This window comes from Odocoileus virginianus, chromosome 3, assembly GCF_023699985.2.
Source record: "Odocoileus virginianus isolate 20LAN1187 ecotype Illinois chromosome 3, Ovbor_1.2, whole genome shotgun sequence".
Lineage (NCBI taxonomy): Eukaryota > Metazoa > Chordata > Mammalia > Artiodactyla > Cervidae > Odocoileus > Odocoileus virginianus.
In genome coordinates, this window is record NC_069676.1 from 95858767 (window position 1) to 97012199 (window position 1153433).

A 1153433-nucleotide genomic window follows, 5' to 3' on the forward strand; every position below is an offset into this window, starting at 1 on the left:
AGGAAACTGTATGTTTGTAGATACCAGTGAAAATTTTTCTGTAAGTCAGAAATGACTATAAACAGAAGCATGAAGATCTACAGAAAACAATATGAATCTGTCGCATAAGAGAAAAATGTGATCTTACCTTATGTCTCTATTCTAAAGACATCCTTTCACTGTAAGATGAGCATTATTACATTGTTATTTAAACAATGGCTTCAACAAGGTAAGGTTAGGTGCCCCTTGCATAGACTTCCGTAGTACCTGCTACTTCCTTATTGAAGGAGACCCTCACCCCCAATATTGTTCTTGGAGAAGTTGAATATGACAAAGACGCAGATAATGAAGGCTCTGATAGAGAGAAAAGACTTCTAAGCTCCTGCTAACTTTTAAGCTTCCACAAGGTTGGTTTACTTTTTGTTTCCTGCCCTTATCTTCTGAGATATGTGTCCATAAAATGTTCCCACCCTTAGCTATTTTGATGGGCCTCTGTTTTTTTGCAACTAAGCTTTTTGCTTTCAGTAATTGTAGCTCTGAGTCACTATCCTGTATTAGGTACTGTATATAGGTTATATGAATACTCAAAGCAATCTAGAAAAAATGGATATTATTATGCTTGTTTTCTAGCTGAGGGAACAAATACAGGTTAAATAATTTTAACAAGGTCACATGACTAGAAATCCTGGACTATATGATTTCAAACTCCAGGCTATCTTGATTTTATCACATTTCTTGTAAAGTAATTTGTTGACAAGGTAGAATGTCAATTGACCCATAAATGTAAAAATAGTCCACAGCTCTTGTAACAAATAGGAAAAAAGATTTTTCCATAAACTCTTTTTATTCTGGAAAAGATTGCATATACAAAAGTGAATCTTTATAATTAAAAAAGAAGGATTTTGGCTATTTGGGAATAATGAGAAATTGCAGTAATATACTAGGCTTTTTTTTTACCTTTTTATTTTGCATTGGGATATAACCAGTTTACAATGTTGTAATAGTTCCAGGTGAACAGTGAAGGGACTTAGTCATACATACACATATATCCATTCTCCCCTAAATCCCCCTCCCATCCAGGCTACCACGTAACACTGATCAGAGTTCCATGTGTTATATAGTAGGTCCTTGAATACTATAGTAGGTTAATGATTAGAAAGGTTAAAAAAAAAAAAGCCCCTTTATGTAATTTCTGAATAGAAAGTAACAGTGTAATGTCTGTTAACAATTCAAAAGCATCAAGTTTTGACCGAGGAATTTAAAACTGATCTAAACTTTTATTTTTTGACTAGGCATTTATTTTGCATGGTTCAAAATTCAAAATATACAAAATATATATATAGTAAAAAGCTGATTTCCTACCTCTGTTCCCCAGCCATCAGGTTTTCCTTCCTAAGGGCAACTAATGTTTTTCACTTCCTGGCTATGCTTCTAGAGGTATGTTCTAAATATGCAGATGTGTTGCTTTTAAACTCCTTTAGGTTTTAAAAACATATTCTTTTGAGATGATTATGTGTTCACATGCAGTTATAGGAGAGGATACAGAGAGATCCATATGCCCCTTACCCAGTTTTCCCCATTGGTAATTTACACTAGAGTACTATATAGTACTATACCATAGCTCAACAGCACAACCAGGATATAGAACATTTACTGTCCCCCAGGGTGGCCTCTGGGCTCCAGAAACCCTGCCTTCTCCCTTTGTTTCTCCAGTTAAGCTGTAGTTGCTAATTTCTGGACTACCTCATTAACCACCTTTAGTGTCTTGAGTTCTTGCATCAATGGTCTTTGTTTGTAAAAATCTGAAGTAGTCTCTATTTTCCAGGCTAGCCTCTGCCTGAAACAAGGTGGTGATGTGGCATTTCTTGCACACCTGGCTTTGTAGTTTCTGCTTTACATTCACTGTGCTGTTATCAAATAGATCACGTAGTTCTCCTGATCTCTCAAACTGACTGCTAGGCAATGCTATTTATACCAATGTATACTCCTTCCCAGATAACCATCATTTTTTTTTCCGGTCTCACCCTGCACCTTGTAGAATCTAAGTTCCTGGACCAGGGATCGAACCCCGGGAGTCCTAACCACTGGACGAGCCAGGGAATTCCTGACAACCATCATTTTAAAGTAATTTTTGGGGAAGGAGCATTGAGGCAAAGATACAACTTACAAAAGGGGCATTCGAGATGGAGTATCTGACCCTGCAGGTTCAGAAGGCCTTTCAGAACACAAGGTTAATCTTCATTTGCACCCAATTTTTTTTTATTAGCATCTCATTTTTCATTATAGATTGAACAGATCATCGCAGAACATAGGAAACCTCAGTTTTGAGCCTTACCCCCCACCCAAGATACCCCCTTGTCACAGCCCTCACAAGCCACGATTGATCTGAATTAGGACAGTACCCAATCCCAGGCTTAGGTGCCATAGACACATCAGCGAGTGCATGCGTGTGTGTTCAGTTCTATCTGACTCTGCGACCCTATGGACTGTAGCCCGCCAGACTCCTTTGTCCGTGGAATTTTCCAGGGAATACTGGAGAGGATCTTCCCAACTCAGGGATCCTGTGTCTCCTGCATTGGCAGGCGGATTCTTTACCACTGCGCCACCTGGGACACCCACATCAACAAGGACCCACACATAAAGCTATGATCAGCCTTTAACTGCCTGGTGAATTGGTTTACTGGGTGTGGGACACTCAAGAGCCCACTGAAGTTTCGACTGAGTGGAGTCAGGGCTAGGGTGGGGGAATGGAGTGCCGCCAGGGAGGGAGGCAATTTGGACACAACGCCCTCTCAAGCCGGCTAGCCTTGAGCCTAATAAAATTAAGGGCAAATCAAAACTTTACCGCTCCGGCCAAAGAACATTGCCAACCTTCCAGAGCAAAGGGCAAGAACAAGGCATTCTTCTGAAAAGGTTACACGATTTCAGACAGAACAAAATGAAAGTAAGTTTCTGAATATAAAATATACTATGTCTTGTAGGTGATTTTATGAGAATGATCATGGGAACAATACACTACTGTGTCAAATATTATCATCTGAAATAGTGTTTGGTGTCCTCCTACAGTACTGATGAAAGAAATGTCCGTAATTTATTTGTTTATTCAATGCACGTTATGTCATGCCAGGTTCTGTATTTGAGAAATTATACATAATTTGTGTCAGAAAGAAAATAATTTATATTTTCCTAAAATTGTTCTATGATCTTCCCATAGGTATTTTAGGGCACATAAACTAGTAAGAGGGCTTCCCAGGTGGCGCTAGTGGTTAGGACCCCACCTCCCAAAGCAGGAAATGAAAGAGGTCAGGGTTCGGTCCCTGGGTTGGGAAGATCCCCTGGAGGAGAGAATGGCAACCCTTCCAGTATTCTTGCCTGGAGAATCTCATGGACAGAGGAGCCTGGCAACTTACAGTCCATAGGGTTGCACAGTCGGACCCAACTGAAGTGACTTAGTATCAGCACAGGCAAGGTAGTATAAAACGTCTTCTAGCTGAGGAGCCAGCTAGAGCCCGCCGGCTCTAGCTGCAGACATCACTGTTGAAATAAGGGTTTTCAGATTTGTCTTATCATTCCAGGGGCACATATAGATTTTGGAACAAGTTTGAATCAACATTTGTTTAAATTTGTATTAATTTACACCAAGATTATGCTTTTTATGTGCAGATAAGACATTTTGTTAAAAAAAAAAAAAGGAAGAAAACAAAAAAACGACAACAAGAAGCTCTCTTGGATTGAGACAGAAACGCAAATTAGCAACACTTACAAACAATTCTGGGTTTCCACGGCTTGGGTTCAAACCCGGCTCTGCAACGAGCTCTTGTGTGTGTGACCTTGAGAAAATTACTCACATTTTCTGCATCTTTAAAATGCAGTTCATAATTAATCGGTCACTTCTCTTACACAATTGTTGTGGACTCTCAGTCAGAAAATGCATGCAAAAAGGCCTGGCACGTAGTGAGAGCGAAATGAATGTCAGCAACTCCTCTTATCTCTGAGTCTATTAACTAGTTTGATAGAGGAGATGCACAAGCCTTGGGAATAGGGAAGAAGATCACAGGAGAGCATTTATTACAAGCATGGAGCACATCAAGTCTGAAGAGGCGAAGAGCGGCTCATCCAATGAGAATCTGAATTTGCCCCTCGTCCCCACATTCACCAGATAGTCAGCAGTTTCCCCAGGTTGACCCTACAGTCTGTCGTTCCACGGGTTTCTCCTAGTTCTTCTCTAGTTCTGCTCAGCGCCGCGTCCTCAAAGCGGAGACTCAGGACGAACACCGCCTAAAGTGGGGCGACTTGCGCCTCGCCAGGCCTGCGAGGGGGGAGCGCTTGCATCCTCGTGCCGGGTCTGGACCGGGCAGGGGGGTGTGGGGACGCCCCCTCCCCCTCAGCCCCCCAGGCCACCCCCCCGCCACCCTGAGCCCCCCTCCCCCTCTCAGCCTCCCCTCAGCCCCCTCCCCCTCTCAGCCCCCCTCGGCCGCCCCAGCCCGCCCCTCCCCCTCTTAGCCCCCCTCAACCGCCCCCCTGAGCCCCCCGCCACGCTAAGCCCCCCTCCCCCTCTCAGACCCCGTCAGCCGCCCCCCTCCCCCTGAGCCGCCCCCTCAACCCCGCCTCAGGCCCCGCAGCCCTCCCCCCTCTCAGCGCCCCCCGCCCCTCTTAGCCCCCCTCAGCCGCCCCCATTCAGCTCCCCGCATCCCTCGGCCGCCCCCCCTACGAGCGCCTGAGCGCCTTTCCCGCCCGGGTCCGCCCTTCCTCAGGGCGTGTGAGCCGGGCGCGGGAGGCGGGCTCGGCGCTGACGGGGCTGCGCCTCTGCGGCCTGAGGGAGGAGGGCGGGAAGGCGGCGGCGGCGGCGGGGAGGAGGCGGGGACTGCGCCGGGCGGCAGCTGGCGCCGAGCGCGCCGGGAGCGCGGAGAGGCACCGGCAGGCTCGAACCGGCCGCCTCAGCGCCGCAGCCTCGCGCCTCTGCCGCCCGCCTCGCGGTCTCCGCGGCCCCGGGCACGACGGAGACGGCGAAGCTGGGGCCGCTGGTAGGTTGCGCGGGGCCGGCGCCTCCTGCAGCCTTTTGTGCTGCGGCAAAGGGAGCCGTGGAGACGGGCGGGTGGCGGGGCGGGGGACGGCGGGGGAGGCTGCCTCAGCCCTGGCTGCTCAGCGCCCAGCGGCGGCGCCGCCCCCTTCCTTCCGCCTCGTGCCCGGGGCCGGGCGCTGAGGAGCGCGGGGCCGGGCGGCCTCCGCGGTGGGCGCCGCCCTGGCCTCGGCGGTCGGGCCCCCGCTCCGCTCCCCGGCGCCCGAGCAGGGGGCTGGGGGCTGCTGTGCGGGGCGCGGGGCCCCGGCGGGGTGCCGGGAGCCCGCCGTTCCTGGGCCCCGGGGTGGGGTCGGCGACGCGGCGAGGGGCCGCGCTTGTGAGGAGGGCGCGGCGGCGGCGGCGGCGTGCGCCCGGGTGCGCGCGGCGTGCGCCCGGCGGGGAGGTGCGGGGCGCCAGTGGGCGCCGCCGCCGTGCGGGCCCCGGGGGTCGGCGGGCCCCGGGACCCCGGGGAGAAGCAGCACCCTTCCCGGGCCTGCCGCGCCTCTGGCCGCTCGCCCGGGCCGCGCGCCGGGTGCGACTGCCCGGGCCAGATAGCGCCTCGGGGCGAGCCCGGGGGCCTTATCTCGCCTGCCCGCCTCGCCCGCTCGCCCGCTCTGCGGCCTGAGGGGGGTTCGGGGGTGGCGAGGCCGCCCGGGAGCCGGGGCGGCGCGGGGCTCGCGTGGGGACCGGGAGCGCACGCGGCAGACGGCGCTGGGCATCGCTGCCCTCGCCCCACCTGTCGCCTTTGGGCCCGGCGGGAGGCGGAGGGAAGGGTTTCCAGGGCGGGCGGCGGTCAGACCTTGAGGTGGCGGGCCCCATTGTGAAGCTGCCAAACTCTCTAGTGGTGGAATCTGCGCATCTCTGCCGGGGAGGAGATGGGGAGCGCGGCAGGGACGAGGGCCGCGGCGCCGGCCCCTTGCAGGTGTTCGCATCCTCAGGGGCTGGGTGCTGCTCCAGCCGGGCCGGTTGGCACCCGGGTAGGTTACCGATTGTTTTCTGTCGAGCCGAGATGCTCGAGTTGTGTCTGTGGTCCGACTGGGGCGCTCAGGTAGAACTGGGGCTGGGAACTTTCTCATCATTCGAGGAAAGAGAAAGAATGCAGGCATTTTATCGTGTGCTTGCTACTCCTAGCCGAAAGAGCAGTGTCTTGCCCAACGATTCTGACGCTTCTAGACTCTTCATTTTGCATTGTTTTTCTCAGAGAAGCCACACTGCAGTTGAGAGTTGTAAGTTGCCTAATTATTATTATTATTATTAAAAACCCTGTGGAGCAGATTAGACGCTAGGGAGATAGAAATGACCTCTTCCCCAAGTTTATTTTCGCAGTCGTTTCAAAATACAGTGTTGGTTATTATGGTGAAGCTTTTTGGTACTTTCTTAATTCAAGATCGTGATTTATGCTTACGCAATTACACTTCATGAATATTTGACAGATTTCTCAGTGTTTTCATTATGTAACTGTACATGCATTATAGACTTAATAAAATGACCAGGGTGAAATACAAGGATTAACAAGCCCAAAAGACCTCTTTATTTGATGAGAACTGTTTAGAATATGCTTCTGCTTGCGTTATTTAAGTGTAAATGAGATTGTTTAGTAGTAACTCTTCCAGGATGTAAGATAGAAGGTGTTTATTGACCTTATATAATGGTCAGTGATTTTGTTTACTTTCTGTGTATCATTTTGTATACTTTGGAGTGCTAGTGGGCACATTAACCCTTAAAAGTATTTAGTGTTGTGGGAGTAACACAACGTTACATACGGGATTTTTTTTTTTTTTTTTCTGATTTATATTCTCTGGGGGGAAATCAGTTTTTCCTCCAGAGAGAGCTCTGATTTCGTCACATTCCTATCAAGATACGTTCTTGGTTTTAAGCTTTCATTTGGAATGTTAGGCAATTCCATAGTGTACACCTGTCCCAATTCAGTTATGTTTCCTGAAGGGGAAATTTCTTGTAAAGACTGCATGTAGACCTATAGTTTGGTTACTGTCAGTCATATGTGTAGTGAAACTGAATTCTAAAAGTAGAAGGATGATTTCACATAATGATAACACACTGGTAATCTAGCTTTGATTTCTACTAGTAGAAATAAAATGAAAATGAATGCTGCCTTTTAAGGAATTTGCTATTAAAAGAACTGATATTAGAAAGAGAAACACATATTTTTCTTTCTGAACCAATTATGGGTTGTCTGTCTAGTTTGGTGTGGTTAATGATTTGTTTGTAAGGTCAAGGATGGTTTCAGAAAAGTCACACCTTACTTTAACAACTCTTAAAAATTATTGATGATTTAGTTTTTATAAGTTGCAAAGAGAAAAGTAAGATTATTTTAAAGTAAGCTTTAAGATGAACATAGCTAACCGTTTTATTTTCATTGTATTGTGCTTAGGCAGTTAAGCCATTTTATTTCTGCAGTGTTTTGTTACTTTTAAAGTTGCTTTATTTTTTTTGCCAAGTCCTGTTCATTATTGATCTCTCCTCAAATAGACACTCTGAGGGAACTGCCTGCTTCCATTTTTTTTCCCTTCCTGTTTTGGGAGCCAGAATTAGAACCAATGACTTCTTCTCTACCAGTTTTCTTTGCCTTAAATTTATCTTGCTTTCATAGTGTAATCTTTAATGATTTGTGAGATTTATTTACCAAAATTCATGAAGGCTATATGCTGGCCTTGATATTTACAACCTTATGATGTTTAGAAGTTATATTCTGTTAAATTTTTTCATATTGCTATTTTGTTTATAGATCTATGGTGAAGTCCGAGATTTGTGGCTTTTCTGTGTGTAGGAATTTTGTGTGGCCTTGAAAATTTCCATTTGAAATTTCCTTTTATATTTTTGGGAAAATCACTCCCTTCTTTAGGTTCACAATGCCGTTCAAGTTTGTTGTTACGTGTATTAGATTTATATATTTCCATGTTTGTCTGTCCTCCCCTCTTGTTTCAGGTTTCACTTTTTATTCTTGCACCAGCACCTGTACAATGCTGGCACACAGTAAGACCCGAGAAATATTGTTGAGTGAGTAAATGAGTAGTTGAATGGCTGAGTGGATGCAACCAAAGAAATATTCTTTGAAACTGTAAGGAAAGCCACTGTGTGAGCAGAAGGGTCTTTCTTTTGTAATTCATTGCCATTCCATTGTTATATATTACTTTTGAGTAGGATAACAGTATAGTTACCAAACTGGGACACGGTTGAGAGATAAAGGCGGGGGGCTGTGAATAGTTTTGCCAGGGTACCGGCTCTGAACTGAGACATATGGTCAACCCTACTTTTGAAGAACTTGCTTCTTTTTTTCCTGTGATGGTATCTGTCACCTGCCTGAGAAAATTTGACACACTTGCTAGTTTATATTTGCAAACTTTTCTGTTTGTAGAAGCTTCAATCTGCAGTCATATGATGGGTGTCTTTTGCTTAGTCACCCTTGACCTAGAGGCCTATGGGTAGCTCTTGGCCAGGCTTGCTTTTTCCTAATTTCATTGCTTACAGGATAACGTCACAGGACTTTCTGTTTGTAGCAACTGCTTATAGCTTGAAGGTTTATATACTCTAACCTTTGCTCTGTTTACTTCCGTTCATTTTTTTATGCAGTGTTGATTCCATCTTGTAAGAATTTCCCATGAGTTCATTTCCCTCTGTCTGTTTTTGAGAGGGGATCCATTAATAACCTTGCCAAAGCTTCATGTTCAAACCATTGGCCGAAATCAATTGCAGGTGTTGAGATTTATAGATTTTAAGGTATTCTGAAGTGTTATTTTGGAGAACTGTGTTTTGGGGACTTTTGGATTATAGTTTTTTAGTTGTTTCTAATGGGAGATGATAGTAAAATCCTTATTAAATTTTTATTAGGTTCCTTTATAAGTAATCTCTTCTAATTAAAAAAAATTGATTGGAGTGTAGTTGCTTATAGGCAATCTCTTAAAGAAGCTATCTTCTTATACTAGTTTCTGACCTTGTTCTATGTTAGATTCTTTCCCTCTTTTTCATCGTCTTCATCATTCTCTTAGCACCTGTGCGTAGATAGCATGCAGTTACACACCAAACAGTAAGCAGAGTCTGAAATGAGTGAAAAATGGAACAGAGTTCCTGCACCTTGATTTTGCACTGTGTTGCTCCCTTGGACTCTGTTTGGATTCTATTTTTAGCTTGGCACTGGCTTAATAGAGATAATCAGTTACTACACTTTGTTTACTATGAAATTACCAACCATTTCCTAGACTTCCGCATCAGCTCTAGTGCAAGAGTTGGATAATTACTTTAAAGCTCCTCTGCTTTCAAATCCAGAATTAAGTTTTAGGTTGGTTTTCCTTTTGGTCTTGAAAAAATATTGGAAAATATATTTTCCCAAAGCATTTGAAAGCTTGAAAAGAAGAACCTGTCACCAGAAATATGGTGCACATTATATGAAAGTTTGAGATTTTAGACTGTTTTCTAAAACTACTTTTACTTGAAATTTGAGCAGTTTTTGATTTTTCTAATGTACCTATTTCTGGGCTTTCAGTGAAGATTTCTAGAAGTCTAACTGAAATCTGTCTTGTTTTGTGATAGACGTAATCCTGAAAAATTAAGTGGAGATGTCTTTCTGTATGTGGCATCCAGCCACATAACCAGCAAATATTGACTGATACATTTTTTCCTGCCTTGGAATTTTTGACTTAAAAAAAATCTTATAAGCTCTAAGGAGGAAGGGTTCACGATTTAGAATGGTTTTGTATAAGACTCTCATCTATATGCTGTAGAATTCTAACACTTTTCATGTTGAAAATAACCCTAGAGTTAGTAATTAAAGTCACCTCCCTCTAACCCTGTCACAAATGTGGCAATACAGGTTTTAAATAAAATAACCCTCCACATATTTAAAATAGAATTCCACTTAAATTAATGTACATTTTTCAGGAACACGAGTATTGTGTAAAAAGCTACATACCTGGCCTTATCGCTAAACAGAGCCATTATGTATGTAAAGCGATGTCAGTGGGCTTTGGAGCCAGACAAATTGGGGTTTGAATTTTTGCTCTGACTCCTAAATAGTATTACTTGATTAAATATTTTAAAAACAGGGGTAATATTTTCCTGATGGTAGTATATAGTTGTTAGAGTGATATAAATGGCATATGGTTTTGACTTGTAGAAAGTGCTAAATTTTTTTTTTTTTAAAGTTTTAAGAATTTCTCTTTGTTTTTAAAAATCCATTTACTTAAAATAAGAAATCAATTTGAACTTTGTAACATTCGGATTGGGGAGATTCTTTAGGGTAATTGTATTAAAAAATTATTGCTAGATAACAATTTTTGTTACATTGTAATTCATTTTATGTTAAAACTAGAGGCTTCATTTGTGAAGCAGACTTAATTATCTAGGTTTCTTGGTTACCCAGTTTGAAAATAGTTTATGGCAAAAAATAAATGAAAGAGAAAGTGTCTGAAAATTAAAGAAGTTCCAAAGATTGGTAACCATGTTGTTTTCTGGGAATGATAGTTCTGGTAAATACTTTTATTAATTCAGTAATAATCCATTTCCTTTGGGTCAAACTCTTCCCTGCTGATAAGGAAGATAATAAAGGAGCAAATGTTTTGGGGAACAAGTTGCACTGTTGCCACTTCTTCAGGCTTTGTGCACCTAAGTAGGTAAAATGAATCTCCAGCTGATTTGAGCCACCAGGCTCTTAACAAGTTAAATACCACAAAAAACCCAACACCCAAAGAAAGTTTTACAGGTGGAAGAAAGTTTTGAGTTTTCTTTATCTCAAGAAATTAACCCAGTTAACTGGGGAGGGAGGAGATAAAGATAGATTTTCTTACACATTTCCTCCCCAGATAAGAGGTGAAAGGCACAGAAACCATGTTAGAAACTTGTCAGCACAGCAGTAACTCTCCACAAGTATTTTTCAGGTTGCTCTCTTTTAAAAAAGTGTTTTCCATGAGTCTTCCAATCATGTTCCTCCGAGCAGTCTTAGGGAGGATTGTTGCTGTTTTATGGCTAAAAGGAGTAGACACCAAAAATTAATTGCATAATAATATCACACATTCCTAAGGGCTCTACTGCATGCAAAACACGTTCATCCACCTCTCATTTCATCCACATGACAACTTTATTTATTTATTTTTTTCGCATGACAACTTTATGAGGGAGGAAGGATGGGCTTGTCCTCATTTTAAAAATTGCTACTTATGCAAAGTCAAGGGGCAGAGTTCGTAGTAAGGCAAGGCCTTGGAGCTTTTCTTTTGACCCGGTCTCAGCATTATTTTTTTCCATGGTATGATACTGTGCATCTGTTGAACACATGCATAGGATTTGGAACTGACTTTTAAACCCCTAATTTTTCTTGGCCCTTTATTTAACCTACCTAACAACTATTAGTCTCCAGGTAGAATTTAAGCAACAGATCACAGGGGAACAAGCATGATACAGTGTTTGAGGTTTAGCTGAACAAACTTGAAATTAATTAATATTGTATTCTATGTAACTTGCACCTGGTATTGGTACCTTCTGCTAGTTTCGTCCTGTTTTGCAATTAGAATTGTTATAATTGCTTTATAAGTTGTGTTACTTGTTAAATTAAAGGTTTATTTTTATATTTCATGTTTAGTATCTGGAGTAGAGCAGAAAAATTATTATGCCTGTGTTCCCTTGGGACTCACTGGAAATTGTACAGTGACATCTTCTGGGATTTAGGCTGGTGAGTTATATTTTGCTTTTTCTGTTAACCAGTTGTATGAACATAATATTATACTGTGTTTTAAGGACTATATAAACCAGATGAATATGAAATGTCAGTATATTGTAAATGTATATACTATAGGTATGAAATTTTTAATGGTGAGAACTGAAATTATTATTACAAAATGCTAATGTTATTATATTTGAAATGTCTGATATTTTGATCAAATAGATTTTCCTTTTTTTTATTCTTATAAGATAAAGGAGGTTTCATAGAATAATATTTTGAAATATAGTAGTTAAGAGGTAGTTGCTCTGATTTCAGGAAAGCTTTAAAAAAAATGTTCGTCTCCAAAGACTGGTGAAACAGCTTGCAGAAAGTTTGGTTGTGTATCATCATGTAAAGAATGGCAAACCGGTGACTGAAGGGAGTGTCATTTTCAGGTAGTTGTTTCCAAGTTCACTGCGAGTGTGACGTTGGTTTTATCACACCGTGGATGTGAACTGTTAAAGACAGGCAGTGCTGTTGTTGTCTTTTACCAGCGTGTCTGTGTATCTGGACTGACATTGTTGTCCTTGTGGCTCCAAGTCCTTGAAGGGGAAAAATTTTAATAATTTTAGCATTTAAAAAATTATATTAGTGTGACTTCATGCTTTGGTGTGTTATTCTGCTTGGTCAGGATCTTTGTAGGTCTTTGCTTTGAATCACATAGAGTGTTTATAAGCTTTTGAAAAAGCAGTTTCATAATAAGTGATTTCCAGATTAGCAGTTAGTAGCAGAATGATTCAAAAGAATGATAGGGAAAAACAAACACCCTGTTTCATTTAATAGATACAACCTGTCAAATTTATGAAATGTATTTTAAGACATTGAAAAATGGAAGTATAACTAAAATTTTCAGGAGATTTTGAGGGAAAGAGAAAAATTTTGAGGCAAAGAGCAAGAGGTTTAACTATAAGTAGAAAGTACTTTTAGAGATGATTGAGTAAGAAACGATGTGACTGGATCATTAACGTCTCCCCCTGAAGTAAAGCACAAAAAGGAGCAGTGAGTAGAAGTACAGAAATGTGTGTCTGTGTTATCTCCGCCTCTCTCCATACGGTGTACATATATGTGGGCATATGTATGTGTGCATAGTTATAGATGAACTTATGTAGATAAACGGGGCTTCCCTGGTGGCTCAGATGGTAAAGAATTTGCCTGCAATGTGGGAAATCCAAGTTCAGTTCCTGGGTTGGAAAGCTCCCCTGGAGAAGGAACTGACAGCCCACTCCAGTATGCTTGCCTGGAGAACCCCATGGACAGAGGAGCCTGGTGGGCTCCAGTCCATGGGGTCACAGAGAGTTGCACGTGACTGAGCCCCGCCCCCTCCACATAGATATAAATAAAAAGACATACTAACAGAGCTGCCAGAGGGGAAATGAACCAACCAGGGAGACAGTGAGTTACCTGTCATTGAAGATGTTCAAACATGGATTGAACAACTGAGTGCAGCAGACCCGGGTTCGATCCCTGGGTCGGGAAGAGCCCCTGGAGAAGGCAGTGGCAACCCACTCCAGTATCCTTGCCTGGAGAATCCCGTGGACAGGGGCGCCTGGTGGGCTGCAGTTCATGGGGTCATGAAGAGTCAGGCACGACTGAGCAACTAACATTTCACTTCTCTTCACTCAAAAAGATTCCTTCAGATTCTGGGATTACATGGTATCAGAAAGAATTTTTTTTTTTGGCTCTGCTGTACAGCTTGTGGGATTATAGTTCCCCAACCAGAGATTAAACCCTGACCCTTTGCATTGGAAGCAAGAAGTCTTAACCACTGGACTTCCAGAATGATTTTAAAGAATTTTAAAATTTGGAGGGCCATCAGAACCTTGGTGGTGGCGGTGGAGTTCAGTCACTCAGTCATGTCTAACTTTTTGAGACCCCATGAACTGCAGCACACCAAGCTTCCCGGTCCTTCACCATCTCCTAGAGCTTGTTCAGACTCATGTCCATCGAGTTGGTGATGCCATCCAACCATCTCATCCTCTGTCGATCCCTTCTCCTCCCGCCTTCAGTCTTTCCCAGCATCAGGGTCTTGTCCAGTGAGTTGGCTCTTTGCATCAGGTGGCCAGAGTATTGGAGTTTCAGCTTCGGCATCAGTCCTTCCAATGACTATTCAAGGTTGATTTCCTTTAGGATTGACTGTTTGTATTTCTTTGCAGTCCAAGAGACTCTTGAGAGTGTTCTCCAACACCACAGTTCAAAAGCATCAATTCTTTGGTGCTCAGCCTTCTTTATGGTCTAACTCTCACATCCATACATGACTACTGGAAAAACCACAGCCTTGACTGTAGGGACCTTTGCCGGCAAAGTAATGTCTCTGCTGTGGTTTAACAGGCGTTTTTAAAGCTCAGGTTTATTGAAGTCTGATGTTTGTACTCACCCGTTAAGGGGTGCAGTTTGGTGATGTTGACAAGTGTATCCATTGTGCAGTGTCCGTGCGTATGATGCTTTCGTCCCCCCGGATTCCCCTGTGCTCCTCTGCAGTCCTCCCTCTCCTCCCAGCCCCAGCTCTTGGCAGCCATCGATTGATTTCTGTCCCAGTAGTTTCACCTTTTCCAGGATCTCATATAAATGGAATCACGCACTGTATAAGGTTCTCTGTTTCTTTCACGTAGTGTAATCCTGGTTTGCTCCTTCTCATTGCTGAGTGATATTCCATTTTATGCCTGGGCCACAGTCTCTTAATCCATTGCCCTGTTGATGGATGTTGGGGTTGCTTCCAGTTTTGTGTGTGTGTGTGTGTGTGTGTGTGTGTGTGTGTGTGCGCGGGCTCATGAATGAAACTTATAAACATTCATGTTCAGGTCTTTGTGTGAACATATATTTTCATTTTTCTTAGGTAAATACCTACAAGTTAAGGCGGGTGGGTTGTTTTGTACGCATTTATTTAACTTTATAGGAAATTGTCAAGCTATGTTCTAAAGTGGCTGTACCTGACATAGGCGTCTAAGAGTCTAAAATAACTACAGCAAAGTATGTGCAGATGAAGAAACCCAGTTCCCATTCAGTGCAGATTTATTTATATGTTATATCCAGTTTTAACAAGTTTGGTTAGCAGATGTTTTTTTAGCACGCATTGGATTAGAAACAGTAAATTAGAAGGCCTTAGGGATAGGTTGTTAGCAGTTGGAAGCAGCCAAAAATGATATTCACTAATGTGACTATAATTACTGATGAGGAAAAAGAAAGCGGGAACTTACAGGAGAGAAATTCTTCTATCTGATAAGTTCTATCTGACAAGTTCCCAAACATGTCTGCATATCAGAATCACTTGAGGGATCTTTAAAAAATTTTGGAGCCCTGGCTATATCGCAGATGCTTTACATCACAGATCTGAGGTGGAGCACAGTCAGTGTTTATTGGTGCCCTTTGGCTGTGTTGGTGTGTAGACACATTTGAGAACCATGTGCTAGAGGCACAGTGTGATAATACTGAAGGAGCTGGGGGCTTGGAGCTGGGACACCTGGGCCTGCCCTCCTGGCTCTGGGCAGGTCCCTGCCTAACAGCTTATGTGTCCTCTTCGCTGTAATCAGAGGTTCCACGTAGGTGAACTCCTAGATGATTCTGGCACTAAAACTAGATGGCTCTAGATACCACTGGACTGATGCTAGTCATGCTTAAGAAGGACTCTTATTTCCCAAGGAATGACTCTATTCTGAGTGGTTCATTTCAAGTACCTCTTGAAAAGGATTTTCAGTTCAGTCCAGTCACTCAGTCGTGTCCGACTCTCTGCGACCCTATGGACTGCAGCACGCAAGGCCTCCCTGTCCATCACCAATTCCTGGAGTTTACTCAAACTCATGTTGGTGATGCCATCCAACCATCTCATCCTCTGTCATCCCCTTCTCCTCCTGCCTTTAATCATTCCCACCATCAGGGTCTTTTCCAATGACTCAGTTCTTTGCATCAGGCGGCCAAAGGATTGGAGCTTCAGCTTCAGCATCAGTTCCTCCGATGAATATTCAGGACTGATATCCTTTATTCACATGGTATTTTTGTTCTGTATATTTAAACAGTTATGTTACATCTGTTTTGTCTTAAATAGTGTTGCTAAAAAACAGTTCAAGCATATTGGAGCAGTTTCTTGATTATTGAGGATGACTTTTTTTTGATAAGCCTGATTTTATAACACTCCTAGAATGCAGTACTTCTCAAAAAAGAATTCTTCTTCATATAGTAATTGTGAAACTTACCAGCTCTTTGGAGAGCGAGTCTAAGGAGCTGAGGCATCTCAGTTATATTTTCAAAATGTTGTTCCTGGTGCCAGATGTATAGGAAGCTCGGTGTCTTGGAGGGTGTTCAGAACTGAGTAGTTGCCATTCTGTCCCAGGCTTTGAATGGGCTGCCTTTGCTGCACCAGGTTTTCCTATGTGTGTGTCGTGCTCTGGACCTTTGTTTTAGTTTCAGCTGTATTTCACAAATGCATGCTGTACCCAGTGTTTTCAAAATGTACAGAATGTGCACTGTGTACATTTTCCTAGTAAATAAAGTGTTTCCTTGTCTGACTGACTGACTAACTGAAAGTCACTCAGTCGTGTCTGACTCTTAGTGACGCCATGGACAGCCCATGGAATTTTTGAGGCCAGAATACTGGAGTGGGTAGCCTTTCCTTTCTCCAAGGGATCTCCCCAACCCAGGGATCGAGCCCAGGTCTCCTGCTTTGCAGGCGGATTCTTCACCAGCTGAGCCACTAGAGAAGCCCAAGAATACTGGAGTGGGTGGCCCATGCCTTCTCCAGGGGATCTGCGCGAGCCAGGAATTGAGCCGGAGTGTCCTGCGCTGCAGGCAGATTCCTTAGCAACTGAGCCATCAGGGAAACCCTGCTTCCTTGTCTAGCATTGTCTAGTTTTGAATCTCATATATTTCATTTTTTTAAATTTATATTTTTATTGAAGGATAATTGCTTTACAGAATTTTGTTATTTTCTGTCAAACCTCAACGTGAATCAGCCATATTTCAAAGGAGCAGAGTGGGGCCTGTGCACATTGCCAGGTCTTCTGTATGCTGTATAAATATACTTCAGTGCCTCTGTTACTGATTGGATTGTGAGGGAATTTGCTATTGAAGACCTTAGGTGTCATTTAAAAAATTTGTTGTTGTTCCTAGTACTTGTCTATGAAACTCAGTTTTAAAAGTATTGTTCAACTACATGTTGGCTTTTTTATGCTTGTTGCATTTTCTGTTCGACTCTGTTCCACAGAATATTGCTGCTTCTGGTACCGTAACAGTACTTCCTGTTTTCTGTTTGCAGGTTTTATTTCTGGTTAAACTACGTATGAAAGGCATTAACGGGAGCTGTTAAAGGCCTCTGTTGTTGGTCTCTGATTTGTAGTGCTCCGCAGTGCCAAAGTGAGCCTTGGGTCTGGTTTCTGGGTTCACGTGTATTCTTACTGGTGCAGTGGGCGTGGTGCCTGGGCCACACCCCTGCGGTATTTACAGACAGTGCTTTGTGATTGTTTATCTTGGCAGTATGTTTTTTGGATACAAGGTTTATCTTAGAATATAAAACAGAATGCTTTGTCATGAATATTGTTAACAACAAACCTGGAAGCAGAGCTTTCATTGCAGTTTATGAAGAATGTCCTGCTAATACAGGTTATGTCCGATGTAGTCAGGGTAGTTGAATTTCCTGATAACTGCCTTTTAAGAAGAAATTTTGCAGTGAAAATTATTGAACATTCCTATATGCTGACTTGGAGACCTTTCAGTCTTCACTGTCCTTCACGTCATCCCTGTTTCTATTTTTTTAAGAGTTGGGGGGGTACTTCTTCCTCTTCAGATGGGATAGTACCTGCACCACTTCTGCCCATTGAAAAGATAACTAACCATTGACTGTGTAACTGCTCTCAGAATCTTGCTCCAATATTTAAATCTCTTCTGGAAATTCTTGGGCAGCTTAATAACATAAAAAGTTTTCTTTCTGGTCACATTGGAGGATGAAAGGTTATGCTTCTACCCAGCCAAATATGAAATGTTCAATTGCCAATTGACTAGCCTGTATGTCACTTTCTTAGTGCCACACAGTAGATGATCTTTAGAAGGGCAATATGTGAGTAAAAAGGATCTTTTTTTTTTTTTTTAATCTAAGCAATTTGCAGGGTTCTGATTGTACCATTCATGCTCCTACATGAATGTCGAAGTTTGAAAATGTTCTTGTATATAAGACAGTATGCTGCAGAGACCATGAAACCACCTCAAAGAGCTGTTAGTTTTGAGAATACTCAGTTGTTTGGAGTAGAAGTATTGATTTACAACTAAAAAGTTCAGTTTTCCAGCTCTTAGAATTGTCATCAGAGGTTCAGCAGGTAGCAGCTATTATGCATGTAATCTTTAAAACGAGCACTCTCATGTTTCAGTACAGCAACACTCTGATTCGGAAGTTTTACAGAGTATTGATCCTTGTTGTTGTTCAGTCATGTCCGACTCTTTGCAACCCCATGGACTTCAGCATGCCAGGCTTCCCTGTCCATCACCAACTCCCGGAGCTTACTCAGACTCATCTCCATTGAGTGAGTGATGCCATCCAACCATCTCATCCTCTGTTGTCCCCTTCTCCTTCTGCCTTCAGTCTTTCCCAGTGAGTCAGCTGTTTGCATCAGGTGGCCAAAGTATTGGAGTGTCAGCTTCAGCATCAGTCCTTCCAATGAATATTCAGGACTGATTTCCTTTAGGATGGACTGGTTGGATCTCCTTGAAGTCCAAGGGACTCTCAAGAGTCTTCTCCAACACCACAGTTCAAAAGCATCAATTCTTCACTCAGCTTTCTTTATAGTCCAACTCTCACATCCATACATGACTACTGGAAAAATCATAGTTTTGGCTAAATGGACCTTTGTTGGCAAAGTAATGTCTCTGCTTTTTAATATGCTGTCTAGGTTGGTCATAGCTTTTCTTCCAAGGAGCAAGCGTCTTTTAATTTCATGGCTGCAGTCACCATCTGCAGTGATTTTGAAGTCCCCAAAATGAAATTGGTCACTGTTTCCACTGTTTGCCTATCTATTTGCCAGAAAGTGATGGGACCAGATGCCATGATCTTATAAATGTTGAGTTTTAAGCCAGCTTTTTCACTCTCCTCTTTCACCTTCATCAAGAGGCTCTTTAGTTCCTCTTTGCTTTCTGTCATGAGGGTGGTGTCATCTGCATATTTGATTCTTAGTTACTAGGTTAAATATTTTTCTAAAAGGATGTTGTTGTGGTTTAGTCGCCAAGTCACGTCCAACTCCTTTGTGACCCCATGAACTATAGCCTGCCAGGCTTCTTTGTCCATGGCATTTCCCAGGCAAGAATACTGGAGTGGGTTGTCATTCCCTTTTCCAGGGGATCTTACCAATCCAGGGATCAAACCCAGATAGCCTGCACTGGAAGGTGTATTCTTTACCACTGGGCTGCCAGGGAAGCCCAAGAGGATATTGGAAATGCATTTTAAAAAACTTTTTATCTCATGCACCCAACCTGGGCTGGTGATCTGTTTCACCCTAGATAATATACATGTTTCGATACTGTTCTCTTGAAACACCAGCCCAGGTTGGGTGCATGAGACAAGTGCTCTGGCCTGGTGCACTGGGAAGACCCAGAGGGATCGGGTGGAGAGGGAGGTGGGAGGGGGGACTGGGATGGGAAATACATGTAAATCCATGGCTAATTCATTTCAATGTATGACAAAAACCACTGCAATGATGTAAAGTAATTAGCCTCCAACTAATAAAAATAAATGAAAAAAAAAAAAAGAAAAATAGAAAAAAAAAACTTTTTAGTTAAGCAGTGTTTTCTACAGAGGGTGTGTTGTTTAAAAAGTCTAGTAGGTTTTCTTACATAATGTAGGTTTTCTTAAAGTATAGTAGGCTGCTTGGTTGAAATTTCCAGAGTTCTTAAACCACAGCTTCTATTTGACAATCTAGGTTAAATCATTATCTTATCAGGTTAGATATCTGAAGATCCTGTTGGATAGTTTTGCCCAAGCCAAGTGATATTTTATATGGTGTTTTGGCCAATGGGAACTTAACCAGTCATAGTTACTCATCTAAAAGTAGTGTATATTTTTTGTCACATCAAATTTTGACCTTTATAGTTAGCCTCACTCACTCTCTTCACTTTTCTGATTTCCTTGGTATTGATTTTCAAGCTCATGTATACTTTCTGACTTTTTCTCTCAAACCTTTGTATCTTGCCATTCATTATCCTCACCCTCTAGAGATTCAAAGAGATCCCTCTTGTTCTTCCTTGATGCAGCTACTGCTGCTGCTGCTGAGTCGCTCAGTCGTGTCCGACTCTGTGCGACCCCATAGACGGCGGCCCACCAGGCTCCCCCCTCCCTGGGATTCTCCAGGCAAGAACACTGGAGTGGGTTGCCAGTTCCTTCTCCAGTGCATGAAAGTGAGAAGTGAAAGTGAAGTCGTCAGTGGTGTCCGACTCTTAGCGACCCCATGGACTGCAGCCCACCAGGCTCCTCCGTCCATGGGATTTTCCAGGCAAGAGTCCTGGAGTGGGGTGCCATTGCCTTCTCCACCTTGATGCAGCAGGATTGACCTAATGAGGGAGCAAACTTGTGATATGTGCATTGCTGAGAGAAAGCTGCACTCACTCTTCTTGACTGTGACTTTGTACATTGTCAGCTTGCTTAGCAGTTTGTACACTAAGGGGCTAATAAGATGACTTCCAGCTTCTTAGTCTCTTTTTGAATTGTTCTCCAGTTCAGAATGGGTGGGGTGTGAAATCATGGATTTTAGGGAGTTTATAACGTACCAGATGGGAACGTGGTAGGGTGGCTGGTGGGAATGCGTGGGCTGTTGAGGACTGCCAGGTCCAGAAGGAACCTGGAGCAGTGCGTCACTCAGTGTGGACTGACGGCTTGAGCGTCCCCCCTGGGGGCCTCTCCTCGGGCGGGGTGCCTGGCCTCCATCTCCCCCACAGCCCTGATTATTTAAGTCTCACTGAACCCTCCTCTCCTCTTTCAGAATGACATATCAGACAAGCACTTCTTGCCTGTAGCTGCTGCTCAGGTTAGGGATGTTGGAGGCTTTGCATCTGTCTTCTTGTGCTCTTTCTGGAATCAAAATTAGTGAGAAAGGAAGGATTAATTTGTCATTTGGCTTAGAATAAACATTTGTTTGTTCAGCATACTATCTGATGAGGCTTTATATGGTTTTCTAAAGTTTATTAGATGAGAAATCTTTAGGCTCTGGCATACATATCAAAGCAGGTGGTAGTCACCTCCTATTTCCATTCTCTCAATAGAGAAATGATTCGATTAAATATAAATTTATTTTTACATCAGTAAAACAGAATAAAGCCAATTACTTTAAATCTAGAAGTGTTAAGAGGGACTAAGATAATTTGGTTAAATTAAAATTGGAAATAGTCTAAGATTTAGAGTAAAAACTAAGTAAGCAAAACTATATGGATCTGCTTTGGTGTTTGCTTTATCCCAGGAATCATTCTTGATATTATTTTTCAGTTGTCCTAGAAATGTGTGGACCATAATGAGACTAGGATGTCATCTGGCAATTCTTCATAACCTTGGTTTATTTATTTTCTAATGAAGGAAAAAGGAAACATAGCATGTAAATGAAGAGATAAAGTTGGGTTTTTTTTTTTTAAACTTTCTAATTGCTTGTATTTTAAACCAAATTTTAGAAATGATTCAATTAGGAAAAGGTTATTTGTTTTACAACGGGATTTGTGAGAATTACTTAATATAATAGCTTTTTTCAGTAAATATTTAATCTTAAAATCTCATTATTTTTTGACATTATTAGTTGATATCAATTTAAAGAGTGATCTGAGACTTAAAACTTCTATCTACTTCAGATTGAAGATCAAGAAGAAATAAAGTTTATCAGAAGTGACATTGTCAGTTTCCTTTTGTATTTTATTTTTCAAAATTTGATTTAATTATGAGTTTCTAGGAAGCTGGTCATTGTTTGTGATACTTTTTGTTGCTGAGACTTTCCAAATTATGTAATATGATCATTGTAATGAATAATATTAATATTTATTGTGAATTGTTCTGCCATTTACTAAACTGTTCCAAAGTTCAGTGTCTTAGGTGTTACGGAATAAAATAGCTGTCAAATCTATGGTATATTTTATGATTAAATAGGCAAATAACATCTGATTTTTATATATGTTTAATATTAAAAATGGCCTGATTTATTGGATTTAGGATTAACTTTTAAACTACAAAATAATTTTCTCTAAATAATTGGAGATATGGAAGAAGGAACATTGATAAGGTTTGTGGGACCCTTCCCCTTAAGACTCCACCATACCTTGAAAAACTTTCTTAGGTCTAAGTTGGATTCTTTGGAGAAATTGATCAACTTTTATCTTTTACTGTATGCCCCTTAAACACAGTTGAAAAATTAAAAGATAACTTTCATGTCGGAAATATTTTGTGGATTCTTGTGAAATTGTGCATGATTATTTTTATTTGCTTCATTTGGGATCTGTATTTAATTTGCTGAATAATCACATCAAGGAATAAACTTTGTGTGATTGAATGGAGTGCTGTATTTAGAGAAGTATTGTTGCTTTCTCTTTGCCTCTCCATGAGATGATGTTAATCTGCCTTTGAATTCTTGAAGGCAAAGAAGAAGTAATTTCATGCCAGCTGTGGAATGTTTAATAAACATACATAAAAATCTGCCCGTTGTACATTGGCTGTTTTTCAGGCCCATGTGATTTCAAGCACCCGGAGCCTTCTAAAACGATCCGGCTTGGCCCGAGGTTCTGGGCGTTATACCCTTCTAATCTGAGTCTGTCTGCTTTCAGGAGTGTGCAGACGTGTGCCTAAAATGGAAGTCGATGTTAATGGCGAGTCCAGAAGTGCCCTGGCCACCCTGCCCTTGCCTGTGGCCGAGGCCAGCTCCCCGGGGAAGGCGGAGGCGGAGAAGCCCCGCTGCTCCAGCACGCCGTGCTCGCCCATGCGCCGGACTGTGTCAGGCTACCAGATCCTGCACATGGACTCGAACTATTTGGTCGGCTTCACGACCGGTGAGGAGCTCCTGAAGTTAGCCCAGAAGCGCACAGGGGCTGAGGAGAGCAAGGGAGAAGCCGTGCCTTCCCTGCGCTCCAAACAGCTGGATGTGGGACTTGCTCGTTCCTCTCGCTTGTACAAAACCAGAAGTAGGTACTACCAGCCCTACGAGATTCCGGCTGTCAACGGCAGGAGGCGGAGGCGGATGCCCAGCTCAGGAGACAAGTGCACTAAATCTTTACCGTACGAACCTTATAAAGCCCTCCACGGGCCTCTGCCTCTTTGTCTTCTTAAAGGTAAGAGGGCTCACTCCAAATCTCTGGACTACCTCAATCTAGATAAAATGAACATCAAGGAGCCAGCTGACACGGAAGTGCTCCAGTACCAGCTTCAACACCTAACCCTCAGAGGGGACCGTGTGTTTGCTAGGAATAATACATGAGGGGCTCGCAAGAGAGTGTAAACCAGTTTAGGTCAGCCTACACTTGGCTAGAAAATTCCACTGTTGGACCCTGTACAGGACTCTCTACATTATAGATGGTTAAATCAGCTAAGTGTTCCTGGAGCATACAAATTGTCTGGATCAAAATTTGAATACAGGAATGGAATCACAGGTACTTGAGGGGAGATCATTCTAGAGCACGCAACTGCAAGGAAAAGAGAAGGGTGACCATTAGTTTGTATAGCTTTTTAGCTAGGGGGAAAAAAAAAAGGCTTTGGTACGGTAATATCATCTTTAAAATTCTGATACTCAAATTGGAAATGTTATCTGCTTGGTTGTTGCTGACTTGGTATGATTCATTAGAAATTTATATCTTAAGTACTCAAGTACTTCTTTAATCTCTGTATTTTACTATAAAATATATGTAATGATTTGTTTTATGAAATTTAGAACTTGAACATTGCTAAATTGGACCACTTTTTATTTTTAAATATTGAGTTTAAATATTTTATAACTGGTTTTGCACTGAAAAAATTAACATTTCAGATTGACAAGAGAATAATCTTTCTTCACTTGCCTCAGTAATATTATTGAGCAATGAATTTTTTATTTCCGCATGGAAAGTTATTGATCTCTATGGCTGTAAAATATTTCTTTATAGCGTTATTAAAGTGTGTCTTAATAAAATTAAATTTGGGATACAAAGTATTTATTTTACAACGTGTGGGGGGAAGCTTTACCGGAAAGTTTCCAATATGAAGTTTTCATAAGTTGAAAAAGTTTCTTTAGTGCTTATTTTCTAATTTAAAATTCATCTGGAACTTTAAAATGGAAAGGATTCTTTAAATTGTGGCTTATAGGCAAATACTGTTTGCATCTGAATGTTCTGTAAATGAATGGAACTCTAATAAGAGAAACTCATGATTTCTACTATCGAATGCTTAAACTAAGTATGAAGTGATACCATTCAGCATGGCATCGGATCATTCCAGTTTTAGTTCTGTGCAGCACAGGCACTCATTGAAATTCTAGTTTCTAGGATTAGTGCAGGAGCCTAAAGTGCTTCTACAGTTTTAATGGGTTAATCCTGGATTACTTAACAATTTATGTCAATTGCACTGGTTTAATTTGTTGCTAAAGAAATAATGCCCTGGCTTTAGTAACAAATACAGCTCAACTATTCTTGAATATATTTTGAAAAAAAATGTATGTAACCTACCTTTTGTAAAAGTTTCTATTGATATTTCTTTTTTTCTTTTTTGACTTTTGAAGGTGCAATTTATTACTGAATTGGCATTTCTGGCAGCATAGACCTGCTTATTTTAAATTTTATTTTTGGGGCTGTTAGTTTCTAAGGTGTTAGCAATCTTGCTTATAAAATAAGAACACCTTTTAATTAAATGAGTGGGTCATTCCTGGTGCATTTGTGACTTTCTTTAACCAGAATGAATGATACACTCTAGGGCAGAATAAGTATTAGAAAACCCTAGGAACTCTTAATCAACATTTATTAAACTTCCACTGAGGCAGATCATGTGAAAGAACCTTGGGGTAGTTGGCCCATATCTTACAGAGTTGTTCAGATTTCTTGGTGGAAATTTTCAGCTGTTGTACATTTTAAAGTAAATTGCACCTTTGTAACATATTGTATCGATGGATGATCACTAAGATTAACTATATCTATACAGTCATTAGTTTGACAAGAAATAGAATCCTGTCAGATGCCAAAGAGTTGGGATTTTTACGTTTAATGATTAAACTCCATTATTTATTGATGATTTACCCTGTGGACTGTATTATTTCTAACTATGAAATAAAAGGGTGATGTAAACACACATTGTGGTGTTGTGCTTTAACGAGGTCCACTTGGATCAACAGGCCAGTTTTCTTTTCAAGGATTCTCTGAAGCACTTATTTTTAGATTCCATTTTTGTTAAAATAATAATTTTGCCTTTGGTGCTCATTCACATTTCAAGGTAAAGGATGTATTCATGGCAATGATGTATGTTTGGTCACACAGCTGTGTGACTGAGGTCTGTCTCTGTCCATGCACCTACATAATTTCTTAAGCTAAATAAAAATATATAGCCGTTTGTTTTGTTTTGTTTCTACTTAAAGACAGGTGTGAAACTCTGCAACAAACATGAGAGGGGTTAAAAGTTTGAGGTGTGATATATTTACTATTATCCGATTAGTAAATGTATGTAATTTAAAGTTTGGTGTCCTGGAAAGAGTTTCAAAACTTAGGGCCAGTGGTTTTCAAATTGTGTTTGCAGAGCGCTCTTACTTTCCCTGTACTTTAGTGCTTGTGATCCTGTAGTAGGTAGTGCTATCCCATCAAGAAAAAAGGTTTGGCTAGATCTTTTTAAGCTGGGGGTGGTGGGGAGGGGGGGAATCCCATTTTCCTTAGCCATTTAATATGATTTCTGTTTTTTAAGTTGTGCTTTCCCTCCATTTTCATTCAGTTTGCTGTTCTGTGCTAAACAGAGCATACTTTTGGCCATCATATACCTGCTGATATTATCTTAAAATGCACTGCAGTGTCACGTAAGTTTTTTTTAATAATTTTTTTTTTTAGCAAAAATCCCATTCTTAGAGGCTCAGCTGGCTCGCGAGCAAGCTTCAGCCTTGCCTCAGTGCCAGCTGAGCCCCTGTGGGTCCTTGACCTCCGTCTGGCCGCACGGGCACCTCCGGTCCCTGGGCTTCCGGAGTCAGCAGTCGAGGAAGAGAAGACCATGGGGATGGACTGAGACGTGAGCCCGCTCAGAGCCCACGTCTTCCTGACTCGGGCTCAGCCAGGCTACGGCTGAGCCCCACCGAGTCCTGCCCGCTCCCCCTTAGGCCCTTCGGCGCCCACACGTGGCTCACCGTCTTCTCCCTCCCTGAGATGCCTATTTTAAATGATTTCAGTGTTGGGGGTGTTGGGAACTTTTAGAAGATTCTAAGTTAACTTTAACAGGCAAGTCGACCTTTCACTAAAGAAAGAGTATTACTTGAGATCTTGAGAAAAGCAACCTAGTTTTACTTATTTTCTCATTCTAACAGACTTCTGTCTTGGGAAGTCTTTTATTCCATTATAAGCATGAAGTTTTTTTAAGGGAACTTTGAAATGACTCTGGCCTAAGTGGTTTGTTCTCAGTTACAGAAAGGAGGTGAGCCTGTCAGCATGAATGTACTAGAAGAGCTGGGGCAGAGAGACAGCCAAGGCATATGCTACTGTAATGGAGAGAGGGCAGCTAGCGTTAAGTGAATTTGCCTTTTTAAACAATGTGATTTGATTAGGGGAGTGGACATTGATGAGGAAGATTGCCTTGGAAATATAATAAATATGATTATAAAGCTAGAAGTGGAGGTTGTCAGCCATTAAGGACACACCTTCTGTTTTGTAGTGTGCTTTTACAATTATGAAATGGATCTCCTGATACCTTAGAAAAACATTCAGGAATTTTCTAGCTGAGGAAGAGCACCCCTAGAAACAAACCAAAAGAAGAAGGGGTTTGGTTTCTTATTTTGAGTTTGCTGGACCCCCTCAGTCGCTGCTTTACTCTAGTCGAGGAGTGGGGCTGGATGTCGAATTTGTATTCTCGCCATCGTGAAAGGACTTCGTGCCAGGTTTTGTTAAATGGTTTCAGAGGAAAAGTCTGAAACCAAGTCTGCCAAATGCTGTCACCCCGATTTGGGGTTGTCTGGGATGTTACAGATTTATGGGCGAGCACAGGATGAGAAAAGGGAACTCTTTAAACAGAAGATCGCAGCGTCTACTGGGAGAAAAGAGTTGCTGCACAGACAGTGGCATCTTTAAGTGGCTGGGTCACTTCTGGAACAAAGTGCTTTGATGCTTTTGCTTTTTGGGAAAAGTTTAAAAGTTGCCACAAATACTCTTGCGAAAGGGTTCTTACTGTGTGCTAGTTCAAAGAGGAGGAGAACACGGTCTGTGATTGACCTTAAGTCTAATTCACTCGGAAGGATATTCTTCACCAAACTTTTACATAAAAGGATTATACATGGAAATGTATATTTAGAAGAACCTCGAATTATCTGTCCCTGGTCCAATGCTTCAGTTAGGGAAAGGAACTTAGGCAGTAAGAAATACTTGAACTTAGTGGAATTCAGACCTTGGCTCAGGATTTAGAGTTGAGATGGCAAACACCGAGCATGCGTACCACCATGCTTCTCATCTGTTCACGCGGTAGACGTCACTAACCATTGAGTTTCAGTATACATTCTCTTTCTCAGTCCAGATGTGGCCTCTGTATTTTTCTTAGCACTTTAGGCAGCTGCTAGTGAATTTCAACATTATTGTGGAGATGAAACCTGTTTGCACACCACACCCTCTGTGATGGGTTATAGTGTGAATTTAAAAATAATCTGAATGTTTCTGAGGAGACCATTTGGAACCCAGTCTTCTAATAAGAGCAGAATTCACCCACAAGGTCCCTACTGAGAAGATGCAGGCATTCTGGGGACAAAAGGGATTCAAGTGGATTTTTTCCCTCTAAGGACATATGCCTGTTACTGGGAGAGGAAGAGCAAGGTAGCATAAGATGCATGCCAAGTGAGTGTTTTGTAGAATAAATATTACTTTAAGAGAAGAGCCTAAATCCTGCCAGACTGAAATCTGAGAACTGTCTTGTTCATTTTTCTGTTAGTAACGGCCTATATACCGAATGTGCTCATTTAACATTGCTCATTTGTGTAGAAAGTGGAAAAAAAGTTCCTTTATGGGGAAGTGTGGGGAGATGAAAAATAAGGGGAAAAAGGCACAATCTTAAGAGCACTGGAATCTGAGAATGATCAGGGCATGCCAATAATGTTCAGTTTTCACCTGCACCTTCCTTGTTGGTGGCCTGCTAAGATGGGCTGGCCCACTTTCGGGAAGAAAGCGTTAACGTGGAGGGGTAGTGAAACAACTGAAATATTGGGAGTTGGGGGCAGGGAAGGTGAGAGCTATGAGGAAATATGAGGATATTTTAGTGATTGGCATTCTCTTGCATTGCCCTTTATCCTGGGGTGGGGTGGAGTGGGGCTGACTGAGAGGTTTGCTTTATTTAGGGTCTGAAGTATATTTTAAATGTGTATTCTTGACATAGTTTAAGAAATGAAACTAGTGTATGGTGTTCCGCTCAAGAAGTTTCCTAACACAGATTGTCTTTTGAAATGACCACCAACAAACATGAGTTTGTTGGTAGATATCTGTGTTTTATTCTAGCATTTGTAAAGTTTGAGTTTTGTTATTATGTATCCCATGTATTTTTAGTGACATGCTCATCTAATGAGAAATTAATGCAGTTGTAGGAGAAAATGTTTAAGGGATTGGGTATTTATAGGAGTAAATACTGTTTTCTGGTAGGCCACATAATGTAATCTTGCTAAATGTGACAGATAATAACTTTTTTTTTTAAGGGGAAAAGGGCACATTACCTTTGGTGTAACATTGCCTAACTACTTTTTTTCTCCCCCCACCAGAAATTCATTTCTTAAAATGCTTGCTGGATCAAGCCCTCAAAGTAAATAGGTGGAGATTATGTTTTTGTCTTTCAGATTTTCTTTAAACTTTTCTTTTCTTTTTTGAGGAACCTTTTGACTAGAATGGACATACCAGAGAACAGGCAATCGAAAACATGACTTTCCCCACTGGCTCCCAGGTTACTCTGTTTAGAAATTATAGAAAATGCTGCAAATGATAATAATTCCTAATTATTGAATAGAAAAATTGTAAGAGCTATCTCATTTGTGTTAGGCTACACCTGTGATGTGATTAGTAACAAGAGAAGCTTCCTTTGTATATTGACAGTCAGATATAGTCACAAGGCTACAACCTGAATGTTCAAAGAATTATGATGGATTTTATACAAGGAATATAGAGGCAAACAAATTGAGAACCATTGAAACCAATCTATTATATCTGTGGGAATTAATGCTCCTTCAGATTCTCGATTCAACCTTCATTTATCTACCAAATATATCGCGATATGTGCCTAGCACAGCACAGGAATAAGTTGTGGGAATACAAGGCGAGTAAATACAGAAGCCATAGTCAAAAACAAATAGTTGTAGTTGAAACTAAATGTTTCTAATTAAATACAGATTTAAGGTTTTTTTTTTGAGCATGTAGATGAGAATGGTCCTAATTCTACCTTATATATGGGGAAGGCTTCACTAGGGAAGTCATGCTTGGGTGTGGAGGGTGAAAAGGAGTTTGCCAGGTGAGTAGGAGAGGTGTGGCCTTCCCAGGCAGACGAGAATGCCTGTATGGACAAAAGTTATAGATCTTTGAAAAAAATCTCAAGTGAAGGAAATGATGCTGAATCACTACTGTAAGTTTAACCCATGTTTTCTGGTGAAGAATTTAGCAGTGGAGTTTCAAATTGTGGTATTTAAACTGGCAAACAAAATTTTACAAGTAGCACTTCTCCTAATTTGAAAAACTTTATTGTAAAGTAGCTTCCCCAGCCTAGTGGAGCCTGTCATCTTTTGTGAGACCTTGTTGGTCCAGAGGCTTCAGAGCTAGCTACATATGGGTCTGGTCAAGGCATAAGCATTGTGGCACCAAGTAGCTGGTTTCAGGCCCTGTTTGGGAACGTAGCTGGAAACTTGAGTGGCGGTCCAAGACTGACCTGTGCGCGGTCAGCCTGCTGACTGAGAAAGCCTCGCTTTCTCTGTCCTGCTGAGGACAGAGTGAACGCCTTGCTCTGCAAGCTCCAAAACTTACCCTTAATACATTCTCTTAAGGGAATGCCTGTAGTCCAGTGTTCAGGACTCCATGCAGGGTTCAACCCCTGGTTGGGGAGCTAAGTTCTCACAAGTGGTGTGGCCATAAATAAAAACACATTTTTTAAAAGTTCTCTTTTGAGATTAAAGTATATTGTTTTGGGAAACAATAGCTGAAGCTCTGAGGTTTTGGGCAACTCCATCAGAGGAAACTTACCCACTGTAACCACTCCCGGAATTCTCTTCTGCAGGCCTCTTCCTAGGACTTAAAAGTGCTGTTTGCTGGACGAGAAGCAGGTGGAAATGTCTGGGAGCTGTTGTTATTGTTTTATGCTAAAGAATTTTTAATAGTTAACAGTTTATTTCTCAGTTCCCTTCTCTTTGCTTTAAGGAGTCAGCTGTAAACAAGATACTGAAACAGGTAAAATTTTTGGCCCTTCACATCAGGTCCTATAACTGTGATCATCTTGATTCTGTGGTTTTAAAGATCCTACCCTGGTTCTACCACTTATTTGCAGGATTTGGTTGATCATGAACCTTAATTTCATTTTTTAGATAAAATGGGAAAAATAATTTCTTTATAGTTCTTGTAAGGATTAGATATATGTAATATAAAATACTTGTGACATAATTGTTGCTGAATAAAGTGCAGCCACTGGCAGGAATAAAACAGTCTTCGAAACCCTGATTTGCTTTATCTTTATTCACCTCACAATTGCTTTAGAAAGCAGTATGTTATACTAATATTAAAGCACTACATTTAAAATTTAAGTATTTTGGATAAACTAGTACAAAATCTCCAATGTGTATGTGAATGTAAGTTATGAAAATATGTTGCCCCTCACATCCAATTAACTGGTGAATTCTGAACTAATAACATCCCAAGTGGTGCAAACATGGTCCACTTGATTGAGGGAAGAAAATATTAGACTAGACCTGCTTTTAAAATAGTTTAAAGTTTTATCCCCAAAACCTTATTTGTTGTATACATCATGTATATAGTTTGCCAATATAATAGTAAATGCATGAAACGTGAATGAGTATACATTATACTGGAGATAATTGTTTTTTTTTTTAAACTTTAAACTCATGACCATGAGTTTGAAAAGCACTGAACTAAACAGCCACATCCATTATATCCTGGAAATTCTTGTTGAGGCCAAAACATTTTCTTAGCATTTTATCTATAATGCTTGAACACAGGCTTGAGATTTAGCAAGGTTGAAAGTAAGGGTCACTTAGAAATAATTGTGGACAGTGTTATTTTGATTCTTTTTTTTTTTTTTTTTTGCTAGTAATTTTCTGTCCAATGCAGTAAGTTCCTCAGTTTCTTCCATTTGCTGTCTACTTTCTAATTTGAGGTCTTGATACAGTTTGGGGAAGAAAAAGATAGTAGAAGAGAACCCACCTGCCTAGATAGGTTTCTGATGTTTTTACCTGTGAACCTTTCCTCGTGCATACAAGATGTTTTGGTTAGGGACTTCTGAACCATGTGGTGAAATATTTGCTGAGTATCCCATTTGCAGAATCCATCATTTGTGCCTCGAATGAGGTTGTGTTCTTGGTAATGGTCGTTAGTCGTGTCTTTTAAGAAGATGGTAACTGCTCGACCCTGCAGAGCTTCTCCTTTGCTTCCCCCAGTTCCTTCAGGCAGCTGTCTGATAATTTGAAGATCTTTTTTTAGAGAAGACTGGCAGAATTCCTAATCTCATTGGTGTGTGACACCCTTACAGAGTATGTCTCCCCAGTGGTCACCTCTCTAGCAGTGACAGCTAAAGTATTCATGTGATTACGGTCCTATCCTGAGATGAAGAGAGAGCAAAACTGGAGTCTGTTCTGATACACTTTGTTTTCAGGAATTTCGGCAACAAAGCCCTAAATAGCAGTGACAGCCGGTGTCTAGAAGGTGGCTGCTTCCTCCATCCTTCTTGCTCTCCAGCTCCTTGCCCTCTCCTCCCTGACGCTGCTGCAACTTCTGAGAGCCGGAGCTGACGCTCACCCTCTCTAGGCTCAGCTGCCGCAGCTCAGGGCAGAGTTACGTGTGGTACCAGGTGTTCTCTTTCTAGGTTATCCAACACTGTCCCGTCCATCTTTACTCCCATCTTGCTCTCCCCACACTCTAAAGTGTAATGTACCCCGGAAATACCTACAGCCCTTCCTCGCTCATCCACGGTTTTGCTTTCCGCAGCTTCACTGCGAGGTCACCTGAGGTACGAAACTACTAAGCGACAAATTCCGGAAATAGTTCATGCGTTTAAAGTGGCACCCTGAGAGGTCACCTGAGGTACGAAAATATTAAACGGACAGTTCCGGAAGTAGTTCCTGCGTTTAAAGGGGCACAGCTGTCCTGAGTAGCGTGATGAACTCTCGTGTGGTCTCGCCAGTGTCCCGTGGGTTAGTCACACAGCCGCCATCTTGGCTACCCGCGCGAAAGGGCGGGAGGCGTTTCTGTCCTTCAGTTCAGTCGCTCAGTCGTGTCTGACTCTTTGCGACGCCATGAACCACAGCACGCCAGGCCTCCCTGTCCATCACTAACTCCCAGAGTCCACCCAAACCCATGTCCACTGAGTCCGTGATGCCGTCCAACCATCTCATCCTCTGTCGTCCCCTTCTTGCTGTCCTTATGTTCACGTAATTTGTTGTACTTCGTAATGGCCCCAGCATACAAGAGTAGTGATGCTGGCGATTCAGTCATGCCAAAGAGAAGCTGTAAAGTGCTGCCTTCCAAGTGAAAAGGTTAAAGTTCTTGACTTAAAAGAAAATCATACACTGAGGTGAATTAAGATGTACAGATCTACAGGAAGAGCAGATTGTCTCCCGGTGAAATTATAAGGAAAAAGAAACTTTTTGCCTTTGCTGTCACACTGCAAACTGCAAAAGTTATGGTCGCGATTGCGTGGTAAGTGCTTAGTTAAAATGGAAAGGCACTGAATTTGCACAGTAAGCTATTTTGAGAGAGACTTCATTCACATAACTTTTGTTAGGGTGTGTTGTTATAATTGTTTTTTTTTTTTTATTAGTAGTAGTAGTTATTATTGTTCATCTCTTTCTGTGTCTAATCTGTAAAGTAAACTTTCTCGTAGGTAATCATGTATAGGAAAAAACAGAGTACATATAGGGTCTAGTACTATCCAAGGTTTCACCCATTCACAGGGGGGCCTTGAGTTATATTCTTGGATAAGTGGGACTTCTATAATTGCTGCAGTTAACTTTGCTGCAGTTAGCTCCAGACAGCCCAATTAACCTCCTGTAAGGCATACATGTTACTTTTACCTAATAAGAAAGGAGATCCATTTTCATTGTTTCTTTACTCTCCTTAGGAGGAAGCAAATATTTGCATGTACCATACCTGCATGTTTATATCTCTTCATTAGACTTTTTGGCTGTCATTTCAATGCCCATTCCTGTTTCTAGTGTGTATTTCTCTTCTTTAGGGTTTTTGCTTTGCCTATGACAGGCTGAGAACCTAGAGGGGAAATTTTCAAATATTTCTGCTGCAGTTTGCCTGAGTTGCAAACAACGCCCTTATTTGTCATCTAGCCTCTGTGCAAACTGACAAGGACTATTGAGAATTAAGCTTATCTTCATTTTTCCTATAGAAATATATTAGCCATCTTTTGATATTTTGTGCAAAAATCTATTATGACTGGTGCAGCTTACTTTTTCATACTTCGTGAAGTAAAAGCAAATTTGTCTTTTTTTATGCACAGCTGTAGAATTCTTCATTCTGTGACGAAGCTTCAAAATGATATTGTTGTGCTCAGTCGTGTCTGACTCTTTGCTACTCCATGGACTGTAGCCCGCCGGGCTCCTCTGTCCATGGAATTTTCCAGGCAAGGATGCTGGAGCGGGTTGCCATTTCCTTCTCCAGTGGATCTTCCTGACCCAGGGATCAAGCCTGCATCATCTGTGACTCTAGCAGGTGGATTCTTTACCACTGCACCACCTGGGAAGCCCCCAAAATGATACTAATTCTTACCTTTGAGGCTTTGTGATACATTTGAAAAATGGGCAAACTGGCAAAAAAATTTAACAATCAAATTTTACTTGGTTGCAAATGGAAAAGGCAAAATAGCCTGTTTAGCTTAAGTCTGCATTCACTATTCCTCTGTAGCTGCTAGTTTTAATAAAAACAGCTGAGGCAATGGAAAATTGGCTGTGGAAGAGGGCTCTGCTGAGTGTGTGATTGGACCTTTTAGAATTACAGAAATTCTCAAAACATTTTGTACCTAAAGGCTTTTCAAAGCAGTATTCCATTCATGCAAATTTAGATACACAATCAGAGTTTATAAAGACCTTCTGTGCAGTTGATTGCTCAACAAAAATTTGTACTAAAAGCCTCTTTATGTGGGCTGGTTAATGAATAACTCCCCATTCACAGTCTGCATTTAGTGTACCTGGGAAATTTTGTTGCCCTTTCTCAGTGTCTGCCTCATACTTGCCCTGCTTCATACTCATTCTATCAGTGTTTTGTTTTGAAATCAGTTACTGTTATTGGGTTAGTACATTTATTTACTCTGGCCATCTCCTAGATTAGGTTTATGCAAGTTATGTACTGAGAATCTCCTGTGTACAGTGTTGTGACTCTGAACCAAATCAGGTACTAGGTAGCTCTTAAGGATAACAGTTCATGTTCTGAATTTGAGTTTTCTTTTAGTTAAATAGTTCATTCTTTGTTTTGTGTACATATAACCAAAGGTATCACAGACTTGATACCTTTGTATTGTCATTGTAGTTTTATCATTGGTACAACAACTTGATAATAGTTAAATGCTGTTATTGATGTGCTATTTTTGTGCTGTTCTTGAATAGCACTATTCAAGAATCTTTGAAATTATTTTTCTGAAAAGAGAAAATCTTTGCAAGTAAATAATTTCTCTTAACGTTTGAGGAAATAATGTGAATAAAGGGCCTCAGAATGTTCAAGTGAGCCTGTGTGAGGGTTTCTGAATAATTCCTCTAGATTTGCTCAAACCCGTATGACACTGATAGTGTCAGAAAGGAAAGGAGCAAGGCAAACAATATGGAAACAGAAAAAAAATCTAAGTTGCTTCAGTTACACTTACCCCCTCCACCCTTTTAAAAAAATTATTGCCTGGTTTAGATGTAAAAATAACTTTCCAATTGCAGAGTTCCAAGTTTATTCCAATGTCCTCAGTGCTGTGGGCTATATGTGGATGCACAGTGTGTGTTAACAGTACTTTTGTAACCATCTTGGGATAGTCAGTCACACACACACACACACACACACACACACAAAAGCGACTGCTGAAATATGCAAGAATTAGAGCAAGGTGATAGAATCTAGAACGCCTTATAAAAGCCTGACCTTACTGCTGTAATTTATTTAACTCCCACACAAGCTTTTCTTCTCAAAAGTTTGATTGAGCTGTAGTTGGTTTTTGTTGATTAGGATAATTATGCTAAAATGACTTTAAAATCTCTTTGCATGCACTGTTTAGCTTGGCACTCCTTGTAATCACTTAGAGAGGGACCAGAGTGTCCTACCCAGAATTCCATGGTAGGGCACTGGGAGGAAACCTCCAGGGAAAGAGCAAGGTGAACTAAGGGAAGCAGTTATCTGGTTCTGCGTGCAGTTTAGCTGTACAGTGCTGCCAAGGGCCATCATGGCATTGAAAGCTGCCTGACTGTAAGAAGCCAGGTCAGTCTGAAACCAAACAGCAGATATGCAATGGAAAGAACATGGGGGTTGAAATAAGATAAAACTTGGATTTGAATTCTGAGCTGAACCCTGGTTCTGACACTTGCATCTGTATGACCTTGAGGTACTGTCTTCAAGACTCAGTTTTTAAAAATTTATTATGGAGGATATGAACCAGGTTAACATGTAATTGCTTAGCATAGTGTATGGTGCAATAGACTCTTCTTTTCTCTAGCTTACTTATGATAAACAGAGAGACATCTTTGGAATGTAATTAAGGATGTTTGCGTCATTTATTTTTATTGTCTTTTATTAATTTTCTTGTATTTATTTTTTATAATTAAAAAAATGCCATGACGTGTCACAGACCATGAAAACTAGGTTTAAAAGCAGTTTGGGGCATTTTCTTCTGTTATGAAGCAAAAATTATTCTCTCAAGATATCTTTCATATATGTTATTGTACAAGAGAAGTGATATGGCTGATGTCCAATCTGAATCAGTTTCCTAGGAAGTGTATCAAGAAGTTGTGCGTTTGATCCTAGCTGATTGCTGAAATGACTTTCTAGTTTATGCACTTTATTTTAATAGTGAAGTCAGTTTTTAAAAACAATACATGATCAAATCTTTTTATTAAGATGAAACAGTTTCTAGCTCACTGATTTAAATTTCTTTAAGAAAAAACAGAAAACCGCTGCCCTTCCATGACTAAACCACAAAGCATCTTTTATTAAAATTACAAAATTAATGGAATTACATAATTTTTAGATAAACTTTAAAAAGACATATCTAAATTGCTACCTATAGTATAGACCTGTAGGTTAGTTATAATGGGTTAGACTTCTTAAGTATATTCTTAATGTTTCCTGATATGTAGTGATAATTAAATGCATGTCCTCTTGGAATCAGTTACTGTAGTGTAGATAAACAGATTTAAGTTGAGAATTTATTTAGAGGCTCAGTTTGAGGTAGAAATAAATGTAAGCTATCTTGGTTTCAAACAACATTTTAAATAAGGTATAATAAAGCTTTGGTCCTTGGTCTTTTTTTGGTTATTAAATCTGCTTCATTTTTAGTATAATTCTAGGGTAAAACTTTTTAACCTTTTCTCTGTTAGTCCTAAATCATTAATTAGTGTTTTATAGGATCCGAAGAGATTGCAGTGTTTCATAATTATATGGCTATGAATTCACTTTTGGAAATATGAAAGCTGTTGCAAATTTAAAACTGGAGATCATGGTAACTAGCTTTCCTAAGTTACTTTCTATTGACCCTTTTGGGATCAAGGATTTGTTTTCTGTGTGATTTCCTGAACTACTTAATTAATAATTTGATGTCATGGCAGTTTTATGAGTTGGACCCTAAAGTTGCTTATACTGAGAGGAGCAGGTTTCTCTAGGGGATATTTACTTAATATTTTTTCTTTTTCCCTGATGGTACAAGGCAGGAACTTTCTAGACCAAAACAGAATCCTTCTAATAAATATAACTTCATTTACACACTCTAAAAAAATGTTTTGTTAGGTTTAGTTTATCACAAGGGAAAAAAATTTTCCTTTAACAGACAAATAGGAGAGCCAAGTTAAATATAGCAGATAATCTTAATGCAGTGAATATGCTGAAGGCCCATAAGTATGATCATTTTCCAATTTGAGTTCCGTAAATGGGGGCAGTAAGTGTAGAAGCCTGTGGTCAGCTGAAGTGAATGAGAAATAACAGCAGTGACCTTTGCATCCGGGAAAGACATCATTCTGCTTCTGGCTTTTCACAGCTTATGTGTTTGTGTTTTTAATGTATGACTGAACCTGAAAGTTCATCCCTAATCTTAATCCCCAGGGAAATGGCAGAAATCCTAGCCAGCCAAATGATACAAATTTAAATTTCCTGTGAAGGAAAGGTCAGTAGCATTCTGTTCGGCTGGGGACGATCTCAGCACAGCAATCTTTCTGATTAAAATTCCCGTTGAGAGCTAGTGATTTGTCTGATTGAAAAACTAAATAGGTCCTTAATCACCTAGATGAGATGACATCACAAACTGTTCAGCAGATGAAGAATAACCCCTCTCAAACATCAACTTCATTTTGAAATTGAAAAACAAAAACATTGAGGCTGCATTTAACAGCAACTATTTATAGTTCTGTGATGTAAGGCCTCCAGTTTCCTCTAATCCCATTGTTCTCTAAAAATAAAGACCCATTTAACCCAGGAGGACTGACAAGTGGTCTTGTGATGGATTTGGGTTATTGTTCAATGTCTAAGACTAGGCGGAGCACCCCAGCAGCGCTGCTGGAAACCTCGGGCCCGTGGTGGCTGCTGACTGGCCCACCGTAGATGCCTGTTTGCACACTGGTACTGTCGGGAAAATGACTCTCTCGGGGTTAGTCTCTGCTTTTCCTGTGGAAAATACAGCCCTTTTTAAAAGATCAGCGCACACCTGTGTATCTCGTTGGTAACAAGTGACCGACCTAATAAATTAGGTCAGCACAGAGAAGATTCAGCTCCCCCTATCCTTAGAGTTTCTGTTTTTTAAATGTAGGAGTTTTGTATCTGCACCACCTACCTCTAAGTAGCATGTCTTGAGGTAGCCATTACCCTGAATTTAAAATAACCTGAGATGCACCATTTTACCTAGAGGTCAACAAAAGATGTTGCATCCTTCTTAATGTCTCCACTGTAGATTTTCTTGACAGTCCCTACTTGTAGTTTGCTTCTTTCTTTTCTTTTCCATCCTTTTTAAATTTTTTTTTTGAAGTAGACTTGATTTATAATATTGTGTTAGTTTCAGATATGTAACAGAGTTATTTATTTTTTTGGCAGAATGTATTCCATGATAGGTATTGGGTATAATTCCCTGTGCTATACAGTAAATCCTTGTTGCTTATCTGTTTTATGTATCAATATAAAAACCAGAAACAATCTGGCAGACCCAGAAAACAAACTTACGGTTACCAGAGGGGTCAGGGAGCGGGGGAGGGACAGGTCAGAAATATGGAAGTAGTGGGCACTCACTACTTTATTTCTTTAAGTAAAGAATTTTTAAATTTCTATGTGCATTGTGGTGTCTGTTGTCTTCCTTTCTTGCAAAACAGAAGAAAGTAATAAAAAATAAGAAAAGACATACAGGCAGACTAGATGCATTTCCAGGCTCACTCTGAAATCACATAAGGCAGTTCACGTGTTCCTTAGCTCTGAGGTAGGCACTCTGGAGGAGAGCCAGGGACTGTGTCTCCTTTCAGAAAAACCCTGGGAGTCCTCGTTTGAGGCTTCTCATTCTGTCAGGGCTGAAGGGCTGAAGGAGAATTCATGCACTTTTCACAATTGGAATGCTCTGACATTTCATCTTTAATCTCTTTTTCAACGTGCAGTCTGTCAGATGCTCTGAGAAGGTACCCAATTACAGTCTGAATTGCTATCCAGTCTCTTAAAAGTGCTCAAGAAAAGGGCTGTCTTTTCAGGAACAAGATAGCATATGTGTGTCCAGAGCTTTTAGCTTTTCATATAAAATTATAATAAATTGTGCATGAAGGTGAGACACAGAGGATGATGTAGCCTTATTAAATTGAATTTAGTGGATGGTTAATTCTGATGACTCTGAAGTATTGCTCATCCTAAAGTAGGCACACTGGTGCCAGCAAAGTCCTTGATGTGGTTTGGCATGGAACTGTGACATTTAGCTATTAGAAACTAGAGTGAAGTATCTTGAGTAGAGCGGAAGTGATGAGGGCAAGTCATTGCTAATGAATTTGGGTAGTTCTCCATGTGCCTAATTATGAATTATTATAAAAATATAAATTTAGAATTTATAAAATTATAAATTAGGAACTTAGATGTCCTAAGTGGTAAGTATGCATATTCAAATAGATTTAGAAGACTTATAGGTCTGATTATTAGGTTTAGGATATATCTTTAAATATCCAAGTTGCACATTTCCATTATTAGAGCACAACCATATATTGTGTGTGCAAGTGAGTTTAAAATCAGAGAGATAACAGAAATGTGTGACAAAGGGAGAAACTGTTAACTAATACTTGCATGCAGGTGTGCAAGCTCAGTCGTGTTTGACTCTAGCAACCCTGTGTGCTGTATGTAGCCCGCCAGGCTCCTCTGCCCATAGGATTTCCCAGGCAAGAATACTGGAGCAGGTTGCCATTTCCTTCTCCAGGGGCTCTTCCTGTCCCAGGGATCAAACCCACATCTCTTGTGTCTCCTTTGTTGGCAGGCAGATTCTTTATCACTTCACCACCTGGTTTAAAAAACAAAATAATTTCAAATACTTATTTTTGAAGTAGACACATATTGTAAGAAGCAATGAACAAATGACAAATTCATAGACTGAAAGCTTGATAAAAATTTCTCTGTGGACAAATAAAATGATAATAAAAATGGAAAAAAATAAAGCCTTTTAAGTCTGTTTACTAAGCCCAATGGGAAATTTCACAGTACTAAGTACTGATAAGGCTGGTGAACCCTGAGAAGGTACATAAGGCTTTTTCTCACCATTCATATAGAATTAGCTGCAGATAGTTGTATCTTGAATGATAATCACAGCCCCACTTATAACCCAAGTTCCGTAATATCCATTTTCAAGGCCTTGATATTGTGAAATTATTTTGATTTAGTGCTAGTTTTTTTTTTATTAGTGAGTCTTCATATTAGTGAGTCTCTCATATAGAGAGAGAGATGAAAACATCGAAAGTGCGTATTCTTCTTGGTGGTCATGAGTGCTTTGCACCATGACTTGCTTTGCTGACACTGGGGAGGGCTGTGTGTGGGTGACAGACGATGTTCCAGAGTCTGCCTCAAACGCTACTCAGACTCCACAGGGGTCACACAAGGACAGCAAGAATCTGCAAGGGCGGACTATTTTCAAGGAGGCTCCAGATGGCGCTTTACTTATTTATTTAGAGTTGATTTAGAGATACATCCAGTTTTGATGCATCAGACATAGATATAAATAAGCAAAACATAATGAGGAGGACCTGTCTTTAGTGGTTTGTAAGTTATCTATCCTATGTTCTATCATGCTTTATAATTTTCCACAATTTATTCTGGAAGAACCTAGAAAAATCACATCTCTCATAAATAACATAAAAAATAACCAGCATTATTAATCTAATATATGGTTAGCCTTAGTTTATCACGCATATAGGGGAACTAAGTATTTAAATGTTTAATAGTGAGTTAAAAATACTTACCAAGGTCAATATTTTAAAAGCACTGACTCTTAGCCTCCCAAGACAATAGAAATAAAAGTGAAAATAAACAAATCCTAATCAAACTTAAAAGCTTTTGCACAGCAAAGGAAACCGTAAGTAAAACAAAAAGACAACCTACAGACTGGGAGAAAACATTTACAAATGATATGACAAACAAAGGATTACTTTCCAAAAACTAAAGTGCATATAACTCAATAACAACACCACCACCACCAACAAAAAACCCAATTAAAAAATGAGCAGAAGAGCTGAATAGACATTTCTCCAATGATGACATATGGATGGCCAATAGACACATGAAAAGATGCTCATCATCACTAATTATTAGAGAAATGCAAATCAAAACTACAGTGACATATCACCTCACACCAGTCAGTGGCCATCATTAAAAAGTCTACAACTAACACGCTGGAGAGGATGTGAAGACAAAGTAACCCTCCTACACCATTGGTAGGAATGTAAATTGGTGTAGCCACTATGGAAAATAGCATGTACATTTCTTAGAAAACTAAAAACAGTTGCTATATGATCCAACAACCCTACTTCTGGGCATATATCTGGAGAAAACTCTAATTCAAAAACATACACATACCCTGATTGTCATAGCAACATTACTTACAATAGCCATGATACGGAAGATACCTAAGTGTCCATCACCAGATGAATGGGTCTAGAAGATGTGGTATATGTATGGAATACTACTCAGCCTTAAAAAAGAATGAATTAACGCCATTTGCAGTAACACGGGTGGACCTAGAGATTTCCATACCCAGTGAAGTAAGTCAGAAAAAAGTACCATATGATAATGCTTTATATGGAATCTAAAGGTATGAGACAGATGAACTTGTTTACAAAACAGAAACAGACTCACAGGCGTAGAAAACGGATTTATGGCTACCAAAGGGGGTAGGGGAGGGATAAACGAAGAGTTCGGGATTCGCAGATACAAACTACTGTATATAAAAGCAGCAGAGTCCTACTATATAGCACAGGGAACTATATTCAGTGTCCTGTATTAAGCCATAATGGAAAAGAATATGAAAAGCTATCAATTAAAGAAAGTGTTAGTCGTTCAGTCGTGTCCAACTCTGTGACCCCATGGACTGTAGCCCACCAGGCTCCTCTGTCCATGGGATTTTCCAGGCAAGAATGTGGAGTGGGTTACCATTTCCTTCTTCAGGGAATCTTCCTGACCAGGGACTGAACCTGGGTCTCCTGCATTGCAGGCGGATTCTTTACCATCTGAGCCACGGGGGAAGCTCATGACAGGCTGTATGTATATGTGTATGTATATCTATATATATATCTGAATCACTTGGCTATAAACCAGAAGCTGATACAATGTGGTAAATCAACTATATTTCAATTAAAAATTTAAAAAAGCACTCATTCTTTATATCAGGGATGCCTTCCCTTGCAAACCTACATAAAACTGCAAAACTACTTTCAACTGTCCCAGTACGCTTTCTTTGCTTTGTGTTTTTTCTCTCAGTTTTTTTTTTTTTTATATTTAACATATTAAATATTTAACATGTTTATTTTCTGTTTCTATCAGAATGTAAACTCCATGAGGGTAAGTATTCGTCTGCTTTGCTTGGTGCTGTATCTCCATTGCCTACAACAGTGCCTGGAACACCACATAAATATTTGTTGAATGAATAAATTAATTAATTTTAAAAGATGCAATATTCATTCCTTCATTCATCAGACATTAATTAAGACACTGTGTGATTCTGCCTCATATAAATGCCTGTCTTGGTTTGTTAGTATATCCATTTAGTTAACAGTTTATTAAATGTGCAGTTCTAAGCACCCTCTTGTGATTTCCAGTATCTTTGTTCATTAGGTCCCCACCAATATATGAGAATTAACATAGTAAAAAGATCTCTATAGGTACTGTTTAAGTACTAAGAATATCTGTTTGAATCACTCTAGGTGAATTATATGCTTTAGGATAATGGGACAGGACCAAAGGAAAGGAAGAATCTTCAAATTCTACGAATCATGATATACCTAGTGAAATGAGACCTTGCTTTCTGTCACTTGACAATTTTGAGAGGCTGTTAAAGAGTTGGGAGCACAGACCTGAGCTTAAAAGCAGGATCCATCACTTAACTGACTGCGCCACTTGGAGCAGGCTCTTTAGCCTTTCATAGTGTGCATCTGAACAGTTGGGCCATGGTGAGGGTGAAATGAGATAATACAAGTACAGTGCTTAGAACAATGTCTGGCACATAGTACGTGCTCACTGCTGGCGCTGGTGTGCGATCTACCTAGCTCGAAGCAGATTTCTATACTTAGCTTACTTTTGCATCTTGTTTGTACTTGGAAATAATGTCTTAATATTTTTCTCATGCTGGAAGCACGTGGCAAACAGTAGAAAAATATACTTAATGCACTAGCACTCTTTTTTGGATGCTTGACATTTGTTTGGTTTTTAAGTGCTGCGTCATCCACACCCTCCAATATTTTTGCCTCATTTGGGGAAGGAAAAACGTGGGTTATTAAGTGTTCTGTGTCTTAGCCCAGTGTTGCTTTTACTCTCAGGGGGAGCCAGGGACTGTGTATGCCGTGTTCTAGAAATGAAAACTCAAGGATAGAAGTTTGTGAATCCAAGAAAAATTCAGGAGGACAGTTGTCAAGGGCTTCGTCCTCTGGGGATGGTGCTACCGGGGGAGAGAAAGTAGGACAAGCAGCCAGAGGCCCCGAGGGCTCCAAGCTGTGATGGAATCTCCATTCTACTGTTGCTTTCTGGTAGTGCGGTCTTGAATCAGTTTTCCCTAACATTTTTGAGAAGCAGAACACTGTGATGAGTGGGTGCTGTGTCGACAGAGACCGCAGTTGGAATCCCACTGCTGAGTAATTACCTGAGGATTTGGAACCGCATTGCTGGGTCCCTCTCGTCTTTTCTCATCTATAGATTGGCCATAAGAGAATCTCACAGTGCTGGGAAGATAGGATGTAATTTAAATCCCTTTGTACTGTGCTTGGCACATGAAAAACAGGACACAGTCAATTGTCGCTATAAGCCCAACACACACTGGGTACATGAAAAACGCACAGTGAGTTAATGCCACTCTCAAGATGGGTGATAGCAGCCTCTGCCCTCACAGATGTAGGCACTAAATGAGACAGAGAAAGCACCTGTCATGTGGTATATGTCTTTAAAATGTTCTTACCTGCTTCCTTCTAGGCTTTCCTGGAAACGGGTGTCAGTCTCCCCTCCCCTGGAGAGGAATCCCACCTCCTGCTCCCTTTTCTCCTCTCCAGCAGCTCCTCTCACTCCATCTCCGTGAGTGATGCTGGCACAGCGCGTCTGCCCACGTGTCTTTGCTTCGTGTTCACAAAACGCGAAACTCTGAGGAGGCTGACACAGCGGGCCACTCAGCGTATGCTGATCTTCTTGAGCCTTTCCACTGGAAACATACCTACCTACACCCCTCTCTTCTCCCCAAAGGTGATCACATCTCCTCAAGTGCTTAAGAGAACCCTGATGCTGGACAGAGTTTAGTCCAGAGGCCAACAAGGAGGGCCCGAGAGCCAGTGTCGCCTAGAGGTATTTTGCTTCATTGTTCAGGGTTAGCTTCTGTGGTAGTTTTAGAATTTTGAATCAGTCCATCGTATTTTTGAAAGTCAGACATTTCAAATTAAAGCGTGCACACATTTCTGGCTGCGCTGGCAAAGTGGGGACAACGTGGCAACCCCAAGTGCAGGTCCTCCTGGAGGCGGCGGTCTAGGATAGACCAGCCGCTGCCCTTTTCCTTATGCTTGGACCAGTCCCCCATCACGCGGTCTTGCTTCATCTCTGTACCTGCGAGGCTGCTGCTCCCACAGGAGTCCTGCTGTCTCCATGTACAGACAAGGGACCTGAAGCCAGGCAAGGCTTACGCACTGAAGAAGGAGTTAGTAACCGAGTGAATAGGAGAACTCTACTTTTTGGATTCTTGGACCCCTGTTCTTTTTAACCATCTTAGTTAAAATTCAAGGAAAATCATTGTTCAGCCGAAGACAGGTTTTTCCTTTTTTTTTTTTTTAAAACTAATTTCCAAATGCCTTGACCCATTGTCTGCCTTGGTTAGAAAGTGACCAGGTCCTGATGAATTCACAGGTTCTGTCTGGCTCTTCAGACCCATTTCCTCCCTTGTGTCTTGCAGCTCCCAGCCATTCCCCCTGCACTTGTTCCCCAAGTTTTAAGGCACAGGTCTTGCTTGTAGGCACAGTTCAGTTAACATTAGGTGACTTGACTTGATACCGCTCACCCGGAGATGGCAGAGTCAGAAGCTCCTTCAGGGAGCTCCTTCAGAAGCTCCCAGGCTGTGTGTGACCAGCTGGGGTGACCTGGAGACAGTCAGCCCTGAAGAAAGCTCAGCCAGTCCTGGCTGTCAGTTGCTGGGAGGGAATCCTGATGCTGCTGTATCTCTTTGATGCTTTTATTTTTAAGGAGAAACCCCAGATCTTTACTTGAAATCTTCTGGCTTTAAAATAGGCCGTTCATTCACACTTCTAAATAAAACTGTTTTTTTTCTCCCCCTGAGGAAAAGAAAGCCTCAACACTCTGTGACCCTTACTGAAAAGTAAGGGTCTCAGCAAGGGAGAAAAGGAACTGCTGACTAACGGCACCTCCTGCTTCCGGAGGGGCGAATAGCAACACCCAGAAAGGCACCGGCTGTGGATTTAGACAGACTTAGGTTTGGGTCTCAGTTCTTCTGTTCATCCTATGTGGTATCACCCAAATCACTTCATCTCCGGGTTTCAAAACCTTGCATCTGAAAACATGACTTTCATCATACCTTAGGGTGCCTATGTGAGGACCAACGTGAGACCGTGGGTCAGAACAACACACATACATCAGAACCATCCAGAAATGTTGGCAAATTCAGATGTCCCACTTTATTTTTAGACATATTTCAATACTCATGGCAAAAGACTTACAGTTGGTTTTTTTTTTTTTCCTTCCTGATTGGATCTTTATGAACTGTAACAGAATCCTAAATGCCTCTTTGAATAATGAGAGCTTTTAGATGGAGGAAAGACAACAGATATGCCCACCTCTGCTGATATCACTGCTGTCAGCTGTGTGTGAGGCTGGGGCAGGAGTGTAATGAACTAATTATAAGCAGAGTTATGGGATTAAAGCCTCTACCTGTTGACTCTGTTATCATCCAGTTAGAAACTCTTTGATTGTTAACAGTTCCTTGGCCAATGAAGGAAATCAGCATAGCTATGGAGAAAAGAATGGAGTCAGAGGTCACCAGACCAACTTACTCCACACTGAGACAGCTGTGGAGCTTATCCCCATCCATTTCCCTGTTTTTACTTCTCCCTGCCTCTCTCTCTCTCCTGATGATGTAGAAGGGCTTTTCTTCTCTTTGCCCTTAGATTTACCCTTCCCCAAGGAGGGTTGATGCTATATACATCTTTTTTCTTAAATTAGTGCAAAGAAAGTTTTTAAATTCACTAGGTATTTCTAAATTTAGGGGAAGTGTTCCCATGGCAAAGATAAAATATATTTGATAAAAAATCTTTTTATATATTTTCCTATAATTTCTCTCATGGCTTAGAAGTGGTCTCAGAGTTTCATGATGTACCCGTTGCTAGGGAAACTTGCTTTTTAGTGAGCAGCGATTTTCCAAAGCAGATGCATTTCCTCTCTTACTAATGAGTGTGTAAATGGTACCTCTATTGCTTTTCGCCTCCATATTTTGAAAACAACTTGCACTATTTGCTTAGGACAGCAGACATCTGCTTTATAAAATTGAAGCAGATAGGCTCCTAGAATGTCTTATTTATATGCAGCTTGTGCTGCATATTTCAAAAGCACATTTGCTGTTTTGCACTTTCTTATTAGAAGACATTTTACACCTGTTAATACCAGAAATAATTACGTAGATGAAAAAAATGCCCTTTCTGAAAGGTTTTACTATGTTTAGTCACATTGTGCGTTTCATTCCCACCAATCTAACGGTAGAGAGGGGGAACTTCTGATCTGAGCTGGGAAGTGGGCTGGAGGTTGTGCTGCATAATAGCAAACCGAATATTGTTATGCAAAGTTGAGTGGGAGCAAGGCTATTTCAGAGGCAATAACGTTTCCTTCCAGTTCACTGATCCACTAATTTCTATTCACTTTAAACTGCTCTTGTATTTTTCAGAGGAAAAAAAGCTATTTTCTGCCATTTGCTCAGTTCTCATCTTTGGCTTTGAGCGGAATCTGCCTGGATGACAAGGAGGAACGGTCACTCTGCTGTGCTTATGGGCAGCCGTAATGGCGCAAGCACATGCAACTGGGAGCACAGATATTTCCATAAAAGCTGGGGCCACATGCCCTCTAGTTTGCTCTCTGATTTGAGATGGAGGAGACAGATAGATTTAAGGAATTAGAAAGGGAAAAAGGCCAGAAAAGGAGGGCAGCAGCTTGGATGACGTCAAGGGTTATCCGAGCAAAAGACAATGTGCTTGCATTTTGTTTTTTAGCAGCTCCCTCCCTGAAAGAGTCCTTGAAAAGTTTCTAAATTTGGTGGTTTTTTCTTGTACCACTGAAATGAAAGAATATTATTCTGCTTATTAGTTTAAATTCATAAGAATTGCTCTTCTGGTATGCTTGTACAAGATTATATATGACTTTTTGTTAAATCATTAACTCGTTTTTTTCTTAGAAGTTTTGTACCTCTTGACAAGCTTCCTTAAAGGGATTAAAACTGTATTAGCATTGGGCGTATTATGTAAATAGCTTCAGATTTCCATTAATTCAACTTGAAGTTTTTTTGTAAGTAAATAATCATATTCTCTTCATATGGTTTATAACCGAACTGGCTTTCTGGTTGTGGCATGTGTAAGGGAGAATTGAAAGGAATTTATTTTTCTAATATATCTTTACAGGAATCATCAAGAGGATTCTAATGTGCACAGAATGAGAACCAAATTTTCTACGTTACTTTTTTTTAGTTCCTTTTTAATGAAAATGCAAAACCCCAAGGATGCCTTATTTAGAGACCATCTGAAATGTGCCCTCCAAAATGTGATTTGAATTCACTTCAGAGAAAGCTCTTTGCAGGCCAGCTTTTGACGGCTACTGCCTTCTCTGAGCCGCTGTGTGGCAGTTACGGAAGCAGAGCATTTCCACGCCAGGATGCTGGGTTGTCCTTCGGGTCAGTGCCCCATGGTACCCAGAGCGCCGGCTCAGGGACCAGAGGATCGCTGTGCCAACCATAGCTGCGTGACCTCAGGCAGAGCACTTCGCCCAAGAGAGGGGCTGTTTCCTCCTCGGTCAGATGGAGATAGCAATGCTTTTCTTACCCATCTCAAGGAATTACAAAAGGGCTCTAATAAGATAACAAAATTAGTAGAATCCTTATCTTTCCTGTTTAGAATTACTTACTAGAATATCATGTGTTTAGCCTACTTATATATTTATCTTCCCCACTACAACACTGTACATTCTTCTAATGCCATTTTCCTTTGTATCCTAATTATTGTAGGATCACATATTAATGGAGTGAACTATTGGCTTTAAAATTAAAGCACCGCATACATAAAAGTTTCTGGGTGTGATTTTGCATTCATATTGACAACAGGAGTCAGTTTAAAGATGAAAATCCCCCTGTGAGGTAGTCATTTAACTCCAAAGGGCAATGTGTCCTGAATGGATGGAATCAGCCTTTTTCTCTGAGTTCAGTGTTATGACCAAAAGCATCATCTACTAAGCCTGGCCTTCTCATGAACAAATTCTGTGAAACAACTGGTCTTTTTAGTTTCTGTTTTCCATTTCACATTGAATGAAATGCATTCCATGGTGGAATTATGTGTTAGAAGGAATGCAGATAATCCAAATAAAAAATTATTATTAAGCTGTAGACCTTATAAATAAGGTTCCCAAATACATCCATAAAATCACTGCATTTAAAGGACACTTTGCACAAAGATGGACTCCAACAAGTTGCTTTGAATTAAAATAGTCATAGAGACTTCCTTTGTGGATTTGATGACGTTATTGCCGCATTTGCCATTCCTGTATTGAGAATGTGAATTACCTGCTTCTAGGGAGTGAGAATATTTCCCCCCTGAGTTAGATATCAGAATATAGTTTCTATTCTTGACAGTCTTTTCTTATTTTTTTTCCTTTAAAACCAAACTCTAGACTTTATATGGATTTACTAATTTTTCCATTGATGTCATCTTTCTGTTCCAGGATACAATACAGATAACCACATTGTATTTCATAATCCTCCCCCTAGTCTCTCCTGGTCTTGGACTGTTTCTCAGTCTTTACATTTTTCCCCTCAAGACCTTGACAGTCTTGAGTAATACCGGACAGATAGCCTATAGACTATCTCAAGTCTGGATTTATCTGGTTTTCTCTTTTTCATGTTATACAATGGTTATGGATTTCTGGAAAGAATGTCTTAGAGGCAAAGTACCCTTTGTGTCACATCACATCGGGGGAACATGATATTCACATACCACTGCTGGTGGTGGTAAACTTCAGCACGTGGTCAAGGTGATGTCTGCCACACTCATCCACTGTAAAGAAAGGAGTCTTGAAGTCCAGCCAACACTCAAGGGGGCAAGGTGGGAATTAAATGTCACTTCTTGAAGGGGGTGTGTATCTGCATATACTCCTTGGAATTTTGTAAGGAAGGTTTGTCTCTTCTATCTATTATAATTTATATCAGAATGAATTCATGTATATTTTTGTATACAATGGGTTAAATTCAAAACTGCTTTATATTATTGCTTAAAGCATTCTAACTTTGGCTACTGGAAACTTTCAGGTGGCTTTTTGTGTGCTTTTGACATAACCTCAACCTTTTGTTGTTGTGTGTGTTTTTTTGTTTGTTTGCTTTTTTTTTTTAAAGCACCATTCTAATAGGTATGTGGTGAGATGTTGTTTTAATTTGCATTTCTTTGATGACATATAATATGGACCATCTTTTCATAGGCTGATTTCTTTGATGAGGTATCTGTTTAGGTCTTTGGCCCAGTTTTTAATTGAATTGTTTCTTACTGTTGAGTTTTAGGAGCTCTTATCTATTTTGGATAACAATCCTTTGTCAGGTGTGTGCTTGGCAAATATTTCCTCCCAGTCTGTGGCTTGACTTCTCATTCTCTTGACATTGTCTTTTGCAGAGCGTAAGTTTTTAATTTTAATAAAGCCCATCATATCAATTACTTCTTTAAAGAATTGTACCTTTGGTATTATATTTAAAAATTTATTGCTATACCCAAGGTCATCTAGGCTTTCTCTTATGTTGTTTTCTAGGAATTTTATAGTTTTGAATTTTGCAGAATGTCTGTGATAAGTTTTGAGTTAATTTTTGTGAAGGATAGCCACTGTTAAGAAAGCTGTATTTTCACTTATGTTAAAAAGTCTGTTGTAACCAGTATGAACATGTAATATCATAAAATGACATTCTTCAATATCATGGACCATAGCAATCATAGCCTCATTTTATTATTTTTTAGCTCATTATTTTTTTAATTGGGATAGGTATCTAATGATATTATGAGCTGAATTGGTCTTCCTCCAAGTTCATATGTTGAAATCCTAACCCCTAGTACCTAGAATGTGACTGTGATAGCACCTTTAAAGAAGTAGTTAAGGTTAGGTGACAGCATTAGAGTGGTCTTTGGCTGCTATAATGAAATACCATGAACTGGCAGTCTTAAACAATTGACATTTATTTCTCTTATTTCTGGGAAGTCCAAAATCAAGATACCAGTAGGTACTGCAGAATAAATCACCCCAAAATTCAGAGCCATAAAATGGAAATAATCTTCTATTATTAGATCAAGGATTCACAAGTGGCTAGGCAAGGTCTTTTCTGAGGTTGCAGTCAGATGTTGTTAGCTGGGCTGCAGTCATCTAAAAGCTTGACCAAAGATGGAGTATCTCATGCACACAGCTGGTAAATTGGTGCTGGTTGTGGGTGGGAAGGCTTTGTTCTGCTCTATGAGCCTCTCCTCAGGGCTGCGGAGTGTCCTCATATGTGGCAGCTGACTTCCACAAAACAGAACATTCCAGAAAGCAAGAGAGAAGTTGCAGTGCCTTTCATGACCTCATAGAGGGAATAACAGACTGTTTAGTTCTGCCATTTTATGTTGGTCACTGTGGTAAGCAGAAAAATGACCCCTCAGAGTTGTCCTAAAACAATAGAACCTGCGAATATGTTATCCTTTAATACCAAGAGGAATTTGCAACTATTTTTAAATTAGGTAGATTATCTTGGGTTATCCAGGTGGGTCCAGTGTAATTGCAAGGGTCCTTGTAAGTAAAACAAGTGAAAATGAAAAGTGTTAGTTGCTCAGTTGTGTCTGACTCTTTGCGACCCAAAGGACTGTAGCCCGCCAGGCTCCTCTGTCCATGGAACTCTCCAGGCAAGAACACTGGAATGGGTAGCCATTTCCTTCTCCAAGGGATCTTCCCATCCCAGGGATCGAACCCAGGTCTCCTGCATTGCAGGCATATTCTTCACTGTTTTAGCCACCGGGGAAGTAAAACAAGAGGTCAGAATTATAGTCAGAGAAGATGTGACTGCAGAAGCAGATATTGGAGTGATGTGATTGCTATCTGGAAAGAAGTCACAAGCCAAGACATGCAGGCTGCCTCTAGATAGTGAAAAGGGCAAGGAAATGGATTTTTCCTTCAAGTCTCAAAGAAATGCACCCCTGTCAACACCATGATATTAGCCCACTGGGACCCATTTTGACCTTCTGGCCCCCAGAACTCTAAGATAATAACTTTGTATTGTTTTCAACTTCTCATAATTTATCACAGCAGTCATAGGATGCTAATGCAGGCTCATACCCACACTTCCTGGTGGCAGGGAACTACACAAAGTGTTGGATACAGGCAGCACAGACTGCTGGAGCCATTTTAGATGCTGCAAAGGGTATACCTACTTTTAAGGCTTTGATGTCTGTATTGTCAAACTGCCCCCTAGAACGACTGTATGGGTATTTACATTTAAAAATTTGAATAAATACAGTGAAATCAAGGGAGGTGTCTTTCCAGTGTCGTCTTGGGGAGGAGAATATAAGGGGGAAGTGGGTTCTCTCATTGTCTAGGCATCCTTCCTTCTGAAACAGTGGGAATCAGGTAGCCCAGGGGAGGCCTCTAGCCAAGGACCTGTCTCTGTGCTTCTTAAGGGCGTTTTTTCCTACCACACGTTATTCTGACCCTCTTTAAGAAAGCAAATTCCTGGATGCAATTCTACACATGTATTTTCACCTAAAAGAATTTCAGAGCCATGTCAGACTTTAAAGCCAAGAGAATCCTAAATATAGCTGAATGTTTTATTTCCTTTAAGCATTCTGAGATTTGTCTCTCAACCAGGTGAACATTTTCATACTAGTCCAAAAAGAGGCGCTTGAAATAAAGACATATTTAAGAAGAAACAAGTGATTTCCATGGCAGCTAAGGTGAGCTTATTCTCTGCAGAAGGCAGAGTCTCTCAGGGGAAAATTTTCAAATGCATGTCTCTGGCTCCCTTCATCAGATCTAATATCTGAATGTGCTTTCATGATGCTGATCATACAGTCTTGGGCCATAGTGAGTGGGAAAATATTTATTTTTTCCTACAAAGTATGTACTGCCTCACAAGGAAATGCTGAGTAGGAGTCTTTCTCATTTTGGAAGTTTTGTTTTCTTTTCCCCTAGAAGATACAGAATGCTTTAAAAATTAATTAAAGCAAAGCAATGATATGCCAGTAAGCAGATGCTCTTTCCAGCAGGGAAGTCCACATCCCTTATATACTTTCCCAGGCTTTCCCCACTGAACTCACAGAATTTTTCAAAGGGGATTTAGAGACCACTTAGTTCCCTTTTTCTTATAAATGAGGGATCTTTCTCTTTCTTATAAATGAGAGATTTTCTTATAAATGAGCCCTAGAGGTTTGATTTGCCATGAGGATTCAGGATATACGTACTAGAGGCAGCACTGGACTGAAAAAGAATATACTTTATCACTCAAGTGAGTTTCTCTTTGCTTTTTATCTTTTCCCTCTTCCATTGTCATCAGGCAAAAACTTTCAGTTGAGTTACAGAAAAAATGTAGCTGAACCTTATTTAAGCCCACAGGGTGTTTATTGAGTAAAAAAAACTTAAAAATTCACAAGTAGGTTCAACTCCCATGAGGTTTGTCTCAGGTACTCAAGTGCTTTCTCCAAGACCTGATTTTTGCCTCCATCTCTTTGTCTGTTTCCTCTGTGAAAGACCTGTTTTCAAATACATTCTGTCCTTGCAGTGACATGAGCCTCTCATTCTCCAGGTTCAGGTCCAGCTGGAGAAAGTACTTCCTCTCCTGGCTTCCCAGCAAGTTCCCATCATTGCTTTGTTTTTGATTGGGACCTGTGCTCATCACTGAACCAATTTTGTTGGCCAGGAGGTTGCATTGTTCTCCTTCATCAGATCCAAGCCATGGGCCATACCCCTGGAGCTGGGGATGTAGCCAATACTTTTTGAGTCATAGGAACTGAGAGTTGAGGCAAACTTTGAGTATTATTACTAATAGAAGGAGAATATATGCTGACTGGCCCCCTAGTTACAAATGGTTTTCTGTATTCTCTTTTAAAATCTCTTCCTTTACATTTCATTATCAAGCACCTACCAAGTATCAGGTTTATATGTGTGCTCAGTTGTTCAATTGTGTTTCACTCTTTGCAACCCCATGGACCTTAGTCCGCCAGGTTCCTCTGTCCATGGGATTCTCCAGGCAAGAATACTGGAGTGATTGCCATTTCCCCTTCTAGGAGATCGCCCAACCCAGGGATCAAACCCATGTCTGTAGCATTGGCAGGTGGATTCTTTACCACTGCGCTACATGGGTTTACAGTTGGGATAAAACAGACAATATATCTGACATTTTTAATCCTAGGGAGGAATTGTGTGTAGAAACAGTCATCAAAATAAATGATTCCAGAAATAGGTTAAGTAAGGAAAACTAACAGAGATTAGTGTTTATCTCTTAGAAGTATATGCTAGAATATTTACAGATAAAATGATGTGATGTCTGGTATAATTTCTTCAAAGTTGTCTGGGTTTTTAGGGGAGGATGGGGGTGTAGATGAAATTTAGTAGACAACTGATGAAGCTGGTTGATGGTTGTGTGGGGATCTCTACTTCTGTGTATGCTTGAAATGTTCTGTAATAAAATGTTTAAGAAAGTCCTACAGACAAATATGCTATTAAATAAGTTCCATGACAGAAATATATATATAACACAAGAGGACCCAACCAAGTTTCAGAGGTCAAGAAAGAGTTTCCAAGAAAGTGAAATATAATCTGAAGTAGGACTTGTGAGTATGAAGATATTAGGTAGACAGTACATCACACCCACTCCTGCTTGAGTTTGGAAACAGTTGAGAGAAAGACAAAGGACTCAGGCAGATGGAAATCAAAATGTCAGCTTATTACCTACACAGTTTAGGATATGGTTTACATATGTAATCAGGTAAGCCCACTAATACACCTCTGAGTTGAACTGATGCTCGAAGATTGCAGACCAGAATACAACCTCGTGAAAGCTGAAACAAGGGATGAGACAAGGGCAGAACTGGGTGTACTTATTCCCCTTTCACAAACCCTGCACGTGGCACTCCTCGTCTTCGGGTGGAGGAGCGAGTCAGAGCGGGACCAAAGGCCACGCTTGTCCCTGCGGGAGCTCCTCACAGATGGGTCATTGCGGAGCGGGGTGATGAATGGCTCCCTCTTCAGAAGTAGTCAGAAGCTCGGTTCAAGGATGGCTGGGCGGGTCAAGAGCAGGGCAATGTCTTCTGGGCGGGTGGGGCCGCCCGTGAGAGGGCCTACATAGGCCTGGAAGTATGCGTGCCTAGTGCTGGGCGTGTATAGGAATGAACGAGGCTTGGTCCCGCCCTCAAGTCATCTGTGGTTTATGTGGGAGATCTACATGCAAAGACCCCACCACGGTGAACAAGACGTACTTAAATACTGCTAACGAGAAGTGCAATACGAGTTGGTATTACTGAGGAAGTCAAGCTGAATTCTCAGCATGTCCCAGTGGAGGAGGGGGAGAAGGAGGGAAAAGAAAGAAGAGGAAGATTAGGAAGGCCTTCCTGGAGGGGCAGTTATTTATCCAGTCCTTAAAAAGAAATTGCTCAAAAAAAAAAAAAAGTCGCTCAGTGCCCGACTCTTTGTGACCCCAAGCACTGTAGCACCCAGGCCCCTCTGTCCATGGGATTCTCCAGGCGAGAATTCCGGAGTGGGTCACCATGCCCTCCTCCAGGGGATCTTCCCAACCCAGAGATTGAACCCGGGTCTCCTGCATTGCAGGGGGATTCTTTACCGTCCCAGCTGCCACTGGAAGCCCACCTGGTCCTTCAGGCGAGGTAGAAGTCCCATGAGGACAGGCTGAGGAGCGGGCTCTCTAGGGAACAGAAACTGTGTGGTGCCTCCAGTGTTCCCACCTGAGCCGTTGTCTCCACACCTTCCAGCCTTTGAGGGAGGGGAGACTTCGGGGTGTTTTTCTTGCCCTCAGATAATTTGTATATAGGGAAAGCACAGGTGAAGTCTTGCCACACTGAATATTTGGAACCTTGTAGCATTTATAGCCCCAGTTCACAAGCAGGTAGTTTATTTCTAATTTATTATTATTTTTTGGGGGGGATAATTGCTGTCTTCTGTCAACCTCAACATGACTCAGCCATAGGGATGCATACAGGGCCTCCCTTTAGAGCCTCCCTCCCAGCTGCCTCCCCACCCCAGCCCTCTAGGCTGACGCAGAGCCCGTTTGAGGTTCCCGAGCCAGACAGCACGTTCCCGTTGGCCATCTATTTTACACATAGGAGACCTAGGAAGTCGTTCCAGATTGTCTCCTGTGGTCAACAGCAGCCTGTTGATAAACCGTCTGGCATTCTGATAAAAGTTTGCCTCTTTTTTCCCATAGTAGATATGGAACCAGAGGGTTTATTGACAGGCTGTTGTTGACCATAGGAGACAATCTGGAACGACTTCCCAGTCTCCTGTTATAACCCTTCGGGTTTTAGCTCCTGAGCGGATTGGAAAAGGCACCCTTCCCACAGCCAACACGGTAGGGCTTGGCAGGCGGAGCGCCTGCTGAGCTTCGGTGCCCGCCGTGTCGCTCCTCCGGGGCTTTCCTGCCGTGACTCAGCCGCAGACTGGTGGCTGTGATCAGCAACAGACGGACGGGCGACTAGCCACTCTGGTTTGGGTTGCTGGATTTCCTATTTTTGCTGAAATGACGTCTTTTTAGACTCGAGGGTTATGATGGTTAATTTTATTTGTTAACTTGCCTGGATCACAGGGTGCCCAGATATTTGGCCGAATGTTATTTTTAGATATGTCTGTGATTGTGTGTCTCGATGAAATGAGCGTTTAAATCAGTAGACGGAATAAAGCAGATTTTCCTCCCCAGTGCAGGTGGACATCATCCAGTGAGGGCCTGATCAGAACAAGAAGATGGAGGAGGGGAGAATTCTCTCAGTCTCAATTTCTCTCTCTTTCCCCCTCCCTCCCCCTCACCTTCTCTCCCTAACCACTTGAGCTGGGACATTGACCTTCTCCTGCCCTCGGACGGGACTCACAGCACTAAGGCGCCTGGTTCTCAGGCCTTCAGACTTGGACTGAAGCTACCGCACGGGCTCTCCCGTGACCCTGGCTTGCAGGTGGCATTGTGAGACTTCTCAGCCTCCACAAACATGTCAGTCAATTCCTTATTTTACACACACACACACACACACACACACACACACACACACTTATTCTATTTCTCTGGAGAACCCTAGTACAAGAGTCAATAATGAATAAAATTTTTTGATTTCTCACAAATACGTTAAGAAGTTTTCTTGACCAAAAGATGTTTATTCTCAGCAGAATCGCTTTTTTAAATCTGACTTTCCACATCACTTCCCTCTCTTTACACCACATTGTTGTAATCTTCCCGTCCCTTTTGGTTCAGGCTGCATTTCTGCAGTGCGCCTCAGTGCTCTTAAGGCTCTTCTGGAAATTCCAGTTTATTCATACCCAGCCTCAAAGGGACGTTCTCTAGAGAAGGGTCAAGGAATAGAAAGTTTGACTTAGTCACTTTAAAAATGGGTTGCATGTCTGAAACTGTTAAGAGTTCCTGCACATTTTATTTTATTTTTTTAAATTAATTAATCTATTTCTTTTTCTTTTTTTTTATTGTAGTGGTTTTTGCCATACATTGACATGGATTAGCCGTGGATTTACATGTGTTCCCCATCCCGATCCCCCTTCCCACCTCCCTCCCCATCCCATCCCTCTGGGTCTTCCCAGTGCACATTTTAAATTAAGAGATTTTGAGATGATTAAAGACCGGATATAGATTCCATATAAACATTATATATTTGATTTATTCATCCATTAGTTCAGTGTCAGATCCTAGCTAGGTGCTTTGGAGAAAACAGAGAAGATTAAATGGTTACATGTGTAATCCAAGTTCTTGCAGTTTAATGACACAGACAAATATAAGCATTATGATATATGATATTGTTGTTCAGTTACTGTTGGCCCGATTCTTTGCAACCTCATGGGTTGTAGCCAGGCTCTTGTCCTCAACTATCTTCCAGAGTTTGCTCAGATTCATGACACAAGATACAGTGGGTCTAATAAGCAAGTTATAAAGGAGAGCTGTTTTCTGGTTAGTGGGATTTGGGAAAGCTTAATGGAAGTGACTTTTGAACAAAGGTGGGATTAAGAATCGGATGACAGGGAAGAATTACAGGCCAATGCTGTGGCAAAGCACAGCTGGTAGGGTAGGGGGCTTGGTATGTGGTCTGAGTTAACTAAAGCATAGGGTATTGTGAGAATTTATTGACAGAGTGCCTACTATGTGCATGTATTGCTTCTAATGTGCAAACACTATAAGACAGGCATCGCTATTCCCTTAGCAGATGAAAAGATCGTCATCTCAGAGAAGTTAAGTAACTGTCCATAGTTATGTAGCTGTAAGCAGTGATGTTGGGAGTCAAATGCAGATCTAGATGACTCAAAAGCCTGTGTACTTTCTGCTCTACTACTAATGTCCTTAACTTGTGTGTGTAGGGGAGAAAATGCAGAATTGTACTTCATTCATGAGGTAATAGAAGGGAGGCATAGGCAAGGAAAAGAAAACGCTCTGACTGAAGAGGCCTTGTTGATAGCATATTTTTTCTGGTAAGGCATGCTCATTTATAGATGGCATTATAAAAATGATGGTGATGACAGCATGTAGGTGTCATTTGCTGAATGCCAAAAATAGGTAAAAAATTATATCATCAGTGCTGCTCACAACTGTAGGTATCACGGTCGTGCGATTTGTTACCTGATGTAGTGGAAAGAGCAGAGGTACAAAGCCCAAAAGAACTTAGTTCCAATTCTGCTTTTCTAGTTATTGAACTCTAGGTAGTTTATTTATTATTTATGAACTCTGATATCCTCATCTGTAAAATAGATATACATACATATGTCATGGAGTTGTGAATGCTAGAAAAAGGTTTTTTAAATCTTAGTGCATTTTATAACAAAAGCAGAAGAGTTAGATCATAAAAGTAAAAATTCTGCTGTAGAAGCAAGAGTGTCTCTGAGTATGTCTAAATGAAAAACATAATAGTATGACAAAAACATGAATAGTCATAGTACCAAAATTTAATCTACCTTAATAAAGGCCGCTCTTTTATTTACAAAAAGAATTATTTACTAGAGTAGGCAGCTGAGGATATGACTATGAATTTAAGTATATTCTGAGAATGGAGAGGATTTAAATTCATGTATATAAAGCAAAATACACCTAAACATTATTGTTGTAGAACCTCATAAAAGATACAGCTCATTCTTACTATCCATGAAAAAGCATATGAAGTATGCTTTTACATCCATTGTATTAATGCTTCTCTGTCTAGATTTTTTAATGACAGTTTTTAATTATTTTTGAGAAGAAATTCAGTACATCAAAAATAGGTCATGCTGTGCATGGATTTCTTTTCCTAGCTTGATGTGTGCTTACATAGTAGATTGAGAATTGAATCTTCTCAGAATGAAAAATGGATACTTCTGACATTCATATAAAGCATCAGAAAATTGTAAATATATTTATTGAAAGTATTGCTGCAATTGTTTTGAATGTAATAGTCTTGCAAAGAATGCCTGTCTAGAAGGCTTTGTTTTTGTTAATAAAATAGACTCTTCTAATTGAGACTCTTGTGTGGAAACCTCCCAAAAGGAAATCCTATAATTGGAGAAAGCAGGGAGGAAGTATACAGCATTCCAGATAATTTCACCTTCTTGAAGCCTTAGCGGTTGGTGTTTTAATTGATTTCTTGCCCCATGTCAGGACACTGGACCTCAATTAATGTATCTAAAGAAATATTTTGAACAACTTTTAAACATATATAATTAGTAGAGTCTTTAGGATGTATTTATGTTCTTTTTGTAAAGTGTAACTGTTACTGGGAAATACTGTGAAGGACCCCATTGAACTATCAATAGTCTTACTAGATTTGTAAGCAGAAAAAATAATCCCCAAACTGGGAAAGTATTTTCTCCAGAGGGTTCTTTTCAGGACACTAGGGCAGAGTGCTGAGAAATAGGTCCGTCCTGCAAAATATTTTGTCAGTCTTTCCCTAGAGTAAGCTGTGTACAAGGTATAGTTTTAAAAGTTGAGTAAATGCTTGCAATGAACTGATTAGTCTATCCCTGCCTTGCAATCTAAATCTGAGTAATTTATTTCAACATAGAAATATGTAAGTACTATGATACCATTCATTTCTCTTATATTCTTAATATCCAGGTATTCCCAAGTCTTAACAAAATTTATGCATCGTAACTTTAGAATTTACCTTATTTTAGGGATGTGTCCTGTGTAAGTGGCCATAAGTTTAGATGCATAAAATGTACAAAAATGGCTGCTATAACATTATTTATAAGAATAATGCTATCATGAAATCCTAATAATAGCAGAGTACTCAAAAGTGTTAGGCTAGATTCAGAAGTTGGAATAACATGCAGCCATTAAAAATGAAGTTTTTGAAGACTAGTTAAAGATACTAGAAAATTCTTGGAATTTGATGTAAGAATTATAATTACAATTATGTATATAATATCTATCCAGATATAAAAATATCAACATATCAAGCATTAAAATTATTAGAAGGAAATACTTCAAATATAACTGATTATTTGGGGGCACTGGGATTTTGAGGGATTTGTTTTCTTCCTTGTTAATTAATTGATTAATGTCACAGAATTAATTGATTAATGTCACAGGCCTTTATTAAAACCTAATGTGTGGTAGGCACTATACTAGAGAGCTATTCATTCAATAGTGAGCAAAAATAAAATAGCCTCTGTCATCACTATGCTTCTAATACAGTGGAGAAGACATATTAATTTTTAAAAAACATGAATAAGAATAAAACTACACCTGGGATAAGTGCTAAGAAGGAAGGAGACTGTGAGCACCTATGACAGGGAGCCTAGCATAATTTGGGGTTTAATTCACTGCAGAATTGACAAGTGCATGAAAGCCTGATGTGTGGGCAGGAGATTTTAGCAGGTGCTTGCAGGAGGAGGACTGGGAGCACTCCTTCACACAGCAGAAGCCCTGTGGTAGGATGGAGCAGCTGAAGATGGGGGCTGAGTGTGGTGTTACGGGAAGAGGGGTTAGGGAACATAATATAGTATTTGTGTTTTAAAATTTTCATTCTCTTCTGCAGTGCAGAAGAGAGATTCGAAGGAGGAGAAGCACAGTCAGGGAACCTGGCCAGGGGATTATGGCAGCGGTATAGGTCAGTGGTGATAGTACTTTGGATTAAGGAGGTGAAGGTGGAGACATACGTCAAAGGGATGGAATCAAAACACATTTAGGGGTAACCATGCAATGGACTTGATGATGGATTATGCATGGAGATGAAGGAGCAGGGAAGACTGAAGAGGACTCCTAGGTTTTTAGTCTGAGCAACTATTTGGAAGGTGGTGCCAAGTCATCTCAGCGAGTGATCCCGAGGTCCTGAGGAATTCTGTAGGTTATCAGGTAGAGGGTGGTTGGGTAGAGCTCATTTCAAGTTGCCGCTATGAATCCGTGGTGACGTTCGTCGGCCCTGACGGTGGACTTTCTCCAAAAGCCGGGCTCGGTCACTCAGGGAAGGAAGGTGGGACTCACCTCCAGAGGTGGGATTTGGCTCCACCAGTGAGGAGCAAGTGAGTTTAGCACATGGGCGGGAATTTTTCAGTGATGATGGAGCGAGAAACCGATGCTGAATGCGCATGTTTTTTTAAAAAAAAATAAAATGAGAAGGCTCGGGGAGCCTTGCGCGTGGCGAATTGGGGGTGATGGCGGGGTACCTTCACCGCGGGTGTGATCGACGGTGGTTTTCCCAGCCACTAAGGGCTTCCGCAGCGCCCCTGTGGGAATTGGGCACTGATGGAGAGGCCTTGTCACCGCTGTAAGCATCGCAGCCCTTCGGATTGCAGGGGGAGCTGATTTCCACCTTCGCCTGCGGCCTGCTGTGGCTGCGGGCCAAGGAAGATTCTGGGGCTCTGTCACCAGTGGAGCGCTGACCCGGGCGGTGCTGGCGCCCCGCAGTGGCCCCTTGGACATGGTGGGCTCGGCGATGGTGGGGGGCGTCTTTCTGACCCTCATCCTTCTCACGCGCCACCCCACCCAGCGGTTCTGCAATGCACCCCCATTCCTGGAGGACCCCAGCCAGCTGCCCGCTAAGGAGGGTGCCCCGGCCCTAGGCTACCCTGGTTACCGGCAGTACCTCTGAGGACGTGACCCCGTATCACCGCCACCGCGGGCGCTCCTCCTTCGTCCCCTCCCCGGTGATCTGCCTCGAAGGGAGGGCTGGCTCCCAGATGGCGCATGGAGCCTCCAGAGGGGAATTCTATTTGCTGCCTAATCCCAGGGCACCCCAGCTGCCCTGATGGGTGAGTCCTTTTTCTCTCAGGGCACCCCAACCCCCACTCATAGATGTAACAGGCTCTCATCCCAGCCCCTTTGCACGGCGCTCTGATGAGCATTTAAAGTCAGCTTTGAAATGCCCCCCACCCAAAAAAGAGAGAGAGAACGCTCCTAATGTGCTCCTGATGTATTGACACTAAACAGAGGGTTCAGTGACTTATGTTTCCAAAATGTTGAAGATTGACCATAATTTGGAATAATTGAATAAGCAAGCTCTAAATGTGGAAGTTTTGTCAAAAGATGGAGTTCTTGAATAAGTACCTTTAGATAAGAATTAGTTATAGGTGACTAAAAGATCTTTTCTACACTTTGTAATATTTTTGATGTCTCTTTAATATGTACATCTTGCTATTGTAATCATAAAATAGGTATAAAACAAAAGACATCCTCATTTTGCTTTCAGTTGAGGTCAATATTTTGAAACTGCCAAATGAATGAAGGGAAGTCTAGAGAGAGAGTAAATAGTGAATAAAAAATCTTGGGTTTATGTGGGATTAAACCAACAGTAAACATTTTCTTAGTTCCTGAAATCCATTTGAGATTTTATATCCCATTCACTAGGACAACTGTCTTTAAGAACCTAACTGCAACCTGAGTGTTCTGTTAGCTTAGGAACTAACCTAACTGTTTTCCCAACCTGGCTCACAGTGGCTACTTCTGAAAAAATGGACATGATCTGTTCTTGTTGGCATATTTAGGGGGAAAAAGTAGGTATATTATTGTTTTCAAGATATTTTTGAGGGTAATATTCAAATGGAGGAAATTTCTTAGCGTCAAATGGTACCATATTTGTGATATATTGATACTAGAGTCAGAGACTCCTCTTAGTCTCTTTGAGTTTAGGAACTTAAAGATCATCTAGTCCTGCAGATTTATTTTCACATGAAGAATCTGAGATTTAAAGAATGACTGATATAGTCTAGTTTCTTTCCTCTGCCTTATCCTGATGAGGCTGTGCAGCTTTTTAAACAGAGAATCTAAACATTTCCTAATAAACTGTCAAATCTTAGTCCCCACATTCAAAGCAAAATTAAATGCCTTCTCTACTCTTGTGTTTCTAGTCTGGTGGAATCCTTAGTGGCATAATCTTATAGCAGCATTTCCCGAAATGTGTTCCAAGAAAAATTAATAGATGCTCTATTAATGTTACATGATGTATTCTCCCTTGGACATGTACACCTCACATTAACATATAAAAACCTATCATAAGTCCTGAATTATATTTTAAAACTTTACTTAGTCTAGTCAAATTTACTGCATGTTTTTAAGGATTAGATCTTTTACAGTCTTTCAGTCTTTCCTTTTTAACTGGAAGATAATTACTTTACATTATTATAGTGGTTTCTGCCATACATCATCATGAATCAGCCATAGGTATACATATGTCTCCTTCCTCTTAAACCTCCCTCCCCATCCCACCCCTCTAGGTTGTCGCAGAGCACCAGCTTTGGGTTCCCTGTGTTATACAGCAAATTCTCACTGGCTCTCTGCTTTACGTACGGTAATGTATATATTTCAGTGCTGCTCTCTCAAATCATGCCACCTTCCCTCTCCCTCACTGTGGCCGAAAGTCTGTTTGCTATGTCTGCCTCTCCGTTGCTGCTCTATATAAAGTCTCATCAGTATCATCTTTCTAGATTCCATGTACGTGCATTAACATATGATATTTGTCTTTCTGACTTACTTCACTTTGTATAGTAGGCTCTAGGTTCATCCACCTCATTAGAAATAGGTCAAATGCATTCTTTTTTATAGAGGAGTAATAGTCCATTCTTTGACATTGCCTTTCTTTGGGAATTGGAATGAAAACTGACCTTTTCCAGTCCTGTGGCCACTGCTGAGTTTTCCAAATTTGCTGGCATATTGAGTGCAGCACTTTAACAACATCATATTTTAGGCTGAAATAGCTCAACTGGAATTCCATCATCTCCACTAGCTTTGTTCATCGTGATGCTTCCTAAGGCCCACTTGACTTCGCATTCCAGGACGTCTGGCTCTAGGTGAGTGATCACGCCAAGTGGTTATCTGGGTCACGAAGATCATTTTTGTATAGCTCTTCTGTATATTCTTGCCACCTCTTCTTAACATGTTCAGCTTCTGTTAGGTTCATACCATTTCTGTCCTTTATTGTGCCTATCTTTGTGTCAAATGTTCCCTTGGTATCTCTGATTTTCTTGAAGAGATCTGTAGTCTTTCCCATTCTGTTGTTTTCCTCTATTTCTTTGCATTGATCACTGAGGAAGGCTTTCTTATCTCTCCTTACTATTCTTAGGAACTCTGCATTCAGATGGGTTTATCTCTTTTCTCCTTTGCCTTTAATTTGTCTTCTTTTCTCAGCTATTTGTAAGGCCTCCTTGGACAACCATTTTGCCTTTTTGCATTCATTTTTCTTGAGGATGATCTTGATCACTACCTCCTGGAAAATATCACAAACCTCCATCCATAGTTCTTCAGGCACTCGGTCTATTCTGTCTAATCCCTTGAATTTATTTGTCACTTCCACTGTATAATCATAAGGGATTTGATTTAGGTCATACCTGAATGATCTAGTGGTTTTCCCTAGTTTCTTCAATTTACGTCTGAATTTGGTAATAAGAGTTCATGATCTGAGCCACAGTCAGCTCCTGGTCTTGTTTTTGCTGGCTGTATAGAGTTTCTCCATTTTTGGCTGCAAAGAATATAATCAATCTTATTTTGGTATTGACCATCTGGTGATGTCCATGTGTAGAGTCTTCTCTTGTGTTGTTGGAAGAGGGTATTTGTTATGACCAGTGTGTTCTCTTGGCAAAACTCTGTTAGCCTTTGCCCTGCTTCATTCTATACAATGACACAAAGGCAATGCCAAAGAATATTCAAACTACCGCACAGTTGCACTCACCTCACATTCTAGCAGTCATGCTCAAAATTCTCGAAGCCAGGCTCCAATAGTACATGAACTGAGAACTTCTAGATGTTCAAGCTGGATTTAGAAAAGGCAAATTGCCTTTGCAATTTGTAATTGCAAATTGCCAATATCCATTGGATCATAGAAAAAGCAAGAGAGTTCCAGAAAAACATCTGCTTCTGCTTTATTGATTATACCAAAGCCTTTGTGTGGATCATAACAAACTGGAAAATTCTGAAAGAGATGGGAATACCAGACCATCTTATCTGCCTCCTGAGAAATCTGTATGCAGGTTAAGAAGCAACAGTTAGAACCAGACATGGGAAAATGGACTGGTTCCAAATTGGGAAAGGAGTACATCAAGGCTGTATATTGTAACCCTGTTTATTTAACATATATGCAGAGTACATCTTGCAAAATGCTAGTATGGATGAAGAACAGGCTGGAATCGAGATTGCTGGGAGAAATATCAGTAACTTCAGATATGCAGTTGATGCCACCCTTATGGCAGAAAGCAAAGAGGAACTAAAGAGCCTCTTTTTGAAAGTGAAAACGGAGAGTGAAAAAGCTGGCTTAAAACTCAACATTCAAAAAACTAAGATCATGGCATCCAGTCCCATCAATTCATGGCAAATAGATGGAGAAACAATGGAAACAGTGACAGACCTTATTTTGGGGGCTCCAAAAATCACTGCAGATGGTGACTGCAGCCTTGAAATTAAAAGATACTTTTTCCTTGGAAGAAAAGCTATGACCATTGTAGACAGCATATTAAAAAGCAGAGCCATTACTTTGCCAACAAAGGTCTGTCTAGTCAAGGCTATGGTTTTTCCAGTGGTCATGTGTGGATATGAGAGTTGGACTATAAAGAAAACTGAGCACCAAAGAATTGATGCTTTTGAACTGTGGTGTTGGAGAAGGCTCTTGAGAGTCCCTTGGACTGCAAGGAGATCCAACCAGTCCATCCTAAAGGAAATCAGTCCTAAACATTTATTGGAAGCACTGGTGCTGAAGCTGAAACTCCAATACTTTGGCTACCTGATGCGAAGAACTGACTGATTAGAAAAGACCCTGATGCTGGGAAAGATTGAAAACAGGAGGAGACAGGGACGACAAGGGAGGATGAGATGGTTGGATGGCATCACCGACTTGATGAACATGAGTCTGAGCAAGCTCTGAGAGTTGGTGATGGACAGAGAGGCCTGGCGTGCTGCAGTCCATGGGGTTGCAAAGAGTCGGACAAGACTGAGTGACTGAACTGAACTGATTATACCACTGTGTATATGTAGTACAACTTAGATTGTTTTGATAATAGAGCAGGAACAAACTTTTTGGATTTATTAATGGTAATAGGCATAGAAACAGGCATGCGGTTGTACAGGGAAATCATCAAAAATGCTTATTGAACTTGCCTCCCCTCTGTCTCAAGACTCTATCAAGTCCTTGGAACACAGCAGTTGGCCTTGGAGAAATGTGGAAAGGATGGTAAGGCAACATTAAAGCACCCACAGTCACAGCAAGCAGCAGAGTCACAGTTAAAATGGCCGCCTATGACGATGACCTAAGGCTTCACCTAATGAGTACCGTCTCCTAAACTGACTAAAAATCTAGTCATTAGATTTTTATGGATCGCCAAAGCGTTGATTCTAAAATGTCTCTTAAAGATGTAGTTATTTAAAATGAAAGAACACTATATTAGAAGGGCAGGTTGATGTGTAAATATGCAAAATGATATTGCAAAATTTCATTATTTCTTTGGCAATCATTTAATGTTTTAGTGACAAATAGGCCTGGTGGCTCAGACGGTAAAGCGTCTGCCTACAATGTGGGAGACCTGGGTTCAATCCCTGGGTTGGGAAGATCCCCTGGAGAAGGAAATGGCAACCCACTCCAGTATTCTTGCCTGGAAAATCCCATGGACAGAGGAGCCTGGTAGGCTACAGTCCATGGGGTCGCAAAAAGTCAGACATGACTGAGCGACTTCACTTCACTTCAGGCCAAAATCCACACAAAGTGGGTATTTACCTTATTTAAGTTAGATGGAGAGTATTATAAAGCCTATAGATAACTATAAAACACTGATGAAAGAAATCAAAGAAGACACAAGCAGATGGAGAAATATACCATGTTCATGGATTGGAAGAATCAATATTGTCAAAATGGCTATACTACCCAAAGTAATCTATAGATTCAATGCAATCCCTATCAAACTACCAACAGTATTTTTCACAGAACTAGAACAAATAATTTCACAATTTGTATGGAAATACAAAAAACCTCGAATAGCCAAAGTAATCCTGAGAAAGAAGAATGGAACTGGAGGAATCAATCTGCCTGACTTCAGACTCTACTACAAAGCCACAGTCATCAAGACAGTATGGTACTGGCACAAAGACAGAAATATAGATCAATGGAACAGAATAGAAAGCCCAGAGATAAGTCCACGAACCTATGGTCACCTTATCTTCGACAAAGGAGGCAAGGATATACAATGGAAAAAAGATAACCTCTTTAACAAGTGGTGCTGGGAAAACTGGTCAACCACCTGTAAAAGAATGAAACTAGAACACTTTCTAACACCATACACAAAAATAAACTCAAAATGGATTAAAGATCTAAATGTAAGACCAGAAACTATAAAACTCCTAGAGGAGAACATAGGCAAAACACTCTCCGACATAAATCACAGCAGGATCCTCTATGACCCACATCCCAGAATTTCAGAAATAAAAGCAAAAATAAACAAATGGGACCTAATGAAACTTAAAAGCTTTTGCACAACAAAGGAAACTATAAGCAAGGTGAAAAGACAGCCCTCAGATTGGGAGAAAATAATAGCAAATGAAGCAACAGACAAAGGATTAATCTCAAAAATATACAAGCGACTCCTCCAGCTCAACTCCAGAAAAATAAATGACCCAATCAAAAAATGGGCCAAAGAACTCAACAGACATTTCTCCAAGGAAGACATACAGATGGCTAACAAACACATGAAAAGATGCTCAACATCACTCATTATCAGAGAAATGCAAATCAAAACCACAATGAGGTACCACTACACGCCAGTCAGGATGGCTGCTATCCAAAAATAAATTTTATAATTGGTTTTGAAAAAATCTTACATGCCATAAAATGCGTACCTCTAAAGTGTATGGTTCAGTGGGTTTTAATGTATTAACATAGTTATATAACCATAGCTAAAATCTGATTCCAGACATTTTCATCACTCCCAAAAGAAACTCTATGTCCATTTGCAGTCACTTTCAATTTCCTCTGCTCCCTGGCCCTGGAAACCATTAGTCTTTTTGTTTCTATGAATTTGCCTATTCTGGACATTTCATAGAAATGGAATCATACAATACATGCTCTTACGTGTCTGGCTTCTTTCACTTAGCATAATGTTTTCAAGACCCATCCATGTTATAGCATGTATTTATAATCCATTCCTTTTTATGAGTAAATAATATTACATTGTATGGATACTCCACATTTTCTCTATCCTTCATCAGTGATGGGCATTGGGTCATTTACATTTTTGACAGTTATAAATAATGCTGCTGTAGGCACTCCTATATATGTTTCTGTGTAGTCATATGCTTCTGTTTTCTTAGATACACACCTAGGAATGGAACTGCTGGATCAAATGGCAACTCTATGTTTAACTTTTTGACAAACCTCCAAACTGCTTTCCAAAGTGGTTCTACCATTTTGTATTCCCACTAGCAGTGTAAGAGAGTCCCAATTTTTCCATATCATTACAAACATTTATTTTTGTCTATCTTTCTCATTCAAGCTATCCTCACAGTTAGGAAATGGCATCTTATTGTGGTTTAGATTTGCATTTCCCTAATGGCTAAATTTGGAAAACTCAGCAGTGGCCACAGGACTGGAAAAGGTCAGTTTTCATTCCAGTCCCAAAGAAAGGCAATCCCAAAGAATGCTCAAACTACTGCACAATTGCACTCATCTCACACACTACTAAAGTAATGCTCAAAATTCTCCAAGCCAGGCTTCAGCAATACATGAACCGTGAACTTCCCGATGTTCAAGTTGGTTTTAGAAAAGGCAGAGGAACCAGAGATCAAATTGCTGACATCCGCTGGATCATTGAAAAAGCAAGAGAGTTCCAGAAAAACATCTATATCTGCTTTATTGACTATGCCAAAGCCTTTGACTGTGTGGATCACAATAAACTGTGGAAAATTCTGAAAGAGATGGGAATACCAGACCACCTGACCCACCTCTTGAGAAACCTATATGAAAATCAGGAAGCAACAGTTAGAACTGGGCATGGAACAACAGACTGGTTCCAAATAGGAAAAGGAGTACGTCAAGGTTGTATATTGTCAGCTGCTTATTTAACTTATATGCAGAGTACATCATGAGAAATGCTGGGCTGGAAGAAGCACAGGCTGGAAGAAGTATCAATAACCTCAGATATGCAGATGACACCACCCTTATGGCAGAGAGTGAAGAAGAACTAAAGAGCCTCTTGATGAAAGTGAGAGAGGAGAGTGAAAAAGTTGGCTTAAAGCTCAACATTCAGAAAACTAAGATCATGGCATCCAGTCCCATTACTTCATGGCAAATAGATGGGGAGACAGTGGAAACAGTGTCAGACTTTATTTTTTTGGGCTCCAAAATCACTGCAGATGGTGACTGCAGCCATGAAATTAAAAGATGCTTACTCCTTGGAAGGAAAGTTATGACCAACCTAGATAGCATATTAAAAAGCAGAGACATTACTTTGCCAACAAAGTCTAGTCAAGGCTATGGTTTTTCCAGTGGTCATGTATGGATGTGAGAGTTGGGCCATAAAGAAAGCTGAGTGCCAAAGAATTGATGCTTTTGAACTGTGGTGTTAGAGAAGACTGTTGAGAGTCCCTTGGACTGCAAGGAGATCCAACCAGTCCATCCTGAAGGAGATAAGTCCTGGGTGTTCATTGGAAGGACTGATGCTGAAGCTGAAACTCCAGTACTTTGGGCACCTCATGCAAAGAGTTGACTCATTGGAAAAGACCCTGATGCTAGGAGGGATTGGGGGTAGGAGGAGAAGGGGACGACAGAGGATGAGATGGCTGGATGGCATCACCGACTCGATGGGCATGAGTTTGGGTAAACTCCAGGAGTTAGTGATGGACAGGGAGGCCTGGCGTGCTGTGATTCATGGGGTCGCAGAGTCAGACATGACTGAGTGACTGAACTGAACTGAATGGCTTAATGATATTGAGCATTTTTACCTGTGCTTATGTCTATATGTTTTTTTTGTTTATTTTGTTTTGTTTTGTTTTCTTATGGCTGTATGTTTATCTTCTTTGGAGAAATGTCTCTTTAGGATCTTTGCCCATTTTGAATTTGGATTATATGTCTTTTTATTAAGTTGTATGAGTTCTTTATGTATTCTGTATGAAGAATACATCTTCATATATCTTCATATTTGTGAAGATATATATCTGTATTCCCTTATCAGATATGATTTCTGAATATCATCTCCCATTCTGTGGATTGTGTTTCCGCTTTCTTGATAGTGTCTTTTGAATAGTAAATGCATTTATTAATACATTTCTTTCTTATGATTTTTTAAATGGAAATATAGTTGCTGTATAGTATTATATGTTGTAGGTATACAATGCAGTGATTCACAATTTTATTCTCCATTTATAGTTATTATACTGGAGGCTTTCTTTGTTGCTCAGATGGTAGAGTCCTCCTGCAATGCAGGAGAGCTGGGTTTGACCCCTGGGTTGGAAAGTTTCCCTGAAGGAGGGCCTGGCAGTCCACTCCAGTATTCTTGCCTGGAGAATCCCATGAACAGAGAAGCCTGGTGGATTACAGCCCATGGAGCTGCATAGAGTTGGAACACAACTGAGCAGTTAACACACACACAGTTATTATAAAACATTGACTATTTTCTCTTTGTTGTAGAATTATCCTTATAGTTTATACCTTAAGGTTTGTACCTCTTCCTCTCCTCCCTCCTCTGTCTTGCCCCTGCCTCATTCCCTCTCCTCACTGGTAACCACTACCTTGTTCTCCATATTTGTGAATCAAATGCGTTTCCCTTTATATCAGCTATCTTAGAATCGAAAACTTGGAGGCAATGGCTAACAGTGAATGAAAATTTAACAGATACAAAGTAAATGTCCAAGAACATATTTTATGGGACTTTTTCACTTCGTTAAATTTAGCTGCCTGGAGTTATTTGCTAAATATTTTCCCATTCAGATTTTTGGCATGAAGGATTTGTCTCTTAAAGAAAAATTTTCATTTCACTGTAAAGAAGATGCTGTCCTTGCCTTCATGCTTTCTCACAAAATGTCTCTTTATCGTGTCCTTTGCTTAATAAATAGGAAGAGACATTAGAGCAAGTTTATTTCATGGTAAGGCGCGAAGATACAATAGATGAGCGACTGTGGTTCACATACTCTGTTTCCCAAACATTGCAGGTGGAAACTTTTTTAAGTGTTTTTCCCGATTCGTCTTTCTCAGCTCTGTCTCAATGAGAATCAAGAGGAGGGCGAACAAAATCTTAAGGCAACAACAGTAGTGTTCCCAAAGCAGTGTCAGGGAAGCACTTTCAGTTTGGAGAGTACTGTTTCTCCTGGTTACTGGTGGGATATTTTTGTAATAATTATAATGATAGTAGCAAAATACTTGGTATTTTTTTATGGAATGTGTCAGATACATGCATTCATTTATTTAACCCTGTGAAGTAGATATTTTAATATGTTCTCAAATGAGGAAACTGATTTTAAAGAGGTTAAATAAATTGCCTTAGATTGCACAGCTAATGGTCAAATTCCTTTCAAAGAAGTGTTTGAAAGGGAGAGCGTTGGTTCTATACTGAAAAGGCCAAAGGCAGTCAACTTCTACTAAGGCCTCGGCTGATTGTTTAATTTCCAAGGCACCTTCTTACCCTAAAAGTCTGTACATCTGTGACTCTGTTACCATTGTCCATTCAGGGTTGGGTGATGATGAGGATAATAACAGCAATAACAGTAATAATAATAGCTTCTTTAACCATCTCCACAGGCCAAGTACATTCCCTTTGTCATCATCAATTTCTGCAATAGTTCGCTAAGGTAAGGCGTTTATATCCAGTTTACAAAGAAGAACTGAAGTGTATCGAGAAGAAACGGAAGTGTGCAATGAGCTGTGACTCCTTTGGGGTTATGCAGTGGCAGAACTGAGAATGAAACTGGTTTTATTTGACTTTGAAATACTGGCTGTCATTCCATGAAGATTGGGGACCCTATATGATGAATCTGCCACCAACTCTTCGTTATCAGGGTTTCCTTAGATGGGCATCACGCCAGATTTACATTGTATATGCAAACATAGAAACAACAATATAAATTTAGCTGAATATAATTAATTTTACAGTCAAAGTAAGCCAAGAGGAAGATAAATTCCAGTAGTTAGCCACTGGTTGCCTGCCAGCTTCTTCCCTTTGCACCAACTAATAGCCCTGATCACCATAACGGAGCAATGTGGATGTAGGGAGTGACGCAGAGCTGGGGGTATAAACCATGTTTGATTTAATCCAATTAGGAAGCTGTTTTTCACAGATTCAGTAACTGATTCACAGGTGCCATGACCCTGTCCAATCAGAATGAATTTAGAACTTTTCCTGGGAATGCTGGGAAAGGATGCTTCTGTCTAGTATGTAGGGGAACAGCTTCCAACGACCAGAGCCGTTTTTGTTAACACGAGGAAGTCGTCCAGGAGGCTGGTAGGTAGAACTGGGGAGCGAGGAGCATCAATGGGAATTGCAGCGAGTCTCAATACCATCACCAACCATCACACTTAAACGCTGGCCAGGGTCTGGGCCTCTGAGGCCTGTGAATCAATAAGTTCCCTTTATTTCTTCCTCCATTTTGAGATGATTTCCTAATACTCACAACCTGTCTGTATTGATGCCATCTTCTGATCCCGCTTGCTGGCTCTAGGGTTCACATTGTCCTTTGTTCATATGGCATCTTATCTTGTCAGTATTTCATGTATCATTGGGTTTTATTGATTTTTTTAACCTATAAGACTATAAGCTTCTTATTGCCTGGCCAAACACTGAAAGACTATTTGTTGCATTAAAAGGAAACATGCCACTTGCCAAATTATATTTCATACAAAAGATACATGCTGCCTATTTAAGACTTTTAAAGGGTAGGGCAAATAAAATCAATTTTCGAGCCAGAGGTGCTTGATGTCTACATAATTTTTCTTATTAAATATAATAGACTATCTAAATAGCAAAGAAATTCAATACCTGTCAATGGTATTTTTATCTGTGTTATTATTAAAACTGTCATATTACTGTTCAATTAGGTACTCTGCAAAGCAGACCATTATCATTGAGAAAAGAGCTGCCTAGTGTGAAGGGAAGGTGCATGTGAATGGGTGTTGTTCCTTCACATTCACAAACAAAACCAATGCTGTGATACAGTTAACCCATTTCCAACAAATACAAAAAGTGTATTTTGAAATACTCAACAAATTTAACTCATCAGTCAGCATGCCTCTTAAAGGTGTTAAACATTTTTTTGTGAACAACTCTTTATACTGACAGAAATTTGAAGCCCCCCCCCACTCTAATAATAATATGGTTTTGTAGCTATTACTCAAGAAGGTAATTTTGAATGATATTGGACTAGATGCAAATCCAATAGGAAAGTTAGATAATTTATCACAACCATAATTTTGAAGATATACGACATTTAAAGACTGTCATCTATAGGTGGATACAAGTTGGTTAGAAGTTAGCAAAAGTAGCTGTTGAACTCCAACGTCCGGGGTGAAGAATAGCCGAGCTGTAGCTTTTCAGTGATCAATTTTGAAAGGATTTATGGGAGAAATGACACTTTAAGAGATTTTAAATTAACGGCCAAGAGTGGCTTAGTATTTTTGAAGGAGAAGTTTGTTATAGGTCCTTGGTATTTCATTGAAGAAAGGTTCAGCAGTGCAGTTGAATGATGAATAGTCTGGGATGTGTACAGATATGTCTAAGATTGAGGTGACATGAATCATCAGAGGGGACAAACACAAGACTATAAACTCCTTGACTGCGTTTTCCTTTTCATTTCCTTGGCCAAGGCAGAATTTCTTAACTTCACTTCTCAAGTTGATTTGGCTTCTATGAGGTGATTCTTTTGCATCATGATTCTATGTACTCTCATATATGCTATTGTTCTCCAATTAATGTTGGTTAATTTAAAAAAATTTCTAATTGTGAGAAGACAGGAAATTCAGAAGATGACTGCATATCACCTGTGCTTTTTGGATATTTAAGGGTGGGAGGGAAATAAAACTGTTTAATGGCATAAGAATTTGTTCTTTCGGAGCTAATCCAAAATAGTTTCAGTAGCAGTGTGATTTACAATTCAGTTTAGAGGCTATAAAACCTAGGTTAACGTAGGCTATCTGAACTAAGTACATTTCAGTTTAGAGCCAGTCTCTGCCCTTAAAAAAACAGTGTCACCTTGAACTTGCTACTCAAATTTTTTATGTCTCAATTTTGCAACATGGAGCTTTTTGAGGATTCAGTGAGATAATTCATATAAAGCACTTGGAATAATGTCTTGGACTTGAAAAGTTTTAACTTTTTTTAAAAAAAATTTCTCATTAATGAGATATTACCAGTGTTATTCTACGTGGCAAGATATAAATGTCAGCTTCTGTATTTGCATAAAACTGCCCAGGAGTTGGTGATGGACAAGGAGGCCTGGCGTGCTGTGGTTCACGGGGTCACAAAGAGTCGGACACGACTGAGCAACTGAACTGAACTGAATTGTTCACTGGTTCATTAGCATTAATTCTCAATAAGTCTAACCATTGGCTGTTAATACATGTTAAATCATAGTGAGTGGATAAAGATCTGACTTCAGACATTGACCTAGTGCATGAAGTAAATCTATTCATTTAAAGCCGTCAAACTTTCTTGACCCAATTTTTAGCTAGAATCATCAGAATTGGAACATATTCTTAGAAAAAGCACAGAATAGCAAGCTGCCTTCCACATATCTCCTTCCACACACCTCTAAATCCTGAACTCACAGCCATTATGCATTTTGACTCTGAGATCTCTGATGACAGAAAAAAAATTTAGCTGTTTTTTCCATGCTGTTTAGAATGAAGTCATTATACCACAAACAACAACTATTACTCACAAATGAGTAGCAGTATAGTGGGCTTACAAAATTAAGGAAATGATAAGTTGTTTTTATTTAAACTGTGGATGAAATAGGATCAATAATCTTGGTCAAGCTTAAGATAATTTTCAAAGTGTTACAATATAGAGAAGGCAGATATTGACAGAAACATGGAACATAGCCTCAGAAAATTCTTCAGTGATTAATCTAAAAGTTTTATATTTGAACAGTGGAATAAGTATCATTGAAGTTGATTGGCAGTCAATACATTCTATGAAGTATAACCCAATTGATTATTCACCTAACAATGAAATGTCTTAATTGCATAAATGCACAGTATCCTTGATTAACATTAATACCCTTTCAACCTATCTATTTGTACTATATACAATGTGTAATATTGTATTAATCAATGTATTAATATTGTATATATTAAAGAGTCAGCCATGTCGGACTCTTTGCAACCCCATGGACTGCAGCATGCCAGGCCCCCTATCCCTCACCATCTCCAGGAGGTAGTCCAAATTCATGGCCTTTGCATCAGTGATGCCATCCAACCATCTCATCCTCTGTCACTCTCTTCTCCTCCTATCTTTAGTCTTTCTAACCATCAGGGTCTTTTCCAATGAGTTGGCTCTTCGCCTCAGGTGGCCAAAAGATTGGAACTTCAGTTTTAGCATCAGTCCTTCCAATGAGTATTCAGGGTGGATTTCCTTTAAGATTGACTGGTTTGATCTCCTTGCTGTCCAAGGGACTCTTATGAGTCTTCTCCAACACCACAGTTCGAAGAAGTCAATTCTTTGGTGCTTTGCCTTCTTTACAATAGTAAAGACTCTCTCACAATGGTATGTGACTACTGGAAAAACAATAGCTTTGACTAGACACACTCTTGTTGGAAAAGTGATGTTTTTGCTTTTCAACACACTGTCTAGGTTTGTCATGCTTTCCTGCCAAGAAGCAATCGTCTTCTAATTTCATGGCTGCAGTCACCAACTGCAGTGATTTTAGAGCCCAGAAAGGAAATCTATTATTGCTTCTACATTTTACCCTTCTCTTCACCATGAAGTAGTGGGGCCAGATGCCGTGATCTTAGTTTTTTTAATATTTAGCTTTAAGCTGGCCTTTTCACTTTGCTTCTTCAGCCTCATCAAGAGGCTCTTTAGATCCTCTTCACTTTCTGCCATAAGGGTGGTATCATCTGCATATCTGAAGTTGCTGATGTTTCTCCCACCAACCTTGATTCCATTAATCACTGTCAAAAATAGAGTTTTTAAATTCTTCTTGGACTATTTGAGAAAGCCGTACGTTCACCTCACAGTCATGTCTCTATGAAGTTGAACAGTGAATCTATTGCAGATGCTTCTACTGAAGTTCATAAAATTTAGGTGACTTTCTTTAAAGTTGAATAGAGTTGATCAGTGGCCAGAGATGACAACAGTTTCTGTGCAGTTATGGCATCACAGAACCATACATCCAATTCAAATTCAGTTCTCTGTTATGTCAAATCTTCTCAGAGATACTGAGTTTTGAGAACTTTGGTGTGGATGACCTACAACTTGGCAGGAGAATATATACAGCTCATGTTTGGATTAGCAAGTCTTTTGTAGTAGCTCTTGTCAATCATTTCATTTGCCAAGTTACCTGTTGGAGGATTTCGTGCACTGACCCCAAAATGGAGAAATAAACACATATTTATCTCATTGAAAGGTTTATATAACCAACTCTAACAATTAGAAGTTGGTGGGTGGGGGGGTGGCAAAGAGCACAGAGATAATTAAAATTCTCAGGTGATCCTTAGGTCTCATATATGTTTTGGCTTATTTCTTTTCCAAATTTTTGCCAAGTTACAAAGGTAAAGCAAAAAGAATTGAATGAGTATCACTATGACATTTCTCTCTACACGTTGATAGGGAAGATAGTGAGCAGTGAAACCGAGTAGTCAGCAGCAGGGAAACAAGGGCTCAAGGTCACCTGCTTGTACATTAGGTTTAGTATAATCATGAGTTTACTGCTTTTGGGTAATCTCTTTCCAAATTAGATGAAGGCAATGGGTCCAATTTTTATTTCTGAAAAAGCTGAACACCCCTCTCACTCCCCATAACGTGCATAATACATGCTCTTCCAAAACGGCTTGATTACCTAACGCCGAATTGTTCCATTAGCACAGAGGCTTTCATTGCTTGGGCGTGAAGGCAGACACGATGGGAGCATGTGGGCTGGTGCTTAGTTATCAAGTGCAGCTGTGCCTTGAGTTACACGCTGAGCAAAGAAGATCGCAGCAGACCGTCTGCCCTACACTGACTTCAGCTGAGGAGACACCAGGCCAAACAAAGGGGGAAAAGATAGCAGAAATGGTTGCTAGCAAATGTACTAGCCATTTGTGCACAAAAATCAGTATCCGAATCTGGGCTAGGGAAAATCAGAGGTGAGGGTTCTGAGAGAACAGAGGGAATAACAGGGAATAGAGGTGACTTTGTTGATTTTTTTGGTTGTTCACAGTTCTTTCGGCTTGTTTGTAAGGGCTGGATTTTTGTAATGGCTTTTTGTAATACGGCTGTTGTGACGCTGTGTGTGTGTGTGTGTGGGGGGCTCTGGCTGGTGATGTGTGCGTGTGTGGTACCTGACAGTGCGTGTGCTTGTTGTGACCTCTGTGTGGTCCAGCCTCCCTAGGGCGAGTCTTGGTTTTTTCCCTATGGGGATTCTCCTTGACCATGGGAGTAGTCTGGCTTCCAGGACTTGACAGAACATCTCTAGAAGCACCCCTTGGATTATTTCAACTTCCACAAATTAGTCTCGGACTGACTAATGTGGTGCTGGGTGGCATCAAAAACTAGCAAAGAACAACCTTTTAATGAACCTTATTTGGGCCAAAGTTAATCTTTTTAACCATCGACTAAGAAGCCCTGCAACAACTCAAACCCCTGATTCATACTAAAGCACAATATCCCCCTTTGGACACATAAAAATATTCCTTCCTTAGATTGTACTTTTATACAGGTAAGTGCAAAGGGGAGGATAACCCCACATTTTATCTGGTATGTATGCAAGGTGACTCTGCTTCAGTAATCACAATAGCCAGAGAAGAATTATTGCTTCTTTGATTCTGTAGTTGTGTCTTTGTCCTCTGGAAGTGTATCCCCAAAAAATCAATGTCAACTGGCTTTAGAGGAAATGTTTTTAATGGACCTGCTGCTGCCAAGTCTCCCCGGGATGCTTAATCACTGTCTCTGCACCAGGGATAGAAGCACCGTGACTCCAGGAGTCTGGGTCTGGGCAGACCATCTCAGGGGCTCCGATGCTTACAGAGGTCAGACAGCTATTATAAACGGGTGTAGCATCAGGTATGCAGCACCAGGGAGTATGAGGGACTGTGTGAACCTGGGGAGCCTATCTCAGAGACGGCAGACAGTCACTACCTGTTCCATCCACTTGTCACCCTGAGGGATATGGGCCCCCCTGTGTCGAGGGAACGTCTCTCGCAGTTTCTCTCTATATCTGAAAGAGACTAAATTGGGGTCACACACAGTTAGACCTGTGAACGCGTCACCCTGAGGAAAAGGATTAGAGAATCCTCTGATATTAAAACCTCTCAAGGAGGACCAAATTAGTTTCCTAAGCTACCATAACAAACACCACAAATTGGGTGGCTTAACCAGCAGAAGTTAATTTTTTTTTGCAGTCCTGTGGACTGGAAGTTCAAGATCAAGGGGTTTATGATTTGGTTGCTTTTGAGGCCTCTTTGCTTAAGTTGCACATGGCTGCCACGTCTCATGGTATCCTGACATTATCTTTTTCTCTGTGCTGAAACATTCCTGGAGTTCAAACTTCCATCTGCGTGTCCCCAGATTTCCTCTTCTTGTAAGGACGCCAGTCAGGTTGGATTAGGACCCATCCATCCTAGTGATTAATCTTTTAACTTGATTAGCTTTTTAAAGGCCCTGCCTTCAAACACCATCAGCCTCGATGGTGCAGGGGTTAGGACTTCAGTATAGAAATGTGGAGGTGACACAGTTTGCCCACAACAGAGCAGCACCCAGCAGTCTGGGTTCTGCAGAGGCAGGCAGCTTGGGCATCTGCATCCCATTTTCCACGTTCAGACCAGCAGACAAGTACGTATTATAAACAAGGAGCGAACAACGATAGCATCATATGCAGTGACTTAATTAATGGTTTAAGCTTATCCCTAGACAAGAATTCCCAAAGAAACTTGTGATTAGTACAGATTATAAAGGCTTGCTAGAGAGAGCGTGGATCTACTCGACTCCTCACAGCAGAATCAACTTTTTCTTGATTGTGAGCTTTATTCCATTCTGGAGAGGGCATTGTCCTTAAATAGTGAGTAATTGGTACTTTAGTGTGCCTTCCGGCATTTGTTAGCATGAGCAGCTCCAATTCTCTAAAACAAAGCATCTGGGGTAAGAAGTGGTGGTTTATGCTGTCTGCGTGTTGCCATAGTCTTAGCAGTCAATAAATGCTGAGCCTTCCAGATAAAGACTCCCACACTGATGATGAGAACAGTTGCACAGACTGATTTTTTCCAGTAAGTAAAGATGAGTTTACCTCTTGTGGAAAAAAAAAAAAAAAGAGTACAAACTGAATATCCTAAAAATGTGCCTGAAACTCTTCACTTAAAAAAGAAGTGCATGTGTTTCTTGTTGGATGGGATGAAAAGCAACAATATTGGTTTGGTAATTTAAGAATTTGGAACTGAGTATTCTCACATCATATTTCTATAAATTCACTTGGCTACTAGATGAATCAAAATGCTATGTAGGTACTGAAGCATTTTTGCAGTCGTATGCATTTGTTTTGCGTGCATGATCAGTCGTGTCTGACTCTTTGTGATCCCATGGACTATACTTGCCAGGCTCCTCTGTCCATGGAACTTTCCAGGCAAGAATACTGGAGCAGGTTGCCATTTCCCTCTCCAGGGGATCTTCCTGACTCAGGGATCGAACTCACATCTTTTACACCTCCTACCTTGGCAGGTGAATTCTTTACCACTGTGTGACCTGGTAGAACATCAAAATACAGTATCGTATCTGGGAGTCCTAGAAGTTAGTCTTTTGGAAAAGTCAAAGGTAACAGACGTCTGGGACACTTGACCTAAGCTGTCATTAGTTTTTCCACTTAAAAATTTGAAATTGGGTCTCAGAGGCTTTAGTTCATCCTTATTGGATGTGAGGGGATAGAAAAATAGGGTTTTCAGGTGTGACATATTTGGGTCATGTGCATTCCAAGGCAGAGAAAGCCTGCCTGCAAAGAAACAGACAAACCAAGGGATGGGAACATCTCACCTTTCAGGGCAATGGTGAATGTAACTGCAGCTCCTAACCCCCTAATTTTCGTTTCTTTCCTCAGTGTGGATCAGGGAGTATTTTCTGCCTGACCAGGTAGTATTTTCTGGAGTCCCAGATAAAGAAAAACAGTAATTAATTGTGGAAATCAGCATCTAATTCTGAACAACCATCCCTAATCTTTTCGTTTCTTTCTATGACTTTGCCTGTGTAGTCAATTGTAGTTTTTTCCTGTCAGTTTATACTCTTTCCAAGTTTTGAAGAGGTAAATATAATCATTTTACCTCCTGGTTTCCATTACTTATAGTCAGATTTTTTTTTATAGTTTGAAAGTTTTATTTCTGAAATATGTGAGTCAGTATGCTAATTTTAATGCTGTAGTATAAATATTTGGGCTTTCCTGATAGCTCAGTTGGTAAAGAATCCGATTGCAATGCAGGAGAGCCCGGTTTGACTCCTGGGTCGGGAAGATTCACTGGAGAAGGGATAGGCTACCCACTCCAGTATTCTGGCCTGGAGAATTCATGGACAGTCCATGGGGTCGCGAAGAGTCAGACATGACTGAGTGACTTTCAGTTTCTTTTCAGTAATACTTAACAAACTGATGGCTCGTATTAGAGTCTGAATAAATAGCCGTGGACTGATTCATTTTGGCTTCCTTTCTAAGTCCTTCATGTGGTGCACAGCCTCTTGGTGGGTACTGACGTGCTCTGGATATGACTGTGTTGGAATTGGTGCAGCAAACCTATCATCTGCCTGAATGCAGATACTGTCAATGTATCAAATATTTCAAGCTTCTTAACTTCTTTCTTATCTGCTGTGGAGGACTGCCAAGTAATCCAGTCCATAGAAATTTATAACTAGATGAGGATTCATTTTCTTGGATAAGATGTGAGATGGTGTGCTGTTTAATTAATGGTATAATTTGGATCTTTTGTGTTTCTCTAAAATTACCAGATATATAATAAGTTGGATAATCAGGACCAAGCCTAAAGTATACTGGGTATTGCTGTCAAGTGTAAAGCCCATGGGATTCTTTTAACACCAGAAAGGAAGTCTGATGCACTTATTCTTTAGAAGAAAACATCATCTGATTGCTGTGATTTGATAGTTTTGCCTTCAGCTCTAGAGGGCTTTCCTGGTAGTTCAGGTGGTAAAGAATCCACCTGTAATGCAGGAGACCCAGGTTCGATCCCTGGGTTGGGAAGATCCTCTGGAGGAGGGCATGGCAATCCACTCCAGTGTTCTTGCTTAGAGAATTCAGGGGGCAGAGGAGCCTGGTGGGCCACAGATCACGGGGTCACACGCACAGAGCTGGCCAAGGCTGAGTGACTCACACTTTCACTTTCAGCTCTAGAAGCTGCTGCCAGATCATTAGTGGTGCATCCTTCAAGCCGCCCCTGCGTGTACTGAGTCATCTTAGTCACTCTTTGTGACCCCATGGGCTGTAGCCCGCCAGGCTTCTCTGTCCATGGGATTTTCCAGGCAAGAATACTGCAGTGGGTTGCCATTTCCTCCTCCAGGGGATCTTCCCGACCCAGGGATCAAACTGGCGTCTCTTATGTCTCCTGCATTGGCAGGCAGGTTCTTTACCACCAGTGCCCCTGGGAAACCCTAATAGCTAAGTCCCTGCATAGCTGCTCCTTATACTTTAGTCAAGAATCTAGCCTCCTTAATTCATAGCTTCCTTAATGCCTTTGTTTTTCCTTTTTACCAAAGGAAATACAACCTTGTTATTTATATGATTAAAAGTGTGCATACACTAACGTGAATATAATTAACTTTCATACTGCCAAAGCATGAAAGTGAAAGTGTTAGTCGCTCTAATTCTTTGTGACTCTATGGACTGTAGCCCACCAGGCTCCTCTGTCCCTGAAAATCTCCAGGCAAGAATACTGGAGTGGGTTGCCATTCCTTTCTCCAGGGGATCTTCCCAACACAGGGATTGAACCTGCATCTCCTGCATTACAGGCAGATTCTTTACTGTCTAAGCCACCAGGGAAGCCCCTAACACTACCAAACTGTACAGTTAAAAATGGATAAGATGGTAAATTTTATGCTATATGTACCACAATTAAAAATAAAAAAATCAAAAAGTGGTGTGTGATCTTATTTATGGTTTTCCTGAGGCCACAGGCAAGCGCCTGTGTAGACTAAAATGGCCCCTTTGGTTTTAATTTTATAGTAAATGTTGTCCTGAATTAATGCTATCCAGCCATTTACCTTGAATGTTACACATTCTCAGGCATCTCTTAATACCCCTGCCTTCCTTGTTGGCTTTCCTTCCAGAAACATTTACTGAACATTTATGTATCTGGGATCAAAGAGCTGAGAAGCAGGGTTTGTTCTCTGCCCCCAAGAAGCTGCAGACTGGTTGGGATGACTGACAAACAAAGGCAAAAATTCCAAGACAAATACGTGTACGTGGTGTTTAGGAATCCGAGGAGGGGCATCCACTTATGTCTGCAGTGCGGTAGAGGGTGGACATGCAAGACCTACAGAGGAGGCAGTATCTGAACCGAGTAAGGAAGAGTGAGTAGAGAGTGGCTAGGTGAAATGAAATGGAGAGCAGGGCATTGCAGACAGAGGAACAGCATCTAAGAAGGCGAGGAGCACGCAGGCCCATGAAGTGTTACAAAGAACCTCAGATCGTTGGTGACCCGTGCTTATGTGAGAAGGGGTTGAGAAGAAATCAGAGAAGCAGGACAGTGGCAGGAAATGAGGCTGGAGAAATAGCGTCAGATCCTTCTGTACCATGCCCAAGAAATTACACTTTCCTTAAATGTTTGGGGTAAAACTAGAGAAGGAATTTAAATGGGAAATGACATCAGATATGTGGTTTAAAAAAAAAATCACTTTGACAGAGTTGTCGGAAGATTAAAATGGAAGAAACTGGATGATTTTCCAGTAATTTAGATGAGAAATAACAGAAGTGTGAACCAAAGCTGTGGGGCTGGAAGAGAGGGAAGGGAGTTAAGCAATAAAGAAGGTGATTGAACACGAGAGGAGTGGGAGGAAGAAGAAGCCAAGAATGAGTTGCTCTTTGAATGATACACTGAAGATCTGTACCTTTCAGGAGATGAAATTCCTCTTAATAATAGTCATGGTCCAGTGTTTAGAGGTGAAGTATCTGATGTCTGTAAGCTACTGTGAAATACGATGGATTGATGGATTGATCGAAGTCTAGATGGTTTAATGTGTGATAAAGCATATATAGCCCAGATAGAGTAGGATCTGGTTTTATAAATATATGCTTTTTAAAAGAAGACACAGTTATCAGAATAAAATATAGGGAGAAGATGTTGCTTCTAAGTTACTTCATTCAGTGTAGAGAAATTATAATATACTTTATTAGGTAAAAATAATGCAGTATAATTCAAGTTATCAAGACCACACCCAATAACCCAAAGCCCCATCCCATACACTACTTCTATAATATCAATAGGCAACATTTCTACACTGTGATCGTATTAATAAGTTAATGGATATGTTCCTTCAGTCTGTTTTAGTTGGTGTATGTGCAAGCCATATATATCTCCCCACCCCATGCCAATAGCTAGTACAGTGACAGGCAAATAACCAGAAAAATAATACATTGCTCTAGACAGCAAGAAATAACATTGTAAAATATTGCTTACCCCAGGATATGTTATTCCTCTTAGAAACCAGTGTAATTGACTTTGGGTACTGTGTGAAATGAGAATAAAGTGCTTTTGAAAAACAAACACAAAAGAACTTCTGATTCATTGTGTGACAAGGGCAAAGACGCTCCCAGAAGCAAGGCTGAAACTCCGGGGAGGAGAGCAGACTTTGAGTCAGGGGACACAGGCAGAGAGGGTTATTCTAGGGTTAGCAACACTGAGTCTGCGGTGTCACTGACAGCTGGACAGGGTGGTTTTGGAACTCAGAGGAAGGTTCTGCGCTGGAAGGGCAGGGTTTCTGGAATAGGGCCAGAGGCCGCATAGATGAGGTTGTGGGTAGAGTGTAAGAAAAGACGACCAAGACTAGAATTCTGAGGCACATTTGAAGGGACAGAGAAGCTGACTATTCCTAGGAGACTTGGAAAGCATATACAGGTAGGAAGGAGGAAAACGCAGGAGAAAAAGGGCTTGTGGGAAGGGAGAAGGGAGAAGAGATGGAAGAGGGGAGAAGGGGTCGCTTGGGGAGGAGAGAGGGAGAGAGAGCGCGCTAATACAGAGGTCTTAGAGGAAAGAGTGAATCAGAAGGGAGCAAAGCACCACGCCAAGTGCTTCTGCGAGGTCAAGGCTGAGGAGGAAACTCTTAACAGTAGGTATGGTGATTCTGAGGGCTTCCCGGTGGCTCAGCGGTGAAGAGCCCGCCTCCCAGTGCAGGACATGCAAGAGACGCAGCTTCAGTCCCTGGGTCGGGAAGATTCCCCTGGAGGAGGACATGGCAACCCACTGCAGTATTCTTGCCTGGAGAATTCCGTGGACAGAGGAGCCTGTTGGGCTATAGTCCATACAGTCGTACAGAGTTGTACACAACTGAAGCAACTCAGCATACATGCACACGTGGTGATCCTAAGTGATTAGAAACCATGGTGAGAGCAGTTCCAATGAAGATTCAGAGGCTGGATTATAATACAAGAAGGAGTGAAGGAGCGAATAGGAGGCTAGCATTTGGATGGAGCCAGTGAAGGTTGTTCTTTAAATAAATCTGACTAGGAAACACAGAGGTAATTTACAAAGAGATAACACCAAAACTCATTATATTTAAGGTGGGGGGAGAATCCTTGGAAATTGATTAAACACGCAGAAGAGGAACTGGTAATAATTGAGGCCAGTTGCTTGAATGGCTGGGAGGGGAAGGAACCCTGAGGCCAGATGGACAGAATAGACCGGTATATGGGTAGGGGGACCTCCCTGTCCTTCCACCGAGATGAAGGAAAGAAGTGATGGTGAGTGTGGATAAGCTCCTTTTCTGGGTGGGGGATGAGGGCAAGCAGGAAAGTGAAGAAGCTCTTGTTACTGGTATCTTATTTTCTCTGTGAAGTATATGAGGTCACCAGGTAAAAGTGATAGGGAGAGAAGTGGGTCAGTGTCTACTAAGATGGTTGGAATAATTTTACAGAATTGTGAGCAGGAGCAGAATGGAGACAGGGAAAGGGGTGTCTGGCCACCAGAAGGCGAGGGTGGCAACTTTTCTCCAGGGGCTGTTAGCTTCTTAGATGTAAAGGACATATCACTAGCTATTTCTATTTTCTGAACTATTCATCAGCCCCCAGCTGTCTTCTGCTCTCGATTTAAGCATCATCACAGACTGTATCTGAAGATGGTACTGTTTCTTTTCTAAAGGGCTAAACAAATTCTACCTGTACAACTTACAATTAACAAAAAATGAGATTAAGTGTGTTTTCTCCCCAAACCTAATGTAAAATATAGTTCTTTTAAATAAAGTTGGTAAATAGATGAGGAAACAGTGGAAACAGTGCCTGACTTTATTTTTCTGGGCTCCAAAACCACTGCAGATGGTGATTGCAGTAATGAAATTAAAAGACGCTTACTCCTTGGAAGGAATGTTATGACCAACCTAGGCAGCATATTAAAAAGCAGAGACATTACTTTTTCCACAAAGGTCCGTCTAGTGAAGGCTATGGTTTTTCCAGTAGTCATGTATGGATGTGAGAGTTGGACTATAAAGAAGGCTGAGCGCTAAAGAGTTGATGCTTTTGAACTGTGGTGTTGGAGAAGACTCTTGAGAGTCCCTTGGACTGCAAGGAAATCCAACCAGTCCATCCTAAAGGAGATGAGTCCGGGGTGTTCATTGGAAAGGCTGATGCTGAAACTGAAACTCCAATACTTTGGCCATCTGATGTGAAGAGCTGATTCTTTGGAAAAGACCCTGATGCTGGGAAAGATTGAAGGTGGGAGGAGAAGGGGACGACAGAGGATGAGATGGCTGGATGGCATTACTGATTCTGTGGACATGGGTTTGGGTGGACTCTGGGAGTTGGTGATGGACAGGGAGGCCTGGCGTGCTGCAGCCCATGGGGTTGCAAAGAGTCAGACATGACTGAGTGGCTGAACTGAACTGAACTGAATAAAGTTGGTATCATAATGATATCGACCTACACATGAACCTGACCATGAAACCTGGACATGGCCTAGTATTAGATTGTTCAGCTTGCCTCCTTGGGAAGGCAGCATATTCTGCTTCTGCAAGCCTGAGTGTTCTTTTATGGCAAGACAGAAGATGCCAAGTCTTATCACTATTCCCTGGATTCTACCTTTTCAGGTGGTAGGCAAGACTTCATAGCTTTAAATCAAGGTCTAACTATTCACATTTTCATTTGCCAAGGACCAACCAGCCTCCCAGTTTTCTTTCTGGAAAAATCACCGCCAGCCCTTATCTCTGCTTTCTCAAACAGGATTGCAGGGTGGGAATAGGCTCAGCGTTGGGGTCATCCTCTGGCATGTGGCTTCCTGTGTGAGTCCTAGAGGCTTCATTGTGAAACCTTGCTTCTCATGTGGTTTTCATCTCAACCTCAGTTTCAGCTGCAAATCCCTCCTAGGAAGTGAGGAACTTGCTAAGCATGTTTGGTGGCCATCTCCCTGACTGCTTCTGGTGGCATTCTTAAGTATCGCTGCCGTGTCTCTCCTGAGTCACCGCTCTCCAGGGACCAAGCTCCTTGGAGCCTCCATTAAGTCTGGTTTCCCATGGAGTATGATCAGTCAAGGTTTCAGAAATGGTTTGTGAAATATTGAATCAATCCTGTATTAGAACTCAAAATAATTCCGTACTCATTTCACCTTGAAGCTTTAATGCCACTTAGATCTGCTTGTGGTTAGTCATTTGACTAGTTCAGGTTCCCTGCCTTCTGCTTACTCAGAGGTGCTCCCCAGGGTCCCAGTCAACGTGTATTTATTGAGAACCTACTTGAGCTTATCATTGGTGATAAAGAGGTGGGTAAATCATAGTGCCTGTCATCAGAGGCACCCAAAGTTTAGAGACAAGCTAATAGATCAGTCCTGGGTGTTCATTGGAAGGACTGATGCTGAAGCTGAAACTCCAATACTTTGGCCACCTGATGCGAAGAGTTGACTCATTGGAAAAGACCCTGATGCTGGGAGGGATTGGGAGCAGGAGGAGAAGGGGATGACAGAGGATAAGATGGTTGGATGGCATCACCAACTTGATGGGCATGAGTTTGAGTAAACTCTGGGAGTTGGTGATGGACAGGGAGGCCTGGCACGCTGCAATTCATGGGGTCGCAAAGAGTTGGACATGACTGAGTGACTGAACTGAACTGAATAGTTAATATATAGCAGCAATTTTTTGAATGTAGTATACAGAGTAGTCAGTTGAAAACCTAGAAAAAAAATGCAGATTCCTAAGCCCATCCTCAGGGAGATATTTTCTATAGAAGTGCCAACGAATCTACATTTTTAATAAGCATGTTGGTGTGAGAGGTCTGGGGAATGCTGGAGGTGAGTCTAATGCAGAGAGTGTGAGACTCACATTTGGAAAAATTGCTGCAAGATGACAGTACAAGACTTAGAATAAAGGTGTTTATTCTGGATACTGTGGGAGCTGAGGAGGAGCTCACTGACCCTGCCAAGGGAAGTTGAGGGTAGAGAGGCTGAGAAAAGGAGGTGTTTTTGGGTCACTACCCTCTCTCCTCTCAGAGGAAATGTGAGATCTGTGAATCAGATCAATCTCCTTGTCCTAGGTCCTTTATCGCTAAAGCTTCTACTAAAGGATTTTCTACTTGATTTATAGTGTGTACTCTTGTCTCTTACATATTTTTTTATGTTTCCTTTAAGCTAAATAAGTTGCACTCTCTGCAACTTCATGGGTTTCGTGTGTCTCTTCCCATTTCTAGACATATTGTAATTTAAGTACAGTTCAGTTCAGTTCAGTCGCTCAGTTGTGTCCAACTATTTGTGACCCCATGGACCGCAGCACGCCAGGCCTCCCTGTCCATCACCAACTCCTGGAGTTTACCCAAACTCATGTCCATTGAGTCGGTGATACCATCTAACCATTTCATCCTCTGTCGTCCTCTTCTCCTTCTGCTTTCAATCTTTCTTAACATCAGGGTCTTTCCCAACAAGTCAGTTCTTCGCATCAGGAGGCCAAAAAGTATTGGAATTTCAACTTCAGCCTTAAACCTTCCAATAAACACCCAGGACTGATCTCCTTTAGGATGGACTGGTTGAATCTCCTTGCTGTCCAAGGGACTCTCAAGAGTCTTCTCCAACACCACAGTTCAAAAGCATCAGTTCTTCAGCGCTCAGCTTTCTTTATAGTCCCAGTTTCCTCTAAAAGTGAGTTTCCCATTCTCAGCTCCTTATTTCTGAATTTCACTGACTGCATATGCATCTTTGCCTTTAGCAAACAAGCTCTTTTCCTAAACACCAAGTTGAAAGTATCAGCCTTACCTCACTTAGAGATTGAATGTATTGTTTTATTTTGTCATTTTAAAAGGAAGGTGTGGGCTATTGTTTTGTGAAAATTATCACAGAATAGCTTAGCATCATTATGTTTGTGTTGATGGATTTGCACTTTAATGTGGAAAAAGTGAGAAATGTGTCACATGCAAATCTTTATGCAGTTGGTCTTAAAACAAGTCATCATTGAGAAATGGGAAACAATGTAATGCTGTAGTATATTTTCCTTTTTTTATATCCCGATATTATTTCCCTCATATGGAAGCGTTGAAATATAGAAACAAGAGTTGTGTTTTGTTGGCAGGGAGAAGGGTTGTGGAAAAGTTGTGCCATCCATGTTTTGAAAGACATTCCTATGGACTGAACTGTGTTTCCCCAGATTCATATGTTGAAGCTCTAACCCCCCCATGTGACTGACTCCATTTGGAGAAAGGGCTTTTAGGAAGTGATTAAGGTTAAATGCGTCACAGGATGAGGGGGAGAGTCCTAATATGCTAAAATTGGTGGCTTTATAAGAGGAGGAAAGGAAAAAGAGTCTCTCTATGCGTATGCCTGCGGATGGCCCTGTGAGCACACAGTGAGAAGGCTGCCATCTACAAGCCAAGGAAAAACCTCTCACTAGAACCCAACATGGCTGACACCCTGGTTTCAAATTTCCAGCTTCCAGAACCACGAGAAATAAGCTTCCATTGTCTGAGCCACCCAGTCTTTGGTATTTTGTTACGGCTGCCCGAGTTGCCCAATACACACTTGGCAGCATGAAAGCTTGTGGTTCTGGTTCCTAGTTCTGAATCTGTTACCCTTAGTTCTCGTGGCTCTGGAAGTTTCATAAGACCTCACCTACCTATTTGCAAAATAAGGAGTAAAACTGTCTCTCAAGATAAGCTTCAGTTTTGAAATCTTTGAGTCTGATGATATGAAATGAACTGCTTTGTTGAAGAGTGTGTGACATTGAGTCTGAAGCAACTTGCAGGCCTTTTTGCCCCAGTCTCCTTTGGTGGAAAAGGAGACTCAGGCCCCAGTGGATTAAGGGACATGTCTTTCTCAGTGTCCCTGTGACACCCCTGGCAGTGCCTGGAAATGTTGTCTCTTTTTTGTTCCTCTCCCCTTTACCCTCCTGAATGAGTCTTCATGTATTAAATTGAAATATAGGGTTTTCTTTCCTGGACCTGTTTCACTGGGAAAATGTTAATAAGCTGGAAAACACTAAGCTTTTCAGAAAAAAGTTTTCTTAAATTATTTTATGGTTATTTATGATGAAAATACTCTGTGTTTTCTTTTAAAGTTATCTGTTATTGCATTTAAGTATTTCTCTCTAAATGTTTATTAAGTAATGCCGATATGCATATGTAGTGATAATTTATTTAAAATTTGTTTTTTCAAAGTAACACATGATATGTGTAAAATTATACAGGTGCATTTATGATGAAAAGTAACACTTTCTCAACCAAAATTCTCTATTTCCAACTATTCTCTGCAAAGGCAAACTCATGCTGTTAACTTTTTAGATTTCTAGATTTCTCTTGAAGACTAGCTTGACAATGTTAGAAAGGGTGTTTATTCCTGTACTCTTCCATAAATCAATAAACCACTTTCATAGACTTCCTTTCATACTGTTCATACTGTTCATGGGGAAGCTGAAACTCCAATACTTTGGCCACCTGATGTAAAGAACTGACTCACTTGAAAAGACCCTGTTGCTGGGAAAGATTGAAGGCGGGAGGAGAAGGGGACGACAGAGGATGAGATGGTTGGATGGCATCACTGACTCGATGGATATGAGTTTGAGCAAGCTCCTGCAGTTGGTGATGGACAGGGAGGCCTGGCGTCCTGCGGTTCATTGGGTCACAGAGTCGGACACGACTGAGCGATTGTACTGAACTGAACTGAACTGATAGACTTCCTATTAAGAAACTTGAGGTAATAGCTCACTCACATTCCTCTCCCATGTCCATCTCCCTTGTTAAAATTTGATATTAATACTATTTTTAGTTTTTGTAAACCTTTGTAATTTTTAAATAATATCGTAGAACATTGGCAGGATATTTTGATTTCTTGCTTTGTAACACGAGCAGATCTAAGTAGCTGGACCCCTACTTTTTTTTCACTTTTCCTTTCCTGTTTCTGCATCCTCATATCAGTTACACTTTGGCTTTTACATGGTCAAGGTTAACATTTGCATTCTATACTGCAGCCACAAATATGTCATCTTTGCTTATCCAGACCTTGAGTCTACTGTTGAAAACCAATAAAACAATATTTTGAAGAATGTTTTGGGACCCTCGATATTCTGTACAAATGGATTTTCTGCAAAAGTGAAAATTGGAAATTGGCTTCCTAGGCAATTTTGGACTAGAAATTACATTTATTTGAATTATGATGAGAGATACATATTCCATTATACTCTACTATGCTTTTAAAATTACTTAGCATAAATAGAATGTCAGAAAGGATGTCATGAGTATCACTTAAATAAGTTTTCAAACTGTGTTAGTTTTTATAAAATTTGAATTTCTGCTTGGGTTCAAAAGGTCTGATCAGACTCTACATTAAACTGTACTCCTTTAGAAGTCTTGATAGTGACTCTTTGATAACAGGTTTCCTCAGTAAAGTCAGTAAAATTCTATCTTTAATGTGTTTCTATCATGTGATGCTTAAAATTATTCTGTGTAACTAAGTCAGAACCTCACTGTGAATCATCCTTAGAGTCACACCAAGAAGATTTCATTATTGTTAAAAGTGAAATTATGGTAGTTGGTTTGAGATGACAGGAATGTCTTAACCTTATTAATCTCCTGTGTACTGATTTCTGCTGTGTCCAGTGAAGCTTGTAGGAAGTTTTGATGGGCTTTGGGTTATCTATGTCTATATTTTAAAAGATATTAACAACTGTAATATGTTGCCTCTATTTTGTGGTCCTGTTTCCAGAATGGTTGCTAGAGAGTTATTTGAACAGCAGGGATTACAAGTCTCTATGCTTTTTTGAAGAAAGCATGTTCTCAAGCTTCCTTGCCTATTTAGCATTTTGTATCCTGCAGACATAAATCCCAGAGCTAAGCCTAGCTTGAAGAGCTCTGTATATTTTCATTTCCCCAAGGGTAGTTATGTCATTTCTGAGGTAAGAGGATCAATATGGAATAGAGTTCTCTAAGTAAGGGCTAAACCAGTACCAAATATAGCACTGATGGAGCATTTCGTGGCTTCCTGTTTGGGAAGTTCATCAAAGTTATAAAGCTGACTAATACCAGGATGTGAGTTCTACAGAAGGCTAGATGGTCACCAAATATACACAACAGTCTTTGTACTTGTAGATGTGCCTGAAGATTTCTTTTCTTTTCTTTTTTTCTTTTTTTTAACAATAGATCATGCTGGAATGCCCTTTCATGACCTTTAACTTCTGATTAAATTGTGTATCTTATTATGACAAAATTTATTATGAACTAATATCAATATATTTCTTTACTTTAACTAATACTAATATATTTCCATACTTTCTACTAGACTATGAACTAATAGGAAGTATTCATTATTCTTTATCTTCTTTGTATCTTCCAGAGTGTACTAGAGGGCGCTTCTCATACATAAGACAGTTGGCAAGAGCTAGTTTTCTGCCTGGCACTGTGCTAATCAATTTATATGCATTTTCCCCCTTTAATTTAAATAGCAAGACCATGAGGGAGGGACTTTTCAGTTCTGTTTCATGGATGATAACTTAAGGGAAAAAGAAATTGTCACTTGACTAGAGGTGAACAGCTAGTTAAATATTAGAGACAAAATTAGTCTATGTGACTGAACTCTTCCAAAATGTCTGTTTTTTTCTCTCCTATAATATCTTTTTCTGGTTTTGGTATTAGAGTAATGCTGGCTGTATAGAATGAGTTAGAAATTATTACCTCTTCTTCTATCTTCTGGAAGAGATTATGGAGAACTATCATAATTTCTTCCTTAAAGGAACCACCACAGTTTACCTCTAGTCAAGTGACTTAATTTCTCTTTCCCTTAAGTTACTTGACTGCAGCCATGAAAATAAAGGACATTTACTCCTTGGGAGAAAAGTTATGACAAATCTAGACAGAATATTAAAAAGCAGAAACATTACTTTGCCAACAAAGGTCTGTATAGTCAAAGCTATGGTTTTTCCAGTAGTCATATATGGATGTGAGAGTTGGACTGTAAAGAAAGCTGAGTACCAAAGAATTGATGCTTTTGAACTGTGGTGTTGGAGAAGACTCTTGAGAGTCCCTTGGACTGCAAGGAAATCCAACCAGTCCATCCTAAAGGAGATGAGTCCTGGGTGTTCATTGGAAGGACTGATGCTGAAGCTGAAACTCCAATACTTTGGCCACCTGTTATGAAGAGCTGACTCATTGGAAAAGACCCTGATTCTGGGAAAGATTGAGGGCAGGAGGAGAAGGGGATGACAGAGGATGAGATGGTTGGATGGCATCACTAACTCAATAGACATGAATTTTAGCAAACTCCAGGATTTGGTGATCAACAGGGAGGCCTGGTGTGCTGCAGTCCATGGGGTTGCAAAGAGTTGGTCATGGCTAAGCTGCTGAACTGAACGGTAGAATCATCTGGGCCTGTGCTTTCTGTTTTGAAAGGTTTTTAATTTTTTATTTCTTTAATAGACATAGGCCTCTTCAAGTTCTCTATCTCGAGTTTTGACAAGTTGTATCTTTTAAGAAATTTGTTTCATCTTTCAAGAAATTCATTTGTTATCAAATTTGTGGTTATAGAGTTATTAATACTATTCCTTTATTATCCTTCTAATGTATACAGAATAGTAATGTTCCCTATTTAGTTTCTGATATTGGGAGTTTGTGTTTTCTCTTTGTTTTTAAAAGTTAACCTGTCCACGTACCTATGGACACCTTATCTTCAACAAAGGAAGCAAGAATATACAATGGAAAAAAGACAACCTGTTTAACAAATGGTGCTGGGAAAACTGGTCAACCACTTGTAAAAGAATGAAACTAGAACACTTTCTAACACCATACACTAAAATAAACTCAAAATGGATTAAAGATCTAAATGTAAGACCAGAAACTATAAAACTCCTAGAGGAGAACATGGGAAAACACTCTCCGACATAAATCACAGCAAGATCCTCTATAACCCACCTCCAAGAATATTGAAATAAAAGCAAAAATAAACAAATGGGACCTAATTAAACTTAAAAGCTTTTGCACAACAAAGGAAACTATAAGCAAGGTGAAAAGACAGCCTTAAGAATGGGAGGAAATAATAGCAAACGAAGCAACAAAGGATTAATCTCAAAAATATACAAGCAGCTCCTGCAGCTCAATTCCAGAAAAATAAATGACCCAATCAAAAAATGGGCCAAAGAACTAAACAGACATTTCTCCAAAGAAGACATACAGATGGCTAACAAACACATGAAAAGATGCTCAACATCACTCATTATCAGAGAAATGCAAATCAAAACCACGATGAGGTACCATTACACGCCAGTCAGGATGGCTGCTATCCAAAAGTCTACAAGCAATAAATGCTGGAGAGGGTGTGGAGAAAAGGGAACCCTCTTACACTGTTGGTGGGAATGCAAATTAGTACAGCCACTATGGAAAACAGTGTGGAGATTTCTTAAAAAGCTGGAAATAGAACTGCCATATGACCCAGCAATCCCACTTCTGGGCATACACACCGAGGAAACCAGATCTGAAAGAGACATGTGCACCCCAATGTTCATAGCAGCACTGTTTATAATAGCCAGGACATGGAAGCAACCTAGATGCCCATCAGCAGACGAATGGATGAGGAAGCTGTGGTACATATACACCATGGAATATTACTCAGGCATTAAAAAGAATTCATTTGAATCAGTTCTAATGAGATGGATGAAACTGGAGCCCATTATACAGAGCGAAGTAAGCCAGAAAGATAAAGACCATTACAGTATACTAACACATATATATGGAATTTAGAAAGATGGTAACGATAACCCTATATGCAAAACAGAAAAAGAGACTCAGATGTATAGAATAGACTTGTGGACTCTGGGAGAAGGCGAGGGTGGGATGTTTCAAGAGAACAGCATCGAAACATATATTATCTAGGGTGAAACAGATCACCAGCCCAGGTTGGGTGCATGAGACAAGTGCTCGGGCCTGGTGCACTGATGACCCAGAAGGATAGGATGGGGAGGGAGGTGGGAGGGGGGTTCAGGATGGGGAACACATGTAAATCCATGGCTGATTCCTGTCAATGTATGGCAAAAACCACTCCAATATTGTAAAGTAATTAACCTCCAACTAATAAAAATAAATGAAAAAAAAAAAAAATAAAAGTTAACCTGGCCAGAAGCTTATGAAAGGACCAACTTTGGGTTTTGTTGATTGTCTCTATTAATTTCTGTTCTCTAAATATATACCTTCAATTCTATGAACTTCTATTTAAGAACTGCTTTCACTGCATCCCATAAAATTATATTTTCATTTTCATTCAGTTTAAAATATTTTGGAATTCCTCTGAAGATTTCTTCTTTTATCCATATGTTATTTAGAATCTCAACCTCTCTCTATTTATTAAATTGGGGGTTTCCAATTATCTCCCTTTTACTGATTTCCTGTTTAATTCCATTTTGATCTGAAAGTATGCATCATATGATGCATTCTGTTCTTTTATATTTTAAGGTGTGTTTTATGATCGAGTGTGGTCTATCATGGGAAATCTTGAGAAAAATGTGGATTCTGCTATTGTTGGATGAAATAGTTTGTAGACGTCAAGATAACCAGTTGATTCATAGTGTGGTTGAGTTCAACCTTGTTATGACTGATTTTTGGCTGCTAGATTCTTCCATTTCTGATAGAGGGGCATTGTTACAATTATAATAACGGAATTCATCTGTTTCTCCTTGAAGATCTACCAGTTTTCCTATCATGAATTTTGATGCTCTATTGTTAGACACATACACGTTATTAAAGATTGTTTTGTATTCTAAGAGTATTAACTCCTTGTCATTTCATATTGCTTCTCTTTATTCATGACAAATTTCCTGTTTTGAAGTATTCTAGTCTGAAATTATTATTGTTACTCCTGTTCTATTCTGATTTGTGTTCAGTTCAATTCAGTTCAGTCACTCAGTCATGTCCGACTATTTGTGACCCGTGGTCTGCAGCATCTGGGCTTCCCTGTCCATCACCAACTCCCAGAGCTTGCTCAAACTCATGTCCATTGAGTCGTGATGCCATCCAAACATCTCATTGTCTGTCGTCCCCTTCTCCTCCTGCCTTCAGTCTTTCCCAGCATCAGAGTTTTCTGCAGTGAGACAGTTCTTCATATCAGGTGGCCAAAGTATTGGAGTTTCAGCTTCAGCATCAGTCCTTCCAACAAATATTCAAGACTGATTTCCTTTAGGATGGACTGGTTGGATCTCCTTGCAGTTCAAGGGACTCTCAAGAGTCTTCTCCAACACCACAGTTCAAATGCATCAATTCTTCGGTGCTCAGCTTTCTTTATAGTCCAACTCTCACATCCATACACGACTAGTGGAAAAACCATAGCTTTGACTAGGCAGACTTTGTCGGCATAGTAATGTCTTTGCTTTTTAATATGCTATCTAAGTTTGTTGTAGCTTTTCTTCCAAGGAGCAACTGTCTTTTAATTTCATGGCTGCAGCCACCATCTGCAGTGATTTTGGAGCCCAAGAAAATAGTCTCTCACTGTTTCCATTGTTTCCCCATATATTTGCCATGGAGTGATGGGACTGGATGACATGATCTTAGTTTTTTGAATGTTCAGTTTTACTCAGTTTTACTGAGTAAATTTTTTCACTCTCCTCTTTCACTTTCACCAAGAGGCTCTTTAATTCCTCTTAGCTTTCTGTCATGAAGGTGGTGTCATCTGCATATCTGAAGTTATTGATATTTCTCCCTGCAGTTTTTGATTCCAGCTTGTGTTTCATCCAGCCCAGCGTTTCTCATGATGTACTCTGCATATAAGTTAAATAAGGCTGTGACAATATACAGCCTTGATGTACTCTTTCCCAATTTGGAACCAGTCTGTTGTTCCATGTCTGGTTCTAACTGTTGCTTCTTGACCTGCATACAGATTTCTCAGGAGGCAGGTCAGGTGGTCTGGTATTCCCATCTCTTGAAGAATTTTCCACAGTTTGTTGTGACCGACACAGTCAAAGGCTTTGGCCTAGGCAATGAGGCAGAAATAGATGTTTTTCTGCAACTCTCTTGCTTTTGCTTTAGTTTTAATCTGTATGTGTGTTTGTATTTAAACTGGGTGTGTTTGGGAAAGCATATAGTTGTGTCTTAGTTTGTGATTCATTCTGACAATCTCTGTCTTTTAAGTGACATGTTTAGACCATTGGTATTTAAAGTAATTGTTCATATGGTTGGATTAATATTTACCATATTTCTTACTGTGTTCCATCTGTGGCTTTTGTTCTTCACTGCTGTTTTTTTCTTCCATGCTTTTTCTGCCTTTTGTTGCTTTCATTGAACATGGTATACAATTCCATCTTCTTACCTTTCTTACTACACTTTTTCTTTGTCAGAGTTGCCCTAGAGTTTCAATATGCATGTGTAACTGATTCAAGTCCACTGTCAAATAACATTTCACAGGTAGTGTGAGTACCATATAATACCAAAACATTCCTAATCCCTAATTCCTTGTATCACTACTGTCCTTCATTTCACTTATACATAAACACTCATAAACATATGCATGCATATGCATATATATGTATACATTAGCATATGTAATAGAATACCTTGCTGCTATCATTTGGAACAAACTGTCTTCTGTTAGAACAATTAGGAACAAGAAAAATAAAAGCTTTTATTTTACTTCCACTTATTCCTTCTTCAATATGCTCTTCTACTTTATGTAGATTCAAGTTTCTGACCTATCTTAGTTTTCTTCTCTCTAAAAAACTCTTTTAATAGGTTACTGGCAACAGATTTTTTTCAGTTCTTGTTAGTCTGAAACATTTTTTATTTCTCCTTCATTTTTGAAGAATAGTTTCACAGGAAACAGAATTCTATTCTGTTGGTAGGCTTTTTCTCTAAACACTTTAAATATTTCACTTCACTCTTCTTTCTTCGAGGAGAAGTCAGATTAATTCTTATTTTTAATCCTCTGTGAGTAAGGTGTTTTTTCCCTTCTACTTCTTTCAAGGTTTTCTCTTTATCTTGGATGCTTTAATGTGATATGCCTAGATGTAGTTTTTTGGCATTTGTCTTGCTTGATGTTCTGTAAGCTTCCTGCATCTGTGGGTTGGTGTCTAACATTAATCTGGGGAAATTCTCAGTCATTATTGCCTCAAGCATTTCTTCTCTTCCTTTCTCTTTCTTCTCCTTCTGGTATTTCCGTTACAACATACAGTACAACTTTTGTAGTTGTCCTACAGTTCTTAGATATTCTATTCTGTGTTGGTTTTGTTTCCTGTCGGTTTTCTCTTCGTCATTCAGTTTTGGAAGTTCTGTTGTCACATCCTCAAGCTCAGTGATTCTTTCCTCAGCTGAGCCCAGCCTACTAAGGAGCCCATCACAGCTCAGTCGCTCAGTCGTGTCCGACTCTCTACGACCCCGTGGACCACAGCACGCCACGCCTCCCTGTCCATCACCAACTCCCGGAGCTTGCTCAAACCCATGTCCATTGAGTTGGTGATGCCATCCAACCATCTCATCCTCTGTCATCTCCTTCTCCTCCTGCCTTCAATCCCTCCCAGCATCAAGGTCTTTTCCAATGAGTCAACTCTTCACATCAGGTGGCCAAAGTATTGGAATTTCAGCTTCAGCATCAGTCCTTCCAATGAATATTCAGGACTGATCTCCCTTAGGATGGACTGGTTGGATCTCCTTGCAGTCCAAGGGACTCTCAAGAGTCTTCTCCAACACCACAGTTCAAAAGCATCAATTCTTCAGTGCTCAGCTTTCTTTATAGTCCAACTCTCACAACCATACATGACTACTGGAAACACCATCACAGAATTCTTTATTTCTTTTGCAGTGTTTTTGACGATGTCTAGCATTTCTTTCTGATTTTTCTTAGAATTTCCATCTGTTCATTTACATTATCCTCTGTTCTGGCATGTGCCCACTTTTCCCATTAAAACCTTTAGCATACTAGTCATAGACTTTAGAATCCCTGGTCTGGTAATTCCAACATTTTTGCCATATCTGACTCTAATTCTGATGTTTGTTTCATTTCTTTAAATTGTATTTTTTACCTTTTAGTATGTCTTGTAATTTTTTGTTAAAGGGTGAATATGGTCTGGTGGGTAAAAGGGACTTTAGTAATGCATTGGTAAGGTGAGGGGGGAAATGAAACATGCTGCAGCCCTATGATTAGGGCTCAGTCTTTTGGTGATTCTGTTCTCCTGCGCTGTGAACTTCATCAGTTCATCTCAATCCCTCCCCAGCGCCCCTGCCTTCTGCTGGCCTTGACTCCAGCTGGATGGCTAAGAGGGGGTTGGAGTTGAGTGTTTCTCTTCCTCCAGGTAGGACAGGTTCTGATGAAACCCCGTCAGATTAAGCGGTGATAAAATAGTTTCTCCTGAGGGCAAGCCTTGTAGTAAGAACAGTATGCTCTGATGTATTTCAAGATGGTTCCTTCTCCCCCCCATCTCCTGGAATTCACTGATATTCTCTGATTTTCCCTGTGATGACCTGGTAGAGTTCTTGGAAGTAAAACTCACAGAAGTGTGGGTACCCTGCTATCACTGGGTCCCCATGGAGTTTTTTTTTTTTTTTAACTATTGGAGTTGTCCACACCGAACCTCCAGCAATTTGTCAATTGAAGTTCAAGTCTTCCTAACCCAGCATTTGGTTCTTTCTGAGGTTTTGCTCTAGTAAGTTGTAATTCTCTGATTTTACTTATCTATCGCTCTAACTTAGGGGGCAGCAGTTTGTCCTGTGACCTCATATCTCTGAGGGATCTAAGAAAATTTGTTGATTTTTCAGTTTGTTTAGCTTTTTACTCAGTAGGATGGGCTTGTGACTTCTAAGCTTCTTACATGCTGGACCAGAAACTAGAAGTCTGCCTGAACTCTTAATAGCCACCAGGCCCATGTTTTCTCACTATTAGTTGAGTTGAATTCTCTGTGTGTAATATCTTAGTTTGGGCTATATGGGAAGCAACGTCTGTGTTAAAGGCTAATGTGCTATTATTTTAATAAGGATTTCAGTCACAGGGAACAGGAGGAAGGGGAAGAGGGAATGAGATAAAGAAGGAGAACCAATATGAAGATATGTTATCAAACTGGCCACTGCCTGGTTTTGAGCCTAATTGTTCAGTTTCAAGGGGCTCTCGAAGAGGCCATTTAAAGAATTACTTTTCAGAAGCATCTGTAGGGTAGAGGTGGCAGCAGGTATTCCTCTGCTGACTGATTCTCTTTCATCACAGTTTTCCTCCATGGTATGACTCATTTCTTCCACACTTTTGGGTTGTACATGTGTTGGCAATTTAATAAAAAAAGGAATCCCATGGTATCTTAGCTTGTGTTCCTCTGAAAGCAAAGCCTGAATGAGGGCTTAGGGTTTATGTAACTTATTTGGACAGTGATCCCAAGAAGCAGGAGTGAGGAAGTTGGGAGCAAGAGGGAAGGATAAAAAGACAATACAGGAGTACATCATTGCCGTCCTCGTGGTGAGCAATAGGAGCTCCGTTCTACCAGAAATTCTGAGAAACGTATAGACTGTGTCTCTGTCCATAAGATGGGAAGCTGGAGCATTTATTCACTGTCTTTTAACCTCCATTAATTGAAAGTTGCCCTTCTGTTTCTGAGCAGTGCTTACATGTGAACTGAGAGCGCGTCTGGGACTTTGGAAAAGTCTCCTGCCTTAAAAGGCGGTGATTCACTAAGTCAGTGTGAGTTTGGTCTTGAGAATAACTCCCCATCACAAAGTTGTGCCAAAGAGATGCTCCATGGATTCTTAACTGCCTCAGGGAACAGAGAGACATATCAGAAGAGTACTTCTTTTGTAGGATAGTGTGAGACTGGGCTTCCAGAACGGTGCTGCCGTGCTCATTTTGACTGGCTGTCACTGTTTACACAGTCGGGTGGTGGTGGTTGGTGGTTTAGTGGCTAAGTCATGTCCAACTCTTGCGATCTCATGGACTGTAGCCCGCCAGCCTTCTCGGTCCATGGAATTCTCCAGGCAAGAATACTGGAGTGGGCTGCCATTTCTTTCTCCAGGGGATCTTCCCGACCCAGGGATCGAACCCAGGTCTCCTACATTGCAGGCAGGTTCTTTACCAACTGAGCTATGAGGCAAGCCCTATATAGTCGGGGACTCTGCTAAAAACATTTGCCCAAGGCTGCCCCCCTAGGGGGAGTCCAGCCTTTGTGAAGCAAGTTGGAGTCTTGCAAGCTGGTGGCAGTAACTGCAGCTCAAACAGAAGTAAAAGTGAGAGGACTTAACTGTTGTCACTTAGGAGGTAACCGACATCTTTGGTTTGGTGCTTATTCAGAAGAGGTGTTTTTTTTTTTTTTTTTTTTTTTTACAGAGGATTTTTAGAATCTGTGTCCTTCTATTACATATCAAATAACTTTGTAACATTTTTATGAGTGAGTCAACATGTGGGGTGGATTGCGAAATGGTTTCAAATGATTGCAAATTCTTTTCACCCTGGTATATATATTCCTCCCATTCAAAGTTAGAGTTTGTTTCTCTGCTGATTTGAATCTGGACAAACAGGTAACTTTTTTCTTTTAGTTTATAAAGTCTCTTGATCAAGAGGAACTATACCACTAGAGGTGGTCTTGTGACTCACTTTGGTGAATAAAATGAAGTGGATGTGATACTTTGAAAACTCTGGTCTTGAAGCATCTGCTTTTATCCTCTCTATTGAGAGCGGCATGAAAGGAGTCTAGCCAGTCTTGCCTACTGGAGCAGGAGAGGTCATTTTGGGGAGGATCAAGACCCCCTTGATGGTCAGCAACCACTCCCAGACATGCAAGGCCATGTGGATCCTCTAGCCTTTAGGGTGTGACAAACTCACGTGAGTGAGGCCAGGCAAACCGGACCAGGACCGCTCAGCCAACCAGAGGATCATGGGGAAATACTAAATTATTGTTGTTTTACGATATTAAGCTTTGGGTAGTTTGTTATATGGCAACAGACACCTAACATAATGTGGCCAAAATACCAAAAGCCTTTGGAAGCATTTTGTGCTTCAACAAAACATATGACTAAATTAAATGATGTGTGAATAAAGTTTGCAAATCCTAATGAGGGTTTCATGGTGAGTTTTGGAGAGTTCCCCTTCTGTATTTAACCAGTGAAGAAAACACAAATGAGGAGGCCCCATTCCATGCTAGAAAGTAAGCTTATGAAAATTACAGCTCAGTGAAATAAAAGGGCAAATAGTACCTTGAATGGTCTGTGTGACTACAAAGAACAATTTGTATGTATATGAACTCTGGGCCAAGACTGGTTTGGTGACTGTCAAGATGTGCTTGGAAAGATGATGCAATTTTGTACTCTGGTCTGATTTGAAATGATTCTGTGGGCCATAGCAGCTGTTAACGTTTACTGAAAGGGCTTGATGGGACGGAGCTCTGTTGGCTGAGTAGGGGCTGTGTTGTGCTTGTGCTCCACAAGGTTTGAAAAGCGGCAATGGTTGGAAAGGGGAGGAGAAGCCCATGAAAACAGATTCCCTGTATTTATGGCTTTGCTTGAATATATCATGTCCAAAGAGCTAGGGATACCTTCCTTCAACAATAGAGAGGCACTCTCACATCCTGCATTTATCATTTTTAGCATCAGAAATTTTGAGTTTTGTTACAAAATGGAAAAAAAAAAGAGCTTATGGATTTTCACAAATCACTGATTATTTGCAGAAATCTTTTCTGCAATGTGTCAGTTCAGTTCAGCTCAGTCACTCAGTTGTGTCTGACTCTTTGCAACCCCACAGATTGCAGCACACTAGGTCTCCCTGTCCATCACCAACTCCTGGAGCTTACTCAAACTCATGTCCATTGAGTCAGTGATGCCATCCAACCAGCTCATTCTCTGTCGTTCCCTTCTCTTCCTGCCTTCAGTCTTTCCCAGCATCAAGGTCTTTTCCAAGGAGTCAGTTCTTCATATCAGGTGGCCAAAGTATTGGAATTTCAGTTTCAGCATTAGCCCTTCCAATGAATATTCAGGATTGATTTCCTTTAGCATGGACTGGTTGGATCTCTTTGCAGTCCAAGAGACTCTCAAGAGCCTTCCCCAATACCACAGTTCAAAAGCATCAATTCTTTGGTGCTCAGCTTTCTTTATAGTGCAACTCTCACATCCATACATGACTACTGGAAAAACCATAGCTTTTGACCTGACAGGCCTTTGTTGGCAAAGTAATATCTCTGCTTTTTATTATGCTGTCTATGTTTGTCATAGCTTTTCTTCCAAGGAGCAAGCGTCTTTTAATTTTATGGCTGCAGTCACCATCTGCAGTGATTTTGGATCCAGGGTTCAGTAGCACTGGTTCTTTATCCAAATGACATATCTAGATTATGCAAATTATAGCTCGTGGATCAGGTCTATCTACCCTTGGGTGTTTTTTGTTTAACCTGTGTGTGTGTAAATATAGTGTGTTTTAACAGTTGAGGTGCCTTTTAAAAATCTAAGAGCTTTCACACAAAAATTCATACTTTCAGCATCTCTTGAAAACTGGATGATCTAACCACAGGTCTAAAGTGAGGGATAGCCCTCACTTCAGATCCCATATTCTCCTGCCAGCAGGCTACACAGATTATTTTTCTGGTGTGGTTGCTGTAGGCATGTGCCAGCCTTGATAGACTCATTTCAAAGGGATGAGCATCGTGGTCATCTGGATTTAATTGACTATTTAAACAATAAGTGGTTTGATTTCCCACAAGTGGAAAATGATAGTAAAAAGTCATCTCACACGTGAAATGTCCATTGTAAGTCATTTCCACTACTAAAAATGCCTCAGTTCAGAGCTCACAGGTTTAGACAAAATACTTTTAGGGAATGCTTCACAGCTGATAAAGACGTGCTTCCAGTCTGCTGAGAGGAAGAGAGGAATGTCCAAGAGAGGAATGGGATTGAAAGAGGACTTTTAGTTTTACTTTTGGTATCCCCTGTGAAGAAAAGCTTCTTGTTGAGTCTGGGCAGAGAGAACCATAGACAGCTCCCCCTCTGAAGCACCAAAGACCCACAGACCAAGAGGGGACTGTTCCAGTGATATCAGATACCTCACAGGCAACCAGTGTGAATGGAGATTAAGGACAGGATACACTACTGTCCACATTTTCCCAATGTTCTTGGCTTTGCAGAAGATCCTACAACTTTGGCAGAACACTATGAAAAGGATCAGGAAACTCCCAAAGAGCTAATAGTAAGTTTCCCACCACCTCAGGGAAATGGCGCTTTGAGTCAGAAATTATTATAGAAAATAAAGGGTTCATTTATTTATTGGAAGTATAGTTGATTTTCAATGTTGCATCAATTTCTGTCATACAGCAAAGTGATTCAGTTTTGCATATACATGTATTCTTTCTCCTATTCTTTTCCATTATGGCTTATTATAGGCTATTGAGTATAGTTTCCTGTTCTATACAATAGGACCTCGTTGTTTATCCATCCTATAGATAATACTTTGCATTTTTCAGTCCCAGACTCCCAATGCAACCTCCCCCCACCCCAACCCCCCCTTGGCAATGTCAAGTCTGTCCTCTAGGTTTGTGCGTCTCTTTCTGTTTCATTGATAAGTTCATTTGTGTCATATTTTAGGAAGTGATATGATATGCTTGTCTTTGTCTTGCTTTGCTTAGTATTATAACCTCCAGGTCCGTCCATGTAACTGCAAGTGTGATTGTTTCATTCTTAATTTTACATCTGAGTAGTAGTCCGTATATATACACACACACACGTACATATCTTTGTCTTATTCATCTGTCAGTTGACATTCAGGTTGTTCCCATGTCATGGCTATTGTAAATAGTGCTGCTGTCAACACGGGTGCATGTGTCTTTTAGAATTATAGTTTTGTTTGGATATATGCCCAGGAGTGGGATTGCTGGATCATATGGCAACTCTATTTTTAGTTTTCTGAGGAACCTCCATACTGTTCTCCGTAATGGTTGCACCAATTTATATTCCCACCAACAGTGTAAGAGCGTTCCTTTTTCTCCACACTAGAGGCTTTTTTTTTTTCTTAAAATACACCTAGAATTGTGGACTGAGATCCATGCCCATTATGTTGTCAAAGAATATACTCATTTTAGGAAGGAAAAAATACATTCCATTAAGTACACTTTGTGTTTTCAAGGTGTTGTTTTGTTTTGTCCCTTAATATTAAATTTGCAAAATACATCCTGTGGTTCTGCACTCTTTATTACACTGAAGATTAGAATCGTGACCTCCAGATCATAATTGCCTTCACATGTGTTTGGTTCTTTGCTGCTAGCTCTCAGCATCTTTGTTTTAAGAGCATCCTCATGTTTCTCTTTCGGACTAGCCAGAAATATTTTCAGTGCTGTGCACAGCTAATGGCTCTTTAAGTTACCATCATCCCAGCATTTTCCAGACAGTTTTCTTCAAGAGTCAGCAAGTGAGCAGCACTTTGAAGGACTGTTCTCCTGATGAGAGGCTCTTCTGCTTTACATGGGACAGAGTCCCCACTGGGGAGCACTTCCTGTGGTTCCAGCTTTTTATTTCAGAGCGCCGAGACCCATTGCTCTTCATTGTTACACCTTGGTTGAGAGTTCCAGTGGAAGTTTTATCAATATGATACTCATTTATTTAGAAAATATATGTTGAATAGCAACTATCCTATGGGCTCAGGATACCAAGTAAAATTCAATAGCTGCTCTTTAGGAGCTAACAACCTCCTGGATGAGAGAGGAGTATATGCATGATTATAAAAGGCCATGAAAATGCTACGGTGAAAGTAAGCCTAAGGCAACAAAAGACGAAAATTGGGAGTGGGTGGGAAGCTGGCTTTAAAGTAAGGAGTTGAATTAGTTAAGCAAACAAACAGGAACCAAAACCTTGAATGCCATAGTAGGAAACTGGGACTTTACCCAGAGCCAAATGTGGTTCCATGTTGCACCATTACAGAATTCTAACCAAGAGAGGGCTTGCTCTGATTTCCTTTTAGAATGAGCACTTTGGTGTCAGTGTGGAGGATGAATTAGGAGCTTGGTAAAGCCAGAAGGAAAGGACATGTTTTAGGGGGCAGTAAAAATGACTTAGATAATAAATTATGAGAACCAGTACCCAGGAACTAGAAGTAAGAATATGTGTGTGTGTGTGTGTTAGAATAGACTCAACAAACATTAAGAAGGAAGAGGACTTGTGCCCTGAGGACTAATTGGGGTGAAAAAAGGGAAAGAATCAAAGATGATTTCAAATTTTCTGCTTGAGAAATTTGTGGTATAATTGATCATTCACAATACTAATGAACAAGATAGCAGTAGAATGCTCACATAGAAATTCCAGTTAGAGTTTGGATATATGGGTCTGGAGAACATGGAAAACCTGGGCTGAAAATAAAATATTTTGGGTCTTTGGCACATAGAAGACAGGTAAAATCTTGAGGAGAATGAGGTCATCCAGGGAGTGTGTGTAAAAGGAAAAAGGAAGAGCACCAGTTGTGGATTCGTGGGGCACACTGACTGGTGAAGGATGGTCATTCAAAGAGGAGTGTGTAAAGCACTTTTTTGAAAATTAGTAACTAGGAGAGCAAGAAGAAAACTAAGAGAGGGTAGAATTTGGGAGCAAATTAGAATAATGAGAGAGAAAAAAATTTCAGCTAAAACTAAGATTTTAAGTGCTGCTGACTTATTTAGATTTTTATTATTCCAATCCAGTTAAAATAGACGAAAAGTCCATTATGACTAGAGTGAACTTAAACTTGCTGGGAGTGAGGGTTGGGGGGAGGGGATAGGCAGGGAGTTTGGGATGAAGACGTAAACACTGGTGTATTTAAAATGGATAACCAACAAGGACCCAGGGTACAGTGCACGGAACTCTGCTCTGTTATGTGGCAGCCTGGATGCGAGGGGAGTTTGGGGGAGAATTGAACACATGTATGTTTTTGTTTAGTCACTAAGTCGTGTCCGACGCTTGCGACTGCATGGATTGTAGTCCGCCAGGCTCCTCTGTCTATTTCTCCATTTTCTGGAAAATCTGTCCCAGATTTTCCCATTTCTCCCCAGACAAGAATACTGGAGTGGATTACCATTTCCTTCTCCAGTATAAATGTATATGTGTGGCTAAATCCCTTCACTGTTTGCCTGAAACTATCACAACATTGTTTGCTAATTGGCTGTATCCCTATATAAGATAAAAAGGTTTTTTTTTTAAAAGAAGCATAACAAATGCCAAGGAAATTCAAAGGTGACCTATCAAAATAATTAGCAAAACAATTAGCTTTATTTAATAATTAAAAAGTGAAGTAGACAAGTAAACCATCTGCAAATTTGTTCAGATAATGTTTTTGTAAATATTAGGTTATGAGTTCAAGTGTTTCTGAAGTAAATTTCTTATTAATATTGTTTTTGACAATTTCTGTTGTTGCATCTGAAATTAAAATTAATGGAAAACTACTTAAAGTTTCCTATGGGGGCAAGAAATTTTAGTGTTAGCTCTATTCAGCATATCTGCTTCAGTAGCTAAAAAAGAAAAGAGCAATTGTGAAATTTAGCAACGTATTTACTAAAGCCCAAACATCATTGTATTAGTTTGTTACGGCTGCCATAACAAAATGTTACAGACTGGGTGGCTTAAATAATATAAATGTATTTTCTCACAACTTTGGAGGCTAGACGTCCAAGGTCCATATCTGCAGAGGTGGTTCCTTCTGAGCCTCTTTCCTTGACTTGTAGATTGGCATTTTCTCCATATGCTTCACATGGTCTTACCTCTGAACTTGTGTGTGTCGTAATCTCCACTTTATAAGTATACCAGTCATATTTAGGGCATTTCCCAGGAGGCACAGTGCTAGGAACCTGCCTGCCAATGCAGGACACACAGGAGACTCAGGTTCAAGCTCTAGGCTGGGAAGCAAATGGCAACCCACTCCAGTATTCTTGTCTGGAAAATCCCACGGGAGCCTGGCAGGCTGCAGTCCATGGGGTCACAAAGAGTTGGACTTGACTTAGTGACTGAACATGCACACAGACATATTGGATTGGGGCCAACATTAATGACCTCACCTTAACTTAGTTAGCTTTTGAAAGACCCTGTCTCCAAATACATTCACATTCTGAGGGACTGAGAGTTAGGACTTCCAACATATGAATTTTGGGAGGGCAGAATTAGCGATCACAAAAACCAATGTACTTAACCATTTTAATTTCTGTTTATTGACAGAAAAAATGACTTTTCTTTATATCATGTTTTGTCTTTAATTTTAAGTTTTAAAATTGTGTATATTTTCTCACAGCATATTTTTGATTATTAATAAAGAATAAAATCATATATGGTAAAAGAACATTTCACTGGCTCACTAGTGGATGCTGTATAGCTGTTTTTAAAACTGTGGCTTGATTGTATTCGAGATTAAGGAAAGTCACAAGTTCTTTGACACTTTTTCCATTGAGAGGTGGGGATCTCAGGTCAGAGTCTCTTTCCTTTGAACTTGGGAGGACTCTCTGTCTGCTTTGACCAATATAAAATGACAGAAGGGATGCTATCTGGTGCTTCAACCTTAAGATACTGGCAGCTTCTACTCATGTCTGTTGGAATTCTTCCTCTGGGAGCCCCAGGCTATCATGTCAGAAGTCCGCTACCCCGAGACTGCCACTCTGGAGAGGCCATATAAAGGGGATGTGGTCAATAGTTTGTTTTTCAGGCATCCTTGTCAAGGCGTAGATATGTGAATGAGCCCATTTGAGATTTTCCATTGGCCTGCTGAGTGCTACTAAGTGACTTCATGTGGAAGGTGATGCTTATGGAAATATTTTCTGAATTTGGTCTCTTGCAAATGAAAGCTAGCAGATAGAGTAGTGTACTTGTAACTTCAATATGTAGAACTGTCTAGGAAGATCATGCTCATCCTGCTCTGTCACTCAGTCAAGTCTGACTCTTTGTGACCCCGTGGACTATAGCCCACCAGGCTCCTCTGTCCTTGGGATTTTCCAGGCAAGGATACTGGAGTGGGTTGCCATTTCTTACTCAAGGGGATCTCCCTGACCCAGGGATCAAACCTGCATCTCTTGTGTCTCCTGCATTGGCAGGCGCACCACCTGGGAAGCCCCATCTGGGAATATATCTACACTCATATATGAAAATGCTGTGTGCAGAACTATAAACTAGATCTCACTTTGGTTGTCATAGTTGTTATGGAATAATCTTGTGTCTGCATCCAAGGCCAAAGATTCTCTTTTATAGTTTCTGTCATTCTATCAGAAAAGAAGAAAGTGAGCCCTTGGCATCCACTGACGCAGAAGAGCCACCGAATGTCTTAAGTTGGGACCAATATGTTGAGAGAGCCTCACATTTAACAGCCAATAATAACTGGTAACCAGTTGTTGCAATTTGACTCCTATGATTAGAGCTTGTACCTCTCCTGGTGCCACACGCGTGTTGGTGTTGATGATTCATATGGACAGCAGGAGAATGCCACTGGCAAAGGTCACATGCTTTGCTTCCTTTGACAAGGTGGTGAGAAGCAAATTGGCGGGACGGATGTTTTGCCCTGAATTTTGTGGATGGAAAAGAGAAGCAGAAATAGAAATGCATGAAAAATGTGTGGAGGAGACAATAAATAAGGAGCAAACTCAAGTTTAAAAGTGGGGATTTCAGTTTTTATCTGGTAAATTTTTTTCTGTTTCATTACTTTTTCAAGGATTTTTCTCCTGCTTTTTCAACTGAGAGTTGTTCCTCTGCCTTGTCATTTTGCTTAACTTTCTCTCCTTTTCTGAATTTAGATGGAATAGTTATCTATTACAGTCAGAAGGGATGTTCTCACGTGGGAGCATCCTTATACAGACAGTGTGTGCCAAGGCCGTTGCCGAGAGAGCTGAATTTGATGTGGACATAAGTCATGTCTTTCTTTAGGGTATGCTGGCAGCTACCACTTTGGTAATGGAGAGGGCAGAGTGGGCTGGAGATGGAGGAGCTGGAACTGGGGCCAGAGGGGAGGTGGGATTTCCCTTTGGCTCCATGACTGTCACTGCCCTCCCGGGGCGGGGTCTGATCCCTAGCTGCTGGAGCAGAAGCCTTGAGGGTTTGGGCCCAGGCTGACTCGTCCCCTTGAAGCATGTGTTTTTCCCTCTCCTTGCAACAGAGGGGAGCGTGCTAAAGCAAGGGGCCCGCGCACAGCAGACCAAGTGATCCAGAAGAATCTGTAAGTGCGCTGGAAGATGGAATGATGGAAATGACCCCAGTAGAAGAGCAAAAAGAAAAACACATTGAAAAATTGAGAGCAGTTTACCAGGTCTCGAGGCTAACCTTGAGCATTCCAACATTTGCATTACAGGGGTCTCAGAAGAAGAAGGAAGAAAGAAAAGGGAAGAAGAAAATGTACTTGCGGGGGCTTCCCTGGCGGCCCTGTGGTAAAGAATCAGCCTGCCAGTGCAGGAGACATGCGTTTGATCTCTGATCAGAGAAGACGCCACAGGCAGCTAAGTCCACGTGCCACAACTGTTGAGTCTGTGCTCTAGGGCCTGGGAACCACGGCTGCTGAGTCCGTGGGCCTGTGCTGTTGAAGTCTGCATGCTCTAGTGCCCATGGCGTGCAACAGGAGAAGCCTCTGCAGTGAGAAGCCTGCACACCACAGCTAGGGAGAAAGACACGCTCACCGCACCTGGAACAGAGCCCGGGCAGCAGTGAAGACCCAGGAGGGCCACGAATCAATGACTAAATAAAGTTAAATAAAAAAAAATTAAATGCATTTGAGGGAATCATGGCTAAAAACTTCCAGACCTGAAGAAGGAAACAGATATCCAGGTACAGGCAGCACACAGGTTCCCAAACAAGATGAACTCAGACCCATACCAAGACATACAATTAAAAAGGAAACATTAGAGAATTCTAAAGGCAGCGAGGATAAAGCAGCCTTGTACAAGGGAATCCCCATAAGGCGATCAGCTCATTTCTCTGCACAGACTTTGCAGTCAGAAAGTAGAGGCATGGTACTTTAAAAGTTCTGAAAGGGAAAACCCTGAAATACTCTCCCCATCAAGATGTCATTTAGAATAGCAGGAGGGATAGAGAACTTCCCAGACAAGCAAAAACTGAAAGAGTTAATCAGTACTAAAACTACACTGAAAGAAATGTGAAGGGTTTTCTCTGAGTGGAAAAGAGGAATCTACAAGAAAGAGAAAATCCCACTAGGAAATGCAAATACATAGCAGGGATTGAGGATCAATCACTTAAACAAGCCAGTATGAAGATTATAAGACAAAAAAATTACAAAAGCAACAATAACTACAATAAACAGTTAAGGGATTAACATGAAGATGTAAAATACAACATCAAAAACACAAAATGTGGGGTAGGGGAGTCAAAATATGTAGATTTTTGAGAGTGTGTTTTAACTTAGATGACCACCCATTTAAAACAAGTAGATATAGTTACAGGTCAACATATACTAACCCTACGATAACCCAAATCAAACATTTACAATAGGCACACACAAAATAAAAAGGGACACAAGCATGCAACTAAAGAGAGGTATCAAAGCACAAGGGAAGAAATGAAGAGGGAATAACTGCAAAGTCAACGGAAAAACGAGTAACAGAATGGCTATAAGTACTACTCATTAATCATTACTTTAAATGTCAGTGGCCTAAATGCTCCAATCAAAAGACGCAGGGAGCTGATGGGATAAAAAAATGGCAACACATCACCACCAAAACTCAAGACTCTTCTACGTGCTGCCTACAATAGACTCACAGACTGAAAGTGAGGGAGTAGGAAAAGAGATTTAATGGAAATGGAAGCAAGAAAGAAGGGCAACAGTACTCATATCAGAAGAAGTAGACGTTCAAGCAAAAACTGTAACAAAAGGCAAAGAAGGGCATTATATAATGATAAAGGCACCAGTACAAGAAGATAATACACTCAGTAACATATGTGCACCCAATACAGGAACAGCTAAATAGATAAAGCAAATACTAAGCAGATAATAAAAGGAGAATTTGATAATAATATAATAATAGTAGTGGGCTTTAACACCCCACTTGCATCAGTGGACAGATCATTCAGACAGAAAATCAGTAAGGCAACAGTGATCTTAAGTGATAAAATAGACCAGTTGGACTTAATATCTAAAGGACCTTACATCCCCAAATAACATAAATTCTTTTCAAGTGCACATGGAATATTCTCTTAGGCCATAAAACAAGCCTCAAGAAAATTAAGAAGATAGAAATTATAGCAAGCATTTTTTCCAACCACAACATAATGAAACTGGAAATCAAATTACAGAAAGAAAAATGAAAAAGAACAAACATATGGAGACTGAATAACATGCTACTAAAAAAACCAATGGGTCAATGAAGAAATCAAAGAGGAAATTAGAAAATATGCCAGACAAGTGAAAATGGAAACACAACACTCTAAGATGGATGGGATGCAGTTTATAGTGATACAGGCCTTTCTCCAGGAACAAGAAAAATCTCAAATAAATAGCCAAATCTACCACCTAAACTAAGCCTAAAGCCAATAGAAGGAAGGAAATAATGAAGCTCAGAGAGAAAATAAATAAAATAGAGATTAAGAACAGAAGAGATTATTGAAACCAAGGGATGGTTTTCTGAAAAGATAAATGAAATTGATAAACCTTTAGCCAGGCTCCCCAAAAAGAAAAGAGGGAGAACCCAAGTAAACAAAATAACAAGAAATGAAAGGAGAAATAGCAGCCCAAACCAGGAGGGTCCAGGCCGGCCCTCGGAGGATATTCACTTGTATTGATAAGAACTGGAGCTCTGTGATTTCTACTGACACTTCCCGAGTAAAATGGCAATTTCTCCCTTTCCTAAACACATGCCTTGGGCTACTAATTTACCAATCCTTGATAGATTAATGGCTGAACTGCATGGCGATATTAGTAGTAACACATTCCAGAAGTAACACAATTCCACTGTTTGTGGACTCACTTTCACTATCATTTGTATAAAATAATGAATTCCCGAAAAGATCAAATCAAGATAATGTGACATTTATTTTAAATAAATAAAAAACAACAGTTAATATTAACAGTTCAGTTCAGTCACTCAGTCGTGTCCGACTCTTTTCGACCCCATGGACTGCAGCATGCCAGGCCACCCTGTCCATCACCAACTCCATGAACAAGCATTTACTAAATGTTTAGTGCTGGCGTAAACACTCTATGTATTAGTTAATTTAATTTTTATGGTAGTTACCAAAATGTGTGTTAACAGTACGTTCGTAATAGAGATTAAACCAGTTAGACCCAGAGAAGAAAATACTTTGCTTCTTGTCTCACAGCTCGGAAGCGGAGGAGATGGGGTAAAAACCCCACAATCAGACTACTTTCCATCACACGGCTGACTTTATAGAATAGCCTTTTATGTGTTCAAGACTTTGATGGGATAGCATCAATTGAGAAATTTTTTGTATATAATGGAAATTTTTGAGGGTGGTACTCTACTTTTTTTAGGACCAAAAAGAATCTTCAAATTGCCCTTGAGGATTCAAAAGAAAATAAGGATGTAGTTTTTTACAGAAAAACAACACTGAGGAAAATGAGTTATATGCAAGCAATACTCTGTGTAAACAACTAATAAATCAGAAAAAAAAAGAGAAAGAAAAATGTTAACAGTAATTTAGCAGCAAATGGGGCATTTGATCTGCAGCTCCCAGATGAATTCCCAAACGACATGAATAATTTATTTTAGGCAGATGAAATGATATGGGTTATGTAATGCTTGATGAGAAATTGCAGTTGTAATCGGGGAAATTGCTTCTACTTAGCAGGGTCACCGGCAAGGAAGGAGCAGTCCCAGGATTTCATTTTCCACCTTGAGAATCTTGGCCGAAGTAGTGCCCGAGTGCTTTCTGCCCAGCTGTGATCCAACTCATGGAGCTGAATTTAGTTTCCTCTCCAGAGGCCTCAGAAGACTTTGGAATATTCTAGCACCCAAATGGCTTCTGTGCTATTTTGTGAGAGGTTGAGCCCCAGTCGGGTTCCTAGGTGGCACAGCAGTAAAGAATCCGCCTGCCGATGCAGGAGACGCAGCAGGGATGTGTTCGATCCCTGGGTGGAGAAGATCCCCTAGAGTAGGAAGTGGCAACCCACTCCAGTATTCTCACCTGGAAAATTCCACGGACAGGCGATCCATGGGGTGGCAAAGAGTCCTGACAGAGCTCAGAGGCACATACGTGCCCCAATCGCAGCTCCTTAAATAAAAAAAAGCTGCAGTCACTGGACTTGCACAGATGCAAGGCTCTCCCAGGACTAGGATAGGCTGTCAAGCTGTGAGGCAGCTCAGTTGCTGCTTGCAATTTATGCCCTACAGGACCATAGAGCATTTTGAAAGCCACAGTTTAGTATTGGCAGCTGAATTTTGACATTTCAGGCTATTATCAAGTCTCTTTCAAACAGATGAAACTGTAGGTATCTGACAGTTAAGCTTTCTGTGAGGCATGTTCATCTGGCAGGAAGGGTGCTATCACCTGCTTTATTATTCTGCTATATGGTGCTTTTCAGTTGCTGTTTGTTAATCACCTAAAACTCCTGCATTGTTAAAGATATCTCCAATGACAAGGCAGATAAAGAGCCAGGGTTCATATTTTAGCCTCAAGGCTGTGCAGAATTTAAAGATATGAAAAAGTTTACCACTGAGTTTCTGAGAAATGTGAAAAGCAGTATAAGAAGCCACGTATTTACTTGTTTCTGTAAAAGCTCACACTCAGTCCTTCTCCTATAGACTTAGAAAGGGAATGAAAAAACCATATTTCTTCCCAAGCTGGAGCTCACCCAGTTGGATATGTTGGTGTTTGAGAGCATATTTTATCAAAATAAGGAGACAAAAAGTGATTTTAATTTTATACAATGTGAGCCACTTAATTTTCATTCCATTAAATGCTGAAAAAAATTAATGTCTGATAGATGAAAAAGGGAGGAGTTAGAAGAGCTATTTGGAAAAGAATAAGTACAGGTATGTTCTGAAAAGAAGAATTGGATTTTTTTTTAAATTTAGCATAAGGAAGAGTAATAATCCTATAGCTATGTATACTTCCTATTTTTTTGTCAATATATATTTTTGTTGGTGAAGACAAAACTATATATTTTTGTTAGTGAAGACAAAAATGAAATTGCATTACTCATGGTGAAAGAATATGGCTCTTTAGCTTTTAGAAAGATTGGTTGAAAACATAATCTCTTTATCTCCTTTGGAAAACCACACTTCACTCTCCCATGCTAACAATCAACTTAATTCAGAGACTTAAGGAAATTAGTTCCAGCCCTCAAAACAACCCTCCTCAAAGAATGCAGAAAAGAATGCTACCTTCTGCTTAAGTACTGCATAAGCACCCACTGAAATGTCATTAAAGTAATTAGCTCAACCAAATCCCTCTGGTTGCCACAAACTGACTGTGAAATTGTAGAAATCTTTGATGTCCTCTGACTCATGGCAGAGTAGTGAATTTGATAAAACAGCTTCGAGATGAGCCATGGTCACATTCTCCCTGCATGTACACAGCACCAGTCAGTCAGTCCATTCAGTAAATTTAACTTCCTCAAAACAGTGCTCAGTGAAAAACAAAGTGTGTGTGTGTGTGTATATATATATATATATATATATATATATATTTATTTAGCTGGAGTTTTCTCATGAGTTAGCGTTTACAGAGACACAGATTCTAAATTAATCAGTGCCCCAGTCTGATCTGTAGGCTAAGTTGTATGGTAGTTTTGTAATGATGATAATAATAAATAACATACAATAAATAATAAATAACAACAATAGCATTTGACCCCTAAAGAATGCGTATGATGTACTAGTTACGACTTTAAGCCATACACACACATGTGTACATGCACACACGTATGTATCCCTCCCGTATACATATGTATATTCTGTTGTTTAGCCATTGTGTCCAGCTCTTTAGAGACCCCATTGGCTGTAGTCCGCCATGCTGCTCTGTCTATGGGATTTCCCAGTCAAGAATTCTACAGGGGGTTGCCATTTCCTTCTCCAGGGTTTCTTCCTGACCCAGGGATAGAACCCACATCTGTTGCATTGGCAAGCAGATTTTTTACCACTGAACCACCAGGGAAAGCCACATACATATATATGTGTATACTATTTAATCCTCAAGACATCCTTGATATCGGTTCAGTTCAGTTCAGTCATTCAGTCGTGTCCGACTCTTTGCGACCCCATGAACCGCAGCACGCCAGGCCTCCCTGTCCATCACCAACTCTCGGAGTTTTCCCAAACTCACGTCCATTGAGTCGGTGATGCCATCCAACCATCTCATCCTCTGTTGTCCCCTTCTTCTCCCACCTCCGATCTTTCCCATCATCAGGGTCTTTTCAAATGAGTCAGCTCTTCGCATCAGGTGGCCAAAATGTTGGAGTTTCAGCTTCAGTATCAGTCCTTCCAATGAATATTCAGGGCTGGTTGGATCTCCTTGCGTCCAAGAGACTCTCAAGAGTCTTTTCCAACATCACTGTTCCAAAGCATCAATTCTTTGGCACTAAACTTTCTTTACAGTCCAACTCTCACATCTATACATGACTACTTGATATTGATAGATGCTATTATTATCCCATTTTGCAAAGAAGAAAATAGAGGCTCAAAGAGCTTAAAAAATTCATCCAGCATCACATGGTGAGGGTGGTATTGAAATCTGGACCATCTGACTGTAAAGCCTGTGCTGCTTATTTATCACTACATAGAGAGCCCTTTGTTTGAGTCGCCAGAACATTTGCTTCTTGAGATATATTCATTTGAAGTTTACCTGCAATACAAGCATTTCAAGATTCTATATGATCTCCTTCAAAAATGTGGTTGATAGAGTGAAGAGGAATAACCACAACAGAAGTGATATTTTCAAGGCTTCCATATAAAAGTGTGTGGAGGCAGAGCTGGTAATGGAAAATTATTGATTGTGAGTTTAAAGGGTGAGGAACTTCAGTACTGAGAACAGACAAATTTATATTCCTAAAGTTTTCCCTCCTTATTTGCAAATTCTCCTTTCTACATTTGAAAAGCTGGTTTTTAGAAGTGATGACAAAAGTATTAAAGAGTCAGCCTTAATAACAGCTGTTAGCTCAGATTAGCACAAGAAAAATTTTCCTTCAATTCCTGCTGCACATCCGTTACAGTTTTGTGTGTGTGTATGTGAATAGTGAGTTATAGGATGGTGCATGGGATTTTTTTTCCCCATATTTAAAATGTTTTTCTGCATTTTTTATTACTTTGCCTCATTTCCTAAAAGTTCCTCGGTTAATGTATTATAGCCACTTAACTTCAAGCAGACACCTAGGAGTAAATAAAAATAGGAATACTTCTTCCCTCTATTAAAGATTTATTTGGAATTTAAATTATATTGGCACTACTATTTTCCTATATGAAAACACTTTTTTCCTATATGATCATGTACTTCTGAATTTTACAGTGCTTAATTATAGCTATTAATCACAATATTAAGATAAACTAGGTTTGAGAGGTAAGTTCTCTCTTTTTATTAAGGCTTCTGTGTACTTTGGTCAGTAAATTGTGTGATACTTTCTCATCTGTTTTATTGATAGCTTAAAAACAAAACAAAGAACACCTGGGTGGCAAAAGTGTAAGTCCTTTAGATAGCTTAATTTTGTCTTTGCCGATGGGCTTTCAGTAAATACATGTATATATTCATATATATTCAGCTCCTTATTTACATTTCTCATTATAAGGTAGAATGGAATTTCCACAGGACTTCAAGAATTATCACCATCAGTCTTCTCTGAATCTCTTAACAAGGCAACTCTCTTAGGGACAGCCCCAGCCTTCATTCCACCTCCCACAAAGTTGCCTTGGGTCACGTGGTCAATTTGGAGGAGAGAAATAACTACAATAGAGGTAATATTTTCTATGTTTCAAATACAATACAAAAAATGTCTGGAGGCAGAACCGGTAATGGAAAAATATTGATTTGTGAATTGAAGTTCGTCAGGACTGATAATAGCTGCCTTTACACCTCAAGAGCAGCTGCAGAATCTGGCTTCTGGCCAATTCTGGCTCCATCTAGGAGGCAGCCGTGAGAAATGGCAAGGCCGTGGGTTTATACTCAGGCTCCAAAAGTTCTCAAATTCCATTCCAGACAGCACAATGGATTTGAAATTTGTTTCTACAACACCTAAGCCTCAGTTTCCTTATCATTAAATTGGGAGTAAATGCATATTTTTCATTTTTTTTCCCAAGGACTAAAATGAAATGAAAAGACTAAAATGAGATTAAATTTTCTGGGTATCTCAGTAAATGTTTCTGAGTTTCTCAGTAAATACATGTTTCCAGTTTACTAAGTCTGACAACAGCTTCTGTTTTTGGAATAATAACAAAACTATGAAAGATATTGCTGAAGATATATTTTTATTGAGTCAAGTAATAGTTACACTGGATTCTTCTACAGAAGGACTCTTCCTTCTGGAATTTATGATACTTTTGTTGTTGTTTAGTCGCTAAGTCGTGGTCTGACTGTTGGGACCCCATGGGCTGTAGCCCACCAAGCTCCTCTGTCCACGGGATTTCGCAGGCAAGAATTCTGGAGTGGGATGCCATTTCCTCCTCAGGGGCATCTTCCTGACCCAGGGATCGAACCCATATCTCCTGCATTGGCAGGCAGATTCTTTACCACCGAGCCACCAGGGAAGCCCCTATGATACTTTGCATCAGTGTTTCTCTAAGTGTGGTCCATGGACTACCTACATCAGAATCACATGGAATGCTTAGCAAAAAGTCAATTTCCTGTCTCTAGGTTGGACTTACTGAATTAAAGTTCTTGGGGAAGGTGCTTAGATGAATATGTATTTAACAGCATCCTCAGAGGACATTTTTCCCTACACTGAAGTTTCAGAAGCATTACCTATGTGTGTATCTTTATATTTTATAAATGATAACTCATAACACTTATGATGTTATTTGACTCAACCTTGAACAAATAACATCTCCTTTGTATTTATGGGGAAACTGAGATCTAGAGAAGTTAAGTTTCTCACCCAAGATTCCAAAGATGTAGGAGGCAGAATTAGATCTATATTCAGGGTTTCTAGTCCAGTTCTATTTAGACTATATTTCTCCCATTCTCCTACATGAGAGGCTACTAGGTGCAGAGAGTTTTGGGTTGCAGGAAAGTCTTGCTTCTCTACAATATTTTATTCTATATGCAATCAATGGAGATATATTAAGGATTTTTAAGTAGAATAATTTTAATCAGATCCCTGTTCTAAGAGTCAAACGAGACAATTTGGAGAGAGGGGAAACTGAATCCAGAACGTACACTGGGATATTGATGCTGGCATCTCAAAGAGTTGGACATGACTGAGCAACTGAACTGACTGACTGATATAGGCTAGGTTATTTGTGCCAAAATGCTCAAGTTGCATTCCAGAAGGCACTGAAAATGAAATATTTTTGGAACAAGGTATGTTTGTGAAGCCCAGAACATGGTTCTGTATGTCGTCACTAATCACATTAGTATGGCCTCTACATTGTGAGTTCTGTGAAAATAGAGCCACGTTTCATTCATCTTTGTGTGCTCAGAATCTAGTTTAGCGTTGGCTGTATGGTTTCATTAAATATCTTTGTAGTTTGGTAAACTTGAGTGAATGATAGTAAAAGCTTTATGTTGACAAATTCAAATTATTCTTCACATACATAACCCATTTTGTGTATATATATATATATATATATATATATATATACACACACACACTATATATATATATATACCAATATACAGATTTAGTTACATTACTCATTTGATCATCACCACGGTCCTATTTTGCACATGAGAAGCTCAGAGTGGTTGAGGAACGCACCCAAGGTCAGCCACGTGCCTAAGCTCTAATGCTGGTAGAGCTGGTATTTGAGTTGACAGCAGGGTCCAGTGCCTTGTTGTGGTGCATTATGTATATGAATTTATCATTGTTTCAGTTGCTTATTGTTTCTGACATTATTTTGTATTGGTGTAAACCGGAATTTCATAGGTGTACCATAGGCTATATGTATAACAAACATGTAAAATATTAGTAGCTTAACACAAAGCAAGTTTATTTCACACTCACTCAAAGTCTGATGTGGCTTCGCTGACATTCCTGTGCGGCTCTCACCCAGCGGCGTGGACGGACTTCATCCTGTGACCATGCCAGCTGGGCCGGAGTTGAGCAGGCAGCGGAAGAGAGGAGGAGACGCATCAGCTTTTGGTTGTGTTGGACTGCAAGGTCACACGTCATGCCCACGCATATTCCACTGGGTAGCACTATTCACACAGCCCAAGTTAACTGAAAGAAAGGCTGGAAAGCACAAAGGAGCATATGAATTTTGGTGAACACTAATGATTTCTGCCGCAATAAAAAATAGAATAGCAGTTATACATAAAAATCAAATTTAGGAGCTTCTGTGTCTTGGGGTGTGGTCGTGTGTCACACTCCTTGGCATGTGGGTATGCTCACCAACCCAGGAACTCTAAATCCCATTTTTAAGAGGTTTTTAGTGGCTTCATTCTGTAGTCATTATTGATTAAATTACTGGCCATTGGTGATCAAATCAATCTTTAGCCTTTTCCCTCATCCAGAGTTTGGCAGGTGGGGCTGAAAGTTCCAATCCTCCAATCATGCCTTGGTTTTTCTAGTGTTCAACCTGAAGCTCCCTGGGGACCCCAGCTCCCAGTTACCTCATTAGCATACAAAAGGACACTCTGGTCACTCCAGGGCCTCCACCAATCTTAATAAAAGTTCTGTGCCTGGAGCTGGGGTGACAGAAAAATGCAAAATAAAGGATGCTTCTATTACCCCTATCATTCAGGAAATTACAAAAGTTTTAGAAACCCTGTGCTAGGAAGTTGGCATAGAGACTGAATTCACATTTCTTATTATGTCATATGAAGTGACTTAATATCCTTGGTTTAATATAGGTCAGGGAAGAAGGTGGGCAGTAGTGTGCTGGAAATTTTTAACAACCAGCTTGCTGAAAAAAAGTATGCCAGTTTGTACATCCATTAGCGTATTATCCACTTTTCTGATATAAGGATGGGCAGCACACTATTTACAAGTAATAAAACACACAACCCTCTTCATTATGCAGATGCTTTTATTGGTTTTTGTGAAACATTTGAGTCCCTAATCAGCTATGACTGCAGTTGATGAGCAGGTACAGTTATGACATGCATGTCATATTATGACACAAATACAGTGAAAAAACAAAGATGTGTTTTGAAACTGCATTTCTCAATGATGTAAGTTACATTTTGCTGACTCAGGTAACAGTTTTCAAATACTAGAACATTTTGAGTTTTCACAATGTGACAGCTATGAACATGACACGCTTTCAATTCTAATCCACATTACTAACAGTTCCTCCACGACTTTAAGTCTTGACAGTCATCATAACAATAAATTAAGCCCTGGCTTGTAGCAGTTTGCCAATTTCCATGGTGTAAATACTTTCACCATGACAGATTCCAGGCCTCCAATATAGTATCGTGGAATGTGGAGTTGGGGAGAGGTACTCAGTAGCTTGCCATTATATAGTGTTACTGTGATGATAATAATAGATGTAAAAACCCTGAGAGCATGAAGTAATAATAAGGTGTAATAAAATCCCAGAAAGGCATGACTACTTATTTTTACTACTTTCGTTTTTAGTTTATTTAAGTGCAGCTTAAGTAATTTAATTTTAAATAGTGGTTGTGTTTAACAACTGTCCTTAAAAAAATTCTGAAAAATCAATTGGCTTTCATGAGCCGCTTAAGCCAGCTCTAGCCTACCACTGAGAGGGGTGGATAAGACTTCTTACTCCCAGATATACACCTCACCACTTCTGATGTGACAATAATTGCAGTTGTTTGAGTTTTGAAGACTGTTAGATCTCCACTAGTCCTTTTTGGACATTGTAAATGAGATCACAGCTTCATCAGGAATCCTCTCCACTATTCTAATATCTGTAGCTCTAGCAGCTACTCGCCTAATGCTATAGTTAATGCACATCCTAGGCACTAAGGAAATCCTTACTGAACACAGAAAAATTGTGCAGACATCTAAAATAAATTTTACCTTCAATCCATCAGTGAAAACCCTTTATTATTTTAGCAGGGGTTCAGTGGTAGTCAAAGGTTAGTCACGGAACTGGTAGGAGGAAGTGGAGCCTGGCTCCCTGAGGGAGGCCAGCTTCCACTTCAGTCTCATTAAGTGGTAACCATAATCGAGACCCTCACACAGACTTAGGATTCAGTGCCCCAATTATGGCTGCCAAATCTTGGTTCCTTCCACCCCGCTTCTCTTACTGCCTTCCTTCCACAGCATTTTGTTGAGCACATACTGTGATCTCGACTGTTCTAGGTATCAGGGACATAGCAGCAAAAAACACAAGCCTGCGTCCTCACACTCCTTACTTTCTATTAAGGAAAGTCAATTAACAAATGAACAGTACACATGTAGTGCGTCAGATAGTATTAGGCGCTATGGAGAAAGGGAAAGCAGGAAAGGAGCTTAGAATGAATCAGGTTGGTGGTGGAGTTTTGCCATTTCGGATAGACTGATCCAGAAAGACCTGTCTAATATGCTGACGTCTGAGCAGAGGCCTGCAGGAAAGGAAGCAACAGACATGCAGATATCTGGGGAAAGAGCCTCCCGGGAACGCGAAACAAGGGTAGGGGTCCCCAGGGGAGCGCGTGTTTGACGCACTTGGAGGACCCATGAGGTGGCCACTACGGCTGGAATGGAGTCGGCAAGGAGAGAATGGTAGGACCAGCAATCAGAGGGTTAACGAAGGGGGAAGGCAGAGGGCAGGCGTGTTCGCTGGTCTGTGAGTCACCTTGGTGTCAGTCAGGTCCGAGCCCGAGGACCTCCTCGGCTGTCCTTGGGGCACCTTGTGGGTTCCGAGTCCCTGCCCTCTTATTTGCCTCCTATGCTCCTCTGAACATCAGGTTTGGCAGGATCTTCATACCTGTTTTTCTATCCGAGTACTCATGTGGCCACACTAAGTCCTGACAATCTTGGTCTACTACCTTTTAGAAGTCTGCCCTGTTACATGTAGATACCTCTCGTCACAACTCTCCACAGAAACACTTATTATCTCCCACACTATGCCATATAGCTTGTTCTGCATTGTCTATTCACTTGGCTGCTAAATTGTCATGATATCTCCCTCCGTTTTTAAAATTGCAAATAATGAAGCCCAAAGGAAATAGGGATTTCATTGGTTCACAGGGCAATACAAGTTTCAGGTGTGTTTGATCCAGGGCTGAAAGGACCGCCCTGATATCTGGTCTCCAGCTCTTGCCTCACCTCAAAACTGACTTCATTTTTCAGCTCTGTATGGTGGTATAGTGGCCACTCCAGACCTAAGCTTTTCCAGGTCCAAATTTAACAGAAAAAGAGCACCCCTTCCCCCACTCCTGTTTCTCTTCTCAAGTGTCTCAGAAAAAGATCTCCTTAAATCTTAATAAATGATTGCACATCCCTGAAGTAATCACAGTTAGTTCAGTCAGTTCAGTCGCTCAGTCGTGTCTGCCTCTGCAGTCCCATGGACTGCAGCATGCCAGGCCTCCCTGTCCATCACCAACTCCAGAGTCTACCCAAACCCATGTCCACTGAGTCAGTGATGCCATCCAACCATCTCATCCTCTGCCATCCCCTTCTCCTCCTGCCCTCAATCTTTCCCAGCATCAGGGTCTTTTCCAATGAGTCAACTCTGCATCAGGTGGCCAAAGTATTGAAGTTTCAGATTCAACATCAGTCCTTCCAAAGAATACTCAGGATTGATTTCCTTTAGGATGGACTGGTTGGATGTCCTTGCAGTCCAAGGGACTCTCAAGAGTCTTCTCCAACACCACAGTTCAAAAGTGTCAATTCTTCTGCACTCAGCTTTCTTTATAGTCCAACTCTCACATTCATACATGACTACTAGAAAAACCATAGCCTTGACTAGATGGATCTTTGTTGGCAAAGTTATGTGTTTGCTTTTTAATATTCTGTCCAGGTTGGTCATAACTTTTCTTCCAAGGAGCAAGCGTCTTTTAATTTCATGGCTGCACTCACCATCTGCAGTGATTTTGGAGCCCCCCAAAATAGTCTGTCACTGTTTCCACTGTTTCCCCATCTATTTGCCATGAAGTGATGGGACTGGATGCCATGATTTTAGTTTTCTGAATGTTGAGCTTTAAGCCAGCTTTTTCAGCCTACTCTTTCATTTTCATCAAGAGGCTCTTTAGTTCCTCCTCACTTTCTGCCATAACAGTGGTGTCATCTGCATATCTGAGGTTATTGATATTTCTCCCGGCAATCTTGATTCCAGCTTGTGCTTCATCCAGCCCAGCATTTCTCATGATGTACTCTGCATATAAGTTAAATAAGCAGGGTGACAACATATAGCCTTGACGTACTCCTTTCCTATTTGGAACCAGTCTGTTGTTCCATGTCTAGTTCTAACTATTGCTTCCTGACCTGCATACAGATTTCTCAAGAGACAGGTAAGGTGGTCTGGTATTCCCATCTCTTTAGGAGTTTTCCACAGTTTATTGTGATCCACAAAATAAAAGGATTTGGCATAGTCAATAAAGCAGAAGTGTATTTCCTTCCCACAGTAATAGGTCTCTTATGTTGCTCCCCAGGAAGGTGCAGCTTTGGGTATTCCCCAGTCACCCTGGGATGACAGTGGTATTGGTAGGGGCATCTAGAAAGAGACCTACACTCACCCAGCTGTTTAACTCCACTAATTGCCTGCTGATTTCTTTTCAAAAATAATGTGGGGGGGGGGGGGGCGGTCTAGATTGTTCTACAAATGAGTCCAATCAAATTGTGGCTCCTTTGATGGAATGGTTTCTGAGGTACATATTCTGACCCACTGTGGTCTTATTCCCTGGTTCTTGCCAAAAAACTAGTTGGCCTCAATCTAGAATATATCTTCATTAAATCCACAGATCTCTTCTCAATTGCCTTTCACCAAAACCTCCACTATCCTTGAGAGAGCCCTCAGAGTTGAATTTCTCCATGCTCCATTGCAAAGGAAGCTAGTTGCTCTGGGAGAGATGAGGAGCTTCCTGTTTTATAGTCTGCTTCTTCTTCCAGTTAGAAAGTCTCTGAACTTCGGCTCTAGAGATGGGAGTTGGGGTAATGGCAAGCTTCTGCCCATATAACCCTCTGTTTTAGGAGTTCAGTGCTCAGTGAAGGTAGAGGCCGCAGTCCAAGGTCTTCCCGGCTTGCCTTTTCCGGCGTGGGACCACTGGCTCTTGAGTCAAAGCAGCAGTGACCAAGCCTCCGTTTGTCTTGGGCTGCAGCACCCAAAGTGCATCTGCTCCACGAGCAGGGGCGGATGGAAGAAGGGGGTCTCCACCGCTCCATGCCTGATGGAAGAAGGGTCTCCACCGCTCCACGCCTGATGGAAGGAGGGGGTCTCCACCGCTCCACGCCTGATGGAAGAAGGGGGTCTCCACCGCTCCACGCCTGATGGAAGAACGGGTCTCCACCGCTCCACGCCTGATGGAAGAACGGGTCTCCACCGCTCCACGCCTGATGGAAGAAGGGGTCTCCACCGCTCCATGCCTGATGGAAGAAGGGGGTCTCCACCGCTCCACGCCTGATGGAAGGAGGGGGTCTCCACCGCTCCACGCCCCTCACCTGGGACGCAGCCTCAGGGACAGGTGGCTGGAGCAGGAGGAGAAACACTGCAGTCCTCCTCCTCCAGGGGAGAAAGCCCTGCGACTGGGAGCTGGGGAAGGGGAGCGCTGTCTGGGGTGGAGTTTCCACCTTACTGAGCTGTTAGGAGGGAGGGAGAGGGCTTGGTTCGGAATCCACAGACTCTCATCTTTCTTACCAAGTCTTCACAGATATCTTCCTAAATAGATGCTCCATTTGCTCTTTGCTTCTAGGACCGTTCCCAGAGACTCTAAAGTGTTCATTAAAGGCAATTTCGTTTATTTATTGTCACTTCCGGCCGTGCTGCGTCTTCGTGCGTGCTCAGGCTCCCGCGCCGGGCCTGGGCTTTCCCTGGCTGTGGCGCGCGCGGGCTGCGCCTGCTGCCGGGCGCCGGCTCTGGAGCGCGGGGACTCAGCAGCTGTGGCACACGCGCTTAGCTGCTCTACGGCACGTAGAATCTGGTTTCCCGACCAGGGATTGAACCTGTGTCCTCTGCGTTGGCAGGTGAATTCCCAACCACGAGACCACAAGCAAAGTCCCTAAATTGTTTTTTTCTCATTTTTATCAGTTTCACCGGAAGTGGGTCATCAGCGCCCCTCACTCTGCCATACCAGAAGTTAGCCTCTTGCACACTAGATTTTAGCTGATACTAATTGTTGTTTAAATCCTGCTTAAAGTTAATGATGCTCCCAAATCCCTGCCGATGGCGGCTGCAGCCATGAAGTTAAAAGACACTTGCTCCTTGGAATAAAAGTTATGACCAACCTAGACAGCATATTAAAAAGCAGAGACATTACTTTGCCAACAAAGGTCTATCTAGTCAAGACTATGGTTTTTCCAGTAGTCATGTATGGATGTGAGAGTTGGACTATAAACAAAGCTGAGCGCCAAAGAATTGACGCTTTTGAACTGTGGTGTTGGAGAAGACTCTTGAGAGTCCCTTGGACTGCAAGGAGATCCAGCCAGTCCATCCTCAAGGAGATCAATCCTGGGTGTTCATTGGAAGGACTGATGCTGAAGCCAAAACACCAATACTTTGGCCACCTGGTGCGAAGAGCTGACTCATTGGAAAAGACCCTGATGCTGGGAGGGATTGGGGGCAGGAGGAGAAGGGGACGACAGAGGATGAGATGGCTGGATGGCATCACCGACTTGATGGACATGAGTTTGAGTAAACTCCGGGAGTTGGTGATGGACAGGGAGGCCTGGCGTGCCGCAGCCCAAGGGGTTGCAAAGAGCTGGACACGACTGAGCGACTGAACTGACTGACTGACATCGGGGTCTATCTGGGAGAGTCCCCGTAGCTCTAGGTCCAGATGCTGAGCCTCATTTCCGGCCTGACATGACGTGACAGTTGATTTTGCCACAAGTTCCATACAGCTGTGAGTGTTTTCCAGTGTCATGGGCTCCATGGCAGCAACTGTGGTGGGAAAGGACCCCAACAGGAAGGAGAGAGGACATCAGACAGGCTGCCATTTACGACCTTGTCCAGCATCAGCCCTCGGCATGTCACCTGAAGTCACCACGGACGCCGCCTCTCCAGTGTGTGCACTGACTCCTTATTCATGGTGCGTGTTTCCTAGTGCTCACTCCTGAGTAGCTGTGCAGAATTTTCTCTTCTTTTGACTAGTTTTTAAACACCTGCTATTCAAGAACACCTGCTTAGGGCCATGACTGTCTTGGATGGAAAAAAAATATTGACCTCAAAATCATGCAAAGAACAGCCTGTAGGAAGGGAATGTCCCAGAGGTGTGACCCTCAGAATACCTTGGGGTGTGTTGTAGGCCCAACTGAATGGTCATTTGCTTGTGCGAGTGGAGGTGGGCCCTGTGCATTTATTTGGTCAACATAAATTGCACAACCATGGAACCCCAGACACTGCTAGGTTGGAGGGCAATGAGGAAACAGTCACAGGTTCTTCAAGGAGTGTATAGTCTTGGGGAAGAGAAAAAAAGAAAGCTGCAGTTATAATGTCATATGACACTGTGACCAGGGGAAAGCACAGGTTACCTGTTCCAGCCTCTACTCCGTTAAGCTTGCTTCCAAAAAGTAATGCTGAGGCTCCCTAGTGGGGAGTAGGAAGGAGGCGAGTGATAGATCCTTGTTTTCTTGGCCTTTTTTTTAGAGTTGAGAAGGGAGAAGAGAACCAAAAGTGTACAAGAACGTGCCAGGCATGCTTTCTTTCTCTTTACTTTTTCAATGAAAGCAGAAAAGGAGAAGCAAAGTTTTCATCACCACCAGGGGCTGGAGTGGGCTGGGAGCAGGACAGGAACTGGCACTTAGCGAGGGAGAGTCTGCAGCCCAGGAAGACCTCTGCTCAGCCAGTCTAGGCGAGAAGCCGAGAGCCTCAACACGGGCTCTGCCCCCGGGGATGACGGAAGGCTGAGGAGCGCGGGTTGTCCGACAAGTTTGAATGACAGCACCCCTTAAGGTGTGAAGAGAGAAAGATTTCTTACCTCGGACGCCCTAAAAAGGAGACAGGACTGGCTGTTCAGTGAGTAAGATTGAAAGACAGTCTCCCCATGAGACTGCAATGCCTGCTGTTATCTTACCAGGAGGAAGGAAACCGGACACATCCCTCTGTAACACACTGGGATTTACTCTTCACCCTCATCAAGCGTTATATCACATGGAATTTGAACAACCACAGAGCTGAGCTGTCAAGGAGGGGCCAACTCTGTAGGTCGATTGATGAGGGGGCAGACATGATAATGACCATAAAACAGATGAGAAGCAAGTCCTTAGATGTTGGTGGAGGCATGGAAAATGAGCAGTGGTCATGGATGTGGCCACTACATCCACGAGGATATTCTCAGCTACATCCTGAGAACCAAGCCAGGTACCGTCAGGCAGGGGTTGGTCTGGGCCCTCATGGAATGGGGTCAGAAGCAGGCCTGGGCAGCTGGGGAAGTGAATCGAATTTCTCAACCTTTTCTGTCCTTACTTCCATCTGCTTTAGGAAGAATTCCACCTTTGGGTACACGTCACACAGTAGATTTTTTGTGGTGGGTTCTAGGTTGGTTGTACACTGTGTATATATGGGGGTGCCTGGGGTTTCCAGACCTGGTGGTCTGCTGTGGGAGTCAAGACCTCACCACTGTTTATCCCGACTTCTGAAATAAGTTCCTTACTGTCCTCCTCTTCTTCATTCTTGTCCCCTGAGCGCTCTCCTCTGCGCTGCTGCCAGAGTGATGTTTCAGGAGTGCATATTGACCATGTTCCTCCCTGCTCAAAGCCTTCAGTGACTTGGCTTCTCCGTTCCTGTGGAATGAATTTCCTTCCATGGGACACTAACATTTCCTTAACCTGACCTCTACCCGGGTTCCTAACTCCTGACCAGAGTTAGGTCAGGAGTTAGGACACTTCATCCCTGTAGTGCACACGCATGACATATTCTGGCAGCAGCCAGCTGCAGGCACTTTGCTTGTATTTGGTTTTGCTTGCAACACACACCCTTTCATCCCCCTCCGCTCCTTTCCTGGGCATACTTTCCTAAGAAAGCCTTCTCATCCGTTTCAGAGCGGGGTGGACGCTGATTTCCGGAGGTGCCTGCACTACCTCTGACTTGCGCTCACTGCATTTCATTGCACGTGTGCGCCTCTCTTACCCGCCTGCCAACTCCTCCTGTGTCTTATCTATATTTGTATCAGCCAGGGCTGAGCATATGTCTCGGACATAGTTGGTGCTCTGAAATATTTTGCTGCATAAATGACTCAAATGATCCTTAACTGTCTCCTGAGTAACTCATTTGAGATATCTGTTGGCTGCTGACTGGAGTCTGGAAGCAATCGGACCCTTCATTTATTCAGCCCTGACTTGGAAACGCAGCAAGCCGCAGCCTGCCAGGCCGAGTGCACCTGAAAGCCTCAGGAAATCTTGTCGCTGTGCATTTTGTTGTGTGACTACAACTGGAGATGAATAGAGAGAAGCCATGGCCAGCAAGAGCATCGTGCCGGGAATAGAACAGCGGGTCACTGCAGTCGGCGAAGCGGAGGTTACCGTGGTGTCGCCGAAGTGGCTGAACTGTAGCTGAACCTTATGCCTCTTGGCCCCCTGCCCGCTGCTGCGTGCCGCCGAGTGGAGGGGCTGCGGGCTCTCTGTGTCCGCAGAGGAGAGCTGCGTGGCCCTTATCTCCTAAGCCGGTCCCGGCGGAAGCTGCCAAGCCTTGAGTGACGGTGTCCGGCAGGACCCAGAACATGGTCTCAGCCCCTCCTGGGTGCCCAGTCAATGTCATCTGATCTGGAGTGCCCCAGCCAGTGATCCAAGGAGAACCGAAGGAACCTCAGGTGGTCTTTACCATCACACTCATTAGGCGCAGAAAAGCCTCCTTGTCCCGCTGGCAGCATCTCTAGGTTCTGCTTCCTCCTTCCTCTAAACTGAGGCTGACCCTACTCAGTGATCGGTCAAAGGCATCAACCAGATAATAAACCGTGTGCCTGTTTAGGCTGTGATGTTAGATTCGCCGCTTGAGGGGAGGGTGAAGGTCAACTACGATGACCATGGAGGTGGGAGAACGCAGCGTGCCACCCATATCTGACCGCCTCTCCTGCTATCTCCTTTCCTGCTCAGTGTGAGACATTTTGTTTTTTTACCTTCGTACAAATGAGAATTTGTGTGGAATTTCCAAATCCTGCAAAAATGAAACGCTTGTTTGGAATGTAAACCTATGGGAATGAAGATGATCTCACAATCTGCAATAAAAAGGTCATCTCTTGATCTTGGATGTTTCCCAGCTCAGCACATTGAGGATGGCAGTGGAAAACCCAGAGTGCCAGCAGCCTCCACACTGTGATTTAGGGAGGAGAGTGACTGAGAGTATTTTTGTCAGAGGCACTGGTTCTCTGCTTAGCCTCAATATTTCATAAAAAGCTCATTGCAGCAAATTTTTTATTTGGCAGCATCTGCTGTGCTATCATCTTGATATCTTCACTTTAAGTAACACTGGCATGAGGTCAAACAAAAGTCAAGTTGTCATGATGACTATTCAATTATCAACTTCTATTAGTGCTGCACATGATAGATATATGTGTATATATATACACACACATATAAATATAGTCAGCAATGTTTGTGGGAAAAGGAAGTTAGCGATCTTGGAATCAGCGCAAATGAAAAGCACAGATTTTAAGATAAGCATCAGATGGCAGGAAATGAATCATTAGAATGAAATTGTACTTGATTCTGACACTGTTTGCTCTTTGACAAGTCATTTAGTCTGTAGGTCTCGGTTTCTCCACCTTTCAGGAGAATAAACTACAGAGCTATCATAGTCTATACTGCTATTCATATTTTAAGTGATGGGTTTTCTGGGTATCATTAGGAAGAACTTCCCAAATGTTGCAAAGTATTGAAACTTACTAGGGGAAAAGGATGCAAGGTTTTTGTTTGCTTGTTTGATTTCTGAGCACTTAAATAATAGAATAGGAGGCAGTTTCTTAAGTGAATGGATTTAATGGAATGGAAATCACAATGAGATTTATAAGGCTGGGAAAGGAGTCTGCAGTGTACAGGACTAGACTAAAAGAAGCTTGGTCTGTTTGCATCTCCAGTGGCAAACATCAGACACTATGGCAACAAAGGGCCTTTACTGGAAACGTTTTAGAGGTTATGAGATTACCTGCAGCCTATGTAACATAGCGGACAGAGAGTAGGATGTCAAATACACTGCCCCTTTTATCAGTGGCTAAGCTGGAAATGCCTGAGAGACATCTACTTCTGTGCAGTCTTGAAAAGTTAGGTATTCTATTTGAGGATAATGTAGGCATTTGTTTCTGGAATTCTGCCCAGTAACCCAGAACACACCAAAATGTCTTCAGGTAATTCGATCAGTGTTCTTGTAAAAGAACCCCAAAGCCACAGATTCTGTTACTGGCAAGACTGAAAGTGCATTACAAGGAAAGACTACGTGTTTCATGGGATGGTGGCTTGGCTGGGAGAGGACTCAGGAGAGTTAACTGACAGCAATTAGGAGCGATGATTAATGCTAACCCGAGCTTCTGGGAACCTTGCAGAAATGTGCTCTTCAGGGTGTGTTGGTGTTTACAGCCTTACTTTTTGTTTTGCCTCCGTTGCTGATGCAGTTTTGGTCAAGGTCCTTGTTAGTCCCCACTGACCCTATCTTTGAGCATTGAGATAAAAGGACATCCTTAGAATGCTTTTTCCCCAACTTGGTCATCTCACACAGTATTCACAGTACTACTTTCAGAGGTATATTCAGCTTCCTGGCATTGCTCTTGTGGGATAGTCACAGAAAATGCGACCATAATCCTTCTTCCGTAAACTGGTCTGTTATTTAGCTTCTTGGATGTGATGTTGGTACCCACTGTGGAAAAGATGGGCAATGCCTATGTGTCCATGGGTCTTACCCTCTTTGACCTGGGGATGGGGTGAGCATAAGGACTGAGGGATAATAAAAGCAGATTCTATACAACCTTCTGTGAGCTCCTTTTGCCTACACTGGTCATATTGGGGCACATTGGGGAAGTGTCGCTGGAGATGTGGTGAGCAGTTTTCTGCTTGGCCGATTCCAATCGAGTAGACAGGGTCACTCTTAGTTCTAACTTCTCATGTTGAACAGAATTAAGTAGACTTGGGCAGTGAGGGCTTTGGGGAGGGAACAGGAGACACCTATTGGATATCCAAAGTCAGGGTGACATTCTGTAGTTCAGGAACTGGCAGACGATGAATCATGAACCAAGTGTGTCCTGCTGCCTGTTTTTATAAATAAAGTTGACTGGAACACAGTCATGGTCATTTATTTACATTTGGCCTGTGGGTGTTTTTGCACAAAAATGGCAGAGTTGAATAGTTGCAATAAAGACTGTGAAACATGTAAAGCCTAAAATACTTGCTATCTGGTTCAATTCAGAAAAAATACTTGCTCAAGTCCGCTATAGTTCTTTGTAGGTTATCTGCTCTTTGGTGTTCTATAATTGCTAAAATGAGTTTAGGTGTGAGGGTTTTTTTTTGTGTGTGTACTTTGGGTTTGCTCTACTTTAAGCAATTCTTAGCCATAAACTTTTTGGAAATTGTCTCTCCCCATCTCTGCTCTCGAAAATCTAATTAGATTTATGTTAGGATCTCTCATTATTTTTTTCATTTATCTTTTTCATATTTTCCATCTCTTAGTGTCTTCATGATGTATTCTGGATAATTCTCCATATCTCTGATTCACTAACTCCTCAGTTGTGTCTAATCAGCTCTTAAACCCATCATTGGATTTTTAATTTCATTATTACATTTTTTTTTTAAGATTTAGAAATCCTGTTTGCTTCTTTTTCAAAGATGCCTGGACATCTTATCCATATTTTATATCTCCTTTTTTACGTCTTTAAACATATCAAGCATACTTAGTTTAAATTCTCTGCTGCTAATTCAAGTGTATGAAGATGCTATAGGTCTGATTCTGCTGCTCTCTCATTGGCCTATCAGGTACTTGTCTATTGTGAGTTTTGTGATTGCTTCTAATGTTGAGCTCAGGTATCTTGGATCTTTTCTGTGGAAATTCTTCAAGCATTTTTATTTGTTGTTCAGAGTATAAAGCATGCCATACTGCCAGAGAGTTTTCCTAAGCCATGGAATCCATTCCAGATATACTAGAGATTTCCAAATGCTGCAGGCTGTGAAGCACTTGCCTGGACCATCAGTAAAACTAATTCTTTGGATGCTAAGCTGTCTACCATTTCCTGGCCTCTCTTCTTGCTTGATTTGATCCCCGAAGAGAGGAAAGGGAATCTTCATTACTCGCTGGAATTCACAGTGAAATGATAAAAGTTAAGAAGCATTTCACATCTTGAAGTCCCATTTGGTTGTTTTCCAGATCTGCCTTGTCATAATTTTCCTTCTGTGAAAATTACCCTGCTCTGCCAAGCAAGTGGCACGTGGTACACTGCCTTCAGGTTCCCCTTGTCTATCGCATCTACAACTCACCAAGCGGTTCCTGACATATCAGTTCTTTGACCTCAATGAGATGTCTACTCTCAGCCTACTTTCAAATATTTCCTATTTTTCTCATCCAGATCATATTTTATAATTTAAGACTTCAAACATTAATTCCCTAAGCTGACTTGCCACATCCTCTTTCTAATCTTATTTGGCAAAATCCCACTCCCGAATGAAATAAAATGCCCATTTTCCCTGTGTCTGTACTTGAACTGATGAGTATTCTTGAAGAAATATCATGATTTTCACTTTGGTAATGATTGACTAGATTATCTGGACTATTTTCTCCTGCTGAAAATATTTTAAAATGTGGTATAATATTTAAAGTACCTCACTTAAAACATTGAAGAATTTTTAAAATATTAAGGAATTACCAGGCTGAAATTTAGGAACAACTGGAAACTCAAAGAAGTAGCTTGAATACTGAAGCCACTTGACCCAGAAGTGGTTTCTAACATTGGAAAAGTTGCACTTGTTTTTGGCAGCTTCATAGGGTAAGGGATCATGATTTCAGACCCAGGGCCAATGTAAGTGGGGGATCTTATAACAGATACTCCTCCCATTAAGCCATAATTACAAAAGGCTAGACTCTCAGGGTAAATCAGAAAGAAACTGCTGGAAAAGTTGTTTTGGAACTATGCATAGAAGAGGAAAAAAGGAAAAAAAGGAAGCAGAAAAAGGAAAAGAGGAGAAAAGTTGTGGCCACAGGCCAAACTGTATGTAGATTTCCAGGCTAAGTTTGTATATCCTGAAGGGGGTCTAGGGAAACCTCAAGTTAAAAATGTGATTTAAGGTGGTTCTAGACTGTAACGCCCTTGGTTTCCAGGCAGAAGTAAATTCAGATCTCTTTGGAGGTAGGTAACTTGATGCTAAGCTTCAAGGAATCCCCACAAATATTTTTTTTTCAGGAAAAATTAAAAGTATATAGTAAAAAATAAAATCAGTCACATTAAGCAACATCATTGGAGAAGGAAATGGCAAGAAATAGTATTCTTGCCTGGAGAATTCCATGGACTGAGGAGCCTGGTAGGCTACAGTCCATGGGGTCAGAAAGAATTGGACACAACTGAGCGACTTAACAAAAGCAACAGAATATCATGAAGAGGGAAAATTAGGAATAGCATCTTGAAGAAATAGGTCTACAAATACTTCATAGTTTGGATTCGTTGGACACAAATCATAAACACTTTTGTGTATTCTGTAAAATAAGTGGCAAACACAGAAATTCTAAAATTTAACCTAACAGATGAGGAAGAGCCAAGTAAAACTTCTGGAAATGAAAACCAAAATGTAACCCCAATTAAACTCAGTGTGTGGATTTAACAGTAAGTTATCTGCAGAATTAATCAGAAGGTGAATGGAAATACAGATGAGAAAAAATATGCAGAATAAATGATAAAGAGACAAGAGTATAAAAGTAAGGTTAAAAGTCATAGTGGGAAGTATATCATTGAATTGAGGAGAGAGGATAGAGGCAGAGGCAATACTTGAAAAACTGATGACTGAGAATTTTGCAAAACTGATGTTTACCAATCCAAAGATCCAAAAAAAGCTAATAAAAATCTTAAGCAGAGTAAATATGACTTCATACCTAGACATTTTACAATAAAACTGCCTAGCATCAAAAAAGGAAATATTCAAAGCAGCCAGAAAGAACTGTCAGAATACTTTAAAAGGAGCAACAGTTGACTGTTGACTTCTCAATCCTAGCAATGAAAGCCAGAAGTCAGTGGAATGATGTCTTCAAAGTGATGAAAGAAAATACATGTTAAATTAGAGTTCTATACCCTGAGAAAATCTTTAAAAAAATAGAAGTTAAATAAGATTATTTAAAGGCAAATAAAAGTAAGGAGTGTTTGTGCCAGTGTACTGTCACTAAAGGAAATTCTAACGGAAGGTAAGCCCAAAATGAAAGGCCTAAAATGAAAGAAGGAATGGAGAGGAAAGAAAATGATAAATACATAGGTAAATATCAATCAACAGTTACTGTACAAAATGATAATAATGTATTATAGAGGAAAATACAGTGTTAAAATACATGATAATAATGACGTAATAGTGGGGGAGTAAACTCAGTGAAAGCCTTTCTATCTGGTAGGGTAAAGGTATTGATTAACTTTAGAAATGTTTGTGTAGTTTAAAAGTGTATTTAATGCACTTTTCTGTATGTATGTTATATTTCACAGCAAAGTAAAACAAAATTAATCTGCTGATTTGGTCCACTATAAGCTGATGGTCTTTAACTTCAGCCAGCAATATGCCAATGCCTCCTGGTCCGTCCTACACGGCTTCCAGCCGTGTCCGTCACATCCTCCGTGGGAATGCTCTGACATTCTCCAGTCTCTCCCGTCTCCTGCTCTTCCCTGGCTCCCAACCTGTCTCCTCTTCAGCACAAAACCACGCCTCCTAATTCACAGATTATGTAGCAACCATAAGATGAGAGTGCCTTCCACTTTCTGCTACCAACACTGGTTTCTTCAGCATCAGAATCAATCCTTCACTAATGTTCTCCTGTTAAAAGGAGAAATTTCACAAATTTTCCAACCTAATTCTTTATTTCTTCTCAGGGATTGTGTTCTCTTTACCCCATCTCCCATTTATATACAGCGTCTCTCTCTTTAATGGACCCTTACTGTTCATCTTTAAACATGCTCAAATTTAAATACTATCTATTTTAAAACACACACACACACACCCAACAACCTTTGATTCCAAAGTTCTCTTCTAAATAATCCTATTTTTTTCCCTCATAGCCAGAGTTCCTGAAAGCATTGCTTCTACTCTCTGCCCCTATTTCCTCACTTTCTACTCAATCTGATTAGAATAGCAACTTCCAAACATTTTGATCTCAGGATGTTTTTAGACTCTTGAAAATCATTGAATTATTGAGAATAGTGCAAACAGCTCTTGTTTAGGTAGTTAGCAACAAGGTATTGCCTATTTTTAGACCCTTAACTTTTCTCTGTAGATGGGCAAATACTCTGTCCTGTTTATTTTTGCCCAAATATCACCAGAGCAGAATGTATGTCCTGCTAATCTTGGAATCTGTTAACTGACTCAGGACTTGGTACTCTTTTTGGTTATTATTAAGTCTGTCTGGTTATGTTCCTGATTTCTCTAATTCTTTGTTGGTGAATGTGAAAGAGTTAGTATTTCAGCTGCATTTCAAGTTTTTTTTTTTTTTTTTTAGGTGCTTTGCATAGATTTTAAACAAACTGAAAAAAAAAACAACCCAACAGTTTATGAAACATGAGTGTTAAACCAATTCACCCCACTCCTTGGAATACATGAGAAAGACCAAAAACAAAAAAAGATGCAATTTCACACTCCAGCTGAAGTCTGTCCTATATCTGAGAAAATTGCCCCAGGTGTCCACAATGGAACTTATGTTTGAGATTCTATAATGCTAAAGATGACTTCTCAGGAGATGATATTTCTCTGAAAAGTGACTGAGAAAAAGCTTTGTCAACAGCAGATTAAAATAAAGCTGAGATAAAATATTATTTTTCCAGTTAAATGTAGTGGTTCTATTCCATCTTCAGGAAAAGAAAGAGGTATATATAAGGATGCCCAGAAATTAAGTAGAGTTGATTAGGTAACCACACTAACTAAAAGCTAAACATGGTGTGCTTTAAGATAATTTACCACCCCCCCCCCTTGCCTCTACTGAAGGGAGGGCTTTCTTTCTTTTTTTTTTTTTTTGTAACTGTAATATCTCAGAGCCCTTAAAAGGATGTATAAGACAAAAATGACTTTCAGTAAATTCCATTACATGTGTGGATAGTGCTTTAGCCAGATTCTTGCATCATTTCACACATTATATTTGGGCTATAGCTGGGTAAGCTGCTACCAGCCCTGGGACATGTGTGGTGTGTGTCTGTGTGTGGTCTTTTACAGGGCAGGGTGAAAGGCAGTTTGGGTTGGGGAGCAGGTAGGAACAGAGCTGGGAAGAAGTATATCTGAATGGTCCTTGCACATTAAGTGTCCAGGACATCCTGGGGGACAATGAAGCCACACTGAATTTAGATGCTATAAATGGGATGGTATAAAATGGGATGGAATGTAGATAGTGTTAGTTGTTTTGATAAATGAAATTTGGTGCTTAATAGCAGCCAAGAACTTGCCTGCTTTGAAAAAATAAATTAAAAAGATGATTTCATTCTTCATGAGTGTTCCTAGTGCACAAAACCCCCCCAAAATAGAACTTGTTTCCTGTCTGAAATCCAGCGTTAAGTCTGAAATATGGTCTGAGGCAAAGAGAGCCAGTCTCCCTGCAAAGCCTTAAGCAAGCCCCTTTGTGCTCGCCAGCTCTCACTGAGCACCCGGGTTGCCCTAGTGATGAATGCCCTGCTTTGTGTGGGCTCAGCACTTTCTTCTGGAGAGGCTGCTTTAATGAGAAGGTGAATGGAGGGGCTTCTTTTGAAAGCAGGATGAGAGGAGGGCCACTTCTGAAACTGCAGGCACAATGGTGCCATTCCTTATCGCAGATCTGACCGTCCCCGGAGCCTGCCCGCCCTCCTCTCACTCACTTGTTCCCTGCTCCTGGCTGACTTCTGTTTCGGGTTGGCCTCTGGCCTCCTGGAATCTTCTTTTGGAAGTCAAGGGCAACCGACCAACCAGATCACATGGTGTCGTCACTCTGGCCTCATCTTATTTTCCTCCAAAAAAGGGACTGTTCTTGGTGTTTCGGGGAGGGACACGGCCAAGCTCCTTTCTCCCACCTATTTTAAAACCCTGTGCTTTTTTCCAGGCTTACCCACGCATTCAGAATGATGCTCCAGCCTGTTTGAACACCCCTTCCCCCCAGCATCCATTCTGCAGGCCAGGAGTGGGAGGAAACCATGTAATCGTGGTATTTCAGGACCTGCTTGGGGCTAGCTGGAGCTGAACATGCACAGTGGACCCTTCATTATTCTTGCTAATAGAGGGCATGCTAACTCAGACCATACGCATTGTTTCTGGACTTTGAAATGGGTTATGTGATTTCTTTTTCTTCTTTTTCCTTTTTGAATGCGGTAGCAGGTGGTTTATTTAGAATGATAGTGAAGTTAGTTTCGTATCGCCTGTGTTTGGGGTAGGCAAAACTGTGAGAGGTTACCATTCCCTTCTTTCCTCCTCTGCCCCCAGCCTCACCAGGCACAGACTTCTCCTGACTTCATATCATACGTTCCTTTTCACTTCCCCCTTCTCTTATCAGAATGAACTCTCTGGCAGCTGTGGAAGAGGTAAGGCTCACTGGACACAGAATTAATTGAAGGAGTGTACTGTTAGGTACTTGCCCTGAAATAGGAGTCAGCCTCAAAGCTAAGGAGATAAAAGTGATGAATATTTGTATGATCAGTATTGACACCAGGAGAGTAAGTTCCGGGATGCTAGGTGTTTACTATGATGATTGCTTTGGTGGTATGTCTTTTTATTTGTTTTGTTTACTGCTTGCTGAATCCCCAGGATTTAGAACAGTGCTGAGTATATTTCTTCAGTTCAGTTGCTCAGTCTTGTCTGACTCTTTGTGACCCCATGGACTGCAGCATGCCAGGCCTCCCTGTCCATCACCAACTCGCGGAGTTTACTCAAACTCATGTCCATTGAGTCAGTGATGCCATCCAACCATCTCATATTTAATAATATGCTCTTAATAAATTTTGTGCACCAGATGAATGAAAAACCATACATTTCCACATGCTTTCTTTTTATATTCTTACTACTTTCCTACAATATACATAGCATAGTCATTATTATTATTAAAATAGCTAATTCTTGGTTTCTTAGCCCTTTTATTTTTATGTAGTCGACTGCCTAATTCCTTGTAAATTCTCAATAGAATATAGAGTGATGGGAGGATGTTTTTCATGGATAGTCTTGTTGAACTTGAGCTATTTTTTACTCTGTTGATTTTTCAGACCAAGTTTTTAATCAACCTTACAGAGACAGCTTTTCTTTGGTGATAGTGGCAAAGCAGTAGGCTGCCCAAGGGCCGTTTCTATCACCGGACCTCATCTGTCACGGTGTGTTTGTGTGATAAACCGTTCCCTGCACAGAGCAATAGGAATCTCACCCCAGCTACGCCCACTCCGGCCTATTTCCTTCATAAACAAAAGTTAGCCAAAGAGCTTCCAGCCTTGTGCCATTTTAGCTGAGAAGACACCAGAAAGAGAAGGTCAGGATGGAATGGAACTCCCTTTCCTTTGTGACCTCCTCAAAGGAAGATGAGAGAGCAGTGTGTGATTTCTGATTCCACCTGAAGAGGTGCGACTCGGCTTAGACTTAAAACTCCCCAAATGCCTATGATGTGCTAGGGAAGTGAGTTAAATGTTTGGCCTGGGAGCCGATCCCGGGTTGAGTACCAGTTCCCCTGCTGACCAGCTTTACCAGTGGAGCAGTTTATTCTTAGGTCCTCTAGACTGTGGTTTCTTCCTGTTTAAGATGGTGATAATGACAGCATCTGTTTCATTGGGAGAATTGCATTTTTAAAAGCCTGCAAAGGGCTTACCTTCATGTCTGGAGCAGGCACAATTATTGACTCTAACAAACGTTCTTGGAGCACCTACTATGTGCCAAGAACCATGCCAGAGAACTATGGCATGCTCTGTAATTTAATCCCTATGTCAACCCGTTCTTCCCAATGAGAAAACTGAGGCTCATAGAAGTTAAAGAGCATGCTTCAAGTTGCACAGTCATCGGAGTGCTGGGAATTTGGACCCATCTCTCTCTCTCTGTATATCATGTGGCCTTCTCAAAGCTTCAGCGCCCAAATAGCTGAATCTGTTACACAGCCATGTCCCCAGCAGTAAACCCTCCCCCCCGGGTTATTGGGGGGATAAAATGCAGGTGCAGTTATCAAAGCAGAGATGTGTTTAACCCTCTGGACACCTCGCCTCCTCCATGTTCTTTGGAGGACGTGCTCGGGCCTCCACCCCGGGGCTTGGCAGGGCTCAGGGATGCGATACCTCCTGAGAGATGCCTCCCCTGACCACACTTCTGAGCTTGTTATTCAACCACTCCACAGCCGCCCCCAAGGCAGTATCAGAATCAGAAAACCATAGGTGTATTTGTTTGAGTCCTTGCCGGCCACTCCCACGGCTGGAGAGGAGTCCGTGGCAGAGACTTTGGCTCTGTTCAAGCTGTGTCTGCAGCATGTGGCCTAGCACTCAGACGTGGCAGGGTCACGGTAGATTCACGACCCCTTTGCAAATGAAGACCCCTGACTCTTGTGAAAAGCCTGCAGTCCTGTCGGGCCAGCGTTGTGTTGGGGGAACCACACAGCCAGGCTTCCAGTAATAGGGAAAGGGAGTGTGTGAGGAGTGAGTGTTGCCTGGATTCTCTGCCTGCACGTCCCCTTCATGCCCTTTTGATGTCAGGAGGGAGGTGTCCTCATTCTTTTGCAGAGAGGCAGGCCTCGGGGTGCAGCCCACGGCTAAATATGTCCTAGCTCAGCTTCCGCTCCATCCTCATTAACTGCACTTCGTAGCTGGCCATGGGGCAAGATTCATTTGGTGACCGAGCTTAATAAATAGATGCTTCTGGGCTTATATTTCAGGCATCACTCTCAGAGGCTAAGAGCTCATTGAAGTGCTCCTTTCAAGATGTCAAGGACAAGCAGCTGGGCTTGGGGGAAGTGCAGAGAGAATTCTGCTGAGCCTTTGTTTCCCAGCCCGTCTGGCAGTCACCAGCACTGCGGCAGTGACAGGAAAAGCCTTCAACGCCCACTTCCCTTGCCACACAAGAGCCGCATTTCTGAACTGGATTAGCCGGCTGAGGTGTGGCCACCTGTGTGAACCTCCAGGCATGTGAAGCCACTCTTGCCAGAGACGTCTGGTTGCAAAATTTTGGTTTTGTGGCTGTGTACACGTTCTGTCATTGCGTGGCCTGTGATGCAGAGAGCTTATCTCTTCCCTCTGAAAAGCCTTGGCAGAGAGCTTTCATTTTGGAGGAAGCTTATTTCCGGGCAACCATCTCCAGGGACAAATGTGAGTGTGAGGCAGTAGGCAGTAAACGACATCGTATCCCATAGGGACGGAGGTGACCCCAATGAGTTCCGGAGCGAGTCTGTGAGAGCGGCATAATCATTACAGTGTGTGTGCGTGCCCAAGTCTATGTGTGATTGTAATGTATAATTAATACAGGGCTAAAATTAAACTCCTGGGTGAAAGAGACAGGCAGGCTGAGAAGGCTGAGGAATATCAACCTCTAAGATGCAGCTTGTTTACGACAAATGTAGCGCTGGATTGCTCTTCATTTCCGTGGGCGGGTGCCTGTGTTTTGGGTTGCTTTTTGTTAGTATTTCAGCCTTGAGGAATAAGGATTCCACAGTTATCCTCTTCCCGTTCCTCCCATCCCCAGGAAGAAACTCTGTTTCATTTAACCTTGTCCTCAGGCCACTGAAGTACTTTGGTTTTTCCAGATAATTTTTCTCAAGTGATGAGACTCACAAAGCAAACATAAACAGGACACACTCTCCCTTTTCTGGTGCCATTCCTCGGCGCTGTCTTGACCCTGACTTTGCCATGGGTCTCTGAAGCTGTGTCACCTCAGAAGGCTTCCAGCTCTCGCTCGTGAGTACAACTCATGGCGCCCTTCGCCATTCTTCGGACCTTGAAGAGAGGTGACCACCGGTTGCAGTTGTTGCCCTTGATGGTTAATGAAAGTTTGATTCTGGGAGCAGCTGTTTTTTGAAGCAACTCTCAAGGTAGCTAAGCTTATTTCTACTTTTCAAATCCAGACTTCACGTTAGCCTCTGCATTAGATTTGTGCTAAATGTGCATTATTGAAGAATTGAGAGAGAGATGGTTTTCACTTCCCTTCTTTCCTAACTGATTGTTTGAAACTCACTGACAGGCTTGAGATGAACCATCATCTGGTTCTGAGCTCCCATTTCAGTGTTGTCCACATGCAGACGCTCTGTTCCTGCTGAAAGCATTTTAGCCAAAGGTTAAAACCATTTCTGCCAAAGGTTATAGTGATACAAATTCTGCATGCCTGTTTTTCCTCCTAGACCTTGTTATCCCTTTTTTGGGCAAAATTTAATAATTTCTCACTCCTGGTTTCAAAGAAGTTTTCTATTGAAACCCCAGAGCATTTTTTAACATGATATAGTACATACTAGACAGTGTTGTAGCATCTTATTCCTAAAATTCCAATGAGATGAGAAAGAGAGACAGAGATGGGGATATACCGTTATTTGATCCAAAGTAACTGTCTTCTGTAACATCAGCAGCAAGCATTAGCCAGTGATTTTCAGCCTCTCTTGTCTGTGTTCTGCCTTTGTCACTGTGATACTGAGCAAGATATTAAACAACTCTGACCCTAAGCCTCCTGATTTGTAAATAGAATGACAGAAGAGAAGTTTAGTCCTCACTGGGTATTGCGTTAGCACAGAACCCAACACAGATGAAAATCTTCAATTTACTTTGTCATTTATTCTCTTCATTGAGTAGGAAAACCAACACTGAACATGTGAAAAAAAAAACATCCTGGAATTGGTCAGAGCGTGTATTTAACTCGCTGGAAAATCCATTTGACAAAATTGCTTTGAATCTCTCATCAAATTTGATGGTGTCAAATGATTAATTTTTACAATAGAATTCTTCCTGTATTTTAATTAAAACAAATGTTCTAGAAAGGGTCAAAGAGCTTTTTGGAGACATTCACATAATGATAATAAAAAACAAAGTACCAAGAATAGTATCACCAAACCTATCACTGGCTAAGCATTGTTATTGTACTTCTCAGCTTACTTATTAAATTTAGAAAATTAAGTGATAAATCATGGGCCCAGAGTATCTATATAAGTAGGCTTAGGACAACAATCAGATTGGAAGGAAAAACTAGAGTTCCTTTTGATGTTGTGTTTGCATAGCATACCCGCTGATTTTATCTAGATTGCATACTTATTGGAGATAACTTTGAATCTCATGAAGATTTAGGGCACTCTTGAAGCTGCAAACTCAATTTTACTGCTTAACCAGTGTGTTTATTGGGATAAACAGTTTGAGTGTATTGGTAGAGACAGAGGTGGGACTGCAATTCATTTTAGCCACCACTTAGATAAATTCTGTCCATGATATATTTAGGGTTTCTGTTTTAAGTTGAATTTGTTTAAAATATAGTGTGAAGATTAGACATGTGAAGAATTCAAATGTTGCCAACTTCACTCGCCACTAATTCCTAGACTTGGAATGATTTTTCTCTTTGCAGAAACAAGGTGCTTGAAAAAGTGGTTGAGAATTGCAAATGTGAGATCAGAGTTATGCACGTGCTGTGATTTCTTTCCTAAGATACAGTGTGTTTGCAGGAACTGTGATGTTGCTCACTTTAAGTTTGGATGCTTGAGTAATCCAAGGGTGGTAAAGAGACAGGAATACTACAGTCTCTTTTTTATGAAATGTACTTTTGGCATTTCAAAGGGTCAGAGAATAAGGTTAGATCTTCATTTAGGTGGGATGCTAGTAAAATTTGTCTTAAGGTCACTTTGTCTCCCAAACTTCTTCGTCCGGTTATCCTCAGTGACTGAAACTCTAAGATACCTCACATCTTTGGGTAAAAATCACTAAAATGAAAATGTGAACTGGGAGAAGTTGTGATGTCTACAGTAATTTTGCAAATCCAGATTTATGCTACCTGTCTATATGTGACCCTCCTAGGAGCTACACCCATGTTTAATTTTATGGAATAAGCAATGAAGCTTTGTATAGGCAAGGATGACTAAATGCAGAGGTTCTACTCCAGCACTTGTAATATTGTTATTGATTTTGCTCATTTAGTCAACTGATAGTATTAATTAATCAATTAATGCTTTCCATAAAAGTAGAAGATCTAAATACCAACACTAGAGTATTATTTGTACTTATTACACTAAACATCAACTTTTATAACTTTTATTGGTCAATACTTCTTTTTGATTTATAAGCTAAGATGGTTATTCACCATTAGCCTTAGATTTTAGAATAAGAAGCCTCCTGAGACATTTATACAGAAAGGTGTCACAATTTAGAATTCACCAAAATCTATTAGCAGATCTCAAAAGCAACTTAGTAATTTGTTGGTCCTTTTTAGCTGTAGGAGCTGTAATGCTTCTAAGAATGCACTATATCAAGACTTATGAGTTCTTATACCTATTTTTCCTTGTGGTAAGCAAAGAACAGAGGAAGAAATGAAATATTATGACCATAACATGCTAACAGTCACAAAACAAGTATATTAACTTACAGTTGGAGATTATCCTCCATGTGTAATCATCAGATCCCTAACCACTGAATTTAGGGTCAGTATGTGAACATATTAAGTATACTTTTCAGCCCATCACTATTAATTTCTGAAGTTTTCCACTCATTCCCAAAACCCTTTTAGATGTTAGCTTTCTGTTTGGGTTTGATGAGGCCTAGTAAACAGTGCTGCTCCTTACCATCTAAGTCAGAGCCAAAAGAGAGACAGATAGAGACAGAGAGACAGAAATCAGACAGATAGAGAGACAGAGAAATGAAAATCAAAGAATCAGGTTTGTTTGCAGATGCCGGGAAGACAGCAGCCACACGTGCTTGCTGATACTGAGTTAGAGAGATTATGAAACAGTCAGTGGTGGAGTGGGGCAAATCCAGTTCTCCTTTAAATAGGATTTTCTGTAGGTTGTCTGGCTGATGGAAAGAGGCACAAAGAAGGTCTGAACTGGGCATGCATATTTCCTTCTTAAAGAGTCACCAGTCAGGTGAGTTATTCTAGGAGGATGGTCTAGCAGGAGGTTGCAGCTTTAGGGAAACCCCGGCACTTCTGTTGGAGTGAGGACATGATTTACAGTAATAAAATTTTATCATTTAGCAGTTTTTATTTGTAAGAAAATGAAAACTGACTCGGTAGCTTAAGCCAACAAAAGAGAGAAATTGAAGAGGTGAGTTCTGGATAGAGGACCCGTGTTACTAAGAGGACGAACACTCAGGCGCCGAGACGTGCAGGAACCTGGGCAGCTCAGAGAGTGTCGGCAGGAGGACACGGGTAGCCTCTTTAACTCCAGCAGGGCCGTCAGAATGGTTCGGCTAGGACTCGCTTTACATCTGCGCATTTCTGTTCAGAATTCAAATTCCTGAGAGTTTTCGAGCCGCCGTGGCTTTGTTGTTGTTGTTTAGTCTCTAAGTTGTGTCTATCTCCTTTGTTACCCCATGGACTGTAGCCTGCCAGGCTCTTCTGTCCATGGGATTTCCCAGGCAAGAAGCCTGGACTGGGTTGCCATTTGCTTCTGCAGGGGATCTTTCCGGCCCAGGGGTTGGCTCTGCATCTTCTGCATTGGCACTTGATTCTTTACCATCAAATCACCAGGAAAGCCCATTTCAGTGGCTTAGTTCAGTTCAGTTCAGTCGCTCAGTCGTGTCTGACTCTTTGCGACCCCATGAATCGCAGCACGCCAGGCCTCCCAGTGCATCACCAACTCCCGGAGTTTACCCAAACCCACGTCCATCGAGTCAGTGATACCATCCAGCCATCTCATCCTCTGTCGTCCCCTTCTCCTCCTGCCCCCAATCCCTCCCAGCATCAGGGTCTTTTCCAATGAGTCAACTCTTCGCATGAGGTGGCCAAAGTATTGGAGTTTCAGCTTCAACATCAGTCCTTCCAATAAACACCCAGGACTGATTTCCTTTAGGATGGACTGGTTGGATCTCCTTGCAGTCCAAGGGACTCTCTAGAGTCTTCTCCAACACCACAGTTCAATTCTTCGGTGCTCAGCTTTCTTTACAGTCCAACTCTCACATCCATACATGACTACTGGAAAAACCATAGCCTTGACTAGACAGACCTTTGTTGGCAAAGTAATGTCTCTGCTTTTTAATATGCTGTCTAGGTTGGTCATAACTTTCCTTCCAAGGAGTAAGCATCTTTTAATTTCATGGCTGCAATCACCATCTGCAGTGATTTGGGAGCCCAGAAAAATAAAGTCAGCCACTGTTTCTGCATCTATTTCCCATGAAGTGATGGGACCAGATACCATGATCTTAGTTTTCTGAATGTTGAGCTTTAAGCCAACTTTTTCACTCTCCTCTTTCACTTTCATCCAGAGGCTTTTTAGTTCCTCTTCACTTTCTGCCATAAGGGTGGTGTCATCTGCATATCTGAGGTTATTTATATTTCTCCCAGCAATCTTGATTCCAACTTGTGCTTCTTCCAGCCCAAATTTGGCCTTGGAGTATGAAATGAAGCAGGGCAAAGGCTAATAGAGTTTTGCCAAGAGAATGCACTGGTCATAGCAAACACCCTCTTCCAACAACACGAGAGAAGACTCTGCACATAGACATCACCAGATGGTCAACACTGAAATCATATTGATTATATTCTTTGCAGCCAAAGGTGGAGAAGCTATATACAGTCAGCAAAAGTAAGACTGGGAACTGACTGTGGCTCAGATCATGAACTCCTTATTGCCAAATTCAGACTTAAATTGAAGAAAGTAGGGAAAACCACTAGACCATTCAGGTACGACCTAAATCAAATCCCTTATGATTATACAGTGAAAGTGAGAAATAGTTTTAAGGGACTAGATCTGAGAGACAGAGTGCCTGATGAACTACGGACAGAGGTTCCTGACATTGTACAGGAGACAGGCATCAAGACCATCCCCATGGAAAAGAAATGCAAAAAAGCAAAATGGCTGTCTGAGGAGGCCTTACAAATAGCTGTGAAAAGAAGAGAAGTGAAAGGCAAAGGAGAAAAGGAAAGATATTCCCATTTGAATGCAGAGTTCCAAAGAATAGCGAGGCAAGATAAGAAAGCCTTCCTCGGTGATCAATGCAAAGAAAAAGAGGAAAACAACAGAATGGGAAAGACTAGAGATCTCTTCAAGAAAATTAGAGATATCAAGGGAACATTTCAGGCAAAGATGGGTTCGATAAAGGACAGAAATGGTATGGACCTAACAGAAGCAGAAGATATTAAGAAGAGGTGGCAAGAATACACAGAAGAACTTACAAAAAGATCTTACAAAAAAGATCTTCATGACCCAGAAAATCACGATGGTGTGATCACTCACCTAGAGCCAGATATCCTGGAATGTGAAGTCAAGTGGGCCTTAGAAAGCATCACTACGAACAAAGCTAGTGGATGTGATGGAATTCCAGTTGAGCTATTTCAAATCCTGAAAGATGACGCTGTGAAAGTGCTGCACTCAGTATGCCAGCAAATTTGGAAAACTCAGCAGTGGCCACAGGACTGGAACAGGTCCGTTTTCATTCCAATCCCAAAGACGGGCAATGCCAAAGAATGGCTTAGTTAGGTTCATTATATTGTCTGTGAAGATGGTTTCATCTAGCCATTTTATATCAACCCTCTCAAGGCTTAAAGCTTGGGGTTTAATTATTACTCCACAGAGACACTCTGAAGTGAAGCTGCTAATAATTTACAGAAACATTCTGTTGTTTTTTGGTGGCAATAGGTATAATCCCATTTAGGTTTATTAGTAACAGGAAGCTGAAGAGGGAGACAGAAAGCCAGAGACACACAGAGCCTCCTGTCTGACAGGTGGTGATGGGAGCACCTTCGAGGCTGACGTCTGTGCTTGGGTTCCGAGAGCCTGCAGAAGAAGCAGTGCACAGAGGTGTGGAAGCAGCCAGGAAAGAGGAAGGAGCGACTGACACGCATCTGCTGTTGTTAGGGACCGTGTTCGTTGCTTCGTCTTTCATTACTTTGTTACTGGTGGGCCATATGTGATATATTGTCTCACGCATGTTTTCTGAGGCCGTCCCGTCTTGGATCACTTAGGTCCTTGGACGTTTTTCCTAGGTTGAGCATCTCACATTAGATTCATTATGACACAGATTCTTTGGGTTTCCATGAAAGTAAAGCCTGAGACAGAGATTTGGGTGAAGACATCTTATTTGGGAGGTGATCCTAGGAAGCAGATGTGAAGGATTGAGCAGAGAGAAAGCCAGCATAAAGATGTAGTATTCAGGATACTGCTGTAGGCAGCAGAGGCTTGATTCTGCTGGGACTTGATGAGACCTGTGCAGAATGTCTCTGAGGCTGGTCTGCCTGAAGGGTTGGAGGCTGGGACATCCATCCACTGACTCTTGCACCTCACTGGTGAGGATTTCCCTAAGAATGTTCATTCCACTGTCCTTGTGGACCAGACTGCCTGTGTGTGGGCTGAACAGGAAGGTCCATGCAGTGTTAGACCCTGGGCAGAGCAGAAAGATGTGCAGATTGAAGTGAAATGAAGTGAGATGGTTTAGTCTGAGCTTTCACATATTGTCCACGGCAGCTGTCCTAGAGTCAGAGGGGACTGTGTACTTATTTAACTTATATGCAGAGTACATCATGAGAAATGCTGGGCTGGACGAAGCACAAGCTGGGATCAAGATTTGCCGGGAGAGATATCAATAACCTCAGATATGCAGATGACACCACCCTTATGGCAGAAAGTGAAGACGAACTAAAAAGCCTCTTGATGAAAGTAAAGGGGAGAGTGAAAAAGTTGGCTTAAAGCTCACCATTCAGAAAACTAAGATCATGGCATCCAGTCCCATCACTTCATGGCAGATAGATGGGGAAACAGTGGAAAGAGTGTCAGACTTTATTTTTCTGGGCTTCAAAATCACTGCAGATGGCGATTGCAGCCATGAAATCAAAAGACACTTAATCTTTGGAAGGAAAGTTATGACCAACCTAGACAGCATATTGAAAAGCAGAGACATTACTTTGTCAACAAAGGTCTGTCTAGTCAAGGCTATGGTTTTTCCAGTAGTCATGTATGGATGTGAGAGTTGGACCATAAAGAAAGCTGAGCACCAAAGAATTGATGCTTTTGAACTGTGGTGTTGGAGAAGACTCTAGAGAGTCCCTTGGACTGCAAGGAGATCCAACCAGTCCATCCTAAAGGAGACCAGTCCTGGGTGTTCATTGGAGGGACTGATGCTGAAGCTGAAACTCCAATACTTTGGCCATCTGATGCGAAGAGCTGACTCGTTGGCAAGGACCCTGATGCTGGGAAAGATTGAAGGCGGGAGGAGAAGGGGACGACAGAGGATGAGATGGTTGGATGGCATCACCAACTCAATGGACATGGGTTTGGGTGGAGTCCGGGAGTTGGTGATGGACAGGGAGGCCTGGCGTGCTGCAGTTCATGGGGTCGCAAAGAGTTGGACACGACTGAGCGACTGAACTGACTGACTGACTGTGATACAAGGTACTTAAAAAGTCTTCTAGAATGCACATTCTGGTTCCCTCATCAGTCCATTTGTCCATTCATGTATTCATCCACCTATTCAACCAAATGCACTTAATTGACACCTGTCTATCCCAGGTCATGTGCTAAACCCTAAAGACACAATGGGAAAGCAAGGCGTGATCCTCATCTTTAAAGAGCTTACATTTTATTGAAGAAACAAGAGTTCATAAAAATTAGCAGGGGTCAATAAAAGATTCCATAACAAACAGCATTGACACATAATCCTGAAAGAATCCAAGAAGATTCTTTTTCATGGAAGAAGCAAAATTTAAGGTGGTTTGGAAAGCCCGGGGTGTAGCCAGTTAGATCTTACTAGGATTGGTGTTATGGTACTCAATAAAAAGTAGCTGAAATGGTTGCCATTCTGACAGTTTTATCTGTTAAAATTTAGTTTTTAGCAATTTCTGTCAAATTTACTTATTAACTGTTAGAATTGGTTCTCTGCCATGGTGTGAATATTTGGCAGGGAAATTGTTGGTTTACTAATATGACATTTCCATTCTACGGCCATTTTTTCCGCAGCTGACATTTTATTTTTTGGCTCTACACATAGCTTTGCCAAAAAAAGAAAAAAAAGTGACTATGACCTGAGTGTTCCCAACTGTTAAACTTTTAGACAACTTTGAAGCAAGCAAATGCCAAAGAGAAAAACTTTCCAGGAGGCAAGGATTAATTATGGACCCCAAACTCTTCACGATTAACAAGGTTCAATAGGTGCTTGTGGTGCGAGTGGATTTCCTAGGTCTGCCTGGGTTGCGGTTTAAACAAGATGCAGTTTTGGCTGCTGTTCTCATGTTCCAGAATGCCAAGGTGTGCTCTCCCACAGGGCAGCCTCAAATGGAGCCTGTTTAGCATCACTTGCTGCTGAGAGGCATTTAAGTTTGCAACTGTGGTGTCATTTTCTGCCTACTGTGGGAAATTCTTCCCAAATGGTCCTTGGCTGGCATCTTGCCCCAGCTAAAATCAATGTAGTACAATCCTTTGAATCTGGGAGTGGGGCCAGCATAGCAGGAGCATAATTCTCACACAGCAGAGAGAGATGGACTTGAGGGGGCTGGACAACGTTATCTCTGGAGTTGCTTACAAACTCTGAAATGACAGCATCATGCTAAAAGAATGGATGTTGGTGCTAATGTTCCTCCCTCTTGCCTTTATTCGGAGAGAAGAGTCCCTGGATATATATGGAAAAATTCACTCATTACTTGATTCATCTTTTAAAGCATTTATTAAGTTCCCACAATGTGCTAGGTCCTGTTGGCAACTAGTACGTGGTAGTGAATAAGATGAAGATTCTTGTTTCATGCAGAGGACATTCTGACAGTGGTGGTGGTGGTGATGGTGGGGAGATGTGAAAGAAGCAATCAAATAAAGAAACAAGGAAACGATCAGGTGCTAAGTACTTGGCTTCCCTCATGGCTTAATTGCGGGCATAAGCCATCTGCCTGCAACGCAGGAGACCCAGGCTTGATCCCTGGGTCAGGAAGATCCCCTGGAGAAAGAAATGGCAACCCATTCCAGTACTCTTACCTGGAAAATCCCATGGACAGTGAAGCCGGGTAGACTACAGTCCATGGGGTCGCAAAGAGTTGGACATGACTGAGCGACTTCACTTTCACTTTCAAGTGCTCTCTAAAGGAGTAGAGTGATTGGACAGGGAGTTCCTTGATGGCTTTTCAGAAGCCTGGTGGGTATGGAGAGTTGGATCCAACCATTGGAGTTACAGAATAGTGGGAAGTGAGAGAGTCTCATGATGGATAACCCTCACTGGTGGCAGTGATGTGACTGTGATGAGGGAGTCTTCTGCTGTGCGAACATCAGCAATCACCTGAATCTGGATGAGGTGATCGGCAGAGTACGAAGGGAAATGAGGATAAGTAAAAGGAACTTTCAGATGGGGACCACACGCCTCCAGTGGCTTTGCTGAGCCGTAGTGTTACAAGTAGTCTCAACTGCTGGTAGGACGCCAGGGTACAGGGGGTGCAGTGTTGTGTGGCTGGGCGGCAAGGTGAAAATGCTGGCTTCCACGGGGGCAACTGGATGACAAAACTGGGAGACCATCCAATTTTCAGGAGTATAAATTTCCTTCATATATTCTGTCATCATCCTCTCCCCGAGGATCCACCTCAAAGCACTGGCTGCATCTATTGCTTTATCCCTGAGGGACGATTTGTGAGCCAAGAGACGCATGATTTTTTCCACTCTATATATACACCTGCTACAAACTGCAGATTGGGAAGCCAATTTTCTGTCTTTATTCATGGCAGAAGAGAAAGCAAAATGTGCATATTGTTATTTTCAAAAAGTACGTTATTGATATTTTAAATCTTCACTTTGCATATTTCTGTTCAAATTCCTCTCTTTAGAGAGACCAATTCTTCCCATCTTGTATATAATAAATACCTCCTCCCCTTGTCCTCATTTATCATGTTTTCTCAATTATTTACTTTTGGTTTATTCAGGATTACTTTTTATATTTTACACTGACATTTTAAGTTGCATGCTTATCTGATTGTTTTAACTCATCAATTTAAGGTGGGTTATGTTGATTACTCTCAAGTATGATAGCAGCTATATACCACTAAGTTCTGATATATGGTTTTTACCTTTTTTGAATTGCTGCTCAATTCTAATTTTTTTTTTCAAATTTTCATGATGATTTAATTTTTGGACTACAAATTATTTAGCATGTTTTAAAAATTCTTTTCCATTATAGTTGATTACAAGATATTGAATATAGTTCCCTATGCTATAGAGTAGGAACTTGTTTATTTATACAAGTAGCTTATATCTGCTCATCTCAAACTCCAAATTTATCACTTCTATCCCCTTTTCCATTTGGTAAGCATACGTTTGTTTTCTATGTCTGTGAGTCTCTGTTTTGTAAATAAATTAGTTTGTATTATACTTTAGATTCCACGTATAAGCCATATCATACACTTGTCTTTCTGTGACTCACTTCACCTAGTATGATAACTTCTAGGCCCATCCATGTTCCTGCAGATGACATTGTTTCTTTTTCATGGCTGAGTCACATTCCCTTGTGGGCTTTCCGGGTGGCTCAGTGAGAAAGAATCTGCCTGTCAATGCAGGAGATATGGGTTCAATTCTTGGGCTGGGAAGATCCCCTGGAGTAGGAAATGGCAACCCCTCCAGTATTCTTGCCTGGAAAGGTCCATGGACAGAGGAACCTGGTGGACTATGTCCATGGGGTCTCAAAGAGTCAGACATGACTAAGCGACTGAGCACAAGAGTCTATTATATATATGGACCACATCTTATTTATCCATTCATCTGTTAATGAACATTTGGGTTGCTTCCAAGACTTGGCTATTGTGAATAGTGCTGCTATGATCACTGGGGTATATGTATCTTTTCAAATTAGAGGTTTCTCCAGATATATGCCCAGAAGTGGGATTGCTGGATCATGTGGTAGCTCTATATTTAGTTATTTAAGGAACCTCTTTACTGTTCTCCATCGTGGCTGCACCAATTTACATTCCTGCCAACAGAGTAGAAGAGTTCTCTTTTCTCCATACTTTTGCCATCATTTATAATTTGTAGACTTTTTGATGATGGCCATTCTGATCAGTGTGAGGTGATACCTCATTATAGTTTTAACTTGCATTTCTCGAATAATAACTAGCAATGTTGAGAATCCTTTTTCATGCCTGTTGGCCATCTGGATGTCTTTGAGGAAATGCCTATTTAGGTCTTCTGCCCATTTTTAAAAATGGGGTTGTATGTTTTATTTTCATTATTGAGTCTTATGAGCTATTTGTGTATTTTGGAAATTAAGCCATTTTTGGTCACATTGTTTGCATAACAGGTTTTAAAAGGATTTTCAAATGTATGGAATTTGGGATTTATTTTGTTGCTGATTTCTAGTTTTATTGCATTATTATACAATTAAAAAGAATGGACTGGAGCACACCAGACTTCCCTGTCCTTCATCATCTCCTGGAGTTTGCTCAAACTCATGTCCATTGAGTCGGTGATGCCATCCAACCATCTCATCCTCTGTAATCTTTCCCAGCATCAGGATCTTTTCCAATGAGTTGGCTCTTTGCATCAGGTAGCCAAAGTATTGGAGTTTCAGCATCAGTCCTTCTAATGAATATTCAGGGTTGATAAAGGTTAGGATGGACTGGTTGGATCTCCTTGCAGTCCAAGGGACTCTCAAGAGTCTTCTCCAACACCACAGTTCAAAAGCATCAATTCTTCGGTGCTCAGCTTTCTTTATAGTCCAACTCTCACATCTATACGTGACTACTGGACAAATCATAGCTTTGACTAGACAGATCTTTGTTGGCAATGTAATGTCTCTGCTTTTTAATACACTGTCTAGATTGGTCATAGCTTTTCTTCCAAGGAGCAAGCATCTTTTAATTTCATGGCTGCCATCACCATCTAGAGTGATTTTGGAGCCCCCCAAAATAAAGTCTGTCACTGTTTCCATTATTTCTCCATCTATTTTCCATGAAGTAATGGACCAGATGCCATGATCTTTGCTTCTTAAATGTTGAGTTTTAAGCCGGTTTTTTCACTCTCCTCTTTCACTTTCATCAAGAGGCTCTTTATCCTCATCTCTTTCTGCCATAAGCATGGTGTCATCTGCATATTTGAGGTTATTGTTATTTCTCCTGACAGTCTTGATTCCAGCTTGTGCTACATGCAGCCCAGCATTTCTCATGATGTACTCTGTATCTAAGTTAAGTAAGCAGGGTAACAATATACAGCCTTGACGTACTCCTTTCCCAATTTGGAACCAGTCTGTTCCATGTCCAGTTCTAACTGTTGCTTCCTGACCTGCATACAGATTTCTCAGGAGGCAGGACAGGTGGTTTGGTATTTCCATCTTTAAGAATTTTCCACAGTTTGTTGTAATCCACACAGTCAAAGACTTTGGCATAGTCAATAAAGCAGAAGTAGATGTTTTTTCGGGCACTCTCTTGCTTTTTCGATGATCCAGAGGATGTTGGCAATTTGATCTTTGGTTCCTCTGCCTTTTCTAAATTCAGCTTGAACATCTGGAAGTTCATGTTTCACATACCATTGAAACCTGCCTTGGAGAATTTTGAGCATTTAGTGTGTGATATGAATGCAGTTGTGCAGTAATTGTACCTTTTAGTTATCTTACTTTTTTCTTGCTTTGATGTTTCTTCTTTTATACTTCTATCAGATTGATAAAGTTTTCTTAACTCATCTGTATTTGCAACAATGCACTCTATTTGCAGTCCTTAAAGTTTGAGTGGGATGAGGGGAGGGAGGCTCAAGAGGGATGATCATGTGTATAATTATGGCTGATTTGCATTGCTGTAAGGCACAAACCAACACAACATTGTAAAGCAATTTTCCTCCAATAAAAAAAAAGAAAAAAAAGTTTGTCTTCACATTTTAAACATTTATTCTCAAAACATACAAATCTTATCAAACACTTTGGCAAACTCTTTGCCCTCATACAATAAAAAGACCGTTTAATGTCCTAATGTTGATTATGTCCTCCTATATTCAGTGCTAATGTTGCTTGTTCTTTTTTTATGTCAGTTTGGATTCTCTAAGAAAGGGAAGCCAAGACAGGAATATACATGCAAGAGATTTTTTTGAAAGTCATTAAAGATAGAGAAGGAGCAGGAATTGACAAGGAGAGTCTGCAGACTGTGTTGCATGGCTGACAGTTTTGAAAAGAGAGAAAGGAGGATTTAGTAGGTAGAACTTTAGACTGGAGTGTAGTTCTAGAGAGGTTTAGGTCAAGATGATGGGAAGTTTCTGCAAAAAAAAAAAAAAAAGATACCCACTTCATCTTGAGTAGGAAGGCTTGGCTCTAGGACCCCTGAGACTAGATCTCATAGTGAACAAAGTGGAGAATCCAAAGGTTTTAGTAGGCTATTGGTCAACTATGCTCTCTTCAACAGAATATCTTAGAGGGGAGTCTACATGGCACACCTCCATGGTCTCTGCAGCCTTGGACAAATGTTCCCAGATCCACTTTCCACTTTGCTAATTCTCTCTTCAGTTCTTTTTGATCTTCTGTTTAATCTAATCATTGAATTTTTACTTTCAACTCATAAAACTTTTCACTATTAGGAGTTCTATTTTTTTTTCTCAATTTATTGAGTTTTCCTTTTTTATTTTTAGTGTCTCACTCTTTTCCTGTTGTTTCTATACCTTTTTATCCCTTGCATTATTTTGTTTATACTTATAATCTCTTCTGTCTGCCTCTCACCCACACAGGGGGATATTTCTTTTTCCTACTCATGGCAGAGCGAATTTTCATTGGCAGATAGGTTGAGGCTTTTCAGTCTTTCTTCTACGGAGGGTGCAGCTCTTTCAGTGTCCTATGGTTATGCAGAGTCTCCGCTCCAATTTCTGTTTCACATGGACCTGAACTCTGCTTTCCTCCCACTGTGTGAACTGCAACAAAAGCTTCTGTTGAGAGGTTTATATCTGTTAATCACATACTCCTAATTTGTCCCCCCCACCCCCACTTTCCTTTGGTAACCATAATCTTGTTTTCTAGGAATGTATGTCTGCTCCTGTTTTGTACATAGATTCATCTGCATTATTTTTTTTTAATATCCTATGGATTTACTGTATAGTACTGGGAATTATACCCGATATCTTGTAATAACCTATAATGGAATATACTTGAGAAAAAAAAAGACTATTCAGTACAGCTGAAGCTAAGACAATATTACAAATCAGCTATGTGTATATTAAAAAAATCATCTAGCCATCAAGTCCTATTTCCAGGTACAATTATTTCCCATATCCCATTCCATGTCAGCTTACACTTTTATTATTCTGATTTTCAGTTTAGTTTTTGTTTCTTGCAATCTGGGGTATCTCTTACTTTCACATAAGCTTAGGCATAATTTTTAAAAGCTTTTTTTTTTTGGTATCACTTTTCTGAGTCTTTGTAGCATGATTTTTTTATGCTACCTTATTCCTCTGGGTTGTTATCCCAGACACTGTCTTTTTAACTTGCCTTATTTTCTTATTCATACTCATCATTCTGTCACAGAAGAAGATGCTGAGATGGAGTGTGGGGTTTGAATTGTTTATTAGGAATGAATCTGTGAAGAAAGTGGGGAGCAGGTTTGGGCACAGGAAAAAGTCAAACTACTATGTGGGCCGGAAAGCCTCAGCCAGGCTCATGAAGAACATCTTAGAGTGGCCCCTGTTGAGCCCAAGTACCTGAGCCTCTCCATTCCCAGGCTCCCCTGGTGGTTCAGCTGGTAAAGAATCCGCCTGTAATGTGGGAGACCTGGGTTCGATCCCTGGGTTGGGAAGATCCCCTGGAGAAGGGAAAGTCTACCCACTCCAGTGAATTCCATGGACTGTATAGTCCATCATGTCGCAAAGAGTCGGACACGACTGAGCGACTTTCACTCTCCTCTATCCCTACTTCTCCACTTAGTCACAGATACAGACTTCCTTGGGAAGAGTGTGGCCTTGAAGCAGATGGCTGCCTGCAGCTCAAGTGAACCCTCAGAGAAGTGGTGGCTGGGGCTGCTGCTGACCGTACGCTGCAACCGGACAGAAAGTCCTCCCTTGAGGGAGGCCGCGACAGCGCAGTTCTGCATCTACAAGGCACTCTCTGAATTCATACTATTCAGGTATTTCTCTACTCCAAAAAGTAAAAGCTCTGTGTGCAAAGCTTAACCTGATCTGGGGGAAATCAAAACAAGTGTTTGTGAACAGAAGGCAATCAGTTGGGCTTAGTCAAGGAGGCCTAGACTTTGATGGCTCTTGGAGTAGAAGACTTTGGATTGATTATCTGGTAATATTTTTCTCTTGCTGTCAAAATGAATGATCCTATACTGAGTGGCCTTAAACAGTACACATGTTCTATGTCATGGTTCTGTGGGTCAGAAATTTGGTTCCTCTGCTCTGGATCTCCCAGAGCTGAAGTCAAAGTGTTGGATGTGCTGGGCTGTTAGTCAGACACCTTGGGGGAGAATCTGTTCCCCAGCAATTCAGATTGTTGGCAGAATTCAGTTTCTCGTGGTCATGGTGCTGAGTGGGCATCCTTGCTGGCTGTTAGCTGGACTCCTCTCTTATCTCCTTCAGGCCACTTACAGTCCTTGTTATCTTTCCTTTCAGCTTTGAACCAGCAATGATGAGTTGAGTCTTCATGTTTTGAATCTCTCTGACTTTCCCTTCTGTTGCATTTCTTCAGCTTCCAGCCTAAGAATGTTCTGTTTTCAAGAGCTCACATGATTAGATCGGGCCTACCATGGTTGACTCCTTATTTTTAAGACTAGTAGACTTAATTACCTGTGCAGAGTATCTTTTGTCATATCACATGACATGTCAGGGACATCTGACATGCAACAGCCTTGGGAGACATTGTATTGCCTACACTTCTGAGGAGCAGAGGTTTCAGGAATGGGTCCTGGCATGATAAAAGGGGCATTTTAGGAAGATCTTTCAGTCAGATGGTAAAGAATCTGCCTGCCAAGGCAGGAGACACACGACATGTGAGTTTGATTCCTGAGTTGAGAAGATCCCTGGAGGAGGAAATGGCAACCCACTCCAGTATTCTTGCCTGATAAACCCCATGGGTAGAGGAGCCTGGAGGACTGTAGTTCATGGGGTCGCAAAGAATTGGACACAACTGAGCAACTTTCGCTTTCTTTCTCAGCATTCAGGTAGAGCGTGGATAGGGCCAGGGAGACAGTGAAGGAAGATTCTAATCTAACAGAAAATAAAATCATAGTGATGGAGATGAGGGCAATGATAATAAGAACAAGAAAGATGGGGACTTCAGTTAAAGAGTTAAGGAATATCTGATCAGATTTGATGGCAGATTTATGGGACATAGGACAGGGTAGTGGGTTGCATGAGATATTGTGTTTGAAAGGTGATGAGCAGATTGGGTTCAGTGTTCTCACCCTAGTGTGAAGCTGCATAATTGGGACCAGCGGAGACTTACCACAACTTACTCTCTGACACAGAGGCAGGATTACATGGGGCAGGACTCTGCAACGTACATCTGTTTACATTTTTGATCCTAAAAACACTTATTCTAGAAACTCTCTGTGACAAGCAATAAAATAGGGCTATTACGTACCCAGATAGGATGGGACGATAAGCGCAAATCATCCAAAGTAAATTTTTAAGTTCTAAGTTACATACCTTTGATGAAAGAACACATTTAGAATTCTAGGTTCTTCTACAGTGTGTTTTACTTAGGCTGATATCAAAATAGGTTCTCTCAGTATGAGTCAGTTGGTGACTGGGGTATTTCCTTCAGAAGCATGTTGCAGGGAAATCAGATTCAATACGAATTTTACAGAAGAATAGCAAAAGAAAGTGAAAGTGAAGTCACTCAGTTGTGTCTGACTCTTTGTGACCCCAGGGACTGTAGCTCCTCTGTCCATGGAATTTTCCAGACGAGAGTACTGGAGTGGGCTGCCATTTCCTTCTCCAGGGGATCTTTCCGACCTAGCGATTGAACCCGGGTCTCCCGCATTGCGGGCAGACACTTTACGGTCTGCGCCACCAGAGAAGCCCGAAGAATAACACAAGGAGATAACTAGGCAGCCACTGTTTTTGTATTCCTCTCGTACGCATGGTAGAAACGAAGATGAGTCACCGATGGGCTTAAGGTGTATCTGTTTGGGTGTTACCTCAGTTGTCTCCAGCTTTCACAATGAATTCCTGGCAAAACTGGAAAAGATACACAGAAGAAGTGATGTCCCAGAGCCAAGAGCGCATGTTTCTTTGTTTTCAGTATTGAATTCTCCAGAGTATCTGGAGTGAGCTGAGTTTTGGCAGCTTACATGACCAGCAATTCCTCTTTGAACACCTCTAAACCTTAACCTTTAGGTCATTCAAGTTCATATTATGGAAGGAATGGAAAAAATATTTTGGAGTAGAGAGTGAATATAGCAGAAGGGCAGAAAACATGTGGGGTGCAGTGGGTCAGCCAATGTCTGACTGCATAGAGATGGTGCGCTTTTCCACAGTTGGTGCACTCTGTTTTCATTCACTGTGCTGGTTCCTCATCAACAAATGCCACTTTTTATCCTACTGATGGCTAAAGGCAGCATTAATTTCCATTCGGGCACACAGGAGAGGTTTGATGGTTTCTAAAATGATACCTTCAAGCAATCTTGTGTGCATTTATGAGCAGAAATGGTTTTTCTGTGATTGAGAACACAAGAGCTTGGGGAAGTAGGAGTTAAGAGAGAAGAGGCAGTGTTACCTGTGCCAGGTAAGAGGTCTCAGACACAGCAGCAGATACGCAAGGGTTGACTGGCAAAGACTGGGGTCTAGGTGGGTATCTAAAGAGCCCCCATCCTTCTGATACATGTGTGCACAATGTTGGAGTCGCTGTGCATATGTGTGCCTTTCTTGGGCACTTTTATCAAAATTCTAAAGGATAAGGACCAGTGGGGTCTAGAAAGAGAATTTGAAGAAGCGAAATAAATGAAAAAACCAGGTATATACTATCTGAGAACAGTTCCTAAAGCAGTCACTAGTAGGACAAGACCAACGAATGAAAAGGAAGAACTTCTCAAAAGCATCTTCTCTTCTCTGAGAGCATCAAAATAAAGAGACAGTTAAGCCTTCAGGGTGGTGAAGCGAAGGAATGTTACATATTGAACATCAGTGGAGCAAAAGACTTTAGAAGAATTTGCATATTTTCTGGAAATGTGTCAAGAAGAGCGAGTGCATCTCTATATGCAAAACTTCAACCAAAATAGATCATCTGAGTAAAGGAAATATTATTAAGGTAGCTGGCTTGCCTTTTGACATTTATTTAATTCTTTTAGAGGAAAGTATACATTGGCAAGAGCTTTAAGGGGGAAAAAAAATGTATCTGATTTCCAGCCATAAGAAAAGGCAATAGATTCAAAGCCAAGGAATATTCTTGGTTTGAACTTTAGTAGTGCCTTAATTTAGCCAGCTGGAGAAATGCTTTTTTTTTTTTTTTTTTTTGAGTATAAAATTATTTAAACTTTCCAGCAGAAAGTTTTCATTTTGGTTTTAAATCTGGACTTTACTGTAAATTTGTCTTTCTATGAATTTGCCAAAGTAGCTTCCACTTTTCAGTGATGGTGAATATTCTTATGAGAGGGCTTGATGTGGGCAGAGACTGAGTATATCCCTATATACTTAGCAAATGACACTACTTCCTTAGCAAGTAGTGAGGGGACTTTTGACAAAGCTATAAATGACAGTGCCCTAGATCTATATAAATCATCAGGGATGGAGCTCAAAAACTTAATGCTGAGTGAAAAAGCAAGTGACAGAAGATATGCATAGTGTGTTATTTCTGGATACATATATAAGCATGAAAAAAATTTAAATTATGTATGTGGTGCTACTGGTTGCCTGGTGTGGGCGAGCTCCCTGTGGGGCAGAGAATAAGGAGGAGCAATGAGAAAGGAGTTTGCTGGTTGTCAAAGAGCACTTTAGTTCCTCCTTCCCCTCCCAGCTTCCCTTTACCCCTTCCTTCCCTAGAGAAAGCAAGCATAAATTGCTTGTGCAGCTTTATTTTAAATTATCCACACAGAAGCCATATTAGAGCAATTAATTCAGTATTAAAAGTTAATAATTTTGGAAATGGATAGTAGGAATACATGTGTTAATTTTTGTATGTTTTAGGGAAAAAAAGCATTTACTGAAGGTCACCATATCACGTTCAGTGTATTAAAATGTCCGTATTAACACCAGTCTTCTGTTTTCCTACCACATACTTCTTACAGCAACCAGGAGAAGAAAAGAGTGAGAGAAAGAATTCCTATTTCATATACCATCATCAGGACAAGCCTGGCAGGCCACAGTCCAGGGGGTCACAAAGATTCGGACACAACTCAGCGACTAAACACAGCAGCAGCAGCAGCAGCAATCAGAACAAGAAGAAGAAGATGGGAACACTCCAGGCAGAGATCGAAGGTGAGTGGAGACACACAAGGGGCAAATGGTGGATGAGAAGATGAAGCGGACAAGAAAATAAACAAAGAGTATTGTGGCACAGTCCTATATATATATATCACACATATATTATATTACATATATATTATATTACACACACAGATATATATTTATATTACATAGCAAATCAATTACTTTATAGAGTCAATCATGCCAGTTGGTCAATATCTTGTGAAACAAATATTGTGAAACTTGTGACGTTCAAATTTTTATTTTGAACTGTGTCCTAAAGATCCACGAGGCTAAAGTGTGGAGAAAATGAGTCTGTGGCATTGGGAGGGCCTGAAGCATTTATGGCAAATGTGATGAAAATGATTCTTTTGTGGGTCTGTGTTCTCTGTTAAAAGAGGGGCCCGAGAAGACGCTTGTCCTAAGAGAGTGTGGGAACCCGACCCACCCGCAGAGGCTTTGATCTGTGAACACAGAAGTCAGCATTTCAGGGACAGCTACTCTCTCCTAGTTAAAAGGCAGCTTTTTGTCTGCAAAGTTGCCCTCTAGCAGTACACAGACCAAAGGGAAAATACTAATAAGACGGCATAGGCATGGGGATGAGGCCTCTGTCTCATTGATCTATAGTCTCACACCATCCTAGGTCTTATAAGTGAAGACGTGTAAGGGAAGTCGTATAAGGTAACAGGGTGGCAGGGAATGCATAAATGTTGTGTCACATTTTATTCTTTGGCTTTGCATTTCCACTCCCTTCCTCTCTGCCAGAATTGTTCCCATCTGATCTCAATGCTTCAGATGAAATAGATAGGTTCGCATTTGTAAATTATCCTGGAGGCCTCTTCTTACCTATTTTCCTCTTTCCTTAACTGGCTATTTACCATCAGTAATTTATGTTGGATATAGAAATGGGGGAGTTAGAGATAAATAAAAACATACTCCAAAGCAATGGGGAGGACTAACAGGTTCTAGTGAGAAACTCTCTTCGGCGCTTCAGTCCTTCTTGCTGAGTACGTCAGCCTCAGGTGGGTTTTGCTCTGGTGACCTTGAGTCGCTCCTTTGATGTAAGAGCTGAACAGATATTCTGCTGAATAGAGCAGAAATAAAGATCCTCATGGCGAGCAGTAAACCAGGCTGAATAAATCATGCCTTCAGAACCTGACCTATTTTTTTTTTTCCAGTAGAATTTAGTGATCCCCTAATGGAAAGGTTTTATAAGATAAAGGTATATATGATTTCCCAAAAACAGTTAGAGGCTCTATAATACAGGCACCTCTAATAAAAACTATGAATTCTTTGGCAAAAATAAATATGAGGTTTTATTGATAAGCTGATGGTTGCACAGAAACACCAGGCTGTATTGACTTTAATAAAACATTAAGTGGTTTAATTAAATCATTAATTCTACCCTCAGTTTCATTTTTCAAGACAGTCAATGTAAAAATAAAATGGTTTCTTTTTTTAGCTGCTTCTCTTTCCTCTATAATTCATTAAGATGAGTATAGATTGACTTATTGCTACTCTGCCATAAAGCACTTGCTGTCATTTCAAGAATATAGCACTTTAAGCAGGATACAAGAAAGTATTGATCTTAAGGTGACATCTTCCTTCATTTTTCATAGAAGGGTTTATTTTTTTTTTAGAAAAATCTATAATATGTGTATGACTACAAAGATTTAAGTTACAACATTATTATACTACTAAAATAATTGTTAGCTTGTTTCTTTGGTCTATGGGGAAAACTTACAAAAGCAATATAAACTTTTGCAAGCAATTTTAAATGCATGTGACAGTAATCATCACACATTTTCTTCCTAAATTAGTTTTTATTTATAAAAGTAATATATGGAGATAGCTTTTAAAGTCAGTAATATCAGACAATATATAAAATAAATTAATAATCTTTTCATTCTTACTATACTGTAATCATATAATCATATTCCCCAGCAACAGTACACATCTCTATATTTAAAAATAATAAGCTGTCTTGGCCTAGATTCTCTAAAAACAGAATAAAACTCAGGGATTAATGTTTTGATACTTTATTCAGATGGTATAAGCCCAAGCAGATGAAGGTAGGAAAAGAGGGAGGTGAGGCAAGGAAAGCTACAAAGCAGTGGCACCTAATGCATTACGTGATGGATATTTAGCAAGCATGTCAACGCGGCATGTGGTTTTGTCCCCATGGAATGTGATAAGTGGCCCCGCCTGCAAATGCTTCTTGGACAGAAGTTCCTCTGCTTGGCTTGCTCGGATCTACCCTTTCTCTTTAGTCAGAGCTCACCCTGTGGGGAGCTAACTCTTCCATAGTTCAGAGTCATGCCATTCGGGGGTGGCCTCCTAGAAGCTTATCCCACTCCCTGTGGGGAGCTAACTCTTCCGTGGTTCAGAGTCATGCCATCCGGGGGTGGCCTCCTAGAAGCTTATCCCACTCCCTGTGGGGAGCTAACCCTTCCGTGGTTCAGAGTCATGCCATCCGGGGGTGGCCTCCTAGAAGCTCATCCCACTCCCTGTGGGGAGCTAACCCTTCCGTGGTTCAGAGTCATGCCATCCGGGGGTGGCCTCCTAGAAGCTTATCCCACTCCCTGTGGGGAGCTAACCCTTCCGTGGTTCAGAATCATGGCATCCGGGGGTGGCCTCCTGGAAGCTTATCCCACTCCCTGTGGTGGTGCATTGCATCGCATGGACAGGCTCAGTATGGGGAGAGGGCTCATGTGAGCCGTCCAAGTTCTAGACTTCACCTTCACTCGGGCCAGCTGGGGAGCTTGGCAAAGTGATGGAGGTGGGGTGGTGGATCAGCCCAGGGTATAGACAGCACTTTCAGAAAGGAGACAGTGGGGGCAATGTGCGTGGTTGTATAATACATATGCTGTGTTTAGTCCTTGGTATGCCAACTTTGGACATTAAGTATTGACTTCTTGATTCAGGCTGATGAGCATTTAATTATCTCTTACACCCTCTTTCTTTTCATTGTCACTCCAATATAGTTATGTAATAATTTTTGTTTCATTAACACATATATATGGAATTTAGAGAGACAGTAATGACCATCTTATATGCAAGGCAGCAAAAGAGACACATGTAAAGAACAGACTTTTGGACTCTGTGGGAGAAGGTGAGGATGGGATGATTTGAGAGATGGACTCTGTGGGAGAAGGTGAGGATGGGATGATTTGAGAGACTAGCATTGAGACATGTATATTACCAGGCTCCTGCATAGCTCAGTCAATAAATCATCTGCCTGCAATGCAGAAGACCCAGGTTTGATTCCTGAGTCAGGAAGATCCCCTGGAGAAGGCAATAGCAACCCACTCCAGTGTTCTTGCCTGGAGAAGCCCAGGGACGGGGGAGCCCGGTGGGCTGCCGTCTGTGGGGTCGCACAGAGTCGGACACGACTGAGCAACTAAAGCACCACCACCATGTATACTGCTGCTGCTGCTGCGTCGCTTCATCGTGTCCGACTCTGTGCGACCCCGCAGACGGCAGCCCACCAGGCTCCCTCGTCCCTGGGCTTCTCCAGGCAAGAACGCTGGAGTGGGTTGCCATTGCCTTCTCCGACCATATATGCTACCATGTGTGAGATAGAAGACCAGCGCAAGTTCTACGCATGAAGCAGAGCGCCCAAGGCTCTGGGACAACCCAGAGGGATGGGGTGGGGAGGGGGCGGGAGGGGGGTCAGGATGGGGGACACTTGTGCACTGTGACTGATTCCTGCCGATTTATGGCAGAAACCACCACAACGTTGTAATTAGCCTCCAATTAAAATAACTAACTAATAATAATAATTGTTTCAAAGTAATGTTTGCATTATTTTGTTAAGTTATGTTATTACTAAGCCAAGTAGTGAATATAATTACATTTTATTTCTTATATAATTTCAATTTTCCCTAATTAACTCATGTTTTTATTTCCATTGTTTTCTAAGAACTTTTCTAATATACTCTATTATAGATGACTATGATCATTTTTTATAAATCCTCACACATGCAAGATAGTCCATCAATTCCATTTTTTTCCCCTCTTTTTATGACCTCTTTCCCAGAGTCCTGAAGTCTCCTGCTTTAATTTGGACTGATTGCTTTCCAGACCTAATGATGTGTAATCCTTATTTTCTGGATCTCATATTTTTCCTTTTCTTGGATAATTCCTTGCTTGGGCTGAGCACATTCAACACTGGCTCTTAAAAAAAATTAGACACTTATAGTACTTCTCTAAGGAGAGAGAGCCACTTCACTGTCTCCTTACATTATGTAAGTCATTATCTAGTTCTGGCCAGTGGTCTGTGAGTGGAAGTGACACACACCAGTTCAGGCAAAAGCATACTCTTTACCCATGAAAGAAGATGCCGGGCTTTGAACAGAGGTGGTCATAAGACCAAGGCTAAGCCTGGATTGCCAAGTTGCCGAGTAGGATGCTTGACCTGGAGAGTCCTCTGTGTATGTGCGCATGCTCAGTTGCTTCAGTCACGTCTGACTCTTGGCAAGCCTATGGAGCCCTCCAGGCCCTCTGTCCACGGGGGTCTCCAGGCAAGAATACTGGAGTGGGTTCCCACGCCCTCCTCCAGGGGATCTTCCCCACCCAGAGGTGGAAACCATCTTTCTTATGTCTCCTGCATTGGCAGGTGGGTTTTTCACCCCTAGCGCCACCTGGGAATCCCAGATAATCTCCTGTACTCACATAAATTCCAAGTACACAAGAAACCTTTGCTATATTAAGATTCAGATTTTAATATTGCTTGTAACCTGCCTCACCTGATTCAAAAGTTTTCATAGGAAATAGATTTTTGAGCCATTCTGATCTGAAAACATTGTTATACCACCCTCTCATTTTGACTAACAGAGTAATTGAATATAGAATTCTAGATGATAGAGAAATTTGATTATATTCTAATCCAATCCCTTTGTTGGAGTAGTAAATGGCAACCCATTCCAATATTCTTGCCTGGAAAATTCCATGGACAAAAGAAGCCTGGTGGGCTACAGTCCATGGAGTGGCAAACAGTCAGACATAACTGCACATGCATGCATGCATGCCCCTTTGTATGTAACCTAGATTTTTCTGGAAGCTTTTAGGGTCTTCTACTTACCCTGGTGCTTAGAAATTGCACTATGATGAGTCTTGATGTGACCATTTTTTGCTTTTATATATTGAGGTTTATGCCATTGTTGAGATTTATGCCATTCATCTCTGATGAATTTTGTATTAGACCTTTGATAATTTTCCATATTTTTCTTTCTATAATTCCTATTAGTTGGATGTTATATAGGCTAGAATTATATTCTTTTTCCTCATTTTTTTCTAAGTTTTTATTTCCTTTATCTTTTTGTTCTATTTTGTGAAGAAAAACCCTCAATTTTAACTTTCAACCCTTCTACTGAATTTATTTAAAATGTTTTCTCCAGCATTTACTGAGGCATAATTGACAAAATTATATATATTTAAAGTGCACAACATGTTGATTTGGTATATGCATACTTTAAGAAATAATTACCACAATCAGTTTAATTAACTCACCTGTAATTTTTCATAGTTACCATTTTTCCTGAGTTTAAAAACTGAGTCAATTTTATTTTAATTTCTAAGAGTTCTTTCTTGTTGTCTGTTTGTCTTTTATGTAATTCTATTTTTCCTTTTATCCTTCTGAGAATACATTTTAAATTTTGTTTTGCTATTTCCTGCACTGTTTTTTTTTTCTTCTGAGTTCTTTTGTCATCTTGATTTTTTAAAAGAACTTTCATTTTGGATTTTCCTGAATAATCTGATGATATTTTGCTGTCCAAAAAATCAAGTGTTGTATATGAAGACCCTTATCAGAACCTGTTTGCCTGAGTGGAACTTGTCAACTTATAAACAGTGGAATAGTCTGTTTGTTGGGAGAGTCCCTTCAAATACACGTATCTGTAGGTCTCCTCTTTGAGGCTATTCACTTTCTCCTGGGTGCTCAGCTGCTAAAGAATCTGCCTGCAATGCAGGAGTCAGTTCAGTCAGTTCAGTTGCTCAGTTGTGTCTGACTTTTTGCAAACCCATGAATCACAGCACTCCAGGCCTCCCTGTCCATCACCAACTCCCGGAGTTTACCCAAACCCACGTCCATCGAGTCGGTGATGCCATCCAACCATCTCATCCTCTGTCATCCCCTGCTCTTCCTGCCCCCAATCCCTTCCAGCATCAGGGTCTTTTCCAATGAGTCAACTCTTTGCATGAGGTGGCCAAAGTATTGGAGTTTCAGCTTCAGCATTAGTCCTTCCAATGAACACCCAGGACTTATCTCTAGGATGGACTGCTTGGATCTCCTTGCAGTCCAAGGGACTCTCAAGAGTCTTCTCCAACACCACAGTTCAAAAGCATCAATTTTTTGGCGCTCAGCCTTCTTCACAGTCCAACTCTCACATCCATACATGACCACTGGAAAAACCATAGCCTTGTCTAGACAGACCTTTGTTGGCAAAGTAATGTCTCTGCTTTTTAATATGCTATCTAGGTTGGTCATAACTTTCCTTCCAAAGATTAAGTGTCTTTTAATTTCATGGCTGCAATCACCATCTGCAGTGATTTTGGAGGCCCCCAAAATAGTCTGACACTGTTCCCACTGTTTCCCCATCTATTTCCCATGAAGTGATGGGACCAGATGCCATGATCTTAGTTTTCTGAATGTTGAGAGACTCAGGTTCAATTCCTGGGTCAGGAAGATTGGCTGGAGAAGGGATAGGCTACCCAATCCAATATTCTTGGGCTTCTCTTGGGGCTCAGCTGGTAAATAATCCACCTGTAATGTGGGAGACCTGGGTTCGATCCCTGTGTTGGGAAGATCCCCTGGAGAAGGGAAAGGCTACCCACTCCAGTATTCTGGCCTGGAGAATTCCATGGACTGTATAGTCCGTGGGGTCGCAAAGAGTCGGACACGACTGAGCGACTTTCACTTTCACTTTCTCCAGAGACGATTCCCTTAATCTCTGCCCTGGTTGAGTGTAATTTCTCTTGACAGGCTTTTTGGAGAAAGGCCGAAGAGATTCTGTTAATCCCCCAGAGGCCTGGTATTCTCCAATCTGGAGATGCTCTGGTTTAATTTCTCAGAGAGCAGAAGTCTGAACTCCTATGATGGAAGGAGAGAAGACGGTTACTTCATTGCCAACAGTGGGAAAAAGATATACCCATGGAGGGACAGATTGAAGTGCTTATAGGGGCGCAAGACAGGGAGGAGGGCAGAAGCCCAGGAAGGCAGCATGGGGCAGGGTCTGCAGGCGTGGGAACCTCGGTGAGACGCAGAGTGTTTGCACAGAGCACGGCCCAGCGTGGCTGAGGTCCCCGCGTCTGAGCAGGGTGAGACGGTCACTCTCCCGGGAGGCTCTGTGCCACAGCATGAAGGGCAGAGTGAGGAGGAGGATGGTGGCCTGAGCTGGTGAGGAAGGCTGCCATGTTGTGATGGATTTGGGGTTAATCTTCTATGACTACTATTGAAAAATCACCAAAAACTTGGTGGCTTAAAACACCAGAAATTAATTTTCTCACAGTTCCAGAGGCCAGAAATCAAACATCAGTTTTACTGGGTTGAAATCACCATTTTGGCAGAGTTAACATTCCTCCTGGAGACTATAGGGGAGAAGTCATTTTCTTGCTTTTTCTAGATTCTACAAGCTGCCAGCATTCCTTGCCTGGTGGCCCTATATCACACTGGCCTTTGCTTCCATCATTGTATCTCCTTGTCTGATTCTGATGCTCATACCTGTCTCTTAGAAGAATCTATATGGTTACATTGAGCCCAGTTACCCAGGAAAACTTACTCATCTCAAGGTTTTTAATTTAATTCTATCTACAAAGGCTGTACTTTGGCCACCTCATGCAAAGAGTTGACTCATTGGAAAAGACCCTGATCCTGGGAGGGATTAGGGGCAGGAGGAGACAGGGACGACAGAGGATGAGATGGCTGGATGGCATCACCAACTCGATGGGCACGAGTTTGAGTAAACTCTGGGAGTTGGTGACAGACAGGGAGGCTTGGTGTGCTGTGATTCATGGGGTTGCAAAGAGTCAGACATGACTGAGCAACTGAACTGAACTGAACAAAGGCTTTAGATTTAGAAAAGGCACAGGAACCAGAGATCAAATTGCCAATATCTGCTGGATCATAGAAAAAGCTAGAGAATTCCAGAAAAAAATCTACTCCTGCTTCATTGACTACACTAAAGTCTTTGTGTAGATCATGACAAATTGTGAAAAATTCTTAAAGAGATGGGAATACCAGACCACTTTACCTGGTTCCTGAGAAATCTGTATGAAGGTCAAGAAGCAACAGTTAGAACCAGACATGAAACAGTGGACTGGTTCCAAGTTGGGAAAGGAGTATGCCAAGGTTGTATATTGTCACCCTGCTTATTTAACTTATATGCAGAGTGCATCATGAGAAACGCTGGGCTGGAGGAAGCACAAGCTGGAATCAAGATTGCTGGGAGAAATATCAATAACCTCAGATATGCAGATGACACTACCCTTGTGACAGAAAGTGAAGAGGAATTAAAGAGCCTCTTGATGAAAGTGAAAGAGAAGAATGAAAAAGCTGGCTTAAAACTCAACATTCAAAAAATCACAAAGATCATGGCATTTGGTTCCATCACTTCATGCAAATAGATGGGGAAACAGTGACAGACTTTAATTTCTTGGGCTCCAAAATCCCTATGGACGATGAATGCAGCCATGAAGTTAAAAGACATTTGCTTCTTGGAAGAAAAGCTTTGACAAAACTAGACAGCACATTGAAAAGCAGAGACATTACTTTTCCTACAAAGGTCCATATAGTCAAAGCCATAGTTTTTCCAGTAGTCATGTACAGATGTGAGTTGGACAATAAAAAAGGCTGAGCATTGAAGAATTGATGCCTTCAAACTGTGGTGTTAGAGAAGACTCTTGAGAGTCCTTGGACTGCAAGGAGATCAAACCAGTCCATCCTGAAGGAAATCAACCCTGAATATTCATTGGAAGGACTGACGCTGAAGTGATTCTCCAGTACTTTGGCCACCTGATGAGAAGAGCTGACTCATTGGGAAAGATCCTGATGCTGGGAAAGGTTGAAGGCAGGAGGAGAAGGGGATGGCAGAGGATGAGATGGTTGGATGGCATCACTGACTTGATGGACATGAGTTTGAGCAAGCTCGGGGAGTTGGTGAAGGACAGGGAGGCCTGGAGTGCTGCAGTCCATGGGGTGGCAAAGAGTCAGACGTGACCGTGTGACTGAACAACGAAGTCTCTCCTTCTTCTTTTATTGCCCCCTTGCAACTGTATGAGGTAGCACTCACAGCTTGCAGAATTAGGGTGTGAATACCTTTTGTGGTGTCGTTTTTAAGCCTATTGCAGATAGTTACTCTTGTAAATGTGTTCATGTTCACAGCCACACAAAATACCTCTGCCCACTTGAGAGGGCCCAGGGAAGGCAGCATCTCAGTGTCAGCGAAGACAGATAGTGACTAGATCTGGGTTGCAGGTGCAGGTTGGGTTTTCCAGACTTTCATTCCCGCCGGGCCTGGCTGCCCGGATAGAGTGTGACCTTGGGATAGAGTGCGACCTTGGGCAAGGTGGCTTTCTGGAACCAAGGCACTCCCTAAAGTGGCTGCCTGCTGACATTACTCCTACTTTCAACCAAGAGGAATCAGGGCTTTCTGGAGAAATGGTTCATTCCAGGCTGGGGCAGGGAAAGTCCCATATGTATCTGGAGCATCTTTTTGTGTTAGAGAGTACGAAAGTGATTTAAGGACGATGTGGACACTATCAACCTGACCCAGAGGCAGACTGCTGGAACTCACACTGACTGGATCTGAGGCCATCTGAACATCAAAGTCAGTAATGCGAATAATGGATTATAGCCTATTGCATAAAATCAGAAACCATGAATCTATACTGATATAAAGCGATAAGTGAATAAATTAGAATTTTGGTAAGAGAAGGAATATTTACATAGTTCAAAATGCTTTTCCACTACTTCCTATGCGCATGCTCAGTTGCGCAGTCGTCTCCAACTCTTTGTGACCCTGGGGACTCTAGCCTGCCAGGCTCCTCTGTCCGTGGGATTTTCCAGCCAAGAATACTGCAGTGGGTCACCATTTCCTTCTGCAGAGGATCTTCTTGACCCTGGGATCGAACCTATGTCTCTTGCATCTCTTGCATTGGCAGGTGGGTTCTTTACCACTGAGCCGTGGAAAATGGCTTATTAAGTTCGTGGGAAACACTTTTCAAGTACGGAGCATTAAAGAACAAGGTTTCAGTAGGGAGACCTGGCAGATACCACCTCAGCCATATGATCAAAGCGAAATTAGTAGCAATGATGAGAATAGATTGTTTGCCACTTGATAGGATGAAATGAGGCGCATACAGCTTCTTTTCTGTGTTGTTTTAATCTGATTGTGAAAAAAATGTCAGAGTAACCAAAACTGAAGATAATGCCACAAAATAAATGACCCATAAACCTCAAAAATGCCTCTTTCATGAAAGTCAAGGAACTATTCCAAATGGGAGGAGGATAAAGAAAACCAGTGAAAAACCAGTGACAAGTAGATGCAGTGCATGATTCTAAAGTGGATCCTATACAGGACATTATTGAAACAATTAGTGAGTCTTCGGTAAGGCCTGAGGATTAGCTGGTGGTAACATGTTAGTGTTAACTTTTATCATGATTGTGTTGTGGCTGTATAGCAGAGTGTCTTTGTTACTAGGAAATGAGCATCAGCTTCGTGAGTGTGATGGCACATCATATCAGTAACTTATTCTCCGATTATCTGAGATACAACCGAACTCACATCTAGAAGCTAAGCTGTTAGAGAGTCTAGGAAGGTTCTCTGCTTTCTGTCTCTCTGTTATAGGAAGGAATACCAAAAGGGCATAAGCATAGATGTAGGACAAGCTAATCCTCAGTGTCTCACAGCAAAATTCTCACTGTTGGGAGTGGTTTATGTGGGAGCATGCTTACAACAAGATTACCTATGCGTTCTGGAGTGTGTCTCACTTTGGTTTCTATATCTGAATTCACAGTTTTCACACTGATTATCTTTAGTACATCTGTGTGAGTGATGTGTATGCCCACGACTCTTTGAGCCCTTTTTCTTTTGTTCTTTTAAAAGCCCTTACAGTTTCCAACATGAATAGTTTATTCCATAGCTCTGCAGTTGAATTTTTGCAGACTCACAGACTTCCTAGTTTCTTAGTCACCTTGGAAACGTACAGCTTTCCTGATCAGCTTCTTAGTGACACAAAGACTATGCGCTAGGGCTCAGTTTCCAGCCAAGACTTCCTGGAAGAGGAAACTCCTGTCTCCATGGCTGTTTCATCTTTTTCAATCAGGACCATATTGGCAGCTGTTACTCAGTGCTATCTAATAGAAAAATATTGTGAGACACATACATAATTTAAAATTTTCTAGTAACATTAAACATAAAAAAGAAGTAAAATCATTTTAATAATGTCTTTTATTTAACCCAGTATCTCTAATAGATTATAATTTTGACATGTAGTAAATGTAAAGGTTATTAATGAATTATTGTACATTTTTGGGTACTAGGTCTTCTAAATCTAGTTAGTATTTTGTACTAAAAACACATTACCAGCCACAGTATTCGATAGCCACATGTAGCTAGAGACTACCTACTGGAAAATGCTATTATTACTAGAGACAAAACTGCTTTCTTTGGTTCAGAATGTGATGGTCTTATTTCTTTTGGTACCCATTGCTTTGCATCACTGTAACTCAGGGACACTGTAAAGGGAATTAATACCATTCACATCACTTCTTTCAGCAGGAAGCTGGTAACACCATCATGCCATCTGTTCTGACCTAGGTATCTTCAGCCTCTTTAACCGTGTATGGCTGAAAAGTTCTAGTTAAAGATAACTTTGTGACTGGTGGAGTTTAGTCTAGACTTCTCAGAGAAGGCGATGGCATCCCACTCCAGTACTCTTGCCTGGAAAATCCCATGGACGGAGGAGCTTGGTAGGCTGCAGTCCATGGGGTCGCTAAGAGTCAGACACGACTGAGCGATTTCACTTTCACTTTTCACTTTCAAGCATTGGAGAAGGAAATGGCAACCCACTCCAGTGTTCTTGCCTGGAGAATCCCAGGGATGGGGGAGCCTGGTGGGCTGCCGTCTGTGGGGTCACACAGAGTCAGACACGACTGAAGCGACTTAGCCGCAGCAGCAGCAGTCTGGACTTCTTAGTACACACCGCCCTGGGGACCTTATTTCTTTCAAGGACATTCTTAGTTGGACTGGAGTTTGACATGAAAAGTGTAACATGGAAAATACTTATTTTCTATTACTCTTGTAACGAAATGGTGAGACTTTTAGATCCTTGATGCAGTGGGCCTGGATTTGTACTTTCTTCCCAACCAAAAAATTGATTGACAATCTTTTGCTATCCCTTCGTGGACCAGAAAGTCACTGTTCTCTAGAACTACACATTTACTACTTATTATACTTTGTACCTCTGTAGCCCGAGCTTCTAATACTTCCTGTCAATCATGTCCTATGGAAGCAAAACAAGCTTGTCATTTGGGGCAAGGGGAGTGTATTCTGCTCCAAATTCAGAGTGTTTCGGTATGATTATGGAAAGTTTCCAAAATTCATTGGCCTTTGGGTTTTGAGGGAACCATTTGGATACCTTGTCATATGCAATAATACGGCCATTGCTTCTGGTGACCAAGTCACAATGCCCTTGGGGTTATACCCTCTTTAGACACATGAAGAACTCACTATGTTATGACTGTGCTCTCAGAATAAAAGGTAACCTAATGTATTTCTCTAGAGATCACCCTTTTAAAAAAGCTTTTCTACAGTTTACCGGAGTTCCTTGCTCTGTTACTGGGTTCTCTAAGTAAATCTCTGCCTCTCAGACGACTACTTCTATGTTTATAGGAGCTCATGTCTTTAATTCTATTATTCTTAGGTAACCTCCAGACACCTAGATTTTCCAGCTTCTAACAGACTTTTGTTTCTTTGTCTTGACAGTAAAGATTAAAAAACTCATTCTTTTCACTCTTATTTTTTAAGGAAGATGGAAACTTCAAATGAATTGATTAACGTGATCCTTTCTCCTCCTGCTCTCCCACATTTGCCTGTAAGTGGCCAGGCAGTTCTTTCTGGGTCATGTTAGTGATTGTATATATGAGAGGGCTACTTTTAACATAATTGAAGCCTCATTATTCTCTACTGTCAAGGCTGGGTGTTCATTTCTCTTTTTCATCATCGTTGTTCTTTATGATTTCAGCAGTTCACATACACTTTTTATGTCTATGTTTTAGTATGATACAAAAATTTTACCACATGACAAAAGAATGTGCTAAACATCTTTTGAGTATGATACATTTGACCTGTGATTTTAGGCATTGTGCTTTGAGTTATTTTGTAATGGCAGATAATTTAACAATAACAACAGGCATGATCTTTTGTGAAACTGGCTGTTTTAGGAATATCACTTGAGGACTTGGAAGAGGGCAAATCTAACTCAGTTACTAACCATCAGCACTGGCAATAATCAACTGAGCCAACTTTGTGATAACCAGCTTTGCGTAAAGAAAAAGTGGTTTAGCGCACAATGCTTTGTTATCCTAAAACCATCGTTTGATGGTGTGTTTATCAGTGGGAAAAGGTCCAGGAGTGGTTGTCACCGTTCAGTCACTGAGTCATGTCTGCCTCTTTGCAACCCTGCGGACTGTAGCCCCCCCAGGCTTCCCTCCCATGGGGATTCTCCAGACAAGAATACGGGAGTGAGTTGCCATTTCCTTCTCCAGGGAACCTTCCCAGCCCAGGGAACAAACCCATGTCCCCTGCATTGGCATGTGGATTCTTTACCACTGAGCCACCAGGGAAGCCTCCAGGAGTGCTAGGGAGTCAGAATAGATTAGTTCCCAGTTCTACTCTTACTGAATGTTCAGCCCGACGAGAGGTAATAGGTAATGTCAAAAAAAGTCATGCAAATTTATCATGTTTTATTTTTAAATTGTTATAATTAGTTGAAAATAATGATGAAAAAATTTTGTCATTGCATATTTAAGCAGTGGTGCTTTAACTAGTCAGTTGGCTTAGGATGCCATTTTTTCTTGTTGTTGTTCAGTCACTCAGTCGTGTCTGACTCTGCGACTCCATGGACTGCAGCACCCCAGGCCTCCCTGTCCATCGCCAACTCCTAGAGACTACTCAAACTCATGTCCATTGAGTCATGATGCTTTCCAACCATCTTATCCTCTGTCGTCCCCTTCTCCTCCTGCCTTCAATCTTTCCCAGCATCAGGGTCTTTTCTAATGAGTCGGATCTTTGCATCAGGTGGCCAAAGTATTGGAGCTTAAGCTTCAGCATCAGTCCTTCCAATGAATATTCAGAATTGCCTTTAGGATTGACTGGTTTGATTTCCCTGCAGTTCAAGGGACTCTCAAGAGTCTTCTCCAACACCACAGTTCAAAAGCATCAATTCTTCGGTGCTCAGCTTTCTTTATGGTCCAACTCTCACATCCATTCATGAGTATTGGAAAAACCATAGCTTGGGCTAAATGGACCTTTGTTGGCAAAGTAATGTCTCTGCTTTTAAATATGCTGCCTAGGTTGGTCATAGCTTTCCTCCCAAGGAGCAAGCATCTTTTAATTTCATGGCTGCAGGCACCATCTGCAGTGATTTTGAAGCCCAGGTAAATAAAGTCTGTTACAGTTTCCACTGTTTCTCCATCTATTTGCCTTGAAGTGATGGACTGGAAGCCATGATCTTTGTTTTTTAAATGTCGAGTTTTAAGCCAGTTTTTTCACTCTTCTCTTTCACTTTCATCAAGAGGCTGTTTAGTTCTTCTTTACTTTCTGCCATGGTGGTGACATCTGATATCTGAGGTTATTTTGATATGTCTTCTGGCAATCTTGATTCCAGCTTGTGCTTCATCCAGTCCAGCATTTTTCATGATGTACTCTGCATATATGTTAAATAAGCAAGGTAACAGCCTTGACGTACTCCTTTCCCAATTTGGAACCAGTCCCTTGTTCCATATCTGATTCTAGCTGTTGCTTCTTGACCTTCAAGGAGGCAGGTAATGTGGTCTGGTATTCCCATCTCTTTAAGAATTTTCCACAGTTTGTTGTGATCCACACAGTCAAAGGCTTTAGCATAGTCAATGAAGCAGAAGTAGATAGCTTTTGGAAATTCTCTAGCTTTTTCTGTGACCCAGTGGATGTTGACAACTTAATCTCTGGTTCCTCTGCCTTTTCTAAATCCAGCTTGAACATCTGCAAGTTCCTGGTACTGTTGAAGCTTAGATTGGAGAATTCTGAGCATTACTTTGCTAGTGTGTGAGATGAGCACAATTGTGCAATAGTTTGAACATTCTTTGGCATTGCCTTTCTTTGGGATTGGAGTGTAAACTGATCTTCTCCAGTCCTATGGCTACTGCTGAGTTTTCCAAATTTGCTGGCATATTGAGTGTAGCACTTTCACAGCATCATCTTTTAGGATTTGAAATAGCTCAACTGGAATTCCATCACCTCCACTAGCTTTGTTCGTAGTGATGCTTCCTAAGGCCCACCTGACTTCACATTCCAGGATGTCTGTCTCTAGGTGAGTGATCACACCATCGTGGTTATCTGAGTCATTAAGATCTTTTTTTGTACAGTTCTTCTGTGCATTCTTGCCACCTCTTTGATGGTAGGATGCCATACCACTAAACAAAATATTTGAGACTGCAGTGCTGGAACAACGCTTACTTTTAATTAAGAATATATTGCAGTTAATTACGCCTGTCTTCCCAGTTCATTTCCATGGTGATATGAAGCCCGAGCCCCCCAGGCCACACTGTTACCTCGTCTCTGTTCCGAACTCTGTGTACTTTGGCCAGTCTAACTCACTCTCCCTTGACCACCACTTGTGTCCTAGAGCTCCTACTCCATGATCAGCAAACTGTTTTAATCAACAGTCCATTTTCTGATCGTTCACTTGTTTTCCTTGCTCCAACAGAAGTACAAGACCTGCAACTATTTCCAAAGAGGCTTTTCTCATCTTCCGGGTCTCAGTGTGTGTGCCGCCAAAGCAAGCACTGAGTCTTAGTTTCACAGAAAGACCTTTCATGTCTAGCATCACCATTTTTATTCTCTCTCAGAATAAGCTGGTCATTTTTTCCCTTGTATTCATCACCTTTTATACTTATTTAATTCACTGATTTATTTTATTGCTAGCTTACTGCTAGGCTGCTACACCAGAAGATCAGCTCTTCAATGTGGCCAGAGACTTTGTATACCAGGTAAATGTTCCCCAGGGTCTAACACATGTTGTGAATGAATGAATGAATGAATATTATCATTCTGTCAGGATAAATGAATCATCACAGAGGCTAAAAATTTGCAGACACTTAAAAACGAATTCTATCTTTTGAGTAAATATGTTGATGCTGTGGTCACAACTTTTTTTACCTCGTAAATTGAATATTTATATAGTGGATCATGACATTGCTTCTTTTACAAATGTGCATGAGCAAATAAACAGATTCCATACAGGTTTGTTAGGTGGCCATATTTAATTTACTTGGTTTTTAAGCATTTAGACTTTGTAGCAGGATATGATAGAACAATGATTTGACATGGCATGTTTATTCATTCTTAGTAAAATTTTGGAAATTTTACCTTGCTGGTAATGCATGTGTGAACACCTAAAATTTCTATAGCTGAAACTGACGTCCATACAACTTTAAGCTACTACTGCATTTGGAACCAGGTGTAAGCTGTTCCTGATTTAAAAACATCACTGTGATGAACAGAAAAATGGGCATCATAGAAGAAAGAAAAACATCCAGTTTTTCATACTTCACTTTTCATGACTATAGTGGAAAGAGAACCTCCTTTTTTACTACTGCATTTTAAGGGACATTTTGTTCAATTGAAACTCTGTCACAAAATTTAATGTCTGTGTCACCTCATGTCTTAGAAATTACTAAGAAAAAAATTTTTAAAAAAGATGATAAACACACACATGCACACACAGACACACACAAATTCCTTTCAAAAGGTCAGGAATATGTTCTGATGAGAATAAGGAGGGGGAAACATGGAAAACAACATCATTAGTATATTTTTGTGGAAATCTATAGTTAAATAATTCACAGTAAATATCATAATTCTGAAATAAGTACAGCTGTATGTAACTATTGATCCAATTAGTATCAGATTTCACATGTAATTAGCACTCCAGAGGACAGTGAGAGAAGACAGAGTGAAAAGTCTGTTTGAAAGTGGAGCAAAACTGTTACCTTATGCTGCTACAAAGAATAGAGTGAAATTCCCCAAAACAAAATTTTAATTTATTATACAGCATAAAAAATGCCACATGGATCATTTAAAAATAAAGTCATAATTACAGTGACTACAATTGAACAGATTCACTGAGCAAAACATTTTATTTTTATCTACAAGTTGAGAAACTGATGAAGCATAAAGGACAAATACGTATAATCAGTTGGAAAGTCTGAAGGGGGATTTTAGCAAAAGAAAGGATTTGGTGTGGTTCAAAGGCATTCACCCAGGAGAGTTCCTGTTGCAGACTCACATTCACAACATAACACTTCATTGCTTTCTTGCTAAATCAAAACAGTAGTAGAGCTCTATAAGTGGGTCAAGTTTGATTCCAGCATTATATGATTTCAGTTCAGTTCAGTTGCTCAGTTGTATCTGACTCTTTGCGACCCCATGGACTACAGCACACCAGGCTTCCCTGTCCATCACCAACTCCCAGAGTTTACTCAAACATGTCCACGGAGTCAGTGATGCCATCCAACCATCTTTTCCCCTATTGTCCCCTTCTCTTCCCATCTTCAGTCTTTCCCAGCATCAGGGTCTTTTCCAATGAGTCAGCTCTTCGCATCAGGTGGCCAAAGTATTGGAGTTTCAGCTTCAGCATCAGTCCTTCCAATGAATATTCAGGACTGATCTCCTTTAGGATGGACTGGTTGGATCTCCTTGCAGTCCAAGGGACTCTCAAGAGTCTTCTCCAACACCACAGTTCAAAAGCATCAATTCTTTGGTGCTCAGCTTTCTTTATAGTCCAACTCTCACATCCATACATGACTATTGGAAAAACCATAGCTTTGACTAGATGGCCCTTTGTCAGCAAAGTAATATCTCTGCTTTTTAACATGCTGTCTAGGTTGGTAATAGCGTTTCTTCCAAGGAGCAAGTGTCTTATAATTTCATAGCTGCAGTCGCTGTCTGCAGTGATTTTGGAGCCCTCAAAAATAAAGTCTGTCCCTGTTTCTATTGTTTTCTCATCTATTTCCCATGAAGTGATGGGACCAGATGCCATGATCTTGGTTTTCTGAATGTTGAGTTTTAAGCCAACTTTTTCACTCTCCTCTTTCACTTTCATCAATAGGCTCTTTAGTTCCTTTTCTCTTTCTGCCATAAGGGTGGTGTCATCTGCATAGCTGAGGTTGTTGATATTTCTCCCGGCAGTCTTGATTCCAGCTTGTGCTTCATCCAGCCCAGCATTTCGCGTGATGTACTCTGCATAGACGTTAAATAGGCAGGGTGACAATATACAGCCTTGACGTACTCCTTTCCCAGTTTGGCACCAGTCCGTTGTTTATGTCCTGTTTTAACTGTAGCTTCCCGACCTGCATGCAGGTTTCTCAGGAGGCAGGTCAGGTGGTCTCTTTCAGAATTTTCCAGTTGTGATCCACACAGTCAAAGACTTTTGTGTAGTCAATAAAGCAGATAATTTTCTGGAGCTCCTTTGCTTGTTCAATGATCCAGTGGATGTTGGCAATTTGATCTCTGATTCCTCTGCCTTTTCTAAATCCAGCTTGAACATCTGGAAGTCACGATTCATGTACTGTTGAAATCTGGCTTGGAGAATTTTGCACATTAGTTTGCTAGTGTGTAAGATGAGTGCAATTGTGCAGTAGTTTGAACTTTCTTTGGCATTGCTTTTCTTTGGGATTGGAATGAAAACTGATCTCTAGTCCTGCGGCCAGTGCTGAGTTTTCCAAATTTGCTGGCATATTGAGTGCAGCACTTTCACAGCATCATCCTTTAAGATTTGAAATAATTCAATTGGAATTCCATCATCTTTACTAACTTTGTTCATAGTGATGCTTCCTGAGGCCTACTTGACTTCATATTCCAGGATGTCTGGCTCTAGATGAGTGATCACAACACCATCGTGGTTATCTGGGTCATCAAGATCTTTTCTGTATAGTTCTGTTTATTCTTGCCATCTCTTCTTAATATCTGCTGCTTCTGTTAGGTCCATACCATTTCTGTCCTTTATTGAGCCCATCTTTGCATGAAATGTTCCCTTGGTATCTTCAATTTTCTTGAAGAGATTTCTAGTCTTTCCCATTCTATTGTTTTCCTCAATTTCTTTGCATTGATCACTGAGGAAGGCTTTCTTATCTCTCCTTGTATTCTTGGGAACTCTGCATTCAAATGGGTATATCTTTCTTTTTCTTCTTTGCTTTTCACTTCTCTTCTTTTCTCAGCTACTTGTAAGGCTTCCTCACACAACCACTTTGTCTTTTTGCATTTCTTTTTCTTGGGGATGGTCTTGATCACTGCCTCCTATACAATGTCACCAAACTCCATCCATAGTTCATCAGGCACTCTGTCTATCAGATCTAACCCCTTGAATCTATTTTTCACTTCCACTGTATAATCGTATGGGATTTGATTTAGGTCACACCTGAATGGTCTAGTGGTTTTCCCTACTTTCTTCAATTTAAGTCTGAATTTGGCAATAAGGAGTTCATGATCTGAGCCCCAGTCAACTCCCAGTCTTGTTTCTGTTGACTGTATAGAGCTTCTCCATCTTTGGCTGCAAAGAATATAATCAGTCTGATTTGGGTATTGACCATCTGGTGACGTCCATGTGTAGAGTCTTCTCTTGTGCTGTTGGAAGACGGTGTTTGCTATGACCAGTGCATTCTCTTGGCAGAACTCTGTTAGCCTTTCCCTGCTTCATTCTGTACTCCAAGGCCAAACTTGCCTTTTACTCCAGGTGTTTCTTTTTATTTTTTTCCATTTATTTTTATTAGTTGGAGGCTAATTACACTCCAGGTGTTTCTTGACTACCTACTGTTGCATTCCAGTCCCCTATAATGAAAAAGACATCTATTTTGGGTATTAGTTCTAGAAGGTCTTATGGGTTTTCATAGAACCATTCAACTTCAGCTTCTTCAGCATTCCTGGTTCAGGCACAGACTTGGATTACCGTGATATTGAATGGTTTTGCCTTGGAAACAAACAGAGATCACTCTGTCGTTTTTGAGATTGCACCCAAGTACTGCACTTTGGAGTCTTTTGTTGACTACAAGGGCTACTCCATTTCTTCTAAGGGATTCTTGCCCACAGTAGTAGATATAAATAGTGTCCACCAAAAGGAGGCTTTCCAGGTGACTTAGTGGTAAAGAATCCCCCTACAAATGCAAGGAGACATAGGAGACACGAGTTTGATCCCTGGGTTGGGAAGATCCCCTGGAGGAGGAAAGAAAATGGTAACCCACTTCGGTATTTTTATTGAGAGAATCCCATGGAGAGAGGAAACTGGCTGGTTACAGTCCATAGTGTTACAAAGTCAGACATTACTGAGCGACTGAGCACGTCCACCATCAAAAGGAGTCTCTGGCTTTCTATTTATAATTTTAGTTACAGATAACTACCATCCTTGGGCTTCCCTTGTGATTCAGATGGTAAAGGATTCTCCTGCAATGCAGGAGACCCATGTTTGATGCCTGGGTTAGGAAGATGCCCAAGACAAGGGAATGGCTACCCACTCTAGTGATCTTGCCTGGAGAAATCCATGGACAGAGGAGCCTGATAGGCTATAGTCCATGGCATCACAAAGAGTTGGACATGCCTGAGCAGCTAACACTTTCAATTTTCATTACATCCTCAAAATCTCAAACTATATAGTGATTTGCTGTATAACATAGTAACCTTTTAAAAGTATAGAATAATTGATTCCACTATTTCTTATAAGCTCAGGAAAAACAGTAATTTCTCAACTGCTGCCTAAGTCAACTAGTTTAAAACCCATTTTAGGCTTCACATAGCACAAAAATAAAAATGAGGAGACTAAATTTCTGAAAAACCAAATGACTTACTGCAGGCAGTATGGCCAGTTGGTGATGCTGGGACCAGTGCAACAGGCTCCAGCCTAATTGTGGTGGGCGATGGCTGCTTTTGCTGTGAGTAGTAAAGTCCTTTGTCTCTGACAGAAGAATCGCATGTCCTTTGTAAGCATCCATGGCACTACAGCGGGTGAACTCATTGTATAGTCATTTTGATGGGGATATTTTTTCATTTCTAGGACTCATATATCATTAAACTTTAAAAGTAGGATAAAATCCCAACATTTGCCTTTCTGAAGTCTCCATTTTCCTGGAAATACAATGCTTCCTCCTCCTACTCCATCCCAAACAGAAACAGGGTTAGGATTGCAGAGTTACCAGTAGATAAGAAATTACTTTCCTATCATGTGACCCCACCTTCTTGGTCATGAGTAATCGGTCTCTTTCAATTTGTTGGAATCGGTATTGAAAAATAGAAATTATTCTCTCACAGGGAGAACATACAAACTTGAATACAAACTTTGAATCTGTCAGCTAAAATCACATTTCTCTATGTGGGTGAGGAAGTGGAGAATACCAGTTTGTACATTATTCATAAGGTGACATATGTCTCACTTTGCCTGAGACATTTCCTGCTTACATCCACTGTCTCAGCATAATTATCAATAGTATCTCCTCTCAAAATGTCCTGATTTGGAAGTTAAATTCTGTGGTCACCCTAATCACTCAAGGTTCTGATAGACATTCAACTTGAATAGCAAATACCTAGACATCAATCCTGGTCCCATCATTCAAGGTAAGAAACACAACTTTGCCCATCAGGCTCCTCTGTCCATGGAATTCTCCAGGCAAGAATACTAGAGTGGGTAGTCACTTCCTTCTCCCGGAGATCTTCTCAGCCCAGGGATCGAACTCAGATCTCCCACATTGCAGTCAGATTCTTTACTTTGTGCCACCAGGGAAGCCCCCAGATATCACTTCTGGGTCCCGTTATTCAAGGTGAGGAATACGACTTTAAAGCATCTGAGAGTGAAGTCACAGCATTTACTTCTGTGTGGTAGCAAGTGCCTTTAAACTAGGATGGCTCCTTCCTGTATCTCATCTTGGATGAGAGGGAAGGTCCCCTTTTTAGTTTTTCTCTTCTGCAGGTGCTGCTGTGTAAGCCCTTACTGTTAACCAGCAACATGTAGGAACCTCACTCTAACGTCGGAGAAGGCAGTGGCGCCCACTCCAGGACTCCTGCCTGGAAAATCCCGTGGACGGAGGAGCCTGGTGGGCTGCAGTCCATGGGGTCGCTAAGAGTCAGACACGACTGAGCGACTTCACTTTCACTTTTCACTCTCATGCACTGGAGAAGGAAATGGCAGCCCACTCCAGTGTTCTTGCCTGGAGAATCCCAGGGATGGGGGAGCCTGTTGGGCTGCTGTCTATGGGGTCGCACAGAGTCGGACACGGCTGAAGCGACTTAGCAGCAGCAGCGGCAGCACCCTTACATGCTCGTGCTAGCTATGATTGCTATAAAGCCTTTTCTACCCCATCCTCTAGCCACAGACTTTATGAATATGAAGGTTAGGCAATTTCCATGTGTGCATCTTGTCAAAAGGCTATGATTCTCCTTTGGATTTCGACTTAAAATTCACGTATTCATTCTCTGTATCAATCAAAGTCAAGCTTCAGAGAGAAGTAAGAATGAAGTGACGCAGTAGGCAGTAGAGCAGAGCAAGAAGATGGCTTGCGTTTCTTCTTATGATTCAGTTCCCACTGAAACTGCCTCTCAGGCGCACTCTCGTCTTCTGGTTCTGTAATATGTCACAGTTTCTCCATAACTACAATAGTTAGGGCTTGCCAGGTGGCTCAGATGTCAAAGAACCCGCATGCAATGCGGGAGACCCGGGTTCGATCCCTGGGTTGGGAAGACTCCCTGGAGGAGGACATGGCAACCCACTCCAGTGTTCTGGCCTGGAGAATGTCTATGGACAGAGGAGCCTGGTGGGCTACAGTCCACGGGGTCGGGAAGAGTCGGACACGACTGAGTGACTAAAGAGCACACATAGTACCTTAATCTTAATATAATACATTAATATCTTTCCATAAAGTCCTAATGCAACTCAGAATTAAATTAGCAGATTTAATTTTCATCTGTAACTAGACTAATAATGGGGATTCATTTGTTTATGCTTTTACTGTTTGAATATTGAATGGTTAAGGTATGCTGGACACTTTGCTAGCTTCAGGAAAGACAGTAAGTAAAAGAGATGTATTTCTACCTCCCTGAATCATTATATGAATAATTGCAGATGTGAGACCCTTCCCATTCTGCTTCAAATGATTGATCAAATAATCTAGTAGTATATTCAGAACCTTGTTGACATATTCAGCAAAGTATTCATAGCATGTCAAGAGTCACTGAATGAAAATTCTCTGGGCAGGAGTGGGTTCCATTCTAAAAAGACAGATTTGGAAACAATGTGAAGGGATATTTTTTAACCAACGAAATACATATATAATTTAGGGCCAAGTACTTCATGGAGAAGTCCTTGGGCTGATTTGACTTCTACTCTCACTCAGTAGATGGACTCCTCACGTCATTTTGAGGTCCCTGATACAATGAAAAAAGTAGCAGTTAGCTGGGGAGATGGGCTGTGGCGGTTTAGTCCCTAAATTGTGTCTGACTCTGCCACCCCATGGACAGTAGCCCACCAGGCTCCTCTGTTTTCGGTATTTCCCAGGCAAGAATACTGGAATGGGTTGCCATTTCCTTCTCCAGGGGATCTTCCTGACCCAGGGATCAAATCCATGTCTCCTGCATTGCAGGCAAATTCTTTACCACTGAGCCACCAGAGAAGTTCCTGGTGTGTGGATCACAACAAACTGTGGAAAATTAAAGAGATGGAAATACCAGACCACCTTACCTGCCTCCTGAGAAACCTGTATGTAGGTCAAGAAGCAACAGTTAGAACTGAACATGGAACAACTGACTGGTTTAGAATTGGCAAAGGAGTATGACAAGGCTGTATGTTATATTTAAAGTCATGCAGAATGCCAGGCTGGATGATTTACAAGCTGGAATGAAGATTGCGGGGAGAAATGTCAACAACATCTCAGATTTTCAGGTGATACCACCCTAATGGCAGAAAGCGAAGAGCAACTAAAGAGCCTCTTGATGAGGGTGAAAGAGGAGAATGAAAAAAACTGGCCTAAAGCTCAACATTAAAAAAACTAAGATCATAGCATCCAGTCCCATCACTTCTTGGCAAACAGAAGGGGAAAAGTGGAAACAGTGATGAATTTTATTTTCTTGGGTTCCAAAATCACTGCAGATTGTGACTGCAATCATGAAATTAAAAGACGCTTGCTCCTTGGAAGGAAAGCCATGACAAACCTAGATGGTGTGTTAAAAAGCAGAGACATCACTGTCTACAAAGGTCTGTCCAGTCAAAGCTGTGACTTTTCCAGTAGTCCTGTACGGATGTGAGAGTTGGACCATAAAGAATGCTGAGCACCAAAGAACTGATGCTTTCGCATTGTGGTGCTGATGAAGATTCCTGAGAGTCCCTTGGACTTCAAGGAGATCCACCCAGTCCATCCTAAAGGAGATCGACCCTGAATATTCATAGGAGGAACTGATGCTGAAGTGAAACTCCAATATTTTGGCCACCTGCTGTGATGAGCTGACTCATTGGAAAAGACCCTGATGCCGGGAAAGATAGAAGGCAGAAGGAGAAGAGGGCAGCAGAGATTGAGATGGTTAGATAGTGTCACCAGCTTAAAGGACATGAATTTGAGCAAACTCCAGGAGACACTGAAGAGAGCATGGCAAGAATCTTTTATTAATTTATCTTTACCAAATGTAACTCCTAAGTACAGAACAGCCCAGGGGTTTTCCTTATAGTATGCATATTGTCAACAGATGAGGTGGAATAAGAATTGGAGTTAGATCAGCCCAACTTAGGCCCTCAGGGATCTTCTGAGAATAACTTGGGCCTAATTTAGGCCTTCTGGATTGCTGATAGGAAACCTTTCAAGTTTACTAAGGAGTTGGGCTAGCAGAGTTTTGACAACTGCAGGCCAATCCTAGAGATTCTACATAGGCAATATTATGCTGCTCTGAAAGTCTGAACCTATATTTGGCCATCTCCATTAAAGCCGTATAAGAAGGAGACATTATAGATCAACTATACACCAATAAAAATTATTTTAAAAAAAGAAGATGGAACTCACCACCGTTCTCTCCACCTTCAGGTAATGAAGTGAAAGAGATACCATGTGTTTTTTTCTGAAGGTGTCGACAGAGACGGGAGATCTGTATGTAACTAGCTGACAATCTCCTGCTAACAATATTGATCATCGTATTGAGGATTCCCTGGGGCTGCTCACTATTACAGTGCTTTTCATACATTGTTCACTTAATTCTCATAAGCACGTGTGACAGACACTGTGTCTCCATTCATTGATAAGGAAACTCAAACGGGGAGAGTTAAAGTAATCTGCCCAAGGTCGTAGGCAGGACGTGGCCGAGTAAAAGCTGAACTCAGGCCCTCTGGCTGCAGAGTGCATGCTTTGAACAGTTTGTTCTGCCTCTCCTGAATAGTACCACGCTGGTGGCAGCTGACACTTCACCCATAGTAGGTGCTCAATGAACCTTTATTGACTAACTGACCCTTGGGCCAATGGGGAACTCTCCTTGATTTGCTAAAAGGTGGACTGACCCTAAAATGTGCAATCAGATAGTGCTTATGTAGACGGCTGATCTGTGCTTTTCCTATCGGGGATGGAAATCTTGTGGATCTTGGGAAATGTTCTTAATCTTAGAACTAAAAAGTCCTTTGGGGGGTCACATATCCCTTAATAACCACATAAAATCCTCTCCACATGAAAATGCTCACAGAAAACTTTTTACTTAATATGTCTTGGATTGTTTAGATCTCTAGAACCTTCCAGGAATAACTGCAGTAGTTTTTGAAGAATACCTCTGAATTTTGAATGTTGCTATACCTTTCACTTTCAAGTGATTTACGCGATTGCTTAATTCTGAGAAAACGGTATTCGCTGTTTACTGAGGTCGTTGCTTTTATGTTGCTCCTCCAGGGGAAAGCTTCATGACAGTGTTACAGTTGGCTGTGGCCACTAGCTGGATGCCTGGTAACGACACAGTTTGTGCATTCCTTGGCGGGGCTCCAGAAAGGCGGAGGGCTCCGCTGGGGAGAGGATGTGTGAGCTCCAGGTTTCGGACAGGAACATTACTGATGACGCCCCTGCTGAAAGTCCCCATTATTATCATGACAAATGCTGGAGAACAAAGGGACCACTGTCAGAACAGAGGGCTATCTGTTATTGCTAATTGAATATTTCGGATTATGGTATTAAGTTGGTCAGAGTACTACAGCATGCCTGTTGGGGCATGAGTTCATTCAGGCGACTTCTCCTAGGATGGGAACCATGTTGGACATGTTCACACACTCATAAGCCTCCTTTATCTGAGTTATTTTGAACGACGGCTGCAAACTGTGGCCATTGATTTGAAGAGTTTGGTCTTCTGGGTGGAGGGATAGAGGTGAAGCGTGTAGGAAAAATGGCATGAATTTTAAATCTTTTTTACATTTAAGATTCTCTGAAGGAGGATGTAATTTGAGTTAACGTGAAGGCCTTCCATGAGACTAGAAGCATAAACATGATTTGTTGTTGGAATCAGTGCTTTTCAGACTAGACATATTCCACAAGGTTGAGGAATGAGTAGTTGCATCCTTTCCGTGAAACCCCGCCAATTTTTGCGCACAAAGAGGGGCTGTAGGATGAGTGGAGACAAGGCTGGATGGAGGGGTTAAGACCTGGTCTCAGGTCCAGGGCTGAGCACCCATTGTGCCGCCATTGATGAGCCTCGGCCCCAAGGAAGGAAGGTTGAGCTGTTGGGTCCTTGTCAGTTCCAAAATGCAATTATTTTATGAAGAGGCAAGTTTCCAAGTTTTTGTTATGGTCGTGAGGCATCTGGTCTCATCACTTCATGGCAAATAGATGGGGAAACACTGGAAAGAGTGTCAGACTTTATTTTTCTGGGCTTCAAAATCACTGCAGATGGTGATTGCAGCCATGAAATTAAAAGACACTTACTCCTTGGAAGGAAAGTTATGACCAACCTAGACAGCATATTGAAAAGCAGAGACATTACTTTGTCAACAAAGGTCTGTCTAGTCAAGGCTATGGTTTTTCCAGTGGTCATGTATGGATGTGAGAGTTGGACCATAAAGAAAGCTGAGCACCAAAGAATTGATGCTTTTGAACTGTGGTGTTGGAGAAGACTCTTGAGAGTCCCTTGGACTGCAAGGAGATCCAACCAGTCCATCCTAAAGGAGATAAGTCCTGGGTGTTCATTGGAAGGACTGATGTTGAAGCTGAAATTCCAATACTTTGGCCACCTGATGAGAAGAGCTGACTCATTTGAAAAGACTCTGATACAGGGAAAGATTGAGGGAAGGAGGAGAAGGGGACAACAGAGGATGAGATGGCTGGATGGCATCACCGATTCAATGGACATGGGTTTGGGTGGACTCCGGGAGTTGGTGATGGACAGGGAGGCCTGGCGTGCTGCGATTCATGGGGTCACAAAGAGTCGGACACGACTGAGCGACTGAACTGAACTGAACTGAGTTGCTCCAGAGAGCTTGACTCTGACAGGTGGACTCCCTGAAAGCTGTGTTCCGTGCTGCATTAGTGAGGGTGTAGGGCTTCTGAGTGAACCACAGTATCTGGGACGCACACTGGGATTATTCCACCAAGAAATGAACTCAGTGCTTGGAATTCACTCTTGAGTTTCTCTGAATTTCACATTCAGGAGCAAGAATACAACATTCTTGATTTATTTTGTGCTTTCCCTTTGCTGTGTGATAGATATTCAGATGATAATTCAGGTAATATGACCCATGCCTCTGAGTTTTCTCCCCAAAAGTCAGTCTTAATTATTTCCTTGTTTTATTTTTATAACAATAATTATTTTCTTTTATACAGGAAATTTTGAGAGGCATTTGGGTCAATTGATTTTAAGATAACCTAACAGAAAGGTCCTTGTTTAGCTGAAATATTTGCTTATTTAAGCCACTTCATTTTCATGAGCCTAAATGTCCCAAATATCAACTTCCTGCATCATGACTTGCAGACATTCTAGGAAGCCTAAAGCCAAAGCACAGGGCGGAATATTTAGCAAAGAATAGAGAAGAAAAAGTAAAATAAATCAGCTTTTATTGTACTTATGCTTTCAAAAAGCCAGAGATATGCAGCATACTATATTCTGATGCTAACATGTGCTGCTTTGAGGGGGAAAACATGAAATTATTAATGATGTTAATACAAGTTATCTGAATATCATATTATATTTTGGTGTTTTGGTTCAAAATCAAAATTATAGCCATCGCAAAATTTGAATATATCAGAGGAACTTTCATTTGCAAAGCTACATAATGATAAATGTTTTTATTTCTTTTCGTAACTGGCTAGTGGTGATTTTGTGGATCCTTTCTCTTAAGATTAGGATTTTGATCACATTCTGGTCTCCTCTAGAGGTTGGTTCATGAAGTCTTGAATAGCCTGGTGCAAAGGAAGCCATTTTTGGATGGACATTCTCAGAGCTGTAATCCAGCTGTGGAGGTAATAGTTCAGGACAGGTCATTAAAAAAATGTTCTCTAGGGAGATGAAATGTTATAAAGTCTTTTGATTTATTTTACAGCTGTTTCTTTGGGATATTTACTTTGAAATTCATATAGTAAACCATGATCCTCACGTTTTGGATTGAACAAAAAGATAAAACACCAGAAGAGAAATATGTAAAGTTAATATAAATAATAGGACCAGAAGACAGTATAACAAAACTACAGGACTTTAAAAATTATTACTAGTATTTTACTGTTTCTCTCTAAAGTTTAGTTGATCAAAGGTACAGTAATCAAACATTGCTGTTAGGGCCAAATATTCCTTTGTCACATTGTGGAAGCCAATGCAAACTCTCTAGTTAAATCTTCCCTCTCGTCTTCTCCATTCCTTTCATTTTCTTGGATAATGTATTATAAAATTTGCCTATACAATGTTGATTCTAAGAGTGCTTAATAGGCATTGTTTTTGTAAAATGGTTTGAGTCAGATAGCTTGCACAGTGGGAGTTAGGGGGAGTCAGCCAGGACACCTTCCAGCAGTGTGTCTCAGAAACATGAATTAATATACTTTGTGATTCTCTGACAGGAGAATATGATTTCTATCATTTCTTAGATTTATTTTACTACTTTTTGCGAGGGGGCTATATTTTGGAACCAGAGTCCCAAAAACCACACTTTGAAACTCTTGCCCTTCTACTTTGAAATATCTCTTTAATGACTTAATATTGCTTCCTCTTAAGAGATAATATACACTCATGGATTTGGCGGTGAGATCTAACTATTTAACTTTCTATCTTCGAGAAGCCATAAATTTTATCAGCTAGGAGTTAACTCTGTTTCACTGGCCCTTTTTCTAATATGCCTGCTGGAGCTCGCCTTCAAAGGACGATCTTAATCTGCTACCGGATTATACAGCACAAGTCTGGGGAAGATCTTGGGAAATATCTAGCAATTCTCTAGTCATTGTTCTCCTATCTAGCCCTTGCTTAGGGGTTAGTGGGACAGGAAGGTTACATAATGGGGGAAGGCCTAGGGAGATCCTTTTTCCCTTTTCCAAATGGTCACTTGCTAGAGATTCCTAAAACTCTACTTTGGGAGTTTTATCTCTTTGGGTTGAATCTCGTTCTTACAAATAGCCCTGAAAGTTTTCCCCTTTCCTTTTTTTTTAATAAGTCACTGTAAACTTCTTGATTAGATCCCTTTTATGCAGACAGCTGGAAGAAAGTGTCTGGATGGTCACCAGCAGTTGAGGGTAGGCATGGGAGATGGTGAACACTGAGTGTCTTGGGGACTGCAGTTAGGTCAGGGAGACTTGGGTGACGAAGGAAGATCCTCTAAGTACCTCCTCTGCTTCTTGGTTTTGTCTCCATTAGCTTTCCTGCTGGTTTTTTTCAGAATCATTATGAAACAAGTGCCTATTTGTGCATACCAAGTTGGACACTGAACATATCAGTTTAGATGGATAAGTCCTATGCCCTTCAACGGCTTATTACAAAACCAAGCATCTGACCAGATGGATATATCAGTAAGAGTTAAGCAAAATGTGGTAAAACAGCCAAACTGTGAATAAATTAATATTTAATAATAAATTAATATTTACAGGTTATAGTGTTAGTGAATATTTTATATTGAAACCTGAGTTAGCTACTGCCTTGGGGAGAACTGTGGACTCCTTTTTCATTTAAAAAAAAAGAAAAACAACTTCTAGAAGAATCATTTTCTGTGTATTGAAAGAAAAAAATCCTAAGGGATATTAACCACAGGGACTATGCAAAGAAAGGGGAATATTTAGTGGAAGATGTAGAGCCGAGGTTGGAAAATGAATATAAGGGTTTGCTTATGAAGCTATTGTCAGGACCGACAAAGAAGAAATACATAGACCTTGACTTACCGTTGATTTTCTGTCTCATTTTCTGCACAGAAATAGAAAGTCTTAAATTCTTCAGATGGAGGCTTGAGTTCAATTACTGATTGCTTGACACTAAGGGTCTGCTCATTCACCCTGTATCCTTGTAGATAAAGGCCACCTACAGAGGGTGAAAGGGCAAAGCTTATTCCTTATTCCTTATTGAAAGAGTAAGGTGGAGAAAAAGGCTGACAAGGTGTCAAGAAAATTTTGTCTCCAAATGAACCTCTAGTCCAGGTGTCTCATTTAATAGATGAAGAAATGAGACTCCAAAAAATATATAATATAATATATAATTTAAGGTTATCCACTAATTATTAATGGCAAGACGGGAACAAAGTTTGGATTTCCTGTTCTTTTCATTTTTACAGTCTTTTCATTACATGTTCAATATTTAGCTTTGTGTTACTGTGGGCCTAAAGCAGCTTTTTTTTTTTTTTTTTTTTTAGTGTGTTCCTGGAGGACACATTTTGAAATACATGTCTTGGTATCAAAGATTGATTGACAGCTACAAAATTACATTAGAGGAAAAATTAAATAGTATCTGCTTAGACAGAACCATTAAGACATCCTGAGGAGTAACAAAGATTGCCAGAGGTTTCTACGATCAACATAGATTCTCACGTTTGTGCAAATGCAAAGCACTTTTAAAATATGAACCCACAGGGTGATATGAGGGAGCCGACTTGAATTAAAATGAAAATAAATGACCAGTTTTTCAAGATAATTTCTTTCCCATGGTCTTTTGACGCTATCTTATAGTTATATATTGCTTGACCAGAATTTTGTTTACATTATTCAGGAGTTGGGGTTGGAGGGGGAAGACATCAGTGTAGGAGAAGGTGCTGAAAAGTCAAAACACTTGTGCATTGTTTATGGTGTCTTGATGTTCTGAGGTAACCTGATGCAGATAGTCTAGGTCATATCATTAATAGTGATGATTAGATTTTAATTCTCTTTCTCGTAATTGCTAACTCTTGTTCTCCCCAAACCCACTGCCCTAGAAGCCACTTTAGTGAGCTATGCTCTGTGCTTGCTCAGTTGTGTCCGATTCTTTGCAACGTCATGGGCTGTAGCCCACCCGGCTCCTCTCTTGCCCATGTAATTTACCAGGTGAGAATACCGGAGTGGGTTGTCCTTTCCTTCTGCAAAGGATCTTTCTGACCCAGGGATCCAGCCAGTGTCTCCTGCATTGGCAGGCAGATCTTTACCACTGAGCCACGTGAGAAGCCTGCTTCGTGTACCATACTAACAAAGAAAATGCCAAAATGCAGCTTGGACTTTTGCTACACTTCGGGATGAGCGTTCCACGCTGGTATGATAATGAGGACTGTGAAAGGAGAATCTGGCTCATTTTTGTTTTCTTTTGGCTGCACGTGATACCAACATACATGGTCAGAAAGTCACAAGTTTTTCTTTTTTAAGCAGAATGAGTGGCTTTTGGACTTTGAAATTGTTTACTTTATAGAGGGGGTTTAGATGTAATAGTAAAGTCTTTTAAAATTTTTATTTAAAGAGTCCATTTTAGAACTAATCTCTAGGAAAGCATTCATTTTAGAAATGGCTAGAGGTTTTTCTTTTAGTAGGACCCAGTCTATTGGCGTTTACCAAACTCAGAGAATGCCTTCTATCTTTGATAGACATAAAACAACTTTACTGACATATTATTTACACACCACAATATTTGTCTATTTACAGTATACAATCACTGACTTTTAGTGTGTTTATGAAGTTGTGCAAGCATCACCATAACCTAATCTTGGAACATTGAGTTACTGCCCCAAAAAGAAACTCCACACCCATACTCACTCCCCATCTGTTTCTAACCCTAGGCAATCCTAACTGACCTTCTGTCTCTATAGATTTCTTTTTCCTGAGATACTTAATATGAATGGAGTTATACAGCATGTGATCTTTTGTGACTGGCTTATTTCACTTGGCCAGTTTTCAAGGCTCACTCATGTTGTATCATGTATTGTATTTCATTTCTTTTTGTTGCTAAATGATATTTCATTGTGTGGATGAACAGCATTTTATTTATCGATTTGTTAGTTTGGGCATTTGAGTTTTCCTCCATTTTTTTGGCTATTATGAATAACATTGTTATGAATATTCATGTGCACATTTTTCCATAGATGTATGTTTTGGGGATATATACTGGATGTAGAATAAGCAATCTGCTAGATATTTCAGGACTATAGGATACCTAAGGAGATATCTGAGGGTATTTTGCTGTTTTAATTCCCTGCTCCAAACAGTAGCACATGGCATTTTTATTATGTACTGGTTTTTACCTTCTTCCTGCTTATATTTCCTTTTCTCATATGTCTGGGCAGATAAGAATACCTTCCTCCATCCCTACCCATTCTGAGAATAGACAGACAGCCATGTCCAAAGCTGTCTACAACACACAGGAAAGTTTCTGACCCCTTTGCTAACCAGTTATAGGGTAGGAATGATCAGCATAAAAGCCATCCAGTTATAACCCCATTACCCCATTTCAAGTGACCTCATTGGGCTGGTCGCTATCTTTCATTCGGTGGCAGCAATAAATAATAAGTAACACAATGTTTGCACGTAGATTTCTCATAAGAACTATATATTTGTTGCAATAATGTAAAATATATCTGAGAAGTGCATACAGACCTTGATGTGATTTATTTAACAATAATGGGATGGGGAGGGAGGATCAGGATGGGGAACACATACACCCATGGCTGATTCATGTGGATGTATGGCCAAAACCACCACAATATTGTAAAGTAATTAGCCTCCAATTAAATAAAAAAAAATAATAGTTAACAGTCACAATTTGTTCCAGCTCTTGCTAGAGAGAGGTAAAAAGAAAAAAAAATCAAGTGTACAGTGAATGACAAGGGGCTTCAGGTCTAGGAAGAGGCATTTGACTGAAAGGCTTCTGGAATTATCACAGTGGTTTTTCAACATTAGCAGGCATAGGCCAGCCAGTTGTACATATTGTTAAAGTACTAGCAGTTTCCTGAAGGGTGAGAAAAGACCTCAAGGATCTAACTGATGGGGGCTATTTTTCTAACTCCCAAGGTATACATTTGAGACATATTCAGCTGAAAGTAAAATGTGGGACTAGGGCATCCCAGGTGGGCTCAGTAATAAAGAATCCACATGCCAATTCAGGAAACATGAGTTCGATCCCTGGGTCAGGAAGCTCCCCTGGAGCAGGAAATGGCAACCCACTCCAGTATTCTTACCTGGGAGATAAAAGGACAGAGGAGCCCGGCGGGTAACAGCCCATGGGGTCGCAAAAGAGTTGGGCACGACTTAGCGACTAAACAACCAAAAATGTGGGACGAGCATCTAACAGGGTTTCTACAGGAAACCCTCGCAGGCTAGCATGGCCTCAAGGCTTCTCTTTCCCCTCGCTTCGCTCTCACCTCCTCCCTGTCTCCTCTTTTTTGTCCTCTGTATTCTCTCAGCATCTCAAGTGGCTGTCAGAAGGACTGAGCCAAGCCCCCAGGACTCCTTGCGTGCATGTTGTCACTTCATCATGTCTGACTCTGAGACCCCGTGGACTGTAGCCCGCCAGTCTCCTCTGTCCATGGGAGTCTCCAGGCAAGAATTCTGGAGTGGATTGCCATGCCCTCCTGCAGGGGATCTTCCCGACCCAGGGATCAAACTCACATCTCCTGCATTGGAGGTGGATTCTTTACCACCAAGTCACCAGGGAAGCCCCCCAGCCCCAACACTATGGATACCTTCAGAAAGAAGAAATATCATATGAAGTCTCCCAGATTAGCTAATGAAGAACATAAATCAATGGGATAAAGTAAACAATAAAATAAGTGAAATAAGACAGTAAAGCAACTGAGATGCTCCAGCCAGGGGAGAATGCTAGAGCCAGGGGACAATGTTATTAAGATTTAGCCTTCTTACAAAGAAGACATGTTGCAAAGATGATAGAAAGTAAAGAACCTTCCTTAAATACTCTGTTTCTAAGATTCTGAACACAGAAGTCAACCATTTAAACAAGCATGTATGCAGAGAGTTTCTGTACATTAGTATTTTTCCACCTTTTTGGGCTGTGATCTAAAGATGTAATAAACATAGACCTCTACATGTTTTAAAGCAATTAAACAAAAGTTTGTGAAACACTGAGATGTACCATGATATTTTCTACTATATTAAATTCTAGTGTTTTTTAGAATTTTGGGGGGCTTCCCTGGTGACTCAGACAGAAAAGAGTCTGCCTGCAATGCAGGAGACCCAGGTTTGATCCCTGGGTTGGGAAGATCCCCTGGAGAAGGGAATGGCAACCCACTCCAGGATTCTTGCCTGGGGAATTCCGTGGACAGAGGAGCCTGGTGGGCTACAGTCCATGGAGTTGCACAGAGTCTGACACGACTGAGCGACTGTCACTTTCACTTTCATTGTGTTTTAAATACTGGTCCACAGCTTGCTACATCGATTGCGTGACTCAGTAATCACGTATGCAGGATCAAAGCCTGCATTTTGATAAATACTGCTATAAATGGTAATCAAGGCCTACTTCAAGGTTATGACCTTCAGAGGGCCGGAGAACTAGGAACCAAACCAGGGTAGGATGTGCAAGAAGAGCCAGGCAGAACTTGAAAAATATAAGTAAAGAAGGCATCATCAATCAGACCAGCACAAAGGTCGTTTCTTTAGTGTCATCTAGAGGAGAACGAGCTTTAGAACTCTGTGCAATCTTTATCAATATAATAATAATCTGTACTCCATGCTTATAAAATGGTCAAGCCAAACCAGCCATTTTAGTGCATGTGGCGTTCCCTTACAATACGGTTTCAGTCATTCTCAATGAATTCCTTTGCTGTCCTCAGGGCTCCGCTGGCTATTGTGCTAAACAGTCGGGCGGGGTGGACCTTGTCTATCATGTCAGGGTGCTGGCGCTCAGAGTGCAGTATTATCCTGATCCTGATCGAGTGCGAGCACCACTTTCAGGCTAGCTTCCACCAGGGAGTGCTGCCCAGAACGTTCAGGCACAGGAGTCAGATAGCATCTGTTCGCAGTTTGTCTCTGTCACTCAGTAGCTGGCTGACCAAAGGCATGCTAACTTCTCTCAGCTCTCGTTGCTCACTTGTGATGGGACAGCAGCAGTAGATGTCTTGCAAATATTCGTTTTAGATAATAGACATAGAGTGCTTATCCAAGTTCCGGACACATAGGAAACATTCAAAAATAAAATACACTTGAGCAGTATGATCCAGTCCTCTGGAAAAAAAAAAAGTAAAAATGTGGCTTGCCAGGGCAGTGACATTTTGTGGACAGTGGAGAAGGGCATATTTATTTTGGGAATCTCCCACTGGAAATTTGGATTCACCTGAATCCTATTTCGAGTTTCACTGGGTGGAACCACTGGCTGTGAGCCTCAGGTCATGATCGGAGTCAGGATGTTCAGGAAGATGGAAAAGGACTCTTACAAACAGGATATAAACTTCAATTTAAAATTCAAGTCTGAAAGTGAAAATGAAGTCTCTCAGTCGTGTCTGACTCTTTGCGACCCCATGGACTGCAGCCTACCAGGCTCCTCCATCCATGGGATTTCCCAGGCAAGAGTACTGGAGTGGGGTGCCATTGCCTTCTCCAGGGGATCTTCCCAACCAAGAGATCAAACCCTGGGTCTCCCGCATTGCAGGCAGACACTTTACCATCTGGGCTACCAGGGAAACTCAAGTCTAGGGAAAATTCAGGTTTAGGGAAGGGTAAACAACTTCAGAAAAACAAGGGTAAGCAGCGGCTTAGCCTTGGGAGAGCTTCCAGCTGGACCCAGCAGCTGTCGGAGTGGGAGTGGAGGGGTGGGGGAGTTGGTGGCCATAAAGTGCTCCTCCTGGAACGAGGTGCATGCTCAGGCATTGTTTATTCCAGGAAGAATAGAGTGATTAAAGACCCGAAATCACAGGCCTCTGTTTTATAACCTGGCTGAGATATAAAATTTCTGTTGGAATTTCTGTAAGCAGGTTCTTTTAATTCATATGTGAAATAATTTTTGCTAGAAATTAAGGACCTGTGAAGATGGGATATTCTAGAAGTAAGGCTTGGAAAGAATGAATGGCTTTGGATTAAATATTTTTATTAGCCACACATGAAATATTTTCCAGAGAAAAAATTAAAAATAGGTAGAAGCTGGTCGTTTCCTTCCAGCTGAAAAGAGTATGATATGGCCCAAAGCCCAGGCATCTGATGGCCTGAGTTCCGGTTTTTGCCTTTGAATCGTCTTTACAATCTTCTCGTCTGTCCTGCTATTAACTGAGGGGTGATTCTTCATGGGAATAATGGCCAGCTGAGTCCCTTTGTTGGTTTATGCGCTTATTCACTGAGCACATGTAAAATAGAGTCATCTCTGAGCGCATGATCCCGTAGAAGAGATAAAACGGCCAATTAGAGGAGTGACAAGTGTCACAAGACAGATGCGCACGGAAGCCCCGGAAGCAGAGATGCCTTGTTTACTGAGAACCAGCTGGGGTGGTTGTCCAGCAGAGATGGCCAGCGTTTGAATACACGTTCGGAAGACAGGTAGTGTCTGGATGATGTATGTTGGGCAATCAGTAGGTAGAGAATGTTTCAGGGGAGGGAACTAACACAAGCGAAGACATGGGGTCAGAAAAATGTCCAAGAGGTGGGGTATGCTCAGCGGGTAGAAGGTGACTGTGTCTGGGGAGAATGCAGGGCGTTTTAACACAGGAGTGGACGAGAAAGCCAGAAAGAAGGGGTTGGGGACATAGAGGGCTCTGGCTGCAACAGAGGACCCTGGAAAGATGTGGGAACCAAGAGCTAAGTATGAAGAAACTTTTCACATTTCACTCTCTGTTTTCCTTTCGTTGCTGTAACTTAGGCTCCCTGTGCTCACGCTTAGTCGTGGCTGACTTTTGTGACCCCACGGCCTTAACCCACCAGGCTCCTCCGTCCATGGGGTTTTCCAGGCAAGAGTACTGGAGTGGGGTGCCATTTCCTTCTCCAGGGGGTCTTCCCCACCCAGGGATCGAACCCACGTCTCTTGTGCTTCTCCTGCATTGGCAGGCAGATTCTTTACCACTGCCCTTCCTGGGAAGCCTGTAACTTAGGCTACCTGGGTTCAAATTCTGTTTTCAGCATTTACTAGCTGAGGGAACATGGGCAAATGATTAAACCTTGCTAAGTATCAGTTTCCAAACTTGTAGATGGGATAATAACTTATTTACAGGATTGTCATAGAAATTAAATGAAATAATAATTAAAAACAGAGTGATGAGTACAAAACCTGTACTCACTTTTACTGTTATTATTTTTAGGCCATTTATTAGTAGCTGTTTTCCAGCTGTCCAACTAGGTTTCTTCTGAATAGGGCCTCCTTTGACCTTTCAGAATAAGGGCTGTCATTCCCACTTCAAACTCTTGGAATCAGTAACAATCTCTGGACCCCAGGGGTTTGGAAGTCCTTGGTTAATATGGAGTAATATGAGCAATCAAACCTAAACATTCACTTTGTATCTATGGAAACGTTCTCTTGAAAGTGAACTTCATTGATTTGCTAATTAAAATAGTTCAGACTTTTGCAGTGATATTTTATAATGAAAGCTCCAGTCGATGACTACTTTAGAGGTTTGTTTTGTTTACCTTCATTCTCATCCTGGTACTGGGCTTTAAAGCTGTGAATTTGGGTCACATAGGAACAGTCTGTCTTGTAAATGCTTAGGCATGCCAACTACTTCCTAATAGTTGGTTAATATTCTGGGTCATGTTTTAATACTGTCAAAGTGAAAGAGTATGTTAGTAAAGGAGATTTATTGTTCATCCTGAGTGATGAGAAAAGGACCTCAGAGTGATGTCAGCTTGCAAGTCTTTTGTACCCTTCCGAGAAGGGGAAACCATCACCCACTTGGCATGACTTTCTAGCTTAATTAAACAAAGGCATTTATGCTAAAAATGGGGATGGGGGGAAGGAAATTAAATAACTAAGATTCTGGATCTTCACTACTCATCATTATTTAGGGCTTATTCATTTGGGAGAAAAGTCCAACTGCAAATAAAACACCAAAAATCTTTATTTGTCAAAAGTTTTAAGAAGATAATCTTTCTTATCATGAATAATTATTTTACTGCTAAATTGTATTGTTTACATACTCATTTTGTATATATGACTTGTAATATATTAAAAGTGAAAGTGAAAGTTGCTCAGTCATGTCCAACTCTTTGTGACCCCGTGGACTGCAGTCCATGGGATTCTCCAGGCCAGAATACTGGAGTGGGTAGCCTCCCAGGGGATCTTCCCAACCAGGGATCGAACCCAGGTCTCCTGCATTGCAGGTGGATTCTTTACCAGCAGAGTCACAAAGGAAGCCCTGTATATTAAAATGCATATTAATATGTATATAATTTAATAAATAGGTATGCATTTTATATAGAAAGAGCTTTTTGAACAATGTACTTTATACACAGAGCGTAAGTAACTCCAATGGAATTACTTCATTTAACCTTCACGACGTGTGCTGTGCACTGTGCTAAGTTGCTTCAGCCGTGTCTGACTCTGTGTGACCCCATGGGCTGAAGCCCGCCAGGCTCCTCCGTCCACGGGATTCTCCAGGCAAGAATACTGGAGTAGGTTGCCATTTCCTTCTCCAGGGGATCTTCCTGACCCAGGGATTGAACTCCTCTCTTGAGTCTCCTGCATTGGCACATGGGTTCTTTACCTCTAGCGCCATCTGGCAAGCTCAGTCGTCACAACAGTCCCGTGAAATAGATTGCTGTTTCCATTTTATAAATGAGGAAACTAAGTTTTAGGAACTTGAGTAACTTGTCGAGGGAAAATTGACAATCAATGCTCTTTTCATTACTCACTTGTCTGAGATTAGGGATACTTTCAGAAAAGGGTAGAGTCACTACCCAAGAAAACTACTGGCATTGATTCTGGATGTCATCAAAAAATGAAGGGGCTTATTTTTCACTTTTCCAGGCAGTAAAAGCCCTGGTGTTAGGGGCTCAGGGGGCTTCCCTGGTAGCTCAGCTGGTAAAGAATCCGCCAGCACTGCAGAAGAACCTGGTTTGACTCCTGGGTCGGGAAGATCCCTGGAGAAGGGGTAGGCTGCCCACTGCAGTATTCTTGGGCTTCCCTGGTAGCTCAGCTGGTAAAGAATCCGCCTGCAATGCAGGAGACCCTGGTTTGATTCCTGGGTCGGGAAGATCCCTGGAGAAGGGGTAGGCTGCCCACTGCAGTATTCTTGGGCTTCCCTGGTAGCTCAGCTGGTAAAGAATCCGCCTGCAATGCAGGAGACCCTGGTTTGATTCCTGGGTTGGGAAGGTCCCTGGAGAAGGGGTAGGCTGCCCACTCCAGTATTCTTGGGCTTCCCTGGGAGCTCAGCTGGTAAAGAATCCGCATGCAATGCAGGAAACCCTGGTTTGATTCCTGGGTTGGGAAGGTCCCTGGAGAAGGGGTAGGCTGCCCACTCCAGTGTTCCTGGGCTTCCCCGGTGGCTCAGCTGGTAAAGAATCTGCCTGTAATGTGGGAGACCTGGGTTTAATCCTTGGGTTGGAAAAATGCCCTGGAGGAGGGCATGGCAGCCCACTCCAGTGTTCTTGCCCGGAGACTCTCCGTGGATACAGGAGCCTGGCGGGCTACAGTCCGTGGGGCCACAAAGAGTCAGACACGACTGAGTGACTAAGCCCCGCACAGTACAGAGGTTCCGGCTCTGGACTTACACTGCCTGTGTGCAGAGCTCAGCTTTATTGCTCACTACATGTGATCTTGTCGAGTTACGGAGACTTTCCAGCCAGTTTTTCTATCTGTAAAATGAGAATAATAATAGTACCCCTTCTCCAGAAGAGAAACGTGAACTAATGTACACAGCATAGAGTTTGGTAAAAGCTCTGTGAAGCTAAGGAGGCTTTACTGTTTGGCTGGAAAGCTGACTCCGTACCTGAGGCCTGGGTGGAGCGAATGCTGGCATAGAAGTACAAGCAGCCGTCCTTCAGGATGCAGTAGTGCTGGGTCCACACGTCCGTGCTTCCGTCCAGCTGGTGCAGAAGGCCCAGGCACTCCGGCTTCTTGATAGCCAGGGGCGGGAGGCTGCTGTTGTGCAGGGTAACGTCTTCCCAGACATGGTTCTGCAGGGGTGGCACCGAAGAATCACCTGAGAGGCCGTCCTGCACCAGTGATCACTGCCCCCCGGAGCCAGTGACATCAGCAGTAGGACTGACTTCAGAGAAGCCCCTGTCCTGAGTGATCTGATTGCTAAGGCAATCTGCACATTTGAGAAATAAGCCAGACAATCTGAACCTATCCAGTGGCCACAGAGAACTTTCCCTTCTCATGTCCGCAGGTATCCCTTCTCTTCGGCTTCTATTCTTTTGTGAGGAGATCAAAAGAATATCAGTGAGGTATGGAAAGAAAAATGGGAATCTCAGCAAAGACTATTGTTTGAAGGTCTAAGTGCTGGCCCCAACGAGCTATTTTACTTACCACTGGGATTGTCCTAGCCCTGTTCCTGGTATGTCCACCGTGACTAATTCCAGGCCCTGGTTCATGATTTACTTTACCTGGCACTCCTATTTGTGCCAAGGAACAAGGGAAATGCCCCAGGCCAGATCAGACCTGAGGCTCACATGGTCAATGGTGTGGAAGGCCCACGATAAATCAAGATCCTCTACCTTGGAGAGGCAGAGGTCCACAGTCCTCGGTCCACAGTCCTGACCGAGTGGCAGGCTCTTCCTGGGAACTTGACCTGAGGCAAGGGGTGTGATGCTTCATCCCTTTATCAGAACACCTTGCTGGGTGCTAGCCGGTTTCTTTCATTTGGTTTCATTTTTTTGTTCTTTAGTTTTAACCAGGCAGTGCAAAAGATTTCAGAATGCAGGGCTGGCAGAATTGTTTGCTGTGAATTGGGAGCCTGCTGGGAGTTCGGGTGTTTCTTTTTCACTTTGCTGCAGACACTCTGAGTGCATTAGCAGAATAGATCCCTCTTAAAAGTGTCGAGACTCATTACAGTGATGCATCGGAGAGATGGGTGAGTGTATTGAGTGTTGTGTTTCAGGTAAAATGAAACACAAGCCCTGCTGTTTGTCATATGATGATAATGCTGGTAATTATTTTGAAAGGACAGATACAGGGCACAGGGTAGTACATTTAAGCTCAAACAACCCAAATTTTCTGGAATGTACAAAAGCCAAAATATGTAGAGAAGATAATTGATAGTAAATACCTTTTCCTTATGTTTCCTTTTGTGAGGAAATGAGCATATTTAAATGAAATGTGTGAGCTTATTAGAAATTGTATCTATAGCATTAAAATGAAACAATTGAATATTGAAGCAATTTCTCTGCTCTTGACGAGGACTTAGCTCAGAAAGAAGAGTATCAAATGCCTCAGGGGCTGCAGTGATGACTCACGCTGGTGTTACCAAGTTATATCAGTTTGTGTGTCAAGCCCAAATTTAAAATTCTATTACTTCAAGGCTAGGAATCATGAATAGGCAGGAACAGTGAAAGCTGACCTAATACATCTTCAGAACAAGGATATGGACATAAAGCACTACATTTCTGAACGTACGACCATTTCCCAGTAAGCGGCTCAGCCACGAGCACCGTGCCAAGTTATGCCTGAGCCCTTGTGTCAGGGACTGAGAAGGAAACAGCTCGAGCGGTTCAGCCTCACGGGAATCCACGCAACTAACTGCTTGGTGTCCAGCAGAAATTCCACCCTGGCTGGGTCTACCCACCGAGCTCACCGAGAGGAATCGCATCCAAACCCCCGAGGACGCGAGGAACAAGCACCTCCACAAAGTCTGAGCGGGAAATCCTATTGACTGGACATCCCCTTTCCCAGCGTGCAGGGCAGGATCTGAGAAGTCCCAGGGTGGACTGCGTGATGTCCAGCTGGGTCCTCTCCCCCTCAGAGAAGAGGGGCGTGAAGGCACAGATGAATAGCAAGGACGCCTTACCTGGTGGGCAGGGTGGGCTGCTCTGTCCATTGCTTCCAGCCACCTGAAAGAGAGGTGAGAGCTGCTGTTCTTGGGGAACGCGCCAAGTGTCCTCCAGAGGGCCTCGTTTTTCTCCCTGGCCTCCGTCATTCACGCAGAAGAGTCCCGAGACTCGGATATGTTTCGTGGCTCAAAATTCATGGTTGAAGAGCAGCATATTCTTACAAAACTGGGGTTACTAGGTGCCCAAATCCCACACCTACCGGGCGTATTTAAGATAAATTATTCTCATCCTTCTCCTTTACTATAATTAGTGCTTAAGGGAAAATGTATTCACTATTTTACTACGGTACCTGAACTTCACACCAGCAGGCCTGATAACAGCTGTAAAGCCCTGACTATTAGTCAATGGTAAGACTGGTAAATAGCCACTGCCTCACCCACCTGCCAAGTGATCTGTAGACCGAGTGACCACTTTAGTGCACTGTGTCTCTACTTGAGGACTGAACTTTCTTCATCTTGTCTCCTTAGCCAGGTATCAGCCTATTTATCCCACCCTATCTTGCCAGTCTTCTTCAAGCTTCTTTTAAACCCCGTAACTTCCAGTCACACCGTACTGCAAGCTTGATATAACCCCTCTGCCCGTCTCTGTTCCATTTCCTCTTGTGTGTATCTGATGCTGTACCATACCATGCATAAACTCCTTGCTCATCCCCACGTCCAGAGATTTTCCTTTCCCATCCTAGATTCCTGTGCCACTTTGTCTTCCCCCATCTCACTACTCAAGTTCTATTTTGCATTAAAAATACTAGAATAAATGTCTTCTCTTCTTGGTTCAGAGCTTTTTTGAAGGCAGAAATTGATGCTTCATCATACTAACAGTTCTTAGAGATTTTAAAACAGTATCTTGGACATATTTGCTATCCAATAAATATTTTCCCCATGAATTGAAATACAATTACGTTGCTGTCATCATGTTTCCCTGTTTGTCCTTTAAAGAATATCATGCATTTCAGCACACAGTGTTCCACAAACAGAGACAGTATCTTCTTTGCCTAAAAGGTTTCAGACCTAAGGCTGTCTTTACAAATGGCGTTTAAATTCTCTTAAAGAGATATGACATCCTTCTAAACACTGCTGACCCATTTTGGGGCCACTGTCTCCCTCACCGCATTCCATCCCACCCCTCACCATAAAGCAGCAGGGCGTACACAGCAGTTCTGAGCTGACTCGCTGGATTGGCCCATGATCTCCACTTCCATAGGAACACACTGAATAATGATCGTAAGTTGTTAAATGCTTAGAGTTCGTGGGCCACCCTCGTAGAAGGACTTCATGCTTCGACCCTCAGCCTGGGTGATATGCTTACAAATCGTCAACTGTGTTAATTCCCCCAGGAACCTATATCATGATGACGATGATAATGAATTTTGCTCATTTCACTGTTAAATTGTAACCCTACTTTTAATACATTATTTTTATTCCTCCTACTATCCATCCAAATAGCTTAAATATATGAATCTTGCAACTTCTGGGGAAGCCGGAAGTGACCTGTGGCAGTAGTGAGCTCTTTTAGAAAACTTAGAGAACTAAAGTAATTAAGTTAGATGACATATCTATATTTTTGGAGATTCTGTTAGGAAAAAAACTGGCAGAAATATGAAAAACTCAACTTGTCATACATAAGAGAAAGATAGTTTATTGATTTGTGCTGTGAGTTTGCTGTCCCCTTTCCTATTTCCAACCCCAAAACTCTGTTAGGTTGCTGTTGAAGATGCATTCCCCCACTCCGAGTGAAACTAGTAAGATAAAAGAATAATCAATTACCTTTTGAATTCTTGGTTTGAAGTTGCGCAGAGGCAAAAAGTTCTATTTCCAGACTGAGGCACACAGTTAAACACAAATGGTTTCCCCAAGCTGCTATCAATGCCAACTTCTGCACCTTCTAATTTTATTACCTCTAGAGGCGAACATTTTCCTTCATCCTGTAATTGATAAGGAAGAGGTTCAGCATGGGCACTGCAGCTAAGCAGATAAGGGAGAAATGAGCGAGGAAAGGAGGACTAAAGTTATTTTTCTGAATTGATTGTTCTGAAATGAAAATAAAACCAAAATGAGCTTTTGTAGATTATGCTGTCGGTGATATATTACATCAAACTCCAAATTTCCCACATCCCTTTTGAATCGCCTCTATTAATATGCATTTTATTTATGCCAACTTGGGAGAGTATCATTAATCATTCATATCTATCTTTTCCCATCAGAAAAAAGAATATCAAAAGAAATTGATATTATAAAATATATGTGTTTGGTAGTATCTAGCTAGTGTCTATACTTAACCTATATTCCATGCTTATTTTGTTTTATGCCCTCTTCTAATTTCTTTATGCTTATTAATTGATTTATTGTCACAAATGCTCATCAGGTAGTTACTTTTATTATCTTTTTTTAGCAAGTCAGGAAACTTTGCAAAGTTTAGAGAGAACTTGCAGCACAGAGTGAATAAAGAATACTTTTCTTAAAATGACAGTAGTTTGAAACTTGTATGCAAAACTAAAATCAGTTTATAGGTAAATATTTTGCTATTTGTATTTATTTTACATTATATGTCAAATTATTGTCTGTGTCAAATTTCCTTTGAGTCTGTTTGCAATCGTCACCCTTACCCCTCCAATTACAGGCATTCACAGATCTGTTTTCTGTCTGTCCAAACTTGCCATTTCTAGACATTTTATACAAGTAGAATTACATCCTATATGGTTTTCTTTCTCTTAGTGTGATGTCCTCAAGTTTCATCCAGGTTGTAGTTCTCATTAGCATGTCATTCCTTTCTATTGCTGAGCTATATTCTACTTTATGGATATGCCTCATTTAGTTTACCCATTCACGAGGTGATGGGGAGTTTTCTTTCCAGTTTTGGGCTAATTCAAATAATGCTGCTATGAACATTTGTGTACAGGTCTTTGTGTGGGCATATGTTTTCACTCTTTTTGGTAGATTACTAAGAGTGACATTGCTGAGCCATATGGTAATTTTATCTTTAACTTTGTAAAAAACTGCCAAAGAGTTTCCCAAAGTGGCTGTACCATTTTATACTTCTACCAGCAGTGTATGAATGTTCCAGATTTTCCATACCCTCACCAATACTCTGCATTGCTTGTCTTTTTGATAACAGCCATCCTACTGAGTGTATAGTGGTATGTCCTAGTGGTTTTAACTCACATATTACTAATGACTGTTGATGCAGAACACCGACTAACCCAAAGGTTCTTAACCAATTTTAGGTGACGACTTCCTTTTGAGATGCTGATGAAAACTCGACACCTCCCCACACACCAAAATAACATAAATGTGTAGATGTGAATTTATACACACATGCAAAAAATTTCTTGTGACTCACAGTGGGGTAGATGGAAAGATATTCTTCAACTAAAAGTAGTATCTCTTATATGTATGGCACTTTAGTTTATAAAACATTTTCATTTAGCCTGTCTTTTTTACTCTTCACAACTACTCTGTAAAGCAGGGAGCTAATGTTATCCCCATTTTCTAGAAGAAGAAATGGAGTTTCAATGAGACGTCCCAAGGTTATATAGAAACAGAATTTAAGCACTGGTTTTCTGGCTATGTCTTCCACACTGTATCTCTCACACATTTGGCTTCTTGGGCCATGGCTCTTAGAGTCAGCAGTTGAAAGCGGCAATATTTATGTTTTAGGAGACAGAATATTTCCTGAAGCCATGAGCTTTCCTGGAATATACACAGGGATCTAAAATTTTGCTCTGTTTTAGTAAACAGAAAGAAAGTAACACCTCTTATAACAATGGTATATGGCCAATAATATGACATCAGAAACCAGGAGAATATATTTTCATTTGCTTTAATCAGGGTAAAGAATTTGCATGCCTATAAAGAGCAGCCAATTATTTATATTATTTTCCCAGGAGCATCTTAAACTACAAAAAGAAATGGGGAAACATAAATAAAGCCTGGGGACTTTATTCTGTTCGTAAGTGACAGATGTGCTCGTGTGCTGAGAGCAAACACTCAGTGCGGCTGCTTCCCTTTGGACCCATTAGGCAGATAAGGTGATATAACATGTTTGGCTCTTGGTCTCAGCACTCTTGGTTAACTCTGAAACTACCAGCGTTCTCCCCCATGCTTTGCTGTGGGGGCGAAGGAATACACCCCTGGGGCATAGGACACCCAACCAAGAATAGACCTGAAGTCACTCTGCCTCTGCTCAGGTCGCATCTGTGTCAGGAGAATGAAGTAGAGTAGATAGATAGTAAGAGATGGCCGCCCTCATTTAAAACGATTTTTAAAAAACATTTTTAACTGGAGGATAATTGCTGTATAATGTTGAGTTGCTTTCTGCTGTACAACAACGCAAATCAGCCACAACCATACATATACATGAATGGAGTAGATTTAAGATAAGGGCTAGTCTCTTGCACTGATGGTGGGAACATAAATTGACACAGCCACTATGGAGAACAATGTGAAAATTCTTTTAAAAAAAGTAGGAGTAAAACTACCATATGACCCAGCAATTCCACTACTGGGGATATATATACCCTGAGAAAACCACAACTGAAAAAGGCACATGTACCGCAATGTTAATTTCAGAACTATTTATAAAGCAACCTAGATGTCCACCGACAGATGAATGGATAAAGAAATTGTGGTACATATACACAGTGGAGTATTACTCAGCCATGAAAAGGAACGCCTTCGAGTCAATGCTAATGAGGTAGATGAACCTACAGCCTGTATACAGAGTGAAGTAATTCAGAAGAACAAAGATTGCCCATTAGCACGTATATATGGAATCTAGAAAAAATGGCACTGCTCCATGCGCAGGGCAGGAACAGAGACACAGACGTGGCGAATGGACGGGGACACAACAGGGGAGGGAGAGGGTGGGGGGAACTGAGAGAGTAGCATTTAGACGTTTGCGTTGCCACACGTGGGGTTTGCTGGAGGCACACTCACAGCTGAGCAAGTGAGTGCACACACACGGGGAGGGGGGAGGCTCAAAGGGGAGGGGATGTATGCATGCTTGTGGGCGACTCGTGTTCTTGCATGGCAGAAAGCAACACAACATTGTATAGCAATTATCCTCCAATTAGAAATTTTCTTTTTAAATGAGGGCTACTGTCTGTTACTACCCATCACGGCCCAGATCCCATTTTCACTAGTCAAAGCTGCCCCCTCGCTGCCCGTGAGAGTGAGCCTGCTGCTGCCCCGGGAGCAGCTGCAGGGGAACCGTGGCGTGGAGCCGGGAGAGCAGGCGTGGGCGCCCTTGCAGCTGTGCATATGCATCTTACTCTTCCCTCTCGACTTCCCCAGACCAGCACCTTTTAGTTCCACTCCCACGGAGGTCCAAGGCTTGGCAAGGATTCTTCATTCAGTCTAATCCTAACTCTGCTTAGACTGTGGTTCCCCAGTCCAATGTTTTCTAGAGATAAAGAACAGCTGAAATCTCTTCTCTGTCTTACTGCCATGCCCTGGGGTTTTTAACTCCTCCCTTAAGCAAAACTCAATCCTTCAGTTTGGCAATAATTCTTAAATAGGTCCAGTCTGATTCCTTCCTTCTGGCTCTGCCAACAGTTTCCCTTAAGCTGGGACTAGAAACAATGAAGATTTCTTAAAGACTTTGGCTTTCCCGCAACTTTATATTCTCCCTCCCAAGACACGGAAAGGTTCTAGCTCCGTTTTTCTATTCCTGAGCCAAAGCATGAAGCAGAGATCCAGCTACTTCCTGTGTGCAGGATTGATTAAAATAGCAGGGACGCTAAAGGGATTTTCCAAGGAATTGTTTAGCGAGGTCCAGAAGCTATGACTGAGAAGAAGAGAACTGGACTGTTTATGCCATATGGCCTTAGATAAGGCTGACATTATCTATCTTGGAAATAAGATTTCTACAGCAATAATCCCAAAGGTCAGACTGCTCAGAGAAGGGAAATAGTAAAAAATAATAATGACAAAAACCCAACCCAGAATGAATCCTCTTCTAAATTCAGTTATTTCTATAAAGAAAAATACAGACAAGGACATTTGTGTCTGTCTGCAACTTGGGCTCTCTGGTAAAATTGCCTGCAGATGTTTTGGGTTATTTGTGTTCCTCAGAATTTTGGTTTGAACACGTTAGAAACTTTTTATTCTTGTTGCTAGGCCTCTTTATCTTAGAGGAGAGAAAAGGCTGGGACGTTATACCAACGTGGCTCGTTTTATTTGAAGGCACAGCCATGAAAATCCACAAACTAAGGAGGAGGAAAAAGGCATCTTTAACATGAAAAAGAGTTGATCCTCAGTGGGTAAAACAGACCCAAGATGAATTTAGAGGGAAAGAAAGCATGTCCTAAAGCAACGTACCACATGAAAGGGTGCATGAAATACACACTTCAAGTACTGTATTTAAAGCTAGCAAATTGAAGCAAAATTGAACAAGGAGTGTCTGTCCTTATTAATGATTCTGAGAGCACTTTATCTCTAGGCAGCAGTTTGGAGGCAACCCTGCCCACTGGTGACTGAAAACCATCACTCTGTGATAGCTATATGATGATCTCTGTTCATATACTACCTAATCGGATGAGGAGAGCAGCAAAGGCTGCCAAGGCAAGAAGGAAAGATCCGAGTGCTTTCGCTTTAGTGATCTGTGCTGTCTTTGTCCTGTGATTAAGTAGAGGTCTTCACTCTATTTAATCTAAGGACTCAAGCCCCTCACCACACAACTCAAGACTGTTATATACATGAAAGTGTTAGTTGCTCAGTCATGTCTGACTCTTTGTGACCCCATACACTGTATGGGGCTTCTCTGTCCATGGAGTTCTCCAGGCAAGAATACTGGAGGGGGTTTCCGTTTCCTCCTTCAGGGGATCTTCCTCAACACATTTCCTGCATTGCAGGCAGATTCTCTACCACTGAGCCACAGGGGAAGCCTACTATATAGATACATGTATGCATGTATTGTTGTTGTTGATGTGTCGCTAAGTCATGTCTGACTCTTTGTGACCCCATGGACTGACTGCAGCATGCCAGGCCTCCCTGTCCATCACCAGCTCCCAGAGTTTGCTCAAACTCATGTCCATTGAGTTGATGATGCCATCCAACCATCTCATCCTCTGTTGCCCCCTTCTCCTTCTGCCCTCAATCTTTCCCAGAATCAGGGTCTTTTCCAGAGAGTTGGCTCCTCACATCAGGTGGCCAAAGCATTGGAGTTTCAGCTTCAGCATCAGTTCTTCCAATGAATATTCAAGGTTGACTTCCTATAGGATTGGGTGGTTTGATCTCCTAGCTGTCCAAAGGACTCTCAAAAGTACTGTCTCGCATCACAATTCAAAAGCATCAGTTCTTTGGTGCCCAGCCTTTTTTATGATCCAACTCACATCTGCACATGGCTACTGGAAAAACCATAGGTTCGACTATATGGACCTTTGTCCCCAAAGTCTCTGATTTTTAATACACTATCTAGGTTTGTCGTAGCTTTTCTTCCAAGTAGTAAGCCTGTTTTAATGTCATGGCTGCAGTCACCACCTGCAGTGATTTTGAAGATGGAGAAAATAAAATCTGTCACGGTTTCCACTTTTGTCTCCATCTCTTTGCCATGAAGTGATGTGATTGGATGCCATAATCTTAGTTTTTTGAATGTTGAGCTTTAAGCCAGCATTTTCATTGTCCTCTTTCACCCTCATCAAGAGGCTTTTTAGTTCCTCTTCAATTTCTGCCATTAGAGTGGTATCATCTGCATGTCTGAGGTTATTGATATTTCTCCCAGAAATCTGGGTTCCAGCTTGTGATTCATCCAGCCTGGCATTTCATATGATGTACTCTGCATAGAAATGAAATAAGCAAGGTGACAATATACAGCCTTGTCATATTCCTTTCCCATCTTTGAACCAGTCCATTTTTCCATGTCCGGTTCTAACTGTTGCTTCCTGACCTGCATACAGGTTTCTGAGGAGACAGGTAAGGTGGTCTGGTATTCCCATCTCTTGAAGAATTTTACACAGTTTGTTGTGATCCACACAGTCAAAGGCTTTAGTAGTCAGTGAAGCAGAAGTTGATGTTTTTCTGGAATTCTCTTGCTTTTTCTATGATCCAGTGGATGTTGGCAATTTGATCTTTGGTTCCTCTGCCTTTTCTAAAACCAGCTTGAACATCTGGAAGTTCTCAGTTCACATACTGCTGAAACCTAGCTTGAAGGATTTTGAGCATTACCTTGCTAGCTTGTGAAATGACAGCAACTGTATGGTAGTTTGAACATTCTTTAGCACTGCCTTTCCTTGGGATTGGAATGAAAACTGACCTTTTCCAGTCCTGTGGCCACTGCTGAATTTTCCTACTTTGCTGACATATTGAATGCAGCACTTTAACAGCATCATCTTTCAGGATTTTAAATAGCTCAGCTGAAATTCCATCACCTCCATTAGCTTTGTTCATAGTAATGCCTCCTAGTAATGCTTCCTATGGCCTTCTTGACTTCATATTCCAGGATATCTGGCTCTAGGTGACTGATCACACCACCATTGTGATTATCTGGGTCATGAAGATCTTTTTTGCATAGTTCTTCTGTGTATTCTTGCCACTTCTTCTTGGTCTCTTCTGCTCTGTTAGGTCCTTGCCATTTGGTCCTTTATTTTGCCCATCCTTGCATCAACTGTTCCTTTGGTATTTCTAATTCTCTCGAAGAGAGAGATCTCGTGTTTTTTCATTCTATTGTTTTCCTCTATTTCTTTGCATTGTTCACTTCAGAAGGCTTTCTTATCTCTCCTTCTTATTCTCTGGAACTCAGCATTCAGTTGGGTATAACTTTCCCTTTCTCCTTTGCCTTTCACTTCTCTTTTTCTCTCAACAAGTCCTCCTCAGTCAACCCATTTGCCTTCTTGCATTTCTTTCTTTTTTGGTATAGTTTTGGTCACTGCCTCCTGTACAATGTCACAAATCTCTGCACATAGTTCTTCAGGCTCTCTATCTATTAAATCTCATCCCTTGAATCTATTTGTCACTTCCACTGTATAATTATAAGGGATTTGATTTAGGTCATACCTGAATGGTCTGGTGGTTTCCCCTACTTTCTTCAATGTAAGCCTGAATGTTGCAATAATGAGCTCATAATCGGAGTCATAGTCAGCTCCAGGTCTCGTTTTTGCTGACTGTATAGAGCTTCTCCATCTTTGGCTGCAAAGTATGTAATCAATCTGATTTCATTGTTGACCATCTGGTGATGTCCATGTGTAGAGTCTTCTCTTGTGTTGTTGGAAGATGGTGTTTGTTATGACCAATATCGTCTCTTGGCAAAAGTCTATTAGCCTTTGCCCTACTTCATTTTGTACTCCAAGACCAATGTTGTCTGTTATTCCAGCAATCTCATGACTTCCTACTTTGCATTCCAGTCCCCTATGATTAAAAGGATATCTTTTTCAGCTGTTAGTTCTAGAAGGTCTTTTAGGTCTTCATAGAACCATTCAGCTTTGGGCTTGGATTACTGTGATGTTGAATGGTTTTCTTGGAAATGACTTGAGATCATTCTGTAATTTTTGAGATTGCACCCAAGTATTGCATTTTAGACTCTTCTTGACTGTGAAGGCCACTCCATTTCTTCTAAGGGTTTCTTGCCTACAGTAGTAGATATAATGGTCATCTGAATTAAATTCACCAATTCCTGTTCATTTTAGCTCCGTGATTCCTGAACTGTCACTGTTCACTCTTCCCGTCTCCTGCTTGACCACGTTCAATTTACCTTGATTCATGAACCTAATATTCCAGGTTCCTATGCAATATTGTTCTTTACAGCAGTGGACTTTACTTTCACCCCCAGACACACCCACAGCTGGGTGGTGTTTCTGATTTGTCTCAGCCTCTTCATTCTTTCTGGGGCTATTTCTCTGCTCTTCCCTAGTAGCAAATTGGACACCTACCAACCTGGAGGACTCACCTTTCTGTGTCATCTTTTTTTTTTGCCTTTCATGGGGTTCTTGAGGCAAGAAACTGGAGTGGGTTGCCATTCCCTTCTCCAGCAGATTATGTTTTGTCAGATGCATGTATGTGTTTGTTTATTTATTTGTTTTCCTCTTTCTTTCTGGGCAGCCAAGGAGGGATGGATGAAGGATAGAGCAGAAAGTTAAGCAAGCATGTAGGTCAGGCCCTTGTTTTTAAGAGGTACTGGGAGCCTTGTCAAAGCTTTGTGAATCTGCTATTTCTCCTTTTGATTTTATCAAGACATCGAGATGATAACAGTGCCCCCCACATGGCAGAAGCTCTGCAGTCAGGTAAATGCATGGTAACTGTTCTCTCTCTGCTTCTATAATGCAGTCTAGCTTATTTGAGACATCAGCAGAGGTAACTGGCTGCAAACTCAGAATTTTGTGCTTTTCTTTTCAGTTTGCCTGGAAGGATGAACCATTTTCTCGGAGTGATAAATACATGCTGGCAACACCACACTGTTTCCTGGCAGCAGGGAGACCCTGGGCTCCAGGGAACATGGGCAGCGCTGGGGGCTGAGGGAGTTCATCACCACCAACACATTACACTGCACTCAGACAGACAGGCTTCCTGCTGGAAGACCAGCCAAACGGAGGATGCTAATGATGCTGGGGTCCTGGCTGCCTGGGCTCGACAGATTTGAATACACTGCTGGCCTCAGTCACGTCTCATTTGTCAGCATTTTCCTTGGCTCCTGAACGATCCCTTAGAATATGACAACTACCGTGCAATAGTTTCGTTACAACAGAAAAACTGTGAAGCCGTGAATCTGAGTCATAGTCATGACCCTGTTCAAAATTGTCCAGGAGTCCCCAGGCTAACTGTAAAATCAAGACATTCTACGCCTTAAAGTCTACAGTGGCATGCTTGTCCTACAAGTTTTCTCTCTGAACTTGGCGTGTTGCTAGTTTGTAGATGGATCCTACAGCCAGACCAGCTGGATTTGAATCCTCACTGCACCACTTATTAGGTCACTTATATGACCTTGGGCAAGTTACGTCACCTCTCTGTGCCTCAGTTTCCTTCTGTATAAAACAGGTTGCTCTAAAGATTGTGATAATATCTGTGTAGTGTTAGGAACACTGCTAGGCACTTTACAAGTGACCTGTACCTGTTAACTTTCATTATTCTGTAGAATTTGATGAAAGTGAAGAGTAACAAACTACAGCAAGAATCAAGAGGCTTTAATTTTATATGGGTGACAGGATAATGTTATTTAAAGTAAGTTCCTATACATGTCTTTTTTTTTTCTCCTCCAAGACTTAATCTCTCAGAACCTGGGTCCTCATTTGTAAAATGGAGGTAACAGCACCTTTCTCTGTGAGGTGGATAACTGTTGTTCAAGAAGTTTCTCTCTCACAGCAGGGGTCAACTTGCAGTTTAAGCGTGAATGAACCACCCCTGCTACATCTCCAGGACCCAGGGAGGCCATGCAAGTGAAGCCCCTGCTCCGGAAGCGCTGGGGGCGTATTACTGGAGAGCCAGGCTGGGCGGGGTGGGGTTGGGGTGGAGGGGGCAGGCCACAATGCAGAGAGCCTGGGCACCTTCACTGTCGTGTCTTGGAAGGGAGGTGTGATGATCTCAGGGCAGGCTCCTGTGCCTGGATTCTGGTCACTTGGGTGGCAAAGCTCGTTACAGGCTCTCTGCCCCTTTACTCAGGGATTTGGAGGATTTAGTCCTTGCCTTTGGTCACACTTGGACTGGGACTCAGGACTACTCTTCTACTAATCCTGTAAAGGATTTCTCTCTTTACCACCCACCCACCTTCCCTCCCTTCCACTAATGCTTACTGAAGTGTGTCCGTACCTACTGCCAGTCGTGCTAGGCACTAAGGACCTACAAAGGCTCCAACCTTAGGTGGATTTCCTAGTCTTCAGCCTCTCAGAGCGAGTTCTCAACAGCTCCTTAGCCCCCGTTCTGGACAGGTGCTGAGACTCTGGAATTTTCCCAAGTCAGCACATTCGTTATTCCTCATGATCCTGTTCCCTTGAACTGTCTTACCCGACCTCTCTATTTCATCCCAACTGGCATCCCTTTGATCCGAGGCCTTGGCCTGTCATGACTGTGTCGCTGTAGCAGCCTCCTGGCTGAGCTCTGACGCCAGTACAATCTTGACGAGGTAATCCACATCTCCTGATACTGCGATGGAAGGTCTGCTCATGGGGACGGTTGCCAACTTATTGCCTCTTAGTTCCTAACTTACCCTTCATTCCCTGACTCCTGAAAATGGAGCTTGAACCTTCAAATATTTTGCCTTTGCCAGATGGCTTGATATAGTTCAGCTGTGCCAGGACAGAGCACTGGAGAGAGATCACATGAAGGGTTCTTCTTCCTGGATGCTGTGGATAGTTCCAGAGGAACCAGAGAGTGCTTTATTTTCCTCCACTCCTCAGCCCCGGAGGTTTCTGCCCGTGCTAAGAGCTTGCAGGATGCAGCTTCCCCAGGGCACTTCAGCTCTCAGTTTGGACTGCAGTGAAACCTGTGCTTTAGTCAAAGTTCCTGCCTGCACACCTTCTCCTTGGTCCTTGAGAGTGGACTTCTAGGGAACTCCGGACCACTTGGCTGATACACACGAAAGCCCATTAGGTTCCTACAGAGGGGGGGGCCTCTTCAGGACTCTTCAGCAGCATACGTGGTGGTACCCAGCACCCTCTATGTGCACAGCCCCCTCCGTGTGCCCAGGCATCAGCCTCAGCTCCCCAGCACTATGGACATTTGTTTCTGTGGATGCTGCAATGCAGACACCGGGAAGTAGTGACTTTACTGTGTGACTTGTCTCCTGAATGGATCCAGACTGCTAAGACTCATGGAAACATCAAAATATGCAAACAAGGTTCTCCTGCTGATTGTCAATCCCCTCTACAAACTGGCCTCATCGTTTCTGTTAGATTCTACCACTAGTCTTCAAGGTCCCGGGAACATACCGCTCATTCCTTCTCTGTGTGCGCTCAGGTTTGCCTCACCATTCATGCCCTCCTGTCTCCAGTCCCCTAAATCATATTCTAGCCATCCTTTGAGGTCTAGCTCAAATTCTTCTTCATTTATGAAGTAGTTTTTGCTTTTTAGGGCTTTCCTCGTGGCTTAGCTGGTAAAGAATCCATCTGCAATGCAGGAGACCTGGGTTCAACCCCTGGGTTGGGAAGATTCCCTGGAGAAGGGAAAGGCTACCCACTCCAGTATTCTGGCCTGGAGAATTCCATGGACTGTATAGTCCATGGGGTCACAAAGGGTTAGACACAACTGAGCGACTTTCACACATACACTTTTACTTTCTATAGCCATAACCATTCTTCCTCTTCTTGCAAAGCATGCCTGTGCTGTATAATTGAGTGTGGAATTATATAGTGCCCCTTGTGGTTCTTTTCTTTTCTTTTTGGCTAATAATTTATTGAGATTGAGTTCTTATCACACACAAGGCTGTGTGCTGTGCACTTTCAGTCTTTTGATGTCTCATCTTGGAGATTCTCCATCAGATAACTCTGTGTATGGGTCTATGTGCTCTCCTAACAGTTACAATATAATTAAATTTTTTTCTTCTTTCTCTGGGGAACCAAATCAGGGCTATGCTCCATTGTTGTTTCAAATTTTTTGGTGCATAGTATGTGGGACTTTAGTTCCCTGACCAGGGATTGAACCCGTACCCCCTGCATTGGAAGGTAGAGTGTTAACCACAGGAGAAGATCACCATAAGCAAGTTTATAAACAGGGAGAGAGAACATGTAACATATGCCAAATTCCTGTGAGAATTTTCTCTGTGCATTTGGAATTATGGTGGCCTGCTGGTTTAATATATTTAGTAAATAATGGCAGCCTTCTCACTGAACCTGCTTCTATCACCCATTCACTGTGAAACCCCAGGGAGGTGGTAAAAAGAGTCAGAATTCCACCTGCTCTTTGCAGTAGTTGCTTTGTTATGTCCATAGCCTTGACTGGCAGTTTATAGCCAACCCCTTTCTGTTCCACCTCAGGAAATCTTCTGAATGGCTTAGACTTTTGAGAAAGGGAAAAGAAATTTCGAGCATACTGCTAAAACTAGTGTGCATGATTTCTTAATGCCATTTGGCCTTGTCTTGAGTGAAAACTGTGAAAGTGAAAGTGTTAGTTGCTCTGTTGTGTCCGATGGTGTAGCCCTGGACTGCAGCCCACCAGGCTCCTCTATCCTTTGGATTCACCAGGAAAGAATACTGGAGTGGGTTGCCATTCCCTTCTCCAGGGGATCTTCCTGACCCAGGAATCAAACCCAGGTTTCCTGCATTGTAAGCAGATTCTTCACCATCTGAGCTAGCAGGGAGTGAAAACTGAATGGTGAAAAACTGATCCTGATTCTTTGCATTCAGAAAGACCGGTCTTAATTTGTTGAGTTGAGTGAGGTTGGAAAATCACCTCACTATGACAGTTATCTGTATTCTACAAACAAAGAAATGGGAGCAAGTGAGGTTAAGTAATTTGACTAAGGAAATGTAGCTACTATGTGGTAAAGCCAGGGTGTGAACCATGGCTTACCTAACCACAGCATGAAATTGTCTCCATGAAATGAAATTTATTTCATAGAGGCAAGATTTCCTACCTGCAAGGCTCAGATTCACCTTAGGAAGTCAGAGATATTATTATCCCCCTCTTGCAGTTCAGGAGGAAGGCTTGGAGAAGCTCACTGAGTTGCCCAATTCTGCTCAGGCAGGAAGTTAGCAATACTGAGGCCTGGATCCAAAGCTGGTCCTCCTCATCTGTCATTAGATGAACTGTTTCATGTGGGTGTTATGGACCAAGGTAGATACCAGCTCCATTTGAGCATAGAGTCTGTGTTTTTTCACAGATAGTAGGTAACATGGTGCTTACCTACTTCCGGTAAACTTGCGGTGCTTACTGGAAGGATCCAGAGGAAGTAAATGACTAAAACACCAAACGATCCAGCTGGCCAGATGCTGAGGAGCTTGTGGACCTGGTATCTAGCATGACAGTTTCTTCTGGAACAAGTTTCTGGTGCTCTGTTATGTTTCTTCATAGCTATAACATAAACTCTCTAGGGGTAAGCCTCCCTAGTTCTCTCTCTCTCTGGAATAGTGTGCACTTATATGGCAGCTTTAGCCTTCTTTGAACCCTTGAGGCCCCAGCACAGTATAAGAGTGGCTTTGGAGGACATGCTGCTCGGGACAGATGATGATGGTGACAACGGTCAGACCCAAGGGCAGGCCTGTCTTTAGACCACGCGACGATGGTGCTGGGCGCTCTGAATGCTGGTGCCCTGGCCTTGTGCTGTTGCTCAAACGTCCTTCAAGTGTGAGCTGTTCCCCAGGAGTCGAACAGCATGAGGGGCCACTTCTGTCCATTCAGGGAAGGACCGTGCAGAGTGCCTCTACACTGTTCGCTTTTAATTCAGGGATCTCACTGATTACTAGTCCTTCTCCCATGATATGAGCAAAGAAAAAAAACATAATGGAAGAGAGATTCTAATCACTGGCCAGAACAAAGCTTTGGGAGGACGTGTAGGTTTGTTATTCTGTTCCACATTTGCACAGAAGCAGAAGAATTGACTGGGCATTAATTTTTCTTTCACTGGAAAAATACTTAAAACTTCAGTGCTTAATGGTATTTTCTTGTAAAATGTTTTAACTCTGTGAGCTCTATTTGATTCTGTTCACGCAGATTATTATTATTTTTTAAATGGAACTCTTGCAAGGAGAGTCAGACATGACTTAGCAACTAAACAACCCATCTTTATAGTTTAAAGATACTATCCTTTGGATTGGAAAAAATGTGATTTTATTGGAAGTATTATTGAATATAATAACACTACCTTATTGCTAAAGGTAGCAATAAGAATGGCTATCTTTAATTTCCTGCCTGTTTTGTTTCAAGGATTATGCTAGATGCTTTATATATGTTTATTTAATTCCAACACCATCCCTCTAACATCTGTGTAGATTCTTTTATGCCAATTCAAACTGTGCAAATTTGGAATAGTATTATGTAAACACAAGGCATGAAGTCAGAAATAAGGTGAATATTGTTAAACTAAATAAGAAATTGGGAATTTCGATACACATGGGCCAAGCCAACTGTGTTCACACCATTGCTATGAAGTAGTACTGCTTTTAGCTGGCAACTCGAAGTTTTTTGTCTTCAATACCATCAATTCTGGGAATGCATTCCTGACATAAAATGCACTTGTATTGTAATCCCAGACAGCATACGACAGTAGAGTGTCTTTGTATATAGTGAATGATCAGAAAATGATCATTTAATGGATCTGAACAGGCTAAAAGAGAGTATGGTCAGAAATAAGCTGATCAATCCCTCACCTGTGGAATGTGAGCCTGATCACTCTCCTTCTGCATTTCTAGCTGGGGTTGCAACTTAACTTGTGATGTCCAGCTGAATGCCACTAAGTATTTTAATTCCATTTAACTTCATCCTCCCAATCTCGCTCTTGGCTTCCTTTCCACTGCCCACCCCTCCCTGTTTTCAGAAAAATAGCATATGTGTGAGGGCTTTTGGTATATAATTTTTGACTTGATGGGCTTGAGTTTGAGTGAACTCTGGGAGACAGTGAAGGACAGGGAAGCCTGTTGTGCTGCAGTGCATGGGCTGGCCGAGTCGGACACGACTGAGCGACTGAACAGCAACAACATTTTCAAATAACTTTAGATTCACAGGAAGTTGAAAAATAATAAAGACAGGTCCTATGTGCCCTGCCCTCAGTTCCCCCCATGGTAACATCTTATAAGACAGTAGCAGCACACGCGGTTTTGAAGGGCAGTAGCTCACCAAGTTTGAGTTCTGGGGAAAAGCTCTCCATGGAAGCCCTCTTCTCACACCCCAACCAGAGCAGCTTCAGGGGCATTCCACCTGTGCCTTTGTATCAAGCCCCATAGCAGAAGGGTGCAATCAGCATCTTGAGATTCATCAATGATTTTATCTTTAAATTTTCATTTTGTAAGTGAAGTTGAAGAAACAGTGGAGCATGCCCCAGGGGCTTGGGGCCTTGGCTCATGGTGGTTCCACCTCCTTGACTCTGAGGGATGGGGTGTTGACCTCTCTGTCTTCTGCTTCTGCCCCGCGACCACTGCTGCCTTCCCTGCTGAGCGATCCTGGGAGTGGGTGCCTGAGTGTTGGGTCAGTGGGGAAGGCATCTGCGAGCTATGAGGGTCTGCACATGTCTGGCAAGTATCCTTATGCTTGAGGAGTTAGTTATTTTGTACTAAAGAGCAAATACAAACCACCACGACAAGTCAAGACAGAGACAGCTGAAGGAAGGAAGATGCTTTTACTCTGCATTTTGAACAAACGGCCTGGCATTTCCATTTTGCACTGGGCCCCACAAATCACATTGCTAGTCCTTCTGAAAACTGTTTTATAGCCCAGCCTCTTACAAAAAATCCTAGGCATGAAGATGAATATTTATCAGGAAGTAGGAAGCTTTGACTAAAGCACAGAGGCGTATTTGTGTGCCGAAGGTAAAAATGGTTCCCACTAATGCAAGAGAAATCTTCCTAGTCTTGACATTCTTATCAAGTCAGAGACTGCGCTAAACCCCACGGGGTTTCCTGTTCACAGGCCAGAATCCACAGCTATAGCCCGGTCCTGGGTTCTCCATAAATAACCTACCTCATTTTAACTTCTGAATTTCAGGTTTCACTAGACTTTGATTCAAATTCATGCTTGCTTCCAACTCAGTGCAGTTCATGCTTGTGCCATTTGGTCTTTCAGAAATGCCATTTTACTCAGTCTCTGAAGCTCAACTATCACTTCTCTCCTAAAGCTCCCAGCCTGTGCCCACCTCACAGCCTTTGCACTTGTTTTCTCTGCCCCTATTGTTCTTTCTTTAGGCCTTGACAGTTATAGAGCCATTTCGCTGTTCAGAGAGGGCACCTGTTTGGAGGGGTCTACCTGAATGCCTGCTCCAAGCTGCTAATCTTCACCCCATCCCATCCCACTTAATTGCATTGACCACTTTTAAAATTAACTTTGTACATTTAATACTTTACTAGTGTAATGATAATCTCTCCCCATGAAAGTGGATACCTTTGCCTTTTTCACTCTGTATCTTCAGGCCTCAAACTCTGCCCAGCAGATAACTGGTAGTTCACATGTGGCGCTAGTGGTAAAGAACCAGTCTGCCAATGTAGGAAACATAAAAGACACGCATTTGATCCCTGGGTTGGGAAGATCACCTGGATTAGGGCAGGGCAACCCACTTCAGTATTCTTGCCTGGAGAGTCCCATGGACAGAGGAGCCTGGTGAGTTACAGTCATAGCGATGCATAAAGTCGGACACGACTGAAGCGCTGAATAACAGAACGTTCTTCTCCTTCTTCCAAACACCGGAGCACATTGTACATTGTATTTTGCTCACATGCTTTACCTCTCTATGCTATTTCCTTCTTGGAGCCGGTGGGGGGAACGATTCGTTCTTATCACTCAGGATGCCTAGCAGAGACCTAGGCTTCAGCAAGTCTTCACTGAACGCAGACATAAAAAACAAATGGTGCAGAGGCAGAGCGTTTCTTTCTCTCTCAGAACAATCGGACACAGCATTAAAGCAGAGAGATCAAAACTAATTGCTGGAACGAGAAGTAGGTGCCATTTAGCATTCACGGCATCTGTACCAAGGGCGGCCTTGGTAAAGTGTGTAATCAGCTCATAACACACGGTATCCAGAGTGACCTCTGTGCTCATCACAGCGCCATTCTCTTCAGCCCGTTGGTTGCCTCTGTGGCCTGTGGGATGGAAAGCTTCCCAAAATAGAGAGCAGGGATGAGGTCGAACTCCGACGGGAGGGAATCAGAGCTAGAGGGCACCTTGTCGCCCCGCATCAGGCTGTTCTTTCAGCAAAGCACTTTGTTTCCCATCGTCGATAAAAGTGGAGGTACTCACCCAGAGCTGAGGCGAGGCCTCTGGAGAGCGTGAGAGAGGTGAGATGCGGCATTCACCTCCAGAGTGGCAGGTTTGGGGCGGAAATGGGACCATGAAACAAAATGGCGTTCATAGAAAAGCCGCAGTGTGATCAGTGCCGGGTGTTCCGGGCCAGGAGGACGTGAGGTTCTGCCCAGCTCAGCTAGGAGAAGGCTGCTTAAGCTCAGCGAGAAAAATCTGGAGCCACAAGTGACCCGCGGGCAGTGGGGAACAGAGCGAACAGTGAGCGAGGCCAAAGGGTTCGGAGGTCCGGCAGGAAGGGAGGAGGCACGCCATGTTTGGAAACTCATGCGGATGACTTCCTCTTCCGGTCCCATTTTGGAGAGCTCCTTGCGGAAGCCTCAGCGCCCCCCGTGGACACTCCCGCGGCTCGTGGGGAAGATGACAAGGACTCCCGCTCTCCCTCCTGTGTGCAGCACCCCTGACAGGAGCCCCTCTGCTGAGAGGACGGAGCTCGGCCCCCCGGTGCTGACGGAGGGAGGTGTAGCCGCGCGGGGAGGTGGAGCTGGGGTTGGTGAGGTCCTTGCGAGGAAGTCCTGCAGGCCAGCTCCGGGGGGGGCTGACGGCTGATTATTTCAGTCTTCTCTCTGGGAAGCAAAGGCCTCTTGTGTGACAGGGCAGCCCTGTTGGGCTTTTCCCCCTTCCCTGGGTCCTCAGTTCCCAAGCTGGCGTTTCAGACAGCTCTGCAGTGAGAGGGCTGTGGGCAGAGGCCACAACCTGAAATCTGGCATATAGGCCTCACGCTCTCACTGCAAACAGCCACGGGGGGGCCTGGCCTGTAGGAGAAGAGTACTCAGAGGGGTTTGGCAAACAGTGCTGGGGGTGCAAAAACTGTCACGTTCCTCCTCTTTTCCACTCTGGAGAAAATCCTTCTTCTTCATTCTTGGAAGGAGGAAGTTCCGTGGAGCCTCAAATTAGACCACAAGTGCACATTTATCCTCTCAAAGGCATCCGCTCCAGTGCCCACTTCTATCTTTGACCTTGGTTTTTCCATTCTTTATGACAGTACAGAACCAAAGAGTGTGCCTTTAGACTTATTCAGTCTGGGCTCTGAGCTGTTTTTCCCACTGGCTAGATGTTCTGATTCGTAAGTAAACTTTGTGTGTGTCAAATCAGTACCTAGCAGGGCAGTACTTGATTTCTAAGGCCGATGACTCTACTGTGCCAATGGTATACCAGGGGTTCCAGTGCCTGCCAAAACAAAGGATGCTTTAGGAGCAGAGTCTGGCAAGTCTTACCATCCCTGGCTTCAAAATTTATCTCCAGGACGCCTCCTTATCTCAGGTCTGCACGGCTTTCCTGATTTTTGTACAGATCTTCCTGTCTGGATCCTGGTAACAGTGTCTCAGCCGGCCTCCAGTCTTACCCTTCATCCCCTCCACGCCATTCTCCACTCAGAAGCTGTGTAGGGATTGCATTCGTTTCCTATTGCTGCTGTAGCAAATCGCCACAAACGTAGTGGCTTAACACGATATGCATTGATTCTCTTTTAGCTCTGCAAGTCAGAAGTCAGAGATCACATTCCTGGGCCAAAATCGGGGTGTCGGTAGGGCTGCCTCCCTTATAGATTCTCTGGGGAGAGTCTGTTTCTTTGCCTTTTCCAGCTCGCGTTCCTAGGCTCATGGCCCGAAAACACTTCAACCTTTGCTTCTTTTGTCATGTGTCCTTTTCTGAGTCTGACTCTGCTGCCTCCCTCTTACAGGGCCTTGTGATAACAATGGATAATCCAGGACACACTCCCCACCTCCGTACCTTTAATTACCCTCCCACCTCCTTATCTTCGATTACCCTCCCACCTCCATGTCTTTAATTACCCTCCCACCTCCATATCTATTGCCATGTAAGGTAATAAATTCACAGGTTCTGGGAATTCAGATGTGGAGGGCAGCATTATTCTACCCCGTGCACCATGCCTCTCAGCTGGCTGGGATCCATCCATGGCTTCCTGTGACAAGTACAACCCACATTCCAGTACAAGCCTTGCAAGGCTCTGCCCGCTTCTCCAATCATTTCTCCATCCAGCCTTTTCCTGGCCCTCTGCTCCTGTCACCCTGGCCTGTGCCTGCTCCTCTTAAAACCTTGGGCCATTTTGTTTTGAGGGTCTTGGTGGTGGTGGTTCTCTCTGGTTCAGTTTCAGTTCAGTCACTCGATCGTGTCCGATTCTCTGCAACCCCATGGACTACAGCTTGCCAGGCCTCCTTGTCCATCACCAATTCCTGGAGCTTATTCAAACACATGTCCATCAAGTCGGTGATGCCATCCAACCATCTCATCCTCTGTTGTTCTCTTCTCCTCCTGCCTTCAATCTTTCCCAGCATCAAGGTATTTTCCAATGAGTCAGCGCTTCTAGATTGTTCTTGTTTCAGATTCTCACAAAACTGTATGTTCTTTTATTCTGGATCTCATCCTCTGGGAGACCACTCCTGGGAAATCTTTTTGAAAGGAGCCTTCACCCTGGTCACTAATACCCCAGAACTTAATTTTACGTATCACACTCGGTAGTAAGACCATTTATGTATTTGTCATCTCTCTCGCCACAGTGTAAGCTCAATGGGAGCAGGCACCATTCTGTTTTGTTTATCAACAGGATCACCAGTGTCTACCATGACGCCTGACAAACAGCTGTTGTTCAACGACTCTCTTTTTACTGAAACAGAAGCATGACAATCCTAGGGGCAAGATCAGCGTGAAGCATCTCTCTCCCCTTTGTGTATGCTGTTGCCTTTTCCATTTGTATGTGATTTACAAACATCATAATTGTCTAATATTTTCAGGAGACCTGGGTTCGATCCCTGGGTTGGGAAGATCCTCTGGAGAAGGGAACAGCTACCCACTCCAGTATTCTGGCCTGGAGAATTCCATGGACTGTAGAGTCCATGGGGTTGTAAAGAGTTGGACACAACTCTTTGTGTGAATGACTTTCACTTTCACTTTACAGGTATATAGCAGGAGAGTTTCCAGTTATGGAATCTACTTTTTATTTTAAGGAAGAAATCTAACATTAATTATGCAGCTGTTGGTATTTGAGCTAAGACCTTTTGTTACTTAATACTCAAATATGCTCTGAGTGTCAAGCATTGTGGGTCCCACTTAACAGAAGAAGAAACTGGAGCTCATGTTAAATAACTTGTCTAGATTTACAAGGCTCGTAAGTAGTGGAGTGGAACCTGAATGCAGCTTGTCTGACACCATCACCAAACTCAGTTCCGTTGCTGCTGTACACGCCCACATGTTACAAATAGTGTAGCTTATACAAAAGACCTTTGCCTGGGGGCCTACACTTACATTCTGATGGTGGTAGTGGTTTAGTCACTAAGTTGTGTCCGACTCTTGGGACCCCATGGACTGTAGCCTGCCAGACTCCTCTGTCCATGGGATTTCCCAGGCAAGAATACTGGAGTGGGTTTCCATTTCCTTCTCCAGGGGATCTTCCTGACCCAGGGATCGAACCCAGGTCTCTGCACTGCAGGCAGACTCTGCACTGACTGAGCTGCAAGTTCAGTTCAGTCGCTCAGTCGTGTCTGACTCTTTGCAGCCCCAGGGAAGATTACAGTCTGATGCCACTTAGTAATTGTGTATGTAACCTTGAGTAAGTGCCTTAGTCTTGGTGAAATTTAACTTCCATATCTCATATCATTGTTATAAGAGTAAATGGCATCAGATGTGCCAGGTATCTAATACAGTGCCTGGAAGTAAAGTAGATGTTGACCACATGGGAGATCTAAAGTAGTATTAGTAGAAACCTTCTACTCTAACTTCTTCTTCGAGGAGTTTTTGCTTCCTTGTTTCCCTCTAATTTAAGAGAAACTTGAGAAAGAAGCTTGAAAGAAATGCCCCTGGTCAATAGGGGCATTGGGTCATTAGGGTCAATAGGGCCCCTGGCCTATATTTTCATCATCATTTCTTCCTGTCACAAATGTTCTCAAGCTCAGCTTCACTGAAACAGGTTTTTTTCCCCATCAATATTGAATATTTTGTAACTCAGAGTTTTCAGCGGAGAGTAAACACTTGTCAGTGGTGAGATGCAGTTCTCGGGGGCAGCATCTCATCTAGGATGCTGAATGCTGAAGAACGAAATGGTCTTCCAAGTGGATTAGAGAAAGTGCCCCAAGACCCGGCAGTGTGCCTCTTCATAAACTGCCCCCCTAGTTTTGGAAAGCTATGCTTTTCCTATCCACCAGGAAGGTTAATGAAGTTTAATAACTTAAGCTCTCCTGCTAACAATTTCTTTTCCAGATACTGCTCATGTTGCCATATTTAAAAGGCAAGTCTGTTAAAAAATGTTAATATGAATATGTCATACCCTTGCTTAAAGTCTCCAGTGAGTCCTTTCAGAAAGAAGCCCAAACACCTTTCATTGTTCAATAAATCTACCATTTCATCCCAACCTACCTGCAGAGCTCCATTTCTTGATACTATTTCCCATTCCTTTAACTGCTGCCTCAGTACACCCTCCATTCATCCTTCATTCTCAGACTGGGAGGTAAGCATGAGGACATGGGCATGTTTTTGTTCACAAGAGCACTGTGAGTGACATCCGCATACTTTACGGATCAGAAGGTATTTCCTAATGTGATTTAAATCTCACCAGTCCAAGGTTTGGATTGACCAAACCCATGGGAAGTAAAATATCTTTATAGGCAACTAGGGTGGTTGAGAGTCCCTTGGACAGCAAGGAGATCCAACCAGTCCATCGTAAAGGAAATCAGTCCTGAATATTCACTGGAAGGACTGATGCTGAAGCTGAAACTCCAATACTTTGGCCACCTGATGCGAAGAACTGACTCATCGGAAAAGACCCTGATGCTGGGAAAGATTGAGGGCAGGAGGAGAAGGAGACGACAGAGGATGAGACGGTTGGATGCCTTCACTGACTAATGGGCATGAGTTTGAGTAAGCTCTGGGAGTTTACTCAATGGACAGGGGGGCCTGGTGTGCTGCAGTCCATGGGGGCGCAGAATCGGACACGACTGAGCGACTGAACTGAACTGAACTGGCAACCCTGCAGTGAGCAGATCTGTCGGCAGCGTTTTCCAGCAGCGTTTGCTCACTTTCTGTCTCTGTGTCACATTTTGGTAATTCTCAAAATATTTTCAACTTTTTCATTATTACTATATTTGTTGTGGTGATCTATGATCAGATATCCTTGATGTTACTATTGTAAATTTTTAGGACTCCATGAACTCTGCTGATACAAGATGGCAGACTTAATGGAGAAATATTGTGTGTGCTGTGACTGCTCCACCAACAGCTGTTTTCCTCATTCCCCCTTCTCTCTCCCTCTCTTTGGTCCTCCCTATTTCTTGAGACACAACAATTTTGAAATTAGGCCAATTAACAATCCGACAATGGCTTCTAAGGGTTCAAGAATAAGGAGGATCACACATCTCTCACTTTAAGTCCAAAGCTAGAAATGATTAAGTTAATGAGGAAGGCATGTTGAAAGACAAGACAGGCCAAAAGCTAGGCTTCTTGTGCCAGTTAGCCAAGGTGTGGGTAAAAAGGAAAAGTTCTTAAAGGAAATAAAAAATGCTACTGCAGTGAATACATAAATGATAAGAAAGCAAAATAAGCATATGCCAATAGAGAGAACGTTTTAGTGGTCTGAATAGAAGTTCAAACAAGACACAAGATTTCCTTAAGCCAAAGACTAGTCTAGAGCAAGGCCCTACCTCTTTAATTCTCTGAAGGCTGGGAGAGGTAAGGAAGCTGCTGAAGAAAAGTCTGGAGCTAGGAGAGGTCAGTGCACTGGGTTGGGTTCAGGAGGTTGAAGGAAAGAAGCCATCTCCAAAACATAAAAGTGTAAGGTGAAGTAATAAGAGGTGATGTAGAAGTTGCGGCAAGTCATCTGGAATATCTACCTAAGATCAATCAAGTGGGGCTTCCCAGGTGGCTCAATGGGCGAAGAAGCCCCCTGCAATGCAGGAGATGCAGGAGACCCAGGTTCAGTCCTGGGTTGGGAAGATCCCCTGGGGGAGGGCATGGCAACCACTCCAGTCTTCTTGCTGGAGAATCCCATGGACAGAGGAGCCTGGAGGGCTACAGTCCATGGGGTTGCAAAGAGTCAGACACAACTAAAACAACTGAGCATGAATATTCATTCAGGCACACTAAAAAACAGATTTTCAATGTAGATGAAACAGCCATCTATTGGAGGAAGATGTATCTAGGACTTTCATAGCTAGAGAGGAGAAGTCAATATCTGGCTCCAAGTTCAGAAAACAAACTGACTCTCTTGCTAGGGGCTAGTGAAGCTGGTGACTTGAAGCCAGTTCTCATTGACCGTTCTGAAACTCTTACAGCCCTTAAGAATTTTGCTGTCTACTCAGCCTATGTGCTATAAGTGGACTAACAAAGCCGGAATGACAGCATAGCTATTTACAACACAGTTTATTTAATATATTAAACCCACTGTTGAGACCTCTTACTCAGAAAGAAAGATTCCTTTCAGAATATTTATTGCTTGTTGACAATGCACCTGGTTACCCAAGAGTGCTGATGGAGATGTATGATGAGATTCATGTTGCTTTTATGCCTGCTAACACAACATCCATTCTTCAGCCCATGAATCAAAGAATAATCTAGATGTTCAAATCTTATTATTTAAGAAATGCACTTCATAAGTCTCTACCTGGCAAAGATAATATCTCTGCTGGATCTGGGTAAAGTCAATTGAAAGTCTTCTAGAAAGGACTCACTGTTCCAAATCCTATTTAAGACACTTGTGATTCATGGGAAGAGTTCAAAATATCATTAGCAGAAGCTTAGAAAAAGTTGATTCCAACCCTCATAGATGACTTTGAGGGGGTCAAAACTCCAGTAGAGGAAGTAACTGCAGAGGTGGTGGAAATAACAGCAACAAAAACAATAGAATTAGAAGTGGAGCTTGAAGATGTGACTGAATTGCTGCAATCTCATGAGAAAACTTTCACTGATGTGGAGTTGCTTCTTATGAATGGGCTAAGAAAATGGTTTCTTGAGATGGAATCTACTCCTGGTCAAGACTGTTGAAAAAGCAAAGGATTTAGAATATTACATAAACTTAGTTGGTAAAGTAGTGGCAGAGTTTGAGATGATTGACTTCAATTATGAAGGGAGTTTAACTGGGTAAAATGATGTTAAACAGCATTGCATGCTACAGAGAAATCATTCATGAAAGAAACAGTCAGTTGATATGGCAAACTTCATTGTTGTCTTATTTTAAGAAATTGCCAGAGCCACTCCAACCTTCAGGAATCACCACCCCCATCAATCAGCAGCCATCAACATACAGGCAGAACCCTTCACCAGTGAAAAGATTATGACTCACTAAAGGTTTAGATGATGTTTAGCAGGTTTTAGCAACAAAGTAATCTAACTGAGGTATGCACTTATTTTAGACATGATGCTATTGGACACTTAATAGACTACACGAAAGTGTAAATATAACTTTTATATGCTCTGAAATACCAAAAAATTCTTGTGACTCACTTTATTGGGATGCTCACTTTATTGAAGTAGTCGGCAAACAAATCTATAATATCTCTGAGGCATGCCCGTGTCTGTATTGGTTAAGTTTCTTTCAAGCATAAGCTATAGGGCTGTAGGCTGTGAATTCAATATTTAATGAACCAACAACATGTATTAAATAAGAATATTTAAACAGAAACCCACATAAAACAAGGTTATGTATTTTTTAAATTTTTTTTTAAGGTTATGTATTGAATGATTGATGAAAACATGACCAGAGGCCTTGCGGAACCTAGCCGTGTGATTTCCCTGTAGTATTCACTAATTCAGTGCTTGCAGTGACTTCACAGAACATAAGTACTGAGACTAATAAGAATGGACTGTATTGTTTACATTTGACCATTTAACAATGAATATATTACATGTATGTTAGTTGTTTAATCAACACAAACTATTAGAATAGGTATCTTTGCAAACATATAAACATTAAAAAAAAATTCTGGCAACTTGTTATTTCCTGGTAATTTTATACGGCCCAATTGTGGTAATTTCATTTGCTTTTGCTTTTATAGCTCTTTATTTTGGTCTCCTAATTTTATACATCAATTTTGTGAAAAACAACTAAAAAACAAATTGTCAAAAACAAGGGTTTTCAGTATTTTTTTCCTTGGGTACTTGTGTCAGACTATTTATAAGTCTCAGGAATCTTCAATTACATTTTTGTTTGTATTTAACTTCAGCTGGTTGAGCTTTTTGAGTAATGATCAAAAGATAACATGATTGTTGTGGTATTGATAGAAATCAAATACATCTTTTAATTGTAGGGAGAATGACATTCCTAGTGAACCAGAAAAGGCTGTGCCTACGTGCCTCTTGTGAAAACTCAGACATAAGAGCCCAAGGGCTGTGTGTTCATGGACCAGCAGGAAAGCCTGGCTCCAACTCCATGCTGTAATATAGAGTTCCTTACATCTCGGGCAGTTTAATATTTTAGAAAAGATCTGTAGAGAAAAGTTATTTTTCTTCAGAATTTATTTTTAATGATATTCCTTAAAATAAATTCTTTGTTTTAATTTATCCTTAGTTACTTTCTAGGCTTTATGTCTTTTTTTACTTTTAATTTGTTCTTGGAAAATTTCAAGAATTTGTGGACACCACCCTGTGTATAGGGTCGCAAAGAGTCGAACACCACTGACGTGACTTTGCACACACGCATGTACAGTGTATAATAGCCCACTATGTTCAGAAAGACAACTGAAATGTTAAGTAATAAATTTTGCCATTTAAACTATTGGCCTTTCACAGTCAATTAGAAAACTAGAGAAACACATTATCCAAGTCGATTAAGACCTTGGTCTCTATGGTATGTACAGCTCAGAGATTGAGATGCAAGAAGGATATAATAGAACTTCTGTTTTCAGACCTTTAGCTAAACATAAAATAAACTAGGGTTCATGAATATTGAATACATAGCTGGTCGCTGGCATCATCATGTAGCCTGTATTTCAGGTGCTTACAGGTGAGGAACCTCCACCCAGGCTTCACTTCCCCAGGGGAAACTGTGAGTTCCACGCTCATGCACTCTCAGCACACTGCAGTGTAAAGATTCAGAAATTGTATCACCTTCTATTGGAAAAACTCCTACAATATTTCCTAATGCTGTGGGCCAGTGATCTTAAAAATCTTCTGTGCAACACAGAGGTTTGTTGGTTGTGTTACAGAAAGGTAACATGTCAAATTTAAGATTAATTGTACATTGTCTTCTTTCTTAAAATAAAAACCCTAGACCCCCTCACTTGCCAGATTTGCTGACCTTTCTTGTGATGACAAGGAGCTACCAGTAGTGTGTTATCTAGCAGATATTTGAAATAATAAGCAAACTTAGCTTGCCCCTTCAAGGTAAAGGTCACTTTTTAATAATGGATGAGAAAGGAAATGCTTTTGAAAGACACTCATGCTATGAAAAAAGCATTTTAGGAATGTTTCTCTCATTAATGATTTAGTTGCCATAAACAGTGGGTTTCACTGTAAAAACTCATATCTCCATATTTAAGGAAGTTGGAATTTTAAAATCTTCCAAATAAGATGTTGTGAATTCATTTATTAAAATTAGTAAAAAGCAATACTGCCCAGTTAGTTTGCATGGATGAGTGACTGACACCATGGAAGATGGAAATTTACTAGCCAAATTTAAAGGAGAACTTTTTGCATAATTGGTGGATGGGGTTGAAAAATGAGCTCCATGATTTAGGAAGTACAGACAATAAGGCACTTCTTCCATTTGAATCTCTTCTATCTTTGTAAAGTGTACATAAAAGTTATGACAGTGACTAAAATTATGAATGAAAATAAACAGAATTCTGAGCTAGGCCTTCAGATTCCTGTCTCACCAAATGTTAAACCAAGACTTAAAAATAATAAGGTATATTAAATAAGGTGGCCTCAATATTTTAAGATGAGAGAAACATAATGGGTCTTTTGAACCTTTAACAAGTAAAATAAATTTTACTGTTTATTTTTCATATTTTAAATTTATATTTTTGTGTAAGTTTAATAATATGAATATATTATCAGAGCAGCATATGAATGTGGCTTATAAAAAAGATCCCATACACTGAGGATGTGTGTTAAAATTTTTCTGAAAGGTTTATGTAATAAACAAGTTCATGGATCACTAATCTGAACTAACTATTCAGAGTAGAAAATTAAAATAAATTAGGGAGATTGGATAGACTTTTCACTTCTTTTAAAACAAAATTTCCCAAAGAGGAGTGTTTAGGAAAAATCTTCCATTTATTATTTGTATTTTAAAAAGTGAAAGGCAATTTAATACTAGAAAATCAGAAGGGATGTAATTGCAGAAGAAAGGATAAAGCATCAAATTATAAAATAACTTCCTTATGAACAACTTAATACATTGTCCGTTAAGGGGGTTCCCTGATGGCCTGGTGGTTAGGATTCTGGGCCTTTGCTGCCGTGGCCGGGTCTGAGAGTCCGCAAACCGTGGGCTCTGAATCCACCTTGGAGCAGTACTGGTCTGCATACCCTAATGCTCACCGTCTTCTTTTTTCCACATGTAACATGTCAGGTCCTTTGTACTTTTTTAAAATTCTTTTTAAAAAATGCTATATGCATGTTGACCTTTCCTGTGATAGTTCTCTTCTTTATTCACGTCTTCCTGGGCATAGGACTCAGGTAAGGTAACCCTGGTCCTATCCTCACTAAAACAAAGACTTCACAGTGGCCAGGAAGTGAGCGCTTTTGCCTTTTCCATTTTAGTTTTACTTTCTGAATACGTAAGGCCCACTCTAACCCCCTGACATTTGTAGTTTCACACAAACATACCTTGGTTCCTCTTCTCTTAGTACATACTAGTTCCTACCCACCAACTACTTCTTCACATTATAAAAGTTATTTTAATTCTATACCTACATTTGGGACATCTTTGCATGTGTAGGTCCAATCTTATTGGTCAAACTTCCTGTTCCTAGTTTTCTTGATTTTTATTCAGTTTCCAAACAACCACTGAAATCTCAGTATTTACTTGCAATACTGGGAAAGAGTATGATGAAAATTCTGTGTATAATTTTCACCGAATTGTTTTCCTTAGTCATTTGGTGTGTATATCAAAGGAGAAAAAGACCCAGGCAAAGAAAACCATACTAAAGAACCCACAGAATTCTCTAGAACGTGTGGCATTTTCCATCACCAGAGCCGTCTCTCAGTCGCAGGAAATGAGGTAAATTGAAACTTTTTATGAAAACTAAATCTGTTGAAGTTATTCTAGTTTAATCACAATGTCAACAAAGAAAGTATTTATTGTGGTCTCATTTCTGTTGTGTGCCTAAGCCTGTGCCCTTGAGAAGTTACACAGCAGAGGTTATCAATTTATGCACACGTACCAAGACTCCCAACACACAAGATCATTCAGTGGGAGCAGTCAGGCTCAACCCCAGACAAAAGGCACATTTGATGCACTCCCTGTCCCCTAAAAATACACCCTCTCCATTTCTTTGTTAGTCGCCAGTTTCTTTCCTGCCCTCCCCACATCACTGTATGGTCCCCAGGCTTGCTGAGGGGCCTCACACAGCGTTTATTTCCCAGCAGGAAATTCCTCTCTCACCTCCTGCTCTCTCTTCTTAAGAAGTGAATCAATGGAAGCTTGGCATTCACTCTGAAAAGCTGTTGGCTTCTGGGATGCAGCAACAGTGAACTGACTAGATCCAGCAGAGTGCAGCATGTTATTTAGTGTAGAAAGAATTTTCCAGGGGACAAATAGGGCAAAAGGGAGACAGATTATGCTTGGTTACGAAAGCACTGGCATTCTGAAGGCATATAAAAGAAGGTTCATAGCATAGAAGAAAAACTGAAAATAGAATGGTGGTGGGGGGCAAGAACTGAAACCAGCAATGAGGGGGCAGGTAAGGGGACATCTTTGCTTCCCTTGTCTGCAGGTGCTGAACAAAGGCACAGCTACGTTTAGAAGGAGTGAGAGATGGAATGTTTCCTCTCAAGGGTACAGAGCAAGACCTCGAAGATGGTCAGGAAATTGTGTCAGGCCAGGACCTCAAATGATGACCTAGATCTCTGCAAAGCTTTTTATATTTGGCAGTCTGGATAAGCTTGTGTATTTTTTTTTTTTTAGAATAGCATTTTTATGTGCATAATCAAAACACTTAGGATTACAAAGAAAACTAATTACACTGAAATACCATTATAAAAATATTAAAGAAAAATATGATAGCATCTGCTTTTTTAATAACATGTTAAACAATAGGATCTGGTAATTGGACTAATTGCTACTGAATTTTGAAATAGTGATGAATATAAGTTATATATTAGTATATGAACTGTAACTATGACACAAAATATCTGTAATTTCTGTCATTAAAATGTTGACAGGACAAACAGTTGACAGAATAGCTAATTTTATGGTGGCTTGTTCCCTATTTTATAATTGAGGAAAGAAACATTTAAGTTTCAGTTGGAGAAAAAAACAGTGAAATAATTAGTGAACATGAAGATGTAACATTTTTTCCATCCAAGTTCAAGGACCTTTTAGTGTTATTATTCTTGGGAGCCCTTGAACTCCAGGTTAAGAACTCCCATAGCTAAGGGCTGGAGAGGTTGGTCAAGGAACTGTCAAGGCGGGTGTCCTTGCTGGGCCAGAGGATGTGACACTGGTGAAAACAGTCTAGGGTAACAGTTTGGAACAGCAGTTGGGTATCTAAAATACTTCTGAAATCCATTTTCTTTCTCTGATTCCCAGTGCCATCAGCCAAATGCAGCCTCCTATCTCTTGCCTTTGTCTGCGCAAAGCTTCCTAGCTCACCCTTCAACCCAGTCTCCCGGCACCTCTCCACAGTCCCGAGGAATAGCTTCATTTATCTTTCAGTTATGCTTCTGGGGGTCAAAGCCACTCTGTGGTTCTTCATTGCCACCCACATGGGGTATGTAGCTCTTTATTGTGAATTTAAAGTTTCTTAGCATCAGCTTTGGTCTGTCTTTACAGTCTAAGTCTCCGTTAGTCTTCTCCGTATATCCCACGATGCAAAGTCAAAGTGAAGCTGCTCAGTCGTGTCCGACTCTTGGAGACCCCATGGACTGTAGCCCACCAGGGTCCTCCATCCATGGAGTTTTCTAGGCAAGAGTACTGGAGTGGGTTGCCATTCTGCAGGCAAACCCCACTATGGTTCCTTGGTTGGATCTCAGTGTATCCCTGTATAGCCTTTTCTCAGGCGGTTGCTTCCATCTCAGAGTTTCTTTCCCACATTATATGGGCAGAAATCTTAGTCATGCTAAAAGCTTAAGTTCAATCACCTCCCATTATGAGATTAGGAACTTAGTCTTACTCAGCTTGGTTTCTAGATGAATGATTATCTATAGCCTTTGCACACAAAAAGATGATTAATAAGATCATTTGAAATTAAAGAACAAGACTAAACATGTGTTATTGGGGAAGTCCAAGATCATAGATTTTAAAATTTATGATGAGATTCAAGGTAGAGCGATTCAGCAGCAGTTCTAAAGGAGTGAGAGAAAGAATTCTAATATCTCAGTGTAAGAAATAGGGAATTGATCAGTTATCAACAGTACATGAACCGTGATGTTCAAGCTGGGTTCAGAAAAGGCAGAGGAATCACAGATCAAATTGCCAACATCTGTTGGATCATTGAAAAAGAAAGAATTCCAGAAAAACATCTGTTTCTGCTTTATTGACGATGCCAAAGCCTTTGACTGTGTGGATCACAATAAACTGGAAAATTCTGAAAGAGATGGGACTACCAGACCACCTGACCTGCCTCCTGAGAAACCTGTATGCAGGTCAGGAAACAACAGTTAGAACTGGACATGGAACAACAGACTGGTTCCAAATTGTGAAAGGAGTACTTCAAGACTGTATATTGTCACCCTGCTTATTTAACTTACATGCAGATTACATCATGCAAAATGCTGGGCTGGATGAAGCACAAGCTGGAATCAAGACTGCCGGGAGAAATATTGATAACCTCAGATATGCAGATGACACCACCCTTATGGCAGAAAGTGAAGAGGAACTAAAGAGCCTCTTGATGAAAGTGAAAAAGGAGAGTGAAAAGTTGGCTTAAAGCTCAACATTCAGAAAACTAAGATCATGGCATCTGGTCCCATCACTTCATGGCAGATAGATGGGGAAACAGTGGAAACAGTGGCTGACTTTATTTTTCTGGACTCCAAAATCACTGCAGATGGTGATTGCAGTCATGAAATTAAAAGACGCTTACTCCTTGGAAGGAAAGTTATGACCAATCTAGACAGCATATTAAAAAGCAGAGACATTACTTTGCCAACAAAGGTCAATCTAGTCAAAGCTATGGTTTTTCCAGTAGTCATGTATGGATGTGAGACTTGGACTATAAGGAAAGCTGAGCACAAAAGAATTGATGCTTTTGAACTGTGGTGTTGGAGAAGACTCTTGAGAGTTCCTTGGACTGCAAGGAGATCCAACCAGTCCATCCTAAGGGAAATCAGTCTTGAATATTCATTGGAAGGACTGATGTTGAAGCTGAAACTCCAATACTTTGGCCATCTGATACAAAGAACTAACTCATTGGAAAAGATAGAAGGGAAAGATTGTTGGGAAAGATTGAAGTCGGGAGGAGAAGGGGACAACAGAGGGTGAGATGGTTGGATGGCATTACCGACTCGATGGACATGAGTTTGAGTAAACTCTGGGAGTTGGTGATGGACAGGGAGGCCTGGTGGCCACAGAGCTGGACATGACTGAGCGACTGAACTGACTGAACTGAACAGTTATCAACTGAAGGTCTTATCTCATTTTATTTGGAGAAATCTGTTTTCATTTTATTTGGCTTTACTACTTGATCTTGCTCCTGTTATCATGTCTGCACCAGTGAAAAAGAGGAGAGGATGGTGATAGGAGATGAGGTTTTGCTTATTGACTGTCAACTATGGTGGAATCAATATCAGCATTGGGTCAGGGTGGGGGGTGTCTAGAGAGTATCATTCACAGTAAGACTATTTTTTTCAAAGGTTCCTTTTACATGGTTTTGACTCCAGCTTTCCATGTCTTAAATGTTGCTTGCCTTTAACCTGTATGAGGTTCCACATAGGAATTCTCATGCTAACCAACTGCAGCTTTACAGCTCCCATCACACCCATTATAGAATAAGGCAATCTCATGGCTGCTGATATCAGACCTGATGAATTCTCTGTTCCCTATAAATTATTCAAAAGCAATTTCGACTTACCAGAAACAAATTTCCCTTTCTATGAAAAAGGCAAGCTTTGGTCAGTTTCACTTTACAATAACCTAATGATACTCAAAACTCAATAGATGCATACAGAATATTTCTCAAGAAATTTGTCCTTTGAAGGCTAAACTGACCTAAATTCATATCTCTTTACCAGATTCAAATGCAACTTGATATCTCTTAGATGAAAGAGCTGGGAGAGAATTAATATTAAACTGACCTTGAGTTCTCTCAATTTCTGATGAAAAGTTTCAAGTTGCAAATGTTCCTTCCGTGCTTTTGGAACACATTTTTCATAGCTAGAGCAGGCTCTCCATTTGCAAGCTCTTTATCTTAGAATTTCTTGGGTAGAATTTTGTGCAACTCATCCACCATGGTAATTCCTTGCAATATAACAAACACATCTGACCACCACACACAATGGCCGTGAGTGCAAAGAGACTTGGGCACTGCCGCCTACTCTGCTTTGTCATCCTGCCTGGCCCAAGGAAACAGGAGATGGCAGACCTGTGTGACTATGCAATATTTAGAACAAAGATGACTCAGTTTAAAAGGAAACACTATCTTAGCTCTGAGGTGACAGGACAGGCCTGCAAACAAATACCCTCCATGGAAATGGTGATGAAAAGTATATCCCCAAAGGAAAGATGCACGTGGCATGTGGACCTCATGAATAATTTGCCTTAATTGCCCATTCTTAAACTTGTGCTTGCAATGCAGGAGACCAGGGTTCGATCCCTGGGTTGGGAAGGGCCCCTGGAGAAGAGAAGGGCAACCCACTCTGGTATTCTTGCCTGGAGAATTCCATGGACAGAGGAGCCTGGTGGGCTACAGTCTCTGAGGTCGTAAAGAGTCAGACATGACTGAGCGACTAACACACATATGTCCTTCCTGAATAATTTGTCTTAACTGTCCATTCTGAAACTTGTGCCCCAAGAATTCCCATGAAGATCAAATACACATACTTTGGCTGATTCTCCTTTTGTGATTTTAGCAGGCATTTTACTGAAATGAGGAGATAAGTGTAAGCCAAGGAAATACAGTGCATCCTGATGAAGCCTCTGACATTTTGGTTGAAACAGGTGAAGAGTGTCTAAATGCCTTTCAGCAAGGGTTGCCTGGCTTCTCAACCATCTTCTCAAAGGCTGCGGTACGTCCTGCAGCTGCTGCTGCTGTTGGCATTACAGCCTGCTAGAAAAATCTGTGGGAGACAGAACTCATGTGTTTTCGCTTTACGTTGTTTGATGATTAAAACTAAGAAAGAAACCAAGCATTAAGCGTATTGGTCTACATCGGGCAACCACACAATCCTACTCTCTCTGCTTGTTTATTTTCACCGGGGTTTGCTTGTCCGTGGAGGGACGAGTTAAAAAACGAAGCAAACTCAGTCTCTAATGGTAGATGGGGAGAGGTGGGTATGAAGTCCGAAGTTAGCCTTGCCCTTTTGGCCATGGTATTCCGAATCAAATGCAAAGACACCAGCGGATGCGAGGCACACGCCCGCTCTCTTCACCACCCCACGTGCGTTCTCGGGGCCCTCACTGCTGTGCTACAGGATCTGAAGTCGCGTCCCCCGAGCCCACATCTCACGAAGGCAACTTCCCACTGTGTCCCTGAGAACAGGATGAGGTGAGAACTCAATGCTCTTGAGGTGTAGAAAGTGAAAGTGAAGTCGCTCAGTCGTGTCCAACTCCTTGCAGTCCCATGGACTGTAGCCCACCAGGCTCCTCCATCCGTGGGATTTTCCAGGCAAGAGTACTGGAGTAGGTTGCCATTTCCTTCTCCAGGGGATCTTCCCTGCCCAGGGATCGAACCCGGGTCTCCTGCATTGCAGGCAGACGCTTTACCCTCTGAGCCACCAGCGAAGCCCATGAGAGCCTGTGAGATGTAGACAGAGCTCACTGTTGCCTTACACCATCCACAGGAAAGCTAATACTACAGCTGTGAAGAAAGCCTAGCGGCCTTTGTTTATTCAAACCAGAGAGAAAAGTGCTCCTTCATATATTATAATTTTTTTAAAAAATCACAAATTATCAAAGACTATTAAAGATCTCTTTAACCCCCCCTAATGTCTCACAGGGTTTTGGCCATGCATTAGTCTTCCCTTTTTCTCTCAGAGGCATTGTAACCTCTTCCTGCTTTAAAGAAAGGACGGAGCCTGTGCTAGGAAAAAGTTGAAGGCCATACTGTTTGAAGAGCTGAAACACTGGGAAAATGCAAATTCTACAGAGCATCAGTTCTCAGTGTTAGCGAGGACAGCATTCACTGTGTGTGTGTGTACACTTAGTATAATCCATATTCCTGAGCCCCAGTCCCTACAGTCAGATTTGGAAGACCCGATCTGATGTCCAGGGGTATCTGACAAGTGCCGAGGTGATTCTAATTTGTGGTTTTCAGACCACATTTTGAGAAACAATGAGATGGAGATCAGCAGGCTCTTTTATAAAAGCTCTTTTAAGTATGTGCAGCTTGTATTTGGTGATTTAGTGAATCTTTTCTGCTCCTGGTGATCCCTGCCTCCCCACAGAGCAGGGCCCGCCTGCAGGACTCAAGCATCCTTACAACGTCCACGTGAGGGAAAAGAGACACACCCATCATGTTCCAGCAGGACGCCTCTTCTTTCCCTTGTTTCAACTTCAGTGCCTTCCGGATGTTTCTTTATACCAGCTAGCAAGTGCTTAAGAACCAACAAGACGAACTGCCTGATGCTTAGATTATAATGACTGAAAATAGCTTACGGTGCCCTCCTCAGGTCCTTTGTACTAACGGTTCCTCTACTGCAATCGTTCCTCCAGATCTTTATTTCATCTGAAATACCATTTTCTCAGACAAGTTTCCTTGACTAGTCCTTGAAACTAGGCTCCTAACCCCACCACTCCTCTCAGTTCAGTTCAGTCGCTCAGTCGTCTGACTCTCTGCAACCCCATGGACCGCAGCATGCCAGGCCTCCCTGTCCATCACCAAACTCCCGGAGTCTATCCAAACTCATGTCCACTGAGTTGGTGATGCCATCCAACCATCTCATCCTCTGTCGTCCCCTTCTCCTCCTGCCCCCAATGCCTCCCAGCATCAGGGTCTTTTCCAACGAGTCAGCTCTTCGCATCAGGTGGCCAAAGTATTGGAGTTTCAGCTTCAACATCAGTCCTTCCAATGAACATCCAGGACTGATTTCCTTTAGGATGGATTGGTTGGATCTCCTTCAGTCCAAGGGATTCTCAAGAGTCTTCTCCAACACTGCAGTTCTAAAGCATCAATTCTTTGGTATTTGGCCTTCATTCTCATATCCGTACATGACTACTAGAAAAACCATAGCTTTGACTAGATGGACCTTTGTTGGCAAAGTAATGTCAGCCACTCTTAAACTCAGATACTTATCAGTGTCGGAAATTATCCACTTTACTTCCTATCTCTTCCCACAGGAAAGCAAAACTATGAGAGCTATTGGGCTTCTATTGTTTTTATGGCTTGTCTCTGACACATAGTAAGATTTCAATAACTATTTTGCCAATAACAGGATGGTCATGAATTTCTCCCAAGAATATGTTTTACAAGTGGACATGGCATGATGGCCTTGCCTTGGCCCTTGGGAATTTCCATACTGGGGCAGGCAGGAAAGGAAGCTGCCTTGGGGGGCTGGCTCCCTTCTAGTTCAGTCTGAAAGTCTCCCTATCAAGGGGGACTCTGCCACAGGAGAAGAAGCACACGGTGGTGGGAGGAAGTCAGGGAGGAGAAAGTGATTTGGATTTCTTCCCATTTTAAGTGTACTTCCCCTCCCCCCATTTATTTTTATTAGTTGGAGGCTATAAATGTCCTTTTTTTAAACTGAGACTTCTTAATACTGGATAAATAGCCTCAACGGAATATCATCTTAAGAAAATGGTCATTTCATGGCAGACAACTCTCCCTATGTATCTGACACTTTCCTAACCCAGAGCTAACTGCTTTATCTTTGCATGGCCTTCTCAGCGGATACTACCCAAAGTTTGAGGCTGGTAGCCTGTATAAAGAGGTGGATTCCAGGTGACTATCAACAACTTGGTTTAAATGCTGGGCCTTCTCTAATAAATTATGTAATCTTTAATCCTCGTTTTCATATTTGGGAAAAGGAGGAAGTTGGTCTAAATTAGGTCAGTCTCTTCCTGCATTCACAAGAATTTTATGTCAATTTACAGTCCCAGGTGGGCGGGCGCTGGGAAACCATTTGTGAGTAAGATGCGCCACCTACTGGTCAATCTCTTAAATTACAAAGTAAGGTTCTAAGGAGGTGCAGTATTGAAACGTCGAGCTGAACTTAGTCCAGATTTTATTGGAAACTTGGAAATCCTCTATTATATCGATTGCACATATTGACTCATTCCCTGCCTTCTGAATGCCATGAGGATTTTTCTATTGATGAGGTATTCATTTTTTCCATTCCTGTGAAATCAGCAAATGACACAAATCTTACTTAATATTTCTTATGTTCACCTCTCTCTTCCAGGCAGTTTGCGAGCTGTGGAAAGACAGAAATATCCTTTTTGGCCAAGAAGACATGAGTTTGAATCTATACTCACTTATCAGCTACATGACCACAGGCAACTTACTCAGGTGAAGGTAACATGGGTCAGGTGAGGGGGGGGGGGTGCGGAATCTAGTGGTTGACACTCTGCACCGGACCCTGTAATTGTTGGTCTATATACTTAATTTAATCCACAAAAGAGTCTTAACAGGTAGACATTATCATGTCCCATTAAATGTTGGTAGCCCACTGCTTTTCTCATCCTGTTCTCTTCTCGTGGATTACCTTGGCATGATCATAATTTCAGTATGTGCACGTATGGCAGAGACAGACCCCTGATTGCAGTGGGTCAGGAAAATGAATGAAGGAGTGTGTTGCTAGACAGCTCTTCCCGAGAATCTGCCTTAGGAAAGGAGATGAGAGCTAGAAAGTCTGTCATAAGAAATGCACGTTCAGGAGAGCCTTCTCTGCCTCCCTCGGGATGTTATAGACAAGCGTGCCTTTAGACTGGGAAAAGCGAGTTTAAAGAGAGCAGCAAGGCCAGACCTAGCAAGGGAGGCCCAGCCTTCCTCTGAGAGGCCTGTGTCTAGCAGGCGATTACTTCACGGCAGTGTCAGCTCCGGAGACTGCTCCCAGCGTCTTGAAACACGCTTCTGTCTGGGCTCTGCAAGCACAAAACTCCATTTGGTTTCCTTTTGGTCCTGTCGGCTGTTTGCGTTCGGCCTCTGAGGCCAGACCCGCCTCCCTGTGCCAGCCTTCTGACTGGCTCTGCCCTTGTTCCCACGGCTTTGGCCACAGCTCTCTCCTCTTGGAATTTACAGTCTTCCTAGGTGACCTCAACAAACAGTGCCAACTCCACATGCAAATGGTTTCATATAGAACACAGCGGAATCTCTTGGTCTGACCTCTGCTCAGAGCTCCAGGGTTCCAGCCCCCCCACAGGATCACCTGGATAGCTACGTGCACAGAACCATTATGCTAACAAGCGAGAGCATAAAATACCATCAGAAGCCAACTGCATTGTTTACTCCTGCGGTCCGTTCAGGCCCATTCCGTGGGGCTGGCTTTCCCCTGCATCTTGAGACAGTTCAGTTCAGTTCAGTCGCTTAGTCGTGTCCGACTCTTTGTGACCCCATGAAACGCAGCATGCCAGGCCTCCCTGTCCGTCACCAACTCCCGGAGTTTACTCAAACCCCTGCCCCTTGAGTCAGTGATGCCATCCAACCATCTCATCCTCTGTCGTCCCCTTCTCCTCCTGCCCCCAATGCCTCCTAGCATCAGGGACTTTTCCAATGAGTCAATTCTTTGCATCAGATGGCCAAAGTATTGGAGTTTCAGCTTCAATGTCAGTCCTTCCAATGAACACCCAGGACTGATCTCCTTTAGGATGGACTGGTTGGATCTCCTTGCGGTCCAAGGGACTTGGACTTGTCTTGAGACAATTCTACGGCAATTCTTTTATTTTTTCTGATGACCATTAGTATGCTTTAGCATACGTGAAAGTCACAGGATACAGTTACTCTAACACGGAGCGCTGAAGAGCCGACTGCCCTTCGAAGCCTGGGCTCCAGTCTGCCTCACCTTGCCTGCACTTAGGGTTAGAGCGTGACAGCCTTTGACAGGGCACTGTGACCATCACGGCAACCGTGGAAGGGAGTCTCATCTGCCTTCTTTTCATAGAAGGACATCAAGGATCAGCAGGTCACGTCTACAATAGAGCTCAAGACACATGGCTAAAATAATTGATGTTATTTCATGCACCAAGGTTTACACTTTGTTCAAAATGGAGTCTCTCACGCTTTGTGCCTCTCAGTCCCCTGGCGTCTTCCTCCAACACAGTGAAGTAAATATGCCGCGACAATCAGAATTCCTGAGTAGAGGCAAGTATTTAAAGCACAGCCCCTTTCTTCTTTGAGATCTGTGAGGCCCAGTGTGTCCACTGTCTCCCAGCCCCCCTCCCCACACACACCCACATGTGGATTCTTGTGGACGTGGATTCACAGAACAGAACAAAAACTGGCTTGTTCTGCTCCAGTGGGCAGAGAATGTTTCCATTCTCTTAAGAACCTAGTCAAGCATTCTGTCTTATCCTTCATAAGTTCATTTTCTCTGCTGGTACCAATGAGCTATATCTACCCAACTTTTAGGATAGATGGCATATAAGGTAAAAGGGTCCACCAGTTACTCCTCTTTCTGTATCTCCAGCCTTTTTCTACTTGCGTGACTCCACTTTCAGAATCATTCACACTTAAACTGGTACCTTACTTAGGCCTTAAGAAGAATAACAAAACAATTCTCCCCTCGTGTCTCCTTTGTGTTGAGCTGTCACTGGAATTTTCCTTTCTTTAATGTCAGACTGGTTCATTAGGACCAACTAAGAAACTTAGAAAAGCTGGAGTGTACATAAACGCCTCTTTGCAAACATCAGAGAGCCTATAAGATAGTGAAGAATAATGGGGCTGGGTTTTAGCCCAGCAGGAGATGGGCCCAACATTGGGGTCATGTCTGTCTGAAGGGGCGAAGATGTTGAGCAGAGATTTCAACACACTCATGGAGTTCAGACCCATCAAGGAGGAGATCTTGATAAATCAGGTTCTGGGTTAGAATCGTGAAGACCAATCTCGGGAATCAGAATGAATGACAGAAAGACCACCCTTCACAATGTCTGAAGGTTGCTTAAAATTCTGAGACAGAATTGCAAAAATGGCAGATGATAGAAACAAGGCATCTATAGGGGATCCTGACAAAGGATGGACTTCAGCATGACTATGATTAATATGTCAAAACATGAAACACAGGTGTAAGCATTTCAGCATGAACAGGAAACTATAAACAAATAATTAAATGGGCACTAGAACTGGAAAAATAATCGTGGAAAGTAAGACCTTTTGGAGATCATTTGCTATTAAACTAGACAGAAGAATTTCAGGAGAATGTATGCAGAATAAAGCACAAAGAAACAGCTTACACCGAGAAGTGGAATATTGATTGTATGACATCATATTAGTAACATCTCAGAGGATTTACAATCTGTACAGAATTTAAGCATATGACAACACAAACATATTACTTAAGACATGGTTAAATCAGATTCTGTGATGTCCATAAAATAGTTTACATACTAATCTGTATTTGACTCTAGAAAGTCTCAATGCATGGTGTAATATTTTTGGTAATCACTAAAAGAACAGTAAAGACTTAGTAACTTCCAAGTTAAGTGGGATCCTGTGTGTGTGTGTGTGTGCTGTCACTTCAGCCGACTCTTTGCAACCCCATGGACTATAACCTGTCAGGCTCCTCTGTCCATGGGATTCTCCAGGCAAGAATACCGGAGGAGGTTGCCATTCCCTTTTCCAGGGGATCTTCCTGACCCAGAAATTGAACCTGTGTCTCCTGCATCGCAGGCAGATTCTTTACCACTGAGCCACCGGGCAAGCCCAAGTGGGCTATTTTTTTAAAATTAATTTTTTTTATTGAAGGATAATTGCTTTACAGAATTTTGCTGTTTTCTGTCAAACCTCAACATGACTCAGCCATAGGGATACATATATCCCCTCCCTTTTGAGCCTCCCTCCCCCTCCCTCCCCACCCCACCCCTCTAGGCTGATACAGAGCCCCTGTGCGAGTTTCCTGAGCCAGAGAGCAAATTCCCGCTGCTGTCTATTTTACATATGGCGTTGTAAGTTTCCATGTCTCTCTCTCCATATGTCTCACCCTCCCCTCCCCTCTCCCCATGTCCATAAGTCTATTCTCTATGTCTGTCTCTCCATTGCTGCCCTGTAAATAAATTCTTCAGTACCATTTTTCTAGATTCCGTATATATGCGTTAGAATATGATATTTATCTTTCTCTTTCTGACTTACTTCACTCTGTATAATAGGTTCTAGGTTCCAAGTGGGCTATTTTGAGAGGAGGCAAGAAAGGTGAGGAATATAAGCAGAATAGAGAGACAGACTGGAAGCAAAACTAACAATACTACAGGTAAACCCAATTATACCAGTGATTAACTGTAAATGGACTGAACACTCTTCACTTATCACCCTATTTCTCTAGTGTCTTTCATAGGCCAGATTTTCAAAAGATGGGTCTGCAGATGCTGTTTACACTTATCCAACTCGCATAATGAATTGTTTCTTTCTTAACTCACTCTGTATACCCGACTTCTCTTGACCAAGTTTCCAAGGATATGCACAAGGCCAGACTCAGCGGAGGCTTCCTAATGGTCATCACGGTATGGCCTTGCAGCAATACCAGGAAACACTATTACCCTCCCTCTTGAAACCATTTTTTTTTTGGCTCCATGATACCGTATTTCCTGGGTTTCATTCTCTCTGTTTGGCCACCCCTCTCAGCCACTCTCCCTGTTTCTCCCTGCCCTGTCTACTCCCTGGGTTTGAGCATTCTCTCTGTATCTCACTTTATATTCTCTCCCTTAACAGTCTCGTCGATTTCCATGGCTTTAAATACTATACGTATGTATATTTGCTAGACTCTAAGTATAAAGTATGTACAATACTCTAACTGTAGTCCAAAATGAACTTCTCATCTACCTTGCTCTACACCCTGGTAACCTGCTCCTTTTTCAGTAAATGATGCCTTTCTGAACAGTTACCAAACAGTTACTTTGGTCATCCTTGATTGTCCATTTTCCCCATTTCCCTACCGCATTCAGTCCATCATCAAATCCTTCTGATTTCAGCTTTTAAATAGCTCTCGAGATCTGTCCACTTAGCTTCCTTATTCCCACCCTGGTCAAGACTACTTAACCTACGGCCTACCGTTGCCTAGACTATGGCACGAGTGTTCTAACCGGTGCTTCCCTTCCACTCTAGTCTCCAAATTTATTCTCCATGCAGCAGTCAGAATGACCTTTTGAAACTGCCTTGCCCACCAGAATGTTGCTGGCTTTCTCCTGTAGCTAGGAGGACACCCAGGAAGCCCTGTCACCGACTCGGGCCCTGCGTTGGCGGCCTCGGGCCCACCTCTTCAGGTGACCGCCCGCCTTCCCTGAGCTCCTGCTCGTGGTGCAGCTGCCCTGGGCTTTCTCAGGCTCCATCAAACCCACCAAGCTTTCATCCAGTCAAGGACTTCATCCTTGTTGTTTCTCCTGCCTGGAGAACCCGCATCCCAGTGCTTTCTCCTGCTAACATCATTTCAGCCCCTGGTGGTGGTTGGTGGTTTAGTCGCCCAGTCGTGTCCGACTCTCGTGATCCCATGGACTGCAGCCCGCCAGGCTCCTCTGTCCCTGGGATTCTCCAGGCGAGAATACTGGAGTGGGTTGCCATTCCCTTCTCCAGAGGATCTTCCCCACCCAGGAATCGAATCCAGGTCTCCTGCATTGCCGGCAGGTTCTTTACCGACTGAGCTAGGAGAGAAGCCCCTCATTCAGCCCTTAGGCCTAAGGTAAATGTTACATCCTCAAGCAGGAATTCATTATATGTTCCTGTGTCTTCTAATCTATACTAAGCCCTCCGTTTTAATCTTGTGTCAGTTCTGAACGTGTGGCTTTCAGCTCCAAATTCACCCCTGAGTACATGCTGGGCAATAATGGATGCACTTCCTCCCCCAGGTTGGCGTTCTTGTTTTTTAAACAATAAGCGCATTGTTTTCTCAGTAGAGGGCGACAGAGGAACATTGCAAGGGGAAGGGGGTCTCCTGCTTTTCGCAGCTGCTGAGGGTGGGTCTGCAGTTTGCGTGCGTGGACCTCCGGGGATGCTCCGTCTGAGCTCGTCACCCAGGACACGCTGTCCCCGGGAACCCTGCAGCCCCGGTGTGACGTGATGCAGACCTTCCTGTGACCCTGCCCATGGGGACCCCTCCTGCCCACCCGGGGGCCCTGACGCCCTCTGCTCGCTCACTTCCCCTGCTCCCGGGGTCCTCCCCACAGGGATCTCTTGTGCTCCGGGCTCCCTGCTTCAGAGGCATCCCCAGCTCCTGTGACTCACCCAGGTACTAGCCGCCAGCTTCAGTTTGCCCGCCCCGGTCTTGGGCTCCACAGGGTTACTTCCTGTTTGCCCTCTGACTGCAGACTAACTACCTCTGTCTCCACAAACTGGCGAGCTGCTCTTATAGCCAGGGGCTTCAGCTACATTTCCCCCGGAGAGCCTTGGAGAGGGCTGCCCTTTCTAGGTCTGCCTTTCCGTGGGTACTCTCCCTTGGTGACACAGCGTTTTCTTAGAGCCTGTGTGTGCATGTGGGCTAGTCGCTCAGTCGTGTCCAACTCTTTGCGACCCCATGGACTGGAGCCCATCAGGCTCCTCCGTCCATGGAATTCTCCAGGCCAGAATACTGGAGTGGGTTGCCATTCCCTTCTTCAGGGGATCTTCCCGACCCAAAGATCGAACCTGAGTCTTCTGCGTTGCAGATGGATTCTCTACTGTCTGAGACATCATGGAAGCCATATTTATATGAAACTTCGCTTTTTAAATCTCTGTATGATTGAACCTCTTGTTTGGATTCAGACTGCTACAATTCTCTTCTCCCACCCCATAATTTTTCTTATTGCACCAATCACAACTGCATCTTTATTTGTGGGTCTATTTCTTCATGTCTGTCTCTTCCACTGATATAAGCAGAAACAGAGCTATAACAGGAACTGTAAGTATAAACAGAGCAGGTACCATGTCTTTTTTTTTTTTTTTTAAATTCCTAGGGCTTAGCATAATGCCTGGCTCTTAAAAAGCACTCAGTAAATACTTGTTGCATGAATGAGTACTGTATAGCTGAGTTGATTTTCTGCTCATTTAATCTGCTGTGTTCTTATGATGCCCCCTTAACTCTTCTCAGTCACTGCAATCTATGCTAAAGATTATGCATGATGTATTCTGGAATTTGTCGCATTACAAGGGATCTGATTTTGGCCCTTTGTAAACAAAATAAAGCCATATTTTTATATTCTACCATTTCCGTGGTAAACCTGTTGTGGTGGTGATGCTTCCAACTGCAGTTACTCAAGATGCTCCTTTTCTTAGCTGTGTCCAAATTCACTATAAGATGCACATTTCTTTTCCAAAGAAGACTAGAAGTGGTTTGTTTTTTTTTTTAATCTATTTTAACTCTAACCACTCTACCACCACCCTTTTAATTTTTCACATAAATTCTACCCCAAGACTCACACACGCACATCCCTACAGGGCCTAGTGAGTAATTTAAATGACTGGGCTCAGCGTGAGGAAATGAGCAGGAGTAGGGATTATGGCAGATTGGAGAGCACATGCTTCACCTGAATGCATTTCATTAAAAAATTTATGAAAACATTGTGCAAGCCAAATACAACATCTGCAGGCACCACTAGCTCTGTGATTGCCCCCTGGCAAGCTCAGACACCGCGGCAGGAACCATTCTAAATCTCAAGAACTAGGAATCTTAAAAGTGTGAGAAGCTTGACATAGGGTTGCTTTACGCATTTGCTTTGCTGAGGAAGGCCATTAAAGAAAAGCTGGCATCTATTAATGTTACTGTCACTATTCACAAAAGGAAACAAAAATTATCATCACTGGGAGGTGGGAAGCACACACTATCAGGATAACAAGCCATCTACTCCAGGAAAGAACCACTGGCAGGCTTGCATCCGTGCTTCTATTTGGGCTTCTGACTATAGATGGGAATGAACTGTGCCCCTCCAGAGTGGCCTTGACTGATTGCGCACTGACATACTGTTTCCAGGGCCCGCTCAGGAGGTAAGAGGGCGGGAGACAGTTTGCATGTGTACTTTGGCAAACTCGTCAGGGGCTTCTGAAGCATACCCAAGCTGGAGCTTCTGGTCTGTTCCCCTTTCATACTCAGAATACAGAAAGCAAGGCTTCTCACCCTGATTACAGAGAATCTTATTTTCCTGCACTGGAGGGAGACAGGGTTTTTGCAAAGCAGCTGATTGGGCTCACATGGCCATGAAAGGCAGACACCTCCTGGTCTGTGTCACAAATAAGTGATCCATAGTCTAGAAATAAGACGTATTCACAATGATTCAACATGCAAAGTCACTCCTCATTTAAAAAAATGTACTGATTTATTTATATACATATAGATAGATATACTGGAGAAGGAAATGGCAAAGTACTCCAGTATTCTTGCCTGGGAAGATCCCATGGACAGAGGAGCCTGGTGGGCTACCGTCTGTGGGGTTGCAAAGAGTCAGACACAACTGAGTGACTAAGCACACAGATAGATATATAGATATTCCTTGTTACGGAGAGGAATTAATGTCTTTGTTAAAATATATAAAATACCCCCCAAACCCTTAAACTTAAGAAACTAGGGCAATGTAATTTTTGGAGCGAAGCCAGCAGGGCAGAGGGCTCGGGAGGAGCGGGCCCTCTCTTGGACGGGGCAGCTGTCTGCCTCCCCACTACTCAGCTGGAGACTTTTTCAAGAGAAATTGGACATCGGGATTTCTGTGCAAAATCTCTGAAATGTATGATGCTTGCATGTGATTAAAAAAAAATTAAACATTGCATTACATGTTGCTGCTGTTTAGTCGCTAAGTCGTGTCCAACTCTTGTGATCCCGTGGATGGTAGCCCACTAGGCTCCTCAAGTCTGTGGGATTTCCCAGGCAACAATACTGGAGTGGGTTGCCATTTTCTTCTCTAGGGGATCTTCCCAGCCCAGGGATCCAACCATCATTTTCCACGTCTCCTGCACTGGCACGTGAATTTTTTTACCTCTGAGCCACCAGGGAATCCCGTCCTGTTGCATGGCGGTGGTGGTCTAGTTGCTAAGTCATGTCCGACTCTTTGTGACCCGGTGGACTGTAGCCCACCAGGCTCCTCTGTCCATGGGATTCTCCAGGCAAGAGTACTGCAGTGGGCTGCTATGCCCTTCTCCAGGGGATCTCCCCAGCCCAGGGATCGAACCTGGTTTTCCTGCACCGCAGGCAGATTCTCTACCGACTGAGCTCCCAGCGAAGCCCTGGTGTTGTATTACATAGGGCAGAGAAAACCCTTTAGCCTGCAGGACACAGCCTGGTGGTTGGTTGGTTGCACTCTGGGCTAAAATCACCCCAAGTCCCTTCCCCAGACCCGCAGGCCCAGGCCTCACTTCAGACTTGGCTGAAACACGGGGAGAAACACTGGAGAAGGACTGGAGCTCATATTCTGAGGACATCCCCCAGAAGCTTTCAGCCTTCACCTTAGAAGTCGCTGCTCTAAGGGGCCCTGGGCGAGGAGATGAAGTATATTCTCAGGTGCTCCGCTTCAGAAGCCTCGCTGCCACCAGCCCCGGTAACCTAGGAAACAGTGCCCGGCACAGCGGGCTGGCGAGGCGTTAGCTGCGCTTTGCCTTAGTCCGCCTTGATTTCTCTAGGGCACTAGGTATATGGTTTGGCTCTTATTTTCTTGACTTTGATAAGAGAGTTTTCACAGAGCGTCTGAAAATAGGAATAAATGAGATAGAAACTCATGCCAGCCTTGATTTATGCAGCCGCAGAGAAAACAAATTACACTCTGAACCTCTGAAGAAGGAAAAGGTCTTTAGAGTCACAGGAGAGAGCTGTTTCTAGAATCCTGCACCACGCGCAGGCCCTAACGAGACAATCCTTGGCTGATGGGCTCACCGCACACCCCAGCGCTGCGCATTCTTAGGTGCTCCAACCCTCTGCCTTCCCCTTAGCTTACCTTCTTGTGTCTGTAATACTGGAGGCAGCCGTCATTCTTCAGCACAAACCACCGCTTCCTCCAGCCCTTCATGAATCCCGAGTGCGTCCTCTTATGCAGGTAGCCGCGGCAGGCGGGCCGGGGGGTGTTGGGACAGCGGCTGATGTCGGATCCCACCACCAGGGTCAAGAGGTCTGGACCTGGAGGGGTGAGTGTGAGACAGGTGAGTGATAGACAGATGACTCTGCTGCAAATCTTAAACCAACGGCAAGGACTCTTGCTTTCCAGAAGGAATGGATGGAACAGAGATTGTAGTTTCCATAAATGGAATCAATGAAATAAGAGTTCTACCACTGGAATGGCTCGAGAGTTCTCCAGTAATGAAACTCTCAGGTCAAATAGGAAAATGAAAACTGGGGAAGTACAGTGACTTCTCTGAGGACCTAGAGTCCATAAGTTCAGTTTAGTTCAGTTGCTCAGGCGTGTCCGACTCTTTGCGACCCCATGGACCGCAGCAACATGGACAGGCCTCCCTGTCCATCACCAACTCCCAGAGTTCACCCAAACCCATGTCCATTGAGTCGGTGATGCCATCCCACCATCTCATCCTCTGTTGTCCCCTTCTCCTCCTGCTTTCAATCTTTCCCAACATCAGGGTCTTTTCCAATGAGTCAACTCTTCGCATGAGGTGGCCAAAGTATTGGAGTTTCAGCTTCAGCATCAGTCCTTCCAATGAACACCCAGGGCCTATTTCCTTTAAGAGTTGAATCAAATGTGAGATCCAGGTATCCTGGTTCTAAGACAGAATTCTTTCTCTTCAACCACATGGCCTAGTTAGGTCTCATCATGGATGACTGGGGTCTGCTCATTCTGTCTGTAACAACAGCAAGCTAAGTATTGAACATATTTTGATTTACATCCAAAGAAGGATGATGGGTGATGTTTGGCTTTTCCATCTCACTTTTATTCAGGATAATTAGCTTCTTTGATCTGTGTTAGCTAAAGGGAGGGTCTGAACCACTGCCATTGTATGTTGCCAATGTCGTCTCTGATCAAAATCCATTAGTCACCTTTGAACTTGACCAAAAGTCTAGGAGGCTTGAAGCATACATGTCTTTTACCCTATTTTCTTGCCAACCCAAATTAGTACCGAGGATTGCACCCAGAGCTTTCAGTGCCTGACTTTCTTAGAGTGTCCTTCTTAGACTGTCTTTCTTACTCCTTCCTTCTTAGTGTGCCTGGACTTCAAGTCCCCTTTTCTATAGAACTGGTTTGGTGAAGAGCTTGAGAAAAATTGTCCCTGTCCCTGATAACACGAGGTCACTGTCTACCAACTGTGCTTTGATGCTGCCAGCATGAACACAGACTTTCATCATACGCCTACCTCTTGATGCCTCAAGAAAATTCTCTGAATGTCACTCAGACAGACAGCAACCCTGACATGCTTTGAAGACTGCAAATGGGGTATGACTTCATTTACAATTCCTCCGAGATGGAGGCCACCTCCCTGAAGGGGGACATTTGGCCTTGGCAGCGCTGACTTCATCATGATGTCTGACATTGAGATTACTGATCTGTTTAGAGCTGTCTATGGAAATGGGGGTCAGTGAGGAGACTCCTCTTATATAAATGACAAGCTCCAACCCAGGGGATCATTCCTGGCTGAGCCACATGGCCCTGAAAATAAAGATTTGTCCCAGAAAGGCTGACACAGTCTTAACTTTAGCAGCACGCAAAGCACCTTGGTAATTAAATAACTCTGCGTGTCAAGAAAATTCTTCATTGCCATGTAAATACATTTTAATTTATTGAACTGCCCTTAAGCTCCTGTCAAAAACACATCCAGAAAAATTAGAAGGAATGCTCCAGATTGACCAGCAACCCACAAATGTCTTTGTCTTTGGACTCCAGTCCCCAAAGAACTGTACTCCTGGACTAATATGCATAGCTGATACATCTGCCAACTTATTTATGTGCTGTCGCAGCGGGCTGCCCCTCGAGGTCATTTTCCTCTTGCTTACAAAGACTGCATATGGGTTTCTCTGATACTGATCAAGCTAAACTTGAGTTTCAGCTGGCCAAAAACATAACTTGGTGCACTAGAAAATTCTCTCCGGGGCAGGGATACAGATGGTCCTGCTGCACCATGGTGTCATTATATTAGAAGGAAAGTATTTCACGTTCAGAGTTAGGACATGAGTCTGATGTTTGGGGAGTTACTGAGTTCCAAACAGCTGTTAGGTGGTGGTGATGTTATACTCTTTGCAGGACCATGCTGGGCCAGGAGGACCTGGACCTGACATTTACAGAGACTTTGGACTTTTGATATTATCTTCACATTTGATTATTTATACACAGTCATTTTAATGTGTGTGTTAAAATAATTAAATATTAGATTTGTTGTTCAGTCGCTAAGTTGTGTCCAATGCTTTGTGACTCCATGGGCTACAGTGCACCAGGCCTCCCTGTCCATCACCATCTCCTGGAGCTTACTCAAACTCATGTCCATTGAGTTCTGATGCCATCCAACCATCTCATCCTCTGTCGTCTCCTTCTCCTCCCACCTTCAATCCTTCCCAGCATCAGGGTCTTTTCAAATGAGTCAGTTCTTCGCATCAGGTAGCCAGAGTATTGGAGTTTCAGCTTCAGCATTAGTCCTTCCAAAGAATATTCAGGACTGATTTCCTTTAGGATGGACTGGTTGGATCTCCTTGAAGGGCATTTCTGGAGGAGGGAATGGCAACCCATTCCAGTATTCTTGCCTGGAGAATCCCACGAACAGTACGTAAAAGCCAAAAAATGTTCAGTACGAGCAATTAAACACTTCTGGTTCTGCTGTTATTTCTTTATTAATTTACTGGGTGCCTGAAACATGACAGTGTCCTAGTTCAGAGCTTCTGAAGCTAAGTGTAGATACAAATCACCCAGTGGGTTTGTTTAAGTGCACATCCTCATTCGGTAGGACTGGGACGAGGCTTGGGATTCCGTATTTGTAAAGAGCCCTCAGGTAAAGCTGGACCACAGTTGAAGTGGCAAGTCCTGAGAAAGTCTCAGCTGCTGAGAGGCTCTGTTCACGAACACAGTCTTTGTCAGCAACCAGCAGGCTTCTGCCTTTCCTTGACTCTGATTTCATTTCCCCTGGATGTGTCCATTTTCACCCCCAATATTTTGCAACAACAGAATCATGAGTTCCACACACCTACTTAGCCCCGCCACTACTGCTTGAGAGCTTGTTTGGAGATTCTAGCAGGGGCCACGCTGGAGAAGGACATGGCAACCACTCCAGTATTCTTGGGCTTCCCTGCTGGCTCAGATGGTAAAGAATCCATCTGGGTTCAATCCCTGGATTGGGAAGATCCCTCAAGAGTCAGGCACGACTGAGCGACTTCACTTTCACTTTTCACTTTCATGCATTGGAGAAGGAAATGGCAACCCACTCCAGTGTTCTTGCCTGGAGAATCCCAGGGACTGGGGAGCCTGGTGGGCTGCCGTCTATGGGGTCGCACAGAGTCGGACACGACTGAAGCGACTTAGCAGCAGCAGCAGGGGCGCGCAGCCACTCATACACCCTTGATGCTGAGACCAGTTCTCCCCTATTGGGGACAGTCCTCTTCGACAAGCACGTGGCTCCAGGAGGGACACACATGTGAGAAGGGGAGGGGACACCTGCCTGGCAAGCCCGATCAGCCCCTGAGATCAGCCCTGGTGATCAATGCAGGAATGCAGGGACAGATGCCACAATCAACCCCCACCGTTACTTCTTTCCCTAGGTCCCTCCCCACCCTGGTGAGAGGAGACACTTCGCCTTCCTCCACTGCACACCCCAGAAATCTTTCCCACTGTTTGGGTGTGAGTGGGAGGAAGAATGTAGGGAGGGAGGTCAAAGAGTGAAGAGAACTCTTTGTTTCCTGAGATGAGAGAGTCTGAAAATCCACGCCTTTCGCACATTCAGCTCTTTGATGATGGCGTCATGACAAAGAAAGAGCTCTCCAGAAAACTCTCCTTCCCTAGCACTTTGGCTTAGAGGGTTTTGGAAGTAAGGAGTCCTGGGTGAGGTTATTTGCAGCTACAGGAGAGAAAAAAAGGGCTTCTTTTTCTAATTCACACTTCCTCCTTGGACCACTGTCTTCTCCTTATGCCGCCAATCTGAGATGGTGTCAGAGTCACACCTCTGCTGCGTGGCGCAGCGACGTGCGAGACAAGGAGTGTCCCCCAGGGCGGGAGCAGGGGGCTGGCACTGCCTTCAACCCCCAGGTCCCAGCTCCAGGCTCTTCCGTGCCCGCTTTGAGTCCAGCCTGCTGTCAGGAGTCAGGACACAAAGGCGCCCTCATGCATCCAAAGGACTTCCAGGTTGACTAAGTGTCGGTGTTTTTCCCTTCCTCTCTTTCTTTTCGGCACTTTTCACTTTTCAATTTGATGATTAAACTCTCTATTTAACTAAGGAAGCAAGCCCTATAAAAGCCCAAACCAGAAAGTGAGAGGGACCTAATGTGAGAAAAATGCATATGGAGCATTTTTGTCATTCCCAGTGTGATACTGAATGCTTTCTTCAATCTCCTGCTTTGGGATGCCCCTCGATCAAACTGCGGTAATTTTTCTAGGTGTGTGTGATTAGTATTTCTGAATAGAATTGCTATTTGATTACTTTTATCAGTCCCTATTCTATAATATAAAACATATACTAACATGTTAGTCTATTCTTACTGAATGGAATTATTATTTCAATAGAACTATTGAAAACTTGACCTTGTAACATACAGTGGATCCTCTTTCTAATGCTGGTCTAGGAAGATATGATAACACCTGCGCCAGAAGCTAACACAACAGGTATTTAATCTTATGTCTGTAAGATTTTGGCCATGCTTCCAAGATGCTGGGGTATGTACTGATGCTGGACTGGCTGTGAAAGAAACGCCAGGGAGACCTGATTAAAATTACAAACACGTAGGCCACCACCATGAATTCTGCATTTAAGAGTCTCAGGTGAGTCTGACATACAGTTAGATTTAAGATTTAAGGTTCTGAGAAAAGTTACTTGATGTTTCTCTATCTAAATCAGCAATGTAGCAATCAGTAATATGATAGGATTTTACCAAAGTTTCACATACTTGGGAGTGAAACTGTGCAGAGATATATGGCAATCAAAAAGATATCAGATAGACTTTTAAGAAGCTTATACAGACAGACACAAGAGTCAAGTGTAAACATTTAGGTTTTTAAACACGCTCTTAATAGGCAGCTGGTAAATATATATTTCAAGACCTCTATGTTTCATATGAACGTAACAAGAAGCTCAATCACTTGTTTCATGATTCTTACTTTCTTTAGACAAGTTGGTGACTTCCTCTCCCAAAGAGAACCTCCAAAAGCTTGTTTCAGATTCTATATACTCCAAGAATACCTTGACCAATTTATAGGCTTGCTAAGAAAATTGAACTTATAAAGCACTCTGTAAAAGTTAAATTATTCCTGTTATTTCTTCCCCGTTGTCTTGTTCTTTTTTTAGTTTCATGGTCATGTGCATCCTTCTCATAGACCCACTGCCTCTCAGTAATGCTGTTTTTCCCCTTCCTTTACCATTACTACCTGGAGTATTCTTGCCTGGAGAATTCCATGGCTGGAGGAGCATGGCAAGCTATAGTTCATGGGATTGCAAAGAGTCAGACAGGATTGAGTGACTAAGACACATACATATATTTTATGTATGCATATATATGCATATATATATAACTTGATGCATGATTTTTTCTTCTTTATATAGTTACACAGTTTTTTCTTTAATTCATTGATGTGATGAATTGTGTTAAAATATTTTCTTATAAACCATCTTTACTTAGGAACAAACCCTAGTTGATTATGATGTATTATGTATAATTTTAAGAAACAGTTTGATTCAGGTATTTACTATTTTTTTCCCTTAGGATTTGTGTATCTATACACTCATAAATAAAATTAACATATGATTTTGTTTTTCATACTATACTATTCTGGTTCTGGAATCAAAGTTGTAGTAGATTCATAAAATGAGCTGACATGCATTCACTCTTACTTATTTTCTGGAAAAAACTCTAGAATAGGGATTATTTGTTCTTTGAAAGTTGGATAGTTATAAAAGTGGTACCCTGGACTTCTAAGTGGGGAATGGAGTGGGGATGGCAATGGGGGGAAAGAGAGGTGGTCTCTTATCTTATTCTATAAATATTTTATTATAGTCTACACAGATTTTCTGTCTATTCTTGCTCTGATGTTGGCTCTTTAAATGCTTTTGAGCAATGTTGTTTATCTAGTTTTCAAATTGATTATTATTCAGTGTTCAAAGTAGTCTTTTATTATTTTTAAAGCTTTGTTTTTCCTTTTTTTCCTCTATCTTATTTGCCTCTTTTTAATTTTTATATTTCTCCATTAAACCCTGGTAGCCTTAGAGATGTGCAGAAGATTACGCCTGAGGACGGAATGATCAGCTTCCTAATCAAGCTAGGCCTCAAGGGCTGCTCTGATGTTCCACACTGCCTGTCCACACGGGTGCTCCATCCACCAGGCTGTCAGTGGAGCGGGGTGGGGAAGTGGCCCCAGGGGGCCTTCGTGGGGAGAAAACACTATGAGGCGGTCTCTCAGTCATTCCCTATGTGTCTTCAGGCCTCTTTTGCTATTGGCTATGATTCCTACCCCTCCACACACACACAGGTCCCAAACGGCCCGCTTTCCCTAAAGGTCTCTTACTATTCTCCCTTTAGCATCTCAGAGCTGGAATTCACCTCTCTGTTTCTGAGGCATCTCCACTGTCGGATCTGAGAAGGACTGGCAAAGACACATGGAGGTCCCCTAGGGTCAGGGTCTTAGGATAGAAGTCCATGCTGGCAAGCAAGGAGTGGTGGAACTCAGATCATAAGAGCGGGTAAAGCTATCCTACCGCTAACTGCCAAGGACAGCGCAATGCTCTTTCCCCTGTATCTGTGTTAGTTCACCATCTTTTCAGTTCAGTTCAGTCGCTCAGGCGTGTCCAACTCTTTGCGACCCCATGAACCGCAGCACGCCAGGCCTCCCTGTCCATCACCAACTCCCGGAGTCCACCCAAACCCATGTCCATTGAGTCGGTGATGCCATCCAGCCATCTCATCCTCTGTCGTCCCCTTCTCCTCCTGCCCCCAATCCCTCCCAGCATCAGGGTCTTTTCTGATGAGTCAGCTCTTCGCATCAGGTGGCCAAAGTACTGGAGTTTCAGCTTCAACATCAGTCCTTCCAATGAACACCCAGGACTGATTTCCTTTAGGATGGACTGGTTGGATGTCCTTGCAGTCCTAGGTCTCTCAAGATTCTTCTCCAACACCACAGTTCAAAAGCATCAATTTTTCGGTGCTCAGCTTTCTTTACAGTCTAACTCACATCCATACATGACCACTGGAAAAACCGTAGCTTTGACTAGACAGACCTTTGTTGGCAAAGTAATGCCTCTGCTTTTTAATATGCTGTTTAATTTAGTCATAACTTTCCTTCCAAGGAGTAAGCATCTTTTAATTTCATGGCTGCAGTCAAAATCTGCAGTGATCTTGGAGCCCAAGAAAATAAAGTCAGCCATCATCTTTTAGAAAGCCCCCCAAACCCCATTCAAATTTTAGAGATGTTTTCTGTCTTCCATTAACTGAGGCTGACGGCTTCAGAGGTATAAAGAACATCAAGCTTCTTGGGGGAAAATAGAAGAAGTATCAAGAGTGGAAATATTACTAAAATTCAGTTTTATTCAACTCAAAAGCTGGAACATTAATTTGTGAGAAAGAGCTGTGGGAACAACTAAATCCAGCTGCTAGGGTTAGTACCCCTCCATCACTAAGTGAGATCCCATTGATTCATGGGTATACTCACTGCCATATCGGCTCAGGTTCCACGTGTACTCTGCAGGGATAGAGATTTGCGTAGGACTTGTAAGGAGCTGCGGCACACGTTGACAGTGTCCTTGGATTCCTGGTGCAGCAAGTCCTCGACAGACAGCCAAACACTAAGCTAAATTCTACCCCAAAAGCTTCGGCGTGCTTCTCAGGACACGGCATTTGTTAGCGATTTTCTGGTGCTGGGCTGCACTAGTGAAGTCTCTTGCTGTTGCTTACCCCCAAGCGTGATGGCATCATGAGAGATGCCAAGAGACAGTTATTGCTCAGCAATAAGTTATACTTCTAGCACATGTGTCCTGCTCCACATGCGCACGTTTTAATGCCTCATGGCCTGATAATATACTTCGGGGCCACAGAGGGACACATGCCGCCTTTGGGAAGCTGGGAATAGGAAACCTCATCAAATAATCCCATGACGGAACACAGCAGTTTTCGGCTGTATATTTTTAGGTCTCTGGGGAGACAAGGGTTTGTAAAATGGTGCTAAAGAAAGTAACTTGTTTTGCAGAGACAAACATGGTATTAACCTTTCCCAAAAGTTTAACGTGAGTGGATACAGGGGTAAGGGGTATGTGTCACTATTTCTTTCTTGGTGGGTCCATCTGTGTCAGATTGCCTTAAAGGCAGGCCTCAAGTAGAACCTGTAGAAGCTTTAGGTTTGTAATTTCTTTATTTCCTTCTCTTTTATAACATGATAACCCCGAGGCTTTTAATTCTGAAAACTGATGGAATTAAAGAAAAGAAGGAAAGAAAGAAAAAAAAAGGAAAGAAGGAAGAAGAAAGGAAGGGGAGAAGGAAAAAAGAGACCCAGTAAATGAACTATTGTCATGGTATTTTTCGTGGCAAGGAGTTTGAGGAGATGTATCGGTGATAAACAGAGCACATTTTTCTCACTCCTGTTTGCTGATTTCACTTTTGTGGCTGGCCATCCATAGGGAAGGAACATGGGACAGATACGTGATTCAGTTTCTATGAGAGATCACGTTGCTGACAAGGCAGTAATGGTAGTCTCAGGCGAGAAGTGATGTTGCACCCATTCTGCGGGTTTCTACCTCCTCATGTTTGTATTCCCTGCTGTATTTCAGACCTCTGCTTCGTCAGAGTCATGCTGGACTCTGCAGACCACCTACCTCTCCTTGCAAGGTGCACGGCTTCTGCGTGCTCCACGCCGGTGACCTCCGTCCCGTTGACGGCCAGCACCACGTCCCCGACCTGGAGCCCGGCTTCTTCGGCGGCACTGTCTGCAAGTAAGACAAGGAGGGTCTCGTTGAGGAGGGTCCCGAGCTGAGTGCCCCGCGTCCTGTCCTCCTTTGAAAGGCTCTTTCTCTAACGGGCCTTTCTTTCCAACTTTAGACAATTGCCGATGTCATTAATAAGGAGGAAAAAGCTCTCCTCGCAGCCTCCTTTCATTTCTAGTGCGTGGTGTCTTTACACGTCCACCCAGGCGTCTGCGTGGCCTCTTTGCAATATAATAGCCAGGCTGCTCAGAAACTCAATCTATTCATCCACCGGCAGGTTGAACCGCTACTTCCCATCCCTCCATTGCTGCTAGGTCTCTTTGTAACCCTGAGAAAATCACTTAACCTCAATATCTTCATCTGTAAAAGCGGGGATGGGGGCAGAGCTTCTCTGCAGGATTGTTGAGGGAACAAGTAATTGAAATACTTGTGAAGTGGTGGCGAAAACAGATCTTGAAGTAGTCAGAGAAAAAAGAAATAAAGAGCTGCTTTTCCTTTTCATGGTGTAGGCTCCTTTCCGAGCCATCTCAGAAAGGAAGCCAAAAATAGCCTCAAACATTAAGATTTAAGTTTTGGAAGGTGGGGAGGATCTCTCCAGAGGCTATTTATTTTACCCCTTGGTTTTTAGGTATCCACATTTACTGTAACATACCTAATATTCTCTAGAGTCAAAAAGGATGTAATAACTCATTTCAGAGTTAATTCATTTTAAAAAAGATCTCCCATGTATTTGAAAAAGATTCTTTCTGCAGCAGTTTAAATCTGTTTTTTCTTTTTCATTTCAGTTTAAACCCATTTTCTCTTCCTTAGATCCCAGTGCTGGGTGCATGTTTATGGACTTGCAGAATAATTATACAGCAATATTAGGCTGTTATATATATACATATATATATGTATATATATGATATATAGGATGTCATAAACCTCCTCAAATACTTTTAATCTTAAAGCATGACTCAGTTAGTGAGCTTACATGACTTTGGATATTTTTAATAATGACTGTAGTTTGTCTAAGTCTATTTATTATAGTAGGGAAGATCTTTTCTGCATGAACAGACAATGGTCAATCAATGTAGGAAGGTTAAGTGAAGAGTAATATTTCATATATCTATTTATTTACATAATATCATCCTTGTGATGAATTGACATCTCATGGTATGGTTGATCATTTGAAAAGATTTCTTCCACTGTCTTAAAGGACTTGATTAAGGCAATGCCTTCTGAATAAAATTCCAGAATGATGATATAGATCCAGAAACAATTTATCAATTTTTGTACTTCATATGCTACTAAATATGTCTTTATACAGTACTTATCCAATAAATACCCATTGAATGAATGAAAAACCTAAACATTATACCTTCAAGGAGCTTAGAATTCTATTGGAGAAGAAAAGACATGCGTAATCAGAAAGAAATACTATAATATTTGAATGGCAAGTATAAAAAACATGAAGATAATAGGCATTGTAAAACTTCAGAAAAGAGAATTCTCCCTCCCATTTGGAGTGGTTAAGAAATGCTTTTCAGAGAGGTGGAATTTGGTCTGACCTTGATAATAGATTCTCCATAGTGGGGAGTAATGGGGAAGGCAGGGTGACAAAGACTGCTTGGTGTTCACAGACCCAATTCCTTTTCCATCTAGGCTCATATATGGAAAGTTTTTCTCTGACTGTTTTGCAGTTTGGGAGGCAATATAATTGAGTTTCAGACATTGGAGTTGGATAGAAGTAATGTGTACGACTTTTAGGTGTGACTCATAAAAACATCCCCAGGACCACGCTCCACATTCTTTACCCATTTTCCTGACTTCAAGGTCCTATGGCATGAGACACCAAAGAAAAAATAAACCTGGATCTCAAAACATTATGTGGGACAGAAGCCATCTTCCAACCAGGGACATCCACATGAGACTATCAGCCTGAGTGACTAATGGTCTTCTATTGTCTTAAACCATTAATGCATATTCTGTTACCAAAGCTAGCATAATCTCAATCAGCAAGCCAGCCAAGAAAGAAAATCTTCTGAGCAAAGGTACACAAGCAGAATGTCTTAAAGATGTGCCAAAAGGTGGTGATTCAGATCCACTGGAGCAGATGTTGTGGGTGGATACAGTGAGCCTGGAAGATAAGGATGAAAAGACAGCCAGTATATAAAGGGTCTTGAATGTGAAGATGATGAATTTGTGCACGGTCCTTAAACAAGAGAGCCATTAGAAGTTTGTGAGCAGAAAAATAGATACACGATGGTTTTCAGAAGATTAATTTAGAACAGGGAGGGATTAATTTAAGCTTTTCAGCAAAGATATTACTATAAGAATCAATACAGAATCTAGAAACAGGAACTAGAAATGAAGGTATAAAATGCTGCCACAGGACCTAAAATACCTCAAGGCACTCATTTACATGAGTAGGGCCAGATGCCTTTCTACCCCTCTTAGACAATAAGCATCTCATGAGCAAGTAAAATTTCTTATTTATTGATTTAGGCATTTCCCATGGCTAGTATAATCTCTTGCACATGGTTGGGGCATTAAAAACATTGACTAAATATACTGAGATAAGCAAGGAAGAGAAAACATTGAAAATGTTCACTGGGCCAGGTATAAAAATGTCTCTGAAATCTAGGATAGGAAGTTGGCCTGAGAAGTGGATTCAGAACTTAGAATGAAAGGGACAAATGTAAGGAGAGAAGTACAGAGCACTAAGAATAAGATCTTGAAAAATAATCATAATTCCCTGTAAGGAGAGAGAGGAAATGGGCAGCTAAAGAGGAACATAAAGAAAGGGCAGAGAGGTCCTAGCGAGTGGAGGCAAGAGTATAAGATCAGGGAAGGTGCAGAGGACAAGCATATGGATACCACCGGGGGATTGGGAGGGGGATGAATTGGGAAATTGGGATTGGCATGTACACACGCTTGTACTGAGTATAAAGGAGGGGACTAATGGGGACCTACAGAACAGCACAGGGAACTCTACTCAGCACCTGGTGGAGACCGCCAGGGGAAGGAAATGAAAAAAAGGGGGGATGAATGTACACGTACCGCTGGTTCCCTCTGCTGTACATCAGGGACTGACACAATCTTGCAAAGCAACTATACTCCAACAAAAATCTGTTAGAAAAGATCAGCGAAGGCAAAGGAAAAATTCCAAGGTGGAGAAAATGGTCAACAGTGCCCTAGTGACACCACACAAGTAACCACAATAACAGTATGGTTTTAAATCCTTGTCTATTCACAAGGTCAAGACAACAAGGATGGAAGAAATGTGACTAAAGCTGGATTAGTGAAGTCACAAGTGTTAGTCGCTCAGTCGTGCCAGACTCTTTGCGACTCCATGGACTGCAGCCCACCAGGCTCCTCTGCCCATGGGATTCTTCAGGCAAGAATACTGCAGTCGGTTGCCATTTCCTTCTCCAGGGGATCTTCCCAAACCAGGGATCGAACCCCGGTCTCCTGCACTGCAGGCAGACTGGATTAGGAAAAGCAAATTATAGCTAAAGAATTTTAAAGAGTGTGATAGACGTGAAAGACAAATGTTTGAGCTATTTGTGCTGAATCATATGCTAAATGATTGATTAGATGAAGTGATAAACTACCATATAATCAAAAGTATGAGTGTTTGGTAACAGTTCTTCTCTTCCAAGTAAACTTAGCTTTAAAAACAATATCGGACCTAAAGAATCCACCAATATACAAATAACTTTTTTTAAACACCTTGATTGAATCAAAATTCACATACTATATCATTTTACCCATTTAAAGTGTAGAATTAAATGCTTTTTAGTATATTCACAGAGTTGTGAAACTATCATCACAATATAATTTTAGAATATTTTTGTTGCCCCAGAAAAAAAACAAGTAACCAAGAGCAGTCACTCTCCATCCCCACTAGCAGCTCAGCTCTAGGCAATGACTAATCTGTTTTCTGTCTCTGTGGACTTGCCTGTTGTGAACGTTTTGTATAAATGAAATAATATAATATGTGGTCTTTTGTGTTTGGTGTCATTCACCCAAAAAGCTATCTTCCAGACCCATCCACGTGGTAGCATTCACTACGTTCTTTTCAATTACTGAATAAGTATTTTGTTGTAAGGATATAGCACATTTTGTTTATCCATTCATCAATGGATGATAATCTGCATTGTTTTCCATTTTTATGATGAATAATACTGCTATGAAAATTTGAGTACAAACCTTTTTTGTGAACATGTGTTTTCATCACCTTAGGTATACACCTAGGAGTGAAATTCCTGGGTGAAGTAGTAACTCTATGTTTATTTAACGTAGGAGGAATGATCAGACAGTTTTTCAAAGTGGCTATACCATTTGACGCTCTTATCACCATTGTATAAGTGTTCTCAGTTTCTCTTCTGGCCAATACTTGCTATTTTTTATGTACAGCCACCCCAGTGGGTATGGGATGGTATTTTGTTGTGGTTTTCGTTTGTTTTCCTTGGTGACTACTGATGTGGAGTGTGTTTTTATGTGCTTATTTGGCTATTTGTTTATCTTCTTTGGAGAAAGATCTACTCAAATCCTTTGCTCATTTAAAAACTGTGTTATTTATCTTTGCATTATGAGTGAAAATTATTCTTGTTTGTAGAGGAATTACTTCTGTAGTGTTACTCTTCCCGATGGTTTATGTGATAGCTTTTAGCTTTAATTGTAGAGGGTATTGACTGTGTTCCTCTAATTTGAATGCAATTTACAAATTTTCCCTTTATCTACTAATTATGGTGACAGTTTGAGGCATGATGATCTCTCGGAGGAGGGAGATGTTTCAAGGTGACTCTAATATACCACACAGACAGTTGCCCTATGAGGCTGCTCTTGGGAGCAGAATGGGAGTATACATCCTACGTTGGACAGGAAGGATCAAAGTGGTAAGAAAATAGGCCCACGCTTTTCTAAGTTGACTTCCCCAATAGGATACTTGATGACATAGTTCTGTATTTATTATAAAGAGTTAAATGCTGAGCTACTTCATCCTTTTATGCATACTTACATATAATGTAGAATCTGAAAGCTTATAATTAAAAAGGGGGCTTGTCCTTTTCATTTAAAAAATTTTTCCTATAACGGTAGCATTTTAAATTCTAGAGCTTCCAGAAGGACGGGCCTGTCCATAATTTTGTCTGTGGCCTGTCCATTCCTAAATGTGTCATTTCCTTTTCAAGTTTGCTTGGTATCAGAGTTGGAACATCTGTTTCTTTTGTTTATGCCAACAGATCTCACAAGCATTTGGGCCTTTATAGAAAATGTTCATGCAAGTGCCAGCTGGGTGTGGGCAATTTGTTATGTAAGCTCAAGCAAGCTCCCTTTCTGTGTACTTATGGATAATCATTTCTATCCCACCTACAGGTCTTCATGCTGTATCTTTTTTATCGTCACTGTGTAATTAAGTCTCTCTATTGCATGCAGAACAATGTTTTGTGGTGTGAATGAGATTCTCTGAAATGCTGGAAATATGTGTAATTTTAAAGTCCCTCAACCCTTCATTTAGTAGATTTGACTAGACAATGGATTTCAGAGGTTGCTATTCAGCACCGAGTAATACATTTAAAAAAAGAGAGAAATAGACTTAGCATACATGAATCCCTGCCAGGGCAGCACTTTCTGATGTTGAATAAAATCCTAGATTAACTGTGTATTATTGGAGCATTTTTGCTACAGTAGAGATGCTTCAGTTTTCCTCTTTCAAAAGCTCAGGTACTCCTGAATATCACATCACTTACAGAGCAAATATTTTGGTATGTTTCACCTCTGAATGGATTGGATATGGTTAACTGTCTCAGCTGGACAGTTATAAAAGTATCAGACATTAGAGAAATCATAACCTTTTATTAAACAGCATTTACTTATTTTATCTAGAAAGGCAGGCATGAAAAGTGTGTCGAAGTTTTTGATAGTTTGCAAAAATTTGCTAAACTTATAAAGTCAGACCTATTTGAGTTTTAAAGGGAAGTCATTTTAATCTTCCTTATGAATTATTTCTTTGTTTAAGGCTATTCTTGCAAGGTCAGAGCTAGAAAGAGGCGAGAAGGGAGAAGGGAAAGAGAACAGAAGAGAAAGGAAGCAGGGCGGGGAAGAAGCGGGAAGGAAATAAGTGAAGCGGGAAGGGACCAACACTGTTAATACCTTCCCCGTGAACGATCATGTATTTTCTTAAAGCTAGATGTCCATTAAAAATATCGAAGCCCCTTGATGATAAAAAGTGAACTGTCGTTGTCTATACAGAGACAATTAAAGCCACGACTGTTTCTCGTTCTTGCGAATTTGAAGAGCACTAAGAGGCAGAGTAAGGGTGTCCCTAGACAAAGTTTGCAGTGTTTATGTTTATGTCATCTGAGTTCTGTCATCACAGCCATATTCCCCTTCTACTGTCTCCTCACTTGTCTGGGGTCCAACTGTACACCCCCAACTCCCACCAACATCTGGGCAAACTCCCTGCCTTATCTAATCATTCTGAGAATGATCTGCATGATAGTAACCCATAGTTGATTAGCTGATTAAACTTTAATTGAAATTTCATCACATCAAAGTTAATAACCTGGCCTTTTGCTTTTCTATAAATATTTTAGGACCTAATTGAAACGTCTTTATGAAGAAAAACAAAAGCAAAAACAAAGAGAGCTACTCTTCTAGAATTTTAATTGGGATCACATCTCTGGATGAATTTAAGGAAGAACTGACATCTTTAAAATTTACAAACTGCTCACATTTTTCCTGCTGTTAATTTAGGTGTTCTTTAATTTCTTTTTGTATTTTGTTATTTTCAAAGTGATATTCAGCACACCTCTATGAGAATTATGTCATTCAATTTGCCTTGTTTTTCCTTCCTGAAAGCTTTATATTTCATACTCTGCATAGAGGTCTTAGATCCACACTACCTAGACACAGCTTCAAGAGAAACTGCTGTGAGGATTGTGACTGAGTGAAAGCCGGGGCTCCCCATGTGGCGCTGGTGGTGAAGAACCCGCCTGCCGATGCAGGAGACATAAGAGACACAGGTTCCCTCCCTGGGTGGGAGAGATCCCCTGGAGGAGCGCTTGGCACCCCACTCGGGTGTCTTGCCTGGAGAATCCCCATGGACGGAGGAGCCTGGCGGGCCACAGTCCATAACGTGGCAAAGAGTCGGACACAGCTGAAGCAACTTAGTGGGCAGGCACGGCAGGCTTCAACTGCCACAATTTCTGGGCATCCTGCCTTCTACTAAGGCTACATTCTCCCCAGAAAGTCATTACCTCCGGCCTGTGACTGAATCTGGAGCGGGTACTGGAGTCAGCCTGTTTCTGGCGAAAAAGAGACGGATGTAGTGGATGGTTTTCCTGGGCCATCTCAGAATTTCTCAGAGCTGCAGTGCAGTTTGACTTCTTCCTACACAATTCTGCTTCCTTCTCCCTGTCCCTTTGTAGGTGCCAGACCTGCATCGTGGTCTAAAGACCCTACTTATTTGTCTGTCTCAGAGCTTTCCTCCAACCTTCTGCACATCTACTTCTGCATTGGTGTCTATCTCTCAGACTACAGGCACTGAGAAAAAGGAATTTCCCTTATTACCTTAAAGAGTTCTATGTCTGTTCCTATACTTACAGTACTTTTGTAAGTCACGAGAAGGTAAAAGGATTACCTTTTTAGAGAAGGAGGAAAGGAGGAAAAGGTAAAAATTCAAGTGCATTTGAACCAGGTATGGAGGTGGGATTTTAATGGTATCAGAGATGGGATTGGGGTGCAGGGCAGAGCAGGAAGGCCACAGTCCTCGAGGCCGCTATGCGTCCCTCCCTGACCATCCACCCCACCCCGGCAGGCACACACCTAGGGAGCTAGTGCGCCCTCCACAGGCACTTTGGGAGCATCCGCTCTGTTCCCTTTGGGACACTGCACCAAGTATTGTGGATTAAAATAATGGATATGATACAGTTTCTGATCTTGGAAAACTCCCTGTCCAGATGAGGACTATAATGTAATTCAGAAAACCCTAGTAGCCCTGGGCCCCCTTCTGTGATAATTTCATTAGGTCTCCCTTAATGCAGCACTTTGCCGACAAGGTCTAGCCAGTCAAGGCTACGGTTTTTCCAGTGGTCAAGTATGGATGTGAGAGCTGGATCATAAAGAAGGCTGAGCACCGAAGAATTGACGCTTTTGAACTGTGGTGTTGGTGAAGACTCTTGAGAGTCCCTTGGATGGCAAGGAGATCCAACCAGTCCATCCTAAAGGAAATCAGTCCTGAATATTCATTGGAAGGACTGATGCTGAAGCTGAAACTCCAATACTTTGGCCAACTGATGCAAAGAACTGACTTATTAGAAAAGACCCTGATGCTGGGAAAGATTGAAGATGGGAGGAGAAGGGGACGACAGAGGATGAGATGGTTGGATGGCATCACTGACTCAATGGATGTAAGTTTGAGCAAACTCCGGGAGTTGGTAATGGGCAGGGAGGCCTGGTGTGCTGCGGTCCACGGGGTCGCAAAGAGTCGGACACGACTGAGCAGCTGAGTAACAGCAACCAGCAGCATGCTGGGCATGGGTTTATTTATCTTATCTTTATATCTTAAATTATTCTCATGTTTTAGATCAGGGAGAAAAAGATCTCTCATTAGGTATCTACTCATTCCTAATTTGTTTGTTAGGAAATAAATCTGAGAAGCCATGAAGGAAATAATCTATGGGGAATGGAAATCCTCGTAGAAACTGTCAAACAGTGATAAACTGGCAGCTGCCTACTCAAGACCCTTTCTATCTGCAGAGCTCGAGCCCACTTTCTGTAGGTACAGACAGGGCTCTTTGATGGGGAGGCCCTACATTTACCAGAGGTGTCCATTCCAGCAGGGAAGCATGGCATTTTAAAAAAACAATTGATCATGATGTCAGCACTTGCCAATCCTTATGAGTTTTTGATAGACTTGAGATTTAGAAATTACTTCTGTTGTATACATGTGTTTTAGAAGACTTCAATGTTGGAGGCTATTAGTACATTGCATGAGGCTGAGATAGTTGTCCTGGTCTGAATTACAACTGCTGTAGTGAAACAACTTACTAGCATCCACTTCGGTTACCACAATCGGTTTGGAGTACTGAATACGGAATCCCCAGGGGTAATCGCCGGTCCCTTTGATGAGCTTCACGGTGCGCTCACGGACTAAAGAGGAAGCGAGAAGGACATTGAGTTAATCTTTAGATACTACAAATGCAATGAAAATATAGCTGGTATTCATTGCTTGTTAAGTATGAAGAAGTGAAGTGAAGTCGCTCAGTCATGTCCAACTCTTTGCGACCCCATGGACTGTAGCCTACCAGGTTCCTCTGTCCATGGGATTTTCCAGGCAAGAATACTGGAGTGGATTGCCATTTCCTTCTCCAGGAGATCTTTCTGACCCAGGGACTGAAACTGGGTTTCCTGCATTATAGGCAGACACTTAACCGTCTGAGCCAAGTATATACCGGGCTTAATAAAAGTCAAAGTACTTTGCAACTAGTATCTAATTTAATCTTCACATTGACCTAAGATTAATGTTTTTTGGAGAGGAGAAAACTGAGGCACAAAGATGCTAAACAAGTCAGCTGAATCTCGTGGTGAGGAAGGGGCAGGGTTTAGTGCCTCAGCAGCTGACCCCTGCAGGTTTCAGGCACGCAGACCTGTGAACGATGGGACAGTTATGACAAGGTTTTAATACACATGGAAATGAGGAAACCAAATCTTCATCCATAATAGTTAGGTCTTACAGGACCCCAGGAAAGCCTGAAGAACTGAGCTGCTCAGAAACAAGGAAAGCAGCTGGGCCCTGCAGAAAAGGGAAGGTTATGCTGCATTGAAAGTGGAGAGTTCCAGAAGCTTGACAGTAAAAATTCAAAAAGATTTTACATTAGTCTAATCATCTTAAATTAATGTGGTCCAGCTGTTTACCAGTCTGCTTTTCGGTGAGTCTGCTCCTGTTTCCTCCTGCTGTCTTTATACCGTCTTTTCTGTAGGTGTAAATATAGGGGGGTGGGTGGGTGTGGGTGTTTCTTCCTCAAGACTTCTGCTTGTTGATAAGTTCATAACCATAACTCACTTATGGACCCTCTTGAACTTCCTCTACCTCAAGACATTTTAAATTTCTACCTCAAGTCTATCCAAGGGCATTTTCCCAGGCTGAATTCCTAAAAGATAAAATCCACCAGGTAAGAACTCTTTGGGCTATTACTCTTCAGAGACAAGGGAAGAGCAGGATTCCAAGGCAGAAAGCATGTCTCAGGAAGACTTCCTTTTGAGGAAGGGCAATGGGGTCGCAAAGAGTCGGACACGACTGAGCTAACTGAACTGAATTTCCATAAAGGAGATGTGGCCGTGGTAGGTGTGTTGTCTTTATAATATATTTACACCTTGCTTTTTATTTAGAAAAAAATACATGCCTGAATCATGCTAGAGTACAGAACTGAAATAAAAAATCTGAAGGGCTTATGCGATCTCAGAAGAATCCCTTTTTAAATGCTGACAAAGTTATCCAAGGAAGAATCACAGTGAAAGACTTCAAAACATTATTTGGTTGTATTTGAGACCAACTTCATCGGAGAGAAGTATTAATGCAATACTGGGAGAATTACTCTTTTCCCAACAATTAGATTGAAATACTTTATTAGTTGAGCTTTTTTTTTCTGTATGTTAATGAATATCTTAAAATGGTAAAGACTAAATCATAATAAAATACAATGATAAACTTCCTGAGTTCCAGAAGTGAATTAATAGTAATATGCCTCTGGAAAAAAAAGGTGTTATTAGGTCTCTAGGAAAAATGCAATTAATTATAAAATAAGAATGCTCATCTATTAATAAAGGCAGGGTAAATTCACACCTTAAGATATAATTTAATAGAATTTCTTTCAATTAAAAATAGGAATACATTAAAAATTTATGGGTAATATATTTTGTAGCTTCTTTTCAGCCATTCTTTTGTATTTTTCTGTATCATTTTTCATTCCTCAGAAATATTTACATCTTCCTCCATATTGGAGATCAGGGACATTTCTTCTATGAAGAGTTGCATCGTCTAGGTTCATATAAAAGGTTCATGCTAAGAAAAAGTGTCTGCTGTAGCCAACATATGGATAAAGTTAGAAGCAATCAAGCATTCAAAGGAATTCTTAACAATTGTATTTTGAGTGGCTGAGGACCTTTGTTCAGTTTCCCCTTTGATGAGACATCTCTTTCTTTGCCATTGCTGACAGGTGTCTGGGTGGGTGATTCCCTAATCTTTGGAGAGATACTGTCATTGTAAATTTACCTTATATTCTGCAGAGCTTGTAAACAGATTTGCCATTGTTTTATTCCATTTCCTCCCAGGTATCACTGAGGTAAATCTTTTTAAAAATTAAGTTTCTTATAAAAAGATGACAAAGATAGTAAAGGATTAGGCAGTTTTTCCAAATGTTCTTAGCTGACCATCTCCATGGTCAGCTAGGGAATGAAAATATCTAATAAAAACAAGGAAATAAGCATCTTTGTCTTTAATAATCCACTGTAGCCTAATATCAGAGGTAATTCATTTATAAACATTTACTAAGTATTTACTATGTGCCTTATTGTTTTCTTATGTATCCTACTATATGCCTTATTGTTTTCTTATGTATCAATACGAAGACTGCAGTGTTAAGGACAGAGAAGAGACTTTTTCTCATGAAGTTTATATCCTAGACGTTGGCTACCCAAATTGGCAAACATGCAAAGATAGAATAGTCTCTTCATATGGAGTGCTGAAGGAATGCTTGTTATCCCAATATGTCTGAACAAAATACACTGTTTCTCTATTGGTTAAAACAGTATCTGGAAAAGCATACCAAAGGTGCTGTGCAAGTATTGAGTGTATTCCAGCCCTAAAATTCTGTGCTCTGCTCTATTCTGTGCTCCTGGGAAGACTTCTTACCATTTGTTTATACGATTCCCTTTTGGCAGTTATTTTACATGACTATTTGGATTGCCACTTACTGGATCTCAGCATAATTTAAGGGACAGAACTGGGACATTCAAGGACCCCAAAATGACTATTTTAGCAGTCTGCAGCAAGCTGGGAGCTAATCAGGGCAAAAAAGAAAATCAGAAATCCTACTTCTGACCTCGGTAGAAATCATTTCTAACAATCCTACTTGTCAAAACTTCTTGCTCCCTATAGGTTACCCTCTTGATACTAGCTTCTGCTTTTGACAAATTGCTTATCCAATTGATGTTTGCTTAATGGAGTATTTTTACTGTGTTGATTCAAATCAAATCATGTTTGCTTTTTGTCTTACATGAGATGATAAGATAGCTATTGCTTTCAAGGCTGTAGCAGTGGTGTTTTTTTTTTTTCAATCAGGTAAATCGAATGTCAACAATGTATGAAAGTATAAACTCAATAAAATCTTTAAATGGTAAACTCAACTATAGTGTGCTCCTGTGGGAGAAGATACACTCAAAATGTTTTGCAACATGTTCCCCTCCCATTCTGAAGACAGTTTTCTCACATTTTGAGATTTATAGTCCTGGAGCCCCTTGCTGCTGTCTGGAGGATAATCCGTGAGTGCCACACAGCTGCTGAAAAGCCATGAATAAGTGTCATTGTCTTTTCAGAGACTGTGTGGTCACATCGTCAAGAAATTTATCCCCCCAAATAGCATTTCCTTGGAATCATCTTGTTAGATGTAAAAGTTCAAATGAAGGGTACATAGTTCCATAAATACAACACCACTTATATATTGAAAATACCCTAAAATTTTCTTGTAGCTCCAGCTATATACTTCTCTAGTGATGCAAAACTTTAAAAAATCTTTTTCTCCAAATAATAGAAGGGCATTTTCTAGAGTATTAAAGACTGAATTTCGTAAGTTTAAAATTTACTCTCACAATCCATATTGGTAGATATAAATTAGCACTGCAATATCTTCAAAATGTCATTAGGCTAATAAAGACATCTTTCAGTTTTAAAATTACTCTTTTGCCTCCAACTCATGTTTCCTCCCAATCTCCAGCCTCTTCTATTGATGTCTCAAAATCACATCATTAAAAACATGTATCTGGTATGTGAAATACTTCAAGCATTAATAACAGGAAGCAAGAACAATTAGCACATTCTTGGACTGAGGTTCAGTGAAATAAATATTAATAGTTAAAACTCACTTACTACATTTAAACATAATTTGTTTAGTTGTGTGGATGTGTGTGGGCACATATGTGCATGAATTTTTTGGCAAAATTAAACAAATTTTTTTTTAACTAAAGAAAATAATGGTGAATCAACTAAATGCTTGTTCTTTGATGACCATACACAGTTGTAGAAGTGGTGATAGTTGTACTTTATTACATCAGGTGTTAGCCAAGATATTGTGAGGGAAGAATGAATTCTATCCAATGTATCTTTTCACCTGCCTGCCACAAACAGTCAATACATATTGGTCAATTCAGTTAGTATAATATGAAACAGCAGTTGTTTGCAATTTATATAATATACATATAAATATTAACAGATATGTGTGAATATGTATTTAATAATATTTAGTTAAAATTCTCATAAAATTAATAAAAATAAGGATAGGAGATAGAAATAGTCAAGACAGATAAAAATAGCCCAGTATAATTTTCACATGTATTGTGTCATTTCACATTTTATAACACTGTAAGATAGGCAGAGAGATAATAACAGGAAATAAGTGAATTTTCTAAGGTCACATAGCTAGTAAATTACTTTTTTATACATTCATGCAACAAATATATATTGGCTTTCTATAATGAAATAGGCACTGTCCTAGGTGTGGAGAATACATCAAGGAACAAATAGAGAGCCTAACCCTGAAAATCCTATTTTCAGCCTAGTGTATTTTTTCCTGTGCCATTCTATTACTCAAATAAAAGTTAACTATAGAAGATTTTGTTTCTTTTTTAAAAAGTTCATTCCTCAATTCTCAGCATCTTTTTTTAATAGTAGATTTACAAAGCTGTGTGAGTTTCTGGCATACAGCAAAGTGATTCAGTTACATATATATATGCACACACATACATATATATATGCATATTCTTTTTAAGATTCTTTTCCATGACAGTTCATTACAGCATGTTGAATATATCAGAGTTCCCTGTGCTATACAGAAGGATCTTGTTGTTTATCTGTTTTATAGACAGTAGTTTGTGTCCGCTACTCCCAAACACCCACTTTATCTCCCCTCTTTTCTCCTTTGTTAACCGAAAGTTTGTTTCCTATGTCTGTGAGTCAGTTTCTGTTTTGTAAATACGTTCATTTGTATCATTCTTTTAGATGCCACATATAAGCAGTATCGGATATTTCTCTGTCTCTGACTCACTGCACTTAGTAGGACAATCTCCATCCATGTCGCTGCAAATGGCATTATTTCATTTTCTTTTTGTGACTGAGTAATATCTCACTCTGTGTGTGTGTATCACATCTCCTCATGCATTCATCTATTGAGGGACTAGGTTGCTTTCTTGTCCTGTAAACAGTGCTGCAATGAACATTGGGGAGCATATATTTTTTCAGATTAGAATTTTCTCTAGATATATGCCAAAGAGTGGGATTCTTGAATCGTATGGTAGCTCTATGTTTAGTTTTTTAAGGAAACTCCATAATGTTCTCCACAGTAGGTATATCATTCTACATTCCCACCAATAGTGTGGGAAGGTTCCCTTTTCTCCACATACCCTCCAGCATTTATTGTTTGCAGTCTTTTTGATGATGGCTATTATGACTGGTGTGATATAATACCTCACTGTAGTTTTGATTTGCATATCTCTTATGATTAGTGATGCTGAGCATTTTTTCATCTGTCTGTTGGCCATCTTCATGTCTTCTTTGGAGGAATGTCTGTTTAGGTCTTCTGCTCATTTTCCGATTGGGTTATTTGGTTTTGGTTATTGAGCTGAATGAGCTGATTTTGTATATTTTGAAAATTAATTCCTTGACAGTTGCATTGTTCACAAATATTTTCTTCCCATCTATAAGTTGTCTTCTTGTTTTATTTATGGTGTCCTTCCCTGTGCAAAAGTTTATAAGTTTGACTAGGTCCTATTTATTTGTTTTTGCTTTTATTTCCTTGGTCTTTGGAGACTAACTGACCTAAGAAGACATTGCTACAATTTATGTCAGAGAATGTTTTGCCTATCTTCTCTTCTAGGAGTTTGATGGTGTCGTGTCTTCTAGTCAAGTCTTTAAGCCGTTCTGGGTTTACTTTTGTGTGTGGTAATAGGAAGTATTTTAATTTCATTGACTTACAAGCAGCTCCTCAGCATCCATTTTAATTTTCAAAAATTCCACTCTAAATTCCTTAAGTTTTAGAATCAAAGTTTCATACTGCTTACTTATCAATGAATGGTTAATCTCAATTAATTCATATTATGAGATGAGTATAAATAAGTATTCTTAATGTGTGATGTACAAACCTTGCATTGTCTTACACATGTGCACAGGAATTCACTTAGAGTTACAACTTCTCATTAAAATTCTTCAACGCTGACTTTCATATTTATAAGAAAAAATTAAGAAAGGCTCTATTTTACTCTACAGATAAAACAAATGATGATCGTACAGGTAACAACAATTACTCATGTCTCCATAAATGGGATTAGATGAAACTAACCACATTTTGATGCCTGTACTGAAAATTTAAGTACCTCTTTATAGAACTCTATCATACTCACTCCTGTTACTTCTGTGTATCTTTAGTAGCTTCCCCCAGTGCTTGGACCATAGTAGGAATGGTGTTTGTTGGATGCATGATTGTAAAATTAATTTAAAACATTATTTTTAATCTGAATCTTTGCTTGCTTGAGTTACATTGTTTGCTATTCATCAAAGTAATTTATTTATACCAATAAAACAGAAGTTTATAAAAGCTCTATAGCTTAAATTTTACAGCAAAGATTAGATTGAAATAGTAATTTCCCATGCTTAAATTTGTTATTCAGGTATAGTTTTTTTAAAAAAAATCACTGTGCTGTTATTCCATCAAGGAAATACAGTTTTAGCAAACTGAATTTTAATCTCTTAAAAAACATCATGAAACTATTGAATATTAATGACATTTCAAAAGCACATGAAAATATTTATTTTGTGAAATGAAAGTATAATTATTAAATAATTATATTATTAAATATGTCAGGCTATAGAATTTAATAATTGTAGAGTCCTTATCAGCTACTGATTGGGGATTTTTCTTTTATATCAAACTGTATACATGAAAATATGAGATGCATATTTTGTGTGCATTTGAAAACAGGACTAGACCTATGTATATTAAAAAGATAAGGCAGAAACAATGAAGTGGTCATGGTCCAGTGTTGGAGCAATAAATGATTTGTTGCTTGTTTGTATTGTCCAGCACATTTTTTTTTTCATTTATTTTTATTAGTTGGAGGCTAATTACTTCACAACATTTCAGTGGGTTTTGTCATACATTGACATGAATGAGCCATCCAGCACATTTTTTAAAACAGTATTTTTCACTCTTAGAATGAAAAGGACTCTTGACTCTTCCTACATTCATCTTTATTCCAATTTTGTAATTATAAGTCTATTTTGGAATGAGTTCCTAAGATGATTATTATTTTAATAGCTTCAGATTCTTTCACAATATTAAGAAGTTTCTCTATGTACACAACACACACATATGTACACACACGTACACACACCCACACACTTCTTTCCAAATGCTCCACCCAGTGTGCAAGTTTGCCGACATTAGGGATTCGCCTGGTCACAGGTTCTCTGAAACATGCCTTTTAACGTAGTTGTAAGGTCCTTACCAGCCACTGGTCGGGGTTTTTTGCTAAGACATCTGGGGCTGTCCTCAGGATTCCCATCATCCCCTCGGAAAACCCATGCAGCTGAATGGAAGTTCTCTGTGTAGAATCCTTTTTCTTCAATACTGACTCGAAAGCCAAGGTCCGCAGAGCAGCCGTCTTCTGAGGTGACTGAGGAGCAGAGAAGGTGGTGACATGAATTAGGATTTGGGAAGAAAGCCGTGGGCGTGCTGATGGCCAGGGTGAGAAAGCCCTGAATATATGTGCAGGGGAACAGTCTGTACTAAAGCAGTGTGGTCCCTGAAAACAAGTGGCTAAGTTTGTTATTTCTCTCGGGAAGAACTTGTATGATCCTAAAATATCGTGAATAAAACAGGCGTTGCTTGAGGGTCTCTGTGGTGGGAGTCAGTATACTAATCCTTTCGTGGAGAAGTATGTTTTTGAGACTTACATATTAGTATTCAGGTATCAAGAGGAAGCCACATAAGACTGAGAATTAGATTTAGAATCCCTTTCAAAATACTGAGCACGGGGGAAAAAAATCCCTATTTTCTCTCGGTGCTTCAAAGAAGGTGCTGCAAAAACATACATTCCGAGAAAACTCTATGCTCTTACATGTAGAATGAAGCATGTAGGGAGGCAAGTAAAGTTTCCTCTGACAGTTTCATTCATAGCAGTTGACCGTTTTCTGTGTATTTGGGAGTTTATTGAATTCTCTGGGAGGCTGTGCCAGTTAAGGGAAGAAGAGTGCATTTCTATTTTAGTTTCTAAGTGTTTCTTTGTGGTCCTGTTTGGGTAATTAAAACCTTAATAAAGTCATGCCCCATGTCTTTCTGTCTTTCAAGGATACAAAATTGAGAAGCACTATTTTGTAACTAAACCTACGTTCAAGAAAAGCATAGATCGTTTACTTACATTTCTTCATTATCATGAAGAGAGTGGGGCTTGAAGATCCCAGAATGATTCCTCAACAATAACAACAACAAAGTCCTCTTTTTATCTCTTCTCACATACTCTATTTGCTCCCGTATGTTTATCTTAAACATCATAGGTGAAGACTTTCCCTTCCCCCCTCACTGTGTCCACCCGCCATCAGCACCGTGCTTCTGCGGAAGGTCAGTTATGTGAAGCCACTAGGAAGAAAGGTTCTTTCGTACTCACCTGATTTTCTCTGGACACTCACTCCTAATGGTTCTTGCCACTCACCTTACATTTCTACTTCTGCTGTCCTAATACCAGACTGAAGGGTGCAAGTGGTAGCTGTCCTGATACATAGATCTGAGCAACAGTGAGTTTCTAGTTCAAGTGTTTGTTTAACTTGGGTAGAAACGGTCGGGGGTGGCATACTGACAAAGCATGAAATAGCATACAGGCTCTCACAGACAGTCAAGAACAAATCTCCAATATCTTTAATGCTTGTTCTTACTTACAGTTTTTATTTTATATACCAAACAATATTATATCAGTCACTTTATATCAATCCACGATGGTTTAAGTGGTTTTAGATGCATTTGAATTACTTAATTAATTAAATTAATAAATTACTTGCATTAATTAAATGAAATTAAATTACATTTAAATTACAATTTATCGAGTTGAAGTAATTTAAAATAATTATTCCTTTGTCATGAGCAAGGTACAATTTTAGGCATAATGGGGATAGAAAGATGAGTCAGATATGGTACTTAGGATGAGATAAGAGGGTTCAGAGGAAGGAGAGTGGTCATGACCGAAGGGAAAAGCAGAAGGAAGGGTATCATTAGACTGGACCTTGAGGACTGGGTGAGCTCCCCAGGTGGCTCAGTGGTAAAGAACCCACCTGTCAATGCAGGAGACACAGGAGACGCGGGTTTGATCCCTGGGTTGGGAAGACCCCCTGGAGGAGGAAACGGCACCCCACTCCAGCATTCTTGCCTTGAGAAGCCCATGGACACAGGAGCCTGGAAGGCTGTAGTCCATGGGGTCACGAAGGTTGGACATGACTGAGCATACACATGTGAGGAGTGGGCAAAATTTCTACAAGATGTTGGGGTTATGGGTTGGTAGATAAACATGTGGACAAGTAGGGAAGAAGGTACTGGAAAGATAGACCATGTTGATTGAATAAATCCAGTTTTGGTGGGTGAAGATCAAGGGGATGATGTATGGTAATATAATGTAATGATAAAGTTAAAATGTAAATGATATTAGAATGTTATGGGAGATCTTGTCTGTTGAAATAAAAATGATGAAAGCTTTAGAATAGAATACTTCAACTCTGGATATAGAATATCGTCTTCTACATATCATATTCCAACATCCCTCAAGTATGTTTGCACTCATTTTTTAATAAACCTGAGGGTAACATTGTAACATTTGACATTAAATGGTAGGAAAAGTAAATTAAAAAATTATAATAATTCATTGACCTATCTGAACTTTAAGCCTAAATCAAAACTGCTTCTTATATACTTGCTAAAGTTACAGAAGCCCTAACGTGTCTTCCATGATTTGATTTGTCTATATCCTTAGCCTTAAATATTCAGTTATATTTTAATATTTATGAATATAACATATGTAGATTCCTGGGTAAGGATTTATCTTCATTATTTTTCTGAATAGGAGCTGTCCATGTTGGATAGGTAATCATCCCCCTATCATTTAACAGTCTGAGGGTGGGCCTTTAAATTATAGATGTCTTTGTTTTTGTCAGCCTGCATGAGACTGTTAAAATAGCTCACTTATTTATAAACAGATTTGATTATGTGGATGAGCAGTTCTCTGTTCATTCAGTTACCGAGACAGAGCTGATCAACATATTCTTACGTAAACTGAGACATAAAATTTGTGTTAAAATCCAGTGAAGCAGCATGTCACACACCTGCTGCAGCTTTGAGCTGCTGGATTTCCCAACAACTGCCCTTTTGGAACTTTGAGCCAAAAAGAAAACAAACCAAATGTTTCTGTAACCAAAATTTGGTCATATAAATTTGGCTGGTAAGATGAATCTTTTAATAAATGAAACTTTAAAACAGAATGAGCTCTTTGTTGAAAAATTGAAATTCTTTACAGTAGTTCTTGTTGTTATCTATTTTATACATAGCAGTTTGTACATAACATGTACACAGAATGAGCTCTTAAATATTCTCAGTATGTCAGAAATTGCATGTTCACTTCTTTGCTCTTGAAAAATTTAAATACTTCATTTTTTTGGACTAAAGAATCAAAAAGAAAAAAAAAAACAACTCAGGTGTTTTTAGACATTCTCATATCTCTCTCATTCTGTATTATTTTTTATTCTGTATTTTTTGAATTATTCTGTATTATTTGAAGGTAACAAAAAAGTGGTATCTTTTTTGTCTTATGAAGTCTTATGAAGAGTCTTATGAAGTAAGACTCTGTTTGGACATTTCCAGTGAAAGACCATGTCAGATACAAATGGTCCAGTCAGTTTTGCCACTAATTATAGCTATGTGACATTGGCTGTTCTCTCCATGATTTATTCTCTTATTCTCTCCATGACTCAGATTCCTTATTGGGTAAAGTCAGGAAGAAAATATCATGCTTAACTCATTTATATCATAAAGCCTGGCATAGGAAGCACAATGTAATTATTAGCTCTTACTATTGGAAATTGAAATTCCTTTATCATGTAAATACAGTTCTTTAATAATTTTTATTGCGGAATGAAATAAGGGAAATGCTATCAAGAGTCCTCACACAATTAGACCTAAATTCTTGCCACATATGTTTGTACTACAGGAGCCAATCGAGATTATGAAAATCAGAACTCCATGCTGCAGACCCTTCTGACTTCAGTATACAGCCTTCAAGTTATTTACCTGGTGTGCCTTAGTCAGCATCCCCCACAGCCTAGATAGATTGATCAACTGTGTCCACAGACATAAATATGCCATTCCTAATGTGTTTTCCAGTTATTGTGTAGGAAGTCAGAGCTGAGTGAGATTAACAGACTGAAAAACACCAGCTCTAATGATGCTCGATAAAGCTGTCAGATTTTAAGTCATGGATTAGGAGCATATCCTGACTCTGTAAATGAGATAAAATTTAAAGCACACATTAAGCAATGCTGGCTCCAGCAGCTCTTAGTGAATTGCAGCCTCTACTGAAAAGTTTCTGAGGAAACACAACATGCCTACTGACTGTCTGTGCCTTGGATAAACTGAAGAATAAAATGGCGGTTCAATTCCCTCATGTCTAATCTGAAACAAATTGTTAGTATACATTTCCATTCAAAACAGAATTCATCCCAAAGGAAACAATAATTGCTTTAATTAAAATGATTGTGGTATTTTGGCTTGAATTTGAATTGAAGTCATACAACTGATTCCTGTGTTGTTTCTAGTGGATGCCGGTAAATGTTTAACAAGTGATTGTCCAAAAGAAAAAAAAAAAAGCCCTGATTTGTAGTGTTTGCTTTTCCATTGAATAAATACTCCATGGCTGGTTTCGTGCTACCAACCTGATGTTAATGAATTACAGTGTTGGGGGGATAAAAGTGCTTTACCCTCTGAGCCATCAGGGACGCCGATAAAAGTGAACAATTGGTTAAAATAAACCACTGTGAGCTGATTCCACCTATTATTTGGTTACTTGGTGTGTGCTCAGGTGTGTCCAACTCTTTGCAACCCCATGGACTGTAGCCTGTTAGGCTCCTCTATCCATGGAATTTTCCAGGCAAGAATAATGTAGTGAGGTGCACTTCCTCTTCTGGGGGCTCTTCCTGACACAGGGGTCCACGCAGGGATGGAACCTGCATCTCTGGCATCTCCTGCATTGGCAGGGGGGTTCTTTACCACTAGTGCCACCTGGATGAGCTGATTCCAACACAGCTCTAGTTGTTCCTTTTTCTGCAGGGCAGACATGATTGTGAAAGAGACTAGTAGTAGCAGATTTGTCCATAAAACTAAGGATTTCAGGTTGCTGGCTGTGGAGTATGTCAGAGAAGCCCTTTTATCTTAGGGGCTTGAGCATCCAGGGATTTGGTGACCATGGAGGTGAGTCCTGCAAACAATCACTTGTGGATCCAGAGTACCAACTTTATTGCTTTTGTGTGAGATATTCTTTGGGGGACCAGGAAGAATAGGGCCAACAGCAATTGTATCTAATTTACGTGAATAAAACAAGATTTATTTTCTTCAGTCCAGTTCAGTTCCTCAGTCATGTCCTACTCTTTGTGACCCCATGAATTACAGCATACCATGCTTTCCTGTCCTTCACTATCTCCCGGAGCTTGCTCAAACTCGTGTCCATTGGGTCGGTGATGCCATCCAACCATCTCATCCTCTGTTGTCCCCTTCTCCTCCCTCCTTCAATCTTTCCCAGCATCAGGGTCTTTTCCAATGAGTCAGCTCTTCGCATCAGGTGGCCAAAGTACTGGAATTTCAGCTTCAGCATCAGGCCTTCCAGTGAATATTCAGGACTGATTTCCTTTAGGATGGACTGGTTGGATCTCCTTGCAGTCCAAGGGACTCTCGAGAGTCTTCTCCAACACCACAGTTCAAAAGCATCAATTCTTCGGTGCTCAGCTTCCTTTATAGTCCAACTCTCACATCCACACATGACTACTGGAAAAACCATAGCTTTGATTAGATGGACCTTTGTTGGTAAAGTAAAGTCTCTGCTTTTTAATATGCTGTCTAGGTTGGTCATAGCTTTCCTTCCAAGCAGCAAGCGAATTCTAATTTCATGGCTGCAGTCACCATCTGCAGTGATTTTGGAGCCCAAGAAAATAAAGTCTCTCACTTTTTGCCATGAAGCAATGGGACCAGATGCCATGATCTTAGTTTTCTGAATGTTGAGCTTTAAGTCAACTTTTTCACTCTCTGCTTTCACTTTCATCAAGAGGCGATTTAGTTCTTCACTTTCTGCCATCAGGGTAGTGTCATCTGCGTTTCTGTGGGTATTGATATTTTTCCTGGCAGTCTTGATTTCAGCTTGCCCTTCATCCAGCCTGGCATTTCGCATGATGTACTCTGCATATAAGTTAAATAAGCAGGGTGACAATATACAGCCTTGATGTACTCCTTTTCCAAATTGGAACCAGTCTGTTGTTCCATGTCCGGTTTTAACTGTTGCTTCTTGACCTGCATACAGATTTTATCAGGAGGCAAGTGAGGTATTCTGGTATTCCCATCTCTTTAAGTTTGTTGTGATCCACAAAGGCTTTGGCATAGTCAATAAAGCAGAAATAGATGTTTTTCTGGAACTCTCTTGCTTTTTCTATGATCCAACAGATGTTGGCAATTTGATCTCTGGTTCCTCTGCCTTTTCTAAATACAGCTTGAACATCTGGAAGTTCACGGTACACATACTGTTGAAGCCTGCCTTGGAGAATTTTGAGCACTACTTTGCTAGCGTGTGAGATGAGTGCAATTGTATGGTAGTTTGAACATTTTTTTCCATTGCCTTTCTTTGAGACTGGAATGAAAACTGACTTTTTCCAGTCCTGTGGCCATTGCTGTTTTCCAAATTTGCTGGCATATTGAGTGCAGCACTTTCACAGCATCATCTTTTAGGATTTGAAATAGCTCAACTGGAATTCCATCACCTCCACTAGCTTTGTTCATAGTGATGCTTCCTAAGGCTCACTTGACTTTGCATTCCAGGATGCCTGGTTCTAAGTGAGTGATCACACCATTGTGGTTATCTGGGTCATTAAGATCTTTTTCTTGTATAGTTTTTCTGTGTATTTTTGCCACCTCTTCTTAATATCTTCTGCTTCTGTTAGGGCCATACAATTTTTGTCCTTTATTGTGCCCATCTTTGCGTGCAATTTTTCCTTGGTATCACTGATTTTCCTGAAGAGATCTCTAGTCTTTCCCATTCAGTTGTTTTCCTCTATTTCTTTGCATTGATCACTGAGGAAGGCGTTCTTATCTTTCCTTGCTATTCTTTAGAACTCTGCATTCTGAAGGGTAGCTCCTGGTCTTATTTTTGCTGAGTGTATAGAGCTTCTCCATCTTTGGCTGCAAAGAATATAACCAGTCTGATTTTGGTATTGACCATCTGGAGATGTCCATGTGTAGAGTCTTCTCTTGTGTTGTTGGAGGAGGGTGTTTGCCATGACCAGTGCGTTTCTTGGCAAAACTCTATTAGCCTTTACCCTGCTTCGTTCTGTACTCCGAGGCCAAATATGTCTGTTACTCCAGGTGTCTCTTGACTTCCTACTTTTGCATTCCAGTCCCCTCTGATGAAAAGGACATCTTTTTGGGGTGTTAGTTCTAGAAGGTCTTGTATCTCTTCACAGAACCATTCAACTTGAGCTTTTCCACCAGTAGTGGTTGGCGCATAGACTTGCATTACTGTGATATTGAATGGTTTGCCTTGGAAACAAGTTTTCTCAGGTAGAAAGAAAGAAAATTTTCAACAACTGCAAGTTAATCAAATAAAAGGCCAAGAAAAAACATGAATCGCAGTTCAAGAATAATGCTCTCTAGGAAATCCACTTTGGAGTAATTCATCTTAGTGAAATTTTGTCTATTTACTTACCCTAAGACTAGGGAAGATCTGAGTATATTGAGAATAAAATGTCCACCCTCTTTTACAGCTTGGAAACTGAAAACCAAAACCACTTACTTCCACGCATCTTATTGTCTAAATTACCTTGTTTCACATTATCAACACATTTTATAGCCTAGAAGGCCCTTGACTGGGCAAATACCTTTATTGTTAGTTACAGGTACTTCTTTCCCCACCATCAACTCTTCAACAAAATGCATCAACAGCTCATTTCCTCAGTCTCTTTGAAATTCTCAAAATCCCCACCTTGCCATTTCCTTAAGTCCTGATCTTTTAAATCATGATCCTTATTAAGTTTTAATCAAGCTCTCACACTGAAACATCTACCTTAAATCAAGTTTCTAATTGTCAAAAAAATAAGACTTTGCCTTTCCCCACTCTGAAGCACTAGCAAACCTCTGTTGAGGGGTATCCTTTCTTATTTCTGTAAGCAATGGGAAGCTGTGTCTTATCAGTTTGTAATGTAGGTGATATTTGATCCTTGCTATAACATGAGGATTCAGTTCAGTTCAGTTCAGTTACTCAGTCATGTCTGACTCTTTGCAACCCCACGGACTGCAGCATGCCAGGCTTCCCTGTCTATCACCAACTCCCGGAGTTTACCCAAACTCATGTCCATTGAGTTGGTGATGCCATCCAATCATTTCATCCTCTGTCGTCCCATTCTCCTCCTGCCTTCAATCTTTCCCAGCATCAGGGTCTTTTCCAGTGAGTCACTTCTTCATATCAGGTGGCCAGAGTATCGGAGTTTCAGCTCATATTATCCTCACAATATGAGGATAGAGCATTGGCAGGTCTTAAGGTTGGGGACACACTCAGTGAGTAATCTGAAGAGAATTACCAGACCCCAGAGTCATGGAAGGCAGTGTGGACAGGACCACTTTACAGGAGTGTGACTTTAGGGACACAAGCAGCCTTTGGTACACTACAGGCAGAGATCAGAGGCAATAACACCAGAATCTCAGTCTCCTTACTACCTCCTCAACCTTTCCCAGCATCGGGGTCTTTTCCAGTGAGTCAGCTCTTTGCATCAGGTGGCCAAAGTATTGGAGCTTCAGCCTCAGCACTGAAGGCAGGAGGAGAAAAGGGGCAAGAGGGGAATGAGATGGATGGATGGCATCATCAACACAACGGACATGCTCCTGAGCAAACTCCAGGAGCTGGTGAAGGACAGGGAAGCCTGACGTGTTGCAGTCCCTGGGGTCTCAGAGTTAGACACAACTTAGCAGCTGAACAATGAACAACACTCCCTCCAGGTGTCTGTGGATCTTCCTTAGTGGCCAAACCCATAGGAAGCCAGCGGGTGAGACTCCGGGGGCAGACAGTGAGGTGGAGAAGGGCTGAAAAAGAAGCTGGAGGAACAGATGGAAGCTGTCTGCAGACGTGGATTCTAGGCAGTGGAGGGAGCATAGGCCCAGTGTCCCATTTTAATAGGAATGCGAGAAAACCTGTTTTTGGATGGGTTCTAATTCCTACAAGGTCTTTTACCTTATGAACACCGTGGTAAGTTCACTTATACACACGTACAAGTGGGGATTGCAGCTAAATTTTTCTGTGTAGTAAAGGACAGAGGTATTTCCAAGTCCAGAAGAAAAACAGGAAGGAAATAGAGAACGTGTGTGTGTGTGTTGTTTAGCCGCTGAGTGTGTCCGACTCTGTGTGACCCCATGGACTGCAGCCCACGCCAGTCTTCCCTGTCCATGGGGATTCTCCAGGCAGGAATACTGGAGTGGGTCTCCATGCCCTCCTCCTGGGGATCTTCCCAACCCAGGGATCGAACCCAAGTCTCCCTCATTGCAGGTGGATTCTTTGCCATCTGAGATACCAGGGAGGCCCCCAAATACTGGAGTGGGTAGCCTATCCCTTCTCTAGGAGGTCTTCCCAACCCAGGAATCAACCAGAGTCTCCTGCTTTGCAGTCTGATTCTTTACCACCTGAGCTACCAGCAAAGCCCATCTGACATATAACACAGTAAATTTCAGGGGTGCACATGTTCATTTGATGCATTCACACATTATAATACGATTGCCACTGTAGTGACACTTAGCACCTCTATCATAGTAACATAGTTATTCTTTCTTTTTAGTGGTGGGAATAATTGAGTTTTAGTCTTCTAGTAAGTCTGATGAGTGTACGACAATATTATTGGCTACGTTCACTGTACTTATACTTAGAGGTGCAATTTACCTCTAAGATTTATTTAGTACCCTTTGCATGTTGTATCCCTAACAACATCTATCCTATCATCCCATGTAATCACCATTTTACTGGTTTTACGAGTATGGCTTTTTTAGATTCCACATATAAATCATATCATACAGTACTTGTCTTTCTCTGACTTGTCTGTGAGGAAGTTTTGATGCAGAATGGTGGAAGCGTGACCAAGAGTGAAGATAGAGAGGCCCCAGGTACAGTCAGCAGGGCGATGAACTGGAGCACCGTGACAGAAACAGCCCGTAGCTTGATGTCTGCACATCCCTCACATGGAGACTCCATGAGTCAAGTAGCAGCAATGATTGTACCTGCCTTTAGCCGAGAAAAAAAAATGAGTGCTTAAAAAGTTGAAGATTGAGCACAGAGGACCCCTGGATGGCATATAAAATGTTCTTCGTAGGGTTATGTCTTTATTGTAACTTGCAGCTTTCTTGCAGAGAGTATAGCAAAAACCATACTGGAGCCTTTGCTACCTGCCCAGGGGCTTAGTTAGAGGTGTTGTGAGTAGGAAGTTTGAACCAAAAAATAAGCACCCGATCAAAAATCACAAAGCATTTGGGAAAAGCCAACACTATGAAATATAGATAGCAAACTTGGCAAATATTAAATAAGTACTGAGAAAACGGTTGATAGAGCAACTAGATTAAAACTTTATACAATACATTTAATGTTCTCAGAGGTAAAAGTAAAAAAAAAAATAGATCAACAAAAAAGAACCACCTAAATATCCTTTGAACTTAAGAAATAAAAACCATTTTTAAATGTTGAATGTTGCTGAAGTAAAAATGTTGCTGAAATAAAAATCATTAAAAACAAAAAAGGCTAAAGAGAAAGAATGATCTGGATGCAGGGTGACTTGTTAAGCTGAAAGATAGGGTTAAGGAATTCTCTCAGAATGTAGTGGAAATTAATGAAGAGATGCGAAGTATGAAAGGTCGGTTAAGACATCTGGAGGATGGATCTAAAAGTTTAAATGACTCTCTAAAAGGGGTCACAGCAGGAGAAAATAAAGAGGGGAGAACTCATATCTGGGAATTTATGAGACTTGAAGGAAGGCCTGAGTCATCAGCATGTGATAACTTATGGGATACCAAACATGGAAATATATGCCATACTGACATACATACTAGAACATTTTAGAATACCAAGGATGAAGAGAAAACCCTAAGAGGTAAAATAGACAAATTTTGGACTAATGACCTAAGTTGTGAGAATAAGATTGCAGACTGTTCATCAACACCACTGGTTACTGAAGCTGGTGAGCCAGTTTCTAAAACAATCTGAATCTAGAATTGTCTACCAAACTATGTTAAACTGTCATTCAGAATTAAGAAGGAAGTGAATACATTTTCAGATTTATAAGGACTCAGTTTACCTCCCAAAGAAACTCTCCTAAAAAACTATTAGAGAATAACTATAGTAAGAAGAAAAAGAAAACAAATCCTGTTGGAAGTCATTGGTGTAAAAAGCAGTGATAAACATAAATGAACTCTAGTAAGTGCTGATTATGAAAAGAATTGATTTTTAAAAATCTAAATCAAATTCTAGAATATATCAGTCCAGAAATTGACAAGGGGAAGTAGGTGTGGAATAAAATGAACATTATTCAGCAGAAATATTTTATTGGAAATCCAATAAAAGAAAAGTATTCCCCAGGGAGGTATTTCAAGAGTCCATGAACAGTAGAGCGATGATAAAACAACCCTATACAGTAGTTTACATGCAAATAAAAATTTAAGAAATAAGTCATGTGGAATAAGAAGTATAAAGCTTTAGTTATAAGTAAGTTGGAGGGATGTAATATACGGTATAGGGAATATGGTCATAATACTGCAATGACTTTATATGGGGACAAATGGTTACTTGACTTATGGTGATCCTTTCATAATGTTGGTGAATATCAAATAATTATTTAGTACACCTGAAACCAACACAATATAGCACATCAACGACATTTCAATAAAAAGCAAAGAAATGCCATTGGGGGAAACTGGGCTCTCTCTATTCTTTCTCTCTATTTCTTTTTTTCTTATAAGTGCCTGTGAATCTAGAATTACGACAGTAAAATTTCAAGTAAAAAAAATATTCCAGCTCTTGAGTCCTTATTGCCACCCGGGAAGAAGCAACTGAAGGGATTAGACATGATCAAGACACAAGAACAAAAACTCTCAGGACAAAACAGAACATTTACATTGTGCTCCTCACTGTTCCCATGAATGTTAAGGGTGCTGTGGCAGGATAACACAGTATTGTGTTTAATTTAAATAAATTACTTAAAAGGTTGCCCCACATTTATAGCTACATTCAATCTCTAACCTGTGCCAGCTCTCTAAGTCACTCTGGATAAGGTACACCATTGTCTTTCTGAACTGTACTCGAGTCATTCCACCAGCTTGTCCATAGGACATAACCCAGGACGTTCACACAGTCTCTACTGTCTCTCTAGTAGGGACAACATTCTCTGGATCACAACTCTTTTGGGCTCCTGGGCTTAATATCACAACTCTTTTGTGTGTGTTGGGAAGCAGTTCTTCAGAAACCGCATGTGTGTATACTATAGTTCAACTTGATTTTGACACTACCTACTGGGTACAGAATTTAAGGGTTCAATCTTACAAGAGGGCCTCCCCCAGCCCCACCCCCACTTTAGCTGCCAGTCACAGGTCCAGGTCAGCTGTACTTCTGACCCACCGACTAGATTCCAAAACCTCACGTGAATTAATTTTTTAGAGCAGCTCACATAACTCAGAGAAGCATTTTGCTTACTAGATCACTAGCTTATTATTAAAAGAATCAACTTGGGAAGAGCCAGATGGGAGAGATGCATAGGGCAAGGTGTGGGGAATGATACAGAGCTTTTCCACCTCCCCTCCAGCTGCGTTGTTCAGTTGCTCAGTTATGTCTAACTCTTTATTACCCCATGAACTGCAGCACGCCAGGCCTCCCTGACCATCACCAGCTCCTGAAGCTTGCTTAAACTCATGTACATTGAGTCAGCGATGCCATCCAACTATCTCATCCTCTGTCATCCCCTTCTCCTCCCGCCTTCAATCTTTCCCAGCATCAGGGTCCTTTCCAATGAGTCAGCTCTTCCCATCGGGTGGCCAAAGTATTAGAGTTTCACCTTCAACATCAGTCCTTCCAATGAATATTCATGACTGGTTTCCTTTAGGATGGACTGGTTGGATCTCCTTGCAGTCCCAGGGACTCTCAAGAGTCTTCTCCAACACCACAGTTCAGAAGCATCAATTCTTTGGTGTTTAGCCTTCTTTATGGTCCAACCCTCACATCCATACATGACCACTGGAAAAACCATAGCCTTGACTAGACAGACCTTCATTGGCAAAGTAATGTCTCTGCCTTTTAATATGCTATCTAGGTTGGTCATAGCTTTCCTTCTAAGGAGAAAGCATCTTTTCATTTTATGGCTGCAATCACCATCCACAGTGATTTTGGAACCCAAGAAAATAAAGTCTGTCTGTTACTGTTTCTATTCTTTCCCCATCTATTTGCCATGAAGTGATGGGACCAAATGCCATGGTCTTAGTTTTTTGAATGTTGAGTTTTAAGCCAACTTTTTCACTGTCTACTCTCACCTTCATCAAAAGGCTCTTTAGTTCCTCTTCACTTTCTGCCATAAGGGTGCTGTCATCTGCATATCTGAGGTTATCAATATTTCCCCTGGCAATCTTGATTCCAGCTTGTGCTTCATCCAGCCTGGCATTTAGCATGAGGTACTCTGCATATAAGTTAAACAAGCAGGGTGACAATACACAGCCTTGACGTACTCCTTTCCCTATTTGGAACCAGTCCATTGTTCCATGTCCAGTTCTAACTGTTGCTTCTTGACCTGCAAAGAGGTTTCTCAGGAGGCAGGTAAGGTGGTCTGGTATTCCCATCTCTTTAGTCTTCTGGGCTACAGTCCTCAGTAAATCTCCCAAATAACACTGAAACTCACAGCCGTGACTTTGTGCACTTTAGAAATTGCAGTTGACGTACTAATTGTGGTGGATATTAATACCCCCTTCCTTTTTAATCCTATTTCCCTGAAGGGGAGTTAGATTTCCTCACCGATGACTTACTTTCCATCCTCAGTTTGCCGTAGGTTGTGGGACCGAGATACAGGGATTCAGAAGAGTCCTCCCCAAGATGTGCACTTTGGCATGCTGATTTCTTTCAGCTGACGGCAGGGGAACTCTCTGAGCTGAAGAGAATACTGCTCCTCCCATAACTGCCTATAAAAACTTAAACTGGGGATTTTTCCCAGAGAAAGAGTTATTGCCAGAGATAACTCTTATCTAAGTGGCCCCTTTTTTATGGCAGTGCAAACCTCCATTCTTATCATCCCATGAATGACCCTCCGTCTTTGAAATCACCAAAAACCTATTCCATTTTTTATCTTAAGATGGCATATATACCTCATTTTACATTTCTGGCTTTTTAAAGTATTTAATTGGAGGATAATTACTTTACAATATTGTGAAGGCCTGTGCCGTACATCAGCGTAAGTTGGCCATAGGCATACATGTGTCCCCAGCCTCCTGGACCCCCCTCCCCCCTCCCTTCCCACCCCATCCTTCCAGGTTGTCACAGAGCACCAGTTTCGGGTTCCCTGTGTTATACACCTAGAGCCTATCATACAGAGTGAAGCAAGTCAGAAAGAGGAAGACAAATACCATATGTTAACACATGTATATGGAATCTAGAAAGATAGAACCGACGATTCTGTGTGCAGGGCAGCAAAGGAGACACAGACTTAAAGAGACTTCGGACACAATGGGGGAAAGAGAGGGTAGGATGTTGGAGAGAACAGCATTAAAACCAATATATTACTATACGTAACACAGAGAGCCAGTGGGAGTCTGATGCATTTCTCTCTTTGAATCTTTCACGTATATGTAGTCTCTGACCCTCTCATGGGTGTGGGGTTCCTGCTCGTATGAAATTAAGTTCTATTCTCTCTTGTTAATTTGTCTCATGTCAGTTTAATTCTTAAGCCAGCCAAAAGAACACAGACAGGTTGAGGAAGGTCTTCTTCTTGACAGAAGTATGATACTGATTTAACAGCATCTTTTCAATAGCAAGAGAAACAGCACTCTCTCACTAAAGTACACATCTACTTCCTCACTTCAGAAATGTTAAAACAAGAAAGTGGTTCCTTATAATAAAACAGATTACTCTTACCTTTTTGCACTATAGGTATTTTTGTAAGCCAACTCAGATTCTTGGAAATACAATCCATTGCAAAACTATAGAACCCTATAGTGAGTTATTTCAGTTTCTGAAGAGAACAGTTGTCTTAGTAGGCAGTTTGGTCTTCAAGGAGGTAATTTACCAAGTTGGGATTCCTTAGTGGATCTAAAGAGCTGATTATTCTAACAATACCTTTTCTATAAAAGCATATAGTGACCACACTGCCATGGTCAAACAACAGGGCTTATATTCTGAAAATAAGAAGGTGAGGACAGGGCTCAGCTTCAGCAAGCTGTGGCCTTTGCTCTGGTTCTGGAGGAGGCACCGGTCTACTCACCGGATCCCTCGGTGATGTTACTGGCAAACGAGCTTCCTCCCGCAGAGCTGGACCTTTTGCCGTCTCGGAACTGCTGCCTTCTCCTGGCCCACTGCTCCACTCCTTCCTCCTGGGAGCCATCGCTGCCCCTTTTACCTTTTGGAGCCAGTTCCTGGGATAACTTTCGAAGGCTGCTGATTTCCAAATTCCCATCTAGATTAAACCACATGAAGTTTGAAAGTGAGACAGCAATTCAAAATAGAATTTCAAATGTTCCAGTCTTTGAAACAGAGCCCCTGAAGCCTGGAACTAGAATGGTTTCATTCAGTTCCTTCCTGATTCACTTTCTTAACTTGCATTGCTAAAAAAGAGGGAGGAAGAGGAGGAGGAAGAAATAGACTAAGGAGATAAAAGAGCTGTGTAGACGGAAGAGAGAATTATGTTGGAAACGGGGGAATCACCATGCATTTCCTCAGTAGGATTCAATTCAATAGATATTCCTTGGGCACCAGCAGTATGCCTGATACATTGTATTAGTTTGTATTAGTTTACTAGCTGCTTCGGAGGAGCACAATGCAAGTCAATTGTTAATTATGTCTACTGAAATTACTATACAAGATATTATTATTATCTGAATTAGTTCAGGTACAGTCTTTGAAAACAAGTGTACTATTGAACTCAGTTCAGAAGGATACAGATTTCATACTTTTCTTGCTGTACATGTCGGTTCAAAATGAGAAGAAGGATAAGAGCCAAATTACATGAAGGCTTTGATATTTTTATATTTTATATTTATATTTGAATAAATAACAATTTGAAATAGTTTATTTACTTCCAAACTGCTGCTTTCTGTCAGCACAAGCTATGAGACTATATGTTAATTAGAAGTAAGAAAGTCACAGTTAAACTAATTGCAATACAAGCAAACTTTAAGAAAATAATTGTCAAAGTGGAAAACAAAACTCATATAGCAGAGTACATAATACATCGCCAAGTGATTTGAAAGGCTAGAATTGGTTAGGATTTTTCTTTCACTTTTTGATGCTATGCAAAAAGAAACCAAATTTTAAACTTTATTCCCAGCAGTAAATGAGTTTTTAGAATTTAATCTTTTTTAATTTAAAATCTAATTTATCAGCACCAAAGTTTGTTCTCAGAACTATTTAAATAATAAAGGTGGTATATCCATGAATACATTATCTTCTTTATGTTTATGTATAGTTACTACTCATTCATTTACGTAACAATTTTCACTTCACTTGGCAGGGGGAGAGAAGAGTCACTATTCAATTCCTCTTATTTTCCATAATTTTCCTGTTGAGTCCTACCTCTTCCCTAGGGCTTAAGAAGTTGACCAAAAAATGGCATTCACTTTCTAATATCTACTGTTCCTTTCTAAAGTAATTTCTACCATGCTAGTTACTAGGACTACAGCTATGAACAAGATGACTCTTTTGCCCTCTGGAGTTTTACAGAGTGGTGAAACTTAAAAATGCTACCGAGCTGGCCTCGCACCCTTTCCTTCAACACTCACTCCACTTCCACAGTTTGTTGAGACTGGGAGGCCAGGCTGACTCTGAAGGCATCCATGAAAAGGAGACTTTTCTCATGTCAGACGTTGTACATTTAAAGCAATTCTTTCCTGAAATTGCTGGGGGTTAGGGGGAGGAAGTCCTATGAATCTAGGAAAGTATGTGTAAGGGGAATATGACTGTGACATGGAGAGATAAGTTTTCCTCTAGAATCTTAAACATTCAAACGAGGACACATCCGTGACCTCCAGTGTGTTCTGAAGTGTGAGTTGAGAGCCACCCGGATGCTTGCTGAGAGTAAAGCGTCTCCCATTGTTACTGCTTGGTGTTTGTGGAACCTCAGGTTTGCAAACACATAGAAGGTAATTTTGTCCAGCCACCCACTCTATGCTTAAAACAATTCTGCAAGATGTCTACCAAGAAATCATTCGGTCTGAGCTGGAACACTTCTCCATCTCAAATTTACGACCTGCTTACTACCTGAATCAGCATAATGCTTGAATACTTTAAACTGATAGAGGTTTTCACCTGGTGAATTTAACCTCTGTCTCAGTAACCTCTGCTCACATACAAGCCTCTCCCTTATTCCACGACTACCTGAGAGACGGTTTATTGAGCCCTTCTGGGGAACAGATGGGGATGAGGACCCTGGAGGACCTTGAAGGTCTCAAAACACACACTGTCCCTTTGTTAGGACAATGTGTTAGTCCACCAACAAGCGCGCTGGTGTTTTATGACACGTGAGTGTGAAAGTAGAGAGCTAGCACCGTGAAAGCCAGAGGGGGCCTGGGAAGTGAGTGCAGGCCAAGGAGAGGGAAATGCAGCTCTGGGTGGAGCCCTGTTGGGAGAAATGCCCAGCTGGGCATTGCAGCTGGCCCCTGGCCCCTGGCCCTGCTCACACACTGGGAGACACCGAAGTGGCTATGAGTGTGGACATTCCCCAATGTCGTCAGAAGTCAGCTTCTTGGAAAGTAGCCCAAGAGCTACAATTCTGTTACCAGGAAAGGAATGGCTGTTTTGTGCATCTTTGGATCCCTAGTACTTGGTGTAGATCTTAGGACCACAGACTTTGTCCTGGCCACGACCCTCGGCTCGGTTTGCCTGGGTGCAAGCTTTCAGAATCACTCCTTCCTTAGGGACATGGGGAAATAAACTGTCTCATGTGTTACCTGTAAGTTTTGTATCATATTACATAGAAAGGACTGTTTAATTACAAATATTTCTACGCCAGGCAAAATATCATTTAATCCTTCTCATTACCTGTCCTTCTCTCAGAGTTGCCTAGATTTGGTCCTCTCATTAAAATGTTTTACGATACAGCATTCCCGGTTCTTTGGCAGAGGTCTTAAAGATACATGTCAGGCAATTTGTAGCTGAAGAAAGGAGGCCCTGAGAAACCACTTTACCTAAGAATGTGCAGACCAGAACCCAGAATTTTAGTCTTAAGAGGTTCAGACTGGTATGCTTTCCCTTATAGCACTGGCTCTGTAATTCTTGTTATGTGCCCATCCCTACTACCCTGGGTTAATCTAGTTCAGAGGTGGTAGATTGCTCAGCCTCTACTGTGTCATAAATGTCATAGAATCTAGAGATTCATAGAGATCAAAAATCCCAGATCTCCAGCTCTCTTGAAAAACGAGAAGGCCTGGCCACTCGGGGCCTGAATTCTCATAGCCTCAGGACAGCACTCCCTCTGGTTCACCAGCACTCCATTATTTCTGATGTGCGGCCTGCGTTACTCATTTACACTACCTGCCTGGCCCCACTCGGCTGTGACCTCTAATCTAGTTAATTCTGAAGCAAGCACATGGTGGAAGGAACTCCATAAATACAGTCAGCACCCATGTCGGGGATTCTTGACCTGAGGTATGTGGATAGATGTTGAGAAGCTGGAGGACCCCTCTGCAAATAAAAGCATATATTTGTGTCTATATTAAAAGTCAAACTTTCTGGAGAAATAGTACAAAGATGTCTGCACTCTTCAAGGCCATCTATACTCTGAAAAAAATGACAAAATCCTGGCCTAAAGTAGCAATAGTATAATAACAGTGGTATTGCATCAAGTATAAAAAACTCATAGCTCTAGAAGAGTGAAATCCATCTAAAGACTTATAGATTCAAACAGCTAATATAAACATTTTCACTTCTGAACTGTTTTCCTGTTTGTTTGTTTGTTTTTGTATGTGAACAGAGTTTTCCACAAAGAATAACTTTCCTGAATTCATCCTTTCATTCAACAAACATTCACTGAATACCTACTCTTCCGGCAGGCACTGTTCAGGTGCTCTAGATACAACAAAGATCAAAACAGAAAAAAAAAAAAAAACAGTCCAAGCCCTCATGATTGCATTCTAGTGAGAGAAATCAGAAGAAATAAAGTAATTAAATGCACAACACATAGGGGAAGCTGCTGTGTGTGAAAGGAAGACACGGAAAAGGAATGCAGTACTCCCAGGTTGGAATGGACAGGGCTCAGCTTGCAGTCTTGAGTTGAGTGGCCTGAGGGGGCCTCGGAGAGTAGGTACTAGGTGAGCAAAGATTTGAAGAATGAGTGTGAACCGTGTGCACAATTGGAGGAAGGGGAGTCCAGGTAGTGGGGGTTGGACTGAGGAGGAACTGATGGGGGCTGGAGCCTGCCCAAGCGAAGGATTGACGTGGGCTCTTTCCTGGCAGATTCCAGCAGCTCAAGAAAGGCAGTGTGGCTGGAACAGAGTGATCTGTGGGAAGAGAAGTAAAGAGAGGAAGGAGAGAGTTGTAGGAACAGCTTTTTAACGAAGCAAGCGATACCAGGAACCAGTAGCTGGAACTGTGCACCAAATGGGATGATTTCAAAGTCTACAGAAGCACAGGATCAGCCCTGGGAGGATTCTGACTTGAATTATTGATTTTCTTAAGGAAACAGGCTGTTCTGGGAAAGGCAGTTCAGGGAGGAGCGTGTCCATGGAGGAGGAATCAGCCTGGGAGGAATATTCATCCAGGTGGCACACACGTGCTCTGGGAGACACCAGTGCTATTATTGCAGACTGGCTTCCTGCAGACTGAAATAATTATGGGCTGAAACAAATGTAAGGGTTAATGCCATTGATTCTGGTGTCTAGGGATGGGCTGGCAACTGGGCAGCCATCGCCGTGACTGATGGATCTTTTTACCTTAGTGGGTTCATATTCAGCAGATGACTCTATGTGTTGTTTTAGGGCATTTAATTCTCTGCGAAGTAAATTTCACATTTCATGCCCACACTTCTGTGCCTCTGTGTTTTATTTCTACTTCTAAATTTTATTTTATTAAAAACTTAGGTCTAGGATAGCAATGCGGAAAAGGCAGCTTCTTGACTAAGTTTTGTCCTTCCAAATATCATATGTGGCCGCGTTAAGAATGTTACTGGCAGTTTTGAAGGAGGTTTTTACTTTTTCGTGGTCTTCCCGTGTGGCCCAGCTGGTAAAGAATCCTCCTGCAATGCGGGAAACCTGGGTTCGATCCTTACTTTTTCAAGATGCGTTTAATAACAGTGTAGAATAAATGCTAACATTAAGTATAAAATATTTGGGCTTATTGAAGAAAAACAAGAAATGCTCCAGTGATACGATGAGGATACAAGGTTAGAAGCAGACAGGCAATATTATGTACTTAGGAATGAGCTTCAATCTTAGCCCTCTCCATGAGAGCTTCTGGGTTCTATCAGTGGTTTGAAAATGGCCAACCAGTCCACAAGGGCGGTCAGAGGTCTGCTTGGGGTCAGAAGTCCCTAGGATGGCTCAGTGAGGATTAGCCATGACTGTTTCTGTTTTCTGTCCTTTGTTTTAATTACTATTCCACATGGCCTCCTGAAACATGTATGCCGTGCTTCTGCAATGACACGGCAAGGTTTAAAAACACATTTTATCACAAACATTTTCTTCCAATTCTACTGAACATGCTTAGCTTGCAAGAAGCAAGAAATGGCAGATTATTTAAGAGTGGCAAAAGGCTAACGTTTCCCACAAAATTGATTTGGCAATACATCAACCTTTAAAAGAGAAATCGATTTTTTAAACTTTATATTAAACTGCAGTCTTGGTAATTTTGCTATGCACTATTTATGGGTGGGGTAGGCAATAATGGAAAAAAGCAGGCTGATATATGCTTGCCCATATTCATCTAACTCTAAAATACTCAATATATCTTCAGCCATAAAGAAAAAATCCCAAGCAATAAAAAAAGACTTCCCAAAGGTCAAACAAGTAAAAACAATGAAAGTTAAAGATTCTGTATAGCCCACTGTACCTTTCAGAGCTTTCTGCTTCTGAGGGGAGAACAGGATGTCTATCTGGTGATCGTGAGTTTCTTTTGGGTCATTTTTATTTTCTTCAGGGCTTGGCTTTGTTGAGGCAGTCCTTTGGCACCCTGCTGGCTCCTGTTTAAAAGTGGTGAGTCCAAAGCTCTCTTCATCTTGGTGACCATATTGGTCTGCATCATTGGTCAGGGTCTTCTCAATAAGGAACAGGTTATCTGTGGCACACTTTGCACAGCTGAACTCAGCACTGTCTGGAAAATTCGTCTGAAAACAGACTTTATCATGATTGTCATTTGCTAGGTCTTCAAAATCTCTGTAGCATGCGTTCTTTACTGCAGGCATAATTATGTGGCATTTGTCTTTTTCAACGTTTCCCAGAGAGCCGGGAGGCTCTTTAGGATTTTTCATTCCCATGGAATAATTAGAGTAAACAGTGTCTTCTTCATCACCTTGAATAATTAACCTTTGGTCTAACTCATCAGCTATCACTGTCATCACTGGGGCTTTTGTTTTGCTGGGGACTGCTGTGTCTGGATGGCTTGGGCGAGACCCTATGTGACCCCACTCTGCGGTGATGCAGCTACTACTGCTGAGTGGCTGGCCAGCAGAGAGGCTGCCCGAGGACGCGAGGCTGAGAGGTGGATGCGGTGTCCCCTTCACTTCCAGTAGTGGCTGTGCTTTTGTATGAGAGTCACTATGTAAAGTGGTGTTTTCAAAGTCTCTCTCAGCCACATCAATAAGCCCTTCCCCATAGTCTTTCAAAACTTCAGCACAGTGATTAAAGGGAAAGGGGTCCCCAGGGGTTTCTTTAGGTTCTGAGTGTCTGGCGGCCCAGGGTGATGGGCTGAAAGAAGTGGAAGACTTCAGAACATTTTGAATAGAAGGGAAAGCTAAAGAATCTGAGTTCTCATAGCAATCTGCAGGTGGAATTTTGCTGCCTTTGCAGTAAATGTTGGATGCCTTTTCTCCCACAAACTGCACGCTCAGAGAAGACGAACAAAAGTCAGAGCCTTTGCCATCTTGAACTGGAAAGATGTCAGTAATGGTACTTGGCAAGTAATTTATTCCTTCTGGGTTGGGCTGTGTGTCTGAGTCCAATGTGATATTTTCTGGTTTATCTGAGATGATTTTTCTGTCTCTGTTCACATCTGTAGGGTCCTCAAAAGGCATTTTACTTAAGTCAATATCCCTCAAGCTCATGGTCTTTGAGGTATCACGTGAAGTAGGAAGAATGTTGTTGAGAAGAGTCTCAGCCTCAGAGACACGTTTCTTTCGGAGGGTATTCTTACTAACTACACAGTTCTTTTGCTGAAAGATGGCAGATTCTACCGCACAGTCATCTGAGGCTGAGGATACTGTGTCAGGCTTATTCTTCTCGCTGTCAGGGCTTGAGCACAGGAAAACCACCACTGAATCGGAATTCTCCTCCTTCTGGAGAGCAAACCCAGGGGGAGGAGAGGCGTGCAAACAGCCTGAACTGTGATGCTGGTTTTCCAGCTGCCACTTCTCAGGGCACCCGGTATCGGACTGTGCAGAAGACTCGGGCCCTTCTTTAGCTGCGTGACTGGAGGCAACGTTTCTGGTTTTCACTGGTTTCCTACTTTTTGGCGGACAAGTTATATTTATTAATACATTCTCTTTCTTACTCACGTATTTGACTTTAATTCCTTTTCCTACGATACTAACTTTCAGTGCGGGGCTCTCAGTTCTGGCAATTTTCCCTTCAGATTTAGATGACGCCTCGGGTTGTTGCCCTTCAACCGAGAGATTCTTGCACTCGGAAGAGCAGCTTCTAGAAGTGTAGCATCTCTGGAGGTGTCTGACAGAGTAACGCGGGCGCCATCTTGAACACGTCTTTTTCGTTGGGAGCCATATTCCTCTTTGACAGAAACAGCTGTTCTCGATTGCTACTCGGACGTGGACAGCCCCACACGTCACGTCTGTCATAGTTTTGCCTTTTGATGGTTGAAGGGCCTCTGATGTGTTTGGGAAATCCCGCAGTGCAATTTTTTCTGATAATGGTTCTTCGCAGTCATTGAACGTGACCGCTGGTAAGACTTTGTCTGATCGATCAGAAAGGGAGGAAGGAGGCTCATCCTTTTCCTTAATTATTTTGCTTTCAGATGGGGTTTGTTTCTTATCTGCAGGGAGAAAAGGAGACTTCTGCTTTCTACTCGTAGAAGCAGATGTATGCTCATCTCCACTTTCCTGAGAGTTTCCTAATGCCCCAGTCTGATGAAGTAAAGCTCCTGAGGTGTCTCTTTTGACTTCCTTTTCAAGGTCTTTTATGTTTTTTTGGCATGCTTGTGTAGCAGCCTGAGGGTCACCTGAAGAAAAAGCAAAAAAAAAAAAAAAAAAAAGGTTTCTGTGTCCATTTAGAAAGCAGCTGTTCCAAATTCTAGGATGAAATTCAATGCATATCTTTTGTAAGTATTTAGAGTAGCATTTTCCATTCATTCCTAGTATGTAAAAGTATTTTCCACAAACATTCATTTCTAATAAATATCTCATTTTAAATCAATTATCTTAGAATGCAGAATATCACTTGGTAGTTTCAGGAAGTAGGGCGCTAAGTTAAGTTTTACTCTGAAGCAGAGACTTTCAAGATGGGTGAAATAAAAATTTCTGAGCAGATTTATGCAAATGAATTTGAGAGACTTTTTGATAAAGAGCCAGTTGCCATGGTCAGGTATTTGGCCCCAGAACTGACACCTTGTAACCTTTACTCCTCTGCTTTATAATATTAGAATATTTTGCTTGACAAATTTGCAAACATGAGCATGAAGTATTGGATCTTGTGTAACAAACAGCAGACAAAATACAAAGATTTCAACTTATGTTTTGAATGTCTGAAAGAGAGTATTTCAAAGGGAAAAGAAAAGAATGAGCAACAGATTAAATAATGATGTCATGGAAATCTATGAACCAGGTGTCCACAAGGATATCTTTATTAAATTAAGATAAAAATGGGAAAAGTAGTATTTATAATGATTTTAAATAGTATTTTATATATACTTATATATTTTAATAAGATTACATAAATACTTATATATAAAGAATAAATAAATTCTCTTCAATCAGATAAAGGAAAATATCCTACCAAAATTTTGCTAGAGGTGGCATAGAAGTTTGGGATGCAGAAAAATAATTGCTGTTTCATAATCAAATAAAGAGTCATATATTTAGGAATTATTACTTTCCAATTTCAGGAGAGGTATACAGACTTCTGATTTGACATATAGGTTCTTGAGCATACTGAAGGTCCTTGGAGAGCAAAACCATTCCCATTTGTCTACTTGTCTCTCTTCTAGTCTGAGAGAATGACTTTTCTTATAGCAAATACTCAGAGTTTCCAGTGGGCCTGATTATAGTCTGGGAGCTGTCACGTGGAGGTTGTGTGAGAAAAGACATGGAGACACAGCTCTCTGATGCCCATTTACAGCGGTTTATAGGCTGGTAGCCTGCCTTCCAGAAATGTAGATGACAACTGAATCTCAAAATAACACCCTTCATGCTAAGAACAGTATATAGCCATTTTCAGTTTGATAATTTTACAGCTTATGGCTGCTTCCAATGGCCTATACTTTGATTTCTGCAAGTAGAAGATAGATTTGAGACAGTTACATACGAATGCATTGATAATGGAGTCTAAGAATAGGGGCTTTAATAACTTTTGTTTGAATATGTAAATATTTTTATCTGAATTGTTATCACTTGTAATTCATATAATCGATAATGCAGAAATGTATATATAGTAACAGTCGACCAAATTTCTAAATCATTTTATAATATATATGTGCATTTATCTTCCTATTTTTATTGATATTCCTGTGATAAAGATCAAAATACATAAACCAGGTAGTTCACTTTTTATGTACTTATAAAACCAATAAATTGGACTTACATACTGTGGGATTCAAGAGTTTCCATTTTTTATAGGCTTTTCTTCTTTTCCTCCTCATTATGGGGAGCTGAGGGCCTTCAGCTTTCACTGGCCTTTGAAAGTATCAAATTTGAAATTATTTTCCACTCAGAATTTAGGTCTTAGTAAAAATACCAACTAACTCAATTCATTTGCAAACTTGATAGCATAATGTCACTTTCTGGCATTTTACAGTGTTTTTCTTTGAATTATTTTGTTTTCATAATTAAATTCTCCTTTCCTGTTTATTTCCACCCCAACTATTTACTGCATTATTATATACTATGTGAACATTTAAACATAAATTCTTTTCATATGTGTAGACATTTAGGATGCAAGTTATAAAGTCATATTCTGTTTAATTTGATCATTTTTATATTCCAGCTATTTTGCCAACAAAGCTCCATCTAGTCAATACTGTGGTTTTTCCAGTGGTCATGTATGGATGTGAGAGTTGGACTATAAAGAAAGCTGAGGGCCAAAGAATTGATACTTTTGAACTGTGGTGTTGGAGAAGACTCTTGAGAGTCCCTTGGACTGCAAGGAGATCCAACCAGTCCATCCGAAAGGAGATCAGTCCTGGGTGTTCATTGGAAGGACTGATGCTGAAGCTCAAGCTCAAGCTCTAATACTTTGGCTACCTGATGCGAAGAACTGACTCACTGGAAAAGACCCTGATGCTGGGAAAGATTGAAGGAGGGAGGAGAAGGGGACGACAGAGGATGAGATGGTTGGATGGCATCATCGACTCAATGGACATGGGTTTGAGTGGACTCCAGGAGTTGGTGATGGACAGGGAGGCCTGACGTGTTGCAGTCTATGGGGTCATAGAGTTGGACACAACTGAGTGACTGAACTGAACTGATATTCCATTTTTTCCCTAGCCTAATAAAAATACCTAATCCTTTTGGCCTAATTCAATATCAGCAAATTTCTAACTCTGGTAGATTAAATGGGGTAGAGTAGAGAGGTGCTTTGCCTTCATTACATTGTCATATATACTACATATAAAATTTTGTTTTAGTATAGAGCATGTATTCTCTATAGAAGAGTCTACTCTTTGTGAAAGATCAAATTAATTCTTTGCCTTTATTATGAAATAAAGGATTATTTTCCCTGCTGATGTCTTAACTAATAGAAACTATTGGGGAGATATCCAGGGAGAAGGCAGCCTACTAACTAACCAGGGAAAAACCTGCCTGTGCTTAGAACTAAACCCAATTCAATTGCTTCACTTTCAGAGGATTTAACTGTCTGCACAGATACAAAGAAAAATAGCTTCCCATGAAGCAGTTTGTTTTGAGTGTATTTGGGCAGACTGTGCCTTTGGACATCTCCGCAGAGAAGCTCATCTTTTATCTGTTTTGCTAAATAAAATATGGCTGCTTTGCGGCCAGTTTTGGCAAAAACTTATTTAAATTCTTCTTAACCCATTTCTCTCCTGAAAATCCCGTCATAGTAATGTGTTGATTTCAAATCCCTTTTCTTCCATAAATTCTCAGTCTCATAACTTTATGAAAATTCCTTTTCCTTAGGCTATCTTTCTTATATAGAACAATTGACACTCATTTGGTGTCTTCTAATTATCCTTTATATTCTCTCCCCAGTAGACACAATTAAGTTTCTATGGCTGAGTAAGCAAGTAATAATCCTTTCTTCTTAGAAGGCCAATATGGGGTAGGGTTGGGGAGAGGATTACAAACACATAATTAAAATCTCTTTTTTTTTTAAACCCCTGTCTGACACATATTGGATTTTCTAATTAAAAAAAAATGCTTCAAAAGCACTTGACTAGGTTATTGATTACTCTTCTATGATCCCATCTAGTTTGAACAGCGAAATGTAGTCTGCTGCACTTTGTTCAGTGGGAGATCTGGGGTGTGTCCTGCTTCTGTTGTTTACTTGGCAGGCCACTAATCTGTGAGGCTGGGCTCCAAAGGAGAAAATGACAACACGTGTCACCTTGCAGAGTTACCGTGGAGAAACACAACTGAAGGTATGTTATGAATGTTTCCAGTAGATGGCATTTATTACCCTAACCTTGTGTTAAGAGTATACACACAGGACTATTAGAATGCACACACCATTAAAGTTGAGCAGTGCCTGATGCTGGGCTTTCCTGGTGGCTCAGACGGTAAAGAATCCGCCTGCAATGCAGGAGACCTGGGTTCAATCCCTGGGTCGGGAAGGTCCTCTGGAGTAGGAAATGGCAACCCACTCTGGTATTCTTGCCTGGGAAATCCCAAGGACAGAGGAGCCTGATGGGCTACAGTCCAGGGATTCACAGCTAAGCACACACACACACAATGTTGGACATTGGAGATAGTCCATTGGATCAGAGCTGCAAGTGAGTGCTTAGACAAAGCTGATCAAACCATAAACTCTCTTAGAGGTAGAAATATTTAGAAGTTTTCAATATTATCTTATTAAGTTCTAATTTTACAGGAGAAAGACACACCCAGAGAGTCCTTGCTTTCCGCATCACTCAGGACTAGAACCCAGGCTCTTAGGAATTTGGCAACTCTTTGAGCAACACATGGGATAGATGCCATGGAATTTCTGAGCATATAGAGCAGATTTTATAATCAGTTTGCACTTTAGCTCTGAAATAGCACAACTTTATTTCAGAGAATTGAAAAAACTGTTGAGTATGTCAGCCTAGCATAGTGCCTGACACATAGTGAGTACCTAATAAATGTTCAAGAAGAAATGAACTAGATGGACAGTTTCTAATTAGTCCCTGTATATAGTTATGCTTTTAATAACATGCCCTCTTGGACTTCTCTGGTGTTCCAGTGGCCAAGACATCAGTGCTCCCAGTGCAGGGGGCCTGGGTTCAATCCCGGGTCAGCGAACTAGATCCCACACGCCAAGACTAAGACCCGGCACAGCCAAATAAATCAATATTAAAAAAAAAAAGTCCCCTCTTGTTTTTCCAACTGTATTCTTTCCTTTTACTCTGCATTAATTTGTTGATAGTTAATAAAGTTATTAATTATTTATATTAATCATATACATGTGTATGTATATAAATATATTTAAGACTTAAATATATGTTGTTAATATACATAAAAATATATATTTTAAAATCTGGACAATTGCAATGGTTTTCTAATTGATTTTCTTACTTCTATATTTATGTTCTTTGAATTTACATAGCAGCCAGATTTTTAAAATATACAAATTAAATCATGTCATTCTCCCTGTTTAATACACTCTAATAGTCTCTCATTCCACTTTGAAAAAATTCTAAGCACTTTCCTGGTTTTTTTTTATACAAATGCATAAGCTGTAATTTTATTCACAAGTAAAATATATCACCAGTAGACCTTCAGATTTACATTATAGTATCCATTCCACTGCAGATTTCCTGGACTTATATTTTTCATAAATGTTTATTTGTTTTATGTAGAATTGGCAATAAAGCTCAGGAAAATTACCATGATTGCTATTATATATCAGTCAAAACCTATCATATTTTAGACCTTTACATTGGATTTTATAGATCTTTTTTTTTTAAACTGGGCTTTGACTCATTATAATTCACAGAAGAATGAGGAAAAATGTAAACAGGAAATATGAACAATATCTTTCTACTGTAGAATTACAAAGCGACCCCATTATTTTCAGAATATTGTTAGATGGAAAAGATTTTTTAAAAGGTATTGTTAGAAAATTTTACTGGTATCGCTGTTTTGAAAAATTACTTAAAAATTCTCTACTGTATTGTTGAAGCTGAAGTGTTTTCCTTGTATCATTCACAGGGTATGTTCTGCTGGCAATAAGAAGAGAAAGATTATTAAAAGGTACATAATGATAACTATTAAAATTCTATGAAATAAACTCAGAAGGTTAAATGCTTAACTTCCAGTGTAGCATGCTATCAAGTACTTTTTAAAATAACCATTGGCTCCAGTTTCTTGTAGAATTTGCAAGAAATCTTAATGCATTTCTTATAACTTCATTTTCTTGGTTTTCACACATGGACTATGTTCTCTATACTAAACGTTTAAAGGAAACTTATATATGTAAACCAAATTATGAAAAATTCAAGTTAAAAATAAAGAAAATTCTAAAATTTCCATTTACTTTTGAAAGTGCATCTAAAGTATGCAATGTTATCTTCCACTCTCATTCCTGGTTTTTGAATAGCCTAGAATTTAAACTGTATTCTTTTGTCCTTAAATTTCTAAAAATTTTGTATGAGCATAAGAAGAGTTATACTGGAAAACAGCTGTTTCAGCCCATGTATCTTGCCCTCACTTCTATGGGTCTGCAAGAATGAAATTTTACTGACTTGGTTGCTGGGCAGTAATTCTTAATCACTACTGTAAGTTTCCTACTATCATGAAACTAAACAGCTTTGTTGTTGTTCAGTCAGTCGTGTCTGACTCTGAGACCCATGGACTGTAACCTGCCTGGTTCCTCTGTCCATGGGATTCTCCAGGCAAGAATACTGGAGTGGGTTGCCATGCCTTCCTCCAGGGGATCTTCCCAACCCAGGGATCAAACCCGCGTCTCTTATGTCTCCTGCATTGCAGACAGATTCTTTAACACTGAGCCGCCTGGGAAGTTCCTATTTATACCTATATTTACATACATTTATATGGATAAAATATTAGAATCTATTAGATTAATGGTTTTAAATAGAAATTCAAATCTCACATCCAATGAAACGAACTTTTCCTTGCCCTAAGTACCATATTATGAGTAGTCTGTTAAAGTTTATAGGGAGTATGATGACTATCTATAAAACAGACTCTTGGTGATCACTGGAGCATAAATCTGTTAAGGTCTTCAGCTCAGAAGAATAGATACAATTTCAATACTAAAATAATTATCTTTAAAAATAAGCTGTGTTGACATGTTATCACCCAGCTTGACCCATAGTCGCTCAAACGTAACTTTAGTGGATGAGGGTAACCCTTGGAGGGCAGGAAGCTCGCTCTTTGCAGAATCTCTGCAGAAATGAAATGCAGATAGAAAAGAGCATTGTCGAGTGTGGAACTTATTGTTATTATTATTATTAATGTTTTAAAAATTGGGTAAAGAAAAATTTGTATTAGTAAACCAAAGGAAAATTGAGCTCAGTGTTTAATAAGGTTTGTTACATTAAGTAATACCAGTACGGGAAGCGAAGAATGAACTAAAAATGAAAATCCCTTACATTTTCCAAAGTGTCTAGCCTTTGAGGACAGATCGGTGTGAAATCATCTACTCAGCGTCCTCATTTTTCATCAGAGGAAGCAGAGAGGCGCAACAGATTGCCAGGAAAGTGTTGAGATGCTGTTTCTCTTCTTTTTCACCATGGCAATACTCTGAAAAGTGAAGAATTGTTTTTTTTTTTTACCTTAAGATTTTTGAAAGATTTTTATTGTTCTACTGTATTAAATGTGGAGGCGCCTCCTGACATGGTTGAGGAACTCTCTCTTTCCTCTCTCACTTCCTTATAGAATGATTCTGGTAAAAGGAGATGGATCATAATTGGGAAAAGCCAGTATGCTTCCCACAGAGGCAGACTGAAGACTCCCTTTGTGCTGTGGGCTCACAAAGGCTAGCCCTTCGTGAGTGGGCCTTAATATGAAAATGTAAACATATTCTAAACTTCAAGGAATTTGTGGTTTAACACAAGAATTCTCAAACGTAAGAGGGTTTAAGAATCACGGAGTAACTTGCTAAAAATGTCAATTTTGGCGCCTCTTAAGAGATTTGGATTCTGAGGTGGGGCCTAGAAATACACATTTTTGATGAGCACTTATCCACCCTCTCACCCCTCACAAACACACCAAGGGATTCGGATTCAGAAACCCCACTGAATCCAATGCAATCAGATGGAATGGAGTCTCATTCAGAAAATCTTTTAACACCCCTGAGATTTTAGACTAGGACTGTCCTGAAGAAACTTGCAATGAACGGAATTTCATTTCATCCCACCTCATTTCCCTCCTTTCCTAAGCAGCACACACTAAGGCTTAATTTTGAATGCTTTAAATTTTGGTTTAAGCACAGATGCTTTTTCTTTCTTTCTATATCTGCAAGCTTCTAGGAAGAGATCACTTTTTAGTTTTTCTCAGCCCAGCATAAAGAGGCTCTACCCTACACTGCATCCTAGGTCTATCCTAGGTGTTGGGCCACAAGATCTGTCTTTCATCCGGTGCTAAACATACCTTGGGATAAAAATCTAGCAAGTCAGTTTAGCAGCCCAGGGCTACCAGAGGAAGACGTCAAGCTGTGCTTTTAACTGCTTGTCTCCCCAGTGTCCACACGCGGTTTTTTCGGAGTCGAAGGTTTCTGTCCTTCGGGTTTGACTCTGCCTGTAAGAGCTGACGTGATGGGCGAGGACGGGGGGATTATGGTGAGGTGGAAGTCTTCACAGGGAGGGCAGCTGGCAGGGCGACAAGGCGCCAAGGCCTTGACCTTCCTGTTTGCACCGGAAGCTCATCCTCCTCAGAGGCTCAGGACTGCGGGGGAGCGTTTCTTCCTGAAGCGCCACTAGGAAGACTGTCTCCATGGGCTTCAGTCAGGCCCCAGGCCGCGCCGTAGCTAACCTGACTGGGGCCAACAGAGCTTCAGAGGAAATTTACTTTGGGATCCAACGAAGGTCAATAAAACACCCCAGTGTAGACAGCCTTAGATTACCCCAGTCTCCCGAGGTTCCACTTAGAGAAATGAGACAGGATGTCGGAGCCACAAGAGCAGTGAATCTTTTCTTCCTTAATGTGTTTCTATTCCACACGTGTGAGGGGAAAAAAAAAATCATAGTTAATCAGTCACATTGGCTGCAGGAATGAGCACCACTTGCTTCCCTGTTTCCAGCCGGTGAGTTGTGTACCGCCTTTGGGAGTTTTACTGCTGCTGTGAATATCCGTGCTGTTTATTTGCTTAGTAATTTTTGATTCCCCAAATTTTGAACTTTAGCTTCATCTTAGATAACAAGATGTGTGGCATTCTGGGTTGTAGCTAATACATATTACAACAGAACAGATAACTAATGAAAATATTTTCATCTTGCATCCCCGGAAGCCATTTTGCGTATCAACAATGGTCTGTGTCTCTTACTTTAGAAGGTGTGGTCATACTCTGTGTGCGCTTATCATGACAACGCTAGAGTAGACATCCTTGGAAGTGTATTTTTCTCTGCCTCAGATCTTCTTTGGCTTTGGAATGACTGTAAGAGTATGTTTACCTAATTCCACATGCAGAATGATGCATGGATTAAATACAACTGCACGAGGAGGCGGAGAAGGCAATGGCACCCCACTCCAGTCCTCTTGCCTGGAAAACCCCATGGACGGAGGAGCCTGGTGGGCTGCAGTCCATGGGGTCACTAAGAGTCAGACACGACTGAGCGACTTCACTTTCACTTTTCACTTTCATGCATTGGAGAAGGAACTGGCAAACCTCTCCAGTGTTCTTGCCTGGAGAATCCCAGGGACGGGGGAGCCTGGTGGGCTGCCATCTGTGGGGTCACACAGAGTCGGACACGACTGAAGTGACTTAGCAGCAGCAGCACAGGGAGGAATCACCCTATTCAGCTACAATGACCTTGGCCAGCATAAACTCTATCTTAAGGGACCCATTTCATGTACTCAGTCCTATGTGACACTTCATAATATTTCTCTTTGGCTGATTATACTGTCTGCAAACTAGAGAAGAGAGGACAGTTTCAACACGTACGTATTTCAAATAATAAAAAGTTTACTTAATAGGTGTGTTTCCATTAAGAGGAAGAAAAAGGAAAAATAAAGCACATATGTTACTTAAATATGTCACTAGATACTTTGTAAAAGTCAGCAAAAGAACAGGCACCTAATACAAACTGAATAAATCTCAGGGACTACTTTTTTTCTGTGGACGACTTTCCCTTACCTATTAATTAAATGAAGAACGCTTTTGAGTTTTCTAAAGAGTAACGCTGTCTCCTTTTTCACTGACTGAAGTAGAGCCACACTACTTCAATAGCTATGTTCCGGAAGAGCTATGCTTTTCTGAAGGCTTAATAATTGCTGAATTACCAACTCTTGATGGGTTGAAGTGACACCCTCTTGATTTTGAAGCATTCAGGCTCACACCTCTGTTTGAAGTAGTGTTTGAGTACACTGTGTCTTGATCTCCATACAGAAAGTTCAGTGTGTGTTCCCCCCAAACGTGAAATCCCTATGATTCACTGAGGTCGTGTCTTACTCCTCGGGGACAAATCTCATCTAGTCTATGATACTGAAGAGTTTTTGATTGCTCAAAGTAGAAAATGTGTAATATCATTCCTTTCCAGCCTCGAATCAAGGAAAACACATATATAATCATACTGTTAAATTCTGAAGAGTAATAGTAATGTCAAATAAACATTTAAGTTAAGAATGGCTGCAGGTTAACTATACTTCTTCAAGTCACTCAGAAGACGTTAATGAGCAATGTTCTTTCAAATGTTTCATTGGAAATGTTATCATCATCAGCTACTTATTAATAGCCAACTTTTTATTTTAATAATATCTAGGGCACTTTGGGCAATGTTAAACCTCATTGCTAGTTTAGGATTTATAATTCAGGATAACCTGAATTACCTTGAAATTACTTGCATTACTCTGAAAAATAATTTGATAAGTATATTACTTTACAAGATATAAGGACTCCATAGAAGCTTTATTCAAAATGTTTAGAGGATATGCTTTCTCCAGTAATTTTGGAATCAACATTTTGAAACATTTTCTATGATCACTTTATTTATTCACTAAACACTTTTCTGTAGCTTAATCCAAACTAATGCATGTTTTTGAAAGCAGTAAAATGGCATTTATTTTAAAATGTCTATGCTTGATATTTCTGCTTTCATTCCTTTTACAGAGTTTGATCTACTGTCTAAGCTGTAGTTTGCCACTGTTATTAGAAAGTGTATAAATTTCAGTCTGGCCAATGATGAAGGAATGAGAAATTATGTTTAGAATTAGTCTGCCAAGTTAATTTGATCACTTTATGATTGAGTTCATATTGGGCAGATAATCAGTGCTAACATTCTATCCCAAATCTAAAATTCACTGAGGTCTCAAGATAAGGGTAACATATCAGTGCATTTTCTGTACTGAGTTTTTATCTTCACAATTCAGATAACATTTGGAATTTTTATTCTGCTTTTTGCAAAAACAATCAGGAACAGTCTATGAAAGAGGCATTATAGGTGATGAGACAGTTGAGAATTTGATTCATCACAGTTAAAATTCCTGGTGTGTCATTTCAGAGACTTATTTGAAAACTTGGTCATTGGATGGTTTTCCCCTGAACAGAAGATGCTGAGATTATTTTATGAACATCCTATAATTTTATCACATGGTTACTACAGATTTCTTTGAAAAGTTAAATGACTTCACATAAAATTTAAGAAAAAAATGAATCGCTAGCAACTGAGGGAATAGAATATCTTTATAAAAAAGTAGACAGTAGAGATTTATTTTTCTGTTTACTTTCCAAATAAATAATTTTAGGATACTTAGTCAACATTATGGTAATCTGACACTAGAATAAAAGAACTAATGTTAAAATTCTGGGAGAAGAGAAGGAGATGAAAGACTATCTAATACTTAAAAGTCTGAGTGAAAGTAAGTAAGGACTGGCTGAATCCTTGATCCAGAGAGGAATTTTCTGATTGTAAATATACATTGCCATAAAAATCTTGGGACATACTATTTAATGAACAACTGAAAGTGAGGTTGCAAAAACATTATTTTGCCAAGTTTGATTTGGGATTATTTACATGAAAGGTATCAGTCAGAATATTTTGCCTATGAAATTGGTCTAAATCTCAGAGTAGATGCAATTACTATTATAGAAAAAATGTTTTAATTCTTAATGTCTTCTTTCTAGAGATCAGGTTACAGTGTTTTGGATAATTAACATTTTTCAAAACAATTGCATGTAAACATTTGCACAATAGAAAAAGTTGAGTATACAATTAATTAGGAAAAATTCTTATAACCAAACTGGATGAGAAAATCAAGTTTGGTGATTAGTAAACTTAATGCTGCAAATGAAACAAAGCAGAATATAGGAATTCAAAACAAGAACTGCTGCTTTGAAATTAAACTGACCCTCACTGAATTCAGAAAGAATTTCAACTATGTTGAGCAGCCTAGCTTCTCAATTACATTTTCCTTGCTTTCCAAATGTACAATTTATTTCAAATAACCAAATTAGGATATAGATGGTGGCTATTCAGATGTACATGTGATATCTTTCTTTGCATAAATACAAGAAGCCTAAACAAATTGACTATTAAGAATTTTTTTGGGTGGGGCGGGGCGGGGGGGGGGGGGCAGTGGCGGGCTGGGATATATCCATCCTATTTGGTAACAAAGCAGGTTAAGAACAGCTGTTGGATTTTTTGTGACTGGCAAGAAATACATTGTTAAATTATCTTCATATATAACACTCAGTTTTCCTTTTGCTTTAACCTTTTGCTAAATAACTAATTTAGGACAGCAAGAATTAAAATAGGGTATCGTTCATTCAAAATGGCATAAAAAATAAAAAGAAAAAGTAAAGGAACATATAATCAGCTCACCTGGGTAAAGCCTTCATAAGTTCCTCAGCTTTAAAGGAGGCATGGATAAATGCAAATGTGTGTTTTCAAAGGCAAGAAAATGAAGCAAAGATTTGAGTACCTTGTCTTGTTCTACTTGGGATTTATCTGGGTTGTCTAAATCCAAAATCTGATTAGCATCTTAATCTTATGCAGTGTCAGGAATGATCTACCATCCTTTAATCATTCTATTATTATCTGTCTTAACCATTCCTAACAGTCTGTTTATTTTCAGATATGCTTTTAGTAAACAATGTTGCACTGCATGCCTTTGTGGCTCAGGAACTTGGATGGGGCATGTATGAAACATGCTGTGATGTTAATGTGGTGCAGATGAAGTGGAAGAAACCCAAACAAAAAAGAAAATTTAAATGCTCTAGTTGGGCTCTTGGATGGTGATTTATTTATCTTCATGTGGTAGATGCAGAAGCAGAAGCAGTATGGTGTATGGTATGGTGGAGGTTGTGGACTTTGATTGATAATATTTAAATTTTGAGTCCCATTTTCATAACCTGTGTTGATCTCGGGTAGGTATCTGACTTCTCCTGGACTCACTGCACTCATCTGTAAAACTAGGATAAATAATAAATAGACCCTGATTTAGAATTTCTGAAATCTTGTATCAATGAAAACAGTTTAAAATCTTTAAATAAATGAAATATATCTATTTAAGCTAGTGTTGTATGATATTGATCATAATTATTCAGGTGATCCTTAATGAATGTTGTTAATGCCTAATAAAAATTTAGAAGATGTGTCTTGTGGCTTTCGTAGGAACATGCATTATGGTATATGAGGGGTTGAAGAAAGGGACGTGATCAAAGTTTAAGCTGCAAAGATTAATTGTTATGCTAAGAAAATAGGACTTTATTCTTTGTCCAAAGGGAAATCGTTTCAAGAACTTTAAGTAAGGGAAAGACTAGAAAAGACAGCCCGTTATCAATACCTCCTTTGACTGTCATGTGAAGACTGGATTGGGAATAAAACCTGAAGTAGTGGGAGAAGTAAAAGGGATAGAGTTTGGCGACTGTTTGCTGTAGGAAAGGGCAGGGCGAGGGATAAAGTAGGCAAATGAAGGATAACAGTACCCCAAGTTCCATGTGGAGTCACTGCAAGACTATTAAAATAGGGCTATAGAAGCAGGGACATACTTGAGAGCAAAGATGATTTTAAAACATGTAATATTCAGGAGGCTCTGAGATATCCAAGTAGGTATGTCCGACAGACAGCTGGAGACAGAAATCTGGATGACGAGAGGCGAAGATCTTGCAGAAATATGCAGAGTAACAAGGGTAGAAGGCCCAACCTGAAAAATAACTGAACTTTAAAGGACTGAAAAAGGAAATCAAGACTGGATGTACTTTTGTGAAGGCAGCATTATTAAGAAAATTTTTAAAGATAGCTCTGGTAAGTGGAAAAATTTTGTAAGATAGCTCTGGTAGAGTGGAATACTTGGATTCAAATGTGGGCTCTCCTATTTATTAACAGTGTGAATAAGAAATTTAATGCCTGTAAGCCAAATGTAAAATAGGGATAATGATATTAATATTCATTTGATAGGGTTAAGGATAAAATGAAATAATTGTTACTATTCTCTATGTAAAGCCTAGGTAAACATTATTAGTATTAGGAGAAGAAGCTAATTAGAGTTGTTTTCTTAGAAGCTTTTTTAAAAAAAGGGATCCATAGTAATTCTTAGAAATATACTAGAACAGGAAAAAATAACCTTTACAAAGTCCAGAAAACTAGATTTAAATTGAACTTATAATTTATTAATATTGATGTCAGATATACTGAACAAAGAGACTTATGTGCCCTTTTAATGATATTAAGTGAAGTGAAAGTCACTCAGTCATGTCCAACAATCCATGGAATTCTCTAGGCCAGAATACTGGAGTGGGTAGCCTTTCCCTTCTGCAGGGTATCTTCCTAACCCAGGGATCGAACCCAGGTCTCCCGCCTTGCAGGTGGATTCTTTACCAGCTGAGCCACGAGGGAAGCCCAAAAAGAAAATAAAGCATTTATGTGATGAATACGTCATCCTAACAGAATGACAAATATGCGTATTACTCATAAGGAAGTATAAAATGGCTGGGAAAATAAAAAGGTCAGGATGGCAAGTCTGGTAATTTGTATAAGAGTATTTTTCAAAAGCAATAATAATTAGATACCTCTACACAGGTCTGTGTTTTCCCTTGTTACCCCAGAACACACACTGTTCCGACTGGCTTCCCCCTCCTGGCGAGATGCCCACTGAAGCCCTCACTATGACAATGCAGAGCAGATGATGGTCTGGACCAGCACGGCTCCTGAGATTTGAATTTGCATGTTGTTGGGGCATCTTTTCTTTGGAGGTCCAAGTCCTCCAAACTATTTGGCACTGGAGTATTTAAGCTTGTTTTATAAACACAAGTAAACCAAGCAAAAAAGCAAAGTAACTCTTAGCAGCAAAGCTGTTGGATAAATGGCATTTTAAATCGTTTTTACCCCATTGATGGAGATGACTTCAGCTCACTGCTATCTGCAAGCAGTAATAAATATTTATAAGGTACTCTACTGAGGTGTTCAAAACATCACACTGCTCTAAATAGAGTGTAATTTCAGGCTAGAGTAAAATGGGCAGGATAAAAAGTAAACAAAAATAAGCTTCAGACTGGATCACTTGTCTACTTCTCTGTTCTAAAATAGATACGAGTACTATTTTCCATTTCTCCTGCTGGGTCTAATTTCCACATGACTAAAAATGAAACTACTTCCCCAATTAAGTGGTTAGGAGAATGTTCTTAATCCAGCAGGGTTAAGACAAGGAGTTCCCATGAGCCCAGGAGTGCGAGTCAGGACACTCTTCATTCTTTCTGTGGTAGTTTCTCTCTCATCAGACTTCCTTAGAAAAGTGTATCCACTAGCAGAAACTTAAGGTTTGTTTTAAAAGCATCATTATAATGGAAATCATGAAAAGCAGAAATGTCTGTTGTCCAATGTATGATGTTATCCGTTTAGCAGTAAGAGACATGCACTCTTGAAGGAATAAAGAGTTACAACTGCTACTTCCACCAGTGAGTGCAATTATATTAACATGTGGGTATCTTTCAGTGAACACAGTATTTGCCTGGTACGCCAATCAACATTACCAAGATTTTTACTTTATAGTTGAAAACGCTTTTCCCATATAAAACAATTCAGGCTGCTGTTGACCCGTTTTTCTCATGCCATCTCATTACTCACAACTTTCCTTGCGACCATTTCTACGTTGGGCAAATAAATGGAATTACTTGGAAACTCTGTTGGATATAATGTAAATTGCACACCGCCTTTCAGAAGCTGTTTCGAATTCTACCCAAGTGTCCGGGGAAGAGAAAGGACAACGTGTAGTGTAGGGAAAAAACAATCCTTTTCAGTACCGTTTATTTTCACAAGTAACTCCTTCACAGTTCTCTCCTGACTGAAGAGGTTCTCCTTAAAGATGCAGGCTCTTAGCAACGTTATTATTCCGGCCTCCTCAAAGCACACGGTGGCTCTGGGCCTCTCTCCGCCCTGGGGTGTCAACGCTCCCAAGCGCTTGGGCCCCTCTTACTGAGCGGCCCTCCCGCTGCACTAACGTCGGACGCTTCCGCCCTCCCTTTTCAACTGCTTTGCGAGGACTTCTGTTTTGCCTCAAGACTCAGATCTTTCACATCTGAAGACAGAAGCTCCTAATTTTGCCCTTTGGATTACTTTGTCCTAGATACTTTTTCTGCTAAGAGAAAACTGGCTGTTTTAAGCCCAGCACATAAATTTTACTCATCACCTCCAGCTTGCGAGCATCAGTTCAGTTCAGTTCAGTTGCTCAGTTGTGTCTCGACTCTTTGCGACCCCATGGACTGCAGCACGCCAGGCCTCCCTGTCCATCACCAGCTCCCGGAGTTTACTAAAACTCATGTCCATGGAGTCGGTGATGCCATCCAACTATCTCATCCTCTTGAGAGCGTGAGCCTGCACAAATACACTGACACGCGTACACACGTACACATTCAGAACCTAGTAACTGGTTCTCATCCCTAATTAAATTTGCATTGTGGGGATTTTATTGTAAATAATTAATAGATTTGTTTTATAGTGCAGTCTCACCTAGTATTTTGCTATTACGCATTAGCAACACAGTTCTAGGACTGTCTACTGTTGTTTATAAGATTTTAATTGAATTTATTTTTCTTATTAAAACTTATACTTTCTCCTTCCATCTCATGGTCTCACCCTCTGTTGCTTCATTCTTTTCTATCTTAATCCATGTCCCTAACCTTATTTTTGAAAAAGTTACTTACTCATTTTTCCAACCAAATGAAAAATTAAAAATGCAAAGACTGGTAATGTTAGACAAGTAATATAAATAGACAGACTAGATATGTAACTTTAAATCTGAAGATAAAATTTACTGGATGTGTACATGTGTATATGTTAAGTTTCTGTGTGTGTGTGTGTATATATATATTATATATATATATATATATATATATATAAAATGTATTATATATGTATACAAATATATGTGACCCCAAGTTGTAAGATTAAAAAGATTAAATACATTTAAATTATAAAAAATTAAGCCTTCCAAATATGGCAACTTTGTAAAAGGCTTTTGTACTTTTTGTTTACACGCTACTAATTCTAAACAGAGGAAGGTGACTAAAATTTGGCTTTCTCCATTTTTCAAAAAACACTTATCAAAACATATTTTAAAAAACCACACATGACACACAAAACAGAAAATAAACAAATATTTTAATGTATTGTTACCTTACTTTTCATTATGACACAATCACAGTACTTGAGTCTCTAGAGTATTTCTTTGCTAGTCCTTCTATTTATGTGTAACTATCCACCTCTCAAGGTTAGCAATTTAAGAATAATTATTAAAACAATAATCTACTTAGATATTGATTCTCCCTGAGTATAGGATTAAATATAAAAAACTAAACTTATATTTTATTGATACTTTATATTTTACTTGGCTATCCTAACATTATGAAAATCTAGAATTTTATGATGTAATCTTAGAATCTATAAGTATTAAAAGTACATTTGGGATAAAACAGAACTTGGAGTCATTATATTTCATAATAATCAAGGCACATCATTTTCTATATACTTATGTAGTTCAAATCTTATTATGTATCTAAATGTCTTATATAAGTTTGAATTTTGTCTCAAGTCCTAATATCAATATCTTCATCAATTACTAAGAAAATCATTGTTCATTAGTAAAATGAAGTTTTGTTTAGAAAAGTTAACTTATTTAAATGAACTTTAGTGCCTAAAATTTTAATTAACAGTATTTGGTAAATTAAATTTAGTCTTATCATCCTCTATTTTATTACATATTTACTTTCAGTAATAGTTTTTGCTTCCTATTAGAGTGAGAATCCTGCATTGTGCAGTACAGACTGTTGTATCAATAATTAAGTTACTTAATTGTGATTATAATTAATTGTACTAACAATTATAACTAGTAATTGTGTAACTGTCAATTAATTAATCAATTCACCTTTAATGGACAAATTAATTAAGTTCACTTTTCAAGATTTCCTTATCAATAAAAAAAGGGCAGCGAACTACATATATTGTTCTCTTTCAGTTCTACCATAGAATAGTAAAGAGTCAAATTATATAAATTTATACATTTATAAAATACCTTTTAAAACAATTTCAAAATAGCCTTGTGAAATATAACAGTTCTATGTTACAAAACTGTGAACTACTACAATTTACTTTCTTTAAAATCTTACTGATTCAGTTCTAAAATATAGTTACTGTATAAATGCTTCTTAGAATGTTGAAATAAGGCTAAAATCAAGATGCTGTATTTGAGTTTAATAAACATTATTAGTAATTATTATATAATTTTCTCCTAGTGAAGATACATTCCCTTATCACAAAAGGACATAAGCCATTTTATTTAATATATAAATCTACCTGGGATATTATTTTGGAATGAATTTGGAAAGAATTCCTTTCAAATACGTTTAATTTTAGGGAGAAAAAAAGAGACTCCTAATTTGTCTTAAAAAACAACTTTGAGTATAGTTAACAAATAGATATGTTAATTAATTTTATGTTTAAGAAGGGGATCCCAGATACAATGATATTCTCTTACTTAAATTCTCCTTCCCTGAAGGTGTGGTATACTGATCACTAATAGAGTTGTTAAAATAGGAAATTCTTAACACTGATCAAAACAGACCAGTAGCAACACTGTAACAGTGTCACTGACAGAACAATAGAACCAGGAGAAAAAAGTAGATCACAATGGTAAAGTGAGCAAAAATGAGCCAATGGCAACCAAAAGGACCTTCATAATAATGAAAACATTAAAAATTAACCTTAAAATTCATTAAAAATATTTTGCCTCATTTTTCATAAAAGAACTTTAGTGAATAGTTAATGCTTATAAGAGGCAATGAAATTTAGGTTTATTTACATTTTAGAATCTACTTCTTTACAACATGATTTCTCTTATTAGAGATACAGTTTTGTGAGATAAAAACTGTTGAGCACAACCCCCTCAAAAAAGTTCAGAGAATGCTGACTCAGATTTAACAAAATCTGACATTCTAAAGAGCATTAAACATTTCTAATTTCACTTGAGGAATAAGTAGGATTAGAAATCAATTAGACATAGTCAAAGTTTAGTTGTTTGATTTAGAGATTGGGGTTCATTTTGATCCAGTGTTTGATTAACTGATGTGCAATAGCTCGGCTCGGTGGGACGAAGAATGCCTGCTGCTTGCCTTTGGTCAGAACATCCACAACCTAAAATACACCACAATAACATTTATTAGGATTTCAAAACTATCACACTTAAATACTATTTCTATGCTTAAACAATTCAGCTGAAATGTAATGACTTTCACAGTGAATAACAAAAGGAGAAAGTAATAACATCCATATTCAACATGCAAAATTCAGTACAGTATTTTTAGTTGCTTCATTGAGTTAGTGATTGAATTTTAAAAATATTTCAGAAAGGCATTTTTCCTGATGAAAATAAGGTCACGAAAGAAGAAAGTATATGCTACACACGTATTTTCAAAGTGAAAATGACCTTTTAGAAAAAAATTCCCTTTTATCAAATTCTGAAAAAAGTCTAATTTCTACTTTTTGAGGTTGAGCATAAAATAAAATTAATTTTGTGAAGGTAAAAGTGACAAAGGATTTCAGGTTATCACCACTGTAGTGTACCCCTCTGTCTTCTATACAAAGACACTGAGTTATACAAGACACAGACAAGTAATTGATCTTTCATTGTATCACTTAAGGACAAGTTTTAAGAAGTCCTGAGTGTATCTTTGTTAAACAGTTGTGTCAGTCTTGTCAAGTACATTTAAAAGGGTCAAGAAGTCTTCAAAACTTTTATGCAGTTTTACTGATATTTTTTGAGTTACTTGTTTCAACACTATAAACTATGTCTAATAATAATATTCCTGCTTCTCATCTGAAATAATGAGCACTCATTTTAAGGCCACTGAAAGGATCATTAATCTCAGGGAACAGCATCTGAAATAAGAAACTGGCAGAGACTCATCATTACTAGGAGTGTCTCACAGCAGGAGTAACATAGGACACATCAATTACGGCATAATCCATGAATGATGAGGGGGCCATAGCCATTCATTCAACTTGTTGAAAACATGTATCCTTGCTACATGCCGAAACCAATACAGTCAGAGAACAATCAATAGGAGAAGGAAATTAACTTGAACTTTACCTGTTCTCTAGTGAACCAGCGGGCATCCTCTATTTCATTCTTGTCCACTTTGATTTCTGTAGACACTGCCGCAGCTAGGCAGCCTACCATTAAGGAGGAGGGCATTGGCCACGGCTGACAGGAGACGTACTGAACATGGCCCACCTTGACTCCGCTTTCCTCTTCTACTTCTCTCCGGACAGCGTCTTCTATTGTCTCCCCTAATCAAATGGGGCAAAAGAACAAGCAGCTGATGAACATGCGCTGGGCATTTTGTGCTCCAAATGGTTCAAACCTTGGAAAATCACTTTGGACAGAAACCCAATTCATAGAATCAGAAAGCAGAAGTCTAAAAGTAGATTGGAATTTAAGAAACATTACTTTTTAAATACATGACTACATATAGAATCAAAATGCCAGGAAACTTTTCATTTCTTAAAGGTTACATTTAAAAATTTGTAACATCTACAAATATCTAGTACCTACTTACTATTGGCTAAACACTAAGCAAACATTTTATGTATTATCTGGTGTATGTGGCTAACATTTTCCTCACTAAAATCTTGAAACAGTTTTCTTATGTTGTCAAACAACTATTACAGATAACACTTTTCCAAAGAGTTAAAAACCAAATAACACTAAAAGTTTAAAAACAGCATAAAATGAAACTCATTTTCTCTTTACAAATAATTATTCTCTAGATAATTACTGACCCAGCTATGATAAAATAAAGTGATGCCTATAAATGAACTTATATTTCTGATTTATTGAAATTGAGAATTAGAATAAATGGAGTAATTTGGAAGTTTATCTGAGAGTTTAGAAATATTATGTTATTTAAATATAGCTTTCTATTTCAAACAGATTGGTAAATTTCCTATATAAAAATTAATTTATGTTTATAAAAAATAGTGAAAAGATAACTCATAGACTAGCAATCTACTAGATCAAACCTAAATAAATTTTAGCATACAGTGCATATTAAAAAACCCCTAAAATCAATAAGAAAAAAAGATTAAACAACCAAAACAAAAACAAAGACTATAAAATATAAAATTCAGGGGAAAATAAAATGCATGCCTAATATACATCTGAAAAAGATGCTTCATCAGCAGGGAAATAAAAGTTAAAACTACAATGACATACCACTTCATACCCATCAGAATAGCAAATAAAAATCCTGATATTTCTAACTCTGTAAAGATGAGGAATAACAGACATTTCATGTACTTACAGAGGCAGTGTAAACTGGCAGGAATGTTTCAGAAAACAACTTGGCAATATGTGGGAAAGATTAAGATGCTCATAGTCTATGAGCTAGCAGCCCTACTCTTGGATATACAACCTATGGAGGCCAAATATACACAAGGAATAGTTCAAGAATATTTACTGCAGTGTTGCTGGTAACAGTAAAAGCTTATAGCAGAATGGATAAATGAGTTGTGGAATATTCATAAATGGGAGGCTACACAGCAGTTAAAAAATGACCTAGAGCTTCTAGAGGCAGCAGAGTAATTAGGAGCATGGACCTAGAGCCAAACTGCCCAGGTTTGAATGCCTGTCCTATCACCTACTAGCTGCTTGTTCCTGGGCAAGTTATTCAGCCCCTATGCTGAAACAGTATCTACTATGTAAAGTTGTATGAGGATGATATGATTTAATATACAAATATGATTTAATATAGAAAGCCTTTGCAAAAGTTCATATGTTTAGTACTTTAAGTGTAGATTGATACTGGAAATTGAGATTAAACATGTGCTAATTAGATATACTCATTTCTTTCATGAATATTTATTGAATATTTATTGAATTTCTACAACATATGAGGCATATGCTCTAAGGGTTTCGGATAGAGCAATAAATAAAACAAAGTCCTTGCCTTTATGGAACTTACTTTCTGGCACTAGCAAATAATAAATAAATAGAAAGAAAGGTAGATAGGTAAATACATACTTACATATATACCCTGTTAGGTGCTGATGAGTGCTCTAGGGAAAAGCCAGACTGGATAACAGGGACTGTGAGTGTAGGATATGGGCTTAACTAATTTATACTTGGTGCCATCTGGGAAAGTCTCTCTGAAAAGGTGACAACTGAGTCTAGTACAAAAGGAAGTGATGCCTTGGGTAAGAGCAATATATGAAAAAGCAAAGAATTTTTTAAAACAGATGAAACTATTCCACTAGTAACAACAAAAATTATATTATTTAAAACACAGAAAATACTTTAAAATACTCCAGTTTTATAACATGATAGTTTGTCAGAGATTACTTTTCAAATGCTGTCCAAAGTTTTTATTTAGAAATCATAAGTTAAACGGAAATAACTATAAAAATTATACAGAAAAGGCGCACCAGGTTCAATAAATCCAGCGAGGCAAGTAAACATGCCTGGAGGAAATCTCTTCTGCCTGCCTAAAAGACATTTGGTCCCATCGGGATGAATAACTTGCATGATTACCACTGGATCTGTTTAAAAAAATCAGATGTATGAATGACAGGAAAAAACAATTTTGACCCATTGTGTAAAGTCACTGTCTAATAGAATAATACAAATGTATATACCTCCTATAAGAGCAAGACTTTTGCCTAGTTACAAGAGGTTGTTTCTATCTGCCTAAAGACAGTATTTCAGGGAAATTGCATAGAATACTGTCAGAAAGCTAAAGAAAGGCCATTTTTGTCTTCTTTCTCATCTTAATAGCAACACTTATTGTATATTTACAGTATGCTAGGCTTATTTTTTTAATTAGAAAGAAGTTCAAATAACTAATACATAGCATGGAGAAAATTCATATTTTACCATAGTAAATCTCTCCTTCCATTCCAATCCTTGTTGTTGTTTGTTGTTCAGTCACTAAGTCATGTCTGACTCTTTGTGACCCCATGGACTGAAGCATGCCAGGCTTTCCTGTCCTTCACTGTCTCTCAGAGTTTGCTCAAACTCATGTCCACTGAATTGGTGATGCTACCCAACCATCTCATTCTGTCACCCCCTTCTCATCCTTAACAAAGCGTTTTTAAAAGCTAATATGGCTTGATGGTTAAGTTTAAGCCATTAAAAAATTAACTTATTTAAATAATATTCACTGCATTAGTGACTTCTGGAATGATTTGAGAAGTCACTAATTCAGTGAGTTCGCCTCACTAGATTATGACGGAGGATCAGTAATCAAATGTGAAATGCTCTGAGCAGCAAACGCCTGTCACTAGGCCATGCGCTTTACTCCCAGGAGACCTCCTGGTGTGGCTGGATCTGTCCCTTTTTGCACAGTTTTAAAGGGCTGGGTTATCACATTTCCAATTCCACAGCCAACTCAAAGCAGCGATTGGGAGAGAGAAGGCAGCGGCAGACACCAGCAGGAAGGAGAAGCTAGCTCCAGGCTGTTTTGGTGATGCCACAAGCAGGTACTGGACTGTTAGGGTGTTTTTTTTTTTTTTTTTTCTCTGTTCACTAAATGGACCCAGATGGTGGACTTTTGAAATCCTGTACCTCAACACATCAAATTCATGCTGATTAACCCAAGGTTAAGAAATGGCCAGTTATGTACAATGTCCTTTACTTAAAAGTCACCAAATTAGGTAATACTTTAATACTTATAGTCTTAATGGTTAAATTAAACATGCTTTTAATAAAAAGGTAAAGCCCCTTGGCAACTCAAAATCTTATCTTTCCAGAATGTCTCATTCCCTAAGGTTTCCACATGGCTGAGATTTCACTGTAAAAGAAAAGGCTTACCAACTCGTGGGTATGATGTATTGTGCACGCCATGGAGACTAGGACAGTCTTCTTTTAAGCATACTCTTTTATAGCCACCTTCTTCAATTTTAGTTGCATTTCCACAGGTTGGGCAGAACTTATACCGGCTGTGCCAGGCGAGAACAGATCTTGCTTGAGCTACAACTCCTATGACAGGAGCAAAAGCAGCTTTAATTCTATGACAAATGGTAAACACATTAATACATAAGGAAAGAACATTCTTAAGTCATAATAAAGACATGTATTGTATTGTAGGTGTGTGATCAAAGGTTTTAGTTTTCCTATTTTTTTAATCTGTATATGTCTTTTAAATTAAAAGATTTAATTCTACAGATGAGAAATGAAAATTAGATTTACCTTTCATTTGGACTAATGAAATAAAACTCTCATATAAGATGGATGTACTAACATCCATATACACTGTATAAGTTTAGGCTTTTATCTAAATTTTGGATATACACGACTCTAGTGTATACTGACTACAGTAGTGAAGTCTCTCAGTTGTGTCCAACTCTGTGACCCCATGGACTGTAGCCCACCAGACTCCTCTGTCCGTGGGATTTTCCAGGCAAGAACACTGGAGTGGGTTGCCATTTCCTTTTCCAGGAGATCTTCCTGACCCAGGGACTGAACCCGGGTCTCCCACATTGTAGGCAGACGCTTTACCGTCTGAGCCACCAGGCAAGTCCAGGGAAGACTTTACATTAGTGACTTTCATAAAAATACACTACAAAGACAGTCCCTAAGTTAGATTTGGACCACAAATGAAAGATTACTAGGAAACTGTAGGAATCTATCTCTACTTTCCTTGGTGCCTAAGACAGTACTGGTGTGTGTCATTGTGGAACATATTCTATTTATAACTGGGAAGTACATAGAATATTTTTAAAATATTGTGTTTACAACTCTTGTGATTAACTTTGTTTATGACAAAAATGCCTAACAGAATAAATCTTAAGACTATGTACACCCTGTCTACAACCTTTACCTTGATACTTCAAAAAATAATATGGCCTGACCAAAAATAACAGAACTGGGGCAATAAGAGTAGAAAAGCTACATTTCAAATGCCTGACAAAACTTCTCTCCCCTAAAATAGAGTATTTGGTCTAAGGATTTTGAAATAAAATAACCATAAATAGCAGTAATGTTTTAAAATGGGAAAAATGAATAAGCCATAAATTAAAACAAACGTAACAGTGACATTCAACGAACCTAAATATCTGCCTGCTCTGTTACTCTGTAACATGTAACTTACCTCAAAGTACCTCCATCATTTCACTCTCTTTACAGTAAGAGAAGCTAACATTTATTGAGTACTTACTATGTGTCAAGCACTCAGCAAAGATCTTAACATACATCATTTATTTTATGTTTGGAGCAACACTATAATGTAGGTGGAGGAAGCACAAAACTGGAATCAAGATTGCCGAGAGAAATATCAGTAATCTCAGATATGCAGATGACACCACCCTTATGGCAGAAAGTGAAGAAGAACTAAAGAGCCTCTTGATGAAAGTGAAAGAGGAGAGTGAAAAAGTTGGCTTAAAGCTCAATATTCAGAAAACTAAGATCATGGCATCCGGTCCCATCACTTCATGGCTAATAGATGGGGAAATAGTGGAAACTGTGGCTGACTACTTTTTTGGGCTCCAAAATCACTGCAGATGGTGACTGCAGCCATGAAATTAAAAGACACTCCTTGGAAGGAAAGTTATGACCAACCTAAATAGCATATTAAAAAGCAGAGACATTACTTTGCCAACAAAGGTCCATCTAGTCAAGGCTATGGTTTTTCCAGTGGTCTTGTATGGATGTGAGGGTTGGACTGTGAAGAAAGCTGAGTGCCGAAGAATTGATGCTTTTGAACCATGGTGTTGGAGAAGACTCTTGAGAGTCCCTTGGACTGCAAGATCCAACCAGTCCATCCTAAAGGAGATCAGTCCTGGGTGTTCATTGGAAGGACTGATGTTGAAGCTGAAACTCTAATACTTTGGCCACCTGATGCAAAGAGCTGACTCATTTGAAAAGACCCTAATGCTGGGAAGGATTGGGGGCAGGAGGAAAAGGGGATGACAAAGGATGAGATGGTTGGATGGCATCACCGACTCAATGGACATGGGTTTGGGTGGGCTCCGGGAGTTGGTGATGGACAGGGAGACCTGGTGTGCTGCGGTTCATGGGGTCGCAAAGAGTCAGACATGACTGAGCGACTGAATTGAATAATGTAGGTACCATTATTGTCCTCATTTTTGGGAGTAGGAAACTGAGGCACACAGAGGATCTATATAAGGTTATACAGCAGCTGAGTAAAAGAGCCTCAGTTTCCTTACTATTTTTTTTTTAAGAACTTGTAATTACATATACAGCTTCAAAGAGAAGAAATTTTAAACTCATAAGTGTTTTTCCCACAGACCTACAGGATAAAACATAACACTCCAGATTTTGAGACGAGTGTCTAAGAGGTCTCTGGAAGAGCCTGCCAGGTTGCCTAAGGCAAAGTGGACACTGACAGGTGGCCCCTTTCTCACCTCCCATTAACTCTTCAGTCTACCGTAGTATAACTTCCACTCCTTCTATTTCACTGACGCTCCTCTCATCAAATTACCAACAGCTTCATGCTATCAAAGTGAAGGCTCTTACAAAATTCTTTATCTTCATCTTACTCACTCTCCGTGGCATTCAATATATTTGACTAGTAACTCCAAGACACACTTTGCTCTCTTGTGTGCTATGAGCATATTATTCTGTTACTTCTTACTTGTGGCCATACTATCAACATCATCTTCAGAGGCTCCTCTCCTATCTGACCTCTGAAACTCAGGGGGATTCAGGTAATTCTCAGGTTCTCCTTCTTGCTTGCTCTCAACTTTTTATGTAACATGAAAGTTTCCTGGGATTTAAACACCACCATTGTGTTGATGACTTTCATACAGGTATATTCTAGTTCTTTCCTCTTTGTTCCAGATTCTGTTTCCCTTCAGTAAAACTTAACATGCTCAAAGACAAAATCTTCATTTATTTACTTCAAGTTTGTCCTGCTTCCCTTGCTATACCCACGACTCTGTATTATTTTATCAATAAAGCTTATTAGTATCTACCAAATGACTAAAGTTTCAAACTTAGCAGTCCTTCTCCCTCTCTCACTTCATTATTATATATAACACACCCACTCCATTCACAAGTACTGCTGATTTTCTCTTCAAAATATACCTTGACTGTATCACTTTTCCTCCATCTCCCCTACTATCATCCTAACAACTCAGGCTGTAGTCTATGTTACTATTATCTCTCTTTCTCTCTCTCACTTATAAGTCTTAACCTACTGTTCAAACCTTATCAGTTCTACCTCTGTAATATTTCAAAACTCTCCTTTCTCTCTACTCCACTCTACTCCAAGTCACTGCATTCTCTTACCTGGGCTACTGTAATCTTCAACCTCCTAACAGGATTCTGGACTTCCGCACTTAACTATCTACAGTTCATGAGCTACAAAGCAGCTAGAGTGATTTTTTTTTTAACACAGGCCAAATTATAACATTTAAATGGAATTTAGGATAAAATCCCTCATTTCTTAGCATGATATATAAAAGACCCCATGTGAACTGGTATAAAAAGCAACGAAATACAAAGCAAAATAGTCAAGGTCTTTGTCAGCATGTTTCAGGCACTCAATAATCATTCACTGAACAATGAAATGAAACCAGTATGCATTAGGGTTAATTCTGGGGAAACTAATCTTGGCTGATTAAAACTGCTGTTACCACCCAGAAGAGTAGTCCTCTAGGGTAAGAACTTCAGGAAGTTTCTACTGAAGACAGCCTAAGTTCATTGCTTCCTGGAAAAAGTGTGCTTCCTAGAAATTGCAGATACATGCAATTCCAATCCAGTACCCAAAACCAGATTATTACCAATACAAGTAAACAAGTGTTTACTTCTTACCAGCTTCTTTTTCTTTCAATTGCAGAAGAGCTGGCATTGGTGGATGAAGAAAATAACAATTTTCATGCCTTTGTTTAAATTCTTCAGCAGCAACAGTATCTATACCTAAAGCAAACCAGGCAACCAACCCATCTTCTTCTTCTTTTGAGAATTCCCCAGCATAATTAAAAAACTCTTTTTTCATTTCAAGTTCTACTCCAAGGAAAATCAAGGTGATCTTCTCAGGGTGAGCCAAATAATCCTTTATATCTGTGTAGTTCAGCTGACAAAGCCTGACTTCTGGCTGTTGAAAACTTTCTTTATTGCCACCTAGAGTAACCAAGGGATTTAGATCTGAGAAAAGGATATAAACTGTGGCTGGATGGCTTTCCTTTGCTAACAGCCAGTCAGAATTATTTCTTTTTTCACTTTTCCGGTCCAGTAGTGTCTTGCTAAAATAATTTTCACATTCTTCCACCTCATTGGTTAGGAACCAAGGCTTCTTCCCACCTTTAGCATTAGCTAATAAGTTAGCTATATGCTTATAACCCCAAAATTTAGCTATATCCAGTGCAGTCTGCCTTGATTTGTTGACAATGGATCTGTCGCACCTATGGATAGAAGCAAAAAATAAAATAGCAAACATTTTCTTCAGTATTTATTATGATAAAATTTTCTAGATGTACACAATAGTCCCTCTATTTAATAATTACATAATTTATTTTTGTTTTAGAACATAATATATTAATGGAAAGGTTAAAAATCAATCATAAATGATTAAAAGTTAGAGACAGTGGATGTTTAAAATTTCTGGAAGATTATTTATAAAATAAAAAGCATAGATTTTATGTGCTGTAAGGAGATATTAAATTTTTACAAGAAGTTTTCAGTAGTCATAGTGGGCAGATTTACATTTTTTACTTTGGAAAAAAATTAGATTAACTCATTAACTGCTTGGCTATTACATATGAAAAGTTAATTCCCCAATTAGAAAAGTTAAGTTTTAAATTAGAAATTATGCTATTATATAACAAGACTGTTCACTGAGTTATTTACAGGCCCAATGTTATAAATATAGCTACATGAAAATTTAAAAGAAAATACATAATCCAGAAATTAAACCAGACACTCTTCAGGTGGCACAGCCTAAAATGTTTACCCTTTCTCAAGTAGAAATTGGACAACATCTGGGTGCCCATTCCTTGCAGCATACATTAAAGCAGTCCAGCCATTTTCAGAAGTTTCATTGAGAAGAGATGGAGAATGACTGAGTATTGCTGTTAACTTGGCAATATCTCCTTCTGCAGCTGAATAGTGAAACTGGGATATTATTTCTTGATTCAGACTTCTTTTTACAGAAGACATCTCTTCCTTAAAAGAGGAAAATAGGAAAAAACTCATTTACAATTGCTTTCTTGTATCAGTGATTGAACATTATCAGAGTGCTGATATAATTAGAACATTAGTTATGGTTTCTAAAACAATTTACTCTTAAAAAGGTAACTGTCAAGTGTCATCACAGGATACACTTAAAAACTGTTATCAGTTGAGAATGTTAAATGTAATTCAATATGAGCGATGTATAAAATAATGTATAAAGAACTTTGGTGGAAAACAGTTGAAGGGAGTGTAATCAGTGGGAGGGGGGATAAGGTAAAAGATATGACAAACAGGAAAGTGTATTGGAGGCAAACCAGAGGGACTTCAATACAGATCAGGGCATGAAAGGAGTTACAGTAGATAGAAATAAGACAGGTGTTTTTAGCAGATGACAAGCAGTATTCTCTTAAATGATACTAGAAACAGATCTGTCCTCTCATGGAAATAATGATCCTACTGAAAGAACTAGGTTTATGTGAAAAAAACTTATTGCTTTACCTCTCACAGGGATTGATTAATCCATCAGGGATTGATTTTTGCCCATAGTGTGAGGTAGGGGTCACGATACATTTTTATCCCAATAGATAAAATCCATTTGAGTCAGGGTCATTCTCAAATTTATTGTCTTTGTCCCATTATATTGCAGTATTATACTTGTCATAAATGAGATGACCATATATTTTGGATCTATTATTAGACACTGCTCTATTGGTCACTTTGTCTATCCTTGAATCACAGAAGCTTTTAAAATCATTAACTTTGTCTGCTTTGTCACCCTGTTACTTCAGTAAGAAAGAATTGTTCTATGTGCGTGTGCATGCCAAGTTGCTTGAGTCATGTGTGACTCTGTTGGACCCCATGGACTGCCGCCCACCAGGCTCCTCTGTCTACGGGATTCTCCAGGCAAGAATAATGGTGGGGGTTGCCATGCCCTTCTCCAAGGGATCTTCCTGACCCAGAGATCGAAACTAATTGTTCCATATCCTCTAATAAATGCTTCCTAATTGTGGGCTGAATGTGGTAGGGCAAAACTACCACTGAATTGTGGTAGGGCATAATTTTGAAGGGAAATGGATCATATTTCAGTTGTCTATGAACTCCTCAAAGTACTTTTTTTTTAAGGTATGATTTTTTTTTTTTCTGTGAAATTCTATTAAGAAAAGATTTGGGATTCTAACTAGGTTTCTACCTTCTGAGAATAATCTACTGACTCTATGAAGAAAGAAATGTTACATAATCCATAATTTTTGACAGCAGTTGTCTTTAAGGTTCTGACTGCAATTTTGTTTATCAACTGTCTAGCAGTAACAGCATGACAATATTTAAAGGAAAAAATTGGCTGGAGATTAACTTTCTTATTTGTGTCTGTTCACTTTACCTGTTTACTATCTTTCTGCTACCTACAAATAGGCTAAAACTACTCACAGGAATAGAAACAAAATACTGAAATGCTCTATACAACTTAAATTAGGAGGGGTGACTTCTGGATTAGAAAACAATTCATTTCTTTTGATTTACCCTAGAATTTACTTCACCATTCTCTTCATATTAAGATTTCTAAATGCATTAAAAATATTATGAATAACAGAAGCTACTTTTCAGGATTTTATTTTGTACTGCTGTATACTGACTCATGTATGGTTTTCCCTTTGAAATTGCTTTTTCCTTAAAATCGTATCATCCAGGGTCTTCAGTATGGCTTCAGTTCAGTTCAGTCGCTCAGTCGTGTCCGACTCTTCGCGACCCCATGAATCGCAGCACGCCAGGCCTCCCTGTCCATCACCAACTCCCGGAGTTTACTCAAACAGTATGGTTTATTATATGCAATATTTAAGTCATGGTCACTTTCTCCACAGTCCACTCACTCCCGGTTGACTGCAAAATTGGCCTCCAAAAATACAGTACCATTTATTACCCACAGTGCAATGCTTATGCATACAGTATTTTCAGGAGAAAAGAGTAGAAAATATATACTTTCCCCTCTTACGCTTTCTCGCAAGAAAAGCCATCTAGAAACAGAACCATTACTCGTTCCAGAAGAGCACACAGAAGTCTAAAGTCCAGCTCTACTGTTCGATTTACTTTTTCATTTCTCCTCAGGTTCTTATGAAGACAGGGTGTTTGAAGGCAGGATGAGGTGATTCACTTAGCTAAATGCTGCCCTTGCTTTGCAAGAATATGGACGATCCTCAGAGACGGTTTTATAGAATCTTGACTTTAAAGGATCTCGCACTTTGAGTAAAACCATCACCCAGTTTTATGGATGTGTGGACTAGGGCCCCTGACTGGTCCAAGGCCACATGGCTCAAGAGACAGGGCAGACCGCACAAACAACTTTGTCACTGCGGTCACTGACCCGAATTTCTGGGGCATTCCTGAGGCTCATCTACCAAACGCCCCCCTCCCCGCCCCATGCACGGTCTCTCCAGCGTCTCTAAGTTCCTTGAACGTCTGTTTCCGTGCCAGGACTGTGAGAGTTCTTTAAAGATACTGAAGTGAACCCACAGCGAATCCCCACCTCAGAGACTGTGCAGGGTCGACTGCGCGCCCAGCCCCCTCCCGGAAGCCCAGGCTCTTAAGTCCACACCTGCGTCCGCGCCCTAGCGCGAGGCTGCGACACACCACCCAGCAGCGCAGGGCCCGTCAGCGCGGAGACGGAAAGAGCACAGAGAACTGGTTACCAGCTCCAGAAGGCGCCCGGGCCCACCAACTCGCCGCTGCTGCTACTAACCCACAGGTGACCAGGATAACAGACACCGGGGTTTGCAGTCCAACAGCCGGGAAACCCCACACTCCCTCTTCCCGACGCCGGATGGAGCCTCGCGGACTTCCGGTGAAGGGCAGGTGTCTGCGCACGGCTTTATGGGAGATGTAGTTCGAAGGTCACACACCGAAGATGCGAGAAGGCTGGGGGCTGGCGGGTGGAGGTGTTGGGAAGCCAGGGCTTGAAGTCCACCTGTGAGCACAGGCTTCTTAGCGGTGAGTGAAGGGCTGTTTTGTTTTGTTTTGTTTTCCCCGGTGGGACCGAGGTGTGTAAAGCGACGAAAACCTGTAGGTCTGTGGGAACGGTTTTGAGTTCTCTAGAATTTCACACTCAGCTTCCACAAACTTCTTTCATGTATAGTTCAGTGCTTTGGAGTGTTCAAAGCATTCTTTCAAACGTGGAATATTGGCTGGACCAAGTCGTTCCAGTGTAGAGCCTTAAACGAGTCGTTGGCCTCCGACCCTCAGTCTCCTCTTTTGAGAAATGGTCCCATGAATTGATGCCTACCTCATGCAGTACGCCTCTAAACAGTTAACGTCAGTCGCCCACACCACCACCTTGGGTTGCTGTGAAGTTTAAGGATAAAGTATGCAAACACCTTAAGACGAGTGTGAGCTCTACAGCTAGTACATGCAATGCAGTTATTATTGTTGCTGTTATTATTTAATTTGCTGTGTTGTCATCCTCCAGAACCTACGCAGGTTAAGTGATTTGTGATTTACAAAGCTCGGCATTGTTAGCCTTCTAATTCCCAGATTAGGTGTTTTTTTTCCCTTTACTAACTTGCACCCTTGGCATTCGGTAACAGATAAGGAGTCTCGAGGTAGACCATTGCTTTCCACCCCGATTGTAGACATTGGGAGTTACTTCTTTTTTCAGTAAAGTTTTTGCATGCCCACTCACATTATACTTTCATAACTGCTTTTTTTCCCCCTCTAACTTTGTTCTATGTTTCTTTCTCTGAGTAGTTGTTTTCAGTCTTTAATGATTTTAACGATGAGGCAGGATATCAGAAATACTAAATTTAATCAACTCACTTGGAATACCCAATCTCTCTATTCATACATATCTTAAGTAAGTTAACAAACACATCTGTATTAATCAACTAGTGTAAATAAGGGCTTCCCTGGTGCCTTAGACGGTGAATAACCTGTCCGCCTTGCGGGAGACGCCGGTTTGGTCCCTGGGTCGGAAAGATCCCATGGAGAAGGGAATACCTACCCACAACAGTATTCTTGGGGCTTCCCTGGTGGTTCAGACCTTAAAGACTGCCTGCAGTGCCAAGAGACCAGGTTTCGATGTTTGGGTAAGGAAGATCCCCTGGTGATTAATACATAGTCTTCCTTCCAGTCCTTTGGATTCTTTTAAAGTGAATTCCAGACATCATATTATTTTATTGATAAGTATTTAAGGTTAAGCTTTCTGGAATTATGAATATATCTAAGTTATAAAAGGGCTTTTAAAAAGAACATTATTGCAATATGATTAGTACTAAAATGTTAACAGTATTGTAATATCATAAAGGAGACACTCAATGTCAAATTTAATTGTCTTAAATTTTATTCTATATTTTTACAATTGATTTGCTGAAATCAAGACCTAAACAAAGTATCCACATTACATTTAGTGTTTTTCAATCTGTAGATTCCCCTTTAATTTTGTCATCACAGTCTATTTGTTAAAAAATAATGATTCTGTAGAATTTCACACATTCTGAATTTTGCAAATTGTATGGATACACATGATGTCTTTTCTCTCTTTCTCTCTCTCTCTTTTTTTGTAAACTGATAGTTAAATCTACAGGATTATTAAGTTTGCAGGATTTTTGTTTCTTCCCTGGAGAAGACTTCGTAGGTGTTATTGTTTACTTCCCATTGCATAGCTTTAAGAAGCATTCACTGTCTGGTTATCTTTCTGTCATGTTATGATTTGGTTATTGGGTTGAGATGTTGTCCACCTGATAAAGTTTATGATAAACAACATAAATTTTCTTGTCACCTCTTCAGCTATTAGTTTTGGCAGCCATTGATGTTTGCTGTCTATGTCCGTTATTTCATTGCTGCTGTTGTTCAGTCGCTAAGTTGTGTTCAACTTTTTGCGACCCCATGAACTGCAGCACACCAGGCTTCCCTGTCCTTCACCATCTCCTAGAACTTGTTCAAACTCATGTTCATTGAGTTGGTGATATCATCCAACCATCTCATCCTCTGTCACTCCTTCTTCTCTTGCCCTCAATCTTTTCCAGCATCAGGGTCTTTACTAATGAGTTGGCTCTTTGCAGCAGGTGGCCAAAATATTGGAGCTTCAGCATCAGTCCTTCCAATGAAAATATTCAGGGTTGATTTCCTTTAGGATTGATTAGGTTTGATCTCCTTGCTGTCCAAGGACTCTCAAGAGTCTTTTCCAGCATCACAGTCCAAAAGCATCAGTTCATTTCATTAAGAGTTACAAAATGGTAATCTTGTTTGATCATTAATTCTTCATTTACTAACAAATTCTTTTATAATAATGAACTTTACATCATTAAATATTTGTACAGTTTTTATAGGAAGAGTAAGGTAAATGGTGATTTTCTCCTGTATTTCCTACTTTTCATAATGTGTTAATTCTCTTGTCACCTTCTAGTTTTTAAGTATCTTAAAAACTATCTTCCTTCTCCAAGAAGGAAGAAGGAAACGGCAGCCCAACACAGTGTTCTTTCTTGGAGAATCCCAGGGACAGAGGAGCCTGGTGTGCAACAGTTTATAGGATCGCAAGAGTCGGACATGACTTAGCGGCTAAACCACCACCATATGAACTCATGGATGTTAAAATTTTTAATATATTTCTAAAATGTTTATTATTTTTATGCTCAAATTCTTTCTTATTTTGACAGTGGGAACTGAGTGGGCTTCTGAGTTCTTTTGACCAGGCAACTATCGTGCTTGATAGTTTACTTTCTTTCTGGTATAACAAAATGTTTTAGACTCTTCTTGTAGATACTCTGCACAGACCTGGAATCAGCCCTTTCTGCTAGGTACATTGGTTCCTTTTAGTAAAAAATGGTATTTAGATACCACAGCCTTTGTACTTGAGGTGCTCGTTGCTAATGGGGTACACTCTCTGCATGTAATGCTTTTTTAGGGAAGTTTACTGATCCTATCCTGTAGACATTTATATTCCAGGGGCAATAATGGTACCAGCACAGATTTTAATGCCATAATGTTTTCATTTGATTACTTTCCCATTTAGAAACTTAAAGGTTCCTCGAGACCTCAGATAAAAAGTTGAAATTCTTTAACCTAACATCAGAATACCTTCCTTAATATGGACCCAATGTGTATATTTAGCTATATTTTCCTGAGAATATCCTGTATAAACTGTCTCTGATCCTGCTAAACTGACTTATAACTGACCTTGATACCTCTTACTCTTTCTTACCTCAGTATTTTTGTTCATGTCACTTTTCCTAGTTTAAATGTTTTCCCTTAACTAAATCCAACCCATTTCTCAAAGTCTGGCTTAAGTCCCTCTTCTCTTGGTTTTTCTAGATCATTATTGACCATATTTTTATCAGTTCACCATTAACATTCCCTTCTCCTTGCCACTTCAACATTTGCTAGCCCTTCTTCTAGTTGCCAGCAACTGTATTTTTTTTTTGTTTGTTTGTTTTTTGCCTGAGGTCTTTTTTCTTGTCACCACTTTGTCTTCCTACTCAGTAGATCATCAGTGCCAGTTAATTAATATTGCCTGGGAGCAGCCTTAGCTAATTACTGACATGAGTGAGTGTATAAATTTCTCAGCCTTTCTTACTCTTTCACTACCCTGGTTACACTGTTCTACACTTGCTACCACATTCCTCCAGTAGGATTTAGTTCAGTTCAGTTCAGTCATTCAGTTGTGTCCTACTCTTTGTGACCCTATGAATCACAGCACGCCAGGCCTCCCTGTCCATTACCAGCTCCCGGAGTCTACCCAAAGCTATGTCCATTGAGTCGGTGATGCCATCCAACCATCTCATCCTCTTTTGTCCTCTTCTCCTCCTGCCCCCAATCCCTCCCAGCATTAGAGTCTTTTCCAACGAGTCAACTCTTCACATGAGGTGGCCAAAGCATTGGCGTTTCAGCTTCAACATCAGTCCTTCCAATGAACACTCAGGACTGATCTCCTTTAGGATGGACTGGTTGGATCTCCTTGCAGTCCAAGGGACTCTCAAGAGTCTTTTCCAATACCACAGTTCAAAAGCATCAATTCTTCGGCACTCAGCTTTCTTCATCGTCCAACTCTCACATTCATACACGACTACTGGAAAAACCATAGCCTTGACTAGACAGACCTTTGTTGGCAAAGTAATGTCTCTGCTTTTTAATATGCTGTCTAGATTGGTCATAACTTTTCTTCCAGGGAGCAAGCATCTTTTAATTTCATGGCTGCAACCACCATCTGCAGTGATTTTGGAGCCCAAGAAAATAAGTCTGACAGTGTTTCCCCAACTATTTCCCATGAATTGATGGGACCAGATACCATGATCTTAGTTTTCTGAATGTTGAGAAATAAAGTCTGACAGTGTTTCCACTGTTTCCCCAACTATTTCCCATGAATTGATGGGACCAGATACCATGATCTTAGTTTTCTGAATGTTGAGCTTTAAGCCAGCTTTTTCACTCTCCTCCTTCACTTTCATCAAGAGGCTTTTTAGTTCCTCTTCACTTTCTGCCATCTATAGTGGACACTTGCTTAATAACCAGTTCTTTATTGCCCTGCTTTCCTTTCCCTGTCTCACTTTCTCCCTCTCTTACAGTTGTTTCCACCTATATAACCAGTTTCATGAATTGGTGAATCTTTGTCTCAGAATTTACTTCTGGGAAAAACTAAACTAAGACAGGGATTTTTCCTTTTTTGAATTCTTAACCTCTATCATATAGTGGTTAGCTTTCTTTGTATAATTTGAGAGGATCATAAACCATCATTAAATAAATAAATCACTATTACCATTCATTCTGGATCACATTATTTTTTGTTATATATATTATAGTCAATGTTATTGCATATCCATGCATGAAATTTGGATTGATTGCCTTTGAGTCACATAATTTAGTGTTCAAATTTAAAATTACTGTTTTCTCTCTGTTCATCCATTGTATTACTTTCCAAAATTGTTTATCCCTCACTATTACCAGACCTCCAAGACCTCATGGACACTTTGTTGCACTTTTAGCTGCAACAACCAGTTTTAGCTGTCTGGAAAATTACTCTCTACCTTTTTTTTTGGTACCCGGCAAGTGAATGTTGTATGTCATATATAGACCATTTCTTAAGACAGAAATACATCATCTGGTTCCTGCAAATTTAGTGAAAATCTGTCTAATTTTCTTTCATCTAGATAGAAACTTATGAACAACATATAAATAGATGTTTATGTACATAATCTTACTTGGTGATTAATCTTATATTGCCTGGAGATATGTCTCATTCTTGCTACACATTGCTTTTAAAATTTTATATTAATACTTCATTATATTTGCCTTTTTCTGTAATAGGCTGTAATTTTTTAAGTGAAATCTGATTTTTTAAAAAATTTCTACAGTGAGAGCCACTTTTCTTTCACATGTAAGGGCACTTAATAAAAGTTGGTGGTTGATAGTGATGAGATATTCTGGGAACTGTGCTTTAAATCTACACAATTTAGAGGTGAATTCAGTAAAAGTGAAGGTATCCTGAACTCTTCATAAGGTCTTTGATATAAAATAATGTCATATCTAATTACAGATAGGGATTGATCATACGTCATATACATATTCCACATTCTTGAATACAGCAAGTTCACTCTGGACTTTGGGCTAGCTGTTCCCTCTTTTAAAATTACTCCTGTCATAGATTTTCTAATTGTAGCCTCCTCTTGCTATTCATGGATTGTTCAAAGGTCACCTTTGTAGAGGACTTCCCTGATGACCTAGTTTATAGTAGCTCTTCTAATGATAAAATATTTTCTTGTTTCTGACATTCTTGTTTTTGATATTTCTTGTTTCTATTTTTATTTATTGTATATCCTTATTAGAATGTAAGCTATTACATGAGAAGATCCTCATTTATGTCATTTATTTCCCTTTTTGCAGGACCTGAAGTTTCAGTTGGCGTGTAGAAGACATTCAGTTAATATTTTTTGATGTTAAATAAATGGTTGCTTTCATATTAAGTCAATGTGTTTTTGATGTTGCTACCATACCTTGGAAATTCAGTTCAGTTCACTTCAGTCACTAGGTTGTGTCTGACTCTTTGCGACCCCCTGGACAGCAGCACTCTAGGCCTCCCTGTCCATCACCAACTCCTGGAGCTTACTCAAACTCATGTCCATTGAGTCGGCGATGCCATCCAACCATCTCATCCTCTGTCGTCCCCTTCTCCTCCCTCCTTAAATCTTTCTCAGCATCAGGGTCTGTCTTTTCCAATGAGTCAGTTCTTTCCATCAGTTGGCCGAATATTGGAGTTTCTGCTTCAGCATCAGTCCTTCCAGTTGTTGGGGGAGAGTGTAATTTCCTTGGTTCTGTTTTGTCACAACAAAAATTTGAAGTGACAGACCAGCGTTACAGCCCTCAGAAGACCATGTCACAGCTCTCGTACAGATCAGTGTTATAGCTTCGTGTTACAGCTCTGTTTTATTTAGAAAATAAAGGAAAATACATCCTCGAGGTGTGAGGGCATGCTGACCCAAAAGACATGAAGAGAAGAGAGGGAGCTGGAGAGACCTCTGGCCCTTTGGCTCCTCTTTTTATGTTTTTTCTCCTCCTTCTGTGCCTGCCCTGTGTACATTGGGCTAGCCAGGCGTGCTGTTTGTTCCAGCTGAAGTCCTCACTCTGGTCCTCAGGCCTTCCTCTGTTCTATTTTTGGGGTCTTTTCCCTTGTCTTTTAGCCACCGCCATTCTGGACCCCTATTTCCTATTCTAACTACCTAACACAATGAATATTCAGGACTGATTTCCTTTAGGATTGACTGGTTGGATCTCCTTGCAGTCCAAGGGACTCAAGAGTCTTCTCCAAATTAGCACTTCTCAACTAACTTCTCAAATGGCATGTACTTGACTTTCTGTGGTTGTGTTTGTGTGTTTATGGAACTTACCAGGAAGATAGTATATGGTTGTTCCCTTCATGGAGTTCATTGCCTGGTGAAGTAAAGCAGATGATAAACCTATTACATTTTCCATTATATGACAAAGTGAAGACAAAATAGAGAGCCTGTTGGGTACCCAGTCTACACATACAGTGGGTGGTTAGAAGGGGTACAGTGGACACCCAAAGTTCTTACCTGTGTCTCATTGTTCTTCCAGATCTGGGAAGAGGATATGGCCCATTTTCCTTAAAGCTCGGCAAGACCTCTGGTTAGTTATGGACAATGCATTTTGGACAGGACTGGTACTCTCCTGGGACAGAGTAGTTATGAGACATACATTGTCTTCCAGATCTTTTTTACCCTACTCTGGTAATCTGGGTGTGGCATGTTAAGGAGATAGGACTGGCCTTTAGCCTAGGGAGGGCCCTGCTTTGGAGAGCTACCAGACTTGCAGTAGACTTTGCGTACATAAATAAAAGGTGTGAACCCCTGCAACTTCAGCGTTAAGTCGCTACCTTGCCATAACAAGTCTGTTCTGAGTAATACAGAAAACAGTGAGGAGGTGACCTCTGAACTCAGTTTTGAAGGGCCAGGAAAAATGAAAGTACAAAGTGGAGTCTTCCTTTTCTCTTTGCCTGGATAGAAGCTGGAACCTTAAAAAAGAGCGGGAGCAAAATTAATAGATATGAGTAGGTTAGTAGTCCAGATTTTAAGGAGTTACTAGAGTCAGCTAAGAGTCAGATATATCAGAAAAACACCCCGTAAAATCCTGATATTCAAGGGCCCTGCAGGCAGAGTGTGGACAGCGCTCTGTCTGCAGTCCCCAGCTCATCTGATTTAAGGCCTGTTGCACTCACTCGGCTTCTGCAAATGTGTTTCCTCTTACTGAGAGTGACAGCATGTAATAGCAGTTGGCAGAGATGACCAAAATGAAGCACTTTACCCTTTTTCGATGTGTACATCCAGAAATGCCTTTAATCTTTAAATGTGCTCATTTATGATTTTTATGGGTACCAAGTGACTCTTGTTGAGTTTAATGGTAATTTCATCTGTCTTATGATTTCAAAAACAATTTTCAGAGTTTTTCACCGTTAAAAGTTTATGGAAATGACTATTTTTTTTTTTTTTTAGAAGTGTATGGAAATGACTTCTTTTTTTTTTACACAAACATCAATTTATGTATTTTATAGAGAATTCACAAGGAGCAGTTTGTTCTTATTTACAAATTGTCTCTGCCTTTTTGCTGTGTACATTGAGTTTTATGAAGCGACAAGCATGACATGAGGAGGAGTCTTGTCTGATCAGAGGAGAATTAACATTGCTTGAAAGAGCAGCCTTCTATCTGTGTACCCAAGTTAATTGATGCAGTAATTTAATCATTGAGCTGCTGCTCACATTTCATGTTTAAGTCTCTTACACTTGATTTTATTTTACTTTTTTGGAATGTCTAGTCTGATGAGGATTTAAATGGGTGTGTAGCATTTAAAAATGTCCTCGAAACTGATTGCAGCATGACATTCGTCAGATTCTGTATTCAGTTTTAGTTATTTTGAAGCTGTCAGATAAAAAAAAAATCTAAACTTAATATTCTGCAGCAGATTTTTTTTTCCATCATCATATTAAAGCTCAGAGGAGCACAATATATTTTGTCGGTTTTAGTCTTCTATTTTTCCTTAGGATATTTTTGACCCCAGATACTTTTTCCTTTAAATTTGACTGAGCTGTGATCATGGCTCTGACCTCTAGCCTTGAAAGAAGAGGAGTTATGTCTCTCAGGAGCGATGCCTCAGGCAGTTTGCAAATCGGCTGGCAGGGATTATTTCCCAGGCTGTGCAGAGATGACCTTCTGAGGAGAGTGAGTGTCTGCAGTGCACGTAAATTCCTTCAGCCATGATTGAGAGCCTTAGGTCTGTTACCTGCTCTATGAATCAGAGTCCATTCTGTCTCTATGGAAGATGGGTAATATAGTGCTATATTTAAAGCCACATGTTATGTGCTCACATGTCAGTTAATTTATTGCTGGAGGTGAATATTTTCTGTTTTCTTGAGCCCTGTGCAGGGTTAGTTCAGAAGTAAATCTGGAATTTTGGCATGAGAAACGGGGATGACTTTACTATGATTGGAGGGCACCTATCCTGTTATTTCTAAACAAAGTACCCCTGCTGGGCCCTGTCAGCGGTCTCCAGCTTGTCTGATTTCAGTCTCCCCAAGAGGATTTCTGTCGCCTCCTGAGCTACCATTACAACAATAATATAATGCTGATTGCTTCAATATTCTCAGAATACATTAAAAAGAGGAATGAACTTTAAACTGATTAATAAATACTTTTTGAATCTGTGGGATGGCATTTTGTTTTTATTCTCTGATCTGAACTGTCGGTCTCAATCCAGTAAATTTCCAGAGTTTTTAATTCCAAAAAGTACTTACATATTTTTAGGATGGAAAACCTTTCAGTATTAATTAGTGGCTTTGACATTAATGCTTCACACATTAATATTAAAAACTGTTTCTAATATTTGAGTTCTTGTGAAAAATCCTTGCAAATTCATCTATTGCCATTATACTGTCTAGTCTGTTCTGAAATAAATATGACCAATAGAATTGTGGGGAAACTATAGAGTACTTTGAGGAGCTATGCCACTGAAGGCCATGTGAAATGCAGGATAAGAAATTATAAAATGTAACTAGGGATCGCTCTTATAATATCCCGTATTGTCCTAGTTAAAAAGTTACATGCTGTGAGTGAAAACATCTTCAGTTTATCACAGGGAACTTTACTGGCAACTGGATCATCAGCACGATATATTTTAGGTAAGACCAGGCACTTTGATCTGCAATAAAATGTAAACATTCATTCATTCATCCAAAAAATAAGGAGTTCTTAGAATGTTGATGGAGTAAGTAATATTATACTTAAGTTATGCAAAATGAGGTACTTTTAAAAAATCGAACTTTAGACCCCAATGGATAAAACTTAAACCAAGTCATGGGGTTCCCTGGTGGCTTAGCAGTAAACCATCTACCTGCTAAGCAGGAGACGTGGGTTTGATCCCTGGGTCAGGAAGATGCTCTGGAGGAGGAAATGGCAACCCACTCCAGTATTCTTGCCTGGGAAATCCTGTGGACAGAGGTGGGTTACAGTCTGTGGGGTCACAGAGAGTCAGACACGACTTAGTGAGTGAACAACAATGACTGCCTAAGTTATAGGTCATCATTCATCCTCTTTTGTATTGTTTCTGTTTTACTCAGCTAACAAAGTCTGTGATACATTTGGAGGCAGATTCATTGAAAAGTCCCTGGCCTATGGAACCTGGTAAAGCAGAAAGAGAAAAACAGAAACACAATACTATCTTTGTTCCATCACTGATGGGAGGCCAGGGCATGATCGGATACTGGTCTTAGCATCTTACTTTAATATCAGCCAATATATTTCATCCTTACCTGTGCCAACCCCCTCCTTCCTTCTTTTTCTCCCATATTCAGTGATCAAGATTTTAATTTATCGTATATGAGAGAAACTGGAGTGAAATAGCTAGAACGGTGATCATATTGCTTTTCAAGTCCTAGACCTGAAACCAGAATATAGTTTCATCTTTGAGTTTTAATGACTGCAAATAGAGTAATAGTAACTTATAACTTGATTTGTGAGCCTGCTTTTGGAAGAATGTATAAATTGTCTTTATGGAATTGTGTCGCACCAAAATCTCATGAATGACGTAAATCAGTCTGATTTATACTTGATAATCTTTTTTCCTTATAAGCAGTTCTGCCGCCTCTTTGACTTTCCCACTGTGACACCATCATTGTTTAAGACCTTGCTGGGATTACTGCAGAGGCTTCCCTGCTACTTTTCTCGTCTCAGATCTCTTCTTCTAATTTATCTCCTAGGTTACAGCTAAAGAGTGATCTTTTAAAATCCAGTTGTTCATTTGCTTTAAGTACTTTATAACTATGCATCACTTTCAAGACTATGTAGAATATGAGTTCTTTCTTTTTACTTAATCGCAATACCATCAATTAACATTTTGAAGGACATATATCTAGAATATATTTATTTATTTATAAATTATATACATGTACAATGTTTAGCATTCTAAAATATTGTATACAGTATATAGTATGTACAAAAAGATAATTTTAGGAAAAGAAGGTGGTAAGAATAATTGTGAGAAAAGTTCTAGTGTTTTCTTCCTGTACTCTTGTATTATGTACCCAACTTTGGGGAGCTCCACTACTCTCATTTTCTACGTGTGTGTGTGTGTGTGTGTTAAGTTGCTTCAATCATGTGCCCTCCTCCAGGGGATCTTCCTGACCCAGGGATCAAACCTGTGGCTCTTGTCTCCTGCATTGGCAGGCGGGTTCTTTACCACGAGTGCCACCAGTTATTACAGACACTGTGGCATGTCAGCTGCTTCTGTTTCTTCTCTCAGAAGCACCTTCCTCACTTGACCTCCTCACTCGTACAACCTGTTCTTGAGTAATTCCTACTTGATTTTCAGAACTAAGTTCATGTGTCACCATCCCATGGCACTCAAATTATATTCGCTTGGCTGGTTCTAAAGCACTCTGAATAAATCTTTTTCATAATAATTTGTAGTATAGGTATTTCTCTTTTTCTGACACTCAAAAGATTAGGAGCTCCTTTGGGGAACAACTCTCCTGTCTATCTTTTCATCCTTTTCATTCATAATGCCTGGCATGTGTTACACTCTTGTGAGTGAAGTCGCTCAGTCGTGTCCAACTCTGCGACGCCATGGACACCAGGCTCCTCAGTCCATGGGATTTTCTAGGCAAGAGTACTGGAGTGGGTTGCCATTTCCTTCTCCAGGGAATCTTCCCGATCAAGGATGAAACCCAGATCTCCTGCACTGTAGAGAGACACGTTACCATCTCTCTACAGTAGAAGCCACCAGTAGAAGTTAAATAAATTCAGGAAAGCCCCAAGAAGGAAGAAAAGAAAGGAAGGACTCTTAGTAGAAGTGAAATATATTCATGAATGACCCAAGAAGGGAGAAAAGAAAGGAAGGAAGAGAGGGGGAGGGCAGGAGGGAGGGAAGGTGTGTTCAAGATAAAGCAATCTGTTACTGGTAAAAGAATTTTAACCTATTCTTTCATGGTTTCCTGGTGGTTAGTTGGTAAATATTCAAGTAATTTTCTATTATTTAAGTGAGAAATTCTTATTTATTATATGTTTTCAAATGTAAATATTGCTATATAAATGTTCTCATTTTTCTCCAGGTCCACAATAGTCACCTGGTAACTTTTTTCTATAGCAGCAAGCTTCATTTTTATCCTTTAGGGGGAAAAAAAAGTCCTGTTTTATATAATGCCATAGGACTAGCGCAGGTATGTAAAATATTGAAGCGCTTAAAGTTACTTTTGAAATGAGTGTGGAGATAGAGTGAATCGTAGGAAGCAGGTTATGGATAAGGATAATGTATTTTGATGATATTCAAATTCATTCAGCAAAGCCCAAATTAGTCAGAGCAGATTTGCTGGTTCATCAGTTGTGCTGCTTCTTCATCCTTATTAGTAAACGGTAACACATTTTACAAAGACCCATCATTTCCCACAGGGCGCAGCTCTCGGTTAAGCCTAAAAAGCAACGTTCATTACGGATAGTTCATTGAAGGCAGAGTGAAGCAATTACGGTATCTCTTTGAAGAGGTGTACTGGCCAAAGACTGTTTTGGATAGTGCATTATCCTGGAATAGTTCCTTAATACTTTGACTAGTATTGAAACTTGGAAATGTGTATGGATACCCTCTTGGGCTTATTGCTATTATTAGAACAGCAAGAGATATATTCTGGAAAAAGAAAGTATGTGATCCTGATCAGCCTTCGTGAAAGCTAAGATGTAGTGATATCTCAGTTGCTGTTTGTTTTATGTAGTTTACAGTACCAAGGAAAGTTGTTTTGAGAAATCATTTTCCTGTGATATATTGATAAAAACAAATTTCTGTTGACAATTTGAACAAATTTAGATGTAAAAATGTAGAGGTTCTTTTATATTTAATCTGTGTGAATTTTCTCATTTGAAAAATTGGACAAAATGCATAAGATCTTTTTCATAATGGACCAGTTATAAAAACCCTGGCTCAATTCTGGGAAATTAGTTCTTCTAAAGAGTCAAATAGTCTCCTTGGAAATGGTTGACTCTTTTCTCCTGAAAGTAATGGAGTTTTGTCACCTTTCTATGATATTGGGGACAGGGTTTTTTTTTTTTCTTCTTCTTTTGTGTGTGTTTCTTTAAATTTAAAAGTTCTGAGTTATTTGAATATATCAAATGTAAGTTATTTAATTTAAACTGAATCTTGTGATTTTTTTCCTTGAAGGTTTTGCATATAATTTAAATTTGGAAAATGTATTTTTTTTTGCAGCTAGTGAATGATTTCTCAAATCACAAGTTCAAATTTCTCTGTTTCAATGGGATAGCTTCTTGTATAAAGTAATAGCTGGCAAGAAATTGTCATTAGCATTCAAATCTCAATCTAAGGTGTGTTTCTTTCACTGGTATTTGCAGAGTTGTCATACATTTACATAGATCATTCCATGGGACTTTTTCTTTTTTAAATTTATTTATTTTTAATTGAAGAATAGTTGCTTTACAGTATTATATTGGTTTTCGCCATCACATCAGCATGGATCAGACATAGGTATACATATGTCCTCCCCCTCTTGAACCTCCCTCCTACCTCCCACACCAAACCATCCCTCGAAGTTGTCACAGAGCCCCAGTTTGAGTTCCCTGAGTCATGCATCAAATTCCCACTGGCTGTCTGTTTTATATGTGTTTCCATGTTATCTCTCCATTTGTCCCACCCTCTCCTTTCCACATCCCCGCCATGTCCACAAGTCTATTCTCTATGTATCTCCATTGCTGCCTGTGAATAGGGTCATGAGTACCATCTCTCTAGGTTCCATGTATATGCATTAAAATATAATATGTATTTTTTCTCTTTCTGAATTACTTCTTTCGGTATAATAGACTCTAGGTTCATCCGCCTCATTAGCACTGACTGAAATGCATTCCTTTTCATGGCTGAATAATACTCCGTTATGGATTCCACAGCTCCTTGATCCATTCATCTTTCAGTGGACATCTAGGTTGCTTCCACAACAGAGCCGTTGTAAATAGTGCTGCAGTGAACACTGGGGTACAGGTGTCTTTTTCAGTTATGGTTTTCTCAGGGTATATGCCCAGTAGTGGGGTTGTTGCATCATGTGGTAGCGTTATCCCTAGTTTTTTAGGGAATCTCCCTGCTGTTCTCCAAGGTGGCTCTATCACTTTACATTTCCAGCAACAGTGCAAGAGGGTTCCCTTTTCTCCACACCCTCTCCAGCATTTACTGTTTGTAGATTTTTTGATGATGGTCATTCTCACTGGTGTGAGGTGATATCTCATTGTAGTTTTGATTTGATTTGTCATTTCTCTAATAATGAGTGATGTTTTCATGTGCTTGTTAGCCATCTGTATGTCTTTGGAGAAATGTCTCTTTAGGTCTTTTGCCCACCTTTTTTGTTGGGTTGTTTGTTTTTCTGACATTGAGTTGCATGAGCTGCTTGTATATCTTGAAAGTTAACCCTTTGTCAGTTGTTTCATTTCCTAATATTTTTTACCATTCTGTATGTTGTTTTTTCACCTTGATTTTAGTTTTCTTTGCTGCACATAACCTTTTAAGTTTAATTAGGTCCCACTTGTTTATTTTTGCTTTTATTTCCAGTACTCTAGGAGGTGAGTCATGGATGATCTTGCTGTGATTTATGTTATAAAGAGTTCTTCCTGTGTTTTCCTCAAAGAGTTTTACAGTTTCTGGTCTTATATTTAAGTCTTTCATCCATTTTGAGCTTATCTTTGTGTATGGTGTCAGGAAGTGTTCTAATTTCATTCTTTTATACATAGCTGTCTAGTGTTCCCAGCACCACTTATTGAAGAGACTGTCTTTTCCCCATTGTATATTCTTGCCTTGTTTGTCAAAGATTAGTTGCCCATAAGTGTGTGGGTTTATCTCTGGGCTTTTTACCTTGTTCCATTGATCTGTATTCCTGTTTTTGTGCCAGTACCATATGATCTTCATGGCTAGCTTTGTAGTATAGTTTGAGTCAGGAAGGTGGACTCCTCCAGCTCCATTCTTCTTTCTCAGGATTGCTTTGACTGTTTGGGATCTTTCGTGTTTCCATACGAGTTGTGAAGTTTTTTGTTCTAGTTCTGTGAAAAATGCCATTGGTTATTTGATAGGGATTGCATTGAATCTGTAGATTGCATTTGGTAGTATAGCATTTTCACAGCATTGATACTTCTGGGGCTTTTTGTTTGCATTGTCATTTTTACAGATTGGTTCTCAAAAGGATACAATAGATGTTTACTATATATACAATTTGGGGTATCTTCTTGCAGACTACTGTGTGGTATCACAGGTCTGTTCTAGGTGCAATAGCTGTTATTTTTAGTGTTACAATGACCATATGTTTTATTTGTTCTTGATCTTAACTTTTCCAACTTAACCTTTTTGTTATCGAGGACACAGTGTAGTTCACAGGTTAAAATTTCTCAGCCCCAGTAAAGAAACAAAATGGATTTTTCCAAAGTGATTCATCAGTAGTGATGAAAGAAATAAATTGTAGCAATGGAAGTTATGCATTTAGGTGAATAACATTTGTATTATTTTATGAATCACATGTTTCTACCAATACGGAATTTCAATAATTCAAGTGAATGGCATTAATCAAAAGACATTCTTAATCTGAACTGATGAAATAATAGCTTATTGTTTTTTTTTGGCACTACTACATTTCATTTATTTCCCAAATTCTTTTTACTTCACTTATAGAAGTATGTAATATCTGGTTGAAGTGGAGGTTAATCTAATACTGCCTGCCTCGGTTCAAAACCTGACTCTTGTTACTCTGAGCTGTGAGTTTAAGCCAGTAATTTAATCTGTGCCTCAGTTATTTTATCTGGATAATGGATTGATTAATAGTATCTTTCTCATAAACTTCTTGTACGGATTAGATGGGTAAATGAGAAAAAGTTAAAGAAATACTGGCATATGTAACTTAAAACACTTTGGGGCTATTCCTCAATGTCGTTTTCTTTAAGACATTATTTGGTACTTGAAATGGAGAGTGTTTATCAAATTATCACCTAGAATAAAGAAGTAAATTGTACGAGAAATTTCTCTCATTAATCCAGTTAGTTTATTGTGGTTAAATGGTGGGGTTAGTGGAGAAATAGAAGGATGTCCCACACTAGTTGATTCTTCAACAATTTATTCTTCATACTAAGGTTTGTGAAAAGTATATGTAACTATTCTGCTTCTTTTGTTGTGACCATGCAGCCTTTCTTTTAGGTTGAGCAAGGATTTATAGCATCATTTGATTCATACTCTGTGCAGTTGGCAGAGATCATTCTCCTAGTTTTTCTAAGGCTTTCTGCTGGCTTGTATGCTTAGTTGCTTAGTCAGGTCCGACTAGAGAAGTCGAATGACTTCCCTAAGGCCACAGAACTAGTCTTAGTGGCAACATGTATAGAATTAGCTTCATATTTAATTTTATAATTATTTGATAACATTTTCCATCAAAGTATTAAATAAGGCATATTTTTTCAGAAAAAGATACTTAAAGCAGAATTAATGTCTGGATCATGTAAGACTTCAGGTATTATAAAATGACCAATAAAATAAGAGTCGTGTTAACAGTTGCTTTTGGTTTATACTATTTGGGAGAAATCCTTGGAATCAGATATTAATAATTATAAAAGGAGAAAATAAAATTTTGTTAAAACATTTTCTCAACTGACACATTGTTTTAAAATGTCAAAATATTCAGTATTTAGCATACATGTTAAAATTAGAATATCTCTGAAATATATATTAAGAAAAAATATATCTTATTGATAAATCTGTTGGCAATTTTTAGAAACATGGATAATGTAATAAATCTATTCTTTGGTAAGTATTCTGTATATGTGTGTGTGCAGTTATTTCCAACTCTTTGTGACCTCATGGACTGTAGCCCGCTAGGCTCCCTGGGCTTTCCCAGGCAAGAATACTGGAGCAGGTTGCCATTTCCTACTCCAGGGGATCTTCCTGATCCAGGGATTGAACCTGCATCTCTTGGGTCCCCTGCTGCATGGGCAGGTAGATTCCTTACCACTGTGCCACCTGGGAAGCCCCAAATATTCTATACAAAGAGCCTTAAAATCATTCAGCACTGCGATAGCTTGAAAACTGAAAAGACATTTCAGATGTGACCTTTTAGCAATATTTAAATGAACTTCAGAATTAAATATTTGCTTTCTTAGCCATTGGCTTTATTTATAATGGGAATCTGTTTGAGACCTGCACTGGCAGCTTTGCCCAGGTTATATTGCGGTACCAGTCAACTCCTGAATTTCTGTGACTTACAACAGTGTGGGTGTATTTCTTGTTCATGTTCCGTGTCTATTGCAGGTTGACGTGTAACGCATCCTCACATTATTGTAATACAACCTCACGTTGTTGGTGTTTCCGGTCTGGTCAGAGAGAAAGGAAAGCTCGGTGAAACCACACCACGCCATTCAGGTTTCTGCTTGACAATGGCACAAGTTCCTTGGGCTTCCTTTGGATCGGCCAAAGCAAGTTCCATGGTCAAGCCTGAGACTGTGGTGGCAGGAATTATACTTCTTACATACGCAGAGTCATTACGGAGGGGACTTATAAGGAGGAGTGAATGTTTTGAATAAATAATACCATCTACCACAGAAACCACTGAATTTCTGATGTGTGGACCCTCCTCTAGGTCAATACTACAGTTTTTTTAATGGATAGTACTTGTCTCTAAAATTGTATTTCACGGACAACATCCATCCACATCTTTCAGTTTTTCAGTGTTCAAATTTTTCTCCTGTGTCAAAAATTTCCAAGAATTTTCTTTGGACTTGTTGGAGTCAAGGCTTTTGGCTTCAAGAAACAGAATCACATAGCAAAGTAGTCAAAGGTCCCTTTGTGAAGGGGGTTGTATGGATATGGGAGAGGTCGTGGAAGGAAGTACTGCTGGGCTCATGGACTAGAAGGCTGCCAGGCATCACTCCCTGTCTCTCCTTCTGTGTTTGCTTCTTTTTTTTTTTTTGGAAAAAAAATTGTACTTGCCTTTTCTTATTTTCTCTTTCCAAGTGGGCATTTCTTTCTGATTTTCAATACATTTTGTTCCCAATGGCACCCCATAACCATTAAATATATGTTGCCACTTTACAAAAATATCAGATACTGAACCATCCTTTCTTAATTTCAAGAAGAGAGAAGCACTGTCCTATAGACTATGACCTTCTGGGATCAAGGATTTTAAAATTCTATGGATGAGGGAGGGCTTCCCAGGTGGCACAGTGTTGAAGAATCTACCTGCCACTGCAGGAAATGCAAGAGTTGCAGGTTCGATCCCTGGGTTGGGAAGATCCCTTGGAGGAGAAAACGACAACCCACTCCAGTATTCTTGCCTGGAAAATTCCATGGATAAAGGAGCCTGGCGGGTTACAGTCCATGGGGTTGCAAAGAGTTGGACATGACTGAACATATACACACATACACACACACATACGGATAAGGAAAGTGAGTGGGGAAATCCATAAAGAGTTCAGCAGACAATCCGAAGCTGTTTATTATGCAAATGTTAGATTTCTTGGTAAAATATAAGCAGCTTTAAAATGAGTTTTCTGTAGTTTTAATAATAAAATTCTCATGCATATATTTTGAAAAAAGTCTTGGTTCTGTTTTTTTAATATTTGATAGACACAGAAAATGGAAGGACACTGATAAAGCTTTAAAGTAACAGTGTTAAAGCTGTTAAATTTTGAAAGGAAAAAGTATTGAGCACACACATGTTCTTTTATGCACTTTGCTCCTGTTTCACCCAAGAGGGAGTATTAGGTCACTGCTCCAACTGTACAACTGGCCAACTCCCATAAGACCAAGGTTGCTGTAAATCATGTTTCTCTAGAATGAGGAAAAACGAAAGCCTCAGTATTATTTCAGCCTTTCTCAGACTTTAAAATACATATTAAATTTGTCAAGTAGAAGCTCAGTGTTCTCTTAAATTCCTTGAAATTTAGCTGCACTGGTAAAACAGATCAAAAGTATCAATGCATTATATTTTTTCCCCAACTTTTTATTTAGAAACTTTATAAACATCAGAAAGAAAGGATAGAAAAATGATATTCTGTATATCCTTCAACTAGATTCACTGATTTTTGTGTATACCTTGTACATATATGCTTATTTCTCATTTTTTAGACTTGTTTGCTCAATGAAAAGAAAATCACTTAATTCTTTCTGAAAAAGCCTTAATACTTTCAGTTTTTTGGTACTGAATTCCCTCTTTTTTTGTCACATAATTAATGCTCTTGTGAAAAATATACTTCAGTCTGGCAAATGATTACTAGACTTATGGTGATTAGTTTGTGGTGTATATACATGTCAAATCACTGTGTTGTAAACCTGAAACCGATATGATATTGTATGACAACTATACTTCAATAAAAAATTTAAAAGCAAATATACCTCAATCAAATGCGACCAATGGAAAAGCTTCAGGGATCTTTTCAGCCATGTGCTGCTCTTTCATAGTAAGAGGCTTATTACAATGTAGATATAACTTTGTTAGAAAAACTTGATCAGTGCCTTGCACACAAATTGTACTTAAAATCCTTCCATGTTTGCTTTCCAGACCGAGTTGTCCATGCTATTCCTGTTTATTTTTATTTCAATTTGTATTTGCTGGAAAATGATTTAGAATCAACAGCAGGTGGCAGTACTAGCAAAGGTTGTGACTTTTCATGTACGATCAGCTTGAACTGGAATGTATGTACCTTTCAAATCTACATGAATAATACAATTAGTAAGGAATCTTTATGCAGAGACTTAAATTTATTGCCAATTTTTATTTCAAGTATTATTTTAAGCATCAGTTGAAAATTGTAAGATGAGTATGTTTAAAAATACTCATTTAGAGACTAAATTTTGTTTTAATTGTGGAACCAAATAAGTCCAAAAAATGAGCTTATTTTTTACTTGATTTTTTGCTTATAGAACCAAGAGAAGAAAAAAAACCAGAATACTTACAATAGAAAGATTAGGTTGTTTGAATACTGTAAAGTTTTCAGGACAAATGTCACAGCAACATCATTTATTTCCACTGAAGAAAAAGTAGTTATTTTGAAATTTTGTGGCAAACTTCAAGAAAGCTTTTATAAAGCTAAAGTACTCTGGTTCAACAGGGTAACACATTTTAGAAAGCTCAAATTGCTTTGGGCATTTGTGGAAATAATTTAAAATATCCTCTTTAGTTACAGTTTGTTTCTTAGACCATGATTTTGTTGCATTTCTTTTCTTTCATTTTAAAGAAAAGGAAGCTGGAATAGAAAATAATTTTTGTTTTCATTGAGTTATTGTTTGGTTTTTCTCAGTTTTTGTGTCGTATTACTGGAAACAACAAAGACTTTTAAGGGTGACATATCAAAAACTGTTTATTCTTTCTTAGATTTTAAAAGATTGTTAACATGTGTTTGAGTAACTTACATATTGCTTATTTAAACATTCATATCTTTGCATGTCTGTATGTCATCTAGACATTAACAGCAGTTTAGATAATTTCTATTGTTAATCTAATTTAATTTAGAACACTCAAAATTAGAATAGAATTGAGAAATCATACAGTTGAATGGGGTTATTGCTCAGATGAGGAAACTGATGCCCCAGAGGGATTTCGCTGGAGGAGACTTAATGGTATGCAAAGAGCTGTTACAGTTTTTCTTGCTTCTTAGGAAGATCCAGAAATGACTCAGTTCAAATTATTAGGCTGGTTCTGCTTTTTCTGCAAACTGGCTGTAATAGTGCTTAGCTGTCTTTAACTTCATTTGAAACAGTTTTGTTAGATTATAGTATGACAGCTGTCATATCAGTGTGCATTAAAAAATTGTATCAAAACTGATGAATTTTTCTGTAGCCATTTTTAATATTGAAGATGGAGGGAAAAAAGCAACATTTTTGGCATATTATGCTTTCTTGTTTCAAGAAAGGTAAAAACGCAACTGAAACAAAAAAAGGATTAGTACAGTGTGTGGAGGTGTGCTGTGACTGATTGAAATTGTCAAAAATGGTTTTTGAAATTTTGTTCTAAAGATTTCTCTCTGGATGATGGTCCATGGTCGGGTAGACCTGTTGAAGTTGATAGAAATCATGTTGAGACTTTGACAAGAATCAGTGCTAATACCACATGAGAGAGAGTCAACACACATGAAATACCCACATCGAACATTGAAAATTATCTGCACCAGCTTGGTTATGGTCATCACTCGATGTTTGGGTTCCATATAAGTTAAGTTTTTGGAAAAACCTTCTTGACTATTTCTTCCTGTGGTTCTCTACTTAAGCATAACAAAAACATTCCGTTTTTAGCTGATCAATGATTATTTTTTGAATTGATTTCTTAGCTTCTGGCTGCGCTGGTCCCCCTTCTGTGTGCGGGCTCTCTCTAGTTGCCCCGAGTGGGCCCCCCCTTCCTGCGGAGCTCGGGCTTCTCTCTGAGGCGGCTTCTCCGCATGCAGAGCACGGGCCCGAGGGGTCAGCCTTCAGAAGCTGCAGCTCCTTGGCAGCTGAGGCTCGCAGGCTCAGCGGCTGTGGGGCAGGGCTTAGCTGCTCCACGGCATGTAGGATCTTCCCGATCCAGGGATGGAATCCATGTCCCCTGCATGGGCAGGTGGATTCTTATCCATTGTATCACCAGGGAGGTTCAAAAACGTCCCGTTTTAAAACAAAGTGAGATGGGAAATGAAAAGCGGATCCTGTACAATAGTGCGCAACAGAAGAGACCACGGAACCAGGGAAATGACCGCCACCAGCCACACCGAAGGCCAGCCTGTGGTGGGATTGGAAGGGAGTTCTCTATTATGAGATCCTTCTGAAAAACTGAATGGTTAATTCCAACAAGTACTGCTCCCAGTTAGACCAACTGAAGGCATTACTCAAAAAAGACACCTGGAAGTAGCCAGCAGAAAACACGTCATCTTCCGTAAGGATAGCGCAGGACCATGTTTCCTTTGGTGACCAGGCGAAAACTCTTGCAACTTGACTGGGAAGTTCTGATTTATGTGCCATATTCAGCAGACATTGCACCTTTAGATTTCCATTTGTTTCAGTCTTTATAAAATTCTCTTAATGAAAGAAAAACATTTCAATTCCTTGGAAGACTGTAAAAGGTACCTGGAACAGTTCTCAAGATAAAAAAGTTTGGGGCAGATGGAATTAACAGGTTGCCTGAAAAATGGCAGAAGGTAGTGGAACAAAATGTGAATACTTCAATAAAATCCTTGGTGAAAGTGAAAAGTTGATCTTTTATTTGTACTTAAAAACCAAAGGAACTTTTTGGTCAACCCAGTATTATTTTGATCACTTATGTTCTCCAGATTCCTGTGTATCTCTTTTTTTGGAGGGTCGTGTGTGTGTGTGTGTGTGTGTGTGTGTGTATGTGTGTGTGTGTGTGTGTGTGTATGTGTGTGTGGGTGTGTGTGTGTATGAGAGAGAAAGAGAGAGAGAGATTGATTCTCTAGGTTTATATTTTATTGTGATTCACTAGGTCTGTGTTGTTGTTGTTGTTTTTAGTTCTACCAGTTTACTGCTACCAGCCCATCTCCCTCCACCTTCATGCACGTGTGCTTAGTCATGTAACCCAGGGACTTCAGCCCACCAGGCTCCTCTGTCCATGGAATTTTCCAGGCAAGAATACTGGAGTGGGTTGCCATTTCCTTCTCCATTTTATCGTGATTTTAACAGATACCCTATCCCCTCCAGGAAGCACTTATTTTAGCCACTTAATTAACTGAATAGTTGACTTCATGCCCCCATTTGCTTGATGTGTAATTAAAATTAGATGAGTCTTTCTGAACTTTAGTTTTGGTGCTTTTTGAGCTATGCCCTGTGTGGTGACAGCTATTATTACATTTTAAGAAAGATAAGGAGAAAAAAATAGCAAAATACTTAATTTGCATTAAGATAAAGAGTAAGTCTTCAGGAGATTTGAGTAGACAAATCTACAAAAAGACTCAGGCATAATCACTTGTTTCTCAAGGATCAGCTTTTTTTTCATGAAAAGAAAATAGAAACAAACTTAAAAATTTTCTTTTACCATTATATTAGAATTATGAAATGAGGTGGAAACATTCTAGACATTAAATGTGGGATAATTCATTTTGAAATGGAAACACATTGCCTGTTCTCAATAAAGTATCAGTGATTTATTGAAGTTATTAATTCAAATATATAATTTTTTGTACTCTTGAAATTTCTTTCTGATTATGTTCTTAAGCATTATTCCTTTAAAAGCTAGTGTTTACATACAATAGCTTTTTTTTTTTTTTTTTTTTTTAAGATTAGGCAGATAGTTGTTTCTTGAAACTTCTTAGGTCAAGGGAAAGTGCCCTAAAAATGAAAGTTTATCAAGTTTGGCCTGTGGTAACTTATGTTTTAAATTACAGCACAGTTCATTCCAAATCAGTTTAATGAATTGATTTGTAAATGTTTCAGGCAGGTCTGCTTTCTTTGGATTTTTGTCCAATGAATGTGCACTGCAGTTAAAGCATCTTTTTTTATGCATAATTAGTCTGTGTTCTAGGCGTTTCATTGAGTTTAAACTGAGCTTAAAAGGCAGAAATGTATGTTAAGGGAAAATTATGCACATCCATTATTCTTAGTCTTATAAATATTGAAGCTCTTTCCCCCTGCCCTTTTGGTGGGAGGGAGCAGAGACAATAAAGCTGAATGCCTGGTACTTTAGTCCTCATTTCTTAGGATATTTTATTTCTGGATAAGACTTGAACTTAGTGCCCTCAGATGCCTGTTTGTCTGAGTACACTGTAAAATCCTTTATTTTTATAGCTACAGTTTTATTTTAATTCTAGTATATAAAAAGAGTGCTAAGGAACACGGTGGTGGTTTAAATTTTGAGAAGTCTGGACATGTTTTGAACAAGTGGACAAGTGGAAAGAGCTGTACGGAAAGATCAGTTCAACTAACATTTGATGAGTACGTATTATAGCCTTCTATGTGCCAAGCACTGGGTTAGTCACTTTATAGGTATTCTTTTCAGTTTCCCAACAATCCTGCCAGGTGTTTTAGTCCTTATTTACATATAAGGAAACTGCAAAATTAGCTGATTGAGCCTAGGATTAAAACATGGTTCTCCATAATTATGTTTTAGACTCTAAAGCATCATGTTGCTTTAGCACCTCCTAGTTTTTGGGGACTGAGGATGTAAAAATGAGTCAAGAGAATTTTCTGGTGGTCCAGTGCTTGGGACTCTGTGGTTTTCACTGCTGAGGGCCTGAGTTCAGTCCCTGCTCAGGGAACTAGGATCCCACAAGCCACAGCCAAAAAAAAAGAGAAAAAAGTGAATGAAGTCAGTTCCTGTCTTCAAGGAATTCAAATGGTGGTCAGTTGGGAGAGAGAGTCAAATATTTTATATTGCTGCTGCTACTGCTAATCACTTCAGTCATGTCCGACTCTGTGCGACCCCATAGACGGCAGCCCACCAGGCTCCGCCGTCCCTGGGATTCTCCAGGCAAGAACACTGGGGTGGGTTGCCATTTCCTTCTCCAATGCATGAAAGTGAAAAATGAAAGTGAAGTCGCTCAGTCGTGTCCGACTCTTAGCGACCCCATGGACTGCAGCCTACCAGGCTCCGCCATCCCTGGGATTCTCTAGGCAAGAACACTGGAGTGGGTTGCCATTTCCTTCTCCAATGCATGAAAGTGGAAAATGAAAGTGAAGTCACTCAGTTGTGTCCGACTCTTAGTGACCCCATGGACTGCAGCCTACCAGGCTCCTCCGTCCAAGGGATTTTCCAGGCAAGAGTACTGGAGTGGGGTGCCGCTGCTTTCTCCAATATTTTATATTATCATACGATAAATCCTGGTATATAATGATGTTCCACAATAAGAGTGAATTATTTCTTTTTTTTTATTGAAGTATTCTTGACTTACTATGTTATTAGTTTCTGTTGTACAGCAAAGCGATTCACTTCCTCATATAGAGTTTCTTTTGTATTTTTCCATTATAGGTTATAATGAACAGGAAACCCATGTGCTATACAATAGGACCTTATTATTTATTTTGTATATAGTAGTTTTTTTAATGTATATTGGAAAATACTTATTTTTAGTTGAACAACACTGACCACATTTTCTTTCCCTGAGTATCACTTTGTCCACTAATGTTGAGTGCTTCCACACAAAAGTTTAAGTTCAGCATGAACTTCTCCCTTGGTTTTTTTTTTTTTTTTTTTGGTTTGTTTAGATACTCTTATTATTTTTAAAATTAATTTATTTTAATTGGAGGCTAATTAGTATATAGTAGTTTTTAATCTGTGAATTCCAAACTCCCAATTTATCCCTCCTCTCCTTTTCCCCTTTGGTAATCATGTTTGTTTTTTTATGTCTGTGGGTCTGTTTCTCTAATTGTCTGTTTCTCTAATTGTAAACAATTAGTTTATTTTAGATTCTATATATGAGTGATATTTGTCATCCTCTCTCTGTCTGACTTCATCTGGTGTGGTGATCTCTAGGTCCACCCATGTAGCTGTAAATGATGTTTTATTCTTTTTTGTGGCCGAGTAATATTCCGTTGTGTATGTGTATCACATCTTCTTTATCCATTCATCAGATGCACATTTAGGTTGCTTTCCTGTCTTGGTTATTGTAAATAGTGCTGGTATGAACATTGAGGTGTAGGTATCTTTTTGAATTAGAGCTTTAAGAAAGGAAATTATTTCCAATAAAGGGAGCTAAGTGTGTAATCATGACATGTGAAAAGATTTAATGCTGAAGAACTGAAGAGTAGTATCCTGTGGCTGATATTAAAGGGCCTGGAATTTTATGTTAAGTAGTTTAGGACCTCTGGGTTACTCTACTTTCAAACAACCCTCATTATTGGTTTCCTGGGTGGTTGTTGATGCTAGTGGATTTAACTGTTTTGTATATTTGAATAGACAATTAAATTATCAGACTTTTGTCGGACACAAGTGCAATGCCCACTAATAAAGCATGTGCAGTTTTAAAAAGATAGACAGGCTTGTAAAGTAGATTCCAGTTGTCTGTGATTGTTGCTGTGAAAGAGTGCGTACAAGAGGAGGTATTAGTGGTATTCACTTGGCAATTTCATATTGTGTTTTCCAACGTTTATGAAATATGAGCAGTGTATTTCAGACTATATACGTGATTGCATTATATAAGAGTGATGACATGGGTTTTTATATTCTTTGAAACTATATTTGTAAATAAGAAGTATTTTTACAACTGGTAATAAACTTAATGTTCTGAAGTATGTGTTTGCTGTCAGCACACCTGATATGGTGAATTACACCTAGGAAACCTACAGATTAATATCTTGCAGGCATTGGTAATCTTTGTAAATGCTGTTACCTACTGTGAGCGATAATTATATTTTTTGGATAGACCACCCAAAATTTTTTTTAAACTTCATTTGCAGTTTGGGAATTGATAGAAGCTTTACATATTTGGAGCATCAGCCTGTGTGACATCTGACTTTAGCATGGTGAAATTGTGTTTTCTGCCTTCTTAACTGTTACTCAGTTACAGGATTTCTTGCCCTTTGGGTTAGTACTCTTTTGTGTCTTTTAATAACAGTAGTTGTAGTTTGAAACCCAAGATATTGATTTATAAATATATGTATAGGTTCTGATGTACTTTTCTGATAAAAATGTGAATGTAATATGTTTGGAATTTAAAACCCAGAGTTACTCAAGTTATTCTTCTCTTCAAATTGAAAACATCTTAACATGTGTAGCTGTTACCCTGGAATGAAAAAGGAGCTTGGCAGTGCAACAGTTCTTCTTAGAAACACTTCACAAAGACTGGTTCCTCTGCCGTATGTACAGTTTGAGCAGTTGTTTCTTTTTACCACAAAGCAGCTATCCATATCACTGGCAGCAGCATGAATTCAGAAATAAAATTGCCATTAAAGGTTTACACATTTTCCCTAAATGTTTTCTAAACAAGAAACTGTAACTAGTAGAAAGAGGAGATTTTAAGTTAGGAAAGGATCAATCAGTCTTTGTTTTTATTATGGTTATCAAATTAAATATAATAGAAAGGTAACAACTGATCCTTAGGGTTTTTTTTTTAATGAACTCTAAATTAGAGAAATTAAATGTTTCCAAGGTGACATGAGCCAATTGAGTTATAAACTGTGTGTGTGTATGCTTAATTTTGCTACTGCAACTTCTTAATGAAGGATAGTCACATGTATAATTTTTTTTAGGGTATTGTACTAAGTTAGAAACCATATCCATGCTTTATATAAACAGGACCCAAACAGATTGTAAGTTGATTTCATCATGCCAGTATCAGAAAATAAAGACTGTGATATCTAATGATGGCATTAGTATTCAATTACTTTGTGCTAGGAGGTAGAATCTTAAGTTCTTATTGGCTTGTTAATATGTCAGACATACTTGGAAAATATGGCATATTTCCTAATTATTATCCTAGTAACCTCACTCCATATACTTCTGTTTTCTCAACAGTTTCAAGAAGTGTGAGCTTCAATTAATAGCTGGGATTATGAAATTACAGATTTAAAGATGGAAATTATGTAAATGTCATTATTCTAATAAAAATTCAAATTTGCAAGATGAAGAAACCATTGAATCACCTTGAATAAATTGCTCCCAACAAAGCAGATCCTGAAGTGACCCTCAGAGGGTGCAGAGGCATCACAGGATGAACAGACCCAGGGTCCAGAGCGAGGAGCCGCTGACCCTCAGAGGGCGCAGAGGCATCACAGGATGAGCAGACCCAGGGTCCAGAACGAGGAGCCGCTGACCCTCAGAGGGCACAGAGGCGTCACAGGATGAGCAGACCCAGGGTCCAGAGTGAGGAGTCACTGACCCTCAGAGGGCACAGAGGCGTCACAGGATGAGCAGACCCAGGGTCCAGAGTGAGGAGCCGCTGACCTTCAGAGAGTACAGAGGCGTCACAGGATGAGCAGACCCAGGGTCCAGAGCGAGGAGCCGCTGACCCTCAGAGAGTACAGAGGTGTCACAGGATGAACAGACCCAGGGTCCAGAGTGAGGAGTCGCTGACCCTCAGAGGGCACAGAGGCGTCACAGGATGAGCAGACCCAGGGTCCAGAGTGAGGAGTCACTGACCCTCAGAGGGCACAAAGGCATCACAGGATGAGCAGACCCAGGGTCCAGAGCGAGGAGCCGCTGACCTTCAGAGAGTACAGAGGCGTCACAGGATGAGCAGACCCAGGGTCCAGAGCGAGGAGCCGCTGACCCTCAGAGGGCACAGAGGCGTCACAGGATGAACAGACCCAGGGTCCAGAGCGAGGAGCCACTGACCTTCAGAGAGTACAGAGGCGTCACAGGATGAGCAGACCCAGGGTCCAGAGCGAGGAGCCGCTGACCCTCAGAGGGTGCAAAGCCGTCACAGAATGAGCAGACCCAGGGTCCAGAGTGAGGAGCCGCTGACCCTCAGAGGGCACAGAGGCGTCACAGGATGAACAGACCCAGGTCCAGAGTGAGGAGCCGCTGACCTCAGCTCACAGAGTGAACAGGTACCTAGTGGTTTCCAAAAGCGATAGGCTATCAGAGAGTGCAAGAGGTGTATTACAGGATCGAAATGAATCCAGGGTTTGTCAATGACTATTAGACAAATTAAACCTAGATATATTGTAAGAGGACATTTGACAGGAATGAAAGACCCGGGATTGAGAAGAAAGAAAGCCAACGGTTGCCCCAACTTTTCGGCTCACAGGATGATCAAGACAGTTTCCAAACGTGGGAGGTTTGACCCTCAGAGGGCACATGAGGCACTATTTCTATGAAGCATCAGCCCAGCTCAGATCATGAGGCGTTGATCCCTCAGAGGTTTGAGGACCTCACAGATGTAACAGAAACCAGGTTCACAGATTGGAGTCCGATTATTCATTTAGAGTGATGCAGAAGCGTCAAGGATGAGCAAGACCCAGTGTCCATGACAAGGGAGCCTCTGACCTTCAGAGAGTACAGAGGCGTCACAGGATGAGCAGACCCAGGGTCCAGAGCGAGGAGCCGCTGACCTTCAGAGAGTACAGAGGCATCACAGGATGAACAGACCCAGGGTCCAGAGCAAGGAGCCGCTGACCCTCAGAGAGTACAGAGGCATCACAGGATGAGCAGACCCAGGGTCCAGAGCGAGGAGCCGCTAACCCTCAGAGGGTGCAGAGGCGTCACAGGATGAGCAGACCCAGGGTCCAGAGTGAGGAGCCGCTGACCTTCAGAGAGTACAGAGGCGTCACAGGATGAACAGACCCAGGGTCCAGAGCGAGGAGCCGCTGACCTTCAGAGAGTACAGAGGCGTCACAGGATGAGCAGACCCAGGGTCCAGAGCGAGGAGCCGCTGACCCTCAGAGAGTACAGAGGCATCACAGGATGAGCAGACCCAGGGTCCAGAGCGAGGAGCCGCTGACCTTCAGAGAGTACAGAGGCGTCACAGGATGAACAGACCCAGGGTCCAGAGCGAGGAGCCGCTGACCTTCAGAGAGCACAGAGGCATCACAGGATGAGCAGACCCAGGGTCCAGAGTGAGGAGCCGCTGACCCTCAGAGGGCACAGAGGCGTCACAGGATGAACAGACCCAGGTCCAGAGTGAGGAGCCGCTGACCCTCAGAGGGTGCAAAGCCGTCACAGGATGAGCAGACCCAGGGTCCAGAGTGAGGAGCTGCTTGAGAGACAGGTATCTCTGTGCCCACAAAATAGTTAACATTTCAGAAACCATACAAGGCTTTGAGAGCATTTTGACATGAATTTATGTTCATTCGGGTATGATCTTACTTTACTGATTTTTTTTTGAATGAACAAGTTGTTACTATGTTGGTTCTTAAAAAGCTTGAATAGGATCATATCAGTAAAGCAGTGCTAAAAGCAGGATGTAATTACAGTTGCTGCTGTTTAAATTGAATCTAGGGTTTTTAAGTCATAAATTACTATTTTAGACAAATATAAATCCTAGGTTTTATATTTTATTTGTAAGGGTGGACTTTTGATTGGTGAGAGGAAATTGTTAGAATAAGAAGCTTTGGAAAAATTTGAGAAAGAAAGACAAAAAATGCCATAAAACGGTTGTCCCCAACCTTTTCGGCATCAAGGACTGATCTTGTGGAAGACAGTTTTTCCACAAACCAGGGTTGGGGATGGTTTTGGGACGATTCAGAAGCATTACATTTATTGTGCACTTTATTTCTATTATTATTGCATCAGCTCCACCTCAGATCATGAGGGGTTAGATCCCAGAGGTTTGGGACCCCTGCCCTAAGATGTCTTCTAAACAGAAAACATGGTTTCTATCTATTTGTTATTTTGGGTCTTTGAATTATTTTCTATTTTAATGATGTAATTTCATGAAACATATTTGTAGGCAGATTCTAATGAATTATTTGATCCTTTGCACATTTTAAGAAACAAACTCAACTAAACAAACAAGCAAGCAAAAAAACTTACCTAAAAGTAACTTTAAAGTATTAATAGTTGACAGAAGCTACAAGTAAGCTGTCAGTTACAGAGTGGTTGTTTCCATAAAGTTTCATTTCCTGTTGTTAGTTGGACATTTAGATGAGGTAAAAATATTTTCAAAATAATATCTTTGGTTTATTTCATGACAATCTTAGAAGAAAGTGAGAACTGTATTCTCTATTAGTTGTAAGTGAGAGGAAATAAAAATTAATGACTTGTTGGGTATTTAGTTTTAAGGCTATATCTGAAAGAACTGCTGTAGAAGTAATGGTCTTTGGTGATTTTATGTTAGCTTTTCAAAATAAAATCAGCTTTTAAAATGAAATCTCACAAGAGATGTTGAGTTATTGGAAATATTTTTTTTGTTGTGGGCTGTCATTTACTAATAGACGCCCCAAATTTCACAGCATTCCTCATTTTTTCACCATCGGAATCTTAGAGACACAGGAAGTCCCTAAAATTTGCCCATCTTTTCAGTGACCATCTTCCTCAATAACTGAAGTAAGGGAATATCTAGTAATACTAATCTTTACACTGCTCTGTATGTAGGAATCAGGCTCTTCGAACTTGCTTAAGAGGTAGATATTGAGATTATATCCCTACATATCTAATAGCAGGAATATCTCTGTTTATACTTTTTATTACATGCGGAGTGTTACAAGAATTCTTGGAGTGATAAAGTACCATTCATTGAATAGACTTATGTATGAAAACTTAGAAATTGTTATTGAGGTTCTGGGGCATTGAATAGACTTATATATGAATGTTTAGAAATTGTCACTGAGGTTCTGGGGCCAATCCAGCTTGTTCTGCAGCCTTGTAGTTTCTTGTTGAGATGGGGAAGATGGTAATCTAAGAGAAGAAAATTAATGCTCTTGCTGAACTCTAAAAACTGCATTTCAACAGTGATTGGGACGGTCTATTAACATTTATACCAATCTCATGAATTAGCAAAAGATAAATAAACTTCAGATGTATAAATTAAGCCAATAGGATGATAGACATAGGTAATTATACTTTGAATAAAAAAAGAAAACAAAGATATATTAAATCACATTTCATACCTGAAGGAGAGAGGGGTCGTCATTTCAAAAAGACTGAAAATACAGAAGAAACAAGGTTTTATCCTTAGTGCATTTATTCAACGTTCTCTTACTATGTACCAGACATTGGTCATGTTGTTGCTATTTTAAGACCAATCAATTCTTAGTACTTGGAATTCTAAAGAGAGCATATCTTTCCCTTAGATCCTTTCTAACTCAGAATATATCAGATATCCTAGTACTTTTAATAAACATTCTATTTACCCTGAATTAATTTCTGGACCCTACAAGCTTGGATATAACTCAGTTATGAAAGGCAGCTATGTCTTCTAATTTATTGTTGATGTGAGTCTTTTATGGTTCATTATGCTAAATTGATATTGTTCATATTACTCAATTAATTTTGTAGCCCAACTGGAGAGAATTGGGGCTATGTCGACTTTTAATGTCAGGGTGACAGAGGGTTATATTTCAAGAAGAGAAATGACTGCATTGGAAATAAAGAGTTAGTGTTTAAAAGGAATTGTTTTATATTGTTAGTATTGCTACTCTTTTTGGGTCTTTATTCCTCACGCATAAGGCACTAGGGACAGCGAAGGTTTTTTAACTCATTCCTCAAGGTGTGGTCAGGACTTCATGCCATCCTTCAGAGACAGTTTGATGTTTATCTTCTGTAAAGGGCTCTAGGGAAGGGAAATTTATATGCCGCCTCAGTAACTCATCCTAGTGTGTAGAAGCCTCTGTACATTTGTACAGGAACGAATGGAGAAAATTCCAGTTTGACGTAAAAGTCTTCATTTCCAGTGGGTTACCTGACAAGGAGGGGAGGCGCATCTCTTTTCTTGTGGAGATGAGAGACCTCTCACGGCTTTAACTTTGACCCTGTATTCTGAAATCATCTTGATCCTGCGAATGTTGAAAGAATGGAGTTCGGGAACAGTTGTCAGGCAGTGTGTGCAATTTTGGGAAAAGCAGAGGTTGAAGGGAACTCCTGAATATCCTCTTCTTCTTAAAAAAAAAAAAAAAAAATATATATATATATGTATATATATATATATATATATATGTATATATATATATATATGTAGTTTTCTTTTTTACTTTGCTCTGGTTACATCTATTTCTCCCAGCTCATGTTCTCACAAGCTCCTGTCAGTGAACACAAGCTTAGGCCATGACAAATCATGACATTCAGGTGCCAAACTCTCTGAGACTGTGACAGAAAGAGAAGATAAAAAAAAAAGCAGACTTACAGTGAATGAAGCGGGTAGGCCTAACATGTGAAATGTTTATGTCCACCCTAACTGGGAAGCTGATGCCCTGGTGTTAGGGTGGACCAGGGAGTGGGCGAAGAGTTTCTGTTTTGGAGAGTGTAGAAAATACACTCCTGGCCCTGTGTGTAACGTTAAGGGCCAGGGCTGTTCTATATCAGGAATAATCTGTATTCCCCTGGCCATTCGACATAGTTTGGAACTTGAAAGAAAACAAGAAAAAGCAACCAAAGCAGAAGTTATATTTTAATAAGATGATAATTTTGGACTGTTCTCCCCAGAGATGGTCTGTTCAAAAGTTTTGTGGATATGATGCTATTTTAATGAAAGCAACATGAGAAATGCAGCATATTACTCCATAATCAAGCTGTGATAATATTTCCATTGGATATTGCATCAGTGTTCTGTAATCTGGTCTGGTTCCAGACGAAATTTAAGGTGTTGACTATAGACTATAAAGTCCAAAATTATCTGGATCTTGGTTACTTTATTCTCCCCTAATGTGATACAGTAAAAATTTAGACTTCTGCATATTCTTGCTGAAAGTTTTCAGACTACACTGATGAGAATTGGAGAATAAAATGTGTTTTGGATGCATGACTCCTTGCTCAGGAGCTTACCTTTTTTGGTGGAGGAAGGGACAGGGTGAACTTACAAATATTGGAAACATCTGTTGACATTGACATTCCTTTGACAAAGGAAGTTTTGTTTCAAAGTCTTGAATATTTAAATTATCTAAAATAACTAATTGCTTTTAAATCCCAAATATTGTTTTCCATGTATATTCTTACAAATATACAAGTATTACATGCACATGTAAGTTGTACAGAGTTAAATTTGTGTTATAAAATAATGCAGTTCTGGCTTAGGGCTAGAGGTATGTTATAGACTAAATGTTTATCTCCCTTCAGAATTCATGTGTTGATGCCTTAGCCCTTAATGTGATTGTATTTGGAGGTGGGGCCTTTGGCAAGTAATTATATTTAGATGAGGTCATGAGGGTGTGATCCTCACAATGGCATTAATGTCCTGAAGAGACGGAACTCTTTCCCCTCTTTGCCGAGTGAGAACTAAGTGAAAAAGCAACTTTCTACAAGCCAGAGAGTTCTCACCACGAATCAAATTTGTCAGCAACTTGATTTTTGATTTCTCAGCCTCCAAAACTTTAAGAAATAAATGTCTATTATTTAAGCTGCCCAGTTTATGGTGTTTTGTTAGAGCAACCTGAGTTGACTAAGACAGGACGGAAATATCAAATGGTTGTAAGATATAAAATATTACTCTATTGCTTTATTTATGCAGTGGATTGTTGAACCATCTATGTTATCTTTAATAAATCTCTTCCTGCCATGGACCCATCCTGTTGACTTCGAAAAGTATCTGTTCCTCAAAATCTGTACTTTGGAATTTTACCTGTTTTCTATTAGCCCAAAATTTATAGGTTGCTTATTTGTATATCCCTTCCCTCTTTACATATATCCAAATCATCACCAATTCTCATATCACTCTTTAAATATATATTGATTCTGGCCTTTTAATTCATATCCACCCTAGTCCAATCTGCCATCATTTCCTGACTTGATGATTGCAGAATTCTCTTAACTGGATTCCTACTTATAGTCTAGGTCTACACCAATTCATTTTATTCACAGTGGTCAGCATAATCTTTTTTTTTTTAAATTAATGGTTTATTTTTATGCAGTTTTAGGTTTATAAAAAAGATTGAGTAGAAAGTACAGAGAGTTTCCATACACGTCACCGGCCCAAACAGTTTCCCCTGTTATCGACATCTTGCTTTTTTGTGCTATACTTGTTATAATTGATGAGCCATAGTTGATACATTATTGCTAATGGAAATCTATAGTTCAACACCTGTGAGAAATTCTTAAAGAGCTGGAAGTACCAGGCCACCTTACTCTCCTCCTAAGGAACCTGTGAGCAGGTCAAAAAGCAACAGTTAGAACTGGACATGGAACAACAGACTGGTTTCAAATAGGAAAAGTAGTACGTCAAGGCTGTATATTGTCACCTTGTTTATTTAACTTATATGCAGAGTACATCATGGGAAATGCCAGGCTGGATGAAGCACAAGCTGGAATCAAGATTGCTGGGAGAAATATCAACAGTCTCCAGTATGCAGATGACACCACACTTATGGCAGAAAGCAAAGAGGAACTAAATACTCTTGATGAAACTAAAATAGAGAGTGAAAAAGTTGGCTTAAAACTCAACATTCAGGAAACTAAGATCATGGTATCTGGTTCCATCACTTCATGGCAAATAGATGGGGAAACAATGGAAACAGTGACAACTTTATTTTCTTGGGCTCCAAAATCACTGAAGATGGTGACTGCAGCCATGAAATTAAAAGACACTTGCTCCTTGGAAGGAAAGTTATGACCAACCTAGACAGCATATTAAAAAGCATAGGCATTACTTTGCCAGTAAAGTTCTGTCTAGTCAAAGCAATGGTTTTTCCAGTGGTCATATACAGATATGAGAGACCATAAAGAAGGTTGAGCACCGAAGAATTGATACTTTCGAACTGTGGTGCTGAAGAACACTCCTGAGAGTCCCTTGGACTGCAAGGAGATCCAACCAGTCCATCCTAAAGGAAATCAACCTTGAATATTCATTGAACAGACTGATGCTGAAGCTGAAGCTCCAATACTTTGGCCACTTGATGTGAAGAGCTGACTCACTGGAAAAGACTGATGCTGGGAAAGATTGAAGGCGGAAGGAGAAGGGGACGACAGGATGAGATGGTTGAATGGTATCACTGACTCAATGGACATGATTTGAGCAAAATCCAGGGGACAGTGAAGGACAGGGAAGCCTGACGTGCTGCAGTCTTTGGGGTCACAAAGAGTCCAGCATGACTTAGCAACTGAACAAAAACAACAATAGTTCATATTAGCATTCACTGCTTCATACTCCATTGGTTTTTACTAATGTACAGAGACATGTATCCACAATTCAAGTATCATACAGAATAGTTTTATTGTCCTAAAATTTTTGTCTACTGTACTGATGCATTCCTCACTCCCCTTACCATCTAGCAACCACTGATTTCACATCCCTTTCTACACGCTAATTGGAAAATGAAAGTCTAATGTTTTAGCATACTGTTTTATAATTTATATTATCGATATCAGAATTAATTTGTTTTTATAATAAGTTCCTAGAGATGTGCTGTTTTTCTTCTTTTTTAAAAGATGAAACCATTTTGACGATTGAAGGAAACTAAGGACCCTCGCCTTATATTTACTGACATCCACCCTATTACATAAATAAAACTTCATTGGTTTTAGGGCACTCTGAAGCCATGCAAAGCACTGTTATCCTAAAGAGAGATTTCTGTGTAGATTTCTTCTACAATTTCTGTGTAGTTGTTTCTATCACATAGAAAAAAGTACTAACTATATTTCTTCAATATTAACTAAAATTAATGTGTAAATATGAAAAATTTACACCAGCTTCCTGTCTGGGGAAAATAGGTGCAAAGAAACAGAATTCACTTTTAGAACAATTTGATGAATATAGTTTTTCTGCAATATGTTGGGATTTTTCTACTAGAGGTTGGAGATTTTAAGATTGCCCAAACACTCATACATTGTAGAAAAACTGGTTCTCATTCTGTGTTTGTGAAAGACATTTCAATCTGTGCCGTTTCTCATTCACAATGTGCTTTGTCTTTTTCAGTCTCACCGATCTAATTCTGTTCAGCTTTTCTTATACATTATTTTCCTCCAAGTATGAGATTATGTTTCTAAAAAGAGTAATATTTGTCACTAAGATACCTGAATTCATGGAAATAATAGGATTGTAGACCAAGGAAAACCCTTCTGAGATAATGCTAATTTTTCCCCTTGGTTGCCCTTCTCTTCACCATAGCTCCACAGCAGATTGGAGAGAGGTCTGCTGCCCCTCCCATAGCCTTGGTGAAGTTTCTGGAACTTGCCAAGGAGGCTTGAGGGCTCTCCATGGACTTAAATGATTTTAGCAAAGCCTTCTCGTTCTTTGCGTTGCTGAGTCAAACCTCCCTGCAACCTGCCCGCCCCCCCCAAATAGGCTTATGAGGAATCCTGACGAGCTCACGTTCCTTGTTGGTAAGACAGTTAGTCTTGGATTCACCTCATCACTTCAAACACCTAAGACAATAATCTCCCCCAGATGCTGTGTTTTGAACTGCTTACCCTTCTAAGAAAAGCATCAGGACAAATTACATCATGCCTTACACTTCTGTTTATCAAAGTCACCTTCAGAAGCCTGAAATCTTAGTTCATAGGTTATTACTGGATTCATGCCCCATAAACCAAAAAAGTCCTCTTAATTCGACCAGATAATTTGCTTCCATCCTGTATTTTACACTTTTTCACTGTGCCCTTACAGTTTGTCATCAAAATCTAAAATCCTTGGTATTTTCATCTCTCTCCTCATCATTACCTTCACTTCAGTTTTTTTCTTTAACTGCATCCTGGTCATCTTTGAGGATATTGATTCTCTTCTATCGATAGTTCTCTTTACTGGTGACTATTTTTATATCTCGTATTTCACATGTAATGGAGCTTGGGGAGAGATAGTTGTCCTTATTCTGTTCCATTGTCCCTTCTAGACCCTCCATCTCCTTCCTCCCTCTAAAAGACAAGACCCTCTGAAGTACATTTCTTTTTGCTGATGTGCACACCTCCCGGCTCCTTGGTTGCAGATAACTTTCTTCATTCTTGTTGACTTCAGCATTGATGTGGGTGCTCACACTCACCACATCTGAGCTCCTTGACCTCATTTTCATGGACACACTATAGTCCATGTCCTATCCTAGTTTGTGTCATTACCAACGACTTCTTGTCTTCCACTCTTTGAACAACTGTATCAGTTTTAAATTGCTGCCATAAGGATCTGAGTAGTTTAAACAAGACATTTGTTTTATACTGTAGTTCTAGAGGTGAGAGGTCTAAAGTGCATCTTTAGGGGAGAATACATTTTCTCAGCTCTTTCCACTTCTAGAGGCTATTGGCTTCCCTACCTTCCTCTTCAGAGTCAGAAGCATAGCATCTTCAAACCTCTTTCTGACCTTGACCCTCTGTTTCTATCATCACATTTCTTTTCTCTGTCTCAAATTCTTGTCTTCCCCATAAAAGGGCCCTTGTGGTCCCCACTTTAAGATCTTTAACTTAATCACACCCACAAAGTCCCTTTTGCCTTAAGAGATAACATATTCAGAGGTTCAGGGGATTAGTGTGTGGACATCTTTACTGGGCCATTGCTCCCTACTAAATCCACCATTTATGTTTCTAAGTCACTTACTGATTCCCTGCCTCAAACATTGTTTGATTGCATTTGTATCTAATCCATTTACTGTACTACTTATTCATTGTCTGCTCCTGTCTTAATGGGTTCACTTTTCTCCTTATCCAATTTATATTCTGTGATCTTTTTCTACAATTAGTCCCTTCCAGACACTCTCAGTGATCCTCCTCCCATCCTCCTCCCCACCCCTGCTTTCTGTAAACATCAGGATGTGTTTCCAGTTAAACCAAACCAAGTCTCTTCCCACCTAGCACCTGCACCTAAGCAGCAGGATGTGGTTAGAGAAAAATGTGTGTTCAGGAAGATCTTTCTTGTTCTTACCATTCTGTTTCCCTCCACGTGTAGTATGGGGCTTCAGTAGCATGCCTGTCCTGTCTCTACCCTCTCGTTCACTCTGCCCTGAAGGAGGTGATTGAAAAGGACATTTAGGAGCATTTGCCTCGTCCTCCTTGGGATCTGGCTGCCTGCAGGAAGTATGAGTTCCCTCTGCTCTCCGCTGTGCTGCTGGGAGACGGGTCTGATCCTGAGGGGGTCTTGCAGTTTCTTAACACTGACTATAACTGGGTTGGCGGGTCTGTGAAACTGTAGGTTTTAATATTATGTAGTCCTGTTTCCCACAGATATCAGACGTGTTTTCCAAATTCAAAAAACTGTTAACAAATTCATCTATCAACAAAAACAGATGACATTTGGTTTCTTATTTGCCTCTTCCTTATTTTTTTTTTCTCGAGTGGAATAGAGCTGAGTGTGTTATTTACTGAGTGTCCGCACTCTGATCACTCTACCCAGAGCAGCCCCGTGCACTCTGTTTCTTTGCCCGGCGTTGGTTTCTTCCTGATAGTCACCAATACCTGATGGAATCTACTTATTTTATTTGCTTTCCGTTTCCTCTTTTAAATGAGGGTAAGCCGTTTCAGCCGTGTTCTCAGTGCTGGGAACAGTGCATGGCTCACAGTGTATGTTTACTGAATGATTATTGAAGGAAAGCATATAAGAAAATTTTCAGTATCACATGAAGATTCAGTTTGGAAAAAAGAAAGTGTGAGTCGCTCAGCCATGTCCGACTCTTTGCCTCCCCATGGGCTGTAGCCCACCAGGTTCCTCTGTCTGTGGGATTCTCCAGGCAAGAATACTGGAGCGAACTGCCATTTCCTTCTCCAGGGGAATCTTCCTGACCCAGGGATTAAACCTGGGTCTCCTGCATTGCAGGCAGATTCTTGGCCATTTGAGCTACCAGGAAGATTTAGTTTAGACACTTGTATTGATACTTTGATTTTGCTTTATTACACAAATGCCAGCTCTCAGTCATCCAGGGTGGAGCTAATTGATTTAGAGATTAAACATGATAGAAAGTAATAATAGTTCAAATTTAAAAAATTAATATAATTAAAAATTCTGGTATATAGCAAAAAACTTCTGTATATCAGAAAGACTATTTTCAGTGAAATTAAGTAATAACTAATATCTATCATATATCAAAACATGCATCAAATTATATCTACTTGAACGTGGAAACATTCTTCCTTATCATTAGAAGTGTAGTAATAATAGTAGTTTGAAAGCTGGAATCCAAGCAAAACAGCAGAGTGGTTAAAGAAATCATATAACATTTCTTCTTTACAGCTTGTTATTGGGGAACAAACACATTTTTGTTTTTGAAGAAAAAATTTTCATTTGCTTTCTGAGTTCAAGTGGGTTGAACAAGTGAAAGCATGATAAGATATCCTCTTTCGAAAGCCATGGTTAAACTTGGCTCCATTAGCAATGGTTTGAGAAAAGCTGCTAAACGAGAGAAAGTTTATTTGAAGTCTCATAATGAAATATGCAACAAGTGTCTCTATCCCTTTTACCCAATAATAGCTTCTAGTTTTCCTTTTGAGAGTTTCCTCTCCAACTTGCAGTACACGTGATTCAGATCAGCCTGACTATTGTTCTAGCTCAGAGGGTGTCACAAGTATCAAGCTTGAGTGATTGCTGTGTTCCATACCCCTGGCCGTGGTCGCTGGTACCGGGATGAGCTCGTGACTCAAACTGTCTTGGCCAATATTAATGCTAGGACTTCAGTTGGAAGTCTTGGAACAAAGTGGACATTTTACCTGGCATTGGCCAGTGGCTTTCTTGCTAGAGGCAATGAAAATCAATTCTACAAAAACTAATTTTCTAAAATTAAATTTCCCAAATGAAACTTCACTGTATCCTGCATCTACCAATTTATCAAAATCTTATGTCTTTTAACTACTTACAAAGATTACCACAATTTGCACTTGGGGATGCTTTTCAAAGCTCTTGGAGATTCTTGGTTTTTACTTTTCTTTATATAGACACTTTAAATAAGTTATAGTTGGTGAATTCTGAGGCTTATAGGGTGATTTATTTTTGCAATACTTATATTTCATGTTTGGAAAGCAATATTTTATCATCAAAAACCAATACCATTTTGTGTGAGCTTTTCAATTTCTGTTTACTTCACGTATTTTCTTAATGTTAGTTTTTGTATCAGCAACATTTAGCACTAAGATTTTTCTGCCAGTTTTCCATGTGGTATTTTAACTGTAGATTATTTCTTAAAAATGGTGGTAAAATTTAATATTTGGTGTGATTTTCCTCTTGCTTTCTAGTTAATTTTATGTTTTAATTGTATCATTTTTTTGATTTTTAGCCAATTTCTATTTTAAAAGTTTTTAAATTGAAATATAGTTAATTTTACAGTGTGTTGGTTTCAGCTATATATCAAAGTGATTCAGTTACACATATACTGTATATATAGAAATATACACATATGCATATTTTTTATATTCTCTTCCTTTACAGGTTATTGCAAGATACTGAGTATAGTTTCCTGTACTATACAGTAGGTGATTGTTGGTTATCTCTTATCTATATACTTTACTAATGTGTATATTTTATTCTCTAACTTCTAGTTTATTTCTCCTCTTCTCCTTCCCCTTTGGGAACCATAAGTTTGTTTTCTATGCCTATGAATCTATTTCTGTTTTGTAAATGATTCATTAGTATCTTTTTTTTTTTTTTTTAGATTCCATGTGTATAAGCAATGTCATATAATGTTCGTCTCTGTCTGGCTTACTTTATTTAATATGGTAATCTCTAGGTTTATCCATGTTGCTGCAAATAACATTATCTCCTTCTTTTCTGTGGCTGATTAATATTCCATTCTGTATATACACCACATCTTCTTTACCCATTCATCTGGACATTTAAGTTGCTTCCATTTCTTGGCTGTTGTAAGTTGTGCTGTTATGAAGATTGAGGTGCGTGTATATTTTAAGATTATGGTTTTCTTCAGGTATATGCCAAGGAGTGGGATTGCTGGATCAGATAGTACCTTTATGTTTAGTTTTTTAAGGAACCTCCAAACTGTTCTCCATAGTGGTCGTACCAGTTTATATACCCACTAAAAGTGTAGGAGAGTTCCTTTTTCCCCACACCTTCTCCAGTGTTTATTGTTTGTAGACTTTTTGATGGTGGTCATTCTGACCAGTTTGAGGTAATCCCTCACTGTGGTTTTGATTTGCATTTCTCTAATAACTGGTAATGTTGAGCATCCTTTCATGTGCCTTTTGGCCATCTGTATGTCCTCTCTGGAGAAATGTCTATTTAGACTTTCTGCCCATTTTTAAAATTGGGTTATTTGCTTTTTTGATATCCAATTTCTGTGTTAACCCTTCAAATTTTTCTACTTTTGTCTCATTTTCAATAAATGACATAATAATCATTTAGTGTATTATAGTAATAATATGAATTGCTTATAGTCATCCTAATTTTGCTGACATTGCTTTGAATAATTTTATTGTTCTAAGTCAAATCTCTTAGCATCTTATTTCTAGGTTCATATATCTAATAGTTTACTGTGAGAAACAAAAATAACTTTTCATTTATTTTGGGTGATTTTTTTTCCATTTATTTTTATTAGTTGGAGGCTAATTACTTTACAGCATTGCAGTGGTTTTTGTCATACATTGAAATGAATTAGCCATGGATTTACATGTATTCCCCATCCTGGTCCCCCCTCCCACCTCCCTCTCCACCTGATCCCTCTGGGTCTTCCCAGGGCACCAGGCCCGAGCACTTGTCTCATGCATCCAACCTGGGCTGGTGATCTGTTTCACCCTAGATAATATACATGTTTCGATGCTGTTCTCTTGAAACATCCCACCCTTGCCTTCTCCCACAGAGTCCACAAGTCTGTTCTATACATCTGAGTCTCTTTTTCTGTATTGCATATAGGGTTATTGTTACCATCTTTCTAAATTCCACATATATGTGTTAGTATACTGTAATGGTCTTTATCTTTCTGGCTTACTTCACTCTGTATAATGGGCTCCAGTTTCATCCATCTCATTAGAACTGATTCAAATGAATTCTTTTTAATGGCTGAGTAATATTCCATGGTGTATATGTACCACAGCTTCCTCATCCATTCGTCTGCTGAGATCTTTTTTTTTTTTTTATGTCGCATTCTCTCTGGGTCTTCCCTGGTGGCTCAGATGGTAAAGAATCTGACATTCTCTCTAATTTTAGGAATTTTCAGCTTTCTTGTACCAGTTCCTTGGATGACAAATCACTTACTTTGCTTCTTGCGGTTGTTTATACAATTTTCATTAGATACATTTATTGTTACAGAACTGATTTTGGAAAAGAATAACTTTGGTGATGTGACATTAAAATCTCTTTCTATCACAGAGGAGCAGTTTGTTAAAAATGAATTTGATGCAGATCTGAGAGAGAGATTGCTGACAACATCAGTTGTGAAAACACCTGGTTTCTACCATGCTTAAAGACAGAGATGGGAGGCTGGGTTTTCAGGGGTGTTGAACTGTGAGCTAGAGATTAGGCTATAAGAATTAAAGTGTATTTGGATCAACACCTGGGGAAAAGCAGTGAAGGACGCTGACTGGACACGGGGAGAAGCTAGACTGTAATTCAGTTTCACCAAGGACTTCCGACAATCCCACCCTTCCTGGTGACTAGATTGCTTGTTCTGGCTCAGCTATTTTTCTACACCAGGAAAACTGTATTGTACTTAGAAGGTTGTGTGGGGAATATGGAATGAAAACAAGGGGGAGGGGGAGACTTTATTCAGCCTGTGAGAAAGCCATAGGAATATCTTGTACAGGGGAGGACATCCCTCTGGTTACTGTCCGTGTCTCTTAAGTGTAGTTCTCTTTCCTATGGAATATGCTGGATACTTCATAGAGCCAGTTTTAGCTCTGAAACTTCCACATTTCCAGTTCTATTATTTATCATAATTTTTTCACATGTAGCTCTTACTGCCTTTGACTGTTACATGTAAACTGATACTACCTCATAAAGACAGAGGAGTATATAGATGCCTTCATTGCCCAGGAAGTAACTATTTGGGGGCAGTATGTCTTCACATAGGCTTATACTTGTATCCCACATAAAGTGAGGCTTATTTTCACTTGTCTTGAAGCCCAAGTCTGCATGTTATTATATATCAAGACAATTCTATTTGCCTCTTAAAACTTTGAAGAATATAGCTTTTTATAATAGATTTCTGAAAGAGATCTTCCAGATGTTCAAGCTGGATTTAGAAAAGGCAGAGGAATCAAGTTGTCAACATCTGTTGGATCATAGACAAAGCAAGAGAATTCCAGAAAAACATCTACTTCTGCTTCATTGACTGTACTAAAGTCTTTGACATGTAGATCACAACAAACTGTGGAAAATTCTTAGAGAGATAGGAATACCAGACTATCTTACCTGCCTCCTGAGAAACCTGTATGTAGGTCAAGAAGCAACAGTTAGAACTAGACATGGAACAATGGACTGCTTCAAAATTGGGAAAGGAGTACATCAAGGCTGTATATTGACACCCTGTTTATTTAACTTACATGTAGGGTACATCATGCGAAATGCTGGGCTGGATGAAGCACAAGCTGGAATCAAGATTGCAGGGAGAAATATCAATAACTTCAGATATGCAGATGACACTATCCTTATCCTAGAAAGTGAAGAAGAACTAAAGAGCCTCTTGATGAAAGTGAAAGAAGAGAGTGAAAATGCTGACTTAAAACTCAGCTTTCAAAAAACGAAAATCATGGCATCTGATCCTATTTCTTCATGGCAAATCGATGGGGAAACAATGGAGACAGTGACAGACTTTATTTTTGGGGGCTCCAAAATCACTGCAGATGGTGACTGCAGCCATGAAATTGAAAGATGATTGTTCCTTGAAAGAAAAGTGACAAACCTAGACAGAGTATTCAAAAGCAGAGACATTACTTTGCCAGCAAAGGTCCATCTAGTCAAAGCTATGGTTTTTCCAGTAGTCATGTATGGATGTGAGAATTGGACCATAAAGAAGGCTGAGCACTGAAAAAGTGATGCTTTTGAACTGTGGTGTTGGAGAAGACTCTTGATGATCAAAGGAGATCCAACCATTCCATCCTAAAGGAGATCAGTCCTGGGTGTTCTTTGGAAGGACTGATGCTGAAGCTGAAGCTCCAATACTTTGGCCACCTGATGCGAAGAGCTGACTCACTGGAAAAGACCCTGATGCTGGGATAGATTGAAGGCAGGAGGAGAAGGGGACGACAGAGGATGAGATGGTTGGATGGCATCACCGACTCGATGGACATGAGTCTGAGCAAGCTCTGGGAGATAGCAAAGGACAGGGAAGCCTGCAGTCCATGGGGCTGCAAAGAGTCAGATACGACAGCGACTGAGCAACAACAACTCTTCCTTTGCTTCCTCTGTGTCTGCCCCCGGCATGTTTAGTAATGGGACCCTCTTCCAGGTGCTTTTTTGGCAGAGACACTCTCTAGAAAGAAAAATCCATCTTTTTCTCTGATTGTCTTGATTATGAGACACAACGTCTATTAGAATTTTGATAAGGATCATTTACGTTTCCATTTTGGAAGAAATGTTATACTTACCTGCCTTTCTTTTTGCTGTTACCCCTTCTTATAGACTGAATGCGTGCTGCCTGTGCGCTAAGTCACTTCAGTCGTGTCCAACTCTTTGCTATCCTATGGACTGTTCTCCACTTGGCCCCTCTGTCCATGGGATTCTCCAGGCAAGAATACTGGAGCAGGTTGCCACGACCTCGTCCAGGGGGTATCTTCCTGACCCAGGGGTCGAACTCGCGTCTCATACGTCTCCTGCGTTGGCGGGTGGGTTGTGTGCAGCACATAGACTGAATATTGAACATGTCCACCCAAACTTTGTATGTGGAGTCCTAACTACCATTGTGATGGTATTAAAAAAATTGTTTTGTTTTTTATTGGCTGTGCTTGGTCTTCCTTGCTGAGAGCAGGCTTTTTCTAGTTGTGGCCAGCGGGGTCTCCTCTCTAGTGGTGGCTCCTGGGATTCTCATTACTGTGACTCCTCTTGTTGCAGAGCCCAAGCTCTCAGGCATGTCCCACCTTCACACTCCACAGCATGTGGGATCTTCCCAGGCCAGGGATCAAACCCACGTCTCCTGCATTGGAAGGCGGATTCTCAACTGCTGGACCACCAGGAAAGTCCCTGGAGATCGTATTTGGAGATGAGACCTTTGAGAAGTGGTTAAGTTATGAAAGCTGCACCTTCACGCATGGGATTGCGCTGTGATAAGTCCCTTCAGTCATGTCGGACTCTTTGCCACCCCATGAACGTGGCCCACCAGGCTCCTCTCTCCACGGGATTCTCCAGGCAAGAACACTGGAGGGGGTTGCCATGTCCAGATACTGCTTTTAGTTATTCCACCTGTCTTTCTGGCCTCCCCCAACCCTCTGCAAACTCTAGAATGACAGTTTCACCCTTCAAATACTAACTCCTCTCTCACTTTCCCCACTGAAAATAATGGAATTAATCACTCCGTGCTTCTATTTCTTTTTGTACCTATCTCTAATATTTTATTAGAGCACTTTCCACATTATGTTTTCATTGTTTCAAATTTTGTCTTTCCTGATAGAATGTGAGCTCTTCAAAGGCAAGAAAAGTATCTTTTTTTCATCCTTGTATTCCTAGCACAGAACCTGGCACATTATAGGTTCTAATTAAATGTTTGATCAAGTGAAAGCACTGAATTACTTCTTGTTCTGTTTCAATTAATTTTACTTGTAACCACTTACTGAAACAGTAAAAAATAATATTGAGTAGTACTTCACCACTTTTTCTTACTAGAACAGTCATTCTACGTGTTTAATGTTTATTTAAAGAGATATTTAAAAATTTGCATTCTATACTTCTGGTCTCTAAATATTTTTGCTCAATTATATCTAAAAGATGACTCAGAAAGTTAAGCTTTGCCACTGTGGGGAAAATGGGTGACTATTGATAGACTTCTAGTCTTTTTTCGAACTCCTACTAATATCAGTTCTTAAATGCTTCAGCCATATGCTGTTGAATGGAAACTTATCAATGGTAGAGTTGCCACATGAACGTTCCTTAGGGGTGGAAGACTGTGGAATAGCCAGACTTTTATGAGGAGCATCTTGCTCCTAAAAAAGCAGTGGTCCCCTGTTGCCTTAAGTCTGCAGGTAGAGACACGGGTGGTGAGAGTGATATCTTATTTGAAGGGGGATCTGAGATTATAGATTTAGACTCATCTCCTATACATATACATTGTGCATATTTCTTCTGATTTTGGAGGATACATCTTTTCTTGCTTCTAAGTAAAAGAACTGGAGGAGAGAAACAATTTGATGTTTCAGATTAAAGAGAAAAACACTAGTGTGTGTCATATTTTGGCAGGAAAGGAAAGATGGATAAGTACACACCATCTACAATTTTCCCAACGTGGTAGTTATGCTAACTTTAAGTTGAATTGTGAGATGGCGTTAGTTGATAGAATATGTTTAAAAAGTACTAAATTGTTAGTGGAGCCAAATAATCATATTTCTATGTTAATCATAGAAACAAAACCAAAATAATTATGTTTTTGAACAAATTAGAACTGAAAACTGTGACACTATCAGTAGCACCTAAAGATGTGGACATTAGAGTATGTCTGCGATTATATTTAAATTTCAAGCATCTTACCACTGATACGTATTGGAAACAACATGGTATTCGCTCATTTTACAATAGAAAGAAGTCTCTTAAACAGAATTCGTCTCCAACCTGTTTTCTTTGTTTCTCTTTGTGGAAAAAGTCCTTAAAAGAGTTACTCGCACCTCCAGTCCCTGAGTCCTCTCTTCGTTTCTCTCTTAGGCTTACTTTTCTCAGGCTTTTGACACACTACGTCCCACTAAAATTGCTCTCACCAAGGTCAGTAAAGACTCTCAGGTTGCTAAATGTAGTTCTCAGTTCTCATCTAACTTGACCTATTAGCTGCATTTACACAGTTGATAATTTCTTTTTTCTTGAAATCTCTTTCTTCACTTAGCTCCCAGGATACCACACTCCTGGATTACTTTCCACAGTTCTACTATGCCTTTTCTAGCTCCTTTTTGCTGTGTCTTATTTATCTTGACCTTTTAGATGTGGCTTTGGCTCAGGGCTCAGACCTTACACCTCTTCTCTTTTTCTCCTTGTTAAGTTGGTGATCTCATCTGCTTCATGGCTTAAATCTCATCCATGAGTTGACAGTTGCCAAATTTATATCTTTGGCCCAGACTGCTCCCCGATTCCAGAATCGTATATCGAGAGGACTACTTGACAGCTCCATTTAGATGTTGAATAGCTGTTTCAAAATTAGCATGCCCAAAAAAGGATTCTTACTTTTGTCCTCCTCCACATTTGCTTCATTCACTGTCTCCCCCATATCAGTCATTGACAACTCCCACTTTCTGATTGCTCAGCCCCCAAAACTTTCAATCATCTTTGCCTCTTTTATGCATTCATAAAATATAGCCCATCTGTCAGGGCATGTATTGACTCTACCTGTAATCCAGAATATTGCTACTGCTCACAGTCTTCTTTGCTACTAACTGGGTCCAACCTACCAGCTTCCCTCATTGGAACTGTTATATGTGATAGTTTCCTCACTGGTCTCCACTATCCTATATCTGCCCCACTTCAGTGTGTGTTCTCAAATAAGATTCCAAATGGTCTTGTTAAAATGTAACTCAGATCCTATCATCCTTCAACTCAAAAATCTACCAAGGGGGCCTTTCGTTCTTTTGAGTAAAGCAAAAAGGCTTACAATGTAATGTGTATTCGTTTGGCTCAGTTCAGTTCAGTTGCTCAGTAGTGTCTGACTTTTTGTGACCCCATGGACTGCAGCACACCAGGCTTCCTTGTCCATCACCACCTCCTGGAGCTTGCTCAAACTCATGTCCATTGAGTCAGTGATGCCATCCAACCATCTCATCCTCCATCGTCCCCTTCTCCTCCTGCCCTCAACCTTTCCCAGCATCAGGGTCTTTTCCAAGGAGTCAGTTCTTCACATCAGGTGGCCCAAGTACTGGAGTTTCAGCTTCAGCATCAGTCCTTCCAATGAACACCCAGGACTGATCTCCTTCAGGATGGACTGGTTGGATCTCCTTGCAGTCCAAGGGACTCTCAAGAGTCTTCTCCAACACCACAGTTCAAAAGCATCAATTCTTCAGCACTCAGCTTTCTTTCTTTGGCTACTATAACAAAATACCATAGGCTGAGCAGATTAAACAACAGACGTTTATTTATCACAGTTCTGCAAGCTGAGAAGTCTCAGACTGAGGTGCTGGCAGATTCAATCACTGATGAAGGCCGCCTTCCCAGCTCACAGACGGCCAGCTTCCTGCTGTAGCTTCTTGCGACAGAGGCAAGCAGCTGTGCTCATCAGGGCACTGGGCTTCCCAGGCAGTGCTCGTGGTAATGAACCCACCTGCCAATGCAGGAGACGTAAGAGATGTGAGTTCGACCCCTGGGTCGGGAAGATCCCCTGCAGGAGGGCATGGCAACCCACTCCAGTACTCTTGCCTGGAGAATCCCGTGGACAGAGAGGCCTGGGGGGCTGCAGTCCTTGGGGTCACAGAGTCAGACACGACTGAGCTGACTTAGCACACGAAACTTCTGTTATGGGTGATATACCCTCATGACTTCATCTGAGGCTGATTACCTCTCAGAGGCCCCAGCTCCAAATATCATCTGATTGGAGATAGCTTCAATGTATGAATTTTGAAGGAACACAAATATTGAGTCTAGAATAGCTTGTAAAAACTACTGGCTCCTTTTAGTTCTCAGGTCTCTCCTTCTGTACTCTGCTGAAACCGTGATAACCTTCTTACTTTTCTTGAGCCTTCCAGGCACCATCCTACATCATGCCCTTTGAACAGACTGTTCACTCTTACTGAAATGCTCTTCTCTCAAATATATATTTTTATTTATACAGGTACATACACACACACACACACACACACATATACACACATATATGGATCTACTCATATTCCTGCCTGAGAATCCCCACGGACAGAGGAGCCTTGCGGGCTCCAGTCCATGGAGTTCCAAAGAGTCGGATACATCTGAGTGACTTTCACACACACACACACACACACACACACACACACACCCACACTTCTTCTCAAGCCTTTGCTCTGTTGTTATCTATTCAGTGATGCCTTCTCTGGATTTAAGCTGTTTAAATTGGCGACCTATCTCCCAGCACTCCAAACAACCATGCTTTTTTTCTTTTATCTTCTAGTATATTTTATATATGAGGAGATAGTGTTTGTACTGACTGAATATATTCCTAGGCTATACTGCTTAGGCTTCTCAGGTTTTGGTAGGATAAATAACTTATTCTTGCTATTGAAATGTGTGTGTGGAGGTAATGGGTATCCCTTCCAGGGCAAGGTGGTTAAGAGCAGGCATTGCTTTCTTGTCTCCTAGATGCTCACAGGCGATTAAGACGAGGCACTGAAAGGAAAGAGCTTCCCGAATCACAGTGTAGAAGGATGTCCATAGAACACTAGGATTTTGGGTGAGACGGAAGGCAATTTCTGTTGTATCTCTAAGTTATGTACAGCCTCTGTTCTAATTTCTTAGTGCATGTGTTGTTTTAAAACATTTTGAATCATTGTAGGAACTTAAATGGATCAGATGAACTTAAAGAGATCAGCATATCACTTGAAACTAAGTGGGATAAGTGATGACTATTAATGGAAAGAAATGTTAACAAATAAATACTATGGATTCTATAGGTGTCAGCAGCAGTTTTGGCAGTTTCCTTAGATGAATTAAATAAAGATCATATGCATTCAAGATCATTAAGAATTGACTATAATTTGGGCTGGTCTATGTGACAGTTTATATATTAACTTGAATATTTGAGAAAATTAGAAGACATTTTTATTCTTTCAATATTATGGATGTTTATAAGCAAGAATTTTACTTCAACATTTATTCCTGACAAATGTAAGTATAAGCAGACCCCTAATTAATACAAGCCTTGTTTTCCTGGCAATGGAAATATGCATAGCGTGACTTATGCTAACATCTGACCTGTATCTTGCAGCTTGATAGAAATGATGCTTAGAGGGGAACAGAATTTGTCAAATATAGGAAATTCCTCTTCCAATAACCCAAGAGATGACTCTACACATAGACACCAGCAGATGGTCAATACCAAAATTAGACTGATTATGTTCTTTGTAGACAAAGATGGAGAAACTCTATATAGTCAGAAAAGACAAGACCTGGATCTGACTGTGGCTCAGATCATGAGCTTGTTATTGCAAAGGAAAGGCTTAAGTTGAAGAAAGTAGGGAAAAAACCACTAGGCCATTCAGGTCTGACCTAAATCAAACCCTTTGTGATTATACAGTAGAGGTGATACATAGATTCACGGGATTAAATCTGGTGGACAGAGAGCCTGAATAACTATGGATGGAGGTTCAAAAGATTGTGAGGAGGCGGAGATCCAAACCGTCACCAACAAAGGAATGCAAGAAGCTGTAGTGTTTGCCTGATGAGGCTTTACAGGTAGCCGAGGAAAGGCGAGAAGCAAAAGATAAGGGAGAAAGGAAAAGATATACCTGGCTGAATGCAGAGTTCCAGAGAATAGCAAGGAGAGATAAGAACATTCATTCTTAAATGAACAGTGCAAAGAAATAGGGGAAAACAATAGAATGGGAAAGACTAGAGCTCTCTTCAAGAAAATTGGAGATATCAAGGGAATATTCCACGTAAGGATGGACATGATAAAGGACAGAAATGGTAAGAACCTAACAGCAGCAGAAGAGATTAAGTAGAGATGACAAGAATACACAGAAGAAAAGGTCTACAAAAAAGGTCTTCATGACCTGGATAACCACAATGGTGTGATCACTCAGCTAGAGCCAGACATCCTGGAGTGTGAAGTCAAATGGGCCTTAGGAAGCATCACTATGAACAAAGCTAGTGGAGGTGATGGAATTCCAGCTGAGCTGTTTCACATCCTAAAAGATGATGCGGTGAAAGTGCTGCACTTAATATGCCAGCAAATTTGGAAAACTCAACAGTTGCCATAGAACTAGAAAAGGTCATTTTTCATTCCAATATCAAAAAAGGGCAATGTGAAAAAATATTCAAACTATTGTACAATTACACTCATTTCACACGCTAGCAAGGTAGTACTCAGAATCCTTCAATCTAGAATTCAACAGTATGTGAACCAAAAACTTCCAGATGTGGTAGTTGGATTTCCAAGAGGCAGAGGAAGCAGAGATCAAATGCCAACATTTGTTGGATCATGAAAAAGCAAAGAAGTTCAAGAAAAATATCTAATTCTGCCTCATTGACTACACTAAAGCCTTTGACTGTGTGGATCATAACAAACTATGGAAAATTCTTAAAGAAATGGGAATACCAGACCACCTTATGTGCCTCCTGAGAAACCTGTGTGTAGGTTAAGAAGCAGCAGTTAGAATTGGGCATGGAACAACTGAATGGTTCAAAATTGGGAAAGGAGAATGTGAAGGCTGTATATTGTCACCCTGCTTATTTAACTTCTGTGCAGAGAGCATCATGAGAAATGCCAGGCTGGATGAATCACAAGCTGGAATCAAGATTGCTGGGAGAAATATCAATAGCCTCTTATATGCAGGCTTGAAATTCAACATTCAAGAAACAAAAATCGTGGCATCTAGTTCTATTACTTCATGGCAAATAGGGGAAAAATTGGAAACAGTGACAGATTTTAATTTGGGGGGCTTCAAAATCACTGCTGATGGTCATAGCAGGCATGAAATTCAAAGCTCCTTAGAAGGAAAGCTATGACAAACTTAGTGTATTAAAAAGCAGAGACATCACTTAGCTGACAAAGGTCCATCTAGTCAAAGCTATTGTTTTTCCAGTAAAAATGTATGGATGTGAGAATTGGACCATATAGAAAACTGAGTTCCAGAGAGTTGATGCTATGTAATTGTGGTACTGGAGAAGATTCTTGAGAGTACCTTGGACAGCAAGGAGATTAAACCAATCAATCCTAAAGGAAGTCAGCCTTGAATATTCATTGGAAGGACTGATGCTGAAGTTCCAATACTTGGGCCACCTGATGTGAAGAGCAGATTCATTGGAAAAGAACCTGATGCTGGGAAAGATTGAAGGCAAGAGGAGAAGGGGGTGACAGAGGGTGAGATGGTTAGATAGCATCACCGACTCAGTGGACATGAATTTAAGCAACCTCCGAGAGGTAGTGGAGGACCACGTGACAGGAGAGAAGGGTTCCCGGGAGAGACCGAAGACCTTTTAGGTATCTGAGCCACAGGTAAACAACCAGCTATTATATTTGGGACTCAATGAACTGATTACTGTAGATATTCAGATAAAAGAAGAGAAGAGTCTCGGTGCTACTCTGTACAACCACCTCTAGGCTGACTTGATGATAAACTTAGGGTCTGTGAGTTTATGGTACAAAATTTGTTCATGTGTATGATGCAAGACAGCTTACAGTTGAAAATTTAATACTCCAAATACTGAAAAATTAGCAATGCTGGTAAGGGAGAGAATAGATACTTTCACCATTGTTACCCAGTAAGTGTCCTCAAAATGTTTTTTTAATAAAGGAATGAATAGGTAGAAAGTTTTAATTTGGGTATTTAAAAGATGATTAAAACAATCTTGTGTTATTTAGGGTATATATGTATAATACATATTTGGTTATATCTTGGTAATAAGCTGATCATGAATTTTATTTTCATAGTTTCTACTTGCTCTTAAGTTTTATGTAGGCCAGTTTTTGAATATGAATTGTACACCTAAAAACATCTTGGGGTACAAAGTAAGTGTTTTATTGTATGTTAGTTGTAATTCAAAGCATGTACTTAATAGTAACTTTAATTTTAAAAAATAAGAAAGTGAAAGTGAAAGTCGCTCAGTTGTGTCCGACTCTTTGTGACCCCATGGACTATAGAGTCCGGCTCTAAGTGAGTGATCACACCATCATGATTATCTGGGTTATGAAGATCTTTTTTGTACAGTTCTTCTGTGTATTCCTGCCACCTCTTCTTAATATCTTCTGCTTCTATTAGGTCCATACCATTTCTGTCCTTATTGAGCCCATCTTTGCATGAAATGTTCCCTTGGTATCTCTAATTTTCTTGAAGAGATCTCTAGTCTTTCCCATTCTGTTTTTTTTCCTCTATTTCTTTGCATTGATCGTTGAGGAAGGCTTTTTAATCTCTCCTTGCTATTCTTTGGAACTCTGCATTCAGATGGGAATATCTTTCCTTTCCTTCTTTGCTTTTCACTTCTCTTCTTTTCACAGTTATTTGTAAGGCCTCCTCAGATAGCCATTTTGCTTTTTTGCATTTCTTTTCCATCGGGATGGTGTTTATTCCTATCTCCTGTACAATGTCACAAACCTCTGTCCATAGCTCATCAGGCACTCTATCAGATCTAGTTCTTTAAATCTGTTTTCACTTCCACTGTATAGTCATAAGGGATTTGATTTAGGTCATACCTGAATGGTCTAGTGGTTTTCCCTACTTTCTTCAATTTAAGTCTGAATTTGGCAATAAGGAGTTCATGATCTGAGCCACAGTCAGCTCCTGGTTTTGATTTTGCCGACTGTATAGAGCTTCCAGTTTTCTTTTTTTTTTCTTTCCCTAGTGAAGAAATCTCAACTTTGCTAAAACCTAGATTTACTATCTGGCATTGTTCTTTAGGCTTTCACTTTATGAGGCTTCATGTGTTTTCGATCCTAACAGGAACCTGTTTTTGTTGTTATCTTTCTGGATAAGTGATTCCTTTTCCTCAGTTATGCCCTGAGGTAGATTAGGCCAAAGATAGTTCCACATTGGACTTGTGTATTTAGGGGCAAGTACAGTTTGTGAAGAAGGTGGAATTACGCCTTGATAAAGAATGTCTAGGTAGGCAAATTATTTTAGAAAATGCTTATCTTTCCTACTGTATGTAATAGACACCAGGACTCATCCCTTCAGTTTATAATTAGTGAGTGTTTGTTATAGGCCAAGTCGTAGTTTCGAAGTTAACTGTGTGGCGGTAAAGAAGCTTCCCAGCCAAGCTAAATGTTTATTAAACGAGTGAGTCAGTCCATAAATAAGATAACTGCAAAAAGAAAACAAGACTAGTGACGGCATAATAAGTGATGTGGTTGGTCAGAGTCGGGTGGAGACTTCGGTGGATTGGTCAGGTAAGGGCTCTCTGAGGAGGGGACACGTAAAAACGGAATGACAAGGAGAGCGGCCCGCGAAGATCCGGTGGGGATCCGAATGTTGCAGGCGCGGGGAGCCAGCGCAGGGAACCGGCGGCTGGGCAGCGGAACAAGGCTCCGCGCGGGGAGAAACCTGCTGGCCGTCCCCCGAGCGACTGCAGGAAGTCCGTGCAAGCCGTCTTCAGCAAAGATCCGCGAGCCATTAACCACGTCTCCTTGCTTGACAGTCCGACGGCTGTTTTTCTAAAATTTGACCTTTAGTTCTGAAAACCGAGACAATTCCTCAACTGTAAAAAGACAAATGATTCATATTGTTCTTACATTTATGCCCTTTTTATTTGCTAGAAGAAAAAAATTCAGTGTCAAGCAAGGACACTGTTTAGAAAATCTTCTAAAGCTCTAGTCTGCATAATAACCCAAGGAAGTGATATAAGACCACTGCTCTCGTCTACATAATAACCCAAGGAAGTGATTGCTAATTTGCTCCTTTCTGCTAGTCAGATTTGGCAGTTACGGGAGGAGCAGAAATATCTTATCCCACGCAGATTCTGAACATATCCTTTTAGGTACAGAAGACCAGATCTAGGTATTGTGGTCTATATCAATGAATTAAAGCATGAGTGTGGACCAGGAATTAAAGTGGAATATAGAAATATTTATTAATTAAGTCTTCATTAATCACAAACTCTTAATTTAAAAATTAAGGCAATTATCTGTAAAACAGCTTGTGAGATTTACGTATTTAAAAAAAAATTAAATATATGTAATTACACACACATAGACACACAGGTAAGATTTTTATTTAGTTCTTTTCACTTGGCAAAGCAGTATCACTCCAGTTTGACAGATGAGAAAACTGAAGTTCAAACCTCTTTAGTGACTTAAACATGTTTATAATGTAAAAACATGTAAAACTAGGACTTAAGCACAGCTATTTCTAATTCCGAAGTCCATCCTTTTTTGCCAGGACATACTGAGTTTTCAAATTTTGGTAAAACTGAAGACTTTCATTTATTTGTTTTGTTTGTGGTTCTGCTAACTAAATGAAAAGTATAAATAAGTTACCAGAGGGAAAATTTTACTTAGCCTTCTTAAACCATAAGCAGTTTTCTAGACCTCTGGAAGTGTTTAGTCACATAGAACTGATACCCCCAAAGCAAAACAACTTTGTGTTAACGTAAAATTATGTTTTATGTTATTGAGGCAGAATTGCCAAATAGTTACTGGGAATATTTTGTTATTCTAGTATGATTACTCTGGGGTGTAAAGTTAATGTTTATGAGCACCCACAATGTTTCAGAACTCAGTGGGCAGAGTTCTTTGTAACAGTGGTCTCCTTTAACCTGTCCCAGTTTATAGCCAAGGAACCTGAAGTACCGTGAATGTAAGTAACTGATGTACATGAGAGAGCTGGTTGCATGCTTCCAGAGTGCCAACCTGTCATGTTGCTATCATCTCTACAGCCTTTGCAGTTTGAAGTATTAACCTTTCTTTATAGATGGACAGAATAATTATGATCTTTCAGTCTTTCAGATGGCACTTCTTTTTACCTGGCTTTAAAGTGAAATTTATCCTGTTTATAATAAAATCTAGATTCTTCTTTTACATATGTAAACTTTATATATCCTTTTTACTCTTTTTCCCAGGAAACTTTGGCAGATTTCAGGCCATTAGTGTCATTTATAGTTAACTGAAGTTTATTAGGTGGAAGCCTTAAAGATTAAATATCTCTCTTATTATTTATCATCAAACCTACTATTGTAGTGGAGCAAGGTATTAGCACCTGGGGAAAATAGACCCACTGGTTGTTTGACAGAGATAAATTCCTATAAAGGCCTTGAAGTTCAGTATGAACTTCATCCCTAGTACTGCTTTTGATTGATTTATAAGTGGATCGGGCTTCCCATTCATAATGCAACAGAGTAAATCCTCTGGTGGGTATATTGGTAGCCACAGTTTTGAAAGTTTGTGCTAATTCATCACGATGATTTAAACTTTTAAAATTATTCATTTCCGTTTCTACTACTGGAAATGTTTTACTTTAATTAAAAACTTTTCAGTCCCCAGCAGGCGTCATATGCATGGCATTGCTAATCTATATTTTCAGTTCATGGCTTTAAACTGTGTCCACAATTGCAACTTGCATTCTCAGCAACTGTGGTTGCTGATCTGTGGTTACGCAGAAAGCTAGCCACTAAACGTGACTGCTTTGATAGGACTCAAACAGCCTGCTGTAACAATGGGAGGTCAGCATATCCCTTTCAGATACAGGTAGCATGTTCAAAAAAAATTTCCCTATCAAGTCCTATGAACTAAGAAATCAATGTTTTTTTATGAGGAAAGATTTGGAAAAAGAAACGAAGCCACTGAGATCAATCCTAGTTTTATTTAAGTAAAATGAATGCCCCTATATAGAAGGAATATTTTCAATCTTGTTGAAGAGGTAAATAAGAAACAGTGTTTCACTGTCAAGATGCATCTTGCACATGTGATGGAAAATTACTGAAGAGAAGCAGTCACATTTCAGAGTCTCAAACCTGTTAGAAAGTGAGAGCAGTTTCTCTCCATGGAATTGTTACTGTGAAAAAACAGGCTTGCTTGTAACACTGGGGTGCTTGATTTCAAGTCCAAGTTTATATTGGGCCTTCAACAAGGTGTGGAACTGTAATAGGATGTGGTGGTTTGATATAAGGTAGTTTATAAGTCTAACCTTTAAAAGCCCATAGCATTCTCCTGAGAATTCTCCTTTCTGATTTTTCTCTGGCAAGAAACATGTGGGGGTCATTGTTAGATATTCTGAGTTGTTAAATAAATATGCAACAATTACTATTGTATGAGGACATTTCCTTAGCATCTGTACTGTGGTATATCTTTGGCATGGTTAAATTGTTGGCCAAAAAAAACCCCAAAACAAACATATCATAGACACCTTGATATTCCCGATAACTTTGGAACAGTGTGAACTGCATTTAATTATCTTAGAATATAGCTGTTCACCTCATACTGTTTTCAGAAATGAGATAAGAATAAGACCAATTATAATAAGAAGACCCAAGCCTCCTGGGATTTGGTCTTCACTGGGTAAGATTTTAGGGAAATCCCTATTAATCTGATTTAATGTCTGTGAGAAAGTAATTTCTAGACAATTCTAATACAGGTTTTTCATTGCTTTATGAAATTCTCAGTGTTTCATTCTGTAATTACTGCCTTGCTGACATGTGAATGAAGATCTACCGTGATCACAGTATGTCCCAGGCATGCTTACTTTGGTAGACCCCACTCCTTATTATATCAAATTCTAGTCCTAATGCACTTACTAGAATGTATCTCATTGAATTGATTTTAATATAAAATTTCAATATAATTTTATTTTAGAAGGATAAATTAATTTTTGTGGACACTCTTTGAATATATATATATATATTTAAAATTTTTGAAAACGGTGGTATATAATTTGGTGGGGAGGCTTGGAAAGCTAACAGATCTTAGGTTTTGTGTTTGCAATGGCTAATGCAAAAAATGTCCCTGATTATGAAAAGCTGGTCTAAACTATTGCAGTTCTATATGGAGGTCTAAGATAGGCATTGCAAAGCTAGTTTCATGGTTCTTATGGAAATGTTGATAAGTGTTTGCTCCCACTTTTGTAAGAAGTAATGTTGAAATGCTTGGGCTTCTTGAGACAAAATGCTGTTACCTTGAGGATAGTGTAACTGATAGAATCAGTGTTGTAAATCCCAGGTGAAACTGGTACTTGATATGGATCAAGTATTACTCAGAGGCTAGTTTTTCAGCATAACAAATAAAATGATCATTGGTTAATCTCACAGGTGCACACACATGTATGTATGTATGTATGTATGTATGTATGTATAACCTTTTTAACATGACCGTATTATATATTCTTTATCGAAAGCAGATGGAAGCCCTCCCACCCCCCACCTACACTGAAGATTTTTTTTTAAAGAAAAGGTTGAACCTTGTGGATCAAAGATGAGGCAGGAGATATAAGATGGATTAAAGTTAAAATGAAGATAAATTCATGAAGGCAAACAAAGGCATGAGAAAATGCAGAGAGCTTTCAAGGTTAAATAGAGTGATAATCTCAAAAGCCAAATGAATTTAGAGTTCTATTCCACTTTATCACAACCTTTCACAAATAAGACCCTAAAGAGATACCTGGGTAAACATGATGAGCTGCTGCAGTAGCTTACCACAGAAATACTGTATCTATCATCTAATTGCCTCTTTCTTACAATTTTTCTCTTATGTTAAAAAAAAGACTCATTTTGAGGTTATTTTAATGAATTATTGATAGTTGGATCATCCCAATACAATGCGTATATTATTTTTCAGCTCACTTTGTTGGCTCTTAATTGTAGGTGCCATTTCTTAATTAGAGAAAGAATGTTTAAGTTGTCTGAAAGTGGTTAATGCCCTGATATAGAGTTCTGTGCCAAAGTAGCTGGATTTTGTGTTTAAAATCTCCATGGAACAGCTAGTTTTACTGTGGTGTTAGCTGAAGATTTTCCTCCTCTTTCATTAATCTTTCCCTGTATACTTGCTGAATGCCTTTAGATCACTCATGACCTGGTCACTGAGGAACTTGCCGGCTAACGGTTGACCAGTATGTGTCCTTTGTTTTGTATTCTGGATGATCTGATGGGTCATCAGGTCAATGCCCAACTGTATTAGAAATAATAGCTGTAAGTGAAATCATGGTGAGCCCTTAAAAGCCCATAAAATGGGTGAAAAGCCATTTGATCAGGAAATACCCTAGGAGAAGTTTGGTTGTGTGAAACATAACAAGCGCATATACTTTAACTCATCCTGGCCACTGACTTATATTTTATATCAATGCTGAGTGTTCAGCATTGTTGAATTTGATTTTTAAAGCTAGAATAATTGGGAAGAAGATTCTTACAGTAAAGACAGTGTACAACATCTTCATTTGACTGCTAATATTTATCAGGTCGCCACAGCTCTACCTGTAGTTTCAAAAAGAAAGTATGTATTGTGTTGGCATTATTTGATTATCTTCTAGTAGAAAATACATCATGTGGGAAATTTATATTTTAAGAATGTTGTGGGTAAGAAAAATCTCGTGTCCAAATTTAGAATTTGTAAAAATTAGAATGAGTAAGACAGTTTATTCCAGAACTGAGAATATGAACTTTGTTTCCGAGTGGAGCATATAGTTGACAAGGAGAATAAAAGAAAACGCTTTGTGTTAAGGAAGACAGACTTTTAAGGCATCTCATTATTTATGACAAATGTCTAAACCTTTGAAAGTACAGCATTGGCCTGAAAAAGTAAATCTAGAGACAGTATGAACAGATAGATATGGGACCCACCTTTATTTTTTTGAAACTGGAACTGAGCTAGCAGCTTGCTAGGTCATCGTGCCTGCTTGCTGGCGGCGGGAATCGTCCACAACCGGACTGATCCTGCTCTGAGAACAGCACAGTTGAGCCTGAGAGGGCGGGGAGAGGGAAAGGAGAGCCCAGATAAGCCTGTAGAAGACAACCGTGCTACTGAATTAGGAACCAGTTAGAAGTGGCAGGGTTTGGGCTTAACGAAATTCTGCATCATTGACAGCAGTGTTCTGAGAGCGCCACTGGGCTGCTTGGAGGAACTTGGGATGATTTTAGAAGGTACATGGGCACAACATTTAAAAACACCAAGCCACATTTTAGAAAGAGAAGCACCTTAAAACAACAACAACAATATTCTCCTAATGAGAATAGGTAGCGAGGCAAAAACAAAACCCAACCTCGGTGTGGTGTTAATGTGTCCTAACCAGTCCCTGGCACTTACTGTCTCCCTGTTGAATAATCTGGAGGCTGACCTGGGCAAACAGCTGCATTAGCGAGATGTTTATGGCCATTTTCAATGGCACATGGTATTGGCTTTTCACTTAAAATAAAGGTAGAAAGTTTTTTAAAGTGAATTTATTTAAGTAAAAATAATATTTAAAATACCAAGTAGATGAGACTAGGTGTTATAGAGATAAGATACAAGTCAAGACAGCAGAATGTAAAAGAGGGTAGTTTAGCCAGCACTGGTGTAGAGAGGTGCTTCAAGCCCTCTCGTATTTATGAGAGATTTTGGAGATGTCTGGCCAAACAGCACATGCTAAAGCTTTCCTTTGTAATTCCACCTTCTAAGGGTCAGAACTCTGTACCCTGGGAGGGAGGCAGAACTCTGCTTGTTCAACACTAGGGGAAACAAATAGTTGAAATGGAAGCTTGGATAGACCATTCTTGAAGTAAAAAGGAAATGTAATACTGTTTTCACCTCCATACATTCACACTTGGTATGAATTAGCTTGCAACAGTCATGTTTATAGTCAGAAAATGGAAAAAAAAAACAATGGCTTTTCTGTTGACCTTTCTTGAACATATGAAGTTTATTTAATGCATTGGTATTTAAAAATAAAACATATTTGGTAACTGTTGAAGAAAACATAGCTAAAATTTAGCTATATTTTAAAAGAAAAATTATAAGTATATTCTCTAATCTTTAATATATCATAATATAAGCATTTGTCAAAAAATTCCATTGAGGTCACAGTGATTTTTGAGTGGTCTGGGTTCATATCTAAGAGTCCAGAAATAGGATGCATTCGTTTCTTTACTCTGACTCCTGCTTGCACTTTTCTTACAGGGCCAGGGTCATCTAAGAAATTAACACTCAGCAAGTTATATGATATTTCAGCAAGTAGCTAACTCATAAATTCAGAGATTGCCACTTAAGTGGACAGTGAATGTAAATGGATTATTTTATGGAGACTTTGAGGCCTCTAATAACTTTCTGTAAAGATTGCTTGATATATGAAGGGAGCTTTTGCACAGCTGGTTTATTTGCTGTATGCCTTTTACCCTTAGCGCATGGGCATTAAAATAAATGCCTTGAGTGCTAACTAAATCTAGAAGTGGTTGTGTTAAGTATGGTTTGGAAAAAAAGTTGAATTAGATGACAAGCTTATTAAAATATTAAAAGGAAATATTTTTATATCCATTGGGCTCTACTGGGAGCAGATTGGCTCAAAGTAGATCTCAACAGTTTATATTTTCGTGTTCAACCCCCATCCTGAAATTGCTGTCTCTTGTATGAAAGCTGAGTGCTGAGGAATTGATGCTTTTGAACTGTGGTGTTGGAGAAGACTCTTGAGAGTCCCTTGGACTGCAAGGAGATCCAGCCAGTCCATCCTAAAGGAGATAAGTCCTGGGTGTTCATTGGAAGGACTGATGCTGAAGCTGAAACTCCAATACTTTGGCCACCTCATGCGAAGAACTGACTCATTGGAAAAGACCCTGATGCTGGGAAAGACTGAAGGCAGGAGGAGAAGGGGACGACAGAGGATGAGATGGTTGGACTCAATGGACTTGAGTTTGAGTAAACTCCGGGAGTTGGTGATGGACAGGGAGGCCTGGCGTGCTGCAGTCCATGGGGTCGCAAAGAGTCGGACATGACTGAGAAACTGAATTGAACTGAACTATGCACTTTGCTTTTTTATTTTTTGTTTCCTCCCTAAATACCCTTTGGCTTCCCACGTCGCACAGTGGTAAAGAATCCTCCGCCTGCCCATGTAGGAGGTACAAGAGATGAGGGTTTGATCCTTGGGTTGGGAAGACCCCTTGGAGTATGAAATGGCAACCCACTCTGATATTCTTGCCTGGGGAATTCCATGGACAAAGGAGCCTGGAAAGCTGCAGTTCATGAGGTCACAAAGAGCCAGACATAACTGAGCACACCCACAAATACCCTTTACCTATTTTACTATGTATTACAGTTACTGGTGTATGCATTGGTTTTTAAGCTCTGTATCTTACATATCTTATTCAGCTCCCAAGATAGTGTCTTACTGGTAGCAGCCTTTCAATTAATGCTTTCTAAATTATTATAAGTTTTGAAAGCTGCTTAGCCTGAATCCTTTTTACCACTTGCTATCGGAGTGGCTTTGGAAAAGTTGCTCAGTGTCTTTAACGCTTAATTTCTCCACCTGTAAATTGGGGTAATGATAGTACCTGTCTCTTAGAGTTGCTATGAACAACCCCTACAGCCAAATATAGGAAGGGAGTCAAAATATTTTAGATTTTTAATTTTGGTGATGATATCCCAGTTCTTGTTTCAGAGATGACTTAAAGGAATTACAGATTGTAGTAGTGGGAAGAAAACTGGACTGAAATCCAGGAATCTATATTTTCATCTTGTTTCTATTAGTATTTATATAACCTGAGCCTTAGGAAGAATATTTCCTAAGTTTGTTTCCTCATTTATAAATGTGAAGGCGTTTGGATATGTTGTCTCTACAACTCTTTCTATTTAAAAAATGTTATGACTATTATTCTGTTTGTTCTTAGTGGAAGAACATTGTAAAACTACAAGTTGTATATGAACATTTAGAGGGTATTACATAATCTATCTATGATAGATTGTACTTGATTAAAATTTGAGTAATATTAAGGTCTTATTGAGACTGCTGTAATTAAATAATCATTTAATCTGTCAGTCTCATTTACATAAGTGAAAGTAAGATGCATAATTATTTTGTGGAACTTAACATTTTTATCTGCTTACCAGAAGCCAAAGCTGAACAGATGGTTTTTCAGGTGAAATTACTAAACCAGGTATTAGTACAACTGAATAAAAGGTCATACAAAGTTAATGGGTGTATCATTTTCCCAAAAGACAGTTAAGGTAACTCTTTGGTGACTTCTTTGGATGCATTATGCTTCTGTTTGGTAATTGCTGGAGTTGAGTTGTTCTTCTGAATTTCTCTCTTTGACTTAGGTTTCAAGGAAAACTGACATTTAAATCTTTATGACTGGAAAGAGGAAATGACCCATTTTACTGGGTTGTCTTTGAAGCCTTAGTTTAAAAGAGATACCCTGGATTTTTTCTGGTTCTAAATCATATCCCATGACTGATTACATCTTTTACTCCAAATATCCAACCCTCTTCTCTGCTCTCTGCTGAGTTTCAAAATGGTAACATTTGTGCTATTTCTCATTCCTTGGGCCCTAGTCATCCTCCAACCCATTGAAATCTGATTTCTTCCTTGCCACTCCAGTGAAATTTCTTTGGCAAAGAATAACAACTTCAAAATCATTAAGTCCAACAGAAATTTTTATCCTTTTTTCTTCTGCTGTTTTAGGAAATATTGTTATATTCTTCCTCTCTAAACTGTCTTTAAGCAAGTATACTTCCTTTGCTCTGTGCCATGATTCTTTTCTATTCATCCTTTATAAAGTTTTACTTTAATTAACAGATGCAACAGAGAAGAAAAAGAAAGTGATGTGAATGGGAACATTCCACAGGCTTAGAAAATCTTCCAGCTTTACTAGAATTAGCTTTGATATATAAGGATACTGGTTGTATGTATTTACTTCTGCATCTTTCCTAGGCCTTATAGTCTTTTTCTTTAGTAGAAGATCTTCCTACCACCTAAGTCTGAGAGAAAAATGTCTGCAATCATGTACTAATGTCTGTTTTGCCCTGTGTTGTTTGGGGATGGTACTGTTTAACTACTTCATGTGGTGCAGAGAGTCAGTTTGATTCCTGAATGCAAGCTTCTTCCTTCATTCTTTCCTTATATTTCTGTTCCTTCCTTGGTTTTAAACTTCACTAGGTACTTACTATATATTTTTCTCACTGACTAATCCCTATATTCTATAGGGTTTTCCCCTCAACTGTTTAGTATTCACATTGTTCTGCATATATGTTTACAAATATATGCATGCTTGAAAATGTAAAGAACATTGTAAAGAGACCTGCAGTTGGATAGTTTGACCTTGGACATCTTTGAATTCACTCATTGTATGACCCTCAGTTTTATAATTATTAAAATTCAACTTGAACAGGTCACTTGATTAATATGAAGTGGCTATACAGTGGAATATTTTATGTGAAAATGTTTGAAAAATTTAAAGTACTAGAAAAATGGGAAATATTAAATTACTTTATTCACTAGTTTCTCAATAGCAAGGATTAGATCCAGTATCACTATAATCTTTCCTCTTAGGACTGCTGTATAATCATTCTTACCCAGTTTTCCTCTGTCACTGACTGGTCTTTCTTATTTGAGACTTTGCATTATGTTTTGCCTTAATTTTATCCTTTCTCACATATTCAAACTCAGAAGATCCTGGGAACTCTATTTTCAAAAGCTACCCAGAATCCTACAATTTCCTACTACGATTCTAAACTACTGTCATTCTTCCATGAATTAATGGTACAGCCTCCTAAAAAAAAAACAGAGGAAACCACAACCTCTACTTTTGCCCCTTGCCCCATAGTAGATTCCACAGACAATAGCCAGAGTAAGTTTGTTAAAATAGCGATCATCTTACTTTTCTAGTCTAAACTGCTGGCTATGAATAGTATTCAGAGTAAAATTCCATACAACGAAGTCTGTGTAATGGCCATTAAGCTTCTTTTTGATCTGACGCCTTGTTCTTCAGATAATCCAAAGTGAAAGCGTTAGTCACTCAGTTGTGTCCAATTCTTTGTGACCCCATGGACTGTAGCCCACTGGGCTCCTCTGTCCAGGCACACTCTTTTGCTTTTCCAAGCATACTCTTGACTCTTGGCCTTTGCAGTTTCTTTTTCTTTATCATGGAAAGGGCTTCTCTGGTGGCTCAGTGGTTAAGAACCCAGCTGCCAATGCAGGAGACCCAGGTTTGATCCCTGGGTCAGAAAGATCCCCTGGAGAAGGACGTGGCCACCCACTCCAGTATTCTTGCCTGGGAAACCCCATGGACAGAGGAGCCTGCTGGGCTACAGACCACGGGGATGCAAAAGAGTTGGGCATGACTTAGCGACTAAATGACAACAAAAACAATAATCGTGGAAAGCTCTATCCTGAGATGTTCATATAACTCACCTTCTCACTTTAGATCTCTGCTCAAAAATCATGTGAAATAGAAGCACTTCCTGACCATGCTGCAGAAGATAGCAGTGCTCTCTCTCCTCCGTTCCTTGTTTGATTTTTCTTCATTGTGCTTATTTTCATCTTGATATACTATTGGTAGCCAAATACTTAGTCTTGACTTTTCTACTAAACTTTCCAAGAAACATTTCTATTTAATCATCCCACAGGCACCTTGAATGCACATGTCCAAAGTCAAGCACGTTTTATGTTCCAGAAATACTCAACTGCTTGTAACCTGAACAAAACCTTTGGGCATCTTGCTTCTGTGAAATTGCTCATGTTATTTTCATACCTGTAATACTCTACTTCAGCTGTTAATTCTGACTTGTGCTGCAAGAGCAGATTTCATTTCTCCTGTAGCCTTTTTTTATGGGATTCCTACTCTTAGAGTGGTTAATTATTTTTCTTCTCTGTTTCTGTAAAACCTTGAGCTTATCTTTAACCACTGTACATATTGAATTATAGCAATGAAAGTGAAAGTGAAAGTCACTCAGTCGTCTCTGCCTCTGAGACCCCATTGACTATACAGTCCATGGAAATCTCCAGACCAGAATACTGGAGTGGGTAGCCTTTTCCTTCTCCAGGGGATCTTCCCAACCCAGGGATCAAACTCAGGTCTCCCACATTGCAGGCGAATTCTTTACCAGCTGAGCCCCAAGGGAAGCCCAAGAATACTGGAGTGGGTAGCTTCACTTCTCCAGCAGATGTTCCCGATCCAGGAATCGAACTGGGGTCTCCTGCATTGCAGGCAGATTCTTTACCAACTGAACTATCAGGAAATAATAGAATGTTAAAGAACCTACTAACCAAAAAGTGCAGGAGAGGAAAAATAGAGACGAGCATTTGGGACCTCGTTGGTCCTTTACCAAGGTTGATTTTTATACAACTGCAAAGAATTGAAGGCTTCGGCACTGAAAGTAGGGCATATGGGTGGAATAAGATGGACTTGAAATTTCTGTCATTAGCCACATGCACTTAAAAGGAGGGAACGTAGGAGAACAACGGAGTCGAACTTTCCTAGCAGTTTCAGAGTACAGAGCCAGGTGACTGGCCCAGCTTCAGCAGTCCGGGTGGGTGGCGACAGAGGGATAAATTATACAACAGTGAATTCTTAGAGTCTTCTTGCTAACAGAAGGAAAATAGAGGACAATGTCATGTCCCAGAGAAACCCCCATGAATCAACAATATAAATAACAAACCTGAGTATATTTTCAATATATAGATAATTGGATAATATATTTTTTTGGTGCATGGCTGTTTCCTTATCCTTTTCTGCATAATAACAAATAAAAAGATGTTGAATTAAGACTTAGAGTAGGTGATTCATTGGTTGATGTTTCCACAGATAGTAATTACAGAGTCAGAGTAGAAATCTGATTCTGAATATTTGTTTTTCATTTAATTTCTTGTTTCTTCAGAAGAAAAAAAATGAGTCCAAAAACTAGTCACCTAATTTTTCTAGGATTTTGCTTCCTGATCCTTGAAATGAGTATAATATTTATTCTAATTAACTCTTAAGGTTGTAATGAGGCTCCAGTGAAAACTACCAAGTGCTACAAGGAGGTACTGCTTTTAAGACTGCCATAAAAATAGGAGACTATCTTGTTAGTATTTATTAATTCAAGTTCATTTAAAATTGTATAGTTTAGTGTATTAAAAAGATAATCAATATTTAATTTTCCAAGTTAATGTTATTTTGTTGTTTTTCTTCCAGAACAACTAATATGATTGATAATTTGATTATGACTAAGTTGGAGCCTTCCTCTAAGACAGTGTCCTCACGGTCCGCACTCCAAAGCCAGTTACAGATGAGCACATATTTTCTTGTTTCCACTGGTCTTACACTTCCTGAACAGAGTTCAAGAGGGAATCTTGTTGCATTGCTTTCCTGTTTGTAGCAGGCTTGACTGTGTATATGATTGTAGGAATTAATAATATCTTTGTGCTGTCTTCTGCTCAATCATATTTGACTCTGAGATCCCATGGACTGCAGTCCACCAGGCTCCTCTGTCCATGGAATTTTCCAGGAAAGAATACTGCAGTGGGTTGCCATTTCCTCCTCCAGATCTTATGACCCAGGGATCAAACCGGAGTTTTCCGTGTCTCCTGCATTGGAAGGCGGATACTTTACCAATGAGACACTTTTAGTTGTTTCTCAGTTGCTCAGTCATGTCAGACTCTTTGTGACCCCATGAACTGCAGCACTCCAGGCTTCCCTGTCTTTCACCATCTCCTAGAGCTTGCTCAAACTCATGTCTATTGAGTCGATGATGCCACCTAACCACCTCATCCTCTGTGGTCCCCTTCTCCTCCTGCTTTCAATCTTTCCCAGCATTAGGGTCTTTTCCAGTGAGTTGGCTCTTTGAATCAGGTGGCCAAAGTGTTGGAGCTTCAGCCTCAACATCAGGGTCTTTTCCAATGAATTGGCTCTTTGCATCGGGTGGCCAAAATATTGGAGCTTCAGCCTCAGCATCAGTCCCTTCAATGAATATTCAGGATTGATTTCCTTTAGGATTGACTGGTTGGATCTCCTTGCAGTCCAAGAGACTCTCAAGAGTCTTCTCCAGCACCACAGTTCTCCAACACCATCAATTCTTTGGTGCTCAGCCTTCTTTATGGTCCGACTCTCACATCCATACATGACCACTGGAAAAACCATAGCTTTGACTATAGAGACCTTTGTCAGCAAAGTAATGTCTCTGCTTTTTAATATGCTGTCTAGGTTGGTCATAACTTTTCTTTCAAGGAGCAAGCGTCTTTTAATTTCATGGCTGCAGTCACCATCTGCAGTGATTTTGAAGCCCAAGAAAATAAATTCTGTTTCCATTGTTTCCCCATCTATTTGCCATGAAGTTATGGGACTGGATACCATGATCTTAGTTTTCTGAATGTTGAGCTTTAAGCCAACTTTTCCACTCTCCTCTTTCACTTTTATCAGGAGGCCCTTTAGTTCTTCTTCACTTTCTCCTATAAGGGTGGTGTCATCTGCATATCTGAGGGTATTGATATTTTTCCTGGCAATCTTGATTCCAGCTTGTGCTTTGTCTAGCTCAGCATTTCTCATGATGTATTCTGCATATAAGTTAAATAAGCAGGTGACAATATTCAGCTTTGATGTACTCCTTTCCCAATTTTGAACCAGTCTGTTTTTCCATGTCCCTTTTTAACTGTTGCTTTTGGACCTGAATACAGGTTTCACAGACACTTCTGAGACACTTGGGAGCCCAGTAATATTTGTTAGAGGGAGCATAGAGCGTATATATTTTTACAATGAGTACTTTGCAAAATGTTTTTTGAGGAAAATATTTTAAAGTTCTAACTAGTATATTCAATGAGTATGTCATACAGTCATTCATTCATTTCACAATTATAATCTGAGTGCCTGTTAAACACCAATATCTAGGTACTAGGAAATATCAGTGAACAAAATAGAGGTTCCAGTTCCTGTTTATCATAGGAAGATGGATATTAAATAGTAAAAAATAATAAATGAGTATTTTACATAGCAAGTTATGAGGTGAAAATTGCTTTGAGGAAACAATTGGAGCATAACAGGGATCCAGAGGCTGAACATATTCATTCACCTAATTAATGAATATCTTTTAAGTGCAATAACAAAGAAGATAATATTTAATTTATACTGTACCAGCAGTACTTAAAGAAATCCAAAATCTCACTTGAAGAAGTCAGCAAATGTGGTGGTCGTATGGGGAAATAAGTCTAGCTAACTGATTTTTAGTAGGCATATGATTTATTCCAACTTGCAAGTAACATAATCTGACTTTGTCTGTTAAATTCCAAATGCAAATATTTCACCCACTACTATGAGTCCATCCTTCAAAAGGGAAAGTATCAGAATATAGCAATGTTTGAGGGTGTTTATTTTGTCACTGTTGGTTCTTGCAAAAGAAGAGAAGGAAAGGAGGTGATTGGACAGGAGAAGCCTCACACTGCAGCATAGCTGGAGCAGAAGATGAACAACCAGCTGAGTATCGCCAAATGTCTACGGATAACCAAATCCATGAGTTTCCATGAATAGTACTAGAAAAAACAGAATTAAAGAACAAGTAGGACTTTAAGGAAGTATACTATCCTTAAAGAAATAAAATGAGTTAATGTAACCATGAAGCAGTCACAGGCTGTTAGAGGGGGAAAGTTAATCATTTAGAGATCATCCAAATAAAAAGAAGCTCAATAAATGGGCCGAATAGTAGGGTAAACATAGATGAAGTTTAATTAGCTCTTAAGAAGACTGAACGAAAGATTTCATCTAGCATTCAGCACAAAGACAAAAAGATGAAAAGCACAAAATAAATGATTCTTGTGGGTTTAAAAATTGCCATATCCATTTGAAAGTTTTCTAAGAGAAAAATTTCTGTGACAGTGCCCGTATACCTAAATACTCTCAAAGATGGATTATTACTTTTAGATTTATTTATTTGTTCTCTGTTTCTCTTCCTTTGACTGTAACTCGTCTTCTTTTATAGCTACATGGTTGGCAAAGGCCCAGTAAATTTAGTTGGAAAGGATTCAAGGTTGCTTATCATGTGCTTTTTTTAAAATTTGCTTTTAATTGGAGGATAATTACTTTGCAGTGTTATTTCTGCCATACAACAATGTGAATCAGCCATAATTATATACACACATATATATATATATATATCCCCTCTCTCTTCAGCTTCCCTCTCACGCCCCTCATCTCACCCCTCTAAGGGTCACAGAGCACTGAATGGAGCTCCCTGTGATACCCAGCTCCTCCCCCCAGCTATCTGTTTTACAATGGAGAGGGAGGGGACAAATTGACAAAGTTATTATTGATTAATTTTTCTTGCAAATCCAATAACTTAAAAGTTGTGAATGGTATTGAAGTTGCATTTATATGACTAGTGAGGTTGAATGTTTCCTATATAAGATAGACGCATACACATATATATATATTATTTTCCTATTACCTATTTGTGACCTTTGGCTTTCTTCTATTAAATGATTATTTCCTATATAAGATAGACGCATACACATATATATATATTATTTTCCTATTACCTATTTGTGACCTTTGGCTTTCTTCTATTAAATGATTGCTTTGTTGTTGATATATAAACATTCTTTATATGCAAGGGCTAATGATACTTTGCCAGTCATTTAAGCTGTAAATACATTATCTTGATCTGTTATTAAAAATTAGTTATATTTTGTCCTTAAGATAAATTTTTTCCCATTTATTCAGAAGGTCAATTTTTTTTTTTCTTTTTGTTTTCTAGATCTTATGACTATCTTAAGAAGAATATTTTTTTGGCTAATCCCTCAACCTAAGGGATTAGCCTTAGGTTGATAGTTCTATATATCCTATATAGCCTTAGTTCTATATAACTCTTTTATTGTTTTCTTTTTAAGTTCTAGATCTTACATCAATTTGAAATTTGTTTAGTTACCATATAATCATATGCATTAGATGACCAGTTCTTTTCTCGTGTGTCTAATATGAATGTAAAAGTGTGAACTTTCTTTTTGGTTCCTTTGATGTCTTTATTTCTCTCCTAATACCAGACTACTTTAAACTACCAAACATTTATATTTATAATTGGTAGAAAGTAATCTTGTATTATTCTTTTGTCCCAAACTTATCTCTGCTATTCTTCTATATTTACTCTCTCTAAAAAAAGCTTTTGAATCTATTTTTCAGCCTTCTATATGAATTGTGCTTTTTTGTTTTAAAATAAAACACCTAGATATAAAACCACAAGAAAATCACATATGTGCCTTTGTGAATTAATATAATGTGAATACTTTTCTAGCTACTAGCTGAGTTAGGAAACAGAATTTTGCCTACCATCCTAGAATTCATCCATTTGCCTTATTCTAATCCTAATCACCTCACTGAGCCTAGTCATTCATCTAATTAATGAGAATTTATTAAGTACAACTATAAACAGAGTAATATCTAATTCATACTGTACCAGCAGTGTGTAAAGAGATCCAAAATATAACTTGGAAAATTTAGTAAAGATAAGTTTGGAAAAGAAGAGTAATATAGGGTCACTTTTACTCCCTTGATTTTGTATTAATCACTCCCTTGAGCGTCTTTACCAATTTATCACCCAAGTGTGCATCCTATAGTCTAACACCTTGTTTACATGTTTGCTGTGCCTTTTACATCTTTTGTTGTTGTTTAGCTCCTACGTTGTATCTGGCACTTTTGTGACCCCATGGACTGTAGTCACCAGGCTCTCTGTCTATGGGATTTTCTAGGCAAGAATACTGGAGTGGGTTACAGTTCCTTCTCCAGGAGATCTTCCCAAGCCAGTAACTGAACCCGTGTCTCCTGCATTGGCAGGCCAATGCTTTACCACTGAGCCACCAAGGAAGCCCTTTATAACTTTCAGCATATAGTTTCTCTCTATATCTGTTTCTTCTTTGGAATTCATTTGTTGAAGAACTTAGTTCGTTTCACCTTCAGGATTTTCCACTCTGGATTGGTAATTTCATACTTAGTGTTGCGCTATTCCTCACATTTCTCTGCCCTCTGACTTCTTCATATTGGCAGCTGGTTCCAAAGACTTGATGGGTTAGATCCCTTGGCAGACCTGTTAGTTGTCTTGGTTTTTCATTAAGGATACACATACTGTCTGGTTTTATCTCAGTCCCTCCATCCCGGCCAGAATTTCTCCCTCTCTGTGACTCTTTTATTATAATGTTAGCAACCATTCATGATAATTGGGAAAGGGTGATATTTGTAAGTTTAGCATTTTGTTTTCATTTATCAGGTGGATTAATTTTATGAAATGTTGCTGTTCCCCGTCTTTTATGGTATTTACCCAGTGATAGAATTCATATAAGGAAGGCAGCATAGATGCTTAATTAGTTTTCTTAATTTACCAGTTTCCAGGAGAGTGAATTGATTTCCAGTCATCTTCTAGAGACCCACTGGTTTTTTCCCTCTGTCTATATAAAGGACTCATGGTTTTAAATATATTTTGATATGTTTCAATCTATTGGCATTATTGTCTTACTGAATATCAGTTGTCTCATTTTTGGCCAACGGAAGCCTCTTCCATTTGACTTTTGAGTGTTTTGGCAGGACCCTACTAGTTCTTGATTGCTTACTTTGTATTTACTATCTAATTTGACAAGATTTTTTTGCATTTATCTTATATATTTCCTGTCTCAGTCCTAGAATCACACTTTTTCTAAGAAATCAGGCTGGATTGTTTAGTGGAAAATTGAATTTCAGGGTTAAAGTCTGGATGTTAGGATTGTTTATTTATCTTGGAGTGGTCATTGTTCCTAGGCATTTTAATAAAATTAATTATGTTGGCAGAGATGAAACATACAGAAACATATACATTTAAATGTATACATATCCAAAGATAATTATCTTGGGGATTTATACTGATATTTTCAAATCAATTTAAGTATGACAGGGTTTTACTTAACCTTTCCTCACAAACATAGGGGATTGCAGAATTAGAATTATGCTATAATTTCTTATTTTCTTTATTAAGAAATTATACATATAGCAGTCTTAGAGTAACAGTCCTAGTATAATGACTACCAATATGCTTATGGGTCACATTTATGTGTGATTTTTGCACATGCCATCCTCATTCCTTGCTCATTTTCTCATAGTTGAACTACCAGGTCTGAGTATATAACAATTACATACTATATTTTCCTTTTAACTTAGTAACTCATTTACTTTTGGTTCTAAATGTAATTATAAACTTAATGCTCACTGTCAGTGCTTATGCGCTATTTTTCATTTTGGTTGTCAGTTTTCTTTGCCTGGTAAATTCTTAAGGAAGTGCTCATGAGAACATTCCTGAATTCTTTAATGTTGATAATAGTTTGTCTTACACTGTTTATGTTTGAAAGTCAGTTTTGCTGGATATGAAATCCTTGATTCACATATTCTGTCACTAAGATTCTCAAATATATTATTACATTTTATGCTGGCATAAAGTATTGCCATCAATGTCTGATGATAATCTAATTTTATTTTTCTTATAAAATGAATGCTTTCCTTTTTTAAAAAAAATGCATAAAGATTTTTTTTTCCTTTAAAGTTTGGTAATTTTACTAGAGTGTACTTTAGATAGTAGTTCTTAGTTTAAATTTTCAAGTATGTGTGTGCTCTTTTAAATGCAGTTTCAAATCTGTAATTCAAGAAAGTTTTCTTGAATATTAGTTTTTAGATTTGTTCCATTCTCTTGGTTTGGTTTTTTATTTTAGGGACTCGTATGATCTGTATCTTGGATTGGCTTTTTAGGACAACATTGTCAGTATTTTATTTATTCAATATTTTTATCTTTCATTTTTTCTGAGCCATCTTTATATTTTATTTTTCAAAAATTTCTTAGATATAATTTACATAGAAAAAATTTACCCATTTTAGGGTAAAGTCCTTTGAATTTTAAGAAATGCATAAATCTTGTAAATGTCACCACAGTCAAGGTATGGAAATAGTTCTAGCACTCTCATCCCTTAAATTCCTCTGTCTCCTTTGTAATTGAAAATTTACCCCAACCCAGTCCCTGGCAACCACTGATTTATTTTCTGTCTCTGTAATTTTGTATTTACAAAAATACCATATAAAAGGACTTGTATAGTATATCTTTTGTTTCTGAGTTCTTTCATAAATGAAATACATTTAAGATGCATACGTGTTGTTGCATTTATCATAGTTTATTCCTTAATTCCCAATTACTGAGTAATGTTCCAGCATGTGGATGTGCCAGTAGCATGGTCTGCATCCTCATTCTTCAGTTGAAGACATTGTGTTGTCTCTGATTTTTAGTAATTGTGTATAAACCTGCTGTAATATTTTGTGGGTGAGGTTTTTGTGTGATCTAAGTCTTTATGTCACTTGAGTAAACATGCAGAAGTGGAATTTCTAGTTGCTATGGTAGTGTATGTTGAGAAAGGTATGCGTGACCAGAAAGAATGAAACTAGTGTGAGGAGAGAGGAAGTACTGACTAATGAAACGGTGTTAAGTTCTTGATCTCAGTTCCCCGCCCAGATCCAGATGCGTGCTTGTTTTTCCCATAACTTGGTTGTCCAGTTATTCTTTGGATTTCATGAAACAAACTAATGTCCTTTGGGAAATCTATCTTTTGTCCCTTTAGGCTGTTCTAAGTGGATTTCTGACATGTGCAACCAAAGTAAGATTTGAATTAGGGCAATATTTTTCTGAGCCCTTAGAGGGAGCTAGCTACTGTGCTAAACTCTTAACATGCGTTTTATAATTAATTCACTGGGGTTATCCAGCCTTGCACATTGGCTGCAATGAAAATTTAACTCATTGTTTTGAAAAAGAGAGAGCAAATGAAAATAAATAACCTTACGTGGAACTAATGTGTTTACTAAAGTGTTATAAACATTCTGTCAAGCATTGCCAATACATTTTTGCTTTTGGAGAACTACACTTTTCATTACAAATGACTTTATTGTTTAGTACGGGCATTTTAATGTTGACAAGTAAAGTATAAGTCTACTTTGCACAAAAGAACAAGCCACATTGTTATGAATTCACACATGCATATGCAGATTACTTCTTTGGTGTATATATTAATAAATAAAATATTCATGAACTGAAGCCTTAAAATGAGGGATTTGAAACCATGATGGCTAAAGCACTTTGTTATTTCCATTAGTTCTAACAATATTCAGCTTTCTGGTTTCCTTTGGAAGAGGTTTTTAAAATACAAATGACATAAAAGACCTCTAACTATGGGCCATGACCTTTACAGAATAAGATAGTTCGGTATCCTTCTACTTGGAGATTAATGCTCTTCTTTTCCTGAGTCATTTTTGTAAGGATACGTATAGGTTCTATTAGTGATTCAGATAGTTGCTGAGCTGGAGGATCAGGGAGGGCTTTGTGGAGAAGATGGTACTGGGCTGGGGCCTTGTAAGTTATTTAAGTTATTTTTGTCCAGAGACCATTGACACTAACAGGAATACCTTTATTAAATTAATATGCTTGTAAGGTACTAAACTTAAGACTCAGGTAAAAAATTCCCCTTCAGAAAAGTAATTAAATTTCTTTTTCACAGTGTTTTGAACATCCATAGTTAAAACCAATAAATCCATATGGCTGGATTCTTGACCAAGTATTACAGGAAAATCACACCCTCTTTGATACTATCTCCTGCCATTGCACATGGAAAAAGCAACATCTAAAAGAAAATTATTCTATTATCTAAATCATTATGGAATATTGTTATTATGTGTAGCCAAAAATTCTATGTTGTATGTTTATTTGTAGTTGATTGACCTGATTTCCAGCAAGAGAATTATTTTAAAATTTTCATTATCTCCTAGAGAAATACTAGATTGTTAAAAATGAACATTATTTATTCAGTAGAGATCAAAAGCATCAATGTGGATACTCAGTAAAATATACTTTTAGATTTAAGAATAACTCTTATGGCTTTTTAGAATTATAAAAGCACACTTTGAAACAGGGAAAATCATGGCATTTAGAAGCAATAGAAGCAATAATACATAGCCTCTTTGTAATTGATTACAACAGGACATTTCTGTTTGCCTGTTCAGGGGCTTGTTCATGGAGCTATTGCTAAGCAGGGAAGTATTGCTGGTTATTTATGAAACAGGCAAGAAATAATGGTTCATAGTTGGTGTAAATCCTGAATTAATCTCTTGAGTACTTGCCCACTATACAGCATCATCACCCTGATGTGCTGATACACAAAGATCATGATAGACGCTTGTGAGCAGAAGCTTTCCAGATGTTTACAAGATGTTGAAAGATTCGATTGCACAGACATTTACTAACAGTGTTTGTGTGTAAATATTGTTATCACTTTAGTAAATGTGGTATTTATATATATTTATGGTACCATGTTAAATATCACACAGGCGCATTTAATCCACTATGCAAATTGTATTTAGCAATGCAATAGACCACATGCTTTGACATGACTGTCCGTGCACTCATTGATTGAGTCCCTCAGCCTTCAGATACATCAGGGGGGCATGTGGTGACTCCAGACTTTTTTGGGCAGGTCAGCCTCTTCCACTTTACTGAGAACGCAATGTAAATCTGTTGTTAAGTCACCAAGTTGTGTCCAATTCTTTTGTGACTCCATGGACGGTAGCCCATCAGGCTCCTCTGTCCAGGTTTCCCAGGCAAGAATACTGGAGTGGGTTGCCATTTCCTTCTCCAGGGGATCTTCCTGACCCAGGGATGGACCTACATCTCTTGCTTGGCAGGTGGATTCTTTACATTGAGGCCACCAGGGAAGCCCAACACAATATACGTATCAATTGTGATACATGCTATGCCAATAAAATGGCTCGGAAACCCCGAAAGCAGCATTTTTGAGCAGAAGTTATGTGAAAGTTACTGGCCTAACCACTAAAAGTGTTAGCTGTTTAGGCATGTCCAACTCTTTGCGACCCCATGGACTTCATCCTGCCAGTCTCCTCTGCCCGTGGAATTCTCCAGACAAGAATGAAAGCACTGAACAGCAATTCTGTGGAAGATATTGGCCTAAGAAATAAAAGTTACTTAAAAACAAAGAACAAGATATTTTATGCTTTTAGGTGCTCAGTCGCTCCGTCGTGTCTGACTCTTTTGCAAGCCCGTGGACTGTAGCCCACCAGGCTCCTTTGGTCATGGATTTTTCCAGGCAAGAATACTGGAGTGGGATTCCATTTCCTACTCCAGGGGATCTTCCCGACCCAGGGAAAGAACCTGCGTCTCCTGCATTGGCAGGTAGATTCTTTACCACTGGCACCTCCTGGGAAGCCCTTTTATGGTTTAAAAAATATTTAAGATCTAACATAAGAGGGATATGCAATGAATCAAGTGTTACAAACTCAGATTTGTTATTTCTGTTTAAATGAACTTAACATGCATTCCAAGCCCTCATTTCCATCATAATGGAAAACATTCTTGCCAAATCAAGACAGTGTCCAGTTTAAATCATGTCTTCTGAACCAATTCTGACAACTTCAAGGCTTCATTCCTACTCCCCTTTCTAGGATGATCTAGGTTCTTGAGTGCTTCCATATCTTCCTGACCCTGGGGGAAGAGAATATGGTTTGAGGTGCCTAACTTTTGTGTTCACTGCTGTTTAATAACTTTTCCACTGTTCTTTCAGTGTCAGCAAATTGCAGTAATTATTCTGAAAAGCTTACTCTGTACTCTAAGTCTCCCCCACCACCCCCAAACATTCCTTATCATCTTAACCTTCAGGGCTGCCATATCTCAATTTTTACCTTATCTCTGTGCTGTACTTGGGCAAGAGATTGTTCTTAGATTCTCTTTGTATTCCAAAGAATTCAGGAAAGGGTGATGGAATGGACATGAATTTCAACGTATTTCTATGTCTAGACATGCCCTGTTGTCCAAAGCAGCAGCTCCCTGTTAAGCACCACACTACTAGGCTTCCTCTCTCCGACATCCTGCTGAGAGGTGGAGCTTTTTCTGCCACATATTCTCCTGGAAGTTTGATGGCCTCCGAAGTCTCCGTTTACCTGGGTTTCAAGCCTTCAGTGAGAAAAGGAGGCACCAGGGGCAACAGTTTAACAGTTTGCACGTTGCTGCCATCCCCCAAGCTTCTCTAAGCTCTCTTTCCCATGCCACAGTTGTTGCTTTTGTTGTTCAGCTGCCGAGTCATGTCCAGCTCTTTGCAACCCCATGGACTATAGCACGCCAGGCCTCCCTGTCCCTCCACTCTCTCCCAGAGTTTGCCCAAGTTCATGTCCATTGCATCGGTGATGCCATTCAACCATCTCATCCTCTGTTGCCCACCTCTTCTCTGCCCTCGATCTTTCCCGACATCAGGATCTTTTCCAATAGGCACATACAAAGTTTCCGCCCAATACATAAGCATGTTGCTCTTCCCACTCCAATGTAGTTTGTAATTTAGAGAATACATGTAAATCCATGGCTGATTCATGTCAGTGTATGACAAAACCCACTACAATATTGTAAAGTAATTAGCCTCCAACTAATAAAAATAAATGAAAAAAATGATATTTTTTGAAAGTTTTTGATAGAATCTCTTTGTGAGTAACACATTTCCTTATCAATACCAGATACCACATGTTTACCTTACTCTTACGAATTGCAGAGTGTTAAATTCCATTTCATTAGGGGGAAAAAACAAAATCAAAAACTCAGTGCTGTGTACACTCAGGAGAATGATTTCATGACCTTCTTGTGCCTTGACCAGCAGTTTGAAAAGCAGTGCTCTAAAACTTTGTTCTGAGTCATTCTTTGTTCCTTTTAAGCAAAGCCCCTCCAGATTTTTAAATTCTAGTAGACTTCATCCCTTTTCAAGTGGTTGGGTCTTGCAGATGGAAAGAGCTTTGACCTTCAGACCAATATCTATGCAATGTGCTTAGAAAATTCATTTGAATTATTTGTTTTGGCCTGTATCCCATTCTCCACCTTTGGCCATGAATACCTCTGAGTATATGGGCCGAAAATAGTAAGAAAACCGAGAGCAAAAAATCTACAGATTTTATCCTGATATGTATAAATCAGAACAGAGAACCACAGAATTTAAAAACACCACAGAAAGGCAGAGACATTAATCTTCCCAGCCAAGCGGTTCAATGAGACATAATCATCTGGCTTGTCCAAGGCCACAGAACTCGTTAGAGCCAAAACGCAAACTCCTGGCTCTCGACTGTCATGTCACCAGTTTTTCTACTTAACACTATTCAGTCTCTTCTTAAGGTTAGAGTATTGGTCAGATGAGAGCACCTGTGAAGCACTAGCATGGAATGGAAACTCATTCTCACCACGTACTTAATGGTCGTTAGCTCTTTTTTTTTTCTCTTCATGAATCTGAGGTTGAAATATTCTTTGTGTCTGATGGTGGTTTCTGGTTTTCTGCATTCTCTCTTTTCTTTCTTTTCTTTCATACTTGGGAGAAGAGCAGAGAATACTGCCTATACTTTTGTGGGGTCACTATTAAACTGTGGTATTAGGGAGCCGAAAACTCATGTGCTGTAAGACATAAATTTGGAGGGAGTTAACTGATAGTCACTGTGCTCTTTGGCTTTAGTCAGTAACATATCAGTAGAACCATCCTCCATTTCAACTTATCTTAGGGAAAACATATTTCATATGCTGACCTAAAGATATCTGGACAGTTCTAATGATGTACATCAGGGATCTGCAAAAAGTGGTATTTAAAAAGATGTATCTAAAATATGTAGGCTACAATCCATGGGGTCGCAAGGAGTCTGACATGATTGAGCATCTAACACACACACGTTCATGGGAAGGTCTGATGCTGAGGCTGAAGCTCAGCATCTGATGCTGAAGGTCTGATGCTGAAGACTTTGGCCGCCTGGTGGGAAGAGCTGAATCATTGGGAAAGATCCTGTTGCTGGAAAGATTGAAGGCAAAAAGAGAAGTTTACAAAAGAGGATGAGATGTTTTGATAGCGTCACTGACTCAGTGGACCTGAATTCGAGCAAACTCCGGGAGTTGTGGAGGGCTGAGGAGCCTGGTGTGCTGCAGTCCATGGAGTCTAAAGAGTCAGACACGACTTAGCAACTGAACAACAATTGTCAATAGATGATTAAGTAAATTATAATAAATCCATTTTAAAATAAAAGTTATTATGCAAAATGTTGTGGAAAATAAATTGTTCTCCAGTCCTGGAATATGATATTGATGATGTGTCCATGATTATGAGGAAAGTTTGTGTTTTGAAAGATTGTATAAAAAGATTTAAGAGTGTATCCTCAATATGAGACTAACAAAAATTGTATAGAAAAAGATTAGAAGGAAATAAATCAAAATATAATAATGATTGTCTCTGGGAGATGGTTTCCACTGATCCATTTTTCTTTTTCCCTTCTGAGTCTTAATTTTTTCTTCAATTACTATGTATTGTACATCAGGAAAAATTTAAAAAATTAGAAATCAAGTGTTTTACAAATATGTAATATTTTTAAAAAACACTGGAAGCAGGAAAAATCTCAGGTTTTAAGCTTTTAAGGTTTTTAGTTTGTATTTGGTTACAGTTTTTAAAGGAAACTTCATGAGTTGGGATGTTAACACAGTTTTCTGGATGGCATATCCTAAGGTGTAACATCAGTGACTTACAGCCACTGTCAGTAATGTGCAATATGAAAAAATAAGGTGTTAAATGGAAAGGGCGTTGACCTTTAGGCAGTAGGTGGGGTTATTATTTAGCATTGTGAGTGGGCCAGGGTGCTTGTTTATCTCCAGCTGCTGTTTATAACCTAGGACTGTTATTAGATCCAGAATAGAGGAGTAAGTTGAAAAAAAAAACCAAGAAATGAATAGCTCCTCCAGCACCTCTTTGAGGAAGTTACCTGCAATCAGTCTTGCTAGAGTGAGCAGCAGATACAAATGGGTCTGCTTTCTTGAATTCACTGCCTGTACCAATAGTCCGTGCTGCAGTAGTTGAAGCAATCGTCCTTTCGAGATATTGATTTCCTATGGAATTGTCATTTGAAATGATGGATTTACAGTTGGGTTGGGACCTGGAGGGGAGATGGTTGTGTTTGCGTTGCAGACATGAATCTTGACAGGCTTTGTCCTCTACACAAAGGACAAAAGGAAAGGAAAGAAATTATTAGAGATGGGGAAAAGATTAAAGAAAACACTCGAATCATCTTCCAGTTTCACAGGCCAACTTCTAATACTTATGCAAGGTTATTTATTTATGAGTCCATCATTTCACAGTAGTTGAATTTCTTTATTGTTCCTAAAGCCAAAGTAGTAACACTTACGGTTATGTACTTTGCAACAGAAATGCAATTTTTTTTTTTTTTTTTTTTTGCCAGCGTATCCATTGGTAGTTATTTTCTTTTTCTCAGAGGAGATCTGAAGGCTGACCTTTAGGTTACCATGATCACAGTCTTTTTTTCTATAGCTCAGATTTCCTGGCTCTATTTAAGAAGGGCATGATTCTGGATTATTTTCTTCTGTCCTAAGATACTGGATCTTCCTCCTTTCTTCCTATTCTTCCTTCTGTTATCCTCTTTTATGTAATATGAATTTCATGTAATGTGGATCTTCTTTGTCTGAATGCAGTATGTTATTACTCTTTTTTTGGCCACACTTGGAGGTAAATTATTCTACTCTTTTTTCCTTTTTTTTTTTGTTTTTCCCTTATGCTCTTATTTTTTATTTCAGAAACAATGCAACTTCATTGGTTTGGGGCTCATTAATCAGACTGATTGTTTGCTTGACATGAATTAATTTCTTATTTTTCTAGATAGGTTCAAAGGTATTAGTGTATCCTTTTGTTTCCTCAGTTTTCACAGCATAGTCGATGATGCAAAGTAGGTACATGTGGCCGTATATGCTTGTGTAATGAAGTATGCAATATTAAAAACATTCAGTTGATGTAGCAATTAATGAATACTTATCACCAATGAAGATAATATTCTTCATAAACAAATTTTATAACAACAAAAATTTGGTTTTATTGTCAGAATATATTTTTAAAGCCATTTTCTACATAAAATTTTCACTAGAAATCCCTGACTTATCTACTTACAGCAAGTATAATGAACCAAATTAAATCACTTGTAGGTGATGAAACATCACCCATATATACTATATAATAGGTACTGTTACTAGTTTGGGGGCCGCTGAGTCATTATCTCCTCTAATTGAATGATCACTGAGATTCTTTGTTGTTTCACTATATATACATATATATACATATATATATAGTGATTTTTTTTATATCCTATTATATATATATATTTGTCTTTAATCAGCTGACTTTTCTGTGTCTTACACACGTTTTTCCTCTTCTCTAATTTTCTGCTTTTAATCTATTGTGAACTAGAGAAATGGAATCTATCCTTAACAGAATTCTACCTGAAGCTGGAAGAAGTAGTCACTGAATGGTATTTAAAAATACAGAGTTTGTACACAGCTTTTGACCTCTAGTTTTGCTTCCTTGAGCTCTTTAATAAAATACTTTATTTCCTGATTCTTAATAGGATTACAGAGATTTAATGTTGTTGGCCAAGTGTGATGTTGAAATATTTGACTATTTCTATGCAATGCTTGTGTGAATAGGAAGTCAAATATCAGTATATTGTGAGGATTGAATGTATCCTATATTCAAGCATTTGATACATGATAGTCACATTGTGTGTGCATGAGAGAGAGAGGGAGAGAGAAAGAGAGAAAGAGAGAAACTCTCTTCCTAGGAAAGAAGTGGCCAAAACAGGTAGCTTAAATCTTGTTTGGTACCCATTTCTAGCACATTTCACTAATCTGAATCACAATTTTCAGCACTACTGTCAGCCAAACAGCAATCTCACCTTCATCTTTGTTTTGTTTAGGACACATTCCCTACCTGTCTTTTATTTAGAGAATATATTTAGTTTGGAAGAGGCACTAGGGTGTGTGTATGTGGATGAATGTAAAGTGAGATAAACCATAAAAACATCCATTTGGAGCTATGACTCTTCTGATTCTAGTATTCAGTTAAATTTCTAGAACACCGAAAAAATTATTTTTCAGATACTTGCTGATGATAACCTGTTATCATAGCAATATCTTATTATTGAATGATTAAAACCACACTTTCAAACTAGAGTAACCCTTCCAATTGGGGCGTAAATGCATACTATGATTCAAGTGCCCACTTTAGACCTCAGTCAGTAAAACCTTAGTTAATTAGAAATCAATACATTAGGGACATAAATCAGATAGATTTCAACAGTACAATAATTTTTACTCTATAGTAATAAAATAACCTAATGTTTTAAAAAATATTGTTCAGTAATAAGTCAATATTTAAAACGTGGCTTTCTAGGAAACTCTCAGATAGCCAGGATTTATCATTCAATTTCTGATACAGTATTGTTAGTTGAATTCTTATCATAACAGTAATTTTAAGGTAAAAAATCTTTCCCCTTTCAGGACAGTAGGCGATTGTGTATTCTTTAAGTTCTTAAAAATCAGAGTCTGATTAGATACTTACAAAAATGTGTTTGATATGCATTTTTATAAAAATGGAAAGATTTTTATATCAGTCTTTTTCATGAACGTGCATTATTAATGGGAAATCAGTATCATTTGAAAAATCACTTTGCATTGATTGTCACATTTATTTTAACAAAGTAAGTAGATTCTGTTTGATGTTCAGTGAAACAGGCTGTTTTGTTGCTGGATATTTATGATAAATACATGCCATTTCACACTCATCTTTGTTTAGACAAACATGCATTTCTGACATTTATCTGTTTTATTTACCTGTCACTGCTATTTATATTGGTAGGCAATGCAGTTTCCTGTTTAGCTTTGGTATGAATACTATGCAAGTATAATTTTGAGCTCAACCACCTGTTTACATATTTTGTCTTGCGTCCAACAAAATCTCTTCTAGAATAAATATTTCAAGGAAGTGATACCTTTGGCTCTCTGAACTCTAAAGCAGACTTAAATTTGATTTTTAAAAACCGTTAGCCTGCATAAATTCTTAAGGACACCTCTTGGTATCAGTATAATTGAGATGCTTGGGAGTATGAAGGGAGTAGCTGGACCTTTATTGACAACACAAGCCCTTAGCTTATGAATATTGAAAATGTGTTAACCTGTATTTATGTTTGGTTATGAACTCAGAGACAGTGAAATACATAAAGGCACTGAATACATAATATGTGAAGGAGCCACAGCTCTAATGTTATACTGATGATGTACTTTCATATAGATTTATTTTTACGTGAGCAGTATTCTTTCTAGTCAAATTTTGGAAAGGAACTGTGAAATCTTCCAGTGCACAGCTTTGTCAAACTTCAAGTTTACTGAAAAATCTTACTGCATGCTTCTGAGGGCGGGTGGTGCACTCGGGTTTCTAGAGATCAAAGTTTAGTCCTATTACCTCTGTTGTTTGCCAGCTTAACACTAGGAATTCATTTTGGACATTGATTTTTTTTTTTTTCAGTGAACTATTAGATGAATGTCATTTCAATGCATGATCTAAAACTGGATGAAGTATGCCCCCGCCTCAAATGCTATGTCTTGTATACAGCAGTAAAAGATGTATGAAAAGAATAATTTACTTTGAGAAGTGGAAATCTTTGAAGTGGTAGGCTTTGATATAAAATAAGGAGTTATCTTTCTTTGAATTAGGGGTAATATGAAAGTCATAAAGGAAGTGAAATTCTAGTGAGCAAATATGATTAAGAATATATATTTGCCAATGAAAAACTTACATTTATTTCTGATGCCATTTTTTCTGTTGTTGGCCGAGGGAAAAACTATTAGATCAAGCTTTTGATGATGGAATAAAGAGTTTTGACTAAGGTTCTGTCTTCCTGTCATGGAAAAGAGTTCTCTGAGTATGAGTTTCTAACAATATGAGCAATCAGAAATTTGGAAAAGAAAAGAAAAAACTAGTCTTGCAGGATGTCAGGAAAGGGCATGAGCAAGCATTAAACAAAAAGAATACACACAGAAAAGACCCCTAATGGGATGAATACCCAGCTTGTCACAAAAATGCTTAATGATGGAGTGAAGATAAATTTGTCAGTTTCTCATATGTTGAATATTCATCATATAGTCTATGCAGCTGTATCTTAGAATGCCATTTTTCTTTTTTTTTTTTTTTTAAGTATAGAACAGATTTTATTCTACTAGTTTATTCTTAGGAACTGCATTGTGCACCTTACATGCTTAAGTGAACTATTGTAAGACAGTACTTTAAATGCTATTTTGTTATTCTTAGTCCTTATTTTCTTACTGTGTGATCACATTTATGGTACATATGTAATTTTTTTTGAAAAAGGGAAAAGGTTCTTTGCAAATGGGCATTTCCTTGTTTTGTACACAGGCATTCTGATTGATGTTTCAGTTCAGTTCAGTCGCTCAGTTGTGTCTGACTCTTTGCAACCCCATGAATCGCAGCACGCCAGGCCTCCCTGTCCATCACCAACTCCCAGCATTTTCCCATGCCCATCGAGTCAGTGATGCCATCCAGCCATCTCATCCTCTGTGATCCCCTTCTCCTCCTGCCCCCAATCTCTCCCAGCATCAGGGTCTTTTCCAATGAGTCAACTCTTCGCATGAGGTAGCCAAAGTATTGGAGTTTCAGCTTCAGCATGAGCCCTTCCAATGAACACCCAGGACTTGTCTCCTTTAGGATGGACTGGTTGGATCTCCTTGCTGTCCAAGGGACTCTCAAGAATCTTCTCCAACACCACAGTTCAAAAGCATCAATTCTTTGGTGCTCAGCTTTTTTCACTGTCCAACTCTCACATCCATACATGACCACTGGAAAAACCATAGCCTTGACCAGACAGACCTTTGTTGGCCAAGTAATGTCTCTGTTTTTTAATATGCTATCTAGGTTGGTCATAACTTTCCTTCCAAAGAGTAAAGCGTCTTTTAATTTCATGGCTGATTGATGTTTATTTGGTGTTAAATAAAACTAGTGCTGTATTTAAAGCATATATGCACATTCCTATATGTTGTGGTATAAACTTTGCCCTTGGTTATTTATTAGTAAGAGAAGTGATCCTAATTATTTCTGTAGTAGATTTCACTGACTAATGCCAAATCTAATCATATCTTCTTGGACTGAATGCATGTGATTCAAATTTTACAAAGCCCTAACTTGGAAATAATATTTATCATGTCTTATTTGTAATCCTATATCGCAAACTAATTTAAGCAACCATTTAAACTTTTAAAGTAATTCTTAAAATATATGTAGTACTTGATTTAAAAAGTGAATTAAAAATGAAACCCACAAAGCTTAAGTTTCAGGGCCCTCACTTGCATAGATTCCTTTCAGTCTCAGCATCTACTTTAGGGATGTGGAGAGGAAGCTCAGATCATGCTGTAGGTGGTGGTCCTGGGCCTGTGGCCAGTGGTTCTGGCTCATCATCATCTCCATGTCTACCCACTTCCCTGATGAAAACCTGACTTTGGTAGATATCATTGTTCATCTGGATCCTGTTTTTGATTTCCAAGGAGAAAATCTGAACAAATGCTGTTCCCTCTCTCAGAGAGAATTAACACCAAAATATAGGGAAAAGGTATATAGAAGAGGTAATTAATAATGCAAAAAGTGCTATGTTGTTTTCTGGATTTTATTATGTTCTTGGTATTTTTCAGCTTTTAAAAACTTTGTAATTTGATATAAACCCTTTCCTTATTCTAAATATGTACTTATTTTCACTTCTACTTTTGTATTCATAATTTTATATTATTAAAAAATAGATCCTCTGACTATAGAAAACCCGGATTCGCCCTTTATCTGGTACATAGTAGCTCTTTAGTACATGTTTATTTTATTCTCCTCTAGACTCATCAAATTTCCATTGATTATATAAGTAACAATGACTTTAATAATGTTTGTCACACGCAAATCCATCATTTCTATCAATTATTTTCACTTCCTTATTCTGACATTGGTAGTGGATTGAATGATGACCTCTGAAAAGGCAAGTCCACACATCCTGAAATTGTTGTAGTTTCTAAATCTTATGTGGAAAATGAGTTTTGATGACTATAAATAAATTGGGGATCTTGAGGTAAGGAGATCATCCTCGGTTTTCCAGGTAGGCCCTAAATCCAATGACACCAGGAAGACAGGCAGAAGAAAGAAGCCCTGCGACACCGGAGGTGGCCTGTGGGGGGGCAGGTGACGGAGGAGGGGTGATGGATACTCACGTCAAGGAGTTCCCGGAGCCCCCCAGAGCTGGAAGAGACAAAGCGTGCGGTCCGTCCTGGGGCCTGGAGGAGGAGGGTGGTCATGCGGGCGCTTTTGATTCTGCGCTTCTCCTACTCAGAACTGTCAGAGAACAGATTTCTGGTATTTTCAAATCATCCAGTTTGTGGTCATTTGTCATGGCAGCCAACAGAAAACGAACACACTCTCATTTTGTCACCACCATTTTCTAACTTTTCAGCAACGCACATTCTATTGTAGCAAAGACAAATGACCAGAAATTGGGTGAAAGCGGTGGAAACAGGCAGGGATTGAGAGGGAGAAACTGAAGAAAAAATGTAAAGACAGGGCAAAATAAAAAATTCATGAAGCTGTCTCTCAGCATTCAAGAATGGTTCTGCAACCTCTGGGTTACTAAAGTCTGCAGATACTCAAGTTCCTCATATAAAATAGTGACACTTTTTAGCTTAAGTTATCTAGAGATGATTTGAATTATCTCTGGACAACTTAATATAATGCAAATACTATGTAAATAAACTGTTTCTTATGAATAAACAGTTGTGGGGAATGTGGCAAATTCATCTTGCTGTTTGGAACTTTCTGAATTTTTTTGTGTAGTATTTTTGATCTGCAGTTGGTTGAATCTGCAGGTGGTTGAATCCAAGGATGTGGAATCCAAGGATTTGGAGGGTGGACTGTATGAATGAAATAGACAATTCAGGCACATGTTTTCTTCCTCTTCCTGTAACATTCTTTCTGATAAAGCCATTTTTTTCTCTATCTGTTTGGGGGGATGATTAAAGGATAGAGTTTATTAACCCTTTGGTTGTAGAATAGAAAACAGGCAAGGATCACAATTCAGTTCCAGGACCACAGTCACCTGAGAAGTTAGGAAGAGGTAGTTACAAACCTTTTGAAACTTTTCAGCTCCACAAGTAGGTAAGCTTATGTTTTTGCCTTATGAATAATTATCTCAAAGTCATAGTTTTCCTACATACAGGCTCAGAAGTATATCTTTATAACAAGAGATTGTGAATTTTCTTTTTTATCCTGTGTGCAATCTATTGCACTGCACCTGAGTAAATGAAGATCTCTTTTATTCCTTAACAATGTATATTTTAAAAATATTCACTTAAACCAAGTAGAATATGTTTTCACTTCTTTAGTTGTCCAAATGTTTAAATACATATAAGATGAATGAGTTTTTTCATTAAATAGGGACAGTGATCTACACTTAAGAATTAAAGTGAAAAAAAAAAAGAATTAAAGTGATGTGACTGTTGGAAAAAAGGTATCAGTTATATAAATGAATCTTAGAAAATACCCTGAACTAACATATATAGAAAGACTATTTCAGTTTCATCCCAGAAAGAATTCATCCATTTACATTTAACAACAGCTTCCTATTTTGATGTTTTTGTATATTGAATTCTCATATATCATTTTTAGAAGGTATAGTCATTTTTCTTACAAATTGATGAGAAAGTCATGAATTGCATCCATTGAAAATCAAACTCATTGTTCTTTGCCAGAATAGAGATTATGTTCAATGTTATGTTTTAAAAATCAGATTAAGTGAAAAGGATGACTTTCTCTATCTTGTTTTGTGTTAGAGGACATTTTCTCTAAAAGGAATTTAATGTGTTTTGTCAATATTAGCCTAGATTCTGTTGATAGTCTCTGTCCTTTAGAAAGACAGGTGAGAGATAAGGGATTCTCTGCTTTTTGATTCATCTGCCTTTATTCTCATCCCAGTCTATCCTCTGAATTAATCTATTTACAAATAATACAAATGGCTTCCTATTTATATTATTTATAAATAATAAATAACTGTGTTGTAGAACTCATAAACAAGTCTTTTTTAAAATGACTTTATCTCTTTCCTCTTCCTGTCTTCTCTATCCTCTCTCATGTTATATTCAAATTACATTGAACTACTAAGCCATACTATTCTACATCAGTGTACATTTTTACAAGTATGGAGGGGTTCTAGGTAAAATGCAAATGTAATTGGTCCGGAAAACTATTAGGATGGGCATTTTTTCTGTGCATGAGAACAGTTTTAGAAGAAGTTGTTCTGATGGGAAAATAAGGATGAATCTGTTGTAAAAAGTGAACCTTGGCTACAGAGGAATCAAGCCAGCCTCAAGTTCAACATGTTGTCCGTCACTCGTTCAGTTTTCCCGTTGCACACGTGTCTAAATCCCATGGAGGCTGAGCAGGAGAGGGATGAAAAAAGAAGCCATCATAAAGCACAGTTTCCCTAAAATCCGTGTGAAGCATTAGGACTCCAGCATCATTGCTTTGTGAGTCTTTTCCTTGAATGGGACAAGACAGAACTCCTGCTGCGCTTTGCCATAGAATTCTCCAGAGCTTCGATTATGTGCAGGTCCAGTGGCAGTCCCCAGGGAAGTGTGGGTCCCTGTTGTTTGATACTCCCTGCATTGGTTGATGCCAAAGAGGTGTCACTGGGAGTATTCTTTTTGGTGAGTCTGTATAAGACACTTTGTGGATCTCAGAAATATCTAGCTGTGGTGGTGTTAGTGTTGGACATTGTAGGAATTGGACATTCCGAATTAATAGGTGGAGAAAAGCTACTAGGAAATTGGGACTATTGACTATTAAGTGTGACCTTGTATCAGTTGGTCCAGTCAGAAGACAAAATCTACAGTAATATTTTGAGCAGGGAAAATATAATCATTATTAATTTGATAAAAAAGGTAAAGAAAATTTGAAGGAATAACAGAGCAATTGCAGAAGCTAGCTACCATCTCTGTGGTTGTAGAGTTAGTGAATCAGGAAGGAATTTAGGGGGAGATCCCCATACGGCTGAGATGGTGACCTCAGATGGGAGAGCATGATTGCCCACAATACACTGTGTTCTACTGGGGTCTCCTCACAGAAGCCCGAGGCTGGCCTGGGGGTGGGCAGTGCTTCAGAGAACGCTGTGGGGGGCGCTGTGCGTCCACATTATCTTGGTCTTCTCTCTGCCACATGGAAACAGAGAACAAATGTGCAGTGAATGTCAACTACTGCTTCTTATCCCAGGGTTGCAGGTCTCTCAGCGCCCCGTTTTGACCAGCTGGAAAAAGCGAACCATCGTAAGCTGTGGATTCAACCCCTTAAAGAGGAAGACTTGGTTTCTAGCCGAGAGGCGACAGGTTAACAATTGGCACACACCCATTTGTCCACCCCACACATTCAACTCGAGTCAATCCCAAATTGTGCAGTTTTATAGGTTCACCTTCCTTTTAATAGCTGAACCCATTCACCTCCCAGTTTCCTCCCCAGGTACTTCAATTTTTTTTGAAGAGTTTACTATTGATATTTTCCATGTTTTCTTTGTTGAACTGTTGCTTTGGTTATTGGCAGGTCCCTAGGTGATCCTGTATCTTTTGTCTGTGCTTCTGTACCTTTCTCTCGACCACTTATCCTCCAAAACAGAGACATTTCCTTCCTAAAGTTTCTTTTTGAGAGAGGCCTGGCATTTAAGGGCTAGGAGATCCATGTGCAAAATAAACTAATCATTTCAAATCATATCACTAGCCAAATAATTCTATAATAAATAGTAAAAAAGCACTTGTGCCTAAATTCAGGCTACTATATTATTAAAATGTTGCTTTTATCTTATTTATAAATTAGGGTCCACAGTCATCATCTGACTTAGAGGGAAGTGTCTTGAAAAATGAAAAAGAGGTAAACGTTTGGAGATTTTGGAGTCAGAAGTACCTTTTTTTAGGGAACACTACCAAATACTCTAAGGAAGAACTTACTTCATTATCATACTATTATATATGTCTTCATCCTTATTAAGTTGGACATTACATAATATAGTTTTGCTCAACTTTATACAACTGAAAGCCTGTAAAACTGAAGAATGTTATCCTCAAAGATAACATTAGGATACTGGTAACTTTGGAATCATAAAACTTCATTGGATTTTGTTTTCACTTACTTTCTTTTCCTTTTAGAGCCCTCAGAGATCTCATATTCTCTCAAGATTCTAGTGTTTTTCTTGTCCACACACCATCACTCTCATCGCTATAGATGGTAGGCTTCTGCAAGACACATGTGTGGAGGTCAGTGGAAGATCATTTCCAATCCAGTCTTCATTGAGAGACAATTCTGGAGGGTTCTTATATGTGGGTGTGGTTTTGTGTTATTTCTAGTTATTTCGATAGATGTCACTTCTTTCAAAAAGACTTTCCCTGCCATCTCACCCAAGCTTGTATAGCTTTAGCCATTATGTCCTCTGGATATTTTTCATGTGCTTCTGTTCCTGCAGTTGTAGGCTGCCTCCCTATTAAGAGATTCTTGTGAATGCTGATATTCTAAGTACCTAGAACAGTGCCTGGAGCATGTTAGTACTTAATAAATTGTTGAATGAATGAATGCATTGAACGTTGCTTCAAGGCCAAGGCTGTTTCTTCAAACATTACCAAAATTAGGAAGTAGACATTTCCCCTTATCAGTGCTCATTACCTGCATTAACTCTTATCATTTTTCAGGTATTCCTACCTTGATTTTGTCTTTGGAATAGGCAACTCTATCCTGGAGCTATTTTCCCTCCTTCTTTCCGTCTCCCTATCATTCTAAATTGTATTATTTGGTGCCCTAATCAATAGAATCTTGCTAAAGGAATGACTCATTTGATATACTCATTTCTATTATTATATGAATGACTGGAAACGACTAAAATATGTTCCACTACTATTTAAATGTTATCAGACTTTGAAATTTCACTATAAATTAAGTTCTTAAACTCAAAGATCTGACCCTATGGTGAGATTTTAGTCCCTGTGGCAGGCTTGAAGATCAGATTTTTGATGAGGGGATATTATTCAGATGTTCCCCATGTCACGTCCCCTAATTCCTATAGTTTCATTCCTTCCAGAATTGCCTCCAAATAAGTAACTTTCTTTGGACTCTAAGGGCACTCCAACATCGCTGATGGTTCTCTGAGGAGAGGGCCAGATGGTCCATTTTTGTCTCCTAACTCACATCGTTACCCCCATCTATACATGAGAATCCTCACATTTATCATGGAATATCACTGAACAGGAAAAGATACGTGTTAGTAGTTGCTGGGAAAACTAGTCCAAAGCAATCATCAAGAAAAAATCTGTTCTTTATGTTCCTTTCTGTTTTGCATGATAATAACCCATCAAAAAAAAAAAAAAAACCTAGCTGAAATGAGGAAAGAATCTTGGCATAATAATATTATAAGCTAAGATCATGCAAATGCGGTTTCATGCAGAATTCAGCTTTGTGCACTGAAGGAAGCAGTAATCTGTCCAGCAGAACTCTTGGGGCCTGAGGCAGTAACTGCTGCCCGTTGACCAATAGTACCGTGAACTACCTTATTATTAGTGTGTGTGTGTGTGTGTGTGTTTCGAGAGTCCAAATTTTTATCTATTAAACCTTGATTAGAATGAACAAATCAGACATTCTTTTAACACTAGACCTGAGTGGATGAATGAGAACTTAGGCGGTATCAGACAAATCGGGGATGGGATTGACCTAGGGGTGTAAGTATCCCTGTGTGCAGACCTCATCACTGGATCTCCCGTCGCTCACTGCACTGCTCTGCTGAGGACCGAAGTGAGCTTCCACCTCCTGTTCTGTTGGAGGGCCTACTGCTCAGACCTCTTCCTCCTCGGTATGTTGTTTCATCCTCAGTTTCCTTGGTTTTAATCCAGATGCCAACAACCAGTTTCTTGACAAGTTTTTGCGTAGTTGACTGTATTCTTTCTGTTTTAATGTCATGTAAATGTTTCCCTTTGAGAAATTGCCTGAGCCAGTCTTATCATTCTATGACACGTGAGACAGTTGGAGAAGTTCAGTGACTCTGTTTACATAGTTTGCTAAGACGAGAAAGACAAGGCAGGCCTTTTTGCTGCCTCCTGGCTATTCATCCCTCCTCTACATCATGCATTTTCTGACTAAAACCTGGAGTAAGTGTCTCCCTTGGTATCTGAGAATGCAAAAATCGCTGAAGTGCCCTTGAAAGTCCTTTGAGCTTATTTCCTGGCAAAGAAAAATGAAGCTAAGTCTGACTGCTTATTTTTAAGTATTTACTAAAAGGATTCTTGGTTGTTGGCGTTGAAAAATATAAAACCATAATGGAGAATATACCACACAACATGGCATATTATATATTTATTTGAAAAAGCAAACAATGAAGTTATTTACAAAGCACATAATAACTGTATTTGCTTAGAGGCAATTTGGAAGTGATGTTAAAATTTGAGAGCATTTACAATTTTTCAGCAAATATTAAACAGGAACCTACAGAGTATCAGACACATGTTAAGTGCTTAGGATGCAGTGATAATAGTATGCACACAACTCCTGCTTTCCTTGAGCTTTCTGTCTAGTTGGGGATACAGATAAATAAGGGGGTAAGATATAGTGTGAAGGTGCACATCTGAGGTGAAGTACAGGGCATGTGAGTACTTAGCAAGGGGGGTTCATCTTCACATGGGCTGTCTGAGAAGTTTTGCCAGTAGAAATGACATCTCAACTGAGAAGTCAAGAATGAAGAGAAGTTAACCCAGTAAGAATAGGAGTTGGTTGAGGGTGGACAAATATTGCAGGTAAAGGGAGCGGCAAGTGGAAAAGTTCCAAATTAAAAAGGGTAAATAATTTTTCAGGGACTGAGAGCAGTTCTGAATTATTGAAATATGCCTCCTACAAACTTTTCTATGACTTTTTAGTGATAAACATACACGGTGGTCTTTTCTCAAGTATGTACTTTCTCTGGACTTGAACATTTATGAAACAGTGTTTGTTTCTTTTAATTTTTGGAAGAAGGGGCAGGACTCTAATCTCCATACATACTGGTTGTTTATTATCTCCACCCCACGTGTGTTAATGTATGTGGGAGTAGTGTCCCTAGGAGGAGATACCGTGTTTTCACATAAATCTATAAATCATGAAAAGTGTATGCCATATTTTGCCTGCATTATGACTATTGTCACTTATAACTTAGAATGTAGGCATTATGCTCAAAAGACTTGTGTGACTTGTCATATATAATTGTTAATGTGTTTCCAACTTCTAACTAACTCAAACTTAATTTTATATATCTTATACCTTTATTTTATATACTTACACCTTTATTTACCTATTTTAGATATCTTCTTATACCTTTGTGGTAGAGCACCTCGGAATCCTACTTAGAGCTTGGAAGTTTCTGAGAATTCTGCCACACTGGATGATTTAATTGACATCTGAGAGAGAAAACAAAGACTCTTAGGAAATGATTGTAACTAACTCATGCCTATTCAAAGCAACCCAGTGGTGAGAAATTGTCCTGTTTCCATTTCCCTGCACGGAAACCTCTTGCTCCCTTCCAGAACTGCTCACGCTTATATGCTAGGTCATTCAGTATTAAAGTGGTTATGAAGATTCCTAATGTACAGATACGTTCTAATAATGCATCATAAATGTTAGCCATTATAGTGACCATTGGGGCGTCCCTGGTGGCTCAGTGGTAAAGAATCCGCCTGCAATGCTGGAGACGTGAGGTCAAACCCTGGGTTGGGAGGACATCCTGGAGGAGAGAATGCAGCCCATTCCAGTATTCGTGCCTGAAAAACCCCATGGGCAGAGGAGCCTGCAGGACTCTAGTCGATAGGGTCGCAAAGTGTAGGACAGGCCAGAGCAGCTGAGCAGCGGCACGTGGTAATCATCACTAACAGTGCTGATTACTAGCATTTATGTCATGGTAATGTATATCAGATACAGTGCTGTGCGTTTTGTCTTCACGATATCATTTAACCTGCATTTGTTATGCAGCAGGCCTTGACCTTTTTCATCTTACAGTTAAAGAAATTGAGGCATGGAGAGGCTATGTACTTTGCCCAAAGTCACAGAAGAAATATGTGGGGAGAAGGGCTTTGAATCTAGGCTGTCTTACTTCAAAGCTCACTTGTGTACTAGATAGACTCTATTGCTGAAGATAGTGGCATCAAAAAACAGCAAAAAGGGTCAACTAGCGGCCTGCCCAAGAAACCGGTAGAGTATGACATTAAAAGAGACTTTTTTTTTTCACATGATGAGCTATTTTCTTATGGATATTTTCAGGATATTTATTAGGTTCAAATTACTTGCAGTTCTTGTGGATGCTAATAAGCCACCCTATTTACCTTTATGCTGAACTTTACAAGTGATATTTGTACCTTTATAACCTTGACATTTATTAGGGTTTGAAAAGTGCTGTTTACTCCTTGAGAAAAGAGAGTACATCTACTCCTGGTTTGTTGAAAAAAAAAATCAGCGTTACATGTACAGTTGTTTTAGTGGTTCTTTATCATAGACCAAGCTCTTTTGCATTGTTTTATTCTTAAAGTTTTTCTAGAGACAGAGGCTGAATATCACTGCCTCCATTGCATGGCTAAGGAAACCGATTCTCAGTGAATGATGGTTGAACCAGAATTAGAACATGGAACTCTATATGCTTCCCTATATGCTGCTTCCCTACATATAATTTAGAAGAATAAGTTGAAGAAATTTCACAAGGAATGATAATATAAGGATATAAAAGCAGCTCCCTATAGGGAAGCTAGAATGTGACACTGTCTCCTGATTGCTTAACATTACCAAACATGACTTGGTTGATAACTGCACTGCGGACAATGAAATTCCTGATTATTGCAACTCATGAGTATAGTGCATGGCGCTTTTGCTGGCCCCTACTTGTGTGTCTGTGTGTGTGAGAAGGCAGCTTCTTGGACTTCAGGCCTCCCCTTAGTCTATACTGATGGCAATGCGGGTGGGAGGGCAGGTGTTAGTAGAGAGGGACTTTATAAACTCTCAGGAAAACCGGAGAAACAACTCCATTTTTCAATAGATGAAGCCCATTGACTGTCTCAGCAAGGATTTAAAAGAATTTGTCCCTTTAGCAAATAGAGCTAAAGTAATTTTAAAAATCCATTGTAGTTAGGAGAAAAATCCATTCCGTCAGCTTGTCAGCATACTCAAATTCTTGCTACAGTTTGTATTCAAATAATCTGTTGTCTTAGAAAATTTAGCTCTTAGCCAAGATTTTCCATATTTAATTAAAGAAAGAAGTGACAAGATGAGTTGGAAAGTGTAGATTTTTATAAATAATGGGCAAAAACCAGAATCAAAAACGTGTTGAAAGAGATCTTGGCAATAGCTCCAAGTCACCAAAATCGTTAGCCAAAGACAAATATCGGAAGTGGAAAGTATGCATACAGATATGAGGGCAGGTAGGATCAAATTAAAAAGGCAAAAATATTAGCCAATCAGATATCAAATTGATGGTATTTTTTTTATTAAAATAATCTTTAACAGTAATCAGATATCAACTTGATAGTATTTTTTTTATTAAAATAGTCTTTAACAGTAATTTTAACAGTGATCACACACTAAGGGAACTTTGTGATCTTCAAATATTGTGATAAAAAAGTTTCCTTCAGTTGAAGAATTACTTTGTTGTCAGGCAAATCCTTGTAGTCACACTCCTGGGGAGCAAAATTGTCTGTTGTCTTCGCCAAAACATCTAGCCTGATGCAGACGAGAAAGGCACTGCAGCCCTAACAACCTGAAGAAAGTAAAATGACAGAGGCTGATGGGCTGATTTAAGGTTCTTTATAGAGACTGAGGTCCGCCCAGGGCAAAGATTTCATGACTCTGCTGAGGAGGTCCAGTTCCTGTGTCGTGCAGATGTGGGCCTTCATCAACTCTGTTATAACTGGGTTCAGTTCAACGCTGGTTTATGTAGTTACCTTTAGAGATGTCTATCATGGGTCTGCCACAGACCTGGGCTAGTACTTAACCTCAGGGGGTCTTTTTCTGTACAGCACAATCAATACACTCTGGTTCGTTTCCAGTCCTCACAGGGACGCCTGTGAATAGGAACATAGTAAATGTGAGGTTGTTTAGAGTTTCTCAGAGCAAAGACACATTGTGTACTGTGAATTATTGCTATTATTTATGTAATTATTGTCAGTAGTACGTTAGAGTAAACAGTGCTGTCAGTCAAGATTTGAGGATTTTTTAGCTAAAAATCAACAAAGTTCAGCTTAAATAATTTGAGTTCTACTGGAATGGATAACAAGGTTCAGGTATAATAATTTCTTTTCTTGGAAGGGCACTGAACAATATATTTATTTAGGCTCCACAGAAACATTTTCTTTGTGTTTGTTGTTGTTGAAGTTGGAAGGTGTCCTAGTACCAGATAGAATCAGTTCTGTTAGATGAAATTTCCTCAGCTGAGCGACGGCTGACCGGCATCAGTGTTTTATTCTGTTCCCTTCACATACCCTCTCTCCTAGGCACCTTCACATATGACAGCCAAATAATTATAAAAGCCAGACCTTGAATACTCTCAAGTCAGAAACATACAAATAGATAGTATTCAGTTTTTTCCCCTAATATCTTGCTAACATTATTTTCTGTTCCACCACCCACGGGTAAGGCTGAGGAATGAAGCTTGATCTTTACAGTAAAAATATCTCAGTTTGTGCAGAGAGTTTTTTTCAGGACACATTCAGTATTTATTATGATCAGTGTCTTTCAGTGGAGGGGTAGTGTTCTGCACCCGCGCTCACCTGTGTTCGCTGAAGCCTGGGGTTTAGGTGAGGGCCTACTGCTCACGTGAAGGACAGGGTGCTCCTTGTGAGGATTCGGGGCACCTCTGTGACTGGCCATAGCCTCCTGTCCGTCTAACAAGGACGCCTGCTGACATTTGGTGCCGTGGGTCTCTGATGCTGGCTCCCTGGTGTAACACTTGAGATGGGCTTTGGTTCCTAGGGCACATTCTCTGTGCAGCCCCCTAACTTCAGAGATTTCTGTGGAAAACAGTGGCACCTCTTTTTCCTCAAAACCCCTAATGGATGTCCCTGGGTGGGTCGCCTCAGGGACCCCTTCGCCTTGCCTGAGATGATTTCTGCAGGCTCCTCTAAGCCCTTACAAAGCCTCAGAGGCCCTGCCAAGGAGCCTTCGCTCAGGGGGAAACTGAAAAGGGCGGTCTTTGCCTTGTTCCCAAATGTTTGCAGGTCCTGGTGATCAGCAAACACAGTCGGCTGAATAAAGAGCTGCTTTGCGATGTCTGCTTACTCACACAGAGAGAAGGGAGAGGAGAAAGTGCCAGCACTGCAAGGCCTCCCCTTCTGCTTTCTTCAGGAATGTTCTTTTCTTCCCCTTCTAGGCTTTTTGTTCCTTTGTTTTTTTTTGGGCAAGATTTTGGTTTCATTGAAAACTCATAATGCCGAGTAATCAGCATAGAGACCCCTCTACTTCACATCTTCACACAGTTCTTGAATGTATCTGAATCCTTTAGGAATGAATATTACATGTTTTTTGTTCATTCTCTTTAGGCCAAATAATATGTAAATATTTCATGGTAAATGAAATGTCTCTCCTATTTTAAAAGATACCAAGAAAGAAAAAGCCCTGGCAAAGCAAGATTGTTGGGAGAAATACCAACAACCTCAGATACACATATGATGTCATCCTAATGGCAGAAAGTGAAGAGGAACTCAAGAGCCTCTTGATTAAGGTGAAAGAGGATGGTGAAAAAGCTGGCTTTATTTTCCTAGGCTCCAAAATCACTGCAGATGGTGACTGCAGCCATGAAATTAAAAGACGGCTTGCTCCTTGGAAGAAAAGCTATGACCAATCTAGACAGTGTATTAAAAAGCAGAGGCATCACTGCTGACAGAGGTCCATCTAGTCACAGCTATGGTTTTTCCAGTAGTCTTGTATGGATGTGCGAGTTGGACTATAAAGAAGGCTGAGCACTGAAGAATTGACGCTTTTGAACTGTGGTGTTGGAGAAGACTCTTGAGAGTCCCTTGGACTGCAAGGAGATCCAACCAGTCCATCCTAAAGCAAATCAACCCTAAATATTCATTGGAAAGACTGATGCTGAAGTTGAAACTCCAAGACTTTGGCCACCTGATGTGAAGAGCTGACTCATTAGAAACAACCCTGATGCTGGGAAAGATTGAGGGCGGGAGGAGAAGGGGACGACAGAGGATGAGATGGTTGGATGGCATCACCGACTCAATGGACATGAGTTTGAGTAAACTCCGGGAGTTGGTGAAGGACAGGGAGGCCTGGCGTGCTGCAGTCCATGGGGTCGCAAAGAGTCGGACACGACTGAGTGACTGAACAACAATCCTTTCCAAAGTGTGTATGTGTGTGTGTATGTGTTTTCCTTCCCACAAATAAGAAATGTAGGCAGTGTTTTCCTGAGGAGGTAATGAGTCTCAGAGAAGTTGTCACATACCTAATAAAAGGCAGAGGATTATTCAAGTTTGGCTAACATCGAACCTTTGCTCTTTCTGCTACAGAAAAGTACCTTCTAGCTTCCTGTTCCTCTTGGTTGGCCAGCGTTTGAACCGTATTCCCAAATATGGGAGTTGCCTTTTCATTATGAGCCTCTGCAGGGGCATAACCTCCTCCCATTATAGGCAGTGACGATATTACTTCCCTAGCCCATCCCCTCTTACCGCCAGGGCAAGGATATGTGATCTAGGTGCCATGAAGTGAGATGTGCCCAGCCCTGAATAGTGGGCACTTTGGGGAGTTATCTCTCGTTGGCAGTGGAAGTCACAATGCTGGGTTGAACCTAACTGGTCAGAACAGTGCTTTCAGGGCCTGAGTCTGGTGTTCCAGACCAGCAATACCGACAGAGCGAGCTGCAGAGTCCAGCGCCGTGAGATGGCAGCCGTGGTGTTCCAGTTCCTCAAGTCATTAGGCTAATTTTAGGGATTATTCTTGGCTGTGTATCCACACCTCTGCTTCCCCGACTTTTCCCCTGAGTCTGATATCAATTTAATATCCTTTCAATAAATCTCTTTCAATTTAAATCATCTAGGGTTAGTTTCTTTTCTTGTAGGTTCCAGTCTACAGCCTTTTGAATCATTTTAGGCCAATTTTCTTCTGTGTTTGACTTCTGTTTTCTGTGTTTGGGGTCTATAGAGTTTATCAGAGAGTTGGATAGTATGACTCGGGGATATATTTTTCATAGTACTGTCTGCCGTTTCCTTACAAACTAAGAGTGACTTTTTAGGACATTTAGGATGTGGTTGCTGTCAAGTACCTGGCAGTATGCAAGACCGTAAGTGAGTTGTTTTCCCATAAATTAACAGGCATGGGCTCTGGAACTTATGAAAAGAAGCAAAATAAGCATTTCAAGAGGTTAATTTTGCGAAGTGATACCCTTCAGTTACCGTCTGTCTATGAACGCCTGGTCAGTTAGAGCTAAGTTAAGTCACATAAAGCCTTTCTGCTCTCTGTTTTTCTGTTTCCTAACTGACCGATGTCTCCTTTGACTTTACCTATACATTCTTCTTTCTCGCCCTTTCTTCATCCCTCTCTTCTTCTCTGCCTCCCTCCCACCCTGCCTCTATTTTGGGGTAAGCTTTCTCCCAACACACAGGTACAAACATTGGAATCAGTGGCTCTTCAAGGGCTGATACTGCGTCTCATTTGCATTGTTGTCTCGAAAATCAAGTCCAATGACTGGAACAGACTAAACAGTCAGTGAATATTTATTTGAAAAAACTGTTCAGTACTGCAAATTCTGATATGGTTAATTTCCTTCAGATTTCACCTTTGTTTAAGCCAAATTTTCAAGAGATGTTTATCTACATAGTTTATGTAATTCTTCATTAAGCTTTCATGATTCATTTGGCTTCTTCCAAAACCTTATCTTTTCCACATTCTCTCTCTCTACCCTCCCCTTCCACATAAACCCACATGGAGACTTTGAGCTCTTATGCAGCAAGGTGGCCCAAGGCTGATGACTGTTGTTTTAACAATAAAAGTTTCCTCTGAAAAACCTTAGTATTAATATCAGTATATTTTAAGCCCTCTCACATTTTCACTTTCTCTGGCCCCATTCCATTGTATTACTTTCAACCCACTAAGTCTTAGGAGAAGGTTTTTGATTGCTTAGTGACACATGATTTGTGATGGTTGTATTCACCATTTTAAAATATCATTTGGGGAGGAGAGAAGTTTAGATTGGACCAGGACATGCCCTTTATGTGTTAGCGCCTGTCTCCCAAAGTTCTGAGGTTCAGTCATTATCGTAGTCTGTCGTGTAAAGCTCTATTTGTGTTACTGGTCTCAGAATTCTGAATCTCATGCTGCGAAATATGGGGGTTCCGTTTTGTAACACTCCCTTTCTAGAACCTACTCTTTATTTTCAAAGGGAACAAGGATTATCGTGGAAGAAAAGAATGAGGATAATAATGGCTCCATTTTTACAAGCCCCCTGTCAGGTTTTTGTGATGTAACCTCTGCCAATTTAAGTAAAGGCAGGTGAGAAAGACCCAGGGGCTCCATCACACACGTCTGCCCTGCGTGTACCTACTGCTCTATCTAACCCTAACTCTCTCCCAGTCTTTTCAAAAGGAGAAAAGAAAAGGACATGAAATAGTGCCTGTCTGTCATACTGCAGACTGGATAGAATATATCAAAGAGGAAATTATATGTCTGCGACTTGGAAAACATTCATTATAACTGATCATAGAACAAATTGACATGGACTCATGCAATGTGCTGGCCTCACAGTAGATTTAAATACATAGAACAAAGGCAAGGACAGGAAGTATCATGACCTTATTTCCAGTCAGTCTCTTAAAATGTCTTTTTAAGATTTCTGCTACATTTGGGGCTTGAAGAATACTAAGGTCCTTCTAGAAAAAGAAGGTATGTTAAGTGTCACATTGTATAAAATGATACTTTCAAGACATTTACAGTCTAGTGAGGGAGAAGTTATCAAAGAAATACCATAAGTTATAATTCAATATGAAATTTAATAACAGCCATCTTATAGTGAATAATCACCCTGTGATTTAAGCTATTCTAATTTCTGAACATCCTGTCTCCCCCTTCTCCTCCTGCCCTGAATCTTTCCCAGCATCAGGGTCTTTTCCAAAGAGTTGGCTCTTCACACCAGGTGGCCAAAGTATTAGAGCTTCAGCTTCATCATCAGTCCTTCCAATGAATATACAGGGTTGATTTCCTTTAGGATTGATTGGATTCATCTCCCTGCTGTCTGTTATAGCATTGTTTGAATTTTAAACCACAAAGCAGTAATTGATCTTTAGTTTCAAAAGCAGGCAGTCTTAAGCAACATGACACATAATGGAATCTGAAATATTTTAAATTTGTATATAAGGCACTGCAGTTTTGCTTTTGTTTATGAAAATCAGTAGTCCATGGTGTTGCAAAGAGTCGTTCACGACTGAGCGACTGAACTGAACTCAATTTCTGTACTAATGGGGCTTCATTTAGTCTTTATAAAAATCCTGTTTTTATCTGCATTTTACAAAGGAGGAAACTGAGGCACAGAGAGGTTAGGTCATTTGACCAAATTATCCCGCAAGTTAATGGAGGAACAGAATTTAAACCCAGACAGCTAGGCACTGGAATGTATATGCTACACAGTCCTAACTGTTTTAGATAGTAATAGGAGATGCCCTAAAGCTATATGTATTATGAATGTCTGTTTCAGAGGTGGCAAATGATGACTTGGGCTAAACTTGGCCCTTAGATGTTTGGACCATACTCTTTTGCCTGCATGTTGTTTCGAAAAGTTTTTGTGTATTTACAAGAATTTTTAATTAATTGCCAGTATTTAAAGACAGATATTTTACATAAATATTCAGAGTTTCTCTTCTCTTGATAATTCGGAAGAGTTGTATATCCTCAACCTATGATCTTATGAGGGGGCAGTGTCTGCAGCTGAGTAGCTTCTGTTTACTTTGGAAGTGGCATCATTCTTCAATTTGCCATAGTCCCCTCCACTCCCATTTATCGCCCACATGAATCTTGTGTGCCAGTATATCCTTCTGCTTCTAGAGGTTTTTTTCCCTTTTGGTAGAGTTAGGAGGAAGATTATTTCTCATATTCATGACTGTATTAGGTGTGAGGAAAACAAGAAACAAACACAGATACCACGTATTTACATTTATTCACTCACATTGCCGGCCAAGTCTTATACTTGAGATTATAGATTATGTAGACTATAACACAGGGCTCACTTGAGTAGGAAAACTCTGATAAAAATAAAAAAAGGATTTTACCTGGGTCTTAGTATTTAGGGTTGTTATAGTAGATCAAAGTATGTTAGGAAAGTAGGGAGGTTAAGTGGATAAAAATTAAACTAATTTTATAAAAATAGATTTAGTAGCCAGACAAGCTACTGAATTTTTGACCCGAGTAATTAGTGGTGGGTTTGGTGGTTGCTGAGGTTGAAATGAATGAGTTGCATAAACAAATATAAGAATGTTTTAATGGAAATACTAGTCAAGTCTTCTTTTCCTCTTTTCCTCTTGTCTCTAAGACACACAGTCATGTCATATACTCAGATATATATACACATATATATACTCAGATATACCCACACACATGCAAATATGCATACATACATACATACACATGTATATATACTATTTTTCCCTTCAAATTGTTCAATGGCTTTAAATGATGGGACCAGACATAATATTGATAAAACTGCCAAAATAAATCAATTAGTAGGCCATAATTATATCAAAAGATTCAGGTAACAGAAAAGGAGAGATACTTTCCTTCAAGCAGGCACTTCTGGAATCCACAGGGTCACAGAATCAGTAGGGATTCTGCCATGAACTGTGAGTACCTCACAGATGGACCTGAGAGATGACTGTGCCCGTGTGATTGCCACCTAGCCAAGGTCTGGTTTTCCAAATCACCTGGGAAGGTCTTCTGTTATCTCCTCTAGCTGTGCTGCCTCCTTCAACCCTTGTTGCTGATGGAAAAAATAAAGAATAAAAGATATGGTTTTTAATAGGTTATCAGCCAGCTTCTTTTAAAATAATGAAGAACCATTCTAAAACTCTGCCTGAGTGCATCTGACTGAAACATCTTCCTATACAATGAGCCTCACAGAACATCACTTTGTTAGGGCAAGCACACTGACTGAAACCGCCCTCCCTGGCCAGGCACCACAGTAACCATTTGCATGAGTTGTTTTACACAGGATGTCCTGGTAAGGAACACGGAACCAATAAGCCACCACCCACCGGAAGCGTTTGGGAAAGGTCAAAAGGAGACACCACGTGTCCGACCACCTCCCAGAATCCTCCTCTCTGGCGTCCATCTTGGCTGAATGAGGCGGGCACCACCAGGAAGGACCCTGAGTCAGAATGATTGGCCAAAGACAACCTGGAAACTAATCCCTTCACCGTAAAACTGGATACTGCGAGCCACGTGGCAGAGCTGTTCTCATGGGTTCCCTCACCCTCCTGCTCTCCACCAGGGTGCCCTTTCCCAATAAAATCTCTTGCTTTCTCAGCACATGTGTCTCCTCAGAAAACTCATTTCCGAGTGTTAGACAAGAGCCCAGTTTGGGGCCCTGGAAGGGGTTCCCCTTCCTGCAACAACTTTGCTGTACTTCACTGTACTAGCGATAGTTCTCACTGCAGTGGTTCATTCCCATTCATCTTATGCCAAGAAAGCGAGTATTTCCTAAATTCCAGAGGTACAATTTCCTGTCTCATATTTTCTGTTATGAAAGAAAATGTCATTTCTAAACAAAAAGAAAATCTTTAAAAATCCCCCCCTCATACCTTCTCACCTCTGTTTATTTGCAGCCTCATTTTTGGCGGTGCTGGGACTTCTCTGCTGCACACAGGCCTTCTCTGGCTGTGGTGGGTGGGGCTCCTCTTCATTGCTGTGTGTGGGCTGCTCACTGTGGTGGCCTTTCTTGTTCTGGAACGTGGGCTCTGGGGTGTGCACGCTTCGGTGGTTGTGACTCCTGGGCTCTTGAGCACAGGCTCAACAGTTGTGGCCGCTGAGCTTAGTAGCTCTGTGGGCATGTGGGATCTTTCCGGATCAGGGATCGAACCCATGACTCCTGCATTGGCAGGCTGATTCTTTACCCCCCAGACACCAGGAAAGCCCCTTATTTTAAAAAGATTAGATATCAGAGTAGAATGATCTGTGGTAGCTGTGCAAATTCTTAAGGTGTAGCCCGGCTAACTGACTTCTTTTCAAAACATAAAATATTTCTTAATAAACTGCTAGAAGCAAAGTAGGAATTTCACAGGTGTTAGTTTACTTTTCTCTCTTTAAATGTAACTACTGGTTTTAGACATGTCGATTTGGGCCCCATGAATGATGAAATTACTGTCCTCCCCGCGCTGAATGGTAAATAAACATAAAAGGTTGAAAGTTTTTGCAAGGCACATGCGAACCAAATGCCTTCCAGGTTTTGGAACTGAAATGTGTCACAGCATTCGCTGCAGTGAAAAAGGCCTAGGCCTTCTGAATTTGGGTCTTGTGGACACGAATTTCCATCTGTAAGAAACCTCTTCTTTTTATCCTCCTCCCTGTTTCCTTTCTTACTTCATCTACCCCTTCTTTCTTTCTAACTTAGAACACTTACGTAGAACACTTACTTAGAACTTACTTAGAACACTAACTTAGAATACTTACTCTGCTAGCTGCTGCGCCAGTTGCTGGCACACAGCTCCCTGTGTTAGCCTGCTAGGGCTGTCATAACAGAATACCACAGATTGGGTTGTTTACAGGCAAAAATTTATTTTCTCATAGCTCTAGGGTTCAAGGTGTTGGCTGGTTTGGTTTCTACTGAGGTCTTTCTCCCTGGTTGTCTTTTTACTGTGTCCTCACTTGGTCTCCCTCCGTGCACGTTCATCCTGGGGTCTTCCTCTTCCTACAGGGATATCATTCATAATTAACTAGGTTCCCAAACCTACCACTTCATTTAATCTTTTTTTCTGAGCTAAATTTAAAAAAAAGTCTTTTCTATTGATGCAGAGTTGATTAACAATGTTCCTGACAGAACTCCCCAAACATGTACCACCCCTTCTATAAAGTAACTTGTCCCCATACACCACAACATCCAATGCATACCAAGGAAATCCATGTTCCATATCTAGTGCCATGTGTAAGGCTTGCTTTCATCCATTGTGATTCGTCTTTCTGAAAATGAATTTCCCTTTTTCATTTTACCTTTTATCCAGTGTGAAGTAATTTAAAAATCCATTAACACATATTGCCATGTTAATTAGATGATATTCTTCAAGGTCAAGAAACTATCAATAGATATTGAATAGTGACTATAAATAAACTCATCACAGTAATTAGATTTGTCAATTAAAATTGGGAACTGCAACTCTTTATGGCTGGATTAAAGGTGGATCACTCTGGGAAAATAATTTTGCTCAACATAATAGAGGAAGATTGGATGATGATCTCATATGCAAGTTTGACCCCATGAGTGAAGTAAGTTTCTGATATTTTTTCTATCAACAGGTTCAGAAACTCCTAGAAGTATGGATGCTGCTGAATCTTCTCTAAAAATATTAAAAAAATTAAAATGTGAAATATCTATCATAATGTTTGTCAAGAAGGCACTCTAATAATAAGATCTAACATTTATTGAGAATTTATCTATCTTTTGCCAGCCTGTGTACTAAAACTTTAATGCATTATCTCTTTTATTCCTCATAAAAACCTCATGAGGTATATAATTATCTTCTTTTTGCAGGCAAAACTTTTCCACAGTCATTCATACTATTAATAAATGCCAGAGCTGGATTAAAATTTCAGTTCAGTTCAGTCACTCTGTCATGTCCAACTCTTTGTGACCCATGGACTGCAGCACGCCAGGCCTCCCTGTCCATCACCAGCTCCAGGAGTCCACTCAAACCCATGTTCATTGAGAGGGTGATGCCTTCCAACCATCTTATCCACTGTCATCCCCTTCTCCTCCTGCCTTCAATCTTTCCCAGCATCAGGGTCTTTTTCAAATGAGTCAGTTCGTCACATCAGGTGGTCAAAGTATTGGAGTTTCAGCCTCAGCATCGGTCCTTCCAATGAATATTCAGGACTGATTTTCTTTAGGATGGACTGGTTGTATCTCCTTGAAGTCCAAGGGACTCTCAAGAGTATTCTCCAATACCACAGTTCAAAAGCATCAATTCTTCGGCACTCAGCTTTCTTTATAGTCCAACTCTCACATCCATACATGACTACTGGAAAAACTAGGACTTTGGCTAGATGGACCTTTGTCAGCAAAGTAGCATCTCTGCTTTTTAATATGCTGTCTAGATTGTCTAGGATTAAAATTAAGGTCCATCTGACTCCAAGCCCAACACTCTTGTCATCTCTCTGCATATTCATTACTAGATAAATAGTTTAATTAGTTTCACTTTGTTTTTCTCTCCAACTGAGAAGGTTTCTGGTAAAAAAAAAAAAAAAGTAATCTCTTTTGTTTTTGGATTTAGTAAATTTGGAATGGTTATTCTGAAAACCAGATCACATAATTTGCTGCATATTTCTTCATTTTTTTAATCAGGGAGTTATACGGTGTATAGAAGTTTGTGGTTAGTGTTTGCATTCTATTTTGTTGGTGACACAGAGCTATATTTTTTCACATGTTCTCTCTTCATAAGGAGTCTGAATTGCATAGCAACTTCAGCATCACTGGTTTGGGGATGTCAAATGCTCTGTGCCCAGTTTTTGATGCTGCTAATCTTACTATTCACTCAGCCAGTAATCTTTAAGTGCCAGTCATATGCCACAGTCTAGCCTAGGTCCTGACAATAGAGCAGTGAATTAGAAGACCAAAATTGCTGAAGTCGAAGAATTTATATTCTGAGAGGAGAAGGTAGAACCAGTAGGTGATCTCAGATTTGTCTGACCCAAAAGTGCACACTTTGTAAGTAGGCTATTACATCTTTTATCTGTTGAGTCACATTTTTTTTTTAACATAAAGCCAATATATTTGGTGTTTATGTGTGTGTGTGTGTGTGTGTGTGTGTGTGTATGTGTGTAGTGGCGTTGGTGAGGTGAAGGTTTGGGAGTGTGCAGAATATGTGAATATTGACCAGGAAGTAACATACCAAGCTGTGTTCATCTTAGTTGTAAACTGTCATGCCAACTGCTGACATCTGAGCATGTGATGCCCCATAGGGCATGGTTTATACTTTCTGTTTGTTGCAGAAAATTGTCTGGAGTTTGTGGTATGCCAGATCCCCAAGGAGAGTGACCTCCAGAAACTTCCGTGATGAATAAGGGATCATTATACAGAGTAACCATCAAGGCTGAACATCAGCTTGATGCCAACTTTTTATTATTTTATTAAATATTGAGTATCATTGGGTCTTAGGTTCTAGATAATGGAGATAAGTAGAAATTTGGGGGAGTGAGACAGTGGTAAATAGCAAATATTTGATATGGATAGACTACTACCTGTAACTGTATCTGAAAATAAAGCTGAAGAGAGTTGAATGTGTGCTTTGCCAAATGGCTTTTGATCTCATGGCAAAGAATGGGAACTTCTTTCCATGGTCTTCAAAATTGAGAACAGGTATCTTGGAATATGTGGTTGTTGCCAAGTGGTACAGAGGCCAATATATAAGTCTGTCCTCTCTGTAATATCAACTTTTTCTGACTAGCCAGAAGAAAGTGAAAGTGTTAGTCATTCACTCATGTCCAACTCTTTCCGGCCCCTTGGACTGTAGCCCACCAGGCTCCTCTGTCCATGGAATTCTTCAGGCAAGAATACTGGAGTGGGTTGCCATTCCCTTCTCCAGGGATCTTTCTCACCCAGGGATTCAGCCCAAGTCTCCTGCATTGCAGGAAGATTTTATTTTACCATTTGAGCCACCAGAGAAGGTCACCCAGAAGAAAAAAACCCTAAATTTAAAAATAATAGACGTAGATAAATTACAAAGAAGCATGAAAAGTGTATTTTTTCATTTTTAAAATTTGGTAATTATTTATTGAAATATACATAGAAAAAAGTGAACACAATTATGGAGATGATAAATTTTCACTGATAACTAATAGCATACCAAGAAATAGAGCATTAGCCCTCAAACCGCAGTTACACATTGCCACGTCTACCTCCTTCCACCAAGAGTAAGCCCTCCTGACTTCTAACAGCACAGATTAGTTTCACCTGTTTCTGAACTTTATCACCATGGAACCATAGGTTAGCACAAAAGTCTTGCTTTTTTCACTCAACATTGAGTTTGGAAGAGTCAACAGTATTCTCTGTGAGTAGTTGCAGACTGTTCATTCTTTTTGTATTGTGTTCATTATGTGAATATGCTACATTTTGTTTATACTTTCTCCTCTTTATGGGCATTTGGGCAATTTACAGATTTTGACTATTACAAAGAGCTTCAATATAAAACTTTTTTCATGAACATATGTATGCATTACTAAGAGCCAGGTTGCAGGGTCATAGTTTTATATATGTTTTGCTTTAAAAGATATAATTTTCCAAAGTGGTGCTGCAAATTATACTCACACTAGCAGTATATTAGAGTTTTAGTTACTTCAGGTTCTTGACATAATTTTTCCATCTTTTTAATTTTAGTCATCCTAATGAGTATGCAGTGATATTTGATTATAATTTTAATTATATCTCTTAAATATGATATTTTCATAATTTTAAATATTTTCTTTTTAATTTAGATACTCTCTTTGGTTAAATGTTCATTTTTTGTACACCTTTTTACTGAGTTTTCTGTTTTTGTGTTTTTATTATTGATTTGTAGAAGTTCATTGTATAGTCTGGGTACTGGCCAAGTATCTATATTGCAGATATCTTCTCTTATACCTTGTGTTGAATACACATTTTCAGCTAATGCATAAGCTTAAGACTTGGTTGCAGTTTGGCTTGCAAGAGGTCACTTTGGGTTATGCCCCAAAGGATGAAAGTTTACTTATGTATTTGCTCCACTATTCCTAAAGGTTGTAGGTACCATATTCCTCAGCCCTGTCCTGGCCTCAAGCGCCCTATCCTTGAAGTGAAAGCCAGGAGGATTCAAGAAACAATGAACAAGTCAAGGTCCTTGAAGTCTGCTAATGCACTTCATAGTCTCAGGAATATTATAGAATTTAGGATAAAAAGTTACATTTAAGAGATATCAAAAAATTAATTAGTGTTTGAAGAGATGAGTGGCATGTGAAATTGAATTAAATGCCATACTTTAAGAGACAAGTAGTTCTCAATCCAAGGAAGAAGAGGTTTTAGAAAACTCTCCCGTGTTTGGTTGTAGGTACATGGCATGTTTGTAATCCTGGAATGACAACATCAGTATTGTTATTCTGATCCTAGCCATGAAGATCACGTGATACCCTCGCCCATGCCTTCTGTTTGTAACCAGCATAAGCACTTTTCTCTTTTTGTTATTCTCTTTCCCTCTCTATTTAAATATATGTATCATTAGGGATGTGTTCTGCTGTGGATAGCAGTTGAAACTCATGAGTCTTGCCAGTTTTATGAAATGAGAAATGGATGAGTGAGGAGTCTAGAGCTGTCACAGAAGCTCAGGGAGGCGGGCTCCCCTTCTTCCCGCTCTGTTCTCTTTGGTGTCCAGGCCTCTGTCCCCACGCGCCTTGATTCAGGGTCTCGAGATGCCTACTGAAGAACATGTGTCTTCCGGGTGGGAAGAAGCGAGAGAGCAAAAGAGCTAGCAGGCTAGTTCCTGATAGGTTTGATTCACGCGCACATTCTCTAGGGACTTCATCCTCTTTGTTATAGCCTGAACCTGATATTTGTCCACACCTGGCTCCAGAGAAAGCTGGAAAATAGGACTTTGTTTGTTTGTTTGTTTTCTAGCTGTGACTGCAGGGAAGGCCAGAACAAGGAGGCCTGTGAAAGAGACATGGTCCATGAAAGCCACAGAACCTTCATCTCCCTCCTCTTTCTCTTACGCATTTTCTTTATTGTCATGATGAAAGTATGAGACTTGTTAAAGAGAGCAAAGAACAAGAGCAAAGAACGAAGACGTGTCCGTCATTTTAACATCCCTAACAGTCACTGCAGATGTTTTCGGTTCAGTTTGCATCTTTTAGTCGCTTCAGAAAACAAGACGGGCTGCCCAGTGTCCTGCACTTACGGGCTGTTGGTGGTGGTATTGCCCTCAGGCATTCTCAGCAGACAGAGCGGTGAATAATCCACACCCACAGTTACACCTACATTTATTTCTCCAAGCATCTGTGTATTATGAAATCAGTAAGCTCACACTGAGGTGTTTAATTCCAGCGCCATGGCGCGTTTCATTCCACTCGTGCTTTGTCCTTCGTCCGGTAGCGCTTTCTGCAGACTGACAAGCCTGGGTCCTTTTATCCTCCTCGCATTGACTTACTTGATCCATCTCTCCATAGCTTGGACTTCCCTGGTGCTCAGACGGTAAAGCGTCGGCCTACAATGCAGGAGACCTGGGTTCAATCCCTGGGTCGGGAAGATCCCCTGGAGAAGGAAATGGCAACCCCCTCCAGTCCTCTTGCCTGGAAAATCCCATGGATGGAGGAGCCTGCTAGGCTACAGTCCGTGGGGTCGCAAAGAGTTGGACATGACTGAGCGACTTTCTTTCTTTCTCTATAACTTACCTCCCATCTTACCTCCCTCCCTTCCCACTCCTCTGGACGGCTTCCTAATCCTCCTTCGCTTCTGCACCACCTTCAGCTGCTCCCCGACTCAGACGCGGCCTCTTCCCTCTGAGCGTAGATGGGTTTGCTGGGCCCTCCATCAGCCTGGGTTCCCTCCCCGCTTCCTAGAGCAAGCCCTTCTCCCCGCAGGTGCTCCGGCCCCTCACGGGCTCAGCAGCGCTCCTGCACCGGATTCTGACACTCCGTTGCTTGGCCCTCTCCGTCAGCTTGAGACAGAATTTTGTGGGAAAGGAAGGGAGGAGGAGAAGGATGTAGGGAAAAAAATTGTCTTTTTAGTTTATGGTGTGTCCTCATGTTACAAATTTTAGATTTTCTTTTGGTCCATCTTTTGGAGTGATTCCTTATCCTTTTACATTTAAAATGTGATGCCCCATTGAGATATTTAAAAAATATATTATTTTTTTCTAAGCTTTTTGACATTTAATTATTGCATCAGTTAGACATTTTACCGTTTAATGTGAGGGCAAGAGATCTAAGCTTTTTATTTTTTTCCTGTTATTTAAATTCCACTTTCCTTTTCCCCCTTTTCTCATCTTCTCTTCTTGCAGCTTCCCTTTTCTCTCTGTTTCCTTCTGCTAGTTTTTGACTTGTTCAGTCTGAGTCTCTGTATTTCCCTCACATTCTGCCACCAGACGTCACAAGGCCTCCAACTCTGCCCTGCGGCGTCCTTTGCTTTCCACCCTGCCATCCTCTGAATGTTCTCTTCCACCCTTTGCATAATCGTCAGTTAGATTTTAGGAAATCAGGTTGAGTCATTCACAGTAATGAATGCCAAATAAATCAGAGGTATTTTAGGCTCTTCCTAAGAAAGGCTAGGGGAAGAGAACCCTCTGATTGTCTTAAGATCTTCCAGCTCTAGCTGTCAGTGTACAGATGAAGTCAGCAGAATTGTTTTTATATTCTTCCCTGTAAGGGGACTGTCCTGCCCTAAACAAACTGTGGCTTGCTACTACCACAGATTTCTGCCCCAGGGATACACTGGTCAGAATACTTAGGCCATATATTTTGCGTGTTGGAGGAGGTGAGTCTAAAGATTCCAGAAGCATCCCCAGAGAGGTCTCTCAATCCTGCTAGCTCTCTCTCACTCCTCTTCCCCAGATAAACAATGCTTAGTTTGTGTGTTACAAAAAAAAAAAAAAAAATCACAGGTGTGAATTGTTTTATATTTATGTCTCAAGATGATACTTAACTCTTTTCAGTATAGCAGATTTTATGTTATGGTATAATTTACATTTTCTGAGGTATTTCCAGTCTTTAAAGTTCTGTGGCATAGTTATCAGACTGCAACTTAAAATAAGTAAGGATTAAGGGACTAAAGAGATAAAGATGAGGTTTAAAGAAAATTGGCTGGAAGGACTAAAGGACAGTGAGTAATTTTCCACTCTTTTGATTCCCCAGTGAATGCATTTGTGAAGATCTTTGTTTTAGAAAGCTGCTTATATCCTGAGTGAAGTCAGAGAAAACACTAAAATGATGAGATTATGATTAGGAAATGGTTGGGGATGGGCGGAGAGCCTATATAACAAATTTGTGAGCTAAGTGACTTTTGAAAACTGTCTTCAAGGTGAAAGTAATAAGCCAACCATTTGCCAGTGTCTCTGGAACATACTGTCAACTTTTGATTATGTAAGGGGGCAGTGGTGTGGATAATTAGCAAAGAGTCAATAGTTCCCCATACTTTTCTATTAACGTGGGCAGGGGAGTGGTTGGTTCAGATTGTTCAGCAGATAGAGGAGAAAGGAAGTCTTTCTCCTCAAACCTTTAACACTTCTTTCTTCTCATTTTAAGCAATAACTTTTTTTCTTATCTCACAGCAGAAAAGTATTATTTCACAGAAGTAATCTGGAGAGAATTTCTCTATCTTCCTCTCTTCATATTCTTCAACCCTTCTGTCTGTCTATACACACAAATCCTCCATTTCGTCTTTCACTGCGGATGCAGTGTGTTTCTCTCTATGGTAACTGTCTCTTTCTCCTCCCCTACCACACTCCTGCGTTTGCTCTCAAGGCCCTGTCCTCTGGTCTAATCAAGGACATTGCTCTAGCAAATCTTTTCTCTCTTCCTTTATGATTTGTTGTTGTTGCTTTTTATCAAATAATTCCAATGAGCAACACATAAGTTATTTTTTTACTTTCTTAGAAACAGATAACTACAATAATAAAACTCCAAAAAATCCCTTCCCTCCATTTTTTGCTCTTCTTTAGAGCAAAGACCCTAGAAAGAGCTGTTTTATACACTCTGTGTATCCTTTGTTCCCATTTGTCTTTGAGCTCACTTGATGACCTTGAAACGGCTCTCATGAAGGCTATCTGACTTGTATGTGGCTAAATGGGTTTTCCATAAAGTCTTCCCCGACCAGCCTGTATAGAGGAGCCTCCTCCATCACTCTGGATACCCCTGGGCTCCCTTTATTTTATTTTATTTTTCCTCAGCCCCTCATCAGCGCCTGACATGCTGTATATTCACTGAGCCAGGATTTTTACTTTGTTGACTGCTGAGTCCTAGTACCTAGAACAGCATCTATCTTGTAATAGGTACTGAGTAAATATTTACTGAATGGGTAGATAGCTGGATGGTAAGGGAGGTGAGCGTTTCTTATTTGTTTTTAAAGTTCTAAGGACTGAGTTTGGGTTCTGTTTGGATGGCATCATGGGGAGGGAGAAAAGGATGTATGTGTGGAAGGAGAATGGGGTCAGAGCCTAGGTGTTGCCCATTTGGCACCAAATCACAATCCTTGGAAGGGGATTCTCCCTGTTTGAGTGAGGATGGAGTGGTGCATGTGGCGTAAAGATGGATGATGAGCTTTGTTAGGCCTCAGAGGAGCCAGGTAAGATATCCTCATGTGAAGCTGGACAACCCCAGAATTTCTTGCCCAGTCATAAAGCAAATGTGAGATACGCTAGGTAGGAGGAACTGTTCCCAGCACTGACTGGTCTCATGAATTCTTGAAGAAAATCTGTCACAAACTGTAACTTCAGTTGTTTTTTTTTTTTCTTTTTTAAGATAGAGACTAATAGCCTTTTCTTAAGAAGTGCTTTTGGCTTACAAAGAGAGACAGCATAAAAAATAACACGTTATGTATATGAAAATCAGCAGCTGCAGTGCCGTGAAAATAAGCCAATGAGATTTTTAAATTAAAAATATTCTACTTTCAAACCTCCTGTCTCTTACTATTAAAAAGTTCTCCAAGGCAACGAGCTAGCACTATAAAAGCTTGAAATCTGTTTTAATCTTAGATCTGTTGCAGAACTAATGGAACAGCAAAATGGGGGTTTCTTCAGTTTCCTTTCTGTATGTTGAGGATTCTGGACTGGAGTTGAGTTAGCAAACACAGTTCATCTTCTGTGCCAGCTGTGATCGATTGGTAAGGGCAGCCTAGAGTGCTGTGTGGATAAGCATTGGTGACCACACCTAGGTGCAGCAAAGATGAAACCTGAGATTGATTGGTGCTGTCTGCCTTGGGTTTAGGAAAGATGAATGGCAGCTTGCGTGTGTTGTGTCTTTGCTGTCTTGGACTTTATAGCCTCTAAGATATTTTTTAGTTCTAAAATTCTATGATTGGGAATGCCTAGTATATTATATAGTGACTTTGCAGTAAAGACAATGATAAGATTTTATATGTAAGGTTGAAAAATATGTTTTAGTGAATGCTTTTAGAAAACCTGATTATCTTTCATAATAATTTCTTCTAAAGGTTCTGGGATTTATATATTACTCAAAATATTTTTACATTGTATGCTATGTGCAACATGATAAGTGTGTACAGCAGCATGTGAAAGTACTAGTTAAATTTTGCCATAGAAAACTCAAGTTAGCATCAGTTAATATAATTCATCTATATCAGGTTTTAGTTTAATTTAAAATCATCTTGCAGTTTTACCCACTGGTGTTGTTTCTTGATAAACCCATAGGAGGTACTATTTTAGTGTCCAGTAAACAAAGCATTTCAACTGCAACCTTTTAAAATTACTACAGAAACTTCTAGAATTCAGTTATGCAGTCTTAGTTAAGATAAATATAAGGGTGAGATGAAAGGGGACATATCTAGAGATATTTAGAGTTAGTTCAGCTTTAAACATGGAGCTGTAATTATAATACAAACTAATCTGCTTCAATTTATATTTCTTAGAGCAGTTCTTACTTGCCCCACCACCTGCAACATGCCATATAAAATAAGATGGAAACGTTCGAGGATCTAATTTCATCTGTTTCTTAGGAAAAGTATCAAAATATGATACAATTATGTAACTGGATGAAAAGCACCATTATGTTTGGAATATTTTTAGTACAAAAACCCAAGTGATCACAAGAAAGAAATGTCAATTTATGGAAGTAAGCATGTGTTCGTCATGTAACTGTTAAATGTGTCTTACTCATCTTCCAACTTGGCACTGAATTTGGCACTTAAGTTCTTAGAATTTTTGAATAGAAATAATTAAAATAGAACTTTGGAGAAATGTACTTTGAAATACATTATTTCATATCTATATATAATCCTGGAGTTATTTGTGATATTTGAATCGTCTGAACCAACTTTTTCTAATTTCTGATATTTGAAATAATCAAAGGGATTTTTTTTAAGAACTGGAAAAGACATTTAGATATTTAACTCGGCTCTCTCACTTTCCTTTCCTCTCTTTGCTTTATATTTTATGTGATTTCTGGGTTCATTCTGGTCATTTGGTTTTATTTTTGTGTGCTCGTTTGTTTGGCCTTGGTCATGTTATTTTAGAAGAAATGAAGTGAAATAAGTCCGATCCCACTTCTAGATGAATCTTAGTGTCAGTCAGACACCTGGTTCAGTGACATGTATGTTAAACTAGGCAAACAGCGGTTTGCTTTCACCCCCTGACCATGCTGTCTGAGTTTCGTCTGGACTGGGTTGGTGGTTTTGTACTCACACTATCTGATTTTGCCCTTTTGGTAAGCTGATTTCCTTAACTGAGTCTATTCTGCCTCCTTCACTGTACCGTCTAACTAGTTGCCTCAGGGCGTCTGTGTTGAGCAAGCAATTCAAGGACTGGAGGTTGTGTGTGGTTTTTTTTTTTGCTGTTTTTACAAAGTAGTCATCTCCCGCTGGCAGGGTCCACATTGTGTTTGTTTTTCTTTGAGCAGTTGGATGGTGCTTTCTGCCCAGTAGACTCTCAATATTTGTTTTTTAAATCTCTATGTATTCTTTTATTTAAGATATAGGTTAAGAGGTTATACCATGAATTAGGACCTCACCTATGTGGTTCTCATATTAATTCCTCTGGAATCTTAGTTTAGTAACTTTGGATGTTCTCAGCTCTTTCGAAGTCTCCCCAAACCATTTTTGAAGACCTCGTTACGAGATCTCCTTCTGGGATCTGAGATATTTTTGGCAATTTCAGATATCCTATTCCTTTTCTTTCCATTTTTCTAGATATATTGAAACTCCAAAGTTATTTTTTCATTGAATACCACTCATAAGCTTTTAGATGAAAATTTCTGAATAAAGGGTACAAAGGGAGATGTAGGTAGTTAAATTTCTTCTTGTCATTTTGATGAACCACGAAAGAGGAAAGAAGAGAATTCCAATAGTTAAGAACATTGAAGGAAATGTAGGAGTGAGAATCTTGTAACACCGTAGTGATTCAAAACTGGGTGTAGACGTGTCTCTTCATATTACATATGAGGAAATGAAATTAAAGAAAGACTGAGTTGTCCAAGAAGCACGCCTGTTAGTAACTGACGGGTCCTCAGACACCTCCTCCAGTGCTCTTTCAACTTAACTGTCCTGGGAGGTAAATCATAAATTGCTCGGATGTCCACACCCCTCCATCTCGGTCCCTGCTTTCTTTGGTCTAGAGTAAATCAAAAGTGACCAGGTACCTCTAAACCTTTTTCTGAAATTGTGAAAAGAGAACCAGTGAAAGAGGTGCAGAGCTAGGGTTGAGAGACTGGGTAAGGGTGAGTGGTGAGTGATTAAACATGGAAGATTTCATGCATCATGCCTATCTATTATTTGCAGAGTTTTTTTTTTTTTTTTAAACTTCACCAAATTGCATGGGCTTTTACAGCAAAGACTAACCATCTCATGACCATCAACACTCCTTCGAAATTGTTTTCTTCCTTTTTCTGTTATATACGATTGCATTCCAATTTAGGGTACTTTAACTGTCAGAAATATCAGAAAGAGCTTTTGCACTTTATGCAATCTTCCCCAACCCCTCTCCTGTAGACACAGTGTAAGAGCAATTTTGAAGCAATCCTTGGTATGCCTTCCCATTGCCCTTTCACCCCGGAGGAGGCTTTCAGCTAATTAGCTCTTCCTGACACCTCAGTGAGAGTTTTACTCTGCTCTACCTAGTAAGGTGGATTGGGGGAGGTCACACAACTCTAGCCTTGCTGGGATTTATTTGTAAAAACCATATTTTGTTTAGCTGCTTGACACCTAACATTTCGGTGGCCCGAGTGCTCACAATTTCAAGGATCCAATGAACTGAAACCATTTTAACTTCAGGTCAGCTCCTTTACCCTGTTTCTGCCTCTTTTCTTTAGATATTACAAGTCCCAGGTCATAGTGAAGTCATTTTTATTTTGCTTTTTAAAAAATGTGAAGAAATACTGAATGTCAGGATAGGATCACTGGGTTAATTTCTATAGGTGCATTGCTTAAAGATTAAAAGGTAATGGAAGAACAGGAAACTCTTAATATTTTTAGCATACAGTGTGCTTTGGAAAGGCTGCAAATCAGAGGGTCGTCCATGCTGTGGTAGACCTTCACAGAGGCATGAAGCCAGTTAATGTACAATTACCGGCATCGGTGCTTTATCTGAGGGGTCTTTTACAATGAAACTTTTAAATAGGATAATTGTAGACATCTGCTTCACGTTACCTTAGCAGCGACATAGCCATTATTTGCTGAGATCTCCTTAGCTTTTACAGCTTCACACAAAAGGACATATTGGCAATTCCGTTTTCTATATAATAGGAATACTATGCAAAATACTGAGCTAGAATTCCGCATTGTGGTAGAAATGCTCAATGTCACCAGAGCGATTGACTTGTTCCACCTGGCTTTCAGACATTTGGAGAAGCAAAACATATGTACCTTAATTGCAAAATGTGGGCTTAATGAACATGCAGCCGTTATGTTATACCAAATGCAACAATCCACATGATGGCAAGCTACTTAAGAACATGTCACAATGTTTGGGTTTTAGGAGGTTTGCCTTTGGCAGTGTTTCAGAGAAGAATGTGTTTCTTACATTTGCAGTCCTGTGAGCCAATAATAAAGTGTTCAGCATATGAAGCTGGTATTTATTTTAAATTGCTATGTCAATATTTTTGTTTGAAAGCAGGTTTGATTCCCTGTGTGGACTTTGTTGAAGCCTTCTATCACTGCTTTTTATTTGAGTTTGATTTAGCTTCCTTTCCCCCTGATTTTGTGTTTTGCAGAATGGCTTGCATGAAAGCCTTCTGATTGGGCTGGGGGGAGAAAGTTGCTGTGTGAATTTCAAAGCCCAGACAATGTAAAAAGGAAGCAAACACTTGCTGAAGGCATCAGAGAAGTGACTGCAATCAAGCAGTGTTGGTTTTGTGACCTTGAAGCTTCCCAGAATAGCTCCCACATTGGGAATAATGGAAGCCCTGGATTCAGATGCCTCAGGATGACCTCATCACCGACAGTCCCCTTCCTCCTACTGACATGTCTCCAGGCTCCATGCCAATGTTTAGACGTTAGCAGGAATCCAGAAAATCAGGCTTTTGTTTTCGAAAATACAAAATAAAGGCAGCCATTATGGAATATTGCATAACTGATTTAATCCTAATGTGATGTCAAAACAAATTTCCCCAGTAGTTGAGAGAATGCTTTATCTACCACAGATACAATTGCTTTGTTGATGCCGGGTGCTCTTTCAATAAATGGTTGGGCACTTCTCTTCATGAATTCTCACAATTCTCCATCCCGGGCACATTTCTGTGGGTAATTAAAACGGTCTTTTTATAACGGCAGTATGAAACAGTATGCATCATCTAAACACGCTGAGCTGAAAAAATATTGTATTCATAAATTAAATTGGACATTTTGAAAGGTTAACGCAAAAAGCTACTTTGCTTTCGGTGATCAATAAGGAAAAAAGGATTTCAGGTAATTAAAATCTGTGAAGTGAACATTTCTCATTTGGAACCTATTAAAAAGAATATAAGCAGACAGAGGCGAGAGATAAATATGGAAAACAAGGGCTTCAAAATTTTTGTTATATGGTGGCAAGGGGAATGTAACAACATATATTCTGAGGTCTGAAATAATATAACACGTTATTATAGATATTATAACAAATTATACAGCCTATAAATTATGTATGTATATTACTTAATTTAAGCATTAAGTCACAATTTAAAAATATGCCTACACTGTATTTTGGACTCTGATTTAGTTATTGTTTAGGTTTTTCTTACTCAAGAGTTTGAACTTGATACTGGTGTATGGCATGGGTAGAATTTCAGGTCCATTCCTGATTTACAGAATCACAATCTGCAATTTAAAGCATTCCCTATTTGTGATTTATTTTATATCAAAGCTTGAGAACAGGGCTTTCGGTGGTTGTCCCACTAAGGTGTGCTGTCCTTTAAAAATTCATGCTCATTTTCTTAGGCCCAAATTAATAGTGTTACCTGGGCTAAATATGAGGATAGTGGTAAACTCTGCATGGGTTGTCTTAGAGCACGTGACAGCTGACACTGTGGCAGCTAAGGGAACTGAATACTAGAGCAGCCAGACTCCAGACATCCCTTCTGGGCACGTGTGCGGGTGTGTTTCTGGAAGAGACACATTGGAATCAGAGCACTGACTAAAGCAGATGGCCCTCCCCAAGGTGGGCGGGCATCGTCTAATCTCCCGAGGGCCCCACGAGAACAGAAAAGCAGAGAAGGGTGAGTTCGCTTCCTGTCTTTCAGCTGAGACATCCATCCTCTCCTGCTCTTGGACCTGAGAACTCAGGTCCTGGTTCCTGGCCTTTTGGATTCAGTTTGGGTTTTATACTCTCAGAACTGCCCGCCTCCCTCCCACCTCAGGTGGGTCAGCTCTTTGATTGCCTGCCTAAACTTTTGCCAGATATAGGATGCTAGACTATAAAATTATAGTCTTTCTCTTCAGTTTTCATATAGCTTTGATAACACTGAAGTAGCACATGTTCATTTTAGATTAAAAAAATTTTTTTTCCCATTTATTTTTATTTGTTGAATGCTAATTACTTTACAATATTGTAGTGGTTTTTTGCCATACATTGACATGAATCACCCATGGATTTACATGTGTTCCTCATCCCGATCCCCCCTCCCGCCTCCCTCCCCATCCCATCCCTCTGGGTCTTCCCAGTGCACCAGCCCCGAGCACTTGTCTCATGCAACCAACCTGGACTGGCGATCTGTTTCACACTTGGTAGTATACTTGTTTCAATGCTATTCTCTCAGAACATCCCACCCTCGCCTTCTCCCACAGAGTCCAAAAGTCTGTTCTGTACATCTGTGTCTCTTTTTCTGTTTTGCATATAGGGTTATCGCTACCATCTATTTAAATTCCATATATATGTGTTAGTATACTGTGTCGGTCTTTATCTTTCTGGCTTATTTCACTCTGTATAATGGGCTCCAGTTTCATCCATCTCATTAGAACTGATTCAAATTAATTCTTTTTAATGGCTGAGTAATATTCCATAGTGTATATGTACCACAGCTTCCTTATCCATTCGTCTGCTGATGGGCATCTAGGTTGCTTCCATGTCCTGGCTATTATAAACAGTGCTGAGATGAACACTGGGGTACATGTGTCTCTTTCAGATCTGGTTTCCTTGGTGTGTATGCCCAGGAGTGGGATTGCTGGGTCATATGTGGAGGTTCCTTAAAAATCTGGATATAGAACTGCCACATGTTCATTTTAGTTTTGACGTAGAATTGCAAAGATGTATTGTTTGTATGGGCTTCCCTGATAGCTCAGCTGGTAAAGAATCAGCCTGCAATGCAGGAGACCCTGGTTTGATTCCTGGGTTGGGAAGATCTGCTGGAGAAGGGTTAGTCTACTCACTCCAGTATTGCTGGGCTTCCCTTGTGGCTTAGCTGGTAAACAATCTGCTGCAATGTGGGAGACCCAGGTTCTATTCCTGGGTGGGGAAGACCCCCTGGAGAAGGGAAAGGCTACCCACTCTAGTATCCTGGCCTGGAGAATTCCATGGACTGTATAGTCCACGGGGTTGCAAAGAGTCAGACATGACTGAGTGACTTTCACTTTCATTGTTTGTATGCTAAAAGAGACTATTTTGTACAGAGGATTAAAATATATGGCTATCACTTTTGGATAACAAATATTTTGTGTGTATATATATGTGTAATTTTTTTTCCCAGTGACGAGGAAGGAAGGACCTGCACTGTGTGCTATGCGTATAAGGATGAACTATAAAATACATGGTTTAGAGCGCCTAATGCACATACTGTAATTCAGGTAGGCCAGTGTAGAAGTGCTACAGAAGTAGAAGTGACAAGAAGGGCATTAGTTGCTCAGAGGTGAGAGAAGTCACATCTGGCTGAATAGTCAGGAAAAGGCTCAGAGAAGAGGTAGTATCTGAACAGGACCTAAATGGGATAGGGAAATGATATTCCCAGCCCAGAACACAGCAAGGGCACAGATGCTAAAACAGATTTATTTATGACGTACCCAGAATTATAATGGACATTCAGGTGAAGCTGAATATATGTGAAGGCAAATGGTGGGAGACAGAGGAATCTGATCACAGTGTGCAAAGCATGTGAACTGGATTTCTGGAAGGAGCGTAATCATTAGTGACAAAAATGGGAGAAAAGGACTGCTGTAAGGAGAAGTGCAATAGGAAGAAAGGCAACTCTGTGCCTGAATGCCTGACCACTGAAGGCTGGCCACGAACAGGTCACACTTAGCAATGAAGAAATGCACGTAAAGTCATTCTTTGTCAGTCTGAGCAAGGTTTCTCATCCCGAGGGAAACAGGATATATGTATCAGAAATTGGAGGCCCCATCAAGTGATCGGCGGCCACATAGCTCATAGTCTAAAGAATATATTGGTCATTTGTTTGGCCAAATGGATCTAATAAACTGAGAATCCAGAAAACCCATAATTGGGGGTTTTGATCAGTCAAGCTATGATTGATCACACTTTTCAGTTCAGGACAGATGAAACAAGTAAAGTGATTGGTTCTCATGAACTAGGAGAGGGCAGGTGAGGTAGGGGAAAGTGGAGACTGGTCTTGTGTAGGGAGCACCGACTCAGGACTTCAGACAGGGACAGCTATTCAGGTTCGGTCCTAATTCACTGGGTGACTCTCAGCATCTCTGCAACTGCATGGGCTTCAGCATCCTCAGCTGTAAAATGAGGACAGTCTCTATTCCTGGCCGACGTGGATACACTCACCAAGCTTTATAGGTCTTTGAAGATCACAGTGAACAAACAAATTTCAGTTGGGGAGACAATGCCAACCAATATGATGAGGTGGGAAGTTTACATTGCTTTCTGAATATCAGGACAGTAAATTTTGTTGACTCGACAGTCCACAAGTTGATGCAAATGGAACCATTGCTGGACGCTCAAGCAGCCGTGATAGAGTCGCAGAGTTCACTGCCTTTTTGACCAGTGGACTGCTGGAGGGGTCAGAGAAGGCTGGGAGTTAGAAGCTGTGACTGGGCACGTCCAAAGGTGACTTTGCAGAACAGGGCATGATGTTGGTCCTTCAACAGAGATGTTCTGCCGCTTGTGCCCATGTCTGTGAGTCTCCGATGCTTAAACTTCAAGTGTATCTTTTTGGTATTCATCACTGTGAATGCTGTTTAAGACTTTGGCTTCCAAGTGTCACATAGTTTATGCACTACAGGGAATGTCTGCCAATCAAGTAGTATATCTCAGTGGGATGTATTTTTAAATTCTTGTGACCGTAATCACCTCTCATTACAATTTTCTGCAACGTCTACTCTGGAAAGAATGCTACAAAAATAGAAAAAAAAGGTTGTATTTTCAGAAAATTATTTGCAATAATGCCAAATGAGTAAAATTCCTAAGTGTTTAAATGTCAAATAAAAGACAATGCTAACCTGACCTTCTTCAATTTTCATATGGAGCCTTATGAAGTTTGAGTAGGAAAAGAGAAAGGTACCTTTTATTCCCAAAGGTTTTTAAAACCTGCCTTTAGTAGGCACTCTGTGTCTTCTCTTTGTAATCTCAGGTTTTATAGTCTCCTTTATCAATTGTGAGAGGTGTGGAATGCTAGTTTATGTCTTTCAGAAGGGACACCTGGGTCAACAGGTTGAAAGAACTTTGAGAGTTATTTGTATCTTTGCCAGTCACTGCATTGTGTGAGAATCGTTGTAGCTAGTGTGTAAACTACCTTTGAATAAGAGGCAGAAAATGGAATTTATCAGGGGACAATGCCCTTTGTTTAGAAGGAGCAACAAAAGATGAATAAAAGGACACAGCCAGGCTTCTGCGCTTAGTGTCCCATTTTTCCAGATAAAAAAGGGGATAATATTCAATCTTGCTTGTGTGCCGAGGCCTTTGGTACTTTAAGGAGATGGAGGAAGAAGGGAAATGAAAAAGAATAAAGCAACCAATATGTTCTTGAACTGTGACTTCTAGCAGCTGCATGTAAAAAAACAACCATTATGTTTTTTTTTGAGTGTACTGTGAGGCTTATCCATTATGTGTGCAAACACAATCTGATTAGTATTTGTTATAAGCTCGTCTTGTCTGCTTTTATTATAGACATCACCTTCAGATGTGGGGCCACTGCAGCTATTAAATCAGGAATATTTAGCTATTATTTGTAATAAATGTCAGCAGGGCTGAACTGAAGCCAGCAGGAAACGTTCAGGGCAGAAAACGCACTGACATTCATTCATGCAAATTTGCACCAGTGGTAGAATTAATCATAAAGAGGGAGGGGAGAGCATACAATGCATTTATATGACTGGTTTGGCCAGTTCTCCTCCTTCCTGAATATGAGAGTTATAATGAACAGAAAGCAATCTGCTGACAAATAGTCCCCTGTGAAGTACAGGCAGCAAGATTAACTTTCCAAAGCGGGCATGTCTGTGTTTATAGCGAACCACCTTTCCTTCCCTCCACTCTGCCCCAGCCATCTGAGGCAGCTTTGTGGTGTCTCCTTTCCTCTTTAACAGACGTGGCGATGTACCATGCACATAGCTCTTACCTCTTAAAGTCACAGGGGCACGCCGCAGAACACTCCGCGAACTTTGCTGAGTGCTGGACCAGACTTAGCCTGCTGTAACCTGGGATGCTTACTGCACACTGGGAAGGTCTGGAGATGGGAACTTGGCTCTGATGACTAAGCAAGTGTGTTTTACCAAAAAAGAGAGCATTCAAATCCTTTGTAATCTGCCTCTGTGTAAAGTGAGGTGAAACGGCTCCTACAACCGAATCATCTCCTCAGAGAAGATGGTAATCACCATTATTAAACATAGCTATTGCTTGAACCAGAGAAGGCAATGGCACCCCACTCCAGTGCTCTTGCCTGGAAAATCCCATGGATGGAGGAGCCTGGTGGGCTGCAATCCATGGGGTCGCGAAGAGTCGGACACGACTGAGCGACTTCACTTTCACTTTTCACTTTCACGCATTGGAGAAGGACATGGAAACCCACTCCAGGGTTCTTGCCTGGAGAATCCCAGGGACGGCGGAGCCTGGTGGGCCGCCGTCTCTGGGGTCGCACAGAGTCGGACACGACTGAAGCGACTCAGCATCAGCAGCATTGTTTGAACCAAGCATCAAGAAATATCATTTAATTCTCTGAGTGAGTGAAGTTATAAACTTCTGGTTATAAACCAGAAAAGCATTAGAGCACTTATTTTTGTAGAAAGGTGAGAAAAATACAAGATGAAAACATACTTAAAAATTTTTCTCATTTGCTCATATGTGTGACATATTATTCATCAGGAAACAAAAATCGCTAAAAGGAGCTGACAGAAAATGTAGGTGACTTCAAAGATATTAATTCTTCTTATGGTGTTTTAGCCCTATCATTCAAATAAAAAATATGAAGAACATGAGATAAAAATATGCTTGATAAAGTTAACACAGAATGCTCTTACAAGTTGAATACTAGTATTAATCAAATTTAAGGTAAAGTCTTCTAAAATAGTTCATTCATGGAACTCAAAGTAATGCTTCTCTAAAACAGTGTCCGTCTACCCCCATCCCCTCTGTGATCATTTGCACACATGTTTATAGAATGTGTATCATAAACTGAAACACTCTCTTACTAATTCTAATCCTCGATGTGATTATGTTTCTTGCATTACTTTTCTTTGTGTAGGTTTTTAGGAGAGAGCTTACAGAAGTCAAATGGAAAAGGACATTTCTGTTAATTAAGTGACTGTTGTACTAAATATAGCAACTGAATAGACCGACTTATGCTATAATTAGGGAAATCAGTGGTGGCGTCAACGGAGGTGCTGAACATGGTTTCTCCTGTGGGATGATTGCAGTAACAATGGAGAAAGCTAGAGAAGCTGATGCAACATTGTGACTTCCAACTTTCCAAAGCTGAGCTACTCTCTTTAACGATGTCCTTAAGGTATAATTATTGATTCTGTGTCTCATTCTACAGAGGATTTGCTGCAGTTATCAGAACATATTAAAAAAAATAAGGGGGTGAAATATAAATTAACACTTCAACAACAGTAACAGTAAAGATTTCTTTACAGGGAAGTTCAGTATTAGGCGGGTAGATAATTACACTGCAGATACATACTGTTTGGCCTTACAAAGATACTAAAACTGAGTGAAAATTTTGGCTGTGGGTCTCCTAGTGGCCAAAAGGAAAGAGCAATATGATTCTTATGTGATTAGAATTGTTGGAAAGAAGAAAGCGTATTAGTAGTTTGAGGCAGACAGATTCTATGGTGGCCCACGTGATTCCTGCCTCCTGGTATTCCTGTCCAAGCTCAGACCTTCCCCCTTGAGTGTGATCAGGATCTGTGACTTCTGACTGGGAAGAGTCTGGCAAAGGTGACAGGCCATGCATGATTATGAGTTAGTGATTACCTTAGAGGAAGTTATACCGTCCACCTTGCTAGGACTCTCAGATTCTGTCCTTTGCTGGCTTTGAAGAAGCAGCATGCCATATTGGAGCTGCGATGAAGAGAACGCCATTGGAGGAGGAGAGGAGCTCCCGGCAAACGGCCTGCAGGAAACTAAGCCCCCAAATCTAGCCTCGCAAGGAACTGAATGCTGCCAACAAGGGCAGGAGTGGTTGTTTTCCGTTTGCACCTCAGGTGAGACCTTCAGCCATGGCCGAAGCCGTATTGAAGCGCTCTGGGCCCTGAGACAGAATACTTGCCCAACTTGTTCCTGGACTTCTGACCCACGGAAATTGTGAGGTAATAAATATGCCTTGTTAACAGCCCTGCATTCATAGTAGTATTGTTTTGCAGCAGTAGATAACCAATGGGTATAAAAAGAAGAAATCTTCTCTAGTTTCTCTGCTCTTTGGATCCTGAAACTTTTCTTTATTTTTCATTTATTTTTGGAACCCCCGATTTTTTTTCTCCCAAATCAAATTGCCTCTGCCCTTGCAAACATGCTTCCTTTGGTCTAAAAGGCAGTTATTTCATATCCCTATGTCCTTTTCCTTTTCCCTCTTAAAATGGTTCTATTCTCTACACCCAGGAAAAGTGAGCACTTAATCTCTGGAGAGACTACATATTGTTTTTCTCTTTCTAGAAGATTTTGATGCTTCTTTAAAAAATAAACATAGCACAATTCACAAAGTATAAGTATTACAAAAATTTTTATATGGGAGCTAAAATAAAAAACTCAGACTACATTCATGTGTCAGGTTCTGTTCAAGTGCTTGCATGTTAAGTTTTTACATTAGTATAAACTTTTTCATGAAAAAATGGAAACAGGTTAAATAACTTTCTCAAAGTCACACATTTAAGTGCAAACTGGAATCTAATTCCAAGTATTCTGGTTTCAGAATCTATACTTCTAACTACTATGCTTTCCTGCCTCTTAAATGCTATTAGTAGGAGAAGACAGCTATTAGAGTGGATGAAATTGTATATAAAGTATTCCCTGGTGGTACTTGCAGAGGATGAAACATGCTACTTATTTAATCTTAATTGTGTTAAGAATACATTTATGAAGTGGCTGTGTATCAGCCTCCACATAGTAAAAAGAGATTCACAGAATTGTTTTTGAAGCCATTTTCAAAACAGCCGGGCAAGTAGCTCGTATCACGTCCTCATCAGAAGGTACATTTTAGCTCCGGTTTTTATTAATCTGAATTTTATTTAAAGGGTAGCATTCACATTTTTTCCCAGTTTGATTATTCTCTTTGAAACCTCTAATTTAAGCAATGCAACCAACTGGTATACCTGTTTTTCAGGATGACTTCCTGTAGCTTCCTGTAGCCGTTCCTCCATCTATGCATCCCCTTTTTGTTTGTTGAAGTTTTGTATAGTGTGATGCTTAATTTTTTGTGTCATCTTGGCTAGGCTGTGGTGCCCAGATATGTTATCAAAATTATTCTGGATATTTCTGTAACAGTTTTTTTTAACATGAGATTAACATTGTTCCTGAAAAGAATAAAAAAGAAAATATTTTCCTCACTCCATCAGAATTCTGCCCGCTGACTGCCTTTGACTTGAACGTTAGCATTGGCTCTTCCTGGATCTCTGGATTGCCATCCTACTCTGCAGATTTTGGAATTGCCAGCCTCCATAATCATGTGATCCAATTCCTTAAAATAAATCTCTGTTTTAATGGTACTGTTTCTCTGGAGAACCCAAGTGCTTCAGGAGAGGTCAGTCTTCCTTTTAGTCAAGAGATGAAAATGAGAGGTCAGAGGCATCCTACTGAGAACATTTTGAGAAATATTTCCTCAATGGTAAAGGGAGATAGAAGAGAGGTGGCTCGTTTTTTTTTCACCCTGGACTTCACCGGCCAGTGTGACACCAGAATCAGTGCTGGTGAGCTTGGAAGGAGAGAAGAAGGGCCACAGAAACCAAGGCTGTGTACTCGGGACTGCGGAGCAGGAAGCGGAGACATTCCAGCTGAGATCCTGCGGAGGTGCCGAACTAGCCACTGTAAGAACACTCAGTTTAAAACTTCTTTACATCCAAGATGCTATTAATAAATGTCTATAATGCTTAGTCCTCATTGGGTATTAATTTTTCTTGCTGCTGAAAATATGCTAATGGATGTTGTTAACCACAGCATACATTTCTAGGGATTTGGACAAAGTGACCTGACGTGTAATTATTAGATATTGATTGAAAATCAGGTTACAACCTCTTAAGAATACAAGGGCCACACAGTTAATATGTTGGAATGAAGAATAAGGAGTAATAGGGCCTCTAGGGTACCTGAAGAGGGTAGAATCTGCTTTATGGGGCGGCTACTCAGCTCCTATAAATTGTTACCATTTGAAAATGCAACCCAAGTATGGTCAGTTTTTTTGATTTTGAAAAATCTGTATTTTTCTTTGAAATCTCCCATTTTTTAAATGTTTGTAATTAATTCAGTTAATAAGAAAGAAAACATGAGTGTGTCAGAAAAATCAAGGTTGAAAGTCTGAGAGTCCACTTGTGAGGCTGTGGTTTGTAATTTCGGACATGAAACATGGTGAATTTATGCCAGATATAATTTCTTGTTTCATTTTATGTTATTTTAAGTATTGATTACCTCTTTTCCCTTGTACTACATAGGTAGCAAGACTAATGATCTCTTAAGTCTGTTTCTGGACAGTGGTAATAATACCACATTACTCGAGTACAGAATGCTTATCTTCCCATTTGCTTTAAAGCATTATGAGACAGTTATGGCATAAAGTTTATAAGACAGAGGAGTGTAGAACTTGCTTTTTTTTTCCCACCATCACTTAAAATGATATCTACTCATCAAGATACCATTTCCTCTATCTAAATTTTCTAGGATTTCTTATTTTCATTTTGTTTTGAAACATGCTTACTGAATTAGCAACACAGTCCCTCTAGATTTTAAATTCTAATCAGAGAGTTACTCACGAATTTCTAGGCAGACTCTACCACCATTTATCAGACACTGAGAAGATTATTTAAGCTTTTAAAAGCTATTTGTTCCCAGTCAGTGAAATATGAGAATTAAGAATGAAAATCAGTAACATTCTTCTCATGATATAATGATTCTTGGTTTACAGCAATAGCACACAAACTATATTTTGGGAAGAGCTGATGATACTGTACTGTCTTTATATTATTCTCTAACTCAAGAATATTATCTTTTAAATAGCTTGTAATGGGGTCAATCTGTGTGAATCCACCTAAACTCAGACTTTTTCAGAGTTCCAATTTGAATAATATTTTGAGGATAATGAGTTCCATGTGTTATATAATCAACAAGTAATGAAGTACTTCTTTTATTTTTTTGCCAATATGGATTTTTAAAAGGAACCACAAACATAAAAATATTTACATAACTTATCCTCATGGGTGAGACTATGACATTCATTCATAATTTCTTTGCATAATTAAAAAACCTCATTATAGCTGTAAAGGTATAATGAAATGGAGGTAGCGATATTGCTGTTATACACTGAAGTGATGGAAAAAATAACAGTAACAACATCGCATCAGCATGATGGTATTTATCAAAAGATGACTTATGCTTTCTCACGGTAATAGGTTCCCCAAGCACACTCCAGACACATTCTGATTTTTCTTTTTGATTTACTTGTTTCTCTTTTCAGCCTCTTAGCTAATTATGCCAAAAGTTCTATACCAATCTTCTATGTGAACAGAACAAATATATGTTAAACAGAAGTTTCTTATTGAATGTACAAAATTCAATGACTGACAAATATGGGCTAACTTTTTAGGAAAGGAGAATGAAATGGAAATGCTTCCAACACAGAGTCTCAGTGTTCATAATGAATTGAAATATAATCTGGTTTTAATCAGACATAGAATTCTCACCTGCTTGAGAAGGTTTTTTGTTATCTGGAAACTTTGATGTCCTCCACTGTACATTCTACATGTTTAATGACCGTGCTTGTAAAGTAGAATTTTTATAGAAACCCTGCCCAAATTGGTTTATTGTGAGATTGAAATATTTAAGAAACATTTATCAAATCAAATCAAATAAAAAACATTTATCCTTTTCTGGAGTTACTTTTTCTATATAAAGGATTAGGAGATTTTTAGAGTTCCTAGGAGCAGTGGGGAAGGAAGTTTTGTGTTTATTAAATCTAAGTTTGAAACTCCCACACTTGATTCCTCAGCTGGCATTTCTAAACTAGAGCATTTATGTTTGTTAAAAATTGATTTTTACCATGGCCAAAATGTTGATTTATTTTTGTTTGTATTCAGCCATTCTTATGAAAAGAAATGAATTTGAAGTGTTTTTGAGAAATTCATATCGTACATTCACTTTATTTTTTTGGCAGCTGTGATTTCTCTGGTTATTTGAATATGACTTAGTGATCCCACGTGACTGTGATCTGAAAAGGTCCTTAAATCTTCTTAAGTTGAGGTAGGAAATACATCAGGCCTTATTAAGCAGTCACCTGTATGCTATATTGATTTATATAAATTGCTTCTCAAATAATGGGCAGCATAATACACACAAATGTCACTGAGATCAGATTATATTTGGATGAAATTAATGCATTTTGCTAGTAGTTATTGTCACAGCTATTTTCTTATACTGTGCCACAAGTAACTGTCCTTTGGTAGATTATTGAAAATGCAAACTTTGGTCTTCATGCTTATTGAAGGTATATGTTGAGTGAATTGTGCTTATTGTCACATTACAGATGTCTGTCTTTGGTGTGTAACAAACTAGGAGTCTCTCCTGGGTCAGTCTTCCTGTCCACAGCCATTGCCAGAGAATATGACTTGTGCAGGTAATGGATTCCTGCCCTCTTGATTTGGATGACTGGGATAGAGGAATAATTAATGATTAATAAAGGGAGCAAAAATTGAAAGACATCATGGGATGAGTGATGATCACAAGCCAGAGGTCTGAGGAGGCAGAATTATGAGCAAACAGAAGTTACGAAGAAGAGAAAGATTGGTCTCTAGTTGTATGAATGGAGATAGGTAGCCTAGCTGAGCTAAAGCCAGGGCACTGGTGTAAAGACTCTACCACATTACAGGGTTTTTATCCTCTGGGCTCCAGACTGTCCCGGGTTTCTGTAGCCATGGTCACGTATCCTCACAGCACACTTCCTGCTATAAAGTTTATCTCTATTTCTTTTGTTTTAATAATTAAATTTATTTATTTTTAATTGAAGAATAATTGCTTTACAATATTGTGTTGGTTTCTACCAAAGTCAACATGAATCAGCCACAGGTATACTGTTTCCCTGTTACTTTCTCCATACATCCCACCCTCTCCTTGACATACAATGATAACTATTTTTTTTTCTAACAGCAGGACCAATTTCTTAAGTGAGCTAGTTTTTAGCTCCCTAGTTATTTTCAAGCAAGCAAAATCCTGTACACTTGGGGCAATGGTAGGTGGGTAAAGTGTCTGTTACTCTTCCCTTTCTTCTCCCAACTCCCCATTGTCCCCAGCTGAGACAGTTCTTTAGAATCTAGTTTCCTCTTCCTGTAGTTTAAGTTTTCCTTATCCGAAATAAAGATATAGGTGAACGCATAAACAAGTGGTGAAAGGAACAGGGGGACCTAGACACACAGAAGCATTTATTTCTCTTGAATTTGAATCATTAATTCATTATGATTTGTATCATGATTATTTGACCATGAGACTTCTTCTTGAGACCTCTTCTCAAAGTACTTTCATTCTTCCCATGATCTCATAACATCTGTATTTAACTATAAACTTGACATATCCAGCCCAAACCACTTCCTTGAACCCTGTACTCCTCCGGCCAGTTGTCTTCTGATCACACCCTCTGTGTGGCTAGTAGGCATCTCAGAAAGTAGTGGGAAAATGAAATCACTGCACAAATCAGTTGTGTAGTTATCCTGAATGCAAGAGGAACTAAGTCTGGCCGCCAGTAATGTTGGATCTTGTAATTTGACTAAAGCATAGCATTATCAGACATACATTAAGTCAATATTGAGTTTAATTTTTTGCTTTTATAGCTTTGATCATACTTGATTCATGTGTTTTTAATTTTACCTGATGTGAAAAGCTGACTCATTTGAAAAGACCCTGATGCTGGAAATGATTGAGGGCAGGCGGAGAAGGGGACAACAGAGGATGAGATGGTGGGATGCCATTACTGACTCAAAGGACATGGGTTTGGGTGGTCTCTGGGAGTTGGTGATGGACAGGGAGGCCTGGCGTGCTGCGGTTCATGGGGTCGAAAAGAGTTGGACACGACTGAGTGACTGAACTGAACTGAAGGAGTTTATATTTGGATTTATGTTTTAAATATTTAAATTACCAAAAACATAATTGAAATTATTACTGGTGATTTATGATGGTTTCTGTTCCTCTAAAATAAAAAGTTTGTCCACGAGAACCACTAACGGACAGCATTATTACATGTTGTTAACCCTGTTTTATGTGAGCCAGTAGGTGGCTCAGATGGTAAAGCATCTGCCTGCAATTCAGGAGATCAGGGTTCGATCCCTGGGTTGGGGCAATCCCCTGGAGAGGAAATGGCAGCCCACTCCAGTATTCTTGCCTGGAGAATCCCACGGACAGAGGAACCTGGTGGGTTAGACTCCATGGTGTTGTAAAGAGTCAGACATGACTGAGCGGCTAACACCTTAACTTCACTTTCAACTCTGTTTATGTTGTTCAGAGTGGTCTTTTATTTGTTAGCATCCTAGTAGCAAAACTTTCTTTTTTTAATCAGACACTTTTAGAAGGGGAGCTGTATGTTTTTGCTAAATAAAGCAGGATAAATTAATGAGGCTTTTTTGATGTGTAAAAGAAAAGTGCTATTTAAAACTGAATACAAATATATTTCTTACATTCATTTTATTTTTTACTGTCACCATGTTTTAGAAGATAATGGTTATGATGGTAGTGTTTGTTGGATGTCATTTAGTACTATAATTAGAAAGTTAAAAGGTTAATTTTTGAGATGTCATTAAATGCCACAGCTTCAAAATATACTGATTTGCTGAAAGTATTTGGTTTAACTTATAGCTGGATATTCTTTTAGGAGTGCATGCTTTTGTTGATACCAAAAGAGACATTAGTTTACCTTTCTTTCCACCTCTCCCTCATTAATAATTGTGTTATGGCAAAAGGATTGAGATTATGTATAATTGGGAGAAGCTAAAATTGAAGTAGAGAGGAACCAAGGAAAGTATAACATAAAGCAGAATTTCACTGGTAGTGGTAATAAAAAATGAAACTTCCTCTTCCCACTAGTATTGCCTTTATCACTAGTGATATTAGTAAAATAATCTCCAGAATTAAACTTAGAAATGATTCAGCTGTTGTATTTTATGTAACTGTGGAGAGGTTGTTTATGGACAAATATTTCTGAAGCAGCAACTGTGTTTAAGAGACTGTGAATAGCGCTTTATACGTAAATTTTACCCTCACAAAAGCCTTCAAGGTCTGTGTTCTCACCTTTGTTGTGTATACTATGAAACAGAAGCCAAGTGGTTAGGTAATGTAGCCTGCGCCAGACAAGGTGCAGTGAGCTTAGGTATTTTGAAAGCCAGATTTGTCTGCCTTCCAAATTCATACTGTTGCTGTTACATCTCTTTAACAAAAATGAGACACATGACCATGGAATCCCAGTAAAATACAAGACCTGTGTTCTTGTAAAATAGTTGTAAAGGTAATTCCCATTAACACTCTATTAATATTTGGAGCCCTGTCCACACTATTGAACCGGGTAAAATAATTAAAGAGAACAGCAGCCTTTATGTGTTTGTGACTTCTAGGGCATCAAAAATGATACAAATAGCTATTTTTTGGTTGTGCTCCTCAGTGTATATACTCTAAGAAAACTTATGGCAACTGAAGCATCTGCCTGTCATCTTGAGGTGGTTGTCTTTCAGAATCCTTAATTGTGTATTTAATGTTCTTAAAATATGTAGACCAATGCACTAGGTACTTGTTATTTCTAACATTACTGATATTATTGTTTCTACTCGTTTCTAAGATTAGAGACTTTTTGGACCAGTAAATAGGACTATTGGACTCCTTACTTCATTTCTTGAATGCTAAAGCATTTGATCCTGTTAAGTCATGATTATGAACGTCAAACAATTCTGATATTCAGTGTAACTGTGCAGCTATCAAGAAAAAGATGATGGTGTGTGTCTCATAAATGATTAAGTAAGAATTAGAAAACACAATAGTTCCCCCTGATGGTCCTTTATCACTGGCTTTCTAGAAATCAAGGGTAAATTTAGTACACATTTCTAAAAACTAATCCATATTCTTGGGGGGGGGGTTGCTTTTATATCTTAAGTTTTGAAAAAATTTCTTTCCGAAATTTTTATTGTTTGGTACTCACCTATACATTTTTTGGTAAGCTTGTTATTTAAACTCTCTCCAGTTCTCTTTAAAAAGCATATATATTCTCCTTCCACTGAATAATATTGAACTATCTTGCATTAAATAAAAATAAAGGATAATTTAGTTGTTGAATCTATGAGGCCAAAGAAAATTATAATTGGAGAAAATAATTGTTGAGTGTATTGGTGAGATTTATCATTGTCTAACCATGTAGAAATACTACCTTTCAAAGAGTTACCTAAAAGGAATTGTCTTGGTAAATTTTCCTCAGAATGTTACTTGCTAAATGCTTAAAAACTGAGAAAAGGAAAATCACCAAATGTGCATGTGTTTATAAGTTGATCTTTACAACTAAGAGGAAATAGTGGCTTTTGACTTAGTTATTCATTCCACACAGCAGTGGGTGGGTTGTTATTGTACAACACCAAACAGTCTGGGGTGAGATTTGCTGTAATAACATAAACCAACAGGTTTAAATCTCAGAAATGACCTTTTAAAGGGCAGACATTCAATTTTGACACAAGTGATCAGCAGCAGGCTTGAGGGTAAAATATAAAAATTTAAAATCCTACAATTAGGCAGCTTATTTAAAAACACAGGGTGAGAGACACAGATGGTTCATATTAACAAAAGCAAATAAACAAAAGACTAAAAACAGGACTATAAAATCAGCAATGGTAAAATTTTAACAAATTGGCTCTGAAAAATGTATCTCTTTATCAATCAGCATTTATTGGGAATTGGAGGTAAAATCCTAAGGGAAATCAGTCATTGAGTATTCATTGGAAGGACTGATGCTAAAGCTGAAGCTCCAATCCTTTGGCCACTTGATGCAAAGAGCTGACTCATCGGAAAAGACCCTGATGCTGGGAAAGATAGAGGGCAGGAGGAGAAGGGGATGACAGAGGATGAGATGGTTGGATGGCATCACTGACTCAATGGACATGAGTTTGAGTAAACTCCTGGAGTTGGTGATGAACAGGGAGGTCTGGCGTGCTGCGGTCCATGGGGTTGCAAAGAGCCGGACACGACTGAGTGACTGAACTGATAGTGAAGTGAAGTCGCTTAGTCGTGTCAGGCTCTTTGCAATCCAATGGACTGTAGCCTACCAGGCTCCTCTGTCCATGGAATTCTCCAGGCAAGAATACTGGAGTGGGTTGCCATTTCCTTCTCCGGGGGATCTTCCTGACCCAGGGATCAAACCCAGGTCTCCTGCATTGCAGGCAGATGCTTTACTGCCTGAGCTATAGTAGTTTGAGGTAATAGATATTACTGGGGGTGAGGGAAAGAAATGACAGTGAATATTTGTGTTCCATAAACTATTTATTCTTCATTCATTTTTCTACCGTTTCTTCTTGTGTTTGTTTCTCCTTTCTTTTAAAATCTTCTTCTTTTCTTTTTAATATTTCCCAGATGTTTACACACTGAGCCCCAAGTGGTTTGAGTGGAGGAAGTATATGGTTGAATTGCTTATGGGGCAGTATTTTAGTGTTTCTTTTCCACTGGTCTCAATGCTTCATCATGGTGTATCCATCCACCTTTGTGCATGTGTATGGAAAGGAGAATTTGATGCTTTTGCTAATTGAAGGGTTTAGAACCCTTGATTTTTTCTCATTTGAGGGCTTGAGCAAGGGAAAAGAAGCAGCCTCCTCAAATTCCAACTAATTGTAAATTTTGGTTTTATGAATGCCCTCGGCATTTGACTGTTGTTCTTCATGGATATTTTCTGTGATAGCATGCAAGGCTGTCAATAGGAAGCTAATCTATTTGATCTCTTAAATAAAGTGAATGGTTTCAAGGACACCTGCTTATATGGAACACTATTCTATATCAAATTGCTTTTATTAGCTTATTTTATAGATTGAAAAACTGACTAGCATGGAAGGTTTAGTGACTATCCAGCCCAGCCCAGCAAGTCACTATCAAGATAATGCGGACTTCTGTAGCTGAATGTAAAGCCTCACAATCAGGCAATTGTGTATGTGCATTTTTTTTTTTTGCCGAGGCCTCTTATGGGCTCCATTTTATTTTCTGTGGTTGCTTGTTTCTTTCAGCTGGGCTTACTTCAAAAGCACCAGCTCTCAGAAGCAGCAAGCCACTAGTGGCACTGTTGGCAGCATCTGGCTCATCATTGACTTGGCGACCCCAGCTCTAGATAGCAGCCCATCCGCACAGACATGCCTGCGATTGACCCACAAAATGCACTCATTCTGCGAGGGGCAGTTTTTACCCAATTGAATGCCTTGAGTGGGCCAGGGGTAACTAATGTGTACACACAAATCTATGCCCTCTTTTTCTTTTTGGAAACTGTGAACTCCACTAGTCAGGATAAAGAATATATATATATATATATATATATATATATATATATTTTTTTTTTTTTTTTCATTTACAAGCCTTCTCTCCCTGTCTCTGATGTCTCCACGTTTCCTCTCTGCTCCATTAGCCCTGAATGAACCGTAAATGGGATGATGTAGACCTTGGGAAGGGCAGGACATTCAAGAGGGACCCGGCAGGCAGAGGAGGGCTGTCCTTTTCCCCGCTGATCGTCTAATAGTTTGTTCAGTCTGCCAGACTGCTAGTGCGGTGATCAGTTCTAGCACTTGAGACAGTCCCAGTCCAGCTGCCAGTACCTCTGTCATACCTACAGTTGCTTTCAGTACCAGTTGGACAGGGCACTGTTGGCAGAAATTTTCTAACCTTGGGTACAAAGGCAAAGCAAAACAGTTTGTGATAAATGGATCGGAACCATTTCCTGTCTCCCTTTGGAAAGAATATTTTTTTTTCCCCTCTTTTTCTCAGACAAATGAGGGTGAAATAATGCAGGTTTGTTGTGGGGAAGGAGTTGAATCAAAGAATTTCCTTCTGTTTCAATCAATCCTAAGTGCTCTGACATCTGTTTTCCACTGGGAGGGCGGGACTGGGGTTGTCATAGAATAATTAGAGCCTGGTGCCCTGAGCGTTCTGTACACTGTTCAACCAGATACCACAGGTAGTTAAGCCTGTTTTTGTGTCTCTGGGGCAGGGATCCCCCTTCCTGGCGGTCATGGAGATGTGTCTACAGATGTTTTCTGCAGATGTCTCCCAGCAGGAACTCCTTTCACTGACTGCTTGCTCTGATCGCTTGCTTCCTTTCTTCTTTCTGTGTCTGTCAGTTTCCTTCCAGTGAACTTTTTGCTGCTTTTCTCTTTTTCTCTCACATCTGCCTCCTGGTTCCCTTGACTCTAACTTAACTTTGTCCGTCCTTCCTTGCACCTGCAATCTGGCAAGAAGGCCACCTGTTCTCTTCCAAATCTCTTGTCAAAACTCAACTTTTGGGAAATGTTTTCAGTATATTACCATAATAGGCACATTTCAGAAAGGTTAACAGCTGAACATCAAAAGAAGAAAAAAATGCACAAGTAATAAAAATAGTACCTTATCTCTAATTTGTCATCCATTAAATGAGAACTATAGGATACATTTAAAGCATTCATTTATTTCGTAGATTTTTAGTGACTAAAATGGCCCAGAAATCTAGATTTAGGAATAAATTCTTCTGACCTGAAATGAAGCCGTATATGAAAAAGTAAATAAATAACTTTACTAAAAATAAAAAGTTAGCCCATCACTATTGAAGCTGTATTTTGTCCTACTAATATGATTACCATGAGGCACTATTATTATGCTAGGGAGAATAAGAAAATCTAATAAAAACTATTGGACCTAAGAAGGTATCTTGTCAACAGTTAGTTGTTTTTTTAAAGTTAAAAAAGATAATATATACAATATGTGCAAAGATAATATATACAATATTTTAAATCTGTTTAAATTCCCTGGAAAATTATTTTTCCTTTGCTTTATGTACTTCTACTATTTCCCTGGTGGCTCAGATAGTAAAGCGTCTGTCTACAATGTGGGAGACCTGGGTTCAATCCCTGGGTCGGGAAGATTTCCTGGAGAAGTAAATGGCAACCCACTCCAGGACTCTTGCCTGGAAAATCCCCTGGACGGAAGACATGGTAGGCTACAGTCCATGGTGTCGCAAAGAGTCGGACACGACTGAGCGACTTCATTTTCACTTTCCCTATTTATCCTTTAGATTTTTCTACAAAAATTCTTGATTTGCTGTTCATTATTCTCATCCTATAGCTAGATTCCATTCCTTGTACTACTGTATCCTCAAATTATACTAGCATGGAGTTTGAAACAAATGTTTTTAAAATTGTAATTTATGTTAGGTTTTATAGTCAAAGATAATCTGCATAAACAGCAAAGATTTAGTATATATTGCTTTTAATTCTTTTAGCAGATGACATCAAGTTAAGATAAAGAATGCTTGGAATGTATTTACCTTTAATTGTTTGCAAATCCTATCTTTCCATCTCTCTAACTGGTGTCAGAACCTAAAAACTTAGGGAAAATACACACCTTGCTAAAGACAGACACACACTGTGCTGGAACACAAAAGTTTTGCACAGATGTGGAGAAAGTGTTCCAGCTAACTCAGTCTCATAATTGAGAACCAGATCTTTAAAAACAGCAACAAAAAAAGATGATCCAAAAGTGTGTCCTCAGCTTCTTAGAGGTAATTTAAAGTAGAAGCACAGAGAGATAAATGGGGCAAATACAGAGAGGCATTAAATTTTTCTTTGAGTTAATTCTTATTTTTGTGAGGAGATGCCTTTGTAATAGCAACAATTTGATTGATCCCCATTGCTTTAATTTCTGTCCTGGATGAAATTCATGACCATGAGTGAAAATCAGAATTGTTTAGAAAACATTCCATGTGTGGAAGAGTTCTTTTGGTACTTGTATTTTTGTGTTGGAATATGTTTGGAGAGTGCTTGGATTTGCAAACTCTGTGAATATCTAACCATTTCCTGTGCCATAGTTATCTGACAATATGTCGCAGACAACGTCTGTGAATTAGTGACTATTCCCCCGTTTGCGGTTTTGATGCTTGAGGATAGAAGAAAAGCTAAAATGATTTATAATAATTTTATGTACCTATGATTTTTTTTGGGTGGAGGGCAAATGCTTAACTACATAATTGGGTGACTTCATTAGGGAAGAGAAATTTGCACACTTCATAAAAGAAAAGACTATTTCACGGGCAAGCAAACCTTTAATGAAAATTCATTGAAACTTTTTAGAAAGTACTTTAAAAGGTATTTTTTTAAAAAGGTACTTTAGAAGCCCTTGGGTGGAACTGTGCTCATTTTCAGACATAGGCTCCTCTCTGGCGTTATTATATGAACACTAAAGGACCATCAGAGCCACTTCAAGGGGATCAGACTTGAGCTGAATAAAGTGAGCAAGTATCTCTACTCTAGGGAAAATTTTGTTTAAAATCAGATGTTTTTATCCTTTACTGGCATAAAACAAAATTCCAAAGTTTGTGTCTCCCATGAGTTTCTTTACATGGCTTCCCCCCACACTGCACTTTGATTTTTTTCACTGTAAGTAGTAACTGTATATTTTCATAAATTAGTACTTGTCTGCATTCATTCTGCAAACCCAGATTTAGATATGACACAGTAAAGGCATGAATATTGATTAATATACATTAGCTGCTCAGATGGAGAATCATCGTGTGTGTGTGTGTGTGTGTGTGTGTGCACGTGCTCATGACCACTGTATTTTCCTAAACGTATTTACAGAGAAAACAATCCCAAATGTGTGTAATAATTTGCATAAAGGAAAGGAGAGAAGGACTCCAGGTATGAAGAAGTGTTCATTTGCAGTAAATAGTCAGGGACTCTCGTCACAGATTACTTTATGATGGCAGTAAGTTTGAACACTAATTCAATATCGATTCAGTAATGATTGAACAAGATAGTACAAAATGGAAGAATTAAAACAAGTGGGCTGCAACCCATTTCTCTTCTGATAAATAACTACCAGAGTACCAGACCGGTTGATTCTCTCGCAGTGAGAGGAAGCAGGGGGCCAACTCCAGTATTATCATAGACGTGCCAAGAACCCTCCAGCCGACATTCCTAGCAGGAGAGTCCTTATCTTTGGAATGCTAGGAAGCTTGATGTCCTTGTTTTAGGATTGCTTCAGGTACACAGGTGCAGAGTCTGTGGATTTACGGGGCATCCTCTCTGGGTTCTCAACTTACCGCGAGCCAGAAAGTTCCTGGGATTTAGAAAGAAAGGGCTTGTAGAGTTGCCTGGGGTATCCCACAGATCTCCCTGTTTCGCCTTTGCCTCTTGAGTCCGGGTGAGATCTCTAATTCGTTCAAGGCTGATTTGACAATCTAGACTTTTGTGTCAGTTCAAAAATAGTTCTCGTTTGTTAAATAGCTAAACTGGACAGCACGTGGTAGTTTTATATACATACATTATCTCCTGGGACTATCACAAGGGTCGGTTCATTGCCCTCATTTTACAGAGGAAGTAACTGAAGCTCAGAGCGGTTACTAATTTGTCTTAAATTACACGGTTAGTGAATGGTAGAGAGCTGGCACCATGCTAGGTCCCTTGAGGGTAAATGAAAATATAAAACCCAGGCTCTGTTTTCTGCAGGAATCCCCTACGCTCCCTATAGTTGGTGTTCCTGGTCCCTGCCGATGACACATCAGACTTTTCATGAAAAAGAAACATGAGTATAACGTGACAGCAGTGGTAGCAAAAAAACTATTTAAATCCGTATATTAGAAAAGTCTTGTTGAGAAGAAGGTTTAAGTGGAGAGGAGACTGAGAATACTGTGTAATTTCAGGGAAATTGAGAAAATCTGAACTTTGAGTAGTTAGGTTAAAGACTAAAGAGTGGCCAACCTCACTTATATTCTGAGATGTGTGAGAGGATAGAAGTGTTTCAATGAAGGTTTGAAATCATTTTATGCCATCTACTTGGCAGAGATGTAAATCTCAGTTTACAAAATCAGGTGTGCTGGAAATGTAACTGCATCTTATTGCTTTTTTTAACCTACTCCAAGCATCCCTTTTTTACTGGATAATAGAAAATCTAAGTCAGTGCAGTTTTCATCTCTCCCTAGCGTAAGTCTGAGAGCTAGGGGGTTTTGAAGAGTCCAGGCAATGTGTTAAGATTGGAGCCTTTTGGTGCTTGATACCTGCTGATCTGTGCCTCACCTCATTGGGTCCTTGATCTTTGCATTTTCCCCCCAGATCATTGCTCTGCCTGTGCCACGTCTTGCTTTTGGCTAAGAGGTCTCTTCGAGTTAGCCGAGTCCCCATCTGAGTCTCCATTTTTTTCCCTTCCTGAATCATTCTGGTGGACAGCAGAAACTACAAGAGGATCTGAAGTCGAAGCTGGTGGGTTCAGGCAGCCTCTGCTCTTGTGCCGTGCCTCGTAAGCAGGGAAATTCTGAGGTCTTTCCACCTCCCTGGGGTCTCCTGGGAAGTGAGATAGCTCTCTGTAATCTGTACTTCCTCGCAGTTCTTTGGAATTGTTTTTTCCCCTTCTGTCTATCTGACCCAAATTAAAGGGCATAGTTAGTGTTCCAGTAACTAATTTAGGGACACATCAATCTCTCAGCTATCTTTGCTTCTCTTTCTCATGGAGATAGAAAGCTTTACTTTTATCTTCTATATTCTTTATATCCTTGAAGCCGCCTGCACCTTAGATTTTTGACACTTCAAAACTTATTCTATGTTCTTCTGCTCTCCCAAACTTTGCATGTTTGCCAAGTATTTAGCTGCCCAAATGGGAAAAGTTTTAAGAAGTAACATGAAGTAGAAAAAATATCACAATTAGTATTATTTTACCACCTCTCATGTAAGATGAGAAATGAGAGCTGTGGGATGAAAGAAGGGAGTGAAGTCAAGAAGCAGAGCCAAGGCTAGTAGGTGGAGAGTTCAACTTTCCTTTCTTCCATGGTGACATTGCCCCATTCAGACTCCGAGGACAAGACAGAAATGTTTTATCAACAGTAGTAATAATGGCCAAGTTTTATTTAAGGCTTCCTCGGTTGGGAACTCCTCTAACAAGTATTTGTGAACTGTCCACTGAATACTCACAACAACTCTAGGAGGTATGTGTATATTCTTCATTTTATAGATAAGGGAACTTATCTATAAATGAGGCACAATGAGGAATACTGAGGTACCCAAAAAGGGACAGCAACCTCCTCCTGTGATACGATACTAAGCTGATTGTGGAGACAATATTATTGTCCTGGTTATGTGTTATTTCAAAACAAGCTTAGCAGCTAAAATCAGGAAAACATCCTACAGAGTTTCTATTGGTCAGAGATTTGGGAGCATCTTAGCTAGGGATTCTGGCTAAAGGTTTTTCAGTGAATTGCAGTTATGGAGTAGGCTTGGTCTTCAATCACCTGGAGGCTCGACTGGGACTGGAGAATTTGCGTCCAGGGTAGGTTACTCACGCGGCTGGCCGGGCTGTCCAGGCTCCTGGCAGGAGACCTCAGTCTTTTGCCTTCTGGACCTTTCCCCAGAGCTGCCTGAATTGTTTCCTCCTTGCGTGGTGGTTGGCTTCCAGAGAGAATGATTGGAAAGGGAGAGGGAGCAGGAGAAAGAGAGAGAGACCTTCTATGCCCTAGGCTTGAAAGTCATACGCTGCTACTTCTGCCATGTTTATTTGTTAGTTTCAATGTTAGTTTCATTTCTCTTGTTAGAAGGCAGTCACTAAGTCCAACTCATATTCTAGAGCAAAACAATTAGTCTCTACCGATTCTTTTTTTTTTTTTTTTAAACTGAAGTATGATTGATTTATAATATTGTGTCAGTTGCAGATGCCCAGCAAAGTGATTTGGAGATATATATTTTCAGATTATTTTCTATTATAGGTTATTATGAAATACTGAATACAAATCTTCACCTTTTAAAAGGAGGCATGTTGATATGGAGGCATGTTTCAAAATCACCACAAGGGTATTCCACACTCATGAATGTTATAATTTAGTCCAGTTTGACTTTTAACTTGCTCTTTACACTTATGTGTGATAAAATAGTCTCCTCATTAACAAACACATCCAAGGCAGAATTGAATCTGCCTACACCTTGTGCCAGAATTATGCATGAAAAACAATCGTAGATTTGATGTTCACCTCATTGTACTTGGGAAGATAATTTTTAATTTATAAAAATGACACATTTTTATAAATTGTGCTTTTGTTTGTGTCTCTTTGTGAAATGTTTCAAATTCTCCCTCATTTTATTGAAGTCAGTCTCAGTGACACATTCCCTGGACTCAAATCCAGCCTCGCCAGTTATTAGTTTTGTGATCTTGGACACATTTGATAGTCTTAAGTCTCAATTTCCTCCTCTGTATAATGGAGCTAATACTAGGTAGAGCACAGGTAATATGGTTGTGATGATTATGTGATATAATTTCATGTAAATTATTTATCACAGTGCTTATAAAGAAAGCTGAGCACCAAAGAATTGATGCTTTTGAACCATGGTGTTGGAGGAGACTTTTGAGAGTCCCTTGGACTGCAAGGAGATTCAACCAGTCCATCCTGAAGGAGATTAGTCCTGGGTGTTCATTGGAAGGACTGATGCGGAAGCTGAAACTCCAATACTTTGGCCATCTGATGCGAAGAGCTGACTCATTGGAAAAGACCCTCATGCTGGGAGGGATTGGGGGCAGGAGGAGAAGGGGATAACAGAGGATGAGATGGCTGGATAGCATCACCGACTCGATGGACATGAGTTTGGGTAAACTCCAGGAGTTGGTGATGGACAGGGAGGCCTGGCGTGCTGTGGTTCACGGGGCTGTAAAAAGTCGGACACGACTGAGCGACTGAACTGAACTGAACTTGATATATAATTGATCAATGTGGTTTATTGTATTTTTTAGTTGAAGCATAGTTCATTTACAGTATTGTGTTAGTTTCAGGTATACAGCAGAGAGTGATTCAGTTATACATGTGAGTGTGTATTGTTTTTGAGATTCTTTTACATTATTGGTTATTATATGATATTGAATATGGTTTCCTGTGCAGTACAGTAGGTCCTTGTTGTTTTGATTTATTTTACATATAGTAGTACATATCTGTGGATCCAAAACTCTTAATTTATCCTCTCCCCACCCCACTGTTGTTTTCCTAATTGTCTCACAACACAACTGGCATAATGTCTGCCAACAGATACACTCACTGATCCTGCCTTTAAAAAAATATTTAACTGATGTATAATATGATAGCGCCAACCTTTTTATTATGGGTGTTACAATAATTTAAAAGTGCCCCCTTTTTATGAATGAAGCTTTAGATCAATCAGTTATCAGACACCTGACGTTCAAGCACCTGATTTTCAGATAATTTATCCGTATTCTCATAGAGTCAGACCAAATGATTTAATTGACTTCACTATGCCCCTTTAAGGTCGGTTGGTTAATGACAATAAAACACTGCCAATTGTGGTAGAGTCACAGGCCAGACTTCCCAGATCACTCCAGCGTTATTGAGAGTTTGCCTTTTGTTCTCTCTTCTCAGCCTTGTTCTCCATTAAGTGGGTCTCAGGTGACTGTGTTACCAATCACTGGCTGCAATTGTTTTCTGTGCCCAATAATATGCTCAGAAAACCATGTATTTTCCTTCATGATGCCGTTCTGTAGCTGTTTTCATTGTACATGATAAGCAGAGCAATATGCAAGTTTTTATGCTTAGATGTGGAATGTACCAAGGCATGGAACTGAGTCTCTTTTATAAATTCAGGAATTTTTCAAAGTGGTTAGTTCTCGGACTTTTTAAGATGATGATTCTTGAATTGATTCTCAGGAGAAGTAAATAATTTAATTATCTGAATTCACATGTGTGGGCTAGTCTTTCTTATTACAAACATCACTATCTGATGATAGCATTGGAATATTCTGTTGTATGGGATGTAATCAATCATCCAGTTGTCTTTGGAGGCAGGGTATGATAGATGTCACAGTCTACAGAAGATTCTGTCAGGTAATTTGGCTTCAGTTTACCTCTTCCAGCCTAGTTCAGTGCATAAAACTCTGTACCTCTTTAGTATATAAGTGGGTATTACTGTCCAGGATGGGCTGTACTGCTTTTTCCATACCAGCTGTTTTTCCAGGGAAAGGAGTGGGAGGGAAGAAGACTTTTGAAAACTTTTTCCCTTGGCTGTTGTATAGAGATTCTTAATTCCGGATGTGCGTCAGAATCACCTACTGGGCTTCAAAAGATCCAGACTAGACTTAGTAAGTTATTGATAGAAAACCTAGAGGTAGGGGACAGAGATATATAAATTTAGAAATCTCCATGATTCATTTTTATGTACTTTTAAATTTAACAGTAATCACATATGCTGAAGTTTTATTGGGAGAAAAATACCAGCAGTCACTTTGCAGTTTTCTTTTAGCGAAAGCGAAGAAAGACTAGGAATTAATGTAATATCCAGTAAATAGCAACAAACTCTGACATGGGTGGGAACTTTGCAGAGATTCAAAGCCAAGTTGAGGGAAATAAGGAACCTCTCTATTCCCATAGCTTGGGTTAGAGTAATTCCTTGGAGAAGCCCAGCTTTTACAGGAAATCTAGTAAATCAATTCTGAACTGCATTTCACTTTTAATTTTGACAAACAGATTAACATTCCAATGGTTTTGTCCTCATGTTTGATTTCATAGACTTTGTGATTCAAAATAAGGTTGTAAATGACTGCATTTTTGTGACAATTTAAACATTTTGTTTAGAATCTGTTGGATTTTATAATCTTGCATGGGTTATTTGGTAATCTCAAGATTTAAAGTCTCAGAATGAATTCTCTGTTACAGTAGTCTTACTTTCAATTGTAATCCTTGAGGATAGTTACCATGTTTTGCTCATAACTCTGAATCTAGTAACGTTTATTTAGCTCACTATTTTGTGTCTACCTCCCGTGTCTTAGCACAGTGTCTGGCACATGTTTGGATGTTAATGTCTATCGAATGATTAAATCTTCCAAATTACTCAGTTTTTACTGTTACTCTACTTCTTCTTTGTTGCTGTTTAGTCACGAAGTCGTGTCTGACTTTGCGACCCCATGGGCTGCAGCACAGTAGGCTTCCCTTTTCTTCACTGTCTACCAGTGTTTGTTCAAACTCATGCTTATTGATTTGGTGATGATGCTGTCCAACGATCTCATCCTCTGTTGTCCCCTTCTCCTCCCACCTTCAGTCTTTCCCAGCAGCAGAGTCTTTTCCAGTGAGTTGGCTCTTTGCAACAGGTGGCCAAAGTATTGGAGCTTCAGCTTCAGCATCAGTCCTTCCAGTGAATATTCAGGGTTGATTTCCTGAATATTCTGATTGACTGATTTGATCTCCTTGCAGTCCAAGAATCTCTCAAGAGTCTTCTCCAACATCACAGTTTGAAAGCATCTGTTCTTCGGCGCTCAGCTTTCTTTATGGTCCAACTCTCACATCTATACATGACTACTGGAAAAGCCATAGCTTTGACTAGACAGACCTTTGTCAGCCAAGTGATGTCTTTTTAATAACCTGTCTAGGTTTGTAATAGTATTCCTTCCAGTTAGCAAGCATCTTTTAATTTCATGGCTGCAGTCCCCATCTGCAGTGATTTTGGAGCCCAAGAAAATAAAGTCTGTCACTGTTTCCACATTTTCCTCATCTATCTGCCATGAAGTGATGGGACTGGATGCCATGCTCTTCGTATATTGAATGTTGAGTTTTAAGCCAGCTTTTTCACTCTCCTCTTTCACCTTCATTAAGAGGCTGTTTAGTTCCTAGTTCTTCTGGCCTGATAGAAATGCATGGCATGCTTTATTATAGCAGGTATTTTTTTTTTCCTTTTCATACCTGCTGTGACTATCTAGTACAGTTGGGAGCATGAAGAAACATACCCACTGAGAACTGAGTCCCTCACTCTGTTCCCTCTGCTGTTTCACATGACAACACCTCTCAGAGATGTAGTTTTAAGCATTGAACTTGATATGTTAATTGGTGTATATTTATGAACTGCACAAATTCCTTAAAATCATCACCATCCTGCTCCATAAAATACAATGAGTCATTTTGCCCTTAACTTTTCTGGTGCCAGAATGCATTTATGTTACTCTGGAAAAACATTTTGCCTTTTGTGAAAGATGGTTTGGGAGAATTAAATGTGTGCAAGGTGAAGGAAAGTGACAATAAAAATTATTTTTGGAATGCTTGCCTTTAAAAACTAGTTTTTCAACAGAAAATGAGACATTTTATATTACTTAATGGTAGAATATGTGTATTTTTTAAATAATTTTAAAATGATTTTTCATATATTGTCATGTTTAATATGGTTAGTATCATTTAATCTTAAAATAACCAGGGATAAACTTAAAACCTTACATTCAAAAGATGAACCAATGGAGAAAGCATTGTGACTTCATTACAGCAGTTCATAGTTTTAATAATATCTGTTATTTAATAAAAATTATAGTGCATCAGGAGCTCTGCTGATTGCTTCATATATTTTCTCATTGACTTTCACAAACCCACAAAAGTAGGTGTTATGAATGGGGAAAGTGAGGCTTAGAGCAGTTACCTTAGTAACTGATTGAAAACCATATCGCTCAGTTGTGTCCAATTCTTTGTTATCCCATGGACAGTGGCCCACTAGGCTCCTCTGTCCATGGGATTCTCCAGGTAAGAATACTAGACTGGGTTGCCATTCCCTGCTCCAGGGGATCTTCCTAACCCAAGGATTGAACCCAAGTCTCCTGCACTGCAGGCAGATTCTTTACCAACTGATCCACCAGGGGAGCCCAAATGGCACAGTAAGTGTGTGAAATTAGCCTCAAATCCATTGGAGCTGAAAGTTCTTGTTCTTAACCGCACTACCATGCTTTGAAGCTTGAATGAAACTTTCCTAGTAATGAATTAATTTCCTCCATTATATTTAATATCATACTTTCCTTTTATCACAGCTACTATAGATCCCAAATCAATGAAGACAATGTAGATGTACCGATCACATTTATAAACTGCAGATTTGTTTTAAACTAAATAAAGCAGTTTAAAATTTATACAATTGTGTATAATGAATTTTATTAGTGATACTAAAATAATTATTATTTGATTCAATTTTACAGTTTTACTGCTTTCTAGTTTGCAAAAACAGTAGTTTGACTGTTATTTACAGTGAGATTTATTGTTTTATAAACTACAATACTCAGAGAACAAATATTCAAGCATCCCATGCATACTGTTATTCACAGATGTACTCTAAAGAAACCCTTTCGGATTATGGTGATTTAAGTAGTGCATTAGAAAATTCACAGAAAAGCGTAGCCATGGAAAGGCCAAATAGGCTGGCTTTGAGAAAAATCCATCTTTTTTTTTGTTGAAACAGATCCTCGCAGTCACCCCTTACCCATTGCATGGCTGAATTTTCAGTGCTTCTGTAAATGTGCTGTTTCTCTTTGTCCAATTTACTGGCCAGATGACTGTGTCATAAAACCAACATCACCACCTCCACTCCTGGTACTAATTAGCACCCTGTTTGTCAGCTTCAGTCCAGCGGTGAGGACTTGAGTGGCTATAAATACTGTAATACTTGTTCACCTGTGAAAGTAGCTCTTCCAAAGACAAAGAAGAAAGCACGGCAGGTGAGAAGCCTACATTATTGCCACCTGAGCTGTTCCTTTCTCTGGACAATTTCAAGCTTTAACATCTGTTCTAAATGCTGCATTTATTAAACTAAATAACAAAATACATTCATCTGTATATAATAGTCCTCCCAAGGGAAAAAGATGGGATTTCCCTCTTTTTTTTAATCTTTAAAAAGTGAAACAGTTGAGAGAGTCTCATGTCTGTTTAACATCAAGAAAAGCAGCCTGGGGAATAGGAAAGGAATGTATTAGGAAAGATTTTTCCCCTCTTTGACCATGGTCAGAGGATATGCTGAGGATATGCTTATGTGTATTCTCCTACAATTTTTAATTACTGGGTTTAATTGTTGGCAGGTGGATAGGAGTTCTGTTACATGTTATGTTTAATTGTTTATCCTTTGCTCTTTGTTAGAAATTGAATGCATTAGTTTGAAAATGATACTCAAGAGGTCTGTTGTGGTAATGTGTTCTTTTTCCTGCTAGAGGACAAAATAAATTCAGGTTATAAAGTTCTAATTCTTGCAAGGTCAAAACTTTCCTCACAAATAGAAATCACACGGCTACCAAGGCATATGTAGGCCCCACACTTAACATTCTTAATGAATGTAAAAAATGGGAGGAAAATATAGCCATTTTTAGATGGATAGAAAAGTCTTTTTTCTGAAACCAATATATAGAGAGCATCAGTAAATATTCCAGCTTTTCTCTCTATTATCTTAGCTACAACTTAGACCTTCTTTCTTTTACCTTCCCCTCTTCCCCCCAGCCTCTTAAAGACTTCATCTAGATTAAAGTCTATTAATTAACACTTTCTTGTCCTAAAGCCTCAATTATCTGTAGACTATAACCTCTAGGAGGCTGTGGAGCTCAAAGCAGGTACTTGACTTTTAGAAAAGGGACTGAAAAAGTGAAAAAGGCTAAAGGGTTTCCGAGAAGTAAAAACAGGCTGGTTATAGATGTATCAAGGAAGTCTCATGCAAGATGTGATTCTAGATTATGAATGATCATGAAGTGTTGGAGGTAGTGGAAGGTAATATTAAATAGGATCAGAAGGCTAGGGGGTAAGAGTGGGGAATAGGACTTATGGAAGATGAGAAGTAATTTGGTGAACGCTGGAAGAAAATATGCTCTGAGGAGGTCAGTGAAGCATTCAAAAAATGAAGGGAAGAGTGTTCAGTCAGTACTTACTGGCCTTGTATCGACTTGAATGCCCAGGGTGAATATCACATGATCCATAGCTACTTTATTTTTCATATGACTCATATGATTATATGTTTATGATCCATTCATGACTACTGGCTCACCTGTCCAGTATCTGTCTAAGTGATAAATGAGAGCTTAACCCTTTGTGAAATTGCACCTGTGGTGTGAAATGCAACAAAACTACTGAGTGGTTTGAATTACTGCTTTGACAAAAAATGCCTTTTATATAGCTGAGCTAAGCAAGAAGTGCTGTTATTTCACTTGCAAAGAACTTCTAACTCTGGGTTTTATGAACCCAACGGAAACGTTTAGTTTGCCTGCAAAACACTTATTTGTGTTAGTGATTTGGATTGCTAACCTATTGTAAAGCATCTTCTCTTTGATTTTTATAAGAAAAAAACTTAGATCATTTAACTAGATTTTTCTCTGTCCAGCCAACACTGATCATTAATTCACATTCTCACATATTTCATCTTATTCAGTTTGAAATGACTCAAACTGATTCCTTTGGTGTCTGCCTCCATTATCTTTAAAGAACGTCTGTATATTGTGCTTCATTTTAAGACATTGTTTATTGACTTTTCATGATTAAAGGTAAAGATTTAGTTTATTTTATCTATCACACATGCTTGTCATCATTCCTCCATGTCCCCCAAATATTATAGTATAAATTTAGGTATTTTCTCTCATTTTTTCCTTTTTTCAATTTATTATTCCTAGAATAACAATATAAACATTGTCGCACTGAACAATAAGGGAAAAAAAAGTCTCAGAACATTTACAAATGCAGCTGCCCCTCTATATAACTCTGGTTTTTAATATTCACCTAACCTTAAATTTTTACCCTGGATATATATATTTTACATGTTTTGATCTACTCTGTTTTTGGAGTAGCATTAAAACGGTGAATTGGTTTCAAGGTAGCTCAGACAAAGCTAAGGAATCTAGTACAATTCTTCTAGCGTAAAGAAACAAGTTGCGGAAATGATAATTGCCAACAACTCAAGAGGAAAAAAATAGTTTAGATCTTAAACATAGCACCCGTGGTATGCAGAAATCAGTAATATTATTTTTGAAATGAGATTTTACTTAGTGGATATCAACAAGAATTTAATCCCTATATTTCACTGAAAATTTTTTCATCCATTTGAATACATAAGTATGTTTTTTTTTTTCTTAATTTGTGGCTTTAAAAATATTTTGCAGGCATTAGAACAGCCACCAGTGTTTTAAATTATGATGTACACTAAGTAGAATTGCAGTGAGTATTTAAAAGGAAAAGAAAGAGAAGTATACATACACCTTTAAAGTATTAAACTGTTCAGAAAAAAGCATTCTTCTTATCTCCAAATACATGTAAAATTTCATAAATGCTGCCTAAAGTTATTGTTAATTTGGTTTCCTTGGAGGGAAGCTTGAGAGTAGTTAAAACAAGGCATTTTCTGTCTTATTTGCAAGATGCTTCTCTGTCATGCCTGCTTTTATTAAATAGCTAGTTTTTGTATGTGATGTGTATGTGAATTAGTGATACTTGAAAGATTACAGCTTGTGCAAAGACATAAAAGGAAAAAACTTTCAGGAACTGATGTTGAAATAGCCTGAAAACTCCTGATACTTATGTTTTCCAAGAATTTCTTTCATCATTTTAAAATTCTGAGCCAGTATATCTACACAGAAAAGCAGTCACTCTCTACATTTGGTCCATGGCTTTATCCTCTATCTCCTTGGTTCTGCTGCTGCTAAGTCGCTTTGTCGTGTCCGACTCTGTGCGACCCCATAGATGGCAGCCCACCAAGCTCCTCTGTTCACAGGATTCTCCAGGCAAGAATACTGGAGTGGGTTGCCATTTCCTTCTCCATCTCCTTGGTTCAAGGGAACAAAATACTTCTTTGTCGATGCAAATGGATTATTATGAATTAACTAGAGCAACTGTTCTGCTTAAGACAATCCTGATATGGAAAGAGCTAGATTTCACTTTTTAAAGAAGTTTTTCTATTTAGTAATGCCGTTTTGTGCATGGGTGTAATTCATTTACAAATGTTTACTCCATTTTATAAATGATGTAACAGAGGCACAGAGAAGTTAAGCCATTTGCATGAGGTCACACAGGTAAATGAGGCAGAGGTAGAATACACACTCCTACAGCTGGTAAAGAGTTCACCGGCGATGTGGGAGACCTGGGTTCAATCCCCGGTTGGGAAGATCCCCTGGAGAAGGGAAAGGCACCCACTACAGTATTCTGACCTGGAGAATCCCATGGACGGTATAGTCCATGGGGTCACAAAGAGTAGGACACGACTGAGTGACTTTCACTTTCTTTCACAGATCTGTTATGCTCTACTGAATTGCTTTCATTTGACGACTGGGTCACCAAGAAAATGTTAAATTGTATTCAGCATTTTTGTTTAAGATAGAAAATCCTGTAGCTTGATTAGAGGTGTAAGTGTCAGTGGTAAAGAACCTGCCTGCCAATGCAGGAGATGTGAGTTCAATTGGGAAGATTCCCTGGAGAAGAAAATGGCAGCTCCACTCCAGTGTTCTCACCTGGGAAATCCCATGGATGGAGGAGCCTGGTGGGCTATGTCCATGGGCTTGCAAAAGAGTTGGGCACGACTTAGCAACTAAACAACAAAGTGTATGTGAGAGATGACTAAATAAGGCTCGGCAACAAAATTCTAGAGGACAGGGAAGGATTGGTGATGTGCACCCATTACGGGGTTCAGTCGTAGCAGAGGGGTCTGACGCAGGACATTTGGGAAGCCTGAGACAGGGTAGACATGACTGCAAACGCATTAGGGTTTGCTAGTGAAGATTTATTTGAGGATGTGCTGTGCTGTGCTAAGGTGCTTCAGTCTGACTCTTTGCAGCCCCATAGACTGTAGCCCTAGAGAAACCTTTCAGAATCGCCCAAGGGAAAGTTTGGTTGTAAAAGGAAAAACAATCTTGTAAACATACATGAGTTAGAGTAAAACTGAAATGTAGGAAAAGTACTTGAACGTTTAAAGTTATTCCTACCACTGGGTACAGACAATGGCACCATTTTTTCCTCCTGTGAGTGCGTACTGTCTTGGATAATTAAAGAAGAAACATAGTCAATGTACCCTATCACGTGTCAGTCTTATAGTGTGGTGGGTCTGCTTAGGACGAGAAAAAACACATGAACAGGTTGTGCTATCTCAACCTCAAAAGTAGGGCCAATTTTCTTTGACATAATTGACTTTTATCAGTTAAAAAACACTCAGTAACTTACTAGATGATATTTGGTGCATGTGAATCAAAATGTACATGATAAGTAGGATGGCAGATGTGTTAAATTGAACAGATCATAAAAAATGAGGAAGATGGCCAACAAAACTAAAATTAAGTCAACAGGAAGTGGCTACTTGAAAATATATTAATAACCAAAGTTTAACAATATGGGTATGATTAGAAAAAACCTGGCTTGAAAGAAATGTGGCTGACAGAGGACTGTAAAGTGAAATAAGGATCCCAAAACTAAACCTTAAACATGTACATGGATTTATAATGTTCAAGCTTATTAAAAATTAACTTAGTTCTATTTCTGATAGTTTCTTTGGTTAAATTCATCCAGAAGTGAAAAAAGTCCCAGTCAAATGTTCAAATAGACGTCAAAATAGTAGCTGAATTAGAACACAAAAGAATAATGTTAAAATTCCCAAGTAGTCACACTTTCTCAAACATTTTTTAGAAATTTTTTACTATGCATTTTTTCATGACCATAATTTAAACCATGATTTTAAAAAATGACCTAGTGTTCCTGAATGGAACATGGAAAACTTAAAGTCAGCTCTTTGAGGTAATTACATGTTCAATCCATATTATGGATGAATTTATACAACATTTCTTTCATATTTTATACCTTTCCCTCTTTTTCACTTTATATGCAATGTTGTGATAGACACTATATTTTTTAATGTTCTCAAGTTGAATTGTAGTGATTTATCTTCATAAATAGGCCAAAGTCACAAAGGCAGGATTTAATACATTTTCTAAATAACATAGGACATTATATATTATATAATATATATTATACATATTATATATCTTAAGTAAGTTAATGCATAAATAATGTGATTATTATGTGTTATTATCTTTTATGTAAAACAATGCAATAAAGACTTATTAAAATCTATATAGTTTAGTTTGGTTCCAAATGTCTTAAGTCCCAAATTTATTTTATGGTAAATATACTTGAGATATTACTTTTGAAAGAAATTTAAGCATACTTAATGATACTCCAAATAGCATCCAGAGCTGGAAAACAGGTATATGAAGTTTGGGGATTGTTGAAGTCTTGAAACAAGACTTAACACACAGTTGGGTACACAAATCCCACTGTCTCATGCTCCTTATTTCATGACAGATGATTTATTTGTACTGGGGATGTTTATCGTATGCAGTTCTAATAAAAGTTAGACAGTATAGGGAATAATTAGAGGGAATACTTTTCTCGTGGAAAGGAATTTTTTTTTGGGGGGGGAGTATGTTGATAGTATATCAAAAGGTTTCTATTATTTTTGGTGAAGTTAGATGTGAAAATAATATATATATCTTGGATTTAGAGCATACCTTGCATGTTTGGATTTACAAATAAAATAGATTACATCCTCATCATATGTTTAGAGTTGTGGTCCTCAGTTTCATTCAACCCATGCTTCGCCTTATTGTCTGTATCCCCTGTTTATGATCACATAATTCTGATCCACCAGATCCTGCTGCACCCGTCCAACCTATCTTGTGAAATACTAATTTAGAATGTGACTCTGAAAACAGTGACTCAGTTTTTTTCTTGGGAACCACCTTCCGTGTTTTTACTTTATGCGGTTTAGCTGATTTGAATCTAACCTAGCGAGTTAGGAGTGGCTCATGTGGGTTTTTTTTTTCCTCACTGCAGTTCAGAGATTGGTACGTGAAGAAGGTGGATGCACTCAATTCAGTTCCAGGAACTCTGCCATGAACTAGAATGAAGAAGCTGTTTTATTTGTTTATTTGTTTTTGTGGGATTGCTTTTCACAGGGATAATGCAAGACTAGAAGTGTCAGTACTCAGACAATATAGAGAGGTCATGCTTAAATTACAGCCGCCTCAGAGCAAAACCGAGCCGAGAGAGGGAAATGATGAACTGCTGATCATATCGTTTGAGCCTCTGGGTCCAACCATGCCTGCAGCTAACATCTACTCTGAAATTTTCAGTCACAGAAAATTGCAAATTAGTGCCTCCTCCATTTTTTCCCTAGGTTTCATGAACTGAGTTGACTTTCTTTCCATGGCAAGCAAAAACATCCTAACACAGAAGTGACTTGTGGGAATATGCACATTCTACTAATTAATTATTTACTTATCATGTGGGTATAAAATGCAATATAATTTTCCTCCAGCTCGTTACCTCTCTTATCCACAAACTCCCTAGCACCATGAATACTGATTACATATTCAGTAACCGTAATATAAATTATACTTGGGGTACAAACAATCCCTTTCTTCAGGTTGAATGCTAACAGTCACGAACTCTTCAACCAGTGTAGTTAGCTTATTACCCTGTTCACTGCAGCCTCTTTATCATTGAAGCTGGCACTGTTTTTTGTGCTCACTTTGTTTCTCCTTTTAATTACTAGTGTAACTGTGGCTTGACTATTTTATCCCTTATTCTTTCTCTCTCTTTTTACAACTGGGTTTCTGGTTTTGATGTGGGGGGTTTTTTTTTGGCTTAAAGCTCCCTTTCTTACATCCGCTGTATCCCTCACTGAACAAAGTAGAGGAAAATGTCACAGCTGCACTTTGCTCTTCTCCTTCCTCCTTTTTCTTTTCTTTTTCCCTCAACTGGTCTTGAAGCATCTATAAGGAGATGCATGTATAGAAGGAGTTTTGTGCATTAGGCATGTTTGAATTTCCTAGTATGGTCAGTACACAGTAGACATGCAATGAATGTTATTGAATTGATATAAACTTGCCTTATTAAAATCACATTGTAGAGTTCTACGACAGTTGAGACTGTGTCACAGCTGATTCATGCCCAGAGGCAGATTAGACAAGAAGAGAATTGAGTTAATAATCTTACCTTCGGTGTATTGTGAGTTTTGATGCCTGTTAATTACTCACTACTGTTTGGAAGGTAGCAGACATGTCTCTTTTTTAGTGAGGTTAGATCTCCTAACAAATGTTCCATGAGCTAAACAGTGAGACTCCAAATGGTGGTAAGCAGTTGTTTATCTTTCAGTACAAGTTCCAGTATTATTTCATTCGTTTTTTAGAGTTTACATGACTCTGGGGAGATTATTAAGAAGAAAAGGCAGCCAGCCCTTTGGATCGTAAGATGGCTGCGCTCCCTGTTTCAGATCCTCTCCCACACTCGTTGACCGGGTTCTATCCTATAGACACCTCTGATGGCCCAGATTCTCATTCCCCTTGCTCATGTTTCATTCTGCCTGCATTTCAGTCCTGGCTCAGGTGAGAATTTTCATCAGTCACCTTTATACAGTCCTAACACCCTAGCTTACATTGTACGTTAAAACTTATAGCCAGATCTGCTGTGTCTGGATCAACCCCCTGGCCGATCTATTGTGTTTTATGCTCCCAGGCTAGCAAATAGCTGTGTTGATTTGACTTGCTGCGACCTCTTATTTACCTTTAAACTCACGGTGCATACCAAGACTTTTTATTCAGTTATCCCTTTCCTAACCAGAGTTTTCAGCAGTTTCTGTTGCTTCAGTCCTTGAATCTCATTTCGCCAGACCCAATCCTGGCAGATAATCTTACCCGCAAGTTTCACAAGAAGGATAGAGGTCACCACTTTAGTTATGACTTTGCCCGTCTACCCTCCTTCCTACTCATCTTTCTTCCTTGCATCCTTCCTTGTCTGTTTGAGGAAGATGTGCCCTATCTTCCTTTTTTAGCGCTAGTGGCAATCCATTTGCTCCACAAAGACCCTGATGACTCCTGATCTATAGCAGCAGTCCCCAACCTTTTTGACACCCAGGACCAATTTTGTGGAAGACAGCTTTTCCACAGACTGGGGGCTGGGGGAGTGGTTTAGACATGATTCAAGTACGGTACATTTAATGTGTACTTTATTTCTAATCTGCTGCCGCTGACCCGACAGGAGGTACCTAGCAGTCTGTGGTCTGGAGGTTGGAGACACCTAACCTATAGCATCTTCAGTCTTTCTACCTCCGAACTTTTCTTCCCTATAGCCACAAATGTACAAAGGCCTCGCCTCCCTTTCACCATTGCCAAAATTTGGGATTCAGAATTAACAACCATTGTCTCTTTATACTTATACTTCATACTCCAAGCCCCTGTTTGTTTAGCTTCACTGTATGGGCCTACTGAAACCCTTTCCTTAATTCACTGAGGAAATCCTGTGCTCCTTCAACTAGTTTGCTCACTTTGCTAAGATAGTTCCCATGGTTAGTATTCCTTTTCATCACCTACAGTTTCTGTGACTGGCTAAAGATACCTGAAAGCTTCTGCTAAAATTTCCAAGCATCTGTGAGGAACAGAAATACCTACTCACTCCTGTTTGCTTTGAAAGATTTCCTGCCTTTGAAGGGGTAAAGGTGATATTCGTTAACTTCTAGATGAGATATAACCAATATCTTGGTCTGTGCTATTGAATATCTAAAGTGTATCAGAACTGAGCTAGGCTGAGGCATTGCCTTAATGAAAAGACTGTCTGTTCAGAAGGGTTTACAACTAGCTGTGCATTAGGGCATTAAACTGAGCTTCAGCTCATATCTGAAAACCTTAGTTTGAATTTGGTTACCTTTTAAAAAAAATTAAAATACTCCTACTCATGAAAGTTAAGTAGTTGTTTTATTAGTATTTTAGTAGTTTTAAAATCATGGCAAGCTTTTTTTTTTTTTTACCCAAATCACTGACTTGTGACTCAGCATGTGAAATTTAATTATTTCCTAAGATGTGTTGTTCCTTGTCCTATTCTGGAATATGGAACAATTCACGTTAGTGAGTTTATAATTACTGTATGACTTACTAACACACTCAATCAGAATTATATGCATTCCTATTTGAAGGTTTTCAGTAAAAGAATCATGTATGTGGTAAGGAAAATATGTTATATATTTATTTACCCCATTGCCTGATGAAAGTACAAGCAAATGTTGGATCCTTCAACTGAAGTGTGTTTATCCAAATGTACAGTTATCCTGTTTCTGTATCTTTAATAGGTTTTGTTGGTTACAGGGATTATAGTTGGTTAAATATGTAATAATATCATATTCAGGGCATCATATTCATGGAAAAACAGGAACACTAACTGTGCGTGCACCAGACGCTGGACCTTTGTTATAAATGCCATGTCTTGTATATAAGTTTAAAATATGTATGTACTGTCATTTATGAGTTCTCCATACTCTGTAGTTTGCAACCAGCACTAAAGTAAATACAGTGAATAGAGAGACAAATTTAATTCTTCCCCTTGTAATTCAGCTACACTTAACTTTGTGAAGAATTACTGGTAATTTATCTGATGACTTCAGTTGATTTAAAAGGTTGTTTTTGATATAATCATATTTTATACACAACAAACTAGCTGTCCTAAATTTTCCTGCATTCAAGCAGGGATATGAAAATACTGTTTTTATATATTATATATTTAAATATATATGTCTATATAATTTGCTTTCTCTTATATTACCTCTTTAAAGTTATGACCAATCTTGACAGCATATTAAAAAGCAGACACATTACTTTGCCAACAAAGGTCTGTCTAGTCAAGACTATCGTTTTTCCAGTGGTCATGTATGGATGTGAGAGTTGGACTGTGAAGAAAGCTGAGCACCGAAGAATTGACGCTTTTGAACTGTGGTGTTAGAGAAGACTCCTGAGAGTCTCTTGGACTGCAAGGAGATCCAACCAGCCCATTCTGAAGGAGATCAGTCCTGCATGTTCACTGGAAGGACTGATGCTGAAGCTGAAACTCCAATACTTTGGCCACCTGATGTGAAGAGCTGACTCATTGGAAAAGACCCTGATGCTGGGAGGGGTTGGGGGCAGGAGGAGAAGGGGACGACAGAGGATGAGATGGCTGGATGGCATCACCGACTCGATGGACATGGGTTTGGGTGGACTCCAGGAGTTGGTGATGGACAGGGAGGCCTGGCGTGCTGCAGTCCATGAGGTTGCAAAGAGTTGGATATGACTGAGTGACTGAACTGAACTGAAAAATTGTCAGTTAGTTTTAATTTTTTAAAGTGTTCATATATTTATTAGCTGTGTTGGTCTTAGTTGCGAGGCCTGTGGCTCACGTGGGCTTCTCTCTGGTTGTGGCTCTCGAGATCTGTGGTTGAGGCACACAGGCTTAGTTGTCCTGCGACGTGTGGGATCCTAGTTCACTGACCAGGGATGGAAGCTGTGGTTCCCTGTATTGGGAGGAGGATTCTTAACCCCTGGAACACCAGGGAAGTCCCTCCAGGTTAGTTTTAAATGAACTATGTCCTCCCATAGGAGCGTTTAAGAATATTAGTCTGCTTTATAACTCAACTGAAACACTTTCCTTAATAACTCAAAAAAGAACAAAACTTGAAGAGTTACAATATTATGGATTCTCAAGAATCTGAAATACGGGTTCTTCTTATTTCATGCTCTTAACATACAAGTCACAAAGCTTCTCCATGGTTAGGATTCTTTACTCCCACCTCATGAGAATGTTTGTGGGGATAATGAAGTCATATCTTCCACAAAAATCTTCCGCTGGTGTTCATTTTAAGATTGTGAGGCGTTGTTGTTGTGGTTGGGTTTGGACTTGGAACACATGTGAACTTGGTGGCCTTTATCAAGTCTAAGGTTTCAGCACTTAAGCCTTCTTTATCAGTCTGCGGTCCTCTGGGGTATAAACCTGACTCCAAAGACAGTTTGGCACAGGAGTGAGGCAAAGTCTTCATGTGCTGAAACTGTGACCCTTGCCTAGAAGTCTCTGCCTCACTAGAGAAATCTGATTACCTGCCTTGAATACTGCAGAAATGCTTTTTAACCATGTTTAACTGAGTCGCATTCCCTTGAACTCCTTTGGACAGCAAGTCCTCTGAACTAAACCCTAATGTCATGTTTTGTATGTTTAGGGGTCTAATGAGGCATTTCCAGGATGTCTGAAAAATCCCTAACACATAGCATCTTTGAAATTAAAGTTTCTCCTAATGTGAATATACAATTGAAAAGACTGGTCCAGTCTTTGAGATATCTAAATGTACATCGAGGGTTGGTAAGAAAATGGTTTTCAAGGCAAATTCTGTATTCTTCGTTGTGCGCTTAACCAATTCACAAGGATAACAGGCACTCACCATTCTGTTCGCAACCTGCCACCCTCTGCCCAGGGCCCGCAGAACGCGGAGGGCTAACAGTCTGCTGACCAGCTCGGCTTGTCTGGTGTGTGAGCTGTTCCTGTATCAGTTGGTTATATGCTTACCACAGTGTATTCCCAAACCAGTTGTGTCAGTGATTATTATAATTACATAATTTGCTTGATAATCCGTGAATTAATGTAGTCTGGGTGTGAAAAGAGGTGTTTCCGTGATAACTAATTAGAATGCTCCGGGAAAGGCTTGATAGAGGTAAATTGCTAAAAATACTGTGTCTGCTGTCAAATTAGGTGTGAACAAACCAAATATAAACAATTGGAGTAAAGTTATTAAAATGTGGACTTTTCTGATGGCATTTAAAAATTCTTGTTTGAGAGACACTAAGGAATCACATATTATGGTTTACATGCATGAGTAGTGAAAGAAGGAAGATGGGGGATTAGAATCAGACCCGTACTTTATTAAGAAAAGACCTTGTCCTATATCAAAAGTAGTAGATAATGATTGCGTCTTATGTGACATAAAGTGAAATATTTAAGGTATTACATGAGTTTTCCTTGATTTCCTACTTTTTCAGTTATCTGACTGATCACTGTTGTAGATAACTAACGTTAAGACCCTGTCTCCTGTAACTGCTTTGGTCTGAACACCTGTTTTTTGCTGTTTACTTAACCTTGGAATCCCCAAATCCCCACAGTAGGAAGTAGATTTTTTGCTCAGTCAAGTTGAATTTCCTTAGTGTACTAAACCCTTCCAAGTGGAGCTTCTACTATCTTCGCAGCATCCGTCTTTTCTCCATACATCTGAAGCTGCAGCCACATCTGACAGTTTGCTAATCATGTCATGGACTTTTTGTCTCTGAACACACTGTTTGGGATTCCATCAGGCTCTTCACTCACCTCATTCGTCTGCTTTGTCCACTAGCAAAGTCCTTCTCAAATATTCCAGCTCCTATAATCACATCTGTATAATCATCCCCACAGAGACCTCCCTGAATTCTCCTCCTCTAAGAGTGAGTACTTCGCTTTAGCACTTACCGCTCCCATTGCAAGATGATTTTTTATGCAGCATGTGTCTCAGCCAGAGTCTAAGCTCCTTAAAGGGGAAAAGAAACCATGTATTGATTGCTTCTGCATCCCCAAATCCTAGCAAATACTAGGTATTTGGTAATGTGTGTAGAATGAAGTAACAAAGAGATCGAATTTGTATCAAATTGAACTAACACCTAGAAGCTTCTGAGAATAAGGCCTCCCTCAGAAACTAGTCAACTCCTTGGTCTTTCTACCTTAAATTATCTTTTCTTTTCTTTTTTTCTCCTTTTACCATAGAATTTATTGTCTCAACTTCTATACCTCTCATTAATCTTAAAACTGCTGTATTTCAATTTCAGTCCCTACAAATTTATGGGCAATTTTTAGGAAAATAGTAAACAACTACTGACAGGGAATTCCAGAAGGAATTAAACTATCAGATGGTGAGCTTGACCAAATTAAATTTAAGTTTCTCTCTTGCCCTGATATTCTGTGAGTTATCTTTCAGCAGGTATTCGTTCCCTCACAAATAACAGTGCCCTTCACATTCCACCATATGGGCTGTCGTCTCTTCTGCTCGGTAACCAGGAGCCTCTTTTGGAGCCTCTCTTTCATCATCTCATTAGTGATAAACAAGGGCAAATGGGTGAAGTGTCCACTTACCATACTACCTAGCTCTTAAATCCGCAGCCATTGGGACTGGCTCTGCGGCATTGAAAGTTGACTGAGCTGAGGGCTGGGCTTGCATATATATTTGCACGTAGTGCTCTGGTTGTCTGAGATTATCAGAATGATAAAAGTGTGTGTTTGTGTGTGTGCATGCGCGTGTGCATTTCCTCCTCACATCCATATATAGATATATGTGTACATATATGTGTATATATATATATAATATATATATACGCTTCTCTATGTATAAAGGAAATAGCAGGAAGGAAGATTCTAGAGACAGATTCAAATACTAGGTCACGTCGTACTGTCAAATGTATTCAGATGGACTGGGCTGAAGATGGTCCAATGCATCAATCCCAGTTATTCCTGAGCACAAAAATTGGCCGCACAGGTCTGATAGGGTGAGCCGTTCTCTGGGCTTCCCAGGTGACGCAGTGGTAAAGAATCCCCCTGCCATCGCAGGAAATGCAGGTTTGATCCCTGGGTTGGGAAGATCCCCTGGAGAAGGAAATGACTGCCCACTCCAGGACTCTTGCTTGGAAAATTGCATGGACAGAGGCGCCTGGTGGGCTACAGTCCATGGGGTAGCAAATAGTCTGACATGACTAAGCATACGCGTGCACCCACATGAGCAGTTCTCTTGGACTAGGTAGGAATGGGAACTGTAGAATATTAAGAACTAGAAAAATTTTAAGTTAGTCGCTCATTGCTGACCCACTCTGCAACCCCATGGACTGTAGCCCACCAAACTCCTTTGCCCATGGATTTCTCCAGGCAAGAATACTGGATTGGGTAGCCATTCCCTTCTCCAGAGGATCTTCCTGACCCAGGGTTCCAACACGGGTCTCCCGCATTGCTGGCAGATTCTTTATCATCTGGGCCACCAGGGAAGCCCTAAGAACTCAAGGAGAATGTCAATTTCTGTCACAAGTACTGTCACGAACTCAGAGATTTCCTTATTAGCAAGGAGTAGCAACTTTTTTCGAGGGGTGGGTGGTGATTTAATAGGACTAGTGAAATCATAGAAATTACCTATGTCCCAGTATTTTTAACAACAGTACTCAGTGTCATGATGCCCCACAGAGAATTCTGCTAGTTTTGGTCAGTGGGTGATCATTTTGTTTCTTTGTCGATTATTTCCTGAGGACACACCATATGATAATATCGTACCACAAATGGTTAAAAACTCTGAGTTCTTATTTTTGTGTGTGTGATTATACGTAGCTGACAAGTTTATTTCTCTAAAGTTATTTCAATTAAATGGGAGTGATTTGGTTTAAGATTCTAGGGCAAAAGTGGGAATTTAGCCATATGACTTTCTATTTTATTTTCAAAAATAAAATTACTAAATCAGTTTATGCCGGGCTCTGAAATTTTACTCTTAGTGGGACTGTTGCCCAAATTTTGGCTCCCTGATTCTTTTAGACCCATTTATGTTTCTTCTCTCGCCTGTTCACTGCTCTCTTTACTTTCTTTGTTCATAGTAGAGGAAAAACCCAATTTCAATTTTTGCTGCAATAGGGCTAGAAAATAAACATGTTGAAGTAGTTTTCTGGAAATCTGTTTAATGCTATCATCACAAATTGTGTGTGTGTATGTGTGTGTGTGTGTGTGTGTGTGTGTGTGTGTGTGTGAAGGGGGGAGATATAAAAAGAAACAAAATGTAGTAGATGAACCATCTGCAAAGTGAAACAGGAGCACTTTCAAAACTTAATAAAAGACCCAATTGAGGGTATGTGGGCTAGAGGCACAGTTACATCTTTTAACCCTGTGAAATTGCATTTCATTTCAAGTTCTTGTCTAACAAGGCTACATATCTCAGACACTTGAAACGAAAAATGACGCTAGCAGCGGCTGTTGGGTGAAGGTATGGAACCATCCTTCTTGTTAAGTTTAGCTGTTAGCGATGTCTGTAACCTGCAGTTAACTGTGAGTGATTCAGTGTCCTTGAGTTAAGAGAATGAAATACTCTGGTAGATAAAATTATTTGATTAAATTTAGGTACATGATTTAATGCACCAAAAAATAAGTCACATGGAAGATAGAAATTAATGTACATTTATAATGAAATTACCCCTTGGCTCATTGACGGCAGGGAGCAAAATAATTCTGGGATCAAGGGGAATTCAGGTTAGAGCTGAGGGAATTTGCCAGCTACACAATTACCTTGTGGCCTCGAGGGGCCCATGTCTTGCCCTAGGCAATACTATCACTCTCAAGTATTCCAAGGCTCTAAACACTTCACTCAGTTCTCTTCCGAAATTGTATGCATGGATGATAATCCAGGGGAACTGGAGATCTCCAGATGCCCTGTGATTAATTTCTGGCATGCAATATTTCATTCATAAAGTAATGACTTGGGTTCCTTTGACCCTCAGCAAGAAACTAAAACAAATGTGACTACACTTTATAATAAGTGACAAATGTCTCTGTGTTCCGTTTTGGTATTCACTGTGATATCATTAATCAGTGCTGAACGCCTGATAATAAATCTTGATGTTCCAAGAATGCAAAAGTGCATTATACCTCTGTTGTCCAGTATTCTATGTTAAAATCAACTAGCAGGTTCTAGGAAAAACATTTAGTAAAACCTCAGCTATCCAACTATTTCACTTTTGACACCATCATGATTACCTCGGGATCTCAGTAAGAACTATTAAGAACTGTTTATCCCTGGAAGGAAAATAAAATTCTTTCTTTTAGATTTTGAATCTGTAGTCTAGGAATTTTTACTTTTTCAACCTATGTGTTATGCATATACATATTTGCCCATTCTAGTATCTATTGCAGATAATGGACATAAAAAGGGAGAAAAAATTATGTCCATTTGATCCACTTCCTAATGGAAACATTATCCATCTGTTCTTAATAAACTGTAATCAGCTCTGCTTATTTTTGATTTTTTTCCTAAAGGAAAATGACAAAGACGAAATAAAAGATACATTTAGGATTTGAGAAAAATAGCTTCCTCATTATGAATCTCTACTAGATCAAATTTGTACCATGTCACAGATCGCATCATGAAAGCAGTATCAACAGATTAAAATAATACTTGCACAATCTGCAATCAAAGCAGGAACACTTGGCATTTAATGTCCAACACTCATATTTTCCAAGTGTATTTTTAAATCTAAATAATAGTAACATCTACTTGCTAAAAAAGTTAAACGGTTTATAAAATACAGCTTAGAATGAGCTGTCTCCTGTACCACGCCCCAGATCTTGTTTTAAGAGAAACTACATCCAGTTCTTCCAGCTGGTTTTATTCTTAAGAGTCACCCCATATTACTTAATTAAATGGATGTATACACATATATTCTTTTTCTTTTAATATTGTCCCAACAAAACTATGCATGATATTTGATGTAACTAATAGTCAGTCTTCACACTAATGATGACATAAATACTGTTAACTGACGTGCCAAGTAACACAGTCTACTTTACACTGTTGTTCAGTTGCCCTGTTGTCTGACTCTTTGTGACCCCATGGACTGCAGCATGTCAGGCCCGCCTGTCCTTCACTATCTCCTGGAGTTTACCCAAACCCACGTCCATTGAGTCAGTGATGCCATCCAACCATCTCATCCTCTGTTGTCCCCTTCTCCTCCTGCCCCCAACCCCTCCCAGCATCAGGGTCTTTTCCAACGAGTCAGTTCTTCGCATCAGGTGGCCAAAGTATTGGAGTTTCAACTTCACCACCAGTCCTTCCAGTGAACACCCAGGACTGATCTCCTTTAGGATGGACTGGTTGGATCTCCTTGCAGTCCAAGGGACTCTCGAGAGTCTTCTCCAACACCACAGTTCAAAAGCATCAATTCTTTGGCGCTCAGTCTTCTTTATAGTCCAAGTCTCACATCCATACATGACTACTGGAAAAGCCATAGCTTTGACTATATGGACCTTTGTCAGCAAAATAATGTCTTTGCTTTTTAATATGTTGTCTAGGTTTATCATAGTTATTCTTCCAAGGAGCAAGTGTCTTTTAATTGTACGTGCTGCTCACCTTTCCAGTAACACAGATATTCTTGGTTTTCCTAGAGTTGAAAATTGCCTCACTTTGAAAGTTTTCTTTCTAATGATCACTAATTCCTTACAGACTCTTTCATGGAACTGTGAAACACCATTGGGTCCTTTTTTCTTTATGGTAAAACATATCATAATTTTATCAGTTTCTTTCTTTTTTCTTTCGAACAGGAGGCATCTTATTTAGAGCCCCTCCAAGCTTACTGATGCACAAGGTGACTTGTATTGCATACCTCCAGGTTTGCATTTATACCGACTATGTTGTAAATGGTATCCCTTGCCCCCACTCCAACCAAAGTGGATAGTGCAGTAGCTCTCAGTTCTCTCGTATATTTTATTATTGTTCCAAATTGCAATAGTTGTTCTTTAGGCCTGGCCTTCTCTTTGTCTTTATGGTGAATATTCCCTGTATCTCTCAGTAGGTGTCCTGTTTCCTGCATTTTAGGCTTTCCTCATTCTTGATTATCTGCCTCATTTTAGTGGACATTTTAGGAATCATACAGAGACTGTAAAGCTTGCATGTTTAACAATACTTTCATTCTACTCCCAGACTTGCTTTATCGTGTGGTTGGTTATGTAATTATAATTTGCATTGTTTTCTTCAGAATTTGATGGCATTTCTCTCTATTGTTTCTGAGAATTGCTATGTCATATTGTACATTGTGTCATCCTCTGGGTATATTCCTTTGATTTTTTCTATAGAAGCCTATTATACCCAATATTTTAGAACTTTATGATAATGTAACTTAGTTGGGCCCTTTTTCAATTCATTGCACTTGGTATTCACTGGTCCCTTAACCTCCAGTTGTTGGAAGTATTATTTCTTCTTGTTATTTTTAACTTAGAACATTGATTAGATAAGTATTTCACTTCCTGCTCTGATCTTCTAATTTTCTTATCCTTTCTTCCTATTTTCCCGCTCTCTTTTCTTCATTTTTTTTTTTTTTATTATCTTCCTACAAGGTAGACCGGGCTTCCCTGGTGGCTCAGGTAGTAAAGAATCTGCCTGCATTGCGGGAGACCTGAGTTCAGTCCCTGGTTAGGGAAGATCTCCTGGAGAAGGAAACAGCAAACCACTCCAGTATTCTTGCCTGGAGAATCCCATGGTCAGAGGTGTGTGGAGGGCTATAGTCTATGGGGTTGCAAAGGGTCGGACACGACTGAGTGATTAACTTTTATTTCTTTCACAGGGTAGACTGTTAAGACTTACATCTCAGTTATTCTAACATTCCCCTGTTCTCTTCCTGTTCTGTATACCCCATTAAAAAAGAAAAAGGAAAGGGTACCTTGTTTTTTTGTTTTGAGGATAAAATAACTTCTTTTATATCTCAGAAAATATTTTTTCTCTATTTTGTGAACTTTCTTTAATCCGTCTCTTTTGCATGCTGAAGGCCTTTTTTTAAAAAAAAAAATCTCTTTTGGTTCTTGGCAACCACTCAAGTTTAGAAGTGAGGACAAAAGACTGATGGGGAAGTTTATGGCGTGTGTGTGGAGTAGGTTTTATTTCTACAAAGTGAGTCTCACAGGCATTCAGAAGATTCATTCTGAGACCCCTGAATGTCTTGTTGGCTTTTTCTCTGATCTTTTCTCCAGAGATTAATTTACTCTATTGTTAGAATATGTGACTTTTAGCATAATGAGAATTTAGGTGGGAGAGAAGGCTGGAAACTCTTTCTTCAATACGTAGAATTTAACTTTATTATCCTCCACACTGCCTCCCCGTGTTTTTATCCTTCTAGTTAATTTCTTTAAAGGCTAAAGCTCTCCGTCTCTTTCCAAAGGGAGTTGTTCCTTGTTTGTTTGTAGTAGGGGTCTGGGCCTGAGGAGGTTTGTCTGAGGGAGGTTTGTTCTGATGGACACTTCCGCTTCTAGCCTACCATGCACCAGGTTCTCCTCTTGCAGAGGTGTTTGTGAGGCTATCCTGCCTTCACCTCGCGGTGTGCCCCACTGCACATGCTGACAGTTTAGTTTTCTCCACACATTTAAGGGTGTTAAACTTATCCACTTCCTTTCCATATCCTGACATTTGTTGGCATAGATTGCCCACTTTTGTTTCCTCATTTTCCTTGTGGTTTAAAACCCTATTATCTTGTTATCATTTTTATAAGGAGGTAAAACATAAATACATATATATGGAAAATGTGTCATTTTGAACGGAAGATTCTCTAATAGAATGCAACGTATCAAAGACATTGCCCTATTGAAAGTATCTATTGTTTATGAAACTGCAGAAGTGTTAGTTGCTCAGTCGTGTCCGACTCCTTGTGACCCCATGGACTGCAGCCTGTCAGGCTTCTTCGTCTGTGGGATTCTCCAGGCAAGAATACTGGAATGGGTAGCTGTTGGGGTCCTTTAATGGACCGGAACCTGGTGGTACGGAGTCGACGATAAGAAAGTAAAAGAGAAAAAGAGAGAGAGACAAAAAAAGACCCGGGGACCTAAGGTCTAATGGAACAAAGGTGCTTTAATGATTTTTCTATGAGTATATACCGGCTGCAGTACGAGAAACTTCTTTCGGGAATGACAGAATTCAGCAAACCAAACATACTGCAACGGTTCCCAAGGGAACAAGGAGCAATGTTAGTCACAAGGTCAGGAGACAATCCATATCTCAAGAAAGGGGAACGAGACTAAGCAGTTTTGTCCTAAAGAGAATGTTTACTAAAGGAGACCCAAGCCTGCCTCACACAGTGACCTCAGTCCCTGGGAGCAGCGTGCTCTTCCGCTTGAAGAAGGACAGAGGACTCATGGGAGAGAGCACGTAGGCATCCTCCCGTCAAACATCCCCTGACAGGTAGCCTTTTCCTTCTCCAGGGGATCTTCCCAACCCAAGGATCGAACCCGGGTCTCCTGCATTGCAGGCAGATTCTTTACCATCTGAGCCACTAGGGAAGTCCATCTGTTTATATACAGAGTACTTTTATTGCCCTAAAAATCCTCTGTGCTCCATCTATTCATCCCTCCCCATCCAAACTCCTGGAAACCATTGATCTTTTTACTGTCTCCTTTTCTGTGTCATAGGACCCAGTATTGCAAAAGGAAAGCAGTTTTGATGAAGAGTGGCCCAGAACGGGGTGATTAGAGCATACTTAGTTCTTTCTAAATGTATCAGGTTGATAAAGTAGTGACAATTAGTCGCATAGTGTTGTAAACTTAACGTCTATGGAAATATGAGGCGTGAGAGATAGTTATCCCTTAGTAGTTTTTATTGAAGCAGGAATAAGACAGTTATTCCCACTTTACACTCACTATTCAATACTGTATTGGAGAACCTGTGCAATGCACTGTCATAAAAAATAGATGAGGTTTAGTTTAAAGAATTGAAAACAGAAGTGACAAAGAACTTTTCTCATTTTCAGATAATAAAATTATCTAAATGAAAAATCAAGAAAAGTGTGTAAGGTGTCAGAAGTTTTAAGAGAACTTCACAAAGTTGCTGGATATAATACTGACAGTTGAAAAAAATGGAAGAAATTTATAAAAAGGCATGAAAGAAAACTTGAAAAATAGAGAAATAGATTATGTTTATTAATGAGATTGTGAATTTTCCAGGATGGGTGTGTTTTCTGGGTTAATGAAAAATATTAATAGTATACTGGCTTGAAGTGAATTCTAGGAATTGTCATTTTGTAGTTTAAAGAATACTTACAAAGATAGATGTTGTGGTAAGCAGAATAATGGCTTCCTGATGATGCAAATGTCCTATTACAGGGAATCTATGCATATATACTATGTTACATGGCAAATGGAGATTAAGGATACAGATGGAATGACAGTTGCTCATCAGTTAAAGAGATTTGGATTATCCTATCCAGTGGGCTCACGGTAATCCCAGGAGTCCTGAAAACTTCCGGAGGGAAGCAGAAGGGGAGTCTGAGTCAGACAGAGATCTGAAGATGCTGCGCTGCTGGTCTTAAAGATGGAGGCGGGCTGCAGTCAGGGGTTGACGGCAGCCTGTCAAAGCTAGAAAAGGAGAAGAAACGGTTCTCCCCTGGAGCCGCCCGAAGGAATGCGGCTCTGTCAGGATCCCGAGTTTAGCCCCGGGAGACCCTTTTCAGACTTCTCACCTTCAGAACTTAAAGATAATAAATTTGTACAGTCTTAAACCTTTGCTTTTCTGGTAAGTTTCTATAGCAATAATAGGAAACCAATGCAGACATATAATTCATGTAACACAAAAGATTTTTAATTCTTAGGCTAAAGTTTCTCTCTTCTGATAGAGTGTATTGGCTTGGTAGTTTACCTTTGAGCCATTTTGCTGGGGTTTATTATATGTGAGTACTTTGTTAGTAAGTGCTTTACATATTTCAGTCTTATTTCTTCCCCAACCAACTAGGTCAGTTATTATTATACTTCTTCACGTAAAAGAGACTGTACATCAGAGAAATGAGTCCATTAGCCCATTTTTGAAAAGCAAAATAGATCTATCTGAATTGAAATGTTCTTAAGTATCATATTATACTTTATTTGCATTAATGCAAATAGCTGATGTGTGAAATATGCACATAGTTAAAACAAGTAAGTATGTATTTAGTGAGGAGGAATAAATGGTTCTTAAGGTTCGTCAGGTTAAAGAAACTAAAGGGAGAACCCTGGGTTAAGAAAAGTTTGCTTGTATCATTTATAATATTAAAGCCTGGGTAGACGTTTTTAAAGAAGTATTTTACATATTTTCTGATAGGTTAGTGCTAAAAGAGAGATATTTTACACGGACTCAAAGTTGTGACTTTTCCTGCTTCATGCTAATGTTGGCATTTTGTTACACACTTAAAATTGTTTTTTGATATTAATTCAAGTTGTGACCTTAACTTATGTTGGTTGTACTTTGGGGCCTGATAAAAGTGTGAATCATGAACATGACTCTAGATGTAATATTGTTAGAAGAGAAATTGATGTGCTCTAAGCAGATCATAGAAATAGCCATCATATTGTCCCAAATGAAGTAAAAGTTACATTTGGCCAACCTTAAATGTATTATCAGGGCTTGCTAATGGAACAAAAAAAAATGTGGTAGAATCTGCTTTACTAGTTAATTCTAAAAGTCTCTGATAGAATATTTTTACTTTGTGTTATTCCATTCAAGTTTGTTTTGAAACAATCAGGAACCACAAATAGGATGTCTTCTGTGTTATTTTTTGCCTTATCTCCTATTTGAGGATAATCCCTTTGAGTACTGGGAATATGTCCCATCAGCTCTGTCAGGAAAGAAGACAAGCCTTTCTCCTTCCTGTTAGACTCTGCTCTTGTTGCGGGGCATGAGAACTCTCTCCTTTGGTCTCCTGACTCCCTTGAGCTAAGGTTTATATATTTGTGTGTGTGTGTGTGTATGCATTATGTCAATGATCATGTAAGGACATCATATCACAGGAAGCAGGGATAGATACTTGGCTACAAAGCCAACAAATAATAACAGATCTTACTTTTCTCAACCATGCTTTACAACCTAAATGTCTAAGTGAGAAAAAACAGTCATACATCATTATTTTGACACCTGGCACTGTACACTCTCTTTGTATGGTTAAAGTAAGTTGAGTTTAGTGTTTCCTTTGAGGATTATCCAAGTGGCTTGACCTTCCCAAGAATAAAAGTAACACTACTGACATTAGCTCAAATGAAACTAGTTCTCTATGATTAAGTGCAAAGTTGCTGAACAGTGTCCATTCCAAAAGCAGATTGTATTGAAAGATGACATGCAGAAGAATTAAAGTAGCTGTTAATTTTAGATTCTAGTTTTAGTTACAAGAAAGAACTTAACTAACTTCAGTTTAGGTAGATAGCAGAAGAGAACGTCTGCTTTCTTCACCTACAGGGAGTTAAAAATCAAAGTTTTGAGCTGTTAAAATAGAAGGGCTGGGAATCCTGACTGAACTTTATAGCAGAGGAACAAATGTAAGAGTATTACCTTTCCAGAGCTACTGAGGTGACTAGCTTGAGTTTTTTGGACTGCCTCAATGGCAGAGTGGGTTGGTTATTAACCGAGTAAAACCCTAAACATGTTCAGCTTTATGTACAAGTGCCGTGTCATTTAAAATTATGAGTGACCGTCTTGGAAAAAGATGTGAGGGAATCAAGTTTAGTCACTTAGGTGACCAAGTTTATTTACTCACTAAAGTAAACTTTTAATCAATTTTTTTTTAATGACAATGACACTGGAATCCAAGGAAATGAATCTCACCTACCACTCATCCTACTAATTGAATGAGTATGCTTTTGGTGCTCTGGTGTGCATAGCTCTCTGGTCTGATTTCTAATCCAGAGAACTCATTGATGTGGCAACTCAATGTGCTGAGAGTTCTGCAAGCTAAGAGAAAAATGATACACAATGTATAAGACACTCCTCTGAAATCCAGTTCAATGAAAAATAGCATCTGAGCCTGCCTGAATGAATTACAGTGGGGAAGATACTGCTATAAAAGCAGCAAAACCATTAGCATAGACAGTAGAGATGCTAGGTTGGAATGCTTTTGTATGCCAATTTAATGTTTGTGATTATGCTACAGAGATTCAGTCCTTCATAAACCCATTTCTATGGCAACAGGGAAATGTTGAAAGCCCATAGCGTATAACTAAGACTTTTGAAAATTCTGACTAGTCTAAAGAATACATTATCTTCTTTTAATGCACAAATTTTGAGAAATTGAAAATTACTGAATAACACATGAAGCAGAAGATCTGACATCTTATAGTTAAGCCTGCTGAAAGCCTTATTTGATAGCTTATTAAATGCAGCTGGTATATTTAAAAGTATGACTAGAGGGAGGAAAAAAGAGATGAGTCTGTAAAATGCTTTAGTCCAAATAGGCCTTCAACACTTTGGTGATAGTAAAGAAATGCAACCAATCTTTCTGCTGGAATTTACTTTCAGGATTCCCTTACTGGTTTTGAATGGAATATTGTGAGATGTAACACAGAGATTTCAATAGCAAATAGAAGATAACCCATGGAAACTTTTAATAATGTGATAGCCTTGTAAATGCTTTCTTCAGAAATTAACTTTGGGGACTTTGACATTTATTTTCTTATAACAAGGGTGAATCGATTATTGAATGGTTGAAAGCACACAATGCATATTGATTTGTTCACGCGTAGCCGCTCTCTCCCAGCAGGCACCTTGCTGCCTGAAACATATTTTTAAAGAGGATTGCTGCTCATTAAATTACAATGACCTGAAGCAATGGTCAACAGAATGAGATTGCCTCGGTTCATCATGGTTTGGAGCATTACCATGGACTCTCTGTGGCTTGCTTTTCCTCATAGAACTTGACCTGAAGAATGTACATGGATCACTGCTTCCATGTCTAGAATTTAGTGGCTCGAAACCCCAAATATGTGCCAATGACTGCAACTTAAGTATGGCCAAAGCTTTATATCATTATGATAAGTGGTTTTATGGAATCTTTATTAAACATGATACGTTAATCAAATTGCTGATGTTTTGTATAGCAATCTATGGGATACTGATGCAAGAGATGGGAGTTTAATTTAAGGAAAACTTCTCCCTTTTGTTCTTTGCTTCTTTGAAATGGTGGTGGTTGTTCATTCAGTTGCCAAGTCGTGTCTGATTCTTTGTGACCCCATGGACTATAGCACACCAAGCCTCAGTGTTCCGCCATTAAAATGTTCCTGCCAAAATGGCAAAGTGTAATATATTATCACTTTAAAAGGATGTTAATGGAAGTGTCCAGATTAGATGATCATAGGAGGATGGGAAGAGATATGATGTGAACTATAAACATTTTCCCAAAGTTGAGTATTATAAGTCACTCTTGATCATTAGAAAGAAAGATAAGTGCCTCATTATTCTCTTCCTGTCTGTATATTATCATTCCCTGCTTAACCTATATTTATACTTTATAATCTAGCTCATAATTTCTACCTTCTCAATTCATTTTCTGATACATAGGCACTTGGTATATGTATCAAATCTTTCTTAGGGCCCAGGAGATGACAAAAAGTTTGGGGAGTCGAGTCAAAGGCTTGCTTTCAACTATCTTGTAACTCCATATCTACCAGGTCGCCCCATTATATACATTTAGGCATTGAGGGTTTGCTGTTGGTAGAAAAATCATGTAATCTCTTCCTTTTCTCTGAGAAACTGGGGCCAATTCACCAAAGCTCCTACAGTAAGGTGTCAGGACCTTAAGGTCAATCAGAAGCACTGAATTTGCTTTCCTCATAGGCAACATGTGTATAACTGCTGTTTACACTTCCACATTTAGTTGTAGGTCTTCTGTCTCTCTTAAGTTCCATTTCTTGCCAAATGTCTTTATTCTGGCCTGGCTCTGACTGTTTTAGATCTTCTTCAACCATGGTGACCCTGGAAACTCAGCAATGTCTTCACAATTTAGCTAATCCCTTGGGGCCCTAGGCTTGGATGGTTAGAAGCTTAGAGTTCCTTGATGCCACACTAGTGACCTTACTTTCCAGGCGTGGTCTTAGCGTTTGCATCTTGTCTCTGATTCCAAACTATTGCTTTATACTCACTTCCTCTGGGGTTCCGGACTACTACCCCAAGGATCATCCTGTGTAGACTGGCCACTTCTCACTCCACTGCCTCAGGCATCCCCTACTGTGTTACAGCGCTTTGATTTCCTCCACAGCACTTCTCACCTGACACTGTGCATCTGATTGTGTGTATCCAATGTGTATTTGTCTGTGTTGGTTTCCTTCCACTTGAGATCCTGTAGAGCAGAGATTCTGTCTTCTGCAGCTTCTTCTGTGTCTAGTACACCATTCGATTATGAGTGCTAAGTACATGCTGGTTGAGTGACTGACTAAATGTCTAAAGGGCAGAGCTTTGAGGGTTAAGAGCCTCATCACAGCCTTATCTTAGGAATACTCATTGACAGTTAATTCACCTTCAACTGTGATTCATGGATCTTTGAGGCAGATGAAAATGGGAGGTCACACTGCATTCTTGAGATTTATAAAAACTTATCTTATAATTATTTCCTCTCTCTCCTCTTCTCTTTAGTCGCTAAGTCGTGTCTGACTCTTCGACCCCATGGACTGTAGCCCGCCAGGCTCTTCTTCCATGGGATTCTCTAGGCAAGAATACTGGAGTGGGTTGCCATTTCCTTCTCCAGGGGATCTTCCTGACCCAGGAATCAAACCTGGGTCTCCTGCATCGCAGGCAGATTCTTTACCGACGAGGCTATAGTTATTTTAGCTGAACAGTTTCACATTTGTACCAATTCTCCTGTTCTGAAAATTTAGCTCTGCATAAACAGATAATGTCTTCCTTCCAAAGAAACAGGAATAAGTGGAAGATGAAAACTTGTTTCTAAAGAGAAAGATGTCCTTTTGGAGAGTTGTGTTAGGTAACACAAGTGAGTAGGAATAATAGCTTTGCTTTATTCCTGATGCTGAATTTGTGTCTCTTCTCCAACGGTGTAAGTATTGTTTAGGTACAAAATATCAAGACCTTGATAATGCAATATTTTAGAAAACCTAGCGGTTTTTTTTTTTTTTTTTTTAACCATAAATCCCAGGAGGAACTAACTCCTGGGTAGGTCCCATAATCACTTATCAGAAAGAACTGTCACCACCAAAGGGAGATCATTGCTCAGTCAGGGTGAATTTAAGGACTGGAATTTAAAATGCAACAAATAACGTCAGCTGTTTAGAAATAATTGGTCAAATGGAACATTCAGTCTCACAGGAACGATTTTAGATTATGAGACACGATTTTATCTCAAAAGTTAAATATTGCAAATCTCTGTGAATTTTAAAGTCTAGTAAATAAACCTAAAAAAAAAAAGGAAAACTAAGCTGGTTAGAGTATAAAAAGATGTAAAAAATGAAAGTTCACTTAAGGATATGAGCAGATGTAATATTCCAGAAAATATCTGGACTTGATTTTTCATTCCTCTATGCTGCTCATCATTTCCTTCTAGGAATTGTGTTGTTCTTCTGCTTGGAATTTGTCCCTCCCAGATTTTCTTATTCAAATCATACCCATACTGAGGGTCTTGTCTAGGACACCTTCTGTGTCAGAATTTATATTGAGAAATCTCTTCTATAAAATCTGGGAGACTTATTTACGTATCAGACCTCTAAGACTGTAGTTATTTCATTCCTCAATAAGTTTTTAAAGTAACTTGGGGTTGCCTTTTCTTTCTCCTTCCTTGTTTTTTCTTCCTCCTCCTCTATGTTATTATTTTTATTGAAATACACTTGATTTATGCTTCCTTCGCCTCTTTTACTTTTGTTTTCTTCTTCTTTTATTTCGTGTAACCGTTGACCCAGATAGAGCTCAATATGTTTTCTATTTTAAGGTGCTTAATACAGTTTGGGAAACATGGTATGTCAAAAGGTTTGACGTCAGACAGACTTGGCTCTTAATTTTCTGCCATCTACTAGTTTCTTGACCTTTGGCTAGTTTCTTCTCTTTGTTTTTCAGTGACCTCTTTAAAACTATATACCTTTTAGTGCCATTGTGAAAATTAAACTTGATAATATATGCAAACTGTCTGTCATATAGAATGTGCTCAACCACATACTATCTCTTCTTCTCCTCGTTAACTTTACTCATTTGACCTTGAAATGACCCTAATTATTTGTTTGGGTCATGTAAACGTCTATGGAGATTCTAAATGAGAATTTTCTGTCTGATCAGTGTGGTGCTTTCTAAAGGTGTTTGGGGAAGTGGAAGATTAAAAAAAATGTCATCAAATAAATGGTTATCTGGAGGATATGAAATGTTTTTATTTCTTTCTAGTTTCTTTTTTTCACCTTCCTTCTTTATTTTTTTCCTTCTTTCCTCATTTTTTCTTGCCTTCCTTTCAAAAGTATAACATTTATAATTCAGGGTTAAAAAGCATGTAAAGTCTTTAATATAGTAGTTTGTAAAGGTGATATAATTATACAAATGTAATATAATTTTATGATGTCTCATCCCAATAAAGTGATGCTATTTCACCACTTCAATCCTTTCCTTTAGTGTGGCAAAGAGTAGTCGGTATACACATAATAAATTACTTTGACTGAAAAAGTATATTTCCTAGAAACTCAGGTTTGTGAATTTGAAACTGTACTTGGTTCTTATTATGTGTATCTTGCTATCATCTCAAATTTTTATCTAGTTCTAGTGCTTCAACTTGACATTTATTTCTTATATTTCCTGCTGATTGTTTATATTTCTGATAAAGTACAATATTAAATTTCATTTTTCTGGACTGAATATAATTTTATTTCTTGCCCATATTTTTTTTCACTTAGGTCCATTTGTCTAGTTTCTCTCTCCTTACTAAATTTTGCGACACCATCAAATTTATCATGAACTGAAAGTTTAATAATCTTTCTTCCAAATGATTATTGATAGTGTTAAATGAGACAGATTAATTTTCAGTCTTTTAATTGCTTCCTCAGTAGGCTCTGTATAGAACTTCTCCATCTTTGGCTGCAAAGAATATAATCAAACTGATTTCAGTACTGACTATCTGGTGATGTCCTTGTGTAGAGGTGTCTCTTGTGTTGTTGGAAGATGATGTTTGCTATGACCAGTGCATTCTCTTAGGAAAACTCTGTTAGCAAATGCCCTGGTTTATTTTGTACTCCAAGGCCAAACTTGCCTGTTACTTCAGGTATCTCTTGACTTACTACTCTTGCATTCCAGTTTCCCTTGATAAAAAGGACATCTTTTTTTGGTGTTAGTTCTAGGAGGTCTTATAGGTCATCATAGAACCATTCAACATGAGCTTCTTCAGCATTACTGGTTGGGGCATAGACTTGGATTACTGTGATGTTGAATGGTTTGCCTTGAAAACAAACCGAAATCATTCTGTCATTTTTGAGATTGCAACCAAGTACTCATTTCAGACTCTTTTGTTGATTATGATGGCTACTGCATTCCTTCTAGGAGATTCTTGCCCATAGTAGTAGATATAATGATCATCTGAATTAAATTCACTCATTCCAGTCCACTTTAGTTCACTGATGCCTAAAATGTCAATGTTCACTCTTGCCATCTCCTGTTTGAACACTTGCAATTTACCTTGATTCATGGACCTAACATTCCAGGTTCTTATGCAACATTGCTCTTTACAGCATCGGACCTTGCTTCCATCACCAGACACGTCCACAACCGGGCGTTGTTTCCACTTTGGCTCTGTCACTTCATTCTTTCTGTAGCTATCTCTCGGATCTACTCCAGTAGAATATTGGGTTCCTACCGACCTCGGGAGTTCACCTTTCACTGTCATATCTTTCTGCCTTCTCATACAGTTGATGAGATTCTCAAGGCAAGACTACTGAAGCTGTTTTGCCATTCCCTTGTCCAGTTGACCGTGTTTTGTCAGGTCCTAACTAGCAGGGACATGCCCTTCAGCCACTCAGCATAGTTGGATGACACGCCTGCTGCCCTGGCTGTCCCACTGCTGGTCCTCGTTAAGCATTTAAACTTTCACTGGCCGTCAGGTGTCGTCAACCTGTGTCCAGGGGTCGAGGCAAAGACCCTGCTGGGATGGCTGGGAAGGGGATCTCGGGAAGGCTGGGACTGATGTGGATGATGCCCAGGAGCAGAGGGCACTGCAGTCTCTTATTTTTATTATTTCTTTTTTTAGTAGTCCTCAAAATGTATTTTATTATATATTATAACTCTTTTTGGAGGCCAATTTAATTTTTTATTAAATTTCATGATACACAAATAAAATGTTACCAGAATTGGAATGTGCTATGATATTTCCCTTAATCTTTTTTTAAAACAAAATTAAAATATGAAGAAATTGCAGATTTCTTTTATAATGGATCAATGTTGCTTTCTCTTTTTATAAAAATAATTAATATTTTTCATTTTTCCTTCTGCTTTTCATTTGATCACTCCAGAAATGAAATGTTTTGTATACCAGAAAGTATGGATAGGATTAACCTAGCTTTATTTCAGTCTTCAACAACATGTTTAAAACTATGTTTCTTGAGAAAAATTTAGTTGGTTGACTTTAATAATAACTACTTAGGTATAAGAGAGAAAGCCCTGTACTTCTGGGACCCTAAAATAACCTTGGATAATTTAGAAACAGTGTTTCTAATTACTGAACTTTTGTAACTTTGACCATAATTCTTATATTTCTAAACTTTTTCCATCTTCATATGAACAGATTTGTGTATATTATTGATCCCATGACCTAATTTTTCTCTCTGGGCTGTTTTTTTTTTTTTTTTTTCATTAGAAAGAAGATACATTTTCAAAATACCTAATGACCGGATTAAATTAAAAAAATATTTCCAGCATTAGAATTTTAGTTGCAGCTGCAGTCACCTTTTTTGGGGGCAAATGTTTGGAATAATTTTTCCTAAAGCAAGCTCTTTTTTATTGCTTTCTTACTCGGTACTTAAAAAAATATTGCCATCTTAAACTGGCATCTTTCCTTCAGACTTAATGTATCTGCTTAAGAGTAACTGTAAAATCTCAGTTTAAAGTAATTGGGGATCTGCTTCCTATACCAACAAGCTCTAATGGAAATGAAAACATTTGAAGGGGGGCATATCCAATAATGATTTAAATATAAAGATTTATAGTTTATATGAAATACTCTGTATCATTTTAATTGCTATATGGTAGATTTCAGTTACTCTTCGCCAATATTGATTATTTTTTCATTTGGCTTCTTTTGGTACCAATTTAAGGAATGTTTTCTAAGAAGTAAATCATTTTTAGGATATTGTGATTTTTAATGCTAGGGACAACAAGTATTCAATCAGAGACTTATAGTCAGAGATTACTTTTAATTTTTTTAGTGCCTTGCTGTAAATGGGTACTTGCTTTTATTTAATAAAGCTTCTATTTCCATTGCTGAGAGCTAGTCTTTTCAGAATTTAAAATTAAACCATTTTCTTTAAGATGTCTATCCTCTATTTAAATCATTCCTTTTGGATATTTAACAACATAGTAACCAGCTACTAGGAGTATTCATTTCTTTTATTCAGTAAATCTGGGAAAGATTCTAGATTGTTTCAAAATTTTCCTTTGTGTTATCTTCCTTTGGTTACCTGAACTCCAGCTATAATAGGTTGTGTTAAATTATGTGACCTGATTTATGCTAATGTGTTAGCTAGCCAATATATTGTAAATTTCTAAAGAGTTCTTCCTGAGTCTTACCAATAGGGAGAATTTCAGCAAATGTGATTTAATGGTAAAAGTGGTAGATTTGGCCATATTTATATATATCACATCTCCCACATCATAACATCTTTATCTGCCATTTTTCCCACAAGTAAAACCAGTTTTATTGAGTAGATTTCTGTGTTAGGGGCTCATCTGGGTTAACTCAACCTGATCATGTTTATCTCATGAGATTTTAATTGGTTTTATGTAAGTATGATGCATTATGCATTCAGTCCAAAGTTAGTGATAATCTGTCTATGGAGTACAGTATAGTTATTGATTGACTTTATCATGTTTTATATCAGAAACTCAATAACTATTTCAAAAATTTTAAAATTTAAAATTTAATATGGTTTGAATAGGGAGTCATTTACATGGCTCAGACATTCAAAAACTATAAAATAAAAGCAGTGAAAGTTGTCTTTAAACCAGTGTTTCTTAGCCATCTGATTTTTCTCCATACAGGCAACTGGAGTTATCGCTTTATTCATATCTATACAGAAATATTATATGCATGTATAGACAAGTATTTAAATACACACACTTCCTTGTTTATCTTTTTAAAACAAAGGGCAGTAAGAGAATAATAGAGTCATTTGTATCAGAGATAGTTATTTCATATTAGTATGAAAAGATCTTGGTTATCTTTCTACTATGGATGCAATGTTTAAATGTACCACAGTTTATTTAATTAGTCCCCTATTAATGAATATTTAAGATTTTTTTTTCTAAACATGCTAATACAAATAATCCTTTGTTGGATAACCCTGTATGTAAGTTATTTTTACCCATCTGAGTTAAAATAAGAGGCTGTTGAATGAATGGTATTCTGTTTGATGTCTTGCCTTATTTAGTTTAGATAAGTTGTTTCCTCTTTACTGAGTCAGATTTTTAAGTATTTCCAGTTAAAACAACTTTTTGTCACAAAAAACAATGGGAAGTTATACTTTTTATGAACTGCCTTTTAGAGAATGAAGTGTTAAGTGATTGATTTAGTTAAATTGAAGGATAAGGAAAACTCATTTGATGTTGATTTTACCAATTAAACAAGTGTAGCATGAAAAAATTAAAACACAAGAGATTTCCAGGGCAGTTTTCTGTAGTAAACCAGAGAATCAATGAACGGGGAATAAAAACTTCACTTCTTCGTTCTGAATCCAATTATAGTAGTTGTGAATCTGAATATGGTGAAGTTTCTGGTTTTCTTGCTTCCCAGACTTGGTGTGTATCGTAAGGAATAGGAGGAGCCCATTTGGGGTTGATCACTTCATGGATGTAGGGGCAGAATCACAGCGTTTCTCTTCCTGTGATCACATTTTCACCTCCTCATGCAGTGCACACCTGTGCCTTGCTGGCAATTGTACTCAATGGGATGTCACACATCACCTACTTTCAGTAAGGGAGGAAATTAGTTTTTTGCAATATGTGTCCTTTCAGATGACACTGGGTGTTTCTTACTGAAGATTTGCAAAGTAAATAAAAAAAAAGTCAGAAGAGAGGCTTTGAACCAATTTCAGTGCAAAGAGTGTCTGGCATGATGGGTACAGATTTGCATGCTGTGGGTGATGGAGTCATAATGACTTTAGTAAATACTCATGTCTCAGTTTATTTAAAATTTAATAGCAGTTCAAGGAAGAAAGCATTAGAATAAAATTATGTGTACTCACTCTGCACTTTACACGAATTTTTGAGGCTGGCTCAGCTGAACAATAGGCTGTGGCCGTGCATTCATTTGCCACATGAGTTCAACATTGCCTTCCCCCACCCCACCCCCTGCCCAGCCTGCTGTGAAAATGTTTTGCAGCTGTGTGACTTTTCCATTGTTGGACTCTGTCTGAATTCCTCCTCTGCTGGTTTTATCTTGGATTCTTGAAACTCTTCCCTGACATATTTCAGCTTCCCTGGTATTTTGTATTTTTTTTTCACTTTGTCTTAACAATTATTATTAGCTATATTCCATATCGTGGAATACCACTGAGCAATAAAAAGGAGCAAATGTGATTCATGCAAAATTTGGATGAATTTCTAGAAAATTAGGCTGAGTAAAAAGAGCTAATGCCAAAAGTCATATGATTCCATTTGTATAACATTTTTGAAAGGGTAAAATAATAGAAATGGAAAATAAATTAGTGGTTGCTTTGAGTTGAGAATGGGAGTATATGTGAAAAGTGAGTGTGGCTGTAAAAGGACAGGAGGAGGGGTCTTTGCAGTGACAGAAATGCTTGGCATCTTGACTGTGTTAATATCAATATCCTGGATGTTGTATTATCCTGGAGTTTCATAACATGTAACTATTAGGGAAATAGGGCAAAGGGTATATGGGACCTCTTAATTACTTACAGCTTCAGTAAATCTACAGTTATCTCAAAACTAAAAAAATAATATAGGAAATTAATTTCTGTGTCCATAAATAATGGATAGTACCTTGTTTAGGATTTGTTTTTTCTTCCAAGAAATACTTATTAAACGACTGTTATGCCAGGCCCTAGAAATTCAGGATCAACAAGGTGGACAATTTTAATACTCTTATTACTCAAATTCTAGGGGAAGAAATAGTCAACACACAAAGCAAACAAATAAACAAGATAATTTCAAATAATAAAAATTGCTGTGAAGAAAACAAAAACCTGTGAGAAGTGAGGGAGGGATAGTATCGGGGGCTGGACTCAGACTAGTCAGACAGATGTTCTGTCTGTGGAGGGGCTGCTTCACTGACCCGCCTACGGGAGGGCAGGAGAAGATCCTGGGGAAATGCATTTCAAGCCTTTTTCCTAGCAGCTACTGAAGGCCCGAGTTGCACTTTGCTTATAAAGTTGAGTTGATTGAACCCAGGAACGTGGCCGGTGTGCCTGGTGTATGAGATGAGATGAAAGAGGTTGTCGAGGCTAGGTCAGATGGGGCCTCGTGGGCCCTGATGAAGTTGAGTTTAGATTTCACCATAAATGCAGATAAACCACTGGAAGGCTTTAAGCAGAGGAACAGCATGAACGCATTGACGGTTTTAAAAGATCATGTAGACTGCTTTATGGAGAAATGGAAAATTTAAAGCCAAGAAATTAGCAAAGTCACTCTTGTGATAATTTGAGCAAGAGATGGTGATGTCTACCCATACCTCTTCAAACTGAATTAATTAAAAGTGCATGTTAAGTGAATAAAGGGAAGGATAAAATATTGAAAGTAAGTGTTGGAAGTGGTGGCTTATTTCAGAAATTCTCCGTGGAAATTGGAACTTAAGTCACGGAATCTTAGCTCTCAGTCGTTTCATATGTTGAGGTCTTGAGTATCCTGGGAAATCAAAAGGAGAGAAAGGTTCACGCTAGCATCAAATATCAAGGTTTGCTTCCAGAGTAGTGTGGTGTGTAGGGTGTAGTATACTTACAGTCAGGGTTCTCTAGAGAAACAGAGTCAATAGGATGTATATTCATATTCATATTTATATTCATAGTCATCTTCATACCTAGAGAGATATGGAGGGAGAGAGATTGATTTATTTTAAGAAATTGGTTTACAGAATTGTGGAGGCTGGCAGGTTCAACTCTGCAGGGTAAGCGGGCTTCAGGCGGTAAACTCAGGAAAGGGTTGTTGCTGTAGCTGAAGTGTAAAGGTAAATGGCAAGCCGCCTTCCTTCTTACTCAGGAAAGAAAGGCCAGTCTTTGTTTTATGGCCTTCAGCTGATTGGATGAAGCCCACCCCTATTATAATGCTGATTTTAAATGCTTATCTCATTTAGAAAAATACCTTCACAGAAACATCCAGATGTATTTGACCAAATATCTGTGTTCTCTGGCCTAGTCAAGTTGACACATAAAAGTAAGCATCATACTTAGACAAGTTGGATTCTGCATAACACAGCCTTGAAAAGAACATGTATGCCATAAGAACCTCAGCAGTAATCAGTTCAGTTCAGTTGCTCAGTCATGTCCAACTCTTTGTGACCCCATGGACTGCAGTACACCAGGCCTCCCGGTCCCTCACCAACTCCCAGAGCCTACTCAAACTCATGTCCACTGAGTCAGTGATGCCGTCCACCATCTCGTCCTCTGTCGTCCCCTTCTCCTCCTGCCTTCAGTCTTTCCCAGCATCAGAATCTTCTCTAATGAGTCAGCTCTTCGCAGCACGTGACCAAAGTATTGGAGGTTCAGCTTCAGCATCAGTCCTTGCAATGAATATTTAGGACTGATTTCCTTTAGGATGGACTGGTTGGATCTCCTTGCTGTTCAGGGGACTCTCGAGCGTCTCCTCCAACACCACAGGGATGGAACCCAGGTCTCCCGCACTGCACGTGATTCTTTCCCAGCTGAGCCACAAGGGGAGCCCTCAGCAGCAATAGGCGGAGACAAATAAACATGATCAGAGTAACTCAGCTTGTCTCTGGGGCTCTACAAGTCTTGTCACAACCCTTCTTCAGGTTATGGATGGAGCCTTGGAAATAACTAAGATTGGATTTATCAACTGCCTTATAAGATGAAGGCTTATAATTGGCTTTAAGTTGATTCACAGCAAATAAGGAAATGTGATTCATTTTCCATATACAACTTTGTGGACTAAGTTTTAAACATTATTCACAATGCCAAAGAGGGTAAGACTAGTTCACAAGTTAGGTTTTAATTTTATGAGAAAATGCCCATTTACAAGGCATAAGTGATACCTCTATTACTTGTCCTGACAGAACTAGGGTGTGTGCAGGCCTCTTGCTACTAATTCTAGTTAACTTGGTTCCCATCTCTCCTCTGAGACTTAGGGCCCTGGAGAATCAGAAAATAAAGAAAATGATTCTGAGAGTTTTTTATGATTGTCAGAGTTCTCACTGAAACAAGTATGCATTGATCTTTACCTATTCATAAAACACTGGGCTAAGAAAGTGCTCAGGGCAACACAGAGAGATAATTTCTGCTCTGAAGGAATTAACACTGTAGGTGGGAGGTGAAAAAGCAGTCAGTGTACCTCTTCACCACTTTGACTTTTAGGTCAGACCAATAGGGGTTACAATTCCCCTCTTTAGCTAATTGCTAGCTATATGTCCTTGGGCAGATAATGTATTCTCTTTGAGACCATTTTCTGACCTGTAAAATGGTAATAATACAGTGGATCCACATGTTACACTGAATTACTTTCTAAAGTAAAAGGTAGGATGATAACCCCATATATAATCAACATTATGCTTGAAAATATCTTATTGCTTATGAAATACTACACTCACAATTTTAATTGTATATATACATATATATTATATGGCTGTACAGTACCTCTTATACACTAAAATTTGACAGTTATTAAACTGGAGTAAATGAAGAATTAAAAGAAGGTCTGTAAGCAAATGCTTGGGCATTCAATCATTTTTTTTTTTTTTAAATGACTATCAATTCAGTTCAGTTCAGTTGCTCAGTTGTGTCTGACTCTTTGTGACCCCATGAACTGCAGCATGCCAGGCCCCCCTGTCCATCACCAACTCCTGGAGTCCACCCAAACCCATGTCCGTCGAGTCGGTGATGCCATCCAACCATCTCATCCTCTGTCATCCCCTTCTCCTCCTGCCTTCAATCTTTCCCAGCATCAGGATCTTTTCCAATGAGTCAGCTCTTTGCATTGGGTGGCCAAAGTATTGGAGTTTCAGCTTCAGCATCAGTCCTTCCAATGAACACTCAGGACTGATGTCCTTTAGAATGGACTGGTTGGATCTCCTTGAAGTCCCAGGGACTCTCAAGAGTCTTCTCCAACACCACAGTTCAAAAACATCAATTCTTTGGCGCTCAGCTTTCTTCACAGTCCAACTCTCACATCCATGACCACTGGAAAAACCATAGCCTTGACTAGATGGACCTTTGTTGACAAAGTAACATCTCTGCTTTTTAATATGCTGTCTAGGTTGGTCATAGCTTTCCTTGCAAGGAGTAAGCGTCTTTTAATTTCATGGCTGCAATCACCATCTGCAGTGATTTTGGAGCCCAGAAAAGTAAAGTCAGCCACTATTTCTACTGTTTCCCGTCTATTTGCCATGAGGTGATGGGACCAGATGCCATGATCTTAGTTTTCTGAATGTTGAGCTTTAAGCCAACTTTTTCACTCTCCTCTTTCACTTTCATCAAGAGGCTCTTTAGTTCTTCTTCACTTTCTGCCATAAGGGTGGTGTCATCTGCATATCTGAGATTATTGATATTTCTCCCGGCAATCTTGATTCCAGCTTGTGCTTTATCCAGCCCAGCATTTCTTATGATGTACTCTGCATATAAGTTAAATAAGCAGGGTGACAATATCCAACCTTTCCCTATTTGGAACCAGACTGTTATTCCATGTCCCGTTTTAACTGTTGCTTCCTGACCTGCATACAGGTTTCTCAAGAGGCAGGTCAAATGGTCTGGTATTATCATCTCTTTAAGAATTTTCCACAGTTTATTGTGATCTGCACAGTCAAAGGCTTTGGCATAGTAAATAAAGCAGATGTTTTTCTGGAACTCTCTTGCTTTTCAATGATCCAGTGGATGTTGGCAATTTGATCTCTAGTTCCTCTGCCTTTTCTAAAACCAGCTTGAACATCTAGAAATTCACAGTTCATGTATTGCTGAAGCCTGGCTTGCAGAATTTTGAGTATTACTTTACTAGCATGTGAGATGAGTGCAATTGTGTGGTGGTTTGAGCATTCTTTGGCATTGCCTTTCTTTGGGATTGGAATGAAAAATGACCTTTTCGAGTCCTGTGGCCACTGCTGTTTTCCAAATTTGCTGGTATATTGAGTGCAGCACTTTCACAGTGTCATCTTTCAGGATTTGAAATAGCTCAACTGGAATTTCATCATCTCCACTAGCTTTGTTCGTAGTGATGCTTCCTAAGGCCCACTTGACTTCACATTCCAGGATGTCTGGCTCTAGTTGAGTTATCATACCATCATGATTATCTGGGTCATGAAGGTCTTTTTTGTACAGTTCTTCTGTGTATTCTTGCCACCTCTTCTTAATATCTTCTGCTTCTGTTAGGTCCCTACCATTTCTGTCCTTTATTGAGCCCATCTTTGCATGAAATGTTCCCTTGGTATCTCTACTTTTCTTGAAGAGATCTCTAGTCTTTCCCATTCTATTGTTTTCCTCTATTTCTTTGCATTGACTGCTGAGGAAGGCTTTCTCATCTCCTCTTGCTATTCTTTGGAGCTCTGCATTCAAATGGATATATCTTTCCTTTTCTTCTTTTCTTTTTGCTTCTCTTCTTTTCACAGTTATTTGTAAGGCCTCCTCAGCCAGCCATTTTGCTTTTTTGCATTTCTTCTTCTTGGGGATGATCTTGATCCCTGTCTCCTGCACAAGTCATGAACCTCCATCCATAGTTCATCAGCCACTCTGTCTATCAGATCTAGTCCGTTAAATCTATATCTCACTTCCACTGTGTGATCGTAAGGGATTTGATTTAGGATGACTATCAATCCCCATTAAAAAAGGGAAAGTTAGAGAATTATTAACGTTGCTGCTTGATTCAACTATTTCCTCCATATTAAGTCTTTTTACTTATATATTTGTACTTATAGATTTGTTTTTATTGTGAGAATTAAATGAATAGTAGGATAGCTACATTTATTAAGGGAGGTTTGTGAGGAATATGTCCCGAATCAAGGTAAATTACATTGTCAGTATTGTCTGACTGCTATACAGAGTAAATAAAATACTTAGATTAATCACCTATTACCACATCTGACACAGGATGAACACTGAGATGGTAACTTTTTTATTATTTTAATTAATATTTTGTTGTAGAAGTAATTTGATCATCCAAAGGCTAGTTTTTTGTCAGTTTCTACAGTTTTATAGAGTATTCTGAAAAAGGAAAAAATAATTTCTGGTTTCGAAGTCAGGAAAGACCTCATGGAAGAGGGAGTGTTTGACACAGACCCTTGAAGAGCTAGTGATTTTCTGACAGACACAGAGAATGATTTTGGGAGCCAGCTTATGTGGTACAGTTCCTCCTCTCCTCAATCTAGCACTTCCCCACTTCTGTGAGTCAGAAGCAGAAACCTGACTCCCAGATCAGGAGCCCACTTCCCCAGCTTTCCTTGCAGCTCGGCGTAGACGTGTGACGCTGTCCTGGCCAGTGAATGGCTGCGTGGTTTCTAGGAGTGCTTTCCTTCCAGATTATAAGAGAGGAAGAGGGAGAGGGAGAGGGGGAGGAGAGAGAAAGGAAGAAACTAGCTTTCCCCATAAGCACGAAAATTATAGAAAGTATTTATGTAATGCTATTTGCTAGGTCCTAGTTTAAGATTTTTGCAATTCTTCATATTAAAATAGTAAATCTTCATTTTGTATATATTAAGTCATTAAATCCTATATACTATTTTTACCTACATGTTATAGATGAAAAAACTAAAGCTCAGAGAAATTATGTACATTCTGAGGGTTGTAAAACAAGTAGATTTTGGAATCAGTCTAATCACAGTAGCTGTGTTCTTGACTATTACTCTATGTAATGAACCCCATTGGTGATGATGTAACTGAAAGAAGTAAAACTCTAGCTCATTGAAAATTTTTGTGTCAGAAAATTAACCAAAATGTGAAGCTGAGTTCCTCTGCATTTATAGAATTTTGGAGTGTTTATGGTCTTTATTGTTTAGCTCACTGTTAGGTGGATTTTCTATTAAGTGCAAGTGATGGAAGATTACTTAAGGACTGAGAAAGGGGTATGTCAGGGCTGTCTGCTGTCACCCTGTGTGCTTAGCACATCATGAGAAATGCTGGGTTAGATGAGCTAGAAGCTAGAATCAAGACAGCAGGGGAAACATCAACAACCTCAGATATGCAAATGACACCACTCTAATTACAGAAAGTGAAGAGGAACTAAAGAGCCTCTTTTTTTGTTGTTTGTTTATCTAGTTATGTTTATTTATTTATTTTTTACTGAAGGATAATTACTTTAGAATTTTGTTGTTTTCTGTCAAAACTCAACTTGAATCAGCCATCGGTATACATATATTCCCTCCCTTTTGAACCCCCCTCCCCATCCCACCCCTCTAGGTTGCTAAGAGCCTCTTGATGAGGGTGAAGGAGGAGGGTGAAAAAGCCAGCTTAAAACTAAATATTAAAAAATCTAAGCTCATGGCATCTAGGCCTACTTTTCATGGCAAATAGAGGAAAGGTGAAAGTAGTGACACATTTCCTCTTAATGGGCTCTCAAACCACTGCAGATGGTGACTGCAATCATGAAATCAGAAGATGTTTGCTCCTTGGCAGGAAAGCTACGACAAACCTAGATAGTGTTCTGAAAAGCAGAAACGTTACTCTGCTGACAAATATCTGTATAGTCAAGGCTGTGGTCTTCCCAGTGGTCACGTACAGTTGTGGACTGTAAAGAAGGCAGAACGCCAAGGAATTGACGCCTTTGAACTGTGGTGCTGGAGAAGACTCCTGAGAGTCACTTGGACTGCAAGGAGATGCAACCAGTCAATGTTAAGGGAAATCAATCCTGACTACTCATTGGAAAGATTGATGCTGAAGTTGAAATTCCAGTATTTTGGTCTTCTGATGCAAATAGCTGATTCATTGGAAAAGTCCCTGATGCTGGGAAAGATTGAGGGCAGAAGAAGAGCGTATCAGAGGGTGAGATGGCTGGACAGCATCACCGATGCAATGACATGAACTTGGGCAAACATTGGGAGATGGTGAGGGATGGGGAGGCCTGGTGTGCTATAGTCCATGGAGTCACAGAACTGGACATGGCTGGGTGATTGAACAACAACAGCAATAGATTATAATCTTGGGATTCCTTAACCACTTTTGGTGGTTTTGGAGTTAGAAATGAACATTTCAGTCAGGGAGAACAGCGTGAACAGATTCAAGGATGGGTTGTGTTTAGAGGATAGCTATTAACCTCTTTGCTGGACCAGCATCCATGTGATAGAGTTGTAGGCTTTGAGTCCTGAAATACAGAAAGAGCCCCAAGGGAACAACCTCTCATCCCAGTTTTCACTAATTTTAGGCAGAATTTCTCTTTACGATCATTGATTTTGAGAAAAATAAACTTAGAACATTGCTTTAAGAAAAGCAACCAGTTAATACAGAAGGTACATCCTCCTAGGGGTATGGACAGTGTGAAAATTACGTTTTTATAAATGTGGCCAGAAAGAAATTTGTATGACATCTGTAACTGAAGAATTATCTCTGGCCTTGATTTCTAGTTATAGCTTTGCAAATCTCTAAGAAAAAAAAGTATATTAGGAATATGTGGTATCCATTATGTTTACACGGAGATGTTTTATTTCTCACTATTATCTCTTTAATCTATTGCAAAATATTTTACAGCAAAATTGCTTCTGTTATCAAGTTCTCAAACCCTTTTTTCTGAGAAACCATGTAAAGTACTGCTTCATAGGCCCCCTGTCTAACGAAATATGACAGCAAAGACTAAATAGAACCTGCTCTTTACTTCAGTCCTCCTTTTTAGGGAGAACTAAAGACAGAGCACATGTATCATCAAAAGTGGCTGCTTTCTCGCTCTCTTTTTTTATATATGTAAAGCATTCCATTTATTGATAGCCTTTTCTTTTTTTTCCATTTATTTTTATTAGTTGGAGGTTAATTACTTCACAACATTGCAGTGGGTTTTGTCATACATTGAAATGAATCAGCCATGGATTTACATGTATTCCCCACCCCGATCCCCGCTCCCACCTCCCTCTCCACCCGCTCCCTCTGGGTCTTCCCAGTGCACCAGGCCCGAGCACTTGTCTCATGCATCCAGCCTGGGCTGGTGATCTGTTTCACCCTAGATAATATACATGTTTCCATGCTGTTCTCTTGAAACATCCCACCCTCGCCTTCTCCCACAGAGTCCAAAAGTCTGTTCTGTACATCTGTGTCTCTTTTTCTGTTTTGCATATAGGGTTATCATTACCATCTTTCTAAATTCCATATATATGTGTTAGTATGCTGTAATGTTCTTTATCTTTCTGGCTTACTTCACTCTGTATAATGGGCTCCAGTTTCATCCATCTCATTAGAACTGATTCAAATGAATTCTTTTTAATGGCTGAGTAATATTCCATGGTGTATATGTACCACAGCTTCCTTATCCATTCGTCATAATTTCCTCCTAAATAGATGTTGATATAATTTGACATTGGGTGTCTAAAATTGGTTTCACCATGTGTCATTCACTACTGAGCTCAATACCAAAATCAGATTGATTATATTCATTGCAGTCAAAGATGGAGAAGCTCTATACAGTCAGCAAAAACAAGACCAGGAGATGACTGTGGCTCAGATCAGGAGCTCCTTATTGCAAAATTCAGACTTAAATTGAAGAAAGTAGAGAAAACCTCTAAGACATTCAGATATGACCTATATCAAATTCCTTATGATTATACAGCGGAAGGGACACATAGATAGATTCAAGGGATTAGATCTGATAGAGTGACTGAAGAACTGTGGATAGAGGTTTTAATATTCTACAGGAGGTGGTGACCAAAAGGTTCTGAAAGAAAAAGAAATGCAATAAAGCACAGTGGTTATCTGAGGACACGTTACTAAGAGAAAAAGAAGCAAGAGCCAAAGGAGAGAGGGAAAGATCTACCCAGGTGAGTGCAGAGTTCCGGAGAATAGCAAGGAGACATAAGAAAGCATTTTTAAGTGAACAGTGCAGAGAAAGAGAGGATAACAATAGAATGGGAAAGAAGAGAAGTCTCTTCAAGAAAATTAGAGATACCAAGGGAGCATTTCATGAAAAGATGGGCACAATAAAGGAAAGAAATGGCAAGCACCTAACAGAAGCAGAAGGTAGTAAGAAGAGGTGGCAGGAATACACAGAAGAACTGTATGAAAAAGCTCTTAATGACCCAGATAACCACGATGGTGTGGTCATTCACCTCAGAGCCAACATCCTGGAATATGAAGTCAAGTGGGCCTTAGGAAGCATTACCATGAATAAAGCTAGTGGAGGTGATGAAATTCCTTCTGAGGCATTTCAAATCCTGAAAGACGATGCTTTAAAGTGCTGCACCTCATGTGCCAGCAAATTTGGAAAACTCAGCAGTGGCCACATAACTGGAAAAAGGTCAGTTTTCATTTCAGTCCTAAAGAAGGGCAATGCCAAAGAATTTTCAAACTACTGCACGATTGTACTCATTTCACATGCAAGTAAAGTAACGCTCAAATTCTCCATGCTAGGCTTCAACAGAACCAAGAACTTCCATATGTACAAGCTGGATTTAGAAAAGGCAGAGGAACCAGAGATCAAATTGCCAACATCTGTTGGATCATCAAAAAAGCAAGAGAGTTCCAGAAAAACATCTACTTCTGCCTTATTGACTATGCCAAAGCCTTTGACTGTGTGGATCAAAACAAACTGTGGTATATCTCTTAAAAAAATAGGAATACCAGACCACCTGACCTGCCTCCTGAGAAATCTGTATGCAGGTCAAGAAGCAACAGTTAGAACTGGACATGGAACAACAGACTGGTTCCAAATAGGGAAAGGAGTATGACAAGCCTATATATTGTCACCAGTTTATTTAAGTTATATGCGGGGTACATCATGCGAAATGCTGGGCTGTATGAATCACGAGCTGGTTCATGATTGCCAGGAGAAATATCAACAATCTCAGATACGCAGATATGTGCTTAGTCACTCAGTTGTGTCCGACTCTTTGTGACCCCATGGACTGCAGCCTGCCAAGTTCCTCTGACCATGGGTGTTCTCCAGGCAAGAATACTGGAGTGGGTTGCCATTTCCTCTTCCAGGGGATCTTCCCAACCCAGGGACTGAACCCAGGTCTCCCACATTTTTGGGATTTTTTTGCTGATTGAGCTACCAGGGAAGGCCCAGATATGCAGATGCTACCAGTCTAATGGCAGAAAGTGAAGAGGAAATAAAGGACCTCATGACGAATCTCTGGGATAAAGCCCCACTTGATCACGGTGTATGATTCTTTTAATGCCTTGTTGCATTTGGTACTAGTGTTTTCCTGAAGTCTTTTGCTTGTGTTCATCAGTGATATTGGCATATAATTCTCTTCTTTTGTGCTGTCTTTGCCTAATTTTGGTATCAGGATTATGGTGGTCATATAGAATGAGTTTGTAAGTATTCCTTCCTTTGCAGTTTTTTGGAGTATTTTTGGAAAGATAGACATTAACCTTTCTTTAAGTGTTCTGTAAAATTCATCTGTGAAGCCATCTTGTCCTGGACTTTTGTTTGTTGGGATTTTTTAAATTACTGTTTCAATGACATTACTTGTGATTGTTCTGTTCATATTTTCTGTTTCTTTCTGGTTCAGTCTTGGGAGAGTGTACCTTTCTAAAAATTTGTCTATTTATTCTAGGTTGTCAATTTTTTTGCTGTACAGTTGCTTGCAGTAGGCTCTTATGATCTATTTCTCTGTGTGTTGGTTGTACCTTCTCCTTAATTTCTGATTTTATTCATTTGAGCCCTCTTCTTTTTTCTCGATGAGTCTGTTTAAAGGTTTATTAATTTTGCTTATCTTTTCAAATGACCAACTTTTACTTCCATTGATCTTCTCTATTGTTTTTATTCATTTCTATTTCATTTTATTTTGGCTTCAATCTTCATGATTCCTTTTATTTTACCAACTTTGGGTTTTCTTTGTTCTTTTTTTTCTAATTGCTTTAGGTATCAGGTTAGGTTGTTTGAGATTTTTCTTGTTTCCTGAGGTAAGTTTGTATTGCTATAAACTTCCCTCTTATAACTACTTTAGCTGCATCCCATAGGTTTGGGATTGTCATGTTTTCATTTTCATTTTTCTCAAGGTTTTTTTAAAATTTCCTCTTTGGTGAAAAGCATTTTAGATTAAGCAAATAACAGAGTTTGAAAGGGATTGACTTACCCTACTCATTTCACAGAAGCAGAGACTGAGTTCGCAACAATACCAAGTGTTATCAAGGTGGTCCAAATTAGATGAGCAATCACTGTCATCAAATTAGTTACATATGAACATCGGTTACAGGGAGAAACTTGATGATTATGCTTTTTCAAATAGTTAACACAGAAAAGACAAGAAATAAGAATGTAAAGAGAGAAGGATGGTTGGCAAATAAGCATATGAAATGATGCCACACATCATATATCATCAGAAAATGTGAAATAACATAAAACAGCAGTGAGATACCACCACACACCTACTAGAAGGCCCACAGTTCAGACCACTGATGACACCAAACGCTGGAGAGGATACGGGGCAACAGGACTGTCATCTATTGCTGATGAGAATACACAATGGCACAACCATTCTGAAGACAGGTTGGCAGCTTAGAAAACTAATCATATACTTACTGCGTGATTCGGCAGTTGCACACTTTGGCATTTCCCCCAAAGAGCTGAAAACTTACATTTCCACTAGAACGTGCACACAGATATTTTTTAGCAGTTTTATCCATAATTGCCAAAACATGCAAGCACCATGAGCCTTTCAGTAGGTGAATGGATTAACAAACTAGGATCCATTCAGACAATGGAAAATTATTCAGTGCTAAAAAGGGGTGAGCTATCAGACTGTGAAAAGACATGGAAAAATCTTAAATGAATATTACGAAGTGAAAGAAGCCAATCTGAAAAGCCTCCATGCTATATAATTCCCATTATATGACATTCCAGAAAAGGCAAATCTATGGAGAGAGTAAAACCCAGATTGCCAGAGGTCTGTGGGTGGGGTGGCGTGGAGGATGGGAGGGTGACTAGGCTGAGCACAGAGAACTTTAAGGCGCTGATAGTGCTGTGTATGTATGATACCGTAATAACGGGTATATGTCATTATGCATTTCTCCAAACTCATAAAATGTACAATACCAAGAGTAAACCCCAAAGTAAACTATGGACTTTGGGTTATTACGTGTCAGTGTAAGTTCATCAATTGTTAACAAATATACCTCTATGCTGGGGGATGTTACCATGGGAGGCTATACGGGTGTAAGGGCAGGAAGTAAATGGAAAAACAGAAAATTGCCTTTCATTTCCATTCTTCTTGTGGACCTAAGCATGCTCTAGGGCTTCCCTGATAGCTCAGCTGGTAAAGAATCCACCTGCAATACAGGAGACCTGTTCAATTCCTGAGTCAAGAAGATCCTCTGGGGAAGGGCTAGGCTACCCACTCCAGTATTCTTAGACTTCCTTTGGGGCTCAGCTGGTAAAGAATCTGCCCACAATGCAGGAGACCTGGGCTCTATCCCTGGGTTGGGAAGATCCCCTGGAGAAGGGAAGGGCTACCCACTCCAGTATTCTAGCCTGGAGAATTCCATGGACTGTATAGTCCATGGGGTCACAAAGAGTCAGACAAAACTGAGTGACTTGCACTTCACTTAAGCCTTCTCTAAAATATAGACTTCCCTGGTGGCTGAGATGATAAAGCGTCTGTCTACAATGCAGAAGACCTGGGTTTGATCTAGTTTGGAAAGATCCCCTGGAGAAGGAAATGGCACCCCACTCCAGTACTCTTGCCTGGAAAATCCCATGGATGGAGGAGCCTGGTAGGCTACAACCCATGGGGTCACAAAGAGTGTAAAATATAATCTCAAAAAAAAAAAAAAAAAAGGCTAGAAAAGCATGAGAGAGGTTGTCGGGTATTGTTAATCTGATCCAGATTGTCTTGGTGGAGTTCAGTGTGCTCAGCTCAATTCAAAGGGTATCTTCACTCCTATAATTTGTTGAAGAGAAATTTCACTGGAACAGGTAAACCGGCACAGGAGATTTTATTCAAGGCTCTTGTGATTGTGCTTATTGCAGTAGGGGAGAAAGTGAATTCAATTCTGCTAAAACAAAAGGTGGAAAAGCTTTTAAGGATTGGGGTGAATTAATAGAAAAGCCCTGGAGGACATTGGTGAATGTGACAAGACCATCCGTGCTAATTATTGCTTCTCAGAGTTCAGCTTCTGCCTTCTCACCGAGACTTGGAGATGGGGCACCGTCTTTCTTGATGATCACATCTTGGAAGGATGTGTCCCAGGGCCTAGAGGAAGACTCCTGGGTTTCAGCACAGAGAGGATTTAGTTTCCAAACGGGTGGAGAAAAAGTTTACTACTGAAACTTTTCTAAAGTAAACACTAAAAAAAGGGAAATCGGGCATATAGTCAAGAAGACCCCTGACTGCTCAGGCTGAGGAGAAAGTTAAGGCTGTCTTGGCCTGTTTCTGTGACTTTGGAGCTAACATTTTATCTGTATTCACACATAAGTTTTACAGTTGTTTAGATGAGTTATGTGATCCTTACAAGGGCTTCCTTGATAGCTCAGTTGGTAAAGAATCTGCCTGCAATGCAGATGACCCTGGTTCGATTCCTGGGTCAGGAAGATGGAGAAGGGATAGGCTTGTCACCATCATTTTGCTGTGGAGAATGGGATACTCAGGGAAGTAAGTGTTCACCCAGAGTTCTAAAATAGGGACTTGAAGGGAGTTATGTTTAAGTTTTTGGCTCTTAGACAACTAGACTCATTCTCCCATTTAGTTATTTCTTTTAAATAACAACTAATATTTGGGTAATATTTACAGTTTCTATATCACTTTCATGTAGATTATGCAGTTTGCATTTCACACCATGGAAGAAGTAGAAAGACTATTTTCAGTTTTAAATGAGGTAATTGAAACTCTGAGAAATTAAGTGACTTTCCAAATAATGAGATTGGATCTCAAATCTCATTTCAAATAATAAGATTCAATCTCCTGGTCACAATAACTAATTAATTAAACACATCTTTAGACAAATACACAATATATGCTAAGATTCTATGTCAAGAGCTTAGGGATTCAAAAGGAAGCAAGGTCTCTGCCCTCATGGAGCTTGCAGCCTAATGACAAAAAGAATGAAAAGAGAGAAACATAAGAATGAGATAACATGGGAGCAGTGATGACACTGAGAAATTGCAGCCTGTCCGAGTGGGTGGTTGTTGCTTTGGATGAGGTATTTGGGAAAGGCTGCTCTTAGCAGTAGACATTTGAGCTCAGTACTGGCAGAATATGGCTTCTCAAGTGGTGCTAGTGGTAAAGCACCTGCCCGCCAGTGCAGGAGATGTAAGAGATGTGGATTCTATCGCTGGGTTGGAAAGATCCCCTGGAGAAGGGAAAGGCTAGCCACTCTAGTGTTCTGGCCTGGAGAATTCCATGGACTGTATAGAGTCTGACACGATTGAGCAACTTTCACTTTCATATGCATATATATATGCATATATATATATGCATATATATATATATATATGGTTCATTAGTTTTTACCATTTCAGGTATCCACTGGGGATCTCAGAGTATACCGTCTATGGATAAGGGGGGACTTCTCTACAGATGTTGAAGAGGGTCTTGGAGTCAGACCCCTCAAGGTTTCTGAGCCATTAGAGGGAGCTGAGATTTTACCCTACAATCTTTGAGAATTCACTATAGTATTTTCAGCTGGAAGCCATAATATATGACTTACCTACACCTTCTGGCCTTTTCCCTCCTAATGTTTGATATTCATAATTAGGAATTGCTTCTGCAACCTGCTACCGTCAACCTTCTACCTATGAAAATAGGTGAAGGGAGAGAGGAGATGGGCATGGTTAGGAAATCTGAGACTGAGTCTATCCCACTCATTGTTATGTGGAAACACTCTTTCAGAATGCTGGGGGATGTATTACAGCATCAGTATTGACAGATGTCCGTGTCCTGCCAACAGGGGAGAAATGCATGGGATATAAACACTACTGGTATCTTGTTATTCAAAGTTGTTGGCATGTTGCCCTGCAAATTTATTTCTTTTTGAAGAGATCATGTTTGTTATTAATGTGTCAAGGTAGTATATCAAGACCAAATTACAAGTGAAAACAGCTAACATCCTGCACAGGAGATTCAGGAGGAAAGTGGCAATTCTTTCTTGAGTCTGAGCACATGGAGCCTCAGATTTAAATTTAATATGCACTTGGGGAAAAATGTGATGAATATATTGAAAGTTAATGGGAATAAAAAAATAAAAGGTGTATGACCCACAGTATTAAAAATGGATTTTTAAGACATTTTTTCAGCAATTTGTATCATAGATTTTATAATCCCTTTAGCATATTGAAAATAGAACTTTCACAGAGAATGAGTGACTTTCAAGTCAAGCAAATTAGTTGATGAAAGGCGATCACACAAGAATATTTTTCCTGATGCGAAAGGCTGAGATGAATAAAGACCCTTAAGATCAAAACGCTAACAAGATTAAGCCAATTGAGTTGCAATCAGCATACTTTTCTGTAGACAGAGAGTATTTTCAGCAGTGTTAAATGAGATTAAAAAAAAATGCTATCTGAATGATGAAGTGACTATGCAACTATTACAATGTGGGAAGGAAAGCTGATGGCACTTCTGTCCCTCGTGATTTGCAGCACTTCCTCCTGTACAGTTGGTGGTCTTGTTACAGGCAGAAGGGCCCACTCAGCATCTCCAGTGTTAGACACTTCCTACTTACAAAGTAACATCTGGGCAAGATCGGCAATGAATGCATTGAGAGCTCCGAGTGTCACAGGGTGAGGCTCACGTGAGTACAAGCGAGAACACGTTTTTTTTTTTTTTTTTCCTGGGAGTAAACAGTCTTTTCCCTTTCTCCCTAGACTTTGGTAGAGTATATTCTCACGAACATCTAGATGAGTTCTGTCCTTGCTTCACAAACCCTGCTTCCAGGTTGTCTGTTTGGTAGATACTTGCAGAGGCTTCATCCTGCCAGACACATGCAGCTGATTTTGTTTGATTGTCAACTGTAAAATGCACCTCCTGACCCTTGCCTGTGAGGGTAGCTTTGGCAGAATTTTTAAGAAGGAGAGAACGTGATTCTGTGATGTAGCCATATTTTAATTGATACAGTTCATTTCCTGCTCATGTAGGTCTTGAAGCTTTGCCAGTGAGTCTTCCCTGTGGAAGTCTTGGGTATTTATTCTCTAGAAGTTCTTGGTGATCTGGTATATTCATTTGATGCTGTTTCTCTTTGGTGTGATTTTATGTTTATAAATTACCAGTTTTTTTCCTTTTGTAATGAGGCACAGGACCAGTTACTAGGGAAGAAAGGAGAATAATTTGTGGGGAAAGAGAAATACGACCAAACTTTCTTGTTTCCTTGAAGCACTGGGATCCACTGCCATGATGTGGAAGCATTTTGTGAATTTGCAAAGATCTTCAAGACTAACTGTAGTTTACCATGTTTATTTCTTAATGATTTTCAGCAATTTCAAATGCTTGAGGCATAGCTTAGCATGCACTTCTAGATTTTTAAAATTAGGTCTGTATATATCAGTCTAATGGATTGATGGAACTTTTATGACTTGTTTTAAGATTTAGGAGAAGGAAAATACTTCATCCTTTTATTTGGTAGTCATTTTCTTGATGGAGACTGAGGTGGATACAGGGAAATGTTTACTGCTAGGATATTTTGAATATTTTTGAACTTCTTTGTAATACTGGGCTTTGAAGAGTTAGATCCCACTGTAAGAGTTAGATCTTGACATATTTGTTATCCAGTGTAAAAATAAACTTCATGAAATAAGGAAAAGTTAAGATTTTATGTTGTTCTAGAGGGAATGTATGCATTTTTCACTTAATTTTATCTGCTGGTAACTTGGTTACTAAGAGGTCCATAAATTCTCCTTTTATAAACTGGAAAATTATATTGCTGGTGAGTCTTCTCTGTGGAAGTCTTGGGCATTTCTTCTCTAAAGGTTCTTGGTGATCTGGTATATTCATTTGAATGTATGAATATATATGAAATATATGAAAATCATAGGATGGTTTACTGAAGGCAATGCGTGTGGAACAACGTCCAAAGGTTTCATAATCTCTACTTCTTCAGGGAGAAATATGGTTTAACATCCCCCACCTGGATAATTTTGTTTCCTGTATCAGTCAGACGTGTCTCATCTTGTTTCCACTCTCATTGTTTTCCTCTGGGATTCATTTAGAGCCTCCCTGACTTGTCTCTTCATCTCTGTTCTCAAATACCACCACCCGGCTCACTGTGCATTTCAGGAGAAAGCCTGCTGCACTTTGGTAAAGACTTGACTCTGAGTCTGGTTTTTGCAAATAAACATTGTGATTATGGTGAATTACTTTGCTAATAATCTTTCCTCTACATGTCTCGGAGAGTTTTGTGATGGGGACAGGAAATAAAATACCCTGAGGTGCTTTTAAGGATAAAGTACCATGTAAAAGCAAAAGCATCATTATTTCTGAAGGACAGAATGTATTATGTCATCCCCCTCCCTTTTTTTTTTTTGGCTGTGCCACAAGGCACGTGGGATTTTAGTTCCCCAACCAGGGATCGAACGTGTGACCCCTGCAATGGAGGCACAGAGTCTTAACCACCGGACCACCAGGGAAGCCCCATGTCATTCCTTTACTAAAAAAAAAATTCATTCATTCCTTATTACTTAAATGATCAATTTAAAGTTTCCTGTAATTCAAGGACTCCAGTCTCCCACCAAATATTGTCCTCACTTACCTTTCTGATCCTGTTTCCCCCTCTCTCTTTCTCATGCTCTCTTGATTCTAGTGATGTTTTCCAGATTCTAAGGTTTATGCGTGTCCCTCCCCAGATATTCAAATGAACTGTTTCATTTATGAAGTCTTTCATGGCACCATTCTTCTACATATGAAAGCAATCTTTCCTATTTTTGAAAAACAATATCCGTTTTTCTTTATTTCTTCCCTTTCTACCTTGTTTATAGACGGGCCTTATCTCCTGTACTATACATTCCTGAGGAGAAGGCAGTGGCACCCACTCCAGTACCCTTGCCTGGAAAATCCCATGGACGGGGGAGCCTGGTGGGCTGCGGTCCATGGGGTCGCTAAGAGTCGGACACGACTGAGCGACTTCCCTTCCACTTTTCACTTTCATGCATTGCAGAAGGAAATGGCAGCCCACTCCAGCGTTCTTGCCTGGAGACTCCCAGGGCCGGGGGAGCCTGGTGGGCCGCCGTCTGTGGGGTCGCACAGAGTCGGACACGACTGAAGAGACTCAGCAGCAGCAGCAGACATTCCTGAATGGGTTCCACTTATCCCCAAATGCCTAGAACTTCCCACTGAACATTCTAGCTGCTCTATAAATACTGGAATAACTATAAAAATATTGTTTTTCATTAAAAAAAGACGTTTTCTAACTTCACTGAGGTATAACTGACAAAATTTTAAGATACCTAATATTGACAGTGGCTTCCCAGGTGGCGCGGTGGTAGAGAATCTGCCTGCCAGGGCAGGAGACAGAGGGGATGTGAGTTTGATCCCCGGGTCAGGGAGAGCCCCTGGATCAGGAAATGGCAACCCACTCCAGTATTCTTGCCTAGAAAAGGCCATGGACGGAGGAGCCTAGTGGGCTACAGTCCATAGCTTTGGGGTCAGTCATGACCGAGCGACTGAGCAGGCAGCACGATTTGATGGACTTACCCTCTTTGTGAAGATTCCTACTGTTGAATTATATTAACATATTTTCCACCTGACACACCTTTTGTGTGTATGTGTGAGAAATCTTAAGTTCTGTTATGAAATTTCAGATACGTATTACAGTACTGTCAACTATAGTCACCATGCTATACATTAGATCCTTGGATCTTTTGTTACAATTGAAAGTTTGTACCTTTCTAGCAACATCCCCCTGTTTCCCCATCCTCAACCCCTGACCCTGTCATCTTTTAACTGAAGGTTGGTTCCCCTGTAGCAGCACCCTTCTAGAAATCTTCTCCCATTGCTCCCCTTCCCCAGCCCCTCACAATTACTTTTTACTCTCTTTCTAGGAGTTTGACTGTTGTTTTTTAAGATTCTACATACAAGTGATATCATGCAGTAGTTGTCTTGGTCTGGCGTATTTCACCTAGCATATTGCCCTCCATTTTTATCTATAATGTCATAAATGGTAGGATTTCCTTTTTTTAAAGGTTGGATAATATTCTTGTGTGTGTGTGTGTGTGTGTGTGTGTGTGCGCGCGCGCGTGTGTGTTTGTGTTTAAAAACATTTTCTTGATCCATTCATCTGTTGACAAAATCTTAGTCGGTGTCCACACCTTGACTATTTGAGTAAGACTGCAGTGAGCATGAAAATACAGATATCTCTGCAAGATAATTTTTTCATTTCCTTTCAGTATATACCCAGAAGTGGTATTGCTGGATCTTGTCGTAGTTCTATCTTAAACTTTTTGAGGAAGCTTCTTACTATTTTCCAGAGTGATTGTACTAATAGTTTGCATTCCTATTGGCCATGTACCAGAGTTCCCTTTTCTCCATATGCTTGCCAGCATTATCTCTCATCTTTTTTTATCTTAGCTATCCCAACAGGTATCAGGTTATATCTCATTGTGGTTTTAACTTCTGTTTCTGGGATGATAACTGATGTTGAGTACCCTTTCATGTACCTATTGTCATTTGTATGTCTTCTTTGGAAAAATGTTTATTCAGTTTCTTTATCCACTTATTGTTAATAATTTGGTTATTTGCTTCTTTTGCTGTTGGGTTGAGTGAATTACTTCTGTGCTTTGTGTATTTGTATTAACCTCTTACCGGATACATGGTTTGCAAGTAATTCTACCGTTTCATAGGTTGCCTTTTCATTTTGTTAATGCCTTCCTTTGCCAAGCAGAGCTTTTTAGTTGGATTGAGTCCAGCTTTTTTATTTTTGCTTTTGTTTCCTTTGTTTTTAGTGTCAAAAGAAAAAAAAAAATCTTGCCAAGACCAGTGTCCAAGGAGCTAACCATATGTTTTGTTTTAGGAGTTTCATGGTTTCATGTCTTACATTCAGATCTTTAATCTACTTGGAGTTGATTTTTGTGTGTGGTGTAAAGATAGGGGTTCAGTTTCATTCTTTTGTACGTGGCAACCCAGTTTCCCCATCATCATGTATTTCAGAGACTATCTTCTTCCCACTGTATATTTTGGGCTTTGTCATAAATTAATTGACCATAAATGTGTGGGTTTGTCTCTGGGCTCTGTATTGTGTTTCTTTGATTTACATGTCTGTTTTTATGCCAGTGCCATAGTTTTGATTATAATAGTTTTGTAATATAGTTTGAAGTCAAGCAGCGTGATGTCTCCAATTTTTTTTTTTCTGTCTCAAGATTGCTTTGACTCATAGGGTCCTTTTGATTTCTTACAGATTTTAGGATTGTTTTGTCTCTTTCTGTGAAAAATGTCATTATAATTTTGATAGGGCTTTCTTTGAATATGTGGGACACTTTGGATAATATAGGCATTTTAACAATATTGATTCTTTTAATCAATGAGCGTGGGATGTCTTTCCATTTATTTGTATTTCTTCAATTTGTTTCATCAGTGTCTTTCACTTTTCAGTGTATAAATCTTTTCACTTTCCTAGTTAAATTTATTCCTACATATTTTACTCTTTTTGATGCTATAGTAAACTGGATTGTTTTCTTAATTTCTCTTTGTGAAAGAGAAATTTATTTTCTCATCCCCTGAGTTCTTTTTAAGAGGTTTTTGTGCTTTATAGGTCCTAAAAAATATCTTTGTTTCTATGATAACAGTGGCAAGTGTGTACAGATAGCAAAAATATGCACATTTAATTAGATGTCAACCTTCTTTTTTTTAATTGAAAGTTAAGTACTGAGCAAATCCTTCATTTAAAACTATTCTTTCTTTCTGTGAGGAGATTTTCCAGTGAAGGTTATCAATTTCCTCTGACAATCCCCTCAAGTTAGTAATTTGTCTTGCTTGGATTTTGTCAGGGACAAGGTGCTGGAATGTTGGAGATGAGAGGTGAAGAATAAGAGAGGCGTATCTTGCTTGTTATTTGTTTTATCTCTTGGCCATATTAGAAATAATGTGTGTGTGTTTGTAGGGGTGGAGATGAAACTGTCACAGGAAAAGTGGGCAAAGGACAGATCTTTAGAACTTAATTGGGAAAAATTTGCACTTCATTTGATCTTTCTGACAGTTCAGAGTATTTAATAGCCATCATATGGTTTGTATTTTTGTGGGACATGATATTCTCTTATTTCATTAAAAGAGTCTAATCATATACAGAAGTGTTCCACCATTCCTATAAGATGATAAAGATGGAGGGAAGCGTCTGATTCATTAAATGGAACATTTTCTACAAGTTCAGTCTGTATTTCTTGTATGTGGGTGTTTCAGTTCCCATAGTTGTGTAATAAAACATCCTGAAACTTACTAGCGCAAAACATCATTTATTACATTCACAGTTTTCTGGGCTTGTCTCTGCTCCAGTGTCCATGGCCTCCGCTAGAAAGTTGGAAGGCTGGGGCTGGAGTATTTGAAGGGTTCTTTGGGCACCTCTCGCTGCCTCTGTGGTCTCTCTGTGTGAACTTGCCAAATCTGGGGCAAGACCCCAGGGTAAGTGGTGTCTTATTAATCGGCAGGGTGCCGCTCCCAAGGCTCACGCCCAGAAACAGAGGGAAAGCCAGTGAAAGCCAAGTTGCCTGTTCTGACTAGTCTTAGAAGTCACACAGCATCTCTTCTTGTGTAGTTCGTCAAGGGGGTCACAGGGTCCTAGTCAGTTTCAGTAGGAGGGAAAATAGACCACACCTTTTGGTGGGAGAGAGGCAAGGATCTGGGAGGCTAAGTGGGACCAGAAATTGTATCATGACCATTTTTGGAAAATCCTGCCAGTGCCTGTCCTAAAATTTCAACTTAAACTCTGGCTTAGGAATAAAATTTAACATAAATTACAGTGCTAAGTCATGGGTTGAGAATCTAAGTCTATTTCAGATACTACTATTCTAGCTTTATTGTCACTTTTTGAAGAAACTGGAATTAAATTTTTTTTTTTTCTTGGTGAGTTGCCCCAGGATTGCTCATATGCCTGAGAGCAAAAAACAAAATTAAATGGACATACTTAAACAAGTATATGCTCCTGGGATAATTTCCCCAGAAGTAATGACCATTTTGAAATAATTAGAATTTCAAATTGTGTTAAAATGGATTTCATTTTGCTGACCTGCTTCAGCAGATGCTAACCAAGCTTAGGAGAACTATTCTAATTTCAGCATATGATATCCAGAAATGTGAGCATGGAAGACATCATGACCTTGAGGGGTAGAATCATGCCCTTTCTAGCAGAGCCTTTTATTTCTAAAATGTGTTCTACTTCCAGCAGACCTGACTCATTACTGCCTGTCTCGTTTCCATGTTGTTCTGGACGGCCAAAGCATCATTACTGAGAACCTCTCCTCTGTGCAGGGCACACTTTCCCCCTAATTGCTTTGCATAGAAATGAGTGCTTTTTTAAGGTTGAAGGCTTTGGATCAGATAAAGACTGCTATTGAGCTAATCAGAGCATGTGTGGGAGGGTAAAGGGGTCAATGTTTGTCTCAGAACAGAACCTTTTCTCTTTACCTTTTTCTCTTTTCAAATACAGATCTCTTCTACAAGCTGAACGTTTGCTTATTGTTATCTTGTTTTATTCCCTTCTGCATATTTACCTCCTCTTTCACATGAATACCTCTTACACACACAATGTCTGCTCACTCTTACACATTAATTTTAAGAAATAATAAATCAGTATCTTTATGATGTGTGCTCTCTTTTAGAAAATGATTTACTTTGCATTGTTATAAATACTGTAATCATTTGGTATATTTCTGTTAACCCACTCTGAATTTATACTTTACAGAGCTGAAAGAAGAGAACACATACTTGGTCGTGCACCTTTATGTTTCTGGAATAGTCATGCTTCTAAAGTATATCAAAATTTATTTAAGCATAATGATAGGCCCCCTTTTTAATAGACTTTACTGATAGGTTGATAGCTTAAGCTTATACTTTAAGTGCCATTTTATTATCCACTACAGTTGTTTTTGTGATTTTGATTTAATCTATTATATTTTTGCCCTGAGATAGTTCATGCAAAAAATGCCATTCAGGAAAGCAGACTACAAACCTGTATGATTCTTTATGTGCTTCTTTTTATATAGATGAAGAGAACTAAAGTGCAAATGAGTCAATACTATAAATTTAATTTTTTTTGCAATCTTCTCTTTCTCTTAATGTTTATTTCCTTTCAGAATCTAAGGCTCTGAAGACATAGGCATATTTTCTCTGAGTGTTTTGAATTTTCTTCTGAAGTCTAGGCTATATCAAACATCTAGTTGTTTGCTATGAAATTTAGGTGACTTAATAATTTTTTATATTCAACAGTAATATCAACAAAATGTTAACTATCTACTCTGAACCTAAAATGCTACCATATATGTGAAAAATAGGTAATTTCTACTTTACTATGTATATAGTAAAACTTTGCTTCAAAAAATAATTTTTAACTGACAGACTCCAAACCACATCTTCTTCATTAAAAGTCTGTTTTTTTTTTTTCATACTGTCCTGTCAGTTCTGTTGGTCAGAATTAAGTTATAACATTTAGAATAATATTTTTATTGTGACTTCTGCTTAGTTCAGTTCAGTTCAGTCACTCAGTCATGTCTGACTCTTTGAGACCCCATGGACTAGAGCACGCTAGGCCTCCCTCTCCATCACCAACTTTTGGAGTTCACTCAAACTCATGTCCATAAAGTCATGAGGCCATCCAACCATCTCATCCTCTGTTATCCCCTTCTCCTCCCACCTTCAATCTTTCCCAGCATCTGGGTCTTTTCAAATGAGTCAGCTCTTTGCATCAGGTGGCCAAAGTATTGGAGTTTCAGCTTTAGCATTTAGTCCTTTTAATGAACACCCAGGACTGATCTCCTTTAAGATGGACTGGTTGGATCTCCTTGCAGTCCAAGGGACTCTCAAGAGTCTTCTCCAACTCCACAGCTCAAAAGCATTAATTATTCAGTGCTTGGCTTTCTTTATAGTGAAACTCTCACATCCATACATGACTACTGGAAAAATCATAGCCTTGACTAGACAGACCTTTGTTGGCAAAGTAATGTCTCTGCTTTTTAATATGCTGTCTAGATTGGTCATAGCTTTTCTTCCAAGGAACAAGCGTTTTCTAATTTCATGGCTGCAGTCACCACCTGCAGTGATTTTTGGAGTCCCCCAAAATAAAGTCTGTGATTGTTATCATTGTTTCCCCATCTATTTGCCATGAAGTGATGGGACCAGATGCCATGATCTTAGTTTTCTGAATGTTGAGTTTTAAGCCAACCTTTTCACTCTTCTCTTTCACTTTCATCAAGAGACTTTTTAGTTCTTCGCTTCCTGCCATAAAGGTAGTGTTGCTTTCTGCGATAAGGGTGGTGTCAAGACTTCTGCTTAACAAGAGATAATACTATATGTAAGTCTGGACAAATTTTAAGAAGACATGCCCTTGTAAGTTGAAAAAGGCTTGAGCTTGTGTTCAGATGGTTGTTCAGTGTTTTTATGGTTTTCATTTGGTTCAGTTTTGTCATCTCTGTTAGAAACTAGCATCTACATCCTTTGCCTCACTGATCATGCTGCAGTGAAAATGGCCTTTGAAAAGAGTAAATTACAGATCAGAAGTTTATGACATAAGCAGAATCAAGGAGGAATTTAATGGTTGCTTTCACATTGATAGAAAACAGGTTGTAACCCATGTGTTTCTTGCTTCTTCCATCCTTTCCCTTAGTAATCTGTTTGCATTTCCCACTTTCACTGCTCAGTTGTCAAAATCCCACTCAAAGCTGAAGACCCAATTCAAATGCAGCTTTGTTTCCAAAGTTCTCCCTAATACCTCTCCTGCTTCTCCAAATGAAGCAACAATCTTCTATTTTCTGTTTCCCTGTAACACTTTGCTTGACTCTTATAGCACAATTGTAAGTTATAGTTGATTACTTGTTTGTTACTTACAAAGAGTCTTATCTGTCTTTTAAGAATAACCCTAGTATCCTCCATGGTGACTGCAGACATGAAATCAAAAGACACTTACTCCTTGGAAATAAAGTTATGACCAACCTAGACAGCATATTAAAAAGCAGAGATGTTACTTTGCCAATGAAGGTCCATCTAGTCAAGGCTATGGTTTTTCCAGCGGTCATGTGTGGATGTGAGAGTTGGACTGTGAAGAAAGCTGAGCGCCGAAAAATTGATGCTTTTGAACTGTGGTGTTGGAGAAGACTCTTGAGAGTCCCTTGGACTGCAAGGAGATCCAACCAGTGCATCCTAAAGGAGATAAGTCCTGGGTGTTCACTGGAAGGACTGATGCTGAAGCTGAAACTCCAATACTTTGGCCACCTGATGCGAAGAGCTGACTCATTTGAAGAGACCCGGATGCTGGGAAAGATTGAAGGCGGGAGGAGAAGGGGATGACAGAGGATGAGATGGTTGGATGGCATCACCGACTCAATGGACATGAGTCTGAGTAAACTCTGGGAGTTGGTGATGGACAGGGAGGCCTGGTGTGCGGCAGTCCATGCGGTCACAAAGAGTTGGACACGACTGAGCAACTGAACTGAACTGAAGTATCCTCCCTAGGTGGGGCAGGGAGGAGAGGACTTGCTTTCTGCTTGATCCTTACCAGCATTTCAAAAAGAAAAAATACTGGAGAACCTAAATAAACATTGCCAGTTCTATGTGACTTCCTTCTCATCCTCACGTATTCATTTAATTATGTTTTATTGGTGTGGAAATAGCAAATAGCTGATTGGCATTTTTAGCATGTGCTCTGTACATCAGCAGAAGAATATTTTAGAGCAAAGTTATTGATGGAAAGTTTGAAAAATAGTACAAGTAGTCATTATGGGAAAAAATTCCATCTCTAGAATAATTCTTCATATCAAATTGATAGTTATTTGTGAATAGCATATATATGAGAGTGAGGGTGAGAGTGAGGATTGGGAATGAGACCTTTTATGTTTCTGAAAATACTAACTCCTCCCTGATTTCCGTTCACTGATCCACAGACATCCATTTAGTTTATCTCACAGTCAGACCACTCACTTGCTCTCCTGTTAGATTTTCAGTGTGGGTTTCCTCCCTCTGCACCATGAACAAAATAAATGACTTTATTCAGTGAGTCCTCGTCCTGTGATGTGGTATTTATTTCCATTTGTTAATGTTTACAGCTGGCTTTGTCCAATGCCAGGATGCAGGGCAGTTAGATGTGGTTTGGTTCTCTAGCATAGAACTGAAGTGGCCCGCTGGCCGAGGCAGACATGTGGAATGAGCTGGTACACAGCTCGTGGGTGTTCTTGCAGGGAGGTGGCCCCTTCAGGGGTGTACCATCTTCTCTCTAGTATAGGCACTGGTCTTGCCATTTGAATCTTGCTGCACAGCAGTTATTCTTTCAAAAGTGTTGATATTTACTATAACTCTTGTATTTCTGAGAAAGACTGACAAATATTTCTGTCTGCTATAATATTAGTTCTATGTTATCTTCTATATAATATTCTAAATAATATTATCTTCTATAATATTAGTCCAATTGCAATTTTAATAAGGAAATACCTTAAATAATTTAATTTTGGATACACAAAAAGGAAATGAGTAAGAGCAGAGTTTGAAAGGAAAGTGGAGAGCTGCTATATTGGGTCTTTATTCTTTAGGAAGTTGACTGTTAACGTGTGTGAGAGAGAAAATGTGTTAGGATCCCCTGGTGCCTATTAAGGGTTTCTAAGTAACAACCTGACCTCATTGGTCACTGAGTGCTTAGAGTGGATAGATGGCTAAAGCTCAGATTCAAATGCTACTCCTGCCTGAAGGCCCTGGTGTTTTGAAATACTGAGATAGCTTGTAAATTCACTGAATGCAAGGGGGTAGAAAGTGACTGCTATTCACCAATTAAATCCTTTCCTCCCAGTGCAGAAATCAATCCTGTACTTTAGTCAGTGGGGGCAATCAAACTCTAGGACAGCAACCAGCTCTGGTGGCCAAAGGAAAGGCAACGAGAGTTTAGAGGCAGGGGCCACGCTTGGCTAAAACAGGGGAGGAAAATTGGCTCAAATTGGCATTGGGTGTTTGCACAAGGCCGTGTATACTCCATCCTTGGCATAAACTGATGGAATCGAGATAGACGACATGGTGCAAGGAGCTGACTTGAGAAATCAGTTCAGACAGACGGGTTGTCTCCTAGAGATGTGAAGGAGCATTCCGTGGTCACATCCCAAGAGCGGCCAGAATGCAAGCCAGTCCCGATGTTGCTGGCAGTGACTGATAAAGAAAAGTCTAGCAGATGACTGTTGGAGTAATGAAACCGGCATATTATGGGTGAGTGGTGGCCAGAGGGCTGTGAGCATTGTGAACTGAATGCAAAGTGCAACAGAATGAATAACCAAGGCAGTGATGATAGCTGAGTGAGATGAAATTGGAGAGTTTTCAGGGACAGTGACTAAGGCATCCCATAGCACACGTGTAAATTCATTGAGCAAATGTAGGCTAGAACATCTTTGATCAGAACTTCTATATTTCAGAAATGGTCTTTATGGACAATTCCATCTTTTATGGGTACTTATCCATCATTGGTGGTAGAAAGAATTCTTTCCCTGTTCATTAGTGGAAAAAAGAGCAACCCAGGAGTATTGCAATAGTGGATTGAGTCTGGAATTTTCCCCATGCCCAGTTCTCCTTTTCTGCTGGAACTCTGCCTTGGGGAAATAGGAGCTGTGATTTATCCCTGCTGTGGAGCATGGTGGCTCTGGGTCCCCCACGGGAACTGAGCGATCTCTGATGGTCTTGTCAGAGTCTCAGTCTGCTTGCCCATGGATTGATAGGTCTTTCTGGGTCAGCAGTAGGAAAAAAGCAATCCCAGAAATTCCTCCCTTTAAAACAGTATTCTTAGGAAAATCCAATGTTTTCAGTATTTTACATCAAAGGCCAGTGCAAGAATAGCTCACAGGATTGCAGCCTTGAAGAAGCATGGGGCTGAAGCTTCAGAGGCCCTGGGCTTACTTTGAGTTCTTTTTTGTAAGGCTCTGAATAAGCCATACACAGGGAACATCACAGTGGTAACTGTGGCTTGGTGATCACAATTTCCTACTTTGTATTTTTGAAAAGTTTTACTTCTCAAAGGACCTAGATCAGTAAGGCCTTTAGATCAGACTTGAGCAGAGTTTTTGAAACTTCATTTAACCACAGAAATTTAAAGTTGTCAATGACAGTGGTATATGCATTACCTCAAAGTGAATGATTTCACCTGTTGCACATTGGAGGGGAAAAATAATTTTCTCTATACCCATTTAGGTTCTTGAGTGAGACACACCCTCCCTATGTAAGACAGAATAAAAGAAATGCTTTAGGAGGCTAAAGATTAGTGATCACCAGTTGCTTTTCCCTCAGGTATATGGAACAGAAGTGAATTTCTGCCCTTCCCTGGATCTGAGTGCTGGAAATTTATCAGGCCAAGGACACATTCCAGGAATCCTGGACAGAGGGTAAAGCTTTAGGTTAATGGAGCGAGATGTTTACTGAAAACAAGACCGAAGTCTCAGGGTCCTACACTGACTGTCTAGCGATTTCTACCTCAATGCCTTAGACTGTAGCCCACCAGGCTCCTATGTCCATGGGATTTCCCAGGCAAGAATACTGGAGTGGGTAGCCATTTCTTTCTCTAGGAGGTCTTCCAGACCCAGGGATTGAACCTGTTTCTCCTGCATTGCAGGCAGATTCTTTACCACTGAGCTACTGGGAAAGCCAGTACTTGATACATATTTATTTAAAAAAAAATCCATGTGTAAATAGACTCACACAGATCATCCACATCATTTATCTTTAATTACTAAAGGGGAGCAGAATTTGCCTTCCCATAATAGGTCTGTTTGGAATAAGAATTATCTTGAGCTCATTATTTTTAGGAAACTGCAGACCCAGGGGAATTCTGGAAGCTGAGGGGAAGTTACCTTTTTGTAAGAGAAATTCACCTTTATAAGGAATCTCTATTTGTCAGGGTGTTTCCCTTGCAGTCCCAGGGAGAGGCAGATAGGCAAACCTCTAGAAACTCTTTATCATTGGAGCAGGCAACTGGCTTAAATCCGTGTAACAACCACACCCTTGTTTGCTGTGCTTTCCTTCATAGCCTCCTGTAACGGGCTCCCCGCCTCACGATGTCTCTTTTGTCTTTAACTGGAGATGCTATGTACGGTGGTGGCTTGGGCCTTTTGGAAGAGTTACTCACTTTTCCTGGGTATCTCCCATGTACATCGGAGATATGCATGCTATTAAGCGTCTGTTAGTTTTTTTCCTGTTATTTCAAGGGGTTTCTCAACCGAGAATCTCGAAGGGTAGAGGAAAAATTATTTTTCCTTTTCCTGCATATAATCTTTCATTCATTCCATTCAAAATTCAAAGTCCAGCTCTCCTTCCCATCTTCCTTCCTTCCCTCTCTCTTCCCCGTCCTTCCTTCCTTTCTTTTATCACCCCCATTGCCTTGCTTTCCTTACTTAGGTTGAAAATAGAATAATAACGAAAATAACCTTATCAATAAAAATAATCCCCCCCCATTTTTTTTACTGCCCTTCATTTTCCTTTTTTCTTCTTTAAGTAAACCTCTGCAAACAGGCCTGTGCTCAGGAGGCGTGTAACTATGAAACTGGTTGCATCCGGAGTCACATGGTTGACTATGATCATCTCTTTCTTCTTACTTATTTCTTAGGCTTCTAAGCATCGTGGTCTTACCCGAAAACTGGGTTTGCCTCTTCATGGGTGTGGAGCCAAAAGATACAGTCAAGTTAAAGAGCAAGAGAAGGAACGATTTATTCCTTGCAGCAAGTGAGGTGAACACTATGGATAGATCTTTCCTAAAGCAATGTCTCCCCAAACAGCAAAACTGCTAAGTTTTAAGCTAAGGGTACATGCATATTCATTAAGTGGCTTAAGCAGAGGAGAATTCAGCAGTAGAACTGGGGCAGACTTGACAGAGTTCAGACTCTAGTTAAAGTCATAAGGATTAGGAAAGGTCGACAGTAAACAGTCTACAGTCTTAGGTTCCAGTTCATCTGGTGGTTGAGTATTCCAAGAGTCTGAATTCTGTGAAATAACTCAAGAATGTCCTTCAGGCTGATCTTTACTATAGAAACAGAACTGGGAGTCTTTATAACTAATTTATTATCTTTGTTATTATTAAGTTCTCTCCTTAGCCTGATAATAACTGTTTTTACCTACCTTTGTTTCCTTCGGATCATAAACCACGGGGACCTACTCTTCCGCAAGGGCAAGCGTTGTGGCCAGCTTTAATTATCTCTTTACTTTCTGGCCGTGCTGTGCGGCATGTGAGCCCTTAGTTCCCTGACCGGGGATCAAACCTGTGCCCCTTGCAGTGGAAGCTCAGAGTCCTGATCTCTGGGCTGCCAGAGAATTACTCGTGGCCGGATTTAGATCACAGAATGGCTTAGACCTAAAACGGCTCCTTTTATGCTAAAAAAGTTATGCCTGGTCCTCTTTTTTTGGGGACTCCTTACCTTATCTGCTTGTGATGGCAAAAAAACAACAACCAAAAACTGACATGTAATTTTATTCCTTTCCTTGGACATAAAGACCCTATTGCAGTATCACAGATTTGATTGTCTCTATATCATTCAAGATTACTAAATGTGAAAATTTTTTTCCAAATTTTATTTTGCTTTTTAATTTCCTTTTATTTTTTGACATGCATGCTGTTAAAAATTTTTGTACAACTGCACAAATACATACACATAAATGTTTATTTTCCTTTCTTACTTACTTAAATTCTTGCCCTTTCTGAAGTCAATTATGTAAGTCCTTATTTTTCTGATTGTGCTTTTTATTCCCTTCAACTCAGATTCATCTGAGATTTGTGTTGCAGTATGCTATATAGTGGGGCTTCCCCGGTGGCTCAGGGGTAAAAAATGCATCTGCAATGCAGAAGACACAGGAGACGCGGATTCCATCTCTGGGTTGGGAAGATCCCCTGGAGGAGGCCATGGAAACCCACTCCAGTGTTCTTGCCTGGAGAATCCCATGGACAGAGGAGCCTAGCGGGCTACAGTCCGTAGAGTTGCAAAGAGTCGGATACAACTGAAGTGACTTAGCACGCACACACGCATGCTATATAGTGAGGCTTACCAGGGGCCACAGTGGTAAGCAAAGAATCCACTTATCAGTGCAGGAGATGCTAGACATGGATTCCATCCCTGAGTTGGGGAGATCCCCTGGAGTAGGAAATGGCAACCCATTCCAGTATTCTTGCCTGGGAAACCCCATGGACTGTGGAGCTTCATGGGCCATGGGGTTGCTGAGTCAGATACCACTGAGTACACACACAGACTGCAGATGCTATATTCTGTAAACAAGATTTTTTTTATATATATAATTAAATTTTCCCACCTTATCTTGAATAATTTTAACTTTATTATTGGTCTCCATGGTCCTTTGTATCACATATTAAATTCTTTTTCATACAAAGGTCTGTTTCAGAAATATCTTTTTCTTATGTATGTAAATTTTCCTGCCAATGTAACATTTTCTTATAATTGTAGATTTGTAATTGTAAGGGAGGATAATTTATACCCTTAAAATGCGTCTCTGGCATATTAATTGTTTTAAGCTGGTTATTTTTCTAGGAAATAGCAGGCAGGGGGAAACTCTGAAAACCAAGTCGGGAAGTTACCCTTTTTTAAGAGACGTTTATCTTAATGAGGGAAATTTCCATTTGTTAAGGTGTCAGCTTCCGTGGTGGCTCAGACTAAAGAATCTGCCTACAGTGCATGAGTCCTGGGTCCCCTGGAGAAGAATAGTTACCCACTCCAGCATTCTTGCCTAGAGAATTTCATGGACAGAGGAGTCTGGCTACAGTCCAGGGGATTGCAAAGAATCTGACACGACTGAGCAGCTAACGCAGACTTTTATGAATAGAAGAAGATGACCAAATCTCTAGAAACTCTTAACAATGGAGAAGACAATGGCTTAATTATGCATAACAATCTTATCCTTGTTCACTGTGCTTTTCCTGGTAACCTCGCATTACTGACTTTTCTTTTTAGCTGTGGATGACATTAGAAGTGAGGGCTTCTGTCATTTGAGTGAGTCACTTGGTTTTCCTGGTTCTTTCCCGTGTATGCGTATTGTCAGACTTTTGTTTGATTTTCTTGTTAGTTTTTCTCAAATCAGTTTAATCCTTAGACTAACCAGATGAACTTAGAAGGGTAGAGGACCTTTTCTTCTTGCCTGACATAATATATGTCATGGTATTTAACACAACACATTTTTCTCTATTATTTTTCTTTATCAAAAATATCTGTTAGATATGTTAACTCTTGAAAACTTGAGAGTCATCTGCTAACTTCAGAAATTATCCATCTGACTTTTGTTGGCAGTGGCATTAAATCTAGATATTAGTTGGGAAAAGTCTACACTTTTATAGAAATCATCTTTACGATTTATAAAAATGGAATGACTCATGATTTACTCAAATCTTAATATTTTATATGTTTTTCATAAATATATGAAATTCTTAAATTGTGCTTCCTATATAATTGCATTTTTCAAGTTATAGTTTATAGTTTAGTGGAGCAGAATTTGCCACCCTGCAATATGTCACTTTGGCATATTTGTTTTTTTTTAATCAAATTTATTTATTTTTAATTGAAGTATAATTGCTTTACAGGATTTGACATATTATTTTAAGCTGCTATTGTGAAATAGCAGATGTGGAAGGGCTCTAAAACCATATAGGAGTTGCCCTTTTGTAAGAGACATTTGTAAGGGGAATCTCCATTTGTAAGGTGTTTCCTTCTCTATACGTGGAAGTGGAGGATGGCCAAAACTCTAGAAACATCCATGGAGAAGGTAGTGACTTAAACCTGCGTGCCTCATGCTCACCTTGTTTTGCTCTTCCCGGCATCCTCCCATAACCGACGCTCTCCACTCTCAACGTCTTCTTCTGTCTCTAGCTGAGTGTGGTATCTAAGATGAGGCCCTTTTGATGAGTTCCTTAGTTTTCTTGTGTCTCTCCTGGGTGTTTACGCAAGTTCGTGTGCCTGACACACAGTGAGGCCCAACAAATGAAACGGAGTTTGGAGCAGAGAAAGGTTTATTGCAAGGCCATGCAAGGAGATGAGGTGACACATTGGCCTCAAAAGCTCGCGCTCCCACAAAGGGTTACAGCAAAGCATTTTAAAAAGCCAGATGGAGGGGGCCCACAGAGTATGTGACCAGACCCTGTTCTGATCTGATGTGCACAGTTCTCTGATTGGCTGATGATGAAGGAAGAGGATGGTGTCACAAGGGATAACTACATCGGTCCTTAGACTCCAGGAGGCCTGGGGCTATGTTCTCATGGTCATCAAGTAGGTAACTTCTTCTATTTGGTGGAGGGGAGGTTTATATTTGCAAAACAACTCAGGAAATTTGTATCAAATACTGTTACCTAGGGGCTTCCCAGGTGGTGCTAGTGATTAAAAAAAACCCGCCTACCAATGCAGAAAGCCTGAGGGACGTGGGTTTGATCCCTGGGCTGGGAAGGTCCTCTGGAGGAGGGCATGGCAACCCACTTCAGTATTCTTGCCTGGGGAACCTCATGGACAGAGGAGCCTGGCGGGCTACCATCCAGATGGGGGCAAAGAGTTGGACAAGACTGAAGTGACTTAGCCCCCACACACTGTTATCAAGGTACTTTAGAAAGAAGGTAAAGCCGAGGATATGTGGGGACCCGTCCAAGGAAGGCCCCGTAGGTCCTGCTGGGTTACACGTGTATGCTTCTTATTCAGTTTTTATTTGATTTTCTTCTGCTAATTTGCCTTACATCAGTTTAATTCTTAGACCAACCAGGAAAACCTAGACAGGAAGAGGAATATTGTTTTCCTCCGACAGTGATAACTAATTATAATCATTTGCTTTTACTACTTTTCTTATAAGGCTACCCTGCTTAACTTAATTATTGATTATAGTTAATTTAGGCTTTCCTGGTGGCTCAGCAGTAAAGAATCACCTGCAGAAAACGTGAGTTTGATCCTTGGGTTGGGAAGATCCCCTGCAGGAGGACATGGCAACCTACTCCAACATTCTTGCCTGGAGAATCCCTTGGACAGAGGAGCCTGGTCACAAAAAGTTGGACACAGATGAAGTGATTTAACATGCACACATAATTAATTTTCTGCTACATTTTAAGGATGTTACCAATAAAGAATGATGCCAATGAGAATATTTGTTTCCTCCTTTCTACTTGCTATATTTTTCTTCCTCTGTCACAGATTTATGTATAACATTCAGAAAAATGTTAAATAGTATTGGGAAAGCAGTATTCTAGTCCCCTTAATAAAACCTTTAGAACTTAATTGCCAAAAATACTGTTTTTTGATACACAATGGTGAATTGCTTATTTCTTAAACTATGTATAAGAAATAAGTATTGATTATCACATGTGCTTTTGAAGTGTATCAAGATTGTCAAAAGCGTCCTCTTATTTGAACACATATCTTTTAAAAGAGATTTCCTATGATTATAAAATCTTTGTATTCCTAAATTAAAACCAACCTGATCATGATAGATGCATTGTTGAGTTTAATTTGCTTCTGTCTTATTTACAAATATTCGTGTCTCCATTCATAAGTGGATTTCCTCTAAGCCTATTTTTATGTGTCAATATGTAATATTAATCAAACTGAGGGTAAATTTAAAACTGAGTCATAAGTGAGTATAGAACAGTGGAACATTTCAAACTTCTCCTTGTGCCTTTCTGTGCTAGGCATCTGGCCATGCTTTTCTCAAGGCAGAACAGTCACACATTTGCATAATATCTTTCCTGTTGTTCCTTTGTTCTTTGAGTTGTACCAAACTAATTGCCTTACAAGGTTTTTTCCCCCAGTTCCTCCCACTGGTAACATTAAGGTAAATCAGGCTTTTCAGAGTTAGAATCAGGGACTTAATAGTACTGGTATATATCCTGGAACATCAAAGAGCAAGGCCAAACACTGCTACGAAACACACCACCAAAAACTTTCCCTCCTACCACCCCTTTGGTTAATGTCTGTTCTGATGAGAAAGGAATTGAGAGGGATGATGGAATTTTGATGTCTGTATCCTGGTGCTGAATTGGATCTCAGAGACAGAATTTTGGGTGAAAGGAACAACTTTATTGCTTTGCCAGGCAAAGGGGGACACGGTGGGCTTGTGCCCTCAAAAACTCTGTGTCCCGACCCACGGATTTCGTGAGGAGTTCTGTAACAGTGGTTCAAGGGCAGGGATGCTGATAAGTAAGGGTCCGGACGTGTGCAGGGCCTTCCCTGCTTTCATCTGTGGTCTCTAGGTGAGCTCCTCTGGTCCTCAAGATTATCAGATTGTGACCCTCTCTGAAACAAAGAATGCTTCATCAAGTAGTGAACGTCCTCCATCTGTGGGGGGTTTAGTACCGTAGAAGAGCTCAAAGATGTTGCTCTCTATATCCCTTGAGGGGCAGCCAGGACCTTGCCCCAAGGCTGCACTGTTATTTTTTGACTGCTCCATCCTTTTCCCTATATTACCTCTTTTCCCCAGTCAACAACTATTTGAACTTGCCCTTTGGAACCTAGAAAAGGTCTTGAAAGCTGAAGCCTATTTGCTAAAAACTAGAAACAGGGGACAGAGAAAAGCTTCTGTGCTCAAGAGCCCCACAAGGTCCTACTTGGTTTCAGGAGGGAACCAGGAAAAAGGCAATATTGCTGCTAACAAAGTGTTCCTTCGCGAATGGGTTTGGATGAGGACACTAACTTTTATAAGGAAGTGACATCAGACCATCAACAAACTCTCTTAAGATTCTTCCACCCAAAGTGGCTCTTTTCTGTTTTCTTTAATGTGTTTATACCAGTTATCTATTCCTTGAGAATGTGGAAGAAGTTTCTGATAAAATTTTCTTTTCACACTGATGGAGAGTTCAGGGCAAGCTGCTCTGAGATGTGCCCCTCTGGCATGTGGATTATTTAGAGCTGAAAAGAAGTAGGACCTCAAAGACTCAGGAAGAAACTTTGAACTTCACCCTAACTGCCTAAAAATAAATTATCGTAGAAAACCTACTCCAGGAAGGAGTTATCACCATGGATAAACATATTAGAGTACTGAACTAAGTGTGTTAAACAGGGAAGGACCTAGCAACGCCCATTCGATCAAAGTCCTCTCTGTGTTCTAGTCTCCAGGTGGCCCAGCAAACATCTGTTTACAAAGCATTAGTTATTTTCATCTTCCTGTGGATTACGTATTTCCCTTTGAGGTCCCAGGCCCCTACCTTCTTCTTCTTAGTTCAAAATAGTGTATATAACCTCATCTTGTCTTACTATCTTTGAGATTCTTCATGCTTATGTAGATTCCCCAAATGTACAAAATAAATTTATTTTTCTCTTGCTAATCCACTTTGTATCATTTTAATTGCCAGCCAAAAGCTAAAAGGGAAGAGGGGGAAATTGCCCCTACCCTACTAGACATTTGTGATTTTTTTCCACAATTCTTTTTTTTTTTTCCCATAACTTTTGGTTTCTTCAGGTTTTCTCCTTTTCTTTGAACTAGACATAACTGTTCCCTCTTTTTTTTTTTTTTTTCTGTCATAACATTGGTGTCATCTGCATATCTGAGGTTATTGATGTTTCTCCCGGCAATCTTGATTCCAGCTTGGGCTTCATCCAGCCTGGCATTTTGCATGATGTATTCAGCATATAAATTAAATAAGCAGGGTGACAATATACAGCTTTGATGTACTCCTTTCCCTATTTGGAACCAGTCTGTTCTTCTGTGTCCAGTTCTAACTGTTGCTTCTTGACCTGCATACAGGTTTCTCAGGAGGCAGGTAAGGTGGTCTGGTATTCCCATCTCTTGAAGAGTTTTCCAGTTTGTTGTGATCCACACAGTCAAAGGCTTTGGAGTAGTTAATAAAGTAGAAGTAGATGGTTTTCTGGAACTCTCTTGCATTTCTATGATCCAAAAATAGAGCCTCTTGATGAAAGTGAGAGGAGAGTGAAAAAATTGTCTTAAAACTCAACATTCAGAAAACTAAGATCATGGCATCCGGTCCTACCACTTCATGGCAAATAGATGGGGAAACAATGGAAACAGTGAGACACTTTATTTTCTTGGGCTCCAAAGTCACTGCAGATGGTGACTACAGCCATGAAATTAAAAGATGTGTGGTCCTTGGAAGAAAAGATATGACCAACCTAGACAGCATATTAAAAGGCAGAGACATACTTTGTCAGCAAAGGTCCGTCTAATCACAGCTATGGGTTTTCCAGTAGTCATGTATGGATGTGAGAGTCGGACTATAAAGAAAGCTGAGTGCAGAAGAATTGATGCTTTTGAACTGTGGTGTTGGAGAAGACTCTTGAGAGTCCCCTGGACAGCAAGGTGATCAAGCCAGTCAATCCTAAAGGAAATCATTTGAATATTCATTGGAAGGTTTGATGCTGAAGCTGAAACTCCAATATTTTGGCCACCTAATGTGAAGAACTGACTCATTGGAAAAGACCCTGATGCTGGGAAAGATTGAAGGCAGGAGGAGAAGGGGACGACAGAGGATGAGATGCTTGGTTGGCACCACTGACTCTATGGACCTGAGTTTGAGCAATCTCCAGCAGTTGGTGATGGACAGGGAAGCCTGGCCTGCTGCAGTCCATGGGGTAGCAAAGAGTCAGATACAACTGAGAAACCACATTGAACTGAACTAAACTATTTCCCCAGAAAGGAGTGCATCTCATTGATGCTTTCACATTTATCATCGTAGAATTGTTCATACATAATTAAAAAATCTTCTCTGTTTTTGCTTGCACGGGTCCTTTGACAATTAATCATTAATTTGGTAAATCATTTCAGGTGGCTCCCTTTGGGCTATTTTTCTACTCTGAAGGTTTTGTTGAGATTTTTCCCATTAATTTCTAATTACAACATTGAAATTAAGTTCTTTTTATTATTTTCTTGTGCTATATATGGCAGTTATAACTTGATACCCTTTTTATCTCTCTTGGATTTCTGTGTCTGGCTGCTGTGTGGGAACATAGCTTTTCTTCATTCTGAGTTCTAAATTTGCCCTTGGCAGTGAGCTGTCTCTGTTTTATGACATGCTGATCTATGAGCTATGTCTCTCCTTTGTCTGTTGTTATAAACAAACCTGAGCTGACTAGGAGTATTTCTCTAGTGAATCGGTAGTCTGCTTAACATTCTGCAGTTTCCAGCATGACAGAATAAGAGACTCATAAATACCCTGGTTGTCTCGCCTCATCCCTGACTTTCAGAAAATCATATTTAATTTCATATCTTTACTTGGGAATGAAACTTTGGAGGTCTTCTGAGAAGGCTGAAAACAATTTCACTGAAAAATGGTGAAATTCTGTGTATTAGCTAGTAATGGAAGTGAAACATGTCTGTTTTCTACTTTTTGATTTTCTTAATGTGTACCTTTATTGGATATGAGATTTAATTCCCTCTGTCTCCCTGTTGCAAACAGTAAATGATTAAGAATCAGTGATTTCCATGAATTTTGGAAAATAAGAGGACAAACATACCATTTGGAAATGAGAACTATTTTTTCTTTAAGGTAATGATTGTCTTAAGCTGCCTTTTCCCCTTATTATCAAAGGCATGGATTCACCAAGAGGCTCATATCTCTCTTCCCAAAGAGGTTTTTCCCTCCCAACTGATGATTAAAACCTGATTGATTGCTTCCTGTTGAATGGCTCTTTAGTATACATGCATAGTCATTTCATCTCCCAGTTTAATCTATTTAAGATAACCCTACTCATTGTTAAGCTTTTATTATTTTGATATCTTTCTTCAGTGACTGGAATAATATTTATTCATATTTAAATTTATGAATTCTACCAAGATATAAGCTATGTGACACCAGGGACTTGTTTATCTTTGTTGATGTTCAATTGCTAAGTCAGTTTTGTCTGATTCTTTGCAACCCCATGAACTGCAGCACACCAGGCTTCCCTGTCCTTCACTCTCTCCTTGAGTTTGCTCAAACTGATGTCCATTGAATCAGTGATGCCATCCAGTCATCTCATCCTCTGTTGCCTCCTTCTCCTCTTGCTCTCAATCTTTCTCAGCATCGGGGTCTTTTCCAATGAGTCAGCTCTTCACATCAGGTGGCCGATGTATTAGAGCTTCAGCTTCAGCACCAGTCCTTCCAATCAAACCCTTCAGGGTTGATTTCCTTTAGGACTGACTGGTTTGATCTCCTTGCAGTCCAAGGGACTCTCAAGAGTCTTCTCCAACACTACAGTTCAAAGGCATCAGTTTTTTGGTGCTCAGCCTTCTTTTTGGTCCAGCTCTCACATCAATACATGACTACTGGAAAAACCATAGCTTTGACTACACAGACTTTTGTCAGCAAAGTGATGTCTCTGTTTTTTAATATGCTATTTAAGTTTGTTATAGCTATTCTTCCAAGGAGTAGGCGTCATCTAATTTTGTGGCTGCAGTCACCATCTGCATTGATTTTGGAGGCCAAGAAAATGAAATCTGTCACTGTTTCCATTATTTCCCCATGTATTTGACATGAAGTGATGGGACTGGATGCCATGATCTTTGTCTTTTGAGTGTTGAGTTTTAAGTCAGCTTTTTCACTCTCCTCTTTCACCTTCATCTAGAGGCTCTTTAGTTCCCCTTAGCATTCTGCCATTAAAGTGGTATCATCTGCATATCTGAGGCTGTGGACCTGATCCAACACCCAGAAGTCACTGTCTGCCCTGGGGCCTGTCCACTGCCATCTCCATACTGGGAACTGGGGACTCTGGGAAGTACCCTGCTCCACCTGTGTCTACGGGGAGATCCTTGCAAAGCTGCTTCCCAGGCCACCAATGCCTCTTCAGGCTGCCATGGCACAGTATTGTTTATCTTACTTTTTACCGTATTTCTGTTGCCTGGACGTGCCCAGCAATCAGGAGTAAATCTTTCCAAATTTTCTGATGTACTTGCCCTTCTTTTTATTGGCATGTATTACTATTTATATTTTAAATTGAACAGTCACTCTTATATGTATGTGAAGTTATAAGCTACCTTAAATGTTTTAAAAAACATAGCAGAGTACCAATAAATAATAAATAAAAAGCCAACCAACATAATGTACTTGCAGATAAGGTTTGAATTTTCTTTCCCTAAATTGTTGTTACTTTAAATAATGTCAAGAGAGAGGGGAGATAGAAACTCACATGAGCATGTGAATTGGTGTAATTTTTTAAAGGGAGATTTGACAGTATATATAGCACAGTGTATCGAACTTCCCTGGTAGCTCAGCTGATAAAGAATCTGCCTGCAATGCAGGAGACCCTGCAAAATTTTGCAGGAGACCCTGCAAAAATTGTTCAATTTTTGGGTCAGGAAGATCCCCTGGAGAAGGGATAGGCTACCCACTCCAGTATTCATGGACTTCCTGGTGGCTCAGCTGGTAAAGAATTTGCCTTCCCATCTCTGGGTTCGGAAGATGCCCAGGAGGAGGGCATGGCAACCCACTCCAGTATTCTTGCCTAGCGAAGCCCCATGGACAGGGGAGTCTGGCTGGTTACAGTCCGTGGGGTCGCTAAGAGTCGGACGTGACTGAGCAACAAGGCACAGCACAGTATGCAGCAGTGACATCAATGTCATCCATTGTACATTCCAGCGTACAAAGCCATTCCAGTGTAAAAGATTTTTATAAATGAATATTATTTCATTTGATTTTAGTAACAAACAAATTAAAGCAAAACAACCCCCCTCAACCCCATGGACTATACAGTCCGTGGAATTCTCCAGGCCAGCATACTTGAGTGGGTAGCCGTTCCCTTTTCCGGCAGATCTTCCCGACCCAGGAATCAAACTGGGGTCTCCTGCATTGCAGGCATTCTTTACCAGCTGAGCTACCAGGGAAGCCCTTAGTAACAAACAAAATAAAGCAAAACAGTCCCCCTCCCAAAAGTCTGGAGAAAAAATCTGATGATTAAGATCCAGTCAAAATGATTGTGGGATATCATATGATATAATGCTATACACTTGTATAAAAGGTTTTTGTTTTCATATGTATGTGAGAATAGTTTACTAATAGCAGTACCAAAATAGCTACATTCTGTATTTTAAAATGATTAAGAATCAGTTTGTCAGAACATAAGCCCATTAAAAATACATGAACAGTGTGATGACTTAACTCTGGATGAGTGTTATCACAGAATTGTGGATGATCTGCAGGTAAGGATCTCAGAAATCGTCCAGTGTGGTGGGGGGAGCTTGACTCAGGGACTGTAGACAGGGTTGACAGGGTGGATGTTTAGCTCTGACCTTTGCTCGCTATTGACTTAGGGTTGTCACTCACGTTCTTTGAGCCCCACTTTTCCCACCTATAAATTAAATCTAACAAGAATAGTTCATGTGCATTAGGTATTTACTGTGTGATTGGATACCTTTTCTAATTTAAACCCCACACCGCTAAGCCCATAAGGAAAGTAATATTAATTCTGTCTTACAGGTGAAGAAACCAAAGACACTGACAAATTAACTTGCTCAAATGATATGATTAAGGAAGTACTAGCCTTGACGTTCCAAACCCAGCAGACTGACTCTGCATCCTAACCACTAAATCAACACTCCACACTGCTCCTTGCCCGTGTTAATAGCTTGGTTTTCCAGAAAAATGAATAGTGTACATGACTATCATAGCAGAAAACCTGACATGTGCTAACTGTTAGTCACCCAGTCATGTCTGACTCTTTGTGACCCCATGGACTGTAGCCCACCAGGCTCCTCTGTCCATGGAATTCTCCAGGCAAGAATACTGGAGTGGGTAGCATTTCTTCTCCAAGGGATCTTCCTGACCCAGGGATCAAATCCTGGTCTCCCACATTGCAGGCAGATTCTTTACCATCCAAGCCACCAGGGAAGGCCAGTAGGTCTCATTAAATGTAGTTATTATTTTCTTATCCCAGCAATTATCATACTATATTTCATTGCCAGAGAGCAGTCAACAGCCAGGCTTTTGTTTAAAATATTGGACCTGGCCTTGGATTCCTTTAAATGTATGGTTGAAAATAAAATTGTACAAAACAGGTTGTGAAAGTAAAATTGTTCAAAACAAGGATTTACATGTTATGACTGAAGAAAAAATTTGACACCCAGGCAGGTAAGCTTTCTCCTATAATCAACCAGGTAAAGGTAGAACTCTTCCTTCCTTCCTTCCTACACTCCTTCCTTCCTTCTTACGCTCCTTCCTTCCTTCTTTCTTTCTTTCCCTCTCTCTCCCCTTCCCTCCTTCCTTCCTTTCCTTTTTTCTTTCCTCCTTATCCTTTTCCCTTCCCTCTTTCTTTCTTTCAGCATATGGGGATGTTAGGATGCTATATACCCGCAACAAGGGTATATGCTACCTTTAACATTAAACTTAAAACACCTAAGTTTATGAACTGTTATGGAAGCTGCTGCAAGTTTGGTGAACCAGTAAAAATAACAACATGATTTTGATTTTGAGCTTGGTCATAGATAGCTGGAGGGGTTTCCTGGTGACTCAGATGATAAAGAATCTGCCTCCAAAGCAGGAGACCTGGGTTCGATCCCCAGGTCAGGAAGATTTCCTGGAGAAGTCAATGGCAACCCACTCCAGTATTCTTGCCTGGAGAGTTCCATGGACAGAGGAGCCTGGAGGGCTACAGTCCTTGGGGTCACAAAGAGTCAGACATGACTGGGACTAACACTTACAGACAGCTGGGGGTGAAGATCTGAGTGCAGAGAAACGTCACTATATGGCTGCCAACTAGATAACTGCACATCTGCGATGAAGATGAGTGCCCAGTAAGCTAAGATGGAATCCTGGTAGTCAGGGGTGGGAGACAGAACAAATCCCAAACTAGAAATGCAGAGTTTAGAGACGGTTACATACTAATGGTAAACTTAAAGTTGATGGTGGCATGTGAGACGGCAGGGTGGCATGGTTATGTACCTTGTGTCTGAGGGAGGTTAGCAGAGCTGTGTTGCACTTGAAGGATGGAACATCGTAACTACTGGGATATAGTTTAACAGTCCTATGCTAACAAAAGCTATTATGTAACAAAGCAACTCTGGGCACCGATGCTCATTCTTAAACTTTGCCCAGAGGCAGAGGTGGATGGCTTCCTGGAGTGCTTCAAGAATGCCTTAAGAATGCTCCAGCGTGCGGGAGAGTGGTCAGACCAGAACGTGGGGTAGTTAACGTGGGGACTCTCACTGGTCAGTGCTGGACCGGAGGAATCAGACTTTATATCCTGATTCTTATGAACCACATGGATGATTGTGCACAGCGTTCGTGTGATGGTGCAGTAAGCCTAAATGATATTTTATTTCAATTTGGTCCTCTCAGTCTTCAAAACCTTGACATAGAATTATTCCTTTGCTACTGTTTTCCATTATTTTACTTTTTTGTAATTAATACTAGTTATGCTTAGAAGTGTATTTTCAGGAAAATTGTTAACTGTAAATTATATATTTTCCTTTGAATCTTTGCAGGATACATTTCGAGTTTTTAAGGTATATTTTGGTTGTCATTAAATCATTGTCAAAAGCATTACCAAACTGTCAAACCAGTTTGTAGTTAAGAAATCCCAACAAAAAATAAAAAACACAGAAAAACCAAAGTAGTAACAGTTCAGTTTTTAGTAGAAAAGTTTAAAAATACCTGATTTGTAATTGAATATTTTCATACAGTTTAGAACACTAATTAGCTTAGTCTGTGGGCTGTTGCTCAGGTATTGAGGGTAAATGTTTCCAAACACCAGGATAAAATAAAATGTTGCATATTTGCATTAGAATTCCTTCTATTATAAGCTTAATTTCTGTGCATTCTTTTAATTCAGAAAGGCATAATAATTTGCTTAGCTGATGCTGTAAGGTTTGCTGTGCTTATTTTCCTTATGTGACTTAATTTTTGAGTTGTGTAAGAATACAGTAAAGCTTTAATATATCTATTTCAGTTTTTTAAAATTGAAATAACATAGTTCCCTAAATGTTACAGGATTCAATCTCTTCCAACCACAGGTGGGTTATCAGAATTTTACAGTAGATTCTTTTGTTGCTGAGGGTTTCTAATGAAGACTGTGACAAAGTCTCCTTTACCCAGGTGAGACTGATTTATTTCTAAAGAAAACATCTGCCTTCTAGTGCCTAAGGGTCCAAAGGTCTAAAGGTGTTGTTTTAACTGATGAAAAGTATAAAAGAAAGCTAAAAGCTATGCAATTGCAGCAGGATGCCTTTTGTTTAAAATAAAACTAATATACTAAACAATTAGCAAACATGAATAGAATCCTCTCCCAAATTAAATGTTTACCTAAATGTTAGTATCAACCATGTTGACATCATGAAGAGCTGTCAAGAGAGCTGACATTCTTAGAAGACAGAACTTCACCTGTAACCTTTAAAGAAAGCGGCTTTGTGAAAGCCCTAAAGGCAAAGTGGTCAGACTGGCATTTGTACTGTGTGGTGGGAGATGTTAAAATAGCGATGCACAGAACCCTTTCAAGCAATTTTTATGTCAGAGAGAGACTTTTGGAAAGAAATCTATAACTAGCGATTTGTCACCGCGTATGTAAAGTGGCATAATTTCAGACACTTTTTTTTTTTCCCCCAGATCAGAAAGTGTTATACCCAAAGTGAATAATAAATCAAATTGAATCTTTTCGTCTTGATATATACATCTCTGAGGATATTATTTTTAGAGCTAACATTTATTTCTTCATTCTCTGTAGAACTGAAGTCCAATTTTATAACTTTGCAAATTTTTTTCAATCACTTTCTTTGGTGTAACAATTACAAGTGCAACATATTTGTAATAAAACTGTCAACCGTGGTTCAATTCAAAATGTATCGTGGGGAAGTCAGACTTCTGAAGGGGAGAATGTGTCTGGTACTTTTCTTTGAGAAACAGTGAAGGTGGACTCTCAGGATACTTAAGAATCAAATAGCAATTTCCCCCACATCAAGGAAGTTTGGAATCCAACTTTTTATAATTCTAAAACAAAATCTGAGCGTACTTCTAAACTGTTGTTTCCCCCTTTTACAGCCAATTTTAGTGGGCAACTTCTTTTCCTCAACTATTGTCTACCCTGAAAAAAAAAGTTAGTTACATGTTGGAGAAAGCAGTATTTAACCCTAAACCACTTGTGGTTTTCTCATCAGTGGGCCTCTTGAGATCATTGTGATTCTTATGGTTATTTTAAAATGGGTGTTTGTCAGATCACCAGCCCAGGTTGGGTGCATGAGACAAGTGCTCGGGCCTGGTGCACTGGGAAGACCCAGAGGGATCGGGTGGAGAGGGAGGTGGGAGGGGGGACTGGGATGGGGAATACATGTAAATCCATGGCTAATTCATTTCAATGTATGACAAAAACTACTGTAATGATGTAAAGTAATTAGCCTCCAACTAATAAAAATAAATGGGAAAAAAAATAAATAAATAAAATGTGTGTTTGTGAAATCTAAAAATGAGCCTATCTATCTCCCCACCATCCAAAATATGTAAGTCCTCTATTCTTTATACACTTAATAATTCTGAATATACACTATAATTACTTAATGAAACTGCCCTCTTGAGTTTATACATCAGAGATTTAACCTTCTTGGGGTCATGGATAGGCCAACCCAAAGTATTTCTTGATGGCATGTTGATTATTGCAAATTAAAATTACTTAAGAAACAGTGGGTCAAGAGGAACACTTCTGATTCTTCTCTATGTCTTCCTGAAAGCAGCAAATAAATCGCTCATATTAAAAGTTTTCTCCCGCATGAGGTGCAAGGGTGCCATTATGGCCAGAGAGTGGGAATTCGGGCTGAGAAATCTGTACACTCAAAGTAGCCTTGTTACTTCCGTAATTTACTGCCCAAAGTCCAAGCTCTGTTTCGCTTCTTCAGTAATTATTAATTAATTAATTATTTTCACTTGAAGCCCAAGTTCTTTTGTCCTGGTAATTGTTCACAGATTTATTCTTTGTCCAGAAGTGTAAATGCTGCCTGCTCCAGCCGTGTCTTCTGTTCTATTTCTATGGGATCTTTGTGTACATGCATTAAACTTTGTTTCTTTATCTCCTATTAATCTTTCCTGTGTCAGTTTTATTATTATTCCAGCCACAAGAGCTCTGGGTAGGTAGAGGGAAATTTTCCCCGCCCTGACAATCTCATTGCCCAAGTTTTCGATTTTGTTTACAGGAGCCAAGGTTTCTGTTATTCAGAAGTAAATGTTTGATGATCTGTAGTGTTCATCTCGTTCAATGATTTCATCGCAGCAACACTTTATAATGTAATTTGAGGAGATATTGTCTCTGAGGTTTCCGTTTTCTAAGAGTCAACATTTTATAAGAGGAAAGCAGTCTGAAATTACTGATGATCCTTTTCTACGTAAGCCAGCAAAATATTGTACTTGAATACCCTTAAGGTTAAACAAATCATGAAGAATTTTGAATACAGTAGTTCAATAATACATTTTTGGCTAGGGTTGCAACCATTGTTTACTTAATATATGGATAAAGGTTTACTGTTTGAATGCTGTCTCTTAAAACAAGCTTATGTTTATAATTTTCACATTTAATTACATTTTAATTCCTAGAAGGATAGAGGTCTTATTTTCTGCATGCTCTTAAAACAGGTTTGTTTTTTTTTTTTTTATGTAGTAGGCATTCAATTGCCAAAGTAAAGCTCCACTTTTCTAGTGATTCTGGGTGTATTTGGGATTCCAGAGTTTAAATGTCAGGATATTATGAGATTAATTGTAATGTCCTCATGCCTTCTGAAGCAGCCAGGTGGTGGTGACCCTATATAGAGATTTCCCTAGGTGAAAACTCTGTCTGTGGAGTAGAAGTTTAATTAGTGATTCTTCTTTGCCACTTTGATCAGTCTAAACCTCTGAATTATATGTAATTTATTACGAAGATATATTACCTAGGAAGTTTCACAGATTCATCTTTAAAGAACTGAACTTCTCAATATGTGATTCTGTCCATTATCTCCTTAATGTTGGAAATCAGCAGTATATTCGTGCTAAAAAATAGCATGAAAATTCTTTCATATTGAAATCCTTTAAGAATCATACTGTAATTTCTTTTAAGTGAAAGGTATGAAAAAGACTGTGTTTTCTATTTCTGACTGATGTTTTAGTAAAGGAAATTTATTTATTGCTCTTAAGTCTTTAGTTCTGATAAGGGATTCTCTTTACTAATAGGAACATAATGTTTTGAAACATACATTAAATCAGCTTATGTATTTCCACAAGTAGCTTGTTCAACATCAAAAATAAATCATTACATATTAGGAAATTCTTTATCCTCCGAGGTTGGAATAATGGAGAATGTCATCTCATTCTGAGATAATGGTGACACAAATCTGATCCTTTTAGCTTTCTTGGCAGAAGAAAAAAATTATTCTGGAGTTTACATGTTAGTGAAGTTACTTTTCTGAGATATGATTATGTAACAAAGAACAGGCTTTATTTGAGATATTTTAGACAATACCTTCTTCTTACAAGTAAGAAATAGACACGTGCGTGTATGTGTGCATGGGCATTGCTGTAGAAAGTATGTATGGAAACTGTGGCAAACTTTTAATTCACTGGGTTACTTGATTTGTGAAGTTCATTATGACTATTCTGTGTAAGAGAGAGTGATAGTTCATAACTGACTTTGAGATGGCCATATCCTTTTTGGGGGCATGGGAATAAAATATAAAACTTAGTGAGAACCAACTGTTCTGATATGCTTTCGTGTTTTCTATTCTAGATCTCAGTCTTTCAAACCATAAACCTTTGATCTGATCACTATTTCTGGTATATCTGGACATACTTCAGGCATCTAGTTGCATTTCAATAATTCTAATTATTACAAACAGTGCTGTTTTCCTCCAAAAGAGGGGTACTTAGCCAAGAGCAATTTGTTTGGTCAACATAATGCTTTGTTAGAAAATAAATATTCCTAGTTCCAGGGTTTTTTCAAACTTAAAAAAAAATTTTTTTTTGTATTTCATAATCTTCCTTTAATCAGTCACTTTTACCTTGTGCTCTTTTTAATACTGAAATGTTGTGGTTCTGAAATATATCATACAAGTGGACTAATTGGAAAAATTTATTGGAAAAACAGTAGATGCAAATATTTCATGTTAAGAAAAATATCCTGAAGAATGTGACTTGTGTGTCTGTATGTGCATAGAAGGTGGAAACAAAAATTGCCTCTGGATAAGTTAGAGGAGTTATGGTTATTAGTTGTAGATTTTCATATTTCCTTGCACAAGGGCCATGCTAATTTTCTCTGTATCATCCCAATTTTAGCATAGGTGCTGCTGAAGTGAGTGTTACTTATCTGTAATTCTTGATTTCTCTTGAAGGAGCCTATCTTGTTTTTGTAAAGTGAACTCTGCTTCCATTTCTTATGTCTCAAGAAAAAGAAGGTCTAGTTCTAAGCTTTGTAAGATACATAAAGTGAGAGTTGAAAGACAAAACTGGGCCTAAGAAGGAGACTGAAAAACACTATAGGAAAAATGCCAGTGGGCAGGTTACACAGATGTGAGCACGTGTATGTATATGTCCATGTACACACACATACACACAGAGATTTCTTTTCTCAGTTACTATTCTGATCACATATTAAACAAAAGAGTGCTTTGAGAAAAAGACTTGACTAATAATACTCACATGCCCTATAAATATTCACAATGGGCTGCAAGCTGGAAGCTGGTCCATTCTGCTTAGTATTTTATTCCCCCGTGACTCCTTTCAGTGCAAGGAAAAAGATACTTGACGGAACAGACAGGATCAGCATGATACAGCTTCTGGTAAGAGATGCATAAAAGAGTTGCCTTGAGAACAAAGTCATACCTCATTGCAATTTCAAAATATTTTTAAACATTTTGTAATTTTGGTCAGTGTGTGGTCTCATATTTGCAGTTATAAAGCATTATATTTATGCATAATTTGCAGACTCAACACTTGGTGAGATTGTGGCTTCTCTTAAGACATCGACAGCATTTTAGAAAGCTTATGTGTGTGAAAGCTTATGTGTGTGTATGGAGCAATCACATTTAAGGGATGGGTTTCTGAAGACCTAGTATAGTTTAAAATTATCATAATTCAAGAGAATTTCTTAGAAGAATAAATATAAGCAGTGGATACCTCCTTCAAATGCACAAATATTCACGTTTTTAGCATATTTTAAAAATCATTTTTTATTTTCTCAGAATTTTCTCTAAGTTATTTGCTGTGATCTAATACTATTAATATTATGGACAAACAATGGTTCTGTCATAGTTTGTATCAGTTAGAGTCCATTTGGAAGTCAGAATCCACTGAGTGATTTGAACAAGGAAATTTATACTAAAGAATTATTAGCCACCACAAGGGACTATAGTTACTAAGAGTTGGCTAATAATAGAAAATTCTAAAGAATATAGGATCAGATGATGCAAAGAGGAACCCCTATCCCTAGGGGTGAGATAAAGCACCCAAGGAGGAACTGCCTCTTCAAAGCTGAGATGCAGATCTTAAAAGTCATGGCCCAGCTGTGGCTTGCTGAATGACAGATAAATCATTGTGTTGAGGCTCCGGAGGAATCTGCTGGAACTCTGACCCTTGGAACTTGTCAGGAATCTCCCTCTAGGGTGCTGGGGAGCGCTCTCGCCATGATGTCTTCAGTTACAGGCTGCCTCAGGCAGATGACCGCGGAAGCTTCTGGACGCTGGGTGCAGCCCCTACGACACATGCATGTGATGGAGCCCGGTGCCCTGGAAGCTTCTGTGCTGCCAGCGCAAGTTCGTGCCCCGGGAGAAGCTGCCTGTGCTGCAGGAGCCAGCCTGGGAGCACCCCAGAACCGAGAAGGAAAGGCTTTTTCCCATGCTGAGTCCTTCCTGTAGTCTCTCGACGAATGTTCTCGTCATGCCAGCTCGCCAAGGAAGGAGTACTTAATGTGTCCTTCTGTTTTTCACGGAGCAGGTGACGCAGGATGCATTTGAATCCAGCAGACAATAAAGTTGGTAACAGGCACAGCCTTTGTCTCAGTATTTTATTGCCTTAAAATCTTACAACCAAATTATTGATTCCAGGATTTTTTTTTTTTAAACCCCTGGTACTAAGCACCATTATGGCCACTTAATCATTTGAAAAATAAAGACTATAAAAAGATTTTGAATCATGCTGATGGTAAACACGGAAATGATGACATAACATGCACCCTGAATTGTATACAAAGCATAAACATGTGTTTCTCACATGGTAAGTGTATTTACTGATTCAGGGAGGTGGGAGGGAGGTTCGAAAGGGAGGGGGCATAGGCATACCCATGACCGATTCATGTCGACGTATGGAAGAGACCAGAACAATATTGTGAAGCAATTGCCCTTCAATTAGAAATAAATTTAAAAAAGGAGTAGTGAATGATTCAAATGAATTTAAAATTCAGCCAGCTCATCGTCCTCTTAGAAACTAAGCAATTTGTGAGCTGTTTAATTTTTTATATTCATATTATTTTCTACTTTGTATAAAATGAGTTATAAATATATTTTTAATCACATTATTTCAAATTTTCTAAGTCAAGTTCATGTAAACTGTGCTTGGTTAAACCATTATCTTAATTTTTGCTGTAAGGAGAACAGACAGTGTAGAATGATCACTCTAAAGCTGTCACCAGTATAAGGGAAAAAATTTGCTCATTCTTCCAGTGATTATTCAGTCATTTTCCAACATCCTAAAATTGTTCATTCAACCTATGCTTGACTCATTCTCAATGCATAGTTAAAATTATATTTTGGGGGGAATTTCCTCAACATCTTAGCTATTTCACTGTTCAGAGTTTCACATTATTTTTAGAGCATAGTAATTTGGTGTTCTGGTCCCAGAGCCCAGCATCTATATCCAAACCTCTAATTTGAATTAGTCACTCTGTAAAATTCTGCATGTCATTTAAGTCTTCTCTTTATCATCTCAACCTCTGAATATGAGGCACCATTTTCACTGATTATGCAGAAACCAATATCCCTATTTTTTAAAAACGTCTTCACAGCTAGGAAAAATAGGCTTAAGTTGTATTTTACGAGCATTTCTCTACAAGTTGAGTTTTCCTTCCGTAAAACCAGTGCTAATCCTACAAGGAGAAAAGCATTTTCCACGATGGGTACTCAGTCGACATTCCTGGCTTGCGAAAGACAATGATTTCATGTAAGAAGCTGCCAGGTATGCCACGGGGCTTTATATTAATTTGTGAAACATTCCTTTCATTATGTTTCCCGTTCAAAAATTATACACACTTGAATCAAAGCCCAATGACAGTGTCTAGTAACTGGAAAATATTTATTTCTCCTTGGAAATCTTACCTGCTTAATTACCCAATCTTTTGGGAACACAGCCAAGGCCTGGAGTGAGTCTTTTGTTGTAGGAAGAAAAGAGAAAAATAATTCGTGCTGAGGGGAAGCAGGTCCCTTACAGCTCTCGTGGGCTGTCTTGTCATCTTTGGTATCACCTTGCAAGGCTGCCGTTGGTCATGTGGTTTTGTGTCGTTGGAGTTCACATCATAGGATAACCCCAAGATAAAGAACTGTGTTCCTGCCCTTCCCTACTTTTTTCTTCTGCTCTCCGATATTCATGTCCAACTTGTTCTGACTTGTTCATATTCTGGGAGTAATGGGGTGAAGTTAATATAAGACAGTTAACTCTCAATTACTCAGAGGCTAATTATCCAGGCTATTGATTGCACAGTCCGGCCTCTGCTTTTCCTGCCTTTTAAAGGGTGGTTGACTGCCCCTTAGCACTTAAACCAGACAAGAGTAGGGGGTGGAGAGGTAAAGTCATAAAATTCAGATCTATCTATTTTGCAGCTTATTAGCACTAGCTAAGAGCTTAGGTGACTGCAAAAGTGTGGTTTGGGGACACCTGTATATTTAATTTAGCCGTACTATTCCTTGTCATCTCTTACCGTGGATAATTGAGTTGGCTGCATTACCTTATGTTCATATGGTTAATTCTCAGAAGTTGGGTTTTTATTGCTTTGGAGCAGTGACTTAATTGGTACTTAAGGCATTTGAAGAAGGTAGGGTAAGCTATACAAATTTCATTTTTTTTTTTTTTAAATAAAGAGTCTGAGACTAAGTATTCAAACTGAAAAATGGCACTTGGTGGGACTGTGGGCTGGAGTGTTTTTTCACTCTTTGGTCTGAGTTCACGGATACACAGATATGGAAGAATGACCTCATGATAATTCTTACCCCGTGGCCCCCAGCGCTGGTTTGTGGGTCTCACTAGCCATGCTGCGGCTGCTGCTGCTGCTAAGTCGCTTCAGTCGTGGAGTTATGGTTTCAGAGTTGGCTTGGGATGTCTCTCAGTTGTGCCACTTATGGCTGGTAGAGCTTGATATGTATGTCACTTAGCCAAATGTATGGAATATAGTAAATGTTCAATAAAGAGCCTTGGACTCCAAAGAACGCTGAGTACTGAATAACTGATGCTTTAAAACTTTGGCGCTGGAAAAGACTCTTGAGAGTCCCTTGGACAGCAAAGAGATCACACCAGTTAATCCTAAAGGCAATCAGTCCTGAATGTTCTTTGGAAGGACAGATATCCAACGTTCATTGGTTACTGAAGCTCCAGTACTTTGGCCACCTGATGAAAAGAGCCAACTCATTGGAAAAGACTCTGATGCTGGGAAAGACTGAAGGCAAAAGGGGAAGGAGGCACCAGAGGATGAGATGGTTGGATGGCATCACCGATTCAATGGACATGAGTTCGAGCAAACTCCGGAAGATAGTGAAGGACAGGGAAGCCTGGCATTTTGTAGTCCATGGGGTTGCAAGGGGTTGGACACAATTTAGCAACTGAACAACAACAATATAGATTATCTGTCTGTTCGTGCTGCTCAACAACAATAAAAAGCCATTTTAATTCAATTTGTAGTAAATATAGTTTTAGTGGGAGGAGTACAAATAATAAAGTCTCTGAGTTATTTTTAATATTCAAGAATAAGTGAAACCATACATTTACCGTTGGCAAGACCATGAGGTTATTAATTAATGCAGGCTTATGTAGTAATTTAATCACAAATTATGGATTATGAGGTTGTCCATAGTACAGTTTCCTTACTTTATAACTGCAAAAACATAGGCTCAAAAAGCACAACTGTTTTTTTGAGTTTACCCAACAGTTAAGGGAAGAGATGCCAGTGGGATAAAGACGTAGGACCAGTAGCTCCCAGCGCAACCCTTTCCCCAGAATTGCACTGATTTTAGAGCATCGACGACTTGGTTCCTGGATCAGGAAGTGACCTCCACTTACCTTTCCCTCACTGTCCTGCTCAGTCCTCGGTGCCTGTGTTCTTAATTTCTGAGTAGGAAATGGGACAAAAGAGTAACTTTTGGGAACTTTATGAACTAAGAGAGTTGGGAGAAAAAGTGATAGCAGCAAGTCCTTAGGTGGTAGTCAAACAAAATGCAGGGGAATGGAGTGGAAATAATGTAAGGCAAGCCTTTTAAAAATAGATAGACCCTTTCCATATTCTTTTTCTACTGGCTGGGTGCAGAGAATCACAAAGCCCTGCGGGGTACAAGACCTACAAAGTAGGTGGATCCTGAATCCCTGAATCACTGCGTGGAAGAAAGCAGCTCTCTGCACAGGATTATCAGCATTGAATTGCAAAGTAAATGAGAACCTTCTGTCATCATAAGCTAATGGCATTTGGGAGTATACTAGTATGACTCCAAATAATATTTGCACTATTTTTTTACAATAAATGTAATAAACTGTCAATCTCTGAACCATAATAAATATGTACATAGGTATTTTATTTTCTTACAGAAAAGAAAACTCAGCTTGGCATAAATATTTATTTTGAAGAGGCTTCTTATAGTTGTTTGATAAACAATTCACATTAATACTATCAGTAGTATTGAAATATACATTTTCATTCGTCCAGAGGGATGGGATGGGGAGGGAGGCGGGAGGGGGTATCGGGATGGGGAACACATGTAAATCCATGGCTGATTCATGTCAATGTATGGCAAAAGCCAGTACAATATTGTAATTAGCCTCCAACTAATAAAAATAAATGAAAGAGAATAATATCTTGTAACGGCAAACAAAACAAATTATATTTCAATTATTTGGGCTAAAAACAATAGTGAGCAGAGCATGCCGAAATGCTCATACTAATGCAAGAATGCATAAAGTCAAACAAGGCAGCAGTAATCTAGTATACTTTTAATACTTATAATAGCTTTTATTCAACACAGCAAAAGGCCATCAGTGCTATGAAATTTATGTGGATTTCTGTAACTAATATTTCTTTTTCATAGTGAAATCAAATTTGTGATTTCCTCTTTTGTCTATCACTTGATCAGTGTTTTAAAACTGTGTTAATGTTTGCAGTCCCTCCTATTACCAGTCACGATCTAATCACCATGTATTCACACTCGGGGATGTGAATATGCTTTAAAAGAAAAAGTTCTTCCTTTGACCGTCCGCATACTCCGGATCGCCACTCATTTGTCTTCAGTGCTTTAGCTGAAACCTAACGCCAGCGCTTTATGACGTTCTCTTCCTGCCATCTTAGTTATTTCCTGCCATGCTGCTTTTCATTTCAGAGATTCTTTCCGATCATCGCCAACCAGGGGCTCCTTTCCCAGAAGTCCCAGTCTTAAGGGACTGAGGCGTAGAGCTGACTTAAGCTAAGAGTCTCTGTGTCAAGAGCTGATGGGTGCTCCTGTTAGATCCTTCTGCCAGATTGAGACTGACTAACCGATTCTTGGCAGGGCGGCTTTCGGATCCCTTGGCCGTAAGTGAACAGTTGTGTCTGTCACTCTGCCCAGTGATGTTGCATGCAGCATAGCCTGAGACGGAATTCCGCTTTCACTCAGAGTCAGTGGCAGCTGACCTCGCGTAGTGGGCAGGAATCCGCCTGCACACCCGGAGGGAACAATTGAATTTAGTGTTGAATTTAGTGAATTGACATCAATGAACAAAATTCTTGATGGTAGCTTTTATGTGATTTTCAGCGTATACGCCGACTTGAGAGCCTAAATTCTGAGTAAGATATGGGCGTTAAAGCCCACTAGGATGGGAATAAACAGGTGGTGTCTGCACGTGCTTTCTTAGGTCCATAGCCCCTTGTGCGGGATACTTTTTCTTTCCCTCCTGCCTTCCCTCTTTCTCTCCATTCCTCCCTTCCTTTCCTTTTTAAATGGGAGCAGCTGAATAAGGCTTGTGGAATTGTGAGAATACGTGGGTGGACTTTCCTCATGTTGATTCTTTCTGTACACAGTTTCCTTCCATTTCTCTGACACAACAGAACATGCTCGCCTTCAAAACCGTTTCTGAGAGGTGGCCAGTACAATTTTTTTGGAGAAATAAAAGTTCCCACTTGAGCTTCTTCCCAAATGTATCTTGTTCGCCCTCTGTTTTATCTTTTGTCGTTGAACACTATCTTTTACCTCCTCCCCTTCTCTAACTGGAGATGGTTTTTTAGATTTCACAAACAGAAGTTTAGATTAAAATGCAAATGTCTCAGGGAGAGTCATCTCAACTTAGAATCATTTGTGTTGGGAATCAGAATTTGCTTCAGGTCAGCCTTTGACCTGAAGCAAAGAGCAAGGTGAGTTTGAGGTATGTGCATATGTTTTTATGTGTGTGGCGGTTGGGTGGGGTAGTGGAGTCTGGGGTAATTCATAAGTTAGGAGGATTAGACACCACAGAAAGAAGCTGGGCTTAGATTTCCAGCTTCATCTTTTTGCCCAAGGTCAGCTCTGTTCCTCAACTATGTGGATGCAAATAAAAAAGAGAGGCATTGAAAAGAAGCTATTGGTGCAATTTACTTTTCCATATGCCTGTGTAATGTGGTTCTCTATCAAGTTACAGGTCTAATGAGAAATTGCCTCTGCAACTATGGAGCGTGTACCAGTGTTTTGGAATAATCCTGCCGAGAATGCAGGAAAAATACAAGGGATGGATGGAGTGTTGCAAATCAACTCATCTGAGGTTTTTGTTGTGGGTGGGGGGAGGCAATCCTACTCCATTCCTGCTGACAGGACTCTGGCTCAGAAATAATTATTGACAACATCCCTTTTGTATCAAATACAATGAATAATTTTTTTTCAGTATAAATGCCATAATAAACTTGCTCTGTGAAGAAAGAACAGAGATGAATAAAGCTTGGCGTTCCCTGGTTTATACTCAGAGATCAGCTATTCACTGTGTTTTCATTCTCTTGCTGCAAAGTAAAATATGCAAGTTTATCTTTTAAAATTACTCAGGAAGTGGCAGTGAATTGCAAAAGATAGCACAAAGACATGGAGGGGAGAACACAGAGGAAATACTATTTTCTACGAATCAACCGAAATGTCTTCTTCCCCCCTTAGGAAACAAACTAAAAGATATAAAATTTTTCCTTGACATAAACCTTTATTAATGATCAATAATTTGATGTCTTCTCTGTTTGTGTTTTTAATACTCAATTCAATTTCTGGTAGTTTTGCCATCCTAAGTCCGAGCCTGTTGTCGTTCAACTAAGGTGGTGGAAAACAGAGTTTTGCTTTGCCCACGAGTCTAACAAACCTTCCTTCCCTAGTTTTCTATCAAAAGACTAAAGACAATCAGTGACTTTTTGTTTGTTATTGAGAAAAATTTGTAATGGAAAAAGTGACAATTCTGGAAAGAACAATTAATATATTTACTACTTCATTCAATTAGACCTACTGTTTCCTGATGGGCACCCATGGTGTATATTAACACTCTTCAATTAACATCAAAGACACACAAGACCCCCAAGAAATAGTTTCTGCAACAACAAAAGCAAGAAAAAAATGAGCAAAGAAGCAAAATGTGACCTGGGGAGACCCCTCAGTTTGAGACTAGTATGTTAGGAGTATGAAAGTGAAAGTGAAGTCGCTCAGTCGTGTCCGACTCTTTGCGACCCGGTGGACTGTAGCCCGCCAGGCTCCTCCAACCATGGGATTCTCTAGGCAAGAATACTGGAGTGGGTTGCCATTTCCTTCTCGAGGGGATCTTCCCAACCCAGGGATCGAACCCAGGTCTCCCGCATTGGAGGCAGACGCTTTAACCTCTGAGCCACCAGAAGCCCTATGTTAGAAGTACGACCAGTTTCAAATCATACCAGGTAGGATATGTACAGAATTCCCCTGGTGGATCGTCATCCAAACGGAACGTTAGCACTCTGCTTGTTCATTTTCTCTGAAATGCAGTACGAATGGACTCATCTTTGTTATAGTCTTGAAATAATTATTAGGCTTAATTGCCACAGTTCATAGAAATTTCAAAATTAGCAAGTGGCGCTTATCTCTCTGCTGGGCTCAGTGTTAATAAAACATGCTGCTCCATAAACACATTTCACATCATATTTGTCCATGATTATTTCATTGTTTTTCCAAGTACAGATGCCAAGAGACAAAGTGTTGCCGAATTCCTGTAATTACCAGCATTTCCCTCCATTTGGGGCCTCGAAGTATGTAGTCAATCTCTATTGTCTTCTGCCTTCGTTTTGAATCTGTCCCCAGTGCAGGAATGTCAAAAACACCATTTAGCTACACAGCCTGCTCAATTTAAAAAAGGGAAAATCACATTCAAGCTACTAATTAAGAAAAGAAGAGAAGTGAGCTATGAATAAAAAGAACTGCCTTCTAAAAAGGCTTTAAAAGGGAACTTGCAACTATGCTGCATTCAGAAAAGGAATAGTTCTTAGTTATCAAAGCTAAATTCTAATATAGCAGTTAGAGGCACGATTTTACTAACCCCTTAATATTTTAAAAGCATCCAAGTGAATGAGAATTCAGGTAATGTTCATTCCTTTTCTACCTTTAAAGGGGAGCTTAATTTTTTTTTTTTTTCAATTATCAGACACTTCTTTTCTAGAAGCTGCTTCTAGCCCTTTAAGATCATTTTGACAATTTTAAAAAATGTGCATTCTTTTGAAAAAAATATACCAGTGTCCTTTTCTGCACAGCTGTTTGGCAATATTGTTAATAGAATTGTCTCTGTGATATAATAATTCTTCCAAATGATTTAATAGAGCGGCTGCTTAGAACTATTTAGAATAGACTGTGGTTGAGTACCATAGACGGAGGGTGGTTGGATAAGTGGCAGGCAGTGAAGAAGCCTCCCTTCATTTAATGTTATTCTACAGAACTGTTCCTACAAGCAGGTGATTAAAAAAAAGCAGGTGTAAACATGGAAATAGAGTCTAAGCAGGCTCAGTAACTGCATCTACCTCGAGAGCCGAAAATGCGTCATATGTTATTCTCTCACAATGCTTCATTACTCTAATACTCTATATATTGATTGATCAAGAGTATGAAAAGGTCACTATGTTCAGCCATACTACTGATTTTTTTCTGACTGTGCAGGAAGAAATGCAATTCTACTAAACTCTTTGGCCATCTTATGCCTCTGTGTTCCCACGGTGCTTTGAACGTGGTAGCCTAGACAGCTGCCCTCTTTCCTCTCTTACTCTCCCTGAAATAAGACAGCCATTCAAGTCCATCAGTGGTTCACCCTGTTCATTCAGGATCTCACTTTCTCTGCCTCAGGACCTAGGTCTGGGGGCACTTACATAGATAGACCACTAGATGCTGCTAGTATTCTTTTTACTGTTCAGTATTCTGCAAGGAAGTCTTCCCCTTCCCCGGTGAGTCATCAGACATTGAAGTCTGTCTTCTCAAATTGGAGCCATTTGGCTTCCAGCCTGAGGAGGAGCTTCAGACTATTTCTTATCTTGGGTGGAGAAATTTGGGAAGGTTCAGCTTTTGAGAGCATCGAATGATCTTGTAGGGTATTATCCCAAGACTTCGTCCTTACCCTATTCTGTGTTTCCCTCGTGCCTGCATTTCTGCCTTGGGCCTAATGAAGCAGCGTCCCTGAAGAACTGGATTCTAGGCACTTTTCACTCTCCCTTCTTCCTTTGCCCCTGAAAGGCAGGAGTTTTACTTCTCAGCTTCATTTTGACCACTGGGTCCCTGCCGCCTTTTGAGAAATTGCTCTGCCTTCCAATTGCTGATAAGTATTTGGATTTCCTGGTGGTTAAATTACATGTTCTATGCACACATTCAAAGTTAGTTCAGATGGAAAGGCTTTATGGCTTCTTTTTGGTGTCCAAAGCAATACATGAGTTTCAAGTGTTAATCTGGCTACCTGGGAGAGTGTCCTTTTCTTTCCTGTAACCACAGCTTACCCTGTTCCCTCTACCAACCTATTTAATAGAAAAAATAGAATGAGACAATGTTCTTAGATATAGGAGATTGTTCTTTGCTCAAGGTTATATGAGAAGTATCCCCCTTTCTTATAAAAAAATTAAAACTTTTATTTCGGGTCTTACTTGAGTGAGTCATGTTTCCTAAAAATTAAAACTTTAATGTGTTTCTTATAATGGGATATTATCTTCTAAAATAGTGACATTTTCCACCTGGCAAGAAAATGTTCATAAATAAATGATGTCTTTTTATTTCCAGGAGAAAAAAAGTAACAATTTGAGGTTATTTTAGTTAATGTATTTTTGTTTTTGAAACTTCAAAAAGAAATTGAAGTAAAGATGACTTCAAAACTTCAAGTATCTATGTTATTGCTTGACACTTTTATTTTGAAAATATCTAGACCTTATAATTATGTACCTGTACTGTACTAAACCATTTATAAGCAGTATCTCTTTTAAACTGCATAACCTTATTAGGTAGGAACAATGATTTACTTCACCTTCCAGTTGAGAAAATATAGTGGAGAGAGGCTGCCTATCTTGCCCAGTGTCTTGCAGTTGTTGAGTAGTGGGTCATGAATTCAAATACAGGTTTGGTATTGGAGTTCAGTCTGTTAATGTGATATATATATATACCCCTTATTCTACTTTATTGATCAAATTTGTTTGGAAGAATTAGAATAGGTAATAACCCTTTATTTAAGTATATTTCTGTGAAAAATTATGAAAAATGAGCTTTGTTGAATTATATTCTTTAAACATAAGCTTATTCTTTCTATGTGGGGTCAGGTCATTACACAGTCTCCTCTCATACATTTTTCATTGGAACTACTTGCTATGAAATGTCTGTGAAGTTCCTAAAGCAAAAATCCATCTTTAAAGAAATGTTAGTATTGTGTTGGCAAAGTTGTTTTTTCACATTGGATTTCTGACTTCCTCAGGGATCTGAATTTTGTTTATACATGAGTGGTGGAGCTTCCGTCAGGCAGATTGATCACCTTTCACGTGTGATGCTTGCTGTCTGTCATTTGGGGGAAATACACAGATCCATTTTGTTCAACGTGGTCTCCAAAGGACAAGTTCGATATGGAAAACATTGAAAAATAATTGGGTGTAGTAATATTTATGGATTTTAAAAACATATTCTCTGTAATAGTTGGGTTTGATCTATAGAGTACATAGAGAGGGTTTTCCCCCTGATTCTGATGATAATGATTATTTTTATAATTGTTTAGTTAAGAGGAAAGATAAATCAAGTTCTTATAGCTCAAAAAAATAATGATAACTTTGAAACATATTTTGTATCTGTGCAACAGCTCCATGGGCTGTGAAGAAGATAGGAACACATCCTCCTGCAGCAAATGCTGAGCTTTATTGGGTGAAAAGGAATTGCCTTATAGCACTGGCTGGGGAAAGATGACTCAGATGTGGAGGCTACTCTTAAGAAATTTTTTTTTCATTTTTGAGTAAAAGAGGCAAGCCATACATAGAATTTGAGACAGAAAAATGCTAGATTCCATGATACTTTACATACTATGGTGTCAGAACAAAAGGACACATTTCCTACCTGAGATGATTTTGCAAAATGTACCTGTGTTTGTTGACAAGGCTTTAATAAATATGTAAAATGCATGCATCCTTGTTGCAAATAACATAGAGCAAAAAATATTGTACATAGCATGCACTATTGTGATAGATTTTAAAGACCGATGATGTATTTCAGTATTTTTGTCTTATTTGGTGAAATCTGACCCTGATTTCTTAAATTTGTTTTGGGGCTTCCCTGGTGGCTCAGAGGGTAAAGCGTCTACCCGCAATGCAGGAGGCCCAGGTTCGATCCCTGGGTCAGGAAGATCCCTGGAGAAGGAAATGGCAACCCACTCTGGTACTCTTGCCTGGAAAATCCCATGCATGGAGAAGCCTGTAAGCTACAGTCTATGGTAGGTTACAGCCTATGGGGTCTCAAAGAGATGGACATGACTGAGCAACTTCACTTTCACTTTCTTCCTTAGACTCAGGGCAGGACATGCTCCTGCCATCTGTACATGGCAGATGGTAGTCCCCATTCTCACGAAGTCACAAGAGGGAGGGGCAAATGGGATCATGTATGGGGAGACAATATTTGAAAGTTTAAGAAAAATTTGTATTAATCAATGTAACTTGGATGTCCACAGTAGATATCAAGAACCGGGCTCTGTGTTTAGACTTAGCATTAACGTATTATAATGTTGTTAATGATCTTTGTGTCTTAGTTATTTTATTTCTAGATGTGGGATACAGTTATTCCTCAATATTTCAGAGAGAAAATTGTGACACTTTCTTGGCAAAAGCTAAGATGAGTTGTTCGCATGGGGAGAAAGTCTACCAGGGGAGATTGTTTAGGAAGTGGGTGGAAGGGCAATAAGAGAAGGAAGGTGATTAAAATAAGTGGTTGGAATAGACAGAGAAAGAGGGCAGAATAAAAGTTGTTCCCAGAAGAATTAAAGAGGAAAGGGAAAAGTTAGAGTTTCTTAGGGGTGGAGGACAGATCCCATCTTTCAAAGGACAATCAGTTAGGATATGACCAATAAAATATCTGCAGTTCCTACTTGAGTATCATGTTTTAGAGTCCTTGATTATGAAGTCAAGAGGATGACCCTGGAGTTTTCAGTGATTCAAATACCAAATGTAAAAACCATAACTTTAGTCAAAATGATATGAATTATTATTTTCAAATTGATGCCTGGAAAAAGAATTAAAGCACCATTTATTTAAGGGACTGCTTTTAAGCAGACAAAGAAAGAAATAAAAAAATACATATGTTTATAAATTATATCATTTCTAGACATCTTTTAATTGTTATAAAGGTAGTAAATATTTTAAAGTTTTCTAAATTTAAAAGTGGTTGATTTCAAATGTGCAAGACCTAGCTACCACATAAATAGTGAGGCTCTTCCATTTATAAAGAAAGAGACAAAGAAGATAGTCAGTTTACATATTGAGATAAAGCATTTGAAAAATAAGTAATACATACTTTAGAAAGAAGCTGGTCACAGTATAACAAAAGGATTGTCAGAGAATACTTATGATAGGTCAAATCCATTTCATAAGAAGCAAATAAGAAACTTTCCTGACACTGACAAAAGCCTGGTAAGAAGAAAGAATCCTTGGTTTCTAACTGTGGCCACCTAGCTGAATCAAGACAAGCATTCTCTTCATCCCTCTGCATCATCTCTAAGGGGGAAGGGCAAGAGGACATTAACCTCAAATCTTTGGTTAGAAAGCTTCCACCTCAAAGATGTCCTCTAAATGAAAGGAAGGCAGTCTGTAGATATAGCAGCAATACTGGTGAAATTTGCCATTACTTTTCAAAAACATCTTTGTTAAAATATAATTCATATATCATACAGTTGACCAACTTATACATTGTTTTTAGTGTAGTTACAGACTTAGGCAACCATCTCCATCATCACTTTTAGAACACTCCCAATTTTCCAGCCACCCTTTCCTTCAATGCCGTACCTGGGCGGCTGCTATTATCTTTCTATTGTTTTGCTTATTTTGAACATTCTATATAAATGGAATCCTGAAAAATTTGGTCTTCTGTGACTGGCTTCTTTAACTTAGCAAAATGTTTTCAGTGTTCGTCTCTGTTGTAGCATGTAACAGTAGGTTTTCCTTTATGTACAGATAGGCCACGTTTTGTTCCTTCATCCGTTGATGGCTATTCAATTAGTTTCTAGTTCTTGGCTATTATGAATAATGCTTCTGTGAACATTCCTGTCCAAATTTGTTGCATGTAAATATGCTTTTATTTTCATAATTACTTTTTATATTAGAATTTTTAAAGTTATCTGGCTAGCTTAAGTTAGACAGACAGATTAAAAAGTAGGACAAAGAAAGGTGATAAACAGTATATATTTACATTTAAGAGTTATCTGTTTCCTACATTGTCCTTAAGAAAAATAGTTTCTCCAGAATAAAATTTACAAAGACATGAAATAGTTTTAAATGTAGGCATTTTTTTGAACTACTTAAAAGCTAGGTATTACTCTCAGATTTTGGTATTTGTTATTGTGACTCTGGACTGGAAAATGATATTGAGGTTGAATTCTATCATGGAGGGGACAGGTGGTGTAATTAAAAAGTGTTTTGCCAGTAAAGTAAAACTTCTATGATTTGAGAGCATTTGAATTTGTTACACTTGATAGTTTATGTTGTAGAGATCTTGTAGAGATCATCTGGCATTATGTCTTTTAGGGAAATTTAGTCTCCCTAACACCAGGTGAATTTTCAACATATGGTACCTCCCTTTGGAGCAAATTAACTGGGAGTAGAAAGTTGTGGGTATGTATTTTCTTACTACTGAGTGATTAGTGAACATATACATGGTAGTGATTACTATAAATAACAATAATCAATAAAAATAAATATCTATATTATGTTTAGATGTGAAAGACATATTCAGAAAAAGGTTAAAAAGATGATTTATATGACTAAGGATATACTTAATAAATGGGTTACTAAATTTATGACTTTTAAAGTCAAGGAAACAACTGAATGTTCTAATTTCAACATGATTCCAGTTTGAATTTAAAGCTAAGTGCTGTGATGTTTGGAAAATCTCAGAAATTTGTTGGTTTTTTTAACCCTCATTTAGGAAAAAAATATTGGTCTTACCTTTTCATGCTTCTTGCAGATCTAGGCTTTGTTTCCAAATAATTATAATCACACAAAATTCACAAGCATGCTGAGAAGAACTTCCTGGAGAAGTCCTAAAAAACCAATAAGCACATTAGAATGCAAAGCAAAACTATGAAAGGCAACTGAAGTCAAATTTGGAAGATCTAAATATGCTTTTTATGGAACTGGGTTTAAAGTAGGTTAATTTACTGTAACTTTTGTAATTCTAAGCATGAGGTAATTTAATTGTCTTTGGTCTTCATTTGTCAACTGTTCTCAGACATAGAAACTATTTAGATAATAAGGATTGTTTCTTAGCAATTCATTTTTACTTAATTTTTTTTTTTGGGGGGGAAGTATGGAGCTGTTTGCAGTAAATCAATAAGGAATGCATGGAATGACACAATTTGTTGTATTTTAGAGCTTTGATAGAATATGTAATATACATCTAATAAAAATAATAAACAGTAGTTTGCATACTGGTTTCTTTTACCAAGTAAGTTCAGTTCATTTCAGTCACTCAGTTGTGTCCGACTCTTTGAGACCCCATGAATTGCAGTACACCAGGCTTCCCTGTCCATCACCAACTCCCGGAGCTTGCTCAAGCCCATATCCATCCAGTCAGTGATGCCATCCAGCCATCTCATCCTCTGTTGTCCCCTTCTCCTCTTGCCTTTAATCTTTCCCACCATCAGGGTCTTTTCAAATGAGTCAGTTCCTCGCATCAAATGGCAAAAGTATTGGAGTTTCAGCTTTAGCATCAGTCCTTCCAATGACTATTCAGCACTGATTACCTTTAGGATGGACTGGTTGGATCTCTTTGCAGTCCAAGGGACTCTCAAGAGTGTTCTCCAACACCACAGTTCAAAAGCATCAATTCTTTGGCACTCAGACTTCTTTATGGTCCAATTCTCACATCCATACATGACTACTGGAAAAACCATAGCTTTGACTAGATGGACCTTTGTTGGCAAAGTAATGTCTCTGCTTTTTCATATGATGTCTAGAATGGTCATAGCTTTTCTTCCAAGGAGCAGGCGTCTTTTAATTTCATGGCTGCCATCACCATCTGCAGTGATTTGGGAGCCCCCAAAAATAAAGTCTTCACTATTTCCATTGTTTACCCATTTATTTGCCCTGTAGTGATGGGACCTGATGCCATGATGTTAGTTTTTTGAATGTTGAGTTTTAAGCCAACTTTTTCACTCTCCTCTTTCACTTTCCTCAAACGGCTCTTTAGTTCCTCTTCATATTCTGCCGTAAGGGTGGTGTCATCTGCATATGAGCATAAAATAAGCATAAAATCTTATTTTTTCACTTTTTAAATTTTCACTTTTTATTTTGATTGCCTGATTTTATGGATTTATATTCTAGTGATATATCTAACTTGTTCCATATGCATTAGTATAATGATAATCATAGCGGGAATTTCTACCTTGTGTTTACTACAAGGTTGGCACTAAGTACTTTCAAATATTTTATAACAATGCTTATCATCAAAACAAGCTAGAAGGGAGATCAGTTTTACTCATATAAGGAACTGAAGGCAGAGAAAAGTTAATCATCATAGAATATTGTCAGAATATTGAACTCAGGTAGTGTGAGTTCAGAGTTAATATGTTAAAAATTTGTATATGCATCTGGTTTTGTGTATGTTAATATAATAAGCAGTCTCGATTTTTTTGTGGATGAAGGTGGTGATATAAAAATTAACCTTAAATATAGATTCACTTATTTGCCACATTTGCATGTTTGTGTATGTAATGCACCCTTTCCTTAAAATTATTTTCCCATTTGAAAACTAACAAGCATTAAGGTCACCTGTAACGCACATGGTTATTCTGATTTTACCTGAGACGGAGGAAACCACTAAAGGAAGATGTAGTATTCCATATCGGCCTTGCCAGCACCGAAGTTGGATCTGGGAGTGAATTTAATACTCCCAGTCCTGTTCAAAACATGGCACTTCCTTCTAGGAATTAAATACAGCATGCTTTAAATTTGTCAAATCTATAGTTATGTTGTCCATATCTTCTAGGAAAATAATAACCTTCATGGGGCAGAGAAAACAAAGATGTGTCATTTAAAAGAATAGGTATTGTAGTATTTTAAATACAACATAAATATCATGTCAACACTTTTGAAGGAATAAGGAAAAAATAAGTTGAGTTAATTAGCTAAATTCTCCATAGTGCTTCAGCATCAATGTCCTTTAAATACATTTTTTATTAAAAGCTCTTCTGAAGAAAATGTCTTTCATCACTTGAGTGTGTAGCTTAAAATTAAACATTATCCCTCCTAATATGAATTTGCTTTTAAAATAATATCAGGAATTCAGATTTCATTTTGTTTTCTTTTATTCCATGTCAGGATGTAGTGCCTTTAGCAGTGACAGGAAGAACATGGCAAGAGGCTAATTATATTGTCTGCTACTGTCTTTGCTGGTCTGATCACACAGGGTAAGCAGGCCCCTTTAGGTAACCAAGACTTCTAAAATAAGGTTTGGTGATTATATGAACTCAGCAGAATCAGTGTCAAGTCATAGTTATAATACGGTGCTATTTTTAAGTCTTCAAGGCATTTTCCTCCCTATTCTAGGAAAAAAAAGTGACTGATATGTTGTGATAGACTACTGGGTATTGATTCAGTCTTAAAAGAAACAAGCCTACTTTAACGTAGAAAGATACCCAGCTGTAACAAAGGAACAATGAAGAGAAAATGAGAAAGCAGGTTAATTTGGTCACTCGTCTCTATCTACTTAGGAGCATGTCAAGATGACTTTTTAAAATTCAGTAATTAGGAATAAATCCTCTATCTATATAAAATATCCAATGAGTAAATATTTACACTTAGAGCAGTGAATGGAGTACGCCCAGAAATCTGAGAATAGTTTTCTCAGTTGTGATTTGGGATTTAGCGATGATGCTGTAGGAAATATTTTTTTGTGGGACTGAGTGTACCAGTGTGGGGTTTCTCAAGGAATCTTGGTCAAGGAGTTTAATTATGCCATCTGAGACTTCACCCATGTGTTGAGAATATGTAGCCATCTTGCTGTACATTGAAATGTTGCTATTAAGGTGGATGATCATGGTTCTTAGCATAGCCATACCATGGAACCAGTATGTGTTTTACCAAAAAATAATAATAATAAAAGTAGAAAATTAAAAACATGGTATTTTTATTAAAAACAACTGGAATATAAGGTCTCAAGAGGAAAGGGATTATGACTTGAAATGGTGTTTTGTATAGTTTTGCAAAAAAATGTAACTACTCAAATGCAAATATGTGATTGATGTGGTAATTCTTTTATCTGTATTTATTCTCTCTCTCTCTCATAGTGCTTTTAATATTCTGCTCTTTGACGCAGCAGGCAGCTGAATTGTAAGAACTTTGTCAAAAGCACTTTGAATATGATTCTGACAAATTTGGTGGCCAGATTTTTTTTTTTTTTTTGACGTTTTAAGGAGACAGGTAAATAACCTAGACAGTTAAGGGGGAAAGAAACCCTTTTAGCGACAGAAGCTACAAGTTGCCAGTCACAAATACCACAATACATATGGTAGTTACCATATGTAACTAAGAAAGTTACCAAGAGTGACTAAGAAAGGAAGAAAGAGAGAAAGAGAGAAAGGGAGAGAAAATATTTGAATTTGATTCTAATCTCCTACAAACCAGATGACATGCTTTTTACGGACGGTGAGATCCACAGCTTTGCAGTTCATCTGAATAACAAATACCAATTAGGAGTACTTCATGAATAATACATTTGCGTATTTAAGGTATACAGTGTTAGGAAGCAAGATGTTTGTAGAGGTAGCTGGTATGTGTTTCTGGTATGTGTGAAGTTACATAAAATTGGGCTGTTGAAAAACATTATTCTTTTGTAACTATTGATACATCTTTATTAGGAATTCAGAAAGTACTTACAATGTTGTCTGAACAACTTCCCAACGTGTAAGTTATGTGGCAAAGCTTAGATGTGATAAAAGATATGATGGATTTGAAAGAGACTATATCTTTAAAAGAGAAAGCTGTTCAATTGTATTGTCAAAGGAGCTATACTTATTTGAATTAACGGCTGCTGACTTTTGCCTGGGGTTTTTTCCCAGATGCCAACTGAAAGGATAAACATAATCCTCAATTATTCTCCTTGCATCTGCCAAGCACCCAGGCCAAGTCAGGTGAATAGCACAACAGGCTGAGGGGAAAGGAATCCTGCAGTCCCTTCACCATTCCTGGAAGCACAACTGGAGTGAAGGGCCTCAGCCGTGTCTCACTCTTTGCAGCCCCGTGAACTGTAGTCTGCCTGGCTCCTCTGTCCATGGGATTTCCCAGGCAAGAGTACTGGAATGGGTTGCCATTTCCTTCTCCAGGAAAGCACAGTTCGTGTCACGCTGATTGAAATGGTTTCATTTTGTTGAGTTTTTCTTGAAAATTCTGGCACTAGGAAATATCTATTGTTATGCTTTAGTTGAAAATGGATTTTAAAAGTATTTTAAATAGTATCGTATTGATCTTTTAAAAATTACAGCTGAGTACACGGCCCTAAATAACAAACGTAGCAAAACTCCGTTTTTTATCCATTGAAATTTTAGAACCCGGTGGGGATGAAGCATCAGGATTCTTTGGTCACTCTTTTGAGAGTGCACTGGGGGAGCCAACGTCAGGAGGAAGAGTAATATCTTTCTAACAGTGTGGTACCTGATACTAGTGTTATAGTGGGATAACACTAGCCCAGCATCGGGCTTTCACTGGTGTCAGTGTCCGTTTGTGATGCAGAGAGGTGTTAAGGTCCTTCCAGGTCCTTTCTGGCAGGTATCTTCACCCCCTGAGAGGGCCACATCTCTGCAGGTTCAATCCTGCTCTAAATCTGGTGATATTTGTGGATTTTGCAAGAAAATGGTTAGATAAACTCCCTTCCCAAGTGAAAGAAGAAACTCTTCGGGTTCATTTTTCCTTTTTACTGCTCTTACTGAAGTGTGTTCTCCTTTCCCCTCCCTCCCTGTCTTCATCCTTCCAGGTCCTTCCCTAATCTCTTCCTTTCGTTTCTCTCTGCTCCCTCATTCCCTGGCTTCCTTTCACCTTTATTTCTCTCTTTGGTCTCAGATGCTTATTAAAATCAATAAAAGCTACCAACACATCTGTTTGAGTTAAGATGTTTATTGGTTTACTTAAAAGTTCAGGTGTATTCTGGGTTCAGCTGATAGTTGATCAAAGAACCCTGAGTAGCTAGCTTCTTTCCAGTTCTCTACTTTACCTTCTGCGAGGTCATTTCTGAATCCAGACCTGTCTTTAAAGATTATCTTTTTGAGAGCTTTCATGAGAAATTAGGAAAAGCTTCTGCTCCAGAATTCACCTTTTTTCAAAGCCAGAACGGAACCTGACACAAATCTGAAATCATTGTTATCCAAGGAAATGGAATTTCTGACTCGTTTAAGCCAAGGAATTTCAGTTTGGGCTCAGTACCAACCCCATTTTAGGCATGGCCTAAAATGAGGGAGATGTGATTCACTAGAACAAATATGCCTGCTAAATTTATTCTCCAGCGAATTTCACTTAGTCCTGAGACTTTAAATTTAATAAAACACTAGTGACTATATTTTATATTACGTAATATATAATAACGAGTAAATGATATATGTGTGTATCTCCTGTTGTGTGTATGCATATGTGTATGCATAATATGCATGTATGCATGTGTATGTATATATGTGTGTGTATGCATGTATGTTTGTATATGTGTGTGTATATATGTATAGGCAGGCATGTATGTGTGTATGTATGTATGTGTGTATATATATGTGTCTGTGTGTATGTATGTGTATATATGTGTGTGTATGTATGTATGTGTGTGTGTATGTATGTGTGTGTGTGTATATATATATAATGTGGGTAGGTATGTAAGTGTCTGTATATGTATGTATGTGTGTATATATATATGTGTGTCTGTGTGTATGTATGTGTGTATATATACATGTGTATGTATGTGCATATATATGTGTGTATGTATGTATGTTTGTGTATATATATATATATATATGGTTAGGCATGCATGTGTATGTATATGTATGTGTGTGTGTATATATATGTGTCTGTGTGTATATATGTGTGTGTGTCTCCTGTTGTGCATATGCTTATGTGTATGCATATATGTGTGTATGTATGCATGCATATGTATATATATATGTATGTATGCATGTTTGTATATATATGTGTGTGTGTGTATGTATATATATATATGGGTAGGTATGCATGTGTGTATATATGTATGTATGTGTGTATATGTGTGTATGTTTGTATGTTTGTGTGTGTATATATATGTGTAGGTTATGTGTGTATGTATGTATGTGTATGAGTGTATGTACATTTGCATATGTGTGTATGTATATGTATATATGGGTATGTATGTATATGCCTGCATATGTATTTATGCGTGTATATATATGTGTCTGTGTGTATGTCTGTGCATGTATAAGTGTGTGTTTCTCCTGTTGTGTGTATGCATATGTGTATGCATATATATGTGTGTATGCATGCATATGTATATATGTATGCATGCATGCATGTATGTATGTATACATATATGTATGTTTATATGGGTAGGTGTGTGTGTGTGTGTGTGTGTGTGTGGTAGGTAGGTAGGTTATGTGTGTGTGTGTGTGTGTGTATGTGTATATATATGTGTATGTATGTATGTATGTTTATGTATATATATATGGGTAGGTGTGTATGTGTATGTTTATGTATGTGTGTATATATATATATTTATTCCCAGTGTGGGACGCTCCTCTTCCTTTTTTGTGTGTGTGCATCCAGTTTCCTATTCAGCACTTCTACTTTGATGTCTAATTGTTGTCCTTGTTCAGTCACTAAGCTGTGTCCAGCTCTTTGTGACCTCATGGACTCCAGCACACCAAGCTCCTCTTCCTCCACTGTCTCCTGGAGTTTGCTCAAGTTCACGTCCATTGGGTTGGTGATGCCATCCAACCATCTCATCCTCTGCTGCCCTCTTATCCTTTTGTCTTCAATCTTCCTTAGCATCAAAGACTTTTCCAGTGAGTCAGCTCTTTGCATCAGGTGGCCAAAGTACTGGAGCTTCAACTTCAGCATCAGTCCTTCTAGTGACTATTCAGGGTTGATCTCCTTCAGGATGGACTGGTTGGATCTCCTTGCAGTCCAAGGGACTCGCAAGTCTTCTCTGGCACCACAGTTTAAAAGCATCAGTGCTTTGGTGCTCAACCTTCTTTATGGCCCAACTCTCATCCATATGTGAAAACCATACAGCTTTGATCGTACGGACCTTTGACATCTAACAGAGCCTTACAGTTTAGCATGTGTCAAACCAAACTCCTGAGTTCCATCCCCTGCTCACAACTGTCCCTCTATTCTTTCCCATCTGTAAGGTCTTGCCCGGTGGCTCAGTGCCAGCAGCGTGGGCTCGTTTCCTTTTCCTCTGCCTCGGGTCTCTGGCTCCACACTCACTGTGTGCCCTGACTTCCCCCCTGCTGCTCTCGGGAAGCTGTCATCATTTATTTCTGTAACGACCTGGCGATTCTTCTTGGAGCTTCAGCTCTCACCCCCTCACTCTATGCTATTCTATCTATAAACAGTGATGTTTTAAAAGCACTGGTCAGATTTTCTGAGACTCCCTACTGACATCCTATCACACTGAGAATAATTTCCAAATTTCTCAGTAGGACATAAGAAGTCCTTCATAATCTGACCCTTGGATAGCTCACTACCTTCATGGTTTTCCCACTGATAACCTGCTCCAGACACATGCCTTCCTGGCAGCTCCTCACGTGCATTAAGCACTTTTACTGTTCTGAGCTTCTTCACTTGCTCTGCCTGAAATGCTCTTCCCTAAAGTTGTGTCATAATTCAGCCTAATTCCTCATTTCTTTTTCTTGGTTTGCAACTCAGTTTTTACTGTTGGAAAGAAAACTTTTCTGACACTCCCCCTGCCGCCTAAAATTGCATATGCTCTCAGTATCTTTAAGTATCCCCTTCCCCTGCTTTTCTTTATAAAAATAATTTTTCCAATTTTTTTTCCAAATTCTACCTAGTATTATGCATATGTATATATATCTTATATCCTGTCCCACCCCATCTTACCCTATTGTATCATCATTTAACACACTTGCATGTCGCCTCCATGAATGCAGAAACTTCATTTTGGTCACTTCTGTCTCCACAGTACATGGAACCCTGGTTGGAGCCTAATGCTCGGTAAACATATAATGAATAAAAGTCTGTAATGTCAGTTTTCAAACAGAGTTCTCATTTGAACTGCAGTTTGAAAGATCAGTGCCTGAAAATTATTTTCTAACATTATTTTTGCCCTGGTATAATAGCTAAAATGCTTGTTACCCATTCTGGGCACTGCAATTCATTCTTTTTTTTCTCTTCTTTCCTTTGAGTGTGTGTGTTGTGTGTGTGTGTGTGTGTATTTGTGTAAGTGTGTATGTTTGTGTGTGTGTGTATGTTTATGGGTGTGTGTGTGTATGTTTGTGTGTGTGTGTATGTGTGTATTTGTGTGAGTGTGTATGTTTGTGTGCATGTGTGTGTATGTTTGTGTGCATGTATGTGTGTATGTTTGTGTATGTGTGTGTATGTCTCTCTGTGTGTGTATGTGTGCATATTTGTGTCTGTGTGTCTATGTGTGTGTATGTGTGTGTGTATGTATGTGTGTGTGTATACATGTTTGTGTTTGTGTATGTGTGTATGTCTCTCTCTGTGTGTATGTGTGCATATTTGTGTCTGTGTGTCTATGTGTGTGTCTGTGTGTGTGTGTATGTGTGTGTATGTGTGTATGTGTGTGAGTGTGTATGTTTGTGTGCATGTATGTGTGTATGTGTGTGTATGTCTCTCTGTGTGTGTATGTGTGCATATTTGTGTCTGTGTGTCTATGTGTGTGTATGTGTGTGTGTATGTATGTGTGTGTGTATAGATGTTTGTGTTTGTGTATGTGTGTGTATGTCTCTCTGTGTGTGTATGTGTGCATATTTGTGTCTGTGTGTCTATGTGTGTGTGTGTGTGTGTGTATGTTTGTGTGTGTTTGTGTGTGTATGTGTGTGTTTATGTGTGTGTATGTATGTGTGTCTGGATGTGTGTGTGTGTGTTTGTATGTGTGTGTGTGTATAGATGTTTGTGTTTGTGTGTGTGTGTGTGGGTGTATTGCTTGGCTTTAACTCTTTAGTGAGTGCACAAGCAAAACAATGATTAGAAGAAAATAAGAAATTATGTATTAGGGAGACTATTTGTAATGATTAAGCATCCATTTTTCTGTTAAAGATAAATTCTTTTTCTTCTTTGGGTGAAATAATATTTTCTGAACAGAAATAAGAGTCTGCCTAAGTTGTAGGTGTTCACATTCATGTTAATACATTGTTTTTGCTGGATACCTGTGTTTTATGTAAGAAATAGTGGGCTAATACATTTTATACTTCAGCTATTGCACCATTTCTAGCTGCTATGTTGAACATGTTCAATCCCGGTGTTGGGAAGATCCCCTGGAGAAGGGAACAGCAACCCATCCCAGTATTCTCGCCTGGAGAATTCCGTGAAGAGAGGAGCCTGGTGGGCTACAGTCCATGGGGTCACAAAGAGTTAAACATGGCTGAGCAACATAACACTTTCACCGTCACTAAACATGTCCCAGTCTGTGGGACTTTGTCATTTGCCTTTGAAACAGAAGTGCATCTTTGCGAAAGTGCTTTTAAAAGGCCTCATTATACATCATTTATTTCTTGTGTTTTACCAGCACTTTTTTTGGGCCTCATCTGTTGATAAAGGATAAATAGCTATAGGCAAAGTCCAGATTTGGCGATACTTTCATCTACCTTTAGAATAAGAACTTGCATGCATGCCATTAATTATATAGATTCCAAAGCATAGGTAAAATATGACATTATCTCTTTTAAACCTGGTGCTATGAAAAAGGAATACATGGCTTAGGGAAAGTTTTACATTACATTTTTCTTTCTTTTTATTTTGGGTACACAATCTTTTAGAATGATTACAAATTTATTAAAAGAAACACGCTAATGCTGTCTGTTGGATTAAGTTTTAGTATTTTTTCCCACTTTTAAGAGGTTAGAGTAGTTGGATTTGGTTGAAAAAAATGAAAGTAAGTTTTTCTGGAATTCCTCCAAATCCTTCAAATTAAAGTATGCAGACTTATTTAAATTGCCTTTTGCATGTCTGTCCTGCATGTAGCACAGAGGGACCCCCATGTGAGGACACAGTGGAAAGATGGCCCTGCAAGCCGAGGAGAGAGTCTACAGGAATAAACAGACCTGCCTTGAGCGTCTAGCTTCCAAAAATGTGAGAAAGTAAATTTCCATTATTTAATTGACTAAGTCTGTGATATTTGGCAAACTAAATATTTTTTACCCTGTGTATCTTTCTTAAAAATTAGTATCTCTTCACATGACTAATTGCCTTGGTGAAAGGTGATCCAAATTACCGTTCAGCATTTTAGTTCAGTCCACTCTTAAGGGGAAGGGAACGGGGCTTTACCTTTTGAAGGTAGGGTTATCAAAGAATTCACAGTCATATTTTTCAACTGTAATATTTTTGGAGAGAAGGGAGGAGGCAGTTACTGAGAAGGAACATGGAGTGAGGCACTTGTGGGATACTCTATGATCTGTTTCTTGATTGAGTATTGCTTCTATGGGTATATTTCTTTTGTGATAATTCCCTGTGCTCAATCTACACTTTTGTGAATTTTTCTGTGTGTGTTGTCTTACCATAAAAGAGTTAAAATGCTTAATGCTAATTTTGATCATCTTTCACTAAGACATTTAGCCATTTGAAGAGATACTTTTAAAGAAGATACGCAGGATCCAAATGTTGTTAAGTGTAAACAGGCTAATTAATCATGTAGATATGCTGTTTCTCTGTTGTAGCAAATGATGTACAATAAGTTGATATTTTCTACATCTACCAGAACACCAAATATCCTAGCATAAACTATCATAATATATGATGGCTCAGGGTACCTCTAGTACTTAGAATTCATGAAGGCAGTCAACTGTTTTTCTGTACTCAATTCCGATTAGTTATAAGATTAAATATTTTTTGTTAAAATGATGGTTATGTGGCTTCGTGATATATCTGTTTGCCCCAGAAGCCTCAGGACAGAGGCAGATCCGGCAGAGAAGGTGAGTTCTGTTAACTATTTGTACTGAAAGGTTGTGGCGTTGTCACAAATATTGGAGATGCAGGTGCCGCTTGGATTTTCTAAAGGATCACACTCTCCATTGCATCTGAGTCTGTTAAATGCTGCTGTGAAAAAGGAACACAGAAGTAAGAGATTCTCTTGGGTGTATGGGAAGGGGCATCTCAATCAATTCATTGATCATTGTTAAAGTCAAACCCTTCAATCCTGCTGAAACAAGGCTAACACACACGTTTTAAAGACGTAAAGATAAATCCTGTGTCTTTAAGGCTCATTCACTGCTTTTTTAAGCCTCTGAAATGACTTCCATGATGATGAATTCTGCTTCTACTGGTAGGTGACATTAGAAAGGTTAGAGGGGACACTTGAGAATGACGGCAGAGTGTGCTTTGGAGAGGTCCCATTTTCTATATGTAAAAGCCACCAGCTTCTCTCTTTATAGAATTCTGAGCTGAAATGAAAATTAATATATGGTAATCAGAGTTCACCTCTTGAGAATACTTACCTTGAGAATACCACTTTTATCTAAGTGTTCATTAGCAAAGGTAATAAATCTAATATTCTCTCCCAAATAATCATGCATTAAAAAGCTATTTCCCAGAACCAGGGTATAAATGTGCACCATCTGAATTAACAAAGAACACTTTTAAAGAAACTTAAAGATGAGTTTGAAGCAGGTGCTGGGATTTTATTAACTATTTTTTGCGTGCCACGAAAGAGAGCCATCTCTCTTTGTCAATCAAGGCTCATAGGCTTCATTTAGAATTTTTGACATTTGTAGATATAAATAGAGCATCTGAATAAGAGCAGGATATTTAGGCGACTCTTTTAGCAGAGTTCTGAAGGATGGGGTTATACACACTAATAATATGATTATCAAAATTGTTTTTGATGATGTACAATATTGAAAAGTGGGTCTGATGATTTCTTAGTCTGCACTCTACCTAAGGGAAAAGGAAATAGATGAAAAGATGTACAGCAGTTAAAAAGATCAGAATACTGAAAGAGCAGTTATCATTATTACAGTAAATTTGGTCTGGAACATTTGAAGATGAGCCTGAGCCCTTGGCTGATAACCATTGCCCTGAAGAAACCTACAAATGATTTCCCCTGGAAGTAGGCTAAGGAGGATAATTCCAAAAGGACCTTCTTGATTACAGTTAATATGCTTTCAGCCTGTAATGATGTCCATGCACGTAGAATGAACAAAATTTCTGAAGTGGGCTTCTGAATACAACGGATCTTCAGGATTTTGCTTAGAAAAGAGTAGTCCTTTGTTTGTGCGTTTTAACAGTGGAGGTCTCTATGTATAGGTTCATTTGTACGTGGAAATTGGAATTCACGCGGATGGTCTATCTAGAGAATACGCATTCTCACTTTCATGAACATTCAGTTCTTTGCAGCATGGCTGTCTGGGAGGTTGGATATTATCCAGTGGGAGTGGCATAGTAATTCTCATTTCATTTACATTGAATAGTTTTCTAGCGGTGTGTGTCACTTCATGTGTAGTATTTACAACTCAAAACAACTCCATTTTAAACCTGCAGTTGTGAGTATATATGTGTTTGTAGGTTTCTACTTTAAGAATATAATGGTGATGCTCTTCACCTGAACGGTATTTTCCAAATGGGGTATTGTGTGGGGCAGTGTAGGTCAGAGAAGAATGTTTGGTGACTGCCATGGTAACGAAAGAGGAGAGGAGGGCTTCAGAGCAAGACAGCTGGACTCTGAATCCTGCTCAGAGTACTTTCGTCCCTAGTTTCTGTATCTGTAAAATGTGAATAATGGTAATAATGCCCTACCTCGTAAGATATTTTAAAATTAAATGAGCTAAAGCATGAAAAGTGCCTGTATGTCATTTGAAATACACCGGACCGTGAGTAGCCAGCAGACATTATCGCATTTCTTTCTAGATCAGTGAACTTCATGAAAGGGGTGGTGATGGTGGTGGAACTGCCTTCTGTTGTTTCCAGCACAACCAGCTGCCTCGCCATTATGTGCCGTGGGCCACAAGAGCAGAGGGACTACAGATGGCCTGGAACAAGCCATTCCCTCTGCCTGAGACATAATTCAGAGTGGATTCTGAGGCTCGGTCTTCACAATTCATCAATAGTCTATCATTTAATAGACAGAATTAGAAAGCCAAAAGGGAGAACAGCACATTTTAAGGCTTCAAAATTTGGTATTCCAGGGCAGTTTGGAGGAATTTATTCAAGATAGACGTATGTGCCAGGATTCAAGAGTGAAAATGAAGGCAGAGTTATTTAGAGTACATTCACCATTCCAAAAGGTAATCTGGGTAATTTATAGCAAATAATGGCAGCTTTATAAGACATCATCATCAATAAACATTTAAAAGCATCCACCAAGGCCAAGACCATACCTGGCACTAGAAATTACTGAATGATTGCTAAACTCCAAGTCTCATTTTGGTTCTGGAGACATGGTCATGCATTGGTGCATAAGGGAGTGCTCATGATGGTGAGTGATCACAGTGAGATTTTATCATGACTACTGAAAAGCATGCCACATATGATGCCAATTTTTGATGGAGCAACAAAAATATGGTATGTTCAAATATGTCATATTATGAAGACTTTACTGTATAAGTTGTTCCAATGAAAATTTTAAAAGCCTTGTAAACAATATTTTCTTTGATGCTTTTTCTTTTATCACTTTATACTAGCCAATTTTGTGATGGTTTTACAACCATTGGCACACACTCACAGACACAGTGAAACTATGCACAAAGGGAATTCTCTCAGAAAAAAATGTTTAAAGATTGGAATTTTATTTCCGGCCACAGCAGAATGCTTTAGAACAGATAGAGATCTAATGAGTTATCCATTTGCACCAATACTCTAAGCTCTGTCTTACAAATGGACTTGATATAATTTGTGTTAGCCTGGCAGGAACAAATTAACAATGGAAAGTGTGGGCTCCTTCATGTATTGTGCTGGTTTATTGACATTAGCGTACCTTGTTAGAAAAATCTACACATTTTCATCATCGGAGGCTAAACAAATGACATTAAAACTATCTTTGAATTTCAGAAAGAAGTCCTTAATTACTACATAGTTACATCAGTCTTTAATAAAATGTCCCCCCCTCCTTTTTTTCTTTTGTAGAAGAGAAACTAAGAGAGAAATATCCTAGACCAGAGGGCTCCTCAGATTCTGTTAGACACATCACAGAGATTCGTTCTCTTAAAATGTGGATTCTGATTCATTAGGTTTGGGAGGGATCTGAAAAATTTGCATTTCTAACAACTCCCAGCTGATACTTTTGCATGTAGTTCATGCACCACATTTTCAGTAGCAAAACCTGAGCTAACTCATTGGCATGACTTCATTTTAAAAGGAAATAGCTGAACTCTAGAGGAAAATGTGCTTTGGTTATTACTGGAATTTGGTTGCTTTGAGTTCCAACCACATTGAGGAACGACATTCTAATCATTATCTATGAACCTGTGACAGCAAATCTTATATTCCAAGATACTCCTTGTTTTATGCAAGAGTTCTTTCAGATTTTCTAGACTGTGCCAATAGTGAAGCCGCATTTTTGTTTCTGTTGTAAATTTATGAGGATAGCACATCAGGAAACCTTCATTCTGTAAACAAAGTCTGAAATGTTTTATTTCTATTCCTTTGCAAATTAACATAGAAGACTGTTTTCAATCTTGGATGTTACAACCTATCATCTTGTTTTAGTGTCTCATTTATTATGTATTGGCTTAAAATTTTTAAAGAGTATCAGATATAGTTTACCTTTTCTTTATTTTTTACATTCTGGAGCGTTTCTCCCAATAAAGCTAATTTGAGAAAGTGAGGAATATTACCCATTGAAAGAAATGCCGAAGTAATCTTAAGGGAATGAACAAATTCTTGGGTTTGTGAGTTCCCAGGTAGACTTTTAAAATATCTACTGCAAAGTCAATAGTCTGAAAGTCAAAGCTCTTTTGAGTTGGAATGGGTAGAATTTATTCAGAGAGAATAGTTTCATTTCGTTTGAATTCCAAAAGATGGATTGACTATCAAGGGCAAAACCTGGAGGTCTCAGGGCGCAGGGTTTACGCGGTGAGCCTCAGAATGGGGAAGAGTATATGAATGACATGAAAGTATTGTGCCCACTCAGATGGAGCTGGCTTTGTTTTCATTGGTGATTAGAAGAGGATCGAGGATTGTAGTCTCAGAGGCTGCCTGGAATCATGGTCTGGGTAAAGGGGAAGGTAGTGGGGCTGGAGAGTATGTATCAAACACAGATCTGTTTAGGGCACTGTGGGAGCAGAAAGAGAAACACGCTCTGCCTCGCAGAGTACAGTTGATGAGACTAGAATCCTCTGTGGAACACTTGTGTCTAGTGGGTTTTAGAGGGATAGGGCAGCAAAGACTGAGAGGAATACCTCTGACACTTGACCTTGGTGGATTCTCTCAAAGTCCTGTCCTCCTAAGTGGGGAAGGAGACTTTCAGCCTGGATCAGAGTGAGGAGTAGATACATGCTTGGACTGGGTATGACGGAGGCCTTCAGGAGGAAACAGCACTATCTGATGAAGGAGACTAGATGCGATGAGTTACATACAACCTGGAGACTTCAGAGTCCTGGGCAAGATGTCCAACAATACAAATAACCCTTTGCTGCTAAGTCGCTTCAGTCGTGTCCGACTCTGTGCGACCCCATAGACGGCAGCCCACCAGGCTCCCCCATCCCTGGGATTCTACAGGCAAGAACACTGGAGTAGGTTGCCATTTCCTTCCCTAGGGCATGAAAGTGAAAAGTGAAAGTGAAGTCGCTCAGTCAAGTCCGACTCTTAGCGACCCCATAGACGGCAGCCCACCAGGCTCCTCTGTCCATGGGATTTTCCAGGTAAGAGCACTGGAGTGGGGTGCCATTGCCTTCTCTGAAACAACCCTTCAGAATGTAGATAACCTCCAGTAAGAGAGGAAAGGGAAGTCAGGTGGGGATGGGAGTGCTGGAAGAATCCTAAGGAGTGAATGCAGTTGTACTAAAGAGAGACCAGTTTAAAGAAGTAACTCTGGTTAACTTGAATTGAAAAGTCTAAGTTATCCTTTCATTGTTGAAGCTCATGAGGTAAATTAAATTTAACAGTCGAAAATGGAAGAAAAAAGCACAACCTGAAACTTGAAACTTATGGTTTATTCAGCGGGTAAAAATGAGGAATTAAGCCCAGGACACAGCATCTCAGATAATTCTGAGAGACTTCTACAAAGAGCAAGAGGGGGTATATAGGAGTTTCCCTAACAAAACCAGGTCGTTGGAACATCCAAAGAGTGCTGTTCCTAAAAGAAGACCGGATATCTCAAGTTAAGGCATTGAGCGCCTTTCTGGGTATGAGAAGGTGCAGGAGTCGGAGCTCAGAGATGGTTTCCTTTCCCAGGCGCCTGAGCTCTCTGGGGCCAGCCTTCTGCTTTCTCCTCCCGCATCTTTTCAGGGTGCAGCGGAGGGTACAACAGTTGACTGCAAGGCGGTGGCACGGCCTGTTTCCACCCTGAGTTCTCCGGGCTCGCTGTCGGGGCAGCTGTAATGCGATGGCTTGAGGCGCCAACGCCCTCTGTTTACTGATGTGACAGGCAGTGTTTTAGTTCTGAAGTGGTAATACAGTTTATCCATCTGAGCTCTGTGCCTGTGCCAGCTCATCACCTCTGTAGTAAGGCGATGATCGTAATAATGCCAGCCCTGCTTACTTGAGTTTTAAATAATAGGAAAAGCAGAATTCCTCTGGAATTTTTAGAGCACCAACCTCAGGGTTAATTGAATCACGTCATCGCCCTTCTTACATTCTTTGAACTCATCTCCTCGTTCTCAGAACAAAGCCCTGCACCCTCCCCTGGCCTGCGAGACCCACCGTGGCGGCTTGTTCTGTCGCCGCCTAACTATGCTCGTTTGTGGCAGCCTCACGTTCCTACGGTTCCTTAAACTTGACCTACACTTTCCCACCTCAAGGTATTTTCAGATGTTATCCTGTCTCCTTGGAAGACCCTCCCATCCCCAGGTCAAATTTCCTTGCCAAATACTTTGTATCACATACTGCTTCTTTACAGTCTTGGTCACAGTTGAAACAGATTTTTGTTGCTGCTGTGGATAAGGTCAGTCTTCCCTCACAGGTCTAAGCTTCAGCAGTCCAGAGACCGTGTCTATTTGCTGATGCAGCTTCTGTGTATAGGATAGCCCAACATGTTATACTCTTTCATAGTTGGGTGAACACTCAAAGCGAATGAGTAAATGGTATGATCTGATATTCTCATTCTACCTAAAATGTAGCATCTGATGAAAGTGAATTTTCTCATTGCTTAACTATAATCAAAGTTGTTTTTATTATAGCTTGGGGAGACTATGGGAAAAAAATTCAGAGATACTAAAAATACATTCAAGAATATTGTCTTATTTAAGAAATCAATAATTATCCCATCCCCCAGTGTTCCAGTCTTTTTAATATATATTATGTTTATTTATGAAACCTTCTCTTAAAAGAATGGTTGGTTGTACTTCTACTGTATTTCAGATAGGAGGTCATGGTTAGAACATCACACTGTTTTATTTATTAAAAGAAAACTGGTCTCTTTGCCTAGCTTATTAAGTTCTGTGGTGTTTTTTGTTTTAAATGAGTAACCATGGTTGGCCCCTGTAGATATTTTTTCCCTATGTTAACTGGAAAGCCATATGATATTTTGAAAAGATGTTTGCTATATCTGCAGGAGTGAAATAGTAAGGACCAGTGAGATAGCCAAGACAGTCAAAAATGTCACCAGATAAATGAATCCCAGCTTGTATTCTTTTATACAAGACTACACAATTTTAAATTGCACTAAAATGGTACTAATTTGGCAATCTTGTCTTTGATATGCTTTGAGTCTTAAAATTCTACGAACTGTGGAATTGAGGGGCAGTCACACCAGGTTTGAATGAAATGTATTTACAGCACAGTGGGAGAAAAGTTTTATTTTATTCCTGGTTTTCTCTATGTTTCTTAGTGTGGAAACAGTGGAGCCAACAAAACCATATCAATATTTAGCATCTCTTCTTTAAAAATGACAAGCTTTAGAAAAATAATTCAATATCAAGGTTAATAACCATAGCTCTGACTGCCCAGGTATATTTTAAACACTATTTGAGGAAAGAGAATATTTCTCCTAAGAAAACCATATGAATGTCAGACAACTATATTTTCCGTAAGACCTTATAAATAATAACTAATATTGTACTAGGACAATAGAGGATTTTCTCAATATCCTCTGGGTGCCAGGTAGAATACTGGCTGTTAGCTCGCATTTATGACAAAGTATTATTTTTCTGCTAAAACAGATGGATTTTGAATTGACATTTTGACATCACAAGAAAATGCATACTGTCCTTTCAAACACCCCTCTCGGATACATCAGGAAAGCAACTATTAAGTGAAATGTATGACAGCAGGACTTCATTCTACTTTTCTTATTCGAGTGTTTATTTGTTTGAATTGGCCATAGATAGGTTCCTAAGGATTTGAACTGTGTCAGAAATGATTTGATTTAAGTCAAACAACAAGCAGAGTTACACCTTATCACCACTTCCCAAATGACTTTTTTGTGGGAGGGGCCACCTTCATGGACAAAATGTAGCAAGTTCAGAAAAGCTTTTCTGGGCATTGTTTATTTGCAAGATATAGTTAAAACTGGAAAATGACAGGAATATTTACCAAATACAGATACTAACAAAATAATTTCCACTCCCATGAGTGTGGAAGTATTTAGCGTTCAGTCCTATGTGACAACTTGAAAATAACATATACATATTATTGAATAGAGATATTTCCAGAATAGTTCTGCATCTGTGTATCTGTAAAGGTAGACTAAGAGATGTGTTAAAGTTGTGATTACAGAAATGTTTGCTCAGGGAAATTATCACAGAGAGGATATTATTGTAATTTTATGTTTGAGATTGTGCATGCCTGCTGCGTGCTCAGTCATGTCCCACTCTTTGTGACCCCACGGACTGTAGCCCACCAGACTCCTCTGTCCCTGGGTCTCTCCAAGAAAGAATACTGGAGTGGGTTGTCATTTCCTACTCAGGGGATTTTCCCAACCCATCTTCCCAGCCAGTCTTTTGCCAAAGATTGAACCAGCATCTCTAGCATTGGCAGGCGGATTCTTTACCACTGAGTCACCTGGGAAGCCAGGATGTGCGATCAGGTCAATAAAGTAAGACTTACTGATTATCGCATTTCTTTGTTGTTATTGCTGTTTAGTTGCTAAGTCGTGCCCAACTCTTTTGTGACCCCATGGACTTTACCTCGTCATGCTCTTCTGTCCACAGGATTTCCCAGTCAAGGTTATTGAAATGGGTTGCCATTTCCCTCTCCAGAGTATCTTTCTGACCCAGGGATTGAACCCATATCTCTTGCATTGCAGATGGATTCTTTATCACTGCATCACAGTCAGAGGTGGATTTTATTAGGTAAAATTAGTTATGTGCAGCAGAATATTCAAATATATTTTATTTTTATGTGAGAATTTTCTTTTATCCTTCAACTTCTCTAAGTGTTCACACATTTGATAGGTAAGATTTGTTTTTTGAGCCACTTAATTGCTTCCCATTCACATACAAGACTGTTTCCAATATAAAGCCATACCAGGAGCGTTTTGACAACTCAGCTGAAGACTCTCCTGCAGCCGTGCTGATCTTGTACACATTTCCCCCTGCTCACGTGAACCGTTTTAGAAAGCTACCCACAGTTGTGCCTTTACTTCACTTCCTCTAACATAATCTTCAGTCATGTTGATGAAAGCTGTCAGTGCATTCCTTATACATTTCTATCTTTCAAAAAGACTCGGAAGGCACTGCTTTGTCATTTGCATGTCCAGCCGTTCCTTTCAGTTCTAAATTATTCTTAGCAGTACATTTGCTTCTCCAACATGAACTTAAGACTGTAAAACAATACTGTTTTGTTAAGACTATCAGTAAATATCTTTATATGCAAAATGTTATTAATATTCCAGACATTTAGTTGTGACTTTTTTTAATTAACAACTTAATTTGTAAAGCTGTTTAAAAATTATGTTTAGTTTATACTAGCCTTATCCTTTAAAAATCATGTTTCTAAAGCTTGTGGTGAATACATTAGTAAAAGAATGTTTTGAGTTACCTTTTCTTTTATATGAAACCAGTTCAATCAGCAGAGTGAAAGACCATTGACTTCTTCTTAGATTTCTCATTATCTCAGTGATCTAGCTTTTGCTGCAGTGATCACAGTGAATCACTTGAAAATGAATATACCAAGGTAAGTATATGTTCTAGAAAGTTTGGGTATGTTTAAATTGTCTATTCATATAATTCAGACCTCAAATTCATATAAACCTTATAATTTAATCAAAAGGATGATGTTGTCAAGCAATTATTTTGAATTCCTAAATTATCCCAGATACAAGCAGTGTGTCATTTCAATCGTACGGATGGGGAGGACTCCACACACATGAGGACACTGATGCTCAGCAAGGCTGAATAACTTGCCTAGTGTTCAGTTTAGTTCAGTCGATCAGTTGTGTCTGAATCTTTGTGACCCCATGGACTGCAGCACGCCAGGCCTCCCTATCCATCACCAGCTCCCGGAGTTTACTCAAACTCATGTCCATCGCATCAGTGATGCCATCCAACCATCTCATCCTCTGTCGTCTCCTTCTCCTCCCACCTCCAATCTTTCCCAGCATCAGGGTCTTTCCCAGTGAGTCAGTTCTTCGCATGAGGTGGCCAGAGTATTGGAGTTTCAGCTTCAGCATGAGTCCTTCCAGTGAATATTCAGGACTGGTTTCCTTTAGGATGGACTGGGTGCACCAGTCAACTGACTGGATTACCTGGTGTTACACCTCTGAAAATGGCAGAGTGAGAGTCAGATTGAGTCCTTCTGATTCCAAAGATGGCCATCACTTAATGACTGAATTAGGGTCTTTTCGTGTTGGCTTCTCTTACCTACAATGCTAAAGATATTCCTTCAGACTCTTGGATAGTGAATCTATCTTGGATAGGGTTTTCTTTTCTTTTTCAGCTGAATTTTAAAATGATTTAATGAGAGAAACAGCTTTGTTGAAACTGAAAATTTAAGATGAAACTCAACATTTCTGAGTTTCAAAATTCACACCTTGCCCCCATCACAAGAAACTATCTCTTTTGTAAGTTTACTTTTTATTGATGTTTAGTTGATTTACAGTGTTGTGTTAACTTCTGTTGTACAGCAAAGTGCCTCAGTTATACACATATATGCCTTCCTTTTAAAAAGATTCCTTTCCATCATGGTTTATTGCAGGATATTAACTATAGCTCCTTGTGCTAGATACAGTAGGACTTGATTGCTTATCCATGAAAATATCACTTAATAGGGCATGGTGTTTGAAGATAGCAATCAGAGAACCTCAGTTTCTCAAGTTGCAGACATATTTTATGTGATTACTAATTCTTTAAATAGTTTACTACCAATTTAAGTGTTTGGTTTCCTCCCACTTGTAAGGAGTAACTGTAAATAGCCATCTTGTGGGATGTCCTGGATACTTTGCTCTTTTTCTCAGGGAGCAATTTTATGATACCGGCTAGAGTTTGTTCTGAATTTCAGATGATGATTAACAATGAGATAATAATAATTAATAGTTGTAGAATATCCATAAGGTATGTGGGCAAGATGGTGAAAAAGGAACACATGTCAAGATATTTGCTAATTTACAGACGGCCTGTTCAGACCCCGGCTTGTGAGTGCTAGAGGTCAGTGAGTGTGAAGAGTATCTATCCTTCTCTTGGTGGAGGAGAGTGAACGCTAAAGGAATGATTCATTGACTCTAGAGTCGGGAAAAAGCCTGTCTCTTCAGGGTCCGCCAGGGAGCGGGTCGTGATCTGCGCTCAGGCTGTCCGATGCTGTGTCCCGTCCTGTCGCAGCCCAGCGGCTCTGGCCGTCTCTCCGGGAGGCCGCAGAATCAGCGGCCTGGATCACACGGGTCCTTCGCGAGGTCGTCGGGTCTCTCGGGCAGGGGCTGGGGAAGAGTCGGCCCCCGGGGTGAGCTCGCGTGGTGTCCGGCGCCGTCGTCGTCGAGTGAGCCGCCTCGACACACACAGCCCCTCCGCCGGCACCGGCCGGGGCTCTGGGCCCCTTCTGCAGAATCACTGGCTGGGACCGCCAGCCCAGGACCACCCAGCCCAGGACCACCCAGCCTGCTTGCGGAAGCTCTGTGCAGACAAGCGCGAGTTTCTCCTCTTGGCAGTCCCTTTCTTTCCCAGCGGCCGCAAGGTCCCTGCAAGGTCCATGCCATGCCCGGGCAGGCATCAGGCTCCGAGTGCTTCCTCCTTTTCTGCAGCCTCACACAAGGCAGAGATTGTGAGACTCCCGGGAAATATTTGATGAGGACAGAGAAGGGAAGGGGCTTGCTTGCTTTCATATTGTTACTGTTTTAGAGAGGCCGTGAGTTCCATTGATAAAGGGATTTAAACCGAAGGGCTATCCACAAAGCAGGGTCAGAGATTAAACCCCATAGGTAGAAAGAAAGAAAGTGTGTTAAGGATAAGGTCCCCGAGACTGAGATTTAGGGGCCTGACAGATAGAGAGTGGATGTAAGGTGATGTGAAATCAAATGTGCCTATTCAGCTGCTGATCAGAAAATGACAGATGGATTCACTCAGCAAGTTGAAGAGGCACGCACCCCAGAAGAAAACAATACTATTATTTCAGATAATGGGGACATTCTTCACGGATTGTTTCTGGAAAAACCAGCAGGCGAGTTTATCCCCTGATTGAGGCACTGCCTACTTCTCAATCAAAGCACAGTGAGTTGAGTGTACAAAACTTTTCAGAGCAGAAGTAAAGAAAAACAGGAGACATTATAAGCAGTGAGCATTTTACCTGTGTGCAGTTGGCTGTGCCTTTGAGCAACCACATTTGCCATCTCAAAGCAGTGCTTCTCCAAGCGTCCTTCCAGGGGTTCGGTGAGGTCAGACTTTTTTTGGAATAAGGCAAAGATGTTATTTGCCTTTACTGCTAAAGGCATGGGTACACGATAAAGCATTTCTAGAGGCTACATAACATGTGATATCATAACAAATCGAATGCAGAAGCAGATACGTGAAAGTAAGTAGCTGTCTTCTGTTTAATAAAGATTTCCAAAAATAATGAAAAAATACCACTTCTCAAAGATTTTTTTGTTTCATTTGGAAATATATTTTTCACTAAAAATTATGTTAAAATATGATGGATATATTACTTTTCTCTTAAAATGAATTACTATATTTAAAAATTCTCGGCTTTAATTTCAAATGTTAATAGACAAAACCAACATCTAAAATAGGTTATAGGGGGGAAAATAGCTCTGAAGGCCCTCTATTAGGTTTCCCAGGTGACTTAGAGGTAAAGAATCTACCTGCCAATGCAGGAGATGCAAGAGATGCGGGTTTGATCCCTGGGTCGGGCAGATCCCCTGGAGCGTGGCACACACTGTATTCTGGTATTCTTGCCTGAAAAATCCCCTGGGCAGAGGAGCCTGGCAGGCTTAGTCCAGGGGGACACAAAGAGTCAGACAGGAATGAGCCCAGGACACACACGTACACACACTCACACTCACAGCCCTCTAATTTATAGGAGTGTATAGAGATCCTGAAAGTAACAAGTTCAGAACCTTTGTCTTTAGGGATATGAGAATGTTTCTTCTAAAAAGGGCCTGAGTATGACACTGTAAAGGATCATCATACCTTTTCTTCCTTTGGAAGACTGGGAGGCGCACATCTCCTGTCGCCCTGCGATAGAGCAAGCCTGTGTGTCTCGTTCTGGCAGGGTGTTACGTGTGTCACTGTCCGTCCCAACCTTTGGTATCTGATGAGAGATTCTTAAGAACTCTGCTCTCCTGCTGTTGTGACTGCGGAAGCATGTGTTGACGTGAAGGTACCAGAGATTATAGCAGCCTGGAGTACTAAGCCACGTCTGCGAGGAAAGCCACTCTGGAGAATGCCCTGGATTGGCAGTGGACCTAGCAAGAGCTCGAGAAAGATGTTGTTAGTGATAAACCTCTGGGACTTGAAGGCTGTAGACCACTCGTGCGTAAACCAGCCTCTCCTGACTTGTACCTGACTTTTCATGGGAAAGCCAGCATGGGCAGACCGTCTTCGGGGTTATACACTGAGAGCTAAGGGAAAGTGCTCATGCTATTAGAATAAAAGGTGACTCTGAATAGTTTTTTAAAAGGTCATTTGGTACTTTTTAAGAGGTAATTATCTTAAAAATGACATCAGGCTCTGTGTACTTAATATGCTGATTATGGATAATACGTATGTCCTTACTCTTGAGGAAAAAGTGACCTAAATAGTCTTCTGTTATATTGTTACCTCTTATATTTACAGAGAGCAGTGTTCCCCCATGTATTTATTAACTCTTTGAATAATAGTTATTAAATGACAACTATGCTGTGTGTTGTTTGTTGGGAATGGTGCAGTGACAAAGACAGTCTTCAGTGTCACCACTTAATTTAGAGGCAAGAAATTGAGGGAAGGCAAAGGGCAAAGTCTGCAAGCCCGCTGGGTTGGCACATTTCAAGAACTTTCCAGGAAGTCCCTCCAAAGACTTAGGCTTACATCTTGTTGAGCTCTTGGAGTGTGAGGAAAGCTGGAAATCATAGTTTTTTTTTTCTCTTTGGGCACATGGACAGCCTGAAGAAAATTGGTTCCTGTTAATAGGGTGGAAGAGTCGATAGATATTGAGGAGACAGCCAGACACGTCTTCCACACTGGCCCTTGGTCCTTTTGAGAATCTTTCCACCTTGGTCACACCATGACCATCTGGACTCAGGTGCATTGTCATGGCATGAAGTCCTGAGTCCTCAGTGCTCCGGAATATCTGAGTCACCTGCCAACCTGCCCCAGTGGGGATTTCAGGTCCCGCAGCATTCTGCCTCTCATGTTACTTTCGGGGTAAGGCTGTCTGAAAACTGAAGCCCTGTACCACACAGTTATCCTTCCTCCTGGACTCTGCTCTGGGAGCCGACCCCGGGTCCTCTCTGCTCTGTTCTCTGACCCCTCCGTGCCCCCGTGACAGAGCGTTCTGTTAGCAGGGAAATCTGTTTTCCTTCATGATACAAACCTAGTTATTTTGCCTCCACCTAGAAATCCTCTCCATCCTTTGGAAGTCAGAAGATTCATGGGCTGTTTCTCCTGTCTACTCTGATGCAAATGGCAACCCACTCCAGTTCTCTTCCCTGGAGAGTCCCATGGACAGAGGAGCCTCGTGAGCTGCAGTCCATGGGGTTGCAAAGAGTTGGACACGACTGAGTGACTTGACACACACACACACTCTGATGCATCTCTCCCTGAAGCACCGTTTACATCACCAACTGCCTATTTGAAGTAAAGAGAGGGAGAAGAAAATTCAAGTTAATGTCATAAAGTATCATTCTGTCATCTAAGTGGTTGTGTTTTCAATATAATGTAAGACTTATCACATGCATATGCACAGTATGTGCTGGGGAAGCCCTAGGAGCCAGTTCCAGGGAGTCTCAGGCATCCCTGCAAAAGGTGGTGTCTAAATTGAAAAGTTAGTAGAATTTACCTAGTTGAAAATAAAGAGGGGGGGGGGAGAAGCGGAAGGAAGCGGGAAAATGAGCAGTACTTCAGAAAAAGGAAGTGGTACATGTAGAAGCAATAAAAAGAATGGCGGAGTCGGGGGCTTGTCAGTAGCTCAGTGTATGGCTTCAGAGCACAGTGTGAAGTAGAGAGAGCTGCAACGGGGAAGGGAGAGAGGGGAAAACAGCTTATTTGGACTGTATGGAGACAGACCTGAGCGTCCTAACAGGTGCGCGTTAGCAAGCTCTCTCTTGCTACAATACGAAAAGTGGATTCAAGCTGTGCAAGACTGGGGCTAGGGAGACCTTTTAGAGGTTTGTTGTAATTATTCTGGCAAAAGATAATGTCAGGTTGACCTGACATCATAGCAGTGGGAAGGAAACAATTGAATGAACTGGAGAGTTATTATGGGTGTAGAATAATTGCACCATTGAACAGCATCCTTTGTCTTTGGATTGACAGTTGAGTGTGTTGGTGACATTCTGGGACCACAAACACAGAAAGAGAATCAATTCTTCAAGACGACCCCACTGTCTAAAACTCCTCCCCATTTCCTGCTCTGAGTTTTTTTAGAATTTATCATTATCAGGTATATTTCATTTTCTCCCTCTTTGTACATATCTAGTAGAATATAAACTTGTGTAAGACATTTGTGAAATTTTATTTTCTCTGTCATATTGCCAACTTCTAGAACAATGCCAAGCACATAGTAGGCACTGAGTAAATATTAGGTAAATAATTGACTGTCTAAATGAATAAGAATGGGCCAGTAATAAATTAAATGAGGTCTTTTTTTGGACCTGCTGAGTGTGTGTTGTCTTTGGGATGTGCAGTAGTCTTTACAGATATAGATATGAAGTTCAATGAAGTCTGGTTCAGAAATAAACTTTGGGAGGTCTACCTTATAAGATTTGGTGATTGATAATCAAGTAGTTCCCAGAGGCAATTCTTTGTCTTCCATTCTTTGCAATCTTATGAAAATTCTCTTGAAAAAAGTTATACTCACCTAAGTTCTTAACACTTCCCATTTTCTTTCTTTCTAATTATTCCTCTTTATGTTACTTTGGCCACTTGATGCGAAGAACTGACTCATAGAAAAGAGCCTGATGTTGGGAAAGATTAAAGGCAAGAGGAGAAGGGGATGACAGAGGATGAGATGGTTGGATGGCATCACCGACTCGATGGACATGAGTCTGAGCAAGCTCCGGGAAATGGTGATGGACAGGGAGGCCTGGCATGCTGCCGTCCATGGGGTTGCAAAGAGTCGGACACGACTGAGCGACTGAACTGAACTGAACATTCTTTAAATGACCTATACCTAAATGATTTTTCTCAGGAGGACAAATTTATGAGAGCAGACTATTTTTTTCCTCTATTTTTCTGTGAGCATGCATATAAGTTGCTCCAGTCCTGTGCAACTCTTTGTGACCCTATGAACTATAGTCCGCCAGACTCCTCTGCCCATGGTATTTTTCAGGCAAGAATACTGGATTGGCTTGCCATTTCCTACTCCAAGAGATCTTTCCAACCCAGGGATCAAACCCGGGTCTCCGGCATTGCAGTCGGCTTCTTTACCGTCTGAGCCACTTTTTCTGTGTAGCTGGCCTCTAGTTTGCCATCATTTGTAATAATAAGGAATTCAAACATCTGCCCACTAGTCAGAGACAGAGCCAGATTTTGCGAATGAGTCTTGTAAGGTAGAGTTTAGTGGCAGTTCTCTGTAGTGGTTGTCTTGGGAATGGCTTAAAATTTGTTTTTTCTTCTTTAGTGTAAATATGAGAGGAGTTCTGAGATACGGGAGAAGTGCTGATGCTCATAAAAGCAGGGCGTGTGGCTGAGGACTGGTGGGGGGCAGGAATCGCTAGTGTATTGTAATATTTTTGTTGCAGGCAGCAAGGTGCACCACAGGGGTGTTAGGAGGCTCAGGCTCAGGGGGATCACGGGGGAGTGGGGTACCAAATTGATGATTTTGGTACCAGAAGACGTATTTCCAGGCTTCATGCAACAGAGTATATGCTTTCTTATAACTTGGAGTTAGTTGAAACCTATTTCTCTGTGAGCTCTTAAAAGAGCTTAAGGGTGAGGAACGTGAAAAGGCAACTATTTGCCTAGTACTGTCTTTCTCAAGAAACTAGGTCAGGTTAGGCTGAGCTTCCTTACAAGTCACCGGCCTCTTGTTTCTGCCCGCCCAGTGTGAGGGAGGACTCCGAGGCTGTTAGAAAACGGTTCGTGGTCCATCTGTGAATGACTCTGGAAACGTGAGTGAAGCCACTGAAAACTTGGCTTTGGCTTTACCGTATGTATTGTGACAAGATCCCCTGGAGAAGGGGAAGGCTACCCACTCCAGTATTCTGGCCTGGAGAATCCCATGGACTGCATAGTCCAGGGGGTCGCAAAGAGTCGGACCCGACTGCACAACTTTCACTTTCACTTTTCTGTACATTGTGGCGTTTGTGAAGTCAGGGACTATGCATTCTTAAGAAGAAATACTACTCATTGTGTATCATAGTGCCCTGTATACATAAACAATTTATGTTGATCATTCATTTAGTAATTATACAAGCAATTTAAAATTGTGCTTTAATATATGATTTTTTGGTAGAAACTCAGCATTTACTATATGCCAGGTATTCATATTTAGTGCTTAATTACTAACTCAAACATCTTATAAGTAAAAAAAATTGAGGTACAGTGTACATCACCCAGAAAATTATCAGTTGAATTTTAAATAAAACCAAGGATATTATACTCTCTGTCTTTGCAGAGAATAGAAATGATTCTTAAAATGTGTTCTCCTTGTGATTAGAATAATCTTGTGTTTACAGAATCAATCATTCTGCAACTGTAAAATGAATGGTTTTCTCCTCTTCTCTTAAAAGCTCTTAGAGATAGGCAGGTATTCATTAAGAGCAAGTTCTGGGGATGGCACATGGATCCACCCATTTCTAATTCAGTTCCTAATAGTTGCTTGAATCTCTGTACTCCACATCTTACCTTCCTTATCATAAGAAATTCTGACATAGTTATAAAAAGCTTTTAAATAAACAATTTGATCTTCTCATACCTTTGGGAATAGGTAATGATGAAGTAATTATTGTGCGTAGAAACAATCCCAGCTTTTCATTGAAAATCCAGTGACAAATTGCAAAGGGAGCCTAATAAACATCATTTATTACCTTCCAGTTTAAAAGTCCCGTAAGTTCCAAAGGCAGATTGTTCTTTAATCCCTATTTGTAAAAGATTTTTTTTTTTTTTTAAATCCCTAGCACCAGTCCCTACTTTGGTGAATAACATGATTTTAGATTCAAACCCATTTCCTACCTCGGGCTTAACATTGAAAGTCACAATTTTAATAGAAATAATTCATTTCAGAGAGGTAGGCAGCCAAGCAATCATGTTAGCTACTGCTATTTATTAATAACAAATGTAAAATGCTAAGAGAAAATATACGTTCTTAAGTTAATCAGACAATGTGGCTTTAGGAATTACAATGCAAAATCTTTCAACTGTTTCTTGAAAACATTGGAGCATCAAGTTCAATATTGATTGAAAAAAATCTGTAAGCACAGGCGTGGAATACACAATGGCTTCTCTTTGTAGGGTCTACACAGTGAATGCATTTTATGTCAGTGTATGTGTACGTATGGCACAGGGAATCTGTGTCTAGGAAAGTGGGACTTGTGCTTAAGGACTTGCTCGAGTAAGCTAAATTACTTTCAAGTGCCTGGCTCTCAGTAAGGCCATATGATTTAACGTCGCTCCTCCTGATCCACTCACTTCTATGTGACAGCAACTTCTAAGGAAGGTCAGTGTTCTATCGAAGAGATTATGACAGCTGAGTTATGGTTTCAAACAGGTTTGGCTTTTACACTACCTTAGAAAATGAAATAGCTTTTGATTTATAGTCATTTTACATTAATATGCATTTCTCTCCTGTATTTCATTTGAAATTGGGCAGGCCAGGTTTATACATTCCTCATTACTTCTTGAGGTGCCTACTGAATTACCTGTTTTAAACAAATCATTCTGACTGAGTTGACATCAGGGGCAAACAGTGAGAGAATAAGTAAGAGGTTCTGAATTCCCTGGCTATTAATAGCAATGTTAACAGCATGGAGATCTCTGCACAACATGCTAGTCCAGGTGTATTTCTTTGTTAATAATCTTGCATCCAACAAAGTTTTAAAAAGTGTACCAGATTAGAGAGTCTATGATATCAGACATGTGATTTTTTCCCTAAACTATGATTAAATTGGGAGATAAAATTTTCAAGTTTCTGGGTCTTTGGTGGTAGGAAGCCAAATCCCCCATTTTATAAACATATCAGTTGTAGAAAAAGAATGCATTTTCTTCTACCTACTAAAATGTACTATTTCCATTTTGGGTGGTCTTGTGATTTTCCTTATTTTAAAAACTATGCATGGTATACTGGATAGAAACTTCACATCCCTCTGCACCCTCTTATACTCTGGAATATTTTCAAGGGCACTATAGCTCAGGATTTAGAGGGATAGGAAGAATGTCAACTGATAGTCTTGGCACTGTGGTTGACTGCAACTTTTGAGCTGATAGAGTATTCTACTCTGGATTATCTGAAGTCTAGGTTTTTGAGTAAAAAAACAATGTGTTTTATAACAGGAAGACTAATGTACATTGACTTTTATTGGTGTTTAGTCCCTCAGTCATGTCCGACTTTTTACAACCCCATGGAATGCATATGCCAGGCTTCCCTATCCTTCACCATCTCCTGGAGCTTGTTCAAACTCCTGTTCATTGAATCAGTGATGCCATCCAACCATCTTGTCCTCTGTCGTCCCCTTCTCCTCCTGTCTTCTATCTTTCCCAGCATCAGGGTCTTTCCCAATGAGTCATTTCTTTCCATCAGATGGTCAAACTATTGGAGTTTCAGCTTCAGAATCTGTCCTTCCAATGAATAGTCAGGATTGATCTCCTTGCAGTCCAAGGGAGTCTCGAGAGTCTTCTGCAACACCACAGTACCAAAGCATCTATTGATCGACACTCAACCTTTTTTATGGTCCAGCTCTCACATCCACACATAACTACTGCAAAAACCATAGGTTTGACTAGACAGGCCTTTGTTGGCAAAGTAATGTCTCTGCTTTTTAATATGCTATCTAGGTTGGTCATAACTTTCTTCTAAGGAGCAAGCGTCTTTTAATTTCATGGCTGCAGTCACCATCTGCAGTGATTTTGGAGCCCAGAAACATAAAGTCTGTTACTGTTTCCATTAGTTTCCCCCTCTATTGCCATGAAGTGATGGGACTAGATGCATGATCTTTGTTTTTTGAATGTTGAGCTTTAAGCCAAGTTTTTCACTCTTCTCTTTCACTTTCATCAAGAGGCTCTTAATTCCTCTTCACTTCCTGCCATAAGGGTGGTATCATCTGAATATCTGAGGTTATTCATATTTCTCCTGACAATCTTGATTCCCACCTATGCTTCATCCAGCCCAGCGTTTCGCATGATGTACTCTGCATATAAGTTAGATAAGCAGGGTGACAATATACAGCCTTGATTTACTCCTTTCCCAATTTGGAACCAGTCCTTTGTTCCATGGCTGGTTCTAACTGTTGCTTCTTGACCTGCATACAGATTTCTCAGGAGGCAGGTCAGGTGGTCTGGTATTCCCATCTCTTGAAGAATTTTCCACAGTTTGCTGTGATCTATGCAGTCAAAGGCTTTAGCATAGTCAGTGAAGCAGAAGTAGGTGTTTTTCTGGAATTCTCTTGTTTTTTTCTGTGATCCAGCAGATGTTGACAATTTGATCTCTTGTTCCTCTGCCTTTTCTAAATCCAACTTGAACATCTGGAAATTCTCAGTACACATACTGTTGAAGCCTGGCTTGGAGAATTTTGAGCATTGCTTTGCTTTGCCTCACTTTATTTATTCTAAAGAAGAGTAGGTTTAATATGATTAATTCACTGGTTTGTTTAACAAATATTTGTCACGTGACTGTTTTTCTAGACCAGACTTGTTCCAGAAGTTGGGGATACACAGATGATTACAACAATGTCCGTAACTTTATAATGCTAAACTTTTGCTACCTATTTAATATGTTATTAGTATTATATATTGAATTCGACTCCAAAATTTGAGTTTCTGTTAACAGGTGAAATCCTCCAATTTCTTATTCATATAGGAAAGGAACGTTAGGCAAGAAGCAGTAGTTTTATGTGTGAATAACGGTGGATGAAAGGAAGGGAGAATGTCCTCAGGAAGCACTTGTTCAAGCTTCATTCATCATGAATGGGCTCTCCTTGATGCAGGGACATTTTTCCTTAAATTTTAGTTCAGAGAGTGAGTCATTGCTCACTAAACCTCATGCCTGATATAATTATCTAAATTATGTGGAGCCAACCATTTTTTTAATAGTATTCAAATGCTTAGGTTAAAGGAACTATTTTAAAGGACACAGAAAAATTATATGGTTTTACAGAGGAAAGAGATATTAGACTCTAACAATGATAAAATGACCTGTAATAAAGTTAGTTCAATTTTTAAAATTTCATGAAAATATCCTCCCAATCACCTGCAAAATATTTAAATGCAACTGAGTTCTTTTCTAATAGAAAGTTTATAGTCACATTGGTGTATTAGAAACTTTTGCTTTTAGAGGAATGACAACCAGAAGCTTGTGATCCCCTCTGCAGGAAGTGTTTCCTCTTCTTTAATACAGATGTATGCCTGAATACAGGAACCAGTTTGTTCTGCTTGAATGGATGATCCTCTCATCATTCTTGTCTCTTCAGCCAAGGCTTCCTTAAAGATCAGGGATATACAGGCCTCCATGGGTTGTTGACTAAATCCTGACTGATCTCCCAGCTCAACCTGTACTTCTCCATATATTTCCTTTTTTGTTTTTTAATTGGAGGCTAAATGCTTTACAATATTGTGATGGTTTTTGCCATACATCCTATCTTCATCATTGATATTTAGGACTACATTATATGCTTCCCTAAACATTGCTCTGTGTCTGCCATGTGTTTGAATCAGCAAGTTGTAGGCAAATAAGCAAGAAAAGCTCTTTGGTATTGAGGCCTTTACAGTTTAGTGCAGTTAGTCCTAGCTGTTGATGAGCCCTTTACTTGATGACTTTAAAAAATATATATAGACTCTTATTCCTCCCTAAGACTGGATGGGTAGTGATATCAGTAACTGACAAATTTTCTCTGTGTGATTTTAATGCATATTTGCAGTTGACATCCTTGAAAGTGGAAAGTTTGGTCTTGACAACCAGTAATCATAGAAGAATACAAAAAATATCATTGTCCAGGTACCATAAGCAGTGAAATTACAGACGAGAGAGTGCCTAGTTTTGTGTGGACAGGTCACCTCACTGAGGAAGTGATGTTTGAGCTTAAAGATGATTAGAATTATTGAATGGAGCACATGTAGAAGTTCAATATATGCAAAATGCATAGAGGCATAAAGTAACTCATACTATAAGTATTTTAACATATAGAAAAATTCCAGGAGTAGGATAATGAGTACATATATTACCTCCACCTGTATTCAAAAATTGTTGGCATTCTAAAATAGCTTTTTGAAAAAACAAACCAAATCAGCACCAAAACCAAACCAAACCGAACAACAACAAGCCTTTAATTTCCTTATAATGCACATATCTGGAAAATAAGGCAGTTGATGTCTCAGTCATGATTTTTTGATTCATAAATAATAGGCTCATTAAAAATTAATATTCCCCTACCTAAAATAATCTGGTTGTCTTTAGGAAGAAACAGTCTAGTTTATCTGCTCACTTTCTTCTAGTCCTGAAGTTTGATTCTGTGTGTGTATGAGGGGGGATATGTTTTGCCAACAAAATACAATAAACATATGGTTTGCTCTACGTGAGTGAGTGAGTGAAAGTCACTCAGTCGTGTCCAATTCTTGAGACCCCATGGACTGTAGTCCATGGGATGCTCCAGGCCAGAATACTGGAATGAGTAGCCTTTCCCTTTTCTAGGGAATCTTTCCAACCCAGGGACTGGTCCCAGGTCTCCCTCATTGCCGGCGGATTCTTTACCAGCTGAACCACAAGCGAAGGCCAAGAACACTGGAGTGGGTGGCCTATCCCTTCTCCAGGGGATCTTCCTGACCCAGGAATTGAACCAGGGTCTCCTGCATTACACGCGGATTGTTTACCAACTGAGCTATCAGGGAAGCTTTTGCACTACATAAATACATCTATTTTAAGATAATATTTTATGCAAACCCCTCATACTCACAGCAGTCCCAGATTGTGACAATATGTTGCCATATTTCTTTGGAAAACCGTTTGATATATTCTAGTACTGAGCTGCTTACTTGTGCTCCATGAAGACCTATGGTGATACTGAGGATGGAAAAAGAGGATTATCAGTGAGGTATTTGAGATGCAAATATACAGCAGTACATTTTCCATTAGAAGTTTGGAAATTAGAGACAATTGAAAAAAAAGACCCAGAGTTAAAGTTCAAGGTGACAGTTTTCTTTATGGCCCCCCCAAAATGAAATGTCAAAAGTAGACAGTGTATTAGCTTTCATAACCTTTTTTCTAGCTATATATTTCTGATATTCAGGAGCCTGCTGACTATTGTCCAGACCCAATCTTGTTTTCTGTGTTGACTTGTGTGAACTATGTAATATACATGATTAGAGTATTGAGAATCAAATGAAATAAAGTTTGGACAAAAATGTTTCTCAGTTACCTTCTAAGAAATATGTATGTAACATGCTTTGGAAATTGTATCAAAGTATCATCTTGGTTCATAAATAAAGTGATTTAAAGTTTTGGGGAATTATTTAAACTTGTTCACTGATTTTTCACTATATAAGAATTATTTATTAAATAACACACAATATACATTAAAGATAATGCTCATGTCATAAAGATTTATTTGCACTTAGGTAATTATTAATTTGGAAAATATATAAGTTGTTGGAACCACTGATATGGAATTTAGAGTTTCACTTGGTGTTAAGCATTATTAGTCATCACATTAAATTGGAGCTATTTGATTCTTTTTTTTGGTGGTTTAGTTTTGCTCAGAACAGATAGTGATTCATGAACGTAGGTATGTGAAACTTCTGCAACATTAACTGTTACCAGGGTTTAATGTTTATGACTGTCAGTCAAAACTATCTGATGCAAATTTCTCTCAGGTGTTCATGCAGTCAGAACTTATTTTCAGGATTTTCATGCTAGTCTGAAGCATGAATGAAATAATAGGTGATCCCTCTTCTCTTCCTTGGGCCAGAACATAGTGACTATCTCCACATTATATTATGGTGACTCACCAGATGTATAAATATAGTTTGATTTGTGACTCTAGAAAAAAACAAATAGATTGTTGGTCCCAGAGGCACTCAGACTGCTGGTGGTAAACGCAGATATTCATAAACAGTATCACTTGAGGGGGTGCTTGTCCCAGATTTTCAGCGTATCCTTTGCTGTCTAGGTGTGAAACTTTAATAATGTCTATATTTTCTTGCATGTAAGAAAGGCATATGTGCGAAGTGTAGCACTCAGAATAATAGGGAAAGTTTGAGGGCAAGAGGGAAAGGAGTGACAGAGGATGAGACGGTTGGATGACATCACTGACTCAGTGGACGTGAGTTTGAGCAAACTCCGGGAGATAAAGAAGGGCAGGGAAGCCTGGTGTGCTGCAGTTTGTGGAGTCATGCTTTAGCAACTGAGCAAACAGTAGTAGTAATAAAATACATTTTTTTTTCCTTTCAAAATCAACACTAAGAAGTTTTACTAGAGGTGGATAGATTTTATGTTCTCACTGCCCAGAATCAGTTTCCATTTCTTGTCAATACCTTCCTTTTTTTTTTTTTTTTAAGGTGATCTCTCTGCTATTGTATGTAGTCTGGAAGGTGGAATCAATTAGTTTTTGTTTTTTTTTTTTTACTTACTGAAGCTGAAGGGGTTTCCACATCTGAATACATAGTTACAGTCAAGGGGTATGTGTGAAACCTAAGTTTATCCAGAAAGATCCTCTCGTCTAGAATTTTAAATCTCCAATGGGATGAAACAGGATGGAATAAATAACTGCAATTCCATTATTTCAGCGCTTTTTTCAGTTTTTCAGAAAAGCTGTTCCAATGGGATCTTGCTTTGATTCTAATCCTGGTTTTTCCAGGATTGGAACGCATCCATTTAGTAACACTCTGATAGCCTTCTAATAAATTTCTTTTTATTAAGTGGTCTAGAATAGGTTTCTGTGGTTTGCAAACAGATAACTCTAATGTAGGATACACTAAAGTTAAGTTGCATTGGTAACTGACATGAGCAACTTTGGCAAGGAAATAATATGCCTTTTAAGCTGCTAGTCCAGACTTTTTTATTGGTGTCTGGAGACTATCAATTAGCTGCCACCTTTTTTGAATCTTTTTTAAACTTTGAAAAGTCCTTTTGCTCTTGACCTTCAGAAATGAACAATTCTAATAAAATATTAAAAGATATGGACCTGATTTATTTTAACAGAAGGAAAATGAAAGGAGAGAGTTTTTTTTTTTAGCTTGACAATATCGATGTCTACTTGCCTCAGATTTTAATGCAGAAGCTGTCAGTGTACATTAGAGACAACTCAGTAAATCTTTACAGAGAAGAGACATTGAAAAATATTCTCCTGATTATCCATCTCCCTCTTCAGACCACAGCTACACTGCACATGATATACAGTATGTCTGAGCCAAAATGGAAAATAAAGCTAATTACCATTCGAGTCAAAGGGATTTTGGGGGAAAAAAAAAAGGTGAATATGGCCTATTTCTAATTATCCAGAGCAAGAAACTTGCATTTGTGAGTGATGCATTTTCATATAGCTTCTTCTTATCTCTGCCACTCTTCTCTGCTTTTGTCCTCCTGTCATTTGTATCTCTGTGTGTGCATGTTACACGCACACATGTTTGTGTGTGTGTGTGAGTGTTAGGACATATTTAAACTTTTCTGTTGCTCTTATGCCACACAAAAAGAATGAATGAGAAGGATTTGCAGCCCACAGTACTATTGTAAAGGGTAGGTGGAAAGAAATCCCTTTAGTTGAAATCATGGCTATTTTACTAATTTCCCTGATACACATACAGAAATAAGCTAGGGAGAGTCTCTATCATTCCACTGGTTTTTCACTGTCATGGAAGAGTTTGATCCTGGCAAGCATTGCAGCTGCTTACTCTCCACATGATGTTGAAAACACATAACCTGAAGAGGTGTTTTTCAGGACTTGCTTTTTATGCTATTTGATGAAATGCTTGGCTTAAGTGATATCTAAGGACTTTTTCCCTCTAAAATGAGAATAGTAGATATTCTTGCAGGTAATTGTCAATATAGGCATCCCTAGGAACAATTTCTTCAGCAGAATGAAGTAAAATTCCAGTAACTAGTTTACTTTTCCGTGGGAAAAGCCAACAATAAAGATTGTGTATAATTTGTTGTATTTCCCCTGTGTTTGTTTTAGGCTCTGATAGTCTCTTCACCATGCAATGCAGTCCTTACTTAAAATATCCCATGAACAGGATGACTCATATAGATTTAGAATTAGATCTCACTGGCCAAAACATAGAGGGCTTCCCTGATAGCTCAGTTGGTTAAGAATCTTCCTGAAATGTAGGAGACCCCAGTTCGATTCCTGGGTCGGGAAGATCCCCTGGAGAAGGGATAGGCTACCCACTCCAGTATTCATGGGCTTCCCCTCTGGCTCAGATGGTAAAGAATCTGCCTGCAGTGAGGGAGACCTGGGTTCAGTCCATGGGTTGGGGCCAAAACATGGTATTTGAATCACATCTTCTGAGTTTTAACTTGAAATTGAAGGCTTATAAGTTTGCTGTTGCTTTTGAATAGTTTATGAACTTGGATATGGGACATTCATATTCTGTCTCTATACAGAAAGCACTTTGCAACATAGACACTGTATGGTTTATCTCTCAATTAAAAAAAATTCTATTTGTCTCAGAATGAGTTTAATTTGACAAACATTTACTGAGTGACAGGCATGGTGAAAGATAATGAAGGTACAAAACAAAATTATTGCTATCTTATACCATAGTAAGTTACGAGTCTACTTACTGAATATATCCATGCATTAAATTTACAATAACTCTTAGTTCCTTAATTCTCTAATTTTCTGTTTCTCCGTCCTGAGTGCATTCTCCTCTGCATTTAATCTTGAAACCATGAAACCTTCCCTTAATCTTTTTCCTTCATGTCTTTCTGTATAGCTGCGCTTAGAGGTCCCATCGTCAACTTGGATTATCGTTTACTATGACCAGGCAACCGAGCACCGCAAAAGGAAACCGCGTTCCTATGGGAGTGTTGGAGAGTGCTGCCTAACTCAGGGACTGAACCCGGGTCTCCTGCATTGCAGGCAGATTCTTTACCGTCTGAGCCACCGGGGAAGCCCATTGGAGAGAGCAGATTTACAGCTTCTAGCTTCGATTGGGTGCTTAAGTCTTCCTGGAAATCTTAGAAGCTTTTCATCAGTCACCCATGCACTATTATTCTAAACTCCCACAGCTCTTCTCAGATTCCCTAAGCTACTCATATTCTTTGACTCCCAGAAGTAGACTGTGCCTTGGAATTAATAAGAGAAAACAGACTAGATTAGACCAGGAAGAGTCTTCTAGTTTCTCAGCGTTTCACCTGCAAGATATCTGCATACACTCGAGTAGCCTTTTATCCTCTCTTCTCTTAAGAAGCTGTCATTTTTTTTTTTTCCTGAAAAAATGCACTCCTACTTTGCCATGAATCCCACATCATCCCCATTTCCTCAGGTACTCCAGTTCATCAAGTATCGTGGCTGAATCTCCTAACTTGAATGTTTCTTTCTATACTGACTCCTTTATACAAATTTCTACCTCTCCAACCTAACACAATTAAATTAACACAATTAAATCCAGAACTCAATCTTGTGTATTGTTGCAGGCATTACAGCATATCATTCTGTCCATTAAAAAACAAAAAGTAGGAAAAGAATATCCTTGGTTCTTATTCTTGCCTCTTATACATAGCTTATTGTAATTAGAATTCCACTCCTGGAAATCAATGAAAAGATTTTTGCCAAAGTTTTGCAAAACTTCTAACTGTAAAATTGAGTTGTTTATGGTTCTTGTATGATTAACTTCTGAGTAGTATTTGATAGTAGACTTGACTCTTTCATTTTTCTCCTCATTGAGATGCTCTCCTCTCTTGCCCTCATCATTTTCCTTGTTTTCTGAGCTGTTTTTCTTAGCCTTCTCTTTGGACCTGTATTCTCCACCATCCTCCATGTTTCTGTCTTTTCCATGGTTCCATCCAAAGCCCTACTGTCTCCTAAAAAATATATTGGGTGACAAATATGTGAATTCTATCACCTCAATATTGCCATTAGATGCCTCTGTGATCTCCCCTGCCTCAGAAAGTAGAAACTGGAAACTGTGTTTCTGAGGAGACCCATGTCTATAACAGAGGCATAGTTTAATGATTCCACAATCCTGATTTGAAGCACAGTTTCCTCCCAGGCATCATGGCCCATCTCTGACTCCAAGAGCGCTCCTTTTGGCTGCCCGGTGGCACCTCAGTTTGAGGTTGTGTTAAGACTGACCTCTTAATCTCTGTGCCCTAAATCGGGCATTTCATTTTATCTCTTTAGCAAATGGTACTTCAGTTTGACTTGGTTTCATAAGCTGAACCTTGGGAGTCATTCTGTATTGTTCCAGCCCGGCTCTTTCCTACTGTCCACGAACCCTGTCTATTTCTAAATGTCTCTAGTGAATTCTGTCCTCTTTGTATTCACAAACTGTTTCTTAGCTTGTCTTAGCTCTGTCCATTATGATTCTCAACTGTTATTATGTTAATAGTCTTACAGCTAATGTTTCTGCCTCTCATTTAGCTTCTTTCAGTTCTTAGATATCTGTTTGTTCAGATTCTTATGTGATATCTTCAAACTGCTTTTTCATTACCTTCACGAAAGAACTTAAACTATCTTGGGTGTAAAAGAAAAGGCCATCTTTTTGGCCTATTTTCCTCTTGTCCTGTTTTCCCCAAGTCATTCTCTACAAGGGGCCCCTGTTTGGACCATACCTTAATGATATTCTTTGAGTTTTTGCACTGTGACTTTGCACTACGATGACTTAACTCTCTTCTTTGCTTCAAGAATTACCATAAATATAATCTTTCAAATGCATTTTGATGGCCCTCAGCAATTCATTCTCAGCCGCAGTTGTTAAGATCTTTTGTGCCTGCCTTCCTCACACCTTGTTCTTACCTTCCAACATATCACTAATTATGCAGTGTTGTAAATACATTTTAATAGCTGTGGAACTTTTACCCAGTTTATGAGAATGCGCGATTTTTAAGGACAATGATTATATCTTTTTCTGAGTGTCTGGCACCTTGTATACTACTTACCGAATATAGTGAAAACAGAATAAAAGACTCATCAATGAATGTGGCTTTCAAAATCCAGTGAGAGTACGGGTCTATAAAAGTACTTTATACATTTATACATTAAAGTGGGATTTTAAAGGTGAGTTGGTCAGTCATGGACATGGAGTCCTTATTTTTAACTTCTCTTTACCATAAGCTCATAAGTGACACAGACCTTCTCTAATCTCATTGGTGAATATTTACCCATATCAGAATAATGTGAACAAGGTCGGTGATTAATGATTTCAATGGAAAATACATAACTTTCACTGTTAGGATAGTATAATTTCATTGTCTGGACAGGTAATCAGGTTTCACATGCAAGGAGCTAGGAAGCTAGTTTTTCAATTTGGAATGGCTTATTCAATTATCTCCTGAATCCACTTTCTGCTAATGATCACAAGTCATAAAAACTATTCCACAAAACTCCTCCAGTCTGCAATCGTGACTTTCCTGTCCCTTAACTTTATTCTATCTCTTGATTGATCTCATTTGCCCTTTGGAGTCAGTACAGCTTTCTTGCTACCAGCTTGGACAATAAATATTGTGGTTCTAATTCCGAGTTACATGGCCTAAGGCTTCCTTTTGAAGAGTAACCCTTCCTTGGTTCAGCCAGGCTAGTGTTTCCCACTATAGCTGTATACCGTATAAATATCTGTAGAGCTTAAAAACCACAGATTAGCAGTTTCGAACCAGGCCAATTAGAGCAATCCCTGAGTGTAAGGTTCAAGCACGAACATTTAAAAGCCAGACGTGAGTGTTATTGACAGAGACCCAGTGGCCTTCCACAGAGACATTTATGTGTTCTTGAAGCAGAATAAAGCCACCATCCTCTTTCTTTGGAATAGGGAGTTGAGAGAGCCTATAACTCAGTGTAGAGGTATAAGTTTTGATTGAGGCAATGTTCTCAAGGAATTCACAGATAAGGTAGGGGAAAATAGGTTTTAGAATGGTACAATAAACAATTCACAAAAATTACATGGTTACTGATTCAATTTAACTGTGTTCTGAGACACACCAGATGCCCAAAATTTTGCCTAAAATTTTTGTTTTGGAAATGAAGCTTTCTAGTATTACATAAATTTTTTTATTCTTCTGATTACATTGAGTAGTAGATACAAGACTTTTAGTTTTCAGAGATTCAATTAAATTTTTTCAATGCAAATTTTATGTTTGATCTGATTAAATTTCACTTTATTTTTATTATCACTACCATTATCATCATTATTTTGGTACCAAACTATTAAAAGCTATTAAGGACACATACTCAATAGTTTCCAATAATGGCATCAGTGCTGTAAAAATTTGTTTCCAACATTTTTGTTTCTGGGAAGCTCTGAAATCTGAAAAGCTAAATCTCTGAATACATTGTTTTTATTTGCAGGACAAAAGTGAAATTGGTTTACTTTGAAATTAGAAATTGCTAATCCTATTTCCCAGAGTTGTTAACAGTGAGTCACTGTTTACAATTGGATTATCCAGTGAACCAAAGGCTGTGTACCATGTGCGAGGGAAATTGAAAACGCCTGTATGACTAGCTGTCGTTGATTTTATGTTACTGAACAATAGGAAATGTGCCATCTCTTTAGCACCACACTCTATAGCAATTTTAAGGGCATTCTCACGATTAGAAGCACATGAAAATAAATCACTTGGCGAGGAGAAAATTAAAAATACAATTATTAATGGAACTCACTTAACTTTTTGGTACCTCAATAATAATATCATTTTTTTTCAGGTAAGCATTTTATAAAAAAAAATGCACAGATATTATCAAAGGCACCATGTTGTGCTGACGGATAACGTTTTTTTTTTTAGTTTAATTTCCATCACTGGATAACATACGAAGCATGAACTGATATCTTGGTACTCACGTTATGATGGAGATGTTGTCTTCAGTCCTCTTACATGTGTTTTAGTTGGAGCACTGCAGAGAAACAGAATGTGTGTGTGTGTGTATAATGGCACAATGCAGTAAACATTTGTTTCTAACATTTTTGTATATCTATCTATATATATATTTTTAAGGAGACAAAATTGAACCTGTAATTCCAAGCAGAGTGCCCCCTCCCCATCATTATCATATGCATCATGCCCAGGCTTTGGACAGTAAAATACAGACTCAGAGATCTCTATTTTTATCTCTATCTATAGATCCGTATTGACATATAATTATATACAAATACATATTCATAAAGAGGAAAAGCTGGGAGTGTGATTAAGGTAGGGCAGAGATCTCTCTAGGTTCTGTATCTAGGTGAGATTCAGTGCGAGGGGGTAGAGTCCCAATAAATGATATGCTTTAGGTCTGAGTATGAGTAGGACCTGGAGCCGGGACACTCAGAAATGCTCCTGTCGCCAGGCCTCTCGATGCCATCCACAGGGGTCTGAAGGCTTGGGTTCTGCCCATGATTTGGGCTGGAACTGGAAGGTAGGATTCTAGCTGACATCTCCTGGAGACTAATAGTGAGCAAGGGCTTTGTTTAGGTGACACCTCCACTCTAAGCCAAGGTGTTAGGGGAAGACATAAGTTGGGAGAAAGAGTCTCTGAAGCTTGGGAGGTGCAAGTAGTTCAGTTCAGTCACTCAGTTGTGTCCGATTATCTGTGACCCCATGCACTGCAGCACACCCAGGCTCCCTGTCCATTGCCAAATCCCAGATTATCACTCAGACTCATGTCCATCAAGTTGGTGATGCCATCCAGCCATCTCATCCTCTGTTGTCCCCTTCTCCTCCTGCCCTCAATGTTTCCCAGCATCAGGGTCTTTTCAAATGAGTTAGTTCTTCGCATCAGGTGGCTGAAGTATTGGAGTTTCAACTTCGGCATCAGTCCTTCCAGTGAATATTCAGGACCGATTTCCTTTAGGATGGACAGGTTGGATCTCCTTGCAGTCCAAGGGACTCTCAAGAGTCTTCTCCAACACCACAGTTCAAAAGCATCAATTCTTTGGCACTCAGCTTTCTTTATGGTCCAGCTCTCACATTGCAAGTAGAGAACAAGGCAAACTAGATAGATAGGCAGAGCAGCCTCCCTTTTCGAGGTCTCCTTGAACTGGAGTTTTTTCTTGCTATAGAGTCTGAGAAGCTAGAGGTCCAGGTGATGGGGGAGCTGTCAAAGGTGAGATGAGGAGGGGTGCTTGGGGCACACAAGGTTCTGGAACTTTCTTTGCCTACCTGGTTGCTTCTCATTATCACCCTACTCCTAACAGGGCTAAAGGTTCTAGGCATCCATTGGTCAAGAGAGCCAATAGATCTGACCTCAAAGTGCCATATTTATTTATCCTTAATTTCTTCTGGGTACCTTCACTTGGGGGTGGAGACAGGGAGAGGTCACAAACATAAACTCTGTGTGTTCTTGAGCCCAGATTGGGTTTTCCCTGTGCAGTGAGTGCCAGGGATGAGAGGAGGAGGACTTCTCCCTCATTATGGGGAAGAAAGCCCATGTCCCACAACCCCAGGGCTGCAGAAGGCATGGAAGACAGCCTTGAGAAGTCCTCTGCTGACCAGCTCCTGTCAAACCTGGAGGCAGCTTGGTTTGCCCTTAACTGGTCACCAGCAGTATTTCATAGGGATAGACCTGGAGGTCTAGACTTCCATTCTCATGCCTTATAAGCTAAAGTCTGAGAATTGTCAGCTCAAAGTGGTCCTGCCATAAGCAGAGAGAACAGTTAGACCTTCCATGGTACAAGGATGTATTGAAAGGGTGTCTGGTCCAGTATGGACTGGTACCCTCTGGGAAGGCAGTGATTTCTCCATCTCTTCTTTTTTAAGACTGTCTTTCCCAAGTTGGGCATCACCTTACTGAGTTTCTCTCTCTGACGCTTCTTTGAGAGCCTTCATTTCTTCTCTAGAGTCACCTTCTTGTTCTTCCTTCTCTTCTTCTGCCTCCCTGTGAGATGTTGTCTGCTTTCTCCATTCTGTCGCCACAATGAAGAGTCATGGGGGGCAGACCGGAAGGCAGTTTCGATCTTGGCCATCTGATTGGAGTCCAGGGCCTGAGATGCAGGGAACTTGGATGACTTGGTGATAAATTCCTCAATGAAAGACTTGCTCTGAGGGCTGCCTCCCATGAACTCTCTCTTTGTGTAGATGTGTGACTTCTTGTAAATGTTGGAATCTGGGTACATGGTCTTGGGATGATGGAAATGGTACAAGCTGGTCCTTGGAGCTAAAATATGAAAGATGGTTCTGGGGTTCAGCTCTTCGCCCACACCTCCAGGATGATGGAGACAGTGGGGGCTGTAGGTTTGAGTAACAGTGAGCTCTTGGCTCACTTGAGCTTTCTTGGCTTCTGGGTTCCATAAAGGAAAGAAAGTGGGGCTTATAGCTTATGAGGTCAGGCTGCCCTGTGTCCAAGGTGGCCTCATCCTTGGGGATGGCAGCATGTGATTTTCCATTGAGTTTGTGTGCTAGCTCTGTTTTTCCAGCTGCCATTAAGATAAATGCATACATTTAAAAAATGCATTAAAACATTTTTTATATCTGTACCTTATAAAATAAGCCAGGTTATCATCTGCAGTTTGGGAGGGATTAAAGTTTCTTGTGATTATTTTCAAAGAATATGGTACCATCCATTATTAGAAAAGTTTAAAGTGGCTATTTTTAATTTTTTAAATGCTTATGAAATAGGCTAACTGTGGGGGTTTTGTAAACTAGATGCTGCATAGTAAGAAAAATCAGTGGTAAATTTGGTTACATAACATTAAAGTATTATATAGGATATCTAGTCCCAAATATATGAATGCTTATGAATTTATAAATGAATTTAACATAATACATGACATTAATATAATTTTGTGAGTTGGAAAGCATACATTAAAATGAAAATTTTAAAGTATGGTTATATAAACATGGATAGAAATAGATGTATGAACAGTTTCCCCCACTATTCATCTCATAGTCTTGTGTAGTCCTTACGCTCCATTGGTTCAGACCTGGGACTCAGCATCAGAATTTGACTGATCAATATTATATTATTAAAAGACTCCATCTTGTGCCTCGATCTCTGAGATTATGTTGTATTACCCCCTCTCCACAGTATCCAATTACTTGGATATTTTTATTTTAGCTGCGTCTTAGTGGTAGCAAAGCAAAACAGCAAGTCATGAAATCAAGAGAACAGCTGAAAGAGCAATACAAGAACACTTAGGTGAAATTAGTGATATTCAAGAAAGCTAAACATAGATGTGTTTTCTAGGAAACCTTTAGCTAAAGCCAAAAGCAAAGAACGGATAGATGAGTTGGCAAAGAGATACTTTGCAGACTGCCGACCCAGTATTGTATCACTTCCCAGTTGTCTTTAGGGACAAACAGGGCTCCTTCAGGTTTTGCTTATGAAGACAAAGGGGAAATCATCTGTTTTAAGTAGCATGTGGCTTATAGAAGCATCTTATTAAAATGACATTCTCCCTGTGGGAATGTGTATTAAGAAACAGTTCACCCAGTCTAAAATCAATTACTTCTGCCTGTGGCAAAGAAAGTCTGAGTTAAACATAATTCTCAGAGGTAGTTAGCATTCCATCGAAGGTTACCGCTTCCATCCAAGAGAGGAGTTACCCAATTTAATCAATTCTCTGAATGTGAAATCTCAGATAGTAAACAACTTAGATTACAGAGAGTGCAATTATTAAGTATAACAGTTAAGGCACTGTGTTTTAACTTGGTAATTCAGAGTAATCAGTGGTTAGCTAGAGAGTTCTGGTTGTTTAATACTTACTTGAACTTTTATTCAGAAGTAAACACAGAACAAGTTTGAATATTAACTTATTTCCATGATTCTAGACCCTCCCCCTCTCATATGTTCTGCATATTGCAGTCAGTTTTCTTTCTCAAGGAAAAACTTAGGTCTCTGTCCTGCTTCAGTATTCATCTGTTCATCTGTGTTCTCTTGGTAGAATTCAAACAACCTTACACGGCTAATGGGCCCTTGATCTGGCCCTTCCTTAATTCTCTAGTCTCATCTTTTATCTCTATACCTCTCAATCTCCTTTCCCTTTCTTCCACTTTATTTCTATATTGTGGTCATTCTGGATTTCTTTAGTTCCAGAAATATAGTGTAATTTCACTGCATTCATGATCAGTCGCTAAGTCTTGTCTGACTCTTTGCGACCCCATGGACTTTCCTTCTGAGGAGTAAGCGTCTTTTAATTTCATGGCTGCTGTCACCACCTGCAGTGATTTTGGAGCCCCAAAAATAAAGTCTCTCACTGTTTCCACTGTTTCCCCATCTATTTACCATGAAGTGATGGGACCAGATGCCATGATGGTAGTTTTCTGAATGTTGAGCTTTAAGTCAACTTTTTCACTCTCCTGTTTCATTTTCATCAAGAGGCTCTTAGTTCTCCTTCACTTTCTGCCATAAGGGTGGTGTCATCTGCGTATCTGAGGTTATTGATATTTCTCCCAGCAATCTTGATTCCAGCTTGTGCTTCATCCAGTCCAGCATTTCTCCTGATAAAATAAACAAGGTGACAATATACAGCCTTGACGAACTCCTTTCCCAATTTGGAACCAGTCTGTTGTTCCCTGTCCAGTTCTAACTGTTGCTTCTTGACCTGCATACAGATTTCTCAGGAGGCAGGTCAGGTGGTCTGGTATTCCCATCTCTTGAATAATTTTCCACAGCTTGTTGTGATCCACACAGTCAAAGGCTCTGGCGTAGTCAATGGGTATATGCAGGTATTTATTAGGTCCCAGTGTTTACCCAGATAGCATGAATTTTAAACTATAGGTATAGCTATGGTCCAATAAAAGGTTTAGCCAATGTATTAAAAAAAATAAAAAATTAAAAAATTAAAAATAAGTTATGGATACTAATAAGATGTTTAGAAAGTTTTTTTAAAAAGTGATTTTTGAAATTATCAGTTTTTAGGGATAAAATGGGAGAGGGCCTCAGGTTTCTCTTAATTTAGTCTTAATCCTTGACATGATTGCCTGTATTATTCAGGGAAGCATATGAGGAAAATGCTTTTTTTTTGCATTGATAATTTGAATCCTTAAACTCAATATTAAAAAAACGAATATGATGGCATCTGGTCCCATTACTTCATGGCAAACAGAAGCGGAAACAATGGAAACAGTGACAGATTTCTTCTTCTTGGGCTCTGAAGTCACAGTGGATGGTGATTGCAGCCATGGAATTAGAAGACAGTTGCTTCTTGGCAGGAAAGTTACAACACACCTTGACAATGTGTTAAAAAGCAAAGACATGACTTTGCTGATAAAGGTTCGTATAGTCAAGGCTATGATCTTTCCAGTAGTCATGTATGGAGGTGAGAGCTGGACAGTAAAGAGGGCAGAGCACCAAAGAATTGATGCTTTTGAACTGTGGTGTTGGAGAAGACTCTTGAGAGTCCCTTGGACTGCAAGGAGATCCAACCAGTGACTCTTAAAGGAGATCAGTCCTGAATGCTCTTTGGAAGGACTGATGGTGAAGCTGAAACTCCAATACTTTGGCCACCTGATACGAAGAACTGACTCATTTGAAAAGCCCCTGATGCTGGGAAAGATTGAAGGTAGGCAGAGAAGGGGACAGCAGATGATGAGATGGTTGGATGGTAAAGAGTCATACACAACTTGGCGACTGAATAACAACAAATTTGTTTTTTCACTTATTTACAATGTCGTGGTAATTTCTTCTGTACAGCAAAGTGACTCAGATCTATATGTGTGTGTGTGTGTATTTTTTTCTTTTTTATTATTTTCCATTATGGTTTATCCTAGGACATTGAATGTAGTTCCCTGTGCTATACAGTAGGACTTGTTGTCCATGCATTCTATATGTAATAGTTTGTATCTACTAACCCCAAATGCCCACTCCAACCCTTCCCCACCACCTCTTCCCCTTGGAAACTTCAAGTCTGTTTTCAATATCTGTGAGTCTTTTTCTGCTTCATGGATAGGTTCATTTGTGTCATATTTTAGATTCTACATATAAGTGATATAATATGGTATTTATTTCTCTTTATGATTTACTGTGCTTAGTATGATAATCTCTAGTTCCATCTATTTTGCAAGTGATGTTATTTTGGTCTTTTTTATGGTTGAGTAGTATTCCACTCTGTATATGTACTGCATCATCTTTATTCATTCATTTGTCAATAAACATTTAGGTTGTTTCTATGTCTTGGCTATTGTGAATAGTACTGTTATGAGCATAGGGGTGCATGTATTTTTTTGAACTACAGTTTTGTCCAGATATATGTTCAGGAGTGGGATTCCTGGATAATACAGTAATTCTGTTTTTAGTTTTCTGAGGAATCTCCATACTGTTTTCCGTAGGGGCTATTCCAACTTACATTCCCACCAACAGTATAAGAGAGTTCCTTTTCTCCACACTCTCTCCAGCATTTGTTACTTGTAGACTTTTATATTCTGGCCATTCTGACTGGTGTAAAGTGGTACCTCACTATAGTTTTGATTTGCACTTCTCTAATAATTAGTGATATTGAGCATCCTTTTATGTGCCTATTGGCCTTGTGCATATTTGGCGAAGACATTTATTTAGATCTTCTGCCCAGATTTTGATTGGGTTCTCTTTCTGTTGTTGAGTTGTGTGAGCTGTTTATACATTTTGAAAATTAAGCCCTTGTTGGTCACAGCGTTTGCAAATGTTTTCTCTCATCTTGTAGGTTTTCCTTTCATTTTGTTTGGAATTTCCTTTGCTATACAAAAGCTTATAATCTTGATTAGATCTCATTTTATGATTTCTGTTTTTGTTTCTATTACCTTGGAAGACTGACCTAAGAAACCATTGGTATGATTTATGTCAGAGAATGTTTTGACCATGTTCTCTTCTAGGAGTTTTATGGTGTCTTATCTTTAATTCTTTAAGCAATTTTGAGTTTATTTTATTTTAATTTTTTTTATTTTTTTTGAGTTTATTTTAATGCATATTCTAACTTTATTGATTTACTCGCAGTTGTCCAACTTTCCCAGCATTATTTGTTGAAAAGATAGTCTTTTTCCCATTTTACATTCTTGCCTCCTTTGCCAAAGATTAATTGAGCATAGGTGTATTGGAGAAGGAAATGGCAACCCATTCTAGTATTCTTGCTTGGAGAATCCCATGGACAGAGGGTCCTGGCAAGTTACAGTCCATAGGGTCACAAACAGTTGGACGTGACTGAAGCGACTTAGCACATACTAGTTTATGGGGCTTCCCTGTAGACTCAGCAGTGAGGAATCCACCTGCAGTGAGGAGCCGCAGAGGTGCTGATTCCATTCCTGGAACCCATCCCATAACCTGGGTCAGGAAGATCCCCTGGAGGAGGAGACAGAAACCCACTCCAGTATTCTTGCCTGGAGAGTCCCAGGGACTGAGGGGCCTGGTGGGCTACAGTCCTTGGGGTTGTAGAGAGTTGGATGTGATGGAGGCAACTTAGCAGGCAGGCAGGCAGGTACTGGTTTATTTCTGGGCTCTCCCTTCTGTTCCACTGATCCATATGGCTGTTTTTGTGCCAGTACCACACTGCTCTGATTAATTTTGTAGGATTGTCTGAAGTCTGGAAGGATTACATGTCCTGCTTGGTTCTTTTTCCTCAGAATTGCTTTGGCAGTTGAGTCTTTTATGATTCCATATAGATTTTAGTATTATTTGTTCTATGGAAAATGTCATGGGTAATTTGATAGGAATCACATTAAATCTGTAAATTGCTTTGGGTACTATGGCCATATTAGCAATATTAATTCTTCTAATCAAAGACTATGGGTTACCTTTCCATTTCCTTAAATTATCTTTAATTTCCTTTATTAATGTATTATAGTTCTCAGCATATTTCACCTCCTTTGTCAGATTTATTACTAAGCATTTTGTTTATTTGTTGTAATTTTAAGTTACTACATTTTACTTTCCTTTTCTGGTATTTCATTATTAGTGAAAGACATTAATACACCAATTTCTGTGTATTAATCTTGTATACTGCTACCTTGCTAAATTTATTTATTACTTCTACTAGCTTTTGTGTGGAGTCTTTAGAATTTTCTGTACATAGTATCATGTCATGTGCATATTGGGGCAATTTTACCGCTTCCCTTCCTATTTGGATACACTTTATTTCTTTTTCTTATCTGGTTGCTGTGGCTAGGGCTTAAAATTCTGTGTTGAAGAGAAGTGGTGAGAGTTGGCATCCTTGTTTTGTTCCAAATTTCAGTGGGAAGGCTTTCAGTTTTTCATTAATGCAATTATATTGGTTGTGTTTGGGTCATAAATAGCTGTTATTATGTTGATATATATTCCCTCTATATCCACATTGGTTAAGAGCTTTTTGTCATGAATGGATGTTGAATTTTTTCAGGTGGTTATTCTGCATCTGTTGAGGATGATCATATGGTTTTGTCTTTTCCTTTGTTGTGATATACCACAGTGATTGATTTGTGTACATTGAACCATCCTTGTGAACTTGGGATGAATCTTTCATGGTGTATGATCCTTTTAGTGTGTGGTAAGATGCAGTTTGCCAATATTTTGTTGAGAATTTTTGCATCTATATTCATCAAAGATATTGGCCTGTAGTTTTCTTTTTTGATGGTGTCTTTGTCTGATTTTGATATCAGGGTGATGGTGGCTTTATAGAATGTCTTTAAGAGTGTTCCATCCTCTTCAGTCTTTTGGAAGAATTTGAGAAGAATAAGTAAAAATTTTCCTTTGTTTGGTAGAATTTTTCTGTGAAGCCATCTGCTCCTGGACTTCTGTTTGTATGGAGTTTTTTTTTTTTTTCTCCAAATTATATGTTCTATTTAGCTTCTAGTGATCAGTCTATTCACATTGCTGACTTCTTTTTGATTCAGTTTTTTGATGGGCCGGGAATCCTATGGACAGAGAAGCCTGGTGGACAACAGTCCATGGTGTCGCAAAAGAGTTGGACACAATTTAGTGACTAAACAACAAAGGTTTCTGGAAAGTTGTCCATTTCTCTAGATTGTCTAATTTGCTGGCATATAATTGTTCATGGTATTCTCTTGTGGTTTTCTGTATATCTGTGGTAAGAGTTGACATTTCTCCTTTTCATTTTTTATTTCATTTGGGTAATCTTTCTTTCTTTATTGGTGAGCCTAGCCAGAGGTCTGTCAATTTTGTTTACCATTTCAAAGAAGTATTTCTTGAAATACCAAGTATTCATTGGTTTCATAGATTTTTTTTCTATTGTTGTTGAATCTCTATTACCTCTCTGATCTTTATTATTTCCCTCCTTCTGCTAACTTTAACTTTTGTTTGTTCTTCTATTTCTAATTCTTTTAGGTGACCTGTATCACTATGAACTTCCCTGTAATAAGTTCTTTTGTTGCATCCCACAGATATTATATGGTTGTGGGAAAATGTTTTAATGAATTATTCTAAAAATTCTTCCAACATCTATCTTAGAGAGAGAATGCCTTTGTTTTCTATGTTTGTGAGTCTAAAGTGTAATTAACATTACACTATTACATTAGCTTCAAGTGTAGAGCTTAAAATTCAGCATTTGTATACAAATTATCACAATTAAAAATCTAGTTACCATCTGTCACCATAAAAAATTACAAATTTCTTTCTTTTGTGATAACTTTTAAGATTTACTTTCTTAGTAACCTTCATATTTGCAATACAGTGTTATTGACAGTAGTTGCCATACTGGGCATTGCATCCGCATAACTTATTTGCTTTATAACTAGAAGTTTGTACCTCTAGATCACTTTTACCCATTTCACCCACTCCTCAATCCTTCTCCCTCTGGCAATTACCATTCTATTCTTTGTATCTATGCATTTTGTTTTATTTGTTCACTTTTCTCTTTCTCTCTCTCTCTTTCTTTTAGATTCCACATATAAATGAAATCAAAGGAATGGTATTTCTTTTTTTTTCTGACTGGCACTTTTTACTTAGCATAATACCCTCAATATCTATCCATGTTGTCATGTATGCTGAGCTTTCATCCATTTTCATGGCTGACTAGTATTCCACTGTGTGTGTATGTACACCTTAATTATCCATTCATCCATGAATGAGCACTTGTTTCCATATATTGGCTATTGTAGATAATATTACAATAAACATAGAGATACATATATCTTTTTGGCAGTATTTATTTTGTTTCCAACATTTATTTGGATATAACTGACAAATAAAATTGTATATATTTAATGTGTGCATCTTGATGGTTTCATATACATATATGTCCTAGAATGACTAGATTGCATTAAAAAAGTGCTTGATGTCATTATATTCCCATGTCTCCCAAAAGCACATATACTAAAAATGGGGAAAATGAGCTTAAAAATATACTTGATTTTAATGCAAATTCAAGAATATAATTTCAAATTTCATTGTAAACAGTCAACCATTTCTTTTATTCCTTTCATTTCCCATGAGATTTATTGTTTTATTTCTGATTTTACAAGGAATACATGTTCATTGTAATCACCCAGAAATGCATAAAAGCCTCAGTTAAGTTCACTTCAGTCACACAGGTATGTCTGACTCTTTGAGATCCCATGGAGTGCAGCACACCAGCTTCCCTGTTCTTGACCAACTCCCAGAACTTGCTCAAACTCATGTCCATCAAGTCAGTGATGCCGTCCAACCACTTCATCTTCTGTCATCCCCTCTCCTGCCTTCAATCTCTCCCAGCATCAGGTGTTTTCTAAGGAGTCAGTTCTTCCCATCAGGTGGCCAAAATATTGGAGTTTCAGCTTCAACATCAGTCCTTCCAATGAATACTCAGGACTGATTTCCTTAGGATGGACTGGTTGGATCTCCCTGCAGTCCAAGGGACTCTCAAGAGTCTTCTCCAACACCACAGTTCAAAAGCATCAATTCTTCAGTGCTCAGCTTTCTTTATAGTCCAACTCTCACATCCATACATGACCACTGGAAAAACCACAGCCTTGACTAGACGGACCATTGTTGGCAAGGTAATGTCTCTGCTTTTTAATATGTTGTGTAGGTTGGTCATAACTTTCCTTTCAAGGAGCAAGCATCTTTTAATTTCATGGCTGCAGTCACCATCTGCAGTGATTTGGGGTCACTGGCAGTGATTTGGATCACCAGCATTCCTCATGATGTACTCTGCATATAGGTTAAATAAGCAGGGTGACAATATACAGCCTTGGAGATGTGTAGGTCAAGGTTGTATATTGTTACCCTGCTTATTTAACTTATATGCAGAGTACATCATTCGGAATTCTGGGCTGGTTGAAACACAAGCTGGAATCAAGTTCACCGGGAGAAATATCAATAACATATAACCATAGAATCACCCTTAATCCCCACCCCCAGAGATAAAGATCATTAGCATTTTGATAAAATTTTTTACTTCCTATATATTTCAAGTAATATACATATCTATTTATATGTGTATTTTAATTAAAGTATAATTGATGTCCAACACTCTGTTAGTTCCAAGTGTAAATATAGTCTACGGCCATACCACCTTGAATGCATCCGATCTCTTCCAAGTGTAAATATAGTGTCAATATTTCAATATATTACAAAATGATGATTGTGAATGTATGTTTTATCCTTGTGACTTGCTTATTTTGTAATTGGAAATCTGTACCTCTTAATCTCCACCTATTTCACTCACCCCCTCCACCCTCTCTTTTCTGGTAGCAACCTGTTTGCCTGTCTATTCTCAGTGTCTTTTAGTCTATTTCTGTTTGGTTATGTTTGTTCATTTATTTTGGATTTTAGATTCTGAATATAAATTAAATCATATGGTATTTTTTTTCTCTGCCTGACTTGTTTCACTTATTTCACTTAGCGTAATACATTCTATGTCAATCCATGTTACTGAAGATGTTGTATATGTATAAAACAGATCATCTTTATCCATTCATCTACTTATCAATGGACACAAGAACACTTAGGTTGCTCTTGTATCGTGGCAGTTATAAATAACAGTGTCTTTTAAAATTATTATTATTATTTTTTTTTTTCAGTAACTACCCAGGAGAGGATTTGCTAAATCATATTATAGTCACTTTTACTTTTTTGAGGAACCTCCAAATTCCTCATATTTTGAGGAGCTTCCATACTAGCTGAAACAGTTTACATTACCACCAGTAATGCATGTGGTTTCCCTTTACTCTGTATCCCCAGCGACACATATTAATTCCTGTTCTCTTGATAATAGCCATCTGAACTATTTTAAGTGTGAGGTCATATTGCATTGTGGTTTTGATTTACATTTTCCTGATGATGAGTGATATTGAGCATCTTTTGAATGTGCCTGTTAGCCATCTGTGTTGAAGCTGTCTACTAAGATCCTTTGTCCATTTTTAAAATTTAGTTGTTTGCTTTTTTTGATTATTGAGTTAAGTTCTTTATGTATATTAAATATTAATATGTTAATAGATACATGGTTTATAAATATCTTTTCCCATTTAATAGGTTGCCTTTTAATTTTTTTCATGATTTCCTTTACTGTGCAGAGATATTTTAGTTTGATATAGTCTCATTTGTTTATTTTTGCATTGGTTGGATTGACTTTAGAGTCAGATCTAAAAATATCTTGCCAGGAGAGATGTCAAGGAGCTTACCTTGTTGCTGTCTTCACGTCCTTTGCATTTTAATGAGCTACATTCTCTTTAAGTACCCTTTATTTCATACAATATGAGCCCCTAACCTCTCTCTGATGGTTATTTTATTATATCTATTTTCATATTACTTAAAATATTCTCTTTTCCCCAAAAGTCTTTGTCTTTTGTATTTGTGGAAATTCCTCCATTGTTCTGAGTGTGTCACAATTTTACTTTCAGTTTTTGAAAGCATAATTTTTAATTAAAAATTTTTATCACTCCAATTATTTTATACACCTTATGGCAATTAACTATATATTTGTGTTTTTCTAAAGATGTAATTTCATTCATAGAATAAGTTTTTTTATAATATGGACTAATGTCTTATTTGCCAGTTTACACTGTATAATGAATAGCAAGACATCTTGAATAGAACTGAAATGGGGTTTGCTAAAACTACTGTTTTATTCATTCTAAGCCACTGTTTGGTTTCAGTAATTAATATATGTCAATAATCTTATCAGATCACACATGCAGGTGTCATATTAAATGTAATTTTGAAGCTAGCCCGAGTAAGATATTTGAAACTGATGCCCAAAGAATTTTTTGTGATTTTGTCTATCTTACAAATATCTGAAATCTTTTCAGCGGATCCATTTGAGAATATAAGACCAGAAAGTTTAGATAAGCATCTTAGGAATTATGGCTGTGTTTTCTCAAATGTGGCAGGTGTGTAGCACTTTATTTTGGCTTTCATACCGAATCTTAATCCATGCAGGAAGTATGCCACTTTATCTGTCTCAGTCATTAGTTCTACTGACACCGCTAAGTTGTGAGATCCAAATGCAATCACGGATAGCAGACATCTGTTTAAAACTTAACAGCTCTTGTCATGGCGGTCATTTAAAAACAGGGTGGTTCTAACTGCATCCTTATTCCCTGGGCAAGACGTTGTCAGGCTGGCAGATTTCCCCACCGAGACACTTGTCCAACTTGGCTTCTGTGTCCATCACATCCTTTCATCCCTCTATTCAGAAGCAGTTATTCAGATGGGCGTTCTCTGTTGCCTCCGCTGGACCCTGAAGGCTCTGAACTTAACAGTACTCAGACACTCCAGGACTGGCTCTTTTGATTTCTTTTTTTTCCAAGAATGGCCAAGTAAATGTGTGTTAGACTTGGGCTTACGAGAGAGTCAAAACAAAACAACTTGCTCCGCAGCTAAAAACAGAGAAATCTCACAATGAGTTGTCCCAACTCTCTGAGCTGGGGTTTAAACAGGACTGATTTATTTTAAAAGCTTCTTTTTGCTCAGATTTCATTACAGAGCTTAAGAGGCTGCCCCAATGTCCTCAGGTTGAATAGGAGAGTAAGTACAGCCCAGGGAAAGCATTGGGCACAGCCGTCCTGAAGAGATCAGGCCTTTTTATTATATACGGCAGCAACAATAACAGCAACCACCACCCCAGAAAGACAAAGTATTGTCTGTTTTTTACTCACGCCCACAATGCCTGCCTCATCAGGTCATACATTAGCCTAGAGAATACCACTGAAATCCTTTCAGACCAAATTTTGATGTTATTCTTGTCATTATGCTGTAATGTCAGGGATGAGATCTTGGATATTTTGAATATGTAGTTGTAATTTGCTCTTTTTTTCTTTGTTTTCAAAGGTCAAACATTTTAGCAGTTTAAGAAAATGTTTCAGGGTTTCATTTTTTTCTTTAAGGTGAAGACAATGTGTGCCTGCAGCATTCATCATTTAAGAAAATGGTGTTTTTCTCTTTCAGACCCCAATTTCCACTCATTATCAGAGAGCTGAATTCTAAATCAACGATTGTGGAGAAGAGATGTGCAAGTTGAATAAAACATTTCCAGAAGAGCCTGAATAATGGTCCTGAATAAAGGGAACTGAAATGTTCTTGAATTGTAATTGGAAAAAAATCAAGTGTGTGTACTCCGGAGCACATCTACTAAGAAGAGGTTAGTTATTATGATTCTTAGTGCTATTTAACGTTTATGGGTCTCAATGGTATTTTTAGTTCTGAATTGAATACGAGTGGTCTGATAAGTGATCGCCCATCCAAATTATCCATGTGGAGATTCACCTGTAATCATCCTCTGTGCAGAGAGAGATGACGCTGATAAACAACCCCAGAACAGGGGGACTGTTAATGCAGCAGTATAATCTAACTCAGAGCAAAAGAAAGGGACTAGTTCAGACAAACATGGCATTTGAAAGTATCACTTAATACTTTCTTCTCTTACCTGGTTTCTCCATGGCTGGACATTCAGAACTTAGTAAACACATTTGTTGGACTCATGCAAAGTTGCTGAGACACTGAAGGAGGCCGTAAGGGCAGTTTGAGGAGGACTGAAGATTAGGGTCAATGTCTGATCACAAGGATTTTATGCTCTGCAGATAAGTAATGGAATGTCTTTTCTCCTTTGTCTCATACTGATCATATAGAAAAACAGTGATGCTCTTTTTGAGAAACTATATCTGATACTTGATTCTGAAAAACTATAATAGACACATTTCTGAAATAATGACTATTATCGTCCAGAGGAAATGAAAAATAAGAGAGCGTATTCCTATAATTAAATGTTAGATGGAATTGAGAAAGGTAGATAAATGAGTCATGATGAAATGTGTAAGAATGAATACATGCTTCTATGTGTAAATTTCTGTGCCAGTTACTTACTATGTATAAAGGAAAAACAGATTCTAGTACCTAAGATGAAGCTAATATCCAACAATTATTATAATAGAGGAGACAGTTTGAATTTTAAGTTAAGAAGTATAGACTTTAAGCATTGATGAGCTGCTGAAAATTCTTGAGTAGGTGAGTGACATGCCCAGAATTGCGTTTTATGAAGATTAACCTGATGGCATTTTCAGGATTGATTAGCGTGAAGTCTGTATTGTGACAGAACAGATTGTGATAATGCAAGTCTGAAATATGGCGCTGGCAAAGAGAATAGAAAGGAATAAATTGATTTAAAAGATCCATGACAGTGGAACTTTAGGACTTGATTATTAAATATGGGACCTGAAGTAGGGAGCTATCAGAGATGACTCCAGACACTTTGAGCCTGAGATGAGAAATCAAGAGTGTCTTGACTGTCGATGGTTTATTATTATATCCTGGATGCTGTGAATCATGTAATCGATTGCATTTTAAGAATCCTGGGTCCAAATCTGTTCCGCATCTACTCAGTGGCCTGCGTCATCTTGGCATCTGTTTTCTGCACAGTGATCCATGGCCAACCACAGGTTTTACATTACTGAAAATCAGAGCATGTGGGAAAACTAAAGTTGACTGGACCAAGAAATTCAGAAAAAAAAAATTGCATTTAACATATTTTAAAAATTAAAGCTCAGTAAATAAAAATTATAGTAAAAATGCAATTTCTAGATCAGTCTGAGTTAGAAATTTATATGAATTTATTCATCCCACTGAAACCAAGGCACCAGTTAAACACGCACACACACACACAGGCACACACACGAGAATGAGGGCAAGCTTTTCTCTGGCTTCACTTTTAGTTGTTCAGAAAATACTGCTGAAGTAGTGTAATCTGCTGAGGCAGATTTCCCAGAAGTTTTATATTATGCAAAGTGATTTCTTTTTAAAGTTTTCAAACCAACCCTTACCGACTTGAGATTTAATATATCTTATACTTAAATTCTCTTTTGCATTTTTAGTAAGTCTCAGGCAAATGCTTGCAATAACTGCTTGGCATGTTCACAAATTATGAAGATCCTGAAGGACATGTATTTATACTTTCTTATCTGCGTATTGAGAACATGAAGTTTAAATAGATGCCTTATACCTGCAGTATGCCCTAGACTCATTTAAGTGGTCCAGAAAAGTGGGGAAGTAATCATTCCAGTAGACTATTTTGCTTACAGAGATTCTAACTCTTCCAGGTAGAAATATATGCATGCAGTTTGAAAACTTTATGCAGATATATATAACCATCCTATAGAGAAATAAAAACATGATTGCCAGAGCCACAAATAAGACATTATTGTCCTATCTTCATTTATTCATGATTTCAAATGTTTTCTACCTTTATTTTCTTGTTTTGAATTTCTCATCTTTATTGAAAACTTTATTTTCTTTTATAGTATGTGGTTTTGTAATTCTTATATATCATTTAGCGGACATTCTCAAACTATAGAGGTGTCACAGAGGAACATAAAGCCAGAGGATAAATGTCAGCATCTTCATGGAAAGTGTGAAACTGTTTTTTTTCTTTTTTTTTTTTTTGAGGAGTTTTCAAAGCTTTAGCATTAAAATAAACATTTACTTCTGTTGTTGTTTTTACAATTCATAGAAATTTAAGTGATAAAGCCAAAATTTTGTCAGGTTAAATTCATACAGCTTTGCACTCTCCATGATTCACGGAGAACTTGCTCACAAAGTGATGTGCAGCTTTGGTGTCAAGACAGACTGGTCTAGTTTAAGTTCTGAATCCATTATTAACTAGCTGGAACACTTTGGTAGTTTACTTAATTTTTCTAAACCTTAGCTTCACTGTAAAAATGGAGAGAATCATGGTACTAATTTCATAGGGTTGCTAGAAAGGTGAAATATTGTGGATAAAATACTAAGGACCTGTCACAGGGCTAGTGGTTCATATGTGGTCGCCTGTATTAATTCATGGCTGCTATTAGCATTATATGATAGTCTTAAGAGGAGATACCTGCATCAGGCTGTGCATTTTAAAACACCTTCCTAGGATATCTCATAGTTGGACAGTTGTTTTTCTCTTAACGGCTGTATCAACCTTGTGCCCTTTCCTTCATTACCACATACAGTTCCATATTATTTTGATTTAATAGTATTTTTTGCCTTTGTGACTCCAAAGAAACCATGGACTTCCTGAATACTTGTTCTGGGATTGTATATAGATCTTGAAGTAATACAGTAAGTGGGGATGTTTACATATAATCATATATGCATTATTCAGCTATATAAATGTTTTTATGTATATTCTTTTTAAGATTCTTTTCCATTATAATTTATTACAAAATATTGAATTTATGTACAAAACAGAAATAGATTCACAGATATATACATACTACTATAAAAAATAGATAACCAACAAGTACCTACTGTATAGTATGTATATGTTAATTCCAAGATCTGAATTTATCCCTCCTTGCCCCATCTTTTGGTATCCATTAGTTTCTGTCCTATGTCTGTGAATCTATTTCTGTTTTGTACATAAACAGTTGTACATAATTTTCTTTTAGATTTCACATGTAAACAATATGTAATATTTGCCTTTGTCTAACTTACTTCACTTACCATGATAATTTCTAGGTTCATTCATGTTGATGCAAATGGCAATATTTTCTTTTTTATGACTAATATTCCACTGTATGCATATGGATGTGAAAATATATATATACTATTTTTGTTGTAGTTCAGTTGCGCAGTTGTGTCCAACTCTCTGCGACGTCATGAACTATAGCACACCAGGCCTCCCTGTCCCTCACTGTCTCCTGGAGTTTGCCCAGGTTCATATCCATTGAATTGGTGATGCCATCCAACCATCTCATCCCTTGCCACCCTCTTCTCCTTTTGCCTTCAATCTTTCCCAGCATCAAGATCTTTTCCAATGAGTCGGCACTTCCCATCAGGCGGCCAAAGTACTGGGGCTTCAGCTTCAGCATCTGTCCTTCCAATGAGTATTCAGGGTTGGTTTTCTTTAGCATTGACTGGTTTGATCTTCTTGCTGTCCAAGGACCCTCAAGACTATTCTCCAGCACCACAACTCAAAAGCGTCAGTTCTTCGGTGCTCAGCCTTCTTTATCACGGTCCAGCTTTCACACCCGTACATGACTACTGGAAGGACCATAGCTTTGACTACATGGGCCTTTGTCAGCAAAGTGATGTCTTTGCTTTTTAATACTCGGTGTAGGTTTGTCACAGCTTTCCTTTCAAGAAACATGCGTCTTCCAAGTTTGTGGCTGCAGTCACCATCCGCAGTGATTTTGGAGCTCAAGAAGAGAAAATCTGTCACTGTTCCCACTTTTTCCCTTTCTTTTTGCCGTGAAGTGATGGGACTGGATGACATGACCTTAGTTTCCTTAATGTTGAATTTTAAGTCAGCTTTTTCACTCTCTTCTTTTACCCTCATCATGTGGCTCTTTAATTCCTCTTCACTTTCTGCCATTAAAGCGGTATCTGCAAATCTGAGGTTGTTGATGTTTCTTCCAGCAATAGATAGATAGATAGATAGACAGATAGATAGATAGATAGAGTTTCATCTGTCCACGGACATTTGGGTTGCTTCCATGTCCTGGCTATTATGAGTAGTGCTGCTATGAACATTGGGATGCATGTATTTTTTTCAAATTATAGTTTTTTCCAGATACTATTATCCAAGAGTGGGATTGTGGAATTATATGGTAATTTAATTTTTATTTTTTTAAGGAACTTTTATACTGTTTTCTATGGTGGCTGTATCAGTTTACATTCCCACCAATAGTGTAGCAGAATTCCTTTTTAAGTACACCCTCTCCAGCATTTATTATTTGTATACTTTTTGATGCTGGCTATTCTGATTGATGTAGATGATAACTAATTATAGTTTGGATTTGTGTTTCTCTAATAATTAGCAATATTGAATAAAATATTGTGAATCACCAACTTAATTTGTATATTTCCATAATGGTAGAAAAGAGAAATGCTTTATTAACTTGATAAAGTTCTTTATATTGAACTAAATTGAACTAAAATCACATGAAATTATTAAGTTCTAGTGAGAATGTAAAGCTAGATTATGGAAATATCTCTATTTCATGGTAAACTGTGGACAGAGCAAAACAGTTGGTAATTCTGAAAAGATTAGGGCTTTATCACCTATAGAAGGGTTTTTATCACTTATAAGTTTAAAACTTTGAATTTTAAGTGAATAAAAAAATGCAGACATTTCAAATCAATCATGGCCCAATTTGCTATATTAGTTCATTGGCAAAGGTTGATAATTGAAATAATATTCAGTTTCTGCAATGGATTTAATTTATTATTTTGAGTTTAAATACAAATTATTTTGAAATAAGAATGCTCCCCTATTAAATTTTGCTCCTCTAATGCCTACAGATGCAGGCATTATTTTCAGTGGAAAGCTAAATTTCAGAAGCATTCTGAAGGTTATGGGTAATTCTTTTCTCCTTACTCCTGAGTTTCTTTGTGTTATAAAATAGAAACATACATAGCCTTTTAATATAATTATAACGACACTTAAGCCAATTGTCTGTCTGCTTCTAAGCTTCAAATCAGACATGAAATAGAAATAACTTAGGTAAAACCGAAGACATTAAACCACAAACAAGGTAGACTTAAACAAATTAGGAAATGTGATCCATTGGACTAAGGACAGTTCTCCTTATGCAAATCTGTGGAAAGAGATGGTTTCAGTAATTTAGAAATAATGTCTACCTCGTCTTAGTTTGAGTGACCTTGTCAAATTGAATCTTGTAGATTTATGTTTTTTTCCCTCTATAACATGGAGAGTGATTCTAGAGATTTTCTGGGGACTCCTTCAATTTAGCCTTAATTTTGGAAGTGTGGCGGAGGTGGGAACAAAGACAATCCAAGTCACCACTTATATTTCTCCTGTCAAAGATCATTGGGAAAAGATGTTTGATATTAATGTTAAAGTATTTAAACATTTTAAGACTTTTCTACACATAGAAAGCAGTTCTTCATGCATAGGTGAGTGTGAGAGTATCTGAGAGGCTACTGAGATTGGGACTGTAAGTATAGTTTCTCAAAACACTGTGAATAAACCACCTAGGACATGAGCTAACTTTAGGTGGTAGCAGAACAAACATTTTTTTTTAAACTTTTAATAACTGAGATTTTCTAGTTAAATGTGGAGTGGGTAAATACAGCTAAGAAAATAAACCAAAGATGTTAGGAGATAACTGAAATTAGTCTGAAATAAAGTAGGTAGTGTATACAACACATACCTGCTTTCTTTTTCATGATCTATTTACATGTCTTACAAGGATATGGCCAAAATTATGAAGATATTATACAAGTAACTGAACTTAGAGAAGTTCCACAGACCCACCTGGGAAACCCTTCTTTTTTTTTGCTTACTTGCTGCTGCTGCTGAGTCGCTTCAGTCGTGTCCGACTCTGTGCGACCCCATAGACGGCAGCCCACCAGGCTCCCCCATCCCTGGGATTCTCCAGGCAAGAACACTGGAGTGGGTTGCCATTTCCTTCTCCAGCGCATGAAAGTGAAAAGGGAAAGTGAAGTCGCTCCGTCGTGCCCGACTCTTCACGACCCCATAGACTGCAGCCCACCAGGCTCCTCCATCCATGGGATTTTCCAGGCAAGAGGACTGGAGTGGGTTACCATTGCCTTCTCCATTTGCTTACTTACTTTAGCTTAAATAACACAAGAATTGATTTTAAATTGTACATTGTGAAGAGAGTTAATCAGTTTTACATAGGGTTCTTATTCCAGGTTAGAAATTTTGAGTATCCAGAGAGTACGTGTTGGGTAGATCTGCTTGCATATTTATTCTTTATTTGTACATTCAGCAAATACTTAATAGATTAGTTTGTATCATCTCTTTAAGTTAACTATAAAATACTTATTATAACATTCATTTCAAAAAAATTGCTAGCTTTATTTTTGTTGGTAGCAAGGAAAAGAGCAACTACCACCATTTTTAGGTTAAACCATCTTAGATTCTTGGGGATTTTTTTTTTGTCATAAAAGAATCTGAAGCAGTATTTTGCAAGTTGTGGGTCCTGCACCTTCCGAATAAAAGTTTCCTGAGATACTTTGCAAAATGTAAGTTCTCTAGGAGTGCAGTCTGGGAGTTCACACTTTTAACAAGATTTCAGGTGATTTCTATTTGTACTTCAAAAGATTGAGTGCTACTCAAGAAGAAAGCAGTGACTGAGTCTGGAGTTTGTGGAGGATTTCACTTGTGAATGAAGTTAAACACGCTCCTTACATTATTCATCAACACGGGCCCACACTTGGAGGAATAGTGCATTGCTTCTTTTCGTTGTTGTTGTCCTCAACTCCCTTCTGCTTATCCTTTCTCCTTCTTGCTTCAACCCTCTCCTAAAGCAAATACAGATAGCTTTCCAACTTTTTAAATAAAGACTACTTTGAAAAATCTGACTCCTCCACTATTGTATCTTTAAATAATCTTGGAAACCACCCAGTGCAATGTTTTGATTCCATTTTCAAAAATGCTTAAGAAGTGAACTTAACTCACCCATAGGTTCTAATAATGGAACCTGAAAAAATTTGCCTTGTTTCACAGAACGCTACAACTTGAATACCTGACTATGCTGTGCGATATTTTCATTGATTTTTTGTTTGATTCATTTTCTGTTGAGCTGATCAGAAATCGTCAGGGCAGTTGTTAGTTTTAGGATAATTTTTCTGCTACCTCTAACTGTACCCTGGTGAGAAAAAAGAAAGGGAGGGGGTTGGAAAGTGAAACACATCTCGTCCTAACGCAGAGATGATTTGCACTGAAGGAGCCCCACTGTGGCGCTTCTGGCATTGGCCAACAAGCCTGAAAAGCCGCGTGGGGCAAACAAGGAAAAATGGCGAAGCGGGGGGGTGGGGGTGTGCCCATAAATTCAAAATTAAGTTCCTCCTTCAATTTCCGTGAAGCAAACTCCCTGTGGTGAACATCTGGCAGGCCATTAACTTTTGTTACTTTATTTTATTAAAAAATCTTAAGGTGAGAGAAATCGCTCCATTTGGAGCCTGGAGTTAGCGAGGAGCCTGAAGTCAGGGCATTGTGCTGTCATCTTCTGAGTACCCGCGAGCCAGCAGACCACATTGCCCTCACAGCCTTTACCAAGCTTTCCACCGAAGCTTGCAGCTCTTTGTCATTTTAAAACATCATTACTCCTGAGAGTTATTTTTTAAATATATAAATCAGCTGTTCAGTGGCCTGTGTCTGCTGGGGGGAAAGTGACTGCAAGATTCTTTATGCTTTATAGCTTCTTGCTTGCATGTTTTTACTGTATTATTTTCTACAGGAGCTTGAACAGCAAAACTATTTACACAGAGCATTTTCAATGATCCATCAAAGGGATGTGAACTGTTGATTGCACCATTTTCTTTATTTGCACAGCTGCTGTAACCTTCAATCGAAATCATTTTCTTACCGTGTCGTCCCTTTCTCGTTTCTTTTTCTTTTTTTCTCTTTCATGAGCTGTCAGTCTCTAAAGTAAACATTTCATATTCCACCACCAAAACTATTTGTGTACATTCACTTCTAAGCCAGGAAGTTACTTATTGTTTATCAGGTTATTTTCTGTTAAAAATTCTGGTTATATGTTAGACAAAGGAGTACAAATGGCTTATTTTTTGTTGGATTTGATGTAATTTTTCAACTTGCATCTTTATGTTGCATTGATTGTGTGCATACATCCATACATTATATTTTGTCAGTCTACAATAGATCTATCTTAATTATTCAACATGATTTTTTAAACCAAAACAATTTTTAAAGTATTTATTCAGTTTTATGAATGATGCTAATAGATTTTTCCAAATACAGGTGTATAGTTTCTGTTCATTACAATTAATTTGTCTCTGAACATTCATACAATAATTAAAACAAACTGCTAACAAATTCTGAATGTTTTGCTGAAAAAATTTACATGTTTTTTAGCCTTACGGACCTTTTTTGATTATAAGCTTATAATAAAACTTCTGAAACAATTCCATGGCTTTTTTCAGTTTAAAAACATTTTTTGATGATAATATTATTTTTGAGATGTAAAAGATTAAGTACAAGTAGCTGAATCTTGAATTTCCTTTCTAGATTCTATATAGCTGCTTAGTGAGTCAAGTTAAAAAAATTATTAGTCATTACATATTTTTGTCTAATAGCTTCAGTTTAACTGAATATCTTCATCTGCCTCTATCAATGTATAAAATGCTGTTCTGTTCCAAAGTGAATTTTATCAGATTCTTTTGCCTTTGACAGTAGCTCTGGAAGTTGAGTTAGGGTGGATATGATTATGGAGATGAGAAGTCAGGCAGGAAAAACATGATTTTGAATAAGGAAAACAGGTTCAGATTTCAAAGGTCTTAAGTCTGTATGAGGAATAAATGCAAAGTTCTATGATTCTAAATGTGAGTTCTTTCCTATACAGAGGGATTCACTGTATTTTTTTTTTTTGAAAATTTTTAATTTAACTGAGTCATTTTTAAACACATATACTTAGTGGGGTATAGAAAGTCAGACAGACAATTTTATGTGTAAAACTGAGACCTGTAAGTCCTTGAGAGAGGTATGCTAAGTCGCTTCAGTCGTGTCCTACTCTGTGCGACCCCATAGACGGCAGCCCACCAGGCTCCCCCGTCTCTGGGATTCTCCAGGCAAGAACACTGGAGTGGGTTGCCATTTCCTTCTCCAATGCGTGAAAGTGAAAAGTGAGAGTGAAGTCGCCCAGTCATGTCTGACTCCTAGCGACCCCATGGACTGCAGCCCACCAGGCTCCTCCGTCCATGGGATTTTCCAGGCAAGAGTACTGGAGTTGGGTGCCATTGCCTTCTCCATGAGAGAAGTATAGAAGCCACAAATAATTTCATATTTGCATATTTGCATGTTTTTAATTACATGAGTCGTACAGAAACACTATAAATTACTTCAAAACCCAGAACCATATGGAATTAAGAGGGGTAGCTACTTTTACGTCTCAGCAGCGAATCCCACTTCCTTCTGCCTGTGTACCAATACAATTTTCTTATCTATTTACTGCTATTTGTTCTGTTCTTAAAGAGGATCTTAGAGCTCTTTTCATATGATTTATCTTGTTCTTTTCTTTTTAATTATTTTTTGAGTTTCTATAACATAGGAGCAATATGATACAATTTTACTTATAATTCCCTCATTGTTGAGCAATTTGTTCATATTTTTGTCATGAGGTTCTGCTCATTTGTTTCTTTTTTCGTATGCGTGAGTACACAAGTGAGTATTTCTTACAGATATTTCTACGAGCAGGGTTAATGGTTCTCCGTCACGCTCACCTCTGGGTTTGATTCATCCTGCCACAATACCTCTGCTATCAACAACTTGTAAGTGATCTTTTGTCTCCACCAGTGCCGAGTCAGATTAGTCAATTATTATTTTCTACAAATGATAACATTATTATTTTAATTTCCATTTTCTTGATTACTAATAGTGTTGGTCAGCTTTTCGGATATTTGATGTTTCCCTGGGAATTGTCTATCCATATGCTTTGACCATTTTTCTATAAAGTTTCTTTCTCATTGGTATGTAGAAGTACTTTGTATAATCTAGTTGAAATCCAAACATAAAAAGACTAAAAGGGTGAGGGAACTTTCCAGTTCCAAGTTCTGTCATCTGCTAAATGGGGACAATAAGAAACGTTCCTCATAGTAAGGGCTGAGTAGCTATTAGTTGTTTTTATTAACTTTCTGTGATTATGAATCTAAATCTACAGTGTGCTTTATAAAGAAGTCTATTAAGACACTTTTTGAAGCACAACAGTAGAAAATAGGGTAGACAAATTCCCAAGATGTTAATTATATGTATTTCTGTTAACTAACTTGCAGATTCCTAAAGGGAGTCTTTAAGAGGACCTGTTGGTATTTGTCAAATATTAAGTTGAAACTCATTGTCTGATTCATTTAATCAATACTGACAAAGGGAGTTTGCTCAGGTCCCCTCTCCAAATATGTATCTATCTGATTCATCTGACTTTACTTCTTACATTGAATAATTTAGTCAAATATTTAGTGATCTCCAATTAATATATTATTTGTAGGTATAAATAATATTACTCTTCCCAGGAAGCTCAGATGGTAAAGAATCTGCTTGCAATGTGGGAGACCCGAGTTTGATCCCTGGGTTGGGAAGATCCCCTGGGGGAGGGCATGGCAACCAACTCCAGGATCCTTGCCTGGAGAATCCCATGGACTGAGGAGCCTGGTGGGCTACAGTCCATGGGGTCTCACTGAGTCCTACACAACTGACAGACAAGCACACATAAATGATGTTGGAGAAGGGAGTGGCAGCCCCCTCCAGTGCTGCTGCTTGGGAAATCCCACGGACAGAGGAGCCTGATGGGCTATGTCCATGGGCTGCAAAAGAGTCGGACATGACTGAGCAGCTAAAGCAACAAGAATAAATGATATACTTACAAGATTTATGATAATTCATTTCATACTTAATTTCATGAAATTCCACCATTAAATCTGCTTTGTTTGACTCTGAACTTTTAGTTCCCCTCTTTATGTATAAGTATATAAGTCTGTTTGCATATTTAAGCAGAGAAAGAATGTTTAGTAAAATGGAGAAAAGATGAATCCAGATCTAACCAGAAGGCATATCTTGATTCTGAAGAATAAGAACCTAATTCTGTTGTCCAGGCAGAGATTTTGACAGGTGATTTTTCTTTTGTGAATGACTATGTAAAGACTTTTTACCATTTCAGCTTTCTTATTACTGTAATTCCCTAAAATTCTTGCTAACCTCCTAAGACTCTTGCATAGTTTTATCACTTTCTCTCTTTTAATCTTCTTGACATTGCTTATCCTGTTGCTTTTTTTAATCTAAAATTTATTTTTTACTTCCTTAATCTGCTAACTGGGGTTTTCCCTTCTGTGTGCTATCAACATGCTTCTTTACACTCACCCTCTGCCTTTTCATCTTTCAATTTATATCATCTCTCTTTCTCTTTTCAGCTGCATTGAGCTTGTTTTATTGTATGTTCATAGACAAAAAAATGCCCTCATGACAAGAAATGTCACCACTAATCTTATTTTCCATTTCTAGTGTGTATTTTTCTTTTAATTTTTTCTCATTTCTTAACCTATGTACTGACACAGTGCCAGGCTTATTTCAAGATTTTTAACTCAGTCAACACCAACTGGCATGTGCTAAACTAGGAGAAAAAAAGAAATGAAACAGAGTAAGTATTACCAGAGATTAACTGCACTTTTTGGATGAAGAACTTTGGTAATTGAATTGTTACATAGCCACTAGGTGAAGGGAAAGGAATACAAAAATGCCCAAGATAAAACTGAGGAGGATTATTGAGTCTGTTAAATTAGATTTGAATAATTTGCTCCTGTGATAGAACCTATTCCTGGAGGAAAGCCTCATATGACTGAACTTGAGAATGAAATTACCATCAGACCTAAAGCTCATTTGACAGTGCATGGCTCTGCCAGATACGTGGCCCATTAAGTAACATAACCGAGGACCAGCTCATGACTGACCGTTAGCACCAGAACACAAATATCTTGCATGTGTGTTAGGTTTAGAGTAGCTTTTTTCTTTATATGTATTATTAATAATGAACATATTGAAAGATTTGAAGTTTTTTCTGTTTCTGACATTTTACTGAATACGTTGAGGCTAGCTAGAATTTTAAAATCTGTTGAAAATAGATTTTTCAGTGTTTCCATTACAGGCCCTTTGCACATTTTGGTGTAAACATTTGTTTAGCTAACCCTACACATGTGCAGGTGTACCAGAAGGTAAAGACAAGACAAATAGAGTATCAGATAGGATAATTCTGCTGCAGAAAGAACTGTTGGTTTATAATGATGAAAATGACATTAAATATTAGATACAATGAGAAATACTGATTTAAGCTGTATGACAACAGCAAATTGCAATTATCTTTCCCAAAGGTAGAAGTCATCTTGGCAAAATTCTAGTGTTGCTGAAGAATTATATATACCTTAGAAGCTTTCAAAATAATCTTCTCCTCTTTTTGACATTTACAGAATACCCTCTACTCATTCATGTGCTTTAACACAGTTTTTGAGGGCCAGATTGCTTGTTTTAGTTTTAAGGATGGGTTTACTGGTCTTCCGTAAGAACAACAGTTTTGGATTAAACTTAAATATCTTACCTCCTAAAAAGAAAGTTTGGATTTTCATTTTTTTTTTTAAATAAAAAATATGGTAGCCTAAAAATGAACAAAGCACTGAGTTGGGATGAAATTCAAATATATTCTTACATAATATGGGTAGGTTTTTATGAAGCTTAGATCACAATATTAATCTTTTTTATCAATCTGATGTAGATACATATCTCATAAAAATGTTGCAATTTCCATTTCCATTTATTTCGGTGTAATTTTACTACTTTCACTTTAAAAAAGCAGTTAGTTGCCTGGTGAGAGTTTTGCTTGTTAGAGCTTGTGAAAAAGGAGAATTGATGCTAAGCCCATTCCTATTTCCCTTCATTTTTTGAGGATTAGTAATTCTCTGGTAGATAAATGATACCAATGGAAAGCTAAGCGCGCATTGTGCTGAGAAAAGGTGTTTTTTTACAGTGTCGGGCTTGCATCAAAGGCCTGATGGGTCTGCTTCCACTGCCTTACGCTTTATCAGCATAATCAAGAAATACTCAAGCCTGAAAGAGCAAGTGATGAGTCAAGCCCTTAATTCCGGTGCTGTTTTGGAGACGTGGGTGAAAACCTCTGCTTGCTCGGCCGGCTCAAGCTCTGCGGTCACTGTATTTCCCCAAATGTTAGCGTCCAGTCGGAATGCCCGTCTGTGTGGGGTGCACAGGCGACAGAGCCACGGCTGGTCCTACGTATTTTATGGTGAAGTGGAAAGAGCAGTAGTAGCTAAAGAAAAATGACACATAACCTTTATTATGTGCCGAGTCCCGAGAGAAACAGGACTTCTTCTTATACACTCCGTCACAGAGGCAGAGATTCAGAACACTTTTGAAGTCCTTACCGTTGTTGGCATGAAGCAAAAAGGTGGTGTTTATATATATATATATATTTTTTTTTTCATTTTCTCCAAACTGATGTTTCTTATCTTTTCAGCTGACACTAATACTATCTTTCAGAAGAATGAGGATGTCTTCCTTTTAGGAGCTCAGATTATAATACAGTATTTATGTAAGACCTTGCAGTTAACAAAATTTTTCTCATTCATCAACCACTTCGTGTGGACTTTATTGTTTGTATTTAAGGACTAAAAGTGAGACAGATTATATAATGTACTCTAGTATTCTCCAACAGTATTTCATACTGTTTTCTGTAAGCCAGATTGTTGATCCCTTGAAATACTCCAAAGCTAGAAACCATAAAGAAAATAAAAGGACTAATCAGTTTAAATAGAAAATAGTATTTTTTGAATGGGGGAACATAAAACCCAATGGAATGATGAGAATAGTGATATGATAGCATATTTTTAATTTGTATCTCCCTATATATTTTTAATTTCTTTCTCCCAATAAAGTTTTTTTTTTTTTTATTCAGACAGCTAAGCATTCAGTGCTTTTGCTTTAGGAAAGAGATGGGACCACAGAAAGCAGAGGAACATAAAGTACATGAATTCTTGAGTTTTGATATTCAGATTGCCAATCCAAATTAACAGCCAAGAATTATGGTTCCTGTTTACATCCTGTACTCCAAAAAGAAGGGAAGAATTGGAACAGAAATGATCGTGTCATAAAAGAACTAACTAATAGATGGATACATAAATGGCAAGCCACTCTAGTTTTCTTGCCTGGAGAATCCCATGGGCTGGAGCCCGCCAGGCTCCTCTGTCCATGAAAATTTCCCTGCAAGAATACTGGGGCGGGTTGCTGCTTGCTTCTCCAGGGGATCTGAAGTCTGTGCGCTCAGAGAGAAATACACGGAGTTAGAAGGTGTTCTGCAGTGTCGTTGCTGGAATGAACTACATGCCTGTGGCCAAGTTGCACAGTAAATGAGTGAGGCCTGGCTTCTGAAGAGGTGTAGCTGGGGTGCGAGAATGGTTCAACGTTGACCTCTTGATGTTACTGTTTAGTTGCTCCGTGATGTCGGACTCTATTGCAACCCCATGGGCTGTGTGTAGCCCGTCAGGCTCCTCTGTCCATGGAGCTTTCTAGGCAGGAATACTGGAGTGGGTTGCCCTTCCCTTCTCCAGGGGGTCTTCCTGACCCAGGGGTCACACCTACGTCCCCTTCACTGGCAGGCAAGTTCTCTACCCCCGTGCCACCAGGGAAGCCGCAGGGGACCCGCAGGGGCCGGCTGCAGCCCAGGCCAAACGCACCTTCCCTCCGCCACTGAGCTCTAATCTATGAACATGAACTAAAGGCAGTGAGTGGGAGACGGAGGGATGGTGGTGACTGCTAATACTAAACTCTACAGCAAGGACAGTGTCAGTTCACAAGAGAAAGAGTGGTTCTATAGTCTAAGCTGCTCAGTCATTTCCGACTCTTTGTGACATCCTGGACTGTAGCCCACCAGGCTCCTCTGTCCATGGGATTCTCCAGACAGGAATACTAGAGTGGGTTGCCATTTCCTTCTCCAGGGTATCTTCCCAACCCAGGGATCGAATCCAGGTCTCCCACATTGCAGGCCGATTCTTTACCATCTTAGCCACCAGGGAAGACCCATTATTCTATGGAGAACAGATCATTTGTGGTTGTTATAGAAAAGTTAATGATTTCTCAATCAACTGAATTTATGGAATGTGATTTTAATCTTCTATATACACATCATTTTATACACTTCACAGCATATTCTTTTAAAAATTAATTTACTTTTTATTTAAGGATAATTACTTTGCAGAATTTTGCTGTTTTCTGTCAAACCTCAGCATGAACCAGCCATAGGGATACATACATCCCCTCCTTCTTAACCCTCCCTCCCATCTCCCTCCCCACCCCACCCCTCTACGTTAATACCGAGCCCCTGTTTAAGTTTCCTGAGACACACAGCAAATTCCCATTGGCTATCTATTTAACACATGGTAATGTAAGATTCCATGTTACTTTTCCCACACATCTCACACTCTCCTCCCCTCTCCCCATGTCCATAAGTCTTTTCTCTATGTCTGTTTCTCCACTGTTTTCCTGTAAATAAATTCTTCAGTACTATTTTTCTAGATTTCGTATATGTGTGTTAGTGTATGCTTTTTCCAGTGGTCATGTGTGGATGTGAGAGTTGAACTATAAAGAAAGCTGAATGCTGAAGAATTAGTGCTTTTGAACTGTGGTGTTGGAGAAGACTCTAGAGAGTCCCTTGGACTGCAAGGAGATCCAACCAGTCCATCCTAAAGGAGATCAGTCCTGGGTGTTCATTGGAAGGACTGATGCTGAAGCTGAAACTCCAATACTTTGGCCAGCTGATGTGAAGAGTTGACTCATTGGAAAAGACCCTGATTCTGGGAGGGATTGGGGGCAGGAGGAGAAGGGGACGACAGAGGATGAGATGGCTGATGGCATCACCGACTCAATGGGCATGAGTCTGAGTAAACTCCGTGAGTTGGTGATGAACCAGGAGGCCTGATGTGCTGCGATTCATGGGGTCGCAAAGGGTTGAACATGACTGAGTGACTGAACTGAACTGATAACGGTATTTATCTTTCTCTTTCTGACTCACTTCACTCTCACAACATATTCTTTAACTCCAAATGCATATCAAGCAACAGCAAGTTTTAGACATTTTATTTTACCCATGCTTCTAAAATAGAGTCTTTAAAATTAAAGCCTTCTAAAATTGTACATTTCAAATGTCAGGAATTAGAATTTCTGTTCTTTCTTTTTTTTAAAGTTTAGAAAAAGTCTAGTACCTGAAAATCTATGTAAGCCTTAACTTTTTTAATCTTTTTTTTTAATTGAGGTAAATTTGATGTACAATGCTATGTTAGTTTCAAGTGTACAGAATAGTGATTCAGTATTTTGGCATATACTCTATTATAGGTTATTACAAGACAATGAGCATAATCACTGGTGCTACACTTCTGTAGCATCCAAGGGTATCTTTGTTACTGACTTATCTTATATATATATATGTTTGTCTGTATCTGTTAATCCCATACCCCTAATCCATCTCTCTCCACTCCTCTCCCCTTCGGTAACCTCAGGTTTGTTTTCCGTATCTTAAGTCTGTTTTTGTTTCGCATATACATTTGTTTGTATTATTTTTATAGATTCTGCATGCAGGTTATATGACACAGCATTTGTCTTCCTCTGTCTGACATATTTACTAAGCACAATATTCTCTAAGTCTATCCTTGCTGCTGCAAATGGCAGTGTTTCATTTTTATTTTTTCACTTATTTTTATTAGTTGGAGGCTAATTACTTTACAGTGTTTCATTTTTAATGCAAACATTCCATTGTATATATTTGTTGGTGTTTTTCAGTCACTCAGTCGTGTCTGACTCTTCGCAACCCCATGGACCACAGCACGCCAGGCCTCCCTGTCCTTCACCAACTCCCAGAGTTTACTCAAACTCATGGCCATTGAGCTGGTGATGCCATCCAGCCATCTCATCCTCTGTTGTCCCCTTCTCCTCCCACCTTCAGTCTTTCCCAGCATCAGGGTCTTTTTAAATGAGTCAGTTCTTCGTATCAGCTGGCCAAAGTATTGGAACTTTATCTTCAGCATCAGTCCTTCCAATGAATATTCAGGATTGATTTCCTTTAGAATTGACTGGTTTGATCTTGCAGTCCAAGGGACTCTCAAGTCTTCTCCAGCACCACAGTTCAAAAGCATCAATTCTTCAGTGCACAACCTTCTTTATGGTCCAACTCTCATATCCATACATGACTACTGGAAAAACCATAGCTTTAACTATATGGACCTTTGTAGGCAAAGCAATGTCTCTACTTTTTATACACCATCTAGGTCTGTCATAGCTTTTCTTCCAAGGAGCAAGTGTCTTTTAATTTCATGGCTGCAGCCACCATTTGCAGTGATTTGGGGCCCAAGAAAATAGTCTCTCACTGTTTCCATTGTTTCCCCATCTATGTGCCATGAAGTGATGGGACTGGATACCATGATGTTCATTTTGGAATGTTGAGTTTTAAGCCAATTTTTTCACTCTCCTCTTTCACCTTCATCAACAGACTCTTTAGTTCCTCTTCACTTTCTGCCATAAGGGTGGTGTCATCTGCATATCTGAGATTGTTGGTATTTCTCCTGGCAATCTTGATTCCAGCTTGTGCATCATCCAGCCTGGTATTTTGCATGATATACTCTGCATATAAGTTAAATAAGCAGGGTGACAATATACAGCCTTGACGTACTCCTTTCCCGATATTGAACCAGTCTGTTGTTCCACTTATGGTTCTTATTGTTGTTTGTTGACCTGAATACAGGTTTCTCAGGAGGTAGATGGATGGTCTCGTATTCTCCTATCTTTAAGAATTTTCCACAGTTTGTTGTGATCCACACAGTCAAAAACTTTTGCATAGTCAATGAAGCAGAAGTACATGTTCTGTTTTTGGAACTCTCTTGCTTTTTCTTTGATCCAACAGATGTTGGCAATTTGATCTCTGGTTCCTATGCCTTTTCTAAACCCAGCTTTAACAGCTGGAAATTCTCGGTTCATGTACTTTGAAGCTTTGCTTGGAGAATTTTGAGCATCACTTTGCTAGCATATGAAATGAGTGCAGTTGTGTGGTTAGTTAGAACATTCTTTGGCATCGTCTTTCTTTGTATATATACCATATCTTTCTAAACCAATTGTTTGTTGATGGACACCTGGCTTGCTCTCATGTCTTAACTATTGTGACTAGTACTCTGTGAACAGTCGGGTGCATGTATCTTTTTGTATTAGTGCATTCATTTTTTTTCTGGATATATACCCAGGAGTGGAATTGCTAGATCATATTGTAGTTCTGTTTTTAGTTTTTTAAGGAATCTCTGTTAAGTTTTCAGTAGTGACTATATCAATTTACATTCCCACCAACAGTATAGAAGAGTTCTCTTTTCTCCACATCCTCTCCTATTATATTTGTTATTTGTGGACTTTTTCATGACAGCCATTTTAACATGGTGATGTGATATCTCATTTCTCTAATAACTAGCTATGTTGAGCATCTATTTATGTGCTTGTTATCCATCTGTGTTTCTTCTTTGGAAAACTGTCTATTAGGTCTTCTGCTCATTTTTTTTTTTTTTTGGATTGGGTTTGTTTGGGTTTTGGTGTTGAGTTGTTTGAGCTGTTGGTATGGTTTGGATATTAACCCTTTGTTGGTCCTAGTATTGGTAAATGGCCGTGATGTTTTTTAGACTTTTCTGATTAATGACCATCCTTGATTAGAATTACTTAGAAAATCATTACAATAATGAAACAAATTTAGGAGCTAGACATCAGGAGTTAATTCTGGCCACTATATTGCCATTAAACTAGCTTTAAAATAAATTACTAAAATCTTGCTTGGATGCCTATCACTATGAAAAAAATTTTACATCATAAACATAAATCATTTTTTCATAAAGACTTGGTGTTTCACCTTTTTTTTTGCTTATAAGAAGCCTATCCAGTCCTTTATTGTTGTTTAGTGGCTAAGTTGTGTCTGACTCTTTTGCAGCCTCATGTACTATAGCCCACAAGGCTCCTCTGTCCTTTGGATTATCCCGGCAAGGTTACTGGAGTGGGTTGCCGCTTCCTCCTCCAGGGGGTTTTCCTGACCCAGGGCTCGAACCTGCATCTCATGAGTCCCCTGCATTGGCAGGATTCTTTACCACAGACCCACCTGGGAAGCCTTAGGTGGAAAGGTAGGTTGTTCATTTGAGATTTTTCTTGCCTCTTCAGGCAAGATTGTATTGCTATAAACTTCCCTCTTAGAACTGCTTTTGCTGCATCCTATAGGTTTCAGGTTGTCATGTTTTCATTGCCATTTGTCTCTAGGCATTTCTTATTTCCTCTTTGATTTCTTCAGTTATCCATTGGATATTTAGTAACATTATTCATCCTCCATGTGTTTGCATTTTAAAAATTTTTTCCTGTAATTTATTTCTAATCTTCTAGCATTGTGGTTAGAAAAGATGTTTGATATGATTTCAGTTTTCCTAAATTTTCCTTTGGAAAAAGTATATATATGGGTCTAGTTTTTGTACCCATTAAGTCACTTTGTGTCATTCTGTTGGGGTGTTTAATCTGTTTACATTTAAAGTAATTATTGATATGTATGTTTTTACTGCTATATTCTTAATTGTTTTGGATATTTTGCGGGCCTTTTTTCTTCCTTTCCTCTTTTGTTCTCCTCTCTTGTGATTTGATAACAATCTTAATTGCTGTGTTTGGACTTATTATTCTTTTTTGTGTGCATATCTAGTCTTTCCCATTCTATTGTTTCCCTCTATTTCTTCGCATTATTCATTTAAGAAGGCTTTCTCATCTCTCCTTGCTATTCTCTGGAACTCTGCATTCATGTGGGTGTATCTTTCCCTTCCTCCCTTGGTTTTTGCTTTTCTTCTTTCATCAGCTGCCTGTGAAGCCTCCTTAGCAACCACTTTGCTTTCTTGCATTTCTTTTTCTTTGGTATGGCTTTGGTCAATGCTTCCTATACAATGCGATGAAACCCTGTCCCTAGTTTTTTCAGGCACTCCGTCTGCCACATCTATTCCCTTGAATCTATTCGCCACCTACACTGTATAATCATAAGGGATTTGATTTAGGTCATACCCGAATGGCCTAGTGATTTGCCCTACTTTCTTCAGTTTAAGTCTGAATTTTGCAATAGGAGCTCATGATCTGAGCCACAGTCAGCTCCAGATCTTGTTTTTACTGACTGTATAGATCTTCCCCATCTGTGACTGCAAAGAGTATAGTCAATCTGATTTTGATATTAATCATGTGATGACGTCCACATGTAGAGTTGTCTCTTGGGTTGTTAGAAGTCTGTTTGCTATTTACCCTGCTTCATTTTTTACTCCAAAGTCAAACTTTCATGTTCTTCTGGGAATCTCTTGACTTCTTATTTTTGCATTCTAATCCCCTATGATGAAAGGGACATCTTTTTTTGGTGTTAACTCTTCAAGGTGTTGTAGAGCTTCATAGAACCGATCAACATCACCTTTTTCAACATCAGTGTTTGGGGCATAGATTGGATTACTGTGATGTTGAATGGTTTGCCTTGGAAATGAACTGAGATCATTCTGTCATTCTTGAGATTGCACTCATGTACTGCATTTTGTATTCTGCATTTGTTGACTAGAAGGGCTACACTATTTCTTCTAAGGGATTCTTGCCCACAGTAATAGATATAATGTCATCTGAATTAAATTTGCCCATCCCCATCCATTTTATCCACTGATTCCTAAAATATCAATGTTCACTCTTGCCATCTCCTGCTTGACCATGTCCAGTTTACCTGGGTTCATGGACCTAACATCCCAGGTTCCTATGCAATATTGCTCTTTACAGCATCAGACTTGACTTCTTCCATGAGACTCATCCACAGCTGAGCAGGGTTTTCACTTTGCCTCAGCTGCTTCATTTTTACTGGCATGCGTACGTGTTCAGTTGCTTCAGTCGTTTCTGACTCCCTGTGACCCTGTGGACCGTAGCCCGCCAGGCTCCTCCGTCCATGGGATCCTCCTGGCAAGAATACTGGAGTAGATTGCCATTTCCTTCTCCAGTGAACCATGTATTATCAGAACTTTTCACTTTGACTGGTCCATCTTGGGTGGTCCTGCCCAGCATGGCTCATGGCTTTAGTGGGGCAAGCCCCTTTGCCATGACAAAACTATGATTCATGAAGGAGATATAATAGATACACACACATACACACACACACACACACACACACACACACACACACACACAAATCCTTGATGCTGTGATCACTCACTTAGAGTCAGATGGATGGTGAAGTCAAAGGGAGCATTACTACATGCAAAACTAGTGGAAGTGAAGAAATTACAGCTGAGCAATTGAAAATCCTAAAAGATCCTGCTGTGAAAGTACTGTACTCAATATGTCAGCAAATTTAGAAAACTCAGCAGTGGCCACAAGACTGGAAAAGGTCAGTTTTTGTTCTAATCTCAAAGAGGGACAATGCCAAAGAATGTGCAAACTAGCACACAAGACACACTAGACTGCTTATTTCACAGTCTAGCAAAGTTATCTCAAAATCCTTCAAGGTAGGCTTCAGAGGTACTTGAATTGAGAAATTACAGTGTACAAGCTGGGTTTCAAAAGGGCAGAGGAGACAGATCAAATTGTCAACATTCATTAGTCATGGAGAAAGCAAGGGAATTCTCAAAAAACTTCTTATTTCAGCTTCACTGACTATGCTAAAGCCTTTGACTGTAAAAAATCACAACAAATTGTGGAAAATTCTTAAATTGATGGGAGTACCAGGCCATCTTACTTGTCTCCTGAGAAACCTGTATGCAGGTTGAGAAACAACAGTTAGAACTGGACATTGAACAACTGACTGGTTCAAAATTGGGAAATGAGTATGACAAGGCTGTGGACAGTCACTCTGCTTATTTAACTTATATTCAGAGTACATAATGTGAAATGCAGGGCTGGATGAATCACAAGCTGAAGTCAAGATTTCTGGGAGAAATATCAACAGCCTCTGATATGCTGATGATACCACTCTGATGGCAGAAAGTTAAAAGGAACTAAAGAGCCTCTTGAAGAGAGTGAAAGAGCAGAGTGAAAAAGCTGGCTTAAAACTCAGCATTCAAAAAACCAAGATCATGGCATTTGGCTCCATCGCTTCATGGCAAATAGAATGGGGGAAAGTGGAAGCAATGGCAGGTTTTTTTCTTCAGCTCCAAAATCACTGCAGATGGTGACTGCAGCCATGGAATTAAAAGATGCTTGCTTCTAGGAAGGAAAGCTATGATAAACCTAGAAAGCCTATTAAAAAGCAGAGATATCACTTTGCCAACAGAGGTCCATGTAGTCAAAGTTATGGCTTTTCCAGTGGTCATGTATGGATGTGAGAGTTGGACCATAAAGAAGATTGAGCGCTGAAGAATTGATGCTTTTGAACGGTGGTGTTGGAGAAGACTCTTGAGAGTCCCTTGGGCTTCAAGATCAAACCAATCCATCCTAAAGGCAATCAATCCTGAATATTCATTGGAAAGAATGACGCTGAAGCTCCAATACTTTGACCTCCTGATGCTAAGAGGAGTCTTTGGAAAAGACCCTGATATTAGGGAAGATTGAAATAAAAATGTTAAGGGGACCACAGAGGATGAGATGGTTAGGTTAGCATCACTGGCTCAATGGATAAGAATATGAGCAAACTCTGGGAGAAAGTGGAGGAGCCTGGCCTACTGCAGTCCATGGGGTCACAAAGAGTCAGACACAACTTAGCAAACAACAACAGAAACAACAACAGTAGCCAAAATATCATATGTTTTTGGTTTACATTTGCCATGAGCTGTTGGTTTAGCTGCCTATATAAATACATGATTGTTTTAATTTGATGAACTGTTAATTTTAAATGCATTGCAAATATCCTGCCTTTGTCCTAGTCTCCTCTCACAGTTACTGGTTTTGATACTGTATTATTTGTGGATGTTTTCCTATCCACACAATTAGTGTGTTTGCCTTTACCACTGAGCTTTGCTATTTGTGATTTTCTTGTTTGTAGTTGTGGTCTCTTTTTCCCACCTCTCTAGAGAAGTTCTTTTAGCATTTGTTTTAAGACTGGTTTGGTGGTGCTGAATTCTCTTAGCTTTTGGTTGTCTGGGAAGCTTTTGGTTTCTCCATCAAATCTGAATGAGAGCCTCCTGTTTAGAATATTCTTGGTTGTTGATATTTCCCTTTCATAGCTTTAGGTATGACATATCTCTCTCTTATGCAAAATTTTTGCTGAAAAATCACCTGATAACCTTATGGAGATTCCCTTGTACATAATGTGTTGCTTTTTCCCTTGTTGCTTTTAATATTTTCTCTTTGTATTTGAATTTTGTCAGTCTGATAAATTTGTGTTTTGGCCTGTCCCTCCTTGGGTTTATCCTGTATTGAATTCTATGTACCTCCTAAACTTGGGTGACTGTTTCCTTTCCCATGTTAGGGGAGTTTTCAGCTCTAATCTCATCCATTAAAAAAACAAAAAATCTCCTACTTCCTTATGTAGGAGTTACTGAGATCCCTGTTTTCTGTTTCTCTGTCTCTTTATACTTTCTATCCCAGAACATCCCCACCCTGGTTCAATCCCTGGGTTGGGAAGATCCCCTGGAGAAGCAAATGGCAACCACTCCAGTACTCTTGCCTGGAAAATTCCGTGGACTGAGGATCCTGGTAGGCTACAGCCCATGGGGTTGCAAAGAGTCGGACACAACTGAACGACTTCACTTTCTTTCTTTCTCAAGAGCTCTTGATCTCCAAATTCATTGCTCCGATCTTTGAGTCTTAAATTTTCAAGTCTTTCGTCTTTTTTCTCTTCATCTCCATCTTCAGGAATGATGGGAAGGACACAGTTAGGAAAGAGAAGTTGAGCAGAGGTGCTCAAACTTTCCTCTGAAAAACTCCACATTTATGATTCTCAGAGATTAGGTTACAGCACATGCTCATTTCAGCCATGAGATACAGGCCCTACTTCCTAATGTTTCATATCCTGATGTAAATGAGTGAGAAAGCATAAGGCAGGAAGGAGTAGATTCATCAGCTTATGAAGGTACTTAGACGCTTGATGGCCAACATTATCTCATGGGGTCTTTAGAATCTATATGTGAAAAAAGAAACTGCAATTTTAATACTTTTCATTATTTTATTTTCTAGTTTGACTTTCTTTCTCTTGCTTAATTCACCATGGCATGAGAGTCCCAACAGATCACTTGGTGAAACAGCCACTTGGAAACTGAGGTGTTCTGTACCCCATCCCCTGGTGGGGTTTTAATGTGCTATGTAGCCTTGAATATGCCTCTTAATATCTATGTGCTTCAATATCGGGATCTATTAAAAAAAAAAGAAAGAAGTATTAAACTTCAGGCATATTTGTGAAGAAAACTAGTAAATGTGGTTGAGAAGCACTTTGAAAATATAAGGTCTTCACCTTAAGAAAAAAGAAATCAGTCAAACTCTAGAACAACTGAGGATGGCCTTAAATGTACTTAGCCGTTGATGTAGAGATTTAGGTTTAATGTGAAGAAAATTTTCCTGAGAGTGAGTTGTTAAAATAGATTACTCCTTTGGCTTATATTTCCCTGCTGTTTCACATTTTATTATGTCAAAGACAATCTTCCATCAAGGTATATGTGGAAAATATAAAATAGAAGCTGTGTTTTAACTGTGGCCAGTTGTATGAGACCTGGATGGGCTTTGAATACATGGCCTTCAATAGTGGTCAATTTTTATATATTGTTTAGAAAATCACTAGGCTGATATCAGACACAATTTGTCAAGTAAATGATGCTATTTGGAAGCTTTAGAATTTCATAGCTTAAAGCATTGCTTTCTCTAAGAATGCTTACTGTTCGTAGAATTTCAGCACTTGAGAAAAGGGGAAAGGTATCTTATTTATTTACTTTTTAGGCAAAGAGTCCTTCTTGGGGCTACAGGAACCACATCCAAAGTGGTCATTTATTCTCTTTTTATTTCTAAGTTTGTTACCATGCCTGTTTTATGTCTTCCTGGAGTAGGTGGTAAAGACTTGTCATATGATATGGGTTGACTTTTGGAAGGAAAGATTAAACTAGTGATATAGGAATTGAAATGTATACATGAAATATTCTTTAAAATGATTTGAAAATATTTGCCTTTAGAGATCATGTAATAAATTCGTTAAAACACATTAGTTTCTGGAATGCTAATGTTCTCTTGAACTTAAATATTAATTTTTTTAGACCTACTTTTTTATGGTTGGAGCAGCAGTCTCCTGAATCTTTGCTTAATCAAAAATCCCAGCTTTGAAATCAAAGTTTTTGCAGTGGTGTTTGAGCAAGATTCAGATGTTGCTAATACTACTGGAAGTTTCAATTAAATATAAAATTCAATGTAAAATTTCTTTACATTATCATGTGGTTAAGAGGTTTGCTTTGCATTTTTGGAGATTGCCCTAAATATGTCAATCAACTCTGATAGAGATGTATAATATTTCCATAGGTTTATCAGAAGTAAATCTTATGATTCTTACATAGAAGAAAGGAGATTGAAGATTGTGAGATTGTTTAGTTTACCCACAGATTTTAAATTGAAATTTTATCTAGTTTATTTTAAGTTTCAGTACCTAACTTGTCCATCCTGGAAGAAGAACTGTCAAAGAATTTAGAAATGTAATTCTCAAAAAATCACTAAATCTGCAGTATTTCCTCATTGAAATCTAAGGTTTTAGACATTTAGCTTTTAATTGTGACTATAGTATGATTTTTTAATTGTTGAAAATACATACAATGCAGGCCTTTATAAACATAATTTCATGTACAACTTTCGGTTTCTGAGCTATAGTCATAGCCTAGTTGGATATCAAATTGTCTGTCACTGTTGGCCTTGAAATTTTCTCTTAATATGATTTTTTTTTCTGTTTTCAGCTTTCAAATATGTAAAAAGCAATAGTGACAAATAGCTTTACTTTGTATCATGGTGTGATTAAAAAATTCTTGGTTACCATGCAATGCACCATATAGTATTAATAACATCTTAGGCCCTTCAATGAGTTTTCTTTATGATCACAGAAATTACATCATTGTCCAAGAGGAATACACAAACTTTTCCCTATAGAAGCGTGGGACAGAATGAGAGAAACTTAAAGAAGAATGGGAGAAAAACAGAACCAATAAAGGCAGAAGTTGTATTTTACTTAGAAAACCAGGAAGTAAATTTACAATACACTTTTAAAATAAAATGTTTGACTCCTGCTTTACTATGTATTTTCATATGTTTAACATGAACCTGGGAACTCATTTATTTTGGGCAAGTTCATCTTACCTGCATCTTTACCAAGTGAGTAGCTACTACATATAGGACATGAAGGAAAATCAGTAACATATATGTCACTTCTGTGAGACTAATTGAATTGTATCAACTTATCACAAAACATTTGCTTTGTATAGTATGAAAAGCACTAGTCACTATGTTAAGACTTGCTCATGTTGAATAAATTCTATTGGTCATTAATAATATTAAAACTTTTAATTCCCATGATTACGGAAATTGGAGTTAGAGTCTCTGTTAGAATGGGAAATGAAGAACTGGCAATTACGTCCTGAAATAGATTCTTTTGGCTGAAAATAAAACAACTATATAAACATCTTGCCTTCAAATTTAATCTATAGGAAAACTCTTTTCCTAAGACCTATTTTACACAGACCTCTCAGTAGTTTTTTCTCCTTTCTTTCTTGGTGAGGATTGACTGGTTAATGTTTACAAAGTATTTTGAAGGTGTAAAATGCTATGCAAGTGCTAAGCTCAATAAAATGTATTTTATACTGAATCTGAGAGCTGACTTGTGCGGCATCCAGCTTTGTGAGTACATTGAGCAAAGATGATTAAAATCAACATCATTTGTAATTTAAAATACTGTGAACAACAAAGAAGATCCAACTACGGCTTTCGTTTTGTCAGGCTGCAAATATAGATTGCTGAACGGCGGTAGTCTGTCAATATAAAGCATTTAGCACTTCACTAAGCAACTTGAGAGTTTTCTACTTTAGAGCAGAAAAATATATATGAAATCAGATTTGGTGTAACATTATTTTGATGGATTGGCTATGTCATTATTAAAAAGAAAACTGCAACTCAACAAAATCTAAGAAAGAGTCTTCACGATAGACAGTGTGGTGAATATTCAGAAATAGGAGACTGTCCCCTTGAGTTTTCTCCACGTTCCCATCCTGAATGTGCAGAAGGCTGATGAGGGTAATCAGTTGCAGAGTAAAAAGGCATAGTAATCATTCAGAAAGATTTAGAATAAAGATTTACAGCCAATCAGATGAGAAGTAGCTTTGAAATGCATTTGTGTCACTTACACAATCTCATTTCACAAAATGCAAAAATATTTTTTTATTGAAGTAGTAAATGTTGATTGAGTCCAAAAAATATTCTCAGAACTTTGGGGGAACACTTCTATTTATTACACTTTTATAATGCCAGTCTTAAAAATAATTTAGTTTTGCTCTCAGGAGATATAAAGTGAGTAAGACACAAATAATGAACTCAAAATTAACAGCCTGAGAAGTATAATAAAATGTCTAAATAAATATCTATAGTAAAGGAGAGAATGTGCAAGTTATATGATTAAGATAGAAATTTGATATTTTGGGTATCCAGAGGAAGAAACTTTGTGTCTATTAAGGGAAATCAAAGAATAAAATGATAGAGTTCTGCCAATTTATCTATCTATTACCTATTGATTTTTGGGAGGAGAAGTGTTTAAGGTAATAATAATTAAAAATTAATTTGGTTCATTAATTCTGCAAGTATTTATCCCGATTCTTATATTTAAAAACGAAGGTCTTGAATTTACAAAATGCATTACTTTGTTAGTAAATCAAGGTTGTGTATGTATATGGTTCATAGATTTTTTTTTTTTCTGTTGTGAAACATTAACAAGACTCGTATGTTTAAGGACAATCCATACATTATTTTGTAAAAAGTTGCAACAAGATTAATTTCTGTATTTTTATTTAAAATTTTGGGCAGATAGGCTAAAATCATTATACTTTATTCACTCCACTGGAAAATGCACTTTCTCAGTAACAAAACTGGAGCTGTGACTTGCCCCAAATATAAACGGAACTAGATACTATAATATCTATATCTGTATCTTTAATATCTATATCATTCTAATCCCTTCTGTGGGTGATCTTATTCTCCAGTATGTATCCCTCAAATACCTAGGACCCTTAATGCTTTTCATAATTTTATAATTACTTTTCATCCTAGGTCCCCATAATTTCATAATCCCGGGTCCCCTGGCTTCTCTGATAGCTCAGTTGGTACAGAATCTGCCTGCAATGCAGGAGACCTCAGTTCAATCCCTGAGTTGGGAAGATCCCCTGGAGAAGGGAAAGGCTACCCTCTCCAGTATTCTGGACTGTACAGTCTGTGGGGTCACAACGAGTCAGATACGACTGAACGACTTTGACTCACTTATCTGTTTCCTTTCTCCTATCAGAGTTCCTTCTGTGTGTTTCTCTCTTTTACATGCACACTCATGAAGAAGCATTTGAAACATTTAAAAGTGTAAGGATATCAACAAATCTCTCATGGTCCTACCACCCAGAGATATTCATTTTTTAAATCTTTATATGTATCTTTCAAAACATTATTTCTACCTCAAAAACTTTTAAAAGCTTGTATAATATTACATAAACACATGTTAAGCCTCATGTCATCAGCTTCTTAGACAATTTCTTCTGGAAGATGGTGGTGGTGTCTTTCACCATCCCTTAAACCTGAAGAAATAGGAAACCCCAGTGTGTGTAAAATCTACTCCAAGATGAAAAGATATTAATTTATTAATATAGTGCTCCAAACCAAAGAATTTTGTGAACGGGTCAGCATTACTATCAGTCAACACATATTGAGTGCTCACTGCCTGTTCTGGAGAGCATTGTGTTCTAGGATGGAGTGTGATAGAACGAGATGACAGGAGTTTTGCCCTGGCAAGCCCGATCTGTACGAAAGTGGAGCAACTGTTTCTGTACATGTCAGCTTTATCACTAAACATAGGGCGCCCTGAAGCTAAGACAGCTTAATTCATTTTTAGTTCGGCAGAACCTAGCATGATGCGTACCACATATTGAGAGGTTAATGAAGGACTCTTAAACAGAGTGACAAGGCTATCCTGGATAACTTTAAGATCACTTACAGTCTATTTTTGATGAACGATTTCTAAGCTATATGTGAATCCCTCATAACTAGACAAATTAGTTAATTCTAGCGTTTCTCATAAGTGAAGTCCTTAATCTATTACAGTCAATGTTCTTTATATATATTGGCTGATATCACTTTCACAGATCTTAAGGAGAAAGTAACCTTATTTTCACCATTTTACAATGACTGAGGCTCAGAATCTTAAAGCAATTTTCTCAAGGCTCTATAGTGAGTAAGTGAGAAAGAGCATGTGGGCACAGTTCCGACAGCAGAGTGACTATGAGGCTGGTCTGGATCCCTAAGGGAACCAGCTAAAAGGATGAGAGAACCGGCACTTTCACAACTTAAAATCACCAACAGCTCAGAAGTGATCTGAAAAGTTCCTTAAGTTTGTTTGCACCATTGTTTTTTTTTTTTTTTTGCTAAGAATTATGACATGGTATTCTCAACAAGGGTGTTTGCTATGACCAGTGTGTTCTCTGGCAAAACTCTATTAGCCTTTGCCCTGCTTCACTCGTACTCCAAGGCCAAATTTGCCTGTTACTCCAGGTGTTTCTTGACTTCCTACTTTTGCATTCCAGTCCCCTATAATGAAAAGGACATCTTTATAGGGTGTTAGTTCTAAAAGGTCTTGTAGGTCTCCATAGAACTGTTCAACTTCAGCTTCTTCAGCGTTACTGGTTGGGGCATGGGCTTGGATTACCGTGACATTGAATGGTTTGCCTTGGAAACGAACAGAGATCATTCTGTCGTTTTTGAGATTGCATCCAAGCACTGCATTTCGGACTCTTCTTGACTATGATGGCTACTCCATTTCTTTAAGGGATTCCTGCCCACAGTAGTAGATATAATGGTCATCTGAGTTAAATTCACCCATTCCAGTCCATTTTAGTTTGCCGATTCCTAGAATGTCAGCGTTCACTCTTGTCATCTCCTGTTTGATCACTTCCAATTTGCCTTGATTCATGGACCTAACATTCCAGGTTCCTATGCAATATTGCTCTTTACAGCATCAGAGCTTGCTTCTATCACCAGTCACATCCACAATTGGGTATTGTTTTTGCTTTGGCTCCATCCCTTCATTCTTTCTGGAGTTATTTCTCCACTGACCTCCAGTAGCATATTGGGCACCTACCGACCTGGGGAGTTCCTCTTTCAGTGTCCTATCATTTTCCCTTCTCATACTGTTTATGGGATTCTCAAGGCAAGAATACTGAAGTGGTTTGCCATTCCCTTCTCCAGGGGACCACATTCTGTCAGACCTCCCCACCATGACCGTCCATCTTGGGTGGCCCCACACAGCATGGCTTAGTTTCATTGATTAGACACGACTGTGGTCCTGGGATCAGATTGGCTAGTTTTTTGTGATTAAGGTTTTAGTGTTTCTGCCCTCTGATGCCCTCCCACAACACCTTCCGTCTTACTTGGGTTATTCTCTCGGATGTGGGATATCTCTTCACGGCTGCTCCTGCAAAGCGCAGCCGCTGCTCCTTACCTTGGACAACGGTTATCTCTCACGGCCGCCCCTCCTGACCTTGAACATGGAGTAGCTCCTCTCGGCCCTCCTGCACCCGTGCAGCAGGCCTGGGTGCTCATTGGAAGGACTGATGCTGAAGCTGAAACTCCAGTACTTTGGCCACCTCATGCGAAGTGTTGATTCATTGGAAAAGACCTTGATGCTGGGAGGGATTGGGGGCAGGAGGAGAAGGGGACGACAGAGGATGAGATGGCTGGATGGCATCACCGACTTGATGGACATGAGTTTGAGTAAACTCCGGGAGTTGGTGATGGACAGGGAGGCCTGGCGTGCTGCGGTTCATGGGGTCGCAGAGTCAGATACGACTGAGCGACTAAACTGAACTGAACTGATTCTCGATGGGATAATCAAGTTTTGTTAATAGAGATAAGACCTACTAGGGTTTTTTCTGGTACTGTATTAATTTCTCAGCTGAATTTTGATAAGGATATTTTCAAATTGGGACTATTCCAAAAGAGAGTGAAGAAATTTAAAAAAAACATTTCATTAAAGAGTTAGAGTAACAGGGTTTTAAGAGCTCAGAGGAGAAAAAAATGTGTGTATGCTTTTGAATAAAGGCTATTTGTAGGACTCAGGGAGTGCAGTGAAGGTTTGGGAATGGATGTTAAAGGGAATATATTGAGTTGACCAAATGGTTCATCTGGTGTTTTCTGTAAGATGGCTCTAGTGGCATAGCCTTTAACTTCATTCGAAACAACTTTGTTACATTGTATTGTGACAGTTGTCATACCAATGTGCACTAAAGAAAACTTATCAAAATCAGTGAATTTTTGTGTAGTCATTTTAATATTGAAGAAGGAAGAAAAACAGCAACATTTTCAGCATATTATGCTTTATTATTTCAAGAAATGTGAAAAGGCAACTGAAATGCCAAAAAAAAAAGGATTTGTGCACTGCATGAGAAGGTGCTATGACTAATCAAATGTGTCAAAAGCGGTTTTTGCAAAATTTCATGCTGGTGGAGACTTCTCGCTGGCTGATACTTCTTGTCAAGTAGACCAGTTGAAGCTTATAGAAATCAAATCGAGACATTAATTGAGAAGATCAAAGTTATATTATGTGGCAGATAACCAACATACTCAAACTATCCAAACCAAGTATTAAAAAAATCATTTGCACCAGGCTTGGTTATATTACTTCCTTTGATGTTTGGGTTCCACATAAGCGAAAACAAAAAACTCTCTTGGCTGTATTTCCACATGGGATTCTCTACTGAAATGTAATGAAAATGTTCTGTTTTTAAAACAAATTGTGATGAATGGTGAAAAGTGGATATACAATACTGTGGAATGGAAGGGATCATGGGGTAAGCAAAATGAACCATCACCAATCACACCAAAGGCCAGTTTCCATCCAATGAAGGTGATGTTGTGTATATGCTGGGGATTGGAAGGGAGTTCCTAGTATGAACTCCTTCCAGAAAAGCAAATGATTAATTCCAACAAGTAGTTGCTCCTGATCAGGCCAGATGAAAGCTGCACTCAAGAAAAAGCATCCAGGATTAATCAAGAGAAAAGGCGTGATCTTCAATCAGGATAATGCAAAACCACATGCTTCTTTGATAACCAGGCAAAAACTGTTAAACTTGGCTGGGGAGTTCTGATTCATCTGCCAGATCCACTAGACGTTACACCGTCTGTAGTCCATTTATTTTGGTCTTCACTAAATTCCCATTCCCTGGAAGATTGTAAAAGGCACCTGGGACAGTTCTTTGCTCAAAAAGATGAAAAGTTTTGAGAAGATGAAATTATGAAGCTGTCTGAAGAACGGCAGAAGATAGTGGAACAAAATGGTGAATAAGTTGTTCAATCAAGCTCTTAGTAAAAATGAAAAAAATGTGTCTTTTACTTTTACTTAAAAACCAAAGTAACGTTTTGACCAACCCAGTAATACTATTCCAGATTGGAGGGTAGATTTGTGAAAGTCTTAATGGAAATCTATTTCATGTGACTTTACCCTTAAGACTTAAAAATAGTAGGTGAAAATTTGGTGAGACCAAATCTAACTCTTTGCTAGAAAGATCATTTTGATAGTTACAACAGTCTCTCCTATTAGAGGGCGGGTGACTTTGCCTTTGCTGTTGTTTAATCAGTGTCTGGCAGCATGCTTGATTTGTAGTCAGCTTGCAGTGTTGATTTACTGAATACATGAGTGGGTGTTCGAACAAACAGCACACAGGGATACATGGTGAGGAAGTGGGTTCCCATTAATGCAGTGTTTATTCCCAGTGGAGCTGCAGGTTGGACAGTGAGCTCTGGGTTCCTGCTTAGAGGCCTGATGAGTCCCAGGGCTTGGGCTGGAGATGAAGTTGCAGATCCACGCTGAGAGCTTCTGGCTGCCAGGGAACAGGCAGGCTGTTTACATGAGTAAGACTTTGGCAACTTTGATATAAAAGATTTTAGCATTTTGATGAGTTAAGATTACTTGAACACTTGGAAAAATAAAATTGCAGATCTTTTCATAAACTGTTAGTAATTACTAAAAGAAATCATTTCCAGAAATAGTATGTTCAAATCAGTGGTTCTCAAATGTGACAGCATAACTCCCAACTCAGAGCATTAATTCTGATTTAGGAGTGGGATGAAATTATTTCCAAGTTAACTTTTCTTTTTTAAAAGAAATTAATCAGTCCCCTCTCCTCCTTCCCCCACCAAGAGGATATAATTATACAGATTTGAAAAGTTTTGTATGCATCTGATATAGAGAAAGATTTCCTTACATACATTTATGAAAGTCAGTGGATTACTCAGTTCAAAATAAAATTTAACTAATTTTTGTTTATATTATGGGCTTCCCTGTGGCTCAGATGGTAAAGAATCTGCCTGCAATCTGGGAAATCCAGGTTCGATCCCTGGGTCAGTGTTCTTACCTAGAGAATCCCATGGACAGAGGAACCTAGTGGGCTTCAGCTATGGGGTCGCAAAAGAGTCAGACATGACTCAGCGACTAACACTTTAACTTTTTTTTTTTATGTTAAGGTAAATAGCAGTTTGAATATTTTCATTTTAATTATTTGATTGTATCATCTAGTAGTTTTGTTTTTTTTTTTAATTTCCTCCTAGGAGGCTAAGGGCCTGTTTTATAGTTTTTAAAGTAAGAGAAAAATTGTATATACTCTCAATATCAGTTCTCCTCCTTTGCCTATTAATAAATTTTAGCTGACTATCTTAGCTCAGCTGGTAAAGAATCTGCCTGCAATGCAGGAGACCCTTGTTTGATTCCTGGGTGGGGAAGATCTGCTAGAGGAGGGACAGGCCACCCACTCCAGTGTTGTTGGGCTTCCCTGGTGGCTCAGCTGGTAAAGAATCCGCCTGCTATGTGGGAGACCTGGGTTCAATCCCTGGGTCGGGAAGATCCCCTGGAGAAGATAAAGGCTACCCAGACTAGTACTCTGCCCTGGAGAATTCCAAGGAATATATAGTCCATGGGGCAGCAAAGAGTTGGACACGATTGAGCGACTTTCACTTCCACCTTGCTAGCCAGCTCAGAACTGATTTTTCCTTTTGTTGGTTATGACCTTGTAAATAAATTTTGACCAATGAAAACTTTTATGTGTAAGTTTCAGGAAATATCCTCAAAGATTATAAGATTTCCATACTTACTGCCTCTAATGATTTTTCCTGCGATATGGACATGACGACTAGCATACAGGCAACCATATTGTGAAAGGAGGCAGCACAGTAAACGTGGGAACCTTACCAGACTACAAAACACACCTGGCTTTCCTAAATCTGTCCCTCAGTTAGGATAAAGGTTCATCTTGTTTGTCATCTTTTGTTGGTGCTGTTATTGTTATTGCTATTGTGACTGTTATATGTAGCTCAACTTGATGCTGATACACCAGGGGATGTAATAGTCAAGGTCACACACGTGCATGCCCTCACGTTTGTGCAGTAATGTTGTAATTAATCTGTGTCAGAGCTGCGCAATAACCTTTAGAGTTGTGACAGTGATTAAAGTTTACCAAACACCTTTGGCAATTTGAACTGCCACAGACTCGCACAAATGACTGATGTATTTCTAGATCTTGCCTTTTGCGGAAGAGGAAAGCTGCCCCCAAATTCCTGTCCAAATACAGTACTTTCTGGGTTGTTGACATATGTATTTGGAAAGCCAGTCATACATGGAAAAGATAATTTAGAAAAACATAATAGTAAAGTTTTTTTTTTTTTAGTTAAATAAAATGCATTCTTGGCACTTTGAAGTCTACAATAATATAAAAAGATTTGTGATAAATGTTATTCTATTTAAAAACACTACAGTTTAGGCTGTTCATTGAAATAACGTGAAGTAATGTACAGTGGATTGAGTCCTGGCTTCCTGCTTCTGCCTTGTGGTCTGGTATCTGTTTGTCCCATGGGTTTCTCTTCAACACAGACTTGACTGCAGTTAGTGAATTGAAATTTTTCTGAGCACCATTCGTGGACCCTCTAAGCTGTAGCCTCCCTCCCAGTTTTGGGTGCGAAGGGCATTGTGCTGATATTTTGATTTGAAGTCATGTTTATTCCTTTATTCATACTGTTCACAATGTGGCTGCTAAATGTACCCCTGTGTTAAGAATTCCTGCTATTGGCATAGGTATAGCAAACAGAGTCCAAATCACATGTAAACGCTCTACAGGGGGATTGGGCAAAATCTGTGAAACTCTTTTTGTTTTTTTTTTAGGCCCTGAGACTGTTTTAAGAACATCTTTAGTAGAAGCATATAAATTACATTTCTGTTTAAGTCTTGTTTTAAACAATAGTTCATCTGAGGCAAGAGGAATGTGTAAAGAATTTTGTGACTCTGAGATCTATGAAAGAAAATAATTGAAGAAACGCTTTACACCAAAAGTAATTCTAGCTATTGTTCTTAAAGCTTATGTGTCAAAAATAACTTCTGGAAAGAGTTGTGTTTAACAGAGATTTGCAGTCCACTTGCTATTAAAATGTACTGTCACCATGCACCAGGCCCGAGCACTTGTCTCATGCATCCAACCTGGGCTGGTGATCTGTTTCACCCTAGATAATATACATGTTTTGATGCTGTTCTCTTGAAACATCCCACCCTTGCCTTCTCCCACAGAGTCCACAAGTCTGTTCTATACATCTGAGTCTCTTTTTCTGTTTTGCATATAGGGTTATCGTTACCATCTTTCTAAATTCCATATATATACCATGTAAACATAATGCATGTCTGTCCTCATAAACATTCATTGACACATATGGATAGAAGGAAAGAATGAGTTTTACAGTTTTATTTCAGCTGATTCTTAGGTGAGATTAAGGTTTGAAGAAATCGACTTTTTTTTTTTTAATCACAAATAAGGAGGTCTTATGTCATACATCACAACACGCAAACATGCAGGTACATATACATTTGTTACTCATTGTTACTCTTTTAACCTGTCAAGTATAATATGCCTACATAAATATGCATATATTCTAAGTGTACAGCTTGATAGATTTTCATAAACAGAAAATACCAAGGGAAGAGGGACTTACATTAAGTAAAAGAAAATTTCTGACCTTCCAAATGCCTACTCTTGCTCCCTCCCAATTACAAGCTCACCACAAGGGTACTAGTATCCTGACTTCTAAGAGTACAGACGAGTTTGCCTTTCTTGCATGGTTTTTGTTTGTTTTTTCATTTTTAAAAAGTAAGGAATGAAACCTTTTCAGTGAAGGAAAAGAAATACAGAAATGTTAAGAGTTCAGCTCAATACATGTATCCACACGTATGTACTTGGGTAGCCATCATTCAGATCAAGACAGAGATTTCTATCATGCCAGAAGGTCTCCCCCTGAGCAGTCAGTATGCAACCCCTCCCCAAAGGTCACGCTGCTCTTAACTCTATTTCTTCAGTGAGGCTCTTTTTGTTTTCACTGCGAGTCTGGCTGCTCAAAGTGAGCAACCTAGCCTGTGCTTCCAAGGAATTTATTGTAGAAAATCCAGATCCATAGGCACGAAATGTTAATACTGTATGCTACAGGCTGCGATTAAGAAGGGAGCACCCTGGAAACTCCCAGGAAGGGCAGCTAAATCCAGCACAGACGCTGGGTAAGGCGTCCCAGTGGGAGGGACGACTACACCAAGAGTTAGGGGATGGGGAAGCGTCAGCCAGCTAGAAGAATTACAAAGGAACCACAAAGGCGACCACTTCTGCTGGTCTGGAGTTTGGGAGGACTGGATCTTAAAACTGGTGAGGAGTAACAGAACATGGCTTAGAAAGACAGAGACCAGGCTGTGTAAGAAATTTGTCCTTTGTCCTGAACTTCTGGCAGACACAATATGATCAAATTGGAACTTCCGAAAGTTCGCTGACTGTGGTTTAGAGATTTGGGTTGAGGAGAGGATTCACCCTAGGCAGTCCAGTTTTGAGCTGAGGACAGGAGATTGTCTCAGTGTTCCAAGTAACAGGAGAACCAGAAATAGAGTAATGAGAACCACAGCGAACAGTGTAGCTACATAAACTAAACCAAGGGCTAACTGACAACTTATGGGTTTTCAGCAGAGCAATGGGAGGTAGATGTTACCAGTTCTATACTATTGATGGTAAAACAGGCATGGAACTGAGCAATGTACCTAAAATCACGCTGTAAATGATGGCGCCAAAAGTCAAACTCAGAACGTCTAACTCTAGGACTTGCCTCCCTGGACTGTGAGTAGAACTCTTCAATTAACACCATAGATGCATCTCTAGTATTGCGAGCTTACACAGTTTTCCCCCATGGGAAGAAACCTATCGATTTCCCTTTCCTTTGACTGGTTCTCCCATCTCTACCGCTACACATATGAAATTTTCTCTACTGGGATCTAAGGTGTTATAATAAGAAACCTCTGGCAACTTTCTGGTTGCTCTGCTGATGTTGTGTGTGATAACCTAAGGATATCATTACACGTTTTCCCTAACAACAACAACAACAACAAAAAAAAAACCACACACACAAAACAAAACATAGCAAACCCCATTTTTATTCTGTGCCCTAGTTGCCATCTGAATTCAACGCACACTCTTTAACATAGAACTCAAAACCCTCTGAAATCCCGAGGCAGTCTATGGTTACACTCATTCTTCTTCCTCCAGATCCCCAATATCGCATGTCAAACTCCACCTGAAACTCTTGCATTTCCTTTGGCTGCCCTGCTCTCTCATCCTTGTTTTTATTCCTGTCTTGAATGCTTTCTGTCTCTGGGTTGAAATCCAAGATGCTGTTAAGGGCTCAGCTCTGGGAAACTTCTCCAGCCCCTCACCCCGTTCCTCAGCCTCCATTTAGGCCCTTTCCTCTGAGAAATCACAGTACTTTCGGAGTATTGTACTTTTTTTTTTTTAAATACCTTTATAGCACTTGGTGAGAATTCTGCTTGGTGCACTTTCAAGGAAATTAGGGAGGACTGCTTGTCTGCTAAAGTGATCTCACCATCTGGCTCCTATTGCCTGAAGTTTTACAATTAAAACCAGAAGTGAATTTGCCATGAAGCTGACAGTGTTTCAGCGCCAGGACCCTCTACCTGAACGGGCCTCCGTGAGTTCTGGGAGTTGCAGAATGTTCTAGGTAGAGAACAGGGGTGGACTGCTGTCAGAAAGCATGTTTATCTAGTCATATTTGTAAATGTTCTAAAGAGATCTAAAAATACAAACAGACACGAATCTCCGTGGCTTCAGTGTTTCACTGGCATTCTTTTTTTTTTCTCATTCCAAAGCAATGATCACTTCCATAACAGGCTCTGTGTTGATAATTCCGTATTCTTTTCCTTAGTGAGCCACACTAATCATACAGACCTCAGGCCTCACAAAATCTGGATCCATGTCATGTCATTCCACTGACTTAAGTTGTTCAGAGTATTGCCTTGCCTGGTTTCCTCTTCCAGCTTATTTCATTTTTCCTGCTGGGGATATTTAGCCATCTCTTAGATAAACATTAGGCCCGGTTAGAAATTAGTGCTGTTCCCAGTCAAGGGACCAAAAGCAGTAGTTCGTTCTGTCTGCAAAACCCAGTGATGTTATGGATCTTTTTCTGGTCTTGTCTGGTTCCAGGAATTGGGAACCTTTTCCTATTTCTTGGGCCTCCCAGGTTGCTGCGTGCTTAAGACTCTGCCTGCCAGTGTAGGAGATGTGGGTTGATCCCTGGGTTGAGAAGCTCCCCTGGAGGAGCAAACGGCAACCCACTGCAGCGTTCTTGCCTGGAGAATCCCATGGACGGAGGAGCCTGGGCGGCTGCCGTCCATAGGCTCACAAAGAGTCGGCAATGACTCAGCCGCTGCACATGCGTGCCCCCGGTGCTCACCCTGGCTTGGCCTGGTCTAACAACTTAAGCCCTTTCGTTGTTTCCCTGTGTCTCAGACCTGCCTTAAACATTTGTCAGGGAATATGTCTCAGAGCTGGGGAAAAGGACGTGCTTCTTGGGGACGCTTTGACTCAAGCCTTTAGGAAGAGTAGACGCTGGATTGGTTAAACACACAAAACCACAGCATCAGTGGCAACAAAAAAGGCAGTGTTGCAAGAATAGGGAACAGCATGCGTGGGACCAGCAAGGAGGAAATGAAAGACGATAAGGGAGCAGATTTACTAAGAGAGAAGTATTTGCTAAGTGAAGGGTAGAAGATGATCTGTTAATGGCTTCCCTGGTGGCTCAGATGATAAAGTGTCTGCCCGCCATGCACGTGACCTGGGTTCCACCCCTGGGTCAGGAAGATCCCCTGGAGAAGGAAGTGGCACCCCACTCCAGCACTCTTGCCTGGAAGATCCCATGGACAGACAAGCCTGGTAGCCTACAGTCCATGGGGTCCCAAACAGTTGGACACAACTGAGCGACTTCACTTCAAGACATTGGGAGGGCGTTGACAGCTAAAATTGAGGTTTACTGTTTATCATGGCATGTGCTGATAATAGAGAATATTTCTGGTTTTTCTTCCCTAAGTTAACCCTTCAATTCTATTTGGAGATATTCTGAAGCATGATAAAAAGATTGGCATCTATTTGCAAATCTATTTGTGGATAATAGAAGTACTGTACATAGGATTCAAAGTATATTGATTGTATCAGTATATGTATAAAATTATCAGTACACTGTTTTGGCAAAGATTATGAATGATTTTATTACATGCTTTTTTCCTCTCCCTTAGCCAATTTTTTTTTGCATCAGGCACTTATTAATTTTTTATTTAGGGGGAAGCAAAAGTATTACTGTTAAAATGTTTGGAGAAAAATACATAAAATAAACATTCAAAAATGAAGTCAAAGAACATATGCCAATTTATTTAAGTGATTAGATGATTGAAATATGTGGTTTTTAAAACATCAATTTATTATTATTATTTCTTTTATTATTTTAAGTTGTGTCAGTGAACTGATACAAGTTTTCATAACTGACACTATTTTTGAGTTAGGAAACATAAATACATTATAGAAGGAAAATATGGGAAGAAATATTCTGAAATATTAAGGATGCTTACCTTTAAGTGGTACCATATTAGAAGACTTTTTCTTTTGACATTTTATTTTGAACAGTTCTATAGTAGAAACCATTAGCAATTACATTTTATCTAAAATAAGTTAACATGTTAATATCTAAATATTATAGTTTTATGTGTAACTCTTTCTAGAACTAGTTTCAGAAAGCTGTATGACATTGCTACTTACCATAGCCCATATCTTCTAAATAAAAACTAACATATTTCCTCTTATAAATATCTTATTGGCAATATCTATTCTGATCATCTCATAAAATTGTTTTAAATGTTGAATGAATTCATGTTTTCATGCAGTAAACATAAAGTTAAGAATTAAATATTTATTTCTTCTGTAACAGTATTTCAAACTTCCTTCTTTTTAATGCTGGCAATGTCATAATAGATGAAAATATTTTCAAGACTGTTTTTATCAGTAGTCACTCTAACACAAGTGATTAAATAGAAAAGCATAGTCTGAAGTTACTAAATGATAGTTTTAGTTTCTTCAAAATAGTTTTTGATCTGGGTTGGCTGCTCTTGCAGAAATTTGTTTAAGGCTTTAAGACTTGTATTAGAAGGCAGATGTGACTTAGTTTTACTTTAAGTTCTTCTTAATATAGTACACAAAGAAAGGACAACTACTCAAAGAACCAGAAAGTATACATCTTAATCCTAAAAGTACTATCACTTCAAAGTGAATTACAGCACTCTTTGGAAAAGCCTTGCATTGTTATTTAAGTTCATCCACTCATTTCAGCAGGATTAAAATAGATGATGCACTTACCTCACAAGGCATTGAAATTCCTGGTGATGAAAGGAAAGGGTGAATTTCAGAGATGCAATGTGCAAGGTTTAAGATTTGATGGAGGGATTTACTTCTCAAATTGTCATTGCCATTGATTGGATTTACTAATCAATGAGCAAGAATTGACTAAAATGAGAAGCTGTGCCTAAAACTGGTAAATCTATATTTCATATTTTACTCCTGCTTTTTGAAAGACAGAGCAATTTGATCAGTGGCTGAGGTAACGTTTTATATGAACTGGCTAAACTTCTACTCTGGAATCTTACCTAAAGCTATTCCAAAAGATCATCTAAATTTTCCTTCAACTCTAATAATTAATTTGGAAGTGTTTTGCTAATAATAATATATGAAAATTCTATATTTAATCATATTTTGATTCTTCTGGCCTGCCAGACACAGTCATCTTTGTAGTTTCATATTTTTAGCCTTTTTGTCACATCTACTTTTTTTAATTTTTATCATTAAGCATTTTTTTTTCAATTTTTAGGATGATTATCTAGGTAACCAATCTTGATCATTGAAAATTCTAAATTATACAAAAATGCCTGACCAGTTAGATGAAATTAATCAAAGGTACAGTATGGATCATACATGTTTAGTGATCAAGTGACGGTGGTTTTACACTTCCCGATAATTATTTTAGGCTAATCCATTTCCTTTTAGAAAATACCTATATAACTACTTCCTGTAATTATTTTGAGATTGTGTTGAGCACAACTTATGGAAATCAGGATACCAAAAAGCATTCTTTAAAAACTTTTTTTTTCTTTTAAATAGAGTTTGTGTAAGGAATGATGAAAAAGTTTTGGGAATGTTGATGTTTTCACAGTGTTGTGAGTTAATTAATGCCACTGATTAAGACACTAAAATAGCTAAAATGATGGTATCTTATGCTCTCTATATTTGTTATGGTAAAAAGTTTAAGAGAAGCAGAAGAAAAATTAATTGTATGTTTTATAATCAAAAAGTAATGTTTCTGAACTGTTAGGTTGAGGAGAGTGCAGATGATCAAAGTTTTTCACTGAAAACTTTAGAAAAGAAACAGTCTGGAGCTGGCAGAAGGAATGTTGTACTGCATTCAACATGGTTAAGTATCAACTTGATTTTCAGAGCCTGCTGAGTGAAATCTGACACTTTGAACTGATACTGTTTTGAAATTTTCTGTGTGATTTAGTCAGCAAGGGGTTTGAGAGTGTCCCTCTCCAATGTGAAGTGGAGGTTGAGGTGGCTGGCAACTTGATCCTTTTATTGCTGTTGGCTGCTGCCTCACACCACCCCCCTCCACCCACCTCAGCACCTCCCTCCAGCCCCCAGCACCCCCCAGGACCTCCCTCCAGCCCCCAGCACCCGCTCCAGCCCCCAGCAACCCCCAGGACCTCCCTCCAGCCCCCAGCACCTCCCTCCAGCCCCCAGCACCCCCCAGGACCTCCCCCCAGCCCCCAGCACCCCCCAGCATCCCCTCCAGCCCCCAGCACCCCCTCCAGCCCCCAGCACCCCCCAGGACCTCCCTCCAGCGCCCAGCACCCCCTCCAGCCCCCAGCATCCCCCAGGACCTCCCCCCAGCCCCCAGCACCCCCCAGCATCCCCTCCAGCCCCCAGCACCCCCTCCAGCCCCCAGCAACACCCCCGACCTCCCGCCAGCCCCCAGCACCTCCCTCCAGCCCCCAGCACCCCCCAGGACCTCCCCCCAGCCCCCAGCACCCCCCAGCATCCCCTCCAGCCCCCAGCACCCCCTCCAGCCCCCAGCACCCCCCAGGACCTCCCTCCAGCGTCCAGCACCCCCTCCAGCCCCCAGCATCCCCCAGCATCCCCTCCAGCCCCCAGCACCCCCCAGCACCCCCTCCAGACCCCAGCACCCCCCAGGACCTCCCTCCAGCCCCCAGCACCCCCCAGGACCTCCCTCCAGCGTCCAGCACCCCCTCCAGCCCCCAGCATCCCCCAGGACCTCCCCCCAGCCCCCAGCACCCCCCAGCACCCCCTCCAGCCCCCAGCAACCCCCAGGACCTCCCTCCAGCCCCCAGCACCCCCTCCAGCCCCCAGCACCCCCTAGGACCTCCCTCCAGTCCCCAGCACCCCCCAGCATCCCCTCCAGCCCCCAGCACCCCCCAGGACCTCCCTCCAGCCCCCAGCACCCCCTCCAGCCCCCAGCACCCCCCAGCACCTTCCTCCAGCCCCCAGCAGCCCCCCAGCACCTCCATCTCTCCACAGCTGAGTGCTGCTTAGAGGCACGTGGGGAACCCAGGAGTGAGACATTCACATCTTCTTAAAATTCTGTCTCTCTGTTTGGACTTGTCATCCCAGTCCCTAAAACATCCCTGAGAAATGGAAAGGGAAAGGCTGAGGGTGAGAGAAGTGGGATATTTCAAAGTTGTGCCAAAAACAGCAAAGTCGGAAAAGCCTTGGCAAAACAGAGGAGCTGGCTACTTTAACACCTTTCTCATTCCTGGGATCCCTGGTTAACGGCAAGTGCTACTGTCCCCAAAGGTTCTGTTTTTGCAGGTGGAAAAGCAGTTGGACCAGCACCTTCTCTCCAACCCAAACATTCTTTTCCAGCCCTCCAGGAGCAGCCTGCTCCAGTGAGCTCAGCGTTCAGCTGTCAAATCCCAGAAGGCCCATTAGCCCTTAACCAAATGACAGGCTGTAAAGTTCCGTGGAGTGAAGAATTAGGCTAAGCCGTTAACCTTCCCCATGCAAAGGACAACAAAGAAATTCTAGTAAGAGGTAAAAAGACAGACACTCAATTTACTGTTTCACTCTTAAATCCTCATCCGTTGCTCATGGAAAAAAACGTGGGCTTTTCACAAGCATTTTCCTTGGGCAGTTGGCAGGGGAGGCTACTTGCGGCAGTGGCCTCTTTGCTTCTCTGCCATTTATTTTCCCATTCCCACTTGCTGCCTTCTCCACTCAAGCACTTTGTATGAAGTGATGCCACTTCAGCTGAAGTGCTAAAATCTGCCCGCCCTAAATGGGATATGGAAATGTGGGAATATTAGCCCTTAAACAGTAGGCTAAAATTTCTTTCATCCATCTATCCCTAAGGCAAACTGGGTTTTCAAGCCAAAATCACAGGTTGCCTTTTGCTTTGTAAATCAACAGTTGGATGTGTAATTGGGATTTTTTTTTTTTTTTAATGTCAAAATGACTCTTGGGTGTTGATTTGGCAAGTAGAAGTAACATAGAAAGGCTGTATAAGTAGTTTTAGAACGGCAGTTAAAATCTCATAAACTGACTTTAACAATTGATTTTGCTCCAAATTTCCATATTGGTATTATTCAGGTTTTGGCTGAGGTTCTAGAAATGGAACTTTTCCCAGTGAAACTCAGACTAAGTCTAATATTGGACTTATTGTGTTCATAGTTTGGGTAGGTCGATTTTATACATCTAATTTGCAGACTAGCTTATAGTAACATGAGATGAAAGCACCATTTCTTTTATTCCCTTGGTAAGGTGGAATGTTTTCTTCCAATACGTTTGCAATTTACTTTTGAAATTTATGGACGTTAAGAAAAGCACCATTCCGTTATCTAATAGGTCTTGCTAATAGGCAGTTTTCTTAAATACTCAGCTTAAGTTTTCCGTTGCTCATCTGACTTCATATCTTCATAATTTTCCAATCTTATGGATTTTATAACTTAATGTTTGCATATAGTTAAGAGTGATTCTCCAGATTATGATTTTTAAAAATGTACATTAGGTGGTTTGCTCCCTTAGAAATTCTGTAAACTACTGATTGATTGAATGTGTGAAACATATTTAGCCCTATTTATAAAAGTAAAAACTGTTGACAAACTATCCCTCAGGATAGCAGGAAATGAGCTCATCTGTCTAGCTAAGAGATTGGTTTTGCTTAGCTTGATGCTATCAAAGTATTTTTAAGAAGGAATAAGATGTGAGTTGATCATGCTTGTGAGTAATTTTCTGAGGTTGTGTTAGAATGGTATATATGGAAGGACACAGCAGAGCTGAAGAGTAGTAAGTTTTTTCAATCACTAGTAAACTATGGGGTCTTCAGTCATTGACTTACCAGTAAAAGGATGTTTCTTTCATTACCAGCTCCCTGTAATATTTGTATCTTTTAGTATATTCACATTTCAGATCTTATATTAGATATTGAAAGGCTGTCCCTAACTCTTCTCAGTTTCAGTGAAGTAGCTCATTTGTGTCTGACTCTTAGTGACCCCATGGACTGCAGCACGCCACGCTTCCCTGTCCATCACCAACTCCCAGAGCTTACTCAAACTCATGTCCATTGAGTTAGTGATGCCATCCAGCCATCTCATCCTCTGTCATCCCCTTCTCCTCCTGTCTTCAATCTTTCCCAGCATCAGGGTCTTCTCTCATGAGTCAGCACTTAACATCAGGTAACCAAAGTTTTGGAGCTTCAACTTCAGCATCAGTCCTTTCAATGACTATTCAGGACTGATCTCCTTTTGGATGGACTGGTTGGATCTCCTTGTAGTCCAAGGGACTCTCAAGAGTCTTCTCCAACACCACAGTTCAAAAGCATCAATTCTTCGGCACTCAGATTTCTTTATAGTCCAACTCTCACATCCATACATGACTACTGGAAAAACCATAGCTTTGACTACATGGACCATTGTCAGCAAAGTAGAGTCTCTGCTTTTTAATATGCTGACTATGTTTGTCATAACTTTTCTTCCAAGGAGCAAGTGTCTTTTAATTTCATGGCTGCAGTCACCATCTGCAGTGATTTTGGAGCCCAAGAAAATAAAGTATTGTCACTGTTTCCATTTTTTCCCCGTCTGTTTGCCATGAAGTGATGTGACCAGATGCCATGATCTTAGTTTTCTGAATGTTCAGCTTTAAGCAAACTTTTTCACTCTCCTCTTTCACTTTCATCAAGAGGCTCTTTAGTTCCTCTTCACTTTCAGCCATAAGGATGGTGTTATTTGCATGTCTGAGGTTATTGATATTTCTCCCAGCAGTCTTGATATCAGCTTGTGCTTAATCCAGCCCGGCATTTTGCAGGATGTACTCTGCATATAAGTTAGATAAGCAGGGTGATAATATACAGCCTTGACGTACTCCTTTCCTAATTTTGAGCCAATCTGTTGTTCCATGACAGTTCTAATTGCTTCTTTTTGATCTGCATACATGTTTTTCAGGAGGCAAGTCAGGTGGTCTGGTATTCCCATCTCTTGAAGAATTTTCCACAGTTTGTTGTGATCCACACAGTCAAAGGCTTTCATGTAGTCAAGCAGAAGTAGATATTTTTCTGGAATTCTTTTGCCATTTCTTTAATACAACAGATGTTGGCAATTTGATCTCTGCTTCCTCTGCCTTTTCTAAATCCAGCTTGAACATCTGGGAGTTCTCAGTTCATGTATTGTTGAATCCTAACTTGGAGAATTGTGATCATCACTTTACTAGCATGTGAAATGAGTGCAATTTTGCAGTAGTTTGAACACTCTTTGGCAATGCCCTTCTTTGGGATCGGAATGAAAACTGACTTTTTATGGTCTTGTTGCCACTGCTGAGTTTTCCAAACTTGCTGGCATATTGAGTGCAGCCATATAACAGCATTATCTTTAAGATCTGAAATAGCTCAGCCGGAATTCTATCACCTCCACTAGCATTGTTTGCTAAGGCCCACTAGACTTCCCTCTCTAAGCTATCAGGCTCTAGGTGAGTGATCACATCATCTTGGTTATCTGGGTCATTAAGGTCTTTTTTTAAATATCGTTCTTCTTTGTATTCTTGCCACCTCTTTTTCATATCTTCTGCTTCTGTTAGATCCATACAGTTTTTCTCCTTTTCCATCTTTGCATAATATGTTGCTTTCATATCTCTAATTTCCTGAAGAGCTCTCTAGTCTTTCCCATTCTATTGTTTTCCTCTTTCTCTCTGCTGATCACTGAGGAAGGCTTTCTCATCTCCCCTGCTATCCTTTGGAACTCTGCCTTCAGACGGGTATTGTTTCCTTTCCTCCTCTGCCTTTCACTTCTCTTCTCTTCTCAGCTATTTGTAAGGCCTCTTCAGACAACCATTTTGCCTTTTTCCATTTCTTTTTCTCGGGGATGGTTTTGATCACCACCTCCTGTACAATGTTATGAACCTCCATCCATAGTTCTTCAAGTATTCTGTCTACCAGGTCTAATACCTTGAATCTGTTTCTTCCATTGTATAATCATAAGTGATTTGGTTTAAGTCATACCTGAATGGCCTAGTGGTCTTCCCTACTTTCTTCAATTTATGTCTGAATTTGGCAATAAGGAGTTCATGACCTGAGGCACAGTCCTCTCCTGGTCTTGTTTTTGCCAACTATATAGAGCTTCTCCATCTTTGACTGCAGGGTATAATCAATCTGAAGTCGGTGTCGACCATCTGATGATGACCATGTGTAGAGTCATCTCTTGTGTTGTTGGAAGAGGGTGTTTAGGTGCTCTTATGGACTAAAATTTTTACAAATATTATCTACATGTTCCCCTTTAATTAAGTTCAGTATTTGGTAATAATATTTTTATATTTGATACTTCCTGTGTATTGATATAAAAATTATTTGAAATGCTTAATCAGAACTAATTTACCTAATCTTCATAGAAATCTTTTCAGGTATGTTTGCTATTTCCATGTCACAGGTGGAGGAAGTGAGGTGCTGTTGTATTTGATTTGCCCAAGCTTTCACCACCACAGTGAGGCAAAAACACAGCTCTACCGCTGTCAAAATGTAGATATTTATACTATTAAAGAATACTTCACAATAGCACTTATGGAGTATTCTTGCCAAATATTAAACATGTGTTTGATTAATCCTCTCGATCCAGTTTCCAATTTATAGGAAGTAAAGAGTCTAGAGAAAATATTAAGGAGACACAGGCATCCTGCCAGCAAAATCCAGGCTGTGGGAAACTGGAAAGTAGAAGAAATCTAGTTTCTTTTAGTATTTATTCTGCCAGAATGAGTACAAGAAGTCTAGTTTTTTTAACAAGTGAATTGCAAGGAAGAGAGGGAGAATGTGCATGTGAGAGGAAGGGAAGCCTATAGATTTAGGAACATTAAAATACACACCCTCCTGTTCATTGCAGCGTTGTTCACAGTAACCAAGAGGTGGAAACTGTCTAAATGTCTATGATTTGATGAACAGATAAAGATAATATAGTATATACATACAATGAAGTATTATTTGGCCTTAGAAATATGACAGGAAGTTCTGCCATTTGCAAAAAGAGAGATGAACCTTGAGAACATTATCCTCAGTGAAATAAAGCAGAGGGACAAATAGCATATGACACTACTTACACAAGGAGCCTTAAGCAGTCAAACCCATATAAGCAAACTCATACAACATCTCATATAAGATTAGTTGTTTCCAGGGCCTGGAAGCAGAAGGGTGTAAGGAAAGGAAAAGTTTCCCAGTTTCAGTTCTACAAAACGAATAAATTGATGAGATATCCTGTACAGCATAGAGTCTGTAGTTAGTGGTACTGTTTTGTATTTAGCAGTATTATATTAAAAATCTAAGAGGATATACCTTATGTTAAGTGCTCTTATAACACACAAATAAATAAATATAAATACATAGGACAGGAGGAAGCTTTTGATGGTGAGAGATATGTTTGTGACATCAATTGTAGTGATAATTTCTCTGATCTATACTTATCTCCAAACTCAAGTTGTATACATTAAATATGTACAGCCTTTATATTCAGTCATACCTCAACAAAGTGACTTTTTTTAAAAGTAGGAGGTTTTATAAAGTTAAGCCTCCAATAAAGGTTAGCATTAATATGCTTTAAAATAAAGAGAGAGAGAGAGACTTAAACAATTATCAGCCAGTAGCAATGTGTGGATTTTATTTAGATTCTTACACAAGAAAAATAATTTTTTAAATTACATGAGGTCTAGGATTTTCTTCAAAATATTATTGGATGGGACAAGTAAGTAAGGGTGTAGAATATGTCAGATTGGCCATAGATTTAAAATATTTGACAATATGTGATAGAGATATGTGGGTTTATTACACTTTTGATCTCTTCTTATATATTGAAATTTTAAAGAAATTAAAAGTAGAAGAATAATTAGTATTAGTTTGATGCAAAAGTAATTGCAGCTTTGCATTGTTGAACTTTGCCATTTGATATTGGAATGCATTCTTAATAAAAGTGGTTATGTTATGCATCATTTTAATGCACATTTACCACTTCATGTTTTTTTGCTAATGGCTTATTACTTGCTGTGTGTTTTATATTTTTTTTAGACTAGGGGAATGATGTTAGACAGAAAGCAAACTTGAAGGATTTTCTTATTTGAGTTCAGGGTGGGTCATAAAGCAGTGGAGACAACTCACAACATCAGCAACACGTTTGGCCCGGGAACTGCTAACGAACGTACAATGCAGTCCAAGGAGTTTCGGAAAGGAGGAGAGCCTTGAAGATGAGGACCGCAGTGGCCAGCCGCCAGAAGTGGAGAATGACCGACTGAGAGCCATCATCGGAGCTGACCTGCTTAGAACTACAGGAGAAGTTGCTGAAGAACTCAACGCTGGTCATTCTACAGTCCCTGGGCATTTCTGAAGCAAACTGGAAAGGTGGAAGATCTCGATAAGTGGGTGCCTCGTGAGCTGATTGAAAAAAAAAGTCATTTTTGAAGTGTCTCCTTCTCTTATTCTCCACAGCAACAACAAACCATTTTTCTATTGGATTGTGACGTGTGAGGACCAGTGGATTTTAAATAAGTGGTGATGACCAGTTCAGTGACTGGACCAAGAAGTTCCAAAGCACATCCCAAAGCCTAACTTGCGCTGAGAAAAGTCACGGTCACTGTTTGGTGGTCTGCTGCTGGTCTAATTCACTGCAGCGTTCTGACTCCTGGCAAAACCATCACATCTGAGAGGTGTGCTCAGCAAATCGATGAGCTGCAGTGAAAATTGCAATGCCCGCAGCCAGCATTGGTCAACCGAAAGGGCTCAGTTCTATTCCATGACAACACCTAACCACACACTGCACAACCAGCGCTTCAAAAGTTGAGTGAGTTGGGCTACAGGCTTTTGCCTCAACCTCAATATTCACCTGGCCTCTCGCCAACTGACTGCCATGTCTTCAAGCATTTGACAACTTTTTGCAGGGAAGAGGCTTCCATAACCAGCAAGAGGAAGAAAATGCTTTGCAAGAGTTGGTTGAATCCTAAAGCATGGATTTTTATGCTACAGGAATAAACAAACTTATTTCTCATTGAAAAAATGTGTTGACTGTAATGGTTCCTATTTTGGTTAATAAAGATGTGTCTGAGCCTAGATATAATGATTTAAAATTCACAGTCCAAAACCACAATTATGTTTGACCCAACCTAATAGCAGTTCCTTTAATAACTTGAAAAAATTGTGTGATTTATAACAACATATGAAATTAGTTACTACATAGAAATAAGCCAAAAGTTTTCAAATGCTTATGGTTCTATGTAATGAGGTGCCAATTCATATATTTGAATTAGCTTATGGTTTCTTTCACAAAGAATCCTGCAAAGCATCACTGCGTCTTTAAGAGTGAGACTACAGTGGGAAAATTTATTTTCAAAAGAAATTGACAGTAAATAAAAAGATTGCAGAAATCCTTCAGAACAGAGAGAGCAGACTATGAAAAGATTTACTGTAAGTGGTACTCATTTACCAAAATTGATTAAATTATAGTCAGGATGTACCCTGAAGTACCCACTTTGGTAGGCGGCTGGAATATATTTAGGAAATATAGAATACTGCACTATCTCTATGCTTTCTCTTTCACAAGACACACTTGTGTTTTTATGACTTGGAAAATATTGATACTTACTTGTATTTTCATTGGTGCTTAGGACATGGAGCTTGTTGCAAAGAAACACCATGTATTTCTTTTTAAATTGATTAGATTTAGTTAAACCAAAGATACTATGTGCACTGTGAGTTTTTTCCTATAGATAGACAAAGATAAACTTCCCAAAAAAGGGAATCCCTGACTTAAAAAAAAAAAAAAAAAAGGGTGGCATAAACATAAAAGCTAGAAACTACCACAAATGGGAATAGCATCAGGCATAACAGGAGTGCTAACTTTTGTTGGTAATGCATGACTGATTTCCTTCAAGCAAGCATAAATATATGCTTTGGGAAAACCATGCCCTAGTGGTTACTGGATGTATTTCCTTTAGAAATAATTGCTCTTAAAATTAACTATTCAAAATAAGAACTCTAAAATATATAAATTGTCAAAAGTCACATTTTGGCTTGAGATAGCCAGAAGGAAATGATTATGAATTTATGGGGTTAGAGTCATAAATATATGGCATCTGCAGTATATTATGCTTGTGAGAACTACCTCATCTGCTGGATTTACATGGTTGCAATTGAGTATAGCGAAGCGGAGTACTTTTAAACCTAATTTTGCTCTAGTTTCACTTTTCCACCATGAGTCATCAGGGTTTGTAACAGAGGGGACAGTTTGAGAGGTGTGGACCTCCAGATTCTCCTGCTTATTTCTGTTCTTTTTCATAGAAATTGCAAGTTTGTATTTTCATTCAACAATCTGCAGGGGAGAGGAATTAAGATTGTGGCTAAAGCATGTACCTAACAAAATGTCTCTTGCATTGCATGGCACAGCCTTGCTGCCACCAGTAATCATGGAATGACTTGCAAGTTTATACCACTGTGTCAGATCAGTTATTTTTATTGGTTTTATGTATTAACAAATGATATGCTTTTTTATATAACATGACAAGATTTAGTGAAATCTTTTTTCAGTAAAATGTTGAAGACCCCATAGTTGTCTATAATATTTTAAGTTAAAGATTATACCTAGTTTTTATATGTTCATAAATAAAAACAAAAGCATTTTACCAAAAGATAATTGAATTTCTAGGAAATTCAGTGTTTGCTAACTGTATTTGATGTATAAAGGATTTTTTAGTGTACTCTTAAAAGCAGATAATTTTATATACTGTTCTGAGCCATGCTTTATATGGTTTATTTAGTTTAAAGAGATAAGGAAAATTAGTATGACCTTTGTTACTTAATTGGGACACAATGACACTCTTCTACTAATAGTGATTCTTTCTCATCAAGAAAAGGATTGTTTAAAGTTAAAAATAACTATTAAATAATTTACATTATGACAGTTATGATTCCCTGAAAATCATCTTCCATTATCTGTACAAAATGACTATGAATGAAGAGTTAGCACATTATGGAATCAAAGTGTTTATGATGATTTAATGTATCCCTCAGTTCAGTTCAGTTCAGTCACTCAGTTGTGTCTGACTCTTTGTGAACCATGGACTGCAGCATGCCAGGCGTCCCAGTCCATCACCAATTCCTAGAGCCTACTCAAATTCATGTCCATGGTGTTGGTGATGCTATCCAACCATCTCATCCTCTGTTGTCCCCTTCTCCTCCTGCCTTCAATCTTTCCAAGCATCAGGGTCTTTTCCAATGAGTTGGTTCTTCTCATCAGGTGGTCAAAGTATTGGAATTTCAGCTTTAGCATCAGTCCTTCCAATGAATATTCAGGACTGATTTCCTTTAGGATGGACTGGTTGGTTCTCCTTGCAGTCCAAGGGACTCTCAAGAGTCTTCTCCAACACCACAGTCCAAAAGCATCAATTCTTCAGTGCTCAGCTTTCTTTCTAGTCTAACTCTCACATCCATACATGACTACTGGAAAAATCATAGTTTTGAATAGACACACCTTTGTTGGCAAACTAATGTCTCTGCTTTTTAATAAGCTGTCTAGATTGGTCATAACTTTTCTTTTCAAGGAGCAAGCATCTTAAAATTTCAAGGCTGCAGTCACCAATTGCAGTGATTTGGGAGCCGCAAGAAATAAAGTCTGCCACTGTTTCCATTGTTTCCCCATCTATTTACCACGAAGTGATGGGACCAGATGCCATGATCTTAGTTTTCTGAATGTTAAGCTTTAAGCCAACTTTTTCACTCTCCTCTTTCACTTTCACCAAGAGACTTTTTAGTTCTTCTTCACTTTCTGCCATAAGGGTGGTGTCATCTGCATATCTGAGGTTATTGATATTTCTCCCGGCAATCTTGATTCCAGCTTGTGCTTCCTCCAGCCCAGCGTTTCTCATGATGTGCTCTGCATATAAGTTAAAGAAGCAGGGTGACAATATACAGCCTTGACCTACTCCTTTTCCTATTTGGAACCAGTCTGTTGGTCCATGTCCAGTTCTAACTGTTGCTTCCTGACCTGCATACAGGTTTCTCAAGAGGCAGGTCAGGTAGTCTGGTATTCCCATCTCTTTCAGAATTTTCCACAGTTTATTGTGATCCACACAGTCGAAGGCTTTGGCATAGTCAATAAAGCAGAAGTAGATGCTTTTCTGGAACGCCTTGCATTTTCGATGATCCAGAGGATGTTGGCAGTTTGATCTCTGGTTCCTCTGCCTTTTCTAAATCCAACTTGACATCTGGGATTTCACGGTTCATGTACTGTTGAAGCCTGACTTGGAGAATTTTGAACATTACTTCACTAGCATGTGAGTTGAGTGCAGTTGTGCAGTAGTTTGAGCATTCTTTGGCATTGCCTTTCTTTGGGATTGGAATGAAAACTGACTTTTGCCAGTCCTGTGGCCACTGCTCAGTTTTCCAGATTTGCTAGCATTTTGAGTGCAGCACTTTCACAGAATCATCTTTTAGGATTTGAAATAGCTTAACTAGAGTTCCATCTTCTCCACTAGTTTTGTTCATAGTGATGCTTCCTAAGGCCCACTTGACAGCATTCTAGGATGTCTGGCTCTAGGTGAGTGATCATACCTTCTTGGTTATTCCTCAGAGTTACCCATAAAACTGCAAAAGTGAAAGGTTGAAACAATTGAAGATTTCTTTTTTACCTTAAAATAGTTTCAAAATGAGAATATGTTACGAGCTTATTTACTAAACTCTGAGAGATAGGATCATTTATATCACTTTAGCCAGTGTCCTTAGTATGTGTCTCTGCCGTGAATCCTAAAAGCTGGAAAAACCATTCGTTTGTCACTTTTAAGTTTTTCTCAATTCATAAGTGCCCTTGAAAAGCTGAACCCATTTGAAGTGTTTCTGTACATATGAATATTTTGCTTCACAACATTTTCCTTATGCCAGAGTGACAATATTTTCTTCTTGGTTTACAACTTTGCTAATTGGACTTTCCAGGTGGTGCATCGGTAAAGAATCCATCTGCCAGTGTAGAAGTCGCAGGGGACATGAGTTTGATTCCTGGGTTGGGAAAATCCCCTGGAGAAGGGAAATGGCAACCCACTCCAGTATTCTTGCCTGGGAAATCCCATGGACAGAGGAGCCTGCTGGGCTACAGTCCACGGGGTCACAAAGAGCCAGACACAACTGAGCAACCAAACACACAACTGTATAACTAATATTAGCACCCATTTTTGCTCTAGAATAACCTGATTAGAAAATAACTTGTATAGTCAGTATATTTCATGTGTGTGTGTGTGTGTGTGATAGTCACTCAGTCATGTCCGACTCTTTATGACCCCATGGACTGAAGCCCACCAGGCTCCTCTGTCCCTGGGATTCTCCAGGCAAGAATCCTGGAGTGGGCTGCCCTCCACTCTCTAGGGCATCTTCCCAACTCAGGGATCGAACGTGGGTCTCCCGCAATGCAGGCAGATTCTTTACCATCTGAGCCACCAGGGAAGCCCCAGTTTAGTTCATATCTGTATGCATAACTAATTTGAAAATTATAGTTGATTTTGGAACTCCACCCTGTATGAAATTTTGCCTGCCCAGGTAAGTAGGTGCCCAGTATGCTACTGGAGAAGAGTGCAGAAATAGCTTCAGAAGGAATGATGAGGCTGAGGAAAGAGGAAACAACGGCAAGCTGTGGATGTGTCTGGTGGTGATAAAAGTACAGTCCAATGCTATAAACAACAATATTTCATAGGAAACAGGTGTTAGGTCCATATATCAAGACAAATTGGACATGGCCAAACAGGAGATGGCAAGAGTAAACATCGACATTTTAGGAATCAGTGAACTAAAATGGACTGGAATGGGTGAATTTAATTCAATTGAACATTATATCTACTACCGTGGGCAAATCCTTTAGAAGAAAAGGCATAGCCCTCATAGACAGCAAAAGGGTGGGAAATGCAGTACTTGGGTGCAGTCTCAAAAATGAGAGCATGATCTCTGTTCATCTTCAAGGTAAACCATTCAAAATATCATAGTAATCCAAGTCTAGGTCCCAACTACTGTTGCTGAAGAAGCTGAAGTTGAATGGCTCTATGAAGACCTAAAAGACCTTCTAGAACTAACACCAGAAAAAGATGTCCTTTTCATCACAGGGAACCAGAATGCAAAAGTTGGAAGTCAAGACATTCCTGGAGTAACAGGCAAGTTTGCCTTTGGAATACAAAATTAAGCAAGCAAAGACTAACAGAGTTTTGTCAAGAGAACACAGTGGTCATAGCATGCACTTTCTTCCAACAACACAAGAGATGACACTGCACATGGATATCACCAGATGGTCAATACTGAAATCAGATTGATTATATTCTTTGCAACTGAAGATGGAGAAACTCCATAAAGTCAACAGCAAAAAGACCAGGAGCTGACTGTGGCTCAGGTCATGAACTCCTTATTGCCAAATTCAGACTTAAAGAAAGTAGGGAAAACCACTAGGCTATTCAGGTGTGACCTAATCAAATCCCTTACAATTATGCAGTGGAAGTGAGATATAGATTCAAGGGATTAGATCTGATAGACAGAGTGCCTAAAGAACTATGGATGGATTCGTAACATTGTACAGGAGGCAGTGATCAAAACTACCCGCAAGAAAAAGAAATTGAAAAGACAAAATGATCGTCTGAGGAGGCATTACAAATAGCTGAGAAAAGAGAGAAGTGAAAGGCAAAGGAGAAAAGAATACCCGTCTAATTGCAGAGTTCCAAAGAATAGTAAGGAAAGATAAGAAAGCCTTCCTAACTGAACAATGCAAAAACAGAGGACAACAGTAGAATGGGAAAGACTAGAGATCTCTTCAAAAAAATTAGAGATACCAAGGGAACATTTCATGCAAAGATGGGCTCAATAAAGGACAGAAATGTTATGGACCTAACAGAAGCAGAAGATATTAAGATGAGGTGGCAAGAATACACAGAGAAAAATTATACAAAAAAGCTCCTAATGCCTCAAATAATCAGGATTGTGTGGTCACTCATCTAGAGCCAGACATCATGGAGTCTTAGGACACATTACTATGACAAAGCAAGTGGAAGTGATGGAATTCCAGCTGAATTATTTCAAACCCTAAAAGATAATGCTGTTAAAGTGCTTCACTGAATATGTCAGCAAATTTGGAAAACTCAGCAGTGGCCATAGGACTGTAAAAGATCAGTTTCCATTCCACTCCCAAAGAAGGGCAATGCCAGAGAATGTTCAAACTACCAAACAATTGCACTCATTTCACATGCTAGCAAAGTGATGCTCAAAATTCTCCAAGCTAGGCTTCAACAGAATGTGAACCAAGAACTTCCAGTTGTTCCAGATGGATTTATAAAAGGCAGAACCAGAAATCAAATTGCGAACATCCATCGGATCATAGAAAAAACAAGAGAATTCCAGAAGAAGATCTGCTTCTGCTTCGTTGACTACTCTAAAGCTATTGAGTGTGTGGATCACAACACACCACTGTGGAAAATTCTTAAAAGAGATAGGAATACCAGACCACCTTACTTGTCTCCTGCGAAACTTGTATGCCAGTCAAAAAACAACAGTTAGAACTGTCATGGAAAAATGGACTGGCTCCAAATTAGGAAAGGAGTACCTCAAGGCTGGTATATTGTCACCCTGCTTAGCTTATATGCAGAATGCATCATGCAAAATGCAGGGCTGGATAAAGCATAAGCTGGAATCACGATTGTGGGGAGGAATATCTATAACCTCAGATATGCAGATGACACCACCCTTAAGGCAGTGAGTGAAGAGGAATAAAGACACTCCTGATGAAAGTGAAAGAGGAGAGTGATAAAGCTGGCTTAAAACTCAAGATCAAAAACTAAGATCATGGCATTCAGTCCCATCACTTCAGGCCAAACAGATGGGGAAAAAATGGAAACAGTGTCAGACTTTATTTTTTTTGGGCTCCAAAATCACTGCAGATAGTTACTGTAGCCATGAAATTTAAAGACACTTGCTCCTTGGAAGAAAAGTTATGGCAAATGTAGACAGTATATTAAAAAGCAGAGACATTACTTTGCCAACAAATGTCCATCTAGTCAAAGCTATGGTTTTTCCAGTGGTCATGTATGGATGTGAGAGTTGGACCATAAAGAAGACTGAGCACTGAAGATTTGATGCTTTTGAACTGTGGTGTTGGAGAAGACTCTTGACAGTCCCTTGGACCACAGGGAGATCCAACCAGTCACTTCTAAAGGAAATCAATCATGAATACTCATTGGAAGGACTGATGCTAAAGGCAACACTTCAGTACTTTTGCCACCTGATGGGAAGAAGCCGACTCCTTAGAAAAGACCCTGATGCTGGGAGGGATTGGGGGCAGGAGGAGAAGGGAACGACAGAGGATGAGATGGCTGGATGGCATCGCTGACTCAATGGACATGAGTTTGAGTAAACTCTGGGAGTTGGTGATGGACAGGGAGGCCTGGCGTGCTGCAGTCCATGGGGTCTCCAAGAGTCGGACTCAGCTGAGCCACTGAAAGCAACGCTGAAATGAATCTTATGCAATTATAATCTGAGTTGTGATCTGTAAGGTAGTTCAGGACACATACCCCCAAAATATGAGGCTTCCCTCATAACTCAGTTGGTAAAGAATCTGCCTGCAATGCAGGAGACACCAGGTTCAATTGCTGGGTTGGGAAGTTCCCCTGAAGAGGAAATGCAACCCAGCCCAGTATTCTTGCTTGGAGAATCCTATGGACAGAGGAGCCTTGCAGGCTACAGTCCATGTAGTCCCAAGAGTAGGACACGACTTAGTGACTAAACCACCACCAGCCTCCAAAATGTGGTACCTGGGCATATTGAATATTTTAAGCTGAAGGAGTTTATTAAAATATTAATAGCAAAAGCAGGAAGGTCATTTGTACCTTTCTCCCACCCTTCTCCTCTGAAACATCTTAAGAAAGCCTTCATGGGAGATGTTTCTTCCTTATTCTTGGAGAAATGGAGTACCCTTGGTCAAAGAAAAAGGGATACTGTGAAAAATCCTAACAAACATGTTTCCTCAGTTTGAGTACACTTGCCTTATACTCTGTCATGTATCATATTTCTCCATGACTGTCTGTTCTTCCTCAAACCTAGCATAAAAACACTCAAATATGTTCTTAAGTCTTCCTGTCTTTATGGAGGTCCCCATGTCACATAGAACTTACATTGAATACATTTGTACAGGTTTCTTCTGTTAACCTGCTTTTGTCAGTCTGATTTTTGCACACAGCCAGGGACTTGAGAAGGATAAGGAGATCCTTTACCTGCTTTATATTTGTGCTGCTTTTTATATCAATGTAAAGAATAAAATAAGAAATAATGAAAATTTAAAGGACTTTAAATTATGATTTTTTTATCAGACTAGAAAATATGAATCAGAACTTACTATGTTAAGCATTCATATTTTATTAATTTTGGTGAAAAAGTAGAGCATAATAAGTTGTAAAAAATACATCTGAGCAATAATGCATAAATACCTAAGCATATGGACAGAAATCTATCACCAACTAATGTGCATTAGTCTGACAAATACTTCAACCAGTATTTGCTCTGAAGCAGACTGTTCAGCAATGTCATTGATACAGAATATTAAAAGGAGAGAGAAATTAAAATATAACAATGTATGTATTATGTAAATTCTGTTGGAAAGTTAACTTTGTGCATATATATTTTTCAGTGGGTCAAGTACAACACCTTAATTGATCAATGGGGAAAGCAGTTTATGGCATTTAGAGTCACCCATGACCTCATGTTAAAAAAAAAACGGGGGGGATTTTTTTTGTGTGTGCATTTTTTTAAGGACATTGGATTGGCATCAGTTATCTGCAGGGGAATGGAAAAGCCTGAACTGACACTTTAAAGAATAAAGAGCCTTGTAGGCAACCTCTAAAGCATGTTTGAGTAAACCATGCAGATTGGCGCAGTAGGATCCTGAATGGAACTTTCAGAATGAAATATGGATAATAATTAAGTAAAATGTTATTTTGAGATTTTTATTCCCAGGTGGTTCATCGCTTTCATATTCTAAATTCCAGTGCCCTTGTAGGTCCAATTAAGATGCTTAATTGAAAAATTCTAAGTAAGCAGACTGTCCTGGCCCCCAGAGGGGATTACATCTAGTGATGATACTTCTGAAAAGAAAGAATACTCACAGATGTTAACAGAGGAGCAGATATTTAATAATGGAGCATTTATTCTTCAAGTGTAAGAAAAATCTAACCTAGGAATCAGGCCTGCTATGGTAACTTAGAATGACCTTGTTTTCTTTTTTTCATGTCTAATTTTAGACTATCCATTCCTTATTCTTTCCCTCACAATCCTTTGATTCTTAAGTAGAGGATAAAAATACAACTTGCAGTGGCAAATTTTGATTTTTTAGTGTCATTTCCTAGCTACTATCTGTAATGCTTTTTGAAATGCAAGATGAGGCAAGCCATTCTATGACTGCCAGTTACTCCTTCAAGTAGAACTAGTGAAATAGTTCCACTTTGGTTTTAGAATGCACATTAGCACCCAGTTATGCCTTATGTTGAGCTACCACATTTTTATGATGCATTTTAATTCTCTATAAGGACTTTTGCTTATTGTTTTATTTGTCTTATGTCACATTGCATGTTTTCTGTATTGTGGATGAATACCACATAAAACATGACAGAAAGTGAATTATTTGTGTGGTGTTTATATTTCTCTGACATATCATATGGAAATAGTTATGTTGTGTCTTTAACATTTCTCTTTTATGGTTTAACTTACATCTTATTTGTGAGTCATTCTTAAAACAGGAGGAAAAAGTAATCAGCAATAGAGTATCATTAACCTTAATTTAGAAAGTTTAGAACCCTGTCAATGATATAAGAAAAAGATGAATAAAATATAGGGTCCAAAGGTATTTCAGTAATAATTTTTTAGATATAATTGACTCTGGTCGTAACAAACGATATGATGAGAACCAGTATTTGTGTTTCCTTATAACAAAAGGAAAGCTAAAACCAGATTATAGGAGCTTTCTTTGTATTTCTATCTAAAGATGATTTCCTTTTAATATTTGCTTTTCGTGAATTGCAAATAATTGTGAATAATTTCCTTGCTCCCACTGCCTTGCTCTCCTTGTTAAAACCCTCCCCTTCTATTTGAAGGTCATTCTTTTTTTCCTCCATTGGCATGCTAACCCAGTACTCAGACAAACTAACTTCTCTAATTTCCATACATTAATTTTCTCTGAGTGTGGCAACAATAGTGCTGACACTCTTCTCACTGACCCAGCAAATATTGGGAGTCCTTAGTCCCCATCCAGAGAGTCCCTGCTACATAACTCGCATATAAAATTAGTGCCCTAGCTCATGGGACAAAGGACAACATTTATATTGTTATAGGGCTGTCTGGCGGTCGATCTTCTTTTTTATTGCAGGTTTCTGGATTTGTCTTCTGATTTAACACATTTCAGCATCATACATCTGGGTTAGACAAACACTGCTCATGTTCAAGTATTCTATATTTGTCAAGAAGTTAAAATAAGTTGGAATTAAATTGCTCCTATTCTCTGTATCTCTAAAGGAACAAAAGCCAGAGAAACAGTTATCATGGTTTTGAAGCCAGTTTATACAGGTCTGTTTTGCTTAATTATATGAGGACTTGAAACAGGTCTTTTCTTTCCAGAGGTGATCTTTTGTGTGTCTTTAAAATATACAACCAAGAGAAAATTGCTAAGGATATAGTTTAGCCACAGTTCAAACACTTCCTGCTGGACAAGCTGCTTTATCCGACATAGGTGTTTATCTTCCTTATACTCTTTGAGAGAATGAAACTGGATGTAGTTTTGCTTCCAACAGGTGTCATGACAGAAATTTTCAAAACTGTTTGTTCTTTGTTGTATATACAGCTTTCACAATTTGTTTCAATCTTTCTGCCCATTCCTCTTCTTGATAATTGTATCCCTAAAAGAAAAAGCTTCCTTCAGTCTCCTGACTTTTAAACTATTGGTTAGTTAATGACTGCTGTGAGGCGTTACTAAGATTCCTGGAAACAAACTTGGTTAAACAGAATATAGAAAATCATGGAAAAAGTAGAACGTTAAGAGTATGGTGTATACCAAGTGAGAATGTTTCATCTCAAAGAGGTTGTTTTAGTTTGCAGTTGGATGATTTTCCCGGGAGAAGGCAATGGCAACTGACTCCAGTATTCTTGCCTGGAGAATTCCATGGACAGGGGTACAGTCCATGGGGTTGCAAAGAGTCGGACATGACTGAGCTACTAACATACTTTAGGTAATTTTGGTCCTGGAACATATGATCCGGTATAAATAGGATGTCTCTATTTTCATTGAGAGTAAACAATGCTTATTAAACATGATTTTTATTTTGCATGAACTTGTCTTTAACTTCCTTATTTCAGAGACAGCAAAATTTAGCACAGCTTTCCATTTTGGCAGAACTTTTAGTCCATTGACATATTTATTTGCTATCCAATAGGAGTGAGAAAGTCTTCCAGGTGCTGCCTTATCAAGAGGGCATCACTACAGACAATGTTTGCCTCTTATCACTATTATTCTCAAAGTTAAGACAAAATATAAGCATCTAGGTTAAACCAGTTGAGAAATTCAATATCTGTCTGGAAGTCAAATTTGAATTGAATTGTTTCTTATGGAATACCATTGTGCCATGGTTTATTTTTTTAATGATCACACCCATGCAAAATGTATGTGTGAATGTGTGTGTATATTGTGCTTGATGAGGAAATGCAGTGTATAGGATACTTCAATTGATGCAACACTGGAAATGTCTTAGGGTTTAATTTTTCAGTATTTAATGGCTATTTATGTATATCTAAGTTTAACACTGCAAAATAAGCTTATGTTTGAGTATAATTAGATCAATAACAAATGAATATCTATTTAGAGCAAATTGTTTATAACTCTTTTAGACAAAGCTTTGTTTTAATTTATTTTAAGCATCTTTAAAAACACTGTGAGTTAATAGCAGCAAATATTAATAATTTCTAGAATTTAAATTGAACAACTATACTGAATTCAACACTTTTGGATCTGGGGAAAAAGATAGCAAAATACTAAATGATACCTTACATAATGTACAAATCAGTTGCATAGGTAATTACATATTTATTTTTAGAAAGTGCTAAGTCTCTTATTCTTTGCAATTTCTTATAATAAAAAAGAAATGGGTAGTATCTTTTATTCAAATGTGTGTTATTCACTCAGTCATGTCCAACTCTTTGTGACCCCATAGACTGTAGCACGCCCCTCTCCCCCACCCCAGGCTCCTCTGTCCATGGAATTCTCCAGGCAAGAATACTGGAGTGGGTTGCCATTTCCTTCTCCATTTATTCAAATGGTTGTAAGTAAAATAAACAGTTAGCCTGACCTTAACAACTTTAACTCCTGCATTAACTTTGTACATACTGGAGGAATTATAGACACAGCTGAGTAAATTACAGGAAGAATAATTAGAAAAATAAGAACAACAGGTGATGATTTGATCAGGATATGAAAATCCTAAGTTATTAATTTATTTATCTATCCTTTTCCATTTTACAGTTTTCCTCTTGTTGTTGGATACTGTGCTCATTCCCTATTGCTCATTTTAATGAATACTTAACAATATGAAATATTTGTTCATTTCAACAGAATTCCCTCTGGCTTCCAAAAAGAATGCAAAAACCATTTCAGAGCTTAATTAGGGAGACCTGGAACCTCTATGCTAGTTTATTCAATTTTATCACAAGTAAAAAGCATTTTAACTATTCTCTTTGTCTATACAATCATTTGCTACACAGCAGAAAATTCCATTCCTTCCACAGGAAGCTTAACCAAGCAGGACAGCCAGTTGGAGTGAGGTCATCCTGGAAAGTGTTTTTTAAAGGGCTTTCTAAACCTTTTAAAAATTTAAGTTAAGTTTTAATGAGCATTGCAGGAGAGTTGGATCCCCAGGGGGCAAATCAATTTTGAGTGTTACACTGCCTGTTCCTTTTAGCCTCTGAAGTACCACCTTAACTGACTTCTCCCTGGTTATGTTGAGCCAGATATTCAAGATGAAAGAATGCAAATATACAGCCTGTGAAGTTCTGTCTCACCCAGGGGTCACCAAATCCTTCAGCCAGTTTATTTTTTCAAGTGGTGAAAGGTATAGTATAGATGGAACAAAGTGGTTGGCTGTTTCAGCCACTAAGAGACCTGTGAGTGGTCAGATGGGCTGAGGCTTTGGAAGCCTTCTTTAGGATGCGCTTACTGACTTTCCTCCTTTGGGTCTCCATCAGCTCCCGGCGCACAGAGAGTTTACATTTCAGCCTGGGGCTCCTGTGATTTAACGAGACTGCCTCCTGGAGGATGAGGAAAGCTGCCTCATGAATTCAGACCCATGTTTGCTTTTACTTTTCCCCTCACGGGTGTGTTTGTTTTGGGGATTTGGGATTCATCATGTTAGAGACGTAGGAGTCTCCCCTACACAGTCGCACAATTGCTTCTTTTTCATATATTACCTCAGATACACTAACACCGCACGTCTTCCTAAAAGGGCATTATGCACCAGGGTGTACTTTTCTGGGCCTATTTACCACGTTCTGCTGTCTCCCTGCAGAAAGGAAATGATATATTAAAGATTAACTGAGCATGTCATTTCCTCTCTCCAGGCTGCCATGAAGTGAGTCTACACACTGCTGCTCAATGTTTTTGCAGCTTACCCCTGTGAAAGGAAAATTTTGAGACTAGATGAGCCACATGGTCTTCATTCCATCCATGAATCAACATTTAGTCCCCTACAAACGCTAAATAAGTCACCCTATTGAGCTCTTGTTCTAGAAGATCATTTTATTGCTGTGTTTACCTCATATCTTTTTTTTTTTCATTTATTTTTATTAGTTGGAGGCTAATTACTTTACATCATATCTTTTAAAATTTTTGCTCCAAGGTTTTCTCAGGGAGGCCTCTCTGCATGAATTCTCTCAGTCGTGTCCGACTCTTTGCAACCCCATGGGCTGTAGCATACCAGGCTCCTCCGTCCATGGAATTTTCCAGGCAAGAGAATTGGAGTGGGTTGCCATTTCCTTCTCCAGGGGATCTTCCCGACCCAGGGATAGAACTCAGGTCTCCCACATTGCAGGCAGACGCTTTACTGTCTGAGCCACCAGGCCTCCCTGGCCATCAGGCCTCCCTGACCTTCCTGTTTAAATTTGCAACAAGAACCACACTCCACTCTTTATTCTCCAACGTTGCTCCGTTTTTTATTGTTGTTTTTCTCTCAGGGCCTTTCTTATCACCCAGCATAGCATATCCTTTTTCTTATTAATAAAAATGTAATCAGTAGGTACAGAGACAAAATATGAATCTATATAAAGTGAGATTGTGTAATACTGTACTCATTTTTCATAGCTGCATTTCATATGAGTTCATATTTACACCAAGCTTATGGGTAGCCTAAGTCCCATTTCATCGAAAAGAAAATAAATAACTTGTTTCAGATCATGTAGTTTGTAAGAAGTCAGGATGGTAGTTAGACCCATTTACATCTGACTTAATTGTTTATGTTCTTTATACTTTTTTACTTTATTTATGTAAAGTTGTCTCCAGTTCTCTAAGATTTCACTTTTTGCCATTTCAGTTACCTGCAGTCAACCGCAGTCTGAAAAATATTAAATGGAAAATTCCAGAAATAAACTATTCATGAATTTTAAATCACATGCTATTCCAAATAGCGTGATGAACTCTTAATGATATCACACTACTTCCTGCCCAGAATCCCCAACCATCAACATCTTCTGCTCCTGATATCCAACCACTGACACCATTATAGCTGGATGATTCAGGATTACCTGAAATAGATGTGTGGTCAGAAGGAGACTAATAGTAGCCTAATGCTGCATCACAGTGCCTACGTCATTCACTTCCCTTCATCTCATCACGTAGGTGTTTTGTCATCTCATAGTATCACAAGAAGGGTGAGTGTAGCATAATAAGATATTTTGAGAGAGAGAAAAAAAAATCACAGTCACATAACTTTTAATACAATATTGTTATAACTGTTCTATTTTATTATTAGTTCTTGTTTTCGCTTGTTTTGCCTAACTATAAGTTAAAGTTTATCATTGGTATGTATGTGTAGGAAAAAATGTGCTATATATATAGGATTTGGTATTCTCAGAGGTTTCAGGCATCCAGTGGGTATCATGGATCATATCCCCTGAAGATAGGTGGAAACAACTATAATCTTATTAATGTGATTAAATCTTGAGTTCTGAATGGATTTCTATTGATTAGAAACTTGCTTTTTTTCCTATCATCTGAATTTGCTTTGGATGTTTTAGTTCCATTACAGTAGACTAAATAATCCGCAACTTTGGATAGCTGGATTCTTCGCAAAAATGGAGTCTAATTACTGGCCAAAATTCAAAGCTGAATTTAGATCTGTTGGCTCTTTAGCATTTATTTGACTTTTATGTCATCTTTAGACTTCTGGTGCTATGTGACACTAAGGATGACTGACATCTTATTCTTATACTTAGATATTTTGTAAACATTTTGTAGCTGCTTCATAAGAAATTGCTTGCAAGTATAAGAAGCATAAACAACAAAAATCATAGCCAATTTAATGTAATTTTCCTTGGGTGAATTATTTTAAATGTCTTGAGTGAAGGTATAATTTCTTTTAGACTTTGTGATTGCATCTGTCCTCTGGTTTGGAAGCCCCATAAAGAACACAGGCTATTTAAAATCTCATCAACAGGGGAAAAATAATAAGTTGGGCTTATTCATGTGACTTTTTCAATGCATTCTTCTATCAGACAGGGTAGGTTAGATTATGCTGAGGTAACAACCTGAAAGTCTAAGTGGTTTACAGCAAAACATTTCTGTCTTACATAATACATCCTTCACTGGTCAGCTGCAGTTCTGTTCTCACCTATTTACTCTAGGACACAGGCTGATGGATGACTCTCTAGAACATCACCACTGATTGTTTCAGAGCAAGGAAAGAGACTTGGCAGCTCACATGCTGGTTCTTAGAACTTTTGATTAGAAAAGCACATTTCATGGGCCTAAATGAATCACCATGTTCATGTGAGTTCAACGAGGCAAGGAAGGAAACAGGAGTCACATATCACAACCCGAGGGTGGTGGGGAAAGGATGTATAATACTTTTGAAGGAAATGAAATAACTCTAACCGTTAATGAAGTCTACTTAAATAACCTTTTAGAATTTGACTCACAGAGTTTTAAAAAAAATTGTTGCTGTCTTGAAGTAATATGAGAATACTTTCCCTTAGTTTTTGGGGTGTCTTAAACCTAGCTAGTGAGTTTCCTTGGGGGCTCAGCTGGTAACGAATCTGCAATGCCGGAGACCTGGGTTCGACCTCTGGGTTGGGAAGAACCCCTGGAGGAGGGCATGGGGACCCGCTCCGGTGTTCTTGCCTGGAGAATCCCCATGGACAGAGGAGTCTGGCGGGCTCCAGTCCATGGGGTCTCAAGGAGTCAGACACGTCTGAGCGACCGATCACGGCACAAACATAGCTAGAACTGCAAGTGCTCTGTTCACACTTGTCTAACTCCAAGATTACCAGTGCTTTCCATCGGTGGTCAGTTCAGTTAAAAAGCAACATGCCCTACTACGTGTTTTGGAAGTACCGGCATTGACACGGATGAATCTTCTGTGTTCTGAAAGTTCTCTTGTTGGAAGAGCCCCACTCGCTTCCCCCGTCTTCAGGGTCACCTCACAGGCTTACACAGACACATTTGTTGGCATGCTTCTGTCAGAATGGAATAATCCGTGTCAGCCATGCTCTCCAAACTATCGTGCATTTTACATAATGAGAACCCAGCTGGCACAGGGGCTTGATTCCATACACTCTGAACATATGGTTTAGGGAAGGCCAGAGACGCTCTGAACACGAAACTTGATTCCAATTAGGAGAGATGTATTAGAGTCCATAGTCCTGTGAAGAAAAATATTGTTTTATAAATGCAGGCTTCATTAAGCACCTGTCTGCACCATTTACTGAGGTTATTCAAGTTTAAAGTAAGAATAGCAATGAGGGATTATGCTTCAGTTTGACTATCAAAATTTATTTTGACTAAGGTCAAGACTACAAAGTGAAGTGAAATATAAACCTCTTTCATGCACCTCTAACTCCTGGCAGTCTGAAGATTGTCTTCGGTATCCCTTTGGGTTTCCAAATCACTGACAGGTCACTATTTTTCCTGTTTGTTCAAATAAACATGTGGGCAGCATTTGTCCTCTTGCTGGAGGCATTCAAACAGTAAAGGTTACATTCTTATTACAAATGATTACATAGCCGAAGAATGGGCAAGGGGTAGGTAGGAGGGGCAGAAGCGTGCACACGGCCCTGTGGGCTTCGAGCCTTTCTTAGCCCCGGAAAGAAAGAATCAGATCACTCCTGTGTTACAGCTTTCATTCCAGGCATCACTGGCTGCCCTAAGCTTTGCGTACTTGTTACACAAACGTTCCCTGTGTCAGAGCCAAGTATTAGAGTTTTGTCAGCTGCTTCCAAAGGCTTTCCCGTGTTAGCCTTGAACTCCCAATATCCTTAAGAGCAAGCTATTCCAAGGGGCTACTAGCCAATAATTGTGTGACCACTGTTGAGAAGTAGCAAGCAATAATCGTGGGGGTTGATTCTTCCTCTCCCTGGTTAATGGATTGGTATATTCATCAGTTTTACTGTGTGTAGTGCCTCTTAGACACTACATTGCTAAACACTATTTCTTCAGGCAGCGGCTCCTTAGGAGTCATTAAAAAATTTTTTTAAATTTATTTTTTACTGAAGGATAATTGCTTTACAGAGTTTCGATGCTTTCTGTAAAATCAACCATGCATCAGCCATAGGTATACATGTTTTTTTGATCTCCCAGGATTGCCTGGTGAAGTAAGATTTTGAAACCAAGCATGAGATCCTTGTATTTTTTCCATAGCGCTTTGGTTAAGGCGACTTCCAAGACTGAGTGCTTTAGTGTACAACCGAGTATGGGCGTCAAGTCGCTCCCTCTCTTCCTGGTCTCGCCTTAGAAATTTGAGATCTAGAAATCTGAGGTCTTGGGCACAGAACCTGCTGGCCCAAGGACTGGCTCTCAGTTTCCGGCATCTCATGAGAAGCCAAGTCAGATGGCCCAGGGACTCTCCAGGAATTCTCTAATTTATCCTTCCAGATCCGCCCGTCTCCTCCTGGTTCCGCGGCCTGAGAGGTTGTCATTTTGGACTGTATGAGTGGGCACCCTTGACCTCTGGCTTCTGATTTGGCCACGTATGTCCCGGGTAGGCGATTTGAGGGAGAAGGCGAATGAGGCAGGCACCCTGATTCCCACAGCGCCCCTAGCATTCGTCTACGGCGGCTGCTCTATCGGTCCTAAAGCGTGCGTGGCTTTTCACGAGGGCCGCGCTGGTACTGCGCATCATCTCTTCTTGGTTTTCTTTAACACTATCCGCAGTTCGAAAATAGTCCCTCTGGTAAGAGTTCCCCCTTTACTCCTTTTGTTATAGTATCTTTCCTTCAGTGGCTTTGACAGATACAGGGGCATTTTGTAGTCATATGATTGCAGTTGAGAATAACTGATTCAACCGGTGTGCATTTTTACCAGCTACAGTGCATTCCCAAAATACTTTCTACACTCTGTGGATGCAACAGATACTGTGTGTGTCTCGTCAGCCTTTATTCTAGAGTCTGTTCTTAGTTTCTTGAGATAAGACATCTCCCTTACCTTACTGCATAATCTTCGGATTTGATAATGTACATTCCTACATTTGGAATCCAGTAGGGTATGAACACTAATCTCCCATGACACTGAGCAGATGTCACTATTTGTTTCCAAGAGAGCTGGGGGAAGATGATTAGAATGTGAAAAGGGTCAGCTGGTTCTCTGATTTTGTAACGCTGAGCAAAAATTTTAGCATCTCTAGATTTTAATTTCCACATAGATGAAGTAAGAAAGCTGGGTCCAGTGAGTACAATTTTTCCATCAATGCAGTTTTATTCCTTTATGAAGCCTCGTCAATATGCCTGGCACTCAAAAGACTGATATTGGTGTGTTAAAAATCTAGAGCAACTTGATGGAGAATGATGCTAGGAAGTGTCATTTTTACCCTTAAATTATGTTCCTTGATTCTTGCATTTCCTCACTTGGGATCCATTCTTTTTTGCAAAGTTCATGGACCATCTCTAGGCAAGGTGTATAGTCTCTTGATTGTATGTTGGAAGACTGGGTCCATTTAGTTTCTCTGGGGTGAGTGTCCATATCTGATTATTGGATGCATCATTTTTTCCTTTCCAGCAAAAAAAAATTAAGGATTACTGTCCTATTCCTTTTCCTCACACCTATTCCTTGAAGACATGGGGGTGCTAAAGTTCCAGGCTGCCAAATATGTAATTAATATGTGACCTACTGCCTTCATACATGCATTTATCATGTTCTGTGAACCATCTTCTCTTCACAGGTTTTCATGTTTCTTTAAAATATTCTGATGTATTTTCAGATCAACCTTTGACTTCTAGAAATGATAAAGAGGCTTTTTGTCTATGTGACTTTCTTTTTAACTATAAACAGCTAGCATATTCAAGGACTCTTTTAGGATAAAGACAAGAAGGAAGAAGCTTGCTCTCACAGAAAGAATCAGATGAGGAGGCTTCCAGAATTAAGTGTCTAGGTTCTGTTTTTCGGTGTTTTTCCTTCTCTGAAGCACTAACCTGTCTGATGGAATTCTCATTGAAGTTTCTGTCTCTATCACACTCTTCTATCAAGCCTTTAGTTTCCCTTTCATTGATTTTTTCCCCGCTCCTGTTTCTCCGTATAAAAGATGTCAGGTCACATCTATAGAATAGTAAGTGGGGGTAACACTTTAGTATTTTCATACAGGATGAAACTCTAGAGGAGGCAGAAAATAAATTTACCTATGGGTGATGTTTGTGTTTCCAAAATATATCCCTCCCTGCAATATATTTCAGTCTGGTTTCCATCCTCAACATTTACCCAAACCACTTCAGTTAATTTAATCAACTATTGTGTGTCTGTCTCTCTACCTGCCTCTCTCTCTTTTATCTATCTAATCTATTTTTCTGTCATCTATCAACTCATTAAGCATTTTGTGACAGTGTTCTAAGTGCTTTACAAGAATTACCTAATACTTCTTAAGAATTACCTTATTTTATCCTAAAAACCCAGGATTCTCAAAATCAATTTATGCTCTTAAAATTATCAAGGATATCAAAGAGCATTTGTTTATATAGGCTTATTATGATGACATTTTCATATTCTAAAATAAAACTGCAACTACTTGAAATATTTATTTAATAGTTAGTTTGATAACAATAATGATAAAGCCATTGTAAGGAATGTAACACATTTTTTATGAAAATAAAAATATTTTCCAACACAAAAGCAATGTAATGAAAAAAATGGCTCTCTTTGATATTTTTCAATTTTTTTTAAATAACTGACTTGACAAAAGACAGCTAGACTCTCATATCTTTTTTGCATTCAATCTGTTGTGATATGATATTTTGCTGGAAACATATAAAGAAATTCCAGCCTCATTTAGATATCTAGTTAGGAATAGAGAACTGTTTGTTATTTCAATATTGAATTCAAAATCATGTCAATACATTTTTCATAGTCTGTTGCATTTGAACACTGGAGTGTTTTAGACATCAAATGGATATTTTTGCCTATGTGGAATTTTGGAACATTATACATTAGACATTTGGTTCACTGAGATACACAGGTGTTGGCAGTATTTACACATTTCATTATATAATATGGAAGATCAAAATATATTAAAATGAATATTTTTATTGATTCTCCCATAACATTCTTTTAGGAAATTGACCTTTTTTTATTTTATTCTTTTCTCTTTTCTTCTTTTACCTGAAAATGGACTATGGAGACGAATACAATGGCAATAATATATTTTGGTGCTGCTTTTCTTGGCTTTGCAGGTCCAGTCATTCAAAAAGGCAAATAATGTCTGAGCATTATTGTGAAAGTAGTTTTGATCTCACAAATCTCCTGAAAGGGTCTCTGGAATCTCCTTGTGTCCACAGAGCACGCTTTGATAAAATAACTGTTCAAAACAACTCTGTATTGCAAATGAGAAAACTGAGGCAAGGAGACTTTAGGTGGGTTTCTCTAGGGTACAGAGCTAGCTAATGAATGAGGTGGGATTCTCACTGGGGTGACCTGAAATCCTTGCTCTTAAACTCCATGCTAATAAAGCAAGCATTTTTCCGGCTGTCACTTTATTTTACAGTGTCCTTTGTCCTCACTGCTGTTTCCTCTCTCAGCTCATTCTTCCGTCTGCTTTCCTAGAGTCAGATTCTCCTAGTTTTCCTGCACCACCCAGGCGGTTCTTTCTCTGCCTTCTTTGCAGTGACTTCTGTAACTGTACGTCCTCAAGCTGAAGTGCCTGCAGGTTTCCTCTTTCCTCCTGTCTCCTCCTCAGTCTAAACTCCCTCTAGGCAGTATCCATGTGCCTGCCTTCCTTACCATTGATATGCAAATGACTCAAAGCTTTATATCGCCAGCTCTCATTTCTCATCAGTAAAACACTTTTATTTTTAACTCATTTTGCATGATTTCTTCCTTCAAACATATTCTAAACGCTATAGGATCATAAGTAGAACTAGGCACCCTTTACCCACTCATGACCTCAGCTTAAAGCTGCTTATTTTCTATTTCCTATGTAATAAAGTTCTTACCATCTATCCAGCTGTAAGACAGAGCTTAAGAGTAGCTGTTACTTTTTTGCTCTCTCATGCCACCGCCTCTTTAATACTCCCACCCTCGAGTTTGTCCTTATATCTTGTACAGTGACTGCAGTATTCCCTCTCTAAGCCATTTTCAACAGTAGGGGCAAAGTATCATACGCGTTCAGATCTGTTTCCTTTCTGCTTAAAAATTCAGGGTCTCTTCACTGCCTTTCTGATAAAGCCTAATACTTTAGGGTAGCCTATGAATAGAATGACTATAGGCCCCCAGTCACTCAGTAACTGGTAATTCATCTACGCCTAATATTATTAGTAGAAACCCATTTCACTCTGAAAAGTGTCTTGGTTTGTATGAGGAGTGTATATCACCACCATGCCTATGGCTGTTCTGCATACTTGGATCTCTGATCTCATCATGTATGAAGCTCTTCCTCACTCTAAACTTCAACCGAGGGCTCTTTTAAGTTCTTGAACTACAAGCATTTTAATCCACTTACCTCCTAGTATTTCTTCAGATTTCATTTCAGTCTTCACATTTTGGGGTAGGCTTCCAGATTTTACCTGATTCAGTCTCATGGCACTATCAGCATTCTCTTTATAACTCTTGTTTCATTTGCAGTGAATAGTTTTGTGCTGAATTTCCATATCCTGTTTTAGACTATAAACTGTGGATGTATCGAGTGTGCCCTCTAAGCACACTGTTGTGTCCTCAATATCTTTCAATATTTGAACAAAATGGGCATTCAGTAAAATTATTTTGAAGAAACAATCAATGCCTGAGATAGTAATTCATAGATTTTTACTAACATCTGTGAAAAAAGTCAATATTTCGCTATTTTTGAACACTCTTTAAAATGCAAATATGAATAGCTTTAAGCATTGTTATGCTCTCGTTTTTCTGAGCTCGTTCATCAGAGATCTTTTCATCTTTTATAGGAAGAGCTGAAGAGATGAAACGAGTGGGGTCATGGAAAAGAAAAGAACAGTGGAGCGGCAGGAGTTAAGAGTGTGCATACGAGTGTGTGTGCGCGTGTGTGTGTGTGTTTGTATGTGCATGTAGAGTTTGTTGGTAGGATGAAGCTATTGGGAGGTGATTATTTTCTCTGTTTGACTGCTGCTTGGCAAGCCCGTGGGGCAAAACCTCACAACAAAGTTCTGAACCCTGCCATGCAGGGTCACCCGAGACGGACGGGTCATGGTGGAGAGTTCTGACAAAGCGTGGTCCACTGGAGAAGGGAATGGCAAGCCACTTCAGTATCCTTGTGTTGAGAACACCATGAACAGTATGAAAAGACAAAAAGATATGATACCGGAAAATAAACCCCCTCAGGTTGATAGGTGTACAATATGCTATTGGGGAAGAGTAGAGAAATAATTCCAGAAAGAGTGAAGAGGCTGGGCCAAAGTGGAAACAGTGCTGAGTTATGGATGTGCCTGGTGGTGAAAGTAAAGTCCAATTCAACATAGAACAATATGGCATAGGAACCTGGAATGTTAGGTCCATGAACCAAGGTAAATTGGTCAAGCAGGAGATAGCAAGAAACACTTTAGAAATCAGTGAATTAATATGGATGGGAATGGAAGAATTTAATTCAGATGACCATTCTTGTGGGCAAGAATCCCTTAGAAGAAATGGAATAGCCAGAGTACAAAATGCAGTATTTGGGTGCAATCTCAAAAAAATGACAGAATGATCTCAGTTCATTTCCAAGGTGAGCCATTTAACATCACAGTAATTGAAGTCTGTGAGTCTGTGCCCCAACCTCTAATGCTGAAGAAGCTGAACGGTTTCATGAAGACCTACAAGACCTTCTAGAATAACACCAAAAAAGATGCTCTTTTCATCATAGGGAACTGGAATGCACAAGTAGGAAATCAAGAGATACCTGGAGTAACAGCCAAGTTTGGCCTTGGACATGGAGTAGGGCAAAGGATAACAGAGTTTGCCAAGAGAATGCACTGGTCATAGCAAACACTGTCAACTACACAGGAGATGACTCTATACAGGGCCATCACCAGATGGTCAGTACCAAAATCAGATTCATTATATGCTTTGCAACTGAGGATGGAGAAGCTCTATACAGTCAGCAAAACCAAGACCTGGAGCTGACTATGGCTCAGATCATCAGCTCCTTATTGCAAAATTCAGGCTTAACTAGAAGAAAGTTGGGAAAACCACTAAACCATTCAAGTATGACCCAAATCATATACCTTACAATTATACAGTGAAAGTGACAAATAGATTCAAGGGATTAGATCTGGTAGACAGGATGCTTGAAGAACTACAGATGGAGGTTTGTAACATCATACAGGAGGCTGTGACCAAAACCATCCCAAAGAAAAATGCAAGAAGGCAAAATGATTGTCTGCGGAGGCCTTGCAAATAGCTGAGGAAAGACGAAAACCAAAAGGCAAAGAAGAAATAGATGCAGATACCCATGCAATTTTATCCTTTAACCATTCAGTTCAGTTCAGTTGCTCAGTCGTGTCCAACTCTGTGTGACCCCATGGACAGCAGCACGCCAGGCCTCCCTGTCCATCACCAACTCCTGGAGTTTACTCACACTCATGTCCATTGAGTTGGTGATGCCATCCAACCACCTCATCCTCTGTCATCCCCTTCTCCTCCTGCCTTCAATCTTTCCCAGCATCAGGGTCTTTTCAAATGAGTCAGTTCTTTGTATCAGGTGGCCAAAGTATTGGAGTTTCAGCTTCAACATCAGTCCTTCCAATGAATATTCAGGACTGATTTCCTTTAGGATGGACTGGTTGGATCTCTTTGCAGTCCAAGGGACTCTCAAGAGCCTTCTCCAACACCACAGTTCAAAAGCATCAGTTCTTTGGCACTCAGATTTCTTTATAGTCCAACTCTCACATCCATACATCACCACTGGAAAAACCATAGCCTTGACTAGATGGACCTTTGTTGGCAAAGTATTGTCTCTGCTTTTTAATATGCTGTCTAGGTTGATCATAACTTTTCTTCCAAGGAGCAAACATCTTTTAATTTCATGGCTGCAGTCACCATCTGCAGTGATTTTGGAGCCCAAGAAAATAAAGTCTGACACTGTTTCCACTGTTTCCCTGTCTATTTCCCATGAGGTGATGGGACCATTAGAGTAAAATATCTTGATCCAAGCAAGCCAGTGGGCCTTCCTTTTTGTTTAGTTTAGTTTTGTTTTTTTTAATTTTTCCTTGGTGAGAGGGTTCATTCTTGGCTCACTGGACCCTCCGGCACCATGGCATTTATTGCAGTTCACTGAAGGAGAAGCAAGAGAAAATAGTGCAGTCGTGTGCCAAGAGGGTATTCAGAGAGGTTACTGTGTGTAGATTTGTTTAATGAGCACATGGAGGACACAGCCTCTGCCCCCAAGTCATCAGAATTTTCCAGAAGCTGAATACTGGTATAATACCTTGAGTCACAGGTAATTTGAAAATGACCTCTGTTATAAATGCCTTGAAGAAGTCTTCTTCAGACAGGGCCACTCTGGGATCCTGGTCAGTTTGGTAAATGTGCCCACATATTTTAGCCCAGTGTTTGCTAGTGGATTGAAAAGTGTAAACTCTGATACTAATGGCAGGGACTTTATTTTTTAGCTAAAATTATGAGAACACCTAGTGATCTCTGTTCTACTGCAGAGCAGGAATCATCACGTTACTTTGCTGACTTTCAAAGTGGCACACGACTCCTGTAATTAAATGAACCCAGGCTCCTCCTAAGCCACTCTGCTTCTAACTTGAAGGCAAATGGTGTAATAACTACATGTCAGAACATCTGAGAATATGTTAAAGGTCTATGCTACTGACTTTATTTAGCCCCAAGGTGTGGTATGTAATCTAGTCCCTTGAAAGGTACCAAACACGGTTGAAATACTTTTTTGTGTTGTGAATTTTCTGTGGTTTAGTGATAGTTTTTGCTTATCAGTTTGTAGAAATCTTCTCAATGTCTAGTGTTCAGTCATCAAGATAATGACTAGGAGTATAAGACTTTTTTACGAAAGAAATAAAGAAGAAATAATAAAACTTTTTCTTAGGAGTCATCGAAGTTTTCTTTCCTCATAATTTTCTATAACTTTGCATTTTGTGATTATTCCCTGTAACTTTTAGGTTGTAATTCAGTCATTGGTACCAATATATAGAGAAAGAAAATTTTATCTCTATAATCTCCCTGTTATATTAAATGTATAGCAATAATGATTATTTCTTTAAATCTAGAAAAGTAGTCAAAGAAATCAATTTTAATTAATGCAGATCTCACCATAAATTTAATATTAACATATTGGGCAATTTAAGTAAAATGTTAAACTTTGCCTTACTTTGCCTTCCTTGTTGGGCTTCCCTGTGACTCAGCTGGTAAAGAATCTGCCTGCCGTGCAGGAGACTCCAGTTCGATCCCTGGGTTGAGCAGATCCCCTGGAGAAGGGATAAGGCTACCCACTCCAGCATTCTGACCTGGAAAATTCCATGGGGTCCCAAAGAGTTGGATATGACTGAGTGAATTTCACTTGCCTTACTTGTTGTTTTTGCTTTATAAACAAAGTTTTCAGAAATAAATCTATCTTCTAGAATTAAGGGCTAAGAAATAAATAAGATAATGTACATATAAAAACTAAAAAAATTCTGATCATTTTGAAACTTTTTGCTTAGGTTTTATAAATGTTATGTTTTCCACTTAGACTATAAATTAATTGCCACCTCTGAACATTTTTTGAAGTAGATAATTCATTTTGAGGTTTGAATTGTATTCTATACATTGGTCCATGTATTCTAGAATAAATTTTCTATTAATATCTTTGATAACACTTATTAAACACTATTAATGTTGAAAATCATAATTAAAATTATATATCTTTACCAGTCAATATCATTAAATAAACATTTTGACTTTTCTTTATTATAGAATGTGACATGCTAAATTATCATTATTTCTTTAGGTCTCTCCTCATATCAAGTATAAAAACATCTATTGGAATAATATTGTGATTTATTTAAATTTGTGCCTACCAAACAGGAACAATTTCTGGTCCATGGCCAGAACTCAGTAACAGCTTGTTAGATGGGTAGAATATCTATAAAATGCACATAATCATAAGGGGGCAAACTTACCAAAGAGGGAATTGACCATTGAAGACCCAGATTCAGACAGGTAACCCCAAAACAAATGTGTCAGCAAAGAGGGTTGCTGACATGCTGCGGAATCAGTAGAATTGATTCACTGTTTCTTTCTTCCTGGGGTGTGTGTGTGTGTGTGTGTGTGTGTGTGTGTGTGTGTGAGTGGCAGAGACAGAGATTTTGCAGGAGAAGAGGGGGCTGTCATCCCTATGGAGTCTGAACAAGCCACATGATTTGCGAAATTCAAGATAGACTTAATTTGAGAAACATCATCCTGAAGGTTCATCAATTCATTCAGCAAATATATACTGAGTGCTTGCTATACGCACTATTTTATATCGTGAGAAAATAGCAGTGGACAAAACAGAGCCCTACTCAGAGTCCACATTTTAGTTAATAACAAATAAAAATATTTGGAGGATAAAGAGGGTTCTTTGTTAGAGAGACAGTAGAAAGTTATTCTTGTAAATCCAAAGTTTTAAGTCATGTCTGAAAAAGAGATGGCCGAGGAAGAGCTCCAGGGTTTCCACCTAGTTCTTTCAATACTTCGTAGATCTATCTGGAAAGAAATCATTCCCCTTGGTTTACTTTACCCCCACACGCTACAACTGAAGCTAGTTTCCTCAGAGTCTGTGTCTGTAATGGGAATGAAGGTAAAGAAAGGATAAGCATGAGGATGAAATAAAGGTCAGGAGAGGCGTTTTTAACAGGAGAGAAAGTGTGAAAGTGAAAGCTGTGTCCGACTCTTGTGACCCCATGGACTGTAGCCTGCCAGGCTCCTCTGTCCATGGGATTCTCCAGGCAAGAATCCTGGAGTGGGCTGCCATTCCCTTCTTCAAGGGATCTTCCCGACCCAGGGACTCCCGCATTGCAGACAGATTCTTTACTGTCTGAAAAATGAGAAAAATGAACAAGAAACTGCATTTAGATTTATTTCGAGAGCAAGGGGAAGTGAGAAAAGATGTTTGTGAAAACACCATCCCTACTTGGCTAAGATCCCAGATGATTATATTTAGACCTAGATATTAATTTCACAATCTCTCATATTTATTTTACTCAGTGTGGTAAACAGATATCCTTTAATCTATTTTTATTATTTGCTTCTCGTTAAACTTAAATATATCATAATTTTCTTTACATTTAAGGGTAGATTTCATTGACTACCTTATTTTTCTTCTGATATGCAAGTCCCCAAATAGACCAGTCATCTCTTTTGCAGGTAATTTTTGTATTTCTTACTCTGTGCTATTTTGTGTTTCTTAGAAATAATCTTTCTGTTTTAGACATTAGAAGTAGCACATTTGTATAGTAAAGGAGTCTCAAGATTTCATTGGCAGCTCTCTTGAAGTTATCTCTTTATGAAACTCTGTCTTGACATGTAATTGAAGAAAAGACACTTGCCCATATCAAAACTTGGGCATGAATGGAGAATGCAGGAGGGGTTTGTCTTCCCCAGGTGATGTGACCAATATGCAATGCCTCTCTCAGTAATGTAGCTTTGGTGATTGATCACTCTGGTTTCCATGTCATTCAACATCATTCAAAAAATATTTTCTTGTGCCACTTATAATTTTATTTATTTGATTTTCTGTTTTTTTTTTCTTTTGTTTTAAATGCATTTTAATGAATTGCCACCTTCTCAAAATGTCCTTCTAAAACAAGGTAAACATTCATTAAGACCTTTTTTGTTTCTCATGATACTTCCAGTTCACCTATTGGTTTCCATGTACAATGGGTTCAATTAAAATTTCCTGCTTCTGCCTACACACCCAGTCTTCTCTCTGCATAGTCTAGTTTTATGAGGACAAAAACTTTTTCTGTAGGTAAAATCATCAATTCACTGAAAGCATGTAATTTAATAGTCTCCAGTCTGTGCAAATTTAGGGACTCAGGTATTCTTAACCTCAAGTACACTTGATTAAACCTAAAGATTTAATAGTTAATACAAGTTACACATTTGCACAGTCATCCCTAATGTTTATAGAGGTGTACGTTTTGCATAACATTTGCATTGCTCTTCTTGTCAATCAGCTTTAGCTATTCTTAGTCTGATGAGGCTAGACAGGTGGTTGGGGTATGTACACAGTCATGAGGTTATAGGAAAAGCATTTAAGCATATTTGGTCACATGGATGTGTAGAAAGATAAAGAGGGGTGCAGAGAGAGAGAGGCAAGTGTGGTTTCCTTCGTGACTGTAAACTTATTGAATGTCATTCTTTCACTTTAAAACTGTTCAGGGCTGTGAGTCCAATTCTTCATTTTCTCCATAGACTTGCACGTTTGAACGTGAGTATTTTTACTAACTGTGGTTCTGCTTTGCCCTTTTAAAAAGCTCCCTTCCTATGTGGTTGCCCTCTTCCTTTTCCAATGATAGCACCCTAGGAAATAGTTTAAACCGTACCCTCTAAAACCACTTACGCAAATCTCACCTATAAAATGGAGTGTGTATCCTGACCACAGTACATTCACATTGGCATTGGAAAAGTAAAAGCTTAATTTTTAGAGTTATGGAGTTGAAAGGCTACCACCACAAAAATGTGCATGATGACATTTACACAGCCTCAATGACATGGCACTTCGGAATGGGAGCTCCAAGTCTCCTGAATGTGGCCCACCTGCAAGTCATTATAGACCATCATGTGTTTCTCAAGTCCTGACCATATTATTTACAGAGCTTGACCAACCTGTCAGAGAATAATAACAGCATTTTATACTTCTGGTGTGCCCTACATCTCCATGTTCCTTACTAACATGAGTAAATTCCTATATCACTTCTGTGCGGTTTTGGATAAATATTATGACATCAAGTTTTACAGATGGGGAAGTTAGAAAATGAAGCACAGATGTTACATAATTTTCTCCAATCCCGAGTCAATATGTAGCACTTTTCTACAGGCCATATAAATAATACCGAGGATCAAAACTGATGTGCAGGGAAGTAGAGATGGGTGGAGGGAATTGGGGCTCATTTAAGCCAATTGAATGTGGAAAAGCCACAGTGGGAGTAGTTAAGCTAAGAAGGTGATTAAAAAAAAAAGAGGTATTAAGTCACTATAATTTATTTATAGCTTCTATCCTAGTGACTTCCCAAATGAATTTACAGTTTGAGAATCAGGATTCTCTTCTCCTCTAAGGTATTTCTGCAAGAAAAAGAATGAGAACAGACACTAGGAAGAAAATTGCTTTAGATTCCTAATGAGGATTATTGTTCAATTGATCTGATTGATAATGAATTTGCAGATGGACTAAGGAAATAATTGATGGAGAACTCATATTTGTGTTATCTTTAGCACCAGGACTCTCATCTTTGTTCTTTTTGTCCCCTTAATCTTTATCCACATCTGCTTATGGTTACATACTTCCTCTCTTTGCACAAAATATATATTGTATGTGTAATATGGAGAAGGCTATGGCACCCCACTCCAGTACTCTTGCCTGGAAAATCCCATGGACAGAGGAGCCTGGTAGGCTGCAGTCCATGGGGTCACTAAGAGTTGGACACGACTGAGCGACTTCACTTTCACACATTGGAGAAGGAAATGTCAACCCACTCCAGTGTTCTTGCCTGGAGAATCCCAGGGATGGGGAGCATGGTGGGCTGCCGTCCATGGGTTCACACAGAGTCTGACACGACTGAAGCGACTTAGCAGCAGCAGCAGCATATGTAATATACATACTTATAATATATATTGAATACAAATTGGATGTATTCTTCTATTTATAGGCACCGCTTTTTCTGTCTTTTTTGTGCTGTTGTTTTTTTAGACACCGCTTTTACATTCTTAATAGTTTGATTTTCTCAGGATCTCAGATTAAATCAAAGTTTCTTGCACATGCAGATTCCACATGATTAAAAATCATTTGAATAGTTATGTCTTTAATATCTGTCTCCCACTGTACACTCCTTAAGAATAGCAACTATCTGTCAGTTTTCCACCCCTTCTTCTACCTTTGGCACATACCAGAGGGTCTGACGTATAGTCGGTGCCCATTAAAAAGTTCATGAAAGAGTGATTGGGTAAGTGAAAGAAGGAAGCAATGAAATGTTGCATATGAATGGATCTTGACCAGAACCTAAGGAAATCCCCAAGACTGGAGCCATGACTGGTTTGTGAAATTCCCTGCAATTTCAAAAGCTTACTAAGGCTCCCAGAAGGATAGAGAGTAACGTGCCAGTGGACCGTATAAGACACTTGTGGAAAGTAGCTTTAGGATAAGAGTTAAAGGGCTTAGCTTTTTTACCTGTGGAGAACCTAGGCTTCAAGTGAATAGTCTAAGCAATTTGAGGGAACCGCTTAAGAGCAAGCTCTAAAATTAAGTTAAAGAAATTTGTCATCATTGTAAAAAACAAATTAGATGGGCATTTCAGTTACCCAGTTTTCTAGTTTGCAAATGATTAAGTGGGATTAGTTATTGCACACCAAAGCATATAGGTGCACTGAACTGTGAAGACGGCATTTGGTTCTATTCAAAAGCTACACATGGACTCTTGATTACTTTACAGTATCATGGATACTTTTTCAGTTACTTTGATTTACGCAGTGGAGATACATTGGCAATCAGGATCCCTGTCCTCATAGAGGCCACATACAATCACGTAGAACCACACATTACACACATAAATATGTATATGTGGTCATTTATATCATGGTAAGTGTTACAAAGAAAATAGCATAGTGTATTAGGGATTAGAGAGTGACTAGGGTAAAGGTGGAGGTGGATGGCTTTTTTCAATCCAGTTGCCTGAAACAGTTTCTATAAGGACATCAAAGATGAATGTAAAAGGATAAGAAAGGAATTATATATGTTAAGAACAGAAGGAGGAATACCCTAGGATGGAGGGTAGGGTAGTGACTCTCAGCCATATATGCAAAGGCCCTGAGGAGGGTAAGAGACTGGCAGAGTATATGTGAGGAGGGGAATCGGGGGTCAGCGTCACTGTGAACACAGGTGGGAGAAGGAACTGCTACGAAAGGAGTCTGGAGATGCAGGCAGCAGGCCTTGCTGCTCAAAGCATGGTTTAATTTACTTTTATAAAGATTGACTCTGAGTCTTAATGGAAAAATTGAATTTGTATAAAGACCATAACAGAGGGTGAATTTCTGGCAGAAGTCTGGGTGACATTGTGGTGACTAGGAGTAGGCAGATGGAGTTAAAGGTGAGGATACAAAGAAGTGAGTATCAGTGGAACTGGGGAAGTACTGGTGGGCTGATTGGCTAAGAAAAATGTTTAAAGAAAGAAATGTCCCATAGACACTTGGCCTGAGCAATGGATAGATGGTAGTATCACCTACTAAGACGGGAAAAGACTAGAAGACAAACCGATTTGGACGTTATAACCACAGGTTTGAAATTGGACAGACAAAAATATCAAATTGGTCTTTTTAAGTCTGGATTTCCTAATAGATAACTGTACTGGAGTTATATCCTATTTAAAGCCAGTGGACTATGTGAAAATCTCTAGAGGTGAAAAGAGAGGAATACACCAGACTTAGGCCCTGAAACATCCTAGTATTTAAAGATTCTGTAAGTCATAGTTACTCAAAGTATGCTCCATAGACCTATGGCATCAGCGTCGTTTAGAATCTCACTAGAATTGTGCAATTGCCAGATTTACTGATTTATCAGCTGAATTTCTATAAGAAGTTCTATTGCACAAGATTATATTATAGTAAACAAAGAGGACAGAAATGTTACAATGATTGAAACAGAAGATTTGTAGCATGTGGTATCAGAAATAGCAGAAGAGGGAAGTGCTTTAGGCAGGAAGGTATGGTCAAACCTATGGAATGCCCTGATAGGTCAGATAACGTCAGGACAGACAATTGTTCTTTGAATTTTATCACGTTATTTTTGGCAAAATCTGTTCTACATTTATCCACATTATTATTAATAATCTTCATCAGCATAAAACATACTTTGCTGGTTCCCATTAAGCATTTAAAAATCTCACACCTATGTCTCATACTAACTCAATGTTTTCCTTCTTTTTTATAGGAAAGCTTATCAAAATAACTGATACAATTAATATGATTTGTGTCTTCATTTCTTATTTCCTAATCAATCATTTCCAATATGGTTTCTGTCTTTATTGTACCAATTATGGAGAGTAGAGTTACTTAACAGTTGGACTGGTACAGTTAAATGCTTTTATCTAGGAATTCCTGGGTATTTTAGTTAAATACAAAAAATATTTTATTTTAAAATACTTAAATAGGTACTGCGAGATAGGCCAATTTTATGTTCATTATGGGAATAGCTTCCATTTCCACAGACCAGTCATATTTGGTATTAAATGGAGCGTCTATGTACAGAAGCATATAAGAATGAGTTGGGACAATCACCTCCATGGTGAAGTGGATAAAATTAATACTGCACCAAGGGATCTGTCAAGATAAATAAAAAGAGGAAGGTGAAGATGTTGACAGCTATATCTGTCTGGGCCATGTGTTGATGGGGAATTTAGCAGAAGAAAAAAGCTACAGTGTGTAAAACATAGTCTTCATCATTAGGTGAAAAGCTGCCCCCCCAAAAAGGCAAGAAAAAATTCAGACAGCCATATAATTCTGCCATTCTGTCTCCGGGTGTACAAGTGCCACATGTCTGAAAGATGCCACTAAATGCTGGTTGAGAATTCTAGTGAAAGGGTGTAATCTTTAAGTAACTCAAAGCGCAATGGAACAGAAAAGGCACTCAGCGCTACTGACCTATTAAACAAGGGCTGAGTTACCATCAGAATGTGGCAGTTCCGGTTACAGGATAGGTGATGAATAATTCAACTGAGTTTAAGTCTTTTCTTCAAGTTACAGAGCTAGGCACTGTTCTGGTTACCGAGATTTTAAAATCTGTTGTATCAAGTTTCACAGCAAGGAAAGAAAGTGAAAGTGAAGTCGTTCAGTCCTGTCCCACTCTTTGCAACCCCATGGGCTGTAGCCCACCAGGCTCCTCCGTCCATGGGATTTTCCAGGCAAGAGTACTGGAGTGGGTGCCATTTCCTTCTCCAGGGGATCTTCCCCACCCAGGGATCGAACCCGGGTCTCCCACCTTGCAGGCAGACGCTTTACCCTCTGAGCCACCGGGGAAGCCCACGGCAAGGAAAAGGTCTGTTTATCAAAACATTGCTAGAGACAGCAGCAAAGGCAGCTTCCCAAAGGCAAGTGCGGGTCAAGTATTGTGTGTGCTGGGCAGTGAGCTGCTTAGGGAAATAATCATAATGAGGAATCATAAGGAATAATCGTAATGAGTTGTGGGGGTGAGAAGACATTTCCATGAATCAGAAATATGCAATTTCGTGCACCTCCAAAACCAGTCATAAGACGTGCTATGTAGGCACACACAAAATAGAGGTTGAGTGCATACCTGAATGAGGTAAAAGTTAGGAAAGTTTAAGAAAGGCTTCAAAATATGGAAATTGAAAGGAGGAATGTGAATAGGGCACCAGCATAGCCATTCACAGGGGTTACTGTGGAGAAGCGCAGGCGACCCATTTTAACAGGGACGTGCAGTGTGCATGCGCAGGGATGTCGAGTGCGTGGTTGGGAGCCTCGTGATGGCCTGACAAGTCTTCTAGAGGAGCCGTGTGCCCTGGTGTGGACGCCGTGCTCATCTGAAGGAAGGGGCGTCTTTCTTCTTGCAAAGGCAGTCATGTCCCCTGCCTACACTTGTACCTTCAGGCTTTTATCTTCCCAGAGGTGGTATCTTTTTCTAATTTTCCTGAGTGTGTCCTACAGGCTAGGATGGTTTTATGTAAGAAGATAGTGTGGGATTGGTCTGGAAAGAGAAGTTAGGGCCGTGGATCCTGAATGTTTCTAGAAAGGATGTTCTTAACTCAGGAGGCAGACTGCAACTAATCAAAAGTGTTTTTCAGCAGAGATGGGGCCATGTTTGGAGCTTTAAATCAGACCTTAGAGTGAGTAGGATGGGAAAAGATGGGAGTGGTAAGACCAGTTAGAGGACTAGATTACAGAGCTTTACTTAATATAAGAAGACAATGTATTTCATGAATTAGACAACAGAGATTTTGGTAAGTATGTGACGCATGAAAGTGAAAGTTGCTCCATCATGTCCAACTCTTTGCAACCCAGGGACTATACAGTCCATGTAATTCTCCAGGCCAGAATACTGGAGTGGGTAGCCTTTCCCTTCTCCAGGGGATCTTTCCCACCCAGGGATCAACCGGGGGTCTCCTGCATTGCAGGTGGGTCCTTTACCAGCTGAGCTATTGGGGAAGCCAGTGTGATGTATGAGTTTGGTGAAATAAGAAAATACATCTGCATTAGTAAACAGGAAATCAATGTCTATGACTAATAAAAAAATCAATACACTAATATATATATTCTCTTCATGTTTTTGGAGTCTAATTTTTTTTAAGTTAAATGTTTCCATATTGATGGCAAGACAAGAGTGTCTTTTATCATACTCAGTTCCTGATTTTCACTGTTATTTTACTCTTTTCAGTTTTACATGAGAAAATCAACTCCATCAAAATTGTATGAGGGGAATTCTCATAAGACTTAGATCTAAATAAATAGACATTAACCTTTAGATCTTATGTATAAACATTAGAAAAATTTGTGAATATGTTGCTCCTGATTCATAGACTGGAGGCCTTTAGTCTTTAGCCTACCACATTGTCAATGGAAGCATACAATTAAAGGAGACATGCATTGAGACATGTAAGTCTCTATGTGTTATGTGGTTAGTCCAGGTGAGGGGGGGTATTGTTAGATGGTTTCTGTTTGTCCCTCCCAGTTTGCTGTCCATGCCTTCTCATTCTGCTCTCAAAGCCAGTGTCCCATCCAAGTGGACCACAATGGTAGGCCTTCTGTATTCCAGTAGGGTGCAGACTATGGGAAGGCTGTATCTTCTCCTGACTTCCTCGTTGCAGGCTTACCTGGGGTTTTCTACATCCCTCACAAGTTCTCTGTTCTTCCAATAGCAACCTTCTCTGCTGACCTTCATCTTATGGACTCTGGTAACCATTTCCCTCACTTGTTCCTTTGGGCTTTCTAGGACTTATAACAACCTGCTTTTACTAGCCTCTCTTTATCTCACTGTTACTTGTGATGTTCTGAAATTGTGTAAATAATCTCTGTATTAAACTCTCTTCAAAGTATCCTCATGTGAAAATGACATCTGTTTCCTTTTGGGGACACTAACTTAGGGGATAAGTATAAAGCTGGAGGTTGTAATAGTGTGTGCCGTATGGAGTGGAGGGCACACCCAGATATTGCCTGGAGGACAATATTCAAATATTAATGTTGGGAGCACAAAGTTAGGCGAAGGAATGGTTCCTTGGAGAACACAGTTTGGAGATTAGAGAAAATAAGCTGATCTAAAGTTCTAGGAAGCTATCAGAAAATAAAAATTTAAATATCAGGGCAAAACATAAAGTAAGAGACATGGCATCAAAAAACAGGATAGTATGGCTATTACTTTATTCCCCATTTACCCAAATAACTGCAGGAACGGGAACAGCATTATGTATTCATACACAATTGAACTGCTGATTGGAAACACATAGCTAAACTAAGACAGTGGAGGTTTTGAAGATACAAAAACAATTTTATATTGGCAGATGAAAACAATGATTTTCTCTGTCCTTTAAATTTAATGAGTTTTAGAGGAAAGATTAAAGGCGGGAGGAGAAGGGGACCACAGAGGATGAGATGGTTAGATGGCATCACTGACTCAATAGACATGAGTTTAAGTAAGCTCTGGTAGTTGGTGACGGACAGGGAGGCCTGGTGTGCTGTGGTCCATGGGGTCACAAAGAGTTGGACACGACTGAGATGTATATATGCTGAAAGTGAAGTGAAAGTGTTAGTCACTCAGTTGTGTCCGACTCTTTGCAACCCCATGGACTGTAGCCCTCTAGGCACCTCTGTTCATGGAATTCTCTAGGCAAGAATACTGAAGTGGGTTGCCGTTCCCTTCTCCAGGGGATCTTCCTAACCCAGGGATTGAACCCAGGTCTCCTGCATTGGAGGTGGAATTTTTTATCACCTGAGCCTCCAGGGAAGTGCCCATATATATATGCTGAATCCCCCAAATATCTTCCAGTTCTTATATCAAATCTGAATCTTCACTTTTTGTAATGATCTGAAGACAAGATATGTTGTAGTTCAGTTGCTAAGTCATGTCGGACTCTGCATCCCATAGACTGCAGCAATCTAGGCTTCCCTGTCTTTCACCATCTCCTGGAGTTTGCTCAAACACATGTCCACTGAGTCGTTGATTCCATCCAACCATCTCATCCTCGGTCACCCCCTTCTCCTCCTGCCCTCTGTCTTTCCCAGTGTCAGATGCTGAATCTTTCCCAGCATCCAGTGAGTTGGCTCTTTCCATCAAGCTACTAAAGTATTGGAGCTTCCGCTTTCACATCAGTGCTTCCAATGAATACCCAGGACTGATCTCCTTCAGGATGGACTGGTTGGATCTCTTTGCAGTCCAAGGGACTCTCAAGAGTCTTCTCCAACACCACAGTTCAAAGACATCAATTCTTTGGCACTCAGCTTTCTTTATAGTCCAACTCTCACATCCATGCATGACTACTGGAAAAAACCATAGCCTTGACTAGATGGACCTTTGTCGGCAAAGCAATGTCTCTGCTCTTTAATATGCTGTCTTTGTTTGTCATAGCTTTACTTCCAAGGAGCAAGTGTCTTAATTTCATGGCTACAGTCCACATCCACAGTGGTTTTGGAGCCCAAGAAAATAAATTTTGCCACTGTTTCCATTTTTTCAGCATCTCATTGCCATGAAGTGATGAAAATGCATGCCATGATCTTCATTTTATAAATGTTGAGTTTTAAGCCATGAGTTTTAAGCTTTTTCACTATCTACTTTCACCTTCATCAAGAGACTCTTTCATTCCTCTTTGCTCTCTGTCATTAGGGTGGTATCATTGGCATGTATGAGGTTGTTGATATTTCTCCTGGCAATCTTGATTTCAGCTTGTGATTCATCAAGTCTTTATTTTGCATGATATGCTCTGCATATAAGGTAATTAAGCAGGATGACAATATACAGCCTAGACGTACTCCTTTCCCAGTTTGGGACCAGTCTGTTTTTCCATGTCCAGCTTGAATTGTTGCTTCTTGACCAGCATATCAGAAGACAGGCAAGATGGTCTGGTATTCCCTTTTCTTTAAGAATTTTCCACAGTTTGTTGTGATTCATACAGTCAAAGGCTTTAGCATAGTCAATGAAACAGAAGTAGATGTTTTTCTGAAATTCCCTTTGTTTTTCTATGATCCAACAGATGTTGGCAATTTGAGCTCTGGTTCCTCTGCCTTTCCTAAATCCAGCTTCTATCCTGGAAATTCTCGATTCATATACTATTGAAGCCTAGCTTGAAGGATTTTGAGTGTTATCTTGCTAGCATGTGAAGTGAGTACAGTAGTTTGAACATTATTTGGCATTGCCCTTTGGGTTTGGAATAAAAACAGACCTTTTCCCATTCTGTGGCCACTGCTGCATTTTTCAAATTTACTGCCATATTGAGTGCAGCACTTTAACAGTATCATCTTTTAGGATTTAAAGTAGTTTTGCTGGTATTCCATCACATCCACTAGCTTTGTTTGTAGTATTGCTTCCTAAGGCTCACTTAACTCCACACTCCAGGATATCTGGCTCGAGGTGAGTGACCACAACATTGTGGTTATGTGGATCATTAAGACCATTTTTGTACAGTTCTTCTTTGTATTCTTGCCACCTCTTCTTAATCTCTTTTACTTCTCTTAGGTCTTTGTCGTGTCTGTCCTTTGTTGGTAAATTATAGCAAATGAGATTCAGGGGAATTATTCAGATGATATGGTATGAAGAATGATAACCTCCCAAGATGTCTACAGAATAATCCACAGAGTCTGTGAATATGCTCCTTTACTTGACAGAGGAACTTCTTAGCTGTGATGTACGCTTAGAATTAGGAGATTACCTTGATTATCTGTTGGGCTCAGTATATTCACCAGACTTTCTGAGAGTAGAGAATTTTTCCTGGCTATGGTCAGTAGAAGGGATGAGAAAAAAAAAAAGAGGGAGAAAGAGACATGAGGTTTTTGGCTTTGATGATGGAGAAGGAAGACCATCAGCCAAAGAATGTAGGTTGCAGACAAGGAAACAGATTCTTCCCTAGAGTCAATGGAAGAAAATACAGTCCCACTAAAAACTCAAGGATAAGACCCATGCTTGATTTATGGAGTCATAGATAACAAATGTGTGTTAAGTTTAAAAGTTTATGAGAATTTGTCAAAATAGCAATAGAAAACTTTTACCATGATGGATTTACAGGTCATAAAACTTGAAAATTTTGGATAAAGAAATAAAATACAATAGCTAATCCCAGTCGTCTTGGAACTAAGTTGATAAGGGTAAATGCCTGTGGAAGAAAGACCCTACACAGATGTGTCTGTGTTGGGGGTGGGGCAACTTAAAAAAGAATAAGAAGTCAGTAGGTTAATGGTCAGTTCTGCCAATTAGCTAACTACATGAAAAGTCAACAATTTATGCATAGAAAGCTTGGTATTATTCCAAAACTCAAAAATATCTACTCTTTTCACTTCTGTAGATTATGGCAGTGACGGAGATAGAGAGAGATCCCTTGGAGGAGGGCATGGCAACCCACTCCAGTGTTTTTGCCTGGAGAATCCCATGGACAGAGGAGCCTGGTGGGCTATAGTGCGTAGGGTTGTACAGAGTGGAACACTACTGAAGCGCCTTAGCATGCAGGCACACGCGGAGACAGAAAGACCAAGGAACTTAGAGTTTACAGCTGAGCGAAAGCCCGTTTCTGCCGCCTGAAGTCGCCTCAAACATCCATGCTCCTGCTCACTTCTATGTGCTCTTCTGTTGAATAGCATACCTGTTTACCTTTCTTAACTGCCGTCTCTAGGGGCGAACATGCACATTTGATATACGATTCCCAGGAATGAAACTAGGCTTGCACTGGGAATGATTATGGAGATTTTGATCACACTCTCAATATTTACTTTGGTTTTGATCCTATCATTTTAATACTGATTTCTCAAAAATTATGAATTTACTTCTGCATTTAAGAAGAAATAAAACGTTCTGACACCTTGTTTTGCCCGTTTCAGAAGGAATGACTACAAGAATCTTGATATGCTGTAGGGAATGATTTTCAGAAAGTGACCCATAGGTTCTTTATAGCCAACAATTACGGGAGAGACTAGAGAGTTAGAAATGGGATTCCTCCCTCATTTAGAGAGAGAAACCAAGCAGGTTTCCAACACTTAAAGGAAAGAAAGGATCCTGCTGCTGCTGCTAAATTGCTTCAGTCATGTCTGACTCTGTGCGACCCCACAGATGACAGCCCACCAGTCTCCTCCGTCCCTGGGATTCTCCAGGCAAGAACACTGGAGTGGGTTGCCATTTCCTTCTCCAATGCATGTATGCATGCTAAGCATCTCAGCCGTGTCTGACTCTGTGTGACCCCATGGACAGCAGCCCACCAGGCTCCTCTGTCCATGTGACTCTAGGCAAGAATACTGGAGTGGGTTGCCTTTTCTTTCTCCGGAAAGAAAGGATGAGATATGTTAATAAAATAAATCCATGCATGCACGTCATTTCAACAGGTCATAACTCAGTTTGAAAAGAAGTTATACCAGGAGAGAAAGAATTTTAAAATGTCTTTTAAAGGCATTCAGTATTTTTAAAAAAATTGATCCTTTAGATTTTATGATGAGGATGCATTAAAGAAACTGAAGTCAGCTGGATAATTCAATGCCTGGAGATTTTTTCCCCCACATTGTCATGTTTCAATACAGTTCACAGCTGTATAAATAATGCCATTCATAAACAGAACTTGGGCAAATTCAATTCTATTTCTATTAATGTGGAATGTGCTAAAATTTTCCATTTTTGTTTGCTTAAAGGGCATGTAAGTCTTGGCACACAAAAGCTCTCTTGTGTTCACATAATTGTTTAAAAAAATGTTAAAAAGCCACCTCAAAATCCTAAGGGCACCAAGCAGTCATCCTTCCAAAGAGGTCTATATTTTCAGACATTACGTGTATTACTGATTGTGGAACAAAATCCACTGCATAATTTCTGTGGGTGTCTAAAACTGACAAAACAGCTGGGAGATAAAAACTTACTGGTTGTTCTTTCCCCAGATTTTCTTTCATCTCCCTCTGAAGAATTTGTTTTCAGAGCATACACAACACCATCCGAAAAGGGAAGCTTTTTTTCTGAATGAAACATTTTCTGTCTTAAGCAAGTCCTAAAGTGGTCTAAATGAGCAGCTTTAGAATCTGATGATACCTGCTCCGCGGAGGCCTGACGGTAAGTCATGTAATACATCGATGAGTTTATGGGTTTCTCGGTTAGTAATTCCAGATGGCGTGTCTGTGCTTCAGCTGTGCACTCCATGTAAATCATCTCACTCACAATCAACAGATATCCAGAAGCACTTTAAATGGAAACATTTATTTTTACCAGTTATTTATAACTTTCAATAGCATCTCCTTCAAGAACATGGAGCCCCTTGTTTTTCATAAAATTGAGCTCTTGCTCTGGACAGCAGGTTTTGGCCGGATATGTGCTGCCTGAAACAAAGTTTTTCCTGAGGTTTTTGTGCGCTCAATATATTTGTGGCTTAATCTGAAGAAATATGGCTTATTGAATCTTCTGCTTCCCTCAACACTACCTTCTTGCCAACTCTTATTTCGGACTGGAATGTACTTCAAAAGGAAAGCGTGTTTTGCCACAGTTGAAAAATGATCGCTGTTAATGCCAGGGTCTTGGTATCAGCTCTTCAAACCACTCTCATTAATCTTAATTAGAAAACTAAAGCAAAGATTTTTACCATTTGCAATTAATATGGGACCTAATTTGGATTCAGATTCCACACTGAACTCACTTGTCTGCCTGTGTTGGAGAGCGTGTTTTATACCTGCCAGTACCAATATTGTTTTAGCGACCTAGGAGAGAGCAGTGCCTTGACTGACATCAGAATAATCTGTGTCGACTGTAAGCATTAATCTTATTTAGAAAGTCAAGCTAAACTTTGTCAAAGAAGCAAGATCTAGGGGTGGAAAAAAAGAGAGAGGAAAGAAATTGACTTCAAGGCTCCACATAGTATCAGGGCACCAAGGTTTCATCTTTGACGTTTTTCCAGGGGAGAGCTGGTGGATTTGGCCGTCTCCAATGAAGGTTTTGTCCTACACTCTTCCTTGTGTTATTCCTCCCTCTTCAGAGAAAACATGTGACACCTGAGCTCTTCATGGGAAAACTGTTCTTATTAGATAGTATTTTAGATAAAATATCTCTAAATTCTTAGAGACATCACCTCCAACTTGGTACATGTTTCAAGTCACTTTTAATTGAATTTATCTTAATTTACTAAACACAGAAATATCTGTAAGACGCTATTAGCCTAGACTATTTATTATATATTTATTATATTCAAATCACCATTGAGCTCACCTTCAATGTGAACCTCTAAACATGGATGGGCTATTCTTTTCTAAAGGTCTGTGAGTGAGGCTGTGAGTTTCATATCTTCTCAGTAGCTCAGTGGCTGGTTGGAAACAACTGTGGCGCTTTTAAAATTTAAGTGAAAATTATCTGATATTCAGAATATTTTATTTTCAAAAATTTTACCAACTGCTGTAGTAAACTGATACTTGTATCCATGTACATAAGCATACATATGTATGTATATACACACACACACATATATATAGATAGATGCTTATATGTGTATAAATTCAGTTTATCAAAGCCTGTGTGAATATACATATCACATGGTTTACACATTTTTTGAATATGAAAAAAAGAAGATTAAGACAGGATATATAGTAGTAGTCAAATCAGGATGATATTCCTAGTGTCTAATTTTTAGTAAATTGATTATTAACTTGCTTTTCAGTTTTAAAACACACAGACAAAGCTAAGGATCAGTATTTAAATGTTTTATCTAAGTTTTATTTGACTGGAAATATGGAGTCTGACTGCTAAACATTTTCCTAAAAAGGCTTTAAATTAGTTCTCATATTGTCTCTATTTAATTAAACTTTTTATGCCTTGATCATAGTGAATAAAGAATGCAAAGCATTAACATGACTGAAACTGGGTGTGCATATATGGGTATTTATCATATGAATTTATGCATATTTTACCCATATCTGAATATAAAACATTAATGTGGTCAATAAATATTGATTGACAGAAGAATAAAATCAAATAAAGCTTGCCCTTTGACTCTACTGACTTCAAAATATATCTCAAATGCATACTCTAACATAAACCTTTCCTCAAAATTCATCCTTCTTACTACTTGTTTGGACCCAGAAGCTTACTCTAACCAAACAGCTGAATTTCAGCCACCATGAAACACCCTGGAAGTAGCATTAAGGGAGATTGGCGACTATCAAGAATTTTTACGCTTTCAAAGTGTATTCACTTTTGCCTGGTCAGTTTCATCATGGGAACGTTGTTTCTGTTTTATATAATCTGGTTTTCTGTGTGTATACAAGTGACTTTTCAATGTTAGAAATTCCCCATCAGAATGCTCTTAAATAGTGCTATTCTGGCTCTGAAAGATGGTGGATGAATTAACATGGGAATCTTTGTGTAGACAATATTCATTATTCTTAGTTAGAAAGTCATATTTTCTGATGGCCATGAAAGGGTTTTATTTTGTTTCTGAATTCTCAGTTGGCAACTAAATCAAAAACCCATTACCAATAACTGCCAGTACATAGCTCACATATTCGTATGCTTCATTTTCTTCAGCTATCCTATAAAGTGTAAGTGTGATAAAGCTGCTGAATAATCTTCTCTTGCAAAGGGCATTAGTAGACACCTGGTTTGTATTTTCTTATCACTATTTCTCACTAAATACAGCTTTGTCTTTATCTTCCAACCTCTAGTTATAACCTCCTTCGTTATAATCTGGGGGAAACTGTGCTAGTAAACATGGTGATTTGGGAAATGTCTTTAAAATCTGTAGTCTGGTAAAGAATTCCAGTAACAAGGAAATGCTTTGTAATAAATTTGAAAATACTTTAACCGTGGAATATATTACCTTCTTCTTTCAGAGTTTTTTAAAACTTATTATTTGTAAGGTTTTAAAATAGTGAAAGGACCATATCAGAGGTAATTTTGACAACCCCAGAGGTGGTCCCTATTCTGCATATAGTACCTTTTGCAGAAAGATACCAATGGCAAATTGCCTGTTAGGGTAAGTTATACATTTTTGTTATTTCTTGGGGCCCCTTTCTAATCAATACTATCTTTTCTTTAATCATAATAGGGAAGAGATACAATGGATTAAAATATCAATAAAGTTGAAATAGTATTACATTTTGAAAATGTGAACTAACTAATCCAGTATTTCTTGAAGGACACATTACTAAATTGGTTCATCATCTTAATTGCTTTTTAAATTTAAGGTCTTTAAATATATAGTGACTCTGGACCAAGATGTAAATGGCAGGGTTTCATATTGAACTAAGAATAGTGACATTCATTTTGACGTCTGTCCATCAGCTTATTTATTCTGCCTGATGTAGTATTAAGATATGTGTGTTTCAGAATTTTAGGTAAGAAACCCAGGTATTCTAGAAAAACATACATTTTAAATTAAATTAATTAAATTTATTGTTGAGTTAAAGGTAAAAAGCTTATAACACTCATAAACAAACATTTTTATACTTTATTATGTCCTTTTGAAAAATATATCATTAATTTAGGGAAATACTTTCTCATAAAGTCTAAATATTGATACTGAACTCTGGAAAAAATAAAAAACAGCAACATGAAGAATAGAATAAATATTTCCTTATTATTTTCCTATAAATTTATGTTTAGAAATAGTAACTTTGAAACAAGTCGGGCCAAAATCTAAAACTGTCAAATAAAAGCATTATATTAACTCAAAGGGCTTCCCTTGTGGCTCAGCTGATAAAGAATCTGCCTGCAATGTGGGAGACCTGGGTTTGATCCCTGGGTTGGGAAGATCCCCTGGAGAAGGGAAAGGCTACCCACTCCAATATTCTGGCCTGGAATATTCCAAACTGTTTAAGTTAGAATAATACTCAGCATTTTGGAGTTTTCAATCTCAGGAGATAGATGTGTTCAGTCTGGCAATATTTTCATTGTATGCTTTTTCCAGACACCACTAGAGGCCACACAACTCCAAAAATAAATGAGTGATAACATGGATTGCTAATGAAAGCATAAAGGAAAATAGAAAGTTAAGTGGAAGGATTACCACTGTCTGCATAGTAAGATTTTAAATTCAGATTTTCCCTGGAAGACTTTAGATGGCCCTTGTGAAGTCATTAACACTTCTGCACCTTTTATTTCCTTCTCTATTGCAACATATTCTAACGTTGCACATCTCTTACACACATTCACTTACACAGAACGTGTGTGTGTGTGTGTGTGTGTGTGTGTGTTAGTCATTCAGTCATGTCCAACCCTTTGGCAACTCCATGGACTGTAGTCCGCCAGGCTCCTCTGTCCATGGGATTTCCCAGGCAAGAGTACTGGAGTGGGTTGCTATTTCCTTCTCTAGGGAATCTTCTTGACTGAGGGATCAAACTGAGGTCTCCTCCATTGCAGGCAGATTCTTTACCATCTGAACCACCAAGGAAGCCTATAAATATATATATATGTAACTGCCCACAGCAAACAGAGTCGTGAATTAAATATACTTCTGAATCTTCTGAACCATCCATTAGATAACTGAATTTTAAAATGTGCTGTATTATAGATTGCTAAAAAGTTGCTTGCTTTCTTTTTATGTTTATTTTTATATTAGGAAAAAAAAAGACTTTAAATAGCAGTCTATATTTGTAACAAAAATATGGCCATTCTCGGTGTCAAACTTTACATTATGCCACAGACATATTTTTATAATAATTATGTGAAGACCTGTGGAGACAAGCTGCCTTCTTTCTCCCAGAGCACACCTCCTGCCACATGGTCTGAGAATAGTGTGGGGATAATGTTTCACTGCCAGTAAACAGACCTGTCTTCTGGATCTTTTCTTACATCCTAAGTAAAATTGAATGTAGCATTTTCAGCCTGGTTTCTAAATGTTGTGTCTGCCAGTCGGCAGCTTGTCACCTTGAGCAGACTTAACCAATTAGTTCAGTTCTCTGGTTCCTGGCTAGACTTGAACCGTAGGAAGCTTTCACGGCATCTCCACGGAAGTTTAAAAAGTGGACTTTATGGTGAAGAAGTAGCGTCTAGGCTCTGGGAATTAGTTCTGTGGAAAACCAGTAGCACCTGGGCTGATTTTTATAGAAGGCGTAATAATATTTCCAGACTTTTCCCTGAGCACCTTTCATTGTGGTCACCTCTGTTTTCCTGATGAGTAAACATAGTTTTCCCCTTCTTTTTCAGCTAGAGAAAGAGCATAAATGACATCATGATGGGAAAGTAATATCTAAGGCTGAGTTCCCCAGATTTTTAAACTGCAACTGCTCACATTGACAATTTCTAAGCGATGCTATTTCAAAATTAGCAGATCTGAATCCTACAGGACTTTTCTTCTGTCCAGAAGGATGTAAAGACCCTTCGGGGGATATAGAGGCACATGAAGCACAGTGTTTCCTCCCAGGAAAATGGCAATATAGATATAAACTTTAGAGTTTATCTTTAATAACAGTCTAACTGCATGCTATTTTCTGAGATACATCTGAAGTAGTTAGAATAAAAAACTAGGAAGAGATAGAGAATTATCACAAGCAAGATAGGAAAGCAGAATGGCAATACTATTCTTGAAGAATTCAAAGCAGAAAGTGTTAAACAAAAAAAATGTGTGTCTACTTTATATCATTAAAAATGACTACAGCATTTGGCAAAGCTCAAAAAATTAATATTTGCCCTCTAAACAAGATAGCTTTGTGACACAAAAATATGTTATAAACACAATGAAATATAGACAAAGACTACTGATAAGATTCTTTGAAACAACTTTATCAATGTTTGAAAATTAAATAAGCTAAAATTGAAGAGGTGTAATGACTTGAGTAATATAAGTAATTTTGAGATATGTAAATATCCTTGAGATATATATATATATATGTTATATATAATTTGTCTTTGGATATGTGGCTGCTTCTCATACATAATATATTTAAGTATATTTTGTGTTATATTTATACATCATATAAAATTATATATTACAGGATCTACATAGATATGCTGTTTAAAGAAAAAAGGCTACATGAGATAAAAGGTCAGTCAATTCCAAAATTCAGATTATATGTTTTTGCTTTAAACACCTTAAAAATGACTGTAAACTATTAAAAACTTTAAATATTGATAGCTTTTGGCACTCATAAAAATTATCATGTCAAGTAACTCTTACATGATGGAGAAAGAAATGGCCACCCACTCCAGTATTCTTGCCTAGAAAATTCCACGAACAGAGGAGTCTGGCGAACTACAGTCCGTGGGGTCACAGAGAGTCAGACATGATTGAGTGAGAGCCCAACTCTAACATGAAGATGTAATTGAAGAGATATTTAGTGTTCATGCTCAGGAGTGCAGGGGCATTTTATGTTTTAAATGTGTCAATACTACCGAAATCAAGACTTAGTGTTGCTCAGACAAGCTTCTTCTTAAATGAATATAAACTGTTTCTAAAATCTGTATGGAAGTAAAAGGGCCAAGAATAGTCAAACCTTACCAGTAAAAGAAAATAAAATAGGGAAGCAGATTGACAAGCTTAGTATCAAATGAAAATATTACTGTGTGGGGGTCATTCTGGGATAAGTAATTGCCAGTAGAAGAGAGTGGAGGATTATTAAAAAAGGCCCCTTCTTCTGAGAAATTTGCTCTATGACATGTGTGAGATGGCAGAATTTTGGGCAAAGGAATGACTATTATGTGAGTGGACTTGGAAAATGCAGGTTTCCTGAGCAAACAGCAATAAAACAATGGTATGTCAAAGACTGTCAGATTTTATTGTATACAAATTAAGAACTTTAGCTTGTGAAAATATGTTCAGGGAAAAGACAGAACACAAACTGGCATTAGATATTTGCAATATATGTAAACAACAAAATATTAATTTTCAAATATATAACTCTTACAGGACAATCAATAGACAAGTGAACAAAATTGAAAAAGTATTTGGGCATGAACAGTTATTTTGCAGGAAAAGTAATACAAATGACTAAAAGAGGTGTGAAGATGTGTAATAATCACAAAATTACAAATCAAGATAGCTATATGATGCTATTTTAGACTCATTCATTAGGTAGAAGTTAAGTCTGACTCTACTGAGTTTCACATGTGATGTGCATCACTGGGGTCAATTTTGCAGATAGGAGAATAAATTGTATAATAATATGGAAAACAATTTGACTTTGTCTTGTAAAGTGAACTTTTGTTTCCCCTATAATCCAATAATTTAACTCCTAAGTATTTACATTGTACAGAAGACAGGGATCAAGACAGTCCCTAAGAAAAAGAAATGCACAAAAGCAAACTGGCTGTCTGAGGAGGGCTTACAAATAGCTGTGAAAAGAAGAGAAGCAAAAAAGCAAAGGAGAAAAGGAAAGATATTCCCATTTGAATTCAGAGTTCCAAAGAATAGCAAGGAGAGATAAGAAAGCCTCATCAGCGTTCAATGCAAAGGAATAGAGGAAAACAATAGGATGGGAAAGACTAGAGATCCCTTCAAGAAAATTAGAGATACCAAGGGAACATTTCAGGCAAAGATGAGTTCAATAAAGGACAGAAATGGTATGGACCTAACAGAAGCAGAAGATATTAAGAAAAGGTGGCAATAATACACAGAAGAACTCTACAAAAAAGATCTTCACGACCCAGATAATCATAATGGTGTGAAAACTCACCTAGAGCCAGACATCCTGGAATGTGAAGTCAAGTGGGCCTTAGAAAGCATCACTATGAACAAAGTTAGAAGAGGTGGTGGAATTCCAGTTGAACTATTTCAAATCCTAAAAGTGTGCTGTGAAAGTGCTGCATTCAATATGCCAGCAAATTTGGAAAACTCAGCAGTGGCCACAGGACTGGAAAAGGTCCGTTTTCATTCCAATCCCAAAGAAAGGCAATGCGAAAGAATTCTCAAACTACCTCACAATTGCACTCACCTCACATGCTAGTAAAGTAATGCTCAAAATTCTCTAAGCCAGGCTTCAGCAATATGTGAACCATGAACTTCCAGATGTTCAAGCTGGTTTTAGAAAAGGCAGAGGAACCAGAGATCAAATTGCCAACATCTGCTGGATCATCGAAAAAACAAGAGAGTTCCAGAAAAACATCTATTTCTGTGTTATTGACTATGCCAAAGCCTTCGACTGTATGGATCACAATAAACTGTGGAAAATTCTGAAAGAGATGGGAATACCAGACCACCTGACCCCCTCTTGAGAAACCTGTATGCAGGTCAGGAAGCAGCAGTTAGAACTGACATGGACCAACAGACTGGTTCCAAATAGGAAAAGGAGTACGTCAAGGCTGTATATTGTCACCCTGCTTATTTAACTTATATGCAGAGTACATCATGAGAAACGCTGGGCTGGAGGAAGCACAAGCTGGAATCAAGATTGCCAGGAGAAATATCAATAACCTCAGATATATAGATGCCTCTGCTGCTGCTGCTAAGTCATGTCAGTCGTGTCCGACTCTGTGCGACCCCATAGACGGCAGCCCACCAGGCTGCCTGGGATTCTCCAGGCAAGAACGCTGGAGTGGGTTGCCATTTCCTTACCAGTGCGTGAAAGTGAAAGGTGAGCGTGAAGTCGCTCAGTCGTGTCTGCTCTTTGCGACCCTGTGGACTCTAGCCCGCCAGGCTCCTCCGTCCATGGGACTCTCTGGGCAAGAGCACTGGAGTGGGATGCCAGTTACTGCTCCAGGGGTTACAACCCCGGGAGTTGGTGATGGACAGGGAAGCATGGCGTGCTGCAGTCCACGGGGTCACAAAGAGTCAGACACGACTGAGCGACTGAACTAGCTCCAGGGGATAATCCTGGCCCAGGATTGAACCTACCTCTCTTGCATTGACAGGCAGATTCTTTACCACTGTACCACCTGGGAACCACCCCCCGCAAAAAAACCTCTGATGCATCATAAATGCTTTAAATAGATAAATAATTAAAAAATAATAGCAAATAGTTAAATACATTTTACTGCAATCACAAAATGAATATTATGCATCAGGAAAATTAAATGAATTACAGCTGTATGCCATAACACAGATAACTTTGTTATGATAGTAATGAGTTGGAAAAATGACATGCAGTATGATGACCTTTATATAAAATTCAAAAAAAGGAAATGTAAACTGATATTTTTCATATGCAAAAAGACCCTCTAGTAACAGTGGATGTGAAAAGGTTGTTAATATCAGAAATATGACTAGAAAAATAAAAATGAAAGGTAATGAACTGCTTAGTCGAGCAAAAGGTGTGTGGTCAGATTAACAGTGTATTCACTTTTGATTAAGGAATAAATGAACACATTCTCCCTGAAAAACAATTTATTAATATCTAAAGAAATTTTAAAACTTTTTTTGGAATAGTGATTCTTAGGATAATTCTTAGAAATAATCAGTGTACAAAGTTTTATAGGTAAAGATATCCATCACATTATGATGGACAGTAAAAATTAGATGTAAATGAAATGTAAACTATTATGATTCAATAAATTATAGTGTATACATAAAATGGATGTTAAGCAATCATTAAAATTATATTATCAACTTTTTAGAATAATTATGTAATTATTTTATACAAACTAATATACATTTAATAAAATTATTTTAAGAATAAGCAGAAGAATCAAGAAAGAGAACAATAATATATCTTCATCCACAAATTACATCTTGGACAAATATCATTCCTAGTTTGTGTTTCTCTGTCTCTTCACATACATATGCACATATATGTGTATATATCTTATATTTATTTACATAAAATAAATGAGTGTTTATATTTTATATGTGTGTATTATACACAGGGAGATTCCCTGAGTTTATTAATTTTCAGGAATATCTTTTATATTGTCATTGCATATGTGTGTGCCAATGTGCTCAGTTGGGTCCGACTCTTTGTGATCCCATGGACCATAGCCCACCAGGCGCCTTTGTCATGGGGATTCTCCAGGCAAAAATACTGGAGTGGTTGCCATGCCCTCCAGGGGATCTTCCCTACTCAGAGGTCAGACCAACCCATGTCTCCTGCATTGCAGGCAGACTCCTTGCCCGCTTAGCCTTCAGGGAAGCCACTGCATAGAAACAACAAAAACAATGACTCTTTAGATATTTCCCTCAAATATAGATAATTTGTACATTGGTGTCTAAAATTTGTTCTGGAAAAGTTCAGTGCAGAGATAATGGTTAGGTCTGCCTTTAACCCCTATTGGTGACTTATTTTCTGCAAGAATCCTGAAGAACTGTTTGTCAAGTTCAATGATACAACCACAATATGTTGCAATGTTTTTTATTCTATGCCAGATTTTTTAAAATGTGATGTACCATTTTGATCTTCGTATACACTACTTTTATTACAGTGTTTCATATGTTGGATTATCTACTTCTTTCCCAGAGGAAGCCTCTTTTATGTTAATATTGTGATTTCTATGCACGGCTAGTCTATTCCAGAATGTTTCTAAACTATTTTCGTCCTCTTAATTATAATATTCCTGGATTTTCTTGATTGTGAGCAGTCTCAAAGACTTTTTTTTTTCCTGTAGCTTCTTTTTTTGCAGAAAAAAAAGGTTTCCTTTTAGATTGGACACTTTGACATTTTAAAAAATGTGATGTACGTTTCTTTTGTCAGTTTCTGTGGTATGCTTGCTTACTTGCCATGTATTTTCTCTTCATCTTGCCCTGTTGTTATATCACGTGGGATAATTCTCCTTGACTCCATGACTACTATATCTGAAACCTATCTTCCTTCTCCTTTCCAAGTATAGTATGTGACTTGAGATGTGACACTTTGGTCCAGTTTGGAGAAAGCTCTTTGCTGGAATTATTTGTAGGCTTTGTTGGATATCCTGGGCATGTCTTCCATGTAGTTTATATAAAATGGTATAAAGCAAGGTTCCCACTTGTTAGCTGGAAGGAAGACTTGGGTACCTCAAATCATTCCCTCCTGTTCATCATGCAGCACTTGAAAGTGGTGAGGGGCCATTATTCTGTTTGTTTCTAGACAAACCTGCTTGTCATGTTTATCATTTGTTTTCAAATTGGTGAGTATTGGTGAGTTCTGGAGATTTTCTTGATTTACATTCTTTCCCAAAATGACTTCTAGGTGTTATTAACCCAAATATTGCCATAGCAGAATTCTTTCCTTGGTCAAGATTTTTTAAAGGTTATGGTATATGAAATTTTATTTGTAGCATGGTTTGCTTGTAGTAGTTGAGATTTCTGTGTGGTTATCTCTGTTTTTCCTTTTATCTAGATCTAGATTATATAATTCTGCTTTGTTACCTAGAATTATTTTGAAATGCCACATTTCTGGAAAAAAAGGTAGACAGTCATTTGAACAGCAAAATTCCTATTTTCTAAAACAAGAAAATGGTTAGAAAATAATTTTAAAATAATGAGTATTTTTTTGTTAGGGCTTTAATAGTTATTGTATTCTTAATTTTAGAGTTTCCACCTTTTTTCAGATCTATTCTTCTGAATATTGGAAAAGCTGCATTGTTTTGTGTGCCGTGCTAAGTCACTCAGTCATGTCCGACTCTTTGCGAATCTATGGAGGGTAGTCTGCCAGGCTCCTCTGTCAATGGAATTCTCCAGGTAAGAAAATTGAGGTGGGTTGCCGTGCCTTTCTCCAGGGGATCTTCCCAACTCAGGGATCGAACCGCATCTCTTACGTCTATGCATTGGCAAGTGAGTTCTTTACCACTAGCACCACCTACATTGTTTTGGAAATAAAAAACAAACTCCTCAATCATATAAGTATAGAAATAATTATTTGCATTTTGAAATATAGTTTTTTTTTTTTAGGTTCACATGTAATATATGACCAACTGGTAGAACCTTGTTTATGAAGTCTATTAAATATATGGTATAAAGAAAGGTTAAATACAGTAATGTGCAAATGTGAAAAATTTTGAGAGACAGAGGATGGTTTAACCTTAAATGAGTTTCATAAAATCAAAGTTTATTCAGTTTTATATCTAGCACTCATTACATAGGAAATAAATTCTTTTTAATCCCCTTTATTTTCTGAGTCTCCATGCTTGAAGATAGTGATGTGTTATTATCTTGCAACACTAGTTTTATTTACCCACTATGACTTCTGGTTCCCAATGACCAGGCCCGTTTCAAAATCAAGGCTGGATTTGGCAGAATATTGCCACCGTTTTGTTTTTTCAAGCTCCAAAAATGAAACAAAGATATAAGTAACATCTCTTTTCACCTTCTCAAAGAAAAGATTGTATTAATATGTACCTGAACCATCCCAAATAACTATAGGGCTCTGAAACATAAGAACCATTTATCACATTTGGTTTCCTTCACTTCAACAAATGCAAAACAGGACACTTTAAGGATCTCCCCAGAAATTTAGAGGGTTAAAATTTCAGTCTTCAAAAGTGAAGTTACTCATTTAAGATTAAAAATTTACTGACAGTAAGTTTGGGAGTCATGATGGCTTCAAATACTTATAGTTTGGTCACAAACTATTGGCTTGTAGAATAACTACAGTAAGAAAGATTGGGCTTTTGAGTCTGTTGTTCCAATGTGAGATATATTACATGTAACACACTACTCGTCACATTAGGAAGTGAGAAGTGTATATCTTCACTTAATTGGAAATATCCTTTTCCCCTAGAAAAGATGATTTACAAAGCCCAGCTCGGGCAAGGACGTTCACAATTCAAAACACAAAATAGACTAGTGCAGTCACGGAAACAATGAGGAACTGAACGGACTGCAAGCACATCTCTTCAGTTCATTACAACATGAGAGTTAGGCCTGGACTATTTCATTTTGGATTGTTTTTTGCAACCTCATAATCTCTTTAGTGGCAGTAATTTGTTAATAAAACAGTGGTAATGAAACAGAAGTATCTGTTTACAGCAGTGACCATGTATTTCTTGTGCTTAAGCCTGCTTTCATTATTTCCAGGGAAAGGTACACATTTGCTCTGGCATGCATCAGTAATAGAAAACCACTTTACAGGAGGATAGGAAAGGACATCACCAGTAGCGTATAATGTGTGTATCTGGAATCATTATTGCCCCTTTCAGAGTGATTTTTCAGTCTTAAAGCAATAGATCTTGAAGCAAGCTAAGAGCTGCAATACAAACATAGTTTATCTTTAGTCCTTTAAACAACAGTTCTTTGATCTGAATGGGCTCTCTGCATCACCAGTTACCTCTTAAGTTTTTCTCATTTCTTGATTTGGGAACCTACATTCTAGTCTGAACCAATAGTAATTCTAGAAACAAAATTATATTTCAAATATATATGAATTTATTTTTCCTTACGTCTACAAAAGTTTATTTTTTTCTTCTGTTTCATGTTTATTGATAGCACAGTAGATTTCTGCCTATAATTTGTATAAAATATTGAGGATTCTTGATGAAAACATCAAGAAAACAATCAAAATTCCCCAAATCTAAAATAACAACAGTGAAAAATTCAATTCATTGAAAGTAAGTAATATAATTTTTAATACTCTGAATAGAAAGACCAGTTTTTTCAGTTTTGAAAAATTTATTTTAGTTAAACTTAATAAATAAATTCAAAGATGATATTTTTAAAGGCATTCATTATTTAAAATATATTTTGCATTTGATAAATTTTTCTCAGTATGACAGCACAGAAAGCTGTATGAGAAGAAAGGCTATCTAAAATGCGATTCTTTAAGTCTACTGTAAGCAAAAATCCCTTTGTAATGCAGTTTATGTTGCAGTACTCTGTTATGTCTTTCATAAAAATCTGAATTCTTTGAAAGTTAGTAGACAGTTACAACAGAAGGGTTGTAAAAGCTTTATCTATTATGTCAAAACATGTTCTATTAGTTAATAATGGATTGGCAAGAGAAGTCTTCTCATTTTAATGATTCCCAGATCATGCATTTTTCTGTGTCATAGGACTTGCCAATCTGTATATGTCATTTTGCCGTATATCAACCATGATGCAATTCCCAACTAAATCTCACTGCATGGCCGTTGGCATAGCATAACCCTTTTTAGTCAGCTTCCTCATATGTAAGAAATGAACAATGACAATTCCTGCCATAGATGGAATTTATTCCTAAAGAAGATCTTGCATCAGAACACAAAATGGAAATAGAGGAAACATTTGTTTAACATTAGCTTATCAATAGTATATTTCAAGGAAGTAGTGAAGTCATCATTTACAGTGGTGTTTATTGGGCTGTATATTCGTTGCTTGAAACTGAGATTAAGGGATGGGAGACTTTATGTGCCTATTAAAATTATTTTCCTGCAACTAATTCTATAAGATTGTAAAACAAACTGTGAAATAATTCATGAAAACTATGAAGTCAGAGTACTTCGGAAAAGTCACTCTGTTCATAAATGTGGCACCTTTCCTGTCACCAGCCCTTAAGATGCCACAGGCAGGCACAGACACAGAAGTATATCCACAGGAAGGGAGGAGGCATGTGTCTAGGACGGAGACTGGAATGTTCTTATGAACCTTCTGCAGAATCTGCCAAATGCACATGAGTGGTTTCACCTCTGAAGATCATCTCCTGTGGCTAAGAGCTGAGAGAAAGATCAGCTACCTGAGTTTCCAGGCTTGGTGCAAAATGAAAATGTAGGACGCCTTTCTTAAATAGCAGGAAACAAATGCCAGCCAAGGTATGTCAAATAAAATTCCTTTCTTCTGTGCTTCTTCTATGTCTTTCACAACCTGAACTATATGCTTTTAAAAATTTACTTTGTAATGGCCTGCCCCTTGGGCACGGGGATTTCTGGCGGGCTAGTGCAGACATTCACAGGCCCCTCGGGGCCTCGGCTCTGGGCTGGGTGTGCAAGTGTGCAAGGAGCGCCTGCTGCCCACCTCCTGCCAGACACCAGACCAACACTCTGACTCACAGTGAGCCGGGGAGTCAGGCGGCTCAAACCACGGAGCACAGACAGCCTTGGGGGTCACTGTGACCTCTGCCCTGGGAGGTACCAGCTGCCTGGGCGGGGAGTGGGCGGATAGTGAGAGGCTGGGGGGGCAGTGAGAGACTGGCCCCTGTGTGTCTCTTGCGGGTTGTGCAGACGAGAGGGACAATCACCCCTTGGTCTCACCAGGACCAACCTTCACCTTCTGGGCACTGGTGACCAGCCTCAGGCTGACAGTGCAGGGCGGAGACTGCAGCTCTGAGATGGAGCAGGTGCTGAGGTTCTAAGTCTCCGGGGGGGGCTCCCTTGCACACCCCACGTTCAAAGCTAAAATTCTTCAGAATTGCAAGGCAGCGACCCAAGAGGCCTTAAACCCCAGGTGCGGGCGCCGGGTGTAGACAGGGTTTCTGCCGCTGCTCTGGTTGCAGGCATGCGAGGACAGCCCAGGCCCAGAGGAGGCGCAACCTGTCCTCCTGGGCTTCCGAGCAGATCGCTCCTGATGTGAAGGACGTGCCTTCCGGAAGCATCAAGGAATGTTGGAATAGTGGTATTTCAATGTAAGAAAAATTATTTATGAATCAAGATCCAAGCAGTATCCTCTGAGTGACGATCCTGTGGAGTAGACCGTCTCTGGAGCTGGCGGCTGGCCTGCCCACGACCTGGCTTCCCAGCCAGTCTAACTGCTTTGGGGACCTCCCCACAGGGGTTTTATGTTTATTATCCAGCTGATCCTCCGGCCTGCCTTTCCCACTGCCTTCCTTGACGAGGGTCACTAAATGTTTTTCCTCCCATTTCAATAGATAGCCCCTATTAGGATTCTCTGTGTGATTTAATTAAACAGGGTTCTCCCTGGAATTCAGAGGCAAAGTCAGCAAATGCTTTCTGAAATGGAAACAGTTAGGAATACCCATGAAATATGTGAAATTAGGTGGAAAGATCTCAAGGGTGCTATTTCTAATACTTTTCTCTTTAGAGAAATCTGCTTATTCTCTCACCCCTCCCTGCCCCCAGCTTCATCCTGAGAGAGAGGATAGGAATGCGTCTTCCACTCTCGGCCAAAAGGCCTCCTCCTTGCCTGCTCTTGCCTGCTCAGGACATTGTTTTGTCCCACCCACGCGAGACCACACTTGTCATATATTCTTCTGAGAATCTGGCAACCAATTCAGGGTCTTGTCATTACTTGTGGTCTCTCAGGTTACCCTGAGAAACTCAGGGGCTGTTTGCGTGATGAATCCAGCTCCGGAGACATTTGGTTTTCATGGTGAAAGCACCGTATCTTCAGAGGCAACCCACTCTGGAGGTTATCAGCGCTGCTAGTCTTCGTGAGAGTTCTTCCAGATTTGGAGATCCACTGCTCCCCTCTTACACAGCTCCCAGTTTCTGTAGGTATCTCACCAGCTTACTCCCCCTGCATTTGCCCTCCCACACCCATCACTACTTGCAGAGCCTTGCCTTCCCGCCCACCCCTGAAGCTTCTAAGCCCTGCTGTGGTGCCTTTTTTTTTTTTTCATTTTGCACTCTCAAATCCTTGGGCTGTTACCTAATTCTCACTGTGTTTTGTTTTGGTTTTTCAACACAGCCACTTGGCAAAATTTCAACTTTGATTCCACTCACATCCTCCTCCTCTGGTTCTATGCCTTATAAGTGACATAAAGAAGGGGAAAAAATTCTAACACTATGAATGAGCTTTACTTTAAATTTATGGTTTCAAGCCTTCAACGGAGCCAGACCTTCGTTGCCCTGCAGAGTTTGGTGTTTGTAGCCATAGCCAGCTTTTGCACCCGTTCCCTGGGTGTACACTCACTTTTTTGTCCCCTTCCTCCTGTACTGGAGTCGGTCTAAGTAGACCCAGCAAACGACTTTCCTACTTCACGGAAAAACTGGAAGCTGAACATTTCCACATATTTATTTCCTCTTCCTCTGAAAACGATAAAGATATATGTATCTCTGCTAACTCCACTCGTCTACATTCTGACTCTATTAATCATCTCTTCTTTCTTCTTTATCTTTAGACGCATCTTAACTGTCTCTTTTCGTCCAACATGTAAACAGTTGCTAGTTTTCCCCACTGTGTGTGTATATCTATATATATATAATGATATATAAAACAAAAATTATTTTTCCAATATCATCTTACTTTATCTCTATTTCACAGTTTTTGAAAGACTATTCTATATTGGCTGTCACGGGTACTCACATCTCATTTATAAGCAAACATTTACCTCCAATTCATTTCTAAACATCCTGGGGACACCAAAGATATTCTAAAGACACTTTGTTCTCTTATCCAGCGTAACTTACTTGAGGTGATCGGTATCATTGATTATCCTTGCCTTTTTTATTCTACCTTGCATACGTGCTAATTCACATAAACATTTGCTATTTACCCTTCTCTTTTAAACAGTTTTATTCTTCCTTCTGTAACCACTACTGTCTTGTCCCTTTCATAGGCTTATCATTTTTTTTTTTTTTCTGTTTCAATTTGGGAGAAATCAGGACAGCATCTTTATTTTCTTCCTTCAATTTCTAGGTGAAATTATCCAAACATATGAATTTTGGGCTCCTGCTTCTGACCAAAATGGAATAAGAAAGATGGGATTTGTCCTCCTGCCTAAACAACTGAAAATATGAATAAGTCTATGAAACTTTTATTTTCTTAACACTGCACATCAAGCTATCAAAGCCAGTGAACCATGAGAGATAGGAAATAAGTGAAATGAGCACTGATTGTCCCAGTTCAGTGCTTCAAGGACTTTCTAGGTCATAGTTCAATAAAGTGGGCAACCAGGAAGAATTCAGCAGGCTCACTGGGTTGAAAGAACAATGCTGAGAAGAGAGGACAGAGGAACCAAGGAGATTTGCAGAGGTCCTCTAGTCTTCAGCAGGGTAATGATTGGCAGAATTTTTGAGGGAACTATTTGAGGCAGGAAAAAGATCACCCTAAAAGGTTAGAAGAAACAATATCTAGAGCTCACATAGGGCTGGGAAGAGTACCTGTTCCCCACTTTGATTGGACAGCTATATACATACACACACAGAAAAAAAATATTTAACAATATGTTAACTTAACAATATGTTAAGTTTTATTACAGTGATGACTAAAAGATGAAAATACCATGGATGGAGAAACCAAATCTGACTTGGAGGGTCAGCTTAAAGTGTACCGTTATTTCAGTTAAATGCTGAAAGTTGCACCTTGCCACTTTTAATTGAGGTCTTTTGTGACAGTGCAGCTGCACTGCCCGGCAGGTAGGCGGCCTCACGGCTCCAGTGCAACCCGGCTGCCTCTGCGACAGGCGACGCTCCTCTCTGCCCAGAAATCTACCTGCTCAGACATGCAGATGACACCACACTTATGGCAGAAAGCGAAGAAGAACCAAAGAGCCTCTTGATGAAAGGGAAAGAGGAGAGTGAAAAAGCTGGCTTAAAGCTCAACATTCAGAGAACTAAGATCGTGGCATCCAGTCCCATCGCTTCACAGCAAATAGATGGGGAAACAGTGGAAGCAGTGTCAGACTTTATTTTGGGGGGCTCCAAAATCACTGCAGATGGTGACTGCAGCCATGAAATTAAAAGACGCTTACTCCTTGGAAGGAAAGTTATGACCAACCTAGATAGCATATTAAAAAGCAGAGACATTACCTTGCCAACAAAGGTCTGTCTAGTCAAGGCTATGGTTTTTCCAGTGGTCATGTATGGATGTGAGAGTTGAACTATAAAGAAAGCTGAGCACTGAAGAATTGATGCTTTTGAACTGTGGTGTTGGAGAAGACTCTTGAGAGTCTCCTGGACTGCAAGGAGATCCAACCAGTCCATCCTAAAGGAGATCAGTCCTGGGTGTTCATTGGAAGGACTGATGCTGAAGCTGATACTACAATACTTTGGCCATGTGATGCGAAGAACTGACTCATTTGAAAAGACCCTTGTGCTGGGAAAGATTGAAGGAGGGAGGACAGAGGATGAGATGGCTGGATGGCATCACTGACTCAATGGACATGAGTTTGGGTAAACTCCTGGAGTTGGTGATGGACAGGGAGGCCTGGCGTGCTGCAGTCCATGGCATTGCAAAGAGTCGGACATGACTGAGCTACTGAACTGAACTGAACTGAAGACTGTGGCTATTTGCTTTGCAATGTTCCGGTTGCAGCCGTTTTTCAAAACCAGAGCTTCTAAATTCTTTGAAGGATTTGAAGAATTCCATGATAGGTTTTGTTGCAACGTGTATGCTTGTATTTGCCTGTAGTTACTGTGGACAGTTCCAGCAGTCCCCAGAGATAACGTTCGTGCAGATGCCCGTAGGATGGCTGTAAAGACAGGAGAGCCACTCACACTGCCCCGGCCTGGAGCCCTCCTCCTGGCAGGCCACGCCACCGCTGCCCTGGCTCTGCCTGTGAGTCTCTGGGTCCAGGTCCTGACTGGTTTTACTCACAGGGCCCCAGGAATCCGACTGCTGCACACGAGCTAGTTGCTGCCATGCACATCTTTGCTCATAGACCTGCTCCATTGTTCCATAGGACTTCATTGAGAAATGCAGGTCCTAAGATAAAATTATTAAGAGTGTCAAGAAGGCGACATGAGGGCATTAAACCAAATTGGGGGGGGGGGGGCGTTCCCCTTTTGAGATAGGACTCCGTGGGCGGGCACAGTCGTGTGACTGTGAGGCAGTTGAAATCCCAGAAGTGGTTCAGGCTTAGGTGCCCTTTGATCCAGAGGTTCGTAGTGTCAGGGTCTCGTTTCCCTTTCCTGGGGTTTCATCTGTCTTTTCATTCTGTATGTCTTGGTCCTTATGTATTGGTTCCATCCTTTGACTGGTTTCCTACATGAAACCAAAATGGCTGCAGGCATTCCAGGTCTTTTATCCATATAATACACACCCAGAGTGAAAGAGATTCTCACTATTAGTCAAGCGTGGGTTACGTGTTCACGCGCCTATGTGTTTGGCTACCAGATGGGCTTAGTCTAGCTCATGCGCTCCACCACTAGTAAGGTTTTCTGAGGCCATGTGGCTCCTAGCATGGAAACTGACGACTATTAAAAAGGCAGAAATTGCTACTGTGAATGGAATCACAAATGTCCACTACAGAATATTTCTTGACTTAATGACCAACTGAAAGATTGAAGTAATTCATCCTGGGAAAGAATTTGTAAATATGCCTCATTTCCAAAATCTTAACTGAAGTTGCAACTAATACTATATAAACTGATATCTAGATAATTATAATATGGTAATTGTTAAAAGAATATTGTAATGAGAAAAAGTTCTGTTAAGAGATACTGCCTATTTAAGAGATATTGAAAAAGAAGAAGATATCTCAAGGCTTCCAGTGATCAAGACTGATTATATTTTAGGTAAATGGGTCTCTGAAGATATAAAAGATAAAACACTAACCTGATGGAACTATCTTTAAAGCAATAGCAATATTCCTTATTATTACTCTGTGATTAATGGGCAGCTTCTTTAATATAATTTGGCTTTTGTATTGAACCTGTACACCAGGAGGAAGTATACAAATGTACGGTAGCTACTAATAAATTATCAATTTAACTTAAATAAATCTTTAAAAAAATTCTTATGTGTTTGTTACATTTCCCAAGAAATTTAATATCATTCAGGAGTTGAACAACCTAAAAAAAAAGGAATAAAATTAAAACAAAGAAACTGCAACTATGTTGATGATGTTGTCAACATATATCTGAGGATTTCACCCCTGGTAACTCCATACATTTGTTTGTCCATTAATTAATTATAATTAATTTATATCACAATTACTGGGCACTCTAATATTCTCAGCTTTGTGCTGAGATGCAAAGATAAACCTAATATGGTGGAGTGGACCTTCAATGATCAACCTTGAATATTTTCTATTTTTTAACAATCTTAATGAAACCTAGTCATTTCCCCAGATTCCTATGCTTCACTACCAAATAGCAAATATTCCATTGTGTAAGTTTGGCTATGGTTGTATATACTCACTGATTTCATCTGGGAAATGGTACTGAAAGTGTTCCCTAGTTCAAACTCAGATGGCTCACCATTTGGCTGGTCAGTCAATCAAAAGACAAGGTGCTGGGCAGGGAATAGCAACTTTATTCAAAAAGCCAGCAAGTCCAGAAGATGATGAACTTGTGTCCCAAAGAATCATCTTGCTCGAGTTTGGATGCCAGTTTCTTTTATAGAGCTAAGAGAGGGAGGTAAAAAGCTAAAGTTAAAAAGGAGATAAGTTGTTGCAAATATTTCCTGGGTCCAGCCAGACTCTGAAGGGAGTGTTTCCTGTGAGCTTAAATTTAGATATTGTAGCTTAAAGCTCAGCATGACAGTCAGGGTTCCCAGAGATGGGCCATTATATACGTTATAAGCTGAGGTACATCCTTTAATGACTTATTAACATAGCAAAAGCAATAGAATACAAAGGTCACAGTAAAAGAAACAGATCCAATATGGAGTCAGATTTGTTCTTCTCTATTACAAAAGTACACAATTTAAAAAGTATGTAATGTACTATAGTACATATTTTTATATTTATCTAGAACTTTTAAGTTAAATAGGAAAACAGACATGGGATGAAGAAAAATTTACATACTTGATTTGATTATTAAATAATGCAACATATAATTTGGTGAATTTAAAAGGCATTTATTGCTATGATAGCCACTGAATTTCAGTTTGGTGGGGGCTTAGTTACTCTTATAAAATAATGATTAAAGGAGGCTGTTTCTCCTCTTCAAATCATTCTTATTATGTGTATTCAATTTGCAAGACAAGCAATTACTGCTGTTTGAATCTGGCAAGTAGCCACTATTTTTAATTGAAATGGTATTTTGCAAAATAAAGACCATGAAGTTATATAAGGAAGTGGTGTTGATGTGTTAACAGGAGTGAGCTATAAGGAATGACAGTTACATATTTTAGCATGTAAAAATATTTTCCAAATTAGCAGTTAGTGAAATTTCTGTGACTGTCACACCACGTTCATCTATTTCTTGGGTAAACAGGGCATTTATAAAGATGGTTTTTAAAAAAGAGCAGTGCATCATAAGGGTACTGTCACAGGAGCTTGGTTTAAGTAGAACACAGAACTCTTGCTTAACCAAGGTGAGCTGGCCTTCTGAGTTAGACTGACCTGAGTGATCCTATCTTGGACCTTATATAGCTGAGAGACCTTGGTTAAGTCCCATAAACACTATGAAGCTCCCATTCTCTCATTTCTAAAAAACTCAAAAGTAGTTTTACATTATAGGTTTTTTGAGTGTATGTGTAGATTAAATGAGAGATAATGTCTAAAACACTTTTACCCATGCCTGGCATGTAGGTGTTCAGTAAATGGTACCTGTTATTTTTCTATTTGCTTTTTGGGAGCATGTAGATAGAAATGTGTAGAAAACTGATAATTTTTTATAATTTTTATGAAGATGTTTTATATTCAACTGAAGTAGTATTTATTAATATATATTAGTATTCAAATCTAGTAATATACTATACTCAGTTTGCTTCACGTAGATTCTCCTTTGTTCAATTTTGTTCTGAATTTATTTAGAATGAATCCGAATTCAGTATTAAATCTTGCCAAGCCTGTGAAGGTTACCCTCACTTCTGAAATTTAAGTAAAGGTCTTAGTTATTTCTGCCAAAACAATGACTATACAAGAAAAAAAAAAAAGATTGCTTATTTGGATTACATAAGCAAAGTAACCAGAGTCAATTAATTACTGACTTTTAATTAATCCATTTATTTTTTTCAACAGTTTTATCCTATGAGTACTCCAAGGCAAGAATAATTTTAGGGACTAGAGGGTATAATCTGTCTAGTGAAATAATTTTCAACCATTTTCACCTGGTCTTCCTTAGACTCATATAGGAATATTTAAAAATACTTATGCCTGGGCTCTATACCCAGAGATTCTGATTTACTTTATTTGTGTGATGCTTAAATGTTTTTAAAACCTTTTCATGGCAATTCCAATACATAGCTATGCTTGAGAACCATGGATTTAAAGCAGTGGTTCTCAATTTTGTGAAAAACTATAACATTCACCTGGGAGTTTTTATTATTAATTAATGGAGTTTAAATTTTTATTGAGATAAAATATATAAACATAAAAATGTACTAATCTTAAATGCACAGTTCAATGAATTTTATGTTTGTGTATCTCTGCATAGTAACTTCAATCATTATATTTTCTCTAGTCCAAAATGTTCCCTGTGATACTTGCCTTTTTTTTTTCTTTAATTGAAATATATTTGACTTACAATATTCTGCTAGTTTCCAATGTACAACATAATGTTCAATACTTTGATAGATTATGGTCGATTTAAAGTTATTGCAAAATAATGACTATATCTCCCCATGCTGTACAGTATATTTCTGTTGCTTATTTATTTATACATCGTTGTTTGTACCTCTTAGTCTCCCACTCCATTTGCTCCTCCTTCCTTCCCCTTCTCCCATTGGTAACCAGTATTTTGTTCTCTGTATCTTTGAGTCTGTTTCTGTTTTGTTACATGCATTTATTTTTTAGATTCCACAAGTAAGTGATAACAAAGTGTTTGTCTTTCTCTATCTGACTTATTTCACTAAGCATAATATCCATTAGGTGCATCCACGTTGTTGCAAATGGCAGAATTTCTTTTATTTAATGGCTGAGTAATATTCCAGTGTGTGTGTGTGTGTGTGTGTGTGTGTGTGTGTGTAGCACATCTTTATCCATGCACCTGTTAATAGACACCTAGGTGACTTTCATATCTTTGCTATTATAAATAATGTGGCCGTGAAAATTAGAGTGTATGTATCTTTTTAAACAAGTGTTTATATTTTTTCCCAGATAGTCAGGAGTGGAATTGCTGGATTATACAGTAGTTCTAATTTTAGGTTTTTAAGGAATCTTCATCCTGTTTTCTGGACTAATTTACAGTTCCACAAACTGTGCACTGGGGTTCCCGTTTCTCCACATCCTCATCAGATTTGTTATTTGTAAACCTTTCGATGATCGCCATTTTGATAGATACGAGTTGAAATCTCATTGTGGTTTTGATTTGCATTTCTCAGTGACATTGGACATCTTCATGTGCCTGTTGGCCATCTGTGTATCTTCTTTGGAAAAACACCTATTCAGGTCTTCTGCCCATTCTTAATTGAGTTGCTTGTTTTTTATTGATATTGAGTTGTATGAGCCATTTATATATTTTGGATGTTAATCTCTTAGAGTGTGTGCGTGCGTGTGTGTGTGTGTGTGTGTGTTAGTTGCTCAGTCGTCTCCAGCTCTCTGCCACCCCATGAACTGTAACTCACCAGGCTCCTCTGTCCAAGGAGTTCTCCAGGCAAGAATACTGGAGTGGTTGCCATTCCCTTCTTAGGGGATCTTCCCGACTGAGGGATTGACCCCGGGTCTTCTGCACTGCAGGCAGATTCTTTACCATCTGAGCAACCTGGGAAGCCCCTTATTAGCCATATCTTTTGCACATATTTTCCTCCATTCAGTAGGTTGTCTCTTGTCTTTTTGCTTTGTCAGTGGTTTTCTTTGCTGTGCCAAAGCTTTTTTAAGTTTAACTAGTTTCTATTAATTTATTTTTACTTTTGATTCTTTTGCCCTGGAAGACATATCTCAAAAAATATTGCTACAGTATATGTCAAATAGTGTTCTGCTTATGTGTTCTCCTAGGAGTTTTATGGTGTCAGGTTTCCACTTTGGTCTTTAATCCATTTTGAGTTTATTTTTGTATATAGAATGAAGGAAATGCTCTAATTTCATTATTTTACATGTAGCTGTCCAATTTTCCTAGTGCCATTTATAGAAGACACTGTCTTTTCTCCACAGTATATCCTTGCCTCCTTTGTTATAGATTGAGCATATTATCGTGAAGTCGCTCAGTCATGTACGACTCTTTGTGACCTCATGGACTGTAGCTCACCCAGCTCCTCCATCCATGGAATTTTCCAGGCAAGAATACTGGAGTGGGTTGCCATTTCCTTCTCCAGGGGATTTTCCCAACCCAGGGATTGAACCTGGGTCTCCCGCATTGCAGGCAGACACTTTACCGTCTGCACCATGTGTGTGTGTTTACTTCTGGACTCTATTCTATTCCATTGATCTGTGTCTGTTTTTGTCTTAATACCATACTATCGTGATTACTGTGACTTTGTAGTATAGTCTGAATTCAGAGAGCATGATTCCTGCTGCTTTTTTCCCTCAATATTGCTTGGGCAATTTGGGATCTTCTGTGGTTTCATATGCGTTTTAGAATTATTTGTTCTAGTTCTGTGAAAAGTATTATGGTATTTAAATAGAAATTACATTAAATCTGTAGATTGAAACTGTGAGATAATAAATATGTGTTGTTTTAAGCTTGTGAGTTTGGGGGGTAATTTTGTTATGCAACAATAGATAACTAGTTGAGTTTAGCATATTGTTTTATAAGTGTTAAACTGGTTAATGATGCTTTCATGTCCTCCCTGAATAAGTAATCAATTGGACCCCACATAGACAAAGATATGTTTTTTCCCAGCCTTTGGCCATCGGACAGTATATTTGAGAGGTAGAAACTAATGAAGTCAAGTTGTGCTTGCCCAGTTTGCTGCCTTAAAAGAATTTTCAGGCTACAGTGCTAGGAGGGGAGACTTATATGGCATTCAGCAGACTCCTGTATTTGAGGAGAAAGCGCCAACGTTCTGGGAAGAACGAGAAAGCTAAGGTCCTCAGAGCAGAGAGTGCAAAAGGAACAAGAACAGAAGAAGACAGCTCTGGAATTTTTCAGTGGTTGCGTATGTGGTGGATGTATCAGCAAATGTTTATGATAAAACTGTGCGAAGTCAGGAGGCTTTGCCCACATCAGAGGAGGAGGACACGGCCAGGCGTTTTCCATCGCTGGGCCTCTCAGGGGTTCCAGTGCTCCGGCAGGTCCTCCCGGAGGGGAGGGCTGGGCCCCCTTCCCTGGAGACAAGGACACTGGGCCGGGCCCTCCTGTGGGCAGTGGCCGGGATGGGGATTGGAGCAGGGTGGGGGAATACCCTTCACTCTTCGCTTTGTTTAATAGGCTGTATGTTCATCCACCTCAATGGAGCTGACTCAGGTACATTCCTTTTTAAGACTACTATTCCATTCTAGGTATGTACCGCAGCTTTATCCTTCTTTATGCATCTTCGATGGACATCTAAGTTGCTTCCATGTTCTAGCTTTTGTAAAAGCCAGGGTGTATGCCCAGTAGTGGGATTATTGGGTCATGTGGTAGGTTTATCCCTAGTTTTCAAGGAATCTCCATAGTGGCTGTATCAATTTACATTCCTGCCGACAGTGCAAGAGGGTTCCCTTTCCTCCATAGCCTATGCAGCAATTATTGTTGTAGTTTTTTTTTTGTGTGTGTGTGTGATGATGGCCATTCTGACCAATGTGAGGGGATAACTCATTGTAATTTTGATTTGCGTTTCTCTAATAATGAGAGATGTTGAGTATCTTTTCATTTATTTAGTAGCCATCTGTATGTCTTCTTTGGAAAAATGTCTGCTTAGATGTTCTGCCCACTTTTTGATTTGGTTGTATGTTTTTTTTTCTGGTATTGAGCTGCATGTGCTGCTTCTATATTTTGGAGATTAATCCTTTATCAGTTGTTTCATTTGCTATCCCATCCTGAGGGTTGTCTTTTCACTGTGTTTATAGTTTCCTTCATTGTGCAAAAGCTTTTAAATTTAATTAGGTCCCATTTTTTAATTTTTGTTTTTATTTCCATTACTTTAAGAGGTGGATCACAGAAGATCTTGCTGTGATTTATGTCAAACAGTGTTCTGCCTATGTTTTTCTCTTAAGAATTTTATAGATTCTGGTCTTACATTTAGGTCTTTAATCCATTTTGAGTTTATTTTTGTTTATGGTATTAAGTAGTGTTCTAATTTCACTCTTTTATGCATATCTGTCCAGTTTTCCCAGCACCACTTATTGAAAAGACTGTCTTTTCTACATTGTATATTCTTGGCTTGTTTGTCAAAGATAAGGTGCCCATAGGTGTGTGGGTTTAACTCTGGGCTTTTTATCTTGTTCCATTGTTCATATTTCTGTTTTCGTGTCAGTGCCATACTATCTTGATGATTGTAGCTTTGTAGTATAGTCTGAAGTCAAAAAGGGTGATTCCTCCAGCTGTAGTCTTTCTCAAGATTGCTTTGGCTATTCAGGGTCTTTTGTGTTTCCATACAAATTGTGAAATTATTTGTTCTAGTTTTGTGAAAAATATCATTGGTAATTTGATAGGGATTGCATTGAATTTATAGATTGTTTTGGGTATTATAGTCATTTTCACAATATTGATTCTTTAAATCCCAGAACATGGTATTTTGTCTCTCCATCTGTTTGTGTCATCTTTGTATTTGAGATTCCCTAAATTTCCATTTGACATTCTGAGCTTTTCTTATATTGTTTACCTAAAATTTGATTTGTGAACACAATCATTTCCTACAGTCTGAGTACTTCCCAATAATTAAGGACTCTAGGACTACAGAGCAGGTTGGGTATAAATTTTGTACTATCTTGACATCTTGACCTTTTTATCCATTACTGATTACTTTGGGGACAGTAATTACACATTAATATTTTTTTTCATGTTTCATGAAAATTAATAATTTTCATCTAGTGACTGCACTGGATATTCAAAAGTAAATAGGTAAATATATGCCCTTACTTGAAAAATCTCACCATCTAAAGAGAGAAACTGACACATGAGCATTTAAATATAATGCAGTGTGACACGTGCATGAAAGGACAAGGGACGGGAGTGGCCAAGCTTTCCCGGCTTCAAAACACGTCTTAGAAAAGCCCTGATGACCCTTGTCCATTAAGGTGCAAAGTCACTGTTACGCAAAGCCCTGCTGCTTTCCAAAGCTGCTGCTGTTTCATCATCCATCCTTTCTTATGCCATCATCATTTATTTTTACTTAAGTCATAGAATATTTATATTGAGACACTGAAAGAGAAATTCAGGTTTATCTGTTACATCTTTCTAACTCACTCATGAGTCTCCTAGAGAGTAATCTGACAAAGGACATCCACTGTGTGTTTAAGCACTTTTAGGGATGGAAAGCTCAGTAAGTTTCAGGGTAGCCTAGTCCATTGTATTAATGATACAAAATTTACTTTAACAGTAACTCTGAATTCTGCTTCTAGTCATTTTTCATTCATTACATACCTGCCTTTGTTTTCCCAACCTTCAAACAGAGGACATTAATAAAAGCACATATGTAATTTAAAAGTTTAATTACTTTGCAGGTACACATGGCAGAATCAATTTATAAACATCAATGGAAACATATTTTATGCAGTTTTAATGTACCACAAATTTAATAACTATCATTTTAGTGGCATATCATTAAATGTCATTTCCCAACTTATGAAAAGTGTGTTTCAGTTAATGGTACTAGTTCATAAAAAATTTTAAGACTATCTCCAACTCATTTTAAAAATGCAATTTTGATCAATAAAAAAGGTGCTTTTAAATGGCACCATAAAAAATAATTTAATAGAACTAGGTTAAAGCAAATGAAGTAGTTAAGAAATTTGTCTTTATCTTATCTGGAAAACTCATTGAAGAATATTTGTAGTATTTAAGCACTTCATTAGGAAGCATTATCATTACAGATGTGGTATAGAGAATATATTTAGAGTGTAGATTTTATCTCAGTTCAATGATGGCAGATTAAATAACACTTAGGTGACTTCAGGAATATTTGCCTTGATTGTTGCATTTATTTAAGAAAGCAAAGAATGAAACCAATCATGTATACCATTATGTTTTCATAAGTGTTAAGTAGGACAATGAAAACATTAATTAAAAAAGAAAGTGTGAAGACTATGCATTTTTTCATGTAACGTTTGCAGTTAGTGTTCATAACAAAGTTCAAATAACTTTGTTCATAACAAGGTTACTCACTTTTAGTACTCCACAGTGGGTGTGAAATTCTTGGCATTTAAAAGAATAATTGCACACTTTCTGCAAGATTAAAAAATAAATTATACTTGTTCTTAAATTGATGTAATAGTCGTTCCCACTTTGAGTGGCCAGCTCTCTGTATTCCCTCAGGTTTTCTTCTCCCTTGATTAATTTAGAATTAAAAAATGTCAGCTGTAGGCAATAAATACTAATTCTACTCATGTATTCGTAATCCACCTTGGCTTCCCAGATGGTGCTACTGGTAAAGAATCCGCCTGCCAGTGCAGGAGATACAAGAAATGTGGGTTCAACCCGTAGGTCAGGAAGATTCCCTCCAGGAGGAAAGGGCAACCTACTCAAGTATTCTTGCCTGGGAAATCCAACAGATAGAGGAGCCTGGTGGGCTACAGTCCGTGGGGTCACAACGGGTTGGACACAACTAAGTACTTGTAATCCAATTTAAAGTTACTTTTCTTCTTATTGCTGTTCTTGCCAAACTTCTGTATGTTTTGAGCTTCACAAATCTTTTTTTGACATAATATGTGCTTATGTGCTTGGTTTATCTGGTATACTCTAAGCTATGCTCGATTTAGTTGAAATTTTAAAAAAAATGAACATAGACCTTTACTTTCATCCAAATTTATTCTTGTTGGCCTTAGAATATTCACTGTAGGATATATATCTATTATATAGATAGATATCTATACACCTTCTACATGTATAGATATAGCCCGTATATCTTTAGAGATATATCTCTCCTTTAGTGAATAACATTGTGATGGTTTTTTTGCATGTCAACTTGACTGAGTCATGGAATGCCCAGATATTTGACTAAACATTATTTCTGGGAGTGTCAATGAGGGTGTTGGCTGATGAGACTAACATTTGAATCAGTGAAGCAGATTGCTATCCCCAATGTAGGTAGAGCTCATCCAGTCCTTTGAGGGCCTGAATAGAACAGTTCAGGGTCTGGGGAAGGAGGTGGTGGTGGGGGCTGCATTTGTTCCTTTCTGCCTGATTGTGTGAGCTGGGATATGAGTCTTTGGCTTTGGGGCTGAGATTTACACCATTAGTTTCCTTGGTTCTCAAACCTTTGGACTCAGACTGAATTATACATGAGCTTGAATTACAGCACCTGTTTTCTTGAGTCTCTGGATTGTAGACGACTGATAGTGGAATTTCTCAGCCTCTGTAGTCCTGCGAGTCAATTCCTTGTAATGAATATACAGGATATTTTGAATATTTAAAATATTGCATTCCTTATAATACATACATATGCTGTATATATATCATTAATTGATATATGTTCTATTTCTCTGGAGAATCCTGATTAATAAAAATACAATATATATATATATGTGTGTGTGTGTGTGTGTGTGTGTGTGTGTGTTGACTCATTGGAAAAGACCCTGATGCTAGGAGGGATTGGGGGCAGGAGGAGAAGGGGACGACGGAGGATGAGATGGTTGGATGGCATCACTGACTCTATGGACATGAGTTTGAGTAAACTCCGGGAGTTGGTGATGGACAGGGAGGCCTAGCGTGCTGCGATTCATGGGGTCGCAAAGAGTCGGACACGACTGAGCGACTGAACTGAACTGAACTGAACTGATATGTATACACACACACACACATATACACATATACACACATACATAATGGAAGTCTATCTATCTAGTGTTGTCTATTTATCTATCTACCTACCTATGTGTCTGTCTTATATCCTGGAGGCTTTCAGGCAAGTTTCAATAGTGAATTTGATCAGTGATTTTGGTCAGAGTTTTATACCTATATATGTTTAGGTAGGGTTTGGTGCAAAAGGCATTGTATATTGAAATTGTTAAGTTTGAAATAGACAACAAATAAGAACCCTGAATGGGGAAAAAATGAAAAGGGAAAATTAATGAAATCATTTGCATAAGAATGTCATAAGTATTTAAATGGACAGGAAATTACAGTAGTTTTGGTGAAAATAAGTATATGTAAATTATTTTAAGCGATTAATTTTCTCTACAAGGGGGACTTAATTTTCTAATAAGATAAGAAATGGAATGAGTTTTTCTTTAAGATTGCTACCTTTTTTCCCTGTTTTAAAATTGAAGTATAGTTGATTTACAAAATTGGGTTCAGATTGTTTTGTGAACAGAGTCTAATGTACTCTTTTAGTCAAAAAAGTCAATCATATTCCATTTATTGTTAGGAACACTGTGGGGAACCCAGAAAATATTGTCATCACGTTATTTTAATTTTGACTAGCTTTAGCAAAAGTCAAGAACATTATGAAAGTGCTCAAGTTCTATGGGAAATCTACAGGAACCTTGGCATCAAGGGTAATGCTGGAGCCTCAAGCTCACCCAGACTCCCTTCCCCATCCATCTCCTACTTCTACGTGTCTATTCTCAACTTTTATTTTGTAGGCATAGTTGGGAAGATAACCATTGTTAGCCATTCCCAATGTAGTGATTTTCTCAGAGAAGATGCTGTCTCTTCCCCAATCTGTTCAAATCAGTCTTGGATTCTGACTAGTGCCCCCTGCCCCCACACCAGTCTCTGTGTTCAAGAAAATGTGCCAAGTCATGTTGATCAACCATGCTTCAATACATGTGCCCTGAAACTAGGGCATGGGAGAATAGGTTTATGATCAGGAATAGAAGGGTAAAGAAAAATATGTCAGGTGGCCAAAAAAATAGACACTGCATTCATCCCAAAATATGTAGTAGTAGAGAAGATGTGGTGTTTATAAATTTAGACTACTAAATATGATTCTATATAAACATTTTAATACATGCAAAATAGAGCTTAGATTAAAAAGCAGTATTTTATGGGGCATTTGTTGCACCAGAAATCAGAGGTCCTGAATCATGGGTTAGTCTCTTTATACTCATAGGCCTTGGATAAGTCACCAAAATCCTGAGCCATATATATATATTTTTACATCTAAAATGAGAATTTTACAAATATAGACTCTGTATTTTCTTCTCCAAAGTGTCTTTGAAGATGATATGCATGGTTCAGAAAAGACTAAATAAAATGGCGAAGGGGAGAAAGGTTTATAACCGTAAAGATTTTGAATAAAATCTTGATTCCTTTCAGACAGGAATTACTCTGAATCATACAAAATACTCCTAATAAATAAAATAGCATTAAGCTGACTTGCCCTGAAATATGCATCTTTCCATTTCCACATTTGCTAAACAGGCAGAAGATATCCATGTTAGGAAGTCTGAGTTGTCTTTACTGTTTCTTGTTCCTGGTATTGATTTGTATGTGGGTTGGTGGTGGTTGTGGTTTAGTCACCAAGTTCTGTCTGACTCTTGCGACCCCATGGACTGTAGCCCACCAGGCTTCTCTGTCCATGGGATTCTCCAGGCAAGAATACTGGACTGCGTTGCCATGTCCTCCTCCAGGGTATCTTTCTGACCCAGGAATCGAAATCGGGTCTCCTGCATTGCATGCAGATGCTTTACCGACTGAGCCATATAAGGTACGAAGGAGAAAAAGGTATTTTTACTATACTCTTCAGCTCCTTTCCCAGATACTTTATCAAATAGCCACATGCCAGCTTTTCCTTTGTGCCTGAATATCAGCTGTGACTAGACAATTTACCTGAATGTTCACAGCTTATACAAATATCTAGAGATGCAGGGATGGAGCAGGAAATGGCAACCCACTCCAGTGTTCTTGCCTGGAGAATCTCAGGGACAGAGGAGCCTGGTGGGCTGCTGTCCATGGGGTCACACAGAGTTGGACATGACTGAAGCGATTCAGCAGCAGCAGCACCAGAAGTGCAGGGAAACATCATAGGATTAGAATGTTAATCTTGCAGGATATGATGGACCAAGAGAGGGAGACTAATCTCCTGCCTTCTAGAACTTCCAGGTATGCCCTCAATATCCAGTAAGGAGAAGAGATGTAAAGGGTAGACATGTCACCAATAATCATCACGGAATGAATCTTTCAGGCATTCATTATAAAACTACAAGTACAATCATGTTAGTGTCCTTTGTTATATTTGAAGAACTCAGGACCATTTTTCTTTCTTTTAGCCTATGAGACAATATAGTGATGTTTTCTTCCAAAACAATATCTACAGCTAGATTCACTTGTATTTAAAATAGTGCATATGAACATAATGATTTATCAGCTTCTATTTATTTCACACTCACAAATAATTTAGTGAGAAGAAAAGCTATACAGGTATTAGTTGTTGAACAATTAGATCCATTAAACAATAGAATCACCCCACTCCAGTACTCTTGCCTGGAAAATTTCATGGACCAAGGAGCCTGGTGGGCTGCAGTCCATGGGGTCACTAAGAGTTGGACACGACTGAGCGTCTTCACTTTCACTTTTCACTTTCATGCATTGGAGAAGGAAATGGAAACCCACTCCAGTGTTCTTGCCTGGAGAATCCCAGAGACAGGGAGCCTGGTGGGCTGCCGTCTATGGGGTCGCACAGTCGGACATGACTGAAGCGACTTAGCAGCAGCAGCAGACAATAGATATATGAGATCTTTATGCTCACTGGCATTTTCCCAAGAGTATCTAGTACAATGAAGATACAAGAGAAGCCCAACATTAGGTTCACAGGAACCTGGTTTTAAATTATGGCAGTGTTACTTTTTAGCTCTTTGATGCATGAAATGTATCTACTTTTATGAATGTACACTTTTTAATCTGTGTAAAAAGATAGCATAATATAGTGTCATGTTAAGAATATAATATACTACCTAGACTACTATCTTTTTCCCTTTCTAGTCCTCTTATAGTGGACCCTATCATCTTTTACTGATTTGTTCCCAAATAATTTATTATTATTTTAAATCTAAAGAAAAAGTTTCTTATATTTAGATGCCATCTTTATATTAAGGAGTTTTATTTTATCACGTAGCATGCATCAATAAAATTATTGCCTTAAAAGGGTGCTATGAATTCTGATAAATTTAGGCATATTTTCTTATAATTGAGAACTCATGAGATGAAAAGGTCCTTGTTGAATTACCTAAGACTTTACATCTGAAAACCAAACCAAGTTTTTCAATAGACTTGCATGTCTGGTTGAGAATAGGAGGTACTTGGTGAGTGCCATTTCACTTCTTTCTATATTTTGCTATTATCATAACAAAACATTTCTTAGTTCTTTATACTTCATTTTGTCAAAAATTAGCATGCTCACTCATGCCTCAGAAATTCTCTGTATTGTCTCTTGGGATGAAAGAGATAGAATTATGTGATATGTGTAAACAGGGATTAATTTAATCTTAGGCAAATCCACACTTTGCAGTGTGAGTGAGGTTTGCAAAGGATTATAAATACAATAAAGTTAGATACAGTTTGACATCTTGTTTTTTGAGCCTCACACTTTGAAAAAGCTTTTAAAAAATCACTTATTAATTTTTGGTATGCAAAATCACATGGGAAGAAATCAAAATCAATTGAGCAACAAGTCAAGTTTACTTTGGATTGAATGTTAAAAATGTTTCTTACTTATTGAAATAGAAATTAGGTTTTATTTGATTCTAAAAGGCATGTCTGTCTTGCTTAGAGATGCATGTTGAAACGATGTTCATAACCTGGGACATCTTATTCAATTTGATTCCCAGCATTGTTCCTCACTGGACTGGGCAGCATTTATTTGGTGACAGCTTATGAACTCTAAAGTACATAAGTTTAATGGCAGGAGTCTGTGTGGAGAGATGGGCAGAGAGAAGCCCAAACAGACCTCCTGTGGCTAGAAGTGATACAGTAGAAAGTCACAGCCGTCATACTCATCCAAGGTTTAAGCTTTAGCTATTTTCTTGGTTAAAAAATATATTTTGGGGAGATTGGACTTCATCCAAAATCAATTTACAACTCTTAGATTTTTTTAAAGCTTTCATAGAAGGAGACATGAGTTTGACACCTCTATTAGAGCTAAACTTCCAGGAATATCAGGAATCGACATTATCGGTTTAATAAAGGGTAAAAAATCCAATCAGTGCAGCATCAAGGTTCGGGATGGAATGGAGCAAGTTGGGGATTTTCTTTCAGAGGCCAATAGCAAGGTGGTGTTAACTCTTAACAATTAGCAATTGGATTGTATGGAAGAAAGGAACATATAATTTAAACAATAGAGATCATATCTGTTTTCAGTATCTCTAAGGTGAAAGAGTAGAAACATTTGAAATTGTTAACAGTCTTGACTAGTCAAGGCATAGAGGAAGGGCTTGTGGGCCGTGAAGGGTCATAGCTTCCATAGATCTAGGATATCAGAAAGAAGAGCAGTCCTCCATGAACAGAGTAAATGGATTTGGCTGTCTGTGGATATGAGCACAAGCTGTCTGCGATTAGAATCAAAATTATCCTATCACAGCTGGAACCATTAGAATGGTCTTGGGTGGGATTTAGAATGGGGGAAAATCTAAATTTGAATCTCAAGGCTGTCTTTCAAATTACAGAAAGCGCTTAGAGACTTGCCTCCAATGGAAAATTGTACAAGCTAGAAAAGAAAACATGAGTTTGGCTACAAGTGTGCTAAAAAAGATAACACTGTCAGTATTTAGGTTTAATTTTAAAAGATCAAATTGAATGATACTGGAATGATCCTATGAGATTCTCAACCTTTAAATAGGAAAATGTGGTTTGTGAAAAATTTTCAGAAAAGTACATTTTCGTGTATGTACATTTAATAAAAGAAGTATAGAAAAGATATTTAGGGCATAAATTAAATAGTTAAAATCTTTTTCATGATCCTGAAAACTCATTCTGGTTTCAGTAAAAGGATTTTCCATATGGTTTATTAAAATTTTTTCCTTAGTTAGTCACTATTTAATCTTCACTATATTCTGCATATCCCATTCTTTAGACTTTTAAAAACAAACATCATACCTATCTGGCTCTTTGACTTTATTCTAAAAGAATTAGTTTCTTCTTTATTTTATTCCTGTTCTAAATTTGGGACTTTTATTCTCTTGATGTTGTTATTTTAGCAGGTGCCATGCCCAGGTTTTAGCTTCCAGCTTTGTTCGGAGGCAAGGAAAAAAATGTGTAATGGCTAAATTACCGACCAGGCACCTGCTGTCAAATAAAGTCAACATAGAGTAAATCACTCCCGCCCGCAAATCAGAATTTTACCTTCCCCTCGGCGGTCTGCAGAGCATAGAACAGCACCTGAGACGTCATCGGGGGGATGCTTCTGTCAGAGTGCACCACCATTGCCCTCTGATATCAGTGTTAAAGCATTTGCGCCCTTCCGGGGATCTGCAAGATTTTCCTTGGATATCAGTTGATATAATCATGATAGAGCTTATTTTATTATTTGCCTCTTACCCGTTGTTTCGTATTTTCTAAGTTTAATGAGAGACTTTTTTAGCTACACAGATATATCAAATGAGATTTTAAAAATAATATGTTTTGCTAAATAGATTTTTTGAAAGTCACCCAGTTCACAAAATAAAAAAATTATGAAAAAAAAATACTTATTTCAAACTTTATGGCAAATAGCTCTTTTATGCCAAAGCAGAATTATATCCCTTGAATTGAGCCACGTGAAATAGTAATAATCATTGAATTCTGATTAATACCATTTGGGCAGCTACTACATGTAAATCCCTTTTCTAGACACAATGAGGTTTAAATGATGGATAAGAACCAATGCTGCCCTCCAGAAATGTATAATCCAGCATGGTCAAGGAAAACTGTTTTTGTTGTTCAGTCGCCAAGTTGTGTCCAACTCTCTGCAACTCCATGGACCACAGCACATCAGGCCTCCCTGTCCCTCACCGTCTCCCAGAGTCAAAGAAAATAATATACATGGACTGATATGCTTAGGTCTTCCCTGGTGGCTCAGTGGTAAAGAATCCCCCTGCGAAGCAGGAGACCTGGGTTTGATCCCTGGGTCAGGAAGATCCCCTGGAGAAGGAAATGGCAATCCACTCGAGTATTCTTGGCTGAAGAATCCCATGGACAGAGAAGCCTGATGGGCTACAGTTCATGGATTGCAAAGAATCAGACATGACTGAGCAACTAAACCACCATTACCGCTGATACATATGTTTAAAGGCAAATAATTTTCAGTGGTATAGTACAAGGTTCTCAAAATTTATTCCTTGGATCAGAAGCACCAACATCACTTTGAGCTTGTTAGAAATGCATTCTTGGGTTGCATCTCAAATCTTCAAGCAATGTGGGAGAAGAGGGTCAACAAGCCCCACTCCATCTAAAGGCACATGTACTTTGGCCCTAAACTTTACTGATAGCTTACTGTTGATCAGAAGCCTTACCTGTAATATGAACAGTTGATTAGCACATTATTATATGGCATATGCATTTTATTATTCTTACCATAAAGCAAGCTAGAGAATAGAAAATGGTATTAAGAAAATCATAAGGAAGAGAAAATACATTTATAGTAATGTATTATTTTATTAATACCAGATGTTTACATCATCTATTCACAAGATGAATTGTCTGTCAGAAACTTTATCAACACTGACTTTTATGATATAAAACACTGTAGATGTTATACACATGTCTAATAAATGACATAAAAAATGAAGAGATAATGTGAAAATAAATTCATATTTATTTATAGGCATCATGCATTGATACCAAAGAAACAGCAGTGTGACTGCTTTACGGTAGCCTGGTATAATCAATATGATTAGTTCACAGTAGCCTGGCCTAGACACACCTGAATTAATCATGAAATTTTGTGGCATACAGTATTATAGTCATAATCATAATACAGTCTTGGAAACTTCATTATCATTTTAAAAGAGCACTTACCTGTGATGATAGGCTGATACGCCACTTTTCCAGTTACAAAAGAGAGGCATACTATACAGCAGTGTAATTCTTGGGAAAGCCAAGATATAGGTCAGGAAAAGAATTAATACATTATTAAGTTTACGTTAAATATCACTCACCTTATGCCTATGTAAAGATCGACTATTCACTTCAAGTCTTGCACATGAAGTTCTGAGCAGGAAATGTTTAGGTGATGATAATGGCACAAAACATCTCATGGCGTTCTTGCCGTAGTTATTAGATTTTCACATGAAGATCCACACACTCACACAGAGACAGGCATGCTCCCTGTGGCATGGTTATTTACTATTCAGTAAGTAGAAATGGACCATCGTGAAGGCATTCAATCTCGTCTTCACGTTGAGTGGGCTGAGGAAGCACAGGGGGAGGAGATGATCTTGTTGTCTCAGAGGTTGGCAGAGAATTAAAAGGGGAGGCAGGAGAGGCAGAATCGGTCAGTGTAACTTGGAAATAAATCATAATTTCTGTCTAACTTTTGTGCTCTTTTATTTCTCTAAAAATATTTGCATGGTACCAGTTCTTCAACACCTTATTTAGTTTCAGTGCCCGTATCACAGAAGGTCTGTGTCATAAAAGAAATGAGTGTCAGTCTTGAAAAATCAGAACCGTTTTGCCCGATTCGATTGTGAATTTGTTTCCCGGTACTTCTTCTATGTCTTTTTTTTTTTTTCTTATATGTAGCAATTTTATTTTATTTATTTATTTATTTTTTCTTTTTTTTTTCCATTTATTTTTATTAGTTGGAGGCTAATTACTTTACAACATTGCAGTGGTTTTTGTCATACATTGAAATGAATTAGCCATGAATTTACATGTATTTCCCATCCCAGTCCCCCCTCCCACCTCCCTCTCCACCCGATCCCTCTGGGTCTTCCCAGTGCACCAGGCCCGAGCACTTGTCTCATGCACCCAACCTGGGCTGGTGATCTGTTTCACCCTAGATAATATACATGTTTCGATGCTGTTCTCTTGAAACATCCCACCCTCGCCTTCTCCCACAGACTCCACAAGTCTGTTCTACACATCTGAGTCTCTTTTTCTGTTTTGCATATAGGGTTACCGTTATCATCTTTCTAAATTCCATATATATGTGTTAGTATACTGTAATGGTCTTTATCTTTCTGGCTTACTTCGCTCTGTATAATGGGCTCCAGTTTCATCCATCTCATTAGAACTGATTCAAGTGTATTCTTTTTAATGGCTGAGTAATATTCCATGGTGTATATGTACCACAGCTTCCTCATCCATTCATCTGCTGATGGGCATCTAGGTTGCTTCCATGTCCTGGCAATTATAAACAGTGCTGCGATGAACATTGGGGTGCACGTGTCTCTTTCGGATTTGGTTTCCTCAGTGTGTATGCCCAGAAGTGGGATTGCTGGGTCATATGGCAGTTCTATTTCCAGCTTTTTAAGAAATCTCCACACTGTTTTCCATAGTGGCTGTACTAATTTGCATTCCCACCAACAGTGTAAGATTGTCTTTTTGATTGTTGTCTTTTTGATTGTCTTTTTGATTATTGCCTGACACTGGTTTGGAAGCGTTCATCTCTAGCAAGTGATTTGTTTTTTTTAATTGATTCCTCTATGTGATATCTATCAGCTCTTGAATTTCTCCGAGGTTCTTATCTTGAAACACTTCACCACTCACCATTTTTTTCCATAAGCACAGTCTCTTTCATGATTTCGTTGTTTGGCTCTGTACTAAAGCTTTGAAGTTATGCACAATATCTGGACACAGTTTGCTCCAGTAGGAATTTATTATTTGGGGCGTAGTGGCCTCCACAGCTTTAACAACAATGGCATCTTAAATGGTGCAATTGTTCCAAGCGCTCATGATGTTGCATCTGTTATGGTTCTCTCCCAGACCATTGACAGTTCTTTTCATAGAATACTGTGTTCAGTGAACATTAAAGGTCATTATGACTCCCTGATCCAGAGGCTGAATTAGTGACATTGTGTTTGTGGGCAAGTAGATCAGTCCAACACCTTTGATGCTGAACTCATGGGGTTCTGGGTGTCCAGGGGCATTGTCCAATATCACAAGAACTTTGAAAGGCCATCCTTTACTGGCAAGGTACTTTCTGACTTCAGGGAAGAAGCATCAGTGTAACAAATCTAGGTCTTGTCCAGACCTTCTCATTTTACAACCGAAAGGCAGGAAGCTGGTGCTGATCTTTTCACTTCAAGGCTTCACGTTAGCATTTTTACAGATAAGGACAATCCTGATCATAAACACAATGGCATTTTCACAAAAAAGTAAGTCTAGCCTGTATATCCTTTCTTGCTTAATTCTGAACAACCCTAGTGCTTGATTCTCTTTCTTACGAGTAAATTTCCTTTGTGGCATTGCTTCCAGATTAGGGCATTTTTATCTCTATTAAATACCCATTCTGGGAGCTCTCCTGTCTCCTCGATAGTTTTCTTTCCGTTTTCATATTTAATTATTTGGCTATGCTGGGTCTTCGTTGCAGTTTGTGGGATCTTTGACTTTTGTTGTGGCATGCGAGAGCCTTAGTTTGCAGCATGCGAACTCTTATTTGTGGCAGGTGGATCCAGTTCCTCAACCAGAGATCAAAGCAGACCACCCCAACCCCCCATTCCTACCCCCCACCCATACACTATTTGGGGGCACAGAGTCCAGAGACTGGACCACCGGGGAAGTCCCATCTGTGATTTTCTCAGTGGTATCTGGGAACTCGTCTGCTGCTTCTGGGTCAGCAGAAACTGATTCTCCAGATAGCTTCGCATCTCTTTAAGCCAAATCTCTTTCCAAAATTATCACACCATCCTTTGCTGCCGATAAGATTTCTCCAGCTTTAGATCCTGCTCTAAGTTGTGATATAACGGCTTTTTGTTTTTTCTAATAATGTAAGAGTCTATAGGTTTGCCTTTCTTATAGCAATCCTGCATTCACATAAAATTTGCATTTTCAGTACAGGGGGTTTCCTAAAGGTGTAGAGTTTTTGTGCCTGCTGGACCAGCTGCAGCAACCACTTCATGAATTTAATTTCCTTTCTTTACATTAGTCTGTGTGTGCGTGCTAACTTGCTTCAATCTTGTCCGACTCTTCAGACAGCCTGCTAGGCTTCTCATTCCAAGGGCTACTCTGGGCAAGAATACTGGAGTGGGTTGCCATGCCCTCCTTCAGCAGATCTTCCCGACCCAGGGATCGAACCTGTGTCTCTTACATCTCCTACATTGGCAGGCGGGTTCTTTATCACTCGCGCCACCTGGGAAGCCCCACTCTGATCTGCGCGCTGGATTTATTTATTTCAAAATGGTAAGCAACCACTGCTGCCAACCTCAATCTACAGTACACGTCCAGTCATGCACCTTTTTCCTGTCATGTCCCGCCTTTGTTTATTGACGGCACCTCAGCATCACTAGTGGTACTTTGTCTGGGTGTCCTGGCATTATTGAGCTTATTGTACTAAATGTGATGAAAAATAGAAGAGGACCACAAAAGATCACTTCTTCCTGAGTTTCTTGGAGGGAACTGTTCATGTGGAAATGATTCATGTCACATGGGGCTTAAGCTGATACTCATAACATTTGCGCTCACTGCGAGAGTAACAGGAGGTGGCTATGAAATTATTATAGTGTGTACTGAAGTTAATTTTATTCAGTTGTGATTTAATGCTGCATCTTTACATTTCTCTCAGCTGCAAATGACACCATGTACAGTCTGTAACTGCATACATTTTGATACTTTTAACTTACATAGACATGTATATATTTTATGGTACTAAATGATAAAAGACTCATATCTATATATAATATATGCATTCATGACATAGCCAGCTTTTTCTTCTTTTTTCAGTATTTCCAGGTTACTCAGTTTGTTTGCAAGTTTTGTCTTTTTCAAATTGTTACAAATCTCCAAAACACTTTCCAATATATTTATTTAAAAATATTCCCTTATAAGTGGGTCCGCACAGTTCAAACTTGTATTGTTCAGGGGTCACCTATAATTCACAAAGTGGAGGGTGGGACCTAGAAATCTCTTTTTATAGGTCCTCAAGATATGTGTGAAGATTTAATGAATATCCCCCTATGTGCCAGAATACTTATTTAAATAGTAATCTGTGAGATTACTTTCACTTTATAGAAGGGGAAATGATCACAGATGTTAATGATATTGTCCCAGGTCACACACCTAAGTAGTGACCAAGACAGGAATTAAAACTTGTCATATTCAGAAATCAGTGAGAAGAATATAAGTTGACCCTTGAACAACACAAATTTGAATTGCTTATTGTTGTTCCATGTCCAGTTCTAACTGTTGCTTCCTGACCTGCATACAGGTTTCTCAAGAGGCACGTCAGGTGGTCTGGTATTCACATCTCTTTCAGAATTTTCCACAGTTTATTGTGATCCACAGAGTCAAAGGCTTTGACATAGTCAATAAAGCAGAAATAGATGTTTTTCTGGAACACTCTTGCTTTCTTGATGATCCTGCAGATGTTGGCAGTTTGATCTCTGGTTCCTCTGCCTTTTCTAAAACCAGCTTGAACATCTGGAAGTTCACAGTTCACATATTGCTGAACCCTGGCTTGGAGAATTTTGAGCATTACTTTACTAGCGTGTGAGATGAGTGCAATTGTGTGGTAGTTTGAGCATTCTTTGGCATTGCCTTTCTTAAGGATTGGAAGATAAACTGACCTTTTCCAGTCCTGTGGTCACTGCTGAGTTTTCCAAATTTGCTGGCATATTGAGTGCAGCACTTTCACAGCATCATCTTTCAGGATTTGCAATAGCTCAGCTGGAATTCCGTCACCTCCTCTAGCTTTGTTCGTAGTGATGCTTTCTAAGGCCCACTTGACTTCACATTCCAGGATATCTGGCTCTAGGTGAGTGATCACACCATGGTGATCATCTGTTTTTTTTCAAGTAATTAAGGTCCCAAATCAGTTTTCTTCTAAACTACTTGTAAAAAAAGATGTTTTGTAAAAGTAGATTATTTGCTAATTATAGTTGTTTTGAATAATGAAGCCAAATAATTTATAGAAACTGACAAATATTCTACTAAATTAAATACTATTTACTTTCTTTCATGTCATTCCAAATTGCCAACATAAATTATCTCACTTCAAGAGAATCCCTTGGTTTGTCACATGAAAATATAATCATTGTGTCTGATTATTATTTTGTCTGAATAATTTGCTTTATCTTCCATTCACTTATAGGTCATCATCGTTAATCCAAAATGAGTTGTGTTTCATTTTCTTTTCTGTTCCTTTCCGTTTGAAGTCATCATCCTTGGAATTCACTTTGAGACCAAAGTTATTTTAACTTAAGAATATCTTGTTTTTGACAACATTTTATGCTTTCTCAGATTCTATCTTAAACAATTTTATAATATATATGTTTTTTTAATTAGATAAACAGTGTCGATGTTTTAGGCTATCTTTTTTGCTTCAGAAATATGGAGCATTCATTAAAACAGAGATACCATGTTTCTCTTGTATTTTCAGTAGTTAGTCTAATAAAAGGGCTCTCATGCAAAAAAAATTTGACCTTTCTAGGTATAACAGAGATACAGTCCATACCATCTCAGACATAAATCTAGTGCCAGCTAAAAGTAAATGCTTGTTGTCCTGAATTCAGCCGTTAAGTCTGTAACCATGTGAATTGGTGACTGCATTTTTTTTTTCCGCTGACAGATCTATCAATTTAAATTTGACTGAATTTAAACCAGATGACTTTTATAAAAGCCTTCTGGACACTGTTGGGGAAGGAAACAAGAGGGAGCATAGAACTTCAACTGCCACATTATATACAAGAGCCAATTTTAACCACTTCAGGTACCACATTTCAGATTGATTTAGGCTTTCTAGACTGTATGCCTGGGAACTTCACTTTAGCAAAGATGTGGTTCTCAAAATTACATGGTGACATTTATTTTCCAAATGAAACCCACCTGCAGAGGGTTATCATTTCAAGCTAAACTTCACATCTTTGGTCTGAATTCTCTCTGTGAAGATAAAGTTGTTTGAACTATGATATTCAACAACACTGTGATATTGTTGGTTATGCTAGATTTGATTCTGTTAAGCGGTGTGATCCCTATTGTGGAATAGAGATGATTTTCTCTGCAGCATGAATGAGGCATTGGTGGCTTCTGATGTAAGAACAAGTCCGATGTTGAGAAAAGCAGGTTTAAAGGGAGGGGAAATGAGAGAGAGAGAATTCTAAGATAATTTGATTACTAAATATTTCTTCTTAACCAAGTTTATCAGCTAAAATGGAACCAATAGCTATGGATATTCTAAGCCTATTCAAACTTTTCCTAAATGGGCATTTTCTAAATGTTATGGTTTTTTTTTTTTAAATCTCCATAATTAATATTCTCTGCTTTGGACAAAGTGTGACCTTATTTTTGTCCTTTTGGAGGAATTACATACACACACACACACACACACACACATATATATACACACACATGTATTCTATATATCATGTGGGCTCTGAAACAATTCTAGAAATGTCAGCCGAGCTCCTAGCAGCAGGAAGTAAGGCTCATTTCTGTTTCAAACTATATTAATTCTGAGTGAAATCAAGCCTATTCTCACATTTATTACTGCAACTAGGTCCAAGTAAAAAATTGTAGACTTTTTAATAAGGAAATTTCCATTGGTTTCCTTCCATTCTCACAAACTCATAAATCAGTTCCTGTCTGTCAGCCATTACAGATTTTTCAGTCCTTATGAGTAAATGTGACAGCTGAATACTATTTAAATCTATAAAGTTGTATTTCCATTAGTGAGCTAAACACAACGTTGGCTTCATTGACACCCTCTTTGTTTTTTGGAGTTTATTTTTTTCCAGCTCATTTAATAACTATCTGAAGAAACTGGGACGCCTTTTTCAAATCAAATATGTATTTAGATAACCAGCAGAGTATATATTTCTTTGAACAGTCTAGCAAATAGTAAGATTAAGTAAAAAATCTTGATGAAGAAAGTAGGGGAAAGCAGGATTTTTTAAATAATAAAAAATATATATCTGAACTATTTTGCAGAAACAAATAACTTTTAATATCTTTAAATTTACACTTCAGATCCTCAGCACCTTTGCATACACATGGTAAAAATTAATTTCTGGGTAATAAAAATGTGCTTTAATGCCATATCTACAGCTTTATGCATATATGCCAAAAGTCTCAGCAGACTAATTAGAGGTATCACATTTTATGGAATGAGCATTACATATTTTCTTGGCCTCTAAATACTGTGTAAAATTTAAGTAAAGAATGTATTTCTCCAGCAGAGAGAAAGGTGGAGAAAATGCTAAATAGAACTGAAATCAGGCTAATAAGGTGAATGTTTTGGGTCTATAATTTTTGTGCCAATGAAAGTTCTTTTAAAGGGTCACAGTGAGAAAGCAATGATAATTAGACAAGTAAGATATTTGAACATTACAAAATTTATGACAGTATCCAAGGCAGTCATACCTGAGGCCAACTGAATAGATGTTAAGAAACAGTCAATAGTACTAATTTGTGCCTATTATTTCTTACTGACAGTCATGTAGCTCTGTAATTGAAATGCTCAGTAACAGTTTTCTACCTAAATTTTAATGATGCCCTTTATAATTCTCTTTTTAATGCAGTTCCTGAACTTTAGAAAGGTTCTTCACTGCCAAATGTCAGTTCAGTGTGAAGTGCTGCCTTGGAAAAACTCTCACTTAAAAAAAAAGTTGCATTGTTCATTATGTCTGTTGAAAATTGCATTGTCTAGTCATGTGCTAAAATTTTTGATTAGTCCTCTCATACTGGAAAAAAAAAAAGGTAAAGAAAAGATCACTTAAAACTAAGAGTTTATTTCCAACTTTCAAAAAGTGCTATTTATAGAATATATGAAAAGAATATTTTTAAAAGAACACTTCCAGTTAGTTCATCAAATGTCACAAGACGGTCATAAACAATAATTTCATAGTTGCTTAGAGAACTCTAATAAAGAATTATTATCCTAACATTTATTGTTAAAAATTATTTATTAAGACTCATTGATCATCACTTTCCAAATTCATACTTTCTGGAAAACAGTTTGCTCTTTTTCTTGTATATTGTGGAATTATAAGATCCTTCTACCCATCCTGTTTTTTTTTTATTTATAATGCAAAATCATGTGAAACTAGAATTCCTGGAATATGTAAGTTAATTCTTTAATTTTAATTTGATAAAAGGGATGCTCAAAGACCCGAAAGAGACTGCCAGGAGTTTTCAAAGTAAATAAATTATTTTTATTAACTTTGTTATTATTTTTCAGTTTGAGGGCATGTGGACTGTTTTGTAACCTGGGTTATGCACTGAGAAAATATAGTTTAAATTTAGCTGGAGAGACTGAATAATAATTCATCTTGTGGACATGCGGATGTTGAATAAAATTAGGGTCCCTAATAGTAGGAGATCAAAATAAAAAGCCAATGGGAGTTTTATCATTTTAAGAAGAAATTTTAGTATACTGTATCATCTTTAAATCTCTTTAACAGTTGTGTCTATTTACAAACTTACTGAGAAAAGCAAAAAAATGTGTCTCTTCTGGAGAGTCACAGCTTTGGAGAGATTAGGACTTTCAGGTTTGCTTTTTTTTCTGTGGAACTCTGTCAGAAGTCATTTACAGGCAAATTATTCTGATTAGGAATAGACCGGTTCTCAGGACTGCCATAAAATAAATCTAAATGTCGCCACTGTGTTTCTGGTCCAGCGGCACCCTCATTAAAGAAACACCACACGGCTGCTATGTTGGCAGCCTTGATTTTGAACACCAGTCTAGGCCACATGTAAAACAGTATAAATTGCCTTCTCATTCCTCCAAAGGTCCATAGTGCTTATAATTTAGGACTGAGAGGCCCTCTGCGAACAATGTCCAGAAACATAAACTCATTCTCCCAGAAGCGTATGATACCTGTGAAACAGATGTCATTAACTACAGTTCTCAATTTTTCATGTTTGACAGGCAAAGCCAAATACTTGAAGAATTATGTAACCATTCTTGATAGGTAATAAGTGAAAATACTCCCAAGTTAAAATTTCATTTCCCAGTTTCAGAGGACTTCATTACCCTTAGTAAAGCTAATAATCGTAATGTGAGAGGAAAGAAAAAAAAAAAAAAAAAAAAGACCTGAATTTCAAAGCTCCAGACACTAAAAAATTAAGATTTCCTTGGGGTTTTAATAATGTCATAGATCAACTACTGTGCTTTTCTATGGTGCTGATTCCAGAATATAGGCTCTATAGCTTATGTTTTCAACCTGGAGAATCCCTCGGGGTTTGAAAATATGAGAAACTTGCCCTGTCAGAATGCAGACTGCTCAGAGGTAAATGTTTCAGCATCACATTTATCCTTATTTTTAAAATGTGGCTTTCGGGGTAGTTGTTTACCACTACTGTGATATCTCAAGCTGTCATTTGTCTGCTGATTCACTTTGAAAATGTGGAAAATTATGCATGTCTCAGCGCTAAGGGAAAATACCCGAAGTGAATGAAACAATGTATTTTTGCCATGAAATTCCACAATGAAAAATGAACAAACATTGATCCATTTTTGATTACCTACATGCATACCATGGATTTACAAGATAAAGGGCCCACACCAAGCAAAGTACCTGTGCACAATGATAATTATACAAATTTGTGTAGAGTTTATATGAGGTTTCATGTTAACAAATTGACCCCACCGACTATCCTCTTCCTTACAGCCACAGAATTGCTGGACTGAGTCAGACCTCCGAGAAAGCTTTTAGCGTTTTGATTCTTTGTTCAGAAGAGGAAGAAAACGTTCCTTTCAGGTCAACAGACGTGTAATGAGGACTTCCTCTGTTGCGGTCACCAGGTGGCACTCGGAGGTACAGGGCAAAGAAAAGCAGTTTCTAATGCAGACTTGCTTATAGTCAAGAGGGACTTGCATATTTATCTAAACGTGGTTGCATACTCTTGTGGACTTTCCAGTGAAGAACAGTGACAGTGAAAAGCAATGCAAAGCAAACAAAACAAAATCTAAAAAGGCTGTGCCGAACCTAAAACCATTAGCAGTTTCAACACAAGCATTTCCTTTTCTTCCTTCCATCCTCTCTTCACTGTAGCTTTCTCACTACATAAATAATATGACTTAAAATTTTTCCAGTTGAGATGCGGAAGCCATGGAAATTAGGTAATTGGTCTGGCTTTTCCAGAAGCCTTTAACAGGTGTGGGAGAAGGAACCCAGCCCCCTGGCATTTTATTTAGTGGAAGAATTGAGATTAGAAGACTGTGCCTGAGTCTGGTCCCGACACCTCCTGCTTCTGTGCCCTGTTCATGTAAGCTGCATGACTTTGGAAAAGACACTCAGATTTGTAGCACCTTCCTTCGTTTATCTGTGAGACGGACTGTAAGAGCTTTCCTCCCACTTTACCAGGATGAAATGATGAATAAATGAAATAATATACATGAGCAAACATATTTCAATATCTTCTGTATCCTCAGTTTTGTCACTAACAGATCTGAATGCAAACTATCTCCCAGATAGTAAATAATTCTCATGTTAAGAAATGCCCAAATCCCAAATAGTCAAAAGATGGGTATATTTAGTCATTACTTTTAATAAAGTGATATTTTCACCTATGCATAGTCTCAGAAAGCAATATTGTTTTTGTTTTTTTTTTTTTTAAACAACATAATTCCAGTCAATCCTCAAAACATCCTGATTCCTACTTTGAAGATATCGGTTTTCTTTTTTAAAATTATTTTTGATTATCACAGGATATTAAATATATTACCCTGTGCTGTACATTAGGACCTTGCTGTTTATCCATTCTAAATGTAACGGTTGGCATATAACAACCCCAAACTTCCAGTCCTTCCCTCTCGCGCACGTCCTTGGCAGCCTTAAGATTGTTTTCTATGTCTGTGATTCTGTTTCTAGTTTATAGATAGGGTCGTTTTAGATTCCACATATAAGTGATATGTCTTTCTTTTTCTGACTTACTTTTGTTGTTGTTCTTCAGATCAGTTGCTCAGTCGTGTCCGACTCTTTGCGACTCCATGAACCCCAGCACGCCAGGCCTCCCTGTCCATCACCAACTCCCGGAGTTTACTCAAACCCATGTCCATTGAGTCGGTGATGCTGTCCAAGCATCTCATCCTCTGTCGTCCCCTTCTCCTCCTGCCCTCAATCTTTCCCAGTATCAGGGTCTTTTCCAAAGAGTCAGGTCTTCGCATGAGGTGGCCAAAGTATTGGAGTTTCAGCTTCAACATCAGTCCTTCCAATCAACACTCAGGATTGATCTCCTTTAGGATGGACTGGTTGGATCTCCTTTCAGTCCAAGGGACTCTCAAGAGACTTCTGTAACACCACAGTTCAAAAGCATCAATTCTTTGGTGCTCAGCTTTCTTTATAGTCCAACTCTCACATCCACACATGATCACTGGGAAAACCACAGCCTTGACTAGACGGACCTTTGTTGACAAAGTAATGTCTCTGCTTTTTAATACGCTGTCAAGGTTTGTCATAGCTTTACTTCCAAGGAGCAAGCATCTTTTATTTAATGGCTGGAATTTAATTTCATGACTTACTTTTAGGATTTTTTTTAAAAAATTTCCAATAAAATGTTGATACTATAAAGATTTCTACCAACATGATTAATCATTCTACAAGCTGATTTGCAAAATATGGGCTCCAGCAATGGAAGTGAAGTCCTGCAAATGGAATGGTCCTTCAAAAAAGCTTCAGTGCCAATGCCTTGTTGATGTGGTCAGAGAACACGAACACTGAAGGAAAGCCAGAGCTTTTAATTCTAAACCTAAATAATGTATTCTAATCACTGGATTTATCTCAGTTGTCATTCTAGTTATTATTTGAAAAATATTTATTTATTACCAGCAAGGTAATAAATAGATAAAGTTCCTTGGCAGATCAACAGAAAAATAGTATTTATTAAAACCTGAATTACTGTAATTTTAGAGGTAACAAACTTTGTAAGGTCTGAGCCAATGTATATTTGTTGTATTATCTCAAATGATTAGCTCTGTAGACGCTGGTTTGCTGTTACAATGGAATGTGATTAAGTTAGAATTACAGTTATATTTCTCTTTAGATAGAGATACGTGTCCATCTATTCTAAAAGTCAAGTTGCAGCTTCTAGACAGATTTGATAGTTTTGAATGAAGCAGTGAGATTTGTTGCGTTTGCCTATCCATATGTGTCCCCAAAAGTTTTCAGAAAATAGCAGATGACAAACTGCCTTAAGTGAATGAAAGAAATTTCACAGATATAAAGAAGTCCATGAAGGTGTGGGTCAAAGGGTCGTGTGATATTTGACTTATGAATGTTGTTTGGGAAATACCAAAGGAGTGAATTCATGTGAAAACTCCCACCTTGAGCTTTTCTTTCAAGATATGTCAGTGGGTTTTTTTGTACACCATGAATAAAAAGAAAAGGAGAGATCAGAAAAGGTCATGTTTGCTTTGGATCTGGGAAATTGTGCTTTTATCAGAAGAAAGGAATTTCTGACAAAATTTGAAAAACAACAACAGAAAGAAGACTTCTGGTTTGACAGCACTGTTCCCGCACACCAGGCTGCAATGTCTGAGTGAGTGCAATTGGCCGCGGTGAAGGAATACTGGAGGGGACAGTTGGTTAGAATGGCAGGTCTGGTAAAGGTGCTGGCTGAGTAGTAATTGCCCACTGGATTGCATCCACGTGTCCTCTTTCAGATATATCAGCTTTAAGCCACAAAATGATTGTCAAGGACTTTATCTCTCGCTCTCTACTTTTCAATCACTCAGTTCTCTTAAAAATTCCTCAGGGTGGTAATGTTGCTTCCTCTTGTCAGATGCCCAGAACTTCTAGCTAGGTTTATTTATCTATTTTTTTTTTCAAATTAAATTTTTAGTGCTGATAAACAGCAACAGTCATAATGAATCAAGCACTTGTAATTTTTTTGGATCTTTATCTATTTGCTTTATTTTATGCTTTGTCAACAGTGTAATAAGATAGGAAAGATATATTTTGTTCTCTTCTTAAAAATAGTTATTTATTCATTTATTTGACTTGGTCAGGCCTTAGTTTCAGCATGCAGGATCTTTCGTTGCAGTGTCCAGACTGAGTGGTTGCGGCCTGCAGGCTTAGTTGCTCTGTGGCATGTGGAATCTTAGTTCCCAGACCAGGGATTGAACTGGTGTCCCCTTGCACTGCAAGACATGTTCTTAACCACTTAACAACCAGGGAAGTCCTGCAAAAATCGATTTTGAAGTCATATAACCAGACTTGGAATCTTTTCTGTAGCCCAGAAAAGCCCTTGGATTTCCTGAGAAGCATAAAGTATAAGTTCTAGTTTCCTTACCTATAACATAAGAATAGTGATGTTAGGTGTCTTTCAGGAGATTACATATTAAATAAAACAGAATTTATGAATTTTCTGGACCGTTGCCGGGCAAATAAACATTGGCCAGTGAGTGTTCAATTCTCTTCTTACAGCAGGAATTAGAGACACTTAAGGCCTTACCTACCTAATTATTTATTTGTTTGTTGTTTACATTTTTAAACCGTTTTTACAGTTTGTTTACTGTTGCATTTTGTTCAGCCACCTGAAAGTGAAGTGCTCTATGAAAACCTGATGTGATGTACATTACCATATGTGAAATAGATCTCTAGTCCAGGTTGGATGCATGAGACGGGGTGCTCGGGGCTGGTGCACTGGGAAGACCCAGAGGGATGGGATGGGGAGAGAGGTGGGAGGGGGGATCGGGATGGGGAACACCTGTATATCCATGGCTGACTCATGTCAATGTATGGCAAAAACCACCACAATATTGTAAAGTAATTAGCCTCCAATTAAAATAAATAATTTTTTTTAAAAAAGAAAATCTAACCTGAGATTTTTTTAAGGATGGTGATGTTTTGCTCTACTTGCGCTCTCCTTCGTTATATACTTAATTTTAATGAAAACAAGACAGATCATTTGTTGTTATTTATTCTACTATATATATAGAATTAATTTGGCAAAATTTCCTAATGCTGTTTAAAAAGTTAACAGCTGTAGGCAACAGAATTCCATCCGCATTTTCATTTTCCAGTATCACACTAGAGCATATGTGCCCCCTACTGTGTGGCAACCTTGTCAACAGTTTGTCAAAGAGCAGATACGTTCCTCATGGTAGAAGAGAAACAATTAATCCTGGGGATGAAACAACTATAATTTCACTCTTTTTTCAGTGAGCTTTAAGTGGTGTAGTATTTTTTGATTAACCCGGTAGTGCAGTTCAGAATTTAGTCTTCATTTCTCAAGTGAATGAGAGAATATTAGGGCCCAGGTTTATAAATTCATTAAAATCCAAATTTTATGTTATCTCTATAAGCATTAAACAAACATCAGATTTTTGATGACGAAGCAATGCCATCAATGATAAAAGCTATGGGGTATAGTGTAAAACAACTTTATGTTGTTAAGTATAGTATCCCTAGATGATTCATCTTGAGAAAATACATTCATTAAAATGGATGATGACAGTAGTCCTCATAAGGTTGGTTTAAGAATTAAATAAAATACATTTTGGAAGCACTTATCACAGCCTCTGGCGTGTATAAGCACTCAATAGTTATGACTTTTGCTCTGATAATATGATAACCATATCATATTTATTCACACATAAACACATTTGAAAGGGGACAGGTATTATTGATTCAGTCAAGCTTTGACACTAAAGACTCTAATTGTGCTGTCTGCAAGCTGGAATCAAAATTGCTGGGAGAAATATCAGTAACCTCAGATATGCAGATGACACCACCCTTATGGCAGAGAGTGAAGGAGAGCTAAAGAGCCTCTTGATGAAAGTGAAAGAGGAGAGTGAAAAAACTAGCTTAAAGCTCAACATTCAGAAGACTAGGATTATGGCATCCAGTCCCACCACGCCATGGCAAATAGATGGGGAGACCATGGAAACAGTGACAGGCTTCATTTCCTTGGGCTCCAGAGCTTACTCATCCTTTAACTCAGTATTTGTCCCCCTTTACTGTTTATCTCCCCACTTCCCTGGCTACTAGGAAGCAACATTTTATCTTGTCACTATGAGTTTGACTTGTGTCGATTGCATATATGTGAGATTATGCTCTAGGAGATGTTGAAGGACAGGGAAGCCTGGGGTGCTGCAGTCAAGGCGTCGCAAAGAGTCGGACTTGAATGAGTGACTGAACGACAACGTTTTTGGTAGTGAGATATTGACTTACTCTTCATCTGTAGTACCACACAGAATATTGACACTCTGGGTTTTGGTTCAAGGGCAGAACAATGAATTATCTGCTATCTAGCTTCTTTCATAATTCAAGGTGATACAAAGTACCACCTATAGCATTCTTGTCAAACAAACAAATAGAACCTAAATCTGATCAAGCCTCCAGATACACTCTATATTGTAGATTTTAAAATATGCACACATTATTTTAAAATATACAGCAACATATTAAGCTTGTTTATCTATAGGTAATGAAATTTGAGGTGATTTGTATTTTCTAAAGTCTATGGAAGATGTAATAATAATATCTATTATAATATATGGCAATAGAAGGGTGCAAAGAATAAAAAAAAGAGATATTCAAGAGGCAAGTTGCAAAAAAAAAAAAAAAAAAAAGGCAAGTTGCTAGGGCACAGAGACGAGTTTCAGACCAAGACAGGAGCTGCTCAGACTCACCCAGGTCCATAGAGAGGATTACCACAAGTTTGATAGCTCTATACAAGGATGTATAAACATAGATTTATCATAAGGACAGTTTGTGACATGTTAAAATGCAAGTGCCTGTAGTATATCTGTGGGGGAACTTGAAAGGGCTAAAATTTAGGGAAGTATGTAAGCTTAACATATAGTTAGTACAAATCGGTCAAAATAAATTCACTGATCAATAATACATGTTCTAAATAAAATATTTTCGTAATTTGGGGGTCCCACATAAAGGAAGTCAATGGTTCTTTTGCAAACAACTGAAGTATTTTTAGCAGATAGTTTTTATTGTAAATATTATATCCTCTTGAAAAACTTCATTTTCTTAATCATTTATTTTCTTCCCCTATGTTAGAAATGTCTGTTTACTCTTTAGGGGAAAAAAAATGTAGTGCTTCAACAAATCAAATTTGGTGAGCACACTTTGAAAAATAATTTCCGATACCAAAAGGGGAAAAAGATGCTGTACTGAATTGAAAATATTTTGCTACTTCTTTTTTCTTGTAAAACCAGCCCTTGTTTCTTTTGCTCTTTTCCTATAGAGAAACAGCAGGAAATAAATTTTTTTTTTAATACAAGAATTAATTATCACTCTCATATTACCTCCCTGTGGTTTCTGGAAAAATGCAAAGCTGACTACAATCCCTGGCTGCAGTATTTGTCTATGCATGTTTTGAAAATGATTGTAGCTATTTTATATCATCAGGCCTCTAAATTATACTCTTCAACACTTGCTCAACTTATTTCCTCATCCTTTCTCCTGGTCTTGGGTGTAGGCATTATGAGACCTTGGTTTTTGTGACCATTATATGCCTTTTGAGTGTTCACTTCATTTCATTTTCCAACAATAAAATTATTTCCATTTTATGGAGAAATGACTTTCTCAGCATGCCACTTGTCCTCCTCCTCCCAAATTTAACCAAAACCAAACCCCTATTATGGTCTTGTGCTAAATCACTTCAGTCATGTCCAACTCTTCATGACCCTATGGACTGCAGCCTTCCAGGCTCCCTTGTCCATGGAGATCCTCCAGGCAAGAATACTGGCGTGGATTGCCATGCCTTGCTCCAGGGGATCTTCACAAACCAAGGATCGAACCCCTGTCTTTAACATCTCCTAGCACTGGCAAGTAGGTTCTTTACCACTAGCACCACCTGGGCAGTTTACTGATGAGATGAATTTAGAAATGGAATTTGCTGTTGATGTTCAGTTGCTACATCCTGTCTGAATCTTTGCAACTCCAAGGACTGCAGCATGCCATATCCCCCTGTCCTTCACCCTCTCCCAGAGTGTGCTCAGATTCATGTCCATTGAGTCGGTGATGCCATCCAACTATCTCATTCTCAGTCACCCTTTTCTCCTCCTGCCTTCAATCTTTCCCAGCATCGGGGTCTTTTCTAATGAGTTGGCTCTTTGCATGAGGTGGCCAAAGTATTAGAACTTCAGCATCAGTCCTTCCAGTGAATATTCAGGGTTAATTTCCTTTAAGATTGACTGGTTAGATCTCTTTGAAGTTCAAGGGACACTCAAGAGTCTTCTCCAGCACCACAGTTTTAAAGTATCAATTCTTTGGTTCTCAGCTTTCTTTATGGTCCAACTCTCACATCTATCTGTACATGACTATTAGAAAAACTATAGCTTTGACTATATGGACCTTTGTCAGCAAAGTGATACCTTTGCTTTTTAATATGCTGTCTAGGTTTGTCATAGCTTTCCTTCCAAGGAGCAAGCATCTTTTAAAATGTAAATCCATGGCTAAATCATTTCAATGTATGACAAAAATCACTGCAATGATGTAAAGTAATTAGCCTCTAACTAATAAAAATAAACGGAAGAAATAAAAAAAATAAAAAAATAAATAAAAAGCAGTCACCATCCACAGTGACTTTGGAATCCAAACAAGGAAAATCTGTCACTTCTTCCACTTTTTCTCCTTCTATTTGCTTCTATGAAGTGATGAGACCAGATGCTATGATCTTAGTGTTTTTGAATGTTGAGTTTTAAGCTGGCTTTTTCACTCCTCTTTCACGTTTCTCAAGAGACTCTTTAGTTCCTCTTTGCTTTCGGCATTTAGGATGGTGTCATCTGCACATCTGAGGTTATTGATATTTCTCCTGGCAATCTTGATTCCAGTTTTGTGATTCATCAAGACTGGCATTTCGCATGATGTACTCTGCATGTAACTTCAATAAGCAGGGTGACATTATACAGCCTTTATGTACTCCTTTCCCAGTTTTGAACGAGTTCATTGTTCCATGTCCAGTTCTAACGATTGCTTCTTGACCTGCATAAAGGTTTCTCAAGAGGCAGGTCAGGTGGTCTGGTATTCCCATCTCTTGAAGAATTTTCCACAGTTTGTTGTGATCCACACAGTCAATGACTGTAGCATAATCAATAAAGCAAAAGTAGATATTTTTCTACAATTCTCTTGCTTTTTCTATGATCTAATGGATGTTGGCAATTTGAACTCTGGTTCTTCTGCCTTTCTAAATTCAGCCTATAAATAATAGGTCTCTCTGACCTACTCAGACCAAAAATACTGTAATCAGTTATCCCTCTAATTTTCAATCAATTCCACTTTCAGAATAAATGGCAGAATATATCTAATAAGTAAAGCTATCAAGATTGTCACAGTAAATGAGCCTACAGTTTTGATGCAACTCAAATATGATCATTAAAATATGAGCTTGTGTATTATAGACCCAGAAAATAGTAATTCTTTAATCAGACTACTACAGAGAAATTCCAACTGGTACCTAGTCTCCAAAAATTGTTTGACATGAACAATACCTCCCACTATGCTTTACTGTATTACCCCCTCTTTCTGAATCTGGGGTATTCTATCATTTACATTAGCTGATAGAATATGGAAGGAATTATGGCTTGCCAGCTCTGGGTCATACCTTTAAAAGGATGGACAGCATCCCTTTTCTTTGCTCTTGGAAAGCTCACACTCATAAGCTAGTATGTAAAAAGGCTGATTGCCCTCCTGGAGAGACTGCGTGGGGCAACAGTGTCAACAGGAGAAGCCCTGAGACTTCATGGACAGGAGAAGGGGCCAGCTGTATTTCAGTGGAACATGCAGATGATTCCAGTCTCAGCTGCCATCGAACTAAAACTGTGTGGCCATCCTGAGGTGAGAGCACCACAATTATTTAGATGTGCCCACTCAACCCACCAAATTGTAAGAGGTGGTCTGACAGTTGCTTTAAACTATTGTGTTTAGAGATAGCTTTTGCAGAGATAATCAGAACAAATTGGCACTAGATATTGTTCCATGGAAACAGAGCTTCAAAAATGGAAATTTGTGAAGAAGCTCTCTTATTTTATTAAAGGATTCCAGGAGCCAGAGTGGCACTTCTGGCTCTTGGCATGCCCTGACAGAGTGGTCATTTAAATGATCACATGTAGTCACCTGTTGTGATTAAATGCCTATAGAAGGGTTTTAGGTAACCAAGGAGTAACTGCTCTAGAAATGTTAAATAAGAGATGTAGTGGATGTGGTTGGTCACTTCTAAATGCACTGGAAAACGGGAAAAAGAAAATCATAAGCTCAGGATTTTATATTCTCAACTCAAACTCTTAGTCAAGAGACTAGAAAACACACACAACTGCTCTAAACAATACTTCTATTATGTATATTGTATGGCCAAGTTTTCTGAAAGCCAGGCTATGACTAATAGCCTGCTTTTCGCTTCAGGACCAGATTCAGTATCATGTACAATAGTCACCAGATGCTGAATGCATGAATGAGTGCTTCAAAAGAAGGCCTGGTTCAAAATAAATATGACAAAAACTTAAGAGAAGCTGTGCTTATAGGTAAATGCACTCTAAATTCATCTTAAGGAAGATAAGAAGAAAATACTTGCATATAATACTAAAAATTATAATTCTGACTCCATTGATTTGAAGAGTTCTATGGAAAATACTCAGTTGTGTCCGACTCTTTGCAACCAGGCCAGAATGCTGGAATGGGTAGCCCTATGCCTTCTACAGGGGATCTTCCCAACCTAGGGATTGAACCCAGATCTCCCGCATTGCAGGTAAATGCTTTACCAGTTGAGTCACAAGGGAAACTTTAAAGTGTCTGCCTGGAATCCAGGAGACCTGGGTTTGATCCCTGGGTCAGGAAGGTCCCCCGGAGAAGGAAATGGCAACCCCCTCCAGTACTCTTGCCTGGAGAATCCCATGGACAGAGGAGCCTGGTAGGCTATAGTCCATGGGGTCACGAAGAGTCGGACACGACTAAGCGACTTCACTTCACTTTTCACTATGGGAAACGTATCTTTTACATGGAATAGTTTTGGTTATATATGGTTCCTTTTTGGTTTCTTACCTTTTTTTAAATATTAAGTTTAATTAAATATATTTTGTGGGAAAACATTCTAAATTGAAATGGGTAGGTTAAATTCTACCTCCAGTCATGGTAATTCAGTTATGTTTTTTAAAAAGCAGGAGAACTTCGTTTCAGAATCCCTTTCAGATTTCTTATTTCAAAGTGATCCCACAATTCAGATTTCTTTTTTTAAACAACAACAGTCATTTCTCAATTCAGATTTTTGGTGATCATTCTAAAATAATAAACAGCTTGCATTTGTGACCTGCCTTGACTAGCATGACAGGTTAGTTATGCTTATACAGAACCCCAGCTCACCATAATCCTGGTGGAAGGATTGGTTTTCTGTTTTTATTCATTTTCTCTCAAGAGACAGGCACTTGGCTATTTACTTCCATTTCCACTTTTGGGAGTGTCATTATTGCTGCCTCTGGGTGACATAAACGGCCTGTTCAGGTTAGATTCACCAAACTTTTAGAACGCAATTTAGTATCTGCTGAAGCCTTAAGGTAAGCACACATGCCAGGCAATATTTCATAGGAGAATATTCCCTATCCACCTATGTTATGAAGAGTGATCTTCATAGAGGTAGTTGCACTCCATTCTCTAAATTGTTTTTAAATTTCCTTGTGGCTGTCTTAAGTCAATAGAGCAATGTAGTGTACCTTTAGAAAAATCTCCTGTCTCACTTCTCAATACTTTCCTTTTTTTTTTTTTTTTCATTTTAAGCATGAGAACTCACCACATATACTGTATAGTTATCTGTGATCTATTGGTCCAACTCTGCTGGATTGATGCCAGATTTCAACACTTAGCTCCCCACTGGCAAGCTACTTTCCCACCAGTGGTTAAAAAATGATCACTTTTACGCTTAAGCACACACATTGACATCTCCCGTCTTGAATTCCTCTGAAAAAGAAGAAAAATAGCTAGAGAAGTCTACCATAGCAGCCCCCTCTGGCAGGGATTCGAAAGTAAAAGAGCATTTCCAATTTCAGTCAAACCCAACTGGTTCAGAAAAGTTCAGGTCCTTCAGAAGTTAACACAGGGCTCCCTTTGGTCGCATCAGGATGGATATTCCTATCTGCCCACTTTGCTTTTACTCAGTTCAGCTGTTTTGTTATTACTTATAGAAAATGTTGCCTCAGCTGGAAAGCTGAATCAAATCAGAAACCATTTTTAGAGGAGTTTAATGATGACATTTCCGTGGGACAAAAGGAAAAGAGAGCCCCTCAGGATTTCTTTAAAATCCATAAAGCCAGGGTTTGAAAAGAACATGATTGGAATGTAGCAAGAAACCTATCCTTAACAATTCCTCTTCATTGAATCGCTTCCTGGTTGTTCTTTAAATGGCAAAGCTTCATAGTAGAGGGCATCTCTGCTCACTGGAAAAATGGTAGCCTTCTCATGGCACAAAAACGAGTCAGTATTTCTTCCACACAAAGAATTGAAACAAACTGTTTTCTCTCTTTCCTGTTTTAGGACGAAATTCAGTTTTGGCCAAAGATTTTTGTTTTTCTTCTGAAGGAAAAATGGGATAAGAATCCTAATTTTTTTAATTTTTTTAATGTGCCAATTGGAGTTGAAAGTAAATTCATAATTTTCTTGAATTTGAAATTTTTGATTTCTTAAGCAAATGGAATTGTTAGATTACTATAGCCTAGACAACAAAAAAAGGCTCTTCATGAGTTATTAACATAAATGGACTAAAAATACCATACAAAATACTAAAAATACTATCTGATGCAGCTTTAAGTGAAATAAAAAAATTTCCCTAGGTATATTTAGAAAGGATATCTAAGTAGTTAAATGAGTACTTACAAAAACAAACAAAAAATCACCATGAAACAGACAAGGTACACTAAAACAGAGAGCAGGCAAGAATAAAGGATGGTGTTGAATCAGGTGTCTCCCGATATGATGCAGATGCAGCTACAAAAGATGTCGAGAAGGACCTTTGGGCTGAGGAAGCTAGAGGGGCTTTCAGAAACAAATGCTCCTGCAGTAGTCACGAGGAGAAATAAAAAGGTAGAGCTAATGTTAGAGGCTATATCTTGACCTTTTAAGTCTCTAGAATAAAGAAATGGGCATTTCTATAAAGTCAGTGTGACAAGCAACCCCAAAAGTCCTTGACCCAAGTTAAAGGAGATGAACACATTTAAAGGACATATGGTAAAAGAAGCTAGAAGCATCTAGAAAAAAATGTGAAAAGAGAAGAGAAATATCTGAATCCTGTGTCTTTACAAAGAAGACAACACGGAGGAACAAGAATCCTAAAACAATTACAACTGTGTTGCAAAGGTGAAAGAGGGTGATGATTGTTGGAAGGCTAAAAGAGAGAAGGACTAAGACAGGTCAGCGAGCTTTGTGACAAGATGGTTTCTGTTGACATTACAGCAGTTTCAGTGGAGCGGCTGATGGAATTTTGAAGAGATAAATGAAAAATCAGGGGCAATAATTAGAAGCAGTTACCCAAGAATTTTAACTGGGAAAGAAGGGACAAATAATAATGAAGTAATAACAACAGAGAATTGTGTTTATGTATGTGTTTTGATATAACCAGCTTAATATAACTGGTGTTTGACAATATTTTTAAAAAGCTTTTCCTTATCTGAAATAGAAGGGAATGAGAAAGAATTGGAAGAAAACGAGACAGAATTTCATTCTCTTTCTGTTGCAGAAGAGATATGTAGAAATAATATTCCTCAAAATTGAAGAGAATGTAATAGAGCATTACTCTGCCAGAGTAGAGGAGTGAGTTTAGAGAGAAGGAGTTTATATCTCTGAGATCACAGGGATATATGAGAACAGAAAAGGGAGAGCGAAAAAGAAAGAGACGGAAAAAGGTTCAAATCAGGGTGAGGTTATATGTGTATACATACATGGAATGATCTTGATCACTTTAAAGCAGAGTGCGTGTAAAATCAGAGAAGGCAATGGCACCCCACTCCAGTACTCTTGCCTGGAAAATCCCATGGACGGAGGAGCCTGGTGGGCTGCAGTCCATGGGGTCGCTAAGAGTCAGACATGACTGAGCGACTTCACTTTCACTTTTCACTTTCATGCATTGGAGAAGGAAATGGCAACCCACTCCAGTGTTCTTGCCTGGAGAATCCCAGGGACGGGGGAGCCTGGCGGGCTGCCATCTATGGGGTCACACAGAGTCAGACACGACTGACACAACTTAGCATCAGCAGCAGCAGCAAGTAAAATAGCGACAAAAGGTTAGAAGTTGACAAGATATTAGAAATCTGGAATATTACCTACAGACTATAAGCTGGAATACCTGAAGACAACTTGAAGATTAAAACAAATTGTAATTTTGTTGCTTAACCATTCAGAAGGTTATGCCTGCTTTGTAACTAAAGGAAATAGACACAGAACATAAATTGAGTGAGTTTTGAATACTGAAAATCCCATACTCCTAGCCCAGACCTGCCATAGTTCTTGGTATTACTTTAGGTTAGATGAGTTGAAGGTTTCTGTTAGCATGAAAGCAGTACCAAAATTTTTACTACGCTGATGGTTCTGTTGGTCAGTAAATGCTACATATGTAGTAATTAACCATGCTTAGCCTAAAGAAATGGCTCTTTAACATCGAATCTCTGATGGCTCAGTGGGTAAAGAATCTGCCTGCAATGCAGGAGACTTGGGTTTGATCTCTGCGTCAGGAAGATCCCCTGGAGGAGGGCATGGCAGCCCACTCCAGTATTCTTGCCTGGAGAATCCCATGGACAGAGGAGCCTGGCGGGCTGCGGTCCACGGGGTCACACAGAGTTGGACATGACTGGGTGACTAAGCAAATCCTCCTCCATGGTATTCTACTCATAGCTAATTTTATAAATGAGATCTTCAGTGGTGTCTTAAGACCACACTATATTTTAAATACTTTCATCTTTCATGTGGCCCCTCATTCAATTGACTCTTCACTTACTAAAATAGCAAATGTACTTTCACTAGCTTGTTGTATAAATGTAGCTTCATCTCTCTTGCTTCTTAGTAATCATTTATTAAGTGTTACTGCTTTTATTGGAAGAATCCTGACATCTGTCTTTGGAGATTTCCTTGCTATGAACTGGTCAATAACCTACAGTGTGTGTGCTCAGCCATGTCCAACTCTTTGCAACCGCATTAACTGTAGCCTGCCAGGCTTCTTTGTCATGGGATTCTCCAGGCAAGAATACTGTAGTGGGTTCCCATTTCCTACTCCAGAGGATCTTCCCTACCCAGGGATCGAAGCCACCTCTTCCACGTCTTCTGCATTGGCAGGCAGATTCGTCATCACTGTGCAACCGGGAAGCCCCATCTAGGGAATACTCAGAGGATTTCCTCCTTCCTGTGAACACTGCTTCTTCTCCCAATGGGAAAGAGAGAAGGAGAGAGAGTGACAGTGAAAGAGCTTAGCTGCCTGATAATTCCACAGTTTCTACACCTCATGTGCAAAAACCAAGGTCACTGGGGTAGAGGTCTTGGAAATAATTCAAGGAAAAATTATTTTATTGCACAAAAGAGAATTGTGCAGCTGTTAAAAGGGAAAAATAATATTTCAGTAATATTTCACTTGGGCTTCCCAAGTGCCTCAGTGGTAAAGAATCTGCTTGCCAAGCAGGAGACCAGGGCTTTATCCCTGGGTCAGGAAGATTCCCTGAAGAAGGCAATGGCACCCACTCCAGTATTCTTGCCTGGAGAGTCCCATGGACAGAGGAGCCTGGCAGACTACAGCCCATGGGGTCACAAAGGAGTCAGACTCGACTTATCAGCTAAACAACAACTTTTCACTCATATTGTCATGGTGAAGTTGAAATGAGTTAATACATGTAAACCAGCTAGAACAATTCTAGCACATGGTAAGCATATGATATAAATGTTAAGTGGTGTAGTTGCTTTTAGTATTTAATGTTATGTACATACTATACATCTAGTACGTATTGTGGGGTTTTTTTGAGGCAACAAATGAAACTACACACATCAAAAAAAGATCAGTTTTACAGTATTCCTTCAGATTTCTCAGCACTCTTAGATTTTTTCCCTGTCCATCATGAAGATAAGAAGGAACTGAGTAAGATATGGAATGGTCTCAAAAGAAACACAAGTCCAGATGTAAGCATTTTTTTTTTCCTCTAGTGCGTATTACATGGGGGAAAAAATCGTAAGTATTTGCATGCTGACTTTTAAAAACTCAATTTACCATTTTTATTAGAAAATGCAATAACTGTTATAACATTTAAGCAATTTTTATTATTTCCTGTCATTGAAACTTTTCTTTAAGAGAAATAGAAATTTCAGGTAACATCCATAGACTCTGATTGTAATGGTAGGTTATATTTTTATTTACAACCCATTTGAAGAAAATAAAGTAAATACAGTATTTTTACAAAGACTGTAGAATATATCAGAATACACATATACCTATATATTTGTCAGAAAATCATAAAAAAGTTACATTCTATCATAGCAATTTTCTTCTATATTCTTAAATATTGGTCATTCATACTTATATATACCAAATAAAAAGCATATTCACTTAACTGATAGTGGTTGGGCCTCTGCTATTCTAAAGTTTAAATATAAACAAACATATTTTATATAAAACACCTTGTAAGCATAAGAGACTTAAAAAAGCTCAATGTAGCATCATGCATTTCCTCTAATATTTACAAAGTGAAACACAAATTTCGAGTGTTAGACTATAAAGATGAAAAATAAAAGTAGGTGGCAAAGATTACACATGAAGGAATTTCATTCTCTGTGGAAGCTGCAAATTTACCTCCAATATGAAAAAAGTGCTTATTAAAATAGCTCTCTTGCTTTCTAAAAGATATCAGTTCTATTAGAAGTCTGGTAAAATGTCTTCACATGGCAATCAGTTTATTAGGCTTTCAAAGCTGAAACGTGGAATTCAATCTTTCATAACTAGGAATTCCTGAACACAGGCATCTCCCTTAGGACAGCCCCTTAAGCCTGGGTTGTAACTTGGCTCCTGATATCTGGCAGATTTTAGGGACCAGATACTCAGCATTTCAGCTCAGATGGTAAAAAATTCGCCTGCAGTGCAGGAGACCCTGTTTCCATCTCTGGGTCAGGAAGATCCCCTGGAGAAGGGAATGGCAACCCACTCCAGTGTTCTTGGCTGGAGAGTGCCATGAAGAGAGGAGGCTGGTGGGCTATACAGTCCATAGGTCGCAAAGAGTCGGACACGACTGAGTGACTTAAGCACGCATGCACTCAGCACTTCATGAATTTAGCTAAACATTTAAATGTCTTTTTTACATTTTCTAAGTTGTTTTTGTTTTACTTATTTGTTTTTTTGACAAAACACGTACATGCTCCCAAACAAAATCTGATTAGTCTTCATTAAACTAAACCTGCAATCTGTTACAAACTTAAGGATGCTGCATTTCATTTCCCAATCTGTAATAAATCTAATTACCAATATAAACTTATTTTAAGCATACAGAAAGTGAAATTAGACAAACAGAAACCCCAGTTATCTTACTGCTGAACGTTATGTGTGGTTTGCCAATTGGCTGATTATTTATAACATTATCATCAAAAAATGCATGCATGCATGCATTGGAGAAGGAAATGGCAGCCCACTCCAGCGTTCTTGCCTGGAGAATCCCAGGGACGGGGGAGCCTGGTGGGCTGCCGTCTATGGGGTCGCAGAGTCGGACACGACTGAAGTGACTTAGCAGCAGCAGCATCAAAAAATACATAAATGTGTTGTCACTTCTTATTATACTTTCTCACACTTAGAATTATAGTATACTTTACCTTCATTCTATGATTAGTAAATATTTTGTCTTATTAATCAACTATCTTTCTTACTCTTTAATTACAAAATGCAGTTAGAATCACAGAACTATACAGTATAGATAAATTCTATCCACTCATTTGTGAGAATAATAAGATCTGGGCATATGGAGAGATCTCAGATTTTCACAGGTAAGGAACTTGAACTCCAATTCAAGAAGGCAATGCTATAGCTGTGTTTTATATTCCAAAATTTCTTAATGCTTCAGTTCAGTTCATTCACTCAGTTCTGTCCAACTCTTTGCGACTCCATGAATCGCAGCACACCAGGCCTCCCTGTCCATCACCAACTCCCGGAGTTTACTAAAACTCATGTCCATCCAGTCGGTAATGCCATCCAACCATCTCATCCTCTGTCATCCCCTTCTCCTCCTGCCCTCAATCTTTCCCAGTATCAGGGTCTTTTCCAGTGAGTCAGCTCTTCGCATCAGGTGGCCAAAGTATTGGAGTTTCAGCTTCAGCATCAGGCCTTCCAGTGAACATCCAGGACTGATCTCCTCTAGGATGGACCAGTTGGATCTCCTTGCAGTTCAAGGGACTCTCAAGAGTCTTCTCCAACACCACAGTTCAAAAGCATCAATTCTTCAGTGCTCAGCTTTCTTCACAGTCCAACTCTCACATCCATCAATGCTAAAACATATCTGGATAAGAGCTGCCACATTTAAAAAATGCTGAAGAATAGGCAGTATGATTAGCAAGTGAGTTCATTAGGGACCAAAAAAGACTTCAGATAAAAAGACAACAGTAAAGAAATAAAATGGCTGCATTGGTTCTGTCCATTCAAATGAAATGGTAGCTGATTTTCACAGTGTAACTTTATATTTTAATAGCTTTTAGAATAGGACTTGGTGTTTTGGCTTCCCCTTTTAATTTCTTCGGAATTTAATTCAAAATTCTAAGAAGCTGTCTGTGCACACAATTAATCAGTTTATCAAGTATTTAATATATATGCATTACTATCATCAGAATAGATGTTAAACAGTTTCTGCTGTCTGCCTCCCTAGCTTCTGAATCAAAGTCTTACTTAAGTGTGTCTAATTGGCAGAACTCGGTCCCTTGCTTGAACTCCATCTTTAATGAAACCCCCCAAATTTGTTCTTTCATGTCTGTTTTGGAAATACATTAATCATTATAAGAGCTAAGTTGCTGTAGCAAAGATAGCCCAAAGTACAGTTGCTTCTAGAGGAGAGAAGAGCATTATTCCTCAGATGGCAGGCGGTTCCAACAGCACCACACCTGGGTCCTGCCTGCAGGAGCTCCGCATGTTCATTCTGGGCTATGCCTTTCCATTCCCTGGCGTGGCAAGATGCAAGGTAGGCAGTCCTCATCTGTGTAATCAGAGCTTGATTACAAACATGCTGTTGTTTCCTTTCACAAGAAGAGGAAAGGAGAACCCAACACAGAAGTGGGCAGTGTTTTGCATTGGAGATGATTCAGAAGTTAAGTCACTTTCCTTACAACCTATTTGTGGAGGAGGCTTTTCAGAAAGAGGCTCTTTGATAGGAGGCAGAGGAACGTCATCTCTGGCTGGTCAGCCGTGTGCTCTCTACAACTCTATTACAGTAGAAGAGGACAGGACCTGCTTGTTTCAGACACAAGAACCCGCACGAGTTCCCTAAACTTAGGAACGAAGCCTTGCTGGGTTAATTGCCTAAACCTTTGACCAGGGTTTTAAGTTCTTCAAGTAAACTGGCAAAAAGTCAAATTCTGGGGTAGAAACCACTTATCTACAAAACTTAAAAATGTATGTTTCAGAAAATGTTGTGTTTTAATGACATTTTCACATGACAACTAATTTACACATATCATAAAACAACTAATTTACACATATTGTATTACGGTCTTCATGAAAGACTGAAAAAAAATATCTGAGTTTATACATATGAATCAGAAAAATATGAGGCTCTTTTGGATCCTCAAGGGCTTAGGTTTTCTTTCAACATGACCAACCAATGAATGGAGTTCCCTTTGCTCATTTTTTCTTTTAACCAATGGTTATTGAGTGCCTATCTTTGGATAATAACATGTTTCCTAGACTCAAGGAAATGACAATTTAGTAAGAAATATAATAAGGATTTTTTTTACACAAGATAAAATAAAACACAAATGCCATTTTCGTTAGCTATGTGAGAACTTGATTTCCAGAGGTATACAGAAAATGTCTAAGGAAAGAAGAATCAATTCCAGTTAGGTTCCAACTATGGAAGCATTTAAGCATTATTTGGTACACTTTGGAGAACCCATTTTCCTTAAGGAGGAACTGATCAAAGAATATTATTTCTACAGTGTTCATAATTGTGGTTTTCAACACCTGTCTCAGTAATATTGCAGCGTCAATGACATGTGAGTTCAGAACACCTCAGCCAGCTGTGTCCTCTCAAACAGAGATAAGGAGACTGTCAGGATGTCAATCTTCTGTTCCAAAATGCCTTAAGAATGACAGGCCACAAATCACCGAGGACAGAAAGAAATGAAAGTCTACATGTCAACTGTGTTTCCCCCCCTGGATTTAAAGATGAAGAAATCCTCTTAAACTATGCATTAATATGTAGTAACTGATATATCTAGATCAGCTTAGATGCTGTCATTCCTATTGTGTGGGTATATAAAGTTAGCAGCTTGGAAACAGCCATTTGCCTCCTGGCCTAGAAATCAGAAATTTGCATGATTTCCCTACCAATTTGTATATGTGCTTGAAGACCACTGATCGCATTTTTAGGGGATGGTTTGTTTATACTTAGGAGATATACTATGTGCAATGACACGGTTTAATAAAATCTTTACTCTTCTTTTTCTTCTTTTTTTTTTAATCTTTACTTTTTTAAAGTCTGATTACTCAGGAACTATTTTGGTAGTTTTTTATAGGAAAAATTTGTGAGACTCTGAGGCCTACTGCATTATTTAAAACAGCATGCAATGGCATTCCTACTTTTCATTAAAATCCATAGATATTTTAGGGACGTTCTTGAATTAGTTGAAACTGAGTCCATAATGGTGTTTATTATGAATCCATCCAGTAGTTTATCTCTCTTTTAAATTTTAAATCAATTGTTAATATTTACTTATAGTTTCTTTTCTTTTTTATATAACATACTATAAGGTGTATGCCTTTAAAATGTATAATTGGCACTTTTTAGTAATTCCACAAGGTTGTACATCATGACCGCTGTTTAATTCCAGATACATTTCCACTCCAAAAAGAAAACCTATAGCCATTAGCAGTCACTCCCCATTCACAACTCTGCACAAACCCTGATAATCACTAATCAGCACTCTGTCTCTATTGATTTTCCCATTCTGAATTCTTTATTACTTGAATCATATAGCCTTTGAATTAAATTTAATCATACTGAAACTGCGGCCTTTTACATCTTGTTTCTTTCACTTAGCATAATGTTTTCAAGGTTTGTGTTGTAGCATGTATCAGTACTTCATCTTGGTGAGAATAAATAATATTCCTTTAGTATGGATATACAATATCATGTAAGTCAAGGTGATCCAGAGAAGCAACACCACAGAACCAACGTGAGTGAAGTGAGTGAAAGTCACTTAGTCGTGTCCGATTCCTTGTGACCCCATGGACTATACAGTCCATGGAATTCTCCAGGCCAGGATACTGGAGTGGGTCAGTCAGTCAGTCAGTTCAGTCGCTCAGTCATGTCCAAGTCTTTGCGACCCTATGAACTGCAGCACACCAGGCCTCCCTGTCCATCATCAACTCCCCGAGTTTACTCAAACCCATGTCCATTGAGTCGGTGATGCCATCCAACCATCCCATCCTCTGTCGTCCCCTTCTCCTCCTGCTCTCAATATTTCCCAGAATCAAGGTCTTTTCCAATGAGTCAGCTATTCACATCAGGTGGCCAAAGTACTGGAGTTTCAGCTTCAGCATCAGTCCTTCCAATGAACACCCAGGACTGATCTCCTTTAGGATGGACTGGTTGGATCTCCTTGCAGTCCAAAGGACTCTCGAGAGTCTTCTCCAACACCACAGTTCAAAAGCATCAGTTCTTCGGTGCTCAGGTTTCTTTATAGTCCAGCTCTCACATCCATACATGACCACTGGGAAAACCATAGCCTTGACTAGACAGACCTTTGTTGACAAAGTAATGGCTCTGCTTTTTAACATGCTGTCTAGGTTGGTCATAACTTTCCTTCCAAGAAGAAAGTGTCTTTTAATTTCATGGCTGCAATCACCATCTGCAGTAATTTTGGACCCCCCACAATAAAGTCAGCTACTGTTTCCCCATCTATTTCCCATGAGGTAATGGGACCAGATGCCATGATCTTAGTTTTCTGAATGTGGGTAGCCTTTCCCTTCTCCAGGGGATCTTCCCAACCCAGGAATCAAACCAATAGACATTCCTATATTATCTCATCTCACATTATCTATGATGGGTATACACCTATATAATGTGTAATATATATAAATATGTAAATAATATATATAAACAAGATTTATTGTAAGGTATTTCATGTAATTATGGAGGCCAAGTCCCATGATGGGCTTTATACAATCTGGAGATCCAGTAAAGCTGCCATTGCTGCCTGTAGTCCTGAGGGCTAGGAAGCTGTCGGTGTGGATTCCAGTCACAATCTGCAGACCTAAAACGATCGGTGTCCTAACTCAACCAGCAAAGTAGGGTAGGAATTAGGCAGAGTGAGAATTCAAGCTTCCTTCATCATTTCCTTTCAGACTGGATGATGCCCATTCACGTTGCAGAGGGCCATCTGATTTATTCCGTGGACCGATTTAAAATACTAAGCTTTTCAGGAATACGGACATACTCTGAATCATTCTTTACCAAGTGTCTGAGCATCCCCTGGCTTGGTTAAGTTAGCACATAAAATGAATCGTCTGCACATTTTGTTTTATCTGTTCATTACTTGGTGGACATTAGGACTGTTTTCACTTTGACACTACTCTGAATAATAATGCTGTTAACATCTGTGTGTACATTTTTGTGTGAACATATTTCAGTTCTCTTGCGTATATACTTAGGAGTGGTATTGCTGGGTGGTGTGTTAACTCTACATTGAACTTCTTGAGAAACTGCCACACTGATTGCCAACAGCTCTATAAGTTTGGATTCCCGTCAGCCATGTATCAAGGTTCCAGCTAGTCCAAATCATTGCCAGTACTTGATATTGTCTATTTGATAATAGCCTGCTCATTTTTGACTTGCATGTACCTAGTGACCAATAATGTTGAGTATATGTATTGGGCATCTGTTCTGGTCCTTTGCCCACATTTTCATTGGGTTATTTATAATTCATTTGTAAGTGGTTTTTAAATATTCTGCATACTGAAGATAGGATAGAGAGCAATAGATAGAGAGATAGACAGATAGGTAAAGAAAACACTGAGATATAGCATGTCCAGATACATCTACTGATATATATGATTTGTCAACATTTACTCCCTTTCTGCGAACATCTTTTAATTTTCTTGATGGTGTCCTTGGAAACACAAATGTTTTATATTTTGTTATCATCCAGTTTATTTTTCTTTGGTTGCTTGTGTTTTAGATATCCTATCTAAGAAGCAATGATTAATCTAAGGCCATGAATATTTGCACTTATTTATTGTAAGAGTTTAATACTTTTAATATTACATGTAGATATTTGATCTGTTTTAATAGTTTTTGTATATAACAAGAGGTCAAAGTCCATTTTCACTTGAATTACTCTAATGTTTCAGTGTGAAGGACTTTAATATTTTTTATTGTTCTAGTCTGATAGTGGAAACATTCTCAATCTTTGTATATTTTGTGTTTTTCAATTTTTTTTGCTCAGTTTTAAAGAATTATCTTGCTGGATACACAATTCTTGTTTGAAAGATTTTTCTTTCTACACTTTCAATGTGCATTCCCCATTGTCTCTGGTCTCCATTATCTCTGATGGGAAAATAGCTATTAATCTTATTGAGGATCTTTTTGTACATGGTAATTCTCTTTTTACTTCTTTTTGTCTTTGCATTTGAGTTTTGACAGTTTGTCTCTGGTATGTCTGTGTGGATCTCTGAATTTTTCATATGAGGAATTTTTGGGATGTGTAGCTTCATGGTTTTCATTAAATTTTGGAAACTTTGGTGACGTTATCTTTTCAAATATTCTTGCTTCCTTCTCCTTTGCCTTTCCTCTGATACTCTGATTATGCACATAAGGGCATGCTTGACAGTGTCTTATAGGTCTTTTTGAGTCAGTTCCATTTTTCTTTCTCTTCATCAGTCTGGATAACCTAAATTGACCCATCTTAACGTTTGTTGATTCTTTTCTTCTACCTGCTGATGTCTTCCTTTTAGCTTCCCACTAAATGAAGGTTTCATTTAGTTATTTTACTTTTAAATCCCAGAATTTTCTATGTAATTCTTTTATCTCTTTAGTGATATTTCTTTCTTGTGAAACACTTTTGCCATACTGTTTTTGGTTTATTTTTAAGACATGCCTTATTTTACTTTTTGAACATATTTAAAGTAGTTGTTTTAAATTCTTGGCCTAGTAAGTACAACATCAAGGCTTCCTCAGGGGAAATTTCTTTTAGCTGCTTTTTTTTTCCCTTACTGCATAATGGCTATATCTTTTTTGTTTCCAGACTTAATTTTTAGTTGAAAATTAGACATTTTAAATAATATGATGTGGTAACCCTGGAAATTTTACCCTTAATTGCCATTTGCTATCAGGGTTTATTATTGTTAATGGTTTTCCTATGACCTTTACAAGCTAATTCTGTAACGTCTGCATTCTTTATCCTATGTAATCACTGAAGTCTCTATTTATTTGGTTTCATGGTCAGCTAATGTTTGGAAAAATAGTTTTTATTAAACACCTGAAACTAATACTTGTTGTTCTTGCTGAGAAGGGCTCTGTGTATATATTAGGGGATGTCTTCAACACAGTTGAAATATCTACCTTTGTCTTCACTTACTATTTGTGTGACCTGAGAAAGCGTATTAAAAAGCAGAGACATTATTTTGACAACAAAGATTGGTCTAGTCAAAGCTATGGCTTTTCCAGTAGTCATGTACAGATGTGAGAGTTGGATTAAAAAGAAAGCTGAGCAACAGAGAATTGATTGTTTTGAACTGTGGTGTTGGAGAAGACTCTTGAGAGTCCCTTGGACTACAAGGAGATCCAACCAGTGCATCCTAAAGGAAATCAGTCCTGAAGATTCATTGGAAGTACTGATGCTGAAGCTGAAACTCCAATACTTTGGACACCTAATGGGAAGAACTGACTCCTGGAAAAGACTCTGGTGCTGGGAAAGATTGAAGGCAGGAGGAGAAGAGGATGACAGAGGATGGGATGGTTGGATGGCATCACCAACTTGATGGACACGAGTTTGAGCAAGCTTCGCGAGTTGGTGATGGATCGGGAAGCATGGCATGCTGCAGCTCATGGGGTCGCAAAGAGTCAGACATGACTGAACAACTGAACTGACTGACCATGAACAGAATCTCAAGGTCATCCTGAGATGAGGATTTAGGGCTTTCTCAGGGTCTGAGTATGTACAGAGTCCTTGATATGTGTATAAGTCTGTGAATGCATACAGCCTTCTGGATTCTCACGAATGTGTTGAAGCTTTTCAAAGACCATATGGCCATCTCATCCTGTATTTTTTTTTTTTTTTAAGTTTTTTGGTTAGTCTTTTGCTTGGTCCAATTCTTGTCCACTATGCCAAGGAGCTCTAAAGTTAAACAATTATCTGTAATTTTTTCAACACATACCCCAGCAGAAAGGCTTTTCACATTTGGTGAGCTCAGAATACGGTCAGATAAAGACAGTTTTGCAAGTGATGTCTTCTAGGAAATCCCTGAATAGGTCACATACTGACAATTCTCTACAAATGGAACTTTGGAGGAGCTCCAACACTGTTCTCTCCTCTATCTTTGCTTCCACACTGCTGGTTTTCATTGTCATTTCAGACTGATAGTTTTTAAGACTACAACCAAGATAGAGAGTTTAGAGAAGGAAATGGCAACCCCCTGCAGTATTCTTGCCTGGAAAATCCCATGGACAGAGGAGGCTGGTGGGCTGCAGTCCATGGGGTCACAAAGAGTCTGACACGACTGAAGAGATTTAGCAAGACAGAAAGTTATGGTTGTGATTAAGACAAGTTAACAATGCCACAAAGTTCATTGTTCTTGCTGAGGTTTAGGTGTTTTTCTTTAAGGGTTATAGATCTGCTGTAAACTTTAGCTAACTTCCAGAGTTCTGAAAGTGTTGCTTCTGACAATTTTTTATAGATTCATAATTGCTTCTTTGTAGAAGAGAATTTTTGGATGTTCTTACTCTGCCATTTTCAATAATGTACTCTAGTTCTCTTGAGAACATATTTACTTGGAAAATAGCTGTATTTCTCACTTTATGATGTAGTAACAAATTTTAGTTATGCGTTGAGTCAAACTGTTTCTTCAGCAAGGAGGACTGAGCCCAGACAGGATCCAGATCACTGTGAACAATCATCATTCCTGACAATATAATTGGTTTAACAATCTTTACAACAGGGCTCAATCAGCATTGTGAGATAAAAAGTATCAAAGTAAATGTCTATGAAACATGAGAAGAGTCTCATAATAACATATAATTGGATATCACATACAGGTAATCAAGAAAATCGGCATCAGTCAGGAAAGTATGGGCTCGAAGACTTTGTTAGAAGCCAGAATGTACACTGCTGTACATACTCTGAAATAGGATAGGAATGTACTTATATTACTTTAAAGTATGACAGTCAATTTTTCTACCTTTGTGGTCTTGGATGTAGTTCAAATTTAAAAATGTCCTTTTGAAGATATGGGTTGAATTCTAAGAGATAATGATTGCTTATATTATGTTTATCAATTAAAATTTCTCACCTGAAAAAATAGACAATTGCTCTCTGTAGACAGTTTCAAGAAAATACAAATCAGTGGAATAGAAAAGCTATATAAAGAAAACTTGTAATACCTGACTGGAAAATGTAGAGTTAAAGCTGGTGTAATTCAAAATAAAAAGTGGCTTTTATAACATGCTTATTGTAGCAGATGTAATGAACATTTGTTGTGCGACCAAGAAAACTTATGTTTAAAAAGTTCAGTGAAAAATTTCCAACAGTTGCAGCCACTCTGGAAAATAGTTGCCATATGATCCAACAATCCCACCCACACCTGGGCATATACCCAGACAAAACCATGATTCAGAAGGATATATGCACCTGTTAAGTTCATAGCACACTGTTTACAATACTTAAGATATGGAAGCAACCTGAATGTCCATCAACAGATGGATAAATAAAAATGTGGTGTGTGTGTGTGTGTGTGTACAAAATGGAATATTCCTCAGCAAAGAAAGAAATAATGTCATTCCCAATAGCATGGATGGAACTAGTGTTTATCATATTAAGTGAAGGAAGTCAGAAAGAGAAAGATAAATAGCATATAATATCACTTATATGTAGAATCTAAAGTATGATACAAATGAACATGTCTACAAAATAAAACCAAACTCACAGACATACAGTGCACACTTGTGGTTGTCAAGGTGTGGGTGGGGGAGGGAAGGATTGGGAATTTGGGATTAGTAGATTCACACTATCTTATATAGGATGGACAAACAGCAAAATCCAATTGTATGGCACAGGGAACTGTATTCAGTATCTTGTGACAAATCACAATGGAAAAGAATATGAAAAAGAATATGTATATATAACTGACTCAATTTGCTGTACCGCAGAAAATAACACAACACTGTAAAATAAACTCTACACCAATAAAATTAAAACAAGTTTTTCACCAGATGATTCTTCATGAAATGCCTAGGAAAGAGGCATATCATATAAAAATTTCAATAATGCAAGCTCTGGGAGTTGGTGATGGACAGGGAGGCCTGGCGTGCTGCAGTCCATGGGGTCGCAAAGAGTCAGACACGACTGAGCAACTGAACAAAACCAAAAATGTCCAAAAGCAATATGCTCAATTTGGGGATTGACAGTAGAAGCAGTGATTAAGCTTCATCTGAGCACTGTGGCTAAGGAGACAACAATTTAAGAAAAAAATAAATCAAGGCTCACAGGATCTCTAGTTTTTTTAGCTAATTAGCTTTATGTTCTGTTCCACTTGGGCTTCCCTTGTACACTTGCCAAATTATCCCACGTGAGTCTCTGAAGCCCTTAAACTATCATTCAAAATCTCATTTGTTACCTGACTATTTGGAACTTGGGATATACTGCTTCATAAAAATTTTATAATCATTTGGTTTTAGACCAGATCACAATTTTGGAAAATAAAATGCATGGTTTATCTCCAGTAGTGGTGATAAAGGCTTGGGTTTTGACACCAGAAAGCAGATGGACTTGATTCAAAAGCAGAATTTTTTGTCCTTTTCATGGGGCCTGGTCAACTTTGCATGAAATGTTCCCTTGGTATCTCTGATTTTCTTGAAGAGATCTCTAGTTTTTCCCATTCTATTGTTTTCCTGTATTTCTTTGCATTGATCGCTGAGGAAGGCTTTCTTATCTCTCCTTGCTATTCTTTGGAACTCTGCATTCAAATGGGAATATCTTTCCTTTTCTCCTTTGCTTTTCGCTTCTCTACTTTTCACAGCTATTTGTAAGGCCTCAGATAGCCATTTTGCCTTTTTGCATTTCTTTTCCATGGGGATGGTCTTGATCCCTGTCTCCTGTACAATGTCACGAACCTCCATCCATAGTTCATCAGGCACTCTGTCTCTCAGATCTAGTCCCTTAAATCTATTTCTCACTTCCACTGTATAATCATAAGGGATTTGATTTAGGTCATACCTGAATGGTCTAGTGGTTTTCCCTACTTTCTTCACTTTAAGTCTGAATTTGGCAATAAGGAGTTCATGATCTGAGCCACAGTCAGCTCCTGGTCTTGTTTTTGCTGACTGTATAGAGCTTCTCCATCTTTGGCTGCAAAGAATACAATCAATCTGATTTTGGTGTTGACCATCTGGTGATGTCCATGTGTAGAGTCTTCTCTTGTGTTGTTGGAAGAGGGTGTTTGCTATGACCAGTGCATTCTCTTGGCAAAACTCTTTTAGCCTTTGCCCTGCTTCATTCTGTACTCCAAGGCCAAATTTGCCTGTCACTCCAGGTGTTTCCTGACTTCCCACTTTTGCATTCCAGTCCCCTATGATGAAAAGGACGTTGGTTTTGGGTGTTAGTTCTAAAAGGTCTTTGGGAAATTTTTAAAGAAAAGTGAAAGTTTATTTTTTTCATGCCTACTTTTAATTTAGTCCTCACTTTGCTGCTGTTGTTCAGCTGCTCAGTCATGTCCGATACTTTGGGGCCCCTTGGACTGCAGCAGGCTATGCTCCACTCTCCTCCACTGTCTCCAAGAGTTGGCTCAAACTCATGTCCATTGAGTCAATGCAGTCATCCAAACATCTCATCATCTGTCACCCTTCTCTTCCTACCTTCAATCATTCCCAGTATCAGGGTCTTTTCCAATGGGTCATCTCTTCACATCAAGTGGCCAAAATATTGGAGCTTCAGCTTCAGCAGCAGTCCTCAGGATTGAATTTAGGATTGAATTCCTTTAGGGTTGCCTGGTTTGCTCTCCTTCGTGTCTGATGCCTCTCAAGAATCTTCTCCAATACCACAATTCGAAAGCATCAGTTCTCTAGCACTCAGGCTTCCAATATGGTCCAACTCTCAAATCCATACTTGACTACTGGAAAAACTGCAACTTTGACTATATGGACCCTTGTTGGCAAAGTGTTAGCTCTGCTTTTGAATATGCTGTCTAGCTTTGTCATATGTTTCCTTCCAAGGAGTAAGCGTCTTTGAATTTCATGGCTGCCGTCACTGTCTGCACTGATTTTTGAGCCAGAGAAAATAAAATCTGTCATGGTTTCTACTTTTTCCCCATCTGTTTGCCATGAAGTGGTGGGACAAGATGCCATGATCTTTGTTTTTTAGATGTTGAGTTTTAAACAAACTTTTTCACTCTCCTCTTTCACTGTTATCAAGAGACTGTTTAGTTCCTCTTTACTTTCTGCCATAAGTGATATCATCTGCATTTCTGAGGTTGTTGATATTTCTCTTGGCAATCTTGATTCCAGCCCAGGAGTCATACAGTCTGGCATTTCACATGATGTACTCTACATGTAAGTTAAATAAACAAGGTGACAACATACAAACTTGACATACTCCTGAGGAGATGCCCTACATCCAAAAGCAAAGAAGAAACCCCAGCAAGATGGTAGGAGGGGCAAATTCACATTTAGAATCAAACCTCATACCTGCCAGAGACTCTCAGAGGGCTCAAACAAACCTTGTGCACACCAGGACCCAGGGACCCCACAGAGACTGAGACAGAACTGTGCTTGAGTGTCTCCTGTGGAGGTACGGGTCAGCAATGGCCTGCTTCAGGGTTGGGAGCTCTGAGTGTAGCAGGGCTTGCATGGGGCCTTTTGAAGGAGGTCGCCATTTTCTTCATTACCTCCATCATAGTTTCAGTTCAGTTCAGTCGCTCAGTTGTGTCCGACTCTTTGCGACCCCATGGACTGCAGTACACCAGGCCCCTCCCTGTCCATCACCAACTCCCGGAGTTTCCTCAAACTCATGTCCATTGAGTCGGTGATGCCATCCAACCATCTCATCCTCTGTTGTCCCCTTCTCCTCCCGCCTTCAATCTTTCCCAGCATCAGGGTCTTTTCAAATAAGTCAGCTCTTCCCATCAAGTGGCCAAAATATTGGCGTTTTCATATGTAGTAATGTCCACATGTAGATTTGTCTCTTTTGTTGTTGGAAGAGAGTGTTTGCTATGACCAGTGTGTTTTCTTGGCAAAACTCAGCCTTTGTCCTGCTTCATTTTGTCCTTCAAGGTCAAACTTTGTTACTCAAGCTTTTTCTTGACTTTCTACTTTTGCATTCCATACCCTGTGATGAGAAGGACATCTTTTTTGGGTGTAATTCTAGAAGGTCTTATAGGTCTTCACAGAACCATTCAAATTCAACTTATTTGGCATTAGTTGTTGGTGCATAGATTTGTTTTACAGCAATGTTGAATGGTTTGTCTTAGATATGAACAGAGGTCTTTCTGTCACTCTTGAGATTGCACTCAAGTGCTGCATTTCAGACTCTTTGGTTGATTATGAGGGCTACTCCATTTCTTCTAAGGGATTCTTTCCCACAGTAGTAGATTCAATGGTCATCTGAATTAAATTCTCCCATTCCCATTCTTTCAGGTTCATTGATTTTAAGATGTTAATATTCACACTTGCCATCTCCTGCTTGACCACATCCAATTCGCCTTGATTCATGGACCTAACGTTCCAGGTTTCTATGCAATATTGTTCTTTACAGCATCAGACTTTACTTTCACCACCTGACGCATCCACAGCTGAGTGGCATTTCCATGTTGGCCCAGCCTCTTCATTCTTCTTGGAGCTATTTCTCCTCTCTTTCCCAGAAGCATGTTGGACACCTACTGACCTGAGGCGCTCATCTTCTGGTGTCACATGTTCTCCAATGGGCCACATTTTTTCAGAACGCTGCACTGTGACCCGTCCACCGTGGGTGGCCCTGCATAACTTGTCTCATAGCTTCATTGAATCACACAAGCTGTGATCCAGAAATACCCCAAGGAGTATATTTATTACTAAAGTGAGGGTACCTAGAGCTGATTGTCCAACTCCATTTCTGTAAAGTACTGAAAATTTTAATGATGAATTATAAGTCTCTGAAGAATAATGTGAAAATAAAAAGCAAACATATTTTAGTGAAGTTGAAGGTACATAAGAAGATATAGGCAGTGGGGAAAGGTGTGAATGAAAGTTGATAATTTCCAAGATAAAGGTCTTTTTAATAGACGGTAATGTTGGTCAAACTAATCCATAGCAGATAAGGGGGTTATCAAGAGAGTCTAGATAATATTTTGGAGATGGGGAAGAAAGACTTAGAAATGTAGTTTGAATTTTGCCTTCAATCTGTTATATTGAATTATTTTATGGAGGAGAAGGTACTTTGTGTTTTTAAAAAAATGATTTTCACATTTACACTATTCCTCAAGTAGTCATAGCAACATTTTCACATAAAAAGTGTTTGTTTCTGAATCTCACTAACTGTATACTTTTCATACATGAGAACATGCTCTTGTTCAAGTCAACAGACTAGCTGACCCTTTCATACTTGTAAATTCCATTGTCAGAATGCATCAGTCTCCTTTTGGGGAAAATCGACAGAAAAAAAAATGTATATTTTCATAACTCTAAAGTGAAATTGGTTGCTTTTCATAAGAAAGATGTGTTTAAACATACAGATTCCAACCCAGTTGCCAAGGAATTAGGCTCAACAGCAGGCATCCGATACAGGATGAGAAAAATTGAAGTCTTGCTTCTCTCAGGAAGAGGCCCAAACTGGGAGCTGGGAAAGTGGGGGCTTCTTGGTTGCAGGCATCTGGAGAGGAGTCTCTGCCTCACTGCTGAGAGAGGAGGAGGGAGACGACTTGGTGTAAATACCATTTTCTTGTCTCTCTTTTCACACTTTCATCAGGTTCTTGATTAGTTGTTTCTTTGTTTTCTGTTTCTCCTTAAGACCATTTCTAGAAGCTTTAAATGGATGCTTGGAAGAGATAATTTTCAACAGTACCATTGATGAGTGAGTTAGCAGAGTGTCTCAGATGATCGTACTGGAAGCTAATCACTGTTACATGTATTTTTTTTAACATGTACTTTTGAATGGGTTCTTTTCATTTTTGATTACAGAAGTAGTACATATCCCTTATAAATCATCTCAATGATATAGGCCTTTGTAAAATAAAATTAAACTCCCTTCCTGTCAATTCCATTCCTGGGATAAACCACTCTAAGTTAAAGTTAATAATTAAGTTTTGAAATGGTATAAAATGAGCTCAATAGAAATCCATATTTGGATAAATGGCTGGTGACACAGTTGCATTAACCCTTCCCTCATTAGTTCCAGAAATGTCCACTAGTGCAGCTTGGCCCCAGGCTGTGCCCTGGACTGCACCAGTCCTGTCCAGTCTCTGGCTTTGGCTTGTTCATGAATTTAATCTAGTGATCCATCTCAGAACTCATTTTACCTGACCCACCAGAAGCAGCGTTTGATACCATTGAGTATTCTCTTCCCTAAAAAACTCTTTCCGGCTCCCTTCTGACTCCCAGTGCCCAATTTTCCTTTTGTTTTTATGGCTGCTAATTTTTAGTCAACTTTATTGGTTGCTGCTCATTTCTCTGTAAACTTTAGAGCTCCAAGAGTTAGACCTTTGGCTCTGTTTTCCGTCTCCATTTAGTTGTTTTCTGATTTTCATGCATCCTGATGGCTTTGAATTTGTTGTCTATACTCTGATGATCCCCGAGCGTGCATTGATAGACCTCGTTCTAAACACCAAACACATGTATCCAAGAGGCCCTGTTAGCCATATAATGGGTATCTCAAACGCCACATATTCAAAACTGAGCTTCTTATCTCAGACGTCCCCTCCACTTGCTTTTCTCACAACCTTCTCCATCTTAGTCATGACAACACCATTCTTCCCGTTGCTCAGATCAGGAATCATGGCCTTTTCTCAATCTGTCATGCCCTATATTCTTTTACAAATCTTGTTGCCTCATCCTTGAAATTATATCCAGATTGGTGACCTCATCCCATCGCTGCTGTTGCCAGGATTCTGTTTTATTGTTTCTCTTACCATTTAGACTTTTACATAATTAGGCTCCCAGCATTATACAGATAACATGTTCAAATATGATAATTAAGAAATTTATTTACAAAGAGATTTTTCAAAAGCAGAAAACCAGAACTGGACCGAGTGGCAGCTAGGTTATTTTAATTCCTGGGTCTGGAAGAATAATGTGGGGTTGAATTGTGTTCCCCTTCAAAGGATACTGAAGTCCTAATAGCTGTCCCTATGCATGTGACCTTAAATGGAAATAGGATCTTTGCGATGAATAAATTAAGATGAGATTGTTAGGGTTGGCTGCACTCCAATATGACTGGTATCCTTATAAAAAGGGGAAACTTGGACACAGAGTTCACACACACAGACAGAAGACAATGTAAAGCCACAAGGACAATACCCCCTGTAAACAGAGAAAACAACCTGAGTACCAGAAATGAGAAGTATGAAACAGATTTTCCTCCACAGCACCGTGATTTTAGGCTCTGGACTCTCAACTGTGTGACAACAAATTCTGTTACCTGCGCCAGACTCTCTGTGGCAGCTCCAGGAAGCTGATACAAATGGAGAGAAGGTCAAGTCAAGTCTGCAGACTTGAAAGGATCAGCACCCTTTCGTTGAGTACTATGAGCAGCCACAGGCAGGCCCACAGGGTAAAGGCAAGGACCCAGCGGACCTCACTCGCCTTCCTCCCTCTGATCTCCCCCCAGGTGACCCCATGCTTCCTAAGGAAGAGGAAAGGGTGAAGAGGGTCGGGGGCACGTCTGGGAGGACAAAGCCAGCCATCTGGGACACTTTGCAGCTAGTCTTCCTTTCATCTTCTTTCTCCCTCCACCACCTCCTCTCCACCCAGGAGCCAGAGTGCCACCCTGGGCTTCAAACCCTCATGCCCAACACAACAGTCCTCACCGGATCGCCGAGGTTGTGCACGGGGGGTCCGTTGCCTCTTACCACACCTCCCAGTCCTCCTTTCGCCTACGCTATTGCAGCCGACTGGGCTCCTCACTCAGCATTTTCCCGTCCACTCTCTGGAATGTTCCTTTTGCAGGTGTCTGCGTCACTTCCATTCTCTGTTCATTCAGGTCTTTACTCAGTAAGGCCTCCTCAGACCACTCTAACCCCTTGTTCTCCAAGCACACTTCTTATTCCACTTCTTAGTGTTCATACCATCTTAAAAAATAGATTTTTTTCTTGCTTGTCCTACTTACCGGCTCCTTCTTCCAGTGACCTATGAGCCCCGAGGAAGGGTTGTTTGCCTGCTTTGTACACTGCTGGACTCCCAGTGCCTCGAAATCATGCCCGGTAGGAGGTTCCAATGCATATATGTTGACTAAATGGATAATATTTTATATTTTTCTATCTTACTAATTTAATCTACTCTAGTCATTGCAAGTTTTTTTTCCTTTTTCTTTTTTTTTTTAAGACTAGTATTTCTATCAGTAAAATTTCCTGGTATGAAATGATTCAATGGGACAGTTTGCTTTGTTGTAGCTGATGCTTAATGGCTTATTATAACGAACACAGAATCCCCAAAATCCAAATATACGCACAAATCCCGTATAAGGTATCTTTCTGATATGCCTGCAACATTCCATAATAATAAACAGTGCAACACCAAAGGAATTTTGTGCATTTTTTCCGAGAGTCATGTGTTGTTGGGCTTTCTTTTCACTCCAACCTCTCCAGTGTACTAAACTGCGTTCCTTAAATGTAAGCAATGATGGCAGATGGTATTTATTGTTTTGTTCAAAACTATTTTGAAAAATTTGGTCAGGGACAAACATGGCATTTCAGCTCACATTTCTTTTGGAAGAAGAAAATGTAAATAGCTAGTACCGCCAAATTGTACTGTCAGCTCCATGTATAACCATAAAGAAAAAATAATGCTGTTTTTATTGCTGTTCTCTTTGTAGATCTGATATGACAGATCCTAGGTAAATATGTTTTTACTAAAAACCTATAGTAGTTGATGCTTTGAAATATTCCTATACTTTGCCAGGATTTTTGGACCCTGGATTATTATACTGATTTTGTGGTTATAATCCTTGTTATTTCTTTTTCCTCCAGTGTTCTCATTGACTTTTTGTCTTTTTAATTCTAATACAAATCACTGTCATGTTTTAGAGTCCCTGCCTTTAAAATGTAGATCCTTATAAGTCTCACTTGGTGTATCTGTTCAAATATTCAGGCTTTCCATGTGTATGTGTTCTTTATTGCAGAAAGGGAATTTGATTTAGCAAACACAAAGGAAATACTGTCTATAGCTTTTAAGGAGATTTTTTTGATGCCTTAAAGTTTACAGGGATTTGAAATTTTTAGCGAAATTCAGAAAATCTTCTACATAACGTGCTAACCATACAGGAAAAAAAGATTAGCTCTTTGGGGGCAAAGGTGACTTCATTTTAGCAACATAATGAGGTCAGGGGCTCATGTTCCTAAGTTAAGCTAACCTGTTTTGATAACATAATAGTGTTCACAACAGTGTCTTATGCAAGACACTCTTCTCTGAACATGAGAAGAAAGCTTTGATTTTTTTTTGCTTCTTAAGTTTCTCTTCTCTCCCTTACAGTAGCCTTCATCAACCCCTCCAATTCTGAATTGTCTCTCTACACACCCTATACAATTTGCTTTCTCTCATTCCAGAAAACCATAAATTCCAAGGATGTGTTTTGCATATTCCCTCTGCACATTGCCCCCCGCCCTTTTCAAGATTTAAATTAAAATTGTTCTCAGTTCATCTATAAACTTGAAAGCAATCTACTTACAAGTAAATGAGAAATACTTGTCCCTCAACATCGTTGGCAGGTGTATTTGGTTTAGGGAAGACTGGGTAGGGTGCTCAGAATGTTATTTAAATTGAAGTCTGAGATAACATCCTTTTTCTGTGGTCTCCAAGGCACAGATGGAAGCATGATCACATATTGAAAAACTTTCCTGGGTCTGTGACCTTGAATGTCTCTTCAGAGAATGAAACAACTAATTTAAAAATGAAATGCAAATGTGATTTGTGATTTTTATGCTACATACCCATGGATCTTTCAGAAAAAAAAAAAAAAAGTCATTTAACTGAACTCAATATTTTGTAATGAAAGTTAGTTACACCAGGGTAAATGTAAGCAAATTTTTTGAATGCACTAAATTATTTTAAAGTGTTACTAGAATGTACAGATCATAAGTATAAAATAGGGGGAAAAATATAGAGACATCGCCACTTCTTAAAAGACTTAAAAGCAGTTAGAAAAAAACACTATACAAAAAAGAGCCCAGTTTAAAGGGCGATAGATCCAAACAAACTCATTTTAAAAAACAACTTTAAAAAGAAGGATCACGGAAGATATTTATTCCTCTGCATCTTGGCTGACTATCCCTTAGCTTCAAGGGCAGTGCTTACTGCTGCAGCCTGGTTCAGCTGAAGCCCTGTGTTCAAAGAGACGGGTGTGCTCACTCGTTGCAGGGCTAAGTGGCAGCTAAAGTCTTAAGGCCACACGTTTATTAAGTTCAAAGCACTTTCAAGTGTCAGTTGGCATGTGCTTGAAGAAGCAGTCCAGCAAGGAGGCCAGCTGGCCTGCAGTCATACTAACTGCAAAATAAACAATTAATGCTGAAGGGTAATATTTAGGTATCTGAGAGAGAACTTTAATCCTGTGAAATCCCTAACTGTGCTGCGCTCAAGTGTGATTCGGGGTGACAGATGCCACAAGTCTGCCTCCTGACTCACAGCAAAGGGTCACAACCAGAGAAGGAACAGAACTGGCTTGAAAAGAACAACAGAAGGCAAGGGGAAGGTGGTGGTGTCAGGAGACTGAAGAGAAATCCCTCTCGAAACGGGGGCCTTTCAAGCTGCTCTGATAATTGAGAAAGCATAAAGAATACTGGATTCTACTTTTAAAACCCTACTGCCAGAAAGTTATGAATGAGATGGCACATTAATGATTGGATTAGATATTCCTCAATATGGATATGCCATATCTTCCATTGTGCATCTTTACAAGGAAGAGGGGAAGTGAAATATACAGACAGATCACTACCTGTAGGGCCACATGTTCAAAATTTCATAAAATAAACTTAAACATAGCACTTAGACGATTTAAACTGAAGCTTACCTTTCTTTCTCTCTAAAATCATATACAAAGTATGCCAAAATGTGTAGGAAATCACATAGAAATGAGGCAAATTATTTTCGTATATTTCTTTCCAGTAAATACTATACACACCACTTCATGGCAGTTACTGTAGCAGTGTGGCTTAAACAAAGCCAAACAAAACAAAACTCTCAACAATTGACTATTAAACCTCTCAGAGCCTCAATCAAAGTTTTGGAATAATAACCCAGCTTCACAGAAATCCCATGAGACTTAAAAGAGAAAGTGGGTATAGAATTAAAGTAATTGGTGCCATTATTAGCACACTTCAAGGGATCGGTAAATGATATATGTGACTATTATGTGACAACATGTAAAATTTTAAGCTTCAACTTATATGTCAAATTATAATAGTTAAAACTCCCTTAAGTAAGTACCGGATTGAAATGGACATTTTTAAAATATATAAGGGAAACTTGGACAACTCTAAAATTCACAAGGACAAGATAGACAGGCCAAGAGAGGGGAGATTTGTGAAAAGATTTTCCTTTTTTTTTTTTAAGATATGGTGCTAAAGTGCTTTTGAGTCGCTCATTCCTACTTAAGGCTTAGTTCGAGGTGCGCTATTCTAATTTCAGTCCTGTTCGCACTCCTTTCAAGAAGGCAATCTGAGAGCTTGGTGTGTGCCCTAGGAAATGTGGGGTGCCAGGTTGGGATGTCTGACACCACATGAGACTCCTCAGTGCAGACACAGGCTGGAGCCACAGTGCCGAGAGAGCTGGCGCGGCATCCGGAAGCAAGCGGCCGCCCTGCGCGTGGTGGAGAAACGCGCAGCGTCTCCAGGACCGCTTGTGCAGCCCCCGGGAGGAAGATAGGCATGTGTTAAGAGGGATCTTGTTTAACAAGGGTCTCTGCCAGGGAATTCCCGGGCAGCCCCGTGGTTAGGGCTCTGCGCGTCCATTGTAGGGGGCACAGGTTCGATCCCTGGTCTGAGTACTAAGATCCCAGAATTGCACAGCAAAAAAAAAAAAGCCTCTGTCCGAGTATGCACAGTCCCTAAAAAGGAGGGTCTGTGAAAGTAAAGCTAGAGAAAGCCCTACCTTATGGAGGTGCAAGGGAAGCGAGCTAAAGTAAAGAGTTAGGGTAAGGGAGTCCATCGGGGGATTTCTTAATAATTTACGAAAATATTCCAAGAGAAAAATTCAGCCTTAGCTACTAGCCATTTCCAGAGAATCTAAAAGCCTGTTTGATAATAGTCAAGTAAGTGAAAATGGAAGCTGCTCAGTTGCGTCTGACTCTTTGTGACCCCATGGACTCTACAGTCCATGGAATTCTCCAGACCAGGATGCTGGAGTGGGTTGCCTTTCCCTTCTCCAGGGGATCTCCGCAAATCAGGGATCGAACCCAGGTCTCTTGCATTGCAGGAGGATTCTTTACCAGCTCAGCCACCAGGCAAGCCCTTAGTTAAGTAAAGACTTCACATACTCTTTTCCCTCTTCCCTTTCTCTCTTCTCTTTCCAAGGAGTCAGAAACCATACATTGTCAGTTAGATTAGGTAAGTTTGTTCCGATGACAAATCCTAAATCTCATTGGCTTAAAAGAAAAGGTTCAGTTTCTTATTTATGTCACATGTTCTTTGCAAAATTGGCAGGAGGTCACTGCTTATCATAATCAGTCAGGGACCGGGACTGATGGAGCTTTCACGGACACTGCAGATGGCACAGGGCGGAGATGCGGGAGGGTCTCACATCGATGGTTAAATGCCAGTGCTGTAAACAGCTTGTCCAAGATTAGATTGGGAGGCCTACCTGAATGCACTGTGCCGGGAAGCGTAGTGCTGTCACCTATATTGAAGACTGAGGATGAGAAATATTTTATTAACATCACGAACAGCTACCACAATCTGCCTTTCTAGCTAAAAATAAAAATGTACGTATTCTGTGTCTCAAAGTCAAAATATACTGCCTCCTTCTCAACAGATCCAACCTCAAAGTCTTATCCATTCTTGGCATTTAACGCTATATCTAGGATTCCTGGGTGACAATCATTAGTCTCTGAATTAGGTCTGATGTATTTCTGCTTACTCCTTGGAAGAAGTTATGACCAATCTACATAGCATATTAAAAAGCAGAAACATTACTTTGCCAACAAAGGTCCGTCTGGTAAAGGCTATGGTTTTTCCAATAGTCATGTATGGATGTGAGAGTTGGGCTATAAAGAAAGCTGAGCACCGAAGAATTGATGCTTTTGAACTTTGGTGTTGGAGAAGACTCTTGAGAGTCACTTGGACTGCAAGGAGATCCAACCAGTCCATCCTAAGGGAAATCAGTCCTGAATATTCATTGGAAGGACTGATGTTGAAGCTGAAACTCCAATACTTTGGCCACCTGATGGGAAGAACTGACTCATTTGAAGAGACCCTGATGCTGGGAAAGATTGAAGGCAGGAGGAGAAGGGGACCACAGAGGATGAGATGGTTGGATGGCATCACCGACTCAATGGACATGAGTTTGAGTAAACTCCGGGATTTGGTGATGGACAAGTAGGCCTGGAGTGCTGCAGTTCATGGGGTCACAAAGAGTCGGACACAACTGAATGACTGAACTGAACTGAACTGAGTTTCCTCTTGACTTTGGAGCCAGTGAACAAAAAGACACGTTATTTGCTATCCACACAGCTAAAACACCAAAGTAAAACAAGGATAGAATAGCCATAGTATATAATCTCATTTGGAAGAGGCATGGTTTATGACAAATTTAAAAGCAGATGGTTTGGATGTCCCTGGTCCTGACGATGGGAGATGGATTAGTCCCTGACTCTGTGCCCACGGCCCCTCTGCCATCCCTTTGTTCCCCCAAGTTCCGCTGTTGCTCTCTGTGGCTCGCTAACCTTCTCTCTGTTCCTTTTCCAGTAATCTGACAATATCTGAAACGGACACTGGAAAATGTGTTTGGCGTTTAGATTTCTTAGCATGCTTCTTCCTCATGTATACTGGCTGGGGTGGGGCTTTGGAGAGACAGGAGACAAATGTCATTTTATATCTTGAACAATCACGAATTATTTTAAACTAGGTCCTTTTGGCAGTAGCATTCTCTAAATAACTCCAGGAACGTCTAGAGATGAGAATCTAATCTACTTGATTCAAGTCATCTCTGTGTTGCAATAGGCACATCTTTTGTTCTGTTCTAAATACATCTATTAGATTTGCTGTATTTGTATGCTTTCTCCAACCCTTGATTCTTTCTCTCTCCGGAATTAGTTGCAGGCATGTTGAGATTTTTGTACATCTGTGGAAAGTCACATTATTGGTCTCATGTCCCTAAGCCATGTGATCCAATTCATAGTAATCAAACACTATGGTTTTAAATGGGTATTTGCTCTAATATTAATTAAATTTATCTGGTGGCTTCAGCAATGCATGTGTAGACTACCTTCTCAATTTGATCCTTGCTATAAAGCTAAATTTGAATCTGTATTTGTTACACAAAGGCTTTCTTAGTTTATTTTTTTACTAGTAGGTGATGAAAAGTTTTCAAATTTCAGGACTTTAATTCCTTTCATTCCTTTTAGAAAACCCAGTAATTCTTTCCTGACAAATATCTTTCTTACAGTAACTTGCCAAACCAGCCTTCAGCAACTAACACATACATAATGTTCTGTTTTTCATTCTCTCCCCTTCAATCTACAGATTCATTAAGTTAATATCTTTCTAGTTATCATTAACTCAAATTATTTTCCAGGATTTGTTAGATACCAGTTTTTCCACAGCTTGTCATCTAGTCCCTAAACTAGTGTTTTAGATGTCTGCATGTGTGTGTGTGTGTGTGTGTGTGTGTGTGTATTTTGAAGTACTTCAGTTCTTGTCAGTAGAGGTTAGGTTCTCCTTGTATAACAATTAACTCCAAAATCTCAATGGTTCAGGAGAGTTTGTTTCTTTTTTCCATTACATTTTCCTTGTTAGTTAGTGGGACAAGAGGATGGGAACAGAGTGTCTGCTCAGAAGAAGCCATAACTGTCTTAATTGTGGCATTTATTACATTCAAAGGAAAGGCACTTCTTGGAGGGTTTATCATCAACTAGTAAATAAATTGTCATGCAAATATTAATAACTCATGCCACTCCCCACTTGCAACATACTGGCCAAAACTATAGATTCACTTCCACTCAGTTATAGGAAATGTAATTCTTCCATGTGCATTTAGATGGAAAACTTTATTGGAAAACAGTACTAATGACAGAGACAACAAGGTTATAAGCAGAGTTGGAAAAAACAGAGTTCGTGATATAACAACAGCCTCTCAAACAATGAGCAGCTTGCTGGAAGTTGACCCTAGCCAGGGAAGGAAAGAAGACTTAACAGTAAATCATGCTCAGAATTTTGATTGATGCATTACATTGCTCATCCTGAAGTCTCTATTGTGATTGTGTTCTATGACTCTAGGTCTCATAAGTTTGTTTGTTATCTACTAGAAGTAAGTAACATTTTTTTTTTTTTAATTTATCCAATGACCCCACTGGATAAACTTTTAAAGTGTCAATGGGAGACAGAAATTTGCATTTCTATTATGAGTTGCTTTCTTTGGCATATCAGTTACCATCATCATGACCACCTGCTCCATCATCATCAGCTACAATTATATTTATAAAAACTCTGAACTGATAGACATAATGCATTAATTTTTTCCTACTTGTCATCAGTCACTTATCTATAGAAACTGTTTGCAGACAACATTATTTTATACATCAGGCAGTCAGTTTAGTTGCTCAGTCATGTCCGACTCTTTGCAATCCCGTGGGCCACCAGGCCTCTCTGTCCATCAACAACTCACAAACTTGCTCAAACTCATGTCCATCGAGTTGGTGATGCATCCAATCACCTCAACCTCTGTCGTCCCCTTTTCCTCCTGCTTTCAATCTTTCCCAGCATCAGGGTCTTTCCCAATGAGTCAGTTCTTTGCATCAGGTGGTCAAAGTATTGGAGTTTCAGCTTCAGCATCAGTCCTTTCAATGAATATTCAGCACTGATTTCCTTTAGGATGGACTGGTTGGATCTCCTTGCAGTCCAAGGGACTCTCAAAAGTCTTCTCCAACACCACAGTTCAATATATACTTAGCAAAACCTAAAAACAAAAACTGATATTAGGATTAAAGAAATCAAAGGATACATGAATAAATGAAAATATATCCTGTGTGCATGAATTATAAGAATACATATTGTTAAAATATCCACATTACCAAAACCATCTATAGAGTCAATGCAATGCCTATCAAAATTCCAAGGGCATTTTTTACAGAAGTAGGAAAACACTCCTAAAATTTATATGGTGCTACAAAAGACCTTGAGTAGCTTACATGGTAGCCCATCTGGTAAAAAATCCACCTACAATGCAGGAGACCCCAGTTCAATCCCAGGGTTGGGAAGATCCCCTGGAGAAGGGAATGGGAATCCACTCAAGTATTCCTGCCTGGAAGATTCCATGGACAGAGGAGCCTGGTGGGCTACAGTCCATGGATCGCAAAGAGCTGGGCATAACTGAGAGACTAGCACACACACAAAAGACCCTGAATAGCTGAAAGAAAATCTGGAGAAAGAAGAACAAAGCAGGAGGTGTTCCACTTCCTGATTTAGCTATAATATAAAGCTATAGTCATCAAAACAGTATGGTGCTGGCATAAAAACAGACAGACAGACTGATGGGGCAGAACCAAAATCCAGAAATAAACCCAAGCATATAAAGTCAACTTATGTTCAACAGGAAAGCTGAGAATAATCTTCAATAAATGGTGCTGAAATAATGGATATTCACATGTAAAAGAATGAAACTGTACCCTTTCTTACACCATTCATAAAAACTAACTGGAAACAGATTAAAGACTTGAATAAAAGACCTGAAGCCATGAAACTCTTAGAAGAAAACACTGGAATCAAGCTTCTTATTATGGGTTTAGGTACTATTTTTTATATGACACCTAAATCACAAGCACAAAATTTTAAAAATAAATAAATAATAGTACTGTAGCAAGCTAAAAAGCTTCTGTACTGCAGCAGAAACCAACAACAAAATAAAAAGGCAACCTATAGAACAAAAACAAATATTTGCAAACTATTTAACAGATAAGAGGCTTTCCCAGTGTATGAAGAACTCATAATAATTCAATAGCAAAACAGCAATAACAAAAACAAAAATGGGCAAGAGACCTGAATATACATTTCTCCAAGGAAGATATGTAAAAAGCCAGCAAATGTGTGAAAAGATGTTCAGCATCACCAGTTGTTAGGAAATGGCAGTTAAAACGGCAGTGAGATACTACCTGTCTACTAGAATGGCCATCACCAAAAAGATACATTAACGTATGCTACTGTGAATGTAGAGAAAAGAGAACCCTTGTTCCCTGTTAGTGGGAATGTAAATCAGTACAGCCACCATGAAAAACAGTGTGGAGGATCTTCAAAAAAAAAAACAAGCATATATATATATATATATATATATATATATATAGAGAGAGAGAGAGAGAGAGAGAGAGAGAGAATCACCATGTAATCCAGCAATTCCACTTTGGGAAATATATCCAAAGAAAATGGAAACGGAATCTCAAAGATATATCTGCACCCCTATGTTCATAGCAGCATTATTTACACTAGCCAAGACTTGGAACCTGAGCATTCATCAAAGGATGAATGGAAAAGGAAGTTGTGAGATATATCTATCTACCGATCTCTATTTATTGATATTTGTACACATACCTACACATATGGATGCACACACATGTGCATACATATACACACACTGGAATGTTATTCAGCCATTCAATCAAGGAAATTCTAACCACTTATAGCAACACGAGTGGACCTTGAAGGCTTTATACTAAGTGAGGCAAGCCAAACAGAGAAAGACAGATACCATATGATCTCACTTATATGTGGCATCTAAAACAAAACTGAGATTAAACTCACAGAAGATGAGCTCAGACTTGTCGCTACCAGTGGCAGAGGGTAGGGAGAGGGAGAATTAAAGGAAGGTGGTCGAGTACAAACTTAGAGTTATAAGAGGTAAATACTAAGGACGTCATGTACAATATAATGACTGTAGTTATTGTATAATATATAGCAGAGCTGTATACTATACAGCAGAGTTATTAAGATAATAAACCTCAAGGGTTTTTATCAAAAGGAAATTTTTTTTCTTTTTTGTTGTATCTATATGAGATGATAGATGTTAGCTGAACCTATTAAGAAAATCACTTCACAATGTATGTAAATCAAGCCATCATGGTCAACACCTTAAACATATACGGTGATATATGTCAATTATTTCTCAGTAAAACTGGAAAAAACAGTATGAAGACAGTAAGGAAAAAAATTTCCTCGGAATCAGTCTTTATATAGCAAAATTCTTGCCTGTCTTTCTGATTGAAAGTACCATAAAAGAAGTAATTTTTTCTTCTTTTTATTCCCCACGTACTCTGTGCCTTTGATTGCAGGCAGCATTAGGTGACTCTAAATTAAGCTGAAATGGAAATACCGAATGGACATAGGGTTATCACACAGTGTTTAAGGGAGGGCTGGGGACGCAGGCTCACAATAAGCAAAGGAAGCTTTTAAGTCTCAAGGACGTTAATTGCTGGACAATTTCTGCATTGGTAGGAAGCAGGAACAAATTCCAGTTATTTGTCTCACCTTGTCAGTCCCCTCATGATTCAAAATGTGAGAGAGAGGATTGATTGACGAAGCTTAGTTTAATTACCTACCCACATTCACTGTATCTCAGAATTGAAAAGAGCGATCTGTTTTTTATGGAAAGATCCTCTGGGGTTTTTTCATAGCACTGTATTTTACTATTTCCCCAGATTGCTCAGAATGGGAGAGAAATATGTCTCCTTCCCAAGACAAAGAGTACCATTAGGAACACTGGTGGTGGTTGCTTGGTAACCAAAAACCAAACCAAAGGAAAAATGCACATAACCAGTTTTCTTACATTGCACGAAGGTGAAGTGTTTGAGGAACACTCTGGACCTCCTTTTGTTATTACACTGTTTATTGAAAGCTAAACAGGGCAGCAGCTAAGAGTTTCAGGGCTCCTTAGGGCCATGTCTTGGGAAAAATTGCCTTCTTTTCTCCCAGATTTAGTCATTCTCTAGATAACTGGTAAACTGACGTGATTTTCTCAGTGCAAATGAACTGATTTATTTGAGCCTTTTCCTGATGCTGACAATTAATTCTTGGTGGAGGCCAGACCCCACGGTTGGTGGTGTGATGGTGGTGGAGGCAGTGAGTTACAACTGTGCTGATTTCTTGGAGCTTTCTGCAACATGTGTAAGGATTACACGAAGCCTTGTCATTGCAAATAAGCTAGTACAGAACCAAGATGTAGCATTCATTAGAACCATAATGCAAGTATTATAGCTCATTTGAGGAAAGTTCCAGAAAAAGAAAGGAAACTGTTTTCTGTTTGCATGAGAGACGGCAAGAGTAAGCTATTCTGACATGCATTGTGTTTGTGTTTCCTGGGCTTTTTCTATTTATGTGCATAAAAAATTAAACCTTTGACTGGATAGCAGTTGGCAATGGTTCATTTTTATTCACCACTGTCCACTGACTGGATTGAATAATTACAATTTGTCCTACCATCTGAGACTTTCCCTGACATTTGGCTGCCTCTGCCCTGCTGCTCATTTATGTTGAAGTTTGTACCTGCTCATTAACCGATTTGTCCTAAAAATAACTTTGAAAGTCTCAGATCCTGAGCTGTTAGCAGTTAGCCTATATAGTTCAGACTGTAAAATTGGCATCTGGCTAGAGCTCAAAAAGCTGGCTCTGTTCTCATTTTTAAGACTAAGGTGAAGAAATTTATTTTGAAACTGCTTCTGATTACCTCTGAAAACTATAAAATACTGAAAGCTATCATGAAAGATGTGCCTCACTGTGCGACAGTGTTCATTACATCATCCCAGGCATCAGAATTCAATTATGATATCTATCTTGGACATGTGGCAAAAGATGCCATCTCTTCTCTTTTCCACAAAACCTTAAGCATGATCATTTAGCAACAGTACTGTTTTTCTCTATTTTTAAAAAAATATTTCCATGCAAAAGTTTTGAAATTTTTTAGAAATAAAGGAATCAACCTAAAATTATTGGCACTTTAGAGTGTCAGAACTTGTCACCCTGCTTATTTAACTTATATGCAGAGTACATCATGAGAAATGTTGGGCTGGAGGAAGCACAAGCTGGAATCAAGATTGCCAGGAGAAATATCAATAACCTCAGATATGCAGATGACACCACCCTTATGGCAGAAAGTGAAGAGGAATAAAGAGCCTCTTGATGAAGGTGAAAGAAGAGAGTGAAAACTATGCGAGAAACTATTTTGGCTTAAAGCTCAACATTCAGAAAACTAAGATCATGGCATTTGGTCCCATCACTTCATGGCAGATAGATGGGCAAACAGTGGAAACAGTGGCTGACTTTATTTTTCTGGGCTCCAAAATCACTGCTGATGGTGATTGCAACCATGAAATTAAAAGAGTCTTACTCCTTGGAAGGAAAGTTATGACCAACCTAGACAGCATATTAAAAAGCAGAGATATTACTTTGCCAACAAAGGTCCATCTGGTCAAGGCTATGGTTTTTCCAGTGGTCATGTATGGATGTGAGAACTGGACTATAAAGAAAGCTGAGTGCTGAAGAATTGATGCTTTTGAACTGTGGTGTTCAGTTCAAAGGAACTTGAGAATCTTGAGATTCCCTTGGACTGCAAGGAGATCCAACCAGTCCATCCTAAAGGAGATCAGTCCTGGGTGTTCATTGGAAGGACTGATGTTGGAGCTGAAACTCCCAATACTTTGGCCACTTGATGTGAAGAATTGACTCATTGAAAAAGACCCTGATGCTGGGAGGGATTGGGGGCAGGAGGAGAAGGGCACAACAGAGGATGAGATGGCTGGATGGCATCACTGACTCAATGGACACGGGTTTGAGTAAACTCCGGGAGTTGATGATGGACAGGGAGGGCTGGCGTGCTGCGGTTCATGGGGTTGCAAAGAGTTGGACACGACTGAGCGATTGAACTGAACTGAACTGATTTGGTAACATTTGCATTTGATCTTTGAGTTGAATATTTCCAAGTTTGGCTAACCCAGTCTTTCATTTTCATAACAAGTCATTCTAGGACTGTTGTTGTTCAGTTACTAAGTCATGGACTTAGTAACCCCATGGACTGCAACATGCCAGGCCTCCCTGTCCCTTGCTGTCTCCTGGAGTTTGCTCAAACTCATGTCCATTGAATCGATGATGCCACCCAACCATCATATCCTCTCTCGCACCCCTTCTCCTGTCTTCAATCTTTCCCAACATCAGGGTCTTTTCCAGTGAGTCAACTGTTAACATCAGCTGGCAAAAGTATTGGAGCTTCAGCTTCAGCATCAGTCCTTCCAATGAATATTCAACATTGATTTCTTTTAGGACTGACTATTTGGATCTCCTTGCTGTCTAAGGCACTCTCAAGAATCTTCTCCAACACCACAATTTCAAAAGCATCAATTCTTTGGTGTTCATCTTGTTTATGTTCCATGACTACTAGAAAAACCATAGCTTTGATTATCCTGACCTTTATTGACAAAGTGGTGTCTCTGCTGTCTAGGTTTGCCATAGCTTCTATTCTAGGGATAATTTCACATATGTAAAGATTCTAAGAATAAATTCCTATTTCTGGGTTTCCATTTGAGGATTTATGGATAATTTCTTTTGTGGGGTTAAGGAGAAACAATTTTTAAAAATATTTGATACAAATTAGTCTATATTTAGTGCAATTAATAAAATAAAAATAGAGTGATTAGTAAAATGAAATGTGGTAGGTGGGTGAATAGGGGAAGTTTTGATAGATTTGAAGAATTTGAAGTAATATATATAAAGTTAAATTGGTATCGTATTTAGGGTAAGTCTTCATCTATTGATTTGGCACTTAGAGTTTACCTGTACAATTGTTTGTTTTAAAAACACTATCCTATATTCTAATCTCCCTGAGAATAGATACCTTAAAGTGTTTTTCTCTTTTTATTGAGCACAAAACTCAGCATATATAATGAACTAGGTAAAAATTCTTATTAATGGTATTAATATATAACATAATTTTAAGTTAATATTACCTAAAAATTTAAAAAACTCCCCCAGTTTTGTCTCTTTTTATCTTCCCAGAAATTGTTTATCTGAATAATATAAATCTACAAGGAATTTTCTTCTGAATCTCAGTTGCCTCATGTTAAATGGTATCTCAAGCAGAAAATACGGCTTTTTATATTTTATTATAATGTTAAAAATGAACAAATAACATTAATTAAAATGATATAGGAAGATGCAGTGAAAAGTGAAATTTTACACTTAGTAAACACCTTGTCTCACTCTACTCACTAGCGGTTGTAGCCATTAGTAATATTTTGTGTCTTTTCAGAAAGTTTCCATATAGAAATATACATATGTGGTTATAATTATTTCAGGACTATATGGTCAAAAATCCATGCATATTTAGTGCATAGAAGGTATAAATGATATATTAAAAGGAGAATGTGTATCTCCCTTAAAAATATTTTGTCATTTCCATTTTTGTAGTTAATATTGTAATCGGGAAATCTCAACACATATAAATTAGCTAACCATTGACTAGAATTATTTTGTATGAATATATGATAATTTAACATTCTTAGTCCTTATAGATAAATAGTTATTTTGATTCTGACTTTTAGGTATTAAACATAATGTTTCAGTGTTCCTCCTTGCACATATATCTTTTGAGTAAATCATAAGATCATAGAGTTTGCTAGCCTAGTTTTTTAATTTATAAATTGTTTTTAGAGTCAGTTTAGGCAATTTATGTTTCCCCTTAAAAATATATTTTATTCACATTTTCAATCTAGTAAAACAATTCAGCCAAGGATTTTTAAGATCATTCTTAATTTCCCAGTGTTCACATTTTTCCTTTTTTTTTTTTTTAATTTTTAAATTAGGATATTTATTTCTTTTACACAGTCTCACTTTTAGGTTGGTAGTCTTTAAAAAAACGTTTTTCTTTTGTTTTCCAATTTACTATTCTTTCATTTTCCAATTTGTTAGTTTTGTTTTTAACTAAATTATCTCTGGTTTTCTTATATCTATTTTTTATTCTAGCTTCTTCCAATGAATGATTAATTAATCTATTAAGGCTATGTGTCTGTTCTAAAATGAATCTGATTTTCTGTTTTCAATTTATCAGCATCCTACAGGAACAATCTTAAAAGTCAATTTGTTTATATTTCTTCATATTTTTCCTCACCTAACCTCTACCCTTCTCCCCTACACTATATTTTCCAATTTTGCTATTCTCAATTCACATCACTAGGATTTATAACATAAATATTCTACAAATAACTGTAATTCCCACAATTTAGCATAATAAATATATTTTCAGTTTTTAGTTATCTTTGACACTCAGTACTGGTACATTCAACATAGCTTCTTCATACCTTTCCTGACTTAATTGACTTTATCACCTAAAGTTTTTCTAAGAAGTCGTCTTAAAGGACATTGTTATTTTTTGCTTAACTTAAACATTTTTTTTTTTTGTAATAGCTCTTTGTTTTTTTTTTTTTTTCCTTTTGGAAATCAACTTGTCCTACTCTTAGTTCTTATCATTTAGGTAAGGCTGACTTTAACCTCTAGCTCCAAGTATAACCCACTTATAGTCAAATAGAGCACCCCATCTCGTTAGCCATTTTAACTGATTTCAGTAAGGGCAGTGAACCAAGACAGAATGAAATTCATTTATTGAACAGTTACTAAAATCAAGGGGAACATGAGACTCTTTTTGCAGAGATTTTGTATAATAAGTCTGTATCCAGTTTTGCCATTGTGAGATAAATTTGTATTTAAGAATAAAGAGGAAGGCAAGGTTTGTAGATGGAGAAAGAAATATATCCTCATGTGATGATTTGAGCCCTTGGACTCATCTCTGGTTCTGTTCACCTTACTCTCCAGTGAAATTAATGCAGAGTCAACTCCCACCAACATTTTCTCACCAACTCAACTATATTTTCTGTCCTGAACATTTATCACCAATCAGAACATTTAGTGATATCCCTTTCCTTTTTCATCGAGAATAGGAATTCTATGTAACTCATAGTAAATTCGGCATTTTGAAGGGGTGTGTGTGTGTGTGCGCGTGTGTGTGTTCATGATGATTTAGGGTTGTGATATTTCATTATTACTGGTTCTTTGTACCAGTTGCAAATCTCCTTGCCACCTGCGAACTCTCCCAGAATTTCCTTTCTCACCACCTGCATCTAGTGCATACAGAGTATCCTCAGTTTTCCTACTCAGGCCATCTCCCTTGACACAATATCACGTAACACAGGAGATCACGTGCTCCTGGATTCTCCTGCTACCAGGATGGCCAGGGTCAAGCATCTGGGGCCACTGGTAGGACTTCTGAGACTGTGGACGTGCACATACATCCGTATGTCTGTCCTTCAAAAAGTCTGGGGGCTTTGGGACTGCTTTGTGTGCCTTCTGTTCAAATTTATCAAACACTTGTATTTGACAACTATGTTTCATAGTTTTGGTTTTCCTCTTTTTCTAATTTTACTGAATATGAAATTTCCTTACTTTATGTGCTAGTTCAGTTAGATTCAAAGAGCATGGTAAATAGAAATGCCCTGAGGATCTTTAGTCCCTTAACATTGATATCTATGATATGGTGCAAAGGTTTATTTTAAAGAACCATATAGATAAGCCTCTTTTCCCACCTTTTCAGCCTTTTTTGAAGTTTTTTTTTTTTAATTTTGTACTGAGGTATAGCTGATTGACAATGTTATGAGGGTATCAGATGAACAGTGAAAGGACTCAGTCATACATCTGCATGTATTCTCTGTTTTTTCTTGAATAAATGATTCTTAATATTATTCCCATAGCATGTTGCATATATTTTTATAATAATCTTTTATTCAATATTCATTAACCAGACACTAGTCAATTTATTTCATAATTTTTTATATTGTAGCATAATGTTTTGTTTAACTTTCTTTCTCTCCAAATGTAATTTCTAGGAAGAAAGGGACTGTTTTATTTGTTTTTTAACCTCTAGTATATAAACACAGTTCCTGGTAAATATTAAGTATACAGGTAATTATTGGTAAATAACTGGGTAAATGGAATAAGTACTTAGAAGAGAGGGTCTTATGATAATACCTCACTCAAGAAACTCTATTAGTTACTTGCAAAATGGAGTACATTAAATCAATTTAGAAATTGACAGCCAATTTTAGTATGTATTTCTATGTATTTAAGGAGTCTCTGGGACTTCACTGATGGCGCAGATGGTTAAAAAAAACTGCCTGCAATGCAGGCAGGTTTGATCCCTAGTTTGGGAAGATCCCCCTGGAGAAAGGAATGGCTTCCAACTTCAATATTCTTGCCTGGAATTCCATGGACAGAGGAGCCTGACAGGCTAAGGTCCATAGAAGTCTTTTAAAACACTTGACCACTATCCCTATGATGTTTAGCATAATTAATGATAATTGCTTTAACATATAAAATATTCAGCTTTCAAGTATTTCTGATTATTTTTGATTCATTTTTTATTCACTTATTTGATAATGTTGATTGTTAACATGAGATATTAAGTTTTATTAGGAAAGATATTTTCAGAGCTATAGATTATAGATTGACAGATTTAGTCTGTTCTCTCTACGAAAATATAATTTTATTGATTTCTGAATTATATTGATTCTTTTGTGCTCTGTCTCATTATTACATCCCTCTTTTCTCTTTTTTGCTTTTGGCTTTCAATAGTTTTACTAAAACCTGTATGAGTGTACTTTCTGGTTTAAGATTTTTAGTGTTCTTTCAATCTGCAGGTTGATTTCTTTGAATCAGTTTTAGAAAGAAAAATTGTGTTTAAATTTTTATTCTTTCTCTATTCTGCTTCTGATACAGAAATTCCATGTATACTAGAAAACTCTACTAGTTTTGAGTTTTTCTTTTTTTTTTCTTTCTGTGCTTCATTGTAGAACTTTTATTTTTATCTATTTTCCAAATCAGTCATTCTTCAGATGAATCTAATCTGCTATTAAAACTGCTGTTTATTTGTCTTATATACTTCATTCTGGAATTTCAATAGAATATTTTTTGACATCGAGTCTTCTTGAAATTTTTAATCTTTTATTTTCTTGAATTTACTGGCAGAATAATAGTAAAATTTATGTCTGATATCTTTATTATCTAATGCCCATCAGCTATTTAGATTCTCTAGTTTACTTTTTCATGTCTTCAAATCATGTGCTCTTGTAACCATCCACTCCTATTTTTGATCAAATTACAAATATGAATTCATGAATTGCAATCAGTTTGCAGTATGAAAAGCTATAAAAGTGATTTGACATATGAGATCACGTTAACTACTTCCAAAATGGGTTACACATTTCTTCTTTAAGGCCGAGAGTACCCAGACATCAGAGATCATCTTATTGACTTGATTGAAATGATTCAAATTTGAACCACAGTCCTTTTGAGGGCTATTTCCACTTTTCTCTTAATCTTAAAATATAAGCTTACACAAATTCTGACAAGCTTGCCCAGGTCTCAGTCCTTGGCACTTAAACTACATATGTTTTTTCTTACTCATGTGAATCTTTGGAAAGCTCTGCTTAGCTTATAAAGTGGCTTAGTCATCTCTATCATGGTATGGAATCCATGGACGCCTTTCAGTAAAAAATTTGTTAGATACCAGAGCTCGTTTCAATGGATATTCTTGTTCCAGAAATAGGTTCTACAATTTCTCGCTATTTTGTTAGTTTGTTGATACATTAAAAAAAAAAAATTCTTGCTTTGTTGGTTGTTCACAGCTGAAAAGTTAATCTGAATTGTCTATTCATTACCAAAAGCAGAAATGCTTATTTTCTTTGCACTTAATTTTGAATTTATGTGTGTTCTGACCCATTAGAGTGAGGAAGTGCTAATCAAGCTAGCTTTATAGTTAGAAACATATCAGAACAGTTTTTGTTTGTTTAAATGCTCCTCCCAGTTCTCTGGGACAATATTGTTTTAAGTCGTACTAAACTTTTGCCACCTGATGTGAAGAGTTGACTCATTCGAAAGGACTCTGATGCTGGGAAAGATTGAAGGCAGGAGGAGAAGGGGACAACAGAGGATGAGATGGCTGGATGGCATCACCAACTTGATGGACATGAGTTTGAGTAAACTCTGGGAGTTGGTGATGGACAGGGAGGCCTGGTGTGCTGCAGTCCATGGGGTCTCAAAAAGACGGACGTGACTGAAGGACTGAACAACAACAGCATCTTGACAAAAGCATAATATCAATCACAGCTGTCACATTCTTGATTGGCTTTCTTACCATCCCACGTTTCATCATCCGAATAAAAGAAAAAAATTTAAAGTCCAGGATCTCCTATAATGTGACTGGTCTGCTTTTCCATTTTTAACTCCACATATTACATGTATTCTCTCTGGCAATTGAAATCCATTTAATTATTTTATTCCTGAAAAGGGCCTTGCACATTTCTGTTTTCGTCCTTTGCTCAGATGTTTTCTTCTTTCCAGACTCTAATGTTTCCAGGTTATGTGCCAAAACCTTATTCATATGTAATATCCAACTGAAATGCTATCTCTTCATGAAATTCATCCTGATTATCCTCATTTTAGAGTTTGGTCTCATCCTACTTTAAATGCTGTACTTTTCATTGTATAAAATGCTTTTGGCATGTTGCTTCTGTTATTTGTGTCTTACATCTTTAATTTCAGATTTCCTGAAGGCAGAAATATCTGCTATATTTGCATTCTATTTAAAAGAAATTGTATTGAATGGTGCATCCTTTTTCAGAGACAATTATGGCATACTTATTTAAAAACGAAAGGATGATGCAGACACACAATTAGGTGTGATGGGGTTGAAATTATTTCTTTCAAGGTTAGATGAAGAAGCTTTCTCTACAAAAGTATGCGGTAGTATTTATCAGGCTTAAATATGACATATTTAATTGACATTCACATTTTTCCTAAGGATAAATAATATAGAGCAGTATTTTATATTAAAAGTCAGTGTTTTGTGGCATATGTATTAAATTTGCATGAAATTTAAAGCATGAGAACTCAAAAACGATTCAAACTACTTTCAACTTTTCTGGGCAATGTCTGTGTCTTCTAGGTATCCTCACAGTAGGATACTATAGAAAGAAAACATTTGAAAATAACTGGAGTAAGGAAAGTGCTACAATAGAAAGAAAAAAATTCAGAACCGAAAGAATCTAATCTAATCTAGTGGAAAGAATCTAATCTAAAGAATCTGTAGTACGCATTCAGGAAATACTTGGTAAAAAAGACATTAGAAAAATTTTGCATTTTCAAACCCCAGCATAGGAATTGAGGATAGGGATTGAGGAATGTCAAACTAATGGCAAATTATATCTCAAAGAATTGGAAAGCTTTATAAAATTTGCAACTATAAAGCTGGGCTAATGTATTTTGGTAGCAGTTAAGAGATGTATGTATCACCACCATATTTGTTTTGAAATAATATCTATAAATTGGGTTTATAGCATACTTCCCATGATGTGAAGTACTGTGTGTGTACTAATTCTAAATCTATTATTATTAAATATTTATTTAGAAGATATCTGTAGTGTTTCAGCCTACTATTGTAGGCCAGGCATGAAATGCATGCAACCCGTAAGCAAATTACATTTCACTTTAGACAAGTTTGGAATTATTCTGTGTAAATAGTAAAACTATACTTGTTTTCAACCATGTTGTTCTTTCCGGTAAGATGGTGTTCTAAATATTTTTAGTGGGCTATCTTTTACTCCAACATGGGACTAATTAATACATGCTTTCTAAATGTTTGTTCATCAGACATTATCAATCTGAAAGCATTTAGTAACTGCCAGACATTGTCACACCAAACCAGCCTCTTCATTCTCCATCCAGCCTGCCATTTTCATTCCTTCCCTCAGCCTTTATACTTACTTTCTCATCTAATATGCCAATTTTATCTTTTTTCACAGAACTTACAAAACCCAGGATTTCTCTTGAAAGCCTATCTTGACAAAGGAACCCCTATCTTTGAATTCTGAGAATTTATTTTTGGAAGCTATTATACATCAAGATCTGTGGACCGGTTGTAGTCACTGCAATTTCAAATTATTCAGTCTCATCATGAATCTCTTTGATTACTTGGGGAATTAACGATATGTCCTTATATGGTATTTGTTTTACATATTTAAACTCTGTATACTGTAAACTTGTGAGGAAAATCATATTTTTAAACTAACATACACATAATACTCAAAATGAAAATATTTATCTATTTCAATTTAGTAAATATTAATTGATCTTTTAATTGTGGGATAGCTTTCTGGGATAATCTCAAGACCCTGTTACTATGTTCCAGGATATTAAGACCTAGAGAAATTTGGGAAAGAGATTAGGCAAACTTTGAATAGAAGTTTAACATAATTTTTATAAGCAAATAGGGGAGTGCAAGCAGAGGCTTTCCTATTTTGTTTGGTGTATAATGCGGTGATTTAGAGGTAGTTTTTATGGTTGAGTATTGAAAGGAGACACGGGTGTCAGCAGATATTTCAGTTATTGTATGAACAAAATATGGCAATGTTTTTGCTTCCAAAACGTGGATGCAGCGGAGGGAGAAATCACAGTTTTCAAGACTTGCTTAATGGAAGATTTTTGTGTCATTAAGTCAAGGGGAAAAGTCAGGCTGGGGAAATGGTAAGGTAATAGTGGATGATGAGAATAGCTAGATCACTGATATTCAACATTTCTTATACATTTGAACCACTGGGCACATTAAAAAACTACTGATGACTGAATTGCATGCATTGAAATTCTGGTGTTGTAAGTCTAGAAGATGTCATGGGCACAGGAATTTTAAAAAGTTCCACAGGAAGTTCTAAGATTAAGCTAGGAAGGTTCTTATCTAGATTCTGGCTACTTAACAAAGAGGTCCATAAACCAGCTACATCCATGTTATCTGGAAATGTATAGAAATCTAGATTTTTAGTCCCAATCATGGAACACCTGAGTTAGAATCTGTAGTTGAAATACTTCCCTAGGTGATGTGTATGCCTGTTAAATTTTTACTAGTGCTTACCTTGAACATGCTAGAATCATCTGAGGTGCAGAAGTTCCGATTTAATTGGTATAGGGTGGGGCCCAGGCCAGATTCCATTTTGAGAGCTCCCCAGAAGATACATACATGAGCTAGTTTTGAGAGGTCTAAGTACAAAGTGTTTTACTTGCACATCCACGTTCAAATTCCCAGAGGAGTTTGTTCTTTTCTTGATTTCTTGTAACAGCATTAAAATGTAACTAGAAGGAAATGAGAGATGTTTTTATTCTCTAACTGTATTGTGAGACAGGAGGTTTTGGTTAATGAGACTCTACAGAAATACTCTACGTGACTAGGATTTTAGATTTATTTGGAGCAATTTGGAGTAAGATCGAAGAATAAAACTGAGCAAAAAGGTCTCCCAGAAAGCAGCTTAAATATCCATATCATCAGTGTGCACGATAATCTATTTGGAGTTAAGGTAAACTTTTTAGGCATCTCTGATTTTTCCTTGTGATCTGATACGGATAGCTACCCTGTTTTGAGGGACTTTGTAATGACAGCCAATGTGAATTGTTGCCACACTCAATTTGCAAGGGCAGAGTTTCAAGCTGGAATAATTGCCTATTCCACTCCAGAGATGGGATGCTGACTGCTTCATTACCAGCTGGATGAACCAGGGCATGAGCAATTTCAGACAATGTGAACCATGCTCCTTTATACTACCCAAGGGTGCTAGTTCCCAAATATACTTACTCCCTCCCCCCAACCCCAGTGACAACAGACATGTTTTGCCTGCTGAAGGGTGCTCTTGATGGAACTGAAAGAGTTGTGCAAATCCACCTGTGCCCTGCTCGCACATCATCCTGCAAAGTGAGTCACTCTCCACGTTGGAGTCGCAGATAGACTCACATTGTAGAATTACTGACATGATTTTATCTACTGCTACTTCTTTTCCCATCTATCTTTATCCCATTTCTAAGGCAAAAGAAATGACTACTATATAATCTATTATTAGATTAAAAGTTGCATTGGCATATATCAAGCCAATAATTGTAACTACGAAGATTAACTTACAACTTAGTACACTGATTTGATTGCAGGAAGTTCTATAGAAAAGCCTATAAATGTTGGGAAGTACTTGCCTTTAAAAAGCATTTGCATTTGGGCCTTTGCATAGTTGATACAAACTATTATGAGTATCACTTTAAGGCACAACATTTATTTTTGTTTGTGTGCAAGTCATTTATAACACGCCGCCTGTACTACTTAAATAGCTACACTTCATTTGAAATCAATAATAGTTTTATTTTGAGTTAGAGGAAATGTTGCTTGCACCAGAAGCCAATGTCAGATTTATATTAATGAATTATCAACTACAGTTTTAAACCACAACCAGGCAATACAACTTTAGAAGCAGTGTCTGCTACAATGGAAACCACAATGGGTATATTGGTAGGAATGGAATCAAAGTTAATATTCCTAGTTTAAGTTTTCTTTTATTAATTTTGAATTACTTGACATTCACTGTTTTTAAATAGACATCTTTATATGTAGCTTTATATCTATGATCGTTGCTGTATATATGTATATATATGAAACATTAAAGTTAAACAAATACTTTTTAAAACATTATGTGTTATCACCAAGGCTGGAAATACAATATTCTCCATTACTCTAAGGCCTCCTGTGTGTCTTCCTCATCATTCCTCCTTATCCTGCTGATAAACTACTAGTTTCTTGAATTTCTTATAATATTTCATTAGGCATATTGATAATTTCAGGTAACACACAATTCACCCTTTTAAGGTGATTATCAGCACACTCACAGATATGTTCATCTAACACCACAGACAAATTTAGGATACTTTCATCACTCCAAAAAGGAACAACCATTCCCCATTTTACCACTCTAGCCTTAGCCAGAGACAGCCATTCATCTGCTTTTAGTTTCTAAAAATTTTAGTTTCTAAAAGATTTTCCTCCTTTAGATATGTCAGGTAAGCAGAATCATAGACTGTGACCTTTGCAACTGACTTTTTCACTTAGAATAATGTTTAAAATTTGTATCCATATTGAAAAATAGATCAGTACTTTTATGACTGAATAATATTCTGTTGTATGGGTATACCACAGTTTGTTTATTCATATGTCTGTGATAGAAATTTATGTTATTTCTATCTTTTGGCTAATATGAATCATGTTGCTATAAATATCCATGTACAAATTTCTGTGTAGGCTTGTCTTTTAATTTTTCTTTGGTTTGAACCTAGGAGTGGAATTGGTGTATCAAATGGTACCTCCGTGTTTAATGATTTGATGAACTGACAGACTATTTTCCAAAGTGACTGAACCATTTTACATTCCTTACAACAGTTTAAGACGCTTCAGATTGCCTCATGTCCTCAACAGCACTTGATTTTCTCTAACTTTTTGATTCTTGTCATCCTAGTGAGTGTGAAACTGTCTCGTAGGTTTCATTTTCATTTGCCTGATGACTAATGATGTTAAGTATCTTTTCTTGTGCTTATTGGCCATTTATATTTCTTTGAAGAAAAGTCTTTTCATCTCTTTTGCCCATTTTAAATTGGATTAGTTGAGCTTTTAACATTGAGTTTTGTTTGTTTGTTTGTTTGTTTTTCCATTTATTTTTATTAGTTGGAGGCTAATTACTTTACAACATTGCAGTGGTTTTTGTCATACATTGAAATGAATCAGCCATGGATTTACATGTATTCCCCATCTCGGTCCCCCCTCCCACCTCCCTCTCCACCCGATCCCTCTGCCAGAAAGATAAAGACCATTACAGTATACTAACACATATATATGGAATTTAGAAAGATGGTAACGATAACATTGAGTTTTAACAACTTTTTTACATTCCGGATACAAATTCTTTATCAGATCATGACTTGCACATATATCCTTCTAATCTTTGAGTTGTCTTCAGAAATTTTTTCACGGTGTCAATTGTTTGTTATGATTTTCTCTTTCATTTGTCCGGTCATTGGCTGGATTGTGTTTGTGAAGCCTGCTATCAGGCCACAGGAAGGCGCCAGCCTTGGTTATGCCCATGGTTAGTTATCCTGTGCTGATGGTAGCTTTGGTAACGTTCTCTTCCTCTCATTCCCTAACCACACCTATATGGTTAACACCACCAGTTGCTTACCTGGATTTTAATAAATCCACTAGAGTATAAACTTCTCTGCAAACTAATCCAATGACATGTTAGTTCTTTGGAAGGAATAGTATCTGAAGTTAATGTTTGGTATTTGTTTTTATCCCAGGAGTGTTCCTCATAACTGACTTACTCTCCAGTTCTGTCTTAGAGACTCCTAGCCTAACATCTAACCTGTATCTTTTTAAAAACACTATTATTTCAGTTTTGGCTGCCCTGGGTCTTTGCAGCTGCATATGGCTTATCTTAGTTGTGGCACGTGTGGGCTGCTCTATAGTTGGGGTGTGTGGGCTTCTCGTTGTGAGGTCTTCTCTCACTGCAGACCACGGGCCCTAGGACCCCTGCATTCAGGAGTTGTGGTTCACGGGATTAAGTAGTTGTGGCCCACAGACTTAGTTGCCGCTTGACATGTGCAATCTTCCAGACCAGGGATTGAACCTGTGTCTCATATATTTGCAGGCGGACTATTAACCACTGGACCACCAAAAAGTCCTAACCTGTATCTTGAGTCTTCTTTGAATTGCTTTTAACCACAGCCTCCGGTTGTTTTGCATGTGCATCTAAACTTGACTTTCTCCATGTTTGCTGCAAATGATAATGCATATTACTTTCTTACACTTCCTAAAGCCAGAAATACAAAATGTTTCACTGAGCCAAAACCAAGATTCTCTTAAGGCTACGCTTCCCCTGGAAGGTCTGGAGAACAATGTATTTTCTGGTCTCTCTCAGCTTGTGGGGGAACATCTTTTGACTTTTGATCTCTTCCTCCATTTTCAAATCCGGTGGTGTAACATCTTCTCTGACTCAGCTTCCCCTTGCTTCCTTCGCAAGACTTTTTCTCTGTGCCAGGTCTTCTGTTTCATTTTCATGAAATGACTGAAATCTCACTGCCCTTTATGGTTGCATTTAGAGCCCACCCAGATAATACAGTTAATTCCCTCATCTAATTGTCTAAATAGTTTTAATTTAATCAGATCTACAAAGTCTAGTTTTACCATGAAAGTGAAAGTTGCTCAGTCGTGTCAGACTCTTTGCAACCCCATGGACTATACAGTCCATGGAATTATCCAGGCCAGAATACTGGAGTGAGTAGCCTTTCCCTTCTCCAGGGGATCTTCCCAACCCAGGGATCAAACCCAGGTCTCCCTCATTGCAGGCGGATTCTTTACCAGCTGAGCCACAAGGGAAGCCCAAGAATACTGGCGTGGGTAGCCTATCCCTTTTCCAGCGGATCTTCCCGACCCAGGAATTGAACCGGGGTCTCCTGCATTGCAGGCAGCTTCTTTACCAACTGAGCTCTGAGGGAAGTCCTAGTTTTACCATGTAAGTGAAGATTTACAGGCTCCAGAGAATAGGTCATAGATATAATTTGGAGAGGCCATCATTCAACCTACATAGTAAATATGTAGTAAACATAGTAAATATGCTTCCATCCAACCTCCAAGAAGACTTCCTTAGAAAAGCAGCAGAGAAAATAGTCTTTTTGCCCTCTATACAGAGGAAAGCATATTTCTCCATCTGTTGTCTACTAAGTGAGGCTCCAACTCATGTAGGGCATCGTTTCCATCTGGTTCTCATTGCATTGCTCTGTTGGGTGGCTGGGCATGGGATACCAACACGGCGGTATTGAGTTGGATGTTGATATTGCTGTAAGCATAATAAAACAATCTGTCTCTGATCAAAACCCTCACATGCATAAGCTTAAAAGTCACATTATTTACCTTGATGTAAATGCTGTATGTAGGAAACAAGATTAAACATGGTTAGAGGTTTCTTAAATAAAGTATTTTCAAAGATTTCTATGAAACACTTCTGCCTTTTTGGGTTGGGCTTTGTTTCATAGGAATGATGTCCTGTCCTTCCCCTTGTCCAGAGGAATAAAACACAGAGAAATAGTAAGCATGAGGTCTCTTTATTAATTATTTATTTTCACAATTTCTGAACTCATTAATATTTTCTGTGTATGCACATGCCTATATATGCATGTGTATCTTTTAAATGATATATATCCTGTATATGGGGTCTTCCCAGGTGCTGCTAGTGGTAAAGAACCCACCTGCCAATGCAGGTAGACAAAAGAGATACTGGTTTGATCCCTGAGTCTGGAAATTTCCTTGGAGGAGGACACAGCAGTCCACTCTAATATTCTTACCAGGAGAATCCCATGGACAAAGGAGCCTGGTGGGCCGCAGTTCATAGGATCACAGAGTCAGACACAACTGAAGTGACTTACCATGCACACATTCTGGATATGACACGTCATATATAAGATATCACTATAAGGTATTATATATAACATATTTCTTAAAAATAAGCAGGGACATGTATTATATTTTTTATGAAATTAGGAAATTTTTACATTTTGAAAATTTCATCACTTTAAAGTTTCTATTATTCTGGTTTATTTTTCCATTAGTACTTAGACTCATCTTTATTCCTACAGGACATTTTTCAACATGTTTAAGAAAACTCTCATAATAAGACTCAGGCAACACATCTTTCCACTAGGGAGTTATATGATATCCATTCATATAATCTAATCCCTTAGCTATTTGGGAATATATATTGAGAAATAGTACATCAGTAATATATCTATTTTCATTCTTTAAAGTTTAAACCTGAAGGTAGAAATTTATCTGTGTAAAGTATTGACTAATTCAAAAAATTTTAACAAATGTACCTTAATTTTGAAAATAGAAATATAGGTAGACCTGTCCATTTTCCATGGTAATTATATAAACATTTTTGCTTCCAAATTTAGCTTAAAATATCATTCTAAGAAAATTCTTTGGTATGTGACGCTGACCCACTGGCGATTTTTTCTTCTTTTTTATAAATCTTACTATGCCTTATATTGGTAGAAAGCTTTAGGGGAAAATAATATGAAATTGGGAAAGAAAGGCAAGATGAAACTGATAAAACACAATTGAAACTAAAGCACTGTTCTAGCCCTGAAAATAGTCAACACTGTGTAGAAAGAGAGAATGCAATTAAAGTGATGTCAGGAACAAGTTACACCTAAATCATTCACTGAATGGAGAATTCAGAATTAATTCAAATTTGGCTATACTTTCTTTTTCTTTGTTATTTAGAAAAATTGGTTATCCATTAAATCAAATAAATAATTTATTTTCTATACTATGAGTCCACCTGCATGTGCAAGAGACACAAGAGACACGGGTTCAATCCCTGGGTCGGGAAGATCCCCTGGAGGATGAAATGGCAACCCACTTCTGTATTCTTGCCAGAAGAATCCCATGGACAGAGGAGCCTGGTGGGCTACAGTCCATGGGTTCACAAAGAGTCGACTATGACTGACGCATGCACTGCTGCATACTACATCATAATTATTTGCAATCTACATTAACAGTAAATGGTTTTTATTGCCTATCTGGCAGGAACTGTGCAATAGTACTAAAAGAATGGTTGCCAAATAAAGAGTTTAATGGCAACTCTCAAGGTCAAACCTTTTAGTCCATCACAGGGCTTCTATGGTTCTGGCCTTTTCAAAATTGTGGAATTCTTTTAGTGACTCACATATACTGTAAGTTAATTATTTACTCATAAACATTGATAAGAAAAACACATAATAGACAGCAAGTTCTATCAATTTAACAATACTTTACTGTGTACCATGAGAGCATCAAAAATAGAGCGCCAAAAAAGCAACTTTTTCTTTTTCTACTTTTCTTTTTTTATTGTAAAACAGTTAAAGGGCATTGAGCTCACTAGTTTGTTGCATAATATTTGGAAATTGTATCCAATAGACAAATTAGACCCTGAATTTTATAAAAACTACACAGCTGTATTATGATTCCTTAATAAAACCATAGATAGAATAATAGTCAACCAAGATATTAAATAAATGAATTAAATTTTGTATTTCTATGGGTTCAAGTTAATGTTTAGATCTCATTATTTTAAGGATCCAAATTAAAGTTATGGATTCTGTAGGATTTAAAATGCAACAGGAATAAAAATATTCATGAGCTGTATGTGCATAGACATTTTTATTTGTAATCTCTCAAAGTTTATTGCAAATAAATCAGTGAAAGGCACCCTAATGAGTTAGTACCAATCAGGTCCTGCCACACTGTCAAAATCAGCTCAATCATGATAGATAACATTCAATCTAGTGAAACTAATTTAAGTGTCTACTTCTCTTTATATCGGAGAAGGCAATCGCACCCCACTCCAGTACTCTTGCCTGGAAAATCCCATGGATGTAGGAGTCTGGTAGGCTGCAGTCCATGGGGTCGCGAAGAGTCAGACACGACTGACTTTTCACTTTCATGCATTGGAGAAGGCAATGGCAACCCACTCCCGTGTTCTTGCCTGGAGAATCCCAGGGACGGGGTCTCACAGAGTCAGACACAACTGAAGGGACTTAGCAGTAGCAGCAGTCTCTTTATATAAGCTTATGTAGTAAACTTGGAAGATGTTTTCTTCCAAACATATTTATATGGCATTTTGCCTCTTGACTTGATTTAATTTTTGATTTTTAGAGCAAATAGTTAGTTGAGTAGGAACCAGAGGGAAGGAGGCACAGTTAGGGCACATAGTATATTCACATATGATTCAGGGTCCTACCTTTTCAGAGCTCTCTCACTTACTCCATAAAATAACTTCATTCAGTTTGGATTTTTATATCACTTTTATAAAAGAACATGTAAGTTCAGAAAATTTTAGCAGTTTTCTGGAAATTAGTTATGAACCAGAATTAAAGCTAAAGTGTGCAGTTACTGGCTTCCCTGGCGGCTCAGACAGTAAAGAATCTCCCTGCTGTGCAGGAGACCCGGGTTTGATCCCTGAGTCAGGAAGATCCCCTGAAGAAGGGAATGACTACCCACTCCAATATTCCTTCCTGGAGAATTCCATGGACAGAGGAGCCTGGTGGGCTACAGTCCGTGGGTTTGCCAAGAGTCAGACACGACTGAGTGACTAACACTTTCACTTTTTCTTATTCATGTTCAACTGCAAAGTCCAAACCCATTCTACTAAACTGTTCCCATTAGAGCTAAGAAACTGGAATCATCCTCTTCAAATTTGTATTCAGAAATCAAGGATGTCTGCAAGTTTAAGGATAGACTCAGTTACCCTGTGTTAATAAATATTACATTAATCTTACTGACTTGACATATTAGCTCATGCTACTCCCACACAGGTTGCCTGAAAGCTTGAGTCTCTATGTTTACAAAAATTTCCAAACTAATAAAGGCTTCATTCTAATAGATACTTATTCCTACAGATCTTCCATGATTACCACAGAAGTGAGAAGATATGTGTTAAACTGTTTAGTGACTCTTAGAACTTTAGCTAGGAAGTAATACATGCCATTTATTGACATTTTGTTGACTGAAAAAACTTAGGCATAATTTCACAGGGGATAAAAAAACTCCAGTCCTGCACAGTTCCTGAAAAGGGGAGAGGAAAACTATTTGGTATAAGCTTAAATGGACTACTCCTGTTCAACTTCTTGTCAGCAAATATTCAGCTGGTCTTTCCATAAGTGAAATACACTCATCTTCATGAGGCAAAGTCAATATATCCCATTCATTCACAGCGTCACCTCAAAATGTAGTATCTTTACATGATATGCAGTAGCCTCAGCATCACTGATACGGACATGTTATGGATGCTTAAGAACTCAAAAGACAAGTTCTTCCCTTGCCCCCTATCTAAATGTGGTGGCGGAATAGGGTAAACCAGAATGGAGAGTCTTGTTTTGAAGGCAAAGAATGGGAAACACCACCACTCTCGGGTCCTCCAATTAATTATGAAATCCTCGGTAGAGATTATGAGAACCCCTACATTGAGGAAAGGGGAAGTTTCTCAAGTGGGTCTGAATTTTGCCTCATTCTAGGATCCCCAATTCCTGAGCTGTTGCCTCTGGGGGTTTGGTTTGGTTTTGATTTTTCCCTTCAGAATCTTTTTGGGCCACATTGGAAAAAATACCCTTCCTGGAAGCTGGGCCACTTTCTCAGCTTGATTTCTGCCTGAACAAACTTGGGACTCAAGTATCAATTTAATGCTCAAAGAATCACAGTCTTTTTGAGGCTGAGCTCATTCTCTAGAAGTATGACTCTTTAAAATATCCTGTGCTTCGTATCCATTATAGTCAGTGAAGAATAGTAATAATGCACATTCTTAGATTCATCTAACTTTTCCCCTTTCTTTCTTGCCTCCATTTTTCACTTTTACGACTGAGTTTCAGTTAGCTCAAGGTCATACTTCAAGCCTTTAATTCTTTTGCCTGAAGTATTTTATCAATTGAAATGATTTACTTGGTGGCATAAACTTAGTGGTGATCCAAGACACTTTATTCATTCAGATGTTTTAAAAGAGCTATTATGTTAGATATCTATAGCTGCATAACACATTACTCCTTAGTGGATTAAAACAATATGTATATATATAATCTCACAGCTTCTCTGTGTCAGGAATCTGGTTCCTTGTGTTCCTTTGTCATGATCTTTTGTAAAGGCTGAAATCAAATTGTTAGCCAGTGCCAAAGTCTCATCCAACTCCTTGACTGGGGAAGGAATCCATTTCTATGCTTGTTTGCATGGTTTTTGAAAAGATTCAGTTTCTCAAGGGCTGTTTGATTGAAGGCCCCATTTCCATGGGGACTCTTGGCTTGAAGGATACCTTTAATTCCTTACCTTACAGGCATATCAAACATGGCAGTTTGCTTCAGTAAAACCTGCAAGAGGGACAGAGTCTGCAAGCCAAAATGGAAACTAATCTTTCAAGTAATACCACATCACCTTCGCCATTGTTTAGATACAAATCGCAGGCCTTGTCCAGACTTGGGAAGTGGATTACATAGAGTGTAAGTACCAATAAATTACTTGCCTGTCTTACAATCTGTCTGCCATAGATGGAATAGAAAGACATAGGCTTGATTTGATCTTTATAAAAGCCCGATATTTTATTTTTCCTTTGCCTTTTGTCTGTCAGTTTAATCTTTTACTAGGTAGGGTTGAGAACAAAGTTACCTCTTTAAAAATTTTAAGTTCCTGCTTTTCCAAACCTAGTTGTTGTCTTTCACTACATTTCTGTTTTACTTACAAACCGGCTGATTCTCTTTTGTGATCAGCATTGCTGATGCAGTCATTCATCTCGCCAACTCAGCCAATTGCAGCCGACACATCTGTTTTCCAGACTCTCCCCAGGGCTGCTATCGCCTGGACGTGTCGAGTCAGGAGGTTGTAGGTGGAATGGCATCAGCTCTGTTGGCTCCTGGTTCCGAATTTAGTCATCTTCTCCCCTCTTCCCATTCCTGGTGATATAGAGTATTTCACCAGTAATCTAGACAGACATTGAGAATTTCATTTAATCCTAGATTTGCCAAACTTCCCCAAGGGAGCGTTGTATCTCACCCTTGTCTTTTGAAGGCAACTTTGTAAGTAGAAGGGGGAGAGGAACCATCTCTAATCCCCACGTGAGGATTACAGTTCTGTTTTACTCAACTTTCTCATTTGGAGGCAGAAAGCCTGCCCTACAAAACTGGCTATTGTTATTTCTTTTTATTTTTCCAAATATTTTGACATTAACTTTCACATTTGAGTTTCAAAAACTCTTTCTCTTTTCATTGCACTCAAAAGTATATTTTGTTTTTCAAAAGCTGAGAACTCCAGTTTGTTTTTATTTGGCTCTGGGCTCTTTTCCTTAGATTAGGTGGGAGTAAACAGACAAGAAAATTAAAAACAAATTACAAATACTGGAAAATAAAACATAAAATTAAAATGTCTCAATTATGCTTGCTCTCTTTTATTTCTCAGTTCAGTTCAGTCGCTCAGTCGTGTCTGACTCTTTGCAACCCCATGAATCGCAGCACACCAGGCCTCCCTGTCCATCACCAATTCCCGAAGTCTACTCAAACTCATGTCCATTGAGTTGGTGATACCATCCAACCATCTCATCCTCTGTGGTCCCATTCTCCTCCCGCATTCAATCTTTCCTAGCACCAGGGTCTTTTCCAATGAGTCACTTCTTCACATCAGGTGGCCAAAGTATTGGAGTTTCAGCTTCAGCATCAGTCCTTCCAGTGAATATTCAGGACTGATTTCCATTAGGATTTACTGGTTTGATCTCCTTGCAGTCCAAGGGTCTCTCAAGAGTCTTCTCTAACACCATAGTTCAACACCATAGATTTCTTCTTTATGCTTTTAAATCTTTTTAGTGTTTGGGGAATTATATATTTATTTCAATTCTACTAGTTTTTCAAAAAGATTTTATATTTTTTCCTTCTTAATTTTTACCCACTTGACTAACAGCCATTGCAGTCAATTTTCAGTATTCTCTCTCTTGCTTTATCTCTTTTTATTTGATGCAAGTACGTTTCATTCCCTCCTGCTTTGAATTATTAAATTCAGAACAGTGATACATGAAGGCCATAATTTATTGCAATTCTTAGAAGATAATGTCATCTGAGTATTTTCTTCTACATCTCAAAATAGGTCACTTTTTGAAATATGCTATTCCTCTGGTCGTCTTCATATTATTTTGTTGGTTCTTTAATATTTTCTGGGTCCAAAGTGTTTTTTTCCCCTCTGATAGTCATTACTTAATAGAAGATAAAAATACTAGGCTAAGCATTTGATAAATATAAGAGTGAATAGGTTACCTTTGGCCTTAACTGTTGATTGCTTTGGTGTATTTATTTGGAAAGCAGTTGGATGTGCTCAATTCCAAGGCAAATTTAAGTTTTAAAGATACTTTTTTTGTTTTGCTTTGTTTTTTATCGCTTCTTACCTGTTCCCCATCCCATCCTTTAATATAGAGTTATAGTTACAAGAAAATTAGGATTTCCAACTTTTTCCTATAACACTTTGAATTTTTATGAAAAATTTGCCCCTGGAGAGTAAAATATAATGGCTAACACTCTACTGCTCTTATTTTCACCAAATCATTATTTGGAATTTAATGTCTTTGGAGGAAAATGTTATGTGTATGTGTCTGTGGATGTGCAGATGCACGTGTTGGGGGCAGTAACTTGGAATGGAAATACAGCATAGCAGCTAAGGGAGAAGAATTGCTGAATTACATAGTCCCTGAATCAGAACAGGAGAGGGGGTTGAAAGCATACTTTCCAACATTATTTTCCTAGATAATCTGGTTTAGTTCTGTTACTGAGTAGATCATGGCCTCATAGACTGTGAGTCTAAGTAGTTGAGTTGATCTTTATCCTCCAGGTAAACTTTATCAGCCTTAACATATTTTTTTCATTTCCTCCAAGATTGCAACTTGTCTGTCAGTATTAAATTTTGTGTCGTTGATGTTTTTAATCACTTATCTGTGTCTTCTTGCTTATTTTGTGAGAAACTGAAAGAGGCTAATGGTCAAATGCTGCTGGCTTGAAAGCTACTGGGACTTCCCTGGTAGCTCAGATGGTAAAGAGTCTGTCTGCAGTTTGGGAGATTCAAGTTTGATCCCTGGGTCAGGAAGATTCCCAGGAGAAGGAAATGGCAGCCCACTCCAGTACTCTTGCCTGGAAAATTCCATGGATTGTGGAACCTGGTAGGCTACAGTCCATGGGGTCACAAAGAGTCAGACACGATTGAGAGACTTCACTTCACTTCTTGTTTTTGCATTTTTGTCATTTGCTTATATTTTAATGCATACTTATATTTCACTATGTCTAATCCTACAATATTTAATAGAAAGTCTATATTGATATAAGTACATATTAATGAAATGTATAGTGCCATCCAGAAACAACTGAAGATCGAAAAAGGCCACATAATAAGGAAGCTATTGCCCACTTAAAATACTCAAATCAATCAAAAACAATTAAAAATAACTTTTGTTCTTGTAGCTCAAATGCCAATTATAGCATACATTAGGAAACCAGAAAGGATGTGTAAATATTCAAGTAAGTAATGTTAATTCATTTGAAATATGAAAAATAGTACATTAATTGGATTCATATTCTATATATAAAATACATAAAGTTAGTAAAATTATATGATATTTTATTGTAATAAAAGGTAGATTTCACAGATACATCTCTAATATATGTTTTAAGAATGTATCTGAATCATAACCAATGCCTGATAAATTATAGAAATAAATAAGCTTGGGGATTAACCGAGTCAGAACCGGTCTGAATCTAGATATTTTGGTACCATACTGCTACTGTGTCTTCCAGCACAGTAAAATATTTCCATGATTGTTGAAATAATGATTCCCCTTTTTTCTTAGTTTTTAACTAAAATCAACAAGTTGTAGGTAGCTAGAAGACTCCCTGAACAATGTATTTAGAGTTTCAAGTCTTCTATATATCAGGAATTAAACCATAGCAAAAGTTGTCTCTGACTTGTTTTAGAAATATGACCTGTTGCCTACCTGCCGTTATGGAGATGCTCTTTTTGAATAAGATCATTTGGAAACATATACAATAGGATATGCCTTTTTCAAGACCTTTAATCAGTAAATAATTTGTATGAAAAATAATGCTTAAGGAGTACAAATCTCTCTGAATTACATTTCTTCAAATAGTCTCACTATTGTGCCATACACATAGAGAGAACACATTTTACATTTCAGTGATATCATGGTAACATCTCAGGATGTATTCACAGTGAGGGAAAGCTTACCCTACTTGGAGGCAGTAATAACATAAAAATTGAGAGTAATGGCAATTAGGAAAATAACACTTTATATACAGACCTTTCTAAATTTATATTTAAATTGTGTTCATTATTTAAGTAGGAGTTAGCATTTATTTAATGAATCACTGCATACTCTAGATACAGCAGCCAGTAATGTTTATTGTGATAAAAAGGGATATTTACTCCCCATATATTATTGTAGTTTGCATAGTAAGCTGCATATTTTTGTGGCAGATGTGATATATTGTAATAGTCTCTGAGATCCTCAAAAGTGAACACTGTGTCAGAGTAATGTTTACATTTGCATTCACTCAAATATAAATTAATATTCACTCTGTATGATTGGCCTATTTTTGGAGGCACCTATACATTTCTGCATATAGCTTGAATTTAATATTGGCAATAAAATATGATCTTGTAGTGGAAGCTGACAATAAATATCCTCGGTAGCCAACTAGATTTTGTCATACAATTAAGGAGGACTTCACAGTGTAATTTTCAGATAGATCAATAACATTAGATTCTTAGCACAATTCTTTCTCTGCTGATATAGATGAAGGCCTCATTTTAAATTAGTTCAGTTAAAATGGGATTACTCAAGTAATGTTATATAAAGTATCTTTCCTTAGCCAACAGTGAGGGCTTTATGTAAGAAATGATAAATATTTAAGTAGTAATTCAACCACAGAATTTTTTTGAGAAGTGAATGAAGTACAGATGATCTGTTATATACAAACAGGATAACTTTATAACACACCAGCAAGGCTATTACTGGAAGCTGTTCATTGACAAGGATATTTTGGCTCATGCATAGTAAGTCCAAAGGTTTTCTTCAACATAAAATTCATCTATATATCAAAACTATATCTGAAACCAATGCATGAGGAAAGGATAGAACGGTGTCTATACTAATAATAGGGCTTCACGGGTGGTGCTAGTGGTAAAGAACCCACCTGCCAAGGCAGGAGACACAAGAGGCATGGGTTCGATCCCCAGGTTGGGAAGATCCCCTGGAGGAGGGCATGGCAATCCACTCCAGTATTCTTGCCTGGAGAATCCCATGGGCAGAGGGGCCCGGTGGGCACTCAGTCCATAGGGTCACAAAGAGTCGGTCAGGAGTGAAGCAACTTAGCGTGCATGCAGGCGTATTAATCGCTTCTCTTTATTTTTATATGTCCACATTGTCACCAAATTCTAATCATCTTTATCATATTTTATCTGTCTAAACTATACTTTTTTCCCTCAGAGCCCACGTGATCTCTTTTAATCACTCCTAGCAGTGCCAGGAGATTAAGACCTAACCTGCTGGGATTTAAATCTAGGATTTCTGACTCCAGAATCTATATCATTGACCATTATATACACCCTCTCTGGATGACTTCTCATGAATGCTGAGAACTTTTATGATGGTTTATTTTCCACTTTATTAATTAATACTAGAAAACTGAAGTTAGATTCACATTTTTAATTGCATGCAAGAGAATTTGTATTGTAATAAGCTGTACAAAAATTCTGGCTGTCAAGACCATAGGAAGTGCTCATTCTATTGAGTAATGAGCCTTTCTTGTGTAAGACTATGGAAGTTGTGAAGTCAGTTTATTTTTTCCTTTCTTTTAAATCTTTTCATGTGTCAGCTGTAATGCCATTTGAATCAAAGACATTTGATTACCATCTATGTTTTTCCCTTAAACTGAATGAAGAGCTTTGTGGGAGATTGGCAGGCTTGCAGAATGAACTGTTTTGACATTGGCAAAATGTTACAGCAACAGAAAACTTGCAAGTCCTCTGTTCTGTGGTTGTCAAAGTAGAATTCAGTGCCAGATTTGGCAGATTTCAGAGCTCTTTGCTTCATCAAACTATCAGTTCCCTAAGTAGCCCAAACCATCTCTTATCTGCTCCAACAAGGCAGCCCCATTGATCAGATTGTTTTCCTTGTTTTGTTTTTTTTGGTAAAGGCTATTAGATTTGTATATCAGTATGTATATATGTATATATAATTGTTTTAAGTGCTAATCTTTCACATTCTTTTTCCTTCATAAAGGGCTTCACTGTGATATATTCATTAGTTTACCAATACCACATTGTTTTTCTCTGGGAAGATATAAATTCCACACAATTCCATTCAAAATCAGTATTAGAAAATGCTGCCTGAAAAATAATGTCACAGTTTTCCTTTCTGGGTGCACCCTCTGGAATCTGAGTATGTATGAACGTGAAAGTGTTAGTTGCTCAGTAGTGTCTAACTCTGTGAGACCCCATGGACTTTAGCCCACCAGGCTCCTCTGTCCATGGAATTTTCCAGGCAAGAATATTGGAAGTGGGTCCCCATTGCCTACTCCAGGAGATCTTTCCAATGCAGGGATCAAACCAGTGTCTCCTGTGGCTCCAGCATTTTCTGGAGGGTTCTCTACCACAGAGCCACCTGTGAGAGTTAGCATTCAATAAATATTAGCTGCCATAGTCATGATCATGATATGGACAGAAGGAAACTTGAAAAACAGCAACAAAAAGATTATGGAAGGAGCTTTGTATTCCTTTATGCATGTGATAAAATATAAGGAAAGGAGGGTGAGGGAAGATTGGAGTGGAGGAGACGCTATTGGTTTAAAGTAAATTAACATAATCTGAGATAATAAAAATAGGAAGACTCCTGGCAAAACTCTGGTACTTTCAACAATTCATCATAATTCCTAGGGTCCTAGATGTTGAATATCTTTATTGTGTTCTCACTATTTGAGAAAATAGATCTGCTCAGTCTCAAGTCAAAACGAGCTAGGCTTTTAGGGCAAGATTATCGTATGCAGGGCTTCCCAGATGGTTCAGTGGTAAAGAATCCCCCTGCTAATGTAGGAGCTGCAAGAGACATGGGTTCAATCCCTGGGTTGAAAAAGTTCCCTGGTGGAGAAAATGGTGACCCGCTCCAGTATTCTTGCCAGGGAAACCCCATGGACAGGGAGACTGGCAGGCTACAGCCCATAGGGCCGCAAAGAGTCAGACACAGGACAGCAACATTATGGGGTATACTCCAAGTAGACAGAAGCCCACTGAAGATAACTGTAAGTCCATTGAAGAGTTAAGCTTATGTGCTCCAAACAAATGGGGATTCAGACTTGGAGAGTCTCATGCTACTTGTAGGAATAGTCCCAGTGAAGTGACTCAGTAGAGATTTCGCTAGGTCCTTGGTATTCATTGGAGCTTATCAGAAATATGCCCTCCTTGAGAAGCCATCTTAGACTACTTAATATTAACATCTCTTTCCCCTTCTCGATTATTGGCCCCATTTTTCGTCTTTATTATACTTATTGCAAATTTCAACTATCTGAGAACTATTTTTAAATTTAAACTGGTCAACCACCTGTAAAAGAATGAAACTAGAACACTTTCTAACACCATACACAAAAATAAACTCAAAATGGATGAAAGATCTAAATGTAAGACCAGAAACTATCAAACTCCTAGAGGAGAACATAGGCAAAACACTCTCCGACATAAATCACAGCAGGATCCTCTATGACCCACATCCCAGAATTTTAGAAACAAAAGCAAAAATAAACAAATGGGACCTAATGAAGCTTAAAAGCTTTTGCACAACAAAGGAAAATATAAGCAAGGTGAAAAGACAGCCCTCAGATTGGGAGAAAATAATAGCAAACGAAGCAACAGACAAAGGATTAATCTCAAAAATATACAAGCAGCTCCTCCAGCTCAACTCCAGAAAAATAAATGACCCAATCAAAAAATGGGCCAAAGAACTAAACAGACATTTCTCCAAGGAAGACATACAGATGGCACAAAAACACATGAAAAGATGCTCAACATCACTCATTATCAGAGAAATGCAAATCAAAACCACAATGAGGTACCATTACACGCCAGTCAGGATGGCTGCTATCCAAAAGTCTACAAGCAATAAATGCTGGAGAGGGTGTGGAGAAAAGGGAACCCTCTTACACTGTTGGTGGGAATGCAAACTAATACAGCCACTATGGAAAACAGTGTGGAGATTTCTTAAAAAGCTGGAAATAGAACTGCCATATGACCCAGCAATCCCACTTCTGGGCATACACACCGAGGAAACCAGATCTGAAAGAGACATGTGCACCCCAATGTTCATCACAGCACTGTTGATAATAGCCAGGACATGGAAGCAACCTAGATGTCCATCAGCAGATGAATGCATAAGGAAGCTATGGTACATATACACCATGGAATATTACTCAGCCATTAAAAAGAATTCATTTGAATCAGTTCTAATGAGATGGATGAAACTGGAGCCCATTATACAGAGTGAAGTAAGCCAGAAAGATAAAGACCATTACAGTATACTAACACATATATATGGAATTTAGAAAGATGGTAACGATAACCCTATATGCAAAACAGAAAAAGAGACTCAGATGTATAGAACAGACTTGTGGACTCTGGGAGAAGGCGAGGGTGGGATGTTTCAAGAGAACAGCATCGAAACATGTATATTATCTAGGGTGAAACAGATCACCAGCCCAGGTTGGGTGCATGAGACAAGTGCTCGGGCCTGGTGCACTGGGAAGACTCAGAGGGATCTGGGTGGAGAGGGAGGTGGGAAGGGGGACTGGGATGGGGAATACATGTAAATCCATGGCTGATTCATGTCAATGTATGACAAAAACCACTGCAATGATGTAAAGTAATTAGCCTCCAACTAATAAAAATAAATGAAAAAAAATTTAGTATCCTGTGACATCCATATACATAAGATGCTAAGAGCCTCATGTGTTTATTTTGCCACTATATAGAGAACCACCCTCATGGGGTCGCGGAGAGTTGGACACGACTGAGCGACTGGACTGAACCGCTCTGATACAGAGAACACTTACTGTAGCGGTTTTCTTACAGTAAAGCCCTTGATACACATTTAACTAGAAGAAAGAGCAATAATTAACAACAGGACAATAAAACAGGGATATCGTTTGTCACACAAAGTAAAGGCAAAATAAAAAGGATAGTCCCTCAACAATTCAGCCCTTTTAGGATATCTCCTCGCAGCAGCAGCATCTCCATCCTTAGGGGACCTACCACTTGATTTAACTTGACCGGCATAAGACCACTGGGGCAGGGAGGCAGGAGAGTTATTACTGATAGTCATTCTGCCTATTTCTCTACCAATCATCTTGGTGGTGGTTCTTTATTTTAAAACTTCTCTGCTCCCTCATACCTGATGTCAGATTGTATAACTGAAGTCTATGGCAAAAAGCCATGGGATTTTTAGCGTTATCTTCCTAAACTATGTAAGAATTTTTAGTTCAAATATTATATGATAATTACATTAGCATGCACTTTTCTGTTTTTCATCAGTCAGAATAACTTCCAAAGAAAAGATGATGTTAGGATTTGTTATCCACAAGGACTCTTGAAATAGCACAGTTTCCCTAACTACATAGTTAATTTTCAGAAAAATTTCTCTAATAGATTAAAAAGGATCTGTTCTTCAATTCTCTTCCTACCTGTGGTAGGAAGTAGAAAGGCCTTTTGTACCCAACATAAGAAAGACTTCATAGGAAAGGTTCTATAAACGTATTACCAACACACATATCTAGATGGTGAAAAAAGCCTTCTTCCTTGTAGAAGTCACTATAGTGCTCTTGTTCTTTCATAGACCCATAGGGAGCAAATGCTGGAACTTTTAGAAAATATCTTTTATCTGGATATGGTAGGAGATTTTCTTCCAGGGAGATGTTATATACTTACAGACTTGTGATTCACACAGAGATGGATTGAGGAAAAGCAGTAATTTTCAAATTCAGAACAAGTATGTAATTCAAGCTGTTTTCAAAATTGCTTGATTAAATGGAAAATAATTGCTTTTGAAATAGTTAGCAAGTAATAAGCCCTTTTGATTCTCTCCATTATTTTAGAAGCTGGTGTAAAACGGCAGAAGATACGTAGGAGAGCACATTTTGATTCCAGGTTGATTTCCTTGTGTTTTCTTAGCAGCTGCTGTTACAAGGAGTCTAAGTTAGAGGAATGGCCTGAGGAGTATAATGCAAAGTGTCAGAAAGTAGACAGTAGCCAAGGGGAATATTTAATTCCTTGGAATCTAAGAAAACTGTGGAGAAATCACTATGAATGGTGAGCAGCCAGAAAATAGAGGATGGAGAGAACAGCGGTGCTGGGAAACAGAAAGTCCTGAGAAGGGAAAAAAGAAGTTGGTTAGTAAACAATTCAGTCTTCATTACTAGGAACTGAATCTGATAAAGTAAACCTTATATATAAGCATGCACTATTTCCCAGATCAAAATACGTTTGAAATACCCATATACATATGCATTTAAATGTAGTAAAGGTATGCACAATAATCTTGAATCTCTCCGTAATTGTAAAATATAGAATTAATCTTATATGTGGATATGTAAAAATTCTTGGAGAAAAATTAATTTTCTACATTTATATGCATTTCAAGCTATCTCACGGACATTTGTAAGAATATTTTGGAAGGATTCTTAAATTACTATTATATGTTATAGAAAAAAAATCACAGGATCAGGGGTAAGAAAGAAGTGACTTCCTTGAACTTCAATCTGAGCTAGTTAATAATCTCTGCCTCAGTGATTTCAGTGTAACATGAATATAGTGATGCTGTTGTGATAAGGGAGATTAAGCAAAAGCTGTTTGTCTTAGTCCTTACAGGCTGCTCTCACAAAATATTACCAACTGGAGAGCTCACAAATTTATTTCTCATAATTCTGGAGCTGAGAAGTTCGCAATTAATGTGCTAGCAAATTCAGAAGCTGTCTTATGAGGGTTTGCTTCCTGGTTCACAGATGGCCTCCTTTTACTCTGTTCTTATGTGGTGGAAGGGGAGGGGGAGCCAAGCTTAAGGGTCCTTTTTATAAGAGCACCAACACCATTCATGGGAGGGTCTCATCTCATGACCTAATCACCTCCCAAAGCTCCCAACTCCAAATACTATCACATTGGGGATTCAGTTTCAACATATGAATTTTAGAGTGAGGCAAACTTTCAGTCTATAACAGTGCCTAACAGAGAAACAACCTATAAGGGATACTTAAAAACTTCAATGGTATGTGTTTATCTGTTGCTTACTTTTGAGGCTCTTATATTGCTTCTGAGGATCTTATATACAGAGGAAGGAAAAGAGCTTAGTGAAAAAGGAAAAAGAAATAGTTCAGGTGTTTGTGGCTCTATGAGCCAAATGTTGTAAGCAAACAGCTCAGGATTGTGAGACTTCATTCAATTAATGGCACCAGTGTGCTGATATTAGGCAATATGTTGCTGATTAAGCAGGTTACATTATATGTGCACCAAAGGCCCGCTTGATATTTGTTGTGCAAGTTTAGGAATCAGTTTCTATTTTTCCCCCACAACAAGTCATTTTTTTTTTCTTTTAGACAGGTGACCTTAAGATCACTCAAAGTTAACATTTTCTTCCAATACTGACTTCATAAGAGCTTATGAACTTGGAAAGTAGAAATCCCAATGAATTGCATTGTCTAATACGAAAGAGACTAGCTGATTTCATGAGATGAGTATTGACAGGAAGTCAACCCAGGTTTAGAGAAATTTAATACTTAGCTGAGACATATCTGATTTTTAAGAGTTGTACAACCTAAAATCCCCACTGAAAGGTGTACTTTAAACATCCTCTTGAGTTCTGTGTTTGAATGAATTTCCCTGTAGGATATAGCTAGATTTTTCTGTTCATTTGTTTTGCTTTAAATGTTGGAGAACATCTCTAAACTGTTCTTATACTCAACAAGTTTTATCAGCTGCTTAACTCTACACCTAAGTCAGGATAATAAAATCACACCAGTATAAAGAAGAACATTTCAAACAGTCAGCTAAAGCAATTGTTTATTAGGTTGGTGACATGGAACTTGAAAGGCAGGATACTAGAACATAATCTAGTTTTCCCAACTTAGAATTTATGTTAAACAGCTCTTGCAGATATATTCACAATTTGGATTATATAACAATTATCCATTAATAAATGGATTTTTAAAGGGCTAGAGACACAGGTAGTCAGTGATAGATAGCTTTATTTTTCCACATTTATTTTATAGGTGAAAGGATATAGGACAAAAATAATATAGTTATTACTTACTATAAATTTACAATACGCCAAACATTGTGCTAGGTTCTTTATGGATATTAGTCACTTAGCATTCAACACATCTCTTTAAGACATGCAAGGCACTATTCCTGTTTTATAAAACATTAAGCCTAGATCACAAAATGAATTTATCAGTCACACAACCATTAAGTAGCAGAGCTGTATGCAAACTTGATTCCAATGTATATGGATTCTTAGGATTATCATTGTTGCTCCTCTTAATGAATATCATCTTATTCTTCACCTCTCATACTGATATTGGCCTGAAAACTGAGAACTAAATAATTTCTTTAGTCACATCATGAATCAGACAACTTACATACAAATGTCTTTATGATTAGAGCCAAATCCTTCTGATTTTTGAAAGAGTATATCACTCTTTTGACCCTGAGTCATTTATGTCAGTTGGTATAAATGCATTTTTTGGACAGTAAAATCAACTATACTCTGAACAATTGTTAGATAGTAGTGACAAAAATGTTATTAACCCAATATTTACAAAAATGGAAAAAGAGTACTCCTTATATATAATATTCTAGGAAGTAATCTCTGTTGTGGAAGAGTAAAACTATGCATTGAGGAACTCAGAATTAAGTGTGACTAAGAAAAGATTTAAGGAAAAGTAAATTAGGTATCTCATTTAATTTGTATCAGCTAAGATGAACAATGCAAGTAACATCTTAATAAGTAATTACAATGGAAATTTGTAGGCTAAAGGTGTTTTCTATAAATAATATGTTGAAGTCAATTAGCATCCCTAATGAAATATACAGAGCAATTCTAAATGACATGAATTGAAATGTGTAAAAGCAGGGAAATGTAAATTTTCAGGGAGCAATATAATACATTTACTTTGGAAACATACCAAAGCTTTAACCTACTGTGAGCAACATCTAAAATCATGTCAGAGTCAAATTAGCTATTTTGTCTTTAAATGAGTTTTTCTTTATAGAAACGGCTTTAGAAGAATGAACTTCTATAAATATACAAATTGTTAAAGTTTCTAGTAAAGTGACTTGTGCCAAAATTTACATTAGGGACAATTAGAGAATAAGAATGAGTATTGGAATAGAATGAAGGTGAGAATATTTATGTATCAGCAGCCAAGTGTTTAATAGGAGCAATGAATTAAAAGAAAACTTTACAAGGGTATCGATCTACCTTCATAAGAAAACGGGTTTTTTCCAGTTCTTCTTTTCATGAATTTCATAAGAGTTCAGATAAAAGATATACAGATAATGGACCATAAAGCAAATATATCCACAAAATCTTAATATACGGTACCTATTCTGAGAACTGGGCTTTCCATGTGGCACTAGTGGTAAAGGACTGCCTGCCAATCCAGGAGATTTAAGAGAGGAGGTTCGCTGCCTGGGTCGGGAAGACCCCCTGGAGGAGGGCAGGGCAACCCACCCCAGTATTCTTGCCTGGAGAATCCCATGGACAGAGGAGCCTGGTGGGCTGCAGTCCACGGGGTGACAAAGAATCGGACTCGACTGAGGGACGAGGCACAGACACGTCCATTCTCAGAACCAAGGAAACGCACATTATCCCAGGCTGAGCGCTTTGCGGGAGGGGGAGGAGGGTGGAAGGGGGGAGCAGGAGGATGGAGGGGGGCTGGAAGATCAGGGGATGAGGGGGCGGAGAAGGGAGAGAAGGAAGGAGCACCAGGGAGAGGGAGGAGGGACAGAACACGTCTTAAAATATTAGGGTCTCCTCATCTATTTATACATGTTGCAATATCTTCAGTAAGGTTTCCTTTCCTTTTCATTTACAATTAGCTTTTACAAAGAAAAAATTTTAATTTTTGACTCGTTAGAGTGTGTGAGTAAAACTCAAGGCTATAAAGATAAAAATGAAACAATGAACCTGAACCAGTAAAGGGATGTGTGTGGAGGAATGAAGATCCTGTAATTCTTAGAGAAAAGGAAGAGAAAAATGACCTGAAATAATGTCAATTAAACTTTGGACACTGGGTATTGCCACAGACAGTGGCAAGTAATTGAAGAGAGAGAGAGAGAAAAAAAATAAAGCAGTAGGTGGGATTCGTGACTATTTTGAAGTAAATATGACTTTTTTTTTTTTAAAGTGGAGAGGCAATAACAAATAAGAGAATATAACTGAATTGTGGGCTTCCCAAGAGGCACAGTAGCAAAGAATCCTTCTGCCAACACAGGAGATACAAGAGACGCAGGTTCGATCCCTGGGCCGGGAAGATCCCCTGGAGGAGAAAATTGCAACCCACTCCAGTACTCTTGCCTGGAAAATCCTGTGGACAGAGGAGCCTGGTGGGCTACCCTGGTGGGTTCATGGGGTCGCAAAGAGTTGGACATGACTGAGCATGAATTACTCCTGAAGCCTTGCAAAAAAATTAATTTTGCAAGGCAAACATTACCCTGGCACCAAAGCCAGGCATGAACACTACACAAAAAGAAAACTAGAGACCAATATTCTTAATGAAATTATGTGTAAAAGTTCTCAACAAAGTATTAACAAACCAAATTCAGTAGCATGCTACAAAGAGCTTACATCATAATCAAGAACTTGTCCCGTAAATGGCTATAAAATGGTTCACCATGTTCAAATCAATAAAAATGATATACCATATTAACAGAATAAATTATTAAAATGTGATAATATCAATGGATATAGACAAAACATTTGATAAAACATAACATTGTTTCATGATAAAAACACTGAAAAAATTGGGTATCAAAGGAAGATATCTCAACAGAAAAAAGGTCAATATAGCAAGCTTACAATTAATGTCATACTCAAAAGGTGAAATATTGAAAGGTCTTCCTCTAAAATTAGGAGCAATAATTAATATTGTTGAAATGTCCATTTTACCCAAATCCATCTATACATTCAATGCAATCTGTATCAAAATGCCAATGGCACTTTTCACAGAAATAGAAAAAATAATCTTAAAGTTTATATGGAGCCAAAAAATACCCCAAATAGCTGAAGCAATGTTGAGAAAGAATAAATCTGGAGACTGTACATTTCCTGATTTCATGCTCTACTACAAGGTATATACTGATGCTGGCATACAGAGACGTGGACCAACAGAATGGAAAAGAGAGTCCAGAAATAAATTCTCACATATATACAGTCAGCTAATATTTTGAGAAAAGAGCTAAGAAAACTCAGTGGAGAAAGGATAATCTCTTCAGCAAATGACGTTGAGAAAGCAGGGTAACTCTAAGCAGAAGAATGAATCTGGACCTCACAAAAGTCAGCTTAAAATGGATTGAAGACTTTAACACAAGACCTGAAATTGTAGGGCCCTGGGTGAAAATATAGGAAAAGCTCCCTAACGTTGTTCTTGACAATCATTTTTTTGCATATGACTCCAAAAGCAAAAGCAACAAAAGCAAAAATTAGTTAGTGGGACTACGTCAAACTAAAAAACTGCACAGCAAAAGAAACAATCAACAAAATTAAAAGGCAACCTAAGGAATGGGAGAAATATGCGCCAGTTATGTTAATATGTCTGCAAAGGGGTTAATACACAAAATATGTAAAGAATTCATACAACTCAGTACATAAAACAAGCAAACAGTTCAGTTAAAATTAAGCAGAGCTACTGCATAGACTATCTATCCACAGGAGATATTCAAACACCTGCAAATTACATGAAAAAGTGAGCAACTTCACTAGTCACCGGGGAAATATGAATCAAAATCACAGTGAGATATCATCTCACACATGTTAGGATGACTATTACAGAAAAAAGAGATAATAAATGTTGGTGAGGATATGGAGAAAAGGGAATGCTTTTTATTCATTGATCATAATGTAAATTGGTGCAACCAATAAGGAAAACAGTATGGAGGTTTCCCAAAAATTTAAAAATAAAATTGCCATATAATCCAGCAGCCCTATTTCTGTGTATATACCCAAGGGAAATGCAACCAGGATCTTAAAAAGTTATCTCCACTCCTGTGTCCACTGAAATGGTATTCACAATAGCCAAGGTGTGAATTACAGGGACAACCTAAGTATCCGTCTGTCAACAGGTTTAGGGATATGGTACAATGGAGTGTTACTCAGCCATGAGAAAGAAGGAAATCCCATGGCAACATGCACAGACCAGGAGGGCATCATGCTAAATAACATGTCAGACAGAGAAAGACAAGTACTGTGTGATATCACTTACATGTGAAATCTCAAAAAGCTAAAAATTGAGAGAGTAGCATGCTAGTTACCAGGGTTCATGGTGGTGGTGGCCGTGGGAGAAACTGCTAGTCCAATCACAAACTTCCAGTTATAAAATGAATAAGCTTGGGGATCTATAATTATAGCATGGTGACTATAGTTATCAATAGTGTATTATATACTGGAAGGGTAGTAAGAGAGTGGATCTCAAATATTCTCACCCAAAAAAGAAGTGGAATTTATAAGATGTGAGGGAGGCGTCACCTAAGGTTATGGTGGTAATTATTTTGTGATATATGTATATTAAATCAACATGTTGTACTCCATTAACTTCTGCAATATTTCATGGCGATTATTTCTCAATAAACCTAGAGGGAAAATATATGCATTTTCAATTCCAGGTGCAGGACTTTGATTGGTTCTGGTAGGTCACACAAATAAGCCCTCGGATTCACCAGAATCAGTCAAGAGCTTCCTGTCTGGCAGAAAAGGACAGGCCTTGATAGACTCTCCTGCCAGAGGCGGGTGTAGATCCCAATATAACATGACAATGTTAGCAGACATCCAAGCAAAAATGCCACAGTCATATTCTGTGTATAAACGTTCTAAATTTTACCCCAGGTTTATTTCTGGTTAAAATCCTAGTGGGTTTTTCATTTGTTTGTTTGTTTCTTGGCTGTCTTTCATTTAACTTATACCATAGTGTTTGTAAATAGTTTAAATTATTTTAAAATGTATTTGTTGATATGCTCTTTCTGCAGTTTTGTGGGGTTTTTTTGTATTTACATTTTGGAAAATGGCTCATTTCTTCATACTTACTTCTGTCTTTGCATATTGATTAATCCCCTTCATTTCAGTAAAATCACTATGTCTGATGTTAACATTGGTTAGAATTGCCACTTTTTGTGGGTTAACTACTTTTATTAAAATCAGAAGGGTCCTAGAGATAGTAGGGATAAATGTCTATCAATCAATTTATTTATTTTTTGTATGCAGTTGAGTTAGTGCCACTAACAGGGCTTTGAAGTTGTCTCTCTGTGCACTGTGTCAGACCCCTTAGCTTCATTTTTTTCTCTTTTCAATTTTTTATCTAGTGAATTGTGTATTGGCATTAGGTATTAATATTATTGAAAGTATTACAGGCTGAACGTTAAAATACTTACCTAAGAGGCCCTTTGAATTGGCCCTAATTAACTTTCTCATTCTGCACCCGTGCTCACGTCATATTCTTTGGGATATTCAGGATGTAACTCACATCATATACCTAATGACACTTGCATATACCTGAGATGTTGTCTTAAGCGATATTTATTTTACTAGGAGATGTGCCTGGGAAGACAGCCTCTTCACTTGTTAAGGTAAACCCTGTAACTGGGGAGGAGTACTGTGGTTGGACACAGCCTCCATGTGTAGTTTCTACTCAGTTAGGAATGTCAGGGAGCTGTAGTTCAGAATGTCAGGGAGTAATTCACAGAGCTTGTGACACATGCATGTTGATTTGTCTTGAAAACTGTCCACTCATCATGAAGTGAAGTGAGGTTGCTTAGTCGAGTCCAGCTCTTTGTGACCCCATGAACTGCAGCCCATCAGGCTCCTCCATCCACGGAATTTTCCAGAAAAGAGTACTGGAGTGGGTTGCCATTTCCTTCTCCGGGGGATCTTCCCAACCCAGGGATTGAACCCAGGTCTCCCGCACTGTAGGCAGACTCTTTACTGTCTGAGCCACCAGGCCACTCATCATAATGAACAATATTTTGCTGAAGGGAAAATAAAGAACGCTGATTTACTTTTAAATGTCAAATATAGATCCAGTTGTCATTAACTGTATTAATGGCAGGCATAGAACGTTTTAAATTCCCAGCATTATTTTGACAAATAATTGAAATTTGTCCTTTATTATTTACTCCACTGCAAGAAGCAAAATTGAATGGCTTGAATTGCACGTTTTTTAGTTCCTCTTAATTTCCTAATGCTAATGAAGGGAAAATGGGCAAAAGGTATTCAGTAGAAGGGAGGAGAAGTCAATGGCCTGGATAATCTACAAACTGTGTAATCAGTTCTTGAATAATCAAGCATTCACTGTCCCCTCTGAAAACAGATAAAAGGAAAAATAATATTTGTGTTAAATAATGAAGCCCAAAGGTACATCTTATGATGTATTTATTTTGATACATTTGTCAGTTTTACTAATTGTCTTTAAAGTTATCCACATTGAACTTATAAAAATTTCATAATAGTTTTTCAAAGCAAGTCACATATAAATGAAGGGACTCTGGCATGGGAAGTTCTGAATTGTTGTCCCAGTGAACACTAATGTGATAACTTACTTCGAAGCCTTCAAGTAAACCTAACCTATTGAATATCAGTTCTGTATAAATCATACAATTTACCAAATTTAGATACACATACAATTAAATTATATCTCTAGAAGAATGTGTAAGTTGTTTTAGAGGAAAAAAATGTATATAAATAAACGTAGTATCTTACTATAAAGCAATATACCAAGGAATAATAAAAATTACTAATTGCTCGTTGCTTTGTAGAAGGAAAGCTGTCCATTTTTCAAGGACAAAGCAGTATCTAAAATGTCCCTTATGGGAAGTACTAAAAGTTAGGCGTCATGAAGGGGGACAATGAAAGCAAAATTACATAAGGATAATAATGGAGGAAGAAGTCAGAGAGCACGCTCAAGCATTAGCAAACATTTCAATTTAAAGATAAAAGACCTGAAGTACTGGATTTTGGGAAATCTTTGTTATTTAGTTTAAAACGTATGCATTTATTTATTTTTGGCTGTGTTGGGTGGTCCTTGCTCTGCACAGGCTCTCTGGTTGTGGCGAGCAGGTGAGCGGAAGCTCGTCCTGGTGGCGGTGTGTGGGCTTCTCGTTGCGGTAGCTTCTCTTACGTGGAGCACAGGCTCTAGGCATGTAGGCTTCTGGAGTCGTTGTGAGCTGGCTCATTAGTCATGGTGAAAGGGTTTAGCTGCTCTATGGCATGTGGGATCTTCCTGGAACAGGGGTCAAACCCATGTCCCCTGCATCACTGCATCACCAGGAAAGTCCTAAAGATCTTTTTAAAATACCACTTACTAAATAAAGTCTACTAAGTTTATTTAAAAAAAAAAAAAAACTGAAGTAAAGAAACTAAAGGTTGAATGTGAAAGTGAAGTCGCTCAGTTGTGTCTAACTCTTTGCAACCCCATGGACTGTAGCCCACCAGGCTCCTCTGTCCATGGGATTTTCCAGGCAAGAGTACTGGAGTGGGTTAACGTTTCCTTCTCCAAGGGATCTTTCTGACCCAGGGATCGACCCTGGGTCTCCCACACTGCAAGCAGCCTACCATCTGAGCACCGGGGAAGACCTCAATGAAAATAAAGTAGGAAAAAAAAAAAGCAAACAACTGGAGGTGACTCATGAATGGTTTTCAGTATCACAGATTTTAATGGGAAATGACTTTTTTAGAGTTTTATTTTATATTGAGATATAGTTGATTAACAATGTTGTGTTAGTTTCAGGTGCATAGCAAAGCGATTCAGTTATACATATGCATATATCCATTCTTTCTCAGATTCTTTTCCCATGTAGGTTATTACAGAGTAGCTAGCAGAATTCCCTGTCCTTTAAAGCAGATCCCCTTGGTTATCTACTTTCAATATGCATGCTCAGTCACTCAGTTGTGTCCAAAGTTTTGTGACCCCCCTGGACTGTAGCTCACCAGGCTCTTCTGTTGGTGGAATTTCCAAGGCAAGAATTCAAGAGGAGATTGCCATTTCCTCCTCCAGGGGATCTTCCCAACCCAGGGATCCAGCCTGCATCTCCTGTGTCTCCTGCGGCGGCAGGCAGACTCTCTGCGGCTGCTCCACCTAGCAGTGTGTATGTCAGTCCCAGACTCAATCTGTCTCCCCCCACCCTTCTTCCCTCGTAACCATAAATTTGTTTTCAAAGTGTGTGAGTCTGTTTCTGTTTTTAAATAAGTTCATTTCTTTCATTTTTTTAGATCCCCCATATAAGTGTTATCATATATTTGTCTGACTCGCTTCACTTAGTATGATAATCTACAGGTCCATCCAGGTTGCAGCAAAAGGCATTATTTCATTTCTTTTAATGGCTTGAGTAATATTCCATTGTGTATACACTTTGCATTTACTTTACCCATTTCTCTGCCGATGGATATTTAGGTGGCTTTCCTGTCCTGGCTATTGTAAACAGTGCTGCAATGAACACTGGGGTACACGTGTTCTTTCAAATTATGTTTTCTCTGGATACATGCCCAGAAGTGGTGTTGTTGGATCATATGGTAGCTCAAGTTTTAGTTTCTTAAAAGTCTTTATACTGTTCTCCATAGTGGCTGTACCAATTTGCATTCCCAACAGCTCTAGGAGGATTCTCTTTTCTCCACACCCTCCCCAGCATTTACGTAAACTTCTGGATGACCACTTTGACTGTGTGAAGTGAGAGCTACTGTGCTTTTGATTTGCACTTCTCTGATAGTTAGCAACATTAAGCGTCTTTTCATGTGCCCTTTGGCCATCTGTATGTCATCTTTGGAGAAATGTCTATTTAGATATTTTGCCCATTTGTTGATTGGGGTGTTTAGTATTATTATTATTATTTTATTTGAGCCACCTGAGCTGTTTGTAAATTTAGGGGATTAATCCCTTGTTGGTTGCATTGTTTGCAAATATTTTCTCCCAACCTGTGGGTTGACTTTTTCGTTTTGTTTGTGGATTCCTGTGCTATGAAAAAGCTTCTGAGTTTAAATAGGTCCCATTTCTTTATTTTTGTTTTTATTCTGTTACTCTAAAAGTTGGATCCAGAAAGATACTGTTGGGATTTATGTCAGAGTGTTCCACCTATCTTTTCTGCTAAGTGTTTCATAGTTTCTAGTCTTACTTTTAGGTTTTTAATGCATTTTGAGTTTATTTTTGTGTATGGTGTTAAAGACTGTTCTAATTTTTTTTTTTTTTGTTTTTTTACATGCGGCTGTCCAGTGGTTCCAGCATTATTTATTGAAAAGCCTGTCTTTTCTCTATTGTATAATCTTGTTTCCCTTGTTGTAGATGAATTGACGATAGGTGGATTTATTACTGGACTTTCTGCCCTGTTCCATTGATCTATATTTCTATTTTTTGTGCCAGTACCATATTATTTTGATTATTGCAACTTTGTAGCATAGTCTGAAGTCATGGAGTGCTGCGGTCCATGGGGTCAAAAGAGTCAGACCCAACTGAGCGACTCAACCAAACTGAACTGAACGGCAAATAAGAAAAAGAAACAGTGGCTTCCTTATGCTATTCCCCAAATAGTCGCCACGCAGAATGCAGTTATAATGCATTGTCTGCATAATATAAAAACAAAAATCAAGCAAAGTGTAGTATAGAAGGTAAGAATGCTTCTAGAAAATAATATGCATCTTCATGACTTTTAGGTAAGCAATGTTTTCTTTAGTGTGACACAGAAATACCAAATATAAAAGAAAAACAATATTATGCCACACTGAATATGAGAATTATGTATACCTAAAGACACTAGTAAAAGTGAATAGCTAACCAATGATTGATTATTTTCAATACATGCCACCAAGAGATTTTATACAAAGAATATATAAACAATTCCTGTAATAGAAAAATGTAGGTAACCCAAGAGAATTGCTGCCTTGCATATTGAACAGCACTATCATAAAAAGAGATACCCAAATGGCCATTAAATGTATGATAAATTGCTCAACTTTTCCATCAGAATGAAAATGCACATTATAAGCAAATAGTACTTATCGTTATAGGTAAAATATAAAAAAATAAGACAGTGTGGGAGTACAAATTTTAAAAGCACCTAGGCATAATCATTTGTCATTATCTATTAAAATTGATATGTGTACTCTATGATCCACCAATTCCATTCCAAGTTATCAAGGTATACATACATCCAGCAAAATCTCAAGCAGTATTACAAAATACACGCACAAGAAAGTTCATGATATAACCTGTATAGTAACACCAGGTTTCCATCAACAATAGAATGGACATATAAATTGTGGTGCATTGCTTCAGTGGAATACTACAAAGAACCAAAATGGAACAGCGATATCTGCTACAGCAATATAAATTAATATAACCAAGACAAGATTGAAGCAAAAGAGCTGGATGTAAAGTGGCACATGTTGTGGTCGTCTCGTTTATATAAAACAGACGAAACTGCTCTAGAGTGTTGGAAGCCAGGAGAGCAATTACTTTCACAGAGAAGAAAGGAAATAAGAAAGGTGCAGAAGCGAGCGTCTAAGTTACTGATCACATTTCCTTGATTGCCTTGGCTGGTAGCTGCACAGATTCCTGGGCTTTGTGGTCATAAATGGGCTATCTTCTTATTTTGGTCCTCCTTTCTGGGTAAACACTACACTTCAAAAAGGGTTAATAAAATAGCAACCCAAATGATGACTTATAACATTTCTAATTTTCTTCTTACTAAATTATTAATCTGGTAATAGCACACATAAAATGACTGTTGCCCTTCTGGGCTATTGTCTTTCTGAAAATGAATAGGTAAAAGAAATAAAGTTGCTCAGAGGGTACACAGGTCTGAAAAATTACAAATAAAATGCTAAGCATTCAGGCATAGAAGTTAGAAGAATGAATAGAAGGGAGAGAAAGCAGAGTTTAATAAAAGTTTTCTCTATTATTTACAAAATAGTGAAGTCGCTCAGTCGTGTCTGACTCTTTGTGACCTCATGGACTGTTGCCTACCAGGCTCCTCTATCCACGGGATTCTCCAGGCAAGAGTACTGGAGTGGATTGCCATTTCTTTCTCCAAGGGATCTTCCCTACCCAGGGGTCGAACCCAGATTTCCCGCATTGTAGGCAGACGCTTTACCGTCTAAGTCACCAGGGAAGATTATTTACAAAATATGCACACGGAAACTATCTTACTCCTTCAAAAATTATGCTTTCTGTAAAAAATAATACTCTCAAAGTACATTTTCTATCTCCTCATTTTATCTTCCTTAGATCTAATCTTTTAAAGTAAACCTTGACCCTTGTGACATCCAGACAGTTCTGATACACTTGATTTGATTCTGCAGAATAGATTGCTCTTTTGGAGAACACAGCCTGTATTCTGAGTTAATGTCCGGTAGGGTTTAGCTGGTGCTTAATGTTTAAATGCTGTTGGAGTGATCTTGTGCCTCAAACTCTTCAGGATCTTTACTCCAATAGTTGCCTATTAACTTAGTGCTTTCACTATTTAGAGTTTGAAAGAAAAAATAATAGGGGATAAAAGATAAACTGTTTGAAGAGTTAGAGATACTTTAAAACACTATTATAAAATTGACTATTTCCAGACTTGATTGTATGAAGAGGTTTAGGTGATACCTACTTACTCCACACTGGAAAAGTCTTCCTACTCAGAAACACTCTTACACTTGTGAGTAACATAGCTAAATTCCTAACAATATGAAACATATTCCATTAAGTTGGAGATTTTTCTCTAGGAGTCCGTCATTTTGATACATTTCTTTCAGGGGTAAGATATCAAGCCGTACTCTGTCCTGACCCCTTTAACTGGGATTTATTAATTAGATTATTTTATTCATTTCCTGGGGCTGTTATAACAAATTATCCTAACCTAGTAGTGTATAACAGAAAGAATTAATTATTTTCCACATCTGGATTTCAGAAGTTTGAAATTAAGATGTAGAAAGGGTTGCATCCATTTCAGGCTCTCTAAGAGATTCCATCCCTTACCTCTTGTAGCTTTGATTACAACTGTTGTTCCTTTCTCTGAACTGAGTCACCCTAAATTCTGCCTTCAGTTGTTCAGTTCAGTCACTCAGTCATGTCTGACTCTTTGAGAACCCATGGGCTACAACATAACAGGCTTCTCTGTCCGTCCCCAACTCCCAGAATTGCTCAAATTCATGTCCATTGAGTCTGTCATACCATCCAACCATCTCATTTTCTGTCGTCCCCTTCTTCCACCTTCAATCTTTCCCAGCATCAGGGTTTTTCCAGTGAGTTGGTTCTTCACATCAGGTGCCCAAAGTATTGGAGTTTCAGCTTCAGCTTCCTTCCAATGAATATTCAGGACTGATCTCCTTTAGGATGGACTGGTTGGATCTCCTTGCAGTCCAAGGGACTCTCAAGAGTCTTCTCCAACACCACATTTTAAAAGCATCAATTCTTCAGTGCTCAGCTTTCTTTATAGTTCAACTCTCACATCCATACATGACTACAGGAAAAACCATAGCTTTGACTATATGGACCTTTGCCTTCATTTGTATGTAGTGTTTAATCTCCGTCTGTTTCTCTCTTATAAGGACACTTGCTATGGTCTTTAAGGCCCACTCAGGTAAACTAGGATAACTTCCTATATCCAGAGTTTTAATTGAATCACATCTGCAATGACGTTTTCCTTTAAAGTAATATTTACATGTCCTAGGGATTGAAACTTGATGCCCTTGAGAGGCCTTTATTCAGCTTCTTATCTACTTAAGAAATTTCTACTATAGGTAAGAAAGCAAAACATATGCAGCTATATTTCGATAGGAAAAGTGCGGGAATGGTTCAAAGGGTAGAATCTCTCTTGGGAGGTGGTGGTTGAAACCACCATGAACATTACGATGATAGAAAAGAAAGACCCTGAAACGAGATATATGATAATGATATAACACTATTTTAGCATTTAGTGGAAGCCTGGCACTGTCTTTGAAACCAGAAGATGTGAGTTTTTTGTTTGTTTGTTTGCTTTTTTTTGTTGTTAGAAGAAATTAGAGAGATATCACTTTATTCTGGTTATAGTTCTGCACTTTCCCTGATTCCAGTGAAACAGTAGAGATACAGAGTGGGCATAGGTAATTGATATATCTCTTAGTATTAGCTACTATATAATGTAGTGTAATTTAAAAAATGGGTACTTGAGGAATTTTAAATTTGGTCTGGATCAGTGATGCATTGTGTATGATAGGAAGTGTATTTATGTGCTCATTTGCTTCATTCACGTCTGACCCTTTGTGACCCTGTGGACTGTAGCCCTGCTGGCTCCTCTGTCGGTGTATTTCTCCAGGCACAAATACTAGAGTGGGTTGCCACGCCCTCCTCCAGGGGAATCTTCCTGACCCAGGGACTGAAACTGCACCTCTTGTGTCTCCTGCATTGTAGACACATTCTTTACCCACAGGGTCACCTGGGAAGCCCATGGAAGGAAGCATTTCCATGCAAATTTACAATTCTAGTTTACTGTTTTATTTGAATACTCATGCCTCTTTTATTTGCTTCTATGCTCTTGAGTAACATTTTGAGTATGCTGTATCTAGTTCAATAGAGCCAGCTGCCTTCAGAATTATAACAGAAGTATTTAATGCTTATGCTATCAGTTGGGCTGTACCATGCAGGTGGCCCACGAGACCAAGAAAAGAGCTAGGGGTCAAGAGCAGAGACATCAGTGGTTTAATGGCTGAGGAAGCTTGCATGTCTAATGCCGGGTCTTGGAGGAATACTCTACCGAATCCTGCAGAAGATGGACAAGGCATGGTGGCAGCCTTCGCTCGGGGGCAGGGTGCAGGGAAGGTTACCAATTATATGTGAATCAATGTCAGGTTAGCTCATCATTTTCTTGGGAAACCAGAAGGGGGACACAATCTATCATAGTGGCTGAAGTTAGACTGATCATTAGTTGGGGCCTGGAGAAAGTACGTAAATGATTAGTTAGGTGAGTAGGATATAGATGGAGGCACTGGGATATACAGAGAGCAAGAGAACAGCCATCTTGAGTGGCTTGATCATACACTATCCATATGAAAAATGTGGGTAGATAATATATACAACTCAGAGACATCACACTCATGAAGCTTCCAGGGTGTTTTTTGTTTCTTTGTTTGTTTTTTACTTATTATAACATAAATTTGAAGGGGAGACTACTGGGGAATGGCTGTGCTACTAAGGCTGCCAGTTTTGCACACTTTGAAACTCGATAATTTCTTTTTTTGTTGTTGTCACTCCTTTGATGGACAGTTTGCCTTATTTCCTCTTAATGGTTGTGATATAACAGTCATCAACCCAGTCTTCCAGTTTTCTTACCTACTGTGAAATGAAAAAAAAAAAAAAAAAAAAAAAAAGATGAGCCAGGCTACACAGAGTTACAGAGTTTGAGACAGAGTGATGATTTCCCACTGCAGTCCTCATTTAGTTACTGAGATATATAACATCAGAAAATACGGTATTTGCTCAGAACTTCCGATCTTAGAATGACAGCCAGGACCTGTGTAATTTACTAGAGTCAACTTTCCAAACTTAATGATTTCAGTTCTGTAAATTTATGAGACAATTTATGATAAGGCTATTTCTTCTTAAGCAGCTGAATAGTAGAATACGATGAGATGAGAGTCATACTTTTTAACACATTTGTTCATGACCTTTTGCCAGGAGTATTTTAGTAGCCTCCCAACTGTTCTCTGCGTCTACAATTTTCTACTTACACACCTGCTCTGCATCTCAGAGCAATATCCATCTGCTCTCACTGTAATAATTCTAAGCCTATATACGTATGTCCCAAATAGAGAATTAAACATTGATTTATTCATTCATCAAATTGTTAAATACATTAAGAAAATTAGCATCACGACTGCTCAATGGATATGAATATAAGCAAACTCTGGGAGATGGTGAAGGACGGGGAGCCTGGCGTGCTGCAGTCCCTGGGGTCGCAAAGAGTCGGACATGACTAAGCGACTAAACAACGATACAGAAAATTGAAGATGCTCACCATTTTGAGTTACGTATTGTAGATAGGATATGCATATAAACAGCTATAGCATAAGATTGAAACTGAAAAGCATGATGAGAAAATTAAAAATAAATTCTAAGGCATTTAGAAGAGGGAGAGATTGCTTCCTAATATGGGGGAAATGTCAGTTTGGAGGAAGCACTTAAGCTGAAACATGACATCAGGGTGAGATTTGCACACAAAGATTTAGGAGCTATAGAGGAAAACTAACAAATTGGAACTTAATTAGTCAATGACTTTTAACCATTGGCACATTTTAAGTGGAGGTATTCCACATACTTTTTATTTTTTTTTAATTTTTGATTTTTATTTTTTTATTATTTTTTTTCCATTTATTTTTATTAGTTGGAGGCTAATTACTTTACATCATTGCAGTGGTTTTTGTCATACATTGAAATGAATTAGCCATGGATTTATAGGTATCCCCCATCCCGGTCCCCCCTCCCACCTCCCTCTCCACCCGATCCCTCTGGGTCTTCCCAGTGCACATACTTTTTAAATAAGATAATATTTCTGAAAATATGACAAGTGACCATGGTCAGGGGAGGGTATATAAAGAAGGCACAATGAATTATACCCTCTTATTCATTGTGATTTTTATTATTCAAACTTATTACAGTAATGAGTATCTACATTAAGAAATGACCCATTAATATGCAGAGGAATTAGAATTTTTTTAAAAAGTAAAATTAACAAAACTGGTGAACAATTATATCTGGAATGATGAAAGTGAGAGCAGAAGGCAAAGCAATTTTCTATAATGGGGGATGTGATGAGTGGTGATGACATTCTCTGACAAAGAAAATCAAAGGAGAGAAGGTTTGTGACAGAAGAAAGAGGGAGCAAGATCTGAAAACACTGGCAGGCACAGGACACATCAGGCAGATGCCCTTTAAATACATTCTTTTTCCACTTTTAATTAGAGAAGACCTTGAGTGTTGCCTTGGGATGGAGTAAAGAGGGAAGGTTCCTTCTGATACTACCTGAGTTTTTACAACCTACTTAATAGAATGAATTTTGTAGTTAGCAGGATGTGTCCACCTCAGGAGGCACTTAACAAATATCAGTTACTACTGACAATGCATCTTCATTAGCAATCTTGCCTCAGTTCTCAAATGTTTTATCCAGTTATCACATCCAATCATAGAATTCTAGACACAGTTACTCATGGTGTTATATTTACAGAGATATTTCTTTTCCCCTGTAGACTAGTGATTGGATTCCTGGAAAATGCTGGGCAGGTTGGACATCTAAAACAGACATAGGTAGGAAATAATATACTCTGTTGGTTGTTTTTGTTTGTTTTTGTTTGTTTGTTTGTTTGTTTAAGTTTTAAAGGCTTGGCAATGGAGATAGCCAGTCTGGAAATAAAGAGTAGGAGAGAATGTAAAAGCTTTCATGATGTTGAGAGTTAAAACCATTTTTGTTCATGTGTCAGTGAAGTGAAGTGAAATGAAAGTCGCTCAATCATTCCAGCTCTTTGTGACCCCATGGACTATATAGTCCATGAAATTCTCCAGGCCAGACTACTGGAATGGGTAACCTTTCCCTTCTCCCAGGGATCTTCCCAACCTGGGGATCGAACCCAGGTCTCCTGCATTGCAGGTGGATTCTTTACCAATTGAGCTATCAGGGAAGCCCAATTTATTGTTGGTAAGATAAGATAAAATATAGAAAATCATTATGAGGTTAAAAGACTTGGGGATACTAAGATTTCAAGAATGGAAAAAGGAAGAGCAACTGGGAGATACAATTGAAAAACAGGTGAGAAAGGGAAATTAAATTTTTGGTGTTAAGTGTACTGTAATGTATACAGAAGTAGAAATGTAACGATATACACATGAAACTTACATGATGTTGTTAAACAATGTAGCCACAATAAAAATACATAAATAAGTAAATAGGCAAGAGAAGTTTTGGGTTCTTACATTCCAAAGTTAAAAAATAAACTGAAAAGCACCAGCCTGAATTGCAGAAGAGGTTAGCAATATTACATAAGATTTAAGACTGGGAAAAAGACAAACATTGCAAGCCTACAGAGGTAAACAGTGTGGGAAGTTGAGAAATTTTAGATCAAGATATGGAGGAGGTCATCAAAGCTAATAACTAGGATAAATTTCTGTAGAATTGTTTATTTAAGACACCTAGGAAGGGCTGAGGGAAGGCAAATAATACCGATCAATTGATGGAAACGTCTCTCTCAAAGTATGGAAGTAAAATGAATAGTACTAGTTATTTAATAGGGACAGGACTTAGAGAGTATTTTGTTAGTAGTAAGATTCAGTTTTGTTTATAGGATTAGGAGAAGGAGTAGGGAGGTAAGAGACGAAGAACACGGGAAAATATTGTTTTCATGTGGAAATGTGAGGAAGTCTACATCATCAAAATAGGAAAGCTAGTATTAAAGGAATTTGTTTTGCATATCTAGAGTTCTTTTAGTTAAATAACAGTTGAGGCTTGTAATTAAAGGTAGATAAGTGCAGGCTATTTCTCTACAGTCTTACTTTCATGTTATTACAACCAAGGCCGCATTCTACTACACATTTATTTATCAGCTAGCATACACAAAAAAGTCATTCAAACTATTTAGCAACTTTGGTGAATTTTCAGTTTTCTGTTTTTTAAGATGTTTGATTCCAATTTGTAAGAAAGTTTCACTGAAGACACACATAAACATAGTCTAAAATCAGCATTCTTTTATTTTGCATCAGACAACTAAATTGCTCACCTGTATGACTGGACACAGGAATATTAGGGATTAATTCTAAAGTGTTTCTATGTTCTCAATAATTTATTTTAACATAATTCAACATATACAAGTATGATATTCATATACATGTGCGTATATACATATTTATAAAATTTAGTCTCCATTTCATCTCTAGATACAGTTTTCCTAAGCCATATTCCATGAGTGATCAGCTACTATTTTTTTATAAGGGAATTTCCAGAGCCTCTGTTATCTCTGTCAACATTTTTTGCCTTATAGAATAAAATAAAATGTTAGAAATTGTCATTGTTGCAACTTTGTCATCATTTAGTCCCTCAGTCGTGTCCAACTCTAGTGGCCTATATGTTGAGTGTGGATCCATTAAGTAATGTGGCATCTTGGAATAATTAGTGATATTCAAGATATGTGCATCAGATACTCCACCCCGTTGGACCAGGTTGTAAGCATCCCGAAACATTCGGCACCCGAAGTTTAATTACTAAATGAGCCTGTGCTGCTATTGGTTTAGAATTTCTGGCTCCCTGATGCCTCCTGTGCAATGTAATGGAGTTCTTCCTCTGGAATACTGTCTGATCTGACTCTAGAGAGTCTTTCATGAAAAGAGTTGATCAGAGAACATTAAAAAAAGAGAGAGAGACTGAAAAGTAATATAACTGGCAGAATATAAACCATTTGTGTCTCCTTGCTGAGGAGTGATTGTTTAATAAATGTTGGTACGTGTGACAGAATTTGCTTTGAGGCATGCTTTCATTACAGCATAGTTGGGAAGTTATAGTAAAATAGCGGAATCTTGCTCTTTCCAAAGTTCTCCAGTGTCTGCACGAGGCATGACATGATTAGCACAGTTTGCCATAGAAATCATTCCTATTTTGCAAAGATTGGAAATGTCTCTAAAATATTTCAGCCTGTCCACTAGGTTGACCACCATTAGTTACATGATTGGCCATCCATTTGTTTAGGCTTCCAGTAATTCAGCAAAGCCTCTTGCGTTGATAGGAACTAAAGATAACCAACTTTTTGATAAGAAGGATAACTAAAAATATTTGTTGTATGAATTCTTGATTAATGCAAATGATTGCACCTAGGATTTATGTGCAAATCATTAACATATTAATATATATTATATCATGCTGCCTCTGTTGAAATATTTTACAGTGAACTACAGATATCTTAACAACATAATTTTCCTTTTAAGTAAGATGTTCATGAACAGTATAGCCTTACATGAACACATGAAAATCTGGATAGACCTAAATGGATTCCTAGGTTCTTGCTTTTCATAGAATTGATACTGATAGGTTTGACAGCATTCATAGACACTCTCTAGTAACAGTAGTTCTCTCCATTGTTACTGGGAGGTGTTTGGAAATATGAATGGGGGCTTTATGAGCTATTATGTTGTATCTCATAATGATTGCAGCATTCTAATGGAAGCCTAAATTCTATAGTGTTTAAGGAACAGTGTATAAAGAGTACAAGGAAATCATCCCACCCAAAATACTAGTTGCATTCCTGTTGAAAAAACCTCCAGACCAAGCAGTATAATTTCTCCCATAATTTTCTCTCATTATGAATTTTAGTACATTATAATGACTATTTCTTGTGTTTATATTTCCACTCCTCTGAACAGTTTGTTGGTGGAGTGTCCTTTTAATTTTCATTTGTCAAGAACTCTTACATTATTTGGCAAACAATAGATTTTTAAATAAATATTTGCAGTTAGTTGGATAAACAGCATCCACGTGGTCTAAGATTCTCAGCTTTTTCTCTTAAACAAGGAGATGCTGAAGTTTGCTTCTTGAAATCGATGTAGTCATTTACAAGCATTTGAAATAAATAATATGCATTTTTAGATAGCTAAGAAAATAAATAAGATTGAATTTAATTTTACTACATCTAACAGAATTTTCTAATTGGTGTAATTCTGAATGAGAGTAGAGAAACACACTGAAGCAGAGGACTTTTTAGACAAATTGGAGTCAAATTTCTCCAAAGTGATTAATCCAAAGTGATTTTTTGTTTTATTGTTTCTTTTTTAATTTGTCCAGTACTAAAGAAAAACAAGTTTCAGCACAAATAGGAAAGCTAAATCTTCACCTAGAGTTTCTAGGACAATATATTTATTAGTTTATTTTTTCATGATGTTCCAAAATATAGACCCTCTGATGCTAATTTTTTATCCAAATTGCATTTGAATATGCACATAACTGTTGGGAGAAACACAGTTCTCCTGCTAAGCATCCTGATACTTTCTAAATATATTGTATGATTTTATTACAATGTTAAATTTTAATTTAATATCTATATTTTTTGTTTTTTTGAAACATTCAGTAAAATATCCAAATTTATATAAATTCATTAATTAAAATCTTTTAGCTCTTGCCATCTCCAACACTGTGGAGTGTAAGTCACATGAATGCCTTGCTAACATACTACAAAATAGAAAGCCAGGCGCTACTAGACTGAATTTCATTTTTTTCCTGGGTCATTTGAGATTTCTCCTTTTAGTGCACAATGTTTGGGTGAAAATTGGTTTTCTTTTCCCAGTTTCATAGTGTGCTTATAAGTGTAAGTTTTACTTTCCGAAAAAAGCTTTTGATTTTCATCCTCTGTGTCTAAATCAAAAACAACAACAACAACAACAACAGAATAGATTGTGACTAGAAATTTGTGCGTGCTGATAATAATTTAACCTGTGAGCTTTCTAGGTTTTACCTGACCTATTGCACCCCAGCAGATTCAGGGTTAAAGTACAGGTTTTAGGAAATCCATCCACTGGGTCATTAATCTATGATTATAGGTTGTGTAAGGGGGATGAGATAAAAATAGGTAGAAGACACATTCAGGAATGGTATACAGGCCAGGAGAAGGTCTGAAGGTCCACATGGCAGTGATGAGTAAAAGCGGGTCAATGCATCATTTGAACAGTGTCTCTGTAGGGCAAATATATATTGGATTCCACACTTTGGCATGTGCATGAAGGTAGTATGCTTGCAACTTTCTATTCTATTTCACTGCTGCTGTTGCAGAGAATAGCTTCAACCTAACTTTACATTCTGAATTATTTCCTGAATATAATGGTAATTACCAGAAGCTGGGCTAGGAGATCACTAACTTTCAGATTTTCCCTCTGAAATTTCAAGTTCCAGTTCAAATGCAGAATATTAGAATTCACACACTGTGAATTGTTTCTTCTGCAAGTAGCATTATGGCAATAAACTGAAGATAGATAATTTTTTATGTAATTATTGTCAAGAGATGAGGAAAAAAATGTTTAGTCATATTAATCCAAAAATAGGTCAAATAAATGTGACCTTACTGGTAATGTAGAAAATAATCAGTGAAAATGTGGGGACCATATTTGATAGAGAGCTGTTTTAGACAGGCCATGTAAAATTATCTGCTTTTGGAAATCATTTGGAAATCATTGTTGTCATATACTAATCTGCCAACATCACAGGGAAATTCTACTCTAGATATCCAGTAGAAATTTCTACTTTAGGAAATCTCATTTTGGTCAAAATCTCTTGATCATTATCAAACATTTCTCTGCTCTCATTCCTCATTAGAACTGGTAACTGATACATTTCATTTATTCTTGCAAAGTCTTAAATGCCAACATCCAACATCCAGTCAGACAATATGTTTCACAGAAGTCACAGTTGACCCATGTTTAGATAATCTGAGTTAGTAGTGGGGGGAAAAGGTCTGTAAAAGTGAGATAAGCTGAAGCCCCTGAACAGAATCGCAATGTTATTCTTTATTTTATTTTTAATAAAAATTAAAACAGTTCAGATAGTTCAGGACATAGTTCAGATAGTTCTGTTGTCTTTTTTTTTTTTTCCCCTTCATTTATACAGGCTGTACAAACCCTTGATCAATTAGATTTTCTTTAATTTAAATGCATGCTATTATTTGGTTGGTAAGAGGGGAATATACTACATCTAAGTGATACTGGCACAGCATTTTAAATATGATTTTCATGAGTTAAACACCTGTCTGCAAAGAGCTGGTGAAGTGAGGCAGCCAACTCATGGCACATCAATCCTGGAATAGCTGTCGCATGCCCTTGACATTTAGCTGTTGCAATGACTTGGATTAAACCAGAGCTGGCATGGAAACCTTGCTTGAAGGCTAGGAATGTCATTCCCGGTACCTGAATTCATTCTTTGTTTTACTTTTGAAAGGTGATATTCTCATGATAGAATTTGTTGCTGAAGTGTTGGTTTTTAAGTCAGCACAATTCTTTCATTTTCTGTTTCTTTTCATGAATATATTGTCTAATTCATTCTCAGAAAAAGAAATATGCAATGCAAACTCATACTTTATGACAACTTTTAACTTCCCTTGCTATTCATTTATCCATGTCTCAATTTGTATTTTGAAATAAATAGAGCACTATGTTTATCTCATTAATAAGATACCCTTCTAATATGTTGCCACACTAATTATTTAACACATTTAATTTTCCACAATTTATTTTTACTTTATCAGATGTGCATGCGTGCTGTGTGCTCAGTCGTGTCCGACTCTGCGACCCCATGGACTGCAGCCCACCAGGCTCCTCTGTCCAGGGGATTCTCCAGGCAAGAGCACTGGAGTGGGCTGTCGCTTCCTGCTTCTGGTGATCCTCTCCACCCAGGGATGGAACACAACTCTCTTGTGTCTCCTTTGTCTCCTGAATGGGCAGACGGGCTCTTTACCACTGTGCCACGTGGGGAGCCCCACTGTATTAGATGTTAGTGTCTAAACTGTCTGCAGGGACCTTCTAATGCAGTGTTTAATTTAAATCCATTGTGAGACAAAATGGCTTTTCAGGTGCTACATCTATCATGTCGCTACAGTTAGTTTTGGCTTGAGTAAAATATAAGTTCATTTTCCTCTTACTAGTGAAAATGAATTAGCTCAGTCTCCTGTCTCTCTATATATGTGTGTGAGAGAGAAAAAGAAAAAAATAAAATATATATATATATATATATTTAAATTGTCTGTATACAGGAAAATATATTTTCTACTCTTCAGTTATCTACCCAACTTATTGATACATGAAAAAATTTTAGAGAAACTTTCTTGTGTCAAGATGCATCCCTATATAACCAATAAAAGTATAAAAATCTCCAGTGAAATGCAAAAGGTAAAATGGTGAGTGGCTTTTTTGCATCTAAACATCTCCAAAGAAAATTGAAGTGTTCATAATTCCTTATGAGTAGTGCACTTCACATACACACACACACATACACTTACCCACACAAACAATGAAGAAGGTACACTGCTGTTAATAATAAAAAAAAAAAAAAAACCTTTGAACATTTGTGTATTTGAAGTACTATTTAAATGGAATAACATCTGAGATTTTTATCCTTGGATAATTCTTTTATCAATTGTTTGATAAAATGTAACAGTTATTTATGACATGATGCTGTTGGAGTGGATTCACTAGACAAATAATAGCCTACACTTCTGCTTCTTCGATTTAATCCATGACTTCTGTATTTATCCTTCAGATGAAAAATTCATTTGGTGATATAAAAGAGGAACATATTCTTTACCGAATGGAATGTAATATAGAGCAGCATCTGAAAGAGGAGCAACAAGGCTCACGGCAAAATTACTCACTGACCACGCTGTATTATCCACAAAGACATGGTAATGGAGAAGCATTTTTTTATCTTATAAATAAAAGAAAGATTGAAGATGGGACATCACTTTAAATGTCCCAGCTATGTCTTTTGTTTTCTGTATAAGCATTTTAGGTATATTCTTTATTCCACCTTCATGGAAAGTATTCTGCCTTACTTGTCATCTGAGTTAGCACATTCTCATCATAGTTGGTCAAATTCTTTTCGCTGTGTCAAACATCTGCTTATCAGCTTGTAATGTTTTGCTGAGCACAGATTGTCCGTACTTGTCTGACCCAAATCAATTTTACGTAAAAAAAAGATGTTTGAGAGATGAAAATAAAATAAATTAAAATGTAGTAAAACAAGACAACTATATAGTAAATGCACTAGTTGTTAGGACTGAGAACACATTAGGAAAGTACAGTATCCCAAATCTATGTTATAACAACAATTTTTTTCTGTCACCAGCTTCCCTAATCTTAATATCATTTTTCTTTCTTCTGCTCTTAATCACTGATGGATTGAAAATAAGTCTAACTGGAAATCACATGATAATGGATCACATAGAATTTATATGGCTATTATATGCCATAAAATGCCTTGTTCTCAACTTCATCTTCAATGTAAAAATGTTAGACAGTGAACAAATTTTTTATGCTACAAGGTTAGTTACTTTTCCATTGTTGAGAGAGCATGAGAGTTTTTTTTTCCCCACTGAATGATTAGCAAAATAAAATTCAAAGTATATTTTTGCCTTAGAAGTTACTCTGTTCAAAATAAAGTGGGGGATTTTGAACTGGTTTTGCTATAATGTTATTGCACTTTCATTTTCCAGTTCTAATCATATATTGCCTATCACCAACCCTATTAGCTTGCAAATGAGTATGCTGTCTTCAGTCATAAATTTAAAGACATATTGGATGGAAGTACAAAACAGAAAAAGAATGAGGATGTAAAATATATCTGATGGCAATATTCACTGGTGCAGCATGGGGAAATACTGCTTATTTTTATTGCAAAATTTTCCTCTGCTCAGTGCTTCTACTTTGTTTGATGTTATGATCTTCACAGTGAGCTTTTCCATAATACAAGCTTGTTTGGATATATAGTATCTCCCCCCACCATGCATTTCATGTACCCACATGTGTGTGTGTGTGTGTGTATACGTGTGGGACTTGATTTCTATAACAATACCAATTAAGATAACTTTATTTTATTCTTTCATCTTTTTGGACTATGAAACCCCTATCTAGAACCAAAGTACAGCCAATCCACTGTCAACTTGAGAATATCCATCTCCTTAACTCTAAGAGCTTAATTCAAAAAGAATACACTATATGAGAAGAAAAACAAAGAAGAGAAATTAAATCTATCTTTACACTTCCTGCTTATAAGTCTAGCTTTCAGTTATTTTTTTTTTTTTGCTGCACAGCCACATCTAGTAAATAGCAGGAGTAGCTTAGGCGATGAGAACTACTAATCTCAACACCCCCAAAATTTAACTTCTCGTTAAGATGAAATAGTTTAAAAAGAAGAAAGACAAGTACATAAAACTTGCACCCTCATCATATCTGATGTGATCCAAATTTATGCTTGCCTACAAGTTGAAAAAACTCTCAAAGAAATAAGCAAATAAACTCATTGATGTGGACCTTTGTGAAATGCAAGAGGAAAACAGGAGAAAAACTGCATGGAAGAGAGAAGGAAGCTAACAGAGATTCTAAAAAAAAAAATCCCAAATTAACATAATCCCAAACATAGTGCAGCTACTGTGGAAAACAGTATGTGTGGGCTTCTTAAAAAACTAAAACTGCAACTAAAACTACCATATCATCTAGAAATTCCACTCTTGGTTTTAATGCAAAAATAAACAAATGAAAACTTGAAAAGAAACACTGTAAATAGCAGCATTCTTTATAATAACCAAGATACAGAGACAACCCAAGTGCCCACCACAGATAAATGCATAAATAAGATGTGGTATATATACGTTTGCAGTTCAGTTCTGTTGCTCAGTCGTGTCCGATTCCTTGTGACTCCATGGACTGCAGCACACCAGGCCTCCCTGTCCATCACGAAGTCCCAGAGTTTACTCAAACTCATGTTCATCAAGTTTGTGATGCCATCCAACCATCTCACCCTCTGTTGTCCCCTTCTCCTCCTGCCTTCAATCTTTCCCAGCATCAGGGTCTTTTCTAATGACTTGGTTCTTTGCATCAGGTGACCAAAGTATTGGAGCTTCAGCTTCAGTATCAGTCCCTCTAATGAACACCCAGGACTGATCTCCTTTAGGATGGACTGGTTGGATCTCCTTGCAGTCCTAGGGAGTCTCAAGAGTCTTCTCCAACACCACAGTTCAAAAGCATCAATTCTTCAGTGCTCAGCTTTCTTTATGGTCCCACTCTCACATCCATACATGACCACTGGAAAAACCATAGCTTGGACTAGATGGACCTTTGTTGGTAAAGTAACATCTCTGCTTCTTAGTATACTGCCTAGGTTGATCATAGTTTTTCTTCCAAGGAACAAGTGTCTTTTAATTTCATGGTGGCAGTCACCATCTGCAGTGATTTTTGTAGCCCAAGACAATAAAGTTTCTCACTGTTTCCACTGTCTCCCCATCTATTTCCCAAGAAGTGATGGGACCAGACGCCATGATGTGAGTTTTCTGAATGTTGAGCGTTAAGCCAACCTTTTCACTGTCCTCTTTCACTTCCATCAAGAGGCTCTTTATTCCTCTTCACTTTCTGCCATAAGGGTGGTGTCATCTGCATATCTGAGGTTACTGATATTTCTCTTGACTCCAGCTTGTGCCTCATGCAGCCCGCATTCCGCATGATGTACTCTGCATATAGGGCTTCCCTTACGGCTCAGCTAGAAAAGAATCCACCTGCAATGCAGGAGACTTGGGTTCGATTCCTGGGTTGGGAAGATCCCCTGGAGAAGGGAAAGGCTACCCACTCCAGTATTCTTGCTTGGAAAATCCCATGGACTCTATAGTCTATGGGTGTGCATAGAGTTAGACACAACTGAGCGACTTTCACACACGCATGTAAGTTAAATAATCAAGGTGGCAATACACAGCCTTGACATACTCCTTTCCCAGCTTGGAACCAGTGCCATCGTTCCACGCCAGGTTCTAACTGTTGCTCCTTGACCTGCACACAGGTGTCTCGGGGGCCGGGCAGGTGATCTGGCATTCTCATCTCTTGAAGAATTGTCCACAGTTTGTTGTGATCCACACAGTCAAAGGGCTTGGCGTAGTCGATAAAGCAGATGTTTGGATTATCATTCAGCCATAAAAATGAATGAAATTCTATCATTTCAAAAGTGTTGCTAGATCTTGACGGTATTAGGCTTTAGTGGAGTAAATCAGACAAAGAAAGACAAATTCTCTGTTATCACTTACATGTGGAATCTGAAAAATAATATGACTGTATGTGAATATATACAGGTGGCTCAATGATAAAGAATCTGCCTGCCAAGCAGAAGATCTGCGTTTGATCCCTGAGTCAGGAAGATCCCCTGGAGAAGGAAATGGCAACCCACTGCAGTATTCTTGCCTGGAAAATCCCATGGACAGAGGAGGCTGATGAGCTACAGTCCATGAGGTTGCAAAGAGTCAGACATGACTTAGCAACAAAATAACAAGAACAAATATGAATATATGACAGAACAAAAATAGACCCACCGATAAAGAGAACAAAGTAATGATTAGGAGTCAGGCAAAAGAAATGGGGAAGTATAAGGTAATGGTATATGATTAAGAGATACAAATTAAACTTTTGTAAAATAAATGAGAATAAAGATATAGTGTACAGCACAGGAAAATATAACTGTCATTTTATTATAATTTTAAATGGGAACATACTCTATAAAATATTGAATCATTATGCTATACACCTGATACTAATATAATACTGTTAATCAACTATACTTCAATTAAAAAATAAAATTAATCCCAAACCATCAAAAGTGAATGATGATGTAAAATGTCAAAATAGAGATGAAAGGAATACGAATCATTAAGGCAAGTTACATGCAAAGATATACCTGGGCCTGTGGTGGGGGATGTGAGGTGTAAAGAGCTCAGAATGGGGAGGGTATTCTTTGGAAGAAACATGATGGAAGGAAAAAAGGATGAGTAGCATAATCAGGATATTTAAAAGCAAAAGACAAAATCAAATTCACACATATCTTTCATTTCTTCACTTCCCCTTAGGAAAAGACTTGGTTACAGAGATAGAAGTGGGTGCTTTTGAACAAAAATTTCTATAAAAACCAACAGATAGCCAATCCTGCCCACAAAGATTCAGAGAATCAAGCACATTTTTTGGAAATTGTAACAAAGGGCTGGTGTACTGGGATGACCGAGAGGGATGGACAGGGAGGGAGGTGAAAGGGGGGATCAGGATGGGGAACACATGTAAATCCATGGCTGATTCATATCAATGTATGGTGGAAACCACTACAATATTGTAAAGTAATTAGCCTCCAACTAATATAAATAAATGGGAAAAATAAATTAAAAAAAAATAAGTGAAAAATGTGGTGCTGCTATATGATTCAACTGGAAAATTTTTCAACGCTAAAATTACTCCTCCAAAACAAAGAACAGCAACAACAAAAACCAAGTGTCAGATAGTATAAAACTGCCACATGACTTTCAAAATTGAATTATCTTAAACAAACTATGGAAAATCATCTTGAATCATAGTTTCAAATTTGAAATCATAATGTTGACAAAGGGAAGAAATAAATCAGACTTGACTGAACCAAGACAAGAAATGAAAGAACTGATAAAATCTGATAAAAAATGAACATACAAGCTGAGCAAGGAAAATAAATTGTAATGAAAGTGTAAAATATAATATGGATAGGCAAATATATAAGCAGACAAAATGAAAGAAGAAAGAGAGGGAGAGAGGAGGGAAAGAAGAAAGAAAGAAGGAGGAAGAAGAAAAGAAAAGAAGGAACGAAGGAAACAGGAAGAACTAGTAAACAAGATTAATTAAAATTATTTACAAATCATTGATAAACATGAAATTATTGAATAAAAGCAAGATTTAAAAAACAAAGAAATTCAGGTGTTGTAAAAGAAATAAAGTGAAAGATGCTTTCTTAGAATGGAAGACAGGGAAAGAAGAAATCACATCTTTGACAGGACTGTTCAAAGGAAAAACACAAAACAGGGGAGCAGATTTAATTTGTATTAATATAGTTCATTGTGTATATATACTGTGTGTGTGCGTGTGTGTGTGAATGTTCAGTCGCTCAGTTGTGTCCTACTCTTTGCAACTCCATGGATGGTAGCCTGCCAGACTCCTCTGTCCATGGAGTTTTCCAAGCAGGAATACTGGAGTAGGTTGCCATTTCTTACTCCAGGGGGTCTTCTCAATTCAGAAATTGAACCACATCTCTTTCATCTCCTGCACCGGTAGGCAGATTCTCTACCATTGTGCCATGTGGGTCACCCAGATAATATAGAATGCAATTTTTTCTTAAGTGCATATGGGATACTTAAACTTAGAAAAAAATCAGTCGTATGGAAGGTATAATGAAAATAGTTGAGCATCATAGAGTAGAAATATTTCAAGCAATACACTAATCAAAGCTGAATTGAAAAATATAAAAGATAATCAGAAGACCTTGTATCTAGAAAATAAACACCTTCTATAAGCAACTCTTGGAAATTACAAGACTAAAGTGAAAAATTCCCCAAAAATAATAATAATGAAAATTACCACATACCATAATTTGTAGACTACATTTAAAAACTATGACTATAGGAGAATTGATAATACTAAGACCTTTTATCAGTAAAAAGTTTTTAAATTAAAAATAAATTTTGTCTCAATTCAAAAAGCTAAAGATCCAAAATTAAATGGAAACAACAATATTAAGAAATGATATAAACACAAATTTATGATAGATTATAAAGTTTAATAAATTTGCATATCAAATATTATTTATTTTTAAAAAGTTAAACTAACTGGTAAGTTAATGATGTCCAACATGCGAGAGAGCACACATATACAAAATTGAGTAATAAGGAGAAGATAAGCATGGAAAAGAAGGAAAATTAGCAGAGAGTATGATCATGTCAGTACCTAATGAAAATATTAATATGATATGTTATCAAAATTTTTCAAATGCTTTATTTTCAGAGGCATGTTATTAAGATAGCTATGTATTTTCTGGATATGGCATCTTACACCTAAGACATATATAATCAATTAGAAAATAAAAGTTGATTTTAAATTTGCTTTTCACACTTAGTGTTAGGAATAATTAATACTGATTGTTGATAATAACCACTATTAATAGAGTATATATGCAGATGCTTTACTTGTCTTTGCTTCATTTACATTTATATGGCTTTACACATGTACACATGTGGCTTGCAAATTAAATTTTATATTCTGTTTGCCTTCTTTTGTGATATATAGTTAAAGGTGGTAAAAATTCAGAATAATTCAATGTGCGATAGTTTTATTGCATCCAAATAGGTTTATTAAATATCAAATATATTTCAGTAAGATGCCACCTTTATAAAAGATTAACACATTACTCTATAATTCACATATTGATTGATATATATTATTTTTTAGTGTTAAAGATTAGCAGATGGTTACTTATTCAGTTGACTTAAGAATTTTGCAGTGGAAAACAGGTATAAAAATAGACTCTGGGAGTTTGGAGACGTCCTGGACATTAACTTGAAAGTCAACTTGAATACATTTATTCAGAGTTACTAGAAAACTGAAAGTTTAAAATTAAAGGAATTATTGTGATTATTTGACCCTGAAAATTATTTTTTTCTATTTTCTTTTCCTTTTTTTAAGAATGCAGAGAAATTGGTATAAAAAATGCAATGACTTGAAAAAAAAAAGTGGTTTATGTGCCTGGCCACCAGGTGAAGATAAGGGGTTGGTGAAGTCGTTCTGCCAGGTTTAATGTGTGGCTTCCATACAGGCTCCAACACGGGTGCTCCTGTTGTCGCTATTTTTCAGGCAGCAAGAAGAGGCAGGTGGCTATGGAAGGAAAGGCGATTTTTGTTTAAGAAAGTTGACCTATTGTCTCTACTTACTTCTTGGAGTCTAGTGTTCTGGTCACACAGAGCTGAAAGAGTAGTTGTATTTCTGAAAGGAGTGTGTGAGAATTGATATTGGGATGTGTGTCAGGAAGCATCTTTTGAAAAGACAAAATATCCATTTTCCTGTGATTAAAATATTTGACAATTGATTGCTCATTGTGAAATGAAAATGAACCAGTACACCAATTCCAGACATAGCCTGATCTTGCTTATAGTTAGGGAAACTCAATAGATTTTTTTAATGTCTTATATTTATGATATAGTTGTTGCCAAAGCAATGATGGTTTCTCTACATCTTGACTTTGGTCAACTGATTTCACTATAGAAAAAAGTTATTCACAGTGTTATATTGGTTCATTATTGGTGGTCAGTTGCTAAGTCCTGTCTAGCCCTTTTGACTGCACGGGCTGAAGCATGCCAGGCTTCCCTGTCCTTCACTATCTCCTGGAATTTGCTCAAAGTCATGTCCATCGAGTTGTGATGCCATCCAACCATCTTATCCCCTAGCGGCCCTTTGTACTTCTGCCCTCAGTCTTTCTCAGCATCAGGGTCTTTTTCCAATGAGTCTGCTCTCTGCATCAGGGGGGCCAAGGTAGGAGCCTCAGTTTCTGCTTCGATCCTTCCAATGAATACTCAGGGTTACTTTCCTCTAGGATTGGCTGGTTTGTTCTCTTTGCTTTCCAAGAGACTCTCAAGAGTCTTCTCCAGGACAACTTGAAAGCATCAACTCTTTGGTGCTCAGCCTCGTCTATGGTCCACTCTTACATCCATACATGACTACTGGGAAAACCACAGCTTTGACTAGATGGGCCTTTGTCAGCAAAGGATGTCTCTGGTTTTTAATATGCTGTCTAGGTTTGTCATAACTTTTCCTCCAAGGAGCAAGTGTCTTTTAATTTTGTGGCTGCAGTCACTGTCTGCAGTGATTTGGGAGCCCAAGAAAATAAAATCTGCCACTGTTTTCACTTTTTCTCCATCTGTTAGCCTAAAATAATGGGACCAGATGCCATGATCTTAGTATTTTGGATGCTGAATTTTAAACCAGCTTTTTCACTCGCCTCTGTCATCCTCACCAAGAGGCTCTTTAGTTCTTCTTTACTTTCTGTGATTTAATGGGTATCATCTGAAGTTGTTGATAGTTTCCCCAGCACCCTTGATTCCAGCTTGTGATTCATCCAGCCCTGCATTTTTCATGATGTACTCTGCATACAAGTTGAATAAGCAGCCTTAACGTACTCCTTATTTAGTTCATTATCATAAGGCACATTCTGAAAGTGAGTAAAATGCTCTGTTATTCTGTAAGTGAGATGACTGGTTTACTCTGCAACGAATAGAACTCGGTGTCACGGCTACTGAGTCTAGCCCCCAGGAGGATAGTCAGTGTTGTTTATATTCTAAGCACTTTTGTGCCAAGCTGATTCGGGGATTTAGTGACTAAGAAGAAAATAGCTAATAAATCCAAATAAATTAAAAAGAAGTACCATCTGACAGTCTATGGTGAAATTAGGTTAAAAAAATAGGTTAAAAGTGTATCTGTGTAAACCCAGAACAAGGTATAAAATCTTAGACTAAACTTGCTGTTTGATTCAAAATCCAGTGAAAGTAGTTATCTCTTTCAGCTCTAGAAGATTTAAAAATTGTGTTTTACAGGCTACTATTGTAATACAACGTAGATCCACTGTCAAATTAAGCTTGATTGGACATATAATCTTTGAAAACTCCTTCCACTTGTCTATATAACTTTAAGATTTCTCTTTCAATCCTTTAAACTTAAAGGTTTAAGGGAACAAAATTACTTTGCCTTGAACCTGCAAATGACAACTTCTAGCAGATAGAGTACCCATCAGTGTCACTGATGTCTTTTAAAAGAGTGAAAATGTTGACTAGTGTTCCTATAAATGTGCTTCCAGCCATCTAGCTTCATGTGAAGAAAATATATTTCCAACTGCATTTTATTTCCAACTCAGCAGCAAGCCTTCAGGGCTCTGGGAGGTTTTATTGATCAAGATAATTCTTTAAAGGTGTTTGTGAGGAGTGACCATTTGGATCATCTGTCTTGATATTACTTGTTATCCATTTCTAATTTCATTTTTCACATTCTTTCACATTTTGGTGAAAATAAACTATCAAATAAATTTTTTTGTCCATTTCCTAAGTATAGAGATGCATCCTCATTAAGCAATTGGATTTACATCAATTTAAAAAACAAGGAAATTTTATTTTATTTTTTGCTATATACATATTTTGCTGTTTTTATCCATAAGACAGGAAGGACTTCACCACCATGAAAACATCTATGAAGTAGAAAATGGAAATGCAGGCAATAAGAAATGTTCTAAACCTCTGCTATAAATTTGCACACCAGTGAGTAATAGTGATATTTTACAAAACAGACTTTTGAATTCTGAAGTAATTTTTCAATTCTTAAGAAACACTTTTTCCCCACTGCAACTGTTTTATTTTGCTCTGTTGAATTTCAGAGCAGAATCACTTTTGCTACTTAGTAATTAACAGATAAAATCTGTTATAATGTGTCATTATAGATCATTGCCAAATAAAAAGCAAGCACCAGATGGTGTGCTTTATGTTAAGCTACAGTGCACATGCATTAGAACTTTTTTTCTTCTCTCCTAGGAAAATTGCAATTTATTTTAGAGAGCTCCTTTACAGTATAGAAGCTGTGGAGCAAGAAGCTGTTTTGACTAGCATGAAATCCATACAAAGTGTGGCATCATCTCTGCCTTTAGTGCTCTGTAATAGGTTAACTTAAGAAACAAAATAATGTTTTATTTATTTCCCTTTCTTCTTTTCTCCCTCCTCCTCTATCATGTGGACAGTTGACATGGGGCAATAAATCTATTGTCTATAAATTGTTACTAAAAATATTAGAAGATCTCACAGTAGCAGCATTTCTTTATTTAGCTTTCTTTTATTGAAAGCAATGTCAGTATTTCATCACATCCCTATTACATTGAGAGAAAACATTCCCATTCTCTACCGCTCAACACTGATGGGTTTTCTGAAATTTGTCCTGCTGGTCCTCTCACTAAGCCAGGCTCTTTTTATGGCCTTTGGACCACATGCCGAGACCTTTCTTGTCACCCATACTGGTCTTGAGTCCTTTTCCCTTGTCCCCTGCTGCGCGGGTCTGAGGTTGCCTTTCCTGTTCATCAGACGGGCCGATCGTCCCACATGTTAGGGTTTTCAAGCACAAAGCCTCAGCTTTCCCTCCGTCTTCACATCTCTTCCGGCGTCTGGCTCCTTCTTGCTGATTTCTCCTTAAATATCAGGGAAGCCACCCCCACACCATCTCTGATGTTCGCACTGAAACCCGCCTCCTTGATTTACACTAGTCATCTATTTATCTTCTGTTAAATTATTGCTTATCTTTCTCAGTATATTTAAAATCCAGAATGACAGGGACTGCCTAACCTTTATTCACTAATACATACCCAGATCCTTTGTACAACAGACATTTAAAACATATATGCTAATTTTAAATAAGTAAACTTAAAAACATAAGAAAACAATAACTGTGATATAATGCTACTAAATAAACTTTAGGTATGGTCAGTGCTTAATTATCAATAGAAAGCTACTACATCTACTTTGGAAATAGTTCAAATTGAATTGGAGTCTCTTCTCCACCCTCCAAGGCCGAGGCCATTAATAGATGTAACAGTGTGTGTGTGTGCGTGTGTGTGTGTGTGTGTGTGTGAGAGAGAGAGAGAGAGAGAGAGAGAGTCAGTCGCTCAGTCATGCCTGACTCTCTGCGACCCCATGGACTGCAGTCCACCGGGCTCACCCACCATGCTTCTCTGCCCACGGGATTGTCCAGGCAAGAACACTGGAGTGGGCTGCCATGCCCTTCTCCAAACAGACGTGTACAGGAGGAGCTATAGTGCTTGCTTTGTAGAAATGTTTCCTCTGGTGAGAGCTGTTTAGCTTAATGTAACTTAGGGAGACATCATACACTATCTTTACCAAGAACTGAGTGAAGTAATTATGCAAACTTTATCCGAATCGTTTAGGTAAAAGTTGTTACTGAAATGGAAAAGGTATTCTCTCTTCTTTAAAAAAGGTATTCCTTCTCCATTTGAGTTTGGTGAATACTGCATACAAAACGTTCTTTGTGAATATTTGCAATGCTGAGTGCTCTAAGAAACGCACGAAATTGGCAGAAAGTTTCACATGAACCAAGGTTACTGTTTTTACTTCTTGTTAAAATATGAGAATTTCAGAGACATTTCTGCATAGAGTGTACTGAAAAAAATAAATCCTAACTTAAAGCACCATCGCTCTAAAGCACAGTAAACAGATAGGGATCTGTCCCATTAAATGTTAATCTTCTATTTGCTGACTTACCTGCACTACGGGGAAGGGTGCTTCAACCTCCTGGCTGTTGATTGCATTGTGAGTATTTCAGAGCTATTGTCTGTGGGGAATTTTAAATGTGCAAACCTTTCTATAACTCTACTTTAAAAGGTAAAATGAAAAAGGAAAGTTGAATACCATAGAATGAAAAGAAGTGTCAGAATGGAGATTCGCTATGTGTTGTGAATTATCTCGCTTTTATTGGCTGCAATCAAGCTTTTGAGGTTAAATAAACAGTTTTCTGAGATGGACTGAGTGTGTTTCATTTGTACATAAACATGCTCAAGAACCATAACGGTATTAGAAGCTTCAGAGTCTTGTTGTATACATCGAACGAACGCGCACATTGTATCTGTAGGTATTATTTATTCAACATTTGTCATGCATTTCAATGAGTAAAAAATCACATGTGCATAGAAAGCTCTTCCCTCAGAATCAAGTCAGAGATTCGTGTCTTCTCCCAGGAAGAGACTTGGCAAGAGAAAAGAGTATCTGAAGCGTCCAGTGCCATTCAAGCTCAGTTACTGAATAAACTTGCTGTCAGTCAAAACTCAGATATATTGGGGGGGGGAAAACAGTTTGTAAGTAAACTTCAATTCTGTTGGGTTGGGGGAAAAAGTGGAAATCCAGAAGCACAATGGATGAACTCAGGGTAGCTTCAGAGGGCTCCTGCCCCAGCTCCCCTCAGAGACGGGGCACGGCTTTCACAGGGAAGTGGCAGAGAGAGGTTTCTGTCCTTCTGCCTCCTGCCCCCAGATACCTAGAGTGCCTCTATGCTGACCACAGGGAGGAAGTCTTTAGATTTTTTGTTTGCTGTTTTGCAGATGACTTAAAACTCTACTTAGAAAGATTTTTCTGTGGTAGAAAGATGACACATTCTTGATATCTAATAATCACTTTGTATATTTGTGTTCGCCATCTTCTTTCTCTAAGCCTTTTCTTTAAGATAGTGAATCCCTCATTATATAAAACAATACATGAAGAAGGAGAGAAAACATTTTCAACCCACATTTATACACTGTGACCAACCCAGCAGAGAGTTAATGCGTGCTCTCTTATGTTGCAAGAATTTTTTGCATTTTACTGTTTTAGCTTTCAATAGGAAAATTATCCACGAAATAAATATGAAAGAATTCTTGTTCATTCCATGACATTACATGAATAGGCCTCCTCTGGTTGACAGATGAATATCTGACAACAGGGCATCCTGGGCCTAGTAGTTAATTTGTAAACATTATTGATTATTTTTCCAGAAATGGTCATACATTATTAGACTTTGCTTCGTGTAAGTTCCAATCGAAACATATTATTCCAAGTTTTATATTTCTATTTGTTAAGCACACTCAGTGGAAATTTATCATCTCCAGTGACCAATTGTAATTTAAAACTATTTTGGTTCTTAGTATACTTAGGCTGAGATTGTCATAGCAAGTGTCAAAAGCAACTAGATATTTATCCCTATAATAATGTCTGGAAAATTATTCAAAAGCAAATTTTTCTTAAAATGTTCTTTTAATTAAAATGACTTAAATCTTTATTTTAAAATACTTTGAAAGTAAGGAAAATACATCAATTAGCTTTTATTCTTCTGAAGATGCTAGTCAAATTTTGCTTTTTCATGATAAACATTATCTGTATTCTGGTAGACTAAGAATGGGCTTTCCTGATAGCTCAGCTAGTAAACAATCTGCCTGCAAAGCAGAAGACCCCGGGAAGATCCCCTGGAGAAGGGATAGGTACCCACTCCAGTATTCTTGGGCTTCCCTTGGCTCGGTCGGTAAAGAATCTGCCCGCAATGCGGGAGACCTGGGTTCGATACCTGGGTTGGGAACATCCCCTGGAGGAGGGCATGGAAACCTCCTCTAGTATTCTTGCCTCGAGAATCCCATGGACAGAGGGACTTAGCGGACTGCAGTCCACGGGGTCACAAAGAGTCAGACACAACTGAGCAACTAAGCACAGCAGAGATTAAGAGTATCTTTGAAAGCAATTACATTTCCCCTGGGATTCGCTCTCTTACTGAATTTCCACTGATTATTTTATTTCTATTAAGTTAATGTACATACTTTTTACCTATGAAGCTACAAGTTTTTACCACTGGGCTCATAGGCCTAGCTAAAGATTACAGATATAAAGTATATTGCACACTCTGTGCATACATATATTCTAGGTGAATAGTCAAAATGAATTGACAGGCTTCATATAATCAAATATAAAAATAAAATTATTAAAGATGTTTTGTTTGAACTCATAAATTGGAGAAAATAAAAATACCTCCAATATTTGAACATTAAAAAAAAAAAACTCTCAAATAAACTTTAAAAAGAACACGATGGAATTTTTAATTGGATCCCTTATGAAAATTTGACTTAAGAATTGATGACATGGACTTTGAACACATCCTTGGTTTTTTCCAAAATACCTTAGAAACTTAATGCATTTTAACTGGGTGGCCAGCATCTATGATGAAGTCCTTGGATTCGTATTTTTTTTAAATAGCATATCATTTCTTTATTTTTTTTTAATTTTCATTGGAGAATAGTTGATTCACAATGTTGTGTTAATTTCCGCTGTACAAAAAGTGAATCAGATATACATCTATCCATTCTTCCTCGGATTCTTTTTTCATGTACGTTATTACTTAATATTGAGTTGGGTTCCCTGTGCTATATGGTGGTTCCTGGCTGATCATCTATTCCATATATGGTAGTGGGTATATATTAATCTAAACCTTCTAATTTGCCCCTTCCTGTCACTTTCCTCCTTTGGTAACCATAGTTTATTTTTGAAGTCTGTGAGTCTGTTTCTGTTTTGTAAATTGGTTCATTTGTAACATTGTATTTTTAGATTCCACATGTAAGTGATAGATAATATGTGTCTTTCTCTGTCTGACTTACTTCACTTAGTATGATTATAGCTAGGTCCATCCACATGGCTGCGGAAGGCATTTCCTCCTTTTTAGGGCTTGGTTATATCCCATTGTATTTATGTTCCACATCTTATTTACCTATTCTTTTGTCAGTGGGTGTTTGGGTTGCTTCCATGGCCTGGCTATTATAAACAAGGCTGCAGTGAGCATTCGAGAGCATGGATCCCTTCTAACGATGTTTTTATCTGGAGGCATGCCCAGGAGTGGGATTGCTGGATCATATGATGCTTCTTTCTTAGTTTCTTGAGGCACCTCCATCTGTTCTCCATAGTGTGTACCAATTAACAGTTCTGCAACAGTCAGAAAGTGTTCCCTTTTCCCCACATGCTGTCCAGCATTTACTGTCTGTAGACTTTTTGATGATGGCCATTCTCCCTGGTGTGAGGTGGAACCTGGCTGTAGCTTTGATTTGCATTTCTCTGATAATTAGCAATATTGAATGCCTCTTCATGTGCCTTTTGGTCATCTGTATGTCTTCTGTGGAGAAATGTCTGTTTAGATCTTCTCTCCATTTTTTGATCGAGCTTTTGGGGATTTTTTTGGTATAGAGTTGCATGAGCTGTTTGCAAATTTTGTAGATTAACCTCTTTCTTAGTCACCTTGTTTGCAAATATTTTCTTCCTTCTGTGGGTTGTCTAGTCATTTTTTTTTATGGTTTTCTTTGCTGTATATAAGCTGTTATGTTTAATTAAGTCCCATTTGCTTATTTTTTGTCTTCATTTTCGTTATTCTCAGAGATAAATCCAAAGAAATATTGCTGTGATTTATGTCAAGGAGTGTTTTGCTTATGTTTATATCTAAGAGTTTTATAATATTCAGCCTTACACTTAGGTCTTTAATCCATTTGAGTTTATTTTCATGTATGGTGTTAGAGAAAGTTCTAATTTAATTTTTTTTTTACATGAACTGACCATCAGTTCATGAGTTTATTTCTGGTCTTTCTATCATATTCTATTGACATGTATTTTTGCTTTTGTGCCAGCACCATACTTTTTTTGAGTACTGTAGCATGCACTAAAATCTGAAGTTCAGGAGCCTGATTCCTCCAGCTCCATTTTTTTCTCAGAAGTGGTTTGGCCATTTGGGGTCTTTTGTGTTCCCATGCCTGAGTGCATACTCAGTCGCTCAGCTGTGTCTAAGTTGCCAGGCTCCTCTGTCTGTGGAACTTCCCAGGCAAGAATACTGGAGTGGGATGCCGTTTCCTCCTCCAGGGGGTCTTCCCGACCCAGAGATGGAGCCCAAGTCTTCTGCATCTTCCGCATTGCCAGGTACACCGTTTGCCACTGCACTGCCTGGAAAACAGGCTTTAATATCTTCTCTTCTAGTTCTGTGAAAAATGCCATTTGTAGTTTGAAAAAGATTGCAGTGAATCTGTAGATTGCCTTTGCTGGTATAGTCATTTTCACAACGTTGATTCTTCCAATTCAAGAACATGGTATATCTTCCCTTTTGCATCATCTCTGATGTCTTTCATAAGTGTTTATTGTCTTTGGAGTATAGGTCTTCTACCTCCTTAGGTAAGTTTGTTCCTAGGTATCTTATTCTTTTTTATGTGATGATAAATGAGATTGTTTCCTTAATTTCTCTTTCTGATCTTTTGTTGTTAGTGTATAGGAATGCAGGAGATCTCTGTATATTAATTTAATACCCTACAACTCTAACAAATTCATTAATGACCTTTAGTAGTTTTTTGGTGGCCTCTAGGATTTTCTATGTGTTGTATCATGTTATCTGAAAACAGTGACCATTTGACTTCTTTTTCAATATAGATTCCTTTTATTTCCCTTTCTTCTCTGATTGTCGTGGCTATGACTTCCAAAACTCTGCTAAATAAAAGTGGTGAGGGTGGACACCTCATATTGATCTTTATTTCCCAATTTACAAGTTTACATCTGAGACCATTCATGTTATGTTTGAGAAAAACTCTGTAATGATATACTTAGTGTTATTATGCTACTGATAAATTATCTTAGTTTTTATTCTTCTGAAAATTTTTTAGCTTCTTATTTAAATGAATGATCTATTTGTTGCATATAGAATTCTAAGTTGACAATGAATTGAATATGGAATTTCAAATTGGAAATTATTTTCTTTCAGCACATGAAGCATGCCATTCTCTTATCCTCTGCTTTCTATTATCTCTGTTGATAATTCAGTTTCAATCTTATTGCTCTTTTGACAAGACTTCTTTCCTCTCTGCATACTTTTATGATATTTTCTTTGGCTTTGGTTTTCAGTTGTTACACGGTGATGTTCCTAGTTATGGTTTTGTTTGTATGATTTTCTTCTTGTGATTTTTATATTTTGAATATATGAACTGATGTATTCCGTAAATGTTGCCACTTTCCCTTCCATTATATCCTCAAGCATTGCTTCTGCATCATTTTCTTTCTTATCTCTTGAAATGCTGTTTACACTTCTTATGTATCCTGTTTTTGTTATATTATTTACTTCATTAATCTCTGTGTTTTATTCTGGCTATTTTTTCCTGATTTGTCTTTTGATTCTCATCCTCTTTTTACCTGCATCTAATATTCTATAGGCACTTGCATATTATTCTTAACATCAATTATTATATTTTCACTTGTCAGATTTTCATTTGTTCTTTTTCCTTAGTTTTGTAATATTCTGAAGATTTATGTCATCTTTTAATTTCTAAAATACATGTAGTTTAGTTATTTATTTGTTTATTTTTAATTTGTTTTTTTTGCCTCAACTTGCAGAATGTGCTATCTTAGTTAACCAGGGGTCAAACTCACGCTCATTACTGTGGAAGCACAGATCTTAACCACTGCAATGCCGGGAAGTCCCTGTATTGTTGTTGGTGTTCAGTCACTAAATCATGCCCAAATCTTTGTGACCCTGTGGACTGCAGCATGCCAGGCTTCCCTGTCCTTCACTATCTCCCAGAGTTTTCTCAAACTCATATCCATTAAGTGGATGATGCTACCTACCCATGTCATCTTCTGCCACCCCCTTCTCCTTTTGCCTTCAGTCTTTCCTAACATCAGGGACTTTTCCAGTGGGTTGGCTTTTCATATTAGGTGGCCAAATTATTTCAGCTTCAGCTTCAGCATCAGTCCTTCCAAGGAATATTCAGGATTGACTTCCTTTAGGATTGACTGGTTGGATCTGCTTGCAGTCCAAGGGATTTTCAAGAGTCTTCTCCAACACCACAATTTGAAAGCATCAATTCTTTGGCGCTCAACCTTCTTTATGGTCCAGCACTCACATTCATACATGACTACTGAAAATACCATAACTTTGACTACACAGACCTTTGTTAGAAAAGTGTAGTTATTTTGAAGTCTGTAACTGAATTATACGTCACCAATGCCCATGTAGTTTCTTTATATGCTCTGATTTGTTTTTCAATTTACAGTCCCAGTTCAGTTTCCTTGTGTGTCGGAATTTTAAGTTAAAAATTTTAAGGTTATTTGAGATTCTCCATTATCCTCCTCTGAACATGGCTGGGATTGGCCACTAGAAATCACTGGTCAGCTTAATCCAATAAAAGACTGAGGTAAATTGAAGCTGGATTTTTATTTTGGGGATGAATGGTTTATTTCTTGTTGAACCTTACTCTTAGCATTTACCACTTCAGCTTGCCAGCCAAAGCCCAAGGAATGAGTAAGCCTTTGTTCAGTTCTCACCATCTACTTAATGTCATATATTCTGTTCAAACTTATTTTCAGCTTATTAACCTGCTAGCTATCTGCTATGCATAGCTAAATATCTATTGGGGGGGGAGGTACCAAATCCTGGGTACACATGTGTGCATCCTTACTCTTACAGGACTTTGCCTGACAAATTTGTACTGCCCTGGAGATGTCCGTTGCTTTCACACACACACACACACACACACACACACACACACATACAATATATATGTGTTAGATATATATGATGTAAAGATAGCCTATTTATGTTTAAAGAATGATGATTCTACACTGAGAACACACTACTTTAGCTTTGCAGAAAGTTGAATTTAATCATTATATTTTAAAACACATTAAATATTATATTTTTCAATGTTTACTTTTTCAGTCAAGGTTAGTGTCAGTTAAGATTTGCACTTCCCTAATAAAGCCGAATTTCATTCATTTCCATTTCCTCCTCCCTTTTCTCCTACTGCTACCCATCAAATATGCTTGATCAAGATGTTTTCACTGCTGCATTTTAAAATAAATACTTTTGTAGATTGACATAGTCATAGTGGGCTCTGGCTACTTGGATCAAACAGAGAAGAGAGTCCCCTTTGCACTCTCTGCCATATTTTAGAACTGTTCCCTTGCTAATGTTTGAACTGAGCCTTCTTGCTATAATCTACTTCTATCTTCTCTTGATCTTTCAGGGATTCTTCTTGATTTCTGGTTCCCTGAGGATACTATGGAATTACATACATTCCATGACATTGTTATAAATATTGTTTTGTTTTTGAGAAGTGAGGGATGGTATTAACATTTGATCATCATGAATCAGAACCAGTATTTAAGTTAAAGGAGGTTTATTTTGTTTTAGTCACCATTTCCTCAAAGCCTAGAAAACCTGGAACTTTCAAATTATTTTAATCCTTACTTTATATAAAAAATGTAATTTTGACCAAAGGGGGAGTTCCTTTGAACACAGAATCATTTTCACACAATGAGTAAAAAGATTGTTTCATCTCTACTTGTGAAATACAAAGTGAATTTGTTTACATCGCATACATCTGGGATATTTAGTTTCCCATTTATTGTTGTAGCATACCTTGACTGTCCTATTCATTCAAGCTATGCAAACAGTATTGCTTTCTACATAAATATTATTTAGATGTATGGTTTGATAATTGCTTTAGGGATTTATTAGAGCAATTTGTTTTAATTATAATGGCGCAGTCCTGAGACTTCTAAATGCTTAATAGCAAAGAGTATAGATTATCATTATTACAGTATACCACATTCACTTTTTGCACATTTAAGACAAAAGTAAAGTTTTCCAAGTTTTCTATAAAATTTTGATAATTTTATTTTTGACATCATCTACTAAATACCTTAGGCAAGATTTTTAAAACAATGTTATAAGAAGTCCCTATGCCTGCCAAAAATAGTAAGAATTTCACAAGGAGAATGCCAACTTTTGCTGGAAATATACAGTGAAATTGTGATGAACACAAATGTATAAACAATTTTGCTGAGTGTTGCTGTAGGAAATATAGATAAATATACATGGATAAGGTAATGTCTTGGCTATGGCTTATTATCACAAACATTTAGCACAAGACATATTCTAATGAGAAAATTTTAGTTATTTTTCAGGTAAATAAGATAAATAACTGCTCACCATAAAATCATCAATGGTATTCCAGAGTCTTATTACATATTTTGACTTTTGATATTGCTTTCTATATGGGTGTTCACACCCACAAACTTTTTGAAAACATTTTACTGTGTAAATATTTTTCATTATTTTGTATTTTGTGTCATGCATTTATTGTGATTGATTTACAAATACACTTTTGCAATAATTATTTTTCAAGGAATTAGAAATATTTTGACACTGTATTTGCAAACATCAGCAATTAAGAATGGTGTCTTTTAAGTTACTCAGCTTGAATTGTCCAGCATGTATAATATGAGATATCAGCAACAAAAAAATTTTGCCTCATCAATATACCTTATCCACTAATAATATATACCATACATTCTATGAAGAAAGCTGTCTGAGACAGTAGTAACTTTTTAAAAATTTTTTCTAAAAGTTAAATAATTTACTATACAAAATCAGTAGTACAAAGTTGCTCTTCAATTTTTAAGGCTATAAAAATAGAGGCATTGTATAGAAAAATGCATTATATTGATACACATTTATGCTGCTGCTGCTGCTGCTAAGTTGCGTCAGTCACGTCCAACTCTGTGTGACCCAATAGACGGCAGCCCACCAGGCTCCACTGTCCCTGGGATTCTCCAGGCAAGAACACTGGAGTGGGTTGCCATTTCCTTCTCCAATGCATGAAAGTGAAAAGTGAGAGTGAAGTCGCTCAGTCGTGTCTGACTTTTTGTGACCCACTGGATTGCAGCCCTACCAGACTCCTCGGTCCATGGGATTTTCCAGGCAAGAGCACTGGAGTGGGTTGCCGTTGCCTTCTCCATATATTTGTAATAGTGCTGTATATGATATATTAGTATTGTAAAATATTTACAAATATTTTTCTGAAAAACAATGGAACATTTAACCATGGCCTCTATAACCCACTCCCAAACCTGAGAACACAGGTCTTCTGGACACATACTCACAAGCTGATGAACAGTACAACTGCTTACTGAAACGTGCAAAGGCTGACATTAAAAAAGTAATTGAAATTTACACGACATTAAAGACATGTTGACCGCTCTAATAGGTCTAGTGAAACAGAGAAGCATCCCATCCTAGAGATTCTGTGTGGATATGCTAATCAGGGATTTCCCAGGTGACTCCCGGTAAAGAATCCACCTGCCCAAGCAGGAGCCTCAGGAGGTGCGGGTTCGATCCCTGGGTCTGGAAGATCCCTTGGAGAAGGAAATGGCAACCCACCCCACTATCCTTGCCGGGGAAATACCGCGGACAGAGGAGACTTGCGGGCTGCAGTCCTTGGGGTCACAAAGAGCCGACACGACTGAGCTAAGCAACTGAGCACGCACGCACAGGTTAATGACATGCAAACCCAGCTTCCCTCCAGAGAGGCAAAAGTGAGACTGCTAATGTCGAGGGCAACATTATTTCTTCTTAACGTATTCCGTTTTCCAACCAAGTGCTCAAAATGTAGAATGCTTTCCACGTTGATTTTGCAATCGTGCTATAAACGAATTTTCTAACTTCCAGTAAATTCATGGCATCTGTTTTCCTCTTTGTTCCCTTGCTTTATAAGTTCATGCTTAGTGACATTTTTTAAATGGATGATTATTTCAATGGCTATTTAAATGTAAGCTACCAGAGGCTAAGAGATATCAGATTGCTTTGTCTACTCTGAGTGTGTCTCTATGTGTGCGTAATAGAGTTTCAGATCTGGTGAATTTTAGGGGAAATAAAATTTTTACTTTTCAGCAAATGAAAGCGTGAATATTATCAGGACTGTAAATTGGAGGACAATATTCATTCCTCACCTCTAGTATCTCCGAAATTATCCCTTTAAGCAGATGTTGCTAGGTTGCAGATTTTTTTTTTACATAGCATTCACAACAACCCTTGGATGATCATTGTAACCACCAGTGCCAGATGCTCTGTGCTTTTTTGGACATGTAAGCATCTCATTGAGCTCATTAAACTCCTGACCAAAACGTTCGTTCTTTTTTTACCATGAAAGCTATTCATCTTGCCAGTACATTAAACCCTAACAATAATTTCGACAGGTATAGGGCACCAGCTTTCGCCCACTTGATTCAGCTATAATTTTTCCTCTGTGATTTGAACTTTTTTGTAAAATATCTAAATCAATATTTGAATAGATGTGGAGAGCTAAATGTAGAGTGTTTGTCTTTGCTTCATTAAAACCAAATATCAAATAAAGTGCTACTGTAATTTCTTTGTTTTCTTTTTCGTACATGTTCTCTAATGTGAGAGTTAGACTCTAACATTTGTTAGCGGCTCAGGTGGTAAAGAATCCACCTATGAGGGAAACCGGAGTTTGATCCCTGGGTCAGGAAGATCCCCTGGAGAAGGGAATAGCAACCCACTCCAGTATTCTTGCCTGGAGAATTCCATGGACAGAGGAGCCTGGAGAGCTACAGTCCATAGAATTACAAAGAGTCAGACACGACTGAGTGACTAACACTTTGACTTTTGTTAGCAAGTACACTGTGAGATTTTAAAAAAAAAAAAAAAGCAAAGCAAAACATACAGAATTAAAAAATAAAAAACTTTCCTAGTGTAGCAGGTTTTCAAATTTTAACTGTGCAACTTGTTTTTAATTCAAAGTAATATACAGGTACATAAAATGGAATTGTGCTTAAATACACTGATTTTACCTGAACATTTTAGGTAACTGTAAGAAATAAGCAATAATGTGTAAATGTGTCTATATTATTCCATATAATAGAGTGGATAAAGGAAGGAGGCACACTCAGAAAACTTTTTGTTTCAAATCACAGAGCTTCTATCTTTGTGACATTTTGAGACTAGCAGAAAAAAAGCACATTTTAAATCTGGTGGTGTCTAAAGTATATTATATGAGTTTGTAACACAGGGAATTCTGGTTGATTAGCAGAGCATGCCACTTTCAAACAGTGAAAGCATGGATGCACCTATTATTTTGCATGGCAGATTCATGTATATTTATTTGGAATTTTTCCCAACTTTCTGATATTTGGAATCAGGTAAAAACTTGATCTAAAATGATATTTTTATGAGTTGGCTGGTTGAATTGTAGGCAGTGAAATAAATGGGCTCAATCTTTTTATTTATTATGTAGGGTCTCAAAGCATTAAAACATGCAATCAGTAGTCAAATAAGATGTTAATCTAGAATAGATCGAGATTTTAAAATAGCATTTTTTGTGAACTAGAAGTGAATCGGTGTGTGGAATCTGAATCTGTAATACAGTGCTACATTTACAACTGCTGAAGATGTCGTATTGGCAGTTCCACAACCTTAATTGATTTGGATTGGAATGGAGAGAAGAGAAATAATACCTAGCTAGTCAACAGGTATCCTTAGGGCAGCCCTCATCAAAATCACTATCATCTCTTTGTGAAGATCGGGCTCAGGTCCTTATATATATATGAGATAGTTCTATTTAACACAATCTGTTAAGATCTTGGGGTTCCCTGTCCCTTTTTAATTGGAGAGAATTCTTTTTTTTTTTTATGGTGAATACAGTAAGATCAGTTTGGTGAAGGCAGTCAATGTTCACTTTTTTATGAAATAAGAAACATTTGAATTCTTCCCATGACATGTGCCTGCTTCCATTTTTTATGGCAGTGCTTTTTAAAATAGTTTCTTTTTAAGTGCAGTTTTTCTTCTTTTCTATCCTGGAGGGAAGGAGAAAACAAGCGTGTATTTTTCTTTCAGCTTGGAAAGAGAAAAAGTATTCCCCCCAAACAAAAATATTGACAGTCAAGAGGTCCAGAGAAGATCAGTAAGCCAGAGCCGTGAAAGACATAAGTAAGAATTTTTTTGGCCCAAGGGATGTAAGCAGATATATGCAGTTCATGCTATGTGCTCTATTTTATTTTCCTGGGGGTGACATTTCTTAAGGTGACTGACAGAATCGTGTGTTTTTTTTGTTTTTTTTTTCCCCATCAGTTCTTTTATTATCAGTTAGCTGTATTCATGTGTCTTCTTTTCTCCACTATGTTAGGTATCCTTATGAACACAGCAGTAATGATGTGGTTAATCAGGGGATTTATAAACAAGAAGCGAGACATTAGAAGATTCACCTGATGAATGGTCTCTGTCTCTATGAAAGAACAAGGGTGACGTGTGCACATGTTGATCAGTGCTTACTTGTGGTTTATATTCGACAAACAGAGAAACACACAAAAACCCCAGAAAGGACAAAGTAATTTAGGGGTGACTTTAATAACGTGGTAATTGTTCCAAAGTTGCTTAATATCAAAATACACAGAGTTAGCCGGTCAGTGAAAATTAAGCAAGTGGTAACTGTGCTCCTCACACGTTGACCTTAGTTTCAAAGGTTAGAGTCAGTGGCGGAAAGAAAATGAGGTGTCTGATGCTCCTGTAGGGAATGAGAAATTTTAATATTTTTATCCCATTCTTTTGGTGTCTAGTATGAAAATAGAGAACAGTTCTCTTGGAGAGAAACCCCTTTAATTCAGTCTTTTAGTTCCATTCATTGACTCCATCACTCAAAAAGCTGAATGTTTGGCAGGCACTAGAAATACATAGATAAAAAGCTAATAGAGCATTTGCCATCCAGTAGCTTAGTTTGGGGAGAGAAATGTAATTATCTATAATCGAATGTGGAAACAGTACAGTGTGCTGTGAAAATGCATATATCATATTTGGCTCTGTGTCTCCAACATGGTGCCTAGGATGAAGGAAGCAATGAATGAATTTAATAGCATTGTATTCAAACTGAAAAAAAAAGACAGGCCCTTGGTATTGCTTGCTGATGTTTTTTCTTGTCATCATTCATAGTTTATCAATATGATCAGCTCAGTATTTTTTGAGATATTTGAATGTCATTAGAAAATAAACAGAAATATTTCTATGACTGACTCACTTTTAAAATAGTAGACACAGAGAAGAAAGTATTCTTTATGAGATTATATATTGAGCAATAAATAAATAAATGTTGCCTGTTTGGTAGAAATGTACATGTAAACAGGAATCGAATGATTTTATTCAGAATAACTGCCAAATACAGACATATTTGTTAAGTGTTAGTCACTCAGTTGAGTCTGACTCTGCGATCCGATGGACTATAGCCCACCAGGCTTCTCTGTCCCTGGGATTCTCCAGGCAAGAGTACTGGAGCTGGTTGCCATTCCCTTCTCCAGGGATCTTCCCGACCTAGGGATCAAACCCAGGTTTCTTGCATTGCAGGTAGATTCTCTACCATCTAAGCCACCATATATGCACGTTAAAACAGTATGTATAGAATTTTCATACATAATTTTATATCTATATTCATGTATTTTGTTGATTAGTTTAATAACATAATACTGGTTCACAACGATTTCATCCAAAAGAAAAATGAAGAAAATGAAGGTTTGATTTTTGTACTAAGATATAGTAAAAGCTTGATACAATAGAACTAAGTTCAGATTTATGGTTATTTCACCAATAACAATTTGTCATAGCCACTGCAAATGATACTTATACATATATGAATAGAAACACTTGTAAACATTTAAAAATTATTAAACATGTATACTTACAAGCCAAGTCTATATTCATGTCAAAAATAAAGTGTAAGGGCCAGTTCCTTCCTAAAAGAATGATTGGGACTGAAAAGCTGAAAACTTTTGGAGAACAATATAAAGACAGGAAGAAGCAGGAAAGCTGTATTTATAAAACAAAGCAAAACCTTATTTCTAATAATAAAACCTTTGCAAAGTAATTTAATAGGTGCATCAAATTTCACTCAAGAGAAAGCACAGCTTACTGATATTTGGCAATTTTCAGGTATTTTGATGTTCATATATCTGTTTACTTTATCTGCCTCCCGTGTAGCGGCAGTCTCTGTTGCCTGGTGAAATTTCGTTGTTCGTTTTTCTCTTGATAGACACAGAGTTTTCCTCTTGAGAGAAGCGAGGGCGAACAGATGATATAAGGGGAAATAGACAAGAAAGGCGGAACTTTCACATCATTTTGAACCGCAATGGTTGCTGAGGTGGCAGAATTGGGTCTAATGAGACCATGGATATTTATGGTTGCTACTTCATACTGTCCGCTTTATGTTCATCATCTCACTTATCTTCTCAACAGTCAAATGAAGCCAGTACAACAGTCACCCCCTTTCGTGACTGAAGACGCTGAAAGTCACAGTTTCAGAGCCCAGGCTCTCAGACTCCAAGCTTGCGCTGGCGACCGTCAGCTTCCTGACTGCGCCTGTGTCCAAGGGGAAGCGCAAACGCGTGCGGGGCCCGGGCTCCTGGCCGGGTTTCCGTCTGGGGCTGCGGGTTTACACTGACATCATAAATCCTGGGATGGAAGTAATTTTGAAAGGTCACCTAATCCATTCACCCTGCCTTAAACTTTCCTGACAGATGAGAAGCTACCTTAATTCTCTACCCCTTCAAAAGAAAGTACAGCTTCCTTCCCTCTCTTATTCCTGGATTTAACAACTCCTGGTGCAGGAAATCTCATCTTTTTTATAGCATAAATCCCACTCAATGCTATTTAAGCTTGTCGCCTTTTGCTGTGCTTCCTGAAAACACACAGTGATGTCTAAATAGCAAAATTTCCTTAACTTAAAGATGGACACTAAAAATGTCTCTTCTTCAAACTATTTAATTCATGTGTTTTTAGCTTTTATTGAAAACACATTCTTGCCACAACATTCGTTGTCTTTTATTTTTCTTCTTGGCATTAGAGTTCTTTTCCGTTTTGCATTAATGGCCTCAGATCAGGGAGTTCTAGAGGGTGTTTGACCTTGGTTTTGCTGGCTTTTCTAGACCTATGTTTAAATCCCTTAAAAAAAAAACAAAAACAAAAACGAAAAACTGCCCAGCTGCCCCGTGGTCTTCATCAACAATGTCAAAACATAATGAACATCTTACTTTTTTTCCTCCTTTTTGTGGGTCCCATCCAATCACTTGCTTTCTTTTAAAGATTTAATCAACTGGGAGTATATACAAAACCACTCTTGGTGGGTAAGCACTTATCTAATTCAGATACTCTCTTAGCTAAGTATTTATTGGCTAATGATGTCTTTTGAACTTACAGTCTCTTCTCTCCAGCCCTGTCGGTAGTCCCATTTGATTCACATTGTGCAACTAATAGAGCTTCGTCTCTATTCAGTCTTTCTGTCTTAAATTTAAATGGGATTAATGCAGTGAAAACTTCTTTTTAAATGATTAGTTTAATAATCTGGAAATTATGGCTTACCAAATAAGGCGTCCCTGAAGCTCCTTCATTTTTTAGGACTACATTTTTGCCTGTCTTCAGATTTCTAAATCATTAACATAATATTCATGTGATTAATAATTCTAAACATGATTTATATACTTTGTGTTTTACTTTGAAAAGAGTAGAGACCATCTTCACAATAGTCAACAGCTGTAGATCTTTCTAGAGGTCACATTGCAAGATGGCACTTGCCATCAATCATGGTTTTAATTAAAACTTGGGTTGTAGCTGACGAAACTTTCTTCTCTGTTGCTAATTTCTCAAGCATCTTTACCCTTGTCTTTTTAAAAGATATATATTAAAATAATAATAAGGTTTATTGTCTTATTTCTTGGCACTGCTTAATAGTCATAGTTTAGAAAAAACAAGGATAAGTTAAAATCTGAATGATGCTTCCCCTATAGCCAGAGGTCAACTTGATTATAGGTACAATATCAATTACTATAATGCACAAACTATCCTAAGGACTTACATGTACATTTATTTGTACTTCTTAATTTTGTATCAAAAAATAAGCTACCACTACTTTTGCCTTTCTTACTAGAAAGCTTACTGTAAAGCTAACAAACAAAACACCAAACTGGCACTTCACTCATTCAAAACTACAGAGAAATCCAGTACTGTGTAGATATGTAAATAGCAGCAAGATTTAGGTATTCATGATGATAAAAGTATTCCCTAAAGAAAGCTGAGCACTGAAGAATTGATGCTTTTGAACTGTGATGTTGGAGAAGACTCTTGAGAGTCCCTTGAACTGCAAGGAGATCCAACCAGTCCATCATAAAGGAAATCAGTCCTGAATGTTCACTGGAAGGACTGATGTTGAAGTTGAAACTCCAATACTTTGGCCACCTGATGCGAAGACCTGACTCATTGGACCCTTATGCTGGGAAAGATTGAAGGCAGGAGGAGAAGGGGATGACAGAGGATGAGATGGTTGGATGGCATCACCGACTCAATGGACATGAGTTTGAGTAAACTCTGGGAGTTGGTGATGGCCAGGGAGGCCTGGCATGCTGCAGTTCATGGGGTCACAAAGTGTTGGACACGACTGAAAGACTGAACTGAACTGAACTGAAAAGTATTCCATGAAAAATTGACTAAAGGTAATATTTTTAGAATAATTGCACCACTTTTTCTATCATATGTGCCATCTCCTATGAAATCTAAAAAAGCATACTGTAAATTTATCCTTTCACTGAAACCTAGGTGATCTGACTGGCATAAACTGGCACTTTTAAGAGACTACCATCTATTTCCAGGAGACCAGATGATTCAACAAACCAAGTGATTGTTAAGTAAAAGTTTAGACTAGACCCAGGGCTTCCCTGGTGGCTCAGATAGTGAAGAATCTACTTGCAATGCAGGAGACTGGGTTCGATCGCCTGCATGGCAGGAGAACGGCAACCCGCTCCAGTAGTCTTGCCTGGGAAATCACATGGACAGAAGAGTCTGGTGGGCCCGAGTCCATAGGATCACAAAGAGTGGGATACCACTGAGTTACTAACGCATCCACTTAAAATAGATCCACTCTACAAATATAAGAATTTCAAAGTCCACCTGTTTTGTTAAGTCTTTAAGAAATGATAAAATAATTTGAGACATACATTCTGGATTTAAACCATTTGGAAAACGATGCAACCATCTTAGAGATACATCGCATAAAATGTCTAAATATTTTATGAAGTTAAAATTCATTTTGCATGAGTCAACTTGTTAAGCTTCAATTCCATGAAACTACGTTTTTACCTTTGGAATGGTGTGTATCTGGTTCATTGTCCCAGGACATTTTGAATACTCTGTTGTTGTTCAGTCACTGTAACAGCAACAACAGAAAAAGCCGGAGACCAGGTGGCTCATAAATAATAGAAATTTATTTTTTGTCATTCTGGCGGCTAGAATTTAAGATGTAGATATCAGTGTTTTGGTGAAGGCATCCTTTAGGTTGCAGACTGCTGATTCGTGCTGTCGTTGTAGAAGGGGCAAGGGGCTGTATTGTGGCTCTTTCCTCAAAGCATTAATCTCATCTATGAGGTTCAGTCCCTCAGCCCTAATCACACTCTGGAGGTTCCGCCTCCTAACACGATCACCTTGGGCATTAGGTTTCAACATGTGAGCTTAGGGGAGGGGGAAGGAAAATATTCAGGCCATAGCATCTATTTTTTTAAATTATAGGTATTTGTTCAAAGCCAACACTGTACCCAGACAAATCGTGTTTCATGTGAAGTTTCACAGGAAATTCTTAAGAAAGTTAATAGCAGCAGCTCTATCAAGCATCACATCAAAATTTTTATAAGGAACAGATGAGGCTCTAACTTATATCACCATTTTCAAATTTTTGTTGAAACTTTCCATAAACAAGAAATAGTTTTTATATTTTTTAGTTCTGCAGCCAGATTACAAAATCTACTATAAAGGAGTAAGGAGATGTATGGAATGAAAAAGGATAAAATATTATAAAAGATTCTTTATATTCCAACAATAGACCATTTGAGGGCATTTTAGAATTTAAATTAGTAAATAAAATATAAATCTCTATTAGGGAAAAGTGTTTATTCTGATGAAATACTTGAATTGATATTAACCAATTCAGAATCAATAAACTGTCAAACTGTTTCACAAGCCAATGATTTCCTTAAAAGTTTTCAGAAGAATAGTATTCTTTGGAATTGAGAGAACAAACCCAGGATATTTTCCTCTCATTTACTGTAACTCACTCTGTATGATTTTTGCATGAGAAGATCCTGTAAGAATTGTCTTAGTTTATGCTATATTATACCTGTGGATACAAGAAAGACTATATTTCCAAATATTTTAATTATTCTAAACTATTTTGATTCCCACAAAATTTTGATGTCTAACTAGTTCTCTTTTCCTTTCTTAGTAAATTATGGCTTTTAACTTTTTAATGTTTGTTGTTGTTTTTCCTTTTTTAAACTTTTTTTCAAATAATGTTTCTTTATTTTTTAAATCTATTCTAGTTTCGGCAGTTCCAGGTCTACGCTGCTGCAGGGCTGTTCCCGGCTGTGGCGAGTGGAGGCTCCTCTCTACTTGCGCTGGTCCAGCTTCTCAAGGCGATGTCTTCTTTTTTTGCAGGCACAGGATCTAGGGCATGCAGGCTTCAGTAGCCGCGGCACATGGATTCAGCAGTTGCAGCTCCCGATTCTAGAGCACAGGTTCAGGAATTGTGGCCCAGGGGCTGAGTTGTCCCACAACATATGGGGATGGAACCCGTGTCTCCTGCATTGACAGGCGGATCCTTTACCACCGAGCCGCCAGGGAAGCCTGTTTCTCAGGACATGATTAAAATAGCTCTTGCTTTTAAAGATTCATTGAACGAAAACTCAGTATGTTTCAATTATCTTTAGGTCAAATACATTAGTATTGCCCGATGACAGTAAAAGATGAATTGCAAATTAGAAGACTTTGAGTCACGTCGGTGTTCAAAATTAGATGAAGAAACATTGAAAGGACGGATCTGGTGACTTCCCTGTAAACATCCGTACAAAGGGAACTGGTTATGCTACAAGGAGTCAGTACTGATGGATGAGTGTATTGGAGAAACATAGTAAATGGGAGATCAACAAGAGCCATTTCCAAATTAGATTTTCAATTCAGCAATGCGGGCCCAAGCTGGTGCACTTCAGGAAACTGTTCACACAAGGGGGAAAGATGTGATTGTGACATTTCTCATTGAATCAAGATACAGCAAACATATTCAACATATTTCACCTCACACAATCCGGTGCCTGGTATAGGGAGAAGTGATTCTTAAATGTTTATCATATGTGAAAAATTGGGCACAATGAAGGATTTACACCAAAAAGGAAAAATAGTAAATTTGTCTTACCAATTCAAAAATTATTGCTATACTTAGTTGGTTTAGGAAATTGTTCTTACTAAGATAAAATATTAAGCAAAAAGAGAGAAGCAATTTACTAATTCTTATCTATAATGCAGGTATTAGCATTAGGGAGACAGAAGAGAAAATTTTCTGTGAATTGTGCCTTACTTGCTATTTTTTCCTATTTTTTTTTTTTTTGTTATTCTGCAGTTTGGCTTTATTTTGCAACCGGTAACATTGGTTCTGAGATTCTGTGGATCCAAACAGTCAAATAGTTGGCCTAAAGGATAAATAGTTGGTCTAAAAGGGTGAACTTTTAAGCTAGATGTAGCTAATTTTAATTATGACTAGAATTAATCTATATTTTAGACGTGTCTTCATCTCAGAACTGAAGTAAATTCAACTTGTCTTAGAAATTCAGACTTTTAACATCCTATATTAATCATTTGTCCTATAACTTGATATTTATACTGAGCACAGATTTCTGTTTCTATGAATGCAGAAAAAATATAAAACAAGCAAGAGGCTTTCAGCGGAATGTAAATCAATACTTTGGCAAAAATATAACCTGTTAACTTTTCTCTATTCCTATCCAAACCCCAGGCTAATAGCACTTCAGTATTTCAAACGTTAAGTAAATCTTCTGTAACAAAACCATACTTTTGAAACCAAACATATGTCTGGTTTTGATTTGTTATTCCCACATAAGCACAGAACATAAACTACTTCCCATTGCTCTGGCTTTACCACAAGCATGCTTTCTCTAGTCCATGAGCATAAAATGTGAAACAGGCTCTTTCATAAAGGAGGAAATCAGCTTTAAAAAAGTCACCATGACTTGGAAACTTCACCTTTCTACCTCACAGCCACATATAAGAAAACGACTTTTTTTCTCCCAAAGGATGCCTCAAATCAATACGTGTTTCTGTGATTTTATTCTTTTTACCTTAAAGAATAGGAATAATGTTTCCTTGTGATGAGTGGGTATTTAAACATTATATCTTTTGATCATATTTTCTTGGATTCTATTAAAATTAAAATATTTTTTGCAAATGCATGGATACCCTAAATTATTACTTCAACTTTATTTAAGACAAGTCCTATCTGACAACACTTTTTGATTTAATAAGATTTATTAAACAATACTGAAAGAATTATTTTGCCTATATTAGCAACCCAGTTATCATAAATCTATTTTAATTTGAAACTTTCAATCACCAAGGCACAACTTAAAAATATGTCTCTTTTTTAACTTAATCGTATTATGGTTGTTATACAGGAAGAAAAGTTTACTCACAGTCTATGCCCACTGAATCTCCATATCAGTGATGAGATTGACTCTCTGCTAGACTATGTCAGTTGAGTCAGGGGGTTGACATGAACTTCTTCAGTTTTCAGAGCAGTGGCCTGACGAAAAGCCTGTCACCGCTCAGGAGGCTGAACAAGTCACTCGATTCCTATGGATTCAAGTCTTTGGAAAATGTTCAAGACCTTTTTATTTCTTTATTTTTTAAAAATCTAACTTTTAGACAGAAACCCACTTGCCCATATGATATGATTTGCATAGAAATCAAATAGTATATAAGATATCTGCTTGATTTATGAAAAGACTTGAGATGTTCTGATTGAGCAGAGAAGTAGGGACATACAGACAGCATCCGTGCGGTTTCTGCCTAATCCATTATGTAGAATATATTGAGTAAGACGATGTATCGTGTCTGTTTTTTCTATCAATATTCTGCAACTGAGACACAGAAAAACCGATAGACTTCTCAAAGAAGCCATTTAATGCCTTCCAAGTATATACAGGACATACCAAGGGGAACACACTAAGATATCCTTTCTTTTGCTGAGTTTAGAGGTCTCTCTTGGTGGATGATTTTTATTTTTTCATGATTGTGATGGGAATTTCCACTAGGGTGTATTATTTAGAAGAAAACAGAATAATTTTCTATAAAGAACAGCTTTACTTTTAAACTTCCTGTATAGAAACACAAAGCAGAGGGCAGAACACCTGGAATAAAATCTCGCAATTGTGAATATCATACGATAACTCTTCAAAATACTGTAGTGTAAAGCTCAATGAATTTGATAACCAGCTTTGTGCATTTTAAATGAAGGTGTGTGTTTTTGCCACTTTCTACTTATAAATCATACTCAGTGTAATGTTTTTATTTTTGTGCCCTTGAATGTTAACATAAGCGTAAGCATTAAGGAAATCTTGATGATAGCTTTTCTACTGTTGTTTTAGTGGTGACACTTTGTTCTTAAACTTCTTCTCTGCAGGAGTTAAGGAGGTCAATCCTAGTCCTGAGTTGGATATCACATCAGCAGACTCATCGGTGTCTTCTCTCTGAACCGGTGAAGGACTGCTTGATTGGCAGCGTAGGGCTATCTCACCATGCTCATTCTTTCTGTTCATTTTGTTTTTCCATTTTATGTGATTAAGCTCCATTATGAGGATTTTCAGGTCACCCACAGTTAAATGTTATTCCAGCTGATGGGCACTTTGATCAGCTTGTCTCACAACTTTTCTTTGAAAATCGCTTGTTCCCTTTCAGAAGATTTCTCAGCAAAAATGGTTTTAAATTAAGTCATCAAAGAAAAAAATAATGCACAGAGGCCAATTAATATACTCAGTGACATGAATTGTGCTCCCTTTTCTTTCTTTAATCCTGACCCATGCAGTTAATTTAGAGGACAAGTATTTGATATGTGACTAAGGGGGAAAAAAAAGAAAGAAAAGAAATATCTTCTAATTCAAGAGTTCCTGTACATTGGCCTCAGAAATTATTTTCTTAATGGTTCAATGGGATGAGACAACCATACCACTTGTTGTATTATTGATACTGTTGAAATGTGTGAACTTTATCCTGTAATCTGTTGATTGTTGTAGGTTGTGCACTTGTCAATAAATAAATCAGTCCTGAACATTCACTAGAAGGACTGATGCTGATGCTGAAACTCCAATACTTTGGCCACCTGATGCGAAGAGCTGACTCATTTGTAAAGACCCTGATGCTGGGAAAGATTGAAGGCAGGAGGAGAAGGGGACGGCAGAGGATGAGGTGGTTGGATGGCATCCCCGACTCAATGGACATGAGTTTGAGCAAGCTCAGGGAGATGGTGATGGACAGGGAGGCCTGGCGTGCTGCAGTCCATGGTATCACAGAGTCGGACACGACAGAGCGACTGAACTGAACTTGCACTTGCCGTTGATTTAGCTATGAATATAATGCATAGAGACCTCGAAACAATAGTTCCTATTTTATGTATATGATAAAGGGTTTTTTTGAGGAGAAAGGTGTCTTAAGGTTTGATATATAAATGACTTACTTATTTTATGTGATTATATCATGTGATAGCATTTTATTTTCCTTCTTAAATGTGTGTTTATGTATGTGTGTCCTCATGGTTATAATTATATTTTTTCTTACTTTTTTGCTATCTCTTACTGTGTCACCATTGTGATACTTTAAATAATAGTTCAAATTATCAAATATCCCAAGGGCATTGATATTCTTTCAGTGACTTCAAGATATATTCCCAACTTACAAGATGCTTGTGATGAATTCCACACCTGCATAGCTGAAAGGCATTTTATGTATCAGGGTCTCCAGGGCTTTTCAGGCTGGAGATTATAATGCAGCAATTAGAATGAGGATTGTAGTAGCATTCTCATTTTTTGAACAGAGCTCCATCTTCTGAAATTGACAGAAAATGTTTAATTCTAGACATTTAAAGATACCGTCTGGAACATTTGCATTAATAAAGGGGAAACCATACAGCGGGTCATGCTACTTTCAAACAGATTAAAGAATGCATAATGACAGAGAAACTCAGGGAACTTCCTCATAACAAGAAAAGTAGGTGGGAGACTCTTACACAGAGCTTTCAAATGACTGTGCAGCGTTAAGCTAGCAGGTGAGAGAAGAGATTAGCTGATGGGACTGACGGCATGAAGCTGCCAGAAAACTAACCGTGCTATTCCCCGATCTTAGCACTACTCATCAATGTCAGTTTATAAGCTGGAACATCCTCAGGGAGACAGGAGGATTACAAAATATTAAAATGAAGATATTGGGGAAAATCACCATCAACACTAGATTTTGATACTATCCCCATAAGGGGAAAAAAAAAGTAATGTGTTTCTAAATTCACAGGTTCAGAAATAGAGGTTGCCAACACTTTGCATTACTGTAACTAAGATATTATTAGGTATCTCAGTACATGATTGAAATTTCAAAAATCTAGTGCCTAAGTAGATAAAATTGCTATTTTAGAGCATTTGTCAAAGAAACAAAATCAACTTAAAATAAAAATGAATAATTGTGTAACACTTGGTGGTGCTCCCCACTCTGTGTTAATTTGTACCTCACTGTAAGTCTCTTAGTAGGTAAGTCAGGTAGTCTTCTGTTATCCATTTGTATTGCTAAGGAGCTTGGGCTTTTTTGCTACTAAATGTCTTCCCCGAGGTTATCAGTAAGTACAGAAAGCAGATCTCAAACATAAATCTTATCATCTCCAGTTCTCTGCTGTTTTGTTTGTAACTTAAATAGACTTTACAGTGATTTTATTTATAAGCATCTAAAGCCAGACGACATCACCCTTATGGCAGAAAGTGAAGAGGAACTAAAAAGCCTCTTGATGAAAGTGAAGGAAGAGAGTGAAAAAGTTGGCTTAAAGCTCAACAGTCAGAAAATAAGATTGTGGCATCTGGTCCCATCACTTCATGGGAAATAGTTGGGGAAACAGTGGAAACACTGTCAGACTTTATTTTGGGGGGCTCCAAAATCACTGCAGATGGTGACTGCAGCCACGAAATTAAAAGACGCTTACTCCTTGGAAGGAAAGTTATGACCAACCTAGCTAGCATATTAAAAAGCAGAGACATTACTTTGCCAACAAAGGTTCATCTAGTCAAGGCTATGGTTTTTCCAGTGGTCATGTATGGATGTGAGAGCTGGACTGTGAGGAAAGCTGAGCACTGAAATACTGATGCTTTTGAACTGTGGTGTTGGAGAAGACGCTTGAGAGTCCCTTGGACTGCAAGGAGATCCAACTGGCCCATCCTAAAGGAGATCAGTCCTGGGTGTTCATTGGAAGGACTGATGCTGAAGCTGAAACTCCAGTACTCTGGCCACCTCATGCGAAGAGTTGACTCATTGGAAAAGACCCTGGTGTTGGGAAAGATTGAGGGCAGGGGGAGAAGGGGACAACAGACGACGAGATGGGTGGATGGCATCACCGACTCGATGGACATGAGTTTGGGTAAACTCTGGGAGTTGGTGATGGACAGGGAGGCCTGGTGTGCTGCAGTCCATGGGGTGGCAAAGAGTTGGACATAACTAAGTGACTGAACTGAACTGAAAACCAGACACGTTTGATCACCTTTATTTTTTTAAGGCTGTACTCATATGCAACTGAGAGTCAAAGATCACTCTAATACGTTCAGTTTTTCTGTGATTCATTTATTCCCTATGTCAAATGGCAATATGTTCATGCTCTATCATCAAAATCAGATTCTAAGAAAAATCAAGTTAAAAGTTAATTGTCAGGCTTCTGTTGTAAAATGAACTCATTCCCGAATCAAATTCTCATTATCCACTAAAAGACCCATGGACACCCAGGGCAAAAGATAACTTTTCACAGCATCGAAAGAAACTAAGCTTTACAGACAAATAACTTTCCAAATCTGGGAAGGGTCTCCAGAAAATGGAATTTCAAATACTTGCTTTAGTAAAAACAGCATCAGAGGTTCTGTTTCCACATAGACGTAAAAGGAGGTCACAATAATATATTGCTCCAAAGTTAACCGTAAGAATCTGGATCCACCACAAAATTCATAGTTAAGAGTGTCTACATTAATATCAGACAAACTAGATTTCAGAATATAAAATACTACTGATAATTGGATCATTACGCAATGATAGCAAGGGTCAGTTCACCAAGACATACCAGTCCCAACAGAAACGCTTCAAAATATATGAGGAAAAACGTTATAGAATTGAAAGGACAAATAGAGAAGCTAAAGTGATAGCTAGAGACTTGAATCCTGCACTCTCAGAAAATATACAGTAAATCAATTATATCCCAGAAGAATTGGCCAACATTATCTACTAAGTACATGGCTACAGTACATGGGGTTGCAAAGAGTTGGATACGACTGAGCAGATACAAATCTACCAAGTAAGCCTAATTGATGTTTCTAGAACACTCTATTCAAGAACAGAAAATAAATACATGGTATTTTAAAATACACATAAAGATATATTCTTTCCAGCCTACAAAATAAACCTCAAAGAATATAAATCATTTAAATTATGTTCTCAGATTAAAACAGAGTTAAACTAGAATCCAAAGACCGACTTATATTTTAAAAAATCCCTAAGTATTGGGAAATTAAACAGCATAATTGAAAATATCCCACAGGTCAAATAAAAAGTCCAAGGAAAAAATTTAAAATATTTTAAACTCAATAAAAAAGAAATCATTTCGAAATTTGTGGAAGGCAGCCAAAGAGCTGCTGAGAATAAAATGTGTAGTATTATTAAATGCTTTCGTAAGAAGAGAAGAAAGGTCCCCAAACAGTCATGTAAGCCTCCCCCTTGAGAAACTAAAAAAAAAAAAAAAAAAAAAGAGCAAATGAAAACCAAATGAATTAATAAATAAAAGCAGAGTACCTTGGCATATACATTTCTGAAAGCAACCCCATGAGCAATTATTTGGATAGTTCTTGGTGAAAAGATTGAACGGCGGGAGGGGTAAATAAAGACTAAAATTGAGATTATGAATAAAAAATGGTAAATTCCTCCTCCACGCTAAGGCATTTCTTGAGTATTTCACAACGGGTTTGTCTCCTACTTGACATCAATTGTATTGTTGTCATTAGCAATATAAGCTTCAGGTATGTGTATTTCTTCTCCTGTCTTCTTGAATGTGATTGGAACATGGCAATAGATTACAGGTGGAGCATAATGGGGAACCATCCACAGGATGACGATCGTATGTAACGCTATTATAGCCCTCCCTCTCTGCCACCACAGTTCTAAATACTTCCTGTGTATTATGACATTTAATTATCGTAACAACCCTGAACGATCATTGTTATCACCATTTTACATATGAAAAACCTGAGACACAGAGGATAGAAATAATTTCCACAAGGTCCCTGAGCTAGTGAGTAGCAGGGCAGGATTTCACCCCAGGCACTTTTTATCATTATGCTGTAAAACAAGGGCTGTAATGCTTTGAAGTTGTTCATAAGGTTTTTTTTTTTTTTTTCCACCCCATATAATTTTTCTCTCCATCCATACTTGAAAGCTAAACCTATTTAAGTTGTGGCAAAAATACACAGCGCTGGTCTGACACTGAGCTCATTGGATGTTACAGCAGCAATTGGCTGAGAGGATGACTTCTCATTTGGAACAGGATATGAACCACTGATTATTTTTGGGATCCAAATTACTTGGATTTCAACATTTTTTGAAGTAGATTTAATTTGGTTTCCACATTTTTATGCTTCCCTTTTTAAACTGTCATTCACGTTTCTAACTTCTAAATTCTTATCTAAAAGTTTTAGCAAAAACTGGTTTGTAAAATCCTATCAATAACATTTAAAACTGATTTAATATCACAAAATGTAAGTTGCAATGATAGTATCCACAAAATAATTTATTTTGGTGGCTTCTGTTCTTTTAAAATGCATCTTTCATATAACAGGTTTTCATTGTACCACTAGGCTATAGGTTACATACAGTTGTTTCAATTACCAGTTACTATTTACAAATTTACAATTTTTTCAGAAATTATAGTGGGTTGCATTAATGGCTTACCTATAAAAAGGGTGTTTTATTGAAATTTGGACATAGTAGTGATACATTTTAAAAAAGAGAAATTAACATTCAGAATTGGAATAATAATAACAGTAATTGAAATAATAATAATGGTTTCTTGAGTGTCTCATTTGGTAATGAATCCTCCTGCAATGCAGGAGATGTAAGAGACACAAGTTTGATCCCTGGGTAGAGAAGATACCCTGGTGAAGGAAATGGCCAGCCACTCTAGTATTCTTGCCTGGGAAATAAAGTACATATGCAAATATGTATTCATTTTGGAAGTATTTTGGAACAGGTGTATAAGCATTTTCTAAAACAACCTGAAATATGATTAAACATGGCTAAGTCCACAGTTTCCTAAATGGTTACTATTTAGGAGCCTTCATAGTTGGTGACTTTGCCTTAAGCGATTAACTTTGAAAATGACCCTTCAAGCTAGATATGATTGATATGAATGACATTAATGCATTAATGTTGCCAATGTCACATTTTTCAAAGTTACTATAATCAAAAGACTGCCAACTCCGACAAACTGCAACTGTTGTTATATACAAGAATGTCTTTCTCTGTGTAGAAATTTGTGCATATGCTTTGAGAAAAAGGTGATATTGTACTGGAACAAAGTCAGTAAGTATAGGTTGCTTGATATTATGGAGACTGATTTCCAGGGAAGGTCTTGGCTAGCTTCTCCTAATTCGTACGCCTCATGTTCCTATTGAAATATTCATGAAATTATGTAAGAGATATTTTCAAACTGCGGTGCCACTGAAAGCAAGAAATAACACTTTATATCTTGCAGATCTCAGGAACAGTTTATTAATTTCTACAGAGAAAACACAAACCGCATTGTGTAACTGAACAAGGGAGAAACACAGGCAAAGATTTATCTAAATATTTGTTTCTAGTCATGTGAGTTATAATTGTGAAAGTTGTAAATAACATAAATGGCCAAAAAGAAATAGAATGGGTAAATAATTATGACACATCCATGTGACAGACATTTATGTAGCTATTAAAATGGTGATTTTTGAAGAATAATTTGGATCATAAAAATAGAAACTTAATGCACACAACATAAGATTAATTTTTCAACCTTATTAACAAATGTTTGGGTATTGAAATAGCACAATAGAAGGAAATGTATCAGCATACTAATAGCTATATTAGTTTACTAGTGATTGTATGACCTTTATATCTTTCATAACTGCAAGTATTCTTTGTATACTTTATAATTTATTTTATGTATGACAAAATATAGGAAAATATCATATTTAATTTAATGTATTTTGAATCCAGTTTTAAATTGTTTCTGTGTCTTTCTCCATAAGTTTCATAAAGAATATTTTCTGCATAAATAAAAATGTTTATACCCACAGGGTATTTTATATTACTCTTGGGGGCTTCCCTGAGAGCTCAGGTGGTAAAGAATCTGCCTGCAGTGCAGGAGACCCCGGTTTGATTCCTGGGTCAGGAAGATCCGCCGGAGAAGGGGTAGGCTACCCACTCCAGTATTCTTGGGCTTCCTTTGGGGCTCAGCTGGAAAAGAATCTGCCTGCAATGCGGGAGACCTGGGTTTGATCCCTGGGTTGGGAAGATCCACTGGAGAAGGGAATACTACCCACTCCAGTATTCTGGCCTGGAGAATTCCATGAACTGTAGAGTCCATGGGGTCACAAACAGTGGGATACTACTGAGCGACTTGCACTTTGCACTGCACTGGGAGCACATATCCCTTCTAAGTACTGAGTCCTATTTGTTCTTATTTTGCCTCTTTTGTCAGAGTGCTACTGGGCATCTAAGTACTAAGAAAAATATATTAGAATTATAGCTTACTTTTTCTAGAGATTATCAGAATAAAAACAAAATAGCTATGGTATAATTTTATTCCTGAGATTTGCAAATTAGCCTGATGTGTAGAAAATATAAGCTAAAATAAATTGCCACACAAGATTGAAATGGTTATTTATTAAACTATTTTCCCCAAACTATATTGTTCTTGTTGTTATCCTTGTCACTAGGTCGTGTCTGACTCTTTGTGGCCCCGTGAACTGCAGCGTCAGGCTTCCCTGTCCTTCACTATCTCTGAGCTTGCTCAAACTCATGTCCATTGAGTCAGTGATGCCATCCAGCCATCTCATCCTCTATCACCCCCTTCTCCTCTTGCCCTCAATCTTTCCCAGCATCAGAGTCTTTTCCAATGAGTCAGCTCTTCACATCAGGTGGCCAAAGTGTTGCAGCTTCAGCATCAGTCCTTCCAATTAATATTCAGTGTTGATCTCCTTTAGAATTGCCTGGTTGGATCACCTTGCAGTCCAAGGGACTTTCAAGAGTCTTTTCCAGAATCACAGTTCAAAAGCATCAATTCTTTGGCACTCAGCCTTCTTTATCATCCAACTCTCACATCCATACATGACCACTGGAAAAACCATAGTTTTGACTATAAGAACCATTGTTGGCAAAATGATGTCTCTACTTTTTGATACACTGTGTAGGTTTGCCATAGCTATTCTTCCAGGGAAGAAGCATCTTTTAATTTCATGGCTGCAGTTACCATCTGCAGTGATTTTGGAGCCAAAGAAAATAATTTTGGAGCCCAAGAAAATGAAGATGATTTATAAGAGGATCACGAAGAAAGTTTTGATAGAAGGACATGTATCAGCATATTAATGGTTATATTAGTTTACTAGTGATTTTATGACATTTATATCTTTCATAACTGCAAGTATTCTTTGTATAGTTTATAATTTATTTTATGTATGATAAAATATTGGGCAAATACCATATTTAATGTAATGCATTTTGAATTCAGTTTTGAGTTGTTGATATGTCCATAAAGAAAGAAAATTCTCCTTACGATCCTCCTATAAATCATTTGATAGGTGAGGAGGCTTAACCTACTTTCCAGAAGATAAAAATCTCTTCAAATCACTGGTCCAAAGTAATCTTGAAAGCACTGTCCACTAGAGCCCAGAGGGTTTGTATGGACATAAGGTAAGATTTTAGTCAGCTTGGGCTGCCGTAACAAAATGCTGCATACTGAACAGCTTAAACAAGCAACATTTATTTTCTCACAGTTCTGAAGGCTGGAAATCTGAGATCGGGGAGCCAGCATGGCTGGGTTCTGGCGAGCGCTCCCTTCCTGATTTGCAGATGGCCACCATCTAGATGTGGACTCTTCTCGATGTGTATATGAGGAGGTGGAGAGAGAAAAGCCTCTGGTGTCTCTTCTTACAGAGACACAGAATGTATCAGATCAGAGCTCCATCCTTTCGACCTCATTTAACCAAAATCACTGGCCCCACAATGGCCAGTGACTTCTGGGCAGTGGCCAGTGGCCATGGTAAGGCCGGGGTGCCCTCCGATCCTGGACACCTTCCAACATCGGCTCCAGCCTTCCCCAGACCCTCTCCCAGCCCCTCCAAGAAGGCCTTTGCCTCAAGCCCTGGCTTCATGTTGACCAACACCTGATTACCAGTGAAGGTTTAAACGCTCGGCAGGGACCAGCAGTGGGACAGCCAGGACGCTGGGCACGTCATCCAGCCACGCTGAGCTGCTGAAAGGCATGCCCCTGATAGTTAGGGCCTGGCAGCCTGGCCCATGGAGAGGGGATGGCAAACCACTTCAGCACTCTTGCCTTGAGAACCCCATGATCAGTACGAATAGGCAAAAAGATACGGCATGTAAAGATGAGCCCCCAGGTCAGTAGGTGCCTGATATGCTACTGGGGAAGAGAGGAGAACTAGCAAACCTTTCAACATCACAGTAATCCAGGCTGTATAATGACATGGAAAAGAGAAAGCGGATGTATTTATTTGTGTATATATATATATGGATATATATATGGATATATATGCATATATATCCCTGTGTTTTATATATATATGCACATACACACACATACACACACACACATAGGTACAGATAGCCCTTCCTGAATGTCAGTTGTGCATTAGTGCATAGTTTAACTAGAAAGTTTCCATTTTTTCTCCAGACTTAGGACTTCCCTGTGGCTCAGATGGTAAAGCATCTGCCTACAATGCAGGAGACCCAGATTCGATCCCTGGGTTGGGAAGATCCCCTGGAGAAGGCAATGGCAACCCACTCCAGTATTCTTGCCTGAAAAATCCCATGGACAGAGGAGCCTGGTAGGCTACAGTCCATGGGGTTGCAATGAGTAGGACACGACTGAGCGACTTCACTAATAGAGTGGGCAAAGGATATTCTTCACTTGGCTGCTGTGAGAAACTGTTGTTTAATGAGTTATTATTCACATAGCAAAGCAAAAGAGTATTTGAAGGGCTCCTGAATCCCCCTCTAGTGCATAATGATTGGGCACAAGCCCATCAACTATCATAATTGGCAATGTTTGCAAAATAAAGAAAAGCTGCTGCAGTTTTTGTTATAATGAAGAGGACGTACCTTCTTTTTGAGGAGCTCATAGGCTTACTCTATAGAACAGCATAAGCAAAATTTTCACACAAGAATAAATCGTGTGAAACACTGTAGTTGTAGCATGTGATTCCAAAAGCTGGAGGTGAGGACTTGACCTTTTTCCTCTTAAGTCATGAGGGTGAAAGCGAGAGGAGAGCCACTGGGACGAAACGGAGGTGGTGGCCAAGCTTTACTGCTCTTTTGTGATGACTTTAGCCATTGCTGACGTTTGTGCATTAGAAGTCAGGGGCAGTGGGACGGGCATGCTGTATGACCAGGTTCTAGTTTGGTGTAGAAATGTCTACAGTGTCCTACCAGAGTTCGTTCTTGTTTTACTTAAAAGACCTAATTCATAATCACCGAGGTTTGAAGTCTGATTGTTCCTGGCCTCCTTCCAGGTGAATTTTGATAGGATAGTAGACTGCTGTTCTGAGACTTTAGGGGCTTTACTCTTATCTATGCAGACAAAGGTTACTTGCCTCATAGTAATAATAAACTGTAATAATAAACAGGGACACAATGGAAATCAATTTTCTCGATTCTTTCCTTCCTCTGTTCTTTTCTTCTACACATTTCTTTTCACCACTTTTGGGGCTTGACACCTCATTAGGGGATCCAAGATATGTAAAATTAACAAGTAGATCTCTGTTGGAAATATTTAAAATCAAAGGTCCCCCACCAGATTTTTAAGCTATATTAAAATGCAGACATGTAAATAGTAACCCAAAGCAGGCATCCCGTTATAAATGAGTGCCCTCTCAAGCTTTTGGGTCAGAGTCAATCATGGTTTTCAAGAGGTCTAAGAAATGCCAGTGGTGTTTTAGGACTGACTGACATATTATCTTGTTTATAAGGTAATTTGTAAAACAAGAGTTTTTTGACCTTTGCATTTTGAAACATTATTTTTTTTTTAAACAAAGCTATAGTAGCAGAAAAGGTAAGGATCTCTGATGTGGAGAGAATAAAAAAAAATAAAACTAGAGTGATTCCTGATAATTTATTTTCATTGTATCTTTGAAAGTTTAAATATTATTCATACACTTAAGCAAAGCTTGCAGGTCAGGATTATTGAGCCTGGTATAGACTGTAAGTATTAGAAAGCCTATTAAACAGGTACTAGGAATAGAATTTTTAAAAATCATATAAGGAAATTTCATGTCTATATATCACGACTGAGTTCTTTACATCTAGATTTTTAGATCTGGACACTGAGGCTCAAGCGATGCGTGCTTGTGAGAGTATCTATCTCAGGTCACACATTCAGGAGGTAGGAAAAATATATGAGAATGTGCCTGTATTCCCTCCCTACATCTATCCTTTCCTTAACATTAGTCTCATACCTTCTCCAGTATTGATTTGTTTATGTGATGAAAGAGAGAGGAGGGGAAGTGGAAACTGGGACGCAGCAAAAGTAAATTTTCTGTGGTGTTCTAATCAGAATGGCAATGATGTCTATGTTAAGGGGTAAACAGGAAAAATTACTTTATCCCCTCCGCATGATCATGCGCACCGAGTCGAAGCTGTGGAAGAACTTCAAGGTGAAAATGTTTACCTATTGACAGGGAAAACACCCAAACAGGAAAAGAGTGAAAAAGCGTGTTGATTTGTTTTCTCTTTCGATTTCTTTTTTAGTTCTCTCTCTTGATGACTGACATTGCTTAAGGAAAGGAGATATATTTTATGGTACTTAAATTCAGTTCATTTTGAAAGCTTAAATATTTGAAAATCAGCGACCTAAGTGGGAAAAAACAAATGCTTGTCTGGCAATCTTAGTCAGTCAGTCTCCCCAGTGCAAAGTGTGAATACCTGTTTCATATTTGACACACACATCTGTGTGTGTGCGTGTGTTATAAAATACAAGGCAAAACATAAATGTCTGTGTCAGTTTCTGATGTACTATGAAATATGGTATTCTACAGATACTATCCTATGAATTTTCATTTGTTGTCAAAAATGTATATATTTACATAGGTTAAATATATATTATGTATATATATTTAATTATCTGAAGAATTTCATTGATAATGTAATGTTTTTAATTTAGTTTTAAACTACTTAGCAAAATAAATAAATTGAAAACCTTTCATATCAAATCATTTAAATATGTTATTGTGTAATAATGTAATCTTTTCTGGCATATGATTTGGAATCAACAGAGAATTAATGTCTATCTGAACTTCTGTTATATAAAAGCCGGATTTGCCTAGAGCACATACGCTACTGAATAGTGTTGAGAATCAGTAAAATGTTTAGTGACACGCAATACTGAGGATTTAGGGGAATCCCCCAGAAGACTAAAATCCAGGGTAATTACACAAAGTGAATATTTTTCAGTGTACAGATAGATAAAATAATAGAGGATTATTTGAGTGGTTACAGAATATAAAGGTGGATAAAATGACCAGTGGATAGGTAAACATACCACACTCACACACATGCATACATTTGTATACATTGGCCTTCCCAGGTGATGCTAGTGGTAAAGAATCCACCTACCAAAGCAGGAGACATGGGTTTGATCCCTGGATCAGAAAAACCCCCTGGAGAAGGGAATGACTACCCACTCCAGTATTCTTGCCTGGAAAGTTCCATGGACAGAGGAGCCTGGTGGACTGCAGACCCCCGGGACTGTAGCCCACCAGGCTAGCTCTGTTCATGGAATTTTCTAGGCAAGAATACTAAAATAGGTTGCCATTTCTTTCTCCAGGGGATCTCCCTCAGCCAGGGATCAAACTTGAATCTCCTGCATTGGCAGACGGATTCTTTACCACTGAGCCACCAGGGAAGCCTGTATAGACATATAAAGGCAATTAAATATTCATGAGAGCTATTTGATGCAAAATAGTGTGTGTGGGCTGGGCTCTAAAAGGGAAGTAATTCTATCAGGAAGGTAAAGAATAGGACACATAGTGTTTTGTTTTTTTAAATTCTGTTGATTATTGAGGGGCAATTATATGTGCTAGCCAGGTGGCTAAGCAGAGATGAAGATTTCAATGAAATTGAACAGAGAAGAAACGGCAGCATTTGGGAAAGTCTCCTAGTCCAAGAAGACTAGTAATAATGCAAGAAATGAGGTGGAAAGAAGAACAAGGTCCAGGAAGGAATGTAAGACCTTATATAGAATTTGAAAGAGGTGGGTTTTATCTTATAGCAAATAAGGTGTCAATAAATGTTTTAAGTATACAAAAATCACTTTAGCAGTATTGGGAAAGATAAGTCTGTGGAGGGAGTGAGAAAGCAGGAAGGATCTGATCAGTGACTTGTAAGACAGCAGTGTTGTCGATGAGAAGCAACGTTTAGTGTTTTTAATCAAAATCCAAAGGATATACTATATACAGAGACTGCCTAGGAAAGTCATGATTGGAGGGTAGGGTGAATTCTAAAAGAATACAACCTTTAAAAGGAAAAGGATTATCATAGGATGATTTCAAGGTGCTTTTATTTTTGGTTGTTGGTTTTTGTTTAGAAATTGTTTTGGAAAGAGGATGGTGTTCAGCAAAATTAAGAAGGAAAAGAGGGGTATTGAAGGAAAGAAAAAGTTCTCTTTAGGGCACATTTCAATGAAGAAACTTTGAGATGTAAAGTTTTTTTTTTAAATTAAAAACAATGGAGTATTTAGAGCATAGTTCATGTGTTATATGTACATAGAATACATGTGTCTATCTGCAAGTTTTCAACATGTTGAAATTCTGAAGGCAGATGACTTTGCCTAATACTCATTAATAAAATGGAATTTATCCTGAGAAATAATTGGACAAATGCACGAAATATGAATGTATAAAATAACTTTTACTGATGAATTTTTATGTTAATGAAGGAAGAAACTGCTTGAATTATTTGCAGAAATTAAAAGGTAGGTATTAAGAGAAGAGGCTTATAATACATTAGATTAAAAAAGTAAGTTCCTAAAGTATGTATAGTATAATACCACTTCTGTCGGTGTATGTATTAATAGACAAAAACTTGAAGTATATTCCCTTACCAAACATTTAATATTGTAATCTTGAATCAGTGAGATAGGAATAACTCTAGTGACTAGTTTATGTATTTACAATTGGTTTAATACTATAATATGATATGTACTAGTAGGTCAAAATAATAAATATTGACAAATTCAACCTGATGTTATCTCTGTGATAATACTTTTAAGGGATAAATGCAGTTCAATTTTTGAAGAGAAAGTATGTGGGTAAGAAAACCACTCTGGCTTAAAATAGAATATTAAGTCATATCAGTCTTTAAAGAAATAGACCCTGGAATAAAAACTTACATAGAAGTTTTAACTTACTGAGAAGTTAAAGCTATAGAATGAAATCTAGTGAGCTTGGGCTCATGAAAAACTTGGAAGGAGAAACATGGTACCTTTAAGCTATTGTAGGGTGTACATTCTCAGGACAAACCACTCCCCCACTCCACTTTATTTCCAGGTATATCCACCAGCTTACTAGATATGTCTATGTGGATGTTTTGTATCTATCTCAAACTCAACTTGTGAATTTAAAAAAAAAAGTATCTCATTAAATTTCCACCCTCCATCTAGTCTTCAAAATTGCTTCCTTTCCTTATATTTCTATTAATGATATAACATCTATTTTTTTTTATTATCAGAGGTAGAAATCTTGATAATTGTTTACTTCTCCAGTTCCTAATGTGCACAATGGATTTATTCAGCTGAGCTTAAGTTCTTTTGATTTCACCTTCTCCATTTCTTTCCCCTCTGTCTCAACCTTGGTACAGGTTCTTCCAGGGTCCTTGTTCAGGAGATCATCATTTTTCACTTGGATAGTTTGAAGAATAGCCTCTTCTCTTCGCTTTCCAGTTCTTCCTCTGTCAGTTCGTTCTCCACACTGCAGCCAATTTTCTTTCTCTCTTTTTCAATTCAAAACTCTGGGCCAAAACCCTTGCCTTTCCGAGCTTCATTTTCTATTCCCACTTGAAAACATCTTCTGCTTCAGGTACCAGCAAACAGCCATGAATTTTTCCTAGAATTGCCCTCTCTTTCTTCTTAAAACTTGACCCAGCACAGAATTTCCTATGTCCACTGTGTGCTCTGTCTGTTTCTACATTATGACAATTTAGAAAGTAGCAGATGCATCTTAGTAATCCTTTTTTTTTCTTTCTTATTGCAGCACCTTATAAGGGGCTTCCCTGTGGCTCCGATGGTGAAGAATCTGCCTGCAATGCATGAGACCAGGTTCGACCCCCGGATCAGAAAGATCCCCTGGAGAAGGGATTGGCCAATATTCTTGCCTGGAGAATTCCATGGGCAGACGAGCCTGAGGTTACAGTCCATGCAGTTGCAAAGAATCAGACACAATTGAGCGACTAACGCAAGACAAGGCACATAGTAAGCATTTGCTGAGGAAACATATAATTACATAAATCCTAAGTTTGGTGTACAAGACTGATATTTCCTCATGTAAAACTATGAAGGGCAATTTTAATATAAAAAGTAATAAACTAAAAATATAAACTATCATATGACCCAGCAACTTCACTCCTTGGTATAAGCCTGGAAGAAAACAAAAACAAAGAAACACTAATTAGAAAAACTGCACGCATCTTAATGTTCACAGAAGCATTACTTACAACGCTTAAAATATGAAAACAACCTAAGTACTTATCAACAGATGATGAAGACTACATAATGATGTATGTGTGTGTCCGAGTCTGCAACTGACAGTCGTGTCTGACTCTGCAATCTCATGGACTGAGGCCTGCCAGGCTGGTCTATCCATGGGATTCTTCAGGCAAGAATACTGGAGTAGATAGCCATTCCCTTCTCCAGGGTATCTTTCCAAGCCAGGGACTGAACCCAGTCTCCTGTATTTCAGGTGGATTCTTTACTCTCTGAGCCACGAGGAAAGCTTAAAATGGAACACTACACTCACAATGGAATACTACTCAGCCATAAAATCAATAATGATGTTTTGTCATTTGCAGCATGGATGGCCTTGGAGGGTGCTGTGCTAAGTGAAGCTAGACAAAGAAAAATTCTGTAGGATATAATTTTTCCTATAAAAAATATGAGAAACTCTTGAATGTAACAAAAAAGATAAACAGAACCAACTAGTGGTTACCAGTGGGGAATCACAGGGGGGAAGCACTGTCATGGCAACTATAGAAACATATGCAGATGAACATAGAGCAGTAATTTAGTTTAAATGAAGGGAAATCTCTTTGAATGTTATGACAGCGTGCTCCCAAGAATCCTTTTTCAGTTAATTATACATTTCAATAAAATAAATGGTAATGAATTAAGTGGAAGTTAGCTTGTGAACTTTTCTTAAAAATAAGAATCCAACTCTAATTCATGCCAGTTAAACACTCTAATTAAAATTTCCAAATAAGTGACATATTCCTTCCTTCAGTTTGAGCCAGCATCTCATCATGGAGAGCCTCATGTGACCTGGTGCACCCCCAACTTACTTCCTATAAATCCCTCCTGAGAAAAGCTGCCTTTATATGTAGAAGTAGACTTGGCTTTTAAAAATATGTATATTTTTATATACTAAAACAAAAAAGAGTATAACCTTTAACAATTGTGAATCACTGTATTATCAGCTACAACTTATGCAATATTGTACATAAATATACTTCAATAAAAATAGAATGATGTACCTTTTCATAGAATTATATAAAACATATTAAATACTTCAGTATATTTAAAAAGTCATTAGGTTAAAACAGATATAATGTCACACAATATGTGTGATTCATAAGCTGGAAAATAGTTTTCTTTTCACTTATAATGTTTAGAATACATTTATTCAGTCACCTAAATTTTTTTTTTAATATTTGTGTTAATAACTATTGTGTTGTGTTGTGTTAATAACTATTTAGAAAATCAATATAATCTTCCTATTATAGAGACATTTTATTTAAAGAAAAATTTAAGGAAAAGTAGTTTTTAAATAATGCTATTTCTCACAAGGTCTCAAAATAAGATAAGCTAACAATAACACGATTCTATGGGAACATGTTCTTGTAATAAAAAACAAGCAAGCTCTAGTTTATACTTTGTGAGCTATTCTCACACAAACCAACCTTGAATTTTAAATAGGGCATAAGCCGTTAAGCTTGCCCAAGATTTACTAATCCTGTACACAAATACACAACTATCTTTGCCATTTTTCTTCAGTCCAGCATGCTTGGCAAGTTAGGGTTGTTTTGGAGATGAAAAAAAAAAAAAAAAAAGATGAGGTTCAAAGCCTGAGAGAAAACTGGAGAAAATTCTACTGCTTCATAAAAGAAAATGGGTGTTATAATACTTTCCAGAAAATATTTTTAGATATCTAGACTGATAAAGAAAGTAGTTCACTGAAGTAAGTAAATGAAAATCAAGATCCAAGGAGAGGGGTAGATATGGAGTAGAGAGATTTTTAAAATAAAATTCTTTCTATTTAATTTCCATAGTTTAAATGCTTATTATATTATGCCTGGTCTATTACTACAGCCTCTTAGCTGGCTACCTAATCCTCATCATTAACAGTAAAACATTCACTGGTTGTCTTTTTAATATTGATTCAACAGGAGACTGTGTGTGGATCACAATAAACTATGGAAAATTTTGAAAGAGATGGGCATACCAGACCACCTGACCTGACTCTTGAGAAACCTGTATGGTTCCAAATAGGAAAAGGAGTACGTCAAGGCTGTATATTGTCACCCTGCTTATTTAACTCATATGTAGAGTACATCATGAGAAATGCTGGGCTGGAGGAAGCACAAGCTGGAATCAAGAATCCCAGGAGAAATATCAATAACCTCAGATATGCAGATGACACCACCCTTATGGCAGAAAGTGAAGAAGAACTAAAGAGCCTCTTAATGAAAGTGAAAGAGGAGAGTGAAAAAGTTGGCTTAAAGCTCAACATTCAGAAAACTAAGATCATGGCATCCAGTCCCATCACTTCATGGGAAATAGATGGGGAAACAGTGGAAACAGTGTCAGATTTTATTTTTGGGGCTCCCAAATCACTGCAGATGGTGACTGCAGCCATGAAATTAAAAGACGCTTACTCCTTGGAAGGAAAACTATGACCAACCTAGACAGCATATTAAAAAGCAGAGACATTAGTTTGCCAACAAAGGTCCATCTGGTCAAGGCTATGGTTTTTACAATGGTCATGTATGGATGTGAGAGTTGGACTGTGAAGAAAGCTGAGCGCTGAAGAATTGATGCTTTTGAACTGTGGTGTTGGAGAAGACTCTTGAGAGTCCCTTGGACTGCAAGGAGATCCAACCAGTCCATCCTAAAGGAGATCAGTCCTGGGTGTTCATTGGAAGGACTGATGCTAAAGCTGAAACTCCAATACTTTGGCCATCTGATGCGAAGAGTTGACTCATTGGAAAAGACCCTGACGCTGGGAGGGATTGGGGGCAGGAGGAGAAGGGGACGACAGAGGATGAGATGGCTGGATGGCATCACCGACTTGATGGACATGGGTTTGGGTGGGCTCCGGGAGCTGGTGATGGACAGGAAGGCCTGGCATGCTGCGGTTCATGGGGTCACAAAGAGTTGGACATGACTAGGCCACTGAACTGAACTGAACTGAACAGGAGATAAATACTGGAAATGTAAGTTTAACAATTAACACTCTTTCTGACATGGCAGTGATTAACCTTTCCAACATTTCCATAGTATGCAAACAGTATCAGTTGCGACAAGGTTTTATTTAAGATAAACAGAGGTCCAAAATAACAGTGACTAAAGGAAGATGAAATTTTATTTATCTTTCATGTACAATTCTCAAGGTAAGTAATCAGGTAATGGTATGGAGCTCTGCTACATAAACTCCTCAGGGGCCTGAGCTCTTCCCAGCTCTGTACTTTGCCACCTCTGGAGTGTTGCCTTCATCCCCATAATCCAAAGTCATTCTCAAGTGTTGGTATTTATGTTCTAAGTAGGATACAGGGTAACGAGGAAAGAAGAAGAAAAGAAAACATGCTGTCACAGAACATTTATACTTCTGTTCCTTTACCTGGGTCTCAGGCATAAGAACATGCCTAATTGAAGGGAACTTAGAAATTAGTCTTCTTTCCAAGTGAACATTAGTGAGTGAAAGTTGTTCAGTCATGTCTGACTATTTGCGACCCCATGGACTGTAGCCTACAAGGCTCCTCTGTCCATGGGACTATCCAGGCAAGAGTCCTGGAGTGGGTAGCTGTTCTCTTCTCCAGGGGGTCTTCCTGACCCACGGATCAAACCCAGGTCTCCTGCATTGCAGGCAAATTCTTTACCATCAAGTGAGCATCATTTTAGTTCAGTCGTTCAGTCATGTCTGACTCTTTGTGACCCCATGAATTGCAGCATGCCAGGCCTCCCTGTCCATCACCAACTCCTGGAGTTTACTCAAACTTATGTCCATCGAGTCGGTGATGCCATCCAACCATCTCATCCTCTGTCATCCCCTTCTCCTCTCACTTTCATTCTTTCCCAGCATCAGGGTCTTTCCCAATGAGTCAGTTCTTCCAATCAGGTGGCCAAAGGATTAGAACTTCAGCTTCAGCATCCATCCTTTCAAAGAATATTCAGGTCTGATCTCCTTTAGGATGGACTGGTTGGATCTCCTTGCAGTCCAAGGGACTCTCAAGAGTCTTCTCCAACACCACAGTTCAGAAGCATCAATTCTTCGGTGCTCAGCTTTCTCTATAGTCCGACTCTTATATCCATACATGACTACTGGTAAAACCATAGCATCGGCTAGGCGGGCCTTTGTTGGTAAAGTAATGTCTCTGCTTTTTAATAAGCTGTCTAAGTTGGTTATGACTTTTCTTCCAAGGAGCAAGCGTCTTTTAATTTCATGGCTGAAGTTACCATCTGCAGCAATTTTGGAGCCCCCCCCACAAAATAGTGAGTATGAATCATGCTAAAAGTTGATGAGTATTAATGAAAGGGAAAATGAATATTGGGGTGAGAAATGCACATATCTTCCACACTGACCATCTCTAGCATGGTCTCTTGACTCCATGTCTGTGTATCTTATCTCCTTTAGGTAGAGACAGTTTTCCTGGGGGGCATGAAAGATCAGCCCAATAGGAAGGCAGCAAATTGCCAATCTTCCTGTAATCCAAACATTCATAAAAATTTAATTTCTTTCTTGTTCAAGGTTTCTTTCCACGTTGCCTGGTAGAACAGATAAGAAAGAACAAGTGGCTTATGAAATTCTTTTCACATATCTTCAGGAAATAAAACATATTTGCAGTACCTGGGACATCTCAAGAGTTCAGTAATCTGTTCACAAATCATTTCTCACAGATTTTATTGATGTCCTCCACTTAAATCCTTCAGAAATTTTGTTGAGAATCCCTGCTTAGGTAGTATTATCTGAAATGAATATAGCTCTAGTTTACTCCTAACAAGTAGTTACCCCATTTCCATGTAGTTCTTATTAACATGAAGGTGAGGCTCTTGAATTCCAACTAAGGTCTTAGCTGACCTCATTCTGATTATGATAAAAACTTAAGTAGGGGAAATTGTCTCCAAAAAAAAAAAAAAAGTTGAAAACTGTCAATATCCTCTCCTTCTTCATTTGCTCGTACATCCCCATGCCTTCCTGGATGATGTAGAATGCTCTGATTTGGCATATTTTGTCTCTACCAATGCAAAGACTAGTTCACAGAACCATATTATTATACAGTAACAAACTTTCTGGGGAAGCATGTTTTATATACCTGCTTCTTTTTAATGTACTATAATAATGTACTCTATTATATATTTGTTTTCTCATTATGACTACCAAATATAGTCTAGTCATTTTGTTTCTGCTGAATACACGTTTCCCATTTTCTGATCTTGTTTTCATTGCACTAGTGCGGTAGCAAGGCCAGAAGTTAGGAGTGAGGCATCGCAGGGTAGTTTCCGTGTTCTCCCATGCCCTGCAGAGTTTGGATTGGTTTACTGAAAATTCTCTCTGGTTGTAGTTTCCTCATCAGTAAGATAGAAACTTCAGTAGTATTGACATCATGGCATTGTTAAGAGTAGTAAATAAGTTCTTAGAACACGAACACTTAATAAATTTTAGCTATTATTATCCTGTCTAGAATTATCTTACCCTAATTAACCACATATATGTCCACTTAATTTCTTCCTCACCTCATCTCACACAGTGCTTTGCCAAAGCTCCATTAAGGGATTTATCGGAGTCTGCCTTTTATCACAGTTGTTGTGTATGTATCCATGGTCTTGATGAGATTGGGGGTGCTTATGGAGCTGGCTTTATGTCTCCTTCATCTACGGTTTACCAGGGATGCTTTGCTGTCATCAGTTCAGTTCAGTTCAGTTCAATCGCTCAGTCGTGTCCGATTCTTTGCGACCCCAGAACTGCAGCACGCCAGGCCTCCCTGTCCATCACCAAGTCCAGGAGTTTATTCAAACTCATGCCCATCGAGTCGGTGATGCCATCCAACCATCTCATCCTCTGTCATCCCTTTCTCCTCCTGCCCCCAATCCCTCCCAGCATCAGGGTCTTCTCCAATGAGTCAACTTATGATTTGCTGTCATAGTAGTTATTTAATATGTATTTGTTTAACTGCCTTCAACATTTTAGGAGAAAAAGATACAAGTATGACTTTATAGTATTGCCTAGACTTTCAGAATGTTTTCTTGATCAAGCAATATGATTTATAATATAAAAATTACATTTTCAGACCAGGCACTATTATTTATATTCTTTATTGGTATCCTTTGCCATCTTTGCAATAGCAGATCCTTAACAGATATCTTTTGATTGATTAATTCACGAAGATTTAATTTTGAATCATCCTGTATGCTCTGCCAACTTCTGAAGATAGTCATCATTTTATAGTGAGCTCAAGTGTGCCTTTTCTGTGGAACCTTCCCTCATCATTCCCTGAATATTTTGTTGTTTTATTCTTGGTTCTCTCAGATTTTGTTTATCCTCTATCAGCATTTGCATCACAATATTATGGTGACATAGACACATGTCTGCCTTCACCAAATGTATATTTTGGGATCAGTGATACATTTTTATTATTTTGTGTCATATCATCCAGATGACAGGAATGAAAATTTATTGAGAACATGAATAACTGTATGTTCAATATCCTATATTTTCTCCCCAGCATTTATTGAATGACATATTGAGAATTCATTGTCAGCATAATGATCCCCCAAATACTGCATGATAATCAAGGTAGTCAAATAGAATTAGACAGTTCATTGACACACTATAGCTGTAAACAAACCAAAAACTCAAGAAAGATGTTTAGTGAGACTGAGAGGCAGTGGAATTTGTGCACATGGGTCCCAACCTGTGCAACCAGATCGCCTATGTTTCCATCCTGCCTCTGACTTATTGGGTATGACCTGGGGTAGGTTATTAACTTTTCTCTGTTTTTTCATCCAGAAAGGACAGATAAGCGTCCTCAATTCATAGGGTACTTGGTAGGATCAAATGAGTTCATAAAAGTAAAGTCCTTTAGTTATATCTGATGCATGATCAGTACTATTTAAGTATTTTCCATAGCATTCTAACAGAATCATTTAACAAATCCATGTTACCCCATTTCCTAAGCATTTCAGTTAATGAATATTTAACCATTCAGAGTTGCTCACCTGCATTCTCTGTGTTGGCAGGTGTATATTGTTGGCACTGAAAAGAGAATTTTAATGGATACTGAATCACTGCAAAGGAAGACTGAGGACTCTGAGCCCAAAGATAGAACAGAAAATGTGGGTCAGCAGAAAAACCGGATGTGCAGACGAAAGCTGGATCATACACAACTACCCAGATCTGGGAAGGAACGAGAGCCAGGTGGCAGCTGATGTGGCGTTTGGAATGTGATAGCAGAACTCAGTTGCAGTTGACTAGTCTCTTCCTCTTAAATAACATCATGCATTTTAATAGTTTCATACTGAATGTTTAATGACTCATTTTATAAGTTGAAACTGCCATCTTCTCAATTTCATTTGTCATTTGGATGCCAGAAGCCCAAAGCTTCCTTTTATGTAACTCCCCCAAGAAAGCAGCCTTATTGTAAAATACTTGTTTTCATCTGTTCACATGAACATATACATTAAAATTCAAAGGAATAATTGTTGCCACCATGCTGGCAAGTTCTACCATTGTGATTTCACCAACTGGATTTTGTATTAGTTTTGATAGTTAACTTTTTCTAAATTCTGAATTTGAAAGCCTTTCCACTGGTCCCTCTCTGGTTCTTAAGAATTTTTACTTTAGTTTTACGGTAGCTTTTCTCTTTTATTGCTTTCTTCCACGAATAATATGTGATTTAACATAGGATAAAGAAAAGTATTTTTTGTGTGTGTGATTTTTTTTCTGCTTTAGATTGGCCTTTCATAGCAAATAGTATCAATTCTAATGTCAGTGTGCTATTTGACTTTGCATTGTTCCTTGTTGCATTTATAACATTTTACCTTTTCCTTTAAAGATCGATATAAAAAAGAGAATAGAATCAAAATATTAGATTATTTTGCAAAACTATTTTATGTTGCTCAAATGGCAATGAAAAACTTGGAGTATTTAGTTGCCCATCTTTTCAAGAGAACTTAAAGAATACTGTATAATTTCCTTATCATGTATTTTTTTGTAGCTATAGGAAAATAGCACTCTAGAGTCAGCACTACACTTCTAGTAACCAGCGAAAGATTTGTTTCAAAGAGAAGCAAGAGTACTCCTGCACTTTTAAATAAGAACAATGGACTACAGGTCTACTTGTAAAATAAATGATTCCTTGAATTCTCCATTAATTACTGTTACTTTTATCATCCTAATTTCAGCAGTTGGACAGTTGAGATTGAAAAATGAAGTGTTTCATGTATTAAAACAAGTAAAGATCTCCCCAGAATCCAGGCAAATTAAAATGGAGGAAAATTAATTTTATCTTTGTTACCCAATCACATGCTTATTTGTCACCTCTTTACATAAATGTTTCAGGAGATCACTACTCTTCCTTTGTTTCTTGGTTTCCCATCCTTCAGAAAATGGTCCTTGGTACCTGTTACAATTTTGCAGTTCTTGACAATAATTACTTGGTTTGCGTCTGAATCCCCCATGGGCTACTGTTAAAGTTAGTAGGTATCAGAGGCTGAACATGGCTTAAAGAAAGGATGCATTTGTAACATAAGGTCACCTTCATCACTTAAAAAAATACAGAGCCCTCATTTTTTGTTCTGCAAAATAGAGTATAAATCCTCTAGATTGTCTGGAGACTCTAGATTTTATGAGACTCTGTAAAAGTGCTTCATATATAGTTAATTTATAAAAAGTAAAATTTAGCTGATCTATATCACAGTCTAAACTTAATGGAGGGAAAAAATAATAAGCATCAACCCTTTATTTGATTGCATATGTGCCCTTCCTCAAGGAAATTTCTAGAGTTTCAAGCATCCAAAAGTAACCTTTACTGTGCGCCACACTTTTACGTAGTTTAGAAGTCTTCAGTCATATTCTAACGGTGTCCTAAATCCTCTTTCCTTGGGGTCTTCCTGCCTGCTCTGTGGCCATGCTGGTAGGGAATAGGCAAGCCATCCTTAGTGATCATCTGGTATACCTACTAGGCTCACAGGAAATCAGACAGCCTTGCTGAGCCACAGGAGACCCAGGCTGCTCCACTACGGACTGTTCTTTCAGTCTAAGAGCGTGTTTGCTTATCTTTAATTCAGCTGTCCCTGCTCTAACAGGGGTTAGAACAGCAAAGTCTAAATGTAAAACAAGAATAATGATGCCAGCCTCCTTTCCTTGCAGGTAGGCCCAATTTCTACAAGTGCTTTTCATGGAGTTTGACTTCCCTCATCTCTTTCCCCCATCAGATGCTGAACTCTCCCACTGTAGTTGCTTCTTCCCATCAAGTCAGTATTTTGCACAGATAACAAAAGAAGGAAGGAAATATCCTTAGTCTGAACTCACTGTACCTGAATGTCCTAACATTTGTGTGTGTGTGTGTGTTTCCCAAGTGCCTGCTGATGCAGACCATAACATCTGCAGACGTCTTTACAGCGAGCTGATCACCTCTTGCCAAACACTGCAGGGAGGTCTCCCTTCCCTTCTCTTTTAAGTGTGATGAGGCACTTGGCACCTGTTCTTTATTTTTATTTTTTTAACTTTAGGGCCTATTGCTAAAATTCTGTGATACTAGAAATCATCCCTTCAAAAGTGTTATTACTATTTCTAAAGGAATTTCAAGCAAGAATGCAAATTAAGGAGTTTGGAGGCCTACTTTAAGTAGGCTTCTGAGACAAGTAGCAAGTCCTCTGTAAGTAAGTATGGCCCTGGCTGTGATTTCCATGATCATAAGAGTAATGATGAAGATGATGATGATGCAATATTTACAGAAGTCTTATTCTGTGCCAGAAATTAAGTGGTTTGAAAATCCTTATTTAATCCCCACAGTAACTCTATGAAGATGTAACATTAAAATTATTTTACCCTTGAAGAAAGTAATTTCCTCACAATCTTATAGCTAAAAAAGCAGTGAAATTAATCTTTGAACACAGGAAGGCTTGCTTCAAAACATCTTAATCTTAATCAGTAAAATATAATTCAAATAATGACAAATAATGACACATTTACATTGATCTATATGTTTACTTTTAAATGAAATATTTCAAAGTATTGTGTTGTTAAAAATATAGCTTTGTATATCCATATTTGTGCATAAAATATTTAAATGACATTTACTAGTAATCTTTGAGACTATATATCATGTACATGAGTGTTCAGTCATGTCTGACTCTTTGAGACCCCAGGGACTGTAGTCCGCCAGGCTCCTCTGTCCATGAGACTTCCCAGGCAAGAATAGTGGAGTGGGTTGCCATTTCCTTCTCCAAGGGATCTTCCCGACCCAGATTGAACTCACATCTCCTGTATTGAAGGCAGATTCTTTACCACTTGGGCAATCCGGCAAGACCATATATTGTAAACATACAAAATTAAACCTTAATAATGAAGAATAATTGAAAAAATGCTGCAGCACTTTAGGCAAGCCTCAGTAGTGGTTATTGAATGGACTACTTTAGATATGCAGATTTGAAGATAAAAAGATTAAATGCACAGAGTTTTATTTCCTTGTGGCATATGGCATCTGCATTTTACTTAACCATGTTAGAAATGTTGTCCCTCTACCCTATTTTCTCTTCTTTTCAGTCAGTGATTGAAAAAGCTCTAGAATATTTAAAAACTTCTTGATCTATTCCACAGTTTTATTTCTTTTCCTCTAGTGTCTAAATCCATTTATAAATACTGTATATACACAGTTAGTCAGTGTGGTGGCAAACTGAGAATTTAATCACTGGGCAATCCTTTGAAATTAATATTTCATTGAGCACAAGCATTCCAAATTAATAAAACTGTGCTCACAACATCCTTAAAAAAACATGCTTATAATGAAATATAGCATAATCCTTCAGAAAATATGTGTCACAATTAAACAGAGCCTACTCCGTTAAAAAATGTAATTCATTGTAAAAAATTGAGAACAAACTGCTAAAGAAGAACTGTATTTTATTAGTCTTTACTGAGGTAAGACAAATTTTTTAGGCTTATTTTTTTTACAGACTAACCAAGTATATGCAAAGCAATTTCCTAGCTGGTAAAATTCATCGCCCAGAAATATTTCACTAGCATAAATGCTAGTATTGCATGGTTTATTTATTGGAAGCCAAACTATTTGGGTGATTTTGGAGGTCTTGCTACATATAGTGATTCTTCCTGAAAACAGCGAAAGAATACATCAGGTAGGAGAAAAAGAAATAACTTTGACACATTCAGTTCAGTTCAGTTCAGTCACTCTCATGTCCTACTCTGCGACCCCATGAACCGCAGCACGCCAGGATTCCTTGTTCATCACCATCCCAGAGTCTACAGAAACCCATGTCCATCGAGTCAGTGATGCCATCTAGCCATCTCATCCTCTGTCATCCCCTTCTCCTCCTGCCCCCAATCCTTTGCCCCCAATACTTTGACACATTAGTTTTCTTTATTCAGATTTTGGAAATTTCAGAATTCTCATGCTGACATCATATATTGGCTATTTATTGCCATAAAACAAACTGCCCTGAAACCACATGACTTAAAACAGCCATTTCATTTTGGTAATGACTTTATGGGTCAGAAACCTGGGAAGGATTTAGCTGGGTGCTTAATTGACAGTTGTAGCCTCAGTTGGGGCATCTGGTCCTAAAGAATCAGCTTGCAAGTTTGGCTTCCCCATGGTCTTTGGTCTTTTTCTCTCATTTTCCACAAAATAAATTATCCTCTAAGGTCCATCCTATAGTTTAGGCTTCTCAACCAAAGCCTGGGATTTCAGGATATTAGTATCTGTTGGAGGACAGCTAGTGCAAGGCCCCCCAGAGACCAAGGTGAAATCTGCTAGTCCTCTGCATTCCTAAAGTAGGTTATAGCCTTGTGTCCCTTCTGTGACATGCACTGGTTAAAGTAGTCTCAATTCCAGCACAGATTAAAAGGGAGGAGGAAAAATAACCGTACCACTTGGTAGTAATACAAAGGATCTGTTGCAGTCTTTAATTTGAGGTATACATCATTAAAAGGATACTTAACGTTTTTTTTTTCTGCTCAGTTTTGCTTTCTCTATTTCAAACCAGTGCTGCATTGGTTAACATATGGCTCACCATACACTTTCTATTGAGAATGCTTCAAAAAGCTCCGTCCTCAAATGCTAGTGCAAACACTAGTCTGGCAAAAAGTCACCTGAATTCCTCTCTTTGATACACAGAACCTAAGCTGCATGGACTTGTTTTCCCAACACGGAAAATGTTACAGTAAACAAAGGATTTGAATTTAGATATTTACCCAGCTTCTCTGAGTCCTGGGCTCTTTCTTGCCTCCCTCCTTTGCCAGGAGCCCTGTTGTTTTCCTTACACTTTGGCTCCCCACCTCTCCTGGCAAGTTAGAAGCATTCTGGACTGAAGCAGGGATTGTGGCTTGAGGGTAAAATTAACTCTTCCAACTGAGGAGGTTCCCCTGTTCAGAATGTGCAGTTGGAGGCTTAAAAAATACATGTATAGATATAGATATATACGTGTGTGTGTGTATATATATATACATATATACATATATATATATATCTGGCTGTCAGCTTAAAAGGAAGTAAAGCTAAATAAAAAGTAAAGATTTCATGTATGAGAAACCCTGAGCACTCTCTACTCTCATGTACACGTAGTCTGTGGTCATCCCCTCACCGTGCCTTTGTGGCCGTATTTGAAATTCATAGCCTCTATACTCGTTTTTCAGTTATTATATGTGTTGACCAGTCTTACTGAGGGATTTCATCAGCTATCATTATTCTTTTCATCTTTAAGTATTCCTCCTTTAGTCTCAACTGCTCAAATATCATTCATATTGTCCATGATCCATCTAAGGGTAATAGTAAAATGATAGAGTGTGCTAGTGAATCTCATAGCATACCAGCCTTTAGAGGGTTATTGAAAACTACATGAGACAGAATACAAAGTTCATTTAGATAGATAGATAGGTTTTACAGGTGTATATATATATATATGTATACATATATGCATATTTAAACCATTATAATTGGAGTGATTGCTTGTCTATTATGTTTATATGCATTGCTCTTCTACATCCCGCTCTGGATGATTTACTTGACTAGTACACAGTTTTCTATCTGGTAGCATTAGTGTGCTATACCTCTCGTGAATGTTCTCAACCTGTGCTAATTGAAATGTTTATAAAATGCTGATTCTGAAATATTGCAGCTTAACAGTTCAATAGTTCTTTAATGGCCCCTCTGTTTTATTAATGAAATGATTTATAGAAATATTTAATATCACTGATTTACCATTAGCATTAATGAGTCTAGTTATTAAGCACTCTATTTCCAAAGGCTATGAAGGCAGGCCTGGCAAGTGTGTAGCTTTTTGCAATGAGTTATTTGTGCCGAGATAGAATCAATGCTGTGGGAAGCTTATTTCTCAAGTGGAACAGCATTATTTATGAACGTGTAACTTGATGACTCTTTCTGTAATGTTCATGCCATTGCTTTCTTATTTACAAGAAATTTAATGCCAATTATGAAAACTATCCTGCAGATTTTTAAGAGACATTTAGGTGATATCCAAATATATCTTCCATATTAGTTAAACTAAGCTCTGACAGTAAGCCATTTAAAAATACTTAAACAGATCCTTGCAGAATACACAAGTTTATTCTTTAGAGAAACCACATTTGTAGTTTCTTTTGTCTCTGGTAACTATCTAAGGTGGTTATTACTATTTCCATGGAATCTTCTTCAAATAATAAACAACCAACAAGTCATGATTTTATGTATTTACGTTATTTTTTCTTTTTTGAATATTTAAATATGTAATATATTATAGGCAACACTTACTTATAAATACCTTAAGTGTATTTTTGGCTATCTCTTCAACATATGATGTTATCTTTTAATTCCATAAAATAGATGGATGTTCAAGAGGTATTTTTTAACCCCTTTCCTATCTTAAACAAGACTAGTATAATTACCTACCTTGGATACTAAAAAAAAATATTTCTTGGGTTTCACCTTAAGGCTTTGATGATTTTAGAAATGTTTAGTGCCTTTTTTGTGATTTTACTGGCTATTTTGATTGACAAGTCTGTTGAAATAATGAAGTTGGGACAGAGGGAGTTGGGATATTTAGTTATAAGATATTGATAAAGAGATCCTGAACTATTCAACAGCTCAAAATGCCATCAAATGTGTTTGCTACTGTTACTCTCTCCTTCCATCTTGTAACATTGATGTATATGTCCTAATAAGGAACTGGCATGATCCATTGACATAAATTGCCAGCATTATGCGCTCTAGCTCAGTGAAATGGTATATTTCCTCTTTCTTCATCTGTTTCCTTCACGGAGGAGGATTTGTCTTTGTATTATTTGTCAGCATGTGGATATGATTTGTGTTGAGAGAGTTTGTGATTATCTAGAAACTTGGGGATTTTCATAAAATTACCCTTATTTCAGCTAAGCAAAATGTCTTTAACTTTTCCCTAAATTAGTGGCAGCCCTTGATTTTATGTCCCAATTTGATTCCAAACTTTTGTTCATATTTAGAAAAGATTTTAAAATAAAGCCACAAATTTTAAAAAATAAGATAAAATTCAGGTAATTTCAGGAGAAGACAATTGTACATCTTCAAATTTGTTTTTGTGTTTTAGTTATTCTAAGGTACTCAGATTAATGGGGCAGTATAAGTTTAAAAAACCGATATTCACTAACATTTTAAACTAGTTCATAAAAAAAAGATGATTGCATACATAGTTATATATCATCTGAGGCAGTCATAAGGTTAAAGACTTAAATTGCTGATAAGTTATTTTGCAGAGGGATGCCTACATGCTTAAAATTCTTAAGGGCCTTTCATGATAAAATAAAAGAATGAACATACTTCCTTTTCCTAAGACAGTTTTGACTTTTTAGGAGGCTGTATAAGAAAATACAAATCTGGAATTTAAATTAACCAAAGAAACGTCACTTTGCTGACAAAGTTCCGTATGGTCAAAGCTACGGTTTTTACAGTAGTCATGTATGGACATGAGAGCTGGACAATAAAAAAAAGCTGAAAATGAAGTGTGAGTTGCTCAGTCATGTCTGACTCTTTGTGATCCTATGGACTCTAGACCACCAGGCTCCACTCTCCATGCGATTCTGAATGGCAAGAATACTGGAATAAAAGCTGAGCACCAGAGAACTGATGCTTTTGAACTGTGGTGTTGGAGAAGACTCTTGAGAGTCCCTGGGACTGCAAGGAGATCCAGCTAGTCCATCCTGAAGGAGATAAGTCCTGGGTGTTCACTGGAAGGACTGATGCTGAAGCTGAAACTCCAATACTTTGGCCACCTGATGTGAAGAGTCAACTCATTGGAAAAGAGCCTGATGCTGGGAAAGACTGAAAGAGGGAAGAGAAGGGGAATGACAGAGGAGCTGGGAAAGATTGAAAGAGGGAAGAGAAGGGGAATGACAGAGGATGAGATGGTGGATGGCATCACTGACTCAATGGACTTGAGTTTGAGCAAGCTCCAGGAGTTGGTGAAGGACAGGGAGGCCTGGTACGTTGCAGTCCATGGGGTCACAAAGAGTCAGACACGACTGAGGGACTGAATAACAGCGACAAAGCTGTCTGAGAATCCACAAAGATGGCGAAATCTAGAAATTAGCAGAAGAACTGAAAACACTCAGACTCAGAATAATATAAAGCCACAGTTTTTAGAAAAATCCCAAATGATAAAGTAAGACATTTTTTCATACCACTTTTTCAATGAAATCTTTGAGTTTTACTTATTTTCCTTCCTTATACAGAATGTAGTCAAGAGGAAATCCTGCATGTTGTTACATACATATTAAAGTAAAATGAAGTAAATGAATATAGAATGTGTTAGTAATTCAAGATCATGTTGCTTGTTTTCTTTTAATTTAAAGAAAGAAACTAAGTATAGGTTCATGATTTTCATCCATAATCTTAAAATGTGTAGAGTTTTATTTTTTTATTTTATTTTTTTAAAATGTGTAGAGTTTTAAAGGAAAGCTTTTTAATAACTTAGTTTATTATAAATCCTGACCTGGGCAATGCAATCTATCCAGAATCTTTGTTTATTACACAGTGTGAATGTTCGTAAGTCTTGATGAAACATTGAGGTATTCTGCAAAGATTTTATGTGTGTGTGTGTGTGTGTGTGTGTGTGTGTGGGCTTTGGGGCTTCCCAGGTGGCATTAGTGATAAAGAATCCACCTGCCAATGAAGGAGATGTAGAAATGTGGCTTTCATCTCTGGGTTGGGAAGATCCCCCGGAGGAGAAAATGGCACCCCACACCGGCATTCTTGCCAGGAGACTCCTGCAGACAGAAGAGCCTGGTGGGCTACAGTCCATGGGTAACAAAGAGTCAGACGTGACTGAGCATCTGAGGACCACTACCAGCGCAAGTGTGTATGTGTATGTATGAATAATTCCTGAAGTTACGTTGAATCCCAATTCTGACAAATGTGTCAGGACTTTCATTCATGATAACGTGAAAGTAATTCAGGTCTAGTGCTTATGTTAGGTAGGAAGTTAGGTATGAGAAAGGAGGGGTGCCCTAGCTGAAATGAAGGCAAACTCTTCTCTAAACCCCATTCCAAACACACCAAGGAGAGCTCACAGATAGGCTACAAAAATGACCACAGAGACTTATTTAACTCCTGCATATGCACCCTAGGCACACATAGGATAAAAAGTAACCAAAGGGTCTTTTCAAACCTTAGGCAGCTAGGAGCCCATTAAGCGTTCATAAATATTCTACAAATATATACATCTGATTATAACACTCTGAATTACGGGAAGACACACACAACAGAGGCTGCTATTATACAACTTGCAACCGTCAGTTGGCCTTGAGAATATGCCTATTTGCATTCCCTTTCATTGACTGGTGGTGGGTAGAAGCCCTCTTTGGCACAGGGCACAGCAAAAGGAGGAGATAAGAAGTATAAAAAGGGGCAAGCCAAGAGTGATGACAATAACATCTCCTTTGGGATTGGCCTGCTCTCGTGTCTTGGGAGTGTCTGTTTAATAAAAGATCTGCCTGCTTCAGCTGAACTGAGCTGTAAGTTGTCTGTTGTTCTAAACTGTTTAGTCTTTTGTTGCAAATTTTTGTTGTGATGAAACAAGAACCGAGAAAGATCAATAAGCTGACCTGACACTTACACTAAGGAAAATCTCACCCTTAGTATTGCTTTGTTCTTAACATTATTTTTTATTTTCTATAAGGAGTCAAAAAGTCAAAGAGTTGGACACAATTGAAACAATTTAGCTCACAGCGTATTAGGGGTCATTAGCAGTCACGACTGTGAATCTGGATACCATGTCATAGATTAAAAGCTAGAGAAGACTGATTTAACTGCTGTTTAAGGTACCTGTTTTCTTTTCTTTCTTTCAGAGAAAATAAAGTTGTAGTGTTTCAGAGTATGGGCTTTAGATTCGACTGACTTAGATCTGGATGTCTATGCTTTACTAGCATTGTGACGTTGGGCAAGTCATTTTGACTTTCTACTCTTTAAATCTCTGCTATCTTTTCTGTGAAATGGGAAAGAAAAATTTTATGCCCTTATGGTTGGTATGAAAGCAGTGAAATATTGCATGGAAAAATTTAGGCCAGTTCCTGGTTCATATATGCATTTAATAAATAAGCTATATCATAATAAAAATCTAGCCTAAAATCTAAATATGGTGGGGCACTAGTAGAAAGATTATTTTAATACCTTTAGGGTGAATAGGACTATAATGCTGCATAACCTCTAAAACTAATTTTAAAAAATAGATGTTTATATGACTACATTCTGAAACAAGAATAGGACCTCTCTACCACCTTTTAACCTATAGTAATTGTTATTAAATCTTTAAACATGTCTTAAATTAGCTCATTTGGACAGGCACAAAGAGGTGATACAGTGAATCACACATACTATTGGGTAAAACTGCAGATTGCAGATGATCCAAGACATTCTCTGTGATGGCTTTCAGTCCATAAACTCCAGTGAATATTAATTCCCCCAGGTGCTTGTGTTTACACTGTAGTGAAAGTGGCTAATTCTTGTCACAACTTGTCACTGTTCTCAGTGACAAAAATCAAGTGAAAAGAAACAAATCGCAAGCTAAGTAATATATTCATAGATACTTTGAACCTAGAAAAATACAGAATTAGAAAATGTAATGTAACCATCACTTTGCTTTATATATGAGAGAACAAGGACCAAAGAAGCTAATTTGTTTGCCCAGTGTGACACAGGTAATATGTAGCAAAAATAAGCCTAGAATTATTTTTTTAAGTTCGTTTTCCATTCTTTCCCTAGTAAACTCAGAGTATATTACTTCTAAAAGTTCATAAATTAAAGATTCTTCTGTATGAGCAGGAAGATGGTATGACATTACAAGAATAAAATAAATGCTATTATCTGATATTTGGGGCACCTTTTTATGGTAGTCTTTGTCATGGCATATATTCGTGTATAAATGTACTTCATTTTGCTAGAACACGCTAGTAATGCTTCACATGCAAGCACTTTACATTTGCTGTATGTGCTTTATCTCTCAGCCTGCTTTTATCAGTCAAAAGACAAAAGTAATTTATGATAGAAAATACACCCCATTAACATCAAAACACTGGTTCTTTCAGAAAGTGAAATGGGAAACATGAAAGGTACAAATGTCTTAAATACATGACTGATAAAAATTGCTAGGCAAAGACCCATAGAAGTTATGTGCTATGTGCTCAGTGGTGAGCTTACCTACCAAGAGATTTTAAAAATTATCTTTATTATTGCATATGTAAGTAAATTACATGCATGCATGCTCAGTCATGCCTAACTCTTTAGGACCCCATGGACTGTAGACAGCCAAGCTCCTCTATCCATGGGATTTTCCAGGCAAGAATACTGGAGTGGGTCGCCATTTCCTTCTCCAGGGGATCCTCCTTGACCCAGGGATCAAACTCATGTCTCTTGTGTCTCTTGCATTGGCCGGAGGATTCTTTACCACCTGGGGAAAAAAGTGTCATATCTTTATTTTTGGATAAGAATGTGTATTTTGTAATTATTTTATAATCTTATTATTTATTTGTAGTAGCTTCCTATGTAAATACTTCCCTGGTGGGTCAGATGGTAAAGAACCTGCCTACAATGCAGGAGATCCAGGTTCAATCCCTGGGTTGGGAAGATGCCCTGGAGAAGGAAAGGGAAACCCACTCCAATATTCTTGCCTGGAAATCCCACGGACAGAAGAGCCTGGAGGGCTGCAGTACATGGGGTCACAAGAGCGACTAACACTTTCATTAACACTTTCCTATATAAATAATACCTTTAAAATATGTGTTATACACTTTTGTTAGTAGTTTAATGAATTCTAAGGAAGATTTTTTTTGCATACACACACTGAAAATTTAAAGAAACTTTTAGACTTGAGCTTATTTTTTCTACAGTGTTAATATTACATTGTTAAATGTGCTCATAATGTCTTATTAGTTGTTCTGAAAACGCCAGAAGAAACAGTGAGAATGTGATTAAATTAGGTGTATTCCACTTTCTAGCTCTGGGAATTTGAGAGAGTTAAATAATACCCCTAAATCAGTTTTCTTATCTCTAAAATGGAAATTATATAGTACCTATCTCTTAGAACTGTTCTGGCATCAAATGTGACAGGATATAAAAAAGTAAGTGCTCGATACATATTAAATATTATTATCAATTGTCAACTTCAGTGTGCAAGTTCTCCAAGTTATGCCAACTAGACTTTAAGAATGAATTGGACTTTTGTTGATGAGATTGCAAATTCAAGATTTCTGGTGGGTAAGTTAAAAATATATATCAAATACCTTAAAATGGTTTTATACGATTTAATTTCTGGAATTTACTTAGTTTAAGCTTGCTTATATGGATGTACTCAAAAGGATTTTGTAAAATGATATTTTTAAAATGTTGTTTTCAAAAGTTAAAAAACATCTGAAATGTACTATTTTGAAGCTACTAAGAATTTCTTAAAATACTTGATGAAAGAACAAGCTATTTACATTCATTGAAGCATAGTTCTGATTATAGTAATTTACTCCAAATATTTAAGCAAACAATGGCACCAATATTTAATTATAAAAAAAACTAACAAATTAAAAAAATTTTAAGTAATAAAAAATTAACTATTAAAAAAGGGAAATATAAAAATGTCCAAAAACAGAGACTTGTTCATCTGAGTCATACCATATAGTACTATGGATTCAATGAGAAATTTTTAAGCATATTTAAAGATGCAGAGAAATTTTTCACATATTGTTAATTGGAGGAAAAGTAAATTATTACATAATCATAATTATAGTCATAAATATATATATAATTAAATATATTTATAGATTGCATGTTGTTTCTGGTTCCTGACAATGTTGAGAACTAATGTTAGTTTTAAATTCTGACTACCTTCTTTATAATCATTATTAGAGAAAATATAGAAATAGAAAACACTAATTTTAAGTACCAAACCATACTAATCTAAGGTAAATCTCTGCAAACTGGAATGCTGCCTTGAACTGGTGTGTGTGTATGTGTGAGAGCATGTGTGGTGTGTGTGTCTCTAAGGGGGTGGGGTCTGAAAGCTGAGGTAGAGTTTGGCCAGAGGATCTGACTGCAGGAGTGATTTTCAGGTTTGGTGTTTCCTGGTGATAATGATCATCTGCTTCTCACGATATCATTAGCACAAGGTAAGGTTGGTAGATGGCAACCTCCACAAGCTGCATTTTCCAGTGGAGCTATCTTTCAAAGGTTTTAAAGACCCTGAAACCCTCACTGATGTGTTTACTTGGTAGAGTTGTCCCAAGAGACCAAGAGAAAAAAAAGTAACAGTGATTTTTTTTTTCCCCTCCTCCTTGGGGTTCTCACCCTAGAACACCTTTCCACACCTCTCCTAATATTTTTTGACTTTCCTTTGTTGCACATTACCAGACAGAACAGGTGAAACTCCCAGTAGAGAACAAGTATTAAATAAAGACTAAAATAAAGTACATAAAGTGGGAGGTGGAAGACCAGAGCACATACACCATATTGCAATAGTCCTTTTCCCGATTGCTACGTTATGTATGACTTTTGTTTTCATCATGCTTTTTTCAGTTTTTTATACATTTGCCGCCAAAAGAAAAACATGACTGTCTGGTTTTTATTAACAGAATAAGAAAGATAAATACCTTCATAAACAAGGCTTAATCTAATCATCTAGAGGATTCAGAGATATCTTACATTTTTAAGTGTATCAGTACCTCCTAATCTCAAAAAGCACTTGTTTGTTTTTCCATGTTTGAATGTCATTTTTCAAAAGTAAAATAGAAAAAGTCGTTGTGTTTGGCAGTCCGCAAGACTATCTTCAGTTTTGATGACTTGGAAGAAGGACTCACCAAACTCAGGAAAGCTGTTACATGCATGGATATGGTTTATTTCAGTGCAGGGATCAGATTGAAATCAGGAGAGGTGAAAGGTATGTAGGACAGAGACCAGGAGAGAACAGGTGAGGCTGCCAGTCATCTTTCTGGGGAGTTTAACAGTGAGCACTTAATCCTTCATCACCCTGTGTGACAGCACGCTTAAAGTACTGCCAACCAGGCAAGCTCAGCTTATCAGCTGGAAACCTTGGCGTCTACCTTCTTTTCTGGGCATTGGTCAGTATACCCCATTGACTGCGTACCTGGCTGACTTTAGTTTTCCGAACACCTTCAGTCCTCAAACTAATATATGGTATCCCATGGTTCCATGATAAATCGCATTGTTAGTATACAATATCCTTGCATGGCCCAAGGCCTCAGGTAAACTAAGACACTCTGCATACGAAGTTGCATAACTAAAGGTTAGCTCCCAGGAGCTGGACAAGGGCCAAACCTTTCTTTTGAATAGGTTTTGGACAACTCAAGCTTACTTAGTCCTTTCTTGCACATATGCAAATCTTGCTTTGCTGACTTGTGTTACCAAAAAGAGATGAATGAAGAACAAGGAAATTATACTCAAAGTTAGTCGAATTGTTTGTCCTACTGAAAAAAAAAAAAAATCCCAAAGGTTTAAATTTGAATAGAATGTGAGAGGCAATGTGAAGGATGAAGACGATAGATATTGGATGGACAGTGTCTATATAGGGGCTCTTTATTCTCCTAAGCTGCACCACATTTTATAAATGTAACTAGCTGCTTCAGTCTCATATGTGATAAATGAGGATATTATTATAGCTAATGCACAGGTTTATTACAAGAAGCAATTTAATTAATACACATACAAAACACTTCAACTTGTGTTTGGCATGTAGCAATAAATACCATCTTGTTTTAACTATTAACTAAATGATGATACTTGCTTATTTCATTTGAAATAGCCCTATACCTATACCCACTGATTATTTTGTTATTTAATCAGTTAACAAAGAAGTGATGGGATGAATATATGGATTTCTATACTTCTGAGGAATTTTTACTAAGAACAACATTTTTCCCATTTAGAGGAATAAGCAATCCCCTAGCCCAATGGGGGGAAAAAATGATCTGTATTTCTCCATTATTGGCATCCATTTAAATTCTGATTTTCTGTCTTGTGTCAGATAGAAATAATTTTATTATCAAATATAGATAAGATGAGTTTGTCATTTGTATAAAGCAAATTCATTGAATGAAAGAGTTACTGGGGAAGCCCTTCAACAAGCTGCTATCTGGATGGGTCAGGGGCAGCTGTCTTTGGACTTTGCTCTTTTTTTGTTCAAGATTTATAGTCATAAGGGAGAGAGACTCTGGTTAACATTGGTCATGTGTCCACTCTTTAGCCAGGAGAGGACAAGAAAAGTTGAAGGACAGCCCCACCAATTCTCTATCTGTCATGGGAGGGGAAACTCTCTTAAAAAAAAAAATCAAGACATAATTAGCACACTAGGAAATGGGATGCTGTTTATATATATGCATTGTACTCCATAATACTAAATGTTTTTATCACATAGCAAACTCCGTTAACAGAATGTGATGGGCATATACCCAAGTACCCAATTGCCTAGTTTAAACCATGGTTACACTTTAGAAGACTACAGCAGATGATTTCAAGCTCTTTTGGTAAGAACATAATACCTAGAGTTGAGCCCTCATCTCAATTTTAAGTATGTTAAACTTGAGAAAATTTTATGCATGCATAAGTCTACTAATTACTTTTATGTTAAATCATGTACAGAAATGTAAATTAAACAAGATGTGCTAGAAACAATAGGAATTCTAGAATGTTCTTTCTGTCCCATCTTGGCTATGCCTCCTGTGTTGGGGATGGATTTCAGTACAAGCTTCCCAGGAGGTGCCGTGGTAAAGAATCCAGCCACCCAGTACAAGAGACACAAGAGACTTGGGTTTGATCCCTGGGTTGGGAAGATTTCCTGGAGTAGGAAATGGCAAACTGTTCCAGTATTCTTGCCTGGAAAGTTCTATGGACATAGGAGCCTGGTGAGTTACAGTCCATAGGACCGCAAAGAGTCAGGCACGACTGAACACAGCCGCCTACATGTACAACACATGAGGTATTCTTGGTAAATGCCGTTTCTTCTTTGCATTAAAACTGGAATCGCTTCAAGCAGTCACAGGCTGGAGATGTGTCTGAAAAACAATTACTTTTATTGTAGTTTGCTGATGGATGCTTGTGCAATGGTGATGTAGCACCCATCAAGCTACTGTATCTTTGTTATACAAAAGGGATGCTGCTGCTGCTGCTGAGTCGCTTCAGTCGTGTCCGACTCTGTGCAACCCCATAGACGGCAGCCCATCAGGCTCCCCCGTCCCTGGGACTCTCCAGGCAAGAACACTGGAGTGGGTTGCCAGTTCCTTCTCCAATGCAGGAAAGTGAAAAGTGAAAGTGAAGTCGCTCAGTCGTGTCCGACTCTGTGCGACCCCAAGGACTGCAGCCCACCAGGCTCCTCCGTCCATGGGATTTTCCAGGCAAGAGCACTGGAGTGGGGTGCCGCTGCCTTCTCCGAAAAGGGACGCTACTAAAGCATTTGTCTCTAGATCTGGGAGCTGCTCCTCAGTAACTTTGTTATGATCCCGCTAGAGATTCTCTAAGACATTACTTAAGGGTTGAAGCGTGCTTTCTTTCCCAGAATGCAGAATCATTTCGTGTAACTTCCACTCCTCTCAAAACCTTCCACGTTGTTAACAGGTCCGCAAGTCATCACTTTTTAACAGAAATAGCGTGCTCTTTCTGATGACTCAGACGGTAAAGAATCTGCCTGTAATGCAGGAGACCTGGGTTCAGTCTCTGGGTGGGAAAGACTTCCTGCAGAAGGGCAGGGCAACCCACTCCAGCACTCTTGCCTGGAGAATCCCATGGACGGAGGAGCCTGGCGGGATGCAGTCCATGGGGTCCCACAGAGTCGGACACGACTGAGCGACTAACTTCCTTTAGCCGGAGGATTGAATAGTATCTGTGCCTCAGATACGGTTGTCCCAGGTTAGCAGTAGCATGAGAGCTGTCCTTCTGAAAAAAAAAAAAAGTATAAATTTTACACAGATTCAGGCTCCTTAGGTACTTAGTAGTCCAACCTCTAAATGATTTTTCTACCTAAAATGTGAAATTCTGTCCTTCTGGTTGGAGATTGGTGACCAGTTTAATGCTTATTACTAGATACTGAAGTCTTTGCACTATTGGCAATAGCCGTTTAGCTGTGACGTGGTAATTCACAACGGAGTCCAGAATTTATTGTCGTTTAGTGGCTAAGTTGTAAACTACTCTTTGCAACCCCATCAGGCTCCTCTGTCCGTAGGATTTCCCTAGGAAGAATATTCCAGTGGGTTGCCGTTTCCTCCTCTAGGGGATCTTCCCAACCCAGGGAATCAAACCTGAGTCTCCTGCATTGACAAGAAGATTCTTTATCACTGAGCCACCAGGGAAGCCTTGAAAGTCAAAATACATTTTGGTAGATCACTGTTTGGTCCAGAGATATATGATTCCGTACATGTCATAGCCCATGAAAAAACATCCAGGAGTTACTTTTAATAAACCAAACAAATACCACCAAGTCCAAATATTTAATTCCTCATTATTTTCTAAGATGTAAGTAGTACATTCACACATTAAAATCTTTTAAATTACATACAGAATATACCAGAAGATCAAAACATTGTATGTCCTTATTACATTAATACACAGTAAACAGATATATATTTTTTGGAATCTAGTACATATAATAGGTAGTTTTGCCTATATATTAGGCAAAAGGCCAGCATTTTTAACTTGCAAAAACAGTACTACCATATGGTTCAATCAAATATATTAACAAAATTTTGTCAGTAAAGATTTTCTTCCAGGACTTTTACACAGACAAGTTACCTCATATCAGTTTTTACAAAATTATTTGATAAAGTGGGCTCCTTTTAAAAATTCTTAATTTATGTTGACCAACTTTTTAAAGCAAAAAAAAATAAAAATATGCTTTATGCTTAAAATAATTCTTTAATATGTTATAAAATAATACAAACCTACTATTTCTTCAGGGCTTCCCTGGTGGCTTAGTGGTAAAGAGTTCGTCTTCCAATGCAGGCAACCTGGGTTCAACCCCTGGCTTGGAAAGATCCCCTGGAGAAGAAAATGGCAAGCCACTCCATTAGTCTTGCCTGGGGATCCCATGGACAGGGGAGCCTGGTGGGCCACCGTTCACGGGGTCACAGAGAGTCAGGCACAGGTTAGCAGCTGAGCACACACACGCTATTTCCTCAGGAGTTACGAAAGGATAAAACTACAATTCAGAGTCTACCCCAAGTGCCATCAATTCAAAATCAGTGCAGCTAAAAATAATGGGAACATATTCTTATCTAATGAAGTAAAAAAAATAGCTATGCTTGTTTTAGACAATATATTAAGTGGGCATTAAGGTCATATATAATTCATCTTCTTTAATTTAAAAAAATACTGTAAAATAGATATAGTTGTCATAGGAAACCAAAAACAGACAAAGCAAACCTACTACTCTGCCTCAGTGAGAACATGCAGTAAGTTTTTTAAGTCACATTGCCACATCACTGACTAGCCAAAAGGACAATGAAGAAGATCAAATAATTGATGTACATGTTGCTATTCTTGTATATTTTCCATGTACATTTCATAGTTTCTACAACTCTTTCTCTGTAATCCTTAGATAAGGGATTGAATTGTTATTAAAAAAAAATTTGTGATTTTCTTGAGATGAAATAGGTGGCCTACAGGTGCATGACTATTTTAGCAGCATGAGCATGAGGGGACTTGAGAATGTTCAATGTATTCCAATAGCAATCTTTTAAAGAATTCCCTGAGAGTAGTTTCCTCAAAAAAAGAGAGATTGCAGTAAGTAAAATGAATGAGTGGTATAGGCTTTATATATGACCTTAAAGGGTAAAGAGTAGAAATGTTTAAGCCATATTGAAAATGCAAAATAAATTGTGGCAGTTTAAAACTATTCTGCCAAAAGACTTCCTTGAATTAATTGTGTGTCTGATTTTATCATATAATTTATCACAATGGTCAATAATCTCTAATTCATTCTTCTGTCTTCCCTTCCACAAGACAGGTTTCATCTCTAGTTCAACATCACGTATTCCCAATCCCAATCACAGGGCCTGAGCACTCATTAAATATTTATAGAATGAATTAAGTACATATATTAATAAGTGTTATATGAAAGAAAGGTGTATGTATATACATTTGAGTGTGTGTTAGTACAAATTTTTTTTTATTAGCATTGTTTCTTTTGGAAAACTATGCTCTGAATTTTTTTGGTATGTTTATTCATTTGCTTTTATTTAAGTGCATATGAAAAGCTGGTTTAAATTGGCAGCAGTAAAAAGCATTCTTTGTATTATAAAAGGAAAGAAAGAGCTTTTGACCTGTGTGTGTGCCTGTGTGTGTGTGTCTGTATGATGATACTGCGATTCCTTATTCCTGACAGTTGTACTTGCAGCAATCTAGAAAAATAAGAAAAAAAAAAAAAAACCAAAGATAAAAGAAGCGGCACCATAGGATCATTAACAAATGAGACAATTTGATAAAGCATATGATCCTTATCACTTAGCAAAGGCTTTCAGTAATATATGTAGAAATCTATTAGCATTTTGTATGTTGTGGCTTATATTTTAGATATAAATTCTATTGCTGGAGTTTTAAATTATATTCACAAAAATGTCTGGGAATGAATGTATAAGAATGTGAGGTTTATACAAATATGTAGCAATATCAGGATATAAAAAATTATTTTTGACCATCTTGCTTAAAAAGATTTGAGAATATTATCTACAAACTGTTTAATTTTATAAGTATTTGAACTTATTTTCAGTGATTTTCCACCTCTGTACCAAACCCTAGTATAAATATTATACAAAGTATGTGAACTCTGACATTAATTGAAATAACCATTTTTAGAATAAATGACAAAATAAATTCAAAAATCTAAAAGTGAAATGAAATCTCTTTAAACCTATTCTTTTTAAATTATCTAGTTATTATTATAGCATATTAAATGCTGTCATAGACTTAAGTGGCTTATTCTCCATTGCTTTTCTTGAGCTTTTGATAATTATCTGTAATATAATTTTATCATAATAAAAAATTACATGAAACAAGAAAAAAATTTTCCCCTTCATACTGAGATAAAATACAAAATTATCTTTTATTAATTAATTTATTTTTTAATTGAAGGATAATTGCTTTGCAGAATTTTGCTGTTTTCTGTCAAACCTCAACATGAACCAGCCATAGGTGTACATATATCCCCTCCCTTTTGAACCTCCCTCCCCTCTCCCTCCCCACCCCACCCCTCTAGGTTGATACAGATCCCCTGTGCGGGTTTCCTAAGCCACACAGCAAATTCCCATTGCTGTCTATTTTACATATGGTGATGTAAGTTTCCATGTCACTCTCTCCATATGTCCCACCCTCTCCTCCCCTCTCCCCATGTCCATAAGTCTATTCTCTATGTCTGTTTCTCCATTGCTGCCCTGTAAATAAATTCTTTGGTGCCATCTTTCTAGATTCTATATGTATGTGTTTGTATACAATATTTATCTTTCTCTTTCTGACTTACTTCACTCTCTATAATAGGCTCTAAGTTCATCCACCTCATTAGAACTGACTCAAAGGTGTTCCATTTTATGGCTGAGTGATATTCCATTGTGTATATGTACCAGAACTTCTTTATCCATTCATCTGTCAATGGACATCTAGGTTGCTTCCATGTTCTAGCTTTGTAAATAGCACTGCAATGAACAATGGGATACATGTGTCTTTTTCAGTTTTGGTTTCCTCGGGGTATATGCCTAGGAGTGGGATTGCTGGGTCATATGGTCCTTTTATTCCTAGATTTTTAAGGAATCTCCACATCATCCTCCATAGTGACTGTATCAATTTACATTCCCACCAACAGTGCAAGAGTGTTCCCTTTTCTCCACACCCTCTCCAGCGTTTGTAGACTTTTTGATGATGGCCATTCTGACTGGTGAGAGGTGATATCTTATGGTAGTTTTGATTTGAATTTCTCTAATAATAAGCAATGTTGAGTATCTTATCATGTGTTTGTTAGCCATCTGTATGTCTTCTTTGCAGAAATGTCTGTTTAGGTCTTTTACCCACTTTTATTTTTATTTATTTTTTATTTATTTATTTATTTTTTTTCTCTTTTTTTCCCATTTATTTTTATTAGTTGGAGGCTAATTACTTTACATCATTACAGTAGTTTTTGTCATACATTGAAATGAATTAGCCATGGATTTACATGTATTCCCCATCCCGGTCCCCCCTCCCACCTCCCTCTCCACCCGATCCCTCTGGGTCTTCCCAGTGCACCAGGCCCGAGCACTTGTCTCATGCACCCAACCTGGGCTGGTGATCTGTTTCACCCTAGATAATATACATGTTTCAATGCTGTTCTCTTGAAACATCCCACCCTCGCCTTCTCCCAGAGTCCACAAGTCTGTTCTATACATCTGAGTCTCTTTTTCTGTTTTGCATATAGGGTTATCATTACCATTTTCTAAATTCCATATATATGTGTTAGTATACTGTAATGGTCTTTATCTTTCTGGCTTACTTCACTCTGACCCACTTTTAAATTGGGTTTGTTTTTCTGGCATTGAGTTGTATGAGCTGCTTGTATATTTTGGAAATTAATCATTTGTCAGTTGTTTCATTTGCTATTATTTTCTCCCATTCTGAGGGTTGTCTTTTCACCTTGCTTATAGTTTCCTTTGCTTTGCAAAAGCTTTTAAGTTTAATCAGGTCCCACTTATTTACTTTAGTTTCTACTTCCATTATTCTAGGAGGTGGGTCATAAAGGATCTTGCTTTGATTTATGTCATCAAGTGTTCTGCCAATGTTTCCCTTTAAGAATTTTATAGTTTCTGGTCTTACATTTAGACCTTTACTCCACTTTGAGTTTATCTTTGGGTGTGGTGTTAAGAAGTGTTATAATTTCATTCTTTTACAGGTAGCTGTCCAGTTTTCCCAGCACCATTTATTGAAGAGGCTGTCTTTGCCCCATTGTATATTACTGCCTCCTTTGTCAGAAATAAGGTACCCATAGTTGTGTGGGTTTACTTCTGGGCTTTCTATCTTGTTCCATTGGTCTATATTTCTGTTTCGGAGACAGTAACATACTGTCTTGATGACTGTGGGTGAAGTCGCTCGGTCATGTCTGACTCTCTGCAACCCCATGGACTGTAGTCTCCCAGGCTCCTCCGTCCATGGAATTTTCCAGGCAAGAGTACGGGAATGGGCTGCCATTTCCTTCTCCAATGATGCTTGTAGCTTTGTGATACAATCTGAAGTCAGCAAGCTTGCTTCCTCCAGCTCCATTCTCCTTTCTCAAGACTGCTTTCGCTGTTCTGGGTCTTTGTGTTTCCATATGAATTGTGGAAGTTTTTGCTCTAGTTCTGTGAAAAATGCCATTGGTAATTTGGTAAGGATTGAACTGAATCTGTAGGTTGCATTTGGTAGTATAGTCATTTTCACAGTATTGTTTTTTCCTACCCAGGATCATGGAATCTCTCTCCATCTGTTTATGTTGTCTTTGATTTCTTTCATCAGTGTCTTATAATTTTATGTGTACAGTTCTTTTGTCTCCTTAGGTAAGTTTATTCCTAGCTATTTAATTTTTCTGTTGAAATGGTGATTTTTCATTGTTAGTATATAGGAATCCAAATGATTTCTGTGTATTAATTTTTTATACTGCAATGTTGTTTATATCAAAGAATCAGCTTTTAGTTTTATTAATCTTTACTATTGTTTCTTTCATTTTTTTTTTCATTAAGATTATCTTTTAAGCACGTGAAATTTGGGTTAGTTATTTGTCCTAGTAATTTCTTTGTAGGCAGCTACATTCTTATAAGGCCCTACACCCATTAAAGATAAAGTAATATGAATAAAATATTTTCCAAAAATATAATATATATCAGCAATTCTCCATTTGAAATACTAAAACTCAAGTATAATTTATTTCTCAAAACTTGTCCCACACACCTTCCTTTTTTCTTTATGTTAATTTTGATGCTGCTGCTACAAACTTCGGTTTAACAATAATAATTTGAGCTGAATTCTATAACCCTCTTGGCAAAGAGATTAATTTTTTAATATTTGATCCCCCAAGCAATAATCTCACAGATATAATTGCAATTAACCACACTTATGCTATTATTAAAGCTAATTTATGCCATTAGCCTAAGTAAAATAATTCACTCAGTTAAAACCTTAAAGATCCCAACAAACAGAGAATATTGTTCATACATGGCTATAGAGAGCTTCATTGCATAAAATTTTAAATCTCATAAAAACCTCAGCCATTGTACAGTCAATAAGTTTTATTTTTTAGTTGAAAACAAATTATGGTTCAAGAATGATAAATGACCAACACAGCTAAAGCATTGTCTTATGTCTAATATAGTACTCATTCTTCCATCCTCAAATGTTTAACATTTCACTGTACTTTCAGCTAAGCTCTGATTTTCTGTGTTTGCAATTTAAATTTTAATTTTCAATTCCCAAGTGTTTCTCAAGAGATTATATTCATATGTCCTACTGTTAACTTACATAAAAACATAAAAAGTAACTATCTTCTTACACTCCCATATCTGTGTTAATGGCACTAAGACTCAAAATATTGAAATCACCTTTTACTCTCCTCTTCTATAAAATCATTCACCAAGTTTTATGGTAGCTAGAGGTATATATTAGGAATTTTGCTAAGTACTTCGTGTGGATCATTTGATTGTTTCTTAAATAAATCTTTAAATAGCTATTCTTCTTGCTTAAGAAGGGGGTGAAATGATCTTAGCTAATAAAGTCGCTTATATTTACAGTTAATTATTAGATACCCAGCTTTCAGTTGAGACCGTCAGATGACACAGCTCTCTCCCATGACCAATATAATTGTCTCACAAGTGATTTTACTAAAAATTTTACTTTGTCTTCCTTTCCTTTCATTCTACTATGATGACTTGCTTCCACAGTCATATATTTTATGCTTGTAGGGTAAGATGGCTGAAAATGATGTTTAGAGAAGGGAGATAACTGACATAAGAGCAGGCAGTTCAAAACGACAGAGGCACAAAGATGAGAAGTGGGTTGCTCTTTTTATTTATTTTTTTTTGGGGGGTTGTGCTTTTTAAAACCTGCTAATCTCAAATTTTAAATGGTGAAATTAAATAAATGTGGACTGGACAGTAGTCCTCACTTATCCAAAGGGATACTTTCCAAGACCACCAGTGGATGCCTGAAACCTCAGGTAATTCTGAAACCTAAACATACTGTTTTCCCTATACAAAGTTTAATTTATAAATTAGACACAGCAAGAGGTTAACAACAATAACTAATCACAAAAGAGAGCAATTATAAGCACATGTGAATTATGTGAATAACTTTTATTATAGCATCTGCCGTCTCCCTCTTAAAATACCTTGTGCTATACTCATCATTCTTGTGATGATGTGAGATGATTACAAAATGTACATGAGATGAAGTTAGATGAATGACGCAGGTATTGTGACTTAGCATTAGGCTATTTTTGACCTTCTGACGATGCATCAGGAGGATTGTCTGCTTCTGGTGATCCTGGATCATGAGCCAGAGCAGTGTTGATGGTGGGGTGTCAGGAACACACGCTGTTGATGGCTGGGGGCCTGGGGCAGGAAGGATCTTGATTTCATCACACAACTAAGGAGCCTCATTTAAAACATGTGGCTTGTTTACTTCTAGAATATTCCTTTTTAATATTTTTAGACTCTAGTTCACTGCAAGTAACTGAAACCATGGGAAGTGAAATCACAGATAAGAAGAGACCACTGTTTGCTTTTTCTGAAATACTACATTTTACAGCCATCAACATTTGACTAGGGTCATTAATGATTTTTTAAAAATATACAAAGCAGTCATTCACCTTATTTATTTATTTATTTTTACTGAAATAGTCCTCTCAGCTAAGATTGACTATTATATTCAGCATTTCCACTAACTGAACTTTTTACATCCAGTTAAAACTCTGGGTAAAGCAATGGGACACATGCTTATTTAAGGAACATTGTTCATGGATTTCTGGGCATGTCTGAAAATAGAAAAACCAACATGTTGATTTCAAGCATCACCTAGCAGTGATGCATGATGTAAGAACTAAAATTTATCTTACAGAAAGTACTAAAAGCTGAAATTTAAATGTTACTACAGTTAATGCTTTGATAATATTGGATTTGGACTTACTGCAAAAGAGTCTTTGTGGGGAGTTACTTGTTTAATAAAGGCCATTGTTGTTAGTATCGTTATAATAATAATTGCTACTAAGCAAATCCCCAAAATCCCCACTGACAGCTGTCCTAATTCTAGTTTTTCTTTAAACCTGCCCACAGCAGGAGACTTGAGGATACTTTAACATGGGTGAGGATGGAAACGGAAGTCTTCCAGGGCATTACCTACAACGGGCAATCTTTTGGACAAGGGACAGTTTTGTCAATTAAAAACATGAAGTGATTTTTTCCCCGAAGAAGTGGTATTACAGCAGTTTTTATATCATTATGTGTTCTGTATTTTGGCTACTTTGTGGATTAAGTTGATTCTTATGAATAATCTTTATAGTTATGAATTTCAAATCATGTTTTGAATGTGTTTCTGGGGTGGAGCATTTTCATATTTGTAGTATTAACAATAATGCAGTGATTTTATATATACAATTTGGCTTACTCTGAATAAATTTCTGAAATTATTGTCCAAGTATATCATAAAACTAGATAATCTGCATCCAAAATAGGAATTCCACATAACTGAACTGAGCCTAATTTTTAAAATTCAGATTCTTTTTTAATTAAATTATTAATATTTATAATAGCCAGGGCATGGAAGCAACCATGATGTCCATTGACAGATAAATGGATAAAAATGTGTGATACATATATACAGCAGACTATTACTCAGCCATAAAAAGGAACAAATTTGACTCAGTTGTAGTGAGGTAGATGAACCTAGAGCCTCTTATACAGAGTGAGATAGAGAAAAACAAGCATCATATATTAATGCATAAGTATGGAATCTAGAAAAATGGTACTGATGAACCTAGTTGAGAATGGACTTGTGGACACAGTGGGGAGAGGTGAGGATGAAAGGAATGGAGAAAGTAACCTTGACATGTATACACTCTCATGTGTAAAACAGACAGTTGATAGAAGGTTGCCGTCTGGCACAGGGAGTCCAGCCTGCCACCCCGTGATGACCTTGGGGGTGGGATGAGGGAAGGGGAGGCAGGGAGTGGCTGTGTGCATAATTATGACCGATTCACGTCTTGTGCAACAGAGGCCAACGCAATATTGTGAAGCAATTTTCCACCAATTAAAATTCAAAAATTTTTAAATATAAATATAGGCTAAAGATTAATAAATGAATGAGCAAGATTTCATAGGGTAGGTGGTGATCAAAACACTTTTTCTATTGGTGAGTTTTTCAAATTATATAGATGTTTATACATTTGAAAAAACCTAATGGGCCTATTTGTCTATGAACTGTTATTAATAACTTAATATTTACTTTATGTCTGTAAGACTGCTATAATCATATTTTGAATCATAGTATTTACCTTTCTAATTGAAATAATTAGTAAGATCACTCACCAAATTTCCCTTCTTATATTCAACTTCAATATACATTCACTGCCATATGGATTTAACTGTTTTCCTTTTCTTGCTCACTGAAAATGTTTTTACACATACTTTTAATATGTATTGTCATTTCCTGGATCACTTAAGTTCTTACATATGGACATCACCATTTCCAGGTGAAATGCATGCAGGAAGAATGCCAACTAATCCAGAGCTTGGATTCCTAAGTTTCAAAAATCAAAGATTCTGTTATTTGACAGAGACTCTATGTTAGCTGTCATTAATGTTAAGGCCTTTGTCCTAGTACTAGACCAACTCCTGAGCATTTGAAAATATAGGAAAATGTGGTTCTGCTTTTGGTAGCTTGTCAGTGCTTGCATACAAGTGGAGCAAGACCATGATTATAGGTTATAAGAATTTTTAAGATGTTTAAAATGCAAATACTTCTTTTATTTTAGTAAGCGTATATTCTTCTCTAAATAGATTCAAGCTATGACCTTAAAACTAATGAAGATGGCTTCAAATCAATGTAAAATATATTCCTTGTAATATAGATGGGAAAAAAATTAATATGGTGAAAAAGTTAATTAGTGGTCTTTGGATTCACACTGTTTTTTCATTCTGATATGCATTCCCGAGTTTTCCAAAGTTGGTAAAGGGGTTGCTATAACATTTTCTATCCAACATTTCTATTAGTAAAATAAAGCATGTTTCTCTGCAGTTTTTCTGGGCTACCAGAACATAGTACCCAAACAGGTGGTTTAGAATAATGGAAACATTTTCTATCATGGTCCCTGAGGACATGGTGGAAATCAAGATGTCATGCAGGTTGGTTCTTTCTGGAAGCTGAGACTGCATACTTGCTGCATGACTCTCTCCTGGCTTCTGGGGGACATTGACAATCCCCAACATTTGTTGGCTTGTATCACTCCAATCTCTGTCTTCACGTCCTCTGGGCTTCCTCTCCTTGTGTCTCCATGTATCAGTCCTCTTCTAATAAGGACATCAGTCCTTGGATTTAGGGCCTGCTCCTATCCAGTATGACTTCACCGTAACTATTTTTGTAACCATTTTGTTTACAAGTAAGATCACATTCTGAGGTTCTAAATGGACATACATTTTACAGGCACATTTTTCAACCCACTCCGGCTTTCTGTCAGAGACTTTTTTCACTGTGATGGGATAAACCACATGGGACTTGGCGCTTAATTACTTAACTATACTATTCTGTACCCTGGGATATACCAGTTATTTCACTTAATTTTAAAGCACCCATGCTTCTATTTATAAACATGGAGGCTAATAACTTCTATATGTACTGTAGGTCTTAAAAATGTTGTGTAATATAGAAATTTACAGCTATTTTGACTAAGGATGTTCAATAACATAATATAGTTAGAATAAGAACAATCCTTAAGTCTGCTGGTAATCTGTTGTGTGACCTTGGGCAAGTCACCTGCCTGTCTAAAGACTGTATGATTTATACGTAAAATAAAGAGGTTGGACTTGAGTCATAGATCAAAAATCAGTAGCCCGTTTTTCAGTTTGACCTATATACATATCTTATATGACCAGCAGAATAATTTTAAAATAATGAATTTGATTGCCTTTATGCAAAATTTTTACTCTCCAATTAATCATAGTCCTTATCGATTCTTAAAATGTCATATTGGCTACTTCCTATTTAGATCTTCGTGACCCCTGAAGGCATATGAGTTTCCAGCCCTAGGGTTTCCTAACTTACAGTCTCATGATTCCTAAGTCATAGATTACTTTCAGAGTGATAAAGTCACATTCTATAACTAGTTTATCACCTTCGAAAATGTTATAAATTCATTTGACTCCTTAAAGGACAGCTATTTAATAGGTATAAAATACTATTATGCGTCAATCTCTTTCTTACTGCTTGAAGTACCACTGTGTATTAAGTGGACATCTGCATTTAGCTTTTCATTATGACTTCTAGATTATTTCTTTGAGAGGTTAAAACTAATTCAGCTCCTATCAGTGGATATGAGTAGTCACAATTGCCTCTGCCCAAGGACACTCATGTAAATCAAATGTTAATTTCATCTCTGCAAGGTGCCATTAAAACAGCAATAAGCTGTCTGCCCACATTTCAGCTTTGTGAAGACAACATGCATTTAAATACTCTTTTTTATATCCTTGGCCTTCTGCTCACTAGAGAAATTTCTATTCAGGAGCATTTTTACTGCCAAAGTCTGTCCATCTTCTCTCCTTCAAAGTAATTTCCAGTCCAAGGAAAAGTCTTAATTGGTGCTGACATCTAGACCAGCAGTTGATATCTATATTCTAAATGCTAATAAAGTTGAATATCTTACCTACAAAGGGGTTTTACATACAAAGTTAATTTAAGATGTAAAATTGTCCTTTAAGGAAGGAATGAACTCTGCCTGCCATAAAGATGCTTGGGGTCTAGCAGAAGAGACAAATGGTTGTAGAAATATTTATTACATTAGAGTTGAAATAAGTATTGTGATAAAAATTGTTTGTCATGAGAAAACCTTTTCCAGGTCTGAGCTCAAAAAAAAAAAATCTTTGTGAAAAAGATTTTTCTTTTAATCTGATTTAAAAATAGAGAGGGTTTGCCATTGCAAGAATAAAGGGGAGTCACCTTCAGTATCCTAGACCTCCCTATTTCACTGAGCCTCTGGATTGGCTGTTTCCTTAAAAGGGTTGCTAAAGCTTGTCACTAGGTAAGAAGCTGGATGATATCTGTCACGTTGTCTGCCTTCTAACTTCTCTACAGAATAAAATCTATTCTTTTCTGAAAGAGGATACCATAATCCAGGGCCTTTAAAGTATTTTACACACAATGTCCAGCATTCAAACAAAATTATCAGACATATTAGAAGGTAAAGAGACATAACTGAGAAAACAAAATGGTATAGTAAGAAAAATTTGAAACAAAATTGGAACAAACAAATCCATTGGAAATATACAGGTACACATTATACAATAATGGCATGGAAATTTGTTTCTGCTTTTTGTTCAGTTGTTCGCCATATCCGACTCATTGCAACCCCATGGACTGCAACATGCCAGGCCTCCCTGTCCTTCATCATCTCCTGGAGCTTGTTCAAACTCATGTCCATTGAGTCGGTGATACCATCCAACCATCTCATCCTCTGTTGTCCTCTTCTCCTGCCTTCTATTTTTACCAGCATCAGGGTCTTTTCCAATGAGTCAGCTCTTCACATCAGGTGGCCAAAGTATTGCAGTTTCATGGAAATAAAGGTGCTGAAAATATTCAAGAATATATATGACAACATGAAATCATTTACAGGAGACCTGGGAAAATTCTTAAATTATTGAGCAATACAAAGATTTTACAACAGAACAAAATGAAGAAAAGTGATGATTATTGACTGAAACGTAAGTTAGTATAACTTATCCACACTGGGGCAATGTGGGAAAAAAAAATAGAGAAAAGAGCAGAAAAGATGCAGAATTCATGGACAGAAGCACATATACACATACATGCAACCTACATGGGCAACATTCTTGGTAAAAAAGGAAGGAAGAAAGCTATGTACATCATAATGAAGTGGCTGAAAACTGAAGATAAAGAAGAATTCATAAAAGCAGCCAAAGGGGGGGGGGGATACAAATCAACTTTAAAGTTGTAATACACACACACACAAAATTACCAGATGATTTTTCCACAAAGTAAAAGTAGAAGGAAGAAATATATTTCAGAATTCTCAAAGAAGATAACCAATGGCATGGGATTCTGTGTTCAGTGGAAATTATTTCAAAATTGAGGTAAAGGAGAAACATTTCCTGAGGAGCAAAAGCTGAGTGAATTCGTCACAGCCAACTGGTACCAAAAAATGCAAATGAGTACACTTCAAGGAGAAGGAAGATACTCCCAGGAAGAAGCACAAAAATGCAGAATGAAACAAACAGTCTTGCAAAGAGGAACTAGGAAGATGAATTAAAGAAAAATATGTGCAGGTTGAGAGAATAGTAATAACATCTTGTGAAATTTAAAATATATGTACCAATTAAGACCACTTATTTGCTGCAAAAAGATAAGTGGTAAATAGATGTAAAAAGTGCTAAGGTTTTTGCAGTGTTTTAGAAATGTAAAAGTTCTGATTTAGTTAAGATGTTAATATACCAAGGATTTAGGTTGTGTTCTCTTTGCTAAGCACTGAAAGAATAATGAATTATGTATAACTAAAATCTGATAGGTGAAAAAGATTTTTTAGAAACCCCAGTGAAGCCAAGACAGAAGAAAACAGAGCACAGAACAGCGAGGATAAACAAAAAAGCAAATAGTGAACTGACAGCAGTGAAATCACAGCAGTGCTTTTGTACAGTAACTACAACAAATATAATTGCACTAAGTATGTCAATCAAATATGTTAGCCCTCTGAAACACAATATGCTGCTTATAATAAAGTTAAAATATCATTGAATGTTGTTATTCAGTTGCTAAGTCAGGTCCGACCATTTACAACTCCATGGACTGCAGAACGCCAGGATTCCTTTTCCTTCACTATATCTGGGAGTTTGCTCAGGTTCATGTCCACTGAGTTGGTGATGCTATTTAACCATCTCATCCTCTGCTGCCCTCTTCTCCTTTTGCCTTTAATCTTTCACAGCATCAGGGTCTTTTCCAATGAGTTGGCTTTTTGTATCAGGTGGCCAAAGTATTGTAGCTTCAGCTTTAGCATCAGTCCTTCTTATGAATGGTGTTGGTGGTGGTTTAGTTACAAAGTCGAAGCTGTGTCCAACTTTTGTGACCCCATGGACTGTAGCTCTCCAGGCTCCTCTGTCCATGGGATTCTCCAGGCAAGAATTCTGGAGTGGGTTGCCATTTCCTTCTCCAGGGGGTCTTCCCCACTCAGGAATTGAACCAGGGTCTCCTGCATTGCAAGCAGATTCTTTACCGACTGAGTTACTTTTAGAAGCAGCTATCTAATGAATATTCAGGGATAATTTCCTCTAAGATTGACTGGTTTGATTATGTACTCTGTATATATGTTACATAAACAGGGTGACAATATATGGCCTTATCATACTCCTTCCCCAATTTTGAACCAGTCCTTAGTTCCATGTAAGGTTCTAACTGTTGCCTCTTGCCAGGCACAAAAGTTTCTCAGAAGACAGGTAAGGTGGTCTGGTATTCCTATCTCTTGAAGAATTTTCCACAGTTTGTTGGGCTCCACATAGTCAAAGGCTTTCTTGTAGTCAATTAAGCAGAAGTAGATGTTTTTTTCTAGAATTCTTTTGCTTTTTCTATGATCCAAAGGATGTTGGCAATTGGATCTCCAGTTCATCTGCCTTTTCTAAACACAGCTTATACATCTGGAATTGAATTGAATCATCTTTGAATACCGAGACATAAAAAGTCTAGATATGTAGAAAATTCATAAAGATTTAGATAATAAACTTCACTCACAAATAACTTGAATCAACGTAGAACTCACAGTGGTATCATGAGAGCTAAATGTGTATGATATGATTAATGTATACGCACATATATATTTTGGGCTTCCCTGGTAACTCAGTTAGTAAAGAATCCACCTGCAAGGCAGGAGACCCAAGTTCGATCCCTGGGTTGGGTAGTTGCCCTGGAGACGGAAATGACAACCCACTCCAGCATTCTTGCCTGGGAAATCTCATGGCCAGAGGAGCCTGTCTGGCTACAGTCCACGGGGTCACCATTAGTTGGACAAGACTTAGTGACTAAACAACCACATTATATTTTAACCTGTGCTGTTTGTCCAGCTCTTTGCAACTGCATGGACTGTAGCCCACCAGGCTCCTCTGTCCATGGGGTTCTCCAGGCAAGAACACTGGAGTGGGTTGCCATGCCTTCCTCCAGGGAATCTTCCCAACCTAGGGATCATATCCAGGTCTTCTGTTTTGCAGGCAGATTCTTTACCAGTTGAACCACCAGGGAAGTGCATATTTTAACCTAGTATTCACATATTATAACACATCAAAATTAGTAAAATGAACTCACATCATACTTCAAAAAAATTTACATTACCAAGTGGATTTACTGGAAACAAATGCTGAATAACAATGGACTAAATTTATTTTTAGTGAGTTATTTAAAAGATAATAAGCCGTCTTTCTCCAAAATAGAAGGAAACATTAAAGATAAGTGTAAAAACAAATGAAACAGAAAACAAGTGCACAATGTAGACAATCTATAAAGCCTAAAGCTCATTTTTGAAAAAAAAATAAAATTGATAAATCTCTAAGTAGCAAAGGGGGTATCTCTATAGTGCTCACAGATATAAAGAGGAAAATAGATATTGATGAAAAAATTATAATATGTAAATAGAATTTATATGAAATAGAAAGCTCTTAGATAGACATAACCTTTCAAAACAGACAGAAACAGGAATAAGAAATTTACATAGTTGTATATTCTTGCCTGGGAAGTCCCACGGACAGAGGAACCTGGCAGGCTACAGTCCATGGAGTTATAAAAGAGTCAAACATCACTTAGCGACTAAACAACAATAACAGCAAAACTTCTAAAGCTTCAGATACATGATAGAAAACAGTCACATAAAGAAAGATGAGCTTTTCAGTGGAGTTTCCCCAGCATGTAAGCCTAAATCCTGATGCCTTTTTCAGTGGATTCATATATAACAAAAGAATAATGCTGAGTTTTTTAAAAAAAGATAAAAATTTTAATAATTTATAAACCCAGCATAACCTAATCCCCAATTTTGCAAATAGTATATAAGAAAATAATTACAGAAAATAATTAAGAAACAAATGCAAAAAGTCTTGGAAACTAATAGTGATTTGAATTCGACAATAGAGAAAGGAAAGTGTGTCAAATGAAGCTGGATATATTACTGAAAATGTTAACTTACATTTGAAAAATTAATTCTTCACATTTACAAAATTAAGGTGAAAATCATGTATCGTTTCAGATACAGAAAATTTGTTTCACAATATTCAGTGCTCATTTATAATAAACAAATCTTCTAGAAACCTATAGGTAACTGAAAATTCTTTGAATGTGATAAGAGTACCTACACCAAATTTATAGCATTTTACTCTGTGATCTTTCCCCTGAGATAAAGATTGAGACCAGAATGCCTCAAGACCCCAGTTCTATTGAGCATGCCCTGGAGACCCTGGAAACATCACACAAAGGGTTGAGTTCATTTCAGTTCAGTTCAGTCGCTCAGTCGGGTCCGACTCTGTATCCCCATGGACTGCAGCACTCCAGGCCTCCGTGTCCATCACCAACTCCCAGAGTTTACTCAAACTCATGTCCATCGAGTCGGTGATGCCATCCAATCATCTCATCCTCTGTCATCCCCTTATCTTCCCACCTTCAGTCTTTCCCAGTGTCAGGGTCTTTTCAAATGAGTCAGTTCTTTGCATCAGGTGGCTAAAGGGATGAGATTAAAGGCTAAAAAAGGAGGCTCTAAGAGTGATCTTTTTAAAAGGGGAAAAAAAACCCCTCTAATTTGATTAAATCTCTACTTATTCAGAACCTTTCGGTGGGTTAAATTTAAGCATCTTAGCCTGCTAGCCACTGCCCTTCATGATCTGAGATTTATTTACCTCTCTTGACCCTCTTGAGGAAGTTAAGGCCACTGGACTGTGACCCACTTCTCCTGGGGTCCAGTGCTAATGGAGTAAAGAAGAGAAACTCATCAGCCTAATCATGTCCACATGATTACTGGACCTCCAGGTAAATGGTCAACTAATGTTTTTAAAGAGAAGGATTTTTATCCATGAAGTGTTCTTAACAAGATGTCTTTGTTCAAACATTGTTTATGGTCATTAACACACTCAGAATCCATGATTTTAGGACTCATCCTCCCTGGAAAAGGTCACAGAGCTTTTTCATAATCTCACCTCTCCCCATGATGGAGGTTAATAACCTATGTAGCTCATTGATTGGCCTTGTCTACACTGGTCCAGAAAGTGCACGTCCAATGTAAGGATGAAGAATCTGGGGTACCACCATCAATATTCCAGGTCTCTGTGTTTGACTTAATCTCTTGATGACTTATGTCCTTAAAAGTATTGATAAAACTCGATAAGAGCTAACTAAGGTCTGTGATTCATATAGCAATAATTTTGCAAACCTATCCACTATGATAGTTTACAGGTCTTTATTTATTAGTGGTGCTGTGACGCTTGGCATATTGACACAGAATAGAAGATCTTTGCTATTTTTCACATGGAACTTTAAGCTAGAGGAGGTAAAGATAAACAAGTAAACTAAAAAAAAAAAAATTAAGGTAATTTCAAATAGTATTAAATACTAGAAGACAATTACACAGTACTTTTGGCAGGGAATATATTAGATAGGGAGAAAAGTAAATGGACATTCTAAATGATGACTTCTGAGCAGAGATTTCAATAATTTTTATGTGAGATACTTAAAATGATTTCAGTGAAGGATGAAAGAGGTGAAAATTAAAGGAGTGTTGCAAAGTTTTTTGATGAATTGAATATGGATCTGAAAGAGAACTCAAGGCTAATTCCTGTGTTTAAGATTGAGTAATTGAGTAAATGGTACGATTATTAATTGAAATGAGTAGAATTAAAGAGGAACAAGTTTGGGAGATGGGGTTGAAGTAGGGATTGCAAGTTATTTGACATTAAGTTTGAAATACCTAACTGCCATAGAAGAGGAGATCTTGAGTAGGAAATTGAATGGATATGCCTGGACCTCAGGGGAGAATTCTCATTTGAAGTTATTAATTTAAGAGTCATTAGCATATAGATACTATTTAAAGCAAGGGTACTGGATAAAATTAACCAGGCAGAGTTGTCACGTGAATAAGAGAGGAGGACCAAAGACTAAATCCTGGGTCACTCAGATATTTAAAGTATAAGAAAAGCCAAGAGATCGTGGTACCCTGGAAGACAAATAAAAGACATGCTTTAAGAAGGAGGGAGATAAAACTTGACAAATTGCTGAAAATCTAAAACGAAGAACAGGAATCACTGGACGTGGCCAATTGAATATTGACCTTGCAGAGGGGGTTTATGAGTCCCAAGGAAAAATGCCTAATTGGGATATGTTCAAGAGAACAGAAACTTGAGTGAGAGGGATTCCATATGAATAGTCCTTTAGCTGTAAAGGGCTGCAGACAAGTGAGGGAGCAACTGGGGGCAGCACTTGTATTTTGTGCACGTGTTAATGGAAATGATCCATGTAAGAATGTTGTTAGTTCTTAGAAAATGTAAGCATTAGGAGAATAACAGGAGCTTCTGTTCACAGACTAATTGGAGTGGGATCTGGAATACAAGATAAGAGTTTAGACTTGGAAAGAGAGGAGGCTGTTGGTCAGTTTTAAGCAGAGAACACTGCAACAGAAGGAGAGACAGCTGTGCGTGAAGGGTCTCCCCGTTTGCTCAACGGTAAAGAAGCTGCTTGCCGTGCAGGGGACGCAGGTTCCATCCCTGTGTCTGGATGACCCCGTGGAGAAGGAAATGGCAACCCACTCCAGTACTCTTACCAGGAGTATTCCATGGATAGAGGAGCCTGGTGGGCTACAGTTTATAGGGTCACACAGAGTCAGATATGACTGAGCACGCATGGATGCAAGTGGATATTTATTGGTCAGAAAATGAGGTAGGTACCTTTCAATCACCTTATTTTCTAAGATAATTAGGAAACAAAGTCATATTTGAGAGGAACAAGTAGACAGGGAGTATTGAAAGCTTAATGACATTAGAAAAGATATTTAAAAATTATTTTGGATAGATACTGGATTCCCTAATAGTTCAGTTAGTAAAGAATCCGTCTGCAATGCAGGAGACCCCGGTTCAATTCCTGGGTAGGGAAGACCCTCTGGAGAAAGGATAGGCTACCCACTCCAGTACTCCTGGGCATTCCTTGTGGCTCATCGGTAAAGAACCCACCTGCAATGTGGGAGACCTGGGTTCAATCCCTGGGTTGGAAAGATTCCCTGGAGAAGGGAAAGGCTACCCACTCCAGTATTCTGGCCTGGAGAATTCCATGGACTGTATAGTCCATGGGGTTGTAAAGAGTCAGACATGACTGAGTGACTTTCACTCTCACTTTTCACTTTGGTTAGATACAACATTTCCAGGGAAACTCTACTAATATTGCCAACTAGTGTTGAGGACCAATTTGAGATTAGGAAGGATAAAGTAAAGTGAAAATAATCATTACATTTGTATGTTCTCCAAATGGTGTAGGCAGGGAATCAGAGAAAAATCTGGTTAATCAAGAATTGTCTTTGCTAGCGGAGTACAGTTGAGGAAGAGAGATGCAAGAGAGTGAAGTAAGTGTATATATAAAGAAAGGATTAAAATGAAAATTGATCAGGATAATGAGGAAATGAGAACACTTTACTGAACAAAGAAAAAATTATGGTGTCATCGGATACTGATGAGGTCAAAGACTGGATATAATAGGGGCACAAGAATGATCTATAAAAGGAAGCTGTGGTCTGGAAATGGGAGAATTATAATAATTTGGATATGGTACTCCTAAAGAGATAACAAAGTCCGGAACAGTGATTCTCAAGCAAGACACCACTGGTATTTTGGGGTGGAAAATTCTCCGTTGTGTGTAATTTACCAGTACGTTAAAGAATATCTACCTTCTCAGGTGTCTGCACACTAAATTCCAGAAGCATCCTTCCATTACAAGAACTAAACATCCCAGCATATTTTCAAAGCTTGCTTGAGGTACCTCCAAGGTAGAAACCACCAGTGTCTATGGTAGACCCATGGATCCATCGCCCGGAAATAGCAGCCAGTCCTTTGTAACTATTTCCCTTCTTAAGGGTGCCATACGCACTTTTGCATCCATGTCAATTAACTATTACCTTTAAAATGTTAAGGACCAAATCTGTCGTTTCTTTTCCATGTTTAGCCCCGAAAACATTCAAAGGTATTTTGAATAAACACAGACTGATTGCATCTGTTTACCCTACTTTATATCTAAGTTTGGCTGCATATTTCACAAATGCATTTTTTTTGACTGATTGTGTTTATGTTCTTAATTAGGCAAAATTATTCTATAATTTCCTTCTTAAATACTAAAAAGAAGGTCTTTCCTATCTTTTTAACCAAAGTAGGCCTCAAAGTATGTTGGTCTTAATTCACACAACATTTATAATTTTAATAAGGTTGAATGCTTTTAGATGGACACAACACTTTCAAAACTTCTTCCGAATCCCTGCTTTTTTTTTTTTTTAAATCGTGTCAGTCTTGCTTTCTTCCTCTGTGGTTCTTGTAGGTATTTGAGTACGAGATTCTTGATATAATCTAATAATTTCAGATTAGATACTTATATTTGGCCTGAAATACATAGTGGGCACAAAAAATGCTATTATAAATATCATTCATTTCATTTTTCTTAAAAGTAAAGAAATCTTTGATAGAATATAGTGGGCACAAAAAATGCTATTATAAATATCATTCATTTCATTTTATTTTTCTTAAAAGTAAAGAAATCTTTGATAGAATATAATGCTACTTAAATTTCACATGCATGGAGAAATATGTGCTTAATTTACAAAAAAACGCTTATGCTATAGTGCACAAAGCTTAATGCTTGACATATTTTATTTTTAAACTACAGTTTCTAATTTATATGAATATTACTCCTAGTTAAAGACTTCAACGTATTAAATATGCATTAGAGATATGCTATTAACTCTAGTTTGCTTCTAATAAGAGCATATTTTTAAATCCTTTGTACTTAAAATTCCATAAACTAGAATAACTTGCATTTCAACAGCTATTGAATTTAGCTTTTCCCAATTTTATTTTACTTTTTTAAACTATAACCAGGTTCTATCCTTCAGATTTATACTCTGAGTCCAAGATATTGCACATGTAGAATAACCTACAGGAAAAAATTCTAGTTTAAGCCATAAACAGCTTCTATCTTGACAGTTTCTATTCTGAGTCCAAAATATCACATATGTAAAGTTAACTACAAGAAAAAAGTCTAGTATATATAATTCAACATGTTGCCACTTAGTCATGTGTCCTGTTATGTTTATCCAACTAATAGGGTAATTTTTGCAATACCCATCTCAACAATGTTTCACAATATACATTTGATAAAGTAAAAGGTAAAAAAGGAAGACTGTAAGAAGGCATTAGGTTTTAACCTGAGTTCACACAGTGTTTTAATTTGAACTCATTGCTCTCCTAACATTATTTTAGGTGCTTTTTTATATGGTTAAATAGTTCTATTTCCAACCTAACTCTTTAATATTTGAAATCAAAGGTTTCTTAAGTCATAAAATTATTCTCTAATTAATTGATGGAAAAAATTAATAATGTGATTTAAACCAATATGAACTTTTATGAAATTTCACTAATTATTGCAATAACTTTGGAGTGAAATAAAATTATCCATGCAGTAGGCAGTGAATTTATACTTAATATCACCATGACTTCACAGGTGTTAAATTAGCCACAAAGGAACTCTTGGGAGCAATCCAAACCTAATAAGAATGGACAGGAATGCTATTTTAAAGGAAACAAGAAGCCAAATATCTGGTATATAACCCTGATTCAGCCTTCAAAAATGTGTCAGTATTTCTCTGTTATTTTTGTAGATAGGAATTATAGTTTGCCTCTATTATTAGTCTTCTTTCTCAAAGAAGGTTGAATTTAGAACTAGGTTAGTGTTTTATTTTTTCCTTTTCTTTTCCTCTTTTTCTAAAAACCAAACTATTTTTAGACCTCAGATACTTATATCATTAAAATCCATGTGACAAAGCATATTTTGAAAAGGAGCATGACTGATAAGATGGTTTTCAATCCAAGGATGTGGATGGTTTTCAAGATATGTATTTCTTTAATTCTGGAATAATAAAACAATCAGGTCTCAAAAACCTTCCAAAGTGGCTGTCTGCCAGCCTTCAGCACACAGCCCCTTCGTGATGTCCCCTGATAGTCAGGGTTCACTGTCTGCCATAACACTGGGGTTCCTGGCAAAAGACTCCCCCAGTTTATGGGACTTTGGGAGCCACAGCCTTGGGCTCTGTTGGCGTGGTGCTTGAGCATCTGCCGTGCCAGAAAGCCCAGGATCCCACTGCCAGCAGTGTATTCCTGCCTAGGCAAGCGTAGTGGAGTGCAGGAGGGCCAGAAGACTCCCCCAAGGCTGGAGACAGGACCTCAGCTGCCAGGCTGACAATAGGGTTGCCAGAATCAGGCAGTTGCGGCTAAACCGTGACTGCAGAGATACCTTAGGAAAATCTGTAAGAACACTTGAATCTGAAATACCTTTGTAACATCGAGTAAACTTTACATCATGTGGGGGTCATCAGTAGCCAGACAATCCCTAGAGAAGTCAAAGTACTGAGGATTAAGACTGAGGACTAACTGGTCCTACGCTAGAGCAGCCCTGAATTTTTGTCACGTTGAAAGTGAAGGTGTTAGTTCCTTAGTCGTGTCCAATTCTTGCAACCCCATGGACAGTAGTCTGCCGGGCTCTTCTGTTCGAGGAATTTTCCAGGCAAGAAAAATGGAGTGGGTAGCCATTCCCTTCTCCAGGGGAATCTTCCAAAGGGTTTGGAAGGGACCAATCCCAGATCTCCTACATTGCAAACAGATTCTTTCTCTTCTGAGCCACCAGGGAAGATTCTGTTACAATATTTCTATAATATCAGCCACTATTATTGAGCATGTATCAAATGTCAGGCACTGTTTTAAATGCTCTGCACATTTCATTTTGTGTTCTTTACTATAATTTTTTATACAGGACAATGCAATACTGAGTTTAAAACTTGTGAAGCTGACACTAACAAGACAAGTTAAGACATTTACTCAGGGTCAAGGTAAATAGGTAAGAGAGCAAGGATTCTAATGCAGGCTTTCCTGATACCAAAGCTTCTGTGCCATCCTGATTTTCTGGTGGCTTTGCAATTCCAACTCTCAGGTTATCATTAGAGCAAAAAAAAGATCCAGGCTTATAAGACTTTATATTCTAGAATTTTGGGTCTATGTTTATTAAGGAGACTTGGACTAGTATCAAGATTAGTTCTGATCAAATCTTTAATATTTTTTATGGTGTTCAGCTTATATTACCCAGGATTTATTTTCTTTTCATTCTTTCACTGAAGTTCTGCTTAAATTTGGATAAGCCTGCCATTGCCTCTGTAATATATATGTCAGGATTAGACATTAGAAAAATGAATAACTTAAAATAACATGATACAATTAACTATATCTGAACACTAGCTTTAACAGATGACATAAAAATGTGGAATAAATATTATGTGTGTATAATACTGCTTACCCATGAAAAATATTTTGTATATATATATATGTATATATAATGGGTATAACCTATATAATGAATACATATTGTTGTTGTTAGGCTTAGGGTTAGGGTTAGGGACCTCATGGACTGCAGCATGCCAGGCTTCCCTGTCCTTCACTAGTCCCAGGAGTTTGGGCAAACTCATGTCCACTGAGTACATAGCTACATAATTTCCACTACTGTGGATATCAAATGTCATGTATTAAGAGAGACATATGATTGACATGCCCTGTTGTAATAGAAACACAGACAGATTCGTACCATGGCCCAAGGAAATTTCTTGTTTTCTATTGTAGAAAAATAAGTTACATAAAGCAGAGGGTTTGAGGAAGTTTATTTTATTGTGGAAGTGATTTTTTTATAAAGATATGATACTACGATGTTTGTTCATTTGTTGATCTGAAAACATCTATTAAAGTATATCTTTACTCATTATTAAATTACATGAAAATTAAATGTAATAAAGAGCATCTTGCACAATAAACAAAGAAATACAAAGCACTGTCACCTGTTTGCTCAAAAGAATAACATTCTACTTTTTAGACATTAATTGCATCCACATTATGATGTTTACGGAGGAGAAACTCAAATACAATAAGTATTTGCATGTTTCAAGACTTGAAATAAATCAGAATTCTATATTCCACTATCCTCCTAACCAATTGTTAAAATAAAGGCAATAAATGCTTTATTCAGAATATGGTTTTTCTAATATCTTCATCTTGTGTTAACCAATTGAGAGACCATGTGTATACCACTGAGAAGAAAGGAAAAAACTGAAAACAAAAAAATTAGACATAAATACCCTAAAACATTAATCTCCTTTCTCTTTACTTCCTTGTACCATTTCCAGGCATTTCTCAGCCCCATAGCTTTTGCATACCTTTCCTATCAGCTTTAAACTTTCCCTCTTCTCCAGTAATCTCTTCTGCATTTTTGCCTAAAATATCACTTCCTTGAGGCAGTTGTGCCAGCTGCCCCCAGCCTACACCAAACTCTCCATTTGCAAACTTTCATCAGTTCAGTCGCTCAGTTGCGTCCAACTCTTTGCAGCCCCATGGACTGTAGCACACCAGGCCTCCCTCTCCATCACCAACTCCTGGAGCTGCTCAAATTCATGTCCATCGAGTTGGTGATGCCATTCACCCAATATCCATATATGACTACTGGAAAAACCATAGCTTTGACTAGGCCAAACTTTGTTGGCAAAGTAATATCTCTGCTTTTTAATATGCGCTCTAGGTTGGTCATGACTTTTCTTCCAAGGAGCAAGTGTCTTTTAATTTCATGGCTGCAGTCACCCTCTGCAGTGATTTTAGAGTGCAAGAAAATAAAGTCTGTCACTGTTTCCACTGTTTCCCCATCAATTTGTCATGAAGTGATGGGACCAGATGTCATGATCTTAAGCTTGTTGAGCTTTAAGCTTTAAGCTTAAAGCTTGTTGAGCTTTAAGCCAACTTTTTCACTCTTCTTTCACTTTCATCAGAGGCTCTTTGGTTCTTCTTCACTTTCTGCCATAAGGGTGGTGTCATCTGCATATCTGAGGTTATTGATATTTCTCCTGTCAGTCTTGTATCCAACTTGTGCTTCATCCAGTCCAGCCTTTCTCATGATGCACTCTGCACAGAAGTTAAATAAGCATGGTGACAATATACAGCCTTGATGTACTCCTTTTCCTATTTGGAAACAGTCTGTAGTTCCATGTCCAGTTCTAACTGTTGCATTGACCTGCATACAGATTTCTCAGCAGGCAGGTCATGTGGTCTGGTATTCCCATCTCTTTAAGAATTTTCCACAGTTTGTTTTGATCCACACAGTCAAAGTCTTTGGTATAGTCAATAAAGCAGAAATATATGTTTCTCTGGAGTTCCCTTGCTTTTTTGATGATCCAGTGGATGTTGGCAATTTGATCTCTGGTTCCTCTGCCTTTTCTAAAACCAGCTTGAACATCTGGAAGTTCACGGTTCACGTATTGCTGAAGCCTGGCTTGGAGAATTTTGAGCATTATTTTGCTACCGTGTGAGATGAGCGCAAAATTGCGGTAGTTTGAGCATTCTTTGGCATTGCCAAACCTTCATTGGGCTGTGACAATCTTACAGTATCTGAGTCTGTAACTGGATATCCCTTGGTCTGATTATTTGATTATCTCCCTCACTACTCTATAATAAAGGGCCATGGCTTTCCATTTAACTCATGTCATTAGCATACTGCCTGGCACATAATTGTCAATAAATCATTCTTGATTGAATTGATACATTAATGAATGATTCAAAGTTTAAACTGGATGCCTATTCAAACAATCAAGGAAAAACGATTCAAATAACTTGAGATAGTTCAGACACTCAAAGTTTTGAATATACTTTTTCTCTTTTTTTGGAATATTATGATACTTATTCTTAAAAATTCATATTAAATAGCATCTGCTATCATAAAGTCACTGAAAGTTTAGGATTGTTTGTTAAACAACATTATTGCAAAAATAACTAAGAAAACTCTTAACTCTTTAACCCAATCACATGACCAGGGGGTCAAAGTAACCAGATTTCGTCTCTAGGGATACTAATGCATATAAATAATTATTTGCCCATATTTCACAGTTACATAAAATATTTTGCTGTGTATAATGGTGTATTATCTAAAGGCATTTTAAATTATTAGAATAAATTAAAAACTAAAAACTTTTTGAATATTGAATAAGTAGCTTTGTTTGCACTTCCTATACAACTTCAAAGCTAATTATTCAACCCCTTCTCCTAAACCCAATAGCCAAGAAAGAAATCTTGTTTTTACAAGATTTCATATTTATTTTTAGTATTAAGCTACAGAAAATGACAGGCATAAAGAATTTTTAGTCACTGTATTCAAGTCTATTTTGTATCACTTATTAACCAAAGTTTGGTATGATGTAGGCTTTGCATAAGTTATATTTTCCTTTTAATCCAATGAACCATTTCTCTGCATAAAAAATAAATTGAATTTAAAGACCAGAAAGTAGCAGAAAAATGGTATCCATGGGATATGACCAGTAAAGTTATTCTGATTTCCATTGATAATAAAAATCATTTTGCTAAGAAAGAACTGAGTTCTTGGTAGGTGTTAAATATCCATGACATGAAAAAGAATAACGCTGTTCATTGATGTAGATGAGATGTCATTGGAGGGATCCCTAAGAAGTGACTGCCTGTCACACACTTTGGCTAAATTGTACTGGAGAATGTATTTCCACTTCTGTCTGTCTTTGCATCACTAGCTGGGAGTCTGTGGCTATCAGACACAAAAGAATATAGGATTGTGCTATGAATCTTTCACACCAGATATTTATGACTTATTTATTCTGGCACAGTTTTTAATTCACTTATTTATTTTATTTCATTTAAATAAATGAATAATTATAATATAAAAATAATAAACAATTATTTTTAAGATGTTTGCTCCTTGGAAGAAAAGCTATGACCAAACTAGACAGCATACTAAAAAAGCAGAGACATTACTTTGCCAACAAAGGTTTGTCTAGTCAAGGCTATGGTTTATCCAGTAGTCCTGTATGGATGTGAGAGTTGGACTGTAAAGAAAGTTGAGTGCTGAAGAATTGATCCTTTTGAACTGTGGTGTTGGAGAAGACTCTTGAGAGTCCCTTGGACTACAAGGAGATCCAAACAGTCCATCCTAAAGGAGATCAGTCCTGAATATTCATTGAAAGGACTGATGCTGAAACTGAAACTCCAATATTTTGGCCACCTGATGTGAAGAGTTGACTCATTGGAAAAGACCTAGATGCTGGGAAAGATTGAAGGCAGGAGGAGAAGGGGATGACAAAGGATGAGATGGTTTGAAGGCATCACCTACTCGACAGACATGAGTTTGAGCAAACTCTGGGAGTTGGTGATGGACAGGGAAGCCTGGCGTGGTGCAGTCCATGGGGTCACAAAGAGTCAGACATGACTGAGTGACTGAACTGAACTGATTATTTTAATTGATTTATTCATTTCTCATAGGCCTAGCACATCAGTAGTTTGATGACTAGCCAGTGTATTGTGCCTTATATCTGTCACATGAATGTTTCTTTTAAGTGGTCATACTTGAAAAGGGACTAGCACTTCTTAAACACACTGTAGTGTGTTTGAGGGTCTGATTTTCCTATTACTGTCATGAACTTGAGATAGAGGAAGGATTGAACTGAAGTAATGGTAATATGTCCCTCCAGAATGAAAGCTCAGTTGCTGGGAAAGAACTTCAAAATCAAATTGGTATCCAGTACAGTACCTCACTAGAGATTCAGTTCAGTTCAGTCACTCAGTCGTGTCTGACTCTTTGCGACCCCATGAACCGCAGCACGCCAGGCCTCCCTGTCCATCACCAACTCCTGGAGTCCACCCAAACTCATGTCCATTGAGTCGGTGATGCCATCCAGCCATCTCATCCTCTGTTGTCCCCTTCTCCTCCTGCCCCCAATCCCTCAGTAGTTAGGAAATCAGAGTATCAAAAGAGAGATACTCCATTAACTGGCTAATATTTTCCATGTTCATATTCAAGAGGGATACAGAGCAGGACCTTCATTTCTTGGGGGAAGGAGGGTTATGTGAGAGGTGTGTGAGGAGGATGAGGGGAGAAATAGTGAAACTGAAAAATAGAAATGGTTTTCCAGGTCCTCCTGAGTACATTTTCCATAGGGCCTTTAGGAAATGTGCAGAGTAATACATTTCTTCTCTGTTAGACAGTCATACGCATTTATAAATATTGTACATGTAAGCAGTGAATCCATAATAGAAAGGTGTTTGAGATCAAGTAATTGTGCTTTTATTAACTATTCAGTGTCCATAATTCTTGTGCCTAGCTGCAAAGTCATGTCTGACTCTGAGACCCATTGGACTGCAACACGCCAGGCTTCCCTGTCCTTCACTATCTCCTGAAGTTTGCTCAAACTCAGCAAATGGACACTCAAAATGTCCATTGAATCGGGGATGCCATCCAACCATCTCATCCTCACTCCCTTTCTCCTCCTGCCTTCAGTCTTTCCAGCATTAGAGTCTTTTCCAATGAGTTGGCTCTTCACATCAAGTGGCCAAAGTCCTGCAGCTGCAGCTTCAGCATCAGTCTTTCCAATGAATATTCAGGATTGATTTTCTTTAGGATTGATTGGTGTGATCTCCTTGCAGTCCAAAGGACTCTCAAGAGTCTTCTCCCGAACAACAATTTGAAAGCATCAGTTCTTCAGTGCTCAGCCTTCTTTATGGTCCAAATCTCACATCCATACATAACTACTTGAAAAACCATAGCTTTGATTATATGGACCTTTGTCGGAAAAATGATGTCAATGCTTTTTAATACACTGTCTACATTTGTCATAGTTTTTCTTTCAAGGAGGAAGTGTCTTCTAATTTCATGGCTAGAGTCACTGTCTGCACTGATTTAGGAGCCCAAGAAAATAAAGCCTGTCACTTCTTCCAGTTTCCCCATCTATTTGCCATGAATTGATGAGACTGGATGCCATGCACCTAGTGTTTTCAATGTTGAGTTTTAAACCAACTTTTTCATTCTCCTCTTTCACCCTCATCAAGAGGCTCTTTTTTCCTCTTTACTTTCTGCCATTAGAGTGGTATCATCTCTATATCTGAGGTTGTTTATGGTTTTCCCAGCAATTTTGATTCCATCTCATGCTTCATCCAGCCTGACATTTCTCCTGATGTACTCTACATATAAGTTAAATAAGCAGGGTGACAATATACAGCCTTGATGTACTCCTTCCCCAGTTTTAAACCAGTCTGTTGTTCCATGTCTGGTTCTAACTGTGGTTTCTTGACCTGCATACAGGTTTCTCAGGGGACAGGTAAGATGAAGTGTTATTCCCATCTCTTTAAGAATTTTCCACAGTTTGTTGTGATCCACACAGTCAAAGGCTTTAGTGTAGTCAATGACACAGATGTTTTTCTGGAATTCCATGCTTTCTCTATGATCTAACGGATGTTGGCAATTTGATCTCTGGTTCCTCTGCCTTTTCTAAATCTGGTTTTCACACCTGGACTTACAGTCATAATCAGATTTTATTTAAAAAATAAGTTGAAATGACCAAACTGACTATTGATTGGGTAATTATACATATAAAAAATGCTGAATTTTTATGGCTGAGGTATATTTGAAAAAGTAATGTAGTACGTTCATATGTTTCTGGAAATGGAGGGACTGATATACTTAAATATAAGTAAGGGAACATTATTTAGTATACATTCCACATAAATGCAGTGTCAGAATACAATTTCCTTGAAATTTCTGAGATGCGTGTATTCTGTATCCATTTATAAGAAACGATGATATAGTAAGTAAATGTTTTTCTGAGTTCTAGCTACTCTAGCAAATTAATTGAACTCAAAGAAGATGTCATGGGAACCTTTATTCCATAGCTAGTCAGTCAAAAGCTCAGGTGTTGTCTCGGATGTGGAGTGGAGGCTGTAGAGTAGGAGTTAAACTTAACCTGTGAAATTGGATGCTATCGCTGAGTAGATATGTTAGAACTGAGTTAAACTGTAGAACACACGGTTAGTGTCCTGAAATTTGCTTGTTTGTCCAGGGAAACCCCCACACCCCTCTTATAGGAATTTGGTAGCCAGAACACAAAAGAACTCCCTGACTTATCAATTAACCAGTCATTTTCATTTTGCTGCTATTAATTGTAGACTACTCCATATAAAAGTTCCTTCTAGCACTCTTTCAGTATTTAAACATGTTCTCTGGTGATTTTGGATATGAATTACTTTAAAGCTGAGAAAATATTGAGTCAAACTTTTTTCTGCTCTAGGACATGCTTCAAGTTTGACATATAAAAGGAAGTCAAAATGTAAAAGTCCTGAGAAAGACTAGCCAAAGGATTTTGACTGTTCATTCATTTTCCATTTCTATGCTCGGCCACGTTTCAATATCACCCATACAACTTTTAAAAAAAATTAATTAGTTTTAATTGGAGGCTAATTACCTTACTATATCGTAGTGGTTTTTGCAGTACATCAACATGAACCCATAGAACTTTTCATCACTTCTCTATCTTCTCTGTCTCTCCTTTCCCCCCTTTTTCCCTCCCACAAACATTTCGTGTCCTCTGTTAGAACATTCTGTTGGCTATGTCTTCAAAATATACCCCATATGATTATTATTTACTTCTAATTTTCCTTTTTCTCTCTCACTGGGATTCTCATAATATCCTCTTAACTAGTCTCCCTGCTCTCATTTTTCCTCCACTATTTAATATCTACATGGAAAACAGATAATGAACTGTAACAAAAGTTAGATCACGCCTTTTTGTTTGAGACCTTATAGAGTGCCTCCCATTTTTTTTTTTTTCCTCAGCTTAAGTGCCAAAAGCCTTATAATGGCCCATAGAATCTCCATGATCCACACAGAACTATTGAAAGTGGGCAATTTTGTCTGCTCCTTTCACTGTCTATTCCTTTTCTTTAGTGCCTTACATAGCATGAGTACAAGGTAAATGCTAAAGGAATACTGACATATGGATAATATCTGAATAGCTACTGAATCTTTGATTTTATCTTGGATTTTTAGGCCAAATAGGTGACTCAGAGACCCCCAATGGGGAGAGTTGTTTTGACTTCATCTAGGGTCCAATATTTGACCACCTCATGCGAAGAGTTGACTCATTGGAAAAGACCCTAATGCTGGGAAGGACTGGGGGCAGGAGGAGAAGGGGACGACAGAGGATGAGATGGCTGGATGGCATCACCGACTTGGTGGACATGGGTTTGGATAGACTCTGGGAGTTGGTGATGGACAGGGAGGCCTGGCGTGCTGTGATTCATGGGGTCGCAAAGAGTCGGACATGACTGAGTGACTGAACTGAACTGAGGGTGGAAATGATGGGCCCATGGGAATAGATAGTCTAAGCATCCTTATATTATTGAAGTTAGTGTTAGTAGTGACCACTAATTCCTAATTTGCTAACTCTTTGGGCCACTGATGACCAGGTATGTCTATTCTCTAGTAGAAGCATAATCCCAGAATAACATCTACTTGTGCTTCATTGATTACACTAAAGCCTTTGACTGTGTAGATAACAACAAACTGTGGAAAATTCTTAGAGATGGGAATACCAGACCACCTTACCTGCCACCTGAAAAACCTGTATGCAGGTCAAGAAGCAACCATTAGAACCTGCCATGAAACAACGGACAGGTTCAAAAGTGGGAAAGGAGTATGTCAAGGCTGAATATTGTCACCCTGCTTATTTAACTTATATGCAGAGTACATCATGAGAAATGCCAGGCTGGATGAAGGACAGATGAAATCAAGATTTCCTGGAGAAATATCACTAACCTCAAGATACGCAGATGACACCATCCTTGTGGCAGAAAGCAATGAAGAACTAAAGAGCCTCTTGCTGAAGGTGAAAGAGGAGAGTGAAAAAGCTGGCTTAAAGTTCAACATTCAAAAAACGAAGATCATTCATCCGGTCCCATCACTTCATGGCAAATAGATGAGGGCACAATGGAAACAGTGACAAACTTTATTTTTTTGGGCTCCAAAATAGCTGCAGATGGGGACTGCAGCCACAAAATTAAAAGAGACAAAAGCCATTACAAACCCAAACAGTATATTAGAAAGCAGTGGCATCACTTTGCTGTTAAATGTCTGTATAGTCAACGCTTTGGTTTTTCCAGTAGTCATATATGCATGTGAGAGTTAGAAGGCTGATTGCCAAAGAAATGATGTTTTCAAACTGTGGTGTTGGAGAAGACTCTTGAGAGTCCCTCAGACAGCAAGGAGATAAAACCAGTCAATCCTAAAGGACACCAACCCTGAATATTCATTTGGAAGAGCTAATACCAAAGCTGAAGCTCCAATACTTTGGTCACCTGATGTGAAGAGCCAACTCATTGGAAAAGATGCTCATGCTGGTAAAGCTTGAAGGCAGGAGGAGAAGGGGACAACAGAGGATGAAATGATTGGATGGCGTCATTCTCAATGGACATGAGTTTGAGCAAGCTCTGGGAGAGAGAGAAGGACATGGAAGCCTGGCGTGCTGCAGTTCATGGGGTCACAAAGAGTCAGACATGACTGAACAACTGAATAATAACAACAAAGCCTGTAAACTTAGTTTCTGGACAAAGGAACTTTTCACAGGAGTATGGCAGCTTGAAACATTCTTTTTTTAAAATATAAAAATTTTTATTAGTGCAAAAGAAAATCAGTTATTAATACAACTTCCATAACAGTCTCAGGCAATTCACATGAAAGGATATAAATAATCAATGGGAAGCATTTCCCAGCTGGCGCAGTGGTCAAGACTCTGTCTGCCAGTGCAGGAGACTCAAGAGACGTGGGTTCAATCCCCAGGTTGGGAAGACCCCCTGAAGGAGGAAATGGCAACCCACTCCAGTATTCTCCCTGGCAAAATCCCATGGACAGAAGAGCCTGTTGAGCTACAGCCTTCAGGGTTGTAAAGGTCTATATGATCCAGCATCCCACATAACAGATTCACATTTTCCATGCTTCATTTTTCTTCACCTGAAATTTGTGAATTGGGCTATTATGAATAGCAATATTTCCAAGTTTGAACTCTATTCATAATAAAGAATTCCAGAAACAGCACAGATAAGGACCTAAATGATGAGACTTTTATGTTTCAAAAGCTTTCAAGAAATTGGTGAAAAGATCAATCTGATTTAATATATTTAAATTAAAGCACAGTTTCAAAGACCTGGCCAAACAACTTCTTTAATCATAAACAAAATATTAGTTCTGGGATAAATTACCCTGTAGAGAGAGGTCAATTCAGTGTATCCAGACATTTTGAAAAGCAAATTCATTGATCAAATTTCTATTGTTATTTTTAGGTTAATTTTTATTTTCCAATGGCAGATATTATCCCTTGATACCAAGCTGAGGAAATTGAATATATCATAATATAGTGTTACATATTAAGAAAAACTAATGGTACTCTAAATATCTCCATAAGATACTATCCCTAAATTATTCCTAGGTAATGACAAGATCAAATTGCCAACATCCGTTGGATCAGGGAAAAAGCAAGAGAATTCCAGTAAAACATCTACTTCTGCTTCATTTACTATGCAAAAGCCTTTGACTGTGTGGATCACAACAAACCATGGAAAATTCTTAAAGAGCAAGGAATACCAGACCACCTTACCTGCCACCTTAAAAACCTGTATACAGGTCAAGAAGCAGCAGTTAGATCCGGATATGAAACAATGTTTACTGGCTCCAAATTGGGAAAGAAGTCTATCAAGGTTGAATATTGTCATCCTGTTTGTTTAACTTATAGTTAAGACTTCCCCGTTAGCTCAGACGGTAAAGTGTCTGCCTACAATGTGGGAGACCCAGGTTTGATCCCTGGGTCAGAAAGATCCTCTGAAGAAGGAAATGGCAACCCACTCCAGTGTTCTTGCCTGGAAAATCCCATGGATGGAGGAGCCTGGTAGGCTACAGTCCATGGGGTCACAAAGAGTCAGACCTGACTGAGCGACTTCACTTTCACTTTCATTTTCTTTTAACTTATAAGCAGAGTACATACTCTGGGAGGGGAGGAATACATAAATGAATTTTGAAATACTAAATTATTATTCCAATATGTCTTACCATTGAAAATATAGTTTATCTTTTTCTTTGATATCCTTAGTTCCTATCCAGACTCTTCTTGGAAGCTAATCATGATGTCTAATGTTAAATACCTAATTCCTTGAATCTATTTGTCAGAGATCCAACCAGTCCATTCTAAAGGAGATCAGTCCTGAATATCCTGAATATTCATTGGAAGGACTGATGCTGAAGCTGAAACTCCAGTACTTTGGCCACCTGATGCGAAGAGCTGACTCACTGGAAAAGACCCTGATGCTGGGAAAGATTGAGGGCAGGAGGAGAAGGGGACGACAGAGGATGAGATGGTTGGATGGCATCACGGACTCAATGGACATGAGTTTGGGTAAACTCCGGGGGGTTGGTGATGGACAGGGAAGCCTGGCATGCGGTTCATGGGGTCACAAAGAGTCAGATGTGACTGAGCGACTGAGAAATAACAAGTGACTAGATGGTGGGGAGATTTAAAAAATACAATAATAAAATTTTGTGATAGTCACTTTTATAGTGTAAAATTATATAGAGTAGGAAAAGAGCTTTCTTAAGAACAAAAATAATGTTATTTCCCTAAATAAAAAAAAAAACCTATATACTGAACTTGTTCTTACTAATTTTTAAGTTAGATAATTGAGTTTTAAATTGAATAATACATATTATTCATTAAATCATAATGGTAATACCCAGCTTATTTTAGGTCTCAGCTCAAAATTCCAAGTGACCTGCAGGCCAGGTCAATTACCCTTGTGTTTTCTCACCACACTATGTACAGAACAGCAGAAGGGGTGCTCTGCTGTGAGGCTCTGCTGTTATTCAGGAATGGATTCTTGTGTTCTTTCTTTCCACTCTGCTTCCCCAAAGTGCCTTTCCACTGTTGTGTAAGAGCATAGTCTCTCCAATTTAAGTGAGCTTCTGGGTAGGTATAAAGGAGATTGCATCACTAGGTCTCCCCCTTGGACATATTTCCAGAATGTATGCTCTAAAGTATTGGGAGTATATGGTAAAAAGCTAACTCTAGTTCATGCCTTCTATCCATCGTGGAGCAAAATCAGAGACACAAAGAGATTGTGTGAAAATGTAAATTTACCTAAAATGACAGACACATATGAAGAGAACGTCTGCATGGTTTCGTAGGACACAATTTTTCTTCCCTGACAACCAAGTCTATTTTCTAGTGCCGTTTTCACAGTGAAAATTGCATTTACCAAGACATGAACATCTTATATTTGTATCGAATTTCATCTCCAAAATTTGTTTCTATTAATTGCTTAATTGTTCTATCCATTTTCACATTATATTTAAATAAATGAATAACATTTTAAAAAGCCTAGATACTAATTTTATATCTTATGAATATGTAATATTTAGGTATTTTTTTGTTATCATTCTGGTTTCAAACATTGCACACACACATAGATTTTATTAAGCTCTTTTAATTTTATTGCATTTACACTGTTATGATTCTGCTGTATAGCAAAGTTATATAAATATGTATATCCACTCTTTTTTAGATTGTTTTCCCATGCAGGTCCTAACAGAGTACTAAGTACAGTTCACTCTGCTATACAGTAGGTCCTTATTAGTTAGCTATTTTATATGTAGTGGTGTGTAGATGTCAATTCCTGTCTCCCAGTTTATGCCTCACGCCCTTTCCTCCCTGATAACCATAAGCTGTTTTCTGTATCTATGACTCTATTTCTGTTTCGTAAATAAGTTCAATCTGTATCATTCTTCAAGAGTCCACATATAAGTGATATCATTTGATATTTGTCTTTGTCTGACTTACCTTTCTCATTACAATTATCTCTACGCCCACCCACTGAGTTCTATTTTTTGAAAATGTTTTTCTAATGTATTTTTACTGTTTCTAGGACTGCTTGTAACAGCAGGTGCAATTCTGTGAACAGGTTACTTGTAGATATATCTTGGCATCATTTGTTCAACTTCACTCATATGTCTTTTGATTTCCTTAATAAAACAATATTTCCCAAAGTCATTTATGTGATAGAAAATTGTGCCACATGCTATGTATATACTTATAAACAATACAATACTGGTTTGTACCATCACAGAATTGGTTTCTAATTCTTAAAAAGGCATTGAATAAATAATTACACACAAAAAGTTTGGTATTATGATGGTAAAAACTATACAGTGTCATCAGAAACACAGTTATGACTAACTGTGTTAGTTATGACTAACCTAGTCAAAACATATGAGGTTTCCAGCTGAGACCTAAAATACAGTAGAATGTGACCATTATGATTTAACAGATGCTGTTTATTTTGTTCACTTAACACCCTATATACTACACTCCTGTCATATAGTATGTGTGTGCTCACTCACCTCACTCATGTCCAGCTCTTTGCAACTCCATGGCCTGTATCCCACCAGGCTCCTCTGTCCATGGACTGTCTGTGCAAGAATACTGGAGGGGGTTGTCATGCCTTCTTCCAGGAGATCTTCCCAAACCAGGGATCAAACCCATGTCTCCTGCATCTCCTGCATTGCAGGCAGATTCGTTACCGCTGAGCCACTGGGGAAGCCCTGTCATTAGTAGGAAGTAAAAAAAACTTACAATATAAATGATGCATGAATGACAAAGCTTGGCAGACAAAGAAGTTTAGCTGCTTTTGGTGCAAGGTTATAGAGAGCACAGAAATATGAAGGACTGACGCGCAAGAGAATGTAGAGGGAAAAGTTTCACCATTAGTAGGTGAAGATGATGACCAGAAAGAATCCCAAGGGTTTGTAATGCACTTAGATCATGTTGAAATGATCTAAACAAATAATTACACCATCAAACTGCATTTCAGAAAAATCACTCTGGTTCCTCAGTGGATAGCTTGGATGGGCCAAATCTGGTAGAAGAGATGTAAAACACTATAAAGGTCACCTAGCTGAGTTCAAATGGTACTTCATACTGATAAGAAAGGAGGGTATTTTTTTTTTTTTGGAAATATGGTATATTCATGAACTAGTTATATTGGAGACATGATAGTTATTGACTAGATAGATAGTTACTGATTAGAGGTGATAAATGTGGGAGATGGTGGCATTAAGAACAATTCATAGGTGCTTAGAGAACTATGATAAAAGTGGTGGTTTAGGGAGAAATAGGCTTACACGTGAAGAATCTGAGATGCCTGTGTGATATCCATTTCTAGGTGACAAATAGAAATAACGGAGGTATCAGATACTAAGAGGGTATCAGTTTCTTTCTCCTTAAAATGGTAACATACGCCTCCAAGATGTAAAGGGTAGAATTTATCTAGGGATTTGTAGAAGAATTGCTTTAGTTGAGAAGTCATTTTTGAGTATTTTGCTCTCTAAGAGGCTGGGGAATTTAGGTGTTAGCACAATACTGCTTGAAGAGTTGGATCATGGAGTCTACATTACAGAGCCATGGAAGTGAAGGCAGGAGAAAGTGGAGACATGAAGTGCATGTCCTCTTGTGTCAAAAATAGCATATAGGAGTATTTGGACCAATGATTTGAAGAAAGCATTGCTGTTATTCTAGGTTGGTGTGTGAGTTTTTGGTTCACGTTTGTTTTAATGAGAATTAGTGTATGATCCTGTGTAAGTACCTATAGAGAACTATACTGTACACGTAGCTTAATTTCTTGGAAGAAACCACGGTGCAGAGTAAGCCTCTGCTTATCTGCTCAGTCGTGTCCAGCTTTTTGCGACCCATTGGACTGTGGCCTGCCGGGCTCCTCTGTCCATGGGATTTTTCAGGTACAATACAGGAATGGGCTGCAATTTCCTTCCCCAGCAGATCTTCCCAACCCAGGGATGGAACCCGTGTCTCCTGCATTGCAAGCAGATCCTTTTCCTGCTGAGCCTTCAGGGGAAGCCCCAAAGTAAGCCTTGCTTATCTTTATTTTCTAACCAGCAAAGTTGAGACACAAATTCATCAACATATTGAGCTAACACTGTTCAAAAATTAAGGTATTTGAGAAATGACAGATATCCAGCATCTCTCCTTGAACTCATTTGATATTTAGGCCAGCCAGTTTGAGAGCAACTATCTCTATTTTCTCTTAAATCTGGGGCTTAAAAAAAAAAGTTGTAGGGCTTTCTTGATTTAATCAACCATATAGACTTATTTTTATTTAGACAATAAAATAATTTCAGTGTATTATCTGTTCAAAAAAATATACTGGCAAATGTATTTTGTGGTCCACAAGTTTTAGAAGTGTGGTTGATATACAAGGGGACCAAAAATACCTATTTTATGACAAAATTAAGTGGGGGTTATTTTATCCCCTAGCCAATCTTGCTTTTGACAAATAGGTAGGATAGGTTTAAATAGACACCATTTTTATTGCAATCTGTTCACTGTTCTCCAAGAGAAATCCCTTGCTGAGATAAACGATTTCTATCTCCTTTAGAAAGATGGACGTTTTAAGATAAATGTTTACATTCAGACATTTTCAGTGGTTGAATATTGTATAGAAATATACTTAATTTTCCTCAAAATAAACACAAGTTTAGAAATGCAAGTATCTTTTTTGCTAGGTAGATAATTGACTATTTTATTGAGAAATCAATTACTAAGGATTTAGTGACTGTGGGAATGAATATTCTAAGACAAATGAGATATGGAATAAAACCTTCTTAGCACTGTCAAAACAAAATGAATCGTGCAAATGCAGTTAGTTGGGGAAGTAGGGAATGAGTTTCCTGGCAATGTCCATGGGGATCTGAGTTTGCTATGCTAATTGCATCTGTGCTCATTGTATCTGACTTTTTGCCACCTTTTGGACTGTAGCCCACCAAGCTTCTCTGTCCAACGGATTTTTCAGGTATTTCAAGAATATGGGAGTGGGTTGCCATGCCCTCCTCGTGAGGATTTTCCCAGCCCAAGGATCAGACCCTAGTCTCCTTCATCTCCTGCCTTGCAAGTGGGTTCTTCACTGCTGAGTTCACTAGGAAAGACCAATGTGCGCCTTCTAAATTCTATATAGCATAGACCAAAACAAATGAAGTCAGGAAGAGGCCAATACATGATACTTACAGGTAAACTCAGTCAAAAAGCAATCTATTTTATTCTATTCTGAAACATATATGTGCAAGTATACAGAGACATGTTCGCCTGTCCTCAAAACACTTCTTGTCCTAGCCATAAAAGAATGTTGAGTCAGTAGTCCAAGCATTGACTTTACCCTATTATGTCCAAGAAAAAATTGTCTTCGAGCTTTAGATCACCCTGATGCATGACTTAACAGTATCATGTTGATATTTTCTTCTTTTCCTTTTGATTAAAGAGAATCATGACGTCAACATGGTATGACCCAATATGGCAACCCCTAACGCCATCTGACTTCTAAAATTTAAGTTAACTAAAATTAGATACAATTAAAAATGCTTTTCCACAGTCACACTCGCCAAATTTCAAATGCTTAATAGCCACATTGGGCCAGAGGCTATACTATAGAATATTTACATATATCTATAGTATGGAAAAATTATATAACTATGTAACTCTAGCAGTCTTTGAACTGTGCTAACCATCAATGATAGGGCTTAAGTCCCTCTGGGGATGATACAATTTTTTGGCAGAAGTTTCTAACAAGGAGTGAGACCAATAATCCTCACTGACTGATTTCTAAATTTAGAGCTATTTATCTGGTGGGCTACAGTCCAGAGGGTCGCAAAGAGTCAGACGTGACTGAAGAAACTTAGCGCACATGCACATATAACAAAGCAATAAATAATCCAATATATAATTCAGTCTGATTCGACTTATAGGTTAATTTACTAAACTAATTGTAACTAATAGGAATGAAATTTCCCCAAAGTTCAATGATTATAGTAAATTGTATTTTCAAATATAGTATTTCCAAAGGCAAGAATACTCACTATGTCTGCTTTTTCGTAATGTGATCTTTTTTTTTTTTTCCTCTATCAAAGGTGGAAGATACCTTCCCACCTTTTAATTTGGGCTATATAGGTTGATCTGCCTTCTAGATTGGCTCAGGAATGCTCTGGTTTTGGCACCAAAACTGCTGTTTTCCAGGAAACACCTTGGGCCCAGGCAAAGAGAGCTGGTGAGTGACTTAGCCACCCCTGTGATGTTTTGACCAATGGAAAACTAGCAGAAGTCTTTGTAACTTCTGAAGTTGGGCTTTAAGAGACCTGTAACTTCTGCCTTCACTACCTGGAACACTGTTCCTTGGACCTAGCCCCCATGTGTGGGGACACCAAAGAAGCCATTTTAGGAGGCCCACTTGGAAGACAGCAAGGGCCCAGGCCAACAGCCTCTGCTAATCTCCCTTCCAGCAGCGGATGGAGACTGACAGGCGTACAAGTGAGGCCATTTTGGAAATTCCAGCCAACTGTGCCCCGGATGACACCACATTAAGTAAAAAGAGCAGCTTTGTCCACCCACAGAATCATGAGAGATAATTAATGGTGGTTGTTGCTTTAATTATCCAAGTTTCAATAGGGTTTCTTATAAAGCAACAGATAATTGAGAGAATGAGTGACAAAAGGTCAGCAAGTACCCAGAAGTAAATGTCTAAAAATTAATACTGTCTGCGGTAGAAAATGTACTGGACTTGTAAACAGCAAGTCGACTTTAAGCTCCAGATCCTCAGGTCCTAGCTGAGAGATATTTCAGCAAATCACTTACTCTTAACTCCTTATCAATCAATGGGAGATTACAATACCTTACAAATTTGGTAAGGTAATCCATATGATAAAATTTTAAAACACAGAGTAATACATGAATACCTAACAGTGTTATTATGTCAATCATAAATGAACAGATCTATCCTGTTTTAAACTTTAAATATAACAATATGCTTGTTTAGAATATGTGTCTTATTACAGGAGTGGTTTAGATAGAGGTGAGAGTTGCAAATAATAGTTTATTAGTAAAATCTTTTGGCTTCCATCCCAATAGGAAATAAAAGCAACAAATCCTATTATCCTAGCTAAAATACTTTGCACAATATCAAGAAATATTATATCATGTTCACTAAGAACCCATAAAATTATTTTATACCTTATGAGACTCCCCCATATTACATTTTCCTGTGGATCTTTCATTTTACTATTTTTAAGTTTCAATGTTTACTTTGCTCTTTCCATTCAATTTACCTTAATTTTCCTGGTGTTTTTGTTGTTGCTGTTCATTTTCTCTGTAAGGTAGTGTAAAGAGGAAAACTTGGAAAGTAACACATGGCTTCTAGGTCTTTTGACAAGACAAGCAAAAAGTGTTTCCCTTGGCAGAAGGGTCTTGTGGAGAAGGGAATGTTGTGTAGTAAAAGGATTTAATGAGATATGAAATCAGCTGATTTGGGGGGAAAGTTGATTATGAAAATTATTTCTTATTATCTTTGTTAATATGCAGAAATACATGTCATGAAAATTTTAATTAAAAAGGTTAACCTTCCAGGTCTTCCTATAGAAATGATAGTGAAAAACAAATCTCCATAAAAAATCAAAGCCATAATGTTTGTGTATCAGAATACATTTCAGGTCATGGAAAAAATAAGGCTGAGTTTCCATAAGACAAAGATATTTTTTATCTTTTCCATGGCTACTACAATACTGGGGCATTTTTAAACTTGTTATAGAGGATCCATTAAATTTTACCGCTGAAATTGAGGGAGGAAAATTACACACATGGGATCTTTAACAGGTTTTGTATCTAACAGCTTTGACACTATCCCACTGATTTTTGTCCCTGCCTTGATGGGTAGCCTTGAGAAGTGCCTGTTGTCTGGAGTCTAATGTCACAGCAATTAAATTCCCACAGGAAGCAGCAGCTTTAGGAGATGTGATTAGATTGGAGACACTGATGCTTGTTTTGATTTTGAAAATGCATCATCGATCAAGGCTACTGACTTCAGCAACTGCTCCAGCTGAGGGAGGTACGGGCTTAGCTTCTGTCTTTATATTTAACTTCAGGGAAAACGAAGTCTTACCCTGCCTGTCAAGCATTTACTCTGATACGTGGTCAATGCCTTTAGCAGATAATCCCCAAAAATGTCAAATAACCTTTATTTCCCAGAGGTCACGTTGATCTTTTTCTTCTCATTCTGACCTCAGAACAGACCTATTCATTTTACAACTGACATCAGACCAAGAGAAAACAGAGTTAAGTTTTAGCTTTTTTCCAGGCGCTTGTTGAGATGCTTTTATTTGTAGTTATTACTATGCCTGCCACCACCCCTCACCAAAACAGAATGTGCTTCTTCTGTGTGTGCCTGTGTGTTATTCTCAATAGTTCAAGACATGTTGAAGAAATTCTAAGCACTTCATTTAAGTCAACTGATTTTTATGAACAAAGGATAACATCATTGACGTTAAGTAGTCTCCAAATGAGACTAAAAATTCAAATTTTTAGTTAATAGCAAAGATTTTCTCCAGCCACCATTTTGGAACAGATTCCTCTCTCTCATAATTAACAGCCTCCTAAATTCCATAAGATATTCCTCAGTGGCCTTGTGCATCTAAAAACTTAAATGAATTCTATTTATTATATTGAATGTATGGTATTTTTATTCACACAAAATTGCGGCCTAATACAGATGCCTCTGCAAATTAGTTATCACATGTTGCAATTTACTTGACCAGGTGACATTCACAAAGAATATGCATACAGTGTGAATTTTGGAACCAAGCAAATATCTTACCAATTATATAAGTTAAGGTAACTAATCTAGTTAACTAACAAAGCTAGTCTACCCCTCCCCAGTTTTCCCTAAAAGACCCTCAAAATTATTTTTTTACTTTAGCTGCCAAATTATCTTGACATGTATCTCAATACTATTTCAACATTATTTTTTTGTAACAGAAACTCAAAATTAAAAGTTATTTTTTTGTTATTTCCATAACAAAGAAAGTAGTAGTAGCGTTAGTCACTCAGTCACGTCCAACTCTTTGCTAAACCATGGACTATAGCTCGCCAGGCTCCTCTGTCCATGGGAAGCTCCAGGCAAGAATATTGGAGTGGATTGCCATTTCCTTCTCCAGAGGATCTTCTTGACCCAGGGATCGAACCCAGGTCTCCTGCATGCAGGCAGATTCTTTACCATTGAGCTACAGGAACTCAACAAAGAATAGTACAAGCATAGTAAGTATAATAAGCCCCTTCTAAGATATTTATATTGCATTGAAGTATTTAGTCTTCCTTACATGAAAACTACTTTAAAAATAAGGATAGTACAGTGATCAAGCATGTATATTCTTGATCCACACAGATATGGCTTCATTCGTTGGCTCCACCTTCAAGTATTATCATTTTAGGAGATATATGTAATCTTGTTAACTCTCAATTACTTTGACTGCACTTCAGAATTACAATAATACTTAACTCACAGGGTTGCTGGGAGCACATAATTAGATAATGCATGTGAATCACTTTATTGAGCCCAATAGTATGTAACAGGAGGACAGTAAAAATTAGTGACTACTTGGCTGGTTGTTCAAGAGTAATTTATGAGAAATAATACCTATAAGTGTCACTAGAATGTAGCAACTAACCCTTGTTCCCTCACTCATAAATGTTTTCTTAGATGCCTACTATGAGTCAATAGTATGCTGTGTGCTTAGATTACTAAACAAAAGAATTTAGAAGCATGTTAGAAGCATCCCAAGAAGTTGGGATGAGGTAAACAAGAATGATGCATGCACACACACACACTCCCCAATGGAGAGCTTCATTAGGTATTGTGGCAACATCAGGGAAGGCTACACAAAGTGACCTGGGTCCCTAGCCCTTCCTGGAGAGGGTGCGCGCTTGTGTATGGAAGGATGTTCCAGACAGGCTGTTGGCATGATCAAATGCAGAGAGGTGAGAAATGGCACCATGCGGGGGCTGTAACTAAAAGCGTGAGGCAGAGGATGAATCCAAAGGATGAGTGCTGGGGAGACCCCCGAGGGCCAGTCACTGAGGACCTCAGCGTCTGTTTAAGATGCTCTCACGTTGTTTTCTGACTAGTAGGCTACAGTAGGATGCAGTCAAACTTTGCCTTTTAAATAGGTCCTTCTGGCAACAATGGAGAAGGAAATGGCAACCCACTCCAGTGTTCTTGCCTGGAGCATCCCAGGGACGGGGGAGCCTGGTGGGCTGCCATCTATGGGGGCGCACAGAGTGGGACATGACGGAAGCAACTTAGCAGCATCAGCAACAATGGAATGAACGCATTTACAAGGGGTTCTGGGACCATTTAGACCTTCATCTTTGCAGCAGCGGATTTTAGGCCAAGAACCTTAGTCAAATAAAGTTAGACTAGCGTGTCAGGTCTGTCATTTGAAGGGAGTTGGTACAGGTACACCCTTTTCTCATAGCACACTTACCATAACCTCTCCTACCCATCAGGGACTGTTAGCGCTTCACCTCAGACCACCTCCATGATTAACTGGTATCAGTGATGCTGCTGCTGCTGCAAAAGAAAACAGCTTTAAAAAATTTTTTCTTGGACTCTTGGAGTGCATTGATACTGCTGTGTTTAAACCTGAATCCTCTGGGCAAGGAGGACTGCACTGCCCAATCAGGGAGGGTTTCCTCCATGTTCTCCAGTTGCAGACACTGAACCCTTTGCAGCCACAGCTGGTTTCAGGGAGCAGATGTCAAGAGCAAAAGAAGATGAGAAGGTTTCACTTTTGCTGGTTGGTTACAAATCAGATTTAGGAGATAAAAACGAGGTTTATGTAGAAGAGGCAAAAACCAGAGCGAATCAGTGGAATGCTAACTATGTGGAAACATCTGCTAAAATGAGGACTAATATCCACAAGGTATTTTTTGATTTAAGGAGAGAATTTCAAGCCAGAAAGATGGGAGAGATATTTTTTGGGGGGGAGGGGGTGGTGGTGAAATAGTATAATATTTACTGTGCCACTAAGTATATACATTTAGACATTCTTGGCCCGCTGGCCAGGTTTACACGGTTTGCACAACAAAAACAGCCAGCGGGTCACTCTCTGAGGGTCGGAGAAAGGGGTTTGGGGGGGACGTGGCCTCACCCACAGTTCTGCATGGCTTTTGGGTTTCCAGTGTCCAGCGGACCTTGGCCACATTTTTCTCAGCACTTTTGCCCTTCATCTCCTGAGGACGCTCCTCATGCTCCTTTTGGGCCAGCTTGGCGTCTGCTAAAGGCTCTCTATCCCCAGCCCTCCCGCTGGTCATCACCCCAAGGAGTCTGGTTTCTGCTCAATATTCTAGAGAACATTGCTCACAACAGTGTAACACACACACACAAACATAAACAGGCGTTACACTCATAAATAGTGAACATTCCAGCTAGAGGAAAGGGGGCTAAGGATTTTGTGTAACAAGGGGAAAACAAAAGAATTAGGATGAAGTGATTTGATAATGGAAATCATTAACAGTGGGCTGATATAGAAAGTGAGACTCACTCATCAAAAACACATAGAGAAGTCATTTTAGCATGTGGTCAGGAAGCTTTCATGAGTATGATATAAAATTTTGATCAATGCTAAACATTTATTTTTTTTAATCACTCAGTATGCATTAGTTTCCAGTGATGTTTGTGGTATATAGCAATGCAGAGTAGTTTGAATTAAGAGACATAGATTAATGATCTCAGGATGAATGGTCTTAGAATTCTATAAGAACTTTACCTCCTGGTTAATAGAAATGTCAGGACATAAAATGCATATGTAAAATTAAGTATACAGTCCTGTAATAGTGACAAAGTGAATTATGTTATAATCTTGACTATGTTTTCCATTATTAATATTCAGTAATACTACGGGCATCATTTCTGGCAGTGATTTGACTGTACCAAGCTAATTTTTCCAGAGTGTCTTTCATCTGATATACAATACTGAAAAAGGATGAAACATCATGTACACACATACAAACATACATATGAACACATGTTTATATAAACATATATACACAAATACATACATACCAATTACATATATACATGTTCAATATATACACCTTTATATATACTTACATGTGTAAATACACACATATATATATATACTCAAGATATTGGCACTTTTTTTTTCAAATAACAGGTATTTTCAAACATGGATATTCTGTGAACAAAGTTAAAGAAGAAAATTTTACTGGTAGTTTCTAATAGAATGAAGAAAAAACATAAGTGCATTCAAACTACTGGATTATTCCTCATGAAATTGGAATATTGATGTTATTCATATACAGCAATAGATACAGTTGCCACAAGTTTAGGAGATGCATATTAGAAAGCAGCAAAGCATTTATTAATAGGTAAAAGTATTAAGTAGTATGCATCTGCAAACCTAGAATGATTTCATTATGTTGACTAGAAACTTATACAAAAGCAAAGTTAATATTTCTTTCTGGGCATATGGAGACAATTGATTCAAATATGTAATTTGGAATTTCAAAAACATTGGTTGCAGGAGACCCTGCCTCTTATTTTATTGTGCGCTTATTTTGGTATAGTTTTGTTTTTATTGACAATTTAAGGAGATACTAATTTCCAGTTAAATTTAATAATTTTTTAAAAATAAATGTCTTTGTATCCATTAAAGATAAAGGAAGAGAGGAAGAAGGGAAAAAAGAAAAAAGGAAGGGAAGAGAGAGTTAAAAAGGAAAGAGAAATTGAAAGTAAAAGACAAAAAGAAGAGATGGAAAAAATAAAATATGAAAATGACATTTTCCAATAAATAACATTTAATGGCAATGCACATGTTTTCATGTAAGTACTGAGTAAGAGAAAAAATACCGTAAGCATTAGTACAATCTCAAGATTGTCAGGAGAACTGATTAATTTTGCTCTCATTCCCATTTTCTCAACAATCTTTGTCTTCAGAGTGGATAAATGCTGTGTCACTCTGGCTTCGCTTGGCAATCTTAAAATTGTCACAAGAATGGATTGGGTGCCGTTTTCTCTCCTTGTTACAGTCTTTGTCATGAGCTCTCCCAGACCTTTTAATGCTTGATATGCTCTCATTCTCATTACATATTCTCATTCCCATAACAAAGATTATAATGAAAGAAGAAAATGTCATAAAATTAATCCATTCTCATAACAGTCTGTAACGAGTGCAGAAAATTGAGCAAAATTAATCCGTTCTCATAACAATCTGAAGATTGTAATGAGAACAGAAAATGGCATGAAGTTTATCCTTCTTGTGACAATCTTTAAATTATAACAGGGCAGAAATGGGATACAAGATTAACAAGCCCTCGGGACAAAGGCTCTAACTAGAACTGAAAATCATACAAAATTAATTTGTGTGTGCGTGTGTATGTGTGTATATGTGTGTTTGACAAAGGCCTGGAAACCTGATATAATACCTGGTTCCATTGGGATGTCATATTAAAATCAGTAACTATTTTAATGCGCCTTAAAATATTAGAGCCTGACACCTTTGCTAAAATGGTGAATTAAAACAAATATGGATGTTGACTCGTCAAGTAGACCCTTGAGGGCAAAACTTTTGTAGTAAGTAGTATGCTAAAGAAAGTGGAACTTGTTATTGAATTCATGAATAACTCATTTGTTATCCAATAACTAACTTTAAAATATTTTTTAAGTGAATAACGTAGCTTAATAAAGAGGAACAGCTTTGTGACTATGAATCTTAATACATTTGTATATGCAGCTGACCTGTGTATTTGTCTGTGTGCAAACTACAGTTGACCTTATTGTGACTCATTTCTGCTGGCAAACACAAGTGATCTAATATCTAGGTTTTTGGTTTATACTAAATTTTAAAAAAATTTACCTAATGTATGTATAATGTCTTCAATTTAGTCATATAATGAGTTGAATTTATAATTGCCTTTCAAAATGTTTTCTCCTTAAATATTCTCAATTTCTAAAAGGAAACTAAGGTCAGACAATACTTGGAAAGAGCTGTAAATCTATTCAAGCAGAACATGAGCTGCCTTTTATTTGCCTTTATAATTGAAGTATAAACAATATAGTGAATTAATGTGCTAATTATTCTCCCTTATGAGGGCACACATATTTGTGCAAAAAGTGGAATTTTAAAATACTTGCTTAGCACTTGCGATAAAACAGCCATTATAAATGAATTTATGAATATATGCATACTCTATAACAGTTACAAACTTTTTTTCTGTAAGTACAGAGATTATTACAAAGAAGTGATAATTTAAATAGCTTGACAAAAGTCCATAATTTTAAAGATATATAATAGGAATACCCTGATGCCGTGAACGATTGAGGGCAGAAGGAGAAATGCATGACAGGAATGGTTGGATAGCATCACTGACTCAATGGACATGAATTTGAACAAACTCCAGTAAATAGTGAAGGACAGGGAAGCCTGGTATGATACAGTCCTTAGAGTCACAAAGAGTCGGAAACAATTTAGTGACTAAACAACAACAATAATGAATAACAGTAATATTAAATAATTTAAAAGTTTTATTTTTATGAAATGTAAATGAAAAGCCACATTTATATTGTTGTTTTCCCTCTTTAAATCTCATACCTTCAAAAGCGTTTCAGAAAACTGTGAGTATATCAGTGAAATTGTGGTACAAATCTAGCTTGTGCTATTTTCCTGAAACTTTCAAAGAAAATGTCTATTTGAAAAACTTCACTGTTACATATAATTATATCACTAACTGAGAATATATTATTGAACATCAATTATCTTAAACATAAAAGATAGTATTAATATTTCAGTAAGTCAGAGGTATAGTTAGCATGTTTAAAAAATGTATTTTTAGTTGCAGCTATTTTCATATCTAGAGACTAGATTTGAATGATGTATCTTCTACTGTTTCTTTTAACAAGAAAATATAACTATAACTACAATTAAGAGTGATTTTTTTGATAAAAAATATCAGTGGAATCTTGATCAAAATAAGTAAATCTAGAGATGGTCATGGCTCCATATTTTGAGAAACATGCCAGGCCTGGGCTTAAATTGCCACCCATTTTTCTACATCTAGAGGGAAGATAAATATAGTGATTCATAGTACTTGTGAAACCTTCAGAAAGTAAACCTTTGCTTCATGGAAAAATGAGAAATTTGGGAGGTTGCACTTTTCATCATCAACAAAAGCTATTTTTGTAGACCAAAGAAGAAATGAAAAACTTTTCATTTATTTAGCTGTTCCTGGAAAGGTTGTAAAAGGTCCTATATCATGAAAGACGAAAAGGAAGAGCTGTTTTCACAGAAAGCTTTTAAAGAACAAACATCATAAGCACAGATTCATACAGTAGGTGGAATATTGTAGGAAGGTGCAGGGGGCAAAAGCACCAGGATATGTTCCCAGAAAGAGGGGCCTCTTCTCTGTACTTTTTCCATTGTTCCCACCTTTTATATACTTAGCTATAGGTATGTTCCAATTTAGTGCCTTATTCTGCGTGGAAATACAGTTTTCCAAAAAATATATATATATAAATGAGTGTAAGTTATCTTTAAAGTCAGTCTTACTAAAGTGTACACCCATGGGCAGCTATAAAAAGTATGCTTCTATAATTTCAGTGTGATATGTACTGTTATCAAAATGCGTGCCTTATTCAAAGTAGGCCCCTGACGAATTTTATTGCTAAGGTACTCCAAAGTCGTCTTATCTGATTCTATTGATAGAAGAACTGAATAACTTTACCTGTTATTAGGAAGTAAAAATACCCATTTCTTACATAGGCAGAATGGAATATTTTTATTATATTATAGCATAATTATTGAGTTGCACACGTCAGGAATGGAGGAAAGGTAATATTCAAAGGAAAACTAAAATGGTATTCAGTTAGTGTTCAGGTTTTACTTAAATAAGAGGCAATTGGTCTTGGAATGTAGCTGTGTTGCCTTAGTAAGGATTATCCCTCCAAACTTGTCAATCTTGGAGTATAGCTATGATGTGAGGTAATGATGAGGTCATTAACCAGGTGGTAATGAGAACTTTGCATCCAGTTTCTCAAGGACCTCTTTCTCTTGAATATACTCCAGTTGCTTCTACATTTCCTGTACATACGGAACCACTGATCCATCCCAAGAAGCCTCTGCTCTTGAGTACATGCCTTTACATCATTGCAAATGGAAGGGGTCATTGTCTCCAGATCTAGATAATTTTTGGAAGTCACAGATGTTAACTCTCTACTGCGGAAACTGTGTTCCCTGAGAAACACAGTCTCTGTTCTCTAGTCTAGAACGATGGATAGGTTTGTCCATCTGCATCTTGTTTAACTTTTGGTGGTGATTCCATGTCTGTAATTTTTTGCTTGAATTACACAGATGTTTTTCACAGACCTAGTCTGCTAAGGATAGGGCTCCAAGATGGAAGACTGTTTTACTCATGTTATTTTGTCATTTTTTTATGTTTCCCACACCATTTTGTTATCAAGTTTACTTGACAATGATGGCAGAAGTTTGCATTGAATTCCTGTAGTTTATCCTGTTTTGGCCCCCAAACTTATTTAAAATTTTTTCTGTTTATCAACCACCTTTCTCAGATTATATTTAGGTTTTACACACCTCTAAGGGTTTTCAAACTGGGATATATAGACTTTATTATTTATGTATTAAATCTCTAAACAGAACTGAATGCTGAATATGAATATGAATAAAAGCTCATTGAAAAGATATAATTGTATACTACCTCAAATAAAACTCAGTAATGTTCAGCCAGTAAAATGACCACTGTGCATTTCTTCAGCAATACTAAAGTCATAAAGTAATTCTGCAATGTGTCTTAAGTAGGATAGGTAATTTCCTCAGGATTTCATTGATGATGTGCAGCATTGCATGGTACTTCATTTTAGTAAGAAGGAGACAGGTGACACATTGAGTTCAGCAATGAAAATGGAGAGAAAGTGCTTTGTTTAGACATAGCAGAAAAATACCACTTTATATGTAGGCATTTATTTAGCCTTTATTTCAGATGTTTTAACAATTGTACCCTGTCACTTCTGACAGCTGTTTCTTTGAAGCAAAGCCTGTCTTAAAACTACTCCTGCGTACTAACAGCTCTGACACTTCGTATAATGTCTTATAAGAGATAAGAAAATAAGCGTGAGGACCAAAACTGGACTTAGGGAGGGGAAAGTCTCAGTAGGATGGAGGAGAGTCACACTTTAGAATAAACATCAAGAGGGATCGCTTTTATTTCAGTCTCCAGATGTTTTCAGGTTCTGTAGTAAAGCCAAAGGTGTAACAGAATGCTTCTTTTTTCTTATTCTTTAAGATGTTTATCAGTCCAATTACCTTAAATTACCAAAGTCAATTTATAGTCTACTTTTTCTTGTTAATAGACTATAAATTGATTTTTGCTAACTTAAGGTAATTGGACTGATACCATCTTAAAATATATTTCTATTAATTGTCAATAAAACCTTCCTTTTAGAACTGTGTTGAACATTTATGACAATCTTTTTTTTAGAAATTTGTTTTAAAGTCTATTAACTGACAAATTAATAAAACACTAATAAATACATAACACATAAAAAGGAAATGTATAAACAATAAATGCAATCTGCTCATTTATTTACTTTTAAATATAAATGGCTTTGAGATAATAAAAGGAATTATTTTTTCCATTTAATGATTTCTCTTCAGTCTGTAAGTAATTTTCTCTCTCTTCCAGGAACAGTGGAAGTCCAGTCTATTTTAGGGTTTGCTCCACCAAAGAAACAGAATGAAAGAGAAGAGAAAGCAGTGAGTTAATGCTTAAATCGGTAATAACTCACACCTAGAGAGTGTATTGGAGAAGGAAATGGCAACCCACTCCAGTGTTCTTGCCTGGAGAATCCCAGGGACGGGGGAGCCTGGTGGGCTGGCGTCTACGAGGTCGCACAGAGTTGGACACGACTGAAGCGACTCAGCAGCAGCAGCAGAGAGTGTATATCTATGATCTGTAGTAAGTGGGGAGGTTTAGACATTCCACGTTACACATGAAATAATTAAAATGTTTAGGTGAGCATGAATAACGAAGTGGTAGCTTATGTCTTCTGCCTTTATTCATACAGGTTGTGGCGGGGTTGGGGGGAAAGAGAAGGATGTCAAACCATGACAAATAAGCTGATCTCATTTATTTTTTGCTGCATACCTGAAAGATTTTCAAAGCTGTGTATTTTCAATGTCATCTTTATTATTGTTTCCTTCTAGTTGTTCAGGTCCTCTTCCTCCTAGAATTGTCACTCGATAGCAGAGGAACTCATGCTGGATTACCTCCTCATTTCCATAGAAGTCTTTCTTACCTCACAGCACCCTTACATGAAAGCAAGAAGGAGCGATGAAGACGATATCCAGAATTGGTCAGTGTGTGGAGGCAACATCCCTCTGTGTTGTTTCTGAACATACACAGACATTCTATTGAAACGTTATAAAGTGTGTTTTAATAATATTCATAATATGTAAATGTATTAAAACAATGCTAAAGCACTTTAATATTAATGTATTAAATGTGAAACTGATAATGAATTATGTAAATTATTACATTTAATATTTATGGAAAAGGATTTTGGAGTATGCACTTAAAAATTCACTATTAATTCTTTTTATCTTCTACTTTAATATTCTTCCAGTTTGAAGATTGTTGATTATTTCTAAAGAAAATAGAGCTTCACTAATAATCTAAGGTCTTAATGTTTGAATCAAGTGCTTATGAACTCAGAATCAATGAAAGAATTAGGGAAAATTTTTTATTTGTGATTGCCTAAATTAATCATATGAACTAGTTAATTTATACTTATTATAAGTGAAAAATCATAATGATTAACTGCAAAATACCTCATTTATTATTTTATTCCCTTCAATCAAGAAAATATATCTTTAAAATGGAAATATTATTTTAACTTTTCTTTGTAAAGCCTTCTCTGTTGCTATGGATTCTCCTATTTAACCTTCATGTTGTAGTTTGCATGAACATAGCCCCTTATTAAAACTGAGTTTATTTAAAATTATACAAACAATATATTTAAAATTTTAAACAATTGTACTTTCAGGCTACTCAAGATGGCTGTTCTCTTGCTCTCTGTATATTCCCTGCTTGACCAGTGCCTCAGCTCACTGACCTTCCTATCGATTGCCCCAGACCCACATAGTGATTGTTCATATCAGAGGGGTAGTGATGGCCTTGCCCCTCCTGGTTTCCCTGTAAATGAATGAGCTCACCTGACTTCAATTCCCCTTTAACTGGTAATCTCCCTTTTCCCCAGGAGTATGTTTTTACATATTTTCTATCTGAATTTGTTCTTTAGAAAATTTAGTGTGATTTTTTTGTCTGCATTTGTCTGTGATTTTCTTTGTAGTTATTCAGTTTCATGTTCACGGAACTGCTCGAAACTGTGATTTTACATCCTTCAGCAGATTTAGAAAAAGTTAAATCTTTTCTCCTCAATATTTTAATACTCTCCTTCTTATAACCCAACTATATGTATTTCAAGTATTTTGAGCTGCTTCACCTGTATCTTCTATTCTTCTGTACCCATGTTTTTCTATAAGCTTCAGGTTGGATATTTTCTGTTGACTCTTTGAAATCATGAATCCTCTCTTTGTGGGTTACAGGCTTGTGTTGAACACATACATCAAGTCCTTAACTTAGGTATTGTATGTTGCATTTATAGAATGTAAATTAGATTCTTACTTTTATTGATTATAAATAAATTTTGAAATCATTTATCTTTTCCATCCATTTTCCCCATAGTTTACTGCATTTTATTTTAATGTATTAACCACATTATTTGGAAATATTTGCCTGATACATCCAATATATGTATTATCTCTGGTTCTGTTCACAAATATATTGCCACATCTAAGTTTATCTTCTCGCATAGATTGTGGCCCTAAACTGGTTGCTTCTCATCATCTACTAAGAGTTCCTTTATGAATTTTTTTCATTTTTAAAATAGTGTTGGATATTTTTTTTTTTTTTCTTTTTGGTTGCTTTGTATTGAGGGAATGAGCCTGATAACATCTTCTAGATCATGACCTTAACTTTAAGTTGTGTTAGTGAAAGGATTTTCTTCTTTAATCAAGTAGAAAAGGCAGAATTATCCTTTTTACTCAGGATCAAAATCACAATCGAACATGGAAAGTTCCTTTCTGTTTCTTAGAGGTATCTGTTGATTCAGCTGCTTCATTCCCTGTCAAGCAGCAGTAGGTTCAGTTTTTCCTCGCATCGACTAAGACACTGTCCTAACAGTTTAAGCGTTAATTCTCTCATAGGAGTGGGCAGAGGCTCTGCCCAGTGTTTTTCACTGGCTGTATACCTGCGCCTTCTCTTCTGAGCAAAATGCTTCCGATAAACGCGGGTCAGCCTCCAATGACCCGTCATAATCCCTTCTCCACAGTGCATTACAACAACCCACTTCTTCACTGATTTGTTGTTTTAGGTGGCCTTCCTGGTTTAGCTTTATGTAATTATGACCCAAACATTCAGTAATTATGAATAGAACAACAGTGGATTTTAGAATAGATGATAGGATAAAGTCAAACATTCTGTTCAGCTCTCATATTTTACAGTATTGTTAACACAGTAGGTTACCAAAACACAGGAATCAACATTAGACAAGATTTGCATCAGTTCTCATGTACGAAGATCCTATTTTACATTACCTTGTTCATCTAACAAGAAGATGTGTTTGCTGTTATTTATACACATTTAATTGTTATACAAAATAACTGAGTGTCTACTGTGAAAGTTCTGTGGCATGAAATCTCTGAGTCTTATGAACCTATAGATGGAGCCTTCAGAATCTCTGAGAAGCATACATGCCATGGGAATTGGCATTTGAAAACTAAATATTTAATAGAAAGTATGCCAATAACAGATCAAATAAACATAAACATTCTATTCCAGTTCACAATTTTAGTTCTCCATGAAATAATTTTTTAAACTTATGTTTAAGATAGTAAGTCAACACTGCAGCTGTTGCTTTTAGACATGGATGGATTGACTTCTGGCTCATTCAGGGATTGGTAATTATATAATATGGTTTTAAAAGCAACCTTAATTTCTCTTTTCTATCCTGAACTATGGGGACATTATTTAACAAGATTTTACATTTGAATTCCAAGAGGAAAATATACCTAACATAATAATACTTATTCTAGAATTATGTATTTTGCAAAAAAAGAAGTAATTGTAAATATTACAAAGAAAAATTACCATATCATGCCTAGTCCTCAAAGTCCCCCTGCAAGAAATATTTGTATTATTTTAAGCATTTTTTCAGTTTCTGGAAATAATACAAAGTCTAGTTAAGAATTGCTAAAATACTGTAGTGTAGATGTCTTACCTCATTTTATAAATTTTGGTAGCTAATTAAAGTCCCTGAGTGCTTCTTTATGAACAGAATACTAATTAGAAATATATGATAGATTTTAAAGAGTAGAACTCCAAGTCAGGTAAACTTATCTTTTTGGGGCTGACCAAACAAAGACAGCTATTATTTCCATCTTCATATGGAACTTAATATTTACAAGTAAAATATAATACCTAATTTCCCTTATGTGCAAACACTTTCAATATTACTGACATCCCTAAGTGCGTCATGCTGCTCAAAAACTGTTGCTCTTGGTTTGTTTTTCTGTAATACATACGTTCTTAAACATGAATATATATGAGTGACATAGGGTTTTTGTTCAAAAGTGTGTCCCTTGTCTTCAATCTCAGAGATTCCAAATATAAGTCCAGAGTGGGACTCAGGAGCGTGCATTATAATGATGGAAATCTGATCCAAGTGGTCCAAGGATAACATTTGATAAATATGACTGTAAGCACTTTAGTAAGTACTTTGTGACACTGTGGTTGTTCTTTAATAATTGTGAGACTCAATTTTTCATATTTGAATTTATAGAATAATTGTAATTGATCTATCACATTTTTTAGGTAGACTTTTATTTTTTATTTGTATTTTTTAGGTAGACTTTCAGATATAAGGTAATGATAGTAATATTATCTTACTTTTATATTTAACATCAATTAGAAATCATGGTACAAGGATGGAAATACTGATAAACTTACTTGTATATAATATTTTGTATACTTTTGATGTTTTATGAAGTTTGTATTAGTTGTTGCACACACAAGCACACTCACAAACCAAAACCAAACTGAGAAAGGAAACACTGCACACATGAGAATACTGAGGTTAAGAAAGAATAAGTGAGTTAAATTGAGAGTACAGAGGGACTGGGGTCCATTGATTCTGGGTTCAGTGCCCTCCTGAGTACAGTGCAATGCATCCCTATCATGAGAGCTGATAACGGCTAAATTGCTACAGAAAGTTGACTCACCCACTCAGCTTAGTGCTAACTGTGAAACAGGCAATATGCCAGATACAACAGCTAATGAAGCAAACACAATATCTTTCCCTCAAGAAGCTTACATTCTACAGTGGAGAGAAAAGAATGGACAGAAGGAGTGAGCCACAGGTAAGTTGGTGAGTCCACGAGTTAGAAATATGCCTAGCATACATTAGAAGAATCAAGGAAGTCAATATGATTGTAAATAGGAGAAAGGAGGAGAAGAGGAGGAGATAAGATCAAAAATGTTAGATAGCTTAAGAGGGGAGGAGCGGGTGAGATGTAGGGAAAGAGTAACATGGAAACTTACATTACCATATGTAAAATAGACAGCCAACAGGAATTTGCTTTCTGGCTCAGGAAACTGGAACAAGGGCTCTGTATCAGCCTAGAGGGGTGGGGTGGGGAGGGAGGTACAAAAAGGAGGGGATATATGTATACCTATGGCTGATTCATGTTGAGGTTTGACAGAAAACAGCAAAATTCTATAAAGCAATTATCCTTCAATAAAAAATAAATTAATTAAAAAAAAAGCTTTGTGGATCAACAGTGCGACTTTGGCTTTTAACATGAATGAGATAGAAAGTCATTAAAGTTTTCTGATCAAAGGAGTACTGTGATCCAACTTACGTTTTACCAGGCTAATTACAGTGTTTTGTTTTGTTATTTTGAGATTGGGCTTCCCTGATAGTTCAGTTGGTAAAGAGTTTGCCCGCAATACAGGAGACCTTGGTTTGATTCCTGGGTTGGGAAGATCCCCTGGAGAAGGAAAAGGCTACCTACTCCAATATGCTGGCCTGGAAAATTCCATGGACTTTATAGTTCATAGAGTCACAATGAGTCAGACATGACTGAGCGACTTTCATATCACTTCACTTTTTGAGGTTAGTATAGGCAGAATAAAATAGAAAGCTATTGAAACAAGAGATGTAAGTGACATAAGCTAGCTTGTTACTTGTGGAGGTAGCAAGAAGTTATCAGATCCACTAATATGGAGGTAGAAAAATAATTTTTGCCAACAGATTGGATATTGGGCTTGAGAAAAGGAAGTCAAGAAGACTTCAATGTTTTTCTCCTGTGTATCTAGAATGATGGACTGTCAGGAATATAAGGACAACCAGGCCACAATGTCTTTTTGAAGGAAGATTATGAGTTCAGTTTGCACATTTTAATTTTGAGATGCTTAGCAGACATTCAATTCTATATCCTAATTAGGGCAATGGGTTCAAGGAGACAATTAGGGGAATGATTCAGATTGAAATATTGAATCTGGAAGTCCTCAGCATATACTCAATGTAATGGCATTCATGAAACTAGATAAGGCCACCAGTGGAGTAGACACTTAATGCAGAGAGCCCAGGGCAGAAGCTGAGTAGAACCTTAGAAGAATCTAAAAGGTAGACGGATGAGCATATAGGGATATAGAAGTAAACCAGGTAAGTGCTTTTATCCTGGATAGCAAGTGATGAAAATGCTTTGAGGGCAAGAACATGATCAACTCTGTCAAATGCTTCTTATCAATCTACCGGTTGATTACCAATGTGAAAGTACCCAGTGATCTTTGTAAGAACAGTTTTCACAGTGTAAATAAGATATGGTATAAAAAGTCTGATCAAAGTCAGTTCAAGAAAGAATGAGAGAGAATTTTAGACAGCAGATTTAATAAATTCACAAAAATAACTTAGCTCTAAAGGGAAGGAAAAAAAAAGTGAATTAAGAGAAAAATAGCGTTCAGAAATTTTTTTTTTTTTTTTTTAAGATTGAAGGAATGGAACTGTGGTTGTATTCTGGCAAAAAATAAACAACAGAGAAAAAAGTCTGATAATAAAGAGGAGAGTACTTCTCTCCTGGTCCAGTGGTTAAGAACTCACCTGCCAGTGGAAGGGACATGGGTTTGATCACTGGTCCGGGAAGATTCCACATGCCGTTGGGACAAGTAAGCCTGGGTGCTGCAACTAGTGAAGCCTGAGTACTCTAGAGCCCATGATCTGAAACAAGAGAAACCGCCACAATGAGAAACCCACACACCACATCTAGAGGGTAGCCCCACTCGCTGCAACTAGGGAAAGCCTGTGCCCAGCAGTGAAGACCAAGCACAGCCAAAAAGAAAAAAGAAAAAAAGCATATAGAGGAGAGAACTGCTAGATTATTTTCCTGAGAAGGATGGGAGCTAGTGCCCAGAGGCAGGCAAGGACTTTATAAAAAAGACAAAAAACAGGCAGTTTATTCCTGATAATGGGGCAAGTATAGGGCCTTAGTAGATGCAAGTGTTACTGGCCCTCCAGAGTCTGTCCCCAGGTAAGGTCCTTCTGCTGGTGTCCTCAGAGGCAACAGAAACAAAGGAAACCTTTGTTGTTTGCTGAAAGGGCAGAGAGGGGAGCTCAGGCTCTAGGCTGCGGTCCCCAAACTCGTGGATTGAATGCCTGATCTGAGGTGGGGCTCAGGTAATAATAACAGAGCTAACGTGCACGGTAAATGCAATGCATGTGAATCAGCCTGAAACCACTCCGCACTCCCGTGTCCTTGGAAAATCTGTCTTCCTCAGAACTGGGCCCTGGTGCTAAAACGTGAGGGACCAGTGCTCTAGAGCGCATGCGCCCCGCAGCGGGGCCGCTTTACAGAGCGCAGTTTCCGGCCTGAGGAAGGGGCGGAGTTCTCGGCGCAGCGGCAGCCCGCTCCCCTCTCGCGAGACCGAAGCGCCAGGGGCGGCATCTCTGCAACGGCCGCGCCCTGCTGAGCGGAGGCCTGGGCGTAGCCGTTTCACGCCAGGAACTCAGGTGTGAAGCCCCGTCGTGAGGCTCTGCACGTGGCATCCTATGAGCAAGCAAAGCTAGAACCAGGAAAAGGAAAAGGAAAAAAAAAAGTTAGACTTTATTTTATGACCCAGATTCTACTTGTATTTCCTGAGACTTGTTGATGAGCTTTGCAGGTGACACAAATAAGGTATGGAAGCCATTCTGTTCTGGAAGCTGGCGGGGATTTCTCTCTTGTTTCCTCAGTGATTTATGCAGCCAGGCATTGAAGTGACTGGGAGGATGAGGGAAGAGGTGTTGGAGATTTGAACTGAGGAGAAATAAGGAGTGTGGGACTGTGACTGGATTATCAAAACTGTAATGTGATTCCTCTGGATCACTCGGAGCTTTGTTTTGCCTCAGGAATGTAAACTGAAGCGCCAGCAATTTTAGGCTAAGTTGTCACTCACTCACTATCCACACTGGTTCAAATATTAGTTTCACTCTCTAAGTCTTTACTGTGTTTGTATGAGTCTTTATTACGCCTGTGTCAGGTGTTAGTCTCAGATTTGTGGGAGTGCTTCAAACCAGAATCCAGAACGCTTAGGTTTTACTACCTTGCCTTCTGTAATGGTTCAGCGGGTAAAGCATCCACCTGGAATACAGTAGACATGGGTTCAATCCCTGGGTTGGGAAGATCCCCTGGAGGATGGCATGACAACCTCTCCAGTATTCTTGCCTGGAGAATCCCATGGACAGAGGAGCCTGACAGCCCAGTGTGTTACAAAGAGTGGGAAACAGCTGAGCTGCTAAGCGCAAGCCAAGGGCATGAGTGGGTAAGACCTGAGGTTTCATATACCGAATTAGGGGAAGGCTTTCTTGGGTTAGCTCCCCTCTGTGACTGTGTATGTCCTATAGCCCAAGGGCCCCTGTCACCCCTGTGTCCAGGCTAATGAGCTTTCTATCAGTTTCATCTGCCTTACCTTTTTTTTTTTTCTATGATAGTCTGTGACTAGGACTCCCCTCAAGGCAAAGTCATAAGAAGGGAAAAACCAAGATGAAACACAAATCTCTGCTTCACTCCTCCATTTCATTTTTCTGCACAGGTCTTACTTTTAAGAGTGCTTCATTACTAATTTTGGTTTTTGGTTTTGTATTTTATCCACAATTTTATTTTTAATCCACATAAGTTATGAGCTGTAGTGAATTATGGGCAGTATAGCCAAGAATCCAGAATTTCCAGCCTTGTTTTGGTAGAAATAGTATAAAACTTGGTAAAGTCTGTCCTACGTAGTGTTTCATACGTTGTCTATGATGTGAACTGGTTTGAGGGAAAAAAAATGTATACAGCATAAAAGATAGAGCAGAGATACAGAGACGTAGCCAGATAGAATACTCCTTAAATTTCTTATAAACTTTACTTATTAGATACATTCTTTTCTAAGGGACAGTCATATTCTTGCCCTTCAGTTTTATGAAAATTTCTTATATACTTACAAAATATTACCCACTTTTACTTTAATTGTACTCCCAGTGAGCTCTCTTATTTATAACCTGAAGAGAGTTAGAAATGCAGAGATAGGATACGAGACTTTAAAAGGTTTTTATTTTAAATCCCAGGAGGTTTTAAGCCCTCTCCAAAGACAAGAAACTTTGGGATGGATCAAGTACAAATGGAATGCTTGGGGACACATACTTGGGCCATGGCTCTAAGGCATGATGGGAAAAGGAAAGGTGTAGGATCATACACTACCCACTGAACACAAGGTTGACGTTTTTCTGTGCTGTGCATGCTCTTTTTTCCACTAAAATGTCCAGAGAGACTAATCTTTTATGCTGTGTCTCTGGATTTTCTGTTAGATAGGAAACATTGCAGTATTAAGGGCTTCATGAAGGAAGCTTTATGTAACACATGCATATCTAACACATAGTTTTAGTTCACTAAGAGGCATTCAGCTCAAATATTAGTGCCAATTTTCAATTGAAAACGTTTCTGGCCCTGAAAAGTCAGCTTCTCTTGAGTGATGTGATTTTGTCTGCTTATTTCTTTTTTGACATGTAGAGACTTCTCTTTTTCTAGCTGAACTTTCCTTTTCTTTTTTCTAACTTATCCTTGTTTTTTCATGGTAATATATGGAGTGTCAACTTATCAAAATCAGTTGAATTCATATGATATTTTCCTTGACTATTCTATGAAAATTGACGTTTTTGGTTCTAAAATAAACACAATGTGGAGTAAAACCATCTGTGGGACAAACCTCCTGTCTTAAAAAATAAACATTTTTTTTGAGTTGGGGATCTATGGGTTACCCTGGCTTGGCAATCTCAAGCTGGAAATTAGTTCAGGTAGTAATCCATGGGAACTCCTCAGCACAAGTTCTTGAAATTAAATCTAAAATTGTTTTGCTAAGTCCTTATAGTGCTAAAAAAAAAAAAGTGGGTGTTTTTGTATTTATCTTTTTGTCCTTAAAAAAGAAAATGGAATTTAACTGGCTTGATGTCACCTTTGCAAGATAATTCATGTTTTGGTTAAGTTTTGATAATCAATTTTGAACATATCAGAATGGGGGGGGAATGATAATTAAATGAAAACCATTATCTAATATTGATATTATTTAATATTATCTAATATTGACCACATAATGAGCTGGTCTCATTTATTAATCCTGTGACTGCTTTCTGGAATGTGTAGTAGATTGAAGTTCTTCAAATTTTGGAAGTCAGATATCTACATTTCTCTCTCCCTTGACTTACAAGAATGTCAGTGGAAACTATTTGTCAGAAACACCAAGATGCTCGTTCAAGCTTGTGTCTGCTTAGCAAGAAGCCATTACAAGATTTTAGATCACCAAAATGACTGTAAAGAAACTATAAAAATAAATATAAATGATTAGCCTTTAAACAAAAGAGTTCAGCTACTATTGGTGATGCTTGCTAACCACCCCTTGTTAATAGTGAATCTCTCTGTTAGCTGCTCTGAGCAGATTGCATTTTTTGGAGAAAAGATGGATGTTTGTAAAAGTGAAAGATAAAAGTCATATCTATGGAGAAATAAAGCCAAAGGCAGAATAGTGCAGAGGCTTGTAAAGAGCTGAAGTAGGGACAAGACTGTGCTCACTCCAGTGCATTGCAGCCATTCTTATTATTACTGAGCCAAATAATTCTACCTTACATTGGCAGTGCTTTTAATATTTATAAAGTGATTTCACATACAGCAGTTGATTGATATCAGTTGGTGGATGCAACAAGAGGAAGTCTTGCTGTTTCTTTCTGTGATACCACATGGTCTTCAGAATAGAAAAAGATCTGGGAGCTGAATCAGTTCCCTGATTTACAAACTTGTTTTATGTCTCCTGTTAAGGGTGGAACTTGCCCTGGTGTAACCAGCCAGTGATCACAGCAGGGAACAGGTAATAGGGATTCCCCAGTTCAGCAAGAGAAACTGACAGGGAGATGGGGGGATGAAATGCACGGTGAGAGAGGGAATATGAATGAACGAATTTCTTTCTTGGCTGACTTTCTTCTGGAAGATAATGTTTGAAAACAAGAGGAAGAATTTCCATAACTTCTTTCCAACATAGCCTGAGGCCGTATCCAGGTATTCACTGAAGCATTACTTCAGTGAAGAATAACACTGATGTTATTAGTAAGTCCTTGGTGAATGGAAATTATTGTTGGAATACATGGAATTCTTAATAAACATTCTAGGCAGGTGAAGGGTACTTCAAAATCTGTGTCAATTTACCGACACAGAAACTACTTCAGTTCTTCTTTCTGGGAAAACGTCAAGGACCAGAGCTAAACTCTATGTATTTATACAAGTTGATAAGATGATTTATTCAACTATACTAGATGCTGTTCCTGGACTTTTTCCATGTTCAGTTATATCTTAGATAAACACTGTGTGGGACCAAAAAAACCAAAACAACCAAACCCCTCAGCTTTGTTCTCTTGGTTGCCTCGTTTGAGCTGCCTGCCTCCTTTCCACCCCTCTTGCCCTCAGCTCTGGAAGCATTTAGTAGAGGAAATCTTTGGACTCTAAGCTATATCATGCTGTGGCTCCTGCTGAGTTGCTTCAGTCTTGTCCGACTCTGTTATCCCGTGGGTGTAGGCTGCCAGGCTCCTCTGTCCATGGGGTTCTCCAGGCAAGAATACAGGAGTGGGTTGCCATGCCCTCCTCATGGGGAGCTTCACCAACCCAGGGATCGAACCCAGGTCTTCTATATTGCAGGCAGATTCTCTACCACTAAGCTATGGCAGATTCTGTACTATTGAGCTACCAGGGAAGCCCCATCTATATTATGAGGCCTGCGTAAAGATCTATATTCTCTTTGGTTTTGCTTTCAAGTAGGTTCACCTGCATTTCAGTTGTTGGTTTTTTATTAATTTAAAACAGCTGATACTCTTGATACCTTATTATTTCTGCTTTTACTTATTTAAAGCTAGGTATTAGTTGATAAAAATTCAATATGTTTAGATGGCCAGTATACAAAAATACAAGTGTAAATAAGCAGCTTCTTATACTTTTTATACAATTATATTATCAAATAGAAGAATATGAGACACAATGGTTACTTTTTTGGTTTTCAGTTATGTATATCACTGAGAATTTCCCAAAACAAAGCACTTATAAATTTAACTTTCTAAAGACAGCCTTGCATTTCATGGTTTTGATGTACATAATTAAAGAAAAATAATTTCTGGTATCCTGTTCCTAGGATTTTACAATAGAACAATGATATAATGATTTAACTTGTACATGCATCAGTAAAAGTATATATGGTGATAAATATTTAAAGAATTACTAGGTCAAGAGTCAGATGCCTTTGAAATGTAGTTAATTGCCCAGTTACCCTGTCAAGCCAGAGACTTATTCTTTCTCCTAGGGTGTATGCCAATGCTTATTTCTTCATGCCCTTATTGGGCATTATAACTTTTTAGTAGTTGTTAATGTGATAGGGAAAATCTTATTATAACATGTCTCTAATTTGAATCTCATTAATTGTGTTGTGTTTTTTCTTGAATGTATGTTTTGTATAAAATTTCCCATAGCTTTATTCATTTATGTTTTTGGTAGTTGCTCTATTCTTTTATAAATTCACATTTGTTTATATTTTAAATAAGTATCTTTATTAGCTACAAATATTTGATGAAAATATTTTGTATTTTTACTTTAATAGAGCATTTTCACTTTGTAGGGATTTTTGTATCATAAGAATCTCTTTTATTGTTGTCACATGTATCATATTAATCGGATAAATTAAGCAGATGAAACCGTACCCCCTTGCTCCAGCTTCCACTGAGATGTCTGTAATATATCTTATTTTTCAGGGATCCATATAAGATTTTTTTTGAAAACATGTATCTTCATAAACATTAACAAAAAACAGAACTCTGACCCCTCCTATTTAGTTACATCATAACCTGTTACTAAATTTTTTTTCTGTAGTATGACCACAGACTATATTAGTCTCTTATTAATAGAAATGTATGTCATATATCAAACCATATTTCCTGTTTCATGGTCATTATTTCTTGCTCTTACTCTGTTTCTTTCTACTGGGAATGTCTTCCTTCGTCTTATTGTTTTTACACAATCTTATCAGACTCCTTTTTAGAAGGGAATTCAACAAGTATTTCTGTTCTGAGTTGTCTTAGGTTGCTGTTACAGTCTAATTTAGTGGTGTAGAATGAAAAGCTTTGGTGTGTCTTAGCCTTATTACTAAAAGCAGCATGACTTTTCATAAAACCGAGTCATCCTTCTGAGACAGTAGCATTGTTAATTTTCCTTTTTTTTTTTAATCTACAAAACATTATAGAATAGTGCCAGGTTCATGTGAGATGATATAGTTTTAAAATAAATAATGTTTGTAAAAGTACTTTTCTTTTAAAAATTTCAGTCTCATTATTATTCTCACTGGAATTTAAAATTGCATGGGTAAGTGTTCAAATGAATTAAGATTTCTTTTTTGCATAATGAAACTTACATTTCTTTAACAATTGGTTAATTGATTTGAAATTCTGTAAACATATGTTGTTCCAAGTTGTTAGAAAACTTTAATAGGTCTTTCAAGAACAGAATCTTTCTGCCCCCTGAATGTTCCACTCTATTGAGTTATACTCAGAACTAATAAGCTAGTGTACTGAAGTCTGTCAATTAGCTACACAGGTCTAGTAATTATGATCTGAAACTATTTACACACTTTCAGGCTATCTAGACTTTAAACTTAAAATTATGACCACTAAAAAAAATATCCATGATATGTTCAGTTAATGAAATTCTAGCTCATTTCCCTTTTTCTATGAAGGATTTGAATCTAAATTTGTGATAAACATGTACTGAACAAAGAATAGATGTGATTCTGGAAGCTTCACTTTTAGATTCAAAAGTTAACATTCATCTTCTCCCTCATCTGCCAAAATCTCTTCCTAAAGAATCAGAATATACTCCCCATGCAAGAGCAAAATCTTAGAGTCATCTCCATCACCTTTCTCATTCAACCTGTCACCAAATCCATCAGTTCTACTTCCCAAATGAATCTACCTTCCATTTTCTATGTGGTCACTGTCTTATTTGAATTATCATCATGTATTTTAACTAGATAATTATAATGATTTTGTAATTGATGTAACTCCCTCTAACTTTTCTTCTTACCCCTTATTCACAGTGCCACTAAAAATACACATGGAATCACATTGCATTCCTTTGTTATATGCCCACATTTGCTTCTTATTCTCTATGTCCACATAATATCCATATTTCTCTGAATGACTGCACAAAAGGCTGCACAAAATCTTACCACAGCATATTTTTCCAGTTTCAGCCTTACAAACGGCAAATTCTTTTAACAATCAGATTATTTGTTACTTATTGCTTTGGCTGACCCATTTAGTTGGAATTTCCTTTCCCGTCTTCTAACCTGACAAAACCCTTCTCCCATATTACAACTTTCATACTTATGTTGCTTTCTATGTGAGTCTTTTCCTAGTCAACTCTGTGGTTACCATTACTTCCTCCTTTGTGTGTGGATCCCCTGCATATCAACATTATTGGTGTTTCTACATTTGCTTTGCAGTTGCTTAGTATATTTTTACATCAAATTTGGATCTTTCTGAGATCAGACATTATGGGTTTTGCCTTACTGGACCTTTTAGTACTTGGCACATATTTGGCCCTCTGTGAATATTTATTATTGTTTGGAACAAGGAGTAATGAAAAAGAGAACTCAAATGATCTGTGAAGAAAGGGAAGGAGAATGGGCATGTGAAACGGTATCCTTCAAAATGTAGTATATATATGTTTTTAATTCTCCCATAGCACTCTTGCCGTTTTGCAATAAGTCTCATCATTCATGGGTTATTACTGAGGTCCTCACAGAAGAAATAACATTCCACTTCTGGCTGCCCTATGCAGCACTTAGGCATCGTTATTTCTCCATGGGTTTCATGTCCTTTGGGGTTTTTTCACAATCCTTTTTTTCTTCAGTAGTATCTATGATGAGGGACTGATGCCAAGTAATCAACTTTACTTCTTTTGGGAAAAAAAAAAGCACCTCAGTCTGAACTGATGGTTTATTTTATAGACAAAAGCATCCTCCATATTGTCTGCGAAACCCTCAAAACATTTCAGCACAATATAGTAGGGTATGCCAATTGATGAAATGCCAAAGCTCCATAATGGAAAAAGAAGAAAAGGATCAAAATTCTTTTCACCTAAGAAATTGCTATTAGTTCAAGTAGCACTTAACTAGTGAAATGAATATGCCCTGGAGCAGAAATTTCATCTTTGGCAGCTGCAATATCTAAGACCTACCGGCTGTCCTTTTGTTCCTGCTTATTCAGAAAGTCTCATTTTCAAGGGGGGATGATTCAATTTGGATTGAATTCCACTTTTTTTTTTTATTCTAAAATGAGGTATTGGGTGGATCACATCAGGTGTTCTCCCACTTGCAAATCCCTCATTATTTAATGCAATGTAAATTTAGCTTACTCACAGCACCTCTTGTGTTCTGCCACCCAGTTTTAAAGTGCCAGAGTACGTTTCTACATAACAGGACGGAGAGGAAGTGCATGTGGGCACAAGACTGAAGAGGCAGAAGAGACAAGGCTGGCATATGATAATGACCCGCCTAGTTACATTCTCAGGAGCACAGTGTGAAGGCGTTACTGCGCCACTGTAAAGGAAAAAATGACAGATTTTGCTGAGCTGAGGGAGGCATTGCAGCACCTAATATACAACAACTGTGGGAAGGTTTCCGATGACACTGTTGATAAGAGAAAGTTGAGTAAAACATGTACATCTCTGTCTCCTTCCTCTTGAGTGAAGCATAACGAGTTCTGACAGACACACTGTGGTCCCATTTATTGTACACTTAGATTATATGATGCTGGATCAATAACCTCCGCTCAGAGCCTACCACTAAGTAGGGGGAATTCTTTTATTAGCCATCCGGTGAATGGCTTATTTGCAGTGTTGCCTTAGCAAATAAAAATAAGAACACTAAGATAAATTTGAATTTCAGATGAAAAATAATTCAAAGTACAGTATGCCCCATGCAATATACTAAAATACTCATTGCTTATCAGAAATCCTAATTTAACTGAACCCCCAATATTTTACCTAGCAATTTCTTATTAGGATATCAGAAGTCCATTAAACAGGCATAGATTTTCTCCTGATGTTGAGGTATGCCTTAACACAAAATGAGCAACAAATACCAGACACATCAAGCAAAACCCCCCAAACCAGAGGTCTTTAACTAGAAGGAAATATTGTCGGTTATAGCCTTTTGATCTTTTTAATGCCCCATATGTGGATTGGATATGTATATATACCGAGACTTCCAAATAACCCACCTGAGCTTTTGTCTTGAAAAAATCTTTTATGGAAATCAGGAGACATATTCAAAGATGCTTATTGCAACATTGTTTGTGAAGGTTAAAAAAAAAGGGGGAGGAATACCTGATTTTTCCATCAGTAGGAAAATAAATACAAACACACGGTCTATTCTTTGATTTTGAGCACAGGGGAATGTGGTTTATATATGGACTCTGGATGCAGACATCCTGATTTCAAACACCAGGTCTACCATGTATTAATAATGACCTATGTAGTAGTTAGTACATTGTACAAGTTGCTTAACTTCTCTGTGCTCCTTTTAGATTGTCTATAAAATAATAATAATATAAAATATGTATACAATATTTATAATAAAAGGAATTATAACTTAAATATAAAAACAGTTTCTACAATGTAGAGGATTGTACAAAGTCTCTACAATGTAGGATGATACAATGAATTAATACACATGAAATATTTAACACAGTGATTGACACCTAGTTTACTGGGAAACCTGGCTTCCCTGATTTCTCAGCTGATAAAGAGTCTAACTGCAATGTAGGAGACCCCAGTTCAATTCAGGGTCAGGAAGATCCACTGGAGAAGGGATAGACTACCCACTCCAGTATTCTTGAACTTCCCTGGCGGCTCAGTCAGTAAAGAATATGCCTGAATGCAGGAGACGTGGGTTCGACCATTGGGTTGGGAAGATCCTCTGGAGAAGGGAAAGGCTAACCACTCTAGTATTCTGGCCTGGAGAATTCCATGGACTGTATAGTCCATGGGGTTGCAAAGGATGGGACATGACTGAGCAACTTTCACTTTACCAGGAAACCTGGAAAGGTTCAGTTAATACTAGTTTCTATCAAAATGAAATACTATATAATAGCAAAATAAATGAACAGAAAAATAGGGACAATTATTAATAGCATCTATGTGAAACAAAACAGGCAAATCAATGCCATACATTATCTGATGCTTATATGTAGTGAATATGTAAAACTGTATATTGAATGATATCAATATAAAATTATGATGTAGATGTCTCTGAGAAAAGAAAAAGAGTTGTAGGAAATAGAAAGTTATTTTTAAATTTGTAACTTTTATTTAGAAAACATGAGGGAAAAAATCACAAAATGGCAATATTTGGTAATTCTTGATTTATGTGTATTTGTTATTATGTCCCCTGTAGTTTGCTGTGTTTGTTCAGACAAATTCAAAAGTAGATGGTTTATAGAGACAAAGACTTGTAGCCTACAGAAGTTCTTTGGTAAAGTCTTGCTTTTTTATATGATATCTGCTGAATTCATGTGCCAATGTCATATGGATGAACTATATCAAAAGATTTAAAACCTTGACATTTACTGAACATCTAAAATATGCCAGGTACACTTTAAATATGACCATCAAGTAGAGTGGAATTCACTCTTCCGTGATGAGGCTAAAAGAGAGTAAGTTGCTAATTGTCAGGCTAGGAAGTTACAGTGTTGGGAATCAGGTCTGTGTCTGCCTTCTCATTGCACAGTCTCTCAGTCATTACCAACTTTTCTGAGACACCGTAGACCACAGCCCACCAGTCTCCTCTTTGCTCAGGATTTCCCAGGCAGGAGCACTGGAGTGGGTTGCCGTTTCCTTCTCCAGGGGGTCTTCCCCTCCCAGGGACTGACCCTGAGTCTCCTGCACTGGTAGGGGGATTCTTGCCCAGAGACACCCGGGGAAGCCCATGTCTGCCTGACTTCTGACCTAACTCTCTTTTCAGTTCATTTAGTGTAACCCACTTTTACAGATATCTTTTTCCCCAGTTATAATAGGTCGGTGATCTACTTTCAGAAATTTTATTCTCTTATATTTAGAACTTTGTTGAAACTGTACATATTCTGTATGGTAAATTTTTTTCTTCACTTCTATCCAAGGTATTAGCATTTTTTTTTAAATGACCTGTCAGGCAGTAAGGGGTAAGAAACATAATTTGAAAAATACAGGGAGTGGGAAATCCAGCTTAGCCTAGAACTTGGGATCGGGATCTTTCTAGCATATAGTATTTCTGAGGAAATTATCATATGAAGTACTATTTTTAAATAGAAGAAAAGTAAACTTATTTTATAGATATATTTTCACCAAGTGTTGTTAGTTTAGTCTTTAGGGTTTGTTTCTGAAGTACGTGTTTCTGATGTTGCATAACAATGTTCTGGTTAACGAAGACTCTATTAGTTTGTGATATAACCTTTATACGCACTGCATGCATCCATAAAATGCAAAGAATGTGGCTTATTCATGACGACTGGATGAAGAACTTTAAATATATTTTATTTATTTCAGTATATGCAAAGCTTCCATTTTTCATTACATACAAAGCACATAACCATAAAAATTAATGTCAACAAAATAAATTTATCATATTTCATAAAAAATTCTAAATAAATAAAACTCATGTAGACTATGATATGAGATGATAAAAACATGCACCTAAATCTGTAGTATTTAAGATGACAAGAATTACTTATATCATCATTTGAAAATGAAGGTAAAAAAATGACAGAAATGTTCAATCCCTTGGCTAGTTTTGAATGCTGGAGATAAGTGGAAATTTAATAATATAACAAGTAATAGATAATGTTTTCTGACATGCGTTATTTCCAAATGCTTTCCAAAAAGCTTATTAATGGTGAGTTAAACTTTTAGAACAGGAGAAGTTCCAAAAAGAACTGAAAATGCAGTAAATTTTAACATAGCCTAATGTTTTATATTTTTAAAAGAGTCAAATTCTCTCTTCATATAAAATTATTGGAAACATTCTTGAGATATCTCTTCTTCTAAGGAAGAAATGTATGATTAAATATAATTAACAATGGATGAGGGCACAATAACATTGTGTAAAAAGTGAAAGAATGATTATGTTCCCTTTTGTAGAGTTAATTTTTTTTTAAGGTAAAAATTCTATATCATATCAGACACACAGAATATAATAGTTGGAGATCAGAAGAACTCACCTGCCAGTGCAGAAGAGGTAAGGGACATGAGTTCTGTCCCTGGGTGGGGAAGATCCTCTGTCAGAGGGCATGGCAACCCACTCCAGTATTCCTGCCTGGAGAATTCCATGGACAGAAGAACCTTGCAGACTACAGTCCGTGGGGTCACAAAGAGTCTGACATGACTGAAGCTACTTGAAAAAAAGTGAAAGTGAAAGTCGCTCGGTCGTGTCTGACTCTCTGTGACCCCACGGACTATACGGTCCATGGAATTCTCCAGGCCAGAATACTGGAGCAGGTAGCCTTTCCCTTCTCCAAAGGATCTTTCCAACCCAGGGATCGAACCCAGGTCTCCCACATTGCAGGCAGATTCTTCAGCACGCAGGTAAATAAAACCATTCAGTGACAGGTTTTTCTAAGAAAATTATTTAAACTAATATTTAGTTTTTGTGTTATTTTAATTGAAAGAATGGAATTAAATTTCATTTTGATAAATTACCTATATACAATTTGTGTGTACATGTGCTGTGACGCTCAGTCCAGTTTGACTCTTTGCAACCGCATGGACTGTAGACCGCCAGGCTTCTTTATCCATGGGATTCTCCAGGCAAGAATACTGGAGTGGGTTGCCATTCTCTTCTCCAGGGGATCTTCCAGACCCAGGAATTGAACCCAGCTCCTACATTGCAAGCAGATTCTTTACCATCTGAGCCACCAGGGAAGCCTTACTTATATACAAAAACTTATATTGAGCTTGCTTATAAAGCTCAATATCAAAATATTAAATAGAGTGAATAACAAAGATAAAACATGTATATTCTTTGAGTGAAGGAAATTGACATTTATCCATAAATATATTTCATTTCTTCTGTCAAGAAAAAAAATTCTTATAATTAATTTGAAATAGAAGGGCACTCAATGATAACACTTTTCATTTATCTAAGACTATTTATTATATCTTTAAAAGTGAAATTGTGAGTAATTATGCCCCCCCACCAAATGGACATGAAAATAAAGAACACCTGAGTAAGAATTAACTAATTGTTGAACACTATTGTCCCCATTGTTTTAATTTACATTATCTTATGCACTTTTAAATTTTGATTTGAAGTAGAAGTAAAGAAGGAAGAATTACATTTTTCATTGTAGTTTTTATAAACTATTTTAAAATGTCATTGAAATATAATTACTGTTTTATTTTTGTGAGAACTCATTCACCACCATTATTTTTCATATCTTCCTCATCTTTTTCTTTTGTAATGTTTATTATGGTTAAAATATAGTAGAGGTTATTACATATTAGTGGTCTATCTGCCTTCATATCCATAAGTGGCTATATATCTAAGAGAAAATAACAGATCATTGAAATAGATTTTTATTATATGAATAATACATTTAATACTGGGTTACATGTAAAATATCCTTCTCTATTTAAATCAAATATAAAACATCTGAATAATAGTGTCTAAAGAAAATGATCCTTATATTTTAATGACCAATACCAAGTGAAATTGATTTGTAACTCAGAAATATTACATAGCACATATATTTATGCTTTAAATTTATGTTAAAATGACTCAGTTTTTGCAGAAATTTTTTGATATTCTGTTTTATTAGGTTCATTTAGACTACAAATGATGATATAATGTATGAAATTATATCATCATTTGTATTATAAATGAGCCCAAACTATATAAAGTATATATGCAAATTGCATAAAATAAAAAAATTAAAATTTACGAAAAAAATGAAAAACATTAAAGTTAATATAGGGAAACTAAAATAATTACATGATCAAAATTTTTCACACAATTTGGTGATCTTCACAAATTTCTACAGAATCCTAAGTAGTAAAATCTGTAAGGATAGGCATTATCTCTGTCTTCTAATTACTTCTTAAATCACCTTTGTTAAATTTAATGTGAGACTGGACACAGAGTAGACACTCAGTAAATGTTTGTGAATGAATGAAGGAGATATACAAATCAGAAGTCAGCTTTTCTAGTCTTATATATGTTCAAATGCACACACATAAAGTAGTTTTAAGTTTAGAGAGTACTCAGGATAATACTTTTTAACATCTTCATATACTTACTGGCAGCATAGTCTTATACAATTTTGAGCAATTTTAATAATTATCTTTGTGGCAAACTATCTGTTTTAGATGGACTAATTGCCCTGCATATAAATTTCTTGAGCCTACTTAAAAGAAGGATCAATTTTCTAAAACTTATAGATCTATTTTAAATGTGTGAAACTGTGCAATGTACGCCATAATTTGGAGGGTTCTTTCATAGATGTTCTGTGATAAAGCAGTATCATTTAGTGTAGTGAAATTATAGTGTGGGCTAGTAAATAATCTATTTAATTACAATTCTAAGTTAATTTCACTAATGAAATATATCCATACATCATATCCCTGTTCTTAGGCGGTGATTGTCCATTACCATTCTTGCACCAGGTTTGTGAATTATTGAGTTTGCTAATTAAATTTCATATTATGAGGTATAAATTGGTATGTATAGGGAACAGTGCATCTTCTTTTTTTTAGAGATAATTTCTTGATTATTTGTTTAGTGCCTACTTAGCAAATACTCAATACACAAGCATCAAGATTTTGTTTGCTTTCAGAAACAAGCATTCAACACAACCAGAACATAACCTAGAAATGAATTTCCGTCAAAAATCCAATTCATATTGTGACAGAATCCAACTGGCCTCTAATTTACTGTCTGTTGCTTTTAGTGGAATACAAATTTATTACTGAAAGATCAGAGCCCACAGTAACAACAACATTTATTATTGTGATAATAACCCAAAAGTGTGATTTGCAGGGAAAAGTGGCAGGTCAGTGGAAGAAGTTCCTGGATAATGACTCTTCACAGTAGTCAAGAGTATAAATTAGTATCTTTATATTAATTTCAGGAATTCTAAAGGCAGAGCTTTTTAAACATTGACTTTTCTCAATTTGATCTTTTGTGATTCTCTAAAATACATACATCCAGATCACAGATTCAGGGGACTTTTCACTTTATTGTAAAAAAGCCTGCTCAGTATTTTTATTCCTAATATTTTCTCACAAGGGTGTTGGGGAAAACCAGGGAAAAATTAGAAGATACTGATATGTTACAGGTTCTCTGATCAGTAGGCTCCTGTACATAATGGGTGACGCAGCTTCCGTTTTCCTACAGTTATATTTTAGGAGGAGATCCCCCCTTTTAAGCTTGTTTTTGATCTAAGTCCTGATGGATGTACTTCACAAGACATGCAGACAAAAAGTAAATAAATAAGAAACATCGAAATGAAGAAATACCAGTAAATATTGCTGTTTGGTATAAAGATGGTGTTAAGTTTACACCTTTAACCTTTTCCTCAAGGAGAAACGTTTAGAAAGGATCATTTAGTTCAGTTGTGCTGAGGGTGTTTTCTGAGTTAGCCAGATACCTGTAGGGTTTTCAACATCCATTTTATTTCTGTCTTACATCCATTTTATGTTAAATGAACAATATTTTCAACTGCACTAATACATCAAAGTTATTGATTCTTTCAAAATGAATTGCATAAATGTTTCACTTCAAAGCATTTTAATACATACATAATACTTCTCAGTCTCCACTCTATGAATAACTAGTGATCTTTATGCTGCTGCTTGTTCCAATATTGCTTTTACTTGGCAATCAGGTCCAATTCCAGAGAGGGCTACTGTGAGTGTGTAGGGCCCAATCTTTGGCAAGTATACACACAATTAAAGTCAGGGCTACCTCCCTGTCATCTGAAGTACAGAGAGATGCATTAAAACTAACAAAGCGATAAAAGGGACCTGAAATTGAGGCAGTTTAAGAAATGACAGTTTAATGAAAGCAGTGTAAAAATACTATCACTGTGATGGAAAACATCTGTTCTCCACGACTCTTGAGTGATGGAAGTTTGTGAGACTCTTGAGGAATGCGTTGCCAGCCTATGGTTATATCAACAGCAGGTCAGGCATGGCCTGTCTCTTTTAATATCGTAGTTATGACTGTCCAAACATATACCATCCCAGCCAATGCTTTGTCTTCAGCATTGCAATAGGTTGTCTTAAAGCTCCTTTCTTTTCCCAAAAAGCTTGTTGGGCTTTTTCATCGGAGTGTGGAAGTAATACTACTGAACTATAAGGAGAAAGAAGATAATATTTATCACTGAGAGTTGTTTGTAAAGCAAAAAGTGCATAAATATAATTCTAGTTGTTATAATAATCAAAAAGAGATATTTTCAATTTAAGATCTTTGTTTTAAAAATATGGTTGTAGTCAACAGTTCATGATATCTTTTGTTTTTATTCAAGTAGTTTTTGCTCCTCCCACCACCAAATCATTTATTCCAGAGAGCAAAAATATATGACAGCAGGTAAATATTTTTAACAGCAGTGCATTGAAGACTGTCACTGTGTGACAGAGAGTTAAAGTGCTTTTCCAGGGCATTTGAACTACTGTGATAGACTTTCACAAGAGAGGAGAAAAGTTTATTGATATTCCAAATTGATGATATTCAAGCGTGTTAGTCTCCTGCCCCAAATTTGAAAGAAAATAGAACCTAATACTTTCATTTAAAGATCATTGGTTTTTTTTCCCTTATTTCTTATTCATCAAGTAATTTTTGAAATGAAATTTTAGAGGTGAAAAATCCAAAATGTGATATAAATATTTTCTTGGAGATAAAAAAAGGAATAATTTCTCAGCAGCAAAAGTAGTTAAATCAGGTGCTATCCAGACATGCTAACTAATTAGTTATATGTGAGTTTAAAACAAATACAAAAAATTAAGTTGTTTAAGGAGTTCATCTCTGTACTTATTCCACCGATGGAAATGTTTCCTCATCCGCCGCCTAAGGAATTATCAGGTCTGTCATGGCAATTTTAATCATTTATTCAGTCTTGTCTACTACCTATGTAGTATTCCGCTCAATTAAGTCTTCATGAATTGAGGGGTGGGATGGGTGAGGACAGAATTACACACGTAGTTACTGTGTGCAAAATCTGACTTCCTTATTTATGTGTCTCTCAGTACCTTGGTTTTTTTTTTTTTTAGCAGAGCATGAGACGGTGGTTGTTTGGAGATGTTTCAGTATTCTTATGTAGTAAAGATGTTTTCTGTATAGCTTGTATGCTTCTGTGTGTGTGTTCACTCACTCAGTTGTGCCCAACTCTTTGTAACCCCAGGGACTGTAGCCCGGCAGGCTCCTCTGTCCGTGCAATCTTTAAGAATACTGGAGTGGGTTGCCATTTCCTTCTCCAAGGGATCTTCCCAACCCAGGGATCAAAGCAGCATTTCCTGCATTGCACAGCATTTCTTGTGATTCAGGAGAATTCTTTACCCACTGAGCCATTAGTGAAGCCCAGTATGCTTATGATGAGTGGAATAATCCAAATGTGAAGCCAAGTCAGAATTCTTATCAACAGTTTTTAGTTCACGTTTGTAATCCTGCCCAGCCGTATATTTTCCAGAACAAATCAATAGTGAGGAAAAAATTACCCTTCATATTTAGGAAAGAAAATTTCTGTGGAGGGAGAAAACTATATAGTAATTTTTGACAAACACAATTAAGAATAGTTTTTATACAGCACTCTTCCATTTCCAATGATATTTAAGATTTTAAGATACATCAGGGAGAAAAATTTAACTAGGTGTTAAATATCTTTAACCATACCATTTAATATCTGACCTTTAGGTCAGGACAGCTTACAGGATTTGTCAATTCAAGCACAATGGATTTTCTGAAAGCCAAATAGTAATAGAGTATATCTAGTTTATAAATCAGCTGTCAGTTTTACAAAGCAATATTTAAACCTAAATAGTAGTCAATAAAAATCTAAGAATTGGTTGATAAATGATTTTCTGTGGATGCCATATCTGTATGATGATACTAAATATAAAAAATGATAGTTAATATATCCTAAAATCCTATTATCCCATCTCTGCCTCAGTTATATTAACATTTCCATCAGAATTATTCTTACATATTTCATTTCTCTTGCATCTCTAAGTAAAAAAATTTGCTTCTTTCCTCTGCTGGTAAAATGCTGTTCAACAGTCTGTCACTTGACCCTTCTCTTCAGCATTCCTTTTTACATAATTAAGGATTCATAATTTCAAGTTAGCTCAATATATTATTTTTCATTCTAAGAAAACTGTAGTTTAGACTTGTTACTAACATGTTAGCCTTTTCTGTGATAATCTCTCTTTAAATCTTCTTTCGATTAACTCAAAAATAGAGGAGTGTTTTATGCGAATCCCCCATCTTCACACACACACAGGAAGTGTGGGGTAGAGTGTGTAGCTTTACTTCGGGACACCCGGCTTAGAAACCTTCTAAGTGTTGGTGCAGGACCTACTTTTCAGGAGAGTCTCATCTGTTTCAGGTTTTTTATTTTTTTTCCTTGTACCACCTCCCTTTGGGCTTCCCGGGTGATTCAGTGATAAAGAATCCGCCTGCCAATGAAGGAGACACAAGAGCCGTGGATTCCATCCCTGGCTTGGGAAGATCCGCTGGAGGAGGAAATGGCAACCCACTGCAGTGTTCTTGCCTGGGGAGTCCCATGGACAGAGAAGCCTGGTGGGCTGCGGTCCATGGGGTCGCTGAGTCCAGCACTACGGAGTGACTGAGCATACACATCCACTTTATCCCCTTTCGTTATTTGCAGGGTTAGGACAGCCTTAAAGAGGTCAGCATATTCTAAACAACCGCTTATGGCCTTGTGATTTCACCACCATCAAAATAAAAACCTGAAAGACATAGCAGATGGCAGATTTAATTTTTACTGTACCGTTAATACAAGCAATACAAAGTATCAGTATGCAATTCCAGTTTTTCTTTGTAGCCCTAAAAATTTGGTCATTGTGTGAGGCTTTAGCTATATCTCTAGCAAGGTCATAATAATAACCCACTTCTTAAGGTTATTATGGTGTTGACTTTCAGAGTTCTCTCTGAGACTACTAGGTAAGCAATTTTTCATATGCATTATTATGCTTAGTTTCTAGGGACCAGATGCCCTATGGGGTATCCTCTTCTTAATCTAGGGAGATTAAGATAGTGACAATCACTTTACTTGTTGCCCATCTAGAATCCCTTAGACCCATCAATTATTTACAGCAAACAAATGTGCAGAAGACACCCTGTGTGAGATTCTTAAACAGAAGTGCTCATCAACTTGAGTTAGCTTGCAAATGCTCCCTAAAGCTGAGATGGGAGGGCATGTGCAGGGAAGGGAGAGAAGCTTAGGACTCTGGGAGGCAGTAATAGCGGTTGTGAGGACAGTTTAATTTGTTTTAATTAGTTTTTAATACTTTCATGGTAATGTTTAAAAACCCCAGTTTTAAAAATAACCCCTAAGTCGAATTTCACAGCAAATAATCCTACCTCTAACACAACTGGTCGTCCAAAGAAAACTGGGAATGCAAATTAAATTAAACATATGTGCTCTTTCGCTCCATCGTGTCCAACTCTTTGTGACCTTACGGACTGTAGCTTCCAGGCTCCTCTGTCTATGGGATTCTCCAGGCAAGAATACTGGAGTGGGTTGCCATTTCCTACTCCAAAATTAAACATATAGACTAGAATAATTGCCATTGCAGTTGTACTTTAGGGTTAACTAACAGAAATTATTTTTAATGCCTGTCCTTGCTATTGGGGAATAATAACTCTGATTTTAAATTTATAGAACTTTCTCTGTTTCTTTGTATAGATTCTTTTTTAAAAAAATTGTTTTCCTCGGTGTGTATGCCCAGAAGTGGGATTGCTGGGTCATATGGCAGTTCTATTTCCAGCTTTTTAAGAAATCTCCACACTCTTTGCCATAGTGGCTGTACTAATTTGCATTCCCACCAACAGTGTAAGAGGGTTCCCTTTTCTCCACACCCTCTCCAGCATTTATTGCTTGTAGACTTTTGGATAGCAGCCATCCTGACTGGCGTATAATGGTACCTCATTGTGGTTTTGATTTGCATTTCTCTGATAATGAGTGATGTTGAGCATCTTTTCATGTGTTTGTTAGCCATCTGTATGTCTTCCTTGGAGAAATGTCTGTTTAGTTCTTTGGCCCATTTTTTGATTGAAAGATACACGTGCACCCCAATGTTCATCGCAGCACTGTTTATAATAGCCAGGACATGGAAGCAACCTAGATGCCCATCAGCAGACGAATGGATGAGGAAGCTGTGGTACATATACACCATGGAATATTACTCAGCCATGAAAAAGAATTCATTTGAATCAGTTCTAATGAGATGGATGAAACTGGAGCCCATTATACAGAGTGAAGTAAGCCAGAAAGATAAAGACCATTACAGTATACTAACACATATATATGGAATTTAGAAAGATGGTGACGATAACCCTATATGCAAAACAGAAAAAGAGACTCAGATGTATAGAACAGACTTGTGGACTCTGGGATAAGGCGAGGGTGGGATGTTTCAAGAGAACAGCCTTGAAACATGTATATTATCTAGGGTGAAACAGATCACCAGCCCAGGTTGGGTGCATGAGACAAGTGCTCGGGCCTGGTGCACTGGAAAGACCCAGAGGGATCGGGTGGAGAGGGAGGTGGGAGGGGGGACTGGGATGGGGAATACATGTAAATCCATGGCTAATTCATTTCAATGTATGACAAAAACTACTGCAATGATGTAATTAGCCTCCAACTAATAAAAATAAATGGAAAAATAAAATAAAATAAATTGTTATGGTGTATAATTCCTGATGTTGCATTTTCCCTTTCAATAAATTATTTCATGTTTACCTGTCATGAAAAAATAAATATAATCATTACTTTTACCATTATTATCTCCTTTAAACAATAAAGTCAAAATATACCTGGAAATCTTAGTTACCAGAAAGAGATATAGTCAGTTTTTGGAACTAGTCCCACATTTTATGGCAGGAAAATGTTACTCACTACAGACACATTGTATTCCTTAATTTATCTGATTACATCTTCCTGAATAATTAATATCCCACACTATTTTGGGTCTTTAAGTCCCTCTTAATTAATTATACTCTTTATATATAGTTATATATTATTTTTGAAAGTTTTCTTCTGACTTGGAAAATACTATGGTATCTGGCACATAAATGTTCTATGAGCTGTTGGGTTAATCTTCACATCTCTTGGGGCAATAGCTGTTTGTCAAGTTAAAATCACACGCTTTCTTTAACCAATCTAAATCTGTATAAATGTGACTAGCCTTATTCAAAATGTAAATCTCAAGTGCAGTCTAAGCCATGGGATTTATTTGTTGTTTGGTCTACAATGAACAGAGCATCTCACAAAAGCTACATAACATTTAATATTTTCAACCAGGTTATTGATATGGGTCTTATATGTTTTTAAAAAACAGACTTTACTTTGTAAAACTGTTATGTTTCTGAAAACAGTGGTCATGTAAAAGGTGGGATGCACCACTATCAAAATTTGGTTATCTGACTACCTAGTGATTTTATCTAATCATTCATAAACCTATAGTGTTTAATAATATTTAATATCTTTTGTTATTAAATAAAGCCACACTCTGGTAAGCATTCTGACAAAGAAGAAAATATGCTTTCCATTTTAGAGAGTGAGCGTAAGAAAGGTAATTCTAAGATATAACTATATCTCCTTCTTTCTGTTGCTCAGTATCAAAGCATTAGACTAAGATTAGGAGAGTATAGAGTTACCTTTTTTTCAGAATGTGTCTGTGTATAGTCTGAGCACAAATCACCTAGAAAGCTAGTCTTTTGCTGTAGAGAAATGTATTTATTTGTTTCTCTGTCTCTGATAGTATTTCATAAGTGTTAAGTATTAAATTTAAGGGCCCCACCAAAACTTTTTTTCCTTATTTGGCCTGTTTTAATAAATCTCTTTGGGCCTGCTTAATTGAGAGGGAAAGGGAGTAAGCACGAGAATGAGAACTAAAGTGAAAGTCAGAGCGAAAGAGAATAAGAAACTGTGCAGTTCATTTCCATTGAAACTGGGTATCATTAATTTTTTGTGTGTGTAATAGAAGAAAAAATGATTTTGGTGATATAATTGGATATTCTTTCTGGAAATATTTTTATTATGAATAATACAGTTAAAATTATTTGTGGGCAAAAGACCAAAAATAACCAACACAGTATTGGAGTAGAACAAAGTTGAAAGCCTGGTATGATGCAACTTTCAGACTTACTATAAAGCTATAGTAATTAAGACATCATGCCTGTGGTGAAGGAGTGGCAACAAGACCAGTGGAATAGAATAGAGAGCCCACATTTAGACCTATTAAATATAGTCAGCTGGTCTTTGGCAAAGAAGTAAAAGCAATGCAGTGGAGCAAAGATAGTCTCTTCAACAAATGATGCTGGGATAACTGAGTATCCATGTGCAAGGAAAAAAAAAATGAATCTAGACACTGACTGTACATCCTACGCAAAACTTCACTGAAAAGGAATCAGAGATCTAAATGGAAAGCGCAAAAGTATAAAACTCCTACAAGATAACATAAGAGAACACTTAGATGAACTTGAACATGGCGATAGATTTTTAGAAATAATACCATAGGCAGAATCTATGAAAGAAAGAGCTGACAGCTTGAACTTTACTAAAATTTTAAAAACTTCTCTGAAAAAGGGAATGTCATTAAAATGAAATGACAAGCTGCAAACTGTAAAAAATATTTGCAAAACACTTACCCGATAAAGCTCTGTTATCCAAAATACACAGAAAACTCTTAAAGCTCAATAATGTGGAAACAATGTAATTGAAAAATGGGTCAAAGACTATTATAGACTGGAGGGCTTCCCAGGTGGCTCAGTGATAAAGAATCTGCCTGCCAATGCAGGAGCTGCAGGAGGCTTGGGTTCGATCCCTGGGTGGGGAAGATTCCCTGGAGGAAGAAATGGCAACCCACTCTGGTATCCTTGCACAGAGGATGGACAGGAGAGTCTGGTGGGCTACGGTTCATGGGGTCACAAAGAGTTGGACTCAATTTAGCAACTGGTCATGTGCTATAGACTGAAACTGTCCTCTCCAAGATGATATGTTGAAATCCACCCCTCAGTGTGGTGGTATTAGAGGGTGCGGCATTTGGAAGCTGATTAAGCTTTGAGGGTGGAGTCTTTATGAATGGAATTGGTGCCCTTGTCAAGAGTCCCCAGAGAACTTCCTTCCTCTCCCATTCTACCGAGTGAGGAGACAGTAAGAAGCCACCTACCTATGAGCCAGCACATGGGCCCTCATTAGACACTGGGTTGTCCAGAACCTTGTCCTTAGACTTTCCAGTCTCCAGAATTATACACAATACATGCTTGTCATTTACACAACCCAGTCTGTAGTTGGGTTTTTTTCCCCAGTAGCAGCCTGAACAGACTGAGAAATCTTCCCCCCAAAAGATACACAGATGGCAGATGAACATATGCAAAGATGCCTCAAACCATACTCACCAGGGAGATACACATTAACATAGCAGTGAAATGCCACCACACAATGATTAGAATCACCAAGTCTAGAGCCCCGAGAACACCCGAGGCTGATTTTGATGTGAAACCAACAGGAGCTCTCATCCACTGTTACCAGGATGTATCGAAGGGGTATAGCCACTTTGGAAGTTTTGTTGTTTCTTGAAAACCTAAAGGTACTGTTATTATAAAATCCAATAATGTCTCTCCTTTATATTTACCTAAAGTAGTTTAAAACTTATATCCACATAAAAATTGGCATGTGAATGTTTGTAGTAGCTTGATTCATAATTGCCAAATCCTCAGTTCAGTTCAGTCGCTCAGTCGTGTCCAACTCTTTGTGACCCCATGGACTGCAGTACACCAGACTTCCCTGTCCATCACCAACTCCCAGAGCCTACACAAACTCATGTCCATCGCGTTGGTGATGCCATCAACCATCTCATCTGTCGTCCCCTTCTCCTACAAGCCATCAAAATATACTTCAGAATGTGAATAGATTAATTCTGGTACATCCAGATGGTGGAATATTAAATCCAAAAAATTAAGCTGGGAAGCCATGAAAAATCATGGAAGAACCTTAAATATATATTGCTAAGTGAAAGAAACTAATCTCTTGAAAAGACTACATACTGCATGATTCCTAATATATGGCATTCTGGAAAAGGCAAAATTATAGAGACCAAAAAAATAAAAAGAAAGTCAGAGGTTGCTAGAGATTGTATAGGGGCAAAGAAGATGAATAGGCAGAATACAGAGGCAGGATTTTAAAGCTGTGAAAATACTCGTGTGGTGGTGGTTTAGTCGCTCAGTTGGGTCTGACTCTGTGACCCCATGGATTGCAGCCAGCCATGCTCCTCTGTCCATGGGATTCTCCAGGCAAGAATACTGGAGTGGGCTCTCATTTCCTCCTTCAGGGGATCTTCCTGACCCAGGGATCGAACCCACATCTCCTGCATTGCAGGAGGATTCTTTACTGTCTGAACCACCATGGAGGCCCTGGAAATACTCCTACGATATGATAATGGTGGATACATGGCATTATGCATTTGTACAAACTCATGGAATGTACAAAACCAAGAATGAACCATAAGCTATGAGTGATTACCATGTGTCACTGTAGGTTCATCAGTTGTAAGAGATAAACCTTTTGGTGAGGAATGCTGACAGTGGGGGGTGCTATGCATATGTGAGGACAGGGAATATATAGGAAATATCTGTACCTACCTTTCAATTTTGCTTTGAATTTTAAACTCTTAAACTGCCCTAAAAATATGAAGTCTTAATAAAACATTTTTTTAAAGTCATGAAGACCACAATTTAGGATATGCATATATTTTATAAAGCATTTAAAATATTTTCTTCGCTGGTAGATAATATAGATACGTGCTATGATGTGCTTAGTCGCTCAGTCATGTCCAACTCTTTGTGAACCCACAGAACGTAGCCCACCAACCTCCTCTGTCCACGGGGATTCTCCAGGCAAGAATACTAGAGTGGGTTGCCATGCCCTTCTGCAGGGAATCTTCCTGACCCAGGGATCAAATCTGTGTTGCTTGCATCTTTTGCATTGCAGGCAGATTCTTTACCACATAGCCACTAGGGGAGCGCCTAAAAAAGTGTAAATGGCTCCTATTTTGAAGATGAGAAAACTGAGGCACAAAAAGAATGTCACCAAACTAGGACACGGCAAAACTTGGATTTGACCCTAAGAGTTATGAACAGTCCATGCCCTTTACAAGGATGCCACACTGCTGCTCAGTGTCAATATGAGTGTCTCACTTGAGACATGTTTGAAATCATTTCCAAAATCCAACAGATGTTTAGAGTCTCATCATTTTTCTCTTGGGATAAAAGCCACGGGCAGTGTAAAACATCATCTAACACCACTTTTGTATTTTCATCTGTGAATTCACAGATACCTTAGTTCTCTAAGGGAAACATTTTGCAGTCATCTTAGTCTTACAAAGGGGCTTCCCTGCTAGCTCAGTTGGTAAGGAATCTGCCTGCAATGCAGGAGACCCCAGGTTGATTCCTGGGTGGGGAAGATCCACTGGAGAAGGGATAGGCTCCCCACTACAGTGTTCTTGGGTTTCCCTGGTGGCTCAGCGGGTAAAGAAGCCGCCTGCAATGCAGGAGACCTGGCTTCCATCCTTGGGTTGGGAAGATCCCCTGGAGAAGGGAAAGGCTACGCACTCCAGTATTCTGGCCTGGAGAATTCCATGGACTCTATAGTCCATGGGGCTGCAAAGAGTCTGACAGGACTGAGGACTTTCACTTTCACTTAATTTTACAAAAAGGTACTTCTGATCATTATTTGATATTATATGTAAAAAGAGAGTTGTAGTCATTAATTTTTAACTAATTATACTAGAGTAGGATATACTATCGGAGTAGGCAATGGCAACCCACTCCGGTATTCTTGCCTGGAGAATCCCATGAACAGAGGAGCCTGGTGGGCTGCAGTCCATGGGGTCGCAAGAGTCAGACATGACTGAGTGTCTTCACTTTCACTTTTCACTTTCATGCACTGGAGAGGGAAGTGGCAACCCACTCCAGTATTCTTGCCTGGAGAATCCCAGGGACAGAGGAGCCTGGTGGGCTGCTGTCTATGGGGTCACACAGAGTCGGACATGACTGACGTGACTTAGCAGCAGCAGCAGCAGGATATACTATACATTTTCAAGTGAAAGTAATATCAAAATTACCACGATCTTATGATTATAATCCTTGTGAGTCATACTTATTTACATGTAGCATATTAATTATTTTTTGTCTAGTTGCTGTTAAATATTTTTCTACATTTTCCTTTCAAAGTAATTACATAAATGCTTTTCTAAAATGGCCTCAAGCCCATAAATACTATATAATGATATAGGAAAATATATACTATTAATATATACATAAAGTACATATTGTATAAAATTTACATTATACCCATTGAAAATAGATATTATGAATAAACATCCATAGTAAAATAGAAAAATGAAATTTATGAGGTCCAACTTGTCAGTAATTTTTGCCATGGATTGTGTTTTTGGTATTATATCTAAAACTCATCATCAAACCCAAGGTTAGTAAGACTTTTCTCTTGATTTCTTTCAGAAGTTTTGCTTTGCAGTTTATATATAAGTCTATAATCTATTCTAATTTAATTTTTGTGAAAGGTGTAAGATCACTGTGTCCTTTTTACATGTGGAAATTCAATCATTCCTCCACCATTTCTTGTAAAGATTATCATTTCTTCTTTGACAAGAAGAAATTATCATTTCTTATTTGTTGAAAACCTGTTGACTTCATTTGTGTGTATCTTTTTTGGAGCTTTTGATTATGCTCCATTGATTTGTGTGTCTGTTCTTTAGATATTCCACACCATCTTGATTACTGTACCTTAGTTACTCTTGAAATCAGACCAAGAACTCCAAATTATTCTTCTTTTTTAGTGTTGTGTTGGCTATGTAAGCATTTTGCTTTTCTGTACAAGCTTTAGATTTAATTTTTCATAGCTATAAAATAACTTAATGAGACTTTGGAATTACATTGAATCAATAGATCAAGACTTGACATCGTAACAATACTGAGACTTCCAATTCATGAACTGATATCTTGAAGACTATATATTTGTCTTTTATTAAATTTTGACATCAAAATGTGCACATAAGTTATAAAAGTCAACACCTGTTGAAGAACTTTAATTTAAAAATAAACTATTGTTTGTATTTTTTAAGGTAATAACTGAGTAGCTTAGCAGGTTAAATGTTACCAAAATTTTCCCCTTTTATTAATTTATTGATATTCATTCAATTTTCAAGTTGATTTTTTAGAGCTTTAAGATATTTTTATTCCTGATTCTTGCCTATTACCCAATAAATATTTTAAAGTTAAAATGAAACTTGTTAAAAATAGATTTAGCTAGTTAGTTGTAAGATACTGTGTATCTTGGAATACCTCATTGAAGTGTTCTTCTGGAAAAATGACATGAAAATCAGTCTATTTGAGCCTATGATTATTTTAGCTCACACTTTGCTGATTCAAACCAATTGAATCAGAGTGAGACCACTGAATAGATTACTTCTGTTAATAGCATTCATTACATGATTCAGGCCAAAAAGTGATTAAAATATCTGCAGTAACACCATAATTTTCATATATAATTCTTGCTAAATGTCAAAATTATTTTTCTTCCTTAAACTAAGCAAAGCATGAGGCATCCTTAATCTTTAGAAACTAATGTTATCAAAGAAACCTCTTTTCATAAAGAATCTCACTTTTAATATTCTCCAGATTATAATCTTAACACATGGCTACAGGTAAAACTTTCTTTTTCATAATCAAAGTATTTTAAAATTCATTTTTAACTTAAATAGATCAATCTTAATGATTAGAACTTTGATCAATGATCTATGAAGTCTGTACCAGCTTGTAAAGTACAATTTATCTTAAATTAAAATGCTCCCTTATTTGACAAGACAATACAGTGTTCCATGTCATGCCATGAATTATATGGGTATACTTGTCAGTATAAATTTTCTGGCAACGGTAATAAAGAATGCTATCATTCATTTTATTGCTGGAGAGAATCATCGTTTCTTATTCATACTAATGCAGCATTTCCATTACTTCTTACAAAAGCCTTGGCAGTACTTCAAAATGAGTATTATTACACAATATTCTATTACAGCATGGTAAATATATGACTTTCTCTTCTATTATGTTCACAAATGTCCAAAGAGGGCTTCACTCTGATTTTACTGCTCTACTGTCAAGTGAGAAAAACTGACTTTTGGATTTCTGCCTTACTGAAAGGATGAATGGCTTTTTTTCCTGGAAGTCCTCTGGTACACCAGGGTGCATTGTCCTATCGCAGGCTTTGTTACTGACTTCTTTGCTTTTGCTTTAGCTCTTGAATGTAAAACTTTTTTTGGAAAGGTATCCAAAGCAGTCCTTGACATACTGTGATATGTTTAGAAATTAAAAGTAATAATTATGATGTATCAAATATTTTAGTAAAAATAAAAATCTGAACCTCATTAACTTTTGTTAAGGTATAGTTGATGTACAGTGTCATTTTGTCAGGTGTGTGCAGCCCAGTGATTCACAGTTGTTAAAGATTATACTCCCATTTATGGTTTTTAGAAAACACTGACTGTATCCTATGTTGTACAGTATATCCTTGTAGTTTATTTATTTTATAAATTACAGTAGTATGTAGCTCTTAACCCATGCATCTATCTTGCCTACCCCTCTAACACTTTCTCCACTGGTAAATTACTGGCTTGTTCTCTATATCTGTGAGTCTGTTTTTTACCCTATTTAGTTACTTATGTTGGAAGTATAGTTGATTTACAATGCTGTGTTAGTTCCAGGTGTATAACAAAGTGGTTCAGGTAAATATACATATATATCTAGTTTTTCCAGATTCTTTTTTCCATAAGTTATTATGAAATATAGAGTTCCCTGTGCCATATAGTAGATCCTTGTTGATTATTTATCTTGTATATAGTAGTGTATGTATGGTAATCCCAAACTCCTAATTTATCCCCCTCCCACTTTCCCTTTTGGTAACCATAAGTTTCTTCTCTATGTTTGTGGGTCTGTTTCTGTTTTGTGTATTAGTTCATTTTTTTTTCATAATTCACATACAAGCAGTATCATATGAGTCTTATGTTTCTCTGTTTGGCTTACTTCATTTAGTATGATAATCTCTAGGTTCAATCCATGTTGCTACAAATAGCATTATTCCATTTTTTATTGCTGAACCATATTCCATTATTTAAAATGCCACATCTTCTTTATCCATTCATTTATTGATGCACACTTAGTTTGTTTCTGTATCTTGACTATTGCAAACAGTGTCACTATGAACATTGGGGTGTATCTTTTCAAATTAGTGATTTCAAGTTCTTTTAACATCCAAGAATGAAATTGCTGGATGATAAGATAGTTCTGTTTTTAGTGTTTTGAGATGCCTCCATACTGTTTTCCATAGTGGTTGCAAAAATTTACATTATCATCAACAGTAGTTCACTTTCTCCACATTCTTACCATCATTTGTTATGAACTTATTAATTTTTAATCACCAAGAATGAGTAATAAAAGTAGCTTTACTTATTGAAGAGTTTGTGTTCTCTTGTTGACAGTAATTCGTATTGCTTAGCACATGCTTGACAGTGCTCACAAACATATAATATTCTATGAATGTTGGAATAATAGGTTGAAAGTTTTTCTTAAAACTGATTAAAATATTACTAATTATGAAAAATAAAGATCACAGAAAGGTTTCTGCTCATAGTAGCATTACATATAACTGCTGTAAAGTACATATTTTTTGATAAAATAAAACTTTAAGATACTAATATTAGATAGAATTTTTATCCATACTGAGTTTTTAGTGGATCAATCAAAACTTTTATAACAGAAAACACAATTGTTTTGTTTTTGTGTGTTAGAATATGCAGTGACAAAATGTAAACAGGGATTAAGAAAGTATTTGGATGTGTTTACTTTAAAAAAGATTCCATTATATTGACCATCTGCTTTGAAACATCAGAAGGATAAAATGATAACTAAAAGATTCAATAGGGTCTTAGAGATCACGATTTAGTTTTTTATTTTGAATTTTCATACTCAACCTTGCTTATTTCCAAGTTGTCCTGTTTATCACTCTGATTACATTTTCTTGATCTTCAAGATAATAGTCATTTGACTCACCTCCCCCGGTAATTAATCTTTTAAAACTCTGGACACACTGCAGAATGTTTGCTTTCATTTTCTGAATGGGAGACATGAGTAGATATTCTTGGGGTTCCATTCAAATAACTCCAAAATTGTACAGTCCTTACCAGTTTGACAATCCCCAATCTTGAGTTATTTCCATTGTCAACTTTCTCCATTTTCCCTTTTAAATTATTAAATTTATATTTCTTTGCAAATGACTTTTTCCTCTTCCTTTGTTTTTTAAATGGAATTAAGCAGTTTGTTACATACACAGGAAAACAAGATCAGCATGGCGTCAGCTGCCCGCATCCCTAGTCCCACAGGATGAAACCAAACCAGATGGTCCAGAAGACAGGAGACATGAGCAGTGGGTCATTTTAACATTGACCGGTCAGTGTTAGGTTATAGCCGAGCAGTGTTACACCCCCAAAGAGGGATGGGACATAGAGGGAAGGGAAGTCAAAGGGAAATACGCTGTGGCAGCTGTCCGTGAGACACAGAACGTCTGCAAGATAGGGAGGTGGCCGGTACATTGCTCCCACCATGTTCCAAGACGATCCTGAAACATTATGCCAAGACTTGGATCAATCTGTAGTAAGCCTCCCCTGTGTCTGGCTTACGTGGAAACATGCAGATTGCCAGGGCTCCCCAGTGGATCTGTTCTGCTATATTCACACAGACATTCTACTCGTCATTTATCATTTCAGCCCAAAGTTGGGCTTTCATTGTTCCCTGCTTTTGTCCAGTACTGTCTCTCCAGGGATTCCCTTAACTAAAAGCGCGCTCCAATTTCAAACCATTATTCCTTTTGTTCCTAAAGATATGCAGTGATCAAATCTAAGGATAAATTAATCTAACAAAAATCTATTTAATGGCAGCCCACTCCAGTACGCTTGCCTGGAAAATCCCATGGACAGAGGAGCCTGGTAGGCTACAGTCCATGGGGTTGCAAAGAGTCAGACACGACTGAGCGACTTCACTTCTTCACTTATTGTTTTTGGATTAAAGTAATGCAGCATCCATATTTTTTTTAGGATTTCACAATCTATCTCCAAATCTTTTCTAATCACTTCCAAACAACTGCATTATTCCAGTTAATCTGATTTCAGTCACCAGTTCCTGAGGATTTCTTATAACTTGGCACTTTTATTTATACCATTCCCCCTGCATATGGCAATTTTGCATGTCAATATTCTTTCCAGCAACAAAAATCTTTACAAATGATTCCTTCTTTACCATCCTTTCTTTGAACATTAACTGAACTTTCCCAGTTTTGACTTCCACATGTCTAGTTATACCCTTTATAATATATTACAGCTAACTTGTCTTATTGATATTTTCACATACAGAACATGTATCTCTACTGCATGAAATAGAGGAATTATGTTATTTTTTATTTCTATTTCTTATAACAAAGGTTATGCTTGATAAAAAATATGTGCAGAGAATTCCAAATGATTTACCATTGTTTCAAATTCAGGCAATATTTGCTACACTTGCTATTTAAGCATATGATCTCATGATCAAGAGAACAGTTAATATTAGAAAACTAACTTACAGAGAAATGTTATGTATGAACTCATTATATTTTAACCAGCCTTGCTTTATAATTGCTTATTTACTCTTAATTACATCTCTTTTCTTCATTCAAAATTGGTAAGAGAAGTATTAGCTTTAGTACTTATTCAGATTCCTAACTTGTTATGGTTTGAAAGTAGAACATTGATGAACCAAGGACACCCTTATAACTAATATATTACTGACTCTTTACCCCTAATGAGGAATTCTAACCCTCATGTAGGTTCTCTGGAACCTATATCATTTGTTACAGGATAATCTCAGAAAGTTTACATGAAGGAACATGGAGAGCTAGGTAGGGAGCAAGGAATATATAGGGAATTGGATACATGATTGACTTATTACCCCTCTGGGTGATTAGGAATCTGTTATGATAAGGAGCCTCTCAGGTGCCATGTATACTGCACTTCAGCAAGGTTCCTCTGAAAGCTGAGAGACTTGTACACTGGGGGATATTAACACTTTCAAAATTCCAGGGAGAGCTGGACAAGATTTTACAAATTCCTTGGCCCAGAGGCAGAAAGTTGAGTGCACAAAGGGTGTCTGCAATCACAGAATTTATTCATGGTTCAGTTCAGTTCAGTTCAGTCTCTCAGTCGTGTCCGACTATTTGCGACCCCATGGACTGCAGCACGCCAGGCCTCCCTGTCCATCACCAACTCCCGGAGTTTACTCAAACCCATGTCCATCGAGTTGGTGATGCCATCCAACCATCTCATCCTCTTGTTGTCCCCTTCTCTTCCTGCCCCCAATCCCTCCCTGCATCAGGGTCTTTTCCAATGAGTCAGCTATTCATATGAGATGGCCAAAGTATTGGAGTTTCAGCTTCAGCATCAGTCCTTCCAATGAACACCCAGGACTGATTTCCTTTAGGATGGACTGGTTGGATCTCCTTGCAGTCCAAGGGAATCTCAAGAGTCTTCTCCAACACCACAGTTCAAAAGCATCAATTTTTCAGCGTTCAGCTTTCCTCACAGTCCAACTCTTACATCCATACATGACCACTGGAAAAACCATAGCCTTGACTAGACGGCCCTTTGTTGGCAAAGTGATGTCTCTGCTTTTTAATATGCTATCTAGGTTGGTCATAACTTTCCTTCCAAGGAGTAAGTGTCTTTTAATTTCATGGTTGCAGTCACCATCTGCAATGATTTTGGAGCCCAAAAAATAAAGTCTGACACTGCTTCCACTGTTTCCCCATCTATTTCCCATGAAGTGATGGGACCAGATGCCGTGATCTTAGTTTTCTGAATGTTAAGCTTTAAGCCAACTTTTTCACTCTCCTCTTTCACTTTCATCAAGAGGCTTTTTAGTTCTTCTTCAGTTTCTGCCATAAGGGTGGTGTCATCTGCATATCTGAGGTTACTGATATTTCTCCCGGCAATCTTGATTCCAGCTTGTGCTTCTTCCAGCCCAACGTTTCTCATGATGTACTCCGCATATAAGTTAAATAAGCAGGGTGACAATATACAGCCTTGACGTATTCCTTTTCCTATTTGGAAACAGCTTGTTGTTCCATGTCCAGTTCTAACTGTTGCTTTCTGACCTCATGGTACCTTTAGCTAAAGTCAGTTGTGACCCAAGATAATGTGCAGTGGTTTCCAGTCATGGTGAAACACCACAAGTGCTTCTGGGTAGTTTTGGGAAGCTCCAAAACAATCTTTAGCATGTACTTCCAAGATGTATCAGTTGTCTGGTAGTATCTGACTTCATGAAACTTCTGCTTTATCTTCAGTTTGTCCTTACTCTGATTCACGGGCATGGCTGGGTTTATGAAACACAGTCATTGCAGTTCTGCCCTGTGCTGAACATTCTCTTTGTTAGGCACCTCTTCTGTTAGTTTATGGCTAAGTTCATGAAGAACAGTTGCATGGCATTCTCCATATTTTCACTAGGTGTAACAAAACTTGCAACAAATCACAGTATCCAGCAACGAGAGCAAAGGACTTGTGCTTCCTGGTGTCTACCAAAATACTGAAACCATTGTGTGTCCCCGTAGAGATGAAAAGTCTTGTCTTGTCTTCGTTAGTGTTGCTTTTTCTCCACGTGGCTCCCAGAAATGACTCTTTTTATGATGTTATGAATGTTACCTCCAGGAGAGACAGAATTCTTCTTTTTGCTACATTACCAACATGTAGAGAAGTACATGGTGTATATTAGGCACTATTCTTGAATGAGTGAATGAATAATTGTCTTACATAATTTTTAGTTAAATAGCTCCTTCATATTTTTTCCTAACAACCTTCTTTATCCCCTGAGATGCATATGGTCAAGAATGAGGAGGTATGAAAGAAGGGGTTATACCAAGACACAAATATAAGTAATACATGTCATAATATTTAAGCTCTGAAATTTACCATCTCTGGCATTAAAATGTAGAGATCCTTGCACAAGAAAATTAATCATACATGGATGTGACAGTAATTGGCCAGATATGCCACGTGTATCCAAATTCCAGTAGGCGTGAACCAAATCTGCTGCATTTGAAACACGTTTAATGCTTATTTTTTGCCATGGTTGTGGTTCTGCTGCTTTATATTAAAAAAAAAGAGAGAGAAAACTACCTTTGAAGAAACGATTCAAGTTCTTCTGTGAAAATTATTTTATTTATTATAAATGAAATCATACATTTTGTGAGTTTTAAGGGTGATTGCAACCTCTGAAATTTTTAAATTAAAAAATATATGGCCCCAAAATTCTGTTTTCCAAGGACATATCACTGAGAAGTAACATGATCCAGCACCTAAATTCCAATTTAATGCTTTTGTACTTCGTATTTTCACTTAAATTCTCATTGTTGTTTTCTCTAAGTCATGTCCAATGCCTTGTGATGCCATGAACTGCAGCACGCCAGGATTCGCTGCCCTTAACTGCCTGCCAGCGTTTTCTCAAATTCATGTTCATTGAGTCAGTGATGCCATCCAATCAGATCCTCTGATGCCATCCAATCAGATCCTCTGCCGCTGGCTTCTCCTCCTGCCTTCAGTCTTTCCCAGCATCAGGGTCTTTTCCAATGAGTAGTCTTTTTACAGTAGGTGCCCAAAGTATTGGAGTTTCAGCTTCAGCATCAGTCCTACCAATGAATATTCAGGGTTGATTTCCTTTGGGATTAACTGATTCCCTTTCTGCCCAAGAGACTCTCAGGAGTATTCTCTGCACCACAGTTTGACAGCATCAGTTCTTCAGCATTCATCCTTTTTATGGTCCAGCTCTTACATCTGTTTATGACTACTGGAAAAACCATACTTTGACTATACAGATCTTTGTTGGCAAAGTGATGTCTCTGCTTTTTAATGTGCTAAGTTTGTCATAGCTTTTTTCCAAAAGAGCAGGGATCTTTTAATTTTGTGACTGCAATCACTGTCCTCAGTGATTTTGGAGCCCACAAAAATAAAATCTGTCACTGTTTCCATTGTTTCCCCATCTATTTGCCAGGAAGTGATGGGACCAGATGCCACGATCTTAATTTTTTGAATGCTGAGTTTTAAGCCAGCTTTTTCACTCTCCTCTTCCATCTTTCATCAACAGGCTCTTTAGTTCCCCTTCACTTTCTGCCATAAGGGTGGTTTCATCTGAAGTTGCTTATATTCCTCCCAGCATTCTTGATTCCAGCTTGTGCTTCTTCCAGCCCAGTGTTTCTCATGATGTAGTCTGCATATAAGTTAACAGGGTGACAATATAGAGCCTTGCTGTGCTCTTTTCCTGATTTGGAACCAGTCTGCTCTTCCATGTTCAGTACTAATTGTTGCCTCTTGACCTGCATACAAGTTTCTCAGGAAACGGGTAAGGTGGTCTGGTATTTCCATCTCTTTAAGAATTTTCCACAGCTTGTTGTAATCACACAGTCAAAAGTTTTAGCTTAGTCAATAAACAGAAGTAGACTTAAAAAAATTTCCTTGCTTGTTTTATGATCCAGCAGCTGTTGGCAGTTTGATTTCTGGTTCCTCTCGTTTTCTAAACCCAGTTTGTACATCTAGAAGTTACTGGTTCACATGCTGCTGAAGCCTAGTTTGAAGGATTTTGAGCATTATGATGCTGGGATGTGAAATGAGCACAATTGTATGTTTTGTACATTCTTCATCATTGCCTTTCTTTGGGATTGGAATGAAAACTGACCTTTTCCAAAATTTAAACAATGGGTAAGTTTTATTAAATAATATCAGTTGATAATTCTATAGTGATAATCTAAAAACTAACTTACCAATAAAATTTAGGAGAAAATGGATTCCACATATTGAGAGGCTTCCCAGGTGGCTCAGTGGGAGAGTCTGCCTGTCAATGCCACCTACTGAGAGAACAATGATATAAAATACTATTGCTGCTTTAGAAGCTTAGCTTTTCTTTCAGATATTTCTATCCTTATGAAGTTTGTAAAAATTGATGTTAAAGTTCTAGAAATGAAGAACAGATTAGTGCTTTCTGTTGGTCCTTTAATGGACCGGAACCTGGTGGTCCGGAGTTGACGATGAGAAAGTGAGAGAGAGAAAGAGGCTGCCATCCCCTGGTTTACGCGGAATAAAGCCCTGTTCTTAGCGCTCGTGCGGCTGCACATAGGCACCGGCGCCCTCTCGAGTGGGTGAAGGCACAGGGTGCCTTCTCGAGAGGGTCTTAGAGCCCCGGGCAAGAAAGTGAGCTCAGCGGGCCTCTGCGCTCTAAGGAATTAGCCTGAAAGAGAGAGAAGAGGAAAGAGAGAAAGACACGGAGACCCAAGCTCTGATGGAGCAAAGGTGTTTTTATCAACATGGTGTGGGTATATATACTGTCTTACAAGGTAGTTATTCTCAGCAAAGATAAAAATTAAAATTCCAGATATACAAAACATAAGAGATCCCTATAAAAGAGAGAGTTGCAAACAAATCACTTTTTACCGTATGGTTCATAAAAAGGAAGAGGGTACTTATCACCATAATGAGAAATGCCTGGATTCCTCAGCCCCGGGAAAGGTGTGCCTCTCCTCTTAATTCCTGAATGTTCAGGAATTAATAAGGGCCAGAGGGTTCCTGACAGATCCAAAACTGCATACAGGAAGCCTCTTGTTAAATGCTTCCTGACACTTTCCAGGGATTAGAGACAAGGTAGAAACTGTATTGGTGTGGCTGTAAAAGGACAATAGAAAAAATCTTGGTAGTGATGGAATTTCTGTGTCTTGACTGTAGTGTAAAAGTCCCAGTTCTAACAATGTATGTATTTTGTAAGACCCTGCCACTGTTGACTGAGCAAGAATACATGGGGCTTCCCAGGAGATTCAGCAGTGAAGAATCTGCCTGCCAATGCTGGGTACTCAGGTTCGACCTTGGATGGAGAAGATCCCCTGGAGAAGGAAATGGCAACCCACTCCAGTATTTTTGCCTGGGAAATCCCATGGACAGTGGAGCCTGGTAGGCTATAGTCCATGGGGTCACGAAGAGTCAGGTACAACTCGGTGACTGAACAGCAGCAACAAAGGATACTTAAGGTCGTTATTCCTTTTGTACAGGTTCACGTGAATTCTGCAACTTCATGTGAATTGCAATTAGCTCAATTGATTTAAACCGTGAACCTACTAAATACAGTGACAGCTTAGAGTTTTGTCGTTTTGAGAGTATGCTATAATAGAAATAAAAATAAAATTGATATTCAGAGTTTCAAGTTTCTATGTATGTAACATGTTTGGGGGAAAATATTGAATTTATTTATGGAAGTTAAGATAGTTTATAGCGACTGTATACTTTGACTTGTTGGGATAGTGTATTATAATAGGAAGCCTGATATTTTTATTGCTAGTTTGGTGTTTCCTATTTTTTCAATTACCTATAGCTTTAAGGTAAATTTTGTGATCCTCATGTTAGCCTTTCTATATCATTTCTTAGGCCAGTATATATTTCAGTGATTTTAATGTGCATATAATAATAGTATCACTTCATTACATTGTTTTCTTGTTCTACTGTAAAGCCAGGGTAAATAAAACCAGAAAAAGTATGATAATATTTCTGTGATATATATATGTTGTAATTTAATAATATAAAAATGTTACTTCTGGCATTTTTGTAACACTATTTGACCACTAGAACGTCCTCCTGGCCTAACTGACCAGTTTTGTAAAATGTGGGTGTGGGCTTGACTTTCTAAGTTAGCTTCTTGTGTAAATTCTCAAATACATAAGGCTTCTGGAATAGAGTATAAGCTTTCAAAGTGCACCAGACATGTCAGACTAGTGGGTAAGAAGTGCTCCTGGAGGAGATTTAGTTAGAGAGACTGAGAGTCACATGTTTAAACCCCCTTGCATACTATCGTGCTGTAATTATCTGAATTGTAGGTTATCAGTGATATCTTGGCAGCAATTACTGTGGGCTATGACATGATATTTATCTTCACAGAGAATTAGGAGGCATATCCTAGCATTGCATAGCTAACCCTTTTATTTGTGTATTTATCTATTTAATTTTTGTGTCCAAATATAAAGGTGGAAATGTTATTTACCATTTGACTATGTTTTGTTTTAAAGAGTGAACATTTTCATCATTGTATGCAGAGGGAGAAAAAAAGAGCATAGAGAACAAATTCTTTATTCAGGATCTAGAAATATGTTCTGAAGGAAAAAAAAAAAGGTGCGTTTTTAAGCAGAGATGTACAAGAAATTTTGACAAAAAGGATTCTCATTCATATGCCTAAGGGTAAAGTCCCTTTGCCACTTTGTTCATTAAAAATGATTCTGAAGATCTACTCAGTCTCCAGCCACTTCAGATTAGCTCTTTTCCATGTCAAGGACTCACCTGCTAAAATGACTTTTTCTTTACTCCTGTATTTTTTCTTTCTTTTCAGTGTCTCTCATATCCAGAGTACTTTTAGCTCTTGGAAGAGAAAGCTTCATACACTATAACTACACTCTTCATACTCTCCCCAGTTTAACCATTTTAAGACTCACAAGATCAAACCTTTTTCCTCAGGTTTAGATATTGATTTTTTTTTTCCTGCCAAGAATACTGCTTATTCCAGATATACCACTGTTAGAATAACTTCCTCCCTAGACAATGATAATCTACAAGGCATAGAGATCAATATCAATTATCTCAATTCAGATGTGAATAATAAATCAGTCAGCCCTAAAACAAACAAAATCTGTCTAAGTTTTAAAGGTAATAAAAAGATAGAAGAAATTGTGAATACAAAACGTAAGGGAATTACCTCTTGATTACTCAGAACACCTTTTTTTTTTTCTTGATTCTTTGTGTATCTGTGTGTTCGGATGTGCAGATAATCAGAAATGTTTCAAAAGGCAAAACAGCTACAATCTCAGAAATTCTAGATGACTGGTGGGAAAGTAAACAATTGATATCTTTTAAATAGCTTAAAACGGTGAAGTGAAGTCGCTCAGTCATGTCCGACTCTTTGCGACCCCATGGACTGTAGCCTACTGGTGGGCTCCTCCGTCCATGGGATTTCCCAGGCAAGAGTACAGGAGTGGCTTGCCATTTCCTTCTCCAGTGGGTCTTCCAGACTCAGGGATGGAACCCGGGTCTCCCTCATTGCAGGCAGACGCTTTACCGTCTGAGCTACAAGGGAAGCCTTTAAAATGGTAAAGATGGTAATATATTAAGCATTTTAAACAAAGAGTGATGGTGAGTGTCTGCATGTTCAGTCATGTCTGATTATTTGCAGCCCTTCGGACTGTAGCCCACCAGGCTCCTCTGTCCATGAGACTCTCCAGGCAAGGACACTGGAGTGGGTTGCCATTTCCTCCTCCAGGGGATCCTCCCAACCCAGGGATCGAACCTATGTCTTCTGCAGCTCCTGTATTACAGGTGGATTCTTTACCCATGTAGCCATCATGGAAGCCCTTGAACAACGGGGATGACTTCTTGTTTCATTTTATTTATAAACAACCACATTTTTAGAGAAAACCTGACTCTGGGAGGTAAGATTGTCTAAAGTGTGAGGAATTATCTCATTTTGTCCAAATGTATTTTATTTAAAAGTATTTAGTATTCTGTCATTAAAAATATTTTCAAGTTTATAGCCATCACTTTATTAGTCTGGTTGAAATTAAATTTGAAACAGTAAAACACAAAAATACAAAGTGACAATGACATGAAAAATTTTCTTGAATAAAAAAAAAATGTGCTTGTATGAGCGACTGAACTGAACTGACTGACTTGTATTTACGGCACTGAAATAGGGCAGGCTTGCAAAACCAGCTTGATTCAAGGTCTTGTGCAATTAAATCTGGGTTGTATTTGATGTCAAATATTACAAATTCAGTTTGCCTAGAAACGCAGCCCTATTTACCAACTGTTTATTGAGTTAAACATAAAAAATATTAAACACTTTTCCTCTAAGACTATTAAAAGTGGTAATAAAATCTGAGAAAGCATCCTGTTATCATGAACTTTGAGAGCACCTACTTATGGAGCAGATTAATTATAGAAGACAAGAGGCAACATTTTCCGGATGTGAAGCTGTAGGTAGTCTAACCATATTCACAGCTGAAAATTAATATTATCTAGAACTCATACTGATGTAATCATATTGAACTTGCTACTTCAAGTATGGGGTAAATAATTTGCATGGATAGAGGAAACAAGAAATCATCAGTCATTGCAGAATTTAAAGTATCTTAAAAAAAATCATATGCTTAGTTGTAAAAAAGTTTGAATGCTTTATATTCTTTGAACAAAGGTAAACCTTAACATAGCTTCTTAAGTCTTTTGGACCACTATCAAAATTCTTCAGTTTCATCACATTTCTACCACCTGACGAAGTGCCATGGGAGCTGATCAGACCGAGTATATCTGCTATGAACATCCTCAGTACAAGCAAGAGGTACTGCCCATGATCAGCTACTGATTTTATTTTTTTTCCCCTCATATGCTTTCTTTAATCTCCCTCCCTTCTAATGCAACCCTTTGAATAAATGTGTTGTTACGACCAAGAATGGCTATGGCGCACAGCACCCTGTATTTTCATGCATGCTTCTTTGAACTATGAATGGAAACTTAGTTTGCAACAGTCACCTAACTAGCCAACTAACCAGGTGCTCCTCAGACTTTCTTTCAAGTTATTTGATGTTGAAACAGAAACACTCATCTGATAGTCAATGGAATAATAAGCATAGAGAGGTTGTACTTCAATGCTTCTTGGTCCAAAAACTATTTTTCCAGACTCGCTATTGAGTTTATAATTTCTCATGAATGTCATGAAAGAGAACCTAAGTATTTAAATGATCTAAAAATAGAATTGGTGCTCCCCTGGGGGCCCAGTGGTAAAGGACCTGCCTGCCAGTGCAGGAGAGGCAGTAAACTGAGGTTTGATCTCAGGAAGATCCCCTGGAGGAGGTAATGGGAACACGCGCCAGCATTGTTGCCCGGGAAATCCCATGGATGGAGGAGCCTGGCAGGCTGCAGTTCATGGGGTCACAGTCAGACATGACTTAGCGACTAAATAACAGCAAAAATAGAATTATTTATCCTGCAGATAAAAGATGAAAAGTTCATGTGCTTCTGATAAGCCTTAGCTTGTGTTCTGCTAATATGACCCTGACTATAGACTTGAGGACGGACGCATTTCTTAAGCTACCTAGCACGTCCTCACTCATTCTCCCTTGATTTTTCACAGATGCTATCTCCTTCACCTGGGCATTTTCCTGTGGTTCAGGAAGAGTCGGGGAGAATGACTACCGAATGGGGACTTGAAAATAAAATTGGCTTTAAACTATTACCTGTGTTCTTTCAAGTCTAATGTCTTCTTTCATGTCCTAATGTTATCATTGCCACAGAGGAAAAAGCAAAGTACCTGTGTGCACATCCAAAACATGACTTCAAGGCAAATAACTAAGAATTAAATAGATCAATGAAAGGAAAGACACCTTGGACAAGGTCACTTAGATTTGATTAAATATATTAAATTGCTTAATGCTGTTTTGTGAATTTAACTTATCAAAGTCACTCCTTTGATCATCACACTTAAAAAGTAAAAAATATGCCATGAATACTTCTAACAAAATAACATTGAGTCAGAAGGCATAAAAAACTTTCAAGTCTAATGGGTCACTAGTAAACCTTGTTCTCTCCTGTAAATAATGCATATTTTCTGAACTTCCAACCTAGCTCCTATGTGCAAGACACTTTTGTGCTCTTTAATTGCAGAACAAGGGAATGAAATGATCATATTAGAAAACTAGAAACAGCCATTCCCTACTTTCCAAACGCTATAATTCAACTCACATTTATGAATATTTCTTGATATTTTCCCTTTTCTTTCCATTTGCAAGTTAATGACTTAGTTTCCACCCCAGTGATGTAGCACCTATATACATTCTAACATATAACCATATCTTTGTTTTTACTCAACTTTTAATTAGAGCTCTGTGCCATCATGATCAAGGTCTTTCATAGATATAAATGCTGTTTAGTTTAACAATCTTAATGGCTTACTTTAGCCGAAAAATAAAACCCTTTGAGTGGCTGGGGGCTTTTTGGTTGATTCCTGCTTACATGAATCAGTCATGCATCAATCCGTGCCCTTCTGTGCATTTCAAGACTCACTTATATGAAACATTTAAAGATTGCCTAGTAAAAGTTGGCTTAAAACTCAATATTCAGAAAACTAAGATCATGGCATTTGGTCCCATCACTTCATGGTAAATAGATGGGGAAACAGTGGAAACAGTGGCAGACTTTATTTTTTGGGGCTCCAGAATCACTGCAGATGGTGACTGCAACCATGAAATTAAAAGACGTTTGCTCCTTGGAAGAAAAGTTATGACCAGCCTGCACAGCACATTAAAAAGCAGAGACATTACCGCCAACAAAGGTCTATCTAGTCAAAGCTATGGTTTTTCCTGTAGTCATGTATGGATGTGATTGTTGGACTATATAGAAAGTTGAGTACAGAAGAATTGATGCTTTTGAACTGTGGTGTTGGAGAAAACTCTTGAGAGTCCCTTGGACTGCGAGGAGATCCAGCCAGTCCATCCTAAAGGAAATCAGTCCTGAATATTCATTGGAAGGACTAATGCTGAAGCTGAAGCTCCAGTACTTTGGCCACCTGATGTGAAGAACTGACTCATTGGAAAATACCCTGTTGCTGGGAAAGACTGAAGGTGGGAGGAAAAGGGGACGATAGAGGGTGAGATGGTTGGATGGCATCACCAACTCAATGGACATGAGTTTGGGTAAACTCCAGGAGTTGGTGATGGACCGGGAGGCCTGGCGTGCTGCAGTTCATGGGGTCCTAAAGAGTCGGACACGACTGAGAGACTGAACTGAACTGAACTAGTAATGTGAGTTAACATTTGGCTCTTTCTCCTTGAGCAGTTATCTCCCTAGCACCTTGAATAATTTATCCTTTTTCATATATTAGATAATTTTTATTCATTTTTAATTGAAGTATAAATAATGTACAATATTACATAAGTAAAAGTATATGATATAGTGATTCAAAATTTTTAAAGATTAAACTCAATTTATAGTTATAAAATATTGGCTATATTCCCATGTTGTACAATATAACCTTGTAGCTTATTTTGCACATATTATTTTGTAGCTGTTCATCTCCTACCCTTATATTTACCTTCCCTACTTTCCTCTCCTCACTGGTGACCACTAGTTTGTTCTCTGTCTCTGAGTCTGCTTCTTTCTGTTATATTCACTGGTTTGTTATGTATTTTTTAGATTCCACATTTAAGTGATATATTGCAGTATTTATCTTGCTCAGTCTGACTTATTTCACTTAGCATAATACCCTCCAGGTCCATCAATGTTTCAAATGGCAAAATTCCATTCCTTTTTATGACTAAGTAATATTCCATTGTGTATATGTGTGTGTGCATGTCTATACGTGTGTGTGTGTGTGTATGTATATATCACATCTTTTTCATTTATTCATCTGTTGATGGATACTTAGGTTGCTTCCATATCTTGGCAACTTTAAATAGTGCTGCTATGAACATTGGAGTGTATGTATCTTTTCAAATTAGTGTTTTGATATATTAGTTTTTTTGATATATATTTGAGAGTGGAATTTCTGGATCATATGGTAGTTCTATTTGTAGTTTTTGAGAAACCTCCATAGTGTTTCCAGAGTGGTTGAACCAATTTGCATTCCTACCCACAGTAATATGAGGGCTTCCATTCTTTATGACTCAGTTTATTCAGGAAATAATTTCATCATTCTGTTCTTCAGGTCCTTCTCTTACGAGTTCCAGGAGGACTCTACACAGACTTTTTTCTTGTCATTTGTTCATACTAAAAAAATTGTCTGTTTATTGTCAATTGCTTCAAAGTATTCACTGTCTCCAGGTTTAGCATAAAGTTTAGCATACAGCAGGCACTCATTGAAAAGTAACAGCCCACTAGCAAATCAGTTTCACAGTTGGCACTATCCATGTCTCATTCCCAAAGAATTTGTTGTATATGATCAGTGCTGGTATAAAGGGTGCTTAGTAATCTTTATTGAGTGAACACATGAATGAATGAATGAATGAGGACATTTCATTCCATTTGTTTTATATTATCTTGGATTCCTGTGTTAGGAATATCTCTGACCACATTTTCTGCAATTCATTTAAAATTTTAATACATATCAGCATAGAATATGTAGCTTAAATATTTTATAATTTTGAATATATAACAGGTATTTATGCATATAAAATAATAATAGCAACAAAAGTTATTTCTAACTCAAAATATATTGATAGAACTTTTTCTCACATAATTATTATACACTAATACCTTTTATATGTATTGCTTTGATCACACTAATGCACATATATATACACTCACACACTGATGTGAAGCATCTCTTTAATTTCTAATTTTTCTTATCTGCCTCTGTATCACATTTATTTGAAATAGTAAAACAAAAGTTAACATCACTACATGTTCTTCTGTGTGTGTGCTCAGTCAAGTCCAGCTGTTTTTGACCCCATGGACTATAGACTACTAGGCTCCTCTGTCCATGGAAATTTCCAGGCAAGAATACTGGACTGGGTAGCCATTCCCTTCTCCAGCGGGTCTTCCTGACCCAGGGATCAAACCTGGGTCTCTTAATGTCTCTTGCATTGTCAAGTGGATTCTTTACCACTGTGCCACCTGAGAAGCCCATGTCACTACATGTTTTGATAGAGAAGCCAAGCTCTCCAGAATTACTATCCACATACCACTGAAAGATTAATTAGTAATCTGAGACTTATTCATGTAACAGTTTTATACTAACATAGAGTTTGTTTAATACCACATAATTCTATGCTTCCTCCACATTGCTAGTTGAGTTTAGAACTGCAAGGTAATTAAAAATTTTAAGCACAATAAAAGTGATATAGAAAAATATCTAACCATGCAAAATATATGAATTAAATGTTCTGAGGACAAATTGCAATGTTTGAATTATCAAAAAAAAAAAAGCAGTTGGGAAAATATATAGTAGCCACAGGCTGTTGAAGAAAGTCAGGAAACCACTAGACCATTCAGGTATGACCTAAATCAAGTCCCTTATGATTATACAGTGGAAGTGACAAATAGATTCAAGGTATTAGATCCGATAGACAGATTGCCTGAAGAACTATGGATGAAGGCTCGTGACATTGTACAGGAGGCAGGGATCAAGACCATCCCCAAGAAAAAGAAATGCCAAAAGGCAAAATGGTTGTCTTAGGAGGCCTTACAAACAGCTGAGAAAAGAAGTGAAAGGCAAAGGAGAAAAGGAAAGATATACCCATTTGAATGCAGAGTTCCAAAGAATAGCAAGGAGAGATAAGAAAGCCTTCCTCAGTGATCAATGCAAAGAAATAGAGAAAAACAATAGAATGAGAAAGACTAGAGATCTCTTCAAGAAAATTAGAGATACCAAGGGAACATTTCATGCAAAGATGGGCTCAATAAAGGACAGAAATGGTATGGATCTAACAGAAGCATAAGATATTAAGAAGAGGTGGCAAGAATACACAGAAGAGCTATACAAAAAAATATCTTCACGACCTAGATAATCATAATGATGTGATCACTCACCTAGAGCCAGACATCCTGGAATGTGAAGTCAAGTGGGCCTTAGAAGCATGACTATGAACAAAGCTAGTGGAGGTGATAGAATTCCAGTTGAGCTATTTCAAATCCTAAAAGATGATGCTGTGAAAGTGCTGCACTCAACATGCCAGCAAATTTGGAAAACTCACCAGTGGCCACAGGAAAAGGTCTGGAAAGGACTGGAAAAGGTTGGTTTTCATTCCAGCCCCTCAGAAAGGCAATACCAAAAAATGCTCAAACTACTGCACAATTACAATCATCTCACACGCTAGCAAAGTAATGCTCAAAATTCTCAAAGTGAGGCTTCAATAGTACGTGAACCATGATCTCCCAGATATTCAAGCTGGATTTAGAAAAGGTATAGGACTCAGAAATTAAATTGCAAACATCTGCTGGATCAACAAAAAAGCAAGCAAGTTCCAGAAAATTATCTAACTCTGGTTTATTGACTATGCCAAACCCTTTGACTGTGTGGATCACAACAAACTGAGGAAAATTCTTCAAGAGATGGGGAAACAGACCACCTGACCTGACTCTTGAGAAATCTGTATGCAGATTTCAGGAAGCAACAGTTAGAACTGGATATGGAACAACAGACTGGTTTCAAATAGGGAAAGAAGTACATAAAGGTTATATATTGTCACATTGCTTATTTAACTTACATGCAGAGTCCATCATGAGAAATGCTGGGTTGGATGAAGCACAGCTGGAATCAAGATTGCCGGGAGAAATGTCAATAACCTCAGATATGCAGATGATACCACACTTATGGCGGGAAACAAGGAGAACTAAAGAGCCTCTTGATGAAAGTGAAAGAGGAGAGTGAAAAAGTTGGCTTAGAACTTAACTGTCAGAAAACTGAAATCATGGCATTTGGTCCCATCACTTCATGGTAAATAGATGGGGAAACAGTGGAAACATTGACAGACTTTATTTTTTTGGGCTCCAAAATCACTGCAGATGGTGACTGAAGACATGAAATTAAAAGACCCTTGCTCCTTGGAAGAAAAGTTATGACCAATCTAGACAGCATATTAAAAAGCAGAGACATCACTTTGCCAACAAAGATCTGTCTATTCAAGGCTATGGTTTTTCCAGTAGCCATGTATAGATGTGAGAGTTGGACTATAAAGAAAGCTGAGCACAGAAGCATTGATGCTTTTGAGCTGTGGTGTTGGAAAAGATTCCTCAGAGTCCCTTGGACTTCAAGGAGATCCATCCAGCCAGTCAATCCTAAAGGAAATCAGCCCTGAGTATTCATTGGAAGGACTGATGTTGAAGCTGAAACTCCAATACTTTGGCCATCTGGTGCGAAGAAATGATTCATTTGAAAAGACCCTGATGCTGGGAAAGATTGAGGCCAGGAGAAGAAGGGGATGACAGCGGATGGGATTGTTGGATGGTATCACCGACTCAATGGGCATGAGTTTGAGTAAACTCCAGGAGTTGGTGATGGACAGGGAGGCCTGGCATGCTGCAGTTCATGCGGTCCCAGAGTCAGACATGACTGATTGACTGAACTTATGAACTATATTTGATTTAATTAGCCATAAAGTACTTAAAAAATTTTTTTTTTTACTTAAGCCATTTCAAATTGGGTTTTATTTTGCTGACTATATCTTGCTCTTTTTAACACCTAAATAATATGTTATTGGTTAGCCACATTTCTGAAAAGAGTTTTCTTTCTTTTTTGTCCTATTATTTCTGAGTGTTTTAGGATGTATCATTATGTCTACAGATGTTCTTTAACCTCGATTTATAGAAGGACTGTTGTGGCTATTTTTTGTTTGTCTATCTCATCTTTTCTGTTGGAAATCACCCTATCTAGTTCACAGATGAGGAAATTGATGTTAGGTTAATTTATCTACCACCAGCTCTTAAGTGATGGAACTAAGATTCTAAGACTGTGTAAACCCAGGGAATATAATTGCAGTGAAATGTTTCTAATACAAGCTTACTTATGATAAGCCAAATGAGTAAGTAGGGTAGACCTCAGATGGGTGCAGAAGAAATATAAGGAAGAGAGGGATGACTGTCCATTGATGCTATTGCTTGGTCATTTCCATCCAAAAGCACCAAGAAACTAGGTCAAGTTTAGTTTGGATCTGAAAGGTCAAATTTGCTTTAGAGAAATAAGCAGGCAGGTTAGGAAGATGAAGCTTAAAAGTCCTTTCTTTATCTCAGAATGGAATCTAATATCCAATCCATCCTTTCTGGTTGAAGTTCAGATTTCTTGATATTCTGAAAACAATCCAACACACCGTGGCTCCTCTGGGAAGAGGTTTTCAAGACTCTCCGTCAATCCACTTGCTGAGCTGCAGCCAGACTTGGCTTTAGAGGGCCACCCTTTGATGCAAATGTGAAGTGTGTGTTATCACAGCATTTTCTGAGAATACTGTCTACCGGAGATTGTTCTGTAGAAAAAGATCTTGGAGGAAAAGGTTTGAGGAATTTGAGAAACACTGCATACAGTATCTTCATTTTGGAAAGTATAGTGTGCATTAAAAAACTAAAGACTCTTCAAAATTATTCATTTAATGTATTTTTTTCTAAATGAATTTAACAATAATATTTCCCTCTGAAATACCAATTAGCATTGTATGCCAAGAAAATCTGACTCAAAAATCAATATGAAATTTTAAATCATAACACTTTTGTCATTTCTTGACATTTATTTCTTAATAAAATCACAAGCTCAAGGTTGTGATAAGCAAAAGCATTTAAGTACAAAAATGAAATTAACATTTTAGCATTCTTATTGTTAGTACTCTGAGGTGTTATTGATTGCGTTTGACAAAATTTGCATATTCTGTCATTAAAAGTCTAATTTGATCAATTCATACCTATATAAAATTTCTATGTTTGTTCTAAAGGTCACATAGTTGTCCTTCCCAATTACTCATACACAGTAATTTATCATATGTGTATCTGAGAAATATCCATCTTTCTGGCAAAATAGCCTCAATTCAGAGTTCCCAGTTTGCCAGGCAGCAAGAACACTGATGGCATACAATTAGAACAGTGTGGAAAGCTCGGCTCAGTTATACTCCTCAGTGTGAGTTATATGCAGACCTTCCCAGGTTTCATTTTCATGAGCTCCATCCTGTTCCGCTGCTGGATCAGAAGAGGATTAGAACCTGAGAGACACTAAGAGTGGAGCAGAGCGGTGCTCAGGGAGCTCTCTGAACACTTAACATTTGGGAATATTTGGCCATGATAAACATGATCATCAGATTGTCTAGAAACATTGAGCCTTGAAGCGATAGAAACCTCAGTTCACTTCTAATTGGAAAAAGGAAGAAATCACAAAAATGGACTTCACTCTTTGAATTTGCTTTACCCTTGGTCAGTTAAATTATACTACTCTGTGCCTTACCAGTCATTGTTTTACATACAAAGAAATGAGATGTTAAGGATGCTATGAGAATCCTATCACTTTTAATAATTATTTGTAAAGCCAATATATAAATGCATTTTATTGAATTTATAAACATTTCTAAAAATGCAAGTATCTCATAATAGGCTTTGACTAAACTTACGTCCTATCTCTCTTTGCTTACAGAGTCAGCTTTAATCTTTGAGGGCACACAGGGGCGTGCTGCCTCTACTAGTGAAATAAAACCCACATTCTCAGATGCTTAAGCTGGGGGAGCATTTCCAGAGAGGAAGTAACAGGAGCAAGTGGCAGTACCCCCGTCACTCTGGATTTTATCTTCTCTTGATGTCATTTCATTTGCTTTCTCTGCCATTAACAAGCACACTATCTTGGAACCACAGCTAACCCTTTACCCATCTGCCCACTCAAAACTACTTTGTTTAGTAGGAGATACCTGAAACTTCCAAAGGACTTCATTAAAGACAACATAGAAAAAATTAGGCACAAGTGATATATCTATACAAGGGAGGAATTCCAAGCTTACCATATCAAGCTTGCTCCCTAGATACATAAGGGCCATCCAATTTCAACTTACTGTCTAAATCACTCACTTCTAAGATCACAAGCTTTCAGTTGTGACATGAAATTAAGAGTTTCATTGCCCAGATTAGTCTAAATCTAAGCCTATCTTCCAACAAAGATCCATTTAGTCAAAGCTGTGGTTTTTCCAGTAGTCTTATATGGGTGTGAGATTTGGACTATAAAGAAAGCTGAGCACCAAAGAATTGATGCTTTTGAACTATAGTGTTGGAGAAGACTCTTGAGAGTCCCTTTGACTGCAAGGAGATCCAACCAGTCAATTCTAATAATCCTGAATATTCATTGGGAGGACTAATGCTGAAGATGAAACTCTTAATACTTTGGCTACTTGATGCAAATAACTGAGTCATTTGAAAAGATCCTGATGCTGGGAAGGATTGCAAGAAGGAGGAGAAGGGGATGACAGATAATGAAATGCTTGGATGGCGTCACTGACTCAATGGTCATGAGTTTGAGTAAACTCTGGGAGTTGGTGATGGACAGTTGATAGCATGCTACAGTCCATGGGGTCGCAAAGAGTTAGACACGACTGAGTGACTGAACTGAACTGAACTGAAGCCTATCTTCATGTCTAGGATGTTATCCTGCTGTGTACTAATCAGGATTTACTTCCTAGATACCTTGACACCTTCAAGATTTTGGAGGACTGTATTATTCCCCTCAAATATTTCTGTCCTTCCTGTGAAAGAATTTCACTTCCCCACCCTGTTGATGTCAACAGGTGGCCTTGTTATCATTTATAGTGCCTTTCCCTGCAAGGATAATGCTTGGCCACACCAGTGATATCAGTTTTGTCCATGTGACTTATTTAGGCCAGTGAAATAGGCAATATAGAAAGGATATTTGCCACTTCTGAACAGGGAGTTTACGAGTTTTCAGTTCCTTTTATCATTTTTTGTTTTACAATGATATAGATAAGATTTTAAAGCTCTTGGTTCCAGAGTGGAGAACATGTAGCTGATCAATGAGAAATATGCAACATGAGGGAGAAAAACAGAACTATGTATTATTGAATTCCACTAAAAATTTTAGGGTCAGTTGCTACCACAACATAACATCTCACCAGTACCATGGTCAAGAAAAAGTTTCTACTCTGGAGGCTGTCAATTCAGACTTTTTCAATAAATTTTGTATTTCCGTTAGGAGACGTTTCTGTGCTATGTTTTCTTCATGATATTAGAACACTGATAACTTTCTTTTATTATACATCAGATTGGTATAATGATATATAATGCTCTTCCCATGCTCTTTACATTCCACAAAGCTGAAAAAAGATTTTAATAGTCATGAGAATCGTTATGGGTCAGAATATTATTTTTTACATGAGAACAGATTGATTTCACAATTGAATTGTCAGATTTTGTTTATAGAAGGCAAAGGCATCCATTGGAAGAACTAACAGACCATTTTGAGGACTTTCAACTTAGGAACAGAACTAGAAAGCCTCCTGGCTATCCTGAACATCCTAGCCTGGCAAGACATTCTGGGGAGCGTCCTGCTTGAACTGGTCAGTGCATTCACAGGGAGGCCAGGCTCCCTGCTGATGCATCTGATTGCTCTCTGATAGCTGATGGAGAAGCAAAGGGGAATTGATACAGCTTTCTGCTTGCAGTCAAAGGCTGCCTGTGGTTATTGGACATGCCCAGCTCTGACAGCGTTTTTAATCTTCTGCACATTACAGAAAGGCAATGGCAGCAGTCAGGAGACAGTGGTTGCACCACAGGGATTGAGCTGAAAAGTCAGAAGACTTAGGACAAATGTAATTCAAGTTGGGTTTACTCCCACCATCAGCCGCTATCACCAATACGGATCAGGCTTGTTCTGGTCTCCTAACACCTTTCACCTCCACTCCCTCTGATGAATGACAGGGTCTTCCTTCATGATGACGTGTTCTACTCTGAGGACTCCCAGACGACTTTTTTCCAGCCCTGCTCAGTATACTAACTCCTCAAGGTGCATACACAGACACATACACACACATACACACTTTCTTGTAGGCCACTGTATTTGTTTTCAGTATGGAATTATAAAGAAATCATTTTAAAGATGTTTTTGCTTCAGTAAAAATATGAGTCATGATTTATTTCCGATGAATTATTTAGATAACAACAGAAATGACAGGATATTATTTTGCAGGCTTGAGTTGCAATAGCCTTTCTTCTTAAATCTTGCAATAAAAAATAAAGCAAGCATTTATAAAACATTGAGTCTTCAACATACAGTTATAGATTTCTAATAAGTATTTATCAAATTTATTAACATTGAATCTATACATGTGAATCAGAAAAGTATTTAAAAAAATATTGATGGGTCATTGAATACTCTTATTAAATCAATGGGTTAAAATCTTAAAGGGAAAGATAAGACTAACGTGGTTTCTGGTTTTTAACCAGCATAATAATAAATCGCAGAGTTTGGAAAATTTAGTATCTCTTACTAGTGTTTATAGATTGCCTCTCCTCAAAACTGATTCATGCTTCTGATAAATGCAAGGATGGATTATAGCAACTCAGTGTTGAATATAATGCTTTGCTCAATGCTTATTTATTTACTAAAATGTGTTGGTTTCTTTTAAACAAAACAAATATTTCTCATTCAAAATTAACACATTCTACAGAAAAAAACCTAGTTTAAAGGATAAATTGTATTCAGGTTTATTCTGTCTGTTTTATTAGAAATAAAGCCAATAGCAAACATCAAATTATAATCTATCCCCTTTCAAAATTTATGAATTTACATTATTCTATTTTTAACTTAGCATTTATTACTTCATGCATCACCTTAAATATGATGTTTCCTTTCCATATGTAATACTTATAAAACCACCTATGAGCCATATACTTTTATCTAGATGGCTAAGGCTTGAAAATTAAGGTCTTGAGTTCAGTTTTATAATTAAGGCATAAAAAGTGACAAGGTATTATTTTTCTCAATGACCTACTTCAAGAAAAATTGTAAAAATATCCTGACAAACATAGGTGCTCAATCTCAGACTTTATAAAATTTAAAATGTACATGGTTTTCTCAGACCATTAAACAGGATTAATATTTTCATTGATTATGGAGCAGAGTCAGACAAAACATTTGATTGTCTAATAATCTTTAACCAATTAGTCTCTTCGTTCTGGTTGTTCTGTGCGGGGAACGTGTGTGTGTGTGTCTTCACTTAAAGATGATAACAAATTTCTGAAGGAACTAATTCAGGAAACGTTTGGTTCTCTCTAGATTTTTATTTATGTTTATTTGTCTTAAGGGGGCAGCAAAGGCACAGAAAGCATCTGATAGTATAACATTCGTCTGCTGTGTCCTAGACTAAAATTAAATGCAAACATTCGTGTGATAATAGAAGTTAAGGACAATGTGGTGATGTTCCTCATTTCAGATCTTTATGAAAACAAAGTCTAGTATTTTCATAGGCTGTATGACTCCTTGCAGGGGACATTTATTAAAGAGACACAGTTTACCCATCCATTGAAGTATTTGCTTCCTTCATTTGTAGCTTAGCTGGGCAGGTATAAAACAATTTTTGCTATTGTGAACTATGATTAGCTAAGAATTTTCAGAAGCATAATTCATGTGAGGGCTTCCCTGGTGGATCAGAAGGTAAAAAATCTGCCTGCAGTGCAAGAGACCTGGGTTCAATCCTTGGATCGGGAAGATTCCCTGGAAAAGGGAATGGCTACTCACTCCAGTCGTTTTGCCTGGAGAATCCCATGGACAGAGGAGCCCAGGATATAGTCCATGGGGTCACAAAAATTTGGGCACTACTGAGTGCCTAATACTTGCACAACACACACAACTCACCTGAAATTTCTTTCTTTAGTCATTAGCTAAGCTCAGGGATGTGAGATGTTAAAAATAGATGCAAATTTCATACCTGATTTGTAACTTCAGAGTTCTCTGGTGGCTCAGAGGTAAAGGATCCCCCTGCAATGCAGGAGGCCAGGTTTTGATCCCTGGGTTGGGAAGATCCCCTGGAGGAGGGCATGGCAACCCACTCCAGTATTCTTGCCTGGAGAATCCCATGGACAGAGGAACCTGGCGAGCTACTGTCCATGGGGTGGCAAAGAGTCGGACATGACTGAGCGGCTAACACACACACACACACACACACACACACACACACACACACACTTCTATGGGGCTAACACACACACACACACACACACACCACACACACACACACTTCTATGGGGCTAACACACACACACACACACACCACACACACACACACACACACACACACACACACACACTTCTATGGGGCTAACACACACACACCACACACACACACACACACACACTTCTATGGGGCTTCCCCGGTGACTAGGTGGTAAAGAATCTGCCTGCCAATGCAGGAGATGCTGGTTCAGTCCCTGGATTGAGAAGATCCCCTGGAGTAGGACATGGCCACCCCCTCCACTATTCTTGCCTGGAGAATCCCATGAACGGAGGAGCCTGGCGGGCTGCAGTTCGTAGGGTCACAAAGAGTCGGACACCACTGAGCAAGAGCATAGGGTTCTCTACCGACAAGTTGATTCATTAAATGACTTAAATATAGCTCAATTGATCTAACACAACTTAACTTTTTAATAACTTTCAGATGCTACTCAAAGTAATGTTAAATGTGTTTTGAGGACTAGACAGCAGCAGTCATGAAGTAATCCATACCATTTCAAAAACGAGAACTTTACCTTTGGGAAATTACTCAATTCTCTTGAAATAGCTATTTATTTATTTATTTACTGGATTGCCATTTATAGTAGCCTGTACAGTAGCTCTAAACGTGCATTATAATGAATGCACATTTAAATGGTCGTTGTAAACTTTCCCAATAAACTCAGATGCAATGCTTCAAAGTGTATAAAATTGATGCAAATGCCCTGAGAGTGTGTGTAATGTATATATATGTGTATATCTGTATTGATATGTGCGGAGTATTGAGTAAAAGCTTGAGGGTCATACCAGTACTTCAATCAGATAATTCATTTATGTTTCTATGTATTTCTAGCAAGCCCAGTGTTCTGGCTTCTAAACTTTCAGTGATATAGAGGCAATGAATTAAAAATTGTAGACAGGCACACAGGGAAACATGAAGTGATCTGATTTATACTATGTGTGGAGTCAAAGAAACCATAAAAAAAAGTCACAGTAGACTTGAACACATTTTTGATCAAAAAGTGTAAGAAAAATTTTATAAAGCTAAAAAAATTATTAACTAAAAGCATAATGTATCATAGCCTTGTGCAATAATTGAAGCTAAACATGATGTCATTATCTAGAAAAGCTAAGATTATCTCTAAGTTATTGCTTAATAAAGCAAGGAATAAATATCCAGACACTTTTTAATAGTTCAGAATGATAAATGACCTAAACTTTTAATAACAGATACAAAATAATGTTTGTAATCTATACATGTTGGTATATTGTGTACCCATTAATTATGTTATTTTTCTATGCTAGCTTAAAATAAAAGTATGCATTAGATTAAAATGCAGATTATATTCAATGTGATACTTTTGGTAAAATATATTTTATATTTAACAATTCATTTGAACAAAAATATTTTATTGATTATAGAAATATCTGTCCTGAGACTATATACAGATGCTTTAAAGAACAGAATTTGAGCTGCAATTTCATAAAATGGCATTAACTTAAAAAATGATAGGACTTAAGATCCACTGATACATTTTGACTTATCAAATACATGTTGCTCATTCCTTCTTCTGTGTTTTCAGCAAAATTCTGTTAAATGCCCACTGTGCACTTATGTGCTGCAGTGCATCATGGCAGTGTTCTCCTGAGAAACACAGCCCCTGTTGTTGTCCAGTGGCTCAGCTGTGTCCGATTCTCAGCAACTCCATGCGCTGCAGCTCACCAGGCTCCCCCCTCTTTGACTGTCTCCTGGAGTTTGCTCAGGTTTGTGGCCATTGAGTTGATGATGCTAACATCTCATCCTCCGCTGCCCCCTTCTCCTTTTGCCTTCGGTCTTTCCCAGTATTAGAGTCTTTTCCAACGAGTTGGCTCTTTGCAACAAGTGGCCAAAGTATTGAAGCTTCAGCTGCAGCATCAGTCCTCTAAGTGTTTATAATTATCGATAAAGACAAATATATACTGACTGATCATTGCATCAGGGTAGGAATGTGCCTTCCAATAGGGATTGTGTGGAGCAGAAGCCCTGCACAGAGGGAGCAAGGAGAACCACATGAATCATGAGAAAATAATTTCCCATATTTAGTCCAGGTAAGAAAATGAGAATGATGACTAGGAGTTACAGATATGAAAGGGGGCAGGGCAAGGGAAAGGGTAACTCTCATGAGAGTCCAGAGAGGGACATGTTGTGAATGGAGAGGAAGGAAAAGTTTGCATCTCTTAATCAAACAGGGTAAGTAGGGAAGAGGTAAGAGAAACTGGACATGACAAGAAATCTGTAAACCTTAATAATACCTTTGGGTTTTAACTAAAGGCAAATCGGTGGCCATAAATCTTTAAGCAGTCAAATGGCATGATTGAATTTGGAATGCAGATTTTCTGAATCTGATTATGGTGTATGAAATAGATGGAAAGGGGACATGCACAGAACAAGGGCACTTGTTGCAGTGATGGAAGAGTTGGAGTTATTTAGGTCAGAATACAGGTGCTTATAGCAATCCCATTCTACTATTCTTGCCTGGAGAATTCCATGGACAGAGGAGGCTGGTGGGCTACAGTTCATGGGTCACAGAGTCAGACAGAACTAAGTGACTCTCACACACACACACGTGCCTAGACAGTGCAGGATTTACAAAACTGAGGACATACATGCAATAAAAGAATTGGGACATTGAGTATTCCTTGGGGGAAATGCCTAAACTGAGTTTCAGTACTGGTAAAGGCAGGTACAGACTATGGGAGTCGCTGATCCCATCCTGTTGGATGCTAGCTGAATAGCCTTCTAGATTTCTTTCCTTCTTTACTTTTTAAAATCCAACTCTGGCTCTTTTTAATGGCTACAGAACAGAGGTTAAGTTGGGGGTTCTTTTTTCTAGCTGATGTTGCCTTCACAGGGTGATTCAGGGAAGCCAGCTGGCCAGATGCAGGCCTCTTTGGACTCTTTCACCTCTAATAACAGAAAGCTGTAGAATTCTCAGCTGAGCACATAAAGAGTGAACTTGCTCAAAAGGTGTCACTGGTCACGTGCACACACTGTTTGTGGCAAGCTTCCCTTTCTTCAGCTAGAGATGATGGATAGTCTTCCTAACTGGCTTCATACAGATGGCAGCAACCTGGCAGGAAAATCTAGGCGAGAGTACATAGAGGATTAGTGCTTCTTGAGTTTCAGTTTTAAGGTTTGTAAAATGTACTAACTGACCCTAAACTAATAGGGTTTATATAGGATTTCTGCTTTATAGAAACATGGGGGCTGGGGGAATGTCTTTCAAATATTGTTGCAGGTCCATTAAACTGGCCTAGCTGCATATTACCAGTTTCTGTATATTTGAAAGAGTAGAGGACCACTTATTTGAAGATGAGTTGTTTCATTCTGTTATTGCTGTGACATGATGGTGTTTTTTTTTTTTTTTTTATTGGAGGTGTCTGATATCTTTTAAACCCATTCTGAGAATAGATGCTTAAAGTTTGAAGAAATATCACTTCATTTTCTATTAAGTTAAAGAAATAGGAATAATAAGAATAAAGAATTCTTAGTGAGGAAAACAAATTAATAGATAAATGAGCCAATTTTAAAATGTACTTTGCAGTCACCGTTAACAGAGTAAATCGTTTCTTAGATGTTTTTATTCAGCAATATATAAACATTGCCTCTCACCTTGTACTGTACATGACTGGTGGCAAATGGATAATAATAGAGTGTTACTTCACTTGTTAATAATCCAACAAAGAGAATGTGACTTAGTGATCAATGGCAATTACAGTAGAATTGCAACATATGGTAAATTGAATCTTTTTGTACAGTGGCATTTAGTTGTTTGGGACCATGTACCAAATTAATGGGAGCATCAGGTAAATTTAACATCTTTACTGCTTTAATTGATCCTAAAGTCGGTAATTATGTTATCTATAAAGTCAATTTGCCCTTTTCCCATTATTTATGATATGCACTTGTACATCAGGCATATCCAGGCACAATGCAGTTGCACCAGACGTGGTTGGAGCCTGCTCCAAATGCAGTGCACAGCACGAAAGAGGAGTGACCTGGGAGTTTTGGTATTGCACTGAAGGACTGTCTTATTACTTCTGCTTTAGTTGTCACAGAGATGAAATAAACATATAGCATTGCATTAATCTTTTAAAATGTCTAATAATTGGAGAATAACCTAAAGAGTTTTTCTTTTGGATTGATTCATTTTAAAGTTGTTCAGACTGTCTTGAGTCTTCCATATCCCAAGGTCTATCTTGGTAAACTCAAAGCTGTTGAATAATTAACCATGGTTAAAGTTTCCTGATTATGCCTTGGAAGGAAAAGCAGTCTTTTCAATTGTCCCTTCATCAGCAGTTCTCAACTCTGGCAGTGCATTTGGATTAAGTGTGGAGTTGAAAACAAGTAACAACTTCCAGACTCTCCCCCTCTAATTGGTCAGGGAGAAGTATTCTTATAATCTCTCCAGATGATTCTGATACACAGTGAGAACTGGGAACCATAACTCTAAATAAGGTATTACTATAATACAGCAGGAAAAGATGAAATAAATTCAGTTTATAATGTTGTGTATAACCATATTGAGTAAAGTAGACTTACCAGGGTGGGGGGAAAAGGCATACAATTTGCTGACATTTGGAAACACAGATTCAAATTGAGCAAGATGAGCAGTTAGCAAAATACTGTTGAATAGTATTATGAGTTTTGACAAAGTTTCAATTTTACAACAGAAAAAACAGAAGAAAGCAAAATGATGGCATTTAGATCACTGTAGAGGCAGCTGAGACAAGGAAGTGAATAAAAACCATCCACGCTCTAGTACTTACTGTTTACATACTCAGATGCCCAGGAGAAATGTCCTCTGCTTGGAACTGGCAGGTAATACTGATACTCACTGAGTGCTTTTCTTGGTGGTCATCTCTCACAGACTTAATGATTTTACTTTGAACAATTCTAAGAAATGAGTAATAGGGATGAGAGTTGGACCATAAAGAAAGCTGAGTGCCGAAGAATTGGTGCTTTTGAACTGGGGTGTTGGAGAAGACTCTTGAGAGTTCCTTAGACTGCGAGGAGATCCAACCCGTCAATCCTAAAGGAAATCAGTCCTGAACATTCATTGGAAAGACTGATGCTGAAGCTAAAACTCCAGTACTTTGACCACCTGATGTGAAGAGCTGACTCATTTGAAAAGATCCTGTTGCTGGGAAAGATTGAAGGTGGGAGGAGAAGAGGATGACAGAGGATGAGATGGTTGGATGGCATCACCGACTCGATGGAGATGAGTTTGAGCAAGCTCCGGGAGTCGGTGATGGACAGGGAAGCCTGGTGTGCTGCAGTCCAGTTGAGTTCAGTTCAGTCACTCAGTTGTGTTCAACTCTTTGCGACCCCATGAAGTGCAGCACGCCAGGCCTCCCTGTCCATCAGCAACTCCCAGAGTCCACACAAACTCATGTCCATTGTGTCGGTGATGCCATCCAGCCATCTCATCCTCTGCCGTCCCCATCTCCTCCTGCCCTTAATCTTTCCCAGCATCAGGGTCTTTTACAGTGAGTCAGCTCCTCTCATGAGGTGGCCAAAGTATTGGAGTTTCAGCTTCAGCATCAGTCCTTCCAGTGAACACCCAGGACTGATCTTCTTTTGGATGGACTGGTTGGATCTCCTTGCAGTCCAAGGGACTCTCAAGAGTCTTCTCCAACACCACAGTTCAAAAGCATCAATAGGGTCGCAAACAGTCGGGCATGACTGAGTGACTGGAGTGAACTGAACTGAATATGAGTATTCTTCTTCTGTAGAGCAGAACGGAAACTAAAGCCCAGAGAGATTCGATGATGTGGACAAGCTGGCGTAGTTGCTGAGGTTGGTAAGTCCATTGAGCCCAGTTTGATTCCAGAGCCCAAATTCCAGACCCCTGCAGCAGCCTCTGAATTATATGATGAGTGATCCAGATAAGTTACACTGTGATCAAATAGCCGAGACCTGGATATGACATGATCTAGCAGAAGGAACTGACTCCCCTCTCTGTCTTGCAAATCTGTCTCAGTTTTTCTGTGTACATCTTGCACTGATCTTACCTTATATCAAACCCACAGTTAGAGAGCCTCCAAGGCCACGTGCCCTTGCAGAGAACGCTGGTTGTCCCTGGAAGAAATAAAGAACTATGATCAAAAGATAGCTGTTAGAAAACCTGCAGCCTTTTGTTTCCACTTTGTGGAAAATAGAAAATTTTATTTGGTATTTGCCTAGTTAGACTAGATGATAATATATTTTCCTATGAAATAATTTGTATTATAGGAATTCAGAATCATGGTAAAATTAAGTTTTCATCATTGTGGGCTTCCCAGTTGGCACTAGTGTTAAAGAATCCACCTGTCAATGCAGGAGGCATGGTTCGATTCCTGGGTTAGGGAGATCCCCTGGGGAAGGAAATGGCACCTTACTGCAGTGTTCTTACCTGGAAAATTTCATGGGCAGAGGAATCTGGCGGGCTATAATGCTACAGTCCACGGGGCCACAAAGAATCGACATGCCTGAGTGACTGAACACAAGTCTTACGTAATTGTAGTTATGAAGGGTGAAATAATAGTGACAAGGGAACAAACATTTTATTTTTTTAAACACAGCTTTTTTCTGTCCTTTAGTTTATGTATGCCAAAATGTAAACAAGATTTAATCCCTAAATTCTATCCATTTGAAATTAAAGAATGAGTTCAAAGTCATACATGCATTCAGGCCAAAGAATGTGAATAGTAAAATTAGTTATATAAAAAAAGGAGGCTTGATAAAGCCATTCTTTCCATTCTGTGTTTTTATAAAGATACATAATAAAGAAGTGTAGACCTAGATAATGAGTGAAGTTGAGTTTTGGTAAGGACATCTAGTTTGAGTGTTACATGGGTCTAAAAGAAGTTGAACTTAGCGGTAAATGGTTAGAAACGCTAAAGAAGACCTTTTCCCCTGGGATTCAAATAAAACGGAGAAGAGAGGCATGGACAGAAAGACAGAAACAGAAGGAGAAGCAGAGAGAGAAAAAGAATACAGAGAGAAGTGAATCAGAGTCTGCCCATGCAGTTAACTTCCCAAGGAGCTGCTGAAGAAGACAATGCAGGAATAGCTGGAAGCTGTAAGCCAGGTGAGCCTACGACTTCTAAAACTGGAGAAAATATCAGTGATGTCATAATTGCTGACAGGTCTCCTGACTTGCCCAGCAGGATTAGAAGAACCCATGGGAAAAAGCAAGAGAGTGCTTTCATTGAACTCTGAGATTCTTGGATGAAAAGTGTGATAACTTTGAATGGAAGAGTTGTTTGAGTTTCTCAGGATATCAGATGGTGTTATAATCAAGAAAATCTATTTAAAGCAGATGTATATACTTTAGGGAGGATATCAGATTCAGTTCCTATGGATGCAGTAAATAAAAACAGGATGATTTTCCCCCCCTTTTCTTCTGTGTTTTTTGATTTAACCATGCTATTTTCCACTTACAAAGCTTGTTTTATTTCTCTAAGCTCTTTACCACATTATATCAAAAGAGGATTATACAGTTATAATGAAAAGTAAATTTCCTAAGTGCTTGTAAGGTTTGATCTTTTTAAATATTTGTTAAATCAACCACTATAATATGTTGATGAATAAATAGAAACAGCAGTATTTATTAAAATATAACTGCTTCATTTATTATCATTTCTCTGTAACATCTTCTTATGGATTTACTTCAAAGACAATAAGTTGTGTTCAAAAGTTTAAACAAAGTTAAATGGATCGTTAAAGCTGCTTTCTTGCTTGTTGTTCAGCCACGAAATTGAGTCTGACTCTTTGCGACCCATGAACCGCAGCACGCCAGGCCTCCCTGTCCTTCATTATCTCCTGGAGTTTACTCAAACTCATGTCCATTGAGTCAGTGATGCCATCCAACCATCTCATCCTCTGTCGTCCCCTTCTCCTCCCGCCTTCAATCTTTCCCAGCATCAGGGTCTTTTCCAATGAGTCAGTTATTCACATCAGGTGGCCAAAGTTTTAGAGTTTCAGCTTCAGCATCAAGTCTTTTCAGTGAATATTCAGGGTTGATTTCCAAAGCTGCTTTACACAGTACATTAAAATCCCACAATTAAAATTGTAAAATAATATCTGACATGGAACAATATTCATGATATATTTTGTTTAAAATTATAGGTTGGAAACAATTTTCTTTAAAAATATACATATATAATTGATGAGAGAGATCTCTCAAAAACTATACTGTAATAGTAACATTATTTATCTCCGGGTGGTAAAGTTAGGATTTTATGGGAGAATTTTCTTCTTTTTATCTATCAGCAATTTCTAAATTATATACAGTAAAGGTTTAACATGACAAAAAGTTTTAGGTTTTAAATGATGTCAGATGGATGATTAAATTCCCTCTAGAGGAGGAATATAAAGTTAGTGATGGATATAAGGAACTTTGTAAATGATGTGGGTTGGTGTGTTTATCTCCTTTGAGGATTAAATTACCACATTACTCCAAAGTTTATATATTTGTAAATGGATACATAAAAAAATACAAAATATGCTGTTAAAAGCAGAACTTTTTTTTTTAATAGTCATACTTTAATCTCTTCATGGTGGTTTTCTGCCAGTATGATGAAAGCAGATCACTGTCCTTGGGTCCATGCACGATAGAGTGTTTTCCAGACTGTGGAGATGGTTTTCAAGCTACCTCTGACCAGTACTTATCTTAAATGTGAGTTGTATTATTCTCAGCTCCAAAAATCCTTTGATCTTTTTTAACAAGGGGATGAGGAAGCTAACAATGTCTCCATTCAAAATCTTTTTTGGAAAAAGTACCTTGACTAATATTGTCCCTTTCATTTACTTGCAAAAGTAAACCTAAAAGTATTTTGGTAAGCAGACATCTTTTAAAAATTAGTTAACGTTTATTTACCACAAAGTAAATTTTCATAAGGAGTTACATTTATTTTCTTTTAATTAAGGAAAGTCAAAATCACCTATTAAAATGTGATTTATTAGGGTGAAATTTTACAGTAATTGTAAATAAAATCCGTCTTCAAAAAAAGTGACAACAACAAAAAACTGTTTCAACATGTGAAACTTTGATGCTTTCTGACAACGTCTATAGAGCATTAAAAAGTGAAAACAGTCATTCTAGCCAATCTTGTCTGTCCACGGAGACTCAACTAAGTTTTACAAAAATCGGTGCAAAAATCACCAATTTAGTCCAAACAGTCAATCCTCTAGCCCCATGAGGATACAACCTAAGTGTGCCTATTTGAAGATCAAAGGTAGGCTAAGACAGTTTTGAACTTTGATCTTCACATGACTGTGGAGTTTCAAGTAGCACTATAGGGTCTAGTTTTTTTCATCACCACTCTACTTTCCCTGTGAACCTGTGTTATCTGCTGAACTGCAAGGGAAGAGATGCATGGTTGGAAAGAGAACGACAATTATGTGAGAAGTCCAGGGCAAGGACAGCTCTGGGGGAAACACATGCTTTAGTGTACATATAAGTGATTTTCCAACATAGAGATGGGATATTCAAAAATGCTTGTGCTCAGTTGGAGAGCATTCAAAACACAAATTTTCAAACTTACTTTGAAAGTAAGTTTTTAGATGCATCAAATGAATTCGGAAAGAGATCATTAACCGGAATGTTATTAGTGCATTAATAATCATAGATATCTAGATATCAATCAAAGTCTTTTTCAGGACATAATACATACAAGTTAGTGACTAAATAATTGTTATCCCACAAAAGGTAAAGAAAGCAATTGTTTTGCAAATCCTGTTTTGCCAGCAAAATAGGGAACCTCTCTTATCAGACATTTTTTAGGCATTTTTTCTTGCACTGAGATATACTGTTACTCATAACTTGGTAGATCACGGCCACTTTGCTTCCCACAGTCTATTACATTATGTGCAGAATGGCATAGTACAGAGCATAGGCAGTCCTTCTGGAATAATTTTGAAATTGAAATGACCTCAGTTTGTATTTTCATATCTGCAATGATCTACTGTCTTTGTTTGTTAATGCTAAACCTCTTATATTTTAGTTTTATCCATTTTACATTTCCTTCTATTTTCTTTCAAGGTGATTTTCAGACTGAAAAAGGCAAAACTAGTGAGGTCACTATGGAAATGACGACCCAAGTCAAGTAAGCAAGCTTTTAAGTTAGCTTTTCACTGCTTCAAATAAATATCAGATAAATTCCACCTTGTTTTTATGATGCAATTTTATAGAGGAGGCTGATAAATCACCCAGTCAAGTTTACTAAGTCTTAGAAAAATGAGGAAGATAAATTCAGGGGAGGAAAGAGCTGATATACTCTTGATTTATTAAAATATAGGCCATTCTCTTGGTCCCAGTGCTAAAAAGTATTTGGACATATATTGTTTTTGGAACATTTAAAAGAAAAAGAATCACTGTTCTGTGGGAGCTATCATAGAGTCAATGTGAATAGTGTTTTCAGGATTTTCTCATCAAAAACGTATTCAGAACTCAATAACTCATTTGGAAAAGTCTTCCATACTCCTCTTGTGATTAGCAAGGGAAAATGAGTTGAATGACATTCATAATAATTTGAAGTAGTTTACTAGTGTTCTGATAATTAGTTTCATTTCACTCTGAAAGTGAGTTTTGAGGGAAATGTATCTTCTGGCTATGTATATAATTTGATCTATTCAAAATTGCATTAACTATTAGGGAGAAAAAAGATAGATTTCATGTTACTAAATTTGCCTAGGATATGAAAAAAAAAAAAAGAATTTTCACTGATAATTTGGATGATGGGACCAGAATCAAAGGAATTTGATCAGCTGAAGTTACATGCTTTTCATCTTGCCAGATGAAGTTTAATTGAGGTAAGTATAAAATGCTATATTTAACAAATAAGCAAATAAATCAAAACATGTTAAAAATAGGTGATCATGGATAACAGCAGGTGTGTAGAAGTCTGTGATAGATCTGCCAAAATTTGCTTTCAGGAGATCAGTATGGAGCTGAAATAAAGCTGGGCCGAGTTGTGGTCATCTAAAATTTCTCCCAGATATGTTGTGCGCCCTCCAAATCCCTGATTATAGCAGCTCCACTGTAAATGGACCTTTTCTGTTCTCCCTCAAGATTCACTCTTCTAATACTTTATTATTCAACCCCTGGTTTTCTGCTTAAGAGTCAGTTACCTCCTTTATGTCAGCTTGAGTATCACTATATATCACCATATGAGGATGTATTTCCTAATAAGTATATGGCCCAGTCCTAGACCCATATCTCCTGGTTTTAAAAAAGTAAAGCCTGCCATTTTCTATGTATTCATGGCATTTATCATTACTGACATCTTTTTATCTATCCACTCTAGAGGATGACTTTCATAACTATTTGTTGAAAGAATGCTGGCTAAGTCCTCTGAGCTGAAGTTCTCATATGTGTTTTTGGAAAACTCATTTTACCATTGTAAGATCTAAATAGACTAGACTATTTATGGGGCTTCTTTATTTATATATTCACTTCTGACTGTACTTGGGCCTCAAAGTCATAGCTTCCTGTAAATGGGAGAGAAGAAAATTTCATAGAAGGACATATTATCCATTGCTTTCCCAATAATAATTTCCTCCTCTGATTCTTGATTTTCCTAAAATGTATGTTTTAAATCCAAAGTTCCATATTTTTCCATTGATGCTTGCTTGAAAGTGCTCCCTTGAGTTTACACTTAAGAAAAGGAGTTTAGGACCAGTCCATTGCAATATACTGGAAAATTTGTTAAAAGTCTCTCAGTCCTGTCCGACCTTTGTGACCCCATGGATTTGTATAGTCCATGAAATTCTCTCCCAACCCAGGGATTGAACTCAGGTCTCCTGCATTGCAAGCGGATTCTTTACCAGCTGAGCCACCAAGGAAGTCCAAGAATATTGGAGTGGGTGGCCTATCCCTTCTCCAGGGGATCTTCCCGACCCAGGAATCAAACTGGGGTCTCCTGCATTACAGGCAGATTCTCTACCAACTGAACTAACAGGGAAGCCAGAAAAATTTGTTAAGTGTTATGTATTTTATATTATTCAAAACTTATGTGAGAATTGCTTTAAGTTCAGGGCATCATTCTGGAAGAGTTATGTATACACTGCTAATTATTATGATAATTATTTTTGTAATTCTAATGTTAATGATAATTATTAGCAAGAGAGGTCTTTATGACCATATCCGAGTATGCATTGGATCCATTTCTTTGAAATTTAAGTAATGAATCATATAGGTTCATGAATTATGAAATAAATATTGATGTAAGATATACCTGGAATGTTTTCATATTCATGTAGCAATTTTACTGCTTTATCACGAAGTGGTGAGGTTGTAGAATATTCAAAATGTTTCCAGTATATGTCCTTTTAATAGGCATTACATTTATATATGGCTGAAGAAAGTAGTTAATAAAATCTAGGAGCAAAATTGAGAACCAGCTTCATAGAGAATGAGAACCATATTGTCTTTTTCTTCCTGTTAGATCTTATAAGTTTTTTCACATTTTCTTATTAGATTAGATTTAATCAAATCTTACTAGATTTTTTCATATTTTCTTATTAGATTAATCAGTTTCTCTACTACTTGTACCACATGGAGGCATAGAAGTTGGGCACCTACTTCTCATTTCATGCATTACAGATGTAGCAACTGTGAAACCGATCAGTGGTCTTTCAATTCCAAATTTCAGAGAAGAAACTGACTATTTCACTTGGGTTTGATTAATTATTTTGAGGAATACAGAGAATCATCAAATAAATATGGGTATCAACTCAAGGGTTTATTCTGAACCAAGGTAGATATCCCAAATGCCCAAATGCTCCAAACCCTAAACTCTCTGCTTCAAAGGCACAGTAATATTAATGTCTCAACTGCATTATCTTTAAAGCAGTGTCTTAAAAGGAATCCCATTGTTTGTTTCATTTCTCCAGCTTCTATGAAAAATGAATAAATGTGTCCTTAGAAAGCAGTCTTGATAATAGGGTAAAATCAAGATAAACAGTGAAGACCAAATATGCCAGAATGATCTGTTCACCCATCCTAATCCTAATACCTCTCTTCAGTTCAGTTCAGTTCAGTTCAGTCGCTCAGTCATGTCCAACTCTTTGCGACCCCATGAATCGCAGCACGCCAGGCCTCCCTGTCCATCACCAACTCCCGGAGTTTACTCAAACTCATGCCCATTGAGTTGGTGATGCCATTCAACCATCTCATCCTCTGTCGTCCCCTTCTCCTCCTGCCCCCAATCCCTCCCAGCATCACGGTCTTTTCCAGTGAGTCAACTCTTCGCATGAGGTGGCCAAAGTATTGAAGTTTCAGCTTCAGCATCAGTCCCTCCAATGAACACCCAGGACTTATCTCCTTTAGGATGGACTTGTTGGATCTCCTTGCAGTCAAAGGGACTCTCATGAGTCTTCTCCAACACCATAGTTTAAAAGCATCAACTTTTCGGCGCTCAGCTTTCTTCACCGTCCAACTTTCACATCCGTACATGACCACTGGAAAAACCATAGCCTTGACTAGACAGACCTTTGTTGGCAAAGTAATGTCTCTGCTTTTTAATATGCTATCTAGGTTGGTCATAACTTTCCTTCCAAGGAGTAAGCGTCTTTTAATTTCATGGCTGCAATCACCATCTACAGTGATTTTGGAGCCCAAAAAATAAAGTCTGCCACTGTTTCCACTCTCTCCCCATCTATTTCCCATGAGGTGATGGGACCAGATGCCATGATCTTAGTTTTCTGAATGTTGAGCTTTAAGCCAACTTTTTCACTCCTCTTTCACTTTCATCAAGAGGTTTTAGTTCGTCTTCAGTTTCTTCCATAAGGGTGGTGTCATCTGCATATCTGAGGTTATTGATATTTCTCCCAGCAATCTTGATTCCAGCTTGTGCTTCTTCCAGCCCAGCGTTTCTCATGATGTACTCTGCGTATAAGTTAAATAAGCAGGGTGACAATATACAGCCTTAACATACTCCTTTTCCTATTTGGAACCAGTCTGTTGTTCCATGTCCAGTTCTAACTGTTGCTTCCTGACCTGCATGCAGGTTTCTCAAGAGGCAGGTCAGGTAGTCTGGTATTCCCATCTCTTTCAGAATTTTCCACAGTTTATTGTGATCCACACAGTCAAAGGCTTTGACATAGTCAAAAGGAGAAATAGATGTTTTCCTGGAACTCTCTTGCTTTTTCGATGATCCAGCGGATATTGGCAATTTGATCTCTGGTTCCTCTGGCTTTTCTAAAACCAGCTTGATATCTGGAAGTTCTCGGTTCATGTATTGCTGAAACCTGGCTTGGAGAATTTTGAGCATTACTTTATTAGTGTGTGAGATGAGTGCAATTGCGTGGTAGTTTGAGCATTCTTTGGGATTGGCTTTCTTAGGGATTAGAATGAAAATGGACCTTTTCCAGTCCTGTGGCCACTGCTGAGTTTTCCAAATTTGCTGGCATATTGAGTGCAGCACTTTCACAGCATCGTCTTTCAGGATCTGAAATAGCTCCTCTGGAATTGAGCCGGTTTCAGGCCCTGGAAGGGGGCCCTTCCTGCAACAATATGGTGGCAGTTTCCTTTCCTGTCTGTGCCTTGACCCTCAGTTGATGCCAGCACATGCCTTCATCCTCCTGTTCTGGTAGAGGATACGTGCTCTGACCAAGGCAGCCCTTCTGTTTATGTTCTTATAGCCCTCTACTGTAAGCGCGCAGACTGCTGCGAATTTTACAGGGGGAGCCCCTCCTTTTTTTTTTTTTTTCATTTTTTTTTATTAGTTGGAGGCTAATTACTTTACAATATTGTAGTGGCTTTTGTCATACACTGACATGAATCAGCCACGGAGTTACATGTATTCCCCATCGCAGTCCCCCCTCCCACCTCCCTCTCCACCCGATCCCTTGGCTCTTCCCAGTGCACCAGCCCTGAGCACTTGTCTCATGCATCCAACCTGGGCTGGTAGTTTTGGAAGTGTTGGCCACAGCAATCAGGGCAGAAAAAGAAGTAAAAGGAATCCTGATAGGAAAAGAAGAAGTGAAACTCTCTCTATTTGCAGATGACATGATCCTCTACATAGAAAACCCTAAAGACTCTATCAGAAAATTACTAGAGCTAATCAACGAATATAGCAAAGTTGCAGGATATAAAATTAACACACAGAAATCTCTTGCATTCCTATACACTAACAATGAGAAAACAGAAAGAGAAATTAAGGAAACAATACCATTCACCATTGCAACAAAAAGAATAAAATACTTAGGAGTATATCTACCTAAGGGAGCCCCTTCTTATCTCTTCCCATATTAAGGATTCTTTTAGTCCTGTTTCTGTAATCACATTGGCTTTCTCCAGAGGTACCATCATGGTATATTTCATTGATAGTACTTTTTCCAAAAGTACATTTTTCAGATTCTGAAGTCAACATACATTTCATAGTAAGAGTGTATCACAAGTGAATTGTAGTATTTTTTCTTTCTTAATGTTTCACAAATGAGTGGAATATGTTAAAATTTAAGGCAATGCGATGTGGATGAAAATGCTATTTCTGGCAAAAGTTCGTGTTCACTTTTCTCCTCACTTTCATTTCCTATTTATCCTTCATATTACAGCTTAACTGTCTTTCTCCCAAGCGACTTAAATACCTAGATAGTAACTATGAGTTAGAATAAACTAATTAAATATGCAGAGTAGATTGCAGCATACAAATAAGCGCCTGGTGTTCTGGAGAGAACCGAGAACCACAGGCAGAACTGGGTTTAGTCTGGACTATAAGTCTTGCCAGTTGTGCCAAGCTGAATGAATCCCATCACCCTGGAGAAGCTGGCTAGTTCAACCTTCTCATTTTTAAAAGAGCAGGAAAGACAAGATGGCTTACCAAGGACATCCAGCTACTTTGGGATCAAGAGCAGAACCTTATATCAGAAATGGGCACACTTTCTATGAAAGACCAGACAGTAAGTATTTTTAGGCTTTGTGGGTCATTCAGTCTCTGTTGCCTGTACTCAACAGTTGAAAAGTAGATTTAAAGCAATCAGACAATGTGTAAATGAATGGACCTGGCTCTATTCCAATAACACTTCCTCTACTAAAATCAGTGGCATGCTGAATTTGAACCACAGAATATAGTTTGCCAACCCCTGCCGAACAGCGCAGGGCAGAGAGCCAATTGTACAGACAATAGCGAGTTTTGTAGATGACAGTAAAGAGGACTGGGGATGTAGTGACCCAAAGGCAAGGAAAGAGGAAAGTAAGATAAGAAAATACAGCACATATGGTTCCAGACTGTGTGGCCATGCTAAAAAGCATACTTTACTTTGTCAGATTAGAGTACAATATATACATTCACAGTCTTACCCAAGTCAGTAAAAAAAGGCTTAGTGTTTGTGATTTAATACCTTGCATACTGAAACTTTCTGACATGAATAGAACCTCCTCTGATTTTAAGATAAAAAACAAAACAAACAAGCAAACAAAATGTTCTTCCCAATCATTTCAAAGTGCAGAAAGTCAGGCAAAGTAAATAAAAAAAAAAAAAAATGGTGCTTCAAAAACAGGTAGAACTGTTTCATAGGGAAAAACTAAGATAAATTCTTGTTTTACAGAGGCTAACTTTACACATCGGTTTCGCACAGGAAAACTTCTTTGCTCCCTCATGCCAGCTGAGTGGGACAGATAGGGATAAGTTATTCTAACTGAATAACAGTCACGGTAATGGGATCAGAACTGTTCCATTGTGAAGATAACAAATATAATGACAACCCTTAGTTATCTTTTTCCATAAACAGCGTCTGGAAACTGGGCCCTAGGCCTTGACCCACTTGAGATGTAAAGTGACAGAATAAAAGTTAAGCCAGTAAAAAAATCCTTGATGAAGTTTCCAGGCGTACATGATCAACAAACACTAAAGCCTAAGAAATCGTCTCGGAGAATGCGAGGCACCTGAACTCCACAGCGAGCAGCCGTTGTTTCATAGCAAAATGAATACAGATCCCACTGGCTGGGCTGGTGTTGATGTTCTGTGCTATAGGTTGTGTCAAAGACACTCTACAGGGAAGGCTGTCTACCTGCAGAAGGTCATGGAGTTAAACTGTCCACCACGCTGGCTCGGCACAGTGGCATTTATCACGGCGCTGAAGCTTCTTCTACCGCAGACGGAGCCTTCTCAGGCGTGAGAAGAAACCTGGCATTTTCTGCTACCTGCGGGCTTCTGCTTTTTGAAGCCAGGAAGGGCATCTGTAAAAGTTGGCTGCCTGCATGGCAGACCATGCAAAATGCCAAGGAGAGTGATTTATGTCCCGTTCGCTGAGACTAAAGAGGAAATGCAACCAGATCTTAGTAATGAAAGGTCAGGGCAGTGAAACATTTTTATTACAATCTTTTAAAAATAACCGAGGGCAAGAGACGAGCAGCTCTTTCCACAATTTACAGATTTCCACTTCATGTGGCACTTGTACCTCTACGTCCTAAATTTGATAGCTATTTAAATGCAATACCCTTTTATTCCCCCTTAAAACATTTATATCACTGTTTTGATTTGTTTCTCCAGGGTAAGAGATTAAACTACGCTTCTTTTCTTCAACCTTTTCCTATTTTGTTAAGTGATAAAGTGTTTTTAATTAGGTGACTGGAGTACATATAGTATGAATAATCACTGAAATTAAGAATTAGAAGTTTTGAAGTTGGAAAGAACCATGAAGATAATTCAATAGTTAAATTCCTTTTTAACAGAGGTATGAACTTGTTTCTTGAATGTTGCTTCTAATTTTTATAACATTTGCTAACATACAAGTTGGAAACGCATAGGGGATGGCTACTACTGAGCCCACTTTTACCTAGTTTTGAGTCTGAAGGACAGTCTAGTTCTTTCACTGTCCTTGTGCTCCGAAACTATTTCTCAACACCAACTTTCAATAGCACTGTGTAAGGCTCTATGGAAGACAGAATGAGTGAAACATAGACCCTGCCCTTTTAAGAAAAAAAAGAAGTCTGAAGTTTTGCTAATTCTCTCAAAAGTCACCCATCAAATGTAGCCATTTGATTAATTTATGCATTTATCATTATTCTACTTTTGCAGTTTCTGAACACATTTACAAGAGAAAAGGATAAAGGGAAGTTCTGTCATTGTGGCATACAGTCTAATGGACGAGATCACGTATATAATTATACACATGAATGCCTTGTAATTTTTAAGTGGGTAATTTTCCTCTGGAATAACAGAGGAAGAAAGGAAACAAAGATATCTAAATATTTCCAATGATTCAAGTAGACTCACTATATATATATATATATATATATATATATATATATATGTTTGCACACATGCATAAATATATAAATATATTTGCCTTGAATAGGTGGAATAAAAAAAACAGAATTGTCATGATTTTATCTAACTATAAATAACTGAATGATCAGAATCTAGTTTAATTTCAATTTAGGTACAACATGCCCATTTGAAATCATTGGATAAAAACAGAAGGTTTTGTCGCATTAATTATGTTTGATTATTAAGCTTGCTACACGTCTCATTACTTCGGTTAAAGTACAGCCAACACATATGCTCTTACAAGCTTCTTCTTCGTTTTTTTCCCCCCCCAGGAAAAAAGATACAAAGAAAACAAATATTGAGGTGAAAATAACAGCAAAATAGCTCACATGTATTTTACAATTCCATTCTTGCTTATCTTATTTGACAATTTTATAATTAAATTTCAGCAAGCACAATTACAAAAGCAAGCAAACACACCCACCAGATTCTTGCAAACTATCCTACAAGCAGAATAGTTTTAAAGCTGTTAGGTATTATATGCTTTTTTTTTTTTAAATTCTTGATGCAGAAAAGCTATTGTATTTCACTGAAAAACATTTTTGAGATAGATGCAAATTCTCAGGAAGAGAATGAACGTGAAGTTATAAATCAAAGAAGTGTTTTTATATAATGTAAACAGTGAGTCACTTATTCTTTTTGGGCTCATATTTAAGCTGAGAGGATTGGATTATCCTAAGGTTTCATCCAGTTCAAGCATTATATATTTTAGGATTTACCGCACTAGCTTCTCTTGCTTTTGCTTGTTTATTTTTTCCTGTTAACTCACTCAACATTTACTTAAATGGAAGTTGTACCTCTGAACTAAAAACATTTCCCTTGTTAATAGCAACAGTGGGTCTAAGAATGCCCCTAGATTTCTGGCAGAGCTCTAAGCTGAAAATTAGAAAGAAATAATTACAAGTTGGAGAAAAATATATTGACACATAAGAGAAGAATGATTAGGAGAGCCACAACAAATACTTTATGAACCTCAAGAAACATCTTATAGTAGGAAAAAGAGGAGGATAGATGGACAAGGCAGAGAGAAAAAGAAATCTGTTTACATCTTAACCCCCAACATCTTTTTCTTTTTCAAAATTGGAAAAGGAAAGAAAAAATGATTTTTAAATCCCCAAAGCAATATAACATGCATGTTTTCTCTGTGTGTATGCTTCTTTTAGCACATTTGGGCAGATAAAGATCTACCTGATTTTTAAAAAATAATAAATTTTATATTGGAAAAATATTAACATTTTTACAGGGAAACCCTAAGCTAACTCTTGAATTAAAAAATAGAAATAAAGGGACTGCCTGTTTCAGCTCCAGTGAAAGATGTCACTCCTATCCTTAAAACAAGGAATACTGGACAAAGTGAAAGTTGTTAAGTTTTCATTAGAGTACTGAAGTCAGAAGTCAAAGTACCACTGCGAATTCTAGAGGGACGAGTGAATTCAGAGAGTCTGGTCTATCATACGCTTAACTGGAGCAGAGGCAGAATGACTGCAAACTAGTAGGAACACTTAGATGATGATTTTGATGAATTGCTGGACGCTTCACGAGGACACCCCAAGAGTGACAAGCTTGCGGGCATCAGTTCTGACGCCATGATGCATTTAACCGGATTGCAGTAGGTAGGTAAATGGACAGCGTGTGATGCCAAACAGCACTATCCTTTCATAGTCAAAGGTTGCAAGCCAGCGAATGCAGAAAGTACAGTATTGCATTCAGTATCCTACAGTTAAGAGTCATATCAGTGCTTGGGTAAATCAATATTTAAACCCTGAGAGAATTTAGATTTTGTTTCTTTTAGATAAACAAAGGCATTATTAGCCTCTTCCCCCCTCAGCATTCCTTTGATCACTTCATGTTCTCCTTTTTATTGCACCATATTTTGATTAACTTTTGCTTCTATTAGCTTTGAAGCTATGCATCTTTCTTCTTATTAGTCTTTTTCTCCTCCTTCTCCACTTAGCCTCCTCTCTTGTCTTACCCTTCCCCTCTTCTCCTACTCATTCTTATCTCCCCCATCTCAGCCTCCTCTTTCTTCTTCTTAATATTTTTACAAGTGTTCTTTTATGTTTTCCACACATTTACACTTTTCTTAAGACTTCAGGTTTTAGAGATGTTTTAAGTTCACAACAAAATTAAGAGTAAGGTAGAGAGATTTTCCATATACTCTGTACCCACATATATGCATAATCTCCTCCATTATCAACACCCTCCCCAAAGTAGCATATTTGCTACAGTTGATGAGCCTACAAACATCATAATCATCCAGAGTCCATAGTTAATAATAAGATTTATGTTTTTTGTTGCAGATTCTATGGGTTTGGACAAAGGAATAGATGTGTATCCATCATTTTGGTATCATAAGCTGTGTTTTTACCACCCTAAAAATCCTCTGTCCTCCCCATATTCTTCTCTACTTCCTCAAACCCTGATAGCCACTTGTCTTTAATACTGTCTCCATAGTTTTGCTTTTCTGTAATAGAATGCCCTATAGTGTGATTCACACGGTATGCAGCCATTTAGGATTAGCTTCTTTTATTTAGTAAAGTAATATGCATTTAAGCTCCTTCCATGTCTTTTCATGGCTTGACATTCTTTTTAGCACTGAATAATATTCCATTGTCTGGATGTACCTTCAGTTTATTTATCCATTCACCTACAAAGTAAAGCCTGGTTACCTCCAAGTTTTGGCAATTATGAATAAGACTATTATAAACACCCACATACAGGTTTTTAATGTGGCCACAACTTTTCAAGTACTTTGGGTAAATATCAAGAGGAATTATTGCTGGATCATATAGTAAAAATGCTTAGTTTTGTAAGAAACCACCAAATGTTCTTCAGCGTAATTCTACCATTTTGCATTTACATCAGCAATGAATGAGATTTCTTTTTGACCTACAATCACTGGAGTTTGGTCCTGTATATGTCCTGGAGTGTTCAGGTTTGTAGTATCTCAATGTATTTGCATTTCTCTGATGACATATGATGTGGAACATCTTTTCATATGCTTATTTGCCATCTGTACATCTTGTTTGGTGAGGTATCTATTAAGATCTTTAAACCAATGCTTAGCTGGATTGTTTGCTTACTAATTGTTCCCACAGAGAGCTTTTCTCTTGTGAGTTGTATGCTTTCAAGTGTTCTGTTTTCTTTCATCTCATTTAATGTGCAGTTTTACATTTTTTCAGTATTTTCAGAATCTAAATAAGTATGGGAGACTTTATTCAGTTCAGTTCAGTTTCTCAGTCATGTCTGACTCTTTTTGACCCCATGGTCTGCAGCATGTCAGGCCTCCCTGTTCATCAACAACTCCTGGAGATTGCTCGAACCCATCTCCATTGAGTCAATGATGCCATCCAACCTCCTCATCCTTTGTTTTCCCATTCTCTTCCCGCCTTCAATCTTTCCCAGCATCAGGGTCTTTTCCAATGAGTCAGTTCTTCTCATCAGGTGGACAAAGTATTGGAGCTTCAGCATCAATCCTTCCAATGAATGTTCAGCACTAATTTCCTTTAGGATGGACTGGTTTGATCTCCTTTAAGTCCAAGGGACTCTCAAGAGTCTTTGCCAACACCACAGTTCAAAAGCATCAGTTCTTTGGTGCTCAGCTTTCTTTATGATCCACCTCTCACATCCGTCCATGACTATTGGAAAAACCATAGCTTTGACTAGATGTAACTTTGTCAGCAAACTGATATCTCTTCTTTTTAATATGCTGTCTAGGTTGATCATAGCTTTTCTTCCAAGGAGCAAGAGTCTTTTAATTTCATTGCTGCAGTCACCATCTACAGTGTTTTTGAAGCCCAGGAAAATAAAGTCTGTCACTGTTTCCGTTATTTCCCCATCTATGTGCCATGAAGTGATGAGACCAGAGGCCATGATCTTAGTTTTTTGAATGTTGAGCTTTAAGCCAACTTTTTCACTCTCCTCTTTCACTTTCATAAAGAGGCTTTTTAGTTCTTCTTCACTTTCTGCCGTAAGGGTGGTGTCATCTGCATATCTGAGGTTATTGATATTTCTCCTGGCAGTCTTGATTCCAGCTTATGCTTCATCCAGCCTGGCATTTTGTATGATGTAGAAATAGGTAGTCAAGAGATACTGGAGTAGCATGCAAGCTTGGCCTTGAAGGACTTTGCTGTTACCAATGATCAAGAAACCATCATCAGGGCTTATCAAATAATACCACTTTAAATCTGAAACACTTCTACACTAGTACAGTATAAAATAAGCAGTAATTATTTAGCTTAAATTGGTAATGTTTCCAAATTCAATATATGCCTTTAATTCTAAGATAGGGAGTAAGGGAGACTGATGGGTGTCAGTACAGTAAATGAGGAGCAGAATGGAAAGGAAAAACTTACGAGGGAGAATGGAGACCTGGATGAGTCAAACCTTTGAAAGATGTTTATTTGGAAATAATTGTTCTTGTGACAGCTTGCTCTTTTTTAGATTTTTTACTGAGTGTCATTTCTTAACTTTGAAATGGTAATTGTTTTTAATAGTACTATTTATAGTTATCCAGTACCTTTTAATCTTTAAATCCTCAAAACTTTAATCTGAAATGTATGTTCTACTATTTCTAGCTAAGGATAAATTTTTAAAAAGTGTAACATGAAAGGTTAGAGAAATATTGCTGTTAATGTAGGAAAGCTTAAGTTAAAATTTGAGTATTTAGTAGGGATTTCTTCTTCCTACAGTGAATACTTCATTAATACCAATGAGGAAGCATTGTTACTATTCAAGAAAAGAAAACAATTATTTTATGCTTATTCTTCATATAATCTCATTCTTCATATGCAAATTCCTTGTAGAGTTCCATTTAAAACTATTTGTCAGTTCCTTAGGGAAATACTTCTAATCCAGTGGAAAGCCATTTAATAGCACATTAAGTATTAAAGTCAAGTTTTACTTTACTCTTTGTTATACGTGGCCACAACTTCCCAGTTACGTACACGAACTGATTAAATAATTTATGCTGTGTAGTCCTTTCTGCATGTAACAATGGCGTGTGTTTTTCTTTCACCTCTAGTGAGATTACAGTGTTCTGTCAGTCTGTTTAGTATGGAGCATGTGGGGCAATTAAAATGAATTAAGGTGGTATCTAAATTATCTCTTCATATTGATGGAAACATGGTTACCTCTATCATATTAAATAACATGGAGAAGGAAATGGCAACCCACTCCAGTATTCTGGCCTGGGAAATCCCATGGACAGTGGAGCCGGGTGCAGGCTACAGTCCATGGGGTTACAGAGAGTCCGACACGACTGAGCTACCTAACTTTCACTTTCACTTTTCTTAATAACAACTACTTCCACTTAAAGGGCTGTGTTTTCAAGATGCTTTAACATGGGATGTCAATATTGCTTAGTGAAATAAATTTAAACTTTGGTCCCCAAACCAAAATTTCAAGAAGTATTTTTTTATATTTTTGAGGTGAGATTTTGGAAAAGTACCAGGAAAGGAAATAATTTGTCATGTCTTCTTTAGTCATGTGAGTAAATTCTCTCAGAGAAACCAGAATGATCTTTAAATTTCAGAATTAAACGTGGGAAATGACTTGAGAGACATTTTAGACAAATGGACAATCATTTGGATGCCAGATTAACCAATTATTTATTCGTTATGTCATCCAGGGCATGTTACCAGTGCTCTCTGGGTCTCCGTTTTTTCAGCCTACAACATGGCGATAATAAAGACTGCTTGCTGGAGTTCTCTGAAATTGCTGCAAGATAATGTAGGTAAAGTACTGATGCTGATACCTCCTGATATAATCAATAAATGTAGTTGTCTTCTCTGCAGTGATTAAAATGCAAAAGTTTCTCTCTTGTAAGGCAAAATAAACAGCCTAAAATGACTCTGAATCAATCTATTTTTACTATTCCCATGTATCTTTGAACAAACCTTTATTTTAATAATGAAGCTTATAAAAAAATGCAACCAATTTTGAGCAGTTTCAATATAGTACCCAACTGCACACACACATGCACACACACAAACACAGTTGTCCTAGTCATCGCTTTTCATTGTGTTTCATGGAAGCTCCGTTTTAACAGGTTTCATATGTTTACACGTTCAGTTATAATAATCACTATGACTTAAAACGCTAAACTCGAAGTTGACTTAAACCTCACCTCCTCTCTCACCTATGAGTCCGCCTGGTGTTGCCATATCTACTCTTTCCCCTTTTTCCCACTGCAGAGTCTTTTGTTCTTTAACTGGAGGTTGATCGCGTCACCGTGTTGTCGTGGTCTCTGCCACTGATGTATATCAGTGCGAATCCGTCATAATTGCATTCCTTCCCTCTGGAGCCTCCCCGCCATTCCACCGTCTGGGTTGTCTCAGAGTGCCAGGCGGGGCTGCCCGTGTTATATGGCAGCTTCTGCTAGTTCTCTGGTTTACACGCGAGAGTTCATATATGTCAGTGCTACTTCCTCAGTTTACCCTAGCCTCTCCTTTACCCGCTGTGTCCACCAGACTGTCTACTTCTGCATCTCCATTTCTTCTCTGTAAATAGGTTCATCAGTACTGTGGAATTTTCCAGGCAAGAGTGCTGAAGTAGGTTGCCATTCCCTTCTCCAGGGGATCTTCCTGACCCAGGGATCGAACCCAGGTCTCCTGCATTGCAGGCAGGCGCTTTACCCTCTGAGCCACCGGGGAGGCCCTCATGAGTACTACTTTTCTAGCTTGCATATATGTGCGTTAATATACAATGTTTGTTTTTCTCCTGACTCACTTCACTCTGTACGACAGCTCTACGTTCATCCCCCTCACAACTGCCTCAAATCTGTTCCTTTTTATGACTGACTAATATTCCACTGTGTATATGTATCACAATTTATTTATCCATCCGTCTGTCCATGTGTATCTAGGCTGCCTCCTTGTCACTGCAGAATCTTGATATGAAAAGGTGTGTGTGATTCAGTGGATAGAGTCTGCTCTGGGATTCTCTTAGCCCTCCCCATATAGATTCTAGCTCAGCCCCTCTCAAAGGGTAGCCAATGTCTTCTAGTAAGCATTATAATGTGTGGGCATTTTAAATCAGCTATCACAATGACTGTAGAACACTACTGGTAGTTGTCAGAGAAATAACATGATATACAGTAAAAAATTTTCCTGTGTAACTGTTATAATGTCATTACAAATACATATTGGTAGTATTTTAACACAAAATAACATTGAAAAATTTTAAAAGAAGGTGAAAAAAAGTCTTGATAATTTAGGAAGTTATTATAGAGTGGGAAATGTAAATGTTAGAAAACTATTACTTATAAATAAGTTATTTTGTTTATTTTTCCTCCTCAATGTATAATTTTACATCTTGATATATTGGTACTGAGTCAATAATTTCACCCTTGTTTAATATATATTCACTATTATTAATGATACATTTTAGGTATACACCACAGCACCCCTTAAAATTTTGCCAAAGATATTCACAAAACAAACTAGAATAATGAGTATTTGAAAGTTTAAGGGTAAAAGGAAAGCTAATAACCAGTATGGCTGTAGGCAATCTCTGTTCATTATCATTCATATGCTAGCCCTCTCTTTTGTCTTTTATATATTTCTGAGTCCAGAAACAAAAAGTATAAAAAAATAAACCCCAACTCAAAATTTAGTCCCTTAAAACAGTAATTTATGTTGTCTGCAGTTATTTTGACCAGGAGTTTGAGTAGAGAACACTGAGGTGGCTCATGTCTAATCCATGGTATATATTGGCTGAAACTAGAAGGGCTCAAATGACCAGGAAACAGTCAAATGACTGATTGAATCAGTGCCGCTTATCAGGAATATAGCTCTGGTCTTTGCTGAGTATCTTGTTTCTTCCCCATATAGCATCTGCTGGGGGGTGGGGGGCGGAGGTTAAAGTTCAAGGTGGCTTCTTTATTCATTTGTCTGACACCTCTACTGAGAGGACTTGAACAAGTGTGGCAAGTCATCTCTATATTGCTGTGTATTCTCTCTGATGTGTCTAGCTTAGTCTTTCTTACAGCAAGGCCGACCTGTGATCGTTCACCTTCTTATGTTGGATTTGATGTCCCCAGAGTAATTCCAAGAAACCAAGGGGGAACTTAGTTTTTCAGTGTCACTTCCACTGTATTCTATGCGTTACAGAGGGATAACCCCTTTGAGTGAAGAAGGGAGGCACACAGGGCATGGGAAACAGGAGAAATCATTCACTTAGGCAGAAGGCAAGGTGGGGAGGGGCATCTTTGAAATCAGCTTCCACACCATACATACGTCCCCTCTGTTAGCCTCTCTCATGGGGTCGGTGAGTGAGTTCTTTGGAGAACCTTGCCCAGCCTCCTTCCTACACAGTTCACAGATTTGGAAGACTTGGCTTTTAAACATGTTCCACTACTTACCAAAGTCTATCAACAGTATGCTTTTTAGCATTTTGCTTTTTATAAATTCTCACTTTCTGGTAGGCGTCATCTCAGGAAGGATGGCAGTGGAATTGTCCATAGGTATTCTCTGAGAATTACTCCTTGGAAGGAAAGTTATGACCAACCTAGATGGCATATTAAAAAGCAGAGACATTAGTTTGCCAACAAAGGTCTGTCTAGTCAAGGCTATGGTTTTCCCAGTGGTCATGTATGGATGTGAGAGTTGGACTATAAAGAAAGCTAAGCGCAGAAGAATTGATGCTTTTGAACTGTGGTGTTGGAGAAGACTCTTGAGAGTCCCTTGGGCTGCAAGGAGATCCAACCAGTCCATCCTAAAGGAGATAAGTCCTGGGTGTTCATTGGAAGGACTGATGCTGAAGCTGAAATTCGAATACTTTGGCCACCTCATGCCAAGAGTTAACTCATTGGAAAAGACCCTGATGCTGGGAGGGATTGGGGGCAGGAGGAGAAGGGGACGGCAGAGGATGAGATGGTGGATGGCATCACTGACTCCATGGACATGGGTTTGGGTGGACTCCGGGAGTTGGTGATGGACAGGGAGGCCTGGCGTGCTGTGATTCATGGGGTCACAAAGAGTCAGACATAACTGAGCGACTGAACTGAACTGAACTGATTCTCTGAGACACCTAGTTAACCAGAGGAAACTCAAGCAGCTCTTCCTTACCAAATCAGGAAGCATGTCAGTGTAAGGGCTGTTCCCTCGTTCTCTCTCCCTCTGTGATCTCTCTTCAGTTTTGTCTTGTGTTTTCCCCCTTTATACCCAGTGCCCACTCCAGCTGGCCCCAGAGGCAGAGCAGATATCTATTTAAGGCAGCATTTAGTCTCTGGAAATGATTCTCACTACCTCTCCTCATTTGCCTTCTAGAACATAAACACCCCTCTACTTTTCTTACTTACCCAGAAAGGAATTTTCATTCCTAAAACATATGGTACTTAGCAGCAGATTGGCGAGGACCTCTAAATCTTCTGACCTTAGTGTTGTGGCCCACAATTGTGAGCAGGAGGAGGTTGTGACAGGGCCAGTACTTCTGCCTCTTAGGAAGACTTGGAAGAGAATATATGTCTCTTTACAAGTTACAAGGGACTTTCTTTACAGTGTACATAATTGATGTCCCTGCTTTTCTTTTACCTGAATGCTCTAGTAGCAATTCCAGGAAACAAAAAATTCCCAATCAATATTATCTTGGACAAACAACATGACCTTTTGTCTTTAAGTTCCTGATTTATGAAAGTGTTCTGATTGATTATTCATTCTTGGGGAAAGGTATAAAAAGTTTGTTCCAGCTATATGAGTATATAGATAGAGAAGATGATACGAATCAATTTTGAGGGAGTAGCAGCCACACATATCTAATTAGATAAAAAAGAGACACACTGATGGAAAATTAGACTTAGTGTATGGGCCTCCAGCAAATGATTTTTTTCTCCTTAAAGAAAAAGTGATTTAAATAATTTGAACATACAGAAAATGATATAAAGAAAAACAATTGTTTATATAATACTTTCTTTAGATAAATACAGTATCTTCTACTTATAATTTTAACTTGTGTGTTTTTTTTTTTAAACTTGTGTTTTAATGTGCAAATCTTGTGCTAAAACAGGGTCATTTCATTTCATGTAAAAGAATATTTCAAGGACTATATTCCATTATCCTAGGCTATATGCTTCCAGTGTTAAAATGGGAAACTTCGATTGATATTAGCAGGAATCACTGTGCAGAGAATAAAGACACTGTATTCAGTATATCCAAATTTCGTTTATAGCTGTCAGAACAAAATGCATCACTACTGTCAGAAGCAATCAGTTTTAGGATGGGTCAATTTGGAATGAGATAATGAATTTTGGCTTAAGTAAAATGGCAAATATTAACTAACAGAGGCAAAAATATTAGTCATTTCTATTACATATACTTATATAACAAGTGGAAACAGAAGACATTTGTGATTATAAATGAATAAGGTGATATATTAGTTACAACTCTTTTGTTTCCAAGTGACAGAAAGCCGATATTCTATTGGTTGGGATTAGGTTTATGGGGTAGGGAAAATGCAAAATAACAATTGTCTAAAAGAAAGAAGTTATTTATCGTTCACAGAAACATAGGCATTCAAGAATTGGTATAGATATTGAAGAACCAGCCTCCATTTAATGTTTTACACAGTCAAGTTCAATGCATGACTTTTACACTGTGTGTTCACAAGGTGACCGCTCATTACGTCCATATTATATCACAAAAGGCAGGAAAGAGGAATGATACGGTCACACCCAGCTTCAAGGAAACCTGGGAAATTTATCTTTTTGTTTAATGATAGTTCTGTATACCTGTTCTACTGCTGAGAAAGGCAGGCGGAATAGTTGTTGGGGATTAACTAGCAGTGTCTGCCATGCCTAACAATATAGATTAGTAACAATGACATGGTAAAAATTGGGATGGTTTAAAGAACCAGGAACAAGTGAGCGGAAATAAGCCTTCCCCAGCCATCTAGAAAATCTGTCTCTTGTCTCCTCCTGTGTATATTTTTCATGTTTTCTTCTCAGGCTTTCCAGTCCTTATTGCACCAAATTTGACCGGTAATGCTGCTGGACCTTTATGACTTTCCAGTTTATTCCCTGGAATATCTAATTCTGTTCCTCACTTTCAAAATTCCCTGGAAGTGGTTTCAGTTCAGTTTGGGTCAGCCACTGGTTCTTGGACCATTGGGTTGCAAAGAGTCCAACACGACTGAGCATGCACGCAGGTTAATTTCCTTACATATGTAATAATAATGATAATATTTTAAGTCTCCTGGCAAGTAGGCTCAGAAATATTGTAGTCTCCAATAGCAAAGATCTTTTGCTGTTTCTATTTCATAAATAACTTGGTGGTTGATTTTCCACTTTCATTCCTCATCATTTATGATTTTAAGTGATTCAGTATTTTGAAGTACTTTGCATTGGGCTATTTGAATATGAAACATTTGGTCTTCACTGTGATTTGGAAAAAAAAATACATGAATCTAAGTGATATAAAGTAATTTGGTAACTTATAAATTTATCCTGATAAACTGTTTTATTGAAGTAGACCTTGTGTGTATATCTGATTATTTCTGAATCAGCCAGTAGAAGTGGTTCTGCAGATAGCCTGAGTGTGTTTTATTATATCATGTGAAGTGAGTGAAGTCGCTTAGTCGTGTCTGACTCTTTGCGACCCCATGGACTGTAGCCTACCAGGCTCCTCCATCCATGGGATTTTCCAGGCAAGGGTACTGGAGTGGGTTGCCATTTCCTTCTCCAGGGGATCTTCCTGACCCAGGGATCGAACCTGGGTCTCCCGCATTGTGGGTAGACGCTTTACCATCTGAGCCACCAGGGAAGTTACCTAATCACAAATCTTCTGGAACCTGTGTTTCTTCTGTTCCATTCCTCTTTTAGCCAAGAGTTCTGCTCATTACTTTCTGGGTCAAAAGTGAATTAGCCTCACACAGTAGGTCAATTTCTTAAGAGTCTCTCAACTTCAAATTGAGTTAATTGAAGCTGTCACTCTGGGACTTGGTTCTGAAGTTCATGCCAGGCAGAAAAAGAATAACTTCTTCTCCCACATGAAAGAGGCATTTTGATTTGTATTGTCCTGGTGTACTATCTAGTGTATAATAAAATCCTGTTGAGCAGGATGGAATAAGAATCCCAGTAAATGTACCAGGAATTGACTTCTATAGCTCATCATGGTCCATCTTTTCAATATTTTACCCTACTTAGAAGAAGATATCATGCCTGTAGCTGCAAATAGGTGGGACAAGCAAGGCTTTAAAGAGATTTCTATATCACTGAATCATAAAACTACAATCATTCAGATTTGAAAATATATCATATACTTCTTAAGTTGACCATATAGAATGCTTAATTTACTCCTTACAATAAACCTGGAGAGGGGAATGGCAAAACACTCCAGTATTCTTGCCTGGAGAATCTCGTGGACAGAGGAGCCTGGAGGGCTATAGTCTGTTGGGTCGCAAAGAACTGGATGTGACTGAGTGACTGAGCAGACATGCACACGCAATATATTCCATGCTTCCCTGCTGGCTCAGATGGTAAAGAATCTGCCTGCAGGTTTGTGGCATAAAAGGTTTCACCATCACTTATGGAAGAAAAAGTCAGCGAATTAATGAATGTGCCCAAGTCACAAATAGATACACGGGGCAGAGCCACAGTGTGAACCATGGCTTGCGTAGTTTAAAAGCTCGTGCCCTAATTTACATTGTTTTACCAAGTAACAGTGCTTCTAAGCTGTGTACATTTATTACTAACATTATTCTAATTTGCTTCGAAAGTAAAGTGACCACATTGTTGGAACTTTTGTGACAATACTGAAATCTGCCCCGGGAGTTTCCTCATGCACATACTTAATACATTTATTTTCTTAGGACAATTTACTCGACAAGTGTTTGTGGCCTTAACATTCAAGAGCTACCCAAGGGAGTGTGAATGGGGTAATGAACAAACCATTTTAGTTGCTCTTAGACCTTGTTCTCATAGAACTGTTGTGAGATAAATAAGTGATTAGTATCACCTTATTTGAGAATGTAGCTTATTAGACACCATGGTAAACAGGATAGAAAAAAAAAATTCTTGACTTTATGGGGCTTGTAACCTATGAGATTATAGTGAGTATTTTAACAGACATCTGTGGCCAAGAGAATTTAAACACATAACTTCACAGTTAGATGAAAACTGCAGGCTTGTGGCAAGACAAGCTCTCCATCTAGAGTGGGGTGAGCAAGAGAGGAGACTGTTGGACAAGGTCAGAGAGACAGGCAGGGACGCATCGTACAGGCCCTGTGGGGGACGACAGTTGGGTCATTAGTCTGAATGACATGGGAAGCCCTGGAAGGTTTTGAGCAGGAAAGAGGTGTAATCTTATTGATGTTCTTCAAAGATCACTTTGAGCATCTGGGTGAATGTTTTGTAGGAGCTCTAGAGTGGGGCAGGAGATCCAATGAGCAGACTTTTGAAATCCTCTGTGGTTGGTGCTGTACGTCAACTTACAGACTGGAATAATGAAGAAACCCATAAAAGTCAGCTAACTTTTTATAAATACAAAAAGCAAGCAGAAAACAAACTATTAACACTATGGAACTATTAGCATCCCCGAATTTCACTAAGTTAAATGTATTAATCATTCTCACTTTCCTCTTGCTCTCATCTGTCTTTTCAATAACGGATTCAGGAGCGCTTTGCAGTTTCCATACATTCGGTTCCACTTATTATAATTCACCAATATTGCAGTTCTTTTAAAATGTAAAACAGGCTGTGAAATCAACTTCAAACAATTAAGTATAAATCGATCATTTACCTGAAAGAACCAACTGGAGAAATACTAATCTTTGTAGGCACATTAGTCAGCTATAATATAAGAACTTTCTTCAAAGATGAAATAAATGGGGCTTTATAAAATAGCCACATTAAAAAAAAAAAAAAAAAAAATAGCCACATTAATTCCCCCCCCATCTAAATGTCTGATTTCTTTCAAGAATTTAACTAAGGGACTTACACACAAAATGGTTCCTGATGCAGAAAATTCATGCCCTTGCCATTGCCTTACACTTCAGTATTTCATCTCAAAGAGGCCAGAGCTCTTAATTAAAGACAAAGATGGATACGCCTTGGTGCAAAGTTGCTTTGATTTCTGGACGGGCACACTTGTGAAACTGATTTCCTCAGCAGCAGAGCTGGGTGGAGAGATGGAGGTCACCTCCGTGTAGCGGCAGGCTCCTCCCAGATCGGAGGAAGCCAGCAGTGCCGCATCCTCAGCGACCAGGTGGGGCAAGTCCTGCAGAGTAGTCTGCGGCCATCGTTCAGTGCACCAGGGTGTGCAGATGGTTCAGGGTGACAGGGGGAGGGAAAGGGCTCTCAGGCTTGAGTGCCTCCTGTCCAGGCAGGAGCCCTGGAACAGTATAATTCAGAACGTTTTTGTCAGTTGGGTAAGCTAGGATGGAATCCTGACAGGGTGATTCTCTGCCGTGCAGTCTGAAGGTGCAGTGGGAATCTGGTCTTTGGTGCCTGGGCCGTGACTGGCCCAGCTAGAATAGTCGGTCAAGATGCATGGCTCAATTTCACAGGCAAGCCCCATGGAGGATTCTATTTTCTGGATAGGAAAGAATTTAAAAAGACAGAAAGGAAGGGTAGAGTTTATTTTTCAAAGCCTCACTAAGATATTCCATGTCCCTCAATAACGGCTTTATCTTTTAATTGTAAACTTAATTTTCTGTCAGTATCTAAATTTCAAATATCTACCCATAATAAAATTCCTTCTCTGCTCAAATCGGTAACTTGGGAAATGGAGAAACCAATGTCTCAGGGACAAGGAAACACACTCTAAGTGTCGCTACAGTTATACTTTGACTTGGATTGGGCAAATCAGGTTGCAATAATTGTGTCATGTACGGATGGATTTAAAATCGTGCGTCAGGCTGTGCTAAATCATGTGAAAAGCGTTTGAATGAAAACATTAATTACATCTCATAGTACACATCAAAGAGACTACATAAGTCATGCTTTTGTTTAACACTGGAGGTGTCAAAGCTACTAGACTACAAATTCCCTAGGCCCCCTTTGTATCGCTGTATTTCATCTGTTGTACAGCTTCCTGGACATTTTGGTTGTTACTCTGTGGTTTACAAAATAACAATAATGTCAATGGCTTTTTCCCAAGCTCTTACTAAAACTTTAAAATAGGAACATAGGGATCCATTGGAATGAAAGGTAACATTCTGTCAATAAATACTAGAGCTCAGATGCCTGTTGGATAGACGTAAACTCAGAAATAAAGGATAAGCCAGTCAGTTCATTAAGCAATGGACAGATTAAGAGAGGTTTCTGAAATGGAGTGTATTTTCTGTTTGGAATAGCAGAAAAATAAAGTGAAATGAAGCAAAACCAAAAGCAAATAAGTACAATGGAGTTTTGTAGCTTTAGTTTAAGATGCAGTCTTTAAACAGTTCTGTGCAATGTTGTTACTGTGCTATAGATTAAAATCTCTAAAAGACATGAGTAGTCTTTGTCTTCAAGGGGCTCCTGTTCAACTGGAAATACTCATCCAACAAATATCTGAGCAATTATTAGGAGATATTATGCTACTCTGGCATCTTTACTAGTATTGCTGAAGTGTATTTTTAAATCTGAGATACTAAGTAAGATTTTCATCTGAGATATTTGGTGATGTATCATAAGAAGGTTAATTTTCTCTTTTGGTTTTAAAAAAATCCATGTTCATTATTTATTTGGTTATAAAATATAATGTTTCATAAATGGTTGCAACATAATCAGAAATGATTCATTCTTTGTCATATTTAAAGCACAATTATTAATGATTCATATTTTATCATTCATAAATAATATATTAAAGGCCCAAGAGAAGTTTGATTTGGGACTTACTAAAAGAACAAAGTTAATTTTGAAAGTAATAGTTGAACTTTAGCTATAATAAATAAAATTTTAGTAAACTGACTTTCTAAGTAAAATAAGCATATCTCATGTGCTTATTTGCAGATAAACCAATAAAATTTGTATATCCTTTCCTAGCTAGTTTAATTTTGGTATTTATCAAGGTAGGATGTTAAATGTAGTGAAATATTTTTCAGAAGCAATCATATGGCGTAGGATGTTTTGTCTTTTTACATGTTGTAGGACTAGATTTGCTAATAGTTAAGGATTTTTTAGTCTATGTTCTTGAGAAATATTGACCTGTAATTATTTTTTCTTGTAATGTCTATATGTTTAGTTTGGATATCAACTTAATCCTGGCCTCATAAAATGAATTGGAAAAAAAAATAAAAAAAATAAAATGAATTGGAAGGCAGTTACTAGTATGTTTTCTGGGAGGTTTTGTTTAGGTTTGGCATTATTTCCACTTTCATGTTGATAGACTTTGATGGAAAATCCATTTGGACAGTGGGGATTTGGATACTAAGGGACAGTATCCTCAGTGGGAATAGTCTAAACTGCAGACTAAAAATTTTTTTAAAACATATAAGGCAATTCAGCTTTTCTATTTCTTCTTGTGACAATTTTGACAAATTGTTTTCTAAGAAATTTGTACTTTTCATATATGTAGTTGAAATTATCTCCAAGTTGTTCATACTGCAGTCTTTTTAAACTATAACATCTGAAGGATTTGCAGTGATTATTTCTCCCGATTTTTGATAATCTCTTTTATTTGTATTTTTTATGAATAGAGTAGAATAATAGATATATTGTTTCTTTTTGTATTTGGTTTAATTTTTTTCTTTATTGTTCTTTCCCATTTGTTGATTTATGTTCTTTGCTATATTACTTCCTCATTTCTGCTTCCTTTGGATTTCACTTGATCATCTTATTCTAGAGTCTTATGACGAAAGCTTAGTTCACTGACTTTGGACCTTTCTCCTTTTCAAATGTAAACCTTTTAAGGTGTAAAGAATCCTCTAAGTGCTGTTTTTGCTGTATTGCACAAAAATGACATCTGTCACTTTATTTTTATTGCATGCAAAATATTTTCTAATAACTTTTATGTTTTCTCAGTGAAAGTTACTATTGTAAAGAATGGTGAATTTCCAGATTCATGGATCATCCAGATAGGATTTTGTTTCTGATATCTGATTCGTATTAATTTTGATAAGGGAACATGTTTTATTCTTTCAAATTTTCAAGATGTGTTATCTGACCCGACATGTAGTATACTTAGGTAAAATGTTGCTTTCGCAGTTGAATAGAACGTGATTCTGCTGTGGTTGAAGGTGATGGTCTTCAAATGTTAAACAGATCAAACTGCTACTCCTCTTCTTTATGTCATCTGTATGCTTACAGATTATTGGTCAATATGTTCTACTGATGAGAGGTTTTGAGTTGTCCAACAATAATAGTGGACTTGTGAATCTTTTCTTTCAGTTGTCTCTAACTTTTCTCCATATCTTTTGAAACTCCTATTAGTCAGTGTTTTTTATTTAATACTATTATATATTTGGTATTTAGCTCTTTTATTATTAATTAATAGCTCTTTATCCTGATACTGCGCATCAGCTTCTACTTTTTTGGATATTAATATGGTCAATTTGAATCTCTCATGATGAGAGTCTGGACAAACTTTTTTCCCAGTTTTTAAAAGTTAACATCTCCATTTTTTCTTAAAATATATTTTATAGACATCATATAAATGGATTTTTAACATAAAAAATTATCAGAAAATATCCGTTGTTTTCCTTCTCTTGGGCATCACAATCCTCAGTAGTCAATGTCCAATATTATTTTACAAATTGTGTCCATTCACTATTTTGTTATTTTTTTTGCAATGAGAGGACAAGTCTTCTACAAGTTACTTCAACATGGCCAAAATAAAGCCTCATACTTTATTTTTAACTAACTTTTCACACACTAAAATATATGATGTCTTTGTTTTTCATCAGTTATAAAATTATAAGAGCTATATAACACTCTTCAAATATATTTCTTTCCTGATCTCAGGAAACTTGAAACTGCCGAAAGAAGGGCAATGCCAAAATTGTTCAAATAGCCATACAATTGCACTGATTTCACAGGCCAGTAAGGATATGCTCAAAATCCTTCAAGCTAGGCTGTAGCAGTACATGAACCAGGAACTTCTAGATGGACAAGCTGGGTTTAGAAAAGGCAGAAGATACAGAGATAAATTGCCAGCATCCGTTGGATCATAGAGAAAGCAAGGAAACTCCAGAAAAACATGTTTCTGCTTCATTGACTATGCTAAAGCCTTTGATTGTGTGGATCACAACAAACAGTGAAAATGTCTTAAAGAGATGGGAGTGCCAGACCACCTGACTTGCCTCCTGAGAAACTTGTATGTGGGGTCGTGAAGCAAAGAACCAGATATGGAGCAACTGACTGATTCAAAATTGGTAAAGGAGTCCGGTGAGTGTATGTTGTCACCGTGCTTATTTAACATATATGCACATTACATCTTGTGAAATGCCAGACTGGATAAATGACAAGCTGGAATCAAGACTGTCAGAAGAAATATCAACTACCTCAGATATGCACAGGATACCACTCTAGTGGGAGAAAGTGAAGAGGAACTAAAGAGTCTCTTAAAGAGGGTGAAAGAGGAGAGTGAAAAAGCTGGCTTAAAACTCAAGATTCAGAAAATTAAGATCATGGCATCTGGTCTCATCACTTCATGGCAAACAGATGGGGAAGAAGTGGAAACTGATAGATTTTATTTTCTTATGCTTCAAAATCACCACGGACAGTGACTTACAGCCATGAAATTAAGACATTTTCTCCTTGGAAGAAAAGCTATGAGAAACCTCGACAGTGTACTAAAAAGCAGAGACATCACTTTGCCAATAAAGGTCTCTATATTCAAAGCTATGGTTTTTCCAGTAGTTAGGTATGGGTGTGAGAGTCGAACCATAAAGAAGGCTGAGCGCTGAAGAATTGATGCTTTTGAATTGTGGTGTTGGAGAAGATTCTTGAGATTCCCTTGGACTTCAAGGAGATCAAACCAGTCAATCCTACCAGAAATAAACCCTGAATATTCATTAAAAGTACTGATACTGAAGCTGAAGCTCCATTATTTTGGCCACCAGATGTTAAGAGCTAAGTCATTGGAAAAGACCCTGAAGCTTTGATTTGAAAATCAAAGGAGAAGGGGTGACAGAGGATGAGATGGTTGAGTAGCATCACTGACTCAATGAACATGAGGCTGAGCAAACTCCAGGAGGTAGTGAAGGACAGGGAATCCTGTCATACTGCAGTCCACAGGACCCGACTTAGCAGCTGAACAATAATATAACGCTCTTCAAAAAGATTACCTTCCTGGTGTCAGGAAATTTGAAGCTTCAATTTGTGTGCATATTTTGTTTCTATGAATTATAATCATTAATAAAAAACTTTCAAGTAAAAAATATATGCTATATGATAAGGAAAAACCACTTAATGGGGCATGTAGGATAAAAATATGAATTCATAAACAAAAGTGAACTATGTAAAACTCAAACAATTTTGGAGAAACATATTTTTAAAGTGTGATGGTAGATTTAAAATCACTAGGCTTTAAAATTATAGTGAATATACTTTAAACTGTCACATAACCATTTTATTTGATAGTAGTAATATCTACAAAATACTGGAAATTATGTCATTTTCATGAATTTAAACTGAGGATTACTTTTTAAAATATCACTTCAAATGTGCTAAGAGTGCATTGATTTTTCATCATTCTTTTAATGATCCATGAGAACAAGAAAATGGAAGACCACTGTGTCTCACATATTTTTTGATGGTCAGCAATAGATGCCTTGGTGAAAAATATTTCAAGTAATAAGTAAAGAAATAATCAAAGGCAAAATAGTAACATGTATTCATATAACAGGGCGAAGTCCTAGTATTTTGGAATAAGAGAAATTATTAGGGGAAAAACATATATAGAATGCATATGTATATGTATATGTAAACAATAATAAATGCCTATAACATATATAAAACACATACATATTGCATATGTTAAACATGCATACATATATTGCATATATGGTTATATATAACCATTTATAGAGATCTTAATATGTGATAAAGTAAGTGTTACTATATGTCTTTGAGAAAAAAAAATGACAAGATAAGGTATTATCTTCCTGAAGTCTAGTTCAGTAGGAAATGCAGAAATGAATGAAAATAGGAAGAAGGTAGGTAAGGCGCTGTTGGAATTTCATAAGCAAGAGGAGCTCCCCTGGTGGCTCAGAAGTAGGCAAAATACAGGAGACTCAGGTTCAGCCCCTGGGTTGGGAAGAGCCCCTGGAGAAGGGAAAGTTGAGCAGTTCCAGGATTCTTGCCTGGAGAGTTCCATGGACAGAAGAGCCTAGTGGACTACAGTCCATGGGGTTGCAAGGAGTTGGACACGACTGAATAACTCACACACACACACGAGGCACTAAGGGTCTGGGTGTATGTCTAGGGGATGAATGAAATGACTCTCTTGAATTTTAAAAAATGTCCTTTTTTTTTTTAAAGAAACAACAATTTTATATTTAAAGCCAAAGTTTTATATTCATACTTAGAAACTATTTTTATGATGAAAATATCTAGCAGGATTCTATAACCATGACAGCAAAGTTGTTTTACTATTTCAGCTGTCACTAAAATTAAATTTTATTGTATATGTATTTTTTACTTCGTATGTTAAGCCTCAAAATATGTTGTTACCCTAACTCCAGGCCACAGTGTTTTTTCTCTTGCGTGGCCCTGGTTTAACTGGCTCTTGCAAAGCTTGAGTCATCAAAACAGGTTTGGAGGGCTCAACAGCCTTCTGAACGTTTCTAGCTATCCACTCAGGCTCCATTTGGCCGTGATATTTCAGCAGTTGTCAGTAGTAGATAGCGCCATTAAAACAAAGTTTCTCTCTGTGTGGTACCTGAACGTTTCAACTAAAGTGAACTGAAGCAGAACCTTAACTGACACGGGGATCATAGTAGCATTTACCCTCGATGACAGTTGTCAAAGTTATCTCAACCCGAGAGTTGGGGGCTCACAATAACGGTGCGTCGTTTACGAGAATTCTTCGGGTGGACTGGTGAGTTCTGTCGCTTCACTCCCGCATTCTGCTGGGCTCTCCTGTGGCTGCTGGGTCTAAGATGCGCTCGTTCGCAGGGCTGGCTGTTGGTCCGTTACTGGCTCAGCCGGCGCTGGCAGCGCAGGGCTTCAGTGCTCCGCCGTCTGCGCACATCTGTGTGGCTGCTTGCGCTTCCTCACAGCCTGGAGGTCCCAGGGCAATGGAACTTCTTACAGCAGCTGCCTGTGAAGACTTAGAAGCCAAAATTGCTAGGGTATCTTTAAGTTTCTGGTCTGCAACTGGAAGTGTATCAGTGTTGCTATGTTCTGTTGATAAAAGCGTATTACAAGACCAGTCCAAAGTCAGAAGGATTTATGCAAGTGTGTGAAACCAGGATATATATGTGTCAGTGGTGGCACCAGATATTGAAGCCTAATAATGTTCTATCAAAAATGGCTCATACTCATTTTCTTCTTTCAGTGAGTTTTCTAGGTTTATTTTTACCATCCCAAAAGATCATAGTTGCTTTGCTGTTGATAGCAGTAAGTTGGCTAAACCTAATTTTCTAGAAATGTCTAGCCTGCAAGGTTTCTCCTAGAAATTTCTGTTTCTTAGAATGTCATAAGTATAACAGATTCTAAATATAAAGAAATTGAAATTCTTCATGTTTTATGTGAAAATCCTTTAAAAATAATATTGATGCTATTTTCCATTAAACATTGTATTTTCTTAATTCTCTTGAAAACAGTGATAAATCTTGTGCTACTCTACTTCTCATTGTAGAGAACAGCTAACTTATCACATTGTGATATGTGTAGATTTGTGTATGTATGTGTATATTTATGTATTTATATATATATATATGTTACTGTGATATCACTGAATTATACAAGTAAAAGTGAAATCTGAGGAAGATTGTTTAAATATTCTCAAGTTCCTTCAACTCATGGAAAGAATGTTATAAAAACTTCTTTAAAAAAGGGAAACTTAACAATCTTTTAAAAAATTATTATTAATCATGAATTATTATTTTGGTTCTTTTGTTATTTTGTGTTTATTTTACCTCTGAGAAAGAAAAACACAATCAGTATGGATAATAAGTTAAAACATAAAGCACTCAAATTTTTGTCAGCTCAAGTGTTTATACTTTCCTATTTGTTAATCTCTTCTCTCGTAAAAGCAAATAAGCTGTCTTCACCAAACAACATTGGTTTCCTAGTACAGAAATGACACTCACTCTTTTGTATTCAATACAGCCATATCCAAGGGACCTGTATCTTTGTGTCTACTTGGTATCACATGTATGGATAGTGAATGCAAATGCTACTGACAAATAGTTTACAAAGTTAAGTATATCTTGAGAGTTTTTCCTTGTTTGATTGAGGGTTTTTCAGTTTACTAAGACAAAAATTGCTTCCAGCACTTGAAATGTGACTGCATTGTTTAGATACAGATCCTCAAGTGTCCTGAATCACAGATATGTATCTTAAATGTCAATGGGGACTGTCTGCACTAATCCATCCTTTTTCAGACAAACATGCCCTTGGCAGTTCCACTCAGGATTCACTGATGCTTTTTAATTGACAATTTAAAATTTGCAACATGCAATGCCTCTTTGCCTAATCCCCAAACCATATTTGTGTCTCTTGTAAGTCATAAGCAGGCCAAGGACACAGAGGTCTTTAAGTTTCAATAGCCTGTGGGATCTGGAATGTATATCAGCCTGTACATATGTAACCTGCTGAGAAATAGCAGTGGTGCAGAAAAATATGGTTCTATTTCTTGATCAGTATAAGTTAAATAGTTCTTTATATCCTCCCTTTCATTATGTATTTCTAGCTCAATGCTGTGAAACCCACTGACAGTAAATCCCTGGAAACTAGGGTGTGAGACAAGAATTTGTTTACTTGTAGGGAAATTGCCATTACCCCCTACAGTTTTGGGGGATACAATTTGCAGACCACTTGAATTGAGTGTATTTTTTACCAAGGACAAATTTTATTTGCTTGTGATAGAATTTAGCAGTTTCTCTTGAAATGCAAAGGTGGGGGGGGACAAATTTTGACTTGGGAGCAGTTGCTGTTATGGTAGTGAAAAAAAAAAATATATATATATAACTAAGTTGCTTAGACTTAGCAGGATCAAAGGAAAGTAGGGGTGATTTGTGAAGAGGATGAGGAAAGAAAATGACTTACTGAATAATTAAAAATCAGCCAAAGACATGGTTGTCCTGTTCCATACGTAAACACTATGAAAAGTTACAATCTTTGATGATTTTAGAATATTTTATTAGTAATTCTAGGATAAAAACGTTTTACTTTAATTTGTTATTTATCTGAAAGAATTGCATATCTGAAAGAATTGTATACTGTATAATCCTTTTTTTTTCTGTTAGAGACATAGAAATAATAGTTCAAATAAATGAAAGCAAGAAAACTGATATCTTAAAGAAACTTTCACTTTCTGAAAAATCAGAATGGAGTAAGACAAAAACTAGCAAAACCTTCAACAGTTATTTAAAATAATTTTTGATATTTGTAACCATTATAGCTTGTAGATAACTATATATCTATAGTTGCATATACAACAGAAAACACTACAGTGTAACAGATACAGCAAAGGAAAATATAGGTCATGACTTCTAATTTGAGAGCTTTAGGAAATTTTAGTATCTTTAAGAATATTTTAATATTGTAACTAAAAGCCTTCAATAACTTCTCTATTTTTCAATCTGAAAAATGGAGACAGAAAAGGGGAGACCTACCTTAACAGCTTCGCAAGTTTTCGTGAGTGAGCTATTTAATTAGAGAAGGTTTTTTAAAAGCTGAAAACATAGCGACTGTTCCTCTGGCACAAAAGAGGAACTGGCACTATAGGTGACCTTCCAAAATGTAACAAAATGGTGTAAAAGAAGGCAAAATGTGAAAAGGCAGGACAGGACTCTAGTCCTCGGTAAAGGGAAGCATGTGAGGTGAGAGCACGGTCCCTGGCTATAGCACAGGGACGTGAAGCCTTGGAGACTGTGATGGTCTCTCAGAGGATGGTAGGTGTAGAGATGATTTCTGGAAATAAATAGGAGGACTAATTCTCATATGCCTTGTCTGGAATGAAGAACTATGGTTAGATAAGGAGACATCACTTCTGAGAGACTTGAAGATACAGTATTGTGGCACATGAAAGGCAATTTAAATGCATCACACTTCCATACCACTATGCATCTTACATAGACCATTTCTTCTGGATGTGAACAGTTCCCCAGGTAACAGATTGCACACTCAAACCGTGGGAAGTTCCAGATAAAATCAAGTGTGATTATTTCTTCTGGGACCTGCATGCTGGCTCTTCTACTTGCTTCATTTCTCTGCTCAAATATCACCTTGTCAGTGAGAACTTTCTTGACACTCAGCCTAAAATATCACCCCTTATGTCTTGATCTGGGTGCTCATATATTGTATACTGAACAAAAATTAGTAGAGCTATCCACATAAGATTTATATACTTTGTAGGCATGTATGTAACTAAATTAATAAAAACAAAAACATGGAAAATAAAATTGCCTTATTTCCTCTGCTTTACTTTCTGTTGTAGCATTTAGTATGTGGCATGTATACTCAAGGGATGTAGATTTTATCCCTCCTTGGTTTGCTGTGTATATACATTCCCAGAGCAGAGCCCACACCTAGTAGATACTAAGTGCTTGGTGGTTGTATAAACGAATGATTCTCTGAGTTTGCTGCTGCTGCTGTTAATTCTCATTCCATAAGCAAGATATGCACCGTGATGTTTTCAAATACCTATATGAAACTTCTTTTCTGAAGGTTTATTTTAGATTAGTGTTCTGGGTAATTCAAATTTGAAAAAAAAATTAAATGTCCATAGACTCAAGTTTGAGGAATGTTATTTCTTATCATAATCCAGGAAATGTTGATGGAGAAAAGTGAACAGAAAGTAAATGTAGCAAGGCTAGTGAAAAGAAGGAAACAAAAATCCAAACGTGAAACTTAGACTGTTTTAATATGAAAATAAGAAAGCAAAATGACTTGTGTTACATACACCAAGTTAAAAAAATGCATGTAATGTGAAAGAACTGTGGAAGAGGAAGGTATTTCAAGTTATTAAGCCTGAAAAAAGTAGGAATAGGATACTGATTGCTTGAAGTCAGACAACTTTAGGGATGCCATTTTAGGGAGGGTTACCCACATTCTGTGACATTGAGTTTCAGTTCTTTTCAGTCCTGCTATGAAATAAGAAACACAGATTCTGAATTCAGCTGGATTACACTACCTCAGAGGATTGTAAGACAAGAAAAGACTTTCTTCTATACTCTGTAATCTACTGGGAGTCTTTGCCATCAAAGGAAGTAAAAGTTACTTAATAACAGTAATAATTTTATTATAATATTTTTAGATATAGTCTGTAATATAAGGGAGAAACTTTTCTTCAAGGCTTCCCTGATAGCTCAGCTGGTAAAGAATCCGCCTGCAATGCAGGAGACCCTGGTCCAATTCCTGGGTCAGGAAGATCCCCTGGAGAAGGGATAGGCTACTCATTCCAGTGTTCCTGGGCTTCCCTTGTGGCTCAGCTGGTAAGGAACACCCTCAGTGCGGTGGACCTGAGTTCGATCCCTGGGTTGGTACGATCCCCTGGAGAAGAAAAAGGTTACCCACTCCAGATTCTGGCCTGTATAATTCCATGGACTATAAAGTCTATGGGGTCGCAAAGAGTTGGACATGACTGAGTGACGTTCACTTTCCTTTTCTTTAAGAAATTTCTTTTCTGTAGAATATGAGGTGGAAGATGCTTCATTACTGATATCATCAGCATTGATACATCAATAATCAACTATAGTTAAATCTCAGTATAGTATCGACTCAAAACACGTCAATCTTACTTCTAGGCATTGTTTGTTTGTTTGTTTAATCGGGTTGTAGTTGCTTTATAATATTGTATTGTCTTCTGCTATACAATGAAGTGAATCAGCCATGTGTATACATATATCCCCCCTCTCTGGGACCTTTCCCACAACTCACTGCCCTATCCCACCCATCTAGGTCACCATCAAACACTGAGAGACATTCCATGCAGTTACTATTGCTATAAAGAAAGTGGAAATGTGTGATGGTCGATTTTCTTATGTCAAATCAGCTATGCCATAGAGACCAGGTGTTTTATTTTTATTAAAGTATAATTGACATGGTTGGATGGCATCACCGATGCAATGGACACGAACTTGGGCAAACTCCGGAAGATGGTGAGGGACAGGGCGGCCTGGTGTACTGCAGTCCATGGGGTCGCAAACAGTCGGACACAACTGGGCGACTCAACAACACAGTTGACATACAGTATTCTGTTAGCTTCAGGTATGCAGTATAGTGATTCAACATTTATATATGTTATTAATTGAGCACCATAATTCTAATTCCCACGTGTCACCACACAAATTCTTGCAGTATCATTGACTATATTCCCTGTGTTGTACGTTGCATTCTCATGACTTGTTTTATAACTGGAAGTTTGTAACCTCGTAATCTCTTTAACTCCCCCTCTTCCCCAGCCTGCCTCCCCTTTGGTGAGACAGTTTGTCCTCTGTACCTATGAGAGATCAGATATTCTGTGCAACAGTATTCTGGATATCTCTGAGTGTGTTTGGGGGTGAGATTTACACTTCAGTCTGTGGACTCTGAGTAAGCAGATTGCCCTCCACAATGTGAGTGGACCTCATCCAATCCAAGGTGTGAGTAGAATCAATGCAAGAGTAAAACAAAAGGCCGATCTCTCCCAAGCAGGAGGGGATTTTCCAGCAAAATAGCCTTGGATTTCACCTATCACACAGGCTCATCCTGCTTCACCAGCAGATTGCCTTTGGACTCAAACTGCATTTTTTCTTGAGTCTCTAGTCTGCCACCCTACCATCAGTTTTTGAACTTACCAAGCCACCATAAGTTCATGAGCTAACTCCTTAAAATAAATATCTTTCTGTGTACATACACAGCCTCTTGGTTCTATTTCTCTGAAGAACCTTGACAAACACAATATGCAATCATGAAATTTAGAAAGATAATATGCAGACTAAAGAAATTTATGAAAGCATACTTTACCTCAAGTGGAGTTAAAATCGTGAATATTAAAATTAAGAAAGTTTGCAGGTCAGGAAGCAACAGTTAGAACTGTACATGGAACAACAGACTGGCTCCAAATAGGAAAAGGTGTATGTTAAGGCTGTATATTGTCACCCTGCTTATTTAACTTGTATGCAGAGTACATCATGAGAAACGCTGGGCTGGGAGAAGCACAAGCTGGAATCAAGATTGCTGGGAGAAATATCAATAACCTCAGATATGCAGATGACACTACCCTTATGGCAGAAAGTGAAGAACTAAAAAGCCTCTTGATGAAAGTGAAAGAGGAGAGTGAAAAAGTTGGATTACAGCTCAACATTCAGATAACTAAGATCATGGCATCTGGTCCCATCACCTCATGGGAAATAGATGGGGAGACAGTGGAAACAGTGTCAGACTTCATTTTTTTGGGCTCCAAAATAACTGCAGATGGTGATTGCAGCCATGAAATTAAAAGACACTTACTCCTTGGAAGGAAAGTGATGACCAACCTAGTTAGCATATTAAAAAGCAGAGACATTACTTTGCCAACAAAGGTCAGTCTGGTCAAGGCTATGGTTTTTCCAGTGGTCATGTATGGATGTGAGGGTTGGACTGTAATGAAAGCTGAGTGCCGAAGCATTGATGCTTTTGAAGTGTGGTGTTGGAGAAGACTCTTGAGAGTCCCTTGGACTGCAAGGAGATCCAACCAGTCCATCCTAAAGGAGATCAGTCCTGGGTGTTCATTGGAAGGACTGATGCTGAGGCTGAAACTCCAGTACTTTGGCCACCTGATGAGAAGAGTTGGCTCACTGGAAAAGACCCTGATGCTGGGAGGGATTGGGGGCAGGAGGAGAAGGGGACGACAGAGGATGAGATGGTTGGATGGCATCACCAACTCGATGGGCATGAGTTTGAGTAAACTTCGGGAGTTGGTGATGGACAGGGAGGCCTGCCATGCTGTGATTCATGGGGTCGCAAAGAGTCAGACACGACTGAGAGACTGAACTGAACTGAACATGTACTTGGGCTTCCCAGGTGGCATAGTGCTAAAGAATCTGTCTGACAGTGCAGGAGATGCGTGAGATGTGGGTTCAATCCATGGGTCAGAAAGATCCCCTGGAGCAGAAAATGACAACCCACTCCAGTCAGTATCCTTGCTTAGAAAATCCCTTGGACAGGAGTCTGATGGGCTACAGTCCATGGGGTCACAAAGAGTTGGACACGACTGAGCATGCACACACATGTGCACAACATATACTTACCTGAATGACAGATGGAGTAAAAACAGTGCAATATATTTTAAATTCTGATATTCAATTTAAAAAGTGACTTTAGATATAAATGGTAATTTAGCAGAGTTATTATTATAAGTTGCATAATAAATTTTGTACTTTAAAAATTGTATAATATTCATAATTTATTTGTTAGTTACTTTAAGGATTTGTAGTCTTTTTTCTTCTATCTTGCATCACAATTACAGATTAGAAAATAGGTGTTCTTTAAAATTCTCCTAATATCTAGCTTAATATAGATATGTTGAAATAGGGAATAAGTGAGATTGTATAGAAAATTATATTTTATTTGATATGCTAACATATTGGCTTTGAAAACATATTGATTTGACAGAAAAAAAAAACAAAGTCTACATTATTGGGTAGATATCATTTTAGTACTTTTATATAGATCATTTATTCTAGTGAATATCAGAATAACTCTTCATAGAAACTAAAATGAAAAAGCATCAGTTCATCTATTTTTAAGAAGAGCTGCCTTCAAATCATTTTCTCATGAATGCATTTATTCATGGAATATTAATAACTGGTTCTACAGGATTTCAGCTTCTATGAATACATTTGCTCAGATGGTCTGATTTTGATATATAGCAAAAATAATCATTTCCTAATGATTATAGCCTATGTGAGTAATACAAAAAATACAAGGAAACATGTGGTTTAGAAATATAGTTTAGGAAATGGAGTGAATTGCTAAAATGTGAAGGGAAATTAAAATTATTAAGTTAAATCCAATGGCAGTGTGTCCTTCAAATAACACAAAAACTTGAGAAGTGCCTGAAAACAGTAATACATTTTCTACCCAAAGCAAAGGGAAGGCTGGATTTGAGCTTAGGGAATCTTAAAATACAGATGATATTTGATAAGATGGCTTGCACATATCGGAAAATTTGGTGTCTTCTCAAGGATACAGGCATGATTTTTGACAGACCTCTTTGTTGCTTGGGCTGCTTGGAATTCTTCTAATAACACGGTAGGCATTTTAGGGCTTTGAAAACTTTGCTGTTCTTTGACATCGGTTCCCAGCTGTTGGAAGACAGGATACGGCTACCTTACACAACCCTTGTGGTTCATATTTTGCCCACATTTATCTTCTATATCATTTTGGTCACTGAAGATTCATCAAGCACCTATTTCAGCTGATGTTGTTTTTATTTTAAAAATAATTTGTGCCTAGATATCCCTTAATATGAGTCAATAATTGAAATATTAATATTGCTATCACTATGTATAATTTATTAAGTCCATACTACATGCTATGAATTCCCCTAAAAACTTTACACTCCCACTATTCACTTAATACTTACAACTCATGAGGTAGTTAGTATAAATTCTCTTCCTATAACTGTACTAGAACTTAGATAGAATACTTGATGTGCCTAATAGCATGCTGCTAATCAAAGAATATAGGCAATAAATTTATATTTCAAGTTCTAATCACTTTCTCAAAGTGTATTTTGATTAAAAATTTTAAAAACCCTAGTTAATAGTCTTTATTTTGCATATTAATATTACCTATTTTTTCTGTTCCATTTCCAAACTATTATCATTATTACATTACCAAACAGAGACCACCAGCATAATTTTGAAGCGGTATAAAAAGCTACACCATTGCTTTTAGACTTTATAATTTTCCATGTAATTTTTACAAATATCTTTAACTCATCATAGACACTCAGAAGTCAAACATTTACCACCGCTCCTCATTGGGGACAGTTAGATCAGAAGGAGACTTTGGGTGAAAGCTTGGAAGGCAGGTGTACACTGTTTGAAAATTGAATATAATGCTTAAATTCAAGATATCTCAGTTTGTAGAAACATAGATCATTCCTGGGTGACGGATCTATTTAGAGTTCTCCGAAACAGAGCACAGTCTATTCCTTCTAGACAATAGGCAGTTTTTCCCTTGGTGAGTTTCCTGAATCTATCAACTTAATTCCACATACGGTTTCTTGCCAGGGATGTCTTCTGCATACATATTTTACAAGAGAAAAAAAGACTCTTCTAATAACAGGACACTACACAATGACATTCATATAGATGAAAGACAGAACTCATTGTCCTCAGGATGCAAACAATGAAAACTGCCAGGCAAGGCCACGCAGTGGGTTGCACTCGGGGACAGATGAGCAACAAGCAGTGCTACTGGGGGCAGCTTGTGTGTGGCAGGGGGCAGGCTTAGCCATCTGTGGGGCTGCCAGTTCAAATGACTTCTCAGGCTCTAGGCAAGGCCTGGGGACTGTCCCTAGTGGGCTGCCCCTTGCCTTGGGGCAGTGAGGGCTCGTGTGTGGTAACTCCAGGGTATGGGAGCCAGAGAAAGGGAGCATCAGAATGTGAGCTTGCCCAGCTGCTTAGTCAGAGGAGCTGACCAGCCTGAAACCAGCCTCAAACCTGGGTCAAAGGCCCAGGACCATGTGTGAAATGGGGCACTCAAAACTGGTGCCCTGGGACAACCCAGAGGGATGGGATGCGGAGGGAGGTGGGACGGGGCTTTGGGATGGGGGGACACACATACACCCATGGCTGATTCATGTTGATGTATGGTCAAAACCACCACAATATTGTAAAGGAATTAGCATCCAATTAAAATAGTAATAAAAACTGGAAACATTTTCATCAGGAGAAGAATGGATAAGTAAAATATAATGGAATACAGTACTATAGAGACTATGTAATAGCTATAGCTGCGGATGAATCTCTGAGCCAAAAAAGCAAGTTGCCGAAGAATATATACAAACATCCAGTTTGTGCAGATGTCAAAGCATGCAAAACACAACGTATAGAAGCAGTGCAATTTTTTCTTTTCAGCAAAAGCTATATGTAAAATCAAGGCAAAATTATATACATATTTAAGAATAGCAATTGCCTCTGGGAATGAAAGTGGTAATTAGAACAGGACATGCAGGGATTTAAGAGGCTTCCCGGTGGTAAAGAATCTGCAAGTGCAGGAGTAGCCAGAGACTTGGGTCCAATTCCTGGGTGGGGAAGAACCACTAGAGGAGAAAACAGCACCCCACTCCAGTATTCTTGCCTGGAAAGTCCCATGGACAGAAGAGACTGGAGGGCCACAGTCCATGGGGTAGCAAAGAGTCAGGACACCTGTGCATTCCCTATTGCTTTCACTGTTATGGCACAAGTTCAATTCTTGGTTGGGGAAATGAGATCCCCTAAGACTAAGTCACACACATACACACACACACACACACACACACAAGCATACACACACACCTGCATACATTGCCCTAAACAGAATAGAAAGCAACTTTTTAAATAGAAGTATAGTTGATATACACTATTATATAAGTAACAGGTGTAGAGTATAGTAGTTCACAATTTTTAATGGTTATACTCCATTTGTAGTTATTATAAAATATTAGCTATATCCCCAGTGTGGTACAGAAAACCTTTTATTATGAGAATAAAATGGAGCAAAACAAATCGAAGTATTAGAGTTCCTTATAGTCTAATAACAAAATCAATTATATAACATTAACCAAGAAAACAGATCTGGAATTTCATGGTCTTTTGTGGAGTTGTAAAGTGTATTGAAAGCATGAGTTATTAGTATGTTGTTCATTATAATAATATCTTCATGTATTCCTTGAGTCGAGGTGTCAGGTTCAGAAGTCGTGCTGTTGGAGGTTCTGAGCTTATAGTAAGGAAGGCGGCCTTTGTAACCAGGAGGACGGGCTGGTTTGTGGGACATGGCCAGAATCACAGGGCAGGGTCATTTTGGAAAGCTGGATGGAGGGAGTAGAAGAAGGTCCTGGAGAATGAGAGTTCTCTTCCCAAGGGGTGAAGGAGTAGACCAACATGAAGCAAGTGCTGGAGAAAGCAACAGTCTCCGCTAATATTTCGAATGGTACAGGTATGGACTAGTACCAAGCTCTATCAGGTTTCTTTTCAGGTGTGAGAGGGCAGGGCTCTACAGTGTGGCAGACATCAAGGCGTCCAGGAAGACCAAGGACTCCTTGATAAGGAGTCCGTGAGATGAACATCATGTTCATGAGACGTAATAAGATCCCTAGTACTGCAAGAAGAGAAGCGAAAATTGTCAGGTCCAACTTGTCAGTGACTCAGGAAAAGCAGGCTGGAGATGCTGCTGGGACAGTGGTCTGTGTCGGGGCCAAGATGTCTCTGGTGCAGACATCATCCCCAGCAGTTACGCCTTGGGTTGGGGCAGTGTGCTCCGAAGTGATCCTTCCCCCTGGTTGATAACGGGGTGAGCTCCTAGTGAAGTGATGTCTGGGATGTGCAACTGGAGAATCCGTTCCTATCTTTGGTTGATGTTTTTGGCGAATCCATGGTATCATAATAAAGATGAATCACTTGTGGAATTTGAAGGAAACTGTGGGCCTGGGAATTCAGCTTGTGTGCATTTTTTAAATCAAGGGGCATTGTGGGGCACAGCTAGCCAAGATGATGCCAGAACACCTGCTGCTGCTGTAATTGAACCATAGTGCTGGAATCTGACGGGCACAGTTAAAGCTCCAATTGAAGGTGGCTGCATCTAAAAGATCCCAGGAGTCCAAAATTTTGCCCAGATGGATAAGGCAAGGGGTTCTCCTGGACACAGATTTTAAATCACATGGCCTGATTTGGGTGTATTTTCTCAATCAATGTCAGATGTTCACTGATTAAAGTGTCAGTGACTGGAGGTGAGACTTCAGCATTAATGTGTAGGTAGGCCCTCCAGTTGAGCAAGTGACTGTGGGTGCGTGTCTCAGTTGTTGGTTTGATTGGTGACAGGGAAATCTTGAATCAGCCAAATCCAATGACATGGGAGCCTTTACTGTGGTGGGTTGAAGCAATGAGTTATTGGGAGAGCTTGGGCCTCTGGATCACATATCAATGAGAGTACTCAGACCAATAATAACAGGACCAAGAGTCAGCAGAATGCTGTGCAGCGGCACTTGAGAGACTTTTTTTTTTTTTGCCTGATGTAGATTTTTCTGTACCATGCATTATTACCATGGAGGGGTTGTTGTCTGGTTTTATTATGGGATATGGTATTAATTCCATTATTATCTCTAAATTTGATTTTCATTTACTAAGTAAATGTGGGCTTATTTGGTTTATTTGTTTTGTTTGTTTAATATCCCTTCTTGGTAGTCTACATTATCTGTGGAAATGGTCTGGGAAGATTAATTTTAATTTCCTGGAAAGGATCAGAGGGAGAACCTGGATTAATTATCCACTTCCTAAAATCTGAATATTGAGAAAGACTTTTTCGGGCAGTGGAAGTTTAGTCCTAAATGAATCCCATATTAGATGATGTTCAACTTAACACCTATTAAGTAGGGCACTATGAACAATTTCTCTTGTGTTGTTACACAAGAAAACTCTACACATGGACATCACCAGATGGTCAATACCAAAATCATATTGATTTTATTCCTTGCAGCCAAAGATGGAGAAGCTCTATATAGTCAGCAAAAACAAGACCAGGATCTGACTGTGGCTCAGATCATAAACTCCTTATTGCCAAATTCAGACTCATACTGAAAGAAGAAGGAAAAACCTCTAGACCATTCAGGTATGACTTAAATCAAATCCCTTGCAATTATACAGTGGAAGTGAGAAGTAGATTCAAGGGACTAGTATGATAGACAGAGTGCCTGAAGAACTATGGATGGAGGCTCATGACATTGTACAAGAGACAGGGATCAAGACCATCCCCAAGAAAAAGAAATGCAAAAAATAAAAATGGCTCTTCTTAAAAGATTTTTCAGAAAGCCTTCCTCAGTTATCAATGCAAAGAAATAGAGAAAAACAATAGAATGGGAAAGACTAGAGATCTCTTCAAGAAAATTAGAGATACCAAGGGAACATTTCATGCAAAGATGGGCTCAATAAAGGACAGAAATTGTGTGGATCTAACAGAAGCAGATGGAGAAGGAAATGGCAACCCACCCCAGTGTTCTTGCCTGGAGAATCCCAGGGATGGTGGAGCCTGGTGGGCTGCCATCTATGGGATCGCACAGAGTCGGACACGACTGAAGCGACTTTGCAGGAGCAGCAACAGAAGCAGAAGATATTAAGGAGAGGTGGCAAGAACACACAGAAGAACTGTGCAAAAAAGATCTTCACAACCCAGATAATCACGATGGTGTGATCCCTCACCTAGAGCCAGACATCCCGGAATGTGAAGTCAAGTGGGCCTTAGGAAGCATGACTGCGAACAAAGCTAGTGGAACTGATGGAATTCCAGTTGAGCTATTTCAGATCCTGAAAGATGATGCTGTGAAAGGGCTGTGTTCAATATGCCAGCAAATTTGGAAAACTCAACAGTGGCCACAGGCCTGGAAAATGTGAGTTTTCATTCCAGTCCCAAAGAATGCTCAAACACTGCACAATTGTACTCATCTCACATACTAGCCAAGTAATGCTCAAAATTCTTCAAGCCAGGCTTCAACAGTACATGAACCATGAACTTCCAGTTGTTCAAGCTGGATTTAGAAGACAGAGGAACCAGAGATCAAATTGCCAACATCTGCTGGATCAGTGAAAAAGCAAGAGAGTTCTAGAAAAACAACTACTTCTGCTTTATTGACTATGCCAAAGTCTTTGTGTGGATCACAAGAAACTGTGGAAAATTCTGAAAGAGATGGAAATACCAGACCAACTTACTTGCCTCTTAAGAAATCTTTATGTGGGTAAGGAAGCAACTGTTAGAACTGGACGTGGACCAACAGATTGGTTCCAAATCGGGAAAGGAATATGTCAAGGCTGTATATTGTCACCCTGCTTATTTAAATTATATGCAGCAGAGTACATCATGAGAAATGCTGGGCTGGATGAAGCACAAGCTGGAATCAAGATTGCTGGGAGAAATATTAATAACCTCAGATGTGCAGATGACACCACCCTTGTGGCAGAAAGTGAAGAAGAACTCAAGAGCCTCTTGATGAAAGTGAAAGAGGAGAGTGCAAAAGTTGGGTTAAAGCTCAACATTCAGAAAACTAAGATCATGGCATCTGGTCCCATCACTTCATAGCAAATAGATAGGGAAATAGTGGCTAACTATTTTTTGGGGCTCCAAAATCACTGCAGATGGTGACTGCAGCTATAAAATAAAAAGACGCTTACTCCTTGGAAGAAAAGATAGGGCCAACCTAGACAGAATATGAATAAGCAGAGACATTACTTTGCCAAAAAAGGTCCGTCTAGTAAAGGCTATGGTTTTTCCTGCAGTCATGTATGGATGTGAGAGTTGGTCTATAAAGAAAGCTGAATGCCACAGAACTGATGCTTTTGAACTGTGGTGTTGGAGAAGACTCTTGAGAGTCCCTTGGACTGCAAGGAGATCCAACCAGTCCATCCTAAGGGAAATCAGTCCTGAGTATTCATTGGAAGGACTGATGTTGAAGCCGAAACTTGAATACTTTGGCCACCTGATGTGAAGAACTGTCTCATTGGAAAAGACTCTGATGCTGGAAAAGATTGAAGGCAGGAGGAGAAGGGGACAGCAGAGGATGAGATGGTTGGATGGCATCACTGACTTGGTGGACATGGGTTTGAGTAAACTCCGGGAGTTGGTGATGGACAGGGAGGCCTGGCATGCTGCAGTCCATGGGCTCACAAAGAGTCAGATACAACTGAGCATCTGAACTGAACTGATTTGTATATATGCACGGACACACATGCATACATGTATGTGTGTATATTGCAGAAGTGAAAGCCACACAGGTTTGCATCCGAAGCCCATGGACAGTTTATGCCAGCACAAGTCATCCAGAGATTCTAGGAGGCATACAAGGAGGTTACCAAAGACTCTTTAGTGGTGTCTGAGGGCACTAACAGGAATGCCCACTGATTTTAATTTGAATAGATTTTACAACTTTTATTGAAGTATCTCCATTTAAGTGGTCTGATTTGTAAGCATCAGTATTCTTGAGATTAAGTAGCATTTGTAAATTAGGAATGTACTGCCTCCAGATGGACTAAAAACTGTTAGAATGATGTGTCCTTAATAAGGGTGCTCAATATAATCCCTTGGAGAGAGGTGTCGTAGCAAGGCAGCATAGGCCCCCCGCGGGTAGCCCAGTAAGGGCGTGTTCTGCCCGTTTGCTGCTGAAGGTCAGTTGTGACTGAAGAGCATGTGGGAATAGGAACTGAATAGAACACATTAACCAGTTTTATAATAGCAAACTGTTTACTGATTGCAGAGTGGATAGAGTTAGCACTTTCAATAATTTGGGGTTGTATTAGTTTGCTAGTTGTGCCATAACAAAGTACCACAGACTGGGTGTCTTAAACAATTTAAAAAAATGCATTTTCTCACAGTCCTGGCGCTTGGAAGTCCAAGGTCAAGGTATTGGCAAGGTTGGTTTCATTCTCAGGGCTTTCTCCTTGGCTTGTAGATGATTTTTCCCATCTGTCTTCACGTGGTTAGACAAGACATATATATGATGTCATTTATATGTATAATCTAGACAAAATGGTACAGATGAACGTATTTGCAAAGCAGAAATAGAGACAGGGATGTAGAGAACAAATGTAGGGAGAAAAAGGCAGACGGGTGAATTGTGACATTGGGGTCGATGTATATACGCTACTGTGTTAAACATAGATAACTAACGAGAACCTCCTGTATAGCACAGGGAACTCTGCTCCGAGGTGACTGAAATGGGAAGGAAATCCAAAAAGAGGAAATATGTGTGTGTGGGGGGGCTTCCTTGGTGGCTCGGGGGTAGAGAATCTGCCTGCCAATGCAGGAGATGCAGGTTTGATCCCTGGGTCAGGATGATCCCCTGGAGAAGGAAGTGACAACCCACTCCAGTGTTCTTGCCTGGGAAGTACCATGGACAGAGGAGCCTGGCTGGCTCCAGTCCATGGGGCTGCAAAACAGTCAGGTACAACTTGTTGAATAAATGACAACACCATACGTATATGCATAGCTGATTTGTTGTCCAGCAGAAAAGAACACAATATTGTAAAACAACTATATTCCAATAAAAATTTTAAAAAAACAACAGCAAGCAGTACCAATCTATTTCTCTCCTTCATATTAAAAGATATTTTATCGTACTATGATACATACAAAAAGAAAACCCATGGGAAATTTGCCTTTGTTTTCTTAATTAAATAACAACAGCTGCTTTTATGGAGTCCAAGAGTGACTTTAAGAAAAGTTGTCACAGAAGTTTCTATTTTAAATTTCGGAGTTTTAAAGTATGAGAATATTCTCTGAAGCCAATTTTTATGGGAAATTACTAAAACACATGGAAAAAGCACGACTTTGTGGCTCATGGGTAGAGCTCACAATCTTGTATTATAGTCCTCACGCTGTGCTTTGCCTATGATTGGTAGCTCAAAGGCATCATTTTGAGTGGAATCATATTGTTTAGAAGTAGTAACTCATGCTGCTCTACTACAAAGCAATCAGTAACACAGAGATCAATTGGACAGGATAGAAGGAAAAGGAAAGAGGTGGTTGGAATGCTATTATTTCTGATATTAAAGATATTAAGAAGGAAGAAACGGAAAGTAGACTGGGTAGGAATTATACTGATTTGTATAAAATCTGCTTAAATATTTACTCATGGCTTAATAGCTTCAAAGTAAAATATATTTTTCAAAGCACGTATTTGAATAGGTAGAGTGACGTATAAAGCATGATGTTTAGAAAATACATAAATAAAACATTAATCTGATTGAAATTAGCTAATATTGATGCACTGACTATGCAAGGCTAAGTTATAGAACTCTCAAAGATGGTTTTACCATTTTCTTAAAATTTCCCTCAATACAATTAAATGTAATCCATATGATTAAGATTATTTTATGTTAGCCGTGAAGAGAACAGTTGGCGATATGTGTAACTTTGTTATTTGACACGTCTCAAGGCTTTTAATGTCTTTAATATAAACCTGAGAAATAGTGTCAGGAAATTGCACCTTGATGAAGATGAGCAATACACAATTTCCAGAGATTAAGAATTTCCTTAAAATTAACTAGTTTTGATTAAAGAAATTCTGTTCACAAAGCTTGAAGAATAGTGTCAAATAGAATATAAGTGCAGACAAGTGTAGAGACCAAGAAAGTCACTTATGAATCCTGACTTGACTTTTTGTAAGGTTCTTAGTAATGCCCCATGACCTATTTTCTTCTTTTGTAAAAATAAGAATGCATAGCTAAGTTATCCTAAATTACTTCCTGTTTTAACATTTTCTATATCTAGCACTCACTGGATAACATCCCTAATGTGAGTTTCATGTACATTAATTCTGCACTGAAAATCAACTTCCAGTTCATGTTCTGTCAGCATGGATGAACATACAGACAGGGCAGTGTTGACCATGAAGATTCAGTAGCCCAAAGGAGCAAGTTCATTTATATTCAGCTTTACCAAATCATGTACTTTGTTAGTATGATGATATTTACATTGAGGCATGCTTCATCAGGCAGCCTTTCTTACTACATAATCACTGTTTTGGGGGGGATTGACATCTACATACTGCTATTTTTAAAGTGGATGGCCAACAAGAACCTACTGTATAGTCCAGGAAACTCTGCTCAATGTTAAATTTAATTTTTATTTTATATTGGGGCATAGTTGGTTTACAATGTTGTGTTAGTCTCAGGCGTACGACAAAGTAATTCATAGAAATGAACTTACTTAGAAAACAGACGCAGACTTTAGACTTAGAAAACAAGCTTATGGTTACCAAAGCGGAGCATGGGGACGGGACGAATGCGGAGCTTGGGATACACACACACTGCTTTATATAAAGTATATATATCAAGAGAGACCTACAGGTATAACGCAGGGAACTGTGCTCAACATTCAGTAATGACCTATATGGAGAACAATCTGAAAAAGAAGGTTCTCTGTATATGTATAGTCAAAATCACTTAAAAAATTACTAAAAATTGTTATCAGGGCTTCCCTTGTGGCTCAGCTGGTAAAGAAGCCGCCTGCAACGCGGGAGACCTGGGTTCATGGTTTTTAGTGTTTGTTTCTCTTGATAGTTTTGAGGCCCTGCATAGAATCTGGCCAGTTCCCTTTGCTGAGTGGTTAAATCCACGCCCAGCCTTATATCAAAGCTTCATCCTACATCACACATTTTTAGGTTGGGCATTCGGTGTGTTTCAGGTACCAGCAGTGTTTGGCAGAGCCCTACTCCAGGGGCCTGAAACATCTTCCGTGTCGGTGTTTTCTTTGTAATTACGTGGGGCAGAACTCCGGGTTGTCTGCGTGCTGCAGATTGGAGGAAAGTGTGGCTGGGCTGCCCAACAGTAGAGAGATGTCACTTTGATCTTCTTGTCACTGCTGCTCAGGCTGGTCCTGGACCACCAGGCTTCTGGCTGCTGTGTGAATCACTCTCATCATCAGTAAACGTCACACCCCAGCTTCACACCATCCCTCAAGGGTCTGGTAGGTTTCAGCCACCACAGTCATGGCATGGCCATGCCATTCAGCTCACAGCCTCAGTTGATTTATAAGACTTAGGTATTATTTTGATGGCAGTACACAGCACAATGAATGAATCACGAGAATCAAAGGAGAAACTCTTATAACTCCAAACAAGAGAAGACTGCTGAGCAAGGCCACATGGTAGTTGTACCTCGGACAGGGTAACGGCAAGCTGGAGCTGCAGCAGGCAGCTTATGTGTGTGTATTTTTGTTTGTATTTTCATTACTCTAGGAGGTGGTTCAAAAAAGATCTTGCTGCAATTTATGTCAAAGAGTGTTCTGCCTAGGCACGGCTTGTTTTCTGTTCTGTGTTTGATTTTTACCTCAAGGGTAAAGCTTCCTGAGTAAACCACATTTTGATAAATATTGGGATTCTAAGGACAATTTTTAATTCCACTTCATTTGTAGCTGTCTAAACTTTGACTACAATTCTACCAAAATATGGGAATACTGCCGTAGTAAAGGAAATTTAGGAGACAAGGTAAGGCAAAATAAATTTCCATCTCTTCAAAAGTACTTACAGTTTTCTTAAGAATAAGATAAATGATCAAATTTCATTTTCTGTTTGGCAATAAGCAGTCTGTAGTTTTGTTTTGTTATTGTTGTTCTTGTTTTTAATTTGCTTACTCATGCCAGTGGACAGAATACAGAAACCAGAAATGAAGCCATGCATATACAGTCAGCTAGTCTTCCAGAAAGGACCTAGAAAATAAAGTGGGACTAGTCTCTTCAATAAATGATATTAGCAAAACTAGATACTGACCTGCAAAAAATAAGATGGGACCCTTATCTTAAAACATACATAAAAATCAACTCATTAGATTAACGACTTGAATATAAGCATACAACTTCTAGAGGAAAGCATAAAACTCTGAGAGGAAAACATAAGGGAAAATTTCCCTGACATTTGTCCAACAGGGATGCTTTGAATTTGACATCATAGCAAAGGCAACAAAAGCAAAAGCAGCATAACTGCATCACACTAACAGTAAAAGAAACATTCAACAGAGTGAAAAGATGAAGTACAAAGCTGCAGAAGACTTTTTAAACCATGCCGAGCTTCCCTTGTGGATCAGTCAGTAAAGAATCTGCCTGTAATGCAGGAGTATTGGGTTTGACCCCTGGGTCAGAAAGATCCCCTGGAGACAGGAATGGCAACCCAGTCCAGTATTCTTGCCTGGAGAATCCCATGGGCAGAGAGCCTGGCGGGCTACAGTCCTTGGGGTCGCAAAGAGTCGGGCATGACTGAGCGACTAAACCACCACTTGGTGACCTTTACTCTTTGCTCTTTGTAAACAATACATCTGTTAAGAGACTGATATCCAAATATATAAGAAACTCATATAGCTCAATAGCAAAATAAATAAATAAAACTGATAAGTAGGCAAGGGACCTGAATAGATATTTCCCTAAAGAAGACATCCATAGCCAGGGCATGGAAGCAACCTAAATGTCCATCAACAGAAGAGTGGATACAGATGGTGTGGTACATATTTACAATGGAATGTTAGTCATAAAAAGAAAGAAAATTGGGTCACTTGTAGAAATCCGGACAGACCTAGAGAAGGTTACACAGAGTGAACTAAGTCAGAAAGAAGAAACAACTATTGTATATACCCTCAATATGCCAGCAAATTTGGAAAACTCAGCAGTGGCCACAGGACTGGAAAAGGTCAGTTTTCATTCCAATCCCTAAGAAAGGCAATGCCAAAGAATGCTCAAACTACCGCACAACTGCACTCATCTCACACGATAGTAAAGTAATGCTTAAAATTCTCCGAGCCAGGCTTCAGCACTATGTTAACTGTGAACTTCCAGATGTTCAAGCTGGTTTTAGAAAAGGCAGAGGAACCAGAGATCAAATTGCCAACATCTGCTGGATCATTGAAAAAAGCAAGAGAGTTCCAGAAAAACATGTATTTCTGCTTTATTGACTACGCCAAAGCCTTCCACTGTGTGGATCTCAATAAACTGTGGAAAATTCTGAAAGAGATGTGAATACCAGACCACCTGACCTGCCTCTTGAGAAACCTGTATGCAGGTCAGGAAGCAACAGTTAGAACTGGACATGGAACAATAGACTGGCTCCAAATAGCAAAAGGAGTATGTCAAGGCTGTATATTGTCACCCTGCTTATTTAACTTATATGCAGAGTACATCATGAGAAACGCTGGGCTGGAAGAAGCACAAGCTGGAATCAAGATTGCTGGGAGAAATATCAGTAACCTCAGATATGCAGATGACACCAAACTTATGGCAGAAAGAGAAGAAGAACTAAAGAGCCTCTTGATGAAAGTGAAAGAGGAGAGTGAAAAAGTTGGATTAAAGCTTAACATTCAGAAAACTAAGATCATGGCATCTGGTCCCATTACCTCATGGCAGATAGATGCAGAAACAGTTGAAACAGTGGCTGACTTTATTTTTTGGGGCTCCAAAATCACTGCAGATGATGACTGCAGCCATGAAATTAAAAGAAATACTCCTTGAAAGGGAAGTTATGACCAAGCTAGACAGCATATTAAAAAGCAGAGACATTACTTTGTCAACAAAGGTCCATCTAGTCAAGGTTATGGTTTTTCCAGTGGTCATGTATGGATGTGAGTGTTGGACTATAAAGAAAGCTCAGCGCAGAAGACTTGATGCTTTTGAGCTGTGGTGTTGGGGAAGACTCTTGAGCGTCCCTTGGACTGCAAGGAGATCCAACCAGTCCATCCTCAAGGAGATCAGTCCTGGGTGTTCATTGGAAGGACTGATCCTGAAGCTGAAACTCCAGTACTTGGGCCACCTCATGTGAAGAGTTGACTCATTGGAAAAGACCCTGATGCTGGGAGAGATTGAGGGCAGGAGGAGAAGGGGACGACAGAGGATGAGATGGTTGGATGACATCACCAACTCAATGGACATGAGTTTGAGAAAACTCCGGGAGTTGGTGATGGACAGGGAGGCCTGGTGTGCTGCGGTTCATGGGGTCGCAAAGATTTGGTCATGACTGAGCGACTGAACTGAACTGAATGCATGTATGTGAAATCTAGAAAAATGGTATAACCGATCCTATTTACAAAGCAGAAATAGAGGTACTGACATTGAGAACAAATGCATGGATATCAGGATATCAAGGGGAAAAGGAGGGGGAAAGGAATTGGGAGATTGGGATTGACACATGTACGCTGTTGATACTATGTATAAGATAGACAGTAAGGGGAACATAGTTGCACAGGGAACTGTACTTAATGCAGGTGGTAACTTGAATTGGAAGGAAGTGCAAAAGGGAAGGGATATATTTTTATGTATGGCTGATTCATTTTGATGTACAGTAGAAACTAACACTACATTGTAAACCAACTATACTTCAATAAAATTTAATTTAGCAAAGACATACAAGTGGCTTACAGATACATAAAAAGATGTTCAGTGAGGGCAAAGCAAATCAAAACCACAATGAGATATCACCTCACACCTGTTAGGACAGAGATTAGTAAAAACTCAAAAGATAACAAGTGTTTGTGAGAATGTGAATAAAAGAGTATACTTCTCCACCATTGGTAGAAATGTAAATTGATACTCAGTGGAAAACAATGCAGAGTTTCCTTGAAATGTTAAAGAATAGAACTAGCGTGTGTGCTAAGTCACCTCAGTCGTGTCCAACTCTGTGCAACCCCATGGACTGTAGCCCACCAGGCTCCTCTGCCCGTGGGATCATCCAGGCAAGAATACTGGAGTGGGTTGCCGTGCTCTCCTCCAGGGGATCTTCCCAATCCAGGGATTAAACCCACGTCTCTTACGTCTCCTGCATCGGCAGGCAGATTCTTTACCACTAGGGCCAATGGGAAACCCCAGAACTAGAGTAAGATGCTGCAATTCACTTCTGGATATGCAGCCAAGGAAAGTAAGTTCAGTATTTCTAAGAGATATCTGCATTCTCACTTTCACTGTGCATTCTTCACAGTAGCTAAGATTTGGAAATAACCTGTGTCTGTAGATTTGTAATTGGATAAAGAAAATGTGATGATACATATACAAATACAATGGAATATTATTTAACCTTAAAAAGGAAATCCTGCCGCTTGTGACAACATGTATATACTCAGTGGGCATTATATTTAGTAAAACGGGTCAGACACAGAAAGACAATTACTGCATGTTGTTCATTGTTTAGTCGCTCAGTAGTGTCCAACTCTTCGTGACCCTTGATTGCAGCACCCCACGCTTCCCTGTCCTTCGCCATCTGCCAGAGCATAATCTCACATACATGGAATCTAAAAATGTCAAACTCATAGTAACAGAATAAAATGTTGTTTTCTAGTAGCCAGGGAGATGGGGAGATAATGGTGAAGGGGAACAAATATTCAGTTAAAAGATGAATAAGCTCTGGAGACCTAATGTTCAGAATGATGACAATATTTATTACTAATAATTACAATTTTCTAAGAGTAGATCTCAAATGTTCTCAACATATACACTCAAAAGTAACTAAGTGAAATAATGGTTATACTAGTTTGTTTGATTGTGTTAATAATTTTACAATGTATATCAAAACATGATGTATACCTTAACAATATATAATTTCTATTTGTCAAATGTTATTCAGTAAAACTAGAAAAATATTTCTCACTCAAAATATGCTTTGTTTAATATAAAATTCCTAAATGAAGATTTTCAAATCTGTAATTGAATACTTTATTCTAGATTACTTTCTCCTTTAAAGTATCCTTTCTAATGAGTATTGAAATATTAAACAGCCTTTTTGTTAATGGAAAAAATATGAAAACAAAGGTCTCAATGAACAAGAGCGTATTCAGTTTGACTTCCAGTGTCCAGGCTAGGAAATGGCAAGGATTTTGCATGCTGGATAGCGGTAGCAATGTCAATACCTAATTCTTTTCAGGACATTGGTTGTTGAGTAGGAAAAGAAAAAGAAATTTTACAGGGGAGATCTTTTTTATGATTTCAAGGATTTCTAGCACAGTTGGAATTCCAGAATGACAAACAGAATCTGGAGTGACTTTGAAGCCAGATCTACTGAGTCAAATTAACCATAGAATCACTTAAGGTGCTTTATTCAGTGAATAATTATGCTGTAAAGAAAGGGCTATGGTAATAGAGTAATTCAGGTTTTAAAGTATACAAATTTTCATTAAGATTTTTAGTTATTAAATTTCCTGGACTGACAAACCATCTCTCTAATTACTTGAGTAGTTCAGCACGATTCTTTTGTTTGTTTGTTTGTTTTATTGCATAGTCTGCTAGTATAAAGACATGTAAAAGCAGGTTACCATGAATTTATTTGGTGGGAGCCAGAGGTGGGGGGAATTATTCTCCCCACACACAAGGGTAAAGCATGAAGCCTGGAGCAGTGAGTTTCCCTAAACTAATTTGTCAACTTCCAAATGTTTTCTTCTGGTTATACCTGAATAAAGCTCTAATGACATGCCTTGTATAGTACATTTGTTTTTTGTGCTTTTGTTTTATTAGAATGAGACTATCTGTAGCCTTCATCTATTAAATTTTATTTTAACCTTTGTAAGAATTTTATACTTTATTATAATCTTATTTTTGTTTTTTATGCTTATTTTTATGAATCATTAAGAATCATATAACCTGTGAAATAGACTCCCGTGTATTTTTGTCCTGAACCAGCAGATGATTAAGGAGGATGGCTTAGTGTAGAGAGCATTAAAATAAGAGTTAGAAAACTAGTCATTATCCCCAGTTCTTGCAGAGATAGTTTTGCTTTCATGATTTAGGTCTTAAAGATTTAATTTCCCCTTATATAAAGTGAGGGTGCATGACTAAACCATTTCTAAATTATAAGCATTGATATGATATAAACCAGTGAACCCTCTCCTGTTTCCGTACATCACTCTTGAGCTCAACTGAGAACAACTTTAACTAGAGTATATTCCATCCATCCCTTTAAATTCTGGTTATTGGACAGTATGGAGAAAAGGAGAGGTTCAGGTCCCAAACCCAAAACTTATGAACGGGTTTTGTGACAAGGAAAAATGGAGGACTATAGATAGAATTAAGATTGCTGGTCAGGTAACTAATAAAACAGGAACGTTATCCTGAATTATCTGGGAGGCCCCAGTCTAATCTCATGAGCTCTTAGAACTAGAAGAGAGTGACAAAAGAGCGGATCAGAGAGACAACACTAGAAAAAGAGGGAGTGATTCCAAGTGTGAGAGCTAGTCAAGTAAAGCAGCAAGTCTTTAGTTAACCACCACCAAGTCATTTATTTGATGAACAGAAATTTGCACCCTTATCTTACCATTTTCATTGTTTATCAGCTGATGTGTTTTAGATTTCAGAGGTCCTAAACGCTTCTAAACTTAAACAGTATGCTTCAGCCCTCATGAAAAATTAAGAGGCTAGCGTATATTGACATGTTTTAAATTAAAACAGAATTAACTTCTGTTTTCAATTAAAAGACTGGGATGCAATTTACTGTGATCACACAGGGACATAAATGTAAATGGTGTCACACGGTATAATGACATGTATTAACAGATATCGGGGTATACAGAAGGCTGGTCCAGTCTATTCTCTGGTCAAGAAAAGTATTCCCCGAAAGAGCTGTATAAAATGTAATATCTAAAGGATAATAAATTAATGATGCCAAGAATTTAAGGATTATACAATTTATTGCACAATTGCAGTAATATTACGTTATTCGCTTTTATTTACTTAAAATAACTTATTCTATTTCTGCCATGTCCAGATACTCTGGCAGGCCCTGAAAGTATGAAAATAAGTGAGACACAACCTGTAACATCCTCTCATCATCTAATTGCCACAGAATAGCAGCAATCAAATTTGTGTCTCTTACCCTCACAATTTTGCATTTCATTATATGCTCCTTCTCTTGCATGGGGGAGGGATTGCAAATACGTTTGACATTATCACATGATACATTGATTTCCTGCATATTTTGTTATTTACAGTTTCCTGGTCTTCTCTGGTGCTCAGAGGGCATTGAACATTTTTGGCAAGATCTTTTTGCACTGTTTTAGCCAGGTCACTCATCACTGGTACTGTAATGCCTGAACAGAAGCAGAGCACTCTCTTTGCAGCTGGTTTTTTTCAGGTGTGCTCTTTATAGCAGCCCTAATGGGCAGATAGTTCACTGCATCTCTAGCTGTTGGCATATGGCATCCAGGAGGACAAGGCAGTCCAGACAAGCCCATCAGATTAACCATGTAATAGACCCAGAAGCTGCTTTAAAGCTGTAAAACAAAATTGCTTATGGAGTCTGCCAGCACGCCAGATGCTGCTATTGGAAGAAATATCTTCCAGCGCTGAGCATCTGGGTCTCCTGGTTGCCAGAAAAAAAAAGAGAAAAAGAATTGACAATTCACTATCAATGAGGTTTCTTTTGGAATATAAGAATTTTTATAATTTTTTAAATGTCAAATGCATTATGTTGCAACAAAGGTTAAAATTAGCTATCTCCCACGTATGCCACTATTAACACACATCCTCCTTACAGTCCTTAGGCAGCTGGTTGGTTATTATCTAAATAAATCAGAACAATGAGAATCTTGAATTTGAATGTGAATTTTCAGTCTGTTCCCAATATGCTTATTTTATTGATATTTTGCATAATAACATTCTTGCCAGCTGAATATAAATTTTATATTTAAACAAGGTAAGAAATAATGTTTCATATTAGCACACACTAGTTTGTTTCCTGACTGCCAATTATATAATTGAATATAATAACTAAGATATAACTCCCAAATGTCAATCAACTGTTTTTCAGTGGAATTGCTTTTCTATGCCAAATAAACAGTGGATTTGACTAATTTAATTTAAAGTCAATTAGATTTAGTTTTTTAAGCCCAAGCACAAGGTGAGTCATTTCTTGTCAGTTATATAATGTATGTATATTGCCTAAACTTTGGTAAAAATCGCCTAATACATTTAATCTTTAAAAATTGATATATTATGTTTAAAAATAAGACAGTTGTGTTAACTCAAATCATAAACACTCACATGTTTTACTTGACCTGCATCATCCTTTCTGCACTGCTCAAAGTAAATTTATTAAGCATATTTATTGAATATGAGAGATTACCTCAAATTTATAATTTTCTATGTTCCAACATTTAAAACCTTTATATATAGTGATGGTCCAAACTCATTTATTCTCCAGTTTTGCATAGTGGTTAATTACACAGTCTAACTTTTTCAGAAAGTTACTAGTTTAAAATATTTTAAAATTCAAACACCTGATTTTCTACTAGGAGTACATTTAGTAGCCACTTCCAGTAAATATGAATATATTATAACTTTCAGTTGTTAATATGCTATATAACTCTGTATTAATGAAACTATGATAATTTGGGAGTTAAACTGTGCAGAGTTAGATTATAAACATATCTCAAAGATGTTATGGGTTTGGTTCCAGACCATCACAACTGAGCAAGTATTTTAACAAACTGAATAGCATGAACGTTTTGATTTCCCAGTTCCAATAAAAGTTGTTTACACTATACTGTAGACTAATAAGTGTGCAATAGTGTGTCTAAAAAAATGATGTATATACCTTAATTAAAACTATGCTTTATTGTTTAAAAAAATGATGTTATCTGACACTTCAAAAAGTTGTAATGTTTTTGCTGGTGGAGGGTCTTGCCACAGTGATGATAACTGCTGACTGATGGGCTGTGGTTGCTGAAGTTTGGGGTGGCTGTGGCAGTTTCTTAAAATAAGACAATAGTGAAATTTGCTGCATTGATCGACTCTTTCTTTCAGGAAAATTTTCTCTGTAGCCTGTAATGCTGTTTGATAACATTTTACCCACAGTAAAATTTCTTTTAAAATTGGAGTCAATCCTCTCAAACCCTGCCACTGCTTTATCAACTAAGTTTATGTAATATTCTCAGTCCTTTGTTATTTTAACAATCTTCACAGCATCTTCACCAGGAGTAGGTTCCATTTCAGGGAATCACTTTCCTTGCTCAGCTGTCAGAAGCCACTTCTCATCCATTCAAGTTTTATCAGGAGATTGCAGCAATTCAGTCACATCTTCGAGCTCCACTTCTAATTCTAGTTCTTTTGCTGTTTTCATCATATCTGTAGGTGAAGTCTCAAATGACTCAAAATCTTTCATGAGGGTTGGAATCAACTTCTTCCAAACTCCTGTTAAGGTTGATATTTTAACCTCATCCCAAGACTCATAAATGTTCTTAATGGCATCTAGAACAGTGAATACTTTCTAGAAGGTTTTCGGTTTACTTTTTTCCAGATCCATTAGTGAAATAAACATCTATGGCAGCTATGATCTTATGAAATGTATCTCTTAAAGAATAAGACTTGAACGTTGAAATTACCCTTTGATCCACAGGCTACAAAATGGATGTAGGGTAAAGAGACATGAAAACAATATGAATCTCATTGAACAGATCCATCAGTACTCTTAAAGGTGGTCAAACATGTCATCAATGAGCAGTAATATTTTGAAAGGAATATTCTTACTGAGAAGAATCAGTCAGTATCAACACTGGGGTTAAAATATTTACTAAGCCATATGATAAATAGACACATGCTGTCATCCGGACTTTGCTGTTCTGTTTATGGAGCATAGGCAGGGTGAGTCAGTCAGTCAGTTCAGTCACTCAGTCGTCCGACTCTTTGCAACCCCATGACCGGCAGCACGCCAGGCCTCCCTGTCCATCACCAACTCCCGGAGTTTACTCAAAGTCATGTCCATTGAGTTGCTGATGCCATTCAACTATCTCATCCTCTGTCGTCCCCTTCTCCTCCTTCCCTCAATCTTGCCCAGCATCAGTGTCTTTTCTGGTGAGTCAGTTCTTTGCATCAGGTGGCCAAAGTATTGGAGTTTCAGCTACAACATCAGTCCTTCCAATGGATATTCAAGAAGGGTATATTAGGCAGGGTAGATACAGTATAATTTTTAAAGATCCCAGGATTTTTAAAATTGTAAATGACCATCGGATTCAACTTTAAGTCACCAGTTTCATTAGCCCCTGACAAGAAAGTTAGGCTGTCCCCTGAAGTTTTGAAGCAAGGCTTTGACTTCTCTTCTACATCTATGAAAGTCCTAGATAGCAGCTTCTTCCAAGAGAGGGCTATATTTTGCACATTGAAAATCTGTTGTTTGGTACATTCACCATTATTCACTATCTTAGCTAGGTCTTCTGGATAACCTGTTGCAGATTCTGCACCAGTACTTGCTGCTTCAACTTGTGCTTCGCTGTTAGGTGCGAGTTTGAAGTTAGGGCCTTGCTCTGCATTAAGCTTTGACTTAGGAAATGTTGTGGCTGGTTTGATCTATCAGGACCACAAAAACTTCACATTGGCAATAGGGCTGCTTCACCTTCTTAGTATTCATGTGTTCACTGGAGTAGCACTTTTCATTTCTTTCAAGAACTTTTCCTTTGCATTCATAACTTGATACAAGTGGTCTAGTTTTCTGCCTTTCTAGACTTTTGACATATCTTCCTTGCTAAACTTAATCATTTCTAACTTTTGATTTAGAGTTAGAGACTCGAAGCTCTTCCTTTCACTTGATCACTTACAGGCTACTGTAGGGTTCTTAACAGATCTAAGTTAGATAGTGTTGTGTCTCGAGGAAGAAGAAGGCCTGAGGAGAAGTATCTCTTGGGAAGGTAGTACAATAGGGAGAAATGCTCAGAGTCCATAACCTTGCATGCAGTGTTTTCTATATTATTTAATTTAAAAAAAAGCCTATATTTATATAGCATTAATATAATAACCATTGATGGTTTTAAACATTGAATTTTAGAAATACCAACTTCATTCATTTGTCTGTTTACTTATTGACTAACCTTTCTTATTTTCCCTCCGTCAGGAGCACTGTGCTCGAAGTGCATATATATGGCCTGTAGCATCATGAAGTATGCATCAAGAAGTATACTCACAATACTGAATATATGCACATTCCCCCAAAATAGTCCAAAAGGACCACAGAAGAAGGCCTGAAAACCTGAAGGCACAAAGGGAAAGTGATGAATATTGGTTAAATGAATTAAGAAAAGTTCTCCAGAAGACTAGAATTGTGAAATAAAATGACAGATACATGAAAATTATGCCAGGTAGTTAGAGGGCATATTCAATATAGAAGGTCAACCAAATACAGAAAGAAATCATCCAAGTGACTAGAAAGGGAAAGGAACACTAAAAGCATTCAGGATTTGAGTGCTGAGACTAGTAATGAGGCCTCGGGATTCATCTGGGAGTTCAGAAGGGCTGATTACAGAGATCCTCATAGACCATGCCCCTGCATTATCCCATTGTATCCTCCCAGACAAAATGGACTTCCACTTGACATTTTAGACCAGAGAGAAACAATCAAATATGCTTGGTTAGAAGGATTACTATCTTGACAATTTGAAAATAAATTAGATTAGAAAATAGATAAGCTAGATAAGGAGGCAGATAGATAGCAAGGATATCATCTGGGAAGATATTTTAATAATCGTTATTTCAATAGCACTGTAGGTATGTGCCTGTTTATGTGTATATGTTTGTGTCCATCTTATAAGTTAACTTTATAAATAAAATATAATTCTTTAATTTATATAAAAATTTACCTTTATGTTAACATTGCATATAAGGGTAATATTTATGTTGTTTTATATAGCATGTGTTGTATATGATATTATATATAATATTGTATTCTGGATAAAAAGAATGAGATATATTTCTTTGTAGTGGTGGTACAAGGAAAACAAAGTTATAGTATTGAATATTATACATATAGTATTAAATATAATTTTATTATATATATAAAACAAAGATCAAATGAGCACCAAGCTTTGAATTTTGAAGTGATCTTGCTTGACTGGTCCAAGGCATAGCATCATAAAAAAGACTATGATAAAAAAGATGTTTACAAAAAGAAGAAAAGAATCAAAATAGCCTGAACAAATAATATGATAAAAAAGGGGGGGAACCCACAAATTTCTTAATAGTGAGTGCAAAAGTAGATTAATATCTGGCAAGTGTAAGTACAGTTAAAAACTGAACCTGATGTCTCTATATAGACAAACTTGTGTGTTATTAGAAATTTACTTAGTACCTTACCTGACTACTCTACTAAGCTTCTTTCTTTCATATGTAGTAAAGCATATCTCTAACGCTTAATTTTTTATTTTCATTTTCCTTTGACTATGCTCATGACTTAATGACTTGTTCCATGATTTGTTCTTTCTTCTTTTGAAGATGGTTGTGCTCAAACCTGCTGTTGTTTACTTAGAATCCGTTGTATCAGGGAGCCACTGTTGTTAAGAATAATAGGGATACATATTATTATTTCCATCTTACACATGAAAACATGAAAACTTAGAGAACGTAAGAGATGCGCCAAAAGTCGTAGTCTACTGGGGCAATCAAGCCAGAGTTTAAGCCAGTATCAATCTGATTCTAGACCAGTGTTCTTTTCACTACATAGTGTTAAGTGGTTTAAATCAAATTGAATTAGGTGTGCGATCATAAATTTTCATGGCAGAAGTTGGTCTGTTAACTACATCCATATTCACTAAAGAAAAGCTTGGCATGGCTGTTTAAATTGTTAGATTTTAGGTTTGGGGTTGAAAGCTCTTCTTCTGACATAAATTTAATGTGCTAGATGAGAGTAATAGATCTGATATATAGAGGTGAAGTGATTAATGTAATTTTTCTTGGCTGTAGCGAGACTTTTTTTTTAGAGTGGTAAATGCCTTTATTGCACGAGCTCAGACAGGAAGGAGGAGGGTTTCTTGGCCTTTCTGGCCTTGATGCTCCTCAGACAGAACTCCAGCTCCTTCCCCTCTAAGACATGGCTTTCTGCTGGGCCACACCGGCCTGGTCTTGGAGCGATCCCGGCAAGAAGCTTGCCTGGCTGAAACCGCTCCTCTGGAAGACTGCTGACTGTGGCCTTCTTTTTCCTTTCAGGATATTTCTTCTGCATTTTCTTCGATGGTTTCTTGTTTAAACTCTTCCTCTTCTGGAGTCAGCCCGGCCCCCTCCTTGCCCCCAGAGAGAGTGCAGGGTGGGGCTCGTACCAATACCCCTACGGTGTGCTGTCAACCAGCACATAGCACTTCTTCCCCAGGTCTCGGTAGGGACCGGTTCGTTGTTGGAAGTGGTGCAGAAAACATCCATGATCTTGTCTGGCGTGTGCAGCGCTGGGAGCCCCGGAAGGTCCTCACGTCCAGCCGCAAGGCCGGGTGCTTGCTGCCTGGGGCACAGGGGCTGTGTGTATGCGGCGGGGACCAACGTTGGTGTTGGCAGCGGGGAGTCCCCTTCATATTTTTTTGGTAAGGCTTTCTCTTGCCCCTGGTCTTCCGAGGCTTGTGCAGTTTGTCCCAGAAGATGCCCATTGCTTGGCGCTGGCTGGAAAGAGCGTGGCTGTAGCAAGACTTTTATACCACATTCCTTGTCTATCAATAACTTTGTTAACAGACCACTTGAATCGACGAACTTATTAGCCAAAAAGCCTTATTAACTAGTATGTTTATTAAGAAGAGTGTATGAGAACGTAACTGGTTGGATGCAAAAACAAAGAAAAACCTTTGTGATAGCAGGAAATATATGAGCTTTTAAGGAAGCTGCAAATGACAAGTAGAATTGTTTTAGTAATGTAGTTAATTTACAATGTAGTGTCCGTTTCAGGTGTACGGCAAAGTGGTTCACTCATATATGTGTGTGGCTCCATCTTTTTTCAGATGCCTTTCCCACATAGGTTATTGCAGAATATTGTGTAGACTTCCTTGTCCTATACAGTGGGTCCTTGTTGACTGTCTATACATTGTAGTGTGAATTTGTTGATTTCAAACTCCTTATTTTTCACTGCCCCCACCTTTCCACTCTGGCAACCATAAGTTTGTTTGCAAAGTCTTTGAGTCTGTTTCTGTTGTGAAAGTTAGTTCATTTGTATCTTTTAAAATTTTTGTTATTTATAGATTCCAAGCATAAATGATATCATATGATATTTATCTTTCCCTGACTTTTTTTATTTAGGATCATAATCTCTAGGTCTATCCATGTTGCTGCAAATGGCATTATTTCTTTCTCTTTTATGGCTGAGTAATATCCCATTGCATATATGTACCACATCATCTTTATCCGTTTCTCTGTCATGAGACAAGCAGGTCTCTTCCATGTCTTGGCTATTGTAAATAGTGCTGCAGTGAATATTGGGGTGCATGTACATTTTCCAATATGGATTTCTCTGCGTATATGTTCATGAGTGGGATTGCTGGATCATATGGCAGTTTTATTTTTAGTTTTTTAAGGGACCTTCATACTGTTCTCCACAGTGGCTGTATCAATTTACATTCCTACCAACAGTGTAAGAGGGTTCCCTTTTCTCTATACTCTCTCCAGCATTTACTGTTTATAGACTTTAGGATGATGGCTATTCTGACTGGTGTGAGGTGATACCTCATTGTAGTTTTGATTTGCATTTCTCTAATAATTAGTGATGTTGAGCTTCTTTTCATGTGCTAAAATACAATTTTTGAATAAAAACTTTAAAATGTATGAAGCATTAAAAATACATCAGTTATCATATTCACCATATACCAAGTTGTGTTATTTATTTGAACATATAATATGTATTAAATATTTGTGAATCAATATATATGCATGTATGTTTATAAATATATTAGCATTTTCAACATTTTGCTATAAATTTTATATTTTAAACAGTTATAAAATGTGTGTTGTGGTAGACAAAGTTATGGTTCCTCAAAGATGTGTGCCCAGAATCTATAACTAATTAATCTGTTGGCAAAAAAAGACTTTGTAGATGTGATTACATTGGTGATTTTGAGATGAAAAGATTATCCTGGATTATACATCTGGGTCCAGTATAGTCACAATCATGCAGATAAGAGAAAACACAAGAAAACAGAGTCAGACAGGTAGAGATGAAAAGGGTACGGAGAAGAGAGGGATTTAAAATTGCTACCTTGTCGGCTTTGAAGATGGAGGAAGATGCCATGAGCCAAGGATAGATTCAGGTAGACTCTGGAAGCAGGAAAAGGCAGGGAAACATCCCTCATAGAGACTCCAGGAGAGATGCAGCCCTGCCTGTGACGCCGTGTTGCTAGCACTTCCGACTCCAGAACTGCAGATATCGCGTATGTGTTGCCTTGTCCTCAGGTTTTGTTGATCTGTTACAGCAGCAGGGGGATCTGAAGTGCGTATATGTCACTGCGCACACGGTGTACATTAATAAGCACTTGGAGAAAGCAAGATGGGAAAGAAGGATGGGGAGGAGGGGAAGGAAGAAGGAACAACAGGACAGAAAAAATGAATCGGGGGTTAAAAAACAATGGGTTATTAGTGAATTGATATAATCTGAGAGTTTTTTGGTAAAAACATTTACAAATTATTTTTTTAAAAAGTTAAAACTATTTATTAGTAAATTCTAACCTAGGGAAGTGGATGGGGGAAAGGCTTCTTATACCATAGATGACACCTGGCTATACTCGCTAAAAAAATAAAAACCCTATTATCAAATGTAAAAATAAATCTTATACAGGAAAGGGATATTTTTCTTAAAAGCCATAGATACTTAAAAGCAAAATAACAATTACTTCAGCTATCAAATAGGGTAAGTGTAAGTGTTAGTCGCTCAGTCGTGTCCAACTCTTTGTGACCCCGTGGACTGCAGCCCACCAGGCTCCTCTGTGCACGAGATTTTCCAGGCAAGGATACTGGAGTGGGTTGCCATTTCCTTCTCCAGCAAATAGGATAGATTTACGTAAATTACTACTTAAAGAAAATATTTCAATTAAAGAAAGCAAATGTACCATAAACACATATGAAAATACTCATATTTATAATGAAACATAATTTTGCACAGTAAATGTATATATAATACTCAAAATTAGTCAAAGCTAGATTATGTTTCTTTGAATGAATGGCAAAGGATAAATGACTTCTTGAAGGCCTTCACCTGTCTATAAGAGAAGATGAAGAGAACTCTTCCCAAAGGGGTGTGCGTGTATGTGTGTGTAGTTGAATTAAAGGGAATATGGGAGATCAAAATGCATAAGGAAAGTTCTGGAGCAGAGAGGAATAACCTATGTTTCTATTAACACATTAAAAAATTAAATAGCTTCTCTTTAAGAGTATCCATTTAAATTGGAACTACTCACTTTCTGAAAAGAGAAACATAATTAAATAGTCACCTTCTGAACTGGAAAGGAAGAGGATTTTATTTCAACATATTTATACCAAGGAAAGCTACTACATAGTGTGATTTCAGTGTTCAAAACTGGGGAGGGAGGTGGGAGGGGGGTTCAGGATGGGGAACACATGTAAATCCATGGCTGATTCATGTCAATGTATGGCAAAAACCACTACAATATTGTGAAGTAATTAGCCTCCAACTAATAAAATAATAAATAAATAAGATGTGAAATCTAAAAAAAAAACCTCATTCATTACCCAAATAAATCACACTAACAGTTCCATTGGTACCTTAAACACAAGAAATTAGACACACTTTTTGACCGAGCACATCTGACAGTTACAGTTGCCTGATATAATGATTAATTAGTGTATCACTATCTTAAATGAACACTGTGATATGAGATTTACATCATTTTTCCAGAAGTTGATTTTGAAAGTAAAGGTTAGAGAAAAAAGCATAAATAAACCAAGTTCCTGAAAGGATGGTTCAGGAGGAAAAAATGCCTTCCAAAGTTTAATGGAAGGCGCTGACATTTGAGGGTCTGAAACACAACAAAAACAAACTGGAAACTACTTTTCATCCTAGAAAGACCAAGGTCAATAAGGTAAGTGACAGAAATATCTCAGGATTTGAAAGGCATACATTCTGTTATTTAACCTCGGAATCTGAAGACACCTCTTGAAAGAGATTGCTTTAATTTCCAACAAACAATCTATTATCAAAAAAGTGAAATATTACTTGTTAACGTATATAACATAGAAAAGGATCCAAGGTACCCACCTTTCCAAAAGAAGCAGGAAGAGATAAACATACTTTATCTAGTTTTTTTTTTTTTTTTCTCCTATGCTAACAAGCTTCTCCTTCTGTTTCCAGGATACTTTTGGTGTTCACAAACTGAAAAAAGATTTGTGGAGTGGTTTCTGGTAGAAGGCTGGTTTCTCCTCTGTCACAGCTGACCTAACTTCTCTCTCAGGCACACTCTCCTCCTGAATATAAGGATGGAATATCATAAGTGTGTCCTCGAATCATATTTTTTATTAATTTGTAGTTAACATTCTTTTGTTAAAAATGTATTTAATGAAAAGTTGTGAAACATAACTTGCTTACCCTGCTGATACCATAACTCTTGCATTATTTAACAAGGTTTTTTTTTTTTTTAACACTTCCTTTGTCTTCTTAATAGTTTAGATTTCTAGAGGCCAGCCCAATCACCTTGTTGGACTTCATCTGGATTCTTTTATATTTTCTTTCTCTCTGTTTCCCTCAGATAAATGGATCCATTCTATGGGTCTCATGTCTCTCTATATTCTGATAACTCTCAAATCAGTGTCTCCTACCCAGAACTACTTTCCAAATTCCACATGCAAAACCTTGATGATGCTTCCACTTGAATGTTATCCAGAAACCACAATTTCAACATACAATTCACTGAAGCCAGTGTATTCATCTTATCCCAAATTCTACTTCCAAAGTTACTTTATATTGCAATTAAGAGGACAAACTAGAACATTAAGTGTCACTTTTCACTAACTTTTACTTCTGATAGATGGTCTGCTTTGCAGAGCACTTTCTGTCATCATCCTAATTATTCCTTAAGTCATTTGTTTGACTTCACTCTCACGTCTGAGTTCTTGGTTTGCATGCTTTCTCTTAGGTTTCATTGCAAAATAAACTCTGTTTTAGTCTCCAGTGCCAGTTCACCCCAACATACTAAGTTCCCTTGCAATTTGTTGCAAAAAATATTGCATATTTCATTATTATAATCCATTGTTAAACCAGTCATTCAGTGACTCTCCAGTTGTCTAGAATGCAATCTGTTCTCGGGTATGACACCTAAGGTCTCTCAGTCATATGCCTGTGTGTGAGTATATCACGCTAAGGAGAACATTTCTCGCCTCATTTGAAGTGATCTCTGTTTCACTCTCCAGCATTATCCCGCATAATGTTAACTGTCATACACTCCAGCCATCCTAGAGTTCTCGTCTATGCCTTTGTGCGTGTTCCTTTTCTCCTCTGAGGTACCCCGTCCTTCCATCACGTTATATTCCTGGCAAGCATGCTGAAAGCCACCATCTCTGTGTTTCTCTTCTTTCAGCCTTCCATGACGCCTGCCCGTAGTAGAGGTGACGACTTCCTCCTTCTACCACTTCAGAACCAAAGAAGCACAGTATTTATCATATTCCTTCGTGATCCTTCTGATTTAGAATCTCAGTCTCAGCCCTTCGACAGTTTGGGGCCAGAAGTTCCTTGTTTTGGGGGCTCTCCCTGTGTGTTGTAAGATGTTTAACAGCATTGCTGGCCTCCATCCAATAGAACCCTACCCCAATTACTTCAGCAAATATCTCCAGACCTTTCAAGTGACCCCTGGGGGCCAAAGAATTTCCCAGTTGAGAACTGCCACTCTAAGTATTTATATCTTTCTGATGTGTATGCCTTGCAGTGTCCCCTGCTGTTTAATTCTGTGCCAGGCACATGAAAGGGATAGCATCAATTCTTGTAGTTTGGATGAATAAAAGCAAATCAATATGTTAAATATGTTATTGAATAAGTTTCCCAGTGGAAATTTCAGAATGCATATTATTTGCCTACTTTTTAAATGAGTAGAATTTATAACCCTTTAGTTTTGTAAGGACAGAGTCAAGAAGGACATGAAGCTGTCTTTGCATTGATTCACATGTCAACTTATCTATAAATGTGTGTATATTTACATAAATGCTGTAAGTATGTGGATTTTTAGATTTACCATATATATGTATAAAACACAAAATGTTTGATTAATTGGACCACTTCATTCTCTGAGTAGATAAGATTAAATCAGAGGGCATTATGTTGAAAGTAGAATTGACATGTGTATGTGTGGCCAGAAGGGTTCAAGCTCTATTATTAGATGGATTCCTCATTATAACCTCACAAACCACAAAATTATTAAGGAAGATTTTTAAATCTTGTCCAAGCAGTTGGTCCAATATAAAGATTCTTTTTCTGAGTGTATAATAGCAGAATAGTATAAAGGGGCAGAATAGTATAAATAAAGAAAGAGTTTGAAAGTAAATAATAAAAAATGATGGACCCACAGAAAGGAAAAAAAAAATTCATTCTCTTCATAGAAAACTAGGAAACTTCACGGAGCTGGTAGCGCTTACAAAAGGCCTTGAAAGCTCAGTCCAATGTAAGAAGGTTATTAGGTGGATATTATTGAGAGAGGGAGATTTGTAAGGGAAGAAAAAATGGGAAGGAATGGAGATAGACAGTTGTGAACCATATGACGTTAACGACCATCATTTAGCCATTATTCAGTAAATATTACTCAATCAGTGAACTTACACCTAACTACCAAAGCAGAAAGGGGGCTCCCCTGTGGCCCAGCGGGTTAGGACTCTGCCTGCAATGCAAGAGGCGCGGGAGATGCAGCTGTGATCTTCCTGGGTCGGGAAGATCCCCCGAAGAAGGAAATGGCAACCTACTCCAGTATTTTTGCCTAAAAATTCCTATGGACAGGGGCACTTGGCGGGCTACAAGTCCAAAGGGTCACAGAGAGTGGACACAACTAAGTGGCTCGGCACACAGCGCATGAAAGCAGGGAGCGTATATTTTTCACACAGAGGAAACTCTTAAGGATTTGAACCCAGGTCACAAGTTGGTAGCCTGCGAACCACATAATATTTCAAATATGTGTGTGTATATACATATGTGTTTTATATTGATATATATATATATATATGTATGTATATATAGACACATACTCAAAGTTTTTATAATATTAGCCAGTTTTACTTCTTTACCTTTATCCCACACTCTGCCTTAAAAACTTCTAATCCCAGACAAACGAGTTCTGCCTCACCTAGCATCTAAACACTTAAGCCTCTTCTTCCTTCCAAACCTCTCCATTTTCTACTCTTTGCTCTGAGAAGTGTGATGTAATGAAACATTCCCTTGGGGTCAAAACCTGGCTCTGCTATCCAGAAGCGACAGAGTTCTATCTCAGGACAAAGTCTCTTCCCTCAATAAGTCTGAATTTTTCAGGAACTCCTCGGGGGCCCTAGTGGTGGAGAATCTGTCTGCCAATGTAGGAGACAGGAGAGAGGTGGGTCCAGTCCCTGGGTTGGGAAGATACCCTGGAGGAGAGCAAGGCAATGTATTCCAGTATTTTTGCCTGGAGAATCCCATGGACAGAGAAGCCTGGTAGGCTACCATAGGGTTGCCAAGACTTGAACATGACTGAGTGAATGAACATAAACACGTCCCAATAAACAAAGCCTCTTTCTTCAAAATGTCTAGATTTGTTGGAAACCCAAATGGTACTTTTTTGCTTGCTCCTAGCCTTGCAGCAAGCACCTTTTGTATTAAATACATTTAAGGATCAGTAATGCATTTACCAAATGCTATAATGATGAAATTTCAGAAGATGAAAAAACTAGCAAGGGCTTTAAAGGGCTTTAGGTTAGGATGTGATGTGTGGGTGCGTGCTAAGTTGCTTCAGTCATGTCTGACTCTTTGTGACCCTACAGACTGTAGCCCGCCAGGATTCTCTGTCCATGGGATTCTCCAGGCAATAATGCTGGAGTGGCTTGCCATGCCTTTCACCATAGGATGTAATGACTTAGTCTCAAATGAAACCAAGTTAAACAAGCCTTCAAGTATATTTTACTGTTCATTTATTTCAGTTATTTCCATTTACAAAATTTCCCTCATATTTTATTTAAATTTTGCTATGATATATTATAATTTTTCTATATACCAGAGGTCACCATCAGCAATGCAAGGAATATATTGCTGTATAAAATCTGCATTCATTAAATGACACTATGATAGAGAACTCTAAATATGAGATTGCTTTGTCTTTATGCTTTGCATTTTAGAATGTCACGAATCTTGCTTAAATTTAATAATTTTAAAGACCTAGAATATTGACAGTTATGGAGGCAAGGACTAAAGTTGAATGAGCAGTATATTATTTGGAATAACTTAGATGGCATTGGTAGTTGGGAGAATTATGAATTATATTTTAATTATTCAGTATTATTCAACAACATGAAACTTTCTTACATTCACATCCAACACACTCTAAGAATGTGTGATTAACTCTCTGCTACATCTCTAAGATATCCTGCTTGAAAAGATACTGTGATTGATTACAAGTCTGCAAAGCAATATTTTTCTGCATCAGAATTCAAGTGCATTATCTTAGCACAGAGGGTGTTATGGCAGATGTCATCCAACTGCTTCATAGCTGCATGATCGATGGTGCGAATGGTGATTGATGCTATTGACACACCATGGCACCTAAAATAGAGTATCTGTGTGAATTTCATGGGAAGGGGAATGTTCATATTTGGATGGAAAAATGAAGGCTAAATTATAGGACCTGAAAAATGCTTGGCCATAGAAACAGGGTGAAGCACATAGTGCATGTAACAGCTGTTTTTGGAAAGGAAAAATAAAGTACCAGAAAGAAAATAGTGCTATGAAAAAAAGAAGGGTTTGTTTCACTAAGCAGAAAATGTGTCTGGCTTTCCCTTGCCCTTTTACGTTTTTGTGTTACTTAGCTTCATTACAGTTTTAAGAGTGGGAGTGGAAAGTGGTGTTGAGCGTAAATGTTCTCTTATTTAACAGAAATGACATGGTTATCTGTTATACTCATCAGTGGAGGAATGAGGAAAGGAAAGGGACGTATTGAAAGATATCAGGTTAAAAGGTAAATTGAATCTGCTGTAACAATTTTGAACCAAATCTTATCTAACATATTACCTGATTTGCAGCTCTAAAAAGTATAGGTAAAGATATACTTCAGAAGTCTGTTGATATTAATTTTATATACTCACTTTAGAAAAGCTTATTTTGAAAGAGTCTTTAAAAATAGGGACAAATTTGCTCAGCAAAAAAAGTCTTTTTAGAAAAGATTCAGTGAATATACATATAAATGCAAATGCTTTTATGCCAGGTCCATGAGCAGGGAAGCTTAATATACATTATTGAAAAGAGATGGGTTGGGAGAAGAGAAATATGATCCCGATACACTTTATACAATGCAGGACTTTTGTTGTTATTCAGCCGCTAAGTAGCATCAGCTGTTTGCAACTCCAAGGACTGCAGTAGGCCAGACTCCTGCATCCTTCACCAACTCTTGGAGTTTGCTCAAACTCATGTCCGTTGAGTTGGTGATGCTATCTAACCATCTCTTCCTCTGCTGCCTGCTTCTCCTCCTGCCTTCAATCTTTCTCAGCATCAGGATCTTTTCCAATGAGTCATCTCTTAGGATCTGATGGCCAAAGTATTGGAGTTTCAGATTCTGCAACAGTCCTTCTAATGAATGAATATTCAGTATTGATTTCCTTTAGGATTGACTGATTTGATCTCCTTGCAATCCAAGGGACTCTCAAAGAGTCTTCTCCAGTACCACAATTAGAAAGCATCATTTCTTTGGTGCTCAGCCTTCTTTATAGTTCAACTATCACATCCATACATGACTATTGGAAAAGCCATAGCTTTGACTACATGGATATTTGTTGGCAAAGTTATGTCTCTGCTTTTTAACTGTCTAGATTTGTCATGCCTTCCCTTGGAAGGAGCAAGCATCTTTTAATTTCATGGGCACAGTCACTATCCACAGTGATTTTAGAGCCCAAGAAAAGAAAATCTGTCACTTTTCTCCCTTGTATTTCCATGAAGTGATGGGTCAGAATGCCATGTTCTTAGTTTTTTTAATGTTGAGTTTTAAGCCAGATTTTTCACTCTTTCACTCTCATAAAGAAGCTCTTTATTTCCCTTTCTTTTTCTGACATTAGAGTGGTATCATCTGCCTATCTGAGGTTATTGATATTTCTCCTGGCAATCTTGATTCCAGCTTGTGATTGTACTCTTCACATAAGTTAAATAAGCAGGGTGACAATATACAGTCTTTTCATATTCCTTTCCCAAATTTGAACCAGTCCATTGTTCCATGACTTGTTCTAACTGTTTCATCTTTTTTTTTCTTTTTAAGTTTTTTGTTTGTTTGTTTCATCTTGATCTACATACAGGTTTCTCAGGAGGCAGGTAAGGTAGTCCAGAATTCCAATCTCTTTAAGAATTTTCCAGTTTGTTGTGATCCACACAGTCAAGGGCTTTAATGGTGTCATGAAGAAGATGTTTTTCTGAAATTCCTTTGCTTTTACTATGATCCAATGAACATTGGCAATTTGATCTCTGGTTCCTCTGCAGAGTTCCAGAGAATAGCAAGGAGAGATAATAAAGCCTTCTTAAGGGAACAATACAAATAAATAGAGGAAAACAATAGAATGGGAAAGACTAGAGATTTCTTCAAGAAAATTGGAGGGATCAAGGGAACATTTCATGCAAAGATGGGCATGATAAAAGACAGAAATGGCAAGGACTTAACAGAAGCAAAAGACATTAAGAAAAGATGGCAGTAATACACAGAATAACTATACAAAAATGGTCTTAATGACCCAGGTAACCACGATAGTGTGGTCACTCACCTAGAGCCAGACATTCTGGAGTGTGAGGTCAAGTGGGCCTTAGGAAGAATGACTACAAACAAAGTGGGTGGAGGTGATGGAATTCCAGATGAACTATTTCAAATCCTAAAAGTTGCTGCTGCTAAAGTGCTTCACTCAACATGCCAGCAAATTTGGAAAACTCGGTGGTGGCTACAGGACTGGAAAAGGTCGGTTTTTATTCCAATCCTAAAGAAGGGCAGTGCCAAAGAATGTATACTACCGTACGATTCTTTATTTTGCAGAAGGCTTAAACCTCTAAAATGCTATATGTGATTTTTTTGTCTTTTGTGGCATTCCCAAATTTCTCCTCTAATCATCAGTGGGAAGTTTGACCAAACCTGTATATGAATAATTGATCTAATCCCAACTCCTAATTTTACCTGTAAGAACAATGAAATATAGATCTGTTGTTCGATCTGTGAATGAGCTAACTATAGCTGATCTTAGCCAATGTGTGAGCTCTGCTGGAAGGAAGGGCCTGTGCTGGATGGAGAAGAAAGCAGTGGCCGCTCAGGGAATAAGAGCAATGAGCAGAGCCTGTGACGGGGCCCATCCGTGACTCAGAAGTTCTCTGTACCCCAGATGTCTGCTTTGCTCTATCTTCATTCTTCGAGTTGTGTTAGTCCAGCCCTCACTCCACAAACTTATTTCACGTTTTGATTTTCAAGATTTTGAAACTGTATCTGTCAAATATACACTGCTGAAAATTATTTTGCAGAATTCTGTGAATAGTTTTATATACTTGCAGAGTTGTCTCCACTCATTCTTCAAAATCACTGCAGATGATGACTGCAGCCATGAAATTAAAACGCACTTACTCCTTGGAAAAAAATGTTATGACCAACCTAGACAGTATATAAAAAGCAGAGATATCACTTTGCCACAAAGGTCCATCTAGTCAAAGCTATGGTTTTTCCAGTAGTCATGGACGGATGTGAGAGTTGGACTATAAAGAAAGCTCAGTGCTGAGGAATTGATGCTTTTGAACTGTGGTGTTGGAGAAGACTCTTGAGAGTCCCTTGGACTGCAAGGAGATACAACCAATCCATCCTAAAGGAAATCAGTCCTAAATATTCATTGGAAGGACTGATGTTGAAGCTGAAACTCCAGTACTTTGGCCACCTGATGCGAATAACTGACTCATTTGAAAAGACCCTAATGCTGGGAAAGATTGATGGCGGGAGGAGAAGGGGACGACAGAGGATGAGATGGTTGGATGGCATCACCGATATGATGGACATGAGTTTGAGCAAGCTCCGGGAGTTGGTGATGGACAAGGAAGCCTGGCGTGCTGCAGTCCGTGGGGTCGCAAACAGTCGGACATGACTGAGCAACTGAACTGAACTAATTCTTCATTAGAACTGAAAACAAACCTATAACAAGTCTATCAGTCCAGTTGTGTGTGTGTGTGTTTATTGGAAACAGGATAGGGATGAGAGCTTGACTTTGTAAATGAATGTATAATATACTAAGATGCTAAATATTCTGCATTAGCTTGGGGGACATGGCCTTGTAAATTTGAATTCTGAGAAGCTAGATTTCTTATTGACTGAACTTAGCCACATGAAGTCCAAAAAAACTAAATTTTGGTGCAGGATATAGACAACCTTAATCCAGACGAAGATATAATACTTCAGCAGCCAATCCTGAGAAGATTATTCATGATGCAATCCAGAGCTGCTCATAGCAGTGTATGTTACTGAAGGTAAATCCAGAATAAATAACATGCTTGATGCTGCTAATTCCTTAAGATCAACATAGAAACCTTGCAAGCTATTTCATGCCAGGGTTGACAAGAGGTGATAATGTTGAGAAGTCGAAGGACAACACTGCAGCGAGAGCAATGAGCAGAACAGTGTTTAAGGTGTGTGTGGGCGGAGAGTAAAACAAACAGGAAGTGAAGCTGAAGTGTTTCATAACAGACCACTGTCCTTCAAACTGCCTTGGAATATTCTCCACATGTGGAGAGTTTCAGAGATCAGCAACGCATGAAATGGCATTCAGATGAAAAGATGGATGATAATTATGCAAAACTGAAAGAGTTTAAAGAGAATAAACCCTGAGCCACAAAATGAAGATTTCTTTTTTATCTGTGACGTTCCTACCTTTGTGGTATTAATGCAATACTTCAGATTTGTAGTTTCTACTAATTACAGGTTTCCACTTTGCGTCTTTGTGCATTATGAACCTTCACCTGTCAATACTCATATCAAAAGCCTCTTTTTATTTTGAAGTGGTGTTTTTAGCACATGAAATCAAGTAAGAACTGTCATTTTTTAATGCTACACTAAACTCTATTTGGTTTGTGACAATTAGATAGAGATATCACCTTATGAAGTATTTTGTATATTAGCTACTAAATGTAGAAATATGTTAGGTCTTCAGAATATGCTTCCTAAATTGAATTAAAAATTAGACAGAAATAATATTTCTAGTAGATTCTCTTTTAAAAAAAGAGTTGAGAAGCAATCAATAAAAAGATAATCTGTACCAATCACAACATAAGAATCTATATGAAAGTTTCATTCTTTTATTTTTTTTTTCAGAGCCAGGAAAACTTATTTTTAACTATTTTTGTCAACTTATTTCAGAATAAAATTGATAAATGGGCTTCTATTCTTGCTCCTAGGAATAATTTTAAAGTAAAAGGAGATATGTTTGTATGCTTCCATGTGGAATGCAACATATACTATAACTTCTGAAAGAATTTCTGTATCATCTCATTTCTTCAATAAAATTATTAATATAAATTTATTGGATTTAAGTCAAAAGTGAAGCTCAGTGTAAGGTTTTCTCAAAGATAAGTAAATCATGGCCCAGTCCTCAAATCTTTAGGCAAATTATAGTTTGATTATGAGAGGTTTAAGTAGTATACTTTTCAAAAATGTACATCAAAATTAGAACATAAACTTGAAACAAGTCAATCTTTTCTGGATATCTAAACTTCCACATAAGTCACCTGTGTTGTAGATAATAGAGATCTTCTTCTTTAGAAGGGTAGAAAAACAACAGTCATATATTAAAAAAAAAATATCTGAAAATTTAAGGAACAATATGTTAATTTGACTTATCATCATATTCAAAAGAAGAGCATACTACAGTAATATTGTGTGTAAAGTCTTCACTTCTAATATGCAACAGAGACTATAAACATAGATATTCATTTGACTCTTCTTTCAGATAATTTTATACCTTGGATAATTTTTTCACTTGCAAATGAGATATTTTGAAGCTTATGTCCCAAATTACATAGATATGCTTTATTTTCTCTTTATGGGGCAGCAATAATGTCAAAATTGTAATCCAAAAGCATAGACGTTTTATTTCAGTTTCTATTTTTACATAATTTGTGTGAAAATGTTGTCTCATATCCTTAAAAATTATGTTCGTAGGCAAGAATGAAGAGAGACTACAAAACAGTATAAGATGAATGAAAGTGTTCTGGAAAGCAATTATATGTTTCTGTACTTTAAAAATTCAGCCAACAAGCTTGTACACATTTTACATTCAAAATGGTTTACTTTTTCTTTGTATTATCAAATATTTTAAATATATTTTTAATAAATTTTCAGTAAGCATTAGTTGTATAAAAGGTTATTGTGAAAAATATGAATTATTTATAGTTTTAATTTTATCCTGGAAGTCCTCATGTTTTTTTCTCTATTTATTGTCTTTCTATATGAAATAAGACTGGTTTAAGCATCGGTGTGGAGAAGGCAATGGCACCCCACTCCAGTACTCTCACCTGGAAAATCCCATGGACCGAGGAGCCTGGTGGGCTGCAGTCCATGGGGTCGCCGAGTCGGACACGACTGAGCAACTTCACCTTCACGTTTCACTTCCATGCTTTGGAGAAGGAAATGGCAACCCACTCCAGTGTTCTTGCCTGGAGAATCCCAGGGACGGGGAGCCTGGTGGGCTGCCGTCTATGGGGTCGCACAGAGTCGGACACGACTGAAGTGACTTAGCAGCAGCAGCATCAAGCATAGGTGTTTGTGAATTTTTCTTTGATTTTTATTTTCTGTGTAATAAATATAAATGCATTTTGAATGCATTTTGTTAGGCAGGTAATTTTGTTCTTTCTGTCTTATAAATGGAAAGGTCAATAAAAATATAATATAGAAATGATTGGAATGCATTCAAGTCCATTGCCCCTTAACTCTTCAGAAGCCTAAAACAACTGCTTTTGAAACATCACACTAAGTCATTTAAACAGAGCTAATTGTTTCTTATCATCACCACAGTAAAGATTTTTTTTTCAAAATGAGAAAATTCAAGTATAAATATTGCACAGTGGAATGTTCCTAAAATATTTTTTTATCTATAAATGAAACTTTATGCAAAAGATAAATTTTAATAGTCATCTATACAGTCAGGGAAGGTTTAAAATGATTTTGTGGTAAATGAGTGGGTTTTGGAGTTAGATTCCATGTGTAAAGCATAAAAAATGAGCGATGACATGCTATCAAGGGAAAACAAATTCTCCTTCCACTGAGTAGCATCCAACATCACAATCAGGGATCACTGAGTAAAGCTGTGGATTTCACCCTGTAAATCATGATTACGTTTGAGTGTGATCCTTTAATGATGTTAAGTAATGAATTTTCCTCTGGTGTTCAAACAGCAGGACAGGTCCCTGTGGTGGGAGCATATGTTTGTCTTTAAACTGCTGATCTGAAATGGTACCCCTTGAAATATTCTCATTATAAACAACCTTTCATAATGGCTCCATGTTTTCCCTCTAACAGTATTATTTTCTAAAATGAATGTGCTTTCTGTTTGAGAAGTCAGTGTCCGTCCCTAGAGGTGGCTTCTTAGACACTAAATCCATCTTAGAAATCAGCATTGTTAGAAGGAGAACTAAAGCCGTTACGGAATGCTGAAGTGAAGCGTCCTACACAGTGCTGACAGCCGGAGATGGGAAAGCAGTCTTAAATCTCGGCTTCTCCCTTCACACAGATGATAAGGGTGCCAATGAGTGCTGATTATGATGGTGGTTTTTATGAGGTAGACACCTGTCAAGTAGGAACTGGACTGTGACCACCATCTCATTTCCCACACACCACTAAACAGCTATCCATTTTTAATGACTTTGGGCCATCATTTCTAAGCCACTAGTTCTAATATGGCCCGGGTTGGTATTGCAGTGTGTATTTAAGTTCCCTTATGTATGAGAATGAAACAGAATGGAGTTGCTCACTTTTTTGCCTACATACAGATTTTTACTTTTTTAACCTAATGAATATTTATACAGTTTTCACACAACAGCGACAAATAAATGCTATTTAATTTCCCAGAGACGATAAACCAGGAGACACTGGAACATATCCAGGGTCATACAGCAAAGTGTAAAAATTACATGGTCTAAAGATATTGAAATCAGATAGAGTCTTTTATCCTATCACTGTGGAAGTGTGTTCAAAATCAGCGAAAGATATTTGAAGATAATCCATGTATTTTCAAATGCAATGTAGCATTTACCCAGGATCTTTGACTTAGTCATTGAAAGCATCAATAAAGTTAAAAGGCTGAAAAAACAGAGGTCTATTGCACAGGAGAAGAAATGCTCCCTTTTGTACCAAAATGTAATATAAAGTGGTACCTTATGGTAAAATTAAAAATAATTTTGACTAAAATTTTATTCTCACCTCTAAAGTCAAGAAATATGTACATGTGTTTGGTGCGTGAATGCTCAGTCTTGTCTGATTTTTTGTGACCCCATGGACTATATGTAGCCTGCCAAGCTTCTCTGTCCATGGAAATTTTCCAGTCAAGAACATTGGATTGGGGTGCCATTTCCGACTCTAGAGGATCTTTCCAACTCAGGAATCGAACCCACATCTCCTGTGTCTCCTGCATTGGCAGGCTGATAATATACTGCTTTGCCATCTGAGAAGCCCATATATATGTACATGTATATGGATGGAATATGCATGCACTCTTAATATTGTAGCCATATTTGCACATACTTTTATGAAGAGAGACATACATGAAAACATTGCAGCATTTCTGCAGATCACCTTAATGCCAAACCATGCTACTCCATATACACTCCATAGAGTTTCTATTTAGTTTTTTTAAAACATATCTCCAGACACATTAATACTTCAGTAAAGTATCTTCAGTTTCAGTTCAGTTCAGTCGCTCAGTCATGTCCAAATCTTTGCGACCCCATGAACCACAGCACGCCAGGCCTCCCTGTCCATCACCAACCCCCAGAGTCTACCCAAACCCGTGTCCATTGAGTCGGTGATGAATGACATCCAACCATCTCATCCTCTGTCATCGCCTTTTCCTCCTGCCCACAATCTTTCCCAGCATCAGGGTCTTTTCCAATGAGTCAGCTCTTTGCATGAGGTGGCCAAAATATTGGAATTTCAGCTTCAGCATCAGTCCTTCCAATGAACACCCAGGACTGATCTCCTTTAGGATGGACTGGTTGGATCCCCTTGCAGTCCAAGGGACTCTCAAGAGTCTTCTCCAACACCACAGTTCAAAAGCATCCATTCTTCAGCGCTCAGCTTTCTTTATAGTCCAACTCTCATATCCATACATGACCACTGGAAAAACCATAGCCTTGACTAGACGGACCTTTGTTGGAAAAGTAATGTCTCTGCTTTTTAATATGCTGTCTAGGTTGGTCATAACTTTCCTTCCAAGAAGCAAGTATCTTTTAATTTCATGGCTGAAATCACCATCTGCAGTGATTTTTGAGCCTCCAGAAATAAAGTCATCTGCTGTTTCCACTGTTTCCCCATCTATTTCCCATGAAGTGATGGGACCGGATGCCATGATCTTTGTTTTCTGAATGTTGAGCTTTAAGCCAACTTTTTCACTCTCCTCTTTCACTTTCATCAAGAGGCTCTTTAGTTCTTCTTCACTTTCTGCCAAATATCTTCAGTGACATCCTATTTCCTATCATTTCTTAGCATGGCAGTCCATTACCTACCCAGTCCATCTTTCTAGACTTGTCTTCAAATATCTCCATCCTTCCCCACAGAAGGATCAGTGGGGATCCAGACAGGATCCAGGCAGACTGATCATTACAGGTCCTGCAGTTTCCAGCTCTGTACCTCTTCTCGTGTTACTCTTGCTGACTTAAACCCTCCCACTCTGTAAGTCTGCTTAGAAAATCTGTCAGTTCTCCTAAATCCGGACCAAATGTTGTCCTCTGTCCTCTTATTCAGAATTAACATCTCCTCCGTTAGTGCTCACAGAGAATGTTTTTACCTCTCTCCTATCATCGATCAACCATGGAAATATTTTATACTCTCTTATGATTGTGTCTGTTCAAATGGTTATATTCCTAACTAGACTCTAGGTTCCATGGATTCTAGGGATATACCCTCGACAATTGGTTGACCGGAGACAATGCCCTGTTCTGACATCAATTGGAGTAGATTTGGGGCAAAAGCGACATGGAAGTGGGGCAGTGAACAGGCCCTAAGCAGTCAGTTGGTAAGAGAGAAAGCTGTTAAGAAATACTTTTGGATTACATTTTCTGCTTTGCCGATAGTTGCTTCCTTGGAAATACTTTTCATCTCTCCCTTAACTCAATAGTCCTGTCAAATATCACACGTTAAAAATTTTTGTTGAAAGGGTGTCACTTCTGGAGACTTTCCCCAGGTGAAAAAGTCTGATGATTCCACTTCTACTCTACATACCTCCGAGCCCCGAACTCTACAAATATGATAATGGAGATTCAGAGAGGCTTGCTGATGCTCTATATTTCAGTAAGAGAGCCTAACATCCTGATAAAAATAAAGTCTGCTGTGATTTCTACATTTATAAACCGAGATACCATCTGACAACTGGGCAGCAATATGCAAATAGCTTCACTGTGATGTTAAGCCGCTTTCCCTGTAATTCTGGTATGCACACGGCAGAAAGTCTCCTGTGTTTTTCACACATGTCCAATGTAATTGTTCTAAATCTGATATGAACCTGTCCTCTGTCCCACTGCTAACAATAGTGCTACAGGAACTAAATTGGGCTGGGAGAAATCAGCCTATCAACTCTTTCCAGAACAACCTCAGTGGCTTTTCTCTATCTTTCTAATTTGGAACTGACATTGATGTTCAAAACTCTAGTGAATCAGCTCCAGCCCAGACGTCCCTGGTTTTATGTGTGTAGACATGAAATGAGCTTCGGGTTATAGCTAATCAGCTGAATAACAATATCAGCATCTGCTCAGTCTTCCTACTATTCTTAATCTTGGTTGGGTTCCAGTTTTGCTTTCCCATCTTCCGTGAAGTTTCTTCGCATTTTAACCTAACTCCCTGTCTTGTGCCTAGGTACTTTCCAACTCTTGAGCGCCATTTCTTCTTTTTACACTGCAGAATTTACTCTCATCATGTGGATATTCCCTTTTGCCTGCTCCGTACATGGAGT

General features: G+C 38.7%; 3 protein-coding genes, 5 long non-coding RNA genes and 4 pseudogenes across 16 annotated transcripts; 5 read left to right on the top strand and 7 right to left on the bottom strand.

Annotated features, from left to right (window-relative positions):
• Positions 1-4815: 4815 nt before the first annotated feature.
• On the top strand, positions 4816-24993 carry MACIR (macrophage immunometabolism regulator). 3 transcript variants are annotated; one of them, XM_070465872.1, is made up of 3 exons: positions 4816-5003; positions 11628-11717; positions 22512-24993. In XM_070465872.1, exon 3 carries the CDS (start codon positions 22535-22537, stop codon positions 23156-23158), a length of 624 nt encoding a protein of 207 aa, XP_070321973.1. In that variant the 5' UTR covers positions 4816-5003; positions 11628-11717; positions 22512-22534; the 3' UTR covers positions 23159-24993. The 3 variants fall into 3 exon arrangements, with proteins under 3 accessions (XP_070321973.1, XP_070321971.1, XP_070321974.1); XM_070465870.1 differs by lacking the exon at positions 4816-5003 and adding an exon at positions 5801-6264; XM_070465873.1 differs by lacking the exon at positions 4816-5003 and adding an exon at positions 5801-6015.
• A 36405-nt stretch (positions 24994-61398) lies between these two features.
• LOC110127762 (uncharacterized) lies at positions 61399-71090 on the top strand. 2 transcript variants are annotated; one of them, XR_011485087.1, is made up of 3 exons: positions 61399-61640; positions 63102-63175; positions 71005-71090. It is a non-coding gene; the product is annotated as an uncharacterized lncRNA (long non-coding RNA). The 2 variants fall into 2 exon arrangements; XR_011485086.1 differs by lacking the exon at positions 61399-61640 and adding an exon at positions 62301-62381.
• Positions 71091-189478: 118388 nt separating this feature from the next.
• LOC110127759 (uncharacterized) lies at positions 189479-302089 on the bottom strand. The gene is made up of 12 exons (XM_070458054.1): positions 302032-302089; positions 298826-301162; positions 293052-293243; positions 277790-277957; positions 270065-270166; positions 260921-261031; positions 251926-252104; positions 205539-205696; positions 203733-203775; positions 201714-201900; positions 191794-191929; positions 189479-189892 (listed from the first exon to the last, which is right to left on the bottom strand). The coding sequence occupies exons 1-12, from the start codon at positions 302087-302089 to the stop codon at positions 189793-189795; spliced, it is 3771 nt and encodes a 1256-aa protein (XP_070314155.1). The 3' UTR covers positions 189479-189792.
• Positions 302090-307833: 5744 nt separating this feature from the next.
• Positions 307834-309161, bottom strand: LOC139034480 (uncharacterized). The gene is made up of 2 exons (XR_011487029.1): positions 308925-309161; positions 307834-308075 (listed from the first exon to the last, which is right to left on the bottom strand). It is a non-coding gene; the product is annotated as an uncharacterized lncRNA (long non-coding RNA).
• Positions 309162-318068: 8907 nt separating this feature from the next.
• NUDT12 (nudix hydrolase 12) lies at positions 318069-332905 on the bottom strand. Of its 3 annotated transcripts, none has more exons than XM_020878119.2 (7): positions 332839-332905; positions 329887-330098; positions 328749-329338; positions 324786-324953; positions 323402-323515; positions 321069-321268; positions 318069-320113 (listed from the first exon to the last, which is right to left on the bottom strand). In XM_020878119.2, exons 2-7 carry the CDS (start codon positions 330090-330092, stop codon positions 320003-320005), a joined length of 1389 nt encoding a protein of 462 aa, XP_020733778.1. In that variant the 5' UTR covers positions 330093-330098; positions 332839-332905; the 3' UTR covers positions 318069-320002. The 3 variants fall into 3 exon arrangements, with proteins under 3 accessions (XP_020733778.1, XP_020733777.1, XP_020733776.1); XM_020878118.2 differs by having other exon boundaries at positions 332789-332876; XM_020878117.2 differs by lacking the exon at positions 332839-332905 and adding an exon at positions 332695-332777.
• Positions 332906-332934: 29 nt separating this feature from the next.
• LOC139034478 (uncharacterized) lies at positions 332935-776401 on the top strand. 2 transcript variants are annotated; one of them, XR_011487025.1, is made up of 7 exons: positions 332935-333086; positions 637030-637222; positions 728655-728823; positions 734685-734734; positions 740143-740272; positions 743159-743313; positions 775983-776401. It is a non-coding gene; the product is annotated as an uncharacterized lncRNA (long non-coding RNA). The 2 variants fall into 2 exon arrangements; XR_011487026.1 differs by lacking the exon at positions 332935-333086 and adding an exon at positions 447934-448085.
• On the top strand, positions 543721-550966 carry LOC139034479 (uncharacterized). Of its 2 annotated transcripts, none has more exons than XR_011487028.1 (3): positions 543721-544080; positions 550008-550112; positions 550713-550966. It is a non-coding gene; the product is annotated as an uncharacterized lncRNA (long non-coding RNA). The 2 variants fall into 2 exon arrangements; XR_011487027.1 differs by lacking the exon at positions 543721-544080 and adding an exon at positions 545090-545243.
• Positions 564950-565041, bottom strand: LOC139034540 (U6 spliceosomal RNA; annotated as a pseudogene).
• Positions 623942-625184, bottom strand: LOC110127763 (dematin pseudogene; annotated as a pseudogene).
• A 233206-nt stretch (positions 776402-1009607) lies between the features above and the next one.
• On the top strand, positions 1009608-1087481 carry LOC110148376 (uncharacterized). 2 transcript variants are annotated; one of them, XR_002317146.2, is made up of 6 exons: positions 1009608-1009851; positions 1068038-1068185; positions 1069100-1069167; positions 1073392-1073455; positions 1074044-1074161; positions 1087254-1087481. It is a non-coding gene; the product is annotated as an uncharacterized lncRNA (long non-coding RNA). The 2 variants fall into 2 exon arrangements; XR_011485089.1 differs by lacking the exon at positions 1009608-1009851 and adding an exon at positions 1064912-1065088.
• A 42447-nt stretch (positions 1087482-1129928) lies between these two features.
• On the bottom strand, positions 1129929-1132246 carry LOC139032018 (tigger transposable element-derived protein 1-like; annotated as a pseudogene).
• A 1832-nt stretch (positions 1132247-1134078) lies between these two features.
• On the bottom strand, positions 1134079-1134718 carry LOC110126391 (small ribosomal subunit protein eS8 pseudogene; annotated as a pseudogene).
• Between the last annotated feature and the right edge of the window lie 18715 nt (positions 1134719-1153433).

Bases quoted from the DNA above. Each gene is read 5' to 3' on its own strand.
- MACIR (XM_070465872.1), top strand. From the start codon at position 22,535: ATGGAAGTCGATGTTAATGGCGAGTCCAGAAGTGCCCTGGCCACCCTG.
- LOC110127759 (XM_070458054.1), bottom strand. From the start codon at position 302,089: ATGCTCAAGAACCTATATGTCAAATCAGAAGTCTGTATACCTCTCCTG. The intron at 261,032-270,064 runs GTAAGTTGTTTC...TCTTACTTGCAG, and splicing joins GGTAACCGAAGTGGATGCTA to ACAGTGCCGCCGAAGAAGCC. The intron at 201,901-203,732 runs GTAAGGCGTCCT...CCACCCCTGCAG, and splicing joins CAGCCCACCCTGCCCACCAG to AACCATGTCTGGGAAGACGT.
- NUDT12 (XM_020878119.2), bottom strand. From the start codon at position 330,092: ATGTCTTCTGTAAAAAGAAGTCTGAATCAAGAAATAATATCCCAGTTT. The intron at 329,339-329,886 runs GTAAACATTTTA...TTCTATCCATAG, and splicing joins CAATTTCTACTTGAGAAAGG to GTGCGACAGATCCATTGTCA. The intron at 320,114-321,068 runs GTAAAGTTCAAG...GGTGTATTTTAG, and splicing joins GCTGGTTCACTAGAGAACAG to GTTGTGGATGTTCTGACCAA.